At 44.7% G+C, this 1,153,433-nt stretch overlaps 2 protein-coding genes and 1 long non-coding RNA gene across 8 annotated transcripts; 2 read left to right on the forward strand and 1 right to left on the reverse strand.

Moving 5' to 3' along the window:
* Positions 1 to 249,569: 249,569 nt before the first annotated feature.
* FMNL2 (formin like 2) lies at positions 249,570 to 719,548 on the reverse strand. 6 transcript variants are annotated; one of them, XR_011201574.1, is made up of 28 exons: positions 718,897 to 719,548; positions 451,542 to 451,625; positions 429,174 to 429,254; positions 407,321 to 407,397; positions 398,019 to 398,102; positions 390,631 to 390,783; positions 378,174 to 378,282; positions 376,348 to 376,424; positions 371,922 to 372,015; positions 333,629 to 333,703; positions 329,499 to 329,609; positions 327,593 to 327,742; positions 323,870 to 323,971; positions 322,430 to 322,730; positions 320,650 to 320,865; positions 311,191 to 311,315; positions 309,115 to 309,317; positions 307,503 to 307,737; positions 298,553 to 298,621; positions 298,310 to 298,390; positions 294,544 to 294,673; positions 292,154 to 292,317; positions 288,233 to 288,334; positions 264,184 to 264,282; positions 260,382 to 260,502; positions 254,920 to 255,045; positions 253,048 to 253,094; positions 251,872 to 251,950 (listed from the first exon to the last, which is right to left on the reverse strand). XR_011201574.1 is itself a non-coding variant. In XM_069225177.1 (27 exons), the coding sequence occupies exons 1-27, from the start codon at positions 719,011 to 719,013 to the stop codon at positions 251,912 to 251,914; spliced, it is 3,246 nt and encodes a 1,081-aa protein (XP_069081278.1). In that variant the 5' UTR covers positions 719,014 to 719,548; the 3' UTR covers positions 249,570 to 251,911. The 6 variants fall into 6 exon arrangements, 5 of the variants coding, with proteins under 5 accessions (XP_069081278.1, XP_069081275.1, XP_069081276.1 ...); XM_069225177.1 differs by lacking the exon at positions 254,920 to 255,045 and having other exon boundaries at positions 249,570 to 251,950; XM_069225174.1 differs by lacking the exon at positions 254,920 to 255,045 and having other exon boundaries at positions 249,570 to 251,950; positions 253,001 to 253,094.
* Positions 719,549 to 719,633: 85 nt separating this feature from the next.
* On the forward strand, positions 719,634 to 735,865 carry LOC138285359 (uncharacterized). The gene is made up of 3 exons (XR_011201575.1): positions 719,634 to 719,740; positions 720,107 to 720,158; positions 735,655 to 735,865. It is a non-coding gene; the product is annotated as an uncharacterized lncRNA (long non-coding RNA).
* A 311,462-nt stretch (positions 735,866 to 1,047,327) lies between these two features.
* On the forward strand, positions 1,047,328 to 1,079,079 carry LOC138283603 (cilia- and flagella-associated protein 251-like). Its single transcript, XM_069221542.1, has 6 exons — positions 1,047,328 to 1,047,473; positions 1,054,781 to 1,054,982; positions 1,067,620 to 1,067,653; positions 1,069,233 to 1,069,673; positions 1,070,344 to 1,070,511; positions 1,079,042 to 1,079,079. The coding sequence occupies exons 1-6, from the start codon at positions 1,047,328 to 1,047,330 to the stop codon at positions 1,079,077 to 1,079,079; spliced, it is 1,029 nt and encodes a 342-aa protein (XP_069077643.1).
* The last annotated feature ends 74,354 nt before the right edge of the window (positions 1,079,080 to 1,153,433 follow it).

Genomic DNA, 1,153,433 nt, shown 5'->3' on the forward strand with positions numbered 1-1,153,433 from the left:
GAAATGTGTCTTGGTTTGTACTTTTATGGCAATTGCCGAATAAAGTTATTTGACTGACTGACTTGCAGTGGTGGCTGAACAACCACTACTGGGTCAGCAGCAGCCTCCTCTCCCTTCATCCATATCTCACAGTAGTGACAGATGCGTCATTTCTGGGTTGGGGTGGGAATCTGTGAGAGGTGGAGATCAGGGGAGAGTAGTCTCTGGTGGAGTCTCTTCTCTGCATCAACCTGTCAAAGTTGAAGGCGATTTGATTGGCATTGTGAGACTTCCATCCATCCATCAAGGGAAGGCTGGTTCAAGTGTTTATGGAGGACACCACTGCCCTGTGGTACTGCAACAACAAGGCAGGTTGGGGTCCTGGACCTTGTGCAAGTAGGCCCTGCGCCTGTGGACATGACTGGAGCACCATGTAATTTCCTAAGTCATGCAACACCTAGCCCCATGGCAAACAAACTCCGCCATCAATGCCTTGTAGATCACAAAGACCATTTTTACTTGGAGGCTGTGGAAAGTGTCTTCTGAGACTAGGGAAAACCTAGGTTTGACCTGTTCGCTAATGCCAAGAGCGTGCAATAGCAGCACTTCTGCCTTTTGGAGTTTACAAAGCACCTTGCGCTCAGAGTATCATCTCAAGTGGCACTGAGTACTCCTGTACTCATTCCCGCCCTTACCACTTCTGCTCCGAGTTCTGAAGATGATCAGGACGGACCAGGCTAAAGTCATCCTTGTTGCTCTGGACTGAGCACATAGGTTATAGTATCCTGAACTCCTGAGATAGAGCACCAGTTCTCTGATCAAGCTGCCCCTTTGGGAGGATCTCCTGTCGCAGCAATATGGCAGAATTGTGCACCAGAACCTGCACAAGCTCCGCCTTCATACATAGAGATTGAGGCAGCAGCAGTTGAGAATCTACGCTCATTCTCCTGAAGTCTGTGAAGTCATCCTGGCAGCCAGGCATCCATCTGCTAAGACTGTATATGCCTGCTATTGGGACAAGTTTGTGTTTTTCGAAAAGGTATTCTGCATATTCTGCCCCCAAAACCATTTGTAATGCCCCAATGGGGCCTTAATTTGGACTTAACAAGGTGTTCACCCTTTGGACCCGTGCATCGCTGCCCTCTAAGATGTCTAACAATCAATTTAGTCTTCTTGGTGACCATCACATTGGCCATGAGGGTCAGCAAACTACAGGCTCTTTCTGTCCAACCTCCTTACACCAATTTCTTCCCTGAAACACTTGTTCTCTAAACTTGTGCCTCTTTTATAATTAAGGTGGTGACACCTTTTCACATCGTAAGAGCATCACTCTGCTGACCTTCACTCCACCTCAGCCCTCCAAGAAGGAAGAGAGTCTCCACTGCTTGAACTCAGAGCGATGTCATGCTACATTGATCACACCCAAGAAATCCGGGTGGATGATCTGCTCCTTTTTGGGTTCAATGGAGTGAAGAAGGGGAAAGCAGTTCAGAAAAGGACCATCTCCAGATGGAGTGCACTTTGCATTACGATCTGTTACACCTGGCAAAGAAGTAACCCCCTTATGGCTTTCAGGCACATTTCACTGAGACGAAGTCCTCATCCTGGACAGTTCTGAGGCTACTATGTGGGCATCTTGCACACTTTTAAGGAACACTACTTCCCTGACATTCCCGGACATTCAGGTCTGAAATGACAGTCACAATGCCCATTCTGTCCTCAAGGCCTTTTTGGTCTGAGTCAGTTTGCAGACCCTTCTGTGGGAGGTATTGCTTTGGTATCTATTCCAAGGTAAGGAATGCGCCTATATAGGCATAACTCACGTTACATCTAATGCGGTTGACGCAGAACCTACCAGCACGCAGAGGTACTGCTCAAGATTTTCCAGATCCTGTCTGACTACTAGGAAGTATTCTAAGGTAAGGGATCTGCTGCTAGATAGTTCCAGATAAGACGTTACCAAAGGTAAGTAACTTCTTCTTTAAAGTGGATCCTACTCTCAAATGCCTCCTACTCTCAAATGCCTCCTTAAAGAGACATGGGGCATATTTATACTCTATTTTGCGCCGGATTTGCATAATTTTTTTAATACAAATCCGGCGCAAACATAACTCCATATTTATATTTTGATGCTAGACATGTCTAGTGCCAAAATATTGGAGTTAGTCATTTTTTGCCTGCGGAAAACTACCTGCGTCAATGAGATGCATGTTAGACGTTCCCGGGCAAAAAATGACTCAAAGACCCTAGTGCCTTAGTTATCCTCCCGTTCAAAAATCACGCACGATAGGAGGAGGGCCTTAAATAATGGCGCTAAGCCTGCTTAGCACCATTATTTAACGCCTGGGTCAGGGCAGGCGTTAGGGGACCTGTGGGCCTTTTTCCATGGAAACAGCCCACAGGAGCCCTTCCCTGCCCCAGAGACACCCGCACCCACACCTAGAGGACACCTAATGATGGGGGGACCCATCCCAGGTAAGTCCAGGTAAGTATTTTTATTTCTTTCGCAAAGTGCCATGGGGGGGGCTAACTTGGGCCCCCCTACATGGCAATGTGCCCAATGGCCATGGGCTGGGAGGTATGACTTCTGTCTTTACTTACACAGGAGCCATGTCCATGGGGGTGGTGCGTGGAAATAATGATGCTAATCAGGTTAGAGACGTTTTTTTTTTTACTCTAACCTGACTAGCTCCATTGTTTCACGTACAACCTCCTGTTTCCCCCATGCCTCCCCCACCCATTTAGCGTCAATTATTTTGACGCTGACTGGGCCTTACTGCCCGGCTGGCATCCAGGAATGGCGCTAGCCTGCGGTATACTTTTTGACGCAAACCTGCACTAACGCAGGTTTGCGTCAAAAAGTATACATCAGGGCCTCAGTCTCAGAGCTCATTGAGATGCAAATGTTTTGAAGACTGCTGACCCCCAAAGTCAATCAAATCAACTTTATTCAGTAATCATAACAGAAAACCATACCAGTACACTTATGTATCCAAATATAAAATCATAAATAATTTAAAAACAAATGTGGGTCAGGAATTATCAGGACACACATTTGAAAATTTCATACGATTTACATATAAAACCACCCTTAAAACTACATATGTAATTCATCAGTCTCAAAAGTTTGAAAATCCTCTAAATTTTCACGAATGTGCCAGGCCTGCATAATGAAAGATACCACTGTAAAACAATTATCAACAGGATGCAATTGTAAAAATGGCTAAAGCTGGAATACATTGCCTAAACTTGTATTTCAACATCCGTGGCTTACTGAGCCTGCTTCTCTGCTCAAAATAAGCGGATATGCTAATTCTATCGCACAATGACAATATATCTCAGCCAATGGATTTCTTGAGCCAAGTGGAGTAATTTATTGAATTAGGGTTCATCATATAACCAGATCTTATGCTACACAAAATTGGGGCGAAGCTCAATGAGTTTTTCCAGGAAACTCATCTCCACTCGCTGGGGGCTAACATTAGAAGAAGTGGAATGAGGGATTGCCATTAATCATCTCAGAAAGTAATTTTCTGACACCTAAATCTACCTGATGTTTGCATAATCCCACATGCCTACCCCATAGGTGGCCATACTGACACAGTTGGTCTACTATATAGCCAGATCATTTCTTTTGTTTCTTGTCAAGCCAGCTACAGTGCTCTATTTGGCCAGACATGGGTTTATCTGTTAAACCTTTTTATATGTTTTGTGATAGTTCCACAAATGTCCACTTAATCCGTAGTTCATCTGCCTCCTTGTCCAGACACTCAATATTGTTCTTTATTAACTTAGACAGGAAACTCTCAGGATTGATCTTTCTCCATCTCAGGACAGGACCATTGTTCCTCAACACTTTTATATCTGCTACTTTATGTACTGGGTCAACACAACCCTACTCACTTGCCATTTTCATACTGATCCTAAGAGGATGATGGTCACTCCCACAATGAGAGTTTTATAGTCAGCCACTTATGGCCTCTGATTCTCTGTGACCAAAACAGTCTATTGTGAGCCCTTTTCCCTTCCTGTGAAAGTGGGGGTAAAATGTACTGATGGATTACATACCTTGGGCGTATGTATGAGCTGGTTTGCGTCACTCTTGCACCACACAATGAGTTGCAAGAGCAATGCAAACCTAACGTGATTTATGAAGCCACGCTAGGACACTTTGAGAGGCCCTGAGTGACTCCATAAATCTGGAATAAAGCAACGCAGTGCATATCGCTGTGTTGCCTTACTCTGCCCTGGGAAGGCGTTGCCTAGGTGTTTCCTCGCAACTCCCATGGTTATAGAAGCATTCCTAAATTTACCAGAAGTTCTAGGCCCAGGAATGCGCCAAAAAGATACGTCTTCTCTTTTTTTAACCAATTTTTTTTATTGAATTTTCACTGTACAAACAATGGAAATATCAGCCAGATAAGTCAATGTCATGTGGCAATTACATTACCATTATATTCTTTGTGACAATCATGCATACATAAATGTGTTACATAGTTGCCAGGAGTCATTGGTCCAGTGTATTACTTTTTTAAAACGTCAAACAATTAGTCACAACAGACACAGCATAGTAAAGCGTGATAACTGTGATAGGTGGTCTTCCCTTAGTAAATGTTTTTTCCTTGTTTAGGGCTCGTAAGACAGGGTGATGAGTGCCTTCTTGTGGCTTGGTCCGAAGGTTCAGAATACCGTTGCAAGGAACTGGCTCTTTATACAGTGGACCAAAATGAGGTACACTGTGCAAAGAGTCCAAGCAGTCCCCAGAGGTATCGCAGAGGGACAAGTGACATCCCAAATGGTCTCATTTTGAGTAGTGTGGTCGAGCAGGTAAGCATATCTGACAGTAGTGCTAACCATGTAAGGCACACACTCATACTAAGTGAGACACACACTCAATAAAGAAATCCACCACCAATTTATAAAAATAACACATACTTTTATATAAATTTAGATACCAAGATCACCTGAAGCAGGTGAGTACTTTTCGAGACAGCAATTTTTACAGTTTTTAAAAGTTGACAGTGCAATTTTGGGCACGGTAATGTTATCCTATGGGGGAAAAACATGTACTGCATTTGGGCACTTCACAGCGACTTACGAGACTGTTCTCCAGGACTTAAGGTGAGTATGGGGCAGGGTCTAAAGCCACACCAACAGTTCACCTCAGGAGGCTCTGGTGCGTACAGGTGCAGAGGTAGGTTACGTCCTATTCACTTTAATGGGAAATGGTCTTGTCACAAAGTTGCTACAGGGATGGACTAGAAGGTCAATCTAGGGGAACCCACAGGGGAGCTCAACCCTTAAGGACCTCGGGCACAAGGGGACACAGTCAGTCCACTTCTCCCGAGGCTGTGGGGCTCAGGTGCAGTGGTGTCTTCTGACATCTGTTCCGGTGCTGGAGTTCCTCACGGTTGCAGGTGGCCCACAGAAACTGTCTGCAGTCTTGGACTGGGAGTCCAGTTCGGCCAGGCAAACAAGTGGGCTCAGGTCTCACGAGGCTGGGATTTATGGGGACACCCTTGGTCTTCTTCTCCTTGGTCCGGGGCAGACGGGTGCAGAAGTGTCCTAGTCACTCGCGGTTGCAGGGGAGGTCTGCAGAAACAGGCTGTAGAGGCCAGCTCAAAGTCCACAGTGGGCACACTCAAGGTGGGCCTGGAGACCACGTTGACACTGTTGGTCCACTTCAACACGGATCAGGCTACCCGGCTGCAGGGGTGATGTCCGTCGTCGGGTTTCTGGTGGTCCCAGTCCTCACAGTTCTTTCTTGGGTGCCTGCAGATGCAAGGGAGCAGCTCCTCTATTCCAAGGGAGTTCTTCCAGGTGATCTGCGAAGCACTGGCAGCTCTCCCAGTTTTTGGAGGCTGCAGCAGCTGGACAGGTCAGTTGCTCCTCAAAAGTTGGGTGTAGCTGGTAGGCCGGTACGGTTGGCACCAAGTCAGTCGTGCTCCTCCGTTCTTGGATTCAGCAGCCTTCTTGTCCACTCCTTCTTTTGAATCCAGCACAGAACTGAGGATCTGGTATCAGTATGTCCCCTAAATACTCAAGTTAGGAGGTGTTAACGGGGGTGAACGGGTAGTACCCTATGAGCTACTTACCCTTGGGGTCACTACACCCCCTAGATGACCACTTCCTGTGGAGAGTGGGCATCACCCTATCCAGAGTTCCTAAATTCCACCACACACAAGATGGCAGAATTTCCTACCTCATGTCCACTTCAGGTTGGTCACCCTAGAGTGTTCCCAGTCTGGATATGTGACATGCCTCATACATAGCTAATTTTCCCACCAGTCCAGGTGCCAGATGGGCCCTGAGGCAGGGGGTTGGGTATCTCCCTGCGAGAGTGGCCTGATCTGCATGCCAAAGGCATTGGGCTTCTCTGAAGCTCCCTACCTTGGGATGCAGGTAATCCTGTGAGAAGGAGTGTTCCAAACCCCAGCCTGAACAGTCTTTTGTTTCTGACCTCCAGAGAGCAAAGGTTCTCACCCTGGGGGGCTCAAATTCTCATCTGTTGGTGGCAGACTAGCCAGGACAGGTCAGTGAGCTCACCAGCGCTTGGTAAGTTTTCAGCAGGCACCTCTAAGGTGCACTCTGGGTGCATGTATTAATAAATCCATCCCTGCAATCTGTGAGGGTTTGTTAATTTGAGATGTTTGTTACCAAACATCTCTAGTTTCAGTGAAGCCATCATGTAGCTGGGGAACTCGTATTGACCAGTGTCCAGCACATGTATTTAAAATGGCTTCACTGCATACTTAGTATATCTAACAAAGACATAGCAGAGGCATATCTGCTCCTGCAGATATGCCCACACATGTAATACAATGCACCCTGCCTTAGGGCTATAAGGCCTGCTGTAGGGGTGACTTACAAATATTGCAGGCAGTGTTGTAGGGGACATGGCCTCCAGAGTGTGTGCCAAGTTGTGTTTTCACTTTTTGGGAGCACCTTGTCATGCTCTCTGTAATGGCAGTCTGCATTAAGTTGGTGCTGGGTTCCTTAGTGTAGCACAAGTTGTGCTGCAACTCTTAGGGGCCCTCTACAGTACCCATGCCCTAGATACCTGAGGTACCATTTACTAGGGACTTACAGAGGTAGCTGTAGGCAGAGCAACCAAGGCTGAGCTATGAGACATGCAAAGCTCTTGCAATACCACTGTAGTCACACAGTACTCACACACATGAAAGACAATACTCAGTGTTACAAAAATAAAGGTACTTTATTTTAGTGACACAATGCCAAAAATACTTTGGAGACTATACACCCTTTGGAGGTAAGTATATTACACAATATATACACTGGTAACCAAAAACAGGTAAGTAAATAGTCAGAATACAGTGCAAACAGTGAAAATCACAAAAGGTTGCAATGGGCCTAGAGGGAACACAAACCATATACTGAAATAGTGGAATGCAAAAGTCGGTTTCCCACGTAGGCAAGTGTAATGTGTAGAGGGGTGCTGGGAGTGTAAGAAAACCAAGGTAAGCAATAAACCCCTCCCCAGAGTCCAGGAAAGCAGAAGTAAAACACAGCAAGTTTCCTAAAACACACCAGAAGTCATGATAGAAGATAATGCAAGAACCAGAAGAGACGGCAAGACACCAACAATGAATTCCTGGACCTGAAGACGTGTGGAAGAGGGTAACCAAGTCCAAGAAGCACTGAAGAGTCCAGGGAGAACAGGAGCCCCTGCTAACCCGGATGAAGGTGCAAAAGAAGAACCACCATTGAGAAGACAAAGTCAGTATTGCACCAAAGAAGACAGATGCAGATTCCTGGTTGATGCAGAAGATGTCCCACACCGGATGGATGAATGTAGTCTGGTTTGTGTCACTGGATTCCACCAACAAGCCTTGGCACATGCAAAGCTCACGGTTAGCGGAAAATAGTGCTGCCCGGGACCAGTAGAGACCTGGGTGCCTCTACCCTGGAGGGGGAGACAGAAGGGGCTCGCAGCAACTTAGAGAGCCCTCCAAAGACCAGGCAGCGCGCGCAGGAGTCCCACAGCATGGGGACAAAGAAGGTGCAAATGGTGGCCCATGCAGCATGACAGAAAGGATTCCCACGCTGCCGGAGAACCACTCAGGAAGCTGTGAATCACAGGATGGAGTGCAGGGGACCTAAGCTGTGCTGTGCACGAAGAACTTCTTGGAAGGTCGCACACAAGCCTAGGCCACTGCAAGTCACGCCGTGCATGGGGGTACTGTCATGTGTTGGGAGGCAAGCTCTTACCTCCGCCAAAGTTGATCGTTGGGACTGCCGGAGTCACTTTAGTCCACCACCTGTGTTGCTGGATCCACGCCTGTCATCTGGAGAGGGGATCCAAGCCACCAGTCATCACTGCAGAGAGGTGCCTGCTAAAGCAGGGAAGTGACTGCGTCACTTCACAGGAGATTCCTTTGGTTCTTCTGGTGCAGGCTGAAGACATGCAGTCCTCGGAGGATGCACGATGTGGAAACTGTTGCATTTGCTGGCCGGAGCTGAAGTTACAGGTTGCAGAAGTTGTCTTTGCTTCATTGTTGCAGTTTTGTAGAGTTCCTGGAGCAGTTGGCGGTTGATCCACCGGTAGAAGATGAAGTAAAGGGTGCAGAGGATTCCTGCTGGAGTCTTGCATTCTGAATCTGAATCTGAAGAAACACCCAGAGGAGAAACCCTAAATAGCCCCAAGAGGGGGATTGGTCACCTAACCAGATAAGCTCCTATCAGGAGGGGTCTCTGACGTCAGCTGCTAGCACTAGCCACTCAGATTCTCCCAGAGTGCCCCACCACTTTGGATACCAAGATGGCAAAACCCAGGGATACTCTTGAGTAGCTCTGGGCACCACCCATGGGGTGGTGATGGACAGGGGGGTGGTCACTCCCCTTTCCTTTGTCCAGTTTCGTGCCAGAGCAGGAACTGGGGGTCCCTGAACCGGTGTAGACTGGATTATACACGTTGGGCACCATCTGTGCCCTTCAAAAGCATTTCCAGAGGCTCTGGGAGGATACCCCTCCCATGCCTTTAACACCTATTTCCAAAGGGAGAGTGTTTAACACCCCTATCCCAGAGGAAATGCTTTGTTCTGCCTTCCTGGGCTTGAGCTGCTCAAGTCCTAGGAGGACAGAAGCCTGTCTGTGAGGTCGTGGCAGCAGCTGGACCTGCCTGGAAAACCGCAGAAGGCTGGTATTGCAGTACCTGGGGTCCACTGTGGAGCCCCCAGAGTACATGGAATTGTGCAATCAATAGTGGGATCAGTGTTGGGATACAATTCCCAGTTGTTAATCACCTTACTTGGCCATATTCAGAGTTACCATGCTGAAGCTGGACATAGGTATTGACCTATGTCCAGTGCACACTTAAAATGCCATCCCTGCACTCCTGAAGTCTGGGAAAATGGGACTCCGCATCAAAGTTCAGAAAACACAAGTCTTTAAACAATAAAATTAAGCAAGTCTCTTGTTAAGACGGACAAGAAAACATTGACCTTTCGGCCAGCAAGAAATTGGGCAATGGGCTAATGGCAAATGCTAAAATGCTGGTTTCTTCTCAGTGCAGTCTTGTTAAGATAAATTCACTAAAACTACTTCCCAAATCCCTATTGGTCAATGGACCGCATGTTCACACTTTATTCAATAAAACTAAAACTCCAAATCTATGAATTCTACCATTACTCCATTCACATTTCGCTGATTGATTTTTCCTGCATTGTCCTCATCGTCCGGCTCGTCAGGTAATAATATTGTTGCAACTTCTACTCCAGTCAGTGCCTCCATTGTTCTCCTCCTGAGAAAGTCAGTCTTACACACATTACACACATAATGTTACATTTAGCAAGAACAGCATCTTCTAGCAGTCGGTTCTCATGAGAAAAGATTCTCAGCCTTGACCACATTTACACAATACAATGGAAAATCACAGTTTAAGTCTATAGGACAGCCATTTATTAAAAGTTAAGAAACACAGCTTGACATGAAGCCTGGCAACTAGGCCAAGACCTTCGCTAATTTAAGGCCTACAATTAATAAAGCTAATACATATTGCATAACTTTTAATATGACATATTAATACATAAGTCAAACATATGCTCCACATTTCATAGCATTAGACTATTAATAAGTACACTTCATGAACATTGTTGGCCACTCATCGTAATCACATTTTCAAATGCGTGCATTATTTTTCTACGTTATTATATTTTCTACACAAATCCATTACTCAGGATACATGAATACTCATTAATCATTTTTATTAAAACACCTGCGCTAGCACAGGCCATGGGAGAAGGATCATAGACAGCACAGTAGTGGGCTGTAAATGCATTATGAATGTCCCTTTGATTAGTGACTAAGGCCCTGATTTATACTTTTTTTTGCACCGCATCAGTGTCATTTTCTGACGCAAAAGCGGTGTAAACTTACAAAATACAATTGTTATTTGTAAGTTTGCACCGCTTTTGCGTCAACTATGCTAATGCAGCGCAAAAAAAAGTATTAAAAAAGGGCCTCATCGTGATTGGGGAGAGCGGCGCCGCATTACTCAGGAGACATGGCAAGATTCGGCCTAACTTGTTCCTTTCTGCATGCATTTTCACCTAGAAGTAAGTAAAGTGCCTCTTTTAACAAGGTGACCCCCCACCCCACACTTTGTGCCTGGTTTCTGGTGTAATTGTGACTGAAAGTGCACTGGGTTCCTGCTAACCAGATCCCCAGTGTCAGATCTCTTTCCCCAAAACTGCATAATCGTTTTTCCCAATTGGCAAAACCCTTAGCATCCACTGTAAGTCCCAGGTAAATGGTACTCCTGGTACCCAGGGCCTGGGATACTAAGGAGGGTCCTTCAGGGCTGCAGCATAAATTGTACCACCCTAAGGGACCCCTCACCAAGCACATGACCGGCTGCTTGTCTTAGTGCAGACAAAAGTACAAATCCTCTTGCAGACCTTACGGCCCTAAGGCAGGGTGTACTATGTCACATGTGAGGGCATATCTGCACAATGCATATGTGCCCCTGCTATGTCTGTCGACTCTCAGACATAGTAAGTGACCAGGGTAACCATTTTAAGTGCATGTGCTTGGCACTGGTCACTACACGTTTCCCAGCTACATGATGGTGTAGGAAAAGACCATCTTGCCTGGCATGTTACGCCCATTTTGGGTGTCAGTTGTTTTTGCCTGTCTCACTGGGATCCTGCTAGCCAGGACCCCAGTGCTCATTGTTTGTGGCCTAAATGTGTTGCCTGTGTGGTGCCTAACTGTGTCACTGAGACTCTGCTAACCAGAATCTCAGTGCTTATGCTCTCTCTGCTTTTAAAATTGTCACTGCAGGCTAGTGACTATTTTTACCAATTCTAGATGGCACACTGGAACACCCTTATAATTCCCTAGTATATGGTACCTGGTATTGGGGTTCCAGGAGATCCCTGTGGGCTGCAACATTTGTTTTGCCACCCATAGGGAGCTCAGACAATTCTTACACAGGACTGCCACTGCAGCCTGAGTGAAATAACACCCACGTTATTTCACAGCCATTTTACACTGCACTTAATTAACTTATAAGTCACCTATATGTCTAACCCTCACTTAGTAAAGGTTAGGTGCAAAGTTACTAAGTGTGAGGGCACCTTGGCACTAGCCAAGGTGTCCCCACATTGTTCAGGGCAATTTCCCCCGACTTTGTGAGTGCGGGGACACTATTACACGTGTGCACTACATATAGGTCAATACCTATATGTAGCTTCACAATGGTAACTCCGAATATGGCCATGTAGCATGTCTAAGATCATGGAATGGTCCCCCCATGTCAAATCTGGTATTGGGGTGCCAATCCCATGCATCCCCGGGGCTCTAGCCTGGCCCCCGGGTACTGCCAAACTAGCTCTCTGGGGTTTTCACTGCAGCTACCACTGTTGCCAACCCACAGACAGGCTTCTGCCCTCCTGGGGTTGGGCAGCCCAGTCCCAGGAAGGCAGAACAAAGGATTTCCTCTGAGAGAGGGTGTTACACCCTCTCCCTTTGGAAATAGGTGTTAAGGGCTGGGGAGGAGTAGCCTCCCCCAGCCTCTGGAAATGCTTTGAAGGGCACAGATGGTGCCCTCCTTGCATAAGCCAGTCTACACCGTTTCAGGGATCCCCCAGCCCCTGCTGTGGCGCAAAACTGGACAAAGGAAAGGGGAGTGACCACTCCCCTGTCCATCACCACCCCAGGGGTGGTGCCCAGAGCTCCTCCAGTGTGTCCCAGACCTCTGCCATCTTGAATGCAGAGGTGTGAGGGCACAGTGGAGGCCTCTGAGTGGCCAGTGCCAGCAGGTGACGTCAGAGACCCCTCCTAATAGGTGCTTACCTGGTTAGGTGGCCAATCCTCCTCTGAGGGCTATTTCGGGTCTCTCCTGTGGGTGTGTCTGGAGGTAACAAATGCAAGAGCTCACCAAAGTTCCTCTGCATCTCCCTCTTTGACTTCTGCCATATATCGACCGCTGACTGCTCCAGGACGCCTGCAAAACCGCAACAAAGTAGCGAGACAACTACCAGCAACATTGTAGCACCTAATCCTGCCAGCTTTCTCGACTTTTTCCTGGTGGTGCATGCTCTGAGGGCTGTCTGCCTTCACCCTGCACTGGAAGCCAAGAAGAAATCTCCCGTGGGTCGACTGAATCTTCCTCCTGCTGACGCAGGCACCAAACTTCTGCATCACCGGTCCTCTGGGTTACCTGTCATCTTGACGAATGTAGTCCCTGGAACACAGGAGCTGGATCAAAGTGACCCCGACAGTCCAGTGGTCCTTCTGCCCAAATTTGGAGGAGGTAAGTCCTTGCTTCCCCATGCCAGACAGTAATCCTGTGTACTGCGTGATCTGCAGCTGCTAGGGCTTCTGTGCACTTTTGCAAGGAATCCATCATGCGCAGCATAGCCCAGGTCCCCAGCACTGCTTCCTGAATTGCTCAAATCGCTAAGTTGACCACCGACTTCATGGAACCTCCTTTGTAGTGTTGAGACGAACACCGTGCTCAGATTACTTGAATGCCTGTTCAAGTGCTTCTGCGGGTGCTGCCTGCTTCTGTATGGGCTCTCTGTGCTGTTGAGTGCCCACTCTGTCTCCTCCTCCACAGGGCAACCTCCTGGTCCTTCCTGGGCCCAGGCAGCACCCATTTTCTTCACCCGTGACCTTTGCAGCTAGCAAGGCTTGCTGTCTTTCTGCAAGGAAACAACTCTGCATCCTCCAGCACACAGTGGGGCATTTTCTGTGCAAAGGAGAAGTTCCTGGCATCTTCTGTTGTTGCAGAATCTTCAGCTTCTTCCACCCGAAGGCAGCCCTTTTTCACCTTCAACCGGGGTTTAGTGGGCTCCTACCCCCCCGGACACTTGCGTGACTCTTGGGCTTGGTCCCCTTCCTTTACAGGTCCTCGGTCCAGAAATCCGTCTTCAGTGCTTTGCAGTCAGTTGTTGCCTTTGCAGAATCTCCTATCACTACTTTAGTGTGTTTCTGGGGAAGTAGAGTAACTTTACTCCTACTTTTCAAGGTCTTGGGGTGGGGTATCTTGGACACGCTTAGTGTTTTCTTACACTCCCAGCGACCCTCTACACACTACACTAGGGTCCATTTGTGGTTCGCATTCCACTTTTAGAGTATATGGTTTGTGTTGCCCCTAGGCCTATTGCATCCTATTGTATTCTACAGTGTTTGCACTACTTTGCTAACTGTTTACTTACCTGATTTTGGTTTTTGTGTATATTTTGTGTATTTTACTTACCTCCTGAGGGAGTATATCCTCTGAGATATTTCTGACACATTGTCACTAAAATAAAGTAACTTTATTTTTAGTAACTGAGTATTGTGATTCTTATGACATAGTGCTATATGATATAAGTGGTATAGTAGGAGCTTTGCATGTCTCCTAGTTCAGCCTAAGCTGCTCTGCTATAGCTACCTCTATCAGCCTAAGCTGCTAGAACACTACTAATCTACTAATAAGGGATACCTGGACTTGGCACAAGGTGTAAATACCATCAGGTACCCACTATAAGCCAGGCCAGCCTCCTACAAATAGCTTCTCTGAATATAGGGATGTTTTGTATCAAACATCTCAGATAAAGACACTCTCACTGATGCCAGTGAGGGATTTATTAATAACTCCACCCAGAGGGCACCTTAGAGTTGCCCCCCTGAAAACTAGTGTGCTGACTGACTGGCCCTGACCAGTTCAGCCACCATAAACGTGTTTCTCCCCCCCCACACTTCCCCACAAAAGGTCAGAGCCAGTGCTCTTGGGGGCCAAAGACAAAAGCCTGCACTGTGCAGGGATGTTTTCACCTCATCCAGGTAGAATGGACATTCCAGGGTGGGAAGCTTTCAGAGGCCTTCAGAGGCCTTGCTGCCTTTGTAATGCAACCCAGCCTTCTCCATATGGTGGAGATGACTGTCCCCCCCTGTCCTGACCCCACTTTTGGTGGCAGCACAGACAGGAACATTAGGCAGATTAGTAGGTGTGCCAACTTCATGCTAGTCCCACCCCTAAGGTGGTCGTGCTGAAGCGAACACCACTTTTTAAATTCCTCCATCTTGGTGTGGAAGGAATTAGGCCACTAAGGTTAGGGTTATGCCCATTTCCCAGCGAAAGGGGTCATAGAAAGGGTTTAGTCACCCTAAAGGTGGCCAAATCATTGGCTGCCACCTGGCACTCCCTGTAACGCCCCTAAATTGAGTATTTAGGTGGCACCCCTGAACCTAGAACTCAGATTCCTGCTGATTTGAAGAAGAAGGACACTCCAGAGATGTAAAGGTCAAGAACGGAAGATCTGTGATGGACTTCTTGCCAATCCTGCCAGCCTGTGGACTTTTACAATTTTGAGAAAGACGCCTCATCCACCAGCTGCTGAAACTTCCAAAAATCCAGGAAGACTATTAGCCTTCACCTCAGCACAAGGAACTCCTGTGGAGTAGCGGAGCTGCTCCCCTGAATCCTTGCAGGCACCAAAGAACCGCTGAAGGAAACTCCGGACCGCCAAAACTGCTGCTGGACAGCACCAATGCACAGAAGCCTCCCAGCCTGTGTCAAAGTGGGCCAACGGTTCCAATCTGGTCCCCAACCTTTCCAGCAGCCACGCTGATCATGGGTTTCCCCACTACGATCTCTACACCAACGCCTGCAGCCTCTTTGTACAGGCCCCCATCAACTGTGACTGGTGACAGTAACCCTAATGTTCCACTGTACATCTATACCCAGACACCCTGGACTGAGAAGAAGAGAACCACTTTGTAAAGAAATGCCTCCTTGGCATGGTTACCCCCGACTTTTTGCCTTTTGCTGATGCCAAGTTATGATTGAAAGTGTGCTGGGACCATGCTGTCCGGGCCCCAGCACCAGTGTTCTTTCCCTAAACTGTACCTTTGCTTCCACAAGTGGCACAGCCCTGGCACTCAGATAAATCCCTTGTAAATGGTACCCCTGGTACCAAGGGCCCTGATGCTAGGGAGGTCCCTAAGGGCTGCAGCATGTCTTATGCCACCCTGGGGACCCCTCACTCAGCACATGCACACTGCTTCACAGCTTGTGTGTGCTGGTGGGGAGAAAATTACTAAGCTGACATGGCACTCCCCTCAGAGTGCCATGCGAACCTCACACTGCCTGTGGCATAGGTAAGTCACCCCTCTAGCAGGCCTTACAGCCGTAAAGCAGGGTGCACTATACCACAGGTGAAGAGATATGTGCATGAGCACTATGTTCCTACAGTGTCTAAGCAAAACCTTAGACATTGTAAGTGCAGGGTAGCCAAAAGAGTTGTCAAACACGAACCCCACAGTTCCATAATGGCTACACTGAAATCTGGGAAGTTTGGTATCAAACTTCTCAGCACAATAAATGCACACTGATGCCAGTGTGGAATTTATTGTAAAATGCACCCAGAGGGCATCTTAGTGATGCCCCCTGAATACCAATCCAACTTCTAGTGTTAGGCTGACCAGTTTCTGCCAGCCTGCCACAACCAGACGAGTTGCTGGCCACATGGGGAGAGTGCCTTTGTCACTCTGTGGCCAGGAACAAAGCCTGTACTGGGTGGAGGTGCTTCTCACCTCCCCCTTTTTGAACTGTAACACCTGGCGGTGAGCCTCAAAGGCTCCCCCCTTTTGTTACAGTGCCACAGGGCATCCCAGCTAGGGGAGATGCCCGCCCCTCCGGCCACTGCCCCCACGTTTGGTGGCAAGGCTGGAGGAGATAATGAGGAAAACAAGGAGGAGTCACCCACCAGTCAGGACAGCCCCTAAGGTGCCCTGAGCTGAGGTGACCTTTGCCCTTAGAAATCCTCCATCTTAAATTTGGAGGATTCCCACAATAGGATTAGGGATGTGACCCCCTCCCCTCAGGGAGGAGACACAAAGAGGGTGTAGCCACCCTCCAGGACAGTAGCCATTGGCTACTTCCCTCCTGACCTAAACACACCCCTAAATTCAGTATTTAGGGGCACCCTAGAACCCAGAAAATCAGATTCCTGCAACCTAAACAAGAAGAAGGATTTCTGACCTGCAAGCCCTGCAGAGACGACGGAAGATGACAACTGCTTTGGCCCCAGCCCTACCAGCTTGTCTCCTGACTCGAAAACCTGCAACAGCGACGCATCCAACAGGGACCAGCGACCTCTGAAGTCTCAGAGGACTGCCCTGAACCTAAGGACCAAGATACTCCTGTGAGCAGCGGCTCTGCTCAAGAAACGGCAACAATATTGCAACTTCTTGCAACTTTTAAAGGACTTCACTCTTCCCGCCGGAAGCGTGAGACTTCTCCCTCTGCACCCGACGCCTCTGGCTCGAGATCCCAAAAACCACCACCAAAGAGAGGACTCCCAGGCGACTGCGACCTCGTGTGTAACCCGAGATGACCCACTGGGCACCACAGTGACACATGCAGAGAGAATCCAGAGGCTCCCCATGACAGCAACTGCCTGTAACAAGGAACCCAATGCCTGGACCTAGCACTGCACCCGCAGCCCCCAGGACGAGAAGGAACCGAACCTCAGTGCAGGAGTAACCCCCAGACGACCCTCTGCCTAGACCAGGTGGTGGCTGGCCCGAGAAGCCCCTCCTCTGCCCTGCATTCACCGCTAGAGTGACCCCCGGGTCCCTCCATTGAATCCAATACAAAACGCCTGCTTTGCACACTGCACCCGGTGCACCTGTGCCGCTGAGGGTGTGTTTTGTGTGCTACTTGTGTCCCCCCCCCAGTGCTCTACTAAACCCCCTGGTCCGCCCCCGAGGACGTGGGTACTTACCTGCTGGCAGACTGAAACTGGAGCACCTCTGTTCTTCATAGGTTCCTATGTGTTTTGCTTACCTCCTCACCTGACCGGCCCTGAGCTGCTGGTGTGGTAACTTTGGGGTTGCCTTGAACCCCCAACGGTGGGCTGCCTATGCCCAGGAACTGAGATTTGCGTCTTACTTATCTCACAATCTAACCAATTCTTACCTCCCCCAGGAACTGTTGATTTTTGCACTGTATACTTTTAAAATAGCTCATTGCCATTTTAACAAAAACTGTATATGTTATTGTTCTAATTCAAGGTTCCTAACTTACCTGTGTGGAGTACCTTGCATTTTATGTATTTACTTCAAATCGTGAACTTGTGGTTCTAAAAGTAAATTAAGAAAATATATTTCTTCTATATAAAAAACTATTGGCCTGGTGGAGTTAAGTCTTTGAGTGTGTGTTCCTCATTTATTGCCTGTGTGTGTACAACAAATGCTGAACACTACCCTCTGATAAGCCTACTGCTCGACCACACTACCACAAAATAGAGCATTAGAATTATCTAATTTTGCCACTACCTTACCTCTAAGGGGAACCCTTGGACTCTGTGCACACTATCTCTTACTTTGAGATAGCATATACAGAGCCAACTTCCTACACACTGGTATCATCGCATACATGCTTGTGAGACTTGAGCCCATATGTTGGTTCACCTGGACTGGTCCCCTAGTCCACGCCTGCAGCCTGTTCTGTGCCCCCCTCTGTGCCCGGACGTTGCAGACCAAGTACAGGAGGACCACTGGTGCCCCTATGTCCCTGAGCATCCCAAGACCTGAGCCTACCCGGTGGCTCACCCAAACAGGATGCCCAGTTGTAGCCTGCAGCCTAAGTCCACGGAGACCAATCCACATTAAAATACATTGGGTACCCAACACGTACTGCACCTCTGCAGCCGGTAGCCCCAGTGCTGTCCGGAGTGACCTGTTGGTATGGTTGTGACCCTTGCCCAGTACTTACCTTAAGCTTACAAGATTGGTCCAGTGAGTCGTCAATAAGTGCTAGTTTACTGAACGCGTTTTTCTTCCATAGGTTAACTTTGAAAAACTCTGAAACCACACTGTTGATTCTAATTTGGTCTCGGATTTATTCTTTGAGTGTTTCTCATTTATTGCCTCTGTGAGTACAGAAAATGCTTAGCACTGCCTTGTGATAAGCCTAACCGTTCCCCACACAACCGCAAAATAGAGCTCTAGTACTACTTACTTTTGCCTCTGCAAACCAATTGGGCATCCACTGGACACTGCACGGTGTACTTCTTTTTAGTGCACCATATAGAGAGCAAGCGTCTTACAGAAGGTAACATTTATTTTCACTGTTTTTTTTTTCAGGTTTTAGAATGCATTAAACAAGGGGTGTTGCATTTATACCACGATTCATTCAGTTCTTCCTTAAAGTTCATCAAAGGACTTTTTGGCTTTGGTATATCTCCCTTTGTCATGACGAGGGACGTGGGGATAATGCCCCGGTTTCTTACTGGTAGTATTCATTCCCCTTGTCCATTTTGTCCTCGTCAGAATCATGACATACCACCCACCCTCCCTCCTATAAGTCCTATGATGAGTGCTTGGATAGATACTTGAGGAGACATAATTGCCATCCCCTTTTATGGCACCCAAGCTGGGTGGGTGGGGCTAAACTTCAGGATCCTCCTTTTCTTTGTTCCTGTCTCGAGGTGACATAACATTACTTTGTCATAACTGTAATGAGGACGAGATGGACTGAAGGTAATGAAAGATTACTGCTAAGTAACCAGGGCTGTCTAGGGTAATCAGATGTTGAAAACCAAAAACTGGTACATTTAGCAAACATAGAAGAAGGGCTACACTTTTACAGGGGCCGAGAGGCACAAAATGACTTAAACATCAGTTTGTATCAACATTGAAACACAGACAATGAGGCACTAAGGAACTACATTAAAAGCAACTTTTAAATTCAGTATCATGGGTGTTATTTAAATTGTGTTCGGAAAACAGAGCTGCTGCATCGTCCTGCCTTTGAGCATGTAAAAACCTACCTCTATGTTTTCAGTCAATCTTCCCTAAAAAAAAAAAACGACCATGAGCTAAATTTCTCAAAATCTGCTGTGACAGCTGGTGAAAAACCAGGACTGTCCCAGCAAATCCAGGATGCTTGGTAACCCTAGGGCAGTCACTATTCTCCACTGAAGCAACCAGGATTCATTTCCCACTGATGAACTTAACTTACCAGTATTTTTCATTTGAGGTGTTATTTTATATGTAGTTGTCTGAAAGTGAAAGACCGAAAAAGTTACAGTATGTTTTTTTTTTTTTAGCCATGCCTTTGACCCCTCCCCCTTGTGTGCAACATCATAATTCCCATACTTTTTGTAGGTCTGGGCTCTAGATGGTGCACATGCGATATCTCGAACCAAGACATGCTGTGTCTACAGTAGGGGACTTCAGCCTGACCGTAGGTTTGACATTTGCTGGCCCCCATATCGCTCCATAATTCCTTCTTCCCATTAATCTTGGCATGCATGCGTCATGCCGCATCCCGACTTTGCCTTCCCCTGACAGCAGCGACGGACTAAGTCTAAACGTATTCCTCATTCATTTTAATCCATTGTTTCGGGAATACGTTTTTTTTTAAATGGGTGTCCGGACGCTTAGGATGCCATGGCTCCCTTGCCAGGCACTTGCATGTCCTGCACAACCTTGGACCCTGCACATCCTTATCATGAGTGCAGCGCTCTGCTTTCCCTAGAGAAATTTCACCCAAGGCTGGGTGATCCCACCATGACTAGGAAACCCTCGCACATTCAATGCAAGAGCTGCTGCTTGTTTCATTTTCTCACCTTTTTACTACTACTTCTTGTATGTGTAACGGGTGTGCTGCCATCGCACACATTTTCGCAGTATTATCAGTGAGGCTCACACCGCTTACATACGCAACTACTTTTCACATGATGCAGAACCAAACGCCATCAGTACGCGCCTCTCGGCGCCTCTGTTGTGCATTTAAGGGAACAGGGGCTACAGGAGGGGTTACGGCTATGGCCTTTTTCCGCATCCTTGTATTGCAATTAAGACTGCTTACAACATGTGATATCGCAGTTAAACTTAGTATGCACTTTACAGACTTGGGCCCATATTTATACTTTTTGATGCAAATCAGCGCTAGCGCTGATTTGCGTCAAAAAGTTTACCGCCGGCTAACGCCATTCCAACGCACCAGCCGTGTGCTTTATTTATGAAATGATGTTAGCCGGCACTGTGTCTTGGTTAGCGTCAAAATAAATTACTCTAACCGGGTAGCGGAGGCATAGGGAAGAATGGGGGTTGTGCGTCAAAGAATGGTGCAAGTCAGGTTAGAGTCAAAAATATGACTCAAACCTGACTAGCGTAATTTTTTGATGCACAACCCCCATGGAAATGACTTCTGTCTTAGCAAAGACAGGAGTCATGCCCCCCTGCCCAATGGCCATGCCCAGGGGACGTCTGGGCATGGCCATTGGGCACAATGGCATGTAGGGGGGCCCAAGATAGGTCCCCCCATGCCACTTTACAAAATAAAAAGAAAATGCTTACCTCTACTTACCGTAGATGGGTCCCCCCAATCCATGTGTGTCCTCCAGGGGTGGGCGAGGGTGGCAGGGGTGTCCCTGGGAGCAGTGAAGGGCACCTGTGGACTGCTTCCATGGCCAGAGACCATGGAAATGAGCCCACAGGTCCCTTAACGCCTGCCCTGATCCAGGCATTAAAAATTGACTGTAGGAAGTTGGCTCTGCATATACTATTTCAAAATAAGAAATAGTGTGCACAGAGTCAAGGGTTCCCCTTGGAGGTAAGATAGGGGCAAAAGTAGATAATTCTAATGCTCTATTTTGTGGTAGTGTGGTCGAGCAGTAGGCTTATCAGAGGGTAGTGTTAAGCATTTGTTGTACACACACAGGCAATAAATGAGGAACACACACTCATAGACTTACTCCAGGCCAATAGGGTTTTATACTGAAAAATATATTTTCTTAGTTTATTTTAAGAACCACAGGTTCAAGATTTACATCAAACACTTTAAATGTAAGGTACTTCACTTAGATACTTTAGGAACTTTGAATGAAAACAATATCATGTACAGTCTTTGTAAAAATGGCAATAATCTATTTTCGAAGTGGACACTGCAAAAATCAACAGTTCCTGGGAGAGGTAAGTAAAGGTTAGATTAGGAGGTAAGTAAAACACTTACAAGTCTCAGTCCTGGGGCATTGGCAGCCCACCGTTGGGGGTTCAAGGCAACCCCAAAGTTACCACACCAGCAGCTCAGGGCCGGTCAGGTGCAATGGTCAAAGAGGTGCCCAAAACACATAGGTGCCTATGGAGAACAAGGGTGCTCCGGTTCCAGTCTGCCAGCAGGTAAGTACCTGTGTCCTTGGGGGCAGACCCGGGGGGTTTTAGAGCACTGGGGGGGGCCTCAAGTAGGCACACAAAACACACCCTCAGCGGCACGGGCGGCCAGGTGCAGTGTGCAAAGCAGGCGTTGGGTTTCAGGTAGGAATCAATGGAGGGACCCGAGGGGTCACTCTAGCGGTGCAGGTAGGCACGGGGGGGCTTCTTCGGACAGCCACCACCTGGGCTAGTCAGAGGGTCGCCTGGGGGTCACTCCTGCGTTGAAGTTCAGTTCCTTCAGGTCCTGGGGGCTGCGGGTGCAGTATTGGTTCTAGGCGTCGGGTCCCTTGTTACAGGCAGTCGCGGTCAGAGGGAGCCTCTGGATTCTCTCTGCAGGCGTCGCTGTGGGGGCTCGGGGGGTGGTCTCTGGTTACTCATGGGCTCGCAGTCGCCGGGGAGTTCTCCCTGAGGTGTTGGTTTTCTGCAGGTCGAGCCGGGGGTGTCGGGTGCAGAGTGTAGGGTCTCACGCTTCTGGCGGGAAACGTGAAGTCCTTGGAAGTTGCTTCTTTGTTGCAAAGAAGTAGCTGGTTTTGAACAGGGCCAGTGTTCACAGGAGTTTCTTGGTCCTGTAGTCCAGGGCAGTCCTCTGAGGCTTCAGATGTCGCTGGTCCCTGTCGGATGCATCGCTGGAGCAGGTTTTCGAAGTTGGAGACAGGCCGGTAGGGCTGGGGCCAAATCAGTTGTCATCTTCCTCCTTCTCTGCAGGCTTGTAGGTCAGCAGTCCTTTCTTCAGGTTGCAGGAATCTAGTTTCCTAGGTTCTGGAGGGTCCCTAAATACTGAATGTAGGGGTGTGTTTAGGTCTGGGAGAGCAGTAGCCAATGGCTACTGTCCTTGTCGGTGGCTACACCCTCCTTGTGCTTCCTCCCTGAGGCGAGGGGGGCACATCCCTATTCCTATTGAGGGAATCCTCCAAAATCAAGATGGAGGATCTCTAAAGGCAGGGGTCAGGCATCTCCACTAGCTGGAGTGCCCTGGGGCATTGTAACATGAAGCCTGAGCCTTTGAGGCTCACTGCTAGGTGTTACAGTTCCTGCTGGGGGGAGGTGTGAAGCACCTCCACCTAGAGAAGGCTTTTGTTTCTGTCCTCAGAGAGCACAAAGGCTCTCACCCCAGGGGGTCAGAAACTCGTCTCTCAGCAGCAGCCTGGCACAGACCAGTCAGTCCTGCACTGAAGGATTGGGTAAAATACAGGGGGCATCTCTAAGATCCCACTGTGTGCATTTTTTAATAAATCCAACACTGGCATCAGTGTGGGTTTATTATTCTGAGAAGTTTGATACCAAACTTCCCAGTATTCAGTGTATCCATTATGGACTGTGGAGTTCGTTTTTGACAAACTCCCAGACCATACACTTAATATGGCCACACTGTACTTACAATGTCTAAGAAAAGACTTAGACACTGTAGGGGCATATTGCTCATGCAGCTATGCCCTCACCTGTAGTATAGTGCACCCTGCCTTAGGGCTGTAAGGCCTGCTAGAAGGGTGACTTACCTATGCCACAGGAAGTATTTTGTGTGCATGGCATCCTGAGGGGGATGCCATATCGACTTTGCCTTTTTTTCCCACCAACACACACAATCTGCAATGGCAGTGTGCATGTGTTAGGTGAGGAGTCCCTAAGTGTGGCACAACACATGCTGCAGCCCTTAGAGACCTTCACTGGTCACAGGGCCCTTGGTACCACTGGTGCCTTTTACAAGGGACTTATCTGTGTGCAAGGGGTGTGCCAATTGTGGAAACAATGGTACATTTTTAGTGAAAGAACACTGGTTCTGGGGCCTGGTTAGCAGGGTCCCCGCACACTTCTCAGTCAAGTCAGTATCAGGCAAAAAGTGGGGGGATAACTGCAACAGGGAGCCATTTTCCTACAATGACTCTAAACTGGTTTAGAGTCATATTTTAAGGCCCTCCCGTGCGTCATTTTTGCACGGGAGTATAAAGAAGGCGCAAAGGCCTTAGAGTCATTTTTTGCCCTGGAACTCCTACCTTGCATCTCATTAACACAAGGTAGGTTTCCACGGTAAGGTAAATTTGGCGCTAGAGGGGTCTAGCGCCAAAGTATAAATATGGAGTTAAGTTTGCACCGGATTTGCATTAAAAATAAATGACGCAAATCCGGCGCAAACACACTATAAATATGCCCCTTCGTTTCCTAGTGTTGTAATTCCTCTTTATCTTATTTACACCCAATATTGGCACTGACCTTTGAGGCTAACAGTTCACTCAGGCCATTATAAACTGGAAACATGTAATTGTCCTCACACATTCCGTATCTGAGCAGAGAGACTGTAGCAGCAGACACCACATCATGAAATCGCTCATCTCTTTTCACATTAGCAAGGTAATTCATTTGGTTTACTCTAATGGAAAGAGAAGTCGCTATTTTTACTGCACTGACAGGGCAGCAAAGTAATGGGTGTTTATTTGCCCTCCCTCGAGAACCAGTGCTCGCGCTCATACTTGCCTGTTGTGCTGCAAGGATGTTTTTGCTAGCAACAAGAAAGCCTTCCATTAATCTGACAACCGAAACACGTGACGTTATAGTTTGCATGGATTTGCGAGAATGTTTTACTTTATGTCACGTTCTCCTTCGTGCATGCCTGTGTGAAATGCAGCTTCTGGCAGAAGGCGGCGAGGAGAGATGAGAAACTCACAGAAGAGCAGAGCTTCTTTCAAACAAGGACCTCCCTCTCCCAAGAAATCCGACACTTTCCATTTAAAACAAAGAAGCTAGTCCTCTTTCCTCTTCTAGAAAATAAAAATCCCAGCTGTCCACCTTGGTGCAAAAAAAAAAACTCCCCGTCACTTTTTCACTTCAGGGCAGTGTTAGAAGACTTTTGAAGCTCTGCGCTTCCATATTGTAGAGCTAAATATGCTGTGCGTCCAAAGACGCTGGATTGCGGGGATTTCTTTTTTGTTCAAACTGCACATATTGGTTGTGGGCCACCGAGGGGAGCATCAGCTGGGCAATGTTTACATTGGAAACAAGAGGCAAGGACAGTGATTCGTCAGAAACAAATTATGTGCACGCCTCCTAAATGTCCCCTTTGGTTTACATGGAACTGTCTCCTCCAGGCATGACGTGGGTCGACTGCTTGCGTTTTTGTGCAGCCCGTTTTGATCTCCGATGAGTTAAAAACAGAGGTCTGAGTTACATATATGCTGCTCGTGTAAATGGCGCCATACAACAGGATACTTCAATGTGTTGCTGGTGTGAGGGTAAAGAATGTCATTTTAGATTAAATCCCCAAAAGAAGCACATGCATTTAAACATGCCGCTAGTGTTTTCTGGGCATTTCTACAGTGACACTGCATTGCTTGCGGTGAGTCTATTTTTGTTGTTCTGTTTGGTGAGCTCATTTAATCATATTTTTTATGGGAGAATGCAGTAATCGTAAAACAAATTTTCTTTAATTTATTTCATGACTAAGGTTATCTCAGGATATGTTCCCTGTGGCCTAGATAGCTCTATTCCTTATTTTGACAGCACATCGTAGCTCCTTTAAGTGAATACAGAGGTCTTTCACGGGGAAAGGGGGAATAAGCTTGTTGTATCCTTAAAATCGGATGCCCCTCATCCTGGGGAAAAGGCATTGATTGCCTCATATTTTCTTGCGAAAATCGCATTGGAAAGCTACTTGAACAAGTGTTGATTTGCCACTCGTGTTACAGACATGCGTTTTGACATGTCGGAGTACAAAGGATACTACTTGATGTATCACATTAACATCTAAACTGTTTTTAACATGTGATGCCATAAATATTTAAATTACTTCTATTGTACGTTGTATTTACATAGTGCTCACTAGCCCTAATGAAGTGCTGAAGAGCTCTGAAGCGAGTAGCACATTACTCCAGATTCAAGGGTTCCTTTTCTTAGTTGGATCTGTTACGTTAGGGTGGTTAGGTTTGTGCTCTCAAGTATCTTGTGCATTCACTCTGTTTTGAACCGGGGTGGGTTAGTTGACGCAGATTAATAAAAGTGAAGATGAGGGATCTTAATGGGAGTTGTGGACATGTTGTTAAAGGGGTAGATACATTAGAAAAGAGGGATGTCTGGAAAGTGTGCCTGGGACTCTTGGGCCCTGATTTATACTTTTTGGGGCAAAACCGCACTAATGTTGTTTTGCACCAAAAAGTTTAGCATCGGCTTGCACCATTTCTGTGCACCAGCCGGGCACCATATTTATGGAATGGTGCAAGCCGGTGCAAAGGGTAGGCTAGTGTAAAAAAAAAAAAATGATGTTAGTCGGGTGGGGCTGGTGGTATGGAAGAAGGGGGTTTTGCACCAAAAAATGATGTTAGGCAGTTTAGAGTAAAAATAAATGACTTTAACCTGCCTAGAGTCATTTTCTGATGCAAAACCATCCATACCACATGACTCCTGTCTTCAAAAAGACAGGAGTCATGCCCACCACCCCAATGGCCAGAACAGGGATCCAGGGTCCCCTGGGCATGGCCATTGCACCCTGTGCCATGTGTGGGGGCCCATTTGAGGGGCCCCTATGGCACTTTAAAAAGTAAAATGCAATACTTACCTGGGATGGTGTCCCCCATCCTCCGCAGTCCGTCTGGTGTGGGGGGGGGGGTGTCCCTGGGGCCTGGGAAGGGCACCTGTGGGCTTATTCCATGTGTTCCACCATGGAAATAGGTCCACAGGTCCCCTAATGCCTGCCCTGACCCAGGCGTTAAAAAATGGGGCAAAGCAAGCTTTGAACCATTTATTGACCCCTCCTCCCTCCCTTGCACCATTTTTGCACAGGAGTATAAATATGGCGTTAAGGCCATAGAGTCACTTTTTGCACGGGAACGCCTACCTTGCATCTCATTAAGGCAAGGTTGATTTCCACTTCCGAAAAATGACATTAACTCCATAAATTTGACGCTAGATGGGTCTAGCGCCAAAGTATAAATATGAAGTTAGTTTTGCACCGAATTAGAGTAAAAAAAAAATACGCTAATTCGGTGCAAACAGAGTATAAATATGCCCCTTAGAGTGAAGGGAAAGGAAGAGGTAAACTTTTTTGATTTAATGTCATGTATATTTAATATATACATGCATATAGACATATGCACACACATCTAAATATATTCCTGTACGTTGGCATTAGTGGAGCACTACCTTGCTGACTGCTAGAACCATACTGACCTCCTTTAAGTTTATTGTCCGGTAAATATTGACTAAACAAGAAATGCCTAATTCAAGTTTGCATAAATTAGGAAGCTCTGGCATGCTTTCTTTAGTGTGATATGTACCCATAAAGGCTGAAATAATATCCAGCGTGTAACATACAAAATACTCTCCACACCATGCCACATAATTCCCCTCAACATAATTTCACTCAACGCCACACAATTCAACTCTACACATTTCCAGTCACCCCACATAATTCCACAAGAAACCACATAATTCCACTCCTCAACACAATTTCACTGCACACCACATACATCCAATCCACACCACAGAATTCCACATCAAACCACAAAGTTCAGTATCACACCACATAATACCACTACATTCCACAATACCACTCCACACAATTTCACTCCATGACACATACCACTCCACATAATTCTAGTGCACCCAGTACCACATAACTATTCAAATACTATTCACATATTTACACTGCACGCCAGGACACACTTCCACTATACATAGCTCCACTCGGCACCACACAATTCCATGCCACACAATTCCACAACAAACAATTCCAATCCAATCTACATAATTCCACTCCACATACATCCACTCTACAACACATGTCTAAAAGACATTGTCATTGACAACACCAATAGCTCTCAGATTGCCGAGGTTAACTGATTTTGCCAGTGCTTGTTTTTAGATGCACTTTGACTGCTGATGTATCTATTCACTTTGGTCATGACTTTGGATCCATCAAATGCTGACTCATTCTTCCGTCCTGCCAAGGTCTGTGGGGCTGCGCGCGTGGAGGCCATGTGAGCGTTATTACAACAGATTGCTTCAGTGTAAGAGGGCCTTAAATCACCTAGACTAATAGTTTAAATCTGGCACGGGAATGTGTTGATGCGTCATCAGCATTATTATCCATTGACATTTTATGGCAGTTGTCAAATGTGTTGATTGGCCCAGTACCCTTTCTGAAAGACACTTGACAAGAAATCCCTCTCATAATGTATATTTTTGCTGACTGTAGGAAGCTGGCCTGGTGTGTGGTGGACACCTATGGTGTTGGCACTTTTTACCAGGTCCAGGCGACTACTATTAGTGAATTTAGGCAGTGTCTAGGAAGCCAGGGCTCTCTAGAGGTAGTTGTGGATGAGCAGCCAAGACTTATCTAGGAGACATGCAAAGCTTATGCTATACTACAATAGTCACACAGCAACTTATCACGCACGAAAGGACCCACATAGTGTTACAAATATAAAGGTATTTTATTATAGTAACACTACACTAGATTACTTATAGGCAGTTCCCCAACTGGAGGTAAGTACACACTATATATGTGCACAGTAATAATTAGGAATTGCCACAAGAAAAAACAAGCATTGGAAAGAATAAGTGAAAAATAGTTAGGGCCCTAGCGGAGGGCCAAACCATATACTAAAATAGTGGAATGTGAAGTGAAGTCCCCCACCCAAGGATATGAAGTCATTAGAATGGAGCTGGAAAAACTACGGAACCCAAGAGGTGAGTACCTAAGTAACCCCCAGCGACCAGGAAAGCACAGGTAAGTTTCTGGTCTTCCCAAGGACTAACAAGAGGACTTAGAAATTGGATTGTGCAAGAACAGGACCAGACTAGAAGAAAGCACAGGTGGATCCTGGAAGAAGAGGACCTGCAAAAGGAAGGGACAGAGTCCAGTCCACGATGGAGTGTCCAGTTGGGGCAGGAGCCACTACCCTTCCTTCTGTGGATGAAGATCCGGGTCGACGGGGGACGAAGAAGACCAGCTGTGGAGTCCAGGAGCTGCTGGGAAGTCCTTGAAGTGGTGCAGATGGTGTCCCACATTGGTCATCTGGTCACGGATGGTCAGTGGTTTAGGAGAACAACCAACAAGCCTTGGAAAATGCAAGAAGAAACAAAAGAAGTGTTGCAAGGCTGAAGAGGACAAGCAAGATCAAGGGGACTCGACCCTTGGAGGGGAGTCTGGGTTGGCTCTCAGCAGTTGGGAGAGCCAACAGAAGCAGTTAAAGCCCCCACAGGCAATCCACTGGCGGCAGACGCAGTAAGTTGCAGTGAGGCCAACTCAGCACACCTAAAGAGGAGTCCCATGTCACTGGAGCAGCAGAGAGGAGACTGTTCTTGGCAGGATGAAGTGCTGGAGGCCGGGGCTAATCTGAGCCTGAAGATCCCTTGGTGCAGGAGACAACAAGCTTTGGTAGCTGCAAGAGTCATGGTGCTCAGGAGTATTGTCTTGCCAGGAGAGGCAAGGCCTCACCATCTCTCAACTTGGACAGCAGTCAGAGAGAGCCAAGGGGACCAATTCAGACCACCACCTGTGATGCAGGATCCATGCGGTTCCAGAGGAGATCAGATCTATGCAGCTGGACGTCGTTGCTGTCGGTGCCTGCAGATGCAGGGGAGTGACTCCTTCACTCCAAGGGACATCTCGGGAGTTGCAGTCTTGTTGGTTCCTGAAGAGTCCAATTGCAGTTCCAGTGGCCAGTAGTAGAAGTAAACAATGCAGAAGAGTGCTGGTGGAGTCTTGCACGTCGAATCTGGAGACTCACCAGCAAGATAGTCCCTAAATAGCCCTAAAATGGGATTTGGTCACCATGCACAGTGACCACCTATCAGGAGGGGTCTCTGATGTTATGTGCCTGACCTGGTCACTCAGATGCTCCCAGGGACCTCTGCACATCTTGATTTCAAGATGGCAGAATCAAGTGGCCACCTGGAGGAGCTCTAGGCACCAACCCTGGGGTGGTAATGGACAGGGGAGTGGTCACTCCCCTTTCCTTTGTCCAGTTTCGCACCAGAGCAGGCACGGGGGGGTCCCTGGGCTGGTGCAAACTGGTGTATGCAAGGTGGGGACCCAAATGTGCCCTTCAAAGCAAACCGGTAGCTTGGGGAGGCTACTCCTTCCAAGCAGTGTAATACCTATTTCCAAGAGAGAAGGTGTTGCCTCCCTCTCCCACAGGAAAACCTTTGTTCTACCTTCCCCTGCCTGTGCTGGTCAAGCAGCAGGAGGGCAGAAACTTGTCTGAGGGGTAGCAGGAGTGCGGGCTGCCCGGAAATCCCTAAAAGACTGATAGGAGCAATACTGGGTGGATCCTCTAAGGAGCCCCCAGAGTGCAGGGAGTCATGCAACCAATACTGGAAACAGTTTGGGGTATGATTTTGACATGTTTGATACCAAACATGCCCAGGTTCGGAGTTGTTATTATGTAGCTGAACCCAGGTAGTGACCTGTGTCCAGTACATGGGTAAAACGGTTTTCCCGCACTTACAAAGTCCAGTGCAATGGAACTGGAGTTCGTAGGGGCACCTCTGCTCATGCAGGGTTGTTCTCACACACAGGGACCTGCACACTGCCCTCTGGGCTAGGAGGGCCTACAATAGGGGTGACTTACAGTGATCTGATGCAGTGACCTGTGGTGAAAAGGGTGCATGCACCTTTTCACGCAGGTTGCAATGGCAGACCTGAAGACATTTTGCATGGGCTTCCATGGTGGCATAGTATATGCTGCAGCCCATGAGGGACCCCTGGTATCCTAATGCCCTTGGTACCCAAGTACCATATACTTGGAACTTATAAGGGGACACAAGTATGCCAATTGTAGAGGGTACAAAGGTACTAGGAAACCAAATTTAGAGTGAGAGAAAGCACTATACTGGGGTCCTGGTTAGCAGGATCCCAGTGAGACAGTCTAAGCACACTGATAGCAGTCAAAAAGTGGGGGTAACCATGCAAAAAAGAGTGATTTTCCTGCACTGACTGCCTGCAAATTCAGGAGCAAAGTTTGATGTCACAAGAATGTTTTTCATTAAATAAGTTTCGGGCCCATATTCCTTCCACACCCTGAACAACCTCTGCGCAGCAACATCTGCTCCCATCACTGACAGCGGACGGGAGACCAAAGATGCTCTATGCTGAATCAAGTACTGCCTGGTGCCCACCTGTCACTGACTGACCTGCTCAGAAGCCTGCCCCTGTGGGGTGGCGGAGGTGGTGGCTTAACTGCCTAACACTACTAGCTGTAGTTCCCCGGAAGCTGTAGTTGCGCAGACCGTCTCCCGGGTGCCTAGTCTTTGCCATACGGTGCTGGCTTTGCCGACCTTCCTCTATATCCCCACTGTTTTTGGGTGCTGTGACACGTGTTCTCCAGGAAAGCTGTTTGCTCAGGCTTCCAGGCAGTATCCTGGATAAATGCTCTGCTCTGACTCCTGCCTCTCACCTCTTTAATTAGTCTGTGTGATCCTGACCCAGCGGAAGTGAATAATTACCTCCTTCGTCTGTTTACTCAGATCTGAATCAGTATCTTTCAAAGAGCACCTCATTCGGAATCTGTAGCTCCACATTTGGGTTGAGGCTAAAATTGACAACCAATAACCTATTTGACCTGCTAAGGTGTGTGAGCAGCTCATCCATACCCCCCAGGTCTGTCCTGATATTATATCACGAATAGTCGCCAAAACCTCAGATTTCTGGTGTTTGTGATCCTGTTCATATAACTCCATCAGAATGAATTGGGATTATCCACCTGTACAAAATGGGTTGGAAAAAGCCCTGAGTTTGTGACCGATACCTCGATTTATACACCTATAGAAATATGTTTGTAGTGTGGGGCTATATATTCACAGACTCTGCATGTCGCTGTAATCTAGAGCCATATTTGCCTGGTTGTGTCGTTCTTACACCACGTAATCTGGTGTAAATGCGACGCAACTCCTAAGGCAGGTTTATGAAGCCACACAAGGCCACCTTAAGGTGGCTTTGCATGACTTCATAAATCTAGAGTAAAGGCAGCGCAGCAAAAATCACTGTGTTGCATTACTTTATTCTGGGAAGGCGTTCAATATGCATTGCATGGGGATTGCCATGCAACTCTCATAGATTTTCGACGCATTCCAGATTTACAAGAAGTTGTAAACATGGGAATTAACCAAAATTCCATGCCTTCCTAAGGGAGGTGTAACCATGAGAAATATCTTTCTTTTTGCTTCATACTTCCTCTTTCAATGCGTGTTGTACTCTGAAGCACATATAGAAAGAGGACTACGCCTCTCGGGGTTGTTCTTTTGCAGGAAGGTGTCCTTTCCTGCAAAAAACAATCCTGCATGCAAAACAGGCACCCTTGCACCATGGTGCAAGAGTGTATGCATTGTTGCTAGGCTGCCAAAAATGTGCCAGTGCAGGGGAAAATACAGGGATGTGTGGTACCGCACATTTCTGCTCTTTCCCTGTGACACATCGCAGCAAGGTGACTTTCTGTGCTACGTCACTTGGCCATAAATATGGCCCTTACTTTTTTGCATCTGTGATACCATCGGGGCCCTGGGAGCCGGTCCGGACTGGCTATAGCAGGCATCAGGCATTTCCCCCAGGAGGCTGGAAGGGTGGGGGGCAGTTTTGTAGCTGTGCAGCAGTTTTAAAAGCACCGAAGAGTTCCTTGCCTTTCCACCAGTTTTCAGGCAACAATAAAAGTGCCAAGATAACTCTAGTGATTAGTGTACCTGCTGGAGAGAGATAGGAGTTTATTCTAGTTTCGACTCATTTAAGGTAGCGCAGATGGTTAATATGCCTGCTGCAAAAATGTGTACTATGCAGATTACAGAACAGTATTTTATGTGCATACCTGAGTGGGATATTGCTTTTGTCACCAATATGGTGCATTCCTGTCCTTTCCCCCTGTGCTAGCACCGTTTTGGCAGCCAAGGTCCAACATGGGCACCCTTGCACCATAATGCAAAGGTGCCTGTGTTGTAAGGAGGATTGTTTTTGTGCAGGAAGGGGCATCTTCCTGTACACAAACAATCCTCTGAGGCACTTTCCTCTTTCTATGTGTGCTTCAGAATGCAGCACACATAGAAAGAGGAAAAAAACAAGTTTAAACAAAGATATTTATCCTCGTTGCGCCTCACTGTGGAGGTATAGTAGTTTTGGCACATTTCCAAGTCTACCACTTCTGGTAAATCTGGGAATGCCTAAAAATCCATGGATGTTGCATAGTAACATCCATCTAACACCCATGGAACACCTCACTGGGACAGAGTAACGCAACTATTTGTGTTGCTTTACTCCAGATTTATTAAGCCGCTGAGGTCACACAAGGTGGCCTTGTATGGCTTCATAAATCGCATTTTGGGCTTGTGTCACGCTTGCACCACATTGTATGTTGCAAGAGTGACACAACCCCAACAAAAATATGCCCCTATGTTCCAGCCTCATCAAAGGAAGCACTACTCATCACAGGGCAGAGCACTACTCCCACAAGAGTTGGGTGTTGAGCCCAGAGCAAAGCCTCAAAAGACACTGGCCCTTAGGTCTGACAACTCCCCATGGGTACCATGCCCATACAGGGTTTGTCTTAGGTTTGAGGACTCTCCTTTACACTGAGCAAGCTACCACCCTAGGGTGTCAAACTGGGCCAACTGTTGATGACTTCTCAACACAAGAAAGTGTCCTGCTCTAAGGTGAGAACTCAGACTCATTTCCACTCTTGAGGCCTATTACCCCCTAAGTCCTCTTGGCTGTTAAGATCACCTCTTAAGCTGAAGTTCAAATCAAAGTAGAAACACAAGAAGGTGAAACAGGACTCTACCCCCATCCTACCAAACTCTACCTAAACAGAAGTTGCAAGGGTGTCATGGTTGTAGGAACGTAGCATCTTTCTAGCATAGTTACCCCCAATTTCTGCCTAGTGTCAGTGTGTTTAGACAGTAGTACTGTAGGAGGCTGGCCTGCTATATAGTGTGCAATGCTAGGCACACTGCGCAGGGGGTCCAGGCAACCACACGTTGGTTTACAGATGTAAAAACTAGATCACTTAATGCTCTGATTTTTATGGTAGTCGAGCAGCTAGGCCAATCTTGGAGAAGTGCAAAGCATTTGTTGTACTCACAGTATCAATCATGCAACTCGCACATTCAAAGGAATAACTCCAGACCAATTTATAAAAATACTTCTGATTTTTATATACATTTTAAGTCCAAGATTATTAAAATTGGTTAAGTACACTTGGAGATATGGATTTTTGACTATTTAAGAAAATAGTCTTTTTGTGCGTAATTACGCACCACAGTAATCAATGGAAAATCACCTTTAAAAGTACATATGAAATCGTACAGTTGAGTTGCCAAGTTCTTCTTTTGCAAGTTGGTGGGGGTCATCGGTGGGCACACTGTGCCAGCTGGAGAAGTTCGGGCGGCTCCCGGTTCCAGCGGGAGCAGAGATGGAAAGTCTCTAGAGCTGGGGTAGGGCCACTGCAAGGGACCACTTGGAAAAGTACTGCACTGGTAAGTTTAGAGGTGGTTCCTTGGGGTCCCCTTGAAGAGTCGAGGTCACAAGTGGTGAGGGGCCCTTGGGGAACAGCAGATTCTTCATTGCAGGGCACAGGGTGGCCGGGTGCAGAGCGAATTGGTGAGCCAGGAGCTGTGCGCAAAGATGCCCTTGGGATCTGGAGGTAAGTCACTTTAAGGGTCTCTTACAGGACAACAGGTGCACTCTGGTGGGAGGTCCAGGGTGTTCCTAAAGTGTCTCGACTGGTGCTTCCTCCCAGTCATTTTTCAGCCCTGTGCAGTCTGTTTTTTTTCTGGTGTCTGATGTCAGCTGATCAGTACCCAGGTTATTGGTGCGGTTTGGCCACTGGAGGGTGCAGTGCCACCAAACTTGGTATACTTGCAGGGTTTGTCCTCATGGTCGTCGGTGTGTTGTTGGGTCTGGCTGCAACGTTCGGTTCTGGAGTTAGTGGCCAGTCAGTGAAGTGACTCTCGCTGGGTTGCTGGTTTCTTCTTTGTTGCAGATTGATACCTCCACTCTGGAGGGAGTTCTTGGGTGATTGGTGAAGCCTGTAGGTCCTCTCGGTTTCTTGAGGTCAGTCCAGTCATCCAGCACTCCTCAGTGGCGATTGTAGGGTCCTGTGTGCAGCAGGCAGGGTTTGGCACCTATTCTTTGTGCCACAGGTCCATAGTTCTCGTGCCTTGGTCCTTCTTTGTGCTGGTCTTCTTTGTGTCCTTCGAATCTGTTTTCTTGGTCTATGGTTGCCCATTAAATACTGAATTTAGTGGGCATTTTAGGGGGTATCTAGTAGTGTCCAAAGGGACACTTACCTTTGGGTGGCTACACCAACTATAGTGACCACTTCCTGTGGGAAGGGTCACTTCCCTTAGCCTGATTGGATATTTTCCTTCCATCTAAGATGGAGTAAAATGAAATGGAGTGCCCACCTCGCAGGCAACACCTTAGGGGTGGTGCATGCCAGGTGGGGCCACTCCTCCTTTCCTTTGTGTGGTTTTCCGCCTTTGCTCCCACCCAAAAGTGGGGGTTTGCAAAGGGGCTAGCAGCAGGACTGGAGGTCGAGTTTCAAAGGTGGCAAGCCCTTTGGAGCTCACTGCTAGGGCAGTGCACATTTCTGGGGGAGGGGGGATGTTATCTCCTCCACCGTGGAAGGGCATTATTTTACAAATCAGAGAGACAGGGCTTTCCCCCAATGTTTGTAGTTTGGGTGTCTGGGGGTGGCAGGCTGGATAGAACCAGTCAGCAACCATGCCAGTATAGTTAACCTTTGCAGGGGGCACCTCTGAGGTGGCCCCTGGGTACATTTAGGGATAAATCCAATACTGGTAACAATTTGGATTTATCATTCTGAGTTGTTTGATACCAAATAACCCAGGGTTCAGAGTGGCTATCATGCAGCTAGGAAACTCGTATTGGCCAGTGTCCAGCACATGTATTAAAATGGCTGCTCTGTTCACCCACTGTGTCCCAGGTTTGGCAAAGACACTGTAGGGGCATATTGCTCATGTAGTTGTGCCTCACATATAATATGGTGCACCCTGCCTTAGGTGTGTAAGGCCTGTCAGAGGGGGGTGTCTTACCCATAATAAATGCAGTGTATGGTGGACAGGGCACACAGGCAGTGTGCAATGTTGAGTTTGTGTTTTAGGTTTGCACCAGGACACTCAGCCTGCAATGACAGTGCTGGGTGAATCTGGATGCATAGCCCTAGAGAGTGGGACAATCAGTGCTGCTGCCCTCTGGGACCTACCCATAGTACCCCATGCCCTGGGTACCTAGGTACCCATCTTCTAGGGAATTATAGTGGTAGTTAAGGGTGTATCCAATTGTGCCAATGCCTCACAATAGTTTTAGGGAAAGAGCTCTAGCCCAGGAAGCCCTGGGGCCCTGGGCACTATAACTTCTACTTGTGCCCCGCCCCCCCAGTGCTCTACAAAAACCCCCTGGTCTGCCCCTCGAGGATGCAGGTACTTACCTGCTTGCAGACTGGAACCGGAGCACCCCTGTTCTCCATAGGCGCCTATGTGTTTTGGGCACCTCTTTGACCTCTGCACCTGACCGGCCCTGAGCTGCTGATGTGGTAACTTTGGGGTTGCCTTGAACCCCCAACGGTGGCCTGCCTGTGCCCCAGAACTGAGACTTGTGAGTGTTTTACTTACCTCCTAATCTAACCTTTACTTACCTACCCCAGGAACTGTTGATTTTTGCACTGTATCCACTTTGAAAATAGTTTATTACCATTTTTACAAAGACTGTACATGATATTGTTTCCATTCAAAGTTCCTAAAGTATCTAAGTGAAGTACCTTACATTTAAAGTGTTTACTGTAAATCTTGAACCTGTGGTTCTTAAAATAAACTAAGAAAATATATGTTTCAATATAAAAACCTATTGGCCTGGAGTAAGTCTATGAGTGTGTGTTCCTCATTTATTGCCTGGGTGTGTACAACAAATGCTTAACAATACCCTCTGATAAGCCTACTGCTCGACCACACTACTACAAAATAGTGCATTAGAATGATCTACTTTTGTCACTATCTTACCTCTAAGGGGAACCCTTGGATTCTGTGCACACTATTTCTTACTTTGAAATAGTATATACAGAGCCAACTTCCTACATTAGGGAGTAGTTTCTTGCTTATAAAAGCAACTGGCTGGTCATGTCCATCTTCATTTTTCTGGGAAAGGACCTCTCCTAGCCACATTTCAGAAGCATCTGTTTGGACTATGAATTGCCTGGAGTAGTCTGGGGCTTGTAGGACTGAAGTAGAGCACATAGCTGCCTTCAGAGTGTCAAAGGCCTTTTGACAACTCACTGCCCAGTTAACCTTTTTGGGTATTTTCTTGAAGGTTAATTCTGTGAGGGGAACAACTATAGTGCCATAATCCTTCACAAATCTCCTATAGTACCCAGTCAAGCCAAGGAATGCCCTGACTTGTGCCTGGGAGCTTCCCAAACCGGAATAGTCTGAATATTGGCTTGGAGGGGTTGCACTTGGCCTCCAAAAACCAGATAACCCAAGTAAACACATTTTCCCTGCCCCATCTGGCACTTATTGGCCTTGATAGTGAGGCCTGCCTTTTGCAGAGCCTCAAGGACCTTCCCTAGGTGGATCAGGTGATCCTGCCAGGTGGAAGTATAGACAGCTATGTCATCCAGATATGCTGTAATAAATGTTTCCAGTCCAGCAAGGACTTGGTTCACCAGCCTCTGGAAGGTGGCAGGTGCATTCTTTAATCTAAAGGGCATAACAGTGAACTCATAATGGCCAGTAGGTGTAAATAAAATGCTGACCTCTTCTTTGCTCCTGGGGGTCAGGCCAATCTGTCAGTACCCATATGTTAAATCAAACATACTCAGATATTTGGCTGCCCCTAATCTGTCTATGAGCTCATCAGCTCTTGGAATTGGGTGTGCATCAGTTTTTGTCACATAGTTGAGGCCCCTGTAGTTCACACAAAACCTCATTTCGTTTCTCTCTCCTTTGGAGTGAGGCTTGGGGACTAAAACTACAGGGCTAGCCTAGGGACTCTCAGAGGGTTCACTGACACCCAAATCCAGGATCTCTTTAACTTCTGCCTGTATACTCTCTGACATGGTCTGACTGTCTATAAATCTAGATCTTGACAGGCAAGCTGTCACCAGTGTCCACATCATGGGTATACTAGTTTGTCGTTCCATGAGTCAGAGAGAACTGTTCAGCATACTGGTTGAGGACTTGCCTGCAATCAGTTTGCTGTTGTTCTGTGAGGGTATTTGATAAGACCACTCTATCCATAGAGCCCTCTTGTGGGTTGCTGGATAGGAGATCGGGGGAGTTTCACTCTCTTCTCCTCCTGTCCCTCACCTGTAACCATAAGCAGGGTCACATCAGCTCTATCATAGAAGGGTTTTAGGCGGATGACATGGATTATTCTTTTTGGATTTTTGCAACTGCCCAGGTCAACTAAATAAGTGACCTCCCCTTTTCTCTCAAGTATGGTATAGGGTCCAAAACCATTTGTCCTGGAGGGCCTTTGGAGCTAAAGGCTCCAGCACCCAAACTTTCTGCCCTGGTTGGAACTCCACCATTGTAGCTTTCTGGTCATACCAGAAATTTTGAAACTCCCGGCCAGCCTGAAGATTTTTGATGGCTTTCTCCATGTATTCAGCCATTCTTCAACATAGGCCAAGCACATACTCCACAATATCATGCTTTAGCTCTTTGAGAGGTTTCTCCCAGCCTTTCTTAACAAGACTTAGTGGTCCCCTAACAGGGTGCCCAAACAAAAGTTCAAATGGAGAAAAACCTACTCCCTTTTGTGGCACTTCCATGTAGGCAAACTGCAGGCAAGGAAGCAGGACATCACATCTCCTCCTGAACTTTTCAAGGAGTCTTCCAGTCATGCCCTTTAGGGTCTGGTTAAACCTTTCAACTAGCCCATTAGATTGTGGATGGTATGGGGTGGGGAACTTATAGGTCATCCCACAATCCTGCCACATGTGTTTCAAGTATGCAGACATAACGTTTGAACTTCTCTCAGGTACTTCCTCCTCAGGGAACCCTACCCTGGTGAAGATACCCAGGAGGGCTTTGGCAACTGCATGTGCAGTAATGGACCTAAGGGGTATAGTCTCAGAATACCTAGTGGCATGATCCACTACCACTAGTATATATCTGTGTCCTGATGCTGTTTTAGGGTCAAGGGGGCCAACAATGTTGACAACTACCCTTGCAAAGGGTACCCCAACCACTGGTAGTGGCATTAAGGGGGCCTTTAAGTGCCCACCGGCTTTGCCACTGGCCTGGCAGGTGGGGCTAGACTGACAAAAGTCCCTCACTTTTTGGGACATTCCTGGCCAATAAAAGTTAACTAGCCTACTCCAAGTCTTGTTTTGGCCCAAATGCCCGGCCCCTGGCACAGATCGTCCCTAGCCCCCCTCTGCCCAAGAGCTCTGGGTTGTAAGGCCCAAGCTCCTAGGGCTCGGTTCTCTCCAAGGTGCCTGACTCCTCCTGAGATGAGGGGTCCTGTTTTGGAATCTGTTTTGAATATGGTCCCCTAGTCTTCTTGTCTTTTCTCTTGGGAGGCTGGTCAACTATTTCAGGATCTAGCTCTCCTTTTTCTTTCTGAAGTTTGCTTTGTGCCCTTGTCTTGACACAAGCCCACTCAGGCATCCCTAGCATTGCTGCATGGGTCTTCAGTTCTACTTCAGCCAAGGGGGGGTGCTCCTGGTCATTTCCAAGCAGGCAATCTACAGGGATGTATTAGGACACAACCACTTCTTGTTGCCCTACTACTCCCCCTGATCAAAGGTTACCATAGCCATGGGGTTGAACTTTGTCTCATTGTCAGCATTGGTGACAGGATAAGACTTCACTACCAGGAACTGATTTGAATGGACCAAGTGCTGAGTTACCCTGGTAACACTAGCTCCTGTGTCCTTCAGTGCTTCTACTTTCTCCCCATTAATCAAAGGATGCTGCCTGTATTTTTGCATACTATTTGCCAGGCAGCACAGGATAATTCTACTCCACCCTCAGTGACTAATGTTGCCTCTGTGGGTCACTGACATGGTCAGGCCACACCTCTAACCCCATCTGGAGATTGGCAACTGCATTTACTGCAGATTGACTAGAGGGATTCTTTTTGTTCTTACAGCCAGATTCTCCAGCTTGGTACCCTTTAGTTTTGCAGTCATGGCACCAAGCCTCTCTTTGTACCCACCCATGGACTGTGTGGAGTCTCTGGGCCCACGCTCCTGTGCAGGTTTTTAGGGGTCTTGAGAAGACTTTGTTGTTTTTGTTTTAGTTCCCCTCTTTTCCCGGAGGGGTGGTCAGTCTTTTTGGCCTCTTTCTTTTGGTCTCCCTCGCCAGTGGTAGTCTTGGTCACCCTTGTTTTGAACCAATGGTCGGCCTTCCTCATCAATTCTTTTGGGGAAAGTGGACCTATGTCTACCAGATGTTGATGTAGCCTAACATTGAAACAATTACCCATCAGATGCTCTTTCATGAACAGGTTGTACAGCTCATCATAATATTGTACCTTGTTTCCAGCTAACCAATCACCCAGTATTTTTATTGAATAGTCCACAAAGTCCACCTAGGTTAGGATCTAGGTTTTTTTGAGCCTAACTGAACTTTTTTCTGTACTCTTCAGTTGTAAATACAAAGCTCTCAATCAGGGTACCCGAGGTCATAGGTTTAGAATCTGTCTCATTCAGGGGCATATTTATACTCCGTCTGCACCGATTTGACGCACAATCAGTGCAAACGTTGCCCCGTATTTAAACTTTGACGCCTGAGCCCGCGGATGACAAAATTCCGCCGTGTGCATCATTTTTTGGATGCGACAACCCGCCTTGCGTTAATTATATGCAAGGTAGGCGTTTCCGTCCAAAAAATGGCTTAAACGGCCGTGCGTCGTATTCATGCTTTCGGGCAAAAATGACGCACGGCCGGGAGGCGGAGCCAGAAAATGACGCACAGCCCGATTTGCGTCAACATTTTACGCCTGGGTCAGGGCAGGCGTTAAAATGGGGCAAACACACCTGTATTTAATCAGAACACACAGATCAAACAGCTGAGCAGCAGAGCAGCAACAGGGAGCCATGGAGGTGATTCTAATCCAGCGTGCACGCAGACGCAGAGCCCAGCAGCAACAACAGCAGCTACAACAACACCAGCTGGGACCCCAAAGGCAGCGCAGAAGGCAGGAGAGGATATTCCGCCCCAGAACCACCCTTCAGGGCCTCAGGGAACACAGCATCATCCAGAGGTACCGGTTGAACTGGCAGGCCATTCAGCAGCTGCTGCGCAACATTGAACCGCAGTTGGCTCCCACTTTGGTGACACCCCGCACCATCCCAACAGAAACCAAGCTGCTTGCCGTACTTCATATGCTGGCAAGTGGCTCTTTCCAAACAACTGGTGCCCTGGTTGGCAGAATATCACAACCATCATTCTCCGCCTTTTGCCCAAAGTACAGGATGCCATCATTGGACTGACACCCCGCCACATCTGCTTCCCTAACACACTGCAGAAGCAGCAGGAAACTAAACGGGTTCTACCTCATCAGTGGCTTCCCACACGTCCTTTGTGCAATCGACTGCACACATGTACGCCTTGTGCCACCTGCTACAACTGAACACCTCTACCGCAACAGGAAGCACACACATTCCATCAACGTGCAGGCCATATTCGATCACCAGGGATTGATCACCAACATCGTGGCTAAATATCCTGGGAGTGTCCATGACTCATACATCTTCCGTCACTACACCATCAATGAACACTTCCAGGATGGACGGTATGGCAATGGACAACTTGTTGGTAAGTACAAAAACCTACTTATATACACACTGCACAGCAACTCTCTAGAACACACAACATATACACCACAACAGCAACATGTGAACAGGAACATACTGAGGACGTGACATCGCTAGCCATGTTTCTTAGGTCACCATTGAACCTGTCACACATCGGAAATTTCTGTACAGCCTAATATTAAGACGTCAAAGATCACAACGTGTGGAGTGGGTTGCCTAAATGTCACCTTGCAAAATGTAAGTGTCCCAATGACCCTTACATTAATCCATTGCCTAAGTCTAAAGGTATGGGATGTCCAGGGTACATTGATATGAACGTGTTAACAACACTGTCAGTTTTAACTGTGTATGGAACTATCATCTCACCCCCAGTGAAGACACGGACACCTGTATCATAAGTCACAATGCTAGGGAGGGCACACTGTACTGCAAATCCCAAAACATACTGCTGACAAACGGTTAACAGACAAACACTTGTTCAGCCAAGGAAACAACACAATGCAGATGGTATATCCTACAAGCATAGGATGCTACATTATTACACAAAAGAGTCACAGACAACACAAGACAACTACTGCCATGAAAGGTCATTTCAATAGTGCCAGCTACATCAACATGATCCCAATCATTTTCTCTTGCAGCTGATCAGGGGTATGGCATCCAGCCATGGATTATGACACCATTTGGCAACCCAAGTACTGCTGCAGAGCGTGCCTACAACGACGCACATAGGAGGACACGCAGCATTGTCGAGAGGACCTTTGGCATCCTCAAGTCAAGGTTCCGGTGCCTCGACATCACTGGTGGTAGCCTCTTATATTCCCCGGAGATGGTCTGTAGGATCATCCTAACATGTGCAATATTGCACAACATTTGCATAAAAAAAAACATTCCCCTGCTGGAACCAGAGCCACACATGCCTGAAGAGGAGGAAGAGGAGGATGCTGGCCTGCAACATGAGGGGGAACTACAGAACAATGCCGCTGGTATACGCAGACGGCAACAGATCGTCAACAATTTCTTTTGAATATGATCACCTTCACCACTTTAGTTAACGAATTTAAATAAACATCTATTCTAATCAGCATATAATGGTCTGGCTATTCCTTTTTGCACACCTTCATCTCTACTTATCAGAATACGAGTGTTGCCTCGTGGAGCATTACTGATATACTGAGTAGGACACAGAACATCCCAGAGCTAATGTGATGCCTAACATACAATGGTCACATACACACACACTCTTAATGACATATATCATGTACATTTCTCCTTTGAAGGCCAATAGCAGAGGACCACAACTATTTCACACATACATGTTGAAATCAAGGTCCAACGCAGCATATGGCACACAACTAAGACACCATCACTCAATATGGGGAAAACAAGTCTCATACATGAGGCAGTCAATATGCTTTGGCATCAGTAACAGGAATGCCTGACCAGACCCTTGAAAGCAGTAAGTCCAACTGCATCCAATATTTGCAAGGAATATCTGTGACCAGAGTCCCATAGAAGCAAAACATAGACAGCACAAGTGCCACACATATGAGCAGCATTGCACATATGACATTCCATGTACATGTCAGCCCATTTCCTAACTCCTGACACACCCATGCACCTGGTCACAACCCACCTGTCGGAAGAGGTCCCTGGAATAGTAAGATGTGTACCCTGATATTCCCTCCTCTACACACACGGACCAACATTAGCAAACCAGTGTGCTACACCCTTTCCTATGGTATGACATTGTCATAGAACATCTGACTGCATGGACGTCAGGTTAATTTATACACTGTCTTCTAGTTTCAAAGCCCTGTTAGCACATGTAGATTGCTTCCCCTGTGAAAATGTATGTTGGCCCTTAGAATGCAAGTTTCACCTACAGGACTGGTGAGAAACAGATGCAGCCCACACCTGTGATCACCTCCATGCACACCACCCATTTAAAAAAGCACAGCCCCTGCTGATGCCTGGAACAGCATAGGAGTTGCCATTAGGACAAATACACCGTTAAGCATTGATACTAATTAAGCCGTGTATCACAGCCACTGGGTTCATTTGTCACCTTCAAAAACACAGGATATACACAGTTTGACATGTCAGCTCTCTAGTTTGTCCTCCAAACAGTCTTAGTCAGACCACTGATTATGTAACTTTTCAAGTAGCTGGATCCTGAATCACCTTGCATTCTGTCAGCCTTACTGGCAACTGTCTGTGCGTCACACTAAAGTATCCCTGTGTCTACATATGTACCACACTTGCGTTAGCAAACCTCTCATTCATCAAGGGGTATTGGGCATGGGCTTCTTCAATGCATACACAAATACATTGTATAGCATCATCTGCCTTTTAACTGTACCATTTGAGTTACATCCTATTGGAAAAGCAAAATTCATGTCCCATCCCTTGTCTGGGTTGCATTTATGCATGAATGACAAAGTGTGACAGTGTCCCAGGGCCGTAGGCAGGGATTGGGTACAGGGCTTTCAGCATAACCAGCAACCTCTGATAATGTCCATGAATAATACACAAATGTCAGGACCATGACAGTTCACACACAGAATCACAGTGCTCACAACATAGTGATGGGCCGTGTGTGGTGAATAGCTGCAAGAATAATCAGCACAGAGGCTATGATATTCCCAGATGCAGTGGGAAGTGCAGAGGCCAACCTGTGTACAAATGTTGTAATGACACCTGCCAGAACATGACACCTGAGACATTATCTCACTCAGCACACCAAGGTTGCCCTGTTGACTGTCTCATTACACGTCTTTAGTGACAGGGTGGGACCATCCAAATGTTGGTTCACATGTCCACATCCACTTTACTCACATTGATCAACCAAGGATACTCAGTAGATACAGGAATAGCTGCCACTGACTCATGATGAGTCCTGGACCGAACTGTGACAAATTACACCCCAAACAATATACAGGATCATAATTGGACCACACACATGAACAAGACACTTATGTGCAATTGATCACTGGAAATATGTGGACACGTGCTGTCTTGTATGCTGGTCCACCACAGCCACTTGATAGTTGGGGCTCACTTCTATGGCCTCAACTGTGGTGTCATCATACATTTGAGATTCACCCTTGTCTGTCTGTGCAAACAACATGGTACCCACTTCCTCAAAGCATGTGTATGACTCACTGTGGGATTCACCAACTAGTGCCTAGGAAGCTCTTACCAATACTCTAGGACATAGGATGTAGAAAATGTGGACCATTGACATGAACAAGCGTCTGCCATCCATCTGGTGCATGCTATGTCACATGTGGTGTCTACGTGACCCTAAAACCTGGAAGTCCACTTTACGGGTGTTGTTACATGTATGACTAACACATGCCCTTGCTCATTTCCACAATGACTTGCATCTAAGGATTGGACACATGGACGTCACATTCATACAAGCATATGTACAAATATGCTTCATGTGATACACACACACTTGGTCAACAAATACATTAGTTGCCAAAGCACACACTTTGAGCCAAAGGCATTTAGGTATTGTACATATGTGTGTCACATTGCTATCCTCTCCTTATGCCAAACTTGCACAATTTCTGCAACACATATATGTAGGCCACACTTATGACCAACTATTGCGTCAGCCAACCGTAAAAATACTGTGAAGGGAGTAGCAGATCATGGTCTGCTGCAGTATGATGTCACACATGTGAACATACACCATCAACACCATAGTGTCTTCAATCAGCCTATCTCTGATGTGTCCCAAATGTAACATAACCAAAAAACAAGTAAAATTGCCCAAAACCAGTTAATGCACTGTAATTTTGACGTCCCTAGCGTTATGCGTCATTTTTTGTCTACCAAAACTGTATTTCCGTCTTTTTTTTTTGACGCACAGGAGTGAAATTTAGCCCGCATTTAGATATTTGTACAGGCCATGTACTATTATGTGGATGCGGGCTAATTTTCACTTCTGTGGGTCAAAAAAAATGACGCAAATACAGTTTTGGTAAACAAAAAATGACGCATAACACGAAAAAGGCAGGACTTTTCATACAGGAAGTGATGTAATAGGATATCCTGTTTACAGATCATGTACAGTGGGTGTACTTTCACTTTCACTTTGCAGTCTATGATCCTTCTAGACTGTGTGGCTGTGTAGAGAGTGTTGTCCTGAGATTTTGTGCTTTTTTGTCCTGTGTGCTATCTGTATTGTCAATTTGTGAAATAAATATTGTTGCTGTATACTGTACTACTGTGTTTTGTCTACATTTGTCCATTTATCTTGTGTTTTTGTTGTTTGTGGGATTCTGTTGTGGGTAGTGTTAGTTTGGGGATAGTTGGGCTCTTTTAGTGGTTAGGTTTACTTTTTCATCTGTCTTTGTACCCCTACTTTCCCCCTTTTCCCCTTTCTATTTCTTTTACCCCTATTCCCTTTCACTTCCAAGTATGTCTGGTAGGCCACGTCTTGGCAGGATGGGGGAAGAGGAGTTGGGGGGTTCATCTGGCTTGTGTCGCATTTCTTGCCGCTCATGATCCAGGCAGGGTGATACAGGGGTATCCAACAGAGGCGCGCAGAATCCGGTGGGGAAAGGTGCTGCATCATCTGCAGCGTGTGTATGCCAGCCAGAGGAGTGACCACCAGCTGAAGCACCGGTGGGCTGACATCATCACCAGGGAGCAGGATCTCTTGGACCACCTGGGAATCATGATTGGTGGCACTGTTGGTGAGTACGAATCATGTTAATGTGCACGATTAACTGCTCTGTAGTGACATAAGGGGATTAGTACAATGTCTGCCAGCTAACTTGCTCACTGTGTGTAATGCTGGGGAAATATAAAGGGATAATTGATGCACTATGGCAAGGATCACAATTGCTAGCTGTCAGGTAGCACGTGCTCAGCAAACTTACAGGTTACTTTTCCATGAAGGAAATTGGTGCGGCCTTTTTGTCAGAAAAGCAAACAAAATAGGAGCCAATCATGTCTATATAGGGTACTATTGACAGAGAAGTACAGATGTACCAACATTTAGGCCAACTTTGTTGACGCAATTGCTAGACTGACTTTAGAATCACTACATGATGCAGAAAATGAGTGCTGCCTTCACGTCAATTGATAATAGCAAAGTGGCTCAGACATATGTCTCATGTGAGTCTGGTGAGTGTGGAAGGAAAGCATTCACAGAAGTACTATGAATGTGTGGGATTATTGTGTTCCTTGATCTTTTTGTATACATGTCAGATCTGGATTTGAAAACATTGTGAAAAGGTGTAAGGTGCCCTCAGCTAACATCTTAGAATGTTTGTTGGAGTTAGTTGTGCCACATTCCAAATATGGATGGCAGTCCAAGTGTATACACATGGCTTCACATCTCCATGGTTGGTGGAAATCACCATAGCTGGGCCACATCAATTGAATAAACTGTAACAACAGGATGGCTTACAAAAGTCCCTGTCCCTCCCTCTGTACATTGGACCTATGTCATTAATGTGTAATGGCCACAAGGCATGTTTGACTGGTAATGCAGACCTCAAGTAACCAGGCTTTGGATGTCTCTCTTGGATGCACATGATGAGACGATTACACTCCATTTTTTTTCTGCTCGCCAATTACGGGGCATGTTTGCAACCACATGATAGTTAGGGCCAATGTATGTGTGCAGATATGTTTGTAACTGTCACAGGAGACCCATGCTATGTACAAGTTGGCCGTGATATATCAGATGCAGTACTATCATGTCTGAATGGCTGCCAGTTCCTTATTCAGCCTACACATTGTATATGTTTATGAAATTGTTGAGCTGTGCACAGATTTTGAGCACATTTCTTCCTTCCATACCTTACAGGTGGACCGGCACCCTACACTGTGGGAGAGGTGGCGACATTTGAGGACCCGACCACTCCAGTAAGTGTTGATATGTCTGTTATGTGTTGTGTTTGCTGGTTATGGACTCGTGTGAGTTGGACGCATAGCAAGGTGTGATGTGTTGGGCAAGCTTTTCTCTTGTTCCATGAGTGGGAATTCAATTTCTCACATGTTTTGAGTTGGCCAATGTGTATCCAATGGTATCATGTAGGGATTGTAGGCCATTCCTGTAGGCCCCACTGTGAGTACAGGGGTTAGTCATGTGGATGACACTTGTATCACCAAGAGTCGCACTGGAAGTCAGCTCCGATTTAGTCAGCCTGTAAGACCCACATTCTCTAAGATTGGTACAGGAAATTGCTTTCCAATAGACATCTGCTTCGCTATTTACCTACGTAATTATGAAACAGTACGTAGAACCTCCTAGCACCATGTACTTCCACATGTAGTGCTACAAGTATGTGGAACTTGAGTGCAATGGCCTAGGTGTGCATGCAATTCATGATCATGGGTGTTCTAGCAACTCAGTGTCTGATGTAGGTCAGGCCTCACTGGAAGTATATGTTGTGTACCAAGTTCTGCATTTCCGGACATGTGTGGCCCTATGAGTGCTCTAGGGTTTGCTGACTCCTAATTGTTGATAGACCTTACCTGTGGTGTGTCTGTAGAGACAAACATGTGTGGAGTTTTCTATACACTCCTCGGTGTACATGTTGTTGGCAAATTATAGTTGTTTATCCACCCCCCTCAAACACGGGCATGGGTTTGTGAATGGGGTACCTAGTACTGATGCTACCAGTATGTTACACATACAGGTGAATAAGTGACGGTTTGGTTGCAAACTAGTATACACACTCAGGTTTGGCACTTGGTACTATACTGGCAAGTCCAGTTACAAATTGCAGACCATGTGGCTTTAGTTTTGCTTTCCGTACACTGACATTTGTAGCACAGGTCTTGGCGGAGGATATGCAGCATGATTCTTAGCTGATAACTGCCAGAACTCAGATTGCAAGTCAAAGCCAGTTGTTACCCATCTTGTAGGTTATGGATGTGCTATGTGTGAATTGACCTTTGTAGTTTGGCCTGCCATGTACTTCTTCAGGAACATTCAATGATCTGTATTGTGATATGAGCTGTTACAAGTACAGTAGATGTATTGTCTGATTAACTTCCTGTGCCATTTCACACAATGCAGTTACTAATGTAGAATATCTGCATTTGTCTTCACAGCTGCTAACATGACTCCAGACCAGGTCCGTGAATTTCAGCGCCGGGCCATGCGATACCAGCACATCCTGGTGGTGGAATCGGGGTTCCGGAGGATGTCCCGGCGATATCGCCATGAACGGGCCTCCGGGGCATGGAGAGCCTTCCCACAGGGTGGGCCTACTTTGCCCACCACAGCCACCACCAGTACAACCACCAATCCGAGCCAGGTGGCCCCACCCACAGCTGCCACTGTTGGTCCGACATCTTCTGGACTTCCAGGCCCCAGCATTGCCACCGGTGCAGGACAGCCCACTAGGCCTGGCACCACACCCACACAGACCTCCTCCACCGGTAACCAGACTGCCACTGCTCCATCTGTTGACCCTGCAGCCTTCAACCAAATGGACCGTAAGATGGACAAAGTGCTGCACAAGTTGAGCCACCTGAGCCGGGATGTGCGCCACATTAACCAGTGTGTTAAGTCCATTAAGAGGACCCTCCGGAGGGCCAACCTCTAGACTTTTTGATATGGACATGATTCCCTCCCCTCCCTCCTCTTTCCTTGTTCTTATAGTTAGTGGGCTTAGGGGGCTTAGTGTTAGGTTAGTATAGGCTGTTAGTTTAGTTAGTGTTAGTGGGTGGGGGATGGGGGTCCTGATTGTTTCTATTTTTACTTATTACATGTGTGTTGGCTATGTTGGGGTTCTTGTCTGTTTTAAAAAAGAAATCCCAAAAAACGAAAAAATTACCCCAAAAAAACAAAAAATATATATTTGTATAGGATAGCATAGTATGTGTTTAGGTTAGTATGTGTTGTCCTCCATGTGTCTCGTCTCATAAGGGGGGTGGGGGGTAGATGTTTAGAACGTTTTGTTACATGTGATAAGTAAGTGTAGCTTAGGTTAGTTAGGGACAGTTGTGGGTAATGAGTAGTCAGGGTAGATTAGGGTAGGTAAGATATTTTCCCTCAGTTTCCTCATCTGTGATTAGCATTTAATAAATATTTGGTTAACCCTTAATAGTATGTGTTGAATGATACTTGATCGTGGGTTTGGATTCAGTGTACATCAATTTTGTACTATAACATCTGTGTCCTATGCTACAAACAAATCCCAACTGAGCTGTACGATTGGCAGCTAGCCCAGAGCTACCTTGCAAAGTGTCGACCCTTCGTTGCAACCACCAATCACAGTTAATATGGATGGCAATGTGTTTCTGTTGATAAGTGTGTTTACAAAGTCACAAACAGTGCTTCCAGACTTGGTATTGGGGAAACAGTTTTAGGTCTGACTGGAGTGTGATGATCATGCACACCCTTATAAGATGAGTTCTCATTGGCAATCTTGTATTCTTGTCTTCATGACCCTCATACATCATTTGTGAAACAGTTCGGCATGATTACCTATTTGTATGTTAACTCAGACACCTTAATTTATGCAGTTTTTTTAGTGTTTACTTAGATTAGTGTGGCATGTTATTTGTGTTATTGTTGCATGTTGACAACATTTTCCGGCCACTATTTGATGACTTAGTTATCCCCTGAGGAAGCATTCTTCTGTCCAACACAGCATGGTGGTGTATGGTTTCTCACTTCATCAGATTTGTCGCTCAGGATGGGCAGAGTATGATGCAATCATGGGCACTGTGCAGAATTCTCTGACTACATATTATCAGGGCGGTTGTATTGACAAGCTACGTAATTTGACAGTAGGCACATTTCAGTTATCTACTGCACAGTTGATATGTCACATTACCCAGAGACAGATTTGTTGTGTAAGTGCTATTTATTGAAAATTGCTCTAGTGCTATCTGTACATTGTCCAGGATTGTGAGTCCATTATAGTGACATCTTACATTGTGATCCTACACAAGGGGTTGCGGAAATGCTTTTGACATGCTGGGGTTGATGTTTCAGACAGTGCAGAGGGACAGGATTTGCCAATGAGTAGGAGAGAGACAATCACTGGGCTGGGTGACAAGATATACAGTGGTTTGCAGAACAGTGCTTGAGTAAAGTTGTTGCAAGACTGGCAAGTTACAAAGCGCAGGACCTTGGTAAATATGGGCCATGTGGCAGGGACTAGTGCTTCCGGGTCATTTTCCTTGTGAATGTGATCTGTTCCATGTCTTCTTCTTCTGATGTGTGTGTTGCCTCCTCTGTCCTTGTTGTTGTTGGTTGTGAAGGGGCAACACACACCCAGTGTTAGAAGACGTGGAGTCAGACATCCAGGTTGCTGCTCCCTGTGAAGGTCTTAAGGGCAGTACTGCAGCAAGGAGAGTCTGCTGGTTCTTGAGAATAGCAGCCACATCACGATGGTAGGCAGCCAGGTCGGCCCTGAGGGGGTCATGATTGCATTCGTGCATGCAGTGGAAGGTTTGGGGTGCGAGGTGTTGTTGCAACTCCCTTACTGCAGTGGTGAATTCCTTGACAGTTTCTTGTAGTCCTTGCAGTATGGATGTTAGGGCTTGCATAGCTGCTGCCTGATCTGCAGATGACGTCATGCACAAACGCATCCCCTCAAGGCTGGCTGCCATATTTTGCATCCCCACCCGCACCTCCTTGGCCAGCTCCCGCTGTACTCCAACTACAGTTCTCTCAAAGCTTGTGCCAGTGTCGTCTGAGTCCTCAGCTGTATTGGAGCTGGCAGGTCTTACAATTGGGGTGGTGGGTGGATCCTCTGTGATGGCTGCTTGTTCTGTGCTCCTTCTTGTGACTGAAGGTGGGGTCTGGAGGGTGTCAAGGACCTTTTGGATAGTCTCCTGGGGAATGTTTATCGGCTCGTCATCCATGTCATCAGGGAAATCTGGGACAGGCATATCTGCAGGAGATCCATCTTCGTCTGCAATTTAACAGGGTACAATTAGTGTGTCTGTGTTGTGGCAATTTTGATGTGACGTGCCTGCCTTTTGATGAATTCACTTTGTGATCTTGTTTTGTGTTAATTTCTCCAGTCCTTCAGATGGGCATTCTTCCCGGCCTATGGCCCACCTGTATGTCACATGTATGTTATTGAGTTATCAGACTTGTCAGCCTCATTGCCTCTAGGTGTTGGTTTATGCCAAATAGAGATTTGCCACCTTCTTTTCCTACTCAAGCCTCCGTCTGCATCCATTCTCATGGTGAGACCTTTCACTGGCTGTGGGTGTACTGATGGCCCTGGCAGCACACTTAACAATCTGGACCTGCCCCAACCTCTGATCTTTCACATCCACTTAAATGTAATTGACGTGTGGCATATCCTATGCATGGCAATGTTATGATCCGATATGGATGTTGATATTGGTAATGTGTCCTGCTGATGTTGGGGAATGTGTGTTACATTGGATTGCCCTGATAATCGTATCAGTGTCCTATTTCCTCCTCTGACTGTGCAGGTGTATTTCAGTGACCAGTTACATGTGTCCCCCCCTCAATGCTGTTGTCTGAGCAGTATGACATTTGGGATGTTGCATTGTTACCCAGGCACAGGATGGACCCAGACATATGCAGCATGGGTGTGTCCTTAGTGCTGTGTAGCTCCTATTGTTGTTTACATTGGCTGATGTTTGCGACAACTATGGGCATTGACATTTGAGAGTACTGTGGCCTTTGTCTTGTTTCTGGGGATTGTTGAAGTTGTCATCCTCATACCCTAATTTAGGTGTGTATGATCCATGGGGAGGTTACTGCCATTGGCTACTTGAGCTACACACAGAGCAGAGGTGGTAGTGGCAACTGTTGGCGCAGTTACATTCCAGTTGTCGGTATGGCTAGAGGTTGTTAATAGGGCCCTAGTTAATGTAGGCGGTATGGTGGCTGACGTGTGCCGGGATGTCAGTTTGACGTTGTGGCCTTCCCTCCTGGCGTGGCTTTCCCTTTGCTCCATCGTTGGCATGACAGCATGCCCCCATGGGACTGTTGTTGGTGTTATGTAATGGTGTGCCCCAGGTCTTCTCAGAACAGGCCATGCCCCCATGCCATGCCCCTTTACCCATGCCACTCCATGTATTAGATGACTTCCATGCATTTAGTGGTCGGTATCCCCACCTGCTCACAGTTGACATTATTGCATTATAATTCCCCATGCGACTTACCCTGCATGTGCGTTGTCTCCTGGTAGTCTGCGCTGTCCTGTCCTTGAATCCCTGTGACGATCTCCTCAGGGATGACGGCTGCGACCATCTCCTCCATGTGGTCCAGGGCCTCCTGGTGGGCTGGACTCCCCCTCCAGTCTGCAGTGCTGCCTTCCTGTTCCTGGCCATCTTTTCCTTTGTCCTGCGCTTGCAGTCATGCCAGCGTTTCTTGCACTCAATGACAGTTCTGCGTACTTTAGCCACACTGTTAATCTTGTCGACAATTTGTTGCCATATTGCCTCTCTCCTACTGATTGGCAACTTTGATGTGACAAACAGTTGGTGCTGGTGTTCCGTCACCTCTTTAACCAGAATTTCCTGCTCCTCTGCACTAAAGCGACACTTTCTTTTCTTCTTAAAAGTGTCCAGGTTCTTGTGTGGGTCCTCCTGGCTGGTTCCTGGTCTGCTGTCATCTTCCTGGGGTCTGTAGTGGCATCTGGGATCCATTTTGGCTCTCCTCTGGTGTAATGGTGGTGTTCGCTGTTTTTTTTTACGCTATTGCATCAAAAAACGGCGCATATCCGGTTTGCGGGGTCCTAATCGACCCCCAGTCATTTCTGCTGTGTTAACATCGGTTTGCTTTACGACTTGACACTGCGGTGTGCGTCAAAAATAATGACTCCCACCTGTGGTTTGCGCCGCCATGCCTCAAAGTATAAATATGATGCCCGCACGGCGCACCAAAATGGCATTAGCCGTCGGTAAAATGTGTGATGCAAAACTGCACCGCCGCAGTTTTGCGGCAAAAAGTATAAATATGGGCCTCAGTGTCAGGAGCCTATCCCAGCACTTTCATGAAAATAACTCCCCAAATAATGTGCCCAGGTGTTTCTTCTCAATTTCCCATCTAATAATGGTTCTTTCAAAGGCAGAAAACCATTTCACTATATCACCCCCTTCAGTAAAGGGAGGGACAACTCCTTTTGGGAGTTTAATGTTGAAAGTTTCTCCCTCAAGATTTGTATGCTGCTACCAGAGACCTTAGCCCAACTCTTTTCTTTGTTTTTCTATTTTCAAGAACTGACTCTAAGGCCAGTCTGTTGGTCAGTCTGGCAATGCCCAGGTCTTTTTCTATGGGTTCTCTAGAGCTTCTGGTGGAAAAGGAGCTACTCTCGTCCCCATTCTCCACAGGATCTTCCACACCACCACAGATGCAGCATCTCTCCATCATCTGGGGGTTATCATTTTCATACCGGGCCACCAGAAACTTAAGTTTCTCCGCACTGGCTTGTTCCAGTGCAAATTTGGTACAGTCTACAGAGTCTCCTTAATTGGTCATATCTGTATATGCCTCATAAGGTTCCAGGTCAAATTCCTGGGGCTTGGTCTCTGCATCTGTCATTTTTATTTTACTATAGTTGGGACCTTTTTACAAATTTAGAATCCCCTTTTTGGATAGGCCAACTGAAGTAAGGACTGTTAGAACTTTTTGCTAGAGTTGCAAGGACCTAACCAGGGCCCTAACAATGATTTAAAAAATTTGCAAAGAAATGTTTAGTCAAATAAAAATCAACAATTATTAACTAAACGTAATTTGGAGAGCTATCCGTATGCTCACAACATTGACAAAGTGGAATTAGCAAATGAAAAGTCTTTATCCAACCGCTGATCCACCAAATATAGGAGTCTGGCTCTCTTTGTAGTATGAAAAGCTAGGTACACTATGCAGGGGGTCCAGGCAACCACACATTGGTTTACAGAGGTAAAAACTAGATTACCTAATGCTCTAGTTTTTATGGTAGCTTGGTCGAGCAGTTAGGCCAAACTTGGAGATGCGCAAAGCATTTGTTGTACTCACAGTATCAATCATGAAACTCACACATTCAAAGGAATAACGCGAGACCAATTTATAAAAATACTTCCGATTTGTATATAAATTTTAATACCAAGATTATCAAAATTGGTTAAGTACTTTTGGAGATATGGATTTTAGGAAGTTTAAAGAAAATAGTCTTGTGCATAATTACTCACTATAGGAGTCAATGGAAAGTCACCTTTTAAAATACATATAAAATTGAGTTACCAAGTTCTTCTTTTGCATGTTGGTCAAGGTCATCAGTAGGCCCACTGTGCCAGCTGGAGAAGTTCGACTGGCTCCCGGATCCGCCAGGAGCAGCAATGGAAAGTCTCTAGAGCTGGTGCAGGGCCACTGCCAGGGACCACTTGTGACAGTACTGCACAAGTAAGTTTAGAAGTGGTTCCTTTGAGTCCCCTTGGAGTGTTGAGGTCGCAAGGGGTGAGGGACCCTTAGGACACAGTAAGTTATTCGTTGAAGGGCACAGGGTGGCTGGGTGCAGAGCAAATTGGTGAGCCTGGAGCTGTGTGCAAAGATGCCCTTGGGATCTGGAGGTACGTCACTTTAAGGGTCTCTTACAGGACAATGGGGGTACTCTGGTGGGAGGTCTGGGGTGTTCCTGAAGTATCTTGACTGAGGCTTCCTCCTGGTCCTTTTTTCAGCCCTAGGCGGGCTGGTTTTCCTGGTGTCCTATCACAGCTGACCAGTACCCTGGGTATTGGTACGGTTTGGCCACTTGAGGTCAAACTTGGCACACTTGCAGGGTTTGTCCTTGTGGTCATTGGTCATTGGTGTGTTGACTGGTCTGGCTGCAACTTCCGGCTCAGGAGTTAGTGGCCAGTCAGCGAAGGGACCCTCACAGGGTTTCTGGTTCCCTCTTTGTTGCAAAGTGGTATCTCTACTCTGGAGGGACTTCTTGGGTGATTGGTGAAGCCTGGAGGTCCTCTGGGTTTCTTTAGGTCAGTCCAGTTGTCCAGCACCTCCTCAACGGTGATTGTTGGGTCCTGGGTGCAGCAGGCAGGGTTTGGCGCCTTTTCTTTGTACAGCAGGTCCACAGTTCTCGTGCCTCGGATCTTCTTTGAGCTGGTCTTCTTTGTGCCTTCAAATCTATTGTCTTGGTTTAGGGATGCACACTAAATACTGACGTTAGTGGGAGTTTTAGGGGGTACTGAGTAGTGTCCAATGGGACACTTACCTTTGGGAGGCTACACCCACTATAGAGAACACTTCTTATGGGAAGGGTCACTTACCTAAGCCTGATTGGCTATTTTTCTTCCATCTAAGATGGAGGAAAATGAAATGGAGTGTCCTCCTGGTAGGCAACACCATAGGGGTGGTGCATGCCAGGTGGGGCCACTCCTCCTATCCTTTGTGACCATCTGCTGCTAGCAGCAGGCCAGGAGATCGAGTTTCAAAGGCAGTAGGCCCTTTGAAGCTCACCACCAGAGCAGTGCACATTCCTGACGGAGGGGATGTTCGATCCTCCACACAGGAAGGGTATGGTTTTGCAAGCCGGAGAGACAGGGCTCCCCCCAGTACTGGTGCCAGTTTGGATTTATCATTCTGAGTTGTTTGATACCAAATAACCCAGGGCTCAGAGTGGCCATCATGCAGCTGGGAAACTCGTGTTGACCAGTGTCCAGCACATGTGTTAAAATGAGTGCGCTGTTCACTCACTGTGTCCGAGGTTTGACAAGGACATAGTTGGGGCATATTGCTCATGCAGTTATGCCTCACAAATAATATGGTGCACCCTCCCTTAGGGCTATAATGCCTGCCAGAGGAGTATCTTACCCATAGTAAATGCAGTGTATGGTGGACAGCACACACAGGAGGTGTGCCATGTTGTTTGTGTTTTAGGTTTGCACCAGCCACTTAGCCTGCAATGGCAGTGCTTGGTGCATCTGGATGCATGGCCCTAGAGGGGGGCACAATCAGTGCTACTGCCCTCAGGGGCCTACCCATAGTATCCCATACCCTGGGTACCTAGGTGCCCATTTACTAGGGACTTATAGTGGTAGTTAAGGGTGTATTCATTTGTGCCAATGCATTAAAATAGTGTTATGGGAAGAGCTCTGGCCAGGGAACCTGGTTAGCAGAGACCATGGGCACTACAACATCTAGGCTACATCAAACATCATGCAAAAAGTGGGAGCTAACAATTTAAAAAAGTAGCCTTTTCTCACAAGTACACTGTGGTCCTGCTAATCAGGACCCCAGTGGCTGTGTTCGCTCCTCTAAATTTGGTTACTCCTGTATAGGAACTTTCATAGATTCACATGCTTGAATCATTCCCGGTCGTCGAGATGGGAATCCCCGGTACCTTAGGAAAGACAATGGCCCTAAAGACATAACAGCAATAACATTAAAACTGTGCATTTTAGCAATCTATCCAAGTCCTTATGTAAAAAGGACCAAACTTGAGCTTCAGCCAATCAGAGAGCCCCACTCTCTAGAACCCTCCTGAGAGAAGCTCCAGTACCTCAGATTTTCTACTGCACGTTGTGCTAGGGAGTCTCCTCTGATCTCTGCTCAGTTTGTTCTTGTGGAAGAAGATTTAGTCACTATATCTGAATTTATATTTGCTTATTGAGTGTTTCTGACTTACACTCATACTTTCTGGAGCCTGTTATACCAGCATGATGTCTGACAGAGAGAGTAAAAGTCTCTTTAGAGCCTGCAGCACTTGTGGGAAGAAAAGGCTCCATTCAGAAGACCCTCATACAGATTGTATATATTGCCTCTATCCTGAACATTCTGCTACTGACTGTAAGGTACCTTTTCCTCAAAGACTTTAAAGGATAGAGAGGGAAGATTCTTGATATGGCTCCAGAAGCTTAAATAAAGAATAAACCCTGTCTCGGACTCTGACAGTGAGGAGTCTACATGGTCTTCTAAGAAGTCGCAAGAGAGGCAAAGATCACTTCATTTTGAAAAGGGTTCAAAACAACCCTCAAAGACTTTCAAAAAGACCTCACAGGGGTCTGGTGAAGGCCACAGTCTCTCATCCTCACCTCAGGAGAGAAGATCCTCCTCTAAGTCCAGGCATCGGCCTTCAACATCAAAGGAGGTACCTAAACCTTCCTCAGAGCTGTCTACACCTCCTCCAAAGGCTCTGACAGTGTTCAGAAAGCCTTCTTCAGCTTCTGAAGATAGACCGTCAACGACGATTCCACCATCGACGACAGTGGCTGCATCGATGGCAACGGTAACCAGTCTCTCGATAGTGACTTCTTCCTCATCTACGACATCCACGACGACGGTAACAAAATCTAGGCCGTTGATGTTGAAGATCAAGATGTTGACGATGATTCCGACAATGGCTCCGTCGACTACACCATCGATGACAAGGATTCCTATGTCTACACTATCTTCGGCAACACCGTGGACGGAAGCAGTAGGGCTATAGGACATGACTTCATCGACGACCTCGTTGACGGTACCGTCGTCGACACCGCCACGAGGAGAAAAACATAGTCTGTTTTTGGAAGAGGAGATATCACTCCAAGAGCTACATCCCCAAGCAAGGTTACACCATTAATCCCAACTCATCTTTTGGAGGAAGATTCTGATGAGGAGGGGCCATTTGGGGCAGCCCAACACCCTTCACAACTCCATGTTAAGTGTCAAGAGGATGAAGAGGAATATTATCAACAGCATTTTTCTCCTGAACAACAACAGCTATATGTACCAGAGGACATGGTCTGTGTCCCGAGTTCCCTTATTTCTGATTTACAGTTTGTTATCAGATTACAAAAAGAGGTTTCCATCAGCGCCGCAATCGGACATTCAAACGGCGCCTCCTCCCTCGAAGCCTGCCACTCCAGTGCCACAACCTATGTAATCTGCCAGAAATACCCAGCAAAGGTCTTTTATGGAGGTTACTAATTCTTCGAATGAAGAGAGAGAAGAAGGAGAATCGCAGGATGTGAACTCGGATTGGGACAACTATATATTGCCGACACCCTCCTCTCCATCGCCTACTCTGGTGGATTCTCCCCCAGGAGATATTGGGGGTTTCCATAATCTGCTTGAGAGAGCAGCAAAAAGATTTGCTATACCCATGCCATCTTAGCAGATGGATTGTTTTTTATATGACTTCAAGGAGCCTTATCAGAAGAGTGTCTGCTCCATACCGATAGTAGGCTACATCTCGGAGGAAGGTCTCAAGGTGATGAGAAATCCAGCTACAGTGACGACAGTCATGCCTAGATTGGACAAAAAATATAAGGGCCCAGAGGACGCCCCGGCGTGTCTAGTTAGTCACCCGAAGCCGGACTCGGTCATAACCCAGGCAGCGCCGAGGTGTTCCAAAAATCCATCAGCGCCAATTTCAGCTCCTCCAGACAAAGAGGGGAGAAGACTGGACAACATCAGGAAGCATTTCTATTCCATGTCCGGTCTGATAGTAAGAGCAGCCAATTCATTGGCAATCCTGGGGAGGTATGACAGAAAGCTGTGGGCTGATATTGCCCTGTATCTAGACCACCTTTCAGAAGACTCTAAGGTGGAAGTGAAGAAAATCCTCTTGGAGGGAGAGCGCACCTCGGCTGAGGTGATAGACTGCGCCATGGATATTACAACCACAGCTTTTTGGCAGCTAGCTGGTGGGGGCAGTGCCGCGGTGTCAAGGCTGGCTTAGGGCAACTTCTTTTCATCCTGAGGGTCAGAATAGGGTATTGGACCTCCGTTTTGATGGAGAGGCTCGGTTCAGCAAGCATATTGATGAGGCCCTGCAAGCCATCAAATCAGACACAGACACTGCAAGGTCCTTAGGAACACTTCAATTTAAGAGGATGCCCTCTCGTACCTCCAGCGGTCAAGGAGTCTCGACATATTGAGGGGGTTACCAGAGTTTTTGTTTCCCCTCCTATGCTACACAGCAGTTTTGACCTCAATACTCCCAAAGGCAAACACCTCAGGTGTCCTATTCCAGACCCTCTCCTAGGGGTAGACCACGTCAGAGCAAAGAGGCGGTCAGACGTCAATGACATGTTCCAGGCTCCAGCTACAACCTTACCACAAATCCAGAAGATAGGGGGAAGGATATCACATTTCTATCAGAAGTGGGAACAATTAACATCAGATCAGTGGGTTTTAAAGATTGTTCGATTTGGCCATACTTTAGAGTTAATTCAACGCCCACCTTCACGTCCTCCTCATACCTTCTTTCAGAAGCATCTAAAACAACTCCGGCTGGAGGTCGTGACCATGCTCAGGAAGGGAGCGATGGAAAGGGTTCCTTCTTCAGAAAAAGGCAAAGGTTTTTACTCCCATTTCTTTCTGGTGTGTAAAAACTGGGAATCTTGGCATCCCATTCTAAATCTCAGGGACCTAAACAAATACCTCAAACGTCAAATCAAACCTATTCGACGAGCTGGGCCTCACTCTGAATCAGAACAAGTCGAACATATTTCAAACAAGAGTGACGGCCTTTTTAGGGGTAAAAATCGACACCATCAAAGATAGAGCTTTCCCTTCAACAGAGAGGCAAGCAAGACTCATTTGCCTGACAAGCAAAGTACAAAGAAAAAAGTATCTTTCTGTACACATCTACAAATCGCTTCTGGGGATGATGTCCTCTTGCATACAGTTAGTCCCCTTTTGTCGACTAAGAATGCGTCTCCTGCAGGAGGAACTAGATCTTCAGTGGATACAGAAAGAGGGCTCATTCAACAATTTAATCACAGTAACTCCTTGGATGGTTCAAGCGCTCCACTGGTGGAAAAACCAGGGAAACATCGCAGCCGGTCTTCCTTTCCTACCTCCTCGCCTTCTGTTAGTCATCACCGCGGATGCTTCCCTATAGGGGTGGGGAGCGTATCTTCAAGACCTTCAGATGAGTGGAAAGTGGAGCACCTCCTTCGGAAAAAAATCACATCAACTTCCTGGAGTTGAGAGCGGTTTCCCGGGCCCTGCAGGCTTTCCTCCCGAGAATAAAGCCCTCAGCAGTTCTCATAAGAACTGACAATACTGCAGGAATGCATTATTTAAACAAGCAAGGGGGAACAAAGTCTCTTCTCCTGTCTCGGTAATTGCAGACTATTTGGAATTGGGCCATTCGCAATGGCATCAATCTACAAGCAGAACATCTACCAGTAAGGCAAAACAAGACAGTAGACACTCTCAGCAGACTGACGTCCTCCTGTCACGAATGGGAGCTAAACCAGGAGGTGCTCAACCAGGTCTTCAGGAGGTGGGGGAAACCCAAACTGGATCTTTTTGCAACTCCACAGGACACCAAATGCCGCTATTATGCAAGTTGGGTTCACCATCCGGGCTCTTGGGGGAATGCGTTTTCGATAGCATGGTGCAGAATATTTGCCTACGCTTTTCCACCCATTCCTCTGATCTCAAGAGTACTTGCAAAGATCAAACGGGAGCATTGCAGTCTCATCTTGATAGCTCTGTTTTGGCTCCTCCAACATTGGTTCTCGGAACTCCTCCTGTTCTCGGAGGCAGATCACATTCCGCTTAAGGTTTCACCACAGCTCTTAACAAGGAACGAGGGACAGATTTTACATCCGGACCCCAGATCACTCAAATTATCGGCCTTGCTCCTGAACACAATGAGTTCGCCCATTTAAACATTCACCCTGAGTGTCAGGATATTCTGGCATAAGCCAGAGCAGATAGCACCAACAAATTTTACTCTTTAAAATGGAAGAGATTTTGTTTGTGGTGTCAGGAGGAGCAGATTGATCCACTGCTATCACCGCCGAGGCGAATATTGCCCTATCTCCTCCATCTGGCATCTACAGGCTTTGGTGCATGCATCCATCAGGGTGCACTTGGCGGCTATAGCTTCAGACGTTCGCCGACGTCACCATCTCTGTGGTCTTCTAGATTGATCAAACAATTTCTCAAAGGACTCTTTCGAGTTTTTCCGCCAGTAAGGCCTCCTCCACCGTCTTGGCAACTCAACACGGTTCTCTCTCAGCTTATGAAACACCCATTTGAACCGATACACAGAGCGGATTTAAAGCATTTATCGTGGAAAGTAGCTCTGTTGCTAGCCTTACTTCTTCTAGACGTGTCAGTGAGATCCAGGCGTTGACCATTCAGGAGCCTTGCCTTCAATTTAAACAGGATAGAGTGGTACTTCGCACGAACCCCAAGTTTGTTCCAGAGGTGCCATCAGACTTTCATATTAACCAACTGTTGGTTTTGAAATCTTTCTTTCCGAACCCAACATCTCCGGCGGAGAGAGCTCTGCACTCATTGGACATCAAAAGAAATCTCAAATTTTACTTGGATAGAACCAAGCATTTTAGAAAGACTACTCAATTATTTGATGCATATAGTGCCCCTGGGAAGGGACAGACCCTTTCTAAGAGGAGTATAGCCAGGTGGATAGTAGCTGCTATAAATTTATACCGCCAAGCAGCTGGAAAGCCCTTACATTCCTCAGTAAGAGCACACTCTACGAGATCTGTCTCAACGTCCATGGCACTGTTTGCAGGTGTACCCCTGCAGGACATTTGCAGAGCAGCCACCTGGAAGACTACTTACACGTTTACGAAGCACTATTGTGTGGGTGCTATCCCTAAGGGAGATGTGGCGGTTGGTTAGGGAGTCCTGCGACACCTGTTCCAGTAACTGTGAGCTCACTTTGCCTCCCTCCAGCCTCCTTTTCTATTAGGCACATTGCATGGACATAGAGGAGCATTGTATGTTTCATTTGCATATATCTTTCATTGTATATAAGTATGTATACAGATAAATGGTTTTATATGTATGGAACGTAATGTTTTCATGTTATTAAGGACAGCTCAGTGATCTCTCATTAATTTGCATGATGTAGAGTCAATGCAATGTGCTCTGAATACTGCTTTATAGTCTGATTCAAGCATGTGAATCGGTGAAGGTTCCAATACTGGAGTAAAAAAATAAGTTACTTACCTGTAACTATAGTTCTCCAGTATTGGAATCTTTCATAGATTCACATGCGACTCACCCGCCTACCAGGGGAAGCTCACCTTCAATATCTCTTTTTCAACCTTTAACATACGCACTAGTGCTTAGAAAATCTGAGGTACTGGAGCTTCTCTCAGGAGGGTTCTAGAGGGTGGGGCTCTCTGATTGGCTGAAGCTCAAATGTGGTCCTTTTTACATAAGGACATGGATAGATTGCTAAATGCAGAGTTTTAATGTTATTGCTGTTATGTCTTTTGGGACATTGTCTTTTCTAAGGTACCGGGGACTCACATCTCCATGACGGGGAATGATTCAAGCATGTGAATCTATGAAAGATTCCAATACTGGAGAACTAAAGTTACAGGTAAGTAACTTATTTTCTTACATGGTAACTTTTACACCCCGCAATTGGCATACTGGTGCACCTATGTAAGTCCCTGGTTTATGGTATTAAGGTACCCAGGACATTGGTACACCAGGGGCTCTCATGGGCTGCAGCATGTATTATGTCACCCATGTAATCCCATGCAAACTGTGTCTGCAGGCCTGCCATTGCAGCCTGTGTAAAATGGTGCATGCACCCTTTCACCACAGAGATAAGACTTGCCTTATGTTGCAGTCACTGCACTTGAACACTGTAAGACACCCCCACGGTAGCCCCTTCAGCCCAAAGGCAGGGTTTATGGTCCTGAGTGGGAGGGCACAGCTGTAGGACCAGCGGTGCCCCTACAAACCTCAGACTCCATTCCCTGGGCTTTGTAAGTGTGGAGAAGCCATTTTAAAGTATGTAGTAGACACTGGTCAAACACGAGTAGTCCAACTACATAATGGCTTCACTAAACCCAGGCATGTTGGGATCATGCAGCTACACTGATTCCAGTGTTAGTTGCATGATACCATGTACTCTGGGGGTTCCTTAGAGGCCCCCCCAGATCTGCCTGTACAGCCTTGCAGGGTCTGCATGCCAGCCCGTGCTGCTGCCGACCCCAGACACTGTTCTGCCCACCTGCTGCTGATCCTAACTCGAGCAGGGGACAGCAGAACAAAGAGTTTCCGATAAGAGGGAGGTGTGACCTCCTCTCCTTTAGAACTGGGGCCCTGATTTATACTTTTTTTGCGCTGCATTACCGTCATTTTTTGACGCAAAAGCGGCACAAACCTACTAAATACAATTGTATTTGGTAAGTTTGCGCCGCTTTTGCGTCAATAAATGATGGTAATGCAGCGCAAAAAAGTATAAATCAGGGCTAAGGTGTCTCTGGGCTGGGGTAGGGTGGCCTCTCAGCACCCCCAGACTGCTTTGGAGGGCACATTTGCTGCCCTCCTTGCATAAACTGGGTTCCACCAGTGCAGGAACCCCTTGTTACAGCTCTGGCACAAAACCACATAAAGGACAGGGGAGTGACAACCCCCTGTCCTCCTCCCCTAGGGAGGTGCACAGAGCTCTGCTAGGTGGCCACTTGATTCTGCCATCCTGGAAAAAAGATGAGCAGAGGCCCCTGGAAGCATCTGATTGGCTAGGCCAGGTGGGTGACGCCCCTGACCCCCCCTGATAGGTGGGTCACTGCAGATAGTGTCCAATCCCATTGTAGGGCTACTTAAAACCTCCCCTGAGAATGGGTCCCAAGACCCGCTGAGCAAGACTACAAAGGAACTCTCTCCAAGACTCTTCTGCTCCTGGCCTCCGGAACTGAAACAAAACTGTATCCATTTGGGAGGGCTCCCACTGCAACATTGTTTCTTCAGCTTTTGCAAGATTTCTGTAGCATCCATGGTTGTGCTTTCTCCAGGGTCACAAGGACTCTGTTTGCAACAAGAAGCAAGAAAGAATCTCCCTTGGAGTGAAGGAGTCACACCCCTGCATCCACATGCACCTTAAGACGACAACGACCCGCTGGTGGATCCTGCTGTCCCACAGACATTGTAAGGCACTGCACCACAGGTGCTGGTTCTGTTGTCCTCTCCAGATCCAAGTTGGCTTCTGACCAACTTGGGTGATGGTGGACCCTTGCTGCAGCCACTGGAACATAACCCCTATGCATCACAACTACTGTTCTTACTAAGGCTTGTTGGCTCTTCCTACAGGAGATCTTCAAGCCCCAAGAAGCCCCAGCCTCCACCAGTTTGCAATTCCAAATTCAGCTTCCACTCTGCAACTCCTGCGGCTTGGGACTCGTGCTTTGTTGTGCTGCTGAGGCTTCCCTGAGGCTCCCTGTGCCTGCTGCCAGTGGGTCACTTGTGGGGGCTCCAATGATTCCTTCTAGCTATTCTGTGTACTGAGGGCTGGCCCTGACTTCCCTCCAAGGGTCGAGTCTCTTGGACCTTGCTGGTGCCCAAAAACCTGCAAACGTCTATGCAACTTCTTTTGCCTTTGCAAATGCTTGTTGGTGGTCCTGCTGACCACTGACCCTCCTACAATCCAGCGATCAATGTGGGACAGCTCTTGGGTGACTCCAAGGATGTTCCTGTATCTCCTGTAATCTGCAGCAGGACTTCTGCCTTCAATGACCTGCAGGAATCTCACCTCTAGGAGGGTGGGCATTGCCTACCTGCACTGCATGGACATCTCCAGGTGAACCAGACTTTGTCCCCTTCTTTTTCGGGTTCTTCTTGTCTGTAATCCATCGTTGGGTTTCACTGACCTGGTCCATGGGTCGCGACAGCAGCTGGACAAACAAGGCTTCCATTGACTCCAACAAAGGTTTCCATAGTCACTACTCCTTTATGCACCTGGACTCCCTGGTGTTGGTACTCTACTTTCCTGGGTATCCACAGGTGGGGGCTCTGTCCAACCTTCTTTTTGAAAACTGGTTTTCATGGGGTCCTCTGGGAAGGGTCCTAAATCCCGAAAATTCAAACCACGACAGTCCTGGGTAAGCCTATGGGACACCCAGCTCAATAACAACTCTGCACCAGGGGAGCCTGTGGGATTTTTGATACTTACCTCTGGTAATTCCTTTCTACCCCAGCCCTTAGGATTCTAACACACTTACCTTGGTTGGGCACCTCCATTCTTATACCACTTACCATTTATTCTCTCCCCCTCCCCCCCCATGGAGCTACATGTATTTCAATGTTTTTCCTGTTTGTTTCTAAGTATATATTTTGTGTGTAGATATCTCCAAGCGGAGATATACCAACATTAGGATGGTACTAATATTATAATAAAGCATACTTTATTTTTGTAACACTTGGGGCCTGATTTATTCCTTTTTTGCACCGCGTTTTCATAATTTTTTGACGCAAAAGCGGTGCAAATATAATATAAATATAATTTAATTTTGTATGTTTGCGCTGCTTTTGTGGCAAAACATGACACAAATGCGGCGCTAAAAAAGTACAAATCAGGCCATTGGTGTGGTTCTTTTTTGTGTTAACATCACTGACTGACTACTGTAGTATTGTTAGTGCTTTACACTCCTCCTTGATAAGCCTGAGCTGCTCTCCACAGCTTTGCTTAGAGAGCTTTGGTTATCTAGGCACCAAAACACTATCACTAAGGGTTGTCTGGGCTCAGTATAGGGTGGCACACCATAGATGTACAACATAAACAAAACCTGCCTCCTACACAGCCAACTCGTTGGAAGCAGGATCTGGCACTTTCTGCCAGGGAAGCAGGCAATAACTTTGGACAAACAGGCCTGCAAATTGTTCAGCAGGGTTACTCTTTATCATGGCTCAAGGTCCTGCTGCACCCTCCACCATTTCAGACCTGCTGACGGAGGATAACCTGTCGCTCTTGCAGTAGGAAGTTCAGGCTCTTTTGGCCAAAGGAGCCAACAAGAGGGTACCTGCACCAGAAGATGGTCATGGTTGTTATTTCTCCTAGTTCCTGGTGCCACACACATACAGGGGCTCTGACCCACTTTAGATGAAAGACAAGTTAATGATGCTCACGCTGACCCAAGTCTTCTCTGTTGTTGACCCTGGAGACTGACTGGTAGGGATGGACTTGCAGGACACTTATTTCCAAATCCCAGTTCTACAGGCCCACAGGTATTACCTGTTGTTCATTGAAGACCACAAGCATTTTCAACTCACTGTGCTGTGTTCCCTTTTGACCTTACGAGTGCCTCTTGGGTGTTCACAAAAGTGATGGTGGTGGTAGTAGAAGCACACCTTTGGAGGTTGAGAGTTCCAGTCTTCTACCTCAAAGACTAGTTGTTGAAGGCAGGCTCATCCCAGGCAGCCATCAACCACCTCCATGGAGTTCACCATCAATGTGTTGAAGTCCTATCTGACTCTTTCGCAGACCGTCTCCTTTATTGGAGCTATTTTTGACAAATAACAGTTTTGTGCCTATTCCCTGCAGCAAAGACGTTTGAGCTTTGATACCGATGTTTCAACTCCTGTCATGGATCCCAGTGAGGCTGATTCTGAGACTGCTTGGACTGATGGATTCCTGCACCCTGCTGGTCAAGTACGCCAGATGGCATATGTGAGTGCTGCAGTGGAATCTGCCGTCCCAGTGGGCACTGCATCAGGGGAATCTTTCCTATCTGGTCCCGATTTTAGAGGGGACTGCAAAGGATACACAGTGGTGGCTGTGGAACTGCCACTGGGTCAGCGGCAGATCCCTCTCCTTATCCTACCCAGATCTCACAGTGGTGACTGACGCATCACCTCTGGGTTGGGGGGGGCACTTGGAAAAGGTGGATATCAGTGACATCTGCACTCCGACAGAGACCCGGCTCAACTTTCTGGAACTGTGAGCCACCCCTTTGGCATTAAAAGCCAAAGAGGCGGCTGGTACATGTGCTCATGGGCAACACCGCTGCCATGTGTTACTGCAAAAAGGAGAGCATCGTGGGGTCATTGCATGAGGTTGGACCGCCAAGAAATGTTTCTGGTGACAACCACCTGTTAGTATCTCTGAACACCAGAGCGTACAAAGTAGGCCATCAATGCCTTGTTGATCACAAATGGCAGCTACATATGGAAGTTGTGCATATTCTTGCGAATGTGTACAGCCCTTGCATGATCTTTTCACCATTGCTGAGAATGAGCAACGTCATCACTTTTGAGCGCTGAAGTTTCCAAGGCATCTCTTGCTTGGAGACGTGTTCCTGTAAAGTAGAACTCTGGACTCTTGTACGCCTTCCTGCCACTACCTCTCCTGCCCCAAGTTCTCAAGAAGATAAGGACCGATCTGGCCCAAGTCATCATAGTGGCCCCAGATTGGGCATGGAGAGTATGATATCCTGAACTCCTGAGCATTTGTCCTCCAATCTTGCTGCTTTTTTTGGGAGGATATCCTGCCACTGGAACAGGGCAGGTTCTGCAACTGAACCTGTTCAAGCTACACCTTCATGCTTGGAGATTGAGTGTTGACAGTTTAGTGCTTTCGATCTTCCTCCCAAAGTCTTGAATGACATCTTGGCATAAAGGTGTCCCTCACCGAAATCTGCATATATCTGCCATTGTGATAAGTTTGTGGTCCGGTGTTCTGCTAGATAGATCGATGCACTCCATGACAAACTCCTAAAAGTTCTGTTGTTTGTGTTATCACTCACCCAGCAAGACCTTACTTTAGGTACAGTTAAAGGGTACCTGTCAGCTATTTTGGCATTTCTACGTTTTCTGGATCAGCCATCTTTATTTACACCACCCATTTGTATGTATTTCCTCATAGGGTTAGAACATAAGTTGTCCCTTCTACATTTTCTATGCTCCAATGGGACTCAAAATTGGTCCTCAAGTTCCTCATGTGCAAGCCCTTTAGGCCCCTCCACAGTTGTTTTATCAGGCTCCTTGAACTTAAGAGAGGCTTTCTTGTTGCTATAACATTGGGGCATGTTACTGAGTTACAGTCCCTTTCTGCTATCCCACCCTGCTCCGCATTATACTTGGACAAGCGGGTCCTGCAGAGTCTAGCCTCCTCTCTTCCGAAGTTTGTGACTCCCTTTCATGCAGGTCAGACCATAACCTTGCCGGAGTTCTTTGCTTCATCTCAACCCTCTAAGGAGGAGGTGAGACTTCACTGATTGGATCCTAAAAGGGCTCTCATCTTCTACATCAATCATACCAAATAACACCAGGTGGACAATCAACTAATTTTGGGGTTCACTGGAGCCAAGAAAAGCAAGGCTGTGCAGAAAAGGACAATTTTGCACTAGATCATACTCTGTATTAAGATCTGTTATGCATGGGACAAAAGGCAGCCTCCTGAGGTCTTGGTTCTTCTTTCTACTAGATCTAAGAATGCTTCTACTGTGTTGGAGTGCAGAGTGCTGGTTCTGGACATTTGTCCAGCTGCTATGTTGGTGTCATTAAATATGTTCACAAAGCACTATTGTCTAGACAATCGGTCTGCCAGAAAGAACACTTGGCCCGGTGATTCCTTTGGGGCTTTTTAATTTTAAATAGTTTACAGCCCCACCCCCTCTGTGGTTTTGCTTGGCTATCTGTTCAAAAGAGGAGGAATCAGTGTTTAGAAGTCTCTGTCAGAAGAACATGTACCTTACCTTTGACAATGCTCTTTCTGGTGGAGACTTTATCTATCTGCAGATTCTGCACCAACCCTCTCACCTCCCTGTTTCATAAACTGGACTCTTCACATAAAAAGATCCCAATTTTGGAATCTGCACACTGTTCCTAACCAATCTGGTTGCCTTCGCGTCTGCAGATGCAGAAGTGTCAAGAAAGTAACTGATGTCAGCAGAATGTGTGGCACTTATGTAGGTCCACATATGTCACATCCAGCCTAAAAAGACACTAATGTGGAGCTGCCAATGTCATCTGCCAGCGGCCTAGGGTACTGCTGATTATTTTCCGGATCTATTCTGATGCCTGGAGGAGTATTCAAAAAGTGAGGAATCTAAAGTTAGGTGGAGACTCCACAACAAAGAGTGCTTACCAAGGTAAGTAACTTGTTCTTTATCCAGCTGGATCATCCTATGCATTAGGATAAGCTATGCCTTGGCTCATACAGAACCACAAGAAGGAATTAAAACTTCCTCCACCAGAGCAAAATCTTCTACTTCAGCTCTAGCAAGGGTAGCTCCTATCACAAAGCTATGCAAGGTAGCAACCTGGGCTACTCTCAACACCTTTACAAACATTACTGTTTGAACTCTGAGGTGCAGATGCAAAGTCACTTTACACGCTCTGTTTACCAGGATTTCTTAGTCTAACCAACCATTAAAGCCACCTCCTGGTTGGGTGCTGCTTGAGGAATATATTTGTAAGGTGAAGAATCTACAAGTAGAGCTATCAATCAGAAGAAGAAGGTACTTACCTTTAGGAAGAATCTTTTTGGTGGATACTCTATTTACCCGCAGACCTATCACAGACCCAACCCTCTTATCCATTTTCATGGCTGGTTATTGAATTGACGACTTTAATTTGGTTTTATTTCTAGAGATCATACTGCACCATGTCTAGCCGATGTTCTTATCTTTTTCACATTGAAAATGTGTTAAAAATAGATGCAAAACTGACGTTGGGGCAGCAATGGGGGAACTTTAAAGGTCGAGTGACATTACAATGCCACTGTGCCCTACTGGTGTGGAGAGCTTTTTAAAAATTTCCAGATTCAGTCTGATGCCTGGGATATTCAAACGTTGAGTTATCTGCAGGTTGACAGAGTATCCACCAGAAAGATTGTTACCAGAGGTACATTACTATTTCTACAGAGGCGACTGTCCCAGCTCAGAAACTAATGTATCCTCTAACACAGTGGTTCCGAACCTGTGGTCCAGGGACCCCTGGGGGTCCGCAAAGCCTCCTCAGGAGGTCCGCGACTGCTTAGAAAATTTAATAATATTAATAGATTAGGTCCCCAGCTTTCAGTAAAGACTCATTGGGGGGGTCCCTGGATACCAATACTGATTCAGTGGGGGTCCCTGCATTCCAGTAATGATAAAGCAGGGGTCCACAGAAGTCAAAAGGTCTGCAATGCTCCTTGTGACTATCTGTGCAATAAAGGGGGACTGCTTGATTTTCTAGAAAAATACAGCTGGAGGTGGTACACTCTCATTCTATACTACAAGAGAAACATAGAATAATAAACAGGTGTACCTACTATGATCATATCTAAATCTCCACAATGTCAACCTTGAATTAAATTTGCAATCTTATACACTACCAGACACAGTACCCATTGAATAGCAGTACGACTTGAGGTTATTTTACAGATTGAGGAAGAGCGTGGTGCATTCATAAGTGTCCTACACGGAGCGCCGGTAGGCTGACAGGAGGCACAGGTCCCTTGACGAGTGTGTGACTACAGGGAGGTGCTCCCACTGGCCCCTAGTTTGGGAGTTTGGTAGTGACAACTCGCAACCCTTAGAGTGTGTACTAAAAGACAGGGACACAGGTGTACCCAGAGGCATATTTGGCCACAATTTAAATACACTACAGGAAGGGTATGGAACTTGATTTAAAGGGGCTCTAAGGTCCTGAGGAAGGCCGAGTGACCCTTAGGGACAAACAAAACGGCCGAAACATGTTGACCTTTTAATGGCTATGACCTTTGTATGGCCATTTGGGGTGCAGGGGTGATATCATCCCCTTCTCACCACCCCTTCTTAATGTTCTTTTAATCCTATCCAGTGGACCTTGAAATAAAGATTGAGTATGGTACCACCTGAGATAGTTTTAACTATGTGAATGAGGGCTTTGTATGTGCCTAGATCCCCGTTGTTGGTCTTTGTTATGTGTTTTCTCTCCCTTTTGTTCCATTCCTCACGTTGGCTCTAGTGGGAATGTGTTAGCATCACCCTATGATAAAGCAAGCCACTATTAGTGGGTGAGGGCAGTTTTTTCATAAACTGATAGATTGCATTTCGAGCCGGTGGGACCCCGTTGGGGGTTTCCAATTCTTATCCTTGTCCTGTGTGTGTTAGCATTCATAAATGGACCTGTGGTTGAAATTGACTGGAAATATTCATACTATTGCTCAGATCATTCTTGGTAACAGGACACTGATAATTGTTAACTGAGCTAAGCGATGCAATGGACGTAGTACAAAAGAAGTGAATGATGGTTTTAAGATGATACGTAACAATGACTGCACATTTTGTGAGTGATCTGCTTGAGCAAAGTAATCACCAGGATGTGCAGAGAACGCTAGGGTGCTATAAACACTGGCACTTGGAGATCATTCTTGTAAATATAAGGAGCAATGCAACACTTCTGGCCATATGCCACAAGTATAAGGCTACTCCACCCAAACAGAGCTGGAATATTATTATTTCACGTGTGTTTCAGTCGTTAGAGATACTCTGTGAACAAAAACACCAAATCCTCAGTTCAAAAATCTTATTATGAAAATTAAGTGAATTGGAAAAAGAAAAAGCAGGATCAACAGATTATTGTGAATCAGAAGGATTATGACTTTAGAGACAAAAAGAGATTAAAACTGCTGAGAGCTTACATTATCTGATCAGCATCACACCTCATGGTGACAGGAGATCCAGTCTGCACAATTGAGCATATATCTTCACCTTATGAACACTCCTTCCAGGTGTCTGTCTGGTCTGGAAAACATTTTTCCCAGCAATGTCTATCCAGTGCTTCCAGGTGACACCAAGCTGCCCTACCTATGTTCCCACCTGTATAGTGATGTCACCAGAGAGAGAATTGTAGGCTCCCATTAATGCAGTGACATCCGTTCCTGTGTTTCTGTGCCTTCTCAACACAATCCTGAGCTCTTGGTCTCATCTACTGTTTCAGCATTTGAAAACAACTAGTTTAAATGTCTTCTCAGAAGCCCTCAAGCTTTAATCTTGTAGATGTGCTACAAGATGATGTCACAACCTGTGACTCTTGCCTCCATGCACTTGATGGCCTTCAGGGAGCTGGAGGCAAAGTTATGGTGTAGCTGATGCCCTTTAAAAAAGGTAAGTCATCTTAGAAGGAACATTCTCCCAAGAGATCTTTTCCCCAAAACACATAAGAAATCTTCTTCATTGAGGAACAGCAGGCCATGTTGTTCCCAGGACAATTCAGAATCTCAGCACCTTTCACCTAAACATGCCTTGCAAACTGCCATCAACTATGAAATAAAGGCAGAAGTTCCCTGGCCCTTCGGCTAACCCTGTGCAGGTCAAGCTTTCCGACTAGCAATGCTTGATCTTATCAGAACAGCCCAACAACCCACTATGCAACTTCCCAAGGGACAGTCCTTTCCTGCAGGTTTGGTAATTACAGTGGCTCCAAAGCCTCCTCAGACAGCACCTCCCTATATTTGTGATGCCTAAGGCACTGCCCCTCACCTTTCTCCCGAGTGCTCTCGCTGGCTCATGCCTCTGTCTTGGAAACAGAAGTCTGTGCATTGTTAACAAAAAGGGCCATAGAAATCGTGCCTCCAAAAGACAGAATCTCAGGATTTGATTCTCTTCTTTTTTTCCCAAGAAGGACAGAGGTTCAACTTGGATCTCTGCCAAAAAACACAGTTCATATTTCAGGGTTAAGTTCAAAATGCTGTCTATGAGCTAGTTCCCTTTGGCCTTGACCTTAGGAGATTATTTGATGTCCCTTGACCTTGAGGATGCCTACTTGCATTTTCTCATTATTCCTGCCCACAGACACTTTTGGAGGTTCAGGGCAGCATGTCATCATTGTCAGTTTGTCCACTTTTCATATTGATAGCAGCAGCTGGTGAATGCAGAGTCACCAATGCTGTTCCAGGAGCATCTACAGCGGATGATAACTTACCTCTCTTAACTAGGATGACTTCCATGAGGTGGGGGCATTGTCTTTTTATTTTGTTTTATTTTCAAAAACAAAAACACACTTTGGTGTTTTGTTTTTGGAAAAAAAAGATTTTAAGGGGCATATTTATACTCTGATTGCACCGAATTAGTGTAATTTTCGTTTACTCTAATTCGGTGCAAAACTAACTCCATATTTATACTTTGGTGCTAGACCCCTCTAGCGCCACATTTATGGAGTTAAAGTCATTTTTTGAAAGTGGAGACCTACCTTGCCTTAATAAGATGCAAGGTAGGCGTTCCTGTGCAAAAAATGACTCTATGGCCTTAACGCCATATTTAGGGGCATATTTATACTCTGCAGCATATTTATACTCTGTTTGCACCGAATTAGCATCATTTTTTTTTACTCTAATTCGGTGCAAATTTAACTCCATATTTATACTTTGGTGCTAGACCCGTCTAGCACCAAGGCCCTGATTTATACTTTTTTTGCGCCGCATTAACGTCATTTTTTTACGCAAAAGTGGCGCAAATGTACAAAATATTGGCCCTTATTTATACTTTTTGCTGCAAAACTGCACTAACTCAGTATTGCACCAAAAAGTTTAGCACCGGCTTGCACCACTTCTGTGCACCAGCCGGGCACCGTATTTATGGAATGGTGCAAACCGGTGCAAAGGGTAGGCTAGAGTAAAAAAAAATGACTTTAGTCGGGTGAGGCTGGCAGTATAGAAGAAGAGGGTTTAGCACCAAAAAATGACTTTAGGCAGGTTACAGTAAAAGAAAAATGACTCTAACCAGATTAGCGTCATTTTATGGTGCTAAACCTACCATGCCCCCAATGGCCAGCACAGAGGACAGGGGTCCCCTGGGCATGGCCATTGCACCCTGTGCCATGTATGGGGGCCCATTTCAGGGCCCCCTATGGCACTTTCAAAAATAAAATGCAATCTTACCTGTACTTACCAGGGATGGGGTCCCCTATCCTCCGCAGTCCCTCTTGTGTGGGTGGGGGTGCCCCTGGGGCCTGGAGAGGGCACCTGTGGGCTTATTCCATGGTGTTCCACCATGGAAATAGGCCCACAGGTCCCCTAACGCCTGCCTTGACCCAGGCTTTAAAAAATGGGGCAAAGCAAGCTTTGACCCATTTTTTGACCCCTCCTCCCTCCCTTGCACCATTTTTGCATGGGAGTATAAATATGGCATTAAGGCCATAGAGTCATTTTTTGCACGGGAACGCCTACCTTGCATCTCATTAAGGCAAGGTAGGTTTCCACTGCAAAAAAATGAATTTAACTCCATAAATTTGGTGCTAGACAGGTCTAGCACCAAAGTATAAATATGGAGTTAGTTTCGCACTGAATTAGAGTAAAAAAATAATGACGCTAATTCAGTTCAAACAGAGTATAAAAATGCCCCTTAGTGTCAAAAAATGATGCTGATCTGGTTAGAGTCATTTATTTTGACTAAAACCTGCCTAACATCATTTTTCTTTAAGCTAGACTACCCTTTGCACGGGCTTGCACCATTCCATAAATATGGTGCCCAGCTGGTGCTAAAAAATGGTGCAAGCTGGTGCAAAACCTTTTGGTGCAAAACTGCGTTAGTGCAGTTTTGCACCAAAAAGTATAAATAAGGCCCTAAATGTTACCATATGGCTCCCTGTTTGACAGAGCCATACGGCAAAGTTCCAATACATTCACAAGAACCACCTTGATGGCCGTTCCTATGAATGGTAGAAATGTCTGAAGGACATTTCTAAATTTGTCAGCAAGGTACTCTGTCAGGGCGACAAAGACATTTACCCTGTCGCTGTGAAGAAGTACACTCTGTTCACCAAGTTATAAATCAGCCCCTTTGTTTCAGTGAAAAACTTATTTAACCCCATCATGGAAAGAATGTGAACAAACAAAGCTGGAGTGGCTGTTTCCATCATATGTGATTTTAAGATATAAAAAACTGTATTAAGTACTTTATTAAGAATTTGAAAGAAACAAGAATGGGAGACAAAGTAATGTTTGCATCAATCACTTTGACACAAACATTTAAGAGTACACTACATTTGTAGTAAATTACAAGCAATATCAAAGAGAGGCAGCTTAGTGCAGTAGTATAGGTCCATAGATTATTATAAACCTCTAATACAACCAGACAGTATAAATAACAGCAATAACAATCACAACCAGTAAACAAGATGTTTGTCTATTATTGTCAAATGAAACCATACCAAAGATCTGGAAAGATAGAGAGGGAGTAAGTCAAGTGTGTCCAGAATAGAAAAGGGAGAAGAGACAATAAGGAATGGGGGAACAGGGGTGGCTATGCAGTACATCATGAATAGATGGTGTAGCAAAACAGCCCAACAATATCATGTGGCCATGGGTTACAAATAAAGGTATGCAGTGATCCAATTGTAGCCTGAGAGACACTAGGTTGGACAGGTATTTTTTGTGTGTTTCTCAGGTAAGTGACCCAAGCCCACCATGTGTGGTAAGATACTTGTGGCCATATGTATGGCCTGGTTTGTGGTGCTCTTGCACCATGCAATGTGAATATGAAACAACGCAAGGCCACCTTTCATGGACCTGCATGGCTTCATAAATCTTGTGTAATGTAAGCAGCGCTAATTCTTGCATTACATTACTATGCCCCATGGAGGTGTTTCAATGGGTGTTGCATGGGTGTATCCATGCAATATCCATGGATTTTAATGTATTCCATGATTTACAAGAGCTTGCAAACCTGGGAATGCGCCAAAAAGATAGAGATGCATAAAGAGGACAAATATGTTTATTTCTCCTCTTTCTTTCCTCTATGTGTGCTGCATTTTGCAGCACACATAGGAAGAGGAAAAGGCCTCTCAGGATTGTTTTTGTGCAGGATGGTGTCCCTTCCTCCACAAGAACAATTCTGTAGGCAACCCAAGCACTCTTGCACCATGGTGCAAGGGTGCCTGCAATGGTGCTAGGCTGCCAAAAGGGAGCCAGCATGGGGGAAAGGACAGGGATGTGCCATATTGGATAAATATCGCACATTCCTGCCCTTTTCCTGTGACACAGTGCAGCAAGGTGATTGGCTGTGCTGCCCTGTGCCACAAAGCCCATAGATATTGGCCTTCGTTTGCGGCCTTGTAATCGAGAAGTATAACCTTGATTGTGATTGTTAGTAAAAAAGCCAATATCTAGGTCTGTGTTGAAGCATCTTCCACAGCCTGGTACTCGCTGAATGACTAGGCAACACACAGAGCTATAAATCACAAGTCTTTATTACTATGTGTGTACCTATGAACCCCAACATTCTAAAGCAAACTCTCATACATTCTATTCTAGTGATTACATCACACACTGATACAGAGTCCTCTGGGAGCAATAATTCACATCATGCAAGACACTACAGCCCATATTTATACTTTTTTAGCACCGCATTTGCGTCGTTTCTTGACGCAAAAGCGGCGCAAGCAATTGTATTTTGTAAGTTTGTGCCGTTTTTGCGTAAAAAAATAACACAAATGCGGTGCTAAAAAAGTATAAATATGGGTCTACATCTCCCCCTCTGTTAAATGAACAAATCATTAGATAGTCACAAATTCTTTACATCCAGAAACATGTACAACTATATCTCTTCAATTAATGTTCTTGGCACTTTGTTCTATCTACCTGATCTGGTTAATGGAAGCTGTGAATGGTTGTCTTCAATGTCAGAAATTGCCAAAGATGGTAATGAATCTGCAACATCAATGAGTTTTCACAATGTCTTTTTTTCACCACCTAGACCTGAAGTTCATTGAAACACAGGGCTGAAGTGAAGTGAGAAAAGTCTCTGGTCAGGGACTTCCCAGGTCAGTGGGTAATCAACGTGTCCTTTGGCAGACACTACTTGAAACGGTTCAGCATCATAAGGAGCATCAGATTTTCTCTTCCTTAGCTGTTGAGCAATAACCAAATCTCCTTTTGGAATGAGAGATCTTTAGCATGCTGCCTCTTGTCTGTATACATTTTAATTTTCTGTTTTTGAACCAAGTCCCTCATACAAATCACATTTTCATTAGTAACTCTCTTCGTGGTCCACTGGAGTATCTTAGTTGCCATTACTCTCTGGAACATCAAAGTTGCAGGATTTTTAGCTGTGGCTCAAGTATGGTGGTGAGGGACAAGCCCATAGAGTAGAGTTCAGCACTGTTTTTAAATTGAGCTTCTTAAGAGATGCACACAGAACTGCTTACTTTAGCATACCCATAAAATGCTCAACAAGCCCATAGGCCTCTGGCTACAAGGGTGTGATGTTTTGATGTTTCACATTCAGATACTCTAGAAATTCTTTAAATTATCTGCTATTATTGGGAGAACCATTGTCTGACTTCACAATGGCTGGCAAACCCCATGTTGCAAATATGCCATCAAGTTTCTCAACAATGCTTTCATGTTTTGTGGATGAAAGATCTTCGAAAGAAATGGAAAATGTGAATATTCATCTATTACCTCCATTAAATGATGTCCATTATCAAGTGGACCAAAGAAATTGATTGGTACTTTCTCCCAGGCATGTTTGGGGTGTTCAACATATTTACCTTATCTTGAGTGACTTTGATTGACAGGCAATTGCATATGTGACAAGCTTTGAGCTCCTACATCTAGGTGTGGAAACCAAAAGCGGCCTTGAAGAGCTCTCTTTGTAGCAACAATACCACTATTGTCCTTCGTGAGCCACTTCTATCACTTTTTGTTGTAAACTCTATGGAATCAGGATCCTCACAGAATAACTACATCTTGAGTTATGGATAATTTATCTTTGACATTCTTTTGATATTCACCATCATTACTTTAGTGGTCTGTTAGAAATGGGGTCTCTGAGTTGGTCAGTTTGCACTCTGTCCAAGCAGGGACCGTCACTCTAGTCAGGGTAAAGGAGATACACACCTAGGATAACTCCTGCTCACCCTCTTGGTAGCTTGGCACAGGCAGTCAGGCTTATCTCAGAGGTAATGTGTAAGGCATTTGTACCAACACACACAGTAATACATTGAAAACACTACAAAATGGACACCAGATCAGCTTAGAAAAATAGGCAATATTTATCTAAATCAAACAAGACCAGAATCATACATAAGTCAAGATATGAATTTTTAAAGTAAAAAGAGCCTTACTCCATAGAAAACAATGGAAACATTGTTGTTACGCAAAGTACCTGGTTTGTGTCAAAAATAAAGCCGCATGGGTGACAGTGTGTCGGAAAAGTCAACAATGTGTTGATTCCTTACTCGTAATTATGGCTGTGCATCGTTTCTTCTCCGGTCGGGTAGGCGGTGTGTCGTTTTTCTCCTGCAAGAGAGCAGTGCGTCGATTTCCTGACGGGGCACCTGGGATCAGCACAGGTTCACAATGATTTTGATGCCTAGAGACGAGGATGGAAAACCGCGTTACGTGGGGTTTACATCATTTTCAGCAGCTGCAAGCACATGATGCGTCGATTTCCCAGCTGCGATGCAGGTGGTGCGTTGATTTCAGCTGCCAAGCGGGTGGTGCATCGTTTTTACAGACGTGTTACAGGTGGTGAGTCAAAATTTTCCCCACGCAGCTTCCTGTGCGTGGATTTCAGTCCTTGTTCTACCAGCTTCAACTTTCAAGGGCCCAAGGACTGGATAGGGCACCACTTGGCAGGGCAGGGGTCTCAGCAAAGAGTCTAGTTGCTGGCAGAGGAAGTCTTTGATGATCCTGAGACTTCAATACAGGAGGCAAGCTAGGTCCAAGCCCTTGGAGATTCTTCACAAGCAGATATATGCCTCAAAATCCAGTCTTTGTCCTCTTTCATGCAGAAGCAGCAACTGCAGGCCAACCCAGCAAAGCACAGTCACAGGCAAAGTGGTAGTACTCCTCCTCCAGCTCTTCAGCTATTCTCCATGGCAGAGGTTCCTCTTGAATCCAGACGTAATCTGAATATCTGGGGTTTTGGGTCTACTACTTACACCCCTTTATGCCTTTGAAGTAGGCAAACTTCGAAGGAAAGTCTCTGTTGTTTACAAGGTCCTGCCTTGCCCAGGCCTGGCTCCAGACACTCATCAGGGGGTTGGAGACTGCATTGTGTGAGGGCAGCCACAGCCCATTCAGGTGTAAATGACCACTCGTTCCTCCACTCTAGCTCAGATGGCCAATCAAGATATGCAGGCTACATCCCAGCTCGCTTTGTGTCAGTGTCTTGAGGGGATTCACAAACAGCCTGACTGTCAGTCTGACCCAGACAGGGAATACACAAGCAGGCAGAGTCACAGAATAGTTTCAGCGAGAGAATGCCCACTTTGTAAAAGTGGCATTTTGAAACAGACAATTAAAAAACCAACTTTACTAAAAAATGTATTTTTAATTTGTGAGTTCAGAGACCCCAAACTCTACATCTCTATCTGCTCCCGAAGGCAAACTGCACTTAAAAGATATTTAAAGGCAGCCCCCCAGGGTAAACTATGAGAGAGATAGGCCTTGCAACAGTGAAAAACACATTTGCCAGTATTTCATTGTTACGACATGTAAAACACATCAGTACATTTCCCACCTTTAATATACATTGCAACCATGGGGCTACCTAGGGCCTACCTTACAGGTGCCTTACATGTATAAAAAGTGAAGGTTTGGGCATATCAAGTGGGTACACTTGCCAGATTGAATTGGCAGTTTAAAACTGCACACACAGACACTGCAGTGGCAGGTCTGAGCCATGTTTACAGGGCTACCCATGTGGGTGGCGCAACCAGTGCTGCAGACCCACAAATAGCATTTGATTTGCAGGCCCTGGGCACCTTTAGTGCACTTTACTAGGGACTTACTAGTAAATCAAATATGCCAATCATGGAAAAGCCAATTAAACATACAATTTACTCAGGGAACACTTCCACTTTAGCACTGATCAGCAGTGGTAGAGTGCCCTGAGTAACAAAAACAGAGTCCAGAACACAGTCAAAACAGGGGAAGCAGAGGCAAAAAAGACAGGGGAGACCCCGCCAAGGATACCAGGTCTAACATTGTCAATCATGTATGTTTCATGGCTGATGTAATAATGTCTTTTAACTTTCACATGTCACTATCATGACTTATAGCAGTGACAATCTGGGCTTACGATACAGCAGCTGGTGTACTTGACAATGAAATTAATGTAGGTCTCAGCCATTCTGGAAGGAGTGCCATGACCGTGAATAGGCACTCTCGAAAAGTAGTCAGATGGATTTTAATTGTTTCCAGGTGAATGCACAACTTGCAATCATAGTCCCCATCGTTCAATTTGAGAAGGCATCATGGCTTTTGGATTGCCAAAGATAGTCAGCAAGGACTGATGATCAGTCACCAGCATAAAAGGTTTTCTGTACAGGAATACATGGAAATGTTCACAAGCCCATACCACAGCCAAACTTTCCTTTTCAGACTGTAAAAAGGCATATTCTGTTTGAGATAAACTTCGACTAGCATAGGCCACAATACGTCTTATTGCATTTGGACATCCGCTATGCTGTGCAAGTATAGTGCCTAACCCAACAGGGCTAGCGTCAACCACAATCTCAGTATGCAGCTTTGGAATGAAGCATGCCATTTCTCTAGCATTTTCTTTTCTTTCTTTTTTTAAAAACTTTAATTTAAGTTTTTATACTTTACATACAACAGCAGTTAGACATTTTCATAGTGGTTGAGCATATTAACATCATGCTCATTGGTACCTTCTGAGAAGGGCAGTTGCCCGGCCTGAGATATATCTGCATTACAATGACAGTATGTCATGTGTAGTTTTTTGGAGGACCCAGTAGCCATCCTCTGCAACGCAGAGTCTATACTGAGTGATTCATATTCAGCGTTGTAACAATAAGTAACATTGACATAACAGTGAGCCTTATGCTACATGGCATCATTTTAACAACCTGCTCATACCTTTTGGTATAACCTCAGCTGAGTGTGGCGCAGTGTGATGTCCCGTTTTCCACCTTGTACAGTACCTCTGCCCCTCCCCCCTCTTCAACATTGATGTCATGCAAGTAGGTCTGATGTGGACCTCAAATATCTCTGTGTCGGGAGCTGATAGGCAGCAGTTCCCTGTAGACATCCGATAGTGTGCTGCAATATGTCATATCAGGATGCCTTTCCTTAATTGTGGGTATTGGCCCGCGAGCCCAAAGCTTTGCTATCCTGCGCCATGCCAGCAGCAAACTTTTCACTACTAATCACGTTATCATTCTTAATTATTCTGTAGCATTTTCTTTTGCTTGTTTGATTCTCTTGAAACTCTTTATACATTCTCTCAACCATTTAAACAAAACATTTTTGTTGGTTAACTCTCATAGCGGAGCACTGACAGTAGCAAAGTCCTTTATGTATTGTGAACAGTAGCTGGTCATTCCAAGAAAACAACGTACCATTAAAATATCTTGTAGGGGTTCAGCATTTGCCAAAGATTGTACTTTTGCAGGATCAGGCATCATGCCCCCATCAGAAAATATATGGCAAAAGAATGTCAATATTGTCTTATTGTACTCACACTTGTCAGCATTTAAAGTCAAACCTTCATCATTGAATAATTGACATACTTGTGTGAGGGCTCCATTTCTGTTTAGCTGCAAAACCAATATGTCATCGCTATAGTTAAATGTGATCACAACTGGTTGTATCATGCATCATATGACGTCTTGGAAACGTTCTGCAGCCGATGACTAAGGAGGTAATTTACAAGCCCCTTGTGCCCCTGTAGTGTAATTTTTTTTCACGCTATGGCGGGGCAAACAGTCCCCGACACAGCACCGCATTTACAAACTTTTGAAAATGTTGATGCTAGTCCAGCAATGTCACAGTTTAGCGCCACAACTGCATCAGAATTTCTGACGCAGCTGTGGACACTGTGCCATGAAGCACTGTATTGTAAATACAGCGCTCCATGGCATTGTTAGGGGGCACAGGGCAGCGCATGAAAGCTGGTGTACCGATCACGGTGTGCTAGTTTGTTTAAAAGGAGGCCATAAATCTTTTGTATCCAAACAAACGTGTAGCAAAAGTTGTAATATATCAGCGGTTTTCTTATAGCTCCAACTGATGCTAAACTTTTTTTTAACTCAAGTCGAGAAAAGATCTTGGCATTTGTGTAGTCATATCTGCAGGGTGTAGCCTTAAATGTTGCCCTTCTTGCTTTTGTTTGCTTTGCGCATGTCAACAGATATGTTCACAGCTCCTTCATGTTCCTTTTTAGGCCCTACCCTTATGTGAGAAACCCATGGCATTGGACCAGTGCAACGTTCAATAATGTCATGCTTTGGCAATGATTCAAGTTCTTTCTCAACAGCTTCTTGAATGAAAAGCAACTTGTCTATGTCTCTGAGCAACAGGACATAAATCCTCATTAATCTGCTACTTTTATAGCCTTTAATTTTCCCAAACAATGAAGGAAATTGACTTACTATCTCATGATGAACATTTATGTTGTAGGTCACTGACATCAGTCCCATGTCAGCAGCTGCAGTGCAACTGAGCAAACAGGCCCTTGCTGCTGTACCTTTAAGTATATGTATTTGTGCTAGAACCTTTGTTTTCTTATTTTTCAGTCACCATAAATGAACCTTTACTCTTCATGATTGTTGATGCAGCTCAAGTGTAGACTTTGGTCTTTGACAGCGTGAGTGCCACTAATGGAGACAGTTCATTACATTTTTCCCCAGGCATTATATTTATCGAAGCGACACTATCGATGATGAAAGGTATTGAGCATCCATTTATTTTCAATGTAATCTTTGGACAGTGTTTGTATGATTTTGTTATTTTAACATGACAACTTTCCTTTGACATGCATGTTTTTCTGAGGTAAGTATTGACATGGCACTATCACTTTCTTCACGTTCACTTATTATTGACGTTGAAGAACTGCTTGACGGTTATTTAGATGCAGATCGATTTAGTTTAGTATCCATTTGCCTCAGCTGATGTCTGTGCTTGGTCTTGTGGATGCCCGTCGAACGTTGCTTCTGGAATGTTCTGGCAGCCATTTTGTCTTTGCGTTGTGATGCACTTACTTTTTCCATTGTTCTGCACACCGTCACAGAATGGTTCTCTTTATCACAGCTTTTGCATATTTGACCAATGGTGTGACACTTTCCTTCATGTGGAAATGTAAATCCACATATGAAACCAAACTTCTTTTTGCATGTGGATGTCACTTTGTGTTTTTCACTCTTTTGAATTACTTTTCATACTCATGACTGGCTCGCTGTTGGCACCTCTGGCCTCTATGCCAGCAGCTGATCTCTCAACACGTCCCTCAGCTCTGACAGTCATTAACACTCAATCCAGACACAGGGGCATATTTATACTTTTTGGTGCAAAACTGCGCAAATGCAGTTTTGCGTCAAAAAGTGTACCTCCGACTTGCGTCATGCCAAAGCGCCAGCCAGGTGGCAAATTTATGGAATGATACAGGCTGGCGCTAAGTTTCGGCCAGCGTCGAAAAAAACGACACTAGACAGGTGTGGGCAGCAGTAGTGGAGATGATGGTTGAGTGTCAAAAAATGATGCTAGGCCAACCAGCATAGCATCATTTCCTGACACACAACCATCCATAACACATGACTCCTGTCTCATAAAAGACAGGAGTCATCCAGGGATTTTGAGTCATGCCCACCACCCCAATGGCCAGCACAGGGGACCAGTGTCCCCTGGACATGGCCATTGCACCCAGTACCATGCAGGGGGCCCCATGTTAGGGCCCCCAATGGCACGTAAAAATTATTTTTCCAAATATTTACCTACACTTACCCTACTTACCTGGGATGGGGTCCCCCATCCTCTGGTGTTCCTTTGGTGGGGGTGGGGGTGTTTCTGGGGTTTGGGATGGGCACCTGTGGGCCCATTCCATGGTATTTAGCCATGGAAATGGGTCAACAGATCCCCTAATGCCTTTTCTGACCCAGGTGTTAAATAATGTTGCTAAGCAAGCTTAGCGCCATTATTTGGGTCCACCTCCCACCCGCGCGTCATTTTAGCCTGGGGGATAAATATGGCGCTATGGGGATAGCGTCATTTATTTAAATGGGAACACATACCTTGCATCTCAATGTCGCAAGATGGGTTCACGCAGCAAAGGAATGCCGCAAACTCAATTATTTTGATGCTAGATGTGTCTAACATCAAAATTTAAATATGGAGTTAATTTTGCGCTGCATTTGCGTAGAAAAAAATGATGCAAATGAGGCACAAACAAAGTATAAATATGCCCCAAGGAGTTTCTCTAAGTATTCGTCTTCTGAAAGAATCAGACAAGCATCCATTGATCACTCTGAGCCTCATGGCTTCTTCATTATTAAATTAATTGTTTGAGTGTGTCGAGTCTTTCCACAAATTCACTGATTGTTTCGCCAGCTCTTTGACGTTCTTGACTGAAAACATATTATTCATAATCAACATTTGGGCCCATATTTATACTTTTTGACGCAAAACTGCGCCAACGCAGTTTTGCGTCAAAAAAATTAGCGCCGGCTAACGCCATTCTGAAGCACCATGCGGGCGCCGTATTTATTGAATGACGTTAGCCGGCGTTAGCCGCCGGCGCTGTCTGGTGTGCGTTAAAAAAAACGACGTACACCAGGCAGCGCCGGCGTAGGGGGAAAATGGCGTATGGGCGTCCAGAAATGGTGCAAGTCAGGCTGAGGCAAAAAAATCGCCACAACCCGAGTTGCGCCATTTTTTTACGACGCCCATCCCCCATTGAAATGACTCCTGTCTTAGCAAAGACAGGAGTCATGCCCCCTTGCCCAGTGGCCATGCCCAGGGGACTTCTGTCCCCTGGGCATGGTCATTGGACATAGTGGCATGTAGGGGGGCACAAATCAGGCCCCCCTATGCCACAAATTTTTTTTTACAAAAATACTTACCTGGACTTACCTTAATGTCCCTGGGGTGGGTCCCTCCATCCTTGGGTGTCCTCCTGGGGTGGGCAAGGGTGGCAGGGGGTGTCCCTGGGGGCAGGGGAGGGCACCTCTGGGCTCATTCTGAGCCCACAGGTCCCTTAACGCCTGCCCTGACCCAGGCGCTAAAATCCGGCGCAAATGCGGGTTTTTTTGTCCCGCCCACTCCCGGGCGTCATTTTTGCCCGGGAGTATAACTACGACGCATATGCATCGCAGTCATTTTTTAAGACGAGAACGCCTACCTTGCATATCATTAACGCAAGGAAGGTGTTCACGCAAAAAAATGACGCTAACTCCATGAACTTTGGCGCTAGATGCGTCTAACGCCAAAGTATAAATATGGAGTTAGTTTTGCGTCGAAAAAAACGACGCAAATTCGGCGCAAACGGAGTATAAATATGCCCCTTGGTACTGGATTGCATTTGGTATTCAACACATTCTTAATCTGACAGTATGTGACTTTGTCAGTTCTTGGCATTTTCTTTGACTTCTTTCACACCATCAGCAGCAAGATTTTTGAGATACTTGATAATCTTTCTGTTATCAGTCTCTTCAAGTGCATCAATTAAATCTTCAAATGTCTCTAGCCATGCAGTCCATCTATTGCCAATATTTAGCTTTTTTGGCAGTGTCGAATGATGATGGTGGTGGTTTGAGGAAGGCAGATGCGTTGTAACTGTTCATTGGAGTTCAAAGGTGGAGCTCTGTCAAATGCGGTCGCCTGTCCCTGGGAATCTGCATCATAACAGAGGCCCAATATTGTTTCACCTTCTGGGTCATCCAGGACAGTCTTTGGAATTTTGACCTCCTTCTAGGTCCCCATTGGCACCCCAACACTCATGGAGACCTCTAGAGTTGTTCTGGGCGGCCACCGGGCAGCTTTGATGGTGTGCTGCTTCAGGTATTGCACAGCACAGTAAGCACAACACCAGTTCTTCTTCTTGGGTCTCCTCTCCCGGTGCTGAGGTTGTAAAGATCCACTTATCAAGACTCAGGTAAAAGTAATAGCAGAATGTGTCCTCAGGGAGCTGTAAACGTTCCGTACAAATCATGCAAGACGCTACACGTGTCTAGTAGGGGAATACTGTGGGGGTGGAAGGGACATCATAAGGTCCCTAAAGTAAGGTTGGGAAATCAAGTTTATGTTGAAGATGTTTAGTTAGGTTGTGATCTTATCCCAGAACGGCACTAGATTTTGCCTCTAAAGAACACGTGTTCCAGATCCCCTTACCTATCAGGCATAGATTAGATTAGATTCAGTGAGGTTTAGTTTATATGAGGGAGGGGGCAATCTTATGCTTCAGTGCATGAGATTAGATCCTTCTCCAGGTGTCGGGTGATGGGGACACATTCTATGCTGTGAAAGTAAAGTGGCCACTTAGCTTGGTTGAGAGTCAGAGCGTTACTAGTCAGTATTTGTAAGAATTTGTAAATTTTTGATGTGGAGTGGCCTGTAGCTAGCCTTTCTGTAAGGGGTGGCACTAAGCTGGGTGTAGGAAGTGGGCTTAGTTTGGTGAATCTTGTTTTCAGATTTAGGAACTCCTAAACTTCCATGTTTGATAGTGAGTGGGTGGTCTGTAAAGAGGCATTGGAGAATGGTTTGGTGTTGTCATGAAGGTCCTTAGCTAGGAATATTCCTTTTTTCACCAATGTGGACCTATGGAAGAGGAGTTCAGGTTTTTATTATAAGAAAGTGATAGCCAAGTGAAAATATGTATAGGGTGAGATGAACTTTTATTAACCGGTTTAAGTGATTTAGATGTATAGTGTAAGATCCACCTAGAGTGAGGTATGCTGTATAAATCAATGGTCAGAATGCCAGGAGTGGAAAAGGAGAGTAGATCTCCTGTTTGCCCACCAGCCGGGGGGGTTCTTTCAAATGGTTGTCAATGTACCAGAGGGAACCCTATGAAGCTCCCTCTGTCTCTGGTAATTAAACCAGTTCGGCAACTGGCAACAATATCACAATAGTCTAGGGGGAGTTTCATAAGTGATAGTCAGGCCCTTTTGTTACCCCATAGGAAATCAGAGATTGGGTGTTTTTTTTTTTTTTTTAGCACGAAACACATCCTTATGCAAAAAAAAATTGATGCAAGGGTGCATTTAACGAAATGGAAATTACGTGAGTTGTACTCAGGCCTAGTGACATCATGATCTCATTAAACACTCTTATAATAAAGTTTTGTCTGAGAAATATGGGCTGCCACGGGTTGTAAACGATGCTCCTATCAGAGGTGTTATAATGGATGCTTTCTCTCTGGTATGTGTAATGCAGAAGCAAACTCGAAGAAGTAACATGGTAAACACAGGTTCTGTAATTAGAAATTCCTCGGCCTCCTGGTTTCCATTGTTCCATTGGTTTGTGCATACATAGCTTTCTCTTTAGATTCTGTTTGGAACGTTTTTAAAATGCAATCGGCAGATGCTTTGGTCTGGCAGTGAGACCCGGATGCTGAGGCTTAGAAGAAGCCAGCCTATCCCAAGTGTAATGAAAAAGCCAACACCTCCCCACCCCCTCCGTCTTGAAGGCCTTCCTAACAGCATGCGCTCTGCTGCACTTGGCCTCATTCAGTGCAAACCAGAGCCGCCTCGAATTCTATGCCTTCCGTCCTTGTGTATTGACTAACAAACTCCTCCTTACACGGAAAGCTGCAATTACCATTTGTCTTGAAGTGTTGTCCCGAGGGCGGTGCTGAAAACACAAGAAACCAAACAAAAAATGATGAATATCTTAACATCGTCCTGCGGTCAATAGTTCAAAGTCATGTTTTCTGTTTACTATGAAAATGTCTTCAGGGACGTTAGTGGAGTTTCTGTACTTTTCCTGGACAACCTGATATGCTGTGTAAGTTGTAGAGTTTTGTAGTTATTTATTTTAGGGCCATATAAATTGAGGTATCCACAGAACCGGATACAGCGGCGGCCCATATTTACAAGCAGCCTGTGCCGCCTCCAGCACAGGCTGTTGACCCATATCTACAATATCTTTATTCCTCTCCATTTATCCTTTATGTGTGCTGCATTCTGAAGCACCCATAAAAGGAGGAAAACACCTCCATTGATTGTTTTTGTGTAGGAAGGCGTCCCTTCCTGCACAAAGACAATCATCCCCACAACACAGGCACCTTGTACCATGGTGCAAGGATGCCCTCGCTGGCTCATGGCAGGAATTTCTGTGCTAGCGCAGGAGGAGAGGACGGAAATGCGCTGTCTCTTGTAAATACGGCGCATTTTTCCCCTTTCAAGGTGGCGAAGGGCAGTGCAGCAAAGCACTTGCTTCACTGCCCCATGCCACTGGGCCTTGTAAATATGGCCCAGAGTTTTGTAGTTTCATAGCAGAGATTTGCAGTAGTGCCTTGTGTAAACAAATGCTGCAGGAAACTAATACCATAGACTTTCACTACAAAGGTAAATAAAGAAATCCATATGGATTGCTCTCGTCAGGGAATTACAAGTGAGAAAGTAAAAAAAAGATGGAAAAAATACAGAAAAGAGGGACAGAGAAGATTGTGTGACAAGAAGCATTGTCCTGGAAGAATACGTTCTGGGAACGACGGGCACTAATGTTCTGAAGAGCAAATTACTGTATCCGGTGTCAGGAACAGCTCATGAAGAAGCCCAAGCAGATGCCAGGTAGGATTGCCACCTTCTCAGAGTAGGAGGGAAAAAAGCGCTATAGAGGGAGCAGCAGGAATGTTGACCTTAATAAGTAAACTTACAAGGGGACACGAATAGGCCGATGAACATTTGGACTCACAATTAAGATGATCCCACCATAATTCCAGTACATGCAGATCAATAAACTATCAATAATCAACAATAATCAATGACATCAATAATCAGTTGGAGTCAGAAATTGTCACACACCATGACCTTTCAGTCATGAATAACCACACCTTTTAGTAAAGGTTAGAATATTTATTTCCCTATATTAACAATGCTAAAATTATGTAAATTAATCTCAAAATCAAACAATACACCTACAGAAACAACACTGGCTGTCCAATGCGACAGAAGAACCGTAATCTAATCAAGGGTTGCACATTCCAAGATTACAGTGCAAAGTAATAACAAGAACAATTGCGCAAATTATTTCACTTACATTTAGATTGAGCAAATAAATTTATCAAGCATTATCCCCTATTAGCAGATTAAGGAAATCTTGACTAACACCAGATTAGAATTGGCATGTTGATCTTAATGCAAAACAATTTAGTAACACGAATTTGGAAAAACATTTAACTATGGCTCTCAAAAAAACAGTGTGGTTGGTACCTAGGAAGAAAAAGGCAAATATGCAGAACAGAGACATGGGTACTATAATACCTCTCCTCAGTTGGATCAGCAAGTTAAGATAGTCTTCGTCATCGGGACATCAGTCGATCAGCAAGGCATCAGGATTCAGGGTCAAAGTTCAGAAAATGCAAAGTATTTAAGCAATAAAGTTAAGCACGTCCCTTGTCAAGACGCACAAGAAAATATTGACCTTTCGGCCAGCAAGAAGATGGGCAAATGGGCTAATGCTGGTTTCTTCTCTGTGCAGTTAAATTAAGGCCCATATTTATACTTTTTTAGCGCCGCATTTGCGTCATTTGTTTATGCTAAGGCAGCATAAACTTGCAAAATAAAATTGTATTTTGTAAGTTTGCACCTTTTTGCGTCAAAAAGCGGTGCAATGCGGTGCTAAAAAAGTATAGATATGGGTCTAAATTCACTAAAACCACTTCCCAACTCCCTGTTCATCAAGGGATCGCATGTTCACACTTTGTCAAATAAAACTAAAACTCCAAATCTATGAATTCTACTACTACTCCATTCACATGTCGCTGATTTGTTTCTCCTGCAATGTTCTCATCATCCAGCTTATCAGGTAACAATATTGTTGCAGCTTCTACTTCAGTCTCCATTATTCTCCTCCTGAGAAAGTCAGTCTTACATACATAATGTTACATTTAGGAAGAACTGCATCTTCTAGCAATCGGTTCTCATTAGAAAATATTCTCATCTGCAAGCACATTTACACTACAATGGAAAATCACAGTTTAACATTTCCAAGTGCGTGCATTAATTTTCTACGTTATTATATTTTCTACACAAATCCATTACTCAGAATACATAGATACCTATTAATATTTTTTATTAAAACTACTTACACTTATTAAGGTGAATTAACCTGTGTTTGGTCCTTACTCCACTGAAAGGATCAGAAGTGACGTTTCAGCTCTCTGGACGATTAAGAAGTCTGCAAAGATGATGATCGCTGCAGTCGATAAATGGTAAGAATGGGAGGGTTCCAAGCCATTTTTTCGATATAATAGTGTCTCAGTAGCGCATGCACTCGCAGGCTCAACTCTAAAATCATAGAGACTGGGTGGAGCAGGGAGGCAGTTCCGTCTGTTATTCTTCTTCGTGAAGAGCCACCAATTTAACGTCAGTAGGCATCTGTAACCTATGAAGTGATAGGCTAAAAACTGTCTAAAAACAATAACTACTGAATAGACTCAGAATTATACTTGTCCATCTAGAGTGTGCACGCTGTTTTAAGCAATATGAATCTTTCAGGACTAAGATCATAAAACATCTGCATTTCAGAATGACCACATTACAGGTCTAATGGTGGAGTTAAAATGTAAAGTGCAATTGACAAAGCTAATGTATTTTCACATTGTGATCACATTTCCAAGTGCATGCATTTATTTTCTACTTTATTATATTTTCTACACAAATCCGTTACTCAGAATACATAGACACCTATTAATAATTTTTATTAAAACACCTGCACTAGCAATCCCTCCTCTGGTGGCTAAATGTGTCATCACACTAACTACCACTCACAAATGTTTGCATCAGCTAAAATTCTGTCAATTCAATCTCTTCATACTTGTGTTCCCTTTTTGAATTTTCCCTGAACACTTTTTCCCTTTTATTTTCTTCCCTCCTCTGATCATTCTTTGACTCCTTCAATGTATTTCTTTTGCATAATTTACACATTACCCATATTCCAATTAGACAAACCATAAAAATTAATATCCCCTGCAAGATTTTCAATAGAATCCCATTTCAAATGTTGCTGAGCCAATTTCCCACTGAAGCAAAACCTTTGCCAATCTTTTCCCAAACACCAGGTTCTTTCAATTCTTTCAAATCAACGCTTTCATTAGTCAGATTAGTAATTAAGCTTCTAAGTGGAGAAGTGTGGCACAATGGTTAAAGCTGCAGACCCTGATGCAGAGATCTGGCCCAGGACCAGGGTTCAATTCCTGCTGCGGCGGGTCTTGGGCTTAATTCCCTTGGACCAGCTAATTCTCGCCTCAGTGCCTAATCTAATTAATAAGTCCCACTCTGTAACTCTGGGCAATAGCTTGCTTAATCTCCACAACGGCCCTCACAGCGCTTGGATACCTGGCTTCACCCTGGGGCTGTCCAGGAGTGGGTGCCTCACAGGGAAAAGCCAGGAGGGGTTCCACAGCAGTATGCGTACAGCACCTTGAGACCCTAACGGGTGAGTAGTGCGCTATACAAGTGCAAAATTTACATTTTTTTTTTTTTATTTCTTTACTGTTATTAGGAATATACGAGCAACCATGCCTAGAATTAATCATTCTACAAACTCCCCCATCCTTCGCTAAAAAAATGTCTAAAGCAAGATGATTCTGAAGAGTCATACCCCTTCCAGCAGCTAATTCAGTATCTATCAGGAATTTGGCCCCTGAAAAATTTGTCAGCAGGTTATTCACAATAGCAGACAATAGTAAACAACTTTCAAATCTTTATTGAATTCAGAACAACTCCTACTGAAGGAATCATTGCTCCAAATATATCTCCCACTATACTCCCTCCTCTGTCTCGTATGGTGTAATTCAGTTACTTTCAGAAACTTCTTCAAATCATTTATGTGATAAATCTTTGGGAAAACTAACCCCATGTAAAATGTCCCATACCACCCTCTTGGAAGACAGTAATGAGCATTAATCCCACAGATGTAATACATTACAGGAATAGCTGGGTCCTGTCCATTCAACATAAACATCCATTTACTCTGAAACAAAAACACATGTTTACATTCACTCGTTCCCACAAATAAAGTGTCAGTGCATGATCTAGGCCTATATATGCAGAGTTTCCCTATGTGTTGCGCATCTAAAGCTAATTTCCCTTGCATTTTAATTGCACTATAAGCATAATCATTCCTGTAAGTCCTTTTCTCTAAGCCTTTTTCTAACTTCTCCTCCAATGCCTTTCTCTTGTCATCTGTATGATCTAAGAAGCTTTTCTCTATAGGTGTAGGCAAGCATGTTAAATTATTGCGATGTGCATAAGCTGTGCCAAACGTCAATGTAGGTTTAAAGAAACCTCTTACTATTACTATGTCATTATCTTTAGCTACTTTACTCAAATACCTAGGGACAAATGAAAACACCATGTCATAATTTGAATATAAATACTGAATGTACTCCTGGTTATCAAATCGTGTTAGTAGCAGACTACAACTTCTTCCATATGTTAAAGGCAAACTATGGTACGTAACTCCTTCCTCAACTGATTAAGAAATATGCGTACACACATAACCATTACTAGCATCCATCATCTCAACATACTCAATCAAACAGCGATAGAAGACATTAGAAGAAAGTTCTCCATGCGCATTAGTACCCTCATGCAAATACTTGCCATCTAACCTAAACTTCTCTATAGCTGTTAGTACAGTAGATGTCTCCAAAGCAGAAGTATGGTTGGCTTCACTCTTATCAAGAACAGACATACCCACAATCAATCCCACAAACAATATCCTGCACATAATCGACAAACCAATACTCATATTTACAGCACCTAGTATTCCTACCCTGGTGGCTAATGTTACTCGTAATCTGTAAAGAATCAGAAAGCAGAAGAAAATTTTGAAAAACAAAATCAAAAACAAACAACTCTTCTTTCAGCAGTTATTTACAGCTCTCAGTTTCACTTCCAGGATCCCTTGTCAAAATCGGTAAGCAGCTTGTCAAAATCAGGTTTCAAAAGTCAAATCAGGTTATCAATGTCTCTTCCGGTTACTTTCGACAGTTTCTTGTCATAACATTTTTTCTCAGATTGTTTCAACAGTTCCGTTCATTAGCTTCCTTCAAGTGCCAAAATACCTAGCCAGAATGTCTCTATCAAAACAAAGTTCTTGCTGTCATTCACTTGTAGTTGCATACGCCCATTCAGGACCTGAGAATCTTCAACTTGCCATTCTCTTTCTTTCCAACTTTCACGCCATTTTATTCTCCTTCAATTAGATCTCATTGTTGTATCTACCTCTTCCTTGATTGTTGTCTCAACCACATCCTTTCCCATCCTTGCAACTCTGGCCACTTGTCTCCTTTCAGTGGACCTTTTATCAGTGTTCTCTTCAGAGTCGAACTTGAAACTTCCCCTTGTTCTGCAGTGTTTTCTCTTGACGGATCTGCAACAGGTTCAGGAGGAGTCAGATCACAGTGACTGTTCTGTCACGTAGGCTCTCATTATTCTAATGAGACTACTGGATTTGAGCGGCAGAATCGCCTGCAGTGTGGGGGACTGAGTCTGAACCCACTGCAGGTGACACCTGTCTGACTAATCCAGGTTTTCCTCCGGCTAACTAGCAGTGCCTCATCTACACCCAAGAGCAGGGATGATTGGGCAGCCAAGCGCATAACACAATTGACTCTCCAGGGAAATTGTGGTCACACAGATCGCATCTGTTTCTCTCATTTACATTAGTCTCACAAATACAAGGACAATCATAGGCAGTATATGTTTCAATAAGGTTTTAATGAAGCAACTGTATGTTCGATAATAAACCATTACCTGCAATAATCAGGATGATAAAGCATGACAGGATGAAAATTGTGACAAGGAGAGTAAAGCATAAAAATAATGCTACCATATTGTCACTAGTCATTAAAATAATTACTACCTAGGCTATGTTAGAGCACAGCATGTTAAGCTCTAGCTCTGCCCTTCAGGATCCCCTGGGAAAACATCATCCCTCATACCTGAGCAAGAAGCCTGTAGTCTACAGAAGCAGCTGTAGCGAAGTGTTCAGCAATCAGCATACAGTTGTGGTCAACTGGCTGGAATCTCCCTCTAACGTGTATGGGACAGAGAAGTGTTTTTATAATAAAGCAGCTGATGTTCTGAGAAAATATCCCTACGTAAGGATGTGTATGTTTCTATGAACACCAGAGACAAAGCGTTACCACGTTTACCTGCAACCTATCTTACTGCAGCCTTGATAAAAAGCACAGAGTGAAAGAAATGTCTTGTTTAAGAACGCAATGCTGACAGAGGCAAAGAACGGCTAGATAGAGAGAAATAAAACAAGACCACAAATGTGGCTATTGTTAAAATAATAAAAAGAAGCTGAATAAAATATATCTAGGTTAAAGTGCACAGCGGCAGGCCTAGTTTTCTAAAATAACGTATATAGAGCTATAACTAAAATGGCTACACAACACACTCCCTTTGCCGGTTCAAAGCCTATTTATATATAAAAACTTCTAAAAAGCTAACCTAAAATATGTATAAAATGTCAATAATGACAAGTCAAAAAGTCACTTGTGCATATATAAAAGGACAATTTAAAAATGTTAACTTGTGGCGGAAAAAGGCAGAATTTCAAGAGTCAGAGTCATTTTGGAAGTTGCCAATCGAATCCAGGATAATTGAAGACAGGAAATCTTCCACTGCGGCAGGTGGTAAAGTAGGAAGTTCATCACCAAGGAAAACCAAGGAGCATTCGTGTTCCAAAGCCTGAGCTCCAGGCAAGGCAGCAGCATTCCGTGGTGTGCCCAACAATAAGTTTAGAGCTGCATCCTCCATGAAGGGCAACTCATAAGCAGCTTCCCGTAGCAAACGCACCCTCAACGCACATGTCTGGTAATGAGCCCTCAGCAAGAACATCAACAGATCAGCGTCCAATGAAGCAAGCGCTGCGTAGAAAGACAAACTTGCAGTGCATGTTCGAACAAGCACCAGAGGCAGCAAAACATGGGCTGCACATAATGCACAACCGGTCTGAATGACAGAGACCAGTCACATTTCAATTGCTCCAGGAGTGTCGCTCCAAAGTACTGCATCATGGGTTCATGACACAGCTGCACTGGTGGGAGCGCTTTCAGGCCTCCTTGTTGCGGCTGGACAGCCATTGTGCAGAAAAATTAGCAATAGCAAGATGCCACCTATTATAGCCAAAGTTATTGGAAATCCCTTGAAAATACTGGAGAATATTGAGTGGATGGTTGATAGTATTAAACAGAATATAGAGGAGAATGTGTGAACGAAACCAGAACCAACATCCTTAAAGAAATTTGTGATTCCAGTAGTACTGGATGCATTTAATATCTGCCCCACAAGCTCACCGAAGTGTCTCAGAAAATTAGTACTTAAAAGGGACTGTGGGCCTGATTCTAACTTCCCCCACCAAAATACCGCTCCGCGGTCTAAAGACCGCTGAGGGTATTTTGGGATTTGCCCTGGGCTGGCGGGCGGCCACCAAAAGGCCGCCCGCCAGCCCAGGGCAAATCAACCTTCCCACGAGGACGCCGGCTCAGAATTGAGCCGGCGTAGTGGGAAGGTGCGACGGGTGCAGTGGCACCCGTCGCGTATTTCAGTGTCTGCATAGTAGACACTGAAATACTTTGTGGGGCCCTCTTACGGGGGCCCCTGCAGTGCCCATGCCATGGGCACTGCAGGGGCCCCCAGGGGCCCCTCGGCACCCCCTACCGCCATCCTGTTCCTGGCGGGAGACCCGCCAGGAACAGGATGGCGGGAGGGGGTGTCAGAATCCCCATGGCTGCGGAGCGCGCTCCGCAGCCATGGAGGATTCTGTAGGGCAGCGGAAAACCGGCGGGAGACCGCCGGTTTTCCTTGTCTGACCGCGGCCGAACTGCCGCGGTCAGAATGCCCTGCGGGGCACCGCCGGTCTGTCGGCGGTGCTCCCGCCGACCCTGGCCCCGGCGGTCTGAGACCGCCGGGGTCAGAATGACCCCCTGTATCTCTTCTGATGACCTCGCCACCTGAAGTGAGTAGGTCTCAAGTGCTGATGTGAGTGTCACTTGTTTTTTGGAATAATAAAGCCTTGAGTCTGCTCAACTTGTAAAAATTCATATTTGAAGTAGCAATATGGGGCCAAATCTCAGCTACTTCCCTCTGTCTTGCGGGAGGAAAAAGTTATTCACGCAGCATGTAACAATCTTAGAGACCGAAACAACATAAACTATTCCGGCTTGCATCCCACAACAGTTTTCATTATTGAGGAGGACATAGATGCCCTTTGAGAGCACCTGGAATGCAGGTATAATCAAGGGGACTGGAACTCCATTCAGATAACAAGCAAATTTACTGCTGAAGCATTACACGCCCTGTGCAAGGACAGCTGTTTACAAACCATTGAATGACTGACAGAAGTCTTGCATTCACTACAGCTAAGAAAGACCTCTTTCATGCCACTGAGACATTTGTATGAGAAAGGAAGCTTCCAAACCTCATGGGTGTAACTATCTCCTACCTTTTCATATCTGCCTACTGGAACGTGTTTTAAGCAGAACGTGAATTGAAGTGTTGAAATAGGCAGATTAATGATCCCGTGTATTAACCAATCAGCAGATGGTATTTCGGCCACAGTAAAAGGCAACTTTTCTAACTTTTCAATATTTAACATGTCATAAGTCGCTTCTTTCTTAGGCACTAGTTGTTGTTGTCGCATTAAATTAAAGGTGGAAAATTCATCTCATGCGCTAACGTGTTGCCAGGGAAGGCAACCTGCCTTCAGTGTTTGTAGTGTCCAACTCAACTGCATAATGGACCTTAGTTGGCTTTGTCCATGATGTAAAGAAGACGTACCACCTTGTATTGTCTATCACAGAAGAAACAATGTTGTTTAAGGTGTATATCCACTTGGACAGGGTATTAATCCCATTGTCTACAACAGATAATGCCTTCTGTAAGTTTTCCTGATCTATTTGCCTTAACCGGGCAGCAGCTTCTTGTTGGGAAAGCTTCCAAATTTCATTATATACTGCGTATAAGAAGTGCTTTCTGCGTTGTTTTCTGGGGCCTAACAGGAAGTCCTGTAAATCAGTGTTAGACAGGAGACTGAGGTGTTCTCTAACAGCATCTGTTGAGGAACTCTTCAACCATTGCTGGCCTAGTTTCCCTACACTGTATGTTGTTACTATACGCGCATGTTCGAATGACACATAGCGAGGGTGCGGCCTACTTGATCTAAAACACCCCTGTGGAGTTTATGAAACATTTATGACACCCATTGTTATCTATTGGCCATAATAACCACCCAGCAGGACGTGACAGTGAAGCATTAAACGTGCCATTCTGGAACCATTAATCAAGCTGATCTTCAGTTGCATTTATATACTTTTGCCATTTGTAAAATTTTGCAGGGACAGGAATACTGGGCACATTCAAATCCTTAATTTTTGCTACACCTAAGCAACTTGTCTGTTGTACCGTTTCATTTAAAAATATAATTTGAACAGGTATCAGGCAAGCTCTAAATAAAGCTTCCTTCCCCCTTACTTGCCAATTTCTTGTTAACCATACACTTTTTAAGTCAACCGACTTCAGCAAATATTCATAGCCTTCTATAGCCAACCGAGAAAGAAAGGAATCCGAATAAATGAATTTCGTATCCGTCAATGATATATGTACATTTCCCATTAATGGCAATTTAAAATGATATGACTCAGCATTTTTAACATTGTGCCCAGAAAAATATGCAAACTTTTCAGAATATGTTTTAGGGGGGCTTGGTTTGGCTGCCGATCCGAATGGCCGCCTGAGCACCGAGTTACGTGTGCCAGATCGGATTGGGGCATGCAGAAGGGGCTTGGTGCCCGCAGAGAGCCTCTCCCACTATCCGGTGGATCCCTGGAGATACGCGTGACCCGAGGAACGGAGAATGAGGTGTCCTGTGTCACTCACCAGCCGCGGTGGCCCATCACAGCATTTGGCCAGGACCGGCCTTGTGAGACACGCTGATCCGCTACCTCAATTTCAGTCAGACGGGAGCGTGTCACCAGTAGAGCGGGAGGTAAGGACCGCCTCCCGCAGACTGCGCGCACCCGTTTTCACCTACCGATGCCCATGATGGCCAGGACGCCCCGGGGAAGAAGAGAGATGAAGGGTAATTGCCCTCCCCCTTATGGCCAATAATTTCAATCACCTTCCAAGGGCCTGAGATACCACCGTAGTGCCCTGACGTGCCGGAGGACCTCCCTGGAGCCCGGAGACGCGCTAAATAAGCACCATCAACCATACCCGGTACAGCATGGCATAATGGGGACAGTTAGCCCTAACAGCTGTATATTGAGGGTGCAGTGCAAATAAAGGATGCAGGAGGGAGTAGCACCACTCTACCCCATCTGGAGCCTCCTCAACGAAAGCCGGTGCCCACCTCGGGAGACCAGGTGAGGAGCCACTATCTTCATGGAATAGCTGGGCCCCTCGGGGAGCATCTCACAAGGCAGAGATCATTGGCCTGTTTGCAATGCCCCATCAATCGGACCCACCGGGCATCCTTTACACAGTCATCCCTCCTCTGCCCTCCACTCCTGCGGCCTGGCTTTAGATGGTAAGCAACATTGGGCCTGGCATTGCTGGGGATCGCATTTAGGGGTTTTAGAGGCAGGGTCCATTACCTCTTTAACAGAACATTGAAATAGGAGTGTGAGGAAAAGTGGACATAGCCCGGTGCTCTGAATCTCCCATACGCCAGTGTGATCCGTACATCGAACTTGTCTCCTTTCACAGACTCGCCCTGTCTGTTTGATATCTGTTTGATATCTTTTGCCGACTACAATCATCAGCCTTTCTACCGGGCACATTACTAACGAAGTACCCTGCACACATCTTTACTCTGTACTTCATTCTCGGAATCTCTGATACCCTGAGGCAATGCCAAGCGGAAAGTCCTCTGGTAAACACTCCAGCCAACTGTTGTTCTCTGAGGCCCTGGCACAACCTAAGGCTATGGCAATGCAGGGAACCCCTCTGGGCCTTGCGCCCTCACCCGCTGCTCCCCCCATTGGAGGCGGCAGACCACATACTGCAGGAGATTGCTGCAGTGGGGTGCCGCCTGGAGACACTGGATTCCAGAATCTCTGAATTGACTGTAGCCTCCTCCTCCATTCGGGCGGACATAGCTGGATTTCGAGAGACTGTGCATAACTTAGATCAGCGCCTCACGATTGTGGAAGATCATGTAGAGGTCCTACCCGGCCAGGAGGCTGAGTTGAGATCCCTACGAGCAAAGGTCATCGACTTGGAGGATAGAAGCCGTAGAGACAACATACGGCTTTTCGGTATTCTGGAACACAAAGAGGGCTCCGATGTTAAAACTTTCTCCAAAAATCTCTTGCCTGAGCTCACAGGTTTGGAGTACTCACCACCATTAGAGTTCCAAAGAGCACATAGAATTGGTCCCCTCCATAAAGCGACCTCCGACAAACCACGGCCTATTATTGTATGCTTCCTGCGGCATGAACAGGCTCGCCAAACTATTTTGGCAGCCAAATCTCAAGGATCATACTCCCTGGAGGGACATGAGATCAGGGTGGTGGCTGATTTCTCATGACCAACAAATGAAAAGCGGAAAGCATTCCTGGCCATTCGTCCCCAAGTCAGAAACTTAGATATTAAATATGGTCTCTTTGAGCCAGTGCGCATGTGGGTCACTTACAATGGCAAATCCAGGGATTTCACTGAACCAGCAGAACTCAGCGCCATTTTGAGCGGCCTGGCTTCTCATCCTATGCACACCACCGCTACGCATTCAGACCTGGATGACCTCACCCACAAGGATCTACCAACAGTCTCCTCTTCGCTATCTCAACCCCAGCGTCTTGTCTCGCAAAAGAGGGGTAGGATCTATGATCGCTCATCTAAATCTCAGGAGGGTTGTGACTCAGGACCAGGGCAGGGATAAGTCCCGCTCCCCCTTGAAACCAACACTTGAGGAGCACTCTTGATGCTGGACCTAGGGGAGCTCGGAGATCTTCCCACTTATTATTGAACAACCAGGCCCATATTTATACTTTTTTAGCGCCGCATTTGCGCCGCTTTTTGACGCAAAAAAGGTGCACACTTACAAAATACAATTGTATTTTGCAAGTTTGCACCGCTTTTGCGTTAAAAAAAAAAAGGTTTTGTGTATGGTATTGATTATGCTCCGTATGTTATGTGCTCAACCTCTGGTTGTTAATTGGGGTCATGCTGTCAGACACTGACGATTTCCCCCCTTCCCTCCCCACTTATTTCCACCCACTATCCTGAGGAAATGTCCGGACAGCACGGGGTACGGGTCTTTTGTCCCCATGCCGAGCCTCTCTAGGATTCTAGGATGGTATTTTCCTTTCATGGGATTCCCTGGGCCCCATTGCTTCACTTGTTCTCTTTTCTCAAACCTGGGGCTCTTATCTATCTTTGCCTTCCCTTGAAGTCTGTGGACCTGCCTCATTGGTGTTACTGACTTTGGTGTGCGTGACATGGACTGCATGCTTCTCTATTACTCTGGTTGATTATCTCTTTACGACTACTTGTCTGGATGGTTGCCCAGAGTGTGTTTCTCTCTCCTCCACTCTATGGAACAGTCTATTCCCATAATCATATTTTGTTCTCTATTGCCTTTCACGTCCTGGCCTCGTTTCTCAATCTATACCACTGCATGGCTCCACATGCAGGGGAGGCCCCTTGGAAATCATATTAGTTAGCTTATTGATTCCCTTGTCCCCTCCCGGTTCCCCCCGATGACCGCCCGGCGCGCGGGTCTCCCAGGTTCCGACCCGCAGTTTAACAGGACTTCCAGTGACTAGATATTTCTCATTCACCGTAGCTACCCCTTCTTTTCTCCCATAGTTCTGGTTCATTAATTTTTCTCCCTACTTTCTTTCACCCTTTGTTTCCAGGGTTTTTTCCTTTTTTTTCTCTTCTCTGTTTTCTCTTTTCCTCCTTTTCTGCGACCGAGGGGTTTTCTCCTCATTGCCAGTCTTGCCTTATTTAATTGCCCCATTTCAAACCACATGTCTGCAGAGTTCTGCTATATCTAGCTCCTACGTATATACACTGTATCGCAGATCGCAAAGTCCCCAACTACCCATAAGCCTGCGCTCCTAATCTACTCCATCATGGGGTCGACAGCCCGCTCACATTTCTCTCTTGGAACGTACACAGCATGACACATTTTATCAAGTGTCAGAAGCTCCTCTCTTATCTCCGGTCAAAAAGTACTGACATTGCTCTCTTACAGGAAACTCACCTCACTCCATCTGAGTCAGAAAAACTCCACAGAGACTGGCTGGGCAAGGTGCTTTTCAGTGGAGCACCAGCTGTGCGTGGCGAGTCGTAGGTTTCGGGGAGGAAGTGCGGGGTTGCAATACTTATTCGTCGATCCCGCCAGTTTAGGCTTCTTAAGACATGGAACGATCCGGAACGGTGCTACGTCTTGGCCAAGCTTACTCTCGGATCTTCTACGATTTGTGTTGGTTCCATATATGCTCCCATTGGCTCCAAATGCTCTTTTTTCCTCTCTCTTAACAGAATTCTGACAGAGATTGCGGCCTCCCAATACTTGTTGGGCGGGGACTGGAACTTAGTGCAAGATGCCAGCGGCCTAGATATGGGTAATAACACAGACTGGGCCCTTTTCCGTGACGTTCTGTCAGACCATGGTCTATTAAATCATTGGCGCCTTTGCCATCCAACCAACCGCGATTTTACTTTAGTTTCTTTTCTAAATGCGACTCAATCCCAGCTAGACTACTTTTTAATCAATCACTGGTTATTACAATCGATCCGAATGTCTGAAATTCTTCCGGCCACACTGTCTGATCATGTCCCGATTTTAATAGCTTTGGAGCTGGGGATGGCCTCGCCGGGTCCTAAGCCTTGGTGTCTCCCAAACTCCAGATATCGATCCCCGAAGGGAAAAGAACAACTCCGGTCTCATCTTGCCACATATCTCCAGAATAATAGGGGTTCTGTCTCCTCACCACAGTAATTATGGGCGGCAGCGAAGGCGACCATTAGAGGTCAGCTTATGAGGGATGCGGCCATCTCCAATGCCCAAAAGAGGGCCAAGCAGAGCGATCCGGAAGCTTGCATTGTTCAGGCCACCTGGGAATACACCCAAACGCCCACCCCAACCATTCGTCAATGCCTGGAGCTAGTTAAAATGGAGCTCAACTCGCTCTATACGTTGCGAGCGGAATATATGCCTTACAGTGATTGAAAGGCTGTCACTATGAGCACGGCGAGAAGGTATGTCGTCGGTTGGCCTCTCAACTCCGTCAGAAGGAGGCGGTGCTGGCCATATCAGCTTTACGCAATTCTGACGGTTTGTTTATCACGCACCCACAGGCAATTGCAGAGGAGTTTGGTCACTTTTATCGAACCCTATATACACCGGAAACACCTGAAGATATCAGGCGATTGGAGGCCTTCCTTGATAGATCAAATATACCTTGTCTTTCAGATGAGGGAAGAGCACTCCTAGAGGGTGATATCAGCAAGGAAGAGCTACAGCAGGCAATAGCCAACCTTTCTTACCATAAGGCGCTCGGTGAAGATGGGTTCACGTCAGAATTCTATAAATGGTCAGGAGCAGATACTGTAGATGCATTATACGAGGCATTTCGAGGGACTGACCAGACGGGGTCATTACACCCTCTTTCCAACAAAGCTTCCATAGTGGTTCTCCCCAAGCCGGGCAAAGACCCTCTTCTGTGTGGTAGCTATCGCCCCATATCGCTTCTTAATGGAGATATCAAGATACTAGCAGGGATTCTGGCATCTCGCCTCAGGAAGGTCGTCCCCTCCTTAATCTATCATACCCAAGTAGGTTTTGTTCCGGGCCGTTCGTCAAGAAACCACCTCCGCACATTATTCCACGTTATTTGGACTGCCCCGGATAATCAGGAGGAAGCCTTTGCCCTCTGACTTGATGCTAAAAAGGCATTCGACCGAATAGAGTGGTGGTACCTCTTCGAAATTTTACGCTGTTTTGGTACAAATTTGGGACAAATTTTATCAACAGAGTACGTTTGCTCTACGACTCTCCGACAGCCCAGGTAAACTGCGGTGGGTTCCTTTCTGACATTTTTCTGGTCAGCAGGGGGACACACCAGGGCTGCCCCCTGTCCCCGTTATTATTTCTTTTTGCCGTGGAGCCTTTAGCCGCACTGATACGCAACTCCAATCTTATATTGGCATCCCGGTTCCAGGCGGCCGATCCACCATTTATTTGTATGCTGATGATATTCTCCTCCCCCTCACTGACTTACCCACTTCTCTTCCAGCTCTTCGAGCTATTCTGGCCGAGTTTGGGTATCTATCAGGCTATCGGATCAATTGGGACAAGAGTGAGGCGCTGCCACTGTCTCCTGTAACAGTTTGTGCTTCTGTCCAGGGATTTTCATTTAAATGGAAACAGTTGTGACTTCTTTCCCTGGGCATCGATGTTAACAGAGGTTCAGATAACATAGTAGCAGACAACCTGGATCCTTTAATTTGTAGTATGAAATGGAACTTTGCAAGATGGACTCATCTGGGCCTCTCCATTTGGGGTAGAGTTCAGGCAGAGCGCATGGTGACCTTGCCACATTTCCTATATGTTTTAGGTATGTTGCCCCTACGAATACCCTTGTCCCTCCTCTGAGAGATAGATCGTCATATCCGGTCTTTTGTTTGGGGATCCATGCGTCCGCGGTTGCCCCGAACCACTTTGCTTGCCAGGCGTGAGTATGGAGGTTTGAGTCTCCCCTCAGTGGAACATTACACCTTGGCACTACATCTTTTGCAGATGGTCTGTTTACTCCCAGGAATACGGGATCCGCCACTTTGCATGGAAATCGCTTTTAAGTGTTGAATCAGGACTCCAGGTTCTTTACAACGCAGACCCGACTCCCCAACGAATTCGCAACCCTAAGATTGGAGCCATGCGAACCGCATGGCGGCAAGCACACCGCTTATTGAAAGTAGATCCCCACATACATGACAGGGCAGTCATCTGGGGCAATAAAGGTGTTCCCATTGGGGGAAAGACCATTTTTTGGAAGGACTGGTGTTTGAAATGTCTCACAAGGGTAGATCAGTTCCTCACGGGGGAAAGATGGAAGATGTTCCTGAAACTTAAAGAGGAATTTGGTCTCCCTGAACATCATTCGTGGCATTTTATACAGCTCAAGCACTGTCTGATGAGTCGTCTTGGGAACCCCCCTTGGCGACTCATTCAATCCCTGATACTTCATTACTTGGAGACTTGGGGGCAAATGAGGGGGGCTATATCAGGCCTACAAGCCTTGCTAAATCGACATCTCTTTTCACTCCCCCTCCTGGTCTCCCTCAAGAATAAGTGGGAGGCATGTCTACAGGTCAAGTACGATTTGGAGGACTGGGCGGATATGATTGAGGCCAGAGACCGTGGAGCCCAAGAGGCCCGTGCAAAATGTAGGCCCGTATTTATACTTTTTTTGCGTCGTTTTTTGACGCAAAAACGGCGCAAACTTGCAAAATACCATTGTATTTTGTAGGTTTGCGCTGTTTTGCGTCAAAAAGCGGCGCAAATGCGGCGCTAAATAAAGTATAAATACGGGCCGTAGTCTTTTTAAAATATTACACAACTGGTATTGGACCCCCCAGAAGCTCCGTACTGCTGGGGTATAGCCTCATGCCTCCTGCTGGAGATGTCCTCATGTGCGCTGTGACTTACCCCACATTTTACACGACTGCTCAGCCATACAGCCTTCTGGCGCGCAGTAGGGGCTACTCTTAGGGAACCACTACCCTTACCACTCCCCTTCTTTTGCTGCATGACAGCGGGGAGCTCCCGGATTTCTCTAGGCCGCAACTTCGTTTATTACACACTGTACTAACGACGGCAAAGATATGCATCCTCAGATATTTGCGAGCAGCACTTGTACCCTCTCACAGGGAGTAGATCTCTTCAATGTTTCAGGCTGCTTCCCATGAACGTCTTATTTACGACCTACAGGATAAGACAGACGTGTTTCTACAGACATGGTCACCCTTCCTCCCTGGTCTGGTGACCTGATTATCCCCCATACGGGATATGTTGCAGATGCTCCAGTGGCGCCACACCTTCCGATAATTTTATCATTCTACCTCAGTACAAGTCGGTTCTTACTATCCTTCTTTATTCCACGTTGGACTCCACCGAGAACACACACGCCTTTTCTTCAGTTCTTTCTCCACGCTGGTTTTTCATAGACGTATCCCCTGCTTTCCTTCTTTCCCCCTCCCCTTTGAGTCCATTGTCCCCTCATGATCACTGTCACTATTACTATTACTATTACTATTATCATTATCATTCTCACCTTCACTATTATTATCCTCATTCACATCTTCGTTCTCCCTCTCATTATCATGCTAATTTTTATTCACATCCTTTCCCTGTTTCTGTCCTCCGTATTTTTCCTTGTATTTTCCCTTCTGCCATTGCCCTTTTTGTTTCTCTCTTTGATATTCTCTTTCTCTCCTTTCTCCTCTCGCTATCATTTCTTTTTCTCCCTATATAGTTCTGTTTTTCCTTATTTGTTCTTCCTTTTTTAATTCATTTTTGTATCCATTCCTATTTTGTCAGATATATTTTCTTTAACTATGATTCTATCCATGTCATTGCATATCACTATTCAGAGACATTCATTCCTCTCTTCCACATGGCTACCACTGAGGCGCTCCTTTTCTCCAATAGCCCTTCTTCTATGGCTCATCTCGGGTCTTTCCTTCTTTAAGTCCAAAGGAGGAGTATTACTCCCCCCCAGGGGTCCCATAGGCCATCATGTCCCGTCTATAGTCAGATGTCCCCAGCTTGGAGGTTCTATAATGTTATTTGCCCAAGACATTTTGAAGCTCCTTCTCATTTCCTCCCCTGCCCAGTTTTTTTTTTTTTAACTATGGCATCTCTAATGATGGGGCAGGTTGGAGAGGGCGGGTTTATTAACCCTGTTAGAAATACATATCTCCGTATCCTTTCTTGGGGCCTGAGATGAGGTACATATTTACATAACTTTACATAATTGTACAATGGTGACATTGACTTGCTCCTATAAGCACATGCTATGTTATTTTATCCTATATTATTATATAATTGCATCCCCCTATTGAGGTCCGGCATTTTAGTACTGTATCATATTGTTATTGTAATATGGATGCTCCATATAGTATACTTTAGTAGATGTTGCATATCTTAGAAATTATTTTTAGGTAACAGACATCTTCGGGAGGCTTCACCGCCATTGATTGTTTCTATTTTGTCATTTTTTTTACATTTCAGTGGTGTGGCCCTATCAGGTCTTCGGTTGTATGATGTATGCGGATTTTAGGGGCTTGCTGTTTGTTCTCTGTTTCAGTATGCTACATACTGTTTTGAAAAATGACAATAAAAATATACCACACAAAAAAAAATATGTTTTAGAACTCCCTTGCGGTGGAGTTGGACAACAATGTTCCTATTGTGTGTAATTAAAAATAGTCTTTGGAGTACTTGCTCTGTGAATGAAATGGTGTCCATAATAATTATAGCAAAACATATCACCATAATTCTCTTTAGACTGATAAACATCTTCACTTTCAAATACAGTAAAATACTGCAATTCAGTCATCATGGAATCAACTGTTTTTACATTCAGGGTGGTAATTATAATGCAACTTCTGCTCAATGTTCAATTCTGCACATAGTAATTTAATGACTTCATTGTTGAAGTGACTTCCCCTATCGGATTCTAAAGAGATCGGAAACCCAAAATGCGGTATCAGTTCCCTAGGCTGTAGTTTCGCTACTGTGAGACTGTCATTTCTTCGTGTAGGGTAAGCTTCAATCCATTGACTAAAAATGTAAACAATCACCAATAGATATCTCAAACCTCCACACACTGGCATCTCAATAAAATCCATCTGCATTCTGCTGAATGGACCTCCTGCTCTTTCAATGTGGCTCAAATGAAACACTGCCCCTTTCCCCACATTCAATTGTTGGCACATGACACAACAATGGCAAACTGCTTCAGCGACCTGTCTAAACCTTGGGTTGCACCAATCACGTTTGAACAATCGAATCATTGCATCCCTCCCAACATGTGCTTGACCATGATAATACCTAGCCATTTGAGACAACAGACTATTTGGCAAAACCAATTTGACCCTCTTCTGAAACCCACAATTCATCTTGTCTTTGCACACATTTCATTTTACTCCACGAACATATTTCCTCCCTGTCAGCATTATTCTGCAACATTTTCAATTCCTCCGAGGTGTCAATTACTTTCAATGCAAAACTTGGATATGTTTTGTCTTCTTCAGGTAACATTTACCACTTATCTTTGAACCATATACAGTTCCATGCACAAAACCTCGAGACTTGATCTGAATATACATTTCCCAATGATACAAAATCCTGCGATTTCAAATGTGCACTGCGTTGTGTGGTAGAGAGTAATGATAGAATGCAGCATTAGAATGTGAGGGATCTCATCTCTCTCTGGCACTGATGTGGCACTGATGTCATATCTGACATCGGCATAGAGTGTGAGAGAGAAGGGATTCCAAGGAAGCTGTTGGAGCTGACTGTTGGCTTGACCAGATCTGTATGTGGCAAGATACTCCTATTAAAGAACCTACATTTTGTACCATCAAGATTCATCTTTATTACACTTGGCGACGAGGTAGTGATAGAATGCAGCATTAGAATATGAGGGATCTCATCTCTCTCTGGCACTGATGTGGCACTGATGTCATATCTGACATCAGAGTAGAGTGTGAAAGAGAAGGGATTCCGAGGAAGCTGTTGGAGCTGACTGTTGGCTTGACCAGATCTGAATGTGGCTAAGATATTCCTATTAAAGAACCTACATTTTGTACCATCAAGATTCATCTTTATTACACATTTCACCACTGCAATCTTTTCAGGCATTTGAATAGCATGTAACAGTTCTTTAATCCTTTCACCATTTCTGACTGGTGAACCAGAAGAGGTCATGAAACCTCTCTGTGATCACAACTGGCCAAAATCATGGACTATTCCAAACCCATACTGGCTATCCGTATAGATTGTAACTTTCAGCTGAGCAGAAACATGGCACTCTCTAGTAAGGGCTACCAGTTCTGCTACTTGGGAAGAATACACTCCTCAAAGCCAAGAAGCTTCCAGAATACCTGTAATTGCGCACACGCCATATCCTGCTCTCAGTGTCCTTGCATTGTCTCTCAGACAAGAACAATCAACAAAGATTTTTTTGTCATTCTCTTCCAATCGGGTATCTCTAATGTCATGTTTCGGTTTTGTGCACAAGTCAGTTTCTTCAAGACAATCATGCTCAACATCTTCCATTTTTTCAATTTCAACATTTTCATTTGGGAGTACGGTTGCCGGGTTCAAAACTATACATCTTTTGAATCACACATTTTGGTTACCCTAGAATACTCGTTTCATATCTGGTCAAACTCGCACCAGTCAATTATTGGGTTTTCGCCCTTATAAGTAGAATTTCAATAGAGTGAGGGACCATTATAGTCAGGGGATGTCCCATGATGTCCCATCACAATGCCTTCACACTGTGTAAGGCTTTGCCCAACCACTGCAACTGTACGTAAACAACCCGGTAATACTGCTGCAACTGGGTCCAAAGTACCCGAAAAATATGCTACTGGGCGGTTTACACCTCCATGGACCTGTGTCAAGACAGACAACGAACATGCATCATGCTCATGACAAGCTCAAACAATGTGAAAGGTTCAAGGTCAAGAATGAAACTCTGTGACCCATAACCTTTCCTTTCACATAGGGACCGCATTTATCTACTTCTAAAGAGGTTGCAAGCACACATGGCTCCTCATCTGAATTGTTGCTCATCCAGTCATCATTGTGTAATGGGAATTGGTGTACTGTGTTATTACTAGGGTTAAGCTTCTGACCTGTGACCTGTTTAGAAAGCATCATCTGTTGCTGTTCCATTGGGGATTGAGGTATTTGAATTTGTTATTTAGGTACCATGGGAACCTGCTGCTGCATCGGCTGCAACTGTGTCATTTGTACACATGGCATTTGCACCTTCTGCATGGGTTGAAAATTCTGCACTTGATTCATATTATTTTGAAAATTTGGATTAGGACCTCTCACTCTCAGCCCTCTCATGTTCTGGAAGGAATTGATGTCATTACTTTGCTGAACAACACCTTCCTGCACCATCATCGGACACTCCTGTTTCCAATGTCCAACTGCTCCGCAAACGTGACATGGCAATAACTTCTTCATTCCCTGCACATCATTTTGAACCAAAACAGTACCCAAGTCTGGACCGTGATTCATATTGCATCAGCAACCTCTACCTCTCATCTGGGGCTGAGACATCATATTCCTCTGCTGCTGCTGTGGTAACTATTGTGGAAAATTCCTTGCATGCCTCTCTGAGCAGCTTTAATCTGCATCACCATTGCCTTTTCTTTCAGCTTTCTCTGCTTCAACTCAATCTCATCACTACAGTACTTTGCATACTGCAAAACCTCATCAATCGGCTTTGCTTGCCAGCAAATCAAATGATTCTTAATCATCTGGCTAATTTCAGGTCTCAACCCTTCCACAAATCTGAACACAAAATGAATCATGTCTTTCGCCTCAGTTTTCTCTGTACCACTGTAATGCTTGAACGCCTGCCATAATTTATCATCTTACTCATGTATTGACTCCTATGCTTCCAGAGCTGCTGTCCTGTCAATCCTCTGCCAATCAATATTCTTGGGTGAAATTCTCGTTTTCAAAAACTCAATCACCTTATAGTAATATTTCATCACCTCAGGAGACGGTGCATCTGTATTTCTGTTTTTCTCTGGTTCGCTTGTTGGCCAATCTACACTACTCTTACATACGATCCACAGATCAGCTGGAACTACTATCCCTAGTAATGTGTTCAAGGCCTCCCACAGGCACTTTGCAAGTTTGAAAAACCTGTCTGGTTGGTGGTAGCACTCTACTGGCTTCTCTCTCAATTTTGGATAATCATTTGTAAATGATAGAATGTCACTTCTGCTCCATGGTACATTAATAATATTCCCTCCTGGAATCTCTCTCATTGGTAAAATCTTCAATGGATCCTTATCCTGCTGCACATTTGCAGTCAGCTCCACAGAATCCCTTTTTCTCTTCTCTCTTTTCTTTACCCATCTGCCTTCCCATTTGTCTTATGCTCTCCAAGTCTGGGCACTTTGAAGCAATTCCTTAAGGTGTGCCTTCATTCCGGCAGATCTCATGTGTTCAAAATTTATAGTCTCAAAATCTAATCTGTAACTCCTTTTCAAATGTTTCATCTTCTCTATTTCTATGGTGTATTTCTCTGCCAGATCTGCTAGTTTCTGATGCACATTGCTCACTTCCCTAGTAATCTTTGGGCACAAATATCTCAACTTGGCTTCTGTGTAGGTTTCTAACCTATTCACACCCATAGTTCCCTCATTGAGTTCACCCGCTTCCATGCTTTCTAGCAGAATTCAAACACTCCTCTCCCTTAGTAGCACTCGGCGGGGTATTCAGCTTTTGCAGCCATTCAGTCAACTGCTGAGCTGTCAAACCTTGTAACAAAATGTTACTGGCTTGGACTGGTGGCACCGCTGTGCAACTGCATTTGGGGACTGCGGTGTCAACAATTTCAAACTCTGGCTAATGTTTGACCTTACCATAGTATCTGGAAGTACTCCAGACGGTCTGAGGTCTAACAATGATCTTGATCTGTCAAATATCTGTCCAGAAGGAGAGATTACTCGAGCATTTTCATGATGTCCCCCTCTCATTATATTCTGGGACATGAACCCCTGTTCACCTACAGTAGGTTTCTTTTGTGTAAATAAGGGTATGGCTGGACCAACAGTAATAGGTAACAATATAGCATCTGGGGTTGGTCTGGCACTTACGCTCTGTGGAAGAGTAACTCCCATGTTCTGATTCATCATTGAAGGCATATCTGATTGTGAATCTCGGCATGACTTGTGGCTGCACTTGGGGCAGTAAAAGTGGAGTTGGATTAGTCTGAACAAACATCGGTCATGGGTAAACCTGTTCCATAGACACCATTAAGTTCAAAGTCATTTCCATAATGGGCACATCAGTGTAAATTCTCGGAACCTGTGGTGGTTGTACCTGGCTTTGTACTACAAGAGTAGTAGGCTAATTAAGACCACTCTGCATCGCATTCTGTGTCAGACTAGCATTAACCTGCATCGGACTCACTGTCCCATTAACCTGTGTCAGTGCTGTGGGATCAGCACTGGTACTCGGACAACTCTCATGTGCTGCATATGATTGTGAGCGATTTCTCAATAACTGTAAAATAAATTCATCATCATCCGATTCTTCCTCCGCTGTTGAAGACTTTCTAGCCTCCCTATTTTCCGACAGACTTCAGTTAGTCTTTCTAATAACTTTCTTTCCTTCCTTCTCATTGGCCTGCCTAATTGCCGGAAACAACTTAATTCTGTGCAAAGTCTCCATCCTCCAAACTCTATGAGCATTGTCCCACCTAGCCTCTGTTAAAGTGTTTTCTGCCTTTCTCATCCTCCTCTCAAATTTCTGTTGCTGTTTGGCTAGTAGCTCCCAAATCGCTAATGCCTCAAATTGTGCTGGTCTCGGAAGGGACTTCGATTCATATAGGACCATCTGTAAATGCTCTAGAACCCTCAAATTGAATGTCCTGTTTGTAGGAAATGCTAAGTTCCCATCCTTTTCTGTCACTTTGCACCATTGCTGTAGCCAACACCCTTTTCTTCCATTACAATGTAAGCTGGTGTACATTCTGGCGGTGTAGCCTTGCCTATATTTGTTGTAATATATGTATTTCCCCTTAAAGCACTCTTTGAAGCTTTGAAAAATTTCAGCTTTTTGACCTTTTGTTATTCAAAATCAAATCAGGAAGTGACTTTTAATCCCAGAATTCCCTTCACCTACTTTCTCAATCAATTGCCTCTCACGGATGGCTGCCAATCCGTGTGCGAACCTTCTCACTAACCAACCTATCCCAGTGCGGCTCCAACGACGACACACTCACCTGTACTGCGGCTGACAAAGTCTTGCGGCTTGTCCTCCCAAACTCTGATTCTCACAAAACTAATGCAAACATTGCAAACACTAATCAAAAAACAAATCTGCTGGTTTACTACAGGAAAGGTAACACAATCGCTTTGGAAACTTTACGGATTTTTCACTGACAGCCCTCGCTCTAACATCTACTCGTTTTTCAATTTCCCTGACCCACAAATTTTACTCTCAAATGTCAGTGGGTCTGTCCTGGTGCACATAGGAGTCGCCAGATCTCAGTCCAAAGTTTGTTTTACTCACTTTGACTAACGCACTGACTTGTCAACCACACCTGATCAACTTACTAAACCGGACAAATTACAACATAAAACCCAAGTGTCTCATATACTTTTCAATATACTCCTGAGTCTTAGACCACGCAGGGTCCGTATATCAACAGCCACGTGGATAATTTTTTAGCATAAAGCGCCACACACACATGAAGTTCGACGACTTCCCTACTCTCACACTGCAGAGCATGCACACTCCTTCTACAACTTGATTTGGAGTACGCAAACTCCCTAAACCCTCACAAACCTCACAATTCACCTGTGATTTGCATAAGTTATGCAAGCGCAACCTACTTCATTCACACTGTCACTGGAACACCAAGAACATCCTCAAACACCCATTAGCATGATCCATGATTCTGGGAAAGTCATTTCTGGACTTAGGGAGACATTTTCTCTCTAATTAACATCATTGAAAATTAAAGTCCAAATCTCAGTAATAATGAACTCTCAAAGGACCAAATCATTAAGCTACTACCATCTCTGTTGATCTTTATGTCTTCCTGCTATCACCTCTGTGACCATCAACCCTACTATTATCTCTGTTAATACCTGTTATTCAATTCCAGATGTCTATGCTACCATTTCTGGGAACACCTATGATGGGCTCTTAGGGAGACAAACCATCAGTCTCTGCTATCTTCTCTGTCAGTATCTGTTACTCTGTGCCGGACAACTATGGTAATCTCCTAAGGAGACCAACCATTACCTCTCTGCTCTTACTCTATACCGGACGTCTATCGTGAGCTCTTACTGAGACAAACCATTACCTTTGCTACCATCTCTGTTAGCGCGTCTGACCTTAATAAGTAAACATACAGGGGTACGCAAGTAGGACGATGAACCTTTGGACTCGCAATTAAGATGATCCCACCATAATTCCAGTACATGCAGATCAATAACCAATAAACAATATCAATAATCAACAACATTAATAATCAATTAGAGTCTGTAATTGTCACACACCATGACCTTTCAGTCATGAATAACCACACCCTTTAATAAAAGTTAGAATATTTATTTCCCTATATTAACAATGCTAAAGTCAGAGAACACTATAGTGGGTTGTGCACCACCATCAATTGTAAAGACATATAAATAATATTTCAGGAGAGTCATAGATTTTTATAGATTTCTTCCAGAAGGTTTATTTGATGCCACAGTAGATTTATGGAGAGCAACAAGACAGCAGCCAACGCGTTTCGCCCTACATACTTGGGCTTCTTCAGGGCTGCAAAAGTTAACAGATAACCAAAAGACAGAAGTGAACTGACAATAATGTTTCTAATATTACAAGACCAAGACATATAAAACAAAATCAACAATTGCATAATATAATGCACAGAAAAACCAATTACATCCAGTATAAGTTTTGTTTCAAGAGTAGAAAAAGAATTTCTTCAAAACTATCATACTAATTATGAGTCAGTCTTAAGTTGTAATTAGTAAGTGGAACCGACAAGGGAGAAGAATAAGAGGAAAAATAATCAAAAAGATCCAAGATGTGAATTCAAAAAATTGCATAAATCACGGAAAAGTGCACAATAGCAACATGCCATAACAGTTATACTGAGCGAAATAGTTACACTGATCCGTAAGCCAAGGTGCTACCAACATTGCCATAGCACCAGATCAAGTGATCCATCAACAAAAAGTGTGATGAACTGAAGCTTAGAAAGAAGACTCAAGAAGAGGAGTAGACGAGTAGAGTTAAACTAAATATACGCGAAAAGTGAGAGTAAGTACAGGAAAGCAAATAAAGAGAAGAATAGCTCACTACGAAGAAACACATACCGAGTAGTAAGTTCCAATATGGGGTCAAAAGTCGTTTGTAAAATGAGTATAAGATGCCAATGAAGGTTCAAAAGAGCTGAAAATAAAATAACAGAAGCAAAAATAAAGAAGGGCGATTCGTATGTAAACCATAAAAAAGTAATAGAGTGGGGGCCGTAATCCACACGTGTTGCTTTGAATGGATTAACATCGCTCCAATTGTAAAGAAAGTGCTGTTGTCCAGCCTTACCGTAAATAGTACTTTTGTAGAATATTGTATTGCCGGACGGATTTTCCAAGTTAGAGAAAAGAGTATAAAGGGACGGGCCCGGTCGCGTTGCTGCCCGTCATGTAAGTAGAGTAAACGGCACGCTTAAGTGTTGACAAAATTCCGGCAGAGAACGCCGAGAATTTATAAATACCGCTGTATGTTGAATACGGCAGAATGATGTGGAAACAGTGAAGGGACAAAGCCCAGAAAGCGCCGTAGCGCGAGTAGTTTGAGCGGTGGCCATTTTAAAATACTCTATGGAAGTTCTTAAAGTAAAATAAAATAAAAATAAAAATAAAAATAAATGGAATCGGATATCGTGGTTTCAAGCATAATATCATATTTAATAGTGGGATTTGTTGCAGTAATAGAATTATATTTCCTGAAATGTGAGTAAGACATGAAGAAAAGGAGTGAAAGCAAAAAATGGAATAAAACAGAGCAAGTGAAGCAAGCAGTCCTCAGTGCAGAGTTGAAACAGTGAAAGACTATTAAGATCCCAATAGGAAGAGAGTGTCATAAGGAATATATATAATCATAATATACAGTAAGATATATAACAGAGAGGGGGGGGGCTATAATTTCTATTGTAGTAGGATCTCAGTACAACAGGAAATTAAGTCTATTCATGTACAATAAGCATACATGTATACAAACAAATATTATCAACACTGATAGCAAGACATGTGTTAAAACCTAGTACAATCTCAGATAGTAACTGAAAAATATTAGTGTTTTACATGCATATACATCGTCTTAAGACTCCTATTATGTACAACATTTTTGAGAAATAACTATTAATATTCAGTACTCCACTGTGGCACTAGTAATGTCATTATAGATAATAGTGGAGTTCATGGTCAGTATTATGCCCCAAATCAACCGTACGTAAGCGACAAATCCATGCCGCTTCTCTTTTGCGTAATTGTAATTCTCTGTCACCGCCCCCAGGGTTCGGTGGAATATGGTCAATCCCATGGAATGAAATTACATTATCATGTTGATGTGTCGACATCATATGTAACGATAATGGATATCTATTATCATTATTCCTAATGGCACGTATGTGCTCCTGTATTCGATGTTTCAATTGTCTTATGGTACTTCCCACATATATTTTGTTGCATGTACATTTAAGAATATAGAATGCTAAAGTCATGTAAATTAATCTCAATCAAATGATGCACATACAGAAACAACACTGGCTGTCCAAAGCGACGGAAGAAACGTAATCTAATCACGCCATGAACTACGACACATTCCAAGATTACAGGGCAAATTATTAACAAGAACATTTGCGCAAATAATATCACACACATTTAGATTCAGCAAAGAAATTCCTCAAGCAATATCCCCTATTAGCAGACTACGGAACCCTTGACTAACATCAGATTAGCATTGGCATGTTGGGCTTCATGCAAAACAATTTAGTAACACGAATTTGGAAAAACATCTAACTAAGGCTCTCACAAAACAGTGTGATAGGTACCTTAGAAGAAAAAGGCAAATATGCACAACAGACACATGGGTACAATAATACCTCTCCTCAATTGGATCGGCAAATTAAGATAGTCTTCGTCATCAGGACATCAGTCGATCAGCAAGGCATCAGGATTCAGCATCAAAGTTCAGAAAACGCAAAGTATTTGAGCAATAAAGTTAAGCACGTCCCTTGTCAAGACGCACAAGAAAATATTGACCTTTCAGCCGGCAAGAAGATGGGCAAATGGGCTAATGGCAAATGCTGGTTTCTACTCAGTGCAGTCCTGTTAAGTTAAATTCACTGAAACGACTTCCCAAATCCCTGTTGGTCAAGGGATCACGTGTTCCCACTTTGTCAAATAAAACTAAAACTCCAAATCTATGAATTTTACCACTACTCTGTTCACATGTCACTGATTGGTTTCTCCTGCAATGTCCTCATCATCCGGCTCATCAGGTAACAGTATTGTTGCAGCATCTGCTCCAGTCAGTGTCTCCATTGTTCTCCTCCTGAAAAAGTCAGTCTTACACACATTACACACATAGGGGGTCATTCTGACCTCGGTGGTAAAAGGCGCTTACCGCCGGTCAGAAGACCGCCAGAACACCGCCGCGGTTGCGGTAAACCGCCACGGTCATTCTGACCCGCAACTGGCAAACCGCCAAAAATCCGACAACAACAAAAGTCCGCCACACCAACGGCCAGCGAAAAACTGGCGATGACCAAACCTCCACCGTCACGCCAACAGAAATACGCCCATGCTATTCCGACCCAAAAATCCCCGCAGCGGTCTTTCAACCGCGGTATTCCATTGGCGGTACACACCGCCGCGCTCAAAATACACACACCTTTACAAAACACAGGCACATTGGACAATTCAAAATACACACACCTGAGACACATACACACACCACTCCCACACACCCATTACAATATAAAACACACATCCACATCACCCACAAACCCTTACGACCACAATTGCGACTGAAGGCCAGAGAGAGACAGCACAGAATAGAGTACACCATCACACAGAGGCAAATCACAACATCACCCACACAATATCCACGCACAAAACACCATACACCACCACACTCACCACACTCTACAACACATACACCACCCCTCACCTCATCCACACCACCCCATGGCACCCCAAAGACACCCCAGGTTTTCTGACGCAGAACTCAGGGTCATGGTGGAGGAAATAGTTCGGGTAGAGCCCCAGCTCTTCGGGACACAGGTGCAGCACACCACCATTGCCAGGAAGATGGAGCTATGGCAAAGAATAGTGGACAGGGTCAACGCTGTGGGACAGCATCCACGAAATCGGGACGACATCAGGAAGCAGTGGAACGACCCACAGGGGAAGGTGCGTTCCATGGTATCAAGGCACAACATTGCGGTGCAGAAGACTGGCGGCGGACCCCCACCTACTCCCCCAGAATTTACAGCATGGGAGGAGCAAGTCTTGCACATCCTGCATCCTGAGGGCCTCGCAGGAGTAGCTGGAGGAATGGACTCTGGTAAGTCAAATCTTCACTACTTCATTCCCCCCACCTCACCTGCATGCCAAATCATACCCCCACCCTCACCCCCACCCCCATCACACCAACTCCTTGCAAATGGCTCACCATCACAACCCACCCATCCCAACACCCAGCCCTGCAAGCATCCACAAAGCATGGACACCCATCACCAAAGCATGCCCACTGCACATACCCATCTCCCCCACAAGCCACCGTCACAACAGCCCCCACAAGGGAATGCCAGCACTGCGGTCCACGGCCACCCACCCATTGCACACTATGGCACACACAGAAGCAATAACCATACTCTTATACCCCTGCAGGACCCGACCGCCACCACACCGCCCAGGAGGGTCCAGAAATGTCCATCCCACCCCCAGAAGAGGCCCCCAGTGATGACAGCAGCTCTGTCTCCCTGAACCTAGATGACCAGCCCGGCCCATCGGGGACCTCGGGACAGTCGGTTCCCCTCAAACAGCCACAGGCCATAGCAGACTTACCCTCCTCTGGGAACACCAGCACAGCTCCCACCCAGCGGGCCCATGCCTCTGTCTCCAGGACACGTCAATCAGCAGTGTGTCCACCACTACAGGGCACCCAGGTTGACCCACCACCCCAACAACAGCAGGGACCTGGGGGCAGTGGTAGTGGGCACACGGTCCAGGGGACAGAGGCCCAGGGAAACAGGGGAACTGGGAGGGCTGCTGTGCGACAGGGGGGGGACAGGCCCAGGGAACCCACTCTCCACGAGGCCCTCTCCTCCATCATGGGAGCATACCACCGCTCCCCGGAGACGATGGCTACGGTACTGGCCAGGTTCCAGGAGATCCAGGTACTGCAGGAGGAACAGTACATGGGGTTCAGGGAAGAACTCCAAGCCATTAGTTCCGCAATGGGGACCATCGTCGTGGCTCTTACCCAGATTGTCACCACATTGCGGGACCATGTGGCACCACAAAGGCCCCTGTCACTAGCATGGACCAGGAACAGCCTACCACCTCCGCCGGTGCTAGTGGACAGGAGGCCCCCACACAACAACAGGCCACCAGAACCCCACCTCCTGCAGAAGAAGAACCACCCCGCAAGCGGTACCTGAGATCTAGGAAGAAGACAGAGTAGGATGCCAAGACCCCGCCAGCAAAGGATACCCCCTGATGTCATCCCACTGTCCCACATTGTCACCCTGTCCAACCTTGAACTGCCCCTGCTCCATCCTTCCACAGGCATATGGACAATGCACCTGTGAGACTGAAAAGCTGGACTCTGCCATGGACATTACTCCACCATCACCGATTTTCGAGCATGTCCCTAAATTTAGCACTTAAATAAAATCACTTATTGCACTAAAATTATCTGGAGTCTGCTTGTATTTTGAACAAATGTATTAGACATAACGGTGCCAAAATGATCAGTTACATTGTGACAACATACCACTGTCACACAGCTGTAGTCCATGGCAAACAAAGCAGAGGTCACGCAGTGGGGCCCACATCTCTGAAAACGGAAGGGAAAGTCACAACTCAGTTAACATAAACTGGGGGGAAACTCAGACAGTAGAGAGGCAGGAGACTGTAAGTACATGTAAAATGGCAGTGTTGATTCGTACCTGTGTGTTATTGAAAATACTGTTGTATCACTGTTGTCTGTGTCGTCCCCGTCGTCTTCCTCCTCTTCACTCTCCACAGGCTCCACAGCTGCCACAACACTACCCTCTGGACCATCCTCCTGCAGGAAAGGCACCTGGCGTCGCAAAGCCAGGTTGTGAAGCATACAGCAGGCCACGATGATCTGGCACACCTTCTTCGGTGAGTATAATAGGGATCCACCTGTCATATGCATGCACCTAAACCTGGCCTTCAGGAGGCCGAAGGTCCGCTCGATCACCCTCCTAGTCCGCCCATGGGCCTCATTGTACCGTTCCTCTGCCCTGGTCCGGGGATTCCTCACTGGGGTCAGTAGCCACGACAGGTTGGGGTAACCAGAGTCACCAATTAGCCACACACGGTGTCTCTGTAGCTGTTCCATCACATAAGGGATGCTGCTATTTCGCATGATGTACGCGTCATGCACTGACCCAGGGAACTTGGCATTTACATGGGAGATGTACTGGTCAGCCAAACAGACCACCTGGACATTCATAGAATGATAACTTTTTCTGTTCCTGTACACCTGTTCACTTTCACTGGGGGGAACCAAAGCCACATGGGTCCCATCAATGGCACCAATGATGTTGGGAATATGTCCAAGGGCATAGAAATCACCCTTCACTGTAGCCAAATCGCCCACCTCAGGGAAAATGATGTAGCTCCGCATGTATTTCATCAGGGCAGACAACACTCTGGACAAAACCTTAGAAAACATAGGCTGAGACATCCCTGATGAAATGGCCACTGTTGTTTGGAATGATCCACTTGCCAAAAAATGGAGTACTGACAGAACCTGCACCAGAGGGGGAATCCCTGTGGGTTGGCGAATGGGTGACATCAGGTCTGGCTCCAGCTGGGCACACAGTTCCTGTATAGTGGCTCGGTCAAGTCTGTATGTCAGTATGACATGTCTTTCTACCATTGTTGACAGGTCCACCAGCGGTCTGTACACGGGAACATTCCTCCATCTCCTCGCAAGTCCCAGCGGACGGTGCCTAGGAAGGACAACATGGAGCACAGAGTCAAGCAAACCACAGGTACGTTCCCACAGCTTGCACAGTACACGATTCGCTATGCATTGAATGGCTTGTATGAGTGGCAATGCAAGGCCTAGGCCTGTGTGACGCAGTAGAAATTAAGCCATGTGGGCCCTTGAAATGGCGGCTGCCTGACCTGTGAAGTGTGACAATGGGATGTGAGGTCAATGCGCTGGCGTGGCACACCGTGGTGGTAGGCGGTCGAAGACCGCGGCGCAAAGCCGCATTGGTTAACATAGAACCCTATGGGTTTCAGGAGCCAATGACGAAGTGCGCCGGCGGTCGCGGTAAGCACCGCCGCGGTACGCACCGCCGCGGGCGTGACCGCCATTTTCTCTCAGCTTAATCACTCGAAACCTGATCATCCACAGGAGAGGACCTATACTGCAAGTGCTGCTGTGACCTCGGTCTGGAAGAGACAATGGCTGCTGCAACTGGGGAAAGGGCCCCTGCCTTCACTTCTGAAGAATTGGAGAAACTCGTGGATGGGGTCCTCCCCCAGTATGCGCTACTCTACGGTCCTCCAGACCAACAGGTTAGTACACTGGGACCATGCTTTGTGGGCAATGCCTGGGTTGAGTGGGGTGAATGAACGAAAGTGCGGAGGGGAGCGTATGAGGCATGCATCAAACGACAGATGAGAGCATGTGCCACATGGCAAGGGTGGGGATGGGGGGACACTTACATTGAGCATGCAGAAAATTTTGATATTTTGTTTTCTCTCCCTGTACGTGTCACATAGGTCAGCGCCCATCAGAAAGTCGACATTTGGCGTGCCATCGCCAAGGACGTCCGGACCCTGGGGGTCCACAACAGACGGGGCACCCACTGTCGCAAGAGGTGGGAGGACATCCGCCGCGGGAGCAGAAAGACCGCGGAGGCTCTGCTGGGGATGGCCTCCCAACGTAGGAGGGGTGCCACTCGTCTATTGACCCCCCTGATGTCTCGGATCCTGGCGGTGGCCTACCCAGATTTGGATGGGCGCGTGAGGACATCACAGCAGACACAAGGGGGTGAGTACAAGCACATTCTGCTATCTTAGCGCGCAGTGGAGGTGTCTGGGTGGGGGAGGAGGGATGTGGGTATCCCTAGGCCATGGCGATTTCTGTAGGCTAGTCCCCTCCGTAAGGCATGGCCCTGTGCCCCCGCCCTCCACCTCTGTAGGGTGCCAAGTACAGCTATCCATGGCCTTGTGTCACCTATGTGTGCAGATGTCGTCCATTGGCTTGTAGGCCAAGTCTCACTGATTGAGTAGTGTACCCCAAGTGCGCGGCGTAGTGCAGGGGGCTTCTGTGTCTGTCCTCTCCGCCAACTGTGTTGCCAATGCATGCACTCAACATGTCTTTATTTCTCCCCCCCCCTTTTTTTGTCTGCTCTTCCTGTTCATGTGTGCATTAGCATCATCTGGCAGAGGAGAAGTGGCATTGGAGCACGAGGGAGCTGCATCTCACATGGCCCCGGAGGGCCATGCAACGGACTCTGATTTCACCAGTGAGACGGAGGGCGAGGGGGGCTCCACAACGGGGACACGTGGAGACATCAGCGACACCGACACGTCCTCGGAAGGGAGCTCCCTTGTGGTGGCGGCAACATCCGTGCCCACCGCAACAACAGGTACAGCCGCCACCCAGCGCACCAGCTCCGCCCTCCAAGCAGCCCCTCAGCGTTCGCCTCGTGCCCACTCGCACACCAAGGCGGGCATCTCCTTCGCCCCAGGCACCTCAGGCCCTGCCCCAGTTACCCCTGCTATCCTCAGTGAGGAGGTCATTGACCTCCTCCGGACGCTCATTGTTGGGCAGTCTACCCTTTTGAATGCCATCCAGGGGGTGGAAAGGGAGGTGCATCGGAGCAATGCATACCTGGAGGGCATTCATTCGGGACAGGCTGCCCATCAGCGATCGTTCAACGCTCTGGCCTCAGCACTGACGGCAGCCATTGTCCCTGTCTCCTGCCTCCCTCCTCCAACTCCGTCCACCCAGTCCCACTCCCCTGTCCCTCTGCCTATCCCAGACACACCTACAGACCAGCCTGCACACACCTCAACACCCAAGGTCACCTCATCCAAACATAAGCACCACACATCCCACAAGCATTCACACAAGCAACATCCACATGCAGACATACCAACAGCCACTGCCTCCTCTGTGTTCCCCTCCTCCTCGTCTCCCTCCTCCCTCCCTGTGACGTCTCCACTCACACTTGCATGCACCACTTCATCAGCCACTACGTCCATCACCAGCACACCCACCAGAACACTCCGCACACGTGCAGTCACCACCCCCACTGCCATTTACACGTCCCCTGTGTCCTCTCCCAGTGTGTCTGTCACCCCCTCTTCCAAACCACACAAACGCAGGCAGCCACCCACCCAACAGCCATCCACCTCACGACAGCCTCCGTCACAAGCACCTGCACCCAACGACAGCACACTTGACTCTCCTACAACCACATCCTCTTCCTCCACTCCCATACCCACTGCACCTACCCTTCCCATTGCTCCAAAAAAGTTTTTCCTCTCCAAACTTAGGGGCATATTTATACTCCGTTTGCGCCGGAATTGCGTCGTTTTTTTTTACGCAATTCCGACGCAAAAGTAACTCCATATTTATACTTTGGCGTTAGACGCGTCTAGTGCCAAAGTCCATGGAGTTTGCGTCCTTTTTTAGCGTGGACACCTACTTTGCGTTAATTATATGCAAGGTAGGCGTTCCCGTCTAAAAAAGTGACTCCGCGGCATGTGCGCTGTATTTACACTCCCGGGCACAATTCACAGGTGGGCGGGTCAAAATTTTTTAGCGCCTGCAAAAGGCAGGCGTTAAGGGACCTGTGGGCTCGGAAGGAGCCCAGAGGTGCCCTCCCATGCCCCCAGGGACACCCCCTGTCACCCTTGCCCACCCCAGGAGGACACCCAAGGCTGGAGGGACCCATCCCAGGGACAATAAGGTAAGTTCTGGTAAGTATTTTTTTTAAAAAAAATTGTGGCATAGGGGGGCCTGATTTGTGCCCCCCTACATGCCACTATGCCCAATGACCATGCCCAGGGGACAGAAGTCCCCTGGGCATGGCCATTGGGCAAGGGGGTATGACTCCTGTCTTTGCTAAGACAGGAGTCATTTCTATGGGGGTTGGGAGTGTAAAAAAATGGCGCAAATCGGGTTGAGGCGCAAAATTTGCCTCAGCCTGACTTGCCCCATTTTTTCACGCCCAAGCTCCATATCCCCCTACGCCGGCGCTGCCTGGTGTACGTCGTTTTTTCCAACGCACACCAGGCAGCGCCGGCGGCTAACGCCGGCTAACGCCGGCTAACGTCATTGCTTAAATACGGCACCCGCATGGCGCTTCAGAATGGCGTTACCGCAGTTTTGCGTCAAAAAGTATAAATATGGGCCTTAACCTCTTTCCATCACCTGACCCACCCCCTCCATCTCGTAAAAGTCCAATCAGCACCTCAGCCAGCACAAGCCCTGGACCTACAAGGACCATAGTCCAGGGGTATTGGAGTCCACCACCTTCGAGGGCAGCTACATCGGCCAGCAGCAAAGGGACAGCCAGCCCACCCCCTGGGAAGAAATCCAAAAAAAGGCAAGGGCCGGCGCGAGAGGACAGAGACGGCAGCCTCCACAGGCACCACCCTGGCACCGTCAGGAAGGTGGGTGCCACCTGGCACATCTCCAAAGGGAGACAAGGGACACAGAGGATCAGGCAAGGATGGCAAGGGCAGCACGGCTGACAAGTCCGGCAGCAGGCGAGCTGCCCAGGAGGGCCCCACCAGACCCATTCCGGGGGTGAAGGAGGACACCCACGGGCACGGGACACCAGCACAGGAGAGCCCCGCAAGCGAGAAGTCGGATGGTGAGTGAACACCATATATTGGCCAGATCTGGTGCCCTGGAGATACATGTGAAGAACCGCTGAACAGGGCCCTTCAAGACAAGCACCGCTGAACAGGGCCCCACCGTCTCAAGAACCGCTGAACAGGGCCCTTCAAGACAAGCACCGCTGAACAGGGCCCTTCAAGACAAGCTCCGCTGAACAGGGCCCTTCAAGACAAGCTCCGCTGAATAGGGCCCCGCCGTCTCAAGAACCGCTGAACAGGGCCCTTCAAGACAAGCACCGCTGAACAGGGCCCGCCGTCTCAAGAACCGCTGAACAGGGCCCTTCAAGACAAGCACCGCTGAACAGGGCCCTTCAAGACAAGCTCCGCTGAACAGGGCCCCGCTGTCTCAAGAACTGCTGAACAGGGCCCTTCAAGACAAGCACCGCTGAACAGGGCCCTTTAAGACAAGCTCCGCTGAACAGGGCCCTTCAAGACAAGCTCCGCTGAACAGGGCTCCGCCGTCTCAAGAACCGCTGAACAGGCCCTTCAAGACAAGCTCCGCTGAACAGGGCACCGCCGTCTCAACACCGCTCCGCTGGGCCCTTCCTCTCAAGCACCGCTCAGCTGGGCCCTTCCTCACAAGCACCGCTCCGCTGGGCCCTTCCTCTCAAGCACTGCTCCGCTGGGCCCTTCCTCTCAAGCACCGCTCCGCTGGGCCCTTCAACTCAAGCACCGCTCCGCTGGGCCCTTCCTCTCAAGCACCGCTCCGCTGGGCACCGCCGTCTCTGCACCGCTCCGCTGGGCCCTTCCTCTCAAGCACCGCTCCGATGGGCACCGCCGTCTCTGCACCGCTCCGCTGGGCCCTTCAACTCAAGCACCGCTCCGCTGGGCCCTTCCTCTCAAGCACCGCTCTGCTGGGCACCGCCGTCTCTGCACCGCTCCGCTGGGCCCTTCCTCTCAAGCACCGCTCCGCTGGGCCCTTCAACTCAAGCACTGCTCCGCTGGGCCCTTCGACTCAAGCACCGCTCCGCTGGGCCCTTCAACTCAAGCACCGCTCCGCTGGGCACCGCCGTCTCTGCACCGCTCCGCTGGGCCCTTCCTCTCAAGCACCGCTCCGCTGGGCACCGCCGTCTCTGCACCGCTCCGCTGGGCCCTTCCTCTCAAGCACCGCTCCGATGGGCACCGCCGTCTCTGCACCGCTCCGCTGGGCCCTTCCTCTCAAGCACCGCTCCGATGGGCACCGCCGTCTCTGCACCGCTCCGCTGGGCCCTTCAGCTCAAGTACCGCTCCGATGGGCACTGCCGTCTCTGCACCGCTCCGCTGGGCCCTTCCTCTCAAGCACCGCTCCGCTGGGCACCGCCGTCTCTGCACCGCTCCGCTGGGCCCTTCAACTCAAGCACCGCTCCGCTGGGCCCTTCCTCACAAGCACCGCTCCGCCGGGCACCGCCGTCTCTTCACCGCTCCGCTGGGCCCTTCCTCTCAAGCACCGCTCCGCTGGGCCCTTCAACTCAAGCACTGCTGACACATTGGCAGAAGGGGCAGGCCCGGATCCGTGTCGGACAGGGCTGCACGATACACTCTGGGCACCAAGACTCCTCCAGTACCGCTGGAGTCTGTCATCCACTTGTGAGACTGTGGCTTTGCACTCCCCAGGATGGCACAGTGGGCAAGCCACCCACTGTAGGAACTTGTGAGACTGTGGCTTTGCACTCCCCAGGATGGCACAGTGGGCAAGCCACCCACTGTAGGAACTTGTGAGACTGTGGCTTTGCACTCCCCAGGATGGCACAGTGGGCAAGCCACCCACTGTAGGGACTTGTGTGACTGTGGCTTTGCACTCCCCAGGATGGCACAGTGGGCAAGCCACCCACTGTAGGGACTTGTGAGACTGTGGCTTTGCACTCCCCAGGATGGCACAGTGGGCAAGCCACCCACTGTCTGGACTTGAGAGACTGTGGCTTTGCACTCCCCAGGATGGCACAGTGGCCATGGAGGCCCCTCGTGGATCTGGCGTCGTGGACTCATGTGGCTGAGGTGCCCCCTTCCCTTCCCCCTGAGGTGCCTGTAGTTTTCCTATCTGATGCCCCTGCAGTGTTCTCTCCAATGGATTCGGGTCTCATGTGTGGGCTTTGCCCATGTGTTGAGGACCATTGGCCCACGTACAATGACAGAAAGCCAATTTTGACGGGACAATTTACATATGTGTATATAGTTATGGGATGCTCTACTTACTTATTTACTTAGCCTTACAATATATTTGAATTCCAATAACATATTATTTTGTCTTTGCATTCTTCCGGGGGATTTGGGGGGTGTCACTCTGAGTTGTTGCTCTGCATTGGTGTGTAGGTAGTTGGGTGGGGGGGGGTGGTGTCGCGTATGTGTGTGCCCGTATTCTTTTCTCCTCCCCCCTCCGTCGTAGGTGCAGTACTCACCGTTGTCTTCTGCGCCGGCGTTCGTGCTCCTGGTAGAGGAGCAGGTAGACAATTGCTGGTAGGATGTGTAGTTCTGGTTCCATGATGTCCAGATTCCTCGTGGAGTGTGTAGGGTGAGCGTTTTCCCGTTCGTAGTCTGTTTCCGCCATGTTTTTATCGGCGGGGCTCCCGCCCCGGAAAAGGTGGCGGATTGGTGAGTTGTGATAGGGTGGGCGGTACATTGTCTGCCGCCTGTCTGTTGGCGGTGACCGCCGCACTGTTTGTTTGTCCCGCCGTGGCGGTCGGAGTGTTAAAGTGGCGCTCTGTGTTGCCGGTTCCCGCCAGGGTCAGAATTCCATTTTTTGCACCGCCTGCCTGTTGGCGGGTTGGCCGCCGCTTTAACACTGACCGCCAGGGTTGGAATGACCCCCATAATGTTACAGTTAGCAAGAACAGCATCTTCTAGCAATCGGTTCTCATGAGAAAAGATTCTCAGGTGTGAGCACATTTACACTACAATGGAAAATCATCATTTAACTCTGTAAGACAGCTATTTGATAAGAAATAAAAAATACTTACCCAGAACAGGCCATCAGTACCCCTTAACCCCCCCCCCCCCACCCCCCCTCTTTAACAACAACTCCTGAGCACTTGGCAAAGCCTTTTGAAAGTGAAACTCAGATTAAAACTATTAATGGTTGCATTCAAGATACAATTGATTTTATTTCAGATGGTGATGACCATCCTCCCTCACCAAAACGTAAGAGGAAACCCCAACTAGCAAGGAAGGACATACTATCCAAACAAGAGCCGCCTGCGAACGTTAGACACAGCTCCTCGAAAGCACAACCCAATGCATGCACCCAAAACGTTCAAACTCGCCCTCAAAACGAAAAATCTGATCATAAGAAAAAACTCCATACAGCGAAAGGGAAAACTAGTGCCGCAGAACCACTGACTGCTTTAGAAAAACTAATTAGCACACGCTTTGATCAAGTAATGGAACGCCTAACCCAACTGGAGGGAAAAATGGACTATCTGCTTAAAACATTGAATCCACAATTAACAAACCCTTTAACCTCAACTACACGACAGCTCCGTCATACTGATTTCAACGCTAGGCCCCCTCTAACGCATCAGACCCAACCACCCATTTCTCAGATTACCCAAAGACAAGTTGACCCTTGTGTCTCACCTGAAAGAACCGGCAATGCCCAATCCCACAAAATGTCGCCAAAAAGAGGGGAACACGTAACTATTCCTAAAGTTTATCAGGGTGCCCCTTTAACTGGGAGAGACATACTTGACCTCCCGCCTGCGGCAACCCCCTATGTGGCAGTCCTTGCCAATGTTCCCACTCTATCTGGAGCACGGGGGAATCATGGGCAGCTCTGAGGAACAAGGCCCTGAATTGGATTGCAACTCACCTGAAACCTGGCCTGACAAATAAACTTTTTGAAGACATCAAGATGGTTAGAAGGGTGAAATGGGTGGGTAGAAACCAAAACATTTTCAAGGGCGATTGCGTAGTTCTCTCATTCAAAACCCCTACGCTGGTCAAAGATATCTTAAGAAATTTAAGCCCACATCAGATTACCAACCATGGCGTTGCCCTGCTTCCTTTGGGTTTTTTCTATACGAGCACTAAAGGCCATGATGGACCTGGCCTCCGTCTTGAGGACCATAGAACCAGGCCTGAGTCGCAATATATGATTTCTACTGTGAATAGATTTTGGGGGCTCAGCATGGAAGATACTGATTGACTATTATCTGACAAGGAATCCTGCAGGCTCAAGCACCCTATAGAAACATCGGACCTCGCCCATCTGGGTACAGACAATTCGGCAGTAGACACTGGAGAAGAACGATTGGACATGGAACCCTCCTTTAGACAATCTGTCAATGATGAACTGTTTCCAAGTGCCCTGCCAATAAAAACCTCTACCTGTGCCCTGACTCCTCTCGTATGCACAGAAAGCAATACTTTCCCAGGGAAAACTCAGATAACTGATAAGTCCTCTGTGGGCCAGGCAAAAACAATGCGTAAAGACCATCTCTCATTTCGGAATGTGGCTGGCCTCCGATCTAAGGTGGAGAATGAGGCCTGGCTAGAATACATCCACCGCTCTCCCTGGGTGTGTCTCCAAGAGACCTGGTCTGTGAACCCGATTCACATAAATGGCTATAGGACACTACATACTCCTGCCGTTCCTTCTGCACGGGGCAGGGCTAAGGGCGGTTTGTGCACCTTTATATCCAACAAGTGTGATATAATCCGGGACATTGCTCTAATATCTAATATGTTTTATCAAGTGATTACATGTCATCTAAAAAATATTGCACAACTGGTGGTCATTAATTTTTATAATAATGTTCCTTTTCAAGATCTCCGATTCGTACTTAACCTCCTACAGGATGATATAGACCGAGCATGTGACTCTTCAGATAAACAGTCTTATATTGTGTGGGGAGGTGATTTTAACACATACCTGTGTCCTAGTTCAACTAAGGGCTACTGCCCTTATGCCCCTGATGGTGATGACGATTCACTACATTTCATACACAACAACTCAGGCAACTTGTTGAATGAAGTTCTATTTAGTCTTGACCTCATCCTGTGCAACTGTCTGACCCAGGGTAGGCCACAATTGAAACCCACTTTTAACGGTAGGCAAGTCAAAACGACAATTGATTTCATTTTACTCTCCAATAACCTCCTCCCTTATGTACTTGATTATGACATTCAAGATACTATATTTAGCGACCATAACCCTCAAACCATAGGCCTTACATTTCCCCAACACATTCTTATACACAGGGAAATGGAAGAGATAGTAGAAAATATTGAACTGGGAGCAAGAAATGGTTACACCATCCGATGGTCAGACATTGAACCTACAGGTTTCATGAAACGACTAGTGACCAACTATGCTAATGAATTTAATATCTGCCTTGCAGATAACACGAGCCCACAAGACTGTATCGAGGCCTTCATGGTAATTACGGCTGGTGTAAAACAGTTTCTCAAGGCAAGTTTTAGCAAATCGAAACCGAAGGAGGATAAAGGTTGGTTCAATGCTGAATGCACACAAGCCCGTAAGAACCTAAAATGCCACTTACATTTACAAAACCCGGATAAACGCCAATTAAGTTTAAAGAGGAAGGAGTATAAAAATGCCATAAAGAAAAGAAAACAGAACTTAAAAAATGAGGCATGGCAATCCCTTCACGATGCAAGCCTCCGGAATGATAATGTCAAATTCTGGAAAATTGTGAACTCCCCACTCCTATGTGATGAAGAAATACCAAAAATTTAAATTACCATCACTGAAGAAGAGTGGGTTGCCTTGTTTTCTGCCATATACTCCTCAGAAAATTTGGCACTGGAAATAAATCTCCCTAAATTAGACTCTCATGACCCCATCTCACCATTTACCCTAAACGAGGTCACTGACGCTATCAATGCAAGTAAAAGCGGAAAAGCCCCAGGTCCAGATGGAGTTCCAGTTGACATCTATAAATCTAATGTCCCTCTTTGGGGTCCACTATTGACGCAGGTGCTACGTGCCTGCTGCTCAACTACTTTCATCCCGACCTGTGGTGAGTCTATAATTATTCCAATCTATAAAAAGGGAGATCGCCATAATAGTGCATGTTATCGTCCTATCTCATTGCTCAACACACTTGCAAAGATTGCGGGACGTATTATTTTAAACAGATTACAAGATTGGATAGAGGAAACTCAAATCCTCTCTGATCTACAATACGGGTTTAGTGCCGGCAGAGGGACAACGGAACAGGCTCTTAACCTAGAGATCATACTTGGTAAATATACAAGGGCCAAGCCCGGAGCACTATACCTTGCATTTGTCGATTTAACCTCTGCATTCGATTGTGTGGTGCATTTAAAATTGTGGCCCGTTTTGTTGGACATGGGGGTCGATACTACCATAGTCCACTTTGTTAGGGAATTGTACGCTGGTGCAAACGCCAAGGTCCGCTATGGGCGTCAGGGGGAATGCACTTCATCTTTCCCCATTGAACGAGGGGTGCGTCAAGGCTGTGTGTTAGCTCCCCTATCGTTCGCCTTGTATATTAATAGTCTAGAGGGGACTCTTTCCGATGCCTGTGGTGATCTTCCACAAGTAGGCTCTCGGAAGATCCCGGCCCTCTTGTATGCGGATGACGCTGTTCTGATGGCCGGCACCCCAGTCGCTTTGCAAAGACTAGTAACAACCTTTGATAACTGCATGGATGCCTTGGGCCTTAAAATCAATCACACTAAAACTTTCTCTATGACATATTCCAGATGCCGCACAAAGAACTGCCACATAGACTTAAAAGGTGCAAAACTAGTCAACACAGGGATATTTTCGTACTTAGGCATTGTGTTCGATGACAGAGGTACATGGATACGAGCCGTAAAAGCGAGAAAATTGTTATTCACGAAAACCGTTATGGCGATAAAAAACTTTTCTAAAAAGGTGGGGAGAGCAATTCCTAAATATATGATGATTCTTTACAATGCGAAATGCGTTTCAGTAGCGCTGTACGGGGCTGGACTCTGCGGATATCGAGACTGCACTATCCTGCAGCTGACCGACAATGCTCTCCTGAAAACAGTCCTAAGTGTCCCGCAATCAACGTCAACAGTAGTATGCCATTCAGAAATGGGAGTAACATACCTCACAGATCTCATTCGTGTCCAACCAATTCTACTCTGGCATAAAGTATGGACCTCGGATCCTGTGAGGCTGAATAGAGCTATCATAGCAGATGCCTGTTGGAAAATGGGTTATTGGTAGGGCAGGTAGGTACCTACACCTAGCAACAAGCCACAAACCTCCACATAAGTACAGTTAGGTCTCAGTAAATTAATCCCAGCTCTACCCTTGGTAGCTTGGCATCGAGCGTCAAGGCTTAACTTAGGAGACAAAGGGGGTCATTCTGACCCTGGCGGCCGGTGGCCGCCAGGGCCACCGACCACGGGAGCACCGCCAACAGGCTGGCGGTGCTCCCACGAGCATTCTGACCGCGGCGGTTCAGCCGCGGTCAGAAGCGGCAAGTCGGCGGGCTCCCGCCGACTTACCGCTGCTCGGGGGAATCCTTCATGAGGATTCTGACCCCCCCTACCGCCATCCTGTTCATGGCGGGAAAGCCGCCATGAACAGGATGGCGGTAGGGGGGGTCGCGGGGCCCCTGGGGGCCCCTGCCGTGCCCATGCCAATGGCATGGGCACGGCAGGGGCCCCCGTAAGAGGGCCCCGCAAAGTATTTCAGTGTCTGCCTTGCAGACACTGAAATACGCGACGGGTGCCACTGCACCCGTCGCACCTTCCCACTCCGCCGGCTCGATTACGAGCCGGCATCCTCGTGGGAAGGGAGTTTTTCCCTGGGCTGGCGGGCGGTCTTTTGGAGACCGCCCGCCAGCCCAGGGAAAAACTCATAATACCCTCCGCGGTCTTCTGACCGCGGAGCGGTATAATGGGGGCGGAATTCTGGCGGGCGGCCTCCGCCGCCCGCCAGAATCAGAATCACCCCCAAAGTGTAAAGCATTCAAATATCACAAAACAGTAATTAAATAAAACACAGGAAACAGTTTAAAAATCCAAAACCAATTTATAAAAATAGCTTATATTTTTATCTTTAAAATGACACAAAAACGATTAAAATCGGTTCAGGGGAACCGGAGATATGAATTTTTTAAGTATTATTATTTTCTAGCGCTTAGAAACAAAAAGCGCCAATCGGGTCATCTGGTTGCACCAGGACCGGGGCAAAGTCAAACTTTCAGGCCGACCGCGATGGAGCCCTGCTCGGCTACAAGTCGCGGGAGGCCTCGGTTAAAAAGTTACCTTCTGACTTAGTCTCTTTTTTGATGTTTTTCTTCCCCGGGACGAACCTGCCAGTTGGATCCGACCTCCTGGAGCCCTTGTCCGGATACGCGAAGTCGGTTTCCTCGGTGGTGATTTTTACCTTCGGACTTAGTCGTTTTTTCGAGATGAAAATCCTTCGACCGGGGTAAACCTGGATCTTGATCCGACATCCGTGGAGCCCTTCTCGGATACGATGGGAAAATTCTCCAATCTTTTCCAAACTTCTGGGGCTTCACTCAGATGTTCTTTTAAGGTTCTTTTGGGGTCCACAGCTCACCCCAAGGGTCCAGACGTTCTGTGATGGTCCTTGGGAAGTGCAGACTTCAACTCCCAGAATACACCTGGCGCAAACTCCTTTTTGGCCACTGGACAGTGGTCAGCTGGTCACTTTTTCAGGAGTTGGTGCAGGGGACTCTGGATAGCAATTTTTCACCTGTAGCAAACAGGGAGTCCCTCCTTGAACCAGTGGAAGCCAGGCAAAGTCCTTCTTGTGGTGAAGCCCAAGTGTGCAGCTGGTGCAGTCTTTCTGAGTGCAGGGTCCAGGTGCAGGCCAGGGGTCCAGCAGGGCAGTCCTTCTTCTCCTTGTAGTTCCTTCTTCTTGAAATTTGGTGGGGATCTGAGGCGTGGGTGCAGGTCTGCCAGTTTTATCCTTGCTCCTGGGTGAAAAGCAGGGGGGCCCTGGTTCTCCAATCAGGGACAGGGTCGTCCCCCTGTGATGACCACTTCCTGGGAAGTGTGGCAAAAATCCATCCCAGAAGGCAACAGTCTCTAAAAATCCAAAATGGATTAATCTGATTTTTGGAGGAGAGATCTGGCTGAGCCCACCCACTGGTGTGGCTAAAAATCATAAACACACCCCTCACCTGCCCTCTCCTAATCTAATCAAGGGGGCACCTAGCTGTCTGGGATTGCAGGATGTGGGGGTGTTGCTGGGTGCTGCAAATGTCCTTCTCTGCCTTTGAAGACCAGTTTGGCAGCCCTCCCCCTTCCTGCCTCACCATCTGCTGAGGGGAGATTCTCTCCCCCAAGCACATTCCTTTGTGTGAAGCCTGGCCACTTCACACCTCATCAAGGCAGCCTGGCAGAAGCTGCTGCAGGCTGGCCAATCAGAGCACAGCAGCAAAAACAATGCAGAGCTGAAATTGGCAACTTTTTAGGTAAAGTCTAAACTTTTTACCTGAACTAGTTATATTAAATCCAACAACTGGAAGTTGTAGGATTTATTACAACAATTAATTTGATACCAAATTCTTGGTATGCAACATTTAAGGAGACTTTAAAATTTAAAATAAAGTCTGCCCATTCTAGCCTATGAAGGCCATTTACTTCAATGATGGAAAAACGAATTTGTCTGTTTTTACCTCACCAGGGCTTATAAATCTATTTTTATAAAGTCCCTGCTTATAGTTACATGGCACCCAGCCCTAGGGGCACATAGGGCACACCTTAGGGGTGACTTATATGTAAAAATAAGGTAGTTTAAGACTTTGGAAGTACCTTTAATTCCAAAGTCGAATTTGCATATAACTTTAATTTAAAAGCAGCCAGCAAGGCAGGCTTGCTTTTAAAATGACACTGGGCACCTCAGCAATGCACCTAGGTGTGCACCACCTATGCTGTGGTCCCTAAACCTACATGCCCTACCATATACTAGGGACTTATAGGTAGGTTAACTAAGCCACTTATAATTAGCCTAATTTGCATATCCATTTTACACAGAGCACAGGCCCTGGGACTGGTTAGCAGTACCCAGGGCACCTTTAAAGTCAGGAAAACACCAGCAAAAAGTGGAAAATGGGGGCAAAAAGTTATGGGGCCTCTGCAATCAGCCCTGTTTTCTCACGCAACCCCCCCCCCCAGCCCACACTCCCAGGAGACTCCGCCCAACCCTGGGAGAGTCTTCCTGGCTTGTTAGGCGAGGAAGACAGTGAAGAAAACTGGCTGTCCCTTTGCAGGGCCTACTCTGCCTTATATCCTCCTGTCAGGGTCACTTCCTATGGGTAGTGAAGCCATCCCAACAGTAAAAGGACCCAACACAAACTGAAACTTTCCTCTAGGGGGGTCTTCCTCCTTTCTCTCTGCCAACTTGGGTAGTGAGGTGCCCACCTCCCCTACTCCAAACTTTGCTAGGGCAACACCTAGCTTACCCAAAGAGGTCACCCAACACTTGAGCAACCCCACCATGACCAATAGGGTCAGGGGGCCTACTTTGCTATTGGCCCTGGGGTCTGCCTCCCAGGCCAAGTATAGTGCTGCCAGGAAGGCTAGCACCCAGCAGAGGCTACTGACAGCTGTCAGTACCCAGAACCACACCCTAAGCTCTCCACTGACAGGTGGCTGAGCTGCTTTAGGGGCATCTTTGGGGTCCTGGCACCCCTCTTGCTGTCTAGAGTGGGGGGCTACCACCTCCTGTGGCAGACACCCTCCTTCCACTCTCCCTTCTGTCAGTGCAGGGGCAACACCTTGCATCTGGACAGCTGCCTGCTTACTCAGGACGTCCTTGGGGTCAGGTGAGGCCTCACCAGTGCCAACTCTGGGCTCCCCCCTTACTGGGGCAGAAGGCCTTTGGCTCCCTGGAACTCAAGAGTGGCCTACCCTTCCTTTTCTTCTTTCCTTTTCTTGGGGACCCCTGTCTCCTAACTGTAGGGACTGACTCCCCAGGACTTTGGGTTGGGGGGGCGCCCTGGGCGACCACCCCATCTGTGACCAGACTCACCTCTGGGAGGTCATTGCCCAGGATACAATCTAGGGGGAGGTCAGCACTGACTACCACCCTAATCCAGTCAAGGATACCCTCCCTCTCTAGGGGCACTATGGCTACAGGTTTGGAGGTGACCTCCCCTGTGGCTATCCTGACTTTCTTTGTCTTTCCTGGGACATACATGTCTGGGGTCACTAACCGGTCACTCACTATAGTGTGACTGGCACCGGTGTCTCTCAGGCCAGTGGTAGGGATCCCATTCACTTGAATGTGGTGGAAGTGCCTACTCCCACCCTCAGGGATCACCAGCTTACCATCTGGTCCTGTATCCCAGCACAATGCTAGGAGGACTTCATCATCTGAGGAATCCTCCTCTATGGCTACACTGGACAGCCCAGTGCTAACCACCTTCCTTGGACAGGCTGCATCTCCTCTGAAGTGACCTGTCTGCTGACAGTCGAAGCAAGCCCTACTGTCCAAGAGTTTTTTTAACCCTGGGTCTCCCTGTCTCTGCTTGTCAGAGTGGGAGTGGGATTTACTCTCCTCCTTCTTAGGGTTCAGGGGTACAGAGGGAGTCTCTGTGGTGGGCTTAGCACCTCCCTCCTTCGGTTTTTGGGGACCTGTCCCCCCCTTCTTGGAGTCTCCCCCCTGGGACTTGACAACCACCCTGGTTCTCAACCACTCATCAGCTGCCTCCCCTAGCTCTCTAGGGTTGGTCTGCTTAGAGTCCACTAGATGCTGGCGTAACCTTTCTTGGGTACAATTGGTCAAGATGTGCTCTCTCATGATCAGATTGTATAACCCCTCATAAGTATCTACTTTGTTACCAATAATCCAGCCCTCTAGTGCCTTTAGTGAAATGTCCACAAAGTCAACCCAAGACTGGGTACTGACCTTCTGGGTGTCCCTGAACTTCATTCTATATTGCTCTGGGGTCAGACCAAACTTCTTGGCTAAGCACCTCTTCATACTAGGGTATGAATCTGCCTCCTCCCCCCTTAAGGTCAGAAGCCTATCCCTCCCTGAGTTGGGGACCAACTCCCACAAAAGGGAACCCCAGTATTGAGGCCTAACCCTTCTCATTTGGAGTGCCCTCTCAAAGGCCCCCAGCCACTTATCTATGTCATCCCCCTCTACATAAGCAGGAACTACCCCCTTGGGTAATCTGGGGCAAACTCCCCCACCCATGGACACCTCAGCTTCTTTATCGCTGCTTCCATCTCTTTTCTTTTCTAGGGCCAGCTTCTCTGCTTCCAAAGCTATGTATGCTAGCTGGGCCTCCAGCTCTCTTTCTCTGATGGATGGGTTCTCTCCTCCTGAAAGGACCCCCTTCCCACCACTAGCTTTGGGTCTGCCCCTAGTGACTGTATTTACTGAGGACCGTTCTTCCTCATCCTCACTTAGGCTCAGATGCCTTCCCTCCCCTGAGTGGTTAGAGCTTGCATCCTCCCTTCTTTCTCCCTCCTCTGGAGCTTCTTCTGACTCTACCTCTTGGGCCTCAGCCCATGCTGTCAGGGATGTGATCAGGATTTGCTTCCTGAGATCAGTGGTTGCAGGCAACCCTCTTTCAATACACAACCCCCTAAGCTGGACTACTGTCAGTGTGGGTAGGCTAGCCAGATCAAGCTCCATGGTTCCCTAGTTTTGTGTCAACAAAAACTTTTTGCAAAAATTGGAAACAAGAATTTAGAAAAATTACAAAAATTCAATAATTGAAATTAATCCAAATTAAAAATTAAAAACAATTTTTGCACTAGGACAATTTAAAAGATTTTTAATTTGTTTTACCTAAAACTGTAACGTGATATTGAACACAAGTACAGGATCCCGTCGCTGCTTCCAATTATGTTGGAAAATGGGTTATTGGTAGGGCAGGTAGGTACCTACACCTAGCAACAAGCCACAAACCTCCACATAAGTACAGTTAGGTCTCAGTAAATTAATCCCAGCTCTACCCTTGGTAGCTTGGCATCGAGCGTCAAGGCTTAACTTAGGAGACAAAGTGTAAAGCATTCAAATATCACAAAACAGTAATTAAATAAAACACAGGAAACAGTTTAAAAATCCAAAACCAATTTATAAAAATAGCTTATATTTTTATCTTTAAAATGACACAAAAACGATTAAAATCGGTTCAGGGGAACCGGAGATATGAATTTTTAAAGTATTATTATTTTCTAGCGCTTAGAAACAAAAAGCGCCAATCGGGTCATCTGGTTGCACCAGGACCGGGGCAAAGTCAAACTTTCAGGCCGACCGCGATGGAGCCCTGCTCGGCTACAAGTCGCGGGAGGCCTCGGTTAAAAAGTTACCTTCTGACTTAATCTCTTTTTTGATGTTTTTCTTCCCCGGGACGAACCTGCCAGTTGGATCCGACCTCCTGGAGCCCTTGTCCGGATACGCGAAGTCGGTTTCCTCGGTGGTGATTTTTACCTTCGGACTTAGTCGTTTTTTCGAGATGAAAATCCTTCGACCGGGGTAAACCTGGATCTTGATCCGACGTCCGTGGAGCCCTTCTCGGATACGATGGCTGGGAGGTCCCGGTCAACTTTTTACGTTCGGACTTAGTCTCTTTTTTGGATGTTTTTCTTTACCGGGACGAACCACGAAGTCAGGCCGGGTCGCGGTTGAGGCAAGCCGGCTAGAATTTCCGCGTCGGGTCGGTCACTTTATGGAGCTTTTTTTCAAAAATTCTCCAATCTTTTCCAAACTTCTGGGGCTTCACTCAGATGTTCTTTTAAGGTTCTTTTGGGGTCCACAGCTCACCCCAAGGGTCCAGAAGTTCTGTGATGGTCCTTGGGAAGTGCGGACTTCAACTCCCAGAATACACCTGGCGCAAACTCCTTTTTGGCCACTGGACAGTGGTCAGCTGGTCACTTTTTCAGGAGTTGGTGCAGGGGACTCTGGATAGCAATTTTTCACCTGTAGCAAACAGGGAGTCCCTCCTTGAACCAGTGGAAGCCAGGCAAAGTCCTTCTTGTGGTGAAGCCCAAGTGTGCAGCTGGTGCAGTCTTTCTGAGTGCAGGGTCCAGGTGCAGGCCAGGGGTCCAGCAGGGCAGTCCTTCTTCTCCTTGTAGTTCCTTCTTCTTGAAATTTGGTGAGGATCTGAGGCGTGGGTGCAGGTCTGCCAATTTTATCCTTGCTCCTGGGTGAAAAGCAGGGGGGCCCTGGTTCTCCAATCAGGGATAGGGTCGTCCCCCTGTGATGACCACTTCCTGGGAAGTGTGGCAAAAATCCATCCCAGAAGGCAACAGTCTCTAAAAATCCAAAATGGATGAATCTGATTTTGGAGGAGAGATCTGGCTGAGCCCACCCACTGGTGTGGCTAAAAATCATAAACACACCCCTCTCCTGCCCTCTCCTAATCTAATCAAGGGGGCACCTAGCTGTCTGGGGTTGCAGGATGTGGGGGTGTTGCTGGGTGCTGCAAATGTCCTTCTCTGCCTTTGAAGACCAGTTTGGCAGCCCTCCCCCTTCCTGCCTCACCATCTGCTGAGGGGAGATTCTCTCCCCCAAGCACATTCCTTTGTGTGAAGCCTGGCCACTTCACACCTCATCAAGGCAGCCTGGCAGAAGCTGCTGCAGGCTGGCCAATCAGAGCACAGCAGCAAAAACAATGCAGAGCTGAAATTGGCAACTTTTTAGTTAAAGTCTAAACTTTTTACCTGAACTAGTTATATTAAATCCAACAACTGGAAGTTGTAGGATTTATTACAACAATTAATTTGATACCAAATTCTTGGTATGCAACATTTAAGGAGACTTTAAAATTTAAAATAAAGTCTGCCCATTCTAGCCTATGAAGGCCATTTACTTCAAAGAGGGAAAAACGAATTTGGCTGTTTTTACCTCACCAGGGCTTATAAATCTATTTTTATAAAGTCCCTGCTTATAGTTACATGGCACCCAGCCCTAGGGGCACATAGGGCACACCTTAGGGGTGACTTATATGTAAAAATAAGGTAGTTTAAGACTTTGGAAGTACCTTTAATTCCAAAGTCGAATTTGCATATAACTTTAATTTAAAAGCAGCCAGCAAGGCAGGCTTGCTTTTAAAATGACACTGGGCACCTCAGCAATGCACCTAGGTGTGCACCACCTATGCTGTGGTCCCTAAACCTACATGCCCTACCATATACTAGGGACTTATAGGTAGGTTAACTAAGCCACTTATAATTAGCCTAATTTGCATATCCATTTTACACAGAGCACAGGCCCTGGGACTGGTTAGCAGTACCCAGGGCACCTTTAAAGTCAGGAAAACACCAGCAAAAAGTGGAAAATGGGGGCAAAAAGTTATGGCGCCTCTGCAATCAGCCCTGTTTTCTCACAATGCCCTAGCACTTACTTACTCGTCCAAAATCCCATGGCTAAATTACATAAAGCACTTTCTTATTAAATTAGGCCACCCTGAGCTGTTTTTTACTCCAGATGAATTGAAAACAATTCCCAGGAAAGACCTGAAAAACACTTGCCTCACCCACCTGGCCGAATTGAGATGGGATGCGGAGGCAAATAAACATAGCGTCAGGGGAAACCACATGATACAGCAAACGAATGGTATGGAACCATACTTAAGTAAAGTCACGAACCCAAGACATCGGTTTGTCCTTACGCGCTTGAGACTAGAGTCTTTTCATCGCCTCGTTAGTTTTCCCCTGATTAATGACTGGTCTCTACAACTGCAAAAATGCCCCTGCGATAATGTATCCGATCAAAATACAATGCACACACTTCTCTTTTGTAAATATTATTCAACTTCTAGGAAAATGTTTGTGATACCACTTTTAAAATTAATGCATTTTAAACAATGTCGTCCAGCTTTTTTGTATCTTTTATCCCTTCCCTCTATCATGGTTTGCAATGGATTAGCCTTGTTCCTGGGTTCAGTGATTAAGACCAGACAATGCCTTGAGGCAAATGGGTGAGACTTCTAAGCGTCATATTTGAGATTGCCTTATCTGTTTTAATCAAATTGTTTATTAACTTTTACCACTTTCTTAATCTTTTACTTGTTTGCATTTATATTTATATTTATTTTATTCTCTGCATTTTTCTTCCTTTTTTCTCTGATTTCTTTTTTTTTATGCATAATGACTTTTATGATTGTTAAAAACAATTGAATAATGTTTCTTTGATGATGATAAGAAATACAGCTTGACATGAGGCCTGGCAACTAAGCCAAGACCTTCGCTAAGTTAAGGCCTACAATTAATAAACCTAATCCATATTGCATAGCCCTTAATATGACATATTACTACATTAATCAAACATATGCTCAACATTTCATTTTAATACCATTAATAAGCACACTTTGTGAACATTGGCAGCCACTCATCGTTGTCACATTTCCAAGTGCGTGCATTAATTTTCTACGTTATTATATTTTCTACACAAATCCATTACTCAGAATACATAGACATCTATTAATAATTTTTATTAAAACTTCTTACACCTATTAAGGTGAATTAATCTGTGTTTGATCCCTACTCCACTGAAATGATCAGAAGTGACGTTTCAGCTCTCTGGCCGATTAAGAAGGCTGCAAAGATGATAATCACTGTAGTCAATAAATGGTAAGAATGGGAGAGTTCCAAGACATTTTTTCGATACAATAGTGTCTCTGTAGCGCATGCACTCGCAGGCTCAACTCTAAAATCATAGAGACTGGGTGGAGCAGGGAGGCAGTTCCCCCTGTTATTCTTCTTCGTGAAGAGCCACCATTTCAACGTCAGTAGGCATCTGTAACCTATGAAGCGATAGGCTAAAAACTGTCTGAAAACAGTAACTACTGAATAGACTCAGAATTACACTTGTCCATCTAGAGTGTGCACGCTGTTTTAAGCAATATGAATCTTTCAGGACTAATATCATAAAACATCTGCATTTGAGAATGACCACAGTACAGGCCTAATGATGAAGTTAAAATACAAAAATGTAAAGCGCAATTGACAAAGCTAATGTATTTTCACACAGAGTATGGTGTCTGAGTCACAATAGAGTTTGGAGGGACAAAATAGGTTGTCTTACAACTGAGCTACTACATACAGGAAGACATAAATGTAGCTTCATACTTTTATGACACATACATAACTGATGATTATTTAGATGTGCACGTGTGATGTGTAGATGGATGGTTACTATACTTGCTGATGCAGAATACAAAATTAACTTCAGAAATATCAACAGTGAGCTTTCTAAATGTGACTTTTTTGAGCTGTGAGTTCCCCACTGACAGAAAAGGACCAGTTCCTGGATTCCCTGATGGATTTGCTACACTTGAACCCCCAATATTCTTAGACAGTTGCAAAGCACTAATGCAATTCTTAAACTTTAGTCATACATTTGTGTCCCCTTATGCTAAAAGGGTTCAACCACTGTATCAGTTTATCACACCCACTTTCAAAGGAAAAGAATCGAGAGATCACATTCACATCTTCAAAGAATTACAAAGATATGTTGTTGCCTCAGTATAACTGCAGTTGCCAGACAACTAATGGTTTCCAGCTTATACTACTGTAGATCACATGCTGTGTGCACTCCTGTCATCTAGTGCTGGGCTTGGAACTTTACAAGCTGTTTTTTCTTCAGTTTTGAAGTAAATCATCATACCTCACTCAAATGCTAATTGCACCAGAACACACGTTTCTACTGTTACTATTGTGCATTAAAGCAAACTTTCAATGTTCGATGACCAAGGATTGCAAAGACGATATTGAGCAGAATTTAAAGTATATTGACCACTTCAGGATTGTGTGAATTGAAGACAATGGGGCCAGGTTGGATAATAATGACTTAATGAAAGGGCATGGAAAATTTGGCATTTAAATTTTGCCCCACTTGCAGTAGTAAGTTTCCGTGGTCTTACCAGCATGGTGTCTGTAAATTCTACCTTCACACCTCTGACTCCCAAGAAAGAAGAGCACATCTTTTGTTTGTGATAATTAGATGTGCAGTTGAGGTCGTGGACATACAGCTACCTTTAGCTGAAGTCAAGACAAGCATCCTTAATGAGGTTTGACTGCCTAGGCCTGCCTAATTTGAGCACTTACTTCCATTTAATGAAGCCCTAAAGAACATCCTTAGGGACAATAGGCAAAGCATTGCTGTTGCTCACCGTTGAACAGGCAGATGGCTAGGAGTTATATGCAGCACCTGACTCCTGCCAGTTTGGTGGTCGGAGCTTTCACCACAGAAGTCCTCCCTAATGCATTGTCTGCGACCCCTCCAGACAGAAAATGATCAAGGTGTTTGTGATGTGGATGTTCTCCTCCACTAGCTGGATGTTCAGGTCAGTCAATGCATTTGCCTATCTATCTATTTTTCCGCAGTCCTTCTGGAACATGGCCAGCAAGATCTTGCTGGTGGTTTCAGCGGGATTTACTGTTCGCCTTGGTTCAAACCATTCAGGACAGTCAGGATGCAGCAAATAATGGAAATAGGACTGCCATGGATTCTAAAAGGTGGATTTTGCTCTAAAACCCTTTAACAAAAGCAAAGCCACAGTGCATTCCTTTGGTCTTTCCATCCCTTTCCTGCAGTGTCATCAACGTCTCTGGCCCTTTTGAGGCTACTTAGTAGGCTGGCATATAGGCACTGTCAGATACCACTGCCACCACCATAACAGTCATCCCAGTCCTTTTAAGGTCAGCAGATAAGGTGCAGGTCACCAAGGACACTGTTCTATGCAGCCCTCCACCCCTGTGGCATCAGCGTCCAAAATGCTTTAGTTTGCTCTTAGAAGGGAACATCTACCCTGTGCAGGGTAGGATCAGACATTTTCTTCCAGGGTGGCAGGACATTACTGGTCAGCCGTTGTAAGTAGGGATGGATTCTTACTCTTACTTTTTCCTTGTGCCTAAGGAGAACAGAGACCTTCATCCTATTTTAGTTCTTTGCCCTCTGAATGCCTTCCTGGAAAAGGACAAATTAAAAATGCTCACTCTGGCCCACATTCTGTCTGCTCCAAAACAGGGTGACTGGATGGTTGCCTAGGACTTGTACAATGCTTAATTTAATGTGGCAATAATGCAGTCCCACAGACATTACCTGCAGTTTAGCAGTGGCCAGGAGCATGTTCAATTTCTTGTGTTCCTGTTCGGCCTTACTGGTGCCCCTTGTATGATCACAAAAGTGATGGCAGTGGTCACTGCACATCCTTGGAGGTTGGGGATATCACTGTTACCCTACTTCGATGTTGAAGGCAGTCTGGCCATAGCCAATTGTAGACCACCTCCACACATCAGCGAACCTGCTGACATCTTTGAGATTCTTGGGCCCGTATTTATACTTTTTTTAGCGCCGCATTTGCGCCGCTTTTTGACGCAAAACGGCGCAAACCTACAAAATACAATGGCATTTTGCAAGTTTGCCCCGTTTTTGCGTCATAAAACGACGCAAATGCGGCGCAAAAAAAGTATAAATACGGGCCTTGATCAATGAGCCAAAGTCACATCTGACTCCTTCGCAGAAGCTTCGTTTTATAGGAGCTCTTTTGGACACGGTGCAGTTCAGGGTCTTTCTACCTTCTTAACAAGTCCAGGTAATTCGAGCTATGATCTCGATCTTTCAGTCTCGGTTCTGGATCTCGGTGAGATCAGCTCTGAGGCTTCTTGGCCTGATGGATTCTTGCATCTGGCTTGTCCCTTGTACCAGGTAGCATATATGGCCCTGCTATGGAATCTGAAGTCTCAGCGGGCCAAGCACCAAGGAAACCTGTTGGATGTCATCCAGGTTTCAGAGGAGACTGCACAGGATCTGCAGTGGTGGCTGTTAGACCAGAACCCGATCTGTAGCAGATTGCCTTCTCTCTTCCCCACTGCAAGCTGATAGATGATGATGGATACATCACTGCTGGGGTGGGGAGATGATCTGGAAGAGATGGAGATCAGAAAACTTATGTCTCCTGTGGAAACCCATCCCCACATAAATCTGTTGGAGATGCTGCCAATCCACTTAGCGTGGAATGCATTCTTGCCATCCATCAAGGGACAGCAAGTGCAGGTTCTCCAGTACTTCAACAAGCTGGGTGGAGTGGGGTTCTAAGTCCTTTGCAGGAAAGATCTGTGTCTCTGGTGATGGCTGAGCATCAGGGTGTTTCTCTGATCATGAACTGCCTGATGGGATTTTTAGACACCGGGGTGTATGAGCTCAGCCGGCGATGCCTGGTGGATCACGAATGATAGTTGCTTCCAGAGGTGGTGCAGGTCATCGTCTGTCAGTTGGGAGAACCCAGAGTGGAAATTTTTTACCAACTTCAAACGCACAGTATCAAATGTAATGCATTGGAGTTGCCAGGAGCACTCTCTCTGTAGGACGCATTCAGGCTAGAGTGAAGAACAGGATACCAATACGCCATTCTGCTACTGCCTCTCCTGCCCCAAGTTCTGAAGAAGATCGTATTAGGCCTGGAGAGTGTTGTCCCTGAAACTTCAGGGCATGAACATTTGTCCTCTGATCAGGCTGCTGCTTCAGGAGGTTCTTCTAACACAAACAAACCCTTTTTTCCCCCAATACCCTATAGCTTTCCTATTAGTCCAGGAACATTTTCCTCTAAGTTATTTAAAAAAAGTATAAAGTATGATAATAGATAGAAATACTTCACAAGTGTATAATCTCAAAACTCTTTAATCAGAATTCATGTATGTAATAATCATAGACAACACCTATATAAATATCATGTAAATTGCTCCCAAACCAAACAAGACGACATAATAGATTATCAAAAAGTCCATAATCACTTAAAAACAAGTCCCTGTTAAGAAAAAGCTAGTCCTTGCCTCATCCAAGAGGCAATTAAGGTTTGTTTCACAGACCTCCAACAGTGGACATCTAAAAACATCCAAGCATGTTTTGGTGGGAAAGCCTAACATTTTCTTTCCACCTTTTTTAAGACTGGCTGATGAATTTGTTAAGTATAATCAGGTGTAATCTTACTTTCATCACAAAATATATGGATCTCTGTGTTCCAGTGCTTAGGTGGATTGAAGGCATTCACATCTGGAGGACCAAGGACTTCTGGCTACCCAAAGGCATCCCATATCAGTGAACGACCATGTACGTATGTTCGGACGAAGGAGGAGGAGGAGTTGTAGTCAGGAGGATGCTGCAGGTCATTTGCCGGCTCCCGGCTTCTGCAAATGGCTGCCTGCAAACGCCAACAGAGTCCTGCTTGCTCTTCTCCTAGAGGTCTAGGATTGGTCTGGGATCTAGGATCGGAGCTAAGCGGAGCCCATGCTAGGGTTCGGGGGCTGTACCTTTGCCTTGTGCCCCTGTCCCTTCCATCTGTCGCCTTGCTTGCTCTCCCTCTTACCTTGGATGTGCTTGGGGCTCCGCAGTACCATCAGCAGACTTTGGCCATCTCAGACAATGGGAGCATCGGGTGGTACAGCACTACAGAGACGGTAATGCACCATTGCGGGAAGTGCGCCTGCAGTGTCTGGAGGGCCAGGTGAGATTGTACGCAGAATGTCAGCAAAGCAGCAGGGTGAGAGGGTGGGAGGGTGGTGAGGAACTGGGAACCTAGTACTCCTCCCCCTACCTCCATGTGCACTCCACTCCGTGCTAAGAGTCAGCCAGGAGCATGAAGCTCAGGGTATCGTACTCAGTGTGCTAGCTACCAGAACAACTACTGGCTATCGGCCATTAACTGGGAAAACTTTGGAGTTTCCCTCTGCCAGATCAATCTGAGCATGCTTGTCCCCTCTCCGCAACCTCACCCTCAACCCACATGGGGTGTCCGGCAAGTGCTTGCCTTCTTTGTCACTCCTGGCCTCTCTGATGCCCTTTTACTTTTATAACACACATAGGGTGTAGCCTCCAGGGGAGGCAATCACCATCCAAAGTCCACTGCGCGCCCCTAAATCACTTACAATCAGCGATAATAAGGACTCAAGCCACGCTCAACAACCAGGAACTTATTGATCTTGCAAGGCCTGTTGGGCCTAGAGCTCCTTGGAAACTGTAGAAGTGTGGGAAATGTCCACTCAAAGAGCTTCCCCTAGAGGTCCCACTAACACTTGCATCGTTTGCACTTGCTTGAACCGCTACAGTCAGGTGTAGAACTAGACAGTGGGCACACAAGCCACAGACCCTGGGTCCTGACTTGAAACTACAGTTATATACCACAGACACATGGAGGCCTAAACATTCAGGGAAGCCTAGGCAGTCCGCTGCCTGGAGGAACATACAATTTGCAGTTGCCATCTGCCAAATTCCACAATGAGGTCAGGGAGCCAAAAAAAACACCACAACAAAAAAACAAAAACAAATAATACAACACTGGGATGCAGCTCTTGGAAAATATATGTGAAATAAGGGGGCTAGCCAAAAATTATAACTAAGTTTCAACTGCTGAAAAAGGTGCCTAGTTTGCCATTTATTCAACCATCCCTCCAATCATGGGACTCCCAGTTCCACTTACCCCGACTATTATCATTCAATCGAAAGTACAACCCCTGAACCAGACCCCGGGCAAAAAAAAAAATCACTGCAAAAGTAACAACTCCGCCAGCTAAACACTGATTTAGTCAACCTTATGAGCCTCCCAGCAAGTATCAAACTTCAAACTTAGCTTTAGTCCACGCAGACTCTAAGGGACCACATAAGGACCCCAAGGGACACCTAAGGGAAACTTTCTGGACCAGATCTGAAAAACAGAGAAAGAACATGTTCAACAAGATGAATTACAGGAATTAGAGAAAAGCATCACGGAATTCTACTTGAACAGCCACATGGCAGCACTTGGGCAGGTGTCTCCTACTCAAGCAAATACAAGGGCATCCCCCTGCTTTAAGAACACAAACATGAGTCCCCCAAAAGAAGGGCACCATTGTTGGGGTGTAGTTATTATAATCAAAAATTAACATGAAATGGTTGCAAATTAATGTATAATGATGCCGCATAGAAATTGTATTAATATGCTTTTAACACACGCGTGTGAAAAGTGCCCACGGGGAGTGGCCACCAATATATACGATGATAAATGAAGTTGACTAATAAATAATTATTGACATACTAATGTATGGGTTTGTATTAGTATTAAGAGTTATATGTTAAGATTTTGCTAAAATTAATTACTAGGCCTTAGTTAGCGTGAGTCGGGGCCTAGCTACCGGTCTCATATTAAATGTGTTTTCTAACGTGCATTGTGCTGACTTGCTGAAGGACATGTAGCTGTACTTTTCCAGAAGCTAGAAGATGTGTGTAACCGTAGTAAATTCTTTCTCAGGAGACCCGACTTGCTCAAGGAGACATTCTTGCTGACAGTGTAGACTTGCAACAGGTACAAGGTCGCTTGAACTGGTGAAGACAATGGGACTACTGACTGAGCTTGAGAGAATAAAAGTTTGTACCTGACATTCCAACCGTTGGAGACATCAATTACAGGAGCCAATGAACTACGTGAGAACTGTTTAAAAGTGAAAACTCTAATGAGGTGACAACCAAATTATTGGTTGGAGATAATGATGCACCAACATTTGCCCAATTGGAAATTAGGAGACTGTACAACAAGATTAATATAACCCTGTGTCACAAGGAGAGATCAGCCATTCCGAGCCATTTTTTTTGCTATTGCCATTACGTGCCATTCTTTGCTAGTACCTAGCCACTTTGTCACTCTGTCCTAAAGACTTTGCTGTTTGACGCTTCAAACCATCCTTACCCTTGTCTTGCCCGTTTCATACTTTTTCTCCTTATGAGGAAAGTGTTCCTTATTACCGGTCTTGCTGAACTTTGCTGAGTTTCCTGGCTGATGGCAAATCAACTGATATCCTGAGGACGAAGACGGACTATGTATGCTGACCCATAACGGAGGGTAACTATATAATAATGAGATTGTAATTGTCTGTTTGCCTTTTCTTTCTAGGTACCAACTGCTTCTTTTGATAGAGACCATAGATAGATGTTTTCTAAATTTGTGTTGCTAAATTGTTTTGCATGAAGCCCAACATGCCAATGCTAATTCGAGCTAGTTGAGGGGTTCACTAAACTGATGCAAATAGACAAATGACTGAATCGATGGTTTGTTGAATAATGCGCTAATGATACTCTGCTAAAGTTAATCCATGTTGACGTCGTGCTTTGTTCTAATGTTTATGATCTTTGCTTTGATGAAATCTTATTCGAGTTGCCATATTGTGACAGTGCTAATGTGTTTTATGGTATTGAGACTAATAAACTTGCTAGTAGAGTGTAATCAATAGGGAATAAATATCATAAATCTCACAAAATTTTGTGTGGTTATTCGTGAATGAAAGGTCATGGTGTGTTCCGATTCTCATTAATGTCATTAACGAGGCTCCCCCTGACCGCGACTGCCTGCTTCTAAGAACCCGACGCCTGGTAGGCACACTGCACCCGCAGCCCCCAGGACCTGAAGGATCCGAACTCCAGTGCAGGAATGACCCCCAGGAGGCCCTCTCCTTTGCCCAGGTGGTGGTTACCCTGAGGAGCCATTCCCTTGCCTGCCTGCATCGCTGAAGAGACCCCTTGGTCTCCCATTGATTTCAATTACAAACCTGACGCTTGTTTACACACTGCACCCGGCCGCCCCCGTGCCGCTGCGGGTGTACTTTCTGTGTGGACTTGTGTCCCCCCCGGTGCCCTACAAAACCCCCCTGGTCTGCCCTCCGAAGACGCGGGTACTTACCTGCTGGCAGACTGGAACTGGGGCACCCCCTTCTTCATTGAAGCCTATGCGTTTTGGGCACCACTTTGACCTCTGCACCTGACCGGCCCTGAGCTGCTGGTGTGGTAACTTTGGGGTTGCTCTGAACCCCCAACGGTGGGCTACCTTGAACCCAAACTTGAACCCCGTAGGTGGTTTACTTACCTGCAAAAACTAACAAACTCTTACTCCCCCCAGGAACTGTGAAAATTGCACTGTCTAGTTTTAAAATAGCTAGATGTGATTTATGTGAAAAGTATATATGCTATTGTGATTATTCAAAGTTCCTAAAGTACCTACCTGCAATACCTTTCATTTAAAGTATTACATGTAAAATTTGAACCTGTGGTTCTTAAAATAAACTAAGAAAATATATTTTTCTATACAAAAACCTATTGGCCTGGAATTGTCTTTGAGTGTGTGTTCCTCATTTATTGCTTGTGTGTGTACAACAAATGCTTAACACTACTCCTTTGATAAGCCTACTGCTCGACCACACTACCACAAAATAGAGCATTAGTATTATCTCTTTTTTCCACTATCTTACCTCTAAGGGGAACCCTTGGACTCTGTGCATACTATTCCTTACTTTGAAATAATACATATAGAGCCAACTTCCTACAGCATTAAATGAGCAAAAGCCGCCTCCGAGACCAGCGCAGTTTGAGGTGTTAGTGATTTGGGAATTAATGGCCATACGACAGAGGCAACAGAAATTCGAGAGGAGAATTAGAAAAGCAGAAAAGACTTTAGTGGAGGCTAGATGGGATAGTGAGACCAAGATGTGGAGAAGGGAAATAATAGACGGAGTTAGGATGTTTCCGGCAATAACTCAAGCGGCTGAAACACAGGGAAGAAAGGCCACTTGTAAAACAGACAAGGGCTCTAGTAGGCAAAAGGAGAATCAGAAGTCTTGGGTAGATGCAGACGATTCTGATGATGATGAGTTTCTAAATCAGTTGTTACATGATCAACCGCCACCATATGCCACAAATGACAATAGACCGAGTACTAGTGCAGGTCCTGTAAGTTCGACACAGAATCAGGGGATCACGAATACAGTACAGGCAAATAATGTTACTACATCAGCTCCGATACAGAATGGTGCTAGTATATCCACTGCACCCGAGACGCAGATACAGTTGCAGCCACCACCAGTTCAGAGGCTCTACCCTGATGTCCCAGTATTAGAGACGACTACGAATTTGATGGTGCTGCCTGATCTAGTATACACAAGATCAAAGTCAGTGCAGATTGAGCCAACTCCACATTTGCTGCCCCAGCCACAGCAACAGGTGGTTCTGAATTATACTTCGGTCACAGGACCGCAATCAGTTACAGCACCTATAATGAATCAAGCTATGGGAGTCAATGCCCCACCGGGATTGGGAAATGGACAGTCACCAGCTGCTATATCTTTGCCAATTACCGTTGGCCCGCCAGTACCGCTGTATGCGCAGGTGAAGCCTAGTGTGTGTGACCAAGGAGTAACGACTCAAGAGGTGATAAGAGGAGGGTTCTCAGGAAGCTCCCAAGGGATGACACCAGGAGAACAGACAGCGGAGAGGTCTAGATCCTTGTTGGACTTCAGTCCGATTGGGGTTCCGTTAGAAACTATGAGACAAGCAGGTTTGGGTCTACTAACTCCACAGGTACTGAGTGCAAACACGTCACAAACTCCAATGGTGCCAGCTAGAAATATCTTGTTGCAAGGTTTAACTGCGCAACAGTTAAATGAATGGTTAGACAAGCTTAACACTCCACAGACTACTCCTGCAACAGCAGAGTGGTCAGAAAGAGAGGAATACCTGAATTTTGTGAGGTTGGGAGTGGAAGCAGCTGAGCTAGTTGAAGGGAGCATGGGAGTGAACAGATTAGAATCATACACTGAAGCAGAACTAAGATATCTGTGCCCGAAAATAACCAAAGAAGTGAGTAAGGTGCACCAGAGGTTAGCGAACTTGGCTGACAAATATGGCATTGACTTAGACAATACTAAGCATCTGAAGAGGAGTTATAGGTTAGACTTTGAACCTAAAGATTTTCATCACATGAGGTCTACTGGGATGAAGGCACACCTTAAAGAAATACTACAGAGTGCTCAAGTTTGGGGAGCATTAGAGAAGTGGGAAGGCAGGTGGGCGAAGAAGAGAGATAAGAGGAAAAGTGACTGCTTGGAACAGCAGCAGGCTAAAGCTGTACCAGACACGGGAACAAGAAAGATGTTACTGATGAGAGAAACAGCTGGAGGGGTTCTAGTTCATGTACCGTGGTCTAGAGGTGACATTTTGTCATTCACAAATGACTACCCCAGGTTGAGGGAAAATCTGATAGAATGGTACCAGAAACGGATAGGTTTGTGAAGCTTGCTAAATGTCTTTGGGAACGCTTGAATACCCTTTTTGAGATTATAGTTCCAGCTGATTTGTGGCTTGAGTGCAAGAGAAGTGTGGAGTGGCCGACAGCAGAACCAGCAAGGGACAGAGCTACATGAGCACCGTCTCTTGAGGTGATGAAGTACTACTACAAGGTGATTGAGTTTTTGAAGCAGAAGGTGTCGCCACAGAATATTGATTGGCAGAAAATTGATCGAACGGCACAGGAAGGCAAAGAGTCGATACATGCTTACTATGAGAGGTTGTTAAAGGCGTTCAAGCACTACAGTGGCACAGAGGTCATAGAACCAAAAGACATGAATCATCTTGTGTTCAGGTTCATTGAAGGATTAAGACCAGAGATTAGCCAGATGATTAAGAATCATTTGATCTGTTGGCAAGCGAAGCTGATTGATGAGGTGTTGCAGTACGCAAAATACTGTAGTGATGAGATTGAGTTGAAGCAGAGAAAGCTGAAAGAGAAGGTGATGGTGATGCAAATTAAGGCAGCTCAAGCAGGGATGCAGGGAAATGGAGTAGAGCAGATGGTGCAGCAACAGCAAGGAAACTGAATGTTTCTGCCGCAAATGAGAGGCAGAGGTCGGGGAGGTTTTGTGAACCGTGGTCCAGACTTGAATACTGTTGTGGTTCAAAATGATGTGCAAGGGATGAAAAAGATGTCACCATGCCATGCGTGCGGGGCGTGGGACACTGGAAGCGGGAATGTCCGATGATGGCGCAGGATGGTGTTGCTCAACAAAACAATGATGTCAGTGCATTTCAGAATGTGAGGGGTCCAAGAATGAGGGGTCCAAATCTGAACTTCCAGAACAACATGGTTCAGATACAGGGTCTCCAGCCCATGCAACAAATGCAAATGCCACGTATTCAACCAGTGCAGGTGCAGCAAGCACAACAGCAGATTCCCATGGTACCTAGACAGCAAATGCAGTTGCCCTTAGCTCCGATGGGACAGCAACAGGTGATGCTTCCTCAACAGGTCACAGGTCAAACAATGAGTCAAAATAATGCAGTACAACAGTTCCCATTGCGTGGTGAGAATGGAATAAACGATGAATGGTCGGATGACTGTTCAGATAGTGCGGAGTGCAGGTTTGCAGCGTCCCTAGAAGTAGATCAGAGGGGCTCTTATGTGCAAGGAAAGGTAATGGTTCACAAGGTTTCATTCCTGGTTGACACAGGAGCTACACGCTCTACAGTCAGAAGTGCAGAGGTTCAGAAATTGCCGCTTTCAGGGCGTACTATAAAGGTGGTAGGAGTAGCAAATCAGCTCCTGACTAATCCAATTACAGATCCGGTTCAGGTTGAGATTGGTACCTTCCAGGGATTACATAGGTTTGTAGTCTGTGATTCAAGTCCTGTGTCCTTACTAGGGAGGGACTTGCTGTGTAAAACAAGGTGTTCGATCACCTGTTCCAATGAGGGAATTGAGGTACAGACCAACAGTGATGATGAGGGGGATGATGGTCAGATCTCAGAACCAGAGACGGAGACCATAGATAAGCTTTTTTCCGATGTTCACAGTGACCGATTTGCCAACCGAATTATAGGGAACAGTCACAGAGAAGGTGTGGGATTTGACAGGAAAAGAAGTAGGATTGATAAAAGGAGTAGAACCAGTTAAAGTGGATTTGAAGCCAAATGCCGTGTTTCCCCAGGTACTGCAGTACCACATGGCACAAGATGTCCTCATACAGGTGACGCAGATAATTGCGGACTTTGTGAAGCAAGGGGTCTTGAAGGAAGTGATGAGCAGCCCATGTAATTTGCCAATAATGGGATTGAGAAAGCCTTGTGGGAAAGTTCGAATTTTCCAAGATCTGAGGAAAATTAATGAGATAGTGGTAAAATGCTGCCGCATAGTGCCAAATCCAGCCGTGATCATGTTTCAGGTTCCATATGATGCAGAGTGGTTCACAGTCGTTGACTTGTCCCAAACATTCTTTTCTGTGCCTCTTCATGAGGACAGCCAATTTCTCTTCAGTTTCAAATTCCTGGACAAGGTTTACAGTTGGTGTTGAATTCCTCAAGGGTTTTCAGAATCGCCTTCCATCTTCAATCAGATATTGAAGAAGGATTTAGAGTCATTGGAACTGCCTTTTAATTCGACTCTAGTACAGTACATTGATGATTTGTTGATTGCGTCCAAAACAAAAGATGACTGCAGGTACGATACTATTGCCTCACTGAACCATTTGGGGAAGAACGGACATAAGTGTCCCCAAAGAACCTGCAGTACTGTCAGAAAGAGGTGAAGCACTTAGGCCACCTGATTGAGAAGGGGTCAAGGAGAATATCCAAAGAAAGAGTGACAGCCGTATTATAGATGAGTCCCCCGACATCCAAGAGAGACGTTAGGATGTTTTTGGGAATGGTGGGCTACTGTCGCCAGTGGATTCCAAACTTCTCAATTGTCTCTAAGTCTTTGGTGAGGTTGACCGTCAAGGAGGTTAAGGATGGCCCGGATACCCTAACTATGTCTGAGAAAGAGTTGAGGGCATTCATTGAGCTGAGGGAATGTATGTGCAGGGCTCCAGCTTTAGGTAAGCCTTTTGTCCTGTTTATAATGAACGTGATGCTTGTTCTTTGTCTGTCCTGACACAGGTCCATGGAGGTGCGAATCGCCCAGTAGCATATTTTTCAGCTACTTTGGACCCAGTTGCAGCAGCATTACCGGGTTGTCTGCGAGCAGTTGCAGCAGTTGGTCAAAGCCTCACTCAATGTGAAGGTATAGTGATGGGACATCCCTTAACAGTAATGGTCCCACACTCAGTCGAAATACTACTCACCCGAACCAAGACGCAACATATGACAAATGCCCGCCTGACCAAATACGAGACGATTATATTGGGGTCACCTAATGTGTCATTGAAACGCTGTACTGTGTTAAACCCGTCAACTTTGCTTCCTATTGAAAATACAGATGTTGATGATGCTGAAGAGGTAGAACATGATTGTCTTGAGGTAACAGAACTGCACACCAAACCAAGACCTGACATTAAAGATACTCAATTGGAAGAAAATGATTACATTATCTTTGTTGATGGTTCATGCCTGAGAGACTTAGTAGGAGTACTGAGAGCCGGATACGCTGTGTGTACATTAACTGGTATCCTGGAAGCATCTTGGCCCGAGAGAGTGTACTCTGCTCAAGTGGCTGAATTGGTGGCTCTTACTAGGGCTTGTCATGCCGCTGACAAATTGAAAGCCACTATCTATACTGATAGCAGATACGGATTTGGAATTGTCCATGATTTTGGCCCATTGTGGTCACAGAGGGGTTTCATGACCTCTTCTGGTTTTCCAGTGAAAAATGGTGAAAGAATTAAGGAGTTGTTGCACGCGATTCAGTTACCTCTTGAAATTGCCGTGGTGAAATGCAGCGCTCATGTGAAATCAAAAGACTTTGGCGGTCATTCTGACTGCGGCGGTCAGCGGTCGCCGCCCGCCAAGCGGTTCCCGCCGAAAGACCGCTCCGCGGTCAAAAGACCGTGGCGGGCATTCCGGCTTTCCCGCTGGGCCGGCGGGCGACCGCCAGAAGACCGCCGGCGGGCCCAGCGGGACAGCCCCTTCAACAATGAAGCCGGCTCGGAATGGAGCCGGCGGAGTTGAAGGGGTGCGACGGGTGCAGTGGCACCCGTCGCGATTTTCACTGTCTGCACAGCAGACAGTGAAAATCTTTGTGGGGCCCTGTTAGGGGGCCCCTGCACTGCCCATGCCAGTGGCATGGGCAGTGCAGGGGCCCCCAGGGGCCCCACGGCAGCCTTTCCCGCCATCCTGGTTCCGGCGGTGGACACCGCCAGAAACAGGCTGGCGGGAAGGCGCTCGGAATCCCCATGGCGGTGCTGCAAGCAGCGCCGCCATGGCGGATTCCCTGGGCCAGCGGGAAACCGGCGGGAAACCGCCGGCTCTGCTTTTCTGACCGCGGCTTTACCGCCGCGGTCAGAATCGCCCAGGAAGCACCGCCAGCCTGTTGGCGGTGCTTCCGCCGCCCTCCGCCATGGCGGTCATGTACCACCAAGGTCAGAATGACCCCCTTTGTGTCAATGGGAAACTGATATGCAGATCAAGTGGCAAGGTTTTGTGCATTGAACTGTATATCGTTCAAGAATCACTGGGAATTGTTACCTGAAACAGAAAATGAGACATGCACAGGTTACGCATTGAGGGTGGTTGACACAATGGAAGAGTTAAAATTGTTGCAGGGACGTGCCAGCAGAGAAGAGAAAAGTTCTTGGCTTAAAATGCAATGTGTACAAAGACCTGATGATTTGTGGGTTTCAGATGAGGGGACAATGTTTTTGCCAAACAGTCTCTTGTAACAGTTTGCAAGGTTTTACCATGGTCAAGCACATATTGGGAGAGACGCCATGAATAGGTTGTTCAAAATCGATTGGTTCAATCCGAAATTCAGACAAGCTGCAGAAGTAATCTGTCACAGGTGCATCATCTGTCAGCAGATGAATGCGGGTAAAGGGACCGAGGTGAATTTGAGCCACATTGGGAGAGCAGGAGGTCCATTTAGCAGGATGCAGATGGATTTTATCGAGATGCCTGTGTGTGGAGGTCTGAGGTACGTGTTGGTAATTGTGTGCATCTTCAGTCACTGGATTGAAGCTTACCCTACACGTAGGAATGACAGTCTCACAGTAGCAAAGCTGCTGCTTAGGGAATTAATACTACGTTTTGGGTTCCCGATCTCTTTAGAATCAGATAGAGGAAGTCATTTCAACAATAAGGTGGTTAAGCTCTTGTGTGCAGCACTGAACATTGAACAGAAGTTGCACTGTAGCTACCATCCTGAAGCCTCAGGACTAGTGGAACAGATAAATGGTAGCTTGAAGTCGAGAATGGCGAAAAGGTGCGCAGCTACCAATTTAAAATGGCCAGATGCATTGCCCTTACTGCTAATGTCCATGAGAAACACACCCAACAAGAAAACAGGACTGTCTCCTCATGAAATTCTCATGGGCCGAGCTATGAGATTGCCCGCAGTGCCTGCAAATGCTCTTGTGAATATCACAGATGATATGGTGTTGGACTACTGCAAGGGTCTGGCTGACGTGGTCTGCTCTTTCTCACACCAGGTGGAAGCAACCACACTGCCACCAATAAATGATCCAGGTCACAATCTGAAAGCCGGTGACTGGGTTGTTGTCAAGAAACACATGAGGAAGTCATGTTTAGAGCCAAGTAGGAAGGGGCCGTATCAAGTGATACTGACAACTACTACTGCTGTGAAATGTGCGGGAGTTCCAAACTGGATCCATGCCAGTCACACAAAGAAGGTGACATGTCCAACTAATGAGGAACTTGAGTTGGCGAAAATAACAGCTACAGAAAAGGAAGTCTCAGGGCCGGAGAGTAATCAAAGGGTAACTGAGACTGAAGGAGAGCCCGTTGAGGACGGCTTGGTCACTCAAACAGCAAACAGGATCCAGAAGGGTGACAGTGAGCCTATCTCAACTGAGGCACCAGGAGGACTGACCCAAAGAGAGGTTCTCCCAGAAGCAGACGGATACGGGTTTGAAGTTGAACCCCTGACAGACTCGGAAGGCGAAGGAGGTGAAACAGAGGGAAGTCAGAGTGTTTGGACTCCTCCCGAGCCACTTGCAGATCCAGAAAGAGAGAACACCATAGCACAAGAGGAGGGCATTGAGCAGCAACCTGAAAAGCCAAACAGTAAAAGGACGATGAGAGAAGATAAGTGGCCAGTCACAAGCTGCAAAAGGGAAAGTGGTCATCAATGAAACAATAGAGGAAGAGGTCGATACCACAAGGAAAGAAGATCTGAGTGAAGGAGAATTGCAGGGTGACCGCAAGTTGAAAAGAAAGAGAATAGCAAACAGAAGATACGCAGGTCCTGAATGGGCTTATGCAACCTCAGCTGAATGGCAACAAGAGTTCTTGGCTTTCTGTTTTGATCGTGAAGTTCCAGGTCAATATTATGGTACTTGAAGTTGGCTACAAATAATAGAGACTGTGTTAAGCTGAAATTGAATAAAGAGAAACCTGAGAAAAGAGACTGATAAATTATCGGATGTGACACTGTTAACCTGAATTGACTTTTGAAAAATCGATTGTGACAAGCTGCTAACTGGATTGACAAAGGACCCTGGGAGTGAATGAGAAAGCTGTAAATACTTGCTGAAGAAAGACTTTTTACTTGGCTCTATTGAAAAAAAAAAAAGAAGAGGGAAGTTATTAACCATCCGCATATTAGTTGATTACATTTATAGTACTTTTCTTTCTGGTTCTTTACAGATTATACCTAGGTCAGGAGATGACGTTGAGGGGAACAATCGCTGTAAATATTTGGGTATTGCTTTGGGTGTTATGTGTGTGATATTCATTATAGCTTTGTTTGTGGAAATGCGTTTGGTGGATGAGAGTGAAGCTAACAATACTACGGTTTCTGAGACTGCTACACTAACACCATGGGAGAGGTTTGAGCAAGATACGAAATATCTGCATGATGAAACTAATACAAAAGGGGAGCTGTCTACTAACGTTTTCTATCGCTTGCTGAGTGAGTATGTTGACACTATGGATGCGAAGGCTTGTTATGTGTGTACACAAATTCCCCTTTCAGTCCAAGAGGGGGTTACATACGACAGTTTGCCATTAACCTACGGGATTAGCTGTAGTCTGCTGCTAACGCGTTTCTATAACCAAGAAGAAGTGCAATATTTTTACTCAAACTATGATTTAGTGTTCTCTTTTGTGCCTATCATAGAAGATTTGAATAGTGTAGCTAAGTATTATTCTATAACGCTGATTAAGGGATTCTTCGAGCCTAGAACGACAATTAGTACTTCATACGCGCCCGCAATAATTTGACATGCTTGCTTACATCTGTAGAAAAAAGTTTTCTAGATCACACTGAAGATAGAAGGAGGGTTTTAAAGGGGAAGTTAGAAAAGGGCTTGCAGCAACGATCATTTCTTAGTAATAGTAATAACGGGATTAGGGAACAAGGGAAGCTAGCTTTAGATGCGAAACATGTAGGTAGGCTTTGCATTACGCAACCAAAATCATACTATGACAAAGTGTTTGTGGGAACGATTGAGTGTAAGCATGTGTTTTTGTTTCAGAATAAATGGACTTTCATGCTAAATGGAATGGATCAAGCGATCCCAGGGGTTTATTACATTTGTGGATTTAGGGGGTTATTACAAATTTGGAGGAGGTGGTAATCCGTCCCAAATGTGACGGATTTACCACCAGCTGTATTACGAGTTCCATAGGATATAATGGACTCGTAATACGGCTGGTGGTATATCCGTCACTTTACCGTCACTTTTGGGACGGATTACCACTTCCTCCAAAGTTGGAATAACCCCCTTAGTGCCTATTACCGTCTTCCAAAGGGATGGTATGGGACATGTTATTTGGGAATAGTTTTTCCAAAGGTCTATCAACTAGATGATTTAAAGAAATTTCCGAAAGTGACAGAATTACTTTGTGCTAGACAAAAGACAGAAACTGCTCCTGGTGTAGTAGGAGACATATCTGGAGCAATGATTCCTTCAGTGGGAGTTGTTTTAAACTCCATAAAGATTCGAAAGTTGTCTACTATTGTGGATAACATGCTGACAAACTTCACAGGGGCTATACTCCTGATGGATACTGAACTTGCTGCGGAGAGGGCTAGTACTCTTCAAAATAGGCTTGCTTTAGACATTCTTTTAGCGAAAAGTGGCAGAGTCTGTAAAATGCTTAATGCGATACCTGACAATAGTAATGAGATTAAAAGTATGCTTACTAACCTAACAAAAGATAGTGCAGATTTGAAGGAACTGAAAGAACCAGGAGTCTGGGAAAAGGTTGGAGAGGGATTTGCACGTGTGGGAAATTGGTTTAGTAGTCTTTGGCATGGGTTCTTGGGAAATTAATACAGGGAATAGTAACTGTTTTGGCTTGTTTATTCGGATTATGGGCACCAAGCAAAATTTGCGAAAGAGGTAAAGCAAAATGGGCAAAACAAATCGAGGAGGGAAGAAAAGAAGAGGGAGAAAATGTTCAGCGCAAAATATGAAAAGGCAAAGCAAAAAGAAGAAATCGAAATGAAGGAAATGAAAAGGTGAAAGGGTTGTTAAAGAATGGATTTGTGTGATGACAAGTGTCATCAGAGGAGGGATTGTTGGGGTGTAGTTATTATAATCAAAAATTAACATGAAATGGTTGCAAATTAATGCATAATGATGTTGCATAGAAATTGTATTAATATGCTTTTAACACACGTGTGTGAAATGTGCCCACGGGGACTGGCCACCAATATATAAAATGATAAATGAAGTTGACTAATAATTAATTATTGACGTACTAGTGTATGGGTTTGTATTAATATTAAGAGTTATATGTTAAGATTTTGCTAAAATTAATTACTAGGCCTTAGTTAGTGTGAGTCGGTGCCTAGCTGCCAGTCTCATTAAATGTGTTTTCTAATGTGCAATGTGCTGACTTGCTGAAGGACATGTAGCCGTACTTTTCCAGAAGCTAGAAGATGTGTGTAACCGTAGTAAATTCTTTCTCATGGGACCCGACTTGCTCAAGGAGACATTCTTGCTGAATGCAACAGTATAGACTTGCAACAGGTACAAGGTCGCCTGAACTGGTGAAGACAATGGGACTACTGACTGAGCCTGCAAGAATAAAAGTTTGTACCTGACATTCTACCCAGTGGAGATGTCAATTACAGGATCCAATGAACTACATGAGAACTGTTTAAAAGTGAAAACTCTAATGAGGGGACAACCAAATTATTGGCTGGAGATAATGATGCGCCAAAATTTGCCCAATTGGAAATTAGGAGACTGTACAACAAGATTAATATAACCCCGTATCACAAGGAGAGATCAGCCATTCCGAGCCATTTTTTTGCTATTGCCATTACGTCCCATTCTTTGCTAGTACCTAGACACTTTGTCACTCCGTCCTAAAGACTTTGCTGTTTGACGCTTCAAACCATCCTTACCCTTGTCTTGCCCGTTTCATACTTTTCCTCCTTATGAGGGAAGTGTTCCTTATTACCGTTCTTGCTGAACTTTGCCGAGTTTCCTGGCTGATGGCGAATACACTGATGTCCTGAGGACGAAGACTGACTCTGTATGCTGACCCATAACGGAGGGTAACTATATAATAATGAGATTGTAATTGTCTGTTTGCCTTTTCTTTCTAGATACCAACTGCTTCTTTTGATAGAGCCCATAGATAGATGTTTTCTAACTTTGTGTTGCTAAATTGTTTTGAATGAAGCCCAACATGCCAATGCTAAATCGAGCTAGTTAAGGGGTTCACTAAACTGACGCAAATAGACAAATGACTGAATCGATGCTTTGTTGACTAATGCGCTAATGATACTCTGCTAAAGTTAATCCATGTTGACGTCGTGCTTTGTTCTAATGTTTATGATCTTTGCTTTGATGAAATCTTATTTGAGTTGCCATATTGTGACAGTGCTAATGTGTTTTATGGTATTGAGACTAATAAACTTGCTAGTAGAGTGTAATCAATAGGGAATAAATATCATAAATCTCACAACATTTTGTTCGGTTATTCATGACTGAAAGGTCATGGTGTTCCGATTCCCATTAATGTCATTAACTAATTTGATTGATTTGTCATTGTGAATATTGATGAGGTTATTGATCTTTTGATTGACATATTGACTAGTTTTCTCGTCTTAAGGTGTCTCCAATCAGGGTCAAAAGATTCATTGGCCTAAAACGAGTCTCAGACTAAGTCAATTATCTAGGGCGGGGCACGTTATCACCAGCCAGAGGACGACACGGACAGGGTCAATCCAAGAAGAAGCCTCCCAACCCCATAAGGGGAAACTAAGCAGGGGGTAGAGGGAGGCCAAAGGAAGTCAAATAGTAATGCAACAGCCCAGCATTCTGGAAGAAACATAGGATGTCTAGAAGAAAGCTGAGAATTCTCAGATTTGACCCAGGAAGAGTGGAACAAATTACTGGGCTCTTATGTCACAGATGAGGACCATGATATGCTAACTAAGGGTACCAAAAACACTGAGGAAACCCTATCCCCTACTTGGGTGCATGCAGTACGACAGCACTGCAAAGTACCAGGCCCAAACCAACAAAGACGTTTGACCCTCCTTAAAGATGCCTATTCACTCAATGGTTAAGGCCCTAATTTACCATTTAAAAAATGGACGTCCAAATCGAGATCCTCAACACAGCCGCAGACCATGTGGCTTGACTCAACTATAAAATTGCAGAGCTGAACAGGCTGATTAAAAGAGCAAAAGAAGATACCCTGGAACTGATCCCCAGATGTAAATGCTCCCTAGCACTGGTTAAGTTAAGCACCTTACCTGAGTTCCTAGGGGGAGCAAATGGAGGGCGTCAATTACACAAATAAACTATCAATAAGGGGAGATAAGCTCTTGCGGATGGCGCAGGAGGCCCCAAGCAATTTCACAGCTGCACCCGAGTAAATAATGTCGGTAGCTGAGGCAGCCCAGCACTTATTAGATCAGCAGGCCAGTTCACCTAAGGTCCCCATTAAAATGACCAAAACAGCATTAAGTAGAGAAAAACCCAGACAAGAACCAAATGCACCGGCAGTGAACAGATCCGCACAACCTCCAGGTTCACATAGCGAAACAGACAATGCAACACAAACGTCTCCATTGTTAAACAAGGAAAATCCCCCTTTAGTCTCTGCAGGAACCATCATCAAAACAAGGTCTAAAAGAACTAAAAAAAAAACAAGTCTGAGAATAGCTGCAAAATTATGCCATTTTTTAAATGTCTAGCCATAAATTGGAACGACAAAACAGCATCCTCCTTCACCGACTAAATCGTCTTTGAAACGCAAACCTAAAGGGAATCATCTTCAGTGCATCACAGTACAATCTGAAAATCAAAGGGCCTTAGCCAGGGGCCCTTCACCACCTCTGAACCATGTCTCCAAGACTGATACACAAGATCACTATGCAGTCAGTTCTACAAAAGCACAAGACCCCAATGCCTTCCTTGTCAGCACAACAATAGCCATTTGCAGTCAGGTCATGGGCACCCTAGCCGAGGCGTATAGGGTCAAAGGAAATAGCAGCAGGGCCCACCTGTTGCTGACAACCTCAGAAACACTAAACCTTGTTTCTACAGCCCCCGAACGTGACCTTGGGAGATTGACAAATGATCAGCCCGCAGTCAGCCCTTTAGAAACCGTTGGGCTAAATAACACACAGGACAGGACAATCACATCAGCCATCCTCAAAGGCAAAGCCATTCAAGTAGAAGCACCTACAGCAAATGGACAGGCAATGACTGGAGGAATCTAATCAAGATACCCCTGCCACTCTGAAAAGGATGGTACTAAACACCCAAACTTCGGTCGATTTTTTCTCACACACCCATTACTCAAAGGGTCCCACAGTCCGCCCACTACAGGACAAGAAGTGACCATTCTTCTTCTGTCATGGGAAGCAACTCTGAAGTTCAGAAGCCCACAGATTTAGAATACATACACAGCAATTCACTATCAAGCAGACCCAGCCCCCCCCCTATAAATCCAGAAGATTCTCCTGACCAAAACTGCGCCCTGTCCCATGGCCTCACTACATACGCAGAGAGAGACATCTCAAGGAAATCACGAGGAGGGCCATCCAGTATAACCTTGTACCACCCAAAATACAGCTCAGTTGGAAATGAAGATAATCTGGGGAAACATACATTGATTATTAAACCAGATTCCAACACTAGCCGGGCTCTCCTCCAACAAATTTGACTCAGTCCAATTCATCAGTTCAGCTTCGGGGCAGCACGGTGATTCAACCAAAGTAACCTGGAGATCACAATACCACCCAGGAAGTTCTAAATGAGAGTAAGCAGTTAATGGATTGGGGGATCGTGGTTGAGTAAGCACAAAGACCACAGCACAAGGGACATAACAGGACCCTATAGGTTTTACTTAGTCCTCAGGAACGCCAAAGGGCCATCTCGTCAAAAAGAGGCACAGTTAAAATCTTGGATAAAATCCTCCAACCAACGTTCCAGCTCGCAAGCGAGCCAAACCAGAGCTGACTGGTGGTGGATTGCAAGTGCCTTAAACCAGTCAACATCTACAACTCCACATTCAAAGTGAACTGACTCTACTGAGGCTGCATCTGTACGCAAGGGATCTAAACTAAGACTTTGCTCCTGGAATATTCATGGATTGAGGCTCAAGATAGATGACCTAGACCTGCACAGATATTTACAATCCTTTGAAATTGTAACCCTGCAGGAAACCTGGGTGCAGGAGCAGGTTGCGATACCAGGCTTTTCCCACAATGTCATACCAGCCACCAAGGACACAAAATTCGGCTGCATCAAAGGAGGCTTAAGAATTTATTTATCGATAGCCATCAAGGCCAGGAGCACAGTTCTAAAAACAGACTCAGACATAGTACAAATGCTTCACATAGCATTTGACAACAGTGAGACAAAACAGGGTGTGATAATAATAATAAGCATCTACACGCCCCCAACATGTAAACATTGCAGGGAAGTTCTGAGGAAACTGATTGAGGCAATCCTCAAGGTAGGGGATGCTTCCTGAGTTCATCCCTAATAGTGACAAGAGATTTTAGCATGAAACTGCTCAGCCAGTCTTTGAGTAATGAAGTCATAGAAGCCCAGGACTCATATTGGAAGACACCTAAGTAAACCCAAATCAACATGGGCAGGTGGGACCCAGTGGGCCAATCCCTCATTAGCAAGCTAGAACACCTGGGTCTGCGGGTTCTAAATGGTCGCTTCAAGGGCAACATCCCACCAGCAAACTCGTTCTATTCATTACATGGAAATTTCTTAATAGAACACACACTGGCATCTCTCCCGCTGTTAAGTGTGGTTGCCTCCTTCAGAATAGGTGTTCAATCAGAAAGTAACCATCTCTCTTAGAAACTGGAGTTCCTGTTCATGCGGACTATACACAATCTTACAATAGAACTTCTGGGGTCCACCTACTCCACCAACCTAAAGAGAGTAAAGTGGTCCTCGGAAACAATACAGTCCTATGCCAGTGAAGCAACATCCTTTCTGTGTAAAGTTCAACAACTGGAACGCTCTTCAACTGACCAATGGGTGGTAATTGTAGAAAGTTTCACAGCAAAGTTTGCTTCAAATGCTAATCCTACCAGGGCCCAATTCCAACCGATACCGCTGACCAGTACAAAACCTCACAAGTTTGGAGCCTTGAAACACCTGAAACAAAGTTAATAAGGCCCTCCTAATGAAGCACACATCAGCAACCTAAGGAGCACAAAGAAGGAATATGAGCAGGCCACATGGGCAATAAAAAGGGAACATATTGAGACCTTCTAGACTAAACTTATTTGGGATATTGAACACCATAACTCCAAAAGGTTTTGGGACATGGTGAATGCCTTAAAAGCTCTTGTAATGGAAAGCTGGAATCTAGTATTTCTGAATCAGTGTGGGCCGCACATTTATTTGTCCACTTCAACCCGTCGACCAACCCAAAGTCAATGCTGCATACATCAAAGGAAGTACACTTGGAAGGCTCTGGAGTGGCTGTGGATTCACCAACAGGAAATGGTGGCACTCTTCCCATCAGTGCCAAAGAGGTACTTAGGCAGAAAGCAAAGAGGCGCACGTCCGGTGTACCAGGCCCAAATGGAATCCTTCAGGCCATTTATAAGACAAGCTTGACAATCTGGACCGAAGCCATAGCCCCACTTTTATAACAATGCCCTGTTATGGGCCATGATTCCCGCCTACTGGAGAGGCTGCATAGTTGCACCCATCTTAAAAGGGTGAAATAAACTTGATCCAAAGAATTACGGGCTGATTGCCCTCATTGATAATGAGGCAAAATACTACGCCTGTATTTTACTTGATCAACTCTGGGAATGGGTAAGCTTGAACAATATCATCCCTTTAAACCAAACTACGAACCTGATGGGCCTGGCACTAATTGTTGACTACTACATAATAAAGAAGCTGCCACTCTACCTGTGTTATATCGACTATAGAGCAGCGTTTGATTGTGTCAATCGCAAGAGGCTATGGGCAAAGCTAAATATTTGGGGTATCCTTATACACCTCTTGAGATTGATTGAAAATGTGTACTCTGACACATGGGTCAAAATTAAATTGGCCAAAGGAGCCAACCTATCCAGGGCTATTTTGATGGCAAGCGACCTCAAGCAGGGGTGCATTTTATCGCCGTTACTATTCAATCTATTCCTGGCAGATCTTCCCCAGCCCTGCTTTGAGTTAACTTGCATTCACCGAAACTAAGGTCAACACACCTGTCAAATCTCCTCTATGCCGACGACCTGGTGCTACTTAGCCACTCCAGGGTCCGCATGCAGCACCTTTTGGAAGCAATGCAGGAATACTCTCTGGCCAGCGGCCTGAAAATAAACAGCAAATAATCTAAAATGATAATCTTAGCCAGAATTAGCCATAACAGGGCAGTCAATTTATATCTCGATAGAAATTCCCTAAAAGAGGCAAAGGTCTACAAATATCTTGCCAATCTATTCGCTAGCTGGGGCTCTTCTAAACTCCACAAGGAGGAAATTAAAAGAAAGGGGATCACCCTTGTGCTGGGCTTTCTGCTGTGTTCAACCACCTGAAGGAGCACTCATTCAGCCCCAATTTGGAAATCGCCAGAGATCAAGTTGCACCCACCCTGGCATACAGATCAGAGGCCCTTTTGGGGCAGGATGCAACAACATCGGAAACAACAGTAACATGTATATACAGACAAATGTTTCAGCTCCCCGGCTCCACATCACCAGCCCAGATTAGGCTAGAGTTTGGGCTCATAAAACAGTCTCTTGCAAGCCCTTGCAAAGCAGGCAGCCTTTGCTCTTTTTTGTCATAAGCTCAAGCTTGCCACGGTACATTCATTAAACTATTGTTTATGGGAGGACATTGTGAAAAAGCCATGCTCCCCTTCAAGGGATTATGTTGAAGAAATACAAACTCGGTTTGGGCTGGCCGAACTGTGGCATGTTGGCGCAAGTCACAAAGTTTTTTTAAAAGCTGTCCATAAAACAATGAAAATAATTTCCTCACTGGAGGACAGAGCCACCATAGAACACGCACACATCTGGCCCATACTAAACAGCTACAAAACTCTAAGGCTGCAGGAATATCTTGGAATAGCGCTAAATTTCAGGGTCATGAGCACATATCTCACCTACCACATAGGGATCCTGCATTCTTTCACACACAACAGGCCAAGGTAAGCAACAGCAGGGGCAAATATCTTCCGACTATGTGGCTCTTTAACTGAAGACATGCTGAAAACAATCTGCCTCTGCAGAACCACTTTAGAAACACAAAGAAAATAGCTATGCCCCATCTGGAATCAGCTAGGGACGCGCTCCTGCAGATACGCCGTTCTGGCTTGTCTTAACTTGGCTGACCCAAGAATAATCATGCAAACAGTGAAATATCTGCTAGAGTTGAGAGTTCCCTAACACAAGCAAAACCAATCGGACTGCCAGCAGGACACGATCTATGACAGTTTTCTTCTTGTGGTGTTAGCTGATCACTGAACATCTCCCTGTAACCCCGTTCATCCTGCCCTACTGAATGCTGGCCTCAGTCCATTGCACCGTCTATGTTCTGCACCTGTATTAGACGTGACGTCCTTTTGCAGGACCTGACTTCTAATCAGTTTTATAATTCTGGTGCCTTATAATGTTAATTTCTCCTTTTCAATGCTTAAACGTCCGCCATTTTCTTGCACTTTTGTGGTGTTAAAGGGAAAGGCCCTGATTGGTCTGTTGCTTTCAAATGATATAAACTTGTGTGACGTCCTTCTGTAGGCCTTTACTTTTAAACAATTTATAATTTTGCTATTTTTTAATTGCTAACATCTCCAGTTCTAACAACCAGGCAGGTTTTAATTAGCTTGTTGCTTTGAAATGATGTAAATTCATCATGCTAAATTTCTTCTATCTTAATGCTCCTGCACAAGGATAACAGCACTGTTCTTAATCAATCTTGTGTCTTTTAATAGAGTTTTAAAAAAAAATCTTTTGTTTCTTTGTGTCACCACCTGTCATGTTTTCACCATGCCGTGACACTCGGCTCTGCCAAATAATTGTGCTTTGTTTTTCCATCACAAATACTGTAAAGCTTTCAATTAACTGTATACAATAAAGTTCAAGGCTTAGGTGGTCGCAGTAATTCAAGGACACTATTATGACACTAACATTTAGGACCAATTCAGCCTGTTGTTTGAGCGAGCTCCCAGCTCTACCAATGAAGTCGCTCAACACCACTTCCGAGGCAAGCTGGGATTGAGGTTCAGGGATGCCTTTTTTTTCTGAAAGTTGTGACTCCATTGCACATTGGGTGATCTATCACCTTACAGCTTTGCCCCACCTCATCCTTCACAAAAGGATGAGAGATACCACTGACTGGATCTCAAGAGAGCTCTGAGTTTTTTTTACTGATTGCACCAATGACCATCAGATGGCCAATCAACTCTTTGTGGGGTTCTCCAGAGCGAATAAAGGAGTCTGTCACAGAGGATAGTTTTCTGCATTATGACCTCCAACTCATTGACCAAGACGCAGCCTCCAGAAGGATTGGGTGCTCATTCTATCTGGGCATGAGGGAGCACGTTCAAAAAGCACTACTCCCTTGACAGTCATGTCTGGCTGTCAGTCCTGCAGAACTTTTTGGTCGGAACTCACTCAGACCCTCCACCTTAGCAGGTACTGCTCTGGTATCTATTGAGGAATCTGTGGTTAGAAGTGTCCATCAAATTAACAAATTACTTACCTTTGGCAACACTCTTTTTGGTGGATATTCTACCTGCAGATTCCTCACTGTTTTCCCACCTCCCCATTCTGTGGAGTGGCCTCCTTCTGTCACTTAAAAGATGCCAACTTAGAGCTCTGCACACTTGTACCTCTGATTGTTTTGTGTTAAGCTTCCACAGGAAAAGCAATTGACATTGGTGCACAGGGGTGGCATCCATATTTGCTGCGCTCAGTCACTTTCGGGCAGAACTAGGACAATGCTGACTTACACAACTCAACCTAGCAGCGTGCAGGAGATTTGCTGTGAATATTTCTAAATCCATAAAGTATCTACCTGAGACAGAATTACTAAATGTAATTGACTTGTTCATCCAGGTACTCTGGTATTCTGGTACTTTGGAAACTCAACAGGAGTAGAGCCCAATTTCTGTATCTCCTAAAGACTGCAACTCTAGAGACAAACCTTTTCAACAACTCTAACTAAGCCTGCACCCAGGTTTCAGGTGCTGATAGTTTGGACTTGTCACAAAACCCTTAACTTAAACAAATTGTCTATAAAAGATGATGATTGCCCCTCCAGGGATCAAACCCAAAGTGAGTCTCACCCGTTTTGGTTGAAACTGCTTGATGGCAAAAGGGACAATGAATACCTGAGAAATCCTGAGGCCAGAACTCTTGGAGCCAAGAGGATTCAAAGAGAGCTTCAGAGCCAAATCTGCTTTGAAGCTGAGTAAGCCTTCAATGGTGAGGATACACGAACCACAGCAGGAGGATGGTGAGGCCATCTACAGGATGAGGCTAGGCAGTGGCCAATTTTTCTGATGTTTATTTCTAATCTCATATTTCTTATATTTTGAATGCTCTCGGGTTCCAGTCTGGGCCCAGAGATTTGCAATAGCTCCTGTGCAACAGCAGGTGGCATTATCGACCTCTGCAACAACTCCATCCCATCTCCAGAAATGAGACAGAGCCACATATAGGTGCCAACACTGAGCAATGGTATCAGTTCACCTTTTTTGCATCATTCAATGCATCTATAACTCTGCTTCAAATGTCTTTGGTGTTTTTACCAATTTTTATGAAATGAGTACTAGGATATATCCGACTAAAATTACAGGTGATGGGCCTTGCCATACATGTAGCAAACAAATGTGTTTCATAGATCCACATGACATCTGCCTTTCATGCTTTGGCTCCAAACAGGATTCAAAGGCCTGTAGCAAATACTCCATGATGCATTTGAAAGCCATCAGGGAATGCAAAGCCAGGTTCTTCTGCTGAGCATAAGAAGCGAGCCAATCCTGTTCAAGTTAGCAGGTCCAGTCCCAATTACTGCCCTTGACGTCCAAGACAAAGTTGAAAGACAAATTTTGTAATAATATAAGAAGGCCAAGCAAGGCTTAACTCGCTTACCACTATGTCCACCACAGGGAGAAGTCATGTAGCCGACACTCAAAAGCTCTTGCTCTGTTGGTGCCATCCGTGCTGGACCTGACTAAGAGACTGGAGCCCATGCACCTCGAATTACTCAGGTCTTCTTCTTCTCCACAACAGACAAAAGCCTGTATGGGGGCAATTTTGCAATTAACCAAGATGGTTCTTGGTCCCACTGGTATTCCTTCAAACCTCATGGACTTGCTAGGGCCTCCAGTTTGATTTCCATCTGTGTGCAGGCCCCACCAGTAGTGCCAGTCTTGGCCCTGGAGGTGACATTTATGGGCACTTCCCCAATTCAGATGGAAGCCGAAATGACTTCAGCTAGACCTCAACACAGGATATAACAAAAGCATAACCCGTAACTTTGAATGATTCCCCTACTGTTCTCCTGCCTTAACATCAGTAATGTTGCAGAATGGAATCCATTTTCGGTTGTGATTCTGTTCTCAACAACAATGAAGGGGAGGTAGATACATTACCTCATCCCCACATTATACTGATGGTGGCCTCTTCCCCAACTGCCAAACTTTTATGCCCCTCAGAGACCTTAGATCTCTGGTACATCAGTGTTACCATTTCAACCTTCTGCACGCCTGGCCATCAAAGCCCTTCTACCTTCCATCAAATGCAGGTCAGTCCAGGTCCTAATGGACAACACAACTGCCATGTGGTACTGCAACAAGCAGTCCTGCACCTTTTGTGTAGAGGCTTTGAGAATCTGGCAGTAGCTGGTCATAATGGTCAGTAAGCTGGCAGGTTCACGGCATATCAGGGTGAAGGAATTCCGGAGGTATAATCTTGCCACTCACAAGAGGCATTTACTTTAGGAGGTGGCTCATAGCATGCCTTCAGTAGATCTGTTCACTACTGCCAAGAATGCTTAATGTCCATCCTTTTCTCCCCTGGTGACCTCTCCTTCAGAATCTCTAGGAAAGCTTAATGGCATTGCTACTATTCCATTCTCTTTTATGTGTTTCCATCTCTGCCTCTTATCCCAGGGGTCTTGAAGGATGTCAGGAAAAACCGGACCCAACTCCTGATAGCACTAGATTGGGTTTGGATAGTTAGTTACCTTGACCTCCTGGATCTGAGCTTTTACCCTCTACTTTGGCTGCCTTTTAAGAAGAGCTGAGTGCTATGCTCAAATCTCCACAAACTATGGCCCATATTTATGGTTGGTTTGTGCTGCGTTAGCGTCATTTTATTTGATGCTAAAATGGCACAAACTTAACTTCACAGGAGTTAGCGTCATGTTGTGGATGCGGCAAACTACCTTGCGCTAATTAGATGCAAGTTAGGCGTTCCCATCCACAATATGATGCTAACCCCCTACCCTGTATTTATACTCTGGCACACAAACGAAGCGCATGGAGTAGGCGAACCCAATAATGGCACTAAGCCTGCTTAGCGCCATTATTTAACGCTTTGGTCAGATCAGGCGTTAGGGTACCTGTGGACCCATTTCCATGGCCAAACACCATGGAATGGGCTCACAGATGCCCAACCCCAACCCCAGCCCCAGCAACACCCTCACCCACACCAGAGGGACACCACAGGATGGGGGATCACATCCTGGGTAAGTATAGGCAAGTATTTCTTTTTTTTTTGGTGTGCCATTGTGGAGCCCCTGACATGGGTGCCCTTGCCTGGCACTGGATCGTATGGTCTTGCCCAGGGGACACTGGTCCCCTGTTCTGGCCATTGGGGTGGTGAGTATGACTTCTGTCTCGACTAAGACAGGAGTCATCTTTGGGTGCTAGTGCATCAGAAAATGACGTTAGGCTTGTTAGCAGCATATTCATTGCCCCTAACCAGTCTAACGGCATTTCTTTCCCACTAGCACCTTTTTCCCTACCGCCATTATTTGCGCCCTCCCCACCCCCCTGGCCAACGTTTTTTTACTTAGACATTAGCCATTCCTTAGTGCCTGTATGCGCCATTCCATAGATATGGCACATGGCTGCTGCTATGGAATGGTGCTATGGATTTTGACGCAAAACTGCGTTAGCGCAGTTTTGCGTCAAACACCATAAATATGCCTCTATATCTCTGTGCTTGGAGACTGAGAGGAACCATCTGTGTGCCTATAGACTTCCTCCAAAGATTGTGAATGTGATTTTAGCAGCTCATGGATCGCAGCATTTACACAGAGCACATCTTCTGTAGCTGTTGGTCTTAATTTGTCCCCTGGTGTGAGGACAGACAAGTGATCCTCTTCAAACCAAACTGTCTGATATTCTTTTGCTTTATCAATAGCCCAGGAAGGCTTAGCTGTGGGCCTTTTTTTCTTTCTTTGTTTGCCTGATCAGCCCTCATTGTTTCCAATCACCTGTTGTGAAACATTCCTTTAAAGGACTTTCATATGTTTCCCTTGCTCCTTGCTTTGTACTGCACTGGGATCTTAATTTAGCAATTACCTTTTTGATGTGTCTGCCATTTGAGCCTGTACATAGTTGCACCCCAGGACTTTTGTCCCTCCAAACAGGATTTCTGCTGTCACTTTTGTACATCATGTCAGTAAATTACAGGCATTAATCGGTTGAGCCACCATACACTACTGTAGGAAGTTGACTCTGTATACACTATCTCAAAGTGAGAGATAGTGTGCACAGATTCCAAGGGTTCCCCTTAGAGGTAAGATAGTGGCACAATTAGATAATTCTAATGCTCTATTTTGTGGTAGTGTGGTCCAGCAGTAGGCTTATCAGAGAGTAGTGTTAAGCATTTTTTATTTTTGGTTTTATTTTATTTTTTTCTTAATTCTTTTATTGAACGGTTTATAACAAACAGAACCAGCCCAGCACAGTAGGGTAGCCAAAGCATATATCTTACATATACAGTATCTGCAGCCTGAAACCAATAGATGCATCAACATATCATGTAACAAGTAATTGAAACAGGCTACCCCAAAAAATTAGCCAAACAAATCAGTCGGTACAGCCATCCAGCTGATCCGCTGAACAATATACTAACATAAAATTAAAAATAAAACCTAAAATATAGCCCGAGAGCTATACAACATAAGCCAACAATAGACAAGAAGAGAGAAAGAAGAAGCAGAAAAGAAAGGGGAACACAGGAACTAAATGCAGTCACCTATTCACCAGTATATCTACAAAGGATAAAGGATGCCACGGGCAGGTGTCTAACCTTCAATTCCCGCGTCAGCGTGCATCTCACCATCCTCAGTCATCATATTCGGACTCTAGAAAAACACGCAGAGGAGCCCATATGTCCTGAGGCCGAGACCCCTCCTGTAACAACTCCCAATATATAATTAGTTGTTCTTGACAGAACGATGCATCCCGCAGCCACTCAGAGCTATGAAGGGTCCGACCACGCCCCCAACACATCACTACTCTGCGCTTGGCCAACAGCAACAGTAGGCCCACCAGTCTCCTATGCACCAAGGGGATCTCCTCCACATATCCAAGAAGCGCAAGTTTAGGAGTAAAGGGCAAATCAAGACCAGTCATCGTCTCAATCATCTGAAATACCTCAGTCCAATAGGCACACACGTCAGCACAGCTCCATGCCACATGTAAAAAATCTGCATCAGGGGCCCGCATCTAGCACAACGAGCATTCACAATCAAACCCATACCATACAAGCTGCGAAGGAGTATAATATATGCGATGCAAAAATTTGAAATGAATAAGGCGTAGCCTATAATTGGGGGACAACACCCTCATGTGTGCACAGCATTTACGGCACATCTCAGCAGGTATGGCTTCGCCTATGTCCACCTCCCAATGCCCCTTGGCAGTAATCTCGGTTTCAGTCATCTCGTTCTGCATACAAGTGTATAGCTTAGTAATAAGCTTACGCGGGGACTGCACCCGGCACATCAGCTCCAGCACCTGACATGTCGTCGGAGCCTCAAGGAAGCGGGAGAAGTGCGCAAGAAGCATCACGCTGATGTGAAGCACACAAAGCCGATTCAGCGCTGTATCACGCCCATGCCCCAACGCTACTTCCAAGGAGATGAACCGCCCTTCAGCAAACCAGTCGCCCAAGGTAGTTAAACTCGATTTGCGAAGATATTCACGCAGACGGGCATCTCAGAACATCTGTGCCTCCGCAACATCAAGCACCGACATCGCAGGGGCAAACGGCTCACGCACTCCCACCCGGGTCAACAGGGTATTCCAAGCCCGGGCCGTACAGGTCACTGTACCTACCCCATGCGGCCTAGGCTGAGACAGGTCGCCAAGGATCTGCGACAACCCGTCCGCCCAAACTGCATCACTTTACGGCGCAAGGTGCGGCAGATACCTAATAGGATGGAGCCAAAAATGCGCAAAGTGTGCCTGCGCGCAGCAGTAGTATAGCTCCAGATCCGGGGCAGCGAGGCTGCCCAATTCAAATGGAAGTGTCAGCTTTTCCCGTGCGATTCTGGGCTGCCCGCCAGTCCAGGCAAGTCTTATCAACGCAGAACGAAGTCTCTGGAAAAAGCTTGCACTGAGAACAAGAGGTAAGTTAACAAATAAATATAGAAATTTAGGCAAAATGACAATTTTCGCTATCGCAAGACGATCCGTGAAGGAGAGAGGCAGCGAACACCATGACTCCACTTTGTCCTCCAACCACACCATGGCACTGCCATGGTTTGCTGACCAAAGTGTCTCTACATCGCTGCTCAGCCAGACACCCAGGTAGCGCACCGGACCATCAGCCCACCCAATGGGGTACCTAGAGGAAGACCACGGCATTCCCGCAGAAAGAGGCAGCACCACCGACTTGGACCAATTGATTGCAATCCCAGAAAAGGCACCAAAATGCACTATTTCATCCAACAGAGTATCAAGATGATGACGCGGCTCACGAACATACAAAGCGATGTCGTCCTCATACATGGATATTAATACTGGGTGTTGACGAAACGCCATCCCTCTGTGATTATGATGCTGTCTCAGGCGCGCTGCCAGTGGCTCCATTGCTATTGCAAAAAGCAACTGAGAAAGTTGGCAACCCTGCCGAGTGCCCCTAGCAACCCGAAAAGAATCACAAATAATTTTGCTAAAGGCTCTGAGTATAGCAGACCAATCAACTGTATAAATCTTGTGCTCATGCCAACCCGAGCTAGTAGCACAAACATATACTTCCACGCAAGAGAATCAAAAACCTTAGTGGCATCTAAAAACACTGCCGCCGCATCATCCTCAGCTTCAATTGTACTCGCTACAGCAAAATACGTACGGAGATTATGCGACGTAGAACAGCCTGGTACAAAGCCAGACTGGTCCGGTAGCACCAGCTTAGGGAGCAAAGACTGCAGCCGAGCCGCTATCATTTTAGCCAGAATGTTATTATCTATGTTATTAAGGAGAGCGGTTGATATGAGTCACAGCTACACGGGTCCTTTCCAGGCTTCAAAATAGTAGCAATCAAGGCTTTGCGTAATGTAGCAGGTAGGAACCCGGTCTCAAGTGATCCTGCGTAAACCTCCAAGAGGTGTGGTGCAAGAATATCAGCATATTCCTTATAAAAGGATGGAGTCAGGCCATCCAGTCCAGGCGCCTTATCTCCGGGCAGACTGCGAATCGCCTGTTTCACATCATCCACAGAGAAAGGAACATCTAAATAGGCCCTGTGCGTGTCATCAAGCCATAGCAAACTAATCTAGGAGAAGTAATCCTGTGCGGCATCAGGGTTCAGCCCAGAAGGTTCAGCATATAATTCTGCAAAATAATCAATGAAGACCCGTAGGATTCCGTCAGTGCCAGCGACCCGCTCAACAGATGCGGTATTCAATTACTGGCCCATGGCTTACGCAGCATGTGTGCCAGAGTACGACCAGCCCTCTCTCCCTCCCCATACCTCCCCGCCCTAGCATATTTCCCCAAAAAGAAGATTTCACGCGGCGCCGCCTCCTCATATTATGATATGGTGCCTCTCAAAGCAGCCAGTGTATCTCCAGACCAGTCTACAATAAGGCGTTTTTCCAATTCAATAAGCTTTGCCTCCAAGTTCACCAGATCTCGCCGCAGCATTCTCAACACACCATGCTGTTTAGAGAGGCATATACCATGAATCACCACTTTAAAAGCCTCCCAGAGAGTACCCGCCGAATTCACCGATCCACAATTCTCCGCAAAGTAGTGAGTAATGGCCTCGCGGATTTCCTCTCGAAACGCCTGATTGCGTAGGGCACCAGATGGCAAGCGCCACATAAATGCTCGCCCGGGACCCCCAGGTACTGCTAGCTCCAACAGAACCGGACGAGTGATCTGAAAAGGTACGCACCCTATGTTCAACAGACTGCGTCCAGAGCTCCACATCCCTAGTGCCCAACCACCTATCAAGACGGGACCAGCTGTTATGTACATAATTAGCGCAGGTGCCCTCCCTGGCGGTTCCTTGTTTCACCCTTCAGAGGTCCACCAGAGTGCCCTCAGCCATCAAAGACGACAGGGCCCTAGCAGCTGCAACATGCTGCAACCTCGCCAGACTTTCACAGTCTGCCACCGGGTCCAGGGTCACATTGAAGTCCCCTCCCCAAATCAAGGGCCCCTTCCCCAGTGATTCAATCAGCCGCCACACCTCCCTGAAGAATTCCAGGTCATCCGTATTAGGGCCATAAATCGCGCAAGTCTGCAGGGCCTATCCAATAAGGTGCCACTCAGCAGAACATAGCGGCCATGAGGATCCACAGTTATCCTCTTAGTACGCCACTGCAGCCTCCTAAGAAGCAGTATTGCCACCCCTCTCGCATAGCGCGAAAACACTGCAACATGATATTCTCCAATCCAGCCAGCACTCAACCGGTTCTTAGTCGCCTCAATTAAATGGGTTTCCTGCAGCATGCAAATATCAATCTCATGCCGCTTCACATAAGCAGACAACAGCTGCGCCTTGCGTCCATCATTCAGTCCGTGCACATTCCAAGTGAGACAATGCACCTAAGTCACTTCCCCACACACCATCGTAGTAGCCAAACAAATGTACCACCCATCCACCGCATTTGAGCATAAGTGCCTGCCGCGTGGAAACAGATAAACAGGAAAAGAGCAAACAGAGTAGAAGAAGTCAACCATAACCAAAATGGTACCCCCCACCACCCACGCTGACCACCCAAACGGGTCAAAGCAGGAATCCAAACACCCCACAAAACAACCCTCCATAACACTACAATGCACATTCTGAAAGGACTCACCCAAGGGGCACAAGCCAGGCCATCTGAACCACTATTCCAAACGGGACATGGGGTGCAAGGGGACCCGCTAACGAATTATACAGAAGAACGGCCTATAGGAACAGGCGCCACAGAAACATGACACCCACAACATAACCTCCAGAGAATCAGGTCCAACCAGCACCAGTACAAGCTTTAGTCATTGCCACTAAGGGCGTCTTTCTCTGCGCAGGGGGCCCTCGGACTCCCCGATGCTGCCTTTTTTGGGACACTTCGGGCAAACTTTGCCGTCAATTTCAGATCCGTAAAGAAATGCAGCTTGCCTCCATGCTGCACTCTCAGCTTCGCAGGACAAATGAGCGAAAATCTAGCTTCCCTCTGGCTCAGAGTGCGCTTAATCTGCAAAAAAGCTCTATGTGTAGCCTGTACCTCAGGGATATAGTCAGGAAATATACTCAGTTCAGAGTTCTTATAAATCACCGGCCTCCTCTCCCTCGCCAACCGTAGTATGGTGTCTGTATCCCGGTAGTTCAGCAAGAGCACTAAAATAGGGTGGGCCGGTGTACCAGGTGGCGGGCGAGGACCTAGAGATCTCTGGGCCCTCTCTACCACCAGCAACCGGGAAAGTTCTCTGGGGAATAGATCAGATAACATGGTTTCCATAAAATCCTCCAACCGCCCCATATCCGTCGACTCCGGGAGGCCAAGTATGCTGATGTTATTGCGGCGCAAGCATGCTTCAAAGTCTTAGTTTTTATTCCGAATCACCTCCAGTACACATTCCATACGCAGCAATTGCCCACCATCTCAATGGCGTTGCTCCTCCAGCTCCGACGTCCTCATCTCCAGCTGCTCAAACCGGGCATCATGATCGTCCACCGAGCCTTAATATGATCCATTTGCTCCGTCAGATGATCAAGCTTAGCATCAATACAAGCAAGACTATTTTTAAGGTCCAGAAACATGGCCTTCACAGAAGCAGCCGGGGGAACATCGTCCATCGGTGCTCCACCCTTCCTCTTACCGCCATCAAATGTAAGCTTACCCTGCTTCTGATCGGCTTTCCCCATCTTCAGCCTCACACTGCAACCAGCAGCCAGATGTCAGCACCATATCCGTCACGAGTAGGCTCCGAAGAGGCAAGATCCACTTGACCAGGCAGCACCACGAGGTCACCCCCTCTAAGGGCACAGCACCAGCACGTCACAGCCTGAGAGAAGAGCAGCACAGCAGCCCCCAAACGCAGTCCCTCGTCGGCAACCCCAGCTCATTCACCTCTTGTAGCAAGTGGTCCCCATCGGCCATTGAGGTATCCGGCCTGCGTCACAGGCCCAGATGTCCCCCGACGGCACCTGACTGGCCTCACCATGTCTCCAGTTAACTCCGAGGAAAACAGTATGCAGCACTTAGCAATAAATAACTACTGCAGCTCCACCAACAGGTATGCAGCTCAGACAGGTACAGCACCGGAGTCGGCACCATAGCCAGGTAGCTCCCCCAACCTGCCAGGGGGCCCGCAGTCCGAACAAACCACCGATTGTGTCCCAAAGTCAGAGGGCAGTAAAGCGCCTACCAGCTGAATCTCAAACGCGCTGTCGGTTTCCAGCTCCAAACATTTCTCCACCATGTGTCAATACAACATGTTAATCAGGGGAGGATGCAGTCCACAAGGCCCAAGCGCATATACAGGCCCACTTCCAAGCACGAGCCAAGTCTAAATGTCCACCGCCTATCAAGCGCCACAAACGCGTGGCCAGCACTCACCACGTCACCCGGTAAGTGAGTCATGGGGAAGGGGCCAACATCAGCCCGAAGCAGGCCTCGTCACCTCCCGGGAGCCCACAGTCCGCCCCGACCGCCGACCAGGCCCTGCAGGAAAAGACCCCAGCCCTCCACTGGAGTCCGCCAACAGGCCCGCTCCAGCCAGCAGGGGCCACCGCAGCAGGCACCGCAGCTCCCCACCGACTCCGGCCCATCCGCCACCAGTCTGGCCTCACCTCCGAGGCCCGATCGCTTCTCTCGTGCAGACAGGCCTCCTCCCACCCTCCGTCTCTCCAGACACCACCAAGCGTCTTCAGGCTCTGCAAAAGTGTCCCGCAGCCTCTACCTGGCCGTCGGGTCGCGCCCCCGTCCACTTCAGCTTCCAAAGAGCCGCTCACGAGGAGAAATGCAGGATTTAGGCCCCCAACCCAGCAGAGCCTCACACAGTGGCGGCCATCTTGCTGGTAGGCCTAGCCACGCCCCCAGTGTTAAGCATTTGTTATACACACACAGGCAATAAATGAGGAACACACACTCAAAGACTTAACTCCAGGCCAATAGTTTTTATATAGAAAAATATATTTTCTTAATTTATTTTTAGAACCACAATTTCAAGATTTGAAGTAAATACATAAAATGCAAGGTACTCCACACAGGTAGGTTAGGAACTTTGAATTAGAGCATTAACATATACAGTTTTTGTTAAAATGGCAATAAGCTATTTTAAAAGTGGACACAGTGCAAAAATCAACAGTTTCTGGGGGAGATAAGTAATGGTTAGTTTGTCAGGATAGTAAAACACTTACAAGTCTCAGTTCCTGGGCACAGACAGCCCACCGTTGGGGGTTCAAGGCAACCCCAAAGTTACCAAACCAGCAGCTCAGGGCCGGTCAGGTGCAGAGGTCAAAGAGGCGCCCCAAAACACATAGGTGCCTATGAAGAACAGGGGTGCTCTGGTTCCACCAGGGGGTGGTTTTGTAGGGCACTGGGAGGGACACAAGTAGGCACACAAAGCACACCCTCAGCGGCACAGGGGAGACCGGGTGCAGTGTGCAAAGCAGGCATCGGGTTTTGTACTGGATTCAATGGAGGGACCCGGGGGACACTCTAGCGGTGCAGGCAGGGCACAGGGGGGGCTTCTCGGGCCAGCCACCAACTGGGCTAGGCAGAGGGTTGCCTGGGGGTCACTCCTGCACTGAGGTTCGGTTCCTTCTGGTCCTGGGGTCTGCGGGTGCAGTGCTTGGTCCAGGTGTCAGGTTCCTTATTACAGGCAGTTGCAGTCAGGGGGAGCCTCTGGATTCTCTCTGCATGCGTCGCTGCAGGGGTCCGGGGGGGGTCGTCTCGGGCTACTCACGAGGTCGCAGTCGCCTGGGAGTCCTCCCTGTGGTGTTAGTTCTCTGGAGCTCGAGCTGGGGGCGTCGGGTGCAGAGGGTGAAGTCTCACGCTTCCGGCAGGAATAGTGAAGTCTTTGAAAGTTGCCGAAAAGTTGCAATATTGTTGCTGTTTGTTGAGCAGAGCCGCTGCTCACGGGAGTTTCTTGGTCCTTAGGCTCAGGGCAGTCCTCTGAGGCTTCAGAGGTCACTGGTCCCTGTTGGATGCGTCGCTGTTGTAGTTTTTCGAGTCAGGAGACAGGCCGGTAGGGCTAGGACCAAAGCAGTTGTCTTCCGTCGTCTCTGCAGGGCTTTTTGGTCAGCAGTCCTTCTTGTTTCAGGTTGCAGGAATCAGATTTTCTTGGTTCTTGGGTGCCTCTAAATACCAAATTTGGGGGGGTGTTTAGGTCTGGGGGCAGTAGCCAATGGCTACTGTCCTGGAGGGTGGCTACATCCTCTTTGTGCCTCCTCCCTGAGGGGAGGGGGGCACATCCCTAATCCTATTGGGGGAATCCTCCAAACTTAAGATGGAGGATTTCTAAAGGCACTTAGAGACCCTCCCTGGCATCAGGGCCCGTGGTACCAGGGGTACCATTTACAAGGAACTTATCGGAGTGCCAGGGCTGTGCCAATTGTGGAAGCAAAGATACAGTTTAGGGAAAGAACACTGGTGCTGGGGCCTGGTTAGCAGAGTCCCACCACACTTTCAATCATAACTGGCATCAGCAAAAGGCAAAATGTCTGGGGGTAACCATGCCATGGAGGCATTTCCTTACAGCTACCTTTTCCTCAACAAGTTAGTTCTTTAGGCTTTGCCGTAATTTCTTCCAAAAGTGGTGTTCCCTTTTGATAAGGGGCAGTCCATCACTCTTCCTGTCACATACTTCTGAAGGAAGTGGCGGGTGGACTTAACTGTTTGGATTGCAAGCAAGACTTAGGGCCAGATTTAAGAAACTCCTTTCTGGTTAGTGTCATTTTTCTGATGCTAATTTGGCAAAAATGCTGCACCACATATACAAAGTGGTGCAATGCACGCATTGCCCCACTATGTAAACCCTTGCTCCACATTATGCCTGCACCAGGCATAATGTATGCAAGGTGGTCGTTTCGGTGTTAGGAGGCCCAAAATATGTCACAGTAGAATCTCATAGATTCCACTGCACCATTTCAAGCATCATTTTTAATTCCTGCCTAAGGCAGGTGTTAAAATGAGGCTCCCTTTGTTTGCAATGGGCCTTCTTTTACATGCAGGATTAGCGTCAATATTTTTGGCGCTGATTCTGCAAAGCAGCAAACTAGCATCAACATTTTTGACGTTAGTTCCTGTAAAGAAATGGCTCCCTGTTGCAGTTACCCCCCACTTTTTGCCTGATACTGATGCTGACTTGACTGAGAAGTGTGCTGGGACCCTGCTAACCAGGCCCCAGCACCAGTGTTCCTTCACCTAAAATGTACCATTGTATCCACAATTGGCACACCCTGGCATTCAGATAAGTCCCTTGTAACTGGTACTTCTAGTACCAAGGGCCCTGATGCCAAGAAAGGTCTCTAAGGGCTGCAGCATGTCTTATGCCACCCTAGAGACCCCTCACTCAGCACAGACACACTGCTTACAAGCCTGTGTGTGCTAGTGAGAACAAAATGAGTAAGTCGACATGGCACTCCCCTCAGGGTGCCATGCCAGCCTCTCACTGCCTATGCAGTATAGGTAAGACACCCCTCTAGCAGGCCTTACAGCCCTAAGGCAGGGTGCACTATACCATAGGTGAGGGTACCAGTGCATGAGCACTGTGCCCCTACAGTGTCTAAACAAAACCTTAGACATTGTAAGTGCAGGGTAGCCATAAGAGTATATGGTCTGGGAGTCTGTTTTACACGAACTCCACAGCACCATAATGGCTACACTGAAAACTGGGAAGTTTGGTATCAAACTTCTCAGCACAATAAATGCACACTGAAGCCAGTGTACATTTTATTGTAAAATACACCACAGAGGGCACCTTAGAGGTGCCCCCTGAAACTTAACCAACTATCTGTGTAGGCTGACTGGTTCCAGCAGCCTGCCACACTAGAGACATGTTGCTGGCCCCATGGGGAGAGTGCCTTTGTCACTCTGAGGCCAGTAACAAAGCCTGCACTGGGTGGAGATGCTAACACCTCCCCCAGGCAGGAGCTGTGACACCTGGCGGTGAGCCTCAAAGGCTCACCCCTTTGTCACAGCCCAGCAGGGCACTCCAGCTTAGTGGAGTTGCCCGCCCCCTCCGGCCACGGCCCCCACTTTTGGCGGCAAGGCTGGAGGGAACAAAGAAAGCAACAAGGAGGAGTCACTGGCCAGTCAGGACAGCCCCTAAGGTGTCCTGAGCTGAAGTGACTCTAACTTTTAGAAATCCTCCATCTTGCAGATGGAGGATTCCCCCAATAGGGTTAGGATTGTGACCCCCTCCCCTTGGGAGGAGGCACAAAGAGGGTGTACCCACCCTCAGGGCTAGTAGCCATTGGCTACTAACCCCCCAGACCTAAACACGCCCTTAAATTTAGTATTTAAGGGCTACCCTGAACCCTAGAAAATTAGATTCCTGCAACTACAAGAAGAAGGACTGCCCAGCTGAAAACCCCTGCAGCGGAAGACCAGAAGACGACAACTGCCTTGGCTCCAGAAACTCACCGGCCTGTCTCCTGCCTTCCAAAGATCCTGCTCCAGCGACGCCTCCCAAAGGGACCAGCGACCTCGACATCCTCTGAGGACTGCCCCTGCTTCGAAAAGACAAGAAACTCCCGAGGACAGCGGACCTGCTCCAAGAAAAGCTGCAACTTTGTTTCCAGCAGCTTTAAAGAACCCTGCAAGCTCCCCGCAAGAAGCGTGAGACTTGCAACACTGCACCCGGCGACCCCGACTCGGCTGGTGGAGATCCGACACCTCAGGAGGGACCCCAGGACTACTCTGATACTGTGAGTACCAAAACCTGTCCCCCCTGAGCCCCCACAGCGCCGCCTGCAGAGGGAATCCCGAGGCTTCCCCTGACCGCGACTCTTTGAACCTAAAGTCCCGACGCCTGGGAGAGGCCCTACACCCGCAGCCCCCAGGACCTGAAGGACCGGACTTTCACTGGAGAAGTGACCCCCAGGAGTCCCTCTCCCTTGTCCAAGTGGAGGTTTCCCCGAGGAATCCCCCCCTTGCCTGCCTGCAGCGCTGAAGAGATCCCGAGATCTCTCATAGACTAACATTGCGAACCCGACGCTTGTTTCTACACTGCACCCGGCCGCCCCCGCGCCGCTGAGGGTGAAATTTCTGTGTGGACTTGTGTCCCCCCCGGTGCCCTACAAAACCCCCCTGGTCTGCCCTCCGAAGACGCGGGTACTTACCTGCAAGCAGACCGGAACCGGGGCACCCCCTTCTCTCCATTCTAGCCTATGTGTTTTGGGCACCACTTTGAACTCTGCACCTGACCGGCCCTGAGCTGCTGGTGTGGTGACTTTGGGGTTGCTCTGAACCCCCAACGGTGGGCTACCTTGGACCAAGAACTAAGCCCTGTAAGTGTCTTACTTACCTGGTTAACCTAACAAATACTTACCTCCCCTAGGAACTGTGAAAATTGCACTGTGTCCACTTTTAAAACAGCTATTTGTGAATAACTTGAAAAGTATACATGCAATTTTGATGATTTGAAGTTCCTAAAGTACTTACCTGCAATACCTTTCGAATGAGATATTACATGTAGAATTTGAACCTGTGGTTCTTAAAATAAACTAAGAGAAGATATTTTTCTATATAAAAACCTATTGGCTGGATTTGTCTCCGAGTGTGTGTACCTCATTTATTGTCTATGTGTATGTACAACAAATGCTTAACACTACTCCTTGGATAAGCCTACTGCTCGACCACACTACCACGAAATAGAGCATTAGTATTATCTCTTTTTACCACTATTTTACCTCTAAGGGGAACCCTTGGACTCTGTGCATGCTATTCCTTACTTTGAAATAGCACATACAGAGCCAACTTCCTACAGTTCCCTAACGTGGTGGCGCTGGGGCTCAAGATTTACAAGTAATACTTCAAATGAAAGGTATTTCACTCAGGTATTCTAGGAACTTTGAATAATCACAATAGCATGTACAGTTTTGACAAAAATGGGAATAAGCTATTTTAAAAGTGGACACGGTACAAAAATCAACAGTTGCTGGGGGAGGTAAGTAAATGTTAAGTTCACAGGTAAGTAAAACATTTAAAGGGTTCAAAGTTGGGTCCAAGGTAGCCCACCGTTGGGGGTTCAAGGCAACCCCAAAGTTACCACACCAGCAGCTCCGGGCTGGTCAGGTGCAGAGGTCAAAGAGGTGCCCAAAACACATAGGCTTCAATGGAAACAGGGGTACCCGCATCCTCAGAGGGCAGACCAGTGGGGTTTTGTAGGGCACTGGGGGGGGACACAAGCAGGCACAGAAAGTACACCCTCAGCGGCACAGGGGCGGCCGGGTGCAGAGTGCAAACAAGCTTCAGGTTTTGTATTGAAAGCAATGGGGAGACCCGGGGGTCTCTTCAATGATGCAGGCAGGCACGGGGGGGCTCCTCGGGGTAGCCACCACCTGGACTAGGCAGAGAGTCACCTGGGGGTCGCTCCTGCACTGTAGTTCAGATGCTTCAGGTCCTGGGGGCTGCGGGAGCAGTGTTGGTTCCAGGCGTCGGTCCCTTGTTACAGGCAGTCACGGTCAGGGGGAGCCTCTGGATTTCCTCTGCAGGCGTCGCTGTGAGGGCTCAGGAGGGTCGTCTCTGGTTACTCATGGGCTCACAGTTGCTGGGGAGTCCTCCCTGAGGTGTTGGTTTTCCACAGGTCGAGCCGGGGGCGTCAGGGGCAGAATGGAAAGTCTCACGCTTCCGGCGGGAAACGTGGAGTCTTTAAAGTTGCTTCTTTGTTGCAGAAAGTTGCAGATGGTTGAACAGAGCAGCTGTTCATGGGAGCATCTTGGTCCTTTGGGTGCAGGGCAGTCCTCTGAGGCTTCAGAGGTCGCTGGTCCCTGTTGGATGCATCGCTGTTGCAGTTTTTGTCAAAGTAGGGAGACAAATCAGTTGTCGACTCCGTCTTCACTGCAGGGCTTCAGGTCAGCAGTCCTTCTTCTTCTTTAGGTTGCAGGAATCTCGTTTCTTAGGTTCTGGGGGCCCCTAAATACTGAATTTAGGGGGGTGTTTAGGTCTGGGAGGGCAGTAGCCAATGGCTACTGTCGTTGAGGGTGGCTACACCCTCTTTGTGCCTCCTCCCTGTGGGGAGGGGGGCACATCCCTAATCCTATTAAGGGAATCCTCCTTCTACAAGATGGAGGATTTTTAAAAGTAAGAGTCACCTCAGCTCAGGACACCTTAGGGGCTGTCCTGACTGGGGGGTGACTCCTCCTTGTTTTTCTCATTATCTCCTCCAGCCTTGCCACCAAAAGTGGGGGCAGTGGCCGGAGAGGCGGGCATCTCCACTAGCTGGGATGCCCTGTGGCGCTGTAACAAAGGGGGTGATCCTTTGAGGCTCACCGCCAGGTGTTACAGTTCCTGCAGGGGGAGGTGAGAGCCACCTCCACCCAGTACAGGCTTTGTTCCTGGCCACAGAGTGACAAAGGCACTCTCCCCATGTGGCCAGCAACATGTCTAGTGTGTGGCAGGCTGGCAAAAACTAGTTAGCCTGCACTGGAAGTTGGGTATGTTTTCAGGGGGCATCTCTAAGATGCCCTCTGGGTGTATTTTACAATAAATTGCACACTGGCATCAGTGTGCATTTATTGTGCTGAGAAGTTTGATACCAAACTTCCCAGTTTTCAGTGTAGCCATTATGGTGCTGTGGAGTTCGTGTTTGACAGACTCCCAGACCATATACTCTTATGGCTACCCTGCACTTACAATGTCTAAGGTTTGGCTTAGACACTGTAGGGGCATAGTGCTCATGCAATTATGCCCTCACCTGTGGTATAGTGCACCCTGCCTTAGGGCCGTAAGGCCTGCTAGAGGGGTGACTCACCTATGCCACAGGCAGTGTGAGGTTGGCATGGCACCCTGAGGGGAGTGGCATGTCGACTTAGTCATTTTCTCCCCACCAGCACACACAAGCTGTGAAGCAGTGTGCATGTGCTGAGTGAGGGGTCTCTAGGGTGGCATAAGACATGCTGCAGCCCTTAGAGACCTTCCCTGGCATCAGGGCCCTTGGTACCAGGGGTACCAGTTACAAGGGTGCCAGGGTTGTGCCAAATGTGGAGACAAAGGTACAGTTTAGGGAAAGAACACTGGTGCTGGGGCCTGGTTAGCAGGGTCCCAGCACACTTTCAAATCATAACTTACCATCAGCAAAGGCAAAAAGTCAGGGGGTAACCATGCCAAGGAGGCATTTCCTTACACAACCCCCCCTCCCCCACCACCAAACTAAAGAGGATGAGACTAACCTTTCCCAAGAGAGTCTTCCTTTTCTAAGTGGAAGAACCTGGAAAGGCCATCAGCATTGGCATATGCAGTCCCAGGTCTGTGTTCCACTATAAAGTCCATTCCCTGTAGGGATATGGACCACCTCAACAGTTTAGGATTTTCACCTTTCATTTGCATCAGCCATCTGAGAGGTCTGTGGTCAGTCTGAACTACAAAGGGAGTACCAAAGAGGTATGGTCTAAATTTCTTCAGGGACCAGAGCACAGCAAAGGCCTCCCTCTCAATTGCACTCCAAAGCTGCTCCCTGGGGAGTAACCTCCTGCTAATGAAAGCAACAGGCTGGTCAAGGCCATCATCATTGGTATGGGACAGGACTGCCCCTATCCTGTGTTCAGAGGCATCAGTCTGCACAATGAACTGCTTGGAGTAATCTGGAGCTTTTAGAACTGGTGCTGTGCACATAGCTTGCTTCAGGGTGTCAAAGGCCTGTTGGCATTCTACAGTCCAGTTTACCTTCTAGGGCATTTTCTTAGAGGTAAGTTCTGTGAGGGGGTGTCACTATGGATCCATATCCCTTCACAAACCTCCTATAGTAACCAGTCAAGCCAAGGAATGCCCTGACTTGAGTCTGGGTTTTGGAGCTACCCAGTCCAGAATAGTCTGGATCTTGGGTTGGAGTGGCTGAACTTGGCCTCCACCTACAAGGTGTCCCAAGTGAACCATAGTACCCTGCCCTATCTGACATTTAGATGCCTTGATAGAGAGGCCTACTTGTTGCGTTTGTTATGTATGTTATTATTTGAAATGTACTGTTGTATTGTGCAAGGCTGTCGCGTGTCTCCGTCGCGTGTCTCAGTTCGGATTCGAGAGTGGACTTTCAGGAGTTGGAGGAGGAGATCGGAGATTGCGGTTGGAGGAGAGACACGGAGACACGCAGCACAGCAGACTCGGCAAGCCTTATTATTTATTAATACATAATAAAATCCTCTTATACTAAATATAAGGACTCCGACATTACAGATTGGCGACGAGAGAATTAGAACTCATCCATAATTAAGGAACCTACGCAGCGCATGGAAGATATGCTTCACCGGTAAGGCTTGCCGGTACAGCTAACAAATTATTTGTGTGGGTTTCATGGGTACTTTCATCCGTGTTTATAGACCTATGGTATAAAACAGTGGTCGTTACCGTGGATTCAGGAAGCTTCGTAATTGAAGTGTCACCGTTGGTTCAAGCGTCTTTTGAACCGTGCTCTTCATTCTGTGACTGGAGCGCTACTGGCATTGATTGAACCACGTTGAACACGCTCTTCCGCTTACGCGTTTATTAAAGGAAAAACCCTTGGCAACGCTTCCTGTTACCAAGGAAACTCAGTATAAAGCTTAAGCTGGAGCGTTTTGTTGTATCAATCATACGAGGAGCAGCCAAGCAGGAAAACGAAATACAAAGAGGTTTTTTGGGGGGATTATTTTGGACATCTTTTAAACGAGTGGAAACCTGTAACAAGAGATTTATCTACACATGTACATTTAGCGGAACACTTCATCCTAGTGACATTTTTTTTTTTTTCTCTCCAAGGATTGACTATTTTATTGAGTTTTGTAGGAATGTTATGTTTTTCTTTTCATTTCAGTTATTGTACATAAAAAAAAAACTTTTAATACATAATTTTGAATGTTAAACAGATCCAATATGGCTACACAGCAATTTTCCCTTCAGCCTCCACAGACATTTTGGCCAGCTGGTGCGAATCCATGTATGAAGTGGACAGAATGGAAGTCGTATTTTCTAAATTTCTTAGAGACTATAGACGAGGAAGGAAGAATGAGTTCAGAAAGGAAGAAAAAGATTTTTCTACATTCGGTGGGCCCTGAAAGACTAAAAGTATACGAATCCATGACAAAGATTAGTGGCAGTGGGGACACTAATGTATTTGAGAATGTGTTAAAGGCGTTTGATAATTACTTTGCACCTAAAGTATGCATAGGTATCCTAAGATACAATTTTTTTCAGAGAAAGCAAGAATGTGGTGAGACTGTGGATGAATATGTTACTGCGCTCAGAGTTTTAGCGAATGACTGCAAATTTGATCATTTGCAGGGGCAGTTAATTAGAGACCAAGTAGTAATGCATACCCGTGATCCAGCAATTCAAGAAAGACTGTGGATTAATGGAGATGCTGAGTTGGATGATATTTTAGCTATTGTAAGGAAAGCTGAATTATCAAGTCGTAGTGCGAAGGCAGTTAAAACGGAAAATAAGGAGTTTGCGGATGACACAGTTAACAAAATAAAATATAAGGATGTGAGTAAATTAAAGAAAGAAAGTGGGAAGAATCAAGATACATCAAATTTTGATGCTCAAAGGTGTTATCGCTGTAATAGTAGCTCACATTTGGCTTCTTATAAATATTGTCCAGCATTGAAGCAGAAGTGTACGGCTTGTGGAGTTATAGGACATTTTGCTAGGGTGTGTAAGAAAAAGAAAAAGAATAATACTGTGAAGTATGTGGATGGAGTGGGTGATAATTCAAGTGAAGATGAGGATAAGATCAATAGGGTCATGCAGGGTAGTAAACTCATAAGCAATGATCAAATGTTTGTTTTCAATGTACGTGAAGAGTCATTTTGCAGTAAAAAGAAACCAGTATGTTTAATGCGTATAGGAGGGATAGAAATTCAAGTTTATGTTGATTCAGGTTCTCCTTTTACTATAATTTATGAGGAAGTATGGATATCAAAATTTGTTGGAAAATTAGGTAAAAGTTTACAAAAACCTGATATTAGCCCAGAAGGGTTTTCTGGGGAAAAAATAGATTTGTTAGGTTTCAGGGAACTTACTTTTGCTTTTAAGAACAGGAAGTCTATTGGAAAATTATATATAGCAAAGAAGGGACCTTCAGTCCTAGGTTGGAAGGACCAGGGAGATTTGCACATCACACTTGATCCGAATAGTTCGGAACCAGTCATGGTAGTGGATGAGGGAGAAAGCATTGCAAAAGAAATGTTAAAAAAAATTCCTATGGTTTTTAGCGGGAAAATTGGTGTTTTAGAGGGTTTTGAACATAGTATTGTTCTCAAGTCTAATGCCAGTCCAAAACTTCACAAGGTGAGGAACATTCCCATTCTAATCCGAAGTGAAGTTGAGAAAGAATTAGATAAGTTGAAGGAAGCGAATATCATCGAACCAATTGAATCTTCCGAGTGGATTTCTCCAGTGGTAGTAGCGAAACGTGCGAATGGGAAGATTCGTTTATGTATAGATTTGCGCCACCTGAATAAGAATATTGTAGTGGACAAATTTCCTTTACCACGAATTTCAGAAATGTTGACACTAATTAAGGGGGCTAGATGGTTTTCTACCATAGATTTATCCGCAGCGTACCATCAGATCAAATTAAGTGAAGCGAGTAAAAAGTACACAGCGTTTATTACTCCAGTGGGATGTTTTCAATACAAGAGATTACCGTTTGGTTTAGCTTCGGCAGCTGCCATCTTTCAGAGATTGATGTATCAGTTATTTGGGAAACATACCAATGTAAGATGTTTCCAAGATGACATACTATTGTTTGGTAGGGATTGAATGGAACATGATAAAGTCTTGGAGAATGTGCTAAGTATTCTGGAAGAGAAGGATTTGACTGTAGAACACTCGAAGTGTAAATTTGGAGTACAGTCAGTAACCTATCTTGGTCATGTGTTATGTGGGAATGGTGTGACCATGAAACCTAAATTAGTAGATGTCATCTTGAATTCTCCACATCCTACGTGTAAAGACGATGTCAAGTCATTTTTAGGAATGATTGAGTTCTATGCGAAATTTGTGAAAGGTTTCTCTAGCAGAGTGTACAATATCAGACAGTTGCTGGAAAACCACGTTAAATTAAATTGGTCACATGAGTGTGAAGTGGAGTTTGAAGATGTTAAAAATGCAATTGTGCAAGCTCCTAAAGGACAAAATGCAATCCGGAATGGTTATTGGAGGCTTCTGAATGCAAGGTACCATTTGAAGAAGTTAGAGATCAAATTGTGAAAGTTTTCTCTAGCAGAGTGTACAATATCAGACAGTTGCTGAAAAACCACGTTAAATTCAATTGGTCACATGAGTGTGAAGTGGAGTTTGGAGATGTTAAAAATGCAATTGTGCAAGCTCCTATTTTTGGTAGTTTTGATCCTGATTGTACAAGTGTAGTGATCGTGGATGCCAGCAACAAAGGATTGGGTGGTGTGCTGACACAAATTGATGCTTCAGGAAAAGAAGTCATAATTGCTTTTGCTTCTCGTGCATTATCACCGAATGAAGAGAATTTTTCAGTAATAGAGAAGGAGACACTTGCATGTATTTGGGCACTGGAGCATTACAGATCTTTTGTGTGGGTTAAGGAATGTATTTTACGAACTGATCACAAACCGTTAGTGAAATTACTGACCACCGAAGGAATGCATAAGGCATCAGCAAGAATTGCAAGAATGTCAATGCGTTTGAAAGATTTTGTATATAATATTGAATATGTTCCTGGAAGAAATAATGTACTGGCAGACTATTTGTCCCGTATGCCCACTGAGATTTTGGAATGGGATGAAGATGAAGTGGAGGAGTTACAAGTTGCTTTGATTCATGATGATGAAACTTTGAGCATAAAGGAAGAGGTGTGGAAGGAAGAATATTCCAAGGATTGTGATTTACAATCTTTGTTGGAATGTGTGATGAATGATTGGCCTAACACATCTAAAATGCTTAATACACTTAAACAGTTTTGGGAAGTGAGGAGTGAGCTTTCAGTTGTTAAGGGAACTATTTTTAGAGGTGATAGAGCTATTCCACCAATGACACTTAGGTACAGGATTTTGAAGTTATGTCACAAAACTCATTGTGGAATAGTTAAAACTAAACAGAGGGTGAAAAGATGGTATTGGTGGCCAGGAATATATATTCAGGCTGAAAGGGTTGTGAGGGAGTGTGTTATTTGTGCAAATTCAGATAAAACCTTAAATACCTTAAGGCCTAATATGTGTGAACCAATTGTTCCAAATAAACCATGGCATACTATTGCCATCGACATCATGGGTCCCATTGGTAATCCTGGGAAGTATATTATTGGCATGATTGATGTTTTCTCCAGGTGGCCAGTGGTGAAAGTTGTGGATAAAGTGGGTTCGTGGGAGATTCTAACATTTATGGACAGTACTTTTGTTGAGGAAGGTTTACCAGTACAAATCATTAGTGATAATGGGGTGCAGTTTACGTCTGCTTTGAAGAAGAAGTATTTTTGAAAGAGTTGGTATTAAACATAGAACTACATCTTTATATAATCCTAGTGGAAATGGTATGATTGAGATATTTAATAGAGTTATGAAGAGTGCGATTCAGATTGCGTGTAAGAACGGGAGTGATTGGATGGTTCAGGTTAATAAAACATTGTGGTCTTATAGAACTTGTTATCATGAAGCACTTGGTTTATCCCCTTTTGAGCTAATGAGGGGTAGGGTACCAAGGACAAAATGCAATCCGGAATGGTTATTGGAGGCTTCTGAATGCAAGGTACCATTTGAAGAAGTTAGAGATCAAATTGTGAAAAAACATAGGGAATATAAGCAAACTTTTGACAGGAGTAGGGGTTCAAAGAAGGATGTAGAAGTTTGTGTAGGTAGTTGGGTTAAGGTGAAGAAACCATGGAAAGTGAAGAAGGGTGAGAGTCAATTTTCGGAACCTATTCAAGTAAGTAAAGTTCTGCGCAATGCGGTTCTTTTAAGTGATGGAAAGGTATGGAACCTTAAAAGGATTACGGTATTTAAAGGACAGCCTATTAATAGGCGGAATGTAGATGATTTTTTAGAAGATATTAGAATGGAAGAGAATAAGGTGAGTGACAATCTCATGAGTGACAGGGTTGAGGACGTTGTGTCTAAAAAGAATTCCGAGTGTATTGATGAAGATTTGGAAGACGAGGAGGTTCCGGCATGTGTGACTAGTGATGTTGGAGGAAGTGAAGTGGGAGGAAGTGAAGTTGGGGAAAATGTTAGATCTATGGAAAAGCAATTAGCCTTTGGAAATGCTGATAACAAAGAAGGTTCAAGTTTAATGGGTAAAAGGATTTCTTGTAAACCCAAATGGTTAGATGATTATATTTTGTGATTTATTCTTAATATGTATGTTTTTTTTTATTTTACTCTTTTGTATTTTTATTTAGGGGGAAGATGTGTTGTGTTTGTTATATATGTTATTATTTGAAATGTACTATTGTATTGTGCGAGGCTGTCGCATGTCTCCGTTGCGTGTCTCCGTTCGGATTCGAGAGTGGACTTTCAGGAGTTGGAGGAGGAGATCGGAGATTGTGGTTGGAGGAGAGACACAGAGACACGCAGCACAGCAGACTCGGCAAGCCTTATTATTTATTAATACTTAATAAAATCCTCTTATACTAAATATAAGGACTCCGACATTACACTGCTGCTTGCAGGGCCTGCAAAACCTTCTTCAGGTGGACTAGGTGATCCTGCCAGCTGGAGCTAAAGACAGCAATATCATCAAGATAAGCTGCACTAAAGGACTCCAAGCCAGCAAGGACTTGATTCACCAACCTTTGGAAGGTGGCAGGGACATTCTTTAAGCCAAAGGGCATCACAGTAAACTGATAGTGCCCATCAGGTGTGGAGAATGCTGTTTTCTCTTTTGCTCCTGGTGTAATTTTTATTTGCCAGTATCCTGCTGTTAAGTCAAAGGTACTTAAGTATCTGGCAGCACCCAATTTGTCAATTAACTCATCTGCTCTTGGAATGGGATGAGCATCTGTCTTGGTGACAGAATTAAGCCCCCTGTAGTCCACACAGAACCTCATCTCTCTCTTACCATCTTTTGTGTGAGGTTTGGGGACTAAGACCACTGGCCTAGCCCAGGGGCTGTCAGAGTGCTCAATGACTCCCAACTCCAGCATCTTGTGGACCTCCACTTTGATGCTTTCCTTAACTTGGTCAGACTGTCTAAAAAATTTGTTTTTGACAGGCATGCTGTCTCCTGTGTCCACATCATGGGTACCCAGGTGTGTCTGACTAGGGGTTAGGGAAAAGAGCTCAGCAAACTGTTGTGGGACTTTCCTACAGGTCAGCTTGCTGTTGGCCAGAGAGGGTGTCTGAGTAGACCACTCCATCTACTGAGCCATGTTTAGGGTCATAGGAGAGGAGATCAGGGAGAGGTTCACTCTCAGCTTCCTGGTCCTCATGTGTAAACATTAACATGTTTACATCTGCCCTGTCATGAAAGAGTTTGAGGCGGTTCACATGGATCACCCTTTTGGGGGTCCTGCTAGTGCCTAGGTCTACCAGGTAGGTGACCTGATTCTTTCTCTCTAGCACTGGGTAAGGGCCACTCCATCTGTCCTGAAGTACCCTGGGAGCCACAGGCTCCAGAACCCGGACTTTCTGCCCTGGCTGAAACTCAACCATAGCAGCCTTTTGGTCATACCACATCTTCTGGAGCTGTTGCCTGGCCTCAAGGTTTTTACTTGCCTTTTCCATGTACTCTGCCATCCTGGAACGTAGGCCTAGTACATAGTCCACTATATCTTGCTTAGGCTCATGAAGAGGTCTCTCCCAGCCTTCTTTCACGAGAGCTTGTGGTCCCCTTACAGGATGTCCAAACAGAAGTTCAAAGGGGGAAAACCCTACTCCCTTCTGAGGCACCTCTCTGTAGGTGAAACGCAGAGATGGCAAGAGGACATCCCATCTCCTTTTGAGCTTTTCAGGGAGCCCCATGATCATGCCCTTCAATGTCTTGTAAAACCTTTCAACAAGACCATTGGTTTGTGGATGGTATGGTGTGGTGAACTTGTAAGTCACCCCACACTCATTCCACATGTGTTTAAGGTATGCTGACATGAAGTTGGTACCTCTGTCAGAAACCACCTCCTTAGGAAATCCCACTCTGGTAAAGATACCAATGAGTGCTTTGGCTACTGTAGGGGCAGTAGTGGACCTAAGGGGAATTGATCCACTACTACTAGGATATACTGATTCCCTGAGGCTGTGGGAGGTTCAAGTGGACCCACTATGTCCACTCCCACTCTTTCAAAGGGAACCCCCACCACTGGAAGTGGAATGAGGGGGGCCTTTGGGTGGCCACCTGTCTTACCACTGGCTTGACAGGTGGCACAGGATGCACAAAACTCCTTTACTTTCTGGGACATGTTGGGCCAATAGAAATGGTTGACTAACCTCTCACATGTCTTGGTTTGTCCCAAGACAGAAAGGAGCACCCAGTTTTTACCGATGCTAAAAGTGATGCAGAAGTGCTCAGCGCAGTTCTTTAAGGGGTCTGGGTGGAAAAGAAGTTTGAGACAGCTTCTACATCAGTTGCCCAAGAAAAGACCCTACTGTATAAAGTAAAGAAATCACCCCAACTCTTGACAAAGAGAGAAAGAAGATTAATGCTGGGGGGACGGGTGTAGCGACAGTGGCCACAACACAGTGGCATACTTCAAAATCCAAAGCAGATAGTGGAAGTGTGCAACTTCATCAACCACACTAGCGTCAGATGTGCCTTGGCTGAGCCAGGCACAGCCTTCAGGCAATTTTGTTTTTTATTTTATTTAATTTTTCACCAAGAAAGACATACAGGTAATCATACCATGGCTGAGATTTTAACTGATATTACAATGACTGAAACGCACGTCAGCACTACTTCTATAGTATTTACATGAAAAGTTGTACATTAAAAATGAAGAACCTTAAGCAAGGACTTGTCAGTAATGAGCCTGTTGCTATGTATGGAAATGTATCGTAGTTGTGCTGATCTTGAGTGTTTTCTTAACTGTTGAATTAACTGTATAAGAAACAAATATGGCAATTCATTGATGGAGAAACTCGACTCATGTGAATTTAGATTCAAAGTTGATATTTAGTGTACATACATCCTAGTGACTTTACTCTAGTATTCTTAACAATATCTTTCCTTGTGTACTTTTGGGGGGTTTCTGTTGATTTTATTGGAGTGATGTACGAGTATAAGTGGTATGGCTGGTGAGATGTGTGATACTTTTTTTTATGTGGGATTAGAAACTGAGGGTCTCTCTCTTTTTGCTTATTTTGGAATATGTTTGAATTAATGTTTTGTTTTTATAATTTTGTATTAACGTTAACAGAACAAATATGTGAAAGATGAGTGTATGTAATTAAAGAAAAAGCTATTAAGAATGTATTAGTAATTGGATTAATGGGTTTGACTACATAAAATACATTTTTGGGATTATTGTGGTAGAACTGATTATCTGGAGGTGGTGTTTGTTGTTTATGTAGGCATAATTATACTGTTTTCATTTAAAGCGTGCATTACTGGACACAGTCTGAATCCCCTGGCACACCCTAAACCACTCTGTCCATACATTTCACCTTCCAAGTAGTATCGCCACTTGTCACAAACGTTCACGTCTGTAACAGGTTTGATCACCCGTGATGCTATGTGCAAATGAGAAGCCAGGCATCTGCACCCGGGGAGGGCTAATAACATTGCCTTTGTGCGTTTGCGGTTGAGGGGCCTCCGGGAAAGAGGTCCATTCACACCTGGCCATATGGGCCAGTCATGCACATTGTAGTGACTGGCCAGTTCCAATCCCAAACTCTTCCTGTGCTCCCTTAAATGTGATAAATCTGTTCTCGGTCTATAAGTCCGCCAGGTTTAAGCAGCACCCCCTTTTCCACCTGTCTGCTGACATAGTTGTGGCTACCTGTCCAAAGGGGTAAATACTTCAAAGCGGCAATTTCAGCTCAAAGGGTAGTTGTTTGACGATCTTTGTAAATGCTCTGTCGCATGTGTGACAAATATGTTTTATTGCATAAAGGAGATTAATCAATCAACAATCAGGCAGCTTTAAAGGGGAAGGAGGTGCCAACCTACATCTTCCTTATATTCACGGGACCACCGCCCTTAGGGTATTAGATGAACAAAGAGTTCTTAACAGTTGATAAGGGATAACCCGGTCGCACAATCATCTCCAGACCAGTTTGATAAAAAGCTCTGTGCGGCAGGAGAAGCCCTTTGAACTGCACTCATTCCTTGATGGGTAGCCAGTGCAGCTCCTTCAAATTTGATATCCTCTCTGGAGTTTCAACTGAAGCCACCACGTGGCATTCTGACCCAGCTGGAGTCTCCTAAGTTGATAAGTTGGACGACCCCTGTACCAAGAGTTGACAAACGCCATCCGAGAAGTGATTACGGCTGGTATCACCATTTTTGATGAGACAGTGGACGCAGATAAAGACATTTCTTTAAATATTTCAGTAGTCCGAAACAGGAACCCATGACTCCAGCAAACTGTGGACCAAAAGAGGCAGAGCTGTCGGACTTCATCCCCAACATTACGAGCGATGGTAGCTGGGCATGTGGTGGTGGAACACAGGTAGGCAAACATTTGCTATCCGAGCTAAGTGGGAGTCGGCCGAATTACCGAATTTCTGTTTTACTTGCATTATATTTTAGGCTGCTGGAGAACATTCACGGAAATACTGCTGTTAGGCAGTCCATGGAATCCACTAAATGCAAAAGGTGCATTTCTGCCTAAAGTAAGGAGATGCCGAGGGGCTTATTTACAAGCTCCTTGTGCCGCCAGTGCGTCACTTTTTATATGGGGAAAAAGTGACGAACCAGCAGTGCAAGGGGCTTGTAAATAAGCCCTTGAGTGTCACTGGCGTAGAACACAATTTGTACATCAAAGGATTCAACAAGGGCGTGTACTAAAATGACACTTTTTGACATGGTCAGTCCCAAGTTTTGCCTGGTACATGATAACATTTTGAATGAAAGTGCACTGGTTTCATACTACCCAGGTCCCCAGTGCCAGATCTCTTTCCCTAAAACTGTGAAAATGTTCCCCAATTAGCAATACCTTTGGCCCCACCTATAAGTCCCTTGTAGATGGTACCCTTGGTGTCTAGGGCATGGGTACCAAAGAGGGCGGCGCCCAAGGGCTGTTGCATATATTTTGCCACCCCAGGGACCCCTCATCTAGCACATCCAGGCTGCCATTGCTTTGTGCAGCTAAAAGTAAAACCACATGTGCCATGTCCCCCAACACTGCATGCAATATATATAAGTCACCCCTTCAGCAGATCTTACATTATTTTACATGTGAGGATATATCTACAACTGCAGATATGCCCTCGTTATATCTTTGCCGATTCTCAGACATAACGAGTGAACAGGGAAGCCATGTTAAGTACTTATGTAGGAGACACTGCTCACTACGAGTTCCCCAGCTACATGATGGCTTCACCAAAAAAAGGGATGTTTGGAATCAAACATCTCATTTTAATAAACCCTCACTGATGCCAGTATTGATTAATACATGCACCCAGAGGGCACCTTAGAGGTGCCTCATGAAAACCTACCATCTACCAGTGTGCGGACTGGCTAGTTTAAGCAGCCTGCCACCCCAGACACGATTCTGCACCTCAAGGGTGAGAGCCTTTGCTCACAGATGGTCAGAAACAAAGCGTGCTCTGGGAGAGGTGTTTATACACCTCACCCAACAGGATGATCTGAGAATCTGCATTCCAAGGAAGTGGACTTCAATGAAGCCCACCGTCCTTGGTAGGCAGATCTGGCTTCACTCAAAGGAGAGATGCTGACCCCCCCAATCTAGGGCCCATTTGGCACCTGGACAGAAAGGAAATTTAGTATTCAGAGAGGTGTGTCCACCCCTCTGGTCAGTCCCACCCCTAAGGTTCGCAGTCCGATGTGGACACAACATTTAGAAATCTGCCAGCTTGGAGTTGGCAGATTTAGGAACTCTGGGACAGGGTTATGCCCACTTTCCACAGAAAGTGGTCATATAGAGGGTGCAGTGACTCCAAAGGTAAATGGCTCCTGCCCTACATCCTTGAAACTCCCCTAAATTCAATTTTTAGGGGAGCCCCTGGCAGCAGGAAATCAGATTCCTGCTGACCTACGGAGAAGGACACTACCCAGGTCCCCAGTGCCAGATCTCTTTCCCTAAAACTGTGAAAATGTTCCCCAATTAGCAATACCTTTGGCCCCACCTATAAGTCCCTTGTAGATGGTACCCTTGGTGTCTAGGGCATGGGTACCAAAGAGGGCGCCCAAGGGCTGTAGCATATATTTTGCCACCCCAGGGACCCCTCATCTAGCACATCCAGGCTGCCATTGCTTTGTGCAGCTAAAAGTAAAACCACATGTGCCATGTCCCCCAACACTGCATGCAATATATATGTCACCCCTTCAGCAGATCTTACATTATTTTACATGTGAGGATATATCTACAACTGCAGATATGTCCTTGTTATATCTTTGCCGATTCTCAGACATAACGAGTGAACAGGGAAGCCATGTTAAGTACTTACGTAGGAGACACTGCTCACTACGAGTTCCCCAGCTACATGATGGCTTCACCAAAAAAAGGGATGTTTGGAATCAAACATCTCATTTTAATAAACCCTCACTGATGCCAGTATTGATTAATACATGCACCCAGAGGGCACCTTAGAGGTGCCCCATGAAAACCTACCATCTACCAGTGTGCGGACTGGCTAGTTTAAGCAGCCTGCCAACCCAGACACGATTCTGCACCTCAAGGGTGAGAGCCTTTGCTCACAGATGGTCAGAAACAAAGCGTGCTCTGGGAGAGGTGTTTATACACCTCACCCAACAGGATGATCTGAGAATCTGCATTCCAAGGAAGTGGACTTCAATGAAGCCCACCGTCCTTGGTAGGCAGATCTGGCTTCACTCAAAGGAGAGATGCTGACCCCCCCAATCTAGGGCCCATTTGGCACCTGGACAGAAAGGAAATGTAGTATTCAGAGAGGTGTGTCCACCCCTCTGGTCAGTCCCACCCCTAAGGTTCGCTGTCCGATGTGGACACAACATTTAGAAATCTGCCAGCTTGTAGTTGGCAGATTTAGGAACTCTGGGACAGGGTTATGCCCACTTTCCACAGAAAGTGGTCATATAGAGGGTGCAGTGACTCCAAAGGTAAATGGCTCCTGCCCTACATCCTTGAAACTCCCCTAAATTCAATTTTTAGGGGAGCCCCTGGCAGCAGGAAATCAGATTCCTGCTGACCTACGGAGAAGGACACTCAAGAGCCACAAAAACAAAGCCTGAAGAGGAAGCACCAGACTTGGCCCCAACCATGCTGGCCTGTCTGCTGCTCCCACTGATTTGAGCCAGAGTCGACTTGTACTGCAAGCTGCTGTGCCTCCAAAAGCCTGGGAGGACTGCCTGCCTTCAACAAAGACCCAGGAAATCCAGTGGAGCAGCTTCCCTGCATCTTGCAGGCACCGGGCTGCAAAAACCCCAAACTTGAAAGCACCACTGCACCTGTGCTGCCTAGCCCGAGCTGAAGTGGGCCAACTGTGCCAGCGTGGTCCCCCAGACCTCCAGAGACAAAGCCCATATTGCACTTGCCCACTGTGGACTCACCGATGCTGCCTGCAGCCTCTGCCAGCAGGCCCCCTCACCCGTGTGTGGAGAAAACCAGATGCCTCAGGACACCTCTGCACCCATCACCACTGGCCCATGGAAGAGAGGACGAAGGTGTCTCTCCATCCCGAGCATCTCAAGACCTTAACTCACCTGCTGGCTCTCCTCTACTGGACTCCTCACCAAACCTGCAGCCTCTTTTCAACTGGACCCATTGTCTAGCATTAGGCACCTGACAACATACTACACCTCTGTACCCGGCGACCCAGTGCTGCCCAGAGTGATCTGTTGGTGTGGTCCTGACCCTTACCCAATACTTACCTTAAGTCCAAGAGATTGGTCCTGTAAGTCGCTGTACTATACCTGAATGCAGTACTTGTTTTTCTCTCTATAAGATAATATTGCTGCTTCTGAAAAATGCAGTGGTAACTTTTTGAACCTCAAAGTATCTTTCTTGCAAAACGTACTTACCTCATCTTACTGATTCTGGTGGTTAAATATATATAAAGATACTTGTTATTTTTTGTAAATTGGTGTGGAACTCCTTGTTGAGTTGTGTGTCTCTTTTATTGACTGTTGTGTATTTGCAGATGTCTAACATTCTTCTTCGATAAGCGTAGGGCTGCTTGACCAAACTACCCCCTAAAAAATGACCATGGGTTTGATAGAGCAAGCCCCCGTCCACTGGTAAGGAAACCCCTGTACTCTTTGATGATATATGTTATTTTGTTATGTCATAAGAAGAGCCAGCTTCCTTCAGGGCAGCCAAAGGTGTTGTATATAAATTAAACAATGTTGGACACCTTGACGGACACCAAAACCTAAGGGTTTAGAATCCAAAACATATGGGGCCATCCACATCGACTGGCTTCTCCCAGAAACAAACTAAGAAAACAAGGCTAATGCAGTTCTGCAGATGCCAATACTTCTTAATCTCAGCAGAAAATGAGGTGGGATACTGTATCAAAAGCTGCAGATAGAACCAAGGGTAGCATCACCATTTGCTTCCCCCGGTCTATCTCCAACTCTTATGGTATCCGTGACTTCCATCAAGGTGGATTCAGTGCTAAAACCAGGGCGAGAGCCTGACCGAGGGATGCAGTAACTAGAATTGTTCTAGATAAATTGATAATTGGCCATTGATTTACTTCTCCAGTATCTTAGCGAAAGCCGGTAGCAAGGAAATTGGTATGAAATTAGCCAAAATTGATTTGTCAGCCAATGCTTCTTCAATATTGGGACAAATTTGGCCTGTTTCCAGCAGATAGGCATTGCCACAGCCTGGATGGAACTATTGATGAGAAAAATTAGAAAGGGATTTATAGCTGCACAATTAGAAACAAGTATATGCAGTGTACATGGATCTTCATGAAACCCTGATTTCAAAGCTCTTAAAGGTTGTGCAGATTTTTCCAACAAGATGGGCACAAACTTCTACAAAGAGTAGGGCAAGGTCTTTGAAGGGAACCCCTGCAAGTCCTCCAGCCCACCAACATCAAGGGTTCTAGTGAGAGAACGTAGCTTATATAATCTATATTAACATGAAATGTTTATAAATTAATGTGTGATAATGCCGCATAGAAACAGATGTAGTAAATTTTGCTCAAACGTGTACTTGAAATGTGACCACGGGGAGTGGCCGCCAATATATACGTGGACTAATAATAATGACTAAAATGTTTATAAATTGTTATACTGAATAAGTTTATACTAATTATTAATGATTGTATTATTGAATATTGTGCTGAAATCCTTGTAGGCCTTAAGTTCGCGTGAGCCGAAATTTAGCTGCCTGGCTCTCATATTGAATGTATTTTTCCTATCTTGCAGTGTGCTGACTCGCAAAAGGACATGACCCCTTGTTTTCTTCAAACTAGAAGCTGAATGTAACCATAGCAGATCCGTTCTCATGAATCCTTAATTGCTTGTAGAATGATATTGGACAAAATGCAACAGTGTAGATTAATGTAATATACAAGGTCGTTCAAACCGGTAAAGACAATGGAGCTACTGACCAAAAGATGTGCAAAGAATTACAGAAGGATGAAATCATACGGGACTTGCTATCTCTGAAGGCGTCAATCATGTGGACCAATGAAGTGTCTGTAAAATAATATGGGGTGAAAGATGAATGACCTAATGCATTTTCTAATAGGTTAAAGATAGTGGGGTATAACCAACGACCAATGACATTTTAGGGAAATGTACAATGAAAAAGGGATAAAAACCCATGACACAGGGAGCCATTTAGGTGGGTTAGGGAATGCTATTGATTTTATCCAGAAACTTTGTCACTCTGTTTGGTGACTTAGTGGTTTGCTTAGAACCATCCTCGTCCTTAGATTACCCATTTACACTTTACCTCCTTATGAGGGAAGTGCCCATTTTGCCCCAGAGCTGAGTTCTGACTGATGGCGATCTGACTGATGTCCTGAAGATGAAGACTGAACCTGTGCGCTGACCTAAACTTTGGAGGGTAATTATGACAATGCATTTGTGATTTGTCTGTTTGCTTTTCCTTTCTAGGTACCAACTGCTTACTTTTGACAGGGACCATAGTTAGATGTTTTCCAAATTGGTGTTCTAAATTGTTTTGCATGAAGCCCAACATGCCAATGCTAATCAGTGGTTAGGACAGGTGTTCACTAAACTGACGCAAATAGATAAACGACTGAATCTATGCTTTGTTGAACTGACGCGTTATTGACACTGTGCAAAACTGATCTATGTTTACGCCGTGTTATGTTCTGATGTTTGTGATTCTCGCCTTAATGAAATCTTACCAAAGTTGCCTAATTGTGACTATGCTATTATGTTTCTTGGTTTTGAGATTAACGCATCTGCTTTTAGAATTGTAATCAATAGGGAATAAAACTTCATAAAATTCTACTAAACTGGTGTGGTTATTCATGGTTGCAAGGTCATGGTAGTGTCTTGAATTGATTGATGACTTTGAGTAAAGTGAAATGTATTGTCATGATAAATATTGATGACATTATTGACGTATTGATTGACATATTGATTAGCTATCTCGTCCTAAGGTGTCTCTCAACTGGGTCAAAAGATTCATTGGCCTAAAACGAGTCCTGATGGGTAATAAATTATCATAAAGGGACACGTTAACAGTTCTGGTAGCAGAGTGACGGTTTGGCCCTTTGGGGCCCTAGGACGGAGAATTATTGTTTAGATTGTTTTTCTGAGATAATGCAAATTGGAGGTATGATGCGTTTCTAAATTCACCATGACTTTCCCTGGATCTCGGAGCCTACCTAAGTGAGTTGGGGATGTTCTCGGCGTCTTAGCATGTGTGGTGTAGGATTTGCGCTTGCTCAGCTTATGCCTTTTGCAGGTGATTTGTGAAGATGATGTGTGTTTAGGCCAGTTAATGTTGTTTTAGTAGGAGTGGGCGTACTCCACAGTATGAGAGTAGGGAACTCGGCGTACTTCATATGAGTGTGGCGCTTTGTGCTAAAAATTATCCACGTGGTTGGTTGGTTAATGTACGGACCCATTGCGGTCTAAGACTCCGGAGTATATTGACAAGTGTAGGAGACACTTGTGTTTATGTTGTAATTTGTGTGGTTTAATTAGGTCAATCGGGCGTGGTTGACAAGTCGAGTTTGAGTCAAATTGTATGTATGAAGCCTTCGATGGAGATTTGGCAAGTTCTATAGTGCACTAGAACGAACCATTGACAAGTCGAGAGTAGGATTTGCGGGTCGAATTCTGCTTGCGGTGTGGAAACTGAGAAGGAGAGAGTAGCGGCCGAGGCTTCAAGTGAAATCTCTGTAAAGTTCTGAAGCAAATGTGTTACCCTTCCTGTAGTAAACCGGCAAATTTGAGTTGTTGTTGCTGTTGTTAAAGGTGCTCGCAGTAATTTTGCATTAGTTTGGTGTGAATCTAGTGAGGGGCGGACGAGCCGCAAGACTTTGTCAGCTGCAGTGTGTGAGTGTGACGTCAGTGGTGCCGCGCTGAGATAGGTCAGTTGCTGAGAGGGGTTGCGCACGGATTGGCTGCCGTCCGTGAGAGGCAATAGGTCGAGAAAGGTGGGTGAAGAGTGTCCTGGGAATTAAAGTCACTTTCTGATTAAATACAACAAAAGAAAAGACATAAAGATGAATTTTATCGAAGCTTTTAAGAGCGCTCTGAAAGGAGACGCATACATTATGGCGAGTGAAGGGGGGCCTACACCGCCTGAGGGTACTCCAGCTTATATAGTCATGGAGGAAAAGGGTGTTGCGCCTTGCTTATGGATGAAACAGTGGAGCAAATTGACAGAAAAGGAGGGATGTTTGCCGTTCCCGGAGCATGGAACGTTCAATACGAGAGTTTTAGAGAATTTGAGATTGGTGTTAAGTGTACAAAAGCCACCTCCGAGGCTGGCTCAGTACGAGGCATTAGCAGTCTGGGATTTAATGGCTATTAAACAAAGACAGCAGAAATTCGAAAGGAGAATAAAAAGAGCAGAAAAGACTTTAGCTGAGGCTAGATGGGACAATGAGAGCAAAATGTGGAGATGAGGAATAGTTGACGGACTCAAATTGTTCCCAGCAATAGCACAGGGAGATGAGATGCAGGGAAAGAAAGCCACATGTAAGATAGACAAAGACTCTAGTAAGCCTAAAGAGACTAAGAGATCTTGGATAGAAGAAGATGATTCAGATGATGAAGAATTCCTAAATCAAATATTACATGATCGCCCACCACCTTATGCGGTAAGCGACAATGTCCCGAGCACTAGTGCGGGTCCTGGGAACCAGACACAGGAGAAGGGAGTTACTGATACAGTACAGACTAGTGATACAAGTTTGATACAGAATGGTGTCAGTGTACCCACTGCACCAGACATGCAGATACAGTTGCAACCTTCACCACAGATATAGAGAATCTATCCAGACATCCCAGTACTAGAGACTACTACAAATCTGATAGTGCTGCCTGACCAGATATATACAAAATCAAGGTTAGTGCAGCTTGAGCCAACTCCACGATTGCTGCCCCAGCTGCAGCAACAGCTGATACGAGGGTATAATCCAGCAGCAGGACCTCCATTAGTACCTGCCCCGGCTTCAGAAAATCAAACTTTTGGAGTTGCTGCTCCACGGAGTTTGAGACCAGGTCAGACACCAGCTGCCATATCATTGCCAATTACTGTTGGTCCGCCAGTGCCATTGTATGCACAAGGAAAGCCTGGCATGTGTGATCAGGGAGTAATGACCCAAGATGCAATAAGAGGAGGGTCCATAGGAATTCCCCAGTTAATGGCCCCGGGAAAGCAATTAATTGAAAGACCAAGGTCTTTGTTAGACCTTAGCCCGGTTGTAGCCCCGTTGAAGGCAATGAGACAGGCAGGGTTAGGTGTGCTAACCCCGCAGACAATTAGTATGAATGCTTCACAGTCACCAATGATGCATGCAGGGAATATTTCACTGCAAGGTTTTTCGGTGCAACAGTTAAATGAGTGGTTAGACAAGACTTATGCTTCACAAAAGACTGCAGTAACTGCAGAGAAACCAGAAAGGTCAGAGAAGGATGAGTACCTGCATTTTGTGAGACTGGGTGTGGAAGCTGCTGAACTAGTGGAAGGGACAATAGGGGTAAACAGATTAGAGTCGTACACAGAAGCAGAGTTAAGGTATCTGTGCCCCAAGATTACTAAAGAAGTGGGCAAAGTGCACCAGATGGTTGGCGAACCTGGCAGACAAATACAATATTGACATTGAGAATACTAAGCTTTTGAAAAGGAGTTACAGACTAGACTTCGACTCTAAAGATTTTGACCATATTAGGACAGCCGGAATAAAAGCGCATCTTAAAGAAATATTGCAGAGTGCGCAGATCTGGGGAGCCTTAGAAAAGTGGGAAGGCAGATGGGCAAAGAAAAGAGACAAGGAGAAAAGTGACAGTCCGGGATCAAGTCCGACTAAAGCTTCATCGGATAGTGGGACAGTAAAAATATTACCAATGAGAGAAACCGCTGAAGGGGTTTTAGTCCATGTACCATGGTCCAGGGGAGACATTCTGTCTTTCACAAATGATTACCCCAGACTGAGGGAGAAACCGAGAGAGTGGTATCAGCAGACAGATAGGTTTGTGAAGCTTGCGAAGTGTCTCTGTGAAGACTTAAATACTTTGTTTGAGATCATTGTTCCGCCCGACTTATGGCTTGAGTGCAAGAGAGGTGTCGACTGGCCGACACAGGAGCTGGCAAGGGATAAGGCGACCGAAGTACCCTCTGAGGAGGTGATGAAGTACTATCATAAAGTGATTGAGTTTTTGAAGCAGAAAGTGTCGCCAAAAGTGACCGATTGGCAGAAAATCGATCGGACCTCACAGGAGGTTAAAGAATCGATCCGTGGTTACTATGAGAGGTTGTTGAAAGCGTTCAAACATTACAGTGGTACTGAAACTATTGAGCCGAAAGACATGAACCATCTCGTGTTTAGATTTGTTGAAGGGCTGAGACCAGAGGTTAGCCAGATGATTAAGATTGATCTGTTGGCAAGCGAAGCTGATTGATGAGGTGTTGCAGTATGCAAAATACTGTAGTGACGAGATTGAGCGGAAGCAGAGAAAGTTGAAAGAGAAAGTGATGGTGATGCTGATAAGGGCAGCACAGGCAGGTATGCAGGAAAATGGAATCCAGCAGATGTTACAGCAGCAACCGCAAGGGAATGGCGTGTTTCAGGCGCAACCGAGAGGTCGAGGTTTTGTAAATCGCAGTCCAGACTTGAACACTGTCATAGTTCAAAATGACGTACAAGGGATGAAAAAGATGTCACCATGTCACACATGCGGGGGCGTAGGGCACTGGAAGCGGGAATGCCCAAATGCGGTGCATGATGGTGTCGTTCAACAAAGCACAAATGTCGGTTCATTTAAAAATGTGAGAGGTCCAAAATTGAGAAGTCAAAATCCATACTTCCAAAATAACCTGGTTCAGATGCAGGGGCTACAACCCATGCAGCAAATGCAAATGCCGCGTGTTCAACCAGTACAAATGCAGCAAGTACAACAGCAGGTTCCCATGGTACCTAGACAGCAAATGCAATTACCATTAGCTCCAATGGGACAGCAACAGTTGATACTTCCTCAGCAGGTCACAGGTCAAGTAGTGAGCCAAAATAATACAGTACAGCAATTCCCATTGTGTGGTGAAGACGGAATGAATGAGGAATGGTCGGATGACAGTTCCGACAGTGAAGAGTGCAGGCTCGCAGCATTCCTAGAAGTAGATCAGAGGGGACCCTATGTAGAGGGAAAGGTAATGGGTCACAAGGTTTCCTTTTTGGTTGACACAGGAGCTACACGCTCTACAGTCAGAAGTGCAGAGGTTCCAAAATTGCCACTTTCAGGGCGTACCATAAGAGTGGTAGGAGTAGCAAACCAGTACTTGACAAACCCGATTACAGATCCGGTGCAAGTTGAGATTGGCAACTTTCAGGTACTGCATAAGTTTGTAGTCTGTGATTCAAGTCCCTTGTCACTACTGGGAAGAGACTTATTGTGTAAGACGAAATGCTCGATTACCTGTTCCAATGATGGAATTGAGGTGCAGACAAACAGTGACGATGAAGGGGATGATGGTCAGTTCTCAGAGTTCGAGACAGAGACCGCAAATTAAGATTACCCTTTGGTAACCTTATTCCCGATGCTTACAGTGACAGATTTACCAGCTGAATTACAAGGAACAGTGACAGAGAAAGTGTGGGATTTGAGAGGAAAGGAAGTGGGATTGATAAAAGGAGTGGAACCAGTTAAAGTACAAGTGAAGCCAAATGCAGTGTTTCCCCAGGTACCACAATATCACATGGTACAAGATGTCCTTATTCAGGTGTCACAAATAATTGCAGATTTTGTAAAGCAAGGAGTTCTGAAAGAGGTATTGAGCAGCCCATGTAATTCACCAATAATGGGTCTGAAAAAGCCTTGTGGGAAGGTTCGAATTGTGCAGGACTTAAGGAAAATAAACAAGATTGTGGTAAAATGTTGCCCCATAGTGCCAAATCCAGCAGTAATTATGTTCCAGGTTCCGTGTGATGCAGAGTGGCTCACAGTTGTGGACTTGTCACAGGCATTCTTTTCGGTGCCTCTTCATGAAGACAGCCAATTTTTATTCAGTTTCAAATTCCTCAAGGGTTTTCTGAGTCACCATCCATCTTCAATCAGATATTAAAGAAGGACTTGTAGTTGTTAGAATTGCCTTTTTGTTCGACTCTGGTGCAGTATATTGATGACTTACTGATTGCGTCCAGAACAAAAGATGACTGCAGGTATGACACAATTGCCCAATTTAACCATTTGGGAAAGAATGGACATAAAGTGCCTCCAAAGAAGTTGCAGTACTGTCAAAAAGAGGTGAAGTACTTAGGACACTTGATTGTAAAAGGGTCCAGGAGAATATCAAAGGAAAGGGTGACAACTACTTTGCAGATGAACCCCCCCGACAACAAAGAGAGATGTCAGGATGTTTTTGGGAATGGTGGGCTACTGTCGTCAGTGGATACCCAACTCCTCGATTATCTCTAAACCATTGATAAAGCTGACAGGCAAAGAGACTAAGGATGAACCGTATACCATAACCCTATCCAAGGAAGAGCTTGAGTCATTCATGGAATTGAGAGAGTGCATGTGCAGGGCACCAGCTTTGGGTATGCCTGATTACACAAAGCCTTTTCTACTGTTTTGTCATGAACGTGATGCTTGTTCTTTGTCTGTTTTGACACAAGTCCATGGAGGTGCAAACCGTCCTGTAGCGTATTTTTCAGCTACCTTGGACCCAGTTGCAGCAGCCTTACTGGGTTGTTTGCGCGCAGTTGCAGCAGTTGGTCTAAGCCTCACACAGTGTGAAGGCATAGTGATGGGACATCCCTTAACAGTAATGGTTCCACATTCAGTTGAAATTCTGTTGACCCGAACTAAAACTCAGCACATGATAAATGCCCGACTTACCCGATATGAGACAATCATTTTGGGGTCGCCTAATGTCTCATTAAAACGATGTACTGTATTGAACCCGGCAACTCTACTTCCTGTTGAAAGTACCGAGATTAATAATGAAGAGGAAGTGGAGCATGATTGTCTTGAGGTAACAGAACTATGTACCAAGCCCGACCTGACATTCAAGATACACAGTTAAAAGAAAATGACTGCATTATGTTTGTTGATGGATCCTGTTTGAGAGACTCAGTCAGAATACTGAGAGCCGGTTATGCTGTATGTACAATAGCTGGTATTATTGAAGCTTCTTGGCTCGAGAGAGTGTATTCCGCACAAGTGGCAGAGCTAATTGCCCTTACTAAGGCATGCCACGCAGCTGAAAATCTGAAAGTCACTATTTATACAGACAGCAGATACGGATTCGGCATTGTACATGATTTTGGCCAATTGTGGTCACAGAGAGGTTTCATGACCCCTTCTGGTTCTGCAGTGAAAAATGGCGAACAGATTAATGATTTGTTACATGCGATTCAGTTACCTCTTGAAATTGCCGTGGTGAAATGCAATGCTCATGTTAAATCACAAGACTTTGTGTCAATGGGAAATGGTTATGCAGATCAAGTCGCAAGGTTTTGCGCATTGAACTGTATATCGTTCAAGGACCAGTGGGAATTATTACCGCAAACTGAAAATGAAACATGCTTGAACTTTGCCTTAAGAGTAGTTGATACCTTAGATGAGTTAAAATCACTGAAGGGCCATGCTAGCAGGGAAGAGAAACGCTCCTGGCAGAGAATGCAATGTGTACAAAGAGCTGATGACTTGTGGGTCTCAGAGGAGGGGAAACTGGTTTTGCCAAACAGTCTTCTGTCACAATTTGCAAGGCTTTATCATGGACAGGCACATCTTGGGAGAGATGCAATGATCAGGTCATTCAAAATTGACTGGTTTAACCCGAAATTCAGACAAGCCGCAGAGGTTACCTTTCACAGGTGCATCATCTGTCAACAGATGAATGCCGGAAAAGGGACTCTGGTAACTTTGAGTAACATAGGGAGAGCTGGGGGTCCATTTAGCAGAATGCAAATGGATTTCATTGAGATGCCGGTTTGTGGAGGATTGAGGTACGTGTTGGTGATTGTGTGTGTTTTCAGCCATTGGATTGAAGCTTACCCCACATGTAGAAATGACAGTCTCACAGTTGCAAAGCTGTTGCTTAGAGAACTAATACCCAGGTTCGGGTTCCCGGTCTCTTTAGAATCAGATAGGGGCAGACACTTCGACAATGAGGTGATTAAGCTCTTGTGTGCTGCATTAGACATCGAACAGAAGCTGTATTGTAGCTACCGCTCTGAAGTCTCAGGACTAGTAGAACAAATGAATGGTACCTTGAAGTCGAGATTGGCAAAGATGTGCGCAGCCACCAATATGAAATGGCCAGATGCATTACCCTTAGTACTGATGTCGATGAGAAACACCCCTGATAAGAAGACAAGACTATCACCCCATGAAATCCTAATGGGCAGAGCTATGAGGCTACCTGCAGTACCTGCAAATGCTCTTGTGAATATCACGGATGATATGGTGTTGGACTACTGCAAAGGTTTGGCTGATGTGGTTCGCTCTTTTTCCCATCAGGTGTAAGCCAACACATTGCCACCGGTCAGTGATCCAGGTCACACCCTGCAAACCGGTGACTGGCTGGTTGTCAAGAAGCACGTGAGAAAGTCGTGTTTGGAGCCGCGCTGGAAGGGGCCATATCAAGTAATACTGACAACAACCACTGCTGTGAAATGTGCAGGCGTTCCAAACTGGATACATGCCAGTCACACAAAGAAGGTAACTTGTCCGACTGATGAGGAACTTGAAGTTTCTGACTCAGCAGTTCCAGAGAAGGAAGTCTCAGGGCCAGAAAGTAGCCAAGGGGGCACTGAGACTGCAGGAGAGCCCACTGAGAACAGCCTAGTCCCTCAAACAGTAAACGAGTTCGAGAGAGGTGACAGTGAGCCTATCTCAGTAGAGGCAGCAGGAGAACTAAGACGAGGAGAGGTTCTCCCAGAAGTAGACGGATATGGGTTAGAGCTTGAACTTGTTACAGACCCAGAAGAAGAAGAAGAAGAAGGGGAAATAGTAGAGAGAGGCCAAAGTACACCGGCATCCCCTGAACCAGTTGCAGGTCCGTCAAGAGAAAACACCATAGCACAAGAGGAGGGTGCTGTTCAGCATCCTGAAAGGACAAGCAGGAAGAAGACGCATAAAGGTGTTAACTGGCCAGAGAAGCAGGTTGCGAAAGAAAAGGTCGTGCCAGGTGAAACAATAACAGAAGAAATTGATACATCCCGAGTAGAGGATCTAAGTGAAGGAGAATTGCAAAGTGAACGCAGGTTGAAAAGAAAGAGAACTGCAAACAGAAGGTATGCAGGTCCTGAATGGGCATGTGCAACGACATCTGAATGGCAAAAAGAATTTCTAGCGTTCTGTTTTGATCGAGAAGTGCCAGGCCAATACTATGGTACCTGAAATCAATCAAAGAAAGAGACTGTGTTAAAAAACTGAAATTGAAAAGGAAAAGGGTCCTGGAGTGAGTGAAATGCTGTAAATACACGCAGAGAGAAAGAGAGACTTTGCTTCAAGAAAGAAAAAAAAGAGAGCTTTTAAACTGTTCTCAAGTTGATTGTTTGCTTTGAGTTATTCTACTTTCTGATTCTTTACAGACCATGGCTTATACTAGAGGCAGTAGCAAGAAGGGTAAAGTGTGTGGTTGGTTAAGCCTTAAATTAGGTATTGTGTGTGCAATAATAATTTTGGGTGTGATTGTGGGAATGCCGTGGTTGGATAAGAAAGCGACTAACAATGCTTCTAAACCTGAAACTACAACACTAACACCGTGGGAAAAGTTTGAGCAAGATACAAAACACTTGCATGAGGGAACTAACTCAAAAGGGGAACTCTCCACTAATGTCTTCTATCGCTTGCTGAATGAGTATGTTGAAACCATGGACAAGAAAAACTGTTGCGTGCACAAAGATTCCTTCATCAGTACAAGAAGGGGTCACTTATCATAGTCTTCCTTTCACTTATGAGATAAGCTATAGTTTGCTACTAACAAGATTCTATAATCAGGAGCATGTGCAATATTTTTACTCAAATTTGGATGTGGTGTTTTCTTTTGTGCCAGCGAGTTTTTAAACAAATTAGCTAAGGAGCATAGTATAAAAATAGCTAGAGGCTTCTTTGAACCGACACCTACATTTGGAACAGCTTATGCACACCGCAACAATCTGACTTGCTTATTAACACCTGTAGAGAAAAGCTTCTTAGATCACACTGATGATAGACGCAAAGCTTTGAAAGAGCGGCTAGAAAAAGGGTTAGAGAAACGCACATATGCAAATAATTATGCTTACACTGCAATAAAGACACAAGGCAAATTAGCTATAGATGCACTACATGTAGGAAGGGTTTGTACATATAGGCCGAAATCTGAACATGACACTTTATGTGTGGGAACGAGTGAGTGCAGGCATGTGTTTTTGTTTGAGAGAAAATGGACATTCATGTTAAATGGACAGGACCCAGCGATCCCTGGGATCTATTATATCTGTGGACTTTATGCTTATTACCGTCTCCCTAAGGGATGGTATGGGACATGCTATTTGGGAATAGTTTTCCCAAAGATTTACCAGATTGATGACTTAAAGCAAATACCTAAAGCGTTTGAATTACAACATACTAGACAAAAACGAGAGACAGCGGCTGCTGTCGTTGGTGACATATTTGGAGCCATAATTCCTTCAGTAGGAGTTATCTTAAACTCCATAAAGATTCAAAAGTTGTCTACTATTGTGGATAACATGCTGACAAATTTTACAGGGGCTATACTCCTGATGGATACTGAACTTGCTGCGGAAAGAGCTATGACTCTTTAAAATCAGCTTGCTTTAGACATTCTTTTAGCAAAGAGCGGCGGAGTCTGCAAGATGCTCAACGAGCGTCATTGTTGTTCATACATACCAGATAATAGTAAAAAGATTAGAGGTATGTTTACTAACCTAACTAGAGATAGTGCAGATTTGAAGGATTTAAAGGAACCTGGAGTGTGGGAGAAAGTGGGAAAAGGAATTGCCAGAGTAGGGAGCTGGTTTAGCAACATTTGGAATGGGGTTCTTGCAAGAATATTAGGGGGTCTATTAATTGTTCTGGCCTGTTTATTAGGTTTATGGGGAGCATGCAAAATTAATTACAAAATTAAGAGAAATTGGACAAGAGAAATAAAAGGAATGAGGAAAGCGAAAGGGAGAAAATGTTTAACGAAATTTAGGAAAGTTCACATAAGGGACAAGATGTTGAAATGTGCATTATGCGCAAGGTGAAAAATGTAAAGTAAAAGGTCAAAATTGAAAGGTTTGTTTGATGACGAACGTCATCAGAGGAGGGACTGAGAGAGCGTAGCTTATATAATCTATATTAACATGAAATGTTTATAAATTAATGTGTGATAATGCCGCATAGAAACAGATGTAGTAAATGTTGCTCAAACGTGCACTTGAAATGTGACCACGGGGAGTGGCCGCCAATATATACGTGGACTAATAATAATGACAAAAATGTTAATAAATTGTTATACTGAATACGTTTATACTAATTATTAATGATTGTATTATTGAATATTGTGCTGAAATCCTTGTAGGCCTTAAGTTAGCGTGAGCCGAAGTTTAGCTGCCTGGCTCTCATATTGAATGTATTTTTTCTATCTTGCAGTGTGCTGACTCGCAAAAGGACATGACCCCTTGTTTTCTTCAAACTAGAAGCTGAATGTAACCATAGCAGATCCGTTCTCATGAATCCTTCATTGCTTGTAGAATGATATTGGACAAAATGAAACAGTGTAGATTAATGTAATATACAAGGTCGTTCAAACCAGTAAAGACAATGGAGCTACTGACCAAAAGATGTGCAAAGAATTACAGAAGGATGAAATCATACAGGACTTGCTACCTCTGAAGGCGTCAATCATGTGGACCAATGAAGTGTCTGTAAAATAATATGGGGTGAAAGATTAATGACCTAATGCATTTTCTAATAGGTTAAAGATAGTGGGGTATAACCAACGACCAATGACATTTTAGGGGAATGTACAACGAAAAATGGATAAAAACCCATGACACAGGGAGCCATTTAGGTGGGCTAGGGAATGCTATTGATTTTATCCAGAAACTTTGTCACTCTGTTTGGTGACTTATTGGTTTGCTTAGAACCATCCTCGTCCTTAGATTACCCATTTACACTTTACCTCCTTATGAGGGAAGTGCCCATTTTTCCCCGGAGCTGAGTTCTGACTGATGGCGATCTGACTGATGTCCTGAAGACGAAGACTGAACCTGTGCGCTGACCTAAACTTTGGAGGGTAATTATGACAATGCATTTGTGATTTGTCTGTTTGCTTTTCCTTTCTAGGTACCTACTGCTTACTTTTGACAGGGACCATAGTTAGATGTTTTCCAAATTGGTGTTCTAAATTGTTTTGCATGAAACCCAACATGCCAATGCTAATCAGTGGTTAGGACAGGTGTTCACTAAACTGACGCAAATAGACAAACAACTGAATCTATGCTTTGTTGAATTGACGCAATAGTATTGACACTCTTCTAAACTGATCTATGTTCACGCTGTGCTATGTTCTGATGTTTGTGATTCTCACCTTAATGAAATCTTACCAAAGTTGCCATATTGTGACTATGCTATTATGTTTCTTGGTTTTGAGATTAACGCATCTGCTTTTAGAATTGCAATCAATAGGGAATAAAACTTCATAAAATTCTACTAAACTGGTGTGGTTATTCATGGCTGCAAGGTCATGGTAGTGTCTTGAACTGATTGATGACTTTGACTAAAGTGAAATGTATTGTCATGATAAATATTGATGACATTGACGTATTGATTGACATATTGATTAGCTATCTCTTCCTAAGGTGTCTTTCAACTGGGTCAAAAGATTCATTGGCCTAAAACGAGTCCTGATGGGTAATAAATTATCATAAAGGGACGCGTTAACACTAGTGTTGCAGGAGTTGAGTGAGTCGACAACACATTTAATTTTAGAGTCTGGCAGTTGTGAACATCCAATGGTTGACTCAGAGCATCTGGGTGGGTGATTTATTTTGAACAATCTTGAATATGTCACCTGGTTTATTGCGAGAATTAGCAATTTGGGTGGCAAAAAAAAATCTACTTGTGCTCTCAGTTGCTCAATGATAATTATTTACTGCTCCATTATGTAATATCTATTCTTGGGGGACAGTAATTATTTTTCCAGCATCTTCCCAATTTTTTACATCGCCTACCTAGCTCCTCAAGCTCATTATTAAACCAAGGAGCATAGTATAGCTAGCCCTTGGAAGAAACCAATTTCCCCTTAATAAGGGGAATAGCATTAGCTGTCTGTAACAGCCAAGCACTAACCGCTAGTCAATCCGATTTGATGTCACACTCACCCAGAGAAGTACTAACGCCAGAACTAGTAACTCTGACCCAATTTCTACAGGGTAGAGGGGGCTAATTCTTCGATGTTTAACCTTCCATTCAAAATGTATAAAAGCATGATCTGTCCACTTGCTCTTTTTAATGTCTAATACAACAACCTAGCCAATACAGAAAATAGGATCCAGGATATGACCCTCTACATTGGTGGGCTGGTCCACAAATTGTCATATTCCAAGATGCCATATTTTCAGGCAGTAGTCGGCCATGTTATGAGTCCTGATCCAAATGTAAGTCCAGGTCCCCTAAGACATCAATGTTTGAGTATTTCAACATATATTTGAGTAGCCAAAGATGATAGGAACTCTCCTGCATGTCCAAAGGGTCGGTAAACTAATACAACGGCCAATGTGTTTTTAGCTGATAATGTAAGACAGAATCAAAGTGATTCAGCCCCTGAAGCGCCATTCAATTAAATGAAACACAAATGATAGATTATAAACAATACCTACACCGTAGCCTCTTTTTCCTATTCTACCACAATGCATCAAAGAATATCCCGCTGGGGTGGCTAATGCCATGTCAGGGGCAGAACATCTATTTTCAGTAAGAGAAGGTATATCCACTGAGAAAATCATAGATGTGCTAGGCATTTTTATGAAGGGAATGCACGTTATTGAGTGCTGCCCGAATCCCTAATGTATTCTCAGATTTCCTGATAAGGCGAGGAGGCAAGTATGTACATGTTTGCAGCCTATCTGGACCTGGCAAAGCGCAAGAACAAAAACTACAATAGTGGGTAAGGTAATATCAGGAGTCACACACATACCTCTACATGAGATCCCAGGCCTTAAAGAGAGCAGTTCAGATTTAGGGACGGCTCTTCCACAATGGCAGAGGATCAACACCCCACTGGCTAAGAGCCAGCAGCAGAAAAATAAAACTATATTTGAATATCGTTTAATTTTTCTGCTGCTGGCTGAGCCAGCAGGTGCAGGGAAGGGCAAGGCTGGGCCACAGAAGGTGGGAGGGGAGATGAGGACTTGTGTGAAGTGCGGATGTGTTTGAACGGCCTAAGACGCCATCCAAACATACATGCACACCTAGGTTTCTCCAGGCTGGTTGTGTACACAGCCGGACTGGAGAAGGTATACATGAACCAGGGTTGTGTCTGAGCGGCGTCAGTGCTGTTCAGACCAATCCTGATGCTGCTTACATGCTACATTTAGCATGTAAGCAGTGCCAGTGTAGTGTGGTTAGTTTTACGTATCCTTTGCGCATTAGCTTCAGGCTTTAGGCCTTTGTGCACTTTGCCCTGGATGTATTTTATTCATTTGCTTGCAGCTTAGAGCCTCTGTGCACTTTGCTCTAAATGCTTTTTTATTAGGCTTCGTACTGTTATTTTTCAAATAGCCAGTTCTACGGTCTTGTTTTTTTATTCATATCACACTGTTTAGCCTACTTCAGCACTGGAGTTCTCCATAACACATTCCTGTTCACTCTGTGCTTCAGTCAAGGATACAGTCTGGTACATTGCCGATAGACGTGGTAGGAGTTTAGTCTTTGGCATTCCTGCGTAGGGACATTTTGTGATCACGCTGACATGTTAGTTATAAAGTCACTTCCTTGTCCCAATACACGCAAGAGGGAGATTCCAACCAGGGAACCACAACTAGACGCTGACTGCCTTGTTGCAGATGCTGAACCAAGATCACAGGCCTTTGCTCAGGTATGAGGGCTGATGTCTCCCCAGGGATTCAGAAAGGCAAGTTAGAAGCTTAACATGCTGTGCTCGAAATAGACCAAGCAGAGGGAGAGTAGAAACTATTAGACACCGTGATAGCTTTGTTCTTATGTTTTACTCTCCTGGTGACTATTTCAATCCTACTGTGTTGTATGGTCCTGGTTATTGCGGCTCACGCCTTATTATCTAAAATACAGTTGTTTTATTAAAACATTATATAAAACTTATACTGCCTTTGTCATTTGTATATGAGATCATACTGTAAATGAGAGAGTTGGTTTGGATCTGAGTGACCATGACTTCCCTGAGAAGTTCCAAAGATGTCATGCGCTTGGCTGCCCAATCATCTCTTCCCCTTGGGAGAAATGAGGCACTGCTAGTTAGCCGGAGCAAAAACCGGATTTAGGGTGACAGAGTTCCTTACATGTGGGTCCGACTCAGTCCCCCACATCTTGATTGATCCTGCTGCCTAGAAATCCAGTAGTCTCATTTAGGATAATGAGAGCCCACGCGACATGGCGCCGCCAACGATTGGTCTGGCTCTAATATTTAGGTCCGGCTGACTCTCTCGGTCTCATATATATTTTGACTCCTCGTTCCGTAAGCGGAGACGTCCGTGGGGCTGAGGGTTTCTGCCACCACGGGATAGGTACATCCTATTACTTAGTGGTTGGTTGTTCAAGCTTGAACTTTAAAAGGAAAACCCCGATATTGGTGTGCCTTCTCTGACCTAGTGCTGTTTTTTACAAATGGCGAATCCTAATGTAGTGAATATAGCAATCAATATCAGACAACGGCTCACAGGACATCTAGTGGCACATGGACTGACGGTCCAAGGGGGTCTGGTCACCTTTGTGGTGGACGCCCATGCAGCCTATAGAACACAACTTTTTTATTCTTGGGTCCTATTTCCAGCAGTTGATGGGGGTACAAACACTTTTCACGAATACACTGTTGCGAATGTCCCTGGACAGTACAGGGCATATGCATACTTAGAGATACCTTTATTTTATCAAGAACACCATAATTGGCTTGATGGTGCCCTCCCACACACAGTAGAACAGGTAAGGTTAGGTCCACTGAGTAATGATGGTCCGACCTGGCCTTTATTGGCTACTTACACACCATATCCTGCGGTTGCTAACTTGGCAGTGGCTGACGTTCGTCGTTTATATATAGACTTGGCAACTACATACAAAAGACTGGTTCAGTTTGTAATGCAGGCATTAAATACTAATGCAGCGCGTGCTGCTCCGGCGCACCCACAGGCGGTGGTTCCGGTTATCAATCCGGCCACTGTACACTCAGTTATGGGTAAGGTACCAGCTAAACGTGAGGAAACTCCATTTTGGCTGGCGCAAAAAATTCATACGCTGGAAGCAGTATTTCCCCATACGGGACCTCAGGATAAACATAGAATATTAACAATGTGTTTGCTGTATGGGATGGTTCCTCCGGTGGATCTTTGTAATACCTGGGGCACGCTGTTTGCCGCGCTCTACACTACGGCACACGGTACACCGACATTAGCTAATTTACCGGAAGTGCTTAAACAAATTCAAGATGAATATGGGGCTGCCCCTGCCTTAGATTTGGGCATGCAGTTAATGGGCAATTTTGCCACAGTTTCTTCTATTATTTTGAGTAATCTCAAGGGAGAGGCAGTAGCACTAGCAGTGTGAATGCGTCTTCGGGACGTTCCGCAGATTAATCAGGAGCGGGAACTTCCGAGAATAATAGCAGAGACATATTCCAGTATTGGTCGCGATAGCCTAGGGGCTAGACCGCAAAAACCCCAATTACAGGGTAAAAATAATAAAGATAATGCTAAACAACAGCAACCTGAGGGTACTAAAAAGTGCTGGGAAAAGAAACAGCAAACACCTAAGAAAGATGGGGGATAGTCTCCGCAACCGGAGACCCTGCAGAATAGGTATAATCTCAGGAATAGGGATAATTTGAAGACTCCTGAAAGATATCAATATACTGATGCACGCCAATCTCGTTCCTTTCAGGACTCCTTGGAGAAGAGAAGTGAGAGAGGTGGGCAGTCAGAGCGGAGAACGGAGTACGTGAAACCAAGACAGGATTCACAACGCTCAACGGAGGTTTCTATTAAACAAGAAGAGAAACCGCTGCAACAAAAACAGCAATTTAAAAAGAAGAAAGTGGCAGCAGTCTCAGTTAGACATGCCACTCAAGAAGTGAGTTCTCTTGACGAACAAGACATGGGCGTTGGCACTGTTAGACAGTGCGGCAGAGGTCACAATAGTTCGCCGGAGTCTTCTAGAGCATCTGGAGGTGAAAGCAACTGATGACTTCATACAAGTCGAAACGGCGGATATGCGAGTCTCTGATCCTGATAGAGTATATCAAGTGACTCTGCAATTAGAAGGGGACATTGACCGCATTGTACACGCCATCTTTTGGGACCATGTGGTGAAATCATATGATGTTCTGCTGGCCGAACAAGATTGGCCGCCTGACTTTGTTCGCGACTGTCCAGTGGGGGAAGAGGTTATTGCACCTTCCTTCTCACCACTTGTTCCGAGAGAACTAGCAGAGTCCTATAGTAAATTATGGGCTCTTGCACAGGCCCCCGCTCTATATAGAAATAATGTGGGGTGGGATAGACAATCACCTTATCATGTAATTCCAATAAAGGGCGAACCTCAGCCGCAGCCGCAGTATCCTATCAAATTTGAGGCGAGGGCATCGGTTAGGAATATTATTACACAATTGGAGTACCAGGATGTAATAGAGCCCTGTGTCTCGCCGATGAATAATCCCTTATTTACGGTTGCTAAACCGGACCATTCATATAGGATAGTGGTGGATTACAGACATTTAAATGGTCATACATGCACGTATGCAATACAGAATTCACATAGCGCAGCGCTTATGAATAATATAGTGCGTAAAAAATACAAAACAACGTTAGATATCTCGAATGGATTTTTCTGCCAAAATATAGTACCCGAAAGTCTGGACTATATCAGTTTCAGTGCGTTTGAAAGAGACGCTTCCTAAGGTCCATGTTGTGCATACACTTGGACACCAGCGCGTTGGGATACACGTTGCTGGGAATACTTTGGCTGATGAAGCCGCAAAGTCAGCAGTGGATGTTGCCACTGTGGCCGCAGTGACTCGTTCGAGTTCCAAACCAGACACAGAGATTTCGGCTGCCATAAAAGCTACGGCTGATGGCACGCCATTTCCTAAAGGATTTCCTTCTAAGTATCGTTACTGCTTGAGTAGTGCGTTCAATGCTGTTGTTAATATTCCAGGCATTGGTGTACGTGATTTACCAAATAAAATTGAGAGACCTCGATTAATTTCTGCAGCACATGAGGGGGCGGCATCTGCACATGCTGGTGTGGCTGCCAATATTTCGCTTTTACAGGCTCATTACTGGTGGCCTGGTCTCTATAAAGAGACAAAGCAATATGTCCTTTGTTGTGATGTTTGTCAACAAATGAAAGCTTCATCGGCTAGACGCCCGCAGCAGACGCCCCTTCTAATTTCAAACAAACCTTTGCAGTGTGTGTACTTGGATCATTGTGGTCCGTTGACCCCAGACAGTGCATACAAATATATCTTGGTTGCTGTAGATTCGTGCTCCAGATTTGTGTGGGTCTGGCCACAACGCTCGGCTGACGCTCGGACTGTTATTAAAGATTAGCGCATCTTTGTCGATACATTTGCAGTCGCGGCTTTTCGTTCAGGCCAGGGCCCTGCTTTTGCCTCTAAGGCATTCAGGGACACCATGGCTTCGTTGGGGGTCCAACTCCAATTCTCGTCTCCATTTCATCCCGAGGGAAATTCTGTCGAGGAGCGTTTAAATCGTGATTTAAAGCAATCCTTAACGGCCAGGGTTATAGGTACGGGTTGTAGTTGGTTAGCCCACCTGTATGGAGTACAGAGAGCACTTAATAACTTGCCTACAAGGTCACTGGGGGGTCGTACTTCATATGATTGGCTGTTTGGAACACAAATTTATGTTCCTGATCTAGATGGTCCTGGTGTGGAGGCGGCAGATACGCCCTTTGACATAAATGATCGTGTCACTGTTTTGCAGGATTTACAACAATTCTGTGAAGATAACTCTTCTGCAAGTACTGCCTCCTCAGGAATTAAGGATGAGCCAGTAACTCCTACTGGTTGGATACCCAGGATTGGGGAACTAGTGCGTGAAAAGGTCGCAGTAAAGAAATAATTTGGTCCTTCTTATCGAGCACCTGTCCCTGTGTTAGGGGTTAGCGGCACAAGAACTGTGATTTTACCGCTGCTGCAAGGAGCCAAAGGAAATCGCTTTGTTTCCATTGATAATGTCAAGTTACAACATGTGGCCAATTCTGCACAGCAGACCAAGAGGGACACCCAGTAGTTCCGGAATCCCTCTCACTACTGGGGAAGAAGTCCCGCTGCAGGTGATTTACACCGACGCTGTTTCCTCTCCGAGCTTGGGGAGGGTGGAAGATGATCTTGCGATTGTTCCACAGACAACGATTAATTTGGAATCTTTTGATCAAGTTGCTGTACGTTCTACTGATGTTTCTGAACATGTGGTTTATAGTGTGCCAAGGCGAGAGCCTCCATCTGCTTCTTTGTTCACAGTTGCACCTTTTGCAAGAACTGCCTCTGGCTGCTTTAACGGCGCTGATGATGCAGTGTCCGGCTCCTCGTCCTCGATGTCTTCAGTCCGAGGTCCACGTAAGCTGCTGTGTTGGCTTAAACACACATATTTAGTTTTTCCTTGGAACTATTTGTGGCTTTTTATGGCTGTTATGACTGTTTTTTTGTGGTTACTTTTTTTCTAGAAATACATGGTCATTTTCCTTCCTGAACGATCTGACATTGAGCACGTGGAGACTGTGTTAAAACCACATTTTTCGTCTCATATGGTTCGAAGAGACTTGTCCAATGTAAACATTTCTGCAATACTGATTCCGGATGGGATTGTGTGGGATAAAGTAATGTTTGATATATATGGTCCCACTGAATTGATTCAAATACCGTATGTCCTCAAGTTATCAATGAATGATATTGTTATACCAGGCATTGTTTCTGATGATTGGGATGTGAAGACAGTAGATTCTATGCTGACAGACTTGCAATATTATACTGTCTATGACGATGAAGATGCTTACCTATTTAGAGATAATCATGGTGACATGTTTTGCTACAACTATTATGGACACCACTTTATTCATAAAGCAAGTAGCCCTAAGTCCATATTTGATTATGTGCAATGGGAACATTGCCCAACTCCTCCACAAGGGAGTTCAAAAACGTATTATGATGAATTTGCATAATTTTCTGGGCATAATCAACAAAATGCTAAGTCTTACTATTTTAAAGTTACTCCGTATGCTAACAAGCAAATGTTATTGACCGATACTAAATTACTGTATTCAAATTTGTTTGTGTCTAAACTTTCGGTTGAGGGGTATGAATATTGGTTTAAGACTGTTGATTTGAAAAGTGACTGGGGAACGAAAAATTGGCAAATGCAAGGCAGGGACACATTATTTAGAGCATGTATTATCCCTGTGCAGATGATTTTCCTCAATGACACGGTACAACAGACTAGCTGTTTGGGCTTGGCAACGATTAGAGAGTTGAATTTGCCTAGTATACCTGTCCCTTCCAAATTGAACAATTGGCAGCGATATGTTAATGCTACGGTTAGTGAGTTTACACACTGGGTCCAGAATGGTACGCTTAACACTTCATTGGTACATCCGGGCGGGTGGTTATTATGGCCTGTAGACACTAATAAGTGTCATCAACGTTTTGTCACCTCTTCAGGGGGGTTCAGGACTAGTAGGGCAGACCCTCGTTACATTTCAGCAGAACATGCTGATATCATAACTACATACAGCGTGGGAAAGCTTTGTCAGCAATGGTTGAAGTCTTCCACGCTGGATGCAGTTAAATCACATCTCACGTTACTGTCTAGTGATACTGACTTACAAGATTTTTTGTCAGGACCTAAGGTACCACGGAAGAAACTATTTTTATACGAAGTATATAATGAGATTTGGAAGCTTTCACAGCAGGAGGCAGCGGCCCGGTTGAGGCAAATTGATCAGGAAAACCTGATACAGGCTTTGTCTGTTGTAGATAATGGCATGCATACCCTTTCTGACCGTGTTTACACAATTGACAGCATTGTTTCCTCTACTATAGACATTATTAAATCAGATATGTCTTCTTTATATCATGGGCAGAGTCAGACGCGGTCCATCATGCAGCTGGGTTGGACTCTTCAGACCTTGAAGGCAGGTCGCGTTCCGTGGCAGCACATTCGTGCCAGAGAGATCTTTGTCTCCTTTAATTTAACTCGTCAACAACAGCTGATGGCTAAAAAGGAAGCGACGTATGTCATGTTGAATATTGAAAAATTGGAAAAACTGCCTTTCATGGTTGCTGAGATTCCGTCAGCTGAGTGGTTGATTCATGGGGTACTTAATCTGCCCATCTCCACTCTGCAATTTACTTCTTGTTTGAAGCACATTCCGGTGGGTAGATATGAACGGTTGGGAGACAGTTACATACACGAGGTGTGGGAGCTTCCCTTTCTATACAGATGTATTAATGGTTTGAGGGAGGTTTTCTTAGCGGTAGTGAATGCGAAACTTCTGTCAGCCATTCCATGGTTTGTAAACAGCTGTCCTTGCACGGAGCGTGTAACGCTTCGATTGCTAACTTAGCTTGTTATCAGAAGGGAGTTCCAGTCCCGGTTATTAAAAACACTTTCCAGGTGCTTTGTAACGGCAGTTACATTGTTCTTAACAGCGAACGCTGCTGTGGCATGCGTGCCGGAATATTTTACGTTGTCGTTGTCACCAAGGCTGTTACGTGCTGCGGGAATGTGTTGTTTCCCCCCACTCAAATTAGGGAGGTAGGGACATCTGGGCTCATATTGCTACTTCCAAGGTTAGTTTCGACAAGTTGAGTCGACTGAAGGCTTTATTGTTTCAAAAGCATGTGGCCCTTACATCTGCTAGCGAGACCTACGCACTACAGGTGGCAAGGTCATCAGCGGAAATACAGTCCCTTTTGAATACTAACTTTCCGAGTCACTTTGGTTAACTTGTGGGACGTATATTTAATGCATCCAGCACTGCTGGAATTGCACATTTTTTCAAAGCCGTTGGTGTAGTTTTTGCTCACTCCTTCTCTTCCATATTCGGTTTGATACCTTCGGCTATACACTATATTTTTGGAAGCATTTTTGGGGGTTTCCCAATTACTTTGGCTTTATTGGCTGGAGTCTTGCTATTGTTGCTATTTTTCCGCAATGGCTGTCCCGCCACGACGAGATCCTATATTGCTGCTCCCGTCAGCGCAGCTGTGTCGTGAACGCATGATGCAGCATTTTGGAGCGACACTCCAGGGACATTTGAAGTGTGACTAGTCTCTGTCATTCCGACCAGTTTTGGATTGTGTGCAACCCGTGTTTCTGTGCCTTTGGTGCTCGTTTGAACATGCACTGGCTTTCTGTCTCTCACTGCAGCGCCCTCCAGTGGTCGAAACTGATCTGTTGATGTTCCCGATTAGGGCTCATTCCCAGACTTGAGCACTACGGTTGCGTTTGCTTCGTGAGGCAGTTTATGAGATTCCCTTCCTGGAGGAAGATGGTATTGTCTCATTCATAGGCCCTGCACAGGGTGCCGCCCTGAATGGTTTTGGGGCTTTGGAACACACCTGCTCCATGGTACTTTGTGGCGTGGATCTTCCAATATTGACATATATCGAGGTGGAGGAGCTCCTACGTTCTATTGCTTCTGTCTGACAATTGGATTTTTTTTTTCTCCTGCAAAATTGACACTATATTGAATTTGGCTTTATCGTCACATGGTTCCTAAATTTATGACTTTGTTGTCTTCTGACCTAGTCGAAATATATATAGTTTTATGTATTGTTTATATTTGGAGCATACTTTTATATTATTGGAACCACTTGCTACCGACAAGGGGAGGGTGTAGTGTGGTTAGTTTTACGTATCCTTTGCGCATTAGCTTCAGGCTTTAGGCCTTTGTGCACTTTGCCCTGGATGTATTTTATTCATTTGCTTGCAGCTTAGAGCCTCTGTGCACTTTGCTCTAAATGCTTTTTTATTAGGCTTCGTACTGTTATTTTTCAAATAGCCTGTTCTACGGTCTTGTTTTTTATTCATATCACACTGTTTAGCCTACTTCAGCACTGGAGTTCTCCATAACACATTCCTGTTCACTCTGTGCTTCAGTCAAGGATACAGTCTGGTACATTGCCGATAGACGTGGTAGGAGTTTAGTCTTTGGCATTCCTGCGTAGGGACATTTTGTGATCACGCTGACATGTTAGTTATAAAGTCACTTCCTTGTCCCAATACACGCAAGAGGGAGATTCCGACCAGGGAACCACAACTAGACGCTGACTGCCTTGTTGCAGATGCTGAACCAAGATCACAGGCCTTTGCTCAGGTATGAGTGCTGATGTCTCCCCAGGGATTCAGAAAGGCAAGTTAGAAGCTTAACATGCTGTGCTCGAAATAGACCAAGCAGAGGGAGAGTAGAAACTATTAGACACCATGATAGCTTTGTTCTTATGTTTTACTCTCCTGGTGACTATTTCAATCCTACTGTGTTGTATGGTTCTGGGTATTGCGGCTCACGCCTTATTATCTAAAATACAGTCGTTTTATTAAAACATTATATAAAACTTATACTGCCTTTGTCATTTGTATATGAGATCATACTGTAAATGAGAGAGTTGGTTTGGATCTGAGTGACCACGACTTCCCTGAGAAGTTCCAAAGATGTCATGCGCTCGGCTGCCCAATCATCTCCTCCCCTTGGGAGAAATGAGGCACTGCTAGTTAGCCGGAGCAAAAACCGGATTTAGGGTGACAGAGTTCCTTACATGTGGGTCCGACTCAGTCCCCCACACCGTGATTGATCCTGCTGCCTAGAAATCCAGTAGTCTCATTTAGGATAATGAGAGCCCACGCGACACCAGGATTGCTGGGGAGCCTCTTCTGGTGTCCCAGAACAGGAAAGGAGGGCGAACGAGGCAGCATGAGAGGACGGCAGTGGCGGCAAGAAACGTAAACATTTTGATTTTTTTTTATTTGTAACTTATTCTCCCTCCTACCCCCCCATCATTACCCCCACCCCTCCGTAGTAGTCGCCCCAACCCCCATATCAGATTTTGAAAGTAACAAGGGCGCTGTTGGCCTACAAAACCACGAACACTGTAGGCATATAAAACAGAAGATGGATAATTTAAAAGACAAGTGTCATAAAAACAAACTCTACACATTTGCAAACATGCAGGTAAAGCAATGGTCACATTGAAACACTTTTAATGTGAATGTTTATCAGCCACAAGTTCAGATAATGGTCAGCTAGTTTGAGCTTGTCTTCGTCAGCAGGTTTGACAGTGGCTCCCCTTCTTGTGCCCTCAATTAACATTTTCTCCCAGTTGTCCCCTTCATCTAACTAGTGGATCACGTATTGTAAGTGGGCTGCCATGTAGCAGAGGTCCGTATCAGGGCTTTCCAATCCTTCCTGTTCCCATTTGCACTTCAGTGTGTCCAATTTGACAGTCCTCCATTTGCCTACCCATATTAAGTCCTCCACTAATCAGTAGAGAAGCACAACACCTGTAAATGTGGCCCCTTGCAATACATATGAGCATCTGGGTAACAATACTATCTTGGCCACCACCACTCTGCCCAGGACAGACAGCACAAAATGTAATTGATGTCTGCAGCTGTCTACTACCTGCCCCATCTTCAGCCTGTGACTATTTGTTTTGTCGAGCATAATTCATATGCCTAAACATCTGAAGCCAGCATTTACCCAAGGTGTGTCCATTCTCTGTAGCTCATCAGCTACCAGCTCTCTCAGACCCCCTGGTAAGAAGAGTTTGGATTAATTACAGTTAATGTGTAGTCACAAGATCTCCCAGTATTGGGTTACAGTATGCAACAGAATCAGGACAGAGTAAGTCTGGAATCTGAGATATACCTGTGCGTCATCAGCATACATAGATACCATGTGTGTGGTAGTCCTGACTTCTATTCTCCAGGGCTTGAGCGCACTCCACAGTCAGCAGGCAAGCGGTTCCATCGCAGCACGAAAAGCAATGGCAACAGAGGGCAACCCTGTTGCATCCCTCGTTCCATTCCAGATTGGTCAGAGATTATGCAGTCTATCTGGACCCAAGCCAGTGGTCTGGCATATAACAACTGAACCCACTGAATATAAGCCTGTCCAAGACCCATGGCCTGCAGGACCTCCAACATATAGGTCTAGCAGACAGAGTCAAATACCTGCTCAAGATCGAGCAAGGCCAGTGCGTAACTGTCAACCATCGTGGAGCACATGCGTAACCCTTCTTATATTATAGAAAGAGCACCTATGTGGTATGAAACAATGTTCTTCCTGATGAATGAGCACTGAAGGATGATCAAGAAGATGATTTGCCAGGACCTTTGTTAGGATTTTAACATCTACACTCAACATAGATACTTAGCAATACAGCAAGACTCAGTCTGGTTTGAAAGTAAGAACTAACTGCGTTTCCCTCATGGAATCAGGCAACACTCCAGCTTCGTTATATAATGCCAGCTGCTTGCCTTAAAGTAGGCCCTTGATCTCCTTGTAAACTCTACTGATAGACCGTACCCATTAGGGTATTGGCTTTCAGCATGTCATCAATGACTCATAATTTCTTCCTTACTCAATAGAGCAGCCAACATGTCCCTCTGTCCCGGAGAGAGTGGGTGCAGCGGGTGGGCCAGCACTGTAGGCAGATATCCTGTGGCAATCCACGCTTTGGCATTGCATGTACATGTTGCATATGTACAGGAAAAATAGTCCATTGATTTCCTCTTGTGTTTGTCTCGGAGTCACAGAATAGGTGTGTGTGAAGCCGCTCTCTTGAGCAACCATGACAGTAACCTGCCAAATTTGTCCCTTTTCCTGTACAACCATCGCACAGTAAATCTAAACAATAAATCTGTCCAACCTGTTTTACATGTCAATACATGAGTTCTTAGGTGCCGCCCAGGGTGGGTTGTTTTCGGGTTAGTAGGCAAGGATGCTTCCAATTCTTTAATTCAATTTTCTTTGCTCCCAAAAGGACTGTTGCAATTCTTTTTTCACCCTGTTTATTCAGACTATGCATTCCCCATGCACCATGGCCTTCATTGCCACCCATTCTAATGCCTTGATGCTTGTTGTGTTTGAGTTAGCAGTAAAGTATTGCAAGAGTGTGTCAGCATTCCATTTGGAAAAAACCATCCGCCAGGGCTGCAACATGTAATTGTCACGGTGGCACTTCGGGCATTCTCCTTTCTGCAATGTAGATGGGCATTAAGGGAGAGTGGTCTGCTCAATACTTCATTAAGTATGGTACTCCTTCATATTTGTGGATGTGACACAATTGAAGTAGGAAATAAACTAGTCTGCTATGAGTGCCCATGGTGTGTGTGTAGTACGAGTGTAATCTAGATGTTAGGTGCAGGGTTCGCCACAGATCTATCAGTCCCATTCCCTTAATTACCTCAGCTAGACTGTTGGTCATATTCAGCTTAACACTCTCCCTTAGTGGATGTCTATCCAGTCCACTTTGTAATACACAATTCGGGTCACCGGCTTAGAGGATATCTACTTATATGTATGGGGTCAGCTCCTGCATAAGCCCAGCAAGAATTCCCCATCATCTACATTAGAGGCACATACTAACAGCAAGCATGTATCGTATAAGTTCAGTAGACCCACTAACATCAAATATTTGCCTTACGTATCTGCCAGTGCCCTGCAGAAGCCACTCAGACCAGCATCCCAAGTACTGGCCCATAGTGGCTCTGTGAGCTGGGTGAAGCCAGTGGGGCTGCATCTGCTGGAAAAGTCCATGGATTATTACTTAATTTAAATTAAATCCAGAATTTTTAAAGTGCAGCAAATCACCCGTGAGCATCTCAAGGCACTGAATTGTAGGCATGGGGACAGTAAGTGATGTGCCCAGAATCACAGGATGTTGAGCTGTGCTCTCTAGTTAGGGGGCAACACTGCACCTTTCTCTGTGTTAGATCCCCCCCCCCATAAATTTGCAGTTTCTCCATGGACATCATTTAGGAGTCGCAGATGCGACCCCTGCCTTGTGACCCCTGGGACACCCTTTGCGACCCCTGGCCTCAGAGGTGGCCAAATCAGCACCAGGAACAGAGCTTGCAGAGGCCGGTTTGAGCTCAGTTTGGAGTTGTCCTTGTTTTCTGTCAGTGTCTTATTGCAGGAATACTGAATAATATTTTATTCACTATTAGTGTAATAAAGATTGGAGTACAGTTAGCTGGAACATGACCTCACTGGCCTCTGAGGTAAGTAAACATACTTTTACATGTATGGTGTTTTCTTGCTCGTGGATTAGAGTCTGTTTATATGAAAGTGTGTGTATGTGTAAAAGGGTGTGTAAGCGTGTGTGTGAGTAAAAGTAAATATAAAAAGGCGTGTGATGTCACTTACGCTATCCCTGACATTTTGGCACATTGATGTTCATGAGTTTCTCTCTAGGCAATGGTCCTAAATCAGCAACAGGCCAGAGGTAGTCCTGAGGCCTCTCCGCCTAATTCCCTATAAAAGTCTCTCCAGCTCCCACTGAAGGATTTCAGGAGCCGCATTCTCCAGCAATTAGCAGCAGTACCCCCGGCCTGCAGGGCCCAACCCAGTACTCCACTCCTGCCCTGCAGCCAAGGATTCAAGCAATCATAGGTGTTGCAGCGCAGATCCTTGTCATATTATTTAATAATAGTGAGTGATTGGACGCTGCCTTAAGATTGATGAACGTTTTGACTTGTATGGATTATATTGATTATCACATTGATTGACACATAAAACAACAACATTAAACAATAATAATATTCACCAAAGAATCAATATATAATGCACCATGACCCATTTGGCCATGAATAACCACACCTTTTAGTCTCAATTAAAGTATTTATTTCCCTAGATTAACAATGCTAAATTCACAAAAATTATTCTCAAAACTAAATGGTACAAATAAAGTAGCATCACAGGCTAGCATATTGCTCTGAAAAATCTTAGTTTAAACACAGAAAATAAAATAATACACTCAATAGTTCGAACACAAATCAATAACACGAGTATCTATGATTTAGTATACATTTGATTCAGTAAATAAACAATGGCAAGTCTTAAGCATAGAGAAAACAATTCACTAACCTCAAATTAGCATTAGCATGTTGGGCATCATGCAAGCGTTTTAGTAACATAAATTTAGAAAACATCTAGCTATGCACTATCAAAAATAGCAGAAGAATTTTAAACAGTAGCAGCTGGTACCCTGCAAAACATAAATACGAATACAAATACACAGAATTCATATATTTACCTCTCCTTAAGGTAAACAGCGCTCAGGTTACAGCTTCATCAGGGGGATCTCAGCATCAGGACAGAGGCAGTGGAAAGGGGTGACAATTCAGAAATTTGGACTCTGAACCATCAAATTACTTATTTAAGGCAGACAGCACAGCACTATAAGCTCCAAGCACTAAGTGCTGAAATAAGCACCAGCATTTTTGCACGGAGCCTAGAAAATAATTCAAAATAATAAAGTACCAGAATGTCAGTGGACTGACTGGCAAAACATGAAATTTCAAAGTGGCAGATCATAAGAATGAGAAGTGAAGTCTCTGGAAACCAGGAAAAATAATGCACACCAATGTCTGATTCACAAACATTAAATTAAACTTGTTAAACTTCTGTGATTAGCCGAAAACTGCATTTGTGCACAAATCATCCAATCACAAAACATCAGCACATCAGAAAATATTCCACTATGAACTTAAATATTTTGTATTCTTCTGTCTCTTCCTTTTTGCCTAAGCACAAAAGATATTAATTATTATTTCCTGCAGTCTTCTCTGCACTGTTTTGTGAAGGTCTTCTGTTCAAACACATTCCAGAATGCACTCACTGCCCGACGATAGTCAGGAAGAAATATTAAAACTTTCAATTCAGCTCTTTCCCCTCAAAAGAAATACATTGCATTATTACGAAACACAGATTAAACTTATAATTAAAACAAAAGTAGCTTGTAATTCTATGGAAAAGTTTGACACTTTAGCTCCGCCTGGCAGACAAATAACTACACGTGACGACTTTGCTTACTTGACACACAGCAGAGAAAAAGTGTTGGAAGAAATACATTTCATTAATAAATGTTTTACACAAGTTTGAGATTCAAACAAATAATGTGTAATACATTGGGCATGAAATCATTCTACTAAGGTATCATTTTAGGAACATTGGCAGACATTCAACATCAGCTCTGGCCTTGTTCTGCCAAAAGGCACCACTGAAAAGTCAAGAATTACTCGCATTTATTCTAACTTTCTTTTTCAAAGCACATGTTCTTAAAGAGGCAGAATATATTTTATTTTTCATCACTAAGTTAACACATTTTAAAATATATTTGCAGGCCCTTCACTCTGATGGTGGCCACTTAAACAAGCACACTTTTGAGTTAACATTTTTTTTTTCATTTGAAGCATTTCTCATGTTAGTGTATCAGTGTGATCACATAAAAATAATTATTTCAGGTCAGCCTGTGCTCACATAGGCGGCCGCGTATTACTCGTCAGCCCAACCCTCAATCTCGTTGGCCTGACCTCTGTCCAGACTCTTAAGTGCCACACAGGCTGCATAGGATGTCGATGTAGGGGCAGCCACCCCGACTGCGGGAGCAAGCAGAGCCGATCCCCACCAGGGCATCAGATCCTGTGCAGTTGTTGCACTATTCCTTCCCCTGTCAGAGATCACTTCTTTCATGCAGGGCTCAGGATATCCATGTCGTAGCACCCGCAGGATCGCCCGACAGCGCCCTCCGACTTTATCCACAGGATCGGGCTCAGGAGGGTCACAGCCACCGAAGGCTTGTATTCACCAGTTTGTAGCAGGTGATGGGTCTACAGAAGGAAGGATTACAGATCTTGTTTTGGAGCTCGGGACAAACATGACTAGTCTGTCATGTTGCTTGGCCATGCCCCTAGCCTCCAGGCACGTTAATACAGTGTACATGTATGTCACCATACTTGGCCAAAGATTTCATAATTTTGACTGCAGGTTCAGTATCACCTAATAGGGCTGCTTTTTGATGGGCTACATCTTTCTGAACTCCAAGTGGATGAGTTGCTAGAGAAGATAAAGAAGGAAACAGACACATTTAGAGCCATAAGTGGCTGTCAGCATATACAACACGACATGATAGTGTCCACCAAATCTGCCCAACATCAAAAGTTTGCTAGCACTGTGAGGCCATTGTAACAACTACAGCAGTCCTTTCAAGAAGGTCAGCAGCAAGTAAGCAGGGCCTTTATTACCAAGGAGCTTTTCCCGGCAATGGCTGGCCAAGGTAGAACTACTTCAGCCATCAAACAATGACCTTCCTCTCAATCTCCCTGACTGCACAAAACCTTTTGATGGAGGCTGGGGTTATACTTTCCTCCATTTCCTTTACCTTAAATCAGTGTGTGTTATACATCAGGGCTTCCGCTTGGACTTACACACCACCTCTCCAAATCACCATCCCGCTCCCACAAAATCAACAAGGATCACTGTGAACTATTAATGTAAGAGGATCAAACACTCCTATTACTGGGTGAATAGATATACTTCTGGAAAATCAACGGAGGCAATGAGTGTGTACTCTGTACTTTCTCACCCTCAAAAAGAACAGAACCTTGCAGCCGTTCTAGAGTCTGATAGAACTCAATGACAATATCACATCCATCAACTCCCAAATGGCAGCCCTGTGGTATCACATCCTGTTTCTGAAGCAGGGCACTACATGGTTACTCTTGATCTCAAGTACGTCTACTACAGCATTCCAATACACTAGGCTCATAACCAGTACTTCATGTTTGTGGTAAGAAGAACACATTACCAAAAAACAGTCCTACCTTTGGTGGTCACTACAAGTCCATAAGTCGACTGCTAATGGCAGCACATTTGCAGCAGAACTGAATCTATGAGTTTCCCTAAGCCGTTGACTGACTGGTAAAAGAAAGAAGTCATTCACCATATGCCTTTGTGGGAGAGACACACAATTCAGTCACAGAAAGACTCACTCCAGCATTGAGAGAGTGATTGCATTTTCCTTTTACCAGACATTCAGTGCTTTGACAATGAAAATGCTAATGAAACTGTCAGTAATGAAGGTGTTGTATTGCCCTGCTCCCTAATGCAAGGTTACTCGTGTCCTCTACAGTCATGTCTTGCCATTACATGTCACTGTAAGCATACCCTCTCCACCTCAATGTGCTGGAGTTCAAAGTGGTACAGGGAGCTCTTCTAATCTTTCAGACCAAACTCAAAAATAAAGTGATCCTAATCTGAACAGAAAGTATGGCCGCTATGCATTACATAAAGAAACAAGAGGGCACACAATCTCTAGAAAAGTCCAAGCTTGCCAAACCAGTTCCCGAATCGTCTCTCTGCCACCAAAACACCTATTAGCAGAGCATTTTCCAGGGTGGACAAACACTTTGCTGATCTTCTTAACAGAACACATCATAAAACTCAAAAATAGAAAATTAAATTTACAAGTTCTCAACTAATTCTTCAAAGTTTGTGGAACCCTAATAGTGTACCTGTTTGCAACATAAAAAAAGGCAGAATACTACAACTGTACCTCCTGGTACCCACCCCAATGGACCCTTGACAATGACCTTTGGATAAGCTGACCAGTGCTATTTGCTTACATGTTTCCCACTCTACCACTGATTTTGTATGTAATACGGAAAATGTCTCAGGTGCCTATGACGCTATTTCTTGTTGTACCAGCATAGAATAGCCAACGATGAAGCTCTCCTATTAGATATTTACATTCACACACACGGAAAACTACATCCCTGTCCACACTTGTTCAGTCTGCATCAAGGTCAGTTATTGCACTCCAACGAACCACTCAGTCTTGTAGTCTGCCTCCTTGGGCCTTAGAATTTAAATATTTGCAGCTACCAGAAGAATGCTAGAACGTTTAAAGAGCCTAGACACCTACTACATGTACATGTGATGCAACTAAATGGAAACAATCTGTAATTCATTTAAACGATCACAATATTCAGCCCTTAGCAGAGACTATCCAAAACATGGTCTGCTGTCCATTCAGAAAACAGGGTTAGTTTATTATTCCATATGCGGTCATCTAGCAACAATGGTTGCCTACCTATAAATAGACATTAGTCTGTTTTTTTAATTCCTGTCATCAAGACCTTCATGGACAGTCTTTAAGGAGTATCATCAGCTTTCCCTCAGAGAAGAAGCACAGCACACATTAGATGTGTTTAGAGACGTTGTGTACTCTGTGGACAGAGCTCTGCTCTTCAGTCTAACCATACTTAAATAAATGTTACTAACGTCTTCTGCTCGCAAACCACAATGTTAGGGAATCTGGTTAATGCTATTCAGTCTTTGATCTAAAGCAGAACATGTTGCAAAGAGAAAAAGTTACTTACCTGCAACCTAACCACCTCTCTGGATGCAAGCATGAGGAAAGACCAATAACTCTGAAATGTTTTCAGTTACTTCAGTATTTATATACTCCTTTTTCAGTACACATCTCTACACATACACCTATCTGTGGGAGGGCAAGCAACTTGTAAAGATCCAAGCATGCTAATAGATGGTAGGAGCATGCACAGCATGTGACTCTGTAGCACTACAAGTTGCAGACGGATTGCTACAGGTAAGTAATGTTTCCTTATTTAATAATCAGACTAGTTCTCAGTCAGTCAGGCTCCATATACGTAGTATATAATGAAGGTCAGACCATGCCCATGGCATTTAACTTACACCTGTATTCAGGAGCAAACGTGCTTTTTTTCTTTAGTTGATAAAACATATCACTGCAGTGCAATCCCTCAGCAAAGAGCAAAATATTTTAATTCTAGCACTGATATGAGCACTGGAAACAACCACAAATACTGGTATAGCCAAATTCAGAGCTCTACAATTTAGATGGGTGAAATGGGCTTCGACATGGGGGGAGTTCAAATATATAGTTTGTGTATGCTCTGACGTGGAAGGAATGAGTTTCTTCAAACTCAGCAGGAAGTTTGACATATGCCTCATATTAAGCCTCCACATTCATATAAAACCTCTTGGAGATTCATCAAAATAGACAGTAGAAATAATTGCAGTACTTCCATTCTTGCAAAAAAAGACCCTTTAGTTCCCACACTGATTGTTCTAGACCTCTTCTTCTGTGTGCAAGATTACAAGGTGGAATTAAAGCATTGGACTCCCAATGACTAGAAGTAGTGCAATTCTAAATTCAAAATCTAATCATTACAAAGGCTAGAGAGGGCAAACATTAAAAGATAAGCAGCTTTGTGTATGCATTGATGCTTTCAAAAGCCATCTTCCATCGATATAATTGGCACACACGCCACCAGTGAGGGAACCCACTCAAAACGTAATTCAGCAGCTAACCAAGTTGCAAAATCTGCAGCTCAGTTACACAAAATAGCATTAGTAACTAGTTAGCAATCTAATATCAACACTGGGATAAATCTAGTCACACAATCATCACAATAATAAAACACAACATCCCACCTTCCTAGAAAAGTATGACCATTTCTTAGTATCACATTTGAATGCATGTCATTGACATATTGCTGGTTGGGCATACCATTAACCAGTGCCATGGACTCCATTGTCTCTATGTATAGTTTAAACACTACAGGAAAAGCCTGAATGCATGGAGTCCCAACTGGTGAAGGAATGTGAGGGGTATTTTTAGAATTTGATCTTCAAAAATTTAGATCTGTCAGCAAAGAAACCCTCTTCACTACCAATCTGCTGCGGTTCATCCATGTGGAGAGTGTGTCTAGCACTGCATCATGGTAATTCTCATCATAGGATTATGGAATACCAGAAGCCCTGCTAGACTATATCTCTGGGTGCCCTTGACTGCTGTGCCATGTCAGATGCCCTCACTTTTTAACTGCACTTACAGGAGGATATCAAGCAACGCTTGCAGCCAGAATAAAGGCGGTGCATCACCTCTCAGGAAGTGGCCATTTTATCTTTGGAATTTTGTGCACTCTTTGCATTGCTGCCTGAAACAGTGCGAGTTCATCAACAGCATATTCTGATTTACACCCATTCACATCCTTGACTTAGATTCTTAATGTAAAATCCTGATTACCACCACCCCGAGATTATGTTCACCTGTACTTTCTGTGACTTCTTTTTTGCTGCAACTTGAAACTTTCTTAATGGAAACAGCTTGCAATCAACAGAAATTGTTCCCACATAAAGAATTCTGATACCCAGGGTTCTTGTGCAGGCACCAAGTACATATTCACTAAATAATATCCAGGGATCAGAGCAAGACACAACAACATTAGACTGGTAGGTCTCCCTGAAAACATTGAAGGCCCAGATATGATGAGCTATTAGGAGAACTGGCTCAGGACTGTGGTGGCCCCAGAGTGGCTCTCCACCTTTTTTGCACTGGACAGGGCCCATTGCGTACCTGCTCAACCATCATCTCCAGGTGCCCCCCGGCCAGTAGTAGCATGATTACTCTACTTCAAAGACCGGGACTATATTCTACAACAAGCTCGAATGCAGGAGAAACTGATAGTGGATAATAGCATAGTGTCAATATTCCCTGATTTCTCTAGGGAGGTCCAATGCCAGAGGGAGGCTTTTAACGCTGCAAAACAGAAACTCAGGGAACTGAAGATCTCCTATTCTATGCAGTTCCCGGCCTGCCTCAGAGTGGTGCCTCTGACAGGAGTGGAATTTTTCAGCTCACCGCAGGAGGTGTGGTCATGGCTTGATCTGCTACATAACCTGGCCCGAGTGGTCCCTCACGGCATCGGAAGATGAAGCGTAGACTTCGATCCAGTCATAGAAAATCATCAGTAAGGATAGACTCTCCTACAGCGGAGGAAGCGCAAGAAGGGCGGCAGCGGGTGGTGGTGGAGTGAGTGGCAAACAGACAGACTCAGACAATGACTCTTTGACCTCATCCCGCTCAAGTATAGTTCTGCCGCCGGTTACCCCAGGAACCGCAGATTAACTCATCCGATGGACGGACCAAATATTCCAGCTACAATCAGTTGGCAATCACTGCAGCTCTCTCGGCACCCGCACTAACCATTGCTGAGCAAGAAAAGAACAGTCAGATCTGGCCCGCATCCTAACTGCAATGATGCACTCCTAGTGACAAACTGAACTGATCCTACATTGTAAGCACACAATGGGGGCGAGATGGGAACTGGGGTGCCTGGAGCACCCTGCTGCATAACAATGGAACAGACACCCCCTCACAGACCATAGCCTGAAAGATAGATGGCTGTAAATACTTGTTTTTTGGTCGTTTGATAGTTTGGACGAGAAAGTCACACCTCTTGCCCTGGGGACCGGGAGTTGGCATACATGTTATTTGGTTATCGAAAGAAATGTTTTGTGTTGCCTAGCCTTGCCTTCCAAAAAATGGCAGCGGGTAGAGCTCCCCCTTCAGATGGGTCCCAGACCCCCACATTTGACACTATGGGCCTGATTACAACTTTGGCGGAGAGGGGTATCCTATGGAACTCGTAATACGGTGGTCAGGATATCTGTCACATTTAGGACGGATTAACCCCCTCCGCCAAAGTTGTAATCAGGCCCTATGTCTTATACAACACCCCGGATGGACACCACCCTGAGTATCAAGGTTCTAACATGGAATGTTAGAGGGCTGCGTTCCATGGCTAAATGTCATAATGTATTTTCACATCTCACTAGGCGGGGAATCCATATCGCCCTTCCTCAGGAGACACATTTAGACGCAGTTGAGGGACGCGCTCTCCAAAGACGATGGCGAGACCAAGTGTACTGCACTACTTACTCGGCCTATGCCAGAGGAACCTTAATATGGATTAGACCCGGAATCCCCTACCAACAAACAAAGACCATTATAGACCCATTTGGTCACTATACCGTGGCACTTGGGAAGCTAGATGGGAGAGACATAGTCCTAGGCAGCATATACAGCCCTAAGATTGACCAATCAGGATTCCTCACACACCTCTCAGAACAACTGGCCCCACAGTTCACAGGGGAGGTGTTGCTGGGGGGAGACATTAAATGTGCCACAGACCCCTCATTAGATAGGTCACATCCTCCACAGCCATCTTCGCTGACTGTGCGAACTCCTCAATAGTTCCAGACTTAGCAGGGCGAGTGGGGTCGGGTCCCATCACTCAGGGACTCGGGATTACTCCTTTTACTTGCCAGTATAAGACCTGCATGTACGGCTGGACACATTTTTGTGTTCTCTAGGCATTCATGAGTTAGCTGCTTCAAGATATAGCAAGGGCTGAACGGGAACTGCGTACAATGGAACAAAGGCACCCAGAGGACCCAGGCCTCCAGGCAGCGCTCGTTGCTGCCCCAGAAAACACAGCGATAACAATGGAGAAACTCCGCTGTTATGACCATAAAACCTACGTAGCTTGTGGCCATTCAGAGGGAGACCGTGCAAGCACCCTATTGGCCTGTCTGGCAAATCTGGTGCACAGAGGTTCAGTTATAACTGAATTGACTGACTACATGGGTTAGACTAGAGTATCTACACGCAGACCTCCGTTAATCGCAAATTTGTAAACTATTATACTGACCTTTACAAGAACAAAATTCAGTCAACTCCGGCAGATGTCAACAGCTTTCTATTACAGGTAGGTCTCCCTACAATTTTGGACCAGGAGGCAACAGACTTGGGAGCGGAGGTCACACTTGCAGAGGTGAAAGCTGCTATAGCTGACATGGCACAAAATAAAACACCGGGGCCAGATGGGTACCCGGTTGAATTGTATTCAACATACATCACTTAGCTGGGCCCTAGACTAGTCGCATTATTTGTGAAGGCTATGAGATGTAGCATCCTCCCCACAACAGCTCGGGAAGCCTTGATTATCCCTCTCCTCAAACCTGGGAAGCCTCCTATAGGTGTAGGCTTCTACCGCCCCTTATCAATGTTGTCTGAAGACTAGTAAATATTGAGTAAAATTTTGGTGACACGTCTACTATGACATATGCCACATTTAGTCCAAATAGACCAGTTGGGGTTTTCCTCGGCCGTCAAACAGTTATTTATATATGGTGCCTCCTCTCCCTTCTAAACAACAATGTACATGACAAACAGGAAGCGATGATCTTCGCGATTGACTTTGAAAAGGCTTTTGATAGCCTGGAATGTCAATACTTACACGTAGTACTTTGTAAATTTGGCTTGGGTGACTGGTTCATCGCTTGGACCTGCTTGCTCTATGTGGAGCCAGGGTCCGCAGATGAACCACCATTTTGGAGAGCTACCGAGTAGAAAGGGGAACCAAGCAGGGGTGCCTCCTCTCCCCCTTGCTCTTTGCATTGGCCATTGAGCCGCTAGTCTACGTAGCCAGAGCGGGAAACGCCTATAAAGGTATAACAATGACGGGGCAGGTACACCACATAGCTTTTTATGCAGGAGACCTCCTCCTCTTTTTGGGTGACGCAGAAGGCACTTTGTGTGGGGCCAGGCGGCTATTGGAGAGATTTGGCATGGTATCCGGCCTGAGAGTAAACTGGCAAAATCTAGTCTGTTCCCGGTTGTGGAGGGCCAAGCGGCGCCACCAGACCTCGGCGAGTTACAGTGGGAGCCACGATGTTTGGCTTACCTGGGCGTTCATGTCTACCACAACCATTGTGACCTGCTGGAAAGTAACGTGGAACAGGCTCTGAGAGGACTCTGCAACTCTATGAGCTTCTGGATGACCCTACTGCTATCTGTGACCGGACGAGTTGCGCTCCTGAAAATGAGAGCTTTATCCCGGCTGCTTTATTTTTTCACCACCCTCCCGTTGTGGATCTAGAGGACCTTTTTTAAAGAATTGAATTCTATAGTGGTGGGCTTCTTGTGGGGAGATGGCAGGAGACGACTGGCACTTTCGGTACTGCAGAGACAACTTGCGGAGGGGGGGTCTGGCTGTCCCAGACTTCAAGGCTTACTACTTGGCGGGGTAGCCGGAATGGCTGAACAGCTGGCTGGCTGGCCATACGATGGCCGACAAGTAGATTAACCCTTCTGCCCCAGACCTCCACACACTAGCCAGGGTGCTCCTTCGTCTGGGCCCCCACTTCCATCCAGTCCCAATGAGCTGAGGGTGTTGCACAAATGCTTGTTGCGCTTTCTTGCCAAATCGCAGTGTAGAGTGCGGTAGGCCCTGGAGATCCTGTTACAATGTCTTCAGACGTTACAACATGGAGAAGATTGGAGGGGCCTGGCGCGGTGGCAGTCAGCTGGGGCAACCTTAATGGGCACCTTAGATGAAGCAGCCTACCTACTACCATTTGAGGATTTCCGTGGCCGATACGCCATCCCTCCAGGTCATTTCCTTCTCCACAGGGAGGTTACCGAGGCAATTATCAAACATTGGCGAGTCAGACGAGAAGGACCTCCCATTTCAGGGGTGGCTCAATACCTCACGAGTGCCACAGTTACTTACAAGTTGGTGACCTGCCTTTATAGGAAAATGCAACAGACTCTTGGGAAACCACTCGAAACTCTCAAACAGAAATGGGAAACGGACCTTGGTGCCCCAAATACAACTGCAGATTGGGAGGACATATTGGCTTGGGCCCCAAAGTCTCACACAATGCACGGTACAAACTTATAAATCTATATGTTTTACACAGAGCATATCTGACACCGGGCAGACTTAAGCGACATTTTGGCCTGACAAGAGGCCAAATGCCCGTGGTGTGGCATGCTCGAAGCTGAGTTTCTCCACATGTTTTGGACTTGTCCACATGTGCAGGAGTTCTGGGGCCGGTTACTGACTCATTAGCTGAGGTGATAGACAGGGAAGTCCCTGATGATCCTAAACACTGCCTAATGGGGGGATACCGCCGTAGAGCCTGGTATAGGCTAACAGATCAGTTTAGGGACCTGGCCACTGCACTAGCTAAAAGAGAAATAGCAATGACTTTGAAGGCTGCATGGGGTCCACAGGCAAACACATGGAGACGGGAAGTTTCGAAAGGGGCGAGAGCTGGTGAGACATCGAGAGGCCAGGATGCGACAAGGACTACTGGAAAGGGCATGAGCATAGGGCACCTTGATATGTGAATGGAACCAGTTGGAAGAAGTACCTTATGATAATCCAACATCATCATAACATACAAGGAACGACACATCTAGTGGGGATTATATTCTTGACCCTTCCTTACTCCAAGGACACATCGAACCAACTATTGGGAAGGGAGAGGACATAGACCTATTGGGGAACACATACCATAGCAACACACGTTAAGAATATGATGACACCTTAAGGCAGCTAGGCACACACAGGAAGGAGTGGGGGGGGGGGGAAGGACACCTAGTTACCTGGATGAGGCTCTACCTACACACTACAACTAATCATTAACACAGCAAGTTAAGAAAAAGCAAGAGATCCGCGAAGCGTTGATGACAACTATATCGAAGAAACTGTTGAACTGCTACATGTGGATCCCGTATAGTCTTACCACAGACTGGGGAAATGGATAATAAATGTGGGACAATGATGTTTAAAATAACTGCGGAGTTGGACGGAGTGGAGCACTCACTGGGGATAAGGTTCTGTTTTGTATTAAAAAAAACGGATAAAAATGTGTTAAAAAAAACAACAAAAAAAAACAGCCTGTAACGGTCCTAGGACAATGGGACCACCTTCAAAATGCTATGTATACATCATCTCTGGGTCCCCACACTATGTTTGTGGGGACCCCAAAATAATAAGCCCTCCCACCATTTGGTGTCGTTTAAGCTTTCTCATGGCGTGAAGTTTTCGTTTTATAGTTGGGAGAAGTTTTGTTTTAAAGGCCTTGTTTGTACTATCATTGCAGTAGGCCTGCTAGCTCAAAAACACCCTCTATGGGCAAAGTATATGGTTACATTGCATTACTTTCTCTTATTTTTTCATGGGCTTATGCCCTCTAGGGGCTAACAATATGGTTACATGACCAGGTTTCTTACAAATTATATTTTTGTTATGGTGCCCTGTAGGGACGGTTTTAAGCATTACAGTTTATTTCTGATAAAGGTTTGTATGATTATTTTATACGTGTTAATAATCTCTCCTTATTACAAATATGACCATGATTCAGGCCAACATAATATCCTTATTACACTATGACGGTTTGAACACTCTTGACATGTTTGGGTGACCCTTATAGTTTATTTCTCCTCTGTGGCTATCTCTTTTCTTTTTGCGGGGAATTGTGTTAGCCAGCCAGCAACTCTGATGGTGGGGTGGTGAAAGTGGTATTCTATTGGAATTAGCATGGCAGATTTAAATTAGGATGCTAAATGGAAACATTTTAATTTTTGCTGCAGATGGAGGAAGGAGGTAAATTGGAGTGCTTTAGTTATATGCAGGGCCACTGTAATTACGTGGCAGGAAGAGACAAAATTATGAGGCAGGGTTGACCAATTTATGTGGCAAAAAAAATCAAATCCAGTCATGAATTTACAATGCCAATAGCTCTAACTCAAGCAAATGTGAGACCGATTGTATTATAAATGCTTGTTCTAGCATACTTTCATTTTATTAGCCATAAGATCAACTTTAGTCTTAAGAATGTTCATTTGAAAGTGAATCGAATGTCTCAGTTAAGCTCACTTGACAATGAAGGTGCTTGAACTCCAGCTGTTTTCAGTGACTGTATAAACTTGAGAATCCATGTGCACATATTGTGTTTCTTTGTGGAAACAAAGCTCCCCCCCATCATAGCTAATTTAGCACTTTGTCTTACTAGTCCCAAACTTCGCACTGCAGCATCGGTTCTGTGAAAAGCATCTGATGTAAATGCAGAGACTACCTTGTGGATTCCTGCTCATAGATTAAGGTCGTTTCTTCAGCACGCTAAATAATTACACGCCAATGTGAAAAGTCACTTTTGAGCTACTAATGGTCAGCAGCAATCATGAACAAAATAATATGAACCAAGAAACTTGTCAATTCTCCAATTTAAATGTTCATATTTACAATCTGAAGCATTCAGCTACCATATCCCATTCTACATATATCTAATTTAGAGATAGTACAGATTCACACTGATTATTGTTTTTTAACACTGACAGTACAGATCATTCCATAATTTTTTTTAACTGATGTTGGCTTTTCTATATACAGCCCAGATGTCTCAATTGTCCTGTGGCAATTCACCATGCAAGATGGGGTGTAGCGTTTAGAACTTCCATCTCTTCTTTACATTACCAGCAATTACAGGTCTTAGGTCAAACTTCCCGCAGAAAGAACGGTGCTAAGGGTTTGCTTTCCTTACTAAAGGGGTACCGAATGTATCATGTACAGTTTCTGAATGCTTAAAAAAAATGTTTTTTTTCCATATGCATACTTGTTTCCGGAGACTCCCCATCGCATGATTCCTTTCAGGTGCTCAACTGTATTCAGAGCTTCCTCTGACTATAGCTCTCCATCACTACCAGGTAATGTCACGTGACTCCGGTTGCAGCTCCCCCCATGCAGCAAGTGACAACCCCAGCCTATATGTAGCCCTTCCAGATGTGCATGTGTCAGTTACCTTTTTTTTTTTTTGCACCTTGCCAATGTAAGGAGCATCACTCCACACAAAATCTGTATGTTTTGTCTGCCAGTTGTTTAGAAAAGTGGGATCCCAACTTCCCCACTTGGTTCCAGTTCCCAGTCCTTTTTTTGAGCGAGGAAGGGAGACAGAGGTCTCCTGTGCAGCTGTAGTGAGTGTTTGCCTGACAGCCAATCTCCCAGGGATGAGGGAACATTACCTGAAGTCTGGATCTCTTGCTGGAGAAGCAGTGTAACTGTCCTGAAGCTCCTATAAGCCTGCCTGCTGTGCGATTGCTGGAGCCTACTTACCCTGGACGAGGAGAGACCGTCCAGGAAGCAGTGAGGTCCAGCATGTCACAGATGGCTGTGGGATGCCTAGAAGTAGTAGACTGCAGGAGAGCAATCCAGCAGGACCAGGGTGTCACAGAAGCCCCCAAACTCACCCAAGAGTTCTAGTGAGGAACTGCAACTCCGCACCAACCTGATTGCAGAGGTCTGGTCGATGCTGATTGAGAGCTGCTAATAGACCCATGCAGTGCTGCACCTGCCAAACTCCTGACAGGTCTGTTTGGGCTGCATCTGTCAAATATGTGTCTGGCCCATGTGGGATTGCAACTGCCTAAGTGATAAAGGACGTGTGAACTAGACCTGTGGTCCAGTCGACCTCAGTGTGGGTGGCAATTGCGAGGACCCCAAGGTACTATTCTTACCAACAGACCCGGAGGCATCTCAAGAGTGCCGATCTTCTGGCAACTGCAAAGAAGAAGCTTAGGGGGTCCTGAACCCTGCTCAAAGGAACTCCACAAAAGCCTGCGGATGCACCTCCACTCTTGAGAGTGCGTCGACATGCCTTCGAAGCACCAGGCAGCCTGAAAGTGATTTTCAGAGGACTGACTGGTAACGTGAAATGGTAAGAGACTTAAGGCTGAGCACACATATGTATTGGACATGAATGAACTGCACCTGTGGTATACTTTGATGCAACAACTCTTTATCCCTATAAAGAAAAAGGGGAACGCAGAACTGCGGAAGAGAACATGAGGACAAAGAGGAAGCAGGGTTGGTGGAACACCTGCCAATATTGCACCCAGAGACACTAATTTGTTTTGATTATTGTACTGAATGCTATTGAATACAACTGTGTGATTATAATTCTCTCTTGCGAAGATGAGCACTGGAAACTCACTTAATTGGTGCTGTGGATTGATTGCTGAGCTTGAGCACCCTAAAACTATCTCCTTGAGAAGCCTGTGACTCATCAGGCCAAGCCTGAGAGTCAAGTAAGGAACGGGTTGTACTTTGCTTAGTTTGCAGAGCCATAATAGGATGGACCCTCGGACTTCAGAGAAAAACAACCTCAACCCCAATGACTGAGGCCCAGGACCCCTGATTTCTGTGTGGCCCCCAAATGGACTCTGTCACCAAGCATACTTTTTCATGTTAGGTCATCCTTTGCATTAAGATGTAATACCCTTTGGTCAAGAAAGACACTCAGCTGTGTTGGAAATGTGACCTTTGTGCAGTCACATGGATTGTTTTGTGTTTTTCCTGAACCCTATTTTTGCTGGGTATAAAACTCTGTGTACTTTACCCCTGCTAATCAGAGATAAAGTGCGTGTGCTTCTCCTTTCAACATGGTGAAATTGATTTACTCCTGATTGACACATTTAATTTACTCATAGGCCCCCAGTATATGACACAAATGTACCCAGGTGCTGTAAATGAAATACTACTAGTGGAATGAAATACAACTGCAGTGGCACAGTAAAGCATGTCTCCAAACCTACTATTTTAAAATTGCAAATGCAACCTGTTTAAATAACCCCTTTTTACAGGCCTAACCTTCCTTTTAAATATTAATAAATCACCCTTTTTAACTATACCAGTAATTAGTAAATCAAAGGGTGTAAATGAGGTGTGAACTTGTCCCCAGGACAGGCCCAAACAGCCTTGGGTATGAGGAAGTTATGTGTTTGTGTCCTTAGCAGGAAGGCCTGCAGTTGGCTGAGCCCAAGGGCTTGATTAAACTTCAAAGAGGGGTACCCTGTCACAAGCAGATCTAGCTAACACCCAGGGGTGCACCCTTGTTTTGACCTGCAGCCAGACCCACCTTCATCAAGTGAGCCTTTTGTTGACATCACAGTGTCAGATCCTGTTGGTGTGTCAAGATCTGCTTGCCAGGTCTCCAGGTTTTTTCATATGATGGAATGCCAAAACAATGTGTGTGTATTTACTTTACGGTTGCTAAAAGCTCAACTTAATCCTACCAGACTTCTGTCTCTGAGCTTGATGGAATCCAGCGACTACACAAAACTCCATTTTAGTGTTTGTTTATTCACAGTTAGAAAATAGTTTTAACATAAAGCAGGCAAAGACCTGAAGGTAGACAGACAGGATAAGGACAGAGTAAAGCGGAGGACTCGGGGGACTGAGTGTTGACTGACATACATAAAGAAGTAGAAAACATTATTAACATAGAGCAGGGGAAACTAATTTTCCAAAATGGTGAAGAAAAGGGACTGGAGGGGAGTCCCACTACAAAAAAAACACAAGGGGCATGAGGAAGGAGGAGGAGAAACAAAGAGAAGGATTAGTAGAGGAAGAAGCAACTTGGGATAGGAAAAATTAGGAGGCAAGATCTGGGGGTAGTGGCCACAGTATAGCAATTACACATGTGAAACTGTAAACAATCTACGAGACAACTTCAGAAAAAATACCATTCCATGAAACAGTTTCTCACCAAATGATACATGCCATTCCTCTTGAAAATGTCAATAATGTACTTTAGAACAGACAGTTTCTTAGAACTGATGCTCTAATTAATTAGTTTTTCAAGATATTAAGCAACTGTCCCAGACATGCTAAAAAATCAAGAACCCCAAGATAGGTGAAAAACTGAGGGAAGAAAGTAAAGCTTCCAGAGACGTACCAACACTAAAGGGGTATCTCTGCTCAAAATTAATAAGTAAAAGTACCAACATGAGCCACTTTTTGAGATAATCATTGAAAAGCCCAAGCTCGGGTGGGGTTAATGGGCAAAACCTGTTTCATACACTGGAGAGGTAAATAAGACTCCTGTGTCACCTGCCAATATGTGCTCTCCACAGTGGACTTCCCACCTTCTTAGTGGCACACAGTCGGTGTGCCTCTCAAGACCCTGCTTGCTCATGCACCTGCATCTGTAATACAACACAAGTGTAAATACGTTCCCTCATTTGCATGTAGACACTCTCCCATGCAAATTAAAGAATGCCCGTCATGTCATTCAGATGACAAATGAGCACCTGTATTCTTAGCATTACTTAACATTCAGCATCAGCTTTTAGGGTCCCTTATTCAATGTAAAAGTGCCACAGGGGCAGAAAAAGAGGTCACATATGTTCATTTGTCCCTGGGTCACTTGCCATCTCTTGAAGACCTTAAATAGCTTCCACAACTTAAGTGTACTGCTTCAGCAATTGTGGCATCACCATTGTTACTTTCTTTGTTTATTATTGTTGGCTCTATCAACTTTCAGAAGTGCAGTTCCTCTGGTTTCTTGGATCCTAGACCCTGCTACTGGAATATGTCTCTCATATCAAGAGAAGAATCAAAATGCTCCTAAGTCTAACACACTTTGGGCCTCATTATGACCCTGGCGGGCGGCGGAGGCCGCCCGCCAGGATGCCGCCCTCCAAAAGACCGCCCGCCAGCCCAGGGAAAAACTCCCTTCCCACGAGGATGCCGGCTCGTAATCGAGCCGGCGGAGTGGGAAGGTGCGACGGGTGCTACTGCACCCGTCGCGTATTTCACTGTCTGCTACGCAGACAGTGAAATACTAGCGGGGCCCTCTTACGGGGGCCCCACGACAATCCCTACCGCCATCCTGTTCCTGGCGGGCGAGCCGCCAGGAACAGGATGGCGGTAGGGATTGTCAGAATCCCCTCGGCGGCGCAGCGAGCTGCGCCGCCTTGGAGGATTCTTACGGGCAGTGGAAAACCGGCGGGAGACCGCCGGTTTTCCCGTTCTGACCGCGGCCAAAGCGCCGCGGTCAGAATGCCCAAGGGAGCACCGCCGGCCTGTCGGCGGTGCTCCCGCCCCCGTTGGCCCTGGCGGTTCTCTACCGCCAGGGTCATAATGAGGCCCTTTATGTTTGGTCTTTGGTCAGTTCATTGGTGAAGTCTGAAGAAAAGCAAAATGACAGAACAGTTTGGTAAAGACTGCCAAACAGCAAATGACCTTAAAGGCATGTGTGTAAGGAACCATCTAGACCACTTTGACAGGCTTCCATAAAACAATTGGCCCAATTCAATAAAGAAAGTAAGACACATACAGATGGACATCTCTGCCTCAAAATATGTTTCCTACTTTTTTGATTCACAAATATTCCCAGGAGTACACCTGGAAAGCTGTACAAGGCATAGGTTTTCAGGTGTTCTCATGGAAAGATCATGTAACTTGCCATGCAGGCTTTAAGTTCCGCTGTAAGGTGTTTGGCAGGAATAGGATCCCTGTGCAAATGGACATTTTTCCTCCACAGTGAAAATATTTTTTCCATGGTCCTGTCAATACACTCCCAGCAAATCTGGAGGTGATAAGTTCCCCTTCCAACCCTTTCGAGGGCAAAAAGAGAATGGATCTGAGTTTGGGAATGCACAAACTTTCCAAGGGAAACCATGCCTTGGAAAGCCCATTCCCCTCTCCTTGAGTAGAATTTACAAGAGTAGAGATTTCCTCACGCATGGCGGAGATTAATGCCCCTGAAAATACATTTATATCTGCCAGGAATCTCTTTGTGAATTCCTGGCAGGCTAAAAAAATGTAAATTCGGTTAACATGTTTACAACCACATTTACCTTTGTGAATATATCTAGGTAGATAGCTCCTCTCAGGCACATGATTGAAGCTGGAAAAGAACTATAAAATCACATTATCAAAAGAACATCAGCAGATGTAGCAGATTATGTAGCAAGAAAGATCACGTATGCTGTTTCATTTCTGCATTAAGCTTTGCCTTTGTCTTTCAGACCTTAATCCTGAAGTCGATCATAAGGTATTGCATATACGCTTTTACATGGCTCGCCTCTTTGGCTAACACTAACAAGGGGTACATTTAGATTAAAAAAATAAACTGAGCCATCAATGTTTTGTTCTGTCATTTTGGAAGAACAAAAACTGACACTGCTCTATAGTAGAGAGCTATTTTAGGGGTGTAGCTGTCACTGTGCAGAGGCACTAGGGCACAGGGATTTCAAGAGCCACAGGACCTCAATTAGTGGCTTTTGTCTACCAAACAAGGGGATGGGTGGCCTGAGTTCATTGCTTGCATTAGGATCCATGGCACCCAATGTAATTCAATTTGATGACACTCAAAATGTCATTCCTCCAATCAATTTAATCACTGTTGCATGCGTGGTCTGTCTCTCCCTTATTTTGCATCAAATTACTAGATCCCTTTGGTGTGTTTATCTTTCACACTACAGATTGTCATTGTATTCTTCATGCCTGGGCCCCTACCACTTCTTTTGTATGAAAAAGCAAGCACCCAGTATTTAGGCTGTTTGTGGAAGGGTGATGATGTAATCATGTACTATAAGGACTAAAATACCATCTGCCATACACTAAAAGTATACTGCAAGTCACCTTGGAGTTCCATGACCATTAACCTTGTTCCTTTATGTGGTCATGGGACTCCTCGGAGAATTGCAAAATCGTTATGTTGTAAGGCAGTGGGTATTTTGTCATATACATAACAAAATACATTTAAAAAACGGCAGAAATCAATTTTCACACTGTTTAGTAAAAATATTAATGTCGACATGATATTCCACACACCATTCAAATCTTCTCCATCCCTTAACTCCTGTATGAACCCGCTGATAATCTGTTGATTCAGAACTAGCACCCGTTCCTGTGGTGAAACACAGTGATAAACGTCTGTGGGTAGGCAGGGTGCACTTTGTGGTTTTGTGACTGTTACTCAAAACAAATGTATTACTCCATGCTAAATGTTAAAGCACTGGCAAATTAATAGCTGACATTACGTTATCAATTTCATACAGTTTTATATTTAGGCAATGTTGAATGTTAATTAACATCTGAATATATAAAACAATTAATGGAGCATGTGTGGTTGATGTAATACGAGCCAAACACTTTTTTATTTTTATTTTTTTTAAGTAGAAGGTAACATATTTGAATCCTATTTCATTATTTCAGTCATCCATCCATGAACGGTCAATCAAGCAAATACCATTAGTTTGGGTAACAGCAATATTTTTTACCTCCTAGAGAAACTTCACCTGCTAATGAATGCTATAGAAATGGTTCCAAATTGTATAGACCAGGGGTCTCCAACGTTTCTGTAGTGAGAGCTACTTCTGATTAAGGGACGTCCTCCTAAGCTACTAGCACATTTTATCACTTTAATATAGAGACCACAGGATAGTGAAACATGAAACTGTGATGTAACAAATGATCTGTGAAATTTACATCTGCAAGGCTCAATAATGCAACAGGAGAATAGAGAGACAGTAATGTATTTAAAAACAATATACCCACCTGAGACATTGATGCTGTTCTGCTGGAGTTAGGCCAACACAGCTATTTTCTTGGACACATTATTTTATTTAGTTTTTATGTTGATCTGTTTTCTGGAAACACGTCACATAGAATTTGTATGCAGCAGCTCCCAGAACTATTTTTAATAGGTTTCTCTAGTTTGACAAACACAACTGTGTAGTAGTGTAAATTGTTTATTTGATCATATGACATGAACAGACCAGAAAAGTAACATGAACTGCTTTTATAAAACACTTCTAATATTGCTAAGAAAAAGGTTTATTACAATATTTTAATCAGAAAGAACATGCCAATATTAAAGTCTTTCTGTATATTAATAATACAGCTTTGTCCTACATTTAATTTTAACATGGTGCTTTGAATTGGTGTCTCAGTCATACAATCAATAATGACGCTTACACTACATAAGGTAGATGTATATTACAGTCTTCAATAGCTCAGTTGGTAGAACGGATGACTGTGGAATAAAAAATTATATATATATATATATGTCTATATATATATATCTATAGCTATATATATATATGTGTATATATAGCTAAAGATATATAGAGAAATATTTTGCTTAACAGCTGTACGTGTCAGACTTAACATTGGCATGTTCGTTTAGGCATGTACACATTTGTGTTAATGTGGTAAAAGGCGGCAGTTTTAAAGTACATTGTTTGTATATAAGTAAGCAAAGGTCTAGTAAGTGTGATCCAGAAAATGTTCATTGAGTTAAATATAAAAACAAAACTATAAGTTAAAATAACATTCAGATTGTATAGCACAGGGGATTGCATTTTAGACAATATTTACAATATGACCCACAGGTTTAAGTGGGAATTAAAGAGAAGTGTAAAAACCATAAAAAGCGGCACCAATTTTGTAGCAAAATATCTGTACATTTAAAAAGAGATTATCATATAACTACACGTTATCCACAGAAAATAGGACCTCCACCAGTGGTTCACATGAGCACAACATATGGTAAAAGAGATTGAGAGGTTAAATACTATACAATACATTATACAATGAACATATTGGTGCAATGCTATCAAAGAAGGCAAGATGCAAGCAGAATGTAACTACTGAAAATAGATATGAAGCTGCTTGAGTTTAACCTTTCGACTGAATAGATTCAGTGCCCTACTGTAGTAGGATAAAAAACCACTGAGAGACTGGAATGACCTACATCTTCATTTAGATTACATAATCCTAAAGACTATCACAGAGTTCACTCCATATGCGAGTGAACCCACTTTGAAATGTTAAAACTCTCTATACGAACTACATTGTAGTTCATTATAATTGAGCATTTTTACATTTTTAGACAAAAACAACAAGGTCCTTTCACCTTATATGTCAAACACATGGTGAATTCTAGTTTCTGTGGGAGAATGCTTGCACAACAATGTTGGAACTTGGCATCTTATGGATATTTCAGTCTTCTTTAGTAGAATAGAGCATGAGTTAGTATCCCAGTGCTCATAGCTGCTCTAGTAAGTCAACAGTGATCCACAGGCAAACTAATACTGAAAACAGAGATTGTAAAAGGGTAGTTTTAATGAATAAATACAATCTTTGTCTGTGCAGACTTCGCATGTACATCCTTTAACTGTCCCTCATACCTCATCCAACATTACAAATCAGCATTTAAAAATAATCAGCCTCAATGAAGATTGGCCCTTAATTTACATTAAAACTTCTGATCACTGAATTACACTTTATGTCCTATTTTAGAATTAATTCGGGGGTTAAGTATTGTTAAAAGGTACCGTGTCATTTCAGTTCTGTCCTTCAAACATACTCTAAGCCCTCGCGTATAGAGCATGAAGTGCAGTTGACACTCCTTACCAGACTATACGATGTTGCATTCGACAACTTGTTAAGTCCACACCACATAAGAATTATATTATTTACAAAATATCTGGAAGCTAGTGGTGGACTTTGAAGACCAAGCAATAAAATTGCATGTAACAAAAAAAAAAGAGAAGATGTATTTTACATTTTGGTTAAAAATACTGAATGTATTGGTGTAAAAACATACCCGGTCAAATCAAGTCCTATTGCTTTGATTTATTTGAGCAGGTATTTCAGTTTTAGGCACTTGTTATCTGTGGATGAAAAGGTTTTCACGTTTTCATGAAAAGCCCATCAAGTTTATGTTCCTATGCGATATGTCTGAGGGACCGTGCAGTTCAGAGGAAACCATTCACATCCAGGGCTGGAGTTACTGGGTAACACACAAATGCAGTTCCCAAGGTGTGTCATCTCTTGTGACTAGCCCTCTGCTTTACAAAGGAAGCTAGCTCACATGGACATTTCAGCACCATTAAAAGAGCGCAAATTTTGATCATCAAAACGCCTTCGGACGCTTCTTCTCACCGCATCGGCTCTTCTGTATGGCTGGCTTCTAAGATCTAAAAGGATTAACAGGAAATAGTAAGTTGCAGAATCAATTGTAGTCCGGCTATTGACAAGAAAAAGCCCTTCTGGCAGCCAATCAAAGCAGCTTGTGAATAAAGAACAGACTAAAGGTCTTTAAAATCAAAGAACTTTATCAGATGCAAATTATTTTGCGCCCTTTAATTTGAGATTAAAATAAAGGTAATACTGGTGATTTCTTCACTATATAGTATTTGTAAAATTGTTATTTAATACTGAACTGCTACAACCTCTGTTTCATTTAGTCATCTTGAAGAAAAATGTTTGCTTTGTGTTAAACAGTGTTTAAAGACTTAAGGATGAGCAGTTACAGGTAATAAAAACTATTTTGTATCTTCCCAGTACCCATCTTTAAGCCATGCTGATCACCAATAACGTGATAAATCTAATTTGGGTGCCATTGCCCTTCAACCCTTTATTGCTGGTCCAGTTAGATTTTTCATCTGCTCAACTGTCAGGAGACACAGCAAATTTTGGGAGGCAGCTTTGGAAAAGGAACAAAAATAATCTACATGACTCATTATTTCTCACAGAACCTTGAAAAAAAATGTTTGCAACCAAAGGCGCCACAAGTTGTGGAAATGTTACCTTTGAAGCTATCAATTTTGTGAAGCACTTGTCTACATTAGCAACACCAGCCACCGACACGAAATCACACTCATTAATGCAAACAGCAGGATTTGGCAACTTCTAAGCCTGAAAGGTTTAACATTTACTTTTAAGAAACCACCAAACATAGACATGGACCAGCAGTAAAGGTGTATTTACCTATAGATTCAGAAATCCAACTGAATTGTGATGTGGAATCAATACTATATTATTAATTAGAGGTTTGGCAAATTAGCAGGGCAGCTTTTCATAATAACTTTACCATGATAGGAGTTATTCATAGAGGAAATGTGCATTTTAAGCATTTTCCAAGTGCTGCATTTTCGATTATTCACCAGTATTACTTTTACCTATAATAGCTGCAAGTGATCTGGCATATTGAGAGAGGAGGAAGCTAAGTAAAAAGTGATGCTTGCCAGCTCTGTGTATCCTCCACCACCGGTGTGCTAGAAGAAATCCTTACCCTCGAGTGAACATTTGGAAATTTAGTGATATTATTCTTCTTTAAGGCTAAACAGGAGAAAACACAAAATGATGGTTAAATAAAAAAATGGGATGGAAATGATGAGAAACTCAACTCAGTGTTTGCGATCCCAGAAGGCACGTTAGCCAGTACAGCAAGATGGAGCAGAGGTCAAGACATTAAGAGAAGGTTAGACAGAAAAGAAAGGACAAGATGGCCACCCTGTTCGTCCACTAACCAAGTCGCAAGCTGCTTTGAAGGTTGGCTCCAGAAAGATCATTAATACAGAAATTAAATAGAAAGAGATTATTCAGCATTTTTTTTTCTAGATATAAAATAAAGAAGCATTCTTAAATAATTCTATCAAAGAACACGGTTGCCTTTGTAAATTTGTGTATCTTTACCAAAGACAACAGCATTGGCATTCTTTTTTGGGTTAAAATGATTTAAATTGTTATCCAGTTCCAGGGCAATTTTTACCATCTCAAATAATTTAATTGACTGAAAAGTAATCTATTTTCTGATCCTTCACCAAACAGGTAAGAAATAACTTGTAATCTTACTTCATTATGTGTTGCAACACAGGAAATCAAACCATTAATTCTGATCTGGCCCTAACGCATTAATTGCACAGCATACTTTTATTTCCTTAGCCAAACATTAGTGAGTTACCCATTTTTTCAGGCAGTGTGCTATCCTATAAACTTAATATACTGCCCACTCTACAAATCATGAGATTACCCATTTTGGGTAGGAACAGGAGTTTGTAGCTAAAATGGCATTAAAACTCCATGGGGTGTATTGTATTCCGGAGAACAAATTCTTGGTTCAAGCCAGGAGGATTTTGTTCTTGGGGAAAAAAGCCCCCAGTTACAGGATCACATATGAAAATCAGTGCAATAGCCTTGGTTTCCACAAGATGTGCCCTGTTCCATACGGACTTATAGTGGATTGACATGCTACCAATGCCACTGGTAGGAGGAATACCAGGTGCATTATCACTGTATGCAAGAATTGGAGTTAGGCCACATGCAATGAGGGCCTTTGTGATTGTGTATTGAATCTTTTAATAACTAAGTATGCATGATCAGTCAATAGGTTTACCAATCTTTTAGTATAAGAATATATTGTGCAATGATTTAACCAATTTTTTAATCCATCTTGACATGGAACTGGAAACCCAATTAGGTGCAGATGAAACGGAATAAGATAATTAAATTTGGATAATGTATTTGAGTCTTGCATGCACATGTAGACATGCAATATGCTGTTAAAATTGTTGAAAAGTATGTGAATGTTCAGTCACTGAGACAAGGGGGAACATGAGGGATTACTTGTGCAGGGGAAAAGAAAAAGAAAAGCCCATGTACTGAAAGCCCACCAGACGGGTGTTCTGATCATGCATTTCATACACATTTCCATAAAGTAAACCTGAATTTTTCATGCACGGGCTATCCACAGAACTAGCAATCCATTTTCAGTGCACAATAAAGGTGGCATAGAATGGCCAAGTGAACTGTCACATATATACCAACCACTACATAACTGTTGCCCCTATTCACTTTACAATAATGGTCATCATGTAACAATTTCTCAACATACATTGTGGTAGCCTGTGACCTCAGCACCTGAAGTTCTATGCCATCTTTTACAAAGTTTCACTATACCCCTAAAATGTAGGGCTGGCCAAATGTCTCATGCAAAAGAATGATAAGGAAAACAAAAGTGAGAGCAAATCACAACATGCAATGAGATGACCAGACCAATGTAATACAACTCCAAGTGGACAGCAGGCATTACTATCCAATCAAATCCACAGGCCCTGTTTGATATCCACACACAACTGAAAAATATTTCAAAACCTATAGCAACCTTTTAAGAACACCTGGTATGAAAGTGTAATATTTTAGTAATGGAATTCCTCAGTGAGAACCGGATCGCAGAAAAATCGTGAGCCACGCTTGGCTGTTCGAGCTGTAAAGGGCACTGTCTTCAGCACTGCATGGAAAATAACAGCCAAACAAGACAAACAGAATACAGTAAGAAGCAGAGATCTATAGCATTAGTACACTGTTAGTGCTCAGTAAATGACATCTTGGACTGGTGTTAAACATCTTTAGTGCCTTGCACAACCGAAACTTGTGGCTGATGTTGGAACTATAAATCAGTTTGAAAATATTTAAAGTTTGTTCTAATCAAATGGCCTGATTGTGTATTGTGCAGCTATAGACATGTATATTTCATTACCAGTTGTTATGTAGGTGGATCCAAATGGGTATTGGATTTTTTAAAAAAACACAGTCCGCCAATAAAGACACCCAAATCTTTAAGCCAGTTTTTTTCTTTTGTGTAGTAAGGCTAAAATTAACTATACACAAAAAACGGTTTAATTCCAAAGCTATTTGAGATAATGGTGCCTTTGGCTGCATTATTAGAATTCTCAATTATAAATCTGTCAAATATTGTAGAAAACATTCACAGTTCGGTATATCTGTAGAATTCAAAATTTTGAAATGCTGTAATTTAAGAATCTCAGACCTGATATTCTGCATTTAAGAAATCTACAAAAATATATACTCAGCCCAAACCATTCTGAAATCTTTTGTCACCAGTTATCAATGATTTTGTCTGCTGAAACTCAAGAAGGTTAAGCATTACTGAGTGTCTATCTCCAAACACGCCAGGGAGAGGGCTCTGTGCAAAACAGGCCCTTCTAAAATTGTGCTAAGAAATAAAGGTGGCATATTATTACCACACTAGTGTAATTATCACTCTTGATAACAATGATTTAAGAATGTGTTAAAGGTATACATGTTGGTGTACAAATTTGTTTCATGATATACAATGGAAACTAAAAGATTAGTCTATTCTTATATGGCTATTGGCGTCATGAATGATCTGTGCTACTCTACAGGAATACAAAACTTCAGTGCCTATACTGACCCTTCCATTGCATAAATGATTAGAGTGTATTTAAAGCCACCACTGTAATCACTTCCATCAGCTGATACTGCACTACATAATTGCAATACAAGATTATCTAATGCCAACAACCGACAAGCATTAGTTTATGTTATGTTATACATAAATATGCTTAAAATAAAAAGTTTCAAGTTACATCTCTTTAGGATTTACCCTTTCTGAATGGGTCTTGGATAAAGTTACTTATTAGTGTACTTTAAATAAAAAAAAAAGATTTATAATGTTATTAGCACGTTGGTGAGGCACTTCAGCAAAGCTTCTAATGAGTGGTGAGCATTACATGCATAATGGGGTTCAGTGTCTGCTTTTCACTATCTTACTTCTAATATAGCATTCATCACTTAACATCCTGTTGTAGCTGCTACAACATCAGAGGTGTGACTCACAAAGATTTTGCTGTGAGCAGGTGTGACTTACTTACGTAGGAGTAAGCTAGGATACTCTTCACAATCTCCTGGAAATGATGAATATGTCAGGAGTGAAATAAGTGTAAGTCATGGCAACATCTTTGCTTATCTGGCCCCAGGTGTATTAAAACAAAGGAAACGTAAAGCATACTAGAGGGGCATATTAAGCTGTGAGGAAAATGCCAACTGTCCAAAGGAACATTATTTGCTCTATTGTATAAAACTTTAAACATGTTATCCATGTGTTCTGAAGTATTTTGCATGTTCAGACTATAGTGTCACTAAACCGACTTATCATTTAAAAATGTAATTAAAATGTTTTTAGAGCAGCGCAAAGAAATATTGTAGTTCATCAATGCCTGTCCGGCATGCGCATATTTGCAAATCGACTACTGGAAAATGTGGCTGCAAGTGAAGGGATTGTAATGTTCGCCATAGTTCTCCAATGATACAGTGTTGGGATTAAGGGGGGTAACAATCTGTAAGGAAATGCCTCCTTGGCATGGTTGCCCCCTGACTTTTTGCCTTTGCTGATGCTATGTTTACAATTGAAAGTGTGCTGAGGCCTGCTAACCAGGCCCCAGCACCAGTGTTCTTTCCCTAACCTGTACTTTTGTATCCACAATTGGCAGACCCTGGCATCCAGATAAGTCCCTTGTAACTGGTACTTCTAGTACCAAGGGCCCTGATGCCAAGGAAGGTCTCTAAGGGCTGCAGCATGTCTTATGCCACCCTGGAGACCTCTCACTCAGCACAGACACACTGCTTGCCAGCTTGTGTGTGCTAGTGAGGACAAAACGAGTAAGTCGACATGGCACTCCCCTCAGGGTGCCATGCCAGCCTCTCACTGCCTATGCAGTATAGGTAAGACACCCCTCTAGCAGGCCTTACAGCCCTAAGGCAGGGTGCACTATACCATAGGTGAGGGTACCAGTGCATGAGCATGGTACCCCTACAGTGTCTAAACAAAACCTTAGACATTGTAAGTGCAGGGTAGCCATAAGAGTATATGGTCTGGGAGTTTGTCAAACACGAACTCCACAGCACCATAATGGCTACACTGAAAACTGGGAAGTTTGGTATCAAACTTCTCAGCACAATAAATGCACACTGATGCCAGTGTGCATTTTATTGTAAAATACACCCCAGAGGGCACCTTAGAGGTGCCCCCTGAAACTTAACCGACTGTCTGTGTAGGCTGACTAGTTTTAGCAGCCTGCCACAAACCGAGACATGTTGCTGGCCCCATGGGGAGAGTGCCTTTGTCACTCTGAGGCCAGTAACAAAGCCTGCACTGGGTGGAGATGCTAACACCTCCCCCAGGCAGGAATTGTCACACCTGGCGGTGAGCCTCAAAGGCTCACCTCCTTTGTGCCAACCCAGCAGGACACTCCAGCTAGTGGAGTTGCCCGCCCCCTCCGGCCAGGCCCCACTTTTGGCGGCAAGGCCGGAGAAAATAATGAGAAAAACAAGGAGGAGTCACTGGCCAGTCAGGACAGCCCCTAAGGTGTCCTGAGCTGAGGTGACTCTGACTTTTAGAAATCCTCCATCTTGCAGATGGAGGATTCCCCCAATAGGGTTAGGATTGTGACCCCCTCCCCTTGGGAGGAGGCACAAAGAGGGTGTACCCACCCTCAGGGCTAGTAGCCATTGGCTACTAACCCCCCAGACCTAAACACGCCCTTAAATTTAGTATTTAAGGGCTACCCTGAACCCTAGAAAATTAGATTCCTGCAACTACAAGAAGAAGGACTGCCCAGCTGAAAACCCCTGCAGCGGAAGACCAGAAGACGACAACTGCCTTGGCTCCAGAAACTCACCGGCCTGTCTCCTGCCTTCCAAAGATCCTGCTCCAGCGACGCCTTCCAAAGGGACCAGCGACCTCGACATCATCTGAGGACTGCCCCTGCTTCGAAAAGACAAGAAACTCCCGAGGACAGCGGACCTGCTCCAAGAAAAGCTGCAACTTTGTTTCCAGCAACTTTAAAGAACCCTGCAAGCTCCCCGCAAGAAGCGTGAGACTTGCAACACTGCACCCGGCGACCCCGACTCGGCTGGTGGCGATCCAACACCTCAGGAGGGACCCCAGGACTACTCTGATACTGTGAGTACCAAAACCTGTCCCCCCTGAGCCCCCACAGCGCCGCCTGCAGAGGGAATCCCGAGGCTTCCCCTGACCGCGACTCGTTGAACCTAAAGTCCCGACACCTGGGAGAGACCCTGCACCCGCAGCCCCCAGGACCTGAAGGACCGGACTTTCACTGGAGAAGTGACCCCCAGGAGTCCCTCTCCCTTCCCCAAGTGGAGGTTTCCCCGAGGAATCCCCCCCTTGCCTGCCTGCAGCGCTGAAGAGATCCCGAGATCTCTCATAGACTAACATTGCGAACCCGACGCCTGTTTCTACACTGCACCCGGCCGCCCCCGCGCTGCTGAGGGTGAAATTTCTGTGTGGACTTGTGTCCCCCCCGGTGCCCTACAAAACCCCCCTGGTCTGCCCTCCGAAGACGCGGGTACTTACCTGCAAGCAGACCGGAACCGGGGCATCCCCTTCTCTCCATTCTAGCCTATGTGTTTTGGGCACCACTTTGAACTCTGCACCTGACCGGCCCTGAGCTGCTGGTGTGGTGACTTTGGGGTTGCTCTGAACCCCCAACGGTGGGCTACCTTGGACCAAGAACTAAGCCCTGTAAGTGTCTTACTTACCTGGTAAAACTAACCAAAACTTACCTCCCCTAGGAACTGTGAAAATTGCACTAAGTGTCCACTTTTAAAACAGCTATTTGTCAATAACTTGAAAAGTATACATGCAATTGTTATGATTTGAAGTTCCTAAAGTACTTACCTGCAATACCTTTCGAATGAGATATTACATGTAGAATTTGAACCTGTGGTTCTTAAAATAAACTAAGAAAAGATATTTTTCTATATAAAAACCTATTGGCTGGATTTGTCTCTGAGTGTGTGTACCTCATTTATTGTCTATGTGTATGTACAACAAATGCTTAACACTACTCCTTGGATAAGCCTACTGCTCGACCACACTACCACAAAATAGAGCATTAGTATTATCTCTTTTTGCCACTATCTTACCTCTAAGGGGAACCCTTGGACTCTGTGCATGCTATTCCTTACTTTGAAATAGCACATACAGAGCCAACTTCCTACACAATCCCATTGATACTTTAAGTTGAAAAGTACCAGTTGAAAGCATACTAACAAATCAGGGTGCCAAATTCCCCCCCCAAAAAAAGCTATGTGAGATATCACTTAAAGTGTACTATTTCCATAAAGCAAATAACATTATGTTTCCGATAAGAGGGTGCATATATTGGGCTACACCAATTGAGAATCTCTCATATACTCATTAGCATGTGGCTGAAGCCCATGCACCTGGAGCTAATTACCAACTGTGGGAGCAGAATGTAATTGTGCCAAATAACATACAACTCCCTAATCAGTTAAGCCATGCAGAAATGCACTCCACAAGATGAGCTCTCTATGGGTGTATGTGCAGCCTGTATATGGGAGCACTGCGTCTGTGAGCTTGGTGGAAAGGAGTTAACAGGGTTATCTTGAGTGCAGGAACGGCGTGAGCCTTAAAAAGGTATGCCACCCAGGCCATGTCGCTAAAGTGGAGGAAGGTTCAGCCGAATGCATGGACAGCGTTCTTTACTAGAAAAGCTGATAAGATTTTTTGTGTTGCTCTCTATTAAAGTACTTTATTAAGTGGAATATTGTGCAGATTTTCAGTGGTGTGGCAAGGTCTGTCATTAGCACTAAAAGCTGAATATGTGTAGTGTAATTGTGTCCTTTCAAAACCATAATTGAACAGTTCCTGTGAAGCCCTTACCCAGGTTGTGCTTGTTTGGTACCCGACAACTCAACGAGGCCAGGATGTCTTAGGTGCCATCTTTTTCACTAACACACACAAGTAAATCTATTTACCAGTTATGATGTCTTCAATAGCACCATCTTTTCCCTCATAGACATGTCTGCTATCCTTGACTTGCCGCCTTCGCAACTCTGCAATTAATTCTTGTTGCTGTCTTTTTGATTTATGTGGGGACTGAAATGAAAAAAAGAGCTTAATTAGGTAGGATAAAATCCACAATAGAGTTAGAGACTCTATAACATGAGCCATCTGTGCAACAAATGATGGTTAATTAATTGTGTTAATTATTTGTACAGTCGAAATGGAATGAAAGAAATGCTGGCAGTACAATTCAGCATCAATTCATACCAAGGAAATTGAAATGGCCATTTTCTGGTACCACTCCTGTTATGTGTGCAATCTGACATAGCTCAGGACATATCAGTGGTATTATGTAGATGATATACCATAGCTCAAAACAAAAGGAGTTTTTCACTGTTGGTCTACGTGCGATTTTTCTCTGCTCTCATTTGCATATGCGAGGCACCAATGTGTGGGTCACAGCTCGGTTTCATCAGGTTTCAACAAGTTTCTTCATGGATTTAAGAAACATTTGTCTTCTCACCCTTTGTGTAGTGGAGCTAGCAAGGTGGGGTGGTATCAATGTAACTAGCATATATCATCCATCGGAACGTTTTCAGTTTCAGTCGAATATTGCTGAGGCTAATCTGGGCTCGAGAGGCAACTGTGCTCAGTTGAAGATCAACTGATCACCTTCAGGGACACTCTGGGGATGGTGTAGGTATCTATAAACCATTAATGTTGCTATGACTGTTTAGAATGGTGATAGCAGCAGGCATTCGGTCACTGCACCTTCTGGGCTCAAATAGCAAGATTATCTCTATGACAATCCTTTTAACCTCTGTCTAATAGGGTCACAAATTATACTGAAAATGTACTCTTATTTTTTACTTTGCCTCTATCTGGGAGTCCTGTTACAATATAGATTGGCATTTCCCAGGCCCTGTGTCCCTGATGTATTTTGTTTGTGGATCTTCTTTTTGGGGGATGTAGTTCCCTGTTTTAGTCTTAACTAGTCCTGCTTTGGGGTATCACTCTTTATGACAACACCTGCAAACTGCAGCTCCTGTGCGACACTGGTGATTATTCTCCACGATCTCACTTTTTCTTTAGGGATGTCCAAGATCCATCAGTCTGTTTACATCTGTTCTGTTGGTTCACTTCTGGATAGCTCTAAGAGACCAAGGACCTGATTCCCAAACTGCACTTTGTAGTATGTTTGGCAGTACAAAATGTACTACAAATTGCAATTCACAGACTACAGGTGCAGTTTTGCTCCTCTGCATTACCTTTATTTATGTGTGCGTAGTTCCCCGACCCAACTGTGGAGTCTCTGCACATGTGGCTATAGGTCTTAGTAGTAGATGTGGGAGGACAACAGAGGAATGGCTCTAAGAATGTACAGACTTACTAAAAAGGGGATGTAAACATGGAAGAGGAGTAAGAGGGTTTAGGAAGGGTCAGAAAGGTATTAGGGAGGGACATTACCCACCTACACAAGAGTAATACACTACTTAGGGCAGAGACATTTAACTTACACTTTGGAGTAAATGTACGCTTTGAGTTTGTGAGTAGCGAAAGAAGTAAAGTTACTCCAAATAATAAATGTACTCAGAAATGTAAGTTATCTTTGTGAAACAGGTCCCAAGTCATTCCAAGTAGGACTGAACAAGAATTGTTTTTTGTCTGGATGGGGGACTGCGACAAAGTGGATTCAAGAGAAAGATAAAACTTAACAGTAATTTAGTAGTGCTATACCTGGATCAGACTTTCAAAGCATACCGATCCCCCCAAATATTGCCTCATCCACAAATATTCTGTCATATTTAATGGTTCGTCTGTGAAATCTGTGTGTTTGAAGGTAGGTGCCATCTGTGGGGTTTATGCTGTTTCATGAATGCACATCACACTGAATCTATAAGCCAGGGGATAGCTTATATTATTTGGAGTAAGCCACTGTTGCAACTCACCATGTTAAAGTACCAGCTAATGCTGCTGTCCTTTTAACACTACCTCTAAACTTTTACACTTCACCACTCGTAGTCCCCACATACAGCTGACTGTGAACACATTAACAGGGCCTAATAGTGGTAAAAAACATATGTCAGCCAAGGTGGCAGACATTTTTTAACTCTTACCATTCACAGGTGGAAGCCCCTTCAAGGCTGTAGTTTCGATTATATTAATGTTTGGTTGACTGGAAGAGCTGCTGCTATGTTGCTCCACAGGGTGTACTTTTACAAATCCATGATGACATAGCATATTGAAATGTAGATCACTAATGGAATAATAGTAGTTAGGAAGTATACGATTGTAAAAGACTGCTACAGTGCTTGTAGGTAGGTGATGTACAATATGCCTGTAAGATGGGCTACATTTTGAAGTCAGTGTGTGATGAGAAACAGAGGAAGAGAGAGTGTTAATGGAGGGGAATACTTACCATTATCCATATCCTCAAGTGTGATTTCTTATTATTTTCATAAGGACATAGAGGTGACTGCCCGCTTTACATATATATCAATCAATCAATCAATCAATCAATCAATCACAATATTTATAAAGCGCGCTATGTACCCGTCAGGGTTTCGAGGCGCTGGGGGGAGGGGGGGCGTGGAGCGCTGCTGTTTAGCGGTCGAAGAGCCAGGTCTTGAGGAGCCTTCTGAATGCAAGAAGGTCCTGGGTCTGGCGTAGAGGTGTGGGGAGAGAGTTCCAGGTCTTGGCGGCGAGGAAGGAGAAGGATCTGCTGCCGGAGGTCTTGCGCTGGATTCGGGGTACGATGGCGAGGGCGAGGTTGGCGGATCGGAGTTGACGTGTTGGAGTGTAGAAGTTAAGTCTGGTGTTGAGGTAGGAGGGTCCGGTGTTGTGAAGCGCCTTGTGAGCGTGGGTGAGGAGTTTGAAGGTGATCCTCTTGTCTATCGGGAGCCAGTGGAGTTCCTTCAGGTGAGGGGAGATGTGACATCGGCGGGGTATGTCGAGAATCAGTCGGGCGGAGGCATTTTGGATACGTTGGAGTCGTTTGATGTCTTTGGTTGGGATGCCTGTGTAGAGTGCGTTGCCGTAGTCAAGTCTGCTGCTGACGAGGGCCTGGGTCACCGTCTTTCTGGTTTCTGTTGGAATCCACTTGAAGATTCTGCGGAGCATTCGAAGGATGTTGAAACAGGAGGAGGAGACGGCGCTGACCTGTTTGGACATGGTGAGGGCGGAGTCCAGGATGAAGCCGAGGTTTCTTGCGTGGTTGGCAGGGGTGGGCGCGGGTCCGAGGTCGGAGGGCCACCATGAGTCGTTCCAGGCCGAGGGAGTGCGCCCGAGGATGAGGACTTCCGTCTTGTCGGAGTTGAGTTTCAGGTGACTGTTGTTCATCCAATCGGCGATGGCTTTTAGTCCCTCGTGGAGGTTTGTTTTGGCAGTGAGCGGGTCTTTGGTCAGGGAGAGGACGAGCTGGGTGTCGTCGGCGTAGGAGATGATGCTGAGATGATGTTGGCGGGCCAGTTTAGCGAGGGGGGCCATGTAGACGTTGAACAACGTAGTGCTGAGGGAGGATCCTTGGGGGACGCCGCAGATGAGGTTGGTCGCTTTGGAGCGGAAAGGGGAGAGACGGACTCTCTGAGTTCTGTCGGAGAGGAAGGATGAGAAGAGCATAGCACAGATACACACAGTTCAGATGCAAAAGTCATAGCGCAATGTGGCAAGATGGGCAGGTGACCACTGGCTATTTTCGACTCTAAATTTGCACCCATTCTTACCACACTATCGTCCATGCCCCACAGTTGTATTTAACATCATGTGTTTGCAAACCTTTTGGTCCTGCTGCTCCATCAATGCTTCTTGTTCAAGAAGTTTTTCCATAAGTGCTATCTCCTGCTTTTTCCTTAACTCATTCTCCTCTTCTGCTTGCTGTATATGAATAAAAAAAAAAAGACATATTGATGTGTAGTAATGTTAGCTTTCTAAAAACAGTTTCAGACAGTAATATATGGTACTGCTAGCAAGTACTATTAGAATAAACAAGAAAAGTGACTTGAAGAAGAGCAGTTGACCTTGCAAGTGTCAGACTATTTCTTGCCTACATGTAGCTGCAAACCTTGTCACATGGACGAATAATCAATAGCCAAATAGATGACTGGAAGTGATATTACTACCGTCAATGCTCATCGTTCCAAGTGATCACTCTTTTTCTTTTTTTAAACCGATTTTATTGATTTTTCTGTTTTGACAGTAACAAAATATTGCAACACACTACAATTTGGTAACCATACGACAAGGCAAAGTGATCACTTTCTTGCACTCCCTTTTGAATCAATGAAGACATACACACAAACGGTAAGTTTAGGGAACATTGGCTGGCCAGTGAAAGGCAAATGAAATGTAACTATTACATAAGTGCTTATTTTCACTTATTTCAGAAAGTTCATTGAAGAATGAAAATATAAAGGTTCATCTAAAAGCCCAACTAAAGTTTCACCTACAAACGTCAAAGGGAATTTTTCTTCAGGTGGCGTGTGGGGTGGTGAACATTGATCCCAATTGAATTAGGCACATGATATATTATTTCCACTCACAAACTGGGTATATACATCTACACACATTGGTTTCCGAGGGGGATACAATTTGAGAATCAATGTATGTACTAATATGTGACATCACAAATTGTCGTTTCGCAGAGTCATTGGCGTGGGGTTTACAAAATTAGACAGTTTGCAATTTTACCAGCCCCTCTGACAGGCTGCAAATGCAGAGATGGAGGCCTACTAGAGGCAGCAGGCCTCCATCCCAGCATTTGCTTCCCCAAATGGGAAACATTTTTCCTGATCTAAAAGAAGCCTGCACCCAAATTGGGGGTAGGGTTGGAAGAGGAGTTAGGTAGGGATGGCAGCTAGGTGAGGCTCCCAACAGTTCTTGTCTGCTCCCCCATCAGTCCTGCCTTCATGAGATTGAATTCCCTGTTATTTTCCTGCATCTAAAAGCAACACATGAAACCAGCTTTTCCTTTCCTAATTGCAATATGCATAACCGTCACACAGCTGACAGCTGTGACTGTCACCACTATGGCTGCAACAAACATGGCCCTTGGCAATTCAGTAAGTAGCCCTGTGCAGCAAAAGAAGTAATGACATGGAGAAGAACGATTAGCAAACCCAAGGTAGACAAGTTGTACTATCTTACTTGCCGCAGCAATCCGATGCAGTATATGGTACTGAAGAATCTCCGGTGGGCTCATGTAGTCAAGCCGTCATACAAGTAAACTCACCGGTAGCACCAGACGTGCACTCATCACTGCTCCAACTACACAAGAAAGCCACAAATTCACTTGGATGATTAATAATGGTTAGAGGCAGCAACTGCCGTGATGAACACGCTGAGAAGCAGGAAAACCCGAGATGTCACTTTGTACCCTGCAAAACTACTCTTTTCTGCATAAGAGCAAGTGAAGCTGTAACATTCTAATCTGCTGATTCACAGGTCATTATAAACCCTGTCAGCACTTAACCGATACATTTTCTTAAGAGTTCCTCAAAGCTTTAAATTGCGAACAAGTGCCACTCGGTTATTGAAAAAGTGGCACACAACCGATATCAATCCAGTACCGGATGGTGCTAATGTAATTTCAGCAAGTAAAACCGGATCTCATAATATGACTTCTGCCTTTCTGAGGATAAAAGGACCCCTGATGACTTCCCCAAAGCAGAAGCCAATAATGCTGACATGTTCTGAACAGATAATTGGGGCTAAATCAAACTCTGAAAAGCTTGGGTCCCTCTTAAAAATATGTCTACTGGGAAATGGGCAATGTAAAATATAAATAGGAATGGCACTGTTAGAAACTGGGTTTCTGGATGGCAGAGATATGCACCGTGTCCAAGCAGGATCTACAATTCTACTCTGGGAAAGTTAGATACACATCATAAATTAACCTGGGCTCCCTTTCTGGTAACCTGGCACACAGCAGGCAAGCTTAACTTAAGACCTAGTATCTGAAGTATTTGTGCAACACTTCAAACAGTACAACAGTAAAAACACTGCACAAAAAGATACCACACCTAGTTAGAATAATAGATCCTAATTTAATTAACAAAACAAGATCCAAAGGACAAATATCCAATGAGTAGTTGTCGCAATATGAATTTTTAAAGACTAAACTTAGTTGTAGTGCTTCAAAGCATAAAGTGCCAACCGGGGGCTTTCTGGTCACGCTAGTCTGGGTCAAATCTGTAAAGTCAGGTTGACCATGATGGAGCGCGGGTCAAATACAGGAACCAACCATCTCCTGCTGACAAGGTACCTTACTGAGCTGTCGAGGGGGACCAGTGCATGCAGAAGAGGATGCGATGTGTCGAACCCGCTGGATGTAGGTGATGTATCGATTCCGAGCCATGCAAATCAAGATGCTTCAACAGTGGCTTCCTCCGATGTAGGTGATACATTGTCGTCGAGTCGTGCAGCCGGCGATGCTATGTCCTCTGAGCAGGTCAGGTGTAGGTGCCAAAGGAGATGTGGTGATAGCGATTGGTCAACAGCGCTGATGCGCATGTCCTGACAGTTGCGGCATTTTATACACACTTTCAAGGGCCCAAGACTGGATTGGCACCACTTGAAATGGCAAGACTTGCAGCAAGCAAAGTCCAGATGATTTTGCAGAATGAAGAGAAGTCTTTGATGTCCCTGAGACTTCAGAACAGGAGGCAAACCAGCAAACCCCTGGAGTCACTTTGGCTCCGGGGATTTCGAGATGCAGGATCAGTTCTTCTCACTTCCAGGAAAAGGAAAAGAGGGCAGCAAGGCAGGCACGGTAGAGCAGGAGTCGAGGAGAGTGACAGCCCCTTCAGCAGCACAGTAGTCCTCCTTCTTGGCAGAATGCCCTCAAGTCCAGAAGTGTACTGATTTGGTGGTGTCTGAGGTCCAGTTCATATATCCAGTGGTGCCTCTGAAGTGGGGAAGGCTTCAAAGAGAGGCATTTGAAGTGCTAATTAATTAATTAATGTCCCTGCCCTTTCTGCATTGGCTCCAGACTCAGTACAGGGGATTATGCAGCCCTGTGTGTGTGGGATCAGGACACAACCCATTTAGGTGTGTCAGCTCCTCCCTCCCATCCTGCCCAGGATGGGCCATCAGAATGTTGATGGCCCATCAGTCACACCTAAGCTCCCTTTGTGTGTGGCTATCTGGAGAGAATGCACAAGAGCCCAGCAGTCACCCAGTTGTGTATTCATAGACAGGCAGAAGGCACTAGATAAAGTAAGAAAATTCCAACTTTCTAAAAGTGGCATTTTCAGAATTATAATTAAAAATCCGACTTCACCATAAATTGTGACTTTAAATTGTGATTCCAGAGACACCAAACTTGGCAGTGCCATCTCTTCTCAATTGGAAATTACAATTATAAAAGGTAATTATGCAATCCCCATGTTGTCTTAAGGGGAAAATAGGCCTTGCAATAGTGAAAAACAATTTTAAGAGTTTTCACTACTAGGACATGTAAAACGTAAAAGTACTTAAAAGGAAGGGCCTACCATAGGGGTGACATATGCATTGAAATGGAAGGTTTGGGCCTGGCAAGAGGTTTACTTGCCAGTTTGACATGGCAGATTAAATTGTACACACAGGCTCTGTAATGGCAGGCCTGAGTCATATTTAAAGGGCTACTGTAGTGGGTGACACAATCAGTGCTGCAAGTCCATCAGTAGCATTTAATCTACAAGCCCTGGGCACAGGTAGTGCTCTTTACTAGGGACTTATAAGTACATTAAATATGGTAACTGTGGATAATCCAATGTAATCATGTTTTAAGCGGAGAACACATGCACTATAGCACTGGTTAGCAGTGGTAAAGTGCACACAGTCCTAATGCCAGTAAAAAGGAGGTCAGCAACACTGGCGGTCAGAAGGTAAAAAAGATAGGGGAAACCACACCAAGGATGCGAGGTATAACAGGCACCTTAAGGGTAGGTGAAGACCCAGACAACATGCCAAGTCCAATGCGAAGAGACAAAATCCTTTGAGACACTGAATGGCAGAAGCGAAATTCATTCATCAGCAACAGATAAGTAAACTTCTTCATTGAATGTATGTGAGAACAAGCGAACGCCCTCTGAGGAGCCAATATCTTAGGAAAGATTAAAGGATTCTAGCAGAATTTGCAATGATGCATCAATGCAAGAACACTCTCTGGGAGTTATCTTTCAGCCGATCCAGATGCACATAAAAGATGCTGCCCGATTATACAGTGGTGAAGACTGATAAATTGAGGACATAATGGAGGAAGAGACTTCTCATATGGCTGTGACTGTCCATTGACATAAGTACCAAGTTCAGGGAGTTCAATGGAATGTTGAAGACTAAGATACTTGTGAGAGATGGAATAATCTCTGGGTAGTGGGAATTCTAGAGGAGTTGGATTGAAGTGACCCCTGGCCGTAAATCAGTGATTTGTTCCAAAACGCATTTCTGGACCTTGTAGACTGAGATTTGCCCTTTGAATCTCTTTGCACATAAGCAATCAAACCAAGTCATCTTTAGCCACAAGTCCTAGACATGTTTAGAGCAATACGGAAACGTTTCTGCTTCATCAAGCAATCTTGGTGAATTACACATATCTCTGATCACTATTTTGTTTTTCATTCACTCTGATTTTTGTCATCCATCCACTGAATGAGGATGGCAGTTGTGCAAGATGGTTGAGCCTTTCAAAGTAGCCAGGTATATTTACAGAACCTCACCACATTGATAATTCAGAGGCATGGACATACTTACTTTTGCCCCTCAGAGGGGATAGCTGCAGATTTTTTGAGATAGTGAGAGAAGAAAGATGACCCTTTGAAGAAAATACATGGGACTGGCACAAGTGATAATGATCAACCAAGATCAGCTTATATTATAACAGGTCCTGTGTACCAAAAAAGGAAAATGTTACTCAGTAGGCATCTGTTCGTGGTATTTAGTGCTGTATATTCACATGCTTAGCCTAATCCTGCCATCTAGTGTTGGGCTTGGAAGTGCGCAAGTTGTTTTTCTTCGAACAAAGACTTTCGACTCAAGAGGTAGAGTAACTCCTCCTCTTGCTGACAATGCACATGGGCATTGACTCTATTTTAAGATTGTTTTCCTGCAAGGCAGGTGAGGATGGAGTGGAAGCTTAAAATAGCATAGTCAGATGTCTATGCTAAATGAATGTGAGATAAGTAACGGTAACACACACAGGCGTCCAGGGAGGAGGATGGGTGCATGTGAGTCCACAGCACTACTTGCCACAAACAGATGCTTACTAGGTATGTTACATTTCTGTTCGAGGCATGTGTGGCTGTAGATACACTTTTAGCATAGACAGAAAAGCAGTCCTCATAAAGCGTTGGCTAACCTGTGTGGGTTACAGTTGTTTGAAATAGTGTGCGTAGAATCGCTTGGCCAACATTAGCTTGTTGATGGGCCAGCACATTTACACAGTAATGTTTGGTAAATGTATGCAGTGTAGACCATGTTGCTGCCTTACACATGTGACCTGCAGACATATTTTCAAGAAAGGGCGTTGAAGCTTGTTTTTAAAAAAAAAAAAAATTTAACAAGTGGAGTGAGCTCTAGGAGGGATATGTAACTTTAGCATAACATGTTTGAATGCTTTTGACAATCCAACATGCAATGCCTGCTTTAGAAATGACCTTTCTTTTGTGTGGTTATGAAAAGTCAAAGAATTAATGTGTTTTCCTAAATGACTTGGTTCTAGCGATATAATACACAAGGGCTAATTTTACATCTAAGGTATGTAGAACCCTTTCTGCAACTGATTTATGATGGGGAAAAATACTGGCAATTCAGTAGATTAATTAAAGTGAAACTGAGACACCATGTTTGGAAGAAATTTTTAATTGGTACGCAGTACCACAATATATCTGTGTAGTTGAAATAAGGGTTCTTCTAAGGTTAATGCCTGAAGCTCACTGACACGTCTGAGTTAAGTTAAACCAATTAGAAATTATACTTTCCAGAAAAAGATTGCAGGGGTCAGGAGTGGAGGGGCTCAAATGGAGGGCCCATGAATCTCGTTATTACAATATTAAGATTCCAAGTAGGTGCAGGTAGCATTCTTTTTAACCCTTCTAGAAAGACTTTAATGAAAGGAATCCTAAATAGAGAACTGGGTTGTCTGTTTTGTAGATAAGCCGTCAGGTGTAGCCTAATGGATGTAAAAACTAGACCAATAGTATGTAAATGGAATAGATAACAGATAATGTTCTGAACATTGGGGTTTAAAGGGTGGATTTGTTTGGATTGACAGTAGTGGACAAATTGTTTCTACTTTTCAGCATAACAGTAGGAGCAGTAGGTTCAAATAACCAAACTCTAGGACTTCAGGAGCCAGATCGCAAGGCTGAGGGGTCTGGGAGGCTACTTTCTCTGTGATTCTGCGTGAGAAAGTCTTGCCTGCAGTACTTCTTGTTGGGACTACTGAGATTTCTAGAAGTGTGGTGAACAATGGTTGTCACGCTCATATGGAACCAACTAGTATGAGGGTAAGAGATGGCTGCCGAAGTTTGCGAACCACAAATGAAAGCAGTGGGAGAGGTGGAAAAGCTTAAGCAAATATTCCTGACCAAAGTTGCCCTTGGACTGTGAGTGTGGGAACCTGTAGGTAAAGTTTGGACATTTTGGGTTTTCTGCTGAGGCAAAAAGATCTATTTCTGGGTGACCTCAATGCAAGAAGTATGGAAGGAGGACATGTGGGTGGAGCTCTCATTCTTGGACTTGTTGACAGCTCCTGCTGAGGAGATCTGCAAAGTCATTGTCCACTCCTGGAAAGTACTTCGCTAACAAGTGAATGTTGTATTGGAGAGTCTATTTCCAAATGGTCTGAGCTAAGTGAGAGAGCTGAGGGGATCTTGTACCAGCTTGCTTTTGAAGTCATGTTGTTGGTTTTGATCAGGACTACCTTGCCAATGAGGTGGAGAAGGAAGGCTTTGAGCGCTAGGTGAAAAGCTGTTAACTCCAGGTGATTGTTATGGAGATCTTTCTGGCTGAGTGTTCAGCATCCCTGGACAGTGAGATTTTTCGAATGCTCTCTGCAGCCAATGAGGGAGCCATCCATTATAAAGGGTCTCTGTTGAACATGGTCTAAGATTGAAAAGAATGAATCTGGGCAGGATTGAGGTAAGCTATCCCTTGTTGTGAATCGAGGATGGCTCCTAAGTAGGGTTGTATTTGGAAAGAGTGAAGGTGTGACTTGACTGTGCTGAGGGTAAAGCCTAGTTGATGAAGCAGATTTATGGTAGCCCGAGTGTGCATGAAGTACTGTTGACGAGTATCGCTTTTGATGAGCTAATCGTCTAAATATGGAAAAACTTGTATGTTTTATCTGTGCAGGTAAGCTACTACTACTGGGAGGCATTTGGTGAAAACCTTGGATGTGGTAGTGACCCCAAAGGGGAGCACTTTGAACAGGAAATGCTGGTTGCTTATTACAAACCTGAGGTGTCGTTGATGCGCCGGTGGATAGGAATGTGGAAATAGGCGTCCTTCAGGTCAAGTGCTACCATGAAGTCGCTTTGCTGTGGTAACAGGATGATGTCTTGAAGAGTGACCAAGTGAAAGGGCTCCGAGAGTAGGTATTCGTTTAAGGGTCTGAAGTCTAAAATTTATCTCAAGAACCCATTGTTTTTGGGATAAGGAAGCAGAGAGTAAACTCATGTGCCTTGTTAGTGTATTGACACTGTTTCAATGGCCCCTTGTTTGAGGAGTTGCTGAACTTCCTCCTTGAACAACTACTGATGTTTCAATGAAACTTTGTGTTTGCAGGGTGGAATGTGTGGAAGTGAGTTTCAGACAACAACCATGTTGGATTATATCCAATACTCAGTGGTATGAGGTGATGTTCCGCCAGATGTGAAAGAATCCTTGTAGTCGACACTCAACAGGTGTTGTGTGGTTGGGGGGGATGGTTGGCAAGTTAGGGTTTGGTGGTAGTGGCTGCAGAGGGTTTGGTGAAACCACCTAGCCTTGGGATTATTGCCCCTATATGACCCTCTATAATATCCCCTGGGTGAGGTGGTCTGTGTCTGGGAACGATGGTAGGAGGTGGATGTCTCTGGAGAGGTGGTTTTGGATCCACCACGATAGGAGGAGCAGCAAAAGGAGCCGTCCCCACGGCTTTAGCTGTCTCATTATCCTTTTTTATCTTTTCCAGAAGGGTGTAGACTGGGGGACTAAAAAGGTGCCTTCCATCAAAGGGAAGAGCCAGGAGGTTTTGTTGAATCCTGACACTGAAGCCAAGCATGTCTCCATAAGAGGACACTGGAGCATATGCCTCTAGCTGCAGTGTCAGCAGCAGCGAGGTGCAGCAAATTGTAGTGCTGGAAATCAGCTTTCCCTCAGAGGCAATCTGGTATGCACTTTTCTTATGCTCCTCTGGGAGGCATTGGAGGATCTCCTCCATCTCGTCCCAGTGGGCATTGTCTTAGCAGGATAGGTGATCAATTGGATTAGCAATCCTCCAGTAGATGGACTGTGCAGCCACCACTTTTGCCCGCTTCATCTATTCTCTTGCTCTCTTTAGCAGGTGGGGGTGCTTCACCAGATGTTTGAGGGTTAGCTTTCTTATGTGCCGTGACAACTACTAAGGAGTCAGTGGGAGTTGCCCTTTTATATATGTGGGGTCGCTGGCTGACACCTTATATTTTTTGTCTACCCTGGGTGTGATAACTCTGGACCTAATAGCGCCATTGAATTGGGTTGAGAATAGTGTTTCAAATAGAAAATCATCCTCTAAAGGATCGATATGTAACTGAACCTTGTGAAAGGCGGCAGCCCTGCCTATCAGGTCGTGGGAGGTGGTGGTGTAGTCTGGTGGAAACAGTTTTGTGGGATACAAATCTGGGTCTGCATTTATCAGATGGCTCTGCATCGTAGGAGTCCCATTGGCCATTGTGTGGATGGATGTAAGAGTCATCTCCCCTCTCTCCCTGTTCTGTGTAGGAGTGAATGGAACACTAGCGAATATGATGCAGGTTCTATCGGTGAAAGCGGTGGAGAGTGTGTGTGGTGCACAGCAGGAGGTGGTGGAGGACTGAGGTGCACCAGAATTTTGGACTTATCCACCTTCTTTCTCTGCCTGGGTGGTGTTGGAGTATCCAAAGCTTTGTCAAAAGACAACTGTCTTTTGGCTGGCTGTGCCACAGAAGAAGGACTTGCAATGATATGGCCTGTGTCAGGGTGTATCATTATATGTTTCTGTCTTGAATATCTCCTCCTGCAGCCTTTGAAGTGCTGGTTCCACAGGTTCACAACGATGAGTATGTTTGTCAACTGGAAAAGATTCTGGCTCTGATTTTAAAGTCTATGGTTCAGAGGGTCAAAAGATGGAATTTTCAGTGCCAAGATGGAGAGGTGTTTTGATGCCAAAAGCTCTGGGTCCAAGGGATGTCTCTACTCCGATGGAGAAGGAGTCGGTTCAGAAGCGCCAAGTCAAAAGCTAGGCATGTCTGATACAGCTGATATGTGACGACCATGGCCTGAAGGCAGTAGTGGCCCAAAAACAGTCTTTGTGGTAGCCTGCTGGGGTCCGGACCGAGATGGAAGGAGCACAGTGCTCACAGGTTGACATGGAGTGAGGGCCTGAATTTCCAGTTTAGAGCCAAAATTGTCCTCAGTGGAGAAGGTGCCCGTATCAGCAGCTGATGCCTGGCCTGAGCCTCCTCAAGCAGATCCGAAGAGGTCTGATGGTTTTGCTGTGCTGTGGCAGGACATCTCAGGTCTCGAGATCTACGGTCATGCAGCATCAACCAAAAAGACTTGAAGGTCTCACAGTTTGTTTCTTTGTGTTCAGGGGAGAGGCCCAAGTTACACACCTGATAGAGATCGGTGCATGAGTACTTGGCATGGCAGCAAGAGCAGAATTGGAAGGGCATACGTTCCATAACAAGGCGGCCATGACATGGAGGAAATGTTGAATATAAAGTCTTCCCCCAAGGGCGAAGGCCCACAAGGGGCTGCAGCTGATTCGAGCCACCCTGACGAAGTTGATGTCATGAAACAGATGAGAGAGACAGAGAAGAGCCATGATCCAAAACAACACCATTGGTAGAGTTAAGAAAGACAAGACAACAACTGTGTTGAACTGGAGCAGAGGAGCACACATCTGAACCTGACGGGGGAAAAAACACAATTTAACAATTAAGTTAATGCCCATGCGCATTACCAGCAAGAGGAGTCACAGTACCTTGTGACTCGAAATAATATCTTTGAAGAAACAGAACTGAATGTGCCTAGTTGAAATGCACCAATACATTTTCTGCAATTGTTATAGCCAGACTGTGTATAGCCAAAGACTGGATAAGTCAACTCCTACTTTTACCAAATAGCAGGCGGGCATTGATGTGCTACATTTATTTAACTGAACCTACTATGCTTAAGGTTAGGGCCAGAAAAGGCTATTGGGTACAATTGTTTTGTTACTGAAACCTTATTAATGTAAAGTTTCTTACATATTGGTGTAATTTTGCAGCTTGAATTTTCTGGATTCACATGCTGTGCATTATTCTAGTGGTTGGGGTCCAGCATTATCTTCAGATTTGTTTTTCCTTCCTCAATTTTGGTGTTTTGTTGTTATTGATGGGCACTGACGTACCTCCATTTGGTGTCCCTTGTGACGTTGTCGTACTTCCTCCAGGATCCCCCCATCTTTGTTCGTTATCTTCAGATTCTTTTTTTTTCATCTACTTGGCAGAGGTGGGTGGGTCGCTTGTGAATCCAGAAAAATGTTAAAGCTGCAAAACTACACCGTCAGGTACAAAACTTGACACTTTGCACGTGAATCTTTTTGGATTCACATGCTATACATTGACTTAGTAATGGTTTGTTATCGCTGAGGTGGTTGGGTTGAAGATGAAAATCGATTAGTAAACAGATGTTGTCCCACTTGCGCTTCTTTGTTCATGTGTACATCTATGGAGTAGTGTTTTGTAAACGTGTACCGCTGACCACGTTGCTGTCACACAAATGTCTTGAGAAGGTGCATCTGTTAGAAAGGCAATAGTTTCTGCTTTCTTCCTATTCAAATAAGCTCCTGGTGCTGACTGCAATGGTTTCCCTGCATATTTGCGACACCATTGAATTGTATGTGCTATCCATCTTGAAATTGTATTTTTGGTTATTTGTCTTCCTAGAAAACTGTTTGTAAAGGAAACAGAGTTGCTTTCTTTTCCTATTTGGCTTTGTCTTTTCAATGTAGTACGTTACTGCCCGTCTTGCTCTTTCAGCATGATTCTTTGGGTTTTGACAGAAACTTGGTATTTTTATACGTTGGTTTGTGTGGAACTGTGAAATCACATTTGGTAAGAACTGAGAATAAGTTCTCAAAAGAATCCTGTCTTTGAAAATATGGTTCTTGTAATATGAGTGCATGCAATTTGCTTACCCTGTGTAAGGATGTTATGGCTAAAAGAAAGGCAGTTTTTAGAGTGAGCATTTGTAAAGTTGCTTTGTGAAAAGGTTCAAAGGGGCTCTTTACTAACTGTGTAAGAACCACATTTAAGTTCAAATAGGGAGCTGGTACCTTCTTTGCTGGGAAGATCTTATTTGCTCCTTCCAAAAACCTTTTTACTAATGGTGCTGTGAAAAACCTTTTCCCTATGTGTCCCTTTGTATATGCCACTATAGCTGCTAAATGTACTTTTAGGGAAGCATAATTCAGTTTGCATTCTAGAAGATGTCTTAAATATTTTAACACTGTATTTTCCCTTTTATTTTTTCTCAGTAGTCCTTGTTTATAACACCATAGTGAGTATTTCTTCCATTTAGCTCTGTAGCACTTTCAAGTCCCTGGTTTCCTTGCTTCTCTAAGGATAGCCATTGTTTTTTCTTGCAACTTTAGATGTCCGAACTCTAAGTGTTTAGGAGCAATGCTACCAGGTTTAAAGATTCTGGCTCTGGATGTAGAACCCTTCCTTTTTCCAATAACAGTAGGTCTGGTTTCTTTTGTAGTTTTAGAATGTTTCTTGGTGCCAATTTATCAGCTCTGAGAACCATGTCTGTCTTGCCCATTGTGGTGAAATTAGACTTAATATTATCTTGCATTTTCTGTTCACCCTGTGTATCAGAGCTTTTGGGGGAAAAACGTATGGAAATCTCCCTAACCATTTTATCGACAGTGCATTCGGCATGGATTGGTGCTATGGTCGTCTGATGTGAAGCTTTGGCACTTTGCATTCTAAGATGATGCAATTAGACCTATCTCTGAAGTTCCCCATCCCTAAAAGATTCTTTGAAGCACTGTTTGGTTGATTTCCTATTCGTGGGATCATGAAGCTTGTCTGCTCAATCTGTCCGCCTTGAGATTGTTCTTTCCCTGGCAGATGTTCTGCTAATAGATCCATTTTCCTTTGGATTGTCCATTTCTAAGTTTCTTGCACTTATTTGGATAGAGGCAGGGATTGTTTTCCCACCTGTTTGTTGATATAAAACATGGTAGTTATATTACTCATTTGGATCAATATTGACCTTCCCCAAGGCTCTTTCTGAAATGCTTTTAAGGCTAGGAACACTGTTTTTAGTTCAAAGAAGTTGATATGATATCACTTCCTTTAACGTCATTTTGAATTTTTGTGTTTTTATACATTTGTTTATAAACCTCAGTTCTAGAATAGGTCTTAGAGATCCATCTACTTTTGGGATTAGGAAATAAATTGAGTAGTTTCCTTTGTTGAATGCTATTTTTGAAACCAGTACTATAGCATCTTTCTCTAGTAACTCCTCTACCTCCCTCAGAGGTCTGGATATTTCCTCCTTTGAAAGAGCTCTCCATTTGGTCTTTTGGATGGAGATGTTCCTACAAGTTCGATGCAATATCCAAATTGTATTACGTTGAGAATCCATTTGTGTGATCTGATCTTCCTCCACTTCTTAACACAATTTTAATTCTTCCTCCTACTGGTGTTTTGTGTAGAAGATGATGTTTTCTGTTTTTCTCCCTCACCGATGTTGATCCAGGTTGTGTTGGAAGTACTGGAGAGTCACTTATTTGAGGAAATTTGTAGGAGGCAGGCCTGGCTTATAGTGGGTACCTGATGGTACTTACACCTTGTGCCAGGTCCAGTTATCCCTTATTAGTAGATTAGTAATGTTCTAGCAGCTTAGGCTGATAGAGGTAGCTATAGTTGAGCAGCTTAGGCTGAACTAGGAGACATGCAAAGCTCCTACTATACCACTTATATCATATAGCACTATATCATACGAATCACAATACTCAGTGTTGCTAAAAATAAAGGTACTTAATTTTAGTGACAATGTGCCAAAAATATCTCAGAGGATATACTCCCTTAGGAGGTAAGTAAAATACACAACATATACACACAAACCAAAAGCAGGTAAGTAAACAGTTAGAAAAGTAGTGCAAACACTGTAGAATACAATAGGATGCAATAGGCCTAGGGGCAACACAAACCACATACTAAGAAAGTGGAATGCGAACCACTTAGGGACCCCAGGCCAAGTGTAGTGTGTAGAGGGTCGCTGGGAGTGTAAGAAAACACTAAGGGTGTCCAAGATACCCCAACCCAAGACCCTGAAAAGTAGGAGTAAAGTGACCCTACTTCCCCTGAAACACACTAAAGTCGTGACAGGAGATTCTGCAAAGATCACAACTGACTGCAAAGCACTGAAGACGGATTCCTGGACCTGAGGACCTGTAAAGGAAGGGGACCAAGCCCAAGAGTCACAAAAGTGTCTGGGGGGGCAGGAGCCCACTAAACCCCAGATGAAGGTGCAAAATGGCTTCCTCTGGGTGGAAGAAGCTGAAGATTCTACAACAACGGAAGGTGCCAGGAAATTCTCCTTTGCACCGAAAATGTCCCACGGAATGCTGGAGGATGCAGAGTTGTTTCTTTGGAGAAAGACCGCAAACAAGCCTTGCTAGCTGCAAAGGTCATGGTTGAAGAAAAATGGTGCTGCCTGGGCCCAGGAAGGACCAGGAGGTCGCCACTTGGAAGAGGAGACAGAGGGGGCCCTCAGCAACACAAAGAGCCCACGCACAAGAAGACAGCACCCGCAGAAGTACTTGAAAACGGGTTCAAGAAAACTGAGCACGGCGGTCATCTCAACACTACAAAAGAGGGTCCCACGAAGCCAGTGGTCAACTCAGCGAGTTGAGCAATGCAGGACAGAGTGCTGGGGACCTGGGCTAGGCTGTGCACGAAGGATCCCTTGCAAAAGTGCACAGAAGCCCTAGAAGCTGCAGTTCACGCAGTATAAAGGATTACTGGCTGGCGAGGGGAGACAAGGACTTACCTCCTCCAAATTTGGACAGATTGACCACTGGACTTTCGGGATCACTTGGATCCACCACCTGTGTTCCTGGGACCACGCTCGTAATGATGAGAGGGGACCCAGAGGACCGGTGAAGCTAAAGTTTGGTGCCTGCGTTAGCAGGGGGAAGATTCTGTCGACCCCCGGGAGATTTCTTCTTGGCTTCCAGTGCAGGGTGAAGGCAGACAGTCCCCAGAGCATCCACCACCAGGAAACAGTCAAGAAAGCCAGCAGGATTAGGTGCTACAATGTCACTGGTACTCTTCTTGCTACTTTGTTGCAGTTTTGCAGGCGTCCTGGATCGGTTTGCGGTCAATCCTTGGCAGAAGTCGAAGGGGGAGATGCCCACTGGAAAGACCCTAAATAGCCCTCAGAGGAGGATTGGCTACCTAGTCAGGTAAGCACCTATCAGGAGCGGTCTCTGACGCCGCCTGCTGGCACTGGCCACTCAGAGGCCTCCATTGTGCCCTCACACCTCTGGATTCAAGATGGCAGAGGTCTGGGACACACTGGAAGAGCTCTGGGCACCACCCTTGAGGTGGTGATGGACTGGGCAGTGGTCACTCCCCTTTCCTTTGTCCAGTTTCGTGCCAGAGCAGGGACTGGGGGTTCCCTGAACTGGTGTAGACTGGTTTATGCAAGGAGGACACCATCTGTGCCCTTCAAAGCATTTCCAGAGGCTGGGAGAGGCTACTCCTCCCCAGCCCTTAACACCTATTTCCAAAGGGAGAGGGTGTAACACCCTCTCTCAGAGGAAATCTTTTGTTCTGCCTTCCTGGGAATGGGCTGCCCAGACCCCAGGAGGGTAGAACCCGGTCTGTGGGTTGGCAGCAGCGTTTGCTGCAGAGAAAACCCCAGAGAGATGGTTTGGCAGTACCCGGGGTCTATGGTGGAGCCCCGGGGATGCATGGGATTGGCACCCCAATACCAGATTTGGTATGGGGGGACAACTCCATGATCTTAGACATCTTACATGGGCATATTCGGAGTTACCATTGTGAAGCTACATATAGGTATTGACCTATATGTAGTGCATGCGTGTTATGGTGTCCCCGCACTCACAAAGTCTGGGGAAATTGCCCTGAACTATGTGGGGACACCTTGACTAGTGCCAGGGTGCCCTCACACTTAGTAACTTTGTACCTAACCTTCACCAAGTGAGGGTTAGACATATAGGTGGCTTTTAAGTTACTTAAGTGCAGTGTAAAATGGCTGTGAAATAACGTGGACGTTATTTCACTTAGGCTGCAGTGGCAGGCCTGTGTAAGATTTGTCTGCGCTCCCTATGGGTGGCAAAAGAAATGCTGCAGCCGATAGGGATCTCCTGGAACCCCAATACCCTGGGTACCTAGGTACCATATACTAGGGAATTATAAGGGTGCTCCAGTGTGCCAATTAGAATTGGTAAAAATGGTCACTAGCCTATAGTGACAATTTTAAAAGCAGAGAGAGCATAAGTGTAAGGAAATGCCTCCTTGGCATGGTTGCCCCCTGACTTTTTGCCTTTGCTGATGCTATGTTTACAATTGAAAGTGTGCTGAGGCCTGCTAACCAGGCCCCAGCACCAGTGTTCTTTCCCTAACCTGTACTTTTGTATCCACAATTGGCAGACCCTGGCATCCAGATAAGTCCCTTGTAACTGGTACTTCTAGTACCAAGGGCCCTGATGCCAAGGAAGGTCTCTAAGGGCTGCAGCATGTCTTATGCCACCCTGGAGACCTCTCACTCAGCACAGACACACTGCTTGCCAGCTTGTGTGTGCTAGTGAGGACAAAACGAGTAAGTCGACATGGCACTCCCCTCAGGGTGCCATGCCAGCCTCTCACTGCCTATGCAGTATAGGTAAGACACCCCTCTAGCAGGCCTTACAGCCCTAAGGCAGGGTGCACTATACCATAGGTGAGGGTACCAGTGCATGAGCATGGTACCCCTACAGTGTCTAAACAAAACCTTAGACATTGTAAGTGCAGGGTAGCCATAAGAGTATATGGTCTGGGAGTCTGTCAAACACGAACTCCACAGCACCATAATGGCTACACTGAAAACTGGGAAGTTTGGTATCAAACTTCTCAGCACAATAAATGCACACTGATGCCAGTGTACATTTTATTGTAAAATACACCACAGAGGGCACCTTAGAGGTGCCCCCTGAAACTTAACCGACTGTCTGTGTGGGCTGACTAGTTCCAGCAGCCTGCCACACCAGAGACATGTTGCTGGCCCCATGGGGAGAGTGCCTTTGTCACTCTGAGGCCAGTAACAAAGCCTGCACTGGGTGGAGATGCTAACACCTCCCCCAGGCAGGAGCTGTGACACCTGGCGGTGAGCCTCAAAGGCTCACCCCTTTGTCACAGCCCAGCAGGGCACTCCAGCTTAGTGGAGTTGCCCGCCCCCTCCGGCCACGGCCCCCACTTTTGGCGGCAAGGCTGGAGGGAACAAAGAAAGCAACAAGGAGGAGTCACTGGCCAGTCAGGACAGCCCCTAAGGTGTCCTGAGCTGAAGTGACTCTAACTTTTAGAAATCCTCCATCTTGCAGATGGAGGATTCCCCCAATAGGGTTAGGATTGTGACCCCCTCCCCTTGGGAGGAGGCACAAAGAGGGTGTACCCACCCTCAGGGCTAGTAGCCATTGGCTACTAACCCCCCAGACCTAAACACGCCCTTAAATTTAGTATTTAAGGGCTACCCTGAACCCTAGAAAATCAGATTCCTGCAAACTACAAGAAGAAGGACTGCCTAGCTGAAAACCCCTGCAGAGGAAGACCAGAAGACGACAACTGCCTTGGCTCCAGAAACTCACCGGCCTGTCTCCTGCCTTCCAAAGATCCTGCTCCAGCGACGCCTTCCAAAGGGACCAGCGACCTCGACATCCTCTGAGGACTGCCCCTGCTTCGAAAAGACAAGAAACTCCCGAGGACAGCGGACCTGCTCCAAGAAAGGCTGCAACTTTGTTTCCAGCAGCCCTGAAAGAACCCTGCAAGCTCCCCGCAAGAAGCGTGAGACTTGCAACACTGCACCCGGCGACCCCGACTCGGCTGGTGGAGATCCAACACCTCAGGAGGGACCCCAGGACTACTCTGATACTGTGAGTACCAAAACCTGTCCCCCCTGAGCCCCCACAGCGCCGCCTGCAGAGGGAATCCCGAGGCTTCCCCTGACTGCGACTCTTTGAATCCAAAGTCCCGACGCCTGGGAGAGACCCTGCACCCGCAGCCCCCAGGACCTGAAGGACCGGACTTTCACTGGAGAAGTGACCCCCAGGAGTCCCTCTCCCTTGCCCAAGTGGAGGTTTCCCCGAGGAATCCCCCCCTTGCCTGCCTGCAGCGCTGAAGAGATCCCGAGATCTCTCATAGACTAACATTGCGAACCCGACGCCTGTTTCTACACTGCACCCGGCCGCCCCCGCGCTGCTGAGGGTGAAATTTCTGTGTGGGCTTGTGTCCCCCCCGGTGCCCTACAAAACCCCCCTGGTCTGCCCTCCGAAGACGTGGGTACTTACCTGCAAGCAGACCGGAACCGGGGCACCCCCTTCTCTCCATTCTAGCCTATGTGTTTTGGGCACCACTTTGAACTCTGCACCTGACCGGCCCTGAGCTGCTGGTGTGGTGACTTTGGGGTTGCTCTGAACCCCCAACGGTGGGCTACCTTGGACCAAGAACTGAACCCTGTAAGTGTCTTACTTACCTGGTAAAACTAACAAAAACTTACCTCCCCCAGGAACTGTGAAAATTGCACTGTGTCCACTTTTAAAACAGCTATTTGTCAATAACTTGACAAGTATACATGCAATTTTTATGATTTAAAGTTCCTAAAGTACTTACCTGCAATACCTTTCGAATGAGATATTACATGTAGAATTTGAACCTGTGGTTCTTAAAATAAACTAAGAAAAGATATTTTTCTATACAAAAACCTATTGGCTGGATTTGTCTCTGAGTGTGTGTACCTCATTTATTGTCTATGTGTATGTACAACAAGTGCTTAACACTACTCCTTGGATAAGCCTACTGCTCGACCACACTACCACAAAATAGAGCATTAGTATTATCTCTTTTTACCACTATTTTACCTCTAAGGGGAACCCTTGGACTCTGTGCATATAATTCCTTACTTTGAAATAGCACATACAGAGCCAACTTCCTACAATAAGCACTGAGGTTCTGGTTAGCAGAGCCTCAGTGACACAGTTAGTCACTACACAGGGACACACATTCAGGCCACAAACTATGAGCACTGGAGTCCTGGCTAGCGGGATCCCAGTGAGACAGGCAAAAACAAACTGACATACAAGTAAAATTGGGGGTAACATGCCAGGCAAGATGGTACTTTCCTACAAAATTGCCCTGCCCTCTTTGTGGAAGTCCTCTTCCACATGTCTGGCCCCAAAAGATCTGTCTAACCTGATTGTACTGCCAACTTTGCTGCGGTTGGGTAGACTGACTGCTTCCCTGGTATGACTGATGGGAAGTGCTTGATTTGAAAATACCCCTTGCTGCAGGTTTTCTTCAAAGTAATGTCCCCCTTTGCAAGCTCCCTCTGAACTAGAGCACTCCCATGGACTTGGCAGTCTCAATATCCTTTTTCAATTGGTTTAGTGTTCCACTGCACTCCCAAATAACTGTTCGACATTGAGTGGGGCAATGTTCGCCTGTACTTCTAGTTTGAACCCCAAAATTCTAAGTCATGAGAGGCGACTAAGTGTTTTAGCCATCATCATCTGTCTGCAGTATGTGTCAGCCTCATCTAGTGCAGACTTTAAGCAAGTGTTAACAATGTTGTTGCTCTTTTCTGCCAAGTGTGCTGCTCTTTTCTGGTATTGTTCTGGTAGATGCTTTATTAAATATCTCATCCTATTTTTGGTAAGCATAGCAGTTTAGAAAAGAGTTTGCATTTGCAAAGTGCCATTGATTTGCTGTGATTCTCTCGAATTTTTGGCCCATGAGATCCATTTGTTTGCTCTCCTTGTCTGGAGGAGGACCAGAAGTTGACAGGATGTTGGCTCTTTTCCTGGCTGTAGCTATAATAATAATAATAGAAGCAGCTGGCGCAGAACCCCTATATATGTTGGATGTTTTGATGAGAACTTATATTTCTTTTCTGCCCTCGGAGTGACGCTCTGCATGTGGCCGGTTCCTTGAAGGCCTCCCTTTCCTGGTGTAGAACACTTCGGGAGCATGGGCAGATACTGACTCCTAGATTGTATGGGTAAAAGAGTCTCTAAAAGAAACATGATTGTGACTTTGCCTCCTCTAATGGAACACCATATTATCTATTGCCTTTTTATTACCTGATTGTAGATGCCTATGTCATCTGGTGGTGATGGTTTGGAAGGGTAACAATCTATCCCTACTTCGTTTGAAGTCCTGACAATGGGCCTCTGAGTAGTCAGAACCCTCTGAGCCCTGATACAGACTTGTTAGTTGTTTCTCTTCCTCTTCATAAAAGAGCCCTTCTTCTTCTTCTTCTTCTTGTGGCTCTGGGGTTAACAGAGACTTGATTTCTTTGATGCTTAACTCTCCCTGCTCTTTCCGTATTGAGGATACTTTTTAAATTCTAAATTCCTTTAGACTTTCGTCAAATTCTTGAGCACAAAGCCTTCTTTTCATCTTCTCTATCTCAGCCGCCCATTGTTCGGCGGTCAAGATTCATGGCAATCTTCCTCTTCGGTGTTGAAGAGTCTTTCTTCGACAGATCGGTCGTTGAACTTCGATGCTCCGAACGTGACCTAACATGCTTGGGCATCGAAACCTCTTTTTCCTGTACGTCTCTTGGAGACTTTGATTTTCAGGGTTTTTCCACCTGTGGTTTCCCGGTCACAGGTTCTGAGGGGTTCCTTGCCTTAGGTTGCAGCATCGGTCTTTGTTTTCTTAAATGCTGAGGCTCCCTTTAGTGCTCTCAAGACAGAGTTGGATGGTCCTCTTTCCTTGTGTCTACGTGAGTCTTTGACCCCCTGAGGTTCTATGTTGACCACTTCCAAGTCGACCTCTTCTGCTTCCCCTTCTGCTCATTTGGCAACGTTCTCCTCCTCGTCATTCTCCTGACTCAAATCTCAAAGAGAAGGGGGTGTATGCTGTTCTTGCATGATAAGATAGGCTATCTTTTGCCTCTCTCTTATCCTCAGTGCCTTTGCTGTGAATGCGGTGCAGGCACTGAAGTCCTTGCTTCGATGGTCTACTGATGAGCAGAGGCTGCAGAATGGATGATTGTCCTTCTGAGAGTCCTTGTGGTGCCAATTTTTGCAGAACTGGAAATTCGTGTTCAGCTTTAAGCCGCCCAGGAATCCCCCTGCATGGGCACTCTACAGAAAAAACTTAAAGGAAACGTCCTCTTTTTCTCGGGAGTCTCTTGTCTGGATACTTTGGTGTTCCACTGTACCTTTCTTAAACTTTCTGCAAAGAGTTGGGAGCACCTTTGGCAAGCACCCGGACCCAACGGTGGAAAAAAAGAATCTGAAAATGGCGACCAAAGGTGGGAGCTTCCTGAGGAAGCACAACAATGTCACAAGGGACACCAAACTGAAGTACGTCAATGCCCATCAACAAAAAAAACACAAAACTAAAGGAAGGACAAAAAAAATGTTAAGAGATAATTCCAAACCCAACCACTAGATTGCAGAATAATGCACAGCATGTGAATCCAGAAAAGATTCACGGTGCAAAACCTTATTTTTTTGTTCTCATTTAAGTCTGTCCTAAGTACCTAATGATATGATACATAATCAAAACTATTACTCAGTTTTTAATAAGTCTATGTAGTAACTGTAACTATTTGACACCCGGCTCTCCAAATAAAAAAATATTATAAGTAAGAATAAAAAAAGAAAGGAGCCCATGTGACAGGTGCTGCTTTTAAAAAATCTTTCCTATTAAGGAACACATTGGGGGAAGCACTCCCTGGCGACCACCAACACTATCCCCAAAGGGCAATCCGTTCTATTGAGACAGTGCTCTCTTTGTGAATCAGTCACTATCAAAACTCAGGGGATGGGAACTGATAAATGGTTTGCAATTGCGGGTGCAGACCACTGATCTATTCCACTGTCAACCCCAAAAAGGATTAAGATGCCTCTTTCATGCTTCCTCCCATTTGTGATACATAAAGGATCACAAAAGCTGTAGAAGTCAGAAAAGCCTTTATGATTCATAAAACGGCTTTGATACATTTTTAAAAGGTGTTTTGCAGTCGTAAACCTTGTGTTTTTGTGACTCGACTTTGCAGTTGGAAAACATCTTTGCAAATGAGGCCCAATTAATGCTATTTATCTTTTACATTCTGTTACTTTCATCACGCCAGGAACCACAGAATTAGGTCCTGAGGCACTTTCCTTGCTGCATCGTACAGTGGATCAGAAAAAAATGCATGAAGCCTAAAACAAAATGCCTCTCATTGGGCTGCCTTTAAAAGACTTATTCCTGTAACCAACATTTAATTTTTTTTAAACCAGGCATAGTTTAACTTAATTCATATTTGTCTGGTAACCATGGCACACGTTATATGCACGATAGTTCATATTATTTCACAAATTGGCTTTGCACAACAATTACAAAAATCTGTTGATGGAGCAAACAACATTTTTAAAGAGAGGCTAATAGAAATGGTAGCCACTATCCACATCTACTTAAATTAAAAATAAGTAAAAAAAGAAACAGACGGAGACTTGACCACGATTTCAAGGCAGTTTTCCCCTTTGTGCTTTTTACAAATCCATCCTTCCCAAAACATTTCAACTTCATCAAACCTTTAAATGTCTTTGTTTCAACATTTAACTATTACATTTCCTTTGTATTTCAGAAAACTGTTGACAGCGGCCTCCACTGGCACAGGCAGTCTTGGTTTTTGTCAAGCTTTCTGTTCAGAAAAACTCTGGTATTTCAAATACATGTATTAAGGATCTCTATATGTTTACGTTGCCTTTGAGCAGGTGGAATTTGTAATTCTTAAATGTTCACGAATTGGAGATAGAAAGGAAATACTCTAGGAGGTCATGTGTTATAATGAGAAAAGGTAAACTTTATTGATGATCAGAGAAAATCTAGAATCTCTGCTAACAGGGCCCTATTTGGCTGTAGAGAATTACCTTGCTAAACCCTGAAGCATGGGGAAAGGAGAGAAAGGAGGGGGCGGGGAAGAGCGAGATGGACAACCATCTCTTGTCCCTTTATGTGCGCTTAGTACGAAGGTCACATTGTCTCTTTTGTGGTGTCTTGTAAATAACAGCACAGGGTTGAAGGTTAGGAAAGAAGACAAGCCAACCCTGCAAATGTTGTTGGATCACAAAAATCCGGGCAAATGAAATGCTTGTGATAAAAGTCCTGCCCTATTACTGCTGATTAGCCGTACCTACCCTATCTATGTAGAATATTCCTGGAATAGGTGGTCCAACCAACCAGTGTAATGGTGGGATGACATCCAGATCAGAGTGCATCTCATGGAATAGAACTAAACCAAGCGCAAGTGGAGTGTGTTAAGCGGCACTTGGGCCTGCATAACCCATATCATACGTCCAGGACCACAACACACTGCTTACATCTGGAAAAGACTGAGATTGTCAGATGGCTCAGACGAAACCCAGTATGACGCAGAAACCCCAGATAATCATTTGCCTACAGACACGAGCTCAGTAAGGTTTCATAAGGCATAGGAATGGCCTAACAGTGACCGCCATAAATGAAGGGCTTTTTGTAGGAGTTGTGGTTTAGGTGGAGTCTGGTACGCAGTTTGTTATACTTTTGTTGTTGGAAACTGCCATTAGGAGGTCTTGTACTATTCCCTACAGAAATAATGGATTATAATTTGCACACACTTATTGTGTTCATTCGTGAATGCTTCACCAATAGCAAACTTTGTTTTCTTTGCTGTAAGACGGTGGTACTGCCATGTGTTAGAGTATATGTAATAGTACACCCGTATCTCTCTCTCTCTCACACACACACACGTGCACACTTATTATTAAACCCCACAACAACTGCATGCTTCATTCAGAAGTAAGGTGAAGGGAGGTTGTGAACATACTAATAGGTAATATATTCACTCGTTTGCAACAAGGGGAAAGGCGAGGGAAGAAGTTATTGGTGACCTCCTTAATAACTTAACATTGACCTGCCAAAAGTTAGCACATGTTCATTTTCAATGGTAACTTCACAGGTTCTCTTTCGTTGATTCTTGGAGTACCTAGTCCACTGCAGTTTTCATGTGTGTTCACTGAGACAAAGGCCCTTCTGCATTTGCTGCAATGCACCTCACTTTGCACAAAAATGTATCTGGACATCCACTGTTCGACAGGTTCCTGCAGCGGAATATGGTTCCCAGCATAACTATGTACTTAGCAAATGGTTGCAAATATATGCTACTTTATAAAAGCAAAGAACATCACACCAAGACTTAGTACAAGCAACAGAGGAAGGTTGTTTCAACTGATGCATCATGACCAGGTAAATAACTACCAGTCTTCATGGGTTCAGCCACAAACACAAAACATAACAAATGCAAAGAAAATATACGGATGCATAGGCTGAGTTCTCAAATACTTTGAAATGTGGTGAAGATTAATGTTTTTGTTTACCTTGTACGCTTTCACAAATCGAACAAACACAGGGAAGAATACTGATGGCGGAGTGGTCTTTGGATTTTCACCAAAATATTTCACTGCATCGTCAAAGGCATCCTATAAAACAACAAATCTACAATTAGTGTCTGTCTTTAGAGAATCATAAGAAATTAAGTTTTCCCAAAAAGAAAAAAACTTTTTTGAATTGGTTGCTTACTTTTAATCTTTAGAAAGTAGTGGTAAGTGTAATTAGGCAATAATGTCCATTTCTCCATCCTAAGTATGAGCTTGGTTTTCCATTTTTGTATCGACTGCCTGTATTACACATGTTGTGCTTTCATACGTGTTCTAGATGTACAGCATCTCTCTCTATGCTTCTCATCAGCCTTTATTGGTGAAAAGGAGGCTTGAGATATGCCACCTTTAACCATTTCGTGGCAGCAAGCACGGAGGATGATGTTCAGCATGTAGTGCACCTTTTGTTTTTATTAAGATTTCTCCACAAAACAACTCAAACATTGTTAGGGAACACTTACAATTAATTACAAATCTTTTAAAACTTGTATAAGTTGACATCCTCCTTTGGTTATTTTTTCCCTTTATGTGTGTAGCTGCTAAATTGTTATTTCGTTACTGGTTGTCTTGTCTTGTAAAGTGACCTTAGCTTCATGTACAGATAAGCACTAACTTCTAATCCAAACTATCTAGTTCAAAAGATTGCTTCAGACATTTTTTCCTTGAGCTCGAAGTCTTGGACAAGAAAGTAGAAAGTGTGTCAAATCTTCAATTCTGCTAAGAAACTGTCTTTTCTACCACCATGCACGGTTCCAGATAACTACTCTTATAGGGATTTGATTGAATCTTGTCATCAAAGGCCCTTGTAGAGTGTTGGGAGACTATAAACGGAAAAAGAAAGACTATTCAAATGGGTATTTTATGAATACTGAATTGTTCACGCTTTATGACTCTGCATCTTGAAATTGCAATTTAATTGATTTTATTCCATAAAAGTTCAAATCCAGTTCCTATGTGATCGTACTATTCCATTTCCAAAGGCTGCCCGCCATTCTGTGTTTACATCCTATCACATATAACATATACACTGCTTCATCGGTGCTAGCTCTATGCATCTTAACATAGTAACTCATCAGGCTAATATTAGCCATCAGAGACCTAATCCAAATCTCAATCCAGACTGAACGGGTCTTGAAAGGCAGGCAAAACATCAAAGGGTGCATAATGTCAGGGTTAAAGAAGATAAGGGGAACAGACATTCATCCCAACAAAAATACAGAAAAAACCTCGATGTTATGATCATGGATAACTTAACCATCAAAAGTAGGGTATTGATTCTCAACCCAGAGAAGTGACGTGGTTCGGTGAGTTGGAGAGGGTGGTGAGGTGTGTGGAGGAGTGTGATTAAGAGACTGTGTGTGTAAAAGCAAGACATATGAAAACAAGCATTTGCAATGCAATAGGTCTCACATTTGCTTGAGTTAGAGCTATTGGTTTTATAAATTCATAGCTGGACTTTCTTGACAAATAATCTGGTCACCCCTGCCTCATAATTTTGTCTTTTCCTGCCACAAAATTCCAGTAGCCCTGCATATAACTAACGCACCCCCATTTACCCTCACTCTCTATCTGCTGCCAAAAATGAAGATGTTGCCATTTAGGATCCTAATTCCCCAAAAAAAGACACAAGACAGCCATGGAGGAGTAACTAGAGAATTAAGCTAGAAGGGTCACCCAAATATAGGATGTTAGTTGGCCTCAATCATGGTCATAATAGCAATAAGGAGAGATTAATAAAACATATACAGTTATCATGTAAACCCAATAAAAACCTTTATCAGTAATAAGCTTTTGGCATTAGACTGCAATGTTAATAATAGCCCCTAGAGGACACCACAATGAAAATAGCATTTGTACGAAACATGGCCCTGTAACCATATAGTTAGTCCCTAAAAGGCATAACCACATGAAAAGAAAATGCCAGAAAGTAATGCACTGTAACCATATATTTAGCCCCCAGAGGGCATAGCGCATTACACATTTTTTGGCTAGCAGGCCTACTGCAATGAAATTACAAACAAACCCTTTAAAACACAAACTACTCCCGGCTGTAAAACAAAAGTTACAACCATTAGAGTGCTTAAAAAGACATTGAATGGTGGGAGCGGTTATTATTTTGGTGTCCCCACTAACTAGCGTGGTGACCCAGAGATGATGTAGACCAAAAGAGCACGTCGTGGTGAATGTTTTGAAGGTGGTCCCATTGTCCTAGAACCACCACAGGCTGAGTAATGAACATTTTTTTTTTTAGTAAAAGTAATGCCCTGCAAAGCATTATGGGGCCAGTTTCCAATGCCCGAATGTCGTGATATGTTGATATGTTGACTCTAATGCTTAGAACAAAGGGCAAGATTTCCTGAGCGCAGTGAATATTGCAGTATTGGCTTTCCTGCAGTGTCGGGAGAGCCGCTTGGAGGATTTCTGTGTTTTTTACGTAAAGCATTTATCAATTACAAGTGTTTTTTGTGAAACCTATGGAGTGTGAAGGGAGAGCCAAAAGAAATTATTCTGATTAGGTAACAGTGTGAACAATGTGACTAGTGCTTCAATACTGCAGATGGCGTTTGCTCTGCTCTACACTGTCTGTGCTGCGAGCGCCATGGCCACAATGGAGCACCAAAGGAAGAGACAAAAGAAAAATGTTTGCCCACGCTGAAGTATATCAACAATCGTGCAATAATCCATATAAGAGGGTCAGTCTGCACAGCGGTAACAAAACCACCCCAAGACGAGACAAATGTAAAGCATTTACCAATGACATCAAGGATTTTTGAAACGCAAGCCCACGAACGAGTGAAAGTGATGGGCGTTAGACTGGTGTGGATAAAATCCCACACAATACTTACAACAGGTCAAAAAGCACTTGTGCACTCGACCGAAAAAGAAGGAGAGATAAACATTTGGAGACATTTGTGAATGACAGTCAGATCAAATAATGGAAAAGCAAAAAGATGGCAGATCATCAATTGAAAAAGGTGGCCTGGTTGACCCAACCCCTCTATCCTTCAAGTCTAGAGTAGGGTGTTTACCTTAGGAAATATGTAATCAGAGTCGCGGCATTGGGTTAGATGCAAAAAGTATGGTCTGGGGTAGAACCAAGAATCACGTACCCTGTATTCTGGGGGGTTATGAGCTGTGTCTGGGAAATTAATGATTCTGTTGTAAAGGAGAGAGATGACTCTAAGCATGTTTCAATCACAGTGTTTGGAAATGAGCATTCGTTAAAATGATGTCACAATATAATTACTTAAAAAAAAAAAAAATCAGACTAGCCTATGTTTTATGATACCTGAATGTAAAATACTGAAAGCTAGCCCAAGAACGTTAAACTCAGTTCCACACTTATGCTATTCCTAAATTAACACATTCTTGATTGCCTTGAACTGCAAGCATCACAGAGGGGTAATTAGCCACTCTGAGGCTTTGTGTTCATCTTCAGAAGAATCTGTGAGAACAGAAAGTTCCTCTTAAAATGCAGAGGGAATGCCTTGAGGGACTAGGAAGGAACCAGAAAAACACAAAAGAAAGAGCCATGTAAAACACTGAGGGAAAGGGCACTGCCCTGTGAAAAGCTGCAGGGGTGCAAGTGTCCCCTGGAAGAGTGTAGGAGCAAAACTGCCCTTTGGAACACTACATACAGGACGTGACAACCCCTTCTTTATAGAACTCCGCCATACTAAAACATTGCCTTTGACATTCAGGGCACTCACGGGTACTAGGGGCAGCATGCTTAAGCAAAAGCAGCCACCTATGACTGCTGTCTGGCCATGATGCTCTGCATGATGTTTTGAGTTTTATATTAAAAACTTTCATGGTCTTTGGAGTACTTGATGTGACAAAAATATGGAACAAAAAGAATACCTGAGATATTTTTGCATCGTCTTGTAATTTCTTCAGTTTTCCTTCATTAATGTGAATGAATTCCTTCAACATAACATTATGGTCATGCATAGTGTATTCCCGCTTTGTAAGGTCCATTCCTCGCTGGAGTTCCTTCACATCCAAAAGGACATTCTCCAGAGAGACTGAAAGAAAATGAAACCGTGCAAACCATCAACATGCTACTCAAAGCAGCACAAGAAGCACAACCTTAAATATCTGATTTGTTAAAATGTGGTTGCAATTATTAACTTTGCAATCATGATAAAATTTGGCATAACATGAAAATAGGCACACAAATGCACATATTATCACATACATACGTGTTTTATTTTAGACATAACCTAGAGTGGGTACACAGGTGTTATTAAGTACATCTCTGTTTGAAATATGTAAGGTATAAAATGTATTGCCCGTTCGCTGTTCTACTAATGCACACTGTCCTAAATATTGATTTTGCCACATATCTGCATTTTATAGTCATAATAAGCACCCTTGTCACCCTTCGCGTATATTCTTGATATTTATGTGTTCAAAATACACACCAATTCTACCCAGCTCCATTTCTTCGTTATTCTTAAATATGAGGCACTGTTACTAACTGCCCTTATGAGTACTTATTCTTATCTCTATACGTGTTTGCAGAAAAGCTCTGTCCATACTATATGCCTCTCTGTAGGTCCAAGTCATTGAGTCTGGCCTGGGGTTGTGTCCTCTGTGTAGTATATACAGGCAATGGACTGTCACCGGGCTTTAAACATATTATACAAGAGGCTTTGTAATTTCAAGAAACGTTGTCATTTCAAAAAAGGGCAAGAGCAATCACTTTCCATATCAATACTCTGTGTTTTATGCAGCAGTATATTCAGCCATAAACATACGTTTATGAAGAAAAAGACCTTTTTATGCCTTCCAGGAATCCCCAAAGAAATACTGCAAGCATGAATGCACTCAGAACTGCAGATTTCTCCATCATAAATGAAGAGAAATCCTCAGAAGAAAAATGTGATGATGCGATCCTGAGGTGTAGGGGAGGTTGTACCAAGCCTTGGCTGCCAGTGCCAGAAGGAGCGTCCTCTGCTGTTGGCTCGACTGATCTGTGGGGTGTTTGCGAGGGAGAGCGAAGCTAATTGGAGGTGTCTGGTCGGTTGGTCGAAGGTCAGGCATTTGTTGATGTGTGTTGGTCCTTTGTTGTGCTGGGCCTTGTGGGCCAGTAAGGCTAAACACTCCCCACCCCTTTCCTGGAAGGGGCGGGGTACGACTCACCCACTGATTTTCTGAGGTATACATGAAAAGTTTTCTCCATGGGGAAAATAGTTTATCTAATGAAAAAAAAATGCACATTTGCAGAGGAGGCTCCATATGCTCTGCTCAGAGATCTAGGCTATGTCCCTGCAATGAGAATAGGACCATTCCCGAGAGCTTGCCTGGAAACCTGTGTCTGGTGAAGCTTTTCAGTTTAATTCTGGTAGTCATTGTAAATTGCAAAAACAAACTTGTAAAAGCACGTTCAGGAGGACATGTACATGTCCTACCCGTATTTTTACGGGTTTTTATTGCTGAATAGGTTCCAGCGTTTTAAGTGATCTGAGCAGCCCTTCAAACTATGGGAGCATTGTGTATATTAGTGTAAGAACTATGCATAAAGAATGGCATTTTTTCCAAGTGAAGAAACGATATGAGATTTTTTTTAAATGGAAGATGCATGGTTTTTATTCAGATTTCAAATTCATTATATTTTTGATATGTGTTCAGTAAGGTTATTTTACACACTTCTGACATGCATTATCTAGTCTCACCTATGCACCCAATTTACTTTTGAACGGGCCAGGTGTAAGTGGAGAAGTCTGTACAGAAAAATGAAATAAAATGTGCCTACTTTTGAAAGATTTGTGTAGGATGCCGAGTTCAATGTTATTATTGTAGGACATGTAAAAGAAGGTTTGTGAAGCGGTTATTTTTCCAAATACTAGAAGTGCTTTCTGTGCGTAATTGCATACATTCGGTCTAAAATCAACTGTCCTTTTGAAAATCATGCAGACACTGACTAGAAAATAACGGAAGAAAATAACTGTCAATATCCAAGCAGTCACAAATTACCCAACGGCGTAAACGCATATTTCGTTCGCCACGGCAGTTTTCGAGTAATGGTGCTGTGAAATGTAGATGATGGCATATTCTAAAACCAGTACTGTTGTTAAATCGGTTGACGTGTTTTCATTTACATAAGGAGAGTCTTAAAAAACAACATAAATATTTATGAACCTTCTAATGGATAGTCCTATTCCCTAGTGCTTGTTAATCGTACAAATAATGATTCGCAGATAGCAACTGTATGCAGAAATACAGTATCAATACAAACGAATGCGTACCTGCTGCAGCCTTCTCGACGTAATGGAGTTCGTTGTAAAAGAGCGACACCTGCTGGTACTTCTCTCGCACAACGTTTGATATGTAGTGCAACAGCGTTTGCTTTCTGTCCGTAGACTTGGTTTCTAAAAGCTGCAAACAATAGTTAAAGTAGGTAATGCAGCAGTGTTTGAACCAAGAAAACATACGTATCTAAAGTGGAAATATTTTAATAGCGAACGACTCTAAAAAACGTTATTACACAGGAAATAATAGCAATAACATTAACAACAAAAGCAAACAAAGGTGTGGCGAGCCTGACGCAGCAGGAACAGAAAAAACACACCAAAGAGAGGGGATTTTTCTTATCGTAATTATACTTTTAGACTCCGCTGCAGACGCTGTCCATTATATAACAGGCAATAATTAGAAGCCACCAAAGGGGCTCGCTAAGGGTTGAGTGAGCGCATATTCAGTGATTATATTTTCTTTATGTTTTCCGGGTGGCGTCTCCTCTCTGACTGGCCATAAAGTAAGCACTGGCAACGCAGATACGTCTGTTTTTTAAATGCCAATGCACATGAACATAGGCACACAAATGCTGATGCATGCGAATCGTGCACATATTCTGAGAAAAGCAGGGTAAATTATTGTTTTCTGTACATTATGCATATTGTAAATAAATAACTGAATGTGACAGGAGTGATAATTTGAGTGTACTTCTCAAATGTAAAAGTTTCCTAGAAGGCGTAATGACACATTAGCTTGAGGTGAGGTGATATTACTGCTCTAGGTGGAGGCGAAGCCACGTCTACCTATTTTGAAATAATTAATAATAGGGTAAACAACTGACATCTGCAATGTCGAGCCAGAGCCCAAAAGGGCTCCCTGAAAGGGAAGATGTTTCTCTGGGTCTGTAAGGAATCTTTATAACAATAATCTCTTTGGAGCGTTCTGGAGAAAGGGTTTTCAAAGCCCCAGTCTAAATAGGTTATCCTTTTAACAGTGTTCACTATTCTACTAGCAACAAAGCCATTCCTGAGGTTATTTACTGCAACCTGGTACCCCCCGAAGGCTATTTTTATTAGTGCTGTAAGGCCGCTGCCTATAATGGCCTTATTGTAAGATCCAAGAGCCAAGTGTATGGGCAGTGCAGGGGCCCCCTGGGGTCCCCTGCACCCCTCCTCTGCCAGCATTTTCATGGTGGTGCTTCCGCCATAAGACCGCTGGTGGAGAAGGGGGTCGTGATCCCAAGAGCAGTGGTGCTTGCAGCGCTGCCCTGGCAGATAAGAACCACTGCCAGCTCCAGACTACTGGGATCCTAGATACTGGTGGAGCTGGCGGTTCCCTGGTGGCCCAAATGCCAGGGTTGTGATGAGGCACTCGGATTTGCGCATAGGTGTCAGTCTGACCCCCATCCAAGAGTTTGGCAGTCTAGTGACCGCCAGGCTTGTAATGAAGTCCTAAATCTTATTTGCAAGAATGAAAAAGTGGAATCAATGCCTGTCACTATGTCCCTTTGGCAGGCATTTTGAATTTGGACATCTACGGTGCACATTACTTATGGAAAACGTCACATCAGGGAGAGCAAATTCCTTCTGTAAGATGGGTACAATAGAAAGGTTTTGAGTGTTTTCCCAACATGCGGTCAAACACACTTTCTGGTTGCGGAGTCTGTCCTGCATGTTTTTGTGCTCTGAAAATATCTACCTATTTGAAGAAGTAAAAAAGTTAAGTAAAAACAAAGATGCCTTTAAGCCATTAACCAAATGTACTTTGAGTTTATCAGTAAAAGCCAAGCCAACCCAGCAAGAGAGAACTAAAATTAAATCCGCCCACTTTAGGAGACGCTGAAGTTGACAAGCCCTCGCCACAGCACCAGGCTGACCTGCAGATAAGGAACATTTAAGGACTTTCCAATACAAGGAAGCAGTGTTACATGTTATGTATATGGAACATCTCGTGCATATTAGTAATCCATGGACAGGGTGACATATTAAAAATATCTATAGCTTCCATTAAGAAAAGTAATCCTTTCCAGAGCTCAGGAAAGTGCACTTGTGTGCACATACATTTTCCAATGTTTCTTTTCATAAGTGGCATTATTTACAAACTGGATGTGTATCTGTTGAACAAGATCTGAATGTGGAGTATCGCAATTATAGCACACAAACTCGCCACCCTCACGCTTGTCTTCTATGCAGCAACACATGTCTTCTACCCTTCTCAAAAAAGTGGATTGAGTTTAATGAGCGAAGTATTGTTTCTGATCAAATAACAAACAATTTATGAAAAAGAGGTCTGCAAAAGAATAAAGTTATGTGTGGACAAAAGTAGGAAAAGAACTTCCCCCTATTAAGGGACTAGACAAAGGCAGCGACCTTGCTGGTAGGAGTGGCAGTGCTGGAAAGTATGCAAGTGCAGAGCACTGTAGCTGACAATCACATTTGAGATGCAATAGAAGTGCAAACCGTAATGGTAGCCTATGTCCCGAGACGTTTTAACACTGTATTCACACGGTCACCCATGTGCAGAACGCAGTTTGTTCCCAGCAAATGTCCTAAGTAATAAACGTTCTTGTCTCCTATCTCCCTGTAGCTTACCCCCTGCAACGCTTTAAAGTTTGGTATTAATGACACAAACCTTTTAGATCATAGAGGCACACTTTAGCACTAGAACTAATGCTAGTGTCAAAGTAATTTGTCAGTGATATGGAGTTCTTAGCCTCCCCCTCTCCCCCAGTGACTTTCAGCACTCCTTCTGAGGATTCCAGATGGCTTAAGGGGTAAAAAATAATATTCCAGTTGTTTAAAACACATCCTACAGCAACTGCATGAAATAGCTAAATTATTGCACACAACCTTAAACAAGCATTTGCAATGCAATGGGTCTCGCGCTTGCTTTAGTTACAGCTATTAGCGTTATGAATTTTTAACTGGAACTTTTTTGCCACACAAACTGAAAATAAAACGTAAAACAGTTGACATAAATGAGCTGATTCAAAGCACCGCCGTGAGCGCGAAGGATAGAGGAAAAAGGAAAAAAACATCCGCTCGCAGCCAAAGTTATCGGCAATAGTGCAATTATCCATGTAACATGGCTGATGGCCAAGGTGGTAACAAAACCGTCCTAAGGAGGGACAAACATAAAGCAGTTACCAACGAAAAAAAGGATTTTTGAAAGGCAAGCCCATGAACGAGTGATAGTAATGGGCGTGAGGTGGGCGTGGTTAAAAGCCCAGATACATACCAACACGTCGGAAAGGCAGCGCTTGTGCGCTGCTATGCTCAACCTAAAAAGGATCAAACAACTATGGACATTGTCTCGCCATTTAGAATGTTATGATTTTGAAATAAGCCATTTCATAAGAAATGTAAAATGCTTTGCTCTTCTGTGAGCTTCACTTATAAAAGGAGAAGGGATTGAACACTCAATATCATATAAAATGCAGGTAGATTAGTTTGAATATAACTCTAAACATTATGTACTTAAATGGCACTGCACAAGTAATCCAACCAATTCAAGTTTAATGGGCTTTAGAAAACCATATCAGAGTTGTCAACAGAAGCAGCTTGACGCCTTGGTACAGTACCCATCCATTTTGTTACTGTTTCTAAAAGTTCACACTTTAAAGGTTTTAATATGCTGAACTCTTTTTCAGACCACAATCTACTTCTGGTAATTAATTCACAAATGTTGATCAAATGTTGATAACCTCACTTTTGCAGAAGCACATGTTGTGAAATACCCCACGTGACTTCTGTGGGCGTGTTGATACTTTTCACTTACCAGATCTAAACTTTGTAGTTTAAAGCCATAAACTGCACCTCTTTTACTGCTGTTCATGTAGTTACCCAGGGCCAGGATTATCTAAAAGAGGAAAAGATGAAACATGTCATACAAACATGACCAAATATTAGAGAGTGAAACACTGATGCAGTTTGTTTCAACCAGCATTTGCATATGTTGCGCTTTAGGGGAATGTTGTTGTAGCCTATACATTGTACATTCCTAAAAGGAACAACTGCTTACCTCCAAGATTTTCTTGAGCTTTTGAGATGACTTTATAGAAACAGATGCAGCTATTATGGCATGAAGTTGCTGCAAACGAATAACAGAAAAACATAATAAAGGAAGGGAAAATGTAGCGATATATATTTGCAGAAAGACAGCCATGTGAAATATGTACCAATCAAACATATTAACGGCTTTACATATGTATGACAGTTTGAAAATTACATTTGAGTTGTTAAAGACACTGTGGGGGTCATTCTAACTTCGGCGGGTGGCGGAGGCCGCCCGCCAAAGTTCCCCCGCCAGAATACCGCAGCGCGGTCAAATGACCGCCGCGGTAATTCTGACTTTCCCGCTGGGCGGGCGGGCGACCGCCAAAAGGCCGCCCGCCCGCCCAGCGGGAAAGCACCAGCAACGAGGAAGCCGGCTCCGAATGGAGCCGGCGGAGTTGCTGGTGTGCGACGGGTGCAGTTGCACCCGTCGCGATTTTCAGTGTCTGCTAGGCAGACACTGAAAATCAATGTGGGGCCCTGTTAGGGGGCCCCTGCAGTGCCCATGCCATTGGCATGGGCACTGCAGGGGCCCCCAGGGGCCCCACGACACCCGTTCCCGCCAGCCTGGTTCTGGCGGTGAAAACCGCCAGAACCAGGCTGGCGGGAAGGGGGTCGGAATCCCCATGGCGGCGCTGCTTGCAGCGCCGCCGTGGAGGATTCACAGGGGCAGGGGAAAACCGGCGGGAAACCGCCGGTTTCCCTTTTCTGACCGCGGCTTTACCGCCGCGGTCAGAATTGCCCTTGATGCACCGCCAGCCTGTTGGCGGTGCATCCTCCAACCCCGGCCCTGGCGGTCCATGACCGCCAGGGTCGGAATGACCCCCTGTATCTCCTTAGTGTTAACATGCCTTTTTAAAAGTGTAATGTAAGGCAACCTTGCTGAAATTACCCCTACCCGTAACCAGATCTTCCCTGAGAACCCGGGGAACATCTCAATGTGCTGCATGGGCTACATTTACCACTAGAAGCCAGAAAACCACCTCTGCCTATATCAGCCCATGATGGAGGCGCTCACTGAGGATTGCTCTGAGGCCATGATGCTACCACCCAATTAAAACTTGGAACAGACTTTCAACTTACTCAAAGGTTAACAAATTGGGTGTGATCTCCATCTCAAATCTAACTTTCACCAACCAAACAAATGCAATGGTCTAAAGGAGTCAAGCTGTCGATGCTTCAATATATCCTCGCATGGAATTCAAGTGAATCACAGTCATACCATGTCCAGAATACTTTAAGAAACGACGTGCGTCTCCCTAAAAATCACGAGTAGATTTGAACTAAGAACTGTTGGGATAGACCGTGTTTGAATATGGGAAAACACATGCACACACAATTAGCCTGTAGTTTGCAAACTTCTGGTGTAGTGTATATACTCCTCTGCAGTACACCTAAGGGTGACCGATAGCTATATAAGATGCCCCTTGGCTACACACCAACTAAGGCTCTGCGACTGAGGAAGACCTAGGAAATCTGTAAAGACAAGTTGTCTGACCCTTCAGAGTATAAACTTCTGGACTTGACCAGACGGTTTCTAGAAAACTAGTGAAAGCAGGTCTGTTCCAATGAGTCTTTGATTGCTCATAATGGTCATGTGCAATCAAGCCATAGATTGCAACCCTATCTTCTCTTGATCAGACTCTACAACGGCTATTGACTCCTAGTCAGATTTTCTACCGCTCATTAATTCAGTTTTGACATTAACCTTAATTCATTAGTGCCCATACTTGTGACTATGCCTAACTGTATAAAAGAGCTGGCCCTCAAGTAGCTTGGCGGTGACTTATTTGCTGCAGAATAACTAAATACACAATTCCACACTGACACCTCAGTAACATTATATGTACATTTTGACTGAAAACAGGGGGGCAACATATGGTAGGGTGACTAGCTATATGGTTTCATGTTTCACTCACATTTTCAGTTCAAGCTGAAGTGAATACTTCACTGCATCAAATTTTTACTTAATGTAACTGACTTTAGACTCTATGATTCAGCCTCTAATTACGAGTCTGGCTGTCCTGGGACTGCCAGACTCGCGGTGGAGGTTGGTCCGCCGCCAAAGCAACAGTCCGGCCTCCACATTACAACCTTGGCGGAGCCGTCATGGTCCGACCGCCGGCACCACCGAGTTGCCACCAGTCAACAGCCTGGCAGTGGCAGAGGTCTTAATCCACCAGGGAAGCGAGCAAGAAGCGCTGGCCTGGGGATTACAAGTCCACTCTTCGCCGGCTTTTGCATGGCGGTCCCACCGCCATGCAAAGGCTGGCAGAGACGGGGTGCCAGGGACCCCATGACATTTAGCATGGGCAGTGCAGGGGCCCCCAAAGACAGTCTTGTCGTGCTTTTCACTGTCCGCATTACAGGCGGTGAAAAGTGCGACGGGTGCTTTTGCACCCAATACACCACAACATTGCTGCCCGCTCGATTACGATTCGGTGTCAATGTTATGGCCTGTTTCCCGCTGAGCCAGCGGGAAACTCATAATAGGGCAAGTGGGCGGAAAACCGGAGTGGCGGTTTTCTGTCCTAAAGAGTTTGGCGGGTGTCCTCTGCCGCCTGCCAAAATCAAAATGAGGGCCTCAGTGTGTCAAGCGTGTCATCTTTCATAGAGAAAAATACATCAGCAGTACAAAAAATGTATAAACTTCTCCAATGTTATTTCTGTAATTATCAAAAAATAATTAAGTGTATGGGGGCTTCTTAAAAGCATCTATAGGACACCATAAATCCTTGCTTTTTTGCTCTAAGTTGTTTTTAACACGTGCCTGGATGCGTTCTGCTGATTAATATTTTAGTACTTGTAAAGAAATGGCTCCCTGTTGCAGTTACCCCCCACTTTTTGCCTGATACTGATGCTGACTCGACTGAGAAGTGTGCTGGGACCCTGCTAACCAGGCCCCAGCACCAGTGTTCTTTCACCTAAAATGTACCATTGTTTCCACAATTGGCACACCCTGGCATCCAGATAAGTCCCTTGTAACTGGTACCTCTGGTACCAAGGGCCCTGATGCCAGGGAAGGTCTCTAAGGGCTGCAGCATGTATTATGCCACCCTAGAGACCCCTCACTCAGCACAGACCCACTGCTTACCAGCTTGTGTGTGCTAGTGAGAACAAAATGAGTAAGTCGACATGGCACTCCCCTCAGGGTGCCATGCCAGCCTCTCACTGCCTATGCAGTATAGGTAAGACACCCCTCTAGCAGGCCTTACAGCCCTAAGGCAGGGTGCACTATACCATAGGTGAGGGTACCAGTGCATGAGCACTGTGCCCCTACAGTGTCCAAGCAAAACCTTAGACATTGTAAGTGCAGGGTAGCCATAACAGTATATGGTCTGGGAGTCTGTTTTACACGAACTCCACAGCACCATAATGGCTACACTGAAAACTGGGAAGTTTGGTATCAAACTTCTCAGCACAATAAATGCACACTGATGCCAGTGTACATTTTATTGTAAAATACACCACAGAGGGCACCTTAGAGGTGCCCCCTGAAACTTAACCAACTATCTGTGTAGGCTGACTGGTTCCAGCAGCCTGCCACACTAGAGACATGTTGCTGGCCCCATGGGGAGAGTGCCTTTGTCACTCTGAGGCCAGTAACAAAGCCAGCACTGGGTGGAGATGCTAACACCTCCCCCAGGCAGGAGCTGTAACACCTGGCGGTGAGCCTCAAAGGCTCACCCCTTTGTCACAGCCCAGCAGGGCACTCCAGCTTAGTGGAGTTGCCCGCCCCCTCCGGCCACGGCCCCCACTTTTGGCGGCAAGGCTGGAGGGAACAAAGAAAGCAACAAGGAGGAGTCACTGGCCAGTCAGGACAGCCCCTAAGGTGTCCTGAGCTGAGGTGACTCTAACTTTTAGAAATCCTCCATCTTGCAGATGGAGGATTCCCCCAATAGGGTTAGGATTGTGACCCCCTCCCCTTGGGAGGAGGCACAAAGAGGGTGTACCCACCCTCAGGGCTAGTAGCCATTGGCTACTAACCCCCCAGACCTAAACACGCCCTTAAATTTAGTATTTAAGGGCTACCCTGAACCCTAGAAAATTAGATTCCTGCAACAACAAGAATAAGGACTGCCTAGCTGAAAACCCCTGCAGAGGAAGACCAGAAGACAACAACTGCCTTGGCTCCAGAAACTCACCGGCCTGTCTCCTGCCTTCCAAAGAACTCTGCTCCAGCGACGCCTTCCAAAGGGACCAGCGACCTCTGAATCCTCTGAGGACTGCCCTGCTTCGACGACGACAAGAAACTCCCGAGGACAGCGGACCTGCTCCAAAAAGACTGCAACTTTGTTTCAAGAAGCAGCTTTAAAGAACCCTGCAACTCCCCGCAAGAAGCGTGAGACTTGCAACACTGCACCCGGCGACCCCGACTCGGCTGATGGAGAACCAACACCTCAGGGAGGACCCCCGGACTACTCTACGACTGTGAGTACCAAAACCTGTCCCCCCTGAGCCCCCACAGCGCCGCCTGCAGAGGGAATCCCGAGGCTTCCCCTGACCGCGACTCTCTGAAACCTAAGTCCCGACGCCTGGAAAAGACCCTGCACCCGCAGCCCCCAGGACCTGAAGGACCGGACTTTCACTGGAGAAGTGACCCCCAGGAGTCCCTCTCCCTTGCCCAAGTGGAGGTTTCCCCGAGGAAGCCCCCCCTTGCCTGCCTGCAGCGCTGAAGAGATCCGTTGATCTCTCATAGACTAACATTGCAAACCCGACGCTTGTTTCTACACTGCACCCGGCCGCCCCCGCGCTGCTGAGGGTGAAATTTCTGTGTGGGCTTGTGTCCCCCCCGGTGCCCTACAAAACCCCCCTGGTCTGCCCTCCGAAGACGCGGGTACTTACCTGCAAGCAGACCGGAACCGGGGCACCCCCTTCTCTCCATTCTAGCCTATGCGTTTTGGGCACCACTTTGAACTCTGCACCTGACCGGCCCTGAGCTGCTGGTGTGGTGACTTTGGGGTTGCTCTGAACCCCCAATGGTGGGCTACCTTGGACCAAGAACTGAACCCTGTAAGTGTCTTAATTACCTGGTAAAACTAACAAAAACTTACCTCCCCCAGGAACTGTGAAAATTGCACTAAGTGTCCACTTTTGAAATAGCTATTTGTCAATAACTTGAAAAGTATACATGCAATTGAAATGATTCAAAGTTCCTAATGTACTTACCTGCAATACCTTTCAAACAAGATATTACATGTTAAATTTGAACCTGTGGTTCTTAAAATAAACTAAGAAAATATATTTTTCTATACAAAACCTATTGGCTGGATTTGTCTCTGAGTGTGTGTACCTCATTTATTGTCTATGTGTATGTACAACAAATGCTTAACACTACTCCTTGGATAAGCCTATTGCTCGACCACTCTACCACAAAATAGAGCATTAGTATTATCTATTTTTACCACTATTTTACCTCTAAGGGGAACCCTTGGACTCTGTGCATGCTATTCCTTACTTTGAAATAGCACATACAGAACCAACTTCCTACAGTACTTTTATAATGTTATTGCTTATTATGTATGACACTTGTAGAGTCTTTGTTCTATTATAAACATTTTAATAAAGATGTGTCTGTCTGACCCAGTGTAATCAAATTTGCATAGTGACAGATTGGACATTTTGCTCATGCATATTATGTGTAAAACGATGAATTAGTTGTTTTAATAGCATCCTAGATCTGTAACACACACCACTCTCCGGCAGAGGATATTACCCATTTCCCAACAATCTATTAAAATTAAAAGAAAAATCAGGATAAACTATGCAATATCCTAAATGCCCTTCATTTCAAATGATCTGGAACGGTGCCATCTTTTGGGTGGGATTGAAAGTAAAGCAAAAGCTACCTGTCGTAAAGCCGAAGGAGCATGTAAGGTCATCCAATGTACTCTATCCTGCCCCAACAATGTTGCTAAATTTGGCCTCACACCAAAGTTCCTTACAACCACATACAATAGGCTGTACCCACCAGAGCCGAAGGTATTTGAATGGAGGAAGATCACACTCCCTAACTTTAGCCACTAAGGGCGTTATCACAGGAGGTGAGTAACTACATTTTATCGAGCTCCACCCATTTCAAAGCGGGTGAAAATAGGTGGCAACAAAGACAACCTTATCAAGAAGCATTCTGAACTTCTAGTTCCCGGGAGAGCACTAACTTTTAAGGGGCTCATCTTCCCGATCCTCTACGTGGTTGTGGCAGTCGCATTTATTGAACTATGGGGGCAGTGCACATACTTCTGCTTAGACTTTCTATACACCATGTCTATGAATACGAGAGTGCAATCAGGAGTCAAAAGACTGTCGCGTGACTCATCCTTGATTCTGGGTATGACTTATTTGACGGGACATATGAATTTTACCTCTCTGGTAATAGGACAGTGCGTCTGCTGGTGCAAGCTTTCTCTGTATGCTCATTCTTAACACTGATAGCAAAGGAGGCCCCAGTGACGCTTTCCTTCTCTGGCATACAAAGTACTTACTTGATTGAGCATCGTGTTTGTGGGTGTGCAGGTGGGACACTGGGACTCTGTGGGTCATGTGACACATATCCCACAATGTGGGATGGCAGAGCTAGAAGAGTACAGGATTATTTCATGAACCAAAATCATGATCTCTTCCTTTAGGGAGTAGTTCTGTTCGTAGGGATTTGGTTGATGATTCTCCATCTCTCTGGGCCATATCTTAAATGTGCTTGTCCTTAAAGACCTTTCGTTTAGCTTAACAAGGCCTCATTTTACTGAGATCACAGATCAGCGGTTTGTAATCAAAGGAGAGGCCAAGGCTCTGTCTACGGGAGGTTCAATATAGGCTCTTGTCTATAAGGGTACCCCCAACGTACTGGTGCGTACGGAGACTTAACAGAAGGAATCCATCTGTCTTCTCTTCCTTTGTTCTGCCGACTCTATTTTCTACTAACAAGAGGGCGGTAATGGGAACCTCTACTCAAGAGAAGGTTTAATGTCTTGGTGGAACTATTGGATTCCAGAGCAGCACAGTAAGTTCGGCATAAAGATATTTTGTATTCTCACTCAATGTACTGAAGGTATGTGCTTTGGAAGAGTGGTACAGTGTAGTTTCTGTACCACTGTGAAACTCATCTAAAGTTAAGGTTAAATATGTTCCCAAGTCCTGCTGGAGCAGCACAAAATACAAGACCAGCCCGCTACGAAGACAGACTTACCACGCATGTACCAGCTAAACCCAACTCGGACATTTGAGGGTAATTGAACAAAACTGCCAAAAATATGTTCAGTCATTAAAATACAGCACAGTGGCACAATCTCATCCTAGCGGACAGGACAATGAAGCATACAGGTGACGAACACGTAGTCTGGAAAGTACCATCACTGACTGGTTTATGAAAGAATTGTTCAAGTACTGAGCTTCATTTAACCAAACCTTGGCGTATTCTAACGATGTCCACGTGGTGGCACTAGTTCCCCACACTTGGAATGGAGAAGATAAACTAGGTGGTCATAATTTGGAAATACTGGTTGGTGTCCTTACCAAAGACGTAGCGCTTAGTTGTTTAAAATATTTAGCAAAATGAAAATAAATATAGGAAACATTCGGAAAAACAGTTGCCAATGGCACGCAACCGTGGTTAGGAACTGCTCAATTGAGCAGGCCAGCAACATTTCCAATTAGGCAATTTTCAAGAGGGAAATAACTGATTGGAATGGCTGACAGAACACTTCACAAACGGTCTATTACGTACCGAAGTTTCGTCACACTGCAGTAAACTGAGGACACGTTTACATCAATCGTGACTACATTCACAATTAGGGCACTTCGAGCAACTCTACATTGTTATATTTTGGTGGGTCGGGACTCTACTGTTAGACTAAAATAATTTATGGCAACAAGGCAGAGCTTCTAACCTTGGAAACAACAAATTGGGAACATATGAATGGATGCCATGAATTTGAATTGCATAGAAGGCCAGTCTGCCACAGCCAGTGCTGCGTTGGTGAATACGTCACCGGAAATGCATGGTAGCCACTTTCCTCATAGGCAGTCACAAAGGGAGGGGCAGAAGAGCTTCTGGGGCAGGTGCCAGGAACTGTGGGGGCAAAGAAACATTTTGCGCAGAGTGTGGGAAGGTGGGGGACAAAAAAAAGCGAGGCGCAGCATGTGGTGGAATCTTCCCATCAACCAGAGTGTCGAATACTAGTGTAAGGGCGAAACAACAGTTAATTTAAGGCACTACTGTTAGGTCGCCATTCAGAATGCTAAATATGCATACATTATAGCCTGTATTTTCTGTAAATGCGGCACTAGCCCATGTCATAATTGCCATTTATGTCAACAATTTTAGAAATGTAATCGAATCTGGACGTATGCAATAAGGCGTTTAGAAAGGTCACAGCCCTAGGACCTGAGGCTGTGTTAGAGAAGCTCTGGAGTGTGGCAAAAAAGCAGGGCAAATCCATTTGCGCCACTTTTGCTTTTTGTGTGACAGGGAATGGTGCAAACGGTATCTGCACCAGCCCAACAGATAGAGCTGAACAGGTTTGCTTCATTTGCACCACGCTTGTATAAACAGAAGATGAGAAACTAAATTTTAATTTTTCAAATGTGAAAGATGGAACTGGGCTCAAATCATAATATATTCAACTCTCTTGCATATTGTGCTCAATTTATATAAATTGCAAAACCAGTGCAAAATCAGCTTGCTTAAATTATTATTTTTTTTTTAAAAGGAATTCATTGTTAATACCTGCGGTACATACCTACACAAAATGATTTCTAATTAAAAAAAGGGTGCTATATATACTTTGCAATGTTTCATCAATCCATTCTCTCCATAGCGTAAAGAATCATTCTGAAATATGGACTGGGCGGAAAACCAACCGACTTCCAGAATGAATGACTGCTAATGCCTAGGCTGATCTCAGGCCACGGTCACTTACTGGAGTTAGCATCTGAATGCTTTCTGCAAAGTTGCCAATGAAGGCCATGATGGTCATCTTCTGCATCAGCCTCTCAATCTTACTGAACTGCAACATGAAGCGGTCTTCATCGGACAGGTTCTCCAAGGGCTTCCTCTCCCGCTCATACATCCGCAAGACTTTCACCTCGTTTTCCGTGGGCAGGAACCTCATTAAACATTCAACAAAATCCACTGGCAATGTCTTCAGGTCAAATCTGGAAGACAAGGGATGTCGGCAGTGAGACTGGAACACAGTGATTACACAGAGACTAACATGATGGTGACTGATGCTTGGAGTTAGATGAGTAGCCATCCGACAGAACATTCCTATTGAATATTTTTCTGATTTTGTAAATAATTACCGGCATTCCAGAAAGTTGTCAATGGTGTGAACAAGTGAATAGTAATGGTGCTGAATAACCTGTCAACTCGCCTTTTGCCGCTATACTGTGTAACAGGCACCCGTTCAGTACACGATTCCAAATTGGAAATATAAATAATAAATCAGGCATCCAATTAATTTCGAAAATTTCACCTGCCATTTTACACACCTAGAATGTTCTTCATATTCGGTCAGAGCAACAAGGGTTGGAAACAATTAACTAGGCATTGTATCTTACAAAGTACAAGTAATTAAAAATTATTGTTGGGGGCTGCAGGACCTTCGCCAATATCTATCCAAAAAATGTCTATAAGAAAAAACACATTTTTTTTTTTTGGTTTTAAAAAGTGCACATTGCCATCTTAGTCACGGGCACTGAAGGGACCTACCCTGATGCTTGTGAGAGGGCAGAAGGTAGTCATTCACAAAGAAGTTTAGCAAATGGCGAAAGGGGACCGAGCCATTGGAGGCTGCTTATGCTGCAGAGGGTGGAATAAAATGTGAATGACGCAACAAACCAGTGGATGATGATGGCTGGTTAAAAGCCTCTATTAATAATTATATCATACATAACATTTTAATAATAAAATCAAAAGATGAAAAAACTGTAGCACTACGTCTGATTTAACTTAGCAAGTACTGTATACACACACACAAGGCAAGTCTATGATTTATGGAAGTTTAGGTGATTCCATATTGTTTTCTGGATCTTCTAAAAGTATTTAAAGGATTATACAGAGGGCTGCTGCAATTATGCGATTCTGCAGCCAGTTGTTTCCCCATAACTGTAGATGTAATACACATTGCCGCATAATCCATCTGCAGCAGAATTTTAAGATTTCAAGAAAAAAATGTTTCAAGGTGAAATGGATCAAAGGTTACAGGAAAAAACACTGCACAGTTGCAGGCACTTTGCAAAGGTTAACTGATCAACGTTTAGTTTCTGCTTGCTCTAGTCAGGCGCTAAAACTGGTACTAATGAGGTTAGTCCTAATTAGACAGAACTAACATGTGTTACAAAGACAAATATTGAAATAATTACCATAGAATGCGGTGCATGATGCTACATAAACTGCGTATTCTTACTGCATAATTCAGTTAACCCAGTGGGCCCGGTTATATTTTTTCAGAGGTACAGAATTCACTTTCACTTCACAGGAATCTCGTGTATACATTAAATGCCAGTCTTCCACCAATGACCTCTACTTACGTCTGAATAGCCTTGCAGATCTCTTCGAATGTCTTCCCTGCTTTCCTCAGTGTGATGGCGAGGTTTTTGGCTCTGTTTGCTTCCAGTAAAGTAACTTTATTGCATCCTTTCGGCGTTACCTTTTGTTTGCTTGACGTAACATCAATGGCTGAACCTTGGGCCTTTGTCTTAAATATTTCTTCAAATTCATCCACATTTAGATCCTACGATAGAAAAACAAGCTTAATACAGCTAAAGAAACCGCTTCTTTCAATTGCTTTTCATCAGTCCAGTTATCTAGCACTGAAAATGCAGATAAACGTGCAGTTGGTCACATTTGAAAGGTCGCTGTGTCATTGCATTCACCTCCATTCGGCAAATGAAGGGAAATTACAGCTTTGGAGTACGGTAACATATTTCGAAATCGTACATACTCTTTATTATTAATGTAGCATCTTTGAAGATGAATTTCAGGATCTCAGCTCTGGTGAGTTAAAATTTGTTGTACGAAATTCTAAATTTAAACTGTAATACATTAAGCACTGTAAAGGGTATTCGCAAGTACTGTGTGATCTATCGAAGATTCGTCTTCTTAACAGAGTTAGGTTTTAACTTAATTACTTCAACTTATGTTTGACATTTCTAAAACTTAAAAAACCCACAGACTGTTTTTTTTCTCACCGAGGTGCAATGTCAGCCAACATACACAAATTCTGACATCTTCGTACTGACTTTAGGGACTAACTAAAGCAGCACTAATCTCAACACGACAGAGATATACTGAAAAGAAAAGAACTTGTACAGGTGTCCTGTGTACATTAGAGATCCCACGCAGGTGTTCGGCGTACTTTTCAGATACCATACAGGCGCTGAATGCCACATCCAACCTCTGGGGCAACAGGCCCACAATAGGCTTTCTCTACACTGTACCTCAGGTACCTCAGGTTCCAGATATTCCTGCATTGTTGTGGAATTATTAAAGTTATGGTTCAGAGATTTATGAGCTCCATCCGAGGGCATGGCCTTGCTCCATGCCACCATCACTTTTGCATGTTCTGGGGTCTGGTCAAATGTCCAATCCAAAGTTCTCAGTATGTTATTAGGGAACTGGTTCAAAGGGCAGGAGCAGGACTGTGTCTCTATATTTCCTATGTTTTCGTCAAGCTTCCACAGTGCCGGCATCCTGTGATGTACCAACACATTTCTGACAGAAATAAGTGACCAGAGTCTCCTCAAAGTGTACTGCTCTCTAGCAAGACCCTCAAACGGTGCAATAAATCCCCTGGATTTCCCCATCGGTGGAGTCACTGAGGGTAATGGTAACCCCGGGGGCGGGGAAAATGCATCTCCTTACCAGGGTCCACTTACCAAGGGAATTTGTAATTCCAGGTCCCAATTCCCCATTTCTCCCCCTACTTTCCTACACAGAGTTCGGTGTGTTTCAGCAGCAGAATTCTCCAGGTGTTTCTGCGAATATCATTATTCTGATAGTTAGCGGCCCCATCATAATTAAGAGGCCACTCATAATAAATAGCGGGTAAAGCACAGCTAAAAGGCTTACCTGTGTACATTGTGCTAAGGGATAAAAGATGAGAACTATTACCATTCAGGTAACTCGCTTAAGGCCCACGGAAATGGTATTTCTGCAAAATTATATATTAGATGAAGCAGGAGACAGAAGAAGATAGGAATGAAGCACTGAAAAAGGGCCTTTGGTGTAACAAACTTGAAAAGCTCACCGAGGGAAAGCGCCTTTAGGTTGTTGATGAATGCTGCATTCACAGAAACACCCATCAATATTCCAGAATCTTTTGGAAGTTCTCGTTGCTGAGACTGCTGCAATAAGAGATGCAAATGCTTCTCTTAAACGTGTCCCAAGCAAAAAAGGATTGCAAGCCCCTCCTGTAGGTCATGTCATTCTTTCCCCAAAGGCTAACATTAAGGCGGGGCCTGGTAACATTCCACCACTGAACGGAGGAGTGTACCGAATCACACTAGATATACTGCCAGGGTAATTTGTTACATAAATATATAATGTTATATACTGCATTCATTGTCATTCAGTAGCAATATCTCGATATGTGATTAATTCATTACCTCCAAAATCCTTTCGTCGTCAATCTCATTAAAGACCGTCCCGTTGATCTGATTGGGCTTCAGAGCTACCCAATTGAAGACAGGCATGCGGAACTTGGTTTTTATTGGTTTCTTGATCTTCACAGCTAAGGACAATTGACAGAAGAAAATTACACACTGCATGAAAATATCTGCACCATTGAAGAACAAACTTTGATGGGAGGCTTGGCCCCGCAAAGGAGGGCAGGAATTGTAGACGCGTGTCCACAGAACATACTGTTCCAAGACCCAATATGGGTTTCCTGTTCACATTTGCGCAGGGAAAACCCCAGGTCAACGCTCAAATTGTGAGGAGCGAACAAGGAAATCGGAAGGAAACGCTGTGTCCAATTTCAGGATACTGGCGCACTCACAACGAGGCTGGAATTTGCATGACACCAGCTGACATTTACATGAAAAGGGATGCATGAGGATAAGAAACAGCTGCTTTCTTTTATGAAAACATGTTTTAGCATTTGTGATTTAGTTACTGAAAACATGATGGGTCTTGAAGAAAAAAACGAACACATCTTTTTGATCAGGTGTTTTTGCTTCACAAAACCCAAGCAAAGACTCTGATTCCTTATACTTCCCCTAAATGTGCTCCACACCATGCACACACCAAGAAGTGAGGGTCTATTCAAGAGCTAAAAAAACATGTTGAAACCACATGCACAAAAAAATGATAAAAATTAAGGAAATGTGCAACACATCATTCAGGCATGTTTGTTGTTAGTGGACACGCAATGCAGGAATATCCACCTCAAAGGAGAAGAAATTCAGGCTGACATAACCCTATTTAAGTGAAACAAGAAGGCTGTTATTACCGGTGGAATGTGTCTTTAATTATTAATATATAAAAATATATCCAAGGTTAGGACTGTTCAAATCTGAGTAGGCCTATTTTAGACGCCAGACCATGGAGAGGTGCTTTCCCTCGGGTGGTCTGCACGGTACAGGCCATAGCGAGGACCTGGCTTGTCCTTGTGTAATAGACAAGATATCTTCAATAATAAGAACCACCATGAAATAATAAGTGCCATACATTTATTTATGCACACTGAAAAGTATTGAAAGCTTTCACATTTTACGGCACAGTTTTAACCTAATTTTTAACAGGTACATCTGACCTCTCTTTTGTGTATTACAAGGGGTTTCAACCAAAGGTTACAAATCATGATTTGTTTTTTGTTGTTGTCTTGGAGTTAATGAAGGATGCGAGATTGGGCCAAATGAAAATTAAATACAATCAGTTTTGCAAGATAAAGTACTACAAGGACTAGTGCAGGCACAATTCACAATGCTGATCCTAACTTGTGTGGTGGCGACACCTCACCCAGTGGAATCTAGCCATATTCAGCTTGTGTTTTCTTTTCTATTATGCTTTACAAGACCGATTTTTTCCAGCTTTTTTTAAATTCACCTCAACAATTAGTGTATTTCATATAGCTCCTTCTTTATAGCAAGAGATGTGCACCACATATGCAAGGGTAAAGCAGCAGCACGTTGCAGGGAACCTTGTACGGTGTACTGTGAAATACCAGGACCACATGCACACAAATGTAAAGACATGCAGAAAGGTACTACCAAAGACAGCACCACCAACCACCCTTTGTGATGTGGGACATTGTTAACTAAACCTCTCCCCGGAAGGTAGTGGCACACAGCGGGTGACCTTGTAATGACTCCCTAAGTGCGGTCCAAAAGAAAACCCACAGCATGTGACTTTTAGGAAAGATGACTACGAAGATGATGTCAGATCCACAGGAGTGAAAGTAGGATGCAGTAGGCTTTTCCAGCCCAAGAATGAGGTACTTTCTGGGCCTACATGCACAGCAAAAGGGCCAATATACCTAAACCAGACAACAGGAGGAACAGAATACAATTTGTAAGGGTTTAGGTTAGCACACTGCACAGCGTTTGTGTTATAAACGTTAGGATTGACATACTTGAAGTACATTCTGCTTGGCAGTGTCCTCCAAGAGCTTTGGGAAGATGTGAGCCATGGATGCAAATGATCAATCACAAATTTAGTGTGGTAGATATGGCGCAGCGTATCAGTGGCCATGACCATTGAGGCACGGAGCCTGTGGTGGCTGGCCCGCGTGTTATTTGCTGCAATACTCTAATTTACCGGATTTGCTTGTATACAGCAGTTATTTCAACAGTGATTTACTTTGTGATACCAATGCTGCTCCAGTTCGTCCTTAAACAGACCTAGAATTCAAGAGCAAAATTACTGGGACAGTTTTAAAAGAAAAACATCTGCAAAGCAAGGACATCTTTGGTGGAAATTAGCAGCGTGGCACTCAGCAGTCACAGTTATGGTTCACAGTTTCGTGTGTTTTTTTTTTTTTTTTTTACATCTGCATCACCTTTTTCTAATTTGATTGGTATTTATCTGTTTTTTTCTTAAATCTGGTTAAAGAATAAAGTGGTAGCTGGTTTATTTCCACTTTAATTTAAACAAATAATGTGCACTCACATTTTGTAGTTCTAACACACATTGGCATCATTAGAAAAGCATACCTTTTTAAACTCACTAATGGATCAGTATTGAGAGCTAGCTGCCTCAGCCTTCCAATCCTGATTTACAGCACGGCGGGACAACGAAATTCTGTATGTTTCCATTTTTTTTAAATTAGGTATTTTCTGTCTGTATTTTTCTTAAATAAATCGGCAAAAACGAGACCCTTAATCAATGAATCAGTGAAGGATGGGGCAGCAAAGCTTAGGTATTCGTTTCTATGAGAACAAGTGGGGCTCTGGATAGTGAAACTATCCTAGGTTCCAAAAGCGGTGAGAGAGACGAAACAGACCAGTCATGGACACTATGGGGGTTATTACAACTTTGGAGGAGGTGTTAATCAGTCCCAAATGTGACGGATATACCACCAGCCGTATTACGAGTTCCATAGGATATAATGGACTCGTAATACGGCTGGTGGTATATCCGTCACTTTACCGTCACTTTTGGGACGGATTAACACCTCCTCCAAAGTTGTAATAACCCCCAATGTGTTTAAGATTAACTGGCATGAAATAAACTGCACACAGCACTGACAGTCTGTGGTGAAAACAAACACAGGAGACCTTTGGAAAAAAAAGGCAGAAATATCGACTTGCTACAGAACACAGAGTCTTTATGAAGCCTATTTTCAATCTGTGCACAGTTAATGGCTGGAGTTGTGAAGGATGCGTGATCCTGTTTTGAAAACTGACTGGAAACAAGACCTTGTTCAAAAGGCTGAACAAACAACCCATTTGATAAAAGCACAATACCCTACAGATCGGTAGTTGAACATGAAACAGACGTGCGATCATAGACTGGAGGACACGAGGTGGTGAAAATACGCAGTAAACATGTGGGAAATATTTATCCTGTCAACATCTATTGCACTTGTTTGAAAATGGCAGCCCTTCTCGAGGTGTATTTATGTTTGGCCTTTTGAATCCAAACAACTGTTATCACTTTTCCTCCATTTTAATTAACTTTAAAATGCTCACGGACACGTCCGTTGTTTGGAAATGCCATTCAGATACATTTCATGTGAAGATGGGCTACAGTAATGCATTGTGACAAGATCATCTTAGGGCGGCGAGGTGCTGTTTAAAAGCTTAACTTAGCATAACATACTGCAAGAATACATCTAAGCTTAACAAAGTCAACCAAGTGCGTAGCATGAATAACCTGGGTGTGTAAGGTTTGAAGGCGGGATTATAAATGGGGACAGCTCAACTACTTCTTGTGTTGCTTTTGACGGTGACCTAGGGACTGTATTAGATTTGAGAGTACCTTATAAGAAGTCTGTTTTTTCAGTTTTGAAAAATTGCGCCTGCAGTCTCTAATAAAAAAGCTAAAGAACAAGGGTCACGGACAAAAAGGATGAAAGCCAGAAAAGACTGGAAGAGCAAGCTGTAAAGCCACCATCCCATGCAGATGTAAGGGAGCATCCTTAAGAGTGCTCAAAAGTTACTCAAAAGTAAGCAGCGGCAATAAACTTGTGATATTTATAACTAATGATAACAAAACCTCTAATTTACAATATAATGCCTTTTTTGCTATAAACTGTGCTTTAATAAAATGGGAAAAAACGAGATTTCAACAACAAATGATGTCATATTATGCTTTTAAACAACTTCGGATTCCCTATGAGAATATCCTTAGGCCATCACGAAGATGAAACAGCTACAGAAGCACCGGCTTCACCAAGAAGACCTCTTTCACGATGACAGGCGCCTATACCATGAGAGGGGATTAATCTTCTCCAAGGCCAGAACTGAAGCCATTAGCAAATTAATCATAGGAAAACAAACTGAAATTAGGATGTTTTATTTAACTTACATCACCTCAGCATTTGAGAAGTGCAAGTAACTAATGTTATAACTGGGGGAACTACATGATACTCCCAAGATAAAGAACCACAGGGGGCAGTCTCGCCTGGACCTGTGTCATTTTCAGAGTCAGACAACCTTGAAGGCAAAGAGGTTACTAATAACAGTTGCACAGCCAATGAGCCTGATCTGTGTCAACCTTGGATCTGCTCCAGGAAATAAATCTTCATCTTCTTCCGGAAAGAACAATAAGAAATCTAAAGATCTGAGCACATTCCAGAGACCTTTAATATGTACTACAATTAGGGCAGTGAAACCGGCTGTCATTTGGGCGATATCAGCTTCTTTGAGACCACAGAGAAATATCATGATGCCTCTGAACAGCCCTTCCCTGCAAAGATGTCTGAAATCCACATTATCAGACACTTATGCACCCTAGATCAGTAAGCATTGCCGCATTAGAGATTATGAATCCTACGTCTGCCTTCAAATACATCTAGACCCCTAGCAAAGGCTGACAGGAGCAAGACAAAGGTGAGACAGGCTGGTTTCATCTCACTCATCGAAGCCTCCTTAACTTCTCCAGAGAGACATGTCTAACCTTCTACCTTGGACCTGTACTAGGAGAGTGCTGCAAGAACCCTGTTGGAAACAGTGAACCAAGATCGCGAGTGCGTGTAGAGTATGTTCCATAACTCAATAAGTAAAACAGTAAGAGTTCTCTAAATAAAACATTTTTGATGGGTTTTGGGTAATATTTTGATAACTGTTTAATGACTAAGTATGGAAGACAGAATCACCTATAAGCTCATATTGAATGTTATCAATGAACAAATAACACTCTGTATTGGATGGTAAAATTAGCACAACATGTTGTTATTGTTGCATCTATCCGCACCCTTTACATCTTAAGTGAAGTACTATAAAACAGACACAAAAATACGCATGCAATATGCCCAGCAAAACACAAGTGAAATCCATGCAATGACAACATGAAATAGTGGAGGTAATGAAGTATTTCCAGTGCAAACCTTCTATCAATCAATTCAGCTAACAACTTTTTGCCTACTTTACTGTACCTGCAATAGCCCCCAATGCATTAAGTTGTTCAAGACAAAAAGGTTGTAGTTACGTCTTGCAATGAGTCAACCTTAGACTAGTACGATGACTCCAAATTAAGACATATGTGCTCAACAGCGAATGTAGACAATTGTTGGGGTTTGTAAGAGAACGTTACAGATTCTACTGAAAGCACAAAAGCACGTTCTCATCTAGGCCTACCACTTAGTTGCTCACTTCAATGCCACAGTTACTTCTCATTACCCCAACTAGACTCGTTCTCTTTGGGAAGCAAAGCATGGCAGCAGGAGTGGAGGAATACCACTTGAAAATCTAAAGACCCCTTTGGACTCTTACATCATATACCACTTTTTGGTACAATGAAAAAAAGAGTGTGCCATCTAAAGCCGTGGTGTGGGAATTAAGGGGAAGTGATGGAGAGGAGAGAGGCGTCGGATGAGGAGCTCTCCTGATAGGATGGCTTGGAAGATTGCTTTCAACGTCTTTTTCATAGGGTCCGTATGCTCCTCTTCAGACTAAATTTTGTGTTTGCACTGAAAATAGCATGAGGTTTAATGGTACGCTGGAAATGAAAAATGACATGAACTGGTGCACATGAAAGGCAGGAAAAAGAAACCTACAGAAAAGCTTGATTGGTCCATCTTTGAGGGAAGCAAGATAAAATGAGAAAGAAGTCAGAGGTTAGCTTAGCAGAAAAAATTTAGATCATCATAATCACAAGATCACAAAGACACTCTAAAATAATCACAGCAGGAGAGGCATCACACACTTTAAAAAAAAGAGATAGCATACGGACTTGACTTTTGAGACTCCTAATTTCATAGAGAAAGTGTAGAAACCTGGTCACCGATTATGTTTAAAAAAAATATTTAGTGGGAAAAAGCTCAGACAACAAGTCAACTCTGCGTAAAGTTCACAGACTCAAAATCAAGCTAGAAGAGCTAAAATTAAGCCATGCATATAATATGTAGTTGCCATACTGACTGCTTGTTCAGTAATACATTTTAATTATAAGTATTCTATTTGCCATGGTACCGCTGTACATACCCTTTATGCAGAACAAATTTCCAAAGAGCAAGTATAGTCATGCCCATAAAAACACAGGCTGCACCGGTATACAAAAAGTCACTACGAAAACGTTCACAGTTGGTAGGAGGGCCTTTTATGGACTAGTATGACAAAAAAGGAATATTTGTCCAAATATATGCTAAAATGTCATACTATTTCTATGTATAATAGGGCAACATGTTTTGTATTTTTAGAAGTCTTCAATCCCATGTATTTATGTATCCCTGCTCCAGTTACCCATTTCAGAATAAAGGCTGTATACCACCACTCAATCCGTAACCCAATGCTCCACTGACAACATTTCACCCATATATCCTTTATATGTTGGCATCTGTGGTCTATTATGGTTATTCTCTAATGATTATACTTTAGCTAACTAGTGTTGGAGAAAATAAAATAGCTACAGCAGATACAATATCGAACTATTGATAGCTGGGAAAAGCAGTGGTAAACTCACTGTTGAATTCCAAGGAATACTAAAGGTGAATATAACACAAACACTGTCAAAATATAGTAATACAATTCTAACATGTCCAATCAGAGGGCGGGCCAGTTGTTGCCGAGTGGGTACTAGTGAGAGTGGATGGAGGTAACTTTGCCTCCAATGTGTTATGGAGAATGACAGTTTCTCTAACAGATTGCTCTTAACCACACTTTTTCGAGGTCCAATTATTAGGTTACAGATAATCTTATAAACACACCCTGGATTAAAATGAGGTCACACCAGGGGCATGCCAGCAAGAATACTTTGCAGTATACCACTAATAGTAATATTTCAAAAGCACTGTACGTGAAACCTGCAGAAGCACCTGATCTATTGGAAAGTGATTTAAAAAAAATTCCGGATTCAAGTAAATTCAAAAACACAATAAAAATACATGCACGTAGCAGAGTACTCAGTGGCATTTACCAGATAATTTACCAAAACCAGTCTACAGCCTACCAGTTTCACAGGGGAGAAAAACACAATTACATAGCTGTTCACATTTTTCAAGTAGTCATTTGAGGTTGATGTAACGGCAACTTGGGTGGATCAAATAAAACAAAATGGCCTCCTGACTACAAATGTGCAGCTGCCATGTTGTGCTGGTATACACTAGAGTTAGAAACGATAAGGCCACATGTAATACTGGACTCTCTTTCCATAGAACTCAGTTGAACTAGAATTATAACAAAGTAAGCAGGGTGCAAAGGGATTACAAATTTTTTTTCACAACCCAGAACAAGAGCGGGTCATTCTGCATCTGAAACCTGTTAGTGTATTTTAAACACGTTTCAAACACTTGTGTGTTACATGTACCTTTTTGTAACATTTCATTTGTTTAAGCGCTTTGTAAATACGCTCAACCTGTTTTGAGAATATTTACAATTGTGATACTTTATAAGAAAATCACGCACCCTTCTCTAATCAATGTACATTTCCACTAACCTGCATCAAGTTCAAGTCTAAAGATCTTAGGAATTCAGACTAAAATATCAAACTTGAAGATAAAGGAAATATCAACCAGCAAATCTGACAGTAATGGGCGTTGCTGCTGTCCTGCTAGGTATAAGACAAACATGTTGCCATAACAAAAGCACCTTACAATTAAACAGTGCCTATACGGACATGTGTGTGTTTACAGTGTCAAAGGGGCGTGTCCGGGTAGTGCACCACTGCTGTGTGCCGGATTAGTTATCTCTCATAATCTAATTGGTACCCAAGTTGACACACTATTGTTTACTTATGACAAGGTTAACCTAAAAGTACCAGAAACAGTAGTTTTTATAACAGGATGTGTGGAAATCCCATTTAGAAAGTTAGACTGTGAAAGTGCGGAAAATTGAAATAAACAGAGAAGGACTAGAGTAAACATTTATATCGCCAACTGGAACTAGAGATAATGCAGAAATGTTCTAATGTGTGGGTATTCTTATGTATGATGCAGTGAAACTAATTAGAGGAAAGTTGTTATTTTTTTATTTTTTTTATTTTTTTTTAGAATTTACCAATACATAACACTCCTTACCTAATTATTTGAGATTCTATCAGCATATCTAAAACATTCAGAAAACTACTTTCTTGAATGTTAATGAAAAAACGTATAAAATGTTTTCAAAACAAACTACCCCCGTTCACCCTCTCAAGCCTGAAGAAGAATAACCCAAAGGATACGTATTTTCACAATTCAGACTACAGAAATATTTTTTAAGACTTTTGCAAATCGTATGTTATGTAAAATGTCAGACATCCTATCTGTCTCAGATTTGGTACTCAAACTGTGACTCACTGTTATAATATTTAAAACGTTTATAACTAACATACACAGTCGGTGTACAGCACTGAAAACAAGTTAAGTGTTTTAAAAGGAGTTTGAATTCTGTGAAAATTAGCATTTCTCATCCTACAATATATTATCTCTTCTCGAGGTGGGAATATGCATTTGTTCGATCACAAGAAGCAGTACTGAACTCAGAAGGAAGAAGGCAAGTGCATTAAATTGCTATCCTGAAATAGGTGAAACATCCTAAGTCTCTAATAAATTCCTAGTGTGGAACAGAAAAATCATAAAATAAAAGTGTGCAAAATGAATATCTTAAAACATTTACTTGCACTTTTCTGATTATTTTGTGATCTCCATACCTGATTTTGAGAATCATTGTGGTGCTCCACATTTTATATAATGCATTCTTACAAAGGGTGGGGGGACAAGTTAACTTCTGTAGTTAAACATACACTGTTTATACACTTTCTATATAACTGAGTGGAGTGTATTATTTATTGCTTTGAATCAAGTAAAATCATACTGCACACAACTAAAGTAACCTCCATTTTGCTTGAGTAGATCTCATAAAATACTTTCTTTGCAAATGATAAACCTCAATTGTGCTGGAAATTGAAGTATACATCCTTGAACATGTAACAAACAGATGGACAGCTGTATGGAACCGGAGAAAAAGATTGCTCTGGGGTCTTACCTGCTAGCCCTGAGTTAAAGATGACTGTTGGGGAGGCTGTTCCTGGAAGAGGCGGAGCACCTGGTGGTAGAGGCGGTGGGGGTGGGGCCGTTGGTGCAGTTGGTGCTGCTTCCGCAGCTGGACCTGGAAGAGGAGGGGCCGGTGGCGGAGGAGGTGGTGGCGGTGGAGGAGGCGGTGGAGGTGGTGGCATAGGATCTGTCATTGGTCCATTAAGCACTAGCAAGAACATATAAATTATATTTTCAACAAGAAAAAAAAACAAGCACTTATTGATACTATTCTATTTCACTTTGAATGTGTTGCATATATACACAAACCCAAACACATACACCCACATACTCTGCGAAAAAACCCATCCCCTCTCCACCATCTTTTACAGATTATGGGTATAATTTACTAAGATTTTGTACAAAAATTACAATCTATGAATCACAGATTTCTGCATAGGATTTGTGTAGAAGTGTGAGTTTTGAGTGCTTACAAATATCATCTGGAGCCTACAAGTAATAATTTTCCAAGCATGCTTCAATTTCTCCATAGGCTTTCTTGAGGAAAGACCACAAAACAATGCACTTGGGCATGGATGGCAGAAATGTGCCTTGGCACATCTTTTTGCTTTGGAAATGATGTTACTCTGCTAATAACCGGTTAACTACACCCACATGAAATACAATGGTGTTGCATTCCCCTTCACACTTCAGAAAAGAAACTTTCTCCTGCCTTTACAGGGTAATTTTACTAGCATTTCCAGGGTAGAGAACGAGCTGTAAAATGTTTGGGAATATTTCCAACCTTATGATTTTGTGTTTTTTGTCTGGCTTCTACAGTGCCACGTCTACCATAGACCAGTCTTACTCCCACCACCTTTGCCTGTCAGTAAAGTACTTTGGAACCTCCACAACACTGGCAGATTGTTTGTAGTTCTAGGTTCCTTTTTGAAGGAGTAAAAATATGCTAATCAAACTTCTGAAAATCATTAGCTAAAGTACACTTTTATCAGCAATAGTCAATTTTACTGGGAGGAGTATAAAAAAATTAAGAATGAGGCCTCCAATTTATATAACTACGTCATATAGTTTACCCATATTCAACAATCTGACCTTAAATGTCAATGACATAAATTATTGCTGAGTGTGAACTAGGCTGAAGTAATCTGTCGTTTCTACCACATTTTCAGCTAAGAACTGAATAAGAGCCTACTTTGCCCGCTCCTTCTGCCACCCTGATCAATGACTTGTCAAAGACTATTTACATGGGGAGTTTCATAATAAAACGTTAATAAGGGCTTAGATCTCAAGAAGCAAAAAAAACTCAGAATGGATGCACTAGGGAATACAGGAAATTAATGAAATATTGTATTTTTCTACAAGGCCAAGTCAAACATCTGTTACCGCTCGAGATGGCCATGGAACGACAATGCAGGTCTCTGCAGTTCCTTTCGGAATTTGCAATGGCATCTTCATTAGGAAGAAGGATAGGACCGGCACAGGTGTTTTATCATGTTACGTTGAGCATGCTTAAGAATCAATGGCATTTGCTGTGCATTGTTATAGTACTGAGCACCCTCAAACTACTTAGGCCAGCGCTTCAAAAACAAAATGTAAATCTATAAAATATATATGTGTATAAAGTTGCCTTGATAATTCTGTAAGGACATGCTGTTGTCTTAACAAAAACAAAAAAAACAGTCCGGTTTACCTGATTTCTGCACAATCTTTTTTCAGCACACTAAATCATGTTGCCTATTTTCTATCTGTGTGAGAGACTTTAAATGTCTTACTTGCGTCTGACCCTTGAGACATTGGTGGTGGAGGCGGGGGCAGCCCTGCAGAACAAGCATCTCCAGCAGCAGATCCCAAAGAACCACCACCTGCATTTGAGCTGGATGATCCAGACCCAGATGATGAAACTGGCAGAATTGAAATGTCGCCATCCCCTTTCTTTTGAATTTTAATGGTCCCTTGTTTCTCGAGTTCATGGATCTTTTTCTCCAGCGTTGACTGCCTTTGGATAGCCTCTTCCTTCTCCTTCACCATTTTTCGCAGGGTGTGAACTTGGGTGTTCGCATCTTTGTAAACTTCCTGCAGAAAAGACCATCGATGAAAATGACAACTGAAACCACATTAGAACACAGGATATGATGCGGCCCCTCCTACAGATGATGGCAGAAAATACCCGTTCGGCCTGGAATAAGGCATATTATGCACAGTCTGAGGTTTACACACCTGATATGCACATTTGGACTCTTTTCAGACACTTTTTCCGATAAACATTGCAGCAAGGTTTTCAAAAGTAAATATTTCAGCTATGTAATAATAACCACAAATCTCAGGAGTCCTGATTTTAATGGTAACTGGAGTTAGTGCCTTAGTTGTGACTTGTGGGCCAGCGGTAATGAGGGCTTATAAGGTTATCTATCAACAGGTCCAGATATTTAATGGAGCAGTTACTATTTGTTTTCCAAAGAGTGTAACTGCAAATGATTTCAGGTAACCAGATGACTGTTTTTTTTTATTCTGCTGATAAAAACAACTCATAGCTATTAAACTATGGAAAAATAATTATGACAGAAGCAGCCAAATTTCATTGCACCTTCTACCGAAATGAATATTGAATTCATCCAATATTACAATGTCTTTGATTTTAATAGTATGCATCATCAACTCAATATAACTTATTCAATTAGGTGGTGCGATTATAACATTCTGTGAAGACATTAACAGAATTTCAACCAGTGACCTGCAAGTTATCCACACGTCTGTACAGCGGACGTTCAACATACTGAACAATGTTACCATCATATAGGTGTGACAGATGTTGCTATTTCTGGTTTCCACCAAGATACACTCCATGCTTCTAGTGGCAGCAAAGGGTTTTGCATAAACTGAAATTCAAATTCTGTAAGAGGTAAATAATTATATTCTTCATTCTCAATATGTAGTTGCACACCCCTTGACAGTACAGATGTGGTCGTGGCACGTGGATAATAATTGTATAAAGACTGTAACATACTCTGCACGCTACCTTCCCAACATAGCTGCATTGTTACACAATTGGGCTATATGTTCTCCACCACTCCTCTTACATTTAATAAGTGGAAATATTTTTGGCATTCGACACAAGTTGAGAAATGTTCAATCTGCAAATATATTCTTGGTAAGGCAGAAAATGTAATTGTGACACTGGTGTACAATCATGTTCCCCAGTGAGTCAAACTCACCCTGACAACTTCCAGTTCCTTGTTCCTCTGCATAAGCTGTTTTTCCAGTTCCACAATTTTTGACATGGCCTCATTTTCCGTGTCCAACAGCTTTTCAGACAGCTAAAATCATGAAAAAGTTTTGTTAGATCGTAACACACCAGCAAGCCATCCACAAATTGTTGCCTGCTATATCTCCAGTGTAAGCACAACATTTAGAATAATGTGACTATAGGTCAAAATGTGACTAGATCCAGACCGATGTAATGTGGGTAGGTGTGGTCTAAGTAAGGAATGGTGAGGTACAGGTTACTTTAATAATGTGTAATTGTTTAATTTAATATTTTTTTCCATTTATTATTTGTTTTATTAGTGTAATTTAAAGTATGGCCCTAACAAAGAAACATCTAAATAGCTCATGCTTACTCTCTAAATTATTCAGACTCAGTCCCTATTAAAAGCTAGTCTGCGAGAAATGCCTGGCAGAGGTATCGCAAATGCCAGCATAAGACATCTACCCCCAACAACTAGTGATTTAGATCATGGGTGTTTTTTTACAAGGTACATATGGTGTTATCAATTTTACCATCTGTACCAACAGTAATCACATAATCCCACACAGTGCAGATTAATTTTCAATGCATTGCAAAGCAGATTGTTTTAAATTATCACAATGATTAAGCAAAACAAATTGCAAGGTTTAAATAGCCATTCACCAAACGTTTCTGGTCTTTGTCAGTTGCATATGTTTTAAAGATAAAAGGAAAATACCACCCACCTAGTGATTGTGCTTAGTGTATGTAGAGCGATGAGCACAATTGAGAAGCAAGAAGGTTGAAAAACACAACATAGTCTTGATCATACTGATTCCAGAGCATTCACTCATTTAAAATGCAGAAACCATTGGATTCATAGTTTGTACTGCTTTGAACGTCCTTTGTTTGGGCTTCCGCTGAACCCAATCACAACAGATTAGATGTCACCAATCCAGAAATGCCAAGTCCAGTAGCACCTAATCCAATTTTACTGGATGTGATCCCACACCTGCTCTGACAAGGGTTGCAGGCACAAGCACAGCAAAGCCTTGTCCACACCTCTCCACTTCCTAGAACAGAAGGAGCATATAATGCTCAGGAGCCTAAGTAGTCCACCTCCACCCACCACATCCAGCAACACACTGTGGTCCCACGCCCATTTGAAGTACCTCTCAGAGGAAGACTGGCCTTTGCTCAAATCTTGAGATTTCCACAGAAAGTGGCGTGCCTGGGAAGCCTTAAAGACAGAGTCAGACAGGAGTGGACTCTGCCTACATTTCCGAGGCAACTTCTTCTAACAGGGCCTGTCAATCTCCTTGTGACCAGCCAACTACCACTGCCCCATCATATGGTAATAGTTTACGAAGAGATCATCTTTGATCTAATTCCCACAGAACCACCAACTAGCAGTTTCAAGCCACCATAAACCCTTATATAGGTGTTCAGTGAAACTGTGAATACTGTCAACTTAGCAGACAGTGTAGCAAACTGTGGGATCAATCCTACCTTGACAGAGTGGTCACAATATTTGGAGATGTTTGTAATATCCAATATTTACACTAATTCTAGTCACTACATGATCCTCGCAGAAATTATAATAATCGTTTTTGAAAAGAAACCAGTAACAGCTATGAGTAGTGCACAAAAATAACACAAGGATATTTATTGCATGTTTTTTATCCAACCATACTCCGAATGCGAAATTATTTGAAAATTATTTAAGCACAGAATATATTTCGGTTTTTAACATGCATGTGTATGGCACTGGAAAATTATCCCTCATTTTGTCAGTGGCAATTACTCGAATGTTGTATTTGTAGGATGTGTATAACGAGCAATGCATGACTTATTTGCTTCAAGGCGCTTGCCAGACACGGGAAGTGTGGGAGGGTTGCTTATTGTTTCGACAATTACAAAAATGCTCACTTTAAATGGAAATAGATTTATACGTCTTGCAAAATGTATTTCTTTGACAACGCCTGATAAATGAAAGCATCTGGACTTGTACTAAAATAAAATCAGTACAATGTGTTTTACCAATTATGTGGAACTCCATGAACAGGGTTACATGAACTGCTCATGTGCTGTTAATTTTCAGGGGGTGCTATTTAGATCCTTACCATATATGGCAATGGTGTTCGATTTTACCATTATTCTTGCAATGGACTGTGTTATTTTGCAGCAGTAAGAATCCTCCGTTCATTTTTACTTACTTTGTCAAAATATTAACACAGTTTTTTCTATTGTAAAAAAAAAAAAAAAAAAAAAAGCAACAACCAATGCACTAATAAATGGATCTTTGCAATATGCGCTATTGAGCTACATGGCTACATATTCAAACTGAAATCTTGTAGAAGTTTAACTCATTAATGGACTTACTAGTGTCAACATAATCAGACAATTCAATATATGAAACACCACCAAATAATCTCGGTAGTTAGATTTGCTGCTGGATAATTTGTAGCATGTATTCCTCAAAGAAACCTTCCATATGAGTTCAGGCTTCTAATTAATTCATTTAATTTGATTTTTTGTGACAAATCTAAACTCTGATACTTGAAAGTGGCAATTGTCACACTGCCAATGGCATTCATTTAATATCATGCAAAGAACCCCAGTCATGCAGCTAAAAGGGGGGGAGGGGGCTTCTTCTCACGCAGAAGCAAAGGAGGCAAGCCAGCAAATTAATGGGGAGAGGGAAGCCAGGGGTTCAGTCTGGATCCATGAACCAGTGCGACATCCAAGCTATCAAACTGGCAAATAAATTATGCAAAAAAGCTGTGTAAACTTATGATAAAGACTTTAAAATTTGAAAGTGTTTCTTCAATAATTGGAGATGTTTTACTTTAGTATGAAAATCACTGTAGTGAGTAACATTTATTGAAAGTGAAGTTTAGATACGTTCATGGCCTCCTCCTCTGCCCTGATGATGCCTCAAGTGAACCATGACACGTGAGTTTTCTTTGTTTACCCCTACTTTTGGCCAAGACTGTTGTAGTAGTTGGAGCAACATCATTGCCTATTAAACCATAGACAAAAAGGTTTTGCAAAGTGCAAACTCTGAACCAAATTCCTTCAATGTGCTTTCAACCCAAGAACATAAGAACCAGTAAAATAACTTATTTTGACTAAGATCACACAATTTGGCTACGATTTTTATAAATCTATGCTTGTGCAAGTGTATCCAGAAGAGCAGGCCAGTCTCCCTGCTTTTAGATGCTAGGAAGAGAAAGGAGAGGGCCCAGCTGAAAAGAGTGCAGAGAAGGTTAGTTTGGTACGTGCCAGCTTCTCTTTGGAGAAGGGAGTGTTTTCCTTGATTAAAAGTAAGTTTCTAAGTATAATTAAAAATATGTCAATTGAGGGTGGAAATGCTCCCCAAACAACCAAATGCATAGAGAGAAAGACAAAAGAGCTCCTAAGACAGCCATCTGTTGACAATGATATTTTCGGCTTTGGTGGTGATGAAGTCAGCAAGCAGGAAAGGACTTTGTAAAGTTTCAACCTGGCACTGTCTACCATAATTCCACCCATTTAGATGATCTTGTTGCAGTCCCCAAACCCATCAAGGGGTCTACACAGGATATTAAACGTGAAGCTCCTCTCTCCATAAGTAAGCAGATTGTAGTGTTTGTTAAAGCCGGGCAAGATTGGATTTCCCAGAAGACTTTGGCAATAAACAATAAAAAAAGGCTTTCTGATGTGAACTTACATGAGAAATATTTTCTTCCAGTTCTTCAACTCTTTCCAGGGCTGCATTCTTGGTTTCGGCATCTTCGAGCAGCGCACCCACGTCAAACACGTTGTCCAAGTATGCCTGAATCTGGACTTGTAGCTTGTCACTCTCCGTGTGTTTCAGCTTCTAAAAGTCAGAACCAGATGCAATACTGAGTCCTGTAGGCAAACAATTCAATGCAGACTACCAGATCTTGAACCAACAAAGATACCCAATATTATGGACCGGTTTTATACTTATTTTTAGAAGAATTTAGTTGTGTGCCGCAATATATTACTGGAGTTGAAACAATGAATGCACTTGGTCTGGTTTTTATTAACGTGTGCACTAAGTCTTGTAAGTACTTTTTGGAACTGCTGTTCTCTGCTGAAGAGTGCCACGGACATCAAACACCAGCGCTAGGAATCAAGTAGGGCACGGCGCATTCCTTGAGTAGTGAGTGTTTGGTACCAATCCAATCACATCATATTACATTACACCTGCGCTGGGAAGGGGAAATGGTAAATAAAGCAAAGGGTGCATTATGGGGACTGGGGACTCTGCGCTATACCTATAATGTTGCAGATATGGCAGGAGCAGAAAATATATCTGGACATGCGATGAGAAACATGGGTGGTATACCACACTTGCCATAATGTGTCTGCACTGCGCTTGTGCCATAAAAAGAACACTGAATATTTTAGGTACACTTGGTCTGTATCAAACCAACCATGACACTGCCTGTGCCAGAAAATACATATGGCAATGGTTACGTCATAGGTACCGTTCCCTCAGCAACCATTACTGTGCAATGCCATCATTTCAATACTTTTACCTCGCTGTGCTATTAGGTTGACTTAATTTCCGTTGCATTGATACGAAAACTACTTTGATACAAATAGTCCAACCTACCATAACTTCCACCCCCTTTCATAACGGCTGTCACTAACCCTAAATCTAACCTTAACCCAGAATTAATTACATTTACTTCTATAACTATTATTTAGAAAGATAGCTTTACTCTAACCCTAATGTAATAGTAACCCTGTAGAAATTGTAAATTAAAAAAATAACACTTTAAGTAACACTTTATATCAAGCCTAAATTAAGTAAGCCTTGTCCTATCCCTCATGATAATGCTAACCCTAACTTACAGTTCATTAAATTCAATTAAATGTCATTAAATTAAGAAAAAATTACCAGTAGAGTCTAAATAGGGTAACTTCAAAGTATTAGTGTGTATTAGTGAGTCTGCTGAAGTGATAGCGTGCCACCATGATGGGGGTCTGCACCACTCTACCTATCATGATACATCAGGGCCAGGAAAGAGCAAGATGGTATTACACGCGCAACACATGCCTCCCTTGTACGCATCATGTCATAACTGTATCGTAAAACACTAGTGGCACAGGTATTATATACACACTAGGACTCCATACTACACCTATCATGTCACACCGGTGCTGGTAAAGAGCCTTGGACGCTCAGTGCCACACCTACCATGAAACACCTGCACCAAAAAAGGCGCCATTTTATTATCCAGCTCCCAACATCCTTAAAAGGCCAGCCAGTGTGGAGACAAGACAAGTACTCCTTGGCCGGTCCTGCATTGCTAACACTCACCAATAAAAGGCATTGTAGAATGTTCCATTTGATGATGTCAGTTTGGGGCGTGGCTCCTAGTCTGACATCATTTATTAAATAGACCTTTTTAGTTAATAGTCCTGAAAGGGCTTGTTTTTAAAGATCTAGATATGGACAACAAAGAGGAATGATTATATATAATTAATTAATATAATATTATTATTATAATATATAATTAATAATATATACAATTAATATAATATATAATTAATATATTCATCCAGGGAAGGAAGGGTGATTACTATTAAAAGATACTCACATCCAAATACTCATCCAGTCCCAGTTTTGTAAATTCAAATTGCAGATGAACTCGAAAATTCATATCTTCAACAGAGTGGACGACAATGTTAATGAACTGCATGCACGCCACCTAAAAGACAGCCAAATACACAAAGAGCTGAGAACAGGTAAGAGGGAAACAGATGGCTCAGCAAAATGACCGTAAATATTGGGTTCCAAAACACAAATTTTACATTTGAACACAATGGCAAATTTTTACACACGTATCAGTTGTGTTTAAAAACTAATAGTCGTATCGGTTGGGAATCATATATATTGCTAAGGATACTGGGAATATGCCAGCCTTTTTTCATTTATAAATTAATAATACTCGGGCTGCCTATATCAAACGTGCATTATTCAGATTTTTTCCAAACACAGACCAGTTCTCGGAAAGGTTCAACTTGAAACAAATAAAATATGACGCCCTTTTCACATTTAGCTTGTGAAGTCACCTTTTTACAACAATCAAATGAGATGTAGAGAAAAGATAAAGTGATCTTTTGATTCAAAAGACACCACAAACGTTGTCACGAAAGAAAAATTATGATGTAAACAAACAGGCCCACTCACTTCCAGCTCGCTTATTCCCTTTGTAGATGTGACGCCTGGATTCAATTTAGCGTGGCAAGCTTCATTTCCATCAAGTGCATTGGCTTGAGGAGTTCTTGAGAACATGGACCAAACAAGGACATGTGGGTTCGTTTATATCAGACTTGGATTCTTCTCAGCCATGTATGAAAGATTTACAGCTTTCAAACTGAAAACAGAAATCCCACCATAGAGCCTCATACAGAAAGACAAAGGAGACATATTGGGCTTAAGCTTTCTCAGGAGCTGGATAATCCCCTACAAATAAGGCAGCAATGGACATCAAGGGTTTTCCTCAACTTCATCTTGGAGTTTTTCTCAGTGAAATGCTTCCAAATTCATAAGTGTTTGCATGATGGGAGACTTGTGTGCTCCAGAACAAGGGAAAACTTTTTTTTAGAATGACTGACTAGGAGTCAAATGAAGCTCCAGACCAATTTGCAGGTCAGGCCATTCTGTTTGGGACAAGTGCTCCTGCAACAGCTGAAGGCTGGAAAGAAAAACTTGTGTGACTAAGAGCAAGACCTAGGTTAAGACTATTTGACAATTTGTGTAATCTTTAGAAGGGAGAGTCACAGTGTATGGATGTATGTGAAGCACCACAGCTAGCTATTATGAGAAGAGCCCCCCCCCCCCAACCCCAGGCTACCACTCCCCAGTGAAAAACATGGTCCAAAGTTCAAAGAGATGTTAGGACATCAAAGTGATGTCAAAGATCGATAGTGTGCTTGTTGCAGATCATCAGCATCAAGCTAGCAGAGGAAAACACAAGAATTCAATGGCACTATTATGGCCATTGCCTGTTTCCCAAGATAGAACTTAAGACGATAGTTCCTCAGAAAGGTTGAGAGTGTATTGTTGCCTGGTGCAATTTATGTATGTGCTGTTTGGAGTTGATTCTGCCATCATTAAATATTTGGTGTCTATTTCACAAGTACCTACAGATGTCACATTCCCTCTTCCGGGAAGAATATTAGTTTTTGCCAAAAATCTCGACACATTGGACTCAGGCCAGTTTAGTGTAAGAAAAAAACAAAAGAAAATATGACAGTGAAAAACGCTGTGATCATTCAGTCGAAAATTTCAGGAACTAAGAGTGGACTCTTTAATACTCAAGAAGCACTGAGTTTGGTGTTAATGGAAATACATTTGGAAAATGTCATTTGGTAATAACATTTTTGGATAAATGTGCTGGCTGATGGAAAGTGTGTATGGCTTTTGCTAAAGTCCACAGACGAGCTGCTTCGATTATTGTTTATTGTATGCTGTATTGAATTGTATACATTTTTATTTAATCTGAAAAAATAAGTATTAAATAAATGAATGACTAACACCAACCAAAAAAAGAATGAGATTGTGCATTAAAACAGAAAACCTCACTATCTTAGTCCTCAGCCATACGTTGCTTAGTTCAATCCAAGACTGAGGGCTGAATCAAGGCACAGCGCAGCTTTGCATTTTAATGCACTCTCTGGCTGTATGCCTTCATCAGGCATAAGGTTAGTTTATTTTGCCTTTATCTGAAGATCTACCTGTACCGGGGTAACTGAGCAACAAGCACTATGGAGCCCGTGGACCAAATATCCGGAGCACCTGATGCTTTTGATCACTACATGGAGGGATTTTTAGAGTCTGGTAGTAAAAAGGAGATTTTTTTAGCAGAACTTCTGCCAGCACTTGCTTTGGCTACCACAGTAGTGTCTGCTGGCGAGTGGGGAGAAAGTTATTATTTGATGGCCGGGAAGGAGACTACCATGCCTACAGGAAAAAAGGCAAATTACTTTGGATGTTGTTTTTCCATCTGACAGGGCCCATCCACTGAACTTGTCTGAAGTCTCCTTTCAGGCAAACCTCAATTCATTATGTCCCGTTCATCATCACAGAAATGTCTGGTTGTTGCCCAGTTCATCAAAAGTGGAATAATATGTGGACTTTCCAGAGTCCGGGAAGAGGGCATTATTCAAGGGCATTCCATTGAAGAATAATTCTTAAACTAAACTACGGAAAGATTCTGATAGTGAGTGGGGATCTGAATCAAGGATGATGCCAGAAATGTGCAACAGAATCATCAAAGGCAATATAGTAGATAACGGTCAAAGCAAAACCGTAGTTGTTCAACTGAATAGTCATTCTTTGTGCAATATAGCATCACTGAAAAAACAACAAAAAATAGCCCTGCAGCTACCATACTTGCTGTCTGCCTTGAAAACCAATGCAGAGATTATGGCTAGAAGACTCATTATGCTGCAGCTTTATTCAAGAGCTGTGCATTCATAAATTGCATAACATCAACAAGATGAAATAACGAGAAAAGAGGTGCGCCTTATCTTCCAAAGCCCAAACAAGCAAGATGAAGTACATGTTAACCTGATAGGACACCTTACTAGGGTTATTATGGGATCTGCACCCACGGATGTCTCATGACATGCTTCATCACCGGATCTCTCACCTAAAATGTTGGTACACCTGGGCGAGCTTGACTTGGTTCAGGGAGGTCTTCATATTGTAAGGATAGAGTACAAGTTAAAATGATTTAGTGTGTAACTCCACCTCTTTAAAGCGGATCACCCTGATAACATTCAAAACACAAAAGTACTATGAATATTGTTTAGGGATATTTTGCTCCTGACGAAGGCCACTTAACCTACGAAAGCAAAATATGGATCGATGTAACATGCAGACTCGACTAGTGAACCAATGGCTTTATATAGCCTCCAGCACCCAGGAACAGTATTAACATAGTATTTTTGCGTTTTTAATTACTGGACATATACTTCCATTTTGACTCAGGTGCCTTATCCTGTATGTTTAATCTATTCTTAAATTGCCTCTGTGACACAAACGTAAAGTTTGGATCTTAAGCCTGATATCTTCTCAAATGAGAAAAATGGCTATCAATGGATCTGACCGGGCGCTTGTTACAGGCACTGAACTGTCCACTTGCAGAACAGATAGCAGATGGAGTTGTTCTATTGCTGTTCACTGGCAGTGATCAAAGTGACATTATCAGCTCTGGGGAAGGTCTGTGTGCAAAAATGACAGTGGATTGTGTGGGATAGTCCCTAGTCAATATTTCCAGTGCCGACCCCAATCCTTAGAATTGATGCTGGTTCTCAGACTCCATGTTGCTAACATTAGCAACAGCAGAATGACATATAATGTATCATGCAATTTTTGGAAGTTCTCCGTTTCCTTTTTGATGCCTCAGGCATGAAAGGCACAGTGCCCTGAATGCTAAAAAATTGAGTAACGATAAATACTCATTTGCTTATTAGCCCCCAGACTGGTAAAAACTGACATATAGTGAAGAACAAAAGCAATGCTGTTTACTCAGAGGTAAGAAATAATCACTTCCTGCCTACCAACAAGAAGCAATAAAATAATGACACACATTTTGGCCGTTTACCGTCACCGGTGGGAATCTTGAAGAAAAATAAAGAATATTTACATCATGTTTATTAGAGAGGAAATCAATGTTACTGTCGATGTTTGTCACACACTCCAGGGAGCATTGCTTACCATGAAGTCGATGTTATTGTCCTCGTTTCTGAAATGCTCCATCAATTTTTCAAAACGTTGCTTCTCTGCACAAACCTGGGGGGGCGAAAGAACAATCCTGTCAAGCAACATCAAGAAAACAGAAAGAGCTAAGAAGGCTTTCAACCAATTGAGTCGAAGTACAAACATTGTATATAAACCCTCACAAGTGTTTGAATTCCTTCACGGTCACAGTCAGGCTCCGCCGCTCAAGCAAACACACTCACGGGCACACTCCACTGTAATGTCTACGGATTTGCCTGTCACACTGTTTACTTCCAGAAACAACTGTGTTGTATTAGGAGAAGGCCTTTATCATGCTAGTCCTTCAAAAATGTCGCAGGGATAGCTTGACACTGCATTCCAGTGGTTGTCTGGTTTGTATTTTGGCAGTAGCTGATGGAAGTCTTGCCCTTCCAGGATACCACTCGGGATCATATTACCAAGTTTAAACGAAGATTTAACTTTTGGCAAACTCATTTCTAGGCTTGTATCCAAAACAGCATTCCAAATCAGGTCTACCCCTTACATCACCTGCTAAATTTGTTTGAGCAGGAGTTTAAATACGCTTTAATGGACTCATCAGCGCGCATTTACTGCATATTACACCCTGCTTCGTAATTATATCACTGCACACGACCTAGACACCCCCCCCCCCAACCCGCTTGGGCCACCCAAGTATTAATAAGAAGTGAAACCATGAAGCACATAAAGGAAGATGGTCTCCTCCAAATGCAATCTGTAAATATATGCAGAAAGCAAGAATCTCATAGCCACATTTATGGGCAAAAAAAGCTGACATCCAAATAACAAAGGCACTACATATAAAATGTCCTCTTTAAACTACTACTTCACCTGACCAAGCAGGAATAAACAGCTCACACAGTGACAGAGGGTGCACCTTTGTTGCTGGTGAGCAGGATATTTTGTTCCAAATGATTTAAATATTACTCAGTCGGTCACTTCAGCGCACCGAAAGTTAGTTACAACCATGAAGACGGGATACTCGGAAGGTTTTTTGTTCCATTAGTAAACATTATAACATATCAGGAAGTTATGTGTGGTCTGGGGCATTTAAACTTCCTGGGGAAAGAACAATTATCGATTAGAAATGCGGTCTTTGCAGACATGCAGGTAGGGGGAGCCAGGGTGGAGGAAGAAAATGTATTAATTCTTTTCAAATTATAATATGTGATTTATATAGTGTTATTACTATCTATAGTGTCCCAGGGTTGCACAGCAAGCAATTTTCTAACAAAAAAGACTTAGCCAAGTATGCTTTTTAGAGGTGTAACAGAGGCCCCCGCAACCCTCGCGGTGTGGGGAGGGCCCAAGCTCCAGGAAGCCCCCTCAGCGCAGCACCATGGCATGAGAGCTCCCGAGTGTGTCCAGAGGAGGGCCCCTCCATATTCTTTGCAGGGGAGCCCCCTCAAGTTTCGTTACGCCACCGAACCACCTCATACATACTGCTAGAAGACGTTTTCTGTGCAAACCTGTCTCCTACTAATTTCTCGTAAGTCATTTTATGCACGCTTACTTATTAAATTGTGTAACAAAATTTCAAGAAGTTTTTCTGAATTTCATGTAGCACTAAATTTGAGAATCCTGCCAGCATATTTGAAGTTTCAAAAAGGCCTAATACTGATCCAAAATGCTTCTAGCCATTTTGGCAATTCAGTTGTAGCACATGGCTGCTGGGGTAATCACACCCTGTCCTTCAAAGAACCCCCACTCTTCTCTGGTGTTTGACAAGGTATGGTCCTGTGCTACGGCCTGGAGAAAGCAAAAGAAGCTACCCTGTAACTACCAAAAATCATCCAGCCTCCCAAACAAAAGGAGGCCTTCGTCCACGGGTCCTCTGAGAGTAAGGCCTTTTTTCTGCCTAACTTCCACCTCCCGAGTCCTGCTGAAAGTCTCATCGGTATGACAGGCTTCTGCAAAATTTTACCTGTTACACCTTGCCCACCTGGCTTGCAATTAAAATCTTTTGCCAAAAGGGGTCAGAGGTGCATGAGAAACATACATTTACACAGGGCTATGCAGAGTATCCTGGTTCTAGGAACTGCTATGTTAACTCAAGGTTTGTGCCATCACTCATCAACACTGCAACTATTTTAAGAAGGATAAATAAAGAATGGTGCGCATGATATCACATGTGGGGCAACTATTTAGAATAAGTACATACAGGATATAGGAGATACGTTCCCTTCAAAAATATATATAATAATAAAGTAATACTTAAGACAATTATTCTTAAGTTTATCTTAGGTAAAAGAAAGGTGCGCTAATAGAAGTTTATAAAGATACATAAAAGAAATATTCAGCAAGAGATACATAGCACTAACACATTTATCATTTTGAGGGATAATGGAATTACAAAAATAATTTCAGTTTTACAGATAGGCATCCAAGTTCGGGTATTACTTTTTATCCGAAAATCAAAGGTCCCGTCAGGTGACTTCAGCAACGAATTGGATGAGGGAGCACCCGACAAGTTATCTGTGCCAAATTGTTCATGTGCACTTCCAACATCAAAGGTCCCACAATCCGCATAAGCAGAATCAGATTGTTTTCCTGCAACCTGAACACACATTCTCCATGTGGCTCATCATGGATATTCTATCAATGATATTCATTTGCTTGCATTTCGACACTCTTCTCAAATTCCAAACTGAACCATCTTGAAAGACAACACTTTGCAGATTAACATTAAAAACTTTCAGGGGTTTACCAAATTAGCATATCCTTTCTTTATCATTCACGTTTTTCTGATTCTGACCCAATCGCCCACTGCAATATCGGAAACAGGAACAGAATTCCACTTATCCTACTGCTCCTTCTTTTTTTGTTGTTTTCTGATCTCAATGTCAGCAATCTTTTTAGGTTGAGTGCACAAGCACTTTGACCTGTAGTAAGCATTGTGGGCTTTTAACTGCACCCATCACGTTCACTCGTTCATGGGCTTGCCTTTCAAAAAACATTTGTTATCATTGGTAAATGCTTTAGTTTGTCCCTCCTTGGGTCAGTTTTGTTATCGCCTTGCAGACTGACGCTTTTACATGGATAGTTGCACAATTGTGGATACGTTTCGACTGCGAGCAAACTTCTTTTTCTTTTTGTGTCTCTCCTTTGCGCTCATGCAGGCCATGGTGCTTTGAATTGGCTCGCTTATGTCAACTGTTTTAATTTTCATTTTCAATTTATGAGGCAAGAAAAGTCCATTTAGGAATTTCCAACGCTAATAGCTCTAACTCGAGCGAACGCGAGACCCATTGCATTGCAAATTGTAATTGTAATCGTATTTATATAGCGCTTACTACCCCTGACGAGGCGTCGAAGCGCTTTTCGATGAGTAGCACGCTACTCTGGAACCCAACAAGAATTAGTGATGGATTAGTATCGTTAGATAATGAGTACAGTTTTAGTATTATTATGAGTTAATTTGAGCCGTGGAGAGGAGAGTTTGTTAGTTAGATTGACTGGAGTAATGGAGGGGTGGAGGAGGAAAGAAATCCAGAAGTGTTAATTGGGAGTATATCCTTCATTTACTCAACCAAAAGGCTTGGGATGAGTAAAGGGGGGCGGAGGGGGAAGAGTATGTGGAAGGGTTAGGGAGAGCATAGTAGCAGGGTGAGATGAATGCAGGAGAATTTAGCAGGGTTGTGTGGGAGGTCACAGAGGTAGAGTGAGGTTTGGTGAGTTAGATGTGGAAGTTGAGGGAAGAGCTTAGGCAGAGATATTTAGGAGATGAAAGTGGTAGAAGGGATTTGGGATGAGTCAGAGTGAGAATGGAGGATAGTTTGATAGAGACATGACATAAGAGTGATGAGTAGATAAGTGTGGTAAGATGAGAGCAGGAATTCATAGATATCTAGTATAACAACCCACCCAGGAGCCATGCAATGATCCACGAATATGCCAAGCACAGAAACAACATATAAACATACATACATATATATACACACACACACGAATACACACACATACGCACATACAATACATAATTAGAATCATGGGTAAAAAATACTTAGTCAGACAGGTTTAAAGAGTGTGTGTGTGTATTTTATTGTTGTGACATAGTAGCAATACATATTTTCCAAAGAAACTATAAATAAATAGAAATATACATATAATCTGAAAAAAAATATTTATCCACATAGGCATATGCAGTTCATAACTGTTTGAAAAAGGTGGTTATGAAGGAAAGAGCCAACTCTTGAGTAGTTTTCTGAAGACAAGAAAGTTATCTGTGGCTCTTATAGTTGGGGGTAATGAATTCCATAGTTTGGCAGCTTGGACGGAGAAGGATGTACCACCTATAGTCGTTTTCTTGTATGGTGGTGTTCTAAGGCGGGGTGCCAATCTTGAGCGGAGGGTTCTTTGTTGGATGTATTTGGTAATTTTCTTTCTGATAAACAGCGGTCCTGTTCCATGTATAGCTTTGTGGGTGATACAAAGCAGCTTGAAAGTGCATCTTCTGGCAACGGGTAACCAGTGTAGTGCTCTCAAGGCAGGGGAGATGTGGGCTTGCAGCTTTATATGTAGTAGTAGCCTGGCTGCGGAATTCTGGATACGTTGTGTTTTTTTTCATAACAGATAGCGATGATCCATGGTAGAGGCTATTGGCATAATCCAGTTTGGATAGTACAAGCGAGATAGTAGCTTGCACCTTGTGTGGAAATCCGAGGTGGGGGAAGATGCGTCGTAAAGTCCTTGAGGTGATGAAGCTTGTGTGTGCTAATTTGTCTACTTGGGCATTCATAGTTAACTTGGAATCCATGGTGATTCCTAGGTTTTTAACTTCCTTGGATAATTGAGGTGGTGGTCTGAGATCGTCAGGCCAGATGCACAGAGGGTCATAATGTTTCCAGTCACCACATATGAGTATTTCTGTTTTGGAGGTATTTAGTTTGAGATAGCTCCAGGTCATCCACTGATCAACGGCTCTGAGGCAACTGAAGATTTGTGAGTTTTCAATGTTTTTGGGGCCTTCTAATTTAAGTAGTATTTGTGTGTCATCTGCATAGTTGTAGCATGTGAGATGGAAATCATTGATCAGTTATGGTAAAGATATCATGTAGATGTTGAAAAGCAAAGGTGAGATGATTGACCCTTGGGGGACCCCTGCTTTTGTGAAGTAGGGTTCGGACGAGAAGGGGGGCGAGTGGATGATATTCGCTCTTTTTTGAAGATAGGAAGTAATCCAGTCGAGAGAAATCCCTTGTATGCCGGCTTCATGGAGTCTTTGAGTTAGGGTGTCATGGTCAACCGTATCAAAGGCAGCTGAGAGGTCCAAGAGAAGTAGTGCAGCAACTCCATTTCGGTCGACTGTGTTTTTAAGATCGTCCCAGATTGCTATGAGTGCCGATTCAGTGCTTCTTCCTGGGCGGAATCCAGTTTGGAAGTCTGAAAGTATAGAATTGTCTTGAATGAATTGTGACATCTGGGCGAATGCTGCTCTTTCTATCAATTTACCCAGGAAAGGTCCATTTGTGATTGGTCTGTAGTTGTTGGGGTCTTGCGGGTCTAGGTTTGTTTTTTTGTTTTAATAAAGGTCGTATGTATGCCTTTTTCAGGTCTGCAGGTAAGGTTCCTGAAGTTAAAGAGTTGTTGATGATTCTTCTTACAGGTGTGGCAGCAGAAGTAGATAGCAGGATGTTCTTGAAGATTTGTGGTGGGCAAGGGTCAAAAGGGCAACCAGAAGGTCTGCTTGCTTTGACCAAATCCATAAATTCATCCTGGGATATTTGTTTGAAGGACTGTAGAGGTTGGGATGGTTTATTCTTAAAGGGTATTTTAGGAAAGGGGTTGGTGCTGATGTTTTTCTTCTGTTTTAAATAGGAGTCCAATGTGTCTGCCTTGGTTGTGTAGTGAGTTGCCAATTTGTTTGTGAAATCTTGAGTGGTGGGATGACTTCCTTCCATGCATGTAGGTTTTCGAAATTCATTGAGAATTTTATAAAATTCCTTGGTTGTAGATTGAGCATTTTGAATTCTGTCTGAGTAGTATCTTTTTTTAGCTTTTTTGATTGATGATCTTTATATCCTGTTAAGTTTGTGTAGCTGCAGTTTGTCTTGACTGTTGTTTGTTTTGAGCCAGGTCCGCTGCAACTTTCTGATTTGTTGCTTTATCTTTTTAAGTTCTGTGTTTCTCCAAGGTGTTGGTTTTCTTTTGTTGTGTTTAGTTTTTCTGAGTGGTATTAGGACATCAAAAGCTTCCTGTAGCCACTCATAAAGTTTTGGTACAGAATTAATTGTATCTAGATCTGTGTTTGCTGTTAGTTGTGTTTCTAAGAGATCCAAATTGAGTTTGCTCCATGGTCGATAGGTGTATGTATGTAAGTAGTTGTGGGGTGTGTTGATTTCTGGAGTTGTATGTTGGAAAGTTATCATATGGTGGTCTGACCAGTTGGTTGGTGTGATGCTATGTATAGTAACGAGGTCAGGCTTAGCAAAAATGACATCTAGGATGTGACCAGCGATGTGTGTGGGATTGTGTACAATCTGATGTAGGTTCAATGCGAGTAGGCCAGTGGTGATAGCTTTTGGATGGGGCATATTGGGTTTGTCAAACCAAATGTTTAGATCCCCAAGAATGCATAGATTGGCGTATAGTGTAATAAGGTTTGAGACTGTGTCAAGAAAAGCATCTGGGAAAGTGGAGTTGTTAAGTGGAGGTCTGTAAAGGAGGAGAAAGTTACAGGAGGAAGTTGGAGTAGGGTGGCATCTGGTAAGGAGGGCTTCACAACCTTGTATGGAGATGTTGTCTGTTTTACTGAGGTTCATTGCCTGTTTGAATATAATAGCTAGTCCACCTCCTCTCTTGCCTATACGGTTTTGTGAGATGGTTTGATAGCCTGGAGGAACGGCTTCGTGCAACACTGGTGCCATGTCATCTCCCAACCAGGATTCAGTAATGAATAGTAAGTCAGGTTGTGTGTCTGTGAGCAGGTCGTAGATGTGGTGCTTGTTTTTTGAGAGTGATCGAGCATTTATGAGCTGGCAGTTTAGAAAAGGTCTGTTAGTGGTTGTGTTGTTTTGTTTAGTAGAAGGGTAAGTAGTGTAATGTGAGCTTGAAGCAGGAGTGTTGCTAGTTGAGATAACTGTTTGAGGCTCACAATAGTCTTGCTTTTCTATATAGTGTTCCAAATGCTTGTTTCATAAGGAAGTTTTGCTTTACTACACTTTATCTGCTTTTTAAACCACTATGGACACAATTTAGAAACAGGCTCCCTAACTTTAAGTTACTTAAACAGACTACTCTCATTAGCACTGTGAGGTGTAATTCAAAACATCCATAACTTTACCCAAAGAAACTCCTTCCAAATAAAGAAACTTGTTCTTGACCACGTCACACGCTCTTTAAGGATTCCACTAATTTTCTCCACCTGACCATTGCATCTTGGATCATACAAAGCTGTGGTTATGTGTTTGATATCGTACACAAAAGCAAAGGAGATCTGTACTAACCACCACCGTCAGAAAGCAGCACTTAAAGAGCGTGCAGGTAAAGTGCACTAACTCCCGTGCGAAAAGACAGTAAACTGTATGGAAGATGGTCGGCAACTTTGTAAAGAAGAGGCGGACGCAGGTGAAGATGTAAGTCTGCTTTATTCGCACTATGTGATCCAGCTACCTTTTTCAACCATCACACCACTAAGGACCGCTTGTGTTGCATGCATGCTAAGAACAGTAAAATAAAGAGTGGAGCATGGGTTATGGCGTGCGGGACTCTTAATTATAATAAATACATACAGGATATAATAATATGCAAACAAAATTTATTATGTTTGCAGTCTTAGCACACTGGAGGCCACATCTGCTGGCTTTTCTTATATTTGTTCCACGTCCTTTTTATGGCGGCTGCACTTGGCCTGTCTTGTTTTTTGTGTTTTTCTCGGACTTGTGCACCACAGATCGATGGTAAAACAGCTGAGAGCAATAACTGTCACTTCTGAAAGCAGCATTTTGGAACCTTTCTCAATCAAAGACCTGTTTTGGAGTAGAAGGTCCTGTACATGAGAAGTCCAACATGCTTAATTATATACCTTGAAATATAAACAAAACCTACATTTGTAATTAAAAGAGGCAACAAGATACACAATGGGTACCTGGACTTCCACATCATTCTGTTTTACATTTCATATACACACTGACAGTTTGTAGTTTTTTTCAGATGAGGCCATTTCTAGCTCTCACATGGACATTTTTTGCTAAGTGAGTCGCCCTAGGTGCAATGGTCATGCCTGAACCTGAGTCCCGTGATCACTGTGCTCCAGGAACCCTCGGTGCATTTCACCAAAGAAGCCCAATACTGGTCTGGGTGGCTGAATTCCTGTTCAGAGAGGTTATGACCTGGCAGTTTCCTCATCCTCCTCTTTCCGGTAGGGATAAGACTGTCTACGGCGTGGTATGTATCTGTCTTAAAAGACTTGGATGAACTGAAAACAGTGAAATGGAATGCACACAAATAGATACCAGTGGTGAGACTGCGTCAATAATTTATACTCATTTTAGTGACCCATTTTCTGGTTAGCAAGGTGCTTCCAAATACCTTCACTATGACACATTTTGCATTAGATTATGATCCAGGATAAAACATTCAGCGGAGGCATCGTGTCAAATCTCCCAGAGTGAAACAAAACATTTTGCATTTATAAAGCACCTGTGCACTTCAAAAGCGAAGTGTCAGCGATATGACTGATTTATTTCTGCACCCATCAATGGTACTCATGTTATCAACCCCAGAAGGATAAAATGGATATGATCCTCTGGTCTTCTGGTAACGTCTCTGCTATCGTCTAATGTCAAACACCTAGACTTTATTTTACATCTTTCTAATGAGCTAGCCTTGACAGGACAGAATCCTATTCCCGATCTAGCGGATCCCTGAAACGAAGTGATAAGCTCTTAAACAATTTCCTGACAGGCTATTCTAGCACTTAGTGCTCTCAAAGTCTGAAAGATGTACCCGACAGATCTTCTGCATCGTTTCCTTCAGAAATTTAAAATTGTGACCTGTGCACAACTACTACCTAAAAAGGTTGACCACACACTTTTTGATTACTTATCCATAAGCATAAGTAGCCATCCTCTGGGGCTGCTTATTAGAAGGCAGAACGTATCAAGTGACAACAAAGTATCTTAATACTGCATTAGCTACAGGACTTTTACTTAACATTTTTGAACTTATCTATATTTTCTCAATTATTTTGGGCCTCTATTGTTTACTGTGATGATGAAAATAGAGCAACGTATACTTTGCTAAAACTACAAAGTGAAAGGTGTCTATATCTGCACAGTGGGAAGTCTGTAATTCTCAGTATAAGCACGGATTCCTGTCCCTTCATCTCTAACTGAAACCACAGACTATCCAGAGTTCTGCAGCAGTAAAAACACAGCTACCACCACCATCTGCAAGTGTTAACCTCCCACAATGTCATCAATCCTTACCCGAGCAGCAGCAGCGGCTCCTCCGCTAATGAGGAGCGTCACTCCCTCGTCAGCAGCAGCAGCTCAAATTGAAAAATAAAACGATAATTAACAATGTTTATTATCGTTTTATTTTTCAAAGAGCGGGCCAAGGAGGATGACAAGCAGGGGGAGGGAGGAGATGCACTCCCCTCAGTGCGCATGTGTGTTTGGCCAGCTGTCTCAGGGCGGCCAAACACACATGCGCACTGAGCTCTCTCCAACCCGAGCTGTGTTGCTGGGTTGGAGACAGCAGGCACAGGCTCCGAGTCTGCCTGGGAGTGAAAAGATAGGGCGCTCCGACTAATCCTAACACTGCTCTCATGCTGCAAGCAGCCTTAGGATTGGCCACAATGAGTGTAGCCAGAACAGCGGTGAAGCACAGCGATGCAGCGGGTCGGGTAAGTTTTTTTGTTTTGTTTTCTTCTTTCTAATTTTATTGTCTTTGCTTTGTGACCTCTACCTTGACGCTTTGTCCCAAAAGGAGACGCCCTGCTGAGCAGCTGTCTGGTACTCCTTTATGTCTAGTACTCCGGTATCACAAGTAATGTGACCACCTCCCTCCAGGTTATTAAGGACACGGTTTCTAGCCTAGGACTTTTGTGTGATAGAGACTGCTTCCGTTGAATAATAGGACAACAATAATTTGTAGGTGAACAGTTTAGGGCTGGTGAGAGTGCCCCCATCGACCTTCACTGAAGGGGTCAACCTAATGATAAGGTTTGAGTGAAAGGCCCCGACCCACCCTCTCACTTCCTTCAGTACTGCACCTCGCCTATCTGCAGGGCTACATTCCCGACAGCAACTTTAGAGCACACCTGAGAACCTGACACACCTCACCAGTTATTCCCACACAGAAGGCACCACATTCACACACAACCAATCACAAAATCTAGGCAAGGACCCAGAGCCAACATTTACAGCACAAGTCTAAAGCACCTCACACTTCTCTCATCTCAGATACGCCTACCTGCACCACCCTGTTTATGCAGCAGGTTTCAAGTATCTCTCAAAAGTAAACACACCTCACCAACTCGTAGTAGAAAGAACACACCACATGCATGCACTCAAACAAAAACACATGTATCCGAAGTCTGCAAAAATTTAACAAATCCAGAGAGCTACAACAGTGGGAGCAATGTGCTATCCAAATATTAATTACATAATTACATAAAATGATTATAATCATTGGTCAGATTACGAGACGGCAGGCAGTCCAAGCCTTGTGAAAAATATGAGAAAAACAGAAATAGAGGTATACTCTGCAGGAAAACCTCAAAAAATCCGAGGAAACAATAGCGGGAAAGTAGACCAATATTTTTCAATTTTAGTACCAAAAGTAATGATTACATCAAACGGTGCTCACTGTATTCATTTTCAATAATTCTTAACTCTTTTAAAGCAAGTTTTTTGAAATATGGAAGATCTCTGTCCCCATCAGGCCCGCTTATGCATCCCGGGGGCAGGACTCTGCTGCCCGCATACATCTCTCGCCAGCCTCGCTGCTTCCTGATTCTAGGATGTGGGCACATCCACAGGCCTCGCCTGGGCTCACCCCGTTTGTGTACAGTCACTAAGGACACACCCGTGCTGGCCACATTCGGCCACGGTGTGGAGAAGTGAACTTCCATGGGGTCACTCAGTGACTTGGGCCGGGTCGTTTCCCTTAAAAAACACCCTAGGAATGTGTGTGTTCTAAAGTCCACTCTGTAATTCGAGTGGGCTGTCACCACAATAAATATTTTTTTAATATACCTTCAAACAACTCTTCTGCAATTTCTCTAATTAAAGAGGTCCGTCTAATGCTCATCTGATGGCGCTCAATTTGATGATTTTGGTAGGGTCTAAGGCTTTGCCGGAATTCAAACTCCTGGGCTGCCGATCACAGCATAGCTCCACAGGGAACGTTGAACTCACTGAGCCAACCTGCTGGTTATGAACAAGTTATCACATCGGCTCTCACATCCTGGCCCTAGCCATGCCACCTTCAATTAAGAAGCTTCGGCACTCTTTTTTCACTGTGGAAATTCAGAAAAGTAATATAAAAGTGAGGAGGGTAATTCCAACCTCTGCGGGAAGGCAAAAGAGTTTCAAAATAAGCAGAAAGTTCTACATTTTGTAGAAATTAAGAAATCAATTTTCCACATAAAAGGGTGACCTACAAATGTGGACTGTCCTGGACTAAAATTGCAAAAAACAAAATAATAGCAAAAATAAAAAGGACTAAAACATAAAAGCAATAATAATAATAATAACAATCATATTATTAGCAATAAGAAATGGGGTGGTAACAGCGCCAATAAGATTTAATAAGATTGTTATTGCTGAATAATAATAATAATAATAATACTAACAACACACATTTTTTGTAATATAAACTTCAAAGCTTTCAAATACGTTAAGGCTGTATCAGCCTCAACCTAAGCCCATTTCACAGTCCCTGGAGGTACTGTGGTGTGAACGGATAGGAAGCGCACCCTGCGCTGGGGAAGTCTGCCAGGTTCAGGCCGCATTAAACTGTTTCTTATGCGAGCTTCAGGGCGGGATGTGTAATGAGGTGCTAATGTCTGCTGCTGGCTGCAGCATGGAACCCTTGCCGCAGCCTCTGACGCAACAGCACGCAGAGCCACGCCGTCTCTCGCTCGTTTCAGTGGCGCGAGACAGGGAAATGGTGCATCAGGACCACTAGGTCAAACACAATCCTTCACGCGCTACTAATAACAGGGGGCAGCGCTAACGCCTCCCTAAGAACTGGGCACATGCTGATCCATTTCAACAACATTCCCCTTAACACATCTAGTGCAGGTAAATATATATCACCCTGACTAATAAAGTCCACTCAAGGAACCACAAAGATCACATGAAAGGTGTTATTTTTCCAGCTCATGTTACCATGCTCGCGTAAACCTTGGTATGAGCGGAGATTTCGGTAAACGCCTCTTTCCTATCCAGTTAAACACCCACCAAACAGAGCTGCTCTTATGGCCTTGCAGGACAGGCCCAGTTACTCTATCACCAACGGGCAGACAGCAAGTCTTAAGCAGAATCAAGATGTAGCCCATGGCGTGGCCTTGAAACCAGGATTACACACTGAAGAACACAATTCACAAGATCGAAAGTGAATCCAAACACATAGCAGACCATTGGGCGATACACCATCCTTGCCACAACGCTCTTCTTGGTAAAGAATTTCTATTCAACAAACAAGCAAACACTAGTTGCCTATTGCAACACTGCAGATCAGTTACCCAACCAAAGTCCACAACCCCAGTCCAGCTCAGCACATGAAACATGTGGACACACATTATATAGGCCCATGAGGTGTGCTTTCAAGCAAAACATGGATCAGGTAGTGGCAAACACTGCAGTGCCCTGATCAACTGACAACTCTTCTAAGTCATCTCCTGCCCAAAGTGCAGTACTCCAAACAGTGCTGAAATGGAATAATATAAGTGCAGGTACTCTGTACCAGAGAACCTGCTTGTTTCTGAGAAGTGCCGGTACTCTCCAATTAAAACTATTACATTTTTCTTGAGAAGTGCAGGTACTCTCCCTCTCAAAATAAAAAAGTGTTGGTACTCAGTACCGGACATTTAAAGCACTGACTCCAAAGCAATGTAACTGCCTGTGTAAATCTCCTGACAGCCTTGGACCTTCTGGCAAGTGAGATGCCACACAGTGCACACATGAACCAGGAAAACCGTAATCAATGGGTTTGCTAAATAAAAAACTTTCTTCTGTGTGCTACAGTACACTCCAAACATGGTGTGCACATCATGTTAATGCCTTGCATCTTTCATGACGTTTGAGTGCAATAAGCTGCAGCTATAGCTCCTAGAGTGCTACCACTAGCAGTGTATAGAAAATTCATCCACCACTAGCAGTGTATAGAAAATTCAGTGCCAGAAAGGCGAGAAATAAGGTGATGGACAGCCCCATGAGAAGAAAATGTTATTTTCTAATTGAAACGTAAATGGTGTGTATCGAATATTGTGGAAATTAGGTAAACTGTCACACCCGGGTTAACTTACATGGATTGACACAAACACACATACATACACATGTAACAAAGAAAGTAAATTGCATGTATATCGTACAGTACAAATAATGATTATAGACGGAATGTGTGTTACAGGTCCAAAACCGAATGCCCCCTGGGTGTATATATACACACACACACACACACACACACACACACACACATATGGTTCCGACATGAATATATGGGGTGACAGTACATCTTTGGGTGTGCGTCATCCTTCCCTTCCCAGCAAAATACCCAACTAAAAGGAGCTTGACTATTACCCAAATATTTACGTGCATCCTTTGTTTTCAAGAAGGCTGGACACCCTTATAGCATATTTATTTGTAACTATCAAACATTTCACCTGGTTGGGCAACACAGACAATCTGATTACCAAGTTAAATACCCACAAACTACGTGCTAGTTATCTCAAAAGATGGTAAAATGACCAGGATCTACGAAGCCACACAGCAACCACAATATGATCCGTCCAATCAGTTTCCATTATGTAATTTGTTTTACCTTGGACATATTTGTATATCAACGGTCTCAGCAGATGGCACTTTGTTGAACTGGTCTGCAGCTGTGTTGTGAATCACCAGGTGTAAGACCCAGCCAGACTCATGCCAGATTTAAACCATGGAGACTTAGACACTGTAGGGGCATATTGCTCATGCAGCTATGCCCTTACCCGTGGTATAGTGCACCCTCCCTTAGGGCTGTAAGGCCTGCTAGAGGGATGACTTACCTATACCACAGGCAGCATTTTGTGTGCATGACATCCTGAGGGGGATGCCATGTCGACTTTGCCTTTTTCTCCCCACCAACACACACAATCTGCAATGGCAGTGTGCATGTGTTAGGTGAGGGGTCCCTTAGGGTGGCACAACGTATGCTGCAGCCCTTAGGGACCTTCCCTGGTCACAGGGCCCTTGGTATCACTGGTACCTTTTACAAGGGACTTATCTGTATGCCAGGGGTGTGCCAATTGTGGAAACAATGGTACATTTTAGGTGAAAGAACACTGGTGCTGGGGCCTGGTTGGCAGGGTCCCAGTCAAGTCAACATCAGTATCAGACAAAAAGTGGGGGGTAACTGCAACAGGGAGCCATTTCCTTACATGTCCAATCAGTTTCTATTATGTGATTTGTTTTACCTTGGACATATTTGTATGTCAGCGGTCTCAGCAGATGGCACTTTGTTAAACTGCTCTGCAGCAGTGTTGTGAATCTCCAGGTGTAAGAGCCAGGCTCATGCCAGATTTAAACCATGGAGCAGAAGCCTCTCAAGGAAGCGACATGGATCTATGTCGTGAGACAAAGTGAATAACACAAGTGCAGAAAGGTCCAAAGCTGCTTAATTTAGAGGAGGCACACACTGCACCCTTGAAGTGGACATAACATTAATACAAGGACATGGTAAGGCAGGAGAAAACTAAAAAAGAGCAAGTTACATGTTTGCCCAAGTCTCCTGATGTGTAGGCATCAGCCTCAAACTAATTTTGTACATAAAAACAGCCTCTCTTAGTCCAATGAGAGGGGTGCGAATGAAACTTAAACAAGACACCAGGCAGTGTTCCTCTAAAATAACAAACACACAGCAATCCAAAGCAAGTTGTCACCATTTTACATTCAACCAAATAAATCTGATAACTGATTAAGGATTATCTACTTATGTTAACAGATTTAAATACATATATCAGGGCTTTTGGTTGAGAATGCGGTTTGGACATACTCACCAGTTACTTAAGAAAACGGATGGCATTGTATGGCATGAGCCACATCAGTTTGTCTGATGGTCCGCTGTGTCATTGCCGGCTGGCATCCTGGTGCTGAAGAGAAGCGTTAAAAGGCAAGTGCAACAGAACTATGCTGCAATACAAATTGCCTTGTTTTGTCTTTTTTGCTCAGGACATTGGCGGTTCTGCACCAGCAACGATGACCTAGCAAGTGTGATATCCGAGTCCCTGGGTGGGTAAGTGGCCCACCGAGGACCACAATGGTGGTGGAGGTTCAACAGTAATAAGGCTTAAATAAATATTCGTTTTTTCTAAGCCAACTCATGCATACCTACTAAGGTGAACAGGTTTTATTCTTGCATCTAAATTACACCACATTTTACTTTACTGAGGACTCAGACATGGATAAAAGCTTTTTTGGACTAAAGTTTGAAATGAAAGCGGAGGTGAAGCCGCCAAACTGCTAACTCCACAACATCTGCTCCCTCACATTGGTGCAAGTGAAATAAATAACCTGCCCTGTCTGGAGAATGGACAAACATCTTAACCATCAGACCAGTGCAGGTAGTAAGGCTAAAACGGAAAGCAAGTAAGAAAAGCCAAACCTGTACTCCCTGAATATCTGCACTGAAGATCCAGGAGCAAACAGAAAGAGACAGAACTGATTCATGCTTCAAGGCCAACGAATGGAGACAAAAATGTGGCCACAAGAGGCACATTTGCAAATTGAGTAGCAATTTGGCTTTGTGTCTCTACATCAACTAGATTTTCACAAGAAGGGTGAGGGAGTTTACCTAAACACTATTAGTGATATTAAACTTGAGTCTGATATAAACCTCCTCCTGCCTCAAGTGCACATGTAGCTCTTCAGCTGCTAAAGAGTTGTGGGCGGATGTTTAGGGCTGAAGACGTGTTTCCAAAGAAAAGTGAAAAAGACGCATGTTATGAACAACAAAAAATTAAATAAGGTAAAAATATGTACATGAGAAAAGTGGAGATTGCGAAATCCATGCACGGCTAAACATTGTAAAGTAGCATTAATGTCAGATGGATATGCCTTAAACTCAATATCTGCGTTCATGTAAGGAACATTTTAAGTAATTGCCTCCATTGTAATGAATAGTAATATTACAGTAATTGTACAACCAGTCAGGATCACCACGAAGATGCCTTACCAATATGTGACATTTTTAAAGAGTTGAGCCTCTTCTCCCCAAATTGATTTTACTTAGTTTCGACAGTAAAATATTGAGGCTATTCTGGGTAAACTTTACTTGCACAAAGAAAGTCTTTATAGCTAAGCTCGCAGGGCAAAGTAAATTCCACCAAAATTTGTATGCCACCGCATATTGCCTATTACAGAAATTCTCTACCAACATGTGCTCCAAATGCAAGTTGGGAACATGTAGATAAAGTCATTAGCAATATGACCCGGTGTGACATGAACAAAATAAGGGAATGGAAAATAAGCTGTTCCTTCCTATAAACTGCATGCGTTGATCTCCCCGGAATAAAACTGTCTCACGCAATAATGATCTTAATTAAGGTCTGCCCTGCTGAATCATTTCTATAAGAAACTCGTCCAGCAGGGTGAAAATGTCATTTCACTTTTATTGCATTCGTGTGGAGAAGGGCTGTTAGTGTTAAACTTCAAGGTTAGGCTAAAGTTAATTGTATAAGACTTTTCCAGGCAGAACCTCAGGTGTCATAAAAAAGTATGTTGCTTTCCAAATTTTCAAATACATGCAATATTAACTTTGCTTAAAAATATGTCTGTCCCTTACATATTTTTCTGTATGGGTGCGGAAGGTAATAGTTTTAAGAGGGGTTTAAGTTTCACTACAAGGCTATTTCTCAACTAACGTCTCTTCATATTACCACGCGCTACTACTGATGAAAGTGGTTCCGCGAAACCATTAGCTCACATGCATGCTATACTTCTGGTAAGAATGCTCTGAAGAATGACCTTCACATGTATAATGTACCTCACTTCAATGAGAGGTGATCCGCACGAGGTGTCATCGTCTTGGCAATCATGCTTTTAGATTTACTTTTGGTGTCAATGAAATTCTGCCCATGACAATTTCTACCCATGCCGATCTGTCTGTTTTTGTAGAATGTAACAGGATGTTCATGCACAGAATTCACTGGATGTATCTGAAGGAAAGTGACTTGGCACTGTCACCTTGATTCACTAAGTTGGTCTGACATGTGAGACCCATGGCCTGCAAGGAGATTTTTGACAGCCCGAATGTGGAAGAGGCCCTGCTCTTGGAATTCAGGTCTGATGGGAAGTTAGCCCTCCTTACTTGAGCCATCAATGTTGGGTCCCTTTCAGGAATGGTCTCCCTTGTGTTTGAAAAATGGGCCACAGAGGAACTGTGAGCTGACAGGACAAACAGGTCAATTCCGGGTCCAAGAGTAGGGCAGTATATTACTCAAAGTATGTATTCAGGATGTATGTGGTCCTAGTAAAGAAATCAAAAGTACTATGAGAAATGGAGGACGAAATCCTTCTCCCCAGTGCTTGACTACATGCAACATACTAACCTCGGAAAGGTGACCTTGCACTCATCCACCCTGTAAGGTTTCTGAAGGAGGTGGCAGCCGTCGAGGGCTTCACGTCACCCATGACTGAACATCACAGACAGACAAAAGGCCCTGACAGATAAGACACTTTAGCTGTTATATTCATTCCTGAAGATATGTAGTATCACTGCATGTGCTAATCACATTTGGATCACCGACAGCCTCCCGAAAGCTAACATTTACTCTAGTCCGACAAAGCCCTAACCAGGTCCATGTCTCAAGAAGAAATATAAACTTCCTAAGAACTGAAAGTCAGAATGAATCCTAACTGGGACATTTGTTCCGCTGTTTTAGCTTGTCTCTGCCTTTCCAAGCACCAACCAAGTACATGCAAATCATTCCTCGTCCACATTCAAAAGAGACGGCTCATCCTCAACTGCTAGGTCACAACTCCCATGAACGTGGACATGGTCTGCCACAGATGCTTGTCTAAAGTAACAGCAATACTCCAGGCACTCTCCAACGCCACACCTTCATGGCCTGTTGTTCCATAAATGGCTTATATGATGAAGTTAGCACACACCTCTGGAGGGAACGTGAAGTAACAATACTGGCAGAGGCTCAGAAAAACTCCTTTACCCGAATTCAGAAGGCATTGGAAAAAACCAAATTATCCTTTTATCCAAACCGCACTGGAATATTTTAACCAATTACTAGATACGGCGCAGGCTCAATGTTGCTTTTGACAAAACTGGAGTGCTATCCAATGCACGGAACTGAAAGCATAATTTCAAAATATTTTCCAGTTTCCATAAGGTTCATTTCCCGACTTTATGCCTCTTAAATTTGCTTCAGAAATCTTTTTATTTTCAGGCAGTCAACTGAGGGAAAATACTTTTCAATGTGACCTCAGCTGGAAATTGTTTGAACAGCACGTTTTGGAAGGGCCTTGGGAACAGGCAGACAGTGTGCGGAAGCGGTTCACAGAAGAGCGTTTCAGCCAGACCCATTTCTCATGTCAAGGGACCATTAGGCTTCACGAAGGATGGCTCTGGAACTGAACTATGAGCCACTTAGTGCACTTCATACAACCACCCTTTTACCGAAGATTAGCTTACTTTCTGCTGTTCGCCAGAGACCTTCCAATGGATAAAATATTGATAACATACGTGTAAGTGCTCACGACATGAAACAGCCTAGCGGGAGAGCACACGTCCCTTTACTCGTTCAGAACAGACTCAAGGCCACAAAGCAAATTTGATTTGAAATCAATGAAGCTTGAATTACTATGGGCAAATCTGTACACAGATCAATGGACCAAACTGTATCCAGTGCTCTCTGGAACCCATTCAGATGATCCATCTGGATTTCTGAATAGACCACTTGTACTCCTGCCACCGCACTTTTATAGCTGCAAACAATTAGGACTAATGAGGACAATTTTAAAGCTACTGCTTACAATTAAGGGCCATATTTATACTCCGTTTGCGCCGAAATTGCGTCGTTTTTTTTTACGCAATTTCGACGCAAAACTAACGCCAACTAACGCCATATTTATACTATGGCGTTAGAGGCGAATAGCGACAAAGTTCCCGGAATGTGCGTCATTTTTTAGCGTGAACCCCTTCCTTGCGTTAATGATATGCAAGGGAGGCGTTCCCGTCTAAAAAATGACTCCCAGGCCTTTACGTGGTATTTATACTCCCGGGCAAAAGAGACGCCCGGGAGTTGGCGTGGCAAAAAACGGCGCATTTGCGCCACTTTTTAACGCCTGCTCAGGGCAGGCGTTAAGGGGCCTGTGGGCTCAAAATGAGCCCACAGGTGCCCTCCCATGCCCCCAGGGACCCCCCCTGCCACCCTTGCCCACCCCAGGAGGACCCCCAAGGATGGAGGGACCCACCCCAGGGACATTCAGGTAAGTTCAGGTAAGTTTTATTTTTTATTTTTTATATTTTATTTTGGTGGCATAGGGGGGCCTTATTTGTGCCCCCCTACATGCCACTATGCCCAATGACCATGCCCAGGGGACAGAAGTCCCCTGGGCATGGCCATTGGGCAAGGGGGCATGACTCCTATCTTTACAATGATAGGAGTCATGTTGATGGGGGATGGGCGTCGTTAAAAAATGGCGCAAGTCGGGTTAAGACGATTTTTTCGACGTAACCTGACTTGCCCCATTTTAAGACGCCCATGCGCCATTTTCCCCCTACGCCGGCGCTGTCTGGTCTACGTGGTTTCTTCCCACGCAAACCAGGCAGCGCCGGTCTGATTGCGCCGTCTAACGCCATTCCATAAATACGGCGCCCGCATGGCGCTTCAGAATGGCGTTAGACGGCGCAAAACTTTTTGACGCTAAACTGCGTTAGCGCAGTTTAGCGTCAAAAAGTATAAATATGGGCCTAAATGTCCTTAAGATGCTCGTGTGGGTTTGTATAGTAAGGAAGCGTTTATATCCTTGCCTATGGTACAATTTGTGGTCCAACACTGAAATGTAGTTCTGCATGGTTACAATGCAGCCTTCTGCTCAATGAGGCAATAGCCTGTTGAGGTTCTAGGTTTGTCTCTGCACTTTCAAAAACCCAATATTCCAGACAAAATACATGTTCATGTTGGCAGATACCACTGTCACCCCTTTATATCTCTAAGCAGAAAGACTGCGCAGTGACTTCCAACAGAAGGTGGCAAAAAAGCATTAGATGGGCAAGGTCGCTAGCAATTTACTCATAGGTTACACTATACAAGTATTGTTACAGGGATATACCTACTCATCAGGCGAGCTCAGGTTCTGCACTTACTGTGCAGTGCCTGGGTTCAGTCTGTGCTCCAAAAGTGGAAGGGAATATGTGGAATACCCAGGCAACGCAAAGGATTTTATGGCCTTCTAAAAATATTGCTATCTATTTAGGAATTTGGTAACTAAACAACTCAGTACGGAGATTTGTAACTTGAATATAAGTGAAATAAATAAAACAATTGTTTTATTACCTCCAAACATTCTTGTGAATAAATGTACTGTGTTTGCAGTGACAGCAGCATATTTAATATGTAAAACATTTTGTCCGAGAAGACTTTGAGCTTTCCCAAAACGTGCTTGTGTACAAAAGAGAAACAAGTAGTAGTCCAAATATATCAAAGTTGATTGAGATTCAGGCCAGCGTGGTTCCGAATTGCAGTACTTCTGCATTTCTATACTAAATGATGGGGTTAATATCACAGGCTCCACTATTGGTCCCCATATAGCAGGGAATCTCAGGTGGCTATGTCCCCTCCCCCAGTGGGTCATCCCGTCACTCCAATAACAGTTTAGATTTGGTGTAGTGCCTTGAGGGGGGACAACCGCTTTCCCTGTGCCCAAATGAGTGGCAGGCTTTATTTACCCTTGAGCCTTGTACACAAAGTGACACCAGAAGGTGGAAGGAAAAAGCTGTACTCTTATCAGCATCATCTCAAAAACATTAACCAGGTGTTCCATCAGTGTATCTCCTGAGTGCCTATCCTATATCTATAAGCTGCCCTGCATGCATAGAGAGGAAGAAGACTGAACGCAGTCGGATTGCGACAGCTAGTGCTTCAGTTTAAACCAAGAAGGTATTATAGTAGATCATTTTAATAGGATGATCACCCTGGCAATTATCCCAACCCAACAACCCTTGGCCTGGCTCACAATCTCATGGATATCATTCTGACAGCAACAAAAAACACAACCCTTGACGAACTTTTCAGGGTAGATTGTGTATTTAGAACCAAAACATTTGTGAATATTTAAATTGTGGATGAGATCTCCCGGAGAGAGAACAAGCCCAGATACAGTTTACTGTTAGCTAAATACAAAGAAGAAATCACTGCAAACACATTTTAGTTGAGGAATAAATTATTTGGAGACAGCCTGGAAGATTTAGCAAACAGAAAAACACTGATTCAGACATCTTTTGCGCAAAAAGAAGACAAACTATAATCCATGAGATGCACCACAACACAATCTGTAACATATCACCAAGAGCCAATTAGGATGCTGTCTGCACTGGAAACCTTAGACTGTTTAGCTCCAAACTACCAAAAGCACCAAGACTGTTTGGTGTATTAATGCAAATACCTATATATCAGCAGTGACATCACCTGAGTTTCAGACGATCTAATACCGTAAGAAAACAAAGACAGGTATGCGATATGGCCCAAATGTAAGCCATTAATAGTAATTTCATTTCATTCTTAGTCTATGGATAGTGCTGCCCACTCAATGTTGTAATCAACCACAACACTCCTTGAATCATACTCACAAACAAAAACACCAAATACGACAGACGCCTTTGCATAGCTCATAATTCTTTTCACAATCTGCACTCAACTGACTTGAGATTTAGGAATGTAAAGGTATCCCCATAGACGAAGATGTTTCCACCACTGATTGACAAACATTTCTCAGCTGTTTATAGAATCGGAGATTTCCATGACCTGCTCTTACGGTCAGCTGTTCAACTCCCCTAGTACTGTAAGCACAGCTGCAGCTTCGGGAATGTGCACCATTGGCCAGATTTGCTACTCGACTAAAATAGAAGGTAAGGGATACTGCAGCTCCAACAATTTGCTCCATTATGCATGATGGCCAATGTCAATCTCCTCACGCGCGAGGCAAAACACCCATTCAACCACTCTCACCCCGTCCTGGCCATCTACAACAGAAGCCGTTTAATCCTCTCTTAGGGCTTCTAAGAAGCTATGCTCTGAAAAAGGAACAATTTTCAACTGGGGAAACCCCCACAGATGGTGCTTTGCCATTGTATGAATTAATCCCAGGCGTGAACTCAGTTTACTTGACAAACAAGCACTGACATAGCTAGTAGGTTTGGGTTTGGTTCAATGTTAGTGGACAACCAACTGCACGCATGAAACTGAGGGATAATGGGGAAATGTGCTCATTGAATTCGCAGACTCCTGATTTGAACAAAGCTCATGGATTTGAAGTAAAATTACCCTACTATACATAGACCAAATAACTACAGTTTATTATTTGCCAACCCAAATCCTGACACTGTACATGCACTGGTGGCAAAGATTAGAGAGACGAGGTATACATGCAATCACCCGAAAGCTGCACTCAATCACGTTTATGACAGTGCATCATCTTCAAGACCTCTAATTTCACTTTCAAAGATTCACTACCTGGGAGTGCCACCCTCTCTTTGATAATATTAGTTAATTCTATAATGGAAGGGGGATACTTAAGAGAGTGACGCTTATGAGGTCTTCCATGATCAGGAGCAGGACTTAACAACAGCTGACACCCATCCTACATTCTGAGCCTCCTCAACAACAGCCCTCTGATTAATTTAACACACCATTCATGCTGAGCTTAAAAAGAGGCTCATGGTATGCTGCAAAACTCTGGTTATGAGTGAAGGGCTGTGCAAAAGAGTGTCAGGCTATCAAGAAACAGCAAGGGCGCTAAAACCAAGCATGGGCAAAGCCAATAGGTCTCGCCTAAGCGCCTAGGAAAAAAGTGCTAAGTTGCAGCCAGTGCTGCCTGCTTCATATCGCTTTTTTCAGCTGGGACATGGGGAAATCAACAACGGGGTGAGGGGGCAAGCAGTAACGAGAGAGAGGGCAAACAACAATAAGTAAGGAGGATGTGGCAGTAACAAGAAACAAACAACAACAACGAGGGGTGACAGAGCAAGCAACAACAACTGGCAAGTGGGGAAAGGGTGAACAACAATGAAGGAGGAAGGAGCAACAAATACAAACAAGCAATAATGAAGGAGGATCAAGCAACAACGAGGGAAGCAACAGCAAAGAAAGAAGTCTCAAGAAAAACAAGCATTTGCAATGTAATAGGTCTCATATTTGTGTGAGTTAAAGCTGTTGGAAGTGTAAATGACAATGTCTTTTACCTATATGTTTTAGTTTGGAGTGCAGTGGATGTATGCCATTTGCCACCCCAACCCTCCCAGGCTGGTCACCCCAGGAGAGTTGGCACAACAAGGCCTCCATCTTGGGCAAGTTTTTGCCTCATTCTTACAGACTGGCTGTGATCTCCTAGAGAGCTACTCCCAGACTGCCCCAACACGCACCAGACAAAGAACCCTACGGGAGAGGATGCGGCATAAGGGCCAGAGCTGCTGACTTTGGAGCTGGAGAACATGTTTCGGGTCTCAGCACCGGCTCAACATCCTGTGATTTTGGGCAAATCACTTAATCTCCCCTTGTAACAAAAAATGAATGTGTTCTTATGTAATTAACTGGTGCTCATGTAAGGCACTGTAATACCTTTGTTTCTAGTTCGCGCTATATAAGACTTCAAAAAAATAAATAAAGCACTCAAATACCTTTATGTCTAATTTGCGCTACATAAAACTACAAAAATAAATTAAAAGGACCTCGCGGACATTGCAAAGAAACAGCAAGATCCCTGAAATCAGGGAAGACCGACATGAGCGAAGCAGCAAGGCAAAAGAAAAAATAGTGCGCCGACACGAAGCTATCTGGCTGATTGTGCAACAACCAATGTAACAGGGTCAGTCTCCAAAGCAGTAACAAACCAGCCTCCAGGTGGAACAAACGTAAAGCATTTACCAACAACATCAAGGGATTTTTAAAAGGCAAGCCCAGGAATGAATTAAAGTGATGGGCTTGAGATGGACACAGTTAAAGCCCACAGAATAGACTACAACATCAACATGTCGAAAAACAGTGCTTGTGTGCTGCCTTGTTCGACCTGAAAAAGTACCTCAATCTGAGTGCAAGCAGCAGATGGAGGTCAATAAAGAAATGCATTGTTACTTCATCCGTGTTCCAGGGAAGGAGAAAACACACAAGGAGAAAGTGCAACAGGCACACAATGACCAATCAGAAGCCAGCAAAAAAGAGCGATGATGGAGCCAACCAATGGTAAGTAATGGGTGATCTCCAAGCCTTTTTTTTTTTTTTTAAGTAACACAATATTTTGCAAGTGATAGTGCATGCGCCAAAACCCACTAAGCATTTGCAATGCAAAGGGTCTCGCATTTGCTCAACTTAGAGCTATTAGCGTTGTAAAGTCCTAACCAGACTTTTATTGCCACATAAAATGAAAATGAAAGGTAATACAGTTTTACATAAGCGACCCGATTTAAAGCACCACGCCATGAGCGTGAAGAAGCACACACAATGAAACAGAAGTTCGCTCACAGTCAAACGTATCAGCAAATGTGCAGCGAGATCGCGCTGCGTAGGAAATAAAAATAAAAAGTAGTCCAGAAACCATGCTGAAAACATGGAGCCTCGTATGTTTTCAGTAGTTGGCTGCTGCTCTCGAGGAGAGCTAAACACTGGAAAAGGCATGAGATATGCATGCCTTTCACAAATAAAATCATGTGATTTTCAAAAGGCAAGCCCACGAACCAACAAAACTGATGTGCGTGCAGTGGGAGTGGTTAAAAGCCCACAGAGATACTGCAGCAGGCTAGAGTGCTTGCGTGCTCGACCCTAAAAATGGCAGAAATGCAGTGATAACTACTTCTTCCTCTTTAAAGTGCAAGTTTTTAAGCACTCAAGTTAAAGGATTTTGTTGAGTTTTAACTACAGTAAATGCTTCAGACAGGAATTTTTGTGGGCGAATGTATTCCCAAGATAATTCACACTTGAATTTTGAATATGGATGACTATTTTTTTGTATTTACCACGATATACCGAACGTCCATTGCATGTGTCCAACTGTTCTCAATTTTAACCAAGCACTGTTTAATTCCATAGTTTAGAAAACACATTCTTTCACATGCAAAATATGAGGACACTATATTGTGCTCCAATTATATTTAATTATTTTATTCACTATTTTGCTGACTGGACTACAGCAATGCGGGAACCACGGCAGCTCTCCAGAAAAGACTGCAAAGGATACAGAACGCCTCCGCACGCCTCATTCTCAACATCCCCCGCCACAGCCACATCATAGCCCACCTTAGAAACCTACACTGGCTTCCCGTCAACAAAAGGATAACATTCAAACTCCTAACCCACGCCCACAAAGCACTCCACAACGCAGGACCAGCATACCTCAACAATCGTCTCACCTTCTACACCCTGAACCATCAGCCCTGCTGGCAGATCCTTCTCCGACCTCGCGGCCAAGACCTGGAACACCCTCCCCATCCACCTACGGCAGACCAAGGACCTACTGACCTTCAGGAGACTCCTCAAGAACTGGCTGTTCAAGCAGTAGCAGCCCGGCTTCCCCCAAAAGCACCTTGAGACCCTCACGGGTGAGTAGCGCGCTCCACAAATACTATGATTGATTGACTGATTGATTTCTTTCACACTGCGATATGGCATTTGGTTTGATTGAGAATTAATGTTGCACAGAAAATGAAAATATGTCTATATGCAGGGGAAAGCATGTTTACATGTTTTGAGTTCAACACAAGATGCACATGCTCCTTTGGATCTTCAAAAATGACTGGTAATGCTTTACAATATTTCTTAGAACACATAATTAAACAATAATCAGATTATTTAGAACTCTCAAGGGAATTCGGAGATTGCCTCAGACAACTGGAAAGCTTGGAATGTGGGCATCAATTAGTTGACCTACATTCTAACTTTTCTAATTTGTCTTAGAATTTGGAACAGCAAAATGACGCAGGCGGGATCATGGGCCTTGGGCGTACTTGCTGCTTGGCAATAAGAACTATTAATGATCTTTTCTTCACATTATGTGCCCTTCTCTCAATCCCATTATAATGAGATGGCCAATTGACTATTACTGCAGTTTAACTAAGCAGTATTGTACTCTTCTGTGGTGGTGAGAACTTGTTCCTCGGAGTATTCCTGGCATTCCAGTGTGAATACCTCAAAATTAGGAAACTTAAAACCTTCTACCAGGAAATCGCTCCAATAGAAATCTCTGTCAACTTGAATTTCAGACGGGGAGGCTCACACAGGATTCCTGACATCTTCTGCCAAGCTTCCTGTCATTTCCGAATTGAGGAGAATGACAAGCTGAATATTCCTTTGCTGAGGCAGGCTGTACTCATCACTGGAAGCCCAGTCTATCCAACCACTGTCCTGCCTTTTTGCATTTTAGCTCTCTCTATTGATATGCACAGCAAGCAGCTTGCCGCCACGCAGCCTCCAATCTATGGTCGCATGAGAAATGAGTCTCTGCACACTTGAGGACATTTTATTTAGGGAAGGCCTCAGAACACGTTCATCATTAACGTATTCATTAAAGGGTAATCCAACCCTAGCCGCCGTGCCAGGTAATATTAAACAGAGGGACTGGCAGTCACCGAAGCCTGCTTTGCTTCTCCCTTTGTTAATCTCATTGCTACTGGAGAGCATCCAAAGCCAAATTGACTTGTCAAACGCAACTATTAGCTTCTTCTACTCAGTACTGAGTCAAGGACTCGCAGTGGGTTTGTTCTTTTTAATGGGGGTCGCTTCGTTCACACTGCACTACTTTTAAGTATATTTTCAAAGATACGATGAAGGTTGTTTAATAATAAATGCAGCTCATAACTTAACCTTCAATTTAGTTTAATTTTATAATGTGTTTTATACTTCTAGTGGCTGTTTCAAAGCACTTTGTCACATCATTCGTACAATACAAGCGCTCTTTCAGAAGAACAAACAATTTCTACCCAATCAAATCGTGCAAACATCACTACCAACATGTGGGTGGAGCCAAAGACCCTCTCTTGATAGCATTGATCACATCATGTCTGACCACAGCTGCGCTGTCAAACCTGACCTAAAAAGTCCCAAAAGATTTTCAGTCTAGTATTTAAATGGCAGATCCTAAAGACCCACCTGTGCAACTGCTGACTGAGTTATTTAGGGGTCTGCACTGTTAAGGATTAGCTGCCCAGCCCACCCAACCATGTGGACATTGACAATAAGAAATTAAACATTCCTGCAATATCAACTGTTAGTGCAAATCAGCACACATTTGCACAAGCATTTGCAAATTTGTCTTAATATCAGCATCCACTCGAAGCGCCGGCAGCTTTGTGGAAGATATGTCTGCATGAGCACTGGCACTATTTGCAGCTTTTGCAAACCAGCGAACTGTTCCTGTACTTGTGTAAAGGTTCTTCAACTACTGAGGTGTCGCAGGACACACACCAAAAGGACATAGCTCATTACGACTATCAAAATGTCTGCCTGTCTGTGGTGCCACAATAAGCTCAGGGATGCCGTCATTTGGAGTGTGGTCAGGTGTCTAGAATAGTCAGAAACTATAATGTATTCTCCTAAATTGCACCACTTAACACCAGTTAACAACTGCTGTGTTGGCCAGCTTGACTCCTAGCCTAAATAAAGACAATGAACCGCGTTACTCGAAAGAGCCCATTATATTTTTGGGGGCATGTCGAATTTCCAAAAGGCCATAGCTAGGAACACTAGCCTAGAACGGGATGGAATTAAGCCACACCTACCAACTGGGCTAGGGAAATCCCTTGACATATTTTCCAAAGCTTGACACTTTATCCCGGTTGCTTCTTGTAGGCAGGCTATCTCTTCACATGCCTGTTACATTACGGAAGTATTTGGGGTGTCCTTGGAGCGCACTGTTTGTGATTGCCAGGGATGGGGCCAAGCCTGAAATATGTCACATTTTGTTCTAAATACTGAAGAAATGCAGAAAAAGGTCAACATGTTACCAATCATAGGGGAAGCAGTGTAACACCAGTGAGATGAACGGAGAGAAAAAGAATTTGATCTGCATGCATATTTTTAGATTTCTAGATTTGCTGACAATTTTATGCATTCTAGTTTTTGAATTTTCATTCATTTTTTGCTGGATGTTACTGTCGTTTAGTAATGGTAGTGCTTAATGGGCGTAGGCGGATATAAGTAGCGCCCACCAGGCCTCATTTTTCAGGACCGAGACTTATTTTTCATCATCAGACTTTGAGAACAAGGGAGAGAAAGACAGAGAAGTAAGTGGAAAAGAAGCTGAAGGAAGGACAGGAAAACAGTCACAAAGGCAGAGAGCAGGGGAGTAAAAAATAACACGCACGACTGAGATATGGGGGCACTCAGTGTGTGAAGATGGAGAAAAGATGAATCAAGACTAGACAGCCTTGGTATTCAGGACCCCCAACAGACAGCGCCAGCAGCGGCCTTCTGGAAAAACATTAGACCTCGGTAGTAATTATTTTACAAACTAAACACTGAGTTAAATTGAACAGTCCTCCTCTATGGTTGCAAACACAGCAATACTTGTAGAGGGTACTTACAAATGTAAACATTTACGTATTCGTAAATGTACTGGGTGTACAAGCAAATGAAATCCATTTGCACTTCCAAACTTCTATTCCCATCCATAGTTTGGAAGTGTTCTAACCCTTTTCCACTCAGAAACGGGTTTACTTTTGCATTTCATTAAATACACTTCGAATTGTTTTCTGCTGCACAAAGGTTTGTGAACTCCTACGAACTTCCAAGTAAGAGTACACCACTATTTGCAGGTGCCCACACCCTTGTAATGCTCACAACCCGCAACTGTGAGTAGATTTACTCACACATATCATTACACCGTACTAATGTTATTTTGCAAGTGTAAACTCATGTAGAAGTGCAAATCTGATTTGCACTTCTAAATGCTGCTATTTGCACATCTAAATGCAACAAAGGTGTGCAATCTTAAACCATAGTGAGTGGCTTCAAACAAGTGTGTGCATTTGCGCAGTTTTATTGGCAACTATTTGGCTCTGGGATTAATTTGCTACTAACAGGGTGTGGTGGCTCAGTGAAATAATGCATCCTCTCTAGGACCCGTGTTTGACCTCGTGGTCACAGGTTTGACTCTGGACAGGTCCACTCAGCCTTTCATCCTGTCGAGGTTGATAAAACGAGCATTGTTAAGTTGGGTAACAAACATCTGTTATTCAGAGCCGAGGTACCTTTCAAAGTGAATGTTATGTTGCCACTTTGTATATGTTTTTCAGATCCCTCACTGCAGCACTGTCCATTTTCAAGACCCAAGAACCTAGTGAAATATATGTTTTATCACTTAACATTCATACCCTCAACAAGGACATAAATAAAATTACATTTAAATTACATAAACTAATGTTTAGCGTACAAACCCATGTCAATGCTGCAAATGAGGAGTTTCATACAAGCAGAGAACATAAGGCTAGGCTACGAGTGGGGAAGGGTGATATGGCAAGCGCAAAACTGTGATTATACTTGATATTTTAACAACCAAGTTCTGCACCACATGCAGGGAAGGGCCTCCGGCTCGCAGTGTTTATCCAGGGACAGCTGCTGTTTGTTCAGCACCCCGGCTTCTAGCAGGCCCCCTTACCTAGACGCTTTTCTACGCAGAATAGTGCCTTGTTCCCAGTTTTATTTTATTTGTTTAAATGTCACTAAATAAACTGGCCCAAAGGGGGATTATTGAGGCCGGGGTAAGGGTGTTCTACACTAAGGCTTCGGTTTCATAGAGCATCCAAATGAACGCAAGAGCACAAACACTGAACAACTGAAATAATTGGAGCCACATTTACTGATACACTGATCTGCGTGTTCTACCATCTCACTGGGCGTGTTCCTACCTGCACTTTCTCTTTACCGAGCAAAACACATTTTCGCCCATTTTGGAAATGACCAACTCCTAGCTACTGCATGTACCACTCAATCTAATGTTGTTGGGCCACCAAAATGCCTGGGGCTGGTGGAGTGAGGTCATTCACCCTCAGACACAGCACCAGCCTCACCATCTAACCGATATCACAGGTTTCAACTGATGTACCACAATAATTTACAATTTGCTTCAGGTGATGAGAGAGGAGTGAGTTCTAAAGACATTTAGCAGGGATTCTATCTAACAGCTGTAATTGTAGAGGGTGCATTCACCCCCAGGAGTCTCCTGACATTATTGATATATAAAGCCTGTTAAATGTTACCCAACTCAATGGTACTGTTTTTATTGAACTTGGAAGGATGAAAGCTGGAATTCGAACCTGTGAATATGAGGTCAAATATACATGTTTGCTAAGAATGTGCCACCAGTACCTGGAGCTCTATTTACTTTCTCTTCTTATCACCTGAGAGGAGCAGTAAAAAGGGCAGAGGCAGGGTTACTAAAGGTCAAGCTGGGAGCAGGAGCTGACCCTGGAGACCCATAATTTACTTCCATGGCTAGATCCAGCACTTTCCAAAAGATGGACAGACTACTGAAACTTTCGTGGCAGAGTGAGGACAGAACAAACACTTTCCTGCTGGTTGGGTATGTACTGCTTGTGACTGGAAGATCGTAGCACTTTTCTACCACACTAGTAACTCAACACAGGGCTAGTGGAAACATCTGCATGTCCATCCAGGATTTCAAACACCCAAAACTTCTCTTGACAGACTAGTAACTACAAGCCATAAAGATTTTTAAGAACATCACAATCATTACATCTCCTATGGATCATTCCGAATCTTTCATCAGGGTGCATACCCACCAGCGGAGAAATGTGCAACCACAAAAAGGCAGGTTGACTTGACCACTGGACTGTGAGGCTTCTGAAAATCACATAACATTTTGTTAGAAATGGGGTTTCTGGTTGGCTAGGGTACGCACCTAAGCTAGGCAGAACTCACCACTCTAATCAGGGCAATTAAATTATTGTGCATAAATGCAATTACTGTAATAGGGCTCAGTATTCTGATAATACAAGGCAAATTAGGCATACAATCAGAAAATACCTTGGTCAAGGAATGTATCAAATCAGGCAATAGTAAGGCATATTGATCATAAACACTACATACATGTAGTCATAGAGGGCATCCACAACATATGGCAGCAGGCCTCTGTATCCTGATATCGCCACGATCAACACAATCAGCTCCATATAGAAAAAAAAACAAAAGTACACATAGGCACTGAGACTCCCTGTGTGTTTCCTTTATTGAGAACGATTCTCTGAGGGCAGAATGCCCTGTGCACCTTAGTAGCTGGACCTCTGTTAAGGTTTCTTCCCAACCTGTGACTTCAGAAAAAGGCCTCCTCCCAGGTATGCCACGTTGGGGAGAGGGCGCTGTCACTTTAGGAGAGGGTGGGGAAAACCTATATTGGTTCCCACACAGTGAGAGCTTGGAGAAAGATTAGCGGCCTACGAATGCACGGTGCAGCTGCTGCAGAGGTAGGTGGCCGAGCGCAGCCGGGGAGACCTCCTGTGGTTCTACCTGGTGCCTTGCATTGTCTTTTCTGGGGCTAGCCGCAGTCCTGGAGGCTGGGTTCTCTTTCTCGGGCAGCTGGCGTGGGCTCAAAGGAATCCTCTGTTGCCAGCACATCAGGCACAGCATGGATTGCGCTAACCCACTTCAGCGTTGATACTTTGGGATTCCCTCCCCAGGCATCCAGTCCCGCAGGGAACGCCAGGGCCTCAGTCCTCCTTTGGATGCATGGTGTGTCAGGCAGGTGAAGTACAGCGCACCCCAAGAGCTACGCTCTAAAATGCTGGAAGCACTCTCCACAAGCTCCTCTAAGTTGAGTTCAGTGATCTACATGTGCTGGGTAAGAACTCACGCTACAGCCTCGGAGATCGAAGAGGTGAAGCTCACATTGTACCAGGGAGCAGCCAAACAGCACTAACCTCACACTGGCCCCTCAGAGAACACTGGTGGGAACACAAAGCAGGCAGGCAGGCAGACCAGCACAACCAGACCAGCAGTATTAAGGTAATCTCTCCTTTCAGGACCACAACACCCTTGCAGAACAGCATCAGGGAACAGCTGTCAGCAGGGTAACCAACAGAAAAGCAATCCAGTGAGTCCTTTAAGCCATCCACCATACAGCAGGTAGCAGGGCAAAAGCGGAACCGTAGTCCAGAAGAGTAATTTGTGCAGCAGAGCAATCCTTCTGACAAAGGCTCAGTCCCAGTTCCAAAAGTGCTCTCCGAACATGGGTTCAGAGCACATCTAGTTATTTGCAACAATCCTCCACAAACTCCCCTCAAGGCTGGTGATACACTTTCCTACTGCTCCTGACCCTGAAGCCTGTCCCTCCCTTCTAGGGCCAATAGGGCATCCCTTCCATCACCAGGAATATAAATCCCCAGACCAGTTCCCCAATCCTCCTCAGGGATCCTGCACACTGTCAGAGACCTCTCCTACTCCTGCAGCCACTGACGTCCTTTATGTCCCCCACCAAACAGCAGGCAGGAGTCCAACAGCAGAAGAGCAGTCAAGAAGAGACATTTGTGCAGCACAGCAGTCCTTCTGACAGAGGTTCAGTTCCAGTTCCAAAAGGGCTCTCCTAACATGGGCTCAGAGCCCCATACTTATACTCCAAAATGTCTTTGTTAAAGGGGTGACTTCAAAGGAATCCTTTGAAGGGTAATACACCCCCTTTCATCCCAGCCCTGGCCTAAGATATCAGTAGGTGGTAAACCAGCCCATTGTGGGTCAGCAAGACACAGCCAAATGACATGTAAGGTGTAAACAACCTCTCCCTCTCCCAGCCCAGGAAGACGATCATCAGGATGCAGATGCCTTCTCCTGTCACACCCAGTCATTCATGTGTTGTGGCTGTCCGGAAAGTATGCACAAAGTAGCTGTCACTCTGCCCTAGAGATGGACTGGAGTAAGGATGAAAAGCACATAGCGTTATAAGAACAGAGAAATGCCTAATTTCTGAAAGTGGCATTTCTAAATTAGTAATGTAAATCCCAACTACACCAATAAGCAGTATTTCTCACTACCATTCCCTATATACCAAACATGCCAATGCTACTCCTTTACGATCAGAAATGACCACTTTAAAGTATAAAAGGGAATTCCCAATGCTAACCTATGAAAGCAGCATCCCTCTCAGTAGTGAAAAACGAAATAGGCTGTTTGTCACTACTAGGACATGCAAATTATAATAATACATGTCCTAACTTTTACCTGCACAACACCCTGCCCATAAGGCTACCTACAGCCTAACTTAGGGGTGACTTAAGTGTAGTAAAAAGGGAGTTTAGGCCTTTGCAAGTAGTTTGAAATAGCAAGTCAAGGTGGCAGTAAACTGAGCAAGCAGGCACTGCAGTACTGAGACCGGTTTGAAAGGCTACTGCTGTGGATGGTACAATCTGCGCTGCATGCCCACAAGTAGCATTTAAGTTACAGGTCCTGGGTATATGGTATACCACTTTACAAGGGACCTGCAGGTAAATTAAATATGCCAAATAGGCTTAAGCCAAACATACCAAGTTTTAGGGGAAGAGAGCACAAGCACTTTTGCACTGGTCAGCAGCGGTAAAGTGTCCAGTGTCCTAAAGCCAAAAAAGAGAAGGTCAGATGAAGAGGAAGGCAAAAGGTTTGTGGATATACCTGAAGAAAGGTCTATTTTCACAACATTTGCAATTCTTTTAGTTCTTCATAAATTGGTGTATTCTACATCACAGCTAGCCGAGGTTAAAAAAAGAATAGGTTGCCCAATAAATGTGTAATCCTCAGGCATGTCCTTGCCGCGCTAATGAAAACTCATCCAAACCTCCATGTTTGAAAGCAATGCACGAGGGTCAGGGGCGGGGGTGGGGGGTCTCGTATGGCCTGAGAGGGCGCCTGGTGTCGGCTCAAGAAGCCAGGAAGAGTCTAGTTATATTTTTAGTTGCTGGCACTTGTGCTGACTGGTTTGTTTGCATTCCGGCCTTCGGACCCTGGTGCACGTGTGGACTGGGCGCAGCTGTCGCGCGCTGCTAATCTCTGGCGGGCAATGCAGCCTCGCATCATGATACTGCAGATCTCCTTCAGCTCCGCCAGTCAGGGAGCTTATGCTGGTATGTAAACAAAATACACACGATGAGGCAAGTGAATTACAGCTGACGTGCAAACGAGTACACGTGCCGCAAGGCCCTTTAACCGCTGTTCACGAGATCCTGATTTTGTGGGTCTCCAAATTATGGACAGAAAGGGGTTCGATTTTCACAAAGAGAATTAGATGTTAATTAACAACTGTCGAAGTGAATATTTTTCTGTTGCTACTTTGTGGGCAATTCCCATGTCTTGCTGTCGAACGAGAGCTGCTCAACTTTTTAGTTTCGCAAAACGGACACAAAATCTATTTTTCAGTAGAAGTTCACTTTAAATGTTTAAAAATACTCACTTTTCTTCAAATGTGTTATATTTTCTTTTTTCAATAAAACAGGTTGCATTATCAACCTTTAAAAAGTTTTGTTTTTTTTTCTTACTGGGACTAAAAAGGGTCTTAGCTACCCTTACACAGGCAACGAGGGAACTTGCACAATGAATAAGTATCCAGAAAAACAGCTAGAGTGCACAGTTGTGGTTTAGAATTGATGTTGCTTTATATGGTTAGTATTGTCTAACAGCGCTTGTGACTCACAGACTCAATGGCATCGGGCTACAAAGTTAAAGAGAAAAGCCACAGCCGTGCAGAGAGGGGCTCTTAGAATCCCCAGTGCTTCAGGGCTACAGAAAAGGAAGAAGTGCCCTACATAAATGCTGGTGATGGAACATAATAACGCTGTATGTACTGTACTTAAATCGGAAACCAGGTTTTTCCGGGGCAAAGACCAGGCCTTTCACACTGAACACCTCTAAATGTTTTCTTTTTGCTGCTGTCATATGCAGCCAGGATGGTCATTAGCGTCACGGTCTTCAGTGCTAAGGATGAGTCCGGGACAGTGTCAGGAAGAACAGGAGCTTGCGAGTAGACTGGTATCGTCTAGCCTGTCCATGACTGAGCACCGTCATCCAATGTGTGCAGTGCTTTAAATGGAAAAATAGATGTGCAGGTACTCTGTACCAGAGTACCTGCTTGTTTCTGAGAAGTGCCGGTACTCTCCAATTAAAAGTATTACGTTTTTCTTGAGATATGCCGGTACTCTCCCTCTCAAAATAAAAAAGTGTTGGTACTCAGTACCGGAGAGTACCGGCCCATTTAAAGCACTGAATGTGTGCAGAAAACGACACGGTGAGAGGTGCGCAGTAAGGCGCCGTCAGGAATAAAGCACTGTACTGAGTACCTAAAGTCCTGGATCTCTCTGTGTCCATTAAGCAAAAATGTAGCGAGAGTTTCAACAACCAAGGCAAACAGCAAAGGTCGGCCAGGGCTTGCACCACGCAGTGCCCGCCCCCATCTCTACCCACCTGACAGTATGTCACTGATGGGCACTCTAGTAGAGGCAGCGCAAAATAGCTGCCTCAGCACTGAAATACATTTAAGGCTGGCCCCTGTCCGATCAAGCTACCCAAACATAAACATCACCTTCGTTTCACATTCATAAAAAAAGAAAAAAAACGTTATTTTTCAATCAGTAATGTGTTTAGCTTAACACTTCCACCTACTCAGCGCCAAGAGACCCTATGGGTGGGTTGACAAGCGCTGTACAAATAATTTTTGGCACAATTTAACATAAAAGGTTTTTACTGTGTGGAGTGAGGCACCCATATGAGGTGCGGTGGAGGAGTCCATCAGCGACAGAGGGGAGCTTGCGCGGGTTCTGCTTGGTAGCCCTACCTGGCATGGTTTTATATGGATCCTGGTGGCGTAATGTGCCGTAAGTGTTCTTCATTCTCATGCCACAGTCTTAGTACAGATGCTGGAGTCTGCGTCAGGGATCTACATTATCAACGTTCTGTGCGGTTTTTATTCATTATCAAGGTGGATCGTTTGTCTCCTTTCTGTGCATGTTTAGTGAAGGGGGGCGTGGTCGCTTGGAGTACTTGGCTCCGTGCCAGGGAACTCAATCTACCATCATTAAAAGCACACTGAACCACCATGTGTTTCTCTAAAATGATTCAAGACAACCCTGCAGCTGCTGAATGGCCTCACAGGAAAAGTCAATGTATTAACACCAGCTGTGAGACTTGCCTCATTTCGTGTCCAAACTCCCACTGTCCTTGACCCAGGGTGCACAAGCAATGGTCTTTAATCTCTTACTACCCACCGTTCCACGTTCTTATCTAAAACACTACCCTATGGCCTTCTGCATCCTACCACAATCCCAATAAAATGAACCCCTACTTTTAAGTGAGCATCCACCCACATACTCCTCTCCTGCCACGCTAACACACACTCTACTCAGCTAACCAGAAAGTCAGCAACATGCTTGGTGTAATGTCAGTGGAAGGATGTACATAAACAAGGATGTGCCCACTATATATCATCAGAATATACTTTTACTTATCATTCTAGTACTGTGCACACATGTATTTCATGCCGCCAAACCATAATTATTTAATTTGTTCTTGTTCTTCTTGCTTTGAATCCCTCATTCGCATCAACAATGCTCCTCACCAATTTGGATTAGTCATTCTTACTACATCTCAACACTGTTTCATAATCACGGCTCCCTAGCAACACCTTACAATGCTCTCCTCTCCATGGTGGACCTCACTCTGGACTTCAGTCTAATTTCAACTGTCTCATTCCACATAATTGGCTGCATATTCAAAAGCCCCCCCCCCCCTCATCTACTGGAACACAATCACAAGTTTAGGGGTCATACAATTTCTCCAGTCCCTTTTAGAAATCACTGAAATTCGCAGAAACCCCAATGTCAAATAAATCGCCTGTCCAACAGGTCTGATCAACCTCAAAACAATAGTGTTCCATTTTAACCAAATGATGACGTAACTCAATCAAGCACAGTATCCATCACACACAAGACTCTTATTACTACCTCTGTTGCTCCAACTACTGACCCTGAGAAAATAAATAAAATCAGCCTGAAATATTCTGACCCATGGTGGCACGCAGCCACAAACTAACCAAAATTACAACTTCTTGAGATAGAATGCAACAGGCTAGTTAAACCCACTCACCAACAATGGTAAACCCAATGAAATAATAGCCTCTACATAAATGCAACACCAAATCTGCCAAATGCTTTTGCTCCCAAATGTAGCTAAATAGTGCAGAGTAATGTGACTTGCTCAGTCTGATGAAGTCACAAACCAGTGCCTCCCACAGCTCTGTGGATGTAGATATGCTCGGAGCCTACAACAAATATCTTCAACTGTTACAAGACAAAAATACATGATCACACACCACAACAAATACTTCAGGTAGACCTTTCAAGACTGATGCTAGCCAGGACAATGTTTATATCAACTCAGCTTATTTTCCAGGATCAATTTGCCACAACCCAATTCATTCATTTTCTCAAACGTATAAACTACCCCTCAAAATTAAATAACAGGGTCAGATACCCGTAACCCCACCTGGCACAAAAGAAGCGTAGTTGTCCACTACTATCACTGCGCCATCTATGACCAGGGATAATGGACTCCCTATGGTATTAAAATTATGCACAGACTTTCGCAAGCATACACACCTGATACACAGACACACAGCATTCTGTTCTGCTTACAAATTTCATTTGCCACAATGACTCAGAAAAATTACCCATTCAACCAAATCCTAAAGCCTCGTCTTGTTTCAAAGTTTCACTTTGAGGACCTTTAGTAACACAACTCCTCATTCTGAAAAGAAACACGTAGTGGTTATATCTCAAGAATGATCATTTGTGCATCCAGGAGCCTCCATCAATGACAGCGCAAGGCATGAACTCAGGCACATGAATATCCTACCTCCTTAAAGTTATCGAACGCAGATAAAATGATTTCGTGCCCTCCTCTGACAAGACACACAGCCGCCAGGAGCTCCAGAACCAGTGCTTTTGTTCTGTGGAGAAAGAAAAAACACCAAAATCAATTTCTGCCATGTGTAGAGCGGGATGCCACCTGCGCTACACGGTGGATGAGACAGAAGGAGGTGCGCTCCTTGAGGCTTCCGCCGAGCAGCTCCTGACCAGCCATGGTAATTCGTAAACGGTGTGCACACGAGCTTGCATATTCAACAATATATGTATGTGTGTGTATGTGAAAAGACACACATGCGCACACACATACATACAAGCCTCACCATGGCATGAACTCAGTGGGTTTTGTGATCTAAGGACTAGAGTCAGGAACATAGGAGCGAAAGTTTAAACTCTCTTCCCTTTGGATCATTCCCATGTGTGAAGAAGATTTCCACTTATCAGGGGTTGACAAAGAAGCCCATGTGTATTCCAGGAAAAGTATGGCAGCCATATATTTTCTGGAATAATGCAATATGTAACATTTACACATGCAGTTTTCTTTAAAGTGGAACAATCTGCATGCTTAAGTGTATCCCAAATGAGCATTATCACCTATAATTTGCCTTCTCCATGAGGTAAATATTTATCCCCATAGAGACAAAGCTTCACCTTTGACACATTAAATATGAGTGTTCACTCACCATTTTCATGATGAAAACAAACCCTATTCTGTCTCCACAACAGGTCATTGACGTGCATTTCCAGTTTGGTAAACAGACATGCGAACAATCAGAAAACTCACAACTTGAGGATGCTCACCTAGAATGGGCACAAAACTATCACCAGCAAAAAACATGCCAAAACACCAATTCAATCACTGCCGGAGTTCCACCAATACATACTCTGAAAAGCAGAATTGGGAGTTTATGCTGTATTTGCACATCCTTGTTGAACTTATGTGGGCGTAATTGTCTGTAAACTGGGACCAAATACTTTCTATATTATCCTTGGCTAACAACATACTCAACTTGACCTCTCATGTCGGTGTGCACAAAGAACCAGATTCAAAAACACTCAGGAAAGAAAAAAAAATATTTAGAAAAGAGGATTGCAGTGCTACAGTAAAATTGCTCTGCAACTATTACAGTACTCAAAACTCAGACGTGTATTTCTTCTCATCTTTTTCAATTCATATGTTTATGGATTATCTTCACAAAGTCCACACACACACCCCCAGCCCCCTCCCAAAACTTCATAAATAAGTCATGTTGAAAAAAGAAAGAAAGCGACCAAGGCTAACCGAGTGGCTGTATTTCCTGTTTCCTAGTAGTGAAGGTTGGATTGTCCCACACGCGAATGTGACTGTGTGATGTCAATTACTTAGTTGTAGAATCATCATGAAACAAGCATTTACAATGCAACGGGTCTCGCATTTCTCAGAGTTAGAGCTATTAGCAGTTGTAAACTCCCAACCTTCTTGCTACATTAAACGGAAAAAAGAGCGCGATCGCGCTGCTAAAGTTCACTCGTAGTGAAATCTATCAGCAAAAGTGCAATAATCTACGTAACCGGCAAAAGTGCAATTAACTATGTAACAGGGTCAATGTCATGGAAAGCGCTCGACTTCTGCCAAGCGAGATCACGCTGCGAAAAAAGATATAAAGTAGTCCATAAACCGGACGGAAAACAGCGAGCCTCGCATGTTTTCGGTACTTGGTCGATGCACTTGAGGAGGGCTAACCACCGGAAAAGGCATGACGTATGCATGCCTTCCACTAATGAAAGCAAGCAGATTTTAACAGGCAAACCCACGAACCAATGAAAGACACTGACGTGACATGGACAGGGCTCCGAGCCATTTTCTAACTATTAAAGTGTCACGCAAGCGCATGCGATGCAGGCTCGACCCTAAAATGAGAAGAGGAGGTGGATTAATTTCAAAGATGAAAAAAGGAAACCTACATGGTGAATGAATTTAAGAGACGTGTTGACAAAGGTGACTAAAGAAATGTAAACAAATCGGGAAAAAGCGGCCAAGACAATCATATTCTTAGAAACCACCTAGAGATGGCTTTGTTGTCTAGTGGCATGTCTCACATCATTTGTCATTCGCTCATTTCATCGTTTCTAATACTTCCTGGGACATTCCCAATGCACGTCCGCTCACCTGGTCATAGCTAATAAACTGAGGAGTGGGGCAATAAGAAAGAGTACAATGAAAAATACCAGACAAAATGAACAGGCATTTTCAATGCAACGGGTCTCGCATTTGTTTGAGTTAGAGCTACTAGCGTTGTAAAGCAAAAAAAAAACCGCAGCACGATCACGCTATGTAAAATTCAACACGATCGTGCTGCGTGGGAAATAAACAGATAAAGTAGTCCAGACTCCATGCGGAAAACATCGAGCCTCGTATGTTTTTGTTACTTTACCGGTGCTGTGTAGGTGGGCTAAACACCGGAAAAGGCATGACGATGCCTTTCACAAATGAAAGCAAGCAGATTTTAAAAGGCAAGCCCACGAACCAATGTAAGTGACTGACCTGGCATGGGCGTGGTTTGAAGCCCAAAGACAGATTACAGAATGGATGGAGCACTTTGTGCCCGCCCATAAAAAAGGGCCAGAAGTTGTGGATCTAATAAGGTGTATGCACCCTTATTGGGACTTAAAATAGCAAGCTACATTCATTCTTCTGGCACATAAATTAGTAGATCGTGACAAGTGATTTTGTTACAAAGTGGGCATGGGTTCAACAGTAAATCTACTTTGCTAGGCCATCAGTCCGGCTTGCAAACTCCTTCGTATGATTGAATTAATGAGCATTCCCAGCAAATCTGGTAAAAGGTGATCCCGACTTCTCTGGCGTGTGTCAGACAGTGTATTTCTTACTGCAGATGAATTGGCAGACCTCTGCAGCAGTTTAAAAATGTTCTTTGACAACAGGGGCCAAACTAAGAACTTGTGATATAATTATATACCCATTTTTCAAGACATGGCACTTTTTACAGGCTATGCACTAGTTTAGTAATTCCATTAATTAGCGCATGCACTGAATACGTCACAGCATGAAAACAGGGAATGTTGGTTGCTGCCCTGTATTTTCGAGCTGCAATGTCTAAACTTCATACATTAACTTGTGGAGTTACCAATTCGGTACATGTGTGGTACATAGCATGAGCGCCTGAAGAAGTTGCAGTCTGTGTCTGTGCACAGGTAGAGGATGTGTTCATAATACAGCACCAGATGCAATACAGATGATGGCTACATTATAAGAGATACTTATATACTCTGCATATGACTTTGATCATAGGCTGAATATTTTTCCAAATCAATTCAGATGCTATTTGTGGAGTCTTCTGCTGCGTGATAATGTTTTGGAGACATTCATATTGTGCCCTTTACCTCTCCTCCCACCTAAACTAACAAGGAGATCAGCAGTGAGAATGGTGCTTAAAAGGCTTCTTTCTTTGCAAAGACCTTTTTAAATTTCCGAACTGGTCGGTAAATGACACCTTTTTCGAAATTCAGAACAAGTGCATGAATGAGACCAAGATGTATGAGACCGAAAGTTGTGATGGCATGTTTGAGTCCACTCCTTGTAAGTTACTAGTATGTTAACCTAAGTGCTGCAGTACAACTCTGTGTTCTCCGCAGTGCTCACATGCAAATCAGTACAACCACAGATCAAAAAAGATCAGTCGGACTGCAACGGCTCAACCCACATCCCACATACAAATAAAGGCAACAGATTCACTCTGGCTTCTTTGCTTTTTGCCACTGAGGTGTGGACTGAGTCCCTCAGCAGAGGGAAGGCATCTGTTTACTCCTTACCACATAGAATATAATTCAAATCTAATAGTTATGATGCCATTTGGTATCCCCCTTGAGCTCCTTTTTATCACTTCTGTTGAGCACAATAATATAAAACAAATATGGTCTAAGACATGATCTGCAAACTGTTGCAAATAATTTAGAGTTTCTTATATGTTCTCTTCAATTCTGGAGTGCTTTGTGAGTCCACGGATATTTTAGGACATCCTGTGTGAGTCAGTGGTTTTAAAATTGGGATTCATTATGTTTGTGCTGTTTGTGTAGACTAGTTGCGCTAATGATTGTGTACTCGATGAATGACCCAGGACCCAACACACGCTACAAACAAAGCCTTATGACAAATGTATTGACATCTCTTTAAAAGAGGCAACAATAAGGCATCATTGGTTGCACTGTAAATCATACAGGATCACCATATGAAACCACGTGATGACCATAACATCACCCCACAATGAAAATCAACCAGCCAACAGCTTTATCAATTACACAGCTACACAAGAAATGTATAGTAATTTTTGTTGATGGATAATATTAAACTTGTTATTAAGACTGCACACTACAGCAACCTTCATTTATTCTCAGGTCTGTCTACAAATACTTACCTGGGGTTTTTGTTGTTTAAACTTAGTGCAATTTCATTGACAGCATGAAGATGAGACATGACCATATTGAAGCCATACTAAAAAAAAAATAATGAAAATGCATTGTAACTATGAATCGTTCATAAAAACATACCCGAAAAAGACAGATTCTCAAAGACAGCATAACGTATAATAAAATGATTGTAGCCCTAAACCTACATGTTTTATTTAACTTTCGGATCCCATTTGCACGAATTGGCCAATCTCTCTGCTACGATGAATGGTCTTTGGAGGTAATATAAGCAAAACTATAAATTGACTCAATGTTTCTTATCTAATTAAAATTACTTCTAGATTGTGGTGGGAAAATATGACTTGTGTAATGATAAATGATTAGTTGCCCTGTAAGGATAGCTCTTCCCCAGGTTTGTTTTCTTCCCTGATCTGCAAGGATATCTATCCCCTTTGACCTTTCGCCCACACCTGCCCATAACTGTACGAAGAGACATTTTCAAACTAGCACATAATAACCCTGTGATAACATGCATACCTACATCATCGAAATGCGACCCAAGTGTCTTGCTACATGGTACCACCAAGCTGACGCTTTATGCTTTTCAATATCAAGCAAAAAGGAGCAGTATACATGTGTGGTCATCATCAAATGTGGAGAAGTTGTTACTTGACTACTATAAAGGTTCTGGCAAGATAAATGAACATTAGTGTGGCAGGGCACTACTGAATTTCATGTTTTGGTTCTTAACAATTAGAACGGTATTTGGCTTGAAGAAATTATAAAGTACCGGATGTGGGAATTTTGAACCAGAAATGCCCTCCTATAGCAGCCGGCGTAGCCAAACATGCCACAAGTGCACCAAGCTAAAAGCCTGAAACAGGGTTACATCCTTATCAGGTACTACAGGCCTTTGCTTATCTTGGTACATAGAGACAGAATCTATTACTTAAGAAATAAATCCACAGCTTTTGGAGGGTGTGACAGAACCTATGCATCTGTCAGAAGATACTTTGACTAATACATCTAGGAATCTACATGAAGTTTACAATCCTATCAGTAATAGTGGCAGTCCAGGTGAGGGGCAGTCATGGGGAAAGACTGTCCACAAATCGTACATATAAAATACATTTAAATGAGGGCTATGCCTGATGAATGAAAAGCACTGAATCTATGCTGTTGCGTGGATGAAATAACCTAAGCACACAAAGAACAAACGTTTAGGTGCTGACAAAGAGTTTAAAAATTGGAATCATCATTAACTATACAGTCACTGACAACAGAAGGAAATAATAGGACCGAGGACAATACCTGCAGTGGTCTTCCATGCGAACCCGATGGGCAATTAAGAGCGACATATGTACTCAATAGACATGAATATGCACCTGAGAGATGTGCTACATAGGTCACTGTCCTAGAAACCATGTGGTAAAACATCCACTAGTCGTGCATGCAATGGATCTCAAAAATGGAAAACATAAGTGATTGTGTGATACTGTGTCGGTTGACACAACGGTCAAGTAATGCGTAAGAACAGACATGGCTTCTGTTAGCCAGGATGCCATTTAGCTATATGCTGCAAAAATAAAATGCAGCGTTGCAAAAAATGTACATTACTTGTGAAGACTTGATTTATTAAGTTAGCATTTCAAAAAAAATCCCTAGGTCTGCGAACTCTGCTAATCTGCTTGCCTGAACTCTGTGGACAGGCCATTGATTTTACAAGCCAAACATATGCAATAACCCTAACAAAGGAGACGTCAGTGTGTTTCTGATTTGGGTAGTGCTGGCTAAAATAAATTATTTATGTTCAAATGTTAAATATGTAAAATACCTGATAGTTCATTATGGCCCGCAAACACATGATGCATACGTGGACGTCATCCTTCTTACTGACTAATCTGGAATTTTTAAGTGTTCTTCTGCTGGGTAGCGTGCTGTACCTGAGATAATAGATAATGCATGTGAAAACAGAAATATCTTCAATAACCCAAGTTACCATATGGTACATAAAACATTACAATGCTAAAAGAGTGAGGTTTAGATGCTATTTTCATTTGGAGAATGGATTATGCAAATGTATTATGCATTTTATTAGACGCAGGTGAGCAATACAAAATCAGCTTTGGGGGATCACAAATACTTATTCTTTAGGAATCACGTTGCAAAATAGTAGACACCGAGTTTTCAAAACCACTTAACATGGTACCTAAACAAGTAATTCCTTCAGCCGTGGAAAAAATTATTCAAAATTCTGAATAATAGAGTTCTCGCTTTTGCAATGACAGTCATTCCAAAACAGTAGTAATGCTTATATTTTGATACAACTGTAGACACAGAACCCTCCTCTATATAGTAGTAAAAATACTCTTCAGAATTCAGAAACACATAATAAACAAATGCATCTTTTCACTGAGAATCAACTTGGATTTGCTTCGATGAATTTCAAAGGAAAGCTTAATAAAATGAGAAGACATGGTGTTTCCTGAGTGCACAATTAATATGTATCCCTCTTTTAAATATCCGTTTTTGATTAAATCTCAATGGATTGATACCCTGGCTCTGCACCTTGGTATCACCGCCCTTCTTTGTGCAAGGTAGACACTGATGTGGAAAGTGGAAAATTCAATGTGTGTGTTCCTTATATAGATATGGCCAATATAAGTATAACCCTTAATTGTCATAACTCTTATCACCAATACAAACCTGTAACATTCCCTCCAACATCCAGCTAAAGCCTCACATCTTTTTTCCTATGGCTTATTCTTCAAGCTACTGCCTTACAATAAAACTGACCAATTATTTACCGATAAGCTTCATTACTCTGAGTTGTGTTGGTCATTGTGGCCATTTCCCCTCTCTCCCTGGCTCTACCTCTGTCCACTGCAAGTTGTGTTGCTTGGGAGGCTACAGAAGTAGTACAGGAGAGGGTGAGCCTTACACAACCATGAAGGAGAGCAGTTCAAATTGATTATGTCTCATAGAATAAGGACTGTGACCGGGAAGCTAGAGGAGGTGGCAATAAACAGCATTGCGAGAGAGTGCTACCGCCGTGCTGTTACCATATCCACAAGCCTAGAAACCGCTTTACTTGACTACAGGGAGGAGGTAGGCACAGAGCCAGAGTGCATAGCGCTTATAGGCTACACAGTGACAGTAGCAGCTTGAGGTGTCCTCTGTAAAGGGTGCCCAGATTTTGAGGAGCAAAAACCGGGACAGGTCAGACATAAAAGAAGGACTAAATACTTTACTCTCACTTTTGTATCTGGCCTGTCCCATTTTTTTAGCGTAGCTTTGTGAATGTATGCCTATACATGTGTTTATATATATATATATATATATATATATACACATACACACATATACATACATATACATACACACACACATTTACAACACTACACATATAAAATTAGCTATGTCTTGACCTTCTATCCTGCACCACCAACCCGCCCCACTCTCTCTGCTCCCCACTTGTCTCTCTGCTGGGAGCAGACAGGGGACTGTGTTGCCTGACAGTAACAGATAAATTACTTTAAAGATTTCATACTTTGTAGTCCTCTTTAACTTGTGCTTCCCTAGATGATCTGACCTTTGTCCCAAACACCAGGACATTTATTTAATGATCTGACTTTTGTCCCTAAAACCGGGACATTTATTTAAAATTAAGAGGAGCGTCGGGACACCGGGAGAGTCCTCTAAAAACCTTGACTGCCCGGGGAAATCCGGGACGTCTGGTCACCGTACCTCTGTATTACAATGCTGAGTGTAAATATCACGTTTGTGTTTCTCCTGTGGGCATTACCTACAGCGAGCAAAGACTGGCTGCTCGACTCTGCGCCCCAGTACCCGTATCAGTGACCCCAGGTTACCCCTGCCAAACCACGAGCCTGAAAGCAGCGTTCAAATGTCAGCTCACTGTACCAGACATAGTAGGTGGGTGAACAGGGATCCGTGTTGTCCATTCATACCAGTACTGCCGGTATTTACAGCGACTGCGCCCTCAGGGAGTAACACATTGCAGGGTTTTCTGTGAAAAGTAACAGCTCTGTAATTGCACCACGGGTGCCTAACTAACATGTTCATTGCACAAAACTGTCATTACTGCTGCAAAGAAACTGTTTCCGCGCAGTCACCAAAAAGAAACAAGGGGGAACATGATTTGCCGGATTCACCGCGCATTGCACAGTAACATTCTAACCACACAGCGAGGTGTTCCACTTTAGTAAACGCCACCTCTGCGTTGCATCTATCTGGGCCTTCGGGCGATCAGGTAATACTAGTCACTTTCCAACATGTTAGCTTCACCGACAACACGCGTGCACACACAAAAAGCCCGCGCGCGGTAAATTGTGGCCAGAATGTGGAGAATTCTCCATGAACAGTGCGGGAAATCAGTGTCCGAAACTGAGAACTACAGAACTGGACAGTCGTCATTTTACGCAGTCAGGGACCACCGTCCGCCATAGTCCCTACTCCCTGAAAGCGCAAATCCACAGTTCCATGAATTTTCAAGCGGTCAGAGTGTTAAAAGAATGAGCTGAAGCGGAACCATGACACAATGGGTTAAATCGGGATACTGACTAGGGCTTTTGGGCATTCGCCAGGTTGTTTTCCTCACTCACGGTTATAATACTGCAGTCTCTGAGGCAGTAAGCAGCGCTTCTCACATTAGGTATGCTGTATAACGTGCTAACTTTGAACAGCAGCAAAGCATGCTACAATGAGCTTTCATCAGTAGCCTACTTCCAAAAGCAGGTTTCACTGGACTACATCCATCTATAGATGAAATTTACACACACATGTGGTAAGAGAGAGAAATAGAGCTGGGATGCGAAAGAGGAAATGGTGAAATTTAGAGGAGATATTTCATAGAATGAGATGGAAATGTTACAAGACAAAACGATTTAACACCATTACACTGTTTAGGTGTACGCCTTCTGTAATCTACCTAGCTCACAACAACAATCACAGTGCTTAATTTGAGCCGGTGGTTTCCGGTGCGCGGCACCGGCACTTATTTTTAAGGGCCGGCACTTATGTTCCTGCCTCAAGCATTTACTTCTGGCAAAAGACACATATGGGAAAGACTGAGGAAGAGAAAAACGAAAAAGCGCGACAAAGGGTGAAAGCAGAAAGCTGCACGAGTGAACTGAAGGGGCAGGGAGTGGCTGTAAAGGGACTAAAGAGGCCCGAGATGACTTCAGGATTACGCTGCCTCAGTATCCTGTGCTCGCACATTCAATTGCAGCAGCCGCGTGTTTAAGAGGTGGGTGTTGGGCGCCGGCACTTTTTTATTTACAAGTTAAACACTGCTTGCTCAGCAATGCACAATTCACACATCAAGAAAAGCCCGTGCCAGCAATCCCTCGCTGTGTGTAATCAGTGCCGCACTTGCGTTAGCCGTGCCTCACTCTGTGCGGCTTCCTGTCTTCACCTTGACAGTGACTCGTGGGATTGTCATGGGGTTGGAATGCTCTGCGGCTTACCTCGCACTTCCTCGAAGATATCTGCTGACATCGAGCCATTACTGCGGCAGTGCCAGCTTTGAACCCTACTTGCAAAAAGACGTGGAAGAGTTCTCGCCATGTTAAGAATTGACCTCAGGAGGCGGGAGTCCAACTTCTGTGTACACACCTTTATGATAACACTGCACGCCTCCTACCTCTGCCACGGGATGTGTGCTACAGATTTATGTATCACCCTTTACAGACATACTGAGAAACTCGCGTTTGTCTTTGTAATGAGCCGAATGATTCGCTATCATCCATCGTCATCTACCACAAGACGTATTAGATGTGCTTAGGACACATTTATGGGTAGGATGCCACATTTGGTTGTCCCTCCCTCCACGCAGACACTTGTCCCTAAACGCTGCATTTCAGGAAACCTTAGCAATCAACTGTGTTAAGTTACAGGAAAGGATTTACTAATTTTCCAGCTGATCGTTTGGCCACACCCCACTACACGACCCCACCACATGACCCCACCAGAGGACCTGGCCACAACTATATTACAATGGCGATGATTTTCTTTGCGATTTCGTAAAATTGTGCCTTCCATTAGTATGTGTCCTGGTTATCGCTTACACCTGACCTTTGAGGAGGTCGCAATTCTGGTTACTAGATTAGCTTTCTACAATATACCCCTATATTTTATACGCATGTGTTGTTAATACTTAAATAACTGGACTAGGTCCTACCCCTCCATTTTAGAAGCCCGTCGCATCTGTTTATTACCCGACTACGATGTACTTCTATATTTTAGGAGTCTGTCTCTCTCATTAGTATATTGGCAGGCTAAAACCTTTTCCTGCATTTTAAGAGCCAGCATATTTTATGAGTAAATTTTATAAAGGTTTGGCCTATGGTGGGGTTATCTAGGCCACCCATCATCCAAAGGCCAGTTGACGTAGTTACCTGTTTACTAAACTTCAACACTCGGTACAAATTGACCTAGCAACGAAACATAACTCACCCTGTTACTCTAATCTACATCCATGCCCTCTCCTCCCTACCTATTTCCCCACCTGTCTCCTTGGCTCCCCTAGCCCCACCTCCTTATCTTCTGCATAGTCCACAATACTGCTGCCAGGGGCCAGATTAGCAACCACACTCCGGGTGGACTTTTGGAGCACTGCACTTCTGGGACGCAAGGGTCGCAAGGATCCCTGCTTCCCAACAGAGAAGAGAAAAAGCCTGAGCTACAGAGCCTCTGCTCTTCTGGAGGATAGGAATATTGGGCACCCTTCAAGGCAGGTTGCTACTGCGGCTGGATATTCTTACCTTGAATGCTCCACAGTCAGAAAAGATAGAATCCAGTGCTCTGCTTTATACTTATTCAATATTTGATCACGTATTGGGCATAAGCTAATGCTTGAGCCGGGATCTATATCTTTGTAACCATGATGACTGCACTTTGCACCTCCTTATGTTTCTTTCCCAGGGTACGGGCCTATACCCACCACAACCTTGTGGGCAGAAAATCTGTATCATAACATGACTCCAAGCCATCTGGTTGGCGGTGCGCCTGAGACTTCAACAGCACATACAAATTAGGCTACAATCACACATGACATAACACCATACTAGAGTCTTAATTCTCAGTCCTGTCATGTGCACAACATAGTTGCAAGCCACATAACTGGCTAAGCATTTGCCATCTAAATGGCATATTAGCTCAAGTTATATTTCTACTTCACACTACACCAATACGTCTACTACCAGTACACCACTAGGCACAAAGTCTGGCATGTACACATGTGCAACACAGTTCCAACCCACATAAATGGCTAAGCTTTTGCCACCTCAATGGTACATTTAAAGCAAGCAAACCCAAGTCAGCTAGTTGTCCAAGAGTTTACCATCTCAATTGTACAGACATCCATAGTCACATACATGTATAATAGCATTAAAGCTGCATAAATGGGAAAGATGCCTCTACATAAAACATGCACATGCGGCCAAGCAATGGGCTACTGTACACAGCAGCAGAACAAAACAAAATGGAATGAGCTTTGTCACACACACATATCCATGCACATAATGCTCCAAAAGAATCCAAAACAGAATCTAGCTGGTCTCGATCCGATGTATTCCATCACTAAGCAAACAATATGATAGTCTACTCCAACCGTGCCGGTCACTATCTAGTACACTAAGAAGTAAAAAATATGAAGCACAACCAAATATATTTTCACAAGTCCACTTTGGCTCTGGTCAATGAGAACCCTGGAACTGTAAGGTGGACCAGATTCAGAATAAAAACAAAACTACAATGATGATAAAACATTATAATACAGGGGTGTGGAATTAAATAAAATATTTGCTTGCTGATGGGACAGGTTGCTTCATAAATTTACCTGGCCTGTAAAAAAAATCTACTTGTCCTTTCAGTGCCATGTAGTGTGGCGACAAATTATAGCATCAGTCTCATTATATAAGAGCTTTGATAACAGCCTTTCTGGTTATGACAGGGCTAATACTATTGTAGGGCTTGAACACTAACAAGTTCCTTATTTTGCCACCTTTCTGCAGATCTACATGCTGGGACTGGTGGTAGCAGTAAGCAATATACTTCGACATTTCTTTATTTAAGCATTGCAACAAAAAGTGCATACTAAATTCTGAAACCTCAGTGCTACATTTCTACTTTAGATGATACAGAAACTCAAATAGCCACAATTCAAAGCCACGTACCACATTCATCTTATATTTTTGTAATTATTCTCCAACTAATACAGCCGTCAAAAGCTTGAGGTGTTTCTAAGAACCAAGGAGCGGGAAACACTGCACTGACTCTTCGTGGACTGGACCATTTAGTTGCATGTAAATTGGAGCTTACTATTTGTCCACAAGGCAGTGAAGCCCCATAGATGGAATTGTTTCTCCTCCCTTTCTGATTCCGCATCTTCGTCAGCAGAGGGAACGACATGAGGCCTATAGAGCTCCTCAGCAACTGTTACCTGAATTGGCCTAAGAGTACCCAAATGTAATAATCGATGTCACTCATATGAAACAAAACTATTAACAGTGGTGGTGGTACAGTCCACTTACTGACCTCGCCCCCAACAGCAAAATCACAAGGGGCAGCAATTATGCACATTACGTTTCATGGGTTTGATCTCATGGTGGGCAGTTGTATAACAGGACTATAAGAGATGGAAGTGCTAGCCACAAGGCGGGTTCAACTATTGAAAAACGACACCACTTTTTCCCAGGATTAGGACTAAAGCAATACTGAGGTAAGAGAAAACAGAAGATAATGTATACAAAGTGAATACAATGTATCGTAGTCACTCACTAAAATGAAACTGCATTAGTGGGAATCAACGCCGGTAGCGGCTAGGTATAGAACAAAATCAGATAAAATATTCATAAGAGTGGTTGCTCTGATTTGGGAAATTATTATTTCTCATAAGAAGAAAGGGTTTTTAGATTTGATCTAAGGGTGGATGGCAGCCAAGAGAGCTGTATGAATGCGACTGAAGTAAAAATTCTTGGCAGTTAGTGGGAGGTGCCCGAAGAAAATGAAAGGAGGGAGGAATAACCCAGAGTGAGTGCAGAATTATGCAGGATGTCAAGCACAGCACATCAATGAAAGCCAAAGCCACTGTAAGCCAGGAAAATGTGGGGAGTTACCGCAATCGAAGGATTCAGAAGAGTTAGACAATATGAGTGGTTGAGGGCAGAAGTATCCCAAAAGAGTATGGAGAGGCACGGAAAGTAAAGGACTTAAACTCAAAGACACAGTGACAAATTCAGAGTGACTAATAGACCAGCAGCATGGATGTGGCATGCCTAAAAAAATATCACTGACATATAACCACCTTTAGTCATGGTTCTTTTACGCATGAAAGAGCATGCTTGGAAAGACTTCCAAACTAACCACAACCCACACATAGTTGTCTTGCTCTTTCAACTACTCTTGAATCATCATTAAAAAAACAGCCTGGTGTGATTAAGTTACAGGCCTTAATTGCGAGAGGTTTGCGAAAGGTTCAGTAGTGCCAGTGTTTCAGGTAGGCAACTGCACTGATGCCAAATGCTTCCAGCTTTGAAGTCTGCCAGCTAGGCCACAACCATTGCCAGAGGGAGCACATCCAGAATGCTGAGCGAGGCTGTACTTGCAGAGGACTCTAAACACATGGATTTTACCACCACATGACAGTTTGGGATTGATGTGCAAATCAACATCTATACAAAAAACTACTGATAATTAGTCTTACCTATAATCGAGGGGTTGTTTAATGTTGTTTCAAGTTTTTGAGATGAAGGGAATACACTTACCAGGACGGGTTCACCCACAATCGCTGGAGACAGGTTGTGAAATTAGGAGTACTGTAGATCACTGGTAAATATTAGGACCTGTGACACTATCCTCTCTAATGTCTGGCCAGAGACAGCTATAGGTTTTCGCTGCCTTACCAGCTTCATCTTATTAAAAAAATAGTAAATATAAAACACACACGCAGATGTCCATAGAGGGGCTCAGCCCTCTTCATCCATTGGTTTGGTTGGCCTGCTTTCACGCTTGCCTCTCTCCAGCACAACAAATGGCAATGGCTCAGCACACTTCATCCACTGCGTCTCCTGCACTGAATGATGCGCTTGTCCTGACCACATGTCCATATACGCCTAAAAAAAAAAAAAAAAAAAAAAAAAAAAAAAAAGCACCACTCCGTGCCAGGGCTGCTGGAAAAAAGTTCACTTTGCCAATATTCTTTTTCTTTCCATTATTTATCATTCACTTTCAAGCCATCCTTGTGCATTTAAAATATGTCACTGCGTTGCAGTAAATCAAAGACAACAGTACCTTTTCTTTCTGCCCATAACAATCATGTTTTTCTGGTGTGGACTAAAACTATGAAGGTTCTCTCTACACGTTCTATGTGCAACTGTATGTTAGGGAGCACCTGCAATGTTCTGTTAACGTATATTATATGTAACAGGTATTTTTTACACTCAATAATGTTAATGCCAGCAGAAGGCATGTTTTCTTTTTCTTCTTTTTATTATAATGGCATATGCTTGCAGTTAAACAAATAATAATTAAACACTGCACAAGCTTGCCAAGTGCGGAAGCAATGGCTTTGCCAATGCTTGTCCCTTCACTGTCCTTTTTTATAGCAGTTAGCATGGTGTTTGATTTGTGTAACATTGTTCCTCTGGTTCACACAAAATAAAAGAAACTTGATGAGATCTGCCACAGACTCAAGGTATGCCTTTGCTCCATCCCACAAGGTCTGTGACACAAACTAAAGAGAACAACATCCTTATGAAATTGTAATCTGTAACAAGTTATTTATTTGCTCACTTTAATTAGTTGTAATTCTGAAAGTAATTCAAATTGTCATGAAAATGTAGTAAGCAGTACATAAAAAAAGCAACACTCCTTTGAGAATGTGGTTTTTCAAATAACATACAGCTACAGATTTTTGTTGGACGTTTGGAATTAAATCTATTAGTACATGAACACATATTTAAGAAGGAGTTGCCTTTTCTAAGAATCCATTTTACTAGATATTTACTAGAAACGTAAATGTGCGTGAAAGCAGATTCTGAATGCACGACGAGTATCCTGTTCCTGAGTCGGAAAAGGAGGCAGAGGTTTGTCTGTGCAAAAGTTACAGGGCATCCATTTGACTGATGGCAGCAAAACCAAAACCAGATGCAAGGATCGGGGTATCCATTATTAAGATTTTGAGGCCCAACAAAGACTAGAGTGCAAATCAAATCTTTCTCAATGACATTTAAACATTAGAGTATTCACCTCTCTCTTGATCCTGAGAATTCACGCACCATCCTTCATAATTAAATTGAAGGGCTAAAAACCTTATTTGTGTAGAAAGATGGTAAAGTTCAACAGCTCTTTCGTTAGCTTCATTTGTAGGAGGGATGGGAATAATCTGCCCTGCTTCTGATGAAGTGGGTTTTCATTGCTTAACCTCTCGTACTTGGACTTCGCTGCTACTGTTTTCGTAATAAGTAGGTGGTGAAAGGAGCTGAATTGTCCTGGCCCATGGGTTGGTGAGAGAATTGCTATTTGATACACTATGGGAGTGCTATGAAATACATCATGCGCACTTAGAAGGTGCTTTCCGTTTAACTTGTATACATTCTAGGAAGACCCTGAGATCGGTTTAGTGTCTACTTTTATGTGCTCTTTTAATCTGTTGTTGTACAGAGATGTGATAGCCAACGCCGGTGCCATCAATCACTTGGTTAAAAAGTATGGATTAATTCACAGTGTTTATTAATCTCACACAATCCACAATTTGTAGGTAACTTTTGGAAAGTTGATCAAAATGTGGTAAAAAGTGGTGGAAATTGACAACGTTGTGAAAATGTCTGTGTACTGGACGTGAGAAAATAAAGTACATATTTTATCTGATGAGGAGATGAGGTTGACTAGGGGCTTTTTAAGGTGATCATGTGTTGTGGAACAGTCAGGAAATAAACACAGCCCAGTTGTCACTGATGCAAAAGGCATGAGGAGAAGTGGAGATGACACGGACAGATAACTTGGATGTGTTAAAGATGAGACGGTTATATCTCGAAACCACGAGTGCTTCAAGCACCCATGGCTCAACAACGAGTTTGGAACAACAAACTCGCTGGTATCACTAATGCCTTTACCACGAATGCCTTTACAACGATTTTTCATTGTAAAGGCATTCCTGGTAAAGGCATTCCTGGTAAAGGCATTAGTGATCAGCATGCACGGTTCCAGCATGGTTCTCCCTTAGCCCCCCACCCCTAAAAATTACCGTGACCCCCACAACCACCCCAAACCCCACCCCCAAAATTACCACAACCCCAGCCCCCTCCCCTAAAATTTAAAGCACCCCAACCCCACAACCCACCCCTAAAACCTAAACCCTGACCCCACTCCCCCTAAACACTAATCACCCTAAGCCCCCCCACCCCACCCCCAAAAACTAAAATACCCAGAGTCCCCACCCCCGCCCCAAAAACCTAAAGCACCCCAACCCACCCCTAAAACCTAAACCCTGATCCCCCTCCCCAAACCCTAATCACCCCGAGCCCCCACCCCATCCCCATAAACTAAAATACCCCAGATTCCCCACCCCCAAAACCTAAAGCACCCCAACCCACCCCACCCCCAAAAAAACAGCCCCAGCCCAACTTACCTCCTCCTTTACTGCGTCGACTCCCTTCTTCTGTGCCTTAACCACGCATGTAGGTGGTTCACACATGCGTGGTTAAGGAACAAAAAGACAAGAAGTCGTGGAAAATGAAACCTTTGTTTCACTTTAGTTTTCCACGACTTCGTGGTTAAGGAGTCATTGTTCTGGGTGTTTCTTGATGAGACACTGCACAACTGCTAAGAAGTAATAAACAATGACCTAACACCTGCTTTGATAGGATGGATATCAAAAAGTAAGGAGTGATAAATATTGGAAAACGTGGCAGGCAGCAAAGGATGGTATAAATGTGACTACTGTTAAGTTTAAATGAAGTGGTGCAGGAAGGTGCTGTTAGAAAGCAAGGAGGAGACAAATATAACCGATTAAATGGTTACATCTTAATTACTGTGGACCCTAGTCAAGAAAAAAAGTAGTAATCTGCAGCGTCAAAAGTAGGCCTACAAATGAGTGCAAATTCAGTACTTTTTGGAATTCCAACTTTCTCAACAGTAAGCTTGGAAATCTGTGTTGGGATGCAGGTTTTCTGGTATACTATGTGGAATGTTTCTACATAACAAGGGGACCCAGGAGTCGTCAGGGACCTTGGGTAAACACTGTAATACAAAACAATGGCCCCATGATATATGAATGCCACAGTGGTACCAAACAAATGGTTATTTATTCCAACGAATAATCACAGGGGAAAAGATTTGCCTCTGTGAAGAAAGCCCTTCCCTTATACTGCCACCAAACCTAAATGTGAGCCAATTGTAATCCTGGAAGGAGAGTTACTCTTCCTTTCACTTGAGTCATTTCCAGGGAGGGAAGGGTTCAGATCGGAGTATGTAAACATCCACAAACGTATACTTGTGGGCTTTCACAAAATTATAAGAAAAGCCACGCCATGCAACACCCACTTCTCAACCATAGCATGGGGTTTGCTCCTGCTAACTATTCGGCACCCATGGAAAAGAAATCAGCAGAAGAACATCCATTTTTGTCTGCTAGAAATCCTTTTGTGAATTGACAGCAGGCATAAATGGAAGTATTTTCAGTTTTAAACACACTTTTTACGTCCAAAACTACCTTTATACATCAGGGTCTTAGTAACCTACCAACTATTCACTGCTACAGAAGTCTATTTTAGTGACTTAATGTCACACTTGAGTTGGTTTATTAAAAGATTTTTAGAAAGAAAAAAACAAAAAAGATTGAATGGGGAAGTTTTACGATGCCATTTTTGTCCCTGCCCTTTTCCTGTTCGTTCATCTTTGCTTATTTAAGGCACATTTTCCATTCGTGTTTCAGCATAGCCCACAAAATCACAAATATAAGCAGGAAAATGAATTGAATAATCGAGGAAATGTTGAACCAATGCAGAATTAATTATTTCCACCTTTGTAACCCACAGACTAACATTTGGCGTTTTAATACATTATCTCTGTAGTCTAATAAAATAGAAAACTGTGACAAGTTTCTGACATTCTTGGTGCAATAAACGAGTATAAGGTGTTTGCATTTTTGTGCAATCACAGGAAAAACATTGAGCCAATAGGGTGTGTCTACAAAATGGAGCTAATGGAGGGAGTATAACTGGTCATGTACATGTAATGATTAGTGCACCTGCAAAATGGCATCTTACCGGAGCGTGGAATGCCTGCTAGAGCGTGATATGCTGTTACCGACGGGGGATGGTAAGTTGGTTCCTCTATGCAAGTCTTCAATTGACCTACTCCAGGGTTTCGACTTATCCAATGAGTTTTCCACATTATTCTCCAGGCACTCAAAGTCAAAACTGAAAGGAAACAGAAGAAAGACTAAAAATAAGAGATTTGTAACAAAAACAAGTGTGCATCGTTTCACTTTGTATAATGATCGCGCATGCCAACTTTATATCTTTTAACCAATTACCAAGGTATTGTTTTCAAATTATCTTCAATGTGGTACTATTAGTTTAGGCAACCACAAGTGGCCAAGAGGAGTCACAAACGGTGTGTGGAATTGATTTAGAAAGATTTACGAATCATCACACTAGCCAGTTCCACCTTCATTTTGCCTAAATAAATCCATACCTGATGCGTGCATTCGCGTAATCTTTTCCACCATAACGTCAACCTGACCTGAGTGCCAAGACATATATGTACAAGCATATGAATAAAACTGCTATAACTTTTATATATTAATTTTGATTTTGCATTCCTTCCAAGTATTGAATCGTAAAGCACAATATTTATTTCTTCAATATGTTTGAGATCTTTTTAATATTTTTTAATAAGTTTAATTTAAAGAACAGCGCCTATTAACTATATTTTCTATACATGATAATACAATGTACAGATTGGAACTATAAATATTACTTCATAGTATTTAAAAATACAGACATACATTTAAATGTGCAAATATTAATGTCCGCTGTTCTGTACAAGGTCATGATTTTGTTAATGATGACTAGCAGGTACTGTTCCAGTCCAATTCATTTCTCCATTTGGACATGCCTTTCAACCTATAGATAGGCAATCCACCAAAATCATATGGAAAGCTGAGCCAGAGTTAAGTTTTGGGTGTGGTTTGGCCCTAAAAACCAATACGCCAAAGTACGAGCCAAGCCACCAAAAGACTAGTATGTGGTTTGTTCTTCAAATAGGCCACAGAGCCAAGCTGGAGCAATAGCTTTGGCTTTAGCTGGGGTCCTCCCTGCCTTGATTTACTATCCTACATCTGAACACTGGTGTGGAGAAAAGGCAAACCTTTACCGCGACCACTGGTTATAAGCAATTAATGATGGAATGACTGAGGACTCTGGCAGTATGTGCTACCCTCAACATTGCCATTATGAACGTGTACTGATCACAGGCATGTGCCAAGTGAGCGCCACACATCCCAGTTGAGATTTATTTAATGGTGAAAATATATATAACACATCTGGTGTAGGCAGGACACATTTATACTCAAGCGTCCTTGGACACCAATTCCTCTTGTGCACTTTCTCTCTACCCAGGGCTGGCCTTAGCGATGGTGGCGCCCTGTGCGACAATATTTGTTGGTGCCCTCCCAATGACCACTTCCGCCACAGATTGCCTCACCACTACCCATTAACAGTGTTTTTCAAAACTTCGATCGCTCTCCAGTCAGAACATTAATCACCAAAGTTATCTTGACATTTTTAATGTTGCCTGAAAATTGCTGGAGGAAAGGAGCACTGCAGCAGGTGCTCTTAAAATCAAAATATACTTGCAAACATGGCGCCCCCACCTGAAGTCAGCACCCGGTGCGGTGGCACTGATCGCACCGCCCTAGAGCCGGCCCTGTCTCTACTAAATCCCACGTCACAGGATGAGCCTCTGCTGCTGCATATGTCCACACTACAGCTGGCACAAAAGGGGGATATGTAGTATCTATGCAACAAGAACTGTGAGAGTAACAGGACGCCTAAGCAGGCAACAATTTTGAAAATCTTTTGTGCTTGGAGGGCTACATTAGCCAGGTATTCCATCCCTGTCGCCATCCACAGCGTTTATGGATAATCAGGTGAATTCAAACAAAGACACCATATTTCTAAAGGGACGATTATTCCAATCGATTGACAATGGGAATAGAAAGGTCCTTTTGAGAAATCTGAAAGATCCAGCACAACTTGTCACAGCATCATTCAGGTAAGAAAGGATCTTCCATCAGGTCTGACTCTCCAGGACATGCAGTCATCATTGTATCCTTGAGGCCGAGGATCAAGATGCTGCAGTTTGGAACACAAGGGCTTTATCAAGGCAGAACCACTTTTTAAGATAAATCCTTACCTCCAAGGCTAAGCTTGGTGAAGCTTAAGGAAACCTAGCTGCAGAAAAGCCAAAAAGGGAAGTGGTACAGAATGAGCTGCCCTTCAAAACTGGAGGAGCCCCTTTCTGAAGTCAACAATCTCATACAGGGGCCAAAAACAACCCACAAGCAGTGCACCCTTACATGGACCGATGTAGTTTTCACTGAAAAAAAAAAAGCAAAATTCAGAATACACCAATGAGAAAGTGTGCCCTTTCCTACGTATTTGATAACACCAATGAGATATTTCTCAACCCATTTGAGCTTCAACTCCTGGCTACTGTCGGACATGGACGTTTTTTAGCCCATAGTATATATTCCACGCTTGTTTCTCAACTGGCATTACCCGTACCATTTACAGGTCAGATGATGATAAGTTGTTAAACTTTGAAGAAAATGCACTGAATATAGGCGTCCTTTGAATACATCAAATGTGATTGAACCGATGATCATGTGGTGGAAGTTATCTAACAGGGGAAATTAGAACGAAAAGGCTATATCGATGTCCCATATATCTCTGTTCGCAGACTTGGAGACTGCAGGATGACCCCACGAGATACTCAGGCTTCTTGTCATCTGCCTGAAGAAATTGTCCTGATCCTGGATAATAACCCTACAACTGAGCACACCAGCAGGCACAATTCATCGTTTTTAAACATAATTTCTTTAGAGGCAGCCTTTCCTCTTTGCCGCATATTCAACGAGGGATGAAGAGGTGTTGGAACCATGAAATTGTGATACTGAGGACATTAAAGCCAACACAGGTTCCAGTTTTGCATGAGGATGCAGTTTCACAGCTCATGCACGTAGGGGATGACCTAGGGGCCTGTGCTTGTGAGGGTATGGTCAGGACATGCGCGTGAAGAGGAAGTTTCACAGCTCAGGCGCTTGGGGGGGGGGGGGGGTAGGGGGGAAGGCCTATTGCCTTGTGCATACAACAGTACAGCCAGACCATGTACATGAGGATGCAAATTTCATAGCTTGAACATTTAGGGACAGGTCCAAAGCACACATGTTTGTGGTGGGATGCAGATTAGAGGTTCATGAGACTGTAGCTTTGTTTCCAGATGTTGTGGCAGTTTCACATGGAATGGTTTTGTATGACTCGTACCTGGAGCACTACATGTGGGCAGCTTTTACATGGAGTCATGTCTGTCCCTGCTCCAGATTACAAAGTCACTGAATCTGGTTGCACTTGTCCAGCTATCCTTTATATTCTATTTCCCTACAGAGTGAATGTATTTATTTGAACGATGCGGCTTGTCGTCGTGACCCATGTAATCAATTGAAGAGTTCAATACAGGAACTAAACACTCCAAAAAGTGGGGCGGCTGTAGAAACATGGAGCAAATGAAGAGAAGCAGAGAACAGTTTCTGGGACCTTGCACCTTTGGCCGCACTACATCTACCCTTCCCACGTATTCAACTACTAGCCAGGAGGTGGAGGTAATTAATGAATGAAAAACTATAACCAAAAGTAACAATGAGCTAAAAGAGTGTTGCTCCTCTAGGTGAGCGCTTACTGGGGACAACATGAAAGCCAGTGTTACAAGTTTCATAAAGCCAATCTTGTTTTGTTGACCTGAATACTCGATTCTTTGTGCTAGGCGAAGCAGCGCTTCACCGAGCACACAAAATGTACAGCTTTCAAATAATTACTACTAGAAAGTGGAATTCATATTCGAGCCTTATTAAGACAATAAATAAATACTGTGTTTCAGGGTACTGTTCCATTGCGGACTTCAGGGAGGCTGCAGGTAATGGGGACATTAAAGTAATAGATGAGCTCAGTTGAATGAAGGCCTAGTCAGCTACAAAACCTTGTATTTCAGCTAGGAGGAAAGGGGCTGTCACTATCTTTCGTTGGAGGGGCTCTGGCCTTGGATATGGCCGGCCCTCCCACTGGGTGCCACTCATAGCACCGTCTTCTGAAGCAAAATATAAGGTTGGTCCCTGTAGAGTTTCCAAATAGACAAAGTCTGTGTTCTAGAAATAAGGAACGGCGCTCACTGATATCCCACCCAAGTCACAGCATCCATTTTTTAAAAATATTTACCGTGCCCCTGGAAGGGAAGAAAACACCCCACTCCCCCAAAATTCCAAAAGGAAAACTGAAGCAAAAAATATCCAAGGCACTCGTACATATTAAAGAATTTAAGTCCACAGATCCATCGATGAAAGTTTTTCTTGAATTTATTGCAGCTTCCTTCTTCATCCTCATCCAAAACCAGCCAACATGTGTCTCTTCACGTGACCAGACGGTTGTCTGAGAGACATGGTTTACTGGCACAGTTTTTCGAGATATGGACTTTAGGTATTACATTTTGTTTCAATCGGTAGAGCCTTGATGAAATCAATGCGAGGATTGGTCGCGTGACGAAACACGTGTTGGCTGGTTTTGGATGAGGTTGAAGAAGGAAGCTGCAATAAATTCAAGAAAACCTTTCATCTATGGATCTGTGGACTTAAATTCTTTAATATATACGAGTGCCTTGGATATTTTTCGTTCCTGTAGAGTTTCCATTTTGGTAAGGTTTGAGGGTAAAATAGGTTCCAAACCACAACATAAAATGCTGGTGGGGCCTCCAGTGACATTTACTAGCATGGTAACTGCCAAACTAAACACAAAGTCACTCATCAAACCGATATGAAAAGACACAGGCTGTGTGGGCCTCGACCCTCTGACCATATTTACGGCCCTCACACAACACCACACCTACCTTAGACCCAATGGCGTAGTAATGGCACCACTGACCTAAATGCAAGCAAGGAAATTGGACCCGCCATTCTCAGGTTTAATACTAAAAAACAAACAGTAATCATCACAAAATGGCCCCCAAGTCCTCTTAGACCTGGTGCCAGTGCACCTGCTGCACTATGGATAGCAACACCACTACTTAGACCGCTGGTCAGTAAGATGCTGTCAACTAAGCCAATGGCTAGAGGCAGTGCTTAATTTGTAAACAAAAACGGGCAGGTGCTCAAAGCCCTCCTTTTAAACATGCGCCTTCTGTAATTAAATGTGGAAACACGGAATACTGAGGCAGCGTAATCCTGAAGCCATCCTGGGCCTCTTCAATCTATATAAAGCCACTCTCTGCCCCTTCAGCTCACTCTAGCAGCCTTCTGTTTTCTCCCTTTGTGACGCATTTTCTATTTTTCCCTTCCTCTGTCTTTCCCATATGTGTCTTTTACTCACAGCAAATGCTTGGGGCAGAAGAATAAGCCCCGGCCCTCAAAAATAAGTGCTGGTGCTCAGCACCGGAAACAACAAGCACAAATTAAGCACTGGCTAGAGGTCAACCTTCAGGAGGAGGAGGGCTGGCGGGGAGGGTTATTGGTCTCCCATCAGTAGTCACCAGAATAACTTCAGCAGAATAACTGACAGAAATGTGCTTGCTGCTGCCTTTGAGTACATTGCTAAAACCATTGTTTGTCGGTCATTGGGCATCGTTGTTCCCTGCTCCTCTGACTTGAGCACTATTTGAAAACTATCCTCATTATATGGTTGCAGTGTACCAAAAGCCACAGCAAGAGTGAGGCTGCCTAGGTGAGAACATTTATCGGCAAAGTAAAAAAAAAAAATTTAATAAAAAAGCTCTCTCTCTCTCTAGAAGTCTGCGGCTTGAGGCTTCTGGCAAAGCACATCTACCGTCAATACATTCTGTTTCTTGGCATCAGAAAAAGCTGACTTCATGCAATGGCTTCTTGCCCTAGGGCTATTTTACATCAAAAGTGATTCTGCACTACTTTGAACTTAGCAAACAAAAAACATATTATGGAAAGCACCGAGCCATATGTTAACGTACTTTTGTTTCTCTGGACACTGAGCGCTTTTAGAAGCCACCGGAACTGCGTCTGCTGTATGTCCACGGGACAGTGCACGATTAGGAGTCGTGTACATGTATATTTATGCATGGCAATAGAAAAATGTTAAGGAGAGGTGTGTGGCTTTAAGTGTTAATAAAATATAACCTTTCACCCCAAACTCAGAATAGCGTGATTAACAGTCACATGCAGATTACACCTGGGAGTGTCACGTTTTCCCAGAACCTTAAATGTGTGTAGGAAAAATATAACAGAGGCCATTTTGTGCAAGCGCGTGTTGTAGCTTTGAATGTTAATTGTAATTAAAAAATAGTAAATAATACAGACAGGGATTAGCAGAGGGGGCCGACAGCAGCAGACAGAGTTATAGCCAATGACTGAATGGGGAAGTTCAAAGAAAGCCAATGATTGAAAGGGGTGGGCCCAAAGCCGACTCTACCTATACTATACACAACATACCTTTCTGAGGAGCTGTACTATCTAAAACCAGCAATACAAAGGGATGTCAAGTAATCATAACACAATTGAGACACATTCTCAAGAATTGTCAAACACTATGTTAAAAAAGCTGATACATCCAAGTGAAGGGAAGTGTATTTACAGCAGTAGACCTCTGCCACTTGGTGACACCTCCACTCCACTCCACATCAGATGTAGCTACAGATACTTTTGAGACCTAGCTTTGGCAGAGCCAATAATTATTGCCTTTGCGACCTATTGGCTTTGCCACCCCTTTGCCAATGCCGAGCAGTACCAACAAAAATAATCTAATTTCCCTCCATGGTATACATCATTAGCTACAAAAGGACGAAAAAATAGTGCAATATTGTGTGCACATGACACTATAAGATGCAGGGTAATGACGCATGCATACAGAATGACGCGGGCACCATTTTATTTACATTTGTGTCTGTCATTCAGAGATGGTTGCTGCCACTTGGAGCGGTAAATTGAAATAAAATCAAATGTAGGTGAAATCGCTTATTTAAAAAAACAAAACAGAGTAGCGTGGACACAAAGTGGCATCTGATGGGCCCTGAACAAGTGAAAAAACATTTTTTTAAAGGATTTGCGTTTTGGGGGAGTGTGGGAGCAACATAGGAATAGGTAGGGAGAAGTCAACATGGAGACAAGGGTGGCCCTGCATCTGCTAGGCCCTGGAAAAATTGATAAGTTGGGTGGAGGGAGGAGCATGTGAGGAAGTGGGGCGTGGGAATTCAACACGTGGGAAACAACAGGAAGTGGCAGGCAAGAAACAAATCAAAAGGGACCAGTAGAAATGTTATCGAGGCAGTAGACAGAACATATACAGAGACAACCAGGAACAAAAGTGCATGGAACAATTTGGTAATATTTCACACGGTGATGCACAACCAGGGGGGTACTTACGTGACAGCATACTGTGCGAATGACAGGTACTCCACCAGAATATCCAGGCCTTTGTTTTCTTCATTCAAGAACTCCCTCACCCAGCTGTTCGAAAATACACATCTTATCAGTCAATTCAGCTTTTTAGAATTAGGAAAACATGCTTTCTTTATTTGGCTCTAGAATAATAGCTTTCGCAATAACGCTGCAGCACGCATGTATACAGCACGTCAAACGCCCATATTTTTTTTACAGACAATAAATGTTAATGTTGTATTTCATTTAGTCTGCTCGTGTTTGTGTGAGTTCATTCATGTTGTAAAACAACGCTTGAACAAATGTTTCAACATATGCACTTTTTCATTACTTTTATATTTATAGTAGAGATTTCATTTAACAACGTCTATACAAATCATATCATCGACGTCATCCCTAAAAGCAGATGCTCAATTTAAAAATTCCCCTCTTTACAATGCTTTTATGTCCAAAGTAACCACAGAAGTACCGACTTTATTGAAAATGTTGGCCAGGGGGAGAAAAATCCTTTTATTTTTTAATACCAGAAAAGAACAAAAAACAAACTCATTTGCTGGGCATTTCAAAGAACAGCAGCACTGTATATGGAAGAATAATTTTAATACTGTCATAGTGAAAACTATCCTAATGGTTTGCACAAATGTGTCTTTGTTGTGGATTCAAAGAGCCCAGAGCACAACTATCTAACTTGATGTCAAACAAAATATATATGAACTGTGTAAGAAGCTGGTACCATAGAAAGACCACAGGCCACTGAAGTCGGAATACCACTCAAGGTATTACTGGGGTCATACCTGCTAAAACCAACTCCATTCGAATTGATCAGTACAATCAGAGGAGACACCATAAAATCAAGCTATGATATTCGGATTAGGTCTCATGGTCAATTCTAGTAAAAGGCAAAAATGAGCAGCTGCAGAGGGAGCCACCAACATGGACGTGGCAGATTGACCCTGAAAGCAGCAGACGGTAACAAAAGTCTTTGTACTGGTTCTTCTACTACCATGTCTTATTGCATCCCTCATTCTCTAATAAAAGTACTTTGTATCATCCAGAATATACTAATCTTAATTTTTATTTTCAAAATTACGACTATTGATTGTGCTACATTTATTGTCAGGGCGTACTGTCCACCTGATCCCAGACCTTAAGGACACGGTCTCTAGTCCTGAACCTTTTGCCTACAAATCATTGATTTCAGGGGGTCAGTCCAATTACATCAATGAAAGCAAAACAAGACTACAAGACCCAGAATGCATTAGGCTACTACACAAAATCAAAGACTGGAAACAATGCCTGTAAAAACCTTGAGGTTAGGGGTCACCCTTCCCAGTGTTTCCTTTCGTACTGAAATTATTTAAACGCATATTTATCGGTTTCTACACCGCTCTAAGTTCTTCAACTGATTCTAAAAAAAAATGGAAATAGAATGGTACTGGAAATATTAACATATGTACGGGATTAATTAAGTGGATACAATGTTTGACTGAATTTGAAACCGAGTCAAACAGCACACTGTATAAAGTGAAGCAACCTTATAATTGGAATTCATTTTTTGTTGATAACGCAATCTACAACAATAGGGTAATATTGCTAATGAATGTTAACATTTAATGTACCTGAGGAGACAAGAAATTACACACGACTGTGAAGTTTTATGAATATATAAAGCCAAAGAGATTCAGTTCCCTGGAAATCAGATGGGATTCATTTCTTTTGAATATGAGAAAATATCTTTAAAACATCTTGTCCATTATTTAGAGAAACCTTGTCCAGCATAGTTTGAATTTGTACCTACAGAAGCCCTCAGTTATCTTGTCGGAGAAACTGCCATTTGGGTAGAGGAAGATGAAAATCTACTACATGGTATGGAATCTTGTTAATATTTGTAAAGTGCAGTCTTTTTCGGCTCTTGCAAGAAACATGGAGGATATCTTCACACATAGGACAAACAGCTCAAAGCCAATAGCAGGGATACTTCTATTAGGCAAGCGGAAGGTTTGAGGATGTTGAGCAAGCTCTAAAGGGCTTATTTACTCTTGCAGCAAAAAGATTTAACAGCCTTCCAATTTGATTTGCACCCTTTCTGCCAAACTGAACATAAAACGACCCATCTTAAGAATATTTAGAGATGCAGTGCTGTGTCTCATGCAGGATAATCAATAATCTGGTTAAGAATACAAGTCCATGCACTCTTTCACGACAAAAGACAATGATCACATCGGTTCTATTTTGCCCACTCTGTGGAATCGCAAGAATTAATTAGGAACTCTACCACCCATCTTCCATTCTTGATAGCAATCCTCCTTGATCTCACATCTCCTCAAAATCACATAGTTTTGTTTACAGCTAGTTGGCTCCATTTTATCACTTTCATTCTTATTACTTAAGTGCCCTCATTAGATCTCCTCCTACTGTACTTCTCTCAACACTGGTGTTATCACCCATTACAGTTTACTTATCGACCTAAATATGTATTGTGTCAATAACATTCACATTGAAATATTGTTATGTCTGAGTTAATTGCAGCAAATCTACATTTACCTCGACTATATTTCAGGAATGTAGCTCATGCTTAGGATATATATATATGAGTAGGTCAATTTAATGGGGTTGATAATGTGACTCGCAACCTCGATGCCCAGGGCAAATTTCAGCTTCGATGCATTCCAACTTTTGTCACCTAGATGCCAAAAAAAGTTTGCTTCACCAAAAAACGACCTAACGAACAAACCAAAACTTAAAAAGAATTCCCTGTGTGTTTGTGCCTCAGTTGCCTATTTCTACTTCCCACTGATCAACATCAATACAGCATCTTAGTTTCAATGCGTTAACCACTGCTGCACATCTGAGGACAATCAGAAGCATGGCCAAGTGAGTAAGACGGTCACCGTAGACCCACTAGCGACCTGCAGGCCACAAGTTAGAATCTCTCAGCCCTCCATCCTTCCAAGGTCACTGGAATAACAATCTTTAACACTGGGTCATTGTTGCACCCGCTACAGACCGTAATGAGAAACATCAAAGCGTGGCATGACGTTCTATACTGCGCAGGCGGATCGCATTCGGAAATACCTCTGCGTCAGCGGTCAACCACGTTAGTGTGAGATATTAGCATGTATAGGGTTGCACCGACAGACAGAACCGATTAACGCGACTTTTGCCACGCTCTGCTCTCTATTAAAAATGTAATTTCAACGGCTTTAATGAGTTGTTTGGAATATCTACCCACTACCATGTTGTTTTGGTTTTACAAACAGGCATACACATTTGTGAATTGCCAGGGAGTAAAGGGAAGGGGCGAGAACATGCACATGCACGAGAGGAGTGGAAAGCTATGGAGGAACAATCCGTTCTACACAAAGGACAATTCCTACATAGTTTCCAGCTAATGTGGTGAAAAGGGCCACGCATTTAAAATGAAAGGCAACTCCAGCCCTTGTAGTGGACAGAAACCGTTGAAAAGAAAGGTCCGGATATAAAGGTTCAACAATTTGGATCGGTTTAGGTTTAATTCCTAATACAAGGAGAAGTGGTGGTGGTCTGGAATGTTAACCTTAACTCTGCTATAATAATCACCAGCACGGCACAATGGACGACATAATGTAATGCATTATTGGGGGCGGTTACGTTTTCTCTATGACACCGGTCCTCTCGAATGCAGGCTGATGTGAATTAATTGTCACTGGATGTGCTATTAATGATGATTAAGGACGTAGCTTAAAATGGTCTACTCTTTAAATAATGCATTCGGAGTATCCCAGTATGAGAAAAGATGGACATTTGTGCAAGCAAAGTGTCAAGAATTTAACTGTTCAAGATATTTTTATATGAAGTTTAAGTGTCTCTTTGTGGTCTATACAGCTAAGGTGGGTCTTGGTCAAATGATTCTCGTAAACCCCGTTCAACATTATATTCCTAGGCTTGTCCTCACTTGGAACAACAAAAGCCTGGCCTCAAGTTATCCATTCAGAATTACTCATATGATAAGTGGAAATGTGGCAGCAAAGCTGAGGAACTCTTGACCTACTTCAAAGACATGTTGTTCGGTTGTTTTACTGGTTAAGATATTAAATTGCAGTTTTTTTTCCAATCGGTGGTAGATGCTAACATCAAGTTATTATAATGGTTAATCTGTAAAGTGCATCCCAGGTGCATCTAGGTTCCAAATAACAGGTGTTTATTCCTACCCAACAAAACTTTGCTTATTGTATTGGCCTCGGAGGATGTGGAGCATTTAGGATTCAAATATGTATGTAGGTATTGATATAATATTTATATCGCATAAAACTAGATAAAAGGCAGAAGAGCATTGTACATAGTTAATGGCAGGCTTAAAGTCTGCAAGTAATAGGGGAGGAGGCTGAGCTGAAGGCGGTTAATGCATTGTGATGGAGTGTTCTTTAAAAGAGGTGAGTCGTCAACACTTTCCTAAATTGGACCAGCTTTAGGGCCTTCCTAATGGATATAGGGGTATTGTTCCACATCCTAGGGGCACAGACGGAAAAGCTCTGCCTTTTCTCTTGTTTTTTCTTTTTCACAATGGCAAGAGGAGCCAATGGAGTTCCAGCAGGGTGGAGGTGATGTGAGCATATTTCTTCAGGTTCTGGAGGAGACGTGCTATGGCCTGTAGGATGCCCCTAAAAGGTGCCAGTGTGGAGTCTGGGAGGTCATAGAATGGGGAATTACAACCATCCAGATGTGGGAGTACAAGGTCTAGAACAGCAGTTCTGAAGTTACTTTCTGGAAGAAACAGTTTGTCTTTCTTTAGAAGAGAGAGCTGGTACCAGGCTTTATGTTTTTTGGCAATGTGTTCCTTGAGGGAGAGATTGGTGTCCATTGTGTATCAAAGTGAGTTGGCATTGAGTACAAGTTGGGGTTCGAAACCATCAAGGTTCATGTCATCAGGCCACGTTTGTACTGTATCTTGTTCTTGGCAAACAGAAAAAATTATGTCCGAGAGCTTTAGGCAGGCGCTGTTGATCCAGGTCCAGATGATGTGCAAGCACTGATTGAGGAGTTGAATGCCTGAGGCAGAGAAGACTTTCAAGAAGAGTTGAGTATCATTGGCTTATTGGTAAATCTTGATTTTGTTATCTGTGAGTAGAGCACCAACCAGCTCCATGCAAAGGCTGAAGATGAAAGGTGACAGTATGGAACCCTGCGGGATTCTACATGTGATAGGGATCTTTTGTGATCTGGACGTGCCCATGTAAAAGAACTGGTGCTGGTTGGAAAGGTAGGAAGAGAATCTGTGAATGGCACTGCTGGTAAATCCCATTCACAATTTAAGGGTGCTTATGAGGGTGAGGTGGTTCGACTCTGTCAAAGGCAGCAGAGAGGTCCAGCAATATCTGGAGGAAGATATCATGAGGGACATTTTCATCTGTGGCAAAAAGAGCATTGTCGACGATGTGTACGGTAACAATCTCTGTGCTGCAGCTTTATCTGAAGCCAGACTGGCAGTCGTGCAGGAGATGGTTAGCATTGATGTGATTTTAGAGTGTGGCCATGTGAAAGTGTGACTATATGATCAAACCTAGATTCCTGATCACAAAAGTGGTGATAAGAGGGAGGGGAGGAGACATATGTTGGTATGTAGTGGGAGCTGGGAATGGCAATGACAGCCAAGAAGGAGGAGAAGGTTTAACTTCCATGGGAGAGTGCCATACTAAGAGACTAAACCAGAAAATAATTGATTGAAGGCTTGTTCATTTCTGTTTGAGGCTCCTTTAGGGACCTGAGGTTTGCACAGCTTTAGAATATGGCATAGGAGAACCATGATGTGCTTGCTTCGTTTGAATTTGGAGAAGGCACCATAGGTCCCTTGCCATTCATATGAGATGCAGTTATAGAGTTTTCACCAACTTAGGTGTTGCGCTACCAAGTGCGGAACTACCTAGAGCGGGGCCACAGTGGAGGCTGTAACCTCTGTGAAATGGGTGTAGCTGAAGTCCTTGAGGAAGAAAGAGTAGAAGCAACAAATAAAAGAGCACACAAAGCTGGCAGCCATGCAGCACTAAAACTGGCGAGTGGCAGTCTACCAAGACCTCCTTTGTATATGTAGAAAACAGCACTGAGCTTTGAGGGTCACTGTCCAATACTTTAGGGTTGCACTGTTTCCTAACACATCTGTGGCACATGCGCAGGAGGAGTATCTGCAACAGCACATGTATGTGTACGGTACAACATATTTGCACAACTAGGGATATTTCTTTTTATTGAGAGAGTCATGAGTAGGTGGTAGAGGATTAGCACAAAAAAAAGATTTTTTATATATTTTTTGTTCATTGATTTGGTCCTTATTCACATTTTGGTTTCCTCCACCACAGCATACAGCACTGGGGCAACTGGTCAGCCTACTTTGTCCATTGGGCTTCGTCACTGTGAGAGGCAGTCTTTTGCTTGTGCACAGCTGCCCAAAAAAAATTGGCTTCGGTGCCAGGGCTCATGGGCTAAGGTCTTCTTTATTTTTATTTACTTTCACATTTTTTATTTTTGCAAGCTACTGCAAGCTTCCCAGGCACTGCTATCGGACCTCACTGCTCCTTGAAGTGGACCACATCTTGCACATGCACTGCTAATGGAGACCATCTTGCAAATGGCCTTTCAAATCATTCCAAGATGGACGACTCTGCATGCACTATGAATTTTTTTGTAAAACTTAATTACAAAAATCATCATGAGATTGCCATCCATACATAAACAAAATCTAGTTTTACAACAAAGAGCATTCCAAGTTGGCCACTCATGCCACACGTTTTCCTTTTTTTTACTTTTCCAAGACACACAAGTTGTTGCTTTAAATACTTCGAAAAAAGAGGGGGGTAAGAGAGGAGGATTGGGCGGTCCAGTGTACACCCTCCCAACAACGTACTAATATGATTTGGTACACTGTTCCGAAATTGAAAGAAAAGGAAAGAGAAAGAGTCCTGATAATCAGGAGCAATAGTCCTCACACACCATATTTGGTGTCATGCTTCATCATCGGACAGCTCCTCGTCAGACTGGCGCTGCAATGTCTGACGGGCACCCCCCGAGGGGGGGCTCTTTGCCGGAGATCTTTTTGAATATACTCGATGATGCCGCGGAGCCAAATATGGGTCCGAGAGAGGAAAAAATGTACAGAAAAAGAATAGTAAAATTGGCTCAGATCCCTCACTTAATAGTTTATTATTCGCTGTTGGGAAATGGTCAAGATTAAAAAGAAGTCAAGGGAGTGAAACTGGAGACAATGCCCGGACACTCACACAAGAACAATCAAAATAATTAGGGAGGATGGAAGGGATCCAACACTCCTTAGTATGCGGTCGACATGTTTCGCGTCGTTGTTGGTCCAACAGGATCCCGTGACGCTTCTTCAGGACCTACTAAATCATGAATTTTCTCCAAAAGAAAAAACAAAATACCTACACTCCTGTTGACTAACACTCACAGTCAGGGTGTCATCAGTCGCTTACTAGGACTAAACCGGACTGGCTTTCCTTTCCTATCAGTCGCCCATCTCCATTAGACAATAGGCTCCATGGGATATCGCTGGCCCATCGCCCGGTACACAGAAAATTTTCTTGGTTACCGGTGTTAGATGCAGCACCTACCCGGGGGTCGCGTTCCCGAACATCAGCCATCTTGGAATGGTAAAGTTAAAATAAACTGTAGCTAATGGAACAAGCATTGGAAAAGCCAATAGCTCTGCTGTGAATGCCAGACCCATTGGCTTTGCCTATGATTATTCTTTTTGTTGAGGGAGACATAGGAAGGGGGAGCGGATTGGCAGAGCAGCAGGTCTTTTCTGGTGGCTCAGCAGGTAAAAGAAACAGAAATATTCTTTAGATGGTGGAGGTTTGGGGAACATAATGAGGGAACTTGTGGCAAGATAGCAGGTATCTGCGTATTTGTGTGAAGCACAAAGAGTGAGCCATGTTGGAGGTAAAAGGGGGTAACAGGACACCAACTATTCCTTTGCTTCTCTGAAGGGGGGGTCACATGAAATATAAAGGGGGTTAGCATGAGGTACCAGGAATTGTTTTTATGTTATTTTGGCCTATTGTAGCACACATGATGCACAGCGGTGGAGAAAATGGGAAGGGAGGGCAGAGGGAATGAGGTTAGAACCCTGTGAACACTTCTCGTACTCTCTTGAAATGCCTGTGATTACTACTTTTCTCCAGGATTTAGGACAAGGGAAGACTTTTGTTTTGCATGGGAGTTTCTCTTCAGGTCCATAAGCTGCAGTCTCTAGGACTGCCAATTCAAGGGACTGGGCCCTTCGTCAGTTAACACGAAAGAAGCAAGACTAGGTCCTGTGAGGACCCTGCAGCTGGCTCATAAAAACATCTGGCAAAACAGCCAGGAAAGTTTGAACACAGGCGGACAGTGTCTGTTTTTAAATACTAAGTTCGACTTAACAGTAAATATGTTTTGGGCAACAGCAAAGTTTGTGACTCCATTAGAAAGACCGATAAATGCACAATTAACACGTTTGCACCCAGGCTGTCTTGCAACCCATGAATTGGCAGATGCACTGAGGAGAATTTACTGCACAAAGCATGGGCTAAGATTTGTTATAGAAGACGTGTGGGGGGCTTGGAAAGAGCAGGTGCAACTGTTCAACAAATAAACCAATATCATGACCTTTTGCATGCAATTTAGAGAAAACTAAAACAATCAGTTCATAAACAGTAGTAAACTCTCCTATGGAGACATCGGTGCCACCTTTTCAACTCTCAGTTCTGTGACTTCAAATCCAGTCTACATGTCAGGTTCTTCTCTCACCTGTTGGTGGGGAAAGTGCAAAGTGGGGGCACTTTCTAACTATTTTCTGGTTTTAGAAACAAATCAATGACAATATAACATATAAAAAAATATTCGAAGTGTCAGCCAGCATAGCAATGAACAACGGGTGCTTTCTCTCATCCATACAGGTAAAAGGGGTACATCACATGGAAAGATTGATAAAACAGTTGTACCATATTTTCAAATCTTTCCTATGTCACAAAGGCCACAGAGCTCCCAGTCACATCTCAGTTTAGGCCAAAATGTTCCATTCACGGTTCTCAATTTTGATAAAAAAATTTAAGGCATGCCTGTCTGTTATAAAGCACATTTTCAGAGAACATATATCAGTTCATTCGTCTGTGCCAAGTCTCCTCCCCACCAAAGAGAGGTAACCCTCACTCTGTGGAGTGGCACTCCATAATGATGACGTCATGCAAATTGCCCGAAATGTAGACCTTTTTGTGTCTTACAGTCAAAACTCAATATTGTTTAATTACAACAGTTCTTACCCAATGTGATTTGTTCTTAATGAAATTTCCAGTTCTCGCAGTACTTGCGTGGATTCTTGGACCCGTCTTCTGAATTTCTATTTTTGTATTAAAATAAAAATGGAAAACAACTGTTTCACTTTAAGTGCTGAGTCATTTATACAGACAAACAAACTGCTCTCTACACTATGACAATATAATGGTAAGTGAAACAATGGCAAACAGTGCAATGGTCATAATGCAATGGGGATGTGCAAATGGTGAGTAATTTGCCCATATCTTGGCAATATTGAAGGCTGTGTGGTCAATGTCATGTTCACGTGAGGGATATGTACATGCATTTAGATTTAATGTTAAGGTACAGAGGTTAATATTAAGCATTTTCTGACTTTAGCACTCTCCTTGCAGCAAAGATGGGAGACAGAAGACAAGAACTAAAAATTCTACAAACAACTAATCACCTGGAGAAATCGTCATTTGATACTAGAAACTTTCAGTGTACTGCCTTCGTGTTTTTTTTTTTAATCTATTAAACGCATTGCATTTTAAATGCTTGCACAGATATAAAAGGGGCTATATCTGATTAATGATGTTACACTAGAACTCAAACCCAAGCTGACAATATTAAATATTATAGAATGCCTATTGTTGTTGATTGTTAGCAGAATTGGGCTAAGGAGAACTGTTTAATTCTCTACACTAGATGGCCCATTAAAGAGGATTTTGTATGCCTCTTGAGGCATTTGCAAATTGTCATCTGCAATGGTTACAAAAATGTCAAGCTACTTTTTAATTTTATTTTAATATGGTTGGCTTTTCGACTTGTGGTCAGTTATGTTTATCCAAATGTGACTTCCCTTGACTTCAATGCCTGTGGGCGGAGCTTTTGTTCTTAACGATTTCTCCTTGAGAACTTGGACTGCTAAGCTTCTGGGCTACAGTGGAATTCTGCAAAGAGGCTGGTCTTGGAACTTACTGCTAACCTCTGTGTGTGTATATGGGGATGGGGAATGCGTCTGGGTTATGGGCTTGTTGAAGTGTGGTGGGGGTGGGCGTGAGTGTTGTCCTATTATTTAATAGTATTCTTAGTTATAGTTTGTCATACTGAAATTGGGTGTTATTTTTTGGGTGATCATGCTGTGGTCACCAATCTGGCATTTGTGGTTCCCTGTAGTGGGTTGTAGTGCTAGAAAGTAGTGGGTACAGTGAAGTATGGTTCTATGCATATTATGTTGTCATGTAGAGTGTTAGATTGTCATGGTGTGCCACGATACACCTTAAGCTTGTGTTGTGAGGAACAGTGTGATTGGGTGCAATGAGGAGAATGGCTGGTGTGGTTTGGTGGTTGAAATGAGGTGGTATTTAGGTTTGAAATGAAATGATATGATGGGCTCTTTATGATGTGGTGTAATGTGGTTACAGGATTGGTGTGGTGCAATTTACTGGCTTTTTTTGCATTGTATGCTGGATGATGTAGTTTGATGTGGTATATTATAGCATGCTGTAGTGTTCTAGGTTGTGGTATGCTTAAACAGTGTTGTGGATAGTGTTGTAATGTTGCGCAGTATGATGGGATTTATTATGGCAGGCATGTTTTTATGTTGTCCAGTTTTATGTGATGTTTAATGGTGAATTTATATTGTGGCATGGTGTGGTACTGTGTGGGGCTTAGCAGTCCTGTAGAATGTGGCAGTGTGCTATTAACTCTTATGATATGATAAGTGGGAGACTGGTGTTCAATATATTAATTTGTGCAGGTGTAGAATATGCCCAGTTCCATTAGATTGTGTGATATGGCATTGCACAATGAAGTCTGATGGGTTGTACAACAACATGGGGCCCAATTCACAATGATATATTTACGTGTGTATCTCTCCGATGCTTATATGTATATTTTCCCTTTTTTGTTTTTCAACATTTCTGAGTTGAGATTTACACCTATGTGTAGACTTACCTGTCTTCACCCCCATCAAATGAATGGGGAGAGTTTCATGTGAATACATTTGCAAGTTTAAAGTTACTATCAGTAGATTTTCACCTGTTGGCAAAGATCTCTGTCAGAGAGGTGAAGATCACTCTATGGGAAAGTATAAGGTAATTAATTTAACATTTACTAAAAAAGTGAAATATAATATGAAATAATATAAAAAATGTAATACTAATCTGAAACTAATAAAAAAGTTACCACACAAGAACTCAAAATACACAGGATTATGTCAAATACAGTATTTTCATTTATATATTTTTTAAACATTAATTTAAAATATCCCCATTCCCTATAATGTTTATTGTTTATTTATTATGTCTTAACTTTGGTCAACAATTAGGTATTTAATTAAAATATGTTTCATATTTTTAAAGTATGCAGCAAAGGTTGATTGAATTGTGTTAATATTAAGTATACTGTTACATTTAAAAATGATTAAATTAATCCATAATCGTTCTTAATTTCATAGAAATTTATAACTAAACTTAATTATATACCTCTAAAATTGAACCAAATTATATATAATTAAATTTAAATACAAACGTATATACACATATATATATATATATATATCTTTGCATGCACACACAAAATCATTTCTATATAGTGTTAGTTTAATGTCTTCCCTCCATTGATTTCCATGAAAGTGTGTTGCAGTATCTGTGGTTGCCCGTATTTGACTGACTTCAAGGTGGGGCAGGAGTACCTTCAAGCCATTAGGGCTGTAGTAGCTTTAGATGTGTTTTTATTAACAAGTATCTCCCAAACAACTCCTTAAATTTCTGGTAATCACATCCATTTTTGAGTAACTATTCCCTATTTTTCCACAACACTACCTCGTCCCTCCCACATTTACTACTAAAAAGTATACCTATGTGTGCAAAAATTTCTAACACCTGGACAGGAGAAGCAGAGATGGAGAGGTCCATCCATATGTTGGTAAATTGCATTTTTTAAAGTAAATGAGTGGCACTACCGTAGGATTACATTAAGCATCACAAAATGCAATTTGTGAATCTTGCCCATGGAATTGTGGTGACTTGTTAGCAATGGAATGTGTGCTGCAGTAAGACATTATACTGTGTTGTTTAGTGAGATGTTTTAAAGTGCTAAGTAGTGTTTGACATTCTGTAGTATGTACAGTGCATCGTAGCGTGACTGAGTGACGTGGTGAAAGTGATGTGGAGTCTCATTTCGTGGATGTATTAAATGTGGCGTGGTGAAATACTGTATGCTGTGGAGAAGTGTGAGCGAGTGTAGCGTAATGGAGTATGGTGTGCTTAGGCAGACTGAAGTGCCCAGGGAGCAAGATAAGTGTGCCTTTTCTTAGTGGCCAAAAAAAGGCAGGTCATATGATATACAATCACATGAGATTTTGTGTAGTGGGGTGTTAAAGGAAATAATCAGTAGCCTAGATAGCCCAGAGACTGCTCTCATGCCATGTTCCAGGTTGGCAGCAAGAGGATTTAGAGGTTTCTTAGATGTCAAAGTACTGAAGAGTCACAAGCACTATAATTAAAGGACCTTTAGAACTATTTGGAGGAGGCATGGAATTAAGTGGAGCCCCCTCAAGACTGAGATGTGAAACACTGCAAAGGCACCAAAGATGGTGTAGATATAATTGATGTTAGAAGGCACAGTGAGGTGTTGCACTTTTTAGAGTGTTAGTGAATATTCTGAAGCAATATGTGATTGAGTGGTAAATGGGTGGTGTAACGTGGTGATGAGTGGCATGCTGTAGTACAGGATGTTGTGCTTCGACGTGGTTCATTGAGTTTTGTGGTGTGTTTTAAGGTGTGGTATGCTGTAACATTTTTCAGTGCATGGTGTGGGGCCGTGTGGCATAATCTACTGAGCAGTGATATGCTGTATATGGTTTCATCAAGAGAGCTCATGTATCTAGAGATTCAGAAATTGCTCCTTGCTCCTTTGAATGTGGCATTTCCTTAAAAAAAAGTTAGGTCTGGTGGTACAATGTTTAATGAGCAACACCAGTAGAAACGCATTCCACAGGCATCTATACCAACTCTGATTATTAATTTTCATTTTTAAGCTATATAGTATAGTTTTCCTGCCGAACCTGGATATATTAATTTGTTGTAAACGCACTGAGATGCCAATGTTAACCACAGAACTCATAATCCAATGGCTTCAAAAACATCTATGAAGTATAAAGGTCTTCTTGCTATCCGAGGGCTCAACTTCTAAGATATTTTGTCATACTTCAACTTTTGTAAGTGTAGCAAGAGACAATGATGTTGTCAATGTAGCAGATCTATGCAGACTTGATTTGTGGGTTATGTAAGGGTAAAGCCATCGAGTTGTGACAGAAGGGTAAGAAGATGGTTCTGCGCATCTGTGCCACCCTAGCTCTCTGGAAGGCAGAAGTATATGAGGATGTCTTATGCGATGGAACATTTAATCGGTCAGCGTCCTTGTTAATTCCTGATAAATGTGTTTTTCACACATAAAAATCATGTGTGCAATCAATTCGTTCCTGGTAAACAGTATTCTATCTTTACAGTGCATCGCTTACATTAGGAGTCATTCCATCAGGAATTTTACATCACAGCTACGTTTTTTTATACTGGGAGTCATTAGATTAAAGGTAAGTAATTGTAAAGTTATTAAAAATGCTTTAATTTTTTTTAAACTGTTTAGGTTTTTTACACAATAAACGTGTGTGAGTGTATATAAATGTGTGGTTACAAATATTTGTAGAATAAGAAAGAAATCAGTTTAATCTAAAACAGACTATACTTAAATATGTTACAATAAAAATATTAAAGTGTAAATACTTAAACTACATAACAATTAAATACACTACAAATATATAGCAATGAACATTAATTTTACCAATAACGTTTAAAGAAATATATATATATATATATATATATATATATATGGAAAATGTCACTTACCCAGTGTATATCTGTTTGTGGCATGTGGTGCTGCAGATTCACCTGCTACGCATAGGTCCCACCATCTAGTGTTGGGCTCGGAGCGTTACAAGTTGTTTTTCCACTAAGAAGTCTTTTTTCGAGCCACGGGATCGGGGGAGGAGGGAGGGTGCATGTGAATCTGCAGCACTACATTCCACGAACAGATGTACACTGAGTAAGTGACAATTTCCGTTCGATGGCATGTGTAGCTGCAGATACACATGCTATGCAAAAACTAAAAAGCAGTCCTTCTCCCAAAACAGCGGCGGCTAGCCTGTAGGAGTTGAAGTAGTTTGAAATAAAGTTTTAAGTACAGCTTGACCAACATTGGCATGTTGCTTTGAAAATACATCCAAACAGTAATGTTTTGTAAATGTATGTGGAGTGGACCATGTGGCAGCTTTGCATATGTCTGCCATTGGTATGTTACGTAGAAAAGCCATGAAAGCACCTTTTTCCTAGTGGAATGTGCTTTAGGTGTTATTAAACATTGTCTTTTTGCTTTAATGTAACATGTTTGGATGCATTTTACAATCCATCTAGCTAATCCTTGTATAGAGATAGGATTTCCTTTATGTTGTTGGTGAAAAGCAACGAAAAGCTGTTTAGTTTTTCTAAACTCTTTTGTTCTATCAACAAAGTACATTAGAGCTCTTTTAAGGTCAAGTGTATGAAGAGCTCCTTTAGCAGTTGAGTCTGGCTGTGGGAAGAAGACTGGCAATTCCACTGTTTGGTTAATGTGAAAAGGAGAAACTAATTTTGGCAAAAATTTTGGATGTGTCCTAAGTACTACTTTATGTTTGTGTACTTGGAAAAATGTTTCCTCCAAAGTGAATGCTTGTATTTCACCAACTCTTCTTATTGAAGTAATTGCTACCAAGAAAGCAACTTTCCAAGTTAGAAATTTAATATCACATGAATGCATGGGCTCGAATGGTGGTCCCATTAATCTTGTGAGTACAATATTTAGATTCCAAGCAGGAACTGGTGGGGTTCTTGGTGGACTAATGCTTAAGTCCTTCCATAAAGGCTTTAATAACAGGATCTCTAAAGAGAGAAGTATGTTGTATAGTTTGTAAGTATGCTGATATAGCAGTAAGATGAATTTTAATAGAGGAAAAACCTAAATTAGCTTTTTGTAAATGAAGCAGGTAGCATAAAATATCTTGTATTGATGCTTTAAGTGGGTCTAAATTTTTGGGCTGACAGTAGTAAACAAAACATTTCCACTTGTTAGCATAGCATTGCCTAGTTGCAGGTTTGCATGCCTGTTTTAGAACTTCCATACATTCTAATGGAAGGTGTAAGTATCCAAATTCTATTACTTAAGAAGACAAATCGCTAAGTTGAGAACACTAGGATTGGGATGTCTGATTTGACCTTTGCTCTGTGATAACAAATCTGGTCTGTTTGGAAGTTTGTGAGGAGATACTACTGAGAAATCTAGGAGTGTTGTGTACCAATGTTGCCGTGCCCACATGTGGGTTATGAGTATCATGGTAAAATAGGTGTGATACAGTCTGTTGACCAGAAATGGAATTAATGTGAGAGGGGGGAAAAGCGTAAGCAAATACCCCTGACCAGTTGATCCATAGAGCATTGCCCTTGGACAGAGGGTGTGGGTGTCTGGATGCGAAGTTTTGGCATCTTGCGTTTTCGCTTGTTGCGAATAGGTCTATTTCTGGTGTTCCCCATATCTGAAAGTACTGTTGAAGTACCTGAGAGTAAATCTCCTATTTGTGTATCTTTTGCTGTGTCCTGCTTAGTAGGGCCGCCAGCTGATTGTGAATCCCTGGGATGTATTCTGCTAGCAAGTAAATGTGATTGTGAATTGCCCATTTCCAAATTGTTTGGGCTAGAAGGGACAGTTGAGATGAATGTGTTCCTCCTTGTTTCCTCAGATAATACATTGTTGTCATATTGTCTGTTTTTATCAAAACTGTTTTGTGCTTGAGAAGGGGTTGAAAAGCTTTTAGGGCGAGAAACACAGCTAACAATTCTAAATGGTTTAAGTGGTAAGTTAACTATATTGAATTTCATCCCCCTTGTATGGTAAGGTTGTTGAGGTGAGCTCCCCAACCTATCATTGATGCGTCTGTTGTTATTGTGGTCCGAGGCACAGGGTCCTGAAATGACCGCCCTTTTATTAAATTGTTGTGATTCCACCATTGAAGAGATTTGTGTGTTTGGCGGTCTAACAACAATAGATTCTGCAATTGACCCTGTGCTTGAGACCATTGCTGTGAGAGGCACTATTGCTATACATGATGCCAACATTCCCAATTGTTTAATGATAAACTTTACAGTGTAACGTTGATTGGGCTGTATCTGTGATATAAGATTTTGAAAAGCTTGTATTGTATGTGTATTTGGATAGGCTAAGGCTTTTGGGTATTGAGAATAGCACCTAGGTAAGGTTGAACCTGTGCTGGTTGAAGATGATATTTTTGGTAATTGATTGTGAACCCCAATGTGTGTAGGATTTCTATTGTGTATGGAGTGTGGTCCTGGCATTGTATAATATTTCTTGATTTTATTAGCCAGTCATCTAGATAAGGAAAGACATGTATGTGTTGTCTTCTGCTGCTGCTTCTGTGCTGCTATTGCCGCTAGACATTTTGTGAAAACCCTTGGAGCTGTCATTATGCTGAAGGGAAGAACCTTGGATTGGTAGTGGTTTCCTGCTATTACAAACCTTATGTATTTTTGATGAGCTGGATGTACAGGTATATGAAAACAGGCATCTTTGAGATCTAATGGAGTCATGTAATCTTGTTTTTGCAGTAGTGGAATGACGTCCTGCAGAGTTACCATGTGAAAATGTTCTTACAGGATATATAAATTTAGTGGTCTGAGATCCAGAATGGGCCTGAGAGTGCCATCCTTTTGGGGTATGATGAAATATAGTGAATATACTCCTGTTCCCTGTTGAGATTTTGGAACCAATTTTATTGCTTCTTTTAGTAATAGCGATTGTACTTCTTGTTGTAACAGAACTTTGTGTTCTGGGAACAGCCTGTGATAGCGAGGGGGAATGTTTGGAGGAGTAGAAATAAGTTATAGGCAGTAACCATTGCGGATAATTGAAAGTACCCACTGGCCTGTGGTGATATTTAGCCGTTGGGATTGGAATTGCTGCAGTCTGACCCCACAGGAGATGTGTGGGGTTGTGGTATACTGAGGAAGTCACTTTTCTGAGGGAGTGGTGACACTCTTTGAGGCTTGAAATTTGCCTCTGGCTCTGAAGTTTTGACCTCTGTGGTATTGTTGCTTACTTTGTTTAGCTTGCGAGGTGGAAGCCTCTGCAGACTGGGGCTTGAAACATCCTCTAAATTGCTGTTTACGAAAGGAACCTCTATAAGGTGTAGTATATAGAGCAATAAATAGAGGGATCAGGAGGAATAATGATCCAGTGTAAGCCCTCCCGGAATGGATATCATACAAATAAACAAGCAAAAATAGGTGAAAGGATATGAAGGAATCCTAAATTTTAGGAGCAAAAGTCCTCACACACCCAGATGGGTGTCATGCTTCATCATCAGAGTGCTCCTCGTCAGACCGGCGCTGCAATGTCTGACGGGCTCCCCCCAGTGAAGGGGGGGCTCTTTGCCGGAGATCTTTTCTCAATGATGCCAAGACCCCAAGAGTGAGTTTGGACAAGAAGAAAACTAGGAGAGTCTAAGTGGAAGTTAAAATTGGCTCACAAACCCAGAAAGACTTTATTGATCCAAGAGGAGGGTTCCTGGATCGAAACAGCCGTTTGGGCCTGCTCTTCTTCTAAGGTGTCGGTGGACTCTGTATGCTTCGACGCCATTTCAAGTCTCCTAGCGCTCTGGTCATGCAGTGTCTTTTTCGACCGAAATGAACAACAAGCTTCAAAGTCTTCTTCTCGATGTTCGAGAGCGAGTCAGAGATTACATACCATGTGCTGATCTGTGTAGGGGAATTTTGTGCGGCATCGCGGACAAATCGGAACGGAGTCCGGTCCATTAAGCTCCGGCGTGGTAGGCCTGAACAGGCCAGAGTATGGCACGAGCGCCCAAAAGGGTGTTTTCTGGTTTCCAACGGTACTATCGGCTCGACTGCAGATGGAAACGCGATCGAAACAATACCGACGGTAGAATAAAGTTATTATAAAGTTTCAGATTCAAAAGACTTGGAGCAAGAGGAAACACGCCCGAACCCGAGAGCGGAAAGAAAACAATCTAACAAAGGAAATGATGCCCATGCGCACTGTCACCGAAAGGAGGAGTCATTCGATCCCGAGACTCGAAAAAATACTTCTTCGAAGAAAAACAACTTGTAACACTCCAAGCCCAACACTAGATGGCGGGACGTATGCATAGTATGTGTATCTGCAGCTACACATGCCATCAAATATATATATCTCCACACACACACACACACACACACATACATACATATTTATACATAATCACAGACACACACAACACACATATCCTCTACATTTCTACGTATCTATAGAGACATATAGGTGTGGGTGAATTACACATTATGACATGTATTCAATGACTCCAGATGAGAAAGTACTCCTGGATGCACAGACCGTGATGTAATGCACTCCTGGTGTATTAACATATGATGTAAAGACTGACACCCTAATGGACATAGAATTGAATTGTCTGTCATAAGACAGACTCTGCAAAAAGCAGAATCGATTTGTCTAAATAAAATACCTGTTTCTTATAAATACTTCAAACCACTGGAAGCAGAGAGGTGTTTTGACTCTTTTGAAAGAATTACAGCTAATGTGCTCTTCCTTGTGTCAAGGTAGCTGCTACTGTGCCCCCTTTTGTTCCTTGCTGTTTCCAGTCTGGAAAGACGCAACTTGCTTTTCCACAGGTTGGAAAGCGTCCAGTCATAGAACTAAACAGATAAAGGGGGCTTTCCCTTTTGAGAGCCACTGGCCAACAGTAGCTGTTCCAGAGACCAGAGATTTGAACAGGGGCTTGGGATATTAACATCTCTGATGAGAGGGGGTGTTGTTTTAATTCATCTATTTGTGGTGCGGTAGATGCTCCATCTAAGGAGATCATAATCATAGGACTGGACTAATGGTCAGAAGTAGCCTAACCCCAAGGTCGACTGGCCTGTAGTGCAATTAGGCAGTGCATGCCAGGCTGGTCTGACAGGTCAGTGTGGGCCAGTTTTTAGCAGTTGTGAGCCAGTTTTATGGCAAGGTGGGCTGGTTTTTACTGTTGATTTCCCTGATCTTACCACTTTATTTTTTTTAGCTATCTGCGTCACTAATGGGGGCCTATTTTTTGTCCCAGTGCGACCCTGGCCCTAGTTACACTCTACTCCTTGGACAGGGCTGAGGGGCCTCGTATGGAAAAACAAGTATTAATTTTTGCTTTCTCCCCCGGGTGACCAGAATCCCACTACAAAAGGCATCTTTTTGTTTCAAGGTGAGGTCCTTTGCTGATTGAACCTAGGACACCTTACAGTATGGTAGATGGACTTGGTTATTACATGTGAAGTCAATTCAGAGAGTGTTTAGTTGCATGTTCAATATTTCCCTTAACGTCATGGGAATCTCTCCTCCCTGGGAGCCCTTCTCATTCACCCAAGGAGCAACATCGACCTGAAAGAAACATGAGGATCGAAAAACCTAACCAACTGTCTAAGAAAACAGGTAGGTAGTTGCATGGCATTCACTTTACAGTCGCGGGGCCATCCTCGGTATTCCTCGGTATTTTAGGGGGAACATCCAGAATATATAAACGAAAGAGAGAGTAATGTCGCTGCGATTTATGGCCAAATCCCTGTGCTCGGTTTACAGTGGTCAACAGAGATGCGGCTTTTAAGTGGGAGGACTGCAGTGTTTAAAGAGGATGGCTGACGTTTATTTCCGGCCCCCTTCCAGTATAGATCAACAGCTTAAGCGACAGCGCTGCAGTTTACCCATTGTGTCCCCAGATGAGTGGCTGTTTGGTTCTTTTGCTACTACACAAGAATAGGTAAGCTACACAATGCATAGTAGAAGCCTCCAAGTCCAAACTGAAATTATAAGTCTCCAAAAAAGAGCAGCTAGGGAATCTCTGCATTTACACTGTACATGTTGGGCTCTTTCACCTCCTATGTTTATCTAAAAGAGTAAAATTAAAGTGTAAACAAGGAATATTTTTCTTTAAAAAGCAAGAAAAATTTTTTGCTGACCAAAAATATGTGATATTTTTATATGCTTTTCAGTAATCTTTATAAAAGTTCAAAAATACACATTTTGTGCCTACGCAGATCATGTCATGATTAATGACTGCTCAATGTTAACTCAGATGGAAAAGGGAAGTGGCTCTTTTAGGTCTAGACACAGCACTGTGCTTTTAATAGTTACCATAAAAAACGGAGAGGCGCTGAGGTGAGTTTGGATGGCATAACCAACATTGCAGGCTCCAATCTTGCGGGATTTTAGCCGAGAACATTAATATCACTTCCACAACAAATGGGGTGTCCATTTTGCCAAAGCTCCAATCGCAACAGTGTGCTGTGAAGATGGTGCCCATTTTTGAGACAACTGAACAAGTGACAGTAACCTTTGTTCTGTAAAGATAGGACTTAGCACGTTTCATAGGTTTCATTATTTTATAAATTGTCCAATTTATTTTGTTTTTATTGGCAATCTGTAATCTAAAATTCATTTTCACTGTTGTGTCACTGTATCATTTTTTGTTGGATTTTTATTTATCTAAAGCATGTTTTATCATGTTTTTTTTATTTTTTTAAAGTTGCTGAGTTTAATTTTGGATTTTTACAGTTGTCGTGGAGCTCTACACTGATGTAGTGTACAGCATTTATGCTAACTGGGTGCACAAAAGCTGATATAAACTGCAACATTGCAGATCAAAGCGTCTGTTCTTTTATGTTTATAACATTACAGAGACTTAAAAGTAAAGGATAAAGTATATCTCCCTTTTCCAACCCTCACTCTCCAGCCTTTGCAATAGAACACCACACTTTACCTTATTAGTTCATGGACCAGAAACCACAGAGCCCTGTCCCTTGCTTTGACCTACCTAGTCTTATGTTTCCTCCCACAATGCCCACATAAAGCGTGCCTAAAAGCAATTGTGGCACACAGTGGTACTTCCAGCACACGCCTTTAAATCAACTTTATTTATTTGAACACATTATTTCATCATGTGGTCAAGCTCTTACAAGTATACATCCTCATTATTATGTATTGTCTGCATTTTATTTTATTGTGCACATTGTGGCCACAGCTTTGGAGCAACACTGCATGCCACGTTGTTTTTGCACGTGGTCCTGTTTTCTTTGTGCACCGTTCACAGCACCCTGTGGCTTTCCCATCCCATCCCATCGCTTACAAGTCCCTCCAAAGGGTACGGACACCCTGATAAACATAGCAACGAAGTATGCACCACTTCTTTAATTCCTTCCATTAGGAACACTGGGGCCTGGATTACATTCCATCTTTTGCTTGGAGTTGAGAGTGATCTGAGGTGCTGTCTATTTCTCATAGTGGAGAGGTTATAAGAGCAGAAAGCAGCAGAAGACATCAATGCTGGACAGGCTGTATTTGCTTCAGATGTGTACAACTTGGTCAGGCTAACAGCACTCCAAGACTACCATTAGGATGCATGCTGACTTTTAGACGAAGAACAAAACTTACCACCAACATCCTTTTAACTCCAAGCATTTACAATGTGCGTGGCCAGCTGCCAGTATACGACTCCAGCTGTCCTCGCCTAAGACCACCATTTTGGCTGTGAACACAGCATCTTAGCATTGTGGTTCAGATTTGTTGGGGCCGAGGCCTGTCTCCCTTATATATGACTGACAGGTTTGTCAGGACCAAGTTCTGTGCGAACAAGACTAGTGTTTCATGCTTGCCCCAGTGCAACTTGGCCGTGCAATTTGACCATGGCCACGTGCTGTCACATTGCATGCTCATCCGTGACAGCAGTCCAGGAGTGAAGCCTATCCTTGCAGGGACATATTAAATAATGGGTAAAAGTGTGCTACAGTCCTATAATGATGTACAGATTATTCTTGAGGCCATGTAAATAATAAACCAGGAGGCCAATGGCTGAATACGTCAGATTCTTGAGATGTCAGTTATGATAATTAAATACACTATCAGAAATTAATTTGTAAATTGACAGGCCCTGTTTTTGTTTTTTTGCTAATACAATTATGGTCTACTACTTGCATTTATTAAAGAGTATTTATTATTGAACTACATCATTTAATGAACATTTGGGAGAGAGAGGTGCTCTGTCCCACATTTTCTTGCAGCAGCTCTATTTTTCTGGATTGGAGACTGTTCATGACTGGGACTGTGCCCATAGAGAATTGGAACCAGTGGGTGTGGCCTTTGGACATAGTCGGTAAACACTTGCCCTGCCCTCAGAGCATGTGTACCTGTGAGTGCAATGGAATAGTCGTTTCACAAACTGTGAAATGGAAAACAGACGAGAAAAGCATCTGCAATTCACATTCCCGGTTAGTAAAAAAAAATGGAGTTTGTGAATTGGTTCAAAAACCCAACTGTTAATATATTACTAAAACATTTTTGGGGACATTCAGTAAAAAATGCTAGGGTATTTACTCTGATTCACAAAAACACTTTTCACTGGCCCTTCTTGCATTATCGTACTCTCATGAGAGAATGCGAGTGGAAAATACTGCACACCTCTCAGAAATCCCCCATTAATGATACCTCCCTTTACAAATCTGCTTGAAACTTTACAAGGTCAAACATTCATGCATGTCCATGCTTTGCAAAATTACATGCAGAGTTGTCAATGCCAAAGACACCCAAATTAAAAAGTGCCTTCCAAAGAACTACCGGTCTCAACCATAACTAAAAATAATAATTTGTGTTTTTTAGCCACCCTGTCACCATGTCCAACTTCATGACGCATTCTAGGTAACTGTGTACTAACCATGGGACAAAAATGGCATTCAGAGTTACTGCTAGCATAACAAAGCAAATAGCTGACATTTGAGTGATTTGTAGGTGTCAGAAAATCCTGAGATGGCTGTGCTATTCTTTCAATACAAGTTACTCTGTATGTGTTTTTTATAGCTTGTGTTTATTTTTGCTACATTAGCATGACAACTACTATTTCTAGACAGGGACATGTTAAATGAATCAACTAACTTATAAAGTGGACCTGGCTGTTTATTTGTCTCTAGTAAGAAATTAGAAAACACTTTATTTTATATTTCCAAGAAGGTCAGGTTTGAAAGAAGATAGTGTTTGCTTTCCAAGACACACATTTTTAGTAGATGTGAAGGATTGGAGAGCTAGTCTTTGCAATGTTCTATAAATAATGGGTCTCCAACGGCACACCAAATGGTCGGGGTTTATTTTCCATAAAGAGAATAGAAAAAAAACCTTAATCTTCAATTATAAATTAGCAATACATCATAGAAAATGTGCTCCTATAACACCCACATGACAGACTACACATATATTTTTTAACACAACCACACAAACACAAACATCACTTCTACTTTGCAAAAATGTCAAGGGACTTTTTTTTACACAAAGTCACTAAAACCAGGGGAAGATATATATATAGATACCAACAAACACAGGCATTTGAGGAGTTACACAAAGAGCACTGATTGGAGTGGACTGTGCTAGGCCTCTTATTAGATTAAATCTTAATTCATAAGAAACATGTCATTTCTGCACATTATGCCCAGTAATTAACAGGTAAAGCTTATTTTCTATGAAAAACAAGCAACACTGAAGCAAGTCTAGTAATGTATTTCCTCTTATCCTAGTTAGTTTAGGTCACTATGTATACACAAGTCTAATTTTAATAACAATATCATTTAATGCTTGGGTTAGTAATATATTTTAAGGAATGAAATACTGACTGCAGGTTCAAATAGAGGAATGATTTAAAATCATATGTTTGGCCTAACAAAGTTTACTGAGTCACTTCCTCTAAAAACAAACTGCATAATACGTGAATGTGCAATTAATGCTTTTATTAAATAAAGAAGTTATAATTAACGAATAGCCCTAGTACACATTATGTGGACATTTTCCTAAAGCAGAGTAAAAAACCATTGCTAGCCACACTAGTCAATACTAAGGAAGAAGGGAAATAACTCCCAGGGTGGTATTTAGGACTCTTTCCTTAGTAGGCAATAGTGTGGAAGCAGTCCCCAACACTAATTTAGTACATTATTATCCATTTGTTAGTTGGTGCACAAGGGATCCCACATGTGGCTATTAAATTGGAGATGAAAACCAATATAACAAACCAACAGTGATGACAGAAACACCAATCCCAACATTCCAGCAACCAAATTGAAGACATACGTCTGCTATCACCTGCACATTGATGCTCAGCCAGGTCTTTTTAGGCAGCAATAAAAACATGTGTAAAAGTTAGTTCCTTTGGAGAAAAAAACAAAAAGCCACCATTATCTGTGTTAAATAAAAAGAGAGACTAACACATGGTTAACATTTTAGTCATTAGTGCATGATCCAACAAGTCAATCAATTTTCTAAAGAAAATGGCACGTTTTTGCTGGAGGTACATTTAGGGTCGAATGCTAGTCAAATAGCAATCCATTGGCAAATATATGTGAAAGAAATAAGCACTTTAAATATTATCTAATTGAGTTTTTTTTTAACTGTGGCAGTCCTCGTGCGCTTGCTGCAACAAAAACTTTTAAGACAGCAGAGGATGATCTAAATTACAAGGCTAGCTGTAATCCTGAAATATAGGACCTTCCTATTTATTTTTAAAGGACATATATGTGTATTTTCTTGGCAACAGAGTAGCCCACAGAAGACACAGCCCCCACCCCCCACTAAAGTGACATTTGTAGCTACATAATGAAGATGAGACACTTACTTTAGCTTTCACATTAACGAACAAAAGAAAAAGCATTATCTCCAATTTCAGGTGAATGCATTTAGTGAATTAAAATACATACTTCTTAAAATGTACTGAAATTCCAATCCCCAGCCTATTACACTTGCATGCAAGAAAGGCCTGAGAGATAGAGTTTATAACAATAACATAATAAATGGTGGTAGGTATGTTGAGGAAAGTCATTCATTCACAGTAATAGTGAATCCAATTCTCTAAGGCTCCACTATCAGAGCTAATTCTGTAATGCTTAGCCAATTTGATACTCAAGCACATTCACGGCCATTATAATGTAAGAGCTAGGTTAATCTTAAAGCTAATTATATGCCACTGCCATTTTAGAGCACATGTCAATATACTGCAATATTGTAGTGAGTTCCAAGGCACTGTAAAACTAGAAACAAATTATCAGCCACAGCAGTTGCATAGGGTTCCTAGTCATCTCAAGGAGAGAGCTCATTCCACAACTATAGTATTAAAACACCAGAGATAATTAATATCAGGCCTCTTATAAGCCACTGTAAGACTAGTAATATTGCCCAGTTACTTCACTGTTAGGGTTAAATCTAGGCCAATGTAAAGTTACATATATTTTCAATTACTTGATTATTAATAGTTAATTTTGAATAATGTCTATACTAGAGGCATTGCTCATCACTTTAATATTATGGTTAATTCAAGTCCACTTTAATACTGGAGCAAATGTTTGTAATGGAACAACCAGATAACAAGTCTTATCTGTGGCAGAGTAAGCAATAGTGTATAACAAGAGTGAAAAAATGTTGATTCTCAGCTTTAATAGAGCAAATTCTCACCTGCTGCTTTAGAGAGATTATAATCAGTATTTACTGTATTACAGCTTATTTTCAGTAATGGAATATGAGAAATACTTTCAATTTCTGTAGCTTTAGAGCCTATTTTCACACATTGTAATATTAATTATCCCTTAACTGCTGCAATATTAAAGAACAATTTCAGTCATTTTTTAACATCAGCGAAAGCAAAAAGCTACTGTTTACTAGAGCTAATTTTCAATCACTGTAATATTAGAGCTATTGTTGAGCCACTATAATACTAAAGCCAGTGTGCAGGAACTGTAATATCAGAGTTACTGTGCATTAACTGTAATAGTGGAACTACTGCGTAGCCACTGTAATATTAGTTACTCACTGTAATGCTGAGTAAATGCCTAACCAGTGTGATAGCACAACTATTTAAACTAGTGTGATAGTACACTCAGTTATTACTATTGGAATATTACATATGTTAACTCACTATTTTATAAAAGCTAGCTGTCAATCACATTAACACTGGGCCCCATTTTTCAAAATCTGTAGCATTAGAGCTGGGGCTGAGTAACTAATATAAAAGTAATTCTTTGCCCACTGTAACACTTCCATTTTAGTGCACAACCAAATGTACTACATATTGTATTTAGTCATTACAATGTTGCTGCTAATGTACACATGCAAATATCAGAGCAAGTATTCTGCCACTGTAAAGTAATTGGTAGTACTATGTCAATGTACTTTTCTATATACTACTCAGCAATTGTAGTGCACCCACAGAGTGAGTCAATTTTGAAGTGGACTTTTGAGTGAAAAATAATTTCTTTTAACTTTGAAATTTGATGACAATACTCCTTTTCTGGCTATATAAATATGATAATCATCTTTCGAACGCAAGCCATTAATACTGCTGCATTTACCATGTAATGTTAGATTTTAACATTTTAACTGCTAAGTCTGGCCAAAGTAATTATCGCTAAGTCACTGAATAGTACATATGTAGTTCAGTACAGATAGTGTGCTACACCAAGTTTACACAATGTGTGACCATTCTAAAAATCTTCATGTTGAGGCCTGAATCTACTTTATTATCTGGATTTCTGACCTGTCTCTCTCTAACAAATGGAACTCCACACTACCTATCTTCAAACTCCTACCATATGAAAATGTGAGCACTTAAAAGGAAACATTTTCAAAGACAGAACTGACCACTTTTTCCTCGCCTCACCTACAAGTTTCCCCGTATCACTTTCACATCTGCAGCCCAAAAACCCACAATATAACTTCTAGCAGATGGCTAATTTTAAGCCGTCCTCTGACCCACCTTATCACCTACATTTCACCCCTTTCAGTACGGTCTTCACAATGAAATCTACCCTTCCTACTACACAGCACTATTTTACGTATAGCAGGTTTGTGATCTACTCTATAAAGCCACATTAGCTACTATTTACAGCCAATCATATATTCACACCTGATACAGGCCTATCACTTCAGTAAGGCCACTGTTACCAGCTGTCTTACCGCCTCTACCCAAATGGATACAAGATGATGCACACTTGCAAATAGCTCGGGGGTAGAGCCTAGTGGCACGATATAATTTGGGCTCTGATAACTTTGCACCAGTGCTGATGACATACAGCCATAACCATTATTTGCTGCCTTTGTCATCTCTTGCCTCAATCTGTCTATTGTCCTTACTTATAACATCAGGATTTTCTGCAATCTACTCAACATAATGCTTCCTAAATAAGTGATTAGAATAGTTAAAGTCTCTACACTACCTCACTTCTACTATTCATTTGGTACAAAGTTGCAGCAGCCTCATTCCACATATCCTCCATATTCTCCTGCAACGGCACACCTGTCACTCTGTTCTTCTCAGTTTTCTATTATCAACTCCACTGGTCTCAATTTAAGAAAGATGCCTTGCCTTACTTTTAATCTTACCTTTACTTCTGAAAATCCTGCACACCATATCCATTGCACCTTGAGAATGGTTGTTTTATGTCCACAGAGAACTACTTAAGATACTAATATAGGAGTACAGCTCTGATGATCTGATTAAAGGCTTGCCCTTTTCAAGTCCAATACTCTGAATTTTGCTTGTTTCGCCCCGAAGAATTTCACATTTCAGTAAATAAGAAAGATGGTTCACAGCTGATTACAAACATTGTTGCAATAGAAGCCCCCATTCCTTTTAACTGGTGTGAGGCACAAATTAAACCAGTCTATTAAAAAGACACATACAGTGACCCTGCCAGATATCGACCAGTAATCTTCATCAAAAACATACAAAGAAATCCTCTGCAAAACGATCTTGGGTAAATTAAATGATTTGCTCCTGCTTGCAGAAACATTGGAGTTCGAAACCGCTCAGTTGCCTTTCACATCTGAAAGCCTGATAGGAGAAGACTGCTAGTATTTTCTGTATCTCGTTTCTTATTGGCAGAATGGCTTTTGAGAAACCCATTGAAACTCTATGAGGATCAATAAATGCAAGCAGTCTTAAATTGAATGATCAGATACTCTAGTTTAAACAAAGGTGATTTAATTGATAGTATTTTTTAGATTTTAACTGTTTTTTTTTATGGAAATGTGGTGTCTTAAATGGATAATTATTTTTTTCTTCAATGTTCCTTTGATCGTGAATTTTAACTTGTACAATTAATATGTAACTTTATTTTTTATGTTTTTAACCGTATCTGTTTGTATATTGCTTTATGCACATTTATGTATAAACCCCAAATATACTGTAAAACTGGTAAATCGACAATTCAAATCCTATCCAGCTTTTCCACAAAGCACCAGCATTCTGTCACACCACTAAATAAATTTGACACTTTGTAACTTTTAAAGCCCAGACTTCCCAGCAATCCTACATTTATTTACGTGCCTTCCTCTGACCAATGTGTAACAATTCACAAAGCTAGGGAGGCAAGGCATAGACCTGAAGCACCTCTGCTGCTTCATTTGTAGATTATTTTGCTATATAACCTGTCTGGGATTCAATGTGTATAACTCACTAAGACTCGCAATATTTGTTTCCCCACTGAAATTTTAAGGTGCAAGTTTTCCCCCTTTTTGTGACATAAGAAACTTTGTAAAGGAAACCGTGCTTTGTTGTTGATCTGCAAGTTCCCTAAAATGAATTCACCTTTTATTAATTTCCAGACCATTTTAATTTCTTTGAAACAAATATCAGTATTATAAAAGCGTCATTTTTTGTAAATTCCATTTGCTTCATGTTTTTTTCCACACAATATTGTCATTTTGATGCTAGTTCTATAGTTTATACCTATTTTTTCACATAGCACTGTTATTTATTTTCTGACCCGCCTCATTTCAACCGATTGAATTTGAAAGCGGTAAATTTTCCTCCATTTATTTAAACTCTCTAACATAGTTTTGCAGTTATAAAGCTCGTTTTGCGGTAGTTTATTTAGCTTTACTTTTTGTAGTATCTGAAAAAGACTTGATTTTCACTGTAGCTGAACTATTGTTAAAAGAATATTAGCCAACACTTGGTTTGATCAACATTAAATACCTTTACACCCAGACAGTCACAAATTGTTAAATATTTGACAAATAAATTGCCAATTAATTTTACTAGGTGGTGTGTATCACGACAACTATACTAGTGGAAATTTGTGTAATCGCTAATGAAACGACCGCCAATGAACCATGTAAAATTGCACAGGTCACAACTGTGTGGCTCGTAACTTTGAATTTGCCTTTACAAACTGATATTTTTCTTACCTAAGTTTAATGTATGTGCGCAAAAAAACTATCATTAATGAGTCTGAATGTCCACTCTGCTCCTCTTCTAAATATTCAAGAAACTGCTACACTATTAACTGTGTATAGATATATGACCAGAATTGAATTAAGGCAGGGCTTTTGACCTTATTAAAGCACTACCTTCTGGGAGCAAAGGCATTGTGTTTTTAAATTTGAGCTAAAATAAGGCAGTGCTTGAAAATAGAAATTGAAGGTGCCATGCCTAAAAAGAAATTCTAGCCAGCTAGCTGCTGTGCTATCTTATAATGCTGAATTCTAATGAATGGTTCAATGGTAACATTAACGCCACTTGGTACACAGCAATAGTGAAAAGACATTCATTCACAGCAAAGCAGCATTGCATTACACATGTGGGGTGCAAAGGGCCAGTTTCACTATAATGCAGTGGTGGAGCTAAAACACTATAGAGTATTTTCAGTTCAAGAATATACCAACCTGCCACTAACGTCCTACGAGGTAGGACTGGCCACATTTGTATGTTCGTGCTCTTCTTCATTTTTTATTTTTTACTGCTGGTAAAGAAAGGCATGATTGTGGAAAGCTGATTCATTTTCTTAGGCAGGGTTGCATATCCTTGGTCAGTATGGACTGGAATACAAATGTATTCACGCCTAGTGCAATTATCTTATGAGCATGATGTCTTTAAGCAGAAGTAGGCCCTGTGTGCCATCATTCTGCAGCTTTAAGAAGTCACCCACTCAGGGGTACTGTCATATTTTGCCAATAAAATGAACAGCAATAAGTATAGTTGCTGGCAAACATACATTTCTTGTCAGTACTTTTGCAACTGTCACATCCTGAGTGAACTAAGACATATTTATATTAAACATTAGTAGAAAATTATATATGAAGGACACGTCAAAGAAAAACCAGCAGGAGAAAACTATTTTTGGACTTTGATGATAGAGTAATTATCTGGTGCCCTTGGACATTCAAGAGATTACAGGAAGCAGGTAAACAGCATGCACCAACCACAAACAACAGAGGCAAAACAAAGCATTGATTGTTCAAGTCCTAGGGAAGAAGTGGAGCTGTCAGAAACAAGATCTGCTAGTTTCCTATCGCATTGTTAAAAAAAGCTGTTAAAAACATCTGCACAGGATATGAGTACAGATGCATTGGGAAGTTGATACAAGGAGTTATGGAAGCAAACGAGTGTTCTGCACATGCTAGTTCCCTCTTTCCTGGATATGTTGGTGTTGGATTTAAAGCATGTTATATGGCGAAAGGCAAAGCATTCAAACTGTTTCCCAGACACTTCCACAACAAGAGGAAGTGTACTTGATATATTATGCCTTAATATAGTGTACCATAAGATCTATGGCTTCCCTTCTTGGGACAGACAACATTAAGAGTGTCTATAGGTGGTTGACTCTTAAAAGTATAGGGGAAGGAAGGCTACCGTGAACCATCAATGCACAGATGGAGTACAGGGAAGTAATAAAGTTACCAAGAGAAACAACCCACACTTACCTTCCTAGTTACTGCTGGATCGAGATAACCTTTTAATTTCTGGATATACGTGTGTGGTGGATTCTTCACCTGAAATCGTTCCTGTAAGATAAGAAAAGTTGCTTTATAACATGCAGTAAAGTAATGTACGCAATAAATAGTTACTAAACAATATTTAAAGTAGCATACTGTTTTATGATCATAGTACCTTAGCATCAGGATTACTAGCGACGCCTATGTTCAATCTAGGCTGCCAGTACAGGATAACTAAATTTAACTAACTAGGAAAGGGCAAGTAACAACATGGCGGCTGTCCATCATACGACAATGTGAAAGGACTTCTAATGTTGAATTTGATAAGAGACGACTGGATAACTTTAGAGTACTGCGTACATCAAACAGCAATGGAAGAGTAAAGACAAAGAGTGGTACTAAACAAGGTCTGAAGCAGTGACATTACTAGTCTGTTAGGGCTGGTGTCCCCACCATCCATGTAAATCAGTTTTTTGAAGTTTTACATAGCACAAACTTGCCCGAGGGGTATGAGCACACTTTACTTGAAAACCAGATTACATTGCACATGCTTTAGACAGAGGGAGATCAGCGGTTTGCCTGGAACCACAGGGTATTGAGCAGAGGCTGGGACTCGAACCTGGTTCCCCAGTTGCAAGTTCAGCAGCTCTGGCTGTTGGGCCACTTCTACTCTCATCCCACCTGTGACTAAGACCTGACGGATGTGCCAGGACCAGTGAAGGTAACCGGGGTAAGAAACGTAATGCTCCAGAAACAGGCAAAACAGATGGCATGGGCGGCAACACGGCAAACTGCCAAAGCATGCAAACACACATAATAACGCGAGTCCGGGCCAATACACAAGTGCTGTTTGCATGTATGTAACTGAACAGGTTTGCACTGGTTGTGCCGGAGATGCAAATAATCCAGGTAACCACACGCCTCAGCTAAGTGTTGCAAATGTCTGAGCTCAGTGGGAGGGGCAAGAACTGCAGGCGTCGATGTGCAACAGGGAGATTCCACAACCCTATTTTCAATGCCAGTCTGAGCATGCACCAGAAGCCGGGGGACAGCTAGTCAGTACTTAATGGGTGCATTTTGCAGGTACTGGCACTCATTTTGTGCACCAGGTCTTATTTTTTAATAATCAGACTTTGAACCCAGGGCAACAGAGAGGAAAGCAGAAAAGGACATAGAAGAAGCGTAGACTGTTTCACGTCTGCACACTTTCTATGGCTATGTTCAATGTGCTTTAATGGTTATGGTCAGAGCCACTGGAACAATGAGTCAGGAGAGGGCCAAATTATGCAGCAGTGTCGAGTAAATTATGCAGCAAGAAAAGGCAAATTATGCAATGCAGCACATTTAGTGATAGCAATACTTCAGTATTTTGTTCTTTTTATGCTTGTAAACACTGTCTGGACACTGGTTGCACCTCATTAGTGCAAGTTAACACCCAAATATAGCAATACAGAACAGACAGATGGCCAGTCAATCTTTGCAAAGGAATTTACATTGAGCAGCAACACGTATCACTGCGTTTTAGTAACTTTTGAACATCTGAGCTGGAAGCAATTTTTTTTTGTTTGTTTTTTAAATCTGCAGATTATGCAGCAGATGACAGATTATATGACAAATGCCGCAAACATTTAATTATGCAAAAAATGCTGCACGATCGCATGATTCCAGTGGCCCTGGTTATGATACATACCAATCAATAACTAGCCTTCTGAATAGAGGCACGTCTAAGATTGGCTCGTAAGAAAAACTTTGGGACCTGCACAGATTAATTTGTAATATTATTATTCTACAAATAGGGCGCTGTAACTAGCTACCATGGACACCAAAGATATTATGATCTCCAGAACGTGAGTGAGTGTTGGAAATTATGCAAGCCGGGGTTGAGTGTGTTGGAGGGGGCACGGTAGAATTGTGTGAGCCTGTTTAATGTCGAGAGAGTGAGAGTGAGTGTGTGTGTGGTATATGTATATATATATATATATATATATATGTATGTATGTATCACTGGATACACAAAGGAGATACGTTGCATCTCATGGGAGGGAGACAGCCATTACAAAACATTCTTTACCATGCAAGCAAGTATTTTTACTTTTACCACACATGCCTTTACCTGGGGAAGATATGGACGGTTATATACTTTCCTTACATATACTCACCATGTGTTGTAAAGGCATGGGTGGTAAAGGCCGTGTGGAAAAGGCATTTTCTTTGTCAGTGTCTCAAAAAGAGAACTAAATGAAAATAGCAAAATGATCAAAACATTTACTAAAAACGATATGTTGATACTTTCAGGTAATTACAAGTTGATGTTTGGGTACAAAATTAGATAATTTGTAACACAAAGAACTGGCATCTGGAGGTAAAAACGTATTGCAAGACAATGACAAGTTGAAGTACCTTGACTGAAAATGCCCGAGTGGTATTTACGGTAAAATAGGGTGTTTATTTCAGTTATTATTCATTAGCACCTGTATATTCTGCCATTAACATATACTTCGTGTCTGACTGAGCCTGTAGGATCCCTGCAAGATGAATGGTAACTCTGGTATCTGCGCTTACAAATCCGGCTTGACCTGAGAGACTGCTTCACTGTGCAGGACTTGGAATTTACAGATCTGTGTATTGAGTCTTTTTCCCATCCCGCCTGTTCCTACTAAAACAACAATCAAATTCTACCGTGAAGGGGAAATATTATATCATACATGGAATGGAGAAGTAGTAAAGTGAGATGCTTTGCACAGTTCGAAAAAGTATAGGATCTCCTGTCAAACTGCATGCTCAGGTGTTTTTTTAAAGCATTTTTCTTTTTGACCAATGCCTTTAGGAAAGATTACTGTAAAGTGCACGACTTGATCCTAATTCGTCACAAATGTGTACAGTTGAGGGATCGAATGAGAACTCTGTCCTCTCCCATATCCCCGCAGGGAGAGTCACGCCCTCTGGTCGGTGTTGAGGTATGCAGTGTTTCATGATGAAGTGCCCCCATCAAAGCCACTAAACCAGTGTCTGATTGTGTATCCACAATCTGGGAAGAGAGATACAAAGGATACCGTTTGGACCCATTCAATAATAGGAGTTTTGGGGGACACCACATGACTAACCACCTTAGGGATATGTCTGCGTCCTTGCTCCATTCACTGTGTGACCTTGAATTTCACTTGTCACCATACTGAATGTTAATGACCCGCACCGGGTGCCATAAAACATAATTCTCCTATTGTTCCAAGACCAACACAAGCCCTCTGTCTGCTGCCACCTTCTAGCATTATGCATTGTGTGACAGAGAGGCTTGGCACGGATTGTTTCGCTCCTCCTAAAAAGAAATAAGACGGTTTCATTTAATAAAGCTTGCCATGACTGCGTCCTTGGCACCGGGCATCAGGATTAAAATGAGTTACCAGCCTACCTGGCAAACTGCCAGTCATCTCTTAAAAAAGTGAGTAAATATGTTCCAATGAGGTTTATATCGCAATGTATAGCGCATGTATTTCTTTGCTTCTGGAGACTGCACTGAGACAGCAAATTAAACACTGAAGTGGAATGTGCACTACTAGGTTCTGGCTCTTAGAACAATTGTTTTCACGTCGCTTTTAAACTAGTGACATCCAGGCACTTTATAAGGTGTGTGACATCCAAGCACTTTATAAGGTGTGTGACATCCAAGCACTTTATAAGGTGTATTTGAATGTCATTAGTTTAACAGCGATTGTGAAAACAGTTGTTTCATGCTTCGGCTTTTAGGCCTAATCGTGCACGCTATGCATTTCAAGGTCACAGACGATGGCTGCCAACCCAAACACATCTGTCAAAAACGTTTGCCAATCATCTCACCGTGCGATGCAAGGCTTTCACTTTTAAGTACAAAGCAGTGCACTGAAGCTGATAACAATCAAAATAAATATATAGAGGTTCTGTTGTAGGTTTTCTTATTTGGTGCAATTCTCAATCCTACAACCCTGCTTCGGAGCACGTGCCCACAAAAAGATGTCTTGAGGTTGTAGCTCTAGGGACAGATGATGCAGAAAATGTATCCTGAAAGAACCCTCCCAAGCTTCACTTTTCAGAAGCTTATAGAAGTTCTGATGGGCAGTGCAGATGGCAAAACAACACACGCTGCTGCCCCACGGGGAACCGCCCCGAGTTGATCTCCAGCCACAGCCGGCCTCCTACCCTCTCTCACAGGATCAGAGACCCTTGGCCTCTGACAGGTGTGAACAGGAAGGAGATGATGAGAGCCCACTTGCTGCTACCCTATTCATAGCAGACAAGTTTCCAATTTGCCCATGTGAGACATCTGCATGTTTCCACTGTGCTTATGTGTGACATTTCAATGCCTTACATGAGACACTTTCAGTGACACTCGGTGCGGGTTAAGCAAGGCGGTCAGATCGAGGCATTGAGGTGAATTTCTGAAAATACCCCTTTTTGTGCAACATGATCATCTAGAAACAGCCTTAGAACAGCTAAAATGCCACTGAAGTGTTTATGAAAATTTCCCAGACTGGATATCGATCAGTAGGAGGGCATTTCCAGACCACATGACAGCCGGCATGAATGATGAAGAGGAGGATCAGACACCCTTGAAAAACAACTCCTACATAATTTGGCACAAGAAAGACTACACCTAGCTCCATAACTTACCAAACAAAATTAACCACACCCTCGTTTTACGCATGTAGCTGCAGTCGGTAACTACATTGCACACTACTATATCCTAACTCCTTGCTCTGCCTTTAGCCACTCAACAGCCTGTTATCAGCTGATAAAGAATGAGTGTTGGGCTTTAGGACGCAAACTAAAAACTGTAAAATGTTTTCTACGACTCAGTTTTATTTTCTGTCCTGCCACTGCCTTCAAGACTCGCATGACTACGAGTAGATAGGGAAGTAACATGGGTAGCAACGTTGAAGTCACGGGTAGGAAATTCTAACTCTGGCTATCCCTAATTGTTGGCCATATAGTCTTGCTTCAACCAGTTTAGGCCCATCTTAGTATCTGTGTGGTTTATAGAGTGAGCCATGCAGGAATAGATTCACTTCACCAGAGGGAAGACGGTAAATGTGACTACAGGCTAATTCTCTGTTTTCATGTTTTTACAGTGAAATGAAAACATACAACATTGGCAACAGAGGCACAAGCTTCCCTTGCATACACAACATGAGGAGCACAGCTCTGAAATATTAAGTCAGAATACACACAAAAACTTGAGGAAAGAGAACACGTACAACATTGGAATCTGTAGTGTAAGCATCCTTTACATAGAAGTGGGGTAGGCTGTGCAGTGGCAATGCAAGCTTCTCTTATATAAAGGAAGCATTGTAATCTAATTACAGACCAGCACATAGTAAATTAGTACACCTGTAGAAAAATAACACTATAGAGATATTCAATTGAGAAAATGGTTGTTTATTTATATTTTTTGTTAAAAATGAAGCAGATTTAATAGATTTCTATCACAGGGTTGCCTGATCACACCATGTTGTCAGAACTACAGATTCTGTTGACAAAGTTATTTTTGTTCATGAGCGTAGGCTTACACCCCAAAAATCTAATTTATACAAAGGCATTCCTGGTGTACATAAATGCATTTACTACTTCAGATTTCTCGGCATGAGTACTGAGAAGTCTGCAGTAATAAATCCACCGAAAGAGTGGGAATTGATGCTTCATGGCGTCCTTGGCTTTGGAAAAGTGGAATGTCTTCAAATATGTATGTTAGTGGCCACCCTCAAACACTGATCTGACCCTTTCCCAACCTCTCAGTGTCAGAGATTTACTGAAGCCTATGGTTGCCTTTTGTTTCTCTTCCAGAATGGGAAGGTGGACAGATCTTCCCTACATTTAGTGGGGTATTAAGAAGGCTTTCTTCACAGGGGAATATGTTTTCCCAGTGGACACAAATAATGTGGGCATTGCCGTAAGGGGGCTCCATTTCCCCAGTGAGGAATTATTTCATGTGTAGGTTTTAAGGTCTACGCCTGGAAAGGTTTGATAATGTGAAAAAACGTATAAAAGCATGTTCAGGCAGATATGTAAATAGGCCCATATGTTTCCAGGTCTGAACTTTCTTTTTATAAGTCATCACTGGATGATTTGGTCGAGTTTAATCAGTATATGGTAACCAAGATTAAGGCAACCAGAATGCTTTAGGATGACAAAGAATCGCCTCAGTATGTACACAGGTTTCCCTGCTTGCGAGGTTTTATCTTGTTTTTGTATGTATTATCTTGTTATTAAGATGCATATTATTTTCCTTATGATCTCATTTTGAGGTTCAATTAACGGGCTAGGCGTAGTGTTTCGGAGTGAGGGAAAGTCATGGAAATGTGCGTCGTGAAAATAATTTTATGGTGTATAGCTTTTATATTTTGTGTACTCTGGTATGCTATTTCGTTTCCCCAATCAAAAAAATTAGTATTGCAAGTAATTATTATATTAACTAATATTGTGTTTACATTCGTTTCTGGAATTCAAATGACCTAACAGCCTTCATTCCACTGTGTAGTGCTGTGGGAGATGTGGAGATTAGCATTTGGAAATATAATTTAGTGTAAGGACAGGGCGTTTGGAAGGGCTTTATTTCTCAAGCAGGTTTCACCTTATTTTTAGTCTTTTATTCACTACCCACAGTTAAGCCCCCTACTATCGTGTTTCACTGCTTTAGAACACACCTCATTTAGAATCCCAGTCTAATGCGTTCATGGTGTACAGCGGAAACAGGAATGCGGCTGCCTGCGAACTTTTCATGGGGATCTGGAGAGGTGATCACTGGAGGGACTGAACTGTGATAAAACCGGGTCGGCTGGGGGGCTGACATGCTGGGAAGGCACCGCCTTGCGCCAGCAATTTAATTCAAGAGTACTGCAAATACTTTTTTCAGAGGAACCAGCACAGGGAGCATGCAGAGGAGAAAGTGAGCTGACCAAAGCTTAATACTACCAATCATGTACAGTTAAAGTAAACAAGGGAGGAGGTCTAGACCTAATCATGGCTTACGTTGCCGTGACGTCATGGCCTTGATACGGGCATGCGAAGAAGGGCAGATCTCTTACAGGATTGTTGCAGCGAGTCTTAATTTGCATACCTATGAATACATTTTATTTGCATCTCGGATCATGGGGAATTTTCTTGAAAAGTGTGAGACTAACCCGCAATGCGCGACGCTTGGCAAGGCTGCCCATTCCTGGTCGCCAGCATCCCTCGCAGTGAAGGGAGTTTGTGGGGGGTGTGTGCGCATATACGTGCATTTTAATATGTGTGTATGTTTGAACACTGCAAATCTGAGTGTTTCAACACTGCACATGTGTGTAGCAAGACTCCCTGCCCTTTTGGCTCTTGTAAATTCCCCAAGCTAAATGAGATGAAGATACAGATAGAACGAGGCATTCAGAGGATGTAGCAAAAGACTGCGAGAGAGGCAGAGTAAAAATATATTCATATAAGAAATGGAGGCGCAAAACACATTTCTGTAGCCTCTGTGTAGGGTGGGCCTCAAAATAGGAACAAAGGCCCACAAGGATTGGGGCATGCAGCAGATCCGTCAGAGTGCCATACTTAGAAAAAACACTATGTATGTATTTCTTGAGCACTCCTCCTCAGCATGAGAAGGACAGAAATTCTTCCTCTTAATCGGGGAACGCCCTCCCTATTATAATTGGTAATTTTATGCTGGCAATTGAAATGTAAATTTTGCTGCCCTCTGCCACTTCAAAACGGAAAAGCGTTGCCTCAGACCTCGGGTCACAGTATGACATTCTCTTGTCTTTTCTTGAGTTTTTACCGCTGAATTTGTATTCATTGGGTGTACTGAGCCAGAAATGGGATACATTAATGAGAGGTTGAGGCATTAAATTGAAATAAAATGTAACTATTACAAAGGTGAAAGTATTTAAGTACACATTTGAACTAGTTTCAGGTCAGAAGACATACATTCTCCTGCAGCAAGTTACACCTTTCTCAACCGAGTTTCTAAAGTTACGCGATCACATGACTGTGATCCTTAACATGAACAGCACCAAAGGTAGGCTTTTACGTAACAAATACAACTCTCCATTACCTCTACATGCACGCAACGGAGTTCTATGACTTTACTCAAGTATATGGTGCCAGGGTGCCATAAACCTTAACATGCACTGGGGGGTGCTGTGATCAGAAAAGACAGAACTGCTCCATTAGTTTGCATCTTACCAATACCTCAGTGACCTAGCAGGGATACATATACACAGGAAACCTGGGATAGGATGCTTCTGTCTCGTGCTAGGAAAACCCATAGTGGGGGGTCATGCTGGGAGCAGTTTGCAGAAGGAATGTCATGGCGTCATTATATCATACATAACATAATTACCTTCGGAAATGCTCATACAAGTGTAGATTCCTCACATTTAGAATATTCTGAGATGCCAGACAGGATCTGCAGATTTTTCAACAATGCTGCCCCTTGCAGACGGGTGGTACCATATGGCTTTGCAGTGACTTCGTCCACCTAGGACGAGACAGAGCGGAGCAGCTTATCAGCGCTACCCCTGAACACTGACATCAGTTTTCTAATGCTTTTCTCCTGCTGCACTCTCAGACGTGGAGCGCTTTGATGCAACTGTAGGTTCCACTGTGTCAAGATCTAACTTGGGACCGTATGATGTACAGGAGTCCACAGAACAAGGAGTTGGTAGGGAAGTGAGGAATCTGCAGTTACATTAGAATATTCCCAAAGGTAAGCAGCCTGTTCTTTGAATGAATACTTTCAACCCCAAAGCTTTTACCATCAGAACAGATATCATGTTGGTGCCTCCCAAACATGAGTAGTCCAATTAGTGGATTGGGAAGCCTTACAGGGCGGCCAAGTGAGCAAAATGGTCCTCCAATCGGACATCTCTCTCAAGGTAGGAGTGCTTTGTGAATATGTGCACCAAATCCCACTGGCAAATGTTCAGACCTGACTCTCCTCTTGCCAAAGCCATTGTGGCCTTTTTACGTGGTCCTTCTTAACCAGTACATATTAGGTTGTAGCCACCTTGAATGAGATGCTGTTTGTAACAGCCTTGCTTTTTGTGGTATTAGTGAACCATACAAAGTGAGAATCATCTACAGGATGGTCTCTTGTAAGGTCAATGTAGAAGCTAAAAGCTCTCTTAGTCAAGCTGTTGGAGCCTCTTCTCCTCTTTCAAAGCATGTAGCGAAGTGTTGCAAGGTGAATGTCTGACTGACATGGAATGGAGCTACTACTTTTGGAAGGATGACCCTCCAAGTAAGTCTACAGTACTAATCTCTCAGAGAAGAAAGTGGTGAAGGGAGGTGTCAAAAACAGTATGAGTACTTCACTCACTCAGCGCAGAAATGATGGCACTAAGAGAGACTGCCGTAATCAGCAGAAGCCATAACAAGCAACTGTGCACAGGCATGAATGGCACATGTGGGAATGTCAGGGCCCGATTTATGTCCCACTGAGCCATAACAAATGTGTTAGAAATTGGGTTTTTGGTTGGCAGTCAGGTTGCCCTCTGTCCAAGCAAGAACCCTCACTCTAGTCAGGGTAAGTCACACACAATCCAAAATCAGCCTGTGCTCACCCTCCGGTAGCTTAGCACGACCAGTCAGGCTTAACTTAGAAGGCAATGTGTAAAGCATTTGTGCAATAAATCATACAACACCATAGCATAACACCACAAAAATACACCACACAGTGTTTAGAAAAATATATAATATTTATCTGGGTATCTTCAGGTCAAAACGATCAAAGTTGCAATACGAATTTGTGAAGATATCACTGAAAAGTGATAGAAAGTGTCTTAAGTCTTTAGAAAGTAAACAAAGTCTCTTTCAAACACAAAGTACCTGGTTTCTGGTGGAAAATCTCCTCAGAGGGCCACAGGAGAAGAGGTGCGTGGAAAACTGGTGTATGCGTCGATTTCTCCTCAGCACACACGGACTTGCGTCGTTATTTTCCACGCGGGGAGTCGGGCGTCGTTTTCCGGCACGCGGACAGTCTCTTACTGTGGTTTGCGGGGAGTACCAGATGTCCCGGGTCTGTGCGTGGATTTTCCTGCTTGTTTTCTGGCTGTGCGTCGTTCTGCGGGGCTGCGCGTCGAAGTTTTGATCTCACGGCAGGCGTCGCGTCGTTTTCTCCTGCGGAGTCGGGCGGCGTTGTCCTTGCGAGGCCGTGCGTCAAAGTTTTGATCTCACGGCAGGCCTCGCGTTGATTTCTCCTGCAGAGTCGGGCGGCGTTGTCCTTGCGAGGCCGTGCGTCAAAGTTTTGATCTCACGGCAGGCGTCACGTCGATTTCTCCCGGGAAGTCGGGCGGCGTTGTCCTTGCGAGGCCGTGCGTCAAAGTTTCGGTCGTCCCGAAGACGTCGCGTCGATCAGCGTCGGTGTGCGGCGTTTTTCTTGCCGCGGAACAAGCTGTGCGTCGAAACGTTCGGCGCACGGAGCGTCCAAGAGGAAGAGAGAAGTCTTTTTGGTCCTGAGACTTCAGGGAACAGGAGGCAAGCTCTATCCAAGCCCTTGGAGAGCACTTTTACAGCCAGACAAGAGTTCAGCAAGGCAGCAGGCCAACAGCAAGGCAGCAGTCCTTTGTAGAAAAGCAGACAGGTGAGTCCTTTGAGCAGCCAGGCAGTTCTTCTTGGCAGGATGTAGTTTCTGGTTCAGGTTTCTTCTCCAGCAAGTGTCTGATGAGGTAGGGCAGAGGCCCTGTTTTATACTAAGTTGTGCCTTTGAAGTGGGGGTGACTTCAAAGAGTGTCTCAGAAATGCACCAAGCCCCCTTTCAGTTCAATCCTGTCTGCCAGAGTCCCAGTAGGGGGTGTGGCAGTCCTTTGTGTGAGGGCAGGCCCTCCACCCTCCCAGCCCAGGAAGACCCATTCAAAATGCAGATGTATGCAAGTGAGGCCGAGTACCTTGTGTTTGGGGTGTGTCTGAGTGAATGCACAAGGAGCTGTCAACTAAACCTAGCCAGACGTGGATTGAAGGGCACAACAGGGTTTTAGTGCAAAGAAATGCTCACTTTCTAAAAGTGGCATTTCTAGAATAGTAATATTAAATCCGACTTCACAAGTCAGCAGGATTTTATATTACCATTCTGGCCATACTAAATATGACCTTCCTGCTCCTTTCAGATCAGCAGCTGCCACTTCAACAATGTATGAGAGCAGCCCCAATGTTAGCCTATGAAGGGAGCAGGCCTCACAGTAGTGTAAAAACGAATTTAGGAGCTTTACACTACCAGGACATATAACCTTACAAGTACATGTCCTGCCTTTTACCCACACAGCACCCTGCTCTAGGGGTTACCTAGGGCACACATTAGGGGTGACTTATGTATAGAAAAAGGGGAGTTCTAGGCTTGGCAAGTACCTTTAAATGCCAAGTCGAAGTGGCAGTGAAACTGCACACACAGGCCTTGCAATGGCAGGCCTGAGACAAGGTTAAGGGGCTACTGAGGTGGGTGGCACAACCAGTGCTGCAGGCCCACTAGTAGCATTTAATCTACCTGCCCTAGGCACATGTAGTGCACTCTACCAGGGACTTACAAGTAAATTAAATAGTCAATCATGGATAAACCAATCAGTAGTACAATTTACACAGACAGCATATGCACTTTAGCACTGGTTAGCAGTGGTAAAGTGCCCAGAGGTCAAAAGCCAACAACAACAGGTCAGAAAAAAATAGGAGGAAGGAGGCAAAAAGTTTGGGGATGTCCCTGTCAAAAAGCCAGGTCCAACAAAATGGTTTTGGAGGAAACGTGCATCAGACCCTTCATAAACTGCACCACAAGTGGCTACAAAGATAAAGGATTGGTCAGGTAGATATAAAAGATTGAAAGTGTCAACAAGTAGCCCTTAACAATCGGCCTCAACAATGGCCATTGCAAGGCTGTGCTAGGCCAACGAAAAACTAAGCATAACATTTGGGAGTTTGGGCTCTAGAGGTTTATGATGACGACCCACACAAAGCCATAAACGTTTCCCAATGCCTGTCATAGATGGACTCCACAGAAGGGCATCAGGCGGCAAGAATCACACGTGCAATTTCAGGAGCTCTGGGTTACCACAATCTCTCGGCCCAGTCTAGGGCTTACAGGATGACTTGCAACTGATCTCTCCTGACTTTCCTCAGGACCTGACGGAGGAGACAAAGTGACAGAAAGGAGTATGGGAAAACAGCGTTCCATTGCAGAATAAATGCTTCTTCCAATTTCCTTTATGAGGGGAAACTCCACTGTGTAGAAACTTTGATGCTTCAAGATCCATACCAGAGAAGATCTGGTTTAGACTAACTATTCTGAATGTGGCCATCTTCAGAAAGGTATTCAGTGGCAGGTAGTCTAGTGTAGACCTGAGGCCTTTGTCCTTCTTCACAACAAGGAAGTAGTGTGACTAGCATCTTTCATTCCTCTTCAAATTTAACAACTGATCAAAGCTGCTTTTGGCCATCAGGAGACTGATTTCTTCGATCAAGACAGTATTCTAACCAAATCGCTCTGGTTCGCGACGAATTAAAGGAAGGGACAAAATAAATGGTCTGCTTTAGACCTTTTGAACAATGTGTAGATGTGACAGGTCTGTAGCTGGGGAAGAAATATTGTATTATGGGAGAGCCGCTGCAGCAGGGGAGGAAGAGTTGGAAGATAGCCGTGTTTTGCCACCATCACCACCTCATCCTGTGTCCCAAAAGGGTTCAGTTTGGTGCCACCGGTAAGCTAGGCTTCTGGAACAGCCCAAAAACTTTCTACACTGCTGGTGGAATTGTCTGGCTGGGGAAATTAACTAGAAAGACCGAGCTAAGTTCTGAATGCCTTCTGTGTGTGCATAAGAAGGATCCCAATTTGGCAGTCGGCATCTGGAGAGGACCTGATGGCAGAGGTCCAACTGTGGAAAATGTGCTCGTCCCTAGGGCCCCAAGGTGCACCAGTGGAAGAAAGTACTGTTTGCAGAATGGCCTCCCAGAAGTAATTTATCTTCTACCAGGTCCATGATGGCCTGGGAAATTCAGGGTGCACCAGGGCCAAATGCAGTAATAACTCTGAATCAGTAGATGCCACACCATTAAAGTCACACCCTTGCAACTCACACACTTGCACATATCCCATGTGACTTTCTTGTGCTTATGGAACATTTCGAGCTTTATGTATCACATAAAAGTACTGGGGTCGTAAGTTGTGTAAATATTCCAATTGGCTATAGTCACATAACTGGTTCAATATAAATTGAAGTTGTCGCCACACCCACAACTTATTGTTTCATGCTTGATCATGGGATGCTCCCTGACACCAGAGTAAAACAATGCTACCCTGGCAGACTCAACTGTACAGGGAGTGTTTGAGATGTTTTTAATCAGGGCAGGGGCCCAGGTGAAACATAAAAATATCCAATGCTAAACACAAAACTTTTCTTTTAATTCCTGGGCACCCTTAATATTATTAAAACAATGAGCGTGGGTATGTGTTGAAAACAATGATTCACCTAACTCCCAATTAAATGCCAATAGGTTTTGACTGGTAATGAGGCTTATATAGGTCAACGGTCCTACTAAGGGCTTGGAATCGCATACTTAACTACTACATTCATACCGTCGTGCAAGTGAATGAAGCATCAGTAGATACAGTGGACAGGAGGTGGGAAAGTTTAGATGGCAGCACCCAGCTCTTGCCGACTGTGACTACGGAGAAGTTGCTGTGCCCCTCTATCCAGTCAAAGAAGCCTAAGAGAATCTATAAGTAGGGTACTAGGTAAGGATCACAATAGGAAGGTATGAGAACGTTATGCCTCATTCACTTGCACGGTATGAACGTAGTAGTTAGGCAGGGAGATTCTAAGCCCTGAAGAAGTCTTCAATTTATATTTGAATCAATCAGTTGACAATTTATAGTGAATTGGAGTATTTATACAACTTGCGCCCCAGTACTTTTTTGTGATTTATGTTTTGCTAGGAGGACATATTTGGGATTTTTTTCTCTCTCTTCCCCTTTGGTGACTGTACATTTTGAACTTTGACTTACAGAAAGACTTCACCTAGAATAAATTTGGAGTCATCAGAGAACCAACAAAGGAGTGGCCCTGTTAGCTGAGAGGTTTTTTCTTTCCGATAATTGGGTATTCGTAAAGGTAACTCCAAAAATGGCTTACTTGAAGGTAACCTTGTTAGAGATGTGAGCTTTTTCAGGGCATAAGTAACATTCTGGAAAACACTTCCTCTCTCCACTATGGGGCGAATTCCAATATAGAGGAAGGTGCTGCGCCCTCGCCTCCTGTATTATTTCTACAATCTGTCAGATTTCCTCACCTGAAAATTGCTTCATGGGTTGTTCGCCCTTCTGGAAGGCATCATATGAGGTAATGGTCTCCGTAGGGTTGCCATGGCCAAACTCCCGCTTCTGGTTGATCATGGTGGCGTGGTATTACCCAATTTTGAATATTAGTATTTGGTGACAAAAATGTAATGAGTATTCTGCTGACTTTGTGGCTTGTCACTGGAGCAAGCAAGTGCACCTGTCCGCCCTAATTCTCGACCAGAAGTTTATAGGGTGGTATTCCCTGGCAGCAGACCTAAACAGAAGCCCCCATGCCAGGAATACATGGTGCAGAGAAGCATGGCCCGTAGTTTGGCACTCATAAAAAAACCGGATACCATATGCCCCAAATGTACCACTGCTATGCCTCCTAAGACGTCACAGTTGTTTGAGGTGAAAGATTTACTTTATTGGGAGCGATTTGGCATGACAACCTTGGGTGACATTCTATTATGGTCAGTTACCACCGTTGCAATTGTTCAGAGAACATATACAATAAGGACAGTTCCTTACTCATGGGGCTTTGTTCTATATACTTAGATCCAATTGGTTAATACACAAAACAAAACAGGTCACATGCACATTTATTCAAACATTATATACAGTTGGGGCAGGGAGGAAATGTATTACATGACTGAACAAAGCTCTTCAGGCTCATACACTCACTTCATTGTAAAGCTTACGAGACATAGGAGGATGAATGTGAGAGAACACTCCACAACTGGGATTGGAGCAAAGCACTTACATATCTGCACACATGTTTTGCTGAAAGTTCGATTCAAATTCTTTAATTTATACTCTCTATACACACCATCTATTTCTCCTCCAGATATTCCATGATGCCAACCCCTCATGGCTATGTTGTATGTCCTGGTGGAAGAAGTTTACCACCTGATGTAGGATTGCCCATCCTTGGCAACAATTTGGGAGACAGTCAAGAAAACTTTAATTGAGAGCCTAGTAGTGCCTTCACTGAGCACCTGGGAGCCCTACGCTCTAGGCCTATTTAGACAAGCGAAGAATAACAGAGTGATATCTCAGTTCTTAGACCTAGCCCTATTGCTCTCTAGAGGTCACCTTGCCCTGAAAATCCCCCTACCTGCCCCGAGTTGTGGCCCTACTGCAGACTACTCTTGAATGGGTGAAGGTAGAAAGTGTTACGACTCTGTCGTCCCATCTCTAGGGGGTACGGTAAACGGACTATCTGTAGCCTGGGAATCACCTTGAACACACATCTATAGTCCCTTTATGACTCCTGTTTGCATTCCATGTCGATATATTATGCTATTGTAGAACTATGTTTGCTTCCATGGACTGCAGATCCCATTATGCACTGCCTGGTAGTCAGGAAAATCTGGATTCTGCTATACATTGTTTCCTATGGGAAAAGTCAATTTGTACCTTTGTACTGGATTCTCTTCTCCGGGACTTGTGAGAGACTGGAACTGCACACACCTGTGTCCTCTCTTGTGCAGCCCAGTCATGTGACTCCACCCTGGGTTTTCTACTGCCTAGAACAACTTATAAGCAGCCATTTCCTGAAGATCCTTGTTGTGCATTGGAGTTTGATTCATTTGTGTTCAAGGCCCTTTGTCGGATGGTTTTCCAATCTAGTTCCTGTTCTTTTTCAGCCTGAACCTGCTCTCTGTTTCTCAGCCCTGTTCCTGCTGGTTCAAGCTCAGCCAGAGCCTGGTTCCTGTTTCTCTGCCCTGTTCCTGCTTTTTCCAGCTCCCTGTATTCCAGTCCTGTTCCTGCTTGTTCCAGCCAGAGCCTGCTCTCTGTTTCCCATCCCTGTTTCTGCTTGTTCCAGCCAGAGCTTGTTCTCTATTTTCCAGTCCTGTTCCTGCCTTTGCTTCAGCCTGAGCCTGTTCTCTGTTCCTGCCTTTGCCTCCTAGTTTTTTCCTTCTGTTTCCGTTTCCTCTTGGGTTATCGTGTCTGGTAAGTGTACTATCAGTCTTCACGTGTGCATAAGTGTTTTCCTTTGTGCTGTGTTTCCAGCTGGACCCACAAGAGCTTGTCTGGTGTATGTAAGTACAATCCTTGTTTGTGCTCTAAGGGTCCAGAGACAGAATCACTTCTGCTGCCTCCTTTCTATGGGGCTTGCGGGGTGACTATCTGTAAGAGCAATCTGCACAGAGGCATTGACGTTCCCTCTTGCTGTGGGAAGTTCTGAGCCCTACCCAGTGTGTTTGTCCATTAGTAATCTGTTCCCTGTTTATTCACACTAAGGTTGCTCTGCTTTTACTTTCCTGCTTCCTGTGCCTTTCCCGTCTATGCATTTAGCTGCTCTTCTGCCTCAGTACACTATCTCTTTGGGAGATTCTGTGACCTGAAGGGGTGTCCCTATCAGAGTCCTGACAAGACCCACCCGAAACCGTGACAAAAAGCAAACCCCTAGATAGAGATGAGGCTCTAGACTTTTGGAAGCGCCCTATAGCAAAGGAGTGGGACACAGATTAGATTGGTCTGGGACAAACAACTAGAAACAATAATTTACCTCCATAGACAGCCCCTGAAAACTTCCAGTCGGTTTGATCATGCTACCGCCTATCAATGACTGCACTTCTGTGCTTAATATTTTTTCTCCCCCATCTACATTTATTTTTGCAACACGTGACCTGCAATTAGGCTATTTTCTGCAGGTTTTCCTCTGTGTTTATCCCGTGAAACCCTTCTTAGGTGAGGCCTGGAACTAACTGCCTCTGAACTCTGTACACCCTTCATCTGAAAGGTGCATCAGACATAGCTTATTTCTGGCCTCCAATCTATAGAGGCAACGCCTCCACATAGCCTCCTATTTCAAAGTTTTCTCTCCTTTAAAGTTTATCTGATTAAACCTACTTACTACTCTAAGCTGCCTACATGGCCTTGATTATAATTTAAGATTCAAACAAGAGTCTTTTCCACAACTAACAACTGATTTTTTGTGGAAGAACAATTGTACTACAGTGCATAAAACATCAGATTTGTATGGTTTCTTTGTCATGTCCTCATTTGTTTAAATGAAAATGCCAATAAAGTTCTTTTTTTTTTTTAAATCCATCTTAAAGGGTGTGGAGAAAAAGCAGCTTGTGTCAACGTGCTCTGCTACACCTCTTCATTTCATGGGCAGTGTGAAAACACCATGGAGCCATATTGCTCCACCTACCAGTGCACGTAGAGCACTGCTGAAAAATCTACAGACCCAGACTGGCACCTGTGAAAATGATTAAGGTGAGGAATCTGTGGTTAGATGTATGCAGCAGAAATTACTTGCAGGATCGAGCTGAATGTTAATGAAGCACCGTGTGCAGAACTGCGGTCCAGTCTTCTACGTTATCTGATTTGCAAGGTGATGAAACCACCAATAGTTTCAACATTAATCTACATTGCAGGAGAAATATATGTTTTATGTCTGAACATAGGCTTGATTCAAGAAAAGTAAAGCTTTCCAAAGCAATAATGGTATAGTTCTTAAGTGAAAGCACATATTGCACAATGGATTTGTTCCAGGAGACCAGGCTGCCTAGTGAAAGGCAGTCCATAGCAACATATGAGAAGCATGACTTTCCATGGTGTGTGTGTGTATATATATATATATATTTTTTTTTTCCATTTTCAGGCATGACCTCAAAAATGATTTCAGATATTCAATTTGTTAGAACAATCAAAGCACAACGACGTGCATGGTGTTTTAGAAGAGCTCCTTATCAGTCCATCGGGCGAGCAGTCAGTGTACCCGAAAGCCTTCCTGCATCCGCGGGAGGTAACCTTCAAGAATAGCGGGGTACTTCAGATGTTGTGTCTCTCGTAGGTGCCAGTGGAGGCTGCTCTGCCTAGAGTCTGAGTAAACTTGATCCCGACGGCACAACAACGGGCGACTTCTCTTTTCCAAGTCTGCGGCTCAAGATTTTTAAACGAAAGTCCTTGAATAATGCAGAGTTTACCGTCCATGACTGCTTCAATAATTTAATGCACTTCAAAGTCTGAGTTAACGATTTTTCGAGAGGATGAACTCATACAAACAGGCCTTGCATAAATCGCACAACGCTAGAGGTGGCAGAAAATGGCAGGGGGTGAAATTAAAAAACACTGACACTGAGAATACATCCTAACAGACTGGTATCTCCAACTTTTGAAAGACTGAACAAACCTATCACCGTCAGCTGTGTCAAAGGAAATAAGAAGCCATCTCCTCTAGAGAAAAAGTGAAAAAATAGGCGAGGAACTCTTCACTGCGGGGCCTGGCCTTAAGAGTTTACACCAAACTGCCATTTTGAGGAGTGACACTTCCTCCTATGATCGTGTCGGAGGAGAATCTAAATGCTTGAGGGCAACATGAAAGCCAGATTTGAGTGACAGCAATACGACGAAGCTCGAGCTTGCCAACTACCTATTGTGTGCATAATATTTTTATGTGAGAAACAACTTAGTTAATTCCAAATTATGAGGGTGACAGCTACACACTACTATATTGCGACTGGTATGATTTCTAACTTCAAGCTATGGCTGCTTGAGCCAAGGAACTCCAAGGTGAAGTCAGTTCGGGCAGATCATTACAGGTTGGTGGAAAACACCTTTTTGAGATTCGTGGAAGCCATCAAGAACAAGACATTATGCAGCTTCTCTAACCGATACAGGACACTGCTGTGAGTTTCTGTGGGACTTTTTTTTATTTATTTAGGGTGAGGGGTTTGTAAAGTGATAAATGCCACAGTTCTCTCACCTTGGGCCGGTGTACATAGTTGAATCACAGGGTAGGTGCCAGGCTGTAATGAAGTGTCGGAGCCAGAGAGCGCATTCTGAATGTTTGATGCAGAAATATCCTTAAGGTTTCAAGAAGATAGAAAATACTTCAGCTGTAAACACAGCAGTTGGTACCACAGACACCTAACCCGGTAGTTCGCGAGGGAAAAGGTCTGTTGTAAGTATTCGAACCACAAGTTGTTAAATTGCGATGAATGATTCCCAAATCATTAAGGCTTCCTCACAATCACAAACTGATTTATAGCAGAAACAACTTCATCTGTTCATTCCAAAGTGGTTAGTTGGAAACCGCTGCCAAATCGAGCTGCGTTCATGGGACTGGGCAAACAAGAATTTGTCCCAAAGTTTCACCTTTTTTGTTAAAGGCTAAGTAATATTATTCCCTGAAATGTAGTTATCTTCCTCCAAGGTAGTTGCCCACTATTAGATGCGAACAGACAACCTCTACAACATATTGCCAGGACATTCTGCAGCAAAAGAAAATGAAGGTTCTTTGTTCCAATACCACTTAACGTAGAACGCCCTTTAGCCAGCACATGCAAAAAACACAGACATCTGTCCTGTAAATGGAAATGGAAACCCAAATGTTTCTTTACGCTCTGCACAATGCCTGCTATACCAGCAGGGGTGTGGAATTTAATAAAATATCTGCGTGTCTACGAGACAGGTTGCTTTCTGACTCCACTGGTCCTGTAAAAAAAATCTACTTATCCATTTGGTACCATGTAGTGCAGCAATAAGTTATGGCAGCAATTTTATTAGAGCTTTATTACTAACCTCGCTGATTATGCCAGGGTGAATACTATAGTAGGGCTTGAATACTAGCAACATCCTTATTTTGCCACCTTCCAGGGTTGGAATTCCTGTTAACTTGCATGTTTTAAAGATTTTCACCAGCTCTTCACTAATCCTTTCCCCCATACTGAAAAAGGTTGGAAATTTACTCCTGAGAAGGGCAGAAGTGAATGTACTTTCAGGATTGGGAAAAAAGTGGTTGGAGGGAAAATGAACTTGTAAACACTCAGTAAATTTTCACATTAGCAAATCTACACATGTATATTTATTTGTGCCAAAATACAATTAACAAATATTTTCTAGGAGTACGAATTCCTGGTTTACTTCTGCAAAATCTTTTTGGCAGCATTAAACATAGCCTCATATTGCTAAACATTTAAAAAATGTATACATTTTTTTTTTCTTGAACCACTGTCGGTAGTGCAGTGTGAGTTTATAACATTTATTTAGAGTGCTCAACCTAATAATAAAGGCTTTGCATTCAAGAACCATAAATACAAGTTCAAACAGCATTAACATATGGACACAAATATTACCTCAACTGCAGACAGTTCCCTTCCCTGTAAACTGGCAGCCAAAGGGTTTGTGCCGCTGGGGGTTTGGCCTACTTGCCCCAAGGACAAGATAAATATAAAAACTTGTAGTCCATTACCCCAAACAATATGTCCTGGGCATTGGGCCAAAATAAGTCCACACCCCTGCCCAGGCCTCACTCTCATCCTGAGTGCACTGTAAAAGCATTGTGTTAGACTGCTTGGTGCAAATCCAGTTCAGGCTGATCTTTTCTTATTGGAGCAGGGCTAAGAAGAAGTTCCATATGAGTGGTTCCTTTATGAGGAGGCATAGTAAGAAACATCTTATGGATTGGCCCCAGTAATTAACATGCGCTGCGAATAATTCATGCATTCCACTCACCACTTTTTTGTTTTCTTCACTATGACGCCCTAAGTGTGACAGGTATGTCTGGACGTGGGTCCCATGCTCACTGTGCCATAGGACTCAGGGTGCCCCCTACTGACAAGGCCTAAATAGGCTGAACTAGTCTAGGGTTGCCTGTGTTACTGTTCAGAGGAAACCTGGCCTGGCAGTTCGGGTTGGACTGTCCCTATCGGAGCTGGACTAAGGCCAATTTGTGCATGGCTGGTTCCTGACTGAGATGGCATGATGAACAAACAAAAACAGCAATGGACTGCGATGCAGCCGCAGGTAATTATATTAATTCAAGTGTTGCATCCATCAGTTTTTTTGTTTTTTTGAGGGTGACACATTAAGTATGAAGGGTATGACCAGACATGGGTCCAGTACTCACTGTACCAAAAGGCTCAAAATAGAGAGAGCTCAGCCTCTCACAATATTCAAATCTAACCATTTTTATCTGTAATGAGTTCTCTTCATGATCAAAATCATGAATGCACAAATATTTGGACATAAAAAGCAGTACGCTACATGGCCATGCCTTCCCTGTTACCATATTACAGTATGCTGCCCAGGAATGCCACTTCTCCTTTTTTTCACTTACTCCAGGAATAGCGCCATCACTTTGGCCTAGAATCAAAAGGTGTGGTATTTTCCAGTTGGGTGAATTCTTACAGAGCATTAGACACGGGGAAGTATTGCTATTTGGTAAGTAACTATTTTTTTCACTCACATTATAAACTTTAAATCAACACTCTAAGATACATATGCTGAAGAAGTGCCCAACAGAATGTGAAAGCTAGCAATCTACTCAAGACAAACAAACAGTGCAAAACAAGATGGCCAAAATGAACTTCATACACTTACTGAAAGTGTGGGTAGAAGACAAAGTTATGCTGTGGAGATTTCTAAATCCGAGTCTAAAATGCCACGGTAATTGAATTGACCCAAACTTATGAGGCCCTATCACAGGTTAAAAGTGCTCAAGTCCTCTATTATGCCAAGGTACACAATACAAGAACATCTGGAGCCAAGAGTCCCAGTCACAAAATTCTACATTTCATCATTCTAGCAAGAGCACATCTAGCTAGGGAAGTAGGGGACAACTGCAGGAAGATCGAAATTTTGAGAATGGGTGCCTTGTGAGGACGTGCATGGCCTATTAGCAAAGATACTGGTAGTCAACATGGAAGACGATCATCTCAACAGAGGTAGATCTCGGAGGGAGGGGGCAAAGGATCTTTGCAGCATGGCTCACCAGCAAATAGGTAGTTTTGGGAAAGCAACACTTGGCCAGGGTTTTTCAATGTGGCACTAATCTTGCAATCAGTATGATATACAGCAAACAAAAGAGTAGGATTTGTTTTAATACCTTGTAATATCCAACTGCTTAACTTCAAAAAATGTATTGTTTAATACATCTCTAAGTTTGGCATGTACATTTTAACACGTTTGTATGCAAATGTTAACCCAGTGAGGAAACCGATCTGACCGTAGAAAATAGCAATGCATCTCAAATTCCTTCTAGTTCATTTTACTTTCATAAGAAGTGTATGTGGCTAAATAAATAACACCATAGATTTTAACCTAATTCTTTTACAAACATTCTTGATTACCTGATCGCAGATAAGTTCCCATTTCTTTTCATTGTCGTACTGGCGCAGTAATCTTGCTTTGTCAGGCGGCAGATTCATGGCATTCTATAATGAGAAAGACATGTTTTATATTATTTAACAACACATAATTATAGATCCTTTATGGTTCACATGCCAAATTTGATCAAATCCGAAAATTGCAAAACATTCAACAGAAGAAAAACTGACGTGTTCCAACAAAAGACAAACTCAAAAAAACAGACTCCACAAAGGCAAACTGACAGATTTAACAGCAACTAGCTCAAACGCATCACAATTGTAAGAGGGATCAATTGTGTTATAGAGCTACAGATTCCACAGTTGGACTGTATGAAACTCAAACAAATGTAAAGTTGTGCCATGAATCTGCTGATGTATGTCTAAAGCAACTTGTAATTTAGTGACCTCAGCTCACACTCCTGCAAAAGAAATAATTTGCCAAGAATATGGGTGGGATTTCTAGTTAGGTGGTAAATGGGGATTTGAAGAGCAGCTAGCAGAGACCTTTTTACATACCAACCTATTACCAAAGTGTTGGAAATTCCACTGGTGATGTATCCTCTACATTTAAAATTCCATCCAGAAATTGGAGGAGGTGAAAGCTATCAACCAAATTTAACTCAAGCCCTTGGATCGCCATCAAATGTTCACCACAGTGCTAATAAATTCCGGTTGTGACCAAATTTAAGATGATTAGTGCCCCAAGATAAAGTATTTCTGGTGCAGTATACAGATCACCCAAACCTATGATGCCTGAGTTGTGTCCCATGAAGAAGCAACTGAGAAACAAAATAAGGAAAGTAATACATGGTGCCAGATTACCTTGATTAAACACTGTTGTCTATGTAACAAGGGCAAAACATGAGAGCCCCCGATTAAAGTTAAAGATGCACACAATGTAGGCAAAGCACATTCTACATTGCTGTGCTTAAAAATTCTTTAGGATCCTATGAGCATGCGTTTTTGTTCCTACACTTACTGAATCAACATCAGTAGTATTTTGAGAACCAAGGAGCACTTTTGCAAATTTTTTAAAAGTTACCTAAACTGTCTATTATGGTTTTGCTTCTTTCCATGACCTAGTGGAGAAAAGAACAACTTACCCATACATGATGGGATCTACCAACATGCGGATAGATATCACCAAACGGAGCAATATCTGGTGCAATCTAACACCCTGCTGCCAGTGTTAGATTGACAATGCATTAACTTCTTCTAAATTGCGATATTCTGACATTTCTATGAGTTACAAAAATTCCACATGCTACAGGGGTCCTTGTGTGGCAGAGGTTTGCATAGGCACAAGCGTCTGAATGTCTGTGAAGGGAATTGACAATGCTTTCCCAATTGTGAGCGTTCATCCAAACACGTTTGATTGGGTAAGTAGAGAGAGTGAGTGTAGAGAGAGAGAGAGAGTGAGTGTAGAGAGAGAGAGTGAGTGTAGAGAGAGAGAGAGAGTGTGTGAGTGTAGAGAGAGTGTGTGAGTGTAGAGAGAGAGAGAGAGAGTGAGTGTAAAGAGAGAGTGAGTGTAGAGAGAGAGTGTGTGAGTGTAGAGAGAGAGAGAGAGTGTGTGAGTGTAGAGAGAGAGAGAGTGTGTGAGTGTAGAGAGAGTGAGAGTGAGTGTAGAGAGAGAGAGAGAGTGTGTGAGTGTAGAGAGAGAGAGAGAGAGTGAGTGTAGAGAGAGAGTGAGTGTAGAGAGAGTGAGTGAGTGTAGAGAGAGAGAGAGTGTGTGAGTGTAGAGAGAGTGAGAGTGAGTGTAGAGAGAGAGTGAGAGTGAGTGTAGAGAGAGAGTGAGAGTGAGTGTAGAGAGTGAGAGTGTCTATAGAGTGAGTGTAGAGAGAGAGTGACAGTGTGTGTAGTGAGAGTGAGTGTAGAGAGAGAGTGAGTGTGTGTGTAGTGTGTGTGTGTGTGTGTAGAGTGTGTGTGTGTGTACAGTATGTTTGTTTGTTTAAATAGCACGACTTATCACCCGTGAGGGTATCCAGGCGCTGTCCATGGGCACGGGGAGATTAAATGATTTGCCCAGAATAATAGGACATTGCGCCGATGCTAAGGTGCGAACAAGGCTCCCCAGCTCCCAAGGCGGTCGCTCTGACCACTATGCTACATCCTCTCCCTTAATATCAACCATTTTTGTACAACACTGTCCTGATTTACATTTAAGAGCCTGAATATATGTTTGCAGGACGCTAACCTGATTTACGTTTAGGAGCTTGAGTATCACCCAACTAAACATTATGCATTCAGTCAACCTTGGACGCATATATCAGCACCACAATGTTCCACATTTATCACCTTTATATCTTGGGAGAGGTATTCAATGCACTAATTCATTTGGGCCGTGGTTTGAGATGATCGGCACAAGCGCTCCTTTTTGGGGTTTGGAACCTACTGTTCTAAATCAGACCGTGATCCAGAGAAAACTGGATGAATGCAAAAAGGGGTGAAAGGGAGATGAGTAGGAAATCACTGAACAATGGAAAACGTCGGGATGAGAAAATAACTTGCACGAGGCATGAAGTGGAAACAATACACAGCAACCTCAGCATTTGGCGGACTCCCTATAACAACTTTGTGCCCCTGCATATTATTATTATATATATATATGCATATACATATCCTGCAAGTACTTATGTTTCTGTTCACACTTTAATAAATCATCATCAAAAATAGGGCTGTCCTATACTTTTAACTTATTGGTTTATGCAAAAAAAGTAGAATCGGACATTGATACCAAAAACAAAAGACAGATATTTACGACTAAAAATATAAAACCTATGGTCAGCTCTTGGCATTCTAAATCACAGACAAATAGGTGTCTATGCTTCAGAAGACAAAACAGCAGCTATTCGCAGGTGTCTATGCTTTGGGACACAGACGAGCTGATCAAAGGGCACAGTTTTTTTTTTAGTTGGCAAGATCATCATCCTGAAGGTCTTCATTTTTCACCGATTCTTAAAGCTGACACATTCCCAACCCTTCCATCGGGTGCCCTCGCAGATTTGAAAACATGACTCCGAATGTGCTATAGTTGTAGAGTGTGTCTGTGAGTCCACCTCTCACTCGCTGGGGCTCTTTACCTCGTGCCAACCATCACCAATGCAGCGCACACACAACTGACTCACAGCCTGTCCTTCCAACAGTGAGGTACCCCAGCTCTTGTATAAAGTAGACAAAATGTAGGTTTGATCCCGAGACTTATTTCCACGCCATTTGTTGTACAAATTTCACACCAAGGCTTTTAGTATCGTTTCTCTTTGGAGGGAAACGCCACACCATTATTCATCAAAGCAGCACTCGTCTGTAACCGAGTCCTTACAGTACTAATGACTCCATGGCTTAACTTGTTGCTGCATGTTCATTTCTGTTTTTTTTCTCAGTGCCTCTTCAAAGCACATGCTATCTTTAATAAAAAAAATTTAAAAAAATGTACTTCATTATTGGGGGCAGCGTTGTCCGAAGCTTATCTGTATAAAGACAACGTAGGCAAGAGTATACAGAACGGAATCCAAACATGCACGACATGCGTTAAAAGAGAACATGCACATTCATGTGTAAGCACAAAAACCCGTAGATGGGCCAGTGGCGTAGCGTGGGGGGGTGCAGGGGGGGCCGGCCGCACCGGGCGCAACATCTTGGAAGAGACTTGAGTGCTAAAATCCACGGGTTAGGGGGCGCAAATTACTTGCCTTGCCCCAGGTTAGGGGGCGCAAATTACTTGCCTTGCCCCGGGTGCTGACAACCCACGCTACGCCACTGAGATGGGCACTTTAAAATGTTGGGGGGGGGGGGGGATGGAGGGAGAGCGACCGTGTCGTGACAGCCTTTCATTTCCTCTGATAGAGAGGTAAGTCTCTACAGCGCCAAGTTATCAGATCCAAAAGGTCCCGAGACAGACTCAGAAAACTGCCAATGTCGTGCTCCTGACCCGCTCCTCTCCTGTCACTCAACCTGACAGAAGCTGGTTCTGGGGCTATAGTGAGGAAACCAAATCATGGGATTAGATTAATACAGACTGCTTGGACTTGTGCTCGGCTAGAACCCGTCTGTGCACTCACTTGTCTCTTTCTATTCTTCACTAATTATTGGGTTAAGGCTTTTCCATTTCATAAGTACCCTCTTAGAATGTTCCTAATGTCAGGGTTTATCTGCTTGTGTCTGAAAGATAGATCCCTGTAACCTCTTAGTGCACAACAGTATTTTCTTTGTATTTGAAAGGAAAAATATGTGTTATAACTGCAGGATATGTTTATCTAAATATTCAGATGGAAAAAGAAAAAACAGCACTATTTATATTTAATCCAGGTTCAGCCAGTATTATATTGCGGGTAATGTTTTCGGGTAGGAATATTTTTTCAGATGCCTTATACTAGACAGAAATCCCTAAAGAGCATTGTCCCTCTGTGGGAATTTGTGGACATTTCTGATCCTTGTCTACTGAATTTGCACCATCTTATGTGCAATTTCAGGACTGCATGTGCTCGATTACATGGAGTGAAGTGGTTTTTTATGTGCTTTGGTAGTCGCTTTGAATTAAGCGTTTTTACTACTGAGCGATCCCCGCAGAAAAGAAATACTCACACTGACTATCACAATCTTACCAGGAGTACTTTTCAAAATACCCAGGTGTTATTCGACATAAACACCCGAATGCATATCAAACCCACAGGAGCAGCTGGGCATGTAACTGGTTACACCTGTTATTTTTGTCGCTGCTCACTGTGGTGCTGTTCTGTGTAGTTCTTTTCCCTTTCAATATTTTCACTGATGGACAAAAAATATACAATAAGCGTCTGACACTGGGGGTGGTCGGTGAGGCTCTGGCCCACCTAATGTGGTGAGGTTATGTAATGCGAGGTAAGGAAATTTGTCATGATAGCCTGAGTTACTGTAATTATAAATAGCAATGCCGTGATATGACCATTTTTCTTTGTTTCATGAAATGACAAAGTATTTTACAAAAAAACGACAGGAGCAAGACGACTGTACCATCACCGCAAAGCCTTTTCAGTATGGCTAACGTTCCCATGTTCTCTCATTGTAAAGCCAGCCAATAAAATGTTTTCCTATTGTAAAGCCAGCCAATAATAAGGACCTCAGGAATTATGTAATTCTGTGCCCGCTGCATTTTTTGCATGATGAAGGATTTGCCACAAAATACATAATCTCCAACACAACTTGCATATTTTTACAATTAAAGTTCCTAGCTTAAACGGTTCAAAAGTTACTAAAAAGCTGCTACATTTATTGCTGCCCAGTGCCAAGCTATTTTCTAAGGATAACTGGTCGTCTTCGAGTTGGTGAGACTGCTGTATTTAAGTGTTAAACTGATATTACTGATACAAGGACTTTGTCTATGCAGTATTTCAATGCGTAAAAATGAAAATATGATAAAATAACTCTGCTATCAAATGTACCGTATTACGCCTGCATAATTGTTTTTTTCGTGACACATAATTTAGTCTATCCTGCCACATAAATTGCCCTCCCCTGGTACAACTCAGCATTTACACACCAGATGCTCAGGCAAGTATATGCCTATGTGAATGCATGTATCATAAAAGTCAAGAATTCCGCTCTGAGGAGTTCGCAGAGTTTTGCCCACTCTGTGCTCTGCGTGAGGTTTGGAAAAACTTTGCAAAGCGATGCAGAGATTTTTCTCTTGTGCAGCTCGCTAACATTAAGTAGGCAAGCGAGAGATATTGCTAAGTTGGCGAGTGCGAACGTGATTTCTGAACCTGGGCCGTCATAGCGGGTCACTACCTCTCACATAGATAAAAGCTGCTCCTCGCTCGCCTTGAGGAAGCTGCTGCTCGAGTAGAAACTTTACTTGAGCAGCGGAAAGAAGTTAGTGCCGTCTGGACCGCCACGTGTTGCCGTTAGCACAGAATTTACAGTGCAGGAGAAACTCCTGGTGCAGAAAATCAGTGTGAACATTGCAACTTACACATTCTACGCCGCTCGCAGAACTCCAAATAGCGCTACAGAGTTATTTTTGACACTTTGCGGAATCCCGCGTAGCAGAACTCCGCAAACTCCCCCCAAGCCTACTAAAGACGACAACACTAATATCGTCAAGACCTGTGACTGTCGTCATTTTCCAGAAGGACACACATGCGCACATGGAAATGTAGCAAGACAACATTCACGTAGATGTAAATTTGCTCCTTTCATATTTGTTCCATTCTCTGTAGGGAAAAAAAACCATGGAGAAACCCCTACCTACACCTTCGGTAGTTCCTCCACATTCCTATTCTGGATACAGACTTATTCCCACCAGTGTTAGGAATTAATATCCAGTTAGATGCAGGGTAGGACAGTCGTGTGCCACATGTTGGCAAGTTTGCGGATGTTTACCTTCTTTAGCTGGTAGCTTCATCCTAAACACTAATCACCTGCCCCATGACCAGATCGACTCACACAGAAAACTCTGCTGTGCTAGTGGATTTTTTTTTTTAAGTAGTTATGAGTGCAAACTCACGCGTTGTTAATCACTGACGTGAATTTGCACTGACAAACATTCCTGAACCATTTCAACTATAAAGCTCAGCTTCCCGATTTTCTCGTGTAAAAGACAGGCCAAACCACGGCTTCCAACCTCTACCATTTTAGCTCTGTGACGGCGATGCCCTCACTTCAGCTGCACAGTTTTTTTAAATTAAATCTCAGTTTCTCCGCTTCGTTTATAAATAAAAGTTGGTCTAACCTGACTATGACAACACCCCAACATCTCTCCTATCGCCACGGGTATAACATACCTCTGTACAGCCAGGATCTTGCATCGAAATGGGAGTACCTGGACCAGGGCCTACGATTCGCTGTAAAGCAGTCAAGTTGGTTGAGAAAGCCCTTCACATACATTTTCCAAACTTATGTCTTTAAAACTGCTCAGGGTACTCCTGTCTTTTCACCGGTCTCTTACATTCACATGTAGCTTGAAGCCTGGCGTGAAGCAGGAATTAAATTAGGGAACATGGTCTGTTCTGGGCATGGCACTGGGCACTATTTTCACAGAAGAAGTGCATTTCAAGATAGAAATAAAGACTAACTACAGAAGAAGAACAAGTGAATTCACGTTGCCCCGTGTAACCAGGGCACTGAGCTACTGGCTTTGCCAATGCCTTGTTTTGGTCCCCAGACGGCCACCGTGCATGCACATACATGATAGACATCTGACAACAGCTTTTGTTAAAGCTTAAGAAAACAATTCATAGATGGTCACTGTGCATACGCACAAAGGCCATCTTGTCGCTTGTTTTTAAAGCAAGGAAAGGCAGCTGCTCTGCGGGAACACACATAGCTGAATCTTAGATTTTATTTTCTTTTGTTTTAGGATGCAGATAGCCAAGGATGCAGGGCACAATGCTTGGATTTTTTTTTTTTATCAAAAGAAAATGCATTCTAAGATGCTTACAGTGTTTAAGTTCATGGGCAGCCATCTTGAAATAGTTTAAAAACCTTTCAACAAAATCTGCCTACAATAACAGCAGTCTGGGTGGCTGGCAGCGGATGGAGCAAAGAGGCTGCAGGCAAGCAGGTATTGGGACTAATTCTTTAATAAACAGAGTGGAACAGGGTGGGAAAGGTGGAGCTTAACACAAAAAAAGTAGGAGAAAATAGTCGATCATGAACTGCTAAGTCTTGGCGTCAAGAATGAAAGGACACATTTCAATACAGTGAGTCCGAAATGCTCCTTGTTGAGGAGAAACTCGCCAAAAAAAGGGAAGAGAACCATCAAGCCAGATGCAGGGAATCTAGTTGCAGTTTGTACTTTTGGCAGGGAAGAGAGTGGGCGTGATACAGGCACACATATATACTCACACCCATGCATTCACACACGCACACACCTTTGCGCACCCACATTCACAACAGTCACCCTCAACAAATTCATACATACATACATGCATGCATGCAACAAACTTTCTAAAACAAAAAAAACGTACCTGCCTTGCAGCTCCCAAGCGGAAAAACTCGGAGGTCCCAGGAATGTTGGGACTGCTGCCTTCTCCGATAGATCAGCCATTCAGATAAGGCAGCAGCTACTTTCTAGTCACCGTGAGGGATGGGTTATAGAGACTGCTGACCCCACCCCACTCTGTGACGAGGTGTCACTGACTGACACTTGGCCCTGTGCACTTCAGGGATTAAAAATGAAGCACCCAGGTCTGAGGCAATCAGTGATGCTCCTCCTCATCACAAGGGGGTCGGGGGCCTCGAGGCACTTTCGCCAGGCTGAGGTCGTCACAGCCATCAGGGGTGTGAAATCCTCAGCCTGGCAAAGTTCAGCTCAGGCAGCCAGAAGTATGCACATTTTGCACATGTCTAGCTCCTGGCTGTCTGACGTGAACAAGACTAGTGTATGTCAGGCTCACCTTTGTTCAGCCTGACAGACATTCTTCTCCCAAAAAGGTAAGGGGGCGTGGCCCCTTCATCTGTCTAGACGGGCTGCATAGGGGACCTAAAATAGACAGCAACACCATTGAAAAATGAGCGCAGGTTGGACACAAAGCAAAGTCTAAGTTTATATTTCATACAATAGGTCTGTTGCCAAAATATAGCTAAAGCAGTCTAAAGCAAGATCTGAAGTCTAAAGCAAGATATAAACCTGAGTGGGGTGAGACTCACAGCTCTCAGGTAAACCCAAGTGGCTCAATGTGCTCCATGGTTAAAGAGATGCCTTTAGTTTCAGACTTCTGTGGAAACATTTGCTTCAGTGCCGAGTATTGGTTGGTCACACAATCTTTTTTTTCCAGCGTCGGACAAGGACGTGATGTATACTGGCATTACCACAATATATATATATGCCCAAGTTTGTTAGTTTACTCAATGCTTGTCTGAAAGTCCAACAACTGGACAACATGTTTCCGCCATAACTCGAGGGATTTTGTTTCTGCATATAGGCTTAAGGTAAAATATTGATTTCTGAAGGACATGAAATTAAATATTCCCATAGGGAGATTTGTAGGCTGTGAACCTTAATACCACAAACAACACGTCAGATTGCGGTTTTCAATCATGGGTGCTCATGTTTCTTTTCCATGTATGATATTCCATCGTCACAAACCACAACAAACCTGAAACTGTAAGCTTAGCGAGAACATAATTCGATTTTGTCACAAAGAACTGTCAAAGTTATTCCATGCAACGTTCTGCTCAGTTAAAGGTTTAGACTAATATTATAACAAACTGTAATTAGATGACTTTATTTGATTTTTTTCCTCCCTTCAGCAAAAAGTTATAAGCAATCCTTTTTTTTTAATTAATATAAATAAACCTCGCAGGTTTTACAGGACAGGTGATTGTAATCAATCTAGACATTTTTCTAAAATGTGTCTCTAAAATGATATTCGCTGTACAGTATAAATATTTCTTTCAGGATTTTCTGGCCACAGATGCCAGATTTTCTACCTAAAACAAATTCAGACTTGCTTCGTTTTGCAAAACTCAAATTAACTACTAAATAAGTGTTCGTCTTTTAAATCCACTTAGTTCACAGTGCTGTGTGGCTACCAAAAAAGGGCTTTAGCGATCCTAAAGTACTGCTCTTGATTTTAAACTGTATTCTTGAGTCCCTCGTCCCTTATCGTCCAAATATATCTATTTTTTAAAAAAATCTAACAAAAAAACCTTGTGTGTCACCTTTCGGAATCTTAAATTCCAGAGCTCTATCCATTTTATGTTCACTCCTTAAAAACAGCTCCACAGCAGATCCAAAGTCATGGAAGTGACATGATAATGCCCGAAGATGGTGAGCTCTCAGTGCCACACACAACCTGCCAGGTGTGCCCATCACCAATCCCATTTATGAAAGACGTTAACAGTATTCCAATGATACTCTTTCTTCCTGCTTCTCATAGAGGTAAATGGCCTACAAGTATCTTAGGGCCCTCCTCTGTTCCTCCTTATCCAGTAAGGGCAGCATACATTTTTCCATCCTCTCAGTGACTTAGGACACCCCCCACCCCCACACACACACAAACACTTCAATTCTGAGACAGGGAATGGTCTGATCAAATACAACCTGCCACCCTGACCTCCCATTAGTAAAAAACTAGAATACCAAAATAAACTGGAAATACGTTTTTACAGACAGCAGCACAGCAGCATGTCAGAAAGTATTCAAAAAATCACTAGGGTCCTTCTTTAATAAACACAAAATAGAGGCCATGTGGAGGTAGCTGATTTGTAAGCAGTGTCACATCTCTTCAATGGAGCTGCTACTCAATACTACGAGTCAGAGATTAAGATGAATCTGAGGTTACCAATCAAGATGTTATGTGGATAAAGAACAAATTAAGAAGTCCATTAGAAGTTTTGCATCATTAGCACTGCAATGTGTGGATGTAGCTAAACTCCATTAAAGTTACTTGGATTCTATTAGACGAATTCAGACAGAAAACCCAACTCTTCACCGAAGAGTGTGTGCTGCACCTGTTAACCACAAACTGAAATAACGCACACCTTCTATAATGCACGGCTGTTCAAGAGAAGGCAGCCGGAATTACTTTATCTACCCTGGACAATCCTGAGGTAACAAGTTTTTTTATGTTATCAGATTTTATAAATGCAGCTGTTCTTTAAGTGTCCTGGCGATAGATAATTAATTGTGCTAGGAAACGAATCAAAGCGCTGTGGTTGTGCTTTAGTCTCACAGAAGGTGTTTTAAGGATCTCATGAACTGGGGGTGCTTGATCATAATCATAACATTAGGTTATAAGAGATAGGTGTTTTAATACTTGTCTGCCAACTGGTGGAAGGCGCAAAGGGAATCACCAAGTTATGGTCAGAAACTGAACAAAGTAAGCATTGTGCCTACTGTAGCTTTGAAACGTGTCCTGTTTATAAGAGGGACCAGTCAGATCGCTGTTGTCTAGAGTAGAAGAAAATAAAATTTGTCAAAAACTTTTATGGCAATTAGGCAGTTGTAAGTACCAAGCCTACATAAAGAGTCAAAGTGTGTTTAGAAAGTAACAGGTGCCGCCGGTCCTTTAGGGCGGAGGGGCCACCCCCCCCCCCGACCTTTTGCACAACATGAAGAGTGCTGGTCAGCCTGACAGACCGTCTTAATGTTCAAGGTCAGGCAGCCAGGAGCAGACATGCGCGATTTGCGCAGACTCCTGGCTGCCAGAGCTGAACTTAGCTGGGCTGAAGTGGTCACAGCTCATATGGGCGTGATCTCCTGGCTCAGCAAAGGTGCCTCGAGGCCCTCCCCCGGGTGACAAGGGAAGCGTCACCCATGACTTTGACCTGGGTGCTTCAGATTTAATACCTGAAGCGCCCAGGGCAAATGTCAATCAGTAACACCTCGTCACAAAGTGAGGTGGGATCAGCAGTCTCACTGACCCCATCCCACTCTGTGACGAAGCTGGGACTGCTGCCTTCCCTCATTGGCGAGGGAAAGCAGTGGTCCCAACCCTCCAGGGACCTCCGAGGCTGAAGGTAAGTGTGTGTGATCTTTTTAAATGAATGAGTGGTGCGTGCGTGTATGTTTGAATGTTGATGAGTGTTGTTAATGGATGTGCGTGAGTGTGTGTGTGTGAAAGAATGTGCGACTGTGCTTCCCATCCGCCCCCCTCCCCTAAAACTGCCGGCCGCCAGTGGAAAGTAAATACCGGCTAAACTGTGCGCAGATATACCTTAATCAACAATGTGGACTCTGTTTTATGATATAATGGAAGATTGTTAGCCAGGAGTGCTTTATAAAATGATCTAATGTCTTTGCTTGGAAAATGATGTAACACAGACCTGGCATTCACAAAAAAAAAAACAGCCAACTAACTATGTTGCTGCAAATACAGTCTCGGGCCAGGCGGTGTAACAATATGCCATGAATCCACGGACCCCTTCCCATCCTGCCTTTCCAGTAGTGAATGCGTCATGTCTTGGGTTCTGTGGCAAGTCCAACGTTCCTGTTCCATATCATCTGAAAATTCCATTTGATGATTTACGAATTGTCCTTGGACAGAAATCACATGCTTCGACTCAATCACCTATTTTTAAAGTAGACTAAATCTGCCACTTTTTTTCATTCCACAATTGCTGTACCAGATGAACTGTTACCGTATTTTTCAGCCTGGCACAAAGCTCCACGAATGGAAGCCAACTTGGCTTGTCACAAGCAGAAGAACGCAGACAGAAGCTGAAAGCGGTCCTGCGGTGAACGGTTTTAGGCGCTGGCGTGTTTCTGAACATAAATGAACTTTTTAAGTCAGGGTTTCGAAGCCAGACATTGTGCAAGCCACAACTGAGTCGCCACCCCACCCCCTCCCCAGACTGTGGTCGACCATCCTCCGCCATATAGGAAACTTTATACAGACATGCATTATAATTATGCCTATTTTGTAAGAACAATATGTCACTCAGAAACTCACTGGAACGCAGATCTTACCAAACAGTACTGGGTCACGTGCGCGTGACGTCATTTTAACGCTGGTGTTTCGGTGCGCTACGTCACGCAAGGCAAGGCTGGAGGGGGGCAAGGCACAATACTAAGTAGACGCTCGAAACAGCTAAAATGCGCAGGAGGGACAGTTATTAAAAGCAGTGCTTGAAAAGCAAAAATAGAAGTGCAGGTACTCTGTGCTAGAGTCAGGGCTGGCTTTGGGACTGGTGGCGCCCGTAGCGACAGTTTATTGTGGCCCCCACCCCATGACCTCTTCCTCGGTTTCACTCACTACCACCCGCATATGTGCCCCTCATCTCTCCATGCTCCCTTTTCACATACATTCCCCTTTCACATACATTCATGTGTTTTACAGCACTTATAAAGGCTGGTTTTACTAATCCACTCAGCTAGCCACATAAAATATAGGGACATATTTAAGAGCCCGCAGCACCATTCTAACGCCACATTAGCGTCATTTTTTTATGCTAATGTGGCCTTAGACGGCCAAAAACGCTGTGCCATATTTACAAAGTGGTGTAATGCATGCATTGCGCCACTGTGTATCCCTTTGCGCTACATTATGCCTGCACCATGGCATAATGTATGCAAAGATGGCATTCCTCCGTTAGGGGGACCCAAAAAATGGCACAGAGAAATTTGACAGATTTCTTTGCGTAATTTGTTTCTGCCACTTTTAACGCCTGTTCGGAGCAGGCATTAAAATAAGGTATCTGTTGGTTACAATGGGCCTCTGGGTGCTTTGCAGGATTAGCATCAACATTATTTACGCTAATCGTGCAAAGCCTGGGACTAGAGTCAAGAATTCTGACACTAGTCCCCTAACAACCGCCGTGTTGCGCCATTTTTTAAATACAGCGCACACACGGTGGCGTTAGGGGAGCACTAAGGGGCGCAAGAAAAGTGGAGCAGCACTGTGTGCAGCTCCACTTTTTTCAAGAGCTCCTAGTGCCATTCTAATGCCACATTAGTGTAATTTTTTTGAGCTAATGGGCCTTTATTAGACCAAAAAAGCTGCACCATATTTACAAAGTGGTGCAATGCATGCATTGCGCCAATTTGTAATCCTTTGCGCTACATTATGCCTGCGCTAGGCATAATGTATGTAAAGGGGGCATCCCCCGTTAGGGGGGGGGGGCAAAACAGTGGCGCAAAGAAATCTGATAGATATCTTTGTGTTATTTTTGCCAGCACTTTTAATGCCTGCTCACAGCAGACATTAAATGGAGGCTTCCAAAGCTGGGTGCTTTGCAGGATTGGCGTCAACATTTTTGATGCTAATCCTGAAAAGCATTGGACTAGCATAAACAATTCTGACGCTAGTCCCCTAACTACCGCCATGGTGTGCCGTATTTTAAATATGATGCACACATGGTGGCGTTGAGGGGGGGAGGGGGCGCTAAGGGGCGCAAGAAAATTGGTGCAGCACTGTGTGCAGCGCCACTTTTTTCAAATACGTCCCATAGGGCAGTGCTTAATTTTAAATAAAAAGGTGCCGGTGCCCAAAGCCCTCCTCTTAAACATGCGGCTGCTGCAATTAAATGTGTGAACACGGAATACAGTGGGAGCGTAATCGTGAAGCCATCTCTGGCCTCTTCAATCCATTTGCAGGCACTCCCTGCCCTTTCTGCTCACTCTTGCGGATTTCTGCTTTTTCCCCATAGTGACGCTTTTTTGTTTTTTCTCTTCCTCCATCTTTCCCATTATATGTGTTTTTTTCTCGCAGTAAATGCTTGAGGCAGTAAAATAAGCACTGGCCCTCAAAAATAAGTGCCGGTGCTCTGCACCGAAAACAACAAGCATAAATTAAGTACTGCCATAAGGGCATATTTAAGAGCCCCTAGTGCCATTCTAACGCCATATTAGTGTCATTTTTTTACATTGATGTGGGGTTAGAAGGCCAAAAACGCTGCACCATATTGCGCCACTCTGTAATGTATGCAAAGGGTGCATCCCCCTTAGGGGGGCCAAAAAAAATGACGCAAATAAATCTGTCAGATTTCTTAGTGTCATTTTTTTCCTGCACTTTTAATGCCTGCTCAGAACAGGCATTAACAGGAGGCTTCCATTGGTTACAATGGGCCTCTGGGTGCTTTGAAAGATTAGAGGCAACATTTTTGATGCTAATCCTGCAAAGCACCGGACTAGCATAAAAAATTCCGACGCTAGTCCCCTAACTACCACCATGGAGCGCCGTATTTTAAATATGACGCAAACATGGTGGCATTAGGGGGGCGCTAAGGGGTGCAAGAAAAGTGGCGCTGCACTGTGTGCAGCGCCACTTTTCTTGAATATGCTCCATAGTTCTGTTTTTTGCAGCAGGCATATTAACCCTCTATGCTACTTTATGTTGAGTCAAAGCTGCCACTAGGCAAAAATCTAGTCGGAACATTAATCACAAGAGGCATCTTGACATTTTAATTGTTTCTTGAAGGGTAAACACACAAGGAACTTTACAGAAGTTGCTTTTAAATCGCAAGTTTCAGAAGTTATTGCTAAACACAGCGCCCCCCTGAGGTCAGCGCCCGGTGCAGTCGCACTGGTCACACCGCCCGAAAGCCAGCCCTGGCTAGAGTACCTGCTTTTTTCTGAGAAGTGCCGGTACTCTCTAATTAAAAGTATTAAGTTTTTCCAAAGAAGTGCAGGTACTCTCAGTCTCAAAATAAAAAAGTGCTGGTACTCAGTACCAGACTGACCAGGCCCGTTTAAAGCACTGATTAAAAGCGATAAGAAAAAGAATAGGTAAGACGAGGATAATAAACAGAATAATAAACGTGGAGGCTGATGGCACGGTGGGAGAGGTCTCGCCGGACACTGCGGGACAATGTGCAACCTGAATACGGATGGTCGAGCCACTCTAAACTAGAGCCTGAAGTCTAGCTCAGCTCAGACCCCGTTGGAACATCGGGTTCACAGCGAGCCAAGCTTTCATGTGGCTTCTGTCGGCCTGCTTCCATTCCTCCACCCAGGATGTGACACTACTGTCATAGCTATTCAAGATCCAATAAGGAAAGGGTTGAGGTGGAGCGTGCTGCCCTTACTTTGTATACTTCAAGTAGATTAAATCATATGGGTGCTTGGATCACGAGGACCAACCCCTTAGGCCTCAGAAAAAACCTCGGTTTTTATAGTAAAATAAATATAGAAGACCCAGCATCATCCATATGTTTGGTTCAGAAAAAGAATATATATATTTTTTTTAATGGTTTACTTCATCAGAATGAAAAGTCATCAACTATTGGATTCATTTTACTTCTTTATTGATCCATTCAACAGTTAATAGCCAACGCGTTTCGTCCCACCGGACTTCTTCAGGGCTCATAGAATGTTTAATTCGACGTTCCACAGCAAAACGCCATCCTCACAATGTTGTGTGAAAAAAACTTTTCTGAAGAAGTCCAGTGGGACGAAACGCGTTGGCTATTAAATGTTGAATGGATCAATAAAGAAGTAAAATTAATCCAATAGTTCATGACTTTTCATTCTGATGAAGTAAATCATTAAAAAAAAAAAACTATTTTTTTCTGAACCAAACATATGGATGATGCTGGGTCTTCTATATTTATTTTACTACTGTCATAGCTGCCTAATGTGGACCTGGATAACCAGGTTTGGGTCTCGGCGTCAAGAGACAGCCGGCTAAAACTAAACTCTGACAAAACAGAGGTCCTCATCCTTGGGCGCACCCCCTACGCCTGGGACAACTCATGGTGGCCGTCCACGCTGGGTCGCCCTCCGACACCCACCGACAGCGCACGAAACCTCGGCTTCATCCTCGACTCCTCACTCTCCATGTCAAAATAGTTCAGCGCCATCTCCTCCTCCTGCTACAACACCCTCCGCATGCTTCGCAGAGTTTCCAAATGGATCCCAACAGAAACAGTAACCCAGGCCCTCGTCAGCAGCAGACTCGACTATGGCAATGCCCTCTACGCCGGTATCTCATCCAAACTCCTTCAACGCCTCCAACGCATCCAAAACGCCTCCGCCCGACTCATCCTCAACATCCCTCGCCACTGCCACATCAACCCCACCTAAGAGACGTTCATTGGCTCCCCATCAACAAGAGGATCACCTTCAAGCTCCTCACCCACGCACACAAGGCACTCCACAACACCGGACCATCATACCTGAACAACAGACTCAGCTTCTACACCTCCACCCGACATCTCCGCTCCGCTAACCTCGCCCTCGCCTCCATCCCCCGCATCCAACGCAAATCTTCCGGCAGCAGATCATTCTCGCACCTCGCCGCCAAGACCTGGAACACCCTCCCGCCAGAGACCCAGGCAACAGAACCAGGACCTTCTTTCCTTCAGAAAACTCCTCAAGACTTGGCTCTTCGAGCAGTAGCAGCACCTCCCCCCCCAGTGCCTTGAAACCCTCACGGTATGTAGCACGCTTTACAAATTGACTGATTGATTGATTGCTCTTTTGCCCTCGTTTCTTCCATTGCCCCATGTTCTCTCCCTCCTGTGCCCCCCCTACCTGCTGTGTTATTTTACCTCCCATTCCTGCTTCAAAAGTCTCGTCAGTTTTCATTTTTTTGTAATAAGCGCTATTGAACTAAATTTAAAGAAAAACTCTTTAGTATTTTTTTTCTTTTTATTTACCTACTTCCTTGGAAAGGTAGATAAAATGATTAAAAAAATAAGCCTCTGTTCGTTTGGGGGCAGATGCATGTGCTTGGAATACATGCACACACCTACAAAATGACCCGAGAGCGGAGTCATAACATAATTTTATTTTAATCATACTGCACAGCACCCATGACACTGTACATCGTGGCTAAAAAGTGTCATGCGGCCTATTGGCTTTAGCTACGTATGTCCGTCTAGCATCTCCTTTCAGTGTTTTCGGCAATTTGCCTGTTCATGGCAGCAGTGAACACACCGAACTGAAAGAAACTGGAAGCATGCCACAAGAGCTGTGCTCAACCACAACTCTTGCGGAAAACATGGGAAGGTGTAAGAAGAATTCTGCCACATTGGAAATAGATCGACTAGAACCTGCTCTGGAACAAAACAAAAGTGAGCTGGGTCTCACTGTGCACATCAAAACACCTTGCTGATTTTGTCTCAATTTACAAATGCTCAATTTTATAACCAGGTGCCAAAAGGCACCCCACTGTGAGTGAAATAATGTGAGGCACCCAATGATGATAATGAACAAGGAGGCATGCTGGGTGTAGCTCATCCAGCCCGATTACCTTCATGTGCTTTCTGGTTGAAAGAAGAAGTGCCTCGTTCTCAGCTGCAGCAGAAGGTACCTGGATGGGCACTGTAGAGTCCAGGCACTGGAAACATCCACACATCAACAGTTTACATGGGAGAAAATGTGAAAATGGCACGAGTAATGAGAGAGATAGCTATCAACTTTGCAGCATGTGCAGAGGCACCGGGGACCAATGAACCCCGATCATTTTTATATTCTACTGCCAACCAACAGTCAGAGGGCCCCTATTCCGGACTTGCACTGGTGCGCCACTGCAAGTAATGGAAAGCCAAGGACACCTTCTCAAACCTCATGAACAAGCAGCCAATAGGCTTTCAAAACCCACTGTGCATCTACTGGAGGCGTATGAGAAGCATTGAAGCACCATGAACACAACGAAGAAGCCTCAGGAGCTGAACCATTTTAGAATGGTAGGACTGAAGTTACATCGTCCTCATAAGGATGTTTGGATATTGCGTTTTAGGAAATGGGACCTACGCCGGGTACATAACATGGCGAATGAAAAACCCACCAAGCAAAGCAAAGGTTTACAGGATAACATTTTCCGTGATTTTAGTGATTAACTACACAAACACCGAGGAAGTATTATGGCATACAAACTTTTTTCCTGCCGAAAGCAACTGTGTACCAAATGACCAAAGTGTATTTGCATGTCCATTAAGGCACTTAATGGTGCTTGCACCATGGCACTCGGCCAAGCTTTTACGAGGTTTCCCAGTGGGTTTATAAGCCCTGACCTGGCAAATAAGTGCTGGTTGGCAAAAGCACGACCTTCGAAACGGACTGGCGCCCACTTCAAACCGCCACGTAATATAGGTGAGGTTTCCTTTCGCATGCATTACACCCCCACGCTAAAAGCCAGAACCTAATTTAATTACAGTAGCAGAAGGAAAACTAAGAAGCGTTGGGAGATCTACCAAAGATTACTTTGCTGGAGAGTTAAAAATAAACCGGGAGTGTGCAGCGGAAATATGCGTCAGCCAGACAATGAAATAAAAGTGAATGAAGGTCCAGGCATGGCGTGACCATTGTAAATTACTTACAGGGATCCCCGGGGATCAACAGGGCTATAGACTTCAATGGCACAAGGGGGACTTCTTGTCCCCCAACCAAAACCCCAAGGCACTAATACCGGATAGGAAAGACGTACTTTCTTCGCATAGGTAGAAGGGCTGGAATGACGGTTTTCTCGTGGACCAAGCACTTCTAGGGGCTATTAGGAGCAGAATTCCCCAACATGCAAATGTCTAGTGGAGTCAGGCAAAAGAGGGATCCTTGCTCCAAAAAAGTGTGATGGGTTTTTGCACAAGAGTCACATTAACCTTTCTTTTGGGTGCTGGCATGAAAGGTAAGGGGAGTACTGATGCAGTGTTCTTCTCGTCAAACAAGAGTGGTATGCTCTTAAGGCGAAGGGGGTAGAGACTACCATTGCTGGTGTGCTGGCAGAGCTTGAGTATAGGGCCATGACAAGCTTGACCCTCCTTAGGCTTCAACATGGCAAAAATCAGGTAGTGGCCCATGGCAAGTTTGACACTCCAGGCTGGTATGATGGCACTGCTCAGGTGGTAGGATGTGGCATGCTTTGCACTCATTAGGCTAGTGTGGTGGCCCCTCTCAGGTGTGGGTCACTGTGAACTTTAGACTCCCTGTGCTCGAGGGGTGGCTCAGCTCAGGTGGTGGGATGTGGTAAGCTCGATATTCCTTAGGCTTGGTGTGTTGGCCCCCATCAGGTGCGAGCCTCTGACGTTGTGTTGGTACTGCTTAGCTGGTGCAAGAATCTTGGTGAGTGAGTGTTAGAAATGGGGTTTTTGGTTGGCAGTCAGGTTACCCCCTGTCCAAGCAAGGACCCTCACTCTAGTCAGGGTAAAAGAGAATCACCCTCAGCTAACACCCGCTCACCCCCTTGGTAGCTTGGCACGAGCAGGCAGGCTTAACTCCAGAGTGCTAGGTGTAAAGTATTTGTACCAACACACACACTAACTTAATGAAAACACTACAAAATGACAACACAGGTTTAGAAAAATAGAGAATATTTATCTAAACAGAACAAGACCAAAACGACAAAATCCAACATACACAAGTCAAGTTAATGATTAAAATGCAAAAAGAGTCTTAAATCCTTCAGAAAACAATGCTAACACTGTTAGCATTGAAAAGTACCTGGGTCACGTTAAAACAACACTCACGGGCGAGTGTGCGTTGAAAAAGGTAAGCGGTGTGTCGATTTCTCACCCGCAAGCGAGCTCGTGTGTCGTTTCTCCTTCTACGGTCAGACTGGGGTGGGTCATTTTTCCCTCTCCGCAAGGGGGGTGATGCATCGATCCGGGCAGCACTCAGGTCCGGGCAGTCATTGCGTTGTTTTTCCACGCCCAGCAAGGTTTGCATCGAAAATCCTGCTGCCTGGTGATAGCAAAACCGCGTTGTGTAGGTTGCGGCGATACCAGCCTCCGTAGGTGATGCAGCGCGTCATTTCTCCAGCCACGTGTGTCGATCTCCCAGCCACGCTGCAATCGCTGCCTCGATTTCAGACGTGGAGCCGGCGGCACATAATTTCTTCAGCCACTCTCGAAGGTTGCATCGGAAATTTCCCCGAATGGCGGTGTGTGTGTGGATTTTCAGGCTTGGTGAGCCAGCTTCACCTGTCAAGACCTCAGGAACTGGATAGGGCACCACTTCACAGGGCAGGAATCTCAGCAGAGAGTCCAGGTGCTGGCAGCGGAAGCCTTTGATGGCCCTGAGACTTCAACAACAGGAGGCAAGCTCAGGACAAGTCCTTGGAGAGTTCTTCACAAGCAGGAAGGCACACAAAGTCCAGTCTTTGTCTTCTTGCACAGGCAGAAGCAGCAACTGCAGGTTAGCCCAACAAAGCACAGTGACAGACAGGGCAGCTCTTCTTCCTCAGCTCTTCTCCAGGCAGAGGTTGCTCTTGGTTTCCAGAAGTGATCTAAAGTCTGTGGTTTTGGGTGCCCTTATTATACCCATTTTGCCCTTTGAAGTAGGCTTGCTTCAAAGAAAAGTCTTTGTTTGTGAAATTCTGCCTTGCCCAGGCCAGGCCCAGACACACACCAGGGAGCTGGAGACTGCATTGTGTAAGGGCAGACACAGCCCTTTCAGGTGTGAGTGACCACTTCTCCCCTCACTCCTAGCACAGATGGCTCATCAGGATATGCAGGCTACACTCCAGCTCCCTTTGTGTCACTGTCTAGAGAGAGGTGCAAACAGCCCAACTGTCAAACTAACCCAGACAGGGAATCTGCAAACAGGCAGAATCACAGAATGGTTTAAGCAAGAAAATACCCACTTTCTAAAAGTGGCATTTTCAAACACACAATCTTAAAATCAACTTTACTAAAATATGTATTTTGAAATTGTGAGCTCAGAGACCCCAAACACCATGTCTATCCGCCCCCAAAGGGAATCTACGCTTTAATCATATTTAAAGGCAGCCTTCATGTTAACCTATGAGAGGGATAGGCCTTGCAACAGTGAAAACCGATTTAGCAGTATTTCACTGTTAGGACATTTCAAACACATTAGTATATGTCCTACCTTAAACATACACTGCACCCTGCCCACGGGGCTACCTAGGGCCTACCTTAGGAGTGTCTTATATGCAAGAAAAGGGAAGGTTTAGGACTGGCAAGTGGGTACACTTGCCAAGTCAAATTGGCAGTTTAAAACTGCACACACAGATACTGCAGTAGCAGGTCTGAGACATGATAACAGGGCTATTTATGTGGGTGGCACAACCAGTGCTGCAGGCCCACTAGTTACAGGCACTGGGCACCTCTAGTGCACTCTACTAGGGACTTACTAGTAAATCAAATATGCCAATCATGGATAAACCAATCAACAACACAATTTACACAGAGAGCATATGCTATTTAGCACTGGTTAGCAGTAGTAAAGTGCTCAGAGTTCAAAAGTCAACAGCAACGGGTCAGAAAAATTAGGAGGCAGGAGGCAAAAAGATTGGGGATGACCCTGCACGTGGCTGGTGAGCAGGCACAGCTCTGGCAGTGGGACAAGGAAATCTTCACAATCCTTAGGGTGGAGTGGTGGTCCCACTCATTTAGCCGGCCTCTGTGAGCTTGAAGCTCCCATGGATTTTGTGTTGGTGCATGTCAGGTTGTGAGCCATGGCAACTTTCACATTCCTTAAGCCTGCTGTAGCACAATCCATTTGGTTGGCAATGAACTGCTCTGCCACTGCATAGCTCCACCTGCAAGTGAAGCCTGTCTGACTTAAACTCTGACCTCGGTCAGAAGTTCAAGGTCCTCCTCCACCCGCAGGCTTCTGCCTGCGCCTCCTCCCTGGTGTCTACTGGGAGAACTCTGCTCTTCTGCTGGGCTGCCCTCTGCCTCCTTTCTCTTTTTTCCCTTGTTTTTCCTTTGTGTACTGTTTTTGTGCCGCTTTTCCTTTTTGTACTGTTTTTGTGCCTTTCGCTTTCTGCTTTCCTCCATCTTTCCTTCATTTTCCTCGTCACTCGCTTCTCTCTCTCTCTCACACTCTCCCTACTGCTGCTGCCCCCACAGCCCCGTCACACCCTCACTCTCACTCTTCCCGCCGCTGCTGCCCTCACGGCCCCATCCCATTTTTTTGCACTGTTTCCCACTCCCACCTCCCAGCTGTCCCCCCCTACTTAATGGCAGCCGCTGGCGTGCATAAGGGCAGCCCGTCTGCACCTGTCCGTGACCAGGGCCAGGACCCCTTGTCCTGCCACCCGCCGCCTCTACACGTCAGCAGCACTCATCGCACTCAATCCAGGATGCAACAACAACTGCAAGCAAGCATCACCAGCCAACACCCACTGACCCTTCAGCTGCCTCCGCTGCCGCCAAACCTACACCACCACCAAGACCTTGGACCCAGCACAACCCACTCACAACAACACACCGACCCCAAAATCTCTGAAGTGCATTCTCCTCAACATCCTTTCCCTCCATAAACGCACTACCGAAATCTGGGACCTCCTTGACGTACCGCCCCAGATGTTGCATTCCTCAACTAGACCAACACCACCTCAGGCCCAGACACTGCCATTGCCATCCCCAAAGGATACAAGATCATCCGGAAAGACCGCCTCAGCCGCCAAGGCGGGGAATCACCATTGTCCACAGCTCCAATCTCCGCCTGAACACACACTCTGAAGAAGCCACAAGCCTGATGGAACACCTCCACTTCAAACTACATACCAGCCTGGTAGCCACCATCAGGGGAACCCTCATCTACCACCCTCCCGGACCACGTGCTCCCTTTGTCGACTCCATCACAGACTACATCTCCACACAAGCCATCACAGCCACCAACTACACCCTGCTGGGAGACCTCAACTTCCACCTGGACAACCTACAAGACCCAAACACCACATCCCTCCTAGGCAACCTCCACAACATAGGGCTCAGACAGATCATGACGGAGCCAAAACACTAAGCAGGACACACCCACGATCCCATCTTCACTACAGGAATGTCTGCTACCTTCAGTAACACCTCAGAACTTCCTTGTACAGACCACAAACGCATCCATTTCACCTTCAACACATCCACCATCATCAGACCCCAACATAAACCATCACATAGAAACTGGACAAGAATCAAGGATGTTCAGCTCACCGCCGCCCTCGCTGCCCCCACCATCACACATGACGACGACCCAAACACCGCAGCACACAGCTTCCACAAATGGCTCGCCGACTGCATCAACACCATAGCCCCCCTCAAAAAGAACAAAAGCTCCCACGCAAAGAAAGTCAGCTGGTTAACCCCAGAAGTCTGAAAATCTAGACGCACTTTTTGCCGCCTCGAGAAAATCTGGAGAAACACCAAATCCACAGAAGCCCAAAGCAATTTCAGAGCCGCCACCTCCGCACACCACCAACTCATCAGAAACACCAGAAAGAAAGCTATACAAGACAGAATCGCCCCTTTGCAAAACAAAAGCAAGGAACTCTTTAGCATCATCAAGGTTGGAGTTCGCCCAACCCAACAGTGAAACAATGGACACCCCACCCTCACAGGACCTCTGTGACAGACTCAACCCCTACTTCCACCACAAAATAAAGACCTTCTACGACAGTTTCAGCAAGGACAACTTTCACGCGGAACCCCCTCTACCAAAAACCGACACCAACAATCACCACCTGGACCATGTCCCCTCACCACCCAAGATACTGCGGGAACAATGAGATCCGTACACTTCGGGGCCCCCACGGACCCATGCCCCCACCACATTTTCAACAGAGCCGCGGACACTATCGCCCCCAAGCTCTGCCACACCATCAGCCGCTCACTAGCTGCCGCCACCTTCCCCGACTGGAAACACGCTGAGATCAACCCCCTCCTCAGGAAACCCTCAGCAGACCCCACCAACCTAAAAAAAAAATCAGCCTCATCTCCCTACTCCCCTTTCCTGCGAAAATAATCGAAAAAGCAGTCAACAGCCAATTCGCCACATTTTTAGAAGACCACAACATCCTCAATATCTCCCAATCCGGATTCAGCAAAAAACCATAGCACCGAAACAGCCCTCCTGGACCCAACAGATGACATCTGCTCCCTGCTGGACAAGGGAGAGATGGCGGCACTCATCCTGCTAGACCTCTCAGCGGCCTTCGACACAGTCTCCCATCACACCCTGATACGAAGACGCCACAAAGCTGGCATCAGAGACAAGGCCCTCAACTGGATCCAATCTTTCCTCTCCGGCACAACTCAAAGAGTGAGACTCACCCCCTTCCTCACAGATCCCACAGCCACCACCTGCAAAGTTCCCCAGGGATCCTCCCTCAGCCCCACGCTGTTTAACATCTACATGGCCCCGCTAGCCACCATTGTCAGAAGCTACGAAATCAACATCATCTCCTACGCTGATGGCACCCAACTCATTCTCTCCCTCTCCAACTAACCCAACAAAGCCAAACACAACTTCCACGAAGGCATGAAAGCAGTAGCCAACTGCATGAGAAACAGTTGCCTTCAACTCAACGCAAACAAGACAGATGTACTCATCATGGGCCCTCAACCCAAAGCGTGGAATGACTTCTGGTGGCCACCCACCCTCGGAAACCCACCCACCCCCACCAGCCAAACCCACAACCTCGGGATCATCCTGGACTCCAATCTCAGCATGAACCATCAAATCAACTCAGTCACCTCAACCTGCTTCCGCACCCTCCACCTCCTACGCAAGTTCTTCAAATGGATCCCCCCTCAAACATAGAAAGACCATCACACACGCCCTCATCACCAGCAGACTGGTCTATGGCAACGCACTCTACACCGGAATCAACAAGAAACTAATCTGCAAACTACAACACATCCAAAACGCTGCAGCCAGACTGGTCCTCGACCTACCTCGACACTGCCACACCTTGCAGCACCTGCGTACACTGCACTGGCTCCCCATAGAGAGAAGAATCACCTTCAAGATCCTCACCCACACATACAAGGCCCTCCACAACATCAGATCAGACTACCTGAACCATCGACTCAACCTCCACGTACCCCACAGGACCCTACACTCAGCCCAGCTCTCTCTAGCAGAAGTACCCCACATCAGGAAAACCGAAAAAGGAGGATGCTCCTTTTCCTACCTCTCAGCCACTGCTTGGAAGCCCTTCCTCTCTCCACATCAGACAAACCACCTCCCCTCCTCAGTTTCACAAAGGAACTGAAGACATGGCTTTTTTAAGAACTACCGGTGAATGCTACTTGCCCCCCGCACCCTCTCCCAGCACCTTCAGACCCTAACAGGTGAGTAGTCACGCTTTACAAGAATTGATTGATTGATGCTGGATTGGTGGGAGTCTGGAAGTTTCAGACTCCCAAGGTTCGTCTGCTGGCACTATTCAGGTGATGTGGACAGCCTGAGAGTTTTAGGTGTGATCTCACCAACTCCTTCCATATGACATCACCCACCACAAGAGTTACTAGATACCTGCATGTCACTGAGACACTTTGTTTCCAGTTTTCAACAAGTCAGAATCTTCATTCAGTTTGATTTAACTATTTGAACCACTGCACCTGAAAACAAGTACTTGTTAAAGTAAAGCTCAAAACTGGAAAGTTTGCACTAAAGTGATATGGAATCATCTGGAAAACCTAAAAACCAGTCATCCGTATCTCAAAAGCACTATATCCAAAGCCCACCAGTGTCTAATGCAGTGGTCTTCAACAGGGGATCTATTTTAATTTCCATGGGGCACCAGGCTCTGGCCAAGTGGTGCAGTTATTATGCACGTAGGGAACAAACAACGTGCATAAACAATGCAGTGGTTTACTGAAAGAAAGTAGAATGTAAGTGAGCCTCCAATAACGACTTTTCTTATCTCATGCACTGGTTGGAATTAGGTGTCAAAAGTGTCAGGGGCACGAAAAAAATCCTGAAAGATCCCCCCCTTTTTATAACAAAGGTTCACACTGTGGATATTTTTACATTTTTTGTGTGTCTGGGCTGCCACAAGCACGTTGGCAATCAATTATTTGATGCCATTTTTAATCACAATTTTTAATCACAAATCTAATGTTTACATTGCTAAATATGTTCAGAACTGCCAATTCTTTAGAATAATTAGGAGAAAACGTGTTTGCTATCCTGGAAAGGTTCCGATGTTTTATTTTCATATGGTTGAGGGCGCTGCAATCATTGAACACCATTGGTATAATGAAAAGAACACTGTTTCACTTTTCAACAGGCACTGTGACAAGAGAAAGAACAAGATAAAAATGTTTTCAAATACTTAATGAGATGTTCCCTTCATGTTATCTTAACGATCCCAAGTGGGAGAACTGCCCTTGTGAAATATCAGTAAAATGTGTTTGTTTAGCTTTGTGGCAGACACAATACATGAGGTGGGAACATTGTGAGCCAGTGGTAAAGGAACAGTGAAGCGCCATTACATATAGCAGGCGAGCCCTCCAACTCATAAGGTGGGAGAACGAAGTCTGGAGAACGTGTTCTGCTTGAAAGCAAACATTCTCACTTGAACCCAAAAAGTTGTCACAATGTGGCTTTTGCCTCCACTCTAACCCCAGACTAACTTTAATTCCCCAATGACTCTAAATCTCTCCCTCACTTTCTTTCCTTTACCTTTAATAGGTGTTTTTCAGTATCAATGGGGAGCTCACTCGGTGTGGCCTGTTCATTTACAGGAAGATTGTGAAAGATGAGCAGAAACTTGAGTCTCTTACAGGACATACAGAACTGGCTTTGCAACTGTGGGGAAATTAGCTATAATTCTCAATAAAGCAAACTAAACCAACTCATTAGAGCAGACATACATCGGGAGCTTAACACATTATCACTATATAAGTTAGCTGTAATTGCAAACAGCAAGGCAGCGGAGTAAGCTCTCTTACATTTTTGTGGGGAGTAAATAGACCTTTGGAAATGTTAGGATGGATCTTATGCAAAGTGGCACAAATGGAACATTTCAAAGGTTATTTGAATCCTGAAAGGGAATAAAACATTGCAACAACGCTGGTCTAAGAAAGTTTACCCGAGCGTTGGCTTGGAACATTGGTATGTTACTTTTGTGTAAAGATCACATCGATAAACTGACAGCAACAGTTCAGGCGTTCAGCTTTTACTGTGTCGCAGCAATAAGGTTGTTGTCTCAAACCAGGCACAAGAATAATGTTCATTATTGAAGTCACAGGTAATTGTTACTTTTCTCTGTCGCCCAAATCAATCTACCCCATACATTAAACAGTGATCCACGTGTACCAAAGTAATCTGCCATCATGTAGGGGTCAACCATCTATAGTCTACACGCAATGAAGTCCTGAGGATGGTCTCATTTATTCTTTATAATCGACCGACTCAGCAATGGTGTATCCACTTCTCGTTCCAATTGAAACACATATTGTGACAGAATTTAAAGCTAAGAGTTTCATTCCATTAACTATTTTTGAGCAAGAGTGGATGATCAGACGTTGTATACAAAAAACTGACAGTTCTCTCCTACATTTATAACTAGAGTATGATTTTTGCTAGAAAATTTACCCCATTTGGATTTATTTTGTTGTTTGTTTTGCTTATAGCTTATTGGTTAAATGGTCTTGTACACGTATGCCTATTGTTATAATTCCTTTTGTTCAAACATTTATTGATCAAATAATTCAGTCAATATCTAAATATTTAGACAAGTGAAAACTATTAATAAAAAAACCACAAGTTAATTTAAAATGAACCCCCATATATGCTATTTACCTCAGTACATACTGATACCCAAGCACACAGGGGATTAGTGGGTTGCGCTTTTCTCTTTACTACCTTAGAGTTAACAAACATTATCTCTTGAATCCAAATCTTTCTTCTTGTCTTACCCACTGAGTGACGGCGGGGTCACAGCCTGCTATTAGATTATTTGTGACAAAAAGAAGACAAGATATCTGGTAACAGGGAGGGGTGCAGATTACATTTACAAAGACAGCTTATGGGGGTGGAGAACATTCAATATATTGCCATGTCCATCTTCAACTTTCAGAAGCTTAACATAGCAGGTTACCAGACAACAACACAACATCCCACATTTGGAGTCAGTTTTTAATGTGGAAAGGGCAAAAAGAAAGATGACCAACTCTTTGACTATTACCAACATTTTTCAAGCCCTCTGAATCGACAGTCCCATGAACTATCAGCAAGTAGATGTTTTTGTCAGTTCAAGAGATAAGAAATATGAAAATTAACTTTAAGTCCTGGTCATGTCAGGTGAGAGGCTGTGAGATGTATTTTGTGCACAGCGGAGAACAGTCTGCTAACCATAAAGTGCAACACTTAGAAATCTCAAACACTTTGGGCAAAAGATCTTTCTGCTAATTTCTTGACGCAGCCTTCTGCAGACAGCACTTACTAATGCAGCATGGTAGCACAAGACATGAGAAGACCTGAAAAGTGGAACCAGAAGCAAAGAGATCAATATACAAGGGGCTGCCCGTTGACAGGCATTATGATGGTCTCCTCCCTGGCCCCTCTACAGTGTCTTTTACATGTGCAGCCAGAATTAAGAAAGGATAAAGAACCATATAATTCTTACCACAACTGTACTAGTTCTCACTTCCAGGCAGAATGATCATTAACATCTGCTTGGTTAGGTACAATGTGGCAACAACCCCCCTACCCAAGCAAATTTGTTCAAGCAAAAAAAAAAAAGAGTCATGACAATTCCAGTAGCTAATGTAAGAAAACACAAGGAGGAAAACATGCAATTCCAAAAGGTCTGGATTTTATGTGCAGACGCATGTAGCGTAGCATATTAGAGACACATAGGAGAAAACCAGAAGGAACGGAAAGAGAGGGCTAGATCTGTTAAGTAGTTCCTCGTGTAACTTAATGGAGCACTTGAGAGGAAGTGGAAAGATACATTCAGACAATAGCAGATTTTGGTGAGAGAAGAATACTCCAACGGGTTGAGCCAGGACACGATGGCACAGTCTCAAACCAATAACTAAAAGAGGCTGGCTGAAGAAAGCCAATGGTTGAAAAGGGTGGGTCAAAGTCCACTCAACGTATGCTGTTAGGTATGAGTCTGTTTGACAGCTATAATTTCAAAACCCAGACATTTTCCCTACGTGAATGTAATGTGAAATAATGTCAACCTAAACAGTAAGGATCATATGTGTTTTGAGGGCACACAGCACTGGATGGACCCGTCCCCCCACCTTCACATTATTGTGCTTAATTGTGAACAGTTCCCCACTCTCCAACTGTACAGTGCTCTATTGTCTCTAGCTAAACTTGCACTCTATGAACTCCCACTCATTCATAATGTATACTTACATATAGTTGAATTAGAAGGTAGAAGGAAAAATACTCAAGGGCTATTATTAAAAATAGCTCTACAGCCACGCAAGAGCTTTGAAGCAGACTTTCACCAGAATGCATAGGGAACATACCACAGGTAATCTTAGGGTGGTATGATCCTTACTCTACATCCTACCTGCAATGCCCCAACCTGCCGAGAACTGCAAAATACAGTGCAGAGAGAGAACTCCAAATAAACAAGCACTGACAGAGCCAATAAGTCTAGCTTTATTGTGTTAACATGTAAAAACACCCATTCACAAATGCTGTTTGTATGTGTTCAGTGCACAAATACTTATTACATTAAGGCCTTCCCCATTGCCTTAGCCAATGCTGGAAACAAAGTACTAAAAAAACCATTGCTTATTACATAGACTGCAAATAAAAGATACATAATTGAATGAGTCAGTCAGTGTGATGATCGCTTGTACTTTTCAGATGTAAAATAGCTCTCCATGCATTTCAATAGAAACACTGACAGAAAAAAAAAACAATGTTACATTAAAGAGCCAACTGAATAGGATGAGAGAGTAACTCTCCTCTGGGTGAAGCCACCCTACTCTATTTATATGTGCAAGAACTAGTGTGATACACCTTTTGCACTGTCAGACCACACATAAAAAAGCATTGATAAACCACGCTCTGAAATGTAGAGCAGATAGCGCGTGCTCGTAGATGTATTTCCCCACGTTTGCAGCCCCTGCCCTTTTCATAGTTAAAGATGGAATAACAGCCATTGTTTTAAAATCGCATAGATACAACAGCCCCTCCCGCTATGAGAGTCAAACAGGGAGGGAGGGCGAGATTACAGCTCCACTCATTTATTTAATACCTTCGGGTGTATTTAGGAGTTAAAAAAAACACCCCCACCGCCCCCACTTCGGCCCTGACTTTTCATCCATGGTATAAAAGGTAATGATTTCTTAAAAACACAAAGGCGCGAAGGCCTCCACGTTAACCAGCTGGGTGAGCACCTGTTCCACATCAAACAGCCTTGGACTCGTATCGGGGATTAATGTAAGGCAAGGTGAAAGGGCCTCTGTAGGTTTGTAAATAGAGCAAATAACGCAAGTCATTTATTTGGTGAAATAAAGCGCATGTCAGCATGAATTACGGCAAATTATTGACAAAAAAAAATCAAGTTCAGGTTCGTACGAAATACATAACCTTTTCAGCTCCTACAGACTAAAAAGAATTAAAACAAACTGACCATGCCAGTTGCTTTGGTGCTTGTACGGCGGAAGTGTTGTCAAGCTTCATTAACGCAAGAGAGGCACAGCACAGCAGCAGTGCAAGCTTCCCCAACAAACCAAATGTACCGGGCAGGTGGCAGCAGATCCTGCTTCCTCATCCTCAGGCCCGCTGCCATGTGGAGAGGAGTGGGTCCCGCCGCTGCCCTCGTACCCTCTTTGCCCATCTCTGGCACAGCAAGCATCAGGCGTCAGAAACAGGTGCACATTGTGAGCCAGTATCTGCAGGCCACCATCTCCATGGCACTGCAACCAGGTATGAGCTCATCTCTGACACCCACTGCCCATCAGCCAATGCACCAGAGACAGCAGTAAAGTGAAGATATTTTTTTTCTGCTCTCATATATGGGATTTTCTGAAGAAATAAATTCAGCACTTGAGTAGCTCAAACTGCATTTATGGGAGCTTAGCTGCAATTTTGGAAACAGTTTCACGCCCCAAGCAGGTCGAGGACTGTTGGGTATGAGTGTTGCTCACGAGGTTCATAGTAGAAGATCATGGTTTTACAGGAAAACAACTGAAGAGCAACTGAAGAGCCGATAAACAAATAAACCTATTTCCATTAGGATCAAGGACAAGATTGTTGTAGGTGATGTGCATCTGTGGAGGGGCGTTGTTCTCTCTGGGAATTTATTAGGTATTTCAAAACAGTAGGAATTCAATCTGAAAGGTATCTAATGAAGACTTTTATTAGGAACGAAGCATGTTCTTGAAAAGTTGTTCATGTGAAGATGGTTGGACAATGGTAAGTTGGAAGAGAATGGCTAGGGATTTGACTGAGATATGGCAATAAGTGTGTCAGAGAGTGAAATGTGAAATGTTGCTTGGACAAAAGTCACTCAATATAGGCTATCAAGGGATATCCAGATGTAGATGACTGACAGGGAGTCAGCAATGCCCTCCAAATTAAACCCTGTGGAACTTCAGAAAAGAGAACCGATTGCAGTGTGAGATTCTCCTACAAAGATTTACTGCGAGTGATTGGTACCTAATGAGTGGATTGATTCCACAACTGCACTCATGCTTAGGCACCTTAATTGGAGGGAGGTGCCAATGGAATCCTTAGTGCCAATGGAGATAGGTCACATTTGGAGGATGTTTGATTCATTCTAACAATGTTGTTTTGCTAACGTATTCAGGGGAATCTCAATGAAACAAAAAGCTTTCAACGTTATGACCTTGGCTCTTGAGGCTAAGATATTTTGGTCTTTCCATACATGTAGTGTGCATTGGAGCCAAATGAAGAGGGTTTTGATGGGGAAAAAAAATAATCAAAAAGCATGTTCGGTCCCATCCATGAACATGAGAAAAAAAGAGAGAGATTGCTTGACAACATGTGGCACCCTAATGAGTGGAGGGTTTAGAGATTCAGTGACTCAGGGTTTTGCAGTTCAGTACATCTACAAATGCAAGAAAGGCATTTTTAGGAGTTGTCAAGTATGTGACCTTCAGTGAAATCCATCAAAGGATTTGACTACAATATCCTTTTTAGGTCGAATCCTGTCAGAAAGCATAGCTGTCTGGTTTTCTAAAGACATCTAGGGGACATTCAGGAACCTGACCTAGTAATGCAATCTGCCTGCTGAGTACCATCTATTTTGTGGTCTGTAACTCACATTTCCTAGCTTTATGTGCTTTGGGCTGTCCAACTTAAGTTTGTCCCTCCCATTGCCCAAACCCTGTTTACTATATTCTTCCACAAACTTGCTTTCTGTAAACAGACCTTTACATCTTGTTCTTATTTTGTCACATCTGTTGTGCATTCATAGACAGAGGCCATATGTCAGGCTCTTTCTTCCAGGGATCTTTAAGTTTATTTTTGTTCTCTGACCTCAAAGTGATATAATTTATATGACACTCCTGCTGAGTACCCATGTAAGAGAAGGGATTTTTTTCTAGCGCACAACAAAAAGTTAACTGCCCTTATGTTTCAGAATATATCAGAATTGGTACAAATGAAGCACTTTATTGTCATTCTCAAGTGTGGTGGAAACATATTTGAACATGATCAAAAGAAAATCAATACACTAGGTGATGACATTTGCACACATTATCATTTGTGTATAGTAGAACCGTATTTCAGTAGAAATTTAAAGGTTATTTCAATTGAAATATGTTTCTCTTATGGCAGTGCACTACCACACCCTGCATACTCCACATTACGCCACCCCACTCTACAATACTCTATGACATGCCACTCCACTCTACACCCCTCTACTCTAAGACACTGCAAGACGCCACTAGACTCCAAGCCACTCAAATCTACATCACTCACTCCATGCCACCCCACATCCTTCCACTCCACACTACTTACTCCACTCTACTCCAATCAACTACAATATATCCCAATCTGCCACATCCCACTTCGCTACAATCTACCTAAATCTACCCCAAGCCACCCAATCTACCCTATTCCATTCCAATCTACCCACTTCAATTTACCCAACCCATTCCACCCCACCCCAGTATACCCCACACCACTCTAATCTACCTCACACCACTCTAATCTACCCCACTCCAGCCCAATCTGCACCACACCACAGTTCCCAATTTACCCCACTTCCGTCGACTCCACTCTATGCCAATCAACTCCACTCCATCTAACCCAGTGAACCCCACCCCTGCACTCAAATCTACCCATCTCTGCTCCAATCTAGCCCGATACACCACTGCAATCTATTTTACTTCACTCTACTCCACTCTAATCTACCCCAGTCCAATTTACACCAGTCCATCACAATGTACCCCATTCCAATCTACCACAGTATATCCCACTCCACTCAAATCTACCACACTCAACCCCAATCTACCCATCCCCAATATACCCCACCCTAATCTACCCATCCCCAGTATACCCCACCTCAATCTATCCCTACCCCTATCTACTCCACTCCAATCTACCCCTTCTCCTATCTACTCGCTCCAATCTACTCCACTCCATCCCACTCCAATCCACCTCACTCCAATCAAATCTACCACACTTCATTCCAATTTATAATTTACCTACTCTAATCCACCCATTCTACCCCATGCTAATCTACCCCACAATAATCCATTCTACCCCACTCCATTTTTCCCCAATCTATCTCCAATCCATTCCAATCTATCCAACTTCACCCTACCCCAAAATACTGCAATCCAATCTACCCACTCCAATAAACCCAATTTATTCCACTCCACCCTAATTTACCACACTCCATTCCAATCAACCCACTCCAGTCTACCCAATCTACCCCAATCCTTCCAAGTCTACCACACCATTCCACTTTACCCAATCTACCCTACTCTACTTCACACTAATCTACCACGCCACTCAAACGTACCCCATTCCAGTCTAATCTAACTCATTCAGCCCCAATCCACACAACTACAATCTACCCTACCCCACTCCATCCACCCCACGCCAACCTACCAAACTACAACCTAACCCATTCCAGTCTATCTACCCCACCCTACCTGATCTACCCCACACCATCTCTATGTAACTACGCTCCAACTCCTTCACTCCAATCTACTCCACTTCTAGTACAATCTACCCCATTCATATCTATTGCACTCCAGTGCACCCCACTCCATTCTGATCTAACCCACTTCACTCTAATCTACCCTATCAGAATCCACCCAAATCTACCCTATTATAATCCACCCAATCTATCCCACTACAATCTACCGCAGTTCAATCTACCCCACTACAATCTACCCAATATACTCCACTCTGCACCACTCTACCCCAATATATCCTACTGTACCCCACTACAATCTACCCATCCCAACCTACCGCACACCACTCCAATCTACTCTACTCCCCCAATCTACTCTACCACACTCCACTCCACCAAAATATATCCCACTCCAGTTCATTACAATCTACCTCACTGCAATCTACTACACTCCACTTAAATCTACCCCACTCCACCTCAATCGACCCTACTCTAATCTACCCCTGCCCCATCTATCACCCCAATCTACCCCACCCCAGTCTCTCCTACCTGCTACAGTCCAATCCACCCCACTCCAATTTACCCCATTCTACCTCACTTCACCCCATCCCACTGCAATCTACCCCACCCAACTCTACATCACCCCAACTCCAGTTTACCCCACTCCAAGCTACCCCACTCCAATCATCCCTCTTTAATCTACCACACTCTACCCCACTCTGCTCAAATCAATCCCAATATATCTCACTCCACTCTTCCCCGATCTACCCCACTCTAATCTACTCTAATTCTATCTACCCCACTCCAATCTACCCCACAACACCCCAATCTACCCCACTCTACCCGTCTACCCCAGTTCGATCGACCCCACTCCAATCTGCCCCATCTACTACACTCCACCCAACTCCAGTCTAGTGCACACACTCCAATCTACCTCACTACAACATGCTCCATTCTACCCAAATATACTGCACTCTACTCCAATCAACAACACTCCACAAAGATCTACCCCACTCCATCCCAAATTTACCTCACACCAATCTACCCTACCCCATTCAACCCCTCCCCAGTCTACTGACCCAACTTACTCAACCCCAATCTACTCTTCTCTACTACACTCCAATCTACTCCACTCTACACCACTCCAATCCACTCTACCCCACATCAATCTACCCCATTCTACCTCACTCTACCCCCACTCCAATGTACCTCACTCCAGTCTACCCCTCAACTCCACCCACTCCACTCTCCCCAACTCGTCTACCCCACTCCAATGATCTATCTTCAATCTAGTCCACTCCAATCTACCACACTCCACTCTTCCTCAGTGTTTACCACTCTGTTCCAACCCATACCTATACACCTCACTCCACCCCGATCTACCCCACTGCAATCTACCCTCTCCACTCCAACCTACCCTACTCTGCCCAAATCTACCCTACTCCACCCAAATATACCCCACTCTAATCTACCCCACTCCACCCCAAACTGCTCCACTCCACCTAATCTACACAATTTCAATCTAACCCACTCCAATCTACCACAATCTACTCCACTCCAATACCATCTACACCACTCTATCCCACTCCACTCAACTCCAGTCTACCCCACCCCATCTTAATCTATTGCACACTACTCCAATCTAGCCCAGTCTCCCAATCTACGACACTCTACTCTACCCAACTCTACCCCACTCTACCTCACTCCAATCTATCTCACACCAATCTATCATGCCTCACTCTACTCCAATCTAACTCATATCACCAAACTCCACCCCACTGCAATCAACCCCACCCCAATCTACCCTACTCCAATCTACCCTTCCCCAATCTACTGCCCCAATCTACCCCACCCCAATCTATCCCTACCTACTTTACTGTATCCCCCTACTACATTCAAATCTACTCCATTCTACTCCACTTCACCCCACTCCATTGTACTCTACCCCACCCAACTCTATCCCACTTGTCTACCCCTCTCCAAATCATCCCTCTTCAATCTGCCCAACCCAATAACAATCTACCCTACTCCAATCCACCCACTCTACCCCACTCCAACATAATCTAGCCCACTACACTACACTCTAACACACTGTACTCTTCCTCAGTAGGTCACTCCACTCCAATCCACCACACTCCAACACTCCATTGTACTCTACTACATCTATTCTACTGCACTTCACTCTATACTACTGTATGCCACTCAAATCTACCACACTCCAGTCCAATCTAATCCACGTCACTCCAATCCACCCAACCCCACTTCAATATACCATACCCATTCCACCCCAAACTAACCTACTCCAATCACCCCCATACAATATGGCCCATTCCTAGCTACCCTGATCTACTCCACTCTACCACACCCTAACCTGATCTACTGGACTTCAGTCTACCCCACACCACTCTCCCCAACTCCACCCCAACCTACTCTACTCCAATCTGCCACACTCTACTGCAATCTACTCCACCACCTGACTCAAATCTATGCCACTCCACCCTATTATACCCACCTTCACCATAATCTATCCCCCCTAAAATCTACGGCACTCCACTTGAATGTACCCTACTCCAATCTAGCCATCTCCACTCTAATCTACCCCAATCTAATCTGCTCCTCTCTTCCCCAATCTACCCCACTTTAATCTACCCCAATCTACTCCACTGCAATCTACCCAACTCCACCTCAATCTACCCCAATCCAATCTAACACACTCATCTACCGAACTCCCCCACTCCAATCTGGCCCAATCCACCCCACTCAATTCTACCCCGCTCTACCTCTATTTACCTCTACGCCAATCTACCCCACTCCACTCTATCCCAATCCAATCTACCCCGCCCAACTCCATGCCAGTAACTTTTAGCCATACTGGACAGCAGCCACACTGGTGTATACAATAGGATAGGCGAGACCCACTGGCTTTGCCAATGCTTGTTAATGTTTGATGTGGCCTGCAACATCAGTCTTGGTAAATTCCATCTAGGGAATCAGGTTGCTCACAGAAGCCAAAACCTCCAGGTAGAGCTCCGAAGTGGAAGGAAGTCCGAGTGAGAATGAATGATTCCTAGGTAATTCGTAATTTCTCAAACTGACCAGACAGTTCCAGCTGTAATCCCTAGTATCTATTTCCCTGGTATTGGTAACTTCAGTGATGAGGGATACGAGTTAACGGGACAAAATCCAGAGACCTCACAACTAGGCACCTAAAGCGTAATCCACTGCTGTTTATTCACTGTGGGATTTTCCTAACCTCCTTGGCGGAATGAGGCATAATTACATCCTTCGAGTTATCTCCACAAGAAGCCCAAAACACAGAATGCTGTGATTGTTTTTTTAATAATTATACTTCAAAATGTTATACTATAAAAGAGTTATAAATACTTCGTCAAATTAAAAACACGCTATCATAACAGAAGATATGTGCCCTTCGAATAAATCACACACCACTCAAGCAAGATCTCTCATTTTCCAGGTCAGTGCGTGAGTAGCTCGTCCAGTCTAAGCCTTTGCTTTGCATTCTAGGAGATCTAGCCCAGTTTTTCCTATGATAGCAGGACTACAAAGCTCCAGAATGCAAAACAAAAACCTGGACTTGACAGGTCCAACAATAGACAGGAAGGTTGAGAGCCCCTCAACCAGAATCTTGCCTGCCACCTCTGCCGAAGTAAACAAGCTGAAAACAGCCCGTCCTGATGTTAGAACACGTGCAGCAGTCTTTATTTGTGACCGCGGATTTCTGAAACTGTTCTCCGAATTCCTCCGAGCCTCTGGAGGGCTTTCTTGTGAATCCAGTGACCGCTCCTCCGCGGGGAGGTAGGACGGTCTGCCCCGGGGACCTGACCTCCTTCCCCCAAGCAGGCTGAACTCTGCCCGCCCACTAAAGCTGTTCCGCATGTGAACCCTCTCTGCTCGCCACAAAAGAGTGATTTCACTCCAAGAGAGAAGTGCGTAATTGGCGGAAGACCAACGCAAGACACTTGTTCTCAAGTTAAAGTTCCACCCGCTCAAAATTCGACAAAACAAATCCAAGAGACCTTCCTTTTTATGTATCGCCTTTGCATGGCGAGAAAATGCACTCCATCCTTTTATTTCGCTCGTTTAACAAACATTCTTTCTGCAATGGAGCGTCTTCAGCTAAGGAACTCTCAGCGGGTCATTTAAGTAAATATCGGAGACCCTGCTCTTCAAAGGCCTGCGCATTTTGTGGGCTCTAGTGAGGAAATCTGCGTCCACATTAAATGCAAGCTGTGGCCATCCGAAGCACACGAATTGACATCCTATAGTGCTATTTTTCGTACTACGGTTAACCAGAGAAGCCTCAAAACTCAAACGTTAACAATAAGTTCTCTCACTCAGAGTTTTAATATGCAAGTACAGAGCGCCAGATGAGCTTTTTAAATGAGAATATTTTCCTTACTGCTTTTGGAGGTTGGAAACAAATGTATTTCTTTAAGCAAAAAGACTGACTGCCACTCCCGATTTAACAATTTTAATTTAAGGAGCGCAATTTACTAGGTATATTTTATAATAATCCATGAGTGTTTATTATTATAATATCCGTGGAGTTCTCCGTAACTAAAAATGAATGAACCTGAAAATGGCATAGTTCACCTTAAGACAATATTAGTAATACGGAACTTTCTTGTGACATATCAGTGATTCTGTCAGCTTTCTAGACAATTTTAGAAGGGCAGTGTGGGCTCGGATAGTTTTGTGTATGCAGACCTCCAGTTTTGACTGTTGGTTAGGTCATCAGAGTTTCCAATGAAAATGCAATTTTTGCTCCTTTCTAGGAACCTGCAAAAAATTATCTAAAACAATAAAGACTTATTTTTGGGATGTCACGCTTCATGTAGCTCCATATGAAGAGTGGAAGATAAGAGAATAAAGGTAGTTTGTAAGAAATTGGATTATTTGGGGTGGGTGACTACCCCTTGCAAAAAATAATCACAACCCTTGTCAGAGTGAACCCTGAAAGTTACTAAATTAACCTGGGCTCAAATCCCTGGTAGCTAGAATATGGGCAGAGCGGACCAGCTTAACTTAGGGCAATGTGTTAAGTATTTAAGCAGTACCATAACAATAATAAAGTCAAAATGCAAGATAATACAAATCCCAAACTGAATTATAAAGATAGAGTAGCAAATAATAAACAAACTGACACCAAAATGACAAATATCCAATAAGGTGAACTGAAGATATAAATGAGTACATTTCTAAGTACGAATAGCCCCAAGAAGAATAAGGTGCCAATGGTGGCCAATGGCTGTGGAAGACCAGGAGCTAGGCACAATTTGATGCTGAGCACAAAGGAACATGGGTCGTATGCACTAAACTGGTTTGCCCTGGTAAAATATTTTACCCTCTAACTTTAGTGCTTTAAGTCCCAATCCACCACAGAAGTACACATCAAAATATCTCCCGGAACCGAGGGAAGCACTTAGAGACTCACAGGATGTCAAGTATGGACAAAACACCAGGGTCCAGTCGAGGTCCAGATGCCACTGGACAGGTGGGCAGTTGCAGGAAAAGGCATCTTGTAGCTTGTTGGGTCCCTGTGCTTTAATAGGAGGTCAGCCTTATAACCCTTGGAATCCACTTATTCGTCCTGGGTACACGAGGGAGGGGAGGTACAGTTACCTAGGCTCTTCTCAGGTCTCTGCCAGCAGATTCAGTCCTCGCCTGATCTTCCACTGACCCAGAAGTGTTCTGAAGGGGGTGGGTGGAGATGCATATTTAAGCCTTGCATGAGATACTCCTGGGCATGCCTTAATCAATGGGTTAAAATTGCCTGGGGCCAACCCTAGCCATTTTGGGCATTTTCAAGGTGGCAGACGCCTTCAGCCACAATGAACCTGGGCTCTAAAGGGTGTTTACCACATCAAGTGATTGGCACACTTGGTCACCTGTGCAGGTTGGAATTAGGCTGGAGTATATCATAAAAAAGTTTGAGCAACGTTATTGGTAGCTTATGTTATAACACCTTAATGTAAGCATAAAAAACAACACTGAAATTCACACAAAAACACAGTTAGAGTTATGGTTATGATTTAACAATGAAAAACTCTAGTTATGGTTTGCTCCAGAATCCACAACTTGCACAACAACCAGGCAACCCAAAACTCACTCAAATGGAATTCTTATGGCATTACAAAATGTATACAGAAAGTAAAAAAAACAAATAACACAACATCTATAAATAGCACACACTTGAAGCAATCAGTAATCTATTCATAGCTGTCTCATTGATGGTACTAATGGTAATGTCATGAATAACGTCACCTATGTAATTATTTATGTCAGTATGCCATTTACAAATGCATTTGTCACACCACAGGCGAGGCCATGAGCTTTATATTTCGTGGGTGAGTTATGGCTTGCATGGTTGTTATGCAATTTATGGATTGTAGAACTAACAATAACTGGCAAATTTCAGTGTTCTTCAGCTTTAAGTCATAACCATAATTGCACTTTAAATATGAGGTTTAATGTGATAATAAACAGAATATATGCAGGTGCTCAAAGATTGATATTGCCTTGCAGACTGTAGGGAGGAGCCATTATTCATAAGAAGCGAAGCTTTGAAGGGATCATGACAAACCCCTTCTCCATTAACAAAGCTAATAAATAGAATACTGCACCCAGGAGAAACTCTGAGGCGAAAATAAGTGTATTTTCAAGTACTAATGCTATATTGTGGTAATAAATGTTAATCTGTGCTTATTACATTTGTTCCTGTTAACATGATTATATCATAGAACATTTTTTAGTTTGCTAACCACTTTGGCACCGTTTGACGAATTTTCACAAAATTTTCCAAAAAAAGTTCATCAACCTCAGCTCCATCCTGGAACGTTTCAGAGTGATCTGCCAAGAGGGGGCCGAGAAAAAAGGAAAAACGCAAAATCACCATGATTTTCCAGAGATTCCATTAACAGGTTACAGCTGAAAGGAATTACACCAAATTTGGCAGGAAGCTAGATCTTGGTCTGCAGATTGTGCTTTTTGAGATTTGGTGTACATCTGTTTAGTAGTTTTCAAGAAATTAAGGGTAAAAAATGATTGTATAATTTGGTAGTTGGGCTCCCCAGAGTCTCTAAGATTCTTCTGGGAGTGACATTTTAAAAGTAGAGCATTGTGATTGGTCCAGGGAGCTTTTCCCGTGGCCCATCTCGCTCCAGCGGGAGTCACACTCCCGTGAGAACAAGCACTCCGATTGGCTGCCAGCAGCATGAGAAAAATGTTGCTGGTAGACTTAGTCCTCGTCCTGAATTTGGATTAAAAAACGTTATAAGGGGGCATGGTAGGGATACTCTGACCTCTTAGGCCCCATGAAGGGGGGGGCCCACGGATAACTTCCCTGGGGCCAAAAAAAGAAAAAAAAAAAAAGGAAAATAAATGCCCGATCCCGAAAGACTCTTGTGGGATTAGAAAAAAGTAAAGTAAAAATGGCAGCCAAATTTAATTCATTTATGTATTTTCTATAAGCCCCGGGGAGCCTATCCAGTAACATCAGTGATGTTACTAAACGATGTCAAAGAACAATGTCATGAGTGATGTCATATGTGAAGTCATAAGCAGTGCATGGTGGGGCACAAATTATTGTTAGTGTTGCTAATTATAACAAGTGAATTTGTGTATTTTTAGTCTAAAACTTTAATGTTGTCACTGACAGATTCACCTAACTATAATGTTACTGAGCGAACTCTGGGTAGTTTCCAAATATAGGCAGAGAGCAGCTCCTTTATGGAGCAACCTACAACACCAGCAACATTTTGAATATGCTCACCTCAAATATCTGTTTTTCTAGCAAAGTTTTAAGCATAGGATTAGCACAGTGCCACGCAGAGCTAGAAAGTGACAAAGACTTTTGCCATTTTTACATCAAAATCTTTAAGCACAGGATTTGCACAGTGCCATCCATGCCAAGCTGAACACTCATTTGCAATGCAATAGGTCTCACATTTTCTTGAGTTAGAGCTACTGGCATTGTAAATTCAGAACTGGACTTTTCTTGCCACATAAATTTGTCAACCCTGTCTCATAATTTTGTCTTTTCCTGCCATGTTTTGGTGGTCACTGGAAGCTACTGACATCAGAAATCACAAGCCCTTGAGGAGAGGCGAGAAGATGACTGCACTACCTCACGATGTGTAAACATCTGAACAGAAATTGGAAAATAAGGCTGGAAAAGTATTATATTTGTATTTTAACAGAATGAAAACTCTTGCAAGGATTCTTGCCTCCCATTTCAACAAGCAGAGCAGCATGAGAAGATTTATGGTCCCAATAAAGAAGATAAGCAATGCCCTGTGTGTGAGAGTGCTGGCAGGGAGGGGCCCTGTAGAGAGAGACGAGAGATGCAATGCAAGGCTAAGCAAGTTTCACATCATTGCTTCTAGGTTTAGCTACATTCTACCAGAAAGGGCATATTGTGGCTTTCGTGAGCAGTGAGCTAAGTGACCAGGGGTTTCTTTTGCAAAATAGGCTTATTTTAGGAGCCAGAGTTAAACGAGGAGAGCACTGGAATAAAGCCAAAACAAATGTCAGCGACTTGGCAGGAGATGGGAGAAACAGAATGCTGCAATAAAACGCAGTCAGTTACCAGCCTAAAATGCCCACAGTGAAAGGGGAGCACCAAAGAAATATCAAAACTAGTCCGACACAGCAACAGATAAAGAAACCAAAGTGGAATAATGCAGTAGTTGGTCACTGCTCTGAAATAGAAAAAGGAGGGAGAAAAATGCAGAACTGTCCAATAGCAAGCAAGAACTTTTAAAGGACACTGCAACCAAAAAATGAAATTACTGTAAGCCATAAGAAATGAACAAAGTATGCATGAGGTCGAATGCTTACGCTCGACCTAAAAATGACAAAACCGCTCAAGGCACAATATTACAGCTTTGGATTGGTAAAATACCATTCAAGTCAACCTGGAACAAATAGAAGCATCATTTGACATGTGTTTCACTCTAGTTAGAACGGTTCAGAGAGAAACTGCATATTTTCTATGGCTCTTTAAGCCTGAAAGCGTATTGTCTTGATATATACACACACAATGTGTAACTGCGTAACATGGTTTAATAATGTATCGGGATCTGGTGACATTATAAAGCGCTACCGCTGGAGTGACTTGTAAATGTCACTAGAACTCTAAAATGGCAATAGATAACATATTTCATCTACAACTATTAACTACGGCTTGGTATTGCTATACTACAACATATTGTTTATACTGGATGTTTATTTTGGGTAGCTAGCTTGAAACAAGGTAAAGCTAATAATTGGCACATATTGGAATTAAAATGTTTAGATTGTGTTTACATTTCATAAATAAACTGCAGATAAAACAATGAACATCGATGAGGATAATTGGATTTATCGGATTCTTTGCCTGCAGTTTTTATCCCATATTTATGGATTTACCTCATTTGCTGCTCATTGTGCAGATTTCACAAAAATGTTGTTTCTCAAATGGATGAAAACAACACTGCCAGAGGATGTACCACATAATTTTTATGTTTGTCACATAATTTGGAAAATCTTGCACATAATATGGTCCTCTGCACGATCGCCCTAGCCTTGACAACGGTAAAGCTCAGCAGAGTGGTTTGGGGGGCGCTATCATTATGACGATGAAATCCATGTTTCACATAGAAGCAAGACACATTATCCCATATTTCACAGTTCTCTGTAAAATACGAGTTTTTAGTCCACCATATGTTTGTACAATATCCACTAGAAACGTAATTGATAAAATGCAATCATTTGGGGTATGACAGGTGTGATTTCATGTCTAACCCTGTGTATTAGGCAATCCTGCCTGCAAACATGTTAGATTGACTGTAAGGATAATGCAGACCATCAATGCCATTGAAATGGATGTTGTTCCACTTTTTACTCACCATAAAAGGAAAATTCGAGATAATTCACTTTTTCAGTCAATTAAGATCGGATGAAATGTAAACCTATACAGTTCAAGGAGACGCACTAAAACCAGCTAGAAGTAGTTTGTTGCAAAGGCAGGGATTCGCCCTTCAGTTCAGGTAATCACCCTTATATTTAGGATTGTGCTGTTTTTGTGTAATTGTTTCATCTGTGACAACAACAGCGTACAATTTTTCTTTTGTGAGTTTTAGTCTGGGTATAAATAGCACCTTTCACTAAACTTTCTACATCCCAACACGTGTGGTCTGTTCAGTGAGTCACGGGGTGCTTTGGGTTCTTGATGTCACTTTACCTGCACAACACTCCCTGAGGCTCACGAAGGCTTTGTACTCTCCCCTGTCCTGTGGAATAATAGCATGGCTCTCAGTCACAGCTCAGCTCTGCAAGCCTGCTGTGTTATTGTAATAAGTGGTGCTGTAATGTAAACTCAGACAAAGGCCGTGCTGTGCCACCCACCAGTTCCCCGCACTAACACCAGTCTTATCCACCCACTGCCTGTTTCTGGCGCTTCACATTTTCTATTATAAGTATCTACAGCCAATTCCCTGAATAGCAAACAAGGGGCAGGCAGTCGGATTAGTATAGTCTCTGGTGACCCAGTAAAAACATACACAATGTTATATGCAAAGTTTTTCTACATTGTTGTGAAATCTCTACAGCAAGATCTGAAAAAAAATATGAATATGTATTTGTGGGCCTTGCTCCTTCGGCATTCTTCCACACACTCTTGAGAGTGCTTTGGTGAAGATCATTCATTCACTTCCCCTCTGAAGGGTGGTCTCTCGCTACATTTATGTGGGCTCTGTATAGAGACTGCACGTGGAACAGCCCGAACAAGAGAATGTTTCACTGACTGAAGGGGTGGCCTTTCCTGCTTAGGTGTCCCCGAAGCAGTCCTGGTTGCATGTGCCTTGAAAACAATAGCACGGTTTCATCCATATCTGGTTTCTGGATTGCAATCTATATGCAGTGTAAACAACTGCTTGGAACAAAGAACAAACCTAAACCTGCGTTTCTGTCTTGGCACCAGTGAGGTGTTTCTATAGGGTGAACCTAGCCAAAAGGCAGCGAAGCACTGCGCAGGGACAAAGACCACGAAATTCAACGCGAGATAGGAGAGGTAGCTGGGGTCTGGGCAGTTAATGCATTGTGATGGTGAGTTCTTTAAAGAGGTGAGTCTTCAACTCTCCTTCACTGTGATACTTTACCCCTGTTCAGGGCAGGGGCCTGGTCTCCACCTGCACCAATATGCATCCCTTTTGCCATATGTACCTGCCCCTCTGCCCTGTGCTGAGAGCTCAGCAGTGACAGGAGAGTGAGTCCACGCTCCGGATGTCTGCACTGTACCTCTCCACTGCACATTTAGTGCAGCGGCCTCCTCTCCACTGTAGAGAGGACCACGGAGATGTGCCAGGCACTCCTTGGCTGGAATTAGGATTTTCGAAAGTGGAATTTGATCCTGTTAGCCCAGACTTAGTCAGTGTCCCCGCTTTCAGATTAATTCTGTCCCTATAGAGCCAGCAGGCTGCATTTTTTCTTTTGACTTTTAAAGAAGCACTGCGTCATCACCAGCTGGAAAAGATATCAGCAACGCTTACTGTTTTTTTCTGGAGAACCGCTGTTGCTGCACAACTTAGGAGGGCAGCGAACTTGACCTAGAGGATGAGAACAAGGAAAGGCGGGGCTCTTTTAGGACTGCGAGAAGCACGACGCAAGGAGGACATGCTGCTCAAGAATCCGCAGCCAACATTAACTGAACGAGAACTGCGTCACCTGAACTGTGGGGCTCTGGTGGGAAAACCAAAGTGCTGCCCCCGTTGGCGAGCCTGCACTGGCACGTGTCGAACATCATTTTATGGACGTCCAAGAAGGGGTACCCCATTGTTCTACCCTAGAAGACTGGGGTACGACCCACTGACTGAGGCTGGTCGCCATGATTTCTTAAGTATTTTAAGAGTCATATAAATAAACAAATAATGCAAACCTGAGTTCATGCCTTCGCCTGCCTAGAGGCATCTAGCGCTGGGTTAACAGGATTCGATCAGCCTGCTGCAGTGAGGTACTTTTTATACTTCTGTAAACGCACCTTCCTGGCACAGATTAATGTCGTGGCAACAGACGAAATGCTCCATTACAATAACAATTTATGTTAACAGGATAGCTTTTTACATTAGGTCAGCACCTCAGATAGACCTATCTACACGTGAAACGCGCGGCCACAGAGGTCAAGGGATTGTAATTGCGAGGCGAGGAGGAAACGAAAGCAACAGCAGCCAAATACCATCCTCCGCTCACGAGGACAAGCTGCGCGCGCTCCGGCTCCGCTGTCAGCTGTTTCGAACAAATGAAGATGCAGTAGAGAAAAAAATAGATATTCCCCAGATACATCCTAACAGGAAGCATTGTTCTATCAACGAACATTATGCAATCTCCTACGTGCGAAACCTCCCAGTGTCCGGGCATCTTAGTGCACTTCTAGCGCAGCAACTCATCTTCCCTTCATTTTCACGTCGAGACTGTCACATAGTGTCAGCTTACTAAGAATTTAGAGTGAGATTAAAGCCCGCAATTGCTTACAAGCGGTTGGATTTATTGCTGCTTTTTTATGTTAGCTTCTTATTTGATGGTATGTGTTTGTCCCTTTCCTGGAGCATAGTACTTTTAAGGAACTACTTTTTTTATTTTTACTTAAGCACTACATTAGTGTGTATGTGTTTTCCAGCTGCCTCCCTTGTGTGCTTCTCTCCTCTATGTAGTCATGTTGCTCTCTCTTGACCACGTTCTTCTCTCCCCTATGATCCATTTTGCTCTCCGTCGATGATGTGCTCCTCCGCCCTGTGCTCTGTGGTTCTCTCTATTACCAGTGTGCTTTTCTCTCCCCCGCTCCATGTTGCTGGCTCCCTTATGCTCTACTCCACCCGCTTTGCCACTGCTCTTTTATGTCAACATGGGTGTTTGGTACCAGGCTGCCGACCATGACGATGCAAGTCACCATTGCTCCTATCCGATAGATGTTGCACCTCAACCTCTGTGGCAGAGACGGTGATGAGGGCCCAGTGACATAGATAAGACTCCTTGTGACAGATGGTGACTGCAAAGTAGTGGAGAGAACGGCTGGTTGGAATTTAGTGGGAATGTCAAGAGGCAAATTGATAGAGGGCATTAAGCAGGGCCTTTCATTGTGCAAACCCCTTGCATTCATTACAACAGCATTCATTGGGATTTCATCACCACATATATTTAGAATTTTAGAGTTGATGGCATCAAGTCATCTGTGTCGAAAACACACCAAAACCATTCACTAAGATCTCAGACAACCTCATAACCGGAGACATAAAAAACACCTACTAATGGAATCAGGAGAAATCCACAAATAACTAGTCAGTAGTAGAAACTGATAAAGCCTGCTGTAAAACAGTCAGTATTACACTGCTGCTTATTTACAGGTATAGGAGGCAAGAATTAAACCCAGATTTGTGAAAGGCCGCCATCCACATGAAAATACTTTTAACACAACCAGGTGCCAAAGGTATAAACTATCTAGTTGGGAGGGTTTAGGTCATATGACTTTTGGTGCTGTGTTTAGATCAGCCCGTGTCTCCATTCTTACTACCTAAATGGCTGAGTGTGGACATTCTTCAAGGATCAAATGAGAAGGGAAGACATTAAAGATGCCCACCCACAAGTGTGTGCCACGTTTTTTGAGCCTGCGTCGAACTGGTTCTGTGTAGAAAAAACAACACTTCAGTGAAAACGGGAAAAACAACAGTTCCACAACCTAAAATCATCTACTGGTATCGCCGTTTTTAGCTGACTCTTCGTTATAAAATAAAACAGACAGGTTTCATTTAAAGTCTGCAGATTAATGTTTACAGCTGGAGCGTGGGGCCTTGATAAAGTGCGAGGCTGTGTCAATATGCCCTTTCTGCCAATCCCTTATGAGAGCCTGGCCTTGCCTTCATATCATACTTGGATTTTCCACTCGGTTTCACTTGCCTCTCAGCTGCCGTACGATGCAAAAATATTTGTTTTGACTTGCCACCCGCTTATTCATCAGAAACAGAAACAGTACACATTGTGACCAAACATCCACAACCCACACCCCAATTTCCGCCAATATCCCTCTTAAATCACTTCAACCGAAATCCCCTAAAAAGAATAAAACTCCTCCCTGCTCTTTTGACTTCAAAGCAAGAACAAGCTACCCTTGATTCAGCTATCGCCTCAAACAGATTAGTATAGGCCAGAGGTCTTCAAACTTTTTGATGCCGGGACTCCCTCGCAAAACATTTTAGGCATAAGGACCCCCTCCTGACAAAACGTCTAGAACCTGGTGCTCCTCATCATCGACAATCATAAACATCCCCAATTCCCACTGCAAATCATTTTTACGTTGAGGAAATAATATGAAACAGTGTTGAGCAAACCAAAGGTCAGTGAGTGTTGGGGCGTGGCCAGGGTGTGGCTAAAAACAAAGGTCCTCATTTATGAGAAATTGGCACGGGGCAGCACCTCAAGTCTTCGTGCTACACTGACCTACCCAAATATAAAAGGGCAGGAATGCACCGTATTTATGAAATACAGTGCATTTGTAGCCTTACCCCCTGCACTGGCGCACAAATTGCTGCCTTGCGCCAACATAGGCAGGATTGTTTTTGTGCAGGAAGGGGCACCTTAAGGTATTTTCCTCTTTCCATGTGTGCAGCAAAATGCAACACAAATGGAAAGAGGAAAAAAGATGGATAAATGAAGACATTTCTCCTCATTATGTCTGTGTAAGATTTTGGCACTGCTCCAGTTTATGTGATTTTGTAAATCTGGGACAGCATCAAAATCCATAGGTTTTGCATTCGAACTCCCACTGCAAAGCCCCTCCTTGACACAGAATAAGGCAACGCAACGACTTGCGCTGCTTTGTCTTACTCCATATCTATGAGGCCACGCAAAGCCACGTAGGGTGGCTGTGCGTCGCCTCATAGGTATGACTGAGAGGCTTGTTCTGACGGAGCGCCATTATTCCCCAAAATATTCTGTATGTTTTTTTTAGGTCTTTCACAGTCAGGTAGCTGCACATAAAATAACAGGCAGCTTAAAAGAAAAATAAATAAAAGAAAGTGGTTCCTCATTGGGAAATGCACTGTAGTGCATTATGAAACCTCTATTAGTTAATACACTGCAGAGGTCTGTGTGTAACCAGAGAGCCACACAATTAAATCTTGGTATTTGCAGTGGAGAATAGTGACTTGTGTATTTCTAGTGCCACAAGGTCACAGCCTGTGACAGAAAGCACTGTGAAAATGTAAGTCATTATTTTATATTTGCATTACACGCAGCATAAGATAGGCCACTAAAAAAATGCACAAAAAAGGTTTAAGATAAAATGGTGTTTCCAAAATGTAGATTTAAGTAATACCAGACCATATGTAATAAAACAATTTTTAATAACTCTCCCTTCAACACCCCCTCAGGGGTATTAAGCACTTTGGGGGTTATTACGACTTTGGAGGCGGTGGTAATCCGTCCCAAAAGGGACGGTAAAGTGACGGATATACCACCAGCCGTATTACGAGTTCCATAGGATATAATGGACTCGTAATACGGCTGGTGGTATATCCGTCACTTTACCGTCACTTTTGGGACGGATTAACACCTCCTCCAAAGTTGTAATAACCCCCTATGTATATAAAATTACAATTAAAAGCATACACTTCCCAGCCCAGTTGTTAACTCTTTGCACTACCAATCAAAAATAACAAATCTTTGTCATCACAAAGCTTTGAGTGATTGGATCATTTCGTATATTTTACCATTTGCATATCAACTAGTAGCTCACATTTGCATTTCATTCAGGAAGCAGGCCCCCAGCAGGAAGGATTCTTTTGTTATCTGTGCAGCTTCATATCATAGGAGACTCAATCAATAAAAGTTCAGCTCTAGCATTTTACAATGGCTGGGGGAATGCGCGACCCCCTTTGCATGACTCCACGTACCCCCTAGGGGTCGTGACCCACAGACTGAAGACCTCTGGTTTAAGCTATCTGGTCAACCAGAGCCAATAACAGTTTTCTCTTCATCTGATTGCTTTTATCAGTTTACTGTTTCATATAAAATAGTGCTCCAAATTTACTGTGTAAATCAGCATGTTATAGAATATCAAAATATATTTAAAAAAAGCAATGCAGTGGGAACCATTTCAAAGATATGAAGATGAAACAACTAAAAAACATGAATAAATCTTGGAGTAAAAGCCACACAAATTGTGACCTACCTCTGATTCTTCTACCTTTGTACTGCAGTCCAAGGCAGAGGACAAACAACAATTGTAATACTCTTAACTTACCTCTACCTACTACTACCTACTACATGCATTTTTATTTTTATTTCTGTATTAGCAGTTTCCCTATACAGAGAGATAAACACCTTTTGCATCATCCTGAATGTTTCAACTACAATTACGTTAAACCACCTGAAGAATTTCCACATCTGAAATCTCACAGCACGTGTCAAAACTCAGGATCAGATGTCTCTCAAAATAACTTCATTTTTTCCCCTACAATCTCTGAATGAGTGTTTCTGCATCAACTTTGGCACTTTTTTGACCATCCACAAGGTGTTTCATGAAAACTACAAATGTGAATATGTCAAATATTTTGTATGCAAACGCACATTTTTGGGGGTAAGTAACTTTTTAGGGCAGGCAAAGTCACTCCTCTATCAGTCAGTGAGAAATACAACCACCCAGTGGAGGCACTCAATCACCGCCAAAATTCAAAATGGCTCAAACTCAAATATTCATAGGTGTTATAATCATTCTTAAGGGGTCAAATGTTGCTATTGTGATTAGAGCAGAGTATAAGATGCACACCTGAGTTTCCTCCAGGCATGATTCAGAGAAGTAAAATCAAATCGGAGTTAAACATAGCCAAAGCAATTGGATTGGCTGCCAGCCTTTTGGCTTTGTCAATGCTTGTTTAGTATTTCCATAACTTTATTGGGGAAGCTAGAGGACCATCGGCAGTCTAAAAGAAAAAACAAAATAAATCATATAAAAGCAGAAATGTTTTCAGTCTTAAAATGTGCACATTGCAATAGTAGTTCCTGCAGTTGAAAATAGCCAATTTATGCAATTTGTCAATGTACTCGAAGTGAAAATTCAGAATGCAGTAACTCACAGTGAAGCTAGCCAATGGCTGAAGGGTGCTGACTCGCTACCCCATGATGTATGCTGTACTGGCTGGAAGAAGAATGTGAATGACAATACCAGACCAATGGATGAAGAGAGCTGACCGAAAGACCCGTACAGAAGCATATTAGAGATACATAAAATAGTTTTAAAATCATGGATTCTTGGCTAACACCAGACTTAGAAAAAAGCTGAAAGGATTGTGTCTCATTAAAAATTTATTAAAAATTAAGAGGTGCAAAAATGAGTTAAAATTCTGGGGTGGCGCCGCAGTTACACAACTTCTGACACAAAACCAGTGATTGGAGAACACTCCATACATTTTAAATACATTTTACACAGACACAACCACATAAAATTATAAAGACCACAATGTGTAATTAGAAACACACCAATGTGCACCCAGCTCACCAAACATGCTAAAGTCCATGAATGTGGGAAATAAGAATAAAACACTACTACAATGCAAAACACCCGTGCATCCGATGTGTTCAGGAAGGTACAAGAGAAAAATGGAGGGTAAGAAGCTGCATCCGAGGAATCCGTTATTCCCTGTTCACCTTAAAAAGCATATGCTTGGAATTTGAATGTAACTGTTTTTACAAACTTTAGTTTAAACATAAACTGCAGAGATAAATGTATGCTTTGGCATATCACCTGCTATTTTCTTTCCTTCTTTTTTTCATACAAACAGTGCAAGGGCGTGGGAGGGGCGGGATGACCCTTCTCCGACTAATCGCGTAAAAGGGAGGAAGGGTCATTATTCACAGAATTAAGGCATCCGTGTCAACCCTGAACGTTTTCTTTTGGTTAAAACCCAAACCCGAGAACGTCATTTCTGTTTGGCTTTTTAAGGAGGCTGCGCCCATCACTCTCCAGGCATCTCCCACCATAATTGGCTACAAAAAAGTAATTTAAACTTTATTGCCTGGCGTATTTAGCATCTTTGACTGATTTGTTTGTGTGTTGTGTGCTTTTGCGGCCGAGTGCGCTTCGAATATTGTGCTTTTTGCATGAACTGCGAAAACTAACAATACATAGGGGGTTATTACAACTTTGGAAGAGGTGTTAATCCGTCCCAAAAGTGACGGTAAAGTGACGGATATACCACCAGCCGTATTACGAGTCCATTATATCCTATGGAACTCGTAATACGGCTGGTGGTATATCCGTCACTTTACCGTCACTTTTGGGACGGATTAACACCTCCTCCAAAGTTGTAATAACCCCCATAGTCTGGAAGTCATGACGTTTACCTGCTGTTGGGTGGTGATAACTGGAGACAACGTGACTAACAAATCAAAAGGAGTCCCGGTCCAAGAAAAATTATTCTAACACAACAAAACATTACAGCATTCAAAACTCTCCAGTGCATCCGAGAGGAGGAGGCTGCGTAGTACAGTGAATCAAAGCTGCACAAGAAAAGGTCACAATGAAACAACAGGTCCTTTTCATTAGCGCTCATGATGTCACCAAACTTCAGCCAACTATTCACACCCACTGTTCCTTCACAACATTGCATTAGCATTAAAAACACCAATAGGCCGCCGAGTGCTGCGCGGACTGGACATGATCTGGTCAATGGACCTGCCAAGCGCCGCGCCCTTGTGCAGCACAGGCCCCATATTTGGCTGGTGAAAATATGTCACATGCGCCTTCGCTTTGTTTCCAGGGCTCAGAGTTCCCAGTTTTGCAGCCGGAGCTACAGTCTAGCAAGGTTTTTCAAGCAGGTTACTGTGGTAAGGAATAAAAGAGAGATGGGCAGACCTGGGTAAAAAGAGTGGCACTCCGGTCCCCCGTCCCAAGGCCACTCCTCCGCCCCCTAAACAGAAGGGCAAGGACCCGCCCCCTCTTAAACCCAAGCCAAAGGACCCCCCTGCCAAGAAGAAACCCCCCCAACCTTCCTGCCCCCTGAGGTGCCTGCCTACCATCTCCATGATACCCCTGCCCAGTGAAGTGACTGGGCTGTCAAGAGTCAAGTTGGGCCTTGGGCTTTTCTCACTCAAGGTTAAGCAGCGGTGTGGCCAGTTTTATGCTTTCGAATAAGGGTTCGTTTAAGAGTCTGGGCCTGGGGTTTCAGCACCTGGTTTTCTTAAGTTCATAAACACCGAACCCAATTTTACCGGCCAGTACAACCCAGTAACCGTCCCTCCCAGGCCTAACCCTCCCAGCAGCCATGCCTCCACCCCACCCCACACCACGGGAAAGCTACAGGGCATGCAGTAAATGAGAGCATTAACTCTTTGGGACAGTGAATACCGTGCAGAATTCCACACAGTAATAATCTGTCCACACAGTAATAATCTGTCCACACAGTTATTCTGAGGGGGGGTCAAAGCGGTAATAGGTTGAATTCCATGCAGAGATACCAGCCAGTAACACTAATCTCAGCTGCTGGGAGGCTCAGCATGGAATTTCTGTCTAACTCGTAATCAGGACCTGCGGTAACAGGGTAGCATATGAGGGAAAACATTAGCAAGCAAGGTGTTTTTAAGGAAATTAGGACATTTACAGAGAAGCCTGTGACTCATCAACAGGGTTAGAGGAAGGTGGTAGGCTGGGTTATCATACATGACCCCTAATCTACCGACCCAAACCTCTCTCGCAAGGTCATGCTGACAAAAGGCATTGCCAAATACGTAGAGCACAAAATCTGCACTGCTTTTATTGTTGGCAAACAATCCTCTCTTAACAAAAAAAAGTATGGAATATCTTCGCAAGCATGACTTTGCTTACTGTTACTGAAAAAGAATACAAGTCATCCGCTGTCAAATATCACTGGGATATTTGTTTTAATAAGGGATTACATCGCTCATAAGGCATATGCGTTGTGTAACCGATAAAGGCCTTGCGTTCATGATATCAGAAGAAACAAGAATTTCCGAAAAAATAAGTCGCGTCTGATGGTGGTGGAAGCAGACCACGCAGCACTGGAGCAGCCAGTAGTAATACTGGCCAGGCTTCCTTTGTGTAAAGCTAATGCCCTTTTGCCATCAAAAGACTACTTGTAACCATTACTGTAGAAAACAGAATTAGCAGATATGCAAACAACGCAAATACACACCCACACAATTTCCAACTAACCAACTGAAAACATAAACAGAAGCGAGTCTGACACTTTCATTTATTTTAAAAGGAAGGGGCTGTTAACAAGTAGAGCTGACGATTATTGCTACTTAAATTAAAACCTAGAACTGTGCTTTCCCCAGATAAATCATAAAAGGTGGAATATATCTCACCCTGTCAGGGTTTACAAGGATGGCAACAGCTGTCTTTTAACACAGTGGTAATGAGCATCACCTTCGCAAAGGCTCGTTTTTTAGGGTTGAGCCTGCTTATCGCTTGCGAGCCGCTGTAGTAGTGAGAAAAAAGCTCGGTGCCCCGCCCATGTCACGTCTGTGTCTTTCATTGGTTTGTGGGCTTGCCTTTTAAAATCTGCTTGCTTTCATTAGTGGAAGGCATACATACGTCATGCCTTTTCGGTGGTATGCCCTCCTCGAGCGCAGCGACCAAGTACTGAAAACATACGAGTCTCGCTGTTTTCCGTCCGGTTTGTGGACTACTTTTTTTCATTTTTCGCAGCGCGATCTCGCTTGTTTAGCAGCGCAATCGCGCTAGGTTTTTTTGTGCAGCAACAGGCCTGGGAGGGTTACTGAGGCAACTGGCATACACCCACTACACTCCAAACCAAAACTCATAGGTAAAAGACATTATCATTTACAGTGACAATAACTCTCACAAATGCGAGAACTATTGCACTACAAATGCTTCTTTTCCTTTGAAGTCCCGTCCAGTTCGCCTAGTGCAACGGAGTTCCTGCCGCAGGGCACTTTACAATAACGGAAGACAAAATTCCTGTGGTTGGCTGAACCGTTAGACTGCCTGCAACTAAAACGCTGCCATTCAAACCCAGAAAATGTCAGAATCCAGACGCACAATGCAAAATCAGTTATTTAAACCTTTTTCTATGTCTAGTTACAGGCTACTTTCGCTGTCTGGATGAACGTATATTATTAAATCTTTCAAATATTCATGGAGTGGGCATTGACTTCGCTCCAGAGTAGTATTTTGCTTCCACCGCATGCTACTGATGATTTATCATTCACACTCTATTGGACAGCTTGCATTGGAATTCATGAGGCACTACTGTAGATCTAGAAAGGAACTCTCAATCATCACACATTCAGATCATTATGTCATACATATTACATACCACCATATTAACTACCACAATTGGAGCCATTAAGTTTACCACTGAAACTATCACCATCTCCACTATTACCAGCACTGCTGACCCACCACCATTGCGGCGAGAGAGAGAGAGAGAGAGAGTGTGTGTGTGTGTGTGTGTGTGTGAGAGAGAGAGAGAGAGAGAGAGGAAGAGAGGGAAGGAGATGATTGTAATCTACTTTGGCACATAATTGGCTAAATTTCTCGATTTCACCAAAAACATTGTTTCTATCTCAAATAAATAAGAATAGTACTGACAGAAAAAACAGCATAATTTACATTTTTACCACATAGTTTGTGTCCACCATGCTGCATAATCCAAGTAGTCATGACCATCTTGTAAGCACAACCATGTTATAGATGTGCAGAGTGGTTTGGAGGCTATCGTTAAGATGATGAAATCTATTTTTCGAAAAAACCAAGATATATTTCCCATATTATCCCATATTTCACAGTACCACTGGAAAATATTTTTCAAGACACATTTTGTGCAATAAGCACACAAACCATTCACAGTCACACACACTCACACATCTTTAATGAGAAACTAACATGTTTTATGTTTGAATGTCAGAATCATTTAAACATTTGAAAACATCTAACAAAGGATTATTCAATTTGCCCACTGAAAATATGTCAGTTCATGGTCCCAATAAATAATCAGAACTGAGGTAAAATTCAATCTGTCTGATACCCTCCAGGGAACATGAAGGGTTATGGACCTGGAGAAGGGACACGTGGAAGGTTGAATGTGTATATTTAGACAGATATCTTTAAACTTTAACACAGTGGTTCCCAACCTTTTGACTTCTGTAGACCCCCACTTTATCATTATTGGAACCCGGAGACCCCAACTGAATCATTATTGGAATTCGGGGCCCCCTCTCTGAGTGATTACTGGAAGCCGCGGACCCAGGCCTGAACACTGCCGGTGATTTGAAATGGAAAATAATACACAATAAATACAGCATTCCATTAAACATCTACACAAATGGTAACACATTTTATTTAATTTGTAAAGAAATAGAATTAAAAAAACAAATGTTAACAGGAAGGTTGGAGCTTTTCTACTTTCAATTGAAGCCACACATCGTCCATACTATATTCTGTTTGATGCACCTTCACTGCTCTCACAAATTAACCTGAGGTTACTAATTTAAATTTTAGCCTCCAATTTCAAATTCCTTGACATTTACAGTACATTTTGAAATGTTCAATGGTAGATTTAGCCACTTTATATAACAACCTACTGATCTGTCCATATTAATTAATTTTCTAAGCAGTCGCAGACCCCCAGGGTTCCCCGGACCACAGGTTGGGAATCACTGATTTAGCACACCGTATTGTACTGCTCACTACTTGGTGATGTTTCCTCAGGCTTTGGATGGAGAAGTTGGTCCTAAATGGACTAGGCGTGCTGTACAAATACCAAATACATCTACACTTAGCACCTGCAAAAAGTTGGGGACTATACTCTGGAGAGGTGTGGAAACTAATTTAAAAAGGACAGATCAAGCTGCGGCTATAGAGGCAAATGGGAAGGCAGTAGGTGAGAGGGAGGAAGGAACTTTAGCGTATTGTCCCATCAAGAAATGGTACAAGATATCATCCTGTGGAATTGCACCTTCCACAAATGTATGCAAGATGTAAGAAGGTGAGCACAGAACGCCCTGTAAAGCAGAAGATCACTCAGGCATAAGCACAGAACAAAGGGCCCTTTCTCTAGAAAGTCTGCAAAACGCTCAAATGTTCTCTTAATTAAATTCAAGCGAACAGTGACAAACTCAGAATCATGATCCACCTCATGGTGCACAAGTACCAGAATACACCGAATCCTTTGAGAATCAACATCTGGATACTAAAATGATAGTGATGTAAATTGAAAGACTACACGTTCCAACAAGGATCTCAGTAAAGAGCAACACTTAAATACTGCAGGCGATGCATTTGCCTTCTCCAAGTAGAAACTGACTTACTCTTCAAACTTGCCTCAAAAATGTTTATTCTTCACCCATGCCGAAATTTAGGCCGTAAATGGCCGAGAGTGAGCAGAAGTATCTGGGTCTATTGGCCTTCTAAGGCTTCTGGGTTGAAGTAATTAATTTGTGTAGATTTGGTCCATTGGAGCCCACATAGGCACTTCTATGGTGAATAAACTAGTCTGTCAGGACTTCAATGAAAAAAACAGGTAGCAAAAGGTTACAGGGATATACTCATTGTGGGCTACCAGAAACTAAGAAGTTGTGAGGGGACAAGAACACGTCTTTACATTAGCAGTAAGGACAGAGCAGTATCTTTCCCAGATTATGAGGGCGTCACAGGGACAGTTGTCTACATGTTCCTAAACGCAGCATAGTTATCCTAATCAATCAATATGCAGAGCCAACATATCTAAGAACACAAAACAACCCTTCCCCAGCCCTCGACCAGTTCATCTTCCACTCCTTCCCCTGGCATGTACTCTCATCACCCACCAAGATCAAGTAACACAGAAGGAAACGTACTTTCACACAAGCTGCAGGGTTTCCAATAATACAATTCTGAATCTGAAGTATAAGGAGGGTCGGGATACTTCTGACACAGGCCTACTTGGTGTCAGGGGCAGTTAAGAGTATATACGTTTGTTTCCACGTACATCATAGTGGATCTAAATCTAGCCCCTCTTGACTGTGGATTACTGCCACACGATTAATCCCAGAGTCCTCCAATTTTCGATTACTTGTCAGAGAAGGTAATAATGTAAGAAATCGCCTTGATACGCTGGAGAGAGATGCTGGTTTTGTTTTTGAAGCACTGGTTTCACTGCAAGTCTGTTTACATTATTACTAACCCCTAAATACTGCCCATTTTGCCACTGTTTATATAGATTACATGCATTTTTTATGTTGTCGCCTTGATTCACTTTTTTCATTTTCACTCTTCTTCTGCAGACTTTTAGTTGTCACTTGATGGGCATCCGTGTTACAGTGTAGGTCTGGCTACCCAGCGCAGTTGTGTGTTCGACCAGTTCTTACCAGTTTTTTTTTAATATAGACAGAGTGAGATCACCGCATGCTATTGGTTGTTTGGTGTATCATCCCGCCTCCTGTGTAGTCCTTGCACTGCAATGTATGTATCAAGGAGTATTTTACATCTCGAAATTACACTGCATCATAACACATCGAATTCTTAATTCACAGATGCACTGAATACAGAAAGCAATCTTTTTTTTTTCACCTCGGCGTGCTTTTCTTACATAGTTTAGCCGGGGTTCAAAATGCAAGCCAGATCTAATGGTTATGTAAATGCTTGTCTTATCTTTATGTTAGCACGAGTCCTTCACAATTGCTGTCCCGTTCATTTTTGCCTCCGACGCTATCATCAACTTTACCACTATCTTTCGGTGCTGGTCAGCAGAATAACCCTGTAAACTAACTGTAAAAAATGATCGCTTTATATTTTTAATTTCCCTGTATTAATACTCCAAGATGTTTGTATCCCGAGGTGATGATATCGAAAATTAGACGTGTTACCATTCATGAAGGCAAAGGAAGAAAAGATGGCAAAGGTTTCCACGGTCCATTCTACTTTCTGTTATAATTCTGGTTTTTAAAACGTTATCTGATGCAGCCATGTGGCATTTAAGCGTTCCCAGTCGACCTTCCGAGTCGGACAGGTACAGTGCGTCACTGAAACAGGAAACCTTTTATCACTTTGCTGCAAATAGCTTATCTCCGGAGAGGTTCGAGTAACCCTGGGCGAGAAGGCGCTTCGCGTTTTTTCCCAGAACTGCAGTTTTATAAACTTTTGATGGCATCTACTTGTTCACTGCTCTGTTTTCTTGAGTTGGTAGCCGGATAATCCTTGGGGGGAGGGGGTGTTAGCTAAAGGGACAGAGGGATAGGAGTGATTTTACAGCCTCCGTCCCTTGTGGAAGCAGTGAATGGATATCCCTCCGGCGGTGACTTAACTATGCTATGGTATTTTTATAGCACACAATCTTTCCCCAGTCAGACATCGTAGCGCTTTCCTGCAGTCAGATGTCGCTGTTCCAGTTTGGGAGGTTTTTGATACAGATCTGAGCCTACTTCGGATCGTGGAGATGTATGGTCAGCGGAATGAATGAGGACGTAAATGTTAGGCATACGTAATCCTGCTGAACAAGTAGCACAAAGTGGGCGGAAACAATGCAAGACTGCCAAGATTGCAATAGTAGAGGCCTGATTCAGATTCACAAATAATTAAAGTGAAAATACACCGCGTGCACCAGACGGATCGCGCAGAATGCGAAATAAACATAAGATGAGGTTCTGCAGGTGGGAAAACAAAAGTGATCCGAGCATCACTAAGTGAGGACGTGCCAGGATATGAAGCAGGTCTGGGGGCGAATGCAGGGGGAACATACCAAGACTGCTTAAGGCCAGGGCGTTTTGAAGCACTACTGCAGTAGAAGGTGAATGTTTTGACAACTGGCACCGGCAACATCCATTAATAGTACCTGGGATGGCAAAAAAAGATGCAGCTAAAATGTGCACATTCAGATGACTGATGTCAATGGAAGACGGTCGCCAGCCCGTCCTCGGGAGCTTTGGAACCAGTCCTCACTACCTACCACAAGCACTGGCCATCATCCCTATTTACTGTCCCCCCGCACCCCTAATGGAAAGAAAATAATCACTGGGCCCCTTCAGAATTGTTCACAGTTAGTCTAATAAGTTGGCAATGTTTAAATATGTCCAGACTTATCTAAACACTGAAGTTCTGTTACATTTTTAAAAATGTAACTTTTTTTCTGCTTAAAACAAAGCATTGTTATCTGCATAATACTTCTTTTGGCCAATTTGGCGCCCACCCTGGCATCACTTGAGGCCCCCCCGGTTTGAAGACCCCTGCTCTAAACTTATGTGACCTGCCTCCTGGAGGCAGCACAACACTTCCAGACATTCAAGATGAACGGGAAAAAGAAATTCAAACCATGCAGGTGTGATGGGCAATGGTGTCCACTTTGTAAGTCCCACGCTGGCACTTACTGGGTCTGTCGGTTGGGGCATGTCTGTGAATGAAAAATAATGCCTCTATTGGGAAGACAAGTATGTCTAAGCATGAATGAATGTGCCTGGTTTCGTGTCCGTTCTGCTCTGCAGTGTCCACCCCCACCGTTACCGAAATCATCTACACTGGAGACAGCATCTCGGGCCTACCATGTCAACTCAGGCCTCTGGCACAAGGACGACACTTCTGGAATTGTGGGCCGCCACAACCTAGCACAACGGAGGCACTCCCTAACCTAGCTCCATCATCCTTAGGATGATAGTATCCATCCCTGGCACACATGCTGATCCGACGGTAACAGTGGTCTCCCTTTGCATTACAATGTCCACTCCTGGCAAAATAGCCACACCACAAAATGCCAGCTCTCCCCAGCATAGTGTGTGCACCCTTGGCAGTCACAGATGCCAGCCCTGGCACAGTGCTACCCTGGCATCACAGTAGTTGTTCCTGGCATATTCTAGGCATCCTGGGTATGATGCTGTCCAACCCTCACATAATGCTAGAGATCTTTCTCATATTGTGGTGATTATTGGCATGATGCTGACTCTAGCATAATGGCGTGCGTCTTTAGCATACTATTGTCATTACTGACAATCATGTGGCCATCTCGGGCACAATGGTGGAAATTCATCTCAAATTGGTAAACATCCCTTGAATGTGAAGTTGATGAATGTGTATGTAAAGCAGAATAATCATGTACAGTATTAGCACATGTGAGCATTTAATTAAAATAAATAGCTAATGCTTTGGAACCAAATGTATATTTACTATAATAAAAACCTGGTATTTTGGGATACAACCGGTGTTTTTTATGATCATACAATATTTTGTTGGAGGGAATTTGGTTTGTTTACCCAACATGAAAAGATTGCACATGTGTACATTTTCAAAAATTGGCAAGCTGGTGCTTGGGGAAAAATGATTACAGTTCCAAAACATAACTGAAGCGGACGGTTCAGTGCCAATTCATCCTGGTGTCAGAAAACATTGCTGGTGTGGTTTGGGTGGAGACAGGCATACTGCTGCTATTTATGATTCATGTAGAGGCACATCATTTTATACAGAACGTTTTTTATAATAATATTACCGCAGTTGTCAGAGGTATGAGCCAGTAACATTGCTCTAACATGTCTACTGTCTGAAACTGTAAGGTCTGTGCAACCAGAGTGGCAGCACTGTTGTAAGAGTCTGTTTCAATTTTCAAGCTCAGCAGTCTAAAACCTATGATAGAAAGATTTATCACTTACTTTTTCCATTCCGGATCTCCCAAATAGATTCTCATTCATAACAATGGACTGTGAATCTGCTTGAAAGGGCCATTATGGAAAACTGACAGGAAAAAACAGGTAAAAGTGAAGAAAGGTGCTATTAACATTCCCATACTGTCAAGAAATAGTGTGGGGATTGTCCTGTCCAGTTGCAGCAAGGGTGTCCATGCTTTAAACTGCACTCGGAAAAATAAGGTCCCAGGCCCTGATGGGGTATCAGCAGACCTTTTCTTAGATAGTCATGATCTGTGGGTCCAGCTTTTGACTAACATCTTGAGAAGTGTGCGATTGTGGGTCCTCCTAAGTCCTGGCTGAGTTCAAACATATTACCTAACATCAAAAAGGGTAATCTGTCTGACCCCAGTTGCTATCGCCCCATTTCCCTGATAGATACACTACCAACAAGCTTAAGGAGAGAATCCTTCTTGAATGCCTTGAAGCATAAATAACTGAAAAGGGATTCTTCTCTCAAATCCACTAAGGGTTTAGACAGGGTTTGGGCACTTTAGATCAATGCCTCAATCTCCATCTGGTTATTTCTTAATATACCATTGCCAAGAGCAGTTCGATCCACCTTGGTTTCATGCATTTAACTTCCGCATTGGACTGGGTGGACGAGGGAAACTCTGGGCCAGGATGCTGAACATGGGGTTTGACCCTCCTTTGGTTTATTTCCTTGTCTCCCTGCATAATGGAGTGATGGGTCAGGTGAGGTATGGGAAAAATGGTGAACTTAGTGACCGATTTGAAATGAACCGGGACATAAGGCAGGGATACGTACTGGCCCCCTTTAAATTTTGCATTTATATAAGTGACCTTGAGGATTTTTCTTAATGCAGACGAGGTTGATGTTCCAAAAGTTGGCTCTAGGAAACTACCTACTCTCCTAAACACTGACAACCGTGTTCTAATTGCAAGAGTAGGAATAATCTTTAAAAAAACTACTCAATAGATGTAATCTTTTTATGAATGATCTAGGTCTAAAGACAAACATCACAAAATCACGTTAAGGTTATATAGAAAACCCGTCCTGCTCTTAGGATCCATCATATTAGTGGTGAGAAACTCTCATATATTTCTTCTTTTTCATACTTGGGTGTTCCATTTGGTAACAAAACCACATGGTCTCAGCTGGTTGATACCAGGAAACAAAGACTCTAACAATCTGAAGCAGTTTTCAAATGTGCAAGGAGGTAGATAATAAACTCCTGTCTTCCTTGATTAGTATATATAATGCTCGCTGTCTTGCCTTGGCAACATCTGGAGCAGGGGTTTGTGGCTGTTCCAATGTGGACACTCTCCAAGTGTCAGAGAATACATTTCTAAGAAGACTGTTGCAGTCCCTAATAGTCTTCCAATACATCCTTGTCACACACAATTGGGTCTTGTTCCATTAGTAGATGATGTTAAAGGAGCACCTGTACTATTATAGAGATGATATGGGTCAAACAAGAAACCTTGTTTCATCAAGCTCTAATCAAAGATAGTAAGTCCCTAGGCAAAGTACAGAACCTCCCTTGGTTATCGTACGTAAAGGAGCAGTTGTCCCTGCTGGGGATGAAAGACTTATTTTAATCCCTCGGTTATAGCGTACATCCCAAAATAACAGTGTAAACACAACCTGCTCGTTTTATTTCTCCAACAAAGGCTAGAGGCTGAATTTATAAAGAAGCGCGTAAAGGAATTTTTATCTTGTTACTAAGGTGTCCATGAAACCATGTTTAATGTTTCCTTTTTCCCCACTCATAGAGATTTTATTTGACTTGATTTAAATTTTGCGTAGCTAATTTTTTGGTTTCTTATCCAAATTCTGCCCACCATGATGCAGACTTGGACCTCTATCCATGTGATTCAATATCTGTCCAGCCTCTTCTTCATTTTTTCTTTTTCTGCAAATTATATACTCTCCCTCGGAAATAGTTTCTGAATTCCTTACTGAGGCACTTGAATATTAGAAGCTGTAGACATGCACTGTGTTACTTACAGCTCCTTCAATCGAAGTACATCTGCCTGATGGTATACACATTTCTCTCTAGTGGCATTCGCCTGAGGAAGCTGGTGGGAATGTACATAACTACATTTGTTTTTTCCCATTTGTTAGAACTGTTTACCAGTGATAGGTAACACTTTTGCTTTTGAGCAAAAGCGTATTTCTTGGAGTTCATATTTGCAGTTCAGCACTTTTTCTTGTGTTTGATATTGTATATAATGAGGATTTTAGATAGTGTACTTTTAAAAAGATTTTATTGATTTGTTATATTTATATATCACTGTATGCTTTTATGGTTATACTATTTACATATACAGAATTAAGATTATCAGATCAAACAAAACAATAAACATTCTGGAAAATAAAAGGCTGTGTGAAATGGTGTGCCGTGGCTATTTACAATACCTTTAATATCTAGAACATTTTAGTCTATTTTTGGAGGCTATTGATGCCGTATCGGTTTTATAGTTCAACAGCTGTCACTTTCGAGAAATTAAAAATGATATTATAAAAGAAGGAGTTATATATGTAAGCATTAGCACCATCTGTAAAGTTATCGTGGTGGTCCCTGGATAGACCTCAAGGGAGGAAAGCAAATTATATAAAAATAAATCAACGTGCATGTAGGTGGAAATAATGTGAATCTATTTCTGTATACTCGAAGTAAAAAAAAGTGAAAACGATTATGGTTCTTGCAAGACTTTAAAAGCAACTTAAAGAAGAAGGGAGATAAACACGTTTAACATGTTTAAAGAAATAAATAAAATGCCCTTGTCAAATATACTCCTCGTTTTGGGATGCGGACACCCCAAAGTTACTCAGCAGAGAGGATCGTACCAGCACAACTTACATTGCAAGTCCAAAAATTGCAAACACACAATTGAAAATGTACCCAATATGGCACAGAGAAATCAATTTATTTTATTTCCAGTTTGGGTGAAAAGCTGAAGAACTTCAACTCACAGTGCAAGGTGTGTGCTTGAGGAATAGTGAAGTGTACAAACAAACCCAGATTAACTGTCCTTTTAGCACAGTTTACTGCAAACCGTGACCGGAAGAGTATCTGGATTAAAAACAGAATCATGAAGTCTTAAGGGCACACACAGTGCTATGAATTGCCCCTGGTCTAGATTCTACCAGTCTGAGGAATAATAGTCATGCGATTAAGCCTACTAGACAGTCCATGCTCTTTCGGTTCTGAGACATTTTATGAGCTTATCAAGAACACACAAGCACTTTGAGTCCACCCACTGTTTTCCAATGGTTGGCTTTCTTCTTATTCGCCTACTTCTTATTTGTGGCCCCACTTGTCAATCTTGTATTTGTCCCTCCCATGAAGCATAACCTCTTTAACATCTCGATTGGCTGGTTTCTATGCTTCCTTTACTTGCTTTTAAACCATTTGTTTTTCTTTTATGTTAATAACACCACAACAGTATGTATTTTGTATCTCTCTCTTGTGCAATTCTATCCCCTGCACTCTGTGTTGTCTCCATCGCATGTGAGCCTCTCCTCTCACCCTCTACCTTGCACTTGCCATCTTGTCCTTACCCCTTTGCGTGCTCGACCATGTGCTTCTCTTCCCTGCCTGATCTACGCTGCTGCCTTGCCTGTCGCTTCTCTTCCCTGCCTGATATGTAACTTCTCCCCAACCCTGCTCTCCTTCTCTCACTCACAATCTAGCCTTCAGTGTTATTTCCTTTCCTCCGCATTGTGCTCTACATACTACATACTCTACATGCTCCCTCGCTACTTTTTATTTGTATTTTTATTTACTGATCCAATTCGGTGATTTAAAAAAAAAAAAAAAAAAAAAAAAAACTAGTGTCATTTTGAAGGCACCCGCATGCATGTTGCATATACCTAAAATGATGACACATCCGACCTGTCATGGACTTTTTTTTTTTTTACCTCATTGCACCATGCTGCACAGCATCAGAAATGCTCTACAGCATGGCTGAAAACTGCTGGCACTATCTCACAGGTGCGACCTATTGGCTTTGACAGTGCTTGTGTTTTTCAGGACACTGAGCAGAATTTCCAAGCGGTGGCACTAGGGCGTCACATGATAAGACCTATTTTTCAGCAAATAGTTGATTATATAAATAAGAATAAAATGCTGTAAATTGTGCTCATACACAAATGGGCGATGGATGACACAAGTGGGGTCAAATTAAGCACTACTGGTTGAAATAATATAATTTGAATGTGGCAGCCTATGGAGAGTCGCGATGATGCAAGTTAAGATGCACATGTTCCCTAAGGAAATACATTGCACCCTTCCTTCATTTTTTCCAATGGTACCAAAATGATGCGTCAAAATGTATTTTTCTGCAGAATGTTGTTGTAATGATATTAATAACTTCGGTCGCTACCTCTCGGTGTTTTGCCCCCGGGTCCTCTTTGGCAGCTGTATTCAAAACACCAGAAAGCTTAGAGGCCTGGCATGTTGCAAGAGAACAGAAGGAGCTCAGTGTGATTTATAGTTGATGCAGCATCAGGGGCAAAGAAAATTAGATTCCCCCTCTCTCCAACCTTGTCTGTTGTTAAGAGGGCTACATGTTCACGTTTTCAGTGAGAGGGAGGAAGGCTGGAAACCTAATTTATGGGGTTATCTAATTAAGCTGTGTGTGATTGCGTGTCGGTTTGGGGAACATTTTTGCTATTGACAGAAACCAGGCCCTAACACCAGAGTAATGAAATATTCATGTTTAAACTTCTAACCGACGCAAATTCACTCTCCGGATTCTTTCTGAATTATTTCACTTTTATTCTATGGGCAACTAGGCGGCACTGACCGAGGCCATTAGCTCCATTGCACATAAGATTTACTTAAATGATTCTACATACCTTGTGGTCAAGAATATTAGGAAACAATGATAATTGTGCGGGTGTGGCAGTATGAACACAGACCATATCCACACCGAATAAAAGAGAGCTATTCTCTAGTGCAAGTGGACACCGCTTTCAGTCCAAACATGGACAACACGTTATGCGTTCATCACAAGCACTGGTGTTCAGAATCATCTACACAGGCACTTGACAAGCAACAATAATAACTTGGTGCTGTGCTACACTTTACTACACAACAAAGCAACAACTTCAAAGAACCCCGATTGTGCCGTTTCGCCTGTATGTGACAACATAATGTCAGTAAAAGTATACAGATGCCATTACTAGATGTCCCAAAAAAACACTTGTAAATCCTTTACCTTGTCGCATCTGACGATCCATTTTTAGGTCTTACGTACAGACCGTGGTTTGCTGTTGAAAGATGTAATATGTACAATAAAAATACTTACAATGAATGGGCTTTGGGTCAGGCCATTGGGTAACTTTTACTTGCTTCTTATTCAATGACTTGCCTTCCTCGTCTTGATTTCGTCCCTCCCAAAAGAGCTTCTTAGTCAGAGAACTACTCTCTTGTTTAGCGTTCCATGTTCCACATTCTATGGGAGCATGTGTTTTCTTGCCTTCCCCTCTCGTATTCCAGTCCGTCGCCCACTCCATGAGTCTCGGCTCTTCCCAACCCAAATCACATTATCCACCATGAGGGTGACTTTCTCAGTCCTGTTTTGTTTTAGCAAGTAACATTAAGTATGTGGGGACTTACAGTTTCTTTTTACACACTGTAAGTCCCCACGTTTCAAGTTGCTCGCTGAATAGTAAGAATTATGTAAAAGTAATCTTCATGCTATAGCGCATGTCTAGTACGCAAGAAACCTACATAAATTCATTGTAGCTGTACTACCTACCCTATTTTGTGTGATTTGGGAGTCTGTTCTAAAGCTGGTTGTCCACAACCACCCCTTGGTTATGCCACGGCATTCAAGATGAAAGCCATATCCGTTGGTGCTTCGTGAAAACTAAGTTACAGATGCCAAAAGTTACTTGATGGCAGTAGGCAAAACTACTTTTAGGCTACCAGGTATTACATGTTACTTAGAGCAGAAACAGCAAATTAATTTAAAGACTTGATCTATTGATTGGACGGCGGCTGAGAAAACAAGAAACCCATGTTCTAATAACACATGACCAAAGAACATGTTTCCTTGGAAATCAATGTCGGTCCGGAGCTCATTTCATGTATCTGCCAGGTCTGGAAGTTGGTAGCGGTAGGCACCAGTGGGAACAACTGCCAGTATTCTGCCTCTGACCAAGAAACTATCTCTGCACACAGTCTGTGCATCAACATAATAGAGAAAATACAGGAATCACAAGGAAACGACTCCTAGTTCTTAGACTTTCAGGGACTATAACTGTGAAGGAGGAGGGAAGGCCTGGGCTCTGACATCTTTGCTGCGCCTGGGATTAAAGCACACATAACCCAAATTTCATACTTTTGCATGTAAAACAAGTTAGACAGCTCTAGACCAGAAATTAATTACCAGCTACGTATGGAGTGTACCAATTTCCCACAATAAAACACTTGCTCCTATAGCACAGATGAAAATGTTCCGGCTCACAACCTGCTCGTCAAAGTCACCAGCCAGGCCCAGATTATGAACTGTCCATCGGCAGATGCCCACCGGATGATGCGAAGGGTATTACAGGCAAAACATTGAGTCTCGAATGAAACGAGAAAGCCATTCTTCTGTTCCATAAGATCATATATTATTTGTTTATGTGTACAGCCCCTTTCTACCACACGTACAATGGCACTCGAACTATACTCCGGCCGTGTCTATTAAAATCCAATGAAAGGTGGCAGTATTTCACCAGCCTCGGGCTGGGATAATTACACCACTGTGAGCCAGCCGAAAGAAATCCGTGCGAATAAGTGCCCTGCATTCAATAAACAAATTACAGGCCATGAGCCCCTCTCAATATTAACGGCCACCAGTCAGTGTGACTTGATTAGCATCTATGTGCAGCAGGCGTCTATAACTGGAGGCTTCAGGTCAACCTGTTTTTATTGATGAAAATGATATCCAATCAGTATGCATATAAAAATCAGAAAACCCTTTCAAACTACGAGCCCTTTATTTTTTCAAATCAGAGTTAAGATTAACAGTTGCCCCATTTTATAGATTCTCATAAATAAATGCTACAAACAAGTCTTAGTTCTAGTTATTTTTGAAAATGAAAGAAAGGGTGGATGGTTGGTTTCAATAATCATACATTCTGCATGAAGGCAGCGGTGTGCAATCCAGAGCTTCGGCACTGCTCCCTTGGGTAAGGAAATATGGACTGAGTTGGCATGCCGCTGAGTGAAATCGGCATATTGCAACATCGAAACTAATTGTGTGTAAAACCAAAAGGACAATTGTATGGTGATATGTCAAACACTGTGAATGGGACTAGTTTTACTCAGAATGACTCTTTAAATATTACGATAAGCTAGCTGAATTATGGACATCAATGAGTCCATTTGTATTATTTACCATCTATTTGCCAATGGAAGCAAGGCAAGAAACATTTAAAAGCGCAATGTCAGTACTCCGCATTTAATTGGCATCGAGAAAGGCGTTCCCTGTCTAAACTCGTCTGGCTAATAAATTGGATTGGATTGCTGATGCCCGTGAGTGATCCTTCTGTTCCTTGTGGAGTATTTGGTGAGGGGGAAAAAAATAATAATATATATACATATATATATAAAATATACACCTACTGGCAGTTGCCAGTAGGTAGGTATAGTTAGGACCATGTTTCCATTGAAAAAGCGTTTTTTGACATGCCTATATCTTTGGCACCGTTTGACAAAACTTCACAAAATTTTCCCCCCAAAAGTTGCCCAATGATACTTGTTGCGCACAAGAAGTTTCGGGGTGATCCGTCAAGTGGGGCGAGAAAAAGTGGGCTAAGAAAACGTTGCGTTTCCCATGTTGATTCCCATAGCACCTGTCAACACGTCTACAGTCTGAACCAATGGATGGAATTACACCAAATTTGGTAGAAAGCTAGCTGCTGGTACGCAGATTGTGCTTTTTAGGGTCGAGCCTGCGACGCATGCGCTCGCGCAAGCGTATCGCAGCGAGACGCTTTAGGTATTAGAAAAGGGCTCGGAGCCCTGTCGACATCACGTCAGTGTTTTTCATTGGTTTGTGGGCTTGCCTATTAAAATCTGCTTGCTTTCATTAGTCGACGGCATGCATACGTCGTGCCTTTTCCAGTGGCTAGCCCTCCTCGAGCGCATCGACCAAGTACAGAAAACATGCGAGGCTCGCTGTTTTCTGCCCGGCTAGTGGACTACTTTTTCTCTATTTTCCTAGCGCGATTTCGCTTGGCAAAAGTCGAGCGCTTTACACAGTTAATTGCACTTTTTGGGTTACGTACATAAATGCACTTTTGCCGATAGGTGAAAAGTCGGGTTAGGAGTTTACAACGCTATCAGCTCTAACATGAGCAAACGCGAGACCCGTTGCATTGCAAATGCTTGTTGTTATTTGGTGTCAATCCATTCAGTAGTTTAGGAGATATTTAAGGGCAAATACATTTGTATATCTCTGGCCAAGAACATTTTGCTAAATTCGTGAATTTTACACAAACACGCATGCAAAAAGAACCATTGGAATTGGCTGACCTCAACCTGACTAGAAAGTTGTGACCGCCATTTTATTTCACGGGACACGGTCCCTGGGGGTGAAAATTCAAATTGAAAGTGGGATAAGGGATCAGGGAGGATGTACCCTCACCCCAGGGGTGTGATATAGGTGTGTTTTCAGGGCAAATTAAAGGTTTAATATAATTCTGTGTCACAGTGCGTGATACTCACAAAAACTCACACATTTTTATGAATTCCCGTGAATTATTCGCAACATATTTGTGATTATGGAAACATTTGAATGGAAAACCACAGACCCTTCCATACACTAATTCATTCACTCATACATGCACTCAGAAGCTCAGGCACCCCCCTCACACATCCACTCAGACACTCATGCACCCACTCAGACCCACTCATAGACACACACACCCACTTTCAGACCCACTCAGACAATCACGCACCCACTCACAGATCCGCTGACAGAGAGAGGCCCCATGGCCAACCTGCGCTGCGCATGGCCAAAGGCCATGCGTGGGGTTGGGGGGTTATAAAGGCTTGGCTGCAAGGCCAGGCCTGCAACCAACCCCTGCATGTGCGGTGGGGTTGGAATAACATATAGTAATTTAAATGACTTTACGTTAAAAAAAACTAGAAATTCACTGAAAAAACAATGGTTACAGGGATGTTATAGTTAGGTTCTGAATTTACTCGTACAAAACCATAGAAATGCAGCAGTTATAGTTCTTTCAAGTAACTATAACTCACGCCCTAAGGTAACTATAATGCGTGTCTTCGCCATGCACAGCTAATTTACTCCACATATTACGTCATAGATGAGATCTTGTATGGCATCTTAGATATCACTGCAACGTTTGCAATAACATTCATTGACGAGAAAACTGTGCATGGCAAGGGCGCGAGTTACAGTTACTCTAGGGCATGAGTTATAGTTACTTGAAAGAACTCTAACTATAGCTGCTGAATTTCTATGATTTTGTATGAGTAAATTCAGAACCTAATTATAACGTCCCTGTAACCTTTGTTTTTTTTTCAAAATATATATATATATATATATACATATATATATACACACATATATGTATATATATAACGTATTTGCAGAACACATGTGGCTAGTGCAACCACTAAAGCCATCCCTTCGCAAGACCTAAAGAAGCAATCTAAAAAAAAATATATATTAAAACACATCCTGAGTGGTGTTGTCCGGTTTCACTATTAATACTAATTGGTTTGCATCACAATGCTATTGTCCATTTATGAAAATTCGAATGTTCATATATAATTATCAGCTTAACTGATAAGGTTGGAGTCATAAGTATTTTGAGGTTAATGGCTCAAGCCCTGAGAGTTACATATATCTCCAACAATCTATGAGAAGTAACTGTTGATTTTCGGTGTGCACTGACACTACCACTGAGATTACCTGGATACCCCCAAAAACAGAAGGCATCTGTATCTTAAAAAGATTGACATGGAATATTCCAACCAAAGAGGCACAAACTAGCGTGCCTTAACAGACTTTCAGTCATTGACTTTGATAACCATCATAAATGACAAAAATTTCAAAGCAGCTTATTGACAACAGCTGAACACAATGGTCATACTTTCTTCTCTTGGTGGAGCTGCCAGAATAAAGGCAACTCCTTCCTCCTGAGGTCCCTGTGTGCTCAACTCTTTGAAATACCACAAGGAAGTAACAGGTGTCTCATGGAAGGGTCCCAGATCGAAAGAAAGAGCCATAAAGCATAAAAAACACCAGGCACACAATTACTTAGGAACCTGGCAATCATGAAGCATGGACCGGAGAAGATGAGGACCTGATCCAGTAGGAGCAGGATTCCGGGAGATGGAGCAGGATCAGTGGAGATGGTGCAGAAAAAACAGAAAGCTAGAAGCACGTAACCAATAGGGAAATCCACCACTACAGATACTGGAGCGTTTGTGATGCACGGCACTGAGAGTTCCAGCTCCTTTTATAGATTAAAACAGGAAGTATGTGAAATATGAAGTGAAATTCAGGAAGTACTGCTGCCATGATAGATTGTGATATGGCAACATTACAGACTACTGAGGTGACCGTAATGGTTTGGGAAGAACCAAATGAGTCACTTTTTCTTTCTTCATGGAGGGCATTCTTGTGCAAGAAGGATTTTAGAGATGTGGGCTGAAAAAGAAATGTGGAGAAAATGTTGGAAACTGGATCAGAGGTACGGACCAGCTAATTTGGCGTTTATCACCCTTAGAGATGAAAGTATACACACAGAACGTGAAGAATACCTCTCAGAGTAAGTGTTGCGCACAAGGTGGGACACACATAAGAATGTGCATCATGAACCAAACTGAGGACAGAGAGACTGCTGCAATCTGCGGACCATGGCAGCAGTGCGATCCGCGTTGAATGCATAGCTTCATTTTTAGGCAGGTTGTACCTTAAAGAATTTACACGAACTAGAAACAAACTAGTGCTTTCTTAAAGCAACTTTGGTCCAATGTATAAATAATAAAACTGGCTTGCTACACTTAGGACACTCGTGATTTAAAAAAACGAATATAAACAGCTAAAACCAGAAACGTGATCGTCGGACAATGTGCGCATAGGGCATCATGCACATCTGAGATTCACGGTGCCCCCGATATGCTGTGTCCACGGGATGGTAAATGGTAGTATATTAGGTTAGTGCATGAACGATGGCCCCTAATGGAGTAATTAAAGAAAATTATCATCAAAGCCAAATGGTAATTTAAAGTACAAAAATGCAAAAAGGCAAAAACGTAATAAACAATGGACTGGGTGCTAATGACAACATGCACAGTGATAAACATGTGTCCTAAAGGTGATCAAAATGTGCATCAGAGCAGTAAAGAACAGCATAGCCCCTGAATAATAATATATAATGGAATGGGGCTGCATGCAAGTTGACAACGTTTCAATCCTATTGTAAATACAGGATCGTAATCAGGACTCCGTCAAATAGGGAGCCAGAGAACGCTGTAGAAGGACACAGAACTGAAGCATAATCTGAACTGTAAGTAAAAGCCAACATACCTACAAGAAGGAAGAAAAAGTGCGTGTGATACTCACCTCAAGTCACAATGGGCACTGTAATAGAAAAGACATGTAATAATGTGTAAGGTGCTGTTCACAAAAAAGGAAAGGGCAGGAGAATAGAGGTATAAAAAGCTCATAGAAACAGTGAAAAAACTGCATAGACATCAAGGTGACATGGATCATGAAGAATAGTTTGCGTAAAGCACCTGAAGACTTCAGCAAGCTCGGAAAAAAGGATGGAAAGATGTGATGGGAAGGCAGAGAAAGAAACATGAAAACATGTGATAACGAAGTACATCTACCACTTAAAGCTCAGGGGTCAAGATGTGAGCAGCGGAACGTGCCACGGCAACCACAATGAGGTTGTACTTCCTAAGGAGGCAGTCTGGCAGTGGAGGATCAGCTTTGCAAGGTCTCCGATGAGTAGGAAGGCAAGTGTGCTGAATGGGGATGCAGAAACAGAAAGGGGATCAAAGGAAAGGGAAGGACCCCTGGCGGCCATCTTGGAATATTGCATACTATGCTGAGAGACACTCATCTTGATACTTTGCTATGATAACTACATTCAATGTGAAACTCCACGATCAGGTAGGAGGGCAACCTTAAAATGTTGAGAGAGCTATCGGAACACACAAATAAAAGAAACAAACTATACAATGGCTACCACTCTGAGTAGGAAGCAGCTCTACTCAAACATCCTGAGTCTGAGGGCGCGAGCTGAGAACAGAAATAAGAAAAGATGAGTATACCACTTAACCGAGACAGACTCCTCTAGCATACAGGACTGTGTAATTTCGTCCTTGCATCGCTCATTGACATGACTGGGCTACTTCCAAACAGATCCAACTGTATTGCGATTTCTGCAAATGGTCACTCACAGGGTCACAACCGATAGCTCCTAGCAAGAATTTAAATGTAGGTGGGAAGTAGAAAAAAAAGAAGAAGAGCTCAAGCTCTCACAAAGCACTCGGAAGCGACTGAAGGGCAGCCAGTTAAGGCTATATAAATCAACAAAACAAGTGCAATTGAATTGGATGTGTACATTTCCTTCGGTGCACCGCACAGCAGCAGTGTGCTTTCCCGCAATTCAAAGAACGGAGCAAACGCAAGGGGAGAAAAAGCTCCTCTCTCACTTGCTCTTGTCTGCAGTGAGAACATTTAAGCTCAACTAGACATAACAAGGCAGTTCTCAAACCCATGATCTCAGATCCTTTGGTAATCAATCTGTGAGATTAAACTTTGATTAATATTCATTAATGCTGTAATACACCAGCAGGGCACCGTCAAATAAACGAGCTTGAATACTACGCAAAAATGTATACGTTTGAGGCTCTTAATGGCTGGCTGGCACTCTTCAAAGCGCTGGATTCATTCCATGCGATAAATATTTTGAGAGAGCCTCTCTAGTTAGGATAATCTGGCACTGAAGGTCACACCAGTTTGCATACCGGCATTGAGGAGTATGAGGTGCGAGTGAGGTCACCACTGTAAACACGGTGAGATTCCTTATAGGGCCTACTGAAGTGGTTTACGTGTGTTTTTGAGTCTACAAAATTGCCATAGGGGCACTTCTGCGGGGTTAATGCCAAGTGTGTCAAGTATGTCTGATGGCTCAAATGGAGGCCAGGAATAAAGGAGTGAGTTCTCCTGAACAGCTATTTCTCGACCTCATCCAATGCCTGCCACCAGGGACTCTACAAAGCCGCCCACTCGATCAGTACACCCACCTGCAACAGCAGCACGTCAGACGGAGAAAGAAGCCGAAACGCCAGTGCAGATAAACATATCTGAAACGGGCGCATCATTAAATTCAGCTGCACTAGTGTTACTTGAGTACATGTATGACGACACTGCTTGAACACAGGGTTCTTCCGGTTTCACCAGCGAGGCAAGCTAAGACGTGGCCTTGCCGCCGTCGACAGTGTTTAACAGCAGCGTGGAGCCTGCATCTGGACATGAAAACGCAGGTTGAGCCGCCCGAGAGCAACTGTGCGCAAACAGGACCTCATCAAAGCAAACATTGGGGGGGCTAAAACGTGTATTCTTGGGCAGTATTTCGCTTTACATTACGTTTCTTACGTAACAAGCGCACGGTTTGTGTTGCACATCGACACTTCCAGAGCTCTAAAATATTTTTTTCTGAATATAGCCTCTTCATGGGGACCAGGAATGAGTCACTGGAGGGCGGGGGAGGGGGGCTACTCGAACACTAGCGCTCTATTTACTGGCGTTACAGTGGTCTCCCTGAAAATCCAGGCCTGCTGCGTGCCTGCTTGAGGCACTCTGATCTTTCACTGCGCACATCTGGTTCCGGTGAAGGCGATCCACATGGAAAATCCAGGCCGTCAGAAACGACTGCATTCCTGCAGCTTCCATTTACTCTCTGCCTTTCGAGGCGTATTCCGAGGATTTGTGGTAAAGTCCATCAACCTACACTTTGTATTGAAATGCAGAAAGGAGGGCTGTGGAGAGCATGCAGCTATGGCGAATAAATCAATGCAGCTGGACCAACGGTGTTCATTCACAGTAAGCAAGAGCCTGTCTTTATGCAAAGATTAACACCGCAGCTCTGTTTACGTTTATTTCTAAACGTTTCCGTTCTACCAAAAAACACTTTGTCCATATAAGATGTTCTATTTGGAAGAGCCGATGCCCCCAGGATTTGTTGGCAGTGCCATATCTGTAGTTTAATGTCACTCTTCACTACCTAAAAAGTTACCAAAATCAAAGTTCCCCGAGCGACTTTAAAAACATCAGATGCTAACGACGTGTTCTGTGATCAATAACTTTAATACGAGAGGTATCAGTAAGGACTAGGAAGGTAAGATGAGAAGACCTGTATCTTATATAGTGCTTACTACCTCAGTTCTCCTGCTTCAAAGTGCTGTACTTAACAGGTGTCAGTATAACTTAATTCAGAGTGACTCAATTTATCCGCCATGGAAATATGAAAGCCTGAGCCGGCTTTTGCACAACTAGGCCGCAAGAGCAACAGGCCACTTAACTCACAGGACCATAATGTCGCCTCGAATGGGAAAGGCATGTAAATAATCATAGGAGGAATCCTGTCACAGCCAGGACAGCCACTGCGCCAACAGCCCTCAACCAGACATGACTGCAGACAAGCAATATTCGGTTTAGAGACTTTATAATAACAGAAAACAGGGCATGCATAAGATATACGCTCCATGCAAAGCATCACTTCACAGTGGTCATTTAACCCCTCTTCCTTATGTTGCCTTTTCGCAGGGTCTTCCTCTAGAGCATCAACACAAACGCACTTCAGAGAAGACTGACCGACAGTGCACATACCCTATGAGGCCGGTGTGGTTACCTTAAGCAGCTTGTCCACTCCAATACGTATCTATATTTCAATTTCTCAAGCCCCAATCGTTACCGGACAAAGACGCACAGAATACAACTGCCCCCCCACTGAGCGGCCAGCTTAAGGCTGGCCTGTTAAGTGTGAACAACTGCACGCTCTCCCGCCACCAATCTGCCTCCCACCCTTCATCATTTCCAAACTCATTCAAGAACTTGGCAGTTGGCCAGCCACCAGTGTATTGACAGAGAAGCGGTTCAGTGTAGTAGGCAGCTGACTGTAAGCGCCCCTACGGAGTAGATATGCACAGTGATGCATTTTAAAGGGATGCCATCTGCTGTGGCCAGGACTGCACCCTTCCATACACTCAGTGGCTCCTTGCTGCACTGGGCTCACCCAGGCCTTTGAGGCGGCAACTCCAGCTTGCGGATCTTTCTACTGGTTTTTATTCGTAACCACACATCCTGAATCTTCCCATTCACTCTCAACACAAGATAGAATTTTCATTGCAGTGCAGATGTCGACCCTTCACAAAACAAACACATTCTGCAGACGACTCAACATTAAATATGAATGAAGAGATGCTGAAAGCCGAGACATGGATGGTGTATGGATAGCATCGCAAGCGGCAGGCCCATTTTCTAAAATGCTGGTTTGGCATCCATCTTGCAAGGACAATGGGAGGGGGGATTCGCCTTCCAAACAAAGTGCTGGTGAGGCAGAATCCACACCATCGGCGTGCAGTTCTCATGCTCATCTATTGTGCATGCCGTGGAATAACAAGGTATAGTGTTTTGCTGATTCAAATCAAAGAATCAAAAAATATGGGAAGGAGTATTCATTCACAAAAGGTGTCTGCTGATCACGTTTCACCACCAACCTACCTATACACAAACACACTTGCACACATTATGCACACACGCAAAATAATGACAGTAGTAAAGCTGCAAACGTATTTGGCAAAACCTTCAATAAGATAATAGATGACCCTAGGAAGGGGAAACACACTAATAAGAATGGCATTCTAAATTTAATCTGATATAGAACAAGTATTGGCATAGCCAATAGATATGGCATTAACAAGGATGCACTCTATTTTTTTTTTATTTATATATTTGTCTTTTGTAAAACATGCAATGTTCAAAATAAATAATTGACAAACATTTTTATTTGTGTGTGTATATATATATATATATATATACACACACACACTGAAAAAACAAACGTTACAGGGACGCTATAGTAGGAAATAGAAATAAAAAAATCATAGAAATCAATTAAAAAAAACGTTACAGGACGTTCTAGTTGGGCTTGCTTTTTAAACATACAAAACCATGGAAATTCACTTGTTATAGTTAAAGTTATCCCAAGTAACTATAATTCGCGCCCTTGCCATGGCCCTTGCCGTGCACAGTTTTTTAATCAAAAACGTTACTGCAAATATTACATTGATATTATCAATGATGTTATGAAAGATGTCATGAGTGCCATAATTTGTGGGGCAATTAGCAGTGCTGGCGAGGGCACAAGTTCTAGTTACCTTAAGGAACGTTGGTGTTGGATGTAATTGATTCATAATATAATTAAAAAGAATATCCAGGTATCCTGTGAGTGCTGCGTATGACCTTGAGTCATTTTGTTGGAGAATTAATAACTTAAAAATGCTAAATGGATTTACACCAAATAACAAAAGGGGTGCTTTCTGAACCAAGAGCTACCTTTCTGCCTAGTTTGGTGTAATTCTGTCCAGTGGTTTGGGCACTATTGCTGCTCAAAATCCCCATGGAAAAAGGGTTTTGGGACCCCCATTTTTCTCGGCCCCTGCTTGGCAGATCAACCCGAAACTTTGCAGACAAACACTGATGTGAGTGTCGTATTTTCTTGTAAATTTCGTGAAGATTCATCAAACGGCGCCAAAGTTATCAGCAAAACAAAACAAAAAACATACCAGCCTGCACTGGTACACTTCTGATTTGTAGCAGCTGTGCAAGTGCGAGCTGGCAAGATACCTTCACTCTCAGTGCATGACAGTAGAAGCGGCTGACCTACTACCCCATGCTGAATGGTGCGGTATGCATAAGTAACATATGGATGATACAGACCAATGGATGACGAGGGCTGACCCAAAGCACTATATAGTGCATCAATGTTCTTATTTTTATCATGAAGGCATGAGATTGGAGAAACAAATAAAGGTGTTTATGCTAGATCTAAAAGTGGCAGACGTCACTGCAGCCACATGGCATGTAGAATCAGGAAATGCATCATTATCTGTTACAAATTCAAAGTACGACTTCCACTTTAGTACATCTGCAAACATCGTCAGACTCCATATTCTTCACACACACACACAAACAAAAATCACAGGAAAGGGAAAAGCAGTTTTTGTTAGTATCATATCCATGGCCAACGCTACCAAAATATGGCAACAATAGCAATAAGAAAAAACACACACACACAGACATCACACTGAAGCACTTATTGCACTGATCCAACAAAAGCCTACTCCATCTCCCCAGCACAAGCTACCATGCAGCTCAACAGAAGGAAGACACCGCACTGGTCAAGAACCCCAGCAGGGCCTGCAAATATCTTTAGGTGGTAGCTAAGGACGTTGGCCAGCAGGTGTCACTGCTGTGGAAAGAAGGTGCGATTTATTAGGTCGTAATTATGACAAGGACAGAAAAATCTCACTCCAACCCACGTGAAGATAACCAAGTGTCCGGATTTGTCAGCGGTGTGACCATGAGCTGTTGATTAGGATTATCGGACGACCACGTCACTGGGGACAAAATGTACCAACACTATGACCTCATTTAAAAACTGCCGTCTTCGAGTCGTAGTCACGGTTCACTTCCATCGGACAGCTTGAAATAAATCCAGGACTAGAATGGAAAGTGTGATGCCAAGAGTGTTTCAGAACAGCTTCTTTCCTTCAGGAAATTCTATTCTTTCCTGGTCAAAATAATATCTTTTGGCCTCAAGGCCTTACCCACTTACCGAACAACCAGAGGTTAGCAATTTGTTTTGTGATGTTAACAAGATCACTGTGGTTACTTGTAAAGGTGTGTTCAAATTGTTACTTCAAGCGATGATGTCCGGCTTCACTAGGATCACATTCCATTTGTTTGTAAACTTTTCTTTCCCAACCAACTAACAGTGAAAACACTACTGAACAGTCATTTATCCTAGTCACCTGGGAAAGTGTGCAAGTAATTAATTATAATAGCTCCCAAAGACTGGTAAGGTGTCACGGGGCACTGGAAAAACCAAGTTCAGCTACCAGCTTCAATACTGATTCAGTACAGTTTAAAACATACTATTAAGGTGGTATCACCTTCTCAATGCCGGTACTAAATAAGCAAGTGGTTTAAAATCCTTTAGTAAAACAAGTCTTGGCAAAGACAATTGGCCTGGTGTTGATTGGCAGGCTTTGGCAATGCTTATTTAGCCACTGTTTTTATAAAAACGTTATTGCTGCGGGTGCTGGAAGGCCCTCGCCAGCATTAAAATAAAACATTAAAAAAAAAAAAAAAAAAAAAAAAAAAAAACGTTTTTGGGCTTCAAAACGCACATTTTGGCATAGCAGTCGCAAGCACTGGAGAGAAATACTGTGTGAGCAGATGTGTGTCATGTGAAAGTCAGCCAGTGGCTAAAGTGGGCTGATCCACTGTCCGAGTCTGTCTGGAGTGCGCAAGAGTAAAATGTGAATGACACAACAGACCAATGGATAGAGAGGGCTGGCCAAAATCCCCTGTAAGTAGTTATACGTATAATTTTACTCTACTCAAAAGGTCCAAAGGTCTTTCCTGACACCAGCCCTAAAAACCTGCGGCCTTCATCAGCTGAACGAATGAGTAGGTACATATTAATATCAAGTATAAACTGGTTGGACGGCGCTCAAAACAAGTGCATTAAATTGCGCTTGATTTCCTGCACAATAGTGGAAATAAAAAAAATATGTCAGTGTGATGCTTCTAAAACATTTAGTGAGTCATAGTTCAGTTAGAGCAGAATCGTACTTCACAGCTGCAGACCAACACACTCCTGCCACCGACGGCAATCCAAGGTAAGCACAAAAGCACACTTTGGTCAAGATGGTAAATGCATTCTGAAAGAAGCCCATGGCCGAAAAGCAATAATTTAATTCATCTGCTAGAGTTGTTATATTTCTGTGGCCTCTCTCTTTCGGTTCATGTATTGTATCGTGGCATTTTCAAATGCAAGTTTATTCTTCAGAGGGTACACACAGTTACATCACCTGACCTGGAGGTTGTGTACAAATAAATATGTGCTTAGTTTGTAGACATATGCTAGGGTACCACTTCGATCGAGAGTTAGTTTAAAACCGAATATATTTTCTCAAACTCAGAAGATTCTGCTTCACAAAGTTTTTTTAAACAACAGGTACTAATAACAACAAGCAAAGACCTAAGGAAGATAAAAGGCAAAGTGAACTCCGCTGTCAATAGAGAAATGCATGTAGATCTCAGCGGAAGGTGCCTATTTTATGGAGCCATCTAGAAAGCAGGCTACAACTACGAAGAAAGTAACTCCTTCAGGAAAAATCTTCAGACCCAAACATTCGGTAAATCCACCCCACACAGGACACAACTCAATTTTTATGCAATAAACCTAAACAGGCAATACCTTCAGGAATAATCACTAGATGCAGCAATCCTGGATACTGATCCAAGGCAGAGAAGACACAATCGGGCAGAACCCCCTGAAACTCCCATTTCGAAAATTCGTCAAAGGGCATAGAAAACTCTTACAGGGAGAAGCTCTAGACACCCTTATTCTAGAAACCTATTTCTGCACATGGTCTGAACCTTCAGGAAATATCCTTGGACCTCCTGTTTTTCATGAAGAAGCTCCAGAAACTTTAATTCAGGAAATCATTTCAAGCACATAAGACACCTCCAGATAGTCCTATCCTGTCGGTCCATAGTGCACAACCAAAATCAAGAAAAAACTCTAGACAATATTACTTTAGAACCCTAGCCATTCAGATAGAGGAAACCTTCAGGAAAACTGTTAAGAGTAGGGGTGGGCAGTGAACCTGGCTCATTGAGTTTTTCTCACTCCACGCTCTGCTTAAAAGGCAGAGTTCCAAAAAACTCCGTGCAGCATAGCAGTGCTAAGTTTTTTCTTGCTCGCAAACGTTGAGTTGGCAAGCACGGAGAAGGAAAATCTTACTCCAGACCACCTCCTGGCGAGATTTCCCAATGTGGGCGGTGGTCGATGATGGTTGCAACCGCTCGCGTTGAGAAACATTCCTTTCACGTTGAGGAAGCTGCCGCTCGTGTAGAAGATCTATTCGAGTGGCAGAAAATAAGCAGCACCCTCTTCTGCTACACGGGGTGCCATTTACACTGATTTTTCAGTGCAGGACAAACACCCAGCATTAAAAATCAGTACGAGCAGCGCAATCTAATGCACTCTGCAGCTTGCAGAACTCTGCGGAGCGCGGCAGAGTTTTTTGTTCACTTCTCCACCCAGGCCTAGTCAGGAGCTGCTGTTCTGGAATTTCGTCCCTCCATGCATAAAACACCTTCCAGAAGAATCCACATGTGCTCATCTTCTGGGAAACCAATCCTGAGCTCCAAGGACACTTACAAAGACCCTTCTGTTCTGGAAATTTATTTCCTAAACATAGACACTTGCCTCAGAGAGATTTCTTCAGAGGCACTGTTCAGACTTTTCTACGCAGGAACTATTTCCCTGCAGTGAACAGGGTGCCTGGGAAACTCCAACAAGAGGACAAGGCTAATGAGCAACCACGGTTGGCAGCAGCTACATAACCTCATATAAAAACAAAATACAACATAATTGTGTAAAGACGATCCTTTGAACAAGTGCCAGATGACCACGCCCTCTCCTTTACATCACATTTAGCACACAATTCTTAGGATAGAGTAATCAAGTAGCATAACTAGTGTGTCACGCCCCTAGTGAAAGGACGTAAATGCCCCGCCTGACTGAATTACAAAATACAGCAATAATTAGGATTCAGCGGGCCCCTTAGGCCTCTGGGCCTGGTGCTACTGCACCTGCTGTACCAATGGAAATTGAGCCCGTGAGTGGATGTCATTAAAATAAGCCATTCTTGTCTATCACTCGAGCAAAAGTGGATTGCTTAATGTGTCTTTTCGGTTATCCTTTTAAAAGCAATTATTGTCCCTAAGATGTTGGTTCTCACGTAGTTTTTTTTTTTAGGTCTAAATTGGGCCGCTTCACATTAGATTGCCTGAAGCCTGTTAAGCCTCGTGGTTGTTTACATTCAATTTATATTTAGAAGTGTTCCCTTCTCAAATGTGCTTCCCTAAACATATTCTGGCCAGAAAATGTGAGTCCCTTAGTAGTGAATGAACCTTTGAGAGAATTCTTGCGCAGTGTATTTCTGGAGCTTTTTACTGTGTCCAGACTGGTAATGTAGACCATTCTAGATTTAAAAAGCTTGCTTCTAAGATAGCACCTGGCACCTCTGTTATACCACTCTGTAAATAAAGGTGTGTTGCTACTGCCCAATTCAGTAATACTGAATTTATTGGCCCGGGAAAGAAGAAGGTCTGAGTCGATCTTGTTGAAATTCGAACCTGCTACCTGCACGTTACATGCAGATCCCAGGGGCAAGAGCTTACCTCTTGGAGCAATCTTCTGAGCTAAGATGTAGCAACAGAGGTGGGAGGGATTTAACCAAAAGCTGGTTCTCTCCGAAGGGCTGGGGCAGAATCAGGCAGCACAACACAAGCGGCCAATACTTAGATCTACACTCAAACGGAGGCAGATTGCTGCTCCCGAGTAGAGTCATCACTTTAGAGGGACACTTCACAATCTGAGAAGGTGGAATCGTAAAATAACGTATGTAGAACTAAAACAGCACACATATTACCTGAAAAAAAACTATCCTTATCAAATGTATGCTTTATGTGCATACCTGTTCGCATGGTGTTCTTTGCAGTTTTTGTGATGTTGTTTTTTTCCACTTTTGCATGTCAAAGCATAACTCCACCTGACCAGAAGTACTTCTTCTGTGCCCAGAGACGCCCAGCATAGTCCCTGGATGGACTGATCAAGTCCACATTTTAAGGATAACTGCTATGTAAACGAGCCCCCCCTTGGATTAAGTGCATGTACACTTATCTAGTAAGAATACAATCACAATGAATCCGGACCATCTAGGGTTAAGCAGATCACCCGAGGTCGTCCTGGTTCAAAGACTATGAAGTACTGGTTGGCTTGCTAGATTGCTGCTGACACGGAAGTGGGCCACGGAAGCCACAAACAGTACACCCACTGTTGGATTTTGGTGAATCTGGTAGATAGAGAACGCCAAACCTTAAAGCCTTGTCTTGTCTGTCACAGCCTTTTGTCGCATCTGGGTAGTTGTAAATGAGCAATAGTGGTCCTTAAAAAGATAGCTAATAGATTTTTGGTAAAGGTCCGGGTAGGTTAGAGTGGATTTTTAAACCATATAGCGTAAGAGTAATCAGATCACACTAGTGCTCAAAGCAGCTTGGTGAGTTGGGCTCTGATAATAGCCTGCAGGGCATATGTTCAGTTATAGGCAGAGTTGACTCAGCATTTTATTTTCCCAAAGAAAATGAAGGCCACAGAGTTTGGTACAAGAAAGCCTAATATTTTATGCACGACTAGTTGTGGTGTGCCCTAAAAGAATGGACAAAAACGTTGATTTTAAATTAGTACATGTCTGATACATGTAATGGGACACTGAGGTGGGGGTCACCAATGAGAAGCATGTAATGGACCAATTACACAGATAGGATAATAGGGCTCTGCAAAAAGAGAGCATCAGTGAGGGACAAGAGATCGCAGCAGTGAAGGTAGAAGGGTGATTAAAGGATTAAATCAAGAAACAGGAGGTTGTAATTAACAACATAAGCAATAACATTATAAAATGATGAAAAGAAGTCACAGAAAGCACAACCGCAGCTTGCTGGTAAGATGATGGAGAGGTAGAAGGCAAAAAAAGGGAAAAGATAAGTAATATGCATTTGCTAGAGTTAGAGCTACTGGCATTGTAAATACATAACTGGACTTTTCCTGACACATAAATTGGCCAACCCTGCCTCATAATTCTGTCTTTTCCTGCCACATAATTCTAGTGGCCTTGCATATGACTAAAGCACTTTCATTCACCTTCTTCCTCTATCTGCAGCAAAAAATAAATTAAAATGCTGCCATTAAGCATCTTAATTTAAATCTGCCATGCTAATTGCAATAGAATACAATGTTTACCACCCCACCATCAGAGTTGCTGGCTGGCTAACACAATTCCCCCCCAAAAAGACACAAGACAGCCACAGAAGAGAAATGAACTAGAAGGGACACCCAAACATAAGAGTGTTCAAACAGTCATAGTGTAATAAAGATGTCAAGTTGGCCTGAATCATGCTCATAATTGTAATAACAAGAGATTATTAAAACATATACAATTATCATATAAACCTTTATCACAAATACACTTTTGGCATTAGACTGTAATGCTCAAAACAACCCCTAAAGAGCACCATAACGAGAATATAATTTGTAAGAAACACAATCATGTAACCATATTGTTAACCCATAGAGGGCATAACCCAGTGGAAAACAACAGGAGAAAGTAATGCAGTTTAACCATATTCTTCACTTCTAAAGGGCATTTTTTAGGCTAGCAGGCCTACTGCAATGATATTACAAACAAGGCCTTTAAAACAAAACTTCTCCCAGCTGTAAACTAAAGTTCTAGCCATGAGAAAGCTTAAAAGACACTGAACGGTGGGAGGGGTTCATATTTGGGGGTCCCCACTAATCTAGTGTGGGCACCCAGAGATGATGTAGACAGAAATAGTGTTTTGAAGGTGGTCCCATTGCCCTAAGACCCCACTGGCTGAGTTATGAGCAAAAATGTTTTGTAAAAGTAATGCTCTACAAAGCATCATTGGGCGTGCCATGAATATTATAGTATGTTGACAGCAAGGCTCAAACGGCCCCTGGAGGACACGTAACCGTACAATCAGCCCTTAGAGAGCATAACCACATGAAACAAAAATGGGAGAAAATAATGCAGTGTAGCCATATCTTTTGCCCCTAGAAGGTATAGTGCATTGACTAGCAGGCCTAGTGCAATTATATTACAATCCAGGCCCATAAACACAGTTTCTCCCAGCTGTAAAACAAAAGTTCTAGCCATCAGAGAACTTAAAAAGCTAATCAATGATGGTAGGGGTTATTGTTTTGGAGTCCCTACTAACATAGTGTGGGAACCCAGAGAGGATGTAGAAAGAAAACGCACATTGTTGTCAATTTTTTAAGGTGGTCCCATTGTCCTAGGACCACCACAGGCTAAGTTATGAGCAAAAGTATTTTGTAAACTTAATGCCCTGCAAAGCATTATGGGGCACATTTTAGTATGTTGATATGGCTGTAATGCTTAGAACAGCCCCTAGAGGACACCACAATGAATATAACATTTATAATAAACATGGTCATGTAACTTTATAGTTAGCCCCTAGAGGGCATAACCACACAAAAATAAAATGGCAATAAATAATGCAGTGTAATCATATATTTAGCCACTAGAGAGCATAGTGCATTATACATTTTCAGGGGTAACAAGCCTATAGCAATGAAATTACATACAAGGCCCTTAAAACACAAGCTATTCCCAGCTGTAAAACAAAAGTTCCAGCCAAGAGAATGCTTAAAAAGACACTGAATGATGGGAGAGGTTATTCTTTTTGGGTCCCCACTGACCTAGTGTGGGGACCCAGAAATTACCTAGACAGAAAGAGCACACTGTGGTGAATGTTTTATAGGTGGTTCCTTTGACCTATGACCACCACAGGCTGAGTTATAAGCAAAAATGTTTTGTAAAAGTAATGCCCTACAAAGCATTATGGAGCAAGTTTCCCAAATGCAGTGAATACTGTAGTATTGGCTCTCCCACTATACCAGGAGACCTGCTGTCTGCTTTGAGGATTTCTGTTTAAGGTAAACCATTTACCAATTTCAAGTGTTTCCAGGGAAGAACCACAAGAAATTATTCTGATTAGGTAACTGTGAACAATGTGACTAGTACTCCAATACCACTGATCGAGTTCATGCTGTTATGCCTGTTCACGCTGTAAGCGCCATGGCCGCCATGCAGCACAAAGGGGGGAAACAAAAAACGAATAATTGTCCGCCCACATTGAAGTATATCAGCAATCGTGCAATAAGCCATGTAGCAGGGGCAGTCTGCAAGGCGTGACACAAAACACCTCAAGGCGGGACGACCGTAAAGCATTTACCAATGATATCAAGTGATTTTTGAAAAGCAAGCCCAAGAATGAATGAAAGTGATGTGCATGGTTAAAAGCCCACAATACTAACAACACGTAAAAGTGCTTGCATGCTCGACCAAAAAAACGGATGTAATAATTACTGGGTTCACTAAAACATATGTAAGACATAGAGGAGAGGATACTGCTGCTAACACAGTATATTAAGGAGGCTATGAGGCCTTCAATACAACGTCATCTGCCAGGAACGCTTGCGAAAAATGTTTGAGCCATGATAAAATCTAACATACCAACTCCTGAATCAAAATGCGTCACTGCATACCAGTGGGTAATCATTCCGGTAGGAACTATTAAAAAAACCCACCGATGTCAGGTTTCTTGAGAAGTGCTGAAATGAAGCACTCTGCTAAATGAACCGTCAGCTTTTCTGATTTTATCAATTATATAAATCCCTGGTGATGGTAAGTTGATGAAACAGCCCGTCAGGCCCCTTCAGAAAATGAGAGTTCACAAAATTGCTCCCAAGCAAATTTAAGAAACCAAACTGAGGCAGTACCAGAATCTTGAATGAAGCATATTAGACTCCCTCAATTGTCACAAACAAGCTAACATTTGACATTTGTTGACAGCCCAATAAAGAGATGACATTAGCTTAATGCATCTCTGGAACTACAGAGGTATGCGTTATCTATGTGCATAGCAGGGTTTATACTGGATAGCAAAGAAATATTATGTTACAAGACGGTCGGGGGTCGTAATATAGACCGATCGGTGCTGAATCCATGCCAAAGGTTTAGGCTCTTCACATATACTCCATTTGTAAACAATGAAACTATATGGAACTCATTTACATAATCGGCTATCCTGAAAATCTAGCATGGATCCGGCCCTCCTATGCATCCACTGTTCCAAGCCGAGTGCAAAGATGTCTTCTATGCAGTACTTGGTTGAATGAGAATTGAAGAGACAAATGAATACGCATCTGGAACAGAACACTGGCTAGTATGGGCACCTTCATGAGCACCAGGTTAAAAGCTTTAAAGCCCATGCAAAGATGCACCAACGATGCTTGCACGCCTGTAACGAAACGCAGCGCAGCGATCCTGAAAGCAGAGGACGCACAAGATGGACTTGGGACCTTTGAAGTCGTAAGTGCAGAAGCCGTATTTGTCTGGAGTTTATCCACAATGGTTTCATTCGAAGACATACCTGAACAAGTACTTTATTAAATTTCTTGGTTTTTTATCTGCAACACAGCTCTAAAGAAATAAAGCTCGAAATCTACACTGAGACTTGTTGGTCTTAACTTTTCACTGGATTGTGCTTCCCAGGGTACTCAACATAGCGTGGACAATTCAGAGGAATGGGAGTGACTTGAAATTCCTGGATTAGACCTCTTATGGCATGCAGTTCCTCCTACAACCAAATGTATCGCCTTGTATTCTGCTGGCAATTACTGAAAGAAAGTTCCCAAAGTTGAAGCTACCTCTATTTCATTGCCCTACTACTGCTACAGAGTATGCACACATACGCAGCAACATTCTTGTAATTTTGATCTCTTTGCTTGTCAACATCTAAACAAGGACTCACGAAAATTCACTCTGCCCAAAATGGTCAAGGGCTGGACGTAAAAAAGTAAATTATCCTGTCCTGGGTACATTTCCATGGCCCATTGCCGCTCTTAAGGAGAAGCAGTTAAATATGGCTACTGTCTGAAGGCGTGAAGGTATGACGCTACAAGGAAGGCCCGCACCAAACAAGTGAGGCAGAGCCCAGCGGAACAGCACACCGCTATTAGTGAGAGGGGGGGAAATGGTTAATTCACAGTTTTAGGGGAAGGTGCAAACCTGTGGCAAACACATCCCACTCCTCCCATGCGCCTTTGGGGAGTGCAGAAAAGGATTTCTTTTAGAAAACTGACCTACTAAATGGTTCACTGATGTAGAGAATGCTGGTCCAACCAAACGGAAAGGGCTACCTTACCTTCTTTGTTAAATATATACTTTGAAGCATGGCTTCTTCTGACCACAAATAATCCCACTCCGGTATCACAAATGTTCCTGATATGGTGCCATGAACTTAATCACAATTCAAGCTCATGCTGGAATAAGTAAGCATAGATTCCACTCACATTCCTTAGCAGCCTTCAAGGAGGCTCGAGTTACCAACACTAAAACACACACCGCCTCAGGGAAGGCAGGCACCTGCAGTACATGGCGTTCTGCGATTCTGCAGTAGTCAAGGAGGCAGTCTTGAAAATGCAATTCACATGAAAAAGAATATATTCAGCGTTTATGTTGCGTCATCCAGAAAAATGAGAACAGCTGTGGAGTCCACTGTTTAGGAAGCGGTGCAGTCTCAGTCACTGCTCCATCATTTAATGAAAATAACAGAAGGCCTGGACATAACTGCATTCTACCTTTGGCTGCTCTGATGGCTAACAGTGTGTCTTATATTTGTCTCATAGTGCCGCAGGCCCCCTTATATAATGGACTTGAACACTGACATTTAGACAGCTCCACTGTCAACAAAGGAGTGGCAGCGGGCTATAGAAGTGGATATAGGCTACTTTCATCAATATTCCAATATCCTACTCTACACCCCTGGCCCCTCCTTTCCTATGGATAAGCGGAGGTCCAAGCTGAAGAGAGGCCGAGTTGTAATAGATGTATTGAGCCCCACACCCCTCTATGCGGCACAACGTTCCAACGGTAGATGCGCACTATGTACCAATACCAGAGGATAACACACGATCAATGCAAGTAAATATCGCCAAAGACATGACGACCTAACCCTAAATTGCAAGCATTATCGGAGCAGGATGAGTTGCCAGGCAAAGCCTAGTATAAGGGCTGACAACCTGTGGCTTCCAATCTCCCAACCACAGTACCCCAAGGTGCGAGGTGATCTGTCCGTAGGAACTGAAGAAATGCCCTGAAAAGGCTCTGAGCGAGGATCGTCAAGAGAGTTGATAAAATGTAGGTGTAGCAATTAATGTGAAATTCCATGCTTTCTTTAAATATTAAATGCAAGAAACAGTCAGTTAAGGGTAAAAGCAGAAAAGGGCAATAAGTCGCAGAAGCTACAGAGAAAGCAAAGCCAAGAAAAGCCAACATGATATTCCACGGTAAACATCTTATACTGCTGCTTTCCAATACCCACTTCGCTTTCTGTATACATTTGGCAGTCTGTACAAACATGACTGCCTGGAGTTTGAAGCTTAGGAAACCCAAAGGAAACACTGGTCATTTTTCATGGGCACCACGTTAATCTCCTAAAGACAACGGGTCCTATTCACAGAGGTTCAGATTCGGGTTAGTGACCAGTAATTATTAACCACAGGGAACCTACAAAGTGGAGTCTAAAAAGGCAAATTATTTGAAATTCCAAGTAAATAGGTTTAGCCTTCCAGTGGACAGAAGCACGTAGTGAGAGATGGCAGAGCGGCAACACAAGTCAGGGAAAATAAATTACTGCAGCACTTTATACTCAATAAAAATGAGTTGCTTAATGTGCAACTACTGTAAAAATTATATTCAATAGACTCCTGACCAAAGCAATCAATAAAAAACAAAAAAGGACAATTTGAACAGTTTGGAAAGAGAAGTAATACAAACTGAGGATTCTCATTTGTCGTTGGCTTGAAAATACCAAATACAAGATTACCCCCCACAATAAAATTCTGGGAAACGTATAAAGGCAACAGGAAATACCAATTCGAGCAATAAGGATAAATATCAGTTTTTTAACAATTCAGAGTACATGTGGTCTTCTGTATGCAGAGAAAATACGTCGATAAATGGAATCTGATAAATATGGTCACATTGCGCGCCATATTGACTTTGTCTATTGTTGACCCCCAAAATAAATATTTTCCTTATTCATGTGCTAGATTACACATTAACACACAGCATGTGAATCTGGATTAAGTCCTCTCCACAAAGGGTATGTTATGTTTTACTACAGGCATTTCCAAAGCTTCTCAGTATTAAAAGAGGAAAAAAGTATCAATTCGTTACAATTTTTGTTCTCTAAAGCTGCTCTTATCTTAATTGCTTCTTTCAAAAACGTCCACAGTCCATAACATATTAACAGTGAATCGGTCATCATTACGTGCACGAATACTGGCTAGCCTTGTCGAAACCCTGTTAAAATGAATAATTATTTTAGGTGTTTAAGTCTTTGAAGGTCGTACAATGAATAACAAGTTAAATGGACACTGGTTTGCTCAGAGCCTCTGCCACAGGGACAACAGTTCATACATTTCTTTTCTGACCATCTGAGTGGGGAGCTCAGCAGATGGTACCACTGGCCTAAGTTTATTTATATATGCCAACCATCAGCAAGTAATTGTCTGAGCCTACAACCGTTCTCAATGGGACTCAAGCTCTTAGAGACACTTTATAGAGATCCAACAACTCCAGTTCAGATGTTAACATTTTAAAGAACTTCTTTTGTGTCCACAGTTAGTTTATAGCTGTTGTTTGTGAAGGGCTGTCAACAGCATGTGACACACCAACTTGCAGCACAAATCCTCGCTATAAGACAACCAACCATATAACATAGCTTGACAGATCTGATTGCAAGATGTTGTCTGATATTCTATAGGTTTGTGAGGCCTGTGGAGTTTGCCTAACCATGGGAGCAAAGGGTAAGCTTTTAGGAATCTTATAGGTAAAGCAGTTGGACATCACCGGAGTCTTCTTTAACATCTATTCATGAGCTGCTCAGTGATGAAGGAACACATTTCAGAGTGGGGTGTTACCATCAATGTTACATCACTGAACTCGTAGGGATCGTGAAAAATCCAAGCATCAGAAAAATAACAAGAATAGCAATGAGTCACTGCCAATCAGCAAAAAAGCAGGAAAGGTGTAGTGTTCATCTGGTGTTAATATTGTGGAGCACACTGTCACAAATATATTACTAAAGCATGGCATGGTAGCACACTGTCATTTACAGACAGCACATCTTCCACTGAAATGACCATTACGTTTGCACAGACTTACTGACAAAACTATAGACCACAAACAATAATATGTTGTTATCTGGTTACAGTGAATATTTGTCGTTTGGGCAACACCAAGTAAAACGTCTTTGTTTGGTTTGATCCTATTAGAATATCTGTTTCGATCACACTTCTGAATTACAAAAAAGACACTTCATTTGGGCTTTCCTAACTGTTGATATATTTTAAAATAGTTGCAGAGCTCACTTTCAAGGTATTACAATGTTGCTATGTGTTAGAAAAAATGGCATCCTACAGTGTTTCTTTTCATACTGCCTAAATCTCAGTAAGGTTGTTCAGTAGTTCGTTATATTGCAAAATCCTCCTAATTTGCAGTCAGAGAAAGAAAAATTAACACAAATCTCTTTGGCTGACATTTTACTTCTTTCTTCGAAAAACACAGCAAATGTGACACAATGAAAACAAGCTTTGAAGTCAGCTTTATTGCTCGTTGACCTTGAAATTCCACTATAATTATTTTGGGGGTGCTGCAGCACCCCCTGCAACACCAGCGCCCCTGGTGTTACTGGTATTGTGTTCAGGTATCTGTCAGTGAGTGATGGTTATTTTTATTCATTGAGCTGCGGGTCTATGATTGGTGCTTAAGAGTTGAGTCAAGAAGGCTTTGACAGTTGTTTATGCATCTTCTACACCAGAACACAAAGCTAGGCGTGTGAAACCTGTTGATTAAGCCACACCTTTTCTTTTTGGCCATGCACAAGAGGAAAATACGGAGGGGGGAGGCGTATGATAGCACACATTGCTCATTTTTTCTGGTGGACACAAATGAAAGGTCGAAAAGATAGCTTAATCTGCAAAGATCACAATATAATTTATCACTGAGTGGTAACATCATTTGCCGATTTTTTGCTCAACCGTGTATTTTTGAACTAAACTCTGGAAATGTACTTAACCGTTCAGTGGCACACTGCCAGGTCAAAAGAAGTCCAACTGGGAAGATGGCCTTAAGAATGGGGTGGGGAAAAGCAGAGGCAGAGAGCCCAGTTGTGACTGCACACACCTCTACTACTGCCTGAGATTTGTGCCAGATTTTACTGCTCTGAATATACATGCATAATTGTGTAATAAACAAACAATGAGAAATAAACTTTTACATTGCCAAAAAATGCTAAAACGAGGTTTGCCAAACCTCATTATTCAGAGGTTCGCTATACATATATGTTTTATTTCGTTTATATCATTCAACAGGGGCTAATCCAGAGACCGAACATTTAATTACAGGCCCCTCCAAAAACATCAGCCAAATTGCAGAGCCATGGGCTTTAAAAATTAAATGACGTTTCGGTTCAGTAATCTTAACGCCAACAGGCTGATAATGCTACTTCCAAAAATTGATCTGTCATTAAAATCAATCACTAACTGGATCAGACACCAACTACAGTCATGTCAGTGTAGAGGAGCGAAGTAAACAGTGTGCCCCCCTCATTCTGGAACACAGCAGAGGCTGGCTCTTGAAATAGGAAAGTGGAGATTTAGGGGTATCGGTTCCTGGGATGGAGATGTTGACAGGACAAACTTCTGCCAAAAATAAACAAGCACTAGTCCAATGCCAGAACGAACAAGTTACTCACCTTCGGTAACGAGTTATCTGGTAGAGACACAGTCTAGTTGCAGATTCCTTACCTTAGAATTTTCCCCACGTGTCAGTCTGGATCTGGAGATTTTTCCTCGAGCAGTACCCCTGCGTGCCATAATGTGGCGTTGGTCGACTCCGCATCAGTCACTGGAGTCTTGTTCATTAGATATGATGTCACAGGTTGCATTTAGGCGCCACCCCTGAGCACTGACGTGTTTCTTTTCACGACTTTCCACACCAGAAGCGTGGATCCATGAAGAACACTGTCCCTGGTGCATCAGAACTAGGGCCCTGAAAGGGAAGTCGTGGTCCCTAGAAATTAGTTCACAGAGCGGGGAGGATGCGTAGGTCAGTAAAGAATCTGCAACTAGAATAGGACTCTACCAGATAATTTGTTACCGAAGGTAACTAACTTCATCATCTGACAGAGACTTCTCGTCGCAGATTTCTTACCTTAGAATAGATACCCAAGCAATACCATCCCTGGCAGTGGGTCGGCAAACCAAGATCATACTAGTTAGTCCTGCAGGACCAAATGGGCAAAGTACATGCCCCTTCGGACCTCAATGACCAGGCAGTAGTGTTTGGTGAATGTGCGCAATGCCGTCCAGGTTGCTGCCTGGCAGATGTCCAGGACTGGACCTCCAAGTGCTAATGCAGTGGTTGCAGCTGTTGCTCTTGTAGATCGAGCACGCAAACCCTCTGGGTTTGCTTCTTAGCCAATGCACAGCACATTATAATGCAGGGACCACCCATCTGAAGATGGTTCTTTTCTGCACTGCTGGACCTTTCTTTACACCCACATAACCCACAAAGAGTTGATCATCCACCCAAAACTCTTTGGTACGATCAAGACAGAACGCTGACACTCGTTTTGGGTCCAGGTGGTGGAACCTCTCCTCTTCCATAAAGGATAAAAGGGGGGGGTAAAAAGTAGGCAAGGAAATGGATTGGCCTACATGACAGGGCATAACAACTTAGGTAAAAAGTAAGCTCTGCTACGAAGCCCCACCTTCTCAGGATGGATGGAAATTAAAGGTGGCTTTGAGGAAAGGGCCTGCAGCTCACTCACTCTGTGGGCAAAAGTGATGGCTACAAGGAAGGCTGACTTTAAAGTAAGACGCCAAAGAGGAAAGTTGTGAAGTGGCTCGAAAGGAGCACACAACAAGAAAGTAAGAACCAAGTTCAAATCCCATTGGAGCATTATGAACAGAGGAGTAAACACAGGAGTAAGGCCCTTTAGGAATCTACCAACAATAGGAGATTTAAACAAAGAGGGTTGGTCAGGTAATCACAGGAAAGCCGAGATGACAGATAAGTAACCCTTGAAGGTGCCCAAACTAGAGCGCTACTGGGCTAGAGAAAGAACAAACAAAAGGACCACTGAAAGAGGGGAATTGAGGGGGCCCAACAGACTTGTCTGTACACCATGCCACAAATTTGTTCCAAGGGCAGGCGTAAAATGTTTTGATGGCAGGACCCCTGGCTGCCAAGATAACATTTCAGACTTCCGGCGGAAGGTCAAAAGATGTCAACTGCTGCCGCTCAATTGCCACGCAAGAAGTCAGAGACTTGACAGGTTTGGGTGGGGAACCCTCCTGTGCGACAGAAGATCCTCCCAAAGGGGCAGTCTGATTGGATGATCGATGGCCATGCCGAAGAGCTCAGGATACCAAACTCTTCTAGCCCAGTCTGGAGCCACAATAATTACTTGGGCCCAGTCCTTTTTGATCTTCTTGAGAACTCTGGGCAGAAGTGGTATTGGCAGAAAGGCATAAAGGATGCCTGAGTTCCACTTGAGACGAAAAGCGCTGCTGAGCGCGTGCCACCTTAGAAACTCCAGCGCACAAAACAGCTGACATGGCGCGTTCTCTGCAGAGGCAAACAAATCTAACCAAGGCTCTCCCCACTGCTGAAAGAGACCTTGGGCCACCTTCAGATGGAGATGCCATTTGTGATCGACCAGGCATTGACGGACGAGTTTGTCTGCTCTGGCCTTCTGAGAGCCCCCCAAATGTTGAACCACAAGGGATATGCCCTGATGTTCCAGCCATGTCCAGAGATGTAGTGCGCCCCCAGTTCCAAAAGAAAGATATGGAGCCCAGACTCTGCCAGAGACCAGACACCTCTGATCTCCTCCTCTCTTCTATGGCCGCTCTCTACCAGGAGTGACACATCTGCCACTACTTTCAGATCTGGGTGGGGAAGGAAGAGGGATCTGCCTCTGACCCAATCGCAGATCAAAAGCCACCACTGCAGATCTTGCGCAGTTCCCTCCGAGATCTGGCATGTGTCACCAGCAGGATGCAGGGGGTCATGAGGCCCAGCAGCCTCACAGTCATTCTCACCGAAATCCAGAATAGAGGCTGAAACATCACTATCATAGCTTTTTGCTTTTGTCACCCTAAGTGGGAAGGGTATGCCCAGGCATGGGCCCCATGCTCACTGTGCAGCTGATTTCAAGCTAGCCTGGGTGATGAGGAGTGATACCCCAAAACTGGTCCCAGGATGCTTGTTTCCAGTCCAAGGAGTTCAGGCTGGACTGTTCCCATAGGAAAAATAGTAAAGACGCCTGTTTCCGGTCCAGGGAAGACCTGGCTTGGCTATGCTCTGTGCTATGCGCATGACATCCATTCAGGTGGGTTGTCTGCTACAGAATATTCTTTGTTACCAACACATGCATTGCAATGGTCTAGCACCTAGCAAGGGCCTTGTTGATTAAACCTAACCACGAACACTTTACATTTTGTTAGCTTACATGATTCCAGTTGGAAACACACTTTACTCTTCACAAAGTACATCAACAAGGTCGCAACTCTAGTCTCACGAAACAGGCAGATAGATGTTTTCCTAAATTTACTAAAATCCCTGGCATTCCCAGCGCATTCTCTTGGGAATATCCTATTAAAGTCAAGAAAAGTGCTGGGACCGCTTTTTCAAAGCAGTCTGTAGATAAATATCAGGGGCAGTGCATCCACAGGGTGCGGTAACACCATACGATGCCACCAGCTGGGGTGCAACAAAGAGCACAGAACTAGAGATGGTAACTGCAAATATGACCTTCTTGCTGGAGGGTGAGGGAATAAAATGTTTTTTTGTCAGTAGCTCTGATGTTCCTTGTACCACTCCTGACAACTATACATTATTTAGCTTACAGAGAGGATATAAGTTTGCAGCAAAAACTGGCATATCCGCCTGAGAAGCTCAAACTCACCTACAGATGCACTGAAGCCTTTACGCACAGACCCCATATTTGAGGAAGACTGAAACAAATAGGGTGTGGAAGCCAATCAGGGTGAAAATATTATGCAAACAGTAATCTTGAATTGTGAAAGGCTTCCAGATGTCCACATCACTGTTGCAGGCGCGGACAGGGTCCTTCAAACCCTGAGTACTGGTGCAACTTCGTGTTCTCATATACGTGAGAAAACTAACTACCCTAAAAGTCGAAAACGTCGATCCTGGTTTTTTAGACAAGAAGAAATCTACAGCTATGGAAAATAATGGATTGTTTCGAATTTCAGAATCAAATTCTTCTATTGCGTTAATGTAAAATGTGTTACAGCAGCACTCATAATAATATTAATACTGTACTAATATTTCCCTATACTAATCCACTACTAATTCCTCTTGGGTTCCGGAGTAGCGTGCTACTCGGCGAAATGCGTTTTGACGCCTCCTCAGGAGTAGTAAGCGCTATATAAATACTATTACAATATACAGAAAATCTCCTGAGGGAGTCCCCACCACCAAAAAGGCCTGCTGCTGGATCGAACCGTGAGCGACTACAAATAAACATGGACTGGTTGGTCTTAAATCAGCAGCAGCCAGGAAGAGAGGACTAACGTCTGCAAAAAAGACACTGAGACAGGATTCAGGGGATACCTACCTCCAGCCTTTCGAGAGAGCTGACTCATGGCACAATGATGCAGGGACGCTGCTGTGGGAGCTGACAGAACGCGCTTGTCTCGCGCAGTAAACACGGTCTGCCGCCTGGTCCTGCTCGCTTGGGGATAAGGTTCAGATAAACGAAAAGGCCTTTCTCGGGGCTGAGAGGGCCGCTCGGAGGCAATGCTTCTCTTCTGGCGTTCCTGCCTCAACACGGAGTTCTGACGTACAATTAAGAAGCAGGGTCCGAGCACTATTAACTAGCTTTATTGCCGGAGAAAGCAATCATTTTAACCAGTTAGATGTCATTCTGTGGTACCACTTTACTTTTCATCACCCTGGCTGCTTCCTAATCCTTACCTGCTCTGCAACCTGGGCGCAACATTGGTCCATTGAACGGGGCAGGGGAACTAGCGCTGAAGAGGGTGCATTTTATTTTTTCTTGGCCATTCTGTGGAGGACCCTTCTGGGCCTTCTCTGGTGAATTCTGTGCTCTTTTGGGTACCCCTGACTGCTAGAGGAAGAGAACGGGATCATTATTACCCACCTGCCTCACTGTCTGCCGTCCAAGACCCTGCTGAGTGCAAGAGTACCGGCGTGATATTTTCAGGGGCTGGAAGCTGACGGTGGCTGGTGTCTGAGGCCCATCCCGCCTCTAGGATGTAGCTTTCGTCAGTTGGGAATTTATCTGGCTCGGTACCTCCCGCTCCCTCATCTCCAGCTCTGTGCCTGTTGGCACTTTTGCAATTGCCCAGTGTATTCTTCAGTGCATGCAGAGCTACGCAAGGATTAGATCATCAGCTGCTGTGGTCCTTATGTTAACATATTTCCTGGGCCAGGACCGGATTACGGGCCACTTGTACCTTACTCCTCTTTTGATGCCTGAATGATGACTTTTTCCCAAAGAGGATTGAAAGCGGAGCTCACTTCCTGGCAATCGACCCACTCCGAGTCACAATATTCCTCTAAGTGTGTCACATGTATGAAGGATTAAGATCTGCATAATGCTATTCAAAGGCCTCGCAAAAGTTCCCAACACTTTGCACATTCAAACCTGCAATACGTGACAACAGAAGTGAGGCACACATGAACACGGTAACAGTTCACAGTTGTGTAACAGGCCTCTGCTGTGCCAAAGCAAATCTTGGCTGTGCAGTCCTAGAAAGCACATGAAGGCCAGCAGCACTGCTGATGGATGCTTACATAAATGAAGTTCTGTACTTTGTTATAGGAAAGTACACTAATCAGAAAGTGACCATCCCTCTCTGCTAAATGGCATTTCAACTTTTGCCTCACACCTCTCCATGAAAGGGCAGGTTCCAAACTAACCACTCTGACAGTAAGAAGCATTCAGCTCTTAAACAAAAAACCCTTTCAACATTAATTTGTTTCCTTCAAGAGTTTGCTTGTAAACTATACAAGCCTACTTTTTCAAACTATGCACTGTGTACCGGCCCCCTCCTATTCCATTCCTTCACCCTTTTCTCGGTCTTAAGTCTGTGAGTTCAGATATCGGTTCTATGCTTCTCACGGCTGAGGCACAATGGATTGGAAACAAAACCAGTTTATCACCTTCAGTCCTGATGCCAGGAGACTGCTGTGGAGCATGCCATCTGCAAGCTAGAATTCTGCTCAGTTTTCTTCCTCTACTGGTTTTTAAGAGCAAGTTCAACACTGCTTTCATGGCACAAAATCATAACATAACAGATCTGGTATTTATTACATGGAGGTAGAGTTGCTAAATTCTGCAGAGTGAGCTGCAGTGGCGGCCATGCATAGGATAGGCTGCCCTACCGTCATCTCACCAGCCAGCCATGGCCTGTGCACCAGAACCAGATGCAGAAAGAGGGCTGGTAGGGGTCACCCTCTTCTGACCAGCCTGTTCGATGTTGTGGGATGAGGGGTAAACTGTAAACTTCGTACTTGTATAGCGCACTACTCACCCGTTAGGGTCTCAAGGCGCTGTACGCATACCGCTGTGGAACCCCTCCTGGCTTTTCCCTGTGAGGTGCCCACTCCTGGGCAACCTCCAAGCTGAAGCCAGGCATCCCAGCGCTGTTGGGGCCGTGGAGATTAAGCAAGCTATTGCCCAGAGTTACAGAGTGGGACCCATGAATTAGATTAGGCACTGATGCGAGAATTATCAGGTCGGAGGAAATTGAGCCCACGACCCGCCAAGGCGGGAATTGAATCCTGGTCCCGGGCCAGATTTCTGCATCAGGGTCTGCCGCTCTAACCATTGAGCCACACTTCTCCACGAGTGGTGTTAAGGTTAAGTAGGTAAGATTGAAGTAGGACTTTGAAATGCCATGTGACGCCTTTGACCAGCGTCACAGCATTGGACACAGGTCAATGAAAAGGTATTTAGGACCGAAAGGCAAAGGACAAGATAACATTGTTATGTTTGCAGTGATTCTTATTTGGTCTTATAACTGAGATGCAACTGAAACAACTAATTGAAGCAGACATTACGCACAGTAATCAGATTCTGTGCAGAATTTTTATTATAATTCCCTCGTCTTTTGTTAGAGATTGTTAGATTCTTTATGGAACACACACAGGATCTCCATGTCCGTCAGAGATTCGAAAAGTTTTACTCTGTTGGTCTTGAATCTCTTCCCTGGCAGTCTTTGTGGACCCAATTTTGCCAGGAACAATTTACCAATTGCCAAAGAAGGTAGACTATTCACGCCTAGGTAAGGAAGGCCGGATCGGTTTACCTCTTCCCACACATGTATCACATGACACACCTGCTGTGTAAGAAAGCACAAGTGTAATTTGAGCAACTCGGTGTGAGGTCAGACCCTTGTCGAGTTTTAAAGAGAGACTGAACTACAATGCGGGGGGAGGGGGGTGGGTTGGGACAGCACTGATGTTCGAACTAGGTATTGTTTACTTTCAGGCTCCCACTAGGAAACCCACCACTGGACATTACTTTCAAGTCAAGGTATCTCCTGAATGTGGAACTTCACTGCGACATTCCAGCTTCTCCACCCCTTGCGACAAAGTTTAAAAGAGGTAAACTGGATTCCGGGACTGAAAAATGGCAGGGTGAAAATACTACATACTAAACAGTGTATGAACACTGAAAACACACTCACTCTCATGCCTAAACACATCAGCACTCAGCACACTATAAAGAGTGTACCTGTTTCAATACTCTTCGTACACGTCCAAACTTACACTCAGTACAACGCAGCCGTTTGGTACAGTCCATTGTTCATGTGTGATGTCACAACATTTGTTGGTACAGAGGAATGGCTCTGTTGCAGCTTTTGTCAGTATCAAGAAAAATGTCCCTTTTAACTTGCTTGCTACTTTAGGTATAGCCTTTTTTTTGTATTTTATTTTTTCCAAATGTGTCAGGAGATGTGACAGAAGGGAGAAGGTGAGGGGTGGTCGCAGGAGACAGGTCATAGTTTTGAAAAGGAGGGGTGTCGGAGGACGTAGCGGGAAGTAAGCGAGGCCATTATTTTCCAAAATGGGGACGGAAAGGACGTCTGCCGTAGGCAAAACACTTAAGGAGGCAGAGAGTCCTTGAGGGGGCAACACAAGATGACGTACCATAGTAACACTTTATTGTCGTGGGTTTTTTGTTTTAATTTGCTGAGGTCTGGGGGAGGAGAAAGTAACCTTTTAAGATGCCGGTGAACACAAATTCTCATCGGCCATGTTGTTTTGCTCGCTGGAAACTTTACAGGTTAGTATTTCTTCCATGAAATCTCTAGGAACAAATGGTGCTGAAGACGCTGCACCAGTGGAGGGGCTGAGGGGTCCGAGGAATGGGGATTAAAGTCAGTTTTTTATTCAATTTCATTTTATTTACTAGGGGTTTCCCTTGCATTCCAATTTTGGGATTTCTGAGGGGCTCTTTACAGATTTTGCTTCAGTGCTGGGGTCCCCCTTGAAAGCACAACGTCTGTGCTCCCTTCCTGATGTTTTCCAAAGCCGTCTTTTGTGCGGGTGCATGGCGGGATGTGACGCACACATTCGCACCTCTCCTTCTACTGAGGCACTGTGGGAAGGTGAAGACCGGGGCCCAAGGCATGATGAACTAAGGTCTGGTCGCAAAACGCTTGGTATTTTTATCTAACGGACTGCTTTGCCAGCATACCTGAGTTTTGCAATGCGAAAGATGTACAAATCAGTGACATCTCAAAATAACCATTCACAAGGAGTTGCAAAAACGTCACCTCGTTATTATGCAAAAGAAAGGAAGTGTGTTCTTTGGCATACCTGCCAATGCAGGGCTGAGGGCCTGAGAGGGACTGCTGACCTCCTCCCCTGCATTCACATTCATAGAATACCAACACTGTTTTCCTTACAAGGACTGGGGCTGCTTTATAAACAAACGAAGTTGGATTTCTGTGAAAGACAGTGAGGGGTCCGGGCAGCAGTCCTGTGGCCGCTGTCCGTTCCCTCAAGGTCCAGTACACACACTCACGAGGTGGAAACTGTGGACAGCCCCCTCTCTATGGGTACATACTATCCATTTCAGTGAGTAGTTAACAGATTAATGGTTTGAGAACACAGTTGAAGTTGCACTGAAACATTATGTCAAGACCTGGCTGTTCGAGCAGTAGCAGCACCTTCCCCTCCTTGTCCCCCTCCCTCAGCACAGTGAGACCCTCACGGGTGAGTAGTGCGCTTTACAAATTCCTGGATGATTGATACATTACATATGGATTCGCAAAAGGGTTGGGGACATTACAGACAACCCACCCTTCCTTTGCAATTTGTTATGAGTTGTAAAGTGCAGTTCGTGAGTCTGAAAGATATTTCAGGATCACACTGTATATTTAGCAGATTGTTCTACGCATTTTTTGTACCTGCACAGCCTGTATTTTTGCAAAGTACAGACTTTGGGTTCGCAAAGGCTTGATACACTTGGTATTTACTTCTTAAGCAGATCATTTTTGTAATTAATAATGTCTTTTTACATAGAGCTTGATATAACATTTCAATAATTTTAAATTGATGCAAACAACAAATTGCTTTCACCCAATTTAATGGTAACTCAGTTTAGTAACCTTGGAAGGATAGAAACCTTGTAGGAGATGTGTTCTGTTGGGCTTTACGCTAGTGAATCGCCAAATAGCATAAAATGGTTGACTGCAGTCCCCTCACGTATGCTGAGTGGCTAAGGGATATGACTGAATGTGCCATGGCAGAAGACGTACGAATGAAACATCTGCAAGGATGACAAACTAGAGGATGACCTCCAATCCTGGACAGCCATGCTCAATGATCTGAGGGAACCTTCCATGGATGCACCCACTGGACAACTCACTAATACTGTCCATGACTAAAGTGATAGCTAACCATGTTCTGCCACTTTTATGTATACTGTTCCCGAATTTTATCAACTGCGACACACTTTGAACAGGAACGGGGTGGGGGTGTTAAACATGTTGACATGATCTTATTGAAGAGAAGCTTGACCTACCTGTATTATGTTCCTGCATATGGCATTGCTACTGCTTGCTCTATCTCAAAACCCAATCAAGATCAGGTAAAAAAACTGCATGGAAGAATTAAAAGTGTTACTTGCTAGGTTCCAAGTTGTAACCTGTTTACCACTGCAGATGGCAACAGTGGGCGTTAACTCACTAGGCGATCATGCCAGTTTAGGCAAGCAAATCTATTAACGTTCATAAATCAAAAAAGGAAAGTGTAGGAAGTTGGCTCTGTATGTGCTATTTCAAAGTAAGGAATAGCATGCACAGAGTCCAAGGGTTCCCCTTAGAGGTAAAATAGTGGTAAAAATAGATAATACTAATGCTCTATTTTGTGGTAGTGTGGTCGAGCAGTAGGCTTATCCAAGGAGTAGTGTTAAGCATTTGTTGTACATACACATAGACAATAAATGAGGTACACACACTCAGAGACAAATCCAGCCAATAGGTTTTTATATAGAAAAATATCTTTTCTTAGTTTATTTTAAGAACCACAGGTTCAAATTCTACATGTAATAGCTCCTTCGAAAGGTATTGCAGGTAAGTACTTTAGGAACTTCAAATCATAAAAATTGCATGTATACTTTGCAAGTTATTGACAAATAGCTGTTTTAAAAGTGGACACTTAGTGCAATTTTCACAGTTCCTAGGGGAGGTAAGTATTTGTTAGGTTAACCAGGTAAGTAAGACACTTACAGGGCTTAGTTCTTGGTCCAAGGTAGCCCACCGTTGGGGGTTCAGAGCAACCCCAAAGTCACCACACCAGCAGCTCAGGGCCGGTCAGGTGCAGAGTTCAAAGTGGTGCCCAAAACGCATAGGCTAGAATGGATAGAAGGGGGTGCCCCGGTTCCGGTCTGCTGGCAGGTAAGTACCCGCGTCTTCGGAGGGCAGACCAGGGGGGTTTTGTAGGGCACCGGGGGGGACACAAGTCCACACAGAAATTTCACCCTCAGCGGCGCGGGGGCGGCCGGGTGCAGTGTAGAAACAAGCGTCGGGTTCGCAATGTTAGTCTATGAGAGATCTCGGGATCTCTTCAGCGCTGCAGGCAGGCAAGGGGGGGATTCCTCGGGGAAACCTCCACTTGGGCAAGGGAGAGGGACTCCTGGGGGTCACTTCTCCAGTGAAAGTCCGGTCCTTCAGGTTCTGGGGGCTGCGGGTGCAGGGTCTCTCCCAGGCGTCGGGACTTTAGGTTCAAAGAGTCGCGGTCAGGGGAAGCCTCGGGATTCCCTCTGCAGGCGGCGCTGTGGGGGCTCAGGGGGGACAGGTTTTGGTACTCACAGTATCAGAGTAGTCCTGGGGTCCCTCCTGAGGTGTCGGATCTCCACCAGCCGAGTCGGGGTCGCCGGGTGCAGTGTTGCAAGTCTCACGCTTCTTGCGGGGAGCTTGCAGGGTTCTTTGAAGCTGCTGGAAACAAAGTTGCAGCTTTTCTTGGAGCAGGTCCGCTGTCCTCGGGAGTTTCTTGTCTTTTCGAAGCAGGGGCAGTCCTCAGAGGATGTCGAGGTCGCTGGTCCCTTTGGAAGGCGTCGCTGGAGCAGGATCTTTGGAAGGCAGGAGACAGGCCGGTGAGTTTCTGGAGCCAAGGCAGTTGTCGTCTTCTGGTCTTCCTCTGCAGGGGTTTTCAGCTAGGCAGTCCTTCTTCTTGTAGTTGCAGGAATCTCCTTTTCTAGGGTTCAGGGTAGCCCTTAAATACTAAGTTTAAGGGCGTGTTTAGGTCTGGGGGGTTAGTAGCCAATGGCTACTAGCCCTGAGGGTGGGTACACCCTCTTTGTGCCTCCTCCCAAGGGGAGGGGGTCACAATCCTAACCCTATTGGGGGAATCCTCCATCTGCAAGATGGAGGATTTCTAAAAGTTAGAGTCACCTCAGCTCAGGACACCTTAGGGGCTGTCCTGACTGGCCAGTGACTCCTCCTTGTTATTCTCATTATTTTCTCCGGCCTTGCCGCCAAAAGTGGGGCCTGGCCGGAGGGGGCGGGCAACTCCACTAGCTGGAGTGTCCTGCTGGGTTGGCACAAAGGAGGTGAGCCTTTGAGGCTCACCGCCAGGTGTGACAATTCCTGCCTGGGAGAGGTGTTAGCATCTCCACCCAGTGCAGGCTTTGTTACTGGCCTCAGAGTGACAAAGGCACTCTCCCCATGGGGCCAGCAACATGTCTCGGTTTGTGGCAGGCTGCTAGAACTAGTCAGCCTACACAGATAGTCGGTTAAGTTTCAGGGGGCACCTCTAAGGTGCCCTCTGTGGTGTATTTTACAATAAAATGTACACTGGCATCAGTGTGCATTTATTGTGCTGAGAAGTTTGATACCAAACTTCCCAGTTTTCAGTGTAGCCATTATGGTGCTGTGGAGTTCGTGTTTGACAGACTCCCAGACCATATACTCTTATGGCTACCCTGCACTTACAATGTCTAAGGTTTTGTTTAGACACTGTAGGGGTACCATGCTCATGCACTGGTACCCTCACCTATGGTATAGTGCACCCTGCCTTAGGGCTGTAAGGCCTGCTAGAGGGGTGTCTTACCTATACTGCATAGGCAGTGAGAGGCTGGCATGGCACCCTGAGGGGAGTGCCATGTCGACTTACTCGTTTTGTCCTCACTAGCACACACAAGCTGGTAAGCAGTGTGTCTGTGCTGAGTGAGAGGTCTCCAGGGTGGCATAAGACATGCTGCAGCCCTTAGAGACCTTCCTTGGCATCAGGGCCCTTGGTACTAGAGGTACCAGTTACAAGGGACTTATCTGGATGCCAGGGTCTGCCAATTGTGGATACAAAAGTACAGGTTAGGGAAAGAACACTGGTGCTGGGGCCTGGTTAGCAGGCCTCAGCACACTTTCAATTGTAAACATAGCATCAGCAAAGGCAAAAAGTCAGGGGGCAACCATGCCAAGGAGGCATTTCCTTACACAACCCCCCCCCAAACGAAAGAGGATGAGACTAACCTTTCCCAAGAGAGTCTTCATTTTCTAAGTGGAAGAACCTGGAAAGGCCATCTGCATTGGCATGGGCAGTCCCAGGTCTGTGTTCCACTATAAAGTCCATTCCCTGTAGGGAGATGGACCACCTCAACAGTTTAGGATTTTCACCTTTCATTTGCATCAGCCATTTGAGAGGTCTGTGGTCAGTTTGAACTAGGAAGTGAGTCCCAAAGAGGTATGGTCTCAGCTTCTTCAGGGACCAAACCACAGCAAAGGCCTCCCTCTCAATGGCACTCCAACGCTGCTCCCTGGGGAGTAACCTCCTGCTAATGAAAGCAACAGGCTGGTCAAGGCCATCATCATTTGTTTGGGACAAAACTGCCCCTATCCCATGTTCAGAGGCATCAGTCTGCACAATGAACTGCTTAGAATAATCTGGAGCTTTGAGAACTGGTGCTGAGCACATTGCTTGTTTCAGGGTGTCAAAGGCCTGTTGGCAGTCCACAGTCCAGTTCACTTTCTTGGGCATTTTCTTGGAGGTGAGCTCAGTGAGGGCTGTCACAATGGATCCATATCCCTTCACAAACCTCCTGTAGTACCCAGTCAAGCCAAGGAATGCCCTGACTTGAGTCTGGGTTTTTGGAGCTACCCAGTCCAGAATAGTCTGGATCTTGGGTTGGAGTGGCTGAACTTGGCCTCCACCTACAAGGTGTCCCAAGTAAACCACAGTTCCCTGCCCTATCTGGCATTTGGATGCCTTGATAGAGAGGCCTGCAGATTGCAGAGCCTTCAAAACCTTCCTCAGGTGGACCAGGTGATCCTGCCAGGTGGAGCTAAAGACAGCAATATCATCAAGATAAGCTGTGCTAAAGGACTCCAAGCCAGCAAGGACTTGATTCACCAACCTTTGGAAGGTGGCAGGGGCATTCTTTAAACCAAAGGGCATAACAGTAAACTGATAATGCCCATCAGGTGTGGAGAATGCTGTCTTTTCTTTTGCTCCAGGTGCCATTTTTATTTGCCAGTACCCTGCTGTCAAGTCAAAGGTACTTAGAAATTTGGCAGCACCTAATTTATCAATGAGCTCATCAGCTCTTGGAATTGGATGGGCATCTGTCTTGGTGACAGAATTGAGCCCTCTGTAGTCCACACAAAACCTCATCTCTTTCTTTCCATCTTTGGTGTGAGGTTTGGGGACTAAGACCACTGGGCTAGCCCAGGGGCTGTCAGAGCGCTCAATTACTCCCAATTCCAGCATCTTGTGGACTTCCACCTTGATGCTTTCCTTAACATGGTCAGATTGTCTAAAGATTTTGTTCTTGACAGGCATGCTGTCTCCTGTGTCCACATCATGGGTACACAGGTGTGTCTGACCAGGGGTTAAGGAGAAGAGTTCAGGAAACTGTTGTAGGACTCTCCTACAATCAGCTTGCTGTTGGCCAGAGAGGGTGTCTGAGTAGATCACTCCATCTACTGTACCATCTTTTGGGTCTGATGACAGAAGATCAGGGAGAGGTTCACTCTCTGCCTCCTGATCCTCATCTGTTACCATCAACAGATTGACATCCGCCCTGTCGTGGAAGAGCTTAAGGCGGTTTACATGGATCACCCTTTTGGGGCTCCTGCTTGTGCCCAGGTCCACCAAGTAGGTGACCTGACTCTTCCTCTCTAGTACTGGGTAAGGGCCACTCCATTTGTCCTGGAGTGCCCTGGGAGCCACAGGCTCCAGAACCCAGACTTTCTGCCCTGGTTGGAACTCAACCAGTGCAGCCTTTTGGTCATACCAAAACTTCTGGAGCTGTTGGCTGGCCTCAAGGTTTTTGGTTGCCTTTTCCATGTACTCTGCCATTCTAGAGCGAAGGCCAAGTACATAGTCCACTATGTCCTGTTTAGGCTCATGGAGAGGTCTCTCCCAGCCTTCTTTAACAAGGGCAAGTGGTCCCCTTACAGGATGACCAAACAGAAGTTCAAAGGGTGAGAACCCTACTCCCTTCTGTGGTACCTCCCTGTAAGCGAAAAGCAGACATGGCAGGAGGACATCCCATCTCCTTTTGAGTTTTTCTGGGAGCCCCATGATCATGCCTTTTAATGTCTTGTTGAATCTCTCAACTAAGCCATTAGTTTGTGGATGGTAAGGTGTAGTGAATTTATAAGTCACTCCACACTCATTCCACATGTGCTTTAGGTATGCTGACATGAAGTTGGTACCTCTGTCAGACACCACCTCCTTAGGGAAACCCACTCTGGTAAAGATACCAATGAGGGCCTTGGCTACTGCAGGGGCAGTAGTCGACCTAAGGGGAATAGCTTCAGGATACCTGGTAGCATGATCCACTACTACCAGGATATACATATTTCCTGAGGCTGTGGGAGGTTCTAGTGGACCAACTATGTCCACACCCACTCTTTCAAAGGGCACCCCCACCACTGGAAGTGGAATGAGGGGGGCCTTTGGATGCCCACCTGTCTTACCACTGGCTTGACAGGTGGGGCAGGAGAGGCAAAACTCCTTAACCATGCTGGACATATTGGGCCAGTAGAAGTGGTTGACTAACCTCTCCCACGTCTTGGTTTGTCCCAAATGTCCAGCAAGGGGAATGTCATGGGCCAATGTTAGGATGAACTCTCTGAACAGCTGAGGCACTACCACTCTCCTAGTGGCACCAGGTTTGGGGTCTCTGGCCTCAGTGTACAGGAGCCCATCTTCCCAATAGACCCTATGTGTTCCATTTTTCTTGCCTTTGGACTCTTCAGCAGCTTGCTGCCTAAGGCCTTCAAGAGAGGGACAGGTTTCTTGTCCCTTACACAGCTCTTCCCTTGAGGGTCCCCCTGGGCCTAAGAGCTCAACCTGATAAGGTTCAAGCTCCAAAGGCTCAGTTCCCTCAGAGGGCAGAACTTCTTCCTGAGAAGAGAGGTTCCCTTTCTTTTGCTGTGTTGCAGTTGGGTTCCCAACTGACTTTCCTGTTCTCTTGGTAGGCTGGGCCATTTTTCCAGACTCCAGCTCTACTTTTTCACCCTGTGCCTTGCATTGTGCTCTTGTTTTCACACACACCAGTTCAGGGATACCCAGCATTGCTGCATGGGTTTTTAGCTCTACCTCAGCCCATGCTGAGGACTCCAGGTCATTTCCAAGCAGACAGTCCACTGGGATATTTGAGGAGACCACCACCTGTTTCAGGCCATTGACCCCTCCCCATTCTAAAGTAACCATTGCCATGGGATGTACTTTTCTCTGATTGTCAGCGTTGGTGACTGTGTAAGTTTTTCCAGTCAGGTATTGGCCAGGGGAAACCAGTTTCTCTGTCACCATGGTGACACTGGCACCTGTATCCCTCAGGCCCTCTATTCTAGTCCCATTAATTAAGAGTTGCTGTCTGTATTTTTGCATGTTAGGCGGCCAGACAGCTAGTGTGGCTAAATCCACCCCACCCTCAGAAACTAGAGTAGCTTCAGTGTGGACCCTGATTTGCTCTGGGCACACTGTTGATCCCACTTGGAGACTAGCCATACCAGTGTTACCTGGATGGGAGTTTGGAGTGGAACCTTTCTTGGGACAGGCCTTGTCTCCAGTTTGGTGTCCATGCTGTTTACAGCTATGACACCAGGCCTTTTTGGGATCAAAGTTTTTACCCTTGTACCCATTGTTTTGTGAAGAGGCTCTGGGCCCACCCTCCTGTGCAGGTTTTTGGGGGCCTGTAGAAGACTCTTTACTATTTTTAATTTTGGTTGTCTCATCACCCTTCTGCTGGGGAGTCTTTGTGACCCCTTTCTTTTGGTCACCCCCTGTTGAAGTCTTGGACACCCTTGTCTTGACCCAATGGTCCGCCTTCTTTCCCAATTCTTGGGGAGAAATTGGTCCTAGGTCTACCAGATGCTGATGCAGTTTATCATTGAAACAATTACTTAACAGGTGTTCTTTCACAAATAAATTGTACAGCCCATCATAATTACTTACACCACTGCCTTGAATCCAACCATCTAGTGTTTTCACTGAGTAGTCAACAAAGTCAACCCAGGTCTGGCTCGAGGATTTTTGAGCCCCCCTGAACCTAATCCTGTACTCCTCAGTGGAGAATCCAAAGCCCTCAATCAGGGTACCCTTCATGAGGTCATAGGATTCTGCATCTTGTCCAGAGAGTGTGAGGAGTCTATCCCTACACTTTCCTGTGAACATTTCCCAAAGGAGAGCACCCCAGTGAGATCTGTTCACTTTTCTGGTTACACAAGCCCTCTCAAAAGCTGTGAACCATTTGGTGATGTCATCACCATCTTCATATTTAGTTACAATCCCTTTAGGGATTTTCAACATGTCAGGAGAATCTCTGACCCTATTTATGTTGCTGCCACCATTGATGGGTCCTAGGCCCATCTCTTGTCTTTCCCTCTCTATGGCTAGGATCTGTCTTTCCAAAGCCAATCTTTTGGCCATCCTGGCTAACTGGATGTCCTCTTCACTGGAGTTATCCTCAGTGATTTCAGAGTTGTTGGTCCCTCCTGTGAGGGAACCAGCATCTCTGACTATTATTTGTGGAGTCAGGGCTTGAGAAGCCCTGCTCTCCCTAAGTAGGACTGGAGGGGGGGAATTTCCCTCCAAGTCACTATCTTCATCCTCTGAGTTGCCATCCTCAGAGGGGTTGGCCTTTTCAAACTCTGCCAAAAGCTCCTGGAGCTGTACTTTGGTAGGTTTGGGGCCCATTGCTATTTTCTTTAGTTTACAGAGTGACCTTAGCTCTCTCATCTGTAGATGGAGGTAAGGTGTGGTGTCGAGTTCCACCACATTCACATCTGTGCTAGACATTTTGCTTCTAAAAGTTGGAATACTTTTTAAGAATCTACAACTGGTTCTAGAATCTAATTCAAACTTTTACAAACTTTTAAACTCTAAAAGAAATGCTAAACAGGATCTAACACAAGGCCCTAGCAGGTCTTTTAAGAATTTAGAAAACTTTTCAAATTGCAAAAATCAATTTCTAATGACAATTTTGGAATTTGTCGTGTGATCAGGTATTGGCTGAGTAGTCCAGCAAATGCAAAGTCTTGTACCCCACCGCTGATCCACCAATGTAGGAAGTTGGCTCTGTATGTGCTATTTCAAAGTAAGGAATAGCATGCACAGAGTCCAAGGGTTCCCCTTAGAGGTAAAATAGTGGTAAAAATAGATAATACTAATGCTCTATTTTGTGGTAGTGTGGTCGAGCAGTAGGCTTATCCAAGGAGTAGTGTTAAGCATTTGTTGTACATACACATAGACAATAAATGAGGTACACACACTCAGAGACAAATCCAGCCAATAGGTTTTTATATAGAAAAATATCTTTTCTTAGTTTATTTTAAGAACCACAGGTTCAAATTCTACATGTAATAGCTCCTTCGAAAGGTATTGCAGGTAAGTACTTTAGGAACTTCAAATCATAAAAATTGCATGTATACTTTGCAAGTTATTGACAAATAGCTGTTTTAAAAGTGGACACTTAGTGCAATTTTCACAGTTCCTAGGGGAGGTAAGTATTTGTTAGGTTAACCAGGTAAGTAAGACACTTACAGGGCTTAGTTCTTGGTCCAAGGTAGCCCACCGTTGGGGGTTCAGAGCAACCCCAAAGTCACCACACCAGCAGCTCAGGGCCGGTCAGGTGCAGAGTTCAAAGTGGTGCCCAAAACGCATAGGCTAGAATGGATAGAAGGGGGTGCCCCGGTTCCGGTCTGCTGGCAGGTAAGTACCCGCGTCTTCGGAGGGCAGACCAGGGGGGTTTTGTAGGGCACCGGGGGGGACACAAGTCCACACAGAAATTTCACCCTCAGCGGCGCGGGGGCGGCCGGGTGCAGTGTAGAAACAAGCGTCGGGTTCGCAATGTTAGTCTATGAGAGATCTCGGGATCTCTTCAGCGCTGCAGGCAGGCAAGGGGGGGATTCCTCGGGGAAACCTCCACTTGGGCAAGGGAGAGGGACTCCTGGGGGTCACTTCTCCAGTGAAAGTCCGGTCCTTCAGGTTCTGGGGGCTGCGGGTGCAGGGTCTCTCCCAGGCGTCGGGACTTTAGGTTCAAAGAGTCGCGGTCAGGGGAAGCCTCGGGATTCCCTCTGCAGGCGGCGCTGTGGGGGCTCAGGGGGGACAGGTTTTGGTACTCACAGTATCAGAGTAGTCCTGGGGTCCCTCCTGAGGTGTCGGATCTCCACCAGCCGAGTCGGGGTCGCCGGGTGCAGTGTTGCAAGTCTCACGCTTCTTGCGGGGAGCTTGCAGGGTTCTTTGAAGCTGCTGGAAACAAAGTTGCAGCTTTTCTTGGAGCAGGTCCGCTGTCCTCGGGAGTTTCTTGTCTTTTCGAAGCAGGGGCAGTCCTCAGAGGATGTCGAGGTCGCTGGTCCCTTTGGAAGGCGTCGCTGGAGCAGGATCTTTGGAAGGCAGGAGACAGGCCGGTGAGTTTCTGGAGCCAAGGCAGTTGTCGTCTTCTGGTCTTCCTCTGCAGGGGTTTTCAGCTAGGCAGTCCTTCTTCTTGTAGTTGCAGGAATCTCCTTTTCTAGGGTTCAGGGTAGCCCTTAAATACTAAGTTTAAGGGCGTGTTTAGGTCTGGGGGGTTAGTAGCCAATGGCTACTAGCCCTGAGGGTGGGTACACCCTCTTTGTGCCTCCTCCCAAGGGGAGGGGGTCACAATCCTAACCCTATTGGGGGAATCCTCCATCTGCAAGATGGAGGATTTCTAAAAGTTAGAGTCACCTCAGCTCAGGACACCTTAGGGGCTGTCCTGACTGGCCAGTGACTCCTCCTTGTTATTCTCATTATTTTCTCCGGCCTTGCCGCCAAAAGTGGGGCCTGGCCGGAGGGGGCGGGCAACTCCACTAGCTGGAGTGTCCTGCTGGGTTGGCACAAAGGAGGTGAGCCTTTGAGGCTCACCGCCAGGTGTGACAATTCCTGCCTGGGAGAGGTGTTAGCATCTCCACCCAGTGCAGGCTTTGTTACTGGCCTCAGAGTGACAAAGGCACTCTCCCCATGGGGCCAGCAACATGTCTCGGTTTGTGGCAGGCTGCTAGAACTAGTCAGCCTACACAGATAGTCGGTTAAGTTTCAGGGGGCACCTCTAAGGTGCCCTCTGTGGTGTATTTTACAATAAAATGTACACTGGCATCAGTGTGCATTTATTGTGCTGAGAAGTTTGATACCAAACTTCCCAGTTTTCAGTGTAGCCATTATGGTGCTGTGGAGTTCGTGTTTGACAGACTCCCAGACCATATACTCTTATGGCTACCCTGCACTTACAATGTCTAAGGTTTTGTTTAGACACTGTAGGGGTACCATGCTCATGCACTGGTACCCTCACCTATGGTATAGTGCACCCTGCCTTAGGGCTGTAAGGCCTGCTAGAGGGGTGTCTTACCTATACTGCATAGGCAGTGAGAGGCTGGCATGGCACCCTGAGGGGAGTGCCATGTCGACTTACTCGTTTTGTCCTCACTAGCACACACAAGCTGGTAAGCAGTGTGTCTGTGCTGAGTGAGAGGTCTCCAGGGTGGCATAAGACATGCTGCAGCCCTTAGAGACCTTCCTTGGCATCAGGGCCCTTGGTACTAGAGGTACCAGTTACAAGGGACTTATCTGGATGCCAGGGTCTGCCAATTGTGGATACAAAAGTACAGGTTAGGGAAAGAACACTGGTGCTGGGGCCTGGTTAGCAGGCCTCAGCACACTTTCAATTGTAAACATAGCATCAGCAAAGGCAAAAAGTCAGGGGGCAACCATGCCAAGGAGGCATTTCCTTACACAAAGCTACACCTTAAACCAATATTAGAGAAAAATAAATGTTATGTTTTTATTTATGGGTTTGAACAGGAAAATAAATAAGGGCTGAGGGGGGCGCAGTGCAAAAGACAAACCTTTACTGAGTGGGAAAGAAGTCCTAGGAGTAAAGGACACAAAGTCAGAATGAAAGGCGGGGGCTCAGCGGTAATTTAAGAAAATATCGTACATGGAAAAAACAGCAAACGCATGCGACACACACTGCAGACGCAGGAAGGGAAGGGAAGCAAAAACACCTTCCTACATTTAAGCTGAAGCCCGCCTGCTTTGTGACTCACAAAGCATCAAACAGGAACACAAGCAGCCCCTCCTCATCGTACCCCCTCGGTTGTACATCTTGATTCATTCACAAGGAAACATCATTGAGGGCAGCGGCACATTTTTAGAGTTTGTAAAATAATTCCAGCATGACTCAGAACACACGCGAACTGCAGTACTCCCGTGACTCACCGGGCAGAGCGTAATCTACGGGCTCAGGGAACGCAGGACATTTTACTTACATTGTTTGACTGGTTATGACCATGATACCCAGGAAAATGCGCAATACTGCTCGAGTCCTGTTTTAGAGAAAGACTAGCATCCTAGAAAGTGATAACAAAAAGTAAATAGTAGATCTAAAGCAGCCATATAACATCTGCCAGTTCCATTAAAGTATTGAAAAGGGTTCCCCCATACCAGTCCCAAAATGGCCAATTTAAAAAAGGCGCCCCTAAAACTGCTACTTTCTGGTAGAAGCCTTCCCAAAATGTGTAGTGAGCTCGGCTCACTCACAGGAGAGAGCGGTGGTGAGATCCGCCACACTACCTTCAAAGCTCATGGAAAAACAGAGCAGGGTGAGTTACCAAATAAAGCTACATACAGCAGCCTAGGTTTGAGCTCTATCCCCAAATACACATTTCAGTGGTAGAGACACCTGTGGGAAACCTGGACGCAGGGAGGGAGCTTAGGAATCGAGGTGGTGAGAGAGGGATCCCACAGATACTAGCGCACAGGAGTGACATCACTTCCTCTGCACACAGATGAGGGTGCTAGCGTATACATTTTTCTTACCTCTCCACCCCTCACTTATGGTCTATCCCTTACCAGCATCATTCTTACATTACCTCGAGATGCTGTACATTGCATACTGCCAATGGCCAGGCAGGTCAGGATATCTTTGTTCTGTCTTCTTTCCCTCACCCATTTTGCTACAAAACCCATTTGTGTGGATCAAGGGCAAGATTAATGGTGCAGCGTCAAGCAAGGAGAGGGCTGACGAAAAGAGGTTTCAGCGAAGTGTTGGGTACCATAGCTGCACAGTAAAGGATGCTTTATATTCACCACTATTTTCCAGGTGTCCTGCTGCCATCTGACCTGCTGGCTCCGTGTGGCAGCTGATGACCCTGCCAGGGCCTGCAAATAACATGTACCAGGTACACTCTTTGGCAATAAATTCAGAAGAAAAAACCCCACTGCTCCTTCAAAGTTCCTGACCTTGATTATCCAAAAGCCACAGCCATGCCTTAAACTACTGTGTTCACTCCTAGACTGTGTCATGCTCAGCAAGGAACAGCTCTTTAAAATGCATCCTTTTTTTAGGTTTCGTCTGCACTGGGCGCTTGCAAAGTCTTTTCTTAATAAAATAAAAATAAAAAAAACTTAAAAGGGGCTTAACATCCACCCCTTACCATTGAACTTACCATTGGCTTATTCCAATGTCGTTCTAATGTACCAGCTTCTGATTGGCCAGCACGTCATCTGCTTTCACTTTCTGCTCTGCTTTGCCGTCCATGCAGTCATGTGGCGTCGGGACGAAGTACAGCTTCCAGTCACTGCCAGTGGCTACTGACCATTGTCATCCTGCTAGCTACTTGTCGTTTTGAAGATACAATTACAATCAGCACTCCAGAGGTCGCATTAATTTTCTAGACACTGGGAGATAAAGTAATTTGTCCAGAAAAACAGGTTGTTTGGTCAATGCTCCAACCTGAATCCCAAGTGCCAAAGTGAGAACGACAGTTGCAGCAGAAAGATAAAACGTATTACTACTCCGCACATGCACTGAACAGACATTTATGCAGCTGTGCGCACGGGCTTTGTGCCTTGAGTTTTTTCTGGCATGCTTCAGAACTGCATTCAGACCTATGCTCTTGTGGCATTTTGTGATTAGGAAGCTGCGTTGAAGGCATAAACAGGGTGCTGTGATGGCCGCCCTGCTCTCCAGCAGCATCAGGACTCTGCTGAGGGCCTTCTGATGGCTGAGCTGCACACAAGAAACTAAGAGATGAAAGCAACGACTATGCGCTAGCGGGTGACACGCGGGTCAGGGGTCTGAGCTTCTCTTACAATACAGAATGTAAGAGGCAATCACCTGTGAATAATAGGAATTGGGGTGCATGTGGTTGTCGAGGATAATAGCTTTGTCAGAGTGCACTTTTTTATATGTGACACTCCTGCTTCTAAAGTGTGTCCTTCCTTCCTGCACAAGTCCTCACCTTCCTGTTTATGATGATGGAATGTGGGAAAGAATTTGGAAGGAATGCTTTTATAGACCTCTAGCCCCTCTGTTTTTCTGTGCACTCTATGCCCTCCTCCAGCTCACTTGAAGAGTTAACGCACACTGAACTTAGCATAAAAGGGAACAAAATCGCTATGAAACCCTCACTGTTGGCCGCCTCACAGCACTTTTTCTTTTCTTTTTATAACTTTGAGCCATGTTGCACTGCTGCTTGAGCTGCTGTGCAACATGTCTAAAACATCATTGACAAAGCCAGTACACCTCGCTTAGGTGAAACCTATTGGATTTGCCAGTGCTTGTCTTATTTATGAGTGTTTTCTGACAAGTTGAGCTCACCGTTGTAGGTCCACCACAGGATTACTTAGACAGTGTTATGTACTTTTTCCCATTCTATCACAGTTTCAAGTCATTATATCAAGACCCCATATATCAACCGCCTGTCAATGAAGGGGTGGGGAATAGGGGAAACCCAGGAGTAGACTCCCATAACGCTATATGAACAGAAGGTACGCTGGGGAAGTAAACGGAGCAAGACTATACGATGTTAGGTCCTAAGCTGCTTGGAGGTTCTTGCCGGTGACATGTAGGAGCACAGAATAGGTCCGCATAAACTCCTGCTCATTATAACCTGCCAGTCCCCTCACCTCTCCCATGAAGGAGCCATACCCACTAGGATAGGGGTCTGACAGATGGTGGTACAAACACTCGTGGCCCCTGATGTTCTGCTTCAGCGTATGCCAAATTAATTTCTATTACGCTAAGGAACTGTCTTCACAACTGTTGTGGTCCACACTGGCACCACTTTGAGAGTGGGTCCTACACGCAGGCAGTGTATACAGAGAGGTGCTCAGTCACTAAGAAAGCCCATGGGCCTGCATCTATGTGGTTTTCTTTGGGCTGAACCATATCGACCTCCTAGCAAGAATTGATTACAAGCAGTTATATTAACTAGTGTTAATCACTCTTCCCCGTTTCCATCACGATTCTCCACTCAGTTGAATAATAGGATGTGTTGAAAGCGCTCCCCTAACGTGGGGTTGAGGTGGCATCAGTTGGAAGGCGTCAATTTCATGCGAAGAGGGGCCTATGATGAAGCATGGGACCAACTGGTTTGTGAGGGTCCTTTGTTCTTTCAACAGATATCAGCATAAAGGTCACAGATTCCTTTCATACTGGGTCACAAGGGACAGAATTAAGACCGCACATTTTATAGGATGGCTTCATTTTATGCACCAGAGTAACTTGTGTTTACATAGCACGTTTGACCTACAATTATATTGGATACAGTCAATGTGCAACAAAGGTCCCCGAAGGGCGGGGCAGCGAGCTTCAAGGGCTCCCCTCAGCAAAACTGGTAGGTGGTGGTCCGGGGAGGAGGGGCCCCCTCCATGTACTTTGCAGTGGGGCCCTCACCCTCAAGTTCCGTTACGCCACTGCATCCAACGTCTCCATTATTGTCATGGTAATCGTTGTATTATTACCTTTCCATTGTGACCTCCACCCTATTGAATACTGTGTCACTCTATTGTTCTTACCACTATATACCTCGTGATGCAATGGCGAGGTCGATGTAGTGGATCAGATATAATTGTCAAACAATATAATGGTTGCAATATACTGGAAGTTTGCCCTCTGTTACATCAAGGGCAGAAAGAGCCAAAGAACGGTGCAATAAAACATCTCAGAGTAGCAATAAAGGTGGTAATCACGTTTACTTCTACAGTCCAGTCGAATTCTCTTGTGTTTAAATATACTTAAAATGATGTGGTATGAGAGGTGTGGGACGATACATAAATGCAACCACAACACAACTGAAAACGTACGACCCTCCCGCCCCTCTTACATTACACCTAAATACCCATTTTGGGCTCCCGTTTTCAGATTCTGGCATAGCAGATGAACACAAATCATTATTACTCTTATTTCAGGGCGTTCCAGTAACTGCAGTTCAAAGCACAGCGCCAATTTAATGTTCTAATTAGACTGCCCAATTATAAACCATGCCAGCTTGGCATACAGACTCTGCAGGAAAAGAACAGATATATCAGCTACCAACTGGGAACCGGCTGATGACTACAACTCTGCATCTTTATGTTAAACTGTGTTTACCGGGGACGGGTGAAGCATTGCGTTAAACGCTGCTAAGGCGAAAATCCCCGCAAGGTATAGCATCAGACTTTGGGTGTGATCTAAAAAAAGAGTTTTTCCCATTCTGTGTCTGTGGAAAAATACGATAGGACATTATAGCCCTTTGTTCTGAACTGCTGGTTAGGCAAAAACAAAGACGTATGGAAATCCAGTCAGGAGACCTTTCCACAGCCACAAACACGCAATAAGTACTGCATGGTCTGCCGGCTCAGTCACATCCCATTTAATGCGGAATTCATCTCGATGTAGCCGTGATTAAAGGGCACTGGCTAGAGCGTCAGCCGCTTATATAAATGGCACGGCCCGCGAGTGCGTTTTACGACCTCAGCAGCCAGGATTACCTCTGTCGTTCTCATCTCCACTGCGAGGCCCAGCTGCCCACAGCCTCCACGCATGCGCACTGAAGAAACCTCTGACTGATCGATGAGGAGTCTGGGTGGTGGCGGGATCATTTTCCTCTACAGCCAGCAATTTGCAGCATTTGTGGCAACTTCAGACTTTCCTTGAATACACACATCTTCCTTTGACGAAATGACTTCCCATGAAACAGCGGACAGGTTTATTCTCTTTGATAGACGAACCCGTATTTCTGGTTCATTTACAGACACGAAATCAGCCTTGTGCGAAGTCTAATTTATACAATTTTCCTTCTTAGCCTCTCGTTTTAAAAACATCAACGTGTTCATTGTTTCAATATTGAAATATGGCTTTTTCTACAAAATGGATTAAACGTGCGGTCTTGCAGGCGACGATTCATTACGTCGTCTCATAAAACTCAGTTCGCCGATGAAGCAATGAAACGGCAGCGATTTACTTCAATAAGCATTAAAAAGTACTGCATCACATAATATAGAGCTGGTACAAGACAGTGGGGTCGATAAACACTATAACCTCCCATCCATGACAAGCCAACGATTCAGACAGAATAATGTCGAAATGTTTTAGGGCAACCCAAACAGAAGAGCCATTTCACAAAGCCCTGAGTTGGAAAGCATGACATTTGCCCCGTGGGACTACTCAGGTCAGCAGTGCGTCGGCGCGAGGACTGCGTGCTGTTCCACTGAGCCCCAGCTCTTCCTGACTTTTCTTTTTTTGCTTTACTAAGGATGCTCTCTGCATCCTGGCTCTGCTCGTTGTCAACTATTTATGCGTTTCACCGCTGTAACCCCACTTTGCCCCAGTGCTTAATTTGTAAATAAAAACGCGCCGGTGCCCAAACTCGCGGATGCTGCAATTAGATGAGCGAGCACAGAATATTGAGGAAGCAACCTCGGGCCTCTTTAATCCATTTAAAGCCACTCCCTGCCCCTTCAGCTCATTCTTGTAGCTTTTTGCTTTCTCTTCTTGTGACGCTTTTTCGTTTTTCTCTTCCTTCGTCTCTACCATATGTGTCTTTTGCTTGCAGTAAATGACTGCTGCAAAAAAAAAAAATATTAAGTGCCGGCCCTCAAAAATAAGTGCCAGTGCCCCCCACCGGAAACAACTGGCTCAAATTAAGCACTGCGTTGCCCCTGTTTTATTATCATGGCAGCGGCGAAAACCCCACGCCCTACCTAATTTGCCTGGGGCAGTTGGGAGAGCAGGTAGTGTGTCGGTTGACGTCAACGAAATGATTACTACTACTTTTGGAGCCGATTTCAGAACTTTAAAGAATACAAAAAGAATCCCAGAAGTATACTAGAAATCTATGGCACACAAAGATTTTCTTAAGTTCTCTAGGGAATAACATTTACAATTGTGGACTATTCACCAGCTGGAAAATGTCCACAGATGGAAAAGCGGTGGCAAAATACTTTATTTAGCAAGCTAATGTTTTTTTTTTCCAGGAGGAAACATTTTATTTTCTGCGGAACACCCTCATAGTTAATTATGGGGTGCTCCCTTCCACTTCATACACTGAAAAGTCACTTACTCCTGTTTTTTTAATGAAAGAAAATTTGTCATCGGTTCTGAGGTAGTAAATTACCTACAAATGGAATCTGAGTACCCACAAGCCTAGAAGCTGGCAAGGTGCCCTAACAGAGAAACACCCGCAAACTCACCCCAATCCTAAAATTACAAACATAACTGTTCTATATATGTGTACTTTGAAACGTAAAACCTAACCAACATTGATTCTTACATTTATGTTTCTTACATTTATGTTTGGAAAGTCCTATTTATGCACGTCTAGATTCAACTTGGGTGAGCAAAAAGCGCGTCACATGGCGACAACAGTGATTTAGAAGGGCTTTTCCACAACCTGTTCGCATGAGAACCTGGGAAGTCGGTCCTTGTATCAAACACGTTTTGGTGGGCTCTTTCATGCCCCTGTAAATAAGCAACGGAGCTACTGAAATATGTACTCAATTCTGTGAATTCAGCATATATTGAATACGAAGGAATATACTGGCATAACCTGCGCCCAGTAAGTCACAAAAGAGACCATCATATGACCACCTAGCCCCACCCAGGTAGGGCAATACCACCTGGGCGGACTCAACCTCGCTGTTAAAGGAACAGGAGGGAGTGCGTAAATTTAGTTAGATTTCTGGAAAAATAACCTGCGCCCAAGCAGTGCCGTTGTTGGTTCAAAATATACCGTGTTTCTCTATTAACTAACTTGGAAAGAAAACAATGCTGACTTGGTATTAAAGCCCGTTATGAATTATTTACTTAATTCACTTAACTCTGCCATTGAATTACTGTTCACTGATTGCTTCTTGATGTTAAAGCATCTATTCAAGAAAAACATCTGACCCCACCGAGCAGAGATCTAAATAGCAGAGACAGCAGATCTGCAGGGCTTTATTCCAGTTACCAGCAATGCATAGAATTCAGTGTTCCTATGCCAGCCTCAAGGGTGACTAGACACTAGGAATACGGAGTGAGTAAGTCACCAAGAAGCTTGCAGGCTGCATGCACACTGCACACTGAACCGTTTCTAGTCACGATGTACTTTCTACAGAAAGGAAGACCCACGTAGGTGGGTCCTCAGAAGTTCCTTGCATGAAGAAAGATAAAGAAATTGTGGGATCCAGTTTCCAGTGATCTGAACTGGGAAACAGGTCTGCCACCACACAGAAATTTACGGGGGACAACTTAGCGTTTTTTTGTTTAATTCCACTAAATTCCACTACACTTCTTAAAATCCCAAGTATGAGATGACCACTGCTTAAAAATCATTCTTTAATTCCCGGGATATGTCATGATTTTCAGGAGGGGTTTCCCGTGTGATTTAATAGACTTCATTTTTCAGGAGATAAGCCCATCCCTGTGACTAGCAATGCCAGACACAGGCTGATGCTCAGCAATAGTTACCCTACAGCTTAACATACAAAGTCCCCATATAAAACTATATGAAGAATAAGAGAGATGTTGTGCCATCTCTTCAAAAGAATTTGAAAAAATACTCAGGACAGATTGTGAGATGGGGAACGGGGGTCCGAGGGGATTGAATAAAAATACTGTTCAAAGAAGAGTGCCCAAGCTCCTGATGAATAGAAGCCAATGTTTTCTGAATGGGCAGGGCGTGCAGCAGACAAGCAAGAGACCCCCCCCCCCCCTTAACTTGGACCCTGAATGACTGCACATGGCAGAGTGATGTTACAATAAATCTCTTTTACAGAAAGCCGCATAAGAGCTTGCAGGTCTGTCAATGTGTATTCGTACAATTGGAGTCTGCCAAATATTAGAACATTGGAAAGCTGGGAGCTCCATTGAAATCAATGGAGTGCCCAGGGCTTCTAATGGCCGGTAGAAGCCCAGAGCTCCAACAGTCCAATGTTTTTGTTCGCGGGTGTAGCTGTGAACAAAGGCTAACAGAGCCGAGGGGATTGTGAGGCCTTTGCTTTATTTCTTAGGACATTCTGCCCTTTAGCGGCAGAATGTTCGAATAGCCGTATAGCCCCCCGTAGCTGGGTTATACCAGCATTAAAGTCCCGCTCCCTTGTTAAAGGCCCTCTCCTTCGGCTCGGGCCTTTAACGCTAAAGCGGGCCTTTAATGGGCAATATAGCTATGGCAGGCTATAAGGATATATTAGAACAATGGAATGTTAGGAGTTCCATTGAAGACAATGGAGTGCACTGGGCTTCTAATGGCTGGTAGAAACCCGTAGCTCCAACATTCCAATGTTTGTCACACGGGAACAGCTATGAACAAAGGCCTCACAGAGCTAGCGGTAATTCCAATCCCCTCGGGCTCCGTGAGGCCTTTGATTTATTTATTAGAACTTCCTACCCTCTAGAGGTGGAAAGTTCTAATAAAGTATAGCCCCCCCGTAGCTGGTCTGGCCGGTATAGCCCATTTCGGCTTGCTATAAGGCTATAATGACCCCCAGCAGGGACGAGATTCCACTGCTCCCTGTGCCCTGTGAAGTAATTAAGTGAAGGAAACGATCTCTTGCCTTGAACACATAAAAAGAAAAGTATTGCCTAAGGCCTGGCTTCCTTTCCACTACAATGAACACGTACTTCCACCTTGGCTCTGCCCAAGACAAGGACGAGAACACGCCAGATCTGAAAGAGTTAATATCACTTAGTACTATCACTTGTGAAGCCTCCCAAATGGCGAGAAGAGCTTGCCCACCATGCAGTTCCATTAAGAGGTGTGGAGTTATGGGAAAGAGGAGGTATAATGCATTATTTTGTGATAATTGAAACGGGTGCCTCGCTTGCAGGAGCTCTGCTTTCTGTAGACTTTTATGAGAGATTTAACAATTCTGAAATTTCTTTCAAAAGATCTTGGTACTCACAGATTACCATTTGGAAAAAACAAACTTATTTTTCCTACAGCATCACAACCATGAAACAGACTAGAGCCCATTCATTGGCTAAGATAGCCATATAGCCTGCCATAGTGGCTATACCGGCCGTTAAAGGCCCACTCCAGTGTTAAAGGTCCAAGTCGAAGGCGGCCGCCTTTAACAAGGGAGCGGGCCTTTAATTGCCCAGTCTAGAGCTGCGAGCTATAAGGCTATTAGAACACTCCGTCACTAGAGGGCAGAATGTTCTAATTAAATAAACAAAGGCCTCACAGACTCTGGGGTGATTAAAGTCCCCTCAGGCTCTGTGAGGCGTGAGGCTAGGAGCTCCGGGCTTTTACCAGCCATTAGAAGCCTGCATCACTCTATTGCCTCCAATGGAGCTCCCAACATTCCAGTGTTTTAATAGAGTATCCTGAACTCGGCAAAAGGGTGCTGTGGGGTTTATTCTACAGTTCTCTTGTTAGAAACTACTCGCATCTGTCCACACAAACTTCAATGGAGTAGCTCAGCCAGTGAGAACCAAGACAAATTTAGACTTCAGTGGTTACTGAAAAACTTTCCGTTTTTTAAGGCAACTAAACGCAGTACAGAATCTACCTTCTGAATTTCATCCTTCATAAGGATAGTATTTTGCGGAAATTTCAGTTGATGGATTCTCATCAGTATTGAGGGTTTCCTCTAGAAATTTAAAGATTTTCACTTACCAGCAAACTCTAAATCTGACAACAGTATATGGGTGCTGGCAATGGTCAGGAGAGACCTAGGATTTTTTTGTATAGGGATAAAGCACATTAGGAAGCATTCATTCCAAACGTCCTGTGCTGCCGCTTAGAGTCCCAACCCTCTAAGTATTCCACCATGGAACTGTCTTTAGATTGTACACCAAATCAATGCTTAAACAGGGTGGAGTGTAATACCCGCAAAGTTACATTTAATTGCCTTTTAAGGGCTAGAATTTGCTGATCTTTTGCCTAGGGAGGGTTGCAATAATAGACACTAGTCATATAGGATTTGCTCTTGGATCTCTTGTACATTAAAGAGCAGGACGTTTAGGAAGACTCTTTAAATTGTTCGTCCAGTAGATTCAGAATTAAGATCTGCAAGCCCAGGGATCCTTTCTGCCAATATTGGTTGAGCAAGTGTTAAGCAATCTGAGATCTTATCCTGAGATAGCCTATATTTAAAGCCAGAGCAGATTTAATGAGAAGCCTTAGGGATGATGTATTGGAGGGATTACTGAAAGAACCACATTAGCTTTAAGAAATGCACTTTAGGAATATCATGTGATGTTGAAGTTGTCTAGGTAGCAGGGAAAAATATCACAAATAGTTAAATACTTTGGCATACTGGAGTAAGAGAAATCAACTGGGAAAAGAAAAACTAGAAAGACTGGCAATTAATATATAATTTCACTGCAAGAGTTAACTATAGTAAACAAGTCACATTTTATTCAAGCCACTAAGGTAAGTACGGAAGCCTGACTACTTCAGCATTCCATCATACAGCCTATGTCTGTTGGCACAGCTTTGAATGGTTATATTTCAAATAACATTCCAAGCCCTGTTATTTCTGAATGTAAATAAAACAGCAGTGCCTGGAATATTATCTTTGGGCAACAGAACCCTTTTACACATAGCTTAAAAATGTCAACAAGAACATGCACTCTTCCGTTTTAGAGCTTAATGCTTGCGTTCATAATGTTATACAACATTCAATTATATTTTTATATGCTACATCATTAATGCCACTGGTGACCTCGCCAGTCCATAATAACTGATGTGATAGCACACCGTCTGTAGAAACATACTTTCCTGGACCTACACTTGCACCCATAATTCAGAGCAGTCCCAAAGGAAAGCATGTTTCTGGATAAAACGGTAGAGGCCATTTTCCATAAAGTCAAAAGGTTTATATTGAACCAGTAATATCCAGAGTAGTAAGCTACCCGTCAACATGTTACACATCAGATAATTGTAATTTGTTGCTACTTCTGTGATATTCTACCTAAACTATTACTTTTGTTAGAACATAAACAGATGAAACGTTCACATATACACCAGATAGCCATTTACACTCATATGAATGGGTGACTCTCCAAGGAAATTCATATTTGTGTTTTAACCTTCCTTAGCGGCTGTGTTTTTAAGGCAAATAGCATTACGAAGAAATATGAGAGATCATTTGTTTATCATACAAGGCATAGTGAAGCTTGTAGGGATAAAAGATCAATTGATGGTTCTAATCTCACTTCACAAACACAGCCTAATGGTTTCTATACTGCAAGAGTCACAGGAAAACAAGCTTATAGTGTCGAAATGCAATTAATACATGTCGATTGAAAGTCTCATTAACCATAACTTTTAACTGCTGGTCAAGTAATAACATTGGGCTTGATTAAGATACACATTAGAAAGCCACTGCTGGTACAATACCCTCTTCACTTAATAATCACTCATGGGTGTACACCAATTTGTTTTCACTTATGAAACTCGGGTCGATGGTCTTTTTTCAGGATACCCCATTGCATCCTTTTCTTTAGTTTGGAGTCCACAGGTTGCATAAAAAAAAACCAAGAAAAAAAAAACTTAAAACCATCCATCCAACTGTATACTCCCACATTTTAGACTAGAAACAGCGGAATATGTGCAGTACCGTTTCAGGACACCATCCAACATGAAACGTAGGCTATGGGAAGGTTACATTTCAGCATGATCTGTCACTGTAACAAATTAACGAAATTGGTCAACCAGCTCAGAATGTGAATGCACCATAGGTGCCTATGTATTAATCAGTCAGTAATGTTTCTGTCACTCTGAAAGATCACATAAGAAGGACCACATTAAAAGAGAACGGCTCCCACAGAAGTCAGTAGAGGTTATGAACAGAACCGCCACTTCCTTAAAACAATCAAAAGATGATAATAGGAGCAAAAGGATCCCAGATGATATAGTGTAATACAAAGTGACAACCATCAAGTGTGGATCTCTGCACTGAACTCCTAAGGAACACTCCTAGCTGTGGCATTCTACAGGAAGTTCTGCCTGTCAACCATGCACGTGCTACCCGAGAAAGAAATTCCAGGATTTTTGAGTTTTGGCTTCAAACCAATGGAAAGGTTCCTACTTGCCTGCAAAACGGAAAATCCCCACCTGCCTAAAATGCTGCACAGATTACTATTGTTTACAAAATGATCATAGCAATGAGAACACAGAAGAAAAATGAACTGAGGGCAACGTATAGAAAGACGGTAAACGGACATTTTACCTTGAGCTAAAACGCAGTTAATTTTACTGAGCAGAAACCACTTTCTGGATAATAATTCCATAGTCTAGGGGCAATGGTGGAGAACATCTGGCAGCCAAATAAATAAAAAAAACTGAGAGAGATGTGATGAATGTTCCTAGCATAGCGCCACTGTGTTGGGAGAAAGTAGCATCCTAGATACTATTGTGCGAAATAAAAAACAACTTTGACTTCCACTGCATTGGACAGACGAATTTACAACAAGAGAGCCCAAGATCGCTGCGGTCCAAGAAAACTGGAACTATCTGAGGTATGCCAAAGCAGAGGACATTGCCACAGTCAAGAAACCTCCTGAGTGTAAAAATAAGTCTTGAGCAAAGCTGCAATAAACTGAGACAGCTAAAACAAGCATCAGCTCTACTTAGACAACTGTTAGGTCTGAAAATGGGACATGTGCAAAACCAATGCAAAGGAGGGCACCAGAATAGCACCGCCTTTGTTTTTACACCTGCTTCCTTGACAAATAGTGTCACAAAATGGAGACCAGACATTAATGCGCTATAGCTCCTTCAAGGACACTGGAGTCCAGAATAAGATTCTATTATCAGTACTTCCCAGGCTCGTGCTCAGGTCTAAAGCATGTCAATCAATTAGGCAGTCACTCAGAATAATTAGTAAATTGTCTCCTGCTGATAGAAACAATTGCTAATGACTAAAATGATTGCAACAGATTAAAATGCGGCATACAGAGACAAAGTAAGATTTCAACATTCATAAACGAGGAGGAATTATGGAGTTGGAAACATTAGAAAAAACACAAACACACATGCTGTTCTAAAGTGGGCCACCGTCAAAAACTAGTAAAACTGAATTGCCCGACACTCCGACTTTTACTGGAATGGAAGCGTCGCCTGCCGATGGCATCTCTGTTTTAACAATTCACAAGTAAAATGTTAAATGAATAGACCAAACTATACGGACCCAAAAAACAACCCCTAACTACGTGACGCAGTCCAGGTGAGCCCTTACCCTCCTCTGGCCTTTGTGCACTTAAGTGGTAAAATCTGCGGGTTGTAACTGCAGGCCCTTTGTAGACTGCATAACGCTTCTTTGAGATCTCTATTGCTCTGCTGCTGATCTTCATGCTTACATCCCGAACTCAACCGTCAACCAACGAACCAATACTTTAACCTTACGTCACATCAAAACCTTAACAGCAGCATTACACTGCTCCCCCTTCGCTTTGGTACAATCCTGTAGGCCTCACTAGTGGCAGAACCAGCCCGGGTTGGGCAGTTTGCTGCTATAGAGAGTGGAGCTCTATGGCACCGGCATGCCTGTGTCACCAGCAGCACGCGAGCAAGAAGGCAATAAACAGAAGCGAAAGATGGCAGCAAACTGCTTCACGCGTGGCATCTGTGCAGGGCTTCAAACTAAACGGTCAAGCCGCTGCATACCGCACATAGTTCCTGCAAGAGCATGCCACCGAGCAAAATAAAGGTGTCTTTATACACCTGGTAACCACTGGAATTAAGCGAGCCAAGTTGGTGAAAATGGGGCCCGGGGAGGGGGGGTGGTGGGTAAGGAGGGAGGGAGGAATGGAGGTAGGGGGGAATGCTGAACAGAGTGCAGTCACTCCCCCCGGGATTTATGGGGAAGGTGGTACGGCCCAGAGTGACGCTGAGCTGTTTGGGCTATATTTCTGAGCTGTGGGGGGAGTATATACAGTGCTTTAAATGGAAAAAAATAAGTGCAGGTACTCACCAAAAAGAGTGGTGGACTGGGGTGGAGTTTGGGGTGGGCATATGGGTGGTGCTAAGGGCGGGGCAATGCTAGGTTTTTGGACATTCTAAGCTTTGTATGCCAGAAATCTGCGTGCACTGTAAGAATGAACGATGTATCTGTCCATGAGTTATTACACTAATGGCCATTTATATAGTACTTATATAAGAACTGGTGATTATTAACCAAAGTAATCCTTCTTTAGCAATCTTAGAATAACAATGTATTGAGTAAAAAAACAGCAACATTCCCAATGTATGCCTTGCTGTTTTCACGTGTTTCCTTGATGCAGGTTCATGAATCATTAAGCTATATTCCAAGGATTTTAACGACAGGTAACACAAGGATCTCTGCAGCAAAAACAATAACCAACTGAGCTACCTACATAAACAAATCTGTGATCTGCATGTTTCATTCTCTGCATTATGGCAGACAGCATTATGGCAGACACGTTGATCCAGCCTTCCAGGGCGGCCTCTGATAGAGCCAGCTCTGTTCCGGAGAGTCTCGCCCTGATGACCTTGACTAATTCTTAAACAGTCTGTTTTAAATAGTGTTTTCCTTTAATATATTTTTAATATAGGTGGTGTTTGCATTTTACAGGCAAATGTTGTGTTTATGTTTAATGCAACCTCCATAAAAAAGTTTATTGTATTTCAAGACAGTACCTCACACATGAGAAAAGGGAGGGTGTCACTGAGATTATTTATAGTAATAGTGAGCTGATGCTGTGTTACAAACTTAAAATCAGGTCACTTTCCCAGAATACTAGATTTAAACACATTTAGAATTTCGCCGAGTGTGTCTGTGCACTGACAATGTCCTGGCCAAAGAGGGCACAAAAGAGCTGAAACTGGATCATAAATTCAAAGCTGTTCCAAACAGGGGCACCCTAAATACGTTTGGCCAAGGGCCTCAAAACCTTAAGATGTCCCTGACTTAAACATCCATTTCATACTCTGAATCACCTTCAGTTTCACACAAACACAAGTTCCACATGTCATTCTCACAGGCATAACTGTGCTTGCAAACTTGCACACTTTTGGCTTTTAATTTCCATCTCTCACATGCTTTCTGCTTTCTCCCATTGTGAAGCATTTTCGTTTTTTTCTTCTTCTGCCTTTCCCATATGTCTCTTTTCCTCGCAGTAAATTCTTGAGTCAGAAAAATAAGTGGCGGCCCTCAAAAATAAGTGCTGGTGCCCCGCACCGGAGAAGAAACCACCGGCTCAAATTAAGCACTGCTCACGTGTTGTCTTTTTACACAAGCACTGCCGGACAGTGGCAGCTCTCAAAAATGTTGTAGATCGTGCACCAGAAGCAGTGCCCTGAAGGATTCAGTATTCACCATAAAAAAAATACCAAAAAATGGTCATTGTTGATCTTTGTTCTATGCATAATGTGTGTGGACTCCCACAAAATATGTGAGCAGGGGCTGGTAGTCCCAAGTGGCCTCCTATGTAACATTTTAAATCCATCCCAGATTTTTCCAGTACATGCTTTATTGCTGAGATTTTTTTAATCTCTTGCGTAGAATGAAAAAAAGAACTACAAATCCCAGAATGCACAGGTTTGGCCTCTAAAATTCAAAAATTTATGAAAATGTCACATCTTCCATGGACCATCTTCCATGTAACAATTGGTTTGGATCCGGTTTTCCATCTAAAGCAAGAGATTGCCACTTGTAGAACGCTAAAAAAAAAAAATTATTTTGCCTCTAATGTCGTTTTTCTTTGAGGTTAATCGGGAAAGATGGTGGAGAGGGCAGAGATTTTCTTTCATGCAAATGCCTTCACTTTAAAAACGCAGAGGGGTGAAAATGTGTAGGCATTTTAAAAATCCGGCTTACTAAACAAGCTTCCCTGCCCTGAACAATGCTTCCCACACCCCTGCCCATTAGGTTTCACAATCACCTTTTAAGCTGAAGATAGCGCCCTGCAGCCACACCCTTCCCCTCCCCTGGTAACTTCCAATGCAGCTCAGATAGCTCACCGAGGCCTACAAACAAGAGCCGCTGCTTTGGCGCTCTTACAGCAGCTCAGCCCCGGCTTCCACTCTCCAAGAGGCATTTGAAACTGAAACTGCTGCCGAGGCAGGAATTAATGAGCAGCACCACTTGTCAATGCCAGGACCCCTGTGAGTACCGGTACTCTCCATCTGAGAGGAAAAGTTCCGGTACTCAAGGGGAGAAAATAAAAAAGTGCCGGTACTCCGTACCGGTGAGTACCGGCCCATTTAAAGCACTGAGTATATATGTGAGACATTTTAGGTACCGGACACCATTTTGTCATTAGGTGACACGGTGGCCGGTTTTTAATTTAGGTTGGGTAAAAAAAAAAATCATTCCAAGGCGTCACAAGCTTGAGGAGTCTAAAGAAAAACAAAACAAAAAAACAATAATAGATATTTATACAAACAAAAGGAAGAGGATTTCTCTTACCTTGAGTGTCGGGTGCTTCCATCGCGGATGAGTCGGTAAGGCTGTCGGACATGGCCGACGAACGTGTGCAGTGTCATTGCTGCTCTTGGAAGAAGCCGGGCGCATGGACCTCGTAAAATCGGAGGCCCTGTTGCAGTTGAACCCGGCAAGAAAAGTGGAGGAAGGCGTTGTAGCGGTGGTTTGGGCTTGTTCGCCACCGCGCCAAGGTCGAGGCAGAGATGAGCAGTGAGGTGTGTGGGGCGGGGTGGGGGGCCAGGGGAGGGGTGGTTCGGCTTGTGCGGGGAGTGCGGGTGGTTCCACGAGGGTTGACGGCACACTGAGGAAGACTCGTGTTGTGGTGGGCGGCGCTCGAGAGCGGAATCTGAGCACAGCCACACCACGGGCACAAGCAATCAAGCGGGCAAAAAGTGTGGGAGGTGCTCATGAGCGAGACCCGAGCACGGCCACAACATCAGTTAAAAAGGGGATGGGTAGGGGGAGGGGACGAACACGGCGGGGAAGCCCAGGGCAAGCTGCTCGGCAGGAGCAAGTGCAAAGAGAGGGAGGGGGACAGAACAGGGGCGAGCGTACTATGTTAAGGCAATGGAAGACAAACGGGGGAGAAAGGGGGAGGGGTGACATCAAGGACAGGCGGCAAGGTTCAATAGGACCCAAAGACGGTGTTTTTGGGGCAGTGGTGGGAAGTGGGTATACAAGGTGGACGGGAGGAAAAGGGGGGGGGAGGGGGAATTTGGAACAGGAGAAAGGTTTCATACCGGCACATCAGACCTTTTTTGGCAGGAAGAGGCAGGGGCGAGTGGCGGATACCCAGGCGAGCATGGTGCGGCTCATCAGCACTGGGGTGAAGAGAAGGCAGGCCTAAGAGCGGGCAGCTGGATGGCATTAACAGAGGATGTAATGCGGCAACATAGGGTAATGGATGCTCCTCAGGACAGGTGTGAAGGTAGGGGCTGTGCGCCCATCAACGTCGTTTTCCCCAGGGGGCAGCGTTTTGGCGCGTCAGGAGGATATGGAGGGCTGATGGCGGCCCCTACAACAAGGTCCGAGGTTCGTGAGTTGGGTCCGTTGGTAAGTAAGGAGACGGTGAGGTGGGGTAAGGAGGGAACTGGAGAGGATGACGTAGACCTGGATTTTGAAGAAGCGAGTGTCGAGGAAGGGGAAATCTCGGATGGGAAGCAGAATTGGTGGGGTACCAGTGGGGGTGGCACTGTTAACCCTGTTTATAAGTCATTCCAGGAATCACGGACGGCAGTGCGGCCACCAGAGTCATACAGGAAGGAGCCCAGCTGGCTAGGTGGAAGGCACAGGAGCGGCCGCCGTCCTTTGTACCATGTAAGGGCTGGTGTGGTGGCAAAGTGCACATGGTTTCGGTGGCTATTGAGACGAGGGAGGGCGCAGGTGTGGGTAAGACTCGGTTGGTCAAGGGTATGTATGTAGCGGATGTGGGAGTGACGACAGACGGTGAGGCGTCATTGGCGGAACGGGGTGCGACACAAGGAGAGGGGACAGCTAAGGTGGAAGACAGTCAGACCAGCGAGTCGCTAAGGGCACAAACTTGCTGTATATGGGCACACCTCATGCAGAAAACGAAGGAAAAGATATGGAAAGGGGAGTATGTCGAGATCTTATTACATAGGGAGGTCAGGTCAAAGGAGGGCTCCAAAGAAGAAGAATATGAGCTCACTAAGTGGCCGAAAGTGCCAGTCACCATCGAGAATTTGCCGTAGCCTTTTTTGATTTTTGCGAGCGTATATTGCGAACGTTATCCTGACAGGTCAGTGGCACTTTTTAAGTATATGGACATTATTCGCAAAGCAAAGATTAATTATGGTGGGTACGCTTGGATGCAATACGATAAGGAATTTAGGGCAAGAATGGCAGCCGACCTGGAGGTGCAGTGGGGTGAGATAGAAGCGGATCTTTGGCAACATACCATGGGTCCGGCAAAGTTCGGGAGGGCCATTTTTGGCCATTTTGGGAGCGCCCCATCCAAGGGGTGGGGGCAGCTGGAAAAGGATAGTTGTTTCAAGCTACCACCACGAACGCGAGGACCGGAGCGTGCTGGGATTACAATAAAGGTACATGCACTCAAGAGTACTGCAAATTCAGGCACGAGTGCTCCAGGTGTGCAGGACGGCATGCTCTTGTACAATGTTACGGACAGCCCACCCCGGCGATACCGTGAGCAGCACCGGGACAGGTCAGCATTGGGGGACAGCACCCTGGCCCCGGAGGACAGCCACTTAGGCAGGACCCTGTGGGGAAAAAGCACGTACTCTGGTTAATGTCGACCACCTTATTTTCTGGTTACAGGGCTATGGCAGGAGACAAGATGCTGATATGTTGATTCAAGGTTCACCCAAGGTTTCCGGTTGGGATATACAGGACCAAGAGAGGGTAGGTGGGCTGAGAACCTCAGATCAGTGAGGGGTAGAGAGGAGGTGGTGAGACAAAAATTGGACAAAGAGGTGGCGAAAGGTCGCATGGCTGGCCCTTTTGCAGCGTGGCCGATGCAGAACCTTATCATGTCCCCGACTGGGGTAGTGCCCAAGAAGGAGGTGGGTCAATACCGGTTAATTCAACACCTATCCTGCCCGGAAGGCTCCTCGGTTAATGATCTCATACCGGAGGAGCTGACAAGTGTCCTATGCGTTGGTCGGCGTGGCTATTGACATGGTGGAGGCTCTGGGGCCTCGGGCTTTGATGGCAAAGACAGATATCAAGTCTGCTTTCCGTCTGCTGCCGGTCCACCCACACGATTTTTGAATTGCTGGGTATCCAGTTTCAGGGGCAGTGGTATGTGGATAAGGTGCTGCCGATGGGTTGTTCTATTTCCTCCTCCCTCTTTGAATGTTTCAGTACATGTCTACAATGGATTTTCAAATTGGTCACGGGCACAGACAAGTGATGCATTACCTTGATGATTTTTTTTCTCTGCGGCGCCAGCGGATTCTTCAAGGTGTGCAGCGACTCTGCTGCAATTTCAGGATGTGATGGGGGACCTCGGTGTGCCCTTGGCCCCTGGAAAACCACAGGTCTCTGTACGACTTTACCGTTTTTGGGAATTGGGCTGGATACGGTGACTGGGACGGCACGACTTCCTGACGAGAAGAGGGTGGGGATGTTACAGAACATTCAGGCCATGCTGCAGAAGAGTAAGGTAACAGTGAGGGAGGTGCAGGTATTGCTAGGACATTTTAATTTTGCTTGTAGGGTGGTGAGAGCTGGGAGGACTTTCTGTAGGCAGCTGGGGATGTCTCGAGCGGGGCTGTCCCTTCCTCATCATCATGTGCGATTCAAGGCAGGTGTGCGAGACAATTTGCGCATGTGGTGCACATTCTTGGAGTCTTTTAATGGCATACCGCTGCAGGCAAGGCAGGATTATGAGTGGGATGTGCAGATCTTCTCAGATGCACCAGGGGTGCATGGTTTTGGAATTTACTGGCAAGGAAGGTGGTGTGCGGGGAGTTGGCCAGCAGAATGGAAGAATGGAGGGGCGCAGCATAGTGTTTCTGGAGCTGTTTCCTTTGGTTGTGGCGGTGTGTTTGTGGGGGCATTTGTTGCAGCACAAGAGGGTAGTGTTCCGGGTGGATAATTTGGCAGTAGTGCAGATGGTCAATAGGCAGTCGGCCAGGGAGGCACAAGTCTTGCAGCTGCTTAGGGTGTTTGTGTTGCAGTGCTACGTCACGATATTTTGTTTGGAGCGCAGCATGTGCCAGTAGTGAACAATGACATTGCGGACGCTTTGTCTCATTCAAAGTGGGAGCGATTCCGTGGGTTAGTCTTGGGCGAGGACCTGAGGAGAATGGAAATGCCAGCCACGATGTGGAACATAGGCACGAGAGGATGCTTTGCTTGGTGATTAATTCCTTGGCCCCCTCTACACAACACACTTATGCGAGTGCCTGGCAGGAGTTCTGATGTTCTGGAGCATGTAGGAGGGATCTGCATAGTGACAGGGTGGAAGATGTGGTTCACTTTATAATGGGATTAATTGGCCGGGGGCAGTCCAGGGAAACCATAGCAGGTAAGCTAGCAGTGCTGGGGTTTATGGGAAAGTTTTTGTGGGGCTACCACCCATCGGCGGGAGAGTTGGGGCAGCAGATTCTTGAGGGTTAGGCAAAAGAAGGAGGTAAGAGAGAGAGAGCGAGACAGCTGCTGTCGCTGAGCTTGTTGAAGTGCATTTTGGGGACCCTGGGGGATGTGTGTGTGGATGAACAGGAAACTTTGCTGTTTAAGACCCTTATTGCGTGGATGTTTTTTGGGGCCTTTCGGGTCTCTGAGTTATTGGGTTCTGAGCGAAAGGCGGGCATTTCATGGCAGGATGTGTATTTGGATGGGCGAGGAGTGACTATTCGGCTGAGGTGCTCCAAAACTGATCAGTTGGGGAGAAGGGTTGACGTGATCCTACGGCGATATCCAGTGGCCTTCTATATGCCCCTTACTACTCGGTAAGCGGTGGAGGGCGCACTGCAGGTCTCGGGAGGGGCCGGTATTTCTGCATGATGATGGGCAGAGGGTGACAGCATACCAGCTTCTAGCGATCATGAGGAAGGGTCTGGCAGCAATAGGCCAGGATGTGGGGCAAGTCGGTACTCACTCATTCAGGATTGGGGGTGGCTACGGAGGCTGGAAGGAGGGGATGGGGTAAGGAGGATTTAATGGGCTTGGGAAGGTGGAAGTCATATAGTTTTAGGAGGTATGTTAGAAAGGGAGGGGGCAACAGGGTTTTAAGTAGGGTCTAATGTTTTTGTTTTTTCCCGCAGGTGTGGTGCCAGGTCCGGACTTGTCTTTCCTTTCTATCTGGTTAGTGGGACTTTCCTTTGTGAAGTGGGCGCAGCACCAAGCATGCTGAACTGCCATTGGAGAAAACCTCGAGTTCGATGGGGCACGATATCATGTGCACTGGGGTGGAAAAGGAGGCCTAAAATGGAACGAGTTTTAACGCTGTTTACAGATGTTAATGGTTCGAGGGGTTTGCCCGGACATTTTGCTTTTGCATGTGGGGGAGAATGACCTGATGGAGAAGACAGGACTCTATCTAATGAAGGGCATGAAGAGGGACTTGGAGGAGATTCTTCACCGGTGGCGGGATGTCAAATGGTGTTCACAGGTTTTGTGCCGCGTGGGGTTTGGCGTGGGGCTAAAAAGCCGGGTGCCATTAAGCGGGCGAGGAGTACTAAATAAGGAGATGAGGGTTTTTTGCGAGTGTCGTAGTATTACTTTTATGGAGCATAAGGATTTAAGGTTTGAGGATGTGAAATCTTCTGGGAGGGATGGGGTTCACTTGTTTTTTATGGGGATGGAGCTTTATCTCCTGCATATGAAGGAAACGTTGAGGGAGATGCTTCGGGAAGTGTGATGCCGCGGTGGATGAATGAGTGGGACATGGGGGCAGAAAAAGTCAGGATAGCTGACTTTTTCTGGTGGCGGAGGCAGAGAGAGTTACATGACAAACGAAATACGTACGGATAGCGAATCTGGCAGGACACTTTCAGATATTAAAGGAGAGGACAACAGCAGGACACGACAGACAGGAAGGAAGCTTGGCATTAGCAGTTATGATACTTTGCAGGGTCGACTGTCAGGTTGCATTAAGAACTGGATAAGGTGAACAAACGGGGTTGACAAGGAAAACAGTATTTAAAGCATGAACAGAAGAAGAGACAGCAGGGTAAGGTTAAAGGGAGGGGGAGAGGGCTGGGCAGGGGAGAGCTTTGGGTAGGTAATTTTGATGTTTAGTGAGGTTTTCGTTTTGTAAGGTGAAGGCCAAGGTTTTGTTATTTGTAAGTGCACCTGTTTCCAATAAAGCTACCTTTTCCACACAGCAACAGTGTTGTGGCATTGTTCCATCTTCCCCGAAGTAAACTGCTCTTCTTCCGATTATATCGTTTAAGATACATTTGGATATTTTTGACAGACGGGGAAAGTTACATACTTTTGCCCAAACCGCAACCTATATTGAATTGAGTGGCGAGAGATATGTCTGGGAGCCATCAAGCCTAAGGAGACAGCAAAAACTTCACTTATATATCAATAAAGGTTAAGGCAAGGGGAGAGTAATTCTGAGGACAGTAGGATCAACAAGCATTTGCAATGCAATGGGTCTCGCATTTGCTCGAGTTAGAGCTATTTACGTGGTAAACTCCTAACCGGACTTTTCTTGCCGCACAAATTGAAAAAGAAAAGTAATACAGTTTCACATAAGCAAGCCGATTCAAACCGTCATGGCATCAGCATGAAGCAGCACACAAAAGGAAAAAGAAGTTCGCTCACAGTCAAACGCATCAGCAAAAAAGCAATTAGCTATGTAACAGGGGTGATGTACAAGGCGGTAACTAAACCGCCCCAAGGAGGGCCAAACGTAAAGCATTTACCAATGAAAATAAAGGATTTTTGAAGGACAAGACCATGAACAAGTGACAGTGATAGGCCTGGTTAAAAGCCCAGATACATACCAACATGTCGGAAAAGCAGCGCTTGCGCTCTGCTATGCTCAGCCTACAAAGGCTCAAATCAAATGTTGTCCAAAAATAACAACAAGATAAATATACGGAGCAGGAAAAGATTTATTACAAATAAAGAAACACCACTAAACCTAAGGAAAATGAAACTTAGCTTAAAACTAAGTGGTAACAGTACTGTCTGGAAGAAATATAACACAGATTTATAAATAAATTGTTAGTAAGCAATTATATAACTCCGTATGTCAACGGAAGACAGCAACTTCTCTTTAAAAACTCTACAAAAGTTACACATAAAAATAACAGGAACTGTAAATGACAGATATTAAAGCAGTCATTAGTGGTAAAAAAAACTGCAGCCAGTGTTTCATCTCAGCTATATGAGCATCAAAAACAATAAGCTCTGACAAGCTCAATAGGGCTGGCTTGCAATTCTATCCTAATTAAAGCATTCAAAAAATAAACTGCTGCAGAGAAAAACATCATAATAAACGTCTGCTTTTTGCATACATGGTGTCTATGACAAAGAATTTTATATGGGATGAGAAAGTGTACTTTTGAGATTGAAGAGACCCTCTTGCATTGAAACATTTTAAGGTGTAATTATAGACGAGACATCCAATAAATCGAAGACTATGAAATAGAAATACTCTCCAGGTCACACTCTGGACACTATGCACGTTTTAAAGCTCTGGTAACAATGGATCATGCAGACCACTGAGCGTTCAGTCCAGATATGAATTGCATCTGAAAACTGATTTGAAAAGCACATTCAGCAGGTAAGGGAGACCTCAACAGAAGTGTACTGACAACAGGCTGCCATCTATAATCAATTCACAGAACTTCCAATTTACTTGACTTCTGGATGGACCCTTGTCTACAGTCCTAAATCACAGACTCCTATTTACACCCCAAACCATATCGTTCCAGACCAAACTGACCTTCTTCAAACCTTGATATCCTCAAACAAAATTGCATATGTCGCTGGTGGTGCTCATTTTCACAGCCAAAAGCACCTTCACAGATTAGACAAAGACATATTCAAAGCTGAACATTATTTGTGTGATAAAAGTATCAATACCGCAACAACCTAGACTTTTCATTACTGCGGAAAAAACTCCTAATTCTGGTTTGTGTTAAGTTAGCACCAACTGTGCCAAGATACTGATGTTGTAACCTTAGTTACTTCTTTATGTACACACTTGTTAATATCCAGCTCACATTGCACCCTAACTTATTTCCTATGGTTATTAAAAGGATTGTCTCACACAACTGTTATTCATCATTCTCCATTTGCCATCACTTTCTCTAAACATTTAATACTCTAATGGTTTGCAAAAAAAGATACACATGCTGAATTAAGAGAAATCTAAGGCAGCGGATGACTTAAATATGACTTAAATATATTGCAAATCAATGTTACATGTAATAATAAAATTAGCAGCACTTAAAAAAAAATATGAATAAGGGAAACCTTATTGATATTTTTTTTTATAAAAATCTGTCAGTAGCCTTTCCTGAAGGCACATCGAGCAAGGAGGAGCTGGTACCTCGGCCTACAAGACGCCTCATTAAAAGCTAGCGATAGGCAGTAGCAGGAGATTTTATTGGGATCACGCAGCTCAATGGCCTGCTGTCGACCAACCATAAGACCATTCTCCTTTCTGACAGCATCCAATGCCGCCTTCTTTCCTCCCAAATGCACCACATCGATCCACACGCACAGGTCTCCTAATGAAGCTGCCATCACACAGAATTTGCTACCTAAATTAATTCGGTGTCAATATGCAAATTAAGGTATCCCCCCCTGAAGGCTGCTCTGCATTCTATTGACATAGGTTTGCTCTGCAGTGGATGCTTTTCAAGGAAAGAATTAAGACCACAGCTCTCATTTCCCCAATCTCATACCAAATCATATCACTCAGTAATTGAAATCAGCCCTTGTTACTGAGTTCCCATCAGGCTGCTGCAGACCAAATCCTCATAGCATAATACAGTGCACTTACTGTATCTGAGCCAACTAAACTTTAACTGAAGGAATGAATTCCTGTAGTAAACTATACATTGTGCTGTAATCTAATGTAGGTACTTTCAGTTGCGCTGGTAATTTTGCTAGACATACTAATAGTTTTAATTCCCTGTAATGACATTACAGAGCTTGCACACTGGCACCGTTTATCAGTGCTCTTGACTTGTGTTAAATAGAACCCACTTGTTGCTCGAATTCAAGTCAGAATTTTGTATGTATCCTTGCTGTTGCAGTTTTACTGGTTTATGTACCTCATTATTCCTTATTAGTGGGTCCAATAAGTGACTCACTTGGTATCATTTTTGTGCTACAGAAAGGCACCCCAGAAAAAATAATAAATGTATTTAATTTAGAACATACAGGAAGGATTCAGAATTAGTAAAATGTTATGGTAAATAACGTCAAGCGCTTGTATCTCCCAATTTGACTCTTGGCAGTTCATCGTCAGCAAGTCATGAACAAAGACGCATACGCCTCTCCGTGGTCAGTTTGATCCAGAGGGACAATCACTATGGTCGGTGCGATTGAGCCACTCCAATAAATATTAGAGGGATCACATTTCCTGGGTGCCAGTTCCTCACAAATGACATAGTAAACTGTTAAGGCACTCTGTGAGTGCTCGTTGTTGTGATGGAATCAACCTTTGAAAATGTTTTATAAATATTATTGAGCTGAATTAAAATGGGCACACATTGACACTGAAGACAAACTGGCGAAATCCTTCATGGTCGTCATGGATTATTTCAGTGGGGCTGCTTTCATTCACACAATTCTAGAAAATCTTATGATGAGATGGGTTTTTTTGTTGCAAGAAATAGGGACTTCAATGGGTACCAGTAACATAAATGAGGGATAATGGCCTTGGAGGATCAAGTCAGCTCAGTAACCTCAGTTCGTGTCATCAGGACTAGAGACCATTGCGTCAGACACTAAACCTGACAGTCCAATTGGCTGCCTGGAGCATTTACACTAGGCCTGGGAGAAATGTCTTTTATGCCTGTGTAATCTTGAATAATTCAGCATTTCAATTGTTACGTCAAGTGCCAGAGATTAGACATTTATGCCACATCTCATAATTGAGGCTTCAAGTAAAAAACGTAACACAAGAGCATTGCAAGAATTCCAACAAACAAACTGCAGGCAGCTCTTATTCGCAATTTTGCACCTTTATTGTACTGTAAATTGTGCCCTCACATACAAAATGGGCATAAGGACACATTTTGTATCAAAACATAATGCAAAATGTTGAAGCAGCCGTTTTGCATAATTTTACATACATTTTTGGGCACTTCGCATCATTTCCCCAAAAGAAATTATGCAAAATTAACGCAGTCTAATTTATACCAAGTAGGTACTTCCAATTACAAAGCTGCATTTCAATAAACAAGATCTGAGAACTGCCATCCGTGCCGCAGGAACACAATTAAGTGTGTGTTTTATCTGCTGTGGGTTATGGTATTTCTGAAAAGGCAATTAGTAGTATGTAATACGGCAAAAGTCTAGTCTATTGTCCAATGAAAAGATAAAGACTAGCATATGGAAGGAACAATTGATCCCCAAACAATAATTAAGCATGCATTATGCAGCGGTCATGCAGAACAAGGTATTCAACACACAAGACATTGGGCCCCACTGATAACAACCCTTGCTTACACAACCAGCTTCAAACGTTCTTTGTATTTTATCACTTTAATTAATTAATTAAAAAGCCATTCAGAACATAAGCACAAATTTTCTTTAATTGCATGTAAAGCTCGTAATACAAAAGCATCACTTTTACCAGGCCTGGTTGAGTACAGAATAAATGTGCCCCTTTTCCTACATTAAGCCAGTGAAAATGGGAATCTTAGCCTCAAGAGCTCATATTTGAGGTTTGCATGGTAAGAATTCTAACATGATAAAAGAGCTCCCTAGTATACATTGTGTTCATTGTCTGAGGTTCTTTGCAGGAGATCTCCCTTCAAGTATTTGTTTTATAATCTCTTTCCATTGGCAGTCTTTTTGAAAATTTGCACACCCAACAAAAAGGTTTAATTCCATAAAGAATAATACACAGGCGTAGTTAAACCATGAAAGAAAATACAAATATTTACACATTAAGTATGAAGCAAAATCCCTTGGAAACAGTCATTGGCAAAGCCGCTAAGTCTGGTGTTCGCAAGCCAGTGAAATGGTCTCTTTTTCATTTTTTATTGCAAAGAAAAAAATTTAAAAAAAAGCAAAAATGAAAACATGCCACTGCCTAAATGTGTCAACTGGGTGCTTGAAATAAAAGTGTTACATAAAAAAAAAAAAATCATCACATATAATTTTGGCAAAACATTACAGGTGCTTCTTAACAGGGAGGTGTACTTAAAACAGGCATATGAACAGTCTTTAGTTGCATTGGCACAAAGGAAAGATACTGAAGACTTTGAATGAATATAACGTGATGATGCAGCTTAAATACAAAGGATGACTAAAACTTGAAAACAAAAGAATGGAACGAAAAACACATTAGGCAAAGTAAAGTATTTGTCCACCAGCCCTGTTACTCAAATGCATTTGTTTTTGGTGGATGTGCAAATGTGCTCAGGCCAAAATGGCACCACTCGCTGTGCTCTACAGCCAATGGTTTGGAATACCATTGGCCCATTACCCCATACTGAGGTGAGCAGAAGCAAAATGTGAATGACAGTTGAAAAGACCAATGGATGAAGAGGGCTAACAAACATCTACTCTACTTATGAATATGTTTTTATTTTTATTTTCTTTGTTACATTAGGATATCAAAACAGGAAAAGCTGCCTTTAAGCCAGAACTAAAAAAAAACATTTAAAAAACTGCAGGGCCTGTGCCTATGTAGACCATCATGGTTAATGTATGTTTACTGCTACACCTAAACCTTGAAATGATTTTTTTTTAAAAAGATGTCCCATTCAAGTTTCTCATAGTCCAAGAGCACTTTCTCACATTACTGGATCTTGTGGCTTGCCTTCTCTCTGTTCCGCTCTCTCCCTCTCTCTCAGGATTCTGGCTCTGGTTTAAACCATGCACGGCACCACAGCTCACTCACTGTTAACAAGAGAAAGCCTTGGAAAGACGCATCTTTAATTAGTTCTGTTAAATCAGCCGCGCAGAGTCCTCCGGATATCACTTTGAAAACAAGCTGCCAGAACTGATTTACCTTCTGCAGTGGTGAAGGTCACAGAGGGTCTACGTATAGCCTTCCGCCAGAGCTTCCGGGAAACAATCCACACGGGAAGCGCCGAAGGCTGCCGAACCCCTCCTAATATTGTACTCCGTAAACTCTATTTTTCCAATACTGCTAGAAAGCAATGTGTCTCTTCTCAGCACGGGTTGGATCAGTGGCTCGTCCTTCAATGATGCTTCAAAGTATGAGCATAAGAGATGCAACTGGATCACGATGCCAGACATTAGCAAGTGTATGAGGCGCAAGGCGCGGCTGATTGTGGGTGGTGGCCTTCCCTCACATCCTGGCTGATAAACCTCTCCATCACACTATGCTCGAATAGTGACAAACTTGGTGTCTTTTCCAAATGCAGATACTAGCATATGCTAACTCTCATGGTATTAACTGGAACTATTTGCTAGTACTGGAATGAGTTCTATATGTCATTACATCTCCTCTTGTGGAAATAAATGTAATCTTACTGCGTAGTTTTTACCACAAATGTATTTCAGGTGCATGCCAGTTGCTATGAGGTTAGAAACCTTGGAAATCCCCTCACCGCCTTCATTTTGATTAAAAATGATTGTTTGGGTTTAAAATATTTTGTCTAATTTAAATATTCCTCTCAAACAACAGTGGTTAAAGCAAAACCATATAACTTCAGTTCTCTGCAAATTCATTTATGCGCCATCAAGTATTTATTTAATATTGATGACTCCATAAGAATGCCCTATTTTCAATACGTAGGAGCATATTTCACCCCCCCCCCCCCCCGTCCGTCCGTCTGTCGCTTGATTTTGACTATTACTGACACTCTGAAATCTAGGTTATAAAACATGAAGCCCATGCGCCCTTCTGCATCCATCTATGGACTCTACCGCAAGAATACCTGCAGTAGGAAAATAACAGAGCACAATAAGCTGTATTGTCCACGTTCTAATCCAAAAGCATCAATAACTGGATATAGGTGCAGCACATGGGGGTTATATACGGAATGCCTGACGACCTGGGTCTAGTGACTTTACTTTCCATAAAATCATAAAACAGTCTTCCTTGGCAACTGACCTGAGCCAGTAGATTTCAAGGATGGGCTTATCATAGATCCCGACAATGTAAAACCGCTCCACTTGTACCCGACATTCTTGCAACCTAGGGGCCCCTGTGATAACAGGTTAACTATGGCATGTAAGGCACCAAAGGGACCGCTGACTGCAAGGCCTCAAAGAAACATTATAAAGTGGAACTTCAGTTACTCTTATCATTTTTCATACACAGAACTCGCTCACATTAACATTTCAATAGTCTATTCAGATCAAATGGCAAAATGAACACGTTTTATGTCCATGTGCTACTAGCTACTGCTGCCTCAACTTTTTCTTTTACAGAAAATACATTTTTAAAACATTCCATTTATTTTTTAAACAGTTCAGAACTCAAAGCCTCGGTGATAAATGCACTTGAACTATGCAGTTCTGTGCTCAGGGTAAATACAGTTTAACAAGAGACTTTTCAAATTATCCATCATCTGCTACATACTCGGATATTTTCTGCAAAAAAACTAATCACTCACTGATATGAAAAGTTTCAAACCATCTGAAATATAGTAACAAAAAGACCTGTGGAGGGTACGTGCAACTGTTTCACCTGTTGAATTCCAAAGTAAACACCAATCTTTAACTGTCTATGACTTATTGGTAATGAAAATAACAATACACACTAATCAGCTCAATGTAGTAAAAATATAAGCGATAGAAGAACAGCACTCAAGCTGCAAGCTCCGTCTGAATGAGTGGGTAACATGATAGTATTGTAATATTTAGGAAGATGATGAAGATGTCCCTATTTATCTGAAGGACCTCCAATGCATCTTGTCGCCCTCTAAGAAATGCCTACCTTGCAGTTCCACCCATTCTTGTGATTACAAATAAGCTTTATAAATATTTAAATGAAGTGGATTTTGCTGGCCAAGATAAATTGCTAAGCGTGTGCAGCATAGCACTTGTACTCCAGTCACAGAAATCAGCGCCCTGTGCCACATACTGCTAGATACTGAGCTACAGCACCCATTTGGCCTCAGAGGGTCTCTCCGCGTTTAGATCATCCAAGCTGTGGATCTGACACTTTGTTTGACATCCAGGATAGGGCAGTGGTAGTTGACTCAACGAAAGCTAGGCTCTCGTCAGACTTTCAGGATTTCCTTAATCAAATTCTGCAGGGTGAAATCATGTGTCCTGATCTTCACAAGAGAATGTGCTAGTCATTCTGAAATCTTCAGTGTATTTGTACTACTCATAGGTCTATTATCCCAGCCTTAATGCCCAAATTTCCGAACTTGTACCAGTCTTCACATTTGGCAAGTACCAAATATAGGAACATTGGGAATACAATTATTTTCGATTGATTAATTTATTTAATGGTTTATTAACAAACCTGAATTTCTCTTGTATTCAATTGTGTCATTTTCAAAGCAATCAAACCAATTGGCATCCTATACTCCTACAGCAGATGAGAGAAGCATTATATGTAATTCACTTGATGGATGTGCAAAAGAGACTAAAACCATTTCCTGAATATACCCATCATGGGCATTGCCTATTAAAAGCTCAAAAGCCAGATACTTCGGGGCATATTTATACTCCATTTGCGCCGGATTTGCGTCGTTTTTTTTAACGCAAATTCCACGCAAAACTAACTCCATATTTATACTCTGACGTTAGACGCGTCTAGCGCCAAAGTCCATGGAGTTTGCGTCACTTTTTAGCGTGGACACCTACTTTGCGTTAATGATATGCAAGGTAGGTGTTCCCGTCTCAAAAAGTGACTCCGAGGCATGTGCGCCGTATTTACACTCCCGGGCAAAAATCACGCCCGGGAGTGGGCGGGTCAAAAAAAATGACGTCCAGCCGATTTTGCGTCGTTTTTTAGCGCCTGGTCAGGGCAGGAGTTAAGGGACCTATGGGCTCGGAAGGAGCCCAGAGGTGCCCTCCCATGCCCCCAGGGACCCCCCCTGTCACCCTTGCCCACCCCAGGAGGACGCCTAAGGATGGAGGGACCCATCCCAGGGAACATAAGGTAAGTTCAGGTAAGTAATTTTATTTTATTTTTTGTGGCATGGGGGGCCTGATTTGTGCCCCCCTACATGCCACTATGCCCAATGACCATGCCCAGGGGACAGAAGTCCCCTGGGTATGGCCATTGGGCAAGGGGGCATGACTCCTGTCTTTGCTAAGACAGGAGTCATTTCAATGGGGGTTGGGAGTTAAAAATAATGGCGCAAATCGGGTTGAGGCGAAAATTTTGCCTCAGCCTGACTTGCCCCATTTTTTGGCGCCCAAGCTCCATATTCCCCTACGCCGGCGCTGCCTGGTGTACGTCATTTTTTTTCACGCACACCAGGCAGCTCCGCCGGCTAACGTCATTGAATAAATACGGCGCCCGCATGCGCTTCAGAATGGCGTTAGCCGACGTTAGATTTTTTGACGCACAACTGCGTTGGCGCAGTTGTGCGTCGAAAAGTATAAATATGGCCCTGAATCTCCAAATACATTTTTATGAAATGATGTGTCAAATTCAATTGGACAAGTCCTAAAGACAGGACAATGGTGACCCCCGAAGAATCCACAGATGACCTATGTCAAATGATGCATAAACGTGTCCTGTCTTAGTGAAGTAGGTTTTGAAGTTAAACCTGAGAAAAATAATCAATATTTTTGTTCAAAATCCCAGCTAACTTCTTCCATCTGGTGGCTAGAATGCTCTGCTCATTCACATCAATATCCACAAACCGTTCAGCGTTACCACGATTGCTGCCAAGCCTGTTCACCGACTTCCAGCACTTCTGTACTTATGCACAAGCCAGAATTGTAGCCTGACTGTCTGCCTCCCAGTCAGTCATGGTTCTTCAAATTATTGCAGACTTGACGAGTTTCAGCTTTTTCAACCACTTTAGCAAGCAAAGGAGTTGCTGTTAGAATTAAGTGTGGGTGTCCAAAGATTATCATGCTATACCAACACAAAACCATCGCATTAGAAGAGGAACTGTTTCACTCTTGTGTCTGCTGCCCTGCTGTCACATTTTTGTAACTCTTTCAAATACAACTTAATAAATACTGCTGCTCTTTTGTGATGTCTATGTATTGAGATATTAATATATATGTGTAAATGTTTATTCCATAGTTTAAATTAAAAATAAACATACTGCAATAAGTGTTGAAAAGAAACAACCAAATAAATACCAATTATATTAAAAGTAAATATAATTATCTTTCATCAACTAAAGAAAAATTCATAAGTGAAAGAAGATTATCATTAATTAAAACTTTAAAATTTACCATAATTGGACTGAATTTTTTCTGCTGGTCCTTTGGGCATAACCCCACCAATGTAAAATGTGGTTGTACACCTGATTATTTTGTTTGAGCGTCAAACGAAACAATACATTGTTGCATCTAAGTGTCTTTGTTCCCTCTTCCCAATAGAATGGTTTTAAGTACTTGTTCCTCAAATCCTGTGTAGGAGGAAACAGGCAAAGTAAAAGGTCTATAGTTTTAGAAAAAGTTAAAGGGGTTGGGGGAGGGAGGGTACACTTTCCCATAAGAATATTTGCTCAAGTTTGGAACCCAAACCACTAACGGATTTACATCAGACTTGTCATCACTGTAGAACTTTACTTAGAAAATGGGATTTTGCTAGTTTGTTGTAAATCCGTTCAATGGATTTTGAGATATAAGCATTTTTTAAAAAAATTGGTAAAATGGTTTTAAAGGGTTAACACGTTTTTATATGACTGCCTTTTGGGATTTGCAAATCATTTGCAAACCCAGAAATAAAGGAATCCAACTGGAGAAGGGATCCTTTTCTTCCAACATCCCTTTCAGTTCTGAGATTCCAGAGTTGGAACTGCGAATCCAAGAGATCAGATTTGCCTCTGCAAGAGGAAAGGTTCTCTTGCAGCAGCCATTTCAGAATGGGACGCACAGTCCCTTACTGCTAAATCATATAATGTAGATAGTAAATTACCTTATTTTTTCATCTCAATGCTCCAATAAAAATGACTTCCTTTTACTTGCAAAAACATTGATTTAATTAAGTAGCACTAGCTGTAAAATACCATTTGTCTCTAAAACAACAACAAGTCCTTGCCTAATTAATCGTTGTTTCCATGCTTTTTCTGCTGCCCCTGTAGAAGAAAAAGTGATGAGCTGAACAAAATACAAAAGCTTTCCAATCTTCTAGCCAAGACTTTCGACTGAGGCATGGACTTCCCCTTCGAAGGCCTATAAACCAAACAAACAACGCAGAGGCCTCGAGGTGACCCAGGCCAGGAACAGGATAGGGTCTTGGCAGGCCCAGTCACCCGCTAGAAAGAACACTGTAAACAAGACATTCCGAGGTCTGTAAAGCCAGGTGGAGTACCTTCTGGGCCTTCACCAAAGGCTATTGTTACTACAGTACACTCTGTCAACCCTTTTATTAAGGCTTTGAGTATTTAAACGTCTAAAATGCAGTGGAAGCAAATGCTGATAGACAGGAGTGCAGTATACAAACTTTTAATCAATTAAAAGGCACTTTTGTTCGTGGGCAGGGTAACGCAGTAGATCGCATGAGGTCCAAAATGTGCGGCTAGCTGACAGGGTGAAGAATTTGTATAAGAATTGGATAGAACCATCTCCAGCGGGGTGTGGTCATGGCCCAGCACAACTCGTGGAACTGTTTGTAGAATCTTTCCAAGCATCTTATGCGAATCTGTTATAAGTCTCGTTTAAACCTGGGCAAGTAAAACAGCCTCCCGCTGGAGATTGCATACTACGTAGTTGGGCTTTGTAGACGAGGAAAGCACAACAGAGCCCTTTCTATGACTGGTCATTCAGTGGGCAGCGACGTGTCTCCTTTATAGGTCCCCCACGCATCACATACTTTCTAGATAGCGTTTCATATCGCAGTTTGCCATCTTCAAACGCTGTAAACAATGCTCCACGTGGCCACAGAATCTCTTGCAGCTCATTTGGCCGCACGCTGTAAATAAAAGAGCTATTTCTGAATCTAACCAGCTCCTTGTCGGGAAACAGCCACAGCTAACACATTGGGAGGTTACTCTTCCTGCCACTACGTGCCAGTCGTGGCTCCTACGGACACTGGGGCCCCCCCTGTACGGACACTAGGGGCCCTCTGTAAAACACAGATTTGAACTTGACGGTCGGGCCTACTGTCACCAACTGCTCGTGCGTCACCAACTGAAAGAACTCGGTGCTGATTGGTGCTCGTCTTCGGATGTCCACCTATCACAAAGTCCTCCTCCGGCCTGAAAATAGTAGGTCCAGGTCTTTCCTTTCACTGAAACGAACTGGAAGAGAGGAATGTTTGGAGGTCCAAAGAGGACCCGACAAAAGTCACAAATTGGGGTTTCTTTAAAGCTATGCAGTCTGTGCCAGTGACAAATAGCGTAGGAATTTAACACATAAGCATCACTTTTGAAACAGGGACTCGCAGGGATGGTGAATAACACAGCAATTGAGCACAACTGGTGCACAGAAGTCAATTGTGAGGGAACAGGCAGTGACTGATAAAAAAAAAAGTCTCGTAACTGTGCCACGTTAACTGCTTCGTATGTCACAAACTGGCAATGTAATGCAAACGAATATGAGTGACTGTTCAGTCGCGTACTTATTTGCTAATACCACTGACAGCACGTGCCAAGACACCTAATTCAGACCACAGACTCCCGATTTTTTAAGCTCAAAATAGCTTTATTTTGGCTGTCTTCTGTCTGAAATTACCTCCGCTCCAATAGAAGTAGAAGTCAGTGGGGAACACGCATTATCCCGATTATAGTTTTTTTTTTTTTTTAAATCTCCCACTTTGCCCTTCTAAAAATTTTTTTTTTTTTAATCTCCCACTTTGCCCTTCTAAAATGTAGCCATCTACGCACAAGTGGCACAAACAACGCACTCTGTTGTAAAAAAAAAAAAAACGTTAATATACATATCTGGGTACTACAACTGCAACGCAAAGCAGGTTTTAACAATGCCCCTAACCAGTTGAGGCTTTCTGGCTAGAAAATGTGACATTGGGGAAGAGGGGACATACCAGCACTGAAACTAACTTGTGTGTGAAAAATGCTGCTTTATTGGAAAACAGGTGCATTTACAATTCAAAAACCTTGGCCTTTGCCTTACAAAACTAAATGCCTCACAATACAGCCAGTCACCTACTAAAACTCACCTCCTTCCCCTCCTCTCCCTCCCCCTTTAAGCTTAACCTTGCTATCTAGTACTCCTTCACGCTCCAACTGTTTACTCCCGATTTTGACCGAGTTGACGCGACGTGAGGCGTGAGACACCACAGAGAGGCCGGAGAGGCGGAGCCTCGCTATTGAGCAAGGAAGGCAGGCAGTGCGGCAGAGTGTGCTTCTCTCCCCCCTGCTGCCTGTTGGGACGAACCGGACGAGTCGGGCCGATTGAAGCGGTCAACCCGTGAAGCCAGCGCCCGCAGGGGCGAGGGGCTGAGGCTTCTGTCGGGTCACTGCAGGGGCCTATGGTGCAGAGAGGCGGAGGCAGAGCCTTGTAATCAAAACAAGGCAGCACGGTTGAGCGCTCCTCTCCCTAAGGCTGGGGCCCGGTGGGACGAATAGCGCTGCTTAAGGCACCCAGCCCGAGGAAGTTACCACCAACAGGGGAGAGGTCGGCAGGGGCCTGTGGAGCAGAGACATCAAGGATGTGAAAGAAGCCAGGCTGGTCCACGTCACGGACAAGGCTGCCGCCTATGTTTGAGGCAGCTAGATAGCTACCAGCAGTGGGGGAAAGAGACAGAGACCCCCATTGCGCACCTACGGGGGAAGCACCCGAGCAGCACTCAGGAGGAAGTAAAGAGCCGGCTCGCGCAGAGGATAAAGGTGAAGGAGACAGAGCGAGCGAGACGGAGCTGACGCGCTAACAAGGGCGCCGCCGTAGACGAGGGCATCTGCTGCCGTTGCGGCCATCGCTGTTGCCGTGTAGGCTACTGAGAGAGGCGGGGTGAGCGCAGCTGTGTCAATCACAGCAGCGGAGTGAGTGCACCAGGGCCACACGGAAGCGGGCCAGCCAGGTCCGGGTGCAGCTTGTGGGCCCTGTGTGCCCCGTTTACCCCCCCGCACCTCCCAACTGCACCTTGGTCCTCACCTACCTCCTCACTTACGAAACTTACGAACATTCAGCCCTTGGTCACTCAGCCCACTGCTGTACGTCGTCGCGTGTACATCTTCACCTACTATTACCTAAGCAGAAGGTGTAGTGCTCAGGGCCTACCAGGGCCCACCATTCTCCACAGGTCACTGTGAGCGCAGCAGTTTTAGTAAACTGCTGCAGAGAGAGGGTACCGGGGTTACACGGAGGCGGCCCGCTAGGTCGGTGCGGCTTGTGAATCCCCCGGGTGCCCCGCTCACCTGCCACTGTAAGCGACTGTAATCCTGCAATCATAAACATCAGGAAAAAGCAAATTGCGCTTCTCTTTCACCAGTCCGGGCCAAGAGATAGCCACCATGAGATCGGGGCGACTCAGGACTCTAGCAGAGGGCAGAGTCAAACCTCTAAAATCCCAAAGGAGGGCGCAAGGGAAGAGAAAGTGCTCAGCGAAGCACTCAGCGCCAAGTCCTCAAAGTAGCAGACAGGATCAGCTGGTAACGCCCCTCACTCCTTTTCAGCTCTACTTCAAACAAACAGGACTCACTAACAAGGCGGACTTTTTGAAAGATCCAGCGGCGGCTTTCTTCTCAAATCCCGCCACCGATGTGGGCCTTCCAACCCCACTGATTCCACAACCTCTGATCACGGGGCAGCTGGGGCCCGAGCTGTTAACAAACCCGACACAACAATTAGGGGTAGCCCTCCCCTGTCAGGAAACATGAAAGGACCAAGCTCATGTAGAGCTTAGTGATCCCCTGCTCCAAGGGCAACAAATCAACTTCAGTTACTTAAGTAGCCCAATAGCGCACAAAAATTCGCAAGCAGGTAGAATCGTGACTATGGCTCAGGTACATGCCCAGGAGCGGGAGACTTCTCCAGGTGCTCATCTACAGGTTTTAACGGGCAACCCAAGTAACTCAGAGCCTCCAATCTCTACAGGTAATGCGACAGAGGAACATAATGACACTGGGTATGTGAAAACCCACCAACAATCGACCCCAATCCCGCTGTCAAATTTCAACACCCAGGGGAATAATGAGAGACTGAACATTGATTCCGAAGTAATTACAGGGTTGGAAGACTCCTGGTTACAGTCGCTCTCTATAACAAATAACAAAGACCTGGGAGAAGCAATGGACTTAAAAACTTTTGATCTAGTGAATCCTAAGGACCAGCAGTCGAGCTATCCTCTGGTGGTAGGAAGCATTAAAAACAGTATTACTACGCTCCAACAAGAAAGAACTTTTAACTCGATTACTGAAATTTCTAGCGAGATGCCCAAAACACAATCACTTGAGGAATTAATGGTAAAAAACAACTCGACTGCTTCAACTTCCAATAATGTCCCCTCAGAATCCATTAACAGGGGAATTCTATTCAAAAATCCCGTTCACGCAGGCCACCCTACTTGTGAAATGGGAGATCTAACGCGACTACACACCTCATTGCTGAATGCTCTACATACTTCAACAGCGGTTCTTAACATGCAATCAGATAAATTAGACTTGCAAATGGATCTAATGAAGGTAATGGCCACTTGCATAGCTGGCATCAATTACAAACTGGACTCGCTGGCCATTCGTCCAACTGAACAAAATTGCAACCAACAGCATTTTCCTTGTAATTTTGGCCCAATATTAGATAAACTGTGTACGTTACCACAAGTCTTAGTAGAGATTCTGCAGGAAGTTAAATCAAGGAAAACCAATGAGGCCATCTCCAGGAACCAAGATACATCTCAAAAGACACCAGACTTCGGGGTAAGCAGTCCAGCAAAAAAAGATGCAAACATTCAGTGCACTAACCCAGTGGTCACGGACGGATCAGATAGATCTTCACAGTCGGAACAAACAGCAGCTACCAATTTGGAGAGTATAATTGAACAGCCAGCTCCAGGACTGAAACCCCTAACAAAGAGACAAAAAAGGCAAGCAAGAAAGGCAAGGAAACAAACACGTGCCAAAGCTATTAATGACAATCTATATCCCATATTTTCAATGCTTCGGCAACCGCAAAATCGAGCTTTAGGAACCGCAAGCAGCATGCAAACCTCAAATAGCTTCAAAGCCATAAGGGAGGTGGTAGTCACCAGTCCAGAACAATTCACTGGAGAACATCTACCGACTGGCTCGCCAATGTCGCTCAAATATAACATGCCACACCCAACATCCCAAGACCAATTGAACGGGCACGCATTGGCCACGAGGTTGGCAGCTCCTTGTCAGGGAGACCTAAGGGCAGGAAATCGCATCTACAAGGATAAATCTGAGATCCCTTTAGACGGCCAATTACCAGTGAAGATTCCACCAGAACTACCCTCCTATGCAGCTGTCGCACAAGCCACTATCTCACTATCTACAATAACCCGTCCGGACAAGACCCAGGGCATCTTGTCGAGTCTCAAAACATCTTCCAGGCAAAGATCGTCCACCCAGGTCAATGCGGGGCAAGTTATAGTAATCCCCATCGGCACAAAGAACAATAAACTCACTCCTTTAGCAGACGACTCGCAGTCCAGACTCAATCCTCGCACCAGAGAAACACATCTGTCACCGACCCTAAATCTCAAATATCCTTCTAGGGAGGTCGCAACCACCCATCATGATGGACGAATAAAGACAAAAGTAACGATTCAAAATACTCAAATAGCCGCAACAGACCTTGAAAACAAAGCCTTTTTAAGAAAACAATCATGCACGCTCAAAAGGGCCTCAAGTAGAAACAAGTCGGAAGATGGTCAACGAAACAGGCCTACGCCACACAGAATTATAGAACATTCCCAATCTAGTCATGTTATTGAAAATGATAGGGAATCAAGGCAGGTCATTCTAACCCCAGATTATGACTCACGCGGCCAACAAGATAGCCTGAACAGGGGCAACATTCTGAGGCTTTTGGCAGAGCTTCCCTCAACTAAGAAAATTATGTCCCCAGATTTAATATCACTGAAATTTCTCTCCAACAGCACTCAGAATGACCGGGAACAAACTCTGACTATGTGGAGAACAAGCAAAATCGCTGCTTTAATTATGGCAGTTAAGCAACAGTTTGAAAACTGGGGTATACGGCTATCACAACCAACCAACCCACGGTATCCTTTTCCCCTATTGTTAAATCTGAAAAGTGAACCAATTAAAAAAACTGAATTACAGGCCGGCAAGCGGGGATGGGGCCCGGACGTCGGGGAAGCGGAACAGCTTCAATCCAAATGGGGGGAAAAAGATTCAAACACCTCTATTGACCCCCTAGTTGTAGGGAATGGACTACAAGATGAATGGAGATGGATGGCACGTACCCTAAATTCAAGGAGAAGTAATTGACCCAGCAAACGTAATGCACCAGATACAGATCAATGGCCGACCGTTACTATTATGTCCTGGAACATTGCGGGAGCAAAAGCAATTATTACAGAAGGATTTACAGCAATGTCCAGTTGCAACTACTCGATAATAGTGCTGCAAGAAACGTGGCTGGTAGACCCGATAGAACTAGGAGGCTATTCTCTATACCACATTGGAGCTGAAAAATCAAACAAATCAGGCAGGGCAAGCGGTGGTCTAGCCACATACATCTCCACGGCACTTCAGGTCACAACGGAACAGCTGGGCTTCTCATCAACGGATTTACAGGCAAAAAAATAAATTTTAGTTTCAACCGTCACGCTCCACTAATTATCTTTAATGTCTACGCCCATCCGCGGAAACATTGCAAAGTACTTCTTTTCGAGAAGTTACTACAAAAGGTAGAAGAGATACGGTGCGCTAATCCAGCATGGGACATCTTAGTAACAGGCGACTTTAATAGCAACCTGATATATACTCCAGAACCGGACGAGCAATTGGCAGCAGAAAACGCAATTTGGTCATTGCTACCACAGTTACCATCAACACAGATGAAACTGGATATAAGGGGCAAGCAATTGGACGAGTCCTTAGAACATCTGAGTATGAGGGTGCTAAACGGCAGGGTGAAAGGTGATGTCCCACCCAGCTTTACTCAAAATAGTGCAAAATCTGCAACTACAATTGACTATACTGCCGTCTCTCTTCCCCTTCTGGCACATGTTAAAAAATTCAAAATCATACCTACTCTTCATAGTGACCATTCGCTTCAGCACATAGAATTGGCTTGGAACGCTCCGTGTATTCTTCCAGCCATAAATGAATTAGGTACAGTAACCTCTGTCAATCTAAACTGCTTATTTGGACAGAGTCCTCTTTACCACAGCTGTGCAAAAATATAAAAACCCTGCTTCAATCAACAGCATGCCAAGATCTCTCAGCTGGGGAAGTGTGGGCCAGCTTTCTACAGTTAGTACCATCACTTGGCTCGGCCAGGCGTCAAGCACCAAATCGCAACCGGAGGCCACTAACTATGCCAGCAAATATCTTAGAATTAAGAAAGGATCTGAGATGTAAACTCAGATCCACAAAAGTTAAACCTCCTACAGATTCTTTATGTGCCCAAAAAAAAACCTTCGGAAAAATTATAAGAAACAGCTATGGCAAATACGAACCCAAAAGGAGGATGATTTCTGGATCAAATTACTTTTCAACTTAAGAAAGGCTAATACTAGAGAATTCTGGATGTCAGTGAATGAAATAGACCGAAAAGCAAGAGTAATAAACTGTACTTCAATTTCAGAAGATAAATGGGTGGATTACCTGTTAGACATATTTTTTAAGCCAACTCCTCCTATAGAAAATCAGCAACTGAAGGCTTCGCTAAAACCTACATACCTTCCTCAGATTGATATGAGATTCAGTGCCAATAAAGTAGCTGAGGTGATCAGAAGGAGCCGTAGGGACGGGGCTCCCGGCCCTAATGGTCTCCCCCAAGCCATATTTAAGGCGGATCTCGATTATTGGTCAGCCACTCTGTCAATATTATATGCTGAAGTCGAACGTAACAGCACCATTCCTGATAGTTGGAAAGGATCCATCATTAATCCTATATACAAAGGAGGCAGCAGGGCAAACCCAGCCACCTATAGGCTGATAGCTCTAACTGACAGTGAGGCCAAATATTTTGCCTCTTTAATCCTAGCAGACCTGCTCGCCTGGTCTAATTTAAATAACTTGGTCCCTATGAATCAAACTGGTTTCCGGAAGGGCTACAGCACAGTGACTAACATTCTTGCGCTAGGAGATATAGCCAATCGAGCGAAGTGCTTAAAAAAAAATTTACACATATGTTTTGTGGATTTCAAAAGTGCTTTTGATTGTGTGGACAGAGCAATTCTCTGGAACAAACTACGGAGTTGGGGTTTGCAAGAACGCATTTTGAGGTGTATAGAATTGCTGTATGACAAAACTTGGGTACGAATCAAGGTAGCAGACGGCTCAAAAGTTTCCAGGAGAATACCAACAAATATAGGATTAAAGCAAGGCTGCGTGTTGGCCCCGCACCTCTTTAACCTCTTCATGGCAGATCTCTCAGCAAAACTAGATGCAACCAACTCACATTCTCCAAGGATGGGAAGTCTGGCTATAACACATCTATCGTATGCTGATGACATTGTTCTGTTAAGCCACACAAAAATAGGGTTGCAACGAATAGTTACTGCCTTGGGCGAATTTGCAAAGACAAACAAACTAGAGGTTAACACTTCAAAGACAAAAACAATGTCAATAGGCTGCTCTTTGAATCCTGCAAACAAAATAAAATTGAACGGTTTCACTCTCGATACGATCTGCAGCTACAAATATCTTGGACTTACAGTAGACAATAAGATCAATTTTGTGCCGCAAAATCAGTATATTCTGCAGAAGTCCAAAGCCTTGGCGTTCGCTTTTTGCACTCTTGCTAAAAGATTAAAGGGCCCATCATATAAACCACTAATGTCGGTTATGTCGGCTAAATTCCTTCCAGCAATTACATACGGAAGCGCAGCCCAATACGGGAAAGATGCTAGCCTTCTGGAAAGGCAGCAAATAAAAATCTATAAGCAAGTCTTCAATCTTCCTCGCTCTGCTTCCCCTGCACAGATAAGGCTGGAATTTGGTCTAACACAACAGCAGCTCGACAGGAAGGCCCACACAATAAAGATCTGGTACAAAATAAGTAAAAACACTGTCAGCCAGCTAGTAGCAGCACTATGGAGTTCAGTAAATGGCAATCCTAATTCAGTATACAACAGATACCTGAACAACTCCTTGCAAGAGACGAAAACAAAGTATCTATGGGATTCCAACATGTCGTATTCCCTTTTGTGTCGAGCGATAAAATAGGAAATAAGTATCCAATCTTTTCTAGATGATAAAGCTAAACTTGCGCAACGCTCACACGCCTGGCTGGTAATGCACACTTATACCACCATGTCCCCATCACAATATCTGGCCGAAACCGTCGCACTTCACATCAAGCATCGCTTCTTGGCTCTGCGTTTTGGGAGCATCTCCTGCTAGAGCGGATCAACCATCGTGGAAGAATAGAGGAGAGACTTCCTGCAGGCTATGCAAAGGCCCAAAAGAAGATATGGTTTGTATCTGTCCAGCCTTAAAAGAAGCCCGCAGTCAACTATTAAAACCACTTTTTATGAGAAATGGGTCTCGTTCCTGTCGGTCAGCGGTGATGTCATTGTTTGATCCTAATGATGCACAATCAATATGCAAATGTATCAAATTCTTGACTGCACACACCAAAAGACGTAAACCTGCCATCCAGGATGCATACCTAATCACGCACTTTTTTGCTTCTTAGAATTAAGAAACTGATTTTAGATCCTCGCATGGTTTCATGGCCAAGGAATTTACGGAATTTTTTAGATGTTTTGTCTTTAAACATGTTGTATTATGAGATGATTGTTATGGTTTTTATGAACTAAACAATAAAGATTATTATTACTCCCGATTAAAACTGTTCCTATCATTAACAGCCTTCTGATGCAGCATAACAAATGAACTGGCAACTAGCATAACTCTTAATGCAAAATTTTACTAACTCTCTTGTCCTGGCCTGCTTTTTTCCACCCCCTTATTGTTTTCAATGTGCACTGCCAGGTTCGCTATCCATACCTATTAGTATACCATGTGAAACACCCTGCCTACCCCTGCACCTGCTCCAAGCGACAACCTTACATCAACTTCACTCCTGTGCACCTGTAACCCAGCGAAATGGCATAACAGAAACATTTTTTAACTCAGACCCAAAAGAAACCTTTCTTTTTCGGGAGGGGACGACATTTTTACCGCTACTGCCAACCACTGTGTCACCTGCCCCAAAATGGCACCCTAATATACCATGCTACCTGTAGCCATCCTATAGCCTAAAGCAGCCCAATGCAGTTTCGGACTGCACCACTTCCCCAATCTTTCCCAGGGAGTGGGATGGGGGGGTTAGGGACTTTCCTCCGGTCGGCAGTCCCCCAAAACCCCATTCACAACAGACTGGATACTCCGAAATGACGGTAGTAATACTGAAGCATAGACAGTCACATGTGCTTAACTAGTAGAGCTCAATATTTAAAACAATTGCACTATCTTGATCAAACTGTGATTGTGCACTGCAGCCCCTGCTGTCCTGGCCACCTCTCTGGGTTCCCTCGGAGTGATTATTCTCCACATTAACCCACATAGAGCCCTTTGAAGACACTGGTTGCATACCACTTTAGGAACCATTATTTGCATATCACCATTGCGATCCAGTTGCTGCAGGTAAAATTACTTCACATCCACTACTAGCCATTATTCATGTCTCTCGTCTGTCTGGTCTTTTCTATGTGCTTTTCTAAACTCAGTAAGATGTCCGTCATCATTTTCTGTCCTGATGATGACTTTATAGAGCAATCACAGTAGTTGAAACACCATCAACACTGCAACAATATGACTAGGCCCCGAGGACTCATTGATGCAATGAGCTGGGAAGCATTTTTTAACCACTGATCCAACTTCCCATACTTGATGGTAGGGATTATTTGTTTCCTTGTATATACACATGCCCAGTGTTTGCCACTGTGATGTCTGTGGGATCACTGAGCACACTCTTTTTATGCACACAGATTATATTATATATATATATATATATATCCAAGAAAGAAGTGACTCAAACAGATGATCTCATTAAAGAACAAAAATATATTTCTACTACAACGTTTCAGCTTCCGCCTTCCTCAGGTAGTACAAGATGGTTTGCTCAGTGGCTGCTCAGCTGTGCAGCCACTGAGCAAACCATCTTGTACTACCTGAGGAAGGCGGAAGCTGAAACGTTGTAGTAGAAATATATTTTTGTTCTTTAATGAGATCATCTGTTTGAGTCACTTCTTTCTTGGATATTACATTTTCTTGTGGCTCTTTGTATCCTTTGGGATCCAGATTTTTGCCCTGGCTGGCTGTTGTTTTCTTGTGATCCTGCATCTTCCAGTATATATATATATATATATATATATATATATATATATATATATATATATATATATACAGACACACACACACATCCATACACTCAGTAATTTTTGTTTTAAATATATATACACACACTAGTAGAGGAGAGCGTGTACACTTGTATACTTATTTAATTGCCGGCCCGGACATGAGTACTTTCTCTTACTATTTACTGTGTACAGCAGCTGATGAGCTATTGAAAAGTGAATGTGCCTTTACATGAGCCTTTGGCAAACCACTGTTCTTTATGTCTGAGGTGTCATAGCCCTAACAGCATTTATTCAGCTTCTGCCTACGAGAATACCTGTGGAACACTTCTGAAGACACAAATTTGAGTTCCAGTACCAGTTTTCTTCACAGGAACCTGCTGCGGAGAGGATATGCTATACTCATTTACTGCAAAGTCACCTACTTATAGATATATACTAAAATGTACAGTACGCTGTACTGTATTTCTACAATGTAGGACCCTTTTGTTATCCCTTTCATGGTTTCTCCATTGAGTTAACTGTATTAAATATACTGTCACATTAAGTCAATTTGATTGTATTTAGCTGTGTGGGACGGTCATATCAAATATTTAATATTCTTTTTAACAAAAAATGTATCTCTTACTAGAGCAGCAAGAGTAACAGTGGTCGACTGAAGTTTGTTTTTTTTCACTTCATTTTCAATATTTATATTGAGGCAATATCCTGTATTCGGGTACTGCCAAATCGTTCACAAAAGGAATCTATGTGCAAGATCATACGAGTAATAGACTGGGAGAGACAGGGTAAGAAACTATGCTTCGCAAGACTGGTTTCACCAGTTCAGTTACTAGACCACACCCCCATCTCACATTAACATTTGCTGGTCTACTGAAGGAAACCAGGAGATTTACCAGTACACGAGTACCTCTAAAAGTCCGCTTGTGCTAATGCCTAATCAATGACACGTTTTTGCCGGTTACCTTACCAAACAGGCCACAGAACAGAAAGCCTCCTGATGGTCCAACCAGCCTCTGCACAAATGAGTAACAGTGGAGCACGTGAGCAGGCACGCTACTTGGTTTTTAATATTCCTGCTACACAGGCTGTTTAAGGGCTTGCATGGGTTATATAAAATTCCCACATGTAGAACCAGGTTGCTCATTAAGGAATACCAGAAAGAATATTGGATATAATTCTACAAGAAAGGGATGCCGTACTTCATTCATGTGAAGAAAGCTTTGGTTCTAAGAAATATGCTTTTCATGTATGCGGTGCACGTATGCACTGCTTTTGCAAAGGTTAAAGACAGATCTTAGACATGTGTGGCTAGCTTTGTTTACAAGTGGCTGAAATGTTTGAAAAATATTTCACTACATGGCTAGTAAAACTGAAACTCTAGAGAGAAAGTGTAACTCCTCTCGGGTCATTGTTAAGTATCTGAGACTGTAGCAAGACAAAGCAAATATTTGCAAGCAACGAAACACCTACAATCAGTTTCAATGCTCCCCATCCTGCTCAGACTTAATGGGCCTGGAGTTACCATCTACGGGGCTGGAATGAGTGTGACGGTCGTTTCAACCCAGTCAAACATCAGCTGACCATAGGAGTGGGCACTGCTGGCTGTACATTAAACTGTATAACTGATGGACAGACAGCATGCTGTGCGTTACACTTTAACATGGATGGATGGACACTGCTGGCTACAGACTGGACTTGACTGTTGATTGAAAGGGCGACACCGAGGTCTGCAGCATCTATCTGACGCTTTTCACTGTGGCAGATGTGAGAAATATCAGGTCATCTTCTCCTAGGATGTACGGCCTAGTACATCCCTAGGGCAGCAGGTGGGAGATTGGGGCAATCAAACAGGTCTTGCTTCTCTTGATGGGGAAAAAGAGGCAAGGCTATTGGTAAGGTAAGCAAAGATAACATTGTACTGGTCAGAAGAATTTGACTGGGAAAAGGACTGCATTGGTTTTAACAGCACAGCAACCTTGGCTGACAAAGTGAAAAAGAAGCACTGGCAATGCAATAGATCTGTTTTTTGTTACTGAAAGTGCTTGGTAAGAGTGGCGCGACTGTGTGTGTTACTCCCAGGCATTCTAGAAATAAAATCCCACAATGGTGCTATACCTTGGGCTACAACAGTATGGAAGCTGTACTCTTCTTAATCTCAAAGAACTTTGGGCCAGATGTAGCAACTAAACATTTTGCGACTTGCAAATAGCGAGTCATAGCGACTCGCTATTTGCAACTCGCAAAATGTTATGCAGTACGGTGTTTCAGACACTGACTGCGACTCGCTATGGGGTCACAATGACCCACCTCATGAATATTCATGAGGTGGGTCGCAAATTGCGGCCCCATAGCGAGTAGAGGCACTCGGAAACATGGAGGCCTGCTGTCGTCAGCAGACCTCCATGTTCGTGACTGCTTGCTAATAAAGCAGTTTTTTTTATTTTTAAGTGTAGCCCGTTTTCCTTACAGGAAAACGAGCTGCACTTAAAAAAAAACCGAAACCTTTAGTTTCGGTATTTTTTCAGGGCAGGGAGTGGTCCCTTGGACCACTCCCTGCCCTGAAAAAATATTTTTGGGTCCAGTCACAAACTGGAAGGGGTCCCATGGGGACCCCTTCCAATTTGCGAGTGGGTTACCATCCACTTGAAGTGGATGGTAACTGCGATGCCATTTGCGACCGCGTACGCGGTCGCAAATGGTATTGCATCCCACTGCGACTCGCAAATAGGAAGGGAACACCCCTTCCTATTTGTGAGTCGGAAATGCATATTGCGAGTCGGTAACGACTCGCAATATGCATTTCTGCATAGCAAACCCACGTTTGCGACTCGCAAACGGCGATTTTCGCTGTTTGTGAGTCGCAAATGGTTTGCTACATCTGGCCCCTTGTTATGAAAGTGTCATCAGTCGCACAAAATATAAATCCAATATGTTATAATGGCAGCAAACAAATGTGAAAGTGCAACTGATGAATAACACAACATCTCTATGACAGGCTCAGCCATCCAAGTCGCATGTCCAAGCATATGGGAACACAATGGGAAAATAAAACCGACCTTGAAAGGCCATGACCTTGATATATAGCTCATCCAAACGATGACAAACCATTAAACCATCTGAGAGCCGATAGCTGAAAGGAGCTAGCCCAAAGCCCACTCCACTCTCTTTCTGTACTGCTTCTTTTCGCATTTGTCGACGCACTGATGACAAGATGCCTTTCAAGTAGCTACAGCTGTCTGTTGCCAGGCTGCAAAAGGGAAATAACCTGAGGCAAACCATCACACATGGCGAAATGAATCCCTGAATGTTAATAACCAGTTTGTAGTAGTGAAGCATGCATGTTGTTTAGTTTCTCTTTTGCAGGGGCTACACACTACATATCGAGACAATTCCCGTGCAGCAGGCTAACAGGCCCTGCACCATGTTGTGGGGTCGAATTACCGAAATGCAGGGCCGGATAGGCCTTTTATTCCACCCAGAGGCAGGAAGATTTCGAGACAGAGGGGTGGAGGCAGAAAGTAGAGAGAAAGCATCACCGAGGTGGAAGAGAGAAGAACAAAGAGAGAAGGAGAGAGAGAGAACAGATGCCTGGATAGACAGATTGCACAAGAAGACTACAAGAGCAGGGCTGGTTGGAGCGTATTTACCAGGTCTGCTTTTGGTTCCCCAGTCCTGCCCCGAAAGTATTCAATGCTGAACCTCAGAGAAACTGCATTCTCATTTATTATTTAGCTTCTTCCTTGCCCATTTAAACAAGTTACAATTGCTCGTGCCATGGACCATACAGAAGGAACCGCCTACCAGAACACATCTCATTCCCCTGGTGGATCTGCTCTTTCATCAAGTGGCACAGTCGTGCCCGTGAGCTGATTATGTAGGGCGGCAGGGAAAGACTTTGCAGAACCGCCGCCTAACTACGGGTCTATTTGAGGCAGACGCTCAAACACTAAGGCCTGAACTACTTCCCAAATAATAAGAAGGGCAGTGTGATCCCAGGGGTTTCCAAGGCTTCAAGGCAGCCATCCCTTCTTTCTGAATGCGGAAATTGACAGCTGTTTCCGTTCGACCTTTCCTCGGCCTTCTTAATTCAAACACTGTCCTCTGCATCGACAACAGGACAGAAGCTTTCCCTTGTCTCCGAGTATGAATGCATTGTTATTTTAGAGATACACTTCCTTCCTGCGCTCCTTGCTATGAAAACGGAAACATTCCCAATAAATCAGATGCAGGAGGATGTACTTAATAAGCGGGAAGGCAGCCAGCCGCTCTGCAGAAAGGAAGCGCGTGGAAGCCAAGAGAAAGCAGTAAGGCAGTCAGAGGGTAATGAACCTAAGGACACACATGACTGCGCAGTCTGCCGAGTCGATAGCAGATCTTCTCGTTCAGAGTCCAAGAAAAAAAGCTATCGATACACAGAACAACGCAACCGAACTTTTATGGATAGGTCTGATACTTTTCCGTCTCATGCTCACAAAAACCTGCCGGGGATGTTCGAATGACGAGATCGCAATAGCAAGTGGCGCTAGACTGTCCTATAGTGTCGCGCCAGTGACGAAACTGGGCGCCCGACACTACCTTGTTGATTGGTGCTGAAGGGGTGTGCTCCCTACATCGTGTAGAGAGCCATCCGGACTCTCCTATACATTGTATCCTGTCCTGCGCGTCCGGGCGGAGCGCGGACAGAAGTTATAAATAAAGACGGGCTGCGCTGACGCACTTTCCCCCTTGGCAGCAACCACATCGTGTGTATGCATTGTTATTGTATATCGGATAGGCCCACACCACATTTCGCACCTCGTGGTGTTTTCCCCTTCCCAGGGGCTATAGTTGGACTAACCCGAGGTCATGTGACCCAGGTAATAAAAGTGTGGATGGCCGGGGGCATAGTCAGAGTGAGCCGCGGTAGACACGAGTAACAGCTGTGTCTACACGCGAAACCTATGAACACGTGACCGGCCTGTTTACGCGTGTAAACATTTAGAGTGGCTGTTGGCTGATTATTTATTCGTTAGTGCCGGCCGTCGCAGACACTACAATTTGGTGACAAGGGTCTAGAACCCTCGCAGCGTGTGTTGTCCCGCGGCGTCCGCAGCGCATGCGGTGCTCGTGCCGCGGGGGGGCCCGACTTTGGTGTTTGTGCTGTCTATTATCGGAACGCGTTGCCTAGCAACAGCGTTACCGCCGCGGCCTCGCTCCGTCAACCAAGGAGTGTTTAGGCTGGCAGGCAGCTGATGGCACGCGAGGGGGAGGAAGTAAGAAAATACATCTCTCTCTCCCTGCTACACGTCGTGACCAAGTGGGTGCGGACAGCCCTCCCATGTGTTAAGTATTGTGAGGCTGCCTGTGTTAAACCCTGAGGCCACGCCCACAACACAACACGTCCAAAGGCCCCCGGATAAAATTGAATTGAGCTGCTCTGAGCCCAGCTCATCATAGTGCAGCACACCCTGCCTGTGCCTGCACAAAAGGACCCAAGGAACTGAGCTGAAGTATGTGTTTTTTTTTTCTTTCTTCTCTTCAAAAACAAAGAAGAAAAGGAAAGAAATACCACACTGCCATAAACGCTGCCCTAAGACATTGCCAGGATCTACGTTCGTCAGGCAGTCACAAACAGGACAAAACCTCCACGTGTCCCCAGACAACAGCAGAGACAATGTGGATACTGCGGTGGCCCGTCACACCGACCGACGGAATGCCCGGCAAGGGGCAAGAAGTACGCAGGATGTGGGAAGCTAAACCATTTCACGAGAGGATGTTGGTCAGGTAAATCACGCACCAGCGCAGCAAGCGTCAACGTAGCGACCAGTAAATCGGAACAGGGGAGTGACATGGATGACGATGAAGCAGAGGAGCATGTCATTCATTCATTATTCACCATTGGGAACGCGGCCCAGTCATCGAAGAGACTACCCAGATGCCAGGTAAAGGTGAACACTCCAGAAATCACGGCTGTGGTCGACACAGGGGCGTCGATAAACATTCTCGCTGCCAGCGAGTACCAGAAAATGAGCCTGTTACCAACAACCATGAACACTAAAGTCAGAGTATATGCCTATGGCCAAACCACCCCGTTGGCACTAAAAGGTATGTTCCATGCCACGGTAGCACATGAGTCTAGTGCAGTTAGTGCTAAAGTATATGTAGCCGAAGACGGACATGGAATACTGTTAGGTTGCCAGACAGCAGAGGACCTGGGGGTTGTCACTTTTGCGATGTGGTTGCTGCCAACAGGAGGCGATAGCAGAACTCATAGCCTAGTATCATGAGGTTTTTGAAGGGATTGGGTGCCTTAAGGACAAGGAGGTGAGGCTACACATTAATGAGACTGTTCAACCTGTAGCCCTCAGGCACAGGAGGATTGCATTCCACCTCCGGCCCCACGTGGAAAAAGAACTTGAACAACTTGAGAAGGCTGGCATAATTGAGAGAGTGACAAGACCTACTCCATGGGTATCGCCCATAGTGGTGGTGCGCAAGCCAAAGCAACCAGGAGAGGTCCGCGTGTGTGTGGACATGCGCCTTCCAAACACCGCGATTAAACGTGAGAGACATCTTACACCCACCATAGATGATCTAATAGCGGAGCTCAGTGGCTCATGTTGGTTCTCCAAACTGGATCTACGATCAGGATACTACCAGTTGGTTTTAGCCAAGGAGTCAAGGTACATAACAACTTTCTCCACCCATGTTGGCTTGAGGAGATATCGATGTTTGAGTTTCGGAGTGTCCAGTGCGGCGGAGGTGTTTCAAAACACCATACAAGAGCTGCTGAGCACGATCAATGTAAGCGACGACATTTTAAATTCACGCCCCCACTATCTGAGAGTACCACTCTAGGCTCCGCAACGTGTTACGAAGAATTCAAGAGTCAGGTCTCACCCTCCATCGCCAGAAGTGTGAATTCTTAACGGACCACATACAATTTTTTGGCTATGTTTTTTCTGCTGCTGGGGTAGCTCCTGACCCTGCGAAAGTAAGAGATGTTAAGGATGCTCCTCCCCCGACCTGCATGACTGAAGTTCGCAGTTCTTTTAGGGATGGTCAATTACTGTGGCCGTTTCATCCAAGATTTGGCATCACTGACACAACCGCTTAGAACCCTGCCGAAATCATCAGAACCGTGGGTTTGAGGTGTGGCCCAGCAGGAAGCTTTCGAGGGGGTCAAGAACGCTCTGTCGAGCGACACCACGTTAAGATATTTTGATCCAAAGAAGGAAACCAAAGTTGCAGTGGATGCTGGCCCAAAGGGTTTGTGTGCGGTGCTGTTTCAAAAGCAGAGTTGTGAGGACTGGTCTCCAGTGGCTTTCGCAAGCAGGTCTCTGACTGAAACGGAACAGAGGTACTCCCAGATAGAGAAGGAGGCCATTGCGGTACACTGGGGCTGCAAACACTTTAACATGTATGTGGATGGTCGCCCGTACTTGGTTACTACCGACCATAAGCCCCTCATTCCTCTGTTTAATGGCACTGCCTCAAACCCTCCACTGAGGATTAAAAAATGGATGCTCCAGCTGCAAGATTACCAATGCCAGTTGGAGTATCGTGCAGGGTCCGACAATCCAGTGGATTACCTGTCTAAGCACCCCCGAGCCGCCTCAGATAACGAGATCAACGATGCCGAGGAGACTGAAGAGTAAGTCAAACTGATTTCTGGCCGATCCCGGCAGAGGCCTATCTCTGTGAGTGAAACTGTTCAAGCCACGGCCAACGACGAGTGTCTCCAAAAGGCCCTCAGAGCAATCCGTGATAACCAATGGTTTTTGGTGAAGAAACAGATTCCCATGTTGGTTTCCTCATCACAAAGGATCCTCAGGAGTTTGTATCAGGTGAGGGATGAATTGACAGTGGATAATAAGGGATGCCTTCTCCGAGGATGCCGTTTGGTGATCCGAACATCGCTCACAACATCGCACACATCCCGGGTGGTACAGCTGGCTCCCAATGGACAACAGGGCATGGTGAAAACAAAAGGCCTGTTGAGGTCCAAGGAGTGGTTCCCACTCATGGATGAACAGGTGGAAGAGGTGGTAAAGACCTGTGAGTGGTGTCAAGTGTCGGGAGAGGCGAACCCCGCCCCGCTCCAGTGGAAACCGAACCGGGCCCAGCCTCTCCGTGGATTTCGGCCAGCCTGGACTTTGGGAGCCTTCCCGATGGACGACACACTTTGGTTCTTATTGATGACTTTTCCAAATATCCTGAAGTAGTAGTGATCTCTTCTCTTGCCGCGGAGGTGGTGATTCCGCATCTAGAAAAAATAATGGCTACTCATGGCCTCATATCGGAGATTAAGACTGACAATGGGCTTCCGATTCAGAGCAAGGGGCTGTCTGAGTATTTTGAAAAGACTGGTGTTCGCCACCGAAGGATTACCACAAGGTGGCCTCAGGCGAATGGTGAGGTTGAAAGATTTATGTGCACGTTAAACAAAGTGTTGCGCATTGCTCATGCCAGTGGCCAGCAAAGTGAGTATGCGATATACTCCTTCCTGAGAAACTACTGTCAGACTCCCCTTTCCACAACTGGTAGGGCTCCAAGGCATGTCATGTTTGGAAGGCTGGTTTTGGACTCAATACCTCATCACAGGACCTGGGTTCCCAGTCCCATTGATCCTGTTCAAGTACATAACCACAGGTCCGCCACCAACGAATTTGCAAGCCGTCTCTGGAGGGCTAGGCTACCTGATCTAAAAGTGAGAGATAGGGTGTTGTTTAAAGTCACCAGTCCCGGCAGCAAATTCTGCATGCCTTTCGACCCTTCTCCCTGGATGATTGTGAAGCGGCGTGGGTCGTTGGTGGTGGCTAGAAGAGGGAAGGAAGTGGTAACCAGAAATGTCTCTTTGTTCAAGAGGTTTGACCATCCCGAAGGGTCCCGAGTGGATGATGAAGTGCACGCATCCAATGATGACTTATCATCAGTTTACAATGGCGAGGACTGTGAGGGCAGTTCTGAGAGTCGGGCTAGTGCCCTGCCGGTGTCTTCATCAGACGAGGTGTCTTCCCCTGTCTCAAGTCCATCTGTGGGCACAGGGCGAGCTGAGAACACTCGCTACCATTTGCGACATAATCCCACCCCTTCAGTCAGACTTAAAGACCATTTTGTGGATGTTTAATATGTGAATTTGCATTGTGTGTATTTGTTGGTTTTCAATTTTTAGGAGGAATGTAGTGTCGCACCAGTGACAAAACTGGGCACCCAACACTACCTTGCTGATTGGTGCTGAAGGGGTGTGCTCCCTACTTCGCACCTCGATCAATCAATCAATCATTAAATTTCTAAAGCGTGCTACGTACCCGTTAGGGTTTCAAGGCGCTGAGGGGGGGCTAGCTGCTATTGGTCGAAGAGCCAGGTCTTGAGGAGTCTCCTGAAGGTGAGGAGGTCCTGGATCTGGCGCAGGGGGGTCGGGAGGGAGTTCCAGGTCTTGGTGGCGAGGTAGGAGAAGGATCTGCCGCCGGAGGTCTTGCGTTGGAATCGGGGAACGATGGCGAGGTTGGCAGAGCGGAGTTGGCGGGATGGGACGTAGAAGTTGAGTCTGTTGTTCAGGTAGGCGGGTCCGGCGTTGTGTAGTGCTTTGTGCGTTTGGGTGAGGAGTTTAAAGGTGATCCTCTTGTCCACGGGGAGCGAGTGGAGGTCCTTCAGGTGGTGGGAGATGTGGCATCGGCGGGGTATGTGAGGATCAAGCGGGCGGAGGCGTTCTGGATGCGTTGGTGTCATTGGATGTCTTTTGCTGGGATGCCTGTGTAGAGTGCGTTGCCGTAGTCAAGTCTGCTATTGACGAGGGCCTGGGTCACTGTTTTTCTGGTTTCCGTCGGGATCCATTTGTAGATTCTACGGAGCATGCGGAGGGTGTTAAAGCAGGAGGAGGAGACTGCGTTGACCTGTTTGGACATTGTGAGGGCGGAGTAGAGGATGCAGCCGAGGTTGCGTGCGTGGTTGGCTGGAGTAGGGGGGGGTCCCAGCGCTGTGGGCCACCAGGAGTCGTCCCAGGCCGAGGGGTTGCGTCCTAGGATGAGGACTTCCGTCTTGTCGGAGTTTAATTTCAGGCGGCTGTTTCTCATCCCCTCGGCGATGGATTTTAATCCCTCATGGAGGTTGGCTTTGGCGTGAGTGGGTCATTGGTGAGGGAGAGGATGAGCTGGGTGTCATCGGCGTAGGAGAGAATGCTGAGGTTGTGCTGACGGGCCAGTTGTGCGAGGGGTGTCATGTAGACGTTGAACAGCGTCGGGCTTAGCGAGGAGCCTCGTGGTGTTTTCCCCTTCCCAGGGGCTATAGTTGGACTAACCTGAGGTCATGTGACCCGGGTAATAAAAGTGTGGATGGCCGGGGGCGTAGTCAGAGCGAGCTGTGGTAGACACGAGTAATAGCTGTGTCTACGCGCGGAACCTATGAACACGCGACCGGCCTGTTTCCGCATGTAAACAGTTACAGTGGCTGTTGGCTGATTATTTATTCGGTAGTGCCGGCCGTCGCCGACACTACATGTCCCTAGGCACATCGGTTATAACTTCTTCATTTGTGGCAGGCGAGTGTCACAGAGGCGTTCATAAAACATACATCTGTCCAACATACCTGTTCAGAAGTTTCTGTTAAATCATCCTTGTTCAACATGGGGCCAAAACAACCGAGCCAAACCCATGTCAGACGATGCTGATGTATTTGAGAATCCTTTTATGTAAATCTGTTATAAGTAGACATTCTGAAAACATTCCATGGGTCTGCCCACATGGACCTACACTGGGGCTGATGTATGTGAACTAATGGGAAAACAAAAACTGAGAAACCACTTAGGAGGAAAACAAATCATAGAAAACCAGTTGTAAGGAAAGAATTTCAAAGGAATAAAAAAATACACAAAAATTGAAGGAAACATTTTTAAGGAAAGATCGTTTTGTGGGTTTTTGGGTTCTGGTATGGGTGACAAAGGGTTTTATGGGTGTGAGATGAGTGAAGTTCAGGTGTAAACAGAGGGTTTTATGTTTCAGGAATGGGTGGAGTTTAGGGGTAGTGAGGTTCTTATTCTATGATCAGGAATGGTTGGAGTTTGGGGTGGGGAAGGGTTTTTAGGGTTCACAGATCAGTGGAGATTAGGCGTGTTGAGAGTTTTTATAGGTTTCAGGGAAGGGTTGAGTTTCGAGGTGCTGATGGTTTTTAAGGTTCATGGATGGGCAGAGTTTAGGGGTGGTGAGGGGTTGTAAGGTTCCGTGATGGATAGGGTTTAGGAGTCGTGAGGGTTTTTTTTTTTTTTTTTTTTTTAGAGTTCCGTTATGGGCAGGTTTCAGGGGTTGAGGGGGATTTAGCAGTCTGGGATGGGAGGAGATTAAGGGCAGAAAGCATGTTAGGGTACGGAATAAGTTGAATATAGGGTGGGGATGGGTGTTAACAATTCATAGATGGGTGTAAGACAGACATGGAAAGGGGCTTTTAGTTGACAAAAATGGATCATGTTTGGTGGGGAGTCCGTGAATGAAAAGCATCGGAAGTAATTGACACTTAAAAAAATATATAAAACTTAAATAATGTTCCCTGAAGTAAGGCACTGAAATAAATCTCTCAGTTAAAATGTTTCTGAAAGTAAGACCTGCAATATCTACACTCAAAAAATAAGCGCGTACAAGCCAATTTCAAAATAAAATACATTCTAGGAGTTGGTTTCTATGAAATGGTAAAAGCCCTTCATCCAGTTCTATTAAACAATTTAGGTGAAATGGTTTCTCAGTAATGGTAATCCATTAAATAATTTTTATATGAAAATCACATACAATCTAAATACCCCAGCTTCATTATATTATCATTACCAAATGAGAGCTCTGTGTAGTACAAGGAGATAATTCAAGGGACTGCAGTGCTACACGTGCACCAGGAATGCACATGGTGCCCCAGGCAGAGGTTAATAGAAATCTCAGATGGTTTGCTGATGAGACAGATCTACAGTTTCCTTCCACTTTCTGAGGAGGAAACAAAACACCAACCTCTGCACCAAGTGCATGATCCAGGCAGCACTGAACCCGCCTGCATGGACTAAGAAGGGCAAGCAAAGGACTTTTGCCGCAATCAGCATTTTCTTAATTTAATTGACTCATCATTTTAAATGAGATGTAAACTTAATCCCTCCCAGAAAGCAGCTCAATTGGGTGCTGTAAAATCTGCAAAGTAAAGAGGATTATCATTTAGACGAGTATAGAAAGTTAAAGGGTGCGATTTATTTGCATCATTTTGTAAATAAATTTGATGCCCAAAAAGCACTCTCCGAACTGAAGACAATCACATATTTAATAATATTTTCTGTCTGATGCACAGTCCTGTGCATAAAACTTGAACTCACAAATCACTCCGAGAAGCATCACATTGCTACCTGCACAAACTTACTTAACTAACATTAATACCTACAAATGGCAGTTGACGGATACATGCCTGAGGACAACATGATGGGAGAATTAAAGCCCCAAATGTGTACACCATTAAAAGAGGAACGGTGGAAGCTATCATAGATAAGTCAAATATTTATAAAATAATCAAGTCCTTCAAAAAGCAAGTAATAGGGGCACGGTTCTAGGGCAATGGGTCAAACACAGTCTGAATGACACAAGGAACATACATGCCTTGTTTGTGCCATTGATTAGAAGTGGTGGGCACGAGCACTCATTTTTAGAGGCCAGGACAAACTTTTCATCAGACCTTTTCCAAGAGCAAAATAAATTCAAAAACACAAGAAAGACAGGAAAACAGGGACAAGTGGAGAAAGCAGAGAAAAAAAACCGTAAAAGTAACATAAAGAGGCTGGCGTTGCTAGGTGGTGTAAGAAACAGACTTGAGGTTGAATCAAGACCCTGCTGTCTTGGGCCACACCAAAACCAACCAACCACACCAGACACCGGGGAATCATCCTGGATGATAAACTCAACATGATAGCGCAAATAACCACACTTCGCTCCTCCTGCTTCCACATCCTACGCAAGCTATGCAAAATCTTCACATTGCGGCCCTAGAACACCATATGTAACAGCAGACACGCAATCAGACTAGACTACGGCAACACACTCTACACCAGGGTCTCCAAACAGCTCCTACATGAATCCCCAGATAGTCCAGAATGCCGCAAGACTCATCCTCAAGCTCCCTCATAGATCCCACATTTTGTCACACCTCATAGAGCTCAACTGGCTCCCCATACACAAATGCATCCAATTCAAATGCATTACACATGCATGCATGCATACAGGGCACTGAACAACATTGGACCAGCATTCCTGAACAGCCACATACATTTTCACCAGCCGGCCAGACATGTAGGCTCAGCCCCCCTCTCGCTGCACATAAACCCTACAGCCACAAAATCAGAATAAGAGGTTGCTTAATTTTCCTACATCACACCCAAAATCTGGAACGTCCTTCCTCAACACATTACAGCCTTCTCCTTGCTTCTCGAATTCTGGAAGAAGCTGAAGTCCTGGCTCTATGACTAATGTTGAGGGCCTGGCGCCTATGCAACATGCTAAATTGTCTGGACACCCTAATCGGTGGTTAGCACGCTGCTCTAATCCATATGAGATGACATGAGACATAACATAAGTTACTTGCTGATAATATGTGTCACTTCTTTTTATTTTTTTGCAGTGTGTCAAAATATTTACATCTTTGCTCTGGACCAGAGAGAGAGAGAGGGCAGAGCTGAGGCACTTGCATACTGTCATTTCCACAACGTGCATGTTGGACGAGTCAAGCCTCAGATCACTTTGGTTGCTAGTGCACTGAATGTATTGCCATCGCCTGTGTTTTTCGCTCCCCAATGAAATGAACATTACATTATTTCAGGCATCACTGGGTATTCTGCTAGGACTTCTGCAGCAAAGGATCGGACAGCTACTTAAATTACTTCTGGGTCGCAGGCTTCTGAGAGTAATTTTCTCTGGTTCCTACAGACTAAGGGTGGCCACTGGCCTGTCCATGGTCTCATGTGAGATTTTATCTCCTCTGAGATGAGAAGTTAAGTGTTACTCATCAGAGCCAGAATATCCAAAGGGGGGGGATAATAAATCACGGCCATTGACTCAGCAGTTAATCACTGCTTGGCAGAGTTCACCATGACATGCACAAAGGCAGAAGTTTAGGGTTGCTGGGCTCTCTTTGCCAGTAGCTTTTCCAAGAAGATCACTCAAAGTTATGACACACCTTGAAGTCTGGGGAGCTTGACACACTCTGAAAAACATTTCAGTAGCTCCTCCTGTGTATTGTTTGACTGAAATTATTATTTCAGTGATCTGTTGTGAACACATTGGTGTGGTGGAGGTTAGTAGGTATAAGAGAAGAGGTAGACTTAGACCCCCAAAAGGCATGCTCATTCACTCACAAATAAAACTGTGAATCGGCGGGACAATACCCCCTAGCAGTCTGATAGTTTAGTATCGAAAGCCTAGGGCCAAACATATCTTATAAAGTGGTTTCAATCTCAGAGATGACAAGTTAGCTTTCTGGTGCAGAGTCCTTCTCCTGGAAGGTGGAAGGGAAGGCACCCAAAAGTGTGAAAGGATCCCCAGTAGGAGAATAGGTGACCTTCTGTATTCCTTGCCTCCAAGCATCTGTGGCCCTAGGTCCCTGAAGGGATTCTTATGTCAAATCCAACTCACAATCATCATGAGGATATAGAAATTAGTAAAGTCCCTAGATATAGGTTTCATAAACACAATTCTCTCTGCTGGCACAGGTATAGCAAATGTACCATCAAATAAGACATTCATATTTTTGGTTTGGCCATTTTTTGAAGACCACCTATGTACACAGTACAGTCCTAAAAGCACATAAATAAGCCCAATAGGCCAGGTGGGACCCCCTTCTGGTGAAGGTGGATGGGTGGCACTGCAGATTAACTATCTCCAGAGCAGAGGCTGCCCCTTAGATGGGTGGTGCCACCAACACTGCTAGTAAAAAAAAATATGAATCAAGAAAATAATCATATACTGTTGCTTCTTAGACAGAGAAGTGTATTGATTGCTGATATACTGGCATGAATCAGTACTGCTAAGAAACTGTTCCTTCATTTAGGCATGCAAATCATTTTCTACTTTTATAACAAGTGTGGGCTATAATGTGGTAAAGATCACAGAAGTATTAACCACTACCTATTTTCTAGGGGTGGGGTTAACTTAGTATGTTTCAAAGAGGGAGATTCTGCATTGCATGACACAGCACCAGTCCAATATTCTTGTCAGACCGATGTTTCTCTTACAAACTACTAGGGGAGGTACAGGTTATGCAGGTAACATGCTGACAGAAGATTTTGCTTATGTGCTTTATCTGGTTTTGGAAGCATGCGCCTGCAATGTTTGAACACAAGAGACACATCAATAGAGGGTGTAAGTATTATGCACTTTACTGCATCAGTAATTTTTTTGGTTCTCCTTTGTTCATAGGTTTGTAAACCAGCAATGCTGTACAACCAAAACAACACCCCCTTAGTTTTTTTCATTCATCCACTTTATGCCATGGAAATGTAACCATTTAGTATGGGAGTTATTTAGTTCTTCCGCATAGAGGTACAGTGTCACCTTTATGGTTACTAAGATGCATAAGGAAAACTATGGAGAGCAGAAATTTAGATCACTGCCTTTTCATCATAGCAATAGTTAAATGTCATCCTCACATTAGTTTTCAAGAGTTTTGTCAATCACAAGTGACTGGATTTTGTCCTCAAGTTAAAATGAAGATCATTTAGGGTTCAGGTCTTTTAGTATTTCTTTGTTTAATGAGGTTTGTGTTGGCTGATTGGAGGAGAGCCCAAGTAATGCAGTGCAAGTTTCTGTAGTTACATTGGCCATTGCACTAATATGCGTTGTCTGCGATGGACAGACTCTTGATTTTAATTCTTGACTCCACCTGAAACCAGCAGAGAGAGAGCAAGGCAGATTTCAACTTGTTCTGTTTCAAGTGACTAAGGTGCAGTCTGGCTGCCTGATTCTTAACTCTTTGTATCATGCCAATGAGTTTATTGTGAATATCCTTGTAGATGATGTTGCCGTCATCAACGGGCACCATTACCAGGGATCTGCTTAGTTCCACTCAATGTAATGACTCAAGTGGAGAGTTATTCTAAGTCTGCAAAAAAAATGAAGATGGAAATCTGTAATCAATACATTGACTTGGTGAGTAAAGGAGAGTCTGGCTCAAAAAACAAGGTATGGTAATTTTTTTTTTTTTTAACTTTCTGAGGAACAATAAGTAATTACCTAAAGCCGACAGGCCAGTCAAATAGGAGTGGCTTCACCCACCATTAGGATTGCAGAATTTGTTATGGTTATGCAGGGTAATTATCCTTCATCTAATGCAAGATGGTAAGTATTGATTGGTTATCCACGATATTGACTTCACCTCCAAAGCCTGGAGGTGTGGCGTTAAATGCCTTGCGAGTCGATGTATGGATGCATGACTTTACGTATTTCGCTTTTTACTCTAGTTGTCATGCGCGCATTTGTTCAGGTAATCTGGCTTGATTTCAAATTCCAGGTTGTGATATGCTTTTGGCTATGCCAAGTAAATTAATCCATGCCCCTTGACATCCCCACCCCCACTTTCGTATAACATTAGATCTATTCACTTGTAAACAGTAGCAAAACAGTGTGTCCTTGCTATAAGACACTATGAGAATTTCCTTTTGGAAGAGCTATGGAGTTGCACTTTGGAAGCCTTCATGGATCAATGTTAGAAGTTTACATCAGATCCCCTTGCTGCCAATCAATTGGTATTTTTCAGTCTGTTACTATGCAATCGAGGCTGGAAGTGAACAGATGCGCTTCTAAGCTGTTTTCTATTATTTATTTTATTATTACATTTTTTAATGTGCAGGAAAGTCGAGGGTCTACCTTCAAGGCGCTCCACGTTTTTGAGAAAAAAGGTCAGTTTTCAATGATTATCTTGGCATCATACAAAATAGTGAACAATCAGCAGCAATCTGTTTGTGGGGGGGGGGGCATGGATCGAGAGGAGGTAAATGGTGCAACCAAACAACAAGCAAAACAAACATACTAGGGCATTGTAAGATAATAGCAGCTTATTGGCAAATAATATATGAAAGCTGAAGGCAACAACCTATGTGGTCATCAAGATGGCGCTGGAAACAATGCGAGTAAAAATGCAACTATCCAAATATGGGCATGAAAATTCCAGAAATGCATCTGTCGGATGATCTTATTCTTGCCACGGAACAAAGGCTGTGTGATCTCTACAGTGTCCTCGCCCAGGCGGAAACAATGCTCGATTCAGAAGAGAGGCCTGTACTCTGCACAGAGGGCATTCATTACGGGCTGGTTCCTGGCGTGACTGACCTTTACGTTTGTTCCTCGACCCTGGTTAATTTAACCCTTTTGGTGCAAAACCGACTACAGCTTGTTTCAAAAAATAATCTTCCTCTAAGCTGCAAGAGTATGACAGGCAGGCAGAAGCTTGATTTAAAGAGTAACAAAAGGCAGATTCAAACCAAGAGCACATTTTTGCCTTAGAGTGTAATTCACATTTTCTCCAGACACCATTAGGCTCTTGCCCTGTTGCTTTCGATATTACAAAGGTATGTAATCAGTAATGCGGCTGTAAGAGAAGCAAAGTGAGCCAAACTCGAGGCTGTCTTTATCGCAAGTTCCGTTCCAAGCTGCAGTGCCCTGGGCTCTCTGTAGCCAGGATCACACGTTCATCACCAAGAACATAATGTTTAAGTGTTCTATACTTACCCTACAGCCATGTTTTTCCTCTTAACACATGAAAGTTCTTTTGTGAAAGAACCATTCTGCCCTGTTAAAGGGTCTATGTCTGTATTTCTAAAATTGTGAACAATTTTGGCAACTGGATATTCTGGTACAAAATGAAAAAATCCAAACATTTCACATGTTCTTCCACTCTCTTAACAGGTCTCTCATCTTCTGAAGATTACCTCCTAGGACCCATCATAGCTGAGACACGTTTTGGCAAAAAAAAATCGACTACTTGAAAAAAATGGGAAAATACACGTTATTTTCAGTATGCAGTCCTTTTGATGGTGAGAGTTAATAAGATCTCCGTGTCAGATCCATGTAATGAATGATTTTTATGCAACCAGTATTTGTAGTAAAAAGGAACAACCAAAGTGACAAAGATGTTTGTACTTCTAAGTTCAACACAATGAGGCCGAACTTGTACATTTCTTTACTTGTAAATAATTTTTGTATAACTAAGTCTCTCCCAGGGGCAGGGAATGAGCGTTAAAGGGAAGGATACACTAGAAAGTTAGTTGTGCATCCATAAAGTTTGTCACAGCCTAATCCCACAATAAAAACGGTTGGAGATGTACTCCTGCCTAGAGCAACATTAAATACATCTCCATATGTGAAATAAGAAAACACCACCACCAAAAGTAGATGCTTTGTACACTTTCACACAGTAACATAAGGTAATCGATAGTGTTTGAGGAAGTAATGCCTGGAACATGTGAATGTCAGAGCTTCCCAGGGTAATACTAGAAACTTTTGTTAAGTCTCAAAAAGTTACAAATGTAGTCCACCCGTGCCCAGAAACATAACTGGGGAAATGGATGACTTTTGTGAGGATCAGACCATAAAAGAAGGAGGAGCTTACTATGGGCAAAGTGGTATGGTGAATAGTTAACTCTGGAAAGACAAATGTCTTTCATTCATAGAAAAATCATGGTAAGCACCATCTCAAATGACTATGTAAGGTGTACAGCAGACCCTTGGAGGTTGAGAAAAGTTAAAATAAAAACATACACATCTACATTCACTAAAGAACGCAGTGATGATGTTTATCAGTTTTACGTGCACAGCGTAGGACATTAACTATACCATCAAAACTCTGTTGTTATTCTGTACATTGGGACTCTAAGTCTGCTCTATTGTATTTTACAATGACTGGTAAACATCAAACTGTTTAAGATTACACTGTTTATATTTAGTGTCGTACACATGCAGCATTAAACAAAGAATTAATAGTCATATACTGCATACATACTTCGTAATCTGATGCGCTACCACATATATTGAGAAAACACATAATTAGCCCCTGCCTCTGCCCTGCGATCCACTGCACGGCAAATGTGCTCAGTCCTGGTTGTGTGCACTGTGATTTGCTGTAGTAAACATACAAATACGTATGCTAGTGCCAAAGTACAGTTACCGAATGATCTGTAGCTACCATCAGTTGTAAGTGACTCTACACTCCTGGTCAAATGTTATTTATTCAGTTCTGTGTAAGCAAAATGGGACAGGCCACCACTTGGAGCCAAATGTATGTGGGATCAGCAGACCACTGTTGGTAGCTGGTCGATAAGGGACCTGAAATGGCCTAGTCAGATGCAGCCATTTGCAGATACTAGTTACTGCAAGATAACTAAACAGTTGCAGCTCGCAGAAGGGGCGGGGAGGCGCGCTCGGGGGACATTACATTATAAAAAATATTTTTTTAAAACACTTACCTCGCTCCTTGACGTGTTGCCCCGCTCCTCCGTCTAGCAGCAGGCACGGACTCCCAACCTGCCCTGTGGCCAATCCTGACACTGCTCAGAGCAGCATCAGGATTGGCTGGGAGAACCCAGCCACGGCACACCCAGGCAGACTGGAAGCCTGTGCAGGCTCTCCCCAGCCCGGCAACTGTGTTGCTGGACTGGAGAGAACATTCTGCGCATGTGTGTTTGGCTGGTCCGAGACGGCCGCTCAAACATACCTACTCAGTGAGGGGGAGTGCTGAGCACTCCCCATTATTGCTTGTCACCCCTGTGGCACTGCAGCTTTTCCCCAAAAACCATAATAAACACAGTTTATCGTTTTGGGGGAAAAGGTTTGCAGCTGCCACTGAAAGAGGAGCTGCCCCGTATCCAAAGTCTCTGAACATTCATTTAATCTAGTAGAAGCACTTTCAATATGTTCCTTCCCCAGTGCTACCCATCTTTAGGTGTTTGATGGCATATGTACCCAGCGCAAATACTTTCTTTTTTAGTGAAATCTATTTGGTAATTCCTCTTCCTTTGAATATTTTGCTCTCTTTCACTTCGTTCAGGAAAAAATTTGAGAACTTTCCATTTTAATGAATAGTTTTCTTCTTTATTTAAGACCAGCTTCAGGTCATGGTATTATTCTCTGCCAAGGCATAAAACCTCTGCATACATGTGCTTAACAAAGTCTGAGAACATAACAAGAAATCAAATCTATATAACAGAGTAGCAGCCATACTTGTAATGAGTAGCAACCTCTGAAGCACGTTCCGACATCGTCATCCACTCATCCAGATATTGTGTCCAACTCTACGCTTCTTTGTAATCAACAGAATTACCAGTTTTTACATAAAACCAAAATCTTAATGACAATTCTAGACAGGTGAATTCTTGACACCCTAGTGTCATTTAGCTTCTACTCATATGGCCACGAGGTCACATTTGATGCTTTCAGGGGCGCTCCTGGTTGTTGGCTCCCTAGCAGGACCCTGGAATTGTCTTTCCATAGCACCACCCAGACTAGACTCCTATCGTAGTTTGATGGGTGTGAACTGTTCTGGCCCTCCATGGATGAAGGCTCCATCAGCCCCTGATGTCACGAAGTGGTGCCCACACTTCTGGAGTAACACAAGTTCATATTGATGAAATTATGTCTGAGCTCAGGGGGTGGCTACAGGGCAGCTGCATTCTGAGGTACATTTCTGTTCTATGGACTTGAGAATTAAAAAAAAAAATCCTGATGAGGTAGCAATTGTATGTTCCATGAGTTTGGGAGTTCGTTCCCCTTTAAATATTTCAGGCAGAAAGGCAAAGAACCTCCGTTTAAATCTTCACTGCTACTGGTCCATTTGTTCACAGCGTAAGCAACCTAAAAATAATCTACATGCTAACCTTAACTCTGATCATACTAGCAACATCACTATGCCACCCCAAATTATTATTTCTACATAGTGGTGGAACAGAATTCACAGTTACCATTTGTACCAAATCGTAAAATATCTTTACCACTAAACAGTGCAAAATAAATTATTATGCTGCTCACTGACAAGCACTTAAGGTATTCAAGAAAATGCCATTTGTGATGAATAGCGCCTGTCAAGAAGCAGCAATAAACCTGCTATAAATCGGTTTGCTGTATTCGTTCTACTATGTAGAATCTTGCTGGCGACTATGTACTTACAGTAGCAAACCGGGTCCGGTCTTCCAAACCATAGCCTACAAATATTGGACAAGAAATGTCAAATAGATGATTTCTACTAGATGGGGTGGAGGGATTAGTTAGCCTGCTTTGGGGAAAATATCGACGTATATACATTTGTCTTTGCAATTGCAATACGTCAGCTATTGGTTCCCTTCCAGCTTTTATTTCATCCGTATATACATCTATATGGTTAACAAGCAGAGGAAAAGAAGGGAAACACCTGTGTAGCACATCTGCCACCAGCACACTACCTTCTTTGTGTGCCCATGTGGGTATCAAGCACGGTGAAACCGGAGGTCTCACTCGGGTGTCCTGCAAGCAGGCAAGACCACAATGACATTTTGCACTATTTGTGACTAGAAGGCCTCTGGTTGGCACGCGAGCACGGAAGGCTAGGCATTTCATCCTTTTACAAGTGTTCTGCGGGAGTGGGGGGTGTCTCGTGACAATTTAAGCCCATTTCCCTACACTAATCATGGACAATCAGTGAAATCTTCCCTTCCTTTTCTGGAACTCGAGGCGGGAGGTCCGTCTGCTCTTGAGATGAACCATGCGTGAGACCCCATTACTGCTACACCAAAATATAGTCAGTTCCAATGTTTATACACTGCAATGTCAATTCGATTAAGCTGATGAAAAACTCTTCAGACTAATGGACACCATGTGCCAAGAGCCTAAAACTGTCACAACTCATTATGGAAAGCGAGTAGACTGTGCATGTCTGTCTTCTCTTGGGTTGGAACACGGGTGACTGGATTCACCATGCAGCCTGGCATGCTATGGAGACAGATGCATTCAACTGGATGTAAACAGTTTATTCCAAACTGCCAATGCACTGGAAGGGAAAGAGCACTGACTGATGCGTGGAGACATCCAAACCATACGCACCAGAAACATATGCGACGCAGTGGCACGCGCAACTCAGCCTTCCTCCGTGGATGGTTCTTTTTAGTAATTATAAGGACAAAGATCTCTATTTCAGACGAAATGTATGTTGGAACAGCATAAACCTGTACTTCTCCCCAATAGAGTTCGTACTTATGAGAAAAAATCTCTTCCTGTTATTGGTAACTGCTAATTTTAGTGAACGTTTTGGGACCTGGACCTAGAAACGGTCCACTGAACTCTGATCTAGAAGAAAGGCAGAAAAGAGCACAAAAGCAGACCGGGGCACAGAAGCAGACCTGCTGGGAGAAGGAAACCACTAGCTTCTCCACTTTGACCATGCGTAAACAAATTTAGAGGTTACACTTTTTGAGCAAGATATATCATTATGAGAATGAACATTTAAAGATGTACTTGCTTATTTCACTTCCAAATCTTTCAGCCTATATAACTTAAAATAAAACAATCTACCTTTAGTTTTTTACCCAGAAAGTTTTTTTTTTTTCAGAATTGAGAGATTTAATTAAAACAAAACAAAGCTGAAGTAATTAAGCAGTTAAGAAAGTATAGAACCAGAGCCTCTCTCAGCCCTCGACTCTCCTACATTTTTTTTAAAACACACATAGATAACATAGACCTGCTCTGGTCTGATAAGACCTCGGGTGGCCCTTATCAACCAACTGCAAAAATGGATATGAACAGGACGTTCCACAGAAGCAGGATTAAAGGGTTCAAGTAGATAAAAGAGGATGCCCATTGATCCTTGTATTTCCTCTGAATGTTCCACACGTTGGCCAGCGTTTCTCAACACAACCACTAAATATATTAAGAACTGTCTGTCACTGTGCAAAGTAAGAGAGACCCAACTCTCTTTGTCAACCCTAGGACTCCGTTTTCTAACAAAGAGCACGATTGCCAGATTATCAGACTCAGCAGTGTTGTCAGGTAAAACGTTGAATCAGGAAGTGGTTGTACTGAACCCTGGCCAGAATCTTCAACCTGACTTACAGAAATCTATGAAACATTACAAATGGCATCTAAATAAACACCTTTTCCTAGTTCAGGGATTCGAGCTATTGGGCACTGGAAACCTGGTCTCAGGGGTTCCAGGCTTGCTTAGTTCAGCAACGGTGAGACTAGCACTCTCTAAAAACCGCAGGAATACAGGCCTCTCTAGATAATTAATTGAAAAAGCTGTCAATAGAACAAGAGCATGTGATCATTGCTCCAGCCAGCATGCTTATTCAGAGAGTTGCACAATGTCTAAATAGCAGCAACATGCAAAACAGAGCTGTTCAAGTCTAAACCATACCACAAGACTCAGCTACATCCAAGTCTACATGAAACCCTAGTGCCAAGTTGTCCTGCCAGACCTTTCCCATGGAACAAACGTCCTGTGCAAATAAAGCATAATATAACATCATTCTTCTGAGATGGTCTCTATCTTTCCGCTAGTAACAGCATTTATAAAAAATAAATTGCATTTAGCAGTAAAAACATTTAAAAATGTTCCAAAGGGATAATTGATACAAATAAAAACAAACACTGGCAAAGCCTGTATGTCTGTGTTTTTTGTAATGTGGGTAACGGGGAACACTTCAACACCTACTTCTGATCAATAATTAAGCATAAGCCCTACTCTAGCTTCATTTGGTTCCAAGTGCCCCTACTAGCTCATCCTTAGATTATTCTGACACACTGCTCCTCACAGCCGTTTGCACTCACCACTTTGATCGTCTAGACAGACCAGACCTAGGTCACCGTTGTAGGAAGCTGGCCTGGTGTGTGGTGGACACCTGTTGGCACCGTATGCCAGGTCCAGGAAACCCCTACTAGTGAATGTAGGCACTGTCTGGGAAGCCAGGGCTCTCTAGAGGTAACTGTGGATGAGCAGCCAAGACTTTTCTAGGATACATACAAAGCTTATGCACTACCACAATAGTCACACAGTAACTTATCATACATGATATGTATGAAATAAAGGTACTTTCTTACAGCAACTCAACATTAGATTTCTTACAGGCAATCCCCCAACTTGAGGTAAATACAAACTATGTATATACACAGTAATAATTAGGAACTGGAACAATAAACAACAAGCATTGGCAAGAATTGGTGAAAAATAGTTAGGGCCCCAGGGGAGGCCGAAACCATATACTAAAATAGTGGGATGCGAAGTGACATCCCCCACCAAGGATATGGAGTCATTAGAAGGGAGCTGAAAGAACTAGGGACTCCAAAAGGTGAGCACCTGAGTGACCCCCAGCAACCAGGAGAGTTGAGGCAAATACCTGGTCTTCCCAAGGACTAACAAGAGGACTTAGAAATTGGATTGTGCAACAACAGGACCAGTCTAGAAGAAACAAAAGGCGGATTCTGGAAGAAGAGGACCTGCAAAAGAAGGGGATAAAGTATGGTCCATGTTGGAGTGTCCAGTGGGGGCAGGAGCTACTACCCACCCTTCTATGGATGGAGATCAGGGTCGATGGCGGAAGAAGACCAGCTGTGGAGCCCAGGGGCTGAAGAAGTGTCCGCGGAGTGGTGCAGATGGTGTCCCAAGTCAGCCGTTGGGTCGCAGATGGTCAGTGGAACCGCCACCAAGACTTGGCAAATGCATGGAGCAAAAGAAAAGTTGCAAGGCTGAAGACAAGAAGCAAGGTCAAGGGGACTTGACACTTGAAGGGAAGTCAGGGCTGACCCTTAGCAGTCGGGAGAGCCAACAGAAGCAGTCACAGCCCCCATAGGCAACCCACTGGCAGCAGACACAGTACGTTGCAGTGAGGCCCACTCAACACACATGGAGAGGAGTCCCATGTCACTGGAGCAGTGGAGAGGAGACTGTTCTTGGAAGGATGAAGAGCTGGAGGCCAGGGCTACTCGGAGTCTGAAAATCCCTTGGAGAAGGAGACAACAAGCCTTAGTAGCTACAAGAGTCACAGGGCACAGGGGTACTGTCCTGCAAGGAAAGACAAGGGCTCACCGTCTCCCAAGTTGGACAGCTGGCAGAGAGGACCAAGGGGACCATTCCAGACCACCACCTGTGATGCAGGATCTGTGCGGTTCCAGAGGAGATCAGATCCATGCAGCTGGACGTCATTGCTGTAGGTGCCTGCAGATGCAGAGGAGTGACTCCTTCACTCCAAGAGAGATTCCTTCTGCAGGTTGAAGTCTCGCCCACTCCAGAGGATGCACAGTTGGGAAAAGGTTGCAGTTGCAGGAAGGAGCCAGAGAAACAATGTTGCAAGGTGAGGTCGTCTCTGGAGTCTTGTCGGTTCCTGAACAGTCCAGTTGCAGTGGCCAGAAGGAGAAGTAAATGATGCAGAGGAGTCCTGGTGGAGATTTGCACATCGAATCTTGAGACCCACCTGCAAGTGAGTCCCTAAATAGCACTGGGGGTTTTGGTCACCTTGCAAGGTGACCCCCCCATTAGGAGGGGTCTGTGACGTCACCTGCCAGACCCGGCCACTCAGATGCTCCTAGGGGCTTCTGCACATCTATATTTCAAGATGGCAGAATCGAGTGGCCACCTGGAGGAGTTCTGGGCACCACCCCTGTGGCAGTGATAGACAGGGGAGTCGTCCCTCCCATTTCCGTTGTCCAGTTTCGCACCAGAGCAGGGACTGGGGGTCCCTGGGCTGGTGGAAACCGGTTAATGAGGGGAGTGCACCAAATGTAACCTTCAAAGCAAACCAGTGGCTTGGGGAGGCTACCCCCGCAAGCCTTGCAACACCTATTTCCAAGGGAGAGGGTGATGCCTCCCCTTCCCACAAGACATCCTTTGATCTGCCTTCCACTGCTTGACCTGGTCAAGCAGCAGGAGGGCAGAAACCTGTCTGTGGGGTGGCAGCGCGGACTGCCCTGAAAACCCTAGAAGAGTGGTAGGAGCAATACTGGGGGTCCTCTAGGGAGCCCCCAGACAGCACAGAATCAAAACCAATACTGACAACAGTATTGGGGTACGATTCCAACATGTTTGATACCAAGCATGCCCAGGTTCGGATTTACCATTATGTAGCTGGACGCAGGTAGTGGCCTGTGTCCAGTACCAGGGCAAAATGGCCTGCCTGCATTTACAAAGTCCAGTGTAAAGGAAATGAAGTTTGCAGGGGCAACTCTGCTCTTGCAAGGGTGCCCACACACACAGTGACCTGCACCCTGCCCTCTGGGCTAGGAGGACCTACCAAAGGGATGACTTACAGTGACCTGGTACATGCATCTTTTCAAGCAAGCTTCAATGGCAGGCCTGCAGACACCTTTTGCATGAGCTCTCATGGGTGGCACAATACAAGCTGCAGCACATGGGGAACCCCTGGTGCCCCAATGCCATGGGTACCCAAGTGCCATGTACTAGGGACTTATAAGGGGGCACCAGCATGCCGATTGTGGAGTGTACAAAAGTCATAGGCAACCAAATTTAGAGGAAGAGAGCACAATCACTGCAGCCTCGTTAGCAGGATCTCATTGAAGACATTCTAAGCAGGGCTTAGAAAAATCTACTGGACCACTTGCTATGGTGAGTTTTATTTTATGAGGTCCAGCTATTTTAAGATCCTACTGCCCTTTCTGGCTGTGGACAAAGAACAGGTGTTCTGTTCAGTCAGAAACTGAATTAGCAATTGAGATGTCTTTAAATCTTATTCTTGTCACATCTGCTCTGTGTTCAGAGACAGAGGTCAAAAGTCAGTTTGTCTTCTTGCAATGCAAATACTATTCCTTGTAAATGCAAAGTTCCAGGATTTTGTAAGGTGAACTGTCTGACCTATGTGAAATGAAAAGCTGTTGGTATCAGGTTTTCCTAACAAACAACATTTATATAATTATTTGTACTTTACAAACATTTCAAAATATATTTCAGTAGCTGTGAAAGACCATTTTTTTATACTTCTGTGTGATTAAAAAAAATATTTTAATTGTATGACAAAATGTCTGAAATCTTTACTTGGTGATGTGCAAATGATAAAGGATTTTTTAAACCAAATTTTCACAGATTATTGTTAATACACTATATAGTTTTATCAGTAAAGATGCAAGTTAGTGGGAAGGTTTCAGGACATTTCTTGAAAATTTATTGTCTGTAAATGACAGCGAGCTACCGCATCATGCTCTAGTAATATATTTATTAAAAGTGAGTGTTTAAACATAAACTGAGAAACACTCCTGCCCTGATGGCAAAGCCATTAGTAAACTAAGAGGCAAGTCATGCACGGATCATGTGTACCCTATATGTGGGCTAGATTTATTATACGTGGAGCAAACGTTTAGTGTATTTACTCAAACAAAATATGATTTTTTTTACAGCAGAAATGCTGAACTCAAATATTTGATGGTGCACTCATGTGAGAATGAAGAAAAAGGTGAATGTAAAATACAATATGTGTCTAGGAGTACAAAATTTGAGACCCGTTTCCGGGTCAAGTACATTACAGTTAGGTCGAGTAGATTATTCAAGCTACTCGACCTGCAGGTCTAGCAACATTTTTATGATTTTGAGGCCTGCTAAGCCTACTGATAGCAGGCAAAAAAATGGGGGTAATCATGCCAAAAAGTGGGTACTTTCCTACAACTGTGTTTACTTATGGCTTAAGCTCTTAGCAGCCAATGGAAGGTACAACAACAAAGTAATTCCAGCCTAGGTTTACATAAAGCGGTCTTGCATACTTAGCTATGGGGAGTTTTGCACGAAACACCCACTCAAAGCGCAATGCACTTTCCACTCTGAGCTGCATGCTCAGGTAGGACGGCATTTAACTTTTAAACACAGGTTTTAAGATTATTGATTTATGTAATTTATTAGTTTTAACTAACTAGTAAACCTATTCGCATGAACTGTTAGCATGATAAACGATTGAAACGATCTGATTTCGGCCCTAGCGATATTATTAGCTACTTAGTACTCATGGTGCCGTTTATCAAGAACAGCAATGCTGCATGTCAACGTCTGCTTATAAAAATTGCCTTAAGTACCTCACCTTGTTAAGGCTGTTGCTTATAATACACTATGCACTTTGATTGCATACCACACCGCTGTAGTTTTTATTCTGTCTGCCTGATGTATTTTAATTAGAGTATTAGATATGTTAATTTCATTTTTTCTCTTTTATATTGTTTTTTAAAGTGTTGCTAGTCATGTATGGGTTAATTAACTAAGGCATGAAATAAATAAATTTGAACTGTAATGGGAAGCGTTTGGTAATAGTAAAGTGACTTGGAACGTGGTGTCCCCATTAGTCATTAAAAGAAAACTTCACAATGAAGCAATAGCTTTGACTAACAGTATGAACGTTGGGAGTAGGCCCATTTGCTCAACAGACAGCATTAGGGTACCTTCAAATAACAGAGTCATAAAAAGTAGTTTGAAGATTACATTATTAATTTAAGTGATGAGTTACCTATGACACAGTAGACAGTTTTGACACAGAAACAGTAAGACCGTTGCATCTCTCAAGAAAGCTTCTTGGCTCTTGTCTTTACTTTGTCAATAAAAAAAGTTTACAATCCAGCAAGATACACTCATGACACCAAAGTAAAACAAATGCATATGCAAGGACAATTAGTGAATTGCAATGAGTCTCTATGATAGGCTAAAACATTCAAGCAGCAAGGTCTTCCCAGACAAAAAAAAAAAAAACATTTACCAGCAATTAATATATTTTTATATCAACTAAGTAAACACATCACAGAGCCCAAAATGACTCTTGTCTAACACAAAGGCTACTTGGTGCCTCATCAACAGAAACTAATGGGAACACACATCTGACAATGTAATCAACCATGGAATGTTCAGGCCTTGATACACAGCCCATCCAAACAACAGCAATCCAAAAAACAAATAAAAACCTGTGACTCCCCCCTCTCTGTACGTATTCTATGTATTTTGTAGAACTGATGACAGGACAACTCCAATACAGCTAAAGCTGTCTGTACCAGCCTTAAAAGGGATCAGCTGCATGTATTAACACATTTTCTGATCAAATGTATTGCATGTTTTGCAGCTGAATGTATTGCTTTAGACAAGAATGTATATGTCAGATATGTTCCACATAAACAAACTTATCCTCAACAGGCCACATTAATTATCTATTTCCTTCTCTAAAAACAATATACAAAGATGGTGTCTACAGTCATTAAAAAAAGACTGGTAACACCTTAATATGGGGGTAGGTAACATTTTGGATTTAGTGCTTCTACTTCACTGAAAACATGGTCTGCAAAAAGGTCATATATGATTTTTTGTAAAACGTTTTAGATGTCTTGCTTTCCACTGTCTGGATTAGAAAATAAAAGAACACAAAGGAAACATTTCAGTCGACATATGATTTAATACATTGCCTAATGGCATTCTATATTTCTTCTATAGTTTTAAAACCATCTAACAGGAACATATTAACAAAAGTGGACACCAAGAGAGAAACAATAAAATAAAAACCTTGCATCCGCTGTTTTAGGTGAGAATGGCTAGGTTTTTTAGGCCTGATTATGACTAGGAAGTGAGTCTGCCTAGTAAGATTCAATTAGCTGTTGTGTTTCTACCAAGGTGGGAGGGGTAGTAGTGGGAAAAGGCTCAGTATGAGGCTGGTGGGGGTCTTCCTGGTCTATAAAACTATTGAGGAAGGACACAAATGAATACTGATAGGACTTAGGGCCTGATTTAGAAGTCGGCAGAGGGGAATGCTCAGTCACAAACGTGACTGATATCCTGTCTGCAGTATTACAATCCCATTGGGATTGTATACAGTGGACGGTCTATTTGTCACGTCTGTGACAGAGTAAATCAGGCCCATAGTTTCTTAAACCCTAAAAATAATAAAAGGATATTAGAAAAAATAATCTATGGGTTTAGGTTTGTAATTTTGGTTTCAGCATTTTTGATTGAGGTCAGGATTAATAACAGCTCATGTATATTCTGATGGTGAATTATAGATATTATATTGTAACAGCCTTAATGATCTGTTGTCTGTGGTGCACCACGTCGTGTGTGGTGCACCACGTCATGCATCAGAAGTGTCCACTCACCAATTAGACTCAATAGCTGAGTTTTACACCACAATTGTGCAGTTCTTTGCTTCAACAATTGTCCAGCCATAGACTTACATAGACTATAAGCCTACTTAGGCATTCAGTTTACCCCCCCCCCCCCAAAGCTGCTTTTACTCCCCTTCCTAAGAGGCACAAAAAGCTGAAGCAGGAATGGTCTATGAATCGGCTGCTTCTGACCTTGCCACAAGTACAGCCAAAGAAACCTCTGCTGCTTCCAATGATGCTCCTCACATGATACCTGGGGTGGTCCCTGCCAACTCTATCGGGTTCCGCTTCATTTAATGAGGCAGATAGGCCAGTCATGAACCAGAGTGTTGCTGAGCAGACTAACAACTGTGTGGCTGATAACGGTAATGTCTCAAAAATAGCAACAGCAGGAGGAGCTGGGGTCCCCAGAAGGCGGGTCACAAGCTGGTGTGCGTCAGGTGAATTGGCCCGACCTTGCCGCTGTCTTACCATGGTTATCCAAGGAAGGAGCTTTGTTTACTTCACAAGCTTAGGGTTTTGCAACAGAAGACCTGGTGCAGCACAGTACAGAGAAAACTAGGAGGTTACTAAGCATGCTCAGGGTTGGTGACAGGCCTAGGGCCAATCACAAGAGTCTCAACAACTGGCCAGAGTCCAGTTCAACGAGTGACGACAACTAAGTCAGGGAGAGCCCGGGTACTGCCATTAGTGATCACAGATGGGAGAATTATTTGCCAGGCCAGCTCTTCGGGCATCCAGCATGAGGTGCAGAGCTCACTGGTCATTGCAATCATAGTACCAACCACGCAGGTCTCAACAGTTTCATCAGTGCAGCAGCAGTTTTTGGACAAAGAAGATAACACTAAAAATAGACACCTTCTTTGTCAGGAAAAGGTGTGGGCTCAGTCATGGCCCCAGAGATCAACTGGGTAAGCACTTGTCTGAAGAAATTAAAAAGAGGATTCGTAATGGTCTGATTAAATGTTTGATGTAATTGTTAAGGAATGCTCTCACAAACAATGAAAACCTGAGGTTGAGGGAACTTTCACTGATTGGGTAAATGTTCCACTAACTTTCAGGCTTTGTTAGTTGAAAAATCACCAGAGTAGGGCACGCAGTTAACCTGCTACTAGAACAAGATTGTATGTGCGCAGGAGGAAATTTGGGGAACAGCTGGAAGGAATATGATAGGGCATTCAGGAGAAAGAAGGCAACTAACTCTGGCTTGTTTTGGAATCAGATGGATGTGAATGCCTAGTTGAGACGTGATGATGGAGAAACCTGAAAGATCCGCCGCACCCCCACCCCATTAGTGATTTTGGTCCGACCAGGACCTATAATAAAAAAGCCCTCACCAATCCAGGAGGATCCTGTCTTTATGTAGTATCCTACCAGACCTTTCAGCCATCTGACAGTTTCAATCCTCCGAGCTCCATGTCAAGACAAGCTTATGAGGGGGCATTTCAGCGCTTACCTTAAGGGGATGAGAGACCTGGATTCTCTTTGCCTGAAAGCTTGAGTGGAATTTCCTCCTTTCTTGAGAAAAGAGGGCATGTCATCATCCTGTGCGGGGAGGCAGTTTACAGCCCCCGTATTCTTTGCCAAGGCAGCACACACATAAAGAGGACATTAAAGGATTGGGAAATAATCCAGTAGGTATAACAGGATCCTAAGAGACATGCTGATATTGATAAACTCAACATGGTCATCACCACCCTCCCTACAGCACGCTCTTCACAATCTGAGGCTCTATTTTTTAAGGTAGCTTTTTGTTTGGCATTTAATGATGCATTCAAGATAGAGAAACGTGTTTGCTTTACAGTCCAGGGAGACTAGAAAGTAGGTAAAACCTCCCAGCCACTGATGGGGTAGGCTCCTGGTTGGAAGTGACACTTATGGTCAGCTGGGCATCTTTCACAAAATAAGACCTACAAGTGGCAGTTGTCTTTTGGACCTCAAAGGGAGGCGCTGGAGATTTAACCGTTTTAACAGGGGGTTAAGAAAGGAAGCTACTGCAACTTCTACTGGACCTCCATTCTGCTGGTGTGCCATTCTTAGGTAGCTCTTTGATGTGGTGTGAGATGGGGTCTGGGACAGAGGACCAAGTTACAGCCCAGTTGCCACGCCCATTTCTCCAATAGTTGCTAGAGGGCCTTATGGGGGTGCTCTGGGGGTTTTCCTCTGGCTTGGAATACCGTGTTTGCATCTGAGCGGGCCTTTTTTTCTCAAATATTAAGAGGGTCTTCTTAACAGCAATTGAACTGTGGCTCCTCCCTCAATACTGTGATTGGGGACATCCAGAGGTTAGGAGGGTAACAGCTGCACCACAGAAAGAGTTGCACCATGAGCTCATAAACATGTGTAAATATGCATGGGACGAGTGGAGAAGGTATGTTAGTTTTCTTGTCTAGCTTATTCTGTATGGGGCTCAAAAGAAATGTACAGTTTTGTAACACTATATTTTAATGTCTTCAGCTGTCGTTTGTTGAATTACACTAATGGATGTCACTAGTTCTTTTGCAATGCCTCTGTCTTTAGTAAATACAGTTTGATTTGTGGTCAGTGTTGTGGTCGATTGTGATGCCCTTCATAAGGTATTAAATCAAGGCTTTCATGATTGTCTAAAACGGGTAACATTTAGATGTAATTCACTTTGGGTTGAACACAAAAGTGGTCATTCGAGAAACCAATAAACACACCATTTGTCTATTCAAAATATTCCATTGTCACCCCATGTCCTGTATTGTGGCCTATTTTGTAATTCTAACCAGGCCTCCTATTGGTATGCCCCGATCTTGAAGAGTGCTCCATTTATAGGTCGAGCCTAGACAGAGCACATGCGCTGTCTGCATGACCTGTCGGAATGAGTAAAGGAGTTTTCTTCTGCCTGCCGCTGCCCATAGGTTGAAGACAGCGTTGCTCTTGTTTTGCTGCCTCCTAACTGGTTTGGCAGCTGATACATCACTTCCTGTTCCTGGCTGTGGAGCACCAACTAAGTACAGTTTAATTAAGCCTGGACTGTTTTTCTGTTGTTTCGGCTGACTATTTTTTTGTTTCCCTTGCCTCTCAGGTTTGTCAGTAAGCACTTGTGTTCGCGTGTGTGCGGTTCATTTTCCGCCTTTGCCCTTCACTTGGTCCTTACTTTACATAATCAGTAAATACATGTAGTTGTGCTGTGTGTGTGTGTGTGTGTGTGTGTGTGTGTGTGTGTATGTGTGTCTGTGGTGGTCGTAGGACAATGGGACCACGATCAAAACATTCAGAACGATGTGCTCTTTCTATCCAGGACATCTTCTGGGGCACACTAGGTTATAGGGGTCCAAAAATCATACCATCTTCCACCCTTCAATGTATATTAAAACTCTCCTAAGGCTGGAGCTTTTATTTTTACAGCTGAGAGGAGCTGTATTATAAGGGCCTTGCCTGTAATAATATTCTGACAGCCCTGCTTGGCCTGCAAATGTGTAATGCACTATGTTTTCCAAGGGGCGAAGGATGATAACTGTCCCAAGTCATTACTTCACCTTCTCCGGTTTACTCCACAGGGACATCTAGCCACAACCAGTGGTACTACACCTTCTGCTATTGAATCTACAGGGACATCTAGCTGCGACCAGTGGTACTGCACCTTCTACTATTGACTCTACAGAGACATCTAGTAATGACCAGTGGCACTGCATCCTTGTGCCGCCGACTTCACAGTTAAATGATATTTAAAAGGCCTGCTAGGACTGAAAATATGTAATGCACTATGCCCTGGGGCTGATTATATGGTTACACTGCAATGCTCTTTGTCATTCGTTGTTCATGTGAATATGCCCTCTAGGGGCTGACTATATGGTTACATGACCATGTTTCTTCCAAATGCTGTTTTTTTAAATGTGGGACTCTGTAGGGGCTGTTCGGACCATTACAATCTAATGCCAAGTGTATGAAGGAATGCAGAAAGTTTATTTCTGATAAAAGTTTAATGATCTGCATGTCTAAATATTGATAAGGCTCCAAGGGGGAGATTGTCATTATCATTTACAAAGCAACAGCTCTAACTCTCGCTAATGTGAGACCTATTGCATTGCAAATGCTTGTTTGAATACTTTCTGCCTGAGCCAAGTACCCCAAATGACTTTTGGACACACTGTTTTCTACAAGTGCACATATCAAATGATCCAATCCGTCAATCGTGCAGAGATGTGATCTCCTGTCAAGTGGATGCAACAGCTTAAAAAATAAAATAACAGATTATTAAATTAATAATGTGTTTATCTATGGAATTTTTAAATGTTCCGTAAATGTGAAGGAGTTTGAAATTGGAGGCTAAGCATTAAGTAAACTGCAGGCTATAAACTAACTAGGTGTCCTAAGATTGATTAATGGGAGCAGTGCAAGCATGTCACAGAGAATATAATACGTGCCATGGTTGGCCTCAATTGAACATAAAAAAGCTTCAACCTTCCCATTAAAATGAAAACATTGATTTTTTTCATATTTATGAATTAAATAACATACTTAATTATTTGTGTATTTGTTTAATGAATGCTTGTTTCTGTAATTGTGTATATTGTTTTGTGATTCACATAGTCGAAATTGCTTAGGCTGTGGTCCCTAGATTCCAATAATGACTCATCAGAGGTCATCAGATTCCAACAGATTCACTAGAGGCTTTCGGATTCCAATAAAGATTAAGTGGGGGTCCACAAAAGTCAAAAAAGTTAGGAATCATTGCACTAGCTGATACAGAGCATTCACCACACACTTTAGGAGCCACTGAATTAACTTCGTGCACGATTTTATAGTCTCGGTTTCTAGTAGCTTTTTCTACTTTCTTGGATTCTCTTGAAAAGTTGAGATGTCCTCATTCAAGTTCTGCAAGTGCCAACCGATCAAGAGGAGCCAAAAAAGGATCTTAAAACTTGTCTGAAATCAGGTGACTGGAGTGAATTATTTAATATTACTTACATCCAATACAGAAGCGCTGGTTGCCCGCTTCTCTTTGTCACTTACAAGGAGGACCAACTTCACTACCTACTCAGGAAGCTCCAGGGAAGAGGCTAAAATAATTAAATATCATCTGTTTGAAAGCAAGAACCGCGGAAACTTGATTGGCATGTTTTATAATTTCTCACAGCAAATGGAATACAGCATGAAATTATTTGCCAACCGAACTCATTAAAACTAATCAAGATATTTTGTGCAACATAGTAATTGTCTTGTCATCGTCAGTCACCACAGTGCGGAATTTAAAAGGTTAACTAAACTGAGAAGCCACGAGTCTTTTATGTACTACAATTGAATTGAATCAGCGAAACAACATATGTATGTATTCGCTTTATATCTGGCAAGCATGAACCCTGACGTGTTAAGCTATGTTGGCACACCAGTAGGAAATGGTATAGCGCATGAGGTGGGATCGAGCAAGGTGTGATCACATCCCAGAGAGCAGGACGTGAACATGTGTAGCACTCGGGAAGGTGGAAGAACATAAAAGTCTATTCACGAAGTGCTTAAAAGGTAATGTTAGTCTGAAAATAAAGTCATAACATTGGTAGTGTAAAAAGAGGAGACTAACAATGAAAATGACATTAGTAGGAAAAAATTTGAAAAATGTATATTGCGATGAACTTCGAAAGGATAATGTTGTGGTTAGGTAGATGTATGTCACTGGAAATTTCTAGAGTCTAGAAGCCAGGGGGAGGACAGCACCCCAGGAAATAGCCGTTCCGGGCTTACACGACAGACGTTCTGGAAAGTGGGTCAGACAGCAGAAGGGGCACAACTTGATCCATGGTGTGAATGACGAGGGGAGAGATTGACAGTCAGTCAGTAGTGTGCCTGAAAAGGTTATGATTTTTAAACACGTGAAATCTCAGTTGGCAGCCAGGAGCATCAGCATCCAAACTGCAGAAAAGAGCCACTGGTGCGTGGCAGACTGCAGGAGGACCACGGCCAGGGGTGGACAAGTGCTCAATGCACTTTTGAGCAACACCTGAAACAGCAGAGGTAGTGCCATTGAATTCCCCTGGTTCCCTGATCTTTAAGTTTGTTCGGGTTTCACAGCAAGTGTTGCGATTGTGAGCAGTGAGCGTTGAAGATGTGAAATTCAATTTTTCTGGCAAACGTTAAGGAAAGCAATCACATATTCACTGGGTTGTGCGATGCACAGGTCAACTGCCCGAGTTTTCGATTTCACAATTTTGGCCTTTTTATCCTCTCTCTCTTGTGTTCTGTCATTTAGGAAAGAACTAGTTAAATATTTGGTGATAGTATAATTGTTTCTTTTACGGTCTGAGTTAGTTTTGAGTGCTTCTGTAGAGTCACTTCGTTTTGGACTCCATCTTTCCAGATCGATGATGCATTTTACTTTTCCGCCTTATCGGACTGGCTGACTACCTGGACATGTGACCTCTCTCTTTACACATTAACCGTGTGAGTCACGCCGATTCCGACTCGCTCTTTAGATTCCTAGCTTGCACAATAACTTATCTATCCACTATTGACAAACAGCCACTAACAACCTACTTATCTGGCACGCAGAGGTGTGCACATTACCCTGACATCAGATGATGGAATCTGGTTTACAGTGCTAACCGGAGAAGAAGCAGGAGACCTGGAAACATGTAGGAAGAGGAGGATGGGTGAACGCTGTGACTGGCTGAAGGGAAAGGGGATGTATGTGGCTGCAATCCACCAACAATACAAAAATAATGAGCAGGAGGACCAATTGTTATGGGGCAGTTCTCCAAGTAAAAAGTCCAGTCAACAGGCGACAAGAGATGACAGGTGGTGATGTCTTTATGCTTCAGTAAAATATATATTTATTGGATGTGGAACTTGTCGGTTTAAAGCTACCTTGATGACTTCATGCCAAAAAGGATGAGGTGCCCCAGTTCTGGGTTTTCATTCAGCAGCCTAATGCACCCAGGGAGTTGCTGCTGCTGGGTCACTTTGGTTTGCCCAACCGAATAGACTATAAAACACTTATTCGTAAAAGATGAGCCCAGCACAGGACCACTGTAAGCAGGAAAACATGGAGTCATCTAGTAACCTTACGTTTGTTCCTTTATAGGCGGTTTCAAACACGGCATTTCAAGCCCTCCAAAATAACTTACCATAAAGATATAACTGGAGGATGAAGGCGAGACCGTGTAAACAGAAACATGCTAAAATCAAGTATACGAATAGATCTTGGAAAGAAAGGTTAAAGGGCTTCAGGCCAGGGAGAGCAAGTCAGGAGAAATTAAGCTGAACAAGGCTGCAACCCAAACACCGGAACTTTGTTTTACATGGAGAAACCTTAGGTAGGAGACACCAATGAAAGAAAGAACTTTGCTATCAGAGAAGCTTCTACACTAGATAGAAGAAATGGCAAAGCCAATAGGTCTCACTTTTATTATGCAAGTGCCAAGCTGTTGGCTTAGTCCATGTTTGATTGTATTGTAAAAAACAAAATGTGTTTTAAAAAAACATTTCAAAATACTGGAGGAAAAGCAAGCATCTTATGGTACCTCAAAAGGGTAAATTGAATTTAATGTTTTCAATCTGAAGAGAATTTAAAAGAATAAAGAATTTTCCTAGGGAAAAGGGAAAAGCTTGCTAAGGCCTCTTTTACTTTCCACAGCATTCAGTCATGGGTCCTCTGGAGTAGTCCAGAAGGCCATGGGCCTCCAGACAAGTCCTGCTAAGTACATCATTAAACTCAGAGGACCGCTGAATGAGTGCAGCACACGGCCCTTCCCCAAAGCCTTAAAAGCCTTTGTGTGCCAAAGCTTGTGCAATACATAAAATAAAACAAACACAACCCTTAAAGCCTGATCTTCAGTCATATTGAAGCAAAAATATTCCTGATGAGGTGCTTTCAGAGACTAACTGGGAGTGATGGGGAGCAACACAACACTGGGGAGGGGAGGTATTTGAGTTTAGTATGTAGCATCCAAGCGAGAGTGCTTGCAAACACATGCACTCTCATGGAGTGCTGCATGAAAAAGTAAAAAGTCCTTCCCTAAACGTGAGCAGTGGTAGGATACACGTTAGTCAATCAAAAGCATAATAAAGAGGCATACTCCAGGGAAGGAACAAAACACAAAAAAGAAGACAAGCCATCGAATAGGAAGCAAGCAAATGAAAGTGACAATACAGCCAACCAACAGTAAGCAATGGGTGGACTGTAAGTCCACTCGATGGTCACACTTCAAATGTGTGTAGTCAGCCAGAAAACAGGGTTGATGTTCCTAGAGAAAGCGCTGCTGAAAGCAACAACAAAGGGTGACAACACCAATGGTTCATGCTTAAATCGTTACCAGAACTCTTCAAGAATATGGAAAATAAAACTGGCCTTGGAGTATTTCTCCCATTTGTTCATGGGCATGCTGAGGGATGTGGCTTCATTTGTGGTTTCTCCAAACTGTAAAAACTGTCTTGTTACAATGCATCTCTCTAGAGCAGATATGAATTGATGTAACTATTAACACAATCAAAACTGACGAAGAAGGAATCATTCTACCTGCCCTCGTTGACTTACATTTAAGTAAGCAAGGTTTTAGTTTCCTGCTGAAGAAAAAAGGCCTTCCCCCAAGTCCATCAAAGGTGAGTGTTTACCATACCACAGACAACCCTGACATCTCCTTAAATGCGAGACCAAGGCTATCAATATATAAAGATGGCCAGGTAACTTCTAGAAAGTGTCTGGCACAGCACTGCACCCCATCAGCATCAACAGCTAGTTTTTTTTTATTGTTTTAGCTAGAAATAAAGGTTTTGGTTAAACTCTTCTAATTATGCATTGGATGATGGACAATATGGTAAATATGCAAAAGTTCTACTTATGTGGAAAAATCTGCAGCTTTACAATTAGGGTTTTACAGAGTCTCCTGCTCATAGTACATTACTATGTAGACCTAAGTGATCAAAAGTTAGTATTGTTTTTAAATATTTTACGCCAGGCAACAAAATAAGGAGATCCTTCCTGATACTGCCAGCACCATGTTTATTTCCACTATTGTGTTTGAAGGGGGTCCTCTGAATCACAACTTTTGTTGTTGCCTCTTAGAATATGGATAGCACAACTGCGTCTGCATCAGTATGCTTTGTGCTTCAAGGCACACTCGCCTTTTGTCCGAAAAGGCTGAAAAATACATCAGGTTTGGACTGACCTGTGTATTACCAATTGAACAGGTTTCTATTTAACAGCAGGTCTGAGTGCTGCTGTTTGATCATAAAGCCTGATGTGACTGTGAAGCAATTTCTGACTGTGCCTCCGTTTCCCCTGCTGGGAGAGAAAAGCCCATCACATGGGTGCACTGCAACTGTCCACAGGCATGATCAATGCACTTGGATGTCTAAGACCAGGTGTCTCCAACAAGTAGCTAGTGAAGTACCAGTAGCTCTCGGGCTCCCTGTGAGTAGCTCTCCTGTGAGCAGCCCAGCCTACTAATATAGAAGCTTTTGCTTAGTTGAATGATTATTTCTATACAGATTTTTTCTAACTACTTTGTGTGATGCGTTTCCAAATCCCCACCATAGAAAATGGTGTTACGGTTTCATGTGATGAACTTGATTCCAAGGCAGTGTATCCTTCGAAAGGAGCTTTAGTCTTCCAGAGGTTGTGGCTAGGGACAAGAGACAGAGGGATCTTTTCTCCCAATCTCAGGGCCCTGAACGACCTCAAATCGGCCAGCAGAGGTAGGAGATGGGAGCATGTCCGCAACCTATATGTAAGGTGAGACTCCCAGTGCCGAAAAGAAAACAGTGCAGCCCCATGTCTGGGGACAGAACCAAGGGGGGAATCATTTTACATATAGAGAGGAGTAAAGGAACATGTGCGAATTCTATTTTGAACTAAACGCACTCTGATGAACAATCTACGCACTGGACAACCTGCGTTACTAACTGTGGAGCAGTAAGAATACTCACAAATACTCTAAGATCTTGTTGACTGCATACAAATTGTGAGTCTACTCCAGACGCCTGACAAATCTACAGGGAGAGAGAGAGGTTCCGTTTTTTGTTTTTTTTGTTTTTTAAGTGGCCCGTGAATCTGTTCCCATGCGACTTTTTACGGAATCTAAAACCTGTTCTCAAGATACAACTGTAACTCCTATGTATCCTTTGCCTCATGGCTGTGAAGAAGGCCGATGCAGCCCGATGAAAACCGTGTGAAAAAGTATTTACCAGCTTCAAGGTTTTGTCCTCGTCTCAGAAACTAACGATGACCTTGCCGGCACTTGTGACAGCTTTCACTTGGCAGAAGCAACAGCCTTGCAATCTCTTCCCTGGAGACTGGGTCCACATCAGGTCCAGGCTGTGCCCTTCAGCGGTTGGGATGCACACAGAAGTCTTGTCTCCTCACTGCTGCTGCAAAAGCACCCCCTCGTAAAAGGCAAATTAAATGGATTCTGCTTGCACGATCCTTTCAAGTTCCCAGAAATAGAAGAAGTTTAAAGGCAAGAGGTCTCGGTTTTTATAAAGCACATGCATCTATACTGTATTTTGTGTATTGTTGCAGCGATATCGCAATTATTGGAGGAAGTAACAGGAATCCAGATGGAGATATCCCCCAGACAATGTTTACTAGGGGGTCACTCCACAACCTCAGAAAGGCAAATCACAACGCAGGTCTATATTGCTGTGTCTGGGGCTAGGGAAACAACGCATTGTTACTGGCTGGTTCCACTACGAGGCGAGTAAGAAATCATGTGGAATAGATATATTACTGAGTGTCCACTGGCAGAGGAGTCCCAATGAGGGGGCAACCAGAAGAGACGACATAGCTGCTGAGGACCTCGGGACAGAGCAAACGTACTGCAGGCCCTGAAAGCTACGCAGGAAAGACTTGTTAGACTTACGCCTGGATGCATCCGCAACCATTAATAAATCTGTAAAAATTTATAAAATTTGGAGGCTCAGGTTTCATTGTTATAACAAAATGCTAAAGATGTTAAAACAACGACATCCCAACAAACAGTAAGATTCAGAGTCCAATGAGAAAGGTAAAAGGGAATAAGTAAATGAAGGATGCACTCTCACAATAAATGTTAACATTTAATTTAGAAGGCAAAATGTTGCCTTCAAATTAATTCATAGATGGTAGTTCTGCTCATGATTATGACAACAGAACTCACAGTTAAAAGCAGGAAGAGAGTATGCACTAGTCACCACCGACCATGTTTTGGTAACCGCTTGTCATCCTCTTGCTGGACAGGGCAGCAAAATCAGGCCTGGCAAAATGTTCATATCAGACAAAATGTTCATATCAGTTCCACACTGCTGGAGGCAGCGAATAGATTGAGACCAGGGGGACAAGGGTGAGCCATGGCAGCCCTCCAGCTCTAAAAGCAGCCTCCTAGCCTGGGTAATGAACAAGTGTCAAAAGGCCCTGTCCTCTTGAGAGGCAAAAACATCCACATCTCCAGGTGACACCCTAAAAGGTTTTTCTAAGACAATTGTGTTAATCCAAGTCAGTTTAATTTTTTGGGCAAAAGGTAGAGGGTTGTTCCACTAGTGAATCATGTATTGATAAACGAGATGGGTTGAGGCCTAGGAATGTCAATTAAAAAAAAAAAAAAACCAGCACCAGAGGCTGTCGAGTATGTTTCTAAAAATCAATAAACATATTTTTTTTTAATGTGTGAATGCATGGGAATACCCATGTACTACCCACTGAATGTCCCTCTGATGTAGAGTAATACAAAGCAGTGTTTTGTGCTGCTTTGCGTTACTTTCAGGCAACTTTCCAGCACAAAACAAACTTTGTGCTAGAAAGTAAATTACAAAAAAAAAACATTTTGCAGATGTTGACACAAAACCCAGGCAAAATGTCTGTTAATCTGGGCCATAGTGCCTTCTAGTATTGTTTCACGTGTTAACTTTCCAGACCGTTCTGGCGCCAAAGCCCACAGTAACACCAGAAACGCATTTCATTCAGCATTTACCTGGGAGGCTGGTTCTTGATACCGGTGGGCGCGACCTAAGTGTCGGGCTCCATCAGCACAGGAATGAAAAAAACACTGTTTGATTAAAAGCAGCACAGTGTGAAGGCATCAATGGGTTGCTTCATGGAGAACAGCTTTTGTCTCGTGCTAGGTTTTAGCATCAATCACTGTAAACAAATTGAAACACATTTCAAATAGAATATTGGACAAAATGGTCTGCTCTTCGAAGTCGCTCGGTGTAAGTTTCAGAAGTCTAGTCAAAATGCTAACAACTTCTCCAAAAACAAGAATGACTTCCCGACATCCGTGTAAGCAGGAAGCACTTCCGACTCGGAAATCCATTCTCATTTTAAGAAGACTGCCAATTTGGAGACTTAGGGCCAGATGTAGCAAAGGGTTTTTCCCATTCTGTGTCAATGGGAAAATGTGTTGGTACATATGGCCCTTAAAGCCTACAATCTCTGAACCCATCTCGTTAACTTCTCATTCTTACAGAGCCCTGTGTAACGCTTCATTTCCATTTCTACTCTCCAGGAAATGAAAACATTAACACGCCTCTCACATCTGCAACGCTGTAGGGAGGGTTGTCTTGCAATTTGGGCTATATGGGAAGCTTTTTGGCATTTTGCGTGGTGCCCAAAGTGAGGCCCTCATCCGGATAGTACTCGCTGTGTATAAACTAGTAGTAGTGACCGAAAAAGCACATGGGATTTATATTAATTTACCACTGTGTCTGGTTGGAAGTGAATACATATATGCCAGTTACTGAAACAAGTCAGTATGAATGGATCGGCAGAAGAGCATATATAAATATTTGTTCATCTAGATCAGCAAGATCTTCCTGCAGATGCCCAGGGAACGGCAGATTTACACCAGACATGTATTAATTGAGCTAATCAATAAGATGTACACAAGAGCAAATCTCAAAACACCCGGATTAACTGCAGGGTTCCAGTGACAACATTTTGTCACGCTCAGATCCAAGAAGAGGGCTCTGCGTTTCCAGGTTTCTTCTCCTTGAAAGCTTCTCCTGTCACAGCTGGATATCTCCCAGCCCAAAAAAAGGAAGCTCATGCTTTTCATCAAGACGAATTAGCTTTTTACAACAACAAACCTTGATCATTAAAACTATTTTTATCATCAGGTTTCCAATGGCGTGGATATATGACCAAAGAAACATAACCCCATGTCCTTCATGTGCTCTATCCGCTCTTATACTTTAAGGTCTTCTCTCTTCATTCGTGACACTTTAGGGGATTGGGAATCGGGGGCAAATACCTTCATTTTATGAACGTTTTGTAAGATTCATATACCCCTTTTGGATCCCAAGCCTGCCTCATGCAGGACCCACTAGCTGTCACATTCCTGGTAGCATTAAATGATCTAGCCTCCCGTCAGTCATTTTGCCTCCAAACACATACACCAGGCATGAATCGGGGCTGGCATTTCCTGTGCACTTTCAAACGCACGTTAAGAGAAACCATTTCATACAGAGTGTAAGACCTGTGTTTTAGTGTGTATGTACACAAAGGCACACTAAGAACATTACAATTATAATGTGCGGGAGACTCTCATCTCCCTATAAACCAGTGTAAGTTATGTTCTTATGACAAACACGCTGCAATAACTGAGAGATCTATAAAATTAAAATTACATCATTTCTCTGAGGCAACTATTATAAGAAATTATGTCACAATATTTATGTGTCGGACAATGGCTGGGATGGTTGTCTTCCTTCAAAACCTTTAAGGAAAAATGTTGCACAACTACCTAAACACAGTTTCGTGCAGCACAAGCTATATAGAGAAAAAGAAAAACAACCTCTTTCCAGTTCCAGAGCACAAAAACTGTTTTTTTGCCATCTGAGAACCATCTCAACTATTCTCAAAAAATATCAAGTGTTTGTGGGTGAGGGAATTTGACAACTCACCTGCCTCACCTCACACACTTTATTTACTTTGTGACTGGGGCTGGAAAAAATAACTAAGTTAGCCAACCAGTTTAACAGAAAGTCTACATGGGGAGTGAAATATCCATACATTATTATAAGGCTTAAAATACCCTCAACTGTAAATTAAAAGTATTCTGCAAGTAGTCTCAGCGTACTATGAACCTGTAAAAGCATATGGCCTATTGCCTCGTAACTACAACGCAGCTCCAGCCTCCTCTGTAATTCACAATAGTCTTCTAAAGTACAGTTCGAGGTTGCATTTACACAGTAGGAAGATGATCATTCTGGTCTGTCTGAGTAATCCGCCCACTGGGACTTTCCGTAATCCTGGAGGTGTGAGCAATGGCACATGCACCAACAGGATTCATTGTTGCAAGGTTATCATGGCACCCGAGTTACCTGTTATTTCCATTTATATCCCTCTAATGGGTGTAAGACGCATTAGGAGGTTTAACTGGTAGCAGCATGCAGACACGCTCCACGCTAATCTGGCACTAAGGCGGCTTACTTGACCTACCAATTCTCTCATTCTATCAGATCCATTTTAGATCATCTAAAAGAAATAATGAAGGAAGCTGGACTGACTACAGTGGGATTAACTAGGGCCAGTGCTGCAACAAAGCTCAAATCAGAAGCTCGCTTCTCCTACATGCAGAACCCCAAAACAACCCAACACTTTTCAGCTATTTTTTTCTTTAACAGCAGTTCCGAAACATGGCTTCCTGTGCATGGTCAGCTATACGTGCTGAATTCGCTTGGACAATGAACAATTATCAACCATCTTAGCTTGTTTTTATGTATCTGATTTATTGTATATACAAACTTCACCACTAACTTTAGTTCACAATTTTCAAAGTGCAGGTTTTCTTATGACCAGAAGGCTTTAAACAGAATGCGTGGGCGTCACGACGAGCGAGGCCGAAAGCCAAGCTCAAGCACATAGCCTCTTAGGCCAAATCCAGGAGGGTCTGTGGGCCTGAGCGTGCAAGGGTGACAAACGAGTCTGCTGGACTCCGACTTTGTCCTTACACTGTAAGCTCTTTGTGAGGGGGACTGGGCAGGGGCAATGATAGAGCCAACTCTCTGCTCCCAGAACCAACCGGGCACTGCCAAGCACCATGCCCTGCAGATTGTGGCATCTAAGGCCCTGGAAACAGTGCATTGCCAGAAGCCTCCCGAGTCTTGGGTCAAAAGGATGGTGAATGGTAGTCTGAAAGGCCAAATCCTATACAATGAGGGCGACAAGGCAGGCACATTCCAGATTATTTTAAAGTATATGTTTACATACCTCAAAAAAGTACTAGCATATTTTTTGACCATATAACGGTTCTTTGCTTTGATCATAAACATTCCTTTTAAAAACTCCAGTTAATGGTATGGTTATAATCCAAAAATAGAAACAAACATTAGCAATATCGATAGGTCTGGTTTATAAATGAAAGTGTTTCTTCAGTCACTGATGGGTTTAAGTACTCAGTAAGCCATCATATGCACTCTCTCACTTATCTTTGATCTCATCCATCTATCTATCCATCCATTCCCCCAGCCACCGATACATTCTTGAACTGACCCACCTACACACAGAAACCCTACAACATATGCAGGAAAAATAAAGAATAAATGTAGCTGCCTATACACAGCTGGTATATACTTGAAATAAATAAAATTCAGCTTAGCAGTTGATGTTCGACTATCAATTGTATTGTAGATACAGTGCTTCGTAGTTTTGAAGTTGGAGCATGGTTGCCATGTTTAGAACCAACATCTTGGCGACCTTGGAATGGCAAAACGATGATACACTATGGATAGTGCCATCCTATGATGGGCTCCTGGTTAATAGGCTGTGGTTGTGTGTGTGTGATACAATACACAGTAGATGTGACAAGCAGCCCTTTAGCACTGTCTTGGGATCTTCAGTCCTGGAACTGAAGCACAATGTACAAGTGATCAGGGAAAAAAGCAGCCAGTCAGAGGGCAACACATCCAATGACTCATGTGGACTGACGCCTTGCCCACGTAGTATTGAATGAAAGCAGAGTTAAAAAAATGACACTCATGCAAAGCAATGGCAGAAGAGGGCTGACCCACAGAATCTACATATACATGTATTCCCAATACATTTTCTGTGGGCGCAATTATTTCATTAATTAAAAAGCACACAAAATGTGACAAGAATTTCTTAAACAGTAAAAATGTACAATAACAAAATTGAATATCCGGTTCTACATTAAAAGATCTAAAAAGGTGTTAACCACTGATTCTAACTCATGTCATTAAATAAATAAAATAACTTGCTTGCAGATTAAAGTCTTTTCAGCACTTTATCCATAAATGCAACAAATGCATTTACCAAGATACAAGTTGGCTCCTGCTAAACAGTAGAAAACAAATGAATCATGCATCTGGATTTTTAATGAAGTTATCTCCGATTTTAAGAGTTTTCGACGTAATGTCCCTCCTTGTGACCACCGAACAATGGAAGAACTCACCAGAACATCACATCATTACATATGCACCAAATACAAGGTATTTAACGGGTAAGCTTGCATAATATAGCAATGTTACAATCACTGACTTCGAGTGACATTTACAAGAAATACCTCCATCCTTGGGCCTCCGTTTCTTGCCCCAACAGAAAAACTCGGTTATTATCAGATGAGACTCTACAATCACTATTTTGGTATCCACTGTATGCATATAATTCTCATATTAATTTAGATTATACAGTATGCATGGCACACAAAATTATATGAGAGTGCCTATAAAAACCACTATTAATACCCAACTGAAGCGATTGCTTTTATTAACTCCAGAAGAATGAAAGGGAGAGTTGGCACAGCCAAGATGTCCAATTGAGCCCTGTACATTACACACACTTCTCTCTCGGTAGCTGCATCAAATCACTGCATCTTGTGCATTATTACCATCTGTTTAGCACACGTCAACAACTGAATTATATCTAGGCACTTGAATAGTGAAGCATATTTCCCAGCTGGTGCAATTATGGCTGTAATTCACCTGCAACTAGAACAAAGCAGGGGAGAAGGAGGTGTTATTAACACGGATAGTGCAGTTCTTTCTCCCAAAATACACCACCTCGAATTAGGACTGTACTGATCCTACACTTGCGATATGAGCTGGAAAAAAATGAATTCTTAGCTCAGGAATTCATTTAAAAGCACGCAAGCCTACACTTGGTGGCATGCCTTATCACAGGGGTGTCTTCTCGCCAGCCAGCGAGCTGATTAGCTGGCTCACCCACAGCTCTTCGATGTACGTTCTTGAGCAAACACGGTTACGTATGTCCCGTCTCCGTCCACCATTATTAAAATTTTGTGTAGTGTCATTACCTTATGGATTTAAATAAACCTTCTATGGGAAATGTGGTGACTTATGGAACCATTCTAATCATTTTAAATTGGTCGACCTTTTTTGCCCAACCTTTTCTAGCCTATTGGTCATGGGGTACTTACCAAGATCTAAGGGACCCTCTCTCAGTATGCCTTTCAATTGCTGTAACTCGTATATGTGTGATGTGATTAGTCAAAAGCATTAAACGAACAGAAAACGTGTCTGCCAGGATATAACAGGTACCATCTTTCAGTATGCTCCTAATCCTTGTAATTGGTTATTCTATGAAGGCCAGGGACAGGTTGATACCCAGTAATGTTCGTGAACGCAGTGAAAACTGTTGCTAGCATTAAGTTTTCCTAGCACCTGTCTGGTAATCATGGGCCTGAGTCAAAGGTGAGGTAGCATACCAAGAATAAGAAAATTTGCATTAAATATGACATATAATGGTTTCATACAGCTCAGTATTTGCTGGTGGGCTTCTTAGCGCTAGACACTAGGCCAAAGCACAAAACAAATATGGCAAAGGAGGAGATTCTCTGACTGCTGAGCACATTAGGTACAGTAAAGCTATTGAACGATGATAATAGCTCTGCCACAGACTCGGTCTCACGACAGACGAACCTGACTTTGTCTCAATGGCATTTTTGTGGCTCTAACCTATTCCGAAATCCATTGGTTTCTGAGCGAAAAAGTCACCCTCTCTGACGTCCCGAGGCTTTAAGCAGCTCTGCCAATTGGCCACCCACTCTAAAAGACACCACTATCCTGCGTGACTGAGAGCCGTGAAAGATCATTATATTTCGATCAGTAAATTCTCCGTTTCCTTATACCATAGAATCGTTATTACACGTTTCTGGGTCAGGGGTCGTCCCGGTTTACAAGGATGGGAAGTGAAAGGATAAAACTAAATCTGCATTATTCACAAAACAAAAGTGGCTCTGTATCTTGAACTTTTTGTTGACATCACATTACCATGAGAAAAATAAGAGCAACGCCTGCTTCTGACCTTAAAAATACAACATTTCTTTTCAGCGTGAAACACTGAACAACATTCTGCATTTGAAACACTGCCAGTTCCTAACTTTTCTTACAAAAGGGCCGCGAGGGCCTGTGAAACGCTGTCACTTCACCTTTGAATATTTAGAGACCATGGGGATTTCGTTTTCTATGGGCGCCGCAATGAATCCTGGGAAGGCCGATCTTCTCCGTGAGGAGAAAATAAAAGGATTAGCCTGATGTCAGGCAGAGAATCAGGCTAATATCAAATGAGGGCGCCTGGCCCCTGGCCAGAGGGAGAACCTGCAGCGTGTCCCTGTCCCGCGGGTCGGCTCGGGATCGCAGCTAGTAGTCGAACTAATCAAGGAAAAAAAAGATGCTGTGAACCGGGCCCTCTGCCAGCAAAAAGCCGCTGCCCCCGTGACGCAATATTAGGCATGTGCGACGGAACAGCTTGCCGCATTCAGGGCAACTTGGGCACGGTTCGTCGTCGAGACAAATGAACAATACTCGGTCGCCGCGCCAAAAGACGTTCAGAAACGAAGACCACGATGGTGAAACGGTGCATGACAAACCAAACCTTGGCAAGTAAGACCGAGCAATCTGCTGCTACCCCGCTCGGGGTCTGACTACCAATAAATCTGAGGCAGCCGTAAAAAAAGCACAGGTGCACACAAGTATAATCCTCATGTTAAATAAAGATTAATGTAAGATAAGTATCAGTCACCTTAAAAGCATGTGATTGGCTGCATCATGTGCAGAATTAAAAAAATCGACAGGTTTAATCCTTGAGTTAATTTCAGCCACTGGTGATTAGGCTGCATTACAGTTCGTTGTTTGACTCTGTCTCCATACCACTGGAGACAGAGATCAGCCACAATCAACTCAGACATAGTCCTGCTCCAATCAGAATAGTTCAGACCCAACTGCATGGTCAAGTTCCTTCCAGACGAGAAGACAGGCAACGCCACACTGATTCGGTCTTCATTGGGCCTTATCAGTAAGGTGCAACTAGAATCCAATGTCACAGTGAGCACAGGTCCCATAACTAGGTATAACCATTGCACCTAGGGCATCTCACTTAGTAATACATATGGAAAAGTGGTGGGTGGAATGCTTGTCCTGTGCTCACTGGGCGCAGGCTGTAACTCACTGATAGCACCCAAATAAGCCGGAATCTATCTAGGGATGCTTGTATTCTTGTCTCGAGGAGGGGACCTGGCCTGGTAGTTCAGCATCAACTGTTCTTACTGGAGCAAGACCAAGTTTTAATGCATATGGGAGGCCCTCTGGCTAGAGGGTCATAGAAGTAAAAAGCAAGAGACTGGAACGTGACTCGCGCAATTATTACTGACTGGTATTAGTTAAAGCATTCCACCTATCACTTTTTTGTTTTTCTAAGAGGGCTGCTCCATCTTACCATTTTCTAGGGGCAGAATGTGAAGCAATGTAAAAGGAAAACATTTGCTAAAAAACCCTCTACAACATACATTACCAGAAAAATGAAATGATGGAAAGCTATGGTATACGCAGTTTATTGGACTAGGCCCACTTTACCTGAGGCAATGGTTTACAAAAATGAAGATGGACAACACATTCCCTTTTTCTAAGTTTAAGTTACAACAGTCTGAAGAAAATCCAAATGCCAGGCATAAGCTCACTTGCCAATTGGGAATACATTTTAAAATACTGCAATCACTGCAAAAAAGAAGGCAAAGATCACAGGCTTTGCGACTCCTAACAGAAAGGAAAAAAGCACATTGCATCTGGAAAATGAATCTGCCTGTTCCCATCCTGCAACTAAACTCGTGTCTCACCTCATTTGAACACTGGGTTAATGTTTGCAGTCAGTCAACGTTCCAGACATCTGGATCCTATTCTCACTTTCATAAATACCACAGCAGTTGTACAGTTAGACCTACAATACACCACTTGATTTTGAAGAGCTATATTTAAAATATCTCTGTAGCTGTACTTATATTATGACTAATTTGGAAAAAAATGTTTGAAATACAATAAAGACACGTTTTCTCACCAAGGCCCATATTTATACTTTTTTTAGCGCCGCATTAGCATCATTTTTTTTACGCGAAAGCAGCGCAAATGTACAAAATATTATTGTATTTTGTAAGTTTGCGCCTATTTTGCGTCAAAAAACTACGCAAATGCTGCGCTAAAAAAATATAAATATGGGCCTAAATGTGAAATAACATTTAATGCATCTCTTTAAAGTTTATGGCGTACAAGAGATATCTCCTCTTCAGAAGGAAGCAGAGAGCAAAACAGGGAAGCCCAAGCAGCAAAATGAGGATAACAGTGGCAACAGCATCTCATCAGGAGCAGTGAAAATCCTGGACACAGAAGAACTGCACTTTATTGAACAAAATTCATGTGGATTTGCTTCCAGTTCATAACCAGCACAATGTAGTAAATGCACAGCTGCAGAAATTGTAACCACAGATTGTAGCACCGAGACCAATCCTGAAGATAAGAGTCATATTAGTTAGGCATATTTTACTCCCTGTAATCAAAAAGTATTCTCAAAGAAAAAGACAGCGCAAATAGACACAGAACTCTAACCTCTACTAAGCCTTAACTTGCACCAATTTAAAATATAACTGAAATAACATCTTTCAAGTTACATGAATTTCCACGTACCAAAAAATAAGTTGCAAGAAAAACACTGATGAATAATCTTTAAAAATGTTTTACTCCGACGTTTCAAGGTAGTGAAAAAACACCTGCTTTAAATCTTTTCTGGAGCCTTGATCCCAACATTACTGACTAAACCCCTCTCCATCTCCACATAACCGGACTCTTCTGTGATTTCCAACAAGGCTTGGCTGGACTGGGAAAACTGTCCGCAATCGAAGACAAATACAGTGCAGAGGTGGGTGTGGAAGTACGCTGGGAGCTGTTTAGGTAGAACTAGCAGCATAGCCCACTTTTGTCCAAGCCCCGTCTGACCAAGCTCCCTGTTGCTGCAGTCACCAAGCAGATCCCTTTTAAACTGAAAGTGTTCCGTCCATTTCCTGAGCTGCTCAGTGTGTGAGATAGTTTAGCGACAGAAAGACATCCCAGAGGCTAAGACCGAGAACATCTTCTGTGACACAGTATATCTAACTCGGTGAAAATGGAGAACTGCTAAGGGTTAAGTACTTCATTGGGAGAATCGTCTACAGGGATTTCCACTGGTGAGCCATCCACTGTGTAGAAGGTTGAGCCTATACATCTCTTGTCAATTGGTACACTCTTTCTGAAACAGCCTAATAACAATATGTCTTCCTCTGTCCATGTGACTGGGTTGTTAGGTAATCACAGAACTGTGTAACACAGTATTATCACTGTTAAGGCCTAACAGCACAATCTGGTTTGGGCAGCTTGGCGCCTCGGTCTCAAAGATTGCATCCGAATGAAGTCTCCTTTCTGTTCGAGCATGATCATGGTCAGTTCTGGTGCGGTTAACAGTGTCTATGTATCTGGTTGCACTGTTGTTTAGTGTGTGTAGCTTTATCAATAGGAGTACGTGCCCTCTGTGGAAACCTGTGGAATGCAGTGCCTCGCCAGGCAAAGATGTAGGTGCACGAGATGAGTGAGATTATGTTATTTTGTATGCCCTTAAATCACTCTAGTTAAGGAGTGTTGGTGGAGTATTATGGGATGTCTCGGAGAAGTAAAGTGGTCTATGTAAAAGAAGGTGCTGTTGTAAGATGGGGCAAAGAGTGGCAAGTGTTTTCTTGTTTATGTTCCACTATATAAATGAATGTCTTTCTATGTACAATGTACAGCCATCTTGTATTGTGTTGACTTATGAAATGAAGCCTTCAATAAAGTTGACGTCACTCAAAGAAATGTGTAAATCTGCACCTGGAGGTTTACGATCTTGCATACCTCTAGATCGACTCTTTTTGGTTCCCTATCACAGCATCCCAGTCATAATTGTGGTAAGGTTTTGCTGATTACATTTTCACATGTTACATAATACAAGCTTTTTTGTGCATGGAAAAAAACAGAGGAACTGCAAATGCACCTGTTAACTTCTTCGCCCATCATCCCACCAAATTTGGGTGATTTTCCTTTCCCCTTTCCACCCTGAAAAAGTATTTACTCCTACCCCTCGCATGAGTAAATATCAGAAAATTTATAGGGTTGGATGCCAGAAAATATTTCCCAAAAACTCACAAATGAACAATTTTGTGGATGCAAAAAAAAAAACTTCCAGCGCTTTCCCACCTTGGAACCCCGTTAGCCTGTCAAACGAGCAGATTTACTAACATGTAAACCTGTATAAATTTACTTACACATAAACTACTATGTGAGTAACTCGGGTTGCAGGTGAAAAAGAAACCTTCCTGAATTCGAAATGTGGTTTGCCCATATAATGCAGCTATTTGGGAGTGTAAGTCTGACTTACACTCCCAAACAGTTTGAGGAAAGATCCATCTTTCTCCACTGCTAGTTGTTGCTTGCGGTAGAATGCGAGTATTAGTGTTTTAACCACGTATTCAAAACAAAAACAACAAAACACAGATGTTTTCAATGTAGGGTAAGTATCTTTGTGTATATTTCCCTCACTCTACATCAGGGTACTACTTGAATCACTGACGTGAGCCACTCGCAAGCTATTTATAGAATGACATTGAGTCAGTCTAATTTCTCGATTTAGGTGTAATGCTGCACTCTTAATATTTGTGCACTTTTTAGTAGAAACTTTAAATAGATTTTAACCCCCCTTTTGATGCTTTATGGCTGGCATATATTTAAAGATTATAGAGTACGAGAGATATTTCCTGTTGTGTACGAAACGGGGAACAAAACAGGACAGCATGTGAAAACACAGGCTGTAAAAACATTGCTTGGAAACACTCTGGCTACCAAAATCTCGACTACACATATATACCTACACAAGTGTCAGTTTGCACCTAAACACGTTATCAAGCTCTTGCCCCCAAATACTCCAGGCCAGGAGATAGAACAGTAAATTATAACAGTCCTACGATAAGGGGGAAGTAAATTTGGCAAGATTTAAGAATTTTTATAAGTTGATATTTATGCAAAAATTAGTTTTTCGCAGTGTAAGAGTAATTAAAACACACTTTCACGAAAACAAGATAACATCATTTAGCTAGAGGTTCTTTTCTCAGTGTAATCATAATATATGCAAAGTGACACTCCTAATTTGGCCTCCATTGGGTGAAGATTAAGGGTGTACGAATTTATTTCACATAAGAAGTAAAAAAACCTTCCTAAGTATTCACCTACGAAGAAGACCTCCACCCCGAGGACGAGAGGGGATCAGTCGAAAAGAAACCTCCAGCAGGGCACCACCAAAAGCACTACACAACCCGTCTGAATGCCATTTACAAGTCTGTTTGTACCAAATTCTCACCTCTCTCCACTCAAGGGGCTTTAAGAAAACTGAAGTTCACTTTTACTTGAGAAAATAACAAGGCTTTCTTTAACTGGCATGTTTAATCCATAGAAAACATAAGCATGGCTTTTGCCGCTGAGTTTATCAGTAGGCTCTTCCTAAACTTGTGCATTTGCCTTCCCCCTGTTGTGTTGATGTTCAATATATATTGTGTGGTTTACATGTAACTACCTTTTAGATGTGCACCGACTTCAAGATTGCTCTGCTTAAACTACCCTTAGAGCAGAAACATTTCCAAAACCGCTGTGTACTTTTCTTGAGAAGATGGTGTCTTTTACATGACATTCCTGGCCCGTAGTCATTTCCTACCAATCTCAAGATTCACCTTATGGCAATAGAAAGACGTAGCCATCAAGTTAAGGTCTGAGCCTTCATCCAGCACTGGTCACCCACAAATTACTTGATCCAGACATTATATGATTTTCAGATCATTCCAATGGTTCTCCAAGACAGGTAACTGAGGCCAGTGCACAAAGCTGAAATTGAGAGTTTCTCACTTTTCCTCTATAGAATCATTACAAATATTGTACAAAAAACTTCTCAGAATTCACAAATTTGTTTTCCAATTGGCCGGCCTTTTCTTAACACTGGACACTCTTATGTGCAACTTGATTCGGATTTGAAAAACCACAATCCACATTTTTGATCATGGTATACATTTATTCCTTCGACACCTTAAGAGCTGTTTCACCCCTAGCCAGGAAGTAAAATAATGATGGGCAGGAATGTGGTTCAGGTGATTACCAGAGCCTGGGACCGCCACTGTCCTCAGCCTTAAGAAAAGACCAAGAAAACCATGTGCTGCAACCTAGTAATAGACTGCAATCATAGCAAGGTTGGTTTTATGTGCCTGAACATGCACACTTGTGCAGCAATATTCTATATCCCTGCACAGACTCACTCCATACAATCAAATGCTCATTATGAATCACTTTAAGTGACCTCAACATGCAATTAAATGCTCTTTCGTTGACTTAATGCATGAACAGTAGACTCAACCCTCGACTGGAAGAAGCTCCTTAGGTGATGCAAGACTGTCCAATTGAATGTGAGGCATACATATACAGGTGGCCCGAGAGGCAAGTACGTTTGCTGTCCCTCTTCAAGACAATGTTGCCATACCGAGCACAAAGAAAATGCACCCACAGTCAAGTCAAAGCAGAGTCACCACCATCTGCTGTCTGCAATCTACCAAACTCATTATTGATACTCAAATTAAAAGGTTCCTTTGCAATCCTTCCTTATAGATGATTCAATCCAGGCACGCCATCATCATCCATATTCTGGCCTACATAATAAATCGAAGGTTGTTACTTGCATGACACTATGACTGTGCTGCACTGCAATTCTAAGTCCATGCACAATTCACAGTTATAACCAAATAGCTTTATATGTCCACCTCCTCACTGCTTCTGTTCATCCAATCAAAGCTCTTAAATGCCACCCAGCCAAAATAAGAGATCATACCTCACAACCGATCACCAAAGTAATGCATAATGAACCAGAAGCACCAAAGCCCTCAGCCTCCTTTCATCAAGAACCCACTAAATTTTCAGTACCCACAACAAAAAATGCCAGCAGTGATCACAACAATCACATTAACCTATCACATTGCCCTGCTCAACTAGCTCACCAATGTTGGTAGATTCAGACTCATTAGCTACCATCCCACTCCAACCTAATCCTGCGTAATAGTCAGTCCACTCCAACCCACTATGCTGCCTCCAAAAACCCTAATAATTCCTTGTTTTGGTCTAATAGATATTATAAATACTGAAGTGACAAGGAATTTCCCAATGCCCCGGCCACAATCACCACCACAGCGCTCTACTATAAACCAACAACTTCCTACATTAATACAAACGCTTCCAAAAAGCATTTCCTCAAAACCTAGGAACCTGTATATGAGCTTCAAACAAACGTTTTTATGATCTCCAACATTGACTTAATGCTACTATATACCCAACAAAACCACGTTCACTCCTCAGACTCCATAATCTTTTGAGGGATACAAAGCAATCTAGTACAGCCTAAGTAAATGTGTATGAGGTTTCACAATACTACATTAAGGTTCCCTTACAAATATAGAGTTCCAGCAAGACCACAGCCACACCAGAATTACATTAGTGTCGTTTTAATGTTTAATCACCTTCCTTTTTTTTAGTTCTCCCTACAAGACAGTGTAATCTGTCTGGTTGGAAAATATTTGCTGTGGGCTTACCGACAACTTACAGTGGGCTAATAGCCCACCTATTGCATGCCATTGTTAGCACTCATTTGTTTGCTTCTATTTCACTAGGCTTTCCTTGTCCATTTTGTTTCACTGTCTCCCTCTCTCTTCCCGGAGTGTAGCCTCTTTACTATCCTGTGGCTTGGCTGATCTGTATGCTTCCACTTTTCTCTTACAGGGCAGTACTTTTTACATCTGGCCTATCAGACAGAGTAACCTGTTGGCAAAAACATCTATTGTAAGCTTACTGTGGGCTTAAAGTCCTACCACTGCTTACCATTGGTTAACTAGACTGTCACTCATTTACCTGCTTTCCAGTTATTAGCTTGTAATGGCTTTCCTTCCTCTTCTTGCGTTTGTCCCTGCCATGGAGCATGGACGTATTACTTGTGTCCTTCCACTCTTACTTTTCAAGCACTACTTTTGTCCTTCTGGGTTAACCACTTCATGAAAGTGATTGTGTTTTTCAGCTGTATCTGTTGCGTACTGCTCTTCCACAGCTGCACTGTGTCTATGGCCGCACCATGGCACCTTTTGATTATCTTTGTTTTTAGAGATGCTGCATATCAACAAGGATGCTGTACTGCATAGCAACAAAGCATTGGCAAAGCCAAAGGGTCCTGAAAGCGAGACCCTTGGCTTTGCTAATGGTTGTTTTTTTCTTGTGAAGGCCTCCATAAGAGTCCTTGTGTTTTATAGCTCTCTCCCTCATGTACTTCTCTCTATTGGAGCAAGCTATGTTGCTGTCTGTCGCCCATATGATTCTCCCCTTTCGCGTCCATGATGCGCTTGTCCTTGTGTACTTCTCCCTCTATGTTGCTCTCTCATCTGTGTGCCTTCACCCTTGACGCTCCATGCTGCTCTCATTCACTGCTGCTTCTCCCACCCAGTCTCCATGGTACCTGCCAATGCCCCCTGTTTTGCTTCTAGCCATCTGTGCTCTCCATGTTGTATCTTTCCCCCGTGCCCTCTGTGTTGTTTCCCCTCACCTGCGTCCTTTGTGATGCTTCTTCCACTCTTGTCCTTTGGATCCAACTCAGTAAAAAAAACACAACCCCCCCCCCCCCCACAAAAAAAAGGCACTTGCATCATTTTGTAGGTTTAGGTATGTGTGGAATGCCTGCCTGCCTACAAAATGAATAGGCCGCCTTATAGTAATTTTTTATTTCTTTATTTTCTTTGGGGATGCTGTACAGCATGGATAAAAAGCATTAGAAAAGTCAATTACTCCCAAATGCTAGACCTACTTGTTTTGCCAATACTTACCTATTTTCTTCTTAAGCACAGAATGCATTTCACAGCTCTCTCTTGCGTGCTTCCCCCCTACCTGCTAACCATCCCCATGTTCCTCCCAGGTCAATGTTGCTGTCTCTTTTGGTGCGAGCTCTTGCGTGTGCTTCTCTCTGACACAGTGTTGCTTTTTTACTCGTGTTCTTCTCCACCTGTACCCATGCTTCTCTCCTCTGTGTGCTGCTTTCCCATTCATTCACCCACTGCTTCACCCCACCCAGCGGCTCCTCCTTTGACCCTCACTGTTTTTCTAAAACATAATAGTATTATTATTATTGTTACTAATACTGCAAAATACTGCTCGTCCGCCCACCCTAACAATCCAGCTTAGCTCAGTAAAAAATAGTAATGCGGTTGTCATTTTGTAGAGGTGCACATGTGTAATAACTGATGTACGTGCACATGTCATCACATATGCCTAGAAAAAGATGCAGCGGAGTCATTGTGCTTTTTTCTTAATTGCTTTCTTTTTCTTTTGGCGTGCTGCACAGTATCTTGATGTCGTACATCTGCCAAAATGCATATGCAAAGCCAATAGATCCCAAAGGCGAGATGCACTGGCTTTGCCAAAGCTTTTTCTTCATTGGCATTGTTCTGCCTTGTGATTTATCACCACTTACAGAACCCGCACCTATATGTATGCAATAGTTCAGCTGGGGGAAGAAAAAAATAATCAAACATGAAGATCTGGACTGGGCATGTAACAGGGATCGGACCCTGTTACCTCGTGTACCTAGAACTTGCAATCCTGAAGTACAAGGTCCAATTTTCTAACAAAAAACGCAAAGCCTGGGCTCAAAAAACATGAATTCATGGTTTATCTGTATTTTAGCCTGAGGGTTCGAATGATTTATCATACCAATTGTTCACAGTCAATTTACATAACATCTCAATATTGATAATGCTAATAAATGTTACCTCTGTGGATGTCACAGACCATAATAATGTGTTAAGTTTCATGTATATTGGCACATACGTAATGCTTGGTGATTAGGGTTGCTATGTAATACCACTTTCATCATTTATGGTATTTTATATTCTATTGACACTTAGGCCCTGATTACGACTTTGGCGGATGTGATGCTTCATCACAAACGTGACGGATATCCCATCCGTCGTCTTACAAGTTCCATTATATCCTATGGAACTTGTAAAACGGCGGGCAGGATATCCTTCACAATTGTGACGGACGATCCCATCCGCCAAGGTTGTAATCAGGCCCTTAGTGGGTCTTTGGCTAAAATTCTTTCAGTGATGAGCTGCTTTGTCTTAGGAACCTCTAAACAATGGCTTCACACTTTGTCTATACATTGGATCAACCAGCACCAGTATTCAATCTTGGCATCCTTGTTTTGGCTGTTTGCGGGTATTCTTCCATCTTCAGTGAAATGCATGAGGGAGTGTTTTACATCTGAAACGCAGTCAGCCGCTGCGGATCTAATGCTTTATCTCACCCACTTTGTACACAAATCAATCCTTTTAATTGCTGTGCACTTCAGCATGCATTTTCTTATTGTTATTGTCAATCCTGAAGCGTAGCCTTTAACCTTGTCGGCTTTGCCAATGCTTTTTAAATAGTTCTTCATCTCATACTTCTGCCCAGATTGTTGTCAATAACATGTATTGATATTACTCAGTATAATGGTACTCAATGTATTGACCTCAGAAGGGAGAAAGGCGATGTCTGCATTTCCAGGTTTAAGACTCGTGATAAGCACAACACATGAGATGTCATTGGTGAGGGATAATTCAATAATCCATCTCACCAACGGGCTTGTCATTTGTTTGGTGGTACTTTGACCCTCCTACTGAATCACCTCTTGCCTCCTGGGGGTTCTCAGCTGTCAAAATTGAAGGCATCCATCTCTTCTGGGACAAGGATCTCTTCTTTGTAGCAGGAGTCAGACACAACCTGACAATGATTGGTTAATATGACTGCCAGTGAGCAAAACGTGGAAACAAGGGAAAGTGCAAATTGTCCGTGGGTAGGCTGCAACAAAATACACCCTGTGAAGTCACAAACTTTGTAAGAACATTACCCGTTCAAAAATGACACCTATGAAGGGGGAGATGTAGGTTGACTAAACATCACCTTAAGTGAAAACCCGCAGAGCCAGGAACTACTCCCTGAAAAAATGTACTCTAAAACATACCAAAACACAGGCCCTTACCCTCTCAGATATACTGAATCAGAGCGCCGTACGTAGAGGTGTGCACCGCACCAGTGGCAGGATCACAGCGTATACAAGGAAAGTTCGGATTCAGACATGATGGTTTTACCACCGCTTGTGCTATGAACATACGAAGTGAGATGCACAAGAATGAGACAAACAGCACAATACCGTACAGTGTGATGGTCATCGTGTAACACTGCTGCTGTGGTAAAAAAGCTCCATAATAGCAAGAGAATTATTAAATGTAGGCCTGGGTGGTAAAATCATTTTAATGCAGGGTTGGCAGAAAATGTGTTTAGGTTCTTGCATCAATTTGAGGCACTGTTTCTGTGAACTGGGTACAAATTTTCATTCCACCATCACCACTTCCTAATTTACTAAATGCACCCTGCAGTCTCCCCCACACTTCCATGCTCCAGGCATGATTGGGCGCTGGTCGACTTGCAGCTGCCAACCATCAGTACGGCAGTAGCTAATGTTACAGGAGGCAACCAAGTAAAGTGGCTGCAAGGGTCTGAGACTTGTAGAGGTGGCAGTCGCCTGAGAGAGTGGGAGCGAGGTGTTGATGGGAGGTGTTTGTCTTCCAGGCGGGCCAGTGGTGATGCCGGAAGGGTTTTGTGTTCAAAGAGGAGGATAAGCGGACAGGAGAATGGAGTGAATGAGCGCACTACCGAGGTCTGCTGGTCACGAGCTTCAATCCTGCAAGGATAATTTAGAATTCCATTCTTCCGAGGTCGGCAAATTGAACAATATTATTAATATCGCTCAAAAACTGAGAACGTTAACACTAAGCACCGCGTAAGAGCAAGGTAGTTCTATAATGAGTTAATACTTGATGAGAGTTTGGTGAAGGCGTCAGCCTAACCTTAACTCCTGGGGCAGCAAGGGTGCTCCTACCATCCACAGGCCGGGAGAGTGGGGTTTCCCTTCACAACACCTGCTGGTGCCGAGTCATTTTACACATTTTGTTGTCTCCTGGGTACCAATTCCTCCGGTCTACACCGGTGGGCGAACCTGGCGGTTGAAACACTTGGTTCGGTTTGGCACCAATTATTGGCATCACTTTTTCTTCACCCGATCTTACTGCAAGGTCGTTATGGTTTGGTTTCGTCTGCTTGGCAGTAACTGCAGTCTAGCTCCTCCTGTCAGTCTGGCGAGCGGCGCACAGCCAAGCGCTCTGTGCGTGCTCTCTGGCGGGAGGCGCGGTGACGCAATAACACGCAACGACACGCGCTTGAAAAGCTTTCCAGACTCAATGTGGAAATACTTAACATTGGATCTGTTCACCGTCCTAACGTAAACATTCGCCAGTGAGGAAACTGCTTTTAGGCTGTGACTGCCTTTGTATAGAAACAAAAGGACTAAGGTTTATAAGTAGTGTAAATACACTAGAAAAAAAAAAAAAAAAAATGGCATTACTGTTCTGAGCTGTTAACATCCTTGTCTTAATCACCGAAGGCAAATATTGCATGTGTATTCAAAATATATCACCCTGGCCTCAAAGTCTCTTATCGTAATGATTCTATTACCCTAGTCTCACCAGCACTGAAATGCTATTTCCTGGAATGAAATAAAGCCCATGGGTATGGCAAGAGTTGAGAGAATCTCAACCTTATGCAACTTTGTCCTCGGGGAGGTGGGGCAGAATGGCGGAAGGCAATAGCCCATCCTTGGGCCGGGTGTCCGCGTTACTATACACCGCTGGCCTGAGTGAAACAAGCTTGCACTACTGTCACCACCCCAGTAGAGGGGTCAGCACCTCAATGTTTAACTATTAAGGGTTCTCATGAGCCCTAAGAAATGCAGTGAAGGGATGAACACAGACAGGTCTCTCCTTGTTCATATCTCACAGAAAGGAATAATTTACAGCCACGCCCCCTCGACTCTGACATTAAAGAATAACTAAAATTTCACCTTTCCAGCATTAACCTCTCAATGTATATATAACTCAAATTCACTTAACACTAATACCTATGAGCCCGGTAGCCCTTGAATGCTTTCTCTCTCCCTACAAGACAGCTCCCAAAATGAGGTGATTTTTATGTCAGCCCCCCCCCCCCCCAAAACATTTCTCTCCCACGCTCCTGCATAGTTGTGAACTACGCTGCTCACTTTCAGGCCGTGACTGTCGTGCTGCTCCAATCAGCTTCTCCAGAAATATGCCCGAGTGAAAAAGATTGTGTGGCAGCAGAGCTTAATCTGGACAGAGGACAGTCGAAATAAAGTGCTGTGTAAGAGCCGGGAACAGCTATCATGGCTTACTAAACAGTAAAAGAGAAAACCAGATCCGGGGTCACTGGATTAGCTATCATCAGTGCAGCAGGTGCTGTGGCACCGGAGCCTTGCCGAGTAAGTTGGCCATTTTGTCCCAGGGAATGAGGACCCAATTTCCTGTCTTGCATCAGGGATCATGCTACGCTAATGTACAGGCTGTGGAAGACGGAAGTGAGAATGAAGCGAGCTGGGGGGGGGGGGGGCCGGGGAGGGGGGGAATAAGGCAACACGAGGGTAAAACAGAGCTTAACAGCTGCCGCTTTCATTGTGAGTAATTCTGTTCTGCAAGAAATTAAGCTCGTTCCCACCTGAAAATATCTCTGAGAAAGCCTTTAAACGCAAGTGTACGGGTATAAATTGACCACCCAGCCCGGTCAGCCTTAAGCCAAAGATCCCTACATAATGTGTTTTCTCTCATTATGTGCTTGAGGGTCAGTAGCGAGGAGTCAAACTCTCGTGTTACTGTAAAGCTCAAATCCTGGCAACTATAAACCCACGTCTCGAGTCACAAGATGCCATCCAATTTAATTTTCACTTCATAATAAGTGAAATCTCAGCGGGGGCTTCAAGTTCGAGGAGCGTCACATATCGAGTTCCTACCGCCGGTGAAGTAATGTGTTTGCAAAGCCGCGTAATGCTTAAATCCGGCTGAAAAACCAAAGGCTGCATTTTTAATTGAGACATACATCCTGGCAGAAACCGGTCTCGGCGCTCGGCATCCAGCGGGCTCGCAGGCCTTCGCCTGTGGCTTCTGCCAGGTCGTGTCGGAGCTCCATGGCAACGGGTCCGAGCGTTCCGGCATGCCCCGGTCTCAGGGGCTGCTCTGCATGCAGACACAGGCAGCCTCTCCTCAGCATTCAGCACCAGCACCGACAGGCCACGGAGGCGGGGGTGGGGGGATTTGATCTCAAAAACACAGCTTTGATTCTGAATACGTTTGGGCACGTCTAGTGGTGAAATCATAATACCGGGAGCTAGAACCCGTCTGAGGCTGCCTTACTGTGGCAAAGCTCATATTTAGGTAATAGCAATGTTAAGTTATGAAGAGCTTGTGTAGGGTGTTCTTTCCTAGACACCCCTACACCTTGTAAAAATGCACAAACGCCCCAAAAAAATCACTGCTGCTCATATTCCAGGCCTTACCATCGACAGTATTTCAAAACAAGAAATACCAGTACGGTTAAAAAAAAGACTCGGGTATTAGATGTGAAAGTTAGCAATCTCAGAACACATGAAACTCAAGTTTGTGTCAGAGGATTAATTATTACTGGTAATTAAGGTTTTTCCTCCGAGTGGGTTCTGGCGGGTCCAGCCCCAAGACCCTGGGCCATGGCACGTTGCTGGAGATATGAACATCAAGGGCATTAATGGCTTGAGAATGTTCTTAGCGACAAAGTGTACTCTATTATTACTCCAGCCTTTACTGTCAAGCCGGGCTTTTGTTGCAGACAAGATTTTGAAGACCCTGGACTACATATGAGGTTACCTTGGATAAGCTACACGTTGAAGCTATTCTGGCTGCTGCACATGTGACCGAACAGTAGCTATGTACAACGTAGGCCACAGGCTTGAATTGTTTGGGCACCACACTAGTTTGCACTCACAGTGGCACCTAATTCCATCCAGTAAGCAGTTCTCCCTAGGTTAGGAAAGGACAAGTGTGACAATCCTGTGATCCAGTCAGTATGGTTTGATTTAAGCCCCCAGCTTAATGTCCCACTACATACATGGTCTCATACACACTGTGGCATGAAGACAAGGCCACTAATATCCAATAGCACACATGATCTTAAACATCTGTGGCTTGACGACAAAGTTATTTAACATGTCGGTAAACACATGACCTGGTAAGCACTGTTGCTTGAGGGCAGTGTTCTTTACTATGACTATCACACATGATCCTGTACACCCTATGACACAAGGATAGTGTCACTTAGTATCCAGCAACATACATGATCTTTTACTTTACAATCTGTATCTGAAGGACGAGGCAGCTCAACAAAATGCTCCACTCAGGATCTTGTACAAGCTGATTTACACTCTATGTCAGTGGTTCCCAACCTGTGGTCCGGGGACCCCTGGGGGTCCACGAAGCCTCCTCAGGGGGTTCGCAACTACTTAGAAAATTAAATAATATTACCAGATTAGGTCCCCAGCTTTCATTAATGACTTAGTGGGGGGGTCCCCTGATTCCAATAAAGATTCAGTGGGGGTCCCCGGGCTCCAGTAATGATAAAGTGGGGGTCCACAGAAGTCAAAGGCTTGGGAACCACTACTCTATGTCTCAGGACAAAGGCAATTCTGTTGAAATGTAAACAATCTGAAACACAGCTTCAAGCCTGGAAGAGATGATGTACAGGCACGTATGAGGAGCATCTAAGTATCGTATAGGTATCCCTCTAACTATTCAAGCTCTTAAATTCTAAGCTAGTGTTGACACAGATTTAGATTATTGCAGTGACTAGGCTTGCATACGCACTACGAATAAACATTGACTTAGCTAAACATAAATGGCTGAAAGAAAATATTGACTTTTTCTGTCTCTTGAATTCATGATGTAGAGATATCTTTTACTTTACTTCTTCAATTTGACTGCTGTGTTGCATCACAGTAACAGGATTAATTTTCCGTAAATCAAATTCAAAAATGTGGTTTGATACTTTTTGTTACTCTTCGAGTACAAATGATGTATGACATTACAGCACTGACCCCGTGAAGTGATAACACCAGGCTTTGTTTTACTCTCCAATTTTAGCACGGGGTAGACAGGATGTCCAGTTTGAGCATGGAAATGTGTCTTTTCTTGCAATCAGCGAATAGAAAGAGCTAACTCCACAAAGCCAGTCAAAGGAGTTCTCAACACAAGCCTTTGGTATTTGCCCATAATGGATATGAATGTATTGAACACATCTTAGAAGAAAAAATGCCAAGTCAGGAGTACAGCTGAAAGGAGACATGGCAAAGCAAATGGCTCTCATTCAAATGCCTCACTCTATTCAATGTTGCAATGTTGTGTATCTCTGTGGTGTTCTGTTCATCTCACTCAGATTCTTTAATTTCCAGTCAACAACATCGCCCCCGGATCACTGTATCCTTATGGCATGGTTTTCTTCACAACTTTTATATTTTCAAACAACATCTCTCACTCCTGATAAGCATCCTGCTGCACCATATTTTGTACCCTCTCACTATCACAGGCCATCCTCATCAGAGTCTCCCCGTCTCTACCCTCAGTTTCCCTTTTCCTTAACCATTGCACATTATTCATGCTTAACCCCATTGCACTTAACTACTCTTATTAAACTGGCAGGGCCCTGCAGGCCCCTGTGATCACGTGTCCACCTCTACCTTGGGTTTACCATGACCAGGTATCAGTCGCACACACACACACACGTGTGTCACCTGGGTTGACTGAGCTCCATTACAGTATCAAAATGGGAACCCAGTCCTCTTGGAGTCCAGGTGCAGAAATACGATTCAGCTGTTCCTCCTCAAATCAAAACATTCTCGGTTACCACTCAACTCTCACTAAGGATTTTGCTATTTATGTCTCTGGCATACTGAGCACCATTTAAAGGCCTCATTGACAAGCAAGCCAATCACAAATAACACCCACTTCTTTAATCACTAAACACAATTTACATAGCTTACAACATGTACGCGCATTGGATTGAAGAACACAATGTATATTCAGCAAAAGTGTGAATCTCTGCAGAGGGATCTCTATATCTCAGTGCACAGCCACAACCTATTGTGACCAGTAAAGGTCTTAATTTGGACACACGTCTAACTCTGTAGCCAGCACAAGATCTAGAATTTCCCACATTCATCTTTAGGAGATCAATTCTAAGCTTGTCACAATTTTAAAACCCATAGTGTGTCCATATTTATTCTTCCAAATGGATGGAATAGGGGAGTTCCCTGTGTTTTGCAAGCAATGGACATCCACTATTTAGGCAACTATTTTAATTATACCAAGTTTAGATTTAAAGGCAGCACAGGAATAGCTTTGGGCACATTTAAACGGTCTGTGCCCGGTTGTCAAATGTCATCTTAAGGACCGTTTCTTCTAAAAGCCAACCTAAACACAGACTTCAAATTATAAGAGGGAAGCTGTGTGAAAGACTCAGCTATCTGGATTCATCCTTACCAGAGCTGAGAAAAAAAGACATGAGAAATATCTTACAGCCACAGCTCTTTAGTTTGCTACTAAGTGCTCAGATTTGTTAGCTGAGTGGTACAGTGGCAGGGCTTTGAGGAAAGCAAGCCCACAAGTTGCACTCACTTATCCACTGGTACCATTTGGGTTTCAATTCTGGAAACTTCTCATAAAAATAAACAGGAAAAAAGGACGGCGTTGCGAGGCGCACACCTTTTTAGGCACACCTCATTCCCCTATTCCGTCACTCCGGTTTGGTTATGGGAAGCAAATTCTGATAAAGTACATCCTTTCACTGACAGAAGCCAATGCCTTTCTTGTGCTTTACAACTGATCGCAGTCTCTCAAGAAGAAGTTCCAATGCTTCAGTTAACAACACCTAAAAGGCTTCTGTTGAGACGCTCATTGCATCTGGGAGGGCCACACAGATCCTTTTAGTGATGGTTATGTGGATTCTTCTCTAGTTGTGCCCCCCCTCATTTGTAAAAAGAACAGATGATGGATGGAATTCTGAACAATGCAAACATTAGGCCCCAGTCACAAAGATCTGGGTTTAATTCTGTGCTCACTGCACCACTGGATTCAAGCTAGTCTGGCTGATGAGGGATGATACCCCAAAACCGGTCCCAGGATGCTTGTTTCTGGTTCAGAGAGGACCTGGACTGGCAGTTCGGGATGGACTGTTAGCATGGGGAACAGGATCAAGATTGATTTGCATGTGGCAGGGTCCAAACTTGGGTGGGGTGGTGAGCAAAAAACAATGGATTAAACACAGATCTTTGTGAATGTGGGTAAATGTTTGCATTGTTCAGCATTCAGTCCATCATCTGTTCTTTTTGCTTTTGTCGCCCTAAGTCGGAAGACTGAGCCCAGACGTGGGTCCTGTGCTCACTGCACCACAGGATTCAAGCTAGCCTGGCTGGTGAAGGGTGATACCCCGGACCTGGTCCCAGGATGCTTGTTTCCTGTCCAGGGAGGACCTGGCCTGATGGTTCAGGCTGGACTGTTCCCATGGGGAGCAGGTTCAAGACTGATTTGCATATGGCTTGGTCCAAACTAGGGTGGTGTGGTGGGCAGAAAAACGATGGATTAAACCCAGATCTTTGTGACTGGGGGTGAATGTTTGCATTGTTCAGCATTCTGTCCATCATCTGTTCTTTTTGGTTTTGCTCCCCTCATATGGGGTAACACACAAACCTACATTATTTACTCCCTGACATCATCTTAAAGGGGCGATCAAGTGAAGAGAAACCCCGTTCTCTTTACCCAGTCAAGGTCTAGATGTTCCTTTGTTTGATTAAATGTGCTTGGATTTTGTGACGTACTGTTACTTCAGTCATCGGATCGCCCCTTGTACTGTGACTTCACTCACTGGATCACCCTTTTAATGAGGATGACAGAGATCACCCACAATGCTTAGATTGTGAAATCAAGCATTTAGAAATAAGGCTGCATGAAACGTCCCCTAATTCCTCTCATATTTCTACATAAACATTTGTACACATACCAACAGTGTCAATACTGCAGCAACACAACTTGACAGCATGTCAGGAGCTCAAGCACCACACCCAACTCTTCTCCTATAGATCAGACTACAATGAAATATGTCGCTAGCCAAACATGCAAATTTGCCTGCAATAGACATGGTACTACAATGCCACAGTAGTGGCAGCTGCACACTACAGAAATGATGGATCACAACATTCAGCCACATATGCATAAAATCATAATATACAACACCTTTGCTGTTTTAAAAAAAATAAAATCCAGCCAGAAATTTGCAAATAGCTTAGCTGCAGAAGCAATCTGACTCATTCCAAACTCATGTACTAGCAGGTTCAAGCAGATTGCAAAAGACTGAACAAAAATTCAGATAAAAAAACAGAATCACAGAGATCTGGAATGAGATAAAAAGGGAGAAAAAACGATCAACGTTGTAAGAAAGATGATTGTATCAACTGTTCAATAGCTGCTACCATTTTCATACCGTAAAAGATATTAATTAAATCTGCAAACATTATTTAGGGAAAGATGTATGCAAATAGTGAAAAATCAGCTGAGAATCAGACATGCTGAAAATGTAGGGACATGAGGAGACCAAATGCTAGAAATGCAAGCGCTAAACAAGCATTGGCAAAGCCCAGAGGTCGCGCCTAAGTGAGATCTATTAGCTTTGTCAATGTTTATTGGCAATGTTGTACAGCAGCAAGGTTGCTGAGCTGCCTAGATGAAAAATGTGCTAGGATGTCACCAACACTGGCCGAGTAGTAGCTTTGTTTTTTACTTTCAACCATACTGCACAACAGTTGAGCTGCTGCACATGGCAAAAAAAATAAAACACTATAGAAAAAGACAGCAGATCTTGTCTAGGAGAGACCTATTGGCTTTGCCATTGCTTAGACTACATTCACACATATTCTGCTTCTCCAATCAGAAGGATCAACATAACCTGTGAAGTCATATCATCATGAAAGAAGAACGCAAAGGAAATTTTAGACAATTTGAGTAGCGGTCAATTATCAACAATGACCGCATCCGACTTCTCCCCAGATCTTTGTAAGCTAGAACTATGAGCAGCCATTAAAAGTGGGCACTCTCACAGTTTTACCTGCTATTGAGAGGCACTAGACCTGCTCAGAAAATATCCAAATTTCCCTGAAGTTCACCTATAGGATTTCTTTCGTGCCAATAATGGCAAACCTGTAGAACATTGAAGCACTACTCTTTGTACCTCAGCTTCAGTTTCATAACTCGTCGATGAGTGCCACATCAGAGCCCTTTCGACTCCTAATCGCTGTATGTTTATTACCTTTGTGCGAGAAGTACAAAACAAGTTACCCAAATGCCTATTCATTCTATTTCACTGTCAAAATTATTTGTTTGCAGAAAAGGCAACAGTGAGGAACATGTGCATACTTTAAATCGAGACAGTCAAACAAAGTCTCACTTTGGTAATAATTAAGAAACCATGTTTTGAATCGCCCTTTCTTTGAGGCAGCAGCAAAAGAGAAAGCAGTCGAACCTGCGATCATCCCTCCAAAACTTGTCGTGCCAGCACTGGCTCGGGCCCAGGTGACCTGACCAGCTGCTGGCAGTATTAATCAGCAGGATCTATGGCAGTCACCCAACCACACAGCCTCACAGGCAGAAAAAGCCTTGCTCCTCAGAGCAATATCCAACGAAACTCGGCCAAGAAAATCAAAAGACGATGCACCTTTTTTTTTCTCTGTACGGCAAAAACTATAATGGCGAAAATGTGCATACTTTTAATCAGAAACTTTCAAACCAAATCTCAACTTGGTAATAAATAACTAGGCCGCGTTTTTGTTACGCAGCCTTTGCTAGAAGTAGTTGTATGAAAGAAAGCAGGTTCCTCCCTCACGTTACTTAATGAGGTTATGTATCCACAATTTGTTGCGCAGCCCTGGCTCAAGACCAGGTGGGCCGCCCAGCTGCTGGCGGGAGAGAAGCTCTCGGACCGCCTCATGGAGGGCAACCAACTGCGCAGTCTCACGGGCAGCAGATAAGACTATTCCCATCCTCCGCAACGCACGATCCAACCATGGCTACCGAAATTAGGATAAAATGCAGAATGCCATCCGAACATTTGTGAGGTGGTGCAATGGCGTAACACAAAATGATTGGGCCCTCTATAGAATGTGATGAATGGCCCAGAGTCCCATATATCTCACAGATATTCATTGGTTTTGGGGTGAATGGGGCTCCCTTGAGGAGGTTGGGGTCCCTCTGCGCTGCAGGAGCCCGCGTTACGCCCCTGGGACAGGGTTAGATGCACACTGCCACCTGCAGTGTCTAAAAAGCTTCCAAGTCACACAAGTACCATTTTGTTAAGCCTATGGAATGGCACGGTTAAAAGGAACTCCTCGCCCTCTCTTTTTCTGCTCTTAGGGAAACATTACAAAAATAACTGCTGCTGAGAGATGTCCTAACTGGCTTAACGGGCATTATATTAATTCTGTGGCAAAGGGAAAACAAATCAGGTCTGCTTCTCACCACAAACAGAGTCTGAGCAAGCAAACTTTAGAAGTCTAAACATCAACACATAGCGTGTTCCCAAATGCCATGCAACAGAACAGACACACTATGGGGTTTATGAGCAAGGATAGGTTTACTAAAGGGGTAAATTTGACCCACTGTAGGGCGCAGCTGTCGCTTTGTCTGAAGTAAATATTTTGTTATATTATTTCAGCATGCTTAAAAAATTCAACACTGCTTATTTAGGTTTGACAGCAAATGCATGTCTTTGTTGATTCAAGTCTCTACTACACGTAGGTGCATACATTACTGCACGGCATTGTGAGCCTCTCACACACACACACACACAAAGTAGGTACACCACCCTCTACAATGGTGTATTGGTGGAAGGACAAAACATTTGTCAATTATATTTTTCAGTGGGGTATTTGTAGGTGTTTGTTGTATTTAGCTTTGAGTGACTGGAGGAACTAGGAGAATCACAAAATATATCACAATCCTCCTTAATGGGGGGCTGTTGGAGTGTGGTTGGTTGCCCTATGTGCAACGTCATCATACTGATGAGAGACAATGTATATCATATGCAAAATATAATATACCCCTGGTGGTCTAATAGATCCCTAGCTAAGTATGGACTTTTGTGTTGTTTCAGGGTGAAGGGAAACCATCCTATGCAGGTGCACTCTTTACAAGACTCCCACCTAGTTCTGGTATCTAGTGGGTCGTGCCATCAAATTGCACCCTGGTCACAAACTGTGGCAGGCATCCTCTAATGAAGGGGAGACATGAAGCTGTGTATGTCTGGAAACGAATAGTTTCCCTTGTAAGCATAACAGTTTTCCACCACCTCTCATGGAAATCCCCTCCAAGCAGAATCCACTACTTTCACTTTTGCTTTTTGATCACTTTCCTATGATAAAGTGGAGGGTTTTTCCACTAACTTCTATGTCCTTCTGTTTACTTCGTTGTTTCTTCCTCTCATACACTGCCTGCGATGTCTCTCTTTCTGATAGCTGACTGCAGCTCCTGTTAACCTCGTCGGCGTCTCACAAATGCCTATTTTGATTCCGTTAGGTTTTAGGTTTGCTTCTTCTCTTAGCAGTCAATACCAGGGGAGAGTTTTCGTCTGAGTGAAACTTTGGCCGGTAAAGGTATAAAATATAACCATATGCCCTCAAGGCGCCACCATTAGGAACAGTGTGGCATCTGTATGATCTCCCTCGCAAGCAAAGACATTTCTGGCCATGACAAGTAGAGACATCTGCACTCCCTGGCATTAGCAGTAAAGATGCTCTCCACTTTCTGGGAGATTGGGCAATGTGTGGGATAAGTGGCAAAATATCTTTGTAGCAAGTATTAGCAATGCCAATAGGCCTGCCTTACAAATCGCATTCTGACTAAAACGTCAAAGAATAGTCTGCGGCAGTGAAAATAATAAGGAACAAAACTATTGCTTCTGTATGCAAGTTAGAAATAAAGAATGTTTGATCTTCAGTGTATTTTTGAGCCGTACACTGACCCTTGCACAGTATAATGCAAGCACTCCGTAGGAGGTGTAATGATACACTAAATAACCAATCGCATGAGGTCAGAGGGTAACACTGTCACAGGTGGGCTAAAGTCCACTTTATGTGTATTTTAATGTATTGGTAACAAGAGGTCTTGCAGAAAGCCGAACTGCTAAGAAATACGTAGAAAGGTCTCTCACTGTGAAACAACTACAATGTGAAATAGGAACCACTGAAAGTTTTTTTCCTTTTTAATAAAAAGGACACAAAATATTTAAAAGAACACACTCACAATAAATCTGTTTTACCAGTCCTTGCCCCGTGTCCCTCCACTCGTCATGGCGTTTAACCTGTTTTAATATAACTTTTACAAAACAACTTTTGTCACCAGTTGATCAAAGAGAAAAATTGGCAGTCATCTGCTTGAGATCGCGCCATCGATGTTGCCTTGCCGACTATTCCTCGCAGAAGCTGCAGAATGCAAAGCGATGAACCGTGTTGCGATGGTGATCTCCATCCATCACAGCCAAAATCAGTTTTGCACTTTTCCTTTTCCATTCTTTTAGGGGCCAAGGTTGATTAAAAAAAGGGTCCCGGAGATTGGGAGGCAATGGGGGTGGGGGAGAACATTACTCATTGTGGAATTGGTTACCTTCCATCCTATAAATGGTCATCAGCAAGCCAAATGTCAAATATTGGGCAACACTAACTCACTGGTGAGTAGGGTCGTTACATACAAGGTGGTGCCTACCATAATAAGAATGTTATAAAAATGCTCTCGTATGTGAAGGAATCACAATGGTCACACCAGATATCGAACATCTTAAGGAGGGCCTGGTTGAGGTGTTCTATTTAACGTAGGTATCAAAGATTTTATCAGAGAGAGGGCTCGTTATAGTGCATTGTGAAATGAAACGATTAAAAGTGATGCCAAAGTAAGAATACATTACAAATAAAAATGTTCTTAATTAATTCAAACTTTATTTTCCTGCAGCATCAATCAAAAATCATACTTTAGTGCCGACACATTTCAGAAGTGAAATGTTTAACACGAGGGTTGGTTCTGGACTGAAGTGCAAAGTTACCGTCTCTGACATGATCGGGTAGGAGGGCAAAGGCCACCAAAACAGCAGAAAATGATTTAATAAATACAGTATTTCCGCCCTAAGGTTTTACCATTTGGTATGATGGCCTCTTTAAAAGACGTACTGCTGTCTAATAGCATTTTGCGCTTAGGAATATTGTACACAAAACAAACACATTCATTGGCAACAGCAGTTTTTCTCCATGCTGACAGCCTTTTTCTGGACTTTTATAGGAAAGTACAATGTCACAGCTAGATCCTGGAAAGGTCAGCAAGCACCATTTATTCTACCTTAAACCGCCCCCCCTCCCCCCCACTATCCCCCTTGGTACAGAAAACGAGGAACCGTTTACAAAGCAGGGTGCATATATCTATCAAGGCGCAGCCTTCGCATTCACATGGGTAACAATGTGGCTTGTAGCCCGGGTATCTACTCGCGTTCGACTCAAGTTCGCAAGGCACAAAGCCATGCTCTGCACGCCTTTTCTCTACAAAATTTAATAAAATGCTGAAAACACAGCGGATTTCATACCTTTGGATAGACAGCTACTTTTCAAAATGGCCGCCATGTTTCCAATTAGACATCAGTGTGTGCTGCAATCGGTGCTCAAGCAGTACAGGTGCCCTCATTATTTTTGTGCTATTCTCCAACACCTGAGGGGACCAGTAAGCTCCCCCTATTCAACATTAACCTTCAACCCGAAGGCAGCTCTCACAGGAGGATACAGTGGAGCTCCCTTGTGTCTGGGAAACTCGTTAAGTCGAGCACAATTCGGACATAGCCTTCTTTAGTAGTCTCCGTAGAGTTACACAGTACTACAAAATCAGTTTCGAGTGTCATAGTAGGAAAACAGAAATACAGGTTTGTAGCAGGTAAGTAGTCACATGTATCATTAACACTATTACTTATGATAAAGTAATACGTACCATTCATAATAAAATATAAATAGAGGAAGTTGATCGAAAACTAAACAAACAGGAAGGATTTAGTACCCGGCAATCAATTGTGGTGAATAAATTAAGGAGGGGATTCTTTTGATTCAGGGACTGCCTAGGTACTGATGTTGCTTGTCTGGTGGTCTACCAGAAAATATGAAAACATGAAAATGGGTACTGTTTCTGTTTTTTTTAGTGCACTGGGACACATTGTGTTTTTTTTTTTTTTTACTCACTGCCACAATCTTAATGGTTTTGGTTAAAGTTATAGGGTCAGCGGCACAATTTGTGCAATTGATGTATGATGCATGAGTGGGCGTGGCTCTATCTTATGTCCGCTACAAAAATCATAGAGATCATTCAAGCTTAGAGTGTCTGAGATGAGTACTATGATGAGATACAAGAAGGCAAAAAACTCTAAAGTAAAGTATGAGCAGTATTAGGTCTACATTCAGCAGCTTTCAACAGATCTTGTCATACTGTTCTACAGTGTCCGTAGTTAACTGCTAGTATGCACCACATGGTTTGCTGATGCAGAGAAGCACAGCTCCTGAATACAGTGCCATTTATTGAAGCATTAGACAACTTATTTCTCTTCAGACCGGTTGTAAAATCTGCTTCTTAGCAGACATATCCAAAATATTGTGCTATAAAAGTAATCATTTGGTCAATTGTTTTAAACATATATAATTGGGGTGACAAACTCACTAAACACTCTTCTAATTGTTTAGGTTGACTCACCACGATTGGCCACTTGGTACAATATTGGAGACTTTATCCTGGTCTTTGTTCACCAGTCTAGCTCTGCCCAGTACCTCTACCTTCAACAAGCAATAATGCCTAAGTGCCGAAAAGCAATTTTGAGCACAAGATACTCCTGGTAAACCTGAATATATATATAACCCCTCCAAATATAGAATTTAAATAGCCATGCCATACAAGATCTCCAATAGCTCGGAATGCGCGTTGGGACCAAGCCACAGAGGTAAAAGCCAACATAGTGTAACAGCACACCGTAACTATCTAAAGATGTCACTTAGCTCTTACAACTAAGGCTCAGCGCTATAAAACAGAGTGTGGGAGGCATAACAGATTTGCTAATAGTCTATAACACAAGACTCTAACATGATGGCAGGCTGCAGGCATGTATTTATCAAGCAATAAAGAGGGCACACGCAGTTCATATTATGGCTTATCCGGGACAGGTGATGGGAGTTAACTGTTGGGTGCTACATTGCCCAAACCAAAAATAAAAACACTGCTTTTAAATATTCTTACACTTAGGATCATGCTGGACTTGATAATCATCGTTTGCAATTTTGGAAAAATCTTTTTCTCCCCCTTGCTAGAAAAACCAGCCCAGAAGGGTTGGTTTAACAGACTTCACAAGAGTAACATTCTGGGAGTATTTGTTGAAGCACAGTATTATTTTCACCACAGGCCGCTGCTTATTAATCCCACAAGGTGTCCTCAAACAGCAACCAACCTTCATGCATTATTTATAAAATCTGTGCTATTTATGGAGATCTCGGAAAACAGACAGCGTACATAAAAGGCCCAATGAATATTGCAAAATCAGATCAATTTGGCCTCGTTTATTCCTTTCCATAAGGTGAGCAGGCAGCATATTACTTTGATGGTATCTAGGTCACTGGGAAGGTGGATGCTCTTGGGCCTTGCAGATGAAGCTCCTTTTATGTGTCATTCTAGCCATGTGGCTCTTTACATCAATAAGATTCACACATGCCATATCTTGACACCGATGATTGGATAAACTGAAAATAACATGACAAGACATAACAATGCAGATGTCCAAATGACAGAGACTTTTAGAGAGTACTAAGATGGCAACAAACCTTTTTGTGGATAAAGCTACATGAAAACAATGTGTCACAAGACTAGTTGAAACAACTAGAAGAAATAGTAGATTCCCAATTTCTGAGTCAGAAGCACTGAAAGGTAATGGGAAATATGCCTAACATCCAGTGATTCAAGCCCACACTTTTGTTTATTTGAGGGACCACTGTGAGGTGCAAATATTGTGTAGAGGAGCCTATGTTGCACAAAGGAGGAGACTGGAACAAGAAGTAAAATTTAGATGTCTGAAGAAGAGGTGATGAGGCTGCCCAACATTGTAGTGGAGGCACCAAGCACTAGCATACGTGATACTTTTGATGGATAAAGTTATGATTAGATTTTGAATCTGACAGGGATGCAAAGTGGTTTATCATTAGTGGAATCCGCAGTGGAGATAGATATTTGGAATTTGGACGCACAGAGGTTTATTGAATTGATGTGTTTTAATTTGCATCAGAACAAGTCATTTCTGGGAAAGGTTTGATTACACAATTTTATTTTCCTTTTGTAATATCAAGGTACTCTCCCTACGTCAATAAAGGCATATGTCTCCTATTAGAGGATGTTAACAGACTGTTTTAAAAATTTTATCTGATTAAATTGTAATAGTATTTATTAACCTGTACCAACCAAACTAGATTACAAATACATTAAAAGACAGTGTGCAACACAATTGGGGTAACAGTTAAAAGGCAACATCACCAATTATCCTGCTGTGTGAAAAACATTCAGATCACCCCCTTACCACCACTTGACTGATGCAAAATCAAAATATAAAAAAGCATTTGCAATGCAACGGGTCTCGCGTTTCCTCGTGTTAGAGCTGATAGCGTTGTAAACTCCTAACCAGACTTTTCACTGGTAATGAAACCTATCGGCAAAAGTGCAATTATATGTAACAGGAAAAAGTGCAATGAACTGTGTAACAGGGTCGATATTATGTAAAAAGCTCGACTTCTGCCAAGCGAGATCGCGCTGGGAAAATAGAAAAAAAGTAGTCCACGAGCCAGACGGAAAACAGCGAGCCTCGCATGTTTTCTGTACTTGGTCGATGCGCTCGAGGACGGCTATCCACCGGAAAAGGCATGACGTATGCATGCCTTCCACTAATGAAATCAAGCAGATTCTAACAGGCAAGCCCACGAGCCAATAAAAGACATTGACGTGGACGGGGCTCCGAGCCCTTTTTAATTCCTAAAGCGTCTCGCTTAGCGAAACGCATGCGCAAGTGCATGCGACGCAGGCTCAACCCTAAAAAGTACTGGGAGGTCGAAGCAGCTGCAAAGACCTAAGACGAATATTAGGTCCTCAAAAGCATTGGCCATTTTAAGGGGCCGGGAGTCGAAGGCCACACTTACATATCAGAATATTTCCCAGAGGGCTACGGACGATGAGAATGGCATAAGAATGTGTAGATGGAGGCTCTCATAACAATGCATGCCCAAAGCAACCATAAGGTCTGCAGGTAGGAGCCGTGGCCTTTTGCCATATGCCCATAAAATACCCGAGGCCTTCACTTTATTGGCGTACCCCGCAAGTTACACTACCATTTAATTTAATACAAGGAATGCAGGTTAGAAACTCGAAGATGCAATAGGAGTTGTTTGTACCACATTATATATGCAGAAAAAGAGAGTTAATTAGTATTGTTTTTCAATTTAATCATATTTTTATGAGATGGATCGGATTTTTATGGGAACGTCCTTTCTGATAAATATTGTTATATATATGTATAAATGTGCTGATGGCACAAACCTAGCTCAAGAGCAATGGAGCACTCAACAGACAGGGTTGTCTTCAGTTTTTTTCTTAAAAGAGGGCAGTTGGTGCTAACTGGTGTCGCTAGGGTTGCTGTTCCATATCCTGTGAACATGAAGTATTCTTATTTCAACACCATTTGTGTGTGTTTTAATAGGTCACCTGGTTGATATAAGGCCCTGGCTGGACTGCATTTGTATCTGTTATTGATAAAAAACATTATGATGAATTTGTGAACGGTCCCTGACAAGTCTGAGTATGCATCATGGATATTCCTAGTTGTTGAGAGCACCTGTGTCTCTCTGTGACCCTTGTACTCTGAGGCCAGGTGATGAATCATTACATGTCTGGCACCTATGAGCCTTATAGTCACATCATATCTTGAGATTTGGTTTCAATCTACTCTTCACTCCTGGCGCGGAGGTGATTTCTCTCCTTGGGGCCCCGCCTTCACTGGTGCAATTATTTCGCAAATTACACTTCTACCAGTCAAGTGCTTTAGAATGAATGATGACTCATCGAAATCGGATATGAGGTAGTTGTTTACTGGAAACAAAGACAGCCGGAGATTAAGAGCACTATGCACATAGGGTGGACAGCTTCCACCTGAGGTTCTTAGACTTAAAATGTAATCTGTGCTCTGGATTTGGTCATAATCACCCCCACCCTCCAACATCAGCATCTGATGGGTAGCACCAATCTTCCATCGCTTCTTCTGTGAAAAAAAGTGGAAATGCACTAACTCTTTTCCTTGCCTATGCCAGCAGATGGGCTCAGTAAGCTAAAATGGTCACTCTTCACGCCTGTTGTTACACTAAGGTCGCAAGTTTGAATCCAGGACCTTTGAGTCCCATTAAATTAGGTAATACTAATGCTTGTCATTTGCAGTACTTGAGAAGCACAGGTAAATTATTATTATTATTATAATGACGAGTCTGAGCACTGAGTTGGATAACCATAAACGTCCAGTATTTTCCAAAAGCGCCAAGAGACTCATCAGGAGTGAACTTGTGCTCTGAAAATGCAACTGTTTATGTTTTACACGGCTGTGCCCAACATGGAATACAGAGTTTGCGTGTTTGAAGTTAGGACCCATCAGAACATGGTACATGTGAGCCCATACCTTAAAAAAAATATATATATCTGGAGAAGCTTACAAAGATGTAACACAACTCTGGACTTTTGGTCCATTATTAGAGTCCCCAAGGTGGGTGTGCCTTTTCCCATGTCACAAGAACCAGCATGATTCTTCTATGTGTTTATACCTCATCCAAACCAGGCTGATACTTCATTTTATAACAACTTTCATCAAGGCATTTGACTTCAGCATCATATCGGGAACACCCCCCCGGGGAAAAACAATTACCGCGTGACTAGAACGCAGAATACAACAGAAAAAAATATAAACTAGCAGACTGATTATTGGATTGGATTACCTGCATCTATTCACAGACCACAACTATGCCGAGGCGATAAAAGGGAAGTCTCCCGTTTCCAACAAAACTGTCGAATAATGGACCGCGAGATTGCTGCTCATTTTTTTCTAACAACATGTCAGTTCCTATGAGGATCTCCCCAGCTCAGTAATGACTTCGACATCGCGCGAAAAGGAATTCCGGCCGCAGTGGTAATGAGCGACGTTGCAGGCCATTATTAGCAGAGCAAGGATGTGTGAGGGCTTCGGGGCGCCGGGCGCTCATCATTTTTCTAATCTATTTATCGCTGTCACGTTCGCCGGGGAGACGACCAACAGTGTGGGCTGTTGTTGCGGGGAAATTTCAGAAATCAGTTTAAGGATGTAGCCACCCCCCCCCCCCCCCCTTAAAAGCAACAGCCATCAGAGACTCAAGGGAAATGTGCGAATTGCTGCAACACGAGGTTCCTACTTGGTTGTACAGCGGCCTAGGGCCAGAACAAAGATGGCCGAAACTGGGAAAACAAATGCTCCTCTCGATTAAATCATCACATGCTGCAACTAATGCTTTGATTTACCGACAAAATCAACACTGTGCTGTAAATATTAACAGTAATCTGCGTCATTAGATGTTTGCTTTCTATGGGAAAGTAAAACAACCGTTCGCTCTGCCGGGGCGGCCATTTTACCTGTAGATCCATACAACTAAAGGAAATATAAAAATGTAAGTGTCTCCCCCGTGCCTTAGTAAGTAGAAATACGCTAACACCAAGTTGCGTTAATTCGTCGACACATTGTCTGATGAATTCAGTTGGGATATGCTGCATGGGCTGTTAGCATCACCTCAAAGGCCACCATTTAAGCCTGGCTTGACCGTTAAATACAGACAAGTGTTTGGCTGAAACCTAAGGAGTATTTCTCCATCACCTCATGCTACTGGCCGTTTGTTGCATCATTCACCCGCATATGGAGTGCCTGAAGTACAGTGAATGATTGACTACGTGACATCCCAAAAGTGCACTGAATCCGCTATCACACATGCTATAGCTCACAGATGCACTGTGTACAGAAAGCAATATCGTTTTGTTATTTAATTGCAGCAGGTTGTTTCTAAATGTTTTAGTCAGGACTCAAAAAGCAAACCAGACCTACTGGATTTGTCAATGCATTGTTTCCTGGTACTGGGGTTTACCTCATTCACAATTTTGTTATCCTTTAATTGACGTTATCCTTTATGAGACTCGTTGATGAAGTGCCTGGTATGGGCAGTCAGAAAGTCCCAGCGGATGAAGAATTGTGAAAAATTTCGGAGCTCTCTCACTTTTCCTTTTTGTTTTTGAAGAGGAACATTTTAAATGATATGGATAGGAACGTAAGGAGTGTGTTAATTACTTATTTTAATTCTGAATGGTGTATGCAGCAGTACACGATGCACCAATACTGGGAATAGTACGATCATGATGGTGTCCATGCAAATACAAAAATAAATTACAAAAAGTGAAAGTTAAAAAAAGAAAAAAAAAATATCAATGAAAGCTACCCGTTTGTATGAGTCCTCCACCTAGAGCTCAGCAGTGCGTGTGCTGCACGTTTTCAGTTGCTGATACCAACAAACATGCTTCCAATGATTCTACAGTCAGGGACAAAACACTGCTCAGAACTTTTTTTTGCAGCAGGAAAGTCCTAGGAAAACATGTCTACCCCTCTTCATAGATTCTGTGAGTGTTGAAGAATGTTTGTAAGTCATGGGCCTCCTCTGTAGATATTATGCCTTCACCCAAAGTTGCCTTGCCTCAGGAGTACTCTTGACGTGTGTATAAAAGAGAACCTGTGTACTATATAGATTACTGTATAATGTTATTGCATTTTTTGTATTCCATACGATTTAAAAAAGGGCATATGCTCAAAACTCAAGAGACAGCACAAAAACTGCATGACAGCTTAGTGAGATACTCTTTGGATCACTAGCTAATAAATCTGTTCTTTCAGGTGATGGTGTGACAAAGGACAGTAAGCACACAACTGAGCCAGACTGCGGACAGGAACGGATGCTGCCTTGGTGTCCAAGGATCACACGTATGTTACATTCCGAATCAAATCCACCCTACAGACGTTAGTATAAATCAAAGATCTAAATTTTGGGGGACTGGGATCAAGAAACACAACACTGGAAGGAAGGCCAGTGGAATATTTTGAGATTTTAAATTTTAGCTATAAATTGAATACTGAAGGAAGGAGAAAATGATCTTGTTTTAATTTAATTCAAACATATGTCAAAAGTGTCATTTGCGATACTAACGAAGAGAACAACGGCTGTTAAACATGTAAAATTTCTAATGGAAAGAACTTGCATGTCGTGTAAGTGTGGAAGAACAGTCACTCTGCAAAAGTATTTTTGTGAGGTGGAAATTAGCCTAAACAAATAAATTAAAGGTTTTCTGTAGGATGGAGTAGGCATCATGGCAGCTGTGGATACTGTGGCAAAGGCGCAGGGTTAGTTGAAGAGCCAATCCCACGAAAGTACACAGCCCTTTGTTGCTCTCTGAAGACCATAAACTCTGGATGGCACAGAATGGGCACTAACTTTATTTATGCAGATTTCTGATAGTCTTAGGTCTGATACAACCTTTACATAGCCACATGGACAACCATCAGTGCTTAATTTGAGCCAGTGGTTTCCAGTGCTTGGCACCAGCACTTAATTGCCAACATTGGCACTTGACAGAAGCCATATGGTGGCGCGTTTTTTTGTAATTTAATAATAAGCAGAACAATAGTGGTTTACTAATTTAATTTACAACTAATACCTGCCACCCAACCCATTCTTATGGCTTAAGGGGCCTTGAACAGTATGAATTGTCACAGGCATTAATACTACTGCCTTTGGGGCTCATTCTGCCAGGGGCGCCATGTCCTCTAAAGCCTTTTGGGCACGTTCTAGACTAGAGGACATTCTGAGATCAGCTGACTGGTCTAACAAAGTGTTTAGCATGTTTTATTGAAAATCTGTTCACACTGCAGTTTATGTAGTAATTTACATGCTTTAAACAAGCATAATAGCCACCTCCGGTCATGACATAAAGTATAGATTTTCCTAATAAATTATGAAGAAAGGTCTTAATTTTATTAAAGACGTAGAGGCAAGAATTATCCCACCGCAACACTTAGTAATTGGTGTTTCTTTCCCTCCCTGACAGTGGCTCTGGCATTGCCACCTGCAACCTCTTAAGGATGTCACAGTACAGCCTAATTTCTCATCTTCATCTACTACTCCTTCATCTCATGTTTTCTGAGAATGATTCAATGCCTCCTGCATTACCAACTATCTTCAAGAATACTGGATTGCTGAACTTTTGCCAATAATTTTTCCCTTCCCCCTCGACTATCGCATTGGCTGTTGTGTTTTCTCTTATTCTGTTATTTGATAAAGAGGGCTGTTCGCAGTCAAGTTAGATATTACAGGTGTTGTTTGGTTGTTATTGGCTGTTAATATGTACTACGTTCTTTATCTCATTGGCTGTGTTCCAATGCTTCATAGGATTTATGTTTTTGTATTGTTTATCTTGACTGCTGCTACGGAAAATAAAGCAAGAGTTGAAAGCATAATACTCGCTTCTGTGTCTTTAATAAAATTAAGACGGTCCTTCATAATTTATTAGGACAATCTACATTAAGCCTAGGTTGGAAATACGCTCACAAGAGGGCTTATCAAACACATTTAATGTCATATGGTCAAAATATATTGCTTCACATGATCTATATGTCTTCAAAGCATCATTGTGCCACAAGATTTGATGTATATTTCAGTAAGGTTCTTTGAGAATAAAGTTGGTGGAATGCATGTTTTGTCAATGTGATTCCTGCCTTACATAGAGTTACTACCTTCTTTTTATGAATGACCAATAAATGAGAGTATTTTACTGTTTTTCACACTGCTTGTTAACAGGAGATACCAGTAGCTACAGATGTAAAGTCAAAAATAAAAGTTACAAAACAAATGGTGAGATCCAGGTTCCATTTCAGGTGTACTGTGTTTATTAAGCCTGTACTGGTTTTGAAAATGTGAGCATTTTGAGTGGAAAAGCGTACTTTTGCTTGTGCCACATACTATGTAACAATTTGGTTGAATCTATTTTCTATATAATAAATGTTCCAAGACAACGTTAAATGAGCCACCAACATATCAAGCATCATAACTTACTAAGATTATATTGCATCACACATTCGCAACAATAACAACTGGCCCAAAGACAATTTTAATTACAAATTCTCAGTCTTGAAATTCCATTCACATCCCTTCATCAGTAATTGTAAAATACATTTTAATTCTGAAAGTGCTCACATATCCTCAACTGTCTTTAACTGTATTTAAGAGATAAAGTAGAACATGTATGTTTGAAAAGTTAGAAACGTGCAACACAACACTACATGTCATAATGTACGCCAGACCTACCAGGTTCTGAATGCTAATGCAACCATTAAACAAATTTACCTTCTAAGAAACAAATCAAAATGTTGCCATTTGCAATTTACCATGTGCACACTTTTTTTTTTTTAACTGTAGTCCTTAATTTGGTAGAGGCTTTTAGCAGGTGTGATTTCAAATGTTTTACAAATACCTAGGGGCTTCAGATTTCCTTATGCTCCCGCCTCCTTAAAAAACATTCCTCCTTGCCACTTCAGCGGTCATCAGCTTCCTTTCCCAAAAGGACAAAAAGGATTGCAAAAGAGCCCCTACTGAAAAAAATCAATATATAGCAGGAAACAACTTTATAAACATTAGTAAGATATTTTTCAATTATATCAGAAATCCATGGAGGTCACTGTGTAGCTCTCGATTCTAGAGTATGGACATAAATTGAAAGAAACCCCCTGGGATTCACAACTACATGCCAAAAATCTGAATGGCCTCCATCTGAATTCCTTAGTCACATAAGTAAAAGTTGAATTAAAATACATATGAAGACACTTCCAGCCAATTGCTTCCGTGGGCCTTTCAAGGAGCACCAAAGAGTCCACCTTTGCAGATGTTGGGGCCCAGACTAGCGCACAACACAGACATGCAGCTCTATTCTTGGTTTTGCTATTTGCCTCTATAAAATTGATAGGTTTTCCCTCTGGAGGGTGTTCCAATGGCGGGTAAGTATCATGACTGTCTACTGCAACATGTTGGCTTATTCCTAGCCTCATAGTTGTTTTACTCTTTCCCTGTTAACTGTGAACTTCCTTGCTCCACCTGCCTGCATCTTGTTTAGGAAATTGTGTTCTCACTCTTGTTCTCCGCGTGCTTCTTGTCCTCCAAACCTTTTTCTGGTAAGGTCTGGGGATGTTTCCAGAAAAGGTTAGATTTGGTACGTTTTCACCACCTTCCATTTAAGTAGGGCCTTCCTTTTCCAATGAAGGCTTATCACTTCCTGTGATACTAACTTTTCTTTTTCTAACCATTGAGTTAGACTGAGTAGGATCACTGCTCAGATTTATGCAGTCATGTGCTTGGTTGAGATTAATACTACAGGGAGTGCAGAATTATTAGGCAAATGAGTATTTTGACCACATCATCCTCTTTATGCATGTTGTCTTACTCCAAGCTGTATAGGCTCGAAAGCCTACTACCAATTAAGCATATTAGGTGATGTACATCTCTGTAATGAGAAGGGGTGTGGTCTAATGACATCAACACCCTATATCAGGTGTGCATAATTATTAGGCAACTTCCTTTCCTTTGGCAAAATGGGTCAAAAGAAGGACTTGACAGGCTCAGAAAAGTCAAAAATAGTGAGATATCTTGCAGAGGGATGCAGCACTCTTAAAATTGCAAAGCTTCTGAAGCGTGATCTTCGAACAATCAAGCGTTTCATTCAAAATAGTCAACAGGGTCGCAAGAAGCGTGTGGAAAAACCAAGGCGCAAAATAACTGCCCATGAACTGAGAAAAGTCAAGCGTGCAGCTGCCACGATGCCACTTGCCACCAGTTTGGCCATATTTCAGAGCTGCAACATCACTGGAGTGCCCAAAAGCACAAGGTGTGCAATACTCAGAGATATGGCCAAGGTAAGAAAGGCTGAAAGACGACCACCACTGAACAAGACACACAAGCTGAAACGTCAAGACTGGGCCAAGAAATATCTCAAGACTGATTTTTCTAAGGTTTTATGGACTGATGAAATGAGAGTGAGTCTTGATGGGCCAGATGGATGGGCCCGTGGCTGGATTGGTAAAGGGCAGAGAGCTCCAGTCCGACTCAGACGCCAGCAAGGTGGAGGTGGAGTACTGGTTTGGGCTGGTATCATCAAAGATGAGCTTGTGGGGCCTTTTCGGGTTGAGGATGGAGTCAAGCTCAACTCCCAGTCCTACTGCCAGTACCTGGAAGACACCTTCTTCAAGCAGTGGTACAGGAAGAAGTCTGCATCCTTCAAGAAAAACATGATTTTCATGCAGGACAATGCTCCATCACACGCGTCCAAGTACTCCACAGCGTGGCTGGCAAGAAAGGGTATAAAAGAAGGAAATCTAATGACATGGCCTCCTTGTTCACCTGATCTGAACCCCATTGAGAACCTGTGGTCCATCATCAAATGTGAGATTTACAAGGAGGGAAAACAGTACACCTCTCTGAACAGTGTCTGGGAGGCTGTGGTTGCTGCTGCACGCAATGTTGATGGTGAACAGATCAAAACACTGACAGAATCCATGGATGGCAGGCTTTTGAGTGTCCTTGCAAAGAAAGGTGGCTATATTGGTCACTGATTTGTTTTTGTTTTGTTTTTGAATGTCAGAAATGTATATTTGTGAATGTTGAGATGTTATATTGGTTTCACTGGTAATAATAAATAATTGAAATGGGTATATATTTTTTTTTGTTAAGTTGCCTAATAATTATGCACAGTGATAGTCACCTGCACACACAGATATCCCCCTAACATAGCTAAAACTAAAAACAAACTAAAAACTACTTCCAAAAATATTCAGCTTTGATATTAATGAGTTTTTTGGGTTCATTGAGAACATGGTTGTTGTTCAATAATAAAATTAATCGTCAAAAATACAACTTGCCTAATAATTCTGCACTCCCTGTAGATCTGTGCACCTGTGATATATATTGAGTACCACATCTTTAAATTACCACCATTACGACCACTTCCGAACTGGAACACTTCTCCTCACTCTGCCAAGGACTCAATCCAAAGCAACAGAAACAACCTCCTGGACCAATCCCACTTGACCTTAAAAGCCAGGATTACCATTTAGGACCCCATTGATGCTATAATCTACCGAGCTCTGAGCCCTCCGCTCCTGGTGTGCCCTAAAATTTTTAAAAAGACAACAGCAAATGAGAAAATAAATGAAGCAAAACTGAACTGCTAGAAAACCTCAAAAAACTATAAAGTCCTCACTTCAGATTCACAAACCGCATCACAACAGTAAACGCTGTATATTACAAGTCAACCACTGCAAAAGCCTCCAACATAAGCAGAACTCTATTCTAAGCCAAGCACTGCATCAGTTGATTTTTAGACACAACCACAGTTCCCTCAGCTATCAAGTGCAATGACAATAACACATTCTTCTGTGAAAATATTACTACAACTAGGACACAAAATCAAGTTTCCACCATTGCTAGGACCCCACCGTGTAACATACTCAAGCTACTTCATCTTCAAGATGTTTTTAAATGCAGAACTTATTGACTCCGTAGTTATACACATGGGCATCAAATTTGAAGATGGCATCCTTCCATCACAGTGATATCCTTGTGCTAATAAGCAGTCTCAAGCCTCATCATAATACTCGATAACTAATTCATTTAAGGAATCTTCTCCAACACACTGAAAACACGACAAATCCTCCTTCTTTTGAAGGCAGGACCTTGACCCAAAAGTGATCCAACTACTGTGCAACCAAACCCCACCTACGATTCCTCATACCGATCACCATGAAAATCCACTTGCCATTCAAAAACAAGATCAAATCAATAAAGGAACATCCTAAATGACTGCTAGTTTGCCTCCAGACCGCACTAATGTACTGACAAGGAAGGAGCCCATCGAAGTAGTGGATGAAACCCTGCAAATCACAAAACATAGCAAAACACACAAAAAAAAAATGCATCATTCTGCGTGATCTCTCAGAAGGATTTAATGCCATTCTTCAAAATCTAGTGGTCAAACTAAAGGCTAAGCACAGGAGCTTCTACAACTACACTACACTGGTTCTTCCCCAGCCTTTTGACAGAAATCGTGTCGATGAGGACATGTCAACATCCAAACAGTCTCAAGTCACTCATGGTGTCCCTCAAGGATCAATCCTATTACTGGGCTATTTTAAATCAAAGCCCTTGCAGCCTTTCATGCCGACTAAATCAACATGTGAGAGTACACTGTTGCACTAGAAGGTTTGCCAATCAGGGACATTCACCCAACTGAAAACTTGCTCTGTTCTCATACAGGAATCCAGGGTATATCTCAAGGTAAGCCTAAAAGTGGTCAAATTCATCCTCATGGCAACATACACCATATTTAGGCTCTCTGGCACAAGGATAGGTGGCACATCCCAATTTTCACTGAAAACAAAGTAACAAAAACGTACCAATTACTGCAATCTCTCAATAAAAACTGACATTTGCATGAAAACTGAGGCAGTCTGGTACCAGCTGCCCCTTCTATGCACAGCAAAATGCCTTACTTACCTATGTTCCAGACTCCACCCAAGCTACACGAAAATGCATCTTGAAAGTTGCTGCCAGGCTGAAATGTTTTAAGATGTCCCTACTATCACCATCCAAAAGACACTGCAGACGCTTCTCCTCTAGGCTTGCTTAATAGTCAAGACAACAGCTCTAAGCTAAATGACAGAATCAACAAGCACACTTCCATAAACGGCTGAAAAGCTAATCAGTAGGAGGAGGCAACACCAGATGCCACTGCTTCACAATACCTGAAACTTAAAAATGCAAAAGTAAAAGGCCAAATAATACCGTACCTCAAGCTATGCACCACTTATGTGGAACAAAGTCGCCTTCAACCATCAGGCTTATCCTGCTGGCTTCCGCTTTAGAACGGAAATGAAAAACACATCTCCTTAAAGAACACCTCGTCCAAAATTGATAGTCCCGGACCCAATAACAAGGTGCCCCTATTTCTGTGAACCGATTTGAATAATTCCATAACTTACACTACTACGTACAGTACTCCACTGCACCATAGCTAAATTTGTGCTTCATAACAAATTACATTAAAATGCTAAAAAGGAAGGAACAAGGTAAATATTAAATAACGTGATTCACAAGGGCCGCCATTTGAAGAGTATGCATTAGAGAACTGACTGCCACTGAATCCCTCTGTTGTTTCTGCTCTGCACCAGCCCACCTATGTAATTGTTTTCAATGTGAGGGACTATGAGTGGTGAAGCAGGCATAATGCACATCTGCATTAATGCGTCATGTAGAGGACTTGAAGCGCTTGCTAAATAACAACGGTGGCTTCTCTCTACTCTGTCAGAGATTTCAATTAAAACTTTCTGTTACCCAAACTGAAAATAAAGAATAAAATCACTTGAGATGCAAAAGGGGGAGGGGTGAGACTTCTGTTAAAATTTAAAAAATAAACAAAATTAATAAACAAATAAATTAACAGTCTTGTCTGGAGTTCCCTGTTAACAATAATGAGGGGATTCTTGCTTTAAATACATGTCAAAATGACTGTGGCTGTCATTTTTAAATTAAAACATCAGAGTAACAAGAATTTAAAAAAAAATCCCCTCCTCCCTCATTAAGTGGTAGAGCCCACCTGGACCCACACAGTGATCCGGGTGTGGGAAGCCTGATGACGAAGCATAACACAGTAGTTGAGTGAGGGTCTTTTTTTTTCCAGAACCACATCTCAATAGAATTTGTAGGTAAGTACATTGCACATTATCCCTATCCTACATCAGTAGTCTGATAACTAAGTAATACGTTCAGCCTGTTACTAAATGTACAAGGCATAATTTTTGCTCTGGTCCATCAATAAGTATTTTATCATTATATATATATCTATATATATAAAATATATATATAATATATATATATATATATATATATATATATATATACACACATATAAAATGTATGTGTGTATATTATATATATTTAACACAATTACACAAAAGCGAATGCAGGGGAGGCCCTCTTTTGAAAGCAGTAGCTAATACTTGGGCTAGAGTGCCCTGATTTAAAAAAAAAAAAAAACCTTACTGAGTTCGGCAGTATACATGCAACTTTAATCTTTAAAGCCATCACTATGATTACAAGTCATTTCATCTGGCCAGGCCTTTGCACACTTCCCTACACAATTAACACTCGAACTGCCACTAGGCATTTCTGACAACTGTCAAAGTGTAAACGACTGTAAGTAACATTAAGTGGTCCAGCTAACCGCTAAAAGCACATCGCAGTGAATCTGTTGCGTAAATTGCATAATTATCCAATACTCAACAGCATGAGCAGAATCAATGCTAAAAGCGTGCTTCAAGACACAGAGTGGCCAGAGCAGCCCGATGCTTCTGGCATGCTGACTGGCTGCAGAGTGCACGCCCACTTCCTGTCTGCATGTCATCTGTCATCTTCAACGAAGGAATGCCCTTTGAACAGATTGTGAGGGAGTGGAAGCCGGGTATAACATGGATTTTCTTAGGCGAGCAAGAAAAAAATAGATGGTGTGTCTGCCAGCAAAAAGGAAAAAATAAAAACAGACAAAAAACCCCAACAATAAAATGCAAACACGAAAGACCAACTACTAAAGGATAATAGCAAGGTAAAGTACACTATTAAATTGGATACTTCCAAAAACAGGTAAATTAATGAAACTCAGAAATAATGTAGGAGTGGACGAGTTACTTCAACTCAAATAGAGAGGAGTATAAACGTGAAAAAGGTGCTCAGAATGTTTCTAAGCACATGCTGATTTAGCAGAAGAGGGCAGATGTAGAAACCTGGCCAGTACCAAAATCAAAAAGTAGTCAAGTGAAGAACGTGGATAGAGCTTAGGGCTCCTGGACTACGGTGAACACCCTAACGACTAAAACACATCTCCCCACAAAGCACCTGCTAGCTCTTAGATGTGCATCTCTCTGGTGGTGAAGTGTGTCTGCTAAGAAGGAATCCTAAGGGACTTTGAAGAAGAGAGATACCGAGGGCGTGGCCAGCTACCGGGAGATGGCGCATGCTTGATCTCCCGGCTCTGGAGGGGCCGCTAGAATTTGGAATAAAAAGCGTGCCATCCTCGGGTGCCTTAGCGACCGAGGGCGACCGCTGGGGTGGGGAGAACCCCCGGATGCCGTCTGGCCGCCGCTCTTGATTCAGGACGCGCGGGGAACCAAAATCGGCCTGTCGGCCTCGGGCGGACCTGCGGCCTGCCTTACCCCGACGAGCCGGGGCCTCGAGTGGTGCCGGAAGCCGTGGCGTGGTTGGTGCGGACCGGAGAAGCGGTCCCGACCGAGTAAGCCCTTGTACCGCGTGTTGTGGTGAGGCCTCCCCGTGAGGAGCGGGGACGGAGCCGAGCTGCACTCGGCCCCGGGAGCAGCGAACAAAGCCAGAAGCGGCCGGCGAAGGAGACGCGTGGCCGCCCTTTTATCCGGCCGGAGCTGACCCCTGGAGAACAGAAAACAACGTGGAGCGGCTGCGGGGGCCCCAACGAGACGACACCCCGAGGGGGCACAGGTAATTATTGGAAGGAAAAAGAGAAAAAAAAAAGAAAAAAGCAACAAGTGATAAAAGGTCACTACAGAAGGGTATGGGCAGAATCCCAAAAACGTAAACTTAAAAAAAAAAAAAAAAAAAAAAAAAAAAAAAAAAAAAAGAACACAGAAAACAAGAGAAGAAATAGAAACTACCCAACATAGAACGAACCGCTGGCCCGCAGCCCCCGCAGAGACTAATATCGGAGCAGCCGAAGTCTGAACCTAGTAGCAGAGCGCTGACGAGCCCTGCCTGACGCCGATCTGAGGGACTAATCCTGAGCCCACGCTTGCTGAGCCGCGGGAGTAAGTTGGCCTGAGTGGTGGCTCGGGCCTGCGCCTAGAGGTGCAGTCCTCCCCGCCTGACCTAGCTGATGCCCCTCAAGGCCCGTTACAAAAAGAAAATCATGGACACTGCACCTCCACCGGCGTGCAAAGAAATGGAAGAACAGCCCCATCTGCAATCCAACGTACAGGAAACCCTGGACAAAATTTTGGGGGCGACTGAAGACACAAAAACAACGCTACAACACGACATCAACCAAATAGCGGTCGAAGTGGGCCTCCTAAGGGCAGACCACCACAAACTGGCGGACAGGGTCAAGGAAACGGAATCCACATTGGCAATTGTTGGACCGAAACAGAAGGATCTAGCGGCAGAGGTGATTTCCCTGGCTGCTAGAGTAACACGCTTAGAACAAAGGGCCGAGGACGCGGAGGGCAGAAATAGAAGGAACAATGTGCGAGTGGTGGGCCTTCCTGAGGGAGCCGAAGGGACCAACATGGTGGACTTTCTGGAGAAGTGGTTTAGTACAACGGTTGCGCCTGGATGCCTAACGCCCTTTTATACATTGGAACAAGCACACCGAATGCCATCAAGACCTCTGGCCCCCGGTAGACCACCCAGAGTGGTGATTGCCAAATTACTGCACTATAAAGATAGAGACACTCTCACCCAGAAGGCCAGAGAGAAGGGCCCGTTTAAGGTAGCAAATGGGGAGGTGACGCTATTCCCAGACTATACCTTGGATGTCCAAAACAGACGAACCTCATTCCTAGCAGTCAAGAGGGCCCTAAGAGACAAAGGGATTCAATATTCACTGTTGTATCCCCCTGGGGTGGGGGAGTTGGGTTTTACAGTTATTAGTTAGCTTGGCTAAGTGGGTGGCGATACACGATGGTAGGAAATGTTTGAACATGAACGGGGATAGGGTGGTAACCTGGGGGAACCAAGGGCGCCATCATCAAATTACTGTATTAAGATGGCAGAATATAATTCCCTACATGGAATGTCAGGGGGATGAGCACACCTGCCAAAAGGCACAGAGTCCTCACCTATTTGAAGAGAAGAGGGGTGCAGGTGGCAATGCTGCAAGAGACCCACTTGATAGCTGGGGAGGTTGAGAAACTGAGGTGCAGATGGAGGGGACAGGTGTTTGCCACAGAGTACTCGGCCTACGCGAGGGGGGCACTGATATGGGTCAGGGCCGGGGTCCCACTGACAGTAGACTCATCCAACATAGATCGAGAGGGTAGGTTTGTGGTGTTAGAAGGAAGACTACATGGTATCCCAGTTGTCATGAGTTGCATTTATGCTCCCAATCAGGACCAGGTCCCCTTTCTGACCAAACTATCGAGCCACCTTACCCGCCAATGCGCAGGAGAATTGCTAGTGGGGTGGGGGGGACTTCAAAGCAATACTGGACATTAACATGGACAGATCGACCCCACCGCTACAGGGCGCAGCGTCCACTAGAATAGCCAAAAAGCTCTGTGAATGGTTGGACTCCTGGGGGCTGGTGGATGTTTGGCGGGAACAACATCCAAGCGACAGCGACTACTCCTATTACTCAGGTCTCCACCGGCTACACACAAGAATTGACAGAATAACATGTACCCCGGGCCTGGCACGTTATGTGACCCACGCAGAGTACCTGGGCCGCACACTATCAGACCATAACCCCTTACTGGTGACACTAAGTATCTTAGGGGATAGACCCCCAATACCAACATGGAGACTGTCCCCAGTGGCGCTGGAAGATCAGGCGTATAGAGAGGCCCTTCGGTCCCACTTGACAGAACACACCAAGATTAACAGCGGATCTACCACGTCTAGGGCCATAGAATGGGAAACGCTTAAAGTGGTGACGAGGGGTTTCTGCCTAGGCCAGTCGGTGGGGGTGAAACGCACACTCGAGAGGGAACTGATCTCCTTAGAGAAGAAAATACATGAATTGGAAGTGAGACGAGATCCTGGAGCCCAAGAGAACAAGGAATATAAACGTGCCCGCAGAGAACACTCCCAGTTAGAGGCACAGCTTAGGTGCCATAGCACACAAAAATACCTTACATCGGTGCAATCAGAGGAAGGTAGATCGGGAAGGCTTCTGGCCTGGCTAGTACGCCCAGGCGGAGGGGAGAACCCATCACAAGTGTGCGAGATAAAGAGGGAATTCACAGGCGTAGCCCAGGCCCAATCAATGAGGCTTTTAAGGGATATTACATGCACTTGTATAGGAAACCTCAAGACCTAGGGGTTGAAACCTTTTGAGATTTCCTGCAGCAAATCACCCTCCCGACCTTAGACCCAGAAGGGAGAGATGAGCTAGGGTGTCCAGTAACAGCGGAGGAGATAAGTGAGGCCATACTACAATTAGCTTCCGGTAAGACCCCCGGCACCAATGGCCTCCCAATGGACTTTTACAAAAAATATAGTACATTGGTAGTGCCCCAACTGGCTGAGGTATACGCGGAGGCTTTGCGACGAGGAGAGCTACCAGTCACAATGCGGGAGGCCTTGGTGGTGCCGCTACCCAAAACAAAGAACAGGGAGGCACCAGTGACCGACTTCCGCCCTTTATCAATGCTTAACAGCGATTTTAAGATCCTCAGTAAGATCATGGCTAACAGATTACTCCCCCGAATGACCACACTAGTGCACGCGGACCAAAATGGTTTTGTTCCTGGCCGCAGCACATCGCTGAACCTGAGGCGGATCTTTGCTATTTTACACATGCCAGCAGCAGAGAAACCCCCCACAGGGGCCCTCTTAGCAGTAGACTTCGAAAAGGCCTTCGACTCCATCAGGTGGGACTATCTCAGGGCAGTGATGCTAGAGATGGGACTGGGAGAGAATTGGGTGAAGTGGGTGGACCTGCTGTACATCTCCCCGCTAGCTAGGGTGAAGACGGGCAAAACAGTATCTGATTTATACCCGGTATATCGAGGAACTAGGCAGGGATGCCCCCTATCCCCGCTACTATTTGCCCTGGCAATCGAACCCCTAGCGGCCAAACTAAGACAGGACGGAGTCGGCAAAGGAATTATCTGGGGCCCAAACGAACATATTATCTCTCTATATGCAGATGACATCCTGGTGTACTTGAGAGACGGACCCAGTGGCCTCCCGTGGGTGTTAAAGAATTTAGAGGACTTCGGGGAACTATCGGGACTGCGTCTTAATCAAGGCAAAACATTCGTATTCCCCATATTGCCAAACAGCGTGTGCCCTGAAACGTTCCCCAGAGATGTGAACTGGGTCCCGCGAACTTTTAAATATCTGGGGATCCAGATATACCACGAGCTGGCCGACCTCTGGGATGGCAACTTGGGTGGCACACTCCGGTCACTGTGCACCTCAGTTGGGTTCTGGCAGTCACTAAAACTGACAACAATGGCTAGAGTGGCATTGTCTAAAATGGTGATGCTGCCCAGTTTCCTATACTTATTTGCTAACATACCGCTATGAATTCCCCCGGCATGGTTTCGAGAGCTAAACGCACTGCTCCGGGAATTGATATGGGATGTAGGTCGTAGGCGCTCAGCACTGTCGACTATGTGCAGACCGACGCAAGCTGGGGGCTCCCGACTTTGAGGCATATTATTTGGCGTCCCAGCTGCAGTGGGTGGCGGGCTGGATGGTGGGCAAGGGGCAGCTGGACCTAGTTAACTCCCAGGGCTCATTAGACATAAACGGAATAATAACGCGTATGATAGGGAAGAAGCTTTCCCCCCTCGGGGATAATTTAATGACTAGCACTGCATCAGCGTGCTGGAAAAGGTGCATGAGTAGGACTGGAGTTGGCCCACCCTACTCTCCGGCACTGCCACTCACGGTCATGGTAGTGGAGCCGAAGAGTACCAGACCAGGGGGACGAGAATTGGGCACATGGACAGATGCGGGAGTGACGACGGTAGGGGAACTCTATAGGGAAGGTAAACTACAGAGCTTCACTGAATTGGTGGGAAAAGGAATCCCTCGGGGTCAATTCCTTATGTATATGTATATAGGAGGCTAGTGTACACTCTGAAGGACCACTGGGACACAATTAATGCTGAACCTGGGGCTCACGGAGTTTTACACCTCCTGCTAACGTCGGGGGAAGAGTCTCACCTGATTTCGAAAATATACAGAGCCCAGATAGAAGTTGCATTGGACCCCATGCGTGCACTAAGAGAGAGGTGGGAGAAAACAATCGGACATGAGCTAAATGAGACAGACTGGAACAGAGCTCTGGCTTATCGCTGGAGGGTCTCTCGTAACACTCGACTACAATATATCCAATATAACTACTTGCATAGAACATATCTCACTCCTCACCGACTGTTCCGTATATATGGGAGGACCCCCAGGACATGCCCCAGATGTGGCAGCTGCGAGGCAGACTTTGACCATATGATGTGGAAATGTGAGGTGCTACAGGTGGGCTGGAAGGCAGTTATAGAGCACATATCAGGGTTATATGGCACGGTACTGCCGTTCACCCCTGATATCTGTCTATTGGGGGTAAAGACGAATATGTCACAAGGGAAGATTTGGGGTCGTTTCTTGGATCTCGCCCTGGCCCGCTACAGGAGATTGATCACGAAGGGTTGGAAGGCTTCAAACCGTCCCTCACTGGCTGAATGGAAAAGCGACGTTACGAGGTGGGCTGGGGCGGAACTACAGGTACTAAAGTCAGAAGAGGCACAGGGGATCAGGCAGTCCCCCATTGCCCCAGGGTGGGAAGAACTAATGATAAACTGGGTTACTGCAGGAGATAGACCAATGGCTCCCAACACAACACCAGCAGAAGGAGAAATCTGAGCGTAAATAGAAAATAGACAGAGAATATCCTCAACAATACCACTAACGAGAAAAAAAAAAAGGAAAACACTAATGAGAAAACACTAGTAAAAAATGCAGTAAGCACACGGCAGACCACAAGGTTCAACCCAGAGGTGTGTACAGGTATATGTAGAGTACAGTAGTTAAACTCACGGAGAAGGTTGGCATCTCCCCCCAGGCACAACTCCCTTAGGGAATCACCCCCGCCGCTCAATACTAACACCATCCACAAATGCCATCAAGTGTGTGTATAGTTCAGTGTTAAGTTGAAGCTGTTATATATGCATGCAAGAAGAATGGGTAGCACAAAGCGGCAAGGAACTAGACATGCATGGGAAACCACACTAGGACCAACACGATTGCGGATAATAAAGTTTAGTTAAAGACAAGGATGTGCGTTAAGCCAAGACACAAGTTATCTATAAACACAAATAAAATAATGTATCCTCTTCAATACTATGCATGATGAGAAAAAGATGCTCCCAACAATGTACTTGAGTGATGTAAACAGCGAATTGTTAATTGTTAATAAAAATATATTTAAACAAAAAAAAGGGACTTTGAAGAAAGAGTTAGGAATTCACTGCATACAAGACAGCTGTAGACCACTCTTGCCAAGATACCTTTAGATTAAAAAATAAAGTAAGGAAAATACTATGCAGAGAAGAGTGAACTTGCTAATGTCGTCATTGGTGACATTTGCCCTCGACTCTCTCATTTTAACACATTTCTTCTCCATGGGATTTTTTGCCTGAAGAAGACATCTCACTCACAAGGTAGGTGGCTTCTCCAATTATGTGATAGCACTCCACACTTGTCTCTTTGGGAATAATCGAAACACCATAAAGTCATGTTATTCCAGTTCTTTGCTGAACATTTAGAAATGGATTCGCTTCCACTTCTCATGTTTAAACTCAAGCATATTGTTAACTTACTTAGAAATTTGCTGGAAGCAAATATTGGCTAAGCTCAAGGTAACAAGGGAGTACAGGAAGAAACCTTGCTTCACAGAAGGGAACCCACGTAGAGTTTGAGTTGTGGATTTGGTAGGGAAGGAAGCTCTCGCGGCAGTGCTGTTAAGTCCCCAGCTGTGGGCTTCACGAATGGTGTTGCAAGAGACATGCTAAGGGTGCTGCCGCTACTATAGCGGGTGTGTTCATCTTCTGTTCCAAACCTTTTCAGACACACTCACGTCATCATTTGAAACAAAGGAAATGCTGGCCCAGAAATGGCAGCCAAGAGTTTCCGGAGCTGGAATACTGCTGGCAGAAGACTGAGGCCTATCTGCCAATCGCTTTTGTTCAGTCTTTTTAGTATTTAAGCAGCGATCACAGCAAGTGAGCTAAGTCTGAAAGCAACTGAATCTCCAGTGCATGTGCGCACAATGGCTAACCACACAGGCCACATTGGCAGTAAAAAATGGCTCAGTTAATGCATGTATTTAATTTCTTTTCTCATGGATGGAAAGGAGTCGGTTGTCTATTTTTTGGGTAATTTACATTAAAACGGAGGTCACCATGATGTAAACGAATGATCAGTTTCAAATAATTTGTGAACGTAGTGACAAACAAGTTACCAATGCCCCCACTTTATATTTTATTACCACAAAGCTTCAAAACATTATACCAAGAATTATGAAGTCCAAGCACATACCCTGTAAAGTAAAACAAATCGCGGATATGAGTTTAGTTGGCAAAATTTCCGTTTGAAGTGCAATGACTGTCTAGTGGGAGAAATACTGCCTTCAGGGAAGGCTGGAAAGCTTGTCCAGTCCTGGGACAGGTAGAATTCAAAGCTCGAGTAGAAACGTAGTGGTGGTGGGGAAGCAGCCTGAGACGGTGGCTGTAAAAGGGAAGGAACCCATTGTTTCCATATTAGCTGTTTTGAAACGATGGGTCCGTGTAAAATAATTTTCAAGGGAACAGCAGCAACTTCTGATCCCTTTCTCCGTTATACTCGCGTGCACCCCAGTGATATTGTGCCTTGTGTGACGACAACACAGTCTCAGCATAGCTCCTAACAAAGATTTGTGACCCCAAAAGTGTCCTTGACTTCTTTGGATCAAGCCACGTGTAGTCTCGGGGAGGGGTGGACAGTTTGTGGCACCTTCGTCCTTTTGGTGTTGCAGCAACTCCTAAATGCATCACCCAGCTATAAATCTCAAATGCTAATGCTGTCTTTCTGCATTAGCCCACCCATTCCGGAGAAGCATTATATAATCCACAGGCATAGAGAGAAACGTTAGCTGAGCAAGCTCCACTCCAGAAAAGAATGGACTTTCTCCGTAGATACAAAGTTACATTCTGCACACAGAGACGAATGAATGGAGTCGGATTACAAGGCTTCCGGTAGGAGAGAAAACAATTGTATCCATTTGAACCTGTAGCCAGTGATGTGTTCTGGCTGGTATAACAAAGAGGTAACCTTTCAGTGGAAGGGAGGTCGGTCTCGGAGTTTCGTACTAATGGAATGCCTCCTTCACGGACTATTTGCCAGTAAGCGATCCAAAAAATATGAGAAGGTGTTTCTCGTCGTCTCCAATCTTAATTTGATAGTTCATGTATGGCGTCTCTCAAAATACTTGCAATAAAATATACAAAGCTAGTCCTAATTTATTGAGGAATGTAACCTTTCATCACAAGTAGCTAAAAGCATGAGTGGAATGGACATTGGGTCATTAGGACTCCATCAAGTTGATTAATTTTCAACATGGCTGCCTTTGTGTCTCAACTCCCTTGCTGCTTATTGGTCCCCTGTACCTGCAACCAATGACGAACCTGCACCTTACAGAAAGGGGGCAAGGGTGCTGAGCAGCGGACAGGACACTGAAGAGTCCAGGATGGGACAGTGCTGAGGCCACGGACTGCCCGTGAAGGTTTGGGCACGGCTGAGAGACAGGACACGCTGCCGGGTGGTAGGGGAGATGAGAAAGACAGGATTAAATACGATAGTGGGAGGGGTCGGACTGGTGATTATGGAGACTGAATGGGACCGGGGGGAAATCGGCGCCGGGAACAGGACACTGAATGGGAGAATTGTGGGTGCATGCTGAACAGGGGCAGTCTGAGGGGCGAGACTAGGAGCACAGCGAACAGCACAGGAGAGTGGGAGGGGTAAACTGAAAAGGAGAATGTTGAAACGACGCAGGAAGAGAGGGGGTCACTGAAATTTACAGGGGAACACAGTAGGGCTAGGGTGGTTAGGGGCACTGAAGCTAGGACAGTGCAAGGGAGAGAACTGGACAATGAACGAGGGCAGGGTGAAACAGAGCACCAGAGTGGGGAACCAGACCTGAGGCGCAACTTAAGATCACTCAACGAAAGAGGGCACATTACACGCTGAGAGTCGCTTTGGGAGAAGAAGACACAAGAGTACAGTACTCGGCAGGGCTGGGGCAGTGAAGAGGAGTAAAGTGGGACGGATGAACAACTGCACATGAGCACTGAAGGGCAGCGGGGGTTACAGTGACAACCGATTTAAAGGGGCCAATGAAAGGGAAGGGAGCCAGTATGTACGACGGATAGAGGTGAGGGGGAGGGGCTGTGTTGAAAGCAACGTTAAAAACCAATGGGAGAACGCATGGGGAATTATAAAATGGCTACTCAAACAGTTAAACGTTCCCCATTAACTGGGCCCAATTTTTCATCCTATATTCCAAAGAAATCAGTCAATGTGCTGAACAAATATATGAAAAGCTACATTTAGTTTCTTATATATTTTACAACATAAAAGCTCAATTTAAAATTTCGGAGCCCTCGGAATTCTAGCTGTATCCTGCCGAGTGCTGGACTAAACCATTGTATTCGGCTGGGGGGCGGTAATCGGGGGGTGTTACTAAATCAGATAATGAGGTGAAGTGTACAGTAAGTACCAGTTCACTTTTTTCCTAATGTGACTAACCCATATTTGGGATTCAAGTGAGGATATGACAAATAATGGCAATTAATTTGTGCACCAAAGCTTCCTCCAGCCTGATCCCACAGTTCCAATACAGTTTGCATTTTTACTCCGCACCGCCATTATGAAGGAATTATCAAGTGAATTAGAGTGAAGTCAGGCATGCTGCTGAAACAACAAATGTTCAATGGTGTAGTTTAATTCCGGTCTATTGTCAAAATGGGCACTCCAAAAAGACTGACTGTGGTGCTGTGTGCTCAGCAGTGCGGACTCTACAGGAGAAATGCAATAATCCTCCTCACCGGGGTCTTTTTAGAACAAGCTTACTGCTCTCATTCAAGCAATTTGGAGCTCGCCTGTGTTGGCGCGAGTGACACACGCGGTTTGACAGAATGAGTTCATACCTTTCTCCGCAGAGCTACATTACGGAAGGTGCACACCCTACATGAAAAATGGCACCACTGCCGACAGTGGACTAAATCATTACACAGAAATATTGAGCTAACTGATTCTGGGGCCCTTTTCACAAAAAAATGTATTCAAAGGATTATCATACAAACTATATGTACGTGGATGACGTTCAAGTTTGATGCCAACGAGAGGTCAACTGCACACTACACAAAGGAAGAAGATGATGAGGTTGAGTGAGGCTGATGCAAGCCACCTTTCACACTCTGAGGGACATCCTGAGCCATAATGTTGGCCGCCATCCATGACTAGAGAGGATGCATCTCTACAGCATAGATTCCACAATAAGATATGAACTATCCCTCTTATTTGGTCAGGTGAAAGCAGTCAGTCCTCAAGTACACAGTTACTTATCATGACAAGAAGCACAGTTTCAATCACACATGTCCATGCTTCGGGTCTGTGCATTAGACAACTTCAATTTCAACACTGCCAACTAATTATTAGCCCAAAACTCTAACATAACAAGCATTTGCAATGCAATGGGTCTCGCATTTGCTCGAGTTAGACCTATTAGCTGTGTACATTCCTAACTGGTCTTTTCTTGCCACATAAATTGAAAATAAAAAGTAAAACAGTTGACATAAGCGATCCGATTAAAAGCGCCACGGCCGAAGGAGACACCCAAATGGAAAAACAAGTTTGCTCGCAGTCAAACATATAGGCAATCGTGCAATTTATCCATGTAACAGGGTTGGTGGCCATTGTGGTAACAGAACTGCCCCAAGAAGGGACACATGTAAAGCATTTACCAATGATAACAAAAGGATTTTTGAAAGGCAAGCCCATGAACGATAGTGATGGGCGTGGCTAAAAGTCCACAGAGAGATTACAACGGGCGAGAGCAATTGCGTGCTTGAGCCAAAATGTGAGATGCAACTCTTTGGGACACTGATGCAACACACAATGACCAGGAAGTATTGTTGAAGACAAAGCAGCAACCATACACTTGTGTACACTTAGAAATGTTAACAACTTGAAAAGAGAAAATCTAACGACCAGTCTGAAACTACAGATCAGTCTAAACTCACTATTGCACAGCCCAAACAAATCAGATTGGTCGTAGTGGGGATACCGGACATCGCTCTGGGATTTTCTTGGTTTCCATTGTAACAACTGACAGGACGAAGGCAGAGTTGGTAATGCTAGACAAAAGTAGACCATTTTAATAACAAGAGTTTCATGACATCCAGTGCAGTGACCCGAGGTGACACGCTCAATGTGTACAACTCTGTTTTAGAGAAAGAGCATTGCACAGGCAGCAGTTTTGATTACACCAAAATACAGTCCTGGTCTGTGAACTCTATGCTGAGTTTGTAAGTCTTTATGACTGTGCTTTAACTGATAACCTCATTTCTCACAACTGGGGACAGAAGTGAAACAACTTCCTGTAATTCAATATAACAAAGGTGATACCGTAAAGTATGAATATATTTGCAGTAGGTAGTCAGCACCTGATACCGCAGCCTAATAGGATAGGTCACAACACCTCACTTCCAGTTAGGACCGTAGAGACCAACATTCTTTTTATCTGGCCTCACCCTGTGACTCATCAAGTTCACCAGAACTGACTGTGGTAATGCATTTCATTTGTACATAACCCTGTCTGCCGTGATTGCGGGGATAAATAATTCAATATCATGCATGCATTCATACATTGATTTTTTTCTGCCACACTTGCGATAAAGGACTGTTCAAACAAGTTCTTCCTTTCAGCTATTCTCAAAGTAGGGCCATTTGTTAAGCAACTCCTAATTGTTTGCCCCATTGAAGGATTGTATTTTTTGTACAGCTGAAGGAGTCTTTTGTGAGGGGTGAAGTTACGCCCTCAGCCCTCCACCCCATTAGAAAAGATATGCTCTTGGTGACGCATGGATATACAAACAAAAAATATTCATAGGCTACATCAATAGCTATCCAAGCTGATGCCCAAAAAAGTAAATTTTAAGGCATGGGTGAACTGTAGACAGAGTACCTTGTATATTCAAATAAGCAAGAAGCGTATGAAACAGCCATCACCATGATCCCATGAATTTACTCGGCAGGTTTCTATGGACTTGATCAGTTGGCTTAATGTGTGAATTGTCCGAATTACTCAACAAACGAATTCAGTAGAGCAAGAAATGTCACACACTGCACCATTCCTGCCCACCCTCATAAACGAAACACTTCCACCCAATTATCCCTGGTGATGTAATTTCCACTAAATGTAAATGTGTAAGTACCAGATGAGCGCGGGGAACAGCTGTAGAGTGGCTGATAAATTAAGTTGTATTAAAGCAACAACAATGGAGCACAAAAGCAGATTGTGAGTCCAATACCTTGGCATTCATCAACCAAACACCACCACAACCTGAACATTTGCACTGCGTTTCTTTGAAGAATATGCATGGCATGTTTCTTAACATCCGCCACTACAGCCTCTGCCAGTCCACATTGGGCCCAGAGGCTTCTGGTACATTTTCAAACAGAAATCCGAGCTTACACCCATTTCCAAAACCCAACTTTTGAAAACATCAGAAGTGCATGATTAAAGAATTGAACAGAAACCGCTGCAGGCAAAGGCATACCATGACCAGCAAGTAAGAACACATTAAGGATTCTTCAATGTACAGACCTATGCTTGCTTATTTTCACTATCGTTGCATGGCGTTCTTTAAAAAGGATGAGTTCTGCAGGGCAGCAATTGCTTTCTGACCAATTATCTCAAAAGCATTACACTCATATATATAAAACTGTTTGCCAGCCTCAAGAAAGTGGTGTAGTATAACCGTTGACTGTGGATTGAGAGACCAGAGTTTTACTTCTGACTGGGCAACACATGTGATTTTAGACTAGTCAGATCATCTCTTTATGAACATATACGCAAGAACTGGGGATACTTGAAGACAAGTACAGCATGGCCATTTACAGTTATATATAGTTCCCTTAATATCAGCAGTGAGCCTGTTTCTAAGCTCTTCTCAAATTTAACAGCTAGAGATACTGGGGAAAAGATCTAGAATTTAATTTGTTCAGGATCAAACGATTCGGTTGAAAGGATACTCCTTGTCGTAACCAGGGTCACTGCTATTATGCAGCAGGGGAGGGCCAAATTATGCAGCAGTGGAGGGCCAATTTATGCAGCAAGGTTGAGCAAATTATGTGGCAAGAAAAGTCTAATTGTGCAGCACATTTGATGGCAGCATTACTTCATTATTTTGTCATTTTATTTTGTCGTTTTTACACTTGTTAACACTTCCTGGGTATTGGTTGCACCTCATTAGTACCAGTTTAACATCCAAGTACAGCAATAACCAACAGATATGTGACTAGTCATCATCTACAAAGGGCCTTACACTGAGCAGCAACATCTATCTGTCACTGTGTTTTTAGTAACTTTAGAACCGTCTCAAGTAGATTTTTTTTAATCTGCAAACTATGCAGCAGATGGTGGATTGTGGAGTAAATGTGGCAAATCTACAATTATGCCAAAAAGGCTGTGGCAGCACAGTTAGATAATTCCAGTGGCCCTGGTTATAGCACTCCTTTCCCATAGTCACAGCAAACAATTTAGCCACCAGACTACACCTCCTGCACACATGTATTCAACAATGTTGCTATTCAGAAAGGTTTTGTCCACCTTATTTTTTATGGGCGAGCACAAAGTGCTCCGTCCATTCTGTAATCTCTCTTTGGGCTTGAAACCACGCCCATGCCACGTCAGTCACTTACATTGGTTAGTGGGCTTGCCTTTTAAAATCCGCTTGCTTTCATTTGTGAAAGGCATGCATACGTCATGCCTTTTCCGGTGTTTAGCCCACCTACACAGCACTGGTAAAGTACCAAAAACATACGAGGCTCGATGTTTCAGCCTCGAGTCCAGACTAATTTATCTGTTTATTTTCCACGCAGCGCGATCACGCTGCATTTTACATAGCGCGAGTGCGCTGCGTTTTTTTTGCTTTACAACGCTAATAGCTCTAACTCGAACAAATGCAAGACCCAGTGCATTGAAAATGCTTGTTTTATCTATGACAGCAGCCTTCTGTAAGCAAGCTTTCACTAATGGACATGAACAGAGACCACAAGAATAGTTGTTATTTGTGAAACAAATGCATATATCAGCCACCGTCCCCTTCCTCCTTAGACCACTAGGATCCAAATGTGTGAGCAACAATGACTTTTAACATAGCATATTTTGATGTCTGAGCGGCCTGGCAATGCTCTCTCCACTCAGTCCCTCCCCCCAAAAAATTACACACACACACACACAGATGATTTTTGGGAATTTCCCATTAGTTTGTAATGTGAAATTCCAAACATGACGCCATTACACCACTTCGTATAATTATGCAACATTTGCTATAAAAAATGTATTGTGACATTAGCAATGCAAATGTACTGCGAACACACATGAACTACAGAAGGCGAGTGGTCAATGTTTGCTTTGCTTCTGTTTAAATGTGCCCTTGAGTCAAAAATTTACACAAGGACGCTTTTCGAGTTTTTACGTATAATTTTGGTGCAATTTCGAGTGTTTAAATGAAAGCAAATTGTACATATTTCACACACCCTTCCCTACATATACATGTCATTACTGTCAAGAAAACACCTTCATGGTCGTCCACGTCCCTCCAGTCCACGCCTCTCCCTCATAGTCACTCAGTAGAATCATTAATGACTGGAGCAGTGGCACACAAACCTACCGATGTGGCTAAGGCAAAGCCCCAGCATCTAGTACGGACGCTACCTCACTGATCACAAAATTCTCAATTATCCCATTAAATCAGGAATACCAAGCAAAAATATGGGGTGCTTAAGATACTTCAGGCATGGACCAAGGAAACTTGAGCTCTGCTGACTACCGTGGGATAGGGAGCCCAGCGAGCAGATGCGTGCAGTAAAATGTGTATGAACTTTAGGAAGGAGGAGGGGGCAACTATTCGGAGACTATCTCCACATTCCTGCAATCTGAAGTGAGGCCCTCGCAAAAAAGGAACATTTATTTCAAAATGGTTTAATGTCTTGCCGCAAGAAACATAAGAGCATTACTGGTCCCTTATGGACCCCCTAAGCCAGCCATTTCTCTGTTACAAAGCTCTTGGCTAGCTAGGATTTTTAGGCCCACACACATACGAAAACAAAACTCACGTTTCAGAATGCAAAGTGTTGGTCTCTACAGTATGAACGTTTTGATGACGGGCTGCTGGGTACCCAGAAGGCCACCTTCTCTATTTATTAAAGATGGCATGCATTTAATCCACATGCAAGGAAACAAACTGCGAGATGAGACATTTCTTCCTGTTGTACAAAAGGAAATTACAGCCACGCATGCTGTCAGCGATAACAAATGACCTAACTTGGAAGGATGTGACAAATGGGAAGGCAAGGGAAGGGAAAAGGCCCCCCGAGTCGCTGCTTCACTTCTTAGACATCTTTTATTATTACAGAAACAGCGTAACAACTTTCAGAATGGCAACAACATATCCAAGATAAAAATCATCTACGCCTACCTCACAAGAAAAAACACACCACGAAACAGAGAGCGGAGGTTAAGCTGATAAAACACAACGTAGACCCCCCCCCCCCCCCAAATAAAAAACACGTGTCCAGTATCAAAACACAGTGTGTTAATGAGTGAAATTTCACTGGAGTAGAAATCGAGCCAACCACAGCCTTCCCAGCTCGCCCACACTGCACTACACACAGAGAAAGGGGCTGGGTAAGCATTCTCCCAGCAATCACCGGTTTCCTAAGGCATCGTTTATGAGACCACCCTGGTAATAAAAGAGACTTAGCAAGTACATGACACCCGCGATTAGCACTCCGGGCAAACTCTACACAAAAGTGCACAAAACCAGACACAGTCCCCGAGAAAGGTAACTCGAAGCCTTCAGCCAACGGCCGCTGGAACCCCCCCCCCCCCCCGGTGCGGGGTCAAATGATTCCTAGCAGCTAGATCTGTCGCTCTGCGATCACAATGGGCTTTTTGAGCTTCAAATGAGATGCAGATTGCTCTGTTACAGTTCTTTATAAAACTGAAATGTGGAGACGTGCTCGGATCGAGAAACGCTTGCCTTGGAGGCATTCATGAAGGCAGCCTCGTGCCCAACACGGGGGACAAGACCGCATGTTCATACTACTCATGTTGGGGTGGGAGAGAGGGGGTGTCACTGCTTTCTCCCTTTCTGGTCTTAGATCGAAAATATGTTCCAGCAAGAGTTTTCCTCCACTAGCCCCTCCCCGGACAAAACAACCAACCCTGCTATGGACAGACAATAGATATTTACATCCATGTCTGCGATCCACGTCGCGAGAAAGGAGGCGCGCGCCTGGGAAGAGAAGATGGCAGGAGAAGCTGTGGGTGTGGGGTGGAGTAGCCTGGCTGTCGGAAGTGCCGTGGCTAAGAAAAGGAAGCGTTTCGGCTCCGAGTGGAGTAACCGCGACTATGAGCTCAAGTGCCCTGGGCGGAGAAAATAAGAGATCTGTGTAAGCAGGCTTCATGTCCCCGCCTGTGACGAGAAGTATATCTCCCTTTCTAAAATGCAGGGGTTCATTTTCCTGGATGTGATTGGAGTACCCTTTCTTGCCGTGAGGATAACTGCATAATTCCCAATGCTTTAAATGTGCAGTAACCTTGCTGTGAGTAAAATATCCCCGACTATACGAGGAAATACGGTGTAAACAGTAACATTTCCCAGGTTGTGACAACTAGTAAAAACTCTGCCTGCGGAAAATAGTAGAGTACCCTGGCTGTGAGTAGGATCGAAGTACTCTGGTGTGAGTAGAATGGCCGTCAGTAGCAGTACAGTCACCTGGATGTGAGCAGGAGTATAGTCAGTGACACTGGAATTATGCCAATGCTGGTGCCATGACTTTTTCCATATAATTATGGATTAGCCGCATACTCCATTATCTGCTGGAAAATCAGCAGACCAACAAAAAAAAGTGTTTCTAGATCTAGAAGGGACGTCGCAAAGATTATCTGGTCATTTTCAGTTGCTTATTTCTGTGTTTTGTTGTGAAAGTAGTACTAGTGAGGTGAAATCTTGCCCAAGCAGTATTAGCATGTGTAAAAAGTAATAACAAATATTGAGGTACTAACATAAAATGTGCCGCATCACGCCATATGAAGATGCCTTTTTTTGCAGCATAATTTAGCCAATCTTGCCACATAATGGGGTGCTCCTCTGTCGCATAATTATAGTGGCCCAGAGTATAGTTCCTTCCCCGGTCGTAAGAATAGGTATAGATAGAACCCTTACTATTTATTAGATGAACAATTTCTTGGCCGTGAGCAGAATAGCCCTGGCGGTAAGAACACGAATCCTTGCCAGACGTAGAGGTGCAGAGAGAGAACTGTCCCATTCTAACTGTAACAAGTGCCCTGGTAATGAGAAGTGTTCCAGTTTTGGGAAGTTTTTCCCGCAAGAACTATGGGTGCCAGCAGAAGTTCGCTAGCCTGGCTGCTTGTAGCAGTCCCCAGCACTGTGAGTAAAAGTACAATCACACCAGTGTGTGAAATCTTACAGCTCCCGGCTCTCATTAAGAGGCTGAAAGTGGTAGTAGTGTCTCCTGGCTGTGAGTGATAGTACAGTCTCCTGGCAGTGAGTGGTAAGCAGTCATCAGGCTGCGAATGTGAATACACTCCCCTGCTTGTGGGGACAGTATAGTCCTAAAGCTGCCTCTGAGTAATACTATATTCTGCTGCTCGGAAGTAAAAGTACAATTCTCTGGTGATGAGTAACATCACAATTCATTGTCTGTGGGTAATAGTACATTCCCTTGTCTGTGAGTCACAGTACAACCCCCTGGCCGTGATTAGCAGTACAGCCTCCCGGTTTTAGTAGTAATGGGTGTGAGTAGAAGTATGCTTCCTGGATCCGAGTAGTAGTGTAGTCAACTAGCCAGGAGTAATATTGGGTGTGAACTGTTGTACAGCCCCCTAGTTGTGAGTAGTAGTGGTTGTGAGCTGTAGTAGAGTCCTCTATGAGAGTCAGTTCTCTGGCTGTGAGTAGTAGTGGTTGTGAACTGTAGTACAATTCCCAAGATGTGAGCAGTAATGAGCTGTAGTTGTGAGCTGTAATACAGTCCCTTGGCCCTGAGTAATAGCCCTCCAGCTATGAGTAACAGTGGTTGTGAGCTACAGAACACGTCCCAACCCTGCTGTGAATAATGGTGGCTGTAAGCTGTAATATAGTAGCTCCTCGATATGAGTAGCACAGTCCCCCTAGCTGAGAGTAGTAGTGATTGAGAGCTGTTAGAGAGATCTCTTGATCTGAGTAGCAGTGTGTCATAGCGGTCGTGAGCCGTTGTACAGTCCCCTGGCTGTGAGTAGTACAGTCCCTCAGTTATGAGTGATAGTGGTTGTGAGCTGTAGTATACAGTTCGTGTGGCTGTGATGAGCATAGTCCCCCAGCTGTGAGTAATAGTGGTTGTGAGCTGTAGTACAGTAGCCCCTGGCCATGAGTAATACATTCCCCCAGCTATGAGTAGTAGCAATTGTGGGCTCTATTACAGTCCCCTGGCTATGAGTAGTACAGTCGCCTAGTTGTGGGTAGTAGTGGTTGTGAGCTGCAGTAGAGTTCCCTAGATATGAGTGGTAGTAGTGGTTGTGAACTGTAATACAGTCCCCTGGCTATGAGTAGTACAGTCGCCTAGTTGTGAGTAGTAGTGGTTGTGAGCTGCAGTAGAGTTCCCTAGATATGAGTGGTAGTGAACTGTAATACAGTCCTCTGGATTTGGGTAGTACAGTCCCCCAGCTGTGAGTAGTAGTGGTTGTGAGCTGGAGTATAGTTCCCTCGATGCGAGTAGTACGCTACCCAAGCTGTGAGAAGTATAGGCTGTGATGAGTGGTACAGTCCCCTAGCTGTGAGTAGTAGAGGCTGCGGTGAGTGGTACAGTACTCCAGCTGTGGGTAGTGGTACAGACTCCTGCTGGTGAGAAGCTGTACACCCCTCTAGGTGAGCAGGATATTTCACCTTACAGCCCCAGGCTCCTCAAAGGGCCACCTGTCCCCACTCACAAGGCATGCCCAGCGCTGAGTGAGGGCTCGTGGTCTGTGTAGCAGTGTCTGTCCGGGGCATGCACAGGGATCAGAGGCGGCATCGATGAGATGCGGGCCCGGCTCTGAGACTCACCAGCACCACGGCGAACCGTTCCTCCAGCTCGGCGGGGTCGGGCATGGGCAGCTTCAGGGGCATGCTGTGGGCTCGGAAGTCCGTCTGGGTGGAGTCCATGCTCCCTGCATTCCCCATGGTGCCGGAGGGGCCCGTGCAGAGCAGGGCGAGGATCCGCTCCACCTTTCCGTGTCACACGTACCAAAAAAATGAAAATAAAGGTAATCCAGAGAGTGTCCCCGTCCGTTATCCCCCGCGGCCCGGCAGCAGTCAGCAGCGGGCTCTCCGGGGCACAGACTGTGCCAGCCGCATGCTGCCGCCCTGTCCTCCGAGCACAATCTCGGCGCCTTTCACGCAGGGGGTGGCAGGAAACCAGGATCTCATCCTCTGCATGTTGCACAATCCCCGCGCCTCTGGCGGCACCTCCCGAGGATGAAGATGGGGATGGTGAGCCGCGTGTGCATGGCTCAGCCCTGGTCCCTCCTCACTCCATAATCCTCGGATGATGACAACAATGCTCCTGGAATAACGATGCCCGGCCAGTGCCGGGTGCACAAAGCTGGTTGAGCGCTCTCGGCACAATGCTGCTTTCTGCTCCTGCTGCCACCGTTCCTGCTGTTGCACGGGGAGAGCACACACAATGCAGTCAGCCCGCCAGGCAGCAGCCCAGGGTGATACCGCAGGCTACCAGCAGAGGAGCCAGAGAGTGTCCTTCGGCCGATGCTGTTACAGTAGCATGAACACAGAGAAAGGACTCTAGCTCTATGATCACACTGCCATGAATCGAGGAATAAAGGAAGCCATTTTGGGAACGGGAGGATTCCCTGTTCAGGATGAGAGCTCTTATCGTGACGCTGCACGTGAGGTATTGCGATTTGTTTTGCCTAGAAGGAGACATAGTATCGATCATATCGGTTGAATGTGACGGCCATCTTGGAATGGGGAATGATCCTTCCCATTCATCGCAAATGGAAATTAAGGCATAGATTTGTTTATAGCAAACATCGCAAGCAATTTCGTTTTTAATGGTAGTGATATTTTTAATTGATTATACTGTGTACATTTTATTCGTAGGTTCTCTAAAAAGATATGTGTTAGTTAATTGTAAAAGTACTTTCCACACCTAAAGTATTTAAAATTAATTTGGGTGTCCAAAGTGCTTCGTTGTTTCTTTTTCCCAGTTTACTTAACATTACATATTATCGTTCTAAACGACTTCTGTTTCTCGTAGATTTCCTTTCATCATTCCATTCTTAAGGATAGAGCACCACAAGACAAAACAGGTAATTCAGCTGATGTAGCAAAGGTGCTGTTATGTCGTGCGCGCGTGGTTGCCACTTCGTGTTCATGGCAACGCGTGCATTGTTATGATGTGTATGTATGTAACGTTCCACTCTCGGTCCGGCAGTTGTTCCCTGCTGATCCAGGAGTGAGACGCTTCTCTGGAGTGGTGCAATAAACATCATACTTACTTCCTCCACTTGTGTACTACTTGACAAGTGGCGACGAGCTGCACCACTCTCCGAACCCGCATTCCAGGTTTTCTCTTCGTTCTCCTCCAGTGTTTTTTTTTTTTTTTACAGTGTCTCCTGTTTTTGTTTTTTTCTTCCTCCTGGATTTCTTTTCCATCACTTCTTCATCGTTGTTCCTGCTGACGGCTTCTTCTCTTCAATTTTACTGTGCCGTAAGTTTAGCGGCATTCTTTCCTTTTATTTGTTTTTTTAGAGACTTATGGCTCGCGCTGTATAGCGCGAATTTGCCGCTGTTGGAAGTTTTCATTGCGTGTTTCCCGTTGTTTGGATACCTTTTGACTTGTGCCTTTGTTGCACATCATTTAGCAACGGTGGATGCAACAGTGGATACCTGTCAACTGAATGCCGTCGTTGGACGTCCTGTGCTTTTCATTGAACTCTTCCTTCGTGCTACTACAATCTTGTGGGATTTTTTTTTTTTTTTTCTCTATCATCTGGTTTTTTACGCCACATTTATTACGTCCATTTACTGCTTTCGCTCTGAAGCAGTTCAACCGGTCACAGCAGGACGATTAACTACGGAGAAACACCTTGACTCTGCTGCGTGCACGCGCTGTGCCATTGTAGTCATTGCTACTTCACTTAACTTATCTGATCAACCTTCGTAGCACGCATTAGCAATATGTGTGCCCAGAGTTTTTCTCTTCCTCCTCCACAATCGTTCTGGCCTGCAGGTGGCGTTCCCTGCATGAAGTGGCCAGAATGGAAAGCATTCTTTCTCAATTACATTGATACTATTGATATCCAAGGTGACATGCCTCCCCAACAAAAGAAAAGGATTTTCTTGCATTGTGTTGGCGCAGAAGGTTTAAAGGCATACAACCAAGCAACTAAAGCTGGGGGTGGAGAAGGGGATCAAAATGCATTTGATAGTGCTATCAGTGTTTTTGACCATTATTTTTCCCCTAAAGTATGTATTGGTATTCTAAGATACACATTTTTTGACAGAAAACAAGAAATTGATGAGACTATTGATGATTATCTTGCTGCTCTTAGAACGTTATCGTTAGATTGCAATTTTGGACAGTTACAAGAAGAATTAATCAGAGATCAAATTGTTATGCACGTTAATGATTCTTCTGTTCAAGAAAGGTTGTGGGTTAATGGAGATGCTAGTTTACAACAAATTCTTGACATTGTCAGGAAAGCTGAAATGTCTTCTAGGAGTGCTAAAGTCATACTCAAAGAATCTAAGTTGGATGAGAGTGTAAATAAAGTTCATTCTAAAATTCGAGGGCAGAATACATGCAAAAAAACAGAAGTAGTTAAGGGCACTTCTAGTGAAAACCTTAAATGTTTCCGTTGTGGCAGCAGCTCACATTTAGCAAATAACAAATCGTGTCCTGCATTAAAACAGAAATGTTCTTCATGCTGGGTGGTTGGACATTTTTCTAAGGTGTGTAGGAAGAAACTTTTCAATGAAGTCAAATTTGTAGAGAAAGAGTGTGATGATACTTTACCATGGGAAAAAAATGATGACAATAAGTTTGTTCTAAACATCAGAAGTAATGACAAATCAGTCCTAAATGTTGATTCTGTGAAAGTCAGGAAGAAACCTATTTGCATGATGACTATTGGTGGAATTGAAGTTCAAATGTATGTAGATTCTGGCTCACCTTACACTATTATTAATGAACAGTTGTGGTTTGATAAATTTCAAAAGAAATTAGGGGATATTTTGGTCCTTCCTGATATCTCTCCTGAAGGATTTTCGGGTGAGAAAATTGATTTAGTGGGATTTACCACTTGTTTGTTTGAATTCAAGGATAGATCTAGTTTATGCAAATTGTATGTTGCGAAGAGAGGTCCTGCAATTTTAGGTTGGCAAGATCAAGGCAGTTTAGATATCATATTGGATCCCAATAATCCTGAACCAGTGATGGTAGTCGATGTGTGCGAATTTGGATCTAGTTTCCTCAAAAAAAAATTCCCTAAAGTCTTTAATGATAGTATTGGCAAGTTAACTGATTTTGTACACAAAATTGTGCTCAAGGATAATGCTTCACCCAAAATTTTCAAAGCAAGGAACATACCCTTAACTGTTAGATTTGAAGTTGAGAAGGAATTAAATGCTTTAGTGAGTGCAGACATTATAGAAAAGATTGAATCTTCTGAGTGGGTTTCTCCCATTGTGGTTGCTAGACGTTCCGATGGCAAAATTAGATTGTGTATTGATTTACGCCATCTTAATGACAACATTCTTGTTGACCAGTTTCCTTTACCACACATTTCAGAAATGCTTTCCACAATTAAAGACGCAAAACTGTTTTCCACCATTGATCTTTCGGCCGCTTACCATCAGATTGTGTTACACCAAGATTCAAAAAACTATACAGCATTCATTACTCCTTTTAGATGTTTCCAATACAAGAGGATGCCTTTTGGTTTGGCCTCTGCTGCTGCTGTTTTTCAGAGACTCATGCATTCATTATTTGGTAACATGGCCAACGTACATTGCTTTCAAGATGACATCCTAATCCATGGCAGAGATAAAATCGAACATGATCAATTGTTGGATCATGTATTAAGTATCCTAAATGAAAGAGGTTTGACAGTCAAATTTTCAAATTGCAAATTTGCTGTCAGGAGTGTTACGTATTTGGGTCACGTGTTGAGTGAGGAGGGAATTAGGCCCAAACCTGATTTAATTGATGCAATACGTTTAGCGCCGGAACCCAGTTGTAAAGATGATGTAAAGTCTTTTCTTGGTCTCACAGAGTTTTACTCCAAATACATTATGAATTTTTCCTGCAAAACATTCCACATAAGACAGTTACTCAAGAACGGTAGCAAATTTAATTGGTGTAAGGAGTGTGATTATGAATTCAGAAACATTAAAACAGCTATTGCTAATGCTGTTCCTCTGTCAGGTTTTGATCCCAATTTGCCCAGCATTGTTACCACCGATGCCAGCTCGAAAGGTTTAGGTGCCTCTAAAAGGTTTAGGTCGCTCCCCTGCTCACGCAGTGCCTCCAGTCCCTGACTGCCTTCCTCTCCTGTGAGTGTGCTCCCCCCTTCTTGCCCGTGTACCCCGAGTGCTTGAGCTTGTGCTGGTGCTGACTGAAATCCCTTTTCTCTCCTTGTATCCCATGCGTGTGCCCCCGAGTGACTGAAATTCCCCTTTCTCTCCTTGTATCCCGTGCGTGTGCCCCCGAGTGCTGTGCGGCGTCCTCCCCTCTCAGCCCCTCCTTTTTAGTAGATTTTAGTAGGCTCTTGTTCCCTTTTCGCCGCTTTTCCCGCCGCTCCTACCGCGCTTTTCCCGCCGTTTTTTGCCGCTCTTTTTTGCCGCTCTTTTTTGCCGCTCTTTTTTGCCGCTTCCAGCTCCCCTGCCCGCCCACCTCCCGCCTCCCAGCTGACCCCGCCTCCCCACCTACCCCTTAAATGGCGGCCGCTGCGAGGCAGAGGTAGCGACCACTGACCCTCGGGTAGGTCGCTCCCCTGCTCACGCAGCGCCTCCAGTCCCTGACTGCCTTCCTCTCCTGTGAGTGTGCTCCCCCCTTCTTGCCCGTGTACCCCGAGTGCTTGAGCTTGTGCTGGTGCTGACTGAAATCCCTTTTCTCTCCTTGTATCCCATGCGTGTGCCCCCGAGTGACTGAAATTCCCCTTTCTCTCCTTGTATCCCGTGCGTGTGCCCCCGAGTGCCGTGCGCCGTCCTCCCCTCTCAGCCCCTCCTTTTTAGTAGATTTTAGTAGGCTCTTGTTCCCTTTTCGCCGTCTTGCCGCTTTTCCCGCCGCTCCTACCGCGCTTTTCCCGCCGTTTTTTGCCGCTCTTTTTTGCCGCTCTTTTTTGCCGCTTCCAGCTCCCCTGCCCGCCCACCTCCCGCCTCCCAGCTGACCCCACCTCCCCACCTACCCCTTAAATGGCGGCCGCTGCGAGGCAGAGGTAGCGACCACTGACCCTCGGGTAGGTCGCTCCCCTGCTCACGCAGCGCCTCCAGTCCCTGACTGCCTTCCTCTCCTGTGAGTGTGCTCCCCCCTTCTTGCCCGTGTACCCCGAGTGCTTGAGCTTGTGCTGGTGCTGACTGAAATCCCTTTTCTCTCCTTGTATCCCATGCGTGTGCCCCTGAGTGACTGAAATTCCCCTTTCTCTCCTTGTATCCCGTGCGTGTGCCCCCGAGTGCCGTGCGCCGTCCTCCCCTCTCAGCCCCTCCTTTTTAGTAGATTTTAGTAGGCTCTTGTTCCCTTTTCGCCGTCTTGCCGCTTTTCCCGCCGCTCCTACCGCGCTTTTCCCGCCGTTTTTTGCCGCTCTTTTTTGCCGCTCTTTTTTGCCGCTCTTTTTTGCCGCTTCCAGCTCCCCTGCCCGCCCACCTCCCGCCTCCCAGCTGACCCCGCCTCCCCACCTACCCCTTAAATGGCGGCCGCTGCGAGGCCGCGCAGCGGACGCGCGCCGCGGGCGCGCCGCTGGCGCGCCGAAGGCGCGCCTAAGGCAAGCCCGTCTGCGCCCGTCCGCGCCTGGACCGCGCCTAGTGCCCGAACCCCTGGCCCCCGCGCCCCCCGCTTGACCTATGACTCCGCCACCCTCGCCAACCTCAACCCCGGCCGCGCGCCGGGCTGCTACCGCGCCACCCCCAAACGTACCCACGGACCCTTCACCTGCAGCAACTGCCGCTTCACCTGCCTACGGACCCACACCGCCACCACCAAGAACGACGCCCCCGGAAGCAACCTCGAATGCATCCTGGTCAACACCCGCTCCGTCCACAGGCACGCCATCGAACTGTGGAACCTCATCAACTCAACGAACCCAGACATCGCCTTCCTCACCGAGACCTGGATGAACCCCTCCTCGGCACCCGACATCGCCATAGCCATCCCCGACGGCTACAAAATCATCCGGAGAGACCGCTTCAACCGCACCGGAGGAGGCATCGCCATCGCACACAAAAGCTCCATCAGCATCTCGACCCACACCGACAACTCACTTCCCGACGCCGAACACCTCCACTTCGCGATCCACATCGACCCTAAGACAACCCTAAGAGGCACCCTCATGTACAGACCACCAGGACCCCGCACCAAGTTCAGCGAAGACATCGCAGACTTCCTCAACCCCCACGCACTCTCATCCACCGACTACATCCTCCTAGGAGACCTCAACTTTCACCTGGAGAACCACACCGACAACAACACCACCGCCGTTCTAGACAACCTCGCCAACCTGGGACTGAAACAACTGGTCAACACCCCCACCCACTACGCCGGACACACGCTCGACCCCATCTTCTCCTCAAGCAAACACATCACCTTCAGCCACACCACCGAACTCACATGGTCGGACCACAGCTGCGTCCACTTCAGCTTCAAGAAAACCACCATGCATCACCACACCCGGCAACCACCAAAAAGATACTGGAACCGAATCACCACAGAACAACTCGCAGCAACGCTCTCCCTGAACCAACCCACCAGCACCAGCAACCCCAACAAGGCCGCCAACAACCTCACCAACTGGATCTCCGACTGCGCCAACCTCCTGGCCCCTCTGAAGACCCAAACCAACACCAACAACCACAAGAAAAACTCCTGGTTCACCACCGAACTCAAAAACTCCAAGAAAGAATGCCGCCTCCGCGAGAAGACATGGCGCCTCAACCCAACAGAGGAAAACCTGACAGCTCTCAAGGACACCACCCGCCAACACCACCAACGCCTCCGCACCGCACGAAAAACAGCCTACCAGAACAGACTTGACAACAACGCCCACAACAGCAAGGAACTATTTGGCATCGTCAAAGAGCTCTCCAACCCGGACGCAGAAACCAACCCCATCCCTCCCTCACAGGACCTCTGCGACTCCCTCGCGACCTTCTTCCACCGTAAGATTGCCGACATCTACAACAGCTTCACGACCACCAACATGAACCCGCCCCCGGAAGCCGCAAACGACATCTCCACCATCCTCGCCTGGAACCCTACCACCACCGAGGAAACCACCCGCGTCATGAACTCGATCCACTCGGGATCACCCTCCGACCCCTGTCCTCACCACATTTACAACAAGGCCGACAACATCATCGCACCCCACCTCCGAGACGTCATCAACGCCTCCCTCACCACTGCTACCTTCCCTGAAAGCTGGAAACACGCAGAACTCAACGCCCTCTTAAAGAAACCTACAGCAGACCCCACCGAACTCAAAAACTTCCGGCCTATCTCCCTCCTACCGTTCCCCGCCAAAGTGATTGAGAAAATCGTCAACGCTCAACTCACCGCCGCCCTGGAAACCTCCGACTCCCTCGACTCCACTCAGTTCGGATTCAGGGCCAACCACAGCACCGAAACCGCCCCCATCGCAGCCACGGACGACATCCGAGCCCTGACCGACAAGGGTGAAACCGTGGCCCTCATTCTCCTGGATCTCTCTGCAGCCTTCGACACGGTCTGCCACCGCACCCTGATAGACCGCCTCTGCAGCGCCGGCATCAGAGGCAAGGCCCTGGAATGGGTCATCTCCTTCCTCTCCGGAAGGACCCAGAGAGTCCGCCTCCCCCCCTTCAGATCCGCAGCCACGGAGATCATCTGCGGCGTACCCCAAGGATCCTCCCTCAGCCCCACCCTATTCAACGTCTACATGACCCCCCTGGCAAACATCGCACGCAAACACGGACTCGACATCATATCCTACGCCGACGACACCCAGCTCATCTTATCCCTCACCAACAACCCCACATCAGCAAGGACCAGACTGCACGACGGCATGAAGGAAGTAGCGACCTGGATGACAGACAGCCGACTGAAACTGAACACAGATAAAACGGAGGTCCTCATCCTCGGCCCTACCCCCTCCGCATGGGACGACTCCTGGTGGCCCCCCGCCCTAGGCAGCACTCCCCAACCGACCAACCACGCACGCAACCTCGGCTTCATCCTGGACTCCTCCCTCTCGATGACCAGACAGGTCAACTCGGTGACCTCAGCGTGCTTCAACACCCTCTGCATGCTCCGCAAGATCTTCCGCTGGATCCCCATCGACACCAGGAAGACCGTCACCCACGCCCTCGTCACCAGCCGCCTGGACTACGGGAACACTCTGTACGCCGGCATCACCACCAAGCTGCAGAGGAAACTTCAACGGATCCAGAACGCCGCAGCACGACTCATCCTGGACATACCTCGCCACCACCACATCTCCGGACACCTGAGAAAACTCCACTGGCTCCCGGTCAACAAGAGGATCACCTTCAGACTCCTCACCCACGCACACAAAGCCCTCTACAACCTCGGACCCAAACTCATCAACTCCCGCGTCTCCTTCTACACCCCTCCGCGCACTCTGCGCTCCACCGGTCAGGCCTTGGCAGCCGTTCCCCGCATCCGCAAAACCACCGCCGGAGGAAAATCCTTCTCTTTTCTGGCAGCGAAGACCTGGAACTCCCTGCCCAGTCACCTTCGCGCCATACCCGAACACCTCCCCTTCAGAAGGCAGCTCAAGACCTGGCTCTTCGAGCACTGACCCCCTCCCCCCCAGCACCTTGAGACCCTTATGGGTGAGTAGCGCGCTTTATAAATGTGATTGATTGATTGATTGATTGAGTGCAATATTGTCTCAGAGAAAGAGTGATGGCAGTGAAAATTTAATTGCCTATGCTTCTAGGTCTCTGACTGACGCAGAAGTTAAATATTCTGTGATAGAAAGAGAAACATTGGCGTGTGTGTGGGCTTTGGAGCATTTTAGAGCATTTGTCTGGGGCAAACATTGTGAAATTCGTAGTGATCACAAACCTTTGGTTAAATTACTCACCACTAAAGGGATGGCCAAGGCTTCGGCACGTATTGCCAGATTATCCATGAGACTTCAAGATTTTCTTTACAATGTAACTTATGTTCCTGGTAAGGATAATGTGTCAGCTGATTTCCTTTCCAGAATGCCTTTAAGTGGTAAACATGAAACTGAATCTGAGTGGGATGACTACCATATTGCCTGGTTACACGATGAAGATATTCCTTTTATCAACCAACAGTCGTGGATTGAGGAGTATTCCAAGGATGCTATAATTCAAGAAGTTCTGAAGTACATGGTTGAGGGATGGCCAGAGAAGAAAGATCTGAGCCCTAAGTTGAGGAATTTTTGGGAAGTTAGGAACGAATTGTCTCACTTCAAAAGTATACTATGGAGGGGTGATAGAGCTATTCCACCGACTAACCTTAGGAAATATATTACTTTACAATGCCATGAGGGTCATGGAGGCATCGTTAGAACCAAACAATCTGTTAAAAGATTCTTTTGGTGGCCTGGTTACGATATCTTCATTGAAAGGTGTGTTAGAGATTGTGTAAAATGTGCTAATGCTGACAAATCTCTAAAAACTTTGAAACCCAATGAGTACTTTTCTTGTAACCCCAAGAATCCTTGGGAAGTCATTGCATTGGATATTATGGGTCCCATTGGCATTAATAGTAAATATATAATCGCAGCTATAGATGTTTTTTCAAAATGGCCGGTTGTTGAAATTGTAAATGGGGTAGACTCTGATGCTGTTCTAAAATTTTTAGACAGGATTTTTACTGATGAAGGTATTCCCTCCAGGATTATCACAGACAATGGAGTATAATTTACATCAAAAAAAGCTAAGGAATATTTCAGTAGAGTTGGAATTAGACATTGTACTACCTCTTTATACAATCCCAGTGGCAATGGTTTTATCAAACGATTTAACAGAGTGCTTAAAGGGGCAATTCAATCTGAAGGTATAGCGGATGAGAACTGGGAATTACAAGTCCTTAAAACAGTGTGGATGTATCGTATTACGTTAAATGAAATGACTGGATGTACTCCCTTCGAGATTATGAGAGGGAGAATTGCTAGAACTAAGGTTAATCCTTCTTGGTTGTTTGAGGATCCTGTAGTTACCATGGACTTAGATGTTATAAGAAACAAATTAAGTAACACCCATGAGCGTTATCAAACAAAATTTGAGCAAAATTGTAGTAACAAGCACACCCATAGTGTAAAGGTAGGGATGCTAGTTAAAACTAAGAAACCTTGGAAGGTCAGGAAGGGAGAAAGTCAATATTCCAAACCTGTCAGGGTAATTGAAGTGTTAAGAAATGCAGTCAGGTTATCTGATGGTAGAGTCTGGAATTTCAGACGCATTGCCATATTAAAAGGTAATGAGTGGGTGTATCCTACTAATAGCCAAGGTGAGCGTGGGACTTTTCTGGACTTTGACCCAGTAATTGAACCGAGTAGGTCAAATAGCAATGAGGAGAGTGGGGGTCATGAGGCTCAAGATTTAGTAGTAGAACAAAATGACCTAGATTTCGAGCCTCATAGACATGAGGAGAATAATTCCTTGAACAGTAACATGTTATTCAAAGAGTCCGGAACTAAGTCTTCATCTTCAAATATACTTGATGATAACTATGTTACCAAATGTAAAAGGAATAGATGTAAACCAAAATAGCTTGATGACTATGTAAATTAGATCTGCATTATTTTCTTAGAATGTTCTTTAGATTTCATTATTTTTATTTTTTATTGTTCTTCTTTGAATGTTTATATATTTTGGTTATTAAGAAAAGGGAGATGTGTTATGTCGTGCGCGCGTGGTTGCCACTTCGTGTTCATGGCAACGCGTGCATTGTTATGATGTGTATGTATGTAACGTTCCACTCTCGGTCCGGCAGTTGTTCCCTGCTGATCCAGGAGTGGGACGCTTCTCTGGAGTGGTGCAATAAACATCATACTTACTTCCTCCACTTGTGTACTACTTGACAGGTGCCTAGCCGACTAATGTCCCAAAATCTAATGAAATGTTGGTATTGGTAGTACGTTGTTTACCATTGTTGTGTTTGTTGGGGAGTTGTTAGAATGATGATCCACTTGACACAGTAAGTTGAAAGTCAACTTTTAAAATACATATAATGGGAGGCCACGCCTGGTGCCAGCCTCCAGCACAGCTCACATCTCTGACTAACCGCTTTGGAGTCAAAGTAGCGCCAGCGTGCCAGGGCAAAACTTGAAGCTCAAACAAGTAATAACATTATAAGTGACATGCACATGAATTCTGTGTCAGGACCCGAGGCGAGGATTATGCATATCTTTCTTCACTCTTTATTTTAACAGCAAGTTCAAAGTTCAACAAGTCCACAAAAAAAAACACAACACCCATGAGACAACGTTCCCATGGTAACCACAGTCCAATCAACGCTGCTTCCGACTATGTGTGTAAATATCCTTTGCCGCCTTTGTTCGCCCTCTTTCTTCGCTGCTCCAGGGTCAGTTGAGTTGCCTTTACTGCCTATTGAGTATATATATATTTGAAAAACGTATTGTCTGTTGCTTTTCATAAGGCATTGTGTTTGGCACTATTTTGCACTGTTTACTCTTTACGAGCTGTTGCTAATGACGCTCACCACGCGCAGCAGGCTGTGTTAGCCCGAGCGCCGATTCGTTACATGGTGACACATCGGCTACACCAGAGGGCAATCTTTCGTGCCGCTCTGTGTTTTTCAACGCGTTTCTAGCATTTTGATTTGCGATTGCGCTCGATCGTTAGAAATTCTGCGCAAAGGGGGTTTCCTTGGGTCTAGGCTCATACTAACCCCTCCAATCCCCACAATACACCGCTTTGCGGTAAGTTGCACACCACTTTGCAGTAGGACTCTCTCCCTTTGGGAACCACGTGCGATCCTGTGAGCGCGTCAGGAGACCGTTAGGTCCCTTATTTTGCTTTTGGCAACAGATACATGGGGGGGGGGGCTGTCCTTCTTATCTTACAGTTTTTTTTTTTGCAACCTTAGTCCTTTTGAGTCCCACAATGCAGTCCACACAGGACCAAGATTTTTTTCCCGCCATGTCCCTGGGTGAGGGCCCTTCACAGGGCACTTTACCCCCTGGGGTGAATATCTTGCTTTCTCAGGCTGTAGCCCAGGCCCTGCCCCCTATTAAAGGAGTGTGGTGCAGCTAACGGAAAAAAGTGTCTAAGGGGACTGGCATGATTGGGGAGACGGCGGCTGGACCTAAGACGGCGACTGTCTCAGCTCCCAAGAAATCGCGCAAGCACAACTCAGGGCACCTAGAAAGTTTTGAGCGCCTTGCTGAGGCTTTTTATAAGAGGGCGCGTGCGCCCAAGCACCCATCCTGCCGGGAGGGATCTCAGCCCAGAGTGACTGGTGACGCGGTTCACCACACATTGGGCCCTGATAGGGGGTCACCCAAACGGGTCGATGGGGACCCTGATGGGGACTCTTCCTCTGCGGAGGACCAGGACTCTGGTCGCCCCTGGTGCCCTGGGGCCACCACGCCAGATCTGCTGGAGACAGAAGACTCCAGTCGGATATGTATGTACCCGAGGGCATCTATCACCCCAGATCCTCGGAGTGGCGGCCGGAGCAGAAGGTGGCAGAATAAGTGGCCAGCAAGATTCAACAGCCTCTGGACAAGGAAGATCGGGAGGATCGGGCCCATCTCAACGCCGAGTGCCCACGCCCTACTTTACCAGATAAAGTTGCTGCGACTCCGGACATAGATCAGAAAATGTGTACCTTCTTTACAAAGTACACCAAGGATCCTAAGAAAGGTATTGACCGGTCCTGGAGAGCTTGCCAGGACAAGCTACTGGATGTGTTAGGGACCCTAACACAAATAATTCAGTTAGCCGAACATGCCAGATGCACAGACACTCCCCTGCCGACGGATGTCGTGGCCAGATGGGCCCAGAAGGCGGTTTGCCTCCTGGGCAATGCTAACTGCGCCATTTCAGCTGAGAGGCACAGTTTTTTACTCATTAAGATAGACCCCAAACTTGGGGAGTTGTCCAACTCAGAGGAAGGGGCGGTCGACCATGGCAATTTATTTGGAGAGCCGTTTGTCAGAGAACTGGGCAAATTTGTCACCATTTTTTCGGCACTGGACAAGGCGCAATCTTCTATCAAAAAAATCTTCCCTGGGAAGGTTTTTGGAGGGGCCGGATGAGGCAGGGGTCGCTCCTCCGGCCACCTCTATCAGCAAGGTCCCAACTCCTATGGTTACAGAAACAATGGATGGCGAGATGGTCGTCAAGGCGCCTTCTTCCCCAATCGGGGTAGAAGGAACAGCAGAACAAGCAGGAATGCCCGCGGAGGAGAGAACACCCCAGGAGGCCCTTCTGGTAAGACTTACCCTTTCTTTCCCTCAAATTATTGGAGGGAGATTAAGTTTATTCAGGCACAAATGGGCACATATAACTTCCAATTCCTGGGTGTTACAGACAGTGACAGGGTTCCACATAGAATTCTGGGGAACACCGGTCCAGGAACATTTTTCGAGACCCCTGACTTTTTCTGAAACGGATTCTGCTCTGATAGACTCAGAAGTGCACGACCTTCTTCGGAAGGGGTCCATATGCACGTCTGTCCTTCACCCCAGGGGTTTTGTGAGCAATCTCTTTCTGATAGAGAAGAAGGACAAGGGGTTTCGCCCAGTTATCAACCTCAGAGCATTCAACGAGTGGGTGGTCTGCAGGCACTTCAAGATGGAGGGCATTCATATGCTCAGGGATCTTCTACTCCAGGGGGACTGGATGATTCATCTGGACCTCAAGGATGCTTACCTGACATCCCAATTTTCCCACCCCATCGCAGATTTCTCCAATTTCTTTGGAGGGGACAGATGTTTGAGTTCACATCCCTCCCTTTCGGCCTATCTTCGGCACTGTGGTGTTTCACCAAACTGCTCAAACCAGTGGTGGAATAACTTCGGTCCCGTGGGATTTGCCTAATAATCTACCTCAACGATATCCTCCTCATGGATCAATCTCGGTCGCAACTTTTATCCAACGCGACTATTCCACTCCTCCAGGATTTGGAGTTTGTGGTAAACCAGCAGAAATCAGATCTCCCGCCTTCGCAGTCGATTACTTTTCTGGGGTTTCTCATAGACTCCCAGTCAGCTTCTCTCAGCCTCCCGGGCTCGAAGATTTCCAAGATCAAGAAGTAACTGACGAAGGCCATGAGACTCAACAGAATCTCACTCAGACAACTAGCCAGAGTAGTGGGACTTCTCTCATCCTCGATTCAGGCCATTTTTCCAGGCCCTCTTCACTACCGGGCTCTTCTACGTCTGAAGGCACGTCATCTTTGCTGCGGTCTAACTTACTCCAAGCTCATTTCCCTTACTCAGGAGGTGAGAACGGAACTCCAATGATGGCTGGACCACATGGAGGCGTGGATTGGCAGGGCCATTTTTGGTGCCTCGCCGGACCTCATCATATATTCAGATGCCAGCCGCCAGGGTTGGGGGGCCGATGCGGGGATGTCTCGTTCAGGGGACACTGGATCCCCACAGGAACTCAGTCTGCACATCAATTGTCTGGAGCTCCTGGCGGGTTCCTTTGCGGTCAGGTCTCTGACTTGGGACAAAGTCTCCTGTGTTGTTCTTCTGAGGATGGACAACGTGTCCGCAGTGCAGTACATAAATCGCCTAGGGGGCACGCGGGTCCTTGCAGAATTGACAAAGGATTTTTGGAATTTTTGCCTCCAGCATCAGATTTCAATGATGACAGAGTACCTTCCGGGTTCCCAGAATACTCTGGCGGACTGGAACTCCAGGTTTCTAGGGGACTCCAGCGATTGGCAGCTGGACAGAGTGGGTTTTCAGGCACTCATGGAACGTTGGGGTCTGTGTTGTGTGGATCTCTTTGCGTCCAGGTTGAAAGCCCAGTTACCGATTTACTTCCGTTGGCGCCCGGACCCGGGTGCAGCAGCGGTGGATGCTTACCTGCAGTATTAGGGGAGAGACCAGGGGTATGCGTTCCCCCCTTTCCTTCTGATCCCGAGGGTGTCGGCCCAGGTACGTTGTCAGGGGGCTACAGTGGTTCTGATAACCCCACTTTGGAGGTCACAGGTGTGGTTTCCGTCTCTGCTGGAACTCTCTTGCGATTTCCCCATTCTTCTCCCGAACTCTCCATCAATTCTCCGGGACCTCGCAGGGCACTATCACCCTCTGGTCCTTCAGGGCCACCTCTTTCTGGTGGCTTGGAAGATTTCCGGGCTCCCTGGAAGGACAGTCGACTTTCACAGGACGCTGAGAAATTAATCAGACAGGAATGGGCTCCAGGACATGTAAGCGGTACAGGTCCGCATGGCATCGATGGGTTTGTTGGTGTTTGGAAAAACATATCGATCCCATGGGGACCCAGGTTACGGATATCATCAACTTTCTTGCTGAACTAGCGGAGAATGCTCCATACTCCTTTAGATCAGCAATAATCACGGGTCATCCCCCACTGCAGAATCGTCCGGTGGGAGAGCACCCTTGGGTGTGCAAATTGCTTAAAGGTATCAGAATATCCAGACCTTCGGAACCCAGGTACTCGGAATTATGGGACGTCAATCAGGTTCTGCGTCTCTCATCCTAGTGGCAGGATAACCAATACCTCTCTCAGAAGGAGTTGTCAGCTAAACTAGCTATACTGCTATGCTTGATATCATGCAAAAGGGCATCAGAATTCTGAGCACTGGATGTCTTGGCAAGGATTTTTTCCCCCTAAACGGGTGACCTTCACGGTATCCAGGCGGACCAAGTGTAATATCAGGTCAGTAACCTATCCAGCTTTTCCTCACACACCGAAGCTGTGCGTGGTGAGATGCCTCAAAACTTATGAGGAGGTGACGGCCGAATTTTGGCCTCCTGGAGAACGACAATTATTGATTTCGATAAAGAAGACTTTTAAGGCAGTTTCTTCCCCTTCCATAGCTAGATGGATCAGATGGATTTTGGAGGAAGCAGGCATCAATGTACAGGTCTTTGAGGCACATTCCACCAGGGGTGCTATGACCTCCAAAGCCGTCCAGGTAGGCGGCAGGCTGGAGGACATCATGAATGCAGCGGATTGGCCATCAGAATCTACTTTCAAAAAATTATATTTTAGGCCTATTCAATGAAGCAAACTCTTTGGTGGTAAGTAAGCTTTGAACTTGCATAATCCTCGTCTCCGGTCCTGACATAGAATGAGAAATGTCCTAGCTATCGAGAAGGAAAGTTTCAAATCTATTAAGGATACGGAGGCGAAGATTATCCCACCCTACGCAAGGAATGTGTCTCCCACCCGGGAGGTGTTTGGAAGCATCATCTGTTGAGGTGGTATCTATGTTTACAATGGCTGTATAAAGATTTCAAGACCTCTTTATGGCTCGTTTGATAATGGTTTCATATATTTGATATGAGTTGAAGGGAAATGCGATCTATCCAGTACGCTTATTTCATTTATTTAGTTTTCTTTGAAACAACTCTTTCTTTCGTTTAATATGTGATGTTGCTCTCGTAGGATCAGAGGCGGCAACAACCTGAGGATTCTGAACTTCCCTCCGCAGTGAAGTCGAGGGCGAACGAAGGCGGCAAAGGATATTTATACATAGAGTCGGAAGCAGCGTTGATTCAACTATGGTTACCATGAGAACGTTGTCTCATGGATGTTGTAGTTTTTTGTGGACTTGTCGAACTTTGAACTTGTTGTTAAAATAAAGAGTGAAGAAATATATGCATAATCCTCGCCTCCGTGTCCTTAATATAATTGAAACTTTCCTTCTCAATAGCTAGGACATTTCTCATTACCTAATACAAATAAAGCTATACTAATAACATAAACATTATATCATCTTACCCCTTTTGACATAACACAGTAATTAAAATATCCTGAACTTACGATATACAGGGAGTGCAGAATTATTAGGCAAGTTGTATTTTTGAGGATTAATTTTATTATTGAACAACAACCATGTTCTCAATGAACCCAAAAAACTCATCAATATCAAAGCTGAATATTTTTGGAAGTAGTTTTTAGTTTGTTTTTAGTTTTAGCTATGTTAGGGGGATATCTGTGTGTGCAGGTGACTATTACTGTGCATAATTATTAGGCAACTTAACAAAAAGAAATATATACCCATTTCAATTATTTATTATTACCAGTGAAACCAATATAACATCTCAACATTCACAAATATACATTTCTGACATTCAAAAACAAAACAAAAACAAATCAGTGACCAATATAGCCACCTTTCTTTGCAAGGACACTCAAAAGCCGGCCATCCATGGATTCTGTCAGTGTTTTGATCTGTTCACCATCAACATTGCGTGCAGCAGCAACCACAGCCTCCCAGACACTGTTCAGAGAGGTGTACTGTTTTCCCTCCTTGTAAATCTCACATTTGATGATGGACCACAGGTTCTCAATGGGGTTCAGATCAGGTGAACAAGGAGGCCATGTCATTAGATTTCCTTCTTTTATACCCTTTCTTGCCAGCCACCCTGTGGAGTACTTGGACGCGTGTGATGGAGCATTGTCCTGCATGAAAATCATGTTTTTCTTGAAGGATGCAGACTTCTTCCTGTACCACTGCTTGAAGAAGGTGTCTTCCAGGAACTGGCAGTAGGACTGGGAGTTGAGCTTGACTCCATCCTCAACCCGAAAAGGCCCCACAAGCTCATCTTTGATGATACCAGCCCAAACCAGTACTCCACCTCCACCTTGCTGGCGTCTGAGTCGGACTGGAGCTCTCTGCCCTTTACCAATCCAGCCACGGGCCCATCCATCTGGCCCATCAAGACTCACTCTCATTTCATCAGTCCATAAAACCTTAGAAAAATCAGTCTTGAGATATTTCTTGGCCCAGTCTTGACGTTTCAGCTTGTGTGTCTTGTTCAGTGGTGGTCGTCTTTCAGCCTTTCTTACCTTGGCCATGTCTCTGAGTATTGCACACCTTGTGCTTTTGGGCACTCCAGTGATGTTGCAGCTCTGAAATATGGCCAAACTGGTGGCAAGTGGCATTGTGACAGCTGCACGCTTGACTTTTCTCAGTTCATGGGCAGTTATTTTGCGCCTTGGTTTTTCCACACGCTTCTTGCGACCCTGTTGACTATTTTGAATGAAACGCTTGATTGTTCGATGATCACGCTTCAGAAGCTTTGCAATTTTAAGAGTGCTGCATCCCTCTGCAAGATATCTCACTATTTTTGACTTTTCTGAGCCTGTCAAGTCCTTCTTTTGACCCATTTTGCCAAAGGAAAGGAAGTTGCCTAATAATTATGCACACCTGATATAGGGTGTTGATGTAATTAGACCACACCCCTTCTCATTACAGAGATGCACATCACCTAATATGCTTAATTGGTAGTAGGCTTTCGAGCCTATACAGCTTGGAGTAAGACAACATGCATAAAGAGGATGATGTGGTCAAAATACTCCTTTGCCTAATAATTCTGCACTCCCTGTATAGATGCAATAAACAACAAGAAGTACAGATGCAAAAGGGATAGCACAATTGGTATTACTAGCTTTATCAAAATATTAATTCAGCTCAAAGTCCTTGAAGCGAATGGGTACCATGGTTTTGTGTACCGGCCTGGAAATAGTAACACTTGCGCCAATTTCTTGTACACTTGATTCTGTAGGGATCTGGGTGTTCTACTGTGTCTTACCCACCTTCAGAAAAGACCTATGAACCTGAGTATTGTTACCTGCTCTTTCCCCACTCACCAAAACTCTCCTGTTAACATCACCGTGAGAATCTGGCATGGGAATGTCACTCTTCTCCTTGGAAATAACCAACCACCAAGAGCATCCCACTTCATTATGGCCTTGACGCCTATGTTAGCGTGTCAGACCTTAATAAGTAAACTTACAAGGGAGACGCGAATAGGTTGATGAACCTTTTGACTCTCTTCGAGTTTTTCCCACCGCATATCCCATACATTTGGATCAATAACATTAGTAATCAATAAGACTCAGTAATTGTTGCACACCTTGACCTTTCAGTTATGAATAACCACACCTTTTATGTAAAAGTTAGAATGTTTATTTCCCTATAGTAGCAATGTTAAGGTCACGGAACTCAATCAAATGATAAACATACAGAAACAACACTGGCTGACCAAAGCGGCGAAAGAATCACAATCTAATCAAAGCTTGAGCTACTACACATTCTAAAGATACAGTGCAAATTAATAACAAGAATAACTGTGCAAATGATATTACATACATTTAGATTCAGCAAAGAAAAGACATAAAAGGTTATTTCATGTAGCAAACTTCATCAGTGAGAAACCTAACTAATACCAGATTAGCATAGCATGTTTGGGCTTCATGCAAAACAATTTAGTCCACACAAATTTGGAAAAAAACATCCAACTATGGCTCTATCAAAATAGCAACTGGTACCTAGAAACAAAAGCAAATAGACATAGCAAACAACATCAATGATAGAATACCTCTCCTCATATGGATCGGCAAGCTAAGATAGTCTTTGTCATCAGGACATCAGTCTGGTGAGCAAGGCATCAGGATTCAGCAGCAAAGTTCCGAAAGGGCAAAGCCTTTTAAGCAATAAAGTTAAGCACGTCTCTTCTCAAGATGGCCAAGAAAATAATGGCCTTACGGCAAGATAGAAAATGGCCAAATGATCTGTCTTCTCCCAGTGGAGTCTGGCTAAGTTAGATTTCCTAAAACTACTTCCCACATCCTAATTGGTCAAGGGATTGCATGTTCACACTTTGTCCAATAAAACTAAAACTTAAAATCTAAATTTCTACTAGTACATGGTTCACATGTCGGTGATTGGCTCCTTTCGTACTGTTATCATCATCCGGCTCGTCAGGTAACAATATTGTTGCAGCTTATACTTCAGTCAGTATGGTCTTTCTCTTCTCCTGGGAAAGACAGTCTCACACATATTACATTAAACAATGTTGCATTAGCAAGTACATTATCTTCTAGCAAGCAGTTCTCACAAGAAATGAGTTTAGCTACGAGCAATAGGCCTGCACAGTGGAAAATCCCAGTTTAATTCTGTAAGCATCCATTTTATTAAATGCCTAAGAAAATGCAGCTTAACATGAGGCTGTGCGACTTCGCCAAGACCTCGCTAAGTTAAGGACCACATTTAATAAAGCTAATACATAATGCATAACCCTCAATATGACATATTACTACATTAATCAAACATGAGTTCAACATTTCACATTAATAAGCCATTAATAAGTACACTTGGTGAATACTAGTGGCCACTCTGGTGGGTGCACATTCAAATGAATGCATTATTTTTCCCTACGTTATTACATTTTCTATGTAAATTCAACACTCATAATACATTAAAATTCATTAATAAATATAATTAAAACTTCTGTGTTAACAGTCCCTCCTCTGATGACTAAATGTGTCATCACAATAAACCTTCCCACACAGATTTTGCATCAGCTAAAAGTCTGCCATCCCAGTCCCCTCATATTTTCGTTCCCTTTTCGAATTTTCCCTTTTCATTTCTTCCCTCCTCTGATTATTCTTCGTCTTCTTCAATTTAATCCCTTTACACAATTTACATATTCCCCATGCTCCAATTAGGCAAATCACAATAATCAATATCCCATGTATTATTTTCAATAGTATCCCTGTCCCAATCTTGCTGAGCCAATTTCCCACTGAAGCAAATCCCTTGCCAACATTTTCCCAAACACCTGGTTCTTTCAACTCTTTCAAATCAACACTTTTTAAAGTCATATTAGTAGGTATGCTTCAAATTTCTTTACTATCATCAGGAATAAATGAACAGCAATGCCTAGAATTAAGCATTTTGCAAACTCCGCCATCCTTTGCTAAAAGGATGTCTAACGCAAGGCGGTTCTGAAGAGTCATAGGGCCAGATGTAGGAAACTAGCAAATTGCGACTTGCAATTTGCGAGTCCGTGCGACTCGCAAATTGCAAGTCGCAATTTGCTATGCAGAAAGGTGTCTCAGACACCTTCTGCGAGTCGCTATGGGGTCGCAAAGACCCACCTCATTAATATTAATGAGGTGGGTCGCAATTTGCGCCCCCATAGCGACTCTGGGCACTCACGGGGATGGAGGCCTGCTGGGAACAGCAGACCTCCATGTCCGTGACTGCTTTTAAATAAAGCAGTTTTTTTTTTTCAAAGTGCAACCCGATTTCCTTAAAGGAAAACGAGCTGCACTTAGAAAAAAAAAAAAAACCTTTAGTTTCTGATTTTTTCAGGGCAGGTAGTGGTCCCTTGGACCACTGCCTGCACTGAAAAAATTATTTAGGGTCCAGTTACAAAGGGGAAGGGGTCCCATGGGGACCCCTTCCCATTTGCGAGTGGGTTACCATCCACTTCAAGTGGATGGTAACTGCAACTCCATGGAATTGCATAACACTGCGACTCGCAAATAGGAAGGGAACACCCCTTCCTATCTGCGACTCGGAAATGCATTTTGCGAGTTGGTTCCGACTCGCAAAATGCATTTCTGCATAGCAAACACGCATTTGCGAGACGCAAACGGCGATTTTCGCAGTTTGCGAGTCGCAAATAGTTTGCTACATCTGGCCCATAGCTCTTTCCGCAGCTATTTCAGTATCTATTAGGAGTATGGCTCCTGAAAAATTTGTCAGCATGTTATCCACAATAGTAGACAACTTTTGAATCTTTATCAAATTCAGAACAACACCTACTGAAGGTATCATTGCTCCAAATATATCTCCCACTATGCCAGAAGGAGACTCTCTCCTCTGTCTAATATTATGTAACTCAGTCACTTTCAGAAATTTCTTCAAGTCATCAAGTTGAAAAATCTTGGGGAAAACTATCCCCAAATAACATGTATCATACCATCCTTTGGAAACGGTATAAGCATTTGGCCCACAGATGATATATATACAAGGAATCGCTGGATCCTGTCCATTCAACATAAATGTCTATTTACTCTGAATCAAAAACACATGTCTACATTCACTCGTTCCCACAAATAAAGTGTCAGTGCGAAATTTAAGACTATATACACAAAGCTTCTCTACATGTTGCGCAGCTAAAGCTAATTTCCCTTGTGTTTTTATTGCACTAAAAGCATAATCATTTTTGTAAGTGCTTTTCTCTAAACCTTTTTCTAACTTCTCCTTCAATGCCTTTCTCCTGTCATCTGTGTGATCTAAGAAACTCTTTTTTAAAGGTGTAAGCAAGTATGTCAGATTGTTTCTAGGCGCATAAGCCGTGCCAAAAGTTAATGTAGGCTCAAAGAAACCTCTCACAAATACTATGTCATTGTCTTTAGCTATTCTACTCAGATACCTAATTATGGGGACAAACGAAAACACAACGTTATGATTAGAGAAAAAATACTGAATGTGCTCCTGGTTATAGAATCTGGTTAGTAACAGACTACAACATATTCCATAAGTAAGAGGCAAACTATAATAGGTAACTTCTTCTTTGACTGATGAATGAATCTGTGCACACACAATTTTTTTTTCACATCCATCGTCTCAACATACTCACTCAATAAGCGATAGAAGACATTAGAAGAAAGTTCCCCTTGGGCTTTACCTACATGCAGATATTTCTCATCTAACCTAAACCTCTCTATTGCAGTTCATGCAGTAGTTGTCTCTAAAGCTGAAGTATGGTTGGCTTTACTCTTATCAAGAACAGTCATACCCAAAATCAATTTCAGGAAAAACAACACACACACCAATTGCCAAACCAATACTCATGTATTTACAGCACCTGTTCTTCCTAACCTGCTGACTAATGTTACTCATGAGCTGTAAAGAATCAGAAAGTAGAAGAGAACATTTAGAAACTATGCAGCAAAATCAAAAATATAATCTTCTTTCAGCAGTTATTTACAGCTTTCAGTCTCACTTCCAGGATCCTTTTCTCAAAAATCACTAGGTTTGTCAAAAATCAGTTTAGCAGCTTTTCAAAATCAGGTTATGAAAAGTCAAATAAGGTTATCAAAGTCTTTTCTGGTTACTTTTAGATAGTCTCTTTTCTCTTTGCACTTTTTTTCTCAATATGTTTCAACAGTTCAGTTAATTAGCTTCCTTCAAGTACCAAAATATTGACCTGGAATGTCTTGATCAAAACAAAAAGACAAAAATTCTCTCTGCCATTCACTTGTAGTTGCATATGCCCATTCAGGACCTGCGTATCTTCGACTTGCTATTCTCTTTCTTTTCAACTTTCGATCTCCGGTTAATTCTCCTTCACCCAGGTCTTCTTTCCTTGTCGTATCTACTTCTTCCTTGATTGTTGTCTCAACATTTACTTCCTTTCTCCTTGCTTGTGACTCAGGCCACGTATCTCCTTTCAGTGGACCCTTTGTCAATGCTATTTTCAGTGTTGAACTTGAAATTGTTTCTTGCTCAGCAGGATTTTCTCTTGTTGGACCTGCAACTGGTTCAGGAGGAGTCAGATTACATTGACTTTGATCTGCCTCAACTCCTTCCCCATTGGGTCTGTCAACTGCTCTGTTTGTCTTTCAAATTCGTCTACTTCTGGGAAAGCCCTCCTCTAACTAAGCTCTCCTGCTGCCTCAATTGAGATTGGTTCACTGTCAACTTCCTGGAGGTCTCCTCCTTCGTCTCTCACAGGAATGACTGAACCATGCTAAGTGGACTGAGTTCTGGCCTCAGTTCCTGTTTCCCCTCCTTCTGGCTGTGAGGCTTGTCTGGTTGTTGTTGGTACTCTCAACAACTGTTCTTCATCATCCAAAGGACATGCCACTTTCTTTGTGTGGCTGGCATGGTTCCAGTTCGGAACTCCAGCGCACTTCGCAGCTGTGGTGGTGGTCAGAACCACCTGGAACGGGCCTTTCCAGTGAGGTTCCAAACACGTCTTACGCACGTGTTTCCGGACCACAACCCAGTCACCCACCCTCAGGGTGTGTCCTTGATCTTGGATCAGTGACAGTGTGGTAGCTTCCACCTGCAGAGAGAAAGAGCGAACCTTATCAGCCTGACCTTTGCAGTAGTACAACACTATATCATCATGCTCACAAGTGCATTTGCAGGCACGGCTGGCAACCTCATTGCTCGGCCCATGAGGATTCGTGCAGTGACAATCCTGTATTCCTGTCAGGTGTGTTTCTCATTGTCATCAGAACTAACAGCAGTGCATCAGGCCATTTCAGATTTGTGGATGCACACATCTTTGCCATTCTTGACTTCAAGGTACAATTCATCTGTTCCACTTGTCCTGATGCTTCAGGCCGGTAGCTACAGTGTAACATCTGCTCAATGTTCAATGCTGCACACAGTAATTTAATTACTTCATTGTTGAAGTGACTTCCCCTATCTTTTTCTAAAGAGATCGGAAACCCAAAACGTGGCATCAGTTCCCTAAGCAGCAGTTTCACTACTGTGAGGCTGTCATTCCTTCGTGTAGGGTATGCTTCAAGCCAATGACTAAAGATGCAGACAATCACCAACACGTGTTTCAAACCTCCACATACAGGCATTTCAATAAAATCCAAGTGCATTCTGCTGAATGGACCTCCTGCTCTTCCAATGTGGCTTAAATTAACCACTGTCACTTTTCCCACATTAATTTGCTGGTAAATGACGCAACAATGGCAAACTGCTTCAGCAACATATCTAAAGTTTGGATTGAACCAATTGTGCTTTAACAAACGAATCATGGCATCCTTCCCAACATGTGCTTAACCAGGATAATACCTAGCCATTTGAGACAACAGACTATTTGGCAGAACCAATTGACCCTCTTCTGAAATCCACAGTTCATCCTGTCTCTGTACACATTCCATTTTGCTGCATGATCATTTTTCCTCCCTGTCAACATTATTCTGCAATGTTTTCAATTCTTCCAATGTATCTATTACATGCAATGCAATGCAAAACTTGGACATGCTTCATCTTCTTCAGGTAACAATTCCCACTTATCTTTGAACGATATACAGTTCAATGTGCAAAACCTTGCGACTTGTTCCGCATATCCGTTCCCCATGGACACAAAATCTTGCGATTTCAGGTGTGCGCTGTATTTCACCACTGCAATCTTTTCAGGCATTTGAATAGCATGCAACAATTCTTTAATTCTTTCACCATTTCTAACTGGTGAACCAGAAGAGGTAATGAAACCTCTCTGTGACCACAACTGGCCAAAATCATGGACTATTCCAAATCCATACTGGCTATCCATATAGATGGTAACTTTAAGCTGTGCAGAAACATGGCATGCTCTAGTAAGGGCTACCAGTTCCGCTACCTGTGCAGAATATACTCCTTGAAGCCAAGACGCTTCCAGGATACCAGAAATTGTGCACACAGCATATCCTGCTCTCAGTGTTCCTGTATTGTCTCTTACACAAGAACAATTGACAAAGATACTTTGGTCATTCTCTTCCAGTTGAGTGTCTCTAATGTCAGGTCTCGGTTTCATGCACAGATCAGTTACTTCAAGACAATCATGCTCAATGTCTTCCATCTTTTCGATTTCAACATTTTCATTTGGAAGTAAGGTTGCCGGGTTCAGCACTGTACATCTTTTCAATGACACATTTGGTGACCTCAAAATACGTGTCTCGAAACGGGTCAATCTTGCACCTGTTAGGTATTTGGTCTTCGTTTTTGTAAGTAGGATTTCTATAGAGTGAGGGACCATGATAGTTAAGGGGTGTCTCATCACAATGCCTTCACACTGTGTGAGGCTCTGTCCAACAGCTGCAACTGCACACAGACAACCTGATAATACTCTTACAACCGGGTCCAAAGTCGCTGAAAAATATGCTACTGGGGGGTTTACACCTCCATGGACCTGCGTCAAGACAGCCAAGAACATGCATCACACTCATAACAAAACAATGTGAAAGACTTCGTATAATCAGGCATACCCAAAGCCAGATTTGAACAGAATCTCTCTCAACTCAGCAAATGCTTTCCTGCAAGCATGGTCTAACAATATGGGATCTGTGACCTCCTTATGGGTCAGCTTCTGCAAGGGCTTGGAAACAACTGAAAATGGGAATCCATTGGTGACAGTAACCTGCCATCCCTAAAAACATCCTGACATCTCTCTGTGTGGCTGGGGAACTCATCTGCAATATGTTTGTGACCCTTTCTCTGGATAATTTCCTTGATCCCTTCTCAGTCTGGTGACCCAAGCATTTCACTTCTTGCTGACAGTATTGCAATTTAAGTGGAGACTTTTTATGGCCATTCTCTCCCAAATGGTTCAGCAAGGCAATCTTGTCATACTTGCACTCATCCCTCGTTTTGGATGCAATTAGTAAGTCGTCAATGTACTGTACCAAGGTCGATTGGAAAGGCAATTCCAACAACTCCAAATTCTTTTTCAAGATCTGATTGAATATGGAAGGTGACTCTGAAAATCCTTGAGGAATTCGACACCAACAGTAAGCTTGATCTAAAAATTTGAAACAAAAGAGAAATTGGCTCCCCTCATGAAGAGGCACAGAAAAGAAGGCTTGTGACAAGTCAATGGCAGTGAACCATTCAGCATTACATAGAATCTGAAACATTATCACAGCTGGATTTGGCAACATTTAATCACAATGTCATTTATTTTTCGTAAATCCTGGACAATTCAAACTTTCCCACAGGGCTTTTTCAATCCCATTATCGGTGAATTACATGGGCTGCTCACTACGTCTTTCAAGACCCCTTGGTTTACAAACTCCGCAATTATCCAAGCAACCTTTATAAGAATATCCTGTGGCATGTGGTAGTTGGGAATCAGAGGAAAAATCGCATTCGTCTTCACAGGAACTTTAAATGGTTCTACTCCCTTTATCAGGCCAATCTCTTTACCTCTCAGATCCCACACTTTCTCTTGAACTTTTCCTTGTAAATCAGGGTGAAGTTCCTTCACTGTGAATACTGGAAAGCAATCAATCAGGGGGTATTCCTTGTTTGTGTTCTCACACTCTATCTCTAGAGCCGGGTCATCTTCATCATCACTATTTGTCTGTAATCTCAATCCCATCATTAGAACAAGTAAGTGAGCACCTGGATTTACACAGCAAGTCTCTTCCCAGTATGGATACCGGACTTAAATCACAGACTACGAATTTGTGCAATCCCTGAAAGTTGGCAATTTTAACCTGAACTGGTTCTGTAATTAGGTTGGTCAAATACTGATTCGCCACTCCTACAATCTGGACTGTCTTTCCTGAAAGGGGCAAATTTGGAACCTCTGCAGATCCTACTGTGGAGCGTGTAGCTCCTGTGTCAACCAAAAATGAAACTCTATGACCCATCACTTTTCCCTTCACAAAGGGGCCTTTCTGATCTACTTCTAAGGAAGCTGCAAGCACACATTCTTCCTCATCTGAACTCTCACTCACCCAGTCATCGTTTATTTCAATCTCACCGTGTAACGGGAATTGGTGAACTGTCTTATTACTTTGGTTAAGCCTCTGGCCTGTGACCTGTTGAGGAAGCATCACCTGCTGCTGTTCCATTGGGGCTTGAGGTATTTGACTTTGCTGTCTAGGTAATTTCAGGTCTCGATACTTCCACAAATCTGAACACAAAATGAATCCTGTCTTTTAGCTCAATTATCGTCGTTCCACTGTAATGCTTAAACACCTGCAACAAACTCTCATAATATGCATGTATTGACTCTTTTGCTTCCTGAGCAGTCCTGTCTGTTCTCTGCCAGTCAGTGTTTTTGGGAGAAATTCTCGTCTTCAGGAATTCGATCACTTTGTAATAATAGTTTATTACCTCAGGCGACAGCGCTCCCGTAATCTGATCTCTCTCTGGTTCTTTTGTTCGCCAAGCTATACTCCTCTTTCGCTCCATCCACAAATCAGCTGGAACTACTACCTCTAATAAAGTCTTCAAGTCTTCCTACAGGCATTTTGCAAGTTTCAGAAACCTGTCTGTCTGCTGGTACCATTGTACTGGCTTCTTTCTCAATCTGGGACAATCATTTGTAAAGTACAGAATGTCACTTCATCTCGAAGGGACATGAACAAAATTCCATCCTGGAATCTCTCTCATTCGTAAAATTTTCACTGGATCCTTGCTCTGCTGCACATTTGCAGTCAGCTCTGCTGCCTTTTCCTCTTATCTCTTTTCTTTACCCATCTGCCTTCCCATCTGCCTAAGGCTCCCCAGGTCTGGGCATTCAGCAGTAACTCCTTAAGGTGTGCCTTCATTCCTGCAGATCTCACGTGTTCAAAATCTTTTGCGCCAAAATCTAATCTGCAATTCTTTTTCAAATGTTTTGTTTTCTCTATTTCTATGCCATACTTCTCTGTCAGGTCTGTTAGCTTTTGAGGCACATTGCTCACTTCCCTCATAATCGTTGGGCACAGGTATCTCAACTCTGCTTCTGTGTAAGACTCTAGTCAGTTCACACCCATAGTTCCCTCAATGAGCTCACCAGCTTCCATTCCTAGACTCACGTAGTTAAAGTACTCCTCTCCACTAGGAGCACTCTGCGGGGTGCTCAGCTTATCTAACCATTGCTGTGCAGTCAAACTCTGCAATAAAATGTTGTTGGCCTGGACAGGTGGTACCTGTTGCACAACTGTATTCGGAGTCTGCGGTGTCAGTAATTTCAGGCTCTGACTAACATTTGACCCTATGACAGTATCAGGAGGAACTCCAAATGGGCTAAGGCCTAACAATGATCTTGTTCCTTCAAAAGTCTGTCCCAGTGGAGAGACTATTCAAGCATTCTGATTGAGTCCTCCCTTCATTCAATTCTGACTCAGGACTCCCTGCCCACCTGCTCTGTTATTCTCTTGTGCAAACAAAGGTACAAATGGACCTATGGTAACAGGTACAGATACAGCATCTGGGCTCGGTCTGATTCTCAAGTTCAGTGGTTGCATAGTTCCCATATTTTGGTTCATCAGTACAGACATATCTGACTGTGTCTTTGTTATCGGAGTGTACTTTGGCATTGTTTGTGACTGCACTCAAGGCAGTAAAAGTGGAGTGGGTTCTGTCTGAACTAATGTCGGTCTGGGGAAAACCTGTTCTGTAGGCACTATTAAGTTTGTGGCAGTTTCCACAATAGGTACAACACGGTAAATTTTCAGGACATTTGGCTGTGGCACCTGGTTTTGAGTCACTGGAGTAATAGGTGCGTTAAGACTGCTCTGCATCAGACTGCAATATCAGGATTAATCTGTACTGGACTCGCTGTCACATTAACCTGGGTCGGAGCTGAAGGATCTACACTGGTGCTCCAACCACTCATGTGTGCTGCATATGGTGGTGGACGATTTCTCAATAACTGTAGAATAAACTCCTCGTCGTCTGACTTTTCCTCATGTGTCAAAGATCTTCTAGCCTCCCCTGATTTCTGCTCTCTACTCTTGGAAGGGCTCCTGTTTGTCTTTCTAGTGGCTTTCCTTCCTTCTCTCCCATTATCCTGTGTAATCGCTGGAAACATCTTAATCCCCTGTAATGTCTTGGTTTGCCATAATTTCTGACCAACGTCCCATCTAGCCTCTGCTAGTGTCTTCTCTGCCTTCCTCATCCTCCTCTCAAATTTCTGTTGCTGTTTAGTACTAATTCCCAGATCACCAATGCCTCGAATTGTGCTGGTCTTGGAGGGGGTTTCAGATCATATAGTACCCTCCTCAGATTCTCTAAGCTCCTCAAATTAAATGTTCCGTTGGCTGGAAAAGCTAAACTTCCATCCTTCTCTGTCACTTTGCTCCATTGCTTTAGCCAAAGACATGGTGCAGTGCCCTTTTCTTCGATCACAATGTAAGCTGGTGTGCCTTCTGGTGGTGCAACTTCCACTATGATCGTGGTGATGCACACATCTCTCCTTAAAGCCTTGAAAAATGTCACCTTTGCGACCTTTGTTGTTTTCTAAATCAAATTAGGAAGTGACTTTTAGTCCCAGAATTCTCTTCACCCACCTTCCCAACCAATTGCGCTTCACGGACAGCTGCCAATCCGTGTGCGACCCTTCTCACTAACCAACCCATCCCAACGCAGCTCCAATGACATCACACTGCAGCTGACAAAGTCTTGTGGCTTGTCCTCCCAAACTTCACACTAAACTAATGCAAAATTATTGCGAGCACTAAACAAAATCAAAAGCCCAATTTGTCTGTTTACTACAGGTAAGGTAACACAAATGCTTCAGAAACTTTATGGATTTTTCACTGACGGCTTCCGCTCTAGCAGCTACTCCTTCTTTATTGGTTTCCCTGATTCGCAAGTGAAATTCGACCTGCAAATTTTACTCTCAACTGATCAGTGGGTCTGTCCCAGTGCACGTAGGACTCACTAGATCTCAGTCAAAAAAATGTTTCTCTCACTTTGATTCATACTCTGACTTGTGGACCACACCCGATCGACCTATTAAACCAGGCAAATGACAACAAAAACTAAGGCCCTCATTTTGAACACAGCGGGATTTCCCGCCGTGTTCAGGCTGGCGGTCTTTTCATCAACCGCCAGCCGTATTATGTTTTCCCTGCCAGGCTGGCGGGCAGAGACAGTGTCTCTGCCCGCCAGCCTGGCGAGGAACATGGCAGTAACATTGAGGGCGGCTCCATTAGGAGCTGCCCCAATGTTGGTGTGCGGCGGGTGCAGCAGCACCCGTCGAGCATGTCAATGCCCGTAAATTGGGCAGTGACATGCGCAACGGGGGCTTGCACGGGGGCCCCTGCACTGCCCATGCAGAGTGCATGGGCAGTGCATGGGCCCCCAGGTGTGCCCCGGGGCACCCCCTCCGCCAGCCTTTTCCTGGATATCCCGCCAGGAAAAGGCTGGCGGCATATGAAACATTATCCGCAGGGTAGCGCAGCTACCCTGGGGGATGTTGTTTCATCCCGCCGCCGGGCTGCCTGGCGGCGGGAACATGGCGGTGGGTGACGGCTGCCGCTGGCGGCCATCAACCAGCTCATTATGTGGCGGTTCGGCCCGCCAGATTCATAATGACCGCCCAAGTGTCTCATCTCATACACTTTTCAATATACTCCATACTCTTAGACCACACACGGTCCGTATATCAACAACCATGTGGGCAATTTTCTGAGCACAAAGCACCACACACATGTGAAGTTTAACAACTTCCCTACTCTCACAATTCGAAGTACGTACACTCCTTCTACAACTTCATTTGGAGTACGCAAACTCTCTATACCCTCGCAAACATCACAATTCATCTGCGATTTGCATAAGCGGTGCAAGCGCAAAACCTGCGCCATTCATACCATCACTAGAACACAGCCATTGGCAAGTGCCAAGATTCTGGGAAAGTCATTTTAGGACCTAGGGGCACATTTTCTCTCCCCAATTTGTATCATTTGAAAAAACAAATCCAAATCTCAGTGATGATGAGCTCTCGAAAGACAAAACCATGTACCGGCCTCTATGATTGGCTGTTTAGGAGACTAACCTGTACCGGGCATCTATGATGGGCTTTTAAGGAAACAAACCTGTATCTGGCATCTATGATGGGCTCTGAAGGAGACAAACCATCAGTCTGCTACCATCTCTGTTAGCATGTCTTAGCATGACCTTAATAAGTAAACTTACAAGGGAGATGCGAATAGGTCGATGAACCTTTTGACTCGCTTCAAAGTTTTCCCACCATATATCCCATACATGCAGATCAATAGTCAATAACAATCAATAACATTAGTAATCAATGAGTCAGTAATTGTCGCACACCATGACCTTCCAGTCATGAATAACCACACCTTTTATGTAAAAGTTAGAATGTTTATTTCCCTATATTAAAAATGCTAATGTCACATAACTCATTCTCAGACTCAAATGATAAACATACAGAAACAACACCGGCTGACCAAAGCGGCGAAAGAATCACAATCTAATCAAAGCTTGAGCTACTACACATCCTAAAGTTACAGTGCAAATTAATAACAAGAATAACCGTGCAAACGATATTACACACATATAGATTCAGCAAAGAAAAGACATCAAAGGTTATTTCATGTAGCAAACTTAATCAGTGAGAAACCTAACTAACACCAGATTAGCATAGCATGTTTGGGCTTCATGCAAAACAATTTAGTCCCCACAAATTTGAAAACAAAAACCATCTAACTATGGCTCTATCAAAATAGCGACTGGTACCTAGAAACAAAAGCAAATAGACATAGCAAACCACATCAGTGATAGTATACTTCTCCTCATATGGATCGGCAAGCTAAGATAGTCTTTGTGATCAGGACATCTGTCTTGTAAGCAAGGCATCAGGATTCAGCAGCAACGTTCAGAAAGGGCTAAGTCTTTTAAGCAATAAAGTTAAGCACGTTTCTTCTCAAGACGGTCAAGAAAGTAATGGCCTTACGGCAAGATAGAAAATGGGCAAATGATCTCTCTTCTTCCAGTGCAGTCTGGCTAAGTTAGATTTTCTAAAACTAATTCACACACTCTAATATGGTCAAGGGATTGCATGTCAACACTTTGTCCAATAAAACTCAAACTTCAAATCTACATTTCTACTACTACATGGTTCACATGTCGGTGACTGGTTCCTTTCGTACTGTTCTCATCATCCGGCTCGTCAGGTAACCATATTGTTGCAGCTTATACTCCAGTCAGTATGGTCTTTGTCTTCTCTTTGGAAAGTCAGTACATTACGTTAAACAATGTTGCAACATCAAGTACATCATCTCCTTGCAAGCAGTTCTCATGAGAAAAGATTTCCGCTACGAGTATTAGGTCAGCACAGTGGAAAATCACAGTTTAATTCTCTAAGCATCTATTTTATGAAACGCCTAAGAAAATGCAGTTTGACATGAGGCCGTGCAACTAGGCTGAGACCTCGCTAAGTTAAGGACTACAATTAACAAAGCTAATACATAATGAATAAACCTCAATATGACATATTACTACATTAATCAAACATGAGTTCAACGTTTCATATTAATAAGCCATTAATAAGTGCACTTCATGAACACTAGTGGCTACTCTGGTGGGCGCTCCTTCAAATGCATGTATTATTTTTCCCTATGTTATTACATTTTCTATGTAAATTCAACACTTATAATACATGAATATTCATTAATAATATAATTAAAACTTCTGCGTTAACACCTTTCAAGGTCCTTAGAGTCCACTAAAATGTGAGCTTGTTCACGTGACACCTTAACCAGATGATGTCTATTCCTCCATCCCTTATTATCAATCAGAACTGCACCTTTGGAGACATTGATAATCCTTTTTGGTGACATGAACTTGGATTCACCTTTCTTAACCCTTGTAGAGTTTTTTAATTAGTATCCAATCTCCTTCCATAAGTTCTATGTCTTTGACATTATGGTGGTCATTACAACCCTGGCGGACGGTGTTAAAGGTGCGGTAATACCGCAAACAGGGCGACGGACCAAAAAAGGGAATCATGACCCTGGCGGAAACCGCCAATAAAGACAGCCACTTTAACACCCCGTCCGCCACGGCGGTACAGACATGCAGCGCGGCGGTCACCGCCAACAGACAGGCGGAAGACAATGTACCGCCCATAGTATCACAACCCGCCAATCCACCACCTTTTCCGGGGCGGATTCACTGTGGATAAAAATACGGCGGAAACAGTTCCTGCAATGGGAAAACGCTCACCTGAACACATCCCACGAGGAAGGAGGACTCCATGGATCCGGAATTACAAATCCTACCGGCCCTTGTATTCCTACTCATCTACGAAGAGCAACGCCGGCGCCGGCGAAGACAACGGTGAGTACTGCACCTACGACATAGGGGAGGGGGGAGGCAAAAGTCAGGGGGACACACACGAAACACCCCCACCCTCACCCACTACAACACACACCAATGCATTCACAAACATCACAGTAACAACCCACAACCCCCCCGGAAGAATGCAAACACAAAACAAAATCAGTTCAAACATTGTAATGTTTCAATATACATGTCTCAAATATATACAGAAATATGATAAAATCATTCAAAAGTATATACATTACGAGAAGTAGTGCAGATATGCACATATCAATGTCCGTGCACCACCAGTCCAAAAATGCATGGGTGAGGCCCACACAAGATACCTGTCCACAAACGGAGAGAACACTGCTGGGGCATCAGAGAGAAATACAACAGGCACCTCAGGGGGAAGGGAAGGGGGGGCACCTCAGCCGGATGAGTGCAAAGGCAGATCCACAACGGGGCTCCATGCCCATTGATGTATCCTGGGGAGTGCAAAGCCAGAGTCTCACAAGTCTCTACAGTGGGTGGTTGGCCCACTGTATCATCCCGTGGAGTGCAAAGCCACAGTCTCACAAGTCTCTATAGTGGGTGGTTTGCCCACTGTACCATCCTGGGGAGTGCAAAGCCACAGTCTCTCAAGTAGATAACAGCCACCACTGGTTCTGGAGGGGGACTGGTGCCCAGACTGGATTAGTCTCCCTGTGACAGTTCCTGTCCCGTCACTGTCCCAGCTGCATATGGGATAACGATGCTTGATGTGGCAGTCTTTTCCTTCTTCAGCGGTGCATGCCCTGTTCAGTGGTGCTTTGCCATGGCAGTTCTGGACTGTTCAGCGGTGCTTTGCCATGGCGGTCTCTGGACTGTTCAGCGGTGCTTTGCCATGGCAGTCTCTGGACTGTTCAGCGGTGCTTAGCCATGGCGGTTCTGGACTGTTCAGCGGTGCTTTGCCATGGCGGTCTCTGGACTGTTCAGCGGTGCTTTGCCATGGCAGTCTCTAGACTGTTCAGCGGTGCTTAGCCATGGCAGTTCTGGACTGATCAGCGGTGCTTTGCCATGGCGGTCTCTGGGCTGTTCAGCGGTGCTTTGCCATGGTGTTTCTGGACTGTTCAGCGGTGCTTTGCCATGGCGGTCTCTGGACTGTTCAGCGGTGCTTTGCCATGGCGGTTTCTGGACTGTTCAGCGGTGCTTAGCCATGACGGTTCTGGACTGTTCAGCGGTGCTTTGCCATGGCGGTTCTGGACTGTTCAGCAGTGCTTAGCCGTGGCAGGCTCTGGACTGGGCATTGGTGTGTGGCATGACGTTCTCTGGACTGGACATTGGTGTGTGGCATGACGGTCCCTCATTGCCCAGCGGGGCTGTGGCTGCCGGGGCCCTTCTGGGCACTGACTTCGGCGGTGGTCTCCTGACCAGTGACGATACTTGGGCCCTCCTGGGCACTGACTCCGGCGGTGGTCTCCTGACCAGTGACGATACTTGGACCCTCCTGGGCAATGACTCCGGCAGTGGCGGTGGTCTCCTGACCAGTGACGATACTTGGGCCCTCCTGGGCAATGACTCTGGCGGTGATCTCCTGACCAGTGACGATACTTGTGCCCTCCTGGGCACTGACTCTGGCGGTGGTCTCCTGACCAGTGACGATACTTGGACCCTCCTGGGCAATGACTCCGGCGGTGGCGGTGGTCTCCGGACCAGTGACGACGGTGCTGGCGGTGGCGTCCCGGCCGTCGGGAAGGATGCCGCCCTTCTCCGCCGTGATGCTCACACCAGGCTGTGCAGACTTCTTCTGGCCCTTCCCCACCTTTGGAGGAGTCACAGCTGACTCTGCTATCCCCCTGGGACCCCTGTGAGTTGTTTAGCCTCCAGGAGTCTTCACACGGTCCTGTTGGCCACTTTCCAATTTCAGAGCCTTTACAGGGGGTGGACTGGCAGTGCCTTGGCTCCGTGTCACACTGCCTGCCCTGGTGGCCGGTGCACTCCACACACCCTGAACACGCACCACTGGTACAGGAGGCTTTTTGGCTGAGGCGCTACGACGGGACTGATGAAGTGGAGGGTGGTGGGGGCAAAAAGGTCAACTTTACAGAGGGACAATTTCTGACGAACACTGGGATGGGTAGCTGGAGGGGGTCTGGGAGTGGAGGAAGAGGAGGTGGTTGTAGGAGGTGTCACTTTAGGTGTTTTGGGTGCAGGTGCAGGTACTGGAGGCTGTTGTGAGGTGGATGGCTGTTGGGTGGGTGTGTGCCTGCGTTTGTGTACTTTGGGAGGGGGCGTCACAGACACACGGGAGAGGACACAGGGGACGTGTAAATGGGAGTGGAGGTGGTGAGTGCAGGTGAGCGGGGTGTGGTGCTGGGTGTTCTGGTGCGAGTCCTGTTGCCTGTAGATGTAGTGCATGCAGGTTAGAGTGTAGACGAGACTGGGAGGGAGGAGGGAGACGACGAGGAGGGGGACACAGTGGAGGCTGTGGATGCTGCTGTGTCTGCATGTGGGTGATGCTTGTGTGTGTGTGTGCCTGTGGGTTGTGTGGTGCCTATGTTTGCCTGAGCTACTTTTGTGTGTTGAGGTGTGTGCATGCTGGTCTGATGGTGTGCTTGGGATAGGCTGGGGTACAGGAGATTGGGTCTGGGTGGAGGAGGTTGGAGGGGGGAGGCTAGACATAGGGACAATGGCTGCCATCAGTGCTGAGGCCAGAGATTGCAGGGTTCGCTGAAGGACAGCCTGACCAGAATGAATGCCCTCCAGGAATGCATTACCGTGTTTCAACTCCCTTTCTACACCCTGGATGGCATTCACAATGGTAGACTGCCCAACAGTGAGGGACCTGAGGAGGTCAATGGCCTCCTCATTGAGGGCAGCAGGGGTGACTGGGGCAGGGCCTGAGGTGCCTGGGGCGAAGGTGATGCCCTCGCCCTCCATCCCACTGGTGCATTCTGAGTCCGTGGTGTGGCCCTCCATGGCCATGTGGGATGCAGCTCCCTCATGCTCCGGTGCCACTGTACCTCCGCCTGATGATGCTAATGCACAAAAGAACAGGGAGACCACAAAAGGGGGGGGTGGAGGGGAAGACAGAAGAAAGACAGGTTGAGTGCATGGCATACCGCTACTGTTGGCGGACAATACAGACACAGCAGCCCCCTGCACTACGCCGTGCTCCTGGCCTCTACAGATGCAATTTCTGGGATCTGGCCTACATGGCTATGGTGGACTTCTGCACACATGGATGCCACAGGGGCATGTATACCTGTACTTGGCACTCTACTGCGGTGGGGTAGAGTGCCATATGGCCTGCATTACGGAGGGGCCTAGCCTGCGTATTTCTGCCTGGCCTAGGTACACCCACAGGCCTCCTCCCCCACCCAGACCCTTCCACTGCGCAAAGTCCGCAGAATGAGAGTGTACTCACCCCCTTGTGTCTGCTGTGATGCCCTAAAGCGCCCATCCAACTCAGGGTAGGCCACCGCCAGGATCCGGAACATCAGGGGGGTCATGGTGCGATGGGCACCCCTCCCACGTTGGGAGGCCATCCCCAGCTGAGCCTCCGCCGTCTTCTTGCTCCAGCGGCGAATGTCCTCCCATCTTTTCCGGCAATGGGTGCCCCGTCTCTGGTGGACCACCAGGGTCCGGACGTCCTTGGCGATGGCACGCCAAATGACCTTCTTCTGGTGGGCGCTGACCTACATGACATGCACAAGGGTAGAAGAGAAGTCATTACCAACTGCACCGTCGATGTGAGTGTCCCCCCTCCCTACCCTAGCCATGTGGCACATTCATTCACATGCATTAATGTTCCCTAAACTCTGCCCCCTTCCCTCTTAAAATCAGCCCTCTCCACCCAGGCCTAGCCCATACAACGTGCTACCTGTGTAGTAACCTGTTGGTCTGGAGGACCGTAGAGTAGCATGTACTAGGGGAGGACCCCGTCTACTAGTTTCTCCAACTCCTGACCAGTGAAGGCAGGGGCCCTTTCCCCAGACGCAGCAGCCATCGTCGCTTCCAGACCGAGGTCACAGCAGCACGTGCAGTGTAGGTCCTCTCCTGTCGAAGATCAGGTATCTAGTGATTGAACAGATAGAAAATGGCGGTGACGTCCGCGGCGGTGACGTCCGCGGCGGTGCGTATCATCACTGGCGGCGCACTTGTTCATTGGCTCCTGGGACCCATAGGGTCCAATGTTAACCAATGCAGCATTGCGCCGCGGTCTACGACCGCCTACCGCGACGGTGAGCAACGGCAACGCAGTTACCCCACAATCCCATTGTCCCAGTTTAGAGGTCAGGCAGCCGCCATTTTAGGGGCCCACATGGCTTCATTTACTTCTGCGTCACACATAGCTAGGCCTACACTCAACACACATACAGGAAGGGTTTTGTGTTTGGTGTCGTGTTCTGTGTAACTGTAGGTACATACCTGGTAAATAGTTGACTCTGTGGTCGCTGTTGTCCTTCCTAGGCACCGTCATTTGGGACAATTGAGAAGATGGCGGACTCCTCCAGTGTACCGACCGCTGGTGGACCTGTTGACAATGGAGGAGCGACATTTAATCGTCACCTACAGGTTTGACCGTGCCACTATCCAGGAACTATGTACCCAGTTGGAGCCAGACCTGATTTCACCAATCCGCCATCCCACTGGAATCCCCCCTGACGTGCAGGTGCTGTCAGTGCTCCATTTCTTTGCAAGTGTCTCTTTTCAGACAACAGTAGCCATGGCATCAGGGATGTCCCAGTCTATGTTTTCCAACGTGTTGTCCAGAGTGTTGTCTGCCCTGCTGAAACACATAAGGAGATACATCATTTTCCCTGAGGTGGAAGATTTGGCTACGGTGAAAGGTGACTTCTGTGCCCTTGGACATATCCCCAACATCATAGGTGCTATTGATGAGACCCATGTACCTCTGGTCCCCCACCACAGGAGTGAACAGGTGTACAGGAACCGGAAGAGTTATCATTCCATGAATGTACAGATGGTATGTTTGGCAGACCAGTACATCTCCCAGATAAATGCTATGTTCCCTGGCTCAGTGCATGACGCCTACATCCTGCGGAATAGCAGCATCCCTGATATGATGGGTCAACTCCAGAGGCACCGTGTGTGGCTATTAGGGGACTCTGGTTACCCCAACCTGTCCTGGCTATTGACCCCAGTGAGGAATCCCAGGACCAGGGCAGAGGAACACTACAATGAGGCCCATGGGCGGACTAGGAGGGTGATCGAACACACCTTCGGCCTCCTGAAGGCCAGGTTCAGGTGCCTCCATATGACAGGTGGTCATATCAAGACCAAGAAGGTGTGCCAGATCATCATCGCCTGCTCGATGCTTCACAATCTTGCTTTGCGACGCCAGGCGCCTTTTCTGCAGGAAGATGGTCCAGATGACGGTGTTGTGCAGCTGTGGAGCCTGTGGACAGTGATGAGGAGGAAGCTGAGGAATAAGACAACGACAACAGGGAGTCAGTCATACAGCAATAGTTCCAGTGACACACAGGTGAGAACATTTTCATTTTTACCATTACATTCACTGTCACACGTCTTCCTCTATCCTGTGTGTAATTTCATAGGATTATTTGGTAACTGAGTTGTTCCTTTACATTTCGGTTTCACAGGTGTGCTTACCAACGTGTGTCATCTGCATGCATCCTTCAAGGACTTGTGATATGTGACATAGGTATTTTGCCTTTACAACTAGAAACGCATTTTGACACTGTCATTGATAATACAATTTACCAAATCATAGACTGACTCAACATTGTTTTGTGGTTCAAGGGTGTTTATTGAAGTGCTCAAAATTGGAGGGGGGTTGTAAAATGGTGATGGGTGATGGTGGAGTAATGTCCATGGCAGAGTCCAGTCTATTAGTCTCACAGGTGCACTGGCCATATGGGCAAAGGAAGTGGAGCTGGGGCAGTTTAAGTATGGACAGGGTAACAAAGTGGGACAGTGGGAGGACAATCAGGGTGGTCTCATTTCCTGGCGGGGGTCTTGCCATCTTGCCATCTTGCTCTGTCCTGTTCCTGGATCTCAGGGACCGCTTGCGTGGTGGTTGTCCGTCTGCAGGGGGTGGGGTGCTGGTGTGGTGGTCCTGTGGCGGGGCGTCCTGTCCACCAGCGCCGGCGGAGGCGGTGGGCAGTTCATCGTCCATGCTATTGTCAGGGTCCCCTTGGAGTGCCACGGTGTCCCTCAAGGTCTGCTGTATGTCCTTCAGCACCCCTACGATGGTGCCCAAGGCGGAGCTGATGGTCCTGAGCTCCTCCCTGAACCCCAAATACTGTTCCTCCTGCAGGCGCTGGGTCTCCTGAAACTTGACCAGGACCGTCGCCATCGTCTCCTGGGAGTGGTGGTATGCTCCCATGATGGAGGAGAGGGCCTCGTGGAGAGTGGGTTCCCTTGGCCTGTCCGCCCCCTGTCGCACAGCAGCCCTCCCAGTTCCCCTGTGTTCCTGTGCCTCCGTCCCCTGGACCGTGTGCCCACTACCCCTGCCCCCAGGTCCCTGTTGTGGTTGGGGTGGTGGGTTATCCTGGGTTCCCTGTAGTGGTGGACACACAGCTGATTGACCTGTCCTGGGTACGGAGGTTTGGGCCCGCTGGGTGGGTGCTGTGCTGGTGTTACCAGAGGGTGGAAGGTCAGTGTTGGTCTGTGCCTGTGCGAGGGGAACCGACTGTCCCGAGGCCCACGATGGTCCGGGCTGGTCATCAGGATCCAGTAGGGCAGATCTTCTATCGTCACTGTGGGCCTCTTTTGTGGGTGGAGTGGAGTTGTCTGGAGCCTCTGGGGTGGTGACGGTCCTTCGTGATCCTGCAGGGGCATAAGAGCATGATTATTGCATGTGTGTGTGTCATGGTGTGCAATGGGCGGGTGAGCGTGTACCCCAGTGCAAGCATTTCTGTATGGGGGCTTGTGTGATGATGGTTAGGGGTTGTTATGGGTATGTGCAGTGAACAGGCTTTAGTGATGTGTGCCCATGCTTAGTTGTGTCATGCAGGGCTTGGTGTTGGGATGTGTGGTTTGTGTTCTTAGTACATTAGTGAGGAGTTTGGGTGATAGGGGAGGGTGTGAGGGTGGGGGTGTGTGATAGCATGCAGGTAGGGTGGGGGATATGATAGTTACGAATTGACTTACCAGTGTCCATTCCTCCACCGACTCCTCCGAGGCCCTCTGGATGCATGATGGTCAAGACTTGCTCCTCCCATGTTGTTAGTTGTGGGGGAGGAGGTGGGGGTCCGCCGCCAGTCCGCTGAACCGCAATGTTGTGCCTGGAGACCGCTGAACGCTCCTTCCCCCGTAGGTCGTTCCACATCTTCCTGATGTCCTCCCGATTTCTTGGATGCTGTCCCACAGCGTTGACCCTGTCCACGATTCTTCGCCATAGCTCCATCTTCCTAGCTATGGATGTGTGCTGCACCTGTGAGCCAAATAGCTGTGGCTCTATCCATAGGATTTCCTCCACCATGACCCTCAGCTCCTCCTCGGAAAAGCGGGGGTGTCTTTGGCGTGACATGGGGTGGTGTGTGTGATGTGTGGCGCGGTGTGAGTGTTGATGTGTGTGGTGATGTGTAGTGGTGTTTTGTGCATGGATGTTGTGTGGGTGATGGTGTTGTGTGCCTCTGTGTGGTGGGATTGTCTATTCTGTGCTGTCTCTCTGGCCTTCGTGAATATATTTTGGTCGTAGGGGTTTGTGGGTGATGTGGGTTTGTGTTTTATATAGTGCTGGGTGTGTGGGAGTGGTGTTTGTATGTGTATCAGTGGAGAAGTGTGGCTCAATGGTTAGAGCGGCAGACCCTGATGCAGAAATCTGGCCCGGGACCAGGATTCAATTCCTGCCTCAGCGGGTCTTGGGCTCAATTTCCTCGGACCTGATAATTCTCGCATCGGTGCCTAATCTAATTCATGGTTCCCACTCTGTAACTCTGGGCAATAGCTTGCTTAATCTCCATAACGGCCCCAACAGCGCTGGGATGCCTAGCTTCACCTTGGAGGCTGCCCAGGAATGGGCACCTCACAGGGAAAATCCAGGAGGGGTTCCACAGCGGTATGCGTACAGCGCCTTGAGACCCTAACGGGTGAGTAGTGCGCTATACAAGTACGAAGTTTACAGTTTATCAGGTTTGTGTATTTGGAATTGTCCAATGTGGCGGTGTTTTGGAGATGTGTGTGTATTTTGAGCGCGGCGGTGTGTACCGCCAATGGAATACCATGGTTGATAGACCGCCGTGTGGATTCGTGGGTCGTAATAGCATGGGCGTGTTTCTGTTGGCGTGGAGGTGGAGGTTTTGTTTTTGCCAGTTTATCACTGACCTTTGGTGTGGCGGACTTGTGTGGGTGTCTGAATTTCGGCGGGTTCAGAGATGTGGGTCATAATAGCTGTGGCGGAATTCCACGGCCGCGGCGGTGTATTGGCAGTCTTCTGCACGGCGGTAAGCAGCTTTTACCGCCAATGTTGTAATGACCCCCTATGTCTCTCACCATACCATTCTTTGGAATTTGTTTTTGTTGAGATTGGACCTTGTCCCTTACCTTCTTATTGTCATAATTTTCCCAACATTTAAATGTGACCTTTCCTTTTAACCAATCAGGACATAAAATGGATCTAGGTTTCTTTTTCTTAACAATATAGACTGAGAAACTGCTGTTGTGGTTTGAGGTGTAGTCAAATAAGCCCAAATTTTCTGTCTTAGGAATAGTTCTACATCAATACCCATGGCCAATGCAGTTTTGATCCCTGCCTTCAAAAACGTATTCATCCTTTCCTACAGACCATTGGATGTAGGTGAGTATAAAACCACTTGAAGATGTATGATATTGTGACAATGAATTAATTGTTTCATTACTGATACAGTAAAATGCATACCATTGTCAGTGACAATAGTTGAAGGTGCTCCTTCCACTTGGAAAATCTTCTTCGAGAATGAAATCACAGACGCAGTATTAGGACTATTCACAAATTCAAGATGCACCTATTTTGAGAAGTAATCTACTAGAACAATTAAAAATATTTTATCAAGGGATAACATCTCAAAATGGCCTGCAAAATCTAATGATACCTTGTCCCATAGATTTTCATGCAAATGAATCATATGCAAAGTTGACTCCACAATTTTCCAAAGTTTATCAGGGCTCAGACACACTTCACACACATTGATGTATTCAGCCACATGACTGTCCATTCATTGAAGGCCACCAGTAATACTGCTTCAAGTTTTTACATGTATCACTGATGTCTAAATATCCATCATGTGCCAGAGTTTGGGTCTAATGTCAGAAGGAGGAACACACAAGTCTTGACGCATCAGGCAGTCATTAACAATAGCAAGTTAATCTGAAATTTTTGCATTGGGCCTCACTCCACTATCTAACTTTCTTGTTTGAGGCCATCTTTCCTTCACAGGTTGCATTTCCTTCTTTAAAACGTGATCACAATCAAGGGCTTGCACCTAGTCCGACTTGGAAATACTCTCTCTTTCTGCTTACAAGTCTTCTAGTGGTGCCACCACACATTCAACATCATCATACTCCTGTGTTAATGTTTCATACATTTTTACCGGCATTCTAGAAAGGCAACCAGCCCTACTGTTTTTACCTCGAGGTACGTATTTGATGGTGAAGTTGAACTCTTGCAGTCGAGCTAATAGCATAACCAATTTGGCTGATGCTTACCAGTGCCATCTCCATTCAACAAATGGATAAGAGATTTATGGTCTGTAAACATTTCGAACATTGTCCCGCACAAGAACGTTCTGAACGTCTCTACAGCCCAACAGCAGGCAAGTGCTTCACGCTCTATGGCACTGTAATTTACTTCCGATTGTTTTAAAGTCCTTGACGTAAATGCCACAGTGCGTTCTTTGTTCCCCACCCATTGAGACAGGGCAACACCCAGTCCAATTTGAGTGGCCTCCACTGTTACAAAGCATTTGTTGTCTAGATTAAAAGGGGCTAAAGCAGGAGCTGAAGTGATAAAGTTTTTTTTATTGTGGAAAAAGCCTGCTCAGCTTGCTCACTTCATACAAAAGTAACTCCCTTTTTAAGTAGACAACGTAAGGGTTGAACAATGAAAGCATATCCTTCAATGAACCAGGACTAGTACTCGCCTAACCAAAAAAGTACAGAAGTGTGTCTTTGTCCTAAGGGGGAACTGTGTCAAGGATTGCCTGTACCGAAGAAAATTTGGGTTTAATTCACTCACCAGAAATGTGATGACCCAAATAATCTAGTTCTTGAACCAAAAATTGACATTTGTCACTTCTCAATGTTATACCAACATCTTAAAATATATTTAGTACCTTCCTTAAAGTTTAATTATGATCCTGAATATTTTCACCATAAATAATGACATCATCTTGGAAAGCTTGTACATCTCCAATGTCTTGTAAAATGCTGTCCATTAATTTTTTAAATATGCTAGCAGCATAGACTAGCCCAAATGGGAAGAGTAAGAATTTAAATGCCCTGAAAGGTGTAACAAAGGTAGTCAAGTCGTGAGACTTCTTTCTAATTGAATCTGATGGTATGCGGATCGTAAATCAATCAGGGCAAAGAACTTACCTGCCTCCATCCCCAAATTGGCCACTAATTCCTGCACTTTAGGAAGAGGGTGGCAGTCAATGATGATGTTCTTATTTAGGAATCTACACATAAATGGATTTCCTCATGTTTCTTGTGAATTACAACAATGGGGCTTACCCATTCAGCAGAGTCCGTATAGGTTATAATTCCTTCTGTAATCAATTTTTGCAACATAGCTTTTCAAATCAACTGTAACACTCAATGGGACAGGTCTGACCTTATGAACTATGGGTTCAGCATTAAGCTTTAGTTTGATTTTATGTTCAAAGACTTTGATGAATCCACTGTTATCACATAACACTTATGAAAATTGTCCACACATTTCTTTGATGGTCTGATCAGTATCTGGAGATGATATATAGGCTTTTGGTGATCGTGTACGCACCATAAAAAGAGATGTGTCTCCTTGTGATTGTGATTGGCTAAGAACGATTCAATGGTTATCGCAGGTGTTTCCGAACCTGGAAGTAACATAAGACCAAGTTTTGCTAAGTCTGCCACCCAACTAAATTTCTGCTTTTGATAGCAACATATATTTTTGTAAAAGTTGCTCTACCAAGGCAGATAATGGAGTCCAGAAAATACCTACCCCAGCAGGTCAATGTCCTGTTCCTCAAATGCCTTGGGTTTTTGGAGATGTTTATCTGTACCCCAGTGTTGGTAAAAGCACACATCAGATAAGATGGTAATAGGAGCTCCAGAATCCGCCATCATTTTGATGTTAATTTCCCCAAATTTAACTTCATACAAAGGTCCTTTAATACTTCCATATACCAAATTGACCTCAGAATTTTGATTTGAACTATTGGTGTGAACTGATAAAATTACCTTAGATAATTCCAAAACACATTCATCTATGCCTACATCTACACTTTTGACTTTGAATGGTGTTTTGCCCCCCTTTTTCAAACTATCTGAAAATGGCTTACTTTTTTGCACTTATTACATTTCTTTCCCAATGCTGGACAATTAATATAATTACTCAAATGTAACTTTTAACCACACGGAAAACACATTTTCTTAAATACTTTCTTAGTAACTTTGTCTTTAGTAGACACAGCATTAATGTATTCTTCTGAACATGAGTAGATATTGGTGTGAGATCTACAGTAGTTGAGGCTTCTGTAGCCATCAGCTTACTAGATGTCATAGAACGTTCTATGGCTTTTGCAAGATCAATACCTTCAAGCAAAGTAGGATTTTTTAACTCAATAGCTGTTCTTGGAGTGACAAGCAAACACAAATTGAACTCTGATATAAAAGTCCAAGGCGTTGCCAAAATTACAAGTGGAAGCCAACTGTCTAAGGCCAGAGATAAACTCTTCAATGCTTTCCTTGGGTGATAGCATCCTCTTGAAAAAATTAAGGGGGTTATTCTAACTTTGGAGGAGTGTTAATCCGTCCCAAAAGTGACGGTAAAGTGACGGATATACCACCAGCCGTATTACGAGTTCCATAGGATATAATGGACTCGTAATACGGCTGGTGGTAAATCCGTCACTTTTCCGTCACTTTTGGGACGGATTAACACCTCCTCCAAAGTTAGAATAACCCCCTAAATCTCTCGAGTAATACGCTGGGTTCCTCAGAAAATTTGTTACGTAGGCCTAAAACAGCTTCTGAGTAAGTATCCAAACCTTTACCATCACATCCCTGTGCAGCTGATGCAGGTAAGTTGTGAAACACTTGCTGTCCCCCATGACACAGGTGGCTGATTAACAAAGCAGCTGTCCTTATGGGTTCAAATTTGGTGGCATCTATAGTGACTAAATATTTTTCAAAGATGCGGATCCAATGTTTCTAGGTCATAGGAGGTTTTCCTGGACTTTGTAAAAAAGGTGGAATTTGAATGGGCAACAGCTGATTCAACATAGTGGGCAAACTATCCAGAATTAATTCAGCCAATAATGTAAATGCAGAAGAAACAAAATAAATAAATAAATAAGTAATATGACATTTTAATCTTGAATTTTCAATTTGTAGTACAGTATTGTGGTCAACAAGGCACTAAACAGCTTTTGTTGTCACTGCGATGGACCAACAGACTCAAAATATGATAATGGAAACTGAGTGGTTATACTCGTAGCAACTTGCTGGCCTAGCGTACGAGTTACACTGATGTTCAATGTTAAATCAATGTTATCTCCCCAAACTAAGATGGCCTTCTGCACGTAGCGTAATGACGTGCAAGTTGTACTTGTATTCCATGCACGGGAGCTGCGAGCAGCAAGGAATCTCGCGCATGGTCCTAAATGGCAGTGCAGCATGCGCACGGCACTAACAGTAGAAAATGTCACTGCATCCAAAACAAAAAGTCAGCCTCTCCAAACCTCCTTTGCTGCTTGACGATCCTCCACCAAAGCGAGATGCTGAAGCCTGACCCTTTGGGCTGCAGGATGAAGCTTCAGTGAGGGCGAGAAACAATTAAATTCATCCAATATGTATTGCTGAGTTGTGGGCTCCCTGGAAGAACCATTCTTGGTACCAAATGTTAGAATGATGATCCACTAGGCGAGGTAAGTTGAAAGTCAACTTATATTATTGTACATAAAATGGGAGCCCACGTCTGGTGCCAACCTCTAGCACAGTTCACAACTCTGATGAACTGATTTGGAATCAATGCAGCACCAGCTTGCCGGATCAGAAGGTGAAATTCAAAAAAGTAATAACATTCTATGTGACATGCGCATGAATCACCTAATGTAAACAAAGAAATACTAATAACATCAACATTACAGAAGGGGTTGATGATTTACCTTAGCCAAATGATCCAGTGTGTCACTTTTTTATACACTGTAAACGTAACCCGAAAAGTATTGTAGTGCTTTACATTTTTTTAGGCATAATGGAATAAGTGATTTTCCCAGAATCATAGGACGTTGATCGACACCGAGTCGCAAATCTGGTTCCCCACTCCAAAATTGGCAGCTCTGGGCATAACGCCACATCCTCTCCCTTTTGGGTGGCCACCTTTTAAATAGCAAAATACCCACCATTTGTTAATATTTTAAGAGTCTGCAAAGGCCCTGATGTGATACTTAAATAAGACTTTGTGGAAAATTATCCGTATTCATTTATAACAGCTTTTCTGTGGTTGTTTACTTTAATTGTGTTGTGGAGTGCCAGCGACTACCAGTCACGGTTAGGCCACACCATATGTTGCTAGACCAGCTCTGTTTGTGGCAGATGAAATAAATGACTCAGACTCTGATTTTGGGTACTAACTACCTGGGCGGAAGTCGCCGGGTTCCTTTATTACCAAAATCCCTTACATCATGTGTCACAACAACTACCTGCTCAAATCAACACATGACATGGATGCACTAGTACATACATGCATAGCCACCGACCAGATTGGTTCAGTGCATAACAAAATCCTGTAGCCTTGTGGAAGGAGCTGGACATGGGGGCTCCTTTACGTTGACTGGGGACGTCAATGTGAGGCTGTCTGTCGGCTGATCTGATGTTTTGTTTACTCAAAACCAGAGTTTGTTTTCTTTGCTCAGCAGAGCTCCTGGTAAATTAGCATCAACCTAGGGAACTTCCGCAGATTTGTCAACGTCCAGCTCAGACCTCCTTTCCCATGATGTTGACATATTTCTGCCAGAGTTGTAGATGGATGGATGGAAGCGTTTGAAAATCACAACATTCTGGGTGACTGTCTCCTCACTCCTAGTGGTGGTAATCACTGTCCAATGTATGCTGGTAATTTTCCAGGGACGTGGTTCAAACTGTATTCGAAACTTGCTCCCCCGGTGTCGATCTCTGACTAGAATATGGTCACCATTTCTCAACTGACTGTGGCGTGCCCTTCGTTTGTAGAACATCATGTCATTCTTTGCCTTCCGTCGACAAAGGGCATCAGGCACATCCTTTTGGATCGCAGAAGGCAAGATCACATGGGGTAAGATATCCGCGAGTTGGCGATTGATGCATAGTTCATTTGGAGCGACTCCCGTGGTGGTGTGGGGGTAAGTCTGTACTCCCGCAAGAAAGCATATAGTGCACATTCCATGTTTTTGCTGTCAGCAAGAGCAATATGGAGTATCTTGTTAGCAGTTTTCATTGCCTGGTGCCACCTGGGTGCGGTCTTCCGGTGATGGATTCCTGGGGACTTCAAGTATTTTGCAAAATCCTGAATGGAGAAAGAAGGTCCTTTGTCCGTTAGGAGTTCCCGCAATAGGCCATTGGTTGGGCATGATCTTCTCAAGTCAATGAGCAATCTGTCGAGCAGTGAAGGAGTCCACAATCTCCACCTATGGGGATTTTTTGAGAAGTAAACGATTACTACCAACATGTGTCAGCCATCAGGCAGACTGCCAAAATCTGCCCTGGTGGAATGCCATGGGATGGGGATGATGACCGGAGTGAGGATGGGAGCTGGTGGCTCAGCAGGACCAGCAGCTTAGCACATGGAGCACCAGCTAACTGTTGTTTCCACCATATTGTAGAGACCGAGAAACCATACCTTAATTCGGAGCCGTGCTTTCGTCTTTAGAACTCCTTGGTGAGAGGAATGGATCAGGCCCACCATTCGCTGTTGAAGTTGCCTCGGGATCACTAGGCGATGTCAACGCAGCAGACATCCTTTCGGGGAGGCAGACAGTTTATGGCAGACATGTTGCAGATACAGCAGAGTTTGTTCGGCTTTAGTGGTGCCAAACAATAGGTTCCTCTGGAGTTTGTCCCAGGTGCCTGACCTCACCGCATACAGGGCTTGTTGAAGACACTCATCCTTCTCTGTCGCTTTCAGTATCTCTGACAAGAAGACTGGTAGGGGCCACGATCTCTCGACCACTAGTCTCACATACAGGTGGAAATGGTGATACCTCCAATGGATTGTGTTAGACCTGGCAGCTTTTTGGCATGTCTCCCCTGTCTTTTTGCCTTCTGACCTCCTGTTTTTATGGTTTACTGGTCTCTGTTTTTGCTGGTTTATTTTCTCTGCAGGCTTTACCACTGCTGATCAATGCTAAAGTGCAAGTGATCCCTATGTAAATTGTACTGTTGATTGATTATCCATGATTGGCATATTTGATTACTGGAAGTCCCAGTATTGATTTACTAGTAAGTAAAGTGTACTAGAGGTGCCCAAGGCTTGTAAATCAAATGCTACTAGTGGGCCTACCGCACTGGCTGTGCCGTCCACATTAGTAGCCCTGTAAACATGGTTCAGACCTGCCACTGCAGTGTCTGTGTGTGCAGTTGTAAAACTGCCAGTTCGACTTGGCATGTGTACCCACTTGTCCCTTTTGGTACATGTGATACACCGCTAAGGTAGGCAGTAGGTAGCCCATGGGCATGGTTCAGTATATTTAAAAGGTAGGACATGTACTGGAGTGTTTTACATGTCCTAACAGTGAAATACTGCCACATTCGGGTTTCACTGTGCAGGCCTATCCCTCTCATAGGTTAACATGGGTGCAGATTCCCTTTGAGAGCAGAAAGAAAAATGGAGCTTAGGGTCTCTGAACTCACAATTTAAAAATATACCTTTTGGTAAGGGTTGTTTTTAAATTGTGTGTTTGAAAATGCCACTTTTAGAAAGTAGGCATTTTCTTGCTTAATCCATTCTGTGACTCTGCCTGTTTGTGGATTTCCCGTCTGGGTCAGTTTGACAGTTGGCATGTTTACACCTGTCCTCCAGACAGTGACACAAAGGGAGCTAGGATGTAGCCTACATATCCTGATGAGCAATCTGAGCTAGAGTGGAGGGAGGAGTGGTCATTTACACCTGAAAGGACTGTGCCTGCCCTCACAATGCAGTCTCCAACCTCCTGGTATATGTCTGGGACCTGGCCTGGGCAAGAAAGGTTCTTGCAAACACTTGAGACTTTGCTTTGAAGTTTGCCAACTTCAAAGGCAGAAAGGGGTATACGTATTGGACCCAAAACCCCAGACTTTTAGAATCTTTCTGGAATCAAGAGGAACCTCTGCCCGGGAGAAGAGCTGAAGAGCTGGAGGAGAAGTACTGTCCCTTTGCTGTGTTGCTTTGCTGTACTGGCCTGCAGTTCCTGCTTCTGCCTGACAAGAATGCAAAGGGTGAACTTTGCTGTGTGTCCTTCTTGAAAAAGTTCTCCCAGGGCTTGGAGTAGAGCTTGCCTCCTGTTGGAAGTCTCTGGGACACCAAAGACGTCAGTTTCCTCAACCTGCAGTACTGGGAACTGTGTGTTTTGTGCTGTTCAAGAGGAGAAACCACTATGATGGTGACAACGATGCTGCTGGCCTGCCCCGTGACCTGCTGATGCCGCATGGAGCCGCACTGCGCCCCGCTTCACAACACGACCCAGGTCTCATGACGCCGTCATTGGACGACTTCACCAAGCTGCTGCTCTCACTGCGACCTGTGGGCCCCACACTCCGGCATCACCTTGCTCACACCGCAGCCTGGGCATTCCCAACGCCACCGGTCCTGCTGACACCGGCGCCGCTGCCTGCACCGTGGCCTGTGGACACCTCTCCTGAAGTACATGAAGCACCGTCCTGTCCCACACTGCAGCACCGGTCCACCGACGCCAGCACCATTGACTCCAATGTCGTCACCAGGCATTCCTGCCTGCACTGTGGCCTGTGGACACCGCTCGTGAGGGTTACGAAGCACTGCCAACTTCGGCCTACCGACGACACCGCTTGAGCAATGATGACAATGCTGCCTGCACTGTGTCCTGGTGAAACCGCACATCACACTGTCCAGCTTCACACCGCAGCCCTACAACGCCGCTGGACGCCGTCACCAAGCCACTGCCTGCACCGTGACCTTTGGGCACTGCACGTTGCATCGTCCCACTTCGCACCGCAGCCCCGACGGCATCCACACCAGCGCTCCTGACTTCATCAGCCTGGAGTTCGATCCACAACACGTGTGGCTTCAAGGGCCGACGACTCCCGCACCGACTCCGGAACGGACACCGCAATGACAGCTATGCCGCACTCCGGAGCTCACCGCGAATATCACAAAGCCCTGCAATTCCAAATGTACTGTTTGCAAGTCTTCCTGACACCATAGCTGGTCTGCAACACCGCAGCCGGACTGAACAGTTGGTTTTGTTGATCACAACACCGTGATAGCCACAGGTGGAGCTATCGATTTCATGGACCTGTATTTTTGAGTAAATCTTGCAGACTTCATATTTTTCTTACTGTATGTTAGATTTTTATCGTATTTGGTCTTTTTTATATAGATAACTATTGGCTATTTTTCTAAAATGTGTGTGGTGTCCTTTTGTAGTGCTTTCACTTGTTACTGTGTGTTATGTGCAAATGCTTTACACATTGCTTGTGAGATAAGCCTGACTGCTCCTGCCAACCTACTGATGAGGGGAACAGGGGTTATCTCCCTTATCCTGGCTAGAGTGAGGGTCCCTACTTGGACAAGGTGCAAACCGACTGCCAACTAGAGACCCTATTTCTAACTGATTGCAATAGCCTCCTTCTCAATGTGGGAGTATCGCTGTTCGGTGTTGGTCAGCCCCCGGCTGGCATAGGCTATAGGGGCCCACTCACCATTGTCCTCCTTCTGAGACAACACCACTTTGGGCCAGTGGGGCTCGCATCGACTGAAGGTTCAGACACATGACGTGGGTCAAAATATGCCAGCGTATTGTGTCCCGAGAGTGCTTGTTTTGTCATTTGGAAGGCTTCCCCTTGGAGTGTGCCCCACTTCCACACAGCATTGGCTTTGGTCAGTTCACAAAGGGGAGATGTGAGGGCTGTGAGGTTTGGGATGAAACTGCCACAGTGCGTTACCATACCCAAGAAGTTTTGGATTCCTGTGACATTTATGGAAGCAAGGGCTGATTGTACATATCTACCTTGGCAGGATCAGGCATGTCTCCACTCTCTGAAAACCGGTACCCAAAGAAGCTGATCTGTCTTTGGAGAAAGGAACACTTTTACTTGTGGAGTGTGAGTCCATTATCCAAAAGGCTTGGAAACATCACTCTTAGTCTTTCAAGATGTTCCTCCAATGATGGAGCGTGCACTAGGATGTCCTTGCTGACGTTGATGATGCCAGGAAGCCCAGCTAGGACACCTCAGATGGTATCCTGAAACACCTCTGCAGCACTGGACACCTCAAAGCGGAGACGCTTGTACCTCTCCTTAACATTTAGGTGATCCCTATTGACTCAGGTGCTAGCATCAGCTGGTGGTAGCCTGCTTGGAGGTATAGCTTAGAGAATCATTTTGATCTGCTCACTTCTGCCACACAATAGTCAATAGTAGGTGTCAGGTGCCTTTCCCGCCTTATCGCCATGTTGGGGAGGCGCATGTCTACGCAGATCCGGACTTCCCAAGGCTGCTTGGGTTTTCTCGCGACCGCTATTGGTGACACCCATGGGGATGGACCCTCAACCTTTTCGATGATGTCTGCTGCTTCCAGTTTTCAGAGCTCTTCCTCTACCTTAGAGCGAATGTGGAATGCCACTCGACGATGATGAAGTGCAACTGACTTGATTGATTTGTCGAAGTGGAGTCGGACCATGCGACCCTTAAGACATCCAATTCCTTCAAATAGTTTCCCAAATTCCCTTACCGGGGCATCCACGACTGACATGTGTACACTGAATGTAACCATTACCAGTTGGAGTCGTTCAGCCGTCTTGCAGGCCAGCAGCACCCCAGCAGCCTCTTGGGAGACATATACTTTGGCCCTGGTAATGCAATCTTCTTGGACGATGTCGGTTGTAAAAACACCTGCTAGTGGCAATGGTGTGGCAGAGCCAAAAGCATATACCTGCATCGCGGTGGGATGTACCGTTGGCTGAAATGGGAGAGTTTGGAATACAGTTTGTGCCATAATATTGATTGAGGCACTGGTGTCAATCAGTGCAGAGAGGGGATGGCCCGTGATGGTGACGGTGCACTTGGGAATGCGGCGCCGTGAGTGTTCATCCGGTTGCATGGCATGTATGATGTGTACTTTCCCTTCGGTGTCATCATTGTCCATGTCCTCTTCTACGTCTGGGGTCCCTGGCGCTTCCATGGAGTTCACTGACTTGGGCATTTGTGGCTTCTTGTAATTTATGGATTGGCAGACTTTTGCAAAGTTATTCAGTTTATTACATGAGGTGCACCCTTTTCCTTGCGCTGAACAGGCACCTTGGTGTGGGTACTGGCCTTCACACCATTGGCAGGTTCTTGGGGCATTCGGTGTCTTGGGACGTGCTTTCTTCTTGTTGGTGTGAGGAGTGGTAATAGCATTGACAGGTTTGGTCTTTATAGGTCGTTGCAAAACCCCCTCCATGTGCACAGCACATGCCTTAGATAGTTTCTTGGAGCGGCCGAGGGTTAGAATGTTTGCCATGGACATCCCTGGCACTTGGAGTATGTTTTCCATTAATTTTGTGGATGAACAACCTTGAATGAATTGTGCTCGGATCTCATCCTGAACATCTGGCAGGGTGCACATGCTGGCCAGCTCCTGGAGATGACCATAGAAGGTGTTGATGGACTCCTCCAGTTGTTGCCTAACTTGCCTCAGCAAGAATCTCTCATATTCCGGGTTGGTGAGAGGTTCAAAATGGGCCGTTAGGGCATTCTTTAAGGTGGTGTAGGAGAAAATTGGTCCAACCTTGTTACTGATTTGGCAATGTTGTTTATCGCAGCTCCACCCAGTAGCAGGAACATGGGATGTCTTTGGTCATTTTCTAAAGCCACCACAGTAAAGTATGCTTCTAAATGATCTACCCACTCTTTCCATTTGGCCGCTTGAGATGATGGAGGCCCGTCAGACATGAAAAGTTCAAGGGTGGGGTTTAGACGGAGCGTCCTTTAAGAACTGTATCGGAATGTCAGTGCGTAATGCAGGCTCTGCAGCACATTGGGAGACGGTAAGAAGAGAGGAGAAAAATACCACAGTAGCCGGCACTGGGTGCAGTTTTCCACCTGCCTCTCAGTGCAATCCAGATTCCTAGTTCTCACCTGAAACTCAGGCAGGGCCGGCTTTAGTGCTGGTGGCGCCCTGTGCAACAGTCTTTTTTGGCACCCCAAACCATAACCACTTCCTTGGATTCACTCAGTCCCACCCGGCAAATGTGCCCCCCATCTCTCTAAGCCCCCCTTTCACATACATTCATTTTTTTAAAAGTGCCAGTTAAGGCTAGCTTTACTAATACACCCAGGTAAAATATAGTTCTGTTCTTTGCAGCAGGCATAATAACCCTCTACGCTACTTTATAATGAGTCAAAGCTGCCACTACAGAAAGCTCTCATCGCTCTCCCTATCAGGAACATTAATCACAAGTGGTATCTTGACATTGTAATTGCTTCCTGAAGGCTGGACGCACAAGGAACTTTTCAGCAGGTGCTTTTAAATTGCAAGTTTCGTAAGTCATTGTTAAACACAGCGCCCCCACTGAGGTCAGCATCTGGTGTGGCCGCACCACTCGCACTGCCCTAAAGCCGGCCCTGCACTCAGGTGAGGTGTACAGCCGCAGGAGGGTGTTGAGTGCAGCTTGCAGAGATGAGTACTTAGGTCCTTGACAGCAGACGAGTCATTGTTGTTTTGCCAGAGGGATAAAAATCGGCACAGCCCTCAATAACATAGCTGGAGCACAAAGAGGGCTGGTTTGCCTGCTTGCAGGGGTGTAGGTGCTTTCTTGCATGTAAGATGGGCCAGTCGAGTCGCCCAGGGTAGAGTGGTTGAAGTTGCCGGGTGTGAAGGCTTGGCAACATGATATGATGAAGAAAATAGACAGCTGCCGGTCCTGAGCAGTTGGGACACTGCGTGAGCCTGGGTGTGGCACTGGGAGAGGCTGGAGCTCCTCCTTGGCATCCGCGCAGGGGTTCGCCGGTCCAGGGGGTGAGGTATGTGCCTGCATCAGTGATGTGGGGGTAAACGGACCCCGTCTGACGAACTCACTGGCAACGGGTGGGAGGCAGCAAGGCAATGTACCTTGTAGGGCGGTGGCAGCAGTAGGGAGCTGGGGCTGCCGAAATGCAAGGGTAGCACACGGGGGTTGGTGGGCCTTGTTGCCAGTTATTGTAGTGTACCAGTGGCTACCGTAGTCACGAGTAGGCCGCACCACGTGCCACTAGACCGGCTCTGTTTTTGTGGCAGGTGAAATAAACGACTCTGACTACACATTTGGGTGGTCATTATGATCTAGGTGGTGTGGGCCACCATGCCGGCGGTGGCGGGCAAACCCACCAGCCGGCCTGGTGGCCCACACTGCCACACAATACACCCTTGGAGGGCCACCATAGGTGGCCCTTACTCACCGCCAGGCTGCCTCCGTCAGGCAGCCTGGCGGTGGTCCGCATCATCATCCGACAGGGCAGCGGTGCTGCCCCTCGGATAATGATCCCACAGGCCCCAGCCTTTCCCTGGTGGGTTTCCCCACCAGGAAAAGGCTGGCGGAAGGGGTGCACTGGGGCACCCCTGGGGGCCCCTGCACCTCCCATGCACTTGGCATGGGCAGTGCAGGGGCCCCTGTGCAGTGCCCCATCGCGCAAGTCACTGCCTGATTTACGGGCAGTGACCTGCACAACGGGTGCAGCTGCACCCGCCGCACAGAGGCACATGGAGCCGCCATCAATGTCCCGGCCAGGCATTCCTCTGGGCCGGCGGGCGGAAACAATGCAAGCAATGCAATGCAATGCAAGCAGTTAAGTCGGGTTCTCCAACAGGGGAGGAGGGTGGGGGTATTGTGTGTGGGGGGGGCGTGTGTGACTGTTTGTATGCATGCAAGCAGGTGTGAGGCGTATATAATGCGTGTGTGCATGAATGGTTGTGAGTGTATGTGTCTGTTGTGTTTTGTGATTGCGTGTGTGCTAGAATGTAAGTTAGTGAGTGTTGCTGTGTGTGTGTATGAATGTATGCATGCATGCGTGGGTGAATGTAGGAATGTGTGTGTGTATGAGTGTGTATGTATGTGCGTGTAGGTGTGTGTATGTTGGAAGGAGGAGGGGGAGGGTGGGGCAAGACTCTGTGGAGGGGGGCTGTGGGAGACCCCTATTAGTACCAGGGAAGGAACGTGGGCCCCTTTGGAGACAGGGGGTACTCCGGTCTGCTTGCAGGTAAGTACATGCGTTGTCGGAGGGCAGACCACGGGGGTTTAGAGGAGCACTGGTGGGGGGCCAAGTAGACACCAAGCATGCACCCTCAGCTGCACTGGGGCAGCCGGGTGCTGGGTGCAAACAGGGCGTTGGGTTCCCACTGGAACTTAAGGAGCGGACCGGGGGTCACTTAGGTGCTGTAGGCAAGGCACAGAGTGGGTTCTCAGGTAAGCCACTGACTGGGCAGGGAGGAGGGCCTCCTGCTGGTCGCTTCTGCACTGGTGGTCGGTTTCTCTCGAGTCTTGGGGCTGTGGGTGCAGTGCTTCTCCAGGGGTCGAATATCTTCATCCTGGGCAGTTGTGGTCAGGGGGATCCTCGGGATTCCCTTTGCAGGCGTCGTCGTGGAGGGGTGGAGAAGTCAGCCCACGGTGGACACTTGGTTGCGATCACCTGGAGGTCCTCTCTGGCTGTTTGGTTCCCCTGGACATGGGCCAGGGACGTTGGGTACAGAGTAGTTTGGACTCACGCTTCTGGAGTGAGGTGGGAGTCCCTTTAAAGATGGTTTCTTTGTCTTGTTGTTGGACAGGTCCGCTGTCCATGGGAGTTTCTTGGTCATGGGTTAGGCAGGCAGTCCCCTGGATGCTTTTCAGAAGTCGCTGGTCCTGCAGAACGTGTTGCTTCACCTCTTGCAGCTTTTTGAAGCAGGAGACAGGCCGGTAGGGCTGGGGCCGAGTCAGTTGTTGTCCTCTTCTCTTCTCTGCTGGGTTTTCAGCTGAGCAGTCATTCTTCTTTCTTGAGGTCATCAGGGATCTGAAGAGCTGGGTTCAGGGTCGCCCCTAAATACTACATTATGGGGTGTGTTAGGGTCAGGGCGCAATAGCCAATGGCTACTATCCCTGATGGTGGCTACACCCTCCATGTGCCCACTCCCTCAGGGGCGGGGATACATCCCTATTCCTTTGGTCCTAATCCTCCAAAGCTAGATGGAGGATTTCTCAAGGAGGGGGTCACTTCAGCTCTGGACACCTTAGGGGTGGTCCTGGCTGAGGGGGTGACTCCTCCTTGTTTTTCTCATTATCCCTCTGGACTTGCTGCCAAAAAGTGGGGGCTCATCCAGGGGTGGGCTCTCTACTGGCTGGAGTGCCCTGGGGCACTGTAACACCAGCCCTGAGCCTTTGAGGCTCACTGCCAGGTGTTACAGTTCCTGCAGGGGGAGATGTGAAGCACCCCCACCTAGGACAGGCTTTGTTTCTGACCACAGAGTGCACAAAGGCTGTCACCCCATGTGGTCAGAAACTTGTCTGGAAGTGGCAGGCTGGCATAAACCGGTCAGCCTTACACTAGCAGTTGGGTTAACATACAGGGGGCATCTCTAAGATGCCCTCTGTGCATTTTTCAATAAATCCCACACTGGCATCAGTGTGGGTTTATTGTGCTGAGAAGTTTGATACCAAACCTCCCAGTATTCAGTGTAGCCATTATGGTGCTCTGTAGCTCGTAATGACAAATTCCCAGACCATATACTCACTATGGCTACCCTGCACTTACAATGTCTAAGAATTGACTTAGACACTGTAGGGGCATAGTCCTTCCCTGTACACAGGGCCCTTGGTACCAGGGGTCCCTTTTACAAGGGTCTTAACTGTGGGCCAGGGCTGTGCCAATTGTGGAAACAAAGGTACAGTTTTAGGGAAAGAAAACTGGTGCTGGGGCCTAGTTAGCAGGGACCCAGCACACTTTCTATCAAAGTTGGCATTACCACTAGGCACAAAGTGGGGGGTAACCATGCCAACAGTGGCATTTTCCTACAGTTCATATTTGCATTTTGAAGTATATACTGTTAAGGAGGAACTGGCTTTAGATGATTTTCCTAATTTTTGTACTGGCTGGAACATTTAAATTCTGGTCTTGCCTGTGAAAACCAGTCAGGTGGCAACTTTAGTCCCTCTCCTCCATCTCTAATGGTAATAAGTCGCATATTACACCCTGTATATAGGGTGACAACTGTTGATACTGTCTTATCAAGTCAAACTCCTGTGTGGGTCGTGGATGGTGTTAAACCTCAAGCATGTTTTAAGCAATGTGTTCCCAAATAGCACCAAAAACAATGGTGAAATAAATAGTATTTTCAAAGAAATAAATCATTTGGAGTCTGTAGTAAAGTACAAACCATATGGGTTTATTAAAACAGTTCAAAGTGCAATGCAGAAAGCAAAAAAAGTCAACACTGCATATCAAATCAATATAGAGCATTAGCTTAAGGCTCAACCAAATGCAGCAAGAGAGTGACATGAAGTCAAGGCAGACATATTCTAAGTCCATTTCATGAGACAAACCAATAAGTGTCCGTCTCCAAAGTCGGAAAGTCAGAAGACTGGCTCCTCTCTCAAATGCAACAGTTTTATAGGCAAATCTGTAATAGAAATTGCACAGTTAGCATAGCATGAGAAAGTGGACTCACAAATCACAATACAGAACTATACAACGTCACCTAATGTCACCATTTTAGCACTTTTCCCTAACTGAATGTGAAAAGCTTTCAATGTTGCAAAAGGACTTCACCTACAATTCTTCGAGAACAGCATGTCAATATAGAGCATCAGTGGGCAGTTTGGTGCGTGCAGTGTCACTGTGAAATTAAAACACCAATTCACTTCCTAGTCTTCCCAATCCACAAAGACCTGGTCTCTGGAAAATACCCTAAATCATGAGTAGCTGAAGCTCATGCTTTTGTTAATGCTGTTTCTGTGCGTTCATGTGGCACATGCACAATGGAGTCAGTTTAGTTTTTGCATTTGCGGCCTAGGCTCCCACAGTTCCTTCCATTTGGCAGTATTTGCTGTCATAAGGAGTCTTGTATAACAACAAGACTGCTGGATTTGGGGCGGCAGCACTGCTGCTTTGCAGGTGATGGAGTCACTCCCACATCAATTGGCAGCTGTTGGCCCAACCCTCCCGGTTCTCTAGCAGCACCTGACCTAAACCCAAACAGTAAAGGAGATTTGTGGCAGCCTTGCTGATGGAACTCTGAAAACCCATTAGGGAAATTGTGGTAAACATGCCTTACCCTTTTCTCTCCACCTACAAGTCTCTTACACACACACACATAGGCAAGAAAAGATATCCAGGCTAGTTCTCAATACATCTATTGAAAAGACTGCAATCTACGTAAGAATGCATAAGCTGCAATGAATTGGATAGTGAGGAATAACAAAATCAGGATCATGAAAATCAGAGATGTAAATATGAACAACCCCAACATATTACAATGACATGAATATACCATTCCTACCTAAAAACCTAATCTCTAGCCCCTAAGCGAGAGCATGATGATGTAAGCCAAATCTGTCCATGCAGTGTCCATGAGAAGCACACCCCACCCCCATTGCCTTGGTACAAGGTCAGGCCTTCAGCCTCCTGATCAGGCCCCACAGAGACATAAAGGCTAAGGTCGGCCACAAACTGGCATGCAGCATGGAAGGAAAATCCTGACTAGTACCCCCTCTCATGCCCTTTGTCCTGCAAGATTTGTTTTATAGGGGACATGTTTATGTTCTTGCACAGACGCCTGACGCGGGTATGTACCTAAGTGCTGGACTGTTTACATAGTCTTCTGCCAGCAATTTAAAATATTATCATGTGTTCCTCGCATTCTGTTCTTATGAACCTGAGAAAAAAGAGCATGATGCAAAGTATGTCATCCATAACACTGATGGTGACGCTCTTGCAGAGTAGCGACTGATTATGAAAATAAAAACATTGCCACTAAAAGAAGCTTGATGGGAACTAGAATCAACAGCGACTAATATGCATTTGTACGCACCATCAGGTTGTAAGGGTCCACAATGGTCCAGGAACACACATTGTAGTGTTTGTTGGAAATTAGGAGGGATTTCTGTGGTGGGCGTTTGATGGTGGACCCTTTAATGTGTTGGCAAATGTCACGGCAAAGGACATATTGCTTGGTCTGTTTTTAAAGACCTAGCACCAAAAGAGTTTTTGTAATAGTGATATTGTATTTGTAGCCACCAAACCTTTGTGAGCAGAAGCAACACCCGCATGCGCTGCATTGAAGAGATCTACTCGCTGTCCGAGGATGTGGATCACACAATCTCCCATGCATGGAATGGTTGTGGTTGCAAATGCAATGTTCTGGGCACTGAGATGGTCGGAATATTTTGCAGGGTATACTTTTGCCAAAGGCTTGCTGTCAGCCGAAGCTTTCACAACAGCCAGCATCTCATTATCCAACCTGTTATGAGAAAGAGTTATTGCATCAACAAAAGATGTAGCTACTGCAGAATTGGCAACTTTCTCAGCCAAAGTGTTATCCTACAATGTGTATTCCTACACGTTGATGACACAAAGTATGTACTATATGAGCTTTTGGTAATTTGTCCCGAAGGTCAGCTACCCCACAACAGAAGTTTCTGTGTTTGATGGTGTTCCCTTTGGAATCTTGGAAGCCATTCAGGTGCCAGCGATTCAGGTAATCATTGTAAAACTAGACACAATAATACAATTCACACACAATTAGTGTTGGTGAAACCAGATCCATATGTTCCAGCGCCAGGGCAAGAGTCTTAAGCTCGGCCAATTGTGCTGGGCACTTTGAGGGTAGAAAGTACCATTCCTCATCACTCTGCTTACAGCTGGGGAAGTGCCTGAATATTGGTGTTTAGTACTTACAGCTGGTTGTGCTTAACCATCAGTGTAAATGATAGTTCGGTATTGATCAAGTGTTAATATGTTGGTAAGTGCGAGGTACTCATGTTCATATTGGAGAAATTCCACACTTTTGTTATATTCAGTGAATCTATATACATATATATATTTAAATATATATGAGTGTATGTGTGTACACACACATATATGTATATATATATATATATATATATATATATATATATATATAAATAAAATCAATAATCCACAACAGATGGAGCAATATCCACCAGACGGCTGCACTGATCCCTTCAGCAACTCCGACTCGTGAGGACAAATCAATATTCAAAGTTGGATTTCTTCAACTTTATTCCATGTGATTATACCATAGTTTCCTGCAAAGAATGTCGTATATATATATATATATATATATATATATATATATATATATATCTCTCAAAGATGTAATCAACATCAGTGGCAGTCAGGGAGGTTGCCCATTAAATACAATGTGAATGTAGTGCTTTGGCATTTGGACGCTAGCTTTGGTAACTGCCTCAAGAGCAGGCACTGGGGTAACAACAATAATGTGTTTCCCTTGGGCAAGTGGCCTCTCTTTAATGACAGCCATCTGTACAGCAGTCAGTGTTTTTTCTGTGGATGCAAAACACTGTTCTGCATTTGAGTACAAATGAGATTTGTATGCCATAGGTACTGTGTCACCTTCATTAAAAGTGACATAGGTGAATCCTATAGTGCCAGCAATTATTCCGATGACCAAGTTTGTTTTCTTGTCACATGTAAAATCTGGAAAAATTAAATCATAAAGTGGTTTTATGCGTTATGCATAATCAGGTATGTATGTTCTGCCAAAGCTAAAGAAACCCAGTAATGACCGCAGTGTCTTAATGGTGTCTGGAGGTTGAAGTTGAGCGCATTTTTCTAGAAAGTGTGGGGCCAGGTTCTTTCTTTTGTTTTCTTGAAATTGAATTTGTAGCCCTGGACAGCGAATCCTAACATGAACCGATCCACCCTGGCCAGATGTATGTTGAGGTTGTCATTTATGAGATAAATATCATCCACGTAAGGCAACACCTAAGGATCAATCTCATGTAGTATTGATGTTACTTGGGCTGAAAACAACCCTGGGATGTTCTTATGCCCTTGTGGTAAATGAGAAAAATGCTGCAGCGAGCCTAATGAGCTAAAGGTGCTAAGATCACGACTTTCAGGTGCTAGATTTTGGCAGAAAAAAACTGTGGAAATATCCAAGGTTGTTTTGTATTTTTTGCGCACTATGTTGTTAGTGCTGTGTGCATTTTCTGTTGCATAGGTGCATGTATGACCATTAGGCGTCTATAATCTAACACTATTCTATGTGAATGATCTGGTTTTTAAACAAGGAATAATGGTCTATTCATTGCAGAGACACAGGTCTCAATTACTGCCTGGCACTGAAGTTGTGTATCTTTCTCACCAGAGCTTTAGCCTCATGTTTAATAGGACATTGCGGGTGAGGGTGTGGTGAAGATCTAATGGGCATTACATGGTAGGGGGAATCTTTATCCCACCCTACGTGTTGCAGTACAGCACGGGAGCCTGCACCAGAGCCCAATCACTGGCATAGGCTTTCTTTACAGCATTTGGAACCAGGACTGAGAAACCAGGCAAAATTATATCTTCCCTTTGTGGGAGCTTGTGGACAAATTCAGGTGGCCAATCTTTTTCTGCCAATAGGATATAACAGTTTTCATTTCCCCAAAATATTACTTCATTGGGGCGCTCTATGTTCCCCTCAATTTGGATATTTAAGTCATAAACCCTGTCGGGTGGGGAGATTCGCCTGTCCGCTGCCTCAATGACAAGAAAGTCATTAGTTGCTGTCACATCCAGATGATCTATAAGATTCTGGCGACAAATCATGACCTTTTCTGCGCTGTCTAACAGGGACACTTCCCATGTCCTGTTCTTCAATAGTGTTCTCAGCATGGATGTCATTTTTGATTGAAATTGAAGCCACCTTTGTCTTTTTCAATTGCGGCTTTTGGTAAGGAGTTTTCTCCTCTTTTTCAACATAAGCTTCTGAGGGACGTTGTGAGTCCTTCTTGGGCTGTATGTAGTCACTTCTTGTTTCAGAATGTCCCACTCTCTCACTCAGTTTGTCCGATATGACGTGTATAAGTATATTGGTATCTGTCAAGAAGTTTTAAAGTTTCTCTATTCCTGGAGATTGTATCGTCTCTCAGAGGTCTCCAGTTGCAGGGATTCTCCCCTCTGACTTCGTCTGTCTTTATTTTGTTTACCCCAGAAGTTTTTAAAACACTTTTGTGCTTGTTTAGTACCTTCCTTAAGGGTGGTACTTTGTAGTTGTCGTTTATTTGGTCTGGCCCCCAGACTATCCCATCCTATACCAGTATAGATATCAGCAATAATCTTTGGCAGCTCATGCTACTGTTACTGTTGAGGAACCTCTCAGAGCCACTGGCGAATGGCTAACGCTGCTGCTTCTGCTTTAACATTTCTTAAAATAATTACAGGCAGTGTGTCAAAATTGTGCATCAGTTTCATCCCCAAATCCAGGGTTAGGGCTGCCCCGTGTTCATTTTGAATTTGTTTTAACACTTCCTACCTACCGGAATTCAAGTGTTGGGGTACCATGTATGATGTGTGGTAGTGTGTATTTTGGCAAAGACTGAACCCAACGTGTTACAGTCCTTTATTGAGAGAACCATGCCAAACTGCAAGCATATTGTGAGAATTCTATGTTTGTCTTGGAGTCCCATATGGGGAAACACTGCTTCTAGCTGATTTGTTTTTTGTGCAATCCAGAATGGAATCTTCTCCCACTTTGTGGGTGCTTTTCCCATTATTCAGTGGACTGTTTGTGGATTAATTCCCGGGGCGGCCAATTGATGGACAGCTGGAGCAGCCCTTGCTGGGGTGATGTTCAAAGTCCACGTTACAAAGCTTTTGCTTTTGTTAATGCTGTTTCAATGCGTTCATGTGGCACATGCACAATGGAGTCAGTTTAGTTTTTGCATTTGCGGCCTAGGCTCCCACAATTCCTTCCATTTGGCAGGATTTGCTGTCATAAGGACTCTTGTAGAACAACAAGACTGCTGGATTTGGGGCAGCAGCACTGCTGCTTTGCAGGTGACTGAGGGCCATATGTACAAACACTTTTTCCCATAGACACAGAATGGGGAAAAACCTTTGCTACATCTGGCCCTGAGTCACTCCCACATCATTTGGCAGCTGTCGGCCCAACCCTCCCGGCTCTCTAGCAGCACCTCACCCAAACCCAAACAGTAAAGGAGATTTGTGGCAGCCTTGCACATGGAACTCAGAAAACCCCTCAGGGAAATCGTGGTAAACAAGCCTTACCCTTTCCCCCGATATACAAGTCTCTTACACACACATAGGCAAGAAAAGAGATGCAGGATAGTTTTAATTACATTTATTGGAAAGACTGCGGTCTACAGAAGAATGCATGAGATGCAATGATTAGGATAATGAGGAATAACAAAATCAGGATTGTAAAAATCAAAGCTGTAAATATGAACAACCCCTACATACCGCAATGACATGAATATACAATTCCTACCTAAAAACCTAATCTCTAGCCCCTAAGCGAGAGCATGGCGATGTAAGCCAAATCTTGGTACACGATCGAGCCTCCAGTCTCCAGATCAGGCTCCGCAGAGACACAGAGGCTGAGGTCGGCCACAAACCAGCATGCAGCATGGGTGAAAAATCCTGGCTAGAACCCCCTCTCATGCTCTTTGTCCTGCAAAATGTTTTTATAGGGGATATGTTTATGTTCTTGCACAGAAGCCTGACCCGGATATGTACCTAAGTGCTGGACTGTTTACGTAGTCTTGTGGCGGCAATACAAAATATTAACATGATACAAAGTATGTCATCCATAACACTGATAGTGACGCTCTTGCCGAGTAGTGATTGATTATGAAAATAAAAACATTGCCACTAAAAGAATCTTAACTAAAATGAATAAAGGAATACAGAGCATGTTATCTAGGTAAAAGGGCACAGGCCGGAAGACTAAGCTAAGCCATCACTGTGCCCAGGCAGGGAACTACAAATAGACCCACAACATTGCCAACATCTTACCATTCAATATAATTTAAATGCCTGGACACCTTCTGGAATTTGTATCCCCTCTCTATTTCTACCTCCCTAAAGCCTATTTCCTGCTTTTAGCCTTTGAATCCTCTACAGGTCCTTCCCACATTTAAGCACAATGAACATAAACTAGGTCCTATGCATGTTAGTAGAAACAAAAATAAGAATACAAATAATCATCAATCCCAGGAAACCAAGAATCCACTTGCCCCAACTCCCTACCTGGTCTCCAATCTTTTCTCAAAGTCCTGGTATGCCCATCCCATGCTCTTTCTGTGAAACCTTTGAGCTATTAAATATAAGGTGCTGTATGTTCAGTGTATTGTCATGAATAAAAGTGCAACACTGCATGTTTGTTATCCTGCAGTTGCCACCGTCGTTTGCAAAAATCAAATCCAAAGCCATGTTGTTTTGCAAAATCATGCTACGCATTGCAATCATTTCTTCAGTAATAAAGTAGCAGATGTGTCATTACCCACCCTCTCTATTAATTTAACTTGCTTAATTGTTTGTACTACATTTAATGCTACTGCTACTGGAGGAACTAATTCTAAAAAATGTGTAAAGTTTCTTCCCCAGATCCCCCCTTTTGGTGGTAAACTTGAATGCCCCTCTATTGACTAGTGTGATATATACATAGGGATACTAAAGGCAGTTAGCTGGAGCCATCCCACTCAGCTGGTATGGAGATATAAGCCTTCTTTCTACAAACATGATGCTTCTTGTGATAACTCTTTATCGCAATGTAACACATAAGTTGCTCTGACATGTTAAAAGCATGCAGGCAATTCCCTTTGCTCACCTTTAGATATCCCTTGCAGGCTGTATAAAGCATTCCTACCCTTTCATGCCATAGATTCAAACCTGGATGCATTTGTAGTAAAGCATTTTCCCTCAGAAGGGGTTCATTATGGAACCTTAAAACCCTCTTTTGTATACGTAGGTTATGCCTTGTATCATTTTCATATGCAGCTAAATACTCTTCCTCCCGTTCAGACAACATGCATTGTACATCGTTAGGTACTGGAACATACGCCTTTACCAACCATCCCCTTTTCTATGCAAGCCTTTACCATGCAGATGCTTTTACCACCCTTTCATCGCATGGTAAGTATATTTAAATATGTTTAAGGTAAGATATAGATATATTACCCATTGGAGGTTGTCACTGGATAGTTATAGTTAGGACTACTTTTCAATTGAAAATCGATTTTTTGTTTTGCTAATAACTTTTGTGCTGTTTGATCAATCTTAATGAAACTTCCCAAAAAACTCTCATCTATCTCAACTCCTTCCTGGAAAGTTTCAGGGTGATCCGGCAAGCGAGGGTCGAGTAAAAGGGGAGAGTCCCAAAATGCATTTTCTCCATAAATTTTTCCAAAGGAAAATTGACAGCGATGCCTCAAAAATTGCTAAACGAAATTATACCAACTTTGTTAGAAAGCTAGATCTTGGTCCAGAAAGCATGCTTTTTGTGATTTGATGTAAATCCATTCAGTAGTTTTTGAGAAATTAAGTTTCAAAATAATTTTATATTTCATGCACAGTAGATCTGTCATATCAAGAGAAATGAACTGATGAGCTTGATTCTGTTGGTCAGATAATATCCTGCCTCAGCAAATCTTGTAATAAAGGCTAAATGTCTGCCTCAGCTGCCTGTGACAGTTTTTACCGGGGAATTTCTGGTAATCCCACACCCTCCCACAACTTTACATGTACCAGCTGAACACTGTACTTCTTCCCTGTTTTTGCACCCTTCACTGTCCAGAGTTCAATCTGCAATATATTGCGCAAATCATCAGGTATTTCATTTCAACTCTGGAACGTCACATTCTGCATAATCATCAGTTTAAAATGTGCATTGGGATCTCTTTTTTTTGCACAACAACCCCCTATAGAGTACAGTACACAATACAATCCATCTTGCACAATAACTCCATTCTGAACAAATTTACTCTGCTAATATAACTGACCAAAAATTAATGATGCTATGTGATAGGACCTATAATCACTAGGGCAGGGTTTGAAGTGGGATGACTGAAAAAAGAATTAGAAATGTTGACTACTTGCACTAATTTTCCAGAGCGGGGTGAATGGAGTACTTCTGTTGGTCTTATAGTAGCATGCAGCCCCAGGACCGACTAAGAAATTAGCAATGTGTCCATTCACTCTCCATTTCACATAGGGGAATATTTCATCTACTGGGAGAACAGGAACCCACAAGTAGTCACCCCCCATTCGGGCAGCCTTATGGGCCATATATAGGGCCTGTTGGGACCCCCAGTGAAGCAGCAACATGGGGAAAAGCAATGTTTAGCAAAATACATCAGCTGAGCAGCAGGCACCATGGCAGAAGGAGTAGGGGGGTTATCTGTCGAGTAAAACTGAGTTGGCACTACAGTTGGGGAAGTGAGAGCAGTGTATGGGGTTGGGGCAGTTAGCATTGTTGGTAGGGCAAATTGATTCTGCTGGACTACCCCCGTAGTATTAGCCCTTTCTCATTCTGGGCACTTGTTCCTCCAGTGCATTGGCTTCCCGCACCTGAAACATAGATGGTGTTGATTTCCCCCATCCCTGTGCCCTCTCCCTCTTCCCCTTCCTCAGCCACCTCAGCCTCTTCCTCCTCCCTCTCTGGGCTTGTTTGTTTGCACATACATCTCATTAGCATTCAGTTCCGGCGGCATCTGTTGGATAAGCTCTGTTTTACTACCATCAACCTATCCTTATTCCTTCTTCCATTTTCAGTCAAGACATTTGTTAGAGTATCATGCAAAGAACTCCTCTGTTATTTTAGTTTGCCAGCACATAAAACTATTGCTCCTGAGTGCTAGTCTCTGGCCATAGTACAAGAGCTGATAACGAATCCGGTATTTCCCGGCATCCTCTATTCTATTACAGTGCACATACACTTGCAATAGTCTTTTATAATAAGTATGTACACTCCCATCTTTATTCAGGTAGTCTGCATAATTTGTGACCAATTAACTTATTGCAGCGACACCCTTTCTTTAAATGCTACATCACTTCCTTGCACGTTTCAATCACTAATTATGAGGGTTGAAACTTCTGACTCACACGCTTACATTCTGCATCTGACCACTTCACAGGCAGCTTATAAATGTCCCACAAGTCTTTTGGCACTGCTTCAAAAAATAAGGCAACCAAATCTGGCCACTGTAAGTGTGACAACGTCATTATTGTCTCTACTTATATGTACTGTTTTTGGGGGGCTTCCACAGACTTGGAAAGTTTTAGGTGAATGACCCTAAATTACATCTGGTTCAAGACGTATGAATGTTTACTGGTATTTCATCTGCTCGACACCTCTCTCAATAGGTAGTCCATTCAAGGAAATGCACTTCTGGAATGTAAACATTAGCCTCTGCCACCTGTTTTATTGGTGACTCCTTAATTCATTATCTCTTCAAACCTTCCTCGCCCTTCCACTTTTTTTATCTTTTCCAACAATTCCTCAAAACATTGCCAAAGTTACCAATTTCTTCTCCTTCTTCACCTTAGCCTCACTCAAATTTAACACGTGACAAATGTATTCTTCTTTTTTGCAAGTCAACACCAAGCTGCCCTGCTATCAGAACAAGCTGATGATGTGCCACTGTCGCTTGACTCAGCCTGTACTATCAAACAAATCAAATCAACTCTGTTTAATCCTTCCCATGCTGGCTTTCTCTTTAACCATTTAGCATATTATTCCAACAGTTTATTTTGCCCTTCCCTGGAGTTTATCTGGCATACTATTTGGCACATATGGGGGTGTGGGGCAAAACATTCAAAACATTTTAACAAAACCTTCCTCTAGGCCCTCAGGATCTGAATGCACCATCAGAGAGAGAGATAACCCAGTCTTTTCCACAATATTGTCACACCAATACTCTTATTGCTTCGGCAAGGGTTGATATTTTTAAACCTGTAACCCCTTGCCCGCCTTTCCCTTTAATTTTCTCTAATTGACTTTATCAGTCACTCACTGTTTCCATTCCTTCAGCACCTCAACATCTCCTGGTCGAGATTGCCTCTTTAATTCATTCATGCATTTTCACAAATACTACACAGTTTCATTTCAAAAGAGCCTTTCTCAGGAAATTGCAATTTTCTTTGTGAGCTCATGCCATCCTTCCAACCACAAGCAAGTATGCATACCAACCTTTATCAATATTTTGCACACTGGCATTTCCTCTTAGGGTGATGGGTGTGCCTTGAATAACATGCCTTTACTGTTAGACTTATCCATGACTTTGGGTGCAGAACCTACTACTCATATACCTGGAGGAGAACCATCCTTCCTAAAATATTTTTGCACTCCTACCCGGAGGCGAACTGCCCCACCTAAGGCCATTTTGCACTAGCACCCTATAAGGGAAAAACCTGGCACAGTTTGTCTATCTCCTCCTCCTGTAAGATTACCTAGGTAAAGGTAAGGTTCTCAAACACACCTACCTATGGCCTCTAATGAACTTTCATATCCTGAGGGGCCTGCCCTTCGACAGACTAACTCATACACCTGGAGGGGAACCGCCCCGGTCCTGAAGGAAAATACACACTCTTGTCTATCACCAGTCTGCCCTTTTGCATTTTCATTACCTTTATTTCATCATTACAGAAACAGCCAACGCGTTTTGTTCACTGTGCTTGAACTTCATCAGGGCTCATTGCAAAATCATATAATTCTTATGTGACCCAAGTTATTGTTTCCTCTTCACAAGTAAACACAAACGGGACCTTCTCCCTATATTGGACACCAGAATCCATTTCGCTGGCCTCCTGTCTGGTCCTCACCTTTATGGCTGATTCAAGAAAACGATTTGATGTTATAGTTAGGTGCTGAATGTACTCGTACAAAACCATGGAAATTCAGCAGTTATAGAGTTTTTTCAAGTAACTATAACTTGCACCCTAACGTAACTATGACTCTTGCCTGAGTCTTATTAGGCCCTGGAAACTCCATGGCAGAACTCTAACAAAATGGGGAGGATTTCAGTAATGTAACATTTTAAACGTACAACACCACTGGAATTCACCAGTTATAGTTATCTCAAGTAACTATAACTTATGCCCTAAGGTGACTAAACTTGCGCCCTCGCCATCCACTGCAAATTACCCCACATATTACATCTTTAACAACATCTCCTATGACATAATTGATATTGTCACTGCAGCATTTGTAATGAAAATATTGATGAGAAAACTATCCATGGTGGGGGCACAAGTTATAGTTACATTAAGGCACAAGATATAGTTACTTGCCATAACTGTAGTTGGTGAATTTCAGTGGTTTTGCACATTTAAACTGTTATGTTGCCGCTGAAATTCTCACCTAAGCTATAACATTACTGTAACCTTTGGTTTTTCAGTGAATAGAAATATGTATTATAAACCAAACCCTTGCAAGTTTGAGTGTAAGAAACCACCAGCTACAGAACCGTGAGTAGTTATCTGGCTATATACATACTTATGTGCTTGGTTGTTCTTGAAATGTTAAGTTTTATATATAACAGCTAGGGCCACTTCACAAGAAGGGTGCGGACCAGGCTACAGAGAGTGCTCCCTATTTTAGTGAATGCACTGTTCAAAAGCAGTCACAAACGTGTGCCTGCAGTTTGAACTGCACATTAGTGAAAGGTGCATTAGTGAAAAGTGAACAGGCTGATGGAAGCTGCTGGCCTGCATTTTAATGCAGGTGCAACCAGGCTGCTTTAAACAGGGACAGAGTTTCTACAGTAGGCAGGTGCATTGAGTGACTTGACCCATTTACAGGGGGTACCTGCAGGTCCCTGGGACTGTCGTAGATTGGACCCTTGCCCTGGCCAAGACTGCTGGTTTGGGGATGACAGTACTTATGTTTGTAGGTGACTATGCCTGTCCTACAACAAATCGCCACTGTAGCCCCAACCCTTCCGGCTCACTAGCAGTACCTAACCAACAACCCGAACAGTCGAGGTGATTTGTGGCAGCCTTTATGCATGGACTCAGAAGTATGACATCTCAGGGAATGTCGTGGTTAAATGGAGATTGCCCCTTTCTCACAGATATATTATATCTCAACCAAACACAGGCAATAACAAAGATGCAGTAATGTTGCAATAGTTTTTATTCAACATAACGCGGTAAATCATATTTGCTGCAATGATCAGGATAATTAACAGTACAAGGGATAAAATTGTAAAGACGAGGGTCATGATTATGAAGACCCCCACCATCTTGTAATAGCATAGGAAGACATGAAGCGTGTCATATGTCCGTGTACCCCATCATAATAGGCCTAACCTTCTACCTAGAGGAGAGCTGGGTGTGATAAACATAATCTGCCAATGCCATGTCCCTGGAAGGAGCCCCCAACCATGGTTACCTTGAATGAGGTATTGAGTTCAGACTTCAGCAGAACACGAAGTCCGTGTCAGCATCAAGGCGACGTACAGCATCGATAGCGGCAATGGTATCTGGTCGGAATCCCTCTGATTATCTGTCTAAAGTGTGATGTATTTATACAGATCTACTTGGACCCCTGACGTAGGTTGTTCCAAAACAATAGGTAATGCCTCATGCTTGGGACGGTAATTTCTAATGTGAGCCTATATAGTTTGTTTGTCTTTGTTGTATGAGTTGATGCCTTAGCGAGGTGACACTGATAACATAACTCTAAACAAAATTGGCCAACTATAAGCACGGCAGCCATTTAAAAAGATTGTATTAAATAAATGGTCTAAGACAGAGCAATCTAAGTATGTGAAAAGTAACGAGGTGACGGGGTCACAAGTCTGCAAGCAAAAGCTAAGCTAACTCCCGTTATCCCATTAAAACAAAGTAGGATTCACTACACCCTCCCCATTGCCATAACAAGTATGCCCCCAGTACTGGCCGCCACCGAAGGTGCAGTAATCCAAAGAGTTAAAAAGCCTGCTCTAAACTAAAAGCAAAGCATAAAACCCAACGCTAAAAACATAGTTAAAATCGGACGTTTAAAACATACTATAGAGACTTAGACGGGAGCCGCCCGCCAAGCGGGAACCGCCAGAAGACCGTCCCGCGCGGCGGTCATTCTGGGTTTCCCACTGGGCTGGCGGGCAACCGCCAAAAGTCCGCCCGCCAGCCCAGTGGGAAACACCCTTCCCACGAGAAAGCCGGCTTCGAATGGAGCCGGCGGAGTGGGAAGGTGCGACGGGTGCAGTTGCACCCGTCGCGAATTTCAGTGTCTGCAAAGAAGACACTGAAATTCTTTATGGGGCCCTCTTACGGGGGCCCCTGCAGTGCCCATGCCATTGGCATGGGCACTGCAGGGACCCCACGACACCCCATACCGCCATCCTGTTCCTGGCGGGCGAACCGCCAGGAACAGGATGGCGGTATGGGGTGTCGGAATCCCCATGGTGGCGCAGCAAGCTGCGCCGCCATGGCGGATTCCCATGGGCAGCAGAAAGTCGGCGGTACACCGCCGGCTTTCCGCTTCTGGCCGCGGCTGTACCGCCGCGGTCAGAATGCCCGGCGGAGCACCGCCAGCCTGTTGGCGGTGCTACCGCCGACCCCGGCCCTGGCGGTATTTACCGCCAGGGTCAGAATGACCCCCTTAAAGTCAACCATGACAAGCACAGCAGGCCAAAGTAGAACATAACAGCGTGGAACTATAATCATGATCTTGAATACCAACTTCCCTTTTAGCCATTGTCTGTTGTTTCTCAGAGAAATTAAAAGCAGTGAACAGTTCACTACCGTTAATGTACCGCCGTGGAACACAGCCATTTTTCAATGTTTGTAACATCCAACCAAGCTGCATGATCGAACTCAGCTGACTTTGTCCATGGTATAAACAGGACATGTCTGACTGAACAATATCAATCGTAGATGACACTATGGGCCTCATTACAACCTTGGTGGGCGGCCACCGCCGCCCACCAAGGTTTAACCGCCGTGCGGCCGGCAATGCGGATTGACACAGTTTGCCCACACTGTACGTAGTCACTATCCCCATGTGTTGAACCGAGATAAAGCGAGGATCCGGCCGGCTCATCTTAAAATCCCCTGAGGAATTAAAAAAACGAGCCTGGCATCCATTGGTGTCTATTGGCCAAACCAACCACCCGCCAGGACGAGAAAATGAATAATTATAAATACCAGCCTGAACCTTTGCATCTAGCTCTTCTTCTGTTATTCAAAAAGAATTGCCAACCATTAAATTTAGCCGGTTTGGGGATACTGGGCGGGTTCATTTCTTTTATTTTTGCTAACCCAAGGCAGGACGTCTGTTGTACAGTGTCATTTAGAAAATCATTTGTTCAGGAATCAGGCATGCCCTAAACCAGGCCTCCCTACCCTGTATTTGCCAATCCTGTGTCCCCCATACACTTTTTAACTCAGTATTGTCCTTCCAGTGATCGTAAACTTCAATGGTGAAACGGGAAACAAAGGCATCTGAATATATCAGCTTTGTATTAGTTTTAGTTAGCAAAATTTTCCTAATTTTTAAACGAGGCAGTTTAAAAAAATATGACTCAGAATTTCTTGTATTATGCCCAGTAAAGTAAGTGAATTTGTCCAAATAACTTTTAGGACTCCCCACCGGTGGTGTAGAATAATGTTCCCATTGTGTGTAATTAAGAACCGGTCTGTGTCTAGTTGCACGGTGCAGGTAGTAATGTCCCCAATTGTTGTAGCAGAACAGTTCCCCATAATTCATTGTATTTACATGTACATCATCACTTTCAAATATTGAGTAGTCCTTCATTTCAGTTAACATGTTATCAACTGTCTGGACATCCCAATCATCAGAAACAACACTGAGTGTAATTATATCTGTCATTGAAATCTTGAATACATATGTTATTTGAATGACCTCAGTAGGCCCATATATTTCAAATGGAACTTTTTCCCATACAATCCCCTCAATAATGGGTACCTCTGAAATGTTCACCGGGGATAAATCTCTGCGGACCTTGTGTGAGGAATGGTGTGGAGTCAAAACTTCATGAATTGGTGTTATAGGCGCGCGTTCAGGGATGTAATGACCATCGATAAGCAAGAAAAATACAGTCACTAATCCAATCCAAAAAAATAAAGTAATAAATGTCAAACAGAACCAAACATAGTTCCATGGATATATCAAGTAGTTCATTTTAAGCCATTGATAGAGCTTGCACATCCTTGAATCATTATCAATCGTAGGAGTCGATGAGTCCAAAGAAAAGTCATCAATGTCGACAAAGTAGCCAGAGCCAGTCTCTGCAAAAACAAGAGCAAGTTCAGTACTTGTAGATGTGTTGACTTCTTGTGGGGGCTCGTGGTAAATTGTGCCTTTAGTCTGCATTGTATTGGTGTATAATATGACCAACTCTTGGCTAGAAGTTGTCGCAGAATTGTTGAATGGAACCAGTAGTAGCTCATTTTCCACCCTCCCCATGGTCGAGGAGGGACTCATAGCATTATTGGCCATCATGACATAGTCCAGATTATCATTTGTTACTCTATTCTGAAGAGAAATGTCCTGTTGGGTAGTGAGAGGGTATCGGGAACCACCCAAGCGACCTCTGGGTCTGCTGTGCAGGATCGGCCACATGGTGTAATTTGACATTGTCAATCGAAACAAATCTGTTTCCTCGGGAACCTGGCAGTGGTGGCAATATTACAGTTCTTGTTCCGTGTTTTCCCAAGACTGAGACTTGTGCTCTGTAGGGCGGACCGAATTCTTTCTTCACACCAATAATTTCACAAACCAGATCCCCTATTTTAGGAATACAACCAGTGGAAGTTGTAGGAATATCCCTTATTCCTAAGGTGGCAGCACTGGTAGATGATTTTTCATCTCAAAATTGTTGAAGCTCCTGCAAGACAGTGAGACGTTCATTTATATCAAAAGGTGTTTATGCTGCCACCATACCAGAACCATCAAGATCTGGGACATACATAGATATCCCAAAGAGAACCTCATAGGGAGTTCGTCCCCCCAAGGACCGTCTTGGCAGATTATTCAGTGCTCTCTGGACCCCATATAGGAGATGTAGCCAGCTGCGGCCAGAATTTAATACTCTAGCTGTTAAGGACTGCTTTAGATCACGATTCCGCCTCTCCAGTACTGAATTTCCCTCGGGATGGTATGGTGAGGAGTAATGGAGTTCAACACCCATCGTCCCCATGGTGTTCCTGAATGCCCTAGAGGCAAATGCAGGGCCCTGGTCCGAATGGACTGCTGCAACTGCATATGTACCAATAAAGATCAGCAAGTCTTTTATAACAGTCCGAGCGTCAGCCGACTGCTGCGGCCATACCCTCAGGAATCTAGAACAAGAATCGACAGTGACCAAGATATATTTGTATGCCCCATCAGGTTGAAGTGGACCGCAATGGTTCAGGTACACACATTGTAGTGGCCTGTTAAACACTGGGAGGGATGTCTGTGGTGGGCGTTTCATGTTGGAGCCCTTAATTTGCTGGCAGATGTCACAACAGAGAACATATTGTTTTGTCCTTGTGCATAGACTAGGCCACCAGGAGCGTTTCTGTAAGAGCGTTATCGTGGCCGAAACACCTGCATAGGCAGAGGCGACACCCTCATGCGCTGCTTTCACTAGATCTAATCTCTGGTCTTCATTGGGGATCACCCAATCTCCAACCCCAGGAATTGTTGCGTAGGCAACATTCTTTGCACTGATATGGTAAGAATAGTTTGTAGGGTATCCTTTTAGTAGAGACTTGCCCTTAGCTGACGCTTTTACATCAGTCAAAATGTCCTTATCCAATCTCGTATGGGAACGAGTCACTGCAGCCACAGAAGGCATAGCCACTACAGATTTGGCTGCTTCATTAGCCAAAGTATTACCGACAAGGTGTACTCCTACACGTTGGTGGTCCAATGTATGTACTACAGGGACACATGGTAGCTTCTCCTTTAGATCAGCCACCCTCCCCCACAGAATTCTGTGTTTTATGGTGTTCCCTTTAGAATCTCTGAACCCGTTCAGTTTCCAATGAGTAAGATAATCATTGTAGGACTGAACGCAATAATATGAATCACACACTATCTAAGTCAGTCTTCCTGTCTCAGTCTTTTCTAGCGCTAAAATCAAGGCTTAAGTTCAGCCAGCTGAGCTGTGCAGTCTCCTAGAGTCTTCGTTTAGGTATTGTGAGGGTGGAAAATTCCATCCTTCATCACTCCACTCACAGCTATGCAAGCAGCTGAGTATTGATGTTTGGTACCTACAGCCGGTTGGGCTGAACCATCAGTATAAATGATAGTATCATAGTTGTCTAAAGGCAAAATGAGTAAAGGAGCGTGGCACTCTTGTTCATATTGGAGAAATTCTTGTGTCTGAAGTTTTGGATCAAAAATATAAACCACATCAGTAGCTGTCAGAGAAGTCGCCCACTGAATCCAGCGTGGATGTAATGCTTTGGCGTTAGGAACGCTCACTTTGGTCACGGCCTCTAGTGCCGGCACCGGGGTAACGACAATGATGCGTTTCCCCTGTGCAAGTGGTCTCTCTTTTATGACAGCTATCTGAACTGCAGGTAGAATTTTCTCTATGGGCGCAAAGCGTTGCTCTGCATTCGAGTATAGATCAGATTTATATGCTATGGGCACCGTGTCATCCTCATTGAAGGTGACATATGTGAACCCAAGGGCACCAGCAATTTTTCTTGTTGCGAGTGTGGAAGTGCTTAGCTTCTAGCATATCCTGTTGCAAATCCCTAAGTATGCGTGCATGTTCAATTGTCCAGTGTCTGCTAGAAAAATCTGGGAGTATTAAGTCATATAGTGGCTTAATGAGTTGAATACAGTCAGGAATGTACGTTATGCCAAAATTAAAGAAACCAAACAGTGACTGTAGTTTCCTTAGCATATTGGGTGGGTGCAGCTGTGCACATTTTTCCAGGAAGTGTGGGGCCAAGCTCTTTCCTTCGTTTGATAGCTCATATCCCAGAAACAGTACACTGAGAAAGGCAATTTTACTTTTCTTAAAATTGAATTTATAACCGACTTTTGCAAACCCCAAAATTATGTGATCGACCCTTACAAGATGAATGTTCAGGTCGTCCTCTGTGAGGTAAATGCCATCCACATAGGATAATGCCTCAGGATCAATGTCATGTAATATCGACATTACTCGGGCTGAGAACAGTCCTGGGCTGTTCTTATAACGCTGGGGTAATCTACAAAAGCGTTTTTGTGAGCCAAATGAGAATGCACTCAGGTCCCTATTTTCTTCTGCTAAATTCTGACAGAAAAACCCATTGGATATATCCAATGTCGTTTTATATTTTTTCCGCACTATGTTATTTATTAGTGCTGTGCTATGTGAGTTTTGTATAGCATATGTGCGAGTGTGGCTGTTTAAATGTCTGTAATCTAAGACTATTCTATTGGAATGATCTGTCTTCACAACTGGGAATAATGGGTTATTCATTGCAGAGGCACAGGGCTCAATTACTCCCTGATATTCCAGCTGAGTGAGGATCTCCCTCACAGGACCTTTTGCCTTGTGTTTAACTGGATATTGTGGCTGAGGCTGGGGTGCGGACCTAATAGGTATTACATGACACTGGGAATCCCTGTCCCAACCTGCATGATTGCGGTATAATGCAGGTGCCTGTGCTAGAACCCAACTGACAACGTATGCTTCCTTCTTAGCCGCTGGAACAAGATTGGAGAAACAAGACAAAATGACATTTTCCCCATGTAGGAGCTTACAGACATGTTCAGACGGCCAGTCTCTTTCGGCTAATAGAATGTCACAATTAAGTTCGTCCCAAAAGATTACACTAATGGTGCGTTCTACATCTCCCTCAATTTGGATCTTTAGGTCATAAAGTCTATCTGGTGGGAGTACACGCCCGTCCGCCATTTCAACTGTAACAAAATCGCTAGTTGCTGTCGCATCCAGATGTTCTTTCAGACTCTGGCGACATATCGTGACCTCTGCTGCGCTGTTTAGCAGTGTCACTGCCCACGTCTTGTTCTTCAGCAAAGTTCTCAAGTGTATTGGCATTTTTAAGCAATAATGCTGCTACCTTTTTCTTTTTAAACTGTGGCTTTTGTTGCGAAGTCTGCTCTTCTTTTTTTACTGTTTACTGTGGTGAGTCTTCCTTTTGTTTCACTTAGTCCGGACATCGGTCAGGACGGACCCCTCTCTTGCTACACCTATCCAGAGCGTCCTGAAAGGAACGAGAGGGACATGAATCAGTATATCTATCAGGTGGTCTAATATTCTCCCTATTTCTGAGAGTATATCTCCTTTCAGAGTTCTCTGGATGTGGAGAATCTGCTCTCCTATTCTGTCTTTCTTTAAACTGTTTAGGCTTCTCCCAGTGCTTTTTTGAAGCTTCTTGCATCTGTTCAGTTCCTTACTTAGGGGTGGTACTGTGTACTTCCAATTTCTTCGGCTTGGCTCCCAAACCATCCCGTCCTATACTAGTATAGGTATCGGAAATAATTTTTGGTAGCTGTCTCTCTTGTTCCAAATGTGGAGTTTCTCGGAGATGCTGCTGTGTAGCCAGTGCTACTGCCTCCCCTTTAATATTACTAAGTATTATCGAGGATACTGCGTCAAAGTTACGCATCAATTTGATCCCCAAATATAGTGAAGGGGCTGCCCCATGCTCATTCTGAATTTGTTTTAACACTTCAGGTAAATTGGCAAGTGTCAGGGTACCATGGTGGTAGTGTATATTGCAGCGAAGACTGTGCCCCATGTGGCACAGTCATCCACTGAGGGAACCATCCCAAAGGGCAAGCACATTGTTAGAATTTGATGTTTCTCCTGTGGTCCCGTATGGGGAAACACAGATTCCAGCTGATTAGTTTTCTGGGCTATCCAATAAGGTATTTTCTCCCTATTTGTGGGTACCTTACCCATAATGGTATGTACTGTTTGTGGGTTAATCCCAGTAGCCAATTGGTATTCAGCAGGTGCTGGTGGTGCTGGGCGCGCTGGCGTTGTGTTTAAAGTTCGCATTACAAACTGAACCAGCCTTCTGTATAATGTTACAATCTCATTGTATAAGTTTCACAGATCTGCTACTGGCATGTTCTGTATGTCTGGGTGCAGTGTGTAAGTTGCAAACATAGGCCATGTTGGTCCGTCGTTACTCAAAGGACCTAATCTAATTCCCTGTATTACATGTGGGAGGGTGCCATCAAACCAGTTCTGATGCTCCTGATAGGTGAGCGGTATTTTGTGATACTGGTATGCTTGGTACCGTTGAGGCACATTAGCAATTCTAAATGTGTGAAAAGTAGCTGACCTGGCGTCTTCTTCAGGAACGGTGACCCAGGCATAGAATGTTTCTGTTTGGTAAGCTTCATTAGCTTCTACTATGAAAGTGACGTACCCGCCATAGTCTCTTAAGCCATGCGCTACTAGATGTAAAGTTAATGCTTGTCTTGCTTTGCCAGGAATGTCTATGGTGTTAGCCATATTGAATGAATCGGTAAAGAAATGGAACACCAAGTGGGGAGTATTAAGTCCTTTTATCAGTTCGAGCTCGAACAACCTACAGCTTAATTAGTTGTACCCTATTCAGCTGAGGAGGACTTTCCCAAAGACCATGGACGTCTCCAGATAATGGTACTTAGGGTACCTGTCGTTTGTGAGATAGTGATAGTCGGGTATCCGTAAATTAGTGCCTAAACACCATCGTTGGTGGCATCATGTCGTAGGGCCTGGGCAAGACTGCTGGTTTGGGGATGACAGTACCTATGTTTGTAGGTGACTATGCCTGCCAAACAACAAATTGCCACTGTAGTCCCAACTCTTCCGGCTCACTAGCAGAATTCACCAACAACCCGAACAGTCAAAGGTGATTTGTGTCAGCCTTTACGCATGGACTCAGAAGTATGACATCTCAGGGAATGTCGTGGTTAAACGGAGATTACCAAAAAAACAAAAGTACACAGTTCCAGCCAATAGACTAGTACAAATGTAAACAGTAAGTAATAGAGTCTATGAGTCTGCTTTTATTAGAACAAGAGCTCTTTGTACATTTGTACTAGTCTATTGGCTGGAACTGTGTACTTTTGTTTTTTTGGTATTATGATGGGAGTACCGTACACAGGACCAACTTTTCTCTAAACACTCCCGACATATTAGCCCTTCTTTGTTTGTAATCGATAAACGGAGATTACCCCTTTCTCACAGATATATTATACCTCCACCAAACACAGGCAATAACAAAGATGCAGTAATGTTTCAATAGTTTTTATTCAACATAACACGGTAAACCATATTGGCTGCAATGATCAGGATAATGAACAGTACAAGGGATAAAATTGTAAAGACGAGCGTCATTATTATGAAGACCCCTACCATCTTGTAATAGCATAGGAAGACATGAAGCGTGTCATATGTACATGTACCCTATCATAATAGGCCTAACCTTCTACCTAGAGGAGAGCTGGGTATGTTAAACCTAATCTGCCAATGCCATGTCCCTGGAAGGAGCCCCCAACCCTGGTTACCTTGAATGAGGTCTTGAGCTCAGACTTCAGCAGAACACGAAGTCCGGGTCAGTGTCAAGGCGATGTACAGCATCGATGGCGGCGATGGCATCTGGTCGGAATCCCTCTGATTATCTGTCAAGAGTGTGATGTATTTATACAGATCTCCTTGGACCCCTGACCTAGACTGTTCCAAAACAATAGATAACGCCTCAGGCTTGGGACGGTAATTTCTGATGTGAGTCCATATAGTTTGTTTGTCTTTGTTGTATGAGTTGAGGCCTTAGCGAGGTGACACTGATAACATAACTCTAAACAAAAGAGGCCAATTATAAACACGGCAGCCATTTAAAAAGATTTAATTAAATAGATGGTCTAAGACAGAGCAAGCTAAGTAGGTTAAAAGTCACTAGGCGACGGGGGCACGAGCCTGCAAGCGAAAGCTAAGCTAACTACCGTTATCCCATTAAACCAAACTAGGATTCACTACAGGACCCCTCCCAAGGGCCACCATAAGGCAGGGCACTTATTCTGCGCCACCTCTAAGTGATGCACTCAGTGCAGCTGCTGATGGCCTCTTTGCTTCTATCCTCACACCAGTTAAATGACACTCTGGCACACATTTAGCACCAGCACAATCAGTATTACACAAGGAGCTGTGCATGCACCTGTGGTCCTGTCTGTAATACCAAAGAGACTAGGGTCACAAAAGTAGGGCACTCCAAAGTTGAGCTTTTCTGACACTTTGTATAAAAAGGACACATGTTGAATGTTCTATTTTTATTGCAACTCTGTGTTACAATGTATCACACCTTCACACCACCTGTTTGAGCTAGGCTTTACTGTTTACTACACTATTTCGAAGAATCAATGAGACAGACTGAGTACCTAGTGTACAGGTTAGTGGGGAGGCGCTGGTAATCTCATCTTTATTATTGCTGTTTGTCTTGCTGCTTGCAGTTGGCAAAAATACTTCTGATGTGCCGTCCTCCTCCTTTAGATCAGCCACCCTCCCCCACAGAATTCTGTGTTTTATGGTGTTCCCTTTAGAATCTCTGAACCCTTTCAGTTTCCAATGAGTAAAATAATTATTGTAGGACTGAACGCAATAATATGAATCACACACTATCTAAGTCAGTCTTCCTGTCTCAGACTTTTCTAGCGCTAAAATCAAGGCTTAAGTTCAGCCAACTGAGCTGTGCAGTCTCCTAGAGTCTGCGTATAGGGATTGTAAGGGTGGAAAATTCCATCCTTCATCACTCCACTCACAGCTACGCAAGCAGCTGACTATTGATGTTTAGTACCTACAGCCGGTTGGGCTGAACCATCAGTATAAATGATAGTATCATAGTTGTCTAAAGGCAAAATGTGTAAAGGAGCGGGGCACTCTTGTTCGTATTGGAGAAATTCTTGTGTCTGAAGTTTTGGATCAAAAATATAATCCACATCAGTAGCTGTCAGAGAAGTCACCCACTGAATCCAGCGTGGATGTAATGCTTTGGCGTTAGGAACGCTCGCTTTGGTGACGGCCTCTAGTGCCGGCACTGGGGTAACGACAATGAGGCGTTTCCCCTGTGCAAGTGGTCTCTCTTTTGTGACAGCTATCTGAACTGCAGGTAGAATTTTCACTATGGACGCAAAGCGTTACTCTGCATTCGAGTATAGATCAGATTTACATGCTATGGGCACCGTGTTATCCTCATTGAAGGTGACATATGTGAACCCAAGGGCACCAGCAATTTTTCTTGTCGCGAGTGTGGAAGTACTTAGCTTCTAGCATATCCTGTTGCAAATCCCTAAGGATGCGTGCATGTTCAATTGTCCAGTGTCTGCTAGAAAAATCTGGGAGTATTAAGTCATATAGTGGCTTAATGAGTTGTATATAGTCAGGAATGTACGTTATGCCAAAATTAAAGCAACCAAACAGTGACTGTAGTTTCCTTAGCATATTCGGTGGGTGCAGTTGTGCACATTTTTCCAGGTAGTGTGGGGCCAAGCTCTTTCCTTCGTTTGATAGCTCATATCCCAGAAACAGTACACTGAGAAAGGCGATTTTACTTTTCTTAAAATTGAATTTATAACCGACTTTTGCAAACCCCAAAATTATGTGATCGACCCTTACAAGATGAATGTTCAGGTCGTCCTCTGTGAGGTAAATGCCATCCACATAGGATAATGCCTCAGGATCAACGTCATGTAATATCGACATTACTCGGGCTGAGAACAGTCCTGGGCTGTTCTTATAACGCTGGGGTAATCTACAAAAGCGTTTTTGTGAGCCAAATGAGAATGCACTCAGGTCCCTACTTTCTTCTGCTAAATTCTGACAGAAAAACCCGTTGGATATATCCAATGTCGTTTTATATTTTTTCCGCACTATGTTATTTATTAGTGCTGTGCTATGTGAGTTTTGTATAGCATATGTGCGAGTGTGGCTGTTTAAATATCTGTAATCTAAGACTATTCTATAGGAATGATCTGGCTTCACAACTGGGAATAATGGGTTATTCATTGCAGAGGCACAGGGCTCAATTACCCCCTGATATTCCAGCTGAGTGAGGATCTCCCTCACAGGACCTTTTGCCTCGTGTTTAACTGGATATTGTGGCTGAGGCTGGGGTGCGGACCTAATAGGTATTACATGACACTGGGAATCCCTGTCCCAACCTACATAATTGCGGTATAATGCAGGTGCCTGTGCTAGAACCCAACTGACAGCGTATGCTTCCTTCTTAGCCGCTGGAACAAGATTGGGGAAACAAGACAAAATGACATTTTCCCCATGTAGGAGCTTACGGACATGTTCAGGCGGCCAGTCTCTTTCGGCTAATAGAATGTCACAATTAAGTTCGTCCCAAAAGATTACACTAATGGTGCATTCTACATCTTCCTCAATTTGGATCTTTAGGTCATACAGTCTATCTGGTGGGAGTACACGCCCATCCGCCATTTTAACTGTAACAAAATCGCTAGTTGCTGTCGCATCCAGATGTTCTTTCAGACTCTGGCGACATATCGTGACCTCTGCTGCGCTGTCTAGCAGTGTCACTGCCCACGTCTTGTTCTTCAGCAAAGTTCTCAAGTGTATTGGCATTTTTAAGCAATAATGCTGCTACCTTTTTCATTTTAAACTGCGGCTTTTGTTGCAAAGTCTGCTCTTCTTTTTTTACTGTTTACTGTGGTGAGTCTTCCTTTTGTTTCACTTAGTCTGGACATCGGTCAGGACGGCCCCCTCTCTTGCTACACCTATCCGGAGCGTCCTGAAAGGAACGAGAGGGACATGAATCAGTATATCTATCAGGTGGTCTAATATTCTCCCTATTTCTGAGAGTATATCTCCTTTCAGAGTTCTCTGGATGTGGAGAATCTGCTCTCCTATTCTGTCTTTCTTTAAACTGTTTAGGCTTCTCCCAGTGCTTTTTTGAACCTTCTTGCATCTGTTCAGTTCCTTACTTAGGGGTGTTACTGTGTACTTCCAATTTCTTCGGCTTGGCTCCCAAACCATCCCGTCCTATACTAGTATAGGTATCGGAAATAATTTTTGGTAGCTGTCTCTCTTGTTCCAAATGTGGAGTTTCTCGGAGATGCTGCCGTATAGCCAGTGCTACTGCCTCCCCTTTAATATTACTAAGTATTATCGAGGATACTGCGTCAAAGTTACGCATCAATTTGATCCCCAAATATAGTGAAGGGGCTGCCCCATGCTCATTCTGAATTTGTTTTAACACTTCAGGTAAATTGGCAAGTGTCAGGGTACCATGGTGGTAGTGTATATTGCAGCGAAGACTGTGCCCCATGTGGCACAGTCATCCACTGAGGGAACCATCCCAAAGGGCAAGCACATTGTTAGAATTTGATGTTTCTCCTGTGGTCCCGTATGGGGAACACAGATTCCAGCTGATTAGTTTTCTGGGCTATCCAATAAGGTATTTTCTCCCTATTTGTGGGTACCTTACCCATAATGGTATGTACTGTTTGTGGGTTAATCCCAGTAGCCAATTAGTATTCAGCAGGTGCTGGTGGTGCTGGGCGCGCTGGCGTTGTGTTTAAAGTTCGCATTACAAACTGAACCAGCCTTCTGTATAATGTTACAATCTCATTGTATAAGTTTCACAGATCTGCTACTGGCATGTTCTGTATGTCTGGGTGCAGTGTGTAAGTTGCAAACATAGGCCATGTTGGTCCGTCGTTACTCAAAGGACCTAATCTAATTCCCTGTATTACATGTGGGAGGGTGCCATCAAACCAGTTCTGATGCTCCTGATAGGTGAGCGGTATTTTGTGATACTGGTATGCTTGGTACCGTTGAGGCACATTAGCAATTCTAAATGTGTGAAAAGTAGCTGACCTGGCGTCTTCTACAGGAACGGTGACCCAGGCATAGAATGTTTCTGTTTGGTAAGCTTCATTAGCTTCTACTATGAACGTGACGTACCCGCCATAGTCTCTTAAGCCATGCGCTACTAGATGTAAAGTTAATGCATGTCTTGCTTTGCCAGGAATGTCTATGGTGTTAGCCATATTGAATGAATTGGTAAAGAAATGGAACACCAAGTGGGGAGTATTAAGTCCTTTTATCAGTTTGAGCTCGAACAACCTACAGCTTAATTAGTTGTACCCTATTCAGCTGAGGAGGACTTTCCCAAAGACCATGGACGTCTCCAGATAATGGTACTTAGGGTACCTGTCGTTTGTGAGATAGTGATAGTCGGGGTATCCGTAAATTAGTGCCTAAACACCATCGTTGGTGGCACCATGTCGTAGGCCCTGGGCAAGACTGCTGGTTTGGGGATGACAGTACCTATGTTTGTAGGTGACTATGCCTGTCCTACAACAAATTGCCACTGTAGTCCCAACTCTTCCGGCTCACTAGCAGAATTCACCAACAACCCAAACAGTCAAAGGTGATTTGTGTCAGCCTTTACGCATGGACTCAGAAGTATGACATCTCAGGGAATGTCGTGGTTAAACGGAGATTACCAAAAAAACAAAACTACACAGTTCCAGCCAATAGACTAGTACAAATGTAAACAGTAAGTAATAGAGTCTATGAGTCTGCTTTTATTAGAACAAGAGCTCTTTGTACATTTGTACTAGTCTATATGCTGGAACTGTGTACTTTTGGTTTTTTGGTATTATGATGGGAGTACCGTACACAGGACCAACTTTTCTCTAAACACTCCCGACATATTAGCCATTCTTTGTTTGTATTCGATAAACGGAGATTACCCCTTTCTCACAGATATATTATACCTCCACCAAACACAGGCAATAACAAAGATGCAGTAATGTTTCAATAGTTTTTATTCAACATAACAAGGTAAACCATATTGGCTGCAATGATCAAGAGAATGAACAGTACAAGGGATAAAATTGTAAAGACGAGCGTCATGATTATGAAGACCCCTACCATCTTGTAATAGCATAGGACGACATGAAGCGTGTCATATGTGCGTGTACCCTATCATAATAGGCCTAACCTTCTACCTAGAGGAGAGCTGGGTATGTTAAACCTAATCTGCCAATGCCATGTCCCTGGAAGGAGCCCCCAACCCTGGTTACCTTGAATGAGGTCTTGAGCTCAGACTTCAGCAGAACACGAAGTCCAGGTCAGTGTCAAGGCAATGTACAGCATCGATGGCGGGGATGGCATCTGGTCGGAATCCCTCTGATTATCTGTCAAAAGTGTGATGTATTTATACAGATCTCCTTGGACCCCTGACCTAGACTGTTCCAAAACAATAGATAACGCCTCAGGCTTGGGACGGTAATTTCTGATGTGAGCCCATATAGTTTGTTTGTCTTTGTTGTATGAGTTGAGGCCTTAGCGAGGTGACACTGATAACATAACTCTAAACAAAAGAGGCCAACTATAAACACGGCAGCCATTTAAAAAGATTTAGGCCCATATTTATACTTTTTGACGCAAGACTGCGCCATCGCAGTTTTGCGTCAAAAAAATTAGCGCCGGCTAACGCCATTCTGAAGCCCCATGCGGGCACCGTATTTATTGAATGACGTGAGCCGGCGTTAGCCGCCGGCACTGTCTGGTGTGCGTTAAAAAAAACGACGTACACCAGGCAGCGCCGGCGTAGGGGGAAAATGGCGTATGGGCGTCCAGAAATGGTGCAAGTCAGGCTGAGGCAAAAAATTCGCCACAACCCGATTTGCGCCATTTTTTTACGACGCCCATCCCCCATTGAAATGACTCCTGTCTTAGCAAAGACAGGAGTCATGCCCCCTTGCCCAATGGCCATGCCCAGGGGACTTATGTCCCCTGGGCATGGTCATTGGGCATAGTGGCATGTAGGGGGGCACAAATCAGGTCCCCCTATGCCACAAAAAAAAAAAAAATACTTACCTGGACTTACCTTAATGTCCCTGGGGTGGGTCCCTCCATCCTTGGGTGTCCTCCTGGGGTGGGCAAGGGTGGCAGGGGGTGTCCCTGGGGGCTTGGGAGGGCACCTCTGGGCTCATTCTGAGCCCACAGGTCCCTTAACGCCTGCCCTGACCCAGGCGCTAAAATCCGGCGCAAATGCAGGTTTTTTAGTCCCGCCCACTCCCGGGCGTCATTTTTGCCCGGGAGTATAAATACGACGCATATGCATCGCAGTCATTTTTTAAGACGGGAACGCCTACCTTGCATATCATTAACGCAAGGAAGGTGTTCACGCAAAAAAATGACGCTAACTCCATGAACTTTGGCGCTAGACGCGTCTAACGCCAAAGTATAAATATGGAGTTAGTTTTGCGTCGAATTTGCGTCGAAAAAAACGACGTAAATTCGGCGCAAACAGAGTATGAATATGCCCCTTAATTAAATAGATGGTCTAAGACAGAGCAAGCTAAGTAGGTTAAAAGTCACTAGGCGACGGGGGCACGAGCCTGCAAGCGAAAGCTAAGCTAACTACCGTTATCCCATTAAACCAAACTAGGATTCACTACAGGACCCCTCCCAAGGGCCACCATAAGGCAGGGCACTTATTCTGCGCCACCTCTAAGTGATGCACTCAGTGCAGCTGCTGATGGCCTCTTTGCTTCTATCCTCACACCAGTTAAATGACACTCTGGCACACATTTAGCACCAGCACAATCAGTATTACTCAAGGAGCTGTGCATGCACCTGTGGTCCTGTCTGTAATACCAAAGAGACTAGGGTCACAAAAGTAGGGCACTCCAAAGTTGAGCTTTTCTGACACTTTGTATAAAAAGGACACATGTTGAATGTTCTATTTTTATTGCAACTGTGTGTTAAAATGTATCACACCTTCACACCACCTGTTTGAGCTAGGCTTTACTGTTTACTACACTATTTCGAAGAATCAATGAGACAGACTGAGTACCTAGTGTACAGGTTAGTGGGGAGGCGCTGGTAATCTCATCTTTATTATTGCTGGTTGTCTTGCCAACTGCAAGGATCAGGGAAAATACTTCTGATGTGCCGTCCTCCTCCTTTAGATCAGCCACCCTCCCCCACAGAATTCTGTGTTTTAGGGTGTTCCCTTTAGAATCTCTGAACCCTTTCAGTTTCCAATGAGTAAAATAATTATTGTAGGACTGAACGCAATAATATGAATCACACACTATCTAAGTCAGTCTTCCTGTCTCAGTCTTTTCTTGCGCTAAAATCAAGGCTTAAGTTCAGCCAACTGAGCTGTGCAGTCTCCTAGAGTCTGCGTATAGGTATTGTAAGGGTGGAGAATTCCATCCTTCATCACTCCACTCACAGCTACGCAAGCAGCTGAGTATTGATGTTTAGTACCTACAGCCGGTTGGGCTGAACCATCAGTATAAATGATAGTATCATAGTTGTCTAAAGGCAAAATGTGTAAAGGAGCGGGGCACTCTTGTTCGTATTGGAGAAATTCTTGTGTCTGAAGTTTTGGATCAAAAATATAATCCACATCAGTAGCTGTCAGAGAAGTCGCCCACTGAATCCAGCGTGGATGTAATGCTTTGGCGTTAGGAACGCTCGCTTTGGTGACGGCCTCTAGTGCCGGCACTGGGGTAACGACAATGAGGCGTTTCCCCTGTGCAAGTGGTCTCTCTTTTATGACAGCTATCTGAACTGCAGGTAGAATTTTCTCTATGGGCGCAAAGCGTTGCTCTGCATTCGAGTATAGATCAGATTTACATGCTATGGGCACCGTGTCATCCTCATTGAAGGTGACATATGTGAACCCAAGGGCACCAGCAATTTTTCTTGTCGCGAGTGTGGAAGTACTTAGCTTCTAGCATATCCTGTTGCAAATCCCTAAGGATGCGTGCATGTTCAATTGTCCAGTGCCTGCTAGAAAAATCTGGGAGTATTAAGTCATATAGGGGGTCATTCTGACCGCGGCGGACGGCGGTCGCCGCCCGCCACGCGGTTCCCGCCGAAAGACCGCTCCGCGGTCAAAAGACAACGGCGGTCATTCTGGTTTTCCCACTGGGCTGGCGGGCGACCGCCGAAAGTCCGCCCGCCAGCCCAGCGGGAAACACCCTTCCCACGAGGACGCCGGCTCAGAATTGAGCCGGCGGTGTGGGAAGGTGCGACGGGTGCAGTTGCACCCGTCGCGAATTTCAGTGTCTGCTAGGCAGACACTGAAATTCTTTTTGGGGCCCTCTTACGGGGGCCCCTGCAGTGCCCATGCCATTGGCATGGGCACTGCAGGGGCCCCCAGGGGCCCCGCGGCACCCCCTACCGCCATCCTGTTCCCGGCGGGAGAACCGCCAGGAACTGGATGGCGGTAGGGGGTGTCAGAATCCCCATGGCAGCGGAGCGCGCTCCGCCGCCATGGAGGATTCTCAAGGGCAGCGGAAAGTCGGCGGGACACCGCCGACTTTCCGTTTCTGGCCGCGGCTGAACCGCCGCGGTCAGAATGCCCAGCAGTGCACCGCCAGCCTGTTGGCGGTGCTACCGCCGACCTCCGCCATGGCGGTAATTACCGCCAGGGTCAGAATGACCCCCATAGTGGCTTAATGAGTTGTATATAGTCAGGAATGTACGTTATGCCAAAATTAAAGCAACCAAACAGTGACTGTAGTTTCCTTAGCATATTTGGTGGGTGCAGTTGTGCAAATTTTTCCAGGAAGTGTGGGGCCAAGCTCTTTCCTTCGTTTGATAGCTCATATCCCAGAAACAGTACACTGAGAAAGGCGATTTTACTTTTCTTAAAATTGAATTTATAACCTACTTTTGCAAACCCCAAAATTATGTGATCGACCCTTACAAGATGAATGTTCAGGTCGTCCTCTGTGAGGTAAATGCCATCCACATAGGATAATGCCTCAGGATCAACGTCATGTAATATCGACATTACTCGGGCTGAGAACAGTCCTGGGCTGTTCTTATAACGCTGGGGTAATCTACAAAAGCATTTTTGTGAGCCAAATGAGAATGCACTCAGGTCCCTACTTTCTTCTGCTAAATTCTGACAGAAAAACCTGTTGGATATATCCAATGTCGTTTTATATTTTTTCCCCACTATGTTATTTATTAGTGCTGTGCTATGTGAGTTTTGTATAGCATATGTGCGAGTGTGGCTGTTTAAATATCTGTAATCTAAGACTATTCTATAGGAATGATCTGGCTTCACACCTGGGAATAATGGGTTATTCATTGCAGAGGCACAGGGCTCAATTACCCCCTGATATTCCAGCTGAGTGAGGATCTCCCTCACAGGACCTTTTGCCTCGTGTTTAACTGGATATTGTGGCTGAGGCTGGGGTGCGGACCTAATAGGTATTACATGACACTGGGAATCCCTGTCCCAACCTACATGATTGCGGTATAATGCAGGTGCCTGTGCTAGAACCCAACTGACAGCGTATGCTTCCTTCTTAGCCGCTGGAACAAGATTGGGGAAATAAGACAAAATGACATTTTCCCCATGTAGGAGCTTACGGACATGTTCAGGCGGCCAGTCTCTTTCGGCTAATAGAATGTCACAATTATGTTCGTCCCAAAAGATTACACTAATGGTGCATTCTACATCTTCCTCAATTTGGATCTTTAGGTCATAAAGTCTATCTGGTGGGAGTACACGCCCATCCGCCATTTTAACTGTAACAAAATCGCTAGTTGCTGTTGCATCCAGATGTTCTTTCAGACTCTGGCGACATATCGTGACCTCTGCTGCGCTGTCTAGCAGTGTCACTGCCCACGTCTTGTTCTTCAGCAAAGTTCTCAAGTGTATTGGCATTTTTAAGCAATAATGCTGCTAACTTTTTCTTTTTAAACTGTGGCTTTTGTTGCGAAGTCTGCTCTTCTTTTTTTACTGTTTACTGTGGTGAGTCTTCCTTTTGTTTCACTTAGTCCGGACATCGGTCAGGACGGCCCCCTCTCTTGCTACACCTATCCGGAGCGTCCTGAAAGGAACGAGAGGGACATGAATCAGTATATCTATCAGGTGTTCTAATATTCTCCCTATTTCTGAGAGTATATCTCCTTTCGGAGTTCTCTGGATGTGGAGAATCTGCTCTCCTATTCTGTCTTTCTTTAAACTGTTTAGGCTTCTCCCAGTGCTTTTTTGAACCTTCTTGCATCTGCTTAGTTCCTTACTTAGGGGTCGTACTGTGTACTTCCAAATTCTTCGGCTTGGCTCCCAAACCATCCCGTCCTATACTAGTATATGTATCGGAAATAATTTTTGGTAGCTGTCTCTCTTGTTCCAAATGTGGAGTTTCTCGGAGATGCTGCCGTATAGCCAGTGCTACTGCCTCCCCTTTAATATTACTAAGTATTATCGAGGATACTGCGTCAAAGTTACGCATCAATTTGATCCCCAAATATAGTGAAGGGGCTGCCCCATGCTCATTCTGAATTTGTTTTAACACTTCAGGTAAATTGGCAAGTGTCAGGGTACCATGGTGGTAGTGCATATTGCAGCGAAGACTGTGCCCCATGTGGCACAGTCATCCACTGAGGGAACCATCCCAAAGGGCAAGCACATTGTTAGAATTTGAAGTTTCTCCTGTGGTCCCGTATGGGGAAACACAGATTCCAGCTGATTAGTTTTCTGGGCTATCCAATAAGGTATTTTCTCCCTATTTGTGGGTACCTTACTGTTAGAAATGGGGTTTTTGGTTGGCAGTCAGGTTGCCCTCTGTCCAAGCAAGAACCCTCACTCTAGTCAGGGTAAGTCACACACAATCCAAAATCAGCCTGTGCTCACCCTCCGGTAGCTTGGCACGAGCAGTCAGGCTTAACTTAGAAGGCAATGTGTAAAGCATTTGTGCAATAAATCATACAACACCACAGCATAACACCACAAAAATACACCACACAGTGTTTAGACAAATATATAATATTTATCTGGGTATCTTCAGGTCAAAACGATCAAAGTTGCAATATGAATTTGTAAAGATATCACCTAAAAGTGATATAAAGCGTCTTAAGTCTTTAAAAAGTAAACAGAGTCTCTTTCAAACACAAAGTACCTGGTTTCTGGTGGAAAATCTCCTCAGAGGGCCACAAAGGAAGAGGTGCGTGGAAAAAGGGTGTGTGCGTCGATTTCTCCCCAGCACACAGGGACTTGCGTCGTTATTTTCCACGCGGGGAAGTCGGCGTCGTTTTCCGGCGCGCGGACAGTCTCTTTCTGTGGATCGCGGGGATTACCAGATGTCCCGGGTCTGTGCGTGGATTTTCCTGCTTGTTCTCCGGCTGCGCGTCGGTCTGCGGGGCTGTGCGTCGAAATTACGATCTCACGGCAGGCGTCGCGTCGATTTCTCCTCTAGACTTCGTTCTGCGGGGCTGCGCGTTGAAATTACAATCTCACCGCAGGCGTCGCGTCGATTTCTCCTCTAGAGGTCGGGCGGCGTTGTCCTTGCGAGGCCGTGCCTCGGATCTTCGATCATCCCAAGAGCGTCACGTCGATCAGCGTCGGAGTGCAGCGTTTTTCTCGCCGCGAAACAAGCTGTGCTATGAAATTTTCGGCGCACGGAGCGTCCAAGTAAAAGAGAGAAGTCTTTTTGGTCCTGAGACTTCAAGGAACAGGAGGCAAGCTCTATCCAAGCCCTTGGAGAGCACTTTCACAGCCAGACAAGAGTTCAGCAAGGCAGCAGGGCAACAGCAAGGCAGCAGTCCTTTGTAGAAAGCAGACAGGTGAGTCCTTTGAGCAGCCAGGCAGTTCTTCTTGGCAGGATGTAGTTTCTGGTTCAGGGTTCTTCTCCAGCAAGTGTCTGATGAGGTAGGGCAGAGGCCCTGTTTTATACCCAAATGTGCCTTTGAAGTGGGGGAGACTTCAAAGAGTGGCTAAGAAGTGCACCAGGTCCCCTTTCAGTTCAATCCTGTCTGCCAGGGTCCCAGTAGGGGGTGTGGCAGTCCTTTGTGTGAGAGCAGGCCCTCCACCCTCCCAGCCCAGGAAGACCCATTCAAAATGCAGATGTATCCAAGTGAGGCTGAGTACCCTGTGTTTGGGGTGTGTCTGAGTGAATGCACAAGGAGCTGTCAACCAAGCCCAGCCAGACGTGGATTGTAAGGCACAGAAGGATTTAAGTGCAAAGAAATGCTCACTTTCTAAAAGTGGCATTTCTAGAATAGTAATATTAAATCCGACTTCACCAGTCAGCAGGATTTTGTATTACCATTCTGGCCATACTAAATATGACCTTCCTGCTCCTTTCAGATCAGCAGCTGCCACTTCAACAGTGTATGAGGGCAGCCCCAATGTTAGCCTATGAAGGGAGCAGGCCTCACAGTAGTGCAAAAACGAATTCAGGAATTTTACACTACCAGGACATATAACTACACAGGTACATGTCCTGCCTCTTACCTACACAGCACCCTGCTCTAGGGGTTACCTAGGGCACACATTAAGGGTGACTTATATGTAGAAAAAGGTGAGTTCTAGTCTTGGCAAGTACTTTTAAATGCCAAGTCGAGGTGGCAGTGAAACTGCACACACAGGCCTTGCAATGGCAGGCCTGAGACAAGGAAAAGGGGCTACTTAAGTGGGTGGCACAACCAGTGCTGTTGGTCCACTAGTAGCATTTAATTTACCAGCCCTATGCACATAAAGTGCACCTTACTAGGGACTTATAAGTAAATTAATAGTCCAATCAGGTATGATTCAAAGTTACCATGTTTTAAGGGAGAGAGTATATGCACTTTAGCACTGGTTAGCAGTGGTAAAGTGTGCAGAGTCTAAAAACCAGCAAAAATGAGGTCAGAAAAAGAAAAGGAGGAAGGCCAAAAGTTTGGGGATGACCCTGTCAAAAAGCCAGGTCCAACACTTACCCATAATGGTATGTACTGTTTGTGGGTTAATCCCAGTAGCCAATTGGTATTCAGCAGGTGCTGGTGGTGCTGGGCGCGCTGGCGTTGTGTTTAAAGTTAGCATTACAAACTGAACCAGCCTTCTGTATAATGTTACAATCTCATTGTATAAGTTTCACAGATCTGCTACTGGCATGTTCTGTATGTCTGGGTGCAGTGTGTAAGTTGCAAACATAGGCCATGTTGGTCCGTCGTTACTCAAAGGACCTAATCTAATTCCCTGTATTACATGTGGGAGGGTGCCATCAAACCAGTTCTGATGCTCCTGATAGGTGAGCGGTATTTTGTGATACTGGTATGCTTGGTACCGTTGAGGCACATTAGCAATTCTAAATGTGTGAAAAGTAGCTGACCTGGCGTCTTCTTCAGGAACGGTGACCCAGGCATAGAATGTTTCTGTTTGGTAAGCTTCATTAGCTTCTACTATGAAAGTGACGTACCCGCCATAGTCTCTTAAGCCATGCGCTACTAGATGTAAAGTTAATGCCTGTCTTGCTTTGCCAGGAATGTCTATGGTGTTAGCCATATTGAATGAATCGGTAAAGAAATGGAACACCAAGTGGGGAGTATTAAGTCCTTTTATCAGTTCGAGCTCGAACAACCTACAGCTTAATTAGTTGTACCCTATTCAGCTGAGGAGGACTTTCCCAAAGACCATGGACGTCTCCAGATAATGGTACTTAGGGTACCTGTCGTTTGTGAGATAGTGATAGTCGGGGTATCCGTAAATTAGTGCCTAAACACCATCGTTGGTGGCACCATGTCGTAGGCCCTGGGCAAGACTGCTGGTTTGGGGATGACAGTACCTATGTTTGTAGGTGACTATGCCTGTCCTACAACAAATTGCCACTGTAGTCCCAACTCTTCCGGCTCACTAGCAGAATTCAACAACAACCCGAACAGTCAAAGGTGATTTGTGTCAGCCTTTACGCATGGACTCAGAAGTATGACATCTCAGGGAATGTCGTGGTTAAACGGAGATTACCAAAAAAACAAAAGTACACACTTCCAGCCAATAGACTAGTACAAATGTAAACAGTAAGTAATAGAGTCTATGAGTCTGCTTTTATTAGAACAAGAGCTCTTTGTACATTTGTACTAGTCTATTGGCTGGAACTGTGTACTTTTGGTTTTTTGGTATTATGATGGGAGTACCGTACACAGGACCAACTTTTCTCTAAACACTCCCGACATATTAGCCCTTCTTTGTTTGTATTCGATAAACGGAGATTACCCCTTTCTCACAGATATATTATACCTCCACCAAACACAGGCAATAACAAAGATGCAGTAATGTTTCAATAGTTTTTATTCAACATAACACCGTAAACCATATTGGCTGCAATGATCAGGATAATGAACAGTGCAAGGGATAAAATTGTAAAGACGAGCGTCATGATTATGAAGACCCCTACCATCTTGTAATAGCATAGGAAGACATGAAGCGTGTCATATGTCCGTGTACCCTATCATAATAGGCCTAACCTTCTACCTAGAGGAGAGCTGGGTATGTTAAACCTAATCTGCCAATGCCATGTCCCTGGAAGGAGCCCCCAACCCTGGTTACCTTGAATGAGGTCTTGAGCTCAGACTTCAGCAGAACACGAAGTCCGGGTCAGTGTCAAGGCGACGTACAGCATCGATGGCGGCGATGGCATCTGGACGGAATCCCTCTGATTATCTGTCTAAAGTGTGATGTATTTATACAGATCTCCTTGGACCCCTGACCTAGACTGTTCCAAAACAATAGATAACGCCTCAGGCTTGGGACGGTAATTTCTGATGTGAGCCCATATAGTTTATTTGTCTTTGTTGTATGAGTTGAGGCCTTAGCGAGGTGACACTGATAACATAACTCTAAACAAAAGAGGCCAACTATAAACACGGCAGCCATTTAAAAAGATTTAATTAAATAGATGGTCTAAGACAGAGCAAGCTAATTAGGTTAAAAGTCACTAGGCGACGGGGGCACGAGCCTGCAAGCGAAAGCTAAGCTAACTACAGTTATCCCATTAAACCAAACTAGGATTCACTACAGGACCCCTCCCAAGGGCCACCATAAGGCAGGGCACTCATTCTGCGCCACCTCTAAGTGATGCACTCAGTGCAGCTGCTGATGGCCTCTTTCCTTCTATCCTCACACCAGTTAAATGGCACACTGGCACACATTTAGCACCAGCACTATCAGTATTACACAAGGAGCTGTGCATGCACCTGTGGTCCTTTCTGTAATGCCAAAGAGACTAGGGTCACAAAAGTAGGGCACTCCAAAGTTGAGCTTTTCTGACACTTTGTATAATAAGGACACATGTTGAATGTTCTATTTATTGCAACTGTGTGTTACAATGTATCTCACCTTCACACCACCTGTTTGAGCTAGGCTTTACTGTTTACTACACTATTTTGAAGAATCAAGGAGACAGACTGAGTACCTAGTGTACAGGTTAGTGGGGAGGCACTGGTAATCTCATCTTTATTATTGCTGGTTGTCTTGCCAACTGCAAGGATCAGGGAAAATGCTTCTGATGTGCTGTCCTTATAAATTGTCACTAGTGACAAAGTAGCATACATAAAACACAATCACTCTTAAAGAACCCATTTCAAAATTAAAGATCCGGCTTACATTGTGATAATCTCATATTCACTGAAATTGCAACATGAATTAAATGCAGATGCATCAAAAACTCTCCGCTACTGTTCGAAAAGTCAACATGTGCTTTAACCTTGTGAGGTGCTAAAGACATACTGGAGAAGTCCTCAGCACCAGTGCTTAGGTGCTGAGGATGGCTCCAGCATGTCCTGCACCAGAGGCAGGACATTCCACTGTTGCCAGCACCAGAGGGATTTCCTTTTTGTATTTTTATTTTCAACTGCTGGGGAAGAGTTTCTCAGCAACTAAGGCTATTTTGTTTTCTGCACAATGAAGATCGCTGCGCAGGGTGCGCTGACTTCATCACACAGAAAGTGAAAGTAAAATGAGACGATGAGCTCATTCAGTTTCACTTACTTTGGTGCTCGGGGACATATCTCAGCCCCCGAGCAGCGAGTTGGACTTGCAGGTTTCATTGGAAAGGGGAGAATCTCCCCTTCCAATGGTACCTTTTCCTAGTGAATCCCAGCTTGGATAACACCACAGAAGGGTGATTCCAAAGCAAGTATCTAGCCAACATCTTCCAGGAATTATTTTTGAGGGAGGGAGCAGCTGCCTTCCAGTGGGCCTTTGCTCCATCCTCACCCAACCGTCAAAGGTCTTTCTGTCCATGTGTGACAGATTGGAGGGAATTACCTCCATTTTGCCCTGGGGGACGGAATAGGGGGGTGGAAGGGTGAAGAAAACCCACCAGTGAGTATTTTTGTAGTGTAAAATAGGGGGGGGGGGGCAGCAAGCCTATGCATCAAGCCTCTATCATCCCAAATAACCACCAGCAGTCTTTCTGCCCGGTAGGAGGCAGATAGGAGGTGTTTTCCATCAGTTTTCCACCTGGCGGGGTTTACTAGACACACAGGAAGGGAAAACATCCTTTTTTACGACTTTTTGTTTCCGAAAGTCGTGGTTAACGAAAGCGCAACAACGCTTTTTTTAACCACGACTCCGTTTTTTTGTGCCTTAACTACGTATGTTCTGAACAACGAACATGCGTGGTTAAGGTACAAAGAAGGGAGTTGGCGAAGGTAAGTGGTGGGTTTAGGTTTTGGGGAGGGGGTGGGGGGTCAGGGGGTTTTAGGTTTTGGGGTGGGGTTGGGGCGGTGGGGTGTTTTTGGATTTGGGGAGTGGGTGGGGGGTCAGGGGGTTTTAGGTTTTGCGGTGGGTTTGGGGGGGTGGGGCGTTTTTGGTTTTGGGGAGGGGGTTTTAGGTTTTGGGGTGGGGTTGGGGGGGTGGGGAGTTTTTGGTTTTGGGGAGTGGGTGGGGGGTCAGGGGGTTTTAGGTTTTGGGGTGGGGTTGGGGGGTGGGGTGAGGGATGTAGGGTGAATGGTGCCTATTGCTAATGATTTTATCAGGAATGCCTTTACAACAAAATATCGTTGTTAAGGCATTCGTGGTTAAATCATTAGTAGTAGCAACGAGGTCGGTGTTCCGACCTCGTTCTTAAGGCAGCAGTTGTTTTTGAAGTCGTTGTTTCGTCATACAATCACCCAGGAAGTCTATATGGAGTGGGGAGTGGCTCTCCGGCAATGAGCTAATGCTCCCCCCCGGCCCTGGTCCCAAAATCATTCTGCCCACCCCAGCAGCCAGCCTCCAATCTGCTCACCTGGAAGAGACAGAAAGCCCACTAGACACCAGGAAATGTTTGTTTTTTAAATTATGCAAAGGGGTGGTGACAGCTCACCCAGGCATTGGGCCAAACCCTCACACAACAAATAACGCAGCACTCTTTCTGCCTCCCCTCCCCCCATGGCAGATAAGAGGTCATTACCTGCAATCTGCCCCCTGATGTGTTAAGCAAGCCCGCTAGATGCCAAGGAGATTTTTTTTATTACTGTCAAAGTTGGTAGAGGGCCTGCCCAGACTTTGGGCTGACACCCCACCCCGAAAAAAATGACCTTCACAGTCTTTCTGCTCCCCAGGTCTAAACAAGAGGTTGTTACCTCTAGTCTGCCCCTTCCTCTCTCAACCCCCCCCCACTCCGTCCCCATGAGGGAAGGGTCAGAAAGCCCACTAGACACAAGAGATTATTTTATTATAATGAAAAGGAGTGGGAGTAACCTACCCAGCACTGGGCCAAACACCAACCCAAACAAATCTGCAGGTCTTTCTGTCCCCCGGGGTGGAAAATAGGAGGTCTTTACCTCCAATCTGCCCATTCCTGAGAAAAAAAAACAGTAGACACAAGGGAGATTTTTTTTATTGCTCTCAAGGTGGAGGTGAGCTGCCTCCACCCCTTATTTTGTAGGCCAATTTTGCCTGATTGCCCTTTCTATCCAAAGGGTTATTTTCACCATCAATCCATCCCAGGGGTCCAAAACACTGATGCACCTATTCTGGGATGGGAGCATGGCATGATGCCTGTGTCAGCCACCCCCAGTTAAGCCTGCTTGCTGTGTGCCAAGTTACCAGAGGGTGAGCACAGGATAATTTAGGTTGTGTTGTGACTTCCCTGACTAGGATTGTGGTCCATACTTGGACAGGGTGCATACCTCTGCCAACTAGAGACCCAATTTCTAACATTGATGATCAGAGGTGAGGATAGGACTTGTGTTTGTGCAGTGCAGTGCAGTGCAGTGCCATACAATAGCTATGTGTCCTTACCTATCCACATTTAAAGACTATTTCAATTTTTTTTCTTCTTCTGCAATTTTCCCAATTTCTAACACCTATTTTTCACTCTTTATATTTTACCATATGCTTTGCTCTATAACCGGTACACAATGAAAACCCATTGTAAGGTGCAGCTCATTTATTGGCCATAGGTACTTCAGGTTCTACAAACCATATGCAACCCCTCAACCAGAAGGGGATAGTGGACATATTGGTATATTGCTTTTGTAAATAGGTCATCATGACAAGAACTTACAAATGAAAATGTTGTCACAAATGGATGTTTTTTTCCTACTCATTTTCAATATTTGTTATTTCAACAGTTAGATTCTTTGGGGATAGCTTGAGGGATCTACACATATGACCCCTTGCTGAACTCAGATTTCTGTCTACTTTTTATAAATGTATAGCTCTCTGGGATCTCCCATGGGTTTCACAGTCGTTTCCACCAAAAATGGACTACCTTGTTGAAAAATAGCAAAACTGTGGTAAGAAAAACTTTTGATTTAGCTCTCCATGTTCCTGAAAGCAGCAAAGATGGTGACTTTAGCACAGGAAAACTTTTGTTGATGCCACTTTTAGAAGAAAAAAAACAGACACTTTTTTGCAAACCCCGTGTTTCTTATTTTTCCCCCAAAAACAAGGTTTAGCTAAATTTTGGCTCAATTATCAGACCCCTCCACAGGAATCCCTAAACCCTGAGTACCATTGAAATCCCCAGGATGTTGGAAATCAAGGACACAAATTTAGCATGGATACCTTATGTGGAAAGAAGTTAAGGAGGCCTAAGAGCGAACTATCCCGAATAGCCAAAAAAGGGCTTAGTATTCTAGGGGGGAAAGCCTTGCAGTGAAAGGTTTACAAGTAATCCATATTGAATTGACAATGATTTATTTATTGTTTGCTTACAACAGGCTATTCAGCCATGGACACATTGGCCCTCTTTACAACCCTGGCGGTAAATGCTGCTTACTGCAGTGCAGAAGAGTGCCAACATACCGCTGCGGCCACGGAATTCCGCTACAGGTATTACGACCCACAGCTCGGAATCCGCCATAATACAGACACCCACACAAGTCCGCCACACCAAAGGTCAGTGATAAACTGCCGATAACAAAACCAACACCGTCACGCCAACAGGAATACGGCCACACTATCACGACCCACGAATCAACGCGGCGGGTTTTTAACCGCAGTATTCCATTGGCGGTACACACCGCCACGCTCAAAATACACACGCATTTACAAAACACAACCACATTGGACAAATCGAAATACACACACCTGATAGACATACACACACCACACCCACACACCCAATCCAATATAAAGCACACACCCACAAACCCTTACTACCAGAAATCTGAAACCACGCCAGAGAGAGACACTACCTTAAACAACACCAGCATCCACAGACCCACAACACCATCACTTACACAACATCCACCACCTCAAACAACACACACCAACACATCCCCTCACACATCACAACACACACCACCTCACACATCACCCACACCACATCATGGCACCTCAACAACACCCCAGGTTCTCTGAGGAGGAGCTCAGGTTCATGGTGGAGGAAATCGTCAGGGTAGAGCCACAGCTATTCGGATCACAGGTGCAGCACACCTCCATTGCAAGGAAGATGGAGCTATGGCGCAGAATTGTCGACAGGGTCAACACAGTGGGACAGTATCCAAGAACACGGGATGACATCAGGAAGAGGTGGAACGACCTATGGGGGAAGGTGCGTTCTGTGGTCTCCAGACACCAGATTGCTGTACATAGGACCTGCGGTGGACCCCCACCTCCTCCCCCACAACTAACAACATGGGAGGAGCAAGTCTTGGCAATACTGCATCCTGAGGGCCTCGCAGGAGTAGCAGGAAGACTGGACTCTGGTAAGTCATATATTAATTACCATATCCTCCACCCCACCTGCATGCCATCACATACCCACACCCTCACCCTCACCCCCATCACTCCAACACCTCACATATGCCCCACTATCACAACCCACCCATCCCAATACCAAGCCCTGCATGCAACACCAAAGCATGGACATCCATCACCAAAGCATGTCCACTACGGATACCCACACAGACCCCAAACCAAATATCACATAAGGACCAAGCCAAGAATGCAAGCACTGGAGTACAGGGTCACTCACCCATTGCACAAGATGGCACACACAGATGCAATAATCATGCCTTTACACCCCTACAAGACCTCTACCCAACATCACCAGACAGGAGGTATCAGACATATCGAGTCCCCCCACAGAAGGGACCCACAGTGATGACAGCAGCTCTGCATAACTGGATCAAGATGACCAGCCCGGCCCATCAGGGACCTCGGGACAGTCGGTTCCCCTGACACTGGCACAAGCCACCACAGAGCCTCCCACCTCAGGAAACACTACCACAGCACCCACCCGGCGGGCCCATTCCTCTGTCCCCAGGACATGTCAATCCGCAGTGTGTCCACCACTACAGGGAAGCTAGGCAACCCCACTAACATAGTACGATCAGGGACCCGGCGGCAGTGGGCACACGGTTCAGGGGACAGAGGCTCAGGAAAACAGGAAAGCTAGGAGGACTGCTGTGCAAAAGGGGGAGGACAGGCCCAGGAAACCCACTCTCCATGAGGCACTCTCCAACATCATGGGAGCTTACCATCATTCCCAGGAGACGATGGCAACGGTACTGGCCAAGTTTCAGGAGACCCAGCGGCTGCAGGAGGAACACTATCTGGGGATCAGGGAGGACCTGAAGTCCATTAACAACACCCTGGTCACCATTGCAGGGGTGCTGCAAGACCTTGTCAACACCAGGAGGGACACAGTGGCACAACAAGGGGCCCCTGACACTAGCCTGAACAATGAAAAGCCCTCCACCTCCGCTGGCGCTAGTGGACAGGAGGCACCACCACAGGAACACGACACCAGCACCCCACCCCCTGCAGACGGAGAAACACCCTGCAAACCGTCCCTGAGATCCAGGAACAAGACAGAGAACATTGCCAAGACTCCCGCCAGGAAATGAGCCCCCCCTGAATGTCACCCTTCTGTCCCACTTTGTCACCCTGTCCATCCTTAAACTGCCATTGCTCCACTTCCTATGCCCCTCTGGACAATGCACCTGTGAAACAAATAGACTGGACTCCGCCATAGACATTTCTCCACCATCCCCCCAGCCCACTTTACACCCCCCTTCACTTATTTGCACAGAAATAAACACACTTCAATCACAAAACAATCTGGAGTCTGTCTGTGCTTTCACAAACATGTAATTGCAAGAACCATGGAATATAGCAATGTCAATTTACTTGTGCACATACCGATGTAACACAGCTGTAGGCCTGGAGGAAAAATAGCAGAGGGCACGATGTGGGTCCTACATCTGTGAAATGGAAAGGCAAAGTGACAAGTTAGGGTCCATACACTGAGTGAAAATGACAGACTTATGCTAGGTCCAATAATAGTATGAGATATGGGAGGCAGTGACATCTTCTTATCTGTGTCTCACTGGAAGTATTGCATGATTGTGTTGTTTCTGTTGTTGATATCCTCTTCTTCTGCCTCCTCTTCTTCACTGTGCACAGGCTCCACAGCTGCCACAAGACCACCAGCTGAACCATCCTCCTGCAGAAAAGGCACCTGGCGTCGCAAAGCCAGGTTGTGCAGCATACAGCAGGCCACGATGATCTGGCACACCTTCTTCGGTGAGTAGTAGAGAGAACCACCTGTCATATGGAGGCACTGGAATCTGGTCTTCAGGAGGCCGAAGGTTCGTTCAATCACCCTCCTAGTTTGCCCATGTGCCTCATTGTAGCGTTCCTCTGCCCTTGTCCTGGGATTCCTCACTGGGGTCAGTAGCCATGACAGGTTGGGGTAACCAGAGTCACCTGCAAATATGGAGGGACAACTGTTAGACACACACTAACCCTTAGGGACAACCCCATACCCAGACACCTATTCACACTGTATAGGGTCCTTGGCCTCACCTAATAGCCACACACGGTGCCTCTGGAATTGCCCCATCACACAAGGGATGCTGCTATTCCTCAAAATGTAAGCGTCATGCACTGAGCCAGGAAACTTGGCATTGACATGGGAGATGTACTGGTCTGCCAAACACACCATCTGCACATTCAACGAATGGTAGCTCTTCCGGTTTCTGTACACCTGTTCACTCCTGCGGGGGGGTACCAATGCCACATGTGTCCCATCAATGGCACCAATGATGTTGGGAATATGTCCCAGGGCATAGAAGTCACATTTCACTGTGGGCAAATCCTCCACCTGAGGGAACACGATTTAGTTGCGCATGTGTTTCAGAAGGGCAGGCAACACTCTGGACAACACGTTAGAGAACATTGGCTGGGACATCCCTGAAGCAATGGCCACTGTTGTTTGAAAGGAACCACTTGCCAGGAAAGGGAGTACTGACAGGACCTGCACTATAGGGGGTATCCCTGTGGGATGGCGGATAGCTGACATCAAGTCTGGCTCCAAGTGGGCACACAGTACCTGGATTGTTGCACGATCAAGTCTGTATGTGACTATGATGTGTCTCTCTTCCATTGTCGACAGGTCCACCAGCGGTCTGTATACCGGAGGATGCCGCCATCTCATCACGTGCCCCAGCAGACGTGCCCTATGGAGGAGAACAGCGAGCAAAGAGTCATCCAACACTGAAGTATCACAAAATGTCATTTGCACACATTTATTAATCCGCAATGTGCCTGTAACTGTGTGTATTCCAGGCCTACATTGGTGTGACGCAGTTATTATTAATGCCATGTGGCCTCCTGAAATGGCACACTAAAATGAAAATTGCAGCAAGCTCATAGACAACGCACAAATCCCTATGTGTATCTAATAATTTACAAGACAAAATGAATATAAAGAAATTTGTCATCAATATGGGTGTGCAACCACCAAGGCTCCTGCTGCAGAAGAAGCCACCAGGGCTATAGTAGCCCTACTCAAGAAAAACACAAAAGGCGATGCACTGCCACGTAAGAAACAAAGTTGCATAAAGTACAAAGAGAGCCCAGTACTCCAGTGTTGTAGATGAATGGTTCTTTCTTTTTAATACTTGTTTGCAAGTCCAAATGCTTTGTGTTATCACAGTTCCGTAAGTAAAGTACATGGAACAATAAATGGACAGACAAAGCGTTTCGCCCACACGCAGGGCTTCTTCAGGGCTGTAATGCAACATAAAGAACAATGTATACAATTTACACTGAATTACAAAAATCCATTCAAATAAGACACCCATAAAGTTCAAAATGAGGAAATAATAATAAATAGACCAGAGAGATACTATGTACCAACAAGAAACATACAACACTATGAGGCCGAAAAGAAGTGCATACAATTCATAAGTGCATCCAAATGTGCACAAGTAAACGATAAAATGCAATGGGATGTGTAATCTGAGAATTCAAGTGATATATAAATATAAAAACAAGAAAAGCCCCAAGAAATGTATAAACATGTGAGAAAAGTAAGCTCATCCAAGGAATGTGCATGTGAAAAGAAATTAATAAGAGGAAAGAGAAATATATCCGTGTTAGAAAAAATCAAGTAGATAAAAGACATCACCCTGTGCTTGTGAGACAAAATAAAAAAGACGTATAAAGGATAGTAAGGATAGTACATATATAATAGAGCATACCACAGTAGAATCCAATTAGTCGCAAGCAGCAAAAATAGTGCGTTTGGGCACGATAGATGCCTAGCAGGAAAAGGACGTTCATATGTCAAAAACGAAACTGAATAAAAAAATGTGGGAATTTCAATTTCAAGTATCGCCCACCAGAAGAAGGCTATTTGGCGTGCCATCGCCAAGGACATCCGGACCCTGGGGGTCCACCACAGACAGAGCACCCACTGCCGTAAAAGATGGGAGGACCTGCGCTGCTGGAGCAAGAAGACGCCAGAGGCCCAGCTGGGGATGGCCTCCCAAAGTGGGAGGGGTGCCGTCGCACCATGACCCCCCTAATGTTCCAGATCCTGGCGGTGGCGTATCCGGAGTTGGATGGGTGCTTGAGGGCATCACAGCAGCCACAAGGGGGTGAGTACACTCTCATTCATCTGACTCTGCGCGCATTACGAGGTGTCTGGGTGGGGGAGGTGGTCAGTGGATTCCCCTAGGCCAAGGCGACCTTGGTAGGCAAGGTCCCTTGTGAGGCAGGCTATGTGGCACCCCAACCCCACTAGTGGTTAGAGCTGTCTACACCTAGTCAGGCTTCTGTGACTTCCAGGTATGCAGCAATCGGGCTTAGGCCTTGTACCCCATGGGCATGTGGTTAATCTAGGAACTATAAGTGCATGGCGTAGTGCAGAGGGCTGCTGTGTCTGTTGTGTCCGCCAACGGTAGTGGTGTTGCATGCACTGAACATGTCTTTCTCCTGTCTTCCCCACACTTTTTGTGGTCTCCCTGTTCTTGTGTGCAATAGCATCATCAGGCGGAGGAGCATTGGCACAGGAGAAGGAGGGAGCTGCATCCCAGTTGGCCTTGGAGGGTGAAGCAATGGAGTCTGAAGCCACCAGTGAGACAGAGGGCGAGGCGAGCTTCACGGCGGGGACAGGAGCAGAGACCAGCAACAGCGATCCTCTGATGGGAGCTCCCTTGCGGTGGCAGGCCCCTCTGTGCCCACCACATCAACAGGTAAAGCCGCCAACCCCCCTACCAGCACCACCCTCCCAGCAGCCCCTCAGCGTGTGTCCCGTGCCCGCTCACCCAGGAGGGTGGGCATCTCCTTCTCCCCAAGCACCTCAGTCCCTGCCCCAGTCAGCCCTGCTGCCCCCAGTGAGGAGGCTAGTGACCTATTGAGATCACTCACTTTTGGACAGTCTACCAGTCTGAATGCCATCCAGGGTGTTGAGAGGCATTTGCAACAACCAAATGCATACCTGGAGGGCATTCATTCTGTCCAGGCAGCCCAACAGAGAGCATTTCAGGCTCTGGCCTCAGCACTGATGGCAGCCATTGTCCCTGTGTCCAGCCTCCCCCATCCAACCTCCTCCACCCAGACCCAATCCCCTGTACCTCAGCCTATCCCAAGCACACCATCAGACAAGCATGTACACACATCTACACACAAGAGTGGCTCAGGCAAACATAAGCACCACACATCCCACAGGCACTCACACAAGCATCATACCCATGCACACATACCAACATCCACTTCCTCCACTGTGTCCCCCTCCTCCACGTCTCCCTCCTCCCTCCCAGTCTCGTCTCCACTCACACCTGCATGCACTATATCCTCAGCCACTACCTCCATCACCAGCACGCCCATCACCACAGACCGCTCATGTGCACTCACCACCCCCACTACCATTCACACATCCCCAGTGTCCTCTCCCAGTGTGTCAGTGAGCCCTCCTCCCAAAGTACACAATGCAGGCACACACCCACCCAACAGCCATCCACCTCACAACAGCCTCCAGCCCATGCACCCTCACCCAAATTCAGCAGACCTACACCTCCTACAATCACTACCTCTTCCTCCACTCCCAAACCCCCTCCATCTACCCATCCCAGTGTGTCTAAAAAACTTTTCCTGTCAAACCTTGACATCTTCCCTTCACCTCCCCCCCCCGTCCTTCCCCTAGGGCCAGGCCTTCCAGGTCCCAGCCCAGCACCTCAGCCACCACATCCCCAGGCACAGTGGTGCCAGCAACTGCGGGGTCATGGAGTGCGCCAACCATCAGGGCTGCCAGTGTGCCACGGAGCGAGGGCAAGGACATTCCGCCACCTGCCATGGTTAAAAAGGTGCCCACATCCCAGAGGGAGAAGCCGAAAACACCTTCCAGCAAGGGGGTCAGCGAAAACGAAAGGGGATAGTAGCAAGGCAACTGCGCTACCATCAAAGGTGGGGAAGGGCAAAAAACTGAAGGGCAGGTCAGGTGAGGGCATGGTGGCACCTACTGAGGGACCAGTGTCACACCTTCTGTCCACGTCCACGTCAACCTGTACGGCGGTGAACACCGCCACCTGCACCACCACCTGCACCGCCTCCGGCATGTCTACAGCTGCTACGACAGTCCCCAGCCTCTTCCCCAGTGGGCAGCCATCCGAGGCTGCAGGAGACATCCTGCTTTTTCACTCAGCAGGTGCTGACACATGCTCTGCCGCCACAGACCCCGCAGCCAACACCGCCACGAGTGACACCGCCGCAAGCACGACGTCCTTAGACAGTGCACCACCGCAGACATGCCTACCATCCCCAGTGGTCAGTCGTCCGGGGCTGGTGGTGAGTTCCAGGACCTTGGGCAGCTTCCATGAAGCATCACTCTCATCACAGTTGTCACCTGCATATGGAATGCAAAGCCCCAGCAGTGTGGGGTACGTCTCTGCCTCCATGGCGTATCATGCTACTTGTACCTCGCCAATCTCGTGGCACACACACCCAGGCGAGTGTATTGTACCGGCCACACTGCACGTGGAGCACTCTGGGCACAAGGCCCCCTCCAGAACCAGTGGAGAATGACATCCACTGCCTCAGTCCTTGGCAGGATGAAGCACTCTGGGCACAAAGCCCCCTCCAGAACCAGTGGAGAATGACATCCACTTCCTCAGTCCTTGGCAGGATGCAGCACTCTGGGCACAAAGCCCCCTCCAGAACCAGTGGAGACTGTTATCCACTTGAGAGACTGTGGCTTTGCACTCCCCAGGATAAAGCAGTGGGCAAACCACCCACTGGAGAGACTTGCGAGACTGTGGCTTTGCACTCCCCATGATAAAGCAGTGGGCAAACCACCCACTGGAGAGACTTGAGAGACTGTGGCTTTGCACCCCCCAGGATAAAGCAGTGGGCAAACCACCCACTGGAAAGACTTGAGAGGCTGTGGCTTTGCACTCCCCAGGATACAGCAGTGGGCATTGAGCCCCCTCGTGCAGCAGTAGCGTCATGCGTTCATCTGGCTGAGGTGCCCCCCCCTCCCCTTCCACCTGAGGTGCCTGTATATTTTCAGTCTGATGCCCCAGCAGTGTTCTCTCCGTTTGGCAATGTAAACAACATAAATATGGCAACAATGACCATTATAATGGCCGCATCTTCCTGTAGTTTATCATGAGTGTAATAAAGGTGCTCATGCACAAATAAACATATCTGTTGCCAAATATGTACACTGGGATAGGAACAGCACCACACCAGGAAATACAAATATATAAAGAACATCATGTGGAGCACACAAATATACAAGCGATTAATTGTCTAATATGATGGATTCATAGGATCTATAGTCAATTTGGTAAACAGATTTTCAATTGTACAATGTAGACACAAAAGATGAATAAATCATACAGCTGGTATGTGGCAAGTAATCATAAAAAATCATTTAACAGACATATAACAATTATATTAAAAAATGCCTCCCATATTGACCAAAAATTCAAAAATTCAACAACGTTGAAAGGCAAATCTAGTTAAGCAAAATATTCAACATTAGGGCCCTGGACCCAAAACAACAAGTATATAAAACCAAAACAGACAATTAGATCCAAGGTAAGTTCATCCAAGAACATTCCTGCTTGTAACTGTGGAATTCAGCCAACACGTGTTTCGTCCTGTTACGGACTTCATCAAGGCTGATTAGACAACAAAAAACATTCAAATATTCTTACATACAACATAATTACAAATTATCAAACAATGTAAAAATACAATTTTCTCAGTGTATTGGCAACGATTCGTGCCAGTATAGAAATAAAATTAGTAACCAACGAAAGATATCCAAAAGGAACAAACCACATACCATAACCATCACCAAATAGTGTATAGTCCACATGCCAAACCAAAATTCTCCAACCAAAAAAATACGAAGTGAGATTAAGAAAAAAGAAGAAAGAGAAAAATGACCACAAGTAATGGAAGAATATTAGTAATCAATAAAGTTAGGATTGTGAACAGGAGAGTAAAATTGTGAATAGTAGAGTACCACACTGCCATAAGTCTTTAAAGAGATATATTGGTACCTCCCTCAGAATGATTTCAATCCATAAAGTTCCAGGGAGTCACTACAAATGTACAAACACATGTTCTACTCTGTCCCAAAATTCTGAAAGATTGTAATACTACCAGGTATTTAACTCAATAAAACCACCAACCTGCATATGTAGACCTTTATATATGTCAAATGTTCTCAATATATAAGGCAAAGTTCACAATTATGAGGAAAGATCAACTCTTCAAATTGTACTCATGTGGTTCCCATTTGATCTATTTTAGGTGGGTCTCATGTGAGATATTGGAGGACTAAGTAGTTCACTAGAATATCCCACAAGAGCCCCTATGTAGCTGTGTATTTCTACTCAGATATTTCAATTAGAGCTCCTTATTAGGTCCTATACTGTACCAATTATTGTAAAAGCCTTAGTTAAATATCTGAGCTGCACTTACAGAAAGCAGAAACATGTTAGTCTATCTAATTACCGTAATAAGTTCCAAAGTCTCACAGAGAACCAACAGCATGCCTGGTCACTATCAAACAGCTTGTAATTACCGTAGAACACTCTCATATAGGGATTAGAAATAAAAAAGGAACAATGCGATTCCATGTATTCCTATACACGCGTCATTAGGTATCCTATTCACCATTATGTGCACCATCTTTAAATGTGGTATTTGTTGTTTATACTTGTCATCAATCCACTTCCACCCGCACCTATTCAAACTTCTGAGAAGTTGTTCCAAACAGTTTTAGTACATTGTAAACCGACCTCCAAGGAATGCAACCAAATTGGTCAGCACCGTTCGCATCGATATACCTATCCGGTCTCAAGTGAGTCTCCCATGTGAAGGTTGGAAATGAAGAAAGGACGACGTACTCTCATCTAAACATATAAACACGTTGTTAAACAACCTGTTTGTCATTAGATGCGCCATCTTTAAATGATCCATTTTATTTGTTGAGTGTATGCACTTAGTACCGATCTACTTTCACCCACAACCAACTACAAATTCCTGAAAAATCATTTCAAGCCCTTTGTCATATATTTTAAACCAACATCGAAGAGAAATACCTAAGTTAATCAACAACATTCATATCGATGTGACCATCCGGCATAAGTAAAGAAAATATTCACCGACATCAGGGAAATTCACCCAAATATATCAGCAACATTTACATCAATATAACTGTCTGGTCCCGAATTAGGAAAATATTGCTCGACAGGTTCTGACGTCGATATTCCTAAATGAAAATAAAAAAGAAACGCCACAATGCCGTATATATATAGAGACGCGTCATTGAATATCATATCGTTGTATGTGAGTACCATCTTGGAACGGTTCATTGTATCATCGTCCAACTGGCAAGAGGTCATTTCAAATCATATCAAGCCTGTTATGTCTCCATCCAACAAATAACCCAAAGCATAGGGGACATCACCTTGGTTGCCTATCTCACAAAAAAAATGGAAGTTGTTCACCAAACCATTAAAACGTCCCATACATAACCTCACCATTTCCAAATATCAGTCAAATTAGTGGTCATACATCACAGCCTATTCGCAACAACTCCAATTGGTCATGATAAAAAAACACTTATAATCGCAGCTCAAAAGATGACTATCAAAATAGTTTGCCGGATAAGTGGCCAAATTAGAGAAAGGATTGTTTTACCCATTAAGAGCATATATAGCTGAACAATGGGATAAAAACAAGACAGGACACCACTGCCATAAGAAGATGCCTGCGTCCTAGTTTTAGACCCCATTTATCATTGTCTAATAATGTGACCAGATAGCTAAGGATGATAGCTCCACTAGCATATTAATTACACTGGTATTAAGAAGCTGTATGTACATAATGGACACATCCATGTCCTGTGCCCATATGGAGAAATTGTATAGGAAAAAGAAGAGAAAGTGCAATCAAAGAACAGAGTACATGCAAAACTAATGTTGTGCTGTTAGAATTTCATTTGTTAGTTTTTAAAATGATTATATCCTAAGTTAACAAGACACATGCTCTTATTTCAATGGTTTGGTCCATACTATGCCCCATAATTCTAAACACATAACAGTTGATCATGATTCAAATCCTATAGAAAATGATGCATTTCATGATCCAAATTCATACCCATTTCTATACTCTTAAGTCTGATTATCCACTTTGCCTAATTTTTTCTAAGTTCAATCTCACGATTGCCACCTCTGGGATGCACCATGGTCTGGCTAATGCCCATGAATCTGACCTCTGTTGTAGGATGATCCTTATTAATGTGGTGAACGATAGGAGATGATAAATCTTTATTTCTTACAGCACGCATATGTCCGTTTGGAGTCAGATATCTAGTGTGGGCTTGGCCCATGCATTTTGGGACCAGTGGTCCACAGACAATGATTGGTGCACTATCCAGAATTATGTAGTTGGTGTACATAATTGCGTTTACTGGATTTTGAACTTTGATAATGAGATTTCACATGATTACATTCGTTCAAATCAATTCCTTTTGTCCTTGCGTTTTTCCGGGGGGGGGTTGTATATGTAATGTTACTGCATGTATTTGTGTGTATGTTGTTGTGGGTGAGGGTGGGGGTGTTGCGTGTTGCGCGTGTGTGTCACTCTCTTTTCTTCCCCCCTCCCCTGTGTTGTAGTACTCACCGTGGTCGTCGCCGCCGTCGTTGGAGCTCCTGATAGAAGAGAAGGAAGACCATCATCAGCAGTATCTGCAATTCGGGCTTCATGGCGTCCGGGTTCCTCGTGGGGTGTGGAGAGGTGAGTGTTTTCCCTTCTGTGTACTGTTTCCGCCGTGTTTTTGTTCACGTTGGTTCCACCCTGGTAAAGGTGGCGGATAGGCCTGTTGTGATAGGGTGGGCGGTACATTGTCTTTCGCCTGTCTGTTGGCAGTGTCCGCCGTGCTGTTTGTTTGTACCGCCATGGCGGTCGGTGTGTTAAAGTGGCTGTCTATGTTGGCGGTTGGCGTAATCCCATTTTTTTCTCTGCCGGCCTGTTTGCGGTATTACCGCCGCTTTAACACCGACCACCAGGGTTGTAATGAGGGCCATTATTTTTCTGTACACTTATGAACAATATTTCCAAAATACATTACATATGTGTTCACTTGAAATTAAATTTGGTATTTGTAAACTCATGAGCAGTTATTTTGGGCATCCTCTTTGCCTCTAAGCTAGTACTGAATAAAAATATTGATTTTCGATTTTTTTTTAAAAAAAAGCCTAAAAGGATTTAATGAATTTAATAAGAACATTAGTCAGCCCATTTTGAATCCTTCAGCGCTCTCATGGGAGGAGATTGAGTGTTGGTGATAAAATTACTGATTGTGGAAGAAGGAGGCCACAAATCTTCATATCCCAGCTCCCACACACGATGAACGCTGTGTACTCCTGGGGCAACCATAACATTATTGTTCCCTGGACCTCATTTTACCCATTGGCTAAAACTTGGAATTTAAGAACTGGGCTGAAAAGAAATACTGGTTCATTTTGGCCTGCGACTGGAAGCACCAAGGGAGGCCTTAGTTTGTGATATTGTCACTGTTTCAAGAACTTTATAAGACAAATGGCTTTGACCCCGAAAAATTTAAATATAGTCTAAAGTAATTTGAAGTTAAATAGAAGTTTAACGCCAGATACTAGTCTGAATTGTGTAGAGTAATTATTTTTAAAACCACAGTAGAAGTAATGTAACACATCCAACTGCAGATTAAGCAGTGCCATTCCGAGTTTATCCAATTGTTTATCAGCATGGGATATTTATCCAATTATTAAATGCACGCTATCTTCCTGATGCCATAGGTGTCTACATTGATTAATATTATTATCCACTGTATTTTATTAGCCGTTCCCAGTATTGATTTCTGAAAAAAAGACAAAGCCGTTCAGTGTAAGCAATCAAAATACATTCAGAACGCACAATGAAAAATTATGCTGTGACTTAGGAAACTGAAACGAGGCAAATTATTATACTGGATAAAGACAAGAAACAGCTAACATATGCATTAGTATGATTCTTTTGTACTTACATATGGTTTGAAGACTTCCCAATGTATGGTTTAGAAAAGAGTAGTATTGTATTTCCAGACAATGAAAGCAGTGTACAATATAGATGTAGGAAGTTGGCTCTGTATGTGCTATTTCAAAGTAAGGAATAGCATGCACAGAGTCCAAGGGTTCCCCTTAGAGGTAAAATAGTGGTAAAAAGAGATAATACTAATGCTCTATTTTGTGGTAGTGTGGTCGAGCAGTAGGCTTATCCAAGGAGTAGTGTTAAGCATTTTTTGTACATACACATAGACAATAAATGAGGTACACACACTCAGAGACAAATCCAGCCAATAGGTTTTGTATAGAAAAATATCTTTTCTTAGTTTATTTTAAGAACCACAGGTTCAAATTTAACATGTAATATCTTGTTTGAAAGGTATTGCAGGTAAGTACATTAGGAACTTTGAATCATTTCAATTGCATGTATACTTTTCAAGTTATTCACAAATAGCTATTTCAAAAGTGGACACACTGCAATTTTCACAGTTTCTGGGGAGGTAAGTTTTTGTTAGTTTTACCAGGTAAGTAAGACACTTACAGGGTTCAGTTCTTGGTCCAAGGTAGCCCACCGTTGGGGGGGCTCAGAGCAACCCCAAAGTTACCACACCAGCAGCTCAGGGCCGGTCAGGTGCAGAGTTCAAAGTGGTGCCCAAAACTCATAGGCTTCAATGGAGAGAAGGGGGTGCCCCGGTTCCAGTCTGCCAGCAGGTAAGTACCCGCGTCTTCGGAGGGCAGACCAGGGGGGTTTTGTAGGGCACCGGGGGGGACACAAGCCCACACAGAAATTTCACCCTCAGCGGCGCGGGGCGGCCGGGTGCAGTGTTAGAACAAGCGTCGGGTTCGCAATGGAAGTCAATGAGAGATCAAGGGATCTCTTCAGCGCTGCATGCAGGCAAGGGGGGGCTTCCTCGGGGAAACCTCCACTTGGGCAAGGGAGAGGGACTCCTGGGGGTCACTTCTGCAGTGAAAGTCCGGTCCTTCAGGTCCTGGGGGCTGCGGGTGCAGGGTCTTTTCCAGGCGTCGGGACTTAGGTTTCAGAGAGTCGCGGTCAGGGGAAGCCTCGGGATTCCCTCTGCAGGCGGCGCTGTGGGGGCTCAGGGGGGACAGGTTTTGGTACTCACAGTCGTAGAGTAGTCCGGGGGTCCTCCCTGAGGTGTTGGTTCTCCACCAGCCGAGTCGGGGTCGCCGGGTGCAGTGTTGCAAGTCTCACGCTTCTTGCGGGGAGTTTGCAGGGTTCTTTAAAGCTGCTCCTTTGGATAAAGTTGCAGTCTTTTTGGAGCAGGTCCGCTGTCCTCTGGAGTTTCTTGTCGTCGTCGAAGCAGGGCAGTCCTCAGAGGAGTCAGAGGTCGCTGGTCCCTTTGGAAGGCGTCGCTGGAGCAGAGTTCTTTGGAAGGCAGGAGACAGGCCGGTGAGTTTCTGGAGCCAAGGCAGTTGTTGTCTTCTGGTCTTCCTCTGCAGGGGTTTTCAGCTAGGCAGTCCTTCTTCTTGTTGTTGCAGGAATCTAGTTTCTAGGTTCAGGGAGAGCCCTTAAATACTAAATTTAAGGGCGTGTTTAGGTCTGGGGGGTTAGTAGCCAATGGCTACTAGCCCTGAGGGTGGGTACACCCTCTTTGTGCCTCCTCCCAAGGGGAGGGGGTCACATTCCTATCCCTATTGGGGGAATCCTCCTTCTACAAGATGGAGGATTTCTAAAAGTCAGAGTCACCTCAGCTCAGGACACCTTAGGGGCTGTCCTGACTGGCCAGTGACTCCTCCTTGTTTTTCTCATTATCTCTCCTGGACTTGCCGCCAAAAGTGGGGTCTGGGTCCAGGAGGCGGGCATCTCCACTAGCTGGAGTGCCCTGGGGCATTGTAACACGAAGCTTGAGCCTTTGAAGCTCACTGCTAGGTGTTACAGTTCCTGCAGGGGGGAGGTGTGAAGCACCTCCACCCAGAGCAGGCTTTGTTTCTGTCCTCAGAGAGCACAAAGGCTCTCACCGCATGAGGTCAGACACTCGTCTCTCAGCAGCAGGCTGGCACAGACCAGTCAGTCCTGCACTGAACAATTGGGTAAAATACAGGGGGTATCTCTAAGATGCCCTCTGTGTGCATTTTTTTATAAATCCAACACTGGCATCAGTGTGGGTTTATTATTCTGAGAAGTTTGATACTAAACTTCCCAGTATTCAGTGTAGCCATTATGGAGCTGTGGAGTTCGTTTTTGACAGACTCCCAGCCCATATACTCTTATGGCTACCCTGCACTTACAATGTCTAAGGTTTTGCTTAGACACTGTAGGGGCATAGTGCTCATGCACATATGCCCTCACCTGTGGTATAGTGCACCCTGCCTTAGGGCTGTAAGGCCTACTAGAGGGGTGACTTACCTATGCCACAGGCAGTGGGAGGTTGGCATGGCACCCTGAGGGGAGTGCCATGTCGACTTAGTCATTTTCTCCCCATCAGCACACACAAGCTGGCAAGCAGTGTGTCTGTGCTGAGTGAGGGGTCCCTAGGGTGGCATAAGACATGCTGCAGCCCTTAGAGACCTTCCCTGGCATCAGGGCCCTTGGTACCAGGGGTACCAGTTACAAGGGACTTACCTAGGTGCCAGGGTTGTGCTAATTGTGGAAACAATGGTACATTTTAGGTGAAAGAACACTGGTGCTGGGGCCTGGTTAGCAGGGTCCCAGCACACTTCTCAGTCAAGTCAGCATCAGTATCAGGCAAAAAGTGGGGGGTAACTGCAACAGGGAGCCATTTCTTTACAATAGCCTTATAGACTGCCATAGCGGGCTATAACTGCCATTAAAGGCCTGCTCAAGCATTTGGCTGGGCTCCATTAGGCCTTTGTTCACAGCAACAGCAGTGAGAGGCAAACATTAGAATGTTCTGGGCTTTTACCAGCCATTAGAAGCCTGCAGCACTCCATTGTCTTCAATGGAGCGCTCAACATTCCACTGTTCTAATATAGCTTTATAGGTGCAATATCTGGCTATACCAGCCAATAAAAGCTTGCTCCAGTGTTAAAGGTTCGAGCTGAAGGCCCTTTAACAAGGGACTTGGCCTTTAATGGCCAGTATAGCCCCGCTACAGCAGGTAATGAGGTTATTAGAACATTCCACCCCTAGAGGGTAGAATGTTCTATTTAATAAAACAAAGGCCTAACGGAACCAAGGGGATTGATATACTTTGATCACAGCGACAGCTGTGAATGACAAACACTGGAATGTTGGAGTTTCGGGGCTTTTACCAGCCATTAGACGCTCGGAGCATTACGATGTCTTCAATGGAACTCCCAACGTTCCAATGTTCTAATATCGCTGAGATGTCCCTTATCAGGCCTTGCTCTTGTGACAAGGTTACATTGTTGATATCTATTGTAACCACAGTACCGGGAGCAGTCAGCTTATTGAGACACTGATATTTGTCATATAGGTAATGATGGTAATAACCCTCCACCAACTGTAGAAAACACTTGTTTTCTTATAAAACTCTTACTCACCAGGGTTACTGCTTGGTGCCATGCTTCATCATTGGGTCCATCCTGCTCTGTTGCGGAATGAGGCGTGCTGCGACCTACGAAATAAGTAGTAGCACTAAGAGAGATACTAAAATAGTGAAGAAGGAGGAAAAATAGGCGTGGGGGTTCTGGTTCTATTTATATGTGGGGAAACTTTAAAAATACCTACCTAGTAGGTAACTTGCTGTTCTAATTCTCACCTTTAGTCAGTATGAATAAAAATTGGGAGAGAGAATGGAGGATAGTTATGCATCTACCTTCCTAAGGGTCAACATGTTTCAAGCTTTCTGCTAGGCTTTTCAACAGGACCAAGGATCCACCTCTTTCATGCCACTCCTTTAGCACTCAAAGACTCCCCATACTACATACAAGTAAGGTATTATTCCTACTTGATATTCATGACTTTGGGTGAGTAAGATATGGGCCCTCATTATGAACTTGGCGGTCAAGACCGCCATGCCGGTGGTGGCAGAATTTACCACCACCGGCATGGCAGTCTTGACCGCCACATAATGAAGGCAGTGGGGACCGCCACAGGCAGCCTTCCACCACCGCCAGGCTACCGCCAACAGGCAGCCTGAAAATGGAGGAATTCTTCATCTGACACGGCAGCGCTGCCCTGCAGATAAAGAACCCTTGTTCCACCAGCCATTCCAAAGGCTGGAGGAAGGGGTGATCCTGAGGGCCCTTGCACTTGCCATGGGCAGTGCAGGGGCCCCCGTGCAGTGCCCCGTTGCGCAGGTCACTGCCCGACTTACAGGCAGCGATCTGCACGATGGGTGCTGCTGCACCCTCTGCACATCGCATTGATGACGGTAATGTCCCGGCCCAGCATTCTGCTGGGCTGGTTGATGAAAACACTGTGGGATTGTACCCACAACTCCTCCCCCAAAACTAACCACATGGGATGAGCAAATCTTGGCAAATCATGCACCCTGAGGGCCTCGCAGGAGTAGCAGGAGGACTGGACTCTGGTAAGTGAAATCTTTACTACTATATCCCCCACCATACCTGCATGCCATCACAAACTCCTACCCCTACAACCAACCCCACAACCCCACCACCTCACATGTACTCCACCATCACAACCCACCCATCCCAATACCAAGCCCTGCATGCAACACCAAAGCATGGATACCCATCACAGACCTGCATGGACAGCCATCACCACAACATGCCCATCACAGAGATTCACCAAGCCCACAAAACCACCACGAACACAAAGCCAAGCTTATAGGGAAATCACAATCATACAGGGAAACACACCCATGCACAAGAGGGCACATGCAGACACATTACCACTGCATTTGTATCCCCACAGGATCCCTACTCAACGTCACCGGAGAGGAGGTGTCAGCTACAACCAGTCCACCCCCTGAAGAGGCCTACAGTGATGACAGCAGCTCTGCATGCCTGGATCGGGATGACCAACCTGGCCCATCAGGGAAACCTGGACAGTCGGTTCCCCTGCCACAGACCCAAACCACCACAGATCCTCTACCCTCAGAAAACACCAGCACAGCACCCACACCACTGTCCCCAGGACACGTCAATCAGCAGTGTGTCCACCACTACAGAGACCCCAGGCAACCCCACAAACCCAGGACGATCAGGGACCTGGGGTCAGTGGCAGTGGGCACACGGTTCAGTGGACAGCGGCACAGGACAACAGGGAAGCTGGGAGGACTGCTGTGTGACAGGGGGAGGACAGGCCCAGGAAACCCACTGTCCATGAGGCTCTCTCCAACATCCTGGGAGCATACCACCATTCTAAGGAGACCATGGGCCAGATACTGGCCAAGCTGCAGGAGACCCAGCGGCTGGAGGAGGGACAATACCTAGGGATCAGGGATGACATAACAAACATGTACACCATCCTGGTCACGATTGCAGGGGTGCTGGGTGACATGGCCAAGACCATGAGGGGGGCAGTGGCACAACAACGGGCCCTTGACACTAGCCACACAGATGAACAGCCATTCACCTCCGCCGGCGATAGTGGACAGGAGGCACCGCCACAGGACCAACAGGCCACCAGCACCCCACCCCCTGCAGAAGGAGAACCACCCCGCAAATGGTCCCTGCGTTCCAGGCAGAAGACAGAGAACATTGCCAAGATCCCCGTCAGGAAATAAGACTCTCCTGATTGTCACCCTTCTGTCCCACCCTGTCCCCTGTCCACCTTGAACTGCCATTACTCCCCTTCCCATGCCCCATTGGACAATGCACCTGTGATACCAAGAGACTTGACTCTAACTGGACATTCCTCCACCATCACCCCTGCCCATTGCACATCCCCCTCGACTTATGAGCACTGAAATAAACACCCTTGGATCAAAAACAAGTACAGAGTCTCTCAATTGATTGCAATATGTATTAGGTTAACAAGCTGTAAACATTTCAATCCATATGTCCAGTTATATATACATTGGTATGACCTGTAGTGGGCAGCAGTACACACAGCAGGAACCATAGTGGGGCCCAGGTATCTGAAAATAGACATGGCAAAGGATAAAGTCATTGGCCAGAAACATAGGGTAAGAGGCTGTCTTGTACAATGTCCAACAGTTAAATGTAATGTCATATGAACGTACAATGTCTTACCTGTGTGTCACTGGAAGTATTGCAGAATATTTTTGCTCCTGTTGTCAACATCTTCTTCCTCTGCCTCCTCTTCTTCACTGTCCACAGGCTCCACCGCTGCCACAAGACCATCTCCAGGCTCATCCCCCTGCAGAAAAGGCACCTGGCGTCTCAAGGCCAGGTTGTGCAACATGCAATAGGCAACGATGATCTGGCACACTTTCTTGGGTGAGTAGTACAGGGATCCACCTGTCAGATGGAGGCACCGGAATTTGGCCTTCAGGAGGCCAAAGGTCTGTTTGATAATCCTCCTTGTACGCCCATGTGCCTCATTGTAATCTTCCTCTGCCCTTGTCCTTGCATTCTTCACTGGGGTCAGTAGCCATGAGAGGTTGGGGTAACCAGAGTCACCTGCAAATATCGAGGGATACCTGTTAGACACACACTAACCCTTAGGGACAACCCCATACCCAGACACCTACTCATACTGTGTGGGGACCTTGGGCTCACCTATTAGCCACACCCGGTGCCTTTGGAGTTGGCCATCACATATGGGATGCTGCTATTCCTCAAGGTAAAGGCGTCATGGACAGAGCCAAGGTATTTGGCATTCACATGGGAGATGTACTGGTCCGCCAAAAACACCATCTGCACTTTCAGAGAGTGATAGCTTTTTCTATTCCTGAAAACTTGTTCATTTCTCTGGGGGGACGACAAATGCCACAGGTGTACCATCAATGGCACCTATGATGTTGGGGATATGTCCCAGGGCATAAAAGTCAGCTTTCACTGTGGCCAAATCCTCCACCTGGGGGAACACGATGTAGCTGCGCATGTGCTTCAGCAAGGCTGACAACACTCTGGTCAACACGTTAGAGAACACTGGCTGAGACATCCCTGATGCCATGGCCACTGTTGTTTGGAAGGAACCACTTGCCAGGAAATGGAGCACGGACAGGACTTGAACTAGAGGGGGTATACCAGTGGGCTGCCGGATAGCTGACGTCAGGTCTGGCTCCAGTTCCTGGACTGTGGCATGATCAAGTCTGCAGATAATGATAATGTGTCTGTCCTCCATTGTTGCAAGGTCCACCAGGGGTCTGTACACCGGAGGATGCCGCCATCTCATATGCAGCCTCAGCGGTTGGAGCCTATGGAAGAGAACAGTCAGCAGAGTGTCACATTCCCAAATCTATTACACTAATGCTGTTTTTTTAAGTTTACAGAAAAAAATTGTGAATCCTAGAATCAGTTGCCGTGCCAATGTATGATGTGACGCAGTTAGGTGCCATGCCCTGTGCCCCCCTGAAATGGCAGCTGCCTGACCTGTGAGGAGGGACAAGTGGAAATGAGGTAATTGCGCTGGCTTTGTGCGCCATCGCGGTAGGCGGTCGATGACCGCTGCACAACTTCGCATTGGTTATCATTGGGCCCTATGGGCTCCAGGAGCCAATGGCGATGTACGCCGGCGGTGACGGTACGCACCGCCGCGGACGTGACCGCCATTTTCTATCTATTCACTCACTTGCTACCTGACCTTCAACAGGAGAGGGCAATAATTATAAGGGGATTCCCTGAATATAATGCACGTAGCTCAGACAGGGAAATAACCAAAGTAGGTAAAAACTACTACAAAAGCTACTAAGATAGCCATGAAGATACCATCATCTTCACGTACCAATACTATGGTCTGAGATGATACTAACTATATGTGACTGACACATTACATAACACCGAAACGCGCGTAGGCCTTCGGTCCCTATGGTATCATTGGTTCCTTAATATGTTGGTTCACTTGTAAATAAGACACGTTTTTTTATTTGAATTATTTAATGTCTATGTGGTATGTTTGACTTAGGTGCTTTGTATGTATTTTCTTTTATTTTTTTGATTTAATGTATATACTTTTTATGATTGTATCATTATGGAATAATAAAATATCTATATTTGTAAAATAAGCTTGTATCAATTATGTAATAGGATTCTGTTATTTGAGTACCTAAACTGAGTAGCCTATTAAAAATACTCTACTGGTCAGTCACATATAGTTAGTATCATCTCAGACCATAGTATTGGTACGTGAAGATGATGGTATCTTCATGGCTATCTTAGTAGCTTTTGTAGTAGTTTTTACCTACTTTGGTTATTCCCCTTCAACAGGAGAGGACCTACACTTTGAGTGCTGCTGTGACCTGTGTCTGGAAGCTACAATGGCTCATGTGTCTGGGGAAAGGGCCCCTGCCTTCACTGCGGAGGAGTTGGAGAAACTGGTGGATGGGTCCTACCCAAGTACACTTTACTCTACGGTCCTCCAGACAAACAGGTGATTACACTGTGAGCATGATGTGTGGGCCATGAATGTATGGAGTGCTGTGGATGTGACCCACATGTTGGGGGGGGGGGGCTGAGGTGTCCTGGCCAGAGTGCAGCATGTAAGGTGGTCATTTTATGTGCGTCAGGGGATGGGTGGGAACTGGTGGCCAATGAGTCTGACGGTCCAGATGGGTGAATAATTCCCTTTTCTGCTGTCTTTTCCATGCAGGTCAGCGCCTACCAGAAAAAGGGTATTTGGCATGCCATCGTCAAGGAGGTGCGGCCCTGGGGGTCTTTCAGAGGCAGTGCACCCACTGCTGCAAGAGATGGGAGGACCTGCGCCACTGGTCAAATAAGACGGCGGAGGCCCAGCTGGGGCTGGCCTCCCAACGAGGAAGGGGTGCCCATCGCACCATGACCCCCCTGATGTTCTGCATCCTGGCGTGGCCTATCCTGAGTTGGAAGGGCGCTTGAGGGCATCACAGCAGACACAAGGAGGTGAGCACAGATTCTGACAGCTGACTTTGCGCGCGTGAGGAGGTACCTGGGTGGGCGGTGGGGGCTGTGGGTGCCCCTAGTCCAGGGCGATCATGGCAGGGTAGGTCCCTTGTTGGACAGGCTCTGGCGCACTCCTTCCCTAATAATGTAAGTGGCCATCTAATACTGGGCATGGTCCTGTGGGTTTCTGGTGTGCAGATGCTGGCGTTAGGCATTGTACCCCATGGGCTGGTGACTGTCTTAGGAAACGGTTGGGCATGGCCTAGTGCATAGGGCTGCTTCCTGTGTGTTGTGTCCGCCAACGGTAGTGGTGTTGCTGGCATTGACCAAGTGTATCCTCTGTCTCTCCTCCCCCTTTTTGTTTTGTCACCCTGTCGTTGTGTGCATTAGCATCCTCTGACGGAGGAGCAGAAGCGCCGGCAACGGAGGGAGCTGTATCCCACATGGGCCTCGAGGCCGAATCCACTGAGGGTGAGGGCACCAGTGGGACGGAGGGCGAGGGTCGCACCATGACGGGGACAGGAAGGGAGACCACAGACAGTGACTCCTCCTCCGATGGAAGCTCCCTGGCGGTGGCGGACACCTCTGTGCCCACCCCAACAACAGGTACGGCCTCAGCACTCATGGCAGCCATTGTTCCTGTGTCTAGCCTCCCCCCTCCAACTTCCTCTACCCAGACCCAATCCCCTCCACCCCAGCCTATCCCAAGCACACCTGCAGATCAGCATTCACCCAAATCACTACACAAAATTGGCTGAGGCAAACATAAGTGCCACACTTCATCTCACAGGCACTCACACAAGCACCATACCCATGCAAACACACCGACATCCACTGCCTCCACTGTGTTCCCCTCCTTCTTGTCGTCCACCTCCCTCCCAGTATCATCTCCACTCACACCTGCATGCACTACATCTTCATCCACTACCTCCATCACCAGCACGCCCATCACAACACACCCCTCACGAGCAGTCATCACCCCCACAACCATGCACATGTCCCTTGTGTCCTCTCCCAGTGTGTCTCTCTCCCAAAGTATACAAACGCAAGCACCCACCCACCCAACAGCCATCCACCTCACAACAGCATCCAGCCCAGGCACCTTCACCCAAACTCAGCAGACAGACATTTCCTACAACCACTCCCTCTTCCTCCACTCCCAAACCCTCTCCATCTTCCCATCCAAGTGTGTCTAAAAAACTTTTCATGGCAGACATTGACCTGTTCCCTACCCCTCCCCCCGTCCTTCACCTCGGGCCAGGGTGTCCAGATCCCAGGCCAGCACCTCAGCCACCAAGTCGGTGTCCGCTGTGGTACCTGCAACTCCCACAGGATCAAAGGGGGCACCCGTCAGGACAGGCAGTGTGCCACCAACCCCTGCAAAGGACCAAACAATTCCGCCACCTGCCAAGGTGAAGAAAGGGGCCAGCATGCAGCAAGACCAAGGGGCATGACCTACCCAGCAAGGCCTCCTCCAAAACTCTAGCTGCCAGAGCCAAGGTCCCAGCAGCATCTGCCAAGGTGAGGAAGGGGCAGAAAAGAGAAGGCAAGGCACTTCAGGCCTTAGAAGCTCCAGGTGAGGGCCTTGTGCCCACCATCAGAACCGGCAGCCCCGCCACCTGTAGCGCAGCCATCACTGCCACAAGCACCGCCACCTACACCTCCACCTGCCCCGCCGCTGCCACCACTACTGTCAGCAGCAGCATCCCCATTTGGCAGCCATCCGAGGCTGCAGGAGACGGGCTGGTGCCTCCCTCCACCACTGGCAGCATCAGCACCTGCACCACGGACAGCAGCGCCAGCATCCCCGCATCAAGCACCGCCGCAAGCACCGCCACCTGCACCGCTGACAGTAGGACCAATACCAGCAGCAGCAGCCCCAGTGTGCATCTGTCTAAGGCTGCAGGAGACGGCCTGGAGCCTCCAACCACCACTGGAAGCACCCCCACCAGCACCAGCACTACCACCAGTTTGCAGCCTTAGTTGCTGCAGGATGGAGTCTGGCCCTACCTCCATGGACTATCATGCTACCTGTTCCCTGCAAATCCCATGCCTCAGACACTCAGGTGAGGGAATGTGAACTGCCACACCCCAAGTGCTGCATCACTGGGCACAAAGCCCCCTCCAGAACCAGTGGAGAACTGCATCCACTCACCCAATCCTTGGCAGGATGAAGCACACTGGGCACAAAGCCCCCTCTAGCACCAGTGGAGAAGCCACCCACTTGAGAGACTGTGGCCTTGCACTCCCCAGGAGCAAGCAGTGGGCAAACCACCCATCTGAGAGACTGTGGCCTTGCACTCCCCAGGAGCAAGCAGGGGGCAAACCACCCACTTGAGAGACTGTGGCCTTGCACTCCCCAGGAGCAAGCAGTGGGCAAACCACCCACTAGAGAGACTGTGGCTTTGCACTTCCCAGGACCAAGCAGTTGGCAAACCACCCACTTGAGAGACTTGAGAGACTGTGGCTTTGCACTCCCCAGTACCTAGCAGTGGGCATGGAGCCCCTCAAGGAGCAGTGGCGTTCTTTCATCTTCCAGCTGAGGTGCCCCCCTTTCCCATCCCCCTGAGGTGCCTGTGTGTTTTTGACCTGATGCCCCTGCAGTGTTCTCTCTGTATTGAGGCAGGAGTCAAGTGTGGGCTTGGCCCATGATTTTTGGCCCAGTGGGCCACGGACATTTGCAAAGGACAGTGTATGGCCTTCTGTACATGTTGTAAATATTTGTATATACTGTTTTTCTATTTGTTACATATATCTGCATATTTCAAAAATATCACGTATTTCACTAAATTCCTTTGGTCCTTGCGTTCTTCCAAGTTAATGGGGTGTAACTGTACTGTTGTTGCAAGTGTTTGTGTGTATGGTGTTGTGGGTGGGGTTGGGGGTGTTGCGTGTGTGTCACTCTCTTTTTCCTCCCCACGTCTCCAGTGTGCTAGGTGCAGTACTCACTGTGGTCGTCGCCTGAGCCTTTGATATTCCCCGTGTATGAGGAGGTAGGCCAGCATCGGCAGGACCTGCAGCTCGGGCTCCATGGCGTCCTGGTTCTTCGTTGAGTGTCGAGATGTGAGTGGTTTCCCTTCCGATTCCTGTTTCTGCTGTGCTTTTGATGGCGTTGGTACCACCCCGGAAAAGCTGGCGGATTGGCGGGTTGTGATGTGGTGGGTAGTACATTGTCCTCTGCCTGTCTGTTGGCGGTTACCGTCGCGATGTTTGTTGCTACCCCTGTGGCAGTCGGAGTGTTAAAGTGGCTGGCTATGTTGGCAGTTTTGGCTGTGGTTGTGATCCCATTTTTTCTACCTCCAGCCTGTTGGCAGTATTACCGCCGCTTTAACACCGACCGCCAGGGTTGTAATGAGGGCCATTGTCTGGCTCTAGGGTGTGTCGGAATTGGCTGTAACAGAAGAGGTACGGCTGAAACATGGAAGAAGGGATGAGAAAGTGGACGATGATCTGGCTGCATGTGAGGCAATGATGACAGATTACGGAATATTCGAGGGCAAGATGACCAAGTGGGTACAGGACCAAGTGGGGGTGTGGGTTAGCAACCCTGACAAACACGGGAACTCAGCATGCTGGTATGAACGGGTGGAGGGGCCATGGAAGGATCCTGTTATTGAACTGTGCGGCCCATGGGGGCCGGGCGGCATCATATAGTTTTTAGTCAGTGGCATGCACGAGCGTGGCCTATGACATATTGTAAGAACAGCACCATCTTTAGCACACAAAAACACTGGAGTTTGAAGTTGTCCTACTAACTGTGGAGGGGAGAGTAGCGAGGAAGTGCCGGGTAGAGAGTTTGGAAAATGTTTGTTTGTTGTTTTTTTTGTTTTTTCGCGCTATCATGGTTTCTCTTGCTTGATGTACGCAAGCCTAAGGAGGATTTATGCTGTTCTTGGCTTCTTCTTGCATAAAACCAATAAAGAAAAAATCCACATCTACTTCATTACTAAAATATCTCCATAGCAACCCTCCCCTGCACCCAAATGTAAACCACCCGTAATAATGAATTTGGCCTGGCACAAAGCCAACAACAGGGTTAGGAGAGTGAAAAAAGGTGCCACTTATGAATGCAAGTTTCCTTACCCTGTGACCGATTTGGGAACGCATGAAATGGATCTGGAGGAAATGAGAGAGATAAGAGGAAAAACCCGCGAATCTGTTTTCCATTTCATACATTCATTTACTCCCCTGCGTTTCCTTTAATGACTTTGGAAAGCCACAGTGGAAAATATACGGGGCGGCTGAATTCCGAGGAAGCGTGTCTAGAAGTGGGGGACAGTTTCTTCTTTCGTCTCGCAGTGAATTGTGTATGACTGGAAGAGGCTTTCGTAACTTTGTGCAGTATGCTCCGATTGTCTCACCCATGAAAATAATTATGTTTCGCAGTGATAGCGAAAATCAATGACTTGCTATTTTATCTAAATGTCTGCGTAACGTGGAGCCATCCCGTTCCGTGGACCAGAGGGGGCGAAGCCTCCGCAAGAATACATCACGCTTACGTATGGCCTGACCTATTGTTTTTCTGTCGCAGCATACGGCACTGCTGCTCACTGCACGCCAACAACTTCCAGGTGTTATTATCCTGTAGGAGGGACGGCCCAAGCCTGTCATGTAGGAGGGAGTCTGTGACCTTAATGCAAGCCATCCAAATGGGTCCCCGCCCCCTCCAGTGAACTAGTAGAAGACAACTATCTTCCAAGTCATTTGGCACTTACGAGTGAAGCAACGAGTTCAGTGAGCCCCTCCTCCGGTGGGTCCAGCAGAATAATAATTGCCGGTACTCAAAGATATCTTGTCCGGCCGGGTTGCTGATTTTGGGTTTCCCGCATATCGAGCCACGTTGATCTTGATTCCACCTCACGCCGCTTTCATCCACCGCCATGCACCCCTTGGCCCCTTTATCTCACTGATGCAAGTTTCTTTTCTACCCGGCTTTCTCTATTTGCCAGTGTTTTTCCGTCTTTTTCTTCCTCCATCTTTCCCCTTTTTGTATTTTTCTCTCGAGCTGGGTGAAATTCTCAGGAGGAAAGATAAGCGCCGTTCTCCAAAAATGATTTCTGTTGGTCCCAACCCGTAATCAATGGCTCAAGTTAAGCAGTGGGGCCCCAGAGAATCCACCCCTGCTGCAAAAATAATAGCTAGCCCCAAGTTGAAGCTGTAACAGGAGTGTCTGTGTCAGATCCAATCTGCAGTGCAGCCAAACTATCCACTAGGTGGTATTGAAGACTGATGTTGTCCTCTTGACATGGCTGGGTTCACCAAGGGGACCTGGACCTAGGCCCAGGGCACTGACATACTGAAGGTGCATGGAGATGCCTGCATACAGGCAATGTAGTAGTCTCCCACCGACCTGGCTACAACGAAAAGTATGTTCAAGTACTCTATCTGTAGGTTGCAAGCACCGTGTTCATCCAGCACCTCCACACTAGACTCGGGAAGCTAGGAAGTTGTATGACAGTTACTCCCTCAAAACACACAGAGAGTGAGAATAATATTTCTCACTGAAACGTGGGGGAAGGTGCAATACCAAATTTCGTTTTATCCTGGCCTTTATCTGAGCATAGGCTAGATCATATCTGGTCCAGGCACCTTTTGTCATTTATGTGCCTACAAACCTGGGTTTCTTTTCCCTCTCACGTTCTGACACTTAGAATCCCCTTGCATCTACACCTGCTGTGGCTGAAGGAAATTAATCTAACTTGACAACAGCCAAGTTCCTCCATTGATTAGGCCTGGCTTGTAATATAATTTCACTTTGTATCTGAATGGCCAGTGGGGCAACTCACGAGTCCTCTGAGGTTGATGTGAGTTGTTCTCTTGCAAGTAATAATTGTGTCTTTGGTTATATCAGAAAACACCCTTTATTTTGGTCTCCCCAAACAAAGCAGTAATGCAGCTAGCACTAGGTTTTTTTTAACGGAGTGACCCCATCATAAAATGAGACTAGGTTAGGTTGGCAGATGATGGTGAGGGATCAAGTTAAAGCAGCCTTATTATTATGCAACCTCTCTATTGAGTAGCATGGAGGCGGGCTCCTAAGAAAAACATTAAGCCTCTGCATTAGGTCTTTATATATTTTGTGTACAAATTAAGCACTGGGTACAAACATGTGAATTAGGTCAAAACACTGCAGCAGACACTTAAGAATGTGTGCCAACTGCAAAGATATCTTAATAAACCAAGGATCAGTGTCTGACTCACACATTGAATTTTAACACCAAGCCCAGTAGAATTTTAACTTATAGCCCTGATTTGCGCACTTATCTTCTGGTTTTCAGTGCCATATTTTCTTTGTAGTGATGGTTTGAGACTCCCTTTACAAATGTTAATATTGAATACCCTCAAAATCCTTGTCAAGACCCAACTGAATCATTTATTTCAATGTAATTCACAGCTCTTGGTTGTTCAAGAAGGACTTTTGAGATCATCAGATATAAATATGTGGGCACGAGACAGACCCATGGGGGATGAAGAGTGCTCACGATTTCATTTTTCACCTCGTGTGGGTCGCCCTTATCCCAAGAGTTAGACAGAAGGGTGGAGTATACCTCTTATCTTCTCCAAGATAATGGTGCTGTAAAACTGACCTGCTGAGCAGCCAGATCAGGCCCGGTGTCCTTCTTTATTTTCACATGAAAGAAAAATTTCACTTATTCAGAATCTAGCCAGTGGCATATCCTTCAGTTGTAGTCAGCACTTGGGTCTTATCTGTGTGCTTCTTTTTGAAGGATCATGTTCCCTTTGAGCTAAAGAGAAGGCACCATGCTTATCCCCTTTCCTGTTAACATATGGCACAACAAGAGGGATACATGAGAAGAGAAGATGAAGTCCATCATGAAAATGCATGCAGCAATTGTAATGGCACTGGGTTCTATAAAAGGCAACTTGTACCTTGATTGCTATGTTCAAGTATTTGCAAACTGAAAATGGAAGTGTTGAATAATTTGTAGTAGAAGTACCTGTGATTATGTCGCCAGAGATTGACACACAATCCCAGAATCCATCACTCAATTTATTTAAGAGCAATGGCTTAGGAGGACCCAGGTCTCTTTACCAGTCGCAGCTGCCGCCAGGGAGGTGTCAGCGCATGGAGCAGAGGATGTGGGGGGGAGGGGAGAGCAGTAAAAAAAACAAAAAAACGTACCTGCCTATCTGTGATCCGCCGCTCCTGCTTCAGCCGCCTCTCGTCTTCCCTTCCCAACCAATCCTGATGCTTCTCTCATGCTATTACACAGCATGAAAGAAGTGGCACGATTGGCCTGCGCAGGCAGAAATGCTGCTTAGGGAGGGAGTGGGGCACGGTGCTTTGTCTCCACCTGACTGTAAAAGGCAGGGTGGAGAGTTTCAAAGTGCTCATCTCAGTTTGGCCGGCCAAACTGACGTGCGCCCTTAGAAGCGCACCACTGCTCTTCCTCCGCTTCTTGACGTGGAGGAGGCTGGACCCGCCCTGCCCTGCGAAAGCAGAACTTAAAGGGATAATAAAATACTTTTATAATCCCTTTATTTTTCTGCTTTCAGCAGTGGGGTGACTCTCCTCTGCCATAGCGGAGGGGCTGCCCTTGCTCTTTACACCTGAGAGAACTCAAGAGGGCTTTATCTGCTGTATCTTTATGTGAGGGTCCTCCTGGCATGTGGAAGTGCCATGTACCTCGTTATGATGTCTGCTAGGGAATGTTTGGTTTGGCTGCAAGGTCAATCTCTGCCGTTGCAGCTTTCCTCAATTTTCTTTTAAAATCACTTGATCAGATCCTGTAGTTTGCTGCTCTTTTCTCTGCGCTTGTATTTCCTGGCTAACTGTGGATCTTTATTTCCCTTTAAAGTTGACCTAGCCTTTATCAGAATATAGTGTGGTGTATTTTATGTTCCCTAATTTAGTGACCTAAATTAACCATACGTTGTGCTCCTGCCTTGCACAATATTATCATCAGTGATGTCATTTTAGATTGTGCAGTCATGTTATGAATGACGTCATAGAGCATGTTCTGAGTGATGTAATATGTGAGGTCATAAGCAGTGCGTAACAAGGGCACATGTTCCAATTACTTAAGTCACAATTAATATTTGCTTGAGATAACTACAACTGGTGGATTTCAGTGGTTTTGTTAATTTAAAAAAGGTATGTTTTAACTGGCATTTTCACCCAACTATAATGTCCCTTAACCTTTGTTTTTTTTCAGGGAATTTCTACGGTGTTTGTTTAAATGTAAAGTACCATAATATTGTAATTCCTAACCATAACAACACTTTAACATTTGTGTTCTTCAATGAATTTATATGGCTTTCTAGATGTCGACCGCCGTACGCAGTGTGCAGTTGAGAGCAGCCTGACTACGTGATGTCATAACACACAGAAAAGGGTTCCAGCTATTGATTATACACTTAGGAGAGATTCGTCAAGGCAACAGTGACCCTATCATAGGATCCTATGATAGGGTCATTAGTCCCCAATTATTCATCCTCTTGTTCTTTTAATCCTATTAGGGTATCCCTAAATAAATCAATGTGTTTGGATAATCTCAGGTAGTTTTAATCATCCTTTTGGATCTGTGGTTTAAGTGGCGTATTCACTCCACCATTATCAGTTTACCAATAAAAAAAGCCCTCACTCCCACACTTTGTGTGGTAGTAGCCTACTTTGGACTCATTGGAGTCCAAGGTGTGGGAAACTCGATGATGAAGCATGCAACATCCCGATTAGGATGTGGGCCTTGCTTTTCCCAGAGGGATCCCTCTTCAGGGTATAATCAGTAATTGGAACCCTTTTCTGTGGGTTATATGTAAGTCAAGAGGTCCAGGGTTTGTGGCTTACATTACGTTCCCCCCATTTTTGTGTATCTGACTATGTGATGTTACAGCATAAAGGGCATTATTTTAAATAAGCCAGACTTACTGAGTTTCTCTAAGGGTCACAAAATATAAAAAGTGGGCCTATTACCTCTATCAAGGGGCAAGTATATCCACAAATATAAAACAGACCATCCTCTTTGTCCAAAAATCATCAAAAACTATATTCAAATAAATAGTTAATTAAATTACAAAATGGAATGTATAATGAAAGTGATTGTCTTAAGCAATGTTTAATAAAGTTTTATTTAAAAAAAATCAACATGTCTCTAAGTCTTTCATTTAACATATTTCAAAAACAACCACCAGAGGGCATTAAACTCCAGCCAAGGGGCACAGAGCTCCAGCTAAGAATGGTTAAAAAATATGATAAGTTGTCCTGAGATCATGAATATAATGACCCTGGAGACTTACAATTTTTAAAAAATGTTACTGGGGGGATACTGCAAACCCTGCAGCACCGCTCAACATTAAAAAAATGCTTAGTGGTGCCCCTTCTAGGGGCGCAACCAAGATAAACAAAATGACATAAAAAGACCTTGCAGGCCTTATGGAAACTTCATGTCAGAGCAGTGAATAATGGGTAAGCAGCTCCTGCTGCTCATCTATTATTATTTTTTTTGCTTTTTAATTATTTTTTTTGTGTCCCGGTGAATGCCCAGGACAACCACATCTTTAAGTTTGCTATGAGACAATGGGGTGAAGACTTAGGTACCCCACAGCCTGCCAGCTCCCACTAAGCGGCCCCAAGGCTGTGCCAGAGTCAGCAATTTAATTTTCTTTTTTAAAATGTTTTTTTAATCAACTAGGGCACCCCAGTCCCCACCTGGGGAACCCCACATAATTTTTTCCAGTCAAGCCTAGGCAGCGCATGGGCTGTCTCTGCGAGACATGCAGTGTTCAGTATATGAGCTTTAACCACTCCCACTTTTCCCATTTGTTTCTTTGTTGTGCTTGTCTTAACTGTTTAACTTTTATTGGTGCATTGTGCTAAATGTCCCTCCTTTGCGTGCTAAGTTCCCACCCAGAGAGCTTTCACTAAGAGAAATTTTTTGCTGGCTATCACACTACATCACACTTCCTCCTGTTACAGTATGTGATGGCCCCTCCTCCCTCCATGATGTAATAGGAGGAATCATGACATAGTGTGATGGCTAACCAAAATGTTTTCTTAGTGAAAGCTCCCTGGTTGGGAACTTAGCAAACAAAGGTGGGGCATTTAGAACAATGCACCAATAAAAGTGAAGCTTTTGAGAGGCACTGGGTACATCCAGGGCTTGGCCGTTTAGTCAAGGTAATGCATTTATCAATAACATTGCTTGTTTTTATAAGCATCTTAAGGCTTCATGAAATCCAATTTCAGAGGGCCGTCGCCCTGTCACTTGATCTCGTCACTTAGTCAAGTCTTGCGTATGAGCCAGCGACAGGGCAGCTGAGCCTTCTCGTGAAGCTGTCGTCGTTCAGGAAGTGTTACCATAAATGCTTGGATCAGATGTGCATGTTTATTTAAGAACTAGAGAAGCTGCTGTGCCCCATCAATCGTTGAGTATGAACTAAAGAGGTTTGTACCCCTTAAAATATATTTCCCCTTTTTTATGGTTAGAACCCTAGTGGCTTCATCATTGACAGTCATAAATTAAAATATACACCAAACCCTCAAAGGGCAAGTACGAAATTAAGTCATATTTGGGCAGCTATAACCTTTTAAAACGTTCAGATTCCAGTTAATGTATTTCTTCCTGTTTGTTCCGATTACTACTATGTTGTAGCAGTCCAAAGGTCATTGAGAGAAATTAGCTTGACATTTCACCCACGGGTGGGCTTTGATGAACCGGCAGCCCTCATTTACTGAGGGTGACCCAAGAACCTTATCACATACAAAGGTTCCTTCCGGTTGATGGTGGCACGCATCGTCTATCTTCTCCGATGCACATAGTGACAGTTGAAACATGGCGCTGCACATAATCAGTCACCTGAGTATAAACAAGCGTTGGAATAGCCAATAGGTCTCGCCTTTGGGACCTTATGAGTGTTTAACTATGCAGCACATGGGCGCATGGTTAAACACTTGTAAGGTTTCAAAGGTGAGACCTATTGGCTATGCCAATGCTTGTCCTGTTGGGGGCTGTAGGAGGAGCCCCAAGGCCACTGCTTCCCCTGCTGGCTTTCCTCATGAGAGCCAGCCACTGTTTAACTTTTCCGTAGGTGCCTGGAGCACCCACATCTGCCGCACATTGGGGCACTCTCTGTGGCAACAGCTAGCTCCCCAGCCGGCACCATAGTGGGTGTTGGCAGGAGCTGCCACCCTTCCTTTGTTCCCAAGCAAGCGGGAGCAGCATTTGTTTTACTGCTCCTGTCCAAGCAGGAGCAAAGTTCTGTTCCCTATCTGGGAAAGTGCAAGCGAGTTATGCCTGCACTCTTACAGGCAGGAAACTACAGTGTCCTAGGGGGTGGGGTTACCGGGACACTGTTGCACCAGGCTGCGGGGAATGAGGTGAACGGAGCCAGTATATGGTTCAGGGAGAGGTGCCCAAAGCCACCCTCCACATTATTCAGTCTGTTCCAGGAGATGGGGTACCTTGAGCCCATTGCTCCCATTTATTTTAGAAACATTCAAGGGGGATAGGTCCCTGTAGCCCAATAGGGATGGGGACTGCATGCTCCCCTTCCATTTTTGATGAGATAAAGCCTTCGGAGATGGGCCCCCAGGGACTCTCTAAGATTTCTGGAGGGGACTGTGTGCCAATCCCACGGAATCCGGAACCCAGCCTGGGCAGGGGGCGGTTTAAATGAAAGGCAATAGACCAGCATTTTTTTCTTATCTGTGCCAATAAATATAAATTAAGTTATTGGCGCAGTGGAGGGTTCCTCACGACCCCTCCACCAGCCCTAGGGGTAAGGGTAATCCTACCCATCCCACTTCTATGTTTTTTTTAACATATGTTTCCTGGACAGGCGCCTCAATCCTTGAGTCCTAAGATGGCTGTTTCAACATGTAGTGGCAGTCAATTAAACCTCATCTTGAGATCCTCCACAGAGTGAAATACACAAAGTTTTTGAGCCAAAATGTTTCCAAAATGGATTTACACCAAATCACAAAAGGTGTGCTCTCTGGACCCAAGATCGTGCTTTCTGCCAAATTGGGTGTAATTCCTTTTAACATTTTTGGCTGTATCTGTGTCTAGTTTTCCAATGAAGAATAGATGAGGAATGAATACATCCTACTTACATAACATGTAAGTGGAGGAGTGTGTGTGTGTGCAAATATCTCTATGCTTCAATCTATGAAAACAGATATATGTCATAATATGTAAATCTGATTATAGGGAAGGCATCCGTAAGAGTATTACAACATATTTACATAAAAATAAAAAATAATTTACTGCATGTCTCTATCTGTGTATATATATATATATATATATATATATATATATATATATATATATATATATATATATATATAACTATAACTCGCGTCCTCACCATGCATTGCCAGTTACCTTACATATTACATCCCTCCTTACATGTTTTAGACATCAGTGATAACAACACTGCAACATTTCAAATTACATTATTGATGACAACAGTGTGCATCGCGGGGGCACGAGTTATAGATACTGTTGTGAAATCCCCTTTTTGGATGGTCACCCCATACATTTTGCTTCTTGATGCTGTTGGTTTTGACCTGAAAGTGTACTGTGGCCTGCTAACCAGACCTTAGTACAGTGCTCTTTCACTTATATTGTACTGAGATGTTTGCAGACCCAACTGGCAAGGACTTTACCACCCCTATAAGGCCTAGTAAATGGTACCGGTGGTACCGAGGGCAAGGATTGTAAAGGGGTCACCAAGGCTGCAGCACTGATTGTGCCACCCTGTCTGACCCGAATAAAAGTAAACCTGTGGAGCTAATATGTCAGCCTGCACGGGCAGCTTGCCTGCTTGAGTTCAGCTCTGCCCACACCAAGTGCAGGCAGAGTCCATTTACTGCCATAGCACAGGTCTGTTACCCATAAGGCAGGCCTCCTATAGCCCTGTAGGCAAGGTGCACAGTGTGAGTGTAGACATATATGCACAAGCATATTTGACCATGTGATAGCATTGAAAAGTTAATGCTACCAAAAGTTACCGATGGTCAGTGGGATAACATGGGCTGGCACCCTGGCAGTCCCCAGATGTCCAGCTCCATGATGGCCCAGATGATTCCCTCATGTTTGCTATCAAACACCCTGCTTTTTAACACTGAGCACGATTATCGTGCCCAGATTACCTAGCATGTACCATGGTGGCGTGCCTAGAGGATGCCCACCAAGATACCAGCTTTCCCCTGCCTTGGAGGGCTCTCCTGAGCCATTTGCCACCAAGACAAAAGTCTACCCTCCTGCTGGTCATGCTAACACTTCACCCAGATTGGAGACAAAGGATCTGGGCAGGAAAGAAGTCACACCTCCTCCCTCCCAGGAAGGCTAGTGTTTATAGTAATCAAGGCGGTGAGCCTCAAAGGCTTCACCACCCTTGATGTGTAATTTCTTGTCCCCCACTTGAGGACAAAGCCCTTCCCGCCCTGACCAAGCTGGCAGGCAGGAAAATGAGCTATTCAGGAAGCGTACACCCCCGAAAGACTAGTCCCAACTTTAGGGTGGGCTAGGAGATCTGTACACCCGAAGAAGGGTTCTGCCATGTTGGCAAGCCCTAGGAATAGTGGGTTCTGGTTAGAAAAATGATATACCCCCACAGGAAGCCATCACTTCATGGGCAGGCTAGCCACAGGGACCAGTAGCCCATTGGCCTCTGCTCCCCATGCCCTTAATGCCCCCAAAACCAGGATTTAAGGAGCTCCCCTGGCACCAGAACCTCAGTTCTGACCTTGAATCTAAGAAGAGGCAGAAAAAATATGCTGTCACTGACTTCAGGACTTCAGACTCTGCTGCAGCGCAAAGAGAGGACACTCAGGTGCCCTAAGGAGACCATATACTGACATTGTGTGACTGGCTTGTGCCAGTGGTAAAAACCTGTAGACCCCAGAAAGAAGGACTCAGTAGATGCCATAAACTAAAGCAGACTCCCCTGACTGTTGGTACCAGTCACCTGCAACCTGCAGAAGAATCGTTGTGCTTCATCCCCAGAAGTACAACCCATCGGGCCCCTCTTGAGTGAGCCCAAAGAAAGTCAGTGACCTGCATCCCAGGAGTGGTAGTGAGGCACTGACCAAGGTTTGTGCCACTGCCCCCTTCTCGATGACCTCCAGCTGACACAGTAACGCTGGAGTACTTTGGCCACTGCCAAGGCTTGCCTGTCACCAGCCCGGTAACTGGTAGCTTCTCGAACTTCACTGACTCCATAGCAGTTCCCCAGCATAGTGACCAACATTGGCAATTACCCCATTCCTGAGAATCTGTATCCTGAAGGATGCGACTTCGGGGGGAGCAGCGAAGCATATTAGGCACAACTGGTACCCGTGATTGACAGCTGTAAGCCCACTTCTGCACCTGGAGCGCCGGACGTGGTGGCAAAGTTCCAGCTGTGGAATCCAGGTCCTGAGACCCCAAAGGCCTCTACTTTCCAAGGGTAGAGTGTAAGTCCACCTCGAAGTGTGCTTTTGTCAAGTGCTGCAATTTGCATGGTGCCCGCAGATTCCGTCTGTACCAAGGACAGTCTGCACCTCTACACCCATACTCCCTGGATAAGGTAACTAGAAACTGACTGTTGAGGCTTGGTCTGGGGACCTACAAGACCTTAACTCCAAGTGGGTTCCCTGGAACTCATCCTACAAGTGACCGATTTCACACTGAGTTTTTCCCCAATTGATTTCAATGGGAGTCGTTTGATTATTAAAAGTACTCTGTTTTTCAACGCTTTAAAAATTCACAACTCCAGTTGTATGTAAGATAAAAAGTTTGTTTTGGTGTCTAAATTAAGATAAAAATCTGCTTTATTCTCCTAAATTGGTGTTGGGTTTCTTTCGAGTTGTGTCATTTACTTATCGTCCATGTGGGTGTTGTGAAATGCTTTGCATATATTCTTCTAAGTAGCCTGACTGTCCTTTGCCACACTACCAGGACTGAGCTAAGGTTTACTAGTGTGAACCCGTGGTCCACTTCTGGGTAACGTGTTAGTATTACATGGTAAGACTCACCAGTCATACCACATAATGCTGCCACCTTGCTACAGTTACTTTATGGCATGAGATAAACTCACTTGAGATTAATATAACTGATGAATTTCAGTGGTTTTATTCATTTAAAATAGTATGTTTGAAATTATATTTTCACCTAATTATTACGTCCCTTTAACCTTTATTTTTTACATTGAATATATGTGTTTATACATGGACTTTGCATGTATGAAATAACAACATATTCTTCTCAAGGTATGGAGATGAGGTTGTTGTTATACATGTGTCCTTGTACATGGAACTATGCTTTCAGTTATAAGTAGACAATTAAATATAGGGGGAGAGACAAATTGTATTATTAGCCACAAGATACCTGTGTATATCAGGCCATGTAGAAGTTGCTGCTCTTTATACATATGGTTGTGTATATATAGCTTGATGTATGCAGGTTATTAAAACTTTACCAAGTGTCATGTGTATAAAGTTGTGTATATGTTAATTTCAGTTATTTGTTAAAAAAGTAAAAAATCTATTCTCTTAAACTCTTGTCCCATCCCTCCTCTCTCTGGCTGATCCCGAACCTTTCTACCTAATACGAACTCCCAAACATACTTTTCAAAACTTACCATTCCTTTTTTAAACATTTACTTATAGAATATTTGAACAATAAAGAGAAAAAAGAACAGAGGAGGAAAAAGGAAGGATGGTGGCAATGGGAGGAGAAAGTCCAGGGTGATTGCAACACCAGGAGAAAGAAGGAAAGGACCATGAGCACAGGATGTAGCAGCATCATATTAGCATTCAGGTAGGTCAACTTCCAATTTCTTTTTAGCCAGTTCACCCAATTTCCAAGTACACATGGCAAGCACTCCCACCAGCTTCCCTTTTCTGATCCACTTCCTATCATTCTTTCCTCACTCCAAACAATACTTTTTTTACTCACATATGATTTGAGTGAATACCATACATTTAAAGATTTAGCATGCTCGTGCCTCATTATTCTATTAACCAACAATTATTTTTATATAGATTGAAGGTGGAGGAGACTGTTTTCATGTAATTTTCATTCTACCCTCTTTCTTTATAGCTGTGTTGTCATAGCTGCCTGAGTTCCATAGACTGTAGGTTTACGCTGTAGTGCCAAGTAGCATTAACACAGAGTTTTTGTTAAATGTGTGCCACGTGTGTTAAGCTCTCTTTACAGAAGCGTTGTAATTTCTGACAATTCCTCCAAATAAAAACATGATTTGTTTTTTCACTTGGCCTTTGAACATCTACCACAAGTATTTGGGTTTTACCTAAGTCTTGCTTGGTCAAGTACATCTTAGCGAGAATAGCCCCATTCACCTTATGTATAGCACTAGCAGCTGAATTCTTCTGTTATTAGCCATATGTTTTATAGTCCTCTGTGCACATGGCTCATTATGCAGGAAGTTAGTTGCTGTGACCCTCCATTTGGAAACAGACTTCCTGAGATCAGAGAAAGCCTAGAAAATTACTCTGAATCACATCAGAGCTGCCTACCAACTAAGACTGAACAGTTGATATCATAGGACGTCCCTTAGGCACTCAGGTCCTCATTGCGAGTTTGGCGGTCTTTTCGGTAGACCACCATGGTAGTGGGCATCAAAATACCGCCATATTCCGACCACTGTATTACGAGTCACATACTGAAGACTGCTCAAAACAGCCACAAATCTGACACTGCCAGGCTGACTGAAGGCGGGAGACCCACCACCAGCCCTGCCACGCCGACAACATCCCACCCTCCATGTTATGGACCACAAATTAGCACAGCGGTCGTTGCATGGCAGAAAACCATTGGTGGTGCAAAGTACCACGGTCAAAATATCACCTCCACCAGAACCCAACCCCCACATTGGACAGTATGAATACCCCACACCTGACACACATACCCACACCCACCACTATAAACCCCCACATACACAACCCATAATCCTTTGCAACTACAAGCATAGATAGACAGTGAGGAGCCACAAACCCATCACTTACCACTGATTCACCATAGGCACATATACACTTCACACGCAGCACACACCACTCAACTGCACCATCAACACAATACACACAACACAACTGCACACAAAAACCGCAACACACCAGCATACCAAACTAAATACACCCCATCAAACCCCAAACACACCACCCCTGCACACAACACCCCCCCCAAACCAATTCACTACCACCATGATTCACAGACAAAGAATTGAGGGTCATGGTCAATGAAATCATCAGGGTAGAGCCACAACTGTTGGGAGCACATGTCCAGCAAACATCCAGAGCCAGGAAAATGGTGTTATGGCAGAGGATAGTTGACAGGGTCAACTCAGTGGGCACCCACCTAAGCACAAGGGAGGACAACAGGAAGAGGTGGATAGACCTACAGGGAAATGTGTGTTCCATGGCTTCATGACACAGATTGCCACCAACAAGACTGGCAGTGGACCCCAGCCTCTTCCCCAGAGTTCACATCATGGGAGGAGAAGGTCTTGGACATCATGCATCCAGAGGGCCTGACTAGAATAACCGGAGGACTGGACTTTGGTAAGTCAACAACACTATGAAAGTAACAAGTACACCTCCAAAATGTAAATCTCTCCCTCTCCATCCATAGGTACCCCTGCCACTGCCACCCTGCAGAGGATGCCAGAGACAGCCAGCCCTCCCAGGATGAAGCCCCCAGTGGATGTCTGGACATCGACAACTTACCTGGCCCATCTGGGACAACTGGTCAGTCCATAAGCCCCACACTGCCCACATCTGAGTCCTCCACCCAGTGACAACAACAGCACAGCCAATCGTTCATCCCCAAACCTGTGTTCCAAGGACTGTACAATCAGCAGTGTGCACCACAGTACAGGGATCAGAGTCAACCCCTCACACCCAAGATGATGAACGTCCTGGTGTAACTGGGAATGGGCACATTGTGCCAGGAGCACAGGCACAGGGGGCCTTGGGCAGTGGGAGGGCACCTGTGGGCCAAGGGATAGGGTCCCCAAGGGAAATGACTAGACAGGAGACCATCTCCCAAGTCCTGGGAGATACCAGCAATCCCAGGACAAGATGGCCCAGATCCTCTCAATCTTGCAGGAGAAGCAGAGGCTGCAGCGGAAATACCACCAGGAGGCCATGCAGCAGTGGCAGGCTCACAATGCCACCATGGCCTCCATTACAGGGGTGCTCAAGGAACTAACTACTATTCTGCATGCGTCCACCACCTACCAGCAGGCCCCTTTCACTAGCCACATACCAACTGAGCCATCCACTTCCGCTGCAGCTAGTGGAATGGAGTCCCTGTCAGAGAACCCGCAGACCACCACCACCCCTCCCTCTGTAGCTGAGGAACCCCCACACAAATGAGGTCGTCCATCCAGACATCCTGCAGGACCTGATGCCAAGACCAAAACCACTGCCAGGAAGTGACCCTCTTCTGAACATTCTCGCGTGTGTGCCAATGAGACACCCTGTTAACTGTGCACTGTCATGTCTCCATTTTCCCAAGGCCCCTTGGATACTGTACCTGGACTACCTACAGCTGGTCCAACTACTCTGATGATTTCATCCACCATGACCCAACTCACCACCCATTGCATTTGTGAATCACAATAAACACCATTGAGCACAGCTACTGCTTACTTGTCTTTATTGTAACAAGTAAGATTTAAAGTTGTACAATGTCATTACAGTTAACCCTTTGACCTTTAAAAGTCTGGAAGATGGACAGAAGGAGGGGCAATGTGCAGGGAGTATGACAGTAGACCAGACGTATTCTAAAATAATTTGTCAAGGGAGCTACCAGTCAAGCCAGGAACCAGAGTTGCACCACCCAACACACCTGCAAATAGACCAAGAGAGGGACAACCATCCCAATAGGAGTCAATGTTGCCCACTCAACACACATGCAGTACATTGTTGAGCTCCCTAGTGCGAATTGGCAAGTGGAATGTTAACACATATTATCATGGCAGACCCACATTTTCCAGACATGCTTTCCCAATGGTCCATCCCTGACAGCTAAGGTAACTCCACTAAAGGTAAGTTCCACTGTCAGTAAAAGTTATGTTCCCTAATCGTCCATTGTGTACAGTGAGGATAGGTAGCAATACTGATAACACTAATATGTTTGGCAGTCCTGTTGCAGTTGACATAGCAGCACAGGGAACAAACAACATGCCCAAGTCTTTGCAGATGTGATGCTAGACAACAGCTTAGTAAAAATATCTCTGACATTAGAACAGTAACACCTCCCATGATGGCCAATATGTTTTCCCCCAAACCCACACAGAGGGATAGCTGCACTTAACACCTCCACTGATGGCACACATCAGGAGGAACAATGTCACAAGGCAGACAGCAGTACAGGTCACATACAACACACTTATGACATACCTGTATTTCATTGCAAATATTGTTGGATCAACTCTGTTTTAGAGTCAGCTGTATCCTCATCATCTGCCTCCTCATCACTATCTATGTCACCATCATCAATCACTGGTCCAGCTGCTATCGCCTCAGCATCCAGTAATGGGATGTGACGTCTCAGGACTAGATTGTGTAGCATGCAGCAGGCAACAATGATGTGGCAGACTTTTAGTGGACTGTAGAACAGGACACTTCCTGAGACATGTGGACACTGGAATCTGGCCTTCAGTAGACCAAAGGTCCTCTAAATGACACGCCTAGTCCTGCCGTGGGCCTCATTGAAACGATTTTCCCCATCTGTGGTCAGGTATCTCACTGGTGTCAGCAGCCATGATAGGTTAGGGTATCCAGAGTCACCTGTGTGCACAAAGGTTTGACCCATCACAACACGGGTAGAAACAGAGAGCAGAATGTGAAGAGAGGTGAGATAACAGATGCACACATACTATTGGATACATACCAGTGAGCCAGGCCCTCTCTCTCTGTAGCTGTGCCATCATGTGTGGGACATTGCTGTTTTCAGAGTGTAGGAGTCATGCACAGAACCAGGAAACTTGGCCGTCACCTGGGAGATAGATTGGTCAGCGAGACACACCACCAGGACACTGATGGAGTAATAGTTTTTCCTGTTCCTGTCCACTTGTTCATTTTCCCTGGGAGGAAACAAAACAATGTGGGTGTTGTCTATGGCCCCTTTCATGTGAGGGATATGTGCCATATCATAGAAGTCAGCTTTAACAGTGGGCAAATCCACACTTTGGGTAAACCTGATGTAGCTGTCCAGATGTTTGAGTAAAGCACACAGTACATCCTTCAACACATGACTGAACATGGGCTGTGACATCCCTGCTGCTAAGCCCACTGTTATCTGGAACGAGCCTGAAGCAAGGAAGTGTAGCTCAGACAACACCTGTACTGTTGGAGGAATGGCATAGGGATTACGTATGGCAGCCAATAGATCCGGCTCCAACTGGGTACACAGTTCCATGATGGTCTAATGGTTCAGGCGATAGGTCTGGATGATGTGTCTCTCTTTAAGAGTAGCAAGGTCGATTAGGGTCCGGTACACCAGTGCATATCTCACTCTCACCATTGCATGGTATCTAAGAATAGGAGAGAGAAATAGCCTCAAGTTGTTGTCGACAGTTCACAAGCCATCGAACACCATACATGTAGCACACACGAATACTGTGGACATAACGCTGAAGTACACTGAATCCATTTGGCCATGTAGACTCACCGTGTATGCTATCGCTGATGATAGTTGCAGCCCCAGACAGACAGCTTGGCACACAGAAAAAATTTGACACTTCCATATAACAACACCCTATTCCCACAGGTAATAAGTTGTACGTGACATTTGAACACATAGATATGGTTACCCCATCTATGAGCCCGCAAGTGACTGCACATGTCGTGTCTTAGTTATCAGTATATCTAACTACACTATCTATGAATGTCACATGTGTGAACCTTGCTTTGATGTGTGAACATATTAAATCTATGCACGTCACTAAAAATCACCCATGACGCACTAATCATTCACCCACAATACTCTACCTACATGTAAACTGGCATCCGCCTGTCCTGCAAGCACAGGACAGATGGAAGTAACCTAATTCCACCGACGTTAGTTGTCATGGTGGTAGTCGATCTTAACCGCCGTGCAACTCCTCATTGGCTATCATTGTTGCCTATGGGAGACTGGGACCAATGATGATCACTGCTGGCGGTAATGGTCATGTACCCGGCAGACATGACCGCCATTTTCTGTTGCATAGCTCACTTGACTCCTGGCACTTGTGCATGCAAGACCTCCACTGCTTGAGTGCTGTGTTCTGTCTCTGGGAACCATAATACCACATCCTGCAGGAGATAGGACCCTTGCCTTGACCTTGGAGGAGCTGGAGAAACTAGTCGACAGGGTCCTACCCCTGTATGGACAGTTATATGGGGCACAAGAGCAGCAGGTGAGTCCAATGTTCCCATCCGGTCTGATATTGATGTGTGTGGGGTTGAAAGGTGTTGAGCTGATGCACACGGAGTGGATGCATGCAGATGACAAAGGAGTCAGTGCGTTAGTGCCGGAAAGACATGTTTGTATGGTCATGAGATGTGTCTGATGTGTGAAGTCGCTGATGTTGCTGTGATGCCACTCTACATGACTTTCTCCTTCTGTCTGTGTCACCCATGCAGGTCAGCACCTATCAGAAGAAGGGGATTTGGTGTGCCATCGCCAAGCAAGTGCGGACCCTGGGGGTCCATGCCTGGCAGAGCACCCACTGCAGAAAGTAGTGGGAAGACCTGAGACGCTGGGCCCGTAAGACCACTGAGGCCCAGCTGGGGATGTCTTTCCAACGAGGGAGGGGTGCCCATCGGACCCTGACCCCCCCTCATGGCCCACATTTTGGCAGTGGCCTACCTTGAGGTGGATGGGCGCTTGAGGGCAGCACAGCAGCCACAAGGGGGTAAGTACACACCCACACCTCACTAATGGTATGCATGTATGGGTCTGGGTGGCCAACTAGTGAGAAGAAGTAGTGTAGATCATTGGTAGTTGCACATTGGCTATGGGTCTGAGACACCCTGACAGGATTTGTCTTGATTATGTGTGCCAATACCATGCAGACAATGACTCATGAGAGGACTTACTTCCATATTTGAGTTTGTCTTGGCACATTTCACATCTTTTGAGTGACCTGCTTCTTCCATCAGCATCGGTATACCTGAGGTGTCAGAGCATTGCCATCAGTAATAGTCTGCCACTATGACAGAGGTAATTAGTGAGTTCTCAATCAGCTGCATCAAACTGTAGGTGTAGGTGGCTGCTGGAGGCCAAGATATTACTGGCCACATTGTTAATGGATTTGTTGGCTTGCTACCTTTCCATGTAAAAATTGGTTGAGTGAGGAGTACCAGGTATGTTTATGTAAACGACCATGGGAGTGTGCCAAGTACTATGCTACTGTGCATTGTATGACCCTTCATCAAGTCAAAGAGTGCCAATGTTCCCACATTAGTAGGATTTAACTGCATAGCTTTTGTTTTCCGTATGATTACCCACAGTTGTGCATGTCAATGTAAAGGCATGCAACGCCATGGTATACCAGCAGATAATGAGGTTGTTACTCTGTGTGAAAGATGGGTAGGTATTGACCCATTGCACCCTTTATTTCTCTTCAACCCTCCCTCCCTCCCTCTCCTCCTTTGTCATTGTGTGGATCAGCATCATCAGGCAAAGGAGGAGTGCCGGTGAGTGGGGAAGTTGCAGCCCACGGGACCCAGGAGGCCGAGACCAGCAGACCCGAGGGGACCAGTGGGACAGAGGGCGAGGGGAGTGCCACGGTGGAGACCAGATCTTCAACATCCTCTTCAGATTCCTCCTACGATGGACGCTCCCTGGTGGTGGCGGAGCCATCTGGCCCCAGCCCAGCCCCATCCTTGTCCACCACCCCCCTTACTAGCACCGCCCTCCCTGTAGCTGCCCACCCAGTTGCCTGTGCCCACTCACCTAGGAGGGTGGGCATCTCCTTCGCCGCAGGCACCTCTGCCCCTGCCCCAGTCAACCCTGCTGCCCTCAATGAGGAGGATATTGACCTCTTGAGGTCTATCTCCGTGGGACAGTCAACCATTGTGAATGACATCCAGGGACTGGCATCACAGAGGCAAAAGATGAATGCCTACCTGGAATGCATTCATGGTGCCCTGACTGCCCTGCAGAGATCCTTTCAGGCTCTGGCCCCCACATTGATGGCAGCCAGTGTCCTTTCATCTTCCGTCCTCTCTCCAGCTACCTGTGCCGAATACCACACCCCTCTCTCCACACCCATCCACAGCACACAGTCAGACCACCATTCATCCACGTCAACAGACAGGGTTCGCAAAGACAAACACAGACACCACAAGTCCCACCACCGCCATGCACACAGACAACAGACACATGCAGACACAAAAACATCCACTCCCTACACAGGCTCCCCCACCACCTCCTCCCTCAGAGCCACTACACCACTCAGACCTGCTATCACCACATCAACACTCCCAGATCCAGCCACAACTCCCCTCATGCACACCATCACCACAATAACAGGCCACCATACATCCACCCCACACACTACATGGGCAATCACCATGACTACCAACAACCCCACATGCAGCACATCCACCTTACCTGCAGACACCACCCCAAAATACACTCACAAAGACACTCACAAATCCACCCTGTCATCTCCCTACATCTCCTTCCAGTACACCTCAACACCCGCACTCACCCACCCAGCACACACATGGCATTCACCCATGCACCATCACCCAAGGCACATACACATCTCTCAAGCATTCCCTTTCCCTCCACTCCCAAACATTTTTCCCATGACTGCCCTTGTGTCCCTGCAAAAAGATTCCTCTATGAGTTTGCCCTTTTCCCTCCCACTGACCCAGTCCCTGTTTCCCACAAACATCCTGATACCCTCCTCAAACCGAGTACTTCCAACTCGCAGTCCTCTCATGCCCCCATACTACCCATGCCCCTCCCCCAGCAAAGACCTTGACCAGCACAAAAACGAAGATCACCCCTCCCAAACCCAAAACCCAGGGCCTTCCCCTAAAGTCTAAGAGTAAGGGCAACCCCCCCTTCAAACTCAAACCAAAGGACCCCCCCTCCCAAACCCAAGCCCCTACCTCGGCCTCCCCTCATCACCCCTGAGGTGCCTGCCTTCCCCATTGATGCCCCTGCCATGTGGAGGCCACTTTGTAGTCAGTTGTCAAGCTGGGCCCAGAGACATTGCCTAGTGTGTCTGGGGCACTATGAACATTTGGACTGGCCAGTAGGCCCATGTTGTACATAGTTTTCTGGACATCATATTATTTATATTTAGTATATCTGCACCAGTGAGACGTTGGTGTTGAGGGTGACAAACTTGTCCTGTCTTTCTTCCGCATTTATGTGTTGTATATGTGCAATTTGGTGTGTGTCTTCTGTGATGTGTTTGTGTAGCAGCATGAGTTGTGTGGGTGAGTTGTGCTATGGAATTGTGATGTGCTGTGTTGGTGTTGTGTGGCATTGTGTGGCAGTGGTATGTGTGTTGTGATGCAGCTGTGATGTACTTTGTGTGTTGGATGGATGTGGCGTGTGATCTGACACGTTGTTTGGCAGTGTTATTGTTTGTATTGGTTGTGTTGCTGCCAGTATGTGATTTCCTGTGGAGGTGTGTGGTGTGCGTCTCTGCCAATGCGTTTGTGTGATTACGATGGTGTTGCCGTTGTGTGACTGGGTGGTGTTGTGTGTTTGAGAGAGGCGGTGGTGTGTGTGTGCAATGTGGTGTGTGCATGGCACGTGTATGTTGACCGTGGTGTGTGTTGTTTGTGTGTGAATGTGTGTATGTAGATGTATTTGTGTGTTGGTATGGGTGCATGTTTGCATGTATGTGTGGCCGTAGCTAGCCATGCCGGGGTTGTGTGTTGTGTGTGGGTGTGTACTAATCGCCTTCCCTCCAGTGTGTGCTAGGTGGTTCTGGAGTTGTATGGCCAGCAGGAGCAGTGGGAAGACCTTGAATTCAGGTTCCATGGCAGCTGAGGACCTGTCTGTGCTCCTGGAGGTGAGCATCTCCTTTAATGTAGTTTGTTTCCACCAGACTTTTGGTGGTGGTGAGACCAGCCCCGGAAATCCTGGCGGTGTGCAGCCTCATAATATCGTCAGCGGAAACATGCTCTCTGCTGCCTGAAGAAGCCTGCCGCCAGCCGCGGCAGTCTGTCTGCACTGGCGGGACTGGCAGTATATTGGCTGTGTTCTGTTGGGAACACTGCCATGCTCATAATATAGCGTTATTCTCCGCCAGACCACTGGCAGTGTGACACCATCGTCACCAGGGCGCTCCTAGGACCGCCAAACTCGTACTGACCACCTCAGTGTTCATACGCTGAAACAATCACCAACGTTCTCCAAAGCTATACCAATAAAATTAAAATAATATACAGGTTTCCTTTTGCATCCTCATATTATTCTACCTGTATTTTTATGGCACTCATATTTCTGTCTATTTTGTCACGTGTTGTGTTTAGGAAGAGAAAGGGGCAGAAAATCCCAGAAAGTCACATGTTGAGTTTAGGAAGAGAAAGGGGCAGAAAATCCCAGAAAGACAGCTTGGAGGACAGTTGGGGAATCGGGAGTCAGTGAAGAAGCAAAAACCATTAAGCCTAAAAAATTCCAAGAACACCTACGCATGTGAAGTGATGGAGGATGGGTTGGTGGAAGCTGGGTGTAAGACCTGACTCACTAACCTTGCAGCGTATTTGATTCCAGATTAGATCCACTACTGCTGGGGCTTTTTAGGTGAAGGCATATTTAAACCCAAAGTTGGCATGCTGTTGTTGCCTGGCAACCTTTCGTATAGTTGTATGGCTTCCAGTTTTCAGAGTTCATCACAGTTTCCAATCCCCAAGTTGGGTTCCTGTTTGGTTCCCTTAGGTAGTAGGATTGGGTTGCTACATTGATTGTCTTGTACTCATTCTCCTTCGCATTCCTGATTCTGTGGCATCCAAAAGTTTGGCACCTGTATCCCAGTTGGCTCATCATAGGATCTTATGGCACGTAGTCCGCTAAACTACATTCATTCTTCTTTACCACACTGTTTGTACTCTGGTAACTTAATTCTTTGTTACTCCTGTATTTTGTTATTTGTTGAGTTCCAGACCGTCATCCAAGCCTGTTGCACCTACTTCGAAGTACCAAAACTGATGATTAACATGTCTCTCTGTCTCTAGCACCTCTCCTCCTTTTTCCTTCTAGCTTGGTGCTTGATCTGTTTCTACTCGTTTTAATCTACAGGCAGGGATTGGGGGGGTGGGGGGGGAGGGGGGGAGGGATTCTCACCGGAATCACAGACCTGCAAAGTCTCACAACCTGTCACTTGTGCACTTCTTTTGTGGTAATAGTGGTGCAAATTAAGTTTATATTTATAATAAAAATCAACACGTCACAAAATGTATCACGTGCCATGAGCTCCTCACAATCAAATATGTGAGCAATCAAAATCCACAATCAACATTGTTCAGTGATACAACTATATCATGCAAGTCTCTCATCGATCAAGAAGTTGGTAAATTTATTGTTTTAAGGTAAGGTTTTTAGTTGTATTTATTTCTATTGAATTATGTTACTAAATACATGTATCATTGTACTGTAAACCATAAAGGGTCCCATCCGCCGCAAGTGTCAACAAGGCTCAATCATCTTTAAGAGCATGAGCCTTGCCTTATTGGTTAACACATAGCAATTTCAGAGTTTTGTTATGGTAACCCATAGTGTTTCTACGAAGTATAGTCCTTCGTATAAATACGTGACCATTCAGAGTTTTTCCATGCACCCCAAAAAAGTAGGTGTATGAAAATGAGCTTTGTAGTGAACTTGAATTGGAGACAGTTTTAAATTCTTCTTTAGTGCTCTTGAGAACCACAGATGTCCAAAACTGGTTCACATTGACCCAACACGCTCCATAAACTGCAAACAAAATGTGGATAATAAAAGGGTTTAACTTAGCTGACCAGGCTAAGCAAACCAGCGCTGTAATCTCCCTAACCAGTGGCGGCTGGTGATCTTTGAAAGTAGTGGGGCATAATACCGGCCAGGAGTTCGCCTCATTTAAAAAACAAAAATGCCTCACTCATACTCACTCCCTCACATGTTTAGTCTCTTCCCCTCACTCACTCAAACTCACATTCTCTCACTTGCTCATTCTCATTCCTACTCACTCCCACTCACTGTTACTCATACACTAACATGCTCAAACTCACTGTTTCTCATTTTCACTAACACACACACTCCCTGACTCTGGACCCTGGTGCAATTGCAGCTGGTGCACCATTGATAACTACACCCTGACTCACTTTCACTCCCTCTCACAACTTCCAATCAAGCACTCACTCTACCCAGGGCCACTGAATTTGTGCGGCAGGGTTGACTAAATTATGCAGTAGTGTTGAATTAAATTATGTGACAAGAAAAGCCAAATTATGCGGCATGATGCAGCACATTTTTTTGAGCAATACTTTGTTATTTTGTAATTTTACACATGGGCAAGTATTTCACCTCATTAGTACCAGTTTAACAGCCAACTACAGAAAAAAACAACTGAAAGATGAGCAGTTAACCCTGCAAGGGCCTTCCACTGTGTGCCAACACTTCAGCACATTTTTAGTAACTTTTTATCCATTTGAGCTAGAAACAGATTTTTAAAAGCAAAATCTGCAGATTATACAGCAGATGATGGAATATGTGGCAAGCGCAGCAAATCTATAATTATGGGAAAAACAGCTGCAGAATTGCATAATCCCAGTGGCACTCTCATCCTCCTTCACCCACACCCTTGTACTCACTTATTCATGCACACTCTCAAACTAAGATTCTCACTCACTTTCACGCTCTTTGACATTCTCAAACAGTGTTTCAATCCATACTATTCACACTCAATCACTCAAAAACACACACACAAACATATACACACAGGCACAGAGAAATAACATTTTTTTCTTACCTTGCTTATTTAGCTGGCAACTCAGAGGCTCAATGGCAGCAGCAGAGCAGGAATCTGGTGCTGAGCATTGGACCAGCAAGCCATGATTCCCAAACGAGGTGCCTGACAGAGCAGCAAGAAGAGTATTGAAAAGGGGAACTTCAAGCCCTCTCACAGCTTCTTTATAGGACTGGAAACACCGCACTATAAGATGCTAGGATTGTATTGGGGATCCTGCTTCTCTGTGTGACTGTTCATTGGCTTCAGTTATGACCTAATGTGCACACTGACATCCACATTTGAGCAGATATAGGGCCATATGTACGAACACTTTTTCCCATAGACACAGAATGGGTAAAAACCTTTGCTACATTTGGCCCATACTGTGTTGCCTGAGGCATGTGCAGTAGGTCTGTTAAATAAAATGGGTTTGCTTGTGTGAGGATACCATAGATGAGGTACACACCTCAGACATCAAGACATCAAGCTACACATTGTTTTATTTTGAAACAACACTCTGTGGCTGATGATGCCTCGGCCCCCTCCTCCTCCTGTTACCAGGAGCCTGGAGACATGGCAGAGAGGGCTGACCTGTGCACGGGCAGTGTTCGTGGAAACACAAAACTTGTGTTTTCAGGAACACTGCTAATTTGAAACATGCACGGGCCTCGTGGGAGGCAGGGGACTGTGCTCTAAAACCCCAGATAAAGAACTGCTGCTGCCACTTATACCGTTGGTTTCACCGGTACTAGAAATAGTGAATACCTTCCCCCATGTCAACTATTTAAAATTGAAGATGTTCCGCCCTAAGTTTGGCTTTGGGTTTGTTTTTGCCAAATGTATACTTGCTCATGTTTTTTGGTCCTGACGGCAAGGAAGTGAGACATATCCTGTCCACGAGAATACCTATACAACGATATCCTTTCATGAAAGCATTATCCATGGAACCCTTTGCTTAGATGATTTACCAAAATCCCTGTACGTTGGTGCTCATAACAGCACAAGAAAGAGTCAGATTGGGGTGGATAACAATATATGTTGGAAGAAAGACACAGCTCACACCCTTAACAAATGTGGATGGATTATTGGAATTTGACCAGGTGTCCAGATTTAAAAGTAACATTCCTACATGACAACATTCTAACACTGCAAAGGCAACTGGAATAAATAATATGTTACAAAACCAATAGAAATTTAATGGGAACCAATATTCATGAAACACTTGGGTGTCTGCCCACCTTTCTCAAATTCTGTTTAGATTGCGTGGTGTAACTGCCATTATACCTAGTCTAGGTGTCATTATTCTGTATTTCCAGAACTTACAAAATAAGGCATTCCGCTTCCTCGCAGACACATAAAGCCCTTGGTGCCCTCCACCAAAGTATTTCTTTATTTCATTCCTCGCCTTCATTCCAATCTGAGTGCCAGTGCATAGGATAGCTCAAAGAGCCACGTGTCCTATAATACTAATAACAGGACCTTAAACAGCAATCTGAGTAGGGGAGAGGCTATTAAGCAATGGAATGAGCGGGCAAAGACTATGCGTAAGGGGGATGACCCCAGTAGTCTTGACAGTAGTGCTATAACTCGGGTCCTTATTTCCCTTCTTATAAAGTGAGGGCATACCTAAACATCCACAACCTGGTTGGTGCCTGTCCCCTCAAGGGAAGAGTTTAAATTGTGTGGGCCCGGTGTCCAAAATGGCATAATTATGCTGCCCTTCCAGCTGTTGGAATTGCATCTGAATCAGAGAAGTCCATAAGTGCAGGCTGTAAAAATGTAATGCATAAGTCACCGTCTTTCTTCATCAGAGAAACTGTCTGTAAGGATCTAACTGCTGAGATTTATTTAATTATGTCACTACCATGGGAGCAGATACTCAGGATAGGAGAATATGTGCTGACTGAAGAATCTTCATGCTACTGTTACAGAGCACCATCCCTGTATGCGGTTTTCTCTAGTTTGTTAACTTTTTACCCTAGGTTGACTTATAAATAGTTGAAGGCCAGAGGTTCCTCTCTCATCATGTTTGAATGTTAAAAAACTATTGAGTAGGTATCCCAGCATAACCCTCATGAATGCCTTTGACTGATTTCCAGGCACACAAGCGGGCAAAACATATTGGTATTTTAAAAGGCTTAAGGGGTCATTGTACCCAAAACATGTAGAACGTATTATTAAACATACTTGTGTTATCAAATAATAAAGGGAACTCCCTGGATATACTCTAAGGTATTTGTAAAACCATCTTCATCCCTGTCATATCCAGGCATTGGATTTATTAAAAACTCCCTCATAGAAGAGGTCAAGTCTGCCCTGGCAGTACCATCTAACCTGGGTCAGGCGAGGTTGCTGATTATGAAGCATGCAACATAATGTGGGCGAGGTTTCCTCATGCAGGGTTCAGATAGGACTGGTAGCTCTCTGAGTTTTAGAGAGTCTTTCCACTCTTTCCACTGGGGTAATAAGAGTTACTGATGGGTCCTTACGAGCAGAACCTTGCTTATGCTATAGATGTAGGACGATCATGTACATCAGATTTAAAGTAATTTTGTAGTGTATTAAAAAAACCTTTTGGTGGAGATAATATACTATCCATGCCCATAACTGGGATTCCAAGTAAGAGAAAAGAATAATCAGGGTTTCCAAGAATGTCAGTGTCTGATCCAGTCAAATATGAAATAGCAGGTCAAAAGAGGTCTAGGGCCCAAGCTAACTGTGAAGATAATGGTTATGGAGGGCAAAAGGAGAAAAAACAAACCAAGAACATAAAACTTATCTCTGGCACTTACAAAAAAAGTAGAGCCCCTGGCCTCCTCCCTGATGCAGCAAAGTATAGGCTAAAGGAGTCGAAAAAATAGTGGAAAAGCTGAATTGTTGTTGCTTATTCTGGAAGAAAAGTGAATGTGATTCCTCGTGTGGATGTATGAAAAGTCCTGTAAGAGAACCACTTGCCCACCTTGCACAACCTAGGATCTGTCACCTAACCTGGTGAGCGAAGGGGCCCCTGCCGCTTGCTGGCTTCAACATCTTTTCACAGAACTAAAATTTACAAAGAGGGCCCACAAACCTGAGACACAGCTGTGCCCTCTTTATGTCCTCAGCACTTATGCCCTCAGCCTTTATATCCACATTGTTCTTTATGTCCTATTCCTCTGAGCCATTGCCCCCTGAAAAGATGGCATCAAAATATCTGGTCAAGATGAAAGGGCGATAATACTCTGGGTAGACAGATTCTGCAGTAAGAATCTATTCAGTACAGAGAGACTAATATAGTCAGATCATCCAAGCCTCCCAATAGTTTACCAAAAGCCTTACTACCTTCTCCCCTAGTCTTTACTGTGGCAACAGCCGAACCCTTATGTAACGCATCAAGTAAGAAATCCAGAATCTTGGGAGAAATACATGCACTGACTGTACCATTGTCACTTGGATAAGTAAAATCTCAATGCTGTGTGTAGGAATGTCTAATTGATAGCCTACAAGACTGTCGTACTGCCACTGCTGCAGTTTCAGAAAAGACTCAAACTCTGCATTCCATCCATTGAGTCTTGTAATTCCTAACCTCAGGAGTGACATCTGCAGAACGTTCAGCAGTGGCGAGCTTGGAGGACTCAAAATCACCTTGAGCAGCCACACTGGGTCCATGGCCAATGCTTACACCTGGAAAATCAATCCATGTGGGTCCAGCAAGGCAGGACCATCACTACTACTGCCCTCTCTTTCTAAATGTTTCAGAACATTGATGTATGATAGAGTGAGAAATACACACAGTAGCTCCTTCAGCCAGAGACCCGCCAGAGCACCTCCACCTCAAGACAGCGGATTGCAATATCCAGCACCATTCTGTTGCCCCTGGTGGTAAATAGATCCAGTATTGGAGTACCCTAATTAACACAAACTGTCTTCAACACCTCCAGAGACAGACAATAGTGCTAAGAAAACAGAAGAATTTGACTGAGCCGATCTGTTTTCTGGTTGTCCACACTCCACATATGAACCATCAGCAGGGACTTAACCAACCTTTCTGCCCTGTGAATGATCTGATACGCCACTCACTGCAATAGTTTGATCTTCTATCCCTTCCTGACAGATTGTGGCAAACATATTGTCTGTCCAGATAAGCACATTTTTTGTCCAGTTAGGAATGAAATGCCAACAGACTCCTTCTATTTGCCTGCAACGTCATCCACGTCATCCATTCGACAATCTGCTGCTCTCAGCATGTGTCCACCATGAGATAGTGAACTGGAAATGAAGTCCATACACAGTGAACCTCAGAAACTTCGAGTGAGGTCGCCAAATTGACACATGATGGTAAGCCTTCTGTAAATTCACTGATGCAAGAAACACTTGAGTCCTCACCATCCAGGTAACCAACTGTAAGGACTTCGTGTTGAAATGGACACCCATAACCCAGGAACTCAGGGCCAGATGTAGCAAAGGGTTTTTCCCATTCTGTGTCAATGGGAAAATGTGTTCGTACATATGGCCCTCAGTCTCTTCAAATCCATCACTATCCTGAATCTGCTGTTCATCTTTGGCACCACATAGATTGTAGAGTAGAACTCTGATCTTCTCTTGTCGAATGGAACTGGACACAGGGTATCCTTGTGGAACAAGTTCCCAATTCCCCTTCCCAGGGCTCTAGACTTCCTTAATTACCTCAGCCATGGAATGGAAATCAACCTAGAGCTCCAGAGGAGAGCCAAAGTGTACATGGGTAGTCTCAGAAGACACCTGGCTGTACCCAAGAGTAGGAATGGGCCCATAAAAGTTCAAGCAAGTGAATTTGCTTCCCACCGGAACCTTCAGCAGTGGAAGGTTAGATAGTCATGACTACTGCATCCACAGATCTTGAATACATTACCACAACCAGACTCGTGACCAGAGGATTTGGATTTAGCTGCTTTATGTATATTTTTCTCTTGAAACAGGAAAGCATGTTTCCAATTCTCAAAATTCTCCTGGATCATACCCTCTGTGTCTGGGCCAAACATCTTCTGTCCCCAAAAGGCATATGGAGCAGCAACTCCTTTTGATTTGCATCAGTATGCCTCCCTTAAGCAGAAGTGTTACTACGAACTGCCACCGTAGACAGCCCTATCCAGGCAGTTACCATTATGGAGCTGAACTCCACGTCTGTAAACAATACATCTATTGCTTCATGAACGACAGCACCTCTGAACAATCCTGCTTTTCCTGCATGCCTTTATAAAAAAAATTACAATCCTGCTTCAAAAACGTCACCACATAAGATGCATTACTGCCAGCCCACTAGGACAGATTGCCACCAGCATACACTTTTCAGTCTACACTGCTTTACAATCCCCAGAATCCCTTGGGGGAATGTAATTAGTAAAATTGGGCAACATATAGTCAAAAAGGAAAATATCTGCTATCCCAAGAGCTCTACCATCCACCAGATACATCTTTGTCATAACCTTGGGAAGAATCAGTTTCTTTGGATCCTTCAATTCCCTTATTTTCACACTGTGCATTAACTTATGTACAAGAAAGTGAGACGTGAAAGACAGGGCATAACAATCAAGAAAGTCCTCTTCCTCTACAATGGCAGATGCGCAATGACGTTCCACAGAAAGTGTATTAGTACCACCATCCACTTTCTCTTTCTCCAGCTCATGCCAGTGGGAGCATCTGTGGAGCATGTGCCCAACAAAACCCTCATCCAGAACGCGGGGAATTAAAGCCTGTTTGAGCGTTGTATCTGCTCTAGCAAGTGAACATAGTTGCTTGTGAGGTCACAGTCACTCAGAGGGGAAGGTGATAGAGAAGAAACAAAAGAAGGCTTCAGTAGATAAAACCAGACGAACTGTAAGTTTGGGAGGAGGCGGAAAGCCTCATTTCGAAAAGAATACAACGTGGACACCAGGCATGGTGGTAATGAATATTAGGCAGTTCCTGGATAGAGAACACTACTTATTTGCAACCCTGGTAAAAAGTCTTTTTAAATTGGTTCCAGACAGTTCCGATTAGATATGGATTGAAATTAAACAGCCCTGTGTAAGTGTATTTTGGGAGGCTTTGGTAAGGCGGCCCTAAAAGAGACAGGCAAGCACAGCTCTGCTTCAAGAATGTATGTACAACATCTGATTAGATGAATATGTCAGAGGTAATCCTGTGCTCACTATTACGTCTTCACACATTATATCAGTGTTTGAGAACTCTAATCGTATGCCAGTCTTAAACAACAACATCTTTAGCAACAAAGAGAGGTAAGCTCATACATTTAGGACACTTGCAGATAGACAGCTTTGCTTTAAAATTTGAACAATGTAAAGATCCTTTCAAGGAATCCAATATAGTTTAGATACGACAAAGGCCTAGAATTAATCATGGAGTAAATAAAATGAGGTGATGCTGACAGGAAATTGATGACTGTTGAATGATTGATGCTTTTTGAGTGTTTGAACCAGTCAGCTATTCTCTGTACTTTAAAAAGTGCTTGCAGCAGATCAACTTCACCACACAAACTTAAATACTCATCCATCTGCGAAAACAAGTTACAGTGGGCGATCCTCATGGTGTGAAGAGCGGTGACTACGATGTACAAGCTACACACCTAGCATAATATTATGTTAGAGGCAAAGCAGACAAGCAGGCATGACAGTGCATGTATGGTGAAAGTGCCTCCAAAATTCAAACTTTTTGTGGACATATCCTGAATTGTATTAGAGATGGAACGTCGATCCACTTCTTTACTAGTGTTCTAGTGGTGCTACAAGTCAAGAAAGACCTTCGGGGCATCTACCAGCGGAATTGCCACAATCAAATCTAAATCAAATACACATTTACTGATGAGACCCAAGGTATCCTGGAAAGAAGGAAATGTGGTGTATTCGACTTTATTTTGAAAAACGATATAGGACCTGCTCCACAAAAACCTAAACGCCTTTTTGATGTGCACAATGTGAACATTTGTCAACAGGTGCAGCTGACTATAATGATATACAATCCAGACAGCGTGTAAATAGGAGAATCTGGCAAAATTCTTGCAAACAGGGAGATATCTGCACTAGATGTGAAATAATCACTCTGAAATGAGTATTTGCGCATGCAACAAAAATATGGTACTTACCCTGTATTTATGATTTGTAAATAAGTCAAGCTACCTCTAAGGTAAGGGTAAAATGAGTGGAATGAAATAAGTAATAGGTTGACGCACACAAAAACATGACGTGAGAAAATGTGTGCTCGAAATGAGTTGGAGATAAATCATCTAATGCATAAAATGTTATGACATCTCATAGAACGGCTGCAACCACTAATACCTGTTCTTACCTTTGTAGGTGTTTAGTTGGCTTTTTACAGGTGACGCATCCAATGTTTGAACAGGTGTTTGCTCACTTTCTTTCATCGATCAGGAAGGGCAGCAAGAGCTGAGGAATTCGTAGTTATTGTTTTAACCTACTGTACACGGGCACAGTTTTGAAATACGAACACTTACGCTCTGTATGTTTTTCAATGCGCTCGTAAACATCTGAATAAGAATTTGACAAAACAAATTGAGAACAAAAACAGAATGGGCAAATAATTTAGGTGTCAAAGCTTTTATGATTTTCAGCTTCAAAAATAAGAACAACAGAACACAAAATCTATTGGCCCAAATACCTGAGGGCCACTGGTATTGAAAACAGAAGTCACATTGGGCAAATAGAAAAGGTAGGTCCTATAGCATAGAACACCCCAAACCATGCTCAGCAATGGGCCCCATTGGCACCATGTCCCCAATTCTGCACTCCTTGGGGGATGGTGTGAGATGTGACCTTCGGAAGTAAAGCTTTATAACCCAGGAGAAGCTAGGCAAAGAACATTTATTTCTATCGACTGATGACCTGAAAGTTGACATTAGATGTCCTAATTTTTCAGATGGTGTTGTCTCTGAATTATTGCATGTCTGACAGGGTGCCAATATTATTATTCAAAGATAATATACCCATAGGGCTTCTCTATTGACCAGTGTGTTGGAGAGTGTAGGCAAATGTGGACTGCCTCAATTCTGATCCCACACCGTTAATTGCCAATATTCAAGAAGGGCAGCAAAAGTGGCCCGAAAGTCTATCATCCAATATCACTTACTTATTCCACAGCAAAACTAATGGGAAGGGTACTCTTAGATCGTTTGGGGGCATGGGCCCAGGATAAGCATATCCTTTCAGATCTTCAACTTGGATTTCGGGCAGGTCTTGCAACCTTAGACTAATGCCTTAGCATTTGCCCCCTGATAAATAAGTACATTGTGGCCAAGCAGGGTAATATATACTTACTACTCGTGGAATTAAGTACCGCTTTTGATTTTGTGAATTACTCGAAATTGTGGAACATTATGCACGGTATGGGGGTCTCGGATAATATCATCCGTTTTTAAGGCTGCTACACAGTGAGGTGACAGCCAGTGTGAGATATAGCCCAAGAGGTGAAACCACTGATTCATTCAAAAGAGCAAAGGAGTGACGCAGGACTGCGTGCTGGCCTCCTATGTATAAACATTCATGAAAAACCTCGGGTTAGCATGAACTTAGATCTGCCTCCAGTTGTCACGTGTATTAATTTATGTTAATGATGGAGTGCTGATGGCTAGAACTCAACTTGGCCTCCAGTGAATGTTGGAACAGTTTTCGTGGTTTATGGTCAATTTAGATCTGTCGATAAACCAGTCGGCATATGACCAAAACAGGCGACACTCAGGACATTCAGGCCCGTATTTATACTCCGTTTGCGCTGAATTAGCGTCATTTTTTTCGACGCAAATTCGGCGCAAAACTAACGCCATATTTATACTTTGGCGTTAGACGCGTCTAGCGCCAAAGTATGGCCAAATAGCGTCATTTTTTTGCGTGAACGCCTTCCTTGCGTTAATGAGATGCAAGGAAGGCGTTCCCGTCTAAAAAAATGACGGCGACGCAAATGCGTCGTATTTATACTCCCGGGCAAAAATCACGCCCGGGAGGTGGCGGGTCAAAAAACCCCGCATTTGCGCCACTATTTAATGCCTGGGTCAGGGTAGGCGTTAAGGGGCCTGTGGGCTCAAAATGAGCCCACAGGTGCCCTCCCCTGCCCCCAGGGACCCCCCCTGCCACCCCTGCCCACCCCAGGAGGACACCCAAGGATGGAGGGACCCACCCCAGGGACATTCAGGTAAGTTCAGGTAAGTATAATTTTTTATATTTTTTAATTTATTTTGGGTGGCATAGGGGGGCCTTATTTGTGCCCCCCTACATGCCACTATGCCCAATGACCATGCCCAGGGGACACAAGTCCCCTGGGCATGGGCATTGGGCAAGGGGACATGACTCCTGTCTTTACTAAGACAGGAGTCATGAATTGGCGTCTGGGCGTCGTAAAAAAATGGCGCAAATCGGGTTGAGGCGATTCTTTTGCCTCAACCTGACTTGCCCCATTTTAAGACGCCCTAACGTCATTTTTTCCCAACGCCGGCGCTGCCTGGTCTACGTGGTTTTTTTCCACGCACACCAGGCAGCGCCGGTCTGCTAGCGCCGGTTAACGCCATTCCATAAATACGGCGCCCGCATGGCACTTCAGAATGGCGTTAGACGGCGCTAAATTTTTTGACGCTAAACTGCGTTAGCGCAGTTTAGCGTCAAAAAGTATAAATATGGGCCTCACTGTGAATGATTCTAGGATCGAACTAGTACTCATCTTCCCTTACCAGGGATTTTTATTTTACAGTGCGTCCAGTTGAAGACCATTGGGACATGCAAGGTCCTCTGAGTTTGCTAGGAGTGTTGAGGCCGTATTCACCTTTGCCTCTAAGGTAGGGCAAAAACCACCGAAGGAACTGGTGGCAGTATACAATTCAATTGACACCTACCGAGTAGTGCTTTGGGAGATACAGGACCATTCAGGCCTGCAGAAAATTGAGAATGGGTTCCTGAGGAGGCTTCTTTCAGTCCAGTGCGGCACTTTGACATATGTGTGGCATGCAGAAGTGGGGCTATGTTGTATCTCCGACTACATCAGGTTGTGTCCCCTCAGGGTAAGGATATCGACGTGGGTCAGTCAGGACACCACTGTTAATCAATTACTTTTAGCTGACTGTAATAAACTAGTTAGGGGCACTCTGATCTCCTGGCTTCGTTATACACAAAGGATTAGTTCCTGTCTGGATATGCCTGAAATGTACAGCAAATCAGGGGCTATAATTTGCTCTTATAAGGATACTGTAAAGGCTTTTTTATGCATTGTGTAGGAACACCAGTAAATGAAAGTCGGAAATACACAGTGGGTGAGCATCTGTTGAATAAGACCACGTTAGGTGTAGAACCTTATTTTATCTGGGTGACAAACAGGGGTGACTCCTCCATATGGGTGGAGAAGCGTCGCCCCACCCTCCCCCACCAGCAACAACCGCTGCGTATCATTTCACAAGGAAGGGATAATAAACTGTATTTATTATCCCTTCCTTGTGAAAGGAGCGGGCCACAGGGGTGACGAGCAGAGGGGAGTGCACTGTGCACTCCCCTCACTGCGCATGTATGTTTGGCCAGCCGTCTCCGGCTGGCCAAACATACATGTGCAGTAGGCTGTCTCCAGCCCGGCAATACTGTTGCTGGGCTGGAGAGAGCCTGCACAGGCTCCCAGTCTGCCTGGGAGTGCCCTGCCAGGGCCAGATTGGCCGCAGGGCATGCTGGGAGACTGTGCCTGTAACCTTCAGAGGAGCGAGGAGCAGTGCAGCACGGGAGCGGAAGTACGTTTTTAAATTTTTTATTTTATTTTTAATTATTATGCAACCCCCCATACTCCTCCATCCCCCACCCTGTGCGTCACCCCACCCAGAGGAATCCCCACGAGCCGCGACTGGTAAGAAACACGCAACATAGATATTGGCTCATGCATATTGCAGTGGGATGTGCACCATGCAGATCTTTGGTGCAAACTCAAGTACAAGCTACACTCGAGTGGGTGAGTCAAGTTCCTCCCCCATTCTTTTCCCTCCGGCAGCAGGTCCATGATCCTGCCAAGCATTTCTCAACACATTGCCAAGTCCTCTCCCACCCTGTCATCTCTCTTAGTTTGCATGATGTATTTGCTCATCTGCTAGTGCCCACTCCATCAGGTCTGCCTGCCATGCCTGTACTGCTGGGGCCCTGGTTGCTTTTTAGTACACTGTCACTCACCTCTAGGCAATCCTGCTCCCAGTGCCACCAAGCGCATTTGCATCTTGAAGTATTCCCTGCATGGGATTACCCCCCTCAAGCACAGGGGTATGGAGCCCTCCACTCTTATCCCCAGCATTTGTGTCACTGCCACCAACACTACCCGCCAGTAATCCACCAGTGGCCGACAGGACCAGGCCATATGTAGAAAATCAGTGGAAAAGAGTTCACATCTGCCACACGTTACTGGACTGTCTGGGTATATTCTCATCAATTTGGCCAGCATTAGATATGTCCTGTGCAGATAATGGAATTGTATGAGTTTGAATTTAGTGTTAGGGGACACCTGTATAACCTGCTCGCTGGCTCTTTTCTATTCTGTCGAAGTAATATCCTCAGGGCAGTCCTGACTCCACCGTTCCCTGGACCGGTCTGTAGACCCCCCCTGTCCTGCACCATTTCTGCCTGCAAGTGCGTCACCAGCTGCCGACACCCAGCCAGACCCAGCAGCTGCCTTACCACAGCTTGCTCTTGTGGCTTTTCCCGAAAGGAGCGCCATACCCCTTTGACTACATGCGCCAAGCATGCATAATGCAGGAGCTATCCGGATCCTAGATAAAAGAATGCCTGAGCCTGTGTGAATGTGAGCAATCTGTTATTGGAGTAGAGATCTCCCACTTTCTCACCACCCCTCCACTTCCCATAAATTCTGTCACGATCCAGTGCGGCAAATGGTTTCTGCGCCTAAAGCAGCAGATCGTGTGTGAACAGCACCCAGGGCTGGCTTTAGGGCGGTGCGAGCGGTGCGGTCGCACCCAGTGCTGACCTAGATATGGGGGCGCTGACCTCAGGGGGCACTGTGTTTAGCAATAACTTACAAAACTTAGATTCAAAAGCACCTGCTGAAAACCAGCATTCAGGAAGCAGTTAAAATGTCAAGATACCTCTTGTGATTAATGTTCCTGCCAGGGAGAGAGATGGGAGTTTTGTCTTGCAGCAGCTTTGACTCAATATTAAGTAGTGTAGAGGGTTAATATGCCTGCAGCAAAGAACAGAACTATATTTTATGTGGATAACTGAGTGTATTAGTAAAGCAAGCCTTTTACAAGAGATTTACAACAAATTAATGTATGTGAAATGGAGGGCTGTGGAGAGATGGGGGGCTCATTTTCCGAGTGGTAGTAAGGGATTCCGAGGAGTTGGTCATCGGGTGGAGGGTGCCAAAAAAGACTGTCGCACAGGGCACCACCAGCGCCAAAGACGGCCCTGACGGTACCCTTAGATGAACCCTGCAGGCCACTTGATGCCACACTTCCGTCGTCAGATATATTAGGTTTGGGAGCTTTTTCGAGATTCTCTTCCCCATCATGAACAGTGTCGGGAGGGTGAATGAGTCGTGAGAGCCTGCTAGAAGTGCCATCTCCCAGTTGGGATCATCGTCGAACTGGCTCGCTGCATATTGGAACTGGGCTGCCACACAGTAGATTAACAAGTCCTGGACACCCAGTCCTCCCTTCTCCCAGGGAAGTTTCAGTACTTCCAGCTGTACTTGGCTTCACTTTCATGCCCATATCAGTGCGTACAGCAGTCTGTCGAACTGGAGAATGCTGCTGCGGTACACTGGGCACATCACATTCTGCAGTACGCACAGACATCTTGGCAAGAACACCATTTTAGCCAGCGACATGTGCCCCATAATAAAGAGAGGCAGGGTGTTTCAGAACTCCTCCGACCATCCCAGACCCTCAAGTACCCGTCCCATGTTAAAATCATAGCAGGCGACTCACCCAGGTAGCGGAATTTGTCTATTTCCTACTGCAGTCCCAGTCCCCAGGGGAGGGCCTCAGCCAAATGCCTCAGTCTTCCCAGTGGAAAAAGCCTAGATTTTGATGTGTTCGCCTTCAGTCCAGCCATCCCTTCAAAGGCCTCCATCTCTTGTAGGAGATAGGGCACTGAGTATCCAGGGTCTTGCAAAGAAATCAAAGTGTCTTCTGTGTACAATGACTCCCCGTAACAGGACCCAACCAGGTGGACCCCCAGAGGTACAGCGGCACTTACAGTTGGCCCACCAGTGGCTCCACCACCAACGCAAACAACACCAACTAAAAGAGGCAGCCCTGTCTCGTCCACCTATCCAGCCTCTATAGGTCCGAGACGCACACACCCGCAAGCACCCTGGCAACCAGTTCTGTATGCAGGAACTGCATTCACAAGGTGAAGGCAAGACCGAAACCCATTGCCCACACTGCCAACCACATATACTCCCAGCCAACCGTGTCAAATGTGTAATCCAAGTCAGAGACCTCAAGTGAATGCTGTACATGGTTCAGCTGCCATATATTGTACATCATGCTGTGTCTAGGAATTAATCCCATCTAATCCAGATGCACTAACTCCCCTACCACTCTCAGCAATCTGGTGAACAAGGCTTTTCACAGCAATTTTCTGTCAGCCTTTAGCATCGAGACAGGTCTGTAGGAGGTTAGGTCTTGTGGGCCTTCCCATTCTTGGGAATAAGGCCAATCATTGCCTTTCTCATAGAAAGAGGAAGAACGTTCAGGCCTCTAGCCTCCGTAAATACCTCAGAGCCACAGATGGCAATACCTGGTATAATTCTGCCAGGACCCCATCCTTTCCCAGTGATTTTCCCTGTGGTGTCCCCTCCAGCGCCTTTTTCATCTTTTCCAGTTCCAAAGGCTTATCTAATGTTTGGTGTTGTTCCGCTGATAGTCTTGGCACATGCGACTCAGCCAACTATCGGTCTAGGGCATCCAGCTCAATGCTGTGGGCCTGGGCGAACCCTAACTGCAAGTACTCCGAACAGAACCTGTTGATGCTGTCCTGATTCACTATGTCTGAGCCGTCTAGTACCAGCAATGACAAAATTGCATGTGAGGCTTCTGAAGCCATGTTTGCACCTTTCCCAGATTATTGCCTTCCCAAAAGATGCGTTGACTGTATTGCAATTGAACATACATCTCTAGTTTAGTCCATATGTCTCCCACATGTCAACTAATGTCTAGGATTGACTAGGTCTCCCCCGGGTCTGTCCTCATCCGATGCTGTAGGAGGTGGGCCTGCTGACTTTCCAGGTTGGTTAACTCACGTTTGAATTTCTAACACACCCCTCAAACCTGTGCTATGTAGTTCCCTCTAATTCCACCTTATAGGCTTTGCATTTCATTGCCCTACGTCCAGCCTCATTGGCATTTTGTTGGATAAAGGATGTAGTATACCCCCAGATATGAACTCGGAACACCTCATCTGTCAGGGCCTCTACTGGCAAACTGCCACAGTAGGATCCTAGGTCTATGCCACCCAGGCTCCAGCGTCTTCAGCAAAGAGGAGTCAAATGACCCACAGTAACAACAGAGAATAGTAGATTTTCAAACCATAAAGGTTTATTAGCAGATTAGTAAAGTTTCAAATTCAAATCATTTGATGTTGTCGAAAATCAGTAGTCAATACATGAATACATCAGTTAATATAATTCAATTCAAAATAGCAATATAAAGACAAAATGCTTCAAGTGGTGATAAAACAAATCAAGCAAGTCAGATTCCCATGAAAGGAAGTTCTCTAATATGCTAAGCTAAGAAGTCTGATAACTTGGTGAGAAGTCAAGCAGAAGGTGTCGGCAAGTAAAGCCTCTAAAGGCAGAATCGAAAGAAGATTCAATCAAGAGTCTAACTTTTTGAGCAGAAGCAAAGAAGAGCGTATAATCTCAAGAGAGTGGAAATCCAACTAACGCAGCAATGCACAATTAAAACATCAATTCTTTACAGGAAGAGCAACTCCCCCCAGTTCCCTTTTCAACATATTTGTATTTAATTTTGCAAAATAAAAGCAACACATTAAAGCACCAAAATAACACACAAATCTCTAATAACCCACCCTAAAGCAATATACCATTGATGTGGAGACTCATACTGTGGTAATAATGCAATCATATGTTACCATACAAAAATAATCTGCAGCTATGAAGAAGTCGAACCATGCCGGGTATGTACATAAAAGGCTAGAATCTCATTTTTTAAACATTCATAAACTTTTGGCAGGTAGAACCCTTATTCCTTTTACACCTATATAGCAAATCGACCCATGCCTGCCATTGCACAATTACCCCGTCACAGATTGTTAGTGATATAACTCAAAAGGACAAGCTCCTATGCCTCTCCCAGAACGGTGCCCAAATCACTTTACCCTTCTTAAGAGCGTTATTACCTTTTCTGTTGTATATAGCTCTTTCCAGATTAAAATTTGGCAGCAGTCGGGCGAACCACTGTTGAAAGGTTGGGAGGTCCCTGTCAGGTCAACATGACGCTATACACAGGCGTGCCACTACTATTTCCGTAAATGCAAATCGTTAAGCAAAACTGTGAACCGATTCACTGCACACTACCACCAAAATAAATTGAGGGGTCAGGTCAATATTAATATCGAGACACAAATAAAAGAACTTCACAATTCCTCCCCACAGTGGCTCAAGACTACAACAGCTGCAAAACATGTAGATAGCATCCGCCTCTAGATGCTGGCAGCAGGGACAGGACCTTCCCCAACTTGCTATTTTCCCAGGGGGTGTAATGCAGATCAAAGATAGTCTTGTAATGTTGCACCTGAAGATTAGCAGAAATTAAGGTAGTTGGAGCCAGCTTTGATGACTTCAAAAAAGATAGCTCCGTCACCCTAACTTGTGCTATTTTTCAGGCTGCTTACCCAGGTCATCCAAGTTGAGGGCATTTAAATCCATGTAAAGTTGGTTAATGGAGCATAAGTTCTACACAACCAAATGGCCCAACAGCTCTAGCTTCTGAAACCCACAAGCACCCCTCGCTTTATGACATAGAAAATCCCTTGTTTGCAAGTACTTAAAAAAGTCCTTTCGGGGTATCTTAAACTTATCATGCAGCTCTTCAAGTGAAAAAAAATCCTCCAACCTCTTGATTCCACAGGCCACTCAATCGGTGACAGGGTAACCCCGGAAAATATCTGGTAGTAATGAGTTTTGAGTTTCTCTGTTTCAAGATGTAATGGTGATAGCACCCCAGCCCCTGTTTTCTACAAATCGGAGCCCAAACCTTGTGGTCCCATGAACCATCTTAAACCAAACTTTTTTAAAATAACTGGGCTCTACCTGTCGCAAAAGACTACTTCTGGCTGCTTTCCTAAGAAGGACCTCATAAATAGAAGGCATACCGGACTCCTGTTCCTGATCCCTAAAAAGTGGACCCTTGTATGGCAGAATGACAGCGAGGTAATACAGTTTAAACTCCACTAATGCCCAACCTCCTCTCTCCCTGGGCAGAGTAAGTGGTTGAATGCCCGTCTGGGCTTGGAGCAAGCTCATATAAACCGTGTAACCACTCTATTCATAGCTTGCAGCCAGCAGTTATTGAATTCAAGAGGGATGGCCCCAAAAAATACAATATTTTAGGCAAGAAGGTCATCTTGGTGATATATATTTTAATGTTATATATAGCGCTTACTACCCCTGATGAGGCGTCGAAGTGCTTTGAGGTGAGTTGCACACTACTCAGAGCCTAGTTAGTGGTCAGTCAGTTGGTTATTGGGGGTTAGTGTGCATGCTGTGTGGGGGCTTGTTTCATTTGATGTGATTATTAGAGGGGCAACATGAGGCACAATTACTAGCTGGAATTAATATTGTTTATGGTTTCAAAAGAGCTTTAAGGCAGATAGGCATGAGATTTTTATTTGTAGAGTAAGTTGTATACAGATGAGGGAGACAGAAGGTAGGTAGAAAGAAGCAGAGGTTGATTTAAAAAACGTAAGTTATTGGAAGGTCAGCTTTTCATGCAGGAGTTTAAGGGATACAACAGGTTGAGAATTTTTGCCTGCAATTTGTGGATGCAAACCTGTTGAAAGAAACAGTTTCATCTACATTCTACACCATATTAATTACTTTACTGTAGAGTATTGGAGTTCATCCAAATTATGTGCACCGTAAACAATATATTATGAAAAATGTTTGTAAACATCCATCATCTTGAAAATATAACAAGGCGCAGTTAATATAGACACATTGCCGTAACCATTAGTATATTCAGTGCCATGTTTGTCACTCATTCAATGCCTGGTTTGGAAGGCGCCTGAACCTGAAGAACACCCCAACAGAACACCACCATGTCAAGCTGAAGGGATATGTCTGTGGTCACCTTCTAGGATCCACCTTGCCTCGTTGAGATATTACAATTGCCCATTATGGATAAATGTAGGTTATGTAACCTGTGCAAGTCTTTATCTGCTCGCATCAGCACTGGTGCTAGATTGAGTTCAGCCAGCTGATCCAGTTCAGCTGTTATAGTGACACTCAGAAAAATGCCTCCTTCACCAACTTCTATCATTAAATACTGCAAAACAATTGCTGACTACCTGAGTCTTACTCTGATTGTGTGAATAACCAGAAAATTGCCCAAAGGCCTATACTGTCCCTTCTATTTGAACTGATGCCTCCACCGGGCAGGGAGTTACAATGGCCACATCGTCCATGCAAGCAAGCACTTTAGTATCCCAGCCTTGAATCTGCATACGAGTGATCATGGGAGACAGCTCTAATTTACGAATGAAAGGAATTAACAACACAAATAATAGAGGGGAACAAGGACACCCCTGTCTTGTGCCTCTCTGGATTTGAAACACACTTGACTGCCCCTTCATACATGTATACTAGCACTAGGCTTTTGCTATAAAGCCTTCAAAGCCTTGACATAGCCCTGTCAAATACTATGGACCCAGAGACCCTATGAAATGCCTTTTTTGCATCTAACAGAATTAAAGCCATGGGGGTCGCAATATCCAATGTAGCATTAAAAAGGGCGATGACACAGCGAATATGATCTGTAGTGCCCCTCCCGGGGATAAACCCATGCGGTCACGGCGAAACTAGTTTATCAATATTCAAACTCAGTCGTGTTGCTAGGATTTTAAAATATATTTTTGTATTACTATTAATAAGCGTTATAGGCGGATACGATCCTGGGTTGTCTAGGGGTTTGCCTTTCTTTGGGAAGATAATAATATTAGCTGATGCCCAAGAATCTGGGAAAATATGAACCACAAATCCATCTTTAAATAGGAGAAGAAGGTTTTGTAGAAGTCCAGCAGAATTTTGTCTCTGCCTTCCACTTTTCCCGATGGTAGGGCTCCCTAATAGCGTCCTGCAATTCTTTTAGCGAAAAGGGGGCTTCAAGCATTTGTTGGTCTTCTACCCCCAGTATACCAAAGGGAATGGAAGCCAGGAAGCACATTCCATCTTCCCCTAAGGAATTTTCTCCATCCTCTTTCTACAGCCTCTCACAAAAGCCCTGGAAAATCTCACTAATCCCATTGGCTTCAGAACCCTGCTTACTGCTAGTGTCCCGAACCGCCCTAATTTCACCTCGAGTAGTTCTTTGCCTAGCACGAACAGCCGATTGATGCCTCAATCATTCACTACTCATAGCTCTCGGTTTTCCAAATTGAAATTTTTGCTGCAGCTATTTTACTGGAGTTGTCCATAATTGCAGTTTCAGTTAGAGCTACCGCATTTAGAGCTCTACCAACACCATCTCCTGCAGAGGCTACTTTAATTAGCTGAGCTTCTGCTTCCTTAAAAGCCCTGTATAGCTCTGCCTGTCGCTGCTTCTCTTTTTTTTGTTGGCTTAGTCCAAAGCCAAGTGTTTCAGCCCGCAGGCCAGCCTTAAAGGCCTCCCAGACAGCCCCAGCTGAGGCAATCCCCCGAATAATCTCCAAGAACTCAGGAATCCAGTGCCTCATATGTTACAAGTAATCCTCGTTAAACATGAGAGCCAGGCCAAAGGTCCATGTTGACGGTCAAGCGCAGGCCAGCCACATCTAGTTGCAATACTAATGAGCTGTGGTCTGACATAACCCTAGGAAATGTATAAATCCTGACCCATGTAACAGAGTATGAGATGACAGCATGAAATCTAGCTGGGTGTGTGGCTTGTGTGGTGCGTAAAATTAGGTTTACCCCTGATCAGATGCCTTAAACCTGTGTCAAACATCTATCAGCCCGAGATTATCCATCAGATAAATCAGAGACTTTAGAACTATGGGTTTCTGCCGGTGTATGTCTTTGCCCCTTTTTCCAGCCGACCCCCATTTCCATTAAAGTTGAAATCTCCACAGAGTAATATTGGGGTAGGCCAGAGAGCCAGCTCATTGTTAAGCCAGTGAAGCACTGCTGAGTCATCAATGACTGACCCATAAACAGTTGCTAATGTGAATCATCCATTCCCACCCTAACACTCCGTGATCACCCATCTTCCCCTCTTATCAGCTTCTCTTTTGCCTAAAGGTATAAGCATTACCTCAGGCCAGAACAGCTAGGCCTTGGGTCCACATTCCCTGTGTTGTGTTACCAACTAACCTAAAGCCAGTAGTTTCAAGCACGTTTCCTAGATGTTTCTATAAATTTGTTTGTTAACATAGAATATTAGCCTGCAACACCCTGAGATCATGTGCTGCCCTTCTCCTTTCCCCACTATCATTCAGCCTGCAGATATTAACAGACACATTTTGTCATTTACTTTTTTTTTCACACAGAACTAATCCTGCAATACTGAACCTATGAGTTATGTTTGTTTAGCTGGTCTTCTGCCACTCTCCATTCTGGTCATTGTGGTCTTAGACTTTGTCCATTGTGCTGCCCCTGTCCCCCTCCTCCCTACCAGCCGTCCACCACCACCAACCATCCCAAACCCCCCCACACCAGCGCCACCCAACTTAACCTCCCCCCACCTCCATCTGAAGGCAATCAGAACCCCTAGAGTTTGAATGATGACCACTGATACTGCCTCACACCTGCTCCCCCAGCTCCTAGAAATCTTACTTATGTTACCAACTCAAAATGATACCACCCACAGTCCATTGCCTGCATTCCCTTGAATTAAATATGATCCCAGCAAACAAATCCCTGTCTTTTCACTCTCCACCCCTCACCTATACTCCTTGCCCCTGTGCATTAACAGACACAATCATCATTCTTTAATACAATCAGAAAGGACTAGAGGCTCAGGGGGCCTTCCCTGCCACCCCAGATAGCTCCTTCAAATATTCAGAGGCTTTTATCTCAAAAAGGAATGTTTGTATTATGCCCTTAAAATTGACTTTCAACCAAGAAGGGTTCATCTAAAACAAAATTCTCCGCCCAGGTCCTGGAAGGTTTTAATGAGCTGCCTAAGTTGCCACAGTCTCTCCGCAATACATGACTGAAAGTTTGTCCATCATGATACCTCTTGGTGTCGGGTGTATCTTTTCAAATATTGCTTTGTGCAGTAAAAAGTTCCCAAAGTAAACCAGCATGGCCCTGGGTTTATCAGCTTGCCAGTTACGTGGCTGTTTACGAGATAGTGGGAAACGATGCACCCACTGCACTTCCAAATTCGAAATCCAAGTGGGAAAGTGCAGAAAGGCTCCCTTTAGAAATGTTACCTTAGATAATCTATTATCACTTCCCTCTATTCCTTCTGTGAGGCCCAGGAATCTCAGGTTATTTTTGCACTGGCGGTTTTCAAAATCTTCCATTTTCCACATAAGTTTAGACATCTGGGACTGCTGCAATTCATCCTCACCATGAGTCCTCTACAACGTGTTCCAACACTTCTGCATGCTTTTCCACAGCGGATATCCGGGCATCAATTTCTGCACAGGTTTCGTTGACCTTCCTTAAAGCCCCCTGAACTTTTTTATTGTGTAGGCGGGCCCTACGACTCTCATTGTAAGCCTCTTTTTGTAGCTGTCTTATAGAACTGTTTATAAGGCTGAGCTTGAGTTCCCCCTTGCCTGCAGGGAACTGATAATCCAGATCAAGAGTAGGTAAATCTCCTTGCTGCAGGGAGTCTTCGGGGTAAGTTTGTTTTGTGGCAGAATTGTCCCATTTCAGCGCTCTGGCCACCGGAGACCAGAGGTCCTTTGGTTGTTTTGCATCCCCCTACCTGTTTTCTTGCCACAGTGTTTCTTTCATTTGATGGTGCGTGATTCTTCCTGCTCATTATATGAACTTGTCTCTGAGACTTTTGAAGCTCCAGAGGACACCGTGGGTAAATTGCTATCCACGTCTGTGCTAGAGGATTCAGAGTCATCCATAAGGGAGAAGAATGTGTCCACATGTTCATGGGAGCCACCCACTATATCCTGCCCAGGGACCAGACCAGAGACAGGACCCTTACCATAAACCGGTTTACCCTGCCTAGGTGTAGAAGTCACTTGACTCTGTGTATCTGAGTCCATGCAGAAAGAATGCCCTTCTCTCCACTGGGGGTGTGCTGCAATATAAATACTGGTCTTTCCGGGTTCTAGCCCAGCCGCCACTTGAAGCACCACCAAATCTGCTCACGCCGGATTGGGGTTAACAACGCTGCTTCCATTAGATTCTGGTGCCCGCGCAGCACCCTCGCTGTTTTTGTTAGAGTACTTATTGCCAGTATTCCCTCCACCATCCCCGTCTGACCTCCCGGGGCTCCCTGGAGCCCCTTACCTGTTTCGGAGATCCGTGGTTGTGGCCTTTGCCTGTACTCCCATTGAGGGAGAGTTGTTGTCTGATACCTCCTCTGTCTCCATTTGGATGTTGCTTTTTCCTTCTCCTCCGGTGCCAGCTTTTCCATCGCTTGCAACAATCTCCTCAGTAGCTATCAGTGCTAGAAAGTAATCCACAATGGAGTGCTGTGAGTGCAAGATTGCCGTCTGCCCCCGCAGAGAATCTCCCTGATTGGAGTCCTTCCCGTGCACCTGTGCTGGAATTAGAGCCTCCTCCGGAGTTTCACTTGAGGCTTTCTGGCCCTCAGGCTGCCGCTGTCCATCACTAAGTGTGGCACACCTGTGGGTTGCCACCTGTCTGCTTTTCCTCACAACACCTTTGAGGTTTTGAATGGCATACCGCTCCGGAGGAACCACTGAATCTCAGCAATGCACAACAATCCCACTGCATGCACCGCAATCAGCACAGTCTGCTGGCGGGGGGGGGGGGCAACGCCATATCCAGCTAAATGAGCAACGTGCCCGGCTTGCTGCTCCATGCACCACCTGCGGAATGAATATTTCATGATTACTGTGTCGCCCTCTTCCCAGCCATCACACAATGGAAGTCTCTGCTGCATCAACTTCAACGGATATGTTGTATTAGGAGAATTCAGTACGCTCAGCGTGTTCTTGCAGATATTGAGGTTCATTATTCAACTCTCAACTGAACACATACAGCTAAACAGTCACACAGAAACTAAAATATTGCAATAGATTTTAATTGACTTACTGTTGTTGCTTGGCTTCTGAAATGAGAGAAAGGAAAAAAGTGCACAGCACACAAGAGAAGATTTCACCTTAGCATGAATCATGTAAACTGAGGCCTACACTAACTATGGTCAACTATAAAGCAAAAAACACACTTCTATATATGTATGTAGTGCAGGTTAATGCAAGTGTTTGTGCAAATTGTAAATTGGTGACAGGGTGTCAGGCTCAAAACAATACATTTTTTGGTGGTCTTCTGTGTACCAGAGCAGTATTTCTCCAGTTTACCTGCATGCCTCTGAAAATCTCTCTCACTTTAAAAAAACTGAGCAATTTGTGTTGTTTTGTATATTTTATATCTTCTTTTAGGAATTACCATTTGAACAAGCTAACTTTAAACAGTGCAGGCCTGTTCTGTTATTTATTCAGGGGCATATTTATCAAGGTTTTGTGTCACACTTGTGCCATGCAGTGGGATGCAAGAGAGTCGTAAAACCTAGATGTGAGTTATCAACAGTGCTTAATTTGTAAAAAATATATATATATATGACTGAGGTCCTTTGTCAGGAGGCCACCGCAGCTTGCACTACCAATTGCCCCACTCAGCGCTGCCAATGACAGTACCAACACAACTAGTAATCATCACAATCCTACAAGTGTGTACAAGTGTGACAATTCAGACTATTTCAGGCCCCAAACCAAAGCTAAAAGAATTTCTAGGGCAGCAGGTATTAGTAATTTTTAATATACATTGGGTAAATAAACAACAATTATGTGCTCATCTCGAAATTACGTAACCAGCACCGCCATCTGGCAGACTGTCATAAGCGCCAGTGTTGACAATTAAGTGCCAGTGCTGAGCACTGAAAACCACTGTCTCAAATTAAGCATTGGTTATTAAGCCACGTAATCCTATCGTGTGTGGCCCTGAGTGGCTTGATAAATCTTGAGCAATGCAAGGCTGTGCAAATTGCTACCTTGTGTTACTCTGTGGCAGGGAGACATGGGTGAAGCATGGGTGTTGCCATACATTTACCAGGGATTCTGACACATTCCCAGATTTACCAACATTGGTAGGCATGGGAATGCTTCAGAATTGTAAATACAGGGCATTGCTGCCCTTTCCCTTTCATGCAGCGCAGTCAGACTTGCATCAATTTGTGATACATATTGCTCTGTCTGGCGGTAGTTAAGTTAATGCAGTGTGTGATCAAACTGAGGAAAACACTGAGGAATTGATGTTGTAGAATTTGTCTTCATCTTTATGAACTATGCAATTTGCACTGATCCGTTCTATTGTATTTTTGTATTATTGGGGTTAACCTTAAGATTGTTTTAACTGAGCTTTTATGGATGCCTTACAGATCTTAATTTTCTGTGAATCTTTTATGAACTATGCAGTTTGCAATAAATTGTATAGTTGTACTTTTGTACCACTGGAGGCAATCTTCAGAATCTTCTTTAGGGAGTTTTATGGATGTGTTACAGATCCGAACTTTCCGAAAGTAAACTTTGTATTGAATTGTGTTTGTATAGAATCTTTTCTGATTAACTTTAATCGAATGAAGATAATTTGATGATGAATGTCTAAGCAAATTACGAGCCCCAGTGGCTCATGTACAAGGATAAAGACCTCTCCCTGAAAGGGCAGAGCAACCAGCCATTGGGAATACACCGGATGTCTGTTTACTGCCTTCATTGTCAGGAGGAGATTTTAAAACTTGGCAGCAAGAATACTTCTGAAAATAAATCATATTAATAGAAAATGTGAACGTTCAATTTCTTTCGAGGTGTATTTTTCGTTAGCGTTTTCAAGTCTTCGACAATTGCTTCGGTATTTATGCGGATGGAGTCTCAGAAACAGACTACTGTTGCAATTCCTGGACCGTCAGGTGCTTCCCGCAAGGCGATAGTCACAGCTACCAGCATGAACTGAACCCAAAGGTTTCTCTCGTTGTCCTGCATTCATTAGCTGGTAGTAGATGTTTCCAGGAGGCGCGGTATCCTTTGAACACAGCCAGGCCTCCCTACGGTGTACTCTCCTCACACGTGGCGTGGGAGGAGGCAACAGATATTAGAAGCGGGGGAAGAGGGGAGCTCAGGAAGTGCAACCAGAGTAAACTGAGTAATAACAGCCTGGTTCTACTACACTCCCAAATTCCAGCAGCTTTCTCCGTCCCATGTGCAGATTCCTGGATGTGATCCAACCAGATTAAATTTTGGGAAGCCCTGCTGTTTTGTTATGCATAGAGCATATGAGAGAGAAAGTGAAAAACAGATGTTAAGGCCTGTGTGGTTTAATCAGCCACTGGCTATCTATCCTCTGTTTTTGCCGCATGATGTGACTGTAACAGTAACCATTTTATTTTTTTAACCTCTTTTGATGATTTTTGAAATTTGAGGTTTACTATCCTAGACAAATCCTTTGCACATTTTACCGACTCGTGTTTTGACCATGTGTGTTTACTGTTTCTCTCTACTAAACACGTGCTACACAGTATAGAAATAGTTGTGTGGGTGGTCGTGGGTTAGGGTTGATGACGTTGAGGTTTGTCGACTGAGGAGGATTTCTAGCCCAAGAGTTGAGGACAGTATTCAACAAATTGATTTTTGCGCCCTGTCTTTTTGTTCCATGCAAAATATTACCATTAAGGAATATACACATAGAGGTGTTTTACACCTGCTGAACTCAATTGCGGAACTCAAAAGATGGCCTTATACTTCTGGTACTGTGGTCTGATTCAACTCCCTCCATTTGTGGTCCAACATTGGCATGACAAGAGGTTAAACAAGGACTTCTGCTCGCCTTAGTACAACCATGCAGCTAAATCGGCTGTGTTGTCATCCAGCACCAGCTGAACACTGCAGGGGAGATTACGGTACCCAAGGATTTACATTTCTTCAGGTTAGAAGACTCCTGCCAAAGCCAAGCGGCAGCGCAACCACAGAAATAGATTGGGGATCGCTGTTACACTAAAGAGGCTTGCAGATTGCATGTCAACTCTTTCTGCCATGTCTCCGGCCTTCTGATGACGGAGGCATGATCCAGCTGCAGAGTGCTGTTAAAACACACACTCTGTACCTGGATGTCTGGCTTGCCCATGAGTGAGATTCAACTATGATCCCTCCACACGGACTCCATCCATTTTATTCAGCAGATATAGTGTGAATGCCTCAGGCAGCACAGTATATCTGTTAACATGTAGCCTTAGGGCACACGTCAGTGCATCCCTGACGCCAATGACCCCAGCTCTGTCCTAGCTTTTTATAGAGCTGTGGTTCCTGTCCTATCAAGAAACTGGGAGAGGAATTGAGATGAGTCTTTCCCTTTTCAAACCTGCCCTTGTTGTTCTGTCTGGTTCCTTGTTGAGAATCACAGCTTGCTAGCCCCAGTGTCCAGCACCGGATTTCTGCTCTGCTGTTCTGCTGCTGCCATGGAGCCTCCTGGTTGTCATCTACGTAAACAAAGTTAAAAAAGGATTTCTCTATGTATGTGTTTCTGAGTGATTGAGAATCAATGGGATTGAGTGAAAGTGTGTGTGTGTTAGACTGAGTGATTGAAGTTTGAGTTGACTGGAGTTTGTGAGAGGGAGTGGAGGTGAGTCAGGGGTGTAGATACCAATGGTGCAGCAGGTGCAGGTATACCAGGGCCCAGAGTCAGTAAGTGTGTATGTATGTGCCTTCGTAATTGAGAATGAGAACCAGCGAGTATGAGTACATGTGTGTGTAACAGTGAGTAGGAATGAGTGTGAGTGAGAATGAATAATGAGAGAATGTGAGTTAGAGTGAATGAAGGGTAAATGAGTAAATGTGACAAGGAGTGAATATGAGTGAAAAAAATGGGGTGAAATTCTGGAGCAGTATTATACATTGTGCCCCAGGGACTCAACTAATGTGTCTGCCCTCTTTGTGCTATCCCAGAGCACAATGGTATTACAGAAGGGAGTGCTAACGTGTCCACTTCTGTAAATCTGACAACGCTGGCACACATGTTGAGCCAGCTCTGTCCTAAGATGGTATTCCCTCATTTGCATGGGGGCATTGTCCCATGCAAATGAGGGAATCATTTTGCCTCTGCACCTGCACTGTTTTATGGATGTCGGCTCAGAGGCAAACATGCCTTTAGGGAGTGCACTAAAAGTGTGTCTCCTAAAGGCAGCCCTCTGGAGGGGAGAAAGGTGTCTCATGGACCCTCCAGACATCCTCCTGAAGTCTGGTGCGGTCACTGTAGGAAGTTGGCTCTGTATGTACTATTTCAAAGTAAGAAATAGCATGCACAGAGTCCAAGGTTTCCCCTTAGAGGTAAGATAGTGGCAAAAAGAGATAATTCTAATGCTCTATTTTGTGGTAGTGTGGTCGAGCAGTAGGCTTATCAGAGGGTAGTGTTAAGCATTTGTTGAACATACACACAGGCAATAAATGAGGAACACACACTCAAAGACAATTCCAGGCCAATAGGTTTTTGTTTAGAAAAATATATTTTCTTAGTTTATTTTAAGAACCACAGGTTCAAGATTTACATTCAATACTTCAAATGAAAGGTACTTCCCTTAGGTATCATAGGAACTTTGAATCAGCAAAATAGTATGTACAGTTTTGGCAAAAATGGCAATAAGCTATTTTAAAACTAGACACAGTGCAAATTTCAACAGTTCCTGGGGGAGGTAAGTGTTTGTTAGTTTTGCAGGTTAGTAAACCACCTACAGGGTTCAAAGTTGGGTCCAAGGTAGCCCACCGTTGGGGGTTCAGGGCAACACCAAAGTTACCACACCAGCAGCTCAGGGCCGGTCAGGTGCAGAGTTCAAAGTGGTGCTCAAAACGCATAGGCTTCAATGGAGAAGGGGGTGACCCGGTTCCAGTCTGCCAGCAGGTAAGTACCCGCGACTTCGGAGGGCAGACCAGGGGGGTTTGTAGGGCACCGGGGGACACAAGTCAGTACAAAAAGTACACCCTCAGCAGCACGGGGCGGCTGGGTGCAGAGTGCAAACAAGCTTCGGGTTTGCAATTGGTTTCAAAGGGAGACCCAGGGGTCTCTTCAGCGAAGCAGGCAGGCAAGGAGTGGGGCTCCTCGGGGTAGCCACCACCCGGGCAAGGGAGAGGGCCACCTGGGGGTCGCTTCTGCACTGGAGGTTGGATCCTTGAGGTCCTGGGGGCTGCGGGTGCACTGTCTTTACCAGGCGTCGGGTTCTGTGAAGCAGGCAGTCGCGGTCAGGGGAAGCCTTTGGATTCCCTCTGCAGGCGTCGCTGGGGGGTTTATGGGGGTCAACTCTGGCTACTCACAGGGTCGCAGTCGCCGGGGAGTCCTCCCTGTAGTGTTGTTTCTCCGCAGGTCGAGCTGGTGGCGTCGGGTGCAGAGTGGAAAGTCTCACGCTTCCGGCGGGAAACGTGGAGTCCTTTTAAAGTTGTTTCTTTGTTGCAAGTTTCAGTTTTTGTGGAACAGGGCCGCTGTCCTCGGGAGTTCTTGGTCCTTTTAGATGCAGGGTAGACCTCTGAGGCTTCAGAGATCGCTGGACCCTGGGGGACGCGTCGCTGTTGCAGTTTTTCTCGAAGTGGGGAGACAGGCCGGTAGGGCTGGGGCCAAAGCAGTTGGTATCTCTGTCTTCTCTGCAGGGCTTCAGGTCAGCAGTCTTTCTTCGTCTTCAGGTTGCAGGAATCTATCTTGCTAGGTTCTGGGAGCCCCTAAATACTCAATTTAGGGGTGTGTTTAGGTCTGGGGGGTTAGTAGCCAATGGCTACTAGCCCTGAGGGTGGCTACACCCTCTTTGTGCCTCCTCCCTGAGGGGAGGGGGGCACATCCCTAATCCTATTGGGGGAATCCTCCATCTGCAAGATGGAGGATTTCTAAAAGTCAGAGTCACCTCAGCCCAGGACACCTTAGGGGTTGTCCTGACTGGCCAGTGACTCCTCCTTGTTATTCTCATTATCTCCTCCGGCCTTGCCGCCAAAAGTGGGGCCGTGGCCGGAGGGGGCGGGCATCTCCACTAGCTGGAGTGCCCTGTGGTGCTGTAACAAAGGGGGTGAGCCTTTGAGGCTCACCGCCAGGTGTTACAGTTCCTGCAGGGGGAGGTGAGAAGCACCTCCACCCAGTACAAGCTTTGTTACTAGCCACAGAGTGACAAAGGCACTCTGCCCATGTGGTGTCGAGTGCAGAGTGGAAAGTCTCATGCTTCCGGCGGGAAAAGTGGAGTCCTTTTAAAGTTGTTTCTTTGTTGCAAGTTTCAGTCTTTGTGGAACAGGGCTGCTGTCCTCGGGAGTTCTTGGTCCTTTTAGATGCAGGGTAGTCCTCTGAGGCTTCAGAGGTCGCTGGACCCTGGGGAACGCGTCGCTGTTGCAGTTTTTTTCGAAGTGGGGAGACAGGCCGGTAGGGCTGGGGCCAAAGCAGTTGGTATCTCCGTCTTCTCTGCAGGGCTTCAGGTCAGCAGTCCTTCTTCGTCTTCAGGTTGCAGGAATCTATCTTGCTAGGTTCTGGGAGCCCCTAAATACTCAATTTAGGGGTGTGTTTAGGTCTGGGGGGTTAGTAGCCAATGGCTACTAGCCCTGAGGGTGGCTACACCCTCTTTCTGGTAGAGAGGTGACTTATCTATGCCATCAGCAGTGTGAGGTTGGCATGGCACTCTGAGGGGAGTGCCATGTCGATTTAGTCATTTTCTCCCCACCAGCACACACAAACTGGCAAGCAGTGCATCTGTGCTGAGTGAGGGGTCCCCAGGGTGGCATAAGACATGCTGCAGCCCTTAGAGACCTTCACTGGCATCAGGGCCCTTGGTACCAGGGGTACCAGTTACAAGGAACTTACCTGGATGCCAGGGTGTACCAATTGTGGAAACAAAGGTACAGTTTTAGGGAAAGAACACTGGTGCTGGGGCATGGTTAGCAGGCCTCAGCACACTTTCAAATCATAATTTGGCATCAGCAAAGGCAAAAAGTCAGGGGGTAACCATGCCAAGGAGGCATTTCCTTACACAACCCCCCCAAACGAAAGAGGATGAAACTTACCTTTCCCAAGAGAGTCTTCATTTTCTAAGTGGAAGAACTTGGAAAGGCTATCTGCATTGGCATGGGCAGTCCCAGGTCTGTGTTCCACTATAAAGTCCATTCCCTGTAGGGAGATGGACCACCTCAACAGTTTTGGATTTTCACCTTTCATTTGCATTAGCCATCACAGAGGTCTGTGGTCAGTTTGAACTACATAGTGAGTACCAAAGAGGTATGGTCTCAGTTTCTTCAGGGACCAAACCACAGCAAAGGCCTCCCTCTCAATGGCACTCCAACGCTGCTCTCTGGGGAGTAACCTCCTGTTAATGAGAGCAACAGGCTGGTCAAGGCCATCATCATTTGTTTGGGACAAAACTGCCCCTATCCCATGTTCAGAGGCATCAGTCTGCACAATTAACTGCTTGGAGTAATCTGGAGCTTTGAGAACTGGTGCTGTGCACATTGCTTGTTTCAGGGTGTCAAAGGCCTGTTGGCATTCTACAGTCCAGTTTACCTTCTTGGGCATTTTCTTGGAGGTAAGTTCTGTGAGGGGTGTCACTATTGATCCATATCCCTTCACAACCCTCCTGTAGTACCCAGTCAAGCCAAGGAATGCCCTGACTTGAGTCTGGGTTTTTGGAGCTTCCCAGACCAGAACAGTCTGGATCTTCGGCTGGAGTGGCTGAACTTGGCCTCCACCTACAAGGTGTCCCAAGTAAACCACTTGTTCCCTGCTCTATCTGGCATTTGGATGCCTTGATAGAGAGGCCTGCTGCTTGCAGGGCCTTCAAAACCTTCTTCAGGTGGACCAGGTGATCCTGCCAGCTGGAGCTAAAGACAGCAATATCGTCAAGATAAGCTGCACTAAAGGACTCCAAGACAGCAAGGACTTGATTCACCAACCTTTGGAAGGTGGCAGGGGCATTCTTTAAACCAAAGGGCATAACAGTAAACTGATAGTGCCCATCAGGTGTGGAAAATGCTGTCTTTTCCTTTGCTCCTGGTGCCATTTTGATTTGCCAGTACCCTGCTGTCAAGTGAAAGGTACTTAAGTATCTAGTTTGTCAATTAATTCATATGCCCTTGGAATGGGATGGGCATCCGTCTTGGTGACAGAATTAAGTCCTCTGTAGTCCACACAAAACTCATCTCTCTCTTTCCATCTTTGGTGTGAGGTTTGGGGACTAAGACCACTGGGCTAGCCCAGGGGCTGTCAGAGTGCTCAATGACTCCCAATTCCAGCATCTTCTGGACTTCCACTTTGATGCTTTCCTTACCTTGGTCAGACTGTCTGAAAATTCTGTTTTTGACAGGCATGCTGTCTCCTGTGTCCACCTCATGGGTACACAGGTGTGTCTGACCAGGGGCTAGGGAAAAGAGCTCAGCAAACTGTTGTAAGACCTTCTTACAGTCAGATTGCTGTTGGCCGGAGAGGGTGTCTGAATAGATCACTCCATCTACTGAGCCATCTTTAGGGTCTGTGGAGAGGAGGTCAGGGAGAGGTTCACTCTCAGCTTCCTGGTCCTCATCTGTTACCATCAACAGATTCACATCTGCCCTGTCATGAAAGAGTTTGAGGCGGTTCACATGGATCACCCTTTTGGGGGTCCTGCTAGTGCCTAGGTCTACCAGGTAGGTGACCTGACTCTTTCTTTCTAGCACTGGGTAAGGGCCACTCCTTCTGTCCTGACGTGCCCTGAGAGCCACAGGCTCCAGAACCCAGACTTTCTGCCCTGGCTGAAACTCAACCATAGCAGCCTTTTGGTCATAACACATCTTCTGGAGTTGTTGGCTGTCCTCAAGCTTTTTACTTGTCTTTTCCATGTACTCTGCCATCCTGGAACGTAGGCCTAGTACATAGTCCACTATGGGGGTCATTCCGACTCAGGCGGGAAGGAGGCCTGCAACACAGAAGCTGGCTCCGAATGGAGCCGGCGGTGTTGCGTGCGTGCGACGGGTGCAGTTGCACCCGTTGCGCTTTTCACTGTCTGCTAAGCAGACAGTGAAAAGCTTCATGGGGCCCTGTTAGGGGGCACCTGCACTGCCCATGCCAGCGGCATGGGCAGTGCAGGGGCCCCCAGGTGCCCCAGGACACCCGTTCCCGCCAGCCTCTTCCTGGCGGTGAAAACCGCCTGAAACAGGCTGGCGGGAAGGGGGTCAGAATCCCCAGGGTAGCGCTGCTTGCAGCGCTGCCCTGGCGGATTCGCCCAGCCGGGGGAAAACCGGCAGGAAACCGCCGGCCCCGGTTTTCTGACAGCGGCTTTACCGCCGCGGTCAGAATGGGCTTGGAAGCACCGCCAGCCTGTTGGCGGTGCTTCCGTCATTCGTGGCCCTGGCGGTCTTGGACCGCCAGGGTCAGAATGACCCCCTATATCTTGTTTAGGCTCATGAAGAGGTCTCTCACAGCCTTCTTTTACAAGAACTAGTGGTCCCCTTACAGGATGGCCAAACAGAAGTTCAAAGGGGGAAAACCCTACTCCCTTCTGAGGCACCTCTCTGTAGGCGAAAAGCAGACATGGCAAGAGGACATCCCATCTCCTTTTGAGCTTTTCAGGGAGCCCCATGATCATGCCTTTCAATGTCTTGTTAAATCTTTCTACAAGGCCATTGGTTTGTGGATGGTATGGTGTGGTGAATTTGTAAGTCACATCACACTCATTCCACATATGTTTCAGGTATGCTGACATGAAGTTGGTACCCCTGTCAGACACCACCTCCTTAGGAAATCCCACTCTGGTAAAGATACCAATGAGTGCTTTAGCTACTGCTGGGGCAATAGTGGACCTAAGGGGAATTGCTTCAGGGTACCTAGTGGCATGATCCACTACCACTAGGATATACTGGTTCCCTGAGGCTGTGGGAGGTTCAAGTGGACCCACTATGTCCACACCCACTCTTTCAAAGGGGACCCCCACCACTGGAAGTGGAATGAGGGGGGCCTTTGCATGTCCACCTGTCTTACCACTGGCTTGACAGGTGGAACAGGAGACACAAAACTCCTTTACTTTCTGGAACATGTTGGGCCAATAGAAATGGTTAACTAACCTTTCCCAAGTCTTGGTTTGTCCCAAATGCCCAGCAAGTGGAATATCATGAGCTAAGGTTAGAATGAACTCCCTAAACTCCTGAGGCACTACCACTCTCCTAGTGGCACCAGGTTTGGCATCTCTTGCCTCAGTGAAGAGGAGTCCATCTTCCCAATAGACTCTATCTGTTCCAATGATCTTTCCTTTGGTCTCTTCAGCAGCTTGCTGCCTAAGGCCTTCAAGAGAGGGACAGGTTTCTTGCCCCTCACACAACTGTTCCCTTGTGGGTCCCCCTGGGCCTAAGAGTTCAACCTGATAAGGTTCCAACTCCATGGGCTTAGTTCCCTCAGAGGGCAGAACTTCTTCCTGGAAAGAGAGGTTCCCTTTCTCTTGTTGTGTGGAAGCTGGTTCCCCAGTCTTCTTTCCTTTCCTGTTGGAGGGTTGGGCCCTTTTTCCAGACTCCAACACCACTTTTTCACCCTGAGCCTTGCACTGTGCCCTTGTCTTGACAGACACCAGTTCAGGGATACCCAGCATGGCTGCATGGGTTTTGAGTTCTGCCTCAGCCAATGCTGAGGACTCCAGGTCATTTCCAAGCAAACAGTCTACAGGGATATTTGAGGAGACCACCACCTGTTTCAGGCCATTGACCGTTCCCCACTCTAAAGTTACCATAGCCATGGGATGTACTTTAGTCTGATTGTCAGCGTTGGTGACTGGATAAGTTTGTCCAGCCAGGTATTGACCAGGGGAAACCAGTTTCTCTGTCACCATGGTGACGCTGGCACCTGTATCCCTCAGGCCTTCTACACTAATCCCATCAAGCAAGAGTTGCTGCCTGTATTTTTGCATATTAGGGGGCCAGGCAGCCAGTGTGGCTAAGTCCACCCCACCCTCAGAGACTACTGTAGCTTCAGTGTGAACCCTGATTTGCTCTGGGCACACTGTTGATCCCACCTGGAGACTGGCTATTCCTGTGTTAGCTGGAGTAGAGTTTGAAGTAGAACCTTTCTTGGGACAGGCCTTGTCTCCAGTTTGGTGTCCCTGCTGATTACAGCTACGACACCAGGCCTTTTTGGGATCAAAGTTTTTACCCTTGTACCCAAAATTGGATTGTGAAGAGGCTTTGGACCCTCCCTCCTGAGCAGGTTTTTGGGGCCCTGTAGAAGACTCTTTACTTTTTCCCTTGGATGTCTCAACACTCTTCCCCTGGGGAGTCTTTGTGACCCCTTTGTTTTGGTCACCCCCTGTGGAAGTCTTGGTCACCCTAGTCTTGACCCATTGGTCTGCCTTCTTTCCCAATTCTTGGGGAGAAATTGGTCCTAGGTCTACCAGATGCCGATGCAGTTTATCATTGAAACAATTACTTAACAGGTGTTCTTTCACAAATAAACTGTACAGCCCATCATAATCATTTACACCACTGCCATGAATCCAACCATCCAGTGTTTTGACTAAGAAACTGCCATTAATCCAACCATCCAGTGTTTTGACTAAGAAGTCAACAAAATCAACCCAGGTCTGGCTCGAGGATTTGTGAGCCCCCCTGAACCTAATCCTGTACTCCTCAGTTGAAGATACAAAGCCCTCAATCAGGGCAGCCTTCATGAGGTCATAGGATTCTGCATCTTTTCCAGAGAGTGTGAGGAGTCTATCCCTACACTTTCCAGTGAACATTTCCCAAAGGATAGCACCCCAGTGAGATCTGTTTACTTTTCTGGTTGCACAAGCCCTCTCAAAAGCTGTGAACCATTTGGTGATGTCATCACCATCTTCATATTTAGTTACAATCCCTTTAGGGATTTTTAACATGTCAGGAGAATCTCTGACCCTATTTATGTTGCTGCCACCATTGATGGGACCTAAGCCCATCTCTTGTCTTTCCCTTTCTATGGCTAGGATCTGTCTTTCAAAAGCCAATCTTTTGGCCAACCTGGCTAGCAGGAGGTCATCTTCATTGAGGCTGCCCTCAATGCTTGCAGAGCTGTTGGACTCTCCTGTGAGAGAAGCAACATCTCTGACTATCACTTCTGGAGTCAGGGTTGGAGAAACACTGGGCTCCCTAACTAGGAGAGGGGGTGGAAAATGTCCCTCCTCATCACTAGCTTCCCCCTCTGTGAAGATATCATCAGATGGGTTGATTTTTGGAAACTCTGCCAAAAGCTCCTGGAGCTGTACTTTGGTAGGGTTTGAACCAGTCTTTATCTTTTTGATTTTGCAGAGAGACCTTAACTCTGACATCCTAAGATGCAGGTAAGGGGTGAGGTTGAGTTCCATTACTATCTCTTCTGCAGCAGACATTATGGCGGTCATTCTGACCGCCATGCGGTTACTGCCGAATGACCGCCCCGCGGTCAAAAGACCGCGGCGCCCATTCCAACTTTCCTGCTGGGCTGGCGGGCGACCGCCAAAAGGCCACCCGCCGGCCCAGCGGGAAAGCCCCTGCAACGAGGAAGCCGGCTCCGAATGGAGCCGGCGGAGTTGCAGGGGTGCGACGGGTGCAGTGGCACCCGTCGCGATTTTCACTGTCTGCAAAGCAGACAGTGAAAATCTGTATGGGGCCCTGTTAGGGGGCCCCTGCACTGCCCATGTGTCCTGCTATTGATTAATTTTGTTTGACCAATGACTTTGTGTTTCACCACTGCGCATATTAGTTGCTCAATGTTCACCAGTAGCACATTGTATGTTTTGTTCAGTTGAGGCGCCTATTGGCTTTGACATGGCATTAGCCATTACTTTCTGTATCCAGTTTAGCCGCCTACTGGCTTTGACATTGCATTAGCCATTACATTCTGTATTCTGCCTATTGGCTTTGACATGCTATTAGATATTCTGCCTATTGGCTTTGACATGATGTATTCAGTTTAGCTGCCTATTGGCTTTGACATGCTATTAGATATTACATCCTGTATCCAGCTTAGCTGCCTATTGGCTTTGACATGATATTAGACATTGCATTTTGTATCCAGCTCAGCTGCCTAGTGGCTTTAACATGATATTAGACATTACATTTTGTATTCAGATCAGCTGCCTATTGGTTTTGACATGATATTAGACATTGCATTTTATACTCAGCTCAGCTGCCTATTGGCTTTGACATGATATTATACATTGCATTTTGTATTCAGCTCAGCTCAGCTGCCTATTGGCTTTGACATGACACTAGACATTGCATTTGATATTTAGGTTAGCTGCCTATTGCCTTTAACGTGGAGTTAGACATTGCAGTTGAGAATCCAAGCTGTATTTTTCCAAGCTGTATTTTTGCACAAGATGAACCAAGCTGTTTTCTTCTCACAGTAGACTAGACCTGATAAGAGAGGGTACATTGGGTGTTTTTCTCTGCTCGAGCCTGGGAAGAGGAGCAGTCTAGGAGATCTAGCCAATCTCTAAAGGCTTGCGTAGTTTTCCCGAGTCTGAGAGGAGGGGGCACACCTTTGTAACAGATGTCACAGTCTTCAGAGAATTAGATTCGAATCTGCCTGACTTCGTGCTGGAACTTGGCGCCAGTTGCCAGCATCCCGTGTGGGTAGATATATCTCTTTCTCGCAGTTGACAAGCAGTCATCAACTTGCAGACCCTAGAAAGATGAAGCTGTAAATAGTTTCTCACACGGTGAAGTATTTGTTTTGCTTTGCATTCAATATCTTATAAATATAACCTGCTGTGTATATTGCAAACTGTGCATTAACGTGTGCTTGAAATCTACTGATTCGTCATTTACGAAATAGCGGTTGGGGAAGAATTAACAACAATAAAAGTCTTCTTTGAACTCAGAAGTGCATTCCTGATATGTTATGTAAGTGCTTAAAACGAGATAAGAGAAAAAGCACTACATTTGGTACCAGGAGTGGGGTTTGACGAATTACTGGATTTCTACGTGCACACTTTAAAAGTGTAATTGTTTTTGTTGTTTGGAGAATTACAGAAATTGTTTTCTGTTTGGAGAATCACTGAAGCACGGCAGACCATGTTTGAAAATGCATGTGTAGCTAAACTGCCTGATAGTGCTTTGAGAAATATTTTTTATTGTGATGAAGCATATTTAGAAAATGTGCCTTTTGGAAGCAATGATGACAGAAAGGTGTGGATACCTTTATCTGCTTACAGAGAAATGCAGGAGAAATGTAGGCAGTTGGAACATGAAAATGAGAATTTACGTGAGCAAATTAGCCAGAATACATTAATTCAAGATAATGCTGAAAGTTATAAAAATGCTGTTTTAGAAGAATCTTTCTTTTCCCATTCCAGTAATGAGGGGGTTAAGACAGCTTCGAGCTGCTCTGAGCCTTTGTGTGAGCCAGGGTTTTTGGCAGCCAAAATGCATTCCTTAACTGATAACACGGACGAGAACGAGAGAGCTCAGAATGTGATTTACGAGTTACCGTTGCAAAAGGAAGTAAAAAGAAAGATTTTAGGGTTGTTTACTGTTTGCACTAAGCAAGAGACACGGAGTTTCATTAGCTTGTTTGATTTTTGGAAACAGAATAGCCCTCATTTGAGTGAAATCCTAACACTTTGGTATATGGTCACTGTGAAAAATAATATGCAGCTGCGTGCTTGTGATTTGGCAAATGAAATAATGCAGACTTTAGGTTTCTGCGCAGTGAAATTGAGTGTAAACACTGATGTACATGTAATTCAAGAACAAGGAAAGAAAATAGTGCCCCTAGCTAGGATCATACACTGGATCTGGTACTTGCAAGACAGGGCTAGAGTACCACAGGTAAAAGAGTCACTAGTGAAATTGTGTGCACCATTTGAATTCGTGTCCACTGAAGATAAAAAGCATGTTTGTTTTACTAATGATTCATTGACTGAAATGTTTTATGGCACAGGAGAAGGAACAGCGTTGTACAATGTGTGTCAGATTTTAAAGCAAGAGCTACGTGAGATGTGTCATTTTTATGCTGATTTTTGGTTTATTGCTAATGTTTTAGCTGTTTGTTTTTCCACATGGCTTGCACCTAACTGGTTCAATTACCTTGCAGATGTTAATGAGAAAAATTCAGAGAGAGAAGTGTACACCCAGAATTCTGCCTTAGTGGGGATGGCTAAGTTGGTGCCCCAGAAATGTGAACAGCTGGGAGAAAAAGCCACTTACAGGTGGGCAGAGAGGAGAGAGATGCACATTCCCCTAGATTTGATAAAAACTGTGCAGCACGCACAAGAGCAATCTGTCATGCAAGCAGTCACAGAGCAGTTGGGGAGAGGAAAGTTACCAGGACAGAAATGGCAAATTGATCAGGTTTTAGGGAGAATGACTGCTGCAGATTACCAAGGAAAAATCGAAATTATGCTGATAACTAGAAAATAATCTGATTCATTCATACAAATTAGAGACAGAATGGCCCAAATTGGCAAAAATGCAGTGAATGAAGGTTTGGTAAAGAATGAGTCTGCCCAAGCCCTTCTGACAGTGCAAGAAAAGGGAAGCTGTGGCGCAGCAGATAAAAACCTCAGTGCTGATGTGTGGGCTGAAGCCCCAAGTGACCCTCCAGAACCTGCAGAAATCATAATAAAGGGCCCCAAAAATGTCCTGCTGATTATAAAACAGGGAAAGAAAGAGGAAGGGTGTAGTTTAAATGACAAATGTTATTTGCAAGAAAAGTCATACTTTTTTCTTTTGCAGATCCTACCACGTTTCGCCACTGTCCCTGAGTGTGCTATGTGGTCCCCCTTCCGGTGTATGCGTGTGGGGTCGGGGAAGGGACCGAACCCCCAACCTGAACCTGGCTGAGTAAAGTGCCAGCACCATGGATCCATTTTGCGCAAACTGCGCCCTCAGTTCAAGTTCAACTTGTTTGATTGCATTCTTCCACTGGAACTAAGCTGTGTTTTTTTTTTTTTTCCCTCTCGTATGGAACTCTGACTTTTGCTTACCTTCCATCAAACCTTTCAGGTGGACCGTGCACCTTTACATGAGTAGAACTCATGCCACATCAAATTGCTAACACTGTTGAATTAGAGACACTATAATCTCATGCAGAGAATAAAAATTGCTCAGTCTTTTCTGTGTAGATGTATCTGATGTGAAAGGTTGTGAGATCAATGTGTTAATTCACTTTCATTGCTTTACAGGGATTGTTTTGATCATTCAAATCTGACTTGCTGATAATGTTTTTTTTTGTGCTAATGTTTTTTGTTTTTTTGTTTTTGTTTGAAACGAGATATGTGAAACAAAAATTCATTGGTCAAAGGATGGAATGTCCTGCCATTGATTAATTGTGTTTGACCAATGTCTTTGTGTTTCACCACTGCGCATATTAGTTGCTCAATGTTCACCAGTAGCACATTGTATGTTTTGTTCAGTTGAGCCGCCTATTGGCTTTGACATGGCATTAGCCATTACTTTCTGTATCCAGTTTAGCCGCCTACTGGCTTTGACATTGCATTAGCCATTACATTCTGTATTCTGCCTATTGGCTTTGACATGCTATTAGATATTCTGCCTATTGGCTTTGACATGATGTATTCAGTTTAGCTGCCTATTGGCTTTGACATGCTATTAGATATTACATCCTGTATCCAGCTTAGCTGCCTATTGGCTTTGACATGATATTAGACATTGCATTTTGTATCCAGCTCAGCTGCCTATTAGCTTTGACATGATATTATACATTACATTTTGTATTCAGCTCAGCTGCCTATTGGTTTTGACATGACACTAGACATTGCATTTGATATTTAGGTTAGCTGCCTATTGCCTTTAACGTGGAGTTAGACATTGCAGTTGAGAATCCAAGCTGTATTTTTCCAAGCTGTGTTTTTGCACAAAAGATGATCCAAGCTGTTTTCTTCTCACAGTAGACTAGACCTGATAAGAGAGGGTACATTGGGTGTTTTTCTCTGCTCGAGCCTGGGAAGAGGAGCAGTCTAGGAGATCTGGCCAATCTCCAAAGGCTTGCGTAGTTTTCCCGAGTCTGAGAGGAGGGGGCACACCTTTGTAACGGATGTCACAGTCTTCAGAGAATTAGATTCGAATCTGCCTGACTTCGTGCTGGAACTTGGCGCCAGTTGCCAGCATCCCGTGTGGGTAGATATATCTCTTTCTCGCAGTTGACAAGCAGTCATCAACTTGCAGACCCTAGAAAGATGAAGCTGTAAATAGTTTCTCACACGGTGAAGTATTTGTTTTGCTTTGCATTCAATATCTTATAAATATAACCTGCTGTGTATATTGCAAACTGTGCATTAACGTGTGCTTGAAATCTACTGATTCGTCATTTACGAAATAGCGGTTGGGGAAGAATTAACAACAATAAAAGTCTTCTTTGAACTCAGAAGTGCATTCCTGATATGTTATGTAAGTGCTGAAAACGAGATAAGAGAAAAAGCACTACACCATGCCAGTGGCATGGGCAGTGCAGGGGCCCCCAGGGGCCCCATGACACCCGTTCCCGCCATCCTGGTTCTGGCGGTGAAAACCGCCAGAAACAGGCTGGCGGGAAGGGGGTCGGAATCCTCCATGGCGGCGCTGCAAGCAGCGCCGCCATGGAGGATTCCCTGGGCCAGGGGAAAAGCGGCGGGAAACCGCTGGTTCCCCTTTTCTGACAGCGGCTTTACCGCCGCGGTCAGAATAGCCCAGGAAGCACCGCCAGCCTGTTGATGGTGCTTCCGCTGCCCTCCGCCCTGAATGAGGCCCTATGTTTCTAAAATTTGGAATACATTTTAAGAATCTAAAACTATCTCTAGAACTTAATTCAAACTTTTACAAAACTTTTAAACTCTAAAAGAAATGCTAACAGGGACTAACACAAGGCCCTAGCAGGACTTTTAAAAATTTAGAAAAATAGCTCAAATTTCAAAAATCAGTTTCTAATGACAATTTTTGGAATTTAGTTGTGTGATCAGGTTTCGGCTGAGTAGTCCAGCCAATGCAAAGTCTTGTACCCCACCGCTGATCCACCAATGTAGGAAGTTGGCTCTGTATGTACTATTTCAAAGTAAGAAATAGCATGCACAGAGTCCAAGGGTTCCCCTTAGAGGTAAGATAGTGGCAAAAAGAGATAATTCTAATGCTCTATTTTGTGGTAGTGTGGTCGAGCAGTAGGCTTATCAGAGGGTAGTGTTAAGCATTTGTTGTACATACACACAGGCAATAAATGAGGAACACACACTCAAAGACAATTCCAGGCCAATAGGTTTTTGTTTAGAAAAATGTATTTTCTTAGTTTATTTTCAGAACCACAGGTTCAAGATTTACATTCAATACTTCAAATGAAAGGTACTTCACTTAGGTATCATAGGAACTTTGAATCAGCAAAATAGCATGTACAGTTTTGGCAAAAATGGCAAAAAGCTATTTTAAAACTAGACAGTGCAAATTTCAAAAGTTCCTGGGGAGGTAAGTGTTTGTTAGTTTTGCAGGTAAGTAAACCACCTACAGGGTTCAAAGTTGGGTCCAAGGTAGCCCACCATTGGGGGTTCAGGGCAACACCAAAGTTACCACACCAGCAGCTCAGGGCCGGTTAGGTGCAGAGTTCAAAATGGTGCCCAAAACGCATAGGCTTCAATGGAGAAGGGGGTGCCCGGGTTCCAGTCTGCCACCAGGTAAGTACCTGCGACTTCGGAGGGCAGACCAGGGGTGTTTTGTAGGGCACTGGGGGGACACAAGTCAGCACAGAAAGTACACCCTCAGCGGCACCGGGGCGGCCGGGTGCAGAGTGCAAACAAGCGTCAGGTTTGCAATTGGTTTCAAAGGGAGACCCAGGGGTCTCTTCAGTGAAGCAGGCAGGAAAGGGCGGGGGGCTCCTCATGGTAGCCACCACCTGGGCAAGGGAGAGGGCCACCTGGGGGTCGCTTCTGCACTGGAGGTCGGATCCTTCAGGTCCTGGGGGCTGCGGGTGCAGTGTGTTTACCAGGCATCGGGTTCTTTGAAGCAGGCAGTCGTGGTCAGGGGGAGCCTCTGTATTCCCTCTGCAGGCGTCGCTGGGGGGATTTGGGGGGGCTACTCACAGGGTCGCAGTCACTGGGGAGTCCTCCTTGTAGTGTTGTTTCTCCGAAGGTCGAGCCGGTGGCATCGGGTGCAGAGTGGAAAGTCTCACGCTTCCGGCGGGAAACGTGGAGTCCTTCAAAAGTTGTTTCTTTGTTGCAAGTTTCAGTCTTTGTGGAACAGGGCCGCTGTCCTCAGGAGTTCTTGGTCCTTTTAGATGCAGGGTAGTCCTCTGGGGCTTCAGAGGTCGCTGTACCCTGGGGGACAAGTTGCTGTTGCAGTTTTTCTCAAAGTGGGGAGACATGCCGGTAGAGCTGGGGCCAAAGCAGTTGGTATCTCCGTCTTCTCTGCAGGGCTTCAGGTCAGCAGTCCTTCTTCGTCTTCAGGTTGCAGGAATCTATCTTGCTAGGTTCTGGGAACCACTAAATACTCAATTTAGGGGTGTGTTTAGGTCTGGGGGGTTAGTAGCCAATGGCTACTAGCCCTGAGGGTGGCTACACCCTCTTGGTGCCTCCTCCCTGAGGGGAGGGGGCCACATCCCTAATCCTATTGGAGAAATCCAAGATGGAGGATTTCTAAAAGTCAGAGTCACCTCAGCTCAGGACACCTTAGGGGTTGCCCTGACTGGCCAGTGACTCCTACTTGTTTTTTCCCATTATCTCCTCCGGCCTTGCCGCTAAAAGTGGGGCCGTGGCCGGAGGGGGCGGGCATCTCCACTAGCTGGGGTGCCCTGTGGTGCTGTAACAAAGGGGGTGAGCCTTTGAGGCTCACTGCCAGGTGTTACAGTTCCTGCAGGGGGAGGTGAGAAGTACCTCCACCCAGTACAGGCTTTGTTACTAGCCACAGAGTGACAAAGGCACTCTCCCCATGTGGCCAGCAACATGTTTGGTGTGTGGCAGGCTTGCAAAACTAGTCAGCCCACACTGGAAGTCGGGTATGTTTTCAGGGGGCATCTCTAAGATGCCCTCTGGGGTGTATTTCACAATAAAATGTACACTGGCATCAGTGTGCATTTATTGTGCTGAGAAGTTTGATACCAAACTTCCCAGTTTTCAGTGTAGCCATGATGGTGCTGTGGAGTTCGTGTTTGACAGATTCCCAGACCATATACACTTATGGCTACCCTGCACTTACAATGTCTAAGGTTTTGCTTAGACACTGTAGGGGCATAGGGCCAGATGTAGGAAACTAAAATTTAGCGACTTGCAAATTGCGAGTCTGACCGAATCGCAATTTGCAACTCGCAAAACCATATGCAGAAAGGTGTCTCAGATACCTTCTGCGACTCGCTATGGGGTCGCAAAGACCTACCTCATCAATATTCATGAGGTGGGTCGCAGTTTGCGACCCCATAGCGAGTCCCTGCACTCAAGGGGATGGTGGCCTGCTGAAGTCAGCAGACCTCCATGTCTGTGACTGCTTTTTCAATAAAGCAGTTTTTTTTCTTCATTTTGCAGCCCATTTTCCTTAAAGGAAAACAAGCTGCAAAATGAAAACTAAACCGAAACCATTTGGTTTCGTTTTTTCAGAGTAGGCAGTGGTCCATAGGACCACTGCCTGCTCTGAAAAAATATTTTTTTCGGCATTCACAAAGGGGAAGGGGTCCCCTTTTGCGAATGAGTTACCACCAGTGTGACACTGGTGGTAACTGCGAGTTGGTTTGCGACCGCATTCGCGGTCACAAAGCAACTCAGCATGGCGATGCGGTCGCAAATAGGAAGGGAACACCCCTTCCTATTTGCGAGTCGCATCCTCAAATTGCGAGTCGGTACCGAATCGCGAATCGCGTTCGTTTTTCGCAGTTTGCGACATGCAAAAGGCTTCCTACATCCGGCCCATAGTGCTCATGCACCTATGCCCTCACTTATGGTATAGTGCACCCTGCATTAGAGCTGTAAGGCCTGCTAGAGGGGTGACTTATCTATGCCATAGGCAGTGTGAGGTTGGCATGGCACTCTGAGGGGAGTGCCATGTCGATTTAGTCATTTTCTCCCCACCAGCACACACAAGCTGGCAAGCAGTGTGTCTGTGCTGAGCGAGGGGTCCCCAGGGTGGCATAAGACATGCTGCAGCCCTTAGAGACCTTCCCTGGCATCAGGGCCCTTGGTACCAGGGGTACCAGTTACAAGGGACTTACCTGGATGCCAGGGTGTGCCAATTGTGGAAACAAAGGTACAGTTTTAGGGAAAGAAGACTAGTGCTGGGGCCTGGTTAGCAGGCCTCAGTACACTTTCAAATCATAACTTGGCATCAGCAAAGGCAAAAAGTCAGGGGGTAACCATGCCAGGAGGCATTTCCTTACAGTCACTCAATGCACCCACCTGGATGGGATCTATCTCCCCTCCTGAAAGTGCAGGTGGGGTGCCACCTGCACTGTGAAACACAGAGCAGCTTTTATAAAGTTGCTCTGTATTTCACTTGAATGTGCTATGCCCTGGGATTCAAATACGGCCTGGAGGAACCAAACTGAGAGTCCTTGTGATAAGATAAGTTGAACTGGCGAACTATAGAAAATCTATAGAAGAGTGAAGTGGTAATGTCTTAGCAACTTCCATCCCAGCAACATTGGAGAGAACTTGATGAAAACGATTATGGTTTTGAAACTTACCTACCTACACCATCCTCATTTCACTCCACTTTAACATGTTCCAGACAGGCCTGAGTGACTTCCACTTGAGAATAGGTTTATCGTTCCCAGGCACACCACACAAAGGGCCTGATTTAGACAATCCGTCTGCCAAAATATAATACTCATTATTTTCTATGGAATTTATATTTTAGCGAACAGGATTTCTGTTACCTTTGTGACGGAGTAACCTGTACGCCAAAATCTAAATCAGGCCCAAAGTCTGTTCGGTTGCCACAACAAAACCTGAGATGTCAGGTTAAGTAACGTCTTCCTGATGCTTTGCACTTCAAGCTTGTGCAACTGGAATACCCTGCCGAAACTGAGGAGAGTTATGTACTTTTCTTCCTTCATGCTTTATATCACTCTTATTAAATCCTCTCTACAGATTTTTTTGCTCTTGTTGATGCTTCTGAAGAACCTGATCGCTGTGAACGCAGCACTGCTCCCCCTTTAGACTCTGTGGTATGGACCAGGAAAGCGTTAAACCAAATTGCAGTGTCTTATGTGCACCTCAGATTCTGGTAGACACTGGACCTCATCCCTCACTTGCCTCTGGTTCACTGAAATATGCACAATGTGCACTGTGTATGCTCCAGCACAAATTTCCACTTATACATCGACTGGTGATATGAACGTTACAGAGTATGACAAAACTTTCCCAATGTGCTTTGTGATACTTCATCTCTTTTTGAGTTTCAAATGTTTCATCTTCGCTAAGCACAACTTAGTGTCTCTGTCATCATACTCAATTCTTTTCATCAGGTGTAGGTGATTCTTCAGGCAAATCATCCTGGACTTCTTAATCTAGAACTTTTCTCTCAAAGCAGCCTGTTCTTGAGCAAGCTCTGTGGTCTGGGCCTAGGGTCAGTGAAAGACACTGCAGCTGCAGACTGAGCTTGAAGTATCCTTCAGGTTTATGTGTAAAAATATTTTTAGTATCTTTAGGAGGCATCTGGAATATCAGGGCAAGCCTCTCTCCCCTGTATGGAGTGTGGAAGTAGGCTTATACTCATCACTTTATGGATCTATTCCAGTTTAGAGCGCTACAGTTATGATACAATTTACCCACAGGACAAAGAAAAGCCTCTTGAGAAAATGCATATGAGACTAAATTCAAAGCACAGACCATAATTGTTTATTGTAAATTAAATATTAATACAGAAGGTGAAAGGCATTGGTTAAGCAAACTATATCATAGTGCTCAAAATGCAAATACATGTAAAATATCATTGGGGTAGGAAACTAAGCCCTAGTCTAATTAATTGCTAGCACTGAATACAGTTTAGCACAAGGCAAGTGAGAATCAACGAGTTTTTATGTTAAATCAATCAATCAGTCAGGATTTATAAAGTGCAGCAAATTACCTGTGAAGGTATCAAGATGCTGGAGTTGCTAGCTGATTCGCCGTTCAAAGTAATAAACAATCTAGGAAACTATCTATGGAATCTGTTACCTAAGAGGGCAAGAGGAAGATCTGCGGTGTTTCTCAAAAGATGGGTGTTTCTCAAAAGATGGGATTCCTTTTCTGACAGAGAAACTGTGCAGTCACTGGTGTCTGACTAAGAGAGGTGTACATCATAACCAATAGGTAAGCAGATAAATAGAAAACAACTCACATCACATTTGCCCTTAATCAAATTAATACACAGTACTATGGCTTACACAGAAAACAATACCACATTCAGAATATAAACCGCACCTCCATTTGGCCGAGAAAGTAAGGAAATGCCATTCAATTTGGGTACAATTGTAACATCTGTCTTGTTCAAGAACATTAGGAAGACGTAACATTCCATCTTATAAATGTACAGTGAGAGCAAGACCATAGACCTAACGTATTGTGGTATTATTGAATAAGCAGTGAGGTTGAAAGCTCCATAATGCAAAGGCAGGGAAGTGGGAATATGAGTTTGTCACCTGCTAGAAACCACATGAATTAAATTGGGCTAACTGAAAAGACAAGTAGGCCTAAAGCCTCACTAAGGTATATCTAAATTTCTCATTCTATATAATATCATACAAATATTGCACTTGTGACTCCTACTGTTCATTTATATGTAGAATTATTAACTGTATAATCTTTGATAAGTCATCATCGCTAAACCACACTTCAAAAACCATTTCATAATCTGTATGAAATTACTTCCTTCTTGAATTTTCCAATGCATGTAATTCATAAAACACTTCGGCCTTGATGTCCTCCAATTCATATTCAGATCTCTTCCTCTTCTTGCCAGTCAACATTTCCACTTTCTTGGCCTCTTTCTTAAAACCTTTTCCAAAGTATATTACACCAAAGTACCTAAAACTAAGAAATAAACCTATTATACACAGAATTGTTATGTGTACTGGGATTAATACTCTTCTCTGCATACCTCCTCCAGTATCATCAAATGGGTCTCCAACCTTTGGTAAATTCCATCTCCATTTGCAATAAACCATGAACCAGCCATCTCCCACACACCAGACTCTTCAAGAAATTCTGCCTCACTAGACTCTTCAAAAATCTCTGCCTCATGAGAATTATTAGTAATGTTTGAAATATACTGATCAATAAGCTTGCTATTAGCAGGATCATATGCACAACACTGTCTTACTCTCAACATTTGCCAGACACCACCCTCCTTCACAAGTAGAATATCTAAAGCCAACCTGTTCTGCAAAATCATAGCACAAAAAGTAATAATTTTCTCATTAGCCTTGTTAAGTGCTACAGCAGTGTTAGTTGAAAGTTGATCCACCAAAGTCGACTAATTTCTAATCTTCCTTCAATTTTTTAAATTCTATTTTATTTATCTCATTCACATGGCACACTCTTAGGAATACTAGAGCAAAATAGCAGCTGCCCACCCAATTTTGTGGTAGATTAAAATATGCTGTTTACCACACACTTAATAAATCCCTCTGAAAACAGGCTCCATACCCCTTTAAGAAAACATTATTAACCGCAAACTTATAATTACTTACAATCTTTACAATAATCTCATATGACTCCAAACGATCAATTTTCTCACACATTATACAAATAACCTGTTTTTCTCTCTCGCTCAATTTTAAGCCTAGGATGCATCTTCGAATGTCTAAATCTCTCATCAGCTTCATACTGCAACACAACCTCTTTAACTTCATTCACATTCCCACTAATGTTCACTCATCTCTCATTAAAATCTATAATAAAATTATGTTCAACACTACTCAACTTACACACAATTCTCTCATTGTTAGTAAAAGTTGTGCTAATAGGATTACGTATCCTAATATGTTCTAAAATAGAACTAAAACTCCCTACAGTTGGTATTTCCCTCAAGGAAAATCACTTCTACATCATTCAGCTCCATAATCCTTCTTCTAGAAGAATCAACGTGAGTATGCTGCAGTTAAGTCCATACAAAGGAGGCAACTGACTATAAGTAACCCCGTCTGTAATAGAAGCAGGTAAATATGTAAACACAAATCAGTTTGCCACATTCATAATAATTAGATGTCCTCAATAGACTAGTATGTAAATTCTCCTAGTAATCATTAATAAACATTTCATCATTACTCTGCCTCATATGCTCTTATATGCCTCGAAACATTAGTAATGACATACAAGGTAATCTCAGAATTAGGTGAAGCATTTCAGCTTGAAGAATAGAGGCTAACCAGAATACCTATTAAGATTATTATCAACTACGCTACAGAAAATATTTTCAAAGCTGCAACTCTACAAAAACTCTTCCTAGTTTCAGACATGACTCCCTTTGTTAAAAATTTTATGAAAAAGAAAAATTAAAACTTCTATTCTATATATGAATGATGTGTGATGCAAATATCTTCAGTCTTCAGAAATTGACTCAGTTCATACAATGTTCATGAGGAAACCATCTACCAACTTTGACTGGATCTTTAAAACAAACTACAAATCAATCTTCGTTTGTACAAATAATAAGAGTCTAATTAAAGCAAAATAATGTATCCAAAGGAAAATAAAGCATGCGCCTTTAAAGGTTTTAAAAATTCAAAAAATCAAAATCTTCAGCACTCCATCTAGAAATTGTTCAGTTTTGTTTCCTTTAATCTCTTTTCAATCCTATTCCACAGCAAGTTCTCAGTGATTCTTCAAAAATAAACCAATAGTTTTTCAAATCAATGGGCTTGATTACGACCTTGGCGGATGGGATACTCCGTTACAAACGTGATGGATATCCCGTCGGCCCTATTACAAGTTCCATTATATCTTATGGAACGTGTAAAATGGCGGGCAGGATATCCGTCACCTTTGTGATAGAGTATCCCATTCGCCAAGGTTGTAATCAGGACCAATGTGTCTTTGCCTCTTTGCTTTGACTCAAACCTAGCCAAATATACCCACCCTGGTGCTGAAAACCTTTGTTTGGTACTTTTTCTCTTATCTACACTACTAGAGTTTGGCACTGTGAATCTGGTTCATGTCATCACCTCTTCATCTGCAGTCTTCACTCTTCGTGTAAGATGAGAGTGAGACAAGCCTGAACACATCACAGCAGCATTTGTCACAATGATGCCTTAGTGAGGACTGTTCCAAACGCACTTATGTGCTTCTTCACTATGACCCATCACTAGGAATCAGATCATGGCACAACGCCTCACTTGATGATGTTGTTGATTTTACCCAGTGAGAAATAGAGTGTACGACATCAGCCACACCTCTCAGTAGTCCAACACAAGGTCAGCAGAAATATTTACAAGTGCTGCCGTAGGAATTCAAACGAATCCTGCCATCAGAAACTTGTCGGGAGAGAGTCCAGTCACTATATAAGGAGTGCTTTGTAAACACATCAGTGCTAGAGGTGAAGCCTCTGACCACTACAGAGATGGTGTATTGTAGATTTTTGACAACTTTGACTTGAGAGTACCTTTCACGCTCTCAACCATTCCAGATGCTTCAGGTCAATAACTATAATGGAACATCTGATTGATCTTCAATGTGGTGCACAAGAGCATCATAAAATCGTTTCTAAAATCTTTACTTTTATCTGTTTCTAAAGAAGCCAACAAACTGAATCAGCTGCCTCAACAAGAGTTTAGCTATGGTCATGCTGAAACATCTCCTAGTAGGAAAGGATTTGATCCACCTTGAACATAAACATTCAACAACTAGGATGTAACACAAACTGCTGGACTTAGACATCTTTAGGAAATGCATTTTTGATTCTGGTAAAGACACCTTGATTGCCCAACATGAATCAAAGTAACTACAGTCTTCTTGCCAACATTTAACTCCTGACAAGTAATTCAACACTGACAAAAGTCTTCAGCTGCAAATCTGCAATGAGGATTTAGCGAACATTTTGTAGAGATGTGCTTCATGACATTGCACACAACATAGGTAGGACCATGAAAAGACCTAACCATATAGGTCAGAAAGCTATCAATTAGGACATATTTTTCATTGAGTGACTTCCAGACACCATTCTCATCTCCAACACAATCTGCTGAAATCCATTTTCTTTTTTCATCATCATACACATTATTCTGTAAAACTCTTAAGTATTCAAAGTTTTCAACTATTTTTGACAAGAAACAATTTACACACTCTTTTCAGAGTTACATTCTCCATGTGGTTCCAGTGTACTGGACATCTGAGCACAGTATTTTGCAACCTCATTAACATATTTGTTGCTAAGAGTAATCATATCATCTCTAGGCTTATGTGCTGTAAGTTTTAGCACCACAACTTTTTTAGTCAAATATAATGCATTTAGTGAATCCAGAATCCTTGGGCAATTTCTAATGGGACTACCACAGGAAGTTACCTAACCTTTTTGTGACCAGAGCTGTCGAAAATTGTGGACTACTACAAAGGCACGTTGCCAATCTGTGTAAAGTATGACACTCAATCCTTTGGCAAAGCATCATGCTCTTCAAAGAGCATTCAATTCCTCAACTCATTGCACAAGTATGATGCTTCAACAATGTATGCAACTGTGCAAACTGCATATGTTGCTTTCAGAACACCTAGATGATCTATCAGACAAGTACCATTTACAAACAAAACCAAATCAGCGAATTCGTCTGATACATCTTGAATATCCAGTCTTGGTGCACAACTCTGTATCATTGATACAGTCTTGGTCGCAATCAGTGTCTCCTTCATCAGAATCTTAACAAGGTATTGGTAAGAGTGTGACGGGATTCAGGGTACTACAGTGCTTTATAAAGCCATTCTCAGCTGTGATGGTTTCCTGTTCATACTTGGTCAATCTGTTAGTTGTCAAATGCTAACTTCAAGTACAAGTTGGAAAAATATCAACTGTATGGGGAAATAACACTATAGGTGTACAACTCCAATACCAATAATTTATTTATTTCATGATTTGGAACTCAGCAGAGGTCCACATGCAAACAGTAAACAAGTCAATGAAATATATAATACAATTTCTATGTGTTATCTAAAAGTGTTCCTCCATTTCCTATACAGCAGTTACCCCACCAAATTCTCAGCACCAACAGAGCTTGCATATAATAAAACAGCTCAATAAAATATGTAATACATTTCCTAAAACTAAATTCATTCCTTATAATTAATTTTCCAAATACGTATAAGAGCATTCCTTCACTCCCCTTCCAAGAGTTACAACACCATATTCTCATCCTTAAGAAAGGTTAGCCTTCTCTTGGACAAACAAATTGCCTTCTCGGCACATAACCTTAAATCTCTCCCTCCCGTCGGCTTGCTTATCAACATCAGAGTACTAAACTTCATGATACCTCCTAACAAAAATAAAATTAATATATCTTTAAAAAAACCTTGAAAAAATGTTAAAGTTCTTATGCAGAACATTTCATTTGGGGGATTAAAAAAGGAGTCTAGAGCCTCCATAGCAGATCTAATATTTAGCCAGAGGTAGAGGGGTTTCAGCCACATTCTCCGCAGTGCAGTTAGAGCCGGACATAGAAAGAATATATGCTTGTGATTCTGCAACCCTCCATGGCATATGTCACAGATATTAGAGTTGCCATCCCAATTAGAAAGTAGATCCCTGAGTGACACTCTATCTAGTCTAATCAGTATAAGGAGCCGCCTCACCCCATGTGGCCGATTCCATGATAGGTGAGGCTGCACCACTTTAGGGGCCACAAACGTAACTGCACTGAAAAGGCCTGTCTTAGAGAGGCTAGATTCATGATCCATTGAGAATCCTTTAGACCATATCACCGCCTTTAGTAAGTTTTTGAGAGATAAATGCGGAATCTCCATTATAAGGTTCGGGTCCAGCACTAATGACTGGACGGCGTAAGTATAATTTCTAAAGAACCTAGAATTTCTTTCAAACTATTAACATTTTTCAAAAAAGCCAAGTATCTCAGTGAAGATACTGCACTGTGTGCTAAGCAATGTGCCCTCCTGACCACTGCTGCCAAACCCTGCACAAAGATATTCTTGATGCCGAATTTGAGCCTTAAAGCTGCCACGAGGGTGAATTATTACAGGAGGCTAAACGTCTTAGAATCCGGCCTTCTATTTTTTCAAGAAAATCCCATTTATCATAATCAATACATTCTATTGCATACAGTGTGGCTGGGATCTTTAATTGGTAGGCAGTTAGTAAGTGGGAAAAGTGGCGCTGACCAACTGCAATAAAGAAAGCTACCAAGCCTTGTGCTTGTGAGAGTGCCTTACTTGTATTATTATGAATATAGGCATGGTCTCTAAGAGCAGCAGAAACGTTTTACCAAGAAAACAGTATGCATTTACCTGCTCTAGCATTTGTTGTCCCCGGACCCAGGAAAAATATTTTTTTTCTCAACTTTTTTCCCTACGAAACATACCACTTGAGACTTAGAACTATTAACTTTCAGGTGGTGCTGCAAAGAGTAGGAGGTTAGGGCAGCCAAACGTCGCTTTAAGCCCTTTGGCGTGAAATCCAACACAACTATATCATTTTCATATAGTAGGCAGGCAATGGAACGGCCAACCACTATAGATGCGTGACCTTCGGCCTTCCTTAAGATATCAGGAAGATCATAAAAGTATAAAGAGAATAACAGTGGCACTAATAGGCAGCCTGCTTCAGTCCATTTTTTGTAGGAAATTTGGAGGAGAGACCCTGCTCACCTCCCATAAAGACTTTGCACCACGTAGATGAGTGCAATGCAATAATTAGGTGCAACAGACCAGTCAGAACACCCAACACATTCAATTTCCTCCACAGAATCTTCCTATCCACGTTGTCGAATGCGGTTGAGTAATCTATAAATGCCGCATAGACTACTCCACCCCTAGTTTGGACATATTTTTCAGTTATCGTTTGCAATATCAAGATATTGTCTAGAGTATCGTGGGCATTTCTAAAGCCTACTTGTTCCACTGGAAGGATCTAATTTTCCTCTACCCAGTTAGTTAAATGCTTTAGAATACTCTTCGCAAAGATCTTTCTCGTGGCATCTAACAAAGCAATTTGCCGATAATTTAAAGGTGCTGATCTATCACCCTTTTTATATAAAGGGATTATAATACTCCCAGTCCAGGAGTCCGGGATTCTACCTTGGAGGTAGCAGTAGAAAAAGACTGGGTGGAGGATTCTTGCCCGTAATTTAGGCTCTCATTTAATGAGTGACATCGGGACCTAATCAGGGCCCATAGCCCCAGAGCCCCGCATTGAGTTTATAATCTCTTCTATCTCAATCAGGAAGGGCGGATCACTCAACGTCACTTCCAAGGCTCCACATATGTTCAGGGCCAATTTCCCGGGATCCATATCCTGATTTTTGGCATAGAGGGCCAATATATACTCCCTCCAGTCTACCTCTGCTATTGGCGGAGCGGTGGGAGTTTTACGCTTTCCACACCCATCTGAGATTATTGCCCAGAATGTATTAGAATTTCTTGATACAGCAGCTTCCCTCATTGCAATCCACTTGCGGTCAACCTCCTTCCTTTGGATAGCGAGTTACAACCGCTTTCTTCTTCTCTTTAGGAGAGCTATCTTCCTACTCCTAACCTTGGACTCCCTTTCATACTGCCACCTTACCAGTTTATTAATTTCTCTATTCAGCTTAAAAAAGGGAAGCTGTACTTTCATTTGGGGAGGGTTAGTTAGCTCTGGCTGTTTACTACCGATAATATAACCCATGAACTGGGAAACGTGTTTTAACGGGTCCTCCCTCCAGCCATCAATATGTCTCACCAGATTTTCAAGTAGTACTTTCACAATTGATCTTTTGGTGGGTGACCAAAATACCCTCATGTTTTTCTCATTCAATCTAATGTACTCGCCCTTTAGGCTCCAATCATCTATCGACCATAACTGAGTTTTTAAGGTTAACTTAAGAATCATATGGTTGCTAAACGCGGTATCAATAACTTCCATGTCCTCAACTAATTGAGCAATATTATATGAGGCCAGGTAGTAATCTATGATTAAACTGCTCAATGTGGACTTATGAGTATAGGATGCGGTGGAATCTGGGCGAAAACACCCATTTAAGATCGTGCCACTAAAATTAGTCAAACCTTTCAGGAGCATATACCCCCTTTTGTCTGTTCTAATTCTGGAAGGAAAAAGGATAGGTGGGATGTTAAAAGCCATATCCCTCTCTATGTCACCATAAGTGGCTAGCGCTGAATTAGAGATCTTGCAATTTAAATCCCCCATTATCACTAGATCAAAAGCATTTCCTAAAGCATACATTTGGGTAAACATCTGTTGCAGAATAATATCAAAAACCTTTCAAGGAGGAATATAATCATTTACAATCACAAGGGAAATTTCCCTACCTTTCTCCCCTCTTAGATACACTCTCACTGCCTGAAAGAAGTTTGATATGACGGGAAGACAGTCAAAATCCCAATTATCCTTATTGCTTAGTGTAGGAAGTTGGCTCTGTATGTGCTATTTCAAAGTAAGGAATAGCATGCACAGAGTCCAAGGGTTCCCCTTAGAGGTAAAATAGTGGTAAAAATAGATAATACTAATGCTCTATTTTGTGGTAGTGTGGTCGAGCAGTAGGCTTATCCAAGGAGTAGTGTTAAGCATTTGTTGTACATACACATAGACAATAAATGAGGTACACACACTCAGAGACAAATCCAGCCAATAGGTTTTTATATAGAAAAATATCTTTTCTTAGTTTATTTTAAGAACCACAGGTTCAAATTCTACATGTAATATCTCATTCGAAAGGTATTGCAGGTAAGTACTTTAGGAACTTCAAATCATCAAAATTGCATGTATACTTTTCAAGTTATTCACAAATAGCTGTTTTAAAAGTGGACACAGTGCAATTTTCACAGTTCCTAGGGGAGGTAAGTATTTGTTAGGTTAACCAGGTAAGTAAGACACTTACAGGGTTCAGTTCTTGGTCCAAGGTAGCCCACCGTTGGGGGTTCAGAGCAACCCCAAAGTCACCACACCAGCAGCTCAGGGCCGGTCAGGTGCAGAGTTCAAAGTGGTGCCCAAAACACATAGGCTAGAATGGAGAGAAGGGGGTGCCCCGGTTCCGGTCTGCTTGCAGGTAAGTACCCGCGTCTTCGGAGGGCAGACCAGGGGGGTTTTGTAGGGCACCGGGGGGGACCCAAGTCCACACAGAAATTTCACCCTCAGCAGCGCGGGGGCGGCCGGGTGCAGTGTAGAAACAAGCGTCGGGTTCGCAATGTTAGTCTATGAGAGATCTCGGGATCTCTTCAGCGCTGCAGGCAGGCAAGGGGGGGATTCCTCGGGGAAACCTCCACTTGGGCAAGGGAGAGGGACTCCTGGGGGTCACTTCTCCAGTGAAAGTCCGGTCCTTCAGGTCCTGGGGGCTGCGGGTGCAGGGTCTCTCCCAGGCGTCGGGACTTTAGGTTCAAAGAGTCGCGGTCAGGGGAAGCCTCGGGATTCCCTCTGCAGGCGGCGCTGTGGGGGCTCAGGGGGGACAGGTTTTGGTACTCACAGTATCAGAGTAGTCCTGGGGTCCCTCCTGAGGTGTCGGATCTCCACCAGCCGAGTCGGGGTCGCCGGGTGCAGTGTTGCAAGTCTCACGCTTCTTGCGGGGAGCTTGCAGGGTTCTTTAAAGCTGCTGGAAACAAAGTTGCTACCCACCCGTGAGGGTCTCAAGGTGCTGTGGGGAGGGGGGTGCTGCTACTGCTCGAATAGCCAGGTTTTGAGGCGCTTACTGAAAGTCAGCAGGTCTTTGGTCTGTCGTAGGAACAAAGGAAAGGTGTTCCAGGTCTTGGCAGCGAGGTGGGAGAAGGATCTGCCTCTAGTGGTCCCTCTTTAGATGCGAGGGACGGTGGCGAGAGTGAGGTCGGCTGAACGGAATTGGCGGGACGGGGTGTACAAGGTGAGTCGTCTGTTGAGGTAGGCTGGACCGGTGTTGTGGAGCGCCTTGTGTGTGTGGGTGAGAAGCTTGAAGGTTATCCTTTTGTTGACAGGGAGCCAGTGTAGGTCTCTCAGGTGGGGAGTGATGTGGCTGTGGCGAGGTGCATCGAGGATCAGGCGTGCGGAGGCGTTTTGTATGCGTTGCAGTCGTGTGAGGAGTTTGGCTGGGGCTCCTGCATAGAGGGCGTTTCCGTAGTCAAGATTGCTGCTGACGAGGGCCTGGGTGACTGTTCTGTATCTGTGGGGATGCATCTGTAGATCTTGCGGAGCATGCAGAGGGTGTTGAAGCAGGATGAGGAGATGGCGCTGACTTGCTTGGTCATAGAGAGTGTTGAGTCGAGGATGATGCCTAGGTTGCGTGCGTGGTCGGTGGGTGTTGGAGCTGCTTTCAGAGCGGTCAGCCACCAGGAGTCGTCCCAGGCTGAGGGGTTGGCACTGAGGATGAGGACCTCCGTCTTTATCTGAGTTCAACTTCAGTTTGCTGTTCCTCATCCATTCAGTGACGGCCTTCATTCCTTCGTGGAGGTTGGATTTGGCAGTGAGGGGGTCCTTGGTGAGGAAGAGGATCAGTTGGGTGTCGTCGGCGTAGGAGATGATGTTGAGGTTGTGTAGCCGGACAACGTGGGCGAGCAGGGCCATGTAGACGTTGAAAAGTGTAGGGCTGAGGGACGATCCTTGGGGGACGCCGCAGATAATCTTGGAGGCTTTGGATCGGAAAGGGGGGAGGCGGACGCTCTGGTTCTGCCAGAGAGGAAGGAGGTGGTCCACTCCAGAGCTTTGTCCCGGATCCCTGCTTTGTGGAGGTGTGTGCATAGGGTGCAGTGGCAGACAGTGTCAAAGGCGGCAGAGAGGTCCAGGAGGATGAGGGCCGCGGTTTCGCCGTTGTCAAGCAGGGCCCTGATATCATCGGTGGCGGCGATGAGGGCAGTTTCGGTACTGTGGTTGCTGCGGAACTCTGACTGGGATGGGTCCAGGATGTTGTTTTCTTCGAGGTAGTGGGTCAGTTGTCTGTTGACGATCTTCTTGATGACCTTGGCTGGGAATGGGAGCAGGGAGATGGGACGGAAATTCTTGAGGTCTCTCGGGTCCGCCATGGGTTTCTTGAGTAGGGGATTGATCTCAGCATGCTTCCAGCTCTCGGGGTAGGTCGTGGTCTCGAAGGAGATGTTAATGACTTTGCGGAGGTGGGGTGCGATGGTGGCGCTGGCTTTGTTAAAGATGTAGTGCGGGCATGGGTCTGACAGTGATCCAGAGTGGATAGTGCTCATGGTTTTGATTGTGTCGTCTATGTTCACGTTGGCCCAGACGAGCAGGGGGTCGTAGTTGAAGGTGGATGGAGAGTCTGAGGAGTCGGTGGTTGACGGGGTGGTCTGGCTGTTGAAGCTGTCATGGATGTCTGTGATCTTGTGGTGGAGGAAGGTGGCGAGGGAGTTGCACAGGTCTTGCGATGGTGGGATGTCGTTGGTGCTGGAGCTGGGGTTGGAGATTTGCTTCACGATGTTGTAGATCTCCTTGCTGTTGTGTGCGTTGTTATCAAGGAGGTCTTTAAAGGAGGTTTTCTTGGCAGATCTGATGAGGTAATGGTGTTTGCAGATGGCGTTCTTGAAGAAAGCATGCTTGTCCGGTGTCTGTTCGTGGAGCCATTTTCTCTCCAGTTTCGGCAGGTTTGCTTGGAGGCTCGGAGGTCCGAGGTGAACCAGCTGGCTCTTTTGTTGGTGCCTCTGTTGGAGGGTTTATTGAGCGGGGCGAGAGTGTTGGTGCAGTCGTCGATCCAGCGCCAGAGGTTTCAGGCTGCGAGGTCGGGATTGGTGGGTTCGGTGGGTGGTTTTCGGGCGAGGCTGGTGTTCAACTGGTCTCGGCTGACTTTGCTCTAGTTGCGGCAGGGGATCTGTTGGGTGCGGTGGTGCATGGTGGGTTTACAGAAAGTGAAGTGGATGCAGCGGTGGTTGGTCCATGGGAGTTCGGTGGTGTGGCTGAAGGTGATGTGTGGGCTAGCAGAGAAGACGGGGTCCAGCGTGTGGCTGGCGGAGTGTGCTGGTGTAGTGACAAGCTGTCTGAGTCCGTGGGTGGCGAGGTTGTCGATTAGGGTGGTGGAGTTGGAATCGTTGTTGTTCTCTAGGTTAAAGTTCAGGTCGCCGAGGAGGATGTAGTTGGCGGAGGCTAGGGCATGCCTGCTGACGAGGTCGGCGCTGGAGTCGCAGAACTGAGGCCGTGGTCCGGAGGGTCTGTAGACGAGAGTTCCTCTGAGGGTGGTGTTGGGGTTGGTGTGGATCTGGAAGTGCAGGTGTTCAGCGGTGCTGAGGGTGTCGTCGGCACAGGTCGTGACCCTGCTGGTGTTCTTGTGGACAATGGCGATTCTGCCTCCGACTCTGTTGGTGCAATCCCTGCGGGTGATCTTGTAGCCATCCGGAATGGCCATGGCGATGTCTGGGGCCGAGGAGGCGTTCATCCAGGTCTCCATCAGGGGTGCAGGTGCCGAGCAGGACCCAGAGTTTGATGGTGTATTGGCATGCGGAGAGGGTGTTTAGTAGGATGCATCGGAAGTAGTTGCGGTCTGTCCCGGCAGGTAGTTTGGCGTTTTGGAGGCTGGTGAAGCTGCAGTTCTGGCAGGTGAAGGGTCCCTGGGTGTGCTTCGGGGAGGCCAGGAAGCAGGCGTGTGATTGTCCGGTGTTGAGTGCGAGGAGGGTGCTGGCGGTGTAGTGGCATTGGTTGTGGTGGCAGTCTTGGGGACCAGAGGTCCTGGCGATGAGTGCGGCCCGGATGCGGACGGGCGCAGATGGGCTTGCACAAGGCGCAGCTTCGGCACGCCAGCGGCGCGGCCGTGCAGCGGCTGCCATATAAGGGAAGGTGGGAGGGAGGGGCAGCTGGGAGGTGGGAGCGGGGTGGCTAATGGGCAAGCGGGAGCGGGGCCGCAGGAACGCAGCGGCGGGGAGAAACAAAAAATTAGAGCAGCGGCAGACCGGCACAAGGTGCAGTGGCAGTGGCGAGGGGAGCGACCTGCACTGCTCTCAATCAGATTGAGTTCTTCTATTTCAGCAAAACAGGACAGTAAGAGTGAGCGATTTAAAATTAACTTTGCATCAAATAAAGCCGAAAATTCGAGGAAGTCTGGAGACTCCTTAGGCCTATTGGAGGCGATCTCCCATCTAGTTACTTACCAGCCTACTTGAATGTCACTAACAACGTGTGGGCCCCAAGGCTTTAAATTCACTTTACATGGTGGTGGAGCATATGGGAACAGTTCTGGCACTCCATTTGGCATTGCCATGGGGTAGTTCTGTTACCCTGCTTGCTGATTAACCCAATCAGGCTCCTGCTGTGAAGAGGAGCGGTCAATATGACTCCTGTACTCCTTTTTGTAGGCCATTTCATGCTCTTCTGGTGATCCCACATGCTCCAACTCCTCAAACTTAACCCTTCTTGCCATCTTTTTAGTGATGCGCTGGTTTCCCCTTTTCCCAACTATTCTTCCTTTTTTCTTACTCTTATTCTTCTTTTTAGTGGAGACTCATGCAACTCTACCAGCTTTGAGGAAAAGTGACCTTTCGGCAGGAAAATTGGAAAGGGGGGCAACCAGAGGGTTGACAGCATTTTCCTTATGAGAAGGTTCAAGGCCTGCTGGAGGGGGGTAAGACGCATCAAAAGGGCTAGAGAAGAGAATATCCAAAGATTATGCCAAACTCTCTTGTGGGAGAGGGTCCACTTGAGAAGACCCGTCGTTATGCACCTGTGGTTTTCCCACTTGAGATCCCTGTTCGGAGAAGGTTAACAAAATGTCTATGTTCTCCTGAGCCCCTTGGGCCTACTGGTTCGGAAATTATTAAAAAATTCACCCAGTGAATGCGGGTCCCCTTTTACTCCCCTCTTTGCGGTCTCCTCTGCAACAGGAGTCGGATGATTTTGATCCAAGAAGGCCTTCAATATTGATAGCAGAATGTCTTGAGAGTGATCTGAGTTTTTTAAAGATTTTTCAAGCAGATCCAAAATTGAAGACAAAGGCCCTCGTTATGAACATGGCGGTAGATCCAGAGTGTGCCAAAACTAACACTGGCCACACAAACATTTATTACGCTCCAGGAGCAACAGAAGTCCAACAGAAGGCCAATGGCCAGTCCATATTCAAAAGTCAGAAGGGCCCAAATTGCCCCAACTTGACTCCCACAAGTGCAAATGGTACTCCACCTTAAAGGGGCAACAATGGGGCATCCAGGCACCTCAGGGAACAGGGGCAGGGGATGGTGGGGGTGGGGACTTACATCTGGGCGGGTGGGGCTTGGGTTTACATTTGGGAGGTGGAGGGGGTTTGGGTCTGGCCTTTGAAAATGGCGGAGCGGCCTTGGACTGGGGTGCGGCAGATGTTCCTGGGCCAGCACGGGGTCTCCTGCTTACAGGGGAGCTAGCACTGGAATGGGAAAGGCGGACAGGGGCGGCTGTGACGTGGGAGGAGTGGACAGGGCAAGGAGGTGGGCACGTTTAGGGATGAGATGGGGTGGGCCAGTGGATTCAAATAGGTCAACAGGGGATAGGAAACGTTTTTTAGGGGCAGTCCGGGTGGATCTGGAGGAAGGTGTGGGAGTGGAGGTAGAGGGAGTGGTTGTGACAGGTGTAGGTGTGCATGACATGGATGCAGGTGACTGTACAGTATGCTGAGGTGTGGTGGATGTCTGTTGGATGGGTGTCCTGGAACGTATGAGCGTCTTGGGAGGAGGGGGGTGGACACAGTGGGACAAGACAGGCTGCCAGTGTAAATGTATGTTGTCTGTGTATCTGCGAGTTTGGTGAGTGCGCTGCATGTGTCAACCAAAGTCGTTGTGGTGAGTGCAGGTGTGGTGTCTGGGGCACATGAATGGATGTCTGATGTTGTGGTGACTGCCAGAATGGGGTCAGCAACAGTGAATGAGGGTGCAGTGATTGTGAGTGTGCATGTAGAGCTGACAGACAGTGACACACTGGGGGACTTAGATGTTGGTGTGTGTGCCTTTGTATGTTGGATGTGTGTATGCCTGTGGTGGGAAATGTGGTGCTTGTGTTTTTCAGTGTGCTTCTTGTGTGTTGAGGTGGTTGGAGGGGGGATGGAATGACCAGGGACACTGGCTGCCGTCAAAGAGGAGGCCAGAGCCTAAAAATATCTCTGTAGGCCAGACACAGCACTGTGAATGCCTTCCAGGTATGCATTGGTCTGCTGCACCACGGCTGTTAGCCCCTGGATGGCATTGACGATGGTTGTCTGCCCTACAGAGATGGTCCTCAGGAGGTCAATAGCCTCCTCCGTGAGGGCAGCAGGGCTGACTGGGGCAGGGGATGAGGTGCCTGGGGCTAAGGAGACACCCACCCTTCTGGGTGAGCGGGCACGGGCAACTGGGTGTGGAGTAACTGGGAGCGGGGGATGGTATGGGGTGGCGGAAGATGACACAGATGGGTGGGCCCACTAGGGTCCGCCACCACAAAGGAGCTCCCATCGGAGGAGGTATCAGAGTTACTACTCACTGGTCCCCTTGGCGTTGCTCGACTCTGCCTCTGTGGAACCGTGGGCCGCTGCATCCCCACTCGCCGGTGCACTGCTCCCTCCCCAGATTATGCTGATGTACACAGACACAACAAGAGAACAGGGATGGGGAGACAAAACAGGAGAGACACTTGTAAATAGCTGAATGGAGGTACATAACTGGCTCACACACACTCCCACCCTGCATATATTCCACCATGCAGCACCTACGGCAATACACATGGCTATGCCCCTGACTAGTGGCCACAACCCTGCTCTACAGCCATTTCCAACATCACAGAAGGACCTGAAGTACTGCAGACCTGTCCCTTACAACCTAACTTTCCATGGGGGCCATTATGTAAAATGACATCAGTCAGAGTCCCTGCCATTAGACAGCATACATACTACAGCACTCTCACACATCCATCAAGGAGGCATTCAATGGTTTCTGTACTCACCCCCTTGTGTCTGCTGTTCAGCCTTCAAGCGCCCATCCAGGTCTGGATACGCCACCGCCAGAATGCGGTGCATTAAGGGGCTCAGTGCCCGACGGGCACTCCTTCCTCGTTGGGAGGACTTCCCCAGCTGGGCCTCGCAGGTCTCCCTGGCCCAGCGCCGCAGGTCCTCCCACCGCATCCTGCAGTGGGTGCTCTGCTGGTTGTAGATCCCCAGGGTCCGCACTTCCCTGGCGATGGCCTGCCAGAGTCCCCTCTTCTGATGGATGCTGACCTATACGGGACACACAGAAAAAGTAACACAGAGGTCAGACAATGCCCATTAGATACAGCTTGCTGTGCGTCCCCTATGGGACGGACACTTACAACAGCATAACGGCACCTCACATACACAGCATGTCATGAATCCCACGACTGTACAGTGTCAAATCATGCACACATGTTTACATCCATCTACCACCATTACACACATCCATGCCCCCCAATCCGCCTACTCACCTGTACTTCTGGTCGACCATAGAGCTTGGCGTACAGGGGTAGGACCCCGTCTACCAGTGTGTCCAGTTCCTCGGTGGTGAAAGCTGGGGTCCTTTACCCTGTCACGTGTGCCATTTCCGGGACCAGAGTCAGGACACAGCAGCACACTCAGTGGAGTACCTGCATGCATGTAATCCGGGAGTCAAGTGAAATTGGGGTGACGAGATGGCGTACGCTCCTTGGTGGTGTGCACCGTCACCTGCGGCGGCGATCATGATAGGCTCATATTCCCCATTGACAACCATGTTAACTAATGAATGGTCGCACGGCGGTGAACATCGCCTTACGCCATTACGACAACTGCTAGCGGCATGAGGTCACTTCCACTACAAAATATCTGGAGTACAGGGGGCAGACATTTTGGACATTACTACGCAGTTATTATTTTCTCATTTGCCCCATGCAGGCCCTATTGTTCCCAGCCCCCATATGCATGAACAAATATACATTTACTCACCACAACAGTCTAGATGTATCATTGAGGTCATGTGACTCCAGTTTAACATCCCACTATACATATGTGTCATCGACTTGTATGCCAGCAGTGCTCAATGTTCAAGATGTTGGGCATATGAATGTGTGTTCCCCACATGTGTTCTCCACTCCTCCTAGGTACAGACCCATGTGGCGAGGGAGGGCTGCATCGGTGTACAGACCACTTGTTGATTTGGGGACCATGGTGGAGCGTCACATCATTATCAATTACAGACCCAACCATGCTACTGTTCATGAACTTTGTGCATTACTGGATCCAGCACTGAGACTGGCTAATCAGAATCACATGCCATCCCTACTGAAGTGCAGGTGCTCTCTGCACTCCAATTCCTATCCACAGGCTCATTTAAGGTGACTGTGGCCATGGGTGCATGTTTTTCACAGCCAATCTTTAGCATCATACTGTCCAGATTCCTGAATGCATTTGTACGACACCTGCAGTCCTATGTGAGGTTCCCCCAAAGTGATGAACTCCCTGCCATCAAGTCACACATTTATGCCTTTGCCAACATTCCCCATGTGACAGGTGCCATCGATGGAACCCACATAGCTCTCATCCCTCCAAGAGTAAGTGAACAGGTGTACAGACACAGGAAGAACTTTCACTCCATGAACATTCAGTTGGTGTGTAGTGCAGACCAGTCCATCTCACATGTGAATGCCATGTTCCCTGGATCAGTCCATGATTCCTTTGTGCTGAGGAACAGCAGTGTGCCACACATGATGGAACAACTACAAGGGGACAGAGGATGGATCATAGGTAAGTGAGTCTGACACTTTTTGGCACATAGCTGACAGCCAGGCTGTCTGCAACTGAGGGTTGTCAGTGACAGTCCTGTTTTGCCCACTTTTGCAGGTGATTCTGGCTAAACCAACATGCATTGGCTCCTGACACCAGTGAGGAATCCTAGGACAGATGCAGAGAGGAATTACAATGAGGCCCATGGACGTACTAGGAGGGTGAGAAAGCGCACAATAGGTCTCCTGAAGGCTAGATTCCGTTGCCTCCATATCTCTGGGGGATCCCTGGCCTGTGAGCTTGAGAAGGTGTGTAGAATAGTGGTGGCCTGCTGCATGCTGCACAACGTGGCTGTGAGGAAATATATTACCCTCTTGGAGGAGGAGGGTGTTGTATACCCAGACCAGCTTCCTCTGAGAGGGGATGAGAGTGATGGTGATGATGAGGAGGGGGAAGATGTACACTCCAGGAACCAACTGATCCAACTGTACTTCCAGGAACTAAGTGGTACTATTTGATGTTGTTGTTGTCTGTGCTGCATACTGTCGGTATGCCTTATCCTCTACAGGGGTGTTGTGTCTTTAGACATTGTCACTGTGACCAGGTTTGCATGGGACATGTGACATTATGGACAACTTGTTAGACATTTCTGTTGGCACCACCCCATGTTATGCGTGGGGTGCCATTCCTGCAATAAAGATATGAATAAATGATTTCAATTACATTTGCATGCACCCTTCGATTTGATTCAACGTAATGACAGGGGACATTTACATTGGTGAACAGGTGTTTAATCTGGTGTCAGGGATACCATGGTGCTCTTTACAGTGATGGGAGTGGGCTACTGGTGGATGTCCATATTGGCTACATTGTCTCAGCGATTGTTGGCAGTGGTAATATATCCATCTGTTATTTACAAGTTTTGGTGTTGTTATTGCACGGTGTGGATGGTGGTTCAGTGGCACACTTGTGGGACAGGTCTTGTCAGAGACACTTCTTAGAGGGTGCCTTGGTCTTGGCAGGTCTTCCAGTGCCATATCTGGGCCTGAGGGACCGTTTGGGTGCCTGGTGTTGGCCTGTACGGGTTGAGGTGCTGGTCTCCTGTGTGTCCTCAGATGTTGGCACAAGTCCAGTTGCTGTTGCTGCTGTTGTTGGCTGATTTGTATCTTGGCCTGTTGTAGGGTCTTCCTTGTCTGTGGGGGTCTCAGGCTGGGTTGGGACACGGTGCAGCAGTGCACCTGCTATGGTGGCCATGGTGGTATTGAGCAGTTTCTGCTGCTCCATGGTCTCTTGGTGTTGGGCTATCTGCAGCCTTTGACACTGCTCCAGGGTGTGCACAATCTGGCCCATCATGTCCTGGATATGGTGGTATGCTCCCAAGACCTCAGAGATCACGTCCTGGGCTGCAGCATCTATCCTGTGGCCTCCCCCGGGCCACTGATGCCCTCCCACTGGGCATAGCCCCCTGTGCCTGTGTCCCCTGCATAGGTCTGTCTGTACCACTTGTACTGGGGCCATCGTCGTCCTGTCTGTTGGCAGGTGGTAACTGTGGTCTCTGTCCTTGTGTTCCACCAGTCTGTGGCCTGGATACACAGGTGTGGGGCCGGTTGCCCTGGGTGGGGCTGCTGGATGGTGACAGTCCAGGACTGTTTAAGGGGCCAGGGTATTCCTCACTGTCCAGGGTTCTCTCTCCAGTGTCCTGGGTGGTGCCTCTGTCTCCATGTGGGGCACTGCCACTCCTTGTCCTGTCCGTCAGGGTGGCATGGGTGGTGGTGCCTGTTGGGGGAAATGGATATGTCTGTTACAATTGCAAAATCGGATGGGGTGCACAGGGCTTGGCTGTTTTGTGCAGGTTTTCCACTTCTGGGCCATGCAGGGTGCCTTTGTGAGGTTGCCATCCCATTTTGCTTAGGATGTGGAGGTGCATTTTGGGTGGTATAGTGCCATTGTGATTCCTTGCAGGGGTAGGTGGCTGTGCACAGGGGTAGGAATGTGGGCCTGTTGGTGGATTTGTGGGCATGCAGGGTGACTGGATGTTGTGATTGTGGCCTGGGTGGGGTAGTGGTCCTGGTGGCTGTTGGAGGGGTGGGGTGGTGCATGCATTACAGGCGTGATGGATATAGGGTAATTGTAGACGACTTACCCGAGTCCATTCCTCCAGTGAGTCCAGTGAGGCCCTCAGGGTGCAGGATGGCCAGTACCTTTTCCTCCCAGTCAGTGTAGTCGGGGGTGTTGGTGGAGGTCCTCCCCCAGTCTTCTGGACCGCAATGTTGTGCCGGGATGCCATGGACCTCACCTTCCCGCACAGGTCGTTCCATGTCTTGCGGTTGTCGTACCTCATGCGTGGATGGTGTCCCACTGCATTGACCTTGTTGACAATGTTCTGCCATAACTCCATCTTCCTGGCAATGGGTGTGTGCTGGACCTGGGCCCGATTAATTGTGGCTCGACCTTCAGTATCTCATCCACCATGGTCCTTAGCTCCCTTTCCGTGAAGCGTGGGTGCTTGGGGGGTGCCATGGTGTGTGTTGTGAGTGGTGTGTTGTGTAAATCTAGGTGAAGGTGCTGTTGTGTGGTTGGGTGTGTGATTCGTGTGTTGTGGCGTTCAGTGTCTGCTTGTGGAGTTCTCACTCTCAGTTGTCCTATTGGTGGTGCAAAGGATTGTGGGGTGTGTCTGTGAGTGTTTTATAGTGTTGTGGATGTGTGTCATGTGTGTGGGTTTTAAACTTGCCAATGTGTGCAATTCTTACTGTTGGGTCCCATTGCTGGCCGTGGCGGTCTGTATCGCCAATGGTCGTTCGACTTCCACTGACCGCCTCAGTGATTTGTGCTTCATTATTTGGAGGGCGGGGAATTTGTGTGCTCGGCAGTGGCAGGGTGGGATGTCCAGCATTTTTGCTGACAAGGTCCTGGCGGTGACTGGTGGCAGGGAAATTTTTGTCGGATTCTGATTTTTGCATCTTTATATGGTGGGTTTCTGTTCAGCGCCAATGGCGAGATTCTGTTCAGCGTCACCACAGCGGGGAACGGTGTTTACCGCCATGTTCATAATGACCCCCAAAATTCTTTCCAGGCACTTAATAGATTCTGAAAGGCCTGTATGTTGATCCAGAGGGCCTCTCGAGCAATTCACTGAACAAGCAAGATCAGGAGTTTCCGAATTCCTCAGACCAAAAATTATCCGAGGGTGTTCTATTAAACAGGGGGAACCAGTTTTAATTTGGTCTACCATAGGCATCATCGGATGGGTGAGGAGTAGCTTCCTTTCGCTGTGCTCCACGAATGAGTCGATATCAATATCGGTGAGGGTAAAATCTTGGCCCCCCACATATATGGGGGGGGGGGACTTGACCGTCGAACCCCCGTAGCCAGTCCAATTCCATTTGTGACGTCTAGTTCCCTTCCCTCGTCATTTCCTTTATCATTCTTGTTGTTAGTTACATAGCAGTTTCCTGCATTCTACTCCGATTCTTCTCTAAAGTCCTTTTGAAGAAAAGAAGAATATAATTTAATTTTTTTGTGTTCATGAGAGGGATACCCTTAATCCTTAAGGGGTTGGATTTAGTTTTTTTGCAAGCTCGACTAAGAAAAGACCTGCTCCTCCACAGGCGTTTAGTGGTCATCTTTAAGGACCACGGGCTCTGGTGCCTCGGGTTTCCTCAAATTTACTCCTTACTCCAGACAGATTGAAGAACGCTTTAATAGTTTTAAAGGAATCACCCTTTTGTGAGCAGTGCTTTGGTGCTCCTGCCACTATGTCAAAATCGTGTCCACCTCCGTGATATTTTTAGGGGGGATCTCTAGGGCCCCGACTTAAGGCAATCGAGTAAGAAAGAGCTGCTTAGTTGTGGATCCCTTTAGGAACTGATTAAATTGATGATAATAATTAAAGTAATTAGAATAATGTGGCAAGAACTCTCACTAAGCCAAGACGCCAGAAAAGTCCACTACAAGACTATGGGCCTCATTATGACCCTGGCGGGCGGCGGAGGCCGCCCGCCAGGATCCCGCCCTCCAAATTACCGCGCCGCGGTCAAAAGACCGCGGCGGGTATTACGAGTTTTCCCCTGGGCTGGTGGGCGGTTCCAGTTAAACCGCCCGCCAGCCCAGGGGAAAACGACCTTCCCACGAGGATGCCGGCTCGTAATCGAGCCGGCGGAGTGGGAAGGTGCGACGGGTGCTACTGCACCCGTCGCGTATTTCACTGTCTGCAAGGCAGACAGTGAAATACATTTTGGGGCCCTCTTACGGGGGCCCCTGCCGTGCCCATGCCAATGGCCCCGCGACCCCCCCTACCGCCATCCTTTTCATGGCGGCTTTCCCGACATGAACTGGATGGCGGTAGGGGGGGTCAGAATCCTCATGGCTGCGGAGCGCGCTCCGCAGCCATGGAGGATTCCAATGAGCAGCGGAAAGTCAGCGGGAGACCGCTGACTTTCCGCTTCTGACCGCGGCTGAACCGCCGCGGTCAGAATGCTCATTGGAGCACCGCCAGCCTGTCGGCGGTGCTCCCGTGGTCGGTGGCCCTGGCGGCCACCGGCCGCCAGGGTCAGAATGACCCTCTATGTTTGGGTCCCCTCTTCAACGTACATCCTCACCTTTTCCTGGTCTCACCCTAGAAAAAGGTGGTCATCAATCGTTGCTTCAATACACCGGCGCCACCTTCTCCGCACTTCTTCAAGCTAGTGCAAGTGCAGGCGCTGCCAGCCTCTCGAGACAGCCACTCCCATTCTCCGCTGTACTCTGCTGTACTCCGGGGGAATATTACAGAACGTCGGGGCATCCGTGAACACACCAAGCACCAAGGATCGGGCAGGGACATCAGGCCTCACCCGGACCGGGTCAGGCAGGCAAGGGTCTGTAGCCCAGGGCCGGTGTCCGATATCTGGAGAAAAACACAACGCTGTGCCCTGCATCGCACCTTGATGCTCCGCCTCCACCTTCTGTAATCGACAGCACTCACAGCACAGCATGCGATCAGGTGGACAGTTACATTTGGGAGCTTCTCTTACTGTCCGCATTTTGGCAAGTCCTTCTCTTAGTTTCTCTGCGAACCAGGGGTCACATGTATTCAAAACAGGTATGCAGCTCAGTGAGCTACACGCTCGCCGCTGACGCAATTGGTACGCTGCAGGTTAAAAGTTCCAATCTGGGCTGAGTTTAATCAGTCCTCTTAGGATGCAGAAAGTAGAGCTGTGTACCACTCATCACAAGCCCTTTACTCTGCTCTATGAAATTCCAAAAGCATGTGCTATACAGAGGCTATGTCTGTGCTCCAAGAAGGCTTTTATACATTCATAGTCCCAGGTGACTGATCACTGACATCACTGTGAGTAAGTCTTGTTAAGGCTTTGCAATCAGGGAAATGTTTGGAATCTACTGATGATAGTAGCCAACAATTCCCCAAAACATCCTCACTTCCTTTTGGGTCGTTGATGGGTTCATTTACAGAATTGCAGAGATTCCTTCTGCAGACACCTTCCTCATTCCTTTCTCAATTTTATGACCCAAATAAGTATCTTTCAATCTTCACTCATTTTGGATGCGAACATCAAGTCATCACCAGGTGTTGTATACCCCGGTGGGATTCAACACCAGACCATTGGTCTATTGAAAATCTGAATGCAAAGAGACACTGACTTTCCTCATGGAGAGAAATGGATAAGAATGCTTCAGTACAAATCGGTTACAGTGAATCGCTTCACATCAGTAGGGACCTGGAACAAAATGACAGCTGGATTTGGTAACATGGGACAACATGGAAAAAACACATTATAATTTTTCACAGGGCCTGCACTATTCTGGATTTCCCACCTAGTTTTTTAATTCCTATGATCAGGGAGGTGCAAGGACTGTCTAGCACTTCCTTTAAATTTTCTTGCTTTATCATCTTTGTCATTTCTTCCTGTGCTTTATAAATAAGCTTTTACTGAGGAGTAAGACTCAAAACTGCAATAGATGTCACTTTAATCTGCACTGGCTGTGCACTTTTTATTAACCAAATTTATTTTCCAGTCAAATCCAAAAATGTCTCTTTAACTGTGTGTCTTAGGTCAGGATGTAAGTCCTCTTTTTTGAGAACTGGAAACAGTCTTACTTTCAATTCTTGTGATTTCAGTTTAAAATCTAGACCCTCTTTTTGTGTGTCTTAATAGCTTTGCCATACAGCATACAATAAATCATGCAATTCATTTTGCGTAAGTTATGTCCTAACAAATTATCTGGGTTTGTGTCATGAATTATGAATTGATGGTCATTGTATATAGATCCAATTTTTACAGGGACATTTACTGATACACAATTAATGATTTGCTTGCTACTGATACCCAAAACTTGGGCATCTTTTCCTGAAAGGGGTAGGGTTGGAACCTCCATAGGTTGAACCATTGAGCGGGTAGAACCTGTATTGATCAAAAATGATTCTGGGTGGCCATTCGGCTCACCTTCTACATACGGGACACTCTGTTCTACATCTAGGACTGCACAAAGCATGCAGCCCCCCTCCCCCTCAAACATGAAAATTGTGCCTGCATTTGACTCATTCCAGTAGGAAGACAATGTCAATGCAATCTGTAGAAAATGATTGATCATCATTGAAGGATGTTGCTGATAACCAAGAAAACCACGATTCTATTGAAGATTCTGCATTATATACTTCATATACATTCCTCATATGGGGCTCAAGGTAAGCTTCCATTAAGCTGCCATTAATATAGCATGATCTGTACTGAGGCCAGTTGGGTTGGGAATGATAACCCATTCTATGACATCTGATTCATGTTCTTCTGTATTTGGGAGATTGTTTGTGATTCTTTTTGCACTGTTTCTGGATTAGATCTACACTCTTTCTTCCAGTGACCATTCTTCCCACAGAAGAGGCATGGCGTGGCACTTTTCAACATATTAATATTTGTATTTGACACATTCTAGTCATTAACAAAACCTCTACTTTGAGGAACAGCTTGTGAAACAACTCCCTGAAACAAAACCAGAATCAAACAACAATCGGCCAACTAGGAAGAGTTCCCTTCCTGCCACCTTTTAAAAAATATGTTGTCTAAGCAACCATAAGCTTCTCCCTGCTTTGTGTCAATGGAATCAATATAATACAAGGCATAATTCAAAATCGCATTGAGAGATTTTGCTTGCCAACACATCACTGTCCGCTGACTATGAGATGTAATTTCTGGATGTAAGCCCAAGATGAAGCTGAAACTAGTCTGCTAAAGCCTTCTTGTATGGGGTCATCAACTCCACTGTACTGTCTATAGATCTGCATTAATTTCTGTTAGTATGTATGAACTGATTCTTTAAGCTCCTTTGTTGCCCTCATAATCTTTAACCAATTAATTCCTTGTTGTGGCACCTTTGTCTACATATGTATAATCACCAATTTATATTTATTTATTACTGTTGGAGATGGCCCGTTATGGAGCTGAGCCCTTGGTGGTTCTTCATTTGGCCAATTTGCAACTGCCTTACACTTGAGCCATAAAGGTTTAGGAATCTTTTTCACAAACAACATATTTAAATCAACCCAAAGGACTTTTCATCACAATTCTCTCTACTTCTGTACGCAGGACTCAATTCTCCAGCTGTTCTCTCCAGTACCTTGTGCATCATTATACAGAGGTGGTCTTAAATTCAGCAAATCATAAAAAAAAAAATCTCCTCATCTGAATTACTGGAAAGGGATTCTCTTTTGTCTTTCTCATTTTGAGTTTTGTCTTTATCATTATTCATTATTTTTTTCTTGTCTGTATTTTGAGCAACTGCAGGAAACAAATCCACTCATTTGACCATATCTTTTCTCCATGCTTTATTTTGAATTCACCTTCTGGCACTTAATCAACGACTCACTGGTTTTCTAACCTGACCCTTCAGCATTCTCTTATGCTCCTTCTCATTTGTCATAAAATGGCATTCATTCAGTGATTCTACATTTTCAGGTCTAGGTTGTGGTTTCACCTCATACATAGCACACTTTAGTGAATCTTTATCACACTGAAATTACCCTCCAAAGGAACCTGGATATGTTTATCATCAGCAGTAATCGTTTACCATTCACATGACAATAGACAAGTATGAAAACCTGCATTTATCAACATATAAGAAGTGAATCAAACTCACTACAAACAAGGGAAAATACAAAAACAATTTTAATCCCACTAAGATAAGTCTCTGACTAGTGGCAAATCGACCATTGGGTCTGTATGTCTATTCCCTGTAAACCAAGAAATGAACATAACAACTAGTTAGTTCTAACGCAACCAGATCATTAAGGACTCATAGGACTAGTACCTACAACGTTTATATGTTGATTTACGTCTTCAAAAGACAACCAACTCAATTAAGTATATCTTGAGATCTTGGATTACTTTGAATCTGGTAACAAAAGTGAAAACCACATAGAAATGTAAAATTCAAACAAAAATTAAAACAGTTTCAGGATTTCATATGAACATTTACAATGCAATGCAAATCTCAAAATCAAAACAATTAGTGTGAAAGGTTCATGTGCCACATAAACAAAAATCATTCAACAAGACAGCCACTTCAGATCCAACATGGTGCATACCAAACCACACATCTATGTGTCTCAATCCATGCACGTCTCTAGACTATCAAGATACTGAGCCACACACCACTACATAAGATGATCCCCATTCATACTCACGTACTGTAACCTCTGCAGTTACTTCAAACCCAACTGGAACTTCCAAATGATTGAAGAAATGGAACTCAGGACATAGTTTGAGTGTGGAGAACCCTTTATATCTTACTAGTAACAGTAGCAGAGGAACCTAATTACAAACTGCTACCAAAAACTGCCAGTGCTTTTCAACATTTAAAGAGCCCAGGCTACGTGTGAGTTTATTTCAGATGAGAGCCACACAGTCATGATAGCATTTACCCAGAGGACAAAGAAAATCCACTCAGGAAAATCCACCATAAAGGTTTAGTATAAATAAAAATTCAATACAGAAGGCAAATGGCATTGGTTAGTCAAAGTTCATCATGATGATCAAAATGTAAATAAAAGTAAAATATAATTGGCAGCATAAACTAAGCCCTAATCTAATTAATAGCACTGAATATGATCCAGCACAAGGAATGTGAATCGAAAACATTTGTCTTAAGGTCAGCTGAAGAAGCAGAAGAGAATCTGAAAATTATAGTAAGTACAGAGAAATAAACAATCTAGCATGGAGGTTATTCTGTAGGAGGCCAGATGGGCATTTGGCATGTTTCTCCAAATGATGGGCTTTGTACCTTTTCAGACAGAGAAACTGTGGAATCCTTGTGGTCTGGCAAACGAATGTACAAATCATAACCAATAGGTAAATAGAAAACACATCACATGGTATTATTGACAATTGCCCTAAATCAAATGAATACGCTCTACTATGCCTTACACAGAAAACAATACCTCATTCGGAATACATACAGGCCCTCTCTACCCCTGAGGAAGTAAGTAAGTGGTCTTCAGTTTGTATACAGTTGTAAAATCTGCCATGTTCAGGAATAGCAGAAACACAAGGCTTTACATTTTATAAATGTTACAGTGTGACCATTGAACTAACTGATTTACACATTGTAGGAAGTTGGCTCTGTATATACTATCTCAAAGTGAGAGATAGTGTGCACAGACTCCAAGGGTTCCCTCTAGAGGTTGGTAGTGGCAAAATTAGGTAATACTAATGCTCTATTTTGTAGTAGTGTGGTCGAGCAGTAGGCTTATCAGAGGGTATTGTTAAGCATTTGTTGTACACACACAGGCAATAAATGAGAACACTCACTCAAAGACTTAACTCCAGGCCAATAGTTTTTTATATAGAAAAATATGATTTTCTTAACTTATTTTAGAACCACAAGATTCAGAATTTAGATAAGTACATAAATTGTAAGGTACTTCACACAGGTAAGTATGGAACTTTGAATTAAAACAGTAATGTACAAAGTTTTGGCAAAAATGGCTATAAGCTAATTTAAAAGTGGGCACTACAAAAATCAACAGTTCCTAATTGAGGTAAGTATTGGTTAGTTTCTCAGGTAAGTAAAGCACTTACAAGTTCAGTCTCCTGGGCACAGGCAGCCCACCGTTGGGGGTTCAAGTCAACCCCAAACACCCAGCACCAGCAACTCAGGGCCGGCCAGGTGCAGAGGTCAAAGTAGGGCCCAAATAACATAGGCGCCTAAGGAGAACAGGGGTGCTCCGTTCTAGTCTGCTAGCAGGTAAGTACCTGCGTACTCGGGGAGCAGACCAGGGTTTTTTTGTAGAGCACTGGGGTGTCCCAAACAGGCAAACAAAATACACCCTCAGCGGCAAAAGGGCGGCCGGATTCAGTGTGTGAAGAAGGCGTCGGGTTTTGTGTTGAAATCAATGGAGGGACCCGGGGGTTGCTCTGCCGATGCAGGCAGGGCACAGGGGGGCTTCTCGAGCCAGCCACCAACTGGGCTAGGATGAGGGCTGCCTGCTCGTCACTCCTGCACCGGTAGATGGTTCCTCTCGGTCCTGGGGACTGCGGGTGCAGTGCTTCTTTCAGGCGTCGGGTTCCTTTGTTACCGGGCAGTCGCGGTCAGCAGGAGTCTCTGGATCCTCTCTACAGGCGTCGCTGTGGGGGTTCAGGGAGGTCGCCTCAGGGTGTCCACGTCGTTGGAGTTGCCTGGGGGGGTCTTTTCTGCAGTGTTAGTTCTTCTGGACACAAGCCGGGGGCGTCGGGTGCAGTGTGTGAAGACTCACGCTTCCGGAGTGAGGCTGGAGACTTCTTTCAAGATGGTTTCTTTGTTTCAGTTTTGGACAGAGCCGCTGCCCTCAGGAGTTTCTTGGTTCTTTAGGTGTAGGTCAGTCCTCTGAGTCCTCAGAGGTCCCTGGTCCTGCTGGATGTGTCACTGTGCAGGTTCTCTGAGTCTGGAGACAGGCCGGGAGGGCTGGGGCCAAGTCAATTGTCGTCTCCATCGTCTCTGCAGGGCTTTCAGGTCAGCAGTCCTTCTTCTTTCTTCAGGTTGCAGGAATCTGATTTTCTGGGTTCAGGGTCGCCCCTAAATACTCAATTTAGGGGTGCGTTTAGGTCTGGGGGGCAGTAGCCAATGGCTACTGTCCTGGAGGGTGTCTACACCCTCTTTGTGCCTCCTCCCTGTGGGAAGGGGGGCACATCCCTAATCCTCTTGGGGGAATCCTCCAAAACAAGATGGAGGATTTCTTAAGGCAGGGGTCACCTCAGCTCAGGACACCTTAGGGGTTGTCCTGACTGGTGGGTGACTCCCCCTTGTTTTTCTCATTATCTCCTCTGGACTTGCCTCCAAAAGTGGGGTGTGTCCAGATGAGCGGGCATTTCCACTGGCTGGAGTGCCCTGGGGCGCTGTAACACCAGGCTTGAGCCTTTGAGGCTCACCGCCAGGTGTTACAGTTCCTGCACGGGGGGAAGAACCTCCACCCAGTTACAGTTCCTGCATGGGGAGAAGCACCTCCACCCAGTACAGGCTTTATTCCTGGCCACAGAGTGACAAAGGCACTCATCCCTTGTGACCAGAAACCCGTCTGCATGTGGCAGGCTGGCAGAAACTGCTCAGCCTAACACTAGTAGTTGGACTGGTATATAGGGGGCATCTCTAAGATGCCATCTGTGTGCATTTTTCAATAAATCCCACACTGGCACCAGTGTGGATTTATTGTGCTGAGAAGTTTGATACCAAACTTCCCAGAATTCAGTGTAGCCATCTCAGACCAAATACTCTTTATGGCTACCCTGCACTTACAATGTTTAAGATTTGGCTTAGACACTATAGGGGCATAGTGCTCATGCAACTATGCCCTCACCTGTGGTATAGTGCACCTTACCTTAGGGCTGTAAGGCCTGCTAGAGGGGTGACTTACCTATGCCACAGGCAGTGAGTTGTGGGCATGGCACTCTGAGGGGAGTGCCATGTCGAGTTAGTCATTTTCTCCCCACCAGCACACACAAGCTGTGAAGCAGTGTGCATGTGCTGAGTGAGGGGTCCCCAGAGTGGCATAATACATGCTGCGGCCCTTAGAAACCTTCCCTGGCCACAAGGCCCTGGGTACCCGGGGTACCATTTACAAGGGACTTATCTGTGTGCCAAGGCTGTGCTAATTGTGAAGACAAAGGTACAGTTTAGGGAAAGAACACCGGTGCTGGGGCCTGGTTAGCAGGATCCCAGCACACTTTCAATCATAACTAGCATCAACAAAAGGCAAAAGGTTAGGGGGTACCCATGCCATGAGATGCATTTTCCTACACATATTATTAAAAATCTTGACTAAGCAGTGGAGGTCAAAACTGAAGTTCTGTGGTGCCCAGGGAGGGGGGGGGAGGAGATGAGTTCATCAAATGCTAGAAACCACATTAATCAAGATATGCTAACTGAAAACATGAGTAGGCCTAAAGTCTCACTCGTGTTAATCGAAACTTTCTTGTTTTATATAATACAGTAGAAACGTTTCATTTGTGTTTATTAATATGCAGAATTATTAACTGTTGAATCTCAGCCCACACTTTCTTCAGTGATTCTCTGTGTTCACTTGAAGCTTTAATGCCTCAGTAGCGACCATCAGATGGGTGAAAACCAGGCAGCTCGGTAGCTGCAATTCTCACAGAGTCTGATGCCCAGAGGACCTCCCTTCTCACATCGATCCCCGCTGTTGCCAGCAGTTCAGACAGGACCCAGATGACAGATTAGAGACCGACATTGAGGTCAAAACAATGTTGAATCTTTCCCTGTGTGTGGCAGGTGATGGGCTTTGTGCTTCAAGAGTCCCTTGAGCTGGAGTTGTGGATCGCAACCAGATTGTGTGTACCGCTTTTATTCAGTGCTTAATTTGTTCCAGTGTTTCCTGGTACTTATTTCTCAACACCGTCACTTATATTTCTGATAGTTCAGCACATGGTAATGCTGTCTGTCTACTTTTGATCAGTGCACATCAGCAGTGTTTTAAATTTCAATATGCATTACACATTTGGTATGAACTTTTTTGCCCTGGCCACTCTTACACCTTTGGTGACATGGAATAATTCAAATTTTCAAATTTGTTGGAGTGTGATAGCTAATATGTAACAGTGAAACTGGCATTTTGAAGGGTGTGCATGCTGCAGTGGGCTCCTGTGATATCCCTTGGGAACTGGCACTTATATGTTTACAAGGTAAGCTGTGCTTCTGATTCACATGCTGATCTATTCACACAGGTCTTTTTTCTCTTCGCCAGATCGGGCATAGAAAAGGAACTGCCTGCTGGTATTCTACAACAGAACAGTCATCGTAGAGTCTAGCCTGCTTTGCCTCCCAGCAGTGGAATTTGTGTTCGACAATGACAGACAATTCTCAATGACATCCAGCAACCACAGCTGAATTCTGTAACATCTGGAAGTCATCAATGCAAGTCATTTGACATATACTGACAATATCACTCTTTGAAATGCAAATTAAAGCCAATGGCTTACTTCCAAGGTTTTGAAATCGCCATAAACCTGACATTTTTTGGGTTAGAGTTCTCCCAAGATGCATACTCACAACATCATAATGCATTACAAACCTCCAGAAATGTTGGGATCATCAATGCATTAATGAAGTATTTCATCTTGTAACAGCAATGAATAAACAAGGGAAATCACAATCAGAAGTGTACTATTTTGATACGACCTGTGCATGACTTGCTGGTTGTCAAACTGCCCATATCATACATAATTGCTTAACTTCTTTCCTCACTGGTCCCTCGTTAACACTGATCAGCCTGTCTAGAGTGTGTTCTAAATGTTTGTGAACGCATAATCTCCTATTATACTTTCAAAGCAACAGCTGTCCTATGATGAGCTTTATGCACCCTTATAATCGAACAAGTGGAAAAACCTATTAATATTTAATGCGGCTGCTGCTATTTCAAACGTGATGAGCAGGAAGGATTATGATCTCTCCGGGGATCAGTTGCAATTTCGTTTTTGCTGTTTACTACGTACTCAATGGCTGAAGAAAAAAAACATCCTATCTGTTTCTGGTGCTGGCTGGTACATTTGGATATAGGCATCAGGTACTTTTAAATGATTTGGTTCCTGTACTAAAAGCCAGTGGAAACTGGCAGGGAAATATTAGAAGAATAAGAAATAGAGAGAGGGCACTCTAATGGAGAGCCTTGCCTACCTCCTGATGTTTGCACTAGTTTTTGAGCCACAGGTACGACGTTTTATGCATAACCTACCATGATGTGGGAGTACAATTAATCCAGTGCTACTGTATGCTGTCATCTTCCTCATGTATCTCAGTAATCCAGTGCTTTCAGTTCCACTCAAATTGTCAAAATGTTCGTGACTTGGGCGCACACAGACCAAACTCATCTCCAGGGGGAGGGTTTACCTGCATGACCTTTTCAACATCATCGGTGTCTACAAGGGTTGGAATTCCGGTTTCTCCAGAGACCTGCATAATAGTGGTGTAGGGAATCTCATGGCGCATGGTATCTCATGTTGGTGTTTCACTCACATAGAAGTGTTCTTGCGTGCATAGGAAGAAAGGATGGCTTGGGATCGCTGTAAGTGGGGGGCATCTTGGATTGGGTTAATTGAACTCAATACCCACACATCATCTGATTAATATTACTCATAAAACAAATTGCCCTGGTTACTTACTGGTACTCTTCATTACCTTTAGTCTATCTTGTCCTCCTCACTGTCATTACAAAGTGAGGTGGTGTCACCTTGCAACAGGAGGATCCTTAAAGGCTAGCCCCACCTGCCCAGTCTAGGTGTCCTAAAGAGGGCTGACACTCCTGGCTCCTCCTGGATATATCCAAGCGCTCGTCCAAGGGCTGACCGGAGGGAGGGATGGCGGGATGTTATCACTGTGAAGATGGCGAGATGGACTAAGGGTAAAGAAGATTGCTGGTAAGTAACCGAGGCATTACCCCTACGTACCTCCTGCTTGTCCCTGTCATTAGAAAGTGAGGTATACCAAGGCCAAAACGTCCTTTGATGAATGGGAAGGAAAGAACAGAATGAACCTTGGTATTTACCAAATACCAGAAACAAAAAAAATGAGAACATAGCATATTATAATGCAGAGTTCAAAACACCTGTACTCAAATTGAGATGTAAATTTTTAATATTATTAAGGCGGTAATGCTTGACAAATGTATGTTCCGAGGACCAAGTAGCCACTCTACAAATTTCCTGGATTGATGCTCCCTGAAACATCAAACAGGAGGTGGCCATTCCTCTCGTGGACCTTCCCTGAACTGGAAGATCTCCCGAAACGTCCTGCAAAGCCAACAAATTTGGAGACTTATTCCATCTACAAAGAGTAATAGAAGTTACCTTCTTCCCTTTTCTAGACTGCCCAAAAGTCACAAACAAGTAGTAAGTTTTCCTGAACTGCTGCGAACTGGTAACATAAATATAAAGAGCTCATTTCATATCAAGTGCATTCGACAATTGTTCCTCTGCAGTGGAGGGAGAAAGAAAGAAAGAAAGAAGGAAGGAAAATTACCTACGATCAGGAAAAATGGAGTTAACCTTCGGGATAAAATACAGGGTCAGATCTTAAAATGACCCCATCTTCCACAAATCAGATGAAGGGAGGGCACACTTCAAGGCTTCAAGCTCTCTGATTCTTCTACACAAGGTGATAGTGACCAGGAGAAGAACCTTATAAGGGAGAAACTTCAAATTTACAGCATCCAGAGAATGGAACTGCAGCACTGAAAAGCTTTTAAGCAGTCTAGAAACGAAAGCAGGTATATTTGAAGACGGCTCAGAAATGTTTCTGAAAGCCTTAATTGCAAACAATTGAGCTTTCAGAGTTGACAGAGATTTAAGTGAAACCCACCCAGAAGGAAGTGCAAAACACCAGAAAAACTACAAATAGGTGCAGAAAGATCATGAACGCAACACCATGTGTCAAAAAACTTCTAGTGCTTTGAGTAAGACTTCAAAGTGGAAGGCCTTCTAGAGTGCTGAATTACCTCAACCAAGGAAGGGAAAGACCCTATTCTGGAAGCCCAGTCTTCTCAACCTCCAAAACAAGTGCGAGTTGGAGCCAGAAGGCCAGAGACAAAGGCCCTCATTACAACCCTGGTGGTCGGTGATAAAGCGGCGGTAATACCGCTAACAGGCCGACCGTCAAAAAAATGGAATCACGACCATGGCGGAAACCGCCAACATAGACAGCCACTTTAACACTCCGACTGCCACGGTGGTAGCAACAAACACCGCGGCGGTAACCGCCAAAAGACAGGTGGAACACAATGTACCGCCCACACTATTACAAGGCACCAATCCACCAGCTTTTCCGGGGCGGTTTCAAACAGTCTTTGGAAGGGAAACCACTCACCTCACGACACTCAACGAAGAACCAGGATGCCATGGAGCCTGAACGACAGGTCCTGCCCATGTTGCTTTATCCCTTAATAAACCACGAAGTGGAAAGAAGGTGGTGGCAGCGACGACCATGGTGAGTACTGCACCTAGCACACAGGGGAGGGAAGGAGGGAAAAGAGAGTGACACACACATGCAAAACGCAACACCCCCACCCCCAACAACACACACATATATCCAATAACATCACAGATACCCCCCGTCACCCCTGGAAGAACACAAGGACCAAACGAAATTAGTTTAAGTAGTGTTATATTCGAACAATCAGATAGCCCAAGAGAACAGTAAATAATCAGTATACACAAATATTTACAGCAAGTACACAAGTCTGTACACTGTCCCATGAAATGTCCGTGGACCAGTGGTCCCAAAAAGCATGGGCAAAGCCCACACATGACACCTGCCTCAAAACGGAGAGAACACTGCAGGGGCATCAGGTAAAAAAAAAAACAGGCACCTCAGGGGGAAAGGGATGGGGGGGCACCTCAGCCGGATAATGGCACAACGCCACTGCTCCTCGAGGGGGCTCCATGCCCACTGCTTGCTCCTGGGGAGTGCAAAGCCACAGTCCCTCAAGTCTCTCAAGTGGGTGCTTTGCCCACTGCTTGCTCCTGGGGAGTGCAAAGCCACAGTCTCTCAAGTCTCTCAAGTGGGTGGGTTCCCCACTGCTTGGTCCTGGGAAGTGCAAAGCCACAGTCTCTCAAGTCTCTCAAGTGGGTGGGTTGCCCATTGCTTGTTCCTGGGGAGTGCAAAGTCACAGTCTCTCAAGTCTCTCAAGTGGGTGGGTTGCCCACTGCTTGCTCCTGGGGAGTGCAAAGCCACAGTCTCTCAAGTCAGTGACATGTTCCACTGGTTCTAGAAGGGGCTTTGTGCCCAGAGTGCTTTATCCTGCCAAGGACTGTGTTAGTGGATGTTTTTCTCCACTGGTTCTGGAGGGGGCTTTGTGCCCAGAGTGCTTCATCCTGCCAAGGACTGTGTTAGTGGATGCTTTTCTCCACTGGTTCTGGAGGGGGCTTTGTGCCCAGAGTGCTTCATCCTGCCAAGGACTGTGTTAGTGGATGCTTTTCTCCACTGGTTCTGGAGGGGGCTTTGTGCCCAGAGTGCTTCATCCTGCCAAGGATAGGGTGAGTGGATGTTTTTCTCCACTGGTTCTGGAGGGGGCTTTGTGCCCAGTGATGCTGCACCTGGGGTGTGGCTTTTTGACTTCATCTCACCTGTGTGTCACAGCCACGCGATGTACCCGGAACAGGTAGCATGATACTCCATGGAGGCAGACCCACACTCTTAGCGACTTAGGCTGCCAATTGCTGGTTCGTGTCAGTGCTGGAGGTGGTGTCTCAAGTGGCGTGTCCAGGACGTCACCTGCAGACTCTGACGGCTGCACACAGGGGATGGAGCTGACGTCCAACAGAGTGACATCGGCTGTGCACGTGGTGGTGCTGATGGTGGTGCAGGTGGTGGTGGCTGCGGCAGAGATGCTGCCAGTGCTGGTCGTGGTGCAAGTGACTGTTGGGGTGGATTGAGACACCATACCGTCTCCGGCAGCCTCGGATGGTTGAAACTTGGGGATAATGCTGCAGCCTGAAGTTGTGGCAGCGGCGGTGCAGGTGGCAGTGCAGGTGGCGGTCGAGGCAGCGGTGGTGACTGGGGTGCATGTGGCTGCCATCTGTGATGATTTGGTGGTCACTAGCCCGTCCCCAGGTGAACTCGTGCCCGGAGGTGATGTGCCCTTTGGCTTGTGGCCCTTCCCCATCTTGACAGCCGCTGCAGGGACCTTGGCACTGTCCACTCTGTGTTTGTGCGAGGCCTTGCTGGTGGGTGGTGTGACTGTCCCCTGCTTGAAGCCGGTTCCTTTTTTAGCTTTGCAGGTGGTGGGATAGGGTGGTCCTTCTTTTCTGTTGGTGGCACACTGGCAGCTCTGACGTACTGGAGTAGCAGGGACCACAGCAGATGCAGATTTGGTGGCTGAGGTGCTGGGCTGGGATCTAGACATCCTGGCCCTAGGCGAAGGACGGGGGGAGGTGTAGGGAAGAGCTCCAGGTTAGCTAGGTACATTTTTTTGGACACACGGGGACGGGAAGATGGAGGGGGTTTGGGAGTGGAGGAAGAGGTAGTGGTTGTAGGAGGTGTACGTCTGCTAAGTTTGGGTGAAGGTGCATGGGTTGGAGGCTGTTGTGAGGTGGATGGCTGTTGAGTGGGTGTGTGCCTGCGTTTGTGTACTTTGGGAGGAGGGCTCACAGACACACTGGGAGAGGACAGGGGACGTGTGAATGGTAGTGGGGTGGTGATTGCACATGAGCGGTGTGTAGTGATGGGCGTGCTGGTGATGGAGGTAGTGGCTGAGGATGTAGTGCATGCAGGTGTGAGTGGAAACGAGACTGGGAGGGAGGTGGAGGACGTGGAGGAGGGGGACACAGTGGAGGCAGTGGATGTTGGTGTGTCTGCATGGGTATGGTGCTTGTGTGAGTGCCTGTGGGATGTGTGGTGCTTATGTTTGCCTGAGCCACTTTTGTGTGTTGATGTGTGTGCATGCTGATCTGATGGTGTGCTTGGGATTGGCTGAGGTAGAGGGGATTGGGTCTGGGTGGTGGAAGTTGAAGGGGGTAGGCTGGACACAGGGACAATGGCTGCCATCAGTGCTGAGGCCGGAGCCTGAAATGCTCTCTGTTGAGCTGCCACGCCAGAATGAATGCCCTCCAGGTATGCATTTGTTTGCTGCAAATGCCTCTCGACACCCTGGATGGCATTCAAAATGGTTGATTGCCCAACAGTGAGCAATCTCAGGAGGTCAATAGCCTCCTCACTGAGGGCAGCAGGACTGACTGGGGCAGGGCCTGAGGTGCCTGGGGCGAAGGCGATGCCCACGCTGCTGGGTGAGCGGGCACGGGAAACTCGATGAGAGGCTGCTGGGAGGGCGGTGCTGGTAGGGGGGATGGCGGCTGTACCTGTGCCCGCCACAGCAAGGGAGCTCCCATCAGAGGAGGAGTGGCTGCTGCTGGTGTCTGCTCCTGTCCCCGTCGTGGAGCTCCCCTCATCCTCCGTCCCACTGGTGCCTTCAGCCTCCGTAAATTCACCCTCCTGGGCCATGTGGGTTGCAGCACCCTCCTGCTCCAGTGCCAATGCTCCTCCGCCAGATGCTGCTAATGCACACAAGGACAGGGTGAAAAAACAAAAAGGGGGGGAAAGACAGAAGAGACACATGGTCAATGCCTGCAACACCACTACCATTGGTGGACACAACACACAAGGAGCAGCACTATGCACTAGCCCATGCACTAACAGTGCAAGGGAAAATCACATGCCCATGGGGGACTCTGCCTAGACCCATTTGATGCACAGCTGGAACCCACAGGACTAGGTGTAGAGGGCCACTACCACCTTTGGGGTTGGAGTGGCACTGAGCCTGCAAAACAATGGATCTACCTTGGCGTGTCTGCCCTGGCCTAGGGGAACCCACAGCCCACTTCCCCCACCCAGACACCTTGTAAAGTGCACAGAGTCAGCTGAATATGACTGTACTCATCCCCTTGTGACTGCTGTGATGCCCTCAAGTGCCCATCCAACTCTGGATATGTCACTGCCAGGATCCGGTACATCAGGGGAGTCATGGTGCGATGGGCACCCCTTCCACGTTGGGAGGCTATCCCCAGCTGTGCCTCCACCGTCTTCTTGGTCCAGCGGCGCAGGCCATCCCATATTTAGCAGCAGTGGGTGCCCCGTCTATGGTAGACCCCCAGGGTCCGTACTTCCTTGGCGATGGCACGCCAAATACGCTTCTTCTGGTGGGCACTGACCTAGAGGAATAGTGAAGTTAGAATGGATGTTACTCCCCCGTCCAGTTCTTCTCACTCATTGCCCACGAACCTCGCACCCTAGCCCAGAAAAACATACACTCACCATCCTCACTTGCTGGCCTGTGCACCCCGTCTCTTCCATCCACGACACTCCATACATTCATGTGCCATCCACCAAGCACACAGTTTACTCACCTGTTTGTCTGGAGGACCGTAGAGTAGTGTGAACTGGGGAGGACCCCATCCACCAGTTTGTCCAACTCCTCCGCAGTGAAGGCAGGGACCCTTTCCCCAGACACTATAGCCATTGTCACTTCCAGACTCAGGTCACAGCAGCACTTGCAGTGTAGGTCCTCTCCTGTTGAAGGTCAGGTATCAAGTGAGTGAACAGATAGAAAATGGCGGTCACGTCCGCGGTGGTGCGTACCGTCACCGCCGGCATACATCATCATTGGCTCCTGGAACCCATAGGGCCCAATGATAACCAATGCTGAATTGCGCAGCGGTCTTCGACTGCCTACCGTGACGCTGCACAATGCCAGCGCAGTTACCTCATTTCCCCTTGCCCCTCCTTACAGGTCAGGTAGCCGCCATTTCAGGGGGCCACATGGCAGGCCAACTAACTGCGTCACAGCACTTTAGGCCAGGAATACGGACAGACAAAGGCACACTCCGATTATATCACGATTGTGCTAAACAGCCTTGTGAAACCTATGTGGTGTATGACCCTCTGCTCACCCTTCTCCTCCAAAGGGCACGTCCGCTGGGGCACGTGATGAGATGGCGGCATCCTCCGGTATACAGACCCCTGGTGGACCTGTCGACAATGGAAGACAGACACATCATTATCACATACAGACTTGATCGTGCCGCAATCCAGGAACTGTGTGCCCAGTTGGAGCCAGACCTGATGTCATCTATCCGCCATTCCCACAGGAATCCCCCCTCTAGTGCATGTCCTGTCAGTACTCCATTTCCTGGCCAGTGGTTCCTTTCAAACAACAGTGGCCCTGGCATCAGGGATATCACAGTCAATGTTCTCTAATGTGTTGTCCAGAGTGTTATCTGCCCTGCTGAAACACATGCACAGCTACATCGTGTTCCCTCAGGTGGAGGATTTGCCCACAGTGAAAGGTGACTTCTATGCCCTGGGACATATCCCCAACATCATTGGTGCCATTGATGGTACACATGTGGCATTTGCCCCCCCCCGCAGGAATGAACAGGTGTACAGAACCGCAAAAGCTACCATTCTATGAATGTGCAGATGGTGTGTTTGGCAGACCAGTACATCTCCCATGTGAATGCCAAGTATCCTGGCTCTGTGCATGACGCTTACATTTTGAGGAATAGCAGCATCCCTTTTGTGATGGGGCAACTCCAGAAACACCGTGTGTGGCTAATAGGTGAGCCCAAGGTCCCAATACAGTTGACATAGGTGTCTGGGTATGGGAAAGTCCCTAAGGGTTGGAAGATGTCTAACAGTTGTCCTTCGCTATTTGCAGGTGACTCTGGTTACCTCAACCTGTCATGGCTACTGACCTCAGTGTGGAATCCCAGGACAAGGGCAGAGGAACACTAAAATGAGGCACATGGGCGAACTAGGAGGAAAATAGAGCGCACCTTTGGCCTCCTCACGGCCAGATTCCGGTGTCTCCATCTGACAGGTGGCTCCCTGTACTACTCACCGAAGAAGGTGTGCCAGAAAATCGTGGAATGCTGTATGTTGCACAACCTGGCTTTACGATGCCAGGTGCCTTTTCTGCAGGAGGATGGGCCTGATGCTGGTCTTGTGGCAGCTGTGGAGCCTTTGGACAGTGAAGAAGAGGAGGCAGAAGAAGAAGATATAGACAACCGAAACAACATCATCATGCAATACTTCCAGTGAGACACAGGTAAGAGGATGGCATTGCTTCTCACATATCATACTACTGTAGGACATTGCATAAATTTGCCTTTTTACCCCTGTGTATGGACCCTGACATGTCACTTTGCCTTTCCATTTCACAGATCTGAGTCCCACTTTGTGCCCTCTGCTATGTTTACTGCTGCCCATCAACTGTGTAACATTGGTATGTGAACATGAATATTGACATTGCTATATTTCTGAGAGGTCGCAATTACACATTTGTGAAAATACAGACTGACTCCAGATTGATTTTTGATTCAAGGGTGTTCATGTCTGTGCTAATAAGTGGAGGTGGGTGTGCAATGGGCTGGGGTGATGGTGGAGGAATGTCCATGGTAGAGTTCAGTCTCTTGGTCTCACAGGTGCATTGTCCAAGGGGGCATAGGAAATGGAGTAATGGCAGTTCAAAGTTGTCAGGGTGACAAAGTGGGACAAAAGGGTGACAATCAGTAGGGTCTTATTTCCTGGCAGGGGTCTTGGCAATGCTCTCTGTCTTGTGCTTGGATCTCAGGGACCGTTTGCGGGGTGGTTCTCCTTCTGCAGGGGGTGGGGTGCTGGTGGCCTGTTGGTCCTGTGGCGGGACCTCCTGTCCACTAGCGCCGGTGGAGGGCTGTTCATCGTTCAGGCTAGTGTCAGGGGCCCGTTTGTGTGTCACTGTGTCCCTCATGGTGTTGGCCAGGTCTGCCAGCACCCCTGCAATGGTGACCAGGGTGGTGTTGATGGACTTCAAGTCCTCCCTGATCCCCAGGTAGTGTTCCTCCTGCAGCCGGTGGGTCTCCTTAAACTTGGCCAGTACCGTGCCCATGGTCTCCTGGGAATTATGGTATGCTCCCATGATGTTGGAGAGTGCCTCGTGAAGAGTGGGTTCCCTGGGCCTGTCCTCCCCCTGTCACACAGCAGTCTTTCCAGTTTCCCTGTTATCCTGTGCCTCTGTGCCCTGAACCGTGTGCCCACTGCCACTGACCCCAGGTCCCTGATTGTCTTGGGTTGGTGGGTTTGCCTGGGGTCCCTGTAGTGGTGGACACACTGCTGATTGACGTGTCCTAGAGACAGAGATATGGGCCCGCTGGGTGGGTGCTGTGCTGGTGTTTCCTGAGGGGGAGGCTCTGTGGTAGTTTGTGACAGTGGCAGGGGAACCGACTGTCCAGAGGTCCCTGATGGGCTGGGCTAGTCATCTTGATCCAGATGTGCAGAGCTGCTGTCGTCACTGTGGGCCTCTTCTGAGGGGGGACTGGATATGTCTGGCACCTCCTGTCTGGTGACGTTGGGTAGGGGTCCTGTTGGGGTGTAAATGCATAGTTATTGTATCTGTGTGTGCCATCTTGTGCATTGGGTGATTTACCCTCTACTCCTGTGCTTGCCTTGTTGTGTTTGCCATTGTGTGATTAGTGTTTTGGGGTCTTTGTGGGTATCTGTACTGGACATGCTTTGGTAATGGGTGTCCATGCTTTGGTGTTGCATGCAGGGCTTGGTATTGGGATGGGTGGGTTGTGATAGTGGGGCATATGTGAGGTGTTGGAGTGATGGGGGTGAGGGTGAAGGTATGTGATGGCATGCAGGTGGGGTGGGGGGATATGGTAGTTAAGATATGACTTACCAGAGTCCAGTCCTCCTGCTACTCCTGCGAGGCCTTCAGGATGTCAGGATGCATGATTGCCAAGACTTGCTCCTCCCATGTTGTTAGTTGTGGGGGAGTGGGTGGGAGTCCACCGCCAGTCATCTGTACTGCTACCTGGTGTCTGGATTCCACTGAACGCACCTTCCCCTGTAGGTCGTTCCACCTCTTCCTGATGTCATCCCGTGTTCTTGGGTGCTGTCCCACTGCGTTGACCCTGTCGACGATTCTCCGCCATAGCTCCATCTTCCTAGCAATGGAGGTGTGCTGCACCTGTGATCCGAAAAACTGTGGCTCTACCTGGATGATTTCCTCCACCATGATCCTGAGCTCCTCCTCAGAAAACCTGGGTTGTCTTTGAGGTGCCATGATGTGGTGTGGGTAATGTGTGAGGTGATGTTTGTTGTGCTGTGTGATGTCGTGTGTTGGGGTGTGTTGTTTGAGGTGCGTGGATGTTGTATGAGTGATGGTGTTGTGTGCTTGTGGATGCTGGTGTAGTGTTTGCTATTCTCTCTCTCTGCTTCTTCACAAAAATGTCATTGTAAGGGGTTGTGGGTAATGTGGGTGTGTGTTTTATAGTGTTGTGAGTGTGTGGGTCTGGTGTGTGTATGTGTATCAGGTGTGTGTATTTCGAATTGTCCAATGTGGTTGTGTTTTGTAAGTGTGTGTATTTTGAGCACAGCGGTGTATACCGCAAAATGGATTACCGCGGTTGAAAGACCGCCGCGTCGATTCGTGGGTTGTGATAGTGTGGGCGTATTCTTGTTGGTGTTTATCACTGACCTTTGGTGTGGCGGACTTGTGTGGGTGTCTGTATTGTGGCGGATTACGAGATGTGGGTCGTAATACCTGTAGCGGATTTCCGCCACGGTATGTTGGCGGCCTTCAGCACGGCGGTAAGTGGAATTTACCGCCAGGGTTGTAATGAGGGCCTAGGTCTTTAGAAGAAGACAGTTAGCTTTAGGGAGATTCAGGAGGAGGTCTAAGCTAGAGATCACTTCTTTTGTCTTTCCCAGAAGTGATGAATCTGTCCCATACTTGGTGCATTCAACAGCAAATCGTCTAGATAGGACAAAATAGGGATCTCCAGAAAAAGCAGGTGAGCCATCACTGGTACCATTATCTTGTGAAGACCCTTGGTGATGACTTCGAGTCAAAGGGAAAAACCTTGAACTTCCATTGTAGATTTCCCAACTGCAAACCTCAAGAATTTGTGATGAAAAACTCATGTTTGGAATGTGCAGATAAGCTATCAGAACGTGGTTGAGCGGAATCCAAGGAATAATCCTTTGCAAGGTTTCCATTTTGAACCTGATGTTCTGAATGAATAAGTTCAGATTCTTTAAGTCAAAGACTAGACGAAAGTCCTCTAAAGCTTTTGGAACAAGGAAGACAAGTGGACCTCTTGAGTCCCTGGGGAATGGAACAATAACTCCTTTCTCCTGAAGTAAACAAATTCCCTCAACAAGGCATGACTCTTGATTGGTTCATGAGGCACCAAAGTATGAATGATCCCAGTAGAGACTGGAAGTGACAAGAAGTCTATTAGATAACTTCTTGTTAGAATCGGAATCATCCATTGATCCTTTGCTAACAGCCTCCACTGGGAAGTAAACTGCTGTATCTGACCACGACCTTTGATGGAAAGACCTCCTCTTCGGCATTGTCAGGAGTGCTGCCACTTACAGTTCGGATCCGGCTTGCTTTTTTTAAAAGACCTGAAGGATGATCTGAATTGAAATTTAGATGACTGATCTTGATTCTGCTGCCTTTTTGAGGGTTGCCGGGAAGAGGATCTGAACATTGAAGATCATGCCCTCTTCAAAACATGGTACTGGAAAAATGAAGAACGTTTTTGTCTTTAAACAGGTGGTGGAGCTTGTTTTCCAGCTCCACTCCAAACAAATGGGGGCCCTCAAATGACAGCTCTTTTTGCTGTGGCAATGTTCCAGTCCCTCTAATAGAGCTTCCTCCTTGCAGCAACAGATGCTTCCCCTGCTAGAGCCACTGATCTTACAACATCAAAAGAGATGTCAGACATAAATTTCATTTGACGCTCACTAATCTCCAGCAAGGGCAGACAATCTGTCTTGCTCTGAATGGCAGCAAAAAATAGCTTTGTAGTCTGTAACAAGGAATTGTGCTGTGTAAGCCCAAGAAATCCCCGCTCTCATAGTGACATGGACACCAGAAAAAACCTTCCTCAAGTTCGAGTCTGCCTTTTTGTCTGAAGAATTCTTTAGATTGTGTTCCTCTGCAATTGAAGAATGGACCATAAGACTCGCCACGACAGAGCCAAAGTGGACATTATCAGGAAAGCTAGTGTCCATATTCTCAGAGGATATGATTTAGACATGAACCGAGGTAATGCAATCCTCTCAGGATCCTTCCACTCTAGTTTTTTTTTTTTAAACATACGTTCTCATAACATCAATTTACAATATACTTTTTGCACACTGCTCTTTTTGCTTTTAGTGCAGTACAGCCATATTTCTCATGCTCTTTGATGCAGTTGCAGATTATATTGTGTTTGCATTACATAATATTGTTGGCACCACAGCTTTTAGCCTGTGTGTAATAGTCTAGAAAGTTAACATTGTGAAAAATGAGTAACTTCCCCATCCCACTCCCTTGCCATGCTATCTACCTCTATATTGCTCTAGTCTTTCTCATTGTCCTACTCTTTGATTGTATGTATTTTGCATTATAGAAATATTTGGCGTGTCCTTTGTGAGTGTCGGGGGATGGAAATACCAAGTGCTGTATCCAGCGGCGCTCATGAATGTACATTATGTTTCAGTTCAGTTGGTGTATTTATACAGTTATTGTGTCATCAAGGGAGTCTAAAATTTTGAATGTTTCCAGCATTGCGTCCCATTGCAATGGGCTTCTTTCTTACTCCCCTGTATTCTTCCCTGCTCAGTGCCGAACTCTCCGTTAACCGCCATCTCTTTACTTCATCTCTCCACTGTGCTACCGTCGGTGCCGCCCGTGACTTCTAGCGTCTAGTCATGAGACGCTTTGCTAATATCAGTGCGAGGACCATAAAGCGTTGTGCAACCTTATCTGCCCTCGCTCTAGGGAACAGTCCCAAGATGCAACTTTCCCATGTGGTCCACTGGCTTTTATTTGCAAGTTCTGCTAGTGTTTCAGCTCTCTGTGCTCAATAGGGGTGTAGTTTGCCACATTCACATGACGCATCTGCAATAAACCAGTGTCTGGCCTTCGACAGCGCAGGACATGCATCAGAGGCCATGGAAAACATGCTGTGTAGTCTAAGTGCCGTGGTAAGCATGGTGAAGTATGGAGAACTGTATAAACTTAAAGCATGAGTTTCTCAATACTTTACAGTGATATTTAAGTATTGAATCCCATTCTGTGTCCTGTAGGGCCCTGTAGGTCCCTCACTGGTGTAAGGGATGTTAACAAGTACGTTCAAGTTCCCTTATGTAGCCGTCTTACCAAGTGGCATCTGGTCCCCATGGTGTGTATCATGTCTGTCAATTTGTGATTGAGGGGGTTCCACGCCATCAGGTGTCCCGTGGCCCTTTATGTTCTGAACTATTCTAGCATGAGTGAGAAACACAGTCTTGCTTATTGCCTGAGCCTCGGCAAATTCAGTATGATTCAGTAGTATTTTCTCTGCAAAAAGATCTCCCACCGTTGTGACCCCCTTATCTATCAATGGTTTTAGTTGTGTGGTCAACAGAGTCCCCAATGCAGTGGAGAGGCCCATTAGGGGTATGTTTTGAGCATGAGGTCGGAGATGTTTAGTATATTTGAGTGCAATTTTCCAGTAGGACAGTGCAACTCACAGCAGTGGGGGGACTATCTTTTGAGGACTTGCACCCTGGAAAGAGCAGACAGTGTAGCCAACCTTGATGCAACATGGTTTGTGTGTAGTCAATCTCCAAGAAATTGTGTCCCGCCAACTAGCACAAGAGCCACTGTAGTTGTCCAGAGATACAGTAGGATTTAAAATCCGGGGCTCCTATTCCTTCTAGGTCGGGGGGGAGCTACAACTTGGGCAGACTGACTCTGCATCTCCCATTTGCCCGCAAGTTGATCAGCATGTTGTTGAGTATTTGAAAAATGCTTGCTGGCACTACTACCGGGATATTGACAAAATAATAAAGGAGGCATGGTAGCATAACCATTTTGGCCAGTGCCACTCTGCCTGCCACTGAGATCGGCAGTGTTTTCCAAAATATCACCTGGGCTTTGAGATTTCCGATTGCCTTTTTGAGTTTGCCATCTGAGCGTCTGGCGCTTCCCAGTATATTTGGACTCCGAGATATCGGAAGGTTTGTGGTGCCATCTGTATATTTCTAGCTCCAATTAAGACGTGTGTTAAAGCTTCATAAACCTGAAAAGAGAGGGCGTAAGATTTGTCCACATTTGCCTGTAGGCCCGAAATAGATTTTCAGGTGCAGAACAATGTGGCCATCTCCGTGATATCCTTCTGTAGGTCTTTAACATATAAAATAATATCGTACGCGTATAGGAATATCTTGTGTGTTCTATGGTTAATGGGGATTCCCCAAGTTCCGGGGGTCTTTATGCAGCTGCTGTGATAGTGGTTCCAAGGCCAACATGAACAAAAGTGGTGATAATGGGCATCCCTGCCTAATCCCATGATGTATCAGATATTGTTGTCAGATTAACGGGCCAGTTCGCATTCGAGCTGTGGGATCAGTGTACAGCAATCTCACCCAGCGGGTGTATGCAGGAGGAATATTATATTGCTCAAGGGATGCAAATAGATAGGCCCTCATTAGAACATTGGCGGTAACTCCCGTCTACCCCCACGTCGACGGCCTCCAAAAGACCGTCGCCGTGGCTATCCTACCGTCCACCATATTATGACCGTAGCCGGAATTCTGCCAGAAGGCTGGTGGAATTCCGGCTATGGTCATGGTGACGGGCAGTGGTAAGGTGGCGCTGCTGCCAGCAGCAGCACAACGCCAGTAGAACGCCACCGACTGTATCATGACACACAATACGGCCTGGTGGTGTTCCGCTGGCGGATGCCGCTGCTGGCAGCAGCGCCGCATCCCGTTTCCTGCTGTAGGACCCCCTCAGAAAGAAAGTCAGGTTCTCTAACAGGGGAGGGGGAAGGGGGGGGTTGTGTGTGTGTGGATGTGTTTGTGTGATTGTTTTTGTATGCGTGCCTGCGGGTGTGAGGTGTGCGGAATGCGTGTGTTCATGAATGGGTGTGAGTGTACGTGTATGTTGTGTCGTATGAATGCTTGTGTGCTTTTATGTATGTTAGTGTGTGTTGGGAGGGGTAGGGCGAGGGTGGGGGAGGACTCTGGGGGGGTGAGGGAGACCTCTATCAGTGCCAGGTAAGGAATTCCCTGGCACTGACAGTGCATACCTCCACGGTTTTTGTGGTGGTATGATTGCCACGAAAACCCTGGCGGTAGGTGAGGTCATAATCCCGAGGGTGGGATTGTGACGGGCGCCTGGCTGGAGACCAAAGTCTCCAACCTGGCAGCTGTTATCGCCCTAGCGGACGGAGTGGTACATTGGCGGTTTGGCTTCAGCCAAACCGCCAATGTCATATTTTGGGGAAAGGTACCGCCAGCCTGTTGGCAGTACCTTTCTCCAAAATAACACCGACCGCCAGGGTCATAATGATGGCTTTAGTCCCAGGTTACTGTATCAAACGCCTGTCTGAGATCTAGTGACAGCTAGCCTGCTCTGGGAAACCGTCCCCTCACGGCATCCATAATGTGATACAGATACCATATATTGAGCGACGTGTTGCGGTTAGGGACATAGCCACATTGGTCTATGTGGAGTAACCTGGGGAGCAGCGGAAGCAGCCTCCGTGCTAGGACTTTGGTAAGTATTTTACACTCTGTATTGAGTAGCAAAAGTGGTCTGTAAGAGGACAGCTCTGTTGGAGGCGTTTTGAGTTTCAGTTGTGCAAGCACTATTGCTTGCGAAGTAGTGGGGGGCAGCCCACCTTTCATCAGGGCTGCTTTGTAGAGGTGTTCCAGCTGCAGACCCAGCTGCCCTGCAAGCATAACATAAACTCAGCCAGTAGGCCATCTGCCCTGGACATTGTCGTAGTTTGGACTCTTGCTCTGAGCAAGACTGCTGGTCTCAGGATGACATTACTTTCGTTTGTAGGTGACTAAGTCTCTTCCTACAACTATTTGTAACTGTTGTCCAAACCTTACCGGCTTACTAGCAGTACCTCACCAGAAACACAATAGTAAAAGGTGATTTGTAGCAGTCGCTTACGCATGGACTCAAAGTACAATATCTCAGGGTTGTCGTGGTTAAACGGAAATTACCCTTTTCTCACAGATTTATTATGTCTCATACAAACAAAGGCAATAACACAGATGCAGTAAAGTTATAATAGTTTTTATTCAACATAACTGCAATTTGTGATAAGTTGCATGAACTGCAATGATTAGGATAATGAATATACCAAGCAACAGTATTGTAAAGAGGAGAGTCATTGTTATAAAGACCCGCACCATTATGCAATATATGAAAGAAATATATGTATATGTAAAAGACGGAATAAGCCCTAATACCCTAAGGAGAGTAGGTCTAACCTCCTACCTAAAAAAGGAAGAGCTGGGTTCGTTAAACCTAATCTGCCAAAGCCGTGTCCATGAGAGGAACCCCCAACCCTTGTTACGTTGGAATGAGGTCTCTATCTCAGACTCCGCAGGGACACAAAGACTGGATCAGTGTCAAGATGACTGCAGCATCGGTATCAGCGATGGTGGCCATGACCTCTGGTCGGAATCCCTCTGATTATCTGTCTAAAAGTGTGTTGTATTTATACAGATCTACAAGGTCCCCTGACATAAGTGTTATTCATAACAATAGATAACAGGAATGCTTGGGACGGCAATTAATATCAACAATCCCTCGAAAGTATAGAGAGGGAAAATCCCTAAGTGTGAATGCCTACTGTATGTTTGTCTTTCGTGCTTGATCTTGACGCCTTGGCGCAGTGACACTGATAATAGAACCCATAACAAGTGGCCTAACTATAAACAAGGCCGCCATTTTAAAGGAAATAAATAATTAAATGGACTAAGCCAGAGCAAGCTAAGTAGGTTAAAAGTCACTGGGTGACGGGGGCACGAGTATACAAGCCTACGACTAAGCTAACTCGTTAAAACAAACTAGGATTCACTACACCCTCCCCATTGCCGTAATAGGTATGATGAAGGTAAAGAAACCCAATCGCTAAAAAGCTGCTACTGAACTAAAAAGCCAAAAAACTTAATGAAAAAATAAATGCTGTGTTATAAAAGTTGTTTAAAAAAAAACATTTCAGAGACTTTAATATCAACCATGACAAGTATAGCAAACTGTTAGTATAATTGCTACTTTATTAGAATCGGGAACTGGCAAGCGAATTCATCAAATTATGTGCTATATGCAGGATCTTGAAGAATGTCATCGAAGCCACCATCCAAGGATCTCAAAAATGAGTCAACATTGTCTGAAGTGAAATCGAGAGCTGGACGGACAAACAGATCCACAGAGCAGAAGTGAGCCATAGTCATCGGTGTATCGACACTCGCTGCAGTGTCCTCATCCATGTTAGATCGTATAACAGAAGGCTCATAGGTGGCTTCGCGGAGCAACCTCAGTCTCAAGGGGCATGACCGTGTATGAACCCTCATCGGGGACATCAGCAGTTCGTGGTCCACAGGAGATGTCGGTGCAACAGCAAGACAGACCATAGGCAGATGTTCAAAGAGACACCATATGCAGCGGAACACCGGTTGTACGCACCACAGTAGAGGCCGGAATGACAATGACCAGTCAAATTCCAGTTCCACCAGCAAAGGTGTACCGAAGATCCGAACCATGCGTTCACGGCACAGCGGCGTTGACAGGAGTGGCTCCATTGCTCTGTGTCGCTGGAAAAAAACAACCACCGCGAGTCAGAAAAAATAGCAGTAGTAGTCCGCCAATTAAAGCCAAAATAATTGGAAAGCCACCAAACACACTGGAAAAGAGAGAATGGATGGCTGATGGGATGACTCCGAAGACAGTCTGGAAGATGGACACGAAACCAGACCCGACAGCCTTAAAGAAATGAACAATCCCAGTTGTGCTTGAAGCATTGAATATTCTGGACACCAACTCTCCAAAGTGTTTGGGGAAATCGGTATTTAAAAAGGATTGTATCTCGGCTGATGATCTTGCAACCTGGAGAGCATACGTCTCTTTTGCGGATGTCAAGGTGACCTGTTTTTGAAACAATAGCGCCTTCAGTCTACTCAACTTGTCATAGTTCACATTAATAGTATCAATGTGGGGCCACATTTCAGATACTTGTATCTCTCGTGTGGGGGGAAACAAAACATGGCCACAACACGTAACGACCTTCGTGACTGAGATTGCGTAGGCAATTCCAGGTCGCAAGCCGCAACAGCTGTCATCGCTCAGAAGAACATAACTCCCATTAGAAAGAACATGAAACACTGAACGAATCAAGCGGACGGGAGTACCCTTCAGAAAACAGGCCAAATTCGCGACCCCCGCATTGCAAAGACCGTGAAGAGACACCTGTTTGCATATCATGGAATGATGAACAGTAGTCTCACATTCACTTCCGCTAAGAAAGACCTCTTGTTCGCCGTTCAGACATTGATACTCAAAGGGCAACTCCCACTCTTCCTTAATAAAGCTATCTCCTAGCCGTTCATATCGTCCCACTGCAAGATGTTTCAGGCAGCTTGAGAAACGAAACGTTGAAAACGGTAAATTAATAATGCCGTGTAAGAGCCAGATAGTTGAAGGACTCTCCGCTACCGTGAAGGGCAACTTATCTAATTTTTCGCAAGGTGAAACGAGCCTCTCTTTTAGCCATTGTCACTCTTTCCCTGGAAAAATTAAAAGCAGCAAATAGTTCACTCCCATTAAGGTATTTCCATGGAATGTGGCCACTTTTCAGCATCTGCAATGCCCAACTCAGCTGCATGATGGAACGCAGCTGTGTTTGCCCATGATATAACCGAGACAAATCAGTCTGAGTGATATCAATAGCAGATTACACTATATTCGACAGGGAATAAATCCTGTTGGATAGCGTGTTCATGCCATTGTCGACAACAGCCAATGTGTTTTCCAAATTCTCTTTATCAAGTTGCCGTAAACGTGCAGCAGCCTCAATTTGAGAAAGTTTCCAAATTTCATTATACATGGCATATAGAAACCGTTTCGAGCGTTGTTTTCTAGGACCTAATAGGAAATCTTGTAGGTCTATACTGTCAGAAAGAGTATTCAGGTGTTGTTTCACCGCTGTTAAGGTGTTCGTTTGTACCCATTGTTGGCACAGCTTGCCCACACTGTATGTTGTAATTATACCAGCATGCTGACCTGACAAAAAGCGAGGGTCTGGTCTATGAATGGAAAAACCCCCTGAAGAGTTCAAAAAACGCCTTTGACACTCATCAGTATCGGTGGGCCATACCAACCATCCCCCGGGACTGGAAAGTGAAGAATTATAGTCACCAGCCTTAACCAATGCATCTAGCCTTTCCTCAGAAACATTTAGAAAGTGTTGCCAATCTTTAAATTTTGTCGGTGTAGGGATACTGGGCGTGTTTAGATCCTTTATTTTAGCTAATCCCAGACATGATGTCTGCTCAACAGTGTCATTTAAAAAAATCATTTGCACAGGAATTAAGCAAGCTCGAAACAAAGCCTCCCTACCCTGTATCTGCCAATCTTGCGTCCCCCATACACTCTTCAAATCGATAGTGGTCTTCCAATATTCATAACCCTCAATCGAAAGTTGGGAAACAAAGGGATCTGAATAAATCAGTTTTGTATCTGTTAGCAACAGTTTTCTAATGTGTGTCGTGGGTAATTTAAAATAATAAGATTCAGCTTTCGTTGTATCATGCCCAGAAAAGTATGTGAATTTGTCACGGTAATACTTTGGACTCCCCACCCGTGGTGTTGAACAATGTTCCCATTGTGTGTAATTAAAAAGAGGCCTATATCTAGTTGCACGGTGCAGGTAGTGATGTCCCCAATTATTAAAGCAGCGGGGTACTCCTGTTCATACTGGAGAAACTCCTGTGTCTGAAGTCTTGGGTCAAACACATATTCAACATCAGTGGCGGTCAGAGACGTTGCCCACTGAATCCAGCGTGGATGCAATGCCTTAGCGTTAGGAACGCTCGCTTTAGTGACAGCCTCTAAGGCTGGAACCGGGGAGACAACAACAATGCGTTTCCCCTGGGCAAGCGGTCTCTCCTTTATGACGGCAATCTGAACTGCCGTCAGAATTTTTTCAGTAGGAGCAAAACGTTTCTCTGCATTGGAGTACAAATGTGATTTGTATGCTATTGGCACCGTGTCACCCTCATTAAAGGTGACATGGGTAAATCCTAGGGCACCAGCTATTATTCTGATGACCAAATTTGTCTTATTGTCCCGTGTGTACTAGTGTCTAGCTTCCAGCATGTCTCGTTGTATGTCCCTTAGGATGTGTGTGTGTTCAATTGTCCATCGCCTGCTAGAATAATTGTGCTTAATTAAGTCATATAATGGCTTTACGCGTTCAGCATAATCTGGAATATATGTTCTGCCAAAATTAAAGAAACCCAGTAATGACTGCAATTTCTTAAGCGTGTTCGGAGGCTGTAGCTGAGCACACTTCTCTTGGAAGTGCGGGGCCAAGCTCGTCCCCTCGTTTGATAGCTCATATCCCAGGAACAATACACTAAGAAAGGCAATCTTGCTTTTCATAAAATTAAATTTATATCCGTAGGCAGCAAATCCCAGAATTATCCGATCGACCCTTGCAAGATGAATGTCAAGGGTGTCATCAGTGAGATAGATATCATCCACATATGATAATGCCTCGGAATCGAGCTCGTGCAAGATTGATGTGACACGGGCCGAAAACAGTCCTGGGCTGTTCTTATAACCTTGGGGTAAACGACAAAAGCGTTTCTGAGAACCAAAGGAAAATGCACTTAGGTCTCTACTTTCATGTGCTAAATTCTGGCAGAAAAAACCATTAGATATATCCAATGTAGTTTTGTCTTTTTTACGCACTATATTATTAATTAGCGCTGTGCTGTGTGAATTTTGTATAGCATAAGTGCGTGCATGACTATTCAAGTGCCTATAATCAACCACTATTCTATATGAATGATCATGTTTCGCAACGGGAAATAGCGGATTATTCATTGCCGATGTACAGGGCTCAATTACTCCCTGGTATTCAAGTTGTGACAGTATCTCCGTCACTGGAGCTTTTGCTTCATGTTTAACAGGGTATTGTGGCTGCGGGTGTGGTGTAGACCGAACGGGAATAACATGACAAGGAGAGTCCTTGTCCCATCCTACATGATTACGGTATAATGCAGGTGCCTGCGCTAAAGCCCATTCAGCAGCATAGGCTTGTTTGTCTGCCTCCGGAACAAGATCGGAGAAAGTAGGAAAATGACATCTTCCCCATGTGGGAGCTTGCGGACATGTTCAGGTGGCCAGTCTCTCTCGGCCAACAGGATATCACTAGTAAGTTCATCCCAAAATATTACACTAATAATGCGTTCTACGTCTCCCTCTATCTGAATTGTTAAATCAAAAACCCGATCGGGTGGGAGTACGCGGCCTTCCGCCGTTTCAACTGCGATGTAATCGCTAGTTGCTGTCGCATCCAGATGATTTTACAAACTCTGGTGACATATCGTGACCTCTGCCGTGCTGTCCAACAGAGTCACTGCCCACCTCTTGTTCCTCAACAGTGTTCGCAACACTACCGGCATTGTTAATGGTCAGTGCAGCCACTTTCTTCTTTTTAAATTGTGGCTTTTGTTGAGGAGTCTTTTCTTCTTTTTTAACAGTAGACTGTGGCGAGTCTTTCTTTTCTTTCACGTATTCCGGACGTCGATCTTGACGGCCCCCTCTCTCGCTACGTCTATCAGGTGCGTCCTGAAAGGAACGAGAAGGACGTGAATCAGTATATCTGTCTGGAGCTCTAATGTTATCCCTATTTCTGAGATTATACCTCCTTTCGGAGTACTCCGGATGAGGAGAATCAGCTCTTTTGTTTCTCCTATCCTTGAAATCTTTTTGTTTTTCCCAGCGCTTCTTAGAGCCCTCTTGTGCCTGCTTCGTACCTTCCTTATAGGTGGTATTTGGTATTTCCAATTTTTTAGGTTTGGCTCCCAAACCATCCCGTCCTATACTAGTATAGGTATCGGATATTATTCTCGGCAGCTGTCTCTCTTGTTCCATATTTGGAGTTTCCCGGAGACGCTGGCGTATTGCCAGTGCCACCGCTTCCCCTTTAATATTACTCAGTATTATCGAAGAGACGGCATCAAAGTTACGCATCAATTTCATCCCCAGATCCAGGGCCGGTGCGGCCCCATGTTAATTTTGTATTTGTTTTAACACTTCCGGTAAATTGGCAAGTGTAGGGGTACCATGTGTGGTAGTATAAACGGCAGCGAAGACTGTACCCCATGTGGCACATTCATCCACCGAGGGAACCATCCCAAACGGCAAGCACATAGTGAGCAATCTATGTTTGTCCTGCGGCCCCATATGGGGGAACACAGCTTCCAGCTGATTCGTTTTCTGGGCAATCCAGAACGGTATTTTTTCCCATTCCGTGGGCACTTTACCCATAATGGTATGCACTGTTTGTGGATTAATCCCGGTAGCTAATTGATATCCACCAGCTACTGGCGGTGCTGGACGCGCTGGGGTAGTATTCAATGTTCGCATCACGAACTGAACCAATCGTCTATAAAATGCCACTAATTCATTATATAATATTTGCAAATCTGCGATCGGCATACTCTGGATGCCTGGGTGAGGTGTATATGTGGCAAACATAGGCCATGTAGGTCCCTCATTACTTAAAGGACCTAGCCTCACCCGTCTTAGTACAAGTGGTAGGGCGCCTTCAAACCAGTTCTGGTGTTCTTGATATGTGAGCGATATTTCATGATACTGGTATGCTTCGTATCTTACGGGCACGTCCGCAATGTCATATGTGTGAAATGTGTGCGACCGTTGGTCAGCCTCAGGAAAGGCAACCCAACAGTAAAATGTTTCTGTTTGGTAGGCTTCACTCGCTTCTACAATCAGAGTAACATCCCCGCCCTCTTCTGTAAGGCCATGCGCTATTAAATGTTGTGTAAGTGCATTTCTAGCATTTGCAGGAATGTCTATGGTATTGGCCATATTTGTTTTAGAGAAACGGAACACCAAAATAGGGGAAGTTTTTCCTTTTGTGAGTTCGAGCTCGAACAACCTACAGCCTAAGCAGGTGTTACCTGTTTGGCTGAGGAGGATTCTCCCAGAGACCACGGACGTCTCCGTATAATGGCACTGAGGGTACCTGTTGTCTGTGAGACAGTAATAGTCAGGGTATCCGTAAATAAGTGCCTAAACACCATCGTTGGTGGCGCCATGTCGTAGTTTGGACTCTTGCTCTGAGCAAGACTGCTGGTCTCAGGATGACAGTACTTTCGTTTGTAGGTGACTAAGGGGGTCATTCTGACCCTGGCGGTCATGGACCGCCAGGGCCAACGACCGTGGAAGCACCGCCAACAGGCTGGCGGTGCTTCTGGGGCCATTCTGACCGCGGCGGTAAAGCCGCGGTCAGAAAAGGGAAACCGGCGGTTTCCCGCCGGTTTCCCGCTGCCCCAGGGAATCCTCCAAGGCGGCGCTGCAAGCAGCGCCGCCATGGGGATTCCGACCCCCTTCCCGCCATCCTGTTTCTGCCGGTTTTCACCGCCAGAAACAGGATGGCGGGAACAGGTGTCGTGGGGCCCCTGGGGGCCCCTGTAGTGCCCATGCCTCTGGCATGGGCACTGCAGGGGCCCCCTAACAGGGCCCCATTAGGATTTTCAGTGTCTGCTTGGCAGACACTAAAAATCGCGACGGGTGCAACTGCACCCGTCGCACACCAGCAACTCCGCCGGCTCCAATCGGAGCCGGCTTCCTCGTTGCTGGGGCTTTCCCGCTGGGCGGGCGGGCGGCCTTTTGGCGGTCGCCCGCCAGCCCAGCGGGAAAGTCAGAATGACCGCCGCGGTCTTTTGACCGCGGTATGGTCTTCTGGCGGTTCCCGCCAGGCGGGCGGCTTCCACCGCCCGCGGGGGTCAGAATGACCCCCTAAGTCTCTTCCTACAACTATTTGTAACTGTTGTCCAAACCTTACCGGCTTACTAGCAGTACCTCACCAGAAACACAATAGTAAAAGGTGATTTGTAGCAGTCGCTTACGCATGGACTCAAAGTACAATATCTCAGGGTTGTCGTGGTTAAACGGAAATTACCCTTTTCTCACAGATTTATTATGTCTCATACAAACAAAGGCAATAACACAGATGCAGGAAAGTTATAATAGTTTTTATTCAACATAACTGCAATTTGTGATAAGTTGCATGAACTGCAATGATTAGGATAATGAATATACAAAGCAACAGTATTGTAAAGAGGAGAATCATTGTTATAAAGACCCCCACCATTATGCAATATATGAAAGAAATATATGTATATGTAAAAGATGGAATAAGCCATAATACCCTAAGGAGAGTAGGTCTAACCTCCTACCTAAAAAAGGAAGAGCTGGGTTCGTTAAACCTAATCTGCCAAAGCCGTGTCCATGAGAGGAGCCCCCAACCCTCGTTACCTTGGAATGAGGTCTCTATCTCAGACTCCGCAGGGACACGAAGACTGGGTCAGTGTCAAGATGACTGCAGCATCGGTATCAGCGATGGTGGCGATGCCCTCTGGTCGGAATCCCTCTGATTATCTGTCTAAAAGTGTGTTGTATTTATACAAATCTACAAGGTCCCTTGACATAAGTGTTATTCATAACAATAGATAACAGGCATGCTTGGGACGGCAATTAATATCAACAATCCCTCGAAAGTATAGAGAGGGAAAATCCCTAATTGTGAATGCCTACTATATGTTTGTCTTTCGTGCTTGATCTTGACGCCTTGGCGCAGTGACACTGATAATAGAACCCATAACAAGTGGCCTAACTATAAACAAGGCCGCCATTTTAAAGGAAATAAATAATTAAATGGACTAAGCCAGAGCAAGCTAAGTAGGTTAAAAGTCACTGGGTGACGGGGGCACGAGTATACAAGCCTACGGCTAAGCTAACTCCTGTTAACCCGTTAAAACAAACTAGGATTCACTACAACATTTTATTCTTGTCTAATTATTTTATTGCTCCCCGAATCTCTGCCACTGTTCTAGGTGCAGCTAGAAGGGAGAGTTCGTCAAGTGTCTCTTTTGGTATAGACATCTTAGTGAGGAAGTTTAGTATTGCCATGGGGGCTGATGGCTGGTGGGGTGTACAGCTGTAGAAATAAATCATGAAATGCGGTGTTGATCTCCATTTGGGTGTTTGACTGCGTGTTGTGTATTGTGGTGATCATAAGGCTGGGTGTCAGCAAAGGTGTAGGCCGAATCAAGTGGGCCAGCAGTGCCCCAGATTTATAGACCTCAGAGTGTGTTTTTTTGGAAATATGTCCTATAGTCAATGATGCGGAGACATTCTAACAATTTTGCGTGTTCCACCCTGGCTTCCTTCAGTGACTAATTGTCTGTGTCACTATTCGCTGCTGTTCTTTCCAGTGCCCCCAAGCTCTACTCAACCCATGTAAGGTCAATGAGCACTGTCTGTCTCACTCCAACCGTGGCTCCAATTGCAGTTCCTCTTTTTTTTACATTTAAAAAAAATCTGTTTTATTAATTTCAACACACGTTGCCGATAACAATTACAAAACTGGGTTGCTATACACCACATTCCAAAACAGCACTGTTCCTTGATTCTAGCATTGAGTCTATCACATGACACCAAGCAGTGTGTGCATGCAATACTATTACATTACATTACATTATTACACTACATTACACCCCCTAATTGTAATACGTGTACTACATATATTACATATATTGATTACCACCTTCAGCATTCCTGTTTACATTCCTGTAGTACATTTCTAGTGATGATTTTATTAGTTTCCTCAGTATACATCCCTGCCACCCAGTCTAATGCTCGGACAGTCAAATTAGTTATCTTTCTTACATTATTCCCTTTGGATCTGGTTTTGGTTAGTTAGTTTTGTCTGTACTGCAGTCTGTTTCAAGTCCACCCAGAACGATCCGTTATTTATTGAACGTTGTCAAAGTTCACCATATCTTAGTACAGATTCACCTTTAGGCCGCCCACCACCAGTCTGTCTTGGGGAGGTATAAGAGGCTTAAACACATTTTGGTATTCCGTCTGCCTTTTATTTAATCACGGCGGGCGCTCATCATTTTTAGCTTTCAATTTGGTCACTAATGTTTCCCATGTGTCATAGCCTGTGCGTACTTGACCCCTATCACGTAGGGATCATAATACACGTGTTTTCAAGCATGCCCATTTTAGTGTCATAATACGCCAGTCGGACAACTCTGGTGGACGAGATGCCTTCCATCCCGTAGCAATTAATCGTTTGTACATGATGAACGCTAAGTCGGCAAATTTATGAATGTGTGTATGCTGCTTGGATTTAGGGCATAGTCCCAAGAGACAGGATTCTGGGTTGGGGTAAATATATGGTCTGTTATGTCTGTTATGTCTGCCACTATGCTTTGCCATACTCTTTGCAGCGGAGTACAATCCCACATCATGTGATAAAAGCGGGCTGTGGGGAGCCGACAACGAGGACATAGCGGGCATGATGCAGGGTACATGCGTTGAATACGATGTGGGGCCAGATATGTCTGGGGGACTAAGTTAAATTGTGTGTAGCAAAATCTAGGATGCCAAGACACTTTCTGCACCTGCTAGAGAGCCTCAGTCCACAGTTTGGGAGTCAGAGGTTCGGGGAGGACCGAATTCCATCTGTGGAGTGCTGCCTCAGGTTGTGTGTCGTCAGTGCTTATCAATGGTCTAACCACTGTCTGATAACAGTATATGTAAGACAGGAGAGTTCCTAGGCTCCTGATCCCCTTGAGCCTATGTAGTTTTAATTAGATGACCTATAGCGTGGTAAGTGATAAAATGTCCCGGTCCTGACGAAGTAAGATCCATAATAGCTTCGAATGACATCAAGGCACCATCCTCGAAGCAGCCCCCCACTGTCTCTATCCCTGCATCTACCCAGGGAGTGGTGGAATGAGATCTGTATAATTGTGTACCTTCTGGTATTTGGCCTATTGGGATGAGAGACGAATATGGGGGGTTAGATTTCCCTCCCTGTATATATCTTCGCCAGTTGGTGTGCACTGCCGTCAGTAAAAGGTTGTCCCCGAATTGTTTTGGTGTATGTTCAGATAACCATGTAAATAAGGGTATATCTCCCAGGTACATCCGTACCCATGATGCCTCAAGTGTCTCAGGCATTCTCAACCAATATAACAGCCACTGTAATTGTGCTGCAGCATAGCAGTATTCAAAGTTCGGGGCACACAGTCACCCCTTCTGTAGCGGGCCTTGCAGTGCAACTCGGTGTCTGTCTCGTCCCGAGATGAGCCCCAATAGTAAGCTATTGAGTTCATGAAAGAAACTCTTAGGGACAATTATGGGCAATGCTGCTTAGTAATATAAGAGCCTTGGTAGAATCAGTATATTCGCTATTGCCACCCTGCCCAAGGGAGAGAGAGGCAGTGAGCTCCAAAACTGGAGCGAACCTTTCATAGAGCGAAGTGTGCGTCCCAGGTTACCATCCCTCAGATCTTCAACCTTGTGATATATTTGTATGCCCAGGTATTTGAAGGTGTCTAAGCACCATTTCAACTGACACGGAGGGAGTGCCTTCCCTGCAGCTGTTGGAAGTTTAACAAGGGGAAATAAGCAGGATTTGGACCAACTGACCCGTAGACCTGATATTGCTTCATAGGTGTCCAGTAATGACATCACTTCGGGTAGCGTATCTCTCCCATATTCCAAGTAAATCAGTGCGTCATCCGCATAAAGGGACACAATGTGATGTGTCTCCATCCTGCGAATCCCCCACTGCACGGCCCTCATGCATAACCGATCAGAAAGAGGTTCCATTGCAACAGTAGGGGTGACAATGGGCAACCCTGTCTAGTCTTTCTGCCAATTGGAAAGCTCCCAGATATTAATCCTCCCGTCTTTACCCTAGCAGTTGGATCAGCGTATAGAGTCTGCACCCATTGCACAAATACCTGACCAAATCCGATTTGCCTCAGTGTGGCAAACAAAAAGTCCCAACTTAAGGTGTCAAATGCCTTCTCTATATCTACAGAGATGGCCACATTGCCATATGCCCCAGGTGAGGTGTCGCCGAGAATGCTTAATAATCTACATATTCAGGAACGTATTTGAGTTTGGCATAAACTCGTTTTGGTCTTCATGTATCACGGTATGAATGATAGGGGCAAGTCTGTTCGCTAACACTTTACCCAAGATTTTATAGTCATGGTTGAGAAGGGATAACGGTCTATACGGTTTTACGTCCGTGGGTTCGTGACCATGTTTGGGGAGTACCACTATCAATGCCTCTCTTTGGGATGCCGGAAGCAGCCTTTGGGTCCATGCTTCCTCGAACACAGATTGTAATGGACGGGAGAGTTGTGTTGAATAGGTAGCATAATATTCTATCGGTAAACCATCTGTGCAGGAGTTTTATTGTGGGCTATTTGTGCTATGGCTACGTGAATTTCCTCTAATCTCAAGGGCTCTTCAAGTGCTTCTTTATTGAGTGCAGAAAGCTTTATAAGCAGGTGTCTCGTGTAGGAATAATTCCAACTGTTGAGTATTGCATGTCAATTGCGTTTGGTATAACCCCGTGTACTAGTCTCTGAAGGCATTATTAATGGCATCTTGGGAGGAAGCAATAGTCCCATCTGCCAAATGTATGGCCCCTATTGGGGGGTGTTACCGCTCCTCACGAAATAACCATGCCAGAAGCCGAACAGAGCAGTCGCCCTCTGCGTGTAATCGTGTTAGGTGATAATGTCGACAGAGGCGCTGGTCTGCCTCTTCATATAACTTGCGTTTATCACGAAGGGACTCAAATGGTGCTTTGTGATGTGAGATTGCTATTTCCAGGGCAGGCATGTCTTTTGCCAATGTGATAACTTCCTTATGTAAGGAACGGCGCGCCCCCCACAAGGCCGATAGACAGTGACCCCTCACCACTATCTTATGAACGTCCCACTCTGTAGCCCTCATTGTGGTGGACCCAGTATTTAGTCTCAAGTATTGTGTAATACAATAGGCTAATTCCTCTCTAAATGGGGTGTCCAGCAGTGCCTCACTCTGCAATCACCAGTTGGGTAAAGTGGAGCGCAGGCTTCACCAGTGTACAGTCATCAGCAGCGGGGAGTGGTCAGAGATTGTCCTAGCGAGATAATTTGAATATATTATTATAGAGCACATAGAGGGGGTTCCCCAGATCAAGTCTATTCTGGTGTGGATATCATGTATCGGGGAATAAAAGGAGTACTGCCTATGCGTTGGGGGACCCATGTGCCACATATCATGCAACCCGTTATCCTTGGCCCAGGCAGTCAGTAAGCTAGAATTTCGCCTGTTTATTGCTCCCTCCGCAGGTGGGGATGTGCGGTCCAGTAATACATCATGAACACAATTAAAGTCCCCTCCCCAAATGGTAGGAGCCATGGGGTCAGTCAACAAAGCAGGGGTAAGTGCCTTGAAGAATTTACCTTGTGCACAATTGAGAGCATAAGTGTGGATCGTCATGTCCCTCAATGCTTTCGCACGTTCTGCAGCTGCTTGCGTTTTTGTAGGTTGTGCCTTTGATCTCCTGCAGGGCCGCCGACGGGCAGACGCTGTAAGCCATTCCCTGCGTTCCTTGTCCTCATCCGAGCGCTGGGCGATAACCTTAGCATGCATCCACGTCCAGGCATCTGCCAGTGTAGGAAAGATGTGATTGCGTTCATCCATAATCACCCGGAGTTTGGCAGGAAACATCAGGGCATACTTGATGCTGTGTTCTCTCAGGAATTGTTTAATTTCACATATGAGTAGCGTTGTCGTTGCACCTCCACCGTGAAATCTGGATAAGCCGTGATGGAGGCACCCTCACAGTGTCCTGGATCATTGTTCCGAAAATGTTGCAGTATCTTGTCCCAATCTCTATAATTAAGAAAGCATGCTATGAGCAGATGAGGAGACAATCCTGGAGCCGTCGGCCGGCCCGGAATCCTGTGTGCCCGTTCTACATAGAAGAATTTTGGTATTGTCCCTTTCAATACTACATTTATGAGCCATTGTTCCAAGAATAATTCTATGCGGTGCCCTTCCACTTTTTCTGGGAATCCTAGAAACCTAACATTGTTGCGGCGTGATCTCCCCTCAGCGTCCTCCACTCGGTGTTGTAGAGATTTCACTTCCAGATCTAGCGTCTTCACTCGTTTCTGCATTTCCAAGACATTGGGATCCATGGTTTGTAAGCTGGATTCCGTCACCCTCAACCTATCCGCCAGGGTACGATGATCAACTCTGAGCAAGTTGGCATCCTCAGAAACGGAATCTATTCTGTTCTCCAAAGACAACTTGGTATCCAAATTGGCCTGCAGTATCCTCTCAAACTGTCCTGAGTGCGTCTGCAGGGTGGTCTCCAAAGTTTGCAGAGTCATTGAAGTTAATGCTCCCAGCAGTGTATCAGAAGGAGCAGCTTGCTCACACCGTGATAGGGATTTGGCAGCTTAGGTTTTCCCCATCATTCTATTCTCACAGTTAATACTCGTGTTTTTGTAGGCGGCCTTTACCTGATGTAGAACATCCGTTGCTGCTATGTTGTGAAAATGGTAATCTCTGTACCTATGGTAGGTATGATTCCAATTGTTCTCCCTGTTTATGCAATATTTCTTGCATTGCTCCCGTGCAGTGTTGTGTGAGAGACAGTGTTGGCCCAATTTCTCTCACCGGCGCCACAGAGATATCACCACCCCCTCAAGGCTCAGGCCATCCATGTCAGACCTCACAGTGGGATCAAGACTCCCAGTGGGGAAAATAGCAGGGCCCCGCAGCACACGACCTCAAGTAGGAACAGGAACAGGGAGCAGTGTCCTCCAAAGCCCCAGGTGTTCTCTTTCATGCATTCACTCTATTTCTCTTCAACAGCTCCAGGTCACAGCCAACAGCGTCACCGTCAGATTCAGCCACCTATGCCAGCTGCCACAACGTCAGTAAGTGTGATTCCTCAGGGTTGGCACCTCCGGGGGCAGACCATGCTGCTTCCGATCGCCGCAACATGAAAGATGACACCACGGTGTAAAGAGTAGGTCCAGTAACAAATGGCACCTCTTATAGTTAGTTCACGGTTCTGTGTGGTCCCAATCGATAGACCCTATCCTGTGTACCTCATTCTTCCCTTCGCCGCTCCCACGACGTAGCCACTGGGCGCAAGGCTGATCCTGCTTCTCCGGGCAGCTCCCGCCAGGCAACAGAACACTCGGGTGTGCGGCTCATGAGGCCTCGCTATATAGCAGCGGTGTCTCGTTTTTTGCCGACGGCCTGGGCCGCGATCCTCCTCCACTACCAGCGGGGCACCGCTCGATCGCAGGTTGCTGCGGTGCCTTACCTAGCTGTCCTCGTGTCTGTCTTCCGCTCAGCCTTGGGTCGCAGAGTTCCTGCCTTCACACAGGCCGCACACCCCGCGTGCCCAATTCGGCAGCCCCGAAGCATAATCTCTGACCCAGAGTGGTCTAGCGTACCTCCACTTTGTTTTCGGCACTGTTCAATTATGTGTGGCTGGTGGATTGGCACTATCTGGCAGGATTTTTTCGCAGGCCGGAGGCGGAGCTGTTTTCTAAGCATCTGTCTTGGCCTCCATCTTGGCCACGCCCCCTCCAATTGCAGTTCCTCTTAACACTACTTTCAATGCCTCCTATTCTGTTAGCAGCGAAGAGGCAGTGTTAGTGTTTTCCCAAAAGTAATTAGTGATCGTATTTGCCATTGAGTCTTGGAACACACCATCTTCTAGGAGGTGTTGTGACAAACCCCATGTAGGTATTGGTGTTGGTATGTGACCCCAGCTAAATGTGATCTCCAAAATCTCAAGTGGACAATATATTTGTAGGAAAGAGGGAATGTGATCATACCTTTGAAGTGTAAGGGAACTGGAAGTTGTTAAGTGTATTCAAAACATTTCTGGGTTGACAATGGATTTGAAGAAATAGGAAGTGACAGGTGCATGGAAAGCAACTGGAGTTCAATTTGCTGCTATAGGCAGATGGTTTGGAAACAGAGGAAGTGGAGATGAGGGTTTTGTTATGAAGCCGTTGTTGGTTATTGCCACTTGTGCTATAGTCTTGATAGTGTAACTCAATATTTCCAGCGAACAAGGGTTAAGAAGTCAAAGTAGAGGAAGAGAGCGGATGACGATCTGGAATATAGTCAGTACAAATATTGTAATAATATGAAGCGCCTGAAAGAATTCAGATGAAAGAGGATGAAAACAACTGTGTTTTAATGGATCTCATCTGAGAAAGGAATAGATATGTGGTAACTTAATACATCATCAGAGAGGGGTTGAGAGAGCATAACACGTCATTATGCATTCCAGAAATGTCAATGAAATTGTAATCACAAAAATATGTATTGTGTGTTCATATTGAAGTTATGTAAACATGGTGCACTGAAGGCCATATAATCTAAATAAGCTTATAAGTAGAAATGTATTAAAATATACTGGTATTATTGAATGAAATGTTCATAGTTATTCTTCATTTATTGTGCGTATGAGAAATACATGTAAAATCATGTATTTGAATGTGCATTGAGTTCTATGTTAAGTTGGCTGGAGTTAAGGCCTGAGATGTTTTTCTGTGTTTCACCTTCAACGTGGAGTTTTGCTCATGCTGCTTATTTTTTCATTAGCTTATTAGAAGGTGCGTCTGCACAAGTCTTCAGTTAATGAAATGCTTACTGTTAGTAATAGATAAAGGGGTATGGGAGGATGCATTGCCAAGAACAAGAAGCACTAATAAGGAGGATTTGAAGAAGAACTCACTTCTCAGCTCCTGGATACAGGGGATGTCCAAGGTCATCCTGATGTTCAGTTTGTGAGATGAAAGCTTAATGGGAGTTGCAGATTCAAATTTGTAATTTGGAAATTTTGTGCTGATAATGACATCAACTCTTGAAGGTTCTGCAAAGTTTCAAGCAGTGTTTAGTTACTTAGGTGATTCAGATTCCCTTTGCCCTTTGACTAGAGTGGACCTTTAGAGAGGCACAGATCTTTCTACCCTACTTTGGCTTAAGTGGCTTTATGCTATGCAGATCTATTTTCCAGGAAGACTTAGGGATCTCTTAGCATTATTAGACTAGTTAGATTATTTAGATTCAACAGTTAGAAAGGACAATCACAATTTGGACTCTGATCACCCAGTGCTTTTTCTCATCTTGTGTATTCATGCCTCTGAAATATTGATATGCCTCATGCTTGTGCGATTTAATCTGATTAGATGTTTTTATTCCCCTTTGGTTAATCTGTACTTTTATAGTATGCTTCTGAGACTCATATACATAAGTCTGGCTTTGAATTTTTTAATAAAGCACTGAACTCTCATTCCTGCCTCTGAGATTCAATGTGTGTCCAAATGGGTTTCTCTGTAAATTGACTTTAATATTGATACATTTCTCCTTACCCCTCGGAACTCCTAAAAAGATTCATCGGCTCCACAAAACCTGGAAATTGGTGAAAATGCATTTCCAATTGTCATGGAAATATTACCAGTTAATTAGCTGAGCCCAGAATAGCATTTCCTTTTTTAATCTATGTATTGCATAGAAGTATAAGCTGAAATCTTCAGACTTCAGTCCTCTACTTACTCCTTTGCTACGTTACAAGCTCTTCACAGACGTGGTGAATGAGAAAACATCTGATGAATTATCTCCTCATGGTGACTTTGATTCTGCCATTGAACTAGTTTCCAGAGCTAGATTCATAATTGAAGAATACATGCTCTAGAACACTAATAACACATGCAAGGGAATATTATCAAAGATTTCATAAGCCACTCATTCTCTCTGGCTGTAACTCCCATCTTTTTGTCCTCATACCAAATGGGGATTTACGCCCAAGTGTGAATTTTTGTGTGTTAAATGGGATCAATGTGAAAAAAAAGATATCCATTCCCACTAAGGGATCAAAGCAAGACAAAGCATTCACTAACTTGAAAAAAGGTTCAAATCAGTTCCAATACTTAAGCATCCCACTCAGCATCTGCTTTTCACAGTCAAAACTATGCCTCAGTTGCAGCTATTGGGGGGATTGAATCACAACAAGACACTGTTCACAGTACAAACTGACAAAAAAATGCATTTCACGTGTCAGTTGCATGTGTTACTTGTACACTGGCCAAAGATAGTCACAAAACACCAATGGGGCTACTCGTCCATTACCTACACCCTTTTGTCCTTGGTCCAGAATATCCATTGACCTTATTGTGAAATTACCTCTTTCTGACTCTTGGACAGCAGTACTGGTAGTGTTGACTATTTTCCTAAGATGGCTCATTTCATACCATTAGCTGTGCTATCTACTGCTCCTGCATTGGTCAAAGACTTCTTAAAAGATACCATCTATTTATATGGATTACCCAACAATATAACTACAAATAGAGATCTCAAAATATTTCTCTCTTGAGGGTAGCGGTATTACAATCCTTTGAAGTTGAAGGTCATGAGTCAAAAAGTTTCCATCCGTAGTCAGGTGGGTAAACAGAAAAAGTCAATCAGACCAATGAGCAATTTCTTCATTTAATTCTCACTCAATATCAGGTAGATTGTGTTCAATGGATACCTGTGGCCAAGTTTGTTTATAGTAATTCCCTCCACAGCACTCTCCAGTACTCATCTTTCTTCTGTACCTGTGGCTTCCTTTATCACAGGCTTCTATTTCATGTCCCTCAACCATTATTCTTTCTGTCACAACTCACGTTTCTGACATCCAAGAGTAACATTGTAAAATTGTTATATCTTAATTAAAATTACATATAAAAAGTAAGCTGACACCCATTAATGCCCTGCACAGGTCTATTCAGATGGGCATTTTGTATGCCATTTCATATGCTTTCAGTGCTTACCTGGTTATCAGTGTGGCGCCTGGGAGGCCAAGGAGCAGGGTATTACTACCATCCAGATGTGAGAGTATGACGATAAGGTAAGCATTTATAAAGAGTATACAACCCAGGGGTATCTAAGCGCGAGCTGAGTATGAACCAAATCACAACTGGGCAAAACCAACTAGGTCCCCCCTGACTAACTTAATCAGTCCTGAAAAGCCAAGTTTTAATGGCCTTTCAGAACTTCAGGAGAGAGTCAATCCTTCTGAGCTCCATGTGGCAGCATTTTCCACATCTTAGTCCCACCACTGAGAAGGCTTTCCCCTGCCTCCCATCCGGTGTTACAAAATCTGGTGGAGGTAACCTTCATGCTCCCTGCAGCTCTCAGGGCTCATCTGGGGACATACAAAGAGAAAGCATCCCTCAGATGTCCTGATCCAGATTGATGCAGTGCCTTATAAACCAGGCAAACTGCCTTAACAACTATCCTCTTTCTCATAGGGACCTCAGTCCCTCCCTTACCGAGTCCCTCTTCGGGAGCCCAAGAACCAGTCTAGCTGCCCCATTTAGGGTCATTTGGAGCTTAATAAGGGAGTAACGGGGCATGTTTAGATACAGAAAATTACAATAGTCCCGGTGTGAAACAATGAGTGCCAGGACCACGGGCATCCTCATCTCTGGCGGGATATACTACAAGATTTTCCTGAGCATTTTTAGAACCCAATGGCATGTTTTCAAAGTACTACTGACCTGCCTCTCAAAGGTCAATCCTACATCAAAAATCACCCCAAGATTTTTACCTTCCTTCACTGGGATGGGTAAGGGGGCCACACACCTCAGGCCACCAACTGCTGTTCCAAATATCAGTATTAGCCTCAAAAAAGAGAATTTCAGTTTTATCACAGTTCATCTTCAGCCAGTTTTGGTGCTTCCAGCTACTTATCACTGCCATACAGTCCCTAAATCTCTCTGCCACCACTGTCCAATCTTTCCCCAATGGCACCATGATTTGAGTATCATCTGCATACAAAGCCACCTGAAACCCATATTACTTTATCAAGTGTGCAAGTGGTGTCACATACAGGTTGAACAGCATTGGACTAAGGGATGATCCCTGAGGGACCCCACATGGTAGGTGAAAAGGGGCAGCTCTAAATTCTCAACAGCTGACTATATTAGTCCTACCCCTAAGAAAGTAGTCCAGCAATTGTAGCGCCCTCCCTCTAATGCCAGCCTGTCGCAGCCTACTGACCACTAAAGATGGAGAAATGGTGTCAAAGGCCGCCGACAGGTCCAGCAGGATAAGAATGACACCATTGCCTTGATCTACCTGGCGTCTAATATAGTCGGAGGCTGAGAGAAGAGCAGACTCCTTACTACGGCTGCCCCTAAAACCATGCTGTGAAAAGCCTAGGTGCTTATTATTGCTTGAAAAGGGCTAATTCCTTGTTCAAATGTTTTTCTAATATTTTGGCTGGGGTTGGTAATAACAAAATGGCCCTGAGATTTTTCAAGTCATTCGCATGATGGCTTCTTTCCACTTCAGAAGCCAACACCTGCTCATATGTCAGCTCTAGGGCCTCTGCTATTACCTCTAGAGCCTTCTGAAGCACCCTGGGAGGGCATGGATCCTCAGGTGACCCTGGCCTGATTTGCAACATTAGGGAGCTGATCAATTCCTGAGTAAGGGGGGGGAATGGTACTGAGCATGTTACTATTAAGGCAAAAAGACCCCACTTCTTCCTCTTGCTCCTTCCTCCAAGGTTCTCTCACATCTGGAAACTCAGTATGGATATTGAGGATTTTGTACCCGAAGAAGACACCTAGTTTGTCACAGACATCCTGTGAATATTCCAGCTCATCTTGTAAAGGAGGGTATGACTGCACCGTGACTGTTTTAAACACCCCACACAGGATGTTAATAGCTTCTCTAATCTCCAGGGAAAATAAGGCTGCCTGAGCTTCCTTCATGGCCCTCTTCTAACTAATTAATCAGTCTTTGTGCTTCAATTTATTCTCCAAACTAGGTTCTAATCTCCAACTTCTCTCTTGTCTCTGATATTTTCTTTGGAGAGCTTTCAGGTCTTTAGAAAACCATTGTGCCAATTTTTCTCCCATTCACTTCTTGGCGTTCCTAATTCTTTGTCCAATGAGATGAGCAGGCAATTGTTAAATCATTCTGCAGGTTCAAACTTACTCTCCTCCACCTTCCAGAGAGTTTTGGCCAAATCCTCCTCTAACACTCTGCCTGAGATACTGTCCCATTTTCTAGTCACCTGAGTTCTGCCAACTGTAGGATACTTCACAGGCTTGTAAGAAAAGTATCTCTTTCTTTAGAAGAGAAGTTTCTTCATTACTGTTTTTCATTGAAACCCCATGGTTCTTCTATGAAGGGGAGGGGTACTGTGAGGATTTCAGCTAATCCTGTACACAAAATCTGGACTACTCACCAGAAAGAATGACTTGCATGGTATTGGCATTTGTAAGGTCTGTTGTGATGCACCGCGGCCAGTCCATGAACCCGCAGCATCCCGTTTCCGACCCACAGCTGGGTCCGTGGTCCGGTTTCTGTGCTGTGAGACCCGCTGTAGGCCATCTGTTGTGCTGCAGTGTCTCCCTTCTGACCTGCGGTGGGGTCGGGCAGCCAGGAATCAGGCTATGGGCCTCTTCCTGGTCTAGTGCAGAGCAGTGTGGCATCGAATATCTGGCAGCATTCACTACTGCGGTCAGTTCCTATACCGCCACTCCTGAAAAAGACCGCCCACAGAATTATGACCAGTAATTTTGTGTGGCAGTCTTTTTCTGACATGGCGTTGCCGACGGTGGGAGCACCGGGTTCTGTCCCCTCACCGAGGAGCACCTCGTTGGACAAGGTAAGCATTGTCCACAAGGGGAGGTGGGTGGAGGTGTGTGGAAGGGTGTATGAGTGTGTGTATGTGTGTCTTGAATGTGGGGAGGTGAGAGGGGGAGTGATTGTGCGTGCATGCATGCATGTGTGTCTGTGTGTAAATGTGGGGAAACATATGTGTATGCATGTGGACGGGGTGGAGGGTGTGGTTGGGTGAAGAAGAGTGAGGGGGTGGGGGTTGTGTATATATGTATGCTGTTGAAGGAGGGATGGAGAGTGTATGCTTGTGTGATGTGTATGGGTATGTGTCCATGTCTATGGGGATGAATATTGTTAGTGCGTTTGTGAGTAAGGGGGTGTCTGTGGTTGTGTGTGTGGGGGTATATGCATGCATGTGTGTGGAGGTGTTGGGGGGGGTGTCCCGGCGACAGGAACACAAGTTCCTGTCATCGGGATACCTTTCCATCAGCATTTTGCGGTGGTAAGACCACCAGGAAAATTCTGGTGGTGTCCCTAGTCAGAATAACCTCAGCGGTTGTCAGACTCTCGCCAGGCTGCAGGTAAAAACCTCCAGCCCTGCAGGCCACGGCAAGCGGCAGGACGGACGGGGACGTGGCAGTTTGGCAGTGACCAAAACGGCTGCGGTCGTAATATGGCGGTCTGCAAAGGCCGGTCCCATTGCGGTGAGACCGCCTCCATGGCCCTGGCTGTCCATGGACTGCAGGGGTCATAATGAGGGCCATAGTGTCTATTCCTGTTGGATGATATAGCACAGAAAGACATCTATCTTCTATCTTCAGTTTCCCTGGATATGTGTGATGTCCACATTTCAAGGAATGACAATCCACCATTCACCAGAGGATTACTTTATGAATAATAGAATGATAGTGGTTAGGAATTTATGTATGTGTGCAGTTCTGACTCATATTTTCAATGTAAACAAACGAATTGCAATGTTACTGCATTTTCGCTCTGTCATTGGATATTGTATTATTAATCAGATTCTTCTACATTGAGATAGAGAAGTGTTCTATAGGTTGAGCTGAGTTAATGCCTACAACAGGATGATCAGAGAGATACTGTAGCTACCACTAGAAACAGATGGATGGGGTATTGGATTGTGAGAAGTACTGCCTGTTGGCACATCTACAACTCACCATTAAATGACTGAAGGAGAGAGAGACAATAGAAGTCAACTGCAAAACTGAAAGTGCAAAATTTGGTTGTAGAGAATGTTGATTTTCGGAGGTTACCTATATAGACAATCATAATTGTATTAAAGAAAGGGAGGCTAGCATTATGCATAACCTTTTATTCACCAACGTCTGAGCAGCACTGAAAAGTTCAATAGAACACAACATGTAGTCATGAATCAATAGAATGTTAACGCTATACATAGGTCCTATGCACTCCATTCCGTTCTGGTCCTCTTTTGTTTTGCTTCCTCGTCCAACACGTCTTGTCCCGAACTCTTCCATTGTCTTCTTTAACTGTACCTCATTGTAGCTCTAAAAAATGTAAAACATACACTTAAAATACTTCTAAAAATACATATACTAGTATACCTCCTTGAACAATTCTTATTTCAAGTCATCTCAATTACAAAATTTATTTTTAAAACATTTGCATACCAAATTTTTAAATCCATCTTACCTCCGGGGAGAGAGAGAGGGACAATTCTAGCCTCTTTGTCTTCAATAAAATTTTGATTCTCTATACATTTAACCTCAGAGAATCAACATTTTATGTCAAGACAGGAGGCTAGTATTGTGCATGTTTAAAGTCCTTCAAAACTACGGGACATATTGACAAGAAATGGCGGATCGGTCCTGATGCGCCACTTTTCTTGCATTGACACTGCCCCAGCTGACAGCACCATTGTTGCGCCGTATTTATGCCATTAGGACAATAGCGTCAACATTTTTTATGTTAGTTAGGCAAAGCACAGCGAGGCCCATTGATTATAATGGGTGCATCATTTTAATGTCTGCTCAAAGCAGGCGTTAAAAATGACGGAAAGAATGTTGCAGTGAAATGTTATAAATTTAATTGCACCATTTTTTAGGATGTTACTGCGTCAGAACGCACCTTTCCATACATTATGCCTGGTGCAGGCATAATGTGGTGCGAGGGTTTACAGAGTGGCGCAATGCAAGCATTGCGCCTCTTTGTAAATGCAGCACAGGAGAAAGGCCTCCTTAATGCCACCTTAGTGTAAAACAAATTATGCTAGGGTGGCGCAAGGTGGGGTGAGGGGCTTGTAAATATTCCCATAGTTCTGCAACATGCTCTATTGGCCTAAAGTAAATCTTCCTAAATACTTTATCATCTGACCAATCCGCCGCCTTCAATATGTCACTTAAGCTTCCCCATGCCTGAAACACTTCTGATGGCATTGCTCATCTAATTAAATGCGCTTTAAATGTATTCAGATCCACTCCAGCCTTACTCATAGTACTTTTCACCCATCTTGCAATTGTATTTGTAGATGCTGCGCCGTAAGGTTTCACTTAGACTATCAACAACTGATCCACACCTGCGTTTTCTCACTCTTCCTTCATACTCCTTAATACATCTCATCACACACAACTTAGGATGTTTATCAAATCTTGGATAAAAGACTGATTCTGTCATAGACTTAGTTCTTTTTTCTTATCTTAAACAACACCCCATGAGTTGAAAAAAACTATGCAACACCTATAATGCCCTTACGTCAGAGTCCCTTTTAAAACAAATCATACAAAGAAAAATTGCTAAGTTCCAAGATAAAAACTTTGTTGACAAATACTTGTTTCCTGGCCACATTTCAACAAAGGAAAAAAAAAAAAAATAACATCCCAAAGAATACTATACCTCGCGCCAGGGTGTTTCCTAATTCGATTTCCCTTTATCACTCTACAGACTAATGGACTCCTGCCTACAGACAGGACATCTAGAAGAGAGTGACCAGCTGCTATTGCTAACCCCATAGCAATTCACTGTCCTATAACTCAAACCTTTACCATACAACTTGGCCAAAAAGTTTACATTCATAATCTCATCCACCTCAATGGGATCCAAATCCCTTTCCATACACCAGCACACGGAAATGTTCAATGCACTCTTATATCGTCTCCTTGTTTCAGGGGCCCCGGATTCAAACAACAACTCCAAAGCCTCTCCTGATAACTGAGTTAGGGGGTCATTACAACCCTGGCGGACGGTGTTAAAGCGGCGGTAATACCGCAAACAGGCCGGCGAAAAAAAAAGGGAATTATGACCGTGGTGGAAACCGCCAACATAGACAGCCACTTTAACACTCCGACCGCCACGGCGGTACAGACAAGCAGCGCGGCGGTCACCGCCAACAGACAGGCGGAAGACAAAGTACCGCTCACAGTATTTCAACAGGCCAATCCGCCACCCTTTCCGTGGCGGATTCACCGTGGATAAAAACACGGCGGAAACAGCTATTGCAATGGGAAAACGCTCACCTTAACACACTCCACGAGGAAGGAGGGCACCATGGAGCCGGAACTCCAAATACTCCCTGCGCTTGTCTTCCTGCTCCTCTACGAACATCAGCAACGGCAGTGCCAAAGACAACGGTGAGTACTGCACCTACGACATAGGGGAGGGGGGAGGCAAAAGTCATGGACACACACATACGCAACACCCCCACCCCCAACCCGACCCTCGCACACTACAACACACACACCAATGCATTTCCAAACATCACAGTAACAACCCACAACCACCCCGGAAGAATGCAAAGACAAAAAGGAAGTCAGTACAACCATTGTAATGTATCAAAATACAGTAAGCTCATATATACATAAATATATACACATTCCCCAAAAAAATACATCATGATTAGTAGTGCAGGTATGCACATTTCAATGTCCGTGGACCACTGGGCCCAAAATGCATGGGCGAGGCCCACACACGATACCTGTCCTGAAACGGAGAGAACACTGCAGGGGCATCAGATCGAAATACAACAGGCACCTCAGGGTGAAGGGAAGGGGGGGCAACTCAGTCGGATGACAGCACCACGTCAGATCCACAACGGGGCTCCATGCCCTTTGATGTATCCTGGGGAGTGCAAAGCCACAGTTTCTCAAGTCTCACTAGTGGGTGGTTTGCCCACTGCTTTATCCTGGGGAGTGCAAAGCCACAGTCTCGCAAGTCTTTTCAGTGGGTGGTTTGCCCACTGCTTTATCCTGGGGAGTGCAAAGCCACAGTCTCTCAGGTCTTTTCAGTAGGTGGTTTGCCCACTGCTTTATCCTGGGGAGTGCAAAGCCACAGTCTCTCAAGTGGATAACAGTCTCCACTAGTTCTGGAGGAGGACTGGTGCCCATAGTGCATCACGCTCCCCGTGACGGTCCCAGTTCTGTCACTGCCCCTGCCGCTCATGGGCAAAGATGCTTGAGTTGGCAGTGCTTGCCCTGTTCAGCAGGGCTTGCCCTGCTCAGCGGTGCTTGCCACGGCGGTCTTTGCCCTGTTCAGCGGTGCTGTCCATGGCAGTCTTTGCCCTGTTCAGCGGTGCTTGCCCTGTTCAGCGGTGCTTTCCATGGCGGTCTTTGCCCTGTTCAGCGGTGCTTGCCCTGTTCAGCGGTGCTTGCCATGGCGGTCGTTGCCCTGTTCAGCGGTGCTGTCCATGGCGGTCTTTGCCCTGTTCAGCGGTGCTGTCCATGGTGGTCCCTACTTGCCCAGCGGGGCTGTGGCTGCTGGGGCCCTCCTGGGCACTGACTCTGGCGGTGGTCTCCGGACCAGTGATGACTGTGCTGCCCTCCTGGGCACTGACTCCGGCGGTGGTCTACTGACCAGTGACGATTGTGCTGCCCTCCTGGGCACTGACTCCGGCGGTGGTCTCCTGACCAGTGACGATGGGGCTGGCGGTGGCGTCTTGGGCAGCGAGGAGGATGGCGGCCTTCTCCGCCGTGCTGCTCTTCTCAGACTTTGGAGACTTCTTCTGCCCCTTCACCACCTTGGGAGGAGTCACAGCTGACTCGACACTCCCCCGGGGACCCTTGTGGTCGGCTTTGCCAGCAGGTGTCTTCCCCCTCTCCCGTCTGGCACTGTCCAACTTCTGGTGCTTCACAGGGGGTGGACTGGCAGTGCTTTGGCTCCGTGTCACACTGGCTGCCCTGGTGCCCGGTGCACTCCACATACCTCTAACAGGCACCTCTGGTACTGAAATCTTTTTGGCTGAGGTGCTACTATGGGGCCTATGAATTGGAGGGGGGGGTGATGGGACAGAGATCAAGGTTGCTCAGGAAAAGTTTCTGACGAACACTGGGACGGGTATCTGGAGGGGGTCTGGGAGTGGAGGAAGAGGAGGTGGTTGTAGGAGGTGTAACTTTTGATGCTTTGGGTGCAGGTGCATGTTCTGGAGGCTGTCATGAGGTGGATGGATGTTGGGTGTGTGTGTGTGCCCGTGTTTGTGTACTTTGTGAGGGGGCGTCACAGACACACTGGGAGAGGACACAGGGGACGTGTAAATGGTAGTAGGGGTGGTGAGTGCAGGTGAGCGGGGTGTGGTGCTGGGTGTTCTGGTGCGAGTCCTAGTGGCTGTAGTGGTAGTGCATGCAGGTGAGAGTGTAGACGACACTGGGAGGGAGGAGGGAGACGACGAGAAGGGGGACACAGTGGAGGCAGTGGATGTTGCTGTGTCTGTATGTGTGTGATGCTTGTGTGAGTGCCTCTGGGATGTGTGGTGCCTATGTTTGCCTGAGCTGCTCTTGTGTGTTGACGTGTGTGAAGGCTGGTCTGATGGTGTGCTTGGGATAGGCAGAGGTACAGGGGATTGGGCCTGGGTGGAGGAAGTTGGAGGGGGGAGGCTAGACACAGGGACAATGGCTGCCATCAGTGCTGAGGCCAGAGATTGCAGGGTTCGATGATGGGCAGCCTGACCAGAATGAATGCCCTCCAGGAATGCATTAGTGTGTTGCAACTCCCTCTCTACACCCTGGATGGCATTCACAATGGTAGACTGCCCAACAGTGAGTGACCTGAGGAGGTCAATGGCCTCCTCACTGAGGGCAGCAGGGGTGACAGGGGCAGGGGCTGAGGTGCCTGGGGCGAAGGTGATGCCCACCCTCCTGGATGAGCGGGCATGGGGCAAAGGCTGAGGGGCTGCTGGGAGGGCGGTGCTGGTAGGGGTGGTGGCGGCTGTACCTGTAGAAGTGGGGGGCACAGATGGTGCCGCCACCACAAGGGAGCTCCCATCGGAGGACGAGTTCGTGTCGCTGTTTGCTGATCCGCTGACCGCCGTGAAGCTCCCCTCGCCCTCCGTCCCACTGGTGTATTCGGAGTCCGTGGTGTGGCCCTCCATGGCCATGTGGGACGCAGCCCCCTCGTGCTCCGGTGCCCCTGTACCTCCGCCTGATGATGCTGATGCACAAAAGAACAGGGAGAGCACAAAAAGGGGTGGGGAAACAGAAGAAAGACAGGTTGAGTGCATGGCTTACCGCTACCGTTGGCGGACAATACAGACACAGCAGCCCCCTGCACTACGCCGTTCTCTTGGCCTCTACAGATGCAGTTCCTGGGATATGGCTTACATGGCTATGAGTGTCATCTACCCACATAGATGACACAGGGGCATGTATACCTGTACTTGTCACTCTACAGAGGTGGGGTGGAGTGGCACATGGCCTGCATTACGGAGGGGCCTAGCCTACGGAACTCGCGCTGGCCTAGGGAAACCCACAGCCCTCCTCCCCCACCCAAACCCCTCCACTGCACGCAAAGTCATGAGAATGTGAGTGTACTCACCCCCTTGTGTCTGCTGTGATGCCCTCATGCGCCCATCCAACTCAGGATAGGCCACCGCCAGGATCCGGAACATCAGGGGTGTCATGGTGCGACGGGCACCCCTCCCACGTTGGGAGGCCATCCCCAGCTGAGCCTCCGCCGTCTTCTTGCTCCAGCGGCGAATGTCCTCCCATCTTTTAAGGCAGTGGGTGCTCCATCTCTGGTGGACCCCCAGGGTCCAGACGTCCTTGGCGATGGCACGCCAAATATCCTTCTTCTGGTGGGCGCTGACCTACATGACATGGACAGGGGAAGAAGAGAAGTCATTACCAACTGCACCGTTGTAGTGAGTGGCCCACATCCCTGCCCTTGCCATGTGGCGCATGCATTCACACTCCTTCATGCTCGCAGAACTCTGCCCCCTTCCTACTTACATCCAGCCCTCTCCACCCAGGCATAGCCCATACAACTTGCACCCTATGTACCCACCTGTTGGTCTGGAGGACCGTAGAGTAGCGTGTACTGGGGAGGACCCCGTCCACGAGCTTCTCCAACTCCTGTGCAGTGAAGGCCCTTTCCCCAGATGCACGTGCCATTGTCTCTTCAAGACCGAGGTCACAGCAGCACTTGCAGTGTAGGTCCTCTCCTGTCGAAGATCAGGTATCGAGTGATTGAACAGATAGAAAATGGCGGTCACGTTCGCGGCGGTGACGTCCGCAGTGGTGCGTATCATCACCGCCGGCGCACTTCGTCATTGGCTCCTGGGACCCATAGGGTCCAATGTTAACCAATGCAGCATTGCGCCGCGGTCTTCGACCCCCTACCGTGACGGTGTACAACGCCAGCGCAGTTACCTCATATCCCATTGTCCCACTTTAGAGGTCAGGCAGCCGCCATTTCAGGGTCCCACATGGCTTCATTTACAACTGTGTCACACATACCTAGGCCTGGACTCAACACACATACAGGAAGATTTTTTTATTTTGTGTCGTGTTCTGTGTAGCTGTGGGTACATACCTCAGAATTGGTTGACTCTGTGGTCGCTGTTGTCCTTCCTAGGCACCGTCAGCTGGGACATGTGAGGAGATGGCGGAATCCTCCGGTGTACCGACCGCTGGTGGACCTGTTGACAATGGAGGAGCTACATTTAATCATCACCTATAGGTTTGACCGTGCCACAATCCAGGAACTGTGTACCCAGTTGGAGCCAGATCTGATGTCAGCAATCCGCCATCCCACAGGAATCCCCCCTCAAGTGCAGGTGCTGTCAGTACTCCATTTCCTAGCAAGTGGGTCATTTCAAACAACAGTGGCCATGGCATCAGGGATGTCACAGCCTATGTTTTCCAACGTGTTGTCCAGAGTGTTGTCTGCCCTGCTGAAACACGTGAGGAGCTACATCGTTTTCCCTCAGGTGGAGGATTTGCCTACAGTGAAAGGTGACTTCTATGCCCTGGAAAATATCCCTAACATCATAGGTGCCATTGATGGGACCCATGTGGATTTGGTTCCCCCCCCCCACAGGAGTGAACAGGTGTACAGGAACCGGAAGAGTTATCATTCGATGAATGTACAGATGGTATGTTTGGCAGACCAGTACATCTCGCAGGTAAATGCTATGTTCCCTGGCTCAGTGCATGACACCTACATCCTGCGGAATAGCAGCATCCCTTATGTGATGGGTCAACTCCAGAGGCACCGTGTGTGGCTATTAGGGGACTCTGGTTACCCCAACCTGTCATGGCTATTGACCCCAGTGAGGAATCCCAGGACCAGGGCAGAGGAACGCTACAATGAGGCCCATGGGCGCGACTAGGAGGGTGATCGAACGCACCTTCGGCCTCCTGAAGGCCAGGTTCAGGTGCCTCCATATGACAGGTGGTTCCCTATTCGACTCACCAAGGAAGGTGTGCCAGATCATCATCGCCTGCTCTATGCTTCACAATCTTGCTTTGCGACACCAGGTGCCTTTTCTACAGGAGGATGGTCCAGATGACGGTGTGGCAGCTGTGGAGCCTGTGGACAGTGATGAGGAGGAAGCAGAGGAAGAAGACATTGATAACAGGGACTCTGTCATACAGCAATATTTCCAGTGACACACAGGTGATAACAATTTTTTTACTATTACATTTACTTTCACACTTCTATCCTGTCTGTCAATTTGAAGCAGTATTTGCTAACTGAGTGGTACATTTCCATTACGGTTTCACAGGTGTGGTTACCAACGTGTGTCATCTGCTTGCATCCTTCATGGGCTTGTGATGTGTGACATAGGTATGTTGACATTACATTTTTGAACAGATTTTGTCATTGTCATAGTTAATACACATTTTCAAAATCACAGACTGACTCCAGATTGTATTGTGGTTCAAGGGTGTTTATTGAAGTGCTAATTATTTGAGGGGTGGCAAAATGGTGATGGGTGATGGTGGAGGAATGTCCATGGCAGAGTCCAGTCTATTAGTCTCACAGGTGCACTGGCCAAATGGGCATAGGAAGTGGAGCTGTTCCAATCTGGACAGGGTAACAAAGTGGGACAGTGGGATGACAATCAGGGTGGTCTCGTTTCCTGGCGGGGGTCTTGCCATCTTGCTCTGTCCTGTTCCTGGATCTCAGGGACCGCTTGCGGGTGGTTGTCCGTCTGCAGAGGGTGGGGTGCTGGTGTGGTGGTCCTGTGGCAGGGCGTCCTGTCCACTAGCGCCAGCGGAGGTGGTAGGCAGTTCATCGTCCAGGCTAGTGTCAGGGGCCCCTTGTAGTGCCACGGTTTCCCTCATGGTCTTTTGTATGTCCTTCAGCACCCCTACGATGGTGCCCAGGGCGGAGCTGATGGTTCTGAGCTCCTCCCTGAACCCCAAATACTGTTCATCCTGCATGCGCTGAGTCTCCTGAAACTTGGCCAGGACCGTAGCCATCGTCTCCTGGGAGTGGTGGTATGCTCCCATGATGGAGGAGAGGGCCTCGTGGAGAGTGGGTTCCCTTGGCCTGTCCGCCCCCTGTCGCACAGCAGCCCTCCCAGTTCCCCTGTGTTCCTGTGCCTCCGTCCCCTGGACCGTGTGCCCACTACCACTGCCCCCAGGTCCCTGTTGTTGTTAGGGCGGTGGGTTATCCTGGGTTCCCTGTAGTGGTGGACACACAGCTGATTGACGTGTCCTGGGTACGGAGGTATGGGCCCGCTGGGTGGGTGCTGTGCTGGTGTTACCAGAGTGTGGAAGGTCAGTGTTGGGCTGTGCCTGTGCGAGGGGAACCGACTGTCCCGAGGCCCACGATGGTCCGGGCTGGTCATCAGTTGGCCAGAGCTGCTGTGGGTCTCTTCTGTGGGTGGGGTGGAGATGTCTGGACCCTCCTGTCTGGTGACGTTAGGTAGTGGTCCTGCAGGGGTATAAAAGCATGATTATTGCATGTGTGTGTGTCATGGTGTGCAATGGGTGGGTGAGCGTGTACCCCAGTGCTAGCATTCCTGTGTGGGGGCTTGTGTGATGATGGTTAGGGGTTGTTATGGGTATGTGCAGTGGGCATGCTTTAGTGATGGGTGTCCATGTTTTGTTGTGTCATGCAGGGCTTGGTGTTAAGATGTGTGGTTTATGTTATTAGTACATTAGTGAGGAGTTGAAGTGATAGGGGAGGGGGGGAGGGTGGGGGCGTGTGATAGCATGCAGGTAGGGTGGGGGATATGATAGTTAAGATTTGACTTACTAGTGTCCATTCCTCTACCGACTCCTCCGAGGCCCTCTGGATGCATAATGGTCAAGACCTGCTCCTCCCATGTTGTTAGTTGTGGGGGAGGAGGTGGGGGTCCGCCGCCAGTCCGCTGAATCGCGATGTTGTGCCTGGAGAACACGGAACGCACCTTCCCCCGTAGGTCGTTCCACCTCTTCCTGATGTCGTCCCGATTTCTTGGGTGCTGTCCCACTGCGTTGACCCTGTTGACTATTCTTCGCCATAGCTCCATCTTCCTAGCTATAGAGGTGTGCTGCACCTGTGATCCAAATAGCTGTGGCTCTACCCGTGCGATTTCCTCCACCATAACCCCGAGCTCCTCCCCCAAAAACCTGGGGTGTCTTTGGCGTGCCATGGGGTGGTGTAGGTGATGTGTGTGGGGTGTATGTGGTGATGAGTGTGGTGATGTGTAGTGGTGTGTGGTGTTTTGTGCGTGGATGTTGTGTGGGTGATGGTGTTGTGTGCCTGTGTGTGGTGGGGTTGCCTATTGCTGTGCTCTCTCTCTGTCGCCTTCGTCTCTAATTTTGGGTCGTAGGGGTTTGTGGGTGATGTGGGTGTGTGTTTTATATTGTGTTGGGTGTGTGGGAGTGGTGTTTGTATGTGTATCAGGTGTGCGTATTTTAAATTGTCCAATGTGGCGGTGTTTTGGAGATGTGTGTGTATTTTGAGCGCGGCGGTGTGTACCGCCAATGGAATACCACGGTTGTGGATTCGTGGGTCGTAATAGCATGGGCGTGTTTCTGTTGGCGTGACGGTGGAGGATTTGTTTTCGCCAGTTTACCCTGACCTTTGTTGTGGCGGACTTGTGTGGGTGTCTGAATTTCGGCGGATTCCGAGATGTGGGTCATAATAGCTGTGGCAGAATTCCGCGGCTGCGGTGGTGTATTGGCGGTCTTCTGCACGGCGGTAAGCGGCTTTTACTGCCACTGTTGTAATGACCCCCTTAATCTTTCTGATTTCCTGAAACGTTCCAAACTAGAAGGCTGAGCACCCTTGACTCCACCAGAGGATGCTCCTCTCCATCTATGCCCTGTAAAAGCCCTTTGCAAGAGTCTATCCACAGAGGATCATCTATTGCCAATTCCATTGCCGACGGATCCTAAGCTTGTGGCACCCAAAAAGGTGTCACTGACACCAACCTGCTTTTCTGTTTCTCGCCTGCATTAAAACTCTCTGTATCATCGAAAATGGAGGAAATGCATAACCCTTTATGTCCTGCCATTTGAGACTGAGTGCATCCACTCACACAGCGCCTGGCTCTGCTCTCCAACTCACATACCTTTTCAGCTGATTTGTCAAACGGGTTGTGAATGTGTCCAACTCCAACGAACAAATTCTCCTCTGAATATCTTGAAATTCCCTCGTCATTAGATTCCAATCGCTGTAATCTTCCAAATTATGTGAATTCCGGTCTGCTATCAAAGTTTCCTTTTCTGGCAATTACTGTGCTTTCAAGTTTATCCTGCGCTCCATGCAAAACTTCCAAAACTTCTTTGTTTAATCTGAAAGTCTCTTTGACCTGCTGACCCCTAACTTGTTTATGTAAGTCACAGCAGAACACTTGTCCATCTTCAACAGCAAAGTATAAACTTGAACTTGTTTCTGGAAACTGCTGGTCGTTAACTCTCCTGCCTTCATCTTCAAGCAATTGATATGATCTGACCTTTCTGATAAGCTCCTTCTCCCTCCTGTCACCTGTGCATCCACTCTGGCTCCCCAACCTATATTGCCCACATATGTCTCCAACACATAATCTGGTGTAGCACCAAAGAGCACTTGGCCATTTCAAGCCTGCAACTTTCCTAAGCACCAATTCAATTCTTCCGGTGCCTTGAATGTCAATCTCACCTTTTCTCCATACCACAATCCTCTTGCTAAACGAGATTTCTTGAGACTTTGCAAGGCACTGTAATCAAGAGGACTTTGAAATATTGTGTGAATAGATGATGACAGTAATCCAATCAACTGCGCTAATTCTCGCAAACTCTCTTCCTCTTTCTTCAATGTACCTCTCGCTTTATCAGAGTAATTTTACTCTTTGGTAGTTGCAACTGAGCTTTCACAGTGTCTACCAAAAATCCTAAAAACTCCATCCTTTGTGATGGCTCTCGAATCGACTCCTTCTCATTTATCACAAAATCTAATTCTTGTAACGTCCTCTGTTTCATAAGAATGTGCTCTTTTAAAACCTCTTTATCTTGATTCATAGTCACAATATCATCCACATAAATTATTAATCTCATGCCTTTGTCCCTGAGGTAACCCACTACTGGCCCTAATACCTTTGAAAAACACCATAGTGCTGATGAAATTCCAAATGGTAGATAAATGAACTGGTATAACTGCCCATTCCATCTGAACTGCAGATACCACTGACTTTCTTGAGCAATCAGAATTGAGAAATAAGCGTCCTTCAAATCTATCTTCCCCTCTCCAATCCCTGTCTATCAAAGTATCTCTTAACTTTCTTAAATGTATTGTTGACCTGCATCCATTGTTTTTTTTCATCTACTACAAAAGGAGTACTTACAAAACCTTTCTGATCCTCCGTTACCTTTACTATGGCCTTTTTCTCCAACATTCCATTAATTTCCTCTGCCAAAATCATCTGTGGTTCTTCTTGGAAAAAGATTTCCCTGAGTTCCTTCCTTTGAATGGGTTTTGACTGAAAGTCCATCACATAGGGCCAGATGTAGGTAGCCGTTTGCATGGTGCAAACTGCGAAAATCGCAGTTTGCGCCATGCAAACGGGCTAACGCGATGCACATTCACAAATTGCGAGTCGGTACCGACTCGCAATTTGTGAATCTGACTCGCAAATAGGAAGGGGTGTTCCCTTCCTATTTGCGACTCGCATCGCAATTCAGAATTGCTTTGTGACCGCGAATGCGGTATCAAAGCAACTCGCAGTTACCACCAGTGTCACACTGGTGGTAACTCTTTCGCAAAAGGGAAAGGGTCCCCATGGGACCCCTTCCCCTTTGTGAATGTCGACAAAAATAGTTTTTCAGAGCAGGCAGTGGTCCTATGGACCACTGCCTACTCTGAAAAAACGAAACCAAATGGTTTCGGTATTTTTTTCATTTTGCAACTCGTTTTCCTTTAAGGAAAACGGGCGCAAAATGAAAAAAAAAAAACTGCTTTATTTAAAAAGCAGTCACAGACATGGAGGTCTGCTGACTTCAGCAGGCCACCATCCCTGTGAGTGCAGGGACTCGCTATGGGGTCGCAAAATGCGACCCACCTCATGAATATTGATGAGGTGGGTCTTTGCGACCCCATAGCGAGTCGCAGACGGTGTCTGAGACACCGTTTTGCATCCGAGATTGCGACTCGGAAATTGCGAGTTGGACAGACTCGCAATTTCCGAGTCGCAATCTCGGACTTTGCTACATGTGGCCCATAATCTTTAACTGTTTCCAAAACCCATTGGTCCTTTGTCATTGCCTCTCAAGTGTGGCGGAAATGCAAAAGTCTACCTCCGGTGTTTCTCTTGTTAGAGCCAAAAACGCTCTTGATATTCACCTTGTCCTTAATATTATACTGGGTGGGAACCCTATGATCTTCCATGGGTTGATCTGTTCCTTTCTCCCTCTGTTATTACCTCTTCCATGACCATATCCTCCGCCCTGTGCATAATGTCCTCTGTAGTAAGTTCGCCCTGGAGTCTGACCCCACCTTCCAACCCTGCCATATAAATTCCTTTTTCCAAATAGTTTCCTCATAGAGGTATTTGCCTTATTTAGCACTGTAAAAGTTTGAACATGTTTTCCTAAAGCCTTCATTATCCTTAACCAAATAAAAGTGCCTTGGACTCCTCCCTGGATTCATGTTTGGATAACTTCCCTGTAGCAGGGTCGACACTGACCCACTCCAGACCAGTGCCCCAGGAGTCAAAGAAGGGTACCCCGGGGGCACCTTACAGAGAGCGAATGAGAGGTCAGCTGATGCCAACCCAGATCTTAAAGAAAGGGAAGAGAGCACAGAGTCGTTGGTGTGCGAGGCAGAGAAGCAGAGGTGGAAGAAGAGTGCCAAAAGAGAAATGCAGGAGGAGGATGAGAGAACGACATCCAGGTGGCCGAGGGAGACAGAGAGGCCAACCCAACCAGCGTGAACTGAGTCCACGACTCCCAGAGGTCGACAAACACCAGAGCCGGCCACGTCCCTGGAGGGACGTGGCTAACGCAGGTACGTGTCTGCTTGAGGAACCTCACCGGGCAACTCTAGTAACAAGTCATTATTAGTATACACATTTTGACTTTGGGTTTTGGGGCAGAAACACTCGCTTGCTTAAATATACTCACTGCACACAAAGTGGGCTGCACAAGGTGTGTAGTTCGGGGAAAAAGTGAACAAGCGCAGACGCTCCCAGGTCGAAAGCCGAGTGTCGACTGTTCACCCGAACACACCACTTATCACAAAAGACCTGTTTGTTTTTCCTTCCGAAGTAAAGATTATATTCGGAAGAAGATCCTCACGCGAAACTGGGTGTATACCTTCACTCCCTACCCTTTTTATAATATTAAGGCCACCACAAGTATACTTACCTGTATCTTCGGCTTTTCGTTCTCTTCTGGGGTCCCACATGAAGAGGCGCCCCGACCGGGATCCACCACAAACGAAAGAAGAAAACAACTCCATTAATGAATTAGTACAACCAAAGAAAGAGAGAGAAAGAAAAATTGGGAAAAGTGGACTGTGATACAGCAGAAAAGAAAAGGAGAAAACAACTCTAGGAAAGAAGAAATAAGTGAACAGTTACTGAACCTACCAATATAACCGCCCAGAATAAACGAATATAAATAAATAATATAATCACCTACTATGTGAGTTGGCGTATTCCATTATTATAGAAGCGTGATCCCCTACATTCCCTAACTTAGGACTAAATCTCAATAAAACCACCTTACGCCTCTCTGCTATGAGACTCACATTGGCGTTGCCTAAAAAGCAAATTGCCCTTTGGCTCTATCCCCTCAACAGATTAGTATCTAAATCTGTACCATTCAAATGCAACTCCTCCACCATATCAAATATTCTGGCAACAGGACCCAAAACATCAAGAGGTTTATGTTTGCATTGTTTTAAAGACCTTTCAAGGCCCTTCCTTGGATCACAACCCAGTTTAAATAGGTAGGTTATAAGATTTGGATCCAAATTAGGGGTCATAGTTCCTTTAACATAAATAACAGGACATGAGCACTCTGCCCTCATCAGATTCCGTTCATTTCTTTCTAAAGGTTTCCTGATCTAAGACTTAATATAATTAGCAACATATGCCAAAGGCTACAACTCCAAACTACAAGTGTGCCTAATCTTAGAGGGATTGAATAGAGCCTTGTCGCGTAGGTTCTCATTATTCTAATGAGACTACTGGAATTGGGCGGCAGAATCACTTGTACTGCGGGGGACTGAGTCTGAACACACACCAGGTGACACCCATCGGCCTAATCCAGGTTTTCTTCCGGCTAGCTAGCAGTGCCTCATCTCCACCCAAGAGCAGGGATGATTGGGCAACCGGGTGGATGACATAAATGACTCCTCAGAGAAATTGTGGTCACTCAGATTTCATCTGTTTCTCTCAGTTACATTTTCTCACGTATGCAAGGACAATCAGAGGCAGAGTATAGTTCAATAAGGTTTTACTGAAGTACCTGCATCTTAGATAATAAAGCATGTATTGCAATAACTAGGATGATGAAGCACAATAGGATTAAAATTGTGACAAGGAGCCCTGCTCCTTGCCATATACCTCAACGACCCACCCACTCCACCCACCCTGCAACGCTCCCACAACCCTTCACAGCAGCACAAGCCATTCACCCCACAGCAAGAAGAATTTACTGGACACAAGGCAAATCCAACCTGCCCAAAGTACACACATGTCAAGGTCAACACCCCCAAACAATTGAACGATAAAACATGGATCCAGAGTGTGCCATAAACAACACAGGCCACACATTAACTTTTATTCTGCTCAATGAGCAATATAAGTGCAACATAAGGGCAATGGCCAGTCCAGAGTTAGTAGTCCGATGGGCCACATTGGCCCCAACTTGACTCCCACAAGTGCAAAAGTACGCCACCTCATAGGGGTAACAATGGGGCATCCAGGCACCTCAGGGAACAGCGGCAGGGGGTGGTGGGGGTGGGGACTTATGACTGGGGGGGCTTAGATTTACGTTTGGAAGGTGGAGGGGGCTTGGGTTATGTGCTTGCAGCTGGTGGAGCGGACTTGGCCTGGGGTGCGGCAGGTGTTCCTGGGCCAGCATGGGGTCTCTTTCTCACAGGGGAGGTAGCACGGGAATGGGAAAGGCGGACACGGGCGGGCTGTGACGTGGGAGGAGTGGACAGGGCAAGGAGGTGTGCACGTTTAGGGACGAAACGAAGTGGGCCAGTGGGTTCAATTAGGAAAAGTTTCTTAGGGGCAATTGGGGTGGACCTGGAGGAAAGCGTGGGAGTGGGGGTAGAGGGAGTGGTTTTAAGAGGTGTAGGTGTGTGTGACATGGGTGCAGGTGACTGGCCAGAATGCTGAGGTGTTGTGGATGTGTGATGGGTGGGTGTTTTTGGTGCATTTAAGTGTCTTAGGAAGGGGGGAAGACACAGTGGGACAAGACAGGCTGCCAGTGTAAATGTATGTTGTCTGGGTGTCTGTAAGTCTGGTGAGTGTACTGCATGTGTCAACTACAGTCGTTGTGGTGAGTGCAGGTGTGGTGTCTGGGGTGCATGAATAGATGTTTGATATTGTGGTGACTGCAAGAATAGGCTTAGCAACATTGAATGAGGGTGCAGTGCCTCTGGGTGTGCACGTAGAGGGGACAGACAGGGAGGCGGAAGAGGTGGAAACACTGGGGGAAGTGGATGTTGGTGTGTGTGCATGTGCATGTTGGCTGTGTGTATGCCTGTGGTAGGAGGTGTGGTGCTTCTGTTTTGAAGTGTGCTTCTTGTGTGTTGAGGTGTGTGCCTGCGTGTCAGATTGTGTGCTTTGGACGGGTTATGGGAGTAGGGTACTGGAAGGGGTAGAGGTGGTTGGAGGGGGGACCGAATGACGAGGGACACTGGCTGCCGTCAAAGAGTAGGCCAGAGCCTGAAAAGATCTCTGTAGGCCAGACACGGCACCATGAATGCCATCCAAATAGGCATTGGTCTGCTACACCTCTGTTGCTAGCCCCTGGATGGCATTGACGATGGTTGTCTGCCCTACAGAGATGGTTGTCAGGAGGTCAATAGCCTCCTCAATGAGGGCAGCAGGGCTGACTGGGGCAGGGGAGGAGGTGCCCGGGGCGAAGGAGACGCCCAGCCTTCTGGGTGAGCGGGCACGGGCAACTCAGTGGGGAGCAAATGGGAGGGCAGTGATGGTATGGGGGTGGCAGAAGATGACACAGAAAGGGTGGGCCCATTAGGGTCTGCCACTGGCAGGGAGCTCCCATCGGAGGAGGTATCAGAGTCACTAACCTTCGGTGGTAGTTGCCTCCCCCGTGGTACACCCCTCGCCCTCCAACCCACTGGTCCCCTTGGCATCGGACGACTCTGCCTCCGAGGAACAATGGGCCACTGCATCCCCACTCGCCGGTGCTCCCTCAGCAGATGATGCTGATGTACACAGACAACACAAGAGAACAGAGATGGGGAGACAAAACAGGAGAGACACTAGTAAATAGCTGAATTGAGGCACATAACTGGTGCACACATAGTCCTACCCTGAAAATATTCCACCAGGCAGCACCTACCGCTATACACATGGCTATGCCCCAACTAGTGGCCAGAACCCTGCTCTACAGCTATTTCCAACAGCACTGAGGGATCTGACGTACTGCAGACTTGATCCTTACAACCCTACTCCCCACAGGGGCCACTAGACAGCATACATACGACCACACACACACACACTGCCATCAAGAAGCCAAAGTATGGTATTTGTACTCACCCCCTTGTGACTGCTGTGCAGCCTTCAAGCACCAGGGGGGGGGTCAGTGCCCGACAGGCACCCCTTCCTCATTTGGAGGACTTCCCCAGCTGGGCCTCACAGATCTTCCTCGCCCAGCGCTGCAGGTCCTCCCACCGCTTCCTGCAGTGGTTGCTCTGCCGGTTGTAGACCCCCAGGGTCCGCACCTCCCTGGCGATGGCTTGCCAAAGTCCCCTCTTCTGATGGGCGCTTACCGATAAGGGACACACACAAAAAGTAACACGGAGGTCAGACAATCGCCAATAATATACAGCTGGCTACACATCCACGATGGGACGGACATTTTAAACAGCCTAACAGAACACACACATGCAGCATGTCAGGAACCCAGGACTATACAGTGTCACACATGCACACATGTATACAGCCATCTAACACCATTACACACATCCATGCCCCCAATCCTCCTACTCACCCATACCTCTGGTCGACCGTACAGCTTGGTGTACAGGGGCAGGACCCCGTCTATGAGCTTCTCCAGTTCCTCGTTGGTGAAGGCCAGGGCCCTTTCCCCTGCCACATGTGCCATTTCCATGACCAGAGGCAGGGCACAGCAGTACGCTCAGTGGAGTACCTGCATGCAGAAGATCCGGGAATCAAGTGAGGTTGGGGTGACGAGTTTGCGTACGCACCGCCACTGTCGGTGGCAATCATGATACGCTAAGAATGCCCGTTGACAACCATGTTAACCAATGAATTTGCACACGGTGGTAAACACCGTCTTACGCTATAACGTCAACCGCTAGCGGTATGAGGTCACTTCCACCACGACACTTCTGGATTACAGGGGGCAGCCATTTTGGATTTAACTACACAGTTGTAAAATCCTCCTCTGCACCATGCAGGCCCTAATGTCCCCTAAACTCCCATAGGCATGAAACAATATACATTACCTCACCTAAACAGTCCTGATATGTCATTGTGGTCATCTTGCTGTAATGTCACACATACTAAGCATTTGTGTCGTCGACAATCATGGCAGCAGTGCTGAATAGGAAACAATGTGGGCAGATGTATGTGTGTTCCTCACATGTGTTTTATACTCCTCCTAGGTACAGACCCTTGTGGCAAGGGAGGGCCCCATCGGTGCACAGACCACTTGCTGATTTGCAGACCATGGTGGAGCGTCACATCATTATCAATTACAGACTCACTCGTGCTACTATTCACTTTGTGCATTACTGGATCCAGCACTGAGACCGGCTAATCGGAATCAGCATGCCATCCCTACTGAAGTACAGGTGCTCTCTGCACTTCATTTCCTGGCCACGGGCTCATTTCAAGTGACAGTGGGCATGGGTGCAGGTTTTTCACAACCAATGTTTAGCATTATACTGTCCAGATTCCTGAATGCATTTGTATGACACCTGCAGTCCTATGTGAGGTTTCACCAAAGTGCTGACCTCCCTGCCATCAAGTCAGACTTCTATGCTTTTTTTTCCAACATTCCCCATGTGATAGGTGCCATTGATGGCACCCACATAGCTCTAATCCCCCCAAGAGTCAGTGAACAGGTGTACAGAAACAGGAAGAACTTTCATTCAATGAACATTCAATTGGTGTGTACTGCAGACCAGTACATCTCACATGTGAATGCCATGTTCCCTGGATCAGTCCATGATTCCTTTGTGCTAAGGAACAGTAGTGTGCCACACAAGATGGAACAACTACAAGGGGACAGAGGATGGATCATAGGTAGGTCTCTGACACTTATTGCCACATAGCAGAAAGCCAGGCTGCCTGCCACTGAGGGCTGTCTGACCCCTTTTTTAGGTGATTCTGGCTACCCCAAAATGCGTTGGCTCCTGACACCAGTGAGGAATCCTGGAACAGATGCAGAGAGTAATTACAATGAGGCCCATGGATGGACTAGGGGGTGATAGAGCGCACAATAGGTCTCCTGAAGGCTATATTTAATTGCCTACATATCTCTGGCGGTTCTCTGGCCTATGGGCCTGAAAAGGTGTGTAGAATAGTGGTGGCCTGCTGCATGCTGCACAACGTGGCTGTGAGGAATTCTATTCCCCTCTTGGCGGAGGAGGGTGCTGTATATCCAGACCTGCTTCCTCAGAGAGGGGATGAGAGTGATGGTGATGATGATGTAGTGAATCCTAGTTTGTTTTAATGGGATAACAGGAGTTAGCTTAGCCTTTGGCTTGCAGACTTGTGCCCCCATCACCTAGTGACTTTTAACCTTCTTAGCTTGCTTTGTCTTAGCCCATTTATTTAATTAATTCTTCTAAGATGGCTGCCTTGTTTATAGTTAGGCTATTTTGTTTAGCTCTATGTTATCAGTGCCACCATGCTAAGGCATCAAATCAAGCGACAAAGAGAAACAAACTGTAGGAGTTCACATTAGGTACTTTCCCTCTTCATGCTTTTGAGGGAATTGTTTATTTTAATTACCATCCCAAGCATGTTATCTATTGTTTGGGAACAACCTACGTCAAGGGTCCAAGTAGATCTGTATAAATACATACCACTTGAGACAGATAATCAGAGGGATTCCGACCAGATACCATCGCTGCTATTGATGCTGCACATCGCCTTGCTGCTGACCTGGACTTTGTGTCCCTATGAAGTCTGAGCTAGAGACCTCATTCCAAGGTAATGAGGGTTGAGGGCTCCTTTCAGGGACATGGCATTGGCAGATTAAGTTTAACATACCAAGCTCTCCTTTAGGTAGAAGGTTAGGTCTGTCATGATAGGGGATTAGGACATATTACACGCTTCATGTCTTTTTGTATTATTGCAAGATGGTGGGGGTCTTTATAATAATGACTCTTGTCTTTACCATTCTGTTCCTTGCACTGTTAGTTATCCTAATCATTGCAACCCATACGACTTATCGCAGATTTCAGTTGTGTTCAATAAAAACTATTGAAACCTTACTGCATCTTCGTCATTGCCTGTGTTTGATTGAGACATGATGTATCTGTGGGAAAGGGGTAATCTCCATTTAACCACGACACTCCCTGAGGTGTTATATTTCTGAGTCCATGTGTAAAGGCTGCCACAAATCACCTTTAACTGTTTGGTTTTTGGTGAGGTGCTGCTAGTGAGCTGAAAGGGTTGGGATTGCAGTTGCGACTTGTTGTAGGATAGGCATAGTCACCTACAAACTTAAGTACTGTCATCCTTAAACCTGCAGTCTTGCCCAGAGCAAGAGTCCAACTACGACATAGCACCACCAACAATGGTGTTTAGGCACTAATTTATGGATACCCCGACTATCACTGTCTCACACACGACAGGTAACCTAAGTACCATTATACGGAGACATCTGTGGTCTTTGGGAAAATCCTTCTAAGCTGAACAGGGCACACCTATGTAGGCTGTAGGTTGTTCGAGCTCGAACTATTGAATAGGACTCTACTCCCCACTTGGTGTTCCATCTCTTCACCCATTTTTTACAATATGGCTAACACCAAAGACATCCTGAGAATGCTAGACAAGTATTAATATTATATCTAGAAGCACATGGCTTAACAGAAGAAGGCAGAGACGTCACTTTCATAGTAGAAGCTAATGAAGCTTACCCAACAGAAACATTCTACTCCTGGGTCACCTTTCCTGAGGAAGACCACAGGTCAGTCACATTTCACACATATAGAATTGCAAACGTACCTCAGCTGTACCATGCATACCAGTATCATGAAATACCGCTCACATATCAAGAGCATCAGAACTGGTTTGAAAGCGCCCTACCACATGTAATACAACAAGAGAGATTAGGTCCTTTTGGAAATGATGGACCAACGTGGCCCATGTTTGCCACATACACACCTCACCCAGGCATACAAAACATGCAAGCAGCAGATCTGAATTGGCTACTGGGATTAATCCACAAACAGTGCATACTATTATGGGTAATGTTCCCACAGAACAGGAGAAGATATCATACTGTATAGCCCAGAAAACAAATCAGCTGGAAGCTGTGTTTCACCATATGGGACCACAGGAGAAACATAGAATTCTCACAATGTGCTTGCCCTTTGGGATGGTTCCCTCGGTGGATGACTGCACCACATGGGGTACAGTCTTCGCTGCAATATACACTACCACACATGGTACCCCGACACGTGCCAATTTATCGTAAGTGTTAAAACAAATACAGAATGAGCGTGGGGCAGCAACTGCCCTAGATTTGGGAATGAAATAAATGCGTAACTTCGACGCAGTTTCCTCAATAATACTCAGTAACATTAAAGGGGAAGCGGTAGCACTGGCTATACGCCAGCGTCTCCGAGAAATTCCACATTTGGAACAAGAGAGACAGTTACCGAAATTTTTTACCTATACTAGTATAGGACGGGACAATTAGGGAGCCAAGCCAAAGAAGCTGGAAGTACAGAATACTGTCCCTAAGGAAGGTATTAAACAGGCACAGGAGGGTTCTAAAAAGCGCTGGGAAAAGCCGAGACAATTTAAAGAAAGACAAAAGCAGAGAGCAGACTCTCCACATATGGAGAACTCTGAAAGGAGATGCAGTCTCAGAAATAGGGAGAATATAAAGGGGGCGGGTCGGCGGGAGCACCACCAACAGGCTGGCGGTGCCCCGCAGGGCATTCTGACCGCGGCGGTTTGGCCGCGGTCAGAAGAGGAAAACCGGCGGTCTCCCGCTGGTTTTCCGCTGCCTGACGGAATCCTCCATGGTGGCGCAGCTTGCTGCGCCGCCATGGGGATTCCGACACCCCATACCGCCATCCTGTTCCTGGCGGTTCGCCCGCCAGGAACAGGATGGCGGTATGGGGTGTCGTGGGGCCCCTGGGGGCCCCTGCAGTGCCCATGCCAATGGCATGGGCACTGCAGGGGCCCCCTTAAGAGGGCCCCACAAAGAATTTCAGTGTCTGCTGTGCAGACACTGAAATTCGCGACGGGTACAACTGCACCTGTCACACCTTCCCACTTCCCACTCCCACGGAGCCGGCTTCCTCGTGGGAAGGGGTTTCCCGCTGGGCTGGCGGGCGGCCTTTTGGCGGTCGCCCGCTAGCCCAGCGGGAAAACCAGAATGGCAATTTTATTGCGGTTGAAACAGCGGATGAACGGGTACTCCCACCTGATAGACTTTATGATTTAAAGATTCAAATTGAGGGAGACGTAGAGCTCACCATTGGTGTGATATTTTGGGACAAACTTGATTATGACATCCTATTGGCCGAAAGAGATTGGCCGCCCGAACATGTCAGTAAGCTCCCAGATGGGGAAAATGTAATTTTGCCTTCTTTCTCTAATCTTGTTCCAGAGGCAGAAAAAGAAGCGTACGCTGTCAAATGGGCTCTAGCACAGGCACCAGCGTTGTACTGCAATCATGTAGGTTGGGACAAGGACTCTCCATGTCATATAATACTTATCGGGACTACACCACAGCCTCAGGCACAATATCCAGTTAAACACGAGGCAAAGGCTCCAGTAACGGAGATCCTTACTCAGCTAGAATATCAGGGGATAGTTGAGCCCTGTGCCTCTACAATGAATAACCCGTTATTCCCGGTTGCGAAGCCAAACCATTCCTATAGAATAGTCTTAGATTACAGACATTTAAACAGTCGTACACGTACATATGCTATACAAAATTCTCATAGCACAGCACTAATAAACAATATAGTACGCAAAAAATATAAAACAACGTTGGATATTCCCTACGGGTTTTTCTGCCAGAATTTAGTGGATGATAGTCAGGACCTGTGTGCATTCTCATTTGGCTCACAAAAACGATTTTGCCATTTGCCCCAAGGTTATAAGAATAGCCCAGGGCTGTTCTCAGTCAGTGTTACATCGATATTACATGATATCGATTCCGAGGCGTTGTCCTATGTGGATGACATCTATCCCACAAATGATGACCTCAGCATTCATCTTGTCAGGGTGGATCGGATCATTTTAGGATTCTCATCCCTTGGATACAAATAAAATTTAAAGAAAACAAAAATAGCCTTTCTCAGTGTACTATTCCTGGGATACGAGCTATCGAACAAGGGAAGAGCCTGGCCCCGCTATTTCTAGAGATATGTGCAAAACTGCACCCACCTAACACTTTAAAGAAACTACAGTCTTTACTTGGTTTTGGCAGGAATTTCATTCCTGACTATGCACAGCGTATAAAGCCACTATACGACTTAATACGTCCAGATTTTTCTAACAGACACTGGACAGTTGAACACACAAGTATCCTTAGGCAGTTACAATCGGACATGTTGGAAGCTAAACACTTGCACACACGTGACAATAAAACACATTTGATCATCAGTATAATTGTTGGTGCTATTGGGTTTACTTATGTCACCTTCAATGAGGATGACACGGTGCCCATAGGATATAAATCACATTTATACTCAAATGCAGAACAACGTTTTGCGCCCACAGAAAAAATTCTAACTGTAGTTCAGATGGCTGTCATAAAGGAGAGGCCACTTGCCCAAGGGAAACGCATTATTGTTGTTACCCCGGTGCCAGCCTTAGAGGCCGTCACCAAAGCAAGTGTACCTAATGCTAAAGTACTACATCCACTTTGGATTCAGTGGGCAACGTCCCTGACTGCCACTGATGTTTACTACATCTTTGATCCGAAACTCCAGACACAAGAATTTCTCCAATACGAACAGGAGTGCCCTGCTCCTCTAGATCTATTGCCCTTAGACAACTACCATACTGTCATTTATACTGATGGTTCTGCCCAACCAGCTGTAGGTACAAAACATCAACAATCAGCTGCTTGCACAGCCGTAAGTGTAGTGATGAAAGATGGAGTTTTTCACCCTCACAACACCTACACGCAGACCCTAGGGGACTGCACAGCTCAGTTGGCTGAACTTAAAGCCCTTATTTTAGCACTAGAAAAAACAAAAACAGGAAAACTGACCTTAATAGTCTGCGACTCATACTACTGTGTGCAGTCATACAATGATTATCTTAGTCAATGGAAGCTGAACGGGTTTAGAGATTCTAAAGGGAACACCATAAAACACAAGACATTGTCAGGGAGGGTGGCTGATCTTAAGGATAAGCTACTGTGTGTCCATGTAGTACATACATTGGGCCACCAACGTGTAGGAAAACACATTATCGGTAATACTTTGGCTGATGAAGCAGCCAAATCCGCAGTAGCTATGGCTTCTGTGGCTGAAGTGACTCGTTCTCATACAAGATTGGATAATGAAATTTTGACTGCCGTGAAAGCTTCGGCTGAGCGCAAGTCTCTCCCGAAAGGGTACCCTACAAAGTATTCGTACCACATCAGTGCGCAGAATGTTGCTTTTGCAACACTTCCTGGTGTTGGAGACCGAGCGATCCCCAACGAAGACCAGAGATCAGGTCTAGTGAAAGCAGCGCACGAGGGTGTCGCTTCTGCTCATGCTGGTATTTCAGCCACAGTAACACTCTTGCAGAAAAGATTCTGGTGGCCAGGGCTATACAAACAGAGAAAGCAATATGTTCTTTGTTGTAACGTTTGCCAGCGGATAAAGGGCTCTAATATCAAACGCCCACTGCAGACGTCCCTCGTAGTGGCTAGCAGGCCATTACAATGTGTGTACCTGGACCATTGCGGTCCACTCCAACCTGACGGTGCATACAGATACATCGTAGTCGCTGTAGATTCTTGTTCTAGATTCCTGTGGGTATGGCCACAGCGGTCGGCTGATTACGAACTGTTATAAAAGACTTGCTGATCTTTCTCGGTACATATACGGTTGCATCATTCCATTCGGACCAGGTCCCTGCTTCTGCCTCTAAGGCATTCTGGGACACCATGGGGATGATGGGTGTTGAACTCCATTACTCCTTACCATACCATCCCGAGGGAAAGTCGGTTGTGGAGAGGCGGAATCGTGATCTAAAGCAGTCCTTAACAGCTAGTGTATTAGGTTCTGGCTGCAGCTGGCGTCATCACCTATATGGGGTCCAGAGAGCACTGAATAATCTGCCAAGACGGTCCTTGGGGGGACGCACTCCCTATGAGGTTCTCTTTGGAATACCTATGTATGTCCCAGATCTTGATGGTTCTGGTATGGTGGCAGCAGAAACACCTTTTGACATAAATGAACGTCTCACTGTCTTACAGGAGCTTCAGCAATTGTGTGATGATAAATCATCCACCAGTGCTGCCACCTTAGGAATAAGGGATATACCAACAACTCCAACTGGCTGGATTCCTAAAGTTGGGGATCTGGTTCCTGAAAAGATTGCTGTGAAGAAGGAATTCGGTCCATTCTACAGAGCACCGGTCACAGTCCTAGGAATACAAGGTACCAGAACTGTTATCTTGCCACCGTTGCCTGGTTCCCGAGGAAACAGATTTGTTTCAATTGACAACGTCAAACTTCTCCATGTGGCTGATCCTGCACAGTAGAACAAACGGTCCCTTGGGTAGTTCCCGATCCCCTCTCACTACCCAACAGGACATACCTCTTCAGAATAGAGTGAACACCACTACAGTGGACTATACAATGATGTCCAACAATGCTACGAATTCCTTCTCGACCATGGGGAGGGCAGAAACTGAGATCTTGTTTGTCCCTGTTACCACTTCAGTGACAACACCTGTCCATCATTTGGCCGTTTTATACACCAATACAACACAGACTAATGGCACCATCTACTATGAGCCTCCATGTGAAGTGGACCCATCTACAAGTATTGCACTTGCTCCCGTATTTGCAGAGACTGCTTCTGGTTACTTCATCAACATTGATGACTTTTCTTCAGACTCATCCACTCCAGTGATTGAAAACACATAAGCTATATCTATGGCTTAAGACGAATTACTTAATCAACCCATGGAACTAGTTATGGTTCTGCCTGATGTTTTCTACCTTATTTCTATTCTTTGGGTTTGTGACAGTTTTCTTCTTGCTTATAAATGGTCATTACATTCCTGAACGCGCCTCTGTAGCACCTGTAGATGAAGTCTCAACTCCATATCATTCCTCACACAAGGTCAGTAGAGACTTTTCCCCAGTGAACATTTCAGCTGTACCCATTTCTGATGGGATTGTATGTGACAGAGTTCCATTTGAAATATATGGGCCTACCGAAGTGATTCAAATACCATATGTATTCAAAATATCTATGACCGATGTTATTACACCCAGTGTTGCTTCTGATGATTGGAATGTCCAGACAGTTGATTGCATGTTAACTGAGATGAAGGACTATTCAGTATTTGAAAGTGATGATGTATATGTAAATACAATGAATTTTGGGGAAATGTTCTTTTACAATAATTGGGGGCATTACTACCTGCACCGTGCAACTAGACATAGACCGGTACTTAATTACACACAGTGGGAACATTGTTCGACACCACCAGTTGAGAGCCCAAAAAGTTATTTAGCAAAATTCACTTATTTTTCTGGGCATGATACAAAACATTCCGAATCATATTATTTCAAGTTAGCTCCTTCCAAAATTAAGAAGATTTTGCTAACAGACACAAAACTGATTTATTCAGCTTCCTTTGTTTCCCGTCTTGCAGTTGTAGGTTACGATCACTGGAAGAACACTATTGATTTAAAGAGTGTATGGGGAACACAAGATTGGCAGATACAGGGTAGGGAAGCTTTGTTTAGAGCATGCCTGATTCCTGTGCAAATGATCTTTTTAAATGACACAATTCAACAGACTTCCTGCGTAGGGTTAGCAAAAATAACGGAAATGAACAGGGCCAGTATTCCCACACCGGCAAAATTTAATGATTGGCAATTCTTCTTGAATAACACTGAAGACAAACTGGATGCAAAGGTTCAGGCTAGTACCTATAATTCTTCACTTTCCAGTCCCAGCGGGTGGTTAATCTGGCCAGTAGACACTAATGGTTGTCAGGTACGTTTTTTTTATTTCTCAGGGGGGTTCAAGATCCTCGCTTTATCTCAGGTCAACACAAGGGGATAGTTACTACATATAGTGTGGGTAAACTGTGCCAACAATGGGTACAGTCTAACACGTTAGCCACAGTTGAAGAACACCTCAACAGACTTTCCGAAGATATAGACTTGCAGGACTGCTTGTTAGGTCCTAGGAAACAGCGCTCTAAAAGATTCATCTATGCTATGTATGAGATATGAAAACTTTCTCAGATAGAAGCTGCTGCGTGATTAAGGCAATTAGATAAGGAAAACTTAGAAAAGGCTTTGGCAGTTGTCGGTAACGGCATGAACACTCTGTCCAACTGAATTTATTCATTGACAAATATAGTGTTGTCTACGATAGATATCATTCAGACGGACATGTCCTGTTTATACCATGGACAAAGTCAGCTGTGTTCCATCATGCAGCTTGGTTCGACGTGACAAACATTGAAAAATGGGTGTATTCCGTGGAGATACATTAACGGTAGTGAATTGTTCACTGCTTTTAATTTATCCAGGGAACAAAGGACAATGGCTAAAGGGAAGCGAGTTTCACCATGCTTCATATAGAGAAATTAGATAAGTTGCCTTTCACGGTTGCAGAAAGTCCTTCAACAGTATGGCTCCTACATGGCATTATTAATCTGCCCATTTCCACTTTTCGTTTTTCAAAAACATCTTGCCGTGGGCAGGTACGAGCGACTGGGCGATAGCTATATTCAGGAAGAGTGGGAGCTGCCCTTTGAATACAAATGTCTGAACGGCAAAACAGAGGTCTTTCTTAGCAAAAGCGAATGTGAGACTACTGGTAGTCATTCAATGATCTGCAAGCAGGTGTCTCTTCACGCCCATTGCAATGCAGGGGTCGCGAACTTGGCCTGTTTTCTGAAGGGTACTCCCGTTCCTTTGATTCAACCAGCATTTCATATACGTTCGAATGGAAGTCATGTGGTGCTGAGCAACCAAAGCTGTTGCAGTAGGCGACCAGGAATTGCCTAAGTGATTTCGGTCTCTAAGGTCGTTACATGTGGGCATGTTTTATTCCCCCCCACAGGAGAGGTAGAGATATCAGAAATGTGGCCTCACATTGATACTGTTAATGTAAATTATGACAAGCTGAGCAGACTAAAGGTGCTACTGTTCCAGACACAGGTTGCGTTGACATCCGCTAGAGAGACGTATGCTCTCCAAATTGCGAGATCTTCAGCCGACATACAATCCCTATTAAATAACAACTTACCCAAGCACTTTAGTGAGCTGGTATCTAGAATTTTCAACGCCTCCAGTACTACTGGGATTGTCCATTTCTTTACGGCTGTCGGGTCTGGATTTGTGTCAGTCTTCCAGACTATCTTCGGAGTCATCTCGTTGGCCATCCATTTACTCTTCTCAAGTGTGTTTGGTGGCTTCCCTGTAATTTTGGCATTAATTGGTGGAATATTACCGCTATTTTTTCTGATTCTCAGTGGTTGTTTCTTTACAGCTACACGGAGCGATGGAGCAGCTGCCACCAGCACAACTGTGCCGTGAACGCATGGTTCAGATCTTCGATGTTTCCTTGCTGCAGGAACTAGAGTGGAATTGGTCATTGTCATTCCGACCACTCCTCTGGTGCGTGCAGCCTGTCTTTCGTTGCGGATGGTGCTTCTTCTAACATTTGCCAACAGTGTGTCTTGCCGTCACACCAGTGCCTCCTGTGAACCAGGAACTGCTGATGTCCCCGATGAGGGTTTATACACGGTCGTGCCCCATGAGACTAAGGCTGATCTGCGAGTCCACCTATGAATACTCTATGTTGACTGAGTTGGCTCTTCATTCTACGGAGGTTGGCACTAATGCAGGTGGACTTGCACAAGAGACTACGGCGCACCTCTTCTCTGTGAATCCGCCTGCCCATGTGATCGGTCTTACATCCGACGATTTGGCCTCATTTTTTGATGACTTTTTGGTTGGTGACTTCGGAGCTACTCTTCAAGATCATGACTATTGTTACACAAAACAATGATTGGCTTTTTGTATCAGACTAAAAATTCAGAGTATGCTTTATTGTCATTACTTTGGCCTGCTGTGCTTGTCATGGTCGACATTAAGGCCCTCATTACAACCCTGGCAGTAAAAGCCGCCTACCGCCATGCAGACGGCCGCCAACATACCGTGACTGCAGTGGTATTCCGCTACGGGTATTATGACCCACACAGAGAATATCGACACAATACAGACACCCACACAAGTCCGCCACACCAAAGGTCAGTGATAAACTGGCAATAGCAAAACCCACACCGTTACGCCAACAAGAATACGCCCACAGTATCACGACCCATGAATAAACGCGGCGGTCTTTCAACCGCGGTAAACCACTGGCGGTACACACCGCCGCGCTCAAAATACACACACATTTACAAAACACCACCACATTGGACAATTAAAAATACACACACCTGACACACATACACATACCACACCCACACACCCACACCACTATAAAACACCCACCCACAATACCCACAACCCCTTACAATGAAATAAAAGATAGCTAACTGAGAGAGACAGAGGCACAGAACACCATCACCCATATACTATTCATGCACATCACAGCATACACATCACCCCACACATCCTCACACATATCACTCACACCACATCCATGGCACCCCAAAGACACCCCAAGTGTTCTGAGGAGGAGCTAGGGGTCATGGTGGAGGAAATCATCCGGGTAGAGCAACAGCTATTCGGATCACAGGTGCAGCAGACGTCCATTGCAAGGAAGATGGAGCTATGGGGGAGGATCGTGGACAGGGTCAACGCCGTGGGACAGCACCCAAGAACCAGGGATGACATCAGGAAGAGGTGGAACGACCTACGGGTGAAGGTGTGTTCCGTGGTATCAAGACACCAGATTGCCGTACAGAGGACTGGCGGTGGATCCCCATCTCCTCCCCCACAACTAACAACATGGGAGGAGCAAGTCTTGGCGATAATGCATCCTGAGGGCTTTGCAGGAGTAGCCGGAGGACTGGATTCTGGTAAGTCAAAGCTTAACTACCCTACCTGCATGCCATCACAAACTCCTACCCCTAACCTCACCCCCATCTCTCCAACACCTCACATATACCCCACTAGCACAACCCACCCATCCTAATACCAAGTCCTCCATGCAACAACAATGCATGGACATCACTCACAGACCTGCATGGACAGCCATCACCCCAGCATGCCCAATAGAGAGACTCATCCAGCCCACAAAATCACCACTCACACAAGGCCAAGCCGATAGGGAAATCACAATCATCCCGGGAAACACACCCATGCACAAGATGGCACACGCAGATACATTAACAATGCATTTGCATCCCAACAGGACCCCTACCGAACGTCCCCGGAGAGGAAGTACCAGCTACATCCAGGCCCACAGTGATGACAGCAGCTCTGCACGCCTGGATCAGGATGAACAACCTGGCCCATCAGGGACCTCTGGACAGTCGGTTACCCTGCCACAGTCCCAAACCACCACGGAGCCTCCCCCCCAGAAACACCAGCACAGCACCCACCCAGCGGGCCCATGCCACAGTCCCCAGGTCACGTCAATCAGGAGTGTGTCCACCACTACAGGGACCCCAGGCAACCCCACAAACCCCGGACAAGCAGGGACCTGGGGTCAGTGGCAGTGGGCACACAGTTCAGGGGACAGAGGCACAAGACAACAGGGAAGCTGGGAGGACTGTTGTTCGACAGGGGGAGGACAGGAACAGGGAACCCACTCTCCACGAGGCACTCTCAAACATCCTGGGAGCATACCACCATTCCCAGGAGACCATGGGCCATGTACTTGCCAAGTTGCAGGAGACCCAGTGGCACCAGGAGGGACAGTACCTGGGGATCAGGGAGGACTTGACCAAAATCTATACCATCCTGGTCGGCATTGCAGGGGTGCTGGCTGACATGGGCAAGACCATGAGGGAGGCAGTGGCACAACAAAGGGTGCCTGACACTAGCCAAACCGAGTAACAGCCTTCCACCTCCGCTGGTGCTAGTGGACAGGAGGCCCCGCCACAGGACCAACAGCACGCTGCCCCCTGCAGAAGGAGAACCACACCGCAAACGGTCCCTGCGATCCAGGCAGAAGTAAGAGAATATTGCCAGGACCCCCACCAGGAAATAGGACTCTCCTGATAGTCACCATTCTGTCCCACTCAGTTCCCCTGTCCACCTTGAACTGCCATTGCTCTCCTTCCTATGCCCCCTTGGACAATGCACCTGTGATACCAAGAGACTGGACTCTACCATGGACTTTCCTCCACCATCACCCCAGCCCATTGCACATACCCCTATACTTATTAGCGCCTAAATAAACACCCTTGAAACAAATACCAATCTGGAGTCAGTGTAATGAATCTCAATGTTTTAGTACAACATTCTCAAAGCATTGCAACGTATATATACAGTGAAATACACTACAGGATGACCTTTGGTGGGTAGCAGTACATATAGCAGGAGCCAGAATGGGGCACACAGATCTGAAAATAGAGAATCCAAAGGGAACAGTCAGTGGCCATAGACATAGAGTAAGAGGCCGCTATGTACAATGTCCAACAGATTACTGAAATGTTAAGTGGGGTTACAGTCTCTTACTTTTGTGTCACTAAAAGTACTGCTGTATTATGTTTGTTCTGTTGTCAACATCTCCTTCCTCTGCCTCCTCTTCATCACTGTCCACCTCTGCCACAAGACCATCTCTAGGCTCATCCTACTGCAGAAAAGGCACCTGGCGTCTCAAGGCCAGGTTGTGCAACATACAGCATGCCACAATGATCTGGCATACCTTCTTGGGTGAGTAGTACAGGGATCCACCATTCAGATGGAGGAATGGAACCTGGCCTTCAGTAGGCCGAAGGTTCTCTCAATTATCCTCCTTGTACGCCCATGTGCCTCACTGTAACGTTCCTCTGCCCTTGTCCTGGGATTCCTCACTGGGGTCAGTAACCATGACAGGTTGGGGTAATCAGAGTCACCTGTAAATATCGAGGGACAACTGTTAGACACACACTAACCCTTAGGGACAACCCCATACCCAGACACCTACTTATACTGGGTGGGGGCCTTGGGCTCGCCTATTACCCACACCAGGTGCCTCTGGAGTTGGCCCATCACATATGGGATGCGGCTATTCCTCAAAATATAGGCGTCATGCACAGAGCCAGGATATTTGGCATTCACATGACAGATGTACTGCTCTGCCAAACACACCACCTGCACATTTATCGAGTGATAGCTTTTTCTATTCCTGTAAACCTGTTCATTTCTCTGGGGGGGGGGGGGGGGGGGGAATGCCACATGTGTACCATAAATGGCACCTATGATGTTGGGGATATGTCCCAGGGCATAAAAGTCACCTTTCACAGTGGCCAATTCATCCACCTAGGGGAACACGATGTAGCTGCACATGTGTTTCAGCAGGGCAGACAACACTCTGGTCAACACGTTGGAGAACATTGGCTGAGACATCCCTGATGCCATGGCCACTGTAGTTTGAAAGGAACCACTTGCCAGGAGATGGAGCACTGACAGGACCTGCACTAGAGGGGGGATTCCTGTTGGCTGGCGGATAGCTGACATCAGGTCTGGCTCCAATTGGGCACGCAGTTCTTGGATTGTGGCACGATCAAGTCTGTATGTGATGATAATGTGTCTGTCCTCCATTGTCGACAGGTCCACCAGGGGTCTGTACACCGGAGGATGCCGCCATCTCATAATCTGCCTCAGCGGCTGTAGCCTATGGAGGAGAACGGTGAGCAGAGGGTCATATTTCCACATAGATTGCATTAATATTGCTGAATTTACGTCACAGAAGCAGTTTGTGAAGTCGAGAGTCAGATGATGTTCCAATGTCTGCAGTGACGCAGTTAGGTGCCATGCTATGTGCCCCCCTGAAATGGCAGCTGCCTGACCTGTGGGGAGGGACAAGTGGAAATGAGGTAAGTGTGCTGGCGTTGTGCGCTCTCACAGTAGGCGGTCGATGACCGCCGTGCAACTGCACATTGGTTATCATTGGGCCCTATGTGTTCCAGGAGCCAATAGCGTTGTACGTTGGCGGTGACGGTAGGCACCGCCACGGACATCACCGCCATTTTCTATCTCTTCACTCACTTGCTACCTGACCTTCAACAGCAGAGGACCTACACTACAAGTGCTGCTGTGACCTGAGTCTGGAAGCGACAATAGCTCATGTGTCTGGGGAAAGGGCCCCTGCCTTCACTGCTGAGGAGTTGGAGAAACTGGTGGATTGAGTCCTACCCCGGTACACATTACTCTACGGTCCTCCAGACAAACAGGTGAGTACACTGTGAGCATGATGTGTGGGCAATGCATTTTTGGAGTGGTGTGGATGTAAGCCACATGTTGGGGGGTGCTGATGCATTCTGGCCTGAGTGCTGCATGAGAGGTGGTCAGTGTATGTGCGTCAGGGCATGGGTGGGAACTGGTGGGCAATGGGTATGGCGGTCCGGACGTGTGAGTGATTTTCTTTTCTGCTGTCTTTTCCATGCAGGTCACCGCCCACCAGAAAAAGGGTATTTGGCGTGCCATCGCCAAGGAGGTGCGGACCCTGGGGGTCTATCACAGGCGGAGCACACACTGCCGACAGAGATTGGAGGACCTGCGCAGCTCGACAAAGAAAATGGCGGAGGCCCAGCTGGGGCTGGCCTCCCGATGTGGAAGGGGTGCCCATCGCACCATGACCCTCCTGATGTTCCGCATCCTGGAGGTGGCCTATCTGGAGTTGGATGGGCGCTTCAGGGCATCACAGCAGCCACAAGGGGGTGAGTATAGTATCAGAAAGCTGACTTTGTGCACTTTAGGAGGTAGCTGGGTAGGGGATGTGGGCTGTGGGTGCCCTTAGGCCAGGGCGATCATGCCAGGGTAGGTCCCTTGTTTGCAGGCTCTGATGCACCCCTAACCAATGGTACAATTGGGAAGCTACTAGTGTGTAGGGTCGGGTGGGTGTCAGGTGAGCAGGTGCTGGCGTTAGGCATTGTACCCCATGGGCTGGTGACTACCATAGTGAGTGGTTGGGCATGGCCCAGTGCATAAGGCAGCTCAGTGTGTGTTGTGTCCGCCAACGGTAGTGGTGTTGCTGGCATTGACCATGTGTGCAACAGCATCATCAGGCGGAGGAGCTGAGACACCGGCATCCGAGGGAGCTGCATCCCACATGGCCCATGAGGTTGAATCCACGGAGGGTGAAGGCACCAGTGGGACGAAGGGCGAGGGGAGTTCCACGACGAGGACAGGAGGGGATACCAGTGACAGTGACTCCTCCTCTGATGGAAGCTCCCTGGTGGTGGCAGACACCACCGTGCCTACCCCAACAGGTACAGACACCACCCCCCTACCAACACCGCCCTCTCTGCAGCCCCTCAGCGTGTTTCCCATGCCTGCTCACCCAGGAGGGTGGGCATATCCTTCGCCCCAGGCACCTCAGGCCCTGCCCCAGTCAGCCCTGCTGCCCTCCGTGAGGAGGCTATTGAACTCCTGAGATCCCTCACTGTTGGGCAGTCAACCATTCTGAATGCCATCCAGGGTGTTGAGAGGCATTTGCAGCAAACAAATGCATACATGGAGGGCATTCATTCTGGCGTGGCGGCCCAACAGAGAGCATTTCAGGCTCTGGCCTCAGCACTGATGGCAGCCATTGTCCCTGTGTCCAGCCTCCCCCCTCCAACTTCCTATCCCCTCTACCTCAGCCTATCTCAAGCACACCTTCAGACCAGCATGCACACACATCAACACACAAAAGTGGCTCAGGAAAACATAAGCACCACACATCATCACACAGGCACTCACTCAAGCACCATACCCATGCACACATACCAACATCTACTTTCTCCACTGTGTCCCTCTCCTCCACGTCCTCCTCCTCCCTCCCAGTCTCGTCTCCACTCATACCTGCATGCACTACATCATCAGCCACTGCTTCCATCACCAGCACGCCAATCACGACACACCGCTCACGAGCAATCACAGCCCCCACAACCATTCACACGTCCCCTGTGTCCTCTCCCAGTGTGTCTGTGAGCCCTCCTCCCAAAGTACACAAACGCAGGCACACACCCACCCACTAAACAGCCATCCACCTGACAACAGCCTCCAGCCCATGCACCTTCACTCAAACTCAGCAGACGTACACCTCCTACAACCACTACCTCTTCCTCCACTCCCACACCCCCTCCATCTTCCCATCCCAGTGTGTCTAAAAAACGTTTCCTAGCTAACTTTGACCTCTTCCCTAATCCCCCCCGTCCTTCCCCAGGGGCCAGGATGTCTAGATCCCAGCCCAGCACCTCAGCCACCAAATCTGCACCTTCTGTGGTCCTTACAAGTCTGGGTGGATCGAAGGGGACACCCGTCAGAGCTGCCAGTGTGCCACCTATATATGTGAAGGACCACCCGATTCTGCCACCTGCCAAGGTCAAGAAGGGGCCGGCATCCAGCAGGTCAAAGTAGCACCACCCAACCAGCAAGGCCTCATCCAAACACAAAGAGGACAGTGCCAAGGTCCCAGCAGCGACTGCCAAGGTGGGGAAGGGATACAAAACAAATGGCAAGTCACCTCAGGGCGCGATGCCTCCTCGTGGGGGGCTGGTGACCACCATTTCCTCAGAGATGCCAGCGACCTGTACCACGGTCACCACCGCCTCAACAACTGCCACCTGCACCGCCATCTGCACCGCCGCTGCCACAACGTCAGTCTGCAGCATCCGCCCCAAGGATCAGCCATCCGAGGCTGCCGGAGACGGTCCGGTGTTTCCCTCCACCACTATAGACACCTGCACCACGGTCAGCACCTGCAGCATCTCCGCCGCAGCCACCGCCACCTGCACCGCCATCCGCACCGCCACGTGCCCAGCCGGTGCCACAATATTGGACGTCATCAGCATCCCCAGTGGGCAGCCGTCTGAGGCTGCAGGTGACTTCGTGGACCCTGGACACGCCACTTGAGGCACCACCACCAGCACTGGGCTAGTCGGCAGTTTGCAGCATAAGTCGCCGCAGGACGGAGTATGCCTCTGCCCCCATGGAGTATCATCCTACCTGTTCCATGTAAATCTCATGGCTCAGACAACCAGGTGAGAGGATGTTAACTGCCACACCCCAGGTGCAGCATCACTGGGCACAAAGCCCCCTCCAGAACCAGTGGAGATAGGCATCCACTCCCCCATCCTTGGCAGGATGAAGCACTCTAGGCAACAAGCCCCCTTCAGAACCAGTGGAGAATGGGATCAACTCCCCCTATCCTTGGCAGGATGAAGCCCTCTGGGCACAAAGCCCCCTCCAGAATCAGTGGAGAAAGGCATCCACTCCCCCTATCCTTGGCAGGATGAAGCACTCTGTGCACAAAGCCCCCTCCAGAACCAGTGGAGAAAGGCATCCACTCCCCCTATCCTTGGCAGGATGAAGCACTCTGGGCACAAAACCCCCTCCAGAACCAGTGGATGATGCCATCCACTTGAGAGACTGTGGCTTTTCACTCCGGAGGACCAAGCAGTGGGCAAATACCCACTTGAGAGACTGTGGCTTTGCACTCCCCAGTACCAAGCAGTGGGCAATCCACCCACATGAGAGACTGTGGCTTGCACTCCCCAGGACCAAGCAGGGGTGGGCAAAAACCCACTTGAGAGACTGTGGCTTTGCACTCCCCAGGACCAAGCAGTGGGCAAATACCCACCTGAGAGACTGTGGCTTTGCACTCCCCAGGACCAGGCAGTGGGCATGGAGCCCCCTCGAGGAGCAGTGGTGTCATACCATCTTCCGGCTGAGGTCCCCCTGAGGTGCCTGTGTTTTTTTGACCTGATGCCCCTGCAGTGTCCTCTCTGTTTTGAGGCAGGTGTCGTGTGGGCTTTGCCCATAATTTTTGGGACCACTGGTCCACGGACATTTCTAGGGACAGTGTACGGCCTTGTGTATATAATGTAAAAGTTTGTATATACTGTTTATTTAAAATTCTACTGCTATATCTGAATGTTCCAATATAACACTGGTTAGCCTCATTTCCTTTTGTCCTTGCATTCTTCCAGGGGGTGACGGGGTGTATCAGTAATGTTGTTGGATGTGTTAGTGTGTGTGTTGTTGTGGGTGAGGATGGGAGGTGGGGGTGTTGTGTGCCGTGTGTGTGTGTCACTCTCTTTTCCCTCCCCCCGTGTGCTAGGTGCAGTACTCACCGCCGCCGCCGCCTTCTTTCTACTTCGTGGTGTATGAGAAGATACACCAACATGGGGAGGATCTGCCATTCGGGCTCCATGGCGTCCTGGTTCTTCGTGGAGTGTCGTAAGGTGAGTGGTTCCCCTTCGATGTACTGTTTCCGACATGGTTTTGATGTCATTGGTACCGCCCCGGAAAAGCTGGCGGATTGGCCTCTCATAATAGGGCGGGCAGTACATTGTCTTCCGCCTGTATGTTGGCGGTGACTGCCGCGGTGTTTGTTGCTACCGCTGTGGCGGTCGGAGTGTTAAAGTGGCTGTCTATGTTGGCGGTTTCCGCCGTGGTCGTGATCCCATTTTTTTTACCGCCGGCCTGTTGGCGGTGTTACCGCCGCTTTAACACCGACTGCCAGGGTTGTAATGAGGGCCTTCATCTTTTGTAAATCATTCTTAAGCCAGTCAGAGAAAGGACATGTCAATGGAATGGAGTATTCCCCTAGACACAATGAGGCTAGATTTACACACTGCTACCTAACCATGCACCTGCAACTGTAAAAGTAGTTGATAATGTCCTGTGGATAATATTATGTTTGGTGTTACTGGAGCAGGCCAGAACTAGGCAACCGGTGTGAATTTACGAGGATCATTTGAAACTAAGATGTTCCGTGTTCAACCCAAGAGCCATAGAAGTAAGAAGTCTTCTCTGTTTTAAATATCTCTCTCTCACATCTCAACCCCATTCCCTTCAGAAACAGCTGCCAGCTCATGTTCGAACCAGTGAGTTGAGAGGTGCATTCAGAAGGGTTGGGTGGACTGTCATCGCCGTTGTGGAACACCTGGTTTTCAGGTGAGTGGTATCACAGCAGTCTCCAAAATGGCAATATGTTTGACAACAAGTCATTCATAAGTTTTAGGAAATGTTGGAGGAAGTTTGATAATACTGGGATGATTCTAACGGTCCTTTGGAATATTAAAGGGGGAAACTGACATGTAGGATGGATTTCTGGGAATTTGCTGGACATTCTGAACCTTTTAATTCATTATAGATTTGAGTAGTAATAGGAGCCCACCCATCTATGTGCACAGGCCAGTGACTGAGGGTAGTCCAAGGATCTGTAAATCCTTGGACTGAATAGGAATATTGTCTAAAAGGCATGGTTTAAAAGTAGTACATAAAATTAACCCAATAGAAGGAATGAACTACATATGGAATCATATTTATTCATGTTTTGGGAATGTGTTTGCATGTGATAATTTTGGAATTGAGTGTCCGCATGACTAGAAAATTTCCTTGACAGGGAGAATCGTTGTACATCCAAGATATGCGGCAGTGCCTATGACTAAAAAAGATAGAGAATTGACTGATAGCTCAGCAAGAGAAATTATACTGGACAAAAGCATACTTCAAAGTGATGGAAATCTCAAATAATGAACTGTGAGGAAGACATGGAGCATGTTCAGGGACTGAAGCAGAGGTGCTGGGGTAAAGTGAGGATTGAAAAATAACTTATTTCCACCAGACAATATTTACTGTGGTGCCAGCAAACATTAGAAATATTTGCAACTTATTGGGAATATCCTCCTTTAAGGATTGTTAGTTATATGAAACACAAAAGAAACAATTGGCTTAGAAGTGGAATGCGGGCTGAGGTATACTTTGAAAGAACAATTAAAGTTATAATGTAGAAACTGTAGTTATATGTTGTTCTACATTGAGACAAATAGATCTGATCAATGTTTGCCAATTTGTATTCACAATTTGAATATTTTCATATTTTGTTTATTACATTTGAAAATCCTCATTGAAATCTGAAAAAACACATTATCTACTGTATGAACATAATGATTAATCATGTGTATCAATTCAGAAAGAAAATGTATAGTCATAGCGAGCTTCGCATGCAATAATCAATAGCGACAATGATACTTCAGGCAAGAGAGTGCAGTGGAGAAGGCCAAGCAAAAGGTTTTTGGAGAAGGTCAAGCTGCAAAGGTCAGTGAAGAAAGCCAAGCAATCACAGCTAGAGGATAAGGCCAAGCAAGAAAGGCCAGAAGGTCAAGTAACAGAGGCCAGTGGAGGAGGTCTAACAGTCACAGTTAGCAAAGAATGTCAAGCAACAGAAGCCAGTGGAGAAGACCAAGCAATTTCAGTCTGAGGAAACGATCAAACAGTAGAGGCCGGTGAAGAAGATCTGGCAATGGAGGATAGTGGAGAAGGTAAAATAATAGAGACTACTGGAGAAGGTTACTCAATAGGGGCTAGTAGAACAGATGCACAATTATATTTAAATTGTGATTGTAAAATGCCAATTAAATTGGCACAAACTACATTTGAATTTAACAACAAACTGTATTGGTACATGCATCTGTTGGCCTGGAAATGGGAAGGGCCAACTTATGCAAGAAGCCAACAAATGAATTACAAAATGCAATGTTCTTTTCCCAGATCTCCCTGGTGGGCTTGTCCCAACTCTATCTTATGCCCTATGTGTGTGGGTATCAGTCGCTTGCCTCATATCATTCCTTCCCCCGTGGCGCCTATCCATCTCAAATACTCTGTGGCTTCTACCCCCAGAAAGCCTTAACCATTGGTGCTTCTGTACTGTTGCTATCCAACTTTAGGCTAGTTAGCACCTGCAGACATCACATGCTTCTTTATGATAGTCACGTTTCCACTGTGAACCACTGGATTGTACCATCATGCACTTGGGTTCCGTTGTACTTGTTATTTTATTCATTACCGCTTGCACCTGCTGCTTGCTGTGCCTCACAACCCTTGTATGTAACATGATTTTCCCCAGGTTCATTGGAAGATTCCATGCTTCCACGTGGGAGACTTGCCTTTCTGGAACTCTCTTGGCTTCCTGTATAAATAACCCCTTGTAACCTGCATCAGGGCTTGGCCTTGTATCTGTCCTGCATAGTAATGTCCCTGCACTCACCTTCTGAGTCACCCGAATCTTCCTGCGTTCCAGCCTAGTGCAAGCCTCACCCTTGCAGTCATCTCCTGAGTCACCCGGAAACTCCCAGTGCTCTAGTGTTCTAAGCCTTCATCATGACTTTGAGATCCTGACTTTTTCTATGCTTCTAGAGTCTCCGTTCATGGGGTACGATTCTTCCTCATCTTGAGCTTCTTATACAGTCCAGCCTGCTGTCTTCAAACTCCAGTTCAAGAACTAGACAAGGCTAAATACTTTCCCTACAGGTTAGTGTGCACTAATCCTTAATAGTAGTTGCAAACCTGTCATTCAGTCTCTTGTACACTTTAAACTTTGCTCCAGGTCCTTTTCTGTAATTTTCCTTCAGAGCTCCTTGTTTGTCCTGGCTCCGAACGCTCTCTCCAAACCTTGGTGCTTGCACTGTGTTGCTCATGGACTAGAGACTCAATTGTGAATAACCCTTGCAACTTCTTCCCAAGTATAACCTTGTTCTGAGTGTAACCTTGTTTCTAGCATACCTTGGGAGTATCCCCGTCTGCAATCCAGGTTTGGAGTACAAGCTTGAAAGTGTCAGTAACTCCAACGTTTTGTCAAGAGCAACCTTGTTCTGAGCAGAACCTTGTTCCAAGTGCAACCTTGCTTTGAGTATAACCTTAAGTCAAATATAATCTTGTTCCAAGTGCAACCTGTGTACTAGGTACAACCTTGAGAGTGTCAGCAATTCCAACCTTGTACTGACTATAAGTTTGTTCCAAGTATAACTTTGTTCTAAGTATAACCTATGTACTGAGTGTAACCTATTTCCGAGAGTAACTTGGATTCTAGCATACCTTGAGAGTTTGTGTAAATTCCAATCTATGTACCTAGAGCAACCTAATTTCTAGTATCCCTTGGGAGTGTCCCCAACTCCAGTTCTTGTTCCAGATATAGCGTTGGAAGTGCCAGTAACTCCAATCTATGTTTCCAGTTTTGGCCCAGGAGTGCCACAGACTCCAATCAGTATTTCAAGTTCTTCCTTGAGCGTCTTAGAAGATTCTCTTCCAAGTACCTAGTTATTCTGCTCTTATGCTATGATTATGAAGAAATCTGTGAGTGTTGATTACTGAAGCATTGCATTGTAAGTTGTGTAGAGGTTTACTGGGGTACTGATGGTAATTGCCTCTTCTTGTTATTCCCAGTGTATTGCATCTTCACAAAATCAGAGATGCTGGTCCAATAAACGTCCTCCTTTGCATACCCAGAAGGTTCCAGGAGCGACAACCCTGTAAAGCAGAGTAGTACCATCACTGAGTAGAACCTGTACCACAAGTGTTCTATTCCCTTATTTTGTCCCTTTCCCCCACCACCTCCTTACTCTGGTAGTCGGTGGATCTAGGCATGCCATTCCCTGGGTCTGCATCTTTCTGGGAGGGAGTGGAAGTCCAGCATTGACTCCAGTTTCGCCCCTGCGGTTGGAACCAGGTGCGTAAGTGACAGGGCTGAGGTCAGAAATACAGAAAGCTCAGTAAACCATGTCACCTGTTTTGATGTTATATTTCTTCAACAGGACAGTCTCAAGATATTTTGCAATAATAGGTAACATAATTTTATTGTGCACCTCTCTCAATACTATTGCACTTATGAAGTATGTTGCTGCCCTCTCTAATGTACCATTTCATGCATAGAGAAAGAGGAAGAGTTATTTTATCATATGTGCATATTTTAAACTGTATTTGGGCATCTAAGAAAAAGTGTTTCATTTTGATCTACATTGTTACGTTGACAAGTGATGTTGCAATAGAAAAGTCAGGAAGCAATTTATTTTGGTGTATGCACTAGAAATTTGGGGAAATCATTTAGAGTTTGCTGGAATGAAGGAACCATCATAATTCCTCAAACTTGCAATTCACCTTCCATTTATAGTTGAGTGTTGTACATTAGAATGCCGACTACACAAATATTGTGCTACAAGAATATTGAAGCAAAAATATTGACACCCAAAATTTGGTTGAGGTAAGTAAACATTGGTAAATGTAGATTTACTACTTCTAACTCCACATCTAATTGCTTTGACATTGTATATATCATCAAGGTCAATATACATGGGGTTAATTATATTCACCTACATATACTACCTCATTGATATTTTGGTCAACAATATTTTTGCTACAACATTTTTGTAGCATTTATTTAAAACTGGATATTCTGGTACAGTGCCAGAGTGAGGAAATCTCTCTGTTCATGCCAATAGCCCCGCTGGAGTAGACCACTGAGCTGTCAGGTCAAATTGATGGTCACCACTCCTTACACTGGACAGGGGTCCTAGCCACTTTCAGTTCACATGAGTCAATGAGGTCAAATAATGAGTTTGGAGTGGGAGAACATTCTGAGGTCAGCCATTTTGAGTTCATAAACTTTTAGGCATTGTCCAACACAAAGTTTGGGTTGATCTGGAAAATATGGATAGAAAACAGAAGTTAGGCCAGTCTTTGTCCGTTTGTGAACAGAAAAGAAAACACCTGTAGGAGTAAATTGATGTGAGGTAATGTCAAGAGCTTTAACATCAGAAAGACGTTTTGTAGATATTAGACATAACAACATTGTGAGTTTGGCAGACATTATTTTCAATAATAGGTCAGAATTGTCAGGCCAAGATTTAAAATAACATTCACATCCCATAATTTACTATATTTTGGAATAGGAAGATTACTCCTTTTAGAAGGCGGCAGATAAGAGGATGCACTCCAACTGGTTTGCCATTGATGAAAGGATGATTCATATAAATAGCTGATCTCTAAAGATTTATGGTACGGTAAGACTTACCTGAACTGCCCTCATCCACTAGAAAGTTAATGATCAGTGTAATATCTGCTGAAAAGGGATCAACAGTTTTCCCCATGCACCAGCTTGTCCAAAGAAACCAGGCTGATTTGCAGGTCTTGGTACTGCCTGGACCCCAGGAATTATTGATGAATTCTGCAGCTTCTGACAAAATGACAGAGCAAGATTACGGGATCATGAAACTTGCCAAGCTGAAAGCATGAACGTTTTGTCCAGAACCAGATTGTGAGGATGACCCAGAGGGTCCAGAAGAAGATTTGAAAAATTTGGGATGAGAACTGGGTAATCTACGGTTAATTCCAGAAGGGGAGGAAACCATACTTGAGATTGTGAAAATGGGACTACTAGGACTAGAGTAGCTGACTGCCGTCTGATCTGAACTAGGACCCTGTTGATCATGAGAAATGGGGGAAATGCGTAATTTGTGAATTGGGTCAAGCTGAAAAAGTGTGGAAGATGGGTATTGAGCCTGGAAGTGAATAGATATACATGGAAAGGACCCCATATTCGAGAAAGAGAATTGGCACTGAATGATGAATTCTCCAATCGCTTGAGTCTCACAAGTGATGGGAGTGGCAGTTTTCTCTGGAATTGAGATCTCCTGGCAAGTATTCTGATTGTACTGAGATTTTGTTGAGGAGACAATACTCCCAAAAATATTTTTTTGCCAATTCTGCGAGAGGTTTGGATCTGGTACCTCCCAGTTGATTGGCATATTGGACCGCTGAGACATTGTCCATGAGCAGAAGTATGGAACATTTTGCTCGATCCTTTGCCACGCTTTTTACTGCCAAGGAGCCCACAAGCATTTCTAAACAATTGATATGCAATTTTCATTCCTCTGAGGACCATGTATCTCCAGTCAAGATTGAACCACATCTGGCGCCCCATCCCGTAAAACTTGCATTTGATTCTAATACAAGATCTGGGGCTGATGCGAAGATAGTCCTGCTGTTCCAGTGATCTAAATGGTCTATCTACCGTTGGAGGTCTGGTCGAGCTTCTGGGTCTAAAGAAATTACCTCTGAATAAGCAAGCCATTTGCATACATTACAAATGTTTAGTCTTTGGAGAGCTCCATAGTGTAGAGAGCCTGGAAAGAATGTCTGTATGGAAGATGATAGGAGACTGACTATTCTTGCGAGAGATCTCTGGAAAATTCAAGAACTTTGAAGAGTTTGAAAAATCTCTAACTGTATGGCTTTGGCCTTTGCTGAAGGAAGGGTAAGTGTGGCACTTGGACAGTTGATTAGGAAACCTATTCATTCTATTTGTTTGAACGGGGTAGGGATTGATTTTCTCTGTTGCTAAGAAATCCCAAATCTGAGAGATGGGAACAAGTGATATGTAGATGATCTTGAAGGGAAAGAATATTTTGCCCCATAAAGAGAATGTTATCTAGATAAATTATGAGATTTATTCCTCTGGACCTGAAGAAAGCAACTACTTGGTTAATGATCTTTGTAAATTACCATGGTCTGAAGAGAGAGCGAACAGAAGGGAGGAAAAGTGATAAGTATGACCTGACCATTAATACAGAAGACATTTTCTGTATTTGTAATGTATAGGAATTGTCAGTTATGCATCTTGCAGATCTAGTCTGACCATCCAATCGTTTTATTGGAGAGAGTCTCTGAGATGGAGGATTGTCTCCATTTTAAAGTGGCGGTATACTACAAATTGATTAAATAATCGCAGAATTATAACTGGTCTCATCTTTTTGCTCTTCTTTTAAACTAGAAAAATAGAAAGTTTTGGAAGCAATGATTGAATTTATTATTTTGGACATTACTAAAGGAATTTTTAGGGGCTGTGGAAATGGTGTTTAAAAAGGTTTTTTGTAAAGATCTATAGCATAACCTTGCGCTGCATTTAATACCAAGGGACCTGATGTTATAGTTTGTCATTTTTTTTGAAAATGCAAGAGACGATCCCCAACCAGGATAAATGCAACTGGTAGGCTTACCTGGTTGGTAGGCGACTCTTGAGTTTTTCTGCCTTTGGTCTCTGAAACCTCTGGCTCTCTGTGGATAGAATTATGGTTTGAAGTCTTAGTAATTGTTGTTGTTGTTGTTGTGGTTAAAAGAAACTCTGTAGCCTTTGTTTCGGTAATTGCAGCTGGTAAATCGGTTCCTACCTCAACTGGTCCTTCCAAAAATCCGTTGGGTGTGGATTTTCTTCATTGATTGCTTAGCTTTATCAATTGATGTGAAGGTGGTTATGTATTTGTACAGTTCCTTGATAAAAGAGTCCCCAAAGAGTAAACGTTCAGCTTTGGAACTTGGGTCCAAAGGAGCAGAGCTTGCAAGTTTTGGATCTTGTTTTAGAAGGAGTCCTTTCCTGCGTTTGTGGATTATTGTAGAGTTTTCATTCTCTAGAAGGCAAAATGCTCTTTGAATCCAGAGCAACAGTTCTTTAGGATCTAAAGTCTCATTATCTGCTTTAGCTGATTCATCTATGTCAAAAATATGAGCAAACGGCGCAACAATATCCAAAAGTTTATCATGGCATGTGGACCAGGATTTATCCACCCCTTTCATAGGGTCCTTGCCAAATTTTGTGAAAATGGTAAGTAAAGTATGGTTTATGGTAGGAGTGGTCTTGGGCATTCAGATTTAAGTTTTGCCTTTGTCTGCTTATCCAAAGGTGATCGTAACCTGGAGGTAATATACCCTGCTACTTGATCCATAGGGGGCCATTCTGTTGAATTTGGGTGATGTAAAAGTGTAGGATCAAACACTGGCGAGCCCACAGCATCAAAAATACAGTTTTCAGTAGGGGAATCTTGTGTCTTTAGTTTTTACTTTTTAACAGGTGGTGATTATCCTGTGCATTGTCTGTATCGTTATTACCCAAATCGCCATCCATGTCCAAAATATGGGATATAACTGATTTAGAGGTTACTCCATTAGACTGTTTCAGTTTTGATTTGCACTCAGAAGGTGACTTGGTAAACCCCTCCTTAATAGGTGGCCTTGAAGGGGCAACATCCTCATCCTTGTGTGAGGAAACCTCACTGTTCGCAAGTGCAATCTTTTTTATGGAGATAGGCTTCACCTTCTTTGATACTTTTGATAAGGTTGATAATATTCTTTTTCTTCTTTCCCCCACAGAATGGGCTATAAATGTTTTGGACATCACATTTACCACAGAATTCTCAATTTTTTTTGTCATTTTATTAATGAAACCAGATACAGCTTGCTCCACTGATGACTGAATAAAGTAATTTAAGCCGTTTTTAAAAGACTCCTCTTCTTCATCATGATTTTGGGAAATTGGAGAACTATCAATCTCCATTGAGAATAAATGTATTTGTATTCTGCTAGCAGACAGAGACAAAAATCAGGGATTTTAGGGTTAAAACTAATGGGGATGTATTAGCTGCAAAGGGCCTTCCCAGGAGGTGTGCACCGAAGCTGGAAGCTACCATGAGGTAGACATATTAGCAGGAGAAGGCCGCACCCCTGTGGAGTGGTTTAAAGTTTTAAGAGAATGATACCCAAGGCAGATATGACATGGAGAGCAGTAAAACAATGAGTGGTTCCAGTGCCAGTGAAGTGCTCCAACACTAAGCTGAGTTTAAATAGAAAGCACTGGAGCTACGCTGCGACACACGCAGAAATGAACACCTCAGGATAAACTGAAGGCATGAGCTAGTAACGGCCTAAAAATGCCATTACAGTCGCACTGAGTGTGTTCAAGCTGCAGAAAGTGGAAAGCGTTTCAAAAGTGAATAAACCAAAATATACGTGAATCCCGTTACGGTATATAAAAATTAGATATACACAATAAATAGACAGTTAATGATAATAAATAGCACTTATTGGTACTGCTAGCAGAAAGAAAAGAGGAGCTATTGGTTGTCATGTTATTCTGTTTACTACCATTGCTTGGTTTTGGCCTTCTGGGAATTGTAGTTTTTTTTTTTTCTTGACTTCTACTATATTCAAATTGGCAAGATTAGAGAAGCATAATATGAACCTCCGGTCTTCCAATAAAATTGCACGATTGCTGATATACTTGGGCGAATAATTGTTTCTTTTGTCTGTGCTCTGTGGCTGCCATGGCACTCACAGCTTTCAGAGTGCAAACTTGTTTAAACTGTTCCCTAATAAAAGTAATTTCATTTTTGCTTCTGGCTTTTATTCGTGTGATCTGTAGGTTACCGGGTTACCTTCTCGGAGAATGCATGGTAAATATTTATGTATTTGTTTTTTATTAGCACTACTGCTTTCAGGCACATCGGAAAGCATTTTCTTTCCAGGTCCTAAGGTGTGTCGAAAACACTGTCGCCCGTCATGCCGGGCAAGCTGTAGGTGGGTGTCACTGTGTTCAGTGTGGGAAATGAGCTCTCTGTGGAGTCAGAAACAGGGAGTAGGGAGCAGGGACAAAACAAAGGCGGAAATACAAAGCTGTTCTCTCTCCAGAAAGAACATTAATCTCCAGAGTTATTTTTACATATTTATTTTACATTTTTACATTACTCTGATCTGCTTAGTACACAATATCTGCAGCAGGCATATTAACCCTCTGCACTACCTTATTATCAATCCAAGCTTACACTAGACCAGGGGTCTTCAAACTTGGGGGCCCTCAAATGATCCTGGAGGGGCACCAAGCTCTGGCCAAAAGTAGCATTATGATGATAACATGGCTTTGTTTTAAGCTGAAAAAAGGTGCAGCAGTAACTTACTGTGTAATGTCATCACTTGTTTTGTCATTTATATCCAAGCTAGGAGTTTGTGTTACAAGGAAGCAACTCCAAATATTCTTCAAAACCCCCTCCCCCACACCCAATAATCACACTGTGGATACTTTAATACATTAGTAAGGCATGCCTGACCAGAATAGTATATTTGGCATAACGTCTCCAATTCCATTTGTAAAACAGTAACAAAATTGAACTGCATGTTTAAAGAAGTCTAGTTATATTTAAACAATATCAATTTAATAGAATAATGGTGAAAAAAGTCAGAGGGGGGGCCTGATGTTTTTTTTCCACTGGGGGGCACAGCTTTAAAAAGTTTGAAGACCACTGCACTAGACAAAAGTAAGTTCTCTCTTCAGAAAGAACATTGATCACCAGGGTTATTTTGATATTTTTACATTATATGAACTTTGTGATTTGCCTACTACATGTTCTTTGCAGCAGGCACATTAACACTCTGTGCAAAATTATAATGACTCCAAGCTCTCACTAGACAAAAGTACGTTCTCTCTACGGAAAGAATATACATCGCCAGAGTTATTTTGACATTTTTACATTATATGCACTTTGTGATTTGCCTAGCACATGTTCTTTGCAGCAGGCACATTAACGCTCAGCGCTACCTCATGATGACTCGAAGCATCCAGTAGAAAAAAGACATTGGCGGTCATTCTGACCCTGGCGGTCAAAGACCGCCAGGGCGGAGGACCGCGGGAGCACCGCCGACAGGCCGGCGGTGCTCCAATGGGGATTCCGACCGCGGCGGTAAAGCCGCGGTCGGACCGGCAACACTGGCGGTCTCCCGCCAGTGTACCGCCGCCCCATTGAATCCTCCAAGGCGGCGCAGCTTGCTGCGCCGCCGAGGGGATTCCGACCCCCCCTACCGCCATCCAGATCCCGGCGGTCCGACCGCCGGGAACCGGATGGCGGTAGGGGGGGGTCGCGGGGCCCCTGGGGGCCCCTGCAGTGCCCATGCCACTGGCATGGGCATTGCAGGGGCCCCCGTAAGAGGGCCCCTACAAGTATTTCACTGTCTGCTTGGCAGACAGTGAAATACGCGACGGGTGCCACTGCACCCGTCGCACAGCTTCCACTCCGCCGGCTCGATTCCGAGCCGGCTTCATCGTGGAAGCATCTTTCCCGCTGGGCTGGCGGGCGGCCTGAAGGCGGCCGCCCGCCAGCCCAGCGGGAAAGTCAGAATTACCGCGGCGGTCTTTTGACCGCGCAGCGGTATTCTGGCGGCCCCCGACAGGCCGGCGGCGACCGCCGCCGGTCAAAGTCGGAATGAGGGCCATTGTCTCTCCAGAAAGAACATTAATTGCCAGATATTTTCAAATTTTTACAATATATGCACTATGATCTGCTCAGTACATGTTCTTTGCAGTAGGCATATTAACCCTGTGTTCTACCTTATGGTGACTCCAAGCTTACAGAAGTACAAAGTATGTTCTTTCTACAGAAACAACATAAATTGCCAGAGTTATTTTGACATTTTTACACTACATGCACTTTGTGATTTGCCTAGTAAACGTTCTTTGCAGCAGGCACATTAACCCTCTTTGGATGACTCCAAACTTTCAATAGACAAAAGTACATTCTCTCTCCATAAAGAAAATACATTGCCAGAGTTATTTTGACATTTTTACAGTGTATGCACTATGATCTGTTTAGTACATGTTCTCACAGCAGGCATATTAATCCTGTGCGCTCCAAGCTTCCTTTAGACAAACCTACTTTTCCTCTTCAGAAAGAATGTAAATTGCCAGAGTTATTTTGACATTTTGACATTAAGGGGGTGATTCTAACTTCGGCGGGCGGCAGAGGCCGCCCGCCGAAGTTCCCCCACCAAAATACCGCTCCGCGGTCCAAAGACCGCTGAGGGTATTTTGGGATTTGCCCTGGGCTGGCGGGCGGCCGCCAAAAGGCCGCCCGCCAGCCCAGGGCAAATCAACCTTCCCACGAGGACGCCGGCTCAGAATTGAGCCAGCGTAGTGGGAAGGTGCGACGGGTGCAGTGGCACCCATCGCGTATTTCAGTGTCTGCATGGCAGACACTGAAATACTTTGTGGGGCCCTCTAACGGGGGCCCCTGCAGTGCCCATGCCATGGGCATGGGCACTGCAGGGGCCCCCAGGGGCCCCGCGGCACTCCCTACCGCCATCCTGTTCCTGGCGGGAGACCCGGCAGGAACAGGATGGCGGTAGGGGGTGTCAGAATCCCCATGGCGGCGGAGCGCGCTCCGCCGCCATGGAGGATTCTGCAGGGCAGCGGGAAACCGGCGGGAGACCGCCGGTTTCCCGCATCTGACCGCGGCCGAACCGCCGCGGTCAGAATGCCCTGCGGGGCACTGCCGGTCTGTCGAATGACCCCCTAAATGCATATTGTGATTTACCTTGCACACGTTCTTGCAGCAGGCGCATTAACCCTCAGCTCTACCTTATGATGACTCCAAGCTTCCACAAGACAAAAATACGTTCTCTCTCCAGAAAGAACATAATTGCCAGAGTTACATTGAGATTTTTACATCAAATGCACTATGATCTGCTTAGTACACGTTCTTTGCAGCAGGCACATTAACCCTCTTTGGATGACTCCAAACTTTCAATAGACAAAAGTACATTCTCTCTCCATAAAGAAAATACATTGCCAGAGTTATTTTGACATTTTTACAGTATATGCACTATGATCTGTTTAGTACATGTTCTCACAGCAGGCATATTAACCCTGTGCGCTCCAAGCTTCCTTTAGACAAACCTACTTTTCCTCTTCAGAAAGAATGTAAATTCCCAGAGTTATTTTGACATTTTGACATTAAATGCATATTGTGATTTACCTTGCACACGTTCTTGCAGCAGGCGCATTAACCCTCAGCTCTACCTTATGATGACTCCAAGCTTCCACTAGACAAAAACACGTTCTCTCTCCAGAAAGAACATAATTGCCATAGTTACATTGAGATTTTTACATCAAATGCACTATGATCTGCTTAGTACACGTTCTTTGCAGCAGGCATATTAACCCTGTGCGCTACCTGATGATGACTCCAAGCTTCCACTAGACAAAAGTATGTTCTTTCTCCAGAAAGAACATAAATCGTCAGAGTTATTTTGAAATTTTCACATTATATGCACTATGATTTGCTTAGTATATGTTCCTTGCAGCAGGTATATTTACCTTGTGTGCAACCTTATGATGACTTCAAGCTTCCTTTTGACAAATCTATGTTTTCTCTCCAGAAAGAACCTAAATCTCCAGAGTTATTTTGACATTTTTACATTATATGCACTATAGTTTGCTTAGTATATGTTCTTTGCAGCAGGCATATTTACCTTGTGCACAACCTTATGATGACTTCAAGCTTCCGTTAGACAAAACTATGTTTTCTCTCCAGAAAGAATATAAATCGCTGAAGGTAGCTTGTGATTTTTACATTACATGCACTTTGAGATTTGCCTAGCACACGTTCTTTGCAGCAGGCACATTAACCCTCTACGCTAGCTTTTAATGAGTCCAAGCTTCCACTAGACAAAAGTAACTTCTCTTTCCAGAGAGAACATTAATCACCAGAGTTATTTTTACATTTATACATTAAATGCACTTTGTGATCTGCCTAGTACCTGTTCTTTGCAGCAGGCACATTAACCTTGTGCGCTATCTTATCATGAGTCCAAACCTCCACTAGACAAAGTATGTTCTCTTTCCAGAAGGAACATTCATCTCCAGAGTTCTTTTGACATTTTTACATTATATACACAATTATCTGCTTAGTAAACAATCTTCCCTGCAGGCATATTAACCATGTGCACTACCTTATAATGACGTCAAGCTTCCACAAGAGAAAAATATGTTCTCTTTTCATAAATAACATAAATCACAAGAGTTATTTTGATATTTGTACATTACATGCACTTTGTGATTTACCTAGTAGATGGTCTTTGCAGCAGATACGTTAACCCTCTGTGGTAGCCTATGAGGACTCCGAGCTTCCACTAGACAAAAAAACATGTTCTCTGCAGAAAGAACATAAATCGCCAGAGGTATTTTGAAATTTTTATCTTATTTGCACTATGATCTGCTTAGTACACTGTAGTGGGTTCTTGTAATCCCTTAGGATTGTGGGTATAAATGATACCGATTACACCATGGATTGTTGTACGTGCTCTTTTATTTCTTTGTAATGGTGAACATGTAAGTATAAGGTTGGTGAGATATGGTTTCTCTCTCCAGATAATATCCTGGGTCTTTCTTTAGTCTTTGTCACAGGGAATATGGTATTTTCTTCTTTCAGGTCTTCTTCGTCATGATATGGCGGGCGTCAAGATGATACTGGATCTCTCCATCCCAGGATAGTGGTGGTCGTTCCCAAAGAAAAGGAAAAGAACAGGTGAGTGTGTGTCTGTGGGGACTATCTATTATAGGGGGGGTTAGTAGGCGTGTGTGCGAGGGTAGGAGGGTGCCAGGTGTGAGAGGGTCAGGCTTCTTCAGTGTACCGCAATCTCCCCAGTGCTGTCTTTACTGTAGGGCAATTTTCTTTCTTTTGGGGAAGAGTGGTTAAGTTCACCACTCTCTCTCTTTGTGCAGTTAAAGGTATGTGTGAACTATGGAAAAGGTCTCTTTTCCCCAACCCCTTCTCCCCGATCCCTCCACTGCGTTTCCTTCTCACTCCCGCCACCCAACCACCAGGATATGTAATTAATCCGGAGGCACGCTCGTACCTGTGCTAACCACGCCCCTCCAGGGACGTGGCAGCGCTGATCGTGTCTCCCGTAGTTCTCTGTGTGTGCCTCTAGGTTCCCTTTGTGGCTTTCTCGAACAGCGAGATTCCCACGTCGTACCTCCGACTCCTCCCATCTTCTCTCCTTCTGCTCTGCTCCGTTTCTGTCCTCAGCCTCCTTACTCCTGGCGGTCTCCGGCTCTGTTCCTCCTCCTTCTTATGCCTCTAGCGCGCGCCTCCTCTCTTGCTCTCCGTCTTCTTTACTCTCGGCCTCCTTAACCCGGATATCCGGGTTGGGAAGCACTTCCAGGTTTCCGATTCCCGAGACGGCGACCCCGGGGCACTTCCTAGCCAGCTCAGGGGTGTGGCTCTGAACCACGGCGGTGATCGCCCGGTTACACATCCCTCCCCACGAATGGGGCTGTTCCAGACTCAGAGCCATCGGATAACGGGATAAGTAGTCAGCATGACCCATCAATTCCCCAGGAAGGTGGCACACCTGAAAGGTAAAAGGTTGCAGTTCCATGAACCACCTCAATATTCAGACGTTGGTATCTTTATGTCGTGACAGCCACGTAAAACAAACGTGCGTCCCAGAAGGTAGTACTGAAGGCTTTCTTTGGCCCACTTGATGGCCAAACATTCCCTTTCAATAACGGGGTAGCGTTGATCCGGGGGTAGCAACTTAAGACTGATGAAAACTATCGGATGCGTCGTAGCCCCCGCTCCCTTTTGAGATGAAACTGCTCCCAGACCTACGTCCGAGGCGTCAGTTTGTAAATGGAAGGGACGATGGAAAGCAGGACAACACAAGATTGGTTCGGTTGAGAGACACTTTTGTAGAGACACATAACTTTGGAGTTGGGATAGGATCAATCTCTCTATTTTAGTGGGCTGACCCTTTTTTAAGAGGTCAGTCAAGGGAGCGGCAAGGGTTGAATAATGGGGGATGAATCTCCTGTAGTATCCCACCAAACCCAAAAAGGATCGTACTTCTTTTTTTGTGGTAAGCGGGGGAACGTGAGTAATGGCTTTCACTTTGTTCATTTGGGGCTTAATTATGCTATCTCCTATGCGATATCCCAGATAGGAGATCTCGGTATAAGCAAGGCAACTTTTAGCAGGGTTAGCAGTTAGGCCGGCATGGTGTAAAACCGAAAAGATGTTATTCAAGTGACTCAAGTGGTCTTCCCAGGTTTCGCTGTATATTACAATATCGTCCAAATATGCGGCTGCATATCTGGAGTATTGCCACAACAGAGTATCCATAAGACGTTGAAACGTGGCTGGGGCACCATGTAATCCAAAAGGTAGGACGTTAAAGTGGTACAGCCCCGAGGATGTGGAGAATGCTGTTTTTTCTTTACCTGCCATTGCTAACAGGATTTGCCAGTAGCCCTTTGTGAGATCAAGGCTAGACATGTATTTGGCTTTTCCCAGTCTTTCTATTAGCTCATCTACCCTGGGAAGGGGATAGGTGTCAAATTGGGAAATAGAGTTGACTTGTCTAAAGTCAATGCAGAAACGGACCGACCCATCAGGTTTGGGACCAGTACCACGGAGGAGCACCAAGGGCTATTAGAGGGTTCTATAATCCCCATGCGTGTATCTCTTCCTCTACCAAGATCTTCCGTGCTTCTGGTATACGATAGGGTCGTAGACGAATTACCTTTCCTGGTAGTGTTTTAATGTGGTGTTGTTCTATTGTAGTCATCCTGGGTTGGATAGAGAATAATTTATCATGACAGGAGAGGAGTTGTGTTAATTGGTCCTGTTGTCTAGGTGAGAGGTATGAATACTTCAGGGGTTATTCCGAATTAGAACATTGTTCGGTAGGACACCCCCCAATGTCGAGTTCTTTTACTGTATTAACTAGACACCCAGCTGCCGGTACTCCTGTAGGAGAAGGGGGTTCTTCCCATTTTTTAAAGAGATTTATATGAAAGACCTGGGTTCTTTTTGGATTTTCTGACAGCTCAATGGTATAGGTAACAGGAGTTATGGCTCCTAAGACCTTACAGGGTCCTTGACATCGGCCTAGTAACTTATTTTCGGAGCTGGGTAAAAGGACAAGAACTATTTCTCCCCTACTCAAAGTGCGCATTTGAGCGTTCCTGTCATAGTACTGCTTTTGTTTGGTTTAGGCCCTCTCTAGGTTTTCCCTTACGTCTTCCCATACCGATCGAAGTTGGGATTTTAGGTCGCTGGCATATTCTAAAAGATTTTTCTCTCCTCCTTCCTCCTCTTCCCACATTTCAGCTGACATATCTAACAGGGTTCAGGGTTGTCGCCCAAAGACTAATTAAAACGGACTATGCCCGGTAGAGGTTTGTTCATGGGTCCTAATCGCATAGAGAACTAGGGGTAATTTTCTATCCAAGTCTTTACCAGAATATGATACTGTTTTTTTTTAAAGAGTTTTTGGGGTGCAGTTGTACCTTTCTACTAAACCCTTGGTTTGCGGATGATATACTGCGGTTCTTAGATGCTTAATATCTAGAAGTTGGCAGATCTGTGACATTAAGGTTGACATAAACTGTGTCCCTTGATCAGTTAGGATTTCTTTAGGAAAGCCTACTCAGGAAAAGAAACCGATCATGGTGGTGGCTACGCTCTTTGTATTAATACTAGTGAGGGGAATGGCCTCGGGATACCTAGTGGCATAGTCTACCAAGACTAATATACATCTATAACCCTTTGAAGAAGGTAGGAGGGGTCCTATTAGGTCCATCCCTACTCAGGAAAAGGGCACGTCAATGATAGGTAATGGTTGTAAGGGAGCTCTTTTCCTAGGTCCAGGGCCAATAAACTGACATTTGGGGCATTGTTGGCAAAACCTCCGGATCTGCGAAAATACTCCTGGCCAATAAAATCTTCTTAACAGATACTCTTCATTTTTTTCCCTACCGTAATGACCCCCTCCTGGCTGACTATGAGCTAAATGTAAGACCTGGTGTTGATAAGGCTTGGGTACAAGCAAATGTTTTTTTTTCTGGTTGTTGGGGTTTGTGACCCTATATAACAGGTTCTTATATATGGAAAAAGAGGGTCCCTTGTCTCCAGGGTTTCTAGGTCGGGCGGCTTTCCAGGCATTAAGGAGGGTGGGATCTTCCCTTTGGCAGGAGCGAAAAGGAGGGAGACTAGTGAAAGAGGTGACTCGTGTAATTACCCTGGCCGGTTTAATGTCTTTAGAGGCATATAGGGCCTGATTACAACTTTGGAGGAGGTGCTAATCCGTCCCAAATATGACGGATATACTACCAGCCGTATTACGAGTTCCATAGGATATAATGGACTCGTAATACGGCTGGTGGTATACCCGTCACATTTGGGACGGTTTAACACCTTCCTCCAAAGTTGTAATCAGGCCCATAGTCTTTTAGTTTCCCTTTTCTCGTTCTTGCTCGGTTTATATCGTGTTGTAGTAGGAGGTATGAATTCAGTATCAAAAGGGGCTTCTTTCCACCAGGGATCGCTTTCTTCGGTTTTCCGGGTACTGTCTGTAGGAAGTTGGCTCTGTATGTGCTATTTCAAAGTAAGGAATAGCATGCACAGAGTCCAAGGGTTCCCCTTAGAGGTAAAATAGTGGTAAAAAGAGATAATACTAATGCTCTATTTTGTGGTAGTGTGGTCGAGCAGTAGGCTTATCCAAGGAGTAGTGTTAAGCATTTGTTGTACATACACATAGACAATAAATGAGGTACACACACTCAGAGACAAATCCAGCCAATAGGTTTTGTATAGAAAAATATCTTTTCTTAGTTTATTTTAAGAACCACAGGTTCAAATTTAACATGTAATATCTTGTTTGAAAGGTATTGCAGGTAAGTACATTAGGAACTTTGAATCATTTCTATTGCATGTATACTTTTCAAGTTATTCACAAATAGCTATTTCAAAAGTGGACACAGTGCAATTTTCACAGTTCCTGGGGGAGGTAAGTTTTTGTTAGTTTTACCAGGTAAGTAAGGCACTTACAGGGTTCAGTTCTTGGTCCAAGGTAGCCCACCGTTGGGGGTTCAGAGCAACCCCAAAGTTACCACACCAGCAGCTCAGGGCCGGTCAGGTGCAGAGTTCAAAGGGGTGCCCAAAACGCATAGGCTGCAATGGAGAGAAGGGGGGTGCCCCGGTTCCAGTCTGCCTGCAGGTAAGTACCCGCGTCTTCGGAGGGCAGACCAGGGGGGTTTTGTAGGGCACCGGGGGGGACACAAGCCCACACAGAAATTTCACCCTCAGCGGCGCGGGGGCGGCCGGGTGCAGTGTTAGAACAAGCGTCGGGTTCGCAATGGAAGTCAATGAGAGATCACGGGATCTCTTCAGCGCGGCAGGCAGGCAAGGGGGGGCTTCCTCGGGGAAACCTCCACTTGGGCAAGGGAGAGGGACTCCTGGGGGTCACTTCTGCAGTGAAAGTCCGGTCCTTCAGGTCCTGGGGGCTGCGGGTGCAGGGTCTTTTCCAGGCGTCGGGACTTAGGTTTCAGAGAGTCACGGTCAGGGGAAGCCTCGGGATTCCCTCTGCAGGCGGCGCTGTGGGGGCTCAGGGGGGACAGGTTTTGGTACTCACAGTCGGAGAGTAGTCCGGGGGTCCTCCCTGAGGTGTTGGTTCTCCACCAGCCGAGTCGGGGTCGCCGGGTGCAGTGTTGCAAGTCTCACGCTTCTGGCGGGGAGATTGCAGGGTTCTTTAAAGCTGCTCCTTTGGATAAAGTTGCAGTCTTTTTGGAGCAGGTCCGCTGTCCTCGGGAGTTTCTTGTCGTCGTCGAAGTAGGGCAGTCCTCAGAGGATTCAGAGGTCGCTGGTCCCTTTGGAAGGCGTCGCTGGAGCAGAGTTCTTTGGAAGGCAGGAGACAGGCCGGTGAGTTTCTGGAGCCAAGGCAGTTGTTGTCTTCTGGTCTTCCTCTGCAGGGGTTTTCAGCTAGGCAGTCCTTCTTCTTGTTGTTGCAGGAATCTAAATCTTTAGGTTCAGGGGAGCCCTTAAATACTAAATTTAAGGGCGTGTTTAGGTCTGGGGGGTTAGTAGCCAATGGCTACTAGCCCTGAGGGTGAGTACACCCTCTTTGTGCCTCCTCCCAAGGGGAGGGGGTCACATCCCTAATCCTATTGGGGGAATCCTCCATCTGCAAGATGGAGGATTTCTAAAAGTTAGAGTCACCTCAGCTCAGGACACCTTAGGGGCTGTCCTGACTGGCCAGTGACTCCTCCTTGTTATTCTCATTATTTTCTCCGGCCTTGCCGCCAAAAGTGGGGGCCGGGGCCGGAGGGGGCGGGCAACTCCACTAGCTGGAGTGTCCTGCGGTGCTGTGACAAAGGGGTGAGCCTTTGAGGCTCACCGCCAGGTGTTACAGCTCCTGCCTGGGGGAGGTGTTAGCATCTCCACCCAGTGCAGGCTTTGTTACTGGCCTCAGAGTGACAAAGGCACTCTCCCCATGGGGCCAGCAACATGTCTCTAGTGTGGCAGGCTGCTGGAACCAGTCAGCCTACACAGATAGTCGGTTAAGTTTCAGGGGGCACCTCTAAGGTGCCCTCTGGGGTGTATTTTGCAATAAAATGTACACTGGCATCAGTGGGCATTTATTGTGCTGAGAAGTTTGATACCAAACTTCCCAGTTTTCAGTGTAGCCATTATGGTGCTGTGGAGTTCGTGTTTGACAAACTCCCAGACCATATACTCTTATGGCTACCCTGCACTTACAATGTCTAAGGTTTTGTTTAGACACTGTAGGGGTACCATGCTCATGCACTGGTACCCTCACCTATGGTATAGTGCACCCTGCCTTAGGGCTGTAAGGCCTGCTAGAGGGGTGACTGACCTATACTTGCATAGGCAGTGAGAGGCTGGCATGGCACCCTGAGGGGAGTGCCATGTCGACTTACTCGTTTTGTTCTCACTAGCACACACAAGCTGGCAAGCAGTGTGTCTGTGCTGAGTGAGAGGTCTCCAGGGTGGCATAAGACATGCTGCAGCCCTTAGAGACCTTCCTTGGCATCAGGGCCCTTGGTACTAGCAGTACCAGTTACAAGGGACTTATCTGGATGCCAGGGTCTGCCAATTGTGGATACAAAAGTACAGGTTAGGGAAAGAACACTGGTGCTGGGGCCTGGTTACCAGGCCTCAGCACACTTTCAATTGTAAACATAGCATCAGCAAAGGCAAAAAGTCAGGGGGCAACCATGCCAAGGAGGCATTTCCTTACACTGTCTAAAAGGGCAGCAAAGTGGATATAATCGGTTCCAATTATAGTCTCTTCTACTAGGCGGTCTACCACTCCCATTCTAACCTTTGATCCTCTTCCTCCCATGTAAGTGAGACCCAGGTCATGGGATATTCCCTGGACTCTCCATGAATACAGCAGATAGCTACTACGACCCCTGGAATGAGGTCATTTTTATTGATCAGGTTGATTCGAATAACCAATTGGCTACAACCAGAATCAATTAGCGCTAGTTTTTTTTAGTCCATTGATCACAACTCCTTTTTGTACTGCTTGTCTTCGTTCCCTATATAATATACCCACCCTCGGGTAATGCCTATCTCCATGGGTTCAGGTTTGTTTTTCTTATGGGGACATACACGGGCAATTTGTCCCCATTCTCCGCAACTATAACATTGGGGTTGTTGTAGGGAAGGTCTCTCCACCATCCGGGTTTTTACGGTATCTTCGGGTGCTCTTCTTCCCATGGAGGGGAACTGACCAATGATCGAACGTGGTGGTGTAGGGGTCACGTGATGTGGTGTGGTTTTAAATTCCATGGAACGATGATAGGCACATGCTAACTCAATAGTGGTGGAAGTATCTGGATTAGGATGTTGTTTAATCCAGTTGCGGGTGAAGGCGGGTAGGGCTTCCAGGTATTGTTCCAACAATATGGCTTCTATAATGTCCTCACGATTAGTTCCTATGGGTCCCAACCACTTTAGACCCAGATCTTTTATTCGGAAATACAAAGCTCTGGGATTTTCTGAAGGGCCCGATTTAGCCTTCTTGAATCGGAGTCGGTAGTGTTCTGTGTCGAATCCTACCCGTTCTAATATACTTTTCTTGATATCCTGATAGGGTGTTGTACCTCCAGGGTTCACAGCCTGGTAAGCCGCCTGGAGTGTACCTGTTATTAGAGGGGCTATGTATTGTCCACACCGATCCAGGGGCCAGGTAGCTGAGGTAGCGACCCTTTCAAAGTTTGTAAAAAAGGCCTCCGGGTCTTCGCCTTCCTGGTATATTTGTAACACTGAGCTTGGTACGTTGGGGTGAACCCTGGTAGCAGCAATGGTATCCGTTAATGTTTTTAAGGTGTTCTCATGGACCAACTGATTGTTGGCTATAATGGTCGCCTGACTTTGTAAAGCACTTTGTAGGGCTTCCCGTTCTGTTTTAGCTTCTTTCTGTTGTTCTTCCTACACAACCTGGCGGTGTCTTTGTCCCTCAGCCAATTGTTGCATCATGTCCGCTATGGTAGGAGTGTCCTCCATTTTGGGATGTGCTTGTCCTTAAAATCCCACTTCTGACACCACTGTAGTGGGTTCTTGTTATCCCTTAGGATTGTGGGTATAAATTATACCGATTACACCATGGATTGTCGTATGTGCTCTTTTATTTCTTTATAATGGTGAACGTGTAAGTATAAGGTTGGTGAGATATGGTTTCTCTCTTCAGGTAATATCCTGGGTCTTTCTTTAGTTTTTGTCACAGGGAATATGGTCTTTTCTTCTTTCAGGTCTTCTTCGTCATGATATGGCGGCCATCAAGATGATGCTGGATCTCTCCGTCCCAGGATAGTGGTGGTCGTTCCCAAAGAAAAGGAAAAGAACAGGTGAGTGTGTGTCTGTGGGGACTATTTATTATAAGGGGGGTTAGTAGGTGGGTGTGCGAGTGTAGGGGGGGTACAGGGTGTGGGAGGGTCATGCTTCTTCAGTGTACCACAATCTCCCCAGTGCTCAGTCTTTACTGTAGGGCAATTCTCTTTCTTTTGGGGAAGAGTGGTTAAGTTCACCACTCTCTCTCTTTGTGCAGTTAAAGGTATGTGTGAACTATGGAAAAGGTCTCTTTTCCCCAAACCCTTCTCCCCGATCCCTCCCCTGCGTTCTCTTCTCACTCCCGCCGCGCAACCACCGGGATATGTAATCAATCCAGAGGCACGATCGTACCTGTGCTAGCCACGCCCCTCCAGGAACGTGGCGGCGCTGATCATGTCTCCCGTAGTTCTCTGTGAGTGCCTCTAGGTTCCCTTCGCGGCTTTCTCGAACGGCGAGATTCCCTCGTCGTGCCTCCGACTCCTCCCGTCTTCTCTCCTTCTGCTCTGCTCCGTTTCTGTCCTCAGCCTCCTTACTCCTGGCGGTCTCCGCTCTGTTCCTCCTCCTTCTTCTGCCTCGAGCCCGCGCCTCCTCTCTGGCTCTTCGTCTTCTTTACTCTTGGCGTCCTTAACCCGGATATCCGGGTTGGGAAGCACTTCCGGGTTTCCGATTCCCGAGACGTCGCCCCCGGGGCACTTCCTAGCCGGCTCACGGGTGTGGTTCTGAGCCACGGTGGTGATTGCCCGGTTACATACACGTTCTTTGCAGCAGGAATATTAATTTTGTGCATAACCTTATGATGACTCCAATCTTCCTTTAGGCAAAAGTGCATTCACTTTCTATAAAAAAACATACATCTCCAGAGTTATTTTGATATTTTTATATTAAATGCACTTTGTGATTTGCCTAGTACACGTTCTTTGCAGCGGAGACTTTAACCCTCTGAGTTACCTTATGATGACTCAAAACTTCCACTAGACAAAAGTATGTTCTCTCGCAAGAAAGAACATAAATTACCAGGTTTTTTTTTTACAGTTTTGCATTATATACACTTTGTGATTTGCCTAGTACACGTTCTTTGCTGCAGGCATATTAGCCCTGTGTTCTATCTTATGATGACTCTAACCTTTCACTAGACAAATGTACATTCTCTCTCCAGAAACAACATACATTGCCAGAGTTATTATAAACTTTTTACATTTGTATGCACTTTGTGACTTGCCTTGCACACGTTCTTTGCAGCAGGCACATTAATCTTCTGCGCTACCTTGTGATGACTCCAAGATTCCACTAGACAAAAGTATGTTCTTTCTCCATAAAGCACATCAATCGCCAGTTCTTTTGACAATTTTATATTATATGCACTATGATCTGCTCAATACACATTCTTTACAGCAGGCATATTAACCCTGTGTGCTATCTTATGATGACTGCAAGCTTCCACTAGACAAAAGTATGTTCTCTCTCCAGAAAGAACATAAATTGCCAGAGTTATTTTGACATTTTTTTATAACATACACTTTGTGAACTGCACAGTAGACGTTCTTTGCAGCAGGCACATCAACCCTGTGTGCTGCCTTATGATGACTCCAAGCTTCCACTAGACAAAGTATGTTCTGTCTCCAGAAGTAAAATTAATCTCCAGAGTTATTTTGACATAATTACATGATATGCACTATCGACTGCTGCTTACAACACACTCTTCCCAGCAGACATATTAACCCTGTGCGCAACCTTATGATGACTCCAAGCTTCCACTAGACAAAAGTATTTTCTCTTTCCAGAAATAACATAAATCGTCAGAGTTATTTTGATATTTTTACATTATATGCACTTTGTGATTTGCCTAGCACATGTTCTTTGCAGCAGGCACAATAACCGTCTACACTATCTTATGATGACTCGAAGCTTCCACTAGACCAAAGTACATTCTCTCTCCAGAAAAAACAAAATCACCAGAGTTATTTTTACATTTTTGCAATACATTCACTTTGTGATTTGCCTGGAACATGTTCTTTGCAGCAGGCACATTAACCCGCTGCGCTACATTATGATGACTCCAAGCTTCCAGTAGACAAAAGTACCTTTTCTATCCAGAAAGAACATAAATTGCCAGACTTATTTTGACATTTTTGCACTAGGTGCACTCTAAACAGAACAATGTCAGAAATGGAAAATAAACAGATGTAACAGTGAGTTGAAGGGGCGGGGATTGGTTGGACATGTAATATGTAGGCTGCTATAGCTTTAAAACTATGTTGCCTAAGTATTTAGTGCTTTAACATTTGAATGTAGCAGCCGTGTTACTGCATAGCGCTTTAAAGCATTTTTCTGCTTTGAAAATGTTTGTTTTTTGGCCCTCTGGGAATAATGAATTATTTGTTTGAGTGCAATATTACAACTTTACTGAACTCCTTAAGAAATACCTTTGAAATTTTTGCACTGCGGCCGCTTCCAAACCCTTTGCAGGCAGTCAACCCAGCTCGTGAGCTGCAGTTCATGATGAAAGCAGTCAGGTAAGGTGCTGAAATCCTGGCTTTGACGTGTTTTTACTATGATATGCTACTATTCAAGAGTGCATTCCAACTATAATATTATAAAGTTGGAAGCCAGCCCATGGGGTAGTATTCATAGAGCTCCCTAGTTAAAAAATTTGATTTTCTCATTTAGTTTATGTTCCTGCTTTCCATTCTGGGACTTGTAGTTTTATTTTTATGATGGGATACAATATGGAAACCAGCCCTTTTAGTAGTATTCGTAGAGTTGTCCAGCTCCCTAGTTCGATGCATGATTCACTCATTTAGTTTCTGTTTCTGTTTAGCATTTTGGGAATTGTAGTTTTATTTTTGCAACATGATACAAACTGTGAATACAAAGCGGAAACTTGAGTAGATGAACTAGTCATGTTTGAGTCTGTGAAACTTGAGCTGTGTGTGTGTGTGTGTATTTATAAAACTAACCTCAAGGAAAGCTTACAGTTGATTATGCTGTACAATGGTCAATATTTTATAACTAATATTTCAGTTCAAGACTAACAGAGAATCATTAATACCATGTGAGATAGCTCTCCTCAAGTGTGTGAAAAATCATGGGTGTTTTGTTCGACTTCCCCGACTGCAGTAAAGGAACAGTGATCCAGTAACCATGCATTTTTGGAGTACAATTATTTATTCATTGGCCCGCAGGCAATGTCGCACATCGCATGTACCAACTGCCATATAAATATGTTTTGCACCTGGGAGTAGTTTGTATTTTAAATGCCTTGTTTAAAAAATATTCCAGTAGGCCTACTAACCCTTTAGTTATCTGCAGGGACACTGGAATTATGCGGCAGAAGGACCAAAATATGCCGCAAGGTTGATCAATTAATGTGGCAAAAAAAGTCCAGTTATGCATTTACAGTGCCAATAGCTCCAACTCAAGTAAATGCAGGACTTATTTCATTGCAAATGCTTGTTTAGCATGCATCACATTTTTTTCTGAAATGCTTAACTGAAGTTAAGGCATATTGGAACAGGGGTGTGGTAGTATGAACATTTTTTCTTCTTGGGACAGTTTGAGGATGGAGTCTTTGTCATGATAATTGTTCAGTCCAGCAAATATTTGACTCAGAGGGCTGGCATGTAGATGGGAAACTGATATCTTCATTTGACAATAGAGTAAGTGAAGAAAGCAGGACTGTCACAGACTAGAATTGCTCAAGGGAATAGTCCAAAACGCATGTTTTGATTGTCCACAGGAGTCCAACTATTCTCATATTATTTCTACAAATTCCAATCCTCCAGTTCTTCGTTTTCAACTTTCATTCCCCTCTTTTGTATTGCCATGACCCCTTGATTTAATTGCACTCGGTTGCTTTCGCCAACTTTCTCTGTCTGCTCCACTTCCTTGGGTCTAGCAGTGTTCAGTTCAAGTTTATGGTCTGGCTATTCAACCTTGTGTGCAAGGGTGTCGACTATTTAGCTAACCCTCAGAAGCCCTCTTGAGAGCTCCATGGACAGTTTAATATAATCCTATAATGTATAGAGAAGTATTATTCGTAGTTCCCACTGCAGTCTCAGATACTGAATTTTAATTGCACATCCTATGTAAAACCTAGCTTATTTCTTATGGTCATCCCGAAATATGGAAAGTATAAAGAGAAAAGGTACTTTTTGTGACATCAAGTGAAGAGAAAAGGGCTACTGTGCTGCTTTTGTTTTAGAGAAATAGTGAGACAAGTGTCTGGCAGGTAAATCATTTACCACCTTTGTTCTAGAAGATCAATAAAGTACTTGTAAATGCGATGCTATAATCAATTGCAGGCACTTGCAAATATTGATTGAAATCTGTAGTGTTAAGTGTTAAATGAAAGCAGGTTATTATTCAACCTACTCTTCCTAGGTTTGTGTAATGCTTAGCGTTACCGTGCCTGTGCAGGCCAGATCCATGCCCTTAGCAGAATTAAAGGATCAATCCATCTATTCATATAAAGGAAAGAATGGGTGTAGGAGCTTTGCCCCCTGCCAGCAGCGGCTCGTCTCGGGCCGGCCAAACATACATGCGCAGTAGGCTCTATCAAGCCTAGCAACACAGTTGCCAGAGTTGAGAGAGCCTGCACAGGCTCCCAGTCAGCCTGGGAGCACCCTGGCTGGGCACTTCTAGCCAATCCTGGCGCTGCTTTGAGCGGAGTCAGAATTGGCTGCATGGCAGGCTGGGAGCCTGTGCCTGCAGCATCCGGAGGAAGGAGAAGAGCGGCTCACTGCGCGGGAGCAGAGGTACGTTTTTTATTAAATTTAATTTAATTTGATTATTAATTCCTCCTGTGCACCCTGCCAATACATCCCTCCCTCCCCCGTGCACCGCCCCACCCCGCCCCCAGGAATCCCCGCGAGCCGCAACTGATTTTACTTCTGTGGCGCTCGCCATTCGCTAGAAAAAGCTTATATCTGAGTCCTTTACTTGCAATACTGTGCCCCTTTGTGGTAGACCTTAAAGTGCCTGCCTAATATCACCCTAATGTAGCAGAGGCCCTGTCAATAATTTGTATGTACTCCGAGTCACACTGTTACTTGCTACCAACCTTGATTTCTACATGAGCTGCAAGCAAAGGTCGCCCCGATTTTGAATGCTTTGCTGAACTGCACTGTGTACTGAACACATCACCCTCGGCCTATCCCTCAGTACTTATGAAGCACAAACGTCCTTGGGGTGAGTGAAGAAATTCCAAAATAATTCTAACAGACATGGATAAAGACAATGGGCAACACATTAAAGATCTGGTAAACGACCAATACCCCTGGAAGAAATTTCAGGCATGAGTAAACAGAAAGCAATGTCACCCACCCCACAGCAAATGTCAGAGGATATGACTCAAGCCGTTTATGGTTTCGATATGTACCGAATAGGAGCCAGCACGCTGATTTATATTTATTGACCGCAAAAAAGAACAGGAATATGACAAAACGGCAAAATTAAACAATGCTAAATAAAATAAAGCATTAACAAGCATGCTTGTGAAATGTGCGTCGGCAGTACTGCTGAAGGAATTAAAACGAGGAGGTTGTTTTTTTAACTTATTTTGTCCCTCTTTTTTCTGCATACCCTTTGAACCACTTATTGAATCATCCCAAATATTCAAGCAAACATACCCAAACATTATTCACATTTGACGAACACGGGAGTATCCTTGCAATTTGAGAAAGAGTTCAAAAACGTTTTTCAGGGTAATCATGCTGAAAAAGTCTTTAGCCAAAAACATTCTGATTGGTTATTATGCTCATCCTATCTCCCTGGAATCTTTCACCTTGCAAGTATAAGTCATCTGTAAACACGTGGCAATTTAGGGGTTTTATTGTGTCTGGTTTTGTTCTTTTCATGTTAGAAGCCTTACAAGGTCCAATATTACTCCAATTTGCTTGCTTTTCAGACTGGAGGACTCGCCATTCTGCACGAAACACTGGTTCAACAGCTTAGAGGCCAGGAGTTATTCATTTTATGAATTTATATAGCACAGACCGACTTGTGAGGGGTGGATTGCGCATTACATAGCATAAAACAAAGGCAGAATGTATGTGTTTATAGAACTGGGAGATGGAAGATGAGGATATGCTATGTAATTGGTGTTTTATAGCATACAAATCTCCAGTGAGGGTATCTAGGTGCCCTGTAGCAGATTTGTGATGACAGCCCTGTGGCTTTCTCGAAAAGCCAGGTATTCAGCTTCTTGCAAATGTCAAGAAGAGAGGAGGTTGCTGTGATGTGCTGTGGGAGTTTGTTCCAGGCTGAATTATGTCATGTCATTGTCAGAGCACTCAAGTTTTGCACAGGACACTGCGAATCATCTTGTCATTGTCAGAGCACTCAAGTTTTGCGCAGGACACTCATGCCTCAGGCCAAAGGGTTTGCAGTCAGACAAAGAACACTCTCTACAATGAGATAGTTTAATTCCTTTGGCTCACAATTACTTTTGTGGTGGTTCATGGGGCATTGTTGATGGTCTGCATGTGATCACATAAGACGTCAGTTGGAAGGAAGTAGTGGTTTTGTGTCCTGGGAGGCTTTGTTATTCAACCCTTCGATGATTGCTGCAGTGTTTATTCTACATTACGATCCTTAAAAACCCAAAAAGTTAGAATTAGGCCTGACTCTTTTGGTCAAGTGCCTCTGTTCCTCTCTGACATATAAGAAAAACCTGGAACTGTTCCATCCTACTCCTGTGGGCTATTGGGTTCTTCACTCTCGAGTTTTCGTGCAAGCTTGAGTGCCAATTGGTCCAATCTTGCATGCTCCAGTTCCACAGGATCAAGTTTTGATGATCAAATCCACAAGCTCCACTTCTGTTGGCTTGAGTTATATATATTATAATCCAAATGCTAATGCTTTAACAATTCAGTTTCTGCAAACCCATCTTGACAACTCTAGTCCTGAAGCCCCGGCTACGTGTATTGCTTATGCAATAAGGAAATTGCAACATGATACTTTTTTATGCCATAGAGCTTTTTGCTTCTAGAGTTATTGGTACTATCTTCATAAGGACATCTTGCTGTATCCTTTGCATCTACTGAATCAGGCAGGGCCAAGACACGTTGGCGCAATAATAACAGGTGGTCTGTAAAGCCAACATCAAGGAGGCAGAGCATTGCACCTAGAAGAATTAGTTAATTAGAACAGGTCATTTTGCTACAAAACAAAAGTCCCTTTAGTAAGAGGTCAGACTTTTGATGGAGTCACCGTAGATTTGAAACGTAGATTCAAAACTTATTGGAAAGAGGTGAAGAACCAGCATTTTCATCCAGCTCCTGACAAATACTGATGCCCTAGTATTTCTATTACCTCTGCATACTTTAGCTTAAAGGATTGTTGCCCACTGGTTAAGCTGAATACTCAACTACAAACCTTACAGAGTGAGAATGCCCTAACCTCACATCCTGAGAGCTACCTTCTGCTTAGCTTGGCAGTCCCAAGTGTAATGGGAATCTTCTTACCACAAAAAATATCTGATAGCCCTCTTAGCTCAGTTAACCCTTTGACCCATCCATTCAGGCCTGGCCACACCAAAGTTGATTCTAATGTGCTTTTAGTTACTGATAATAATCCAGGCCTGAATACCTATGGGCCTGATTATGATCTTGGCGGATGGAATACTCCATCACAAACGTGACGGATATTCCATCTGTCATATTATGATCTCCATAGAATATAATGGGATCATAATACAGTGGACGGGACATCCGTCACATTTGTGACAGAGTAAACCTCTCTGCCAAGATCATAATCAGGCCCTATGTTTTTTTTTTCATTTTGCTTGACAAAGAAAGCTCTCTGGGCCAGGATCTTGCTATCTGTCAAATTTGTTTTAAATCTGTTCAGCCATTTGCAGTGTAGCTGTTTCTCACTATCCTATAGAAAAATGAATGTTGAAAAAGCATTTTGGGGGGCCCTTTTTTCTTCTCCTCCACGTGATGGATCACCCTGGAACTCTCTACAAAGGAGCTGAGGTGGAAGAACACATTTTGGAAAGCTTTGTGAAGTTTCATCAAACTATGCCAAAGCTATTATCAAAACAAAAAATGCCTTTTCTATGTAAATATGGTCCAAACTACTAAACTAACCTGACCCTTGACCAAAGAGACATGTTCTTTAAAATGTGTCTGGTGTATTGTTCTCCAAAATGTGTCTGGCGTATTTTCACCGCAAATTAAGTATAGCTGGCATATATAGCCTGCCCTACAGCTGGCTCTTTCGCGGGTTCTCCGCATGGGGGAAAAAATACTTGATGGAAATCTGTGAGTGGATGTACAGGAATCGCAACCCTGCCATAGACTTATTTATATAATTTGTATTTTACATTAATCATTTCAATTATTTTTTAGGTCGAGCAAAAGCAGAAGTATACTTCTACTTTGGGCATAAAGCAATTTCATTTGTTGGTTGCAGTGTCCTTTAAAAATCTTTCTCCCTTGTGGTCAGTTCTACCTTTTTCTCCCTCCTTTTCTGTTTCAGAGCAGTGACCAACTACAGTATTGTTCCACTTTGGTTTCTTTATCTTTTGCTGTGACGGACTACTTTTTTACATTTCTTTGGTGTTCCCCTTTCACTGTGCAAGTGTGTGTGTTTTAGGCTGATAGCTGCCTGCATTTTATTGCAGCATTCCATTCCTCCCACCTCCTCCCATGTCGCTGACATTTGTTTTAGCTTTATTCCAGTGCTGTCCTCTACCAGCTCCTAAAAAAAGCTTATTTTACTAAACAAACACCATATGCTGTCACATCGCACCACAGAGAGTCTCTCTCTCTCCAGTGTCCCTCCGTGCCAGCACTCATGACCTCGCACACAGGGCACTGCTTATCTCCTTTATTGAGGCCATACATCTTCTCCAGCTGCTCTGCTAACTTCATTAGAGCTTTGTTGAAATGCGAGGCAAAAATGTTTGTTGTAAACTTGTCTCTCAAAAGTGGCACCAGCGAGCAACCAAGTCTGACTGCAGGAGGTGGCAAACGGATCGGAGCTCAAAAACCATAGGAATAGCAATACCCCTCAAATCAATCAAGTTACGTTTTTAATGTGGCTTAATTCAGAGTATGGGATTATGGAATGAAACTGCACAATTGCGCCCAGTGACTCCTAGTTCACTTTCTCCCCAGTAAACATGTTTTGATGCCTCCTGGGCACAGTGTCCTGCAGAGTGATAGTGGAAAGTTGGCGGCCCTAGTTCCATGTCAGGCGTCAGCACCTTGTTCACTCCCGGTGTTATTTTACTGTTTTTATCTAACCCTTGTAGTTTTGATTTTCCTCATTGTAAATACAGGGCAGCAAGCCACAGAATTCACAGAATAAATTAAGACTGGTTGAGACACCCCAATGGTGCAAAGTCATGTCTATTAACAACACTGTGTGCTCTGAATGACCTGAAAGGAGACAAGCAGAACCATTTAAAAACTAAAGAATAAATAAATGCTAAAGCTGTGTGCTCTGTGTGAAAGATCACCTCCAGTGGCCTTGGCTCTAATGTCCTCATTCATAGCGTCGCAGTAAATCGAGGCAAAAACACCTGGGTAATAACACTGGTGCATAGCATTGGGTCGGCACTTGATTTGTAGTTCTGCCACTTACAAGGGGGGTAAAGTGCAGAAACATTCTCTGAGATCAGTTTACCTGATCACACGGGTGCCCGGGCAATTTTCTTTATGCTGAGCTTGGGGGGACATTGTGAGTGCACAAACCTGGACTGGGCGTGGGTGTGACGGGGAACTAAAACCCGTCCACGTAAATATAGAAATGGGGTCGGGACCAAAGGAAGAGTCCCCTGGGGGACTCTGAAGAGTGATACATCCTGACATAGGGACGTAACAAAGAAACTGGAAGAGGACTCCGAGAAGAGGGAGGAGCACGGGAAGGAGACGCTGGATGTCGAGGAGAGAGAGGAGCACAGGAAGGAGATGCCGGATGCTGAGGAGAGAGAGGAGCACAAGGAGGAGACGCCGAGGACGGAGAGGAGAACGAGGAGTAGCGGCCGACCACGGACTAGGAGAAAGAAGACACCGGTAAGGAGAAGAAGGAGGCAAGCGGAGGACAGGCAAGGAGAGTCAACCAGGAGAAGGGGGAGGACGCGACCGGAGGGAAAGAAGGAGACAACGCACCAGAGTGGGGAGGAGACACAATAAGGAAGTTAGACCGGCAAGCAAGAGGGGGGAAGAATGAAGCAGTGGAGGAGGAAGCAGGAGGAGACCTCGGAAGAACCAGCCCAACGGAGGAACAGCGAGGTCCCCAGAAACAGAACCCGGGCACGTCCCCAGAGGGACGGGGCTATCCCAGGTCATGCCCGATTCCAGGGCTCTGCGTCGTCTCTACCAAAAAGGAGAAAAAGGAGGTGGGGGGAGGAGGAGAACTAAAAGATAGAATAAAAGATTGGATTTGCAGGAATTTAAATGTTTTTTTTTCCACTGGGGAAGCATGCAGATTGGTGTATGATCGGAGACACAGTGCATGCAATCACCTTTGTTATTTATTCTTTTTTTTGACATTCACCTTCCTCACTAAAAATACCCACTCCTTCCCTTCTGATAATTTTTTTTTTATATACACCACTTACCGAACAAACAAACCTACTGGTCATTGGTTCTTTTCTCTTTATTTTTCCCTTCCATTCTGTATTGTACATGTGGCCGAGCGCTGACACTTTCCAGAGGACCGGAACCACCTGAAAGAGGAAAGAGAGAACAAGATAAACCAATAAGTGGTGGACTAACTGAACTAAACTAGAAAGTGCACACTATTATAGAAAACAATAAATCCCCTTTAATTAACACGCATTCATCTTCATTATTAGGCCTGTGCAGTACTAAAACACCTGATACAGACAAGGAACCTCCCTGGAAACCTCTTACAGTGGGGTTCTTCATACCTGCAACTGTAAAACCGAACGCAGGCCCTGTATCCAGTTTTACAATCTCCTCTGAACTCGCAGCAGTGATGGCACAGAGCACTTTGTCGTCCTTCCACCCATACGTGCCAACATTTTAGAAGATGAAAGTGGTATATTTTAAAAACACTAATCGGGAGAATGTATTTAACACATTGACTTCGATTGGAGCTGGAGTCAATTTCACCTGAGTTGATTCTATTGGCATGTGTGCCTGCGCTATAAAACCCCTTAGCACAGAGACAGAGGTCACACTTTCACAAATAAACATGCTGGAAAAACAACACGAGGTTTCTGCTGTGAACAGTCTCCCTCTGCAAGGACTCCACACAGCAGCAGTGGCCTCATTCCGGGGCTGTTTGTACCCTCCTGATGCAGCAAGAGTTAAAAGGATGTCCTTCACCTCTGCACCGTTGGCTGCGAATGTGCGCTGCCTCCCATCACACTCTGGCACTGCCTCCCACCTCACCTTGGCGCTGCATCCCATCACGCCCTGGGGATGCCTCCCACCACACTCTAGCGCTGCCTTCCATCACACTCCGGAACCCACACTGATGCTGCCTCCCATCACACACTGGTGCTGGTACCCACACTGGTGCTGCCTCCCATCACACACTGGAGCTGGGGAGGTTCAGATTTTCAGCAGACTGGCATTTAATGATAAATACATCATACAATTAGAAGGGTGCATTAGATGAGCTTCAGGTGCAGTGGAAATGGAAAGGAATGCAGACTGACAGGGTTACTAAATTAGAGATTTAGTAAAAAAAAAAAAGAACCAGCATTTTTTGAAGACTTTTTGACAGATTGTCAGACAGTGTGTATATAAAAATCTCTGGTGAACTCCGACGGACACCTCACCATACCTGACCAAAAGCACCTGTACCCAACTATTTATCAGAAAATATAGTTATTAGAGGGGTGTGTGACACCCCAAACACCTCCCCCTCTCCCAGCTACATCCTTATCCCTCACGCTCTGATGTTGCAATCTCCCACGCTAGTGCACTGCCTCCCACACTGGCACTGCCTCCCATCACACACTGGCACTGCGTCCTACTCTTGGCACACAGCCACTCCACCTGTGAGGCAGTCCTCCTTCCACATGACCCTCATAGGAAGGCAGACTTAGGAACACTGCACATCACTAACCTAGTCTGCAGGGCGCGCTGTCAAACTCAGCAGGCACTGGATATCCATCTTTACTATTCATATCAATGATCTTCCAGTTACATATTGGTAAAAGATTACACTGCAATAAATGCCATTTCCAGTTATGGTCCAAAATGTGTGGATTAGCGTTCTATCCATCCTCTCCAAGTGCTATGGTGCCTCGTCAGGGGCATGAAGCGCTATATGTAGCTGTGAAAAAGTGCAAATCAAATGCATACAACAGGTTTGTAGTGATCGGAAGCGAAGGGGTCCAAAAGGGGCAAGTCACTGCACACCAGCAGGTATATATAACTCACAAATGCTAATCACCACTGACTGATACTGCACAAAGTGTAAGGGAACCAGGTGCCCCGGATTTGCCTGGACAGTCCCGGTTTTTCACCAGCTATCCAGCAGATTTCAGGAAATTTAGTTCTTGTCCTGGTTTTTAGAGAGGAGTGCCTGAAAACTGTGGGAGGTGATTTTTTTGTTTTCCAAAGAAGAGACAGTTAACAGGTGTTATCAGAAAGCAATTTAATTAAAAGGCATTATACAGGCTTTAAAAATTGCATTTTATTTATGTTCTTAGCGCCTCTTCTGTAATTCTGTGCTGATGAGCACTGTCATTCTGTGCACTCGTTTAGAATAAAATTGTAGTCCTTCTATTTTTTGTGAAATGTCCCGGTTTTTGGCCTTAAAATTCTGGTCACCCTAGCAAAGTGTAAGCCAAATTTTTTATTTCACCTCCTTCGTCACCAGCATCAGTGGTACTGGTGTGATCAACCTCAGATAGATCAAACAGAGAGCTGGCTCTGCCCTGCCAGGATTTGAACTTGTGGCAGATCTTCGCAACATGTGCGCAACCCATTCAGTTATCTTTCTGGGTTTATTGTTCTCGTGATCCTCCTTGCACCTCATAACAGCCTCTGGGTGTACAACTGAGAATGTTTCTTGGGCAGGTCAGCTGCACTAGCACCCAGTCTCATCAGGTCTGGGGCTAAATTACCAGCACCTCTGAGATTTGGGTGACTAAGAGTCCCGGATTTGCCAATACACTCCCGTTTTTATGTTGAACGCTTTTCTGACATGTTGGTATCTAGGTGGGCTTTTAACCACGCCCACTGCATGCCCATCACTATCACTTGCATTTTCTCAGAACGACTATATATTTCTATGAACTTTTAAGTAACATTTGTTTTCAACCACAGAAATCTTCTGTTGTACATTTTCTGATTAGAAACATTTTTGTTTATTGCTTTATATTTTAATTCACACTGGCTGCCGGGTTATCCAGATAACGCCAGGGAGCTTTGTGTACGAGTGTTGCATATCTGTTTGGTTGGCTTCTTTGGCTGCAGCGTTAGAGTATGATCCCTAACTATTGATGACGCAGAAAAGGAGGGTCCAACATATATTCATACATATCACGTAATCAAAAGCATATAATGTAGTGTGATTTTAGAAACAAAAAAATGTACGAGGGAAATTGTGCCCTCGGGGTAGTTCGCCATCATTGTAAACAAGCTTTATTAATCATGAAGTATTGAAAATGTAGTAATCCGTCATAATTGCAAATGTATGCCATGATTTCTCGTTTGAAACGGTTTTGCTTAGCTTAAATTTAGTAGAGGCTTTGGCCTAGTTGCCTGGTCTCAAATTCTAACTGCGTGGCTTTTTCCTTGAACTAATGAAACACATATTCTTGCTTGAAGTTGTATTTTTCCAGCAGAGATGACTAATACACTTATCTCCAAGGTTTCGTACTAGGCCGGTTTCATCCCCTTTGATACAAGGCCAGTCTGCAGGTGCGGACAATGAAGGTACAGATAGTAAAATAATTGGCAAACCATGTTACAACTTGTGTTCCAAGGCTCCAAGGACAGTGTATGCATAAATGAGCGCTAGTAAAAGACAATTTTCATTGGACAATTTGCAGCCAACCTATGAACCCTCCAATGGAAGACCCTGCAGAATTTGGAATGTTTCTTACTTAAACCCACTGGACAAAGAGAAGTCAGCCATTTTCCTTGATGCCAATTTGAAGCCAGATGCCAGTCTCCATTTTGGACGACACCCTGATGTTCTTTTCTCTATCTGAGAGAAGGAGACTTTAAGAATTCTCACCCTAGAGACTTTAACTTTGATTTGCCCCGTCTTGCCCATGAAGTAACTTTGCCCCATTTTCCTTGCCGATTGCAAGGAAGCTTGCCCTTAACTTTGCCCCTTTTGAAATCTGCCCCATGCTGATCGAACCAGTACCTGAAGGACGAAGACTTTCTTGAATGCTGATTGTATTTGGTAAATATGAAAGGACAAATGTATTATGCATTGTGTTTTCCCTTTTAGGTACCAACTGCTATTTTGATAGGGTCCTAGCTAGAAGTTTTCCAAATTTGTGTTGACTAAATTAGTTTTGCATGAAGTCCCACATGCCAATGCTAATTAGAGGTTAGTCGAGGGATTCATTTGATGCACCATGTTGATTTGAAATCTTGTTATGCTGACCAATGTATGAAATTAGTCAAATACAGTTAGTTATATTAGTGATTTGTATTGCGATAACTGAGTGTATTATTATCCAGATTTTGCGTAGATTGCGTTTCTTCCGCCGCTATGGACAGCTTGCAATGTTCATCTGCATATATCATTTGGTTTTGAGACTTATATACATTGTGCTAGCTTTGTTAATATAGGGAAATCAATTCACTAACTTTTAATAAACTGGTGTGGTTATTCATGACTGAAAGGTCATGGTGCGCCGAAATACCAACTGTTATTGATATTTTGATGTGTTATTTTGATCTATTAATTGGGTATTGATTATCGATTATAATGGTTATTGATTATTGATCTGAGTGACCTGACTATTCTAGGATGAGGAGAACCCGACTCGGTTAAAAGATCCACCGACCTACAACGTGTCCAGGTACAGGTAATTTATAAGGGCTGGACGCGTTATCAGTAGATGGTAACAGAGATTGATGGTTTAGCCCTTTGGGACCCCATCCGAACAACAGACAGAGTCAAGTTAGAATTTTCTTTGATAAAACAAGTTGGAGGGATGATGATGCCCTAAGTCCCCAGTGACTTTCCCGGGATCTCGGAGCTTGCGAATGGAGGACATGGAGGTGTGAGAATGTTTTCGGCGTTTCTAGTGACGGTATGAGTGAAGTTAGGGTTTTGCGCTTGCACAGCTTATTGCCGCAGATTAATTGAGAAGTTTGTGAGGATTTTAGGGGGTTAAAAGATATTAGAGAAGTGTTACTCCAAAAGTGTGAGAGTAGGGAAGTCGTCAAACTTCAGGTGTGTGTAGCGCTTTGTGCAGAAAAATTGTCCACGTGGTTGTTGATGTTGAAACGGGCCCTGCGAGGTCAAAAGACTCCGGAGTATGTTGAAAAGTGTATTAGACACTTGTTTAATGTTGTAATCTGGTCGGTTTAATAGGTTGATCGGGCGTGGTCAACAAGTCGGTATGTATGTTGCGGAGTGAAAGAAAACTTCGACTTTGAGATTTAACGAATTCTAAAGTGCACTAGAATAGTTCATTGATCAGTTGAGAGTAAAGTTTGCGGGTCAAATTTTGCTTGCGAAAGTGGGAAACCGAGAAAGACGGAATAACTGCCGAGGCTAGTGAAAAATCCCTAAAGTTTCTGAAGCGATTGTATTACCCTTCCTGTAGTAAACCGACAGATTTGTTTTATTCTTTTGGTTAGTGCTTGCGTTATATTGCAGAAATTCAAATCATTCAAATCATTAACATTTATAAAGCGCGCTACTCACCCGTGCGGGGCTCAAGGCGCTAGGGGAAAAAGGGGGGGTTATCGCTGCTCGAACAGCCAGGTCTTTAGGAGTCTCCGGAAAGCGGAGTGGTCCTGGGTGGTCCTGAGGCTGGTGGGGAGGGAGTTCCAGGTCTTGGCCGCCAGGAAGGAGAAAGATCTCCCACCCGCCGTGGAGCGGCGGGTGCGAGGGACAGCAGCGAGTGCGAGGCCAGAGGAGCGGAGGAGGCGGGTGGGGACGTAGAAGCTGAGGCGTCTGTTGAGGTATTCCGGTCCCTTGTCGTGGAGGGCTTTGTGTGCGTGGGTGAGAAGTCGGAAGGTGATCCTTTTGCTGACTGGGTAGCCAGTGCAGGTGTCTCAGGTGTGCGGAGATGTGGCTGCTGCGGGGTATGTCGAGGATGAGGCGGGCCGAGGCGTTTTGAATGCGTTGCAGGCGATTTTGGAGTTTGGCTGTGGTCCCGGCGTAGAGGGTGTTGCCGTAGTTCAGGCGGCTCGTGACGAGGGCGTGGGTCACGGTTTTTCTGGTGTCGGCGGGGATCCAGCGGAAGATCTTGCGGAGCATGCGGAGGGTGAGGAAGCAGGCGGAGGACACGGCGTTGACTTGCTTGGTCATGGTGAGAAGAGGGTCCAAGATGAAGCTGAGGTTGCGGGCGTGGTCTGTGGGGGTCGGTGCGGTGCCGAGGGCTGTGGGCCACCAGGAGTCATCCCAGGCGGACAGGGTGTTGCCGAGGATGAGGACTTCCGTTTTTTCAGAGTTCAGCTTTAGGCGGCTGAGCCTCATCCAATCTGCGACGTCCTTCATACCCTCTTGTAGGTTGGTCTTGGCGCTGGCGGGGTCCTTGGTGAGGGAGAGTATAAGTTGCGTGTCGTCGGCGTAGGAGGTGATGATGATGTCGTGCTTGCGTACGATGTTGGCGAGGGGGCTCATGTAGACATTGAAGAGTGTCGGGCTGAGTGATGAGCCTTGGTGTACACCGCAGATGATCTCGGTGGGTTCTGAGCGAAACGGAGGGAGGTAAACTCTTTGGGAACGGTTTGAGAGGAAGGAGGCGATCGAGTCCAGGGCCTGGCCTTGGATTCCGGTGGAGCGGAGGCGGGTGATTAGGGTGCGGTGACAGACGGTGTCAAAGGCAGCCGAGAGGTCGAGCAGAATGAGGGCGACTGTTTCACCGTTGTCCATCAGGGTTCTGATGTCGTCAGTGACTGAGATGAGGGCGGTTTCAGTGCTGTGGTTGGTTCGGAATCCGGTTTGTGAGGGGTCGAGCAGGTTGTTGTCTTCCAGAAAGGTGGTCAGCTGTTTGTTGACGGTCTTCTCCATTACTTTGGCTGGGAAAGGCAGAAGAGAGATGGGGCGGAAGTTTTTCAGGTCGCTCGGGTCAGCCGTAGGTTTCTTTAGTAGGGCGTTGACTTCGGCGTGTTTCCAGCATTTGGGGAAGGTAGCAGAAGAAAAAGAAGAGTTGATGACGGTCTGGAGGTGCGGGGCGATGATGTCGTTGGCTTGTGAGTGAAGACGAACGAAAGAGGACAAGCCGCGGGACTTTGTCAGCTGCAGTGTGTGAGTGTGACGTCACTAGGAGCCGCGCTGGGATAGGTCGATTGGAGAGAAGGGTCGCGCATGGATTGGACACAGTCCGTGAAGCACAACTGGTAGGGGAAAGGCAAGCGAAGAGTATTCCGGGAATTAAAGTCACTTATTGATTACACATTTTAAGAAAATAAAAGACGGAAAGATGACATTTTTCTAAGCATTTAAGAGTGCCATGAGGGGAGATGTTTATATTAAAGCAAATGTAGGAGAAGAAACACCGCCTGAGGGTACACCAGCTTACATTGTCATTGAAGAAAAGGGTGTAGCACCATGTCTACGGTTAAAACAATGGCGCAAATTAACGGAGAAACATGGAAGTGTAGCGTTCCCTATCCACTGGTCGTTTAACCTAAGGGTTTTAGAAAATCTGAGATTTGCGCTATACGACATGAAAGTACCTCCAAGACCAGCACAGTTTGAGGCACTAGCAATTTGGGAGCTAATAGCTAGAAACCAACAACAAAAGAAGTTTGAGACCAGAATAAGAAAAGTAGAAAAGACACTAGCGGATGCTAGATGGGACAGCACACAAAAGGTTTGGAGATCGGACGTATTGCAGGGGATTAAATTGTTTCCAGCAATTACCGATGAAGCGGAGACGGAAGGAAGAAAAGCTACCTATAAGACAAACAGGAGTCAGTCCAGAGATAGAGAAAACAATAGAAACTCGAAAAGGGGAGATGAGTCAGATGATGAGGAGTTCATTATACAATTGCTGAATGATCGCCCACCACCATATGTGGAAAGCGAAAAAGGCTCAAGCATTAGTACTGCCCCTCCAGAACCAATACAGGGTAATGTAACACCAAATTTGAGAATATCTCAGAGGCCGAGTAGTTCCGAGATGCCTTTCTCACCACAAATACCACAGGTTCGGAGAATATACCCAGACGTGCCTACGTTGAAACCTGCTGATAATTATCAGCCCCAGGTTCAAAGACACTGCTGTGATGAGCATAACATGGGAATGACTTCTGATTCAACGGCGCAGAGAGGACAGAGTTATCAAAGACCAACATTGATTCAAGCTGAATCAACACAGTTCCCGATGCCCCAAAAGCAGACACAAGAAGTGCGAGTAATAGAAAGCCAGTTAGGTATGCCAGCAATGATGAGCCATAATGTGGGGATTAACATGCCACAAAATTCGGGGAACAGACAGAATCCAGACGCGATATCTCTGCCTATTACTGTAGGTCCACCAGTACCACTGTACATACAAGGAGACCCAAACGTATGTGAACAAGGGGTAGTAATGACACAGAGTGGGACAGGGAGAAGATGCATAGAGACCACTCCAGAAACAACTCCAATAGCGGCACTGCCAAATGGATCTGGGTCCTTGTCAGAATTCAGTCCAATTCCAATTTGTGCTCCGTCGACCGTGGTAAGGTCACATCCACCACTATTAGTACCGTTAACCTCACAGACTGAAACATTACAGAAACCATCAGTAGCAGTTGATGTAACTGCTACACTGATGGGACTGAACGCACAACAGTTAACACAATGGTTCAACAGCCTGAACTCCCCACAGAGTACATCCAGCGGGAAGGGAGAAGAATACCTGAATAAAATAAGGTTGGGTATGGAGGCAGATGAACTGGTAGAGGGAGCAATGGGTTTGAACAGATTAGAATCATACACAGAGGAAGAACTAAGATACATGTGCCCTAGGATTACAAGAGAAGTAAGCAGCATACATAAGAACTTACAAGAAATTGCAGACAGAAACGAGATCGATATAAGTAAGACTAAACACCTGAGCAGAAGTTACAGGTTAGATTTCGAGACAAAAGACTTCGAACACATGAGATCCGCAGGGATGAAGACACACCTTAAAGAGATACTGCAGAGTGCACAGGTCTGGAGATGTTTAGACAAATGGGAAAGGAGGTGGGTTAAGAAAAAGGACAAAAAGAAAGAAAATACTCCAGAGCGGAATGAGAAAAAACAACAGAATGACGATCTGATAACTATGTTACCAATGAGAGAGACGGCAGGGGGAAAACTTGTACATGTACCATGGCACAGGTGCGATATTCAATCCTTTACGGATGACTTTACCAAATTGAGAGAGAAGCCGATTGAGTGGTATCAACAAACAGATAGATTTGTGAAACTCGCGAAATGTCTCTGGGAAGACCTGAATACTTTATTTGAAATTGTGGTTCCGGCAGATGTGTGGGAAGATTGCAAAAGGGCTGTAGGTTGGCCGACGAGTGAACCAGAGAGAGATAGGGACACAGGTGCGCCATCACCTACGGTAATGAGTTTGTACCACAAGGTGATCGAGCACTTAAAAACCAAGGTTGCGTCGACAAATGTGGATTGGCAGAGGATTGACAGGACCGCCCAAGAGGTTAAAGAATCTATACATGCGTATTATGAGAGGTTGTTGAAAGTGTTTAAAAATTACAGTGGCACGGAAACGATTGAGGCAAAGGACATGCTCCACTTTGTGTTCAGGTTTGTGGAAGGGTTGAGACCCGAAATCAGCCTGATGATTAAAACGCATTTGATTTGTTGGCAGTCAAAGTCGATCGATGAAGTGTTGAATTATGCAAAATACTGCAGTGATGAGATTGAGACAAAGCAGAAAAGATTGAAGGAAAAGGTGATGGTGATGCAGCTTAGAGCAGCTCAGACAAGTTTGCAAGGTTTCCAACAACAGATACCGCAGCAACAGCAACAGGGAAATGCTATGTTTCAGCCGCAGATGAGAGGCAGAGGCCGAGGAGGTTTTGTGAATAATGCTCCTGATTTGAATACCGTTATGATTCCAAATGGTATACAGGCGATGAAAAAGGTGATGCCATGTCACACATGAGGAATTGTCGGGCATTGGAAACGGGAGTGCCCAATGATGGTGCAGGAAGGTGTAGGTCAGCAAAACAATGATGTCAATGCATTCCAGACTATGAGAGGACCGAAACTGAGAGGTCCAAATCCAAATTTCCAAAACAATATAAACCAGCTGCAGGGTTTACAACACATGCAACCGCAACAGGTGCAAATGCCCCGTGTGCAAATGGCACAATTGCAGCCAATTCAACAGCAGTTTCCTATGGTACCTAATCAGCAAATGCAAATACCCTGAGCACCAATGAATCAGCAGCAAGCAATGCTTCCTCAACAGGTCACGGGTCAAGGAATGAATCAAAATGACACAGTACACCAGTTCCCATTACACAGTGAGAATGGAATAAACGATGTATGGGAGAGTGAAAGTTCAGATGAGGAGGGAAATTGTATGCTTGCAGCATCTTTGGAAGTTGATCAAAAGGGTCCGTATGTGGAGGGAAGAGTTATGGGTCATCGTGTTTCATTCTTGGTTGACACAGGAGCTACACGTTCCACTGTTAGGAGCATTGAAGTACCAAATTTGCCACTTTCAGGGAGAACAGTTCAAGTAGTGGGAGTAGCAAATAGGTACCTGACGAACCCAATCACAGACCCAGTACAAGTCAGAATTGGCAACTACCAAGGGTCACATAAATTTGTGGTGTGTGACTCAAGCCCGATATCACTGTTAGGGAGAGACCTATTGTGCAAATTGGGATGTTCAATTATGTGCTCAAACGATGGAATTAAAATTCAGACGAGCAGCGATGGGGAAGAAGAGGACAGTGTAGGAGGGGACGAAGTGGAAACTGTCGATGAAGAGTATCCCCTGATTACCCTTTACCCAATGATCACTGAAGCAGATATTCCTGCTGAGTTACAGGAAACAGTCGGAAAAGAAGTGTGGGATATGACAGGGAAAGAGGTGGGATTGGTGAAAGGAGTGGAACCAGTGAAAGTGACTGTAAAACCCAATGTAACCTTTCCTCAGACCCCACAGTACCATATGGCACAAGACACCCTCATGAAAGTCGCCCAACTCATTGATGAGTTTGTAAAACAGGGAGTACTGAAAGAGGTGTTAAGCAGTCCATGTAATTCACCAATTATGGGACTAATAATACCGAGTGGAAAGGTCCGAATTGTTCAGGATTTGAGGAAAATAAATGACATAATAATCAAATGTTATCCCGTAGTACCGAATCCAGCTGTGATAATGTTTCAAGTTCCCTGTGATGCTGAGTGGTTATCAGTTATCGACTTATCACAAGCATTCTTCTCTGTGCCCCTACATGAGGGCAGCCAGTTTCTCTTTTGTTTCAAATTCTTAGACAGAGTTTACAGTTGGTGTCGAATTCCTCAAGGGTTTTCGGAGTCACCGTCAATTTTCAATCAGATTCTAAAGAAAGATTTGGAAGCGTTAGAGTTGCCATTCGAGTCAACCCTTGTACAGTACATTGATGATTTACTGATCGCATCCAAGACAGAAAGTGACTGTACAGCCGACACCATTGCCCTATTGAACCATTTGGGAAGGAATGGACACAAGGTGTCCCCTTCAAAATTACAATTCTGCCAGAAGAAAGTGAAATATTTGGGTCACCAAATGGAGAAAGGGTCACGAAGATTTATGAAGGAAAGGATAACAAGTGTACTTCAAATGAGTCCCCCAAAGACGAGGAGGGAGGTGAGAAAGTTTTTGGGAATGGTGAGCTACTGTCGCCAATGGATTCCCAATTTCTCAACCCTAGCAAAACCTTTACTGAAACTGACCCAGAAGGATGCGCTGGATGAAATAGAGTTGAAAGGAGATGAAATGTATGCCTTTATTGAATTAAAAGAGTGCATGTGCAGGGCTCCAGCTTTAGGTATGCCTGACTACACAAAGCCTTTCACATTGTTTTGTCATGAACGTGATGCATGTTCCTTGTCTGTTTTAACCCAAGCCCATGGTGGTGTAAACAGACCAGTAGCATATTTTTCAGCTACTTTGGATCCGGTCGCAGCGGCACTGCCAGGGTGCTTGCGTGCCGTAGCCGCAGTTGGTATCAGCCTCACTCAAAGTGAAGGAATAGTGATGGGACACCCTTTAACAGTCATGGTCCCTCACTCAGTTGAGATACTGTTGACACGTTCCCGAACACAGCACATGACTGGTGCTAGATTCACAAGGTATGAGACGATAATTCTGGGATCACCTAACATGCAGCTGAAAAGGTGCACTACATTGAATCCAGCAACCTTGTTTCCCAGTGAAAATGCCGAAATTGAGAACGCTGAAGACATCGAGCACGACTGTCTTCAGGTGACTGAATTTTGCACCAAACCCAGACCTGATATCAAAGATACCCGATTTGAAGAAATTGATCAAGTTATTTTTGTTGATGGTTCATGTTTAAGAGATGCACTGGGAATATTGAAGGCAGGATACGCTGTATGTACGGTAACAGGTGTCCTGGAAGCATCTTGGCTTCAAGGAGTTTACTCTGCACAAGTAGCGGAATTGGTAGCCCTTACTAGAGCTTGCCAACTCTCTGCATTAATGAAAGTAACCATTTACACTGACAGCCAGTACGGATTTGGAATAGTGCATGATTTTGGACAATTGTGGTCACAAAGAGGCTTCATGACCTCTTCAGGATCACCAGTGAAAAAGGGTGAAAGAATAAGAGAATTGTTACATGCCATCCAACTACCAGGAGAAGTAGCAGTGGTAAAATGCAGTGCACAGTCGAAGGGACAAGACTATGTTTCTCTGGGAAATGGATATGCGGATCAAGTCGCAAGGCTTTGCGCATTGAACTGTATATTGCTCAGGGATGAATGGAATTTGATAAATGAACCAGAACTTGAACCAAGCGAAATCTTTGCTCTAAAGGTTGTAGATACAATGGACGAATTGAAATCCTTACAGAATGATGTCAGTGAGGATGAGAAACTCTCATGGACCAAATCACAATGTGTAAAGAGACTAGATGAATTATGGGTTTCAGGTGAAGGGAAATTTGTTCTTCCAAACAGCCTTTTGACACAGATAGCCAGATTTTACCATGGACAAGCTCATCTTGGGAGGGATGCCATGATTAGATTGTTTAAAACTGATTGGTTCAACCCCAAATTCCGTCAAGTTGCTGAAGCAGTTTGCCATTGTTGCGTCATTTGCCAACAGATGAACGCAGGGAAGGAAACCATAGTAAATTTGAGCCACATTGGAAGAGCAGGGGGTCCCTTCAGCAGGATGCAAATGGATTTTATTGAGATGCCTGTGCATGGAGGCTTGAAGTATGTGTTGGTGGTTGTGTGCATCTTTAGTCACTGGATTGAAGCATACCCTACACGCATAAATGACAGTCTCACAGTTACAAAACTACTCTTGAGAGAGCTACTACCACGTTTCGGATTTCCGATCTCCTTAGAATCAGATAGGGGAAGTCACTTCAATAACGAAGTAATAAAATTACTTTGTGCAGCGATGAACATTGAGCAAAAGTTGCATTGTAGCTACCACCCTGAAGCATCAGGTCTAGTAGAGCAAATGAATGGCACGTTGAAATCAAGGATGGCGAAAATATGTGCATCAACAAACTTGAAATGGCCTGACGCATTGCCCTTGGTGCTAATGTCGATGAGAAACACCCCTGACAGAAAGACTGGACTGTCCCCACACGAGATCCTCATGGGCAGAGCTATGAGACTCCCAGCAGTTCCTGCAAATGCGCTTTTGAATATTACAGATGATATGGTGTTAGACTACTGGAAAGGTCTAGCTGATGTGGTTTGCTCTTTCTCTCACCAGGTGGAGGCAACCACCTTGTCACCGATCCAAGGTCCAGGACACGCCCTGAAAGCAGGTGACTGGGTCGTGATAAAGAAGCACGTGAGGAAGTCGTGTTTGGAACCCCGTTGGAAAGGACCTTTTCAAGTGATTCTGACGACTACCACCGCTGTGAAGTGTGCGGGAGTTCCCAACTGGATCCACGCCAGTCACACAAAGAGGGTATTATGTCCCACAGACGAGGAAGTTGAAGCGCTGAAGTCACCAGTACCTGATAACAAAGTGCCAAGCGCTGAGACAGAGCGAAAGGGAACTAGAAGAGAACAGGTAGAAATAGAGGAGGGAGAAATATTCTCTGAGGACGAAGCAACTGATTCATTTGGGGAAGACCAAGGAGGAGCCTCAGAGAGTGACGAAGGTCCGGAAGGTGACAAAGAACCTGAAACAGCGGAAGGCGACAAAGAACCTGAAACAGCTGAGAGTGACAAAGAGCCTGAAGAAAGTAACGGTGACAAAGGGCTCGAAACAGGAGAAGAAGCAGGAGAGCCTGATCAGAGGAGGGCTTTCCCAGGAGCAGACGACACAGGAAAAGAAAAGGAAAACCTGATTGACTTCCCAGAAGGAGAAGACAAGACTGGACAGAACGAAGCTGTTCAAACTTCTTCGGAAGAAGTTGCGGGTCCAAGTGGACACAGTGCAAAAAGAAGACAAAGCATATCGCCAGTAAAATTAAGAATCAGAGAAACGTTGAACGACAGTGAAGGGCCAAAAGTAAAAGAGAAAAGAAAGGAAGTGTCTGTCGTAATACTGGCACCAAGTGAAGAAAAGGACTTGGCAAAGGAAGAAAGTACCAGCGAGAAAGAATCAAAGAGAGATGCAAAATTGAAAAGAAAAAGGATACCGAGCAGAAGGTATTCCGGTCCGGAGTGGGCATACTTAGCCAATAACGATTGGTCGGACAAATTTGTGTCCCTCAGTCTCGAGAACGAAGAGGCAGAACTTCATTTTGGCACATGAGAAATAAAACTTCATGAACTCTACCGATTAAAGACATTGATCACCTGATTGACTTTTCAACCGGCTAAGACATTGCTGACTTGATTGACTTTGAAACCGATTTTGAGACAACGCTGCTAACCGATAAGAGACTAAAAAGCTGCTAAAGAAAACTGTGTGGACATTGAACTCGTTCAGCTTTGTAAATATCTGCAAATCCGCTTTGATAAAGTGTTTTCAACTTTCTGATTCTATACAGATCATGACTAGGTTCGCTACACAGGGGCGAAAAATGAAGTGTTGTAAATATATGTGTATAGGTTTAATAACTGCATGCGTACTAATCATTGTAGCAATAATTCTTGGAATGCATGGTAAGGATGAGAGTGAGACGAATGATGCTTCTTCTTCTAAACCTACTATTGTTACTGAATTAACAGCTCTAAAGAGACACGAACAAGACGAGAGACATTTGCATGAGAAAAAGGAACTTTCATCTAACGTTTTCTATCGCTTGCTGAGTGAGTATGTTGAGACCATGGATGCGAAAGATTGTTATGTGTGTACACAAATACCTACCTCAGTAGTGGAAGGGGTGACATATCACAGCATGCCTCTTACGTACGGAATTACATGTAGTATAATAACGTCCAGATTTTACGGTCAGACGTACATTAATTATTTTTACTCTAACTATGATGTTACATTTGCATACGTCCCCATAATCGAGTACCTGAGTAAAATAGCTAGAGATTATTATTTCAAATTAATGAGAGAATTCTTTGAGCTGTTGTCAGCTTTTCACACAGCACACGCACATAGAGAGAACCTTACATGCTTGCTTTCACAGGTAGAGATAAACTTTTTAGACCGCACTGATGATAGGAGGAAAGAAATGAAGGAGGAATTAGAAAGGGAACTACACAAAAGGACATCTGTATATAACTATGCTTTTGCCGCAATAAAAACACAAGGGAAAATAGCTTTAGATACATTGCACGTAGGGAGATTTTGTATACATAGACATAAATCATATTATGACACAGTTTTTGTGGGAACGAGTGAGTGCAAACATACGTTTTTGTTTCAACATAAGTGGACGTTCATGCTGAATGGACAAGACCCAGTTATTCCTGGAATAGATTATATTTGTGGACTTAACGCCTATTACCGTCTTCCTAAAGGATGGTGTGGGAGATGTTATTTGGGAATAGTGTTCCCAAAGATTTACCAACTGGACGACTTAACGAAATTTCCAAAGCTGTCTGAATCACATCATGTTCAGAAAAGGGAGACAGCTTCTGGTGTGGTAGGAGATATATTTGGAGCATTGATTCCTTCAGTGGGAGTCATATTAAATTCAATCAAAATACAAAAGTTGTCTACTATTGTGGATAACATGCTGACAAAGTTTTCAGGAGCTATAATCCTGATGGATGCTGAACTTGCTGCAGAAAGAGCTATGACTCTTCAAAATCGGCTTGCCTTAGACATTCTTTTAGCAAAGGATGGCGGCGTTTGCAAAATGCTTGGTACACGTCACTGTTGTACATATACTGTATACCAGACAGCAGTGGATAAAATTAGAACGATGCTTACAAATTTAACCAAAGAATGTATAGATTTAAAGGAATTGAAAGAACCAGGAGTTTGGGAGAAAGTTGGAAAAGGATTCGCTTCTGTGGGAAATTGGCTCAGCAACGTTTGGAACGGATTGTTACTAAAAATAGTGAAGGGAATATTGATAATATTAATTTGTTTATTAGGCTCTTGGGGAATATGGAAAGCTATCAAAATATGGAAAATAAGGCGTGAAAGGAAAAGAGAAGAAAAAGAACAAGCTAAAATGGTGGAAATATATAGAGAAAAATCAAAAGGGACTAAACGAAAAAGGGAATTGACTGAAGTGCCAAATTACTATACAGAATTTTAATGGAATAAAATTTGTGGGTAGATTTGATGTGATGACATAATTAGTCATCAGAGGAGGGATTGATGACGCAGAAAAAGAGGGTCCAACATATATTCATACATATCACGTAATCAAAAGCATATAATGTAGTGTGATTTTAGAAAAAAAAAATGTACGAGGGAAATTGTTCCCTCGGGGTAGTTCGCCATCATTGTAAACGAGCTTTATTAATCATGAAGTATTGAAAATGTAGTAATCCGTCATAGTTGCAAATGTATGCCATGATTTCTCGTTTGAAACTGTTTTGCTTAGCTTAAATTTAGTAGAGGCTTTGGCCTAGTTGCCTGGTCTCAAATTCTAACTGCGTGGCTTTTTCCTTGAACTAATGAAACATATATTCTTGCTTGAAGTTGTATTTTTCCAGCAGAGATGACTAATACACTTATCTCCAAGGTTTCGTACTAGGCCGGTTTCATCCCCTTTGATACAAGGCCAGTCTGCAGGTGCGGACAATGAAGGTACAGATAGTAAAATAATTGGCAGACCATGTTACAACTTGTGTTCCAAGGCTCCAAGGACAGTGTATGCATAAATGAGCGCTAGTAAAAGACAATTTTCATTGGACAATTTGAAGCCAACCTATGAACCCTCCAATGGAAGACCCTGCAGAATTTGAAATGTTTCTTACTTAAACCCACTGGACAAAGAGAAGTCAGCCATTTTCCTTGATGCCAATTTGAAGCCAGATGCCAGACTCCATTTTGGACGACACCCTGATGTTCTTTTCTCTATCTGAGAGATGGAGACTTTAAGAATTCTCACCCTAGAGACTTTAACTTTGATTTGCCCCGTCTTGCCCATGAAGTAACTTTGCCCCATTTTCCTTGCCGATTGCAAGGAAGCTTGCCCTTAACTTTGCCCCTTTTGAAATCTGCCCCATGCTGATCGAACCGGTACCTGAAGGACGAAGACTTTCTTGAATGCTGATTGTATTTGGTAAATATGAAAGGACAAATGTATTATGCATTGTGTTTTCCCTTTTAGGTACCAACTGCTATTTTGATAGGGTCCTAGCTAGAAGTTTTCCAAATTTGTGTTGACTAAATTCGTTTTGCATGAAGTCCCGCATGCCAATGCTAATTAGAGGTTAGTCGAGGGATTCATTTGATGCACCATGTTGATTTGAAATCTTGTTATGCTGACCAATGTATGAAATTAGTCAAATACAGTTAGTTATATTAGTGATTTGTATTGCGATAACTGAGTGTATTATTATCCAGATTTTGCGTAGATTGCGTTTCTTCCGCCGCTATGGACAGCTTGCAATATTCATCTACATATTTCATATGGTTTTGAGACTTATATACATTGTGCTAGCTTTGTTAATATAGGGAAATAAATTCACTAACTTTTAATAAACTGGTGTGGTTATTCATGACTGAAAGGTCATGGTGCGCCGAAATACCAACTGTTATTGATATTTTGATGTGTTATTTTGATCTATTAATTGGGTATTGATTATCGATTATAATGGTTATTGATTATTGATCTGAGTGACCTGACTATTCTAGGATGAGGAGAACCCGACTCGGTTAAAAGATCCACCGACCTCCAACGTGTCCAGGTACAGGTAATTTATAAGGGCTGGACGCGTTATCACTATATGGACACATCATCAACAAGCATTGGCAAAATCAATAAGGCTGTGTTTAATGTGCTAATCCAAGCAGCACTAGCACATTAGAGCAGGGTCGGATCGGGAAAGCAGGCACTCCAGCACCGAGCAATGGGCCAGTGACTGAGGACCAGCTGTAGGAAACTTTTTTATGCAGCTGTGTGCCCGTATTAGCTCATATTTTTTAATAGTATTAGTGGGTTGGCAGGCAGGCTGCTCATTCCAAATCTAAAAGGCTGCAGCAGGATTCTCTTCCTATGTGCACTCTCTGGGACGGACCATTGTCACCATCTACAGAAGGGCTATGGCTCTTAAGGGGCGCCACTGCAGGTGGCGTGCCACCTAACATCCAGGCCATTAAAGGGAGTCCTCGCCATGTGAGAACTTGTAAGGACAAGACAGAGATGTGGTAAAATGAACACAGTACTTGGTAATTATTTTGTTGGCTTTCACCTACAGCTAGCTGCATATAAAATACAACGCACACACCTTCAATGAAAAATAAATGTGAGCTAAAGTAGTCTGTGGGTCTGCACCGTGTTTCAAGTAGGAAAGCTCTGTGCCTGCAACCATTGTAGACATCTGCGTATTACAAGAGCGCCCCAGACATGAAACCGGTTTTGGTGCACTGGAAAGTAGTAACTTGCTTTTCATAGTCCTTCGAGGTCTCAGCCTGAAACAGAAAGCACTGTGAATACGAATTATTTCAAAACTTCATTACACAGCATAATACAGGCTGCTGCAAAATGCATTAATAGTTTGTATAAAATGAAACAAGTACTTTTTAAAATATATATTTAAGTAAGATACATTTAGACTACCTCGTGCAAAACGTTTTTATTAGTTTCTATTAAAAGGGCCTCCTCCAGAACTTAGCTGCCACTTTTAAAGAGAAACAATCTTCCTGCCACCATGAAGCTTCCGACTTTGGAGCTGGGGATCCAGGTTCAAGCCTCAGAGCCAGCTGAACATCCTGAGACTCTGGCAAATCACTGAATCTCCCCCAGCCAAACAAAAAAATGAATTTGTCCTTTTGTAAGTAACTGGTGTTCATGTAAAGCGCTCCAATACCTTTGGGTTGAGTTCGCGCAATATAAAACTGATTATTCTATCTATAATAGACTACACACTGGCTCCGGCAACCTTTACCTTTGCTGCATAAACCAATTGCACACATTTACTTTTCTGTCGGATAGCAGGCACCATGCACTAAAGGTTTGTTTCATCTTTAGCTGTCTGCCCATTCTTCTCCCACTTTAAAGTTTTTCCTACAAACATCTGCCCACTGCAACCTCTGAATTCCACCGATTTGTAGCTCTCAGTGTCCATAGATGACATTGAAGCACCAGAGCTCTAAATCTATCTGCAAAATTGATCCATCAGCGTAATCAACAGATCCATCTCTCCTAAGAAGGTCCTAGAAGCTAAGGGTGATTCCTGCTTTGGGAGGCAGGACCTGCTTTGCATTTAGTATCTACCTTGTAAATGTCTGGTTTTCTGCACATCAGGGTGATTAGTATTTCATTTAGACTATGGTTTAACTTATAAAAAACATCTCCTGGATCTGGTCTGTCTGGCCTTTGTTGCCCTCAATCAATCAATCAGTCATGTGTAGAGAGCGTTGCTGTCACCCCTGGGGGTATCTGGGTGCTGGGGTGCGATGTATCTGTCAAACAGCCAGGTCTTGAAACTCTTTCTAAAGTCTGCCAGTGAGGGTGCAGTTGGAGGGGGAGTAGTAGTTCGTTCCAGGCCTTGGCGGCAGAGTAGGAGAAAGAGCGGCTCTTCTAGCTAAAGAGATGCTTTTGCCATGAAGGGTTATAACTTGGTAATGAACGAGAAAGTGGGTGAGGGGTTCACTCTGTACCATCCTCACAGGCTGCTGATAAAGACTGATATGGGGTACGCTGCCAGTCATCTATTATATCAAGCGTGCAAGTATTGCTAACCTAGAGGAGACCCTACTGCAATTACCGAGACTCAAGCCATGTGCCAGCCAGCCAGGCATGAAGTGTGCTAGGAAAAGTCCAAGGAGCAGCTGGATGATACAGGGTCACAGGCAGTGTCAAAGAGTTTAAAATCCATCTTTTCTCTCTTCCTTTGTTTAATCACATACCCTTCCCCTTCGCTCTTTAATTATGGAAAGTAGCATTCCCTCCCTCAGTTCACCAGTTTGCTTCACTTTTCATGTTGAAAACAGAAAAAACACATACTCAAAGCCGAAGGTGTTGTGTGTTGCATGCAATGTTAATGGATAATTTAGAGGAGAATCTATGGGGAATACAGAAAAGGGTCACAAGGAAAACAGTTATACCAATCATTCTTTTCTGGAGAACAGTGGTAAACTTCAGCACTCCTATTTTGCTGTTGCAATGTGTATGGTTCCTGTCCTACTACAGTTGACACAAATAGTGACTTTTCATATAATGCGCATCATGAACTGCAATGTTTCTTGGTTTGAAAATAATGGTTATTTTAAATTATCCAATCCATTGGTACCCACTTAACTCTCTTGAAAGTATGAAAGGCTGATATGGCCCTGTAGAAGTCCAGTCCTCTGACCTGTACATTGCACATGAACACCTACATCACTCAGTGATTTATGCAGACTTGTTCAATAGTTTATTTCACCTGTATCGGACCACTAGTTATACTCCTGTGGGAAATTCTTGTTGTCTGCGTTTATGTAGTGTTCTTGTGCAGCATACTCCATCTACCCTGAGACTTGTTTCAAATTATACAATTGAACTAAAGATGATTTGGGTGGGAAAATGACCATTGAAGCCTCTCTCATTGCTCCACTGACTTGGGTCTTTGTCTTGAAAATATCATACTGCAGAAGGGAGCTAGCTGATCTTACAACTCCCTGAGAGCAGAAGTAAAAGGTGAGATACTGAAGCATTACAGCATCTGTGGATGATCAGAGGTTATCCTCGTTCAATGATGTCATGTACGAGTCATGACCTAGGAAGCCAGCAAAGGGAAGCCTAGAGAACATGCAGAATAAACAGGTGCCCCATGTTTTGGGGACCACAAGAGTGTTAGCCAGGGCTTTGGGAAAATGAGAGTGATGACACTACCCCACAGACTTTTAGCAAGCTGGAGCCTTGAAAAACTTAATTGAACAGAGCCACGGATGGAATTTAACAGTGAGGAGGAGCCTGAAGGGCTTAGGGATGAGCAGATGTTTTGGAGATCTGGTGATGAGTTGGAATCTCAGGGCCTTAGTTTGGGCAGACCACCAGGGGAGCTGACAGTAAACAGAAGCCTTGGGGAATTTTATGGTGAAGATGTATTTCACTGAGCTCTGGGTAAGAGTGAGCAGGAGATTCAGGACCTAATGGTGAACAGGAACATAAGAGACCAGAGGATGAACAGGATCCCAATGACACCTGTGAGTGAACAGTAGCCGCTGGGGCCCTCAGTGTGAGCAGGAGCCTCTGAGATTTGAATCTGTGTAGGAGCCTCATGGGACCTAGTTGATTGACTGATTCATTACAGGATTTGTAAAGCGTAGATGGTTACCTCCAGAAAGGAAGGGTCCCAGTGACCTGAGAGTAGAACTGAGCTGAAGGATCGTCAGGGACAGTACCTTATTTGGGACCCACTGATGATGAGCAACAGCCTCACCATCTTAGTATGAGCAGGCCACCCAGTTCATTGATAGTGAATAGAAGCCAGACTAGTGGGCAAACATAATTCTCTGAAGATCTGTTGGGGAACGGATAGTGAGAATCTCCATGTATGAGCAAGAGTTATAGAGCCTTCTGGCAGAGAAGAGGCTCAGGGTTCCAAGGGTTATCAAGGTTTCAGGGAGACTCATAACCCTGAATATGAACGGCAGGAGGTTTATGAATTAACTACAGAGGAATAATGGTGTTTCCAGACTTGATCAATGCTATTGACCCTACAAATGTAAACTGATTCATGCACCACAAATTTCGCCCATTAGTCCCAGGTCTAACCAAACAATACTTACTGAAAGGAGATGATCCACGAATGGGGTTCACATTTTTGGGTGCCTGGGCCTATATTTGGTTCCAGTCTGAGTCTGTATTAGAGTGTCACACATAGAAGGGAGCCAGCTTCGAAGAGTAGAGAGGGCTATATTTTTAAAATATCCATCATGTAGTTCCATGCAAACACTCACGTTGAGACAAAAGGAAACACAAACAATACATTAGGTGAGACATCAATACTCCACTGGATTGAGCGAAGAAGCTTGACAACATCTCACACCAATGACTCATAGAGGCTAGAGAAAGAAAGCTGATCACTGAAAAGAGTAGAACAAATGCCTCTGCTATGTATATAGTTAGCAATGGGTCTGTATGTCAGTTGAGCTGTTAAAACGCAGACCTAATAACTTATTAGTTCTTGATATTCATTTCAACTTACTTTTTTCTCACTTAATGCTGTGTGAGCAGAAATATATTTACACAGAAGTCTTGCAATTAGCAACTACACAAAGGACTGTCTCCATTACCTTATTACGTGAATAATCCAATTTCGCCTTTAGAAAGCACTGCTATTATACAATATGAGGAGATAACAGTCCATTGTGACTTTCAGAAAGCAGCTACCCCTCTAATCACTGTTAGCAGTGTTGTGACCTTTGACCCTGTGCAACGATACTCTGCCTTTCCGCTTGGTTGGCTCTATACAAATACCAAATACATGCATACATACTTACATACATAAGCTTCAGGATGGCGTGAACCATGTCTTTAAACATAGCAAATGCACTATTGTCTGCAAACACTTCATTTAGGAAACAGCTATGCCAGAGTAGTCATCATGTAATAGGCTGCACTTCTCTGCTTTAAACCGTGAGTCCAAACGAGTTTACAGATTGTGACGCGCCATGAATACAGCAAATGACAGACCAGATACCACACAACACTAAACTATCATTAAAGCCACTCTACAACCTAATAATCTGCCATAAACAACTGGAAAGACAGGCACGATATTCAAAACAACGCGCGCGCAGTTCCCTGAAAAGGAGAACGTGTAACCAACGGAAGGATTGTCCACTGTTTTTTGTCTTTTGTTCTGCAGATAATCACTTTGTTAAATTATTGAGTGGGTTAGATGTGAAACCTGTAACTATGCTTTATGTCATTATTAACTCCCGCATGCTAAAAGTACCTGCAATTACTAAAATAATTAATGTTTTGCATTATTCTGTTATCTCCTCTTTGCTTCTGGGCTACTCTTTTGTTAGTGTGATACGATTTTATTTTTAGATTATACTTCGAAGCGCTAGTAATAGTGTAGCAGCTATATTTGACAGTTGCTTCTCCTGTTTCATATTTTTTTTAGCAGACACATAAAAGAAATATTTTAATCTATTAAATGAGTTCATTGTTAACTAATTTGTATGTCATTTTGAATCTTAATCTATTAAAAGTTTGTAAATGATAGTTGTATATCTTGTAACACTTTTTTCATTGCTTATTTGCAGAAATGTCGGATTTAACTATGCCAAGCCATTCCACTTAATAATAGTGTCATTTACACTGCTACTATAAATAAAAAATAATGCGCACAGCAATGTATCAAAATAATTACAAATGCAATGTAATATTCCTATATATTTATAATTTCATTAATTTGGCATGTTTACTTCACTGTTCCCTGCTAACCCTGTCCCATTTTCGGAGTAAGATTTGGGCATGAAATGGACAGGCTAAAAAGTAATCTGCCACAAGGAGTACAATGGGTTACTTTTGTGAACTCTCAATGTGGGACTCGATTCAGCTCAACTTCTGAAAGACATTATTATAAATGACCAGTTATATTACCCACTTGTGAAATAGAGAGCCTTTCTCATTGCTCCTATAAGCGCTGTGAGGAGAACAGGAAATGTGGACTCTCTCCGTTGACCAAGGCAACGTACACCTGCCTCCGACTATTGCCAATAACTGAATTCTGTAACCATACCTATTTCGGGTATTTTTACGTTAGACTGCAGTGGATCCACTATGCCTCTTTATAAAACATGCTGCTGTAATTCCTCTAGAAATAATATTAAATAATAAACATATTATTGCAACATATGTACATTAGGGTACTGCTAATGGATGTCACAATGTCCAGTTTCGAGTGGGTATAAAGCATTCTATTATTCATTTGATATTTTTAAACGAGCAGGAACGTATAATGAAAATGTGGAAGACTCAGCTTCTACAGCTCTTTATTCCACCCTTTAATGAAACTTGGCACTTGTGTGTGTCTTATTCTGAATCACATTGCTACAGCTGATGAGAACGACTCGGTCTGAGTTGATCCCAAGTAAATAATTTACCCCAAAATTAGTGTCATTTTAGTGTTTTTTAAATTTTTTAATAAAGGTGCCCGCATGTGCCCTGTCATCCCGCTATCTGTTGTAGGTAGGTTAAAGTCTATAAGGTCGAAGCCTGCAGCATATGGACCGCTTACCATCAAAATGAATCAAGATTCAAACCATCTCTGCTGTAGGAATCTCCTGACACCGAGTGAGTGTTAAGAAATTGCTTTATTCCATTCCAGTTACATCGTAGAAGGGAGACGTGCAGTTGCTCCGTCCGCTTCAGTAACCGTCTCTCTCACACCGTTCTCGAATGCCTCTAACAACATACAAGCGCGTGCAGAATTCCCAGCGCAAGGCATTCGAGAACGGTGAACATTCTCTACTACAGACACTACATATCTTCTCTCTTTACAATAGAAACAATATGAGAATAAACAATATATATTCCTATAAACAAAACAGTTGAACAAATCCCAATAACAGTTTCTAAAAAAACATTACTATGAATAATAGTCATTTAACTTCTTTGGTCTTACAATTCTCCTGTCAGATCTGCTCCACCTTGAAGAACGTTACTATGAATAATAGTCATCTAACTTCTTTGGTTTTTCAATTCTCCTGCCAGATCTACTCCACCTTCCACTCCTACAGTGGATTCCCTCCAAGCTCCTAGAGTCTCTGGAACTGTTAGATGACCTCAGGTCATTTGATGGAAGATGACGATCACCAGTGCTCCCTGAATCAACTCTATGTTGACATTGATGATCATGTTCTTCTCTCCCCTCATTCTTCCCTTCTAACCATTCTTTCCACATATAACTCTTCGGAATACTAATCTCCATTCCCGAGTCAACTCTGGTACTCTTACACAGTGACAAAGCAGATACATGCCACACTTTACCATCATTGAGTCGCGCCGAATTATTGTACACTGCAATTACTCTCATGGGGGAAGAAAATTTACTTTGGCCTTTGATAGTGTGTTTATTGCTCTTGACTCTCACAACATCACCAACACATAACTTAACCTCCTTACACTTGTGGATGTCATCATAATACTTCTTATATTTGTCCTGAGCTTTCTCAATATTTGTCTTCACCTCCTCCGGACACCATTCTACCCTTTTGGCAGCTTTGAGCCAACCAACATTATCTTTTGACATGGGAGTTCTACCCCTCATGAGTTCAAACGGACTTACATTCGTACTGTTACATGCAGTAATCCTAAAAGCTCACAGGGTTTTCCATAATTTTGTTTTCCAAACCAAATTGTTGCAATTAGACCATTGAATCATTCCTTTAAGTACGCGGTTAAACCTTTCTACAGAACCATTACCTGCAGGATGGTAAATTGAAGTGGTATGATGTTTTATTCCATTCCTTCCCACATAATCTTGGAAAGCAGAAGACGTGAATTGTGCCCCATTGTCCGACACAATACATTTTGGTAAAACCTCTCTTACAAAAATGTTATCCATAAATTTGATGATACTGCTTACATCAGCTTTCCTTACAATTCCTACCTCTGGCCACTTGGAAAAGTGATCCACAAGTACTAATAGGAAGGTCTGCTCATCACCTTCACCAATAGGTCCCATGACATCAATATCTACTCTTTCCCAAGACATGTTGGGAGAAGGAATGGGATGTAAAGGCGGTCTTAACATCACATGCGTTTTGTCAGCATTTTCACAAACGTGGCAATCTCTCACCATTCTTTCTACCTCCTTATCTATCCCCGGCCACCAGTACCAATGTTTCACTCTATTCTTAGTTTTACCGATGCCTAGATGGCCTTCATGGCAAATCTCAAGAATTTTCCCCCTTAAGGTGATGGGAGGTATTACCTTTCCATTCCTAAGAAATAGACCTTCTTCCATGGTTAATTCTTCCCTTACTTCCCAAAAAGGTAACACATTTTTATTAACCATTTTCTTTAACGGCCACCCTTTAGTAATCATGACACTAAATTCTTTCATCACCTCATCCAAGTTCTGCTCTGCATTCCATTCATCTCGCATGATTCCCTTGCATATACCTTCCTCCACAATAGCCACCCACATGTCTTCTTTTCCATCTTCATTGGTATTCTGAAACTCATCGGTATCTTTGGATGGCAAGGGCATGCGGCTTAAGAAGTCTGCAACTGTATTCTTCACTCCAGGTAAGTATTGCACCACATAGTTGTAGTCAAACAAGCGTACAGACATTTTCGCAAGCCTAGGAGAAGCCTTATACAACCCCTTCGTGGTTAAAACCTTTACAAGTGGTTTGTGGTCACATCTTAAGATGACTGTAGTACCCCACACATACTGTCTAAAGTGTTCTAGTGCCCATACACATGCAAGTGCCTCACGCTCAATAACTGAATACTTCTCTTCAGTAGGAGTTAATGATCGTGAGGCAAAGGCAATTGTATCTTCATACCCTTCCTTATTAATTTGGGTAAGAACTGCTCCTATTCCCTTGCAACTAGCATCAGTTGTAATAACACACTTAAGACTTGAATCAAAGCCTTGCAATGGTGGAGCTTTGCAGATATCATTTTTCAACATGTCAAAAGCATTTTGACACGCATCTGTCCACAAAAACTTGTTTCTTGCTTTAAGCAATTGCCTTAAATCATATGTTTTCGTAGAAAAGTTATTGACAAATTTGGAGTAGAATTCTACTAAACCTAGAAAAGCACGGACCTCATCCTTATTGTGAGGATTAGGTGCCTTGCTTATTGCAGACAATAACTCTTTGGTTTAATTCCCTGAGCAGATACAACATGCCCCAAGTAATTGACATGGTCACAAGCAAATTTGCATTTACTAAATTCTGCTGTCAAGCCCTTTTCATCCAACGTATTCAATACTTTTAATAAAGTCTGATCATGATCATCCCTTGACCTCCCCATCACCAGGATATCATCTTGGAAGACCATCGTATTATCTATTCCTGCAAGGATTGAGCTCATTAACATTTGGAACATGGCTGCTGCTGACGCCAAACCAAATGGTACTCTCCGAAATCTGTAACACCCAAAGGGTGTAACGAAAGCAGTCAGGTCCCTACTACTGGTATGTAACCGTACCTGATGATAGGCCGCTTTTAAATCAATGGTGGAAAACCATTTCATTCCCCTAGTGCGTGATAACATTTCACTAATATGTGGTAAGGGGAATTGATCAACTAGTATGTTCTTGTTAAGAGCTCTCAAGTCGATGCATAATCGTAATCTCCCATTGGCTTTCTTCACCACGACTAATGGGGCCACCCACTCTGATGATTCAATGGGTTCTATCATTTTCTCTTCTTGCAATTCATCCAACTGCAGTTTAACATCTTCCTTTAAGGGAATGTGAATGTTCCTTACTTTATGCACCTGTGGCACAGCATCCTTTTTTAAATTAATAAGGTGCATAAAGCCTTTCATTTTTCCAATCTTCCCCGTAAATACTTTGGAGAATCTCTGCAGTACTAGTTGACCAATTCCTAACCCTTTTTCTATAGACAATACTGGTTCAGGATTGTTGGGGTCCAATATTATGCCCAATTTCCTCTGATCAATCCATCCCAAAACGGAAGGACCAGTGACTGCAATATACAATTTTCCGGTCATTTGTCTATCCTTATACTGGAATTTCAATTCCTTGAAGCCTAACAATTTGATAATTTCACCAGTAAATGTCTTGATTGTTATGTCTGGTGAGCATAACTCTTCACCCACAATATGTTTGAGACTCCTTTCCCACACATTTTGATTAATAATAGTATATGGAGACCCCGAATCTACTACAATGCGCATAGTCACTCCTCCCAACACAATCTCACAACTTGGTTTTTTCATTCTATTTTTCTCCTCTTGCTTCGTGCATAGAATAGTGTCTTCGTCAGAAGAATTTACACACAAAATACACATGTTCAAATCGTCATCCTCTGAAGAGTTTGTGTCTTCTAGATCCAAGACTTTGCTACATCCACTCTTCCTCTGACACACTTTTTGGAAATGTCCTACAATTCCACATTTTAAACATTTCTGTTTTTTTGCCGGACACAATTTATCATTCGCCAAGTGGTCATAACTGCCACATCTGTAACACTTCTTTTTATCATCTGACTTATAATTTTTTGGTTCAATTCCTGTTCTCCCTGTGCCTCTCTTTTTAAATTCTTTAGTGTGTTTTTTTTCCTTTCACTCTTGCAATTATGGTCTCCTCCCTTTTATTTTCATTTAAAACTTCCTTTGCACACCTTCCCGTCAATTCTGCCCTTTTTACAATGTCAATGACTTCTTGCAAAGAGCTTTCTCCTTTGGCCCACAGATTGTCTTGAATGTTCGAGTTTGACGATTGCATAACAATCTGGTCACGAATGAGCTCGTCATGTAAATCACCAAATCTGCAATTAATTGCTAAATTCTTTAAGGCAGACACGTAATCCTCTACTGGTTCCTCCTTCCCTTATTTCCGATAAAAAAACTTATAGCGATCCACAGCTATGCAAACTCTAGGTCTGTAATAGTTATCTAAGTCTTCAAGCGCATTCTTATACAGGTCGCCATCACCCGCTTGCCTAGGTTTCTTATTAATATTTTTGCAAATTTTCAGACCACCTGGTCCTAAACAATGTAAAAGGATCCTATACTTTTTTTCAGCAGAAAGTTCCTCTTCTTCCTCAATGGCAGAGATATAATTTCTGAAATATTCACTCCATTCCTCCCATTTTAATATTGGTGAACCAGAAACAGGAATAAATGATTGAGGAGGTGATAAGTTCCAAGGGTTGTTCACCGCCATGTGTTTGTTTTCTATAATTGTTAGAAATAGGTTATAGATGGCTTAAATGATGTATTTCAACCACTAATAAACCAATTTCTAAATAAAAATTGCTGCTAGGATTATCGCCTTTAGGAAAGGTCCAAATGACAGCTAGATTAGACCGACATTAAAATGGCTGCCTCTTTGTTAGCAGGAACTGTCCCAATTTAAAATGGCTGCCGCTTTGAGATGATGTGTGGATTAAAATAGCTGCCTCTTTGTTAGCAGGAACTGTCCCAATTTAAAATGGCTGCCGCTTTGAGATGACGTGTGAGCACGTCCCGACCAATCTAAAATGGCCGCTGAGATGGAATGACGTATAAGTTAGAGGCAGTACCGATAGCAGTGCACACCCACCCAGTGCTGTCACTGCGCCACTCCCAGTCGATCTGCGGCTGCAGTGTGAATGCTGCACAGCCCCTGACTCACCGGAATGGCGGCTCTCAAATATGAGGCACACTCGTCGCGCTAAAGACACGAAAGTGGATGGGTTGATTCGCCGCTCGTCGCCAATTGTAGGAATCTGCCGACACCGAGTGAGTGTTAAGAAATTGCTTTATTCCATTCCAGTTACATCGTAGAAGGGAGACGTGCAGTTGGTCCGTCCGCTTCAGTAACCGTCTCTCTCACACCGTTCTCGAATGCCTCTAACAACATACAAGCGCGTGCAGAATTCCCAGCGCAAGGCATTCAAGAACGGTGAACATTCTCTACTACAGAAACTACATCTGCCGTAACAACCAGAGAAATTACAGGAGGAATCACTTGAAGATTCAACATTGGAATCAGGAAATTTAAAGACCGCCACTGAACCAAAATAATTCGTAAGACCACATCGACTCCCACCACTACCTCATCAATAAGAGCCACCATCAACATTAGTTAACTCACTAGGATATACGTTCACTACCACCCAAATGCTCTGTATACTAATTAACGCCAGATCATTGATCAAGAACAGAATGCATATCTAAGACCTAGATGAGAACAAACAACGGGATCATCGTGAAACCCGACTAGAGGAAAATGATGTGCCTTTACTGAATGTGGCTATCCACAATAGGTATTTGGCATAGTTAAAAAAAAAACTATCACTCAAAAAGAGTGGTGGTGGCTAGGAATACTTTAAAAAAACACCTTATCCATTTTCAGCACTAAAGAAAATGCAGTCTCAATGCACGTCACTATTTGTTTGCTAACGACCCAGCCTAACCCCTTTGGCCTCCTTCCTTCTTATCTATCAACCACCTCCACATAACCCAGCCTTCAATTATGCACTTCTAGACACAGTATCAGAGATTACGATTGACTTACTATTGACCATCCAAACCTTTGCATCACTGGAGATCTCAACATTTGGTTTGATGAGTGGGAACCACATCGTACATCAAATATTCTTGGTAACCATACATCGTTGGATTTACATCACAGGACCAATTATTTCAGCAGGGCATATTCTTGATGCCATATGTGGATCAAAAGGACTGATCTCAGTCACAGGAAACAACTTGGTAACCTGGAGTGATCGCCATGTCATCAACTTTAACCTCAAGAGATGTAGGAGTACTTCAGATGTACTGCGGAAGTAGTAGATTTTATACATATTATGTGGGATTGTCTGGTAATACGGAAATCTTGGGACCTAAAATTGCCAAACTTAATAAAATCATAGAGACTCACATAAAACCTGACCTACTGTTGGCACTACTCGGATATGTAAAGGAAGTCTCAAAACTGGTGAGAAAGATTGTGCCATAGAAGGATTATTAGCAAAACAGCCTAAAACAGTGGTACATTGGGCCCAATACTAACGTTAGAAAAATTGCAATGTGATTTAACATTTTGTAATGATGCATCAGATAGTTACATCATGTTGATGCCAGTCAAAAGCAGGCCACAGAATAAATGAGGAGCATTCCAAGCATTTATGGCCAAGGCTGTAGGCGATCTAACGGATGAGACTGAGACGACCAATACTGAGTAATCACAGAATAAGTATACACTGGTATTGAGCTACCTGATAATGAGGAAGGGGTGTTCAATCTCCCACTTGCTTCTTGCTGCCATGCAATCCATCCTATCGCTCTGGGGCCAGCAGGTGTTACCACCAGAACTCTGCTGGCTTGATAGACTATGGAGGGTTCTAGGCATGGAAAAACTGTCAAGTGAAACTAGGGGCACCGTCAAGGAGGTCATGAAACAATTGCAGCAGCTATTGGACTTCTTTGCCTCAGATTAGAAGGAGTCGACATGCCCTAAGATGCTTAGGGCTTTGAAATTTCTCGAGGTCTTGAAGATTAAGAACTACTACTCTTCTGTTCACCCCCTACTACGAGTGTCTCTTAACGCCTGTCTACCTATAGTATCCTTCAGGGTTTTTGTCAATTGGCAGTCTCCATGTCTCTTTATTTTTTGTTTCTTCCTTCTATAGAGTGTCAGAGAGAGGGCCGGCCTAAGGGTGGGAGGGTTTTCATTGGGATCGGGGACTATTGTTTACTTGGGCTGTTTTCCTGTCTTCTTGTCAGAAATGCTAATAAAAAGTACTTGAGCTAAATTTACACTTGTAGTGATGAATGTATTTAAACATTTTATTTTGGTTTTCACTTTTTTTCACTCCTTGAGCCCTTTATGTGGTTATGTAACAGAAATGTAAATGAAAAACGAATTCTCTTGCACATCAAAACATATATGAAATGTTTATAACTTTTAAATTACCATGATATGGAGAAATCTAAAATAAAACATTTAAAAACTTTAACATTTCCATGACAATACATCCACCAACAAGTACTACTACATGTATTGCATGAATGAGAACCAGGCTATGGAAGAACCTTGACCTGAATGCTATGCATGCCAAACTAACTACTACTGAACCTTTTAATCATGCAATGTCCATGCAGACGTTCCACCTATGGTTGAGAAAGTCATTTGAGGCAGTGATTCTCACCAAAACAATATGTCAACAACATTGGCCCTCATTACAACCCTGGCGGTCGGTGTTAAAGCGGTGGTAATACCGCCAACAGGCCGGCGGAAAAATAAAATGGGATTATGACCGTGGCGGAAACCAGCAACATAGACAGCCACTTTAACACTCCGACTGCCAAGTGGGTACAAACAAACAGCGCAGCGGAACCCGCAAACAGACAGGCGGGAGACAATGTGCCGCCCACCCTATCACAACAGGCCTATCCACCACCTTTTCCGGGGCGGAACCAACGCGAATAAAAACCACGGCGGAAACAGTACACAGAAGGGAAAACACTCACCTCTCCACACCCCACGAGGAACCAGGACGCCATGGAGCCCGAATTGCAGACATTGCCGGCGATGGTCTTCCTGCTCCTCTATCAGGAGCTCCAACGAAGGCGGCGACGACCACAGTGAGTACTGCACCTACAACACAGGGGAGGGGGAAGGGAAAGAGAGTGACACACACACGTAACACCCCCACCCTCACCCACAACACCATACACACAAACACATGCTGCAACATTACATATACACCCCCCCCCCAACCTCCTGGAAGAACGCAAGGACAAAAGGAAATGATTTGAACAAATGTAATCATGTGAAATATCATTATCAAAATGCAAAATCCAGTATATACAATTATGTACACCAAATATACAAGTCCGGATAGTGCACCAATCATTGTCCGTGGACCACTGGGCCCAAAATGCATGGGCGAGGCCCACACTAGATACCTGACTCCAAACGGAGAGAACACTGGAGGGGCATCACATAGAAAATATACAGGCACCTCAGGGGGAGGGGAGGCACCTCAGCCTGATGAACGCATGACGCCACTGCTCCACGAGGGGACTCCATGCCCACAGTTTGGCCCTGGTGAGTGCAAAGCCACAGTCTCTCAAGTCTTTCCAGTGGGTGGTTTGCCCACTGCTTTATCCTGGGGAGTGCAAAGCCACAGTCTCTCAAGTCTTTCCAGTGGGTGGTTTGCCCACTACTTTATCCTGGGGAGTGCAAAGCCACAGTCTCTCAAGTCTTTCCAGTGGGTGGGTTGCCCACTGCTTTATCCTGGGGAGTGCCAAGCCACAGTCTCTCAAGTCTTTCCAGTGGGTGGTATGCCCACTGCTTTATCCTGGGGAGTGCAAAGCCACAGTCTCTCAAGTCTTTCCAATGGGTGGGTTGCCCACTGCTTTATCCTGGGGAGTGCAAAGCCACAGTCTCTCAATCATTCCAGTGGGTGGGTTGCCCACTGCTGCATCCTGTGGAGTGCAAAGCCACAGTCTCTCAAGTGGATAACAGTCTCCACTGGTTCTGGAGGGGGCATGGTGCCCAGAGTGCTTCGTCCTGCCAAGGACTGAGGTAGTGGATGTGATACTCCACTGGTTCTGGAGGGGGCATGGTGCCCAGAGTGCTTCATCCTGCCAAGGACTGAGGTAGTGGATGTATCGCTCCACTGGTTCTGGAGGGGGCTTGGTGCCCAGAGTGCTCCACGTGCATTGTGGCCGGAACAATACACTCTGCTGAGGTACAGGTAGCACAATACGCCATGGAGACAGAGACATACCCCACACTGCTGGGCCTTCGCATTCCATATGCAGATGACAACTGTGATGCCAGTGATGCATCATGGAAGCTGCCCAGGGTCCTGGAACTCACCACCAGCCTCGGACGACTGACCACTGGGGATGGTAGCCATGTCAGCGGTGGTGCCACTGTCTGAGGACATCGCGGGGCTGTTGGCGGTGCTTGCGGTGGTGTCAGTGGCGGCGGTGCTTGCGGCTGTGTCAGACGCGGCGGTGGTTGCGGCGGGGTCAGTGGTGCTGGCTGCAGGGTCTGTGGTGGCGGTGCTGGCGGTGGGGTCTGTGGCGGCGGTGCTGGCTGCGGCGGGGTCTGTGGCGGCGGTGCTGGCTGCAGCGGTGCTGGCGGCAGTGTTGGTGGCGGGGTCTGTGGCGGTGGTGCTGGCTGCGGGGTCTGTGGCGGCGGTGCTGGCAGCGGGGTCTGTGGCAGTGCAGGTGGCGGTGTTCTCCGTTGTACAGGTTGGCGTCAACGTGGACAGAAGGTGTGACACTGGTCCATCAGTCGGTGCCACCATGCCCTCTCCTGACCTGCCCTTCAGTTTTTGGCCCTTACCCACCTTTGATGGTGGCGCAGCTGTCTTGCCACTATCCCCTTTCGTTTTCGCTGACCCCTTGGTGGCAGGTATTTTCGGCTTCTCCCTCCGGGATGTGGGCATCTTTTTCACCTCTGCGGGTGGCGGAATGTCCTTGCCCTCGCTCTGTGGCACACTGGCAGCCCTGATGGTTGGCGCACTCCATGACCCCACAGTTGCTGGCACCACTGTGCCTGGGGATGTGGTGGCTGAGGTGCTGGACTGGGACCTGGAAAGCCTGGCCCTAGGGGAAGGACAGTGGGGAGGTGTAGGGAAGAGGTCAATGTTAGCCAGGAAAAGTTTTTTATACACACTGGGACGGGTAGATGGAGAGGGTTTGGGAGTGGAGGTAGAGGTAGTGGTTGTAGGAGGTGTACGTCTGCTGAATTTGGGTGAAGGTGCATGGGCTGAAGGCTGTTGGGAGGTGGATGGCTGTAGGGTGGGTGTGTGCCTGCGTTTGTGTACTTTTGGAGGAGGGCTCACTGGGAGAGGACACTGGGGATGTGTGAATGGTAGTGGGGGTGGTGAGTGAACGTGAGCAGTGTGTGGTGATGGGCGTGCTGGTGATGGAGGTAGTGGCTGAACATGTAGTGCATGCAGGTGTGAGGAGGGAGACTTGGAGGAGGGGGACACAGTGGAGGCAGTGGATGTTGGTATGTGTGCATGGGTATGATGCTTGTGTGAGTACCTGTGAAATGTGTGGTGCTTATGTTTGCCTGAGCCACTCTTGTGTGTTGATGTGTGTGAATGCTGGTCTGATGGTGTGCTTGGGATAGGCTGAGGTACAGGGGATTGGGTCTGGGTGGAGGAAGTTGGAGGGGGAGGCTGGGAACAGGTACAATGGCTGCCATCAGTGCTGAAATGCTCTATGTTGGGCTGCCTGGCCAGAATGAATGCCCTCCAGGTATGCATTTGTTTGTTGCAAATGCCTCTCAACATTCTGGATGGCATTTAGAGTGGTAGACTGCCCAACAGTGAGGGATCTCAGGAAGTCAATAGCCTCCTCACTGAGGGCAGCAGGGCTGACTGGGGCAGGGCCTGAGGTGCCTGGGGCAAAGGAGATGCCCAGCCTCCTGGGTGAGCGGGCACGGGACACACGTTGAGGGGCTGCTGGGAGGGCAGTGCTGAAGGGGGGTGGCGGCTGTACCTGTTGATGCGGTGGGCACAGAGGTGCCCACCACTGCAAGGGAGCTCCCATCAGAGGAGGAGTCGCTGTCGCTGGTCTCTGCTCCTGTCCCCGCCGTGGAGCTCCCCTCGCCCTCCATCCCACTGGTGGCTTCAGACTCTGTTGTTTCGCCCTCCAGGGCCAAGTGGGATGCAGCTCCCTCCTGCTCCGGTGCCAATGCTCCTCTTCCTGATGATGCTATTGCACACAAGAACAGGGAGACCACAAAAAGGGGGGGGGGAAGACAGGAGAAAGACATGTTCAGTGCATGCAACACCACTACCGTTGGTAGACACAACAGACACAGCAGCCCTCTGCACTACGCCATGCACTTATAGTTCCTAGATTAATCACATGCCTATGGGGTACAAGGCCTAAGCCCGATTGCTGCACACCTGGAAGTCACAGGAGCCTGACTAGGTGTAGATGGCACTAACCACTAGTGGGGTTGGGGTGCCACAGAGCCTGCCTCACAAGGGACCTTGCCTACCAAGATCACCCTGGCCTAGGGGAACCCATTGTCCACCTCCCCCACCCAGACACCGCGCAGAGTCAGCTGAATGAGAGTGTACTCACCCCCTTGTGGCTGCTGTGATGCCCTCAAGCGTCTTCTTGCTCCAGCGGCGCAGGTCCTCCCATGTTTCACGGCAGTGGGTGCTCCGTCTGTAGTGAACCCCCAGGGTCCGGAAGTCCTTGGCGATGGCACGCCAAATAGCCTTCTTCTGGTGGGCGCTGACCTAGAGGAATAGTACAGGGGGAAAGGAAAATCATTACCCGTCCGGACCGTCATACTCATTGACCCACGTTCCCACCCTTGCCCTGACACACATACACTCACCGTCCGCACATGCAGGCCTCAGCCCTCCCCCCATTTATCTTCCATCCACACCACTCCAAACAGGCATTGCCCATGCAGCATGCTCACAGTGTACTCACCTGTTTGTCTGGAGGACCGTACAGTTGTGTGTAATGGGGGACGACCCAATCCACTAGTTTCTCCAACTCCTCCGAAGTGAAGGCAAGGGCCCTTTCCCCAGACACATGAGCCATCGTCGCTTCCAGACACAGGTCACAGCAGCACTTGCAGTGTAGGTCCTCTCCTGTTGAAGGTCAGGTATCAAGTATGTATGTATGTGTGTATATTTATAAAGCGCACTGAACCGTAAATAACTTGTTTCAGCCCTAATGTTTAGAGGGAGGGAGTTCCAGCGCTTTGCTGCAGCTACAGTAAAGGCTTTGTCACCCCACTTCACTCTATTAGTCTGGGGAACCTGAATATAGTGGGCTGACGATGATCTAAGATGTCTCTTTGGTTTGTACCAACCTAATTTAGCAGACAAGTATTTTGAACCTTGGCCATGCACTGCTTTGAGTGAACAGACAGAAAATGGCGGTCACATCCACGGCGGTACGTACCGTCACCGCCGGCGTACATCGTCATTGGCTCCTCGGACCCCTAAGGTCCCATGATAACCAATGCTGGATTGTGCCGCGGTCTTCGACCGCCCACCGCGAAGGTGTACAACACCAGTGCAGTTACCTCATTTCCCCTTGTCCCAACTTACAGGTCAGGCTGCCGCCATTTCAGGGGGCCACATGGCATTAATATTAACTGCGTAACATCAATGTAGGCCTTGAATACACACAGTTACAGGCACATTGCGGATTAAAAAATGTGTGCAAATGACATTTTGTGATACCTCAGTGTTGGCTGACTCTCTGCTCGCTGTTCTCGTCCATAGGGCACGTCTGCTGGGGCAGGTGATGAGATGGCGGCATCCTCCGGTGTACAGACCGCTGGTGGACCTGTCGACAATGGAAGAGAGACACATAATGGTCACCTACAGACTTGATCGTGCAACAACCAATGAACTGTGTGCCCAGTTGGAGCCAGAGCTGATGTCAGCTATCCGCCATCCCACAGGAATCCCCCCTCAAGTACAGGTCCTGTCAGTACTCCATTTCCTGGCAAGTGGTTCCTTTCAAACAACAGTGGCCATTGCATCAGGGATGTCCCAGCCAATGTTCTCTAACGTGTTGTCCAGAGTGTTGTCTGCCCTGCTGAAACACATGCGCAGCTACATCGTGTTCCCTCAGGTGGAGGATTTGCCCACAGTGAAAGGTGACTTCTGTGCCCTGGGACATATCCACAACACCATAGGTGCCATTGATGGGACACATGTGGCCTTGGTACCCCCCCGCAGGAGTGAACAGGTGTACAGAAACCGGAATAGCTACCATTCTATGAATGTGCAGATGGTGTGTTTGGCAGACCAGTACATCTCCCATGTGAATGAGAAAATTTCCAGGCTCAGTGCATGACGCTTACATTTTGAGGAATAGCAGCATCCCTTATGTGATGGGGCAACTCCAGAGGCACAGTGTGTGGCTAATATGTGAGGGCAAGGACCCTATACAGTGTGAATAGGTGTCTGGGTGTGGGGTTGTCCCTACATGTTAGTGTGTGTCTAACAGTTGTCCCTCCATATTTGCAGGTGACTCTGGTTACCCCAACCTGTCATGGCTACTGACCCCAGTGAGAAATCCCAGGACAAGGGCAGAGGAACGCTACAATGAGGCACATGGGCGAACTAGGAGGGTGATCGAACGCACCTTCAGCCTCCTGAAGGTCAGATTCCGGTGCCTCCATATGACAGGTGGTTCTCTCTACTACTCAGCAAAGAAGGTGTGCCAGATCATCGTGGCCTGCTGTATGCTGCCCAACCTGGCTTTGCGACGCCAGGTTCCTTTTCTGCAGGAGGATGGGCCAGCTGGTGGTCTTGTGGCAGCTGTGGAGCCTGTGAACAGTGAGGAAGAGGAGGCAGAAGAAGAGGATATCAACAACAGGAACAACATAATCATGCAATACTTCCAGTGAGACACAGGTAAGAAGATGTCACTGCCTCCCATATCTCATTCTATTATTGGAGCTAGCATAAGTCTGTCATTTTCACTCAGTGTATGGACCCTGACTTGTCACTTTGCCTTTCCATTTCACAGATGAGGGTCCCACTTTGTGCCCTCTGCTATATTTCCTCCTGGCCTACAGCTGTGTTACATCGGTATGTGCACTAGTAAATTAACAATGCTATATTCCATGGTAATTGCAATTACATGTTTGTGAAAGCACAGACTCACTCCAGATTATTTTGTAATTGAAGTGTGTTTATTTCTGTGCAAATAAGTGGAGGGGGTTGTAAAATGGGCAGGGGGGATGGTGGAGGAATGTCCATGGCAGAGTCCATTCTATTTTTTTCACAGGTGCATTGTCCAAAGGGGCATAGGAAGTGGAGCAATGGCAGTTGAAGGATGGACAGGGTGACAAAGTGGGACAGAACGGTGACTTTCAGGGGGGTCTCATTTCCTGGTGGGGGTCTTGGCAATGTTCTCTGTCTTGTTCCTGGATCTCAGGGACGGTTTGCGGGGTGGTTCTCCATCGCAGGGGGTGGGGTGCTGGTGTCTTGTTCCTGTGGCGGTGCCTCCTGTCACTAGCGCCGGCGGAGGTGGAGGGCTGTTCATAGTCCAGTCAAGTGTTAGGGGCCCCTTGTTGTGCCACAGTGTCCCTCCAGGTGTTGACAAGGTCTTGCAGCACCCCTGCAATGGTGACCAGGGTGTTGTTTATGGACTTCAGGTCCTCCCTGATCCCCAGATAGTGTTCCTCCTGCAGCCATACTGTTGCCATCGTCTCCTGGGAATGATGGTAAGCTCCCATGATGTTGGAGTGGGCCTCGTGGAGAGTGGGTTCCCTGGGCCTGTCCTCCCCCTCTCGCACAGCAGTCCTCCCAGCTTCCCTGTTTTCCTGAGCCTCTGTCCCCTGAACCGTGTGCCCACTGCCACTGCCCCCAGGTCCCTGATTTTCTTGGGTTGATGGGTTTGCCTGGGTTCCCTGTAGTGGTGGACACACTGCTGATTGATGTGTCCTGGGGACAGCTGGATGGGCCCGCTGGGTGGGTGCTGTGCTAGTGTTTCCTGAGGGGTGAGGCTCTGTGGTGGCTTGTGACAGTGTCAGGGGAACCGACTGTCCTGAGGTCCCTGATGGGCCGGGCTGGTCATCTTGATCCAGTTCTGCAGAGCTGCTGTCATCACTGTGGGTCTCTTCTGTGGGGGACTGGATATGTCTGGTACCTCCTGTCCAGTGACGTTGGGTTGGGGTCCTGCAGGGGTGTAAAAGCAGGATTATTGCATCTGTGTGTGCCATTGTGTGCAATGGGTGAGTGACCCTGTACTCCAGTGCTTGCATTCGTGGCTTGGTCCTTGTGTGATATTTGGTTTTGGGTCTGTGTGGGTATCTGTAGTGGACATGCTTTGGTGATGGGTGTCCATGCTTGGGCATGGTATTGGGATGGATGGGTTGTGATAGTGGGGCATATGTGAGGTGTTGGAGTGGTGGGGGTGAGGGTGAGGGTGGGAGTATGTGATGGCATGCAGGTAGGGTGGGGGGGATTAGGTAGTAAAGATTTGACTTAGCAGAGTCCAGTCTTCCTACTACTCCTGCAAGGCCCTCAGGATGCAGTATGGCCAAGACCTGCTCCTCCCATGTTGTTAGTTGTGGGGGAGGAGGTGGGGATCCACCGCCAGTCCTCTGTACAGCAATCTGGTGTCTGGAGACCACAGAACGCACCTTCCCCCGTAGGTCGTTTCACCTCTTCCTGATGTCATCCCTAGTTCTTGAATGCTGTCCCACTGCGTTGACCCTGTCGACAATTCTGCGCCATAGCTCCATCTTCCTTGCAATGGAGGTGTTCTGCACCTGTGATCCGAATAGCTGTGGCTTTACCCGGACGATTTCCTCCACCATGACCCTGAGCTCCTCCTCAGAGAACCTGGGGTGTCGTTGAGGTGCCATGATGTGGTGTGGGTGATGTGTGAGGAGGTGTGTGTTGTGATGTGTGAGGGGATGTGTTGGTGTGTGTTGTTTGAGGTGCGTGGATGTTGTGTAAGTGATGGTGTTGTGTGTCTGTGGATGCTGGTGTTGTTTATGGTGGTGTCTCTCTCTGGCGTGGTTTCAGAAATCTGGTAGTAAGGGTTTGTGGATGATGTGGGTGTGTGTGTGTCAGGTGTGTGTATTTCTAATTGTCCAATGTGGTTGTGTTTTGTAAATGTGTGTGTATTTTGAGCGCAGCGGTGTGTACCGCCAATGGAATACCGCGGTTGAAAGACCGCTGCGTGGATTCGTGGGTCGTGATAGTGTGGGCGTACTCCTGTTGGCGTGACGGTGGAGGTTTTGTTATCTCCAGTTTATCACTGACCTTTGGTGTGGCGGACTTGTGTGGGTGTCTGGATTATGGTGGATTCCGAGCTGTGGGTCGTAATAGCTGCGGTATGTTGGCAGTCTTCTGCATGGCGGTAAGCAGCATTTACTGCCAGGGTTGTAATGAGGACCATAGTCTCTGGAGAGCTGAGTGGCTTAATCCAGAGGCTTTGAAAGAAAACGGAGGAAAATATCCACACTGAAGGATAAATTTCACTTCCTAAAATAGTTTATAGAATATGTAGGACTTTGGCCAAAAAAGCTATGAGCTACCACTCCCTTCAATACATTACAGAGTCCACTCACCCTAAAGAAGAACTCCATAAAATACTCTCCGAATTTCGTAATCGATGTTTCTTAAAATAGTTTTATTGGAAATAATACCACACAGTGTATGCACTGTAATACTTTTGCATTATACACATAGATTCAGCTTACATTGTGTGAAACATGCATTTCACTAAGGAAACAGGTGTTCCCACATGGTATCAAACAACCGTGATGGAGAGCATGAGGTCCAAGTTTCGACATTTACTACAGCCAGGAACCAGGAAACGCTTTTTTAAATTACACCATTCTAAGCCATCTCTTGTGGATCTTTCAACCCACCAATTGTAAGTAGGTGATCAGGGAATTGTCAAAGATGATCTACCTGGACTTTAATACATAATGGTCTACAACTCTTATGAACAACCTGAATAGCCTTTAGTCCTCATTACAAGATCTGGGATAAGTTCTGATCCCTGTACAAACGTATGTTTGCACCAGAATCTTAATGGCTGGTAGTTTGAGGATTATCAGACCCTTGCAATTTCCAGCTGATAGGTCCTGGCAGGTCAAGCCTGCTGATATATAATGGAGAGAAAGGCGTGTGAAATTTCAAAACATTTTAAATTCTGTGTTAAATACCTATTGTGTATGGTATACCTCCTTTACAAGTTAAAACTCAGAATAAGAAATTTTTATAACAGGTTATAAATACCTCACCCTGGGGTAATGGTATTGACCATGTATGGTAAATAACTCACTCAATCTGCTGAACTTGTAATGAGGACTTTAGTGTCACAGCTACAAGATGACATATTGAAGAGTCATATGATACAATAAGGATCTGTCTTCATTCCTGTGTTTTTTCAGTGTCTTTATTAATGTCAGTGAAGGCAACTGCTTTATGAGGTTTGCCTTTGGCAGAAGTCACAATATCCTCATGTGGCACCTCAGAGGTAGTACAAAATAATGAGGCATTATTTATTAAGGCTAGAGTAATGCTTTGGGGGGGCATCAAATATGTATGAATGTTGCTAATCCCAGAGAAACGTATTTAATTTACGTTCACCCATTGGAAGGGCACAGGGTGAAACATGAGGTCTAAAGGTTAGAAAGAGCAGCAGGGTCTTGGTGTAGTATCTCATGGTGTTAATGTATTTAAACAGTGTGCAAAACAATGCTGAATGTTGATGTATTTAGATACAGACTGTCACAATCTTGGTAGAAATTATGGGTACAGCATCAAGTCAGTTTTACCACTCCCTCTGAACCAATACCACCAAGACTGAAGCTAGCTCTGGAGGGATGGGGAGCCTGGGTAATAAATTTAGAATCTGTAGCAATGACAAGCAAATAATTAGGTAATCTTCACAGGTTGTACTGCATACACTGTGTATAGGGGGCTTCACTTACCTTACGAATCCTGATGGGAGTATCTGGGTCAAGCACATAGGAACATCAGAATTCTCAACCCTGTTGGTTTCACATAGATATAACAGAAGCAGAATCCTCCAGATCTGGTAATATCACAGATGAAACAATGTGGAAGAGCATGCACTAGTTTAACCAATATTTGTATTTTTTTAAAACTCCTGGCCTAACTAAACATAGTTGATTCACAGCGCTGCAAACCAAACTGTTGTGGCCTCTTTCTATCTTATGTATTCTACCCACCACCTTAATGTTCCCTGCTGCTCAGCCAGTGAGTGAGTTCATTGTAGGGTTGGAATGTTGACAGTGTTTGTGCTTGGATGAGTGGACAGTTGGAGTGAGAAGGGCTGAGCGTCAGGATGCTGCTCCTGGTGGGGCTTTATCTCTAACCTACAACTAAGCTAATAAACCTACTTCTTTTATAACCTACGAGTATTCATCATTGATTACAACACTGGCGACGATTTAAAGAAGAACCAACACGTGAAAAAAGAAAGAAACTGAACCTACAGAAAATCTAAGGAGGAACCAGATTACAGAGAAAAACTAAGAGAAGAGAGATTGAAAATCTAAAAGAAAACTATGAAGCAAAATAAACTGAAAATTGAAGTGAAGAAGAAAACACTGGGAGCCCCACCAGTGTCTTTTCTACCAGACAGCCTGTACTCAACAGACGTTAGAGGGCATGTGACCTGTTTAACTTCAAGGCAACCTGTTGAATCTACTAGTTGCGCAGCAAACAGGAAGTGTAGTGGCCCACAGATTAAGAAGGTGGTCTGCACAGCAGTGCAAGGAGCCAGACCTGTTTTACCTGCTTGTATGGACTGGGTGTATTGAGGAAATGGTCTGCTGAACTGCGTGTGTACAGAGTTAAAAATGTGTGGCACTGAACACTTGGCAACCTAATGGAAAGTCATTTGGAGGAACAACTGATGTCAGCGTTTAAACACTATCTGAAGAGTGATCAGTGAAACTGTGCAGCAGCCACTTGAAGTGCTGTGCTTAAGGGCACACATTGTGAGTAACAGTTACAGTCTACCTGTTGACTGGGTTGCTGAGTTTCCATGCCCCATAGACTACAAGAGAGATCACTGGGTACCTGATCTGTTTCAAGGAAACTTTCTGAGAGGAAGACTAGAGCCCTGGCCTGGTACATGGGAACAGCTCATGTGAAGTGGAGACCATGTGTGCCAATTTGTTGTATGAGGATAAAGAACTGAGCGTGCATTTAAATGGAATAAAATGTAGAAAGCAATATATTCGGGTGAGAAGTCGCTCACCGCTGTCAAGTATTTGAATATTTTCCAGGGAATAATTTAACTTTAGATATATTGTCATGTGCATTTTACTCAATACCATACATTGCTTGAGTGTATTTTTCAATACTGCTATCCTCTATTTTAAAAATGCATTGGGTTGAATTGAGTTATGTTATGTTTATGCTGACAATGCTTGTCGCTGCTGAAATGAATTTTTAATGCTGTACTGAACTGAGAAATGTTATGCCGTTACTGGCATTTTTTAAAGCTGTTGAGTCGTGGCATGTATGTTACGCATGGGAGGTGCACCCTAATGCTATTTTAACATGAAATTTTGCTCACCATATTTTGCCTGTGTATATTGGACTGAAGTTTTAAAGCCATGCTTGATTTTAGAGATGTATAATTTGAGATTGGATGCTAGAGTCACGTGCAGAGTGATGTTTTTGTTGTTGTGATATTAGCATTTTGATCCATATTTGGGATTGTGTTTTTGACCATCCTTCCTAAGGGGTTAAGGATATGGGGCCAGTGTGTTAAGCCCAACGTTAAGGGGTAACACCCCAGTGATATTTGTCAATCGTTCCTATGGGGTTAAGGATGTGGGGCAGTGTGTTAAGCCCTATGTTATGGGGGTACAACCCAGTGATATGTGTCAATCCTTCCTGTGGGGTTAAGGATATGGGGGAAGTGTGTTAAGCCGAATGTTAAGAGGGATACACCCCAGTGATATGTGTCAATCCTTCCTATAGGGTTAAGGATGTGGGGGAAGTGTTTTAGGCCCAATGTTAAGGGGGTAAGTGGTTACATCCCAATGCATTAGAGGGTAGGTAAAACCCTGGTCCTGTTTGAGCATAATGTGATGGGAGTAGGTGGTTGCTTCCCAATGCGGTAGAGGGTAGGTGAAACCCTGGTTCTGTTTAAGTGAATGGTGATGGGGGTATGTGTTTACACCCCAATTCAGTGGAGGGTAGGTGAGACCCTAGTTCTGTGTAGGTGTATGGTGATGAGGGTACGTGTTAACACCCCAGTGCAGTAGAGGTGGAAGAAAGTCTAATCGTGTTGAGTGGTGAGTTGTGGAAGGCAGCAGGCTATTCCTGTTAAAGTGTGCGTGATGTGGAGGGCAACAGGTAGTTAGTGTTCTCTGTTGCGTGAGCAGGGAAGTTTTGTGTTATTTGTACACTTGTATTTTAAATTTGGTGAACGTATTGATTAACTGTGTTTTACCATCTCACATCCCATTGGAGTATTGAAGTTATGCAGAGTGAGTGTTTGTTAACCATTTCTGTTTATTGCAGAGAGTGTTTGCTAACCTGTTCTGTTTATTTCGATGGGGTGGTACTCAATTTTGGAGGACGGTTGATGGGGGGTGTTGTGCCGTTTTCCATTCTGTTGAATATTTCATTTTTTTCATAAGGGGGAGATGTGTTGTGGCCTCTTCCTAACGTGTGCATCCTCCCCACTACCTTAATGTTCTCTGCTGCTCCGCCAGTGAGTAAGGTCATTGTATGTTTGGAATGTTGACAGTGTTTGTGCCTGGATGAGTGGACAGTTGGAGTGAGAAGGGCTGAGCGGCAAGATGCTGCTCCTGGTGGGGCTTTATCTGTAACCTACAAATAAGCTAATAAACCTACTTCTTTTATAGCCTACGAGTATCCATCATTGATCACAACACAAACCATTCTATTTTAGCTACACTGGGACTGGGAAGTGTGTCTTCACAGATTAGGTATTTGAAGTTTGACTTTAGGAAATCATCTTTTATTAGGCATGAACATCATTTAGGGATCACAAATGTTAACAGGTGCTATGCCTGGTTCTGGGTAACTTGTGGGTACCCATGAAGCAGCTGCTATAATTCCAGGTCTCAGATGTTTTACAGGGGCAGCCCACAATGAACAAATTGTTACATCCAATGGCAAAGCCAGTAGGTCTTGCTTTTAGAAGGCTATTCTTAAGATGTTCACTTAGCTAATGCTTGCTTCCATTGACATAAAAGAAACAAAAATCCAAATGAACAACTGGTGTTTCATGTCATATGGCATGCACATGCACGTATGGTTGGCCATACTGAAATATTTTTTCATTCTGAGAAAGAATCATGCTGTGATACATATGCATGCATATGCTAAACATTTGAATGTTTTTTTAATAAAGAAGAAACATTCCAAGATGGCCACCAAAGTACACTCATCGTGGTGCACCAATGGCCAGTCTTGCATATGTATGTAAACTTTTGGTAACCTTTAATTTACCATTCTAAGATGCTTGACAGGCATTTTAGAATGATAAATGTAAAAATAAGTATGCACAAGATGCCACGCCTAGAAAAAGTATTGAGTAACCCACTAGCAGTGTAGATCTGCTGGGAAAGGGTGGGGAGGGAGTAGAGTCCTTGACGCCTCCAGAGAAAGTGCCATCGTGGGGATATGAGGAAGAACCAGCAGATTGAGCATAAGAGCAAGACATCATATGCTTCCATATGGTGTCTCAGAAACATGAAAAATATATTTACAACACGTCAAGCTGTGGAAGGCTATAAGTCATCGACTTAAAAGGATGGTAAAGAAGCTTTACTCCCAGGAGAGAACAAAAACAAGAATAGGGAAGAAAGCGATTGAATCAAGAGCTGAGAACTGCAATACACAAGAAAGCCATCCACTCATGTGAAATGTGCTGATCCAAAGCTAACTGTATGTATTCTATTATTCACAATAGCTCGTCAACAATAAATAACTAAAGCTGTGTGTACTCGAGAACTAAAAGTGCTCTGAGAGTCATATATGCCTCCTCCAGGTATATCTTTTTCCCTTCCATAGCCTATGCATAAATATGGGAAGGTTCAGACCTTAGACCCTGCCTCCACACAGAGAAAGGAATGCAAAGATGGCACTCACGTGTCTTCCTTTAGTTAGAGTGCCATCCAAATACATCAGGCAAAGCAAGTCATGGACAGAATCACAGAAAGAACCAAACCTTAACCTATTATCCAAGGATATACTCTCCCGATCACAGAGCACTCAGTCTTCTGAGGTACTTTATTCCAATTGTCTATGTTTTATTTGTTATCTAGGCCTAACATAGATTGAAAAGCCTGGTTTCTGGATACTCATCATTACTGAGATACCACAAGCAGTTCATGTAGGTAGTTCGACTATCATCAACATCCATTAAACTGTGCTATTATCCTGGGTTCAAAACTTCATGACATGAGGCTGTGTAACTCCACGGAGTTCAAGTAAGGCTGCATGGCTAAGAATTGCTCTAGTTTAAGCAGGCACTACGTAATTATCCAAGCATCTAACCACCCTATCACGATTGGTAAACCTACATGCTGGTGTTCTACTAATCTATCATTGGGGACCGCTCTCTCAAGACAGTATAATTTCTTAGAGGTGAAGCTTTCAATTTAGTCTATTACAGTAGCCTCTGGGAGGAGTTATGGGTGTAAATAGTTAGAATTGTATGGAGGTAGACTAGTCTATTCTGTGGTATCAGGGCCGGTGGCGCCGTGTGCGACAGTCTTTTTTTTGTGCCTCCCACCCCTTGACCACTTTCTCGGATTCACTCACTACCACCAGGCAAATGTTCCCCTCATCTCATTTGTTTTAAAGCACTTGTAAAGGCCGGCTTTCCTAATCCCCTCCGCTATCCACTTAAAATAGAGTTCTGTTCTTTGCAGCGGGCATATTAACCCTTCACGCTACTTTATGGTGAGTCAAAGCTGCCGATAGATAAAAATCCCATCTTTCTCCCTAGCAGGAACATTAATCACAAGATGTATCTTGACATTTGAATTGTTTCCTGAAGGCTGGGCGCATAAGGAACTTTTCAGCAGGTGCTTTTAAATCGCACGTTTTGTGAGTCATTGCTAAACATAGCGCCCCCCTGAGGTCAGCGCCCCCAATCCAGGTCAGCACCCGGTGCAGCCGCACCGCAGCCACGGCCCTAAAGCCGGACCTGGGTGGTATAAAGGAGGCCATACTCGCGTGCGGTTAGAATCATTAATAATTACTCCATCTTTAATGAGTCCTTCACGTTTCAGCATATTTAGTAGTCAATATTTTGTGTTCCACCAGGACAGAAAGGAAATTTGCTTCTTAGAAGGATGCGGTTGTGCCCTTTAATATTATGGTTTATTTGCTTACGTTCCTTCAGTTACAGCCAATGCAGGAGCCTGGCGAATATGCACTGGGGGTCAGTTCTGCTAAATATTGGGGGCACAAATGTATATTGCTTCAGAGCCTGGATGAGTGTTCATGTCGAGTCTGGGCTTGCTTCTTAATTTTCTAAAACGGCCCATTCGATGTATCTTGCGTTGTTGCTTTACAATCTAACAACACTTTTCTGCTTATTATTTGAACGACGTAAAGTCATATTTCGTCGTTTTTTAACTTTTGTGTACTTCCTATTTTGCAGTATGTTTCTAGTTGTTAAGGCGAGGTCTGTTTGTAACTTACAGAATAGCTTAAATCTGTGTTAGTTAGGTATCCAAAGGATGTGGGTTATTGTATTTATTTTTGTTTTTCTAACAAACAAATTAGATAGAAAACATCACCCTCATGCATACAGGGGTGCCTGTAGGGAGTTCGGGATAGCCATTTAGGTTCTGTATTTTCCTTTCTTTCTGTATATTGATAGAAAGCACATTTTATCCATTGCCTTCAAATGATGGAGACCTCAGAATTATTTGAAACTTCTCTATCATACATGACTCTGATATTGCAAAAGCCTTTGGGTGGTTCCACTTACCTCTAATCGTAGCTGTTTGTGGAGTCATGTATTCCTTACAGGAGTGTAAACCTGATCAGTCAGCTATCTGCCGTCCTCGTCCCATCCTCTTTGCTGGGGTGATGTGACCATATGCGATGGCGTGTTTTGCTAGCAGTTTGCATTTGTCTGTTCTGACGGCCATCTTAGTAGGATAATAGCTTCCCACTTTTAAAAGCTCTAATATTTTCAGTGTGTGCTTAATGTAGCATATTGATTTGTTTCACAAGACCTACAGCTGCAATGTGCAGGGCCATTCTCACTGTTGACGCTGCAGGTGTTGCACATCAAACAAATGTACATCGGCAGAACATGTTAAGTGAACAACACAAAACAATACAAGGGCAACATCTGTAAAGCATGTGTTTCACATAAATATGTGATGGAAATGACAGTCAAAGGGAACAATAAAAATATGCAATATCCTTCAGTATAAACAAATACGCACACCCAAGAACATATCAAGGAAAGAAGCAGACAAAATTCAATACGAACGACCGATCAACAGCAACCTGTAAAAGCTGAAAGCATTGAGTCAGACACACAGCAATACAAACAACAAAGTGCCACCAAATTATATATCAACACAACATGCAGGTGCAAACACAGAAAATCAACAAAAGGCATAACCAACACACTAACATGCAGACCCTCCAAGTATATGTAGAAAAAGAATATGCAAAACCAAGTGTACTTATCTAGATGTCAACCTTTTTTTGAGACTACCAGACAGGTCACAGTAACAATTGGATAACTCTTTTGACCGCAATAAATACATACTTTTGAAAATGGTACATGGATTCCCTATCCACCAACTCTTGATGCATAGGTATGTAGCGCTTTCCCAGCCTTCCGCACCACATGTGTTCTTCCGAGGCAACACAGATACGTTTGGGTGGTTCACAGTGGTACAAATAGAATGACCTCAATTAGAGTGGCATTAGTTGGGACAATTCTGCCTGTGGTAAATGAATGTGGTGCATCTCATAACTCCCTGTGCCTGGATATGACTGAGGTGCATACAAAACACAGATTCGTGTAAATGCATGCGCTAGATTATCACACCTTGGCATCATCTCTTTGTCTTTGTTATTTTGACAGTGATGCAGTGCATGGATATCCTCTGTAATCGCACTTGTGAATAAGCGCCTCCATTAGTATATTTTATATTGCTCAGTGTGGCCGATCACTAAACGTTGAGTACGTTTTTTCTCCAGGAAGGCCACCTCACTCCATGTCATGATAGACACTGTTTTCAGGTGTGGGGTTTAGTGTGACAGCCTAATGCATTCGGGATGGTGTGGTCTTTGTTTGCTTGCATTGGGTTACTTTGGCTGACACATTTGATGGCGCTCATTTGTTGACTGAAAGCCATGGATTGGAAAAAGTGTTTGTGATGACTTTGAGAGAGGTGGTCACCCCAGCTCCTACGATAGAGGACTGGTTACACAAGCCTCCTTCATAGACTACTGGTGATTTGGAGGTTTAATTTCCTCAAGTCTCCTGGCAACAAGTGGACCAGCATTAACGTTCTCTCAAGCGATTCGTGAATGCTTCATTGTGGTTTTTATTAGCTACAACCTTGCTGTCAGGCCAGAGCTGACAAGACTATAGCGCCTCACCATGCTTGGTTACCCTCTACCGGCTGTGGGGTAGCATAAAGACATTGCACACCAACTATCACTTCGCTTCCAAATTAACTATTCATGGGTACCCTCCTGATCAAGAAACAACCAACCCAGGTCTTGCTACTTTCTTCCTGGTAATATGACCGCAAACTCACTCAGCTAAGCAACCCCTCATTTGGTGATGATGTATTTACACAGATGGTTTTCCACAAATCCATCTATATGAATGAGGCTAGCCCCCACTTTCCTCCAGTCCAGGAGGTATTGTTTATTTGCTGTTCGTATTTCCTACATATTGTTTGTTTAAATTAAGTTTCTTAGCATCGTGTCACATTTTTTCCATGTAAGTTTTTAATTTCACTCTTTTTGTTGTTTCCACCTGCATCCTGTGCGTCTTTACTGCTTTATTTAGGTCTCAATTTACCCCTTTTTGCTCTCTGATCTTCACGCGAACCTTTTCATGCATTGTATGCTCTTGCACCTGTATTCTGGCAGGCGTTGGTTGGTTTTAAGCCAACACAATAAATACTGAAGTCTCGAATCTATTCATATCTGCTGCATTTTCCCCCTAAGATTTTGTTTCTGTGCGGTCTCATTTACAGCTTTGTAAATCTGTGATTGTTCAGCTCCGGCTCTGGTTTCCTCACGCAAAACATGGTTTTGCCCATTAGAAACCAGGCGCTGTTATTCATGACTGTTCTGGCATACGATCTTCCTGGACTCATGCTTTCGCATGCTCTCTGTTTCAGCATGTAATTTCATATATCTCTGTGAAGAACATTTACAGGTAAACATTTCTTTAAAATAAAAATGACTGGTTTGCTTACAAAATAACATATTCTCAGTTTCGAAGCACGCACTACAGTGTCAAAACAAGAGAGTTGTTCCCGAATAACTGGATTTGTCTTGGGCCTTCTTGCTGTAACAAGCATTGGAAAAACCAAGAAGTCCGCTTTAATGCGTTACGATGTGCAAAAAACATTTTGCAAGGTTGTTTTTTGAACGATTCAGCCCATTATAGCCAGACCTACTGACTTTGCCAATGCTTATATCAATATCAGCAGTGAGTGAATTGAAAAGGTGTGTGATTGACAGGTGTAGGTGATTAATCATAATGTGAGCACTAGTGTAGGAGCAAAACAAAGCTGGAGACTGTTAGCGTGTCTGACCTTAATAAGTAAACTTACAAGGGAGCGCACATAGGTCAATGAACCTTTGGACTCGCAATTAAGATGATCCCACCATAACTCCCATCAATAATCAAAAATCATTAAACAATATCAAGAATCAATAAGATTAATAATCAATAGAGTCAGGAATTTTCACACACCATGACCTTTCATTCATGAATAACCACACCTTTAGTAAAAGTAGAATGTTTCTTTCCCTATATCAACAATGCTAAAGTCTCATAAGATAATTTTAAAATCAAATGATACACATACAGAAACAACACTGGCTGTCCAAAGCGACGGAAGTAATGTAATCTAATCAAAGCTTGAACTACGATACATTCTAAGGTTACATTGCAAATTAATAACAAGAACAATTGCACAAATGAGATCTCATACATTTAGATTCAGCAAAGAAATTCATCAAGCATTATTCCCTATTAGCAGATTTTCATTAGTGAGAATACCTAGCTAACATCAGATTAGCATTAGCATGTTGGGCTTCATGCAAAACAAGTTAGTGACACAAATTTGGAAAACATCTAACTATGGCTCTATCAACAGTGCGGCTGGTACCTAGAAAGAAAAAGCAAATATGCATAACATACACATGGGTACCATAATACCTCTCCTCAATTGGATTGGCAATCTAAGACAGTCTTCGTCATCAGGACATCAGTTCAGTCGGCAAGGCATCAGGATTCAGCATCAAAGTTCAGAAACCCAAAGTCTTTAGGCAATAAAGTTTAGCACGTCTCTTGTTAAGACGCGCAAGAAAATAATGACCTTTTGGCCAGCAAGAAAATGGGCAATTGGCTGTCTTTTCTTGGTGCAGTCTCGTTAAGTTGAATTCACTAAAACTATTTCTCATATCCCTGTTGGTCAAAGGATCGCATGTTCACACTTTGTCCAATAAAACTAGAACTTAAAATCTATGAATTCTACCACTACTCCGTTTACATGTCACTGATTGGTTTTTCCTGCAATGTCTTCATGATCTGGCTGGTCAGGTAACAATATTGTTGCAGCTTCTGCTCCAGTCAGTGTCTCCATTGTTCTCCTCCTGAGAAAGTTAGTCTCATACACATTACACACATAATGTTACATTTAGCAAGAACAGCATTTTCTGGCAGTTGGTTCTCATGAGAAAACTTTCCAGCTACGAGCACATTTACACAATACAATGGAAAATCACAGTTTAACTCTCTAGGGCAGCCATTTATTAAACGTTAGGAAATACCGCTTGACATGAGGCCTGGCAACTAGGCCAAGACCTTCGCTGAGTTAAGGCCTACAATTAATAAAGCTAATACATAATGCAAAACCCTTAATATAACATATTGCTACATTAGTCGAACATAAGCTCAATATTTCATAGCATTAGGCTATAAATAAGTACACTTCGTGAACATTGGTGACCACTTATCGGGAGCACATTTTCAAATTAGTGCATTATTTTTCCATGTTATTATATTTTCTACACAAACCTATTACTCAGAATACATGAACACTCATTAATAATTTTCATTAAAACACCTGCGCTAGCAAGACTAAGGTCCCATCTACAATATGCACAGTACTTACACGGAGCATACTCTGCAACCATAAGTACTATTATCATGTAGTAATACCCCACTAAAGAGTGCAATTACAAGCTAAACACTACCTAATGGTGAATAACATTTTAGTGGACCCGCTTTTATTGGTTGCAAAACTGCATGGAATTCCCAGGTGGTGAACGGGAGCAGGGGTGGGGCATTTAGAAGTTAGGCGAGGGTAGGACCTTATTTTTTCTGTAACACACAGTAGTAGCTTGGCGCAGAGAAGTCAATCCCCAGAGTCAATTTGTAAAGCGTTTGTGCAACACGCTCACACCAGTGACACACAAATACACCACAAAAGAGACTCTATACAGGATTATATAAAATATGGCTTCTATTGTATATAAATATCACTAGAGCAAAAATAACATTGATACTGTGCACATTATGCAATTGCTGTCATAGTACTCGGTATCATGATATTGCAGGTATCCAGAACTGCATATAACAAGTTATCACAGCATTGAATGCAGTAGTTGGGTCAGAAAATACACATGAATTACACACTGTCACCATCCCCCCTATATACTTTGCAAGCGGGGCCCACTGGTTTACAGAAAACACTCACATCACCCACAAACATATGTCCCAACACATCTGCGCTTATAGTAGTTGGGTTATGGTAGGTTAGGGTGGGCACAGCTAAACCAATTGTATTCAGGAGCAGTGCGTAGGCTGCAGAAGCAACTGCATGCCTACTCGTTGGGATACGGTAATGTTGGTTCCATGAAGGGCAGGAAAGCCCCAGTGTGCTGAATACAAACTATACAGTTGTGCTATGACAACAGAAAAGGTTCCCTTAGACTGTGGCAGACAGCCAGCTACCGGGATATAGAGTGGATGTTTATTGTAATACATGCAGCATTAATGACAGCACTTGGTGGAAACATACAGCTCACTCTATTTCAGTTATCTTTGATAGAGTCCAAAGGATGGTGTCTGCACTGTGCAAAAATATATTGAAAATCTCCAGCTACACTTAAAGATCGACTTTGTCTCGAATCGAGGCTTAACTTTAACAATTTCATAACATATCAAAGACAGGGATGCACGTATTTCCCCACAGTAACAACAGAGAATAGTAGATTTGCAAGCCATGAAGGTTTTATTAACACATTTGTAAAGTTACAAATTTAAATCAATCAAGTTAGTCATAAATAAAAAATCATCTAATTGAAGCATATCACCTGGTTACTGCATCCAGGAATTTAATCCAAACAGGTCAAATAGCAAATGCAAAGCCAAGGTATTTAAAGACAGAGTAGGCAAACCGTAAAAGGTTTGGGTTCTCCTGAAGGAAACTCTCTAATGTGAAACTAAAGTTTTTAGTATAGTGGAAAAGAATTCATAAGTAGCAGGTGCCAGCAAAAATAGCCTATAAGGCTGGACCAAATAAAGGTTCCAAACAGGAAAAGAAGAAATGTGCTTGCTCAAGAAATTAAGTCTAAGACCTAGAATAAAAGAAGCATTGGGTTTCAAGAGTGGCAAAGGGTCATCCACCTCCAAGGGTGGACAGAAGTAAGTATTTATCTAAAACCAGTAATACACAATTAAAATATAAAATTCAACAGAATAATCACTCCTATGGTGCCAACAGAGAAGGAACAGGGGTGTAGCTTTACATAGGTATTTGGGGTGCTACACCCCAATCCTAATAAATGTACTTTGTGATAAACAGTTGGATGCAGGTGCTTTAAGTCGGATATGGTGAGGTGTGTCAGATTCAACAGGAAATTTACACACACTCTTTCCCTCTTTCTGTTTTGGAAGACTTCACAAATGTTGGTTATTTCACAAAATAATGTGTTTTCCCTCATTTAGTACCCTGGCAATCACATTACCCTCCCTTTACACTGCCTGTTAAGTCCCTCTTGTGCACCATGCTTGTTGTATAATGTATTTTAACTTTATGTGCCAGTGTGATTGGTGGAAAACCTGAAGTTCACACCCTCCAAATTTACTAAGTTAAGCCCCTGAGAAGGCCCTAATCAAAACCAGACATTTACAAATCACTTGGTACCTTCCCTCTTCTCATGACTCATACCATGAGGTTTAGGTTCCATGCCCTTCACAGATATTGTCCAAAGGAGGATTTCTTCTCCACTGTGTACTCACACGCAGGTGCTGAGATTTTCTGTACAGCTCATTAAAAAGATACTTTAGATTGCCTTCCCACAGCACTTAGCAATAACAGTATAGTTTAATGAGTTTGCAGTTGATTGTTGGCTCTTGAAACGAGAGAAAGATTATGCCCAGCAAGCAGAAACACAACATTTCATTTAACATGGAGCCTTTCAAATTGAGGCCTACAGTTACCATGGTTAACTTAACGTTAACACACTCTATCATTAACTGTTAATGTATGAAATTGTACTTAAAAATATGTAAGCAATGATTGTATGTGTTATGCATTAGCATGTCATTAAATGCAAACGAAAAATAGTGATACTGCAGCACTATGTTGGCATATGTCTTTTTATTTACAAGTTGAAAGTTACTGGTCCACAAGGAGTTAAATGTGACAGAAAAGGCTGGTGATACAAATGGAAGTTAGATATGTGTTGGAACCCTACTCACATATAGGCCCTCATTACAACCCTGGCGGTAAATCCCGCTTACCACCGTGCAGAAGACCGCCAACATACCGCTGCTGCAGCGGAATTCCACTACAGGTATTACGACCCACAGCCCGGAATCCACCACAATACAAACACCCACACAAGTCCGCCACACCAAAGGTCAGTGATAAACTGGCGATAACAAAACCGACATCGTCATGCCAACAAGAATCCTCCCACACTATCATGACCCACGAATCAATGCGGCAGTCTTTCAACTGCGGTAATCCATTGCCGGTACACACCGCTGCGCTCAAAATACACACACATATACAAAACACAATCAGATTGGACAATTCGAAATACACACACCTGATACACATACACACACCACACCCACACACCCCATCCAATATAAAGCACCCCCCCACATCACCCACAAACCCTTACTACCTGAAATTTGAAAGCAGGCCAGAGAGAGACACTACCTAAAACAACACCAGCATCCACAGACACACCATCACTTACACAACATCCACGCACCTCAAACAACACACACCAACACACACCCTCACACATCACAACAGACACCACCTCACACATCACCCACACCTCATTATGGCACCTCAACGACACCCCAGGTTTTCTGAGGAGGAGCTCAGGGTCATGGTGGAGGAAATCGTCCGGGTAGAGCCACAGCTACTCGGATCACAGGTGCAGCAGACATCCCTTGCAAGGAAGATGGTGCTATGGCGCAGAATTGTCAACAGGGTAAACGCAGTGGCACAGCATCCAAGAACTAGGGATGACATCAGAAAGAGGTGGAACGACCTACGAGGGAAGGTGCGTTCCGTGGTCTCCAGACGCCAGATTGCTGTACAGAGGACTGGCGGTGGACCCCCACCTCCTCCCCCACAACTAATAACATGGGAGGAGCAAGTCTTGGCAATACTGCATCCTGAGGGCCTCGCAGGAGGACTGGACTCTGATAAGGCAAATCTTCACTACCTCATGCCCCCAACCCGAGGACAGAGGAGGCCAAATATATACAAAAGTACACTCAATTTCATCCTATGTATGTATATAAATCAAGAGGTCAAAAAATAGCTAAGGCGTACCTGTACTAATATCTATACATCAGTCAGTATTATGAATCCGGGAAAATTCCTGGATGACCAACTATATTGAAGCAGAAAGAGAAAGAAATGTGTCACCGGGGACATAGCCTGAATATCGTAAAACAAACTCTATAAGTTCATAATCAGAAATAATGGCCAAGATAAATTACCCAGACTAACCTAGTGGTAGCTGAGAATAAGAGAAATTCAGGAAATCGTGGCGCTTATAGCATCGAGTATCCTTAAGTGAAAAAAATAAATAAAAAAAAAACCAAAAAAAAAAAAAAAAAAAAAAAAAACACCCATCAGTAAGCTGCCGAAACCTTTAATGCCCAAAGTGTATAATACGCGCTATTAGAACGAAGTATATCAAAACTAACCTTATTGGTACCCACAAATTGAAATATATATCCAGACAGTATGGCGCCTGTAACTTTGAGTATCCTACAGTAAAGGTAAAGAGACCCGTCAATAGACTAGCGCAAAAACATAATGCCGGCTTTATATAATATGAATTAATAAAGCATCACTCAAACGATCTCAAAAAGAGATCGGAAAGTAGCCATCCCTGAAGTTTAAAACCCGCTTACCTATTTGTACGTAAGCGAATATGTTGGAGCGGGAAACCGCGTGTGTATCTAAGCGCGGTATTTCGTAGTACCTGTTCCAAATTGCGATCACAACGTACAAACGGGTTCGTCATTAACCACACATGATCTGACACTTCTCAGTAAAGGCCTAGGTTTCTGCCCAGGGGACTTTGGAGATTTTCAGAGGACCAAAATTTACTTCTTTAAGTTCATCAGACGACTGAAATTAAAAAAATATTTTTTCAGGCACACTGACATCGGAGTTTCTAGCTTGCTCCCGGACAGTCATAACATCTACCAACCATTGTCCATTAAAGACATTCAGGACACGGCCACCTTACTTTCTATCACAGATTGTGAACAGGACCCTACCACTATATCACGGGTCTTATCAGAACTGGATATCCCAACGGATACACTTAATAGTGGTCTGAGGAATAAATCAACTTGGACACCTACCCTCACAAGTGGGAACTGTGTAGACACTTTCTTTAAATTGGTCTGGCATGACCTTAACAAATCGGAATTTACTAATGGCACACAACGACATTTCTGGCATCACAACCTAAGCCAGGCAGAGAAAACTAGCCTTAAACAACTTAGCTCTAGGAAGGACATTACGATCAGGGAGGCAGATAAGGGCGGTAATATTGTAGTTTTGAACACCTCAGACTACGACCAGGAGCTATATAGACAGCTAGACGACTGTATCTGTTATGAAAAGTTACCAGCAGATCCCATTCCCTCACTAGCTAACAAGATTAATAAATTTCTTCAGAAATGCTTTAGTCTCTCACTTCTAAAAGAGGAAGAATACTTGTATCTCCGTGTCCTTAGACCCAGATCCTTTCTGACATCACCTGGGAATCAGGAATGACCCTGGTCACACTAGATGTAATTTCCCTTTATACCAGCATTAACCACAAAATGGGTAAGGAAGCTTTATGTTATTTCCTTCACAAAAGACCAGCTAATCTTTATGGACACACGGTCATGCTATTGAGTATGGTTGATCTTATCTTAAATAACAATGTCTTTCTATTTAAAAACGAGTGGTATCGCCAGAAGCAAGGGGTAGCAATGGGATCTAAATTCTCCCCAGCTTACGCCAACCTTTTTATGGGACTATTTGAACAAGATATGATTTGGAGTGAGAAGGGTAGCACATGGATTTCGGACATACTCTTCTGGGGCAGATACATAGACGACTGTCTCATGATCTGGACGGGGGATCTGCACAGACTAAAAGATTTTGTGTGCTACCTAAATACAAATGACTATAACATACAATTTACCACAGTTCACAATGTTACCAACATTGCCTTTCTAGATGTAGAATTATTCTTCATGAGAATAAAATAGAAAGTCGACTCTACAGAAAGAGTACCGCATGTAACTCTATTCTACATGCACGCAGCGCACACCCAACACATCAGATCAATTCAATACCGTACGGGGAGATGGTACGGGCCAGAAGGAACTGTAGTTTAGATGAAGATTTTGTCTCATGCATTGAAGACATGAGCGATAGATTCAGGGCACGTGATTATCCCCTGAAGGTGATTGAGAAAGCTCGTGATAGAGCATTACGTCTGAAAAGACCAGATACACTTAATCAGAGACATAGACGTAGTACTGATGTTATCCGATGTGTAACTAACTATACAAGGACAGCCATTTTACTACAGAATTGCATGAATAGACATTGGCACCTACTAACTACAGACCCTAACCTCAAGGAGGTGATCGCAGCTAAACCGGTCCTGACTTTCAGAAGGGGTAAGACTCTAAAGAGCTGTCTATGCCCCAGCTATCGCACTAAACGGACTCAGGATAATTGGCTCAGCAACCGGAGCAAAGGGTTTTACAAATGTGGACATTGTGGCATGTGCCGCTGGGCTAAATCAGGCATCACTACTTTTATGAGTTCGACTGGATCCCAATTTAGTATTAATCACAACATTACATGTGATACCAGCTTTGTCATCTACATGATCCTATGCAAATGTGGCCTCTATTATGTTGGTAGCACCATCAGGCCACTCAAAATAAGGGCAAGCGAACACTTTAGGGCTTTAAGACAGGATGATATAAGATATCCCATAGTCTGCCACATGAGGCAGTGCCCGGTAGTAAACAATACCTGTGGATTTGAATTTTTTGGTATTGATCACATCAACAAAGACCCAAGGGGAGGCAACAGAGAGTTAGCACTCAGGAGAAAAGAGTGCTACTGGATTCTCAAACTCAGAGCGGTGGAGGGAGGCCTCAACACTAATTTTGAGATGGAATATTATTTAGGGAATGGATAAGACACCACTGTTTTCTTTGTTTGTATATATAATCAATTCTTGTCACCCTTCCATACGATCCATTGTAATACCTCCTCTGTATCTACGATATACTTGACTGTATTCGTGTATTTTAGATGTTTGATTTCAATACTTACAACTGTTTTTGTGATACACCTGACTTGAGTTTTGTATACCCAGTTTTCAACAATCTATTGTTAATGTCTATTGTTATTTTCTTCCTTTTTTGACGTACTACTTAATGAGGTCCTTTTTTGAATTTTAGAGTTTTTTGATTTTTTAATTTTTGATTTTTTGATTTTGCTCGATATTGCTGACTGTATGTATTGACTTCCCGTCTTTTCACAGTATGGGATATACTATGCATTCTGCACCCTATTGTCACACCAACTCTATACTCACTAGATTGGTCTCATGCTTTGTTCTATAATTCTATGATAGGCTATTTCTGGTTGTATCATAGTTATGGCATTTCACCTTTGTTTCAGTCCCCCCGCAACATATTTATGCTTCATTACCTCATTATTTATTTATACCTATCAACTCCTTGAGCCTCAGATCACATTATTATGACTTTATATTCGAATTTTCATGATGGGTTTATTTCACAATATGGCGGCCATATAGCTTTTATCATAGTCCTACTCCTATTTTTGCTATCTTTTTTCCCCTTTTTTTCATCACTGCAAGATGGCGACACCTAATAGCTGCATGTTAGTCCTATTTCCATTGCGATCAATGATTATACGGAGCTCAAGCTTTAATTGGGCGCCTGCCGTTTGTACGTTGTGATCGCAATTTGGAACAGGTACTACGAGATACCGCGCTTAGATACACACGCGGTTTCCCGCTCCAACATATTCGTTTACGTACAAATAGGTAAGCGGGTTTTAAACTTCAGGGATGGCTACTTTCCGATCTCTTTTTGAGATCGTTTGAGTGATGCTTTATTAATTCATATTATATAAAGCCGGCATTATGTTTTTGCGCTAGTCTATTGACGGGTCTCTTTACCTTTACTGTAGGATACTCAAAGTTACAGGCGCCATACTGTCTGGATATATATTTCAATTTGTGGGTACCAATAAGGTTAGTTTTGATATACTTCGTTCTAATAGCGCGTATTATACAGTTTGGGCATGAAAGGTTTCGGCAGCTTACTGATGGGTGTTTTTTTTTTTTTGTTTTTTTTTTCACTTAAGGATACTCGATGCTATAAGCGCCACGATTTCCTGAATTTCTCTTATTCTCAGCCACCACTAGGTTAGTCTGGGTAATTTATCTTGGCCATTATTTCTGATTATGAACTTATAGAGTTTGTTTTACGACATTCAGGCTATGTCCCCGGTGACACATATCTTTCTCTTTCTGCTTCAATATAGTTGGTCATCCAGGAATTTTCCCGGATTCATAATACTGACTGATGTATAGATATTAGCACAGGTACGCCTTAGCTATTTTTTGACCTCTTGATTTATATACATACATAGGATGAAATTGAGTGTACTTTTGTATATATTTGGCCTCCTCTGTCCTCTGATATTCTTCCCTTGAACTTTTTAGTTATTGTGGAATGAAGGACGTGCACTGATTATGATACAGCAATTTACTAGCTATCTTAACCTAATGTATTGTGCTATCACAAGTATTTACCCTGATACGCTGCACTCTTACGACATGTGACCTCCTTTTCCTTTTTCCTTTTTTTTCCCTTTATACACTGTATATTAATTTAGGAGGAATAGTTAACTCTTTTGTATACTTATCACACTAATGTCACGCTCTGGTTTTATACTTATTACACTATACATCACGGTGGGAGTGATTTTCTCATGTCACTCAATGTAATTTTATTGTTACAGAGGTTATTTTACCACTTTTCTGTGACATATTCTTTGTTTATTCCAGCCCCGATGAAGTCTTTAGAGATTTTACTCTCTCTCAAGACGAAACACGTGTTGGCGTTGGTTGCTACATGATTTTAAGGATTGTTCTCTATTACTGTGATGTAATCTGTCTTCCAAGAATAAATTTCTTCATGATCGCCAGTTTCTTCACATGATTCCCTATCGGCACAACAAGGACTCTTAAATTTCTCTATACTTAATTGGTTTTTGATTCACGAGTGCCCTGACTTCTGACTTTTTTATGTATAGGCTTCCTCGGAAGCCTTAGAGGGTAAGGGAAGTTCCTCTTGCCAGGAGCACCGTGTCTTACTTATTATTGTCTCCCTATTACTATGTGGATTCACTGTGAGTGCCCATTTACTATGTTCTTTCTTCCCGTGTGCTAGTGTTCTATCTATCTTATGCCCCCAACCCACCTGCAAGCCATCACAAACTCCCTCCCTTACCCTCACACCCATCACCCCAACAACCCACAGATACCCCACCAACACAACCCACACATCCCAAAACCAAGCCCTGCATGTAATACCAATGCATGGACACCCATCACCCAAGCATGTCCACTACAGAGACGTACTCATGCCTCAAAATCACCAATCACACAAGGACCAAGCCAATAATGCAAGCACTGGAGGAGAGGGTCAACCACCCATTGCACACAATGGCACACACAGATACAATAATTATGCATTTACACCCCAAAAGGACCCCTACACAACGTAACCCGACAGGAGGTGCCAGACATATCCAGTCCCCCCACAGAAGAGGCCCATAGTGATGACAGCAGCTCTGCACGCCTGGATCAAGATGACCAGCCCAGCCCATCCGGGGCCTCGGGACAGTCGGTTCCCCTGACACTGTCACAAGCCACCACAGAGCCTCCCCCTCAGGAAACACCAGCACAGCACCCACCCAGCGGGCCCATCCCTCTGTCCCCAGGACATGTCAATCAGCAGTGTGTCCACCAATACAGGGAACCCAGGCAACCCTACCAACCCAAGAAAATCACGGACCTGGGGGCAGTGGCTGTGGGCACCCGGTTCATGGGACAGAGGCACAGGATAACAGCGAAACTGGGATGACTGCTCTGCGACAGGGGGAGGACAGGCCCAGGGAATCTACTCTCCACGAGGCACTCTCCAACATCACAGGAGCTTACCATCATTCCCAGGAGACGATGGCAATGGTACTGGCCACGTTTCAGGAGACCCAACGGCTGCAGGAGGAACACTACCTTGGGATCAGGGAGGATTTGAAGTCCATTAACACACCCTGGTCACCATTGCAGGGGTGCTGGCAGACCTTGTCAACACCAGGAGGGACACAGTGGCACAACAAAGGGCCACTGACACTAGCCTGGACGATGAACAGCCCTCCACCTCCTCTGGCGCTAGTGGACAGGAGGCACCACCACAGGAACAACAGGACACCAGCACCCCACCCCCTGCAGATGGAGAACCACCCCGCAAACGGTCCCTGAGATCCAGGAACAAGACAGAGAACATTGCCAAGACCCCCACCAGGAAATGAGACCCCCCCTGAATGTCACCCTTCTGTCCCACTATGTCACCCTGTCCATCCTTAAACTGCCATTGCTCCACTTCCTATGCCCCTTTGGACAATGCACCTGTGAAACAAATAGACTGGACTCTGCCATGGACATTCCTCTACCATCCCCCAGCGCATTTTACAACCCCCTCTACTTATTAGCACAGGAATAAACACACTTCAATCACAAAACAATCTGTCAGTCAGTCTGTGCTTTCACAAATGTGTAATTGCAATAACTATTGAATATAGCAAGGTCAATTTACCTGTTCACATGCCAATGTAACACAGCTGTTGGCCAGCAGTAAACATAGTAGAGGGCACAAAGTGGGACCCAGATCTGTGAAATGGAAAGTCAAAGTGACAAGTCAGCGTCCATACACTAAATGAAATGACACACTTATGCTAGTTCCAACAACAGAATGAGATGTGGGAAGCAGTGACATCTTCTTACCTGTGTCTCACTGGAAGTATTCCATGATGATGTTGTTTCGGTTGTCGATATCCTCTTCTTCTGCCTCCTCTTCTTCACTGTCCACAGGCTCCACAGCTGCCACAAGACCACCATGTGGCCCATCCTCCTGCAGAAAAGGCACCTGGCATCGCAAAGCCAGGTTGTGCAGCATACAGCAGGCCACGATTATCTGGCACACCTTCTTCGGTGAGTAGTATAGGGAGCCACCTGTCAGATGGAGGCACCGGATTCTGGCCTTCAGGAGGCCGAAGGTATGTTAGATCACCCTCCTAGTTCACCCATGTGCCTTATTGTAGCGTTCCTCTGCCCTTGTCCTGGGATTCCTCACTGGGGTCAGTAGCCATGACAGGTTTGGGTAACCAGAGTCACCTGCAAATGTCGAGGGACAACTGTTAGACACACACTAACCCTCAGGGACAGCCCCATACCCAGACACCCATGTCAACTGTATTGGGACCTTGGCCTCACCTATTAGCCACACACGGTGCCTCTGGAGTTGGCCCATCACATAAGGGATACTGCTATTCCTCAAAATGTAAGCAACATGCACAGAGCCAGGATACTTGGCATTCACATGGGAGATGTACTGGTCTGCCAAACACACCATCTGCACATTCATAGAATGGTAGCTCTGCCGGTTTCTGTACACCTGTTCATTGCTGCGGGGGGGGGGTACGAATGCCACATGTGTACCATCAATGGCACCAATGATGTTGGGGATATGTCCCAGGGCATAAAGGTCACCTTTCACTGTGGACAAATCCTCCACCTGAGGGAACACGATGTAGCTGTGCATGTGTTTCAGCAGGGCAGACAACACTCTGGACAACAAGATAACATTGGCTGGGACATCCCTGATGCCATGGCCACTGTTGTTTAAAAAGACCCACTGGCCAGGAAATGGAGTACAGACAGGACCTGCACTAGAGGGGGGATTCCTGTGGGATGGCGGATAGCTGACATCAGGTCCGGCTCCAACTGGGCACACAGTTCATGGATTGTTGCACGATCAAGTCTGTATGTGACCAGGATGTGTCTCTCTTCCATTGTCGACAGGTCCACCAGGGTCTGTACAACGGAGGATGCCGCCATCTCATCACCTGCCTCAGCGAGGAGAACAGCGAGCAGAGAGTCATCCAACACTTAGGTATCACAATGTCTTGTTTTCAGAAACGTTATTAATCCGCAATGTGCTGGTATCTGTCTATATTCCCGGCCTAGATAGGTGTGACGCAGTTAACATCCATCCCATGTGGCCTCCTGAAATGGCGGCTGCCTGACCTGTAAGGTGGGACAAGGGGATATGAGGTAACTGCACTGGCGTTGTACACCGTCGAGGTGGGCGGTCGAAGCCTGCGGTGCAACTCTGCATTGGTTAACATTGGGCTCTATGGGTCCTAGGAGCCAATGACGATGTATGCTGGCGGTGACGGTACGCACCGCCATGGACGTGACTGCCATTTTCTGTCTGTTCCCTCACTTGATACCTGACCTTCAACAGGAGAGGACCTACACTGCAAGTGCTGCTGTGACCTCAGTCTGGAAGCGACAATGGCTCATGTGTCTGGGGAAAGGGCCCGTGCCTTCACTTTGGAGGAGTTGGAGAAACTAGTGGACGGGGTCCTCCCCCAGTACACGCAACTGTACTGTCCTCCAGACAAACAGGTGAGTACACTGTGAGCATGCTGCATGGGCAATGCCTGTTTTGAGTGGTGTGGATGGAAGATACATGGGGGGGCTGAGGCCTGCATGTGCGGATGGTGAGTGTATGTGCGTCAGGGCAAGGATGGGAACTGGGGGGCAATGAGTATGACGGTCCAGACGGGTAAGTAATTTCCTTTCCCCCTGTACCATTCCTCTAGGTCAGCACCCACCAGAAGAAGGGTATTTGGCGTGCCATTGCCAAGGACGTCCGGGCCCTGGGGGTCTACCAGAGACGGAGCACCCACTGCCGGAAAAGATGGGAGGACCTGCGCCGCTGGAGCAAGTAGACGGCAGGGGCCCAGCTGGCAATGGCCTCCCAACGTGAGAGGGGTGCCCGTCGCACCATTACCCCCCTGATGTTCCGGATCCTGGCGGTGGCCTATCAGGAGTTGGATGGGCGCTTGAAGGCATCACAGCAGCCACAAGGGGGTGAGTACACTCTCATTCAGCTAACTCTGCACGCATTACGAGGTGTCTGGGTGGGGGAGGTGGGCAGTGGGTTCCCCTAGGCCAGGGCGAACTTGGTAGGTAAGGTCCCTTGTGAGGCAGGCTATGTGGCACCCCCACCCCACCAGTGGTAAGAGCCATCTACACCTAGTCAGGCTCCTGTGACTTCCAGGTGTCCAGCAATTGGTCCTAGGCCTCATACCCCATGGTCAGCCAACATTTCTAGGAACTGTTAGTGCATGGCGTAGTGCAGAGGGCTACTCCATGTGTGCTGTGTCCGCCAACGGTAGTGGTGTTGCATACACTGAACATGTCTTTCTTCTGTCTCCCCCCCCCTTTTTGTGGTCTCCCTGTTCTTGTGTGCAATAGCATTATCAGGTGGAGGAGCATTGGCACCGGAGCAGGAGGGAGCTGCAACCCATTTGGCCCTGGAGGGTGAAACAACGGAGTCTGAAGCAACCAGTGGGACGGAGGGCGAGGGGAGTTCCACAACGGGGACAGGAGCAGACAGCAGTGACAGCGACTCCTCCTCTGATGGGAGCTCCTTTGCGGTGGCGGGCACCTCTGTGACCACCGCATCAACAGGTACAGCAACCACCCCCCCTACCAGCACCGCCCTCCCAGCAGCCCTTCAGTGTGTGTCCTGTGCCCGCTCACCCAGGAGGGTGGGCATCTCCTTCGCCCCAGGCACCTCAGGCCCTGCCCCAGTCAGCCCTGCTGCCCTCAGTTAGGAGGCTATTGACCTCCTGAGATCCCTCACTGTTGGGCAATCTACTGTTGTGAATGCCATCCAGGGTGTAGAGAGGCATTTGCAACAAACAAATGCATACCTGGAGGGCATTCACTCTGGGCAGGCAGCCCAACAGAGAGCATTTCAGGCTCTGGCCTAAGCACTGATGGCAGCCATTGTCCGTGTCCAGCCTCCCCCCTCCAACTTCCTCCACCCAGACCTAATCCCCTGTACCTCAGCCTATCCCAAGCACACCATCAGACCAGCATGCACACTCATCAACACACAAGAGTGGCTCAGGCAAACATAAGCACCACACATCCCACAGGCACTCACACAAGCACCATCCCCATGCAGACACAGCAACCTCCACTGCCTCCACTGTGTCCCCCTCCTCCATGTCCTCCTCCTCCCTCCCCGTCTTGTCTCCACTCACACCTGCATGCACTACATCCTCAGACACTGCCTCCATCACCAGCACGCCCATCACCACACACCGCTCAAGTGCACTCACCACCCCGACTACCATTCACACATCCCCAGTGTCCTCTCCCAGTGTGTCAGTGAGCCCTCCTCCCAAAGTACACAAACGCAGGGACACACCCACCCAACAGCCATCCACCTCACAACAGCCTCCGGCCCATGCACTTTCACCCAAATTCAGCAGACGTACACCTCCTACAACCACTACCTCTACCTCCACTCCCAAACCCCCTCCATCTCCCCATCCCAGTGTGTCTAAAAAACTTTTCCTGGCAAACATTGACCTCTTCCCTTCACCTCCCCCCCCCCCGTTCTTCCCCTAGGGCCAGGCTTTCCAGGTCCCAGCCCAGCACTTCAGCCACCAAATCCCCAGGCACAGTGGTGCCATCAACGGCGGGCTCATCGAGTGCGCCACACATCAGGGCTGCCAGTGTGCCATGTAACGAGGGAAAGGACATTCCGCCACATGCCAAGGTGAAAAAGGCACCCACATCCCAGAGGGAGAAGCCGAAAGTACCAGCCACCAATGGCTCAGCAAAAACCAAAGGGGATAGTGGCAAGACAACTGCGGCACCATCAAAGCTGGGGAAGGGCAAAAGCTGAAGAGCAGGTCAGGAGAGGGCATGGTGGCACCGACTGAGGGACCAGTGTCACACTTTCTGTCCACGACCACGCCAACCTGTATGGTGGCGAACTCCGCTAGCTGCCCCGCCACCTGCACCGCCTCTTCCCCAGTGGGCAGCCGTCTGAGGCTGCAGGAGACGTCCTGTGTCCCTCAGCAGGTGCTGACCCTTGCACCGCCGCCAGCACCGCCACAAGCACTGCCGCAACAGACACCGCCACAAGCACCACCACCGGCCCGCGGCGTCCTCGGACACAGACACCACCGCTGACGTGGCTACCATCCCCAGTGGTCAGTCGTCTGAGGCTGGAGGAGAGTTCCTGGACCCTGGACAGCTTCCATGAGGCATTTCTTCCATCACTGTTTACACCTGCAGGTGGAAGGCGCAGCTGCAGCAGTGTGGGGTATGTTGCTGCCTCCATGGCGTATCATGCTACCTGAACCTCACAAATCTCGTGGCACGCACACCCAGGTGAGGGAATTGTACCGGCCACACTGCACGTGGAGCACTCTGAGCACCAGGCTCCCTCCAGAACCAGTGGAGAAAGACATCCACTACCTCAGTCCTTGGCAGGATGAAGCACTCTGGGCACAAAGCCCCCTCCAGAACCAGTGGAGAGATACATCCACTACCTCAGTCCTTGGCAGGATGAAGCACTCTGGGAACCAGGACCCCTGCAGAACCAGTGGAGAGATACATCCACTACCTCAGTCCTTGCCAGGATGAAGCACTCTGGGCACCAGGCCTCCTCCAGAACCAGTGGAGAAAGGAATCCACTACCTCAGTCCTTGGCAGGATGAAGCACTCTAGGCACAAGGCCCCCTCCAGAACCAGTGGAGAAAGGAATCCACTACCTCAGTCCTTGGCATGATGAAGTACTCTGGGCACAAAGCCCCCTCCAGAACCAGTGGAGAGATACATCCACTACCTCAGTCCTTGGCAGGATGAAGCACTCTGGGCACAAAGCCCCCTCCAGAACCAGTGGAGAGATACATCCACTACCTCAGTCTTTGGCAGGATGAAGCACTCTGGGCACCAGGTCCCCTCCAGAACCAGTGGAGAAAGGCATCCACTACCTCAGTCCTTGGCAGGATGAAGCACTCTGGGCACAAAGCCCCCTCCAGAACCAGTGGAGAGATACATCCACTACCTCAGTCCTTGGAAGGATGAAGCACTCTGGGCACAATGCCCCCTCCAGAACCAGTGGAGAGATACATCCACCACCTCAGTCCTTGGCAGGATGAATCACTCTGGGCACCAGGCCCCGTGCAGAACCAGTGGAGAAAGGAATCCACTACCTCGGTCCTTGGCAGGATGAAGCACTCTGGGCACCAAGCCCCCTCCAGAACCAGTGGAGAGATACATCCACTACCTCAGTCCTTTGCAGGATGAAGCACTCTGGGCACAAAGCCCCCCCCAGAACCAGTGGAGAGGTACATCCACTACCTCAGTCCTTGGCAGGATGAAGCACTCTGGGCTCCAGCACCCCCGAACCAGTGTGAAAGGAATCCACTACCTCAGTCCTTGGCAGGATGAAGCACTCTGGGCTCCAGCACCCCCCGAACCAGTGTGAAAGGAATCCACTACCTTAGTCCTTGGCAGGATGAAGCACTGTGGGCACAAAGCTCCCTCCAGAACCAGTGGAGACTGTTATCCACTTGAGAGACTGGTGGCTTTGCACTCCCCAGGATAAAGCAGTGGGCAAACCACCCACTGGAGAGACTTGTGAGACTATGACTTTGCACTCCCCAGGATAAAGCAGTGGGCAACCCACCCACTGAAGAGACTTAAGAGACTGTGGCTTTGCACTCCCCAGGATAAAGCAGTGGGCAACCCACCCACTGGAGAGACTTGAGAGACTGTGGCTTTGCACTCCCCAGGATAAAGCAGTGGGCAACCCACCCACTGGAGAGACTTGAGAGACTGTGGCTTTGCACTTCGCAGGATACATCAATGGGCATGGAGCCCCCTTGTGCAGCAGTGGCATTGTGCGTTCATCAGACTGAGGTGCCCCCCCTCCCCCTCCCCCGAGGTGCCTGCATATTTTCGATCTGATGCCTCAGCAGTGTTCTCTCCGTTTCCAGTCAGGTATCATGTGTGGGCCTCGCCCATGCATTTTGGGCCCAGTGGTCCACGGACAATGATTGGTACACTATCCGGACTTGTGTAGTTGGTGTACATATTTGTATATACTGAATTTTGACTTTTGACTAAAGGATTTTTAATGATTACACTGGTTACAATAATTTCCTTTTGTCCTTGCGTTCTTCCAGGGGGTGGGGGGGGGGTGTATATGTAATGTTGATGCATGTATTTGTGTGAATGTTGTTGTGTGTGAAGGTGAGGATGAGGGTGGGGGTGTTGCGTGTTGTGTGTGTGTGTCACTCTCTTTCCTCCCCCCCTCCCCTGTGTTGTAGGTGCAGTACTCACTGTGGTCGCCGCCGCCGCAGTTCGTACTCCTGGTAGAAGAGGAGGTAAACGAACATGGGCAGTACGTGCAGTTCGGGCTCCATGGCGTTCTGGATCCTCGTTGGGTGTCGAGAGGTGAGTGTTTTCCCTTCTGTGTACTGTTTCCGCCGTGCTTTGATAGCATTGGTTCCGCCCCGGAAAAGGTGGCGGATAGGCCTCTTGTGATACAGTGGGTGGTACTTTGTCTCCTGCCTGTCTGTTGGTGGTGTCCGCCGCGCTGCTTGTTTCTACCGCCGTGGCGGTCGGAGTGTTAAAATGGCTGTCCATGTTGGCGAGTTCCGCCACGGTCGTAATCCCATTTTTTTTCCCGCCGGCCTGTTGGCGGTATTACCGCCGCTTTAACACCGACCGCCAGGGTTGTAATGAGGGCCATAGTGTCCGAAACTCAACAAGAAGACGCATCATTCCCCATTAACTTTTTTTGCACTGTGTAATCTGTCTGTTCCCTCGCTAAGAACAAATTCAGCGATTCTGACACTCCAGGTGCCAGAAATGCAAGAGGCGGGTCTGGTGGCAGAACATCCATGCGAGCAGAAATACCATAGAAATAGCGAAGGAAAAGCGAGAGTAAGATAAGAAGGACATACCCTGCTGTCCCAGACTATGTATGATCATAAGGTTCTCATTAATGCTCTATAAACTGCAGATTTTCTATGATTTTGGTGAGTGAGAGGCACTCAGCGTCGTGATTATCCGATAAATGAACAAAAGCAGCCAGTTGTCTTTGGGCAAAGAAAACCACATGAACGCTACCGGTGTGGCTCTATTAGAAGACTTCATTTGACCCTATCTTCCAGACATTGGCACAAGAATTTGCTATTAGCTCCAAGATAGTACATTTTGGTGTTGCTTGTTGAAGTGAATGGGCTAGTGCTGCCTGTGAAAATCATTGATTTGGATACAGTTCATGAGATATCGAGGCCTACTGGCTGGAAGTCTACTTTGCCAAGTAGTGTTTATCACGACTAGACAGCTGTGCTCGCCAGACCCTTTTCACTGCCAAATACTGAAGGCTACCAGACATTATTCATCACCTCTCTGGGAAGAAGGCCATTGCAAGATATAAATTAAAAGACTGAAAGGCCTTAGATTCAGGAAGCTGAAAGTCACCGATTAATGAGGTTGAATTTATATGGCTCCCTGGATCGCCGTGGAACTAGTTCAGACTCATCCTTACTGTTGACCTAAAGCTGCACTTGTCAACTGAAATGGCATTCTAGCCACTCGTCACACCAGGAAGTCTCAAGCTCTCTTGCCGCCTTTGTTATTTCCAACAGTACTTTCAGTCTTATGTATTTCTCATCAGAGTAATTTATTTCATTTGATGCATTCCACCTCTAAGCTACGTGAGAAGAATGTTCAAGCTAAAAATCTGTGCAAAACACATTGTTTGATAAATCTTTTGAGAGATATTTTTATAGATATGTTATAAATATCATAAGCAATACATCATTCAGATATTATAAGTGGCATTTCATAACTCCGGATGTGGACAATCACTCCAAATACGAACTATTTTGGGAGAAATTATCTAACCTGCCTAAATAAGTGAAAAGTGTAATTTCTAGCCTAGATATGATATAAGGCCCCCTTTTCACGCGAACCACTGGAGCATGGGCTGACGCTCAACAATATATAGAAAAGGTTATTGGTCTTATTGGTAAAAGTCCTCAAAGGAGGTCACGCTTCAATCCACAAGTAGTCACTTTTACTGTCACTTAATATAATGATGTCACATTTCATGGATACATTGACAGCAAAGTGGTCTCAGACTACCAGTAGTGGAATTGCACGTTAGTCAATTTCACGAACTTTTTCATGTAAATCAGCTACTGCTACATATAGAACTATAGATGTGTAGGTGTCAATTTGGGATTGATTTCCACTGAGGCGTTAGAAGTGATAGCTGATATAAATGAGAATGAAGCTGGAGTTCTGGACAATGCCACTCGGAGCCATGAGGAGTAGAAAACACAAGGTTTTTAAAATGTAAGCATCTATGATTGTATGCTGTTATGGCCAATCCTCTTCTCCTGCTCAAACGAGCACTGCATTGTTAGGGGAGTCTTGGGGGACCATGTACAACATGACTTTCTTTCCCTCAACCCTTCTCCGCCTCAGCTCCTACATCCTTTGCTGTAATGTCAAAATTAAATAAATCGGGTGTCCTTCCCCCCACTCACTTGCAATTGCCCCACCCTAATATAAAAAAAAACACATACCCAGTGTTCTTTTAGCAACACAACTGTCCCTTCCCCCCAACAAACGTTCTAAAAATTGCTGCTGTCCTGTCACTTTCCATGTCCACCATTAGTACCCTCGCGAAACCCCAAAGAGGAAAATCATATCTGGTGTCTTCCAAAATTACCTCCTGCTCGCCCACCTCCTCTTCTGGCAAAAGCCGCATCCTCAGCTGTCACCTTGAGAGCAGAGAGCCATGGTGACAGTGGCTTCCCGAGAGCAGAGAACAATGCCTGTCAGCGTTTTTCTGAAGAGACCCATGCCTGACATAGGAGGATGTTCACTACGCAAAAGTGCCATCTGTGTTCTCCTGCCTCATTTAGGTTTACTGTGACCCATGAGAGGCAGGAAATATTGAGTGAGAAGAAACACTGTCAACCGCCATTCCACCACCTCCGTCAACTCTCTAGAGACCAGGACAAGGTAGCGGACCAACATTTGCCACAGCACCATCATAAGCCCCATTTTTTCACTGTTCTGACGACATCCATTAACCATGTTTTGAATCCAGTATGTTCCTACAGAATCCATAGTTTAAAAGATGACAATACCCTAGCTGACAACATCTATGCAGTCATGTAAATACACTACTACTGTGACATTCAAGAGATATCTTCTGTGAACGGCTGGAGGATATCAGGTGCATTAAGAAATGTGGTAGTTTAATTAGACATGCACATATTCGAAATTGTGTTCAGAATGTGGTTTTCACTACAGATTTCTTTATATTTTATTACCATTTCATGTAATGAAACACAATAACGGAGGTTTTACATACAATAAGCTAACACATTTTTTCTCCTTTCTCCCTGCAAATACAAATGTTGTTCAAGGCATTCACTCCTCCATCAATTAGACATACAACTAATTACTCCCAATTTGGTACGGTAGCTGATCAGTTCTTGCACATGAAGGGCCTGTCTTTACTCCTGCACCTCATTTCTGGATCACTTAGCTGTCTCAACATATCACCATTTCTCTTGCAATCTGTTCCTCGTCCTACCACATTTCTGTGGATATCCTCTGTTGTTTTAGATCATTTTTCAAGTTCATATATTTCTTCATATCGACCCTCCACCTGGCCAAAGTATGTGTCTTGTCCACCCCTTCTTTAAGATGCTATGTCAAGTGTGTGTCTGGCCCATGCCCCTTTTAGATACTGTGTTGCTCTTAGCTACAAGAAAAAAAAAGAAAAAAAAAGATCTTATTTTGTCATGTTATTTCCTGTTCCAATCTAATTCTCAGCAGGATCAGCATAGAGGCCAGGTTAGTTGTCCCCATACACCTCCAGACCGACTCCCAGGAATATCTGATCTTGGGACAAGACTGAATTATGTAATATACGTGTCCTGTGTTTGCTTTCCATACAGGCTTTTTACTCAGTCTTTTTTAAACATTATTTTGGTTAACTTTTCAGAAAACTTCAAACATGGGTAGGTCTTTTCATCGTAAATCACACATAAATTGTACACATATTATTGTGACAAACCCACATAAATGGAAACATCACACACCCAATCCCCCTCATAAGAGAAAAAAAGCCTCCTAAAGGTGAAGCTCTAAGTCATATTGCTTCTAAAAGTCAATCATCTATCGACCATCATCAGTATTTTCATATAGATTAGCAACGCTAAATGTAGCTACCCTATATCTTCTCTATTATCTGGTAAGGAGAAGTTAGGAGAGTTGGGAGGAAAGATAAATTGCCCTGAGGTGGCATGTTGAAGCCAAGCCGGGGTTGCCTACTGACATATGGTCTAGCAGCGGTATCAAATTTTACGTGCTCCCTATTTACATTAGCAATGGGTGATTCCATAGCTAATAGGGTCTCGTCCAGTGACATTGTCAGATTAAAGTGCTCCGCCCACCTAATACCTGTGCATTCAGACGTCTTAGTTCTGAATTTATTTAGCACCTTCGGCTACCGGAGCTGTTAGTGCTCACAGAAATAATGTGCAATTAGATTATGTTCTGTACATAACAGCAAGGATGCAATACTCAAAGCAACACGAGAGGGTGTTCAATGAAGATGAAACCAGCCAAGATCATAATATTCCTAGACTATACTCTGCAAACACAGGAACAGAGACGATACTTCAGTGCTGTGAAGCAGAAGACGGGAGTGGTGCCAGGAGGACTAAACTCTAGAGCTTTTAGCAAGACTAAGAGTAATTTTCAAGGCAAGGCGCAGTTCTTTCAGACTCCTGAGAAAGCTGAGGGATTGGGTTGATGAGAGGAACTACCAACTAAGCCTTGCTCAGTGCTCGCCACAACTCTCATCAGTTCCCAAAGTGGGAAGAGCACAACTTGATGGGAGACGGTAAGGTGGGTCCGAACAGCCAACCCGGCTCGTAGTGGTGATAATGATGAGGTCAGGTGGAGGAGCCCGAACCTAAGCCTAAGCTGGAGATAGACACTTGAGACCAGTAACACTGCCTCACAATCACAGGGCCAGTCTGGGAGAGGAGAGCACCTGCTGGTGCAGTGAGCATTGTCAAACGGAGGCAGGACATTGGGCTTCTAGAAGAAGCTGAATGGGGTGAAGCGATGTTGGGACCCACAACAATTTTGATCTCAACTCGCATACAGCTGGTGTTGTTTAACTACCTACACATGCCATACTGTGCCCCAGAAAGAAACAGAAAGATGAGAAGTGTCCAGAGACTGGATTGTCCTAGGCATGTGAGGGAAGTGAGCACACTGGTGCATCCCCCTGGAATGCCCGATAATAAGGAAATACTGCTCCTGCATACATACAGCACCCGGTAAAGTTGGTCCGAGACAAATCAAAATGACTCCCAAGTTCACACTCTTGGTCCCGATGGATGAGTGGGAAAGACTCAGCAGATCTAGAACCCTGGCAGAAATGGGCCTACATGTTGCCAAACAAGATAATTCTCATTACTGTAGATCTAATGTTGCTTCCTCAATAGCAGAATGGGAAAGGAGGATGGACATGTGTGCTCAGGTAGAGGACTTAATATATATAAGCAGGAGGTGCCCACAAAAGCATAAGAAATTTTGAGGACCTTGATTAACTACTCTGGTGGTAACACATTTACTTGAACTAGGTTGCAATATCAAATCACAGTGATGTGGAATTGTGTTAGGAAACGTTGTGAACCTTTGTCATGTGCTTTCATTCGAAAATGTCAGTTTGTTTCATAAAATTAATAAAAGTCTTTTTAAAAGATCTTTTTGTTCAGAGTTGAATTACCTTCAATGGTGCATGATTGCCTTATCATGGGAATGAGCCAACCTGCAGATCCTTCTTTCTGTGATTCCCTTAGCCTGTCAGGAGTCTGCCATCCTGTCACTAGAAGTCACTCATGAGAGCCCTTTACGAACCTGCCTTTATATCAGCATAGGCCAATACACCCATCAACCCTTACCATACTTAGGCCCTCATTACGACCCTGGCGGTCGGCGGTAATTTGGGGGAAAAGTACACCAACAGGCTAGCGGTACCTTTTCCCAAATTATGACATTGGTGGTTTTGCTCAAGCCAAAACGCCAATGTACCACTCCGGCTGCCAGGGTGGTAATGGCCGCTGGGCGGGAGACTTCGGTCTCCAGCCAGACGGCCGTCACAATCCCACCCTCGGGATCATGACCCCGCCTACCGCCATGGTTCTTGTGGCAAGTGTACCACCCCGAAAACCATGGCGGTAGGCACTGTCCTGTTCCTTCCCTGGCACTGATAGGGGTCTCACCCGCTCTCCTCCCCCTCCCCAGAGTCCTCCCCCACCATCACCCTCCCTCTGCTGCCCCCCCCACATTTACACACTCACACGCGCACACATACACAGTCATACACACACGCATACCCACATCCACCCACGCATGCACACATACCTACACACTGCAACACACACCAGCATACATTGTCGCATTCACAACACACAACATACACGTACACTCACATTCAGTCATTCACACCCGCATTTAATGCGACTCACACCCGCATGCACGCATACAAAAACAGACACACACCCTCCCCACACACACACACAACACCCGCACACACCATCCCCCACCCCTCTCCTGTCGGAGAACCCGCCTTACCTGCTTGCAGGGGGTCCTCCTGCAGGAGATGGGATGCCGCACTGCTGTCAGCAGCAGCGTCCGCCAGCAAAACACCGCCAGGCCGTATTATTGCTGATGATACGGTAGGTGGTGTTTTGCTGGTGTGGCGCTGCTGCTGACAGCAGCACCACCTTACCGATGTCTGCCGCCTTGACCGTCGACGGTATTCATTTATCATAGTTTAGAGCAGAGAAAGTATCTTTTGTGATAGTTTGTCTGTTGTTTCCCTGCTGTACCTTCAAGTTGTTAGTACTTGTATTTTCCTACATACTTTTAGTTCTCTGTTCAGTGCCAGTTCTAACCTGCTTCAGTCCTCAGCTTCTGAACCGCTTCTTTTCCAGCCTTCAGATACTCTCTCGATTATATTGCAGTTCAGTTATCTAGTCGTCTTCCAGTCTCATCCAGCTAGTCCCCTAATGGATCACACTGCTAGACCCCTGACAGAGCAACTCTATGAACTGGTCTGCCAATCTGTGGAGTACAATGACTCTTTCGGAGGTTTTATCCAACAGTTCCTCTTTTTCGGCTTCTAATCTATTTCTCTATCTTAATTTCAATAACTTTTATTGTTTTCCACAAGAGAACAAACATTCATCAACTTCTAGTGGATGCAGCCACCTGTAAACGTCCGCCACAAATCTTGTCTGTGCACATCCCCTCTCACCGGGTCACTCCTTAGTGCCAGGAAATAGTTGTCTGTAATCAGAGGTGCAACTCTTGAGATCGTGGAGGAGTCAGTTAACCCCAAGGCCTGCAACATTTGGGGTCAGGTCAAGCCTCAAAAATCTGTGTTAAGGGACAAGTTTACCAGGTTTAATTCAATACAATTCAATTAGCTTTTGTAAAGCACAACTACTCATCCGTAAGGGTCTCTAGGAGCTATGGGAGTTCGGTCCTCTGTGAATCAGTGAGCAAACCAGCTCTTAAGGTCTTTCCTGAATTAAGGTAACAATGGTGATTGCCTGAGGTGGAGAGGCAGGTTGTTCCAGCTCTTTGCCACGAGATAGGCTAAGGATCTTCCTCCAGCCGAGGTATTCCGTGTGTGGGGTACAGTGGCCAGTGCCTGTTGAGCGGAACGGAGAGGTCTGGCGGGGGAGTACAAGGTGATGCAGTGGTTTAGGTAGGGAGGTCCTAAGTCATAGAGAGCCTTGTATGTGTGGACGAGGAGTTTGAAGTTAATCTTTTCCTCAACGGGGAGCCAGTGGAGGTCTTTCAGGTGTTTTGTGATTTGTTTGTGGCAGGGGATGCTCAGGATGAGTCTGGCAGAGGCGTTCTGGATGTGCTGTAGTTTCTTCATATTTTTCTGGGTGGTGCCAGTGTAGAGGGCATTGCCATAGTTGATCCTGCTGGTGACCAGGGCATGGGTTACGGTCTTGTGTCAGTCGTTTGGGACCCCTTTGAAAATGAGTGTGTGGATACAGGAGGATGCAACAGAGTTGATTTGGTGGGTCATGGAGAGAGATGAATCCAGAGTTTAAGAAATATGCCAATCTTATCAGCCAATTTGTAGGCCTGTTTCTTATATCCAATGAGGCTCAAAGGTTTGTGGAGCCATTTTTCATATGTTGGGGTCATGGTTTTCCCCCAGAAGGAGAGAATAATGTGTTTGGTAGCTAAGAGGAGGTAGGATATCCACTTACCTGTGACATCTTCATCTTAAGCTTCTTTAAAGAATGGACTAAGTATGTGAACTGCCTTTGACTTAGATAACAAAGAGGTGAAGCAGTATAGGGAACAATGAGAGAACAATGCACTCTGAGATGTACTGAAACTTTGAAAGTATTAATGCATATCATATTTTTGTTCTTGCCATTATTAGTGCACTGATATGCTGGTATTATTAGGAGTGGTCATACTGGCCACAACATACTCCTACGAGTTGCAGAAATACTCATCGTGTCACTCCAAATGTCAGAAAGTGCCAAGACTGTAAATGTTCACCAAGGAAGCTACCACCCTGAGGTGTTGACCCCAGCGGTGACAGAATGAAGTTTAATTAGCAGTCTGCTCACTCCATATGGTGCACATACGGATGATGCTCAGCCACAGAGTGTGGATCTGGTCATGAACCAAGGGCCTGGAGCCAGAGGAAAATGGGAGAGAAACCTGATTACCGGACCCGCGGAGACAGAGTAGGTAGAAGGGCAGGATGGCTGCCCAGCAGGATGCACCACACCATGATACCGCTTTCTGACAAGCATAATACCGCCTGGCTGCCTTTATGCTTGCACAGAAAAGTGCATATGCTCAGTGAAGCAGCTATTTCAGCTGAATTAGCAATATCTAACCATTAGTGGTTCCTTCCTTTTGGCCATTGGCTTCTTTCCATTCCACCTTGTCCATCTTCCCCACACCTCTTTTCTATTTAAGCTTCAGTTTGTCTGTTGGTTTACTGGATGTACAGATTGCTGTGTAGAAAGGGTATAGGTGTTTCCTTTGTGTGCAGTTTAAGCATCCTTTCATCCATTAGAGGAAGGGTGTTGGGATTGCTAAATTAGCCACTAATAACATATTTATGCCCAGATTTACAAATAAATAATACACCACACCCAGTGAAGTTGCTGTGCTGCATTGCGTGAATGGAAAAGAGCAGAACAGCACTATATCCCCCTTGCTGATGGAGACACAATGCTGACAACACCAACCTTCAGGCCACAGTCTACCTCTAAGATCTCACTCCAAACAATAAACGTAGAGGTTATCCTTATTCATATCTGCCCCTACCCCTGAGTATTCCAGAGCAATGCACAACCAAGTACTGAGTTATACTAGTCTCTGCCAAAGGATTTTCATTTTATGCCCTTGCTTTTGTCCTTTAAGGGGGTATTGTAGATGCTCTGTGTTTCAACATCTTTTTTATGTAATGAATTGTACTATAAGAAACCCATCATGCTTGCAAGATAAACAGCAATTAAACAATTATTTCAAATACAATATAACTGTTTACTTGCAACAATATGACTCCACATATGATGATTGTATAACCTTGGCCTGCTATTAGGGGGTGAGAAATAGGTATTTAATTTAGAAATTACATGAGAGAGAGAGAATTAAAACATATCTATTGCACTACATGGTCCCTTTAGGAGAGGTAGTGGGTGTAGCATCTTCCCCAGCCTGGGTTGCATCGTAGGTTCTCATTATCCTAATGAGACTACTGGATTTGGATGGCAGAATCACCTGAATTGTGGGTACTGAGTACAATTCCACTTCATGTGACACCTGTCAGCCCAATCCGGGTTTCCGGGCAACTAGAAGTGCCTCATCTCCACCCGAGAGCGGGGATGATTGGAGCAACCGGGCTCATGACAGGACTCCTCAGGGGAATCTTGGTTGATCATATCTCATCCCTTTCTCTCAGTTACATTAGTCTCACACAGGCAAAGACAAACAAAAACAGAGTATAATTCAATAAGGTTTATTGAAGTAACTGAATCTTAGATAAAATGACATGTTTTGCAATTACTAGGATGATAGAAAACACTAAAAGCTAACTTGTGACAAAAAGAGTGAAACAGAAAAACAGTCCCACCATACTGTCACTAGGGATAATATAGAAATATGCATTTCCTACCTAAGCTGTGTTAGAGCACAGCGATAAAAGCCCTAATCCACCCTTCAGGTTTCCCCCCTGGGAAGACATCATCCCTCATACCTGAGCAAGGAAGCCTGTTGTCTAAAAAGACACCGTCCCATTATAAGCTAGGGGTTCGGCAGTCTAAGCAAGCAGCTATAATGGAGACACTCAACGGTCAGCGTGCAGTCATAGTCATCTGGCTGGAATCGCCCTCTAACGTGTATGGGACAGAGAAGAGGTTTTATAATAAAAAAGCTGATGTTCTAAGAAAAGGTCCCCACGTAAGGATATGTATGTTTCTGTGAATGTCGGAGACACAGCGTCCCACTTTTGCCGGCAACCCTATCTGACTGCAGCCTTGAGGAAAGCACAATGTGAAATGAATGCAGTGCTAAGAACGTGATGCTTTCCTAGGTGAAAGAACAACTAGATAGAAAAAATAAAGCAACACCGCAAATGTGGCTAATGCTAGAAAAATAAAGCGACTCTGAATAAAATGTAACTGGGCTAAAGTGCACAATGGCAGGCCTAGTTTGCTAAAACAACATGTCTAAAACATGGCCAAAATAGGTATGCAACAGGTTACTCACCAATTACTACGCCACTCGTAAGCTGTGTATTACACGTCTTTATTGATCTGGGTGTAATGGTAAACTCAATATTCTAAACATGCATTCACTTCGCCACACTCTACCACTTACGTCAAAGTTCTTTGGAGTCAAAAGGATTTCCTCATTAATAACTCATACAAAACTACATCTCCCCTCTGTTAAGTAAAAAATTTAAAAAAATTACAAATATATACACAGTCATAGTTCTTCGATGAGCCTTTGTGGCACTCAGCTTACTTGTCCTGACCGTGTCTTCGGAAACTGTGAACTGGCAATGGAAGTGTCCATGATCTGTGATGCAGGAGCAACAGCAGTCAGGGTTTTTTCAATTGTCCTCTCAGAACCAACCTTTACATTGACATCAGTATCTGACAAGTGGTGAGCAACATGTAAAAAATTCAAGGAATTTCACGTAATGGGCTTCCCAGGATGTTGGATAGTCACCATGTGTCCTTTTCGGGTTATGACATGGAATAGCTCAGCATTGAATGGTGCATCAGACTTACATTTTCTCGACTGACGGGCAAGCACTCGATCTCCTCTAGTGAAAACAATGTATTTTGCATGTCGGCGCTTGTCTGCATAGGCCTTCATTTTTCCTTTTACGATCCAAGTCTTTGGTACAGGTTTCTTCCTCAGTAGCTGATCTTCTGTTGGTCCATTGAGGTAATTTGATCATCATGGCTCTCCCGAACATCAAAGTTTCAGGGTGTTACAGGATAAGAGACACAAGCCCACACCAGACCACTGAGGTTTTAAGCAATTTATTGTCTAAACAAGTGGTTCCCAACTTTTTGACTTCTGTGGACCCCCACTTAATCCTTACTGGAACTCATGGAAATCCAGGCACCCCCCAATGAGTCATTACTGATAGCTGGGGACCTAATCTGTTACTATTATTTAATTTTCTAAGCAGTCGCGGACCCAGTGTGGAGGCCTACAGGTTGGGAACCACTGGTCTAAACAACAAAATAGAGGAAGCCTAGTAGTTCAGTCGATTTGTAGCGGTTTTTCCCTTCCGTGGGGTCTTTTTCTCTTCTGCCCATCTCCAGTACTCTTTCACTGTACTCTTTCACGGTGGTTGAATGTCACCCTTGGGGAAAATAGAAGAAGGATGCAATACATTTTTGTCCTGCTAGGACAAACAAACCCCTCACCACTGTTTACCTTTGTGTCTTATTACTTAATAATAGTGAAAAGGGCCTCAGATTTCCTCAAAAGGCCTCTTGTCATTAGAAGAGGGAATGTCCATTTGTAACGCTACAGTTTTTACATGCATGCCCCTCATGCAGACTTTCAGAACTCCTCTTGGCCGTGTGCCTCAAGTATAGGAGCACTCTTTCCCCTCACCTCCCCCTTTCAAGTGCTCCTAATAATGCCTAATATGTACATCCCAGGTTGTTAGTGCAAATACTCAGTACAGGGCTCTCTTGTTTTGCTTAAGGTGGTAGGAAGCAAGAACAAATCAGCAATAGTGAGGTCGATACATCCCCACAAGCTAAGCCCGTGCAGAAACCCACAAACAAATAGCACCTGCACCCTTCCGGGGCACTTGCCTGAACTTGTAACTGTTTGGCAGAGTCACAGCCACCTTATTAATCCCACCTTTCTGCGGGTGCTTGCCTTCAGCGTTGAGGGCCTGTGGTTCATTCTTTCAGCCTTCCAGACTCGAGAACGGTCCAGCACACCCTCCTGTGTGGATCAGTCTGCCACACGACTTTTCACGGGTGTTCTGGGTCCTCTCCTCTTGAACCTTGCTTCTCTGCTCTGTCATCTTCACGCGTTCCTGGCATCCAGCTCCTTCAGGGTTATTTTCCTCACGATGATCCAGCTTATGAGGCAGCAGCTGAAGTGAAGGGGGCAGGTCCTGCACAACTAAAATGTTAGTTCTTACATCCGTCGTGCCCCCAGGCCCCAGCCATCTCCTGACACTAGGGATTCTTCAGACAGGGCTTTTACCTGTGGTCGAGTGAGGAATTGAACGATGAGCTTGCAGGGTAGAAGTCAAGACAGTTTTAAGGTCACGCTTTTCCAATGGAGCATGTACTTCAATGTACTCTTGAACTGTTCGACAAGGCTATTGGCCTGTGGCAAAAGAGGTGTGCTCTTCTGATACTTTACATGAAGATGACTGAGAAAGTCTCTAAATTCTCAACTACTGAAAGGTGGGCCATTGTCAGATTTTAAGATTGCAGGAACACCCTATGTTACAAAGATGCTATCTAATCTCTCGATGACTCTCTCTTGAGTGATAGATGAGAGATCTTCTATCAATGGAAAACGGCTGTATTCATCAACAATCACTATTAGGTGATGTCCATAGGCAAGAGGACCGAACAAGTCAACAGCAATTCTTTCCCACATATGCTTTGGCAACTCTGATATGCTTACGGTGTGTTGAGTGGATTTCAATGACATGCAATTGCATAGATGACAGGCCTTCAACTCTCTTTCAACTCTCTAATTGACATGTGGAAACTAGACTTTTTCAATAGCTTATTTTGTGACAACGATTCCACGATGTCCTTCATGGGCCACTTCCATTATCAGTTGTCTCAGACTCTAAGGGATAACTGTTCTCAAACCCCTCAGGATAATGCCTTCTTGAGTCACAAACAGTTTATCTTTGACATTTTTAGACTTCTGGTATTCACTGTCACTGGCAAGAGTTTGAGTGTGCTGGTTCAAAGACTGATGTGTAATAATGTCTTTCACTTTTAACATGTCACTATCTTGACTCCAGGCAGTAACAATTTGGTCCAACCAAATGGCATTTGGTTTCTTTTGATTTCTCAATGAAATTATGTAGCGTTCAGCTGTCTGGAAAGGGATACCATGATACTGTATAGGCCCTCTAGAGAAGTAATTGGCAGAGTTTAGTTTGCCTGGTTGGTGCATGATTGTGTAGTTGTATTCCTGTAATACCAGACCCCAATATTCAACTAGAGGAGGAATCTTGGCATTTGGATTGCCAAAGATGGTCAACAATGCTTGCCGATCTGTAACAAGTGTAAAAAGCTTTCCGTATAAGAAAACGTTGAAATGTTCACAAGCCTAGACCACTGCTAAATTTTCTTTCTCAGGTTGTGAATAAGCATTTTCGATTGAGGCAAACTTTTGCTTGCATATGCCACAATGTGTCTTTGAGCAGTTGAGTGTCCATTGTGTTGTGCAAGGATTGCGCCTAAGCCATTTGGGTTTGGCATCAAGAACAACCTCTGTATGACGTTTTGGATTAAAATATGCCATGTCAGTAGCCTTCCTGATAGCTTGTTTGATTCTCTTAAAGCATTGATCGCATTCATGTGACCAATGAAATTAAACATTCTTTTTAGTCAAATCTCTCAATGGAGCACTCATGGTAGCGAAGGTTTGTATATATCTAGAACAGTCACTGGCCATGCCAAGGGAGGAAAGTAACATAGAAACATCTTGTGGGGGACTGGCAGTTGACAACGCTTGCACTTTGGCTGGATCGGGTGTCATATCCCCCTCAGAAAAGATATGGCCAAAGAACTTTAACTTTGACTTATGGAATTCACAATTCTCAGCATTCAAAGGTAAATCTGCAGCAGCAAGTAAACAATGCACTTGCTTGAGAGCTTTAACCTGCTCATGCGTAGTTCCGAAAACTAATATGCCATCACTATAATTGAAAGCATTTATGACAGGCTGTATGATACGTCGAATGACATCCTGAAAAAGCTGTGCAGCTGATGACACACCAAAACGTAGTTGTTTCTAATAAAATAGATCAATATGTGTAGAAAAAGTTGTAATGTACCTGCAATTTTCCTCAAGTTCCAACTGATGATATTCTTTAATTAATTCAAGGTGAGAGAAGACCTTTTCATCATTCAGTTGTGTTATCATATCAACTATGTGTGGACCTGATTGTCATTCTATTTCAACTGCCTTCTTCGATTATCCACACTGATTCATACAGATCTTTCAGTGTCCTCTTGGGGCACTACCACTATGGGAGAAACCCATGATAATGGACCAGTAGAACATTCAATGATATCATGTTTAAGTCATAATTCGAGTTCCTTTTCAACAGCTTCTTGTAAATTAAATCCAATTTGTCTGTGTCTTTGAGCAGCAGGATGGACGTCCTCATTAATATGCAATTGTATTTTCACAGTGTTAGGTTTTCGTAACCCAAAAGTACGAATCATTTTATGATGAGCATTCATGTTGTAGTTCTCTGAGATCAGCCTCATATCATCAGCTGTGCTGAAACTGAGTAAACAGGCACTTGACACCGTACATTGAAGCACATGAATGGGCGCTTGCACATTTGTATTCCTGTGTTTCATCGTCGCTATGAACGAACCTTGATTTTTTAATGGTGTTGATGCAGCCCATGGGAATACTTTAGTTTTCAATAGTGTCAGTCATGGCAATGGAGATAGATCATTATGGAGGTCATTCTGACCCCGGCGGGCGGCGGGAGCCACCCGCCTGGCGGGAACCGCCGAATGACCGCACCGCGGTCAAAAGACCACGGCGGCCATTCTGGCTTTCCCGCTGGGCCGGCGGGCGACTGCCAGAAGGCCGCCCGCCGGCCCAGCGGGAAACCCCCTTCAACAATGAAGCCGGCTCTGAATGGAGCCGGCGGAGTTGAAGGGGTGCGACGGGTGCAGTGGCAACCGTCGCGATTTTCAGTGTCTGCAAAGCAGACACTGAAAATCTTTATGGGGCCCTGTTAGGGGGCCCCTGCACTGCCCATGCCAGTGGCATGGGCAGTGCAGGGGCCCCCAGGGGCCCCACAACACCTGTTCCCGCCATCCTGTTCCTGGCGGTAAAAACCGCCAGGAACAGGATGGCGGGAAGGCGGTCGGAATCCCAATGGCGGCGCTGCAAGCAGCACCGCCCTGGAGGATTCCCTGGGCCAGGGGTAAACCGGCGGAAAACCGCCGGTTGCCCTTTTCTGACCGCGGCTTTACCGCAGCGGTCAGAATGGCCCAGGAAGCACCGCCAGCCTGTTGGCAGTGCTTCCGCGGTCCCCGGCCCTGGCGGTCATGGACTGCCAGGGTCGGAATGACCCCCTATATTTCTTATCAGGCATAATGTTTACCAATGCACCACTGTCCATAATGAAAGGTATTGAACAACTGTTTATTTTTAGTGTAATATTCAGACACTGTTTTAATGTCTTTGGTGCTTTTTCATTTGACTTTTCTTTGACTGGTATTTTTCTTCACATGCGGCCAGTCCAACATGTGCACTTTTTTCTGAGGTAAACATAGACATTTCAAAGCCATCTTCTTCACTTTCACTTGATATTGATACTGAAGAACTTTTTGACAATGATTTAGATGATGATCGACTTCCTTTCGTGTTGATTTGCCTCAACTTGTGTTGTTGATTGGCCTTGTGAGAGTGCGTCAAATGTCGCTTCTGGAACATTTGGGCGGCCATTTCATCTTCTCACAGTGACACACTTACTTTTTCCTTCGCCTTGCAAACCATTTCAAAATGGTTCTGTTTCTCACTTCCTTTGCATATCTGTCCATTGGCAGGGCATTTACCTTCATGTGGAAACAGAAATCCACACCTTAAACACAACTTCTTTTTCTGTGGAGACATCATTTGAGGTCCTTCAGCCTTGTGTTTCCGCTTACTTTTCATGTTCATGATTGACACACTTTGGGCACCTCCGGCCTTCATGCCAGCAGCTTGTAAATCGGCACAGTCTTCAGCTGTGGCAGCCATGAAAATTCACTCCAGACTGAGTTTCTCTCAGCATTCGTCGTCTGAATAAATCTGACAGGCAACCGTCAATAACTCTGAGATGTATTGCTTCCTCATCATTAAATATATTGAACATACAGTACTGAGTGTCTCAACAAATTTGTCTATAGTTTCACCAACTCTCTGTCATTTTTGACTGAAAAGGTACCTTTCATAATCTACATTTGGCATTGGATTGAATTTGAGATTCAGGCTTCTTTAATTTGATGGTATGTAACTTCGTCAGCTTGCAGCACTTTCTTTATGACTTCTTTTACACTCTCAAAGATTCTTAAGGTATCTTTTCCTGTGCTGCAACAGATTTCCAAGACATCGCTATACAACACTTTGCTAATAGCAGGGCCTGGTCTGAAAATTTACACTAATATTACGCTTTCTTTCGCATGGTCTTTAGGCCCAACAAACATACCCCCAGTGCACAGTTTACAGTCCTGTTTGTCAGCATTGTGACTGTTTCTGCCAGTGCCTCCCAGATATAAGATTCTGCAGATCCAAACATATGGAAAATGGTTGAATCAGGGTGCATGTACCTTGGATTTCCATCTGAAAAACTGGTGTCCACCTGGTGTAATAGTCTTGGGTCAGATAAGTCTGCTGAACTCTATTAAATTGGATATGTTTGAATCTGGTGTTGCATGACAAATTCACAGCACACCCCTTTGCTCTGACCCATTCTTCATCTGCCATTTCAGTCACTAAGACACATTCCCGCAAATTCTTTCCTTGGAATTACAAAATCATCACTATACTGATACCAGTCCATGCACCAGTATGATTTTCAGTACATCATTTGTTTAAGGTTTGTTAGTACTGCAGTGCCAGGTTCTCACGACTGTCACCTTACATATGCTATCAAGTGTCTTTCGTGGCTCCTAAATTCCTCTCTAGAATCCTGTAATATATGCAAAACTGTTGATACAAAAAGGTCTCCTACTTTGTTTTGTCTAGACCTTGCCCATCCACTCATGTGCCATTTTCAGAAATCTAGGTAGACACCCAACTGGTGTTTTGAATGCATGCCATCCCTCTTTTAGCACTCTTGAAATAACACTTCCTGTAGTATCCTGTGGTTCACATCAGCAGTAGAAGTGAGTTACTCCCCACTTTGCCCCAGAGTGTCTTGGCTAGTGTCAAGGGTCCAAGCTAAATTTTCAGATACTGAGCTACTGCTGTGCCCACCTCAGTCATTCATTTAGTTTCCAATTGCAGTTGAGCTACAATACACTAAAGTGTAAAGTTTGGGGCACCTAAACCACTTCAGAACAAGCATTGGCAATGCCAATAGGTCTGGCTTTAAAGGGAAGTAAATAGCATGGGGATTGATATGTATTTGTTTGGACGCAAAGAACTGTAGAGTAATGTTGGTGTAGGTTAAAAGGTCAGGTGACAGCTGCAATGTCAAGCCACATTTGAAAATACATGTAGGTTAATGACTGCCCTGCTCCCATCTGTGCTGCTGCCACAGAAAAGCAACATAAATTACTAGTTCTACAAGACACTTTCATAGCACTCCAATGTAATGTGCGTGTCCCTGAAAGTTTGAGCTCAGGCAGCTGGATAAACAAACACAATGATTACAGCTCTGTGGAAGGTAAGCACTTTTTTGTAGAAGCACACAATTTCTGCCTAATCAAAACACGTACTCCTGGCTCCTAACTTTTGGAGAGAGCCAAAGCCCCTCAGCTGTATTGCTCACATAACTGTCTGGTGACAGTTGCGCTCTCAAGCCAGACCATGAAAAGGCTGGTGTACCTTTCTGGGAACTACTTTACTTTTTCCAGCTCCCATATCAGTCTCACCACCAAGGGCTGTAGGTCGTTTCCATTAATTATCATTGGGATGGTCACAAGAAATATAGGCGGTCATTCTGACCGCGGCGGGCGGCGGTCGCCGCCCGCCATGCGGTTACCGCCGAATGACCGCACCGCGGTCAAAAGACCGCGGCGGCCATTCCAACTTTCCCGCTGGGCCGGCGGGCGACCGCCAAAAGGGCGCCCGCCGGCCCAGCGGGAAAGCCCCTGCAACAATGAAGCCGGCTCCGAATGGAGCCGGCGGAGTTGCAGGGGTGCGACGGGTGCAGTGGCACCCGTCGCGATTTTCACTGTCTGCTAAGCAGACAGTGAAAATCTTTGTGGGGCCCTGTTAGGGGGCCCCTGCACTGCCCATGCCAGTGGCATGGGCAGTGCAGGGGCCCCCAGGGGCCCCACGACACCCGTTCCCCGCCATCCTGTTCCTGGCAGGATGGCGGGAAGGGGGTCGGAATCCCCATGGCGGCGCTGCAAGCAGCGCCGCCATGGAGGATTCCCTGGACCAGGGGAAAACCGGCGGGAAACCGCCGGTTCCCCTTTTCTGACCTCAGCTTTACCGCCGCGGTCAGAATAGCCCAGGAAGCACCGCCAGCCTGTTGGCGGTGCTTCCGTGGTCCCCGGCCCTGGCGGTCATGGACCGCCAGGGTCGGAATGACCCCCATAATAGTCAAGACAGCAGGATCATTTTGGCGAGGGTAACTCCCCCAGCAATCAACAAAGTGAACATCTTGCATAACATTATGGATCACCACAGGGCTAACAGTGTTCTTCCTAGAGTAGACTGTAGCAAGTCATTTTCATCATGATGGATTTTGATACCCAAATAATTAGATGTGTATGAAGTCCATCTGAGAGGATCCCTACTACTTGGTGCCTCTCCGTCCATTTGGGACTGCAGGGCAAAAAGACAGGCTTCTCACAGTTGATCCTAAGTCCAGACACTGTACTAAAACATTCTGATGTTGCTATCAGTGTTTCCAGGCTCACGTTTGGGTCTCTGACAGCACGTTGTCTGCCAACATGGAGATGAAGTGATCCATACCCCCAAATACAATCCCATATTCTTCCACCATTATTCTCACTTGAACTGCGATGGGCTCCATTGCCAAGGCAAATAGTAGTGCTGGCAACACTGACTTGTCCCCCTACCCCCGCACAAGGCATGAGATGACACTACCCATCCTGCATGTGGTGGTCAGGTTTATACGTAATAGCTGTATAAACTCATCATCTCAGGGATAAAGTTCTCAAATAACCGGTATAAGAAGTCCCCCCCTGAGTGTGTCAAAAGAGTTCTCTATATTTAACAGAGCCACCTCTGAGAAGCTTCTGGTGTGGTGTTCATCAGATGGGCAATCTTCTTAGGTTGGGTGCTCCTTCCAGGGATGACACTATTCTGGTCGGGGTGCCATTATGTCTGGAGTACCAACAGCATCCTGTTAGTCAATATCTTACATCCAATTTTGTAGTCTAAGTTCAGCAAGGATAAGGGCCTATATAAAGCCCTTTATGGCTCATACTGGTCAGGATTCGGTACACCTACTATGATCGCTTAACATGTTGTCCGGGTGAGCCCACCCTCTTCTTGGGCTGAGTCATCTATGCCCAGTAAATCAGGAAAGACTAAAATAATTTAGACAGTAGGTCATCAGACTCACGGGTTTTGTTGCGGGCCAGCAGTTCTACACCTTGTTGAATCTTCTGCATGGGGATGGGTCCTTCTAGCCTTGCTTCTCTTCTGTACTTAGTTTAGTGACACTGGCAGTTCCGATATAGACTTCCAGTCATTTGTTATGTTTTCCCTGTGGTGCTGTGTATAGTAGGGTATAGTTGTCAGAGAAGTGTTAATTTATTTCTGCCTGTGTACAGTTTTCTGTCTTCTCCCTATAGGGTTGTCACTAGTAGTCATGGGGACACCGCTGTCGTGAGTTAAGTCAGGAGTCTGCCAAGTTTATCACCCACCATCTGCTATCTTGTCACAAACCGGAGGTAATCTAGTCACTGTAATTACTGCAGTGCCTCCCTTTATTCTGTCTACATTCAAGGAGCTTCTCTTTACGGTGGGAGGTGTCCACTACCATTCTCTGCAATTCAACAAGCCTTGATCAAGTTTAGTTACCTCTGCAATCAGTGACCTTTGAACCTCATAGTTGTTCTAATACACACCTCCTCTAAGGACTGTTTTGAATGCCTCCCTTTCTGTTCCCTTACTGACCACTGACCCCTCATGTTCCTTCTGCAACTTCATTATAGTGTCCCTAATCTCTTCCTGATAGGCCTCATTCTGAAGCACCTGTGCCTGCAGTCTCCATGTGGGGATTTATGTAGGCGCCCTACAATATATCAGTACCACTAGTAATGTAGAGTGGTCAGACACTGTTCACATAGATATTAAACATCTGTAGATGCCCCCACAAGCTGTTTCTTTGTCAATAATCAATATAGGTGAATATGCAGCTTGTACTCTGGGGCGTAATAGAAGTATTTGTGCTTATTTTACCTTCTCCAGTTAGTCATCCATTGAGTCACCTTAGTCGTTTGTCTCAGTCTACCTTTCTTGCCAATCTGCAAACTATCACTTTCACATAGCATCTCTCTTTTAACCAAGATCAGAACCCTTCTTGGATTTCCTGCAAGCAATCAAAGTGTCTAGCTGCTTCTTGTTGAGTGGCTGGTGGATGGCTGAATTTGCTATTTCTGTTCCTACGTTAAGGCCTTCTTTTGGGGACAGTTGGCTGGTTTTGTGTCTGTGCTTCTCTGTTAGCCTGTAGTGCCACAAGCCTATCTCATGCCACTGTCCTCTCAGTGAAGAAATGCAATTTGCTGTTGTGGATCACCTGGAGGTTAGCTACATTTCTGAGTGTTTTGCTCACTCCCAGGAAAGTTTCTCTCTGCTGAAATTGTGTTGCATTGTACTCTGTTAGAAATTGGGTTTCTGATTGACAGAGAGGTACGTACCCTGATCAAGCAGGAATCACAATCCTAGTCAGGGTAGGTGTCAGACAAATCCTAAATTAACCTGTGCTAACTTGACACAGAGCAGTCAGGCTTAACTTAGAGGCAATGTGTAAAGTATTTGTGCAACACCTATATAGTAAAACAGTGAAAACACCACACAAAAAGATACCACACCTGGTTAAAAAAATAGAACGTAGCTTAATAAATAACATATGACCAAATTGACAAACACCCAACAGGGAGAACCTAAGTTATGAATTTTTAAAGAATGAACTGTAAAATAGCACTTAGAAGTAAAGAGCACCAACGTGTGATATTTGGTCGTGAAAGATCGAGACAAAGTCAAAAGTTCAGGCTGACTGCAATGGCATGCAGACCAGATAGATGGAACCAATGAGGACTGCTGAACAAAAGTACCTTAATCCTGGTTGCATCAACAACGAAGATGCAGGGTGCAGCTGAAGCGATACACTAGTGTGATTCCCCCCAGCAGAGGAGATGTGTTGATTTTCCCCACAGAGTAGAGGAGATGCATCAGTTTTCTCCACCCATTAGTAGAGATGGGTCAGTTTTGAGATGAGGTGGGTCCAAAGGCAATGCACCAGTTCTGTTCCTGCAAGAGCGGTGATGCGTCGGAGTTGATGACCGCAGCAGAGGTAATGTTCTGGTTCTTATCCTTGCAACGGGGATGATGCACTGGTTCCGATCTGCACAGCAATGGCAATGTGTCAGATAGGCATGTGATGCACCGGTTCTGCTGCAGCAAGCACATTAGGCCCACTTCCAAGTGTCCGGATTGGGGTCCAGGATTGGGGTGCCACCACGTGGCATGGCAGACTCTAGGAACAGACATAGGTTGTTTGAAAGTCTTTTATGTCCCTGAGACTTCAGATCAGTAGATTATTCAGCTTGGAGTCACTCCAGGTTCTGGGTTGGAGAGATGAAGGTCGAGTCCTTAGCATTCCCAGGCAAGAGGGCAGCAGGCACAGCAAATCAGGAGTCCAGCAGAGAAGCAGTCCAGCAGAATGGCAGTACTTGTAGTAGCACAGCAGTCCTTCTTCCTGGCAGGGTACCCACAGGTCCATAAGTATACTGAAGTGGTGGTGTCTGAGGCCCAGTTCTTATACCCAGTGGTGCCTTTGAAGTGGAATCGACCTCAAAGAAGAGTCTTTGAAGTTCAGTGAGTCCTTCCTGCCCTGGTTCCATACTCACTACATGGGGGTATGCAGCCCTTTGTGTCGGAATAGGACACAGCCTTTTCAGGTGTAAGTGAAAAATCCGAATTTAACACCAAAGACGATTTATCACTACAATTTCATAGGTACTATACATGACGGGTCTACCTCCTTTCAATCATGAATTACAGCTTATTCAATGAAATAAGGTATCCCCAATGTTATCCTATGAGGGGGGTAGGCCTCACAGTAGTGTAAAACTAATTTGGGGGGTTTTGACAGCCGGGATGTATAAAACTTACAAACACGTCTTACCTTCCAATTACATAGCAATGTACATAGCATGTAACACTGCATTCAGGATGCAATGTAGGCGTGGGGCATGTTTAAGAGGGGTACTTAAGTTGGTGGCACAATAAGTGCTGCAGACTCACTGGTGCAAAAACAACAGATGATGGATGGAATGCAGAGCAGATCAAACATTCCTCTCCAGTCACAGATCTGGGTTTAATCCATCAGTTTTTTTTGCTTGCCATGCCATTCCAGTTTAGACCCAGCCAAATGAAAATCAGTCTTGACCCTGTTTCCCATGGGAACAGTCCAGCCCGAACTGCCAGGCCAGGTCCTCCCTGAACCAGAAACAAGCATCCTGGGCCTCGTTTCAGGGTACCACCCTTTATCATCCAGGCTAGCTTGAATCTGGTGGCATAGGAAGTACGGGACCCACCTCTGGGCATACCCTTCCCACATGGGGCGACAAATGCAAAAACAACAGATGATGGATGGAAAGCAGAGCAAATCAAACATTCGCCCTCACTCACAAATCTAGGTTTACTTCATCAGTTTTTTGCGTGCCATTCCATTCCAGTTTGGACACAGCCATATGCAAATTAGTCTTGACCCTGTTCTCCATGGGAACAGTCCAGCCCGAACTGCCAGGCTAGGTCCTCCCTGTACCAGAAACAAGCAACCTGGGACAGGTTTCAGGGTATCACTCTTCATCAGCTAGGTTAGCTTGAATCTGGTGGCATAGCAAGCACGGGACCCACATCTGGGCAGACCCTTCCCACTTGGGGCGACAAATGCAAAAACAACAGATGATGGATGGAATGCAGAGCCAATCAAACATTCACCCCCAGTCACAGATCTGAAGAAAATTTGCTTTTTTGGTGTTAGATTTCTTTTGAGTCGTATCAATTACTTATGGTCCGTGCCGGTATTGCGAAATGCCTAACTAAGTAGCTTAATTGCTCTTTGTCACTCTACGAGGACTGAGCTAAGGTTTACTGGTGTGAATATGATGCCCACTTCTGGGTAATGTGCTAGTGTTACGTGGTAAGACCCCCACTTGTACTATACAATACTGCAACCTTGTTACATTGGTGTTTCAGCAGTGGGATCTAAAACTTGTGTTTTGCTTCACTACTTAGACATAAGTATATTTTTTTGGTGCACAAGAAATCATCAATTGCCTGTAGACACAAAAAGTATTTTTCAGATTTATTTTTAATAATCATGTTTAATTGGAATTACTAGGGCATTGTGTTACATATCCATTCCAATAGTTTTCAAAAGTGTTCAAATGTATCTAGGATGTTAAGTTAAAATTATTCTAAAAAGTAAAAAAATACCCAACTTCTCAGATCAAATAAGCACAATGGAAAATAGGCAGAACCTAGATTTGTCCATACTACCAGCTCTAAGTATGAATGACCTTAGAGCCTTGAGCAAAGTTAGAGGCATTAGCTTCAGAGCTACTGCTAAAAGAGAGGACCTTGAAAAGGCCCTCACCTCATTTGAGGAAAGCATACATATGGAAAAGGCTTCTTCCTTAGAAGGAGACCTTATGGAGGTGGAGGAAGATGTCCTGACCCCAGAAATTGAAGGGGAAGTATGTAAGGACCATGATTCTCAGCCCTTCCCAAGGCTCCCTTTACCAGTGGGAAGTGACAGGTGTCACTCTAGTAGCCCCCGTGCCCAAACCCCCCGAACCCCCACCTGACAGGGTGGCTAGGACTTTTGAGGCCAAGCTGCAGCAAATCTCCCTGGAGGAGAGGAAGCTTGAAGTCGAAAAGAGGAGACTAGCCTCTGGAAGAGAGAAGGGTTAGATTGGGACTGGTTCCCAAGGATGGTGGCAGCAATGTAAATAGGGAAAAAGATGAGTCTTTTGACCCTAAGATTCCCAGGTAGATTGTCCCCATGTACAGTGAAGGTGATGACATTGATAAATGGTTTTCTGCCTTTGAGAGGGCCTGCAAAATGGGGAAGATAGGTCGCCAGCACTGGGGGTCTCTACTTTGAGAGTTATTCTCAGTAAAAGGCAGCAATAGACTTCTGACCCTTAATGAGGATGTGGCTGAGACCTACCAGCACATGAAGGAAACTCTCATAGAAGGGTTAGGACTCACCACAGAGGAGTACAGAATCAAATTTAGGGATATCCATAAAGGCCAAAACCAAACAGGTAGTCTTTGTTGACTCCTCAGTCAAGGCACTGGAAGGCTGGATAAAGGGCAATATAATCTGTTGATGAACGAGCACATAATGACAAATTGTTCCACAGAGAAATTGCGGCAACATCTAGATTCAGAGTTGTCTTCTCCCAGAGGGCTGGGGAAGATAGGAGATAAATGGATCAGATCCTGGGCTTTCAAGTACAAGACCCATTGTGGAGGTGACTCCAAAAATGGTGCTCAAACTTCCAAGCAGGGGAAAGGGGGTAGCATTAACAAGAGTAAAAAGACAGAGTCCTCCTCAGGCCCCCAAACGACTTCAAAGGAGGGTGGGTCCAGAGACTATTCCCAGTCCAAAAGAAAGGGGTCCCAGGGTAAAAACTGGGATCCCAAGATTGTTGGGACGTGCTTTGACTGTCAGCAGACAGGGTGCAAGAGAGGTGATGCAGTTTGCACCAAGAAGTTCCCCAGAGAGAAACAATCCAATGGTACTGTTACTGTTGGGATGGGAGTAGAAGTGTACTCTGGAGAGGCCAGAGGTCAAACAGAAGCAACATTGGTTTACCTGGGAGGTATAGACATTGAACCCTTGGCAGTCTTACTTCCAAGCCTGGAGAAGTACAGACAAAGGCCAAGAATCAATGGGACTGAAGTAGAGGCTCTGAGGGATCCATGTGCCAGTGTCACAATGGTGATAGCAAAACTGGTTTCCCCAGACCAAATAATCCCTGGTGCGAGTCACCTGATTACCAACGCTGATAACAAGACTAAGCTTCATCCAATGGCTTTGGTGAACTTGGAGTGGGGAGGAGTTACTGGACCAAATAAGGTTGTTGAGTCTCCTGCTATACCAGTAGAGTGTCTGTTAGGCAATGATCTGGAGACTTCTGCATGGGCAGAAGTAGAAAGAAAGGCTCATGCAGAAATGCCGGGTCTCCCTGAGTGGGTGTGTGTGCCAACTAGGGCATAGACTACATGACATGGTCAAGGTAAAGAGCTAAAGCCAGAAACTATGGCCAAGCACTTTAAGAGCAAGAGGAAGGGCAAGAAGACTGCTGACCCAGCTTCTGAGCCAAAACAGGATCAGGAGAACAACTCACCCCAGGGTGAGCCCCGAATGCCTAAGGAGAGAAATGCAACTGGAGAGGCCTGGCCTGACTTGGCAAAGCTTCTCAGTGCAGGGGGGTCTTCCAGAGAGGAGCTTTGCCAAAAGCAAAGAAGGTGCCCAACTCTTGAGAGCCTCAGGAAGCAAGCTGCCAGGCAAGAAGAGGGAGATGTCAGTGGCACTCACAGGGTCTATTGGAAGAATGGCTTGCTGTATGCTGAGTCCAAGGACACCAAAGCAGGGGCAGCAAGGAGAGTGGTGGTCCAGCAAGGAAAGTGGTGGTCCCTCAGTCATACAGAGTGTTCATTCTAACTTTAGATAATGACATCCTCCTTGCTGGACATTTGGGTCAGTCAAAGACTTGGAACAGGATGGAGGCCCATTTCTATTGGCCAAAGATGTCTGAGAAGGTATTTAGTTTTGTCACTCCTGGACAACTTGTCAGGCCAATGACAAGACAGGTTCACAACAAAAGGCTCCCTTAATCCCACTACCTGTGGTTGGGACTGCGTTTGAGAGGGTAGGGGTCAACATGGTTGGTCCCCTTGACCCACCCACTGCATCTGGAAACAGATTTATCCTGTTAATATTGGACCATGCTACTAGATATCCAGAGGCAATCTTGGTACTGCAACTGCTCCTGCAGTAGTAAAGGCCCCCATTGATATCTTTACCAGAGTTGGGTTTCCTAAGAAAGTGGTCTCTGATAGAGGAACACATTTCATTTCTGCATACTTAAGGGCTATGTAGGATGAATGTAGTGTAAGTTATAAATTCACCAACCCCGTTACCAGACTAATGACTTGGTGGACAGATTAAACAAGACCATTAAGGGCATGATCTTGGGACTCCCAGACAAACTCAGAAGGAGATGGGATGTCCTACTGCCATGCCTCCTGTTTGCATAAAGGGAGGTTTCCCAGAAGGGGTTGGATTCAGCCCCTTTCAACTTCTGTTTGGATAACCTGTAAGGGGTCCTCTTAGTCTAGTGAAGGAAGGTTGGGAAAACCTCTCAAACAACCCAAACAGGACATAGTAAACTATTTGCTTGGCCTACGCTCGTGCATGGTTGAGTACATGAAGAAAGCAAACAAAAATCTGCAGGCCAGCCAGGAGCTTGTCAAGCATTGGTATGACCAGAAGGCAGCCTTAGTTGAGTATCATCCTGGACAGTTGGTGTGGGTGCTGGAGCCTGTGGTTCCTAGGGCCCTCCAAGACAAGAGGTCTGGGCCCTATGGCAGTGTGGAAAAGAAAGGGGAAGTCACCTATTTAGTTGACCTACGTACCCCAAGGAATCCTTATAGAGTGGTTCATGTAGATCACCTAATGCCACACCAAGCTGGGGCTGAATGGCCATGCTCATGGTCACAGATCGAGATCAGGAGGAAGAGAGTGAATCTCTCCCTGGTCTACTGTCAATTGATCCCGAGGATGGTACAGTGGAGGTTGTAGATCTCTCTGACACACTCACTGTACAGCAGGAAGATGACTGTAGACAAGTCCTCAGCTAGTTTTCAGAGCTCTTTTGTTTGACCCGCTGGTCCGCCAACTTAGAGTGCCCTTGATGTGGACACCGGTGACAGCCTCCCTATCAAGAACAAAATATATAGACTGTCTGATCAAGTCAAGGAGTGCATCAAGATTGAAGTCAAGAATATGCTAAAGCTCAGGGTGAATGAACCTTCTGACAGTCCCTGGGCAAGCCCAGTGGTACTGGTTCATAAACTTCACTCAAAAGGTGGTAAAGTTGAGATGAGATTTTGCATGGATTACAGAGGGTTGAATGTAGTGACCAAGCCAGATGCACACCCCATACCAAGAGCAGATGAGCCTATTAATAAACTAGGGGTAGCAAACTTTCTCAGTACATTTGATTTGACATCAGGACACCTGCAGATTGGTCTGACCCAGGGAGCCAAGGAGGGATCTACATTCTCCACCCCAGGGGGCCACTTCTGGTTTAAAGTGGATTAAATAGTGCACCTGCCACTTTTCAAAGGTTGGTGAATAGCGTTCTGTCAGGTCTGAAAGACTTTAGTGCAGCATATCTGGATGGTTTAACTGTCTTTAGCTCCACTGAACTCCACCTGCAAGGTACTTTTTGCTAAGGTGCCACTCCCAGGACCGCGAGTCCTGTTCGGCACCAAGGACAGCCAGTACCACTCTGCATCCCGCCCCCCAGAGCCAAGTAAAATTGTACTGACTGTAGTTGCTTAGTCTCTGGGCCTAGAAGACCTTAACCATGGGTGGGACCCAGATAAAATTTTACTGACTGTTGTTGCTTGCTCTGTAAGCCCGCAAGACCTTAACCCTGGTGGGTTCCACAAGCAACCGATTGCATACTGTGTTTTTTCACAT

This window comes from Pleurodeles waltl, chromosome 3_1, assembly GCF_031143425.1.
Source record: "Pleurodeles waltl isolate 20211129_DDA chromosome 3_1, aPleWal1.hap1.20221129, whole genome shotgun sequence".
Classification (NCBI taxonomy): Eukaryota; Metazoa; Chordata; class Amphibia; order Caudata; family Salamandridae; genus Pleurodeles; species Pleurodeles waltl.

Coding starts and splice junctions, on each gene's coding strand:
- FMNL2 (XM_069225173.1), bottom strand. CDS start 719,013: ATGGGGAATGCAGGGAGCATGGACTCCACCCAGACGGACTTCCGAGCC. Junction 451,626..718,896: donor AACGGTTCGCCGTGGTGCTG/GTGAGTCTCAGA, acceptor TTCTCATTATAG/AATGCCATGAATCTGCCGCC. Junction 298,391..298,552: donor AGCTCAAGAAAATCTTGGAG/GTAAGCAGTTGT, acceptor TTCCTCTTTTAG/ATAATCCTGGCCCTGGGTAA.
- LOC138283603 (XM_069221542.1), top strand. CDS start 1,047,328: ATGAATTATTTGTTTGAGTGCAATATTACAACTTTACTGAACTCCTTA. Junction 1,069,674..1,070,343: donor TTCTTCGGAAGAAGTTGCGG/GTCCAAGTGGAC, acceptor TAATCATTGTAG/CAATAATTCTTGGAATGCAT. Junction 1,070,512..1,079,041: donor CGTTTTCTATCGCTTGCTGA/GTGAGTATGTTG, acceptor GCTTATTTGCAG/AAATGTCGGATTTAACTATG.